At 44.7% G+C, this 1,106,589-nt stretch overlaps 2 protein-coding genes across 2 annotated transcripts; one reads left to right on the plus strand and one right to left on the minus strand.

The window, feature by feature from the left end:
* The first annotated feature begins 167,503 nt into the window (after positions 1-167,503).
* Positions 167,504-788,758, plus strand: COL28A1 (collagen type XXVIII alpha 1 chain). Its single transcript, XM_078663712.1, has 36 exons — positions 167,504-167,683; positions 168,536-168,687; positions 195,575-196,143; positions 217,064-217,084; positions 239,566-239,622; positions 354,739-354,792; positions 386,722-386,763; positions 422,868-422,894; positions 426,393-426,437; positions 428,141-428,185; positions 435,735-435,788; positions 438,898-438,966; positions 446,139-446,207; positions 447,261-447,329; positions 454,950-455,018; positions 470,302-470,370; positions 477,707-477,775; positions 485,393-485,461; positions 505,195-505,266; positions 567,129-567,197; positions 569,509-569,580; positions 589,199-589,267; positions 593,047-593,115; positions 610,068-610,136; positions 637,657-637,725; positions 639,319-639,387; positions 696,017-696,085; positions 698,943-699,011; positions 700,410-700,490; positions 709,108-709,143; positions 713,933-713,969; positions 715,182-715,736; positions 725,568-725,737; positions 749,348-749,570; positions 771,259-771,435; positions 788,359-788,758. The coding sequence occupies exons 2-35, from the start codon at positions 168,561-168,563 to the stop codon at positions 771,429-771,431; spliced, it is 3,495 nt and encodes a 1,164-aa protein (XP_078519838.1). The 5' UTR covers positions 167,504-167,683; positions 168,536-168,560; the 3' UTR covers positions 771,432-771,435; positions 788,359-788,758.
* Positions 788,759-887,815: 99,057 nt separating this feature from the next.
* On the minus strand, positions 887,816-1,039,852 carry C1GALT1 (core 1 synthase, glycoprotein-N-acetylgalactosamine 3-beta-galactosyltransferase 1). The gene is made up of 5 exons (XM_078663719.1): positions 1,039,666-1,039,852; positions 1,033,545-1,033,646; positions 949,882-950,121; positions 944,400-945,067; positions 887,816-891,573 (listed from the first exon to the last, which is right to left on the minus strand). The coding sequence occupies exons 3-5, from the start codon at positions 950,102-950,104 to the stop codon at positions 891,373-891,375; spliced, it is 1,092 nt and encodes a 363-aa protein (XP_078519845.1). The 5' UTR covers positions 950,105-950,121; positions 1,033,545-1,033,646; positions 1,039,666-1,039,852; the 3' UTR covers positions 887,816-891,372.
* Positions 1,039,853-1,106,589: the final 66,737 nt, after the last annotated feature.

Here is a 1,106,589-nt window from a genome sequence, read left to right on the forward strand (position 1 = left end):
AGATGTATTTATTTTACAAATAAAAATGGCTTATTTTTTTGAATAATTAATACTTAAATGAAAGTTATTGTAATTTATAATGGCAATAGCTTTTGTAAATAACTTTTGGGAAGTTTATGTTCATTGTGACGAAAATCCAAGAACAGAAGCGAAATATTAACATTTTTTTGTGACATTTGTAATAAAGCTTGAAACATTGAGAGAACATATTTGAACTAGTTGTTGTTGAATTGTTGCACAGATTGATGCTGTGGTGGTGCCAAGTGATGTTGTGGTGGCGACAAGTGATGCTGTGGCGCTCAGTGATGCTGTGGTAGCGCATAGTGATGTTGTGGTGCCCCTGAGTGATGCTGTGTTGGTGCTGAATGATGCTATGGTGATGCGATAGAGTGAGGGCGATAGATAGATAGAGTGAGGGCGATCGATAGATAGAGTGATGGCGATAGATAGAGTGAGTGCGATAGATAAAGTGTATCTATGTTGCATTGAGTAGAGTGTAAGTATGAGGTGTGTAATTATATGGCACTGAGTGGTGTTATGTGGAGTGTATTTACGTTGCATTGAAAAGAGTGTAATTATGTGGCGTGTAATTATGTGGCACTGAGTGGCAATATGGGGAGTGTGTGTTGTATTCAGTAGAGTGTAATTTTGTGGCATGTAATTATGTGGCACTGAGTGTTATTTGGAGGGTACGTTGAATTGAGTGCAGTGTAATTATGTAGCATATAATCATATGGCACTGAGTGGTATTGTTTGGAGTGTATGTTGCATTGAGTGCAGTGTAATTATGTAGCATATCATTTTGTGGCACTGAGTGTATGTTGCATTGAGTGCTGTGTAATTATGTGGCACCGAGTGGGATTTCGAGTGTATGTTGCATTGAGTGCAGTGTGATTATGTGGCGTGTAATTATGTGGCACTGAGTGGTATTTGTAGTGTATGTTGCATTGAGTGCAGCGTACTAATGTAGCGTGTAATTATGTGGCACTGAGTGGTATTTGAAGTGTATGTTCCATTGAGTGCAGTGTAATTATGTGGCGTGTAATTATGTGGCACTGAGTGGTATTTGGAGTGTACGTTGCATTGAGTGCAGTGTAATTATGTAGGATATAATTTTGTGGCACCGAGTGTATGTTGCATTGAGTGCTGTGTAATTATGTGGCGTGTAATTATGTGGCACCGAGTGTGATTTGGAGTGTATGCTGCATTGAGTGTAGTGTAATTATGTGGCGTGTAATTACGTGGCACTGAATGGTATTTAGAGTGTATGTTCCATTGAGTGCAGTGTAATTATGTGGCGTGTAATTATGTGGCATTGAGTGGTACTTGGAGTGTATGTTGCATTGAGTGCAGTGTAATTATGTGGCGTGTAATTATGTGGCACTGAGTGGTATTTGGAGTTTATGTTGCATTGAGTGCAATGTAATTATGTGGCGTGTAATTATGTGGCACTGAGCGGTATTTGGAGTGTATGTTGAATTGAGTGCAGTGTAATTATGTGGCGTGTGAGGGTGCGCAGAGTGTGAGGGTGCGCAGAGTGTGAGAGTGCAGTGTGTGCACTGTGTGTGAGGGTGCAGTATGTGCAGTATGTGTGAGGGTGCAGTGTGTGAGGGTGCAGTGTGTGTGACGGTGCGGTGTGTGCAGTGTGTGTGAGGGTGCAGTGTGTGCGAGGGTGCAGTGTGTGCGAGGGTGCAGTGTGTGCGAGGGTGCAGTGTGTGTGAGGGTGCAGTGTGGGCAGTGTGTGTGAGAGTGCAGTGTGTGTGGGTGTAGTGTGTGTGAGGGTGCAGTGTGTGTGAGGGTGCAGTGTGTGCAGTGTATGCGAGGGTGCAGTGTGTACAGTGTGTGTGAGGGTGCAGTGTTTACAGTGTGTGTGTGTGAAGTGCCCACTATGAACTGAATGTATGCAAGCACAGGTGTACAGGATCTGGTAGTCCACAAGGCATGACTTTTTTTCACAGAGAGGTCACTATCCTAGGTAGGGGTGAGGCCAGTTTGCCAACAATTAATCATGCTTGGGCCCTAGAGAGCACACACGCCTGAACTGGAGAGTTGCGATTCAGCCCATGAAGGAGGATTTTCAAGGGGATGACTGTTCTTGTGTGGGCTAGACCTCCTGAAGTGCAAAGTGCTTTTAGAAACTCAGAAGCCTCCTACCCTCTGAATACCTGCGAGTTCTAGGAAACACAAGCGCACTGTTTGCCTCGTCTTCTACTAATGGCACATTTCATACAGATCTTAGACCTGCTAACCTGTATGTAAAATGTCACTGTGTGAAGAGGGAGGGGGGGCAGAGCTTCCTGGCGAGATTTCCTTAAGAGACAATGTGTCCTGCACCAAGCGCCCCACCTCTAACCACCCAAAAAAAAATGATGTACCGGCAGTGCAAGGGGCCTGTAAAGAAGCCCCCAGTATTTTGGTGTTCATGAACAGGTGTAGTTGCGCCAGTAAGAAGCTCGGTGTGCCGAGCTCCCACTGAGGAGAGCTGCGCGTGACCTGGAGGCTACAGGCTAGCCTCCCTGCAACTTATAACACAGAGCTGGGTACAAATGTCCACCATCTGCATGAACTGAACTCAGCCTTTCTTTATTTATGGTTGATAAAAGGAGTACCACTGAGGAGGAGGGTACTTCCCATCAGCACTCTAAATTGGCTCAACCTTTCTTTCTTTGCTTTTAATTAATATTATTATTATGTTTTTTTGCAGTTTTATATAGCTTAAACTTTGCACAATGGCATTAGCGCGCTTTATATGAGAACCAGATTCTGTTACACGTTTTTGGGCCGAATGAGATTAAATAATTTGCCCAGAATCACGGGATCATGAGGCGAAATGGGGACTCCAGCCTGGTTCCCCAGTTCCAAGCTGGCAGCTCTGGAAATGAGAGCCATTCATTTGGCTAGTAACTCCCGTCAGCACGCTGAACCGGCTCAATCTTAATTTAAGTGTTGATGAAATGAGTACCATTGAGCTGGCTAATACGAGCATCAGCACGCTGAACTGGTTAAATCTTTATTTAAGTGTTGATGAAATGAGTACCATTGAGCTGGCTAATAACGGGCATCAGCACGCTGAACTGGTTCAATCTTTATTTAAGTGTTGATGAAATGAGTACCATTGAGTTGGCTAATAACGAGCATCAGCACGCTGAACTGGTTCAATCTTTAAGTGTTGATGAAATGAGTACCATTGAGCTGGCTAATAACGGGCATCAGCACGCTGAACTGGTTCAATCTTTATTTAAGTGTTGATGAAATGAGTACCATTGAGTTGGCTAATAACGAGCATCAGCACGCTGAACTGGTTCAATCTTTAAGTGTTGATGAAATGAGTACCATTGAGCTGGCTAATAACGGGCATCAGCACGCTGAACTGGTTCAATCTTTATTTAAGTGTTGATGAAATGAGTACCATTGAGCTGGCTAATGACGAGCATCAGCACGCTGAACCGGCTCAATCTTTATTTTCAGGTTGATGAAATGAGGGCCATTGAGCCGGGTTTTAAAGCTCATCGACACGGTGAACCGGTTCAATCTTTATTTACGGGTTGATGAAATGAGGACCATTGAGCTGGCTAACAACGGTCATCAGCATGCTGAATAGACTCGCTATTTCTAATTTACCTGTTGCTAAAACGAGTCCCAGTGAGTTGAGTAGCAGTGCTCCTGAGCATTTTGAGTAGATTCCGTGTGTCTATAGTTACAGGATGATGAGAGGAGTACCAGTGGGCTGGTTAGTAATGATAATCAGCACGCACAGATAACTTAGTCTTTCTTTATTTAAAGGGTGATGAAACGAGAAGCATTGATGTAGGTAGCAACACCCTCGGCACGGCCACTGAACTGAAGGCTGTGATTGGTCAAGGCCCCGGGGATGCTAGCACTCACTACTTTTGTTTGTTCTATGAAACCAAAGCATGCAGGTCGGATATAGAGCGGATGGGACAGTTTCCCTGTTTCTACATCTGTGTTTGGGCGAGAGTAGGGGCGGGCATTGATGGCCTCGTTGCTCACATTCTGTGGGGTGTTAACCACTGTTAATGGCCCTTCCCCATAATATGCGTTCTCTTTTTCAACTTGGAGTGGAGGGGTCCTGACGTCAAGGTGATCAGTTGAGCTAATTCTTCCTCGCAGGGCATTAACCAGTTAGAGCTTTGAGCTTCGAGAGAAAAATAGGTTAATTTTCGGCTGTTCATATTATAGTATAAGGAACTTATTTACAGTAACATAGTCGGCTTCCTTAAATTTAGAGCAGTCTGCAGACAGATGGTGGATTATCTGGCGACAGTGCACTTATAAGAGATGGGCAGGGTTTAGTGGACGTGCTGAGCCTGGTGTAAAACTGCTGATTCCCTAGGCGCTCTGCAGGCACTGGAAGCAGACGCCGGATAGTGACTGTTTGACAGATGAATTGGGAATCTTGAGCTTTAATCCCGGCATGGTGTTCCGCACACTCTGTGATACTGGGCACATTCTTTAACGCTTCGGTTCCGCTCATTGCCAAGGAACAGCAGCTCTTCAAAAGGGGCGCAAATCTGGTGATTGGTGCTAGATCATAGCACCTTTTATCCAGAACTCCACTAATTTTTCAATTCTTGGCGATCTTAACCTTCATCTAGATGATCCATGTTGCTCCATTAGTAGAAACCTTCTACAGGACCTAGCTGCATTAAATATCACTCTACATAACTCAGGCCCTACGCATGCTGCAGGACATCTTTTGGACCCCATCTTCTCCAATTTAGACACCATCAAGTGCGAGACCCAATTACCGATCGTATGGTCGGATCACTTTAAAATAACTTTCACTATTACCATTGGTCACCAACTCAACGTTCCCCCTAAATCAACCCAATCTAGACTAACTAGAAATTGGAGCAAATTAGATATAAATGAGCTCAACTCCCGCCTTGAGTATTTTAGACCTCCCATGGAAGATAACTGTACTGAAGCTGCTGCAGCTGTTGACGCCTGGCTAGCAATGGCCGCTGATGCATGCTTACCCCAACGCATGCAAAAACTAAATTTTCATCATCCACCCGCACCCTGGTTCACAGCTGCCTTAAAAGTAGAAAAAAACACTTGCAAAAATCTTGAACGCAAATGGCGTGTAAAATATGATCCTTGCTCTAAACAAATTTACAAAGCTGCCCTATCTAAATACCACTCTTTATGTAAAATGGCCAAAGCTGAATATGTGAATACTACCATTCTTGAAGCACTAAATCGCCCTAAAGCTCTCTTTAAGGTAGTTCAGAGTCTGTTGGGTGCTCTGTGTCAACCCAAACCGCCAAGCCTAAATACTGTACAGTGTAATTCATTGGCTGCATTTTTTGTAGCCAAAATAGATACCATCTATTCTAATTTTGCGAAATCTGTCCCTTCCCCTTCATCGCCCTACCCACCCGCCCCCACCCCACTCACTGAACAATTGACGTCAGAGGACTTGCATGCTAACATAGATCAATTTACCCGTTCCACTGCCCCAGTACCTACGATCTCCTGTGATTCCAGGCTTCCTCGAGAAACCAGTCTCTCTTCTTCTTTGATCGACACCTGGGAGCCATTTAACATCACGTCTCTCTCTGATATCATCTGCAGAATTAAATCTGGCTCTCCATTGGACCCCCTTCCTCCCCACATACTAAACAAACTAGACCATTCTTCATTGGCACTGATTATGGATCTTCTTAACACCTCCCTTAAAACAGCATCAGTACCTGCCGCATGGAAACATGCAATGGTAGTGCCCCTGTTGAAAAAACCCAATGCAGACCCTAGTATCCCTTTAAATTTCACTTCTTCCAGTTTTTTCCAAAATCCGGGAAAAACACATCAATTCCCAATTGTCAACCCATGTTGAGGCTTGTGGACTTCTTCATCCATCTCAATCTGGATTTAGACGAGGTTTCTCGACCGAATCCACTTTGCTAGGGGTTTCTGAAAACATCAGGTGCCGAGTTGATAAAGGGGAAACCGTGGCACTCATTTTACTTGATCTGAGTGCCGCATTTGATACGGTTTCCCATCCCATCCTTATCAATGCCCTCAGATCATCAGGCATCATCGGCACAGCTCTCAACTGGTTTGTTAGCTTTTTATCAAATCGCACATTTCAAGTATTCTCCACGTCCTCTGCTTCTCAAACTTTCACATCAGAGTACGGTGTACCGCAAGGTTCCATCTTGAGCCCCTTGCTTTTCAATTTGTACATTAGACCCTTGGCTACTATTGCAGAGCAAGCTGGGCTCACTATTTACTCGTACGCTGATGATACCCAGGTCATCTATTCCCTTTCTTCTGACTCTTCTTCTGATTCCTCCTCCCTATGTACAGGACTGAATAACATTGCAGCCTGGATGTTGGATCACAAACTTCAACTAAATGGGAGCAAAACTGAGGTTCTTTTGTTCGGTCACAACACCACCTTATGGGGACCCCTGCAATGGCCTTCCCAAATGGGCCCTTTGCCTATTCCATCCAAAACAGCTCGCAACCTTGGTGTCACTTTTGACAACCAACTATCCATGAAGAATCATGTGGTTAAAACATCATCCACTTGTATTACTATCATCAAGTGGTTGCGAAAAATTATTTGGATGCTTCCCCTGGACACTCAGAAGACCGTGGTCCAGGCTCTTATTACTTCTAGACTGGACTACGGGAACATCCTTCTTCTGGGAGCCAGCAAAGAGGTGACGTGTAAATTGCAGACAGTCCAGAATATGGCAGCGCGACTTCTCTGCAATTTACCTTACACCTCTTCTACCTCCAATGCCATACGCTCTCTGCACTGGCTCCGAATTGAAAACCGAACAAAATTTAAGGCCCTCTGTATCATCCATAAAATAAACTCTGGTCTAGCCCCCTCTTACCTAAACCCTTTGGCACAGTTATATCATCCCCCTCATAATTTACGTTCTTCTAATCAATATTTACTTTCTGTTCCCAGAATTAAAAAAGCCAGAATGGGTGGCCGCTCATTTGCCTGGCTGGCCCCCTCGCTCTGGAATTCTCTTCCCCTTCAGATACGTACTGAACCCAACTATCTCAGGTTCCGTAGGCAGGTAAAAACCTGGCTATTTAACATCTAACAGCCCTATTCTGACTTTCCCCCTCACCCTTCTCAATTTAGCGCCGGGAAACCTACGGGTAGCTGTTGCGCTTTACAAGTTTAATTATAATAATAATAATAATAGATGTCATGCTGTTTACTGCTGGATCGTATGTTATTTCCAACTTCTGAAAATGTGGCCCAGCGGTTATTATATGTAAACTAACCGAACGAGCAAAGTCCTAGCTCTACTGCATGTAACCCTAAACTTGCTGTGTGATCTTAGGCACATCGTTAGAACGTAAAGGCATTGAACCAGTCTTTGTAACAGAGACTATATTACCCGACTCAAGGGTGCTAGGGTATCCCATCTCGCAGGCCCCACCGGTATGGCTGACGAAGGTGTGTTGTATGCACGCTCTCTCTCATGCGCACAATCTCCCGGTCGCATCATTAGCACGATATAAGCAGTGCATTTCTTCACCGCCCGGCCGTCTCAGCTACACAGGATCGGTGACATCACCAACACCGGAGCAGCGGCCAATGGCGCGCTAGCAGGGCGGAGTCTCGGAGGCGGCCGAAGGGCAGGGGCTACGAATCCTGCGCAGCCGCCGTCCTGTCCCGCCCGTGCACCGCAGGTGCCGTCCCCGCAGCACACCGTAGGTCCCTCCAGAGCATTTTTCAGCCTGTCCCTGGTCTGGAGCCTCTGGCCATGTCGCCCCCGCCAGCCCATCCATCGGAAGCCGAGGACCCGGCGACTGTCCCCAACAGCAGCGGTGAGGAGCGTGTGTGTGTGCGTGTGTGTGCCTGCGCGCGTGCGTGTGTGTGTGTGCCTGCGTGTGTGTGCATGTATGCCTGCCTGTGTGTGTGTATATGTGTGTGCCTGTGTGTGTGCCTGCCTGCGTGTGTGTGCATGTGTGCCTGCCTGCGTGTGTGTATGTCTGTGTTTGCGCGCCTCAGGGAATCTGAGGCAAGGGATGTGCACGGCGCCGGGCTGGGCGTGCGAGCCCACGAGGTGATGTCGACGCTCGTGCCCGGCCCCTGTCTCAGATTCCCAGGAGACGGGCGGCTATAGTTGTCGAGCTGGACTTCAGCATGCTTCGCATGCTTTCTCCAGCTCGACCTAAAAAGGGAAGGTTGGGGTTTGGCAAGTGGGTGCACTTGCCAGGTTGACATGGCAGTCACAAACTGTGCACAGACTCTGCTGTGGCAGGTTTGAGTTATCTTTTCAGGGCTACTTCTGTGGGTGGCACAACCAGTGCTGCAATCCCACTAGTAGCATTTCATTTACCAGCCCTGGCACTCTTGGTGCACTTTACTCGGGCCTCACCAGTAAATCAAATATGCCAATCATGGAAACACCAATCCATAACATAATTTACAACAGGAGCACTTGCACTCTAACACTGAACAGCAGTGAGAAAGTGTGCAGAGACACTAAGCCAGCAAAAACAGAGTAAAAACCAGGAGGTCACAAAGCAAAAAGACGGGAAACACGCCAAAAGATGCCAAGTCTAACACATAGCCACGTAAATCCGAATCTTGCCAGTTTGCTTTGGTTTTTCGGCAGTGACCACATGGATACCCAGGCGGTGGGCCTGGACACTTTCTTAATCACATCCAGCTGCTCTAGTTTTTTCAGATCTTCCTCAACCTGCGGTGGAAGGTGAAATGGTCCTCTACTATGTCTGAGGGCCATCGGTTTGATGGATCTATCAATATGCGGAGATGCTCAGAGGCAGCTCAGTCCTTGATACAAGCTTGGGAACTGGTGCAGTAGCTCATCCACATTGAAGTGTTGTACATTCCAGGTAAATGACACAAGCCCTAGGTCCTTTGTCATGTGACACCCGACAAGAGTTTCCATGTCTTGGTCAATGATGAGGTATTTTGCTGGCTGTTCCGTTCCATTGGAGCAGACTCGCACCTCCATGAAACCTCTCAGTTGCAGAGGGGTCTACCCCCAATAAGTGTAGATATTAGTCTTAGGGGGTATAAGCTCTGGTCTTGATCAAAGACAGCGGCACTGCTGATAACACATTACATTTACTGAGACTCCTGTATCTATCAGAGCCTTGACAGTCATGCCAGTGATCTCCATGGCACACGCTGTACACTACCTTACACCTCCAAACCCTAGGATATCGTCCATAGTGCCCCCTAGGGCTCCGCCCCATGCTCTTCAATGCATATAAGACCCTCAATGAATCATGTTTGAAGATCTTCAAGTCTCTAGATACTTGTACTCTCTGGGCTACCCGCATTTGCCTTGTCTGTTTGATTTGACACAGCATGGTGGAGTGTCACCCAACCGTTTTCTGCAGGGACCTCCTTTATATGTTCAAGCTCTATTGTTTTTGCTCCCAGTTTTAACAGTAAAGTGGTAACAAATAACTATTGCTTACTGTAGGAAAGTAGGATCTGCTTCTTATCGTTACCCCCACTTTTTGCTAGATGTAATGCTGTTTTTTACTAGTCTGACTGGGATCCTGCAAATCAGGACCCCATTCTATCTGCTTTCTCCTAAAACTTTTATGTTATGTACTTAGGTATACTGGGGTACCCTTGTCAGTCCCTAGTATATGGTAAACATGTTCCCATGGGCAGAAGCATGTATTATGTCACCCATGAGATGCCATGCAAAATGGAACTACAGGCCTGCCATTGCAGCGTGTGTAAGTTGGTCCATGTACCACTTACTTAAGATATAGGTTTACTATATCTAAGGGTCTCTGCACTTAAAACCTTTGTCAGCCCTATTGCAGGCCTTTACAATCCTGAGGGCATGGTGCTTGGCTCTAAGTGAGAGGGTGCCCCTGCATGAGCAGGACTCCCCTGCAGCCTTCGGAGTCCATCCTGCCGGGTTTGTCGATGAAGCAACCATATACCATATATAGAGGGGCATTATGCTACCTTGTGATGATCAACTCTAAAACAGCTGAAAACGGCTGAAACAAACCCTATTGTGATTAGTGTCAAACATGTTGGAATCATACCCCCACATCAGTAACCAGAGTGGGAGGTATGATTCCACCCCTCAGAAGCGAGCTTCATGGAGTGCCCGGTGTTCCCAGTACCAGCCTTCTAGCTCCGGACAGCACAAAATGGTTGCTGCCGACCAGAGACACATTTCTGCCCTCCTGCTGCTGAGCCATGCTCGAGCAGGGGAAGGCAGAACAATAGGCATCCTGTCACAGGGAGGTGTGACCACTTCCCTAACAGGATTTAGTGCATTAGGGATGGGTGGGTGCGCTTGCAAGTGACATTAGGGGTACATTTGGTGTCCCTGCGCATAGTCCAGTTCAAACCAGTCCTAGGAGACTTTGGCTCCCGCTCTGGCGCGAAACTGGACAAAGGACATTAGAAGAACCTCCCCCCCCCCGTCCAGACCCTCCCCAGGGAGGGTCCCCTGAATCTTTCCAACCATCTCCTGTGGGTACTTAAGGGCTTACCTGGCTGTAGGACCTTAGATTCATCATGGACAAGATTCTGAACAAGAAACCACTGCACTTCGACCATCTGGGCACTCTGGACTTCGCTGGACTTTTTTTGGGCCTGACATTGTCTCCTTCTCAGTCTGCTGCATCGTCTGTGCCTGTGCACCATATAGGATCAGTGTAGGACCTGTGGAGCATCCAAGACATCCAAAGATAATCTCCCTTGGAGTGAAGGAGTCAGTCAGTCAAAAGTACTTTATTCGGTTCATAACCAAAACCATAAAAGTATACTAAACATCAAGGTCAAGACCACAGTAACAAACGATAAGGAAGTTATACAGATATACAATCCATAAAATACATTATCATATTTAAAAGCATACACTAACGAGATAGGCAAGGGATTTCATTACATCTGCAAATATCATATAAAAAGACTAATTAAAAAGAATAAAAACAGTTTATTTAAAAAAGAGATAAAGTGCTAGATCGCAATTCATAAGTTCACCGCTATGTACAATGGGTCCACATTAATTTTCCTCTTAAGTCTCATGGCTATTGTAAGGAAATTTGCTATGTTGAAAATCTCCCATACGTTAGACAACAGCTGTAGATACAAAAGGGCGGGTTTGACTTGTCTGAAGCCCTTGTCTTTAATAAGAGGCCTGATGAACCTATTGCGAATGGGGCGAAGGTGTTCACAAAAGAAAATAAAGTGCACAGTGTCCATGATGGAGAATCCGTCACAAGAACAGATCCCCAAATCTATCTCCTTAGTCCAACCTGGGCGTTCTGTGAGGAGTAGGTGGAATTTGTTCAAATATAAACTTTGTCAATTAGAATCGGTGGTTGGTATTGTTAACAATTCTTAAATAGGGTTCCATCTCACTTGAGGTTATTAACAGCTGGTGAGCCCTTACTGTTGGTTTACCCAGCTCCTTATCTTCTCTGGCCAGAGATGTCATCAACTTATGCGTGTCTTTCAACCATTTAACGTCCCCCTTCAATAAATTGTTCGGCTGATCAAACAGCTCTGGGCGACCCAGTTTAACTGCCAATTTTTTAACATTGTTCAGCCAGGGGATGGAGTTGCCATGCTCAAGGGCTAAACAGTCCCTGAGAATCTCATAATTCAACTCCTACTCGGGGTTCAGCCAAATTGTTATCCATTTCAGGAGCGGGGCTATGACTATACGATCTTCTAAATATTCTACACCACACTCTTGATGAGCGATGTAGCCAGAAGTTGACTGGGGGACGGATAAGATAGATTTCAGAAACTTATCCTCTGCCACCTGCATGGCCTTTACATTTTTAAAACCTCACAAATCAGCTCCATACATTGCTAACGAAATACATTTAGTGTCATATATCTTTAACACCGCTTGCAACGGCTTCACCCCCAATTTGCGGGCGAAACCCAAGACAGCCAGGATAGACCTTGCAAAGGCATTACGTTTGGCAACCAGTTGGGACAACCATGTAGATTTATCATCAAAAATAACCCCTAAGTATGGGAATCTTGACACCATAGACAGAACATTCCCTTCACAGTGCAGAGTTTTAATTCGTTTAGGTTTACTACCCACAATCATTACATGCGATTTAGAAAAATTTACAGTGAGGTCCAGCACTTTCATAAAAGTAGCAAATGAGTTTAAAAGACATTGCAGCCCTACCACTGTGCATGCTATGAGAGCGGAATCGTCCGCATAAAGTAATGCCGGAATAAAACGCTTGCCTGCCCTCGGTATATCCTTGCACACCTCAGTTAAAACAGTGCCTAGGTCGTTAATGTAGAGGGTAAAGAGTAGGGGGGCTAAAATGCAGCCCTGCCTAACCCCATTTGTGATCCCAATCTTACCCGTACAATTGCCCAAGCGGTCGTATCTGACTGTAGCCGAGAGGTCCCTATGCAGATCAGCAAGGAAATATACAATATTTTTTTCCATGCCCAACTTAAGGAGCAACCCCCATAGTTTGGACCTATTCACACGGTCAAAGGCAGAGGAAAGGTCCATGAAAGCTAGATATAGAGTGCCCCTGTTGGCAATTGTGTATTTCCCAATTAATAATTGTAAATTAAGACCCTGATCTATGGTCCCTCGACCTTTCCTAAACCCATATTGTAGGGCCGAAAGGGTGTTTGTTACAGCCAGCCAATCAGTAAGTCTACCTAAGACCACCCGACCTAACACTTTCACAGCAGAATCAATAAGAGAGATCGGGCGATAACAACTTGGGTCCCCTCTGTCGCCTTTCTTGTAGATGGGTACAATGACGGATTCCGACCAGGTACCCGGAATACCCAATTTACAAACCCTAATAAAAACATTTGTTAAAACTCTAGACCAGGTCTTGATGTCTGATTTAAAGAGGTCGGCTGGAACGCCATCTGGGCCCGGAGCCTTATTACTTGTCATCTTCCCGATGGCGTCTGCCGCCTCTATCTCAGGAACCACTAAAGTATTGGGTAAGAAAGTGGGGGTGGATATAATCACCTCCCCTGAGTTTTCCCCTTCATAGACTGACTTAAAATGGGAGCACCACACCTGCTCCTGAATGCCACAATCCAATTGGCCATTACAAGAATCCTGGAAAAAAGGTTTATTTACGACTGCCCAAAATTTGGAGCTGTTCTTAAGGACATCTATAGAGGTTAATTCTTCCCAGGCCTCTTCCCTGATTTCCCGTCTTCTGACTTCCAGTGTGATTTTATAGGCTTTCCTTAATGAGGCCACAATGGCCTTGTCCACTGGTTTACATTTCAAGGCAGCCATCAACTTTTGGTTTGCTGCCGAACAGTTTTGATCAAACCAACCCATCCCAGCGGGATCCTTCACTTTACCTGGTCGTCTAAGATCGGCTGCGACCTGAGTACAAATTTTGGAGTAAGCCTCTAAAACCTCTTCATTCCCTGCTTGCACATTCATACATATGTGCAGCTCGGTTCCTACTGTGTTTAAAAGGTTATCAGAAAAGTCTCCAGGTACAACTCTATTCCATTTAATTCTGCGGGCCTGATCTGTTGGGCGGATATCAAACTTATTCGTCCTGTTATGACGTGCCTCTGGTTTTTTGATCAAGTCCTTAATACTAGCAACCACTGGATTATGGTCACTGAAATGTGACCAGACCGCCGAATAGCCATGGATCTTATCCCCCAGCGTAGAGCTAATAAAGATATAATCAATCACTGAATGACTTCCGTTCCCTTTAAAAGTAGGTGTCTCCTCATCCACCATAGATGGGAGTATTAGACCATTATCTGCCAAGATTATTTCAAGGAGTTCTCCTTGTGCAGAGTGCTCAAAATGGGTGTCCCCTTGCTCTATGGGGCCTAATTGGTCTAATGCCTGACATTTATCCGGGCACCCATGAATGTTAAAATCGCCCAGTACTATAATGAAACATTGACGATTGTTCACCTCTTTATAATCTGCCAAAAAAAGGTTTAACATGGCCAAATGATCTGTCGTAGTGGCTCTATCATATTCATTATAAAAATGAATAACTAAAATGCTACCCACTCCACTCCATTCTATTTGGATGGCCAAGCAGTGTGAGGATCCTGTGTCTAATTGGGTATGGGTACCTGGGATGGTAGCCGAGATTAGAGTAACCAATCCACCCTTTGCCCTCCCCATGTTGGATGCTACTGCGGGGATAAAATGGGTGGTATAACCATCTAAGCTAAACGTATTCCCAGTATCCCATGTTTCTTGCAACCCAATGATATCAGCCTCACCTATACATTTTCTCCAGATCGGGTCGTCTACTCTCTTTTTGAGGCCAGCAATATTCCAGGTTGCTAGCTTTATGCTTGCACCGGTCACTGGTTGGACCAGCCCGTCTGAAGAGCAAATGTTGCTTGGTAGTAGGTCCGAACCAAAGGCTGTAGGAGGAGTGGTAGGAGTAGGGATAACTACGGGTGAACCTAGTCACTCGATATCATCCAGATTTGAAAAAGTATCAAATCTGTTGAAAACTGGTACAGAGAATTCATAGGGACCTCACCCCTTAAATGGTTCTCTATTCACTGCCCCAATATTGTGAGGGGGATAAAAAAAACCAAGAGGAGCACATTCACGTATTCATGATGAATTCTAGCTGACCCCGCTTGTCTCAATATATCATCAACCAATCTGGGAGACCTAAAACTTATGACGACACAATCGCCTTCCAGACGTTTCTTAGCTTTGCCCACCCAAGACACCCTTCTTATCATTTGAAAGTTATTATACAGGTGGGCAGCTAACACAGTTTTATTGGACAGGTAGTGAAGGGCTTTATTTTTTAATTTAGTCCAATGTTCGTCCTGTCCATCCTGAATTTTTGGTACGTTGGCCAAGATTATAGTGTAAGGGCATGCCTCCGCTGGTAAATGCAGTGGCAGATCTCTATTAGGGGGCGATGCCCGAGTACTTGATTTCCCCACTGGGCCCCCGGGACCTTGTTTCCCTCCCTGTGTAATTCCCGTGACTCCTGGGACTAAAGATGGAATGTTAGGCGCTATAACCGGGGCTACAACTTGTGGTGCAGTTTGGGGGAGTGGGGTGATCATAGAATCCAACAAGTTATTAACAGAAGTTGTGACTGCACTCAAAGAGTCGACTACAGGTAGATTGGTCCCTAGAGTTAGGCCTTTGTTATCTTTAAGATATTTTTCAATTAAGTTAAGTCGGCCATCTATTTTCTCTAGTTTGTCCATTAGTGGGGAGGTAAATAGCCTGAACCGTTCGTCCATAATTCTTATGAAATCAGACATCATTCCCCTCCTCTCTTTATCAACATCTAGAGCAATATGATAATTTCTTCCTGCGCTCCTGTCCTCAACAGCCTGATGAGGGGCATATATTCCCTTACGACCCGACCCAAATGCGGAATTATTGTTCCTTGGCTGTTTAGCCTGTTGGAAACTCCCTTTGGGGGTGTTCTTAGCTTTCCTTTTCCCCGGTATGGCTTTACAGCCTGTGGCCAACGTGCCTGGCCTAGCCCTTAACTGCCTAGTACATGTCACCATAGGGGAAGGAACTGGGCTAGTTACAGGTGAAGGGGCAGGAGAAATTGACAAGCTGGTCTCTAACACTGACCCATTGGGAACTTGATTAAATTGCGTACCGACCAGTGGGGCAACAGTTAGAGCAGATATCTCCGCCGTTAATGGCGAAGGGTCTGTTTGCCGTAGGGGATCCAAGGACAGGCTCCTCTCTGCTAGTTCGATTTATTTTGCCACTGCAAATTCTGCTTGTTTTAAAAAAGCATCAAGAGTCCCCATGCCCCCAACGCCTGTACACACTTTAGGGTTAGATTTAGCCACGTCAACAGTACCTCAGTTAAATAGGGTCAGCAAATGTTCATCCAGGGATCGAAAAGGGGTGGGCCTAGCCCGGCCTCCTCTGGCCTAAGAGGGCCGGCCCTTGTACCGGGCTTCTCCCCGGACGCTCCCGCGCGCTCCCGCGTGCTCCCGCGCAGCAGCAGTCTGGGTCAACTATGTAGTACATATGACGTCTTGTGGGCGGGGCAGACAGGGAGCGTGGACCAGGTGGATATGGTCAGCCAGGGACTCCTGGGTGATTGAGTCCCTGCAGCGCTACACTCCAACCTGTCAGGGTCTTTACTGGCCTCACGATGCCCACGGCTCCTCCAGACCCGGTGTGATACTTGTCGTCCCGGTGGTGATGGGCGAAGACAGGGAGGCGGGCCAGGTGGATACGGTCAGGCAGGGAATCCTGTCAGGGTCTTTACTGGCCTCACGGCGCCCACGGCTCCTCCAGACCCGGTGTGATACTTGTCGTCCCGGTGGTGATGGGCGAAGACAGGGAGCGCGGACCAGGTTGATACGGTCAGGCAGGGAATCCTGGGTGATTGAGTCCCTGCAGCGCTACACTCCAACCTGTCAGGGTCTTTACTGGCCTCACGGCGCCCACGGCTCCTCCAGACCCGGTGTGATACTTGTCGTCCCGGTGGTGATGGGCGAAGCGACACCCGCGGAGTGGGTGCGGCAAGCTGCTGGTTAAAGGTCTCTGCTCCCAAATAAAGGCTCCCCTCACGCAGCAAACAGCAAAAGTGTCCCACAGGTAAACTACAAGCAGGGTGATTTAAGGTTTTCAGCAACCTGTGGGCCGGGCAGACAGGGAGCGCAGAACCAGGTGGATACGGTCAGGCAGGGACTCCTGGGTGATTGAGTCCCTGCAGCGCTACACTCCAACCTGTCAGGGCCTTTACAGGCCTCACGGTGCCCACGGCTCCTCCAGACCCAGTGTGATACTTGTCGTCCCGGTGGTGATGGGCGAAGCGGCACCCGCGGAGCGAGTGCGGCAAGCTGCTGGTTAAAGGTCTCTGCTCCCAAATAAAGGCTCTCCTCACGCAGCAAACAGCAAAAGTGTCCCGCAGGTAAACTACAAGCAGGGTGATTTAAGGTTTTCAGCATCCTGTGGGCCGGGCAGACAGGGAGCGCAGAACCAGGTGGATACGGTCAGGCAGGGACTCCTGGGTGATTGAGTCCCTGCAGCGCTACACTCCAACCTGTCAGGGCCTTTACAGGCCTCACGGTGCCCACGGCTCCTCCAGACCCGGTGTGATACTTGTCGTCCCGGTGGTGATGGGCGAAGCGGCACCCGCGGAGCGGTTGCGGCAAGCTGCTGGTTAAAGGTCTCTGCTCCCAACTAAAGGCTCTCCTCACGCAGCAAACAGCAAAAGTGAAGGAGTCATTTCCCTGCATTCGTAGGCACCGCAACACTGCTGACGGGTCTGATGATCCCAAGCTCCTACGGACTCCGAAAGGCTCAGCAACAAAGGAGGTGGGTTTCTACATCCCTCGAGGTCCGAGGTGTCATCTCACCAAGTTTGAGGTCAGAATCCTTGGTGGGGGTTGCAGCGCCCAAACCCCTGTGCACTGCGTACTTTTGCAAGTGCATGTTCTGGTTGGCAATCCTGAGACAAGTGCATTGGGCTCCAAGTAGCCCCAACCTATGGCACCACTTCCTGCAAAGATCCTCAGTCACCTTGCACCATATGCTCCGTGGGCTGTCATTTTGTGAAGTTGCTTGAGGTCCTCTCGCGACTCCTGTGCCTCCCGCCTGTGGGTCCAATTGAGGGTAAACTTTTCTTGGGCTCCCCTGGATGCTCCAGGTGAGTCTCCTGGACCTTGCTGATCCGAACCGTACGCTCCCTTGACCTTCTGCGTGGGTTGCTGTTGCCAAGGCTTGTTGCTGCTCCCACCGGACACCGACCCCGCCGCACTTGACATCCTTCGTGGGAAAGCTCGCATCCCGCTCTTGGTTGTCCTCAACTTTACCTGTTCCCCGCAGCTGCAGAGTCAAGGTCACTGTAAACTATCCTGAAGCACCCGACATCGGTGGACATTTGTCTACCGAGCCCTTGGTCACACTCAAGTGACCCAGACTCTGTCCCCTCCGTTTTCAGATACTCTTCAACAGGAATCCACTTGTGGATTCCAACGGACATTATTCTCCCTTCAAGCTGCGGCTCTTCTTCAAAGTCCTCCACTGGGTTCGACCGCAGTTTCCGACGCCACTTCACACCTGTGCACCTGGCTTCCCTGTGTTAGGTAACTTGGGTACCTCTGTATCCATGGGTGGGGTGGCCCTCCAACCTTCTGTGTTCCACTGGGTTTCTTTGTAGTCCACTGGGAAGGGTCCTTCATCTTTAAAAATCTAACCATGATGTACCTATAGACTTGTACGGAGCACGTGGCCGTGTCCGTGGGAGATACTGGAACGTACTATAGAGTATTCTGTGATAAATAAATATTTTTATAAATACCTTGTGTGTTTCTCTTTTCATTTAATCTATACTACAAGATGGCATTCATGTAAAAGAAGCTGCTTTACACTCCTTCAAGACTTAGCCTAAAGGCTTCTCTACACAGCTACCAGTTGGATAGCTTTCTAAGGTTGTCTAAGACCTCTTAAATCACCACAAGGGTTGTCCGCAATGGTGCAGAGTGCCCACTAATATACCAAGCCAGCCTCTCACACTTACAATGTAAATAGAGTGGCTTTGGGTTTGCCCCTATTCTACCATTGGATTTCTTGGGCCAGCCTTTTTGAACTATTGGCTTGAGACTTTGTCATTCACTTCTGGCACAGCACTATGGAGGATTCATCTCTTCCCTAATGCTATTGGTTTTTGGGGTGTATTTTTCCACCTCCACTCAAGTGCTTGCTTTTAACTGCAAGTGGGGCTACATTACTACCATAGCCCTCTTTGCCCACTCTACTGGCGTTACAAGCTTATGCTGCATTTGTTACAAAATTAAACCTAAAATTATTGGTTTTGCCAATGCTCTCTTTCCTTGTCCATACTCTTTTTTTGCCTTTTCTTTTAGATTTTCCCATTTTGATTTCTCCTTGGTTAGTGTTTAAACAGATCTTTGTACCTCCTTTTACGTCACGTAGCAGAGAAGACATTTTTAAATAGGACTTACATTTTACATCTGTTTCTATACGCTGTCATTTAGACACATACAAACTGTAGACATGACCAGAATTCAGTTTGGTACAATGGACCCTGTCCATGGGGTGGAATGCACAATAGTAACCTTTAGGTTTCTATCTGTGGTAGCAGAGTTACTCCAAGATAAAAGATTTTGCACAGTGGGTTACTGACTTCTAAAACAGAGCCAAAGAGATAGCCCTTTGTCCTAATTAAGCCTAAGGATGTTGGTTTCATGAAATACACTTAGCAATTCCACGAAAAGTTATTGCACCCTTTTGGCACAGAGAATGAGGCAGATTGGAGGTGGTTGGCTTCTACTTTAAGCAGGCAGGATCTAGTAAATATGCCCCCATTAAACACCGTCATCTCATAATGCACACTATCTCTAGCTTCCTGAAGATTCTTCTACCAGAGATATACATGGCCCATTACAAGCCATAATCTGTTTACTTAGCAACAGGTAATAAAGATCTATAATTGACAAAGGTTACAGAAAGCAAAATGTTTCGTCTCACCTACCTACCCGTGCATTGTTTAAACATCAGTGGGCTTCCACCCTGCCCACAGCACACCATTAGTTGTTTTATTTGCCACTCTCATTTGTAATCTTTTGATTGCTTTGCTTCCATAGGCTTCCCTTCCTTTCTTGTGTTAGCTCCTCCCTGGAGCACAAACTAGGTACATGTGTTCTTTCGCATCTTTCTGCAACATATTATTTTATTTTATGAGCATTTTGGTCTTATTCCTGGACATGGAATGTGCTTTTCTACTTCAACACAGGCAAACACTTTCTTATTTATGTTGCTTTCACCCTCTCTGCTGTCAATTTTGATGCTTTATGTACTTTTACCCACAAATGTACTACTCTACCTGCTCCACTGTATGCCACTCCACGCCACTCAATCCCACTCCACACAATACCACTCTACACCATTGTAATGTAGATTATGCCACTGTACTCTGTAGTGCCTTCCCCAGCCCTGGAGTATCAAGCAAATTACGCCACACACAGGACCTGTGGTTGAACAGGTCCTGTTCACAGGTCACTGTAATTGAAAGCATGAGCAGCAGAGGCCGTTTCACGGAAGTGCCCCAATTTGTGCGCCCCCCCACCCCCCGGGCATTTTGATATTACAGAAGGGGTCGCAGATGCTTGTGCAGCCCCTTCTGTAATACAGATAGTGCTGGTGCACATCTAGCGCCAAATTAGAATGGCGGTGGGTACCGCGGCGGACGCAAAGTCCGTCCACCGCTTCACCGCCAAAGGCAATCTCACTGATTGCCTGGCGGGTTGAGCAGGGCCACTAATATGGTGGTGGTGCCTAGCAGGCACCGTCAACCACGTTAGGATGTTGGTCGAAACAGGCATCACCGCCATGGAAAGACTGGCGGGGATTGGGTTTGGGGGCCTGTTGCGGGCCCCCCTTGGGGGGGGTGGTTGTTGCTGCACAGGAGGTACCCATGGTACCCCCCTCATTTCTATGCACCAAGTGGCAGGCACTGCATGGTGCCTGCCACATAGTGTAGGGAAATGCTGTGCACACACTTTTGACATTACATGCTGTCTTGCAGCCAGCAGCACCGTCCGCAATGTCAAAAGCCCAGGATGTGCCTGCCAGTATGGCGGGCGCATCCTAATCGCAGTGGTGGGACCGCCGCATGTCTGGCAGGCGGTCCCAAACACCGCTACGATGGCAAGCAGCTCAAGTCCGCCCTCCATCGTAATCACCCACTAAGCCACTAGAGTTGACACCACTCTACTCTATGCCGCTCCCTTCTACTGTATGCCACTCTACAACACTCTGCTCTCCTCTTGGCCACACCACTAACCTTTAGCTATGCCGAACAGCAGCCACACCACTGTACAACATAGCTAAAAGACATTGGCAAAGCCAATAGGTCTCACATAGGTGAGACCTATTGGCTGTGCCAATGCTTGTTAACCAAAGCCCCTTCTTAACCTGAATTGAAACTTATTTTAAAGAGGCAATTTTTGATAATATCGAAGAAAACAGATCAAGAAAAGCTTGAAGCTTATCCCCATTTTAAACCAATTTGCCCTTCCTTGGAAACAAGTCTAAGAAACAAGTCAAATGTAGTATTATTTAATGAGCCGATTTGAAGGTCCTGCAGAAATGAAATTTTGTCAGTAATTGTAATGGTCCTGCCAATCAACATTTATAGACACAACTGGAGGAGTACTCCAATCACTACTCCTCATTGCAGATCCTGCAAGTGTAAAAAAAGTTCTTGATTGATTTAAGATTTTCACAGTGGCACTTTTATAATTTAAGTATTAAGTTAACAAAGCAGTTGACGCAGGAGTTGAATAAGACATTTTTCTACATACATGTTTTAAGGACTCTTTCTTCGCTGTTTATTACATTTGTTTTTTTCAGCACCCATTCACATTAAAGATTTAAAAAATAAACGACATTTCCTGTAATTCGTATATGACATCATGCCCTTTGCTCTAGTCAGCATGTCCCTGATGACTTAAAAGTCCTCAACACCATTTTAGTGTCTCTTTCTTTGAAACTTGCAAAGCATGCTTAAAGTACAACATATATAGAAGACGTTCCAGAACTCTAGACTCCAGAATGAGGAGGGAGCCCAAACATATCCGGCAGAAGAATAACTGCTGTAGATTGGGAGTGGTCTCCATTCCAGACCTGAATTGTTTAAATGTCTTTTCAGGAATTTATCCATCTTGGCTTCTATTCTTGTATTTGATCCGAACCTAAAATAAAACAAAGGATATGCATGTGGCCTCTATATGGAGTTTGGATTTTAAAGTACAAAAATACAATAATGCATGAGAATTGTCAGGGTGGCAGTAACAATCAAACGATTAATCATTAAACTGTTTCGAAAAGTGGGATAATTTTCTCCTCAAGTCGTTAATAGAATTGATAATTCTAGATGTGTTTACTAGAAAATGTTTAATTGTATGTCAAGGATAGAGGCTTCAGCTTATGCTTGTTTTAAGCTCCTCCATCACCACTGAAGTGATATCTAGTATTGGTTTGTATTAGAAAGACTTAAAAGAGGCGAGGGAGGCGATGATGAGTATCTCAAAGTATTTATTAAAGAGACAGGTATCAGTCAGTAACACTGCACACGACTTCAGCCACAGCTGGAGTCACACCGCAACACCACCGGTCAGGAGTCAATTCCGGCGCTCGCCTTGGAACCCTCGCAGTGGTGACATTCTAAGTGATATCACCATGGAGCGTTCCACAGCATGTTATGGGACAGGAGGGTGGTGGATGGACAGGGTGTAAGATACCACACATCCCCCTTCCCTACATAACAAAATTCAAATAGTCAACAAGACTATGTGTGGCTCACTGGTTAGAGGAGGCAGACCTGGAAGCAGAGGTCAGCCCGGGACCAGGGTTCAATTCCCGGCTCGGCGGGGTCTTGAGTCCTAAAATGTCCATGGACTCGACAATTCTCGCTCCGGTGCCTACTCGATTCACGGGTTCACACTCTGCGACTCTGGGCAATAGCTTGCTTAATCTCCACAACGGCCCCTCGCGGCGGGATGCCTGGCTTTCACCTTGCGGATACCCTGCCGGGGTTATCTCACAGGGGAATACCAGGACGGGTTCCCTAAGCAAGCGCTTAGAAACCGCTTGGTGATTTACGCTATATAAATTCCTGTACATTTACATTTTGTACATTTCAAGAACATTTTCAGGACAACCCCGCATTATTTAGTCACATATTGCTCCAGATGTCTGGGCGATCTAACCACTCTCTGGCTTGTCCTGCTGACAGGGTGAGCTATTACAAAACGCTTCCTAGGAGGCAGTTCTCCTTGCACCTGGGGCTTGTCCTCTCTCACCCCCCCTCCTAGTGTCTTTCTTGGGGGGGATGATACCTCACCACTCTTTCCAAGTTCCAAATCTTTCCCTCCTTGGTTTTCACAGCGTTTCTGAATAATTTAACAATCTTTGTGGGTCTGCTGAACTCCGACCAACTCGCTCTCCCTGTGGGTGCTCTGATTTTTATATCATCTCCCACCCTGAACCCCGCATCACGAGTGGAGTTCAATCTATCGAACCTTTCTTTCTTTTCTAACATGGCCTTGCCATGTGTGTCTAGCCCTTTAGACTCCCTAGAGTGATCAGTCCATCCTTTGTGCCAACCCATCCATCCTGGTGATAGTTTGGTGTTAGGTCTTCTCGCTCTGAGCAATTCAAAAGGGGTTGCCCCTGTCGTCTGGTGTGGGGTCAGACGGTAGGCTTCCAGACGTTTCGTGATTTCTTCTTTCCAGTTCAGACCATTAGTCTTAGCTAACTGGATGCTTTCTTTCAGGGTCTTATTGAACCGTTCTACCATTCCGTTGGTTTCGGGGTGGTAAAGCGCGCAGCGCTTGTGTTCAATCCCATACTTCTCGAGAAACTCCTTAATTTCCCTTGAGCACAGCTGCACTCCGTTGTCCGTTAGCAAACTGCTAGGTGATCCTTCTCTGAGGAATAGCTCCTGTAAGAACTCAACAACTGTCTTTGTGGTGATTTCAGGTACTACCTTCACCTCAGGCCATCTTGAGTACAAATCTACCAGGACTAGGATGTACGGTGTGCGTAGTTCTCCAGTCAGAAGGCCCATTATGTCCAGTGCCACTTCATCCCAGGGTCCCGAAGGGGGTGGCCTGCAAATCATGGGCGGTGTGTGTTGTTTCAAGACCTTGTCACTAACTGTACAAGGGATGCAATCTCTTACTTTCCTTTCGATAGTATGATCCATGCACGGCCACCAGTAGTCCTCCGGCATTCTGTGTTTGGTCTTGGTGATGCCCAAATGTCCTTCATGGGCTAAATCCACCAATTGTTCCCTCACCGTTTTGGGCGGGATCAGCCTCGTTCCTCTGAACAGACACCCGTCAACCGCAGACAGTTCTTCCCTGACCATCCAGAATGGGCGTAGTGTTTCGCTTAGTTTATCTTCGTGTCTCCATGTCCCTTTTACTCTCTCACATACTCCCATAAGTAGGTCGTCTGCCTTCAGAGCCTCTTTCCAAGATTCTTCTCTGATGGCCCCTTGAGTGATCACGCACACATTTTCTGTTTGGAAGTCCTCCTTGTCTTCACTATTCTTGTCTTTGGACTCGTCTTCCCCCTTTTCTTCTACCAGCCGCGAGAGGCAGTCTGCCGCAAGATTCCTCGTTCCAGGTACATATTCGACACAAAATGCGTATTCCTGTAGATTTACCACCCATCGCCTGATTCTGCTCGAGATTGCGTCAAGTCCCTTCTTGTTGAACACTTCAACTAGAGGCTTGTGGTCTGTACGAAGGGTGAATTTAGGACCCCAGATGAAGTCTCTGAATTTGCTCATGGCCCAGTGTACCGCCAACGCCTCCTTCTCAATTACAGAGTAGTTTATCTCAGACTTCTGTAGCGATCTTGATGCGAAGGCTATTGTTTCTTCTCCACACGCCCCTACTTGAGCAAGAACTGCTCCTAGCCCTTTCGAGCTCGCGTCGGTCATTACCACCGTCTTTCTGTTTGGTACGAACGCTTTCAGGCTGGGTGCTTCTGCCAGTGCTCTCTTTACATCCTCAAATTCTTTATGGCATTCTTTGTCCCAATTGAACCCTACATCTTTCTTGAGTATGCGTCGTATGGCAAATGTTCTACCCGCGAAGTTCCTTACGAATTTACTGTAGAGTTCCAGCATTCCCATAAATGACTTTATTTCTTCTTTGTTCTTCGGAGGCATCAAGTTTGTTATGGTGTTCTGCAACTCGGCTTTCGGACGGATCCCACCAGGTGTCACCTTGTGCCCCAGAAAGTCTAGCTCCTTGCACCCAATTCTGCACTTCTCCCTCTTCACAGTGAGGCCTTGGTCCTTAAACCTCGCCAGCACTTGCCTCAACCTTCTGTCATGTTGTTCGTTGTCACTGCCAAACACGAGTACGTCGTCCTGGTAACACAAGACGCCGGGAATTCCTCTCATTATGCTTCCCATGATTCTCTGGAATACCGCCGCTGCAGAGACCAACCCAAAAGGCATTCTCTTGAATTTAAATGCACCCATGGGCGTCACGAATGATGTCAGTTCCTGTGAGTCTTCATGGAGCTTGATCTGGAAGTAGGCCGAGGTCAGATCCAGTGTGGAGAATACCCTTGCTCCTTCCAGCATACTCATAATTTGTGCTATGTTTGGCAGCGGGAATTTGTCAATGACCACCTCCTTGTTCAATGCCCTGAGGTCAATGCATAGGCGGATCGATCCATCCTTTTTCCTTGCTGCGACGATCAGCGCCAGCCATTCTGTTGCTTCCACCGGTTCTATGACCCCTAGGTTGCATAGCTTTTCCAGCTCGTCTCTTACTGCCTCCTGAATAGCTATCGGAAGGTTCCTCACCTTGGCTACCACCAGTACAGCGTTTTCCTTCAGTTTTATCCTGTGAGAGTAATTCTTCAGGCACCCCAATTCGTCGTTGAACACCTCTTTGAATTTTGTCTCAATGCTGTCCCTAGTTCCCTTCACTTCCTGTACCAAAATTTGTGGGGTTTTATTTGGGTCGAGGTATGTGCCTAAATTCTTTTGAGCTTGCCACCCCAGAATGTTGTCTCCCTTGGAGGATACGTACACCTTAGGCACTGTAAGTCTATCTTTATATTCTACTGTGCCCCAGAAGTAGCCCTTCATGCTAATAGGCTGACCACTATACCCCCCTGGTCTGACATCCATTCTGCTCAACTTGATCTTACCCTTGGCCACCCTTTCAAATTCTTTTGCATTGATGATCGTGATTTTTGAGCACGAGTCGAACTTAGCCTCTATGCCAGTCCCCTCAATCGTTATAGTGTCTTCGGCACTGCTGACTTGACCACTCTGAACTTGTAGGACTATTTCGTCACACACTCTGTTTGTGATGTCTCTAGTTTGCTTCTTAATGCCCTGACCACTCCTGCAATATTGTCTAAAATGGCCCTTTCTACCACACTTGTTACATGTGTACTTGAGCGCGGGGCAATCTTTATTGTTCGCTATGTGTCCTTGCTTACCGCACCTATAACAGTTCCCTTTAAAAGACCATCCCACTTTGCTCTCCTTCTGCTCTTTATGCCCCATCTTCTGTCCTTTGACTTCCAGTACACTGTCCCCTTCTGCCACTTCTTCACTCACCTTGACCTTGCCCTCACTGTCTTTGTTCTCACTATCTTGCTTTATCTCACTCACACATTGCATCATGTGTTCTACCTGCTTGGCAACTATAAGTACTTCTCTTAGTGGAGGGTCATCTTTTAACCACAACTCCTCTCGTACACGTTCCGTTCTGCATGCCAACACAAACTGGTCTCTGATTCTCTCTTCACTTGAACCCCCAAATTTGCATGCTGCAGCAAGTTTACGCAAATCAGACACAAAGTCTTCTATAGATTCCCCTTCCTTCTTCCTCTTTTCCCAAAGTGGTATCTTTCCATGATGGTGCTAGTTTTTGGGAGGTAGTGTAGGTCTAGTTTTTTAATGCTTATTTCGAACTGATTCAGACCTCTAGCCTCATGTGCTCTTAGCTCTGGGAGGTACTCTAAAACTTCTTCTCCCTCCGCCCCCAAATAATATGCTAACAAAGCCACCTTTCTCTCTAAGCCCAGATTTGGCCCGCATACAACAACATAGTTCATAAACATTTTTTTCCATTTCTTCCACTGTATTTCAGGGTCCCCTGGACTCAATAGAAACATAGGGGGTGGCGGCATGTTTTGCATACTTCCCCAGTGATCTTCTGAAAGAGTTATCTTAGCTTAAATAGGGTAGTACGACGCCAGAGGGTTACACTAGAACGATAACAAACACATATGTCTATTTGACAAAACACATTTTCATCTTAACATATGATAAATAAGAAAATGTACTCTGGAGCCCACAAGGTGGCACTGTTTTCCTTAAGGCTCACTTTCAGTCAGATTCCCACTCTTATTTAACAGTATTCCAGAACATTTCCCTTAGTGTGTGACAGGAAGTGCCCTCGCAGAGATGAGGAGAACGTTTCTCTCTTCAAGCAGACAAAGTACACATCCTCAAGGAACTTTCTCTCCGTGTTTGACTGCAGCCAACAGCTTATCACAAGGTACATGCGATGGTTTATTCCTCAAATGTCTTGCAAGGGTGAATTTCTAAGTATTTTGTAATACGTGCGTTTACTGTTTCTTCGCTCCACTTATTCCACACAAAAGCTCTGTCCTGCTACGCTTCTCCGAGTTCCTTTCCGCCTCCCAAACCGCACTCCTAGTATGCGGTTCGATGCGCCGTTCGCAATCACACCGTGAGGCTGTTAATATTCCTCGCTTCCCTCGCAGCACTCTTCCTCCGCCAAAATTCGTTGCCGCTCGATATTCCTCGCTTTCTACTGCCGATGGCAAGCAAAATTCCTCACACCTTCGCCCGCAATTCTATTGCCTTGCGTAACACCTTCATTTAGTGTTTTTACCAATCTAATTCCGAACCAATGGCCGCAATTCTTCTTTTATCGAGCTCACCGCTTAAGGGTACAGACAGTCACACATCACTTATAAGCGCTCTTCCTCCCGATATCACTCGCGCGTGATTTTTCCTCTGGTACACGCACACATATACTTTCCACATTTCAGAGTTCTCACGGACAGTACCTTAAGTTTCAAGAGAGCGCTTCTGTTTACTTCTTTCACTAATCGTTGTGCTCCAGACCTCCTAATATTCCATTCCACTTTTCACCTCAATCTTCCGTGTTGAGGTCGTGTAAACCTTTTCCTCCATCCTCGTCGCCAGTGTAGTAAGTACCAAAAGAGGCAAGGGAGGCGATGATGAGTATCTCAAAGTATTTATTAAAGAGACAGGTATCAGTCAGTAACACTGCACACGACCTCAGCCACAGCTGGAGTCACACCGCAACACCACCGGTCAGGAGTCAATTCCGGCGCTCACCTTAGAACCCTCGCAGTGGTGACATTCTAAGTGATGTCACCATGCAGCGTTCCACGACGTGTTATGGGACAGGAGGGTGGGGGATGGACAGGGTGGAAGATACCACAGGTTTGTATTAGAAAGACTTAAAACGGAGTCTGTAAACCAGTCTGCAGCTCTCATGTGATCTCCCAACTGGCAACCAGTAGAAAGGATTTGAAATTCATTGCTTTCCTTACTGAGTGGACAGTAAATCTGCTCACGTCTATACCTGCTTCTGACATTAACCATTTCACCCATCTCGCTAAAGTCGCAGGTGAAAGAGAATTGTAAAGTTTCTGTAGGGCGATCTATAATTGGCTCCCATTGGTTTGCCTCAATTTTCTTGTGCAGCCCTCATACTCTTAAAGATAATGAACAATGCAGCGTTTTGAATTGTCTGCGATACGTAACATGTTTTGAGAATGTTTTTGTTCTTCTAGATATGTTAAATGAAACCTCATGTGGGGGAAAAACTCCTACCAGATAGATCCAGGGCTTTGAAGTCTGATACTCTTCTGCAGGATACCAGGCAAATTAGCATTGTTAGTTTCGCGGAAAGCTGTTTTTTTGATAAATCAGAGTTTGCTGGCCACCTCTAAAGGAATAAGAACACAGTATTCACATTCCATAGGTCTGTGTATTTTGGGTTTGGAAGATTAGAGAGGCAAATGCCTTGCATCACGACTTACCTGAGGGTTGTACCTTAGCAAGGAATGACCTGCCGATATGGCTGGGCGGTAGTTTACTGAAGTGTATGCTAGACCTTCTGTAGCTAGTTTTGCCAAGAAGTTAATCACAAAAAAAGTCTGGGCCCCTTAGGCATCCATCTTCTGTTAGTCGTTTCAACGCAGTCACCTCTGCCGTGCTGATTAATATTGTTTATGGGCAGCCTCAGACCAGGATTGTGAGATGAAGGATGTAGACTGTTTCGGTAAGTCTGGCAAAAACCAGCAACTCCTGAAATTATCCAGGCCCTTAGGTGTAACTGGCTTTGCAGTATTAAGGGGTTTTGGAACCTCTGTGTGTCCAACAGGAGGTCTAGGAACATAGGAAGTTTGACTAGAGAGATACAGGACATCTCTAGAAGTACAGGAAACCATGACTGAGCTCTCCAAAGAGGAGTTACTAGGATAAGTTCTGCTTGTTGGTTATGTGCAGTAGCTGGTACTCTGGGAATCATTGGACAAGATGAGATGGTGCAGGTGAAACCTCACACTCCCCCGCCAGTGGACTCTGATTCATCCCACGAAGACAGACGCAACAGAGCGACAGAGACCCAAGCGAAACATCATAACAGATCACATTCATGATGGAGGAACTCCCAGTGGACCAAAAGGAACTCTAGCCACTGAGAGTAGAGCCCACAATCCCCTGGCATTGACCACAGTACCCTCCAAGTGGCATAATGAAACTTGAGGGGGCCTACAGCAAAGTAGTTGGAGGGCCCCCTACCCTCTGTACCCAGTCAGGAGCTCTTAGCCACCACGTGTGCACAGTGCCAGAGGTGGATCCTCATGCTTGGAGCCCCCGTACCGCAGGGGCTGTGGGGCCTTTTGTTATGCCACTGCTTGGGGTGCTTCCTCTGAACTCCAATGTACTCTCCTCTATGTGTGGCCGTAAGACATTTGGAGTGGTTGGTTACTTTCCTCCACTGTTCTTTCTTTTTTCTACGGGGAATCATTGGGTCAGACTTGACTGGGCTCCCTATTGGGGCTCAGGTGTGGTCTGCCTTGCGGGAGATATTTCCTGTTTACAAATTATGGGGGGGGATTAAGGGTTTGCTGTTCTTGAAAGTTTGGATATCATTTTCGAGGGGTATGTTTTGGTTTTATCATTGTGTTACATGCCTGCTGCACACCTGACTTCCCACATGCCTCATCTGCCGACACTCAAACCCTCCTTCTTTATGAGTGACCCTCTGCCCACTGGTCAAATAGACCACTTGCAGGTAGTATCATGGAACGTAAATGGCCTACTAGTTAAGCTTAAGAGAGGGGTGGTACTAAGGCATGTCAAGAGGGTGGGTGCAGATGTCCTCCTCCTCCAAGAGACACTGCTGATTGGTAACAAAATCTTGTGCCTGGCTAGGTTTAGTTATTCCTAAGTCTTGTGCTCTAGGTTCACGAGGGGATCCAGGGGTACAGGTATCCTGATTAAACGTACTGTCCCATATGAACATATTAAATTATGGTCGGACTGACAGGGCCTATACCTTACATGCACACTTTTTAGGCATTCCTTCACATTTATATGTGTTTATGCCCCTGCCTCCTTGGTCCTACCTTTGTGGCGCTAATGACAAAATGATGGGGAGATCTGCCTGGGGTACTAATGGTGTTAGGTGGGAAAGGGACAGGGTGGTGAATCCTATCTTACGATAAATTGATGGCACCCTAGAGGAGCACTCCCAAAGTCTGGAGCGACACCTTTGTCTTTCTTCATCTCCTCTTTGGGCTTGGCTGACGTATGGAGGGCCCATCATAAAGCTGATGGGAGCTACACAGTCTTCTTAGCTTCCTATGGCTCATTTTCCCATCTAGATTATTTCCTTGTCCCACAGCCCTACCAACATAGAGTTTCTGATATTACAGTTTTGGCCAGAGTACGGTCTGATCTCTCTCCGATTGATATGCTTCTCCAGGAGGGCTGCCGTCACCCAGCCTTCCGCTGGCGCCTATTGCACAGGTACCTGCAGAACCTGGAGTACCGCTGTCACATGGACCGCTCCATTGTGGCATACTTCACCCATAATGTTGCACCTACTATATCACCTAAGATGCTCTAGGAATCTCTGAAACCCACATTAAGGGGGTAGACATTAGCCATTGCGTAGAGTTGCGGCAGCGTAAGACACTTGACTTGGTGTACCTCGAAACTCGAATAACAGCATTGGATGAGCGAAGTTGTGAGGCATGAGAACAGGTGGCATGCAGGCAACTGGGTCTCTTACAGCAACAAACCAACAAGTCATGTGAGACGAGGTCAAACAATCCTGACATGTGGCTCAGATTGGCATTTATCAATGGGGGGGATAAATCTAGTAAAATGCACCACAGACTATGTCAGAGTGTTCTCCACTCCCCCCTTGTTCTCCTAATTCGGAACTCATCTGGCGCGTTGCTCACAGATCCTCAGAAGATAGCACACAGCTTTGTTGTTCATTTGAAGGGCGTACATGCTCGTATGAAGGTCCTATCCTGGAAGCATATTGTAGATTTTGTAAAGGCTCTCCCCCTCAAGATTCTTTCTACAACTGACCGTGAGTTGCTGGATAGTGCCCTTACTGGAGATGAACTCTCGTCTGCTCTAGCGGGCTTGAACACTGGGAAGAACCGGGGCCCGATAAGTTCCCATGCATGTTTTATAAAGCTTATATGCCCAAACGGTGGGACCTTATGCTCAGAGTAGTATACTCTGCAGCCTGGGCTGCCATCCTCCCATTCAATTCGCGCCATGCAGAGATTGTGGTTTTTCCCAAGCATGGCAGGCTGGCAGATAAGCATTCCTCTTATTACCCAATTTCTCGGTTAAACCTAGAGGTACAGATTGTAGAAAAGGCACTTGCGTACAGGCTTGTGCGCTTGGTCCCAAATTTGGTCAATTCGGACCAGGCGGGCTTTGTGACTCATCGCACCACTCGCCACAATATTCAATGTCTATTCAGCGAGCTGGCACTTGCCAACAGGCTAGGAGGTCTAGTGGCGATTTATTTTAGCTGACATCAACAAAGCCTTCAACTCCGTGAGTTGGGATTACTCGTTCGTTCTTCTTTAACGTCTTCATTTTGGGTCCCGATTTTTTTCTTACCATAAACTATTGTATTCCGATTTAACAGCATCAGTCCGAGTGGCAGGCACTCAGGTATCCCCGATACAACGGGGGACACAGCAGGGTTGTCTCCTGTCTCCCCTACTGTTCTCTCTTGCCATGGAGTTGTTGGCAGTGTGGGTGAGAAAGTACTCCCAGGTGCTGTGCTTCAAATGGGGAGAGGGACTGTCGAATAGCATAGCGTAAGATGCAGATTATGTACTTTTTCTTCCTCTCCACCCCTGTGGACTCGGGCCCTGCGTGCTACAGATCCTGCATATTTTTGGGGAAACCTCTGGGCAAATGTACGACCGCTTTTGCATGCGCAAACGGGTTTGCAAACCCGTTTGTGCATGCAAAAACAGCATGGGGACTGTACAGACCCTATTTTGCGAGTCACAATTTTTTGCGACTCGAAAATAGGGGTTCGCAACTCACTATTAGCAGTGGTGACTGGTGACATTTGAAAGTGATGGGGTGTAAAATTAGTGGTGGAGCACACCGCGGCAAGCGAGCACGCGTAGGGAGACAGACCGTACAACCTAAGGGGGCTTCAGGGGGGGGGATTTCCACCCGAGAACATTTTGAAAAATGACTGGGCAAATGGTGCATTTTTCAAGACTTTCAGAAGCCACTGTGCTAAACAGAAACAGGCCACTGCTTCTCCTCAAACTATCATCCCCCCCCCCCACTCATGTGCCTAACACAATGGGACATTACCTGTACCTTTAAACATGCATGATCAAAGTCAAACAGAAGCACGCACGAGCGCCTGGAATCTGCGGCCTGTAAGAATTTGTAGCCTAAGAACTTAGATAGGTATCCCCACTGCATGACACTGCCAAGCACTAAACTAGTTATTACTTATTTTTTTTTTTTATTGTAAAGCCTCATTGAAAGTAATATTTCATACAATAAGTCAGCCTAGTGTGCAGATACAAAATTTAGAGGTCTGAATTAATCCAAATGTATAATACATTAGAAAAAGTAATCCCTTTAAAACCTTAAAATGAGCATTCCCATGGTACAAAACCTTAATGTTCAAGCACAACAAGTTATAGAGAAACACGCAGCACTTTATTTTGAACTTTTATGAGAAAATATTCAACAAAATGAGGAATAAAATAAACCAAAGAAGCATCAATATGTTCTATGTGACAAACCGGTGACATCAAAAGAGTACCATGTAAATAATATTGAGGAAAAAGGAATTAAATATCAATAAAGAGACTGTAATAGCACATCCAACAAGTGCAAAAAACGTGCAGTTCATGATGATATTGGAATTGTGAAATTCAGGTGAATACATGGAAGAATGTTTTAGGACCTCACCATTCCTAAATATGTCCAATGAAGATTTTGACAGGGAAGAAGTCAGAGGTAACCACTGCATCTTCTTTTCACTGAAAATTGGGCTGATGTATGTTCTATTTTATCAAGTCTATGATAGTGCTAGTGAATATTCCACCATGCCTTAAATAAAATATTGACAACACTTTCCCAGTTAAATGCCATCGCATGAAAAGCAATGACTTAATACATCAAAAAAATCTATAATGTATTGGACAATCTGGGAAGTCATCATGAATATATCCCTGAAAATACAATGTCTGATCTCTTAATATAATATTTGTGAACTTAGTCTAACGTACACGTGTTCACAGCTAACCATGGACTGAGGCACGCGCACACACACCATACATTGTGTACGTCATGGTCTGGAGTCTGTTATTTTTTTCATAAAAAAGGGGGTTTGGGGAAATTAGTTCTGTTAATCAAACCTGCTAAATAATTACACACATGCCGTTTTAGCATTTTAACAATGCAATAATACCAAACATTTTTTCTCATTGGGATGCAAATGAGCTGATTTAATAATCCCACAAGAGAATGCTAGCACACTCAGCTTTAAAAGTACGGTTGTATGTGAAATATTAATGCCCGACAAGTCTGTGCAAGTACTGTTCACTTTCCCAGCACTTCTGTGTGACGGGATGAAATGCTGCACACCTTAAAGCTGGGGCATCTGGCAAAATCCACATTATGCAGCTACAGTACACACCCTGCCACAGCATCAGTGCTTAATTTGTAAAAAAAAAAAGAAGTGCAGGTGCTGAAAATGTTGCCAAGGAGGCCACCGCACACGTCTTCCTCCGGTGAGCCCCACTTTCAACACTCTCACTGCTTCAGTCTCTATCTTCTAACCTTGATCTGTTGTCTGTCCCCTAAGTCTTTGCTCTAAGAGTCTATCCCAGGAGTCTCCAACAAGTAGCTTGGGAGCTACTGGTAGCTCGCCAGTATCTTCAAAGTAGCTTTCTGGGGTGAAGTAAAGCCCAGTATCAAATTCAGAGAGTATGTGCCTATTAAATAAGGCAGCAGTGCTCATCTCAAGACCCTTCGAGTGACAACCAGACAAATTTATGGCAGAAACTCCTACTAACATTCACAATACTCAAACACACTGTGTCAGCCTACAGGGCCTGCTACATGACAGTCTGTATTCAATTTCAATATAATTAAGCCACAAGGAGATTGACCAGTGTTGTAGTCCCTCTTTTATCAGTCACAACAGTGCACCATCAAAGAAATATGGCAGCAGTAGCCTGAGCAGTAATCAGTGCTGACCCACCAAAGTGTGAGACTGGAGGAGTCAGAGTGAAAACGTGTCAGTTGAATGCATGATCCCAAGACCTGATGTGAACAGGGTATGATCCAGACCAGAGAAAACGAAGAGATTCATCAACATTTATGTGTGTCCATAATAAACACTATTGCTTCCTGAAACTATGCCTGGCGCCAAGAACCGCTAAATGTATATGCTAGCCCCCATCATCAAAGTGTTATCTCTGGCATAATTGAGTCCATTTCTGGCATAATAGTGCCAATGGCATAATAATGGTCATCCTTGACTATTTTAGTATTTTGGGTATAGTTTGGGTATACTGGCAGCCATCATTGACACACTAAGAGCATTACTGGCCTATATGCACCTATTCCTGGCATATTAATGGTTATGACTGATATATAATCTCATCCCTGGTCCGTATGGTTAACAGCCTTCCCACAACTGTGGCCCTAGTACAATGTTGGGCATTGCTGGCATAATATGGGCATCCGTGGTGCTATGGTGAGCATCCATGGCTTATGAATGTAATACCTGGGAATTCAAAGTAGTCTGTCCATGTGAGGCATTTGTACATGGGAGTACATGATGAAAATAACAAGCTGATGTTTTGGGGTTGCGCATTTCCTAAAAGCTGAAAACTGATATTTTAAAGGCAGTTTTAGTTTTCAAAAATGGGTTTTCTTCTGGAAAATTGAGTTTGTTTGCCCACAGTGGAAAAATGTATTAAATAGAAAATGTGCATTTTCAGAAACTGGTGAATGATAATTCAAGCTGAGCTGGGGAGACGTACTGCTGTGCGTATGTCCTTTGTGCCACAGGGCATGTCAAGATTTGAATGTTGCTTCATAAGTCAAGAGGAGGCATTTAATACTGATTAACCTCACTTGATATACTTGGGTGGTAACTACTGAAAATCCTGATTTGGGTAGTCTTAGTGTAGTCACTATTTTACAGTTATAAAATGTGCTAGTAGCTCAAGAAGACTTTCCTTGAGCAGAAGTAGCTCTCCCTACAGAAAAGGTTGGAGCCCACTGGTATATCCCCTCACCTCTCTATTGTTTTCTATCACCTTTGTCACACCCTATATTTCTGATTTGCCCTCTATTAATTTTAGCCCTGCCCTTTTTTCTTTTCACTTTTATCCATGCTCCGCTCTCTCTCCCCTCGATCTTGGCTCTTTACTATCACTCTCTAGCAATGATTAGCTGTGTCTACATTTTATCATTTGTCTGCTTTTTTCCTCTGTCCTGTCCTCCAGATCCTTTCATTCTATCTTCTCTCTTCTTAATGCTCTCTTCTTCACATCATGTCTGCTTTCTCTTTGTATCTGATTTGCCCTCCTCCTTTTCTTCTACTTTGCTCCGTTTTATCTCTCTCCTCTCTTGTTGTTTCTTCTCCTCTTTACTCTCGCTGTCTCTCATCTCTAACACTGCTGCTGCCTGTGACCCCTGTTGTGAGCCTGTACATGTCCCTGCTATTTTGTACTCTGCGTTTTCCTATTGTCATTCCTAAAGAAGCGGAAGATGTTTTACTTTCTTACCCACACTAGGGGGTCGATTCCGATCCGGTAAAAAGCGCTCCCAATTGCCGTTCGGAGCGTTTTTCCCCGTACGATTCGTACCCGTAAGCGTCCCCATACGAATCAGCAAGTACGATCCCAATCAAAAGCGCCACTCCGTATGCCTCATAAAAAATGCCGTACAAATCGAAAGTCCATACGATTTGCGGTCGGATGACGCTCCACGCTACGTCCGAACGTAAATAGACCGCGTCTTCCAAACCAGGAAGTACGATCCGTGTTGAACACACTCCGTACGGCTCTTTTGCTACGAGAGCTCAAAACTACCGTAAAACCAGAGTCCGGCACGAACCGCACCCCGGTACGCGACAACCAAGACATGAACGCCATTGTCCGTGTCATCCCAATCCTGTACGGCCACCACCTCGTACATAGAAACCGATGACGGCGCAGACGGTGAGTACAACGAAGTCCAACATACCTGTACGTGGTGCCACACGCGCACCTCTCCATTGCCCAACTGTAATGTCTGGGTACGTTGCGCCACACACTCCCGCATATCACCAGTGTAATACGGAGACGTGCTACACCTACGTCATCGACCTCGGGGTACGGTACGCCACCGCACATCACCAGTGTAATACCGAGACGTGCCGCACCTACGTCATTGACCTCGGGGTACGGTACGCCACCGCACATCACCAGTGTAATACAGAGACGTGCCGCACCTACGTCATCGACTTCGGGGTACGGTATGTCAAGGCACATCACCAGTGTAATACAGAGACGTGCCACACCTACGTCATCGACCTCCGGGTACGGTACGTCACCGCACATCACCAGTGTAATACGGAGACGTGCCGCACCTACGTCATCGACCTCGGGGTACGGTATGTCACCGCACATCACCAGTGTAACAGTGAGACGTGTGGGACATACGTCTGCTATGTCAGTGTAAGTGTAAGAGGTGTCTAGAAAACACACCCAGCAGTGCCCAGCAGCATAGGGTGTGTGTGGCTAAGACCCCCAGCAGTGCCCATCAGTGCCCAGCAGTGCCCAGCATTAGAGTGTGTGTGTGGCTAAGACCCCCACCAGTGCCCAGCAGTGCCAAGCATTAGAGTGTGTGTGTGGCTAAGAACCCCACCAGTGCCCAGCAGTGCCCAGCATTAGAGTGTGTGTGGCTAAGACCCCCACCAGTGCCCAGCAGCATAGGGTGTGTGTGGCTAAGACCCCCACCAGTGCCCAGCATTAGAGTGTGTGTGGCTAAGACCCCCACCAGTGCCCAGCATTAGAGTGTGTGTGTGGCTAAGACCCCCACCAGTGCCCAGCAGTGCCCAGCATTACAGTGTGTGTGGCTAAGACCCCCACCAGTGCCCAGCATTAGAGTGTGTGTGTGGCTAAGACCCCCACCAGTGCCCAGCAGTCCCCAGCATTAGAGTGTGTGTGGCTAAGACCCCCACCGGTGCCCAGCAGCATAGGGTGTGTGTGGCTAAGACCCCCACCAGTGCTCAGCATTAGAGTGTGTGTGGCTAAGACTCCCACCAGTGACCAGCATTAGAGTGTGTGTGTGGCTAAGACCCCCACCAGTGCCCAGCAGTGCCCAGCATTACAGTGTGTGTGGCTAGGACCGCCACCAGTGCCCAGCATTAGAGTGTGTGTGGCTAAGACCCCCACCAGTGCCCAGCATTAGAGTGTGTGTGTGTGGCTAAGACCCCCACCAGTGCCCAGCATTAGAGTGTGTGTGTGGCTAAGACCCCCACCAGTGCCCAGCAGTGCCCAGCATTAGAGTGTGTGTGGCTAAGACCCCCACCAGTGCCCAGCAGCATAGGGTGTGTGTGGCTAAGACCCCCACCAGTGCCCAGCATTAGAGTGTGTGTGGCTAAGACCCCCACCAGTGCCCAGCATTAGAGTGTGTGTGTGGCCAAGACCCCTACCAGTGCCCAGCAGTGCCCAGCATTACAGTGTGTGTGGCTAAGACCCCCACCAGTGCCCAGCATTAGAGTGTGTGTGTGGCTAAGACCCCCACCAGTGCCCAGCAGTGCCCAGCATTAGAGTGTGTGTGGCTAAGACCCCCACCGGTGCCCAGCAGCATAGGGTGTGTGTGGCTAAGACCCCCACCAGTGCTCAGCATTAGAGTGTGTGTGGCTAAGACCCCCACCAGTGCCCAGCATTAGAGTGTGTGTGTGGCTAAGACCCCCACCAGTGCCCAGCAGTGCCCAGCATTACAGTGTGTGTGGCTAGGACCGCCACCAGTGCCCAGCATTAGAGTGTGTGTGGCTAAGACCCCCACCAGTGCCCAGCATTAGAGTGTGTGTGTGTGGCTAAGACCCCCACCAGTGCCCAGCATTAGAGTGTGTGTGTGGCTAAGACCCCCACCAGTGCCCAGCAGTGCCCAGCATTACAGTGTGTGTGGCTAAGACCCCCACCAGTGCCCAGCAGCATAGGGTGTGTGTGGCTAAGACCCCCACCAGTGCCCAGCATTAGAGTGTGTGTGGCTAAGACCCCCACCAGTGCCCAGCATTAGAGTGTGTGTGTGGCTAAGACCCCCACCAGTGCCCAGCAGTGCCCAACAATACAGTGTGTGTGGCTACGACCCCCACCAGTGCCCAGCAGTGCCCAGCATTAGAGTGTGTGTGTGGCTAAGACCCCCACCAGTGCCCAGCAGTGCCCAGCATTACAGTGTGTGTGGCTAAGACCCACACCAGTGCCCAGCTTTAGAGTGTGTGTGTGGCTAAGACCCCCAGCAGTGCCCAGCATTACAGTGTGTGTGTGGCTAAGACCCCCACCAGTGCCCAGCAGTGCCCAGCATTAGAGTGTGTGTTTGGCTAAGAACCCCACCAGTGCCCAGCAGTGCCCAGCATTAGAGTGTGTGTGGCTAAGACCCCCACCAGTGCCCAGCAGCATAGGGTGTGTGTGGCTAAGACCCCCACCAGTGCCCAGCATGAGAGTGTGTGGGGCTAAGACCCCCACCAGTGCCCAGCATTAGAGTGTGTGTGGCTTAGACCCCCACCAGTGCCCAGCTTTAGAGTGTGTGTGTGGCTAAGACCCCCACCAGTGCCCAGCAGTGCCCAGCATTAGAGTGTGTGTGTAGCTAAGACCCCCACCAGTGCCCAGCAGTGCCCAGCAGTAAAAGCAAAAACATACCATTGTTAACCTCATTACCATCAGCAAATAGACACATGTTACTATACCCAAATCTGAACATCACACCAGCTCCCAGGCACACAGCAGTCACAGACATTATCAGACAAACTAAAGTACAGAAACTTAAATAAATAGCTTTATTCAGCTGGTTAAAAATTGAAAACGCAAATAAGAGTCCTTGCTCATAAAAGGCCAACGGCCAGTCCAAACAAGTCAGAAAAACAGTTTGTGTCTTCATGGATGTTCTCACACCCAAACTTGCCTGCACATGGAGTTCAATTCGCAGTGGAAACTTTGGGGGCAACATCTGTGGAATCCTCTGGCACCGCATGGACAGGAGAGGGAAGGACAGGTGGAGTGGGTGCAGGTGTTGTGGATTCATCCACACTGGCCGGTGCATCGCAGAAAGTAGCAAGAAAAACTTGGCTGCACACTTCAGCCAGTTCAGAAAAACTACCACCTGAACCCGGGGACACATTGGGGGTGGAGGTAGAGGGCTGTGAGTCTGTTGTCCTGGGTCTGTGGATGCGTGTGTGAAGTGTGTCCCCTCTCCCTGTGGGTGTGCCTACATCCCCTTGAGATTGGGAGCATGGAGATTTGAGCTTTTTCTGGCGTGTGGGTGTGCTGGGTGTGTCTGTTGTTGTGTCTGACCTGTGGCGTCTGCGTATATGTTGGGTAGGTATGGGAGAGGCTGAGGTGGATGGGTCTGAAGGAGGGGGGAACAGATGCTGCTGTGTGTACAGAGCTGCCGTCAGTGTTGACTCTATGGCAGCCACACTCCGACGTAGATCAGACATGGCAGATGACATGCCCTCCATGAACGACACCAACTGTGTAATGAGTCGTGTATGTCCATGGAGGACAGTCAACATGGATGTCTGACCTACTACAATCTGCCGGAGTAGGTCCACAGACTCAGCACTGAGGGCAGCAGGGGACACAGGGACAGGGGCTGCGGTGCCGGGAACAAAGGAGACACAGGGGCTAGCACGGACCCTAGGGACCCTAACAACTGGGAGGGTGGAGATGGTACTGGAGGAGGAGAGGCCAGCCAAAGATGAAGAAGAGACCATTGCTGCATATTCCCCCTCCTCCTGAGAGTCTGATTCCGAGCCGTCCGCATGGTAGGATGTGTCAGTCACATGGGGCCCGGCCTGCAGACTCTCCTCACCCTCTGTGCCACTGCCTCCCTCTGACTCCTCAAAGCAGGTGGCACTGTCGCTGGGTCCCTCTGCCTGGTCCGGCCCTGTGTCTCCTCCAGATTCTGTTGATGATGCTGTTGGCAAGGAGAATAAGAAAAACATATCAGTCACCTGTACACATCAGACATATCAGCTACAAATCATTTGGGCACATTTCTAAACATAGAATAGAGGAATGTATGTAAGATACATCGATGACTTGTTCTTCATATGGACGGACACCAAAGATTCTCTCAACAATGCCCTAATTGAATTGAACTCCAAGGACGAACGCATCCAACTTACGTGGCAAATCAGTGCCACTGAAATCTCTTTTCTTGATGTTAACATCAAAATCACCAATGAAGGAATCACTACCGATCTACATCGCAAAAGCACTGATCGTAACAACACGTTACATTACACTAGCTTCCACCAGGGATCACTCAAAAAGCACCTTCCGTTCTCACAAATGCTGCGTGTCAAACGTATAGTCTCTGATGAAAACATCCTTAAAACCAGAATCAATGAAATGCATGTTCGCTTTGCACAGAGAGGTTACCCAGAGAACATTCTCAATGAAGCACAAACCCGCGTTGCAAACATCAGGAGAAAGGAAACCCTAACCAAGAAAATCAAACCTACTGACCAATGCATGGTATTGGTATCTAAATTTTCGACATCAAGTAATGCTTTCAAAAAAATCATTCTCAAACATTGGCCTATCCTACAACTGGAACCGGACTTTCGGGACGCTTTTCTAGCTCCCCCCCCTATTTGCCTACACCCGCAGCAATAACTTGAAGGAAATTCTCACAAAAAAACATCCTATCCACAAAACCCACAAAGGAACCTTACCATGTATGAATTGCAACAACTGCCACTGCATAATCAAAGGCAACATCATCAGACACCCTATGAAAGGCCACCCCATCAAACTTCAAGTTGATGCTACATGCGACTCCACGAATCTGATTTATGCCCTCAAATGCCCATGTGGCAAACTATACGTCGGCAAGACCGAAAGAAAAATAAAAACACGCATGAACGAACACAAATCGAATATCCGTACTAAAAATGAGAAATCCAGTGTAGCCACACACTTTCATGAGTCTCACCATACCATCGCCCAACTTCAATTCACTGTACTGGAAATGATTACAAAGTCTGAGGGCATTGACAATCGCAAACTTCTCCTCAGAAGAGAACTTGAATGGATATACCGTCTCCAGTCTCTTAAGCCACACGGTCTTAATGATCGCGTTGAATACAGTTGTTACTTATAATTACATCAGTATGCTCTATTGTTCATAACATTGCTCTTTATGCGCTTTTCACTTAATTTCTATTTGCTCCTATATCCCCACTCCTGTCTCACACTCCACCTCTAGACCCCTTCCAATATGGCCACCACGTTTCACCCCCACCTCTTAGACTTTACTCGCTAGTCCTTTTTTTATCTCCGTTTTTCTTCACACTCTATCGGCACCCTCCCAACACAGACCCATTCTACCAGGAACGTTTATGCCGGCTGACCGAATCTTCGCGCGAAGGCGCGCCAGCACTCAGAAGTAAGATTTACTTTCTCCTCACCGATCCCCTTCCCGGGACCACGTCACCCCCGTTAAATCCAGTCACTCCAACTTCGCCATCGCCAACCCACCCGCTTTTGTTTTCTTTCACACTATGACACTACCTTTACCTTTCCTCACTATACGTCTCACCATTACACCCCATCATTGAAATAAGCCACACTAAGCATGTTCACGTTCGTGAAGGCACTTTATTTATCACTTTTTCACTCGTCACCATTTCACTTAATTTTTTCATTCTACTTTTTTGCTCACTGGCATTTTCAGTGATACTGACGCAGGCTCGTCTCTTCTTTCCAGCTCTCCTTGATAAAGGGCCTCTTGCCCGAAATGCATCGGAGTTCTTGTGGAGTTCTGAAAGGAAACACTTATGTGTTGAACATATTGTGAACTTTATTGATATGAAGTGAATATCATTATTGAAATCACTAATGACGAACTAATAAATGATCAAAACATTGTTCTTACAAACTTTGGAATCAATTCATTGACCCACCCGGAGTGGCTCATTCAGGGATGTCCACGCAAGTTTGCGCGCACACTACTTGACATTTCTAAACATGGCATGCATCATGATTCACATGCCACTGAGCTCTGCACAATGCTAAGCCTAGTCTTGGGCAATTGTAAGAGACACAACACTCAATGTATAGTAGGATACAAGTAACAGGCAAGGCAAAAACTTGTATGAGAGACACAATGATGAGCCACTGCCTGACAACAGGATAGCTGATGATAAATCACAGTTCATTTGCCCACCCAAATCCAGACCTGGTCATGTTTGATTTGCCTTGACCTTGTGCCACATGGGGAAAGTCCTGCCTGAACTGCCATGTGACCTGAACCAAGTGTTCCATCACCTCACAGTGACATCACAGCTGTCTACACCCAAAGTCACATTGTGTGGCTGACCATCAATATTATTTACAAACAACATGCAACATATTTTGAGAATATGCACGCACGCACTGCCCAGTGTGAGTATGCACAAGCCAAAATTATTGCAGATGTACAGGGTGCACCTGTAGCTAACACATGACAATTAGAAAGTGTACCATGGACAAAGGCCACTGAGGCTGACTCGTGCAGAAAACACATGTTGAGACTCAAGATCAGTGCCAAAATATAAAGAAGGGCAGACACAGTGCACATGTGGTGCTACATGTAAGGTACCACCAGGTGTCACAGACCCCCCTCCAACATGATGATGTGCAAAGGAAAATGCATACTAAGACATTGCACCATGGGAGTACATGTGAAAAACAATCATTAGCCAAAGCGCTGGTCAAATGTGGAGTAGGGCAAGGCATGTAAAGAAGCAGCTGCTGAAACTGGGCCATTCTTATGCCAATGCATAAAGTGCCTGTCTGACCACACCACTCCAACTATGGGAGTGTTACCATGCCTTGGAACACTGCAGGTAGCATGTGACACACATGACAACAAACAGACATGTACCTACCCCCTTCTTGCTGCTGTCCCTCCTGCAACTGCCTATGGAGGTCTGGGAACACCACTTCCAGGACCCGGAGCATGTGGGGGGTGAGGTGGCGGCTGCCGCCATGCCGACGAGGAGCTTCCAGCTTCAGCTGTACCCTGGCGATGCGGCGGGTCCAGCACCGGATGTCCTGCCACCTCTTCTTGATGTTTCTGAGCCTCCTGCGACGCCCCCCTCACTCCTGACAGCCCTGGCGATGGCCAGCCAGATTTCACCCTTCTCATAGGCAGATACCTGTCACAAATGTAAAGTTAAAGAACATCAGTACACCTGGTCCATGTTCCAAAAACACACATATGTGCACAAAATACTAGAGGACAACAGGGCATCGGATGCTACACCATTTGCATCATTGTCCAGGAGTATGTGGCCTGTGAGCAAACAGAACTGCACTACATGCCATTTTAAGGCTACAGATGACATAAGGGGTGCAAACCACTCTTTGAGCATGACACTCACTGAGCAATATATGCTACATCTGGGTGCACTGCAGCACATGACATGCTGTCACCCCCCCACTACAACAAAGAACCTTCTGCAAACAACACTGTACACCCTGGCACTCACTCCCAACAACATAGCATCTATCCACTATACATACACAGTGGCTATAGTGTCACACACACACAACAGGTGCACACTCCAAGGTAGTGCACAAATCACTCACCTGCTCTTCTGGTCTCCCATACAGCTTGCTGTAGTTAGGCAGGAGGGCATCCAGCAGGGCCTTGTTCTCACCATCACTGAATGCAGGTGCCCTCTCCATGCCCAACTAATCAGGGTCCAGAGGATACAGAGACAGCAGCTGTGTTTTCCACTCCAATGTTGTGCAGGCAAGTGCCCTCCCACTGCCACATGCTGCCTTATATTTGTGCTGCAGAGGGTCTGTGAGTCCAAGGAGTAGTGTGTGATAGACCACCATAGTTTGCATCCTATGTTTCATCCAATCCCATCACACATAAGGCCATGACACACATATGCATGGTTTGAAACCTGAGCCAGAGCTGAACAACAACTTTTGCAACATTGTATACTTTTGACCAACTGAATTTTCTAGAACACCTGTTGGAGGCTCTAAACTCTCTGTATCCAGGACAACCTGGCTGCATTATGATCATTCCTCTGTTCCCCTAGATGTTCCCTATGTATTTATTTGAATACCCACACAAGTACGGTGCGATTGCCGTTGCAAATGTAACCCATTCAATGGTGAAACGAGGCGTACACACACACATACCATTGGGGTACGCTGTGCTCGCGTATGGCTACAATGCAATAGGGAAACGAGGCTTACACACGCACGTACCATTGGGGTACGCTGTGCTCGCGTATGGCTACAATGCAATAGGGAAACGAGGCGTACACACGCACGTACCATTGGGGTACGCTGTGCTGCGTATGGCTACAATGCAATAGGGAAACGAGGCGTACACACACACGTACCATTGGGGTACGCTGTGCTCGCATATGGCTACAATGCAATAGGGAAACAAGGCGTACACACGCACGTACCATTGGGGTACGTTGTGCTCGCGTATGGCTACAATGCAATAGGGAAACGAGGCGTACACACGCACGTATCATTGAGGTACGCTGTGCTCGTGTATGACTACAATGCAATAGGGAAACGAGGCATACACACGCACGTACCATTGGGGTACGCTGTGCTCGCGTATGGCTACAATGCAATAGGGAAACGAGGCGTACACACGCACGTACCATTGGGGTACGCTGTGCTCGCGTATGGCTACAATGCAATAGGGAAACGAGGCTTACACACGCACGTACCATTGGGGTACGCTGTGCTGCGTATGGCTACAATGCAATAGGGAAACGAGGCGTACACACGCACGTACCATTGGGATACGCTGTGCTCGCGTATGGCTACAATGCAATAGGGAAACGAGGCGTACACACGCACGTACCATTGGGGTACGCTGTGCTCGCGTATGGCTACAATGCAATAGGGAAACGAGGCGTACACACGCAAGTACCATTGGGGTACGCTCTGCTCGCGTATGGCTACAATGCAATAGGGAAACGAGGCGTACACACGCACGGACCATTGGGGTACGCTGTGCTGCGTATGGCTACAATGCAATAGGGAAACAAGGCGTACACACGCATGTACCATTGGGGTACGCTGTGCTCGTGTATGGCTACAATGCAATATGGAAACGAGGCGTACACACGCACGTACCATTGGGGTACAGTGCGTCAGACATGCTCAAGTGAACGCTTGTGTAGGCTGCGTTCCTGACCTCCTTCATGTCACCATTCGGAGAGTGACCCCAGGAAATCACATTGCAGGAATGTAGTTTAGACTCATGTTGACGATGTGAATGCATACATCAGCATGGTATCCTTATATCAGCAGGCCCCAGGTGTGGCAGACATTGAAGAAGCACAGGGACTGTGACCTTGTGGCTCAGTTGATGTGTGAAGAGCTGTTGAGACATGTCATTAATCATTGTGCACATGTGTATCACATACATTCAACACTTCGCACCTGAGTAACGTCTGCAACATGTTGTGATGCACATCAACACTGGAATGGCACACCATTCAGTACAGGGAACTGTCACAAGATGACAGCAACATGCCCACTGTCACATATGTCGAATTGACGCACAGCATGACCCTGTGTGCCCACGTCATGTGTGTAGAAAAATGCGTGTGATCAATGGATCATTGATGACATCCCCAAGGCACTCAGTCTGGTGTATTCCTCCAAATAATTCACATAAAAAATATATAAGTATTCAAGATTCAATCAGTATTTAATCTCTTTTCATATATAGTATTCATTGATTTTTCAAACGTGATATTCCATTCATATCAACATATTTAGTTACTGAGAAATATTTCCAGTTCGAAGATGCATTCCAGTTCACAAAATGCAAATTATTAGACCCTGCTCCAATGCATTTCGGGCCACCGCCCTTCATCGGGGAGCATCTACAAAATGAAGACAATAACGCATTGTAATATTCATCCACCAAACTAATGAAGTAAAATAAAGATTCCTTAATCCCTCGGAGACACCCATGTGTATGTATCAGCTTTCACTACTCTAATGTGCATCTACTTGAAGAACGTGAGCTATAGTTAAATCACTCTAGGTGATAAATTAAACAAATGTGTACACGCTAACACTTTAAAGTTACTTGTCCGTTTAGGGTCTCACTTCTACATTATGCGCAAGTTTACAGCGCGCCAAAGGCGATGCTTAGCTTTCAGATTAACTTACATTTCTCTGTAGTTCGTAAAGTTCCGATGCCGCGAATCGGCCAGGTTAAACCGGAAGTGTTCCCTCGGCTTTGAAACAGAAGCCGGGAAAAAGCTAGGTCGTGTGTTTAAAAGCTAAAAAACGGACTACAGTGTGAGATAACTATAAAGCTGAAAGACAGACTAGGACTAGATGCTGCTAACATAGATTATAACTAATGGGATGTATTCAAAATGATGTGTAGATAAATAAATACATGAAAAATAAACACAAATAAAGCTAACTGGTATACAGGTTACATTCTTTGAATTACATGCGTGTTCAACAAACAAGATTTCAGAACACACCGGCACATTGAGTGCTGTAGCATAAATGTCATAAATAACAAGAAAATTCCACGCGTTCATTTAGACCAAATGGCTTGGTCGAATTAAGTTTGTAAATCCAGTAATTTTCACGTTGTAACAGTATCCTGTTATTGTCTCTGCCTTCTGCTTTTTGAATGATTTCTAATGCCATAAATTTTAATTGGGATATATTGTGGTTCATTTCCAAAAAATGTGATGCCACTGAAGATTTTAGGTTCTTTGTTCGAATGCTGGACTTATGTTCATTTAAGCGAGTCTTTAGTTTGCGTTCTGTCTTGCCTACGTAAACCTTTCCACACGGGCATTTCAAAAGGTAAATAAGATTGTTGGAATCGCATGTGGCTGTAACTTTAAGATTAATCTTAAATCCTTTCATTGGATGTGTCATTGTATTTCCTATTATAACATTATGGCAATTGTTACAATTATTGCATGGTCTGGTTCCTTTTGCAAGAAGGTGTTGTTCCGTTGGTTGTTTTAGGATCTCGCCTAAGTTCTTACTCCTAGTGTGAGCAAATATTGGTTTAGCTTTGAACATGTCTCTAAAGTCTGTCTCTAACTCTAACATTGGCCAATGTTTGAGTATGATCTTCTTGTATATATTGCTGACATTAGAGAACTTTGATACAATGACCATCCGGTCACTTGCCTTTTCCTTTTTAGATTGTTGTAACAGGGTACATCGTTCCAGTTTATCCACCTCTTTTTTGGCTTGTGTGAGTACTTCCTCTGGATATTTTCTCTCTTTGAATCGATTGATCATTTCATTCATTCTTATTTCGGTCTGTGTGGGATCTGAGCTAATTCGTTTAACTCTTATCAGCTGTGATTTAGGTAGATGTGTTTTCAGTGAGTTCTGATGGAAACTACTATAATGTAACATGTTGTTACGGTCTGTAGGTTTGCGAAAGATATCCGTTTTAATCTGCTTGTTTTGAAGAGTGACTTGAACATCCAAAAAGGTGATGGTTTTAGAATCGATTGTCCATGTAAACTGGATACGAGGATTAGCTGAGTTCAACATTTTTAGGTGATTGTTCCATTTTTTGTTGGTCCAGATATTGGTCTGTTCGAATTCTCCCATAAAAATATTAGCATATACAGGAGCAGCGCTGTTTCCCATGCTGGTGCCCACTAGTTGCAGAAACCAATTGTCTTTGTAGGTAAAATAACTGTGGTACAAAGTGAACATTGTGAGCTCCATCAGAAATATTTTCATAGGTTCATTTTTCCAATATCTGGACCAACAAAAAATGGAACAATCACCTAAAAATGTATGTAAGATTTATTGATGACCTATTTATACTCTGGAAAGACACACGAGAGAATTTGGAACAAGCCTTAATAATGTTGAACTCAGCTAATCCTCGTATCCAGTTTACATGGACAATCGATTCTAAAACCATCACCTTTTTGGATGTTCAAGTCACTCTTCAAAACAAGCAGATTAAAACGGATATCTTTCGCAAACCTACAGACCGTAACAACATGTTACATTATAGTAGTTTCCATCAGAACTCACTGAAAACACATCTACCTAAATCACAGCTGATAAGAGTTAAACGAATTAGCTCAGATCCCACACAGACCGAAATAAGAATGAATGAAATGATCAATCGATTCAAAGAGAGAAAATATCCAGAGGAAGTACTCACACAAGCCAAAAAAGAGGTGGATAAACTGGAACGATGTACCCTGTTACAACAATCTAAAAAGGAAAAGGCAAGTGACCGGATGGTCATTGTATCAAAGTTCTCTAATGTCAGCAATATATACAAGAAGATCATACTCAAACATTGGCCAATGTTAGAGTTAGAGACAGACTTTAGAGACATGTTCAAAGCTAAACCAATATTTGCTCACACTAGGAGTAAGAACTTAGGCGAGATCCTAAAACAACCAACGGAACAACACCTTCTTGCAAAAGGAACCAGACCATGCAATAATTGTAACAATTGCCATAATGTTATAATAGGAAATACAATGACACATCCAATGAAAGGATTTAAGATTAATCTTAAAGTTACAGCCACATGCGATTCCAACAATCTTATTTACCTTTTGAAATGCCCGTGTGGAAAGGTTTACGTAGGCAAGACAGAACGCAAACTAAAGACTCGCTTAAATGAACATAAGTCCAGCATTCGAACAAAGAACCTAAAATCTTCAGTGGCATCCCATTTTTTGGAAATGAACCACAATATATCCCAATTAAAATTTATGGCATTAGAAATCATTAAAAAAGCAGAAGGCAGAGACAATAACAGGATACTGTTACAACGTGAAAATTACTGGATTTACAAACTTAATTCGACCAAGCCATTTGGTCTAAATGAACGCGTGGAATTTTCTTGTTATTTATGACATTTATGCTACAGCACTCAATGTGCCGGTGTGTTCTGAAATCTTGTTTGTTGAACACGCATGTAATTCAAAGAATGTAACCTGTATACCAGTTAGCTTTATTTGTGTTTATTTTTTATGTATTTATTTATCTACACATCATTTTGAATACATCCCATTAGTTATAATCAATGTTAGCAGCATCTAGTCCTAGTCTGTCTTTCAGCTTTATAGTTATCTCACACTGTAGTCCGTTTTTTAGCTTTTAAACACACGACCTAGCTTTTCCCGGCTTCTGTTTCAAAGCCGAGGGAACACTTCCGGTTTAACCTGGCCGATTCGCGGCATCGGAACTTCACGAACTACAGAGAAATGTAAGTTAATCTGAAAGCTAAGCATCGCCTTTGACGCGCTGTAAACTTGCGCATAATGTAGAAGTGAGACCCTAAACGGACAAGTAACTTTAAAGTGTTAGCGTGTACACATTTGTTTAATTTATCACCTAGAGTGATTTAACTATAGCTCACGTTCTTCAAGTAGATGCACATTAGAGTAGTGAAAGCTGATACATACACATGGGTGTCTCCGAGGGATTAAGGAATCTTTATTTTACTTCATTAGTTTGGTGGATGAATATTACAATGCGTTATTGTCTTCATTTTGTAGATGCTCCCCGATGAAGGGCGGTGGCCCGAAATGCATTGGAGCAGGGTCTAATAATTTGCATTTTGTGAACTGGAATGCATCTTCGAACTGGAAATATTTCTCAGTAACTAAATATGTTGATATGAATGGAATATCACGTTTGAAAAATCAATGAATACTATATATGAAAAGAGATTAAATACTGATTGAATCTTGAATACTTATATATTTTTTATGTGAATTATTTGGAGGAATACACCAGACTGAGTGCCTTGGGGATGTCATCAATGATCCATTGATCACACGCATTTTTCTATTCAAGTTATTCGCCCGAGGGTGATGGGCGATACCTAAGTGCACCTAAAAACTATCAACCCACCCACACAACACGTGAAAAAGCAGTGCACGGCTCTCATATATTTTAATTCACGTCATGTGTGTGCCATGTGCGACATTGTGCATGCTGTTTGCATATGAAAGAAACAGGTCAGTATTATATTCCTCACCTTAGAATATCCCCAAGCGTCAGACTGGATCTGCCAATTTAGGCTTAGCAGTACCCTTGTGTGTCGGTAGGCATCGTCTGCGCCTCCGCGTGTGTTGCTGGCGTTGTGTGCGCCGTGATGACGTTGTCTGAGTACTTATACGTCGCCTCCGCGTGCTGACGTCAGGTCCTCTTTTTTCACGCCAGCAGCGCAGTTCCCGTATAAGTGTAACCTTACTCATGTTGTTTCAAATCATAGTACGATCACTTCTGATCATTTAACTTGAATTGTCCGACTCAGGACGGTGCCAATAGGGATGGCCGTTTCCAAGCCTGTGAGGATTGCGACCGACTGATGTCGGTGTCTGACCCTCACCATCAGTGTCTCCACTGTTTCGACGTCAAGCATGGCAACAAGAGCTGCTCCGACTGCCGGGCCCAGACATATGAAGGTAGGTGGGAGTGGTCCTGCAAGCAGCTCGGACTCCAGCAGTTGGCCCTGCACCACAATAGCTAATGGTCTGGACGTAGTCCGAGTGCCCGGGCATCGGGTTTGAGCCATCAGAGCCCCGGGATTTGACATCACTCCTCCAGGGCAAAGTCGTCAGATAACCACAAGAAGTCAAAGAGACGTCATCGCACTTCAAACTCACCACAATGCACGTGCAATGCTGCACGGGATTTGGGTGACACCGCCCACGCGGCTCCGTCAGATTTTCAGCCGTCGTAGCCTGCACCACGACCTCCGGTCCCTGGCCAGCATGCGACGTAGGAGGAGTTAGTGCGATTCCTCATGGCAATGATGTCCCTCACTCCACCCACGGCTACGCCGCGGCTTAGGGCCCAGCGGACCCGTCTGGGGGCACTAGCTGGTCTGGTGCTTTGGCCCCGACGCCGTCTCTTGCTTTGGCTCTGACGCTGGCAGCGCCTTCGTCCCGGCACCGCTGGGCCACACTGGATCCGATAGGTGATCCTGGTCCTCGCTGGTTCACCTCACGACCTCACCAGCAACAGTCCCCCAGGTGTCACCCTCGGCGCCATCCTCGGGTGGTGATGTCCCCGATACCACACACTATACGGCTCCGGCGTGGGAACGGCGCGGCAGAACACCGCTTTTAATGCTGCATTGGGAGTTTAACTTCAACTAGCCGGCAACATCTTTTGACAACCCTGATTATCAGGGAATGGGTGATAAGGAGTATTGGGAGGGTCCTGAAGACCCACTGACACGTGAGTGTCAGTCCCAAGACGACTGGACAGGTGGACTGGGGGATGCGAGTGGTCTGGACACCTCACCAGACCCTGGTAATGTCTCTAATCCAACCGTGTCTTTGGAGGATTAGGCAACGTCCAGTGTTGTGTTTATATGTGCGACCAAAGCCTTGCCCCTTCATCTCCCCGTTGCGCCCGTGAGGACCAACCTCCTGACTGAGGTCCTTAAACTGCAGTCAAGCTCGGCTGACCCTCTGCAGCCGTTTCATGAGGCATTGACTGGTGCTATTTTGGCCACTATGTCCAGGCCCGCTGCAGGTTTGGCTGTAGATAGGCACGTTGCCAGACGCCCACACCCGTCCCCGGACGACCCATGTCTCCGTCCTCCCACCCCACCCCAGAGAGCATGGCCACCCAGGCCTCCAAATCACAGACCGCATTCCCGTTTGCTCCGCTAGACAGGGTATCCAAGAGGTATGAGCAGTACGGAAAGATGGTATCACCCTCCCTGAGTCTGGGACTGAGGCCTTCCAACATCACATGCCTCTTTGTCCGCTACACACACTCTCTGTGGGACACGGTTGTGGAACTGCTGCTAGAGTGCGCATTGTAGGTACGGGCAATACTTGGCCAAGCCCTTGTAGAATGCCGATCTGCGGCACGGTATTCGATCCGGTGTGGGCTGGTTAGGAATGACTCACTGGGCAGAGCGATGGCATCCACGGAGGTGATTTGTTGCAAAGCCTGGTATGTATTCCAAGGTAGGAATATGGTATTAACTACTGTTCCTTACAGATATTTCGTTACAAAAGGTAAGTAACTTGTTCATACTGTTCAGTATATCTGCTGTAGGAGCATCTATGATGGGTCCTTGCCGTGATGACAGGGTTTCACATGTACGCACACCATGCCACTTGTGCAAATGAACCGCTCATATGTGTGATGGCATCACAGACCATTTGTCACAAATCAAACATTTCTGCTGTCTGATGATGTCCATGTATTAGTTTTGGAAATATCACACCGCAATAGGAATATGTCAGATCTGTGCAAATGATGGCACATGTGATGTGGGTGTGTGTATTGCTGTCAGCTGTGTGAATGTGCAGACAACCTCCTAATGCAATTCACATGACGTGTGTCACTGACGTGATACATTGTCATGCTCACTCAGACCTTCCCATCAGATCATTTGTATGCATGTCATATCCATTCCACAGACCACAGGTCTTTTACTTTTCACGGAGGAGTGGCTGGCAGCTGGCAAATGTTTCCTCAGTGTGTATCCCACACCACACTCAAAATTGTCTAGATTTGTTGAAGCAGTGTTGCTTGTGCCATATACATTGTTATTGTCTTTGTCTGACAGTTGTACACATTTCCTACTAAATATGGTTTGCAGGGCACCCCCTCTGGAAAGGCCGTTGCCAGACTTGGAAGCCATGAGGGAACGTAATTGCATACGGCGTTACCACTTCGGCAGACAGTTGATCAAGGACCTGACACAGGCTGGAACAACACCTGCAACCACGACACAGGTATCCAACTGCGCTGACACCCAAGGTACAGGTGATGGCAGCCCTACATTTCTTTGCCACAGGTATGTTCCAATTTACCATAGCTGATGTGGGAGGGATGTCTCAGACAATGTTTAGCCGGGTATTAAGCGATGTATTGGCAGCTATGTTGCTGCACATAGATGAATTCATTGCATTCCCTACTCCAGAACAGTTGACACATGCAAGGGGGAATTCTATGGCCTGGGACGCATGCCACATGTAATTGGTGCAATTGATGGTACACATGTTACTCTGGTGCCACCACAGGCTCAGGAGCAAGCGTACCGCAACAGGAAACACTACCACTCGATAAATGCCCTGGTGGTGTGTCTTGCCAACATGCTTATCTCACATGTTTGTGCACGTTTTCCAGGATCGTGCCACGATGCATTCATCAGGAGGCGTAGCAGGGTACCACAGATGATGCTGCAGCTGCACAACCATCGGGCATGTCTTGTTGGTGGGTAAACTCTGTTAGCCATGTATGTCAGTATGTCAAAACTTCATGAACTGCATCATATTACACACTCATATCCATGATGTCAATTTGCAGGAGACGCAGGATATCCAAACATGCCGTGGCTAATGACTCCGCTACGCAACCCCAGGACAGCTGCAGACCAGCGGTACAACAATGCTCATGGGAAGACCAGGCGGGTGATCGAGCGAACATTTGGACTCCTGAAGAGCCGGTTCAGGTGCCTGGACAAGACAGGGGGAGCCCTCCAATACACCCCACTCAAGGTGTGTGACATATTCACGTGTGCTGCATGCTACACAACATTAGAAGCAAAATGTCCAGGAAGGAATCATTTCAAATATGATTTCAATGTTATATGTGTCACATACGTGAACACTAAATTATAGTGACCATAGGGATTCACAAACAACAATCCAATTGTATCAAAAATATAGATTATTTTAATTTTCAACAAATAGATGACTTTTTTAACAGTACAAATCTGGCAACAAAAATACTACCAAAATGATTGTAAAAAGTACTGTGGTAGTGAAAGAACACCTTTCGCCTATGCTGTGGGTAAACGATAGAACCACATACAAAAGAATTGAGATTCACAAATTGTATTTAGGTGAATTTTACAATGTTTTGCAAAAAGGCGTTATGCGTCGACGTTTCGGTCCTCGTTGGTCACAGCGATCCGTAGGACCATCTTCAGGACAGAATAGTTGCACAGGAATATCTAATATAAACATAATGACAGACATAAATGAAACCCTAGGGTACAAGGAGAATTTTGTAGTCAGCCCAACGCAAAAAGACAATAAAGTGATGGTAGCATGACCAGCTGCATGCAGGAAAATAATTACAACCAAAACAAAATCCAGACACCCATCACCAAGTGAAACTACCATAGAACAAATTCCCAAAAGCATGCCACAGCCGAGTGCTATTTATCCTAAACCTAATTCTACAAATGTACCAAATAATCTAAGCATGTATAATAGATTCACAAGAGCATTACTCACATGTCCATTTACTAGGACCAACGGATAATCTAGTGAAAAATATATAAACCAATATAAACACAGTTAATCAAAAGTGCTAAAAAGTACTATATACAATGTGTGCTGGTTAAAGCGTTACTCACGGTAGATACACGCCAGACTGGTCGCTCTAAGTTACAATAAAAAGGGGGTTAGATTAGCACAATGTGCCATACGGTATAACACCCCTGTTTAGCAATACACCCAAACGTGAGACAATGTTTGTAAACTTACGTATCAAAAGGCCACCTTATAACCTGCGGGAAATAGCGAATCTACATTAGTGACCCAGCCGAGTCTACAATGTATAATATTGTGTGGAAATAACATTCTCGTGGCATGTACTTACTTTAGCAGCAACCGACAACCAGCATGGCTCAGTCCGTGTTGATCCCGGCAAAAAATCTCGGAATCACTAACCCGATGAACACTGCGTGATTAAGACGCCGTGTGTAGATGACGTCACACAGTCAACCAACGTGGCGGCCATCTTAGAATGGAACACAAGATGCCTAAAGCCTATCCACATATAATATTATATAATATTATGGTACAGAATCTACGCAAATCACGAAAATTATCAGACGCAATTGGCATCTGATTAGAAAAGTAGAGCCGCAATTACCTATCCCGCGCTTTGCATTTAAGAGGGGTAAAAACCTGCGTGACCACCTTGTAAAGGCCTATGTCGAGCCTAAGACCAATACTTTAACAAACCTTTGGGGCTTAGCACCCATCGTGGGACATTTTCCTTGCGGTGGATGTATAGCATGTGCAACCACTCAGGTCACTAAGACTTGTTGCATAAACGGGAGGCAAATAACATTGAAACAGCATTCCAATTGCATGACTAGAAACATAGTCTACTGTATCCAGTGCCCTTGTGCCCTTAACTACATTGGCAAGACAACACAAGAAATAAAAAAACGCATCACACAACACCAATCGCGTATTAGGTGCAATGTGAGTACTGCTCCGCTTGTTGAACATTATGTTATGTTATGTTATGTTATGTTATGTGTTTTTATTAGAGGCACAGATGCTCCAGCCAAGGAGCGTCCTGGCGCCCGACAAGGCAGCTGCACAACACAACGAAACAATAATCAAACAAGTTTAAACTAAGGGAATAAAAAAGTTTTCACCGCACGGCGAAAGGATAGCAGATCCCCAAGGGCACGAATCGCCGGGGGAAGGGAGTTCCAGAGCACCGCCGCCCGAACTTGAAACGAACGCCCACCCGCTCTGCTCCGCTTAAAACGCGGGACAACAGCCAGTTCTAAATCAGCAGATCTTAAAGCTCGGGCTGGAATGTAATGGGCCAAAAGTGTAGACAGAATCAAGGCTGGGGACCCCTTCAGAATCTTGTAGGCAACACAGAGGACCTTAAACTGGATCCGCTGGGCCACCGGGAGCCAGTGCAATGAACGCAGGGTACTGGAAGTGGGGCACGATCTAGGTAATCCTACCACCGCCCTTGCTGCGGCATTCTGGATCCGTTGCAGACGTCCGATCTCTGCCTGGTTCAGGCCTACCAAAAGGGAGCTTACGTAATCCAGCCTAGAGATGACAGTAGCTTGGATCACGAGCTGCCTAGTGGGGGCATCAAAGAACTTGAGCACTGGACGGAGCCCGCACAGGATACCAAAGCAGCAGGCCGCCGTACGCTTGGTATGGCAGGCGAACGTAAGGGAAGGGTCCAGCCAGACCCCGAGGTTTTTAAGCTCGGCAACTGGGATGGGAGTAGGACCCAGATCCCCTGGCCACCATCTCTCTCCCCAAAGTTCCGGTTGTTTGCCAAAAATCATGACCTCGGTCTTGCTAGCGTTCAACTGGAGACAGTTGGACGTCATCCAGCCGGCGACCGCCCGCAGTCCTTGTTGGAATCTGGGGGCATCGACATCGGCATCCCCGCTGATCGTAACCGCTAGCTGGGTGTCATCGGCGTATGACACCATTGTCATACCCCATTGCCTGACAACCTCAGCTAGCGGCCTTACGTAAAGATTGAACAACGTAGGACTCAGCGAGGAGCCTTGGGGAACCCCCAGGTCCAAAGGATGGTATTTGGACTGGTACGGCGGGACGGTCACACTAAAGGCCCGATTGGCTAAAAAGGACCGGAACCACTGGAGAGCGATGCCGGTGACACCAACTTCCTCTAAGCGACGCAGAAGGATCGGGTGCGATACGGTATCAAAGGCGGCGCTCAGGTCTAATAGCACAAGCGCCGCCGTTTGACCCGCGTCAAGCACGGAGCGAAGATGCTCCACCATATACAGCAGAGCCGTCTCCGTGCTGTGACCGGCCCTGAATCCATTCTGCGTTACATCGAGGACGTCAGCATGAAGTAGATGTTCCGAGAGGACCGCGTTGACATGCATGTCGCATGGACCCTCTGATATGAAGTGGTTTGTCATTGAGGTTGTAAAGGGTACAAGGAGAAGACCAAATGTGGACAAGTTGTTAACTCAAAGAGAGAATAAATGGATTTGGCTGTGTAATACTGTTGATAATGGGTTAAATGCCTTTATTGAATGGCATAGTTTGGCCACTCTTTGTTAACTCATGACTATGTAGTACACCTCTGGATTACCTTACCTTGCATTAGGATTTTGGAATTTTAGCTACATGATTTTGATGAGCTGCCGTATATACATGATGGTTCTTTCACTTGGCAGAACTTTATCAATAACCTTGGCTGGTTTACTGATCTAACTATGCACACGGCTGTGTTCCCTTACTAGTACCCTTTAGACATGGATGTAGACCATCATAATATAGTTTTGTCATTCCATATATTATTCGTTTTATATGTGTATGATTTGGTTTTTGTTCATATTTTGTGTTTTGTTTGTTTATTTTGGTATAATATTTCGGACTCGTGCATATAACCTTATATGTGGATAGGCTTTAGGCATCTTGTGTTCCATTCTAAGATGGCCGCCACGTTGGTTGACTGTGTGACGTCATCTACACACGGCGTCTTAATCACGCAGTGTTCATCGGGTTAGTGATTCCGAGATTTTTTTCCGGGATCAACACGGACTGAGCCATGCTGGTTGTCGGTTGCTGCTAAAGTAAGTACACGCCACGAGAATGTTATTTCCACACAATATTAGACATTGTAGACTCGGCTGGGTCACTAATGTAGATTCGCTATTTCCCGCAGGTTATAAGGTGGCCTTTTGATACGTAAGTTTACAAACATTGTCTCACGTTTGGGTGTATTGCTAAACAGGGGTGTTATACCGTACGGCACATTGTGCTAATCTAACCCCCTTTTTATTGTAACTTCGAGCGACCAGTCTGGCGTGTATCTACCGTGAGTAACACTTTAACCAGCACACATTGTATATAGTACTTTTTAGCACTTTTGATTAACTGTGTTTATATTGGTTTATATATTTTTCACTAGATTATCCGTTGGTCCTAGTAAATGGACATGTGAGTAATGCTCTTGTGAATCTATTATACACGCTTAGATTATTTGGTACATTTGTAGAATTAGGTTTAGGATAAATAGCACTCGGCTGTGGCATGCTTTTGGGAATTTGTTCTATGGTAGTTTCACTTGGTGATGGTTGTCTGGATTTTGTTTTGGTTGTAATTATTTTCCTGTATGCAGCTGGTCATGCTACCATCACTTTATTGTCTTTTTGCGTTGGGCTGACTACATAATTCTCCTTGTACCCTAGGGTTTCATTTATGTCTGTCATTATGTTTATATTAGATATTCCTGTGCAACTATTCTGTCCTGAAGATGGTCCTACGGATCGCTGTGACCAACGAGGACCGAAACGTCGACGCATAACGCCTTTTTGCAAAACATTGTAAAATTCACCTAAATACAATTTGTGAATCTCATTGTGCTTAATTCTTTTGTATGTGGTTCTATCGTTTACCCACAGCATAGGCGAAAGGTGTTCTTTCACTTCCACAGTACTTTTTACAATCATTTTGGTAGTATTTTTGTTGCCAGATTTGTACTGTTAAAAAAGTCATCTATTTGTTGAAAATTAAAATAATCTATATTTTTGATACAATTGGATTGTTGTTTGTGAATCCCTATGGTCACTATAATTTAGTGTTCACGTATGTGACACATATAACATTGAAATCATATTTGAAATGATTCCTTCCTGGACATTTTGCTTCTATTGTTTATGATACCCAGTTCCGGGGGATTATTGGGTGGCTCTGTTCTTTTGCTGCTGCTACACAACATGGCAGTGGAGAAGGCCGTGCCACTCATCCTTGATCCTGATGAGCTGGAACATCCGCCCGTTGAGGATGAAGGCCTTGCCCCAGGATGCCAGTGACGAGGAGGATGAAGATGATATCTGGAGTCACCTCATCCGCAACTTCTTTTCATAATGGTGAGTCATAGGTGCTTTTTGGTAAAACATGTACTATAGAGTTGCATGGGTAGCATGCTGTGTATGCAACTGACTGTATGCAATGTCACTTGGATGTTTGTTGTGCAGTGTCACACAGGTGCAGATGTAATGCAACACACATACGTGCTATGTGTGTACTTGGAATGTACAGGTGTACTACAACATCAGGCTATTCAACAGGACAATGTCAGAATGACATTATACGGAACTTGACCCCTTGTTTGCCTCTCATCCCCAGCTCGCCCTGCCTGTTGTCCGTTGGTGTCATCATGGTCAGCCTGCTATTGCTCATTATGATTGCAACGTCAGCCGATTCAAAGGAGCATGCATGGACATGTGGAAAAGTCAATTTGGGTAAGGACTTATATGAGGCTGTTTAGCGTTGGTATGGTTTCAATTGTGTGGTACATGTTCATGCGCATGTTGTTAGACCATGCATACATGCAACAACATCATGTTTCTGATTACATGTAGGCCCACTCCCATGACAGGATAGTCACCCCATCTGACAGTCATCTGTCATAGTTTTAGACTCTGGTGAATACATCAATGTGTGTAGACATTGACACTGCAACCTAACATATACCATGGTTTGACATTGTGTTAGAGGTCACAACCACGGACTCTGTGGGGGATTGCAGCCTCACTGTGTGCATTAGAATGTGTCTGGATCCTCACCTCAACCTTGTGGGCCAGTCTTGTTTGTTTACCAAAAAACCATGTCGTGTAGGTGTGGCCCAGTGTATGTTCCACATGTTAAGACAACTGTCCTGTGATTTTGTTCGCATGGATGCATTGCCCCTTGTTGCAGTATGTCATGTCACTGTCATGTCGTTACCTCAGTGCAGGTTGAGAATACTGCTACGCCAGCCTTCACAGTGAGTAGCAGTTCTGTTTTCATTCACATGATGCCATGTATGTTTTGCAGTAGACATGACAATGGTGGGATGATGCATATGTGAATTATTGTGTTGCACCAGTGGAGTGCGGTCATTCACATGATTATCTTGTCCCGTGCAGCATTTCTGTGCGACGGTAGGGTTCATTATGTGGCTTGGATCCACATCAGTTGCTGTTGAGTTATTTTCAACCTGCTTGTCATGTTTAGCATAGTGATGCAAAGTTGATAGAGCAAAAGACTGGCTACAGAGTGCCTTCATTGCATGTAGGTCATTAGCTTCCTCATCATATGTGATTCTTACAGCTGTTGTGGGTGATGTCAAGTTTGCCTACATGGCCCTTACGGGTACACATAAACAAATACAGATATTACACTTTGCGTAAGTAGCATTGCCATATATTAATATTTGTTTGTAGGGTCCACATCATCAGTCACTGTGAATACGTTTTTGTCCACATAGATCTCATTGCATAGTAGCAGACTTGTGAGCGTTACACAAGACTCAAATAGATGACAGACTGGCCTAGGTTTTATGTGTCCGTGTTACAGCATCGGATCCTATGTGATAGCATAATGAGTGATCTCAAACTGGCTACAGTCGTTACACTTCACAGGTGTGACTGGTACAGTGTATCTCATGAGGTATTTGTAGTGTCAGTGACATGAGAAAGTACTCCTAATGGTTTTTTGCCTCTGTTTCAGGTCTCCCTCCCTGCAGTTCCCATCCTCTCCTTACCTCGCCTGATCACCCTTTTGTGTCTGTCATTTGTACTCCGACCAAGGGGCTATTTGGAGGTGGAAACCTTTGAGCATCACACCACTCTGATGAAGAAAGGTACGGCCAGTCCCTGGCAGGCTTGTAGCGAATCATTCTGCTGCATTACAGGTGATATCATTCATAGACTTTTTTTGGCTTCTTGCCAATGCCAATGACCATGTATGTTTGATAATGCTCCATGGCCTCCCAAGGTAAATCATCATGTTGTGCATGACGTGTGATTTCAACTGAATATTGTGCCTCCTTGATGTGAATGAGGTGGGATTTGTCTACGCGCAACTATGCCCAATGGGCGTCAAGGCGCCTAACTCAAAAATTAGCTGACGGCAACCAGTGACAGGAGCTTATTGATAGGCTTTAATGAAACACCAAGTTTTCAAAGCTTTCCTGAAGAGATCCAGTGAAGGCTGTGATTTGATCTCCAGGGGAAGTGAGTTCCATAATTGGGGAGCCAGAATGGAGAAGGCCTTGCTCCCCCATCTAGCCTTCCTAGCTCGTGGGACTACCAGTTGGTTTAGCTCTAGAGAGCGCAAACATCTGTTCGGGACATACCTAGTAAGCAGGGATCCCAGAGCATCAGCCGGGCCTGCCATCAGGGCACTGTAGGTCAGGCAGAGAAGTTTAAACGAAACTCTGGAGGGGATAGGAAGCCAGTGGAGATTCTTCCTTGCCAGGGTCGCAGAGGACAGCCACGGCAGGGCCAGGACAAATCGCGCTGCTGCATTCTGCACAACCTGCAGACGCTGCAAAAGGCCCTTGTTGGCCCCGGCATAGAGTGAGTTACAATAGTCAAGCCTTGAGCCAATAAGAGCGATCACAACCTGCTTACGAGCCTGTGGGGAAAGATAGTAAACAATTCTTTTCAAAGTCCTGATGACACCCCAACAGGTGGCCACCGTCCTATTGACCTGAAGTTCCATGGAGAGCCGGGTGTCAAAGATGACGCCAAGATTCCTAGCGGATTGTGTAGGAGTGGGGCAAATACCTAAAGAAGGAGGCCACCACTCACCTGACCACAAGCCCTGGTCATTGCCAAAGACCAGGACCTCCGTTTTGTCACCATTCAGCTTTAGGGAGTTGAAAATCATCCACTCTGCCACAAGTTGCATGCAGGACCTAAAGCTGGACGCGGTGACATTCACAGAGTGGGTCAGGGACACCATAATCTGCGTGTCGTCAGCATATGACACTACCTCCATCCCCTGAGATTTTACTAGTCTTGCAAGGGGGGCCACGTAGATATTAAACAGGGTCGGACTCAATGCCGACCCCTGTGGCACCCCACATTGCAAAGACTTAGCAGGGGAGAGGTAGTCTCCAAGCATCACACGCTGCTCTCGCTGCTGTAGAAAGGAGTTCAGGAGACTAAGGGCCGGTCCTGCTACCCCTGCCTCCCTTAACCTGGATGTTAAAGTACAGGGAGACAGGGTATCGAATGCTGCTGTAAGGTCCAGCAATACCAGCACGGTGGTTTGTCCCAGATCAACTTTCCGGCGGATGTTATCTGCGATCTTAGTCAAAGCAGACTCCGTGCTGTGAAGCTTTCTGAAGCCATGTTGGGACCCATCCAGAAATCCTGAGGTATCCAGGAAGTTGGAGAGATGACAGTTCAGATGGGCCTCCAGCATCTTAGCAGGAGCCGGCAGAAGGGATATTGGTCTAAAGTTCTTCAATAGACCAGGATCCAGGGTGGGCTTTTTAAGCAGAGGTTTTACAATAGCCCTCTTCCAGGCCACCGGAAAAATGCCTTGATCCATAGCTCCATTCATTATTTCCAGCATCGGAGGAAGAATGATATCCCTACGGTCCTTTAGTATCTTCAAAGGAACCGGATCCAGAGGAGAAGCTGATTTCGTTTTGTCTAGGAGGCGATTTAGTCCCTCCAAAGAAAGCGCAGGAAAACGGATAAGGGCCTGGGGAGCATCCGCATCCCAGACTTCCAGATGTTTAACTCGAGAGGAGTCATCCTCACTCAAAGAGTTCCTCTGTGATTGTAGAGCAAGATAGATGTCATCTATTTTTTGATAAAAGAAGTCCGAAATGTTGTTGCATAACTCCTGTGATGCAACCACAGGGTCGGGTGTCTGGAGAGAGCAAAGGGAGTCCACGATCTTAAAGAGTTCTTTAGATGATGTAAGAGAACAGGTCAAGTTGGTAAAATAATCCTGTTTCTCCTTAATGACTCTACTTTTATATTCTCGTAACAGGCCCTTGTACACTTCTCGATCTTTAGGATCCCAGGACTTACGCCAACCTCGTTCCTTTCTTCTGCATTGTTGTCTGAGAAGCCTCAGTGCTTCCGTAAACCAGGGAGCTGTCGGCTTTTGTCGCGCCACATATTTGAGTGAGGAGGGAGCTAACTCATCTACTGCTTTGGTGATGGAGTCAGCGAGTTCTTGTGCCGCCTCATTCACCATCCGCTGGGATGTAATCTTAGTATTTTGAATAAAAGGGGCCAACGCCTCATTCGTAAAATTCTTGAAGCTTCTTTTGAGACATTTCTTATTGGTACCCGAGTTAACTTCCCGACAAGGAATGTCCAAAGATAATGGAACTGCTAAATGATCAGACCAAACTATCGGCAGAGGCATGCCGACTGTTAGTCTAGAGTCATTGGAAAATATCCCATCCAAGGTGTGACCAGCCTTATGAGTTGGATGGAGTACCCTTTGGACAAAGTCACATGCCTCCAGGGAATTAACCAGGGAGGAAGTGTCTTTAGATGCCAAATCCTCTAGATGAAAATTCATATCACCCAGGATAGTAAAATGGGATCTACCAAAGTAGGGTTCCAAGATTCTGAAAAGCTCCGAGCAGTAGTTGGCTCTGGATCCTGGAGGTCTATATACCAGAATTCCAGTGAAGGAACTCGAGGGGGCACTCACAATGCAAAAGTATAGGGCCTCAAATGGGTCCGAGGGAACAGATAGAGGTTTTACAGTGCATGAGAGTGTGGACTTAAAAAGGATAGCCAATCCACCTCCTCTGCGTCGCACTCTATCCAGCCTCTGGAATGCATATCCTTCCGGAATAGCCAAGAGGAGGTCATGACCAGAAGAGTCCGAGGCCCATGTCTCGGTGACAAAGACCCAGTCGGGTTGCCTCATACTTACAAAATCATGAAAGTCTATACTATGTTTGATCAGAGACTGCGCATTGATCAAAAAACCCTGTTTGGGTTGAGAGCAGGGCTGACCAAGGGTAGGGGAAGCAAGATTCCTAGCAGCCTGTGTAAAGAAATTAAAAGAGGTTTTACACGAGGGACATACCCGCGCCTGACATAGGGCCTCCGGGGGGAGCCGATGATGGCACAGGAGCATAGGGGGTCTGAGGGACACCAAGTCACATGTCCTTCTAATGTGCATGTATACTATATCATATGGCATGAAGTAAGCTTATTCTTGTTATGTGTTTACGTGTACAGTGACAACATGCATGGTGTTGGTTAAGGCTAAAGTACTATATTGTGTGTGAGGTAGATGGCTGTGTAGCTGCTGTTTAGCTTGGAACACACTACCTGTAGACTACACCTGCTGACGCTGTGTGTCCTGTGCCCCACTTGTCCCTACGGGGCCTGATCCTGTGACCGTGATCTTTGGTGATTACTGTGCCATTTTATTTGCAGTGACCCTGAGTGAAGCAGACACTCCTGCATTCACATACACATGTCACTTTGTGGCTTGCCAATGCCCTTGTGGTATGTGCTTGTTTTGCAAGTTGTCTTACCCCTCCTGCCGTCATGTCTTCACTCATTCCTGCTGCTGCATACACAGCCACAATGCAGCGCACACTATCCAGGACCACACACGCCTACAGGATACCCCTCCTTCCATCCATTTGCAGAGCATGCTCCTGCCACCCTACACACAGAGAACACCAGACAATCATCCTCCTGGTATCACGATGCCTCAAACTCACCCATTACAGCTTCTATGCATGTGTGTGCAACACATACTGGCAAGACTATGCTGAGCCACATGACAGTGTGTCTACGTACCACCAGGTCATGTGCCTTGTACAGCACACACCTTCCATAGGCACAATATTGTACAGTGTTACCTTGTCAACACCACAGCAGCAAAACTCGCCTTCCTTACAGTCACGTGGCAGTACACGACCTGGTCACACCACTTCAACATAGCCGTCACAGTCAGTCAAGTAGCCACAGGAGACACACACCATGACCACGTCTCTTGGGTGCGGTGTGATTTGGCCGTTCTGGTGTAGATAATTGTCAGACGTGGCTAGTTGTTCTGGATGCGTTGCACCCATCACAGGAGTTTAGTACTTGTAGCTCCATAGGGGGAGGTCACATAATCAGGTGAGCTTGGGTAGAGTGCTACAGCCCATTGCCCACAGTCTCTCCTGCCACCCTTGTCCTGTCCGCCATTCATCACATCCACAGTACAGCAGCATGCTGATGATAGTTTACATACCTGAGGACACAGATGTAGGTACTCCCTACGTGGACAACTAGCTTTTTAACACTGATCTATACACCTCCAAGTGACTCTCCTGTGCCTGTCTGTAATTGCAGTTTTGTGATCCAAACCCCCTCCAGCATTTACTATCCATCACAGGTGTGTGTTTCCATCCATGTATCTAGTTGTTAGAAATTTGTGACCTATGTGTGTCCTCACCCGGACTCAGATCCAAGTGTGTGGATGGCTGGAGTTTGTTGAATACTCTTGCATTTCATACATTTGCACACACATATTCTTTTATACTGTGGGTACAAGATAACTCAACAAATGCTTATGATGTTTGTTATATTTATTGGGTGATCTTGTGCAGGAAACGTGAGTAGGTGCTGTACAGAAAGGGGGGAATCCAAAGTTCACTGCTGGAGATGAGATGCCTTACAGTTTGAGTCAACAGAGTCCAGGCCACAGTGCTTGGCATCATTGGGCAGACTGTGACCAGCAAGTCCATGTGGGAGAGTCTCATAGGTGATGCTGTTCCACCCAAGGGCAATTTGCCAGGTCAGGTGTCCTGGGAGTTGTGCATGGCCCACTGCCTCTCAACGTCTTAGCCGTGAACGACCCTTCTTCCTTCAGGGACCCTCACGTGCAGACATGGACGATGCATGGGACGCTACGTCAGACAGTTCCTCCTCCTCCTCCTCCCTCCCTGTGGCTGGTGTTGCACGTTGCCTTGATGTAGCTGGCCTGGTGACACAGGGAGGGTACTGCATGTTGGCAGCAATCTGACGTAGTGATTGGCTCATTTCCCGATGCACCGTCAAGAGCTCAGCCAGACTTGCCTCCACCCGTCCATAATGTTGTTCTTGCCTGGCATTTTGCTCAGCCTGCTGTTCTTTCACCTGGTTGAGGGCCTCCGCTACCTGGCTTACCTCCCTGGTGTCCCGCCGGTATGCCTCCAGGATGTTAGTCAGTTCAGGCATACCGGGCCCTGCAGCTGACTGGCCAGAATCTCGCCTCCGCCTTGCGCCACTCCCACCACCCTGACCCACACGAGCACGGCCTGCGCTTGTGGGCACATCCATTCGACGGGCCCCCCGAGTGCTGGCAGGGTGGATGTTATCTGCCACCTCAGGGGTGCCCGACAAACGGTGTCCCTCATTTTCAGACAGGCTCTCTGGTGGATCATGGGCAGGGCTCTGACCTGTCTGCTGGGATGTGGTGGGAATGGTTCCAGTGGTTGGCACAGATGTAGCTGGTACAGTTGCTGCAGGTGTTTGGGATCCAGAGGAGCCAGGTTGGTTGGGGTCATCCACAGTGCGTTGAGTGTCGGTGGGGTCAGGGTCCTGCTGAGCCTGGGACTGGGATCCTTCTTCCCCCTGGTTGGGGGTGGTCTCCACACGTTGCCCTGTGTGTGGGAGAGATAGACACTGTTAATGCACTATCAAGTGACATCTTAATTTGTTAACCATGATCAGCATCACAGTTCCAGCAGCTTTACATTGTTGTCATTGTTCAGTTGTGTATGTAGTGGTAGCAAATTGACATGTACTCTGGGGTATTTTCCTTCTTCCATTCTCTTGACAATGACTGACACAGCCATTGCTGTGTCTTGTCTTGCCGGCACAACACATATACAGCAGTGCTCTGGTTCACGCAACATCCAGGATACAGTGTAAATCCTTATGCCAGCGTCAAAAATGCACAGAGTTTAGATGCAGCATGTTCATATTAGAGACAGAGCATTATTTAGTAGGATAAATTCATCTACTTTGGATAGGTGTTGCTGTTCCGTGATGGCCAACCAATGGCAACACCCCAAGACCTGTACACCCACTTCTAGATCATGGCTTTAGAACGTGGCACTTCTCCAAGACGCATCACCTTGCCAATACCCATGTCCATGTTGGTACTTAAGTGCATCCACAACGTTCATGAGATGGGGCACGTGCATTGTGTGAGAGGCACAATGGACTGGAGCATCTGCAATGTGCATGTAAAAGTTGTATGCGTATTCATATGAGTGAGTGTTTAGTTGTGGTACATGACAATTGTGACAGTGTTGCACTCCATTGCCTGTCCCCAGGGGATGAGTTTCTGTAAGGGGGGTGTATGACAGGCCATGCTAGTAGTTTGCGTGTGATTTGCAAGTGTCCATCCTTCGTGATTTGGCTGTTCCCTCATGTAGCATGCTGGCATAATCGTGGTTGTGGGTTCCTGCACAGGATGTCTGACCTTGTCCTGGTGTTTGTGTTTGCAGTGATCACAGGAGGGACTTGTGCTGCCTACACCTGGGCCCATTGTGTACTACAGAGCTTTCCAAACTGGGTGTCCTGACACAGTACTGTGTCGCTTGCAAATGGTGGGTGTGTCGCAGGCACTTAGTACATGACTGCTGGTAAATAGGAGACATCCCTAGACACTCTGCTCTATGGTCTTTATAAGGCCTGTGCAGTGCTCGGGTGCAACTGTGTGTGTGCCCAGGAAGCTGGGGTGAGGTGACAGAGGGAGGAAAACTGAGGGTTGGATACAGAGGGTGGGAGGGAGACAGAGGGAGGGAGACAGAGGGAGGGAGACAGAGGGAGGGAGACAGAGGGAGAGGGAGACAGAGGGAGAGGGAGACAGAGGGAGAGGAAGACAGAGGGAGGGAGGGAGAGAGAGAGGGAGACAGAGGGAGAGGGAGACAGAGAGAGAGGCCGACAGGGATGGAGGGAGTCAGAGGGAGGGAGGGAGACAGAGGGAGGGAGACAGAGGGAGAGGGAGACAGGAAGACAGAGAGAGAGGGAGACAGAGGGAGAGGGAGACAGAGAGAGAGGCCGACAGGGATGGAGGGAGTCAGAGGGAGGGAGGGAGACAGAGGGAGACAGACAGAGGGAGGAGGGCAACAGAGGGATGGACACAGGTTGTTTGTGCTCGCTTGCTTGCTACACTGCCCTACTGTGTCACAAAATGATGCCTCTCAGAAAGGTGTGTCAGCAACATGAAATTGTTTAGCAGCTGTGGTCTACTATCTTGTGTGATATTTCCGTATCCCTGTGCATTGGCCATGGTGCTTGGGTGTGTCCCTGGGACATATGGGATGAGAGCAGCCTCCTACCCTACACCTTCCACCATTTGTGCCTCCCCCTTGCAACTACCCCCATTCTGTTGTGTACTACTGGGACTCATGGCCACCCACCCCATGCTACTGGGCACTGTTGTAAGTCCACCCATGTAACTTGTGTTTTTTGTACACTCACCAGACTCAATGGCTCCTTCAATTCCGTGTACTCCCACCGGTTGCAGCAAGGCCATGCCTTTCTCCTCCCAGGGATGGTATACAGGAGGTCTGCGGGGACCACCACCTCCAGTGTAGTGTGCATTGGCATAGTCCTGGTCCATTTTCTTCTTGACCATCCTCCGCAGATCATACCACCTGGCCTGGCATTCCTGCCTGGTGCGCAATATGGGTGCAACAGCATTGACCTTGTCAACGATCCTCTCCCACAGGCGTGTTTTTTCAGCCATGCTGGTCTGTCTGACCAATGCGCCAAACAGCTGTGGCTCGACTCTGATGACTTCATCTGTAAGGATCTCCATCTCCGGGTTAGTGAACTTTGGATTCTTGGGTGTGGTCATAGTGTGGGGTGTATGTGATTGAGGGGGTCATGGTGTGTATGGATGAGGGTGTGTGGTTCTGATTGTGAAGGGGGTGGTGTGGGTGTAGATGAGATAGGGTGTATGTGTGAAGGTGTGTGGCTGCAATTGTTGGTGAGATGTCTGTGTCTTAGCAAGAATAGGTATGTTGCAAAGGATGATGGGTTGTATGTGTGGACCCTTTTATTGGTCAATTTGTGGGTGTGGCTTATTTTGAATTGGTGGTGTGTGTGTTATATGGGGTGGGTGTTAGTGTTGACCTCTGTTTGCTTGTTTGGCTGTGACCAGGACATTGTTTCTCAATGGTGTGTACACAGGAGACATGTTCAGTGTTGTTGTGCGACTCGTTAGCAAAGTCCTTGTGCTGGTTTAGGTGTTGGCGTTAGGTGTGCGTGTCGTACTTGTGCGTGCGGTTGACTTGTATGGGCCGTTGGTGGGTGGGGGGGTTCACGTAGGCTTGATCGGGGGTGTGTGCGTGTCGTACTTGTGCGTATGGTTGACTTGTACGGGCCGTTGGTGGGGGAGGTTCGCGTAGGCTTGTTCGGGGTGTGTGCGTGTCGTACTTGTGCGTGCGGTTGACTTTTACGGGCCGTTGGCGGATGGGGGAGTTTGCGTAGGCTTAATCGGGGGGGTGTGCGTGTCGTACTTGTGCGTGCGGTTGACTTGTACGGGCCGTTGGCGCGGGGGGGTCGCGTAGGCTTGATCGGGGGTGTGTGCGTGTCGTACTTGTGCGTGCGGTTGACTTGTACTGGCCGTTGGCGGGGGGGGTTCTTGGTCGCTTGAGGGGGTGTGTGCGTGTCGTACTTGTGCGTGCGGTTGACTTGTATGGGCCGTTGGCAGGGGGGTTCTTGGTCGCTTGAGGGGGGTGTGCGTGTCGTACTTGTGCGTGCGGTTGACTTGTACGGGCCGTTGGCGGGGGGGTTCTTGGTCGCTTGAGGGGGTGTGTGCGTGTCGTACTTGTGCGTGCGGTTGACTTGTACGGGCCGTTGGCGGGGGGGTTCTTGGTCGCTTGAGGGGGGTGTGCGTGTCGTACTTGTGCGTGCGGTTGACTTGTATGGGCCGTTGGCGGGTGGGGGGGTTCGCGTAGGCTTGATCGGGGGGTGGGCGTGTCGTACTTGTGCGTGCGGTTGACTTGTACGGGCCATTGGCAGGTGGGGGGGTTCGCATAGGCTTGATCGGGGGGGGTGTGCGTGTCGTACTTGTGCGTGCGGTTGACTTGTACGGGCCGTTGGCAGGTGGGGGGGGTCACGTAGGCTTGATCGGGGGTGTGTGCGTGTCGTACTTGTGCGTGCGGTTGACTTGTACGGGCCGTTGGCGGGGGGGGGGGTTCTTGGTCGCTTGAGGGGGTGTGTGCGTGTCGTACTTGTGCGTGCGGTTGACTTGTATGGGCCGTTGGCGGGGGAGTTCTTGGTCGCTTGAGGGGGGTGTGCGTGTCGTACTTGTGTGTGCGGTTGACTTGTATGGGCCATTGGCGGGGGGGGGTTCTTGGTCGCTTGAGGGGGTGTGTGCGTGTCGTACTTGTGCGTGCGGTTGACTTGTACGGGCCGTTGGTGGGGGGTTCTTGGTCGCTTGAGGGGGGGTGTGCGTGTCATATTTGTGCGTGCGGTTGACTTGTAGGGGCCGTTGGCGGGGGGGTTCGCTTAGGCTTGATCGGGGGTGTGTGCGTGTCGTACTTGTGCGTGCGGTTGACTTGTACGGGCCGTTGGCGGGTGGGGGGGTTCACGTAGGCTTGATCGGGGGGTGTGCGTGTCGTACTTGTGCGTGCGGTTGACTTGTACGGGCCGTTGGCGGGTGGGGGGGTTCGCGTAGGCTTGATTGGGGGTGTGTGCGTGTCATACTTGTGCGTGCGGTTGACTTGTACGGGCCGTTGGCGGGTGGGGGGTTCGCGTAGGCTTTATCGGGGGGGTGCGTGTCGTACTTGTGCGTGCGGTTGACTTTTACGGGCCGTTGGCGGGTGGGGGGGTTTGCGTAGGCTTGATCGGGGGGGTGTGCGTATCATACTTGTGCGTGCGGTTGACTTGTACGGGCCGTTGGCGGGGGGGTTCGCGTAGGCTTGATGGGGGGGTGCGTGTCGTACTTGTGCGTGCGGTTGACTTGTACGGGCCGTTGGTGGGAGGGGTTCTTGGTAACTTGAGGGGGGTGTGCGTGTCGTACTTGTGCGTGCGGTTGACTTGTACGGGCCGTTGGCGGGGAGGGGTTCTTGGTCGTTTGAGGGGGGGTGTACGTGTCGTACTTCTGCGTGCGGTTGACTTGTACGGGCCGTTGGCGGGGGGGTTCGCGTAGGCTTGATCGGGGGGTGTGCGTGTCGTACTTGTGTGTGTGGTTGACTTGTACGGGCCGTTGGCGGGTGGGGGGCTTTGTGTAGACTTGATCGGGGGTGTGCGTGTCATACTTGTGCGTGCGGTTGACTTGTATGGGCCGTTGGCGGGTGGGGGGTTCGCGTAGGCTTGATAGGGGGGTGTGCGTGTCGTACTTGTGCGTGCGGTTGACTTGTACGGGCCGTTGGCGAGGGGGGGGTTCGCGTAGGCTTGATCGGGGGGGGTGTGCGTGTCGTACTTGTGCGTGCGGTTGACTTGTACGGGCCGTTGGCGGGGGGGGTTCTTGGTCGCTTGAGGGGGGGTGTGCGTGTCATACTTGTGCGTGCGGTTGACTTGTATGGGCCGTTGGCGGGGGGGGTTCTTGGTCGCTTGAGGGGGGTATCGGTGTCGTACTTGGGCGTGCGGTTGACTTGTCCGGGCCGTTGGCGGGTGGGGGGGTTCGCGTACGCTTCATCGAGGGGTACACAGGTGGTATGTGTTGATGCCGCTTGCTGTGAGGTGAAAAATCCCGTACAAATCATTCTTCATGCGCGAATACTTTGGCCCGTACGAATCGCGGACAGGCTTTCCGTACAGGATCGTACTAGTGTGGTTGTACGGCATGTTTACAAATCGTACGGTAGGATTTCCGATGCTGATTCGTACGGGTCAACGACTGTGGTTCGTACGGTCCGATGATATTCGTACGGAAATCGACAGAAATGGATCGTACTTCGAAGATCGGACGGTAGTTTCCCATTCGTATGGAATCGGCTACGAATACGAATCGTACGGCGGATTATTTTAACGGATCGGAATCGGCCCCTAAGTGCAAAAACAAAATGTGCACCAAATGAAAATGCTTTTTTGCATATATTAATCAATGTGGTATGACTGGGTTTATTGCGGAACAGGCGGCTGCTTGAGCACAGCAGGTCATGTCACTGCTAGTGCTGCCTATAATTAGTAGGCCCAGGCATGATGACGGCATCTGCATCCACTGCTCAGCTTGCTGTGATCCTGCCTGATACAGCACAGGCATTGTCCCCAGCAGTAATGCTGCCAATGCCGGTAAGTATTGCTGTGGTGCCTACTGGACTCACTCACGCTCAGCAATTACCATGCTGGGGTGCAGCGCACAGATTCTACAGGTGACGCCATGGCGCACAAAAGTTGTGTTGGGCCACAGCCTCATGGAGCACATTGAGGATATCAGCAATGCAGGGCTGCCGGCTACGCAACAAGTGGAAAGTCCACACTTACTTTCATTTATTCTTCCTCAAGAGCCCTCACTCCCAAGTTCCAAAATGCGCCCTTGCAGCTGCCATGCCTCAACTCCGTCATGAGCCAGCCCCCAGCTACAATTATTAATTGGGGGGTTTAGCCTCAGGCCGTGGCAGGGTGCAGCAGACTAGGGGAATAGAATGTAAGCCATAGTTTGTCGATGACTTCTTGGAATTGTGATCAGCGTGATGACATCATCACTAACGTGGTGATACACAATCATGCCTGCCTGCCTATGAACATTTACCAGCCAGTCACCTTGCAATGTATGTTATCCTCTTTATTTTGAATAGAACAATTAATATTGAGACCACCAACTGCAGGTTCAGAAATTGTAGCCCCGGCCCTGTGAAAGAAGTGCAGGTGCTGAGCACCTAAAAGCACCTGCTCAAATTAAGCACTGCACAGCATTATTATTGTAGACACATGCACCTTCATGCTGGCGACTGTCAAATATCCCGATTCCCTGAATGAAGGAAAACAATTAGGGACACCTGTCTGCGGTGGAGGCCACATCGGACGAGCAATGAGTTCACAGGTCTGCACGGGGCACAATTAACCCTGCACTGGAGCAAAATCTGTCATTAACCCTTCACAGGATTGCACGGGGCACCATTAACCTTTCACAGGACTGCATGGGGCACCATTAACCTTTCACAGAACTGCACAAGGCACCATTAACCCTGCACTGGAGCAAATAACGTCATTAACCCTCAACATCACTGCACCATTAAACGCTTCATCGCAGCAAAGATCGATTAATATTTCCGAAAAATGCACAGTGTAGCATTAACATTTCAGGCTTAACTATTCAGTTAAATGGAGTGTGTTAACCCTGCCGCAGAGAAAATCATTGCGCACAGTCAGTGCATCTCGGACTGCACAGCAAACAGAAATGTTTTGACGTTAGCTTAGTACGCGCCCTGGGTTGAAATACAAAGAAAGCTCACATGATTAAATACATTCACTCAACAGCCTAAGTGAGCATTGTCAACAGATATAGAAAATATTGGCAAATAAAAAAAACACATATTACGGGTCGAAATTGTCTCGGTTTCACTTTTTATATAAAAGTTCGAAGTAATGTCCTTCCTAGCAAAGTTCGACATAACACATAGAGGTGGCCTTCGCTAATTGACGTCGGTTTTCCTCCTTAGCCCCTCTTTGCTCTCTCAGTTGTCTAGTGAAAATCCCCCTGTTTGAAACCAGACTATATACACAGAACAGTGCCACAGCGACTCAGGGCATGGCCCACGTGAGACGGAGGGAGAGTACAATAGTGAAGCAAAGAGTACATTGTGGAAAAAGAGAGCAATTACAGGCAGTCGCGTGCCGGCATGACGGGTGCCTGGGGGGGATAGCGTGGGGTGGTTGCGTGTGTTGGGGGTCGGGGAGGAGGCGGGAGGGGTTTATAAAATAAAAGATAATAAAACTTACGGTCCCGCACTTTCTGCTGCTGCTCTCTCTCCGGCGACTCTTCTGGAAGCTGTCACCCAAAGACAACCTCCCTCCCTCCCCTGCGCCAATCACAATGCTGCAATGGCAGCGCTGTGATTGGTGAGGCGCAGCGGAGAGCGCCCAGCCGGGTCCATTTTCTCTATGTAGGCTGCTGCATGCAGCCTACATAGAGAAATGGGGGAGTGCACTAGACTGCTTTGTTCGGCCCTGGGGCCGACCAAAGCAGTCAGGGCCCACAACATTGGGCAAGCCACTCCCCTCTGCCGTTGAGTAGGACCGCCCACCCGTCTGCCACCAACCAGGCACAGAGCCACTTCTGCTTTCTCGCAGTGCAAGAAGCAGAAACATAAAATGGTAGGCGTTTACCATTTTATGTTTCTGCTTCTCACACTGCTAGAAAGCAGGGGGCCGACGCCCCAATGCCCCTATGAAGGAGCCGCCACTGGCTATTAGGAAGGGGCGTTCCCTTTCTAATTGCGAGCGCAATCCTATGTAAGAATATTTTGCGTCTGCAATTGTGGGTGCAAAACACTCGCAAATTACCTTCATTTGTAGAAGTAGACCTCAGCAAGGCCTACCGGTGCTAGGGATTCACCCTTCTCTGCACACAAGTCCTTAGACCAGCAAATAGAAGTTGGCACGGAAACTGATATGTCAAGAACATAACTTATTAAACCTCATGAGGTGGAACTACATTCATACAGCACCCTTCGGCAGTGTATGAAGTAGCACAAGGAGTAGAAGAACCATGGGTCTTTTATACCCACACAGGAGCTCAAAAGGAGGCGGTACAGGTTCACATAGGAAGAGTTACACACATAGATGGTCATACAGAGAATGCACAGTAAACAAAGAAGGAGGGGCCATGGATTGCAGACCTCAGTTAAAACAGCCTGACAGTAATTAACTAGAGCTGGTGCATGGGTAGCTACAGACTCTTCTGAGCATGTGCAGAGTAGCAGGGGCTAAGTATAGCCAGTTCTTGAGCAAAGCACAAGGGTAAGCAACAGCGAAGAAGGAAAAGGCACATGGGAAGCATATGGTCAACAAGTTGGCTGCCGGAAACAAAATGGCTTCAGCTAAATGCTAACAGCGATCTCTACCAAATTTCCACACTTCAAGAGGGTGATAATGCACTCGCAAAAGGGAAGTAGCCCCCAGGGGACCCCTTCTCCTTTACAAATGCAGGAAAAAATATTTTTTAAGGCCTGTCCTTGCAAAATGAAACGAAAACGTTTCAATTTTTATTTAAATATGCATCCCGTTTTCCTTAAAGGAAAATGGGTTGCATTAAAAAAAACTGCTTTATTTAAAAGCAGTCCCAGACATGGTGGTCTGCGGAGCCCAGCAGGCCACCATACCAGGGAGGGCCTGCCATTCCTAATGGGGTCGCAAATTGCTAGAGGCTCATTAATATTCATTCTCAATTTGCGACCCCATTGCGAATCGCTAACAGTGTGAAATACACTGTTGTACATCCAAAATAGTGCCTCGCAAATTGTGAGTCGCAAAAATCTTGCAGTTTGTGAGGCGCTGATTTGGGCGTCGTACATCTGGCCCCTTAGTCTCTCCACATTAAATCTGTGGTGTTTCCGTGGTGGGTGGTTCCCGGGACTCGACTGGACATCCGGCCTGCGGATGGTGGTGAATGGGTTTAAATATTCTTGCATATTCATGTCGCCTGATGAGACCTCAGCGTGGTCAGTAATCTGGAACTGGTTTTTGCTTGTCTGTGGGAGGATGTTCAGATATGGTCCATCTTTCCATTGTTGCTGACAGGCCGCTACGCCATTTTTAAATGGTGTCCTTACCTCGGTTCCAATATCAACTGCAGAACTTCCCATATGACATTCCAAGACGATGGATCTGGAAATTGAATCCCCTCATTTTACTGCCTTTCTTTGGGGCAGGGGGACCCCACATATTGCTCAGAGTATATTTTTCCAATCTACCTATTGTGGAGAATCACTGCGCAGATATTGAGTCATATTACTGTTTATCCCATCTTTTGCTTATCACCGATTGGTGGTACGACGTCAAGGTTAACTCCGCTTATGATTCTGAAAGGTGGGCGATGAGGGACACTCATACCCTTACTTATCTGTATGGTGGTGGAGACAGGCGTTTTCTCAAACTGTTTACAAGGGCAACATTTAGTCTATGGCATGCCTCCCTACAACAAATTAAGTGGTGGGCAAATTGACAGAATAAACACCACTTCCAGGAGTCGGTAGTTCCACACTACCGACTCCTGGAAATCCTTGCAGCCAAGGGGATCCGGGAAAATGCATTAGGGTGGCTGCAGTCCTTTCTGCAAGACAGAACTCAGTCAGTACGGATGGGTGATTTTGTTTCCCCTCCCCGGAATATCAAGTATGGGGTCCCACAAGGGGCCTCATTGAGTCCAACCCTATTTAATGTGTTTGTCTCATCACTAGCCGAAATCGGGAGAAAGTGGGGTGTCGAGATCTGTTCTTATGCAGACGACACACAGCTGATGATTTCATTGGATGAAGAAGATGACCCTAAGGATAGATTATTGAACTGTTTAACTGAACTAGCCAACTGGATGCACAACCATTGCCTTAAGCTAAATGCAGATAAATCTGAGGTACTGTTGTTTGGTAGACATATACAACTATGGAACAGCAGCTGGTGGCCCACAACTCTGGGCACCGCCCCCAGTCCAGCGTCAACGGCCAAGAATCTAGGTGTGATTTTAGATAATACCTTGAGCATGAAAACCCATGTATCCACAATCTGTGGCAAAGGCTTTGCACTACTTAAGATGCTCCGGCGAGTCTTTCCATTGATCCCTATTGAGTGCAGAAAAATACTGGTCCAGTCCTTATTAATGAGTAGGCTGGATTATGGAAACTCCCTGTTCGTGGGAATGGCTGACTATCTTTTTTCCAAATTACAAGTCGTACAGAACGCTGCGGCGAAGGCAATCTGTAATAAAAAAAATTACGACCCAGCCAAAAGCTGCCTGCAAGAGCTTCATTGGCTACCAATGAGGCAGAGAGCCACCTTTAAGCTACTGTGCATAACGCATAGAGCATTGCACAATACGGGTCCTCGCATCCTAAAAAATAAAATCAGATTTTATGCTCCTTCCAGGAACTTGCGCTCCCGTACGGCAGCTAGAGCAAGAAATACTCGCGTGAAAACAGCTAGGATGGGTGGACGGGCGTTCTCCCACCTGGCGGCAAACAACTGGAATGAGTTGCCTATGGAACTTAGACTAACAGACTGTTATTTGTCCTTTAGGAAACAACTAAAAACATTTCTTTTCCCTAAATCTGATTAAACTTTAATTACGACTCTGTTAATTGTCAACCACTCATTACTGTCATGATAGCGTCGTGATATCCTATTTAGGATGATTGTTTGCGCTTTATAAATACCATTGACATTGACATTGACTGTGGAGAGGTAGCCAGCTCTCACAGGTAGCCACATTTGAAGATTTCCGTAGGTGGGACCTCATCGGGATCTCTACCTTAAAACATGTAAAGCCCTGGACAGTCTTAAAGTCGTTCCAGACTCTACACCCTGAATATCAACTTATTTGTAGCCAGTATCAGAGGTACCTCCAACTCTGCCATGCACTGACCTCTTACATAGCTGCCCTGACTGACCTCCCCGAATTCAATCCATTGGAGGACAAATACCAGGAGGTGCTCAAGGCTAATAAAACACCCCTCTGGTCAGTGCCCAGTGCTGAGAAAACGTAGGCAAAAAAAGGGTCAATTCTGAAATGATAGCTAACGTAAGAACATCAGACAAAATAGAGCAGAACATACAGCACTGGTCAAAAGGAATAACATCATCTACTATAAATCTAAGTGGGATGAAATGAGTAATGTGATCTCTTCAAATATGAGTTGACATTTTTCAGAAAAACGCATTAAAAAAGATTAGAACTTTAGCCTCTGGTCAGTGGCCATAGAGCAATGGTAAAACAAGGTAACGTATTCTGTTGCTTTGATGATTTTCGCTCTGCCTTTGACCTAATGGACTGGGAGACTCTTTGGAAAAAATATAGAGGTAAGAGTATACCCTGTAGTCTACTATGGGGATTGACCATGGTGGATTTATACAAAAGCAGAACCTTATCTAACAAAAGTTCAATAGTAAATGGTCTTCGGCAGGGTTGCATAATAGCCCCACCTGGTTTACACAGTGCCTTATAAAGCTTCTCGTGACCCTATAGACTGTGCACTAATTTTCCCCATGGATGGAGACATGTTCTGTGTTTACTATATGCTGATGATTTAACAATTTTGGATTTTGGATATCATGGAAGTAGAGCTGCTAAGGAAACTTGATGCCTTTCAAATACATTGTGAGTCAAGTTATTTAACAAATAATCTTGGAGAAAACAATAATGTAGGTGATAGGGAAAATATGTAAACCTTTTAGTGGGTCAATTGGGAAGAAGAAGAAACACCCTCTTATAGGTATGTAGGTATGATTTTCAATAACAAAATAAAGTGGAAAATGCATCTAGACACTTTAGAAACTCAACCACTGACAACTGTAGGAGGGCTATGGAAATTCCAATAGGACTTTGGTGGTCCCTCTCTACATTCAGTGATTACCGGATATAAAGCAATGGTACCTGCACAAATGCTAAACGGGGCTGAGATTATGTGCCTTCACTCAAAGCATGATTGTGATAAGACAGAAGGAATATTTCTTCTGTTGGTCCTCCCTTAAAGTGCAATGTATTAAGCTCCAAAAATAGAAGCCAATTAAAAATTTTGGAACAGTATAGTGAACTTTTGCTCACGGTTTTGGAATAAGCAGGTAACGATTACAGAATTAAAAGTGCAATAACACTGTTTTAAGGAAATATGCTAAAGTTACCTACTGTGGTCAAGATATGTGAAGGAATGCCTTCACTAGATTACACATGATTTTCCTATACACAAGTTTAGGATTGAAGGCGCTCTTCGTTTAACAAAAAGGAATTAAAGAATGGAAACTCTATGGAATCCAGGTTGAAAGAACCTAAGTGGCCTGGCCATAAAGCGCTCTCCCTTTTGCGTAAGAGAGTCCAGATAGGATTTTAATGTGTACCCTCACCTCATAGAGCTTCCCAATCCCTCCATGCGTAGTGCACTACTGAAATTCTGAATAAGGTAAAACCTAGTTTACACATGCAGAGATAGAGTGAAAGCTCTTCAAGATGGAGATGGGAAGTGTGGTTGTAGGCTGTGTGTTTGTTGTTCTAATGTACATGTATTCATGGATTGTACATAATTTATAACTTTAAGATGTCTTCTTTTAAAACCTGTTCTTATTCAATACAGGAAAAAGGCAAGGATGGATGTGACAAGGTTTTTATATGCCATGCTGTATTTGAAGTAATATGTGCCGTGGGTGGGTTATTGACTGTAATGGCACAGAAAGATTTTACATGATTTAAATTTTTAATGTCAATGAAATATTAGTGTACACCCCTAAATGGGAATCTAAGGCTGTGTCTTCATAGAATAAGTACTTTGTACTTTTTGTAGATTAGGGATAGAGATAAGTAAATAAAATAATCAGCACCTTTTATTTTACCTTTTATAATATGTTTAGGTTGTACTTTATTCATGGGTGAAGGCGTTCCTAAACAGGGTAATGATTCTATTAATACTTTTGAATAATGCCAACCTGGTAGCAGAGGTTCTGGAAACCACTTTGTTACAGGTAAGTTTATCGAGATGTTAACCTCTGTGTGTATACAAGTGCAAAAATGGTTTACAAATGTAATGTCCAGTTGTCCAGAGCTGTCAGGGAAGTAAGACCTAGTTCTTTTCTCAATCTGCAATGACGTATGGAAGGTCTGAGATTTAATAAATGACATATGCTTTAACTAAATATATTTTTGAACCTAAGGACACTCTTTGGATGAAATGTAAAAGAACCATACAGCAGCAAAAGAGTAGCCACAGTAAAGGTAGATCCAGTTGCTCATTCCTCACATTCCTTGGAGAAATATTTTAAAAGCATTAGTAGCATCCACACATCTAATTCCCAACTACATGAACATTACAGGTTAGTTAGATGTCAGTGATTACCCAGAGGTATGGTTTATCTGAAACTTCTTCAATTAAAAAAGTGCCCACCACTCAGGTAAACCTGGTGTTGTGTCAAGAATATTGAGGTGTCAAAAATACTTTTCACAGGAATATTGCAGGTAAGAATATTGTTTTTAGAGTTTTTAGTATTGTTGGTAAAAAATATCGATATTTGAAAATATTGTATGTAATATCGTTTGTAAGTGTTATTTTGTATGTAATTTATTGCAGTTTGCTTGATTATAAATGGTTAATATGTTTCCATTTATGTTTTAAGGATGGTAATTCATTATTTGTGAAACTATTAAAATCAGGCTTTTTAATTGTTTTCATGTAAATATTTAAATAATGGCTTTATATATTTTGTTTTTAACAGTGGAATATTGGGTAGATTAATAAAAAGTGGATAACTTAATTTAAATGTAATGTTCATTATTTTGATGATGTGCAAATTAGTATGGTCAATTGTTTTACTTTCTTTTGTTCTGTTAATTTGAATAAATAATATTTTATAATAGTTTTGTTTATTTATTAATTATATTAATACCGATAAGTTGTTCCTGGGCACGTGCATGCTGGTGGCGAAAAGAGACATTGCGGCGGCATGGAAAAAATAAGATTGGCCCCTAAATTGCAAAATGGAGGCGGGAGTAGATTGGTGTGCCACCCAAGAAAAGTCTGTATACGAGGCGAGAGGATGCCCCGCCAAACACGATTGCATGAAATGGGACCTGCACAAATGCTAAACCGGGCTGAGATTATGTGCCCTAACTCAAAGTATGATTGTGATAAGACAGAAGGAACATTTCTTAAAAATCTGTTGGTCCTCCCTTTATGTTCAATGTTTTAAGCTCCAAAAATGGAAAAGTGCATTCGGTGAGGGGGAGGGTCATATATACATATATTATATTCTAACTCTAGGCTATCAAATATTAGGGTGTTTCACATAAAGGAGGTGCTCTTCACCTAAAATTGCGAACTACCTGAAGTTCCTTAATTCCTGTTTTGCAAAATATTTGGGGATGTTCACATGTTTGAGGGGGGAATTAAATATCCAGAGAGTTGCTACACAGACATATATAGAAGTATTTATTTTTAAAACTAATAATGTGACACATTAAATCAGGAACACTTAATGTAAAATAATAAATACTGTTTGCAAAATTATACATATCAAAAATGTGAACAAATCAAATTATTGTACATTTTAATAAAAACAGTACGCCGAAAAATGCTACTTAAAATATTTTGACAATTTTATGTAACTAGAAAAATAAGTATATTTCAATTAAATGTAATACAATTTTAATAAATCATTCCAATATTTAAATGTTACTAATATATAGTAATTATAAATATTAATATCAAAATAGCAATTATGTCACAGTCTTAAAACCTTATACCCGTCAAGCCCTCAAAAACTTCATAAATAAATACAAATAATAAAAATGTTCGAATAATTTAAAAACCCTTACACAACAAACTATTATATGTACCTTTATAAAAATAAAAATTATTATGAATTATTATTTCTTTAAAATAAATGACTACCCATAAATGCCCCCATTAAACCACACAACACAATAGGTAAAACAGTTAAATCTTGTAAAATGATTTAAACATATTAATAAATAATTACCAGTTAATACGTTTACAGAAATATTATTGTCAATATATAACAGGTAATATATATTTTTAATCACTACTTACCTAAGGCCCTGATAAACCCCTTAACCCATAAAAGTAATTAAAATAATTTAAACAATATTAAACATATAAACACATAACTTTGAAATAATAAAACATGTAAATCTTTACCAATTAAAAGAATTATGTAATCTATAATAGTTGAGGTGAATTATTATACTTTATAATAATTAACCTCAACTAATATATATTATAAATACAATACCCTCCCATTAGCTGAATAAACCCTAGAACCAGAAAATACAGCAAATAAAAAATTGAAAATAATCAAACATTTAATAATGTAAAAATGGACATGAATAACATATTAATGAATTTACATGAATGTATACTTTAAAATTACACCACACCTCCTATAAAGCCAACAACCCAAAAAAATAAACATTATTACAATGTTATTCAATAAAAATGAAAACTATATATCACAATAAAATAATTTAAGAAATTGAAACATAACACTACTTACTAAAACATTATAATAAAAAAGCGACATTATTGAAAACAATATTTCAAACTTTGATTTTATCATAACAAATTAAACAAAAAGTATACTTGCATTCAGTATTTTGGTCTGAAATATTTTTGTAGTCATGAATCAATATTTTGGTGGATTAACTCCAGGGTGTCTAAGAATTCCACAGGAGATTCAAGATATAAGTTAAGCAGGATGGGGAGGGTCAGTATTTTTTCTCGTGAGAAATCAAATTTAGTTTTCATGCAGTGGGAGTATGATTAATTTATTTTCCCCATCTGTAAGTGACCATATATATGCTGTTTGACTCACAGAAGAATAATTTTAGCAAAAACTAGTACGTGAGGAGGGTATGTTAAGTAGTGTGTCAAGGTCAACTGTATCAAATACTGCTGTAAGTCAAGCATGATCAACAGGTTGTATTGTTACTAAGCATTTAGGGCCCTATTACGACTACAGCCGTCCCTAGTACCACTGTACTTGCAATGGCAGCCTGACCACTGCCACACTACGGGCCAGCCGTATTACTAGTGTGGCGCCAGAATGTGGACTGGAGGCTCCGAGGTTTGATTTATATTATTATGCAGCGCAACTGTTGCCGGCAGCTAGGTGGTTCGCGGATGCATGCAACAGTTCTTGTATGATGCCGCAATTGGGGGGGAATGTTTATGTTTCTTTGCATAACTAAAAAATAAAGTTTAAAAAAAACAAAAACACTGAGGGAGGACAGAGCACACGGCGAGCACATGGCAAACAAAATGGCTGCCAGAAATAAAAATGGCTTTCAGCTCATGCTAACAAATCCGTCCAGAATTATCATTTTTCTAGTCCTAAGCTAAAGCAAATCCTAAAATCTTCTAGTAAACATTTTTAGGGCTCCTATGCATTTCAGTGACTATTCATTCTAAATTTCAGAATAGCTAACAGGACATCTCTAATAAAAATATCTTCACTAGACTGTTCCATTTTCCTTTTGTGAGGGCTAGAACATCAATTTACTACATTCAAGGAAAGGGCAAAGTCACATTTTTCAATTGCTTAGATTTTTTTTTTCCGTGCATAATAAGTATAACTAATGCAAATATTAAAGCGACTAAACATATTATTACAAAATCAATCCTGGCTCCAAGGGACCAGGAGGACCACACAGGGCCATAGGAATTAGAACACAGAGCTGCAAAGGGCTGGTCCTCCTAAAAAATGGGATGACTAAAGGGGTACATTATTGACAAGAAAAAAGAAAAATAAAATCCTTGGGGAAATTGATGCTGCTGTACAACCAAGCCAGAGGGGAGTCTTCTCCCTGTGTCCGTTTGAGCCTCACAGGCAGGCTATTGTTGTTTCCACTGTGGAGCTGCACAACTCGCAACTCAAAAATCCAAGTCCAGTTTCAAGGAAAAAGTCTCTTCTTTCAGGATAGGGCAGTCACCCACCAGGCAAATGCTCTTAGCGATTCTGTCCAGTGTCTCAGGCAGTGCACCAGTTTTCTTCACTTCAAGCTAACAGGCACCAGAGACACAGCACCAGTACCCTAATCTCAAGTCCTTCCCTAAATCCTGTATTGCTCTGCTGGCGCACTGCTCATTCGTTGGGGCCACATATTACATCCAGTGTACCCAGGTATCTCTTAACCAACAAACAAAGGAGCAAACTTGTATTCACTTTGGGACCAGAATTCAAAGGCCTGATGCTAGGATCTCTGAAGCAACCCTTGTTTCAAAAGGAGTCACCTCAAGCAAAGCCTCCTCGCCTTTCTGGTCGGTCTGTGACTCTCAGCTGGGCATCAACCACAATTTCTCCTTTCTGATTTGTGACTCCGTCTTTTGCCCAAGACAGTGGCAGGGGTATGCACTTAACTTCCCAGTGCTTCCGCCTTCACTAAGGTCCTAGTTGCCAGCAATGCCTGTGCTGGTTACCTTCACTTTGGCTTCAAGCTGGACTGGTGCTGACGCTGACTCCCCAGGCTGAATCTGATGTCCGGGCCCATCTGGTAGTGGTTTGTACAGCAGCAAATATCTATTGGTGGACAGAACAAAAGGTCTTTAGACAAGGCACAGAAGGAGTCTATCAACAGAGAGGATAGTCTCAAAATTTCCTAGTCTTGGGACGCCCCATATATTAATTTACTAAACTCAGAGAAAAACAACACAGACATACTCTAAATCCTTACATTGGTGTATTCCTGTGTACTAATCTGAAAACCCTCAAAAAAGGAAATGTTCTACACTATTGCTCATAAACTTTACATTACTTGTACAGGACTGCAGACACTTCTAAAATTCTTCTTCTTATTTATTTATTTATTTTAGTGTCTAATAGAGCACAAACTTGACCCGTGAGGGTATCAGAGCGCTTTACAGGGTATACAAGGTCTACAAACCAAATGCAGAGAAATACTAACACATCTTACCCTTACTCCTACATGTAAATGATTACAATCATAGTCAGTTTCAGTGCTCAGAAGTGAGATAGGTGTGACAGATTTGTGGGCTATACCTACATTGTACGCTTAGGACCATGCTCTCATGTTATAGGAGCAACAGGAAAATCTAAAACTGCTAATTTCACAGGGGCTCTTATCTATAAAACAACATTTTCTTCAAAACATTTTTGCTAAGGATCACATGGGCATCTTCCCTGCGTTCTACTTTTCATGATCCAAACTATACAACATCAGCTTTAATAAAGACTGTCAGTTTATTTACACAAACTAGCTAATAAAAAAACTAGCAATGCCCTTGCAAAACTACAATAATGGTGTTATCACCTAACACTTGTAGAACAAAACTACCCACATCTAATTCCCCTTAAAGATCAAAATAAGGGAACAACAATCTAGACTATTGATCCTGTCATAATTTCATCAAACAGGAAGGGCAGTAATAAAACCTATATATTTATTTATTTTATTAATGCTAACAATGTTTAAAACAGTATTACTGAATAGCCAATTAAATGTCTCATTGCTATTTCACAGACAGTTTAGACAGGTTAAAAAAAATTGAGAAAAGGAGAGAGCAACATACATATTACCTAGCTATAATTTGTAGAGGAGATAGCCTCCTTCCCCCATTTTGACAGTAGGAAACCTGAAACAAGTTTCACTTCTGTCAACAGTATCAACCCCTATTTGTACCAACTAGGCATAAACATAGTTATAGGAGGTACATAGCACTTTTGAGAGAGCTAGAAAAACACATGAATACCCAATTCCCAATCTTATTTATTTATTTATTTATAAAAACATTTGTAAAGCGCGAAACGAAGGCCCGTGGGCATCTCGGCGCTAAGTAACTGCAATGTTTAGCCAATCCTTTTCGCAAATGTACAAATTTCATTGCCTCCGCTTTTAAGCATTAGTGCTGTATAAATATGGCAAAGCTTATCTGTTGAGCAAAGTTCACATATACCATTATATCATTGTCTATCACATGAGTGCATAAAGTGCTTGTTTTTTGCCAAAAAAAGGTAAAACTTCTCCTTTTCCCTTGTCCTCTTTCAAAACATTTCAGAGGTCAAAATGGCAACGCAGACCTTGCTCTGGGAGCCATGCTTTGTTTCTAAATATAGAGCTGAAATTTAACTCTTCCCAGCTGTCTTATTCTGTAATCAAGGGTGTCCATGCGGCTGTCCCAATTCGCCTAGAGACAGAAAGCTGAAAAGCTCTTATCCCCCTGTTTGTAGTTAAAAGAATAACTTCTGCTGGTTTTATAAATATTTTCAATTATAAGCAGGGTGCAGTATAGTTTTGCAGCAATATAAAGTTCAGCTATTTGTTTTATACCTCAATGTATGTATTTACTGAAGCCTAAGGCACTTTAAAAGCTACTCTAAATGAAAAAAATGCTGTTTAAATACTGCTTTTTACCCAATTTCGACTTTGATATTTGGGGCACTTAAAAATGAATATCCTATAATTTCTTTGCATACTATTCCTTATCAGAATGTTCATTACATAGCCCAGGAGTTAGAAATTGAAAATAATCATATATACCTTCATAAAAATGAGTTTTTTTACACCTGCGCAGAGTGAAATTCCATATGCAAATATCCTCATTATGCGGTACAACACAACTTAAATTTAATTTTAATGCTAGGAGGTCACAGTATGAGTATTAAGCTTTATAAATATTAAAAAACAAATTTAAAAGCACTTATTTTTTAAATAATTTTTCATAATTAATTTAAAAAAAATTCAACCAATCATTTTTGATAATTCTACAGAGGAAAAGCAAGCTGCATCCCCTGCCTATCATATTTAGATGCATTCATTCATAAGCCTAAGCACAGAAGCCTAACTTGAAACATGAAACATTTTTGCGCCACTTTTTTTTAAAAGGTCAATTATTTAACATCAGAACCAAGAATGTGCTTATAAAAACGGCTTTAAGAAAGGAAATCCTCACTTGAAATGTTTTCATGTTATACAAAATAATGAATTTGATTTTTTTAACTTTTTTAAAACAGCAGTCTAAAATGCAGGGTTTTACCCGTGTTTAACTGACAAAATCCTGGCTGAGTGAACATTCCTGTCTCTCCGTGGCCTACAATCAAAACAACAGCTGTTGCTAAGGGGAAGTAAACACACAGCCGTCGCAAAGCTTTTCTTAGTGGTGAAATGTGAGCTTGAGGACAGTGTATTTAAAACTGAGACATTTCTAGTTCTAAAATGTGTGTGCAGTTCAGCAACATCCAATATATTTAGATGATGTGTTTGCCTGTTAATATCTAATACAATGTATCTAAGAAAAATGCTGTAAGTTTATTTATTGCAAAACACACAATTTCGTTTTTGAGGCCTTTTTGTATTCCTATTGAATGTGAATTCTAATTTTATCATTTAAGCATTGGCAGTTTGTACATGTGCATAGTTGCTTACTCTATAATTTAAATAGTAACATATAATTTATTTAGCATAATCATATGGTTCATTTCTGTATTTTTATTTAATTTTTATTTAATATTAATTAAATGACATTTTGCATAACAGACTGAAGACAACAAAAAAAACAAACATACACATTGAGCTCATTCCAGACATGTACAGAAAGGGTCAAACACTCAGAACACATAATACAGAGTGCTTAATAGCCATTATTTCATAAATAGTGCAATCGCTATTTACTTACAGAAGTATCACTAATGTGAAACCACAAACCACATAGACATTTAAACACACATTTAACCCACAGATCAACACTTAAGACAGAAACAAAGGACAGCCCACAGACTGTACTTAAACCAAACCATTTGTAAATACTAGTTGTAAGTCATATTTTAAAGAAGCGCTTCTCAATAGTATTCCAAAAGACTGCAAAAACAGCCCAACAAACTGTTTTATTTCCAAGAAGCCAAAATACACTCAATTCACTAGCTTTGGCTGGCAGGACACCAAAAAAAATCACTCTGAATATCTCCATTCATAAAATTGCTCAGAAAAAGGATTCATATTTTAATTCCCTGGGGATACAGAATCACCAAGGAAGAAATATGTTTTTATACCTAAACCTATCTAGCTATTCCCTCAAGGGAGCCAGCTAATTTTATTCACATCTCACTATGGTACCTCCAAAAAGCAACACATTCTTCGATGTGTGCTTGAAACAGGCATGCCAAAAATATTGCAAAATATGCAAATATTATATAATCAAAGTAGCGCTTAAGGTACTCTTCGTACGTTGCGCCGTTCAAACAAAGTTAAACAGAGAAAAATCTCCTCATTACCTGCCTACATAAATTGCAATTTGCATATCTATCCCATACAAATCCAAAGTTGGCCAACACAAATCTAAGCCACAGTAAGTGTTACTAAACTACCTTACCAATCCAAGGCATCAAACCAACAGTAAGAGCTGCAGAACGACTCTTACCAAACTCTTACTTCTAACTGCCAAGTTCTGAATGACCTAGCGGTCTTTTTTTTTTTTTTTTTAAATACTCACGCCAAAAAGGTTCTCAGTCAGGGGTGACATCATGTGGAGGATCAAAATCAGGAAGGCCAGAAATATACCGGGCTGCAGAGACAGAGAATCCCCAGAATCTCCTTGCACAGAGTACCTCCTTAGTAGAGTCCTGTCCTCCACAGTAGATTTCGGTCTCCTGACAAGATCACTCCCTCAGATAGCCTCTTCTCTGATGAGGTCCACGTTGGAGCGCCATTTGAAGAACATTGAAACCTGAAACAGGGGTCCCACTGATATTTGGTCCTTTTAAACCAACAAAGAAGAAATTGGCACAGAAGCTGAAATATAAAAGTACATCTTTATTAACCTCAAATGAGTGAGACTACGTCACACAGAAGCCTTAGCAACTGAATGAGGCAGTCTCAGGAGTACAGGAAACTGGGGCTTTATATATGCTTAGGGTTACATAGTAAGCATAAAACCAAGGGGCAGTCCTGGCTCATGTAAGCATGCAAAATGACTAAGATGGGCATACAAGATCTGCTTGCTCAACAAAGTGGGAGGAGAGTTACTTCTCCATGCAGCAGCAAAAATAGCCTGACAAATATACTAGAGAAGCAGGTGCATTCTACTAGCTAGGCCCTTCTGGGCATGTGGAAAGGTGGAAGATGCTAAATATAATTTGTCTCTAGGCAGACTTCAAGAGCAGTTAACACTGAGGGAGGACAGAGCACATGGCAAGCACATGGCAAACAAAATGGCTGCCGGAAATACAAAATGGCTTTAAGCTCATGCTAACAAATCCGTTCAATATTTAACAATGGGATTTGGAGCTTTGTTATGCTTCACATGCTTGAATCAGGCTGTCTGAAAAACATGTAATGCAAACGTGGTTCTTTCTAGCTTTCTGAGTGTTTCTATCTCTTTGGTTCCCTCACTCACTTCTTACACCCGTGTTCCTCCCCCTTCTTGAGCATAACCTACCTCTGATTGGTCTTGATTTTTAGATCGGCTCAAGTTAAAGGGAGGAAATTAGATAAAAGGGTTTTGTGAAGGTATAGAAGCTTGAAAAACATTCACATGAACTGTAACCACAAAGTTTTAAGTTACCTCTCCAACTTGTCTTTAACTGGATCAAGTCTCTTTATGACTGAAATTGTAAGTCATACAGTATGCACTTTGCAGTTCTTGATGAGTTGGGGTTAGCTGCTGCACTAAGCTGGCTGAGGCTCCCGCATTGATTCCGACTTCGACCGAACATGAGCAGCGGAGGCTCAGGCTTCAGTTCTGCCTTCTTCTACCTTATTAGGGGAGTGTGCGAGCAGGGAGATGAAGCGAAGGCAGTGGCGGCTAGGAGAGACCGGGTGGGTAGGCTGCGCCGCCACTGATAGCCGCCAGCCAACCAATGAGGCTAAGGTATGGTCAGGAGGCCTTACCATGCTAGGGCGCGGCACTCCAAGGAATTTCACAGAGTTTTCCACTAACTCCGTGCAATTCTGCGGAGTACAACTCCGCAAATTCTGCCCAGCCTTAGTTGAAAGGTTATCTTTCTGCCATCTTAGCATTTCTGTGGTAGCCACAACAGCTGTTCCTTAATAAAATCTCCTATTGTACATAGGTTCTTGAAAGGTCTCCAACATATGTTTCCACCAGCTTCTTTTATTATGCCCCAGTGGGACTTGAATTTGGTTGTTATGTTTCTGATGTGCGCTCTATTTGAGCCGCTTCACAACTGTCCACTCAGACTGCTAACCATCAAAACGGCCAATCTAGTGACGATAATATCTGCCAGGAGGGTCAGTGAGGTACAGGCACTGTCTGCAAAATCTCAGTATTAAACTAAGCTGGTCCTCCGGCATCCTTTTTACCAAAGGTGGTAACTCCTTTCCGTGTAGGCTAGTCTATCACTCTGCCCACCTTATTCCTTCCCCTAATCCATCTAAAGAAGAGGAGAAACTCCAGCGGTTGGACCCAAAAACAGTGCACAAAAAGACCGCACAAAAAAGTTCCGGGTGGATGATCAACTCTTACTGGAGTATGTCGAAGCAAAGAAAGGGAAGGCAGTGCAGAAATGGACCATCCTGCGATGGATAGTGCTTTGCATCAAAATCTGCTAAAAGGCAACCCCCTCAGGGCTTGTGTGCTCACTCTTCAAGAGCCAAGGCAGCGACCACTGTATTAGCTCGCGGTGTTCCTGTCTTGGAAATCTATCAGGCAACAACATGGTCTTCTTTCCAAACATTTAGGAAGCACTATTTCCCATTTGGCCCTACAGGACTTTTTAGTCTAATCTGTACCGCAGCCCCACCTCCAGGGAAGTATTGCTTGGGCATCTATTCTAATGTAAGGAATCTGCAGCTTGAAGTCTCTGTCATATGAACAAGCTACTTACCTTTGGCGGTAGGGAGACGGTGGCAGTGTCTCCCAGACCCGCTGTCCGCTTGGTGTGCAATTGAGACGCTAGACCTTCTGTGTATCCCGATTGCGAGGGCTGCGAGGAGCTAGGAACTATTTTCATTTACTTGGCAATTTTAAACATCTTTGCACGATTGATTTTAGAATCGTTTAGATTGGATTGATTAATAATCCTTATTTTTAAACCTGCATTTAATTTGCATTAATATTCCTACCACTCTCCCCCGCATTGCCTAGGCTCGATATTACAGCCTGCCCGCCCCGGTCCGACTCGGCAATTACAGCCGTAGAGCGGAGGGCGGACAGGTAAGAGCCAGGCATACTAAAAGCTACACTTCCGCTAGTGCGGAGGTCAGCGCTCTAGGCGTCCACGTCATCGGGGCTATTTAGATTGATTCTACCATCGAGTGGCCGCGGTAGGGAGACGGTGGCAGTGTCTCCCAGACCCGCTGTCCGCTTGGTGTGCAATTGAGACGCTAGACCTTCTGTGTATCCCGATTGCGAGGGCTGCGAGGAGCTAGGAACTATTTTCATTTACTTGGCAATTTTAAACATCTTTGCACGATTGATTTTAGAATCGTTTAGATTGGATTGATTAATAATCCTTATTTTTAAACCTGCATTTAATTTGCATTAATATTCCTACCACTCTCCCCCGCATTGCCTAGGCTCGATATTACAGCCTGCCCGCCCCGGTCCGACTCGGCAATTACAGCCGTAGAGCGGAGGGCGGACAGGTAAGAGCCAGGCATACTAAAAGCTACACTTCCGCTAGTGCGGAGGTCAGCGCTCTAGGCGTCCACGTCATCGGGGCTATTTAGCTACGCCCTCTAGTCAAGCGCGCAGCGGTTGCGCGCAGGGGGCGCCTTCAAGCGCGCCTAAGAAGCGCCGAAGAAAAGCCCGTCTGCGCCCGTCCGCGACAGGACGGGGCATAGTGGCTAGAGCCCTGGAACCATGGACCCTGGCACCACAGGTACCCGATTATTTACCTACTCTGCAGATGTATTACGACAGTTACAACCCATGAGGATCTGTGATACACGTCTGTCCTGCAACCTGCTTGAGGGCTGTTTTGCATGTTTACAATGTCATTACCAGTCTGATGGGGGGATAAACAGTACTGACGCTCATGGTCTTAAATCAGTACCCCCTATGGAACTTAAATGCCTTCTCTTAAATGTTCGGTCCCTCCCTAAACATCAACTGCAGATCTGGGATCTGATCTTTAATCAGCAGCCTGATATATGTTTTCTCACCGAAACATGGATGAAACCCCATACTATAACAGCGATTACATTAGGGGTCCCAGTAGGGTACAGAGCATGCATGTCGACCGGCCAGTTAAAACCGGAGGTGGATTAGCCATTATATTTAAAGACGCTTTTAAGGTTGCAATTCCAGAACAGAAGTTTACTCCTTTATTAGAAATTATGTTTTTTAAAATTAGTTTAGCAAGCAATATTTCATGGAAAGGTGCTTTGGTATACCGCCCACCAGGCCCCAATCCAGCTTTTGCTCTGTCTCTTTTGGAACTACTGGCCCCTCATATTAGGGCAAAAGAGGATTTTCTCCTCCTGGGGGATTTTAATATACATATGGACAATCCCATACACCCAGAAACAATCCAGTTAATGGCAGACTTGTCCAATCTTGGACTAAAAGCAATGAATAGTGGTGCCACATACACAGGTGGTCATACTTTGGATTCTATATTCTCCAATTGTACTAGAATTAGGTGCTTGCCCGCTAAGGAAGTGCATTGGACAGACCACTTCCTGATTGAGTTCTATTTGGTCGGCCCAATCAAACGCCAGTATAGGATTCCACCCCGCCAATATTTCGTCGCCAATGGCACAAAATATCTGAAACAAATCTGCGTGAATATTGGCAACAACCTTTATTCGCAGATGAAGATTCAGCTGATTTAGCACTAGAAAAATTTAATAATTCCCTCAGATCAGCCATTGAAACTGTGGCACCCTTAAAACTTCATAAGCAGTATCCTCCTACCAAACAAGAAAAATGGTATACCTTAGATCTTAGGAAGGAAAAACAGAAATGTAGGCGGTTAGAAAAAACATGGAGGAAATCCAAAAATGGTAAGGAAAGGGAAATTTTTCTAGAGGCTCAGTCAATTTATTATAAAAATATAAAGCTGGCAAGGAAAAAGGTTCTCTCCCTTCAACTTGCAGAGGCAGGGAACAGCCCGAGGGAATTATTTAAAATCTTGCAAAGCTTTGTAAAACCTATAGCCAGCGAGAGCCCTGATGATGCCTCACAATCACTCTGTGATGAAATTTCCAGGTTCTCCACCTGTTCCATCAATACAGAATAAAAATTCTCTCTTTACCATCCCACCAGTTAGCGACCTAGATCTCCCACTCCTCATCAACCACATGAAAACTGGCTCCCCCAATGATCTCCTTCCTGCAAAAATGGTGCCCCCTCTGATTTCCATCCTGGGACCCTCCATTCAGTCAGTAATGAACACCTCACTGGCAAAGGGACAAGTCCCTAGGGAGTGGAAGATTGCGGTTGTAAACCCTATTAGGAAGAAGGCTACCTCCCCCTGGACTGATCTTTCGAACCTCCGGCCCATTTCCCTCCTACCTTACATCGGTAAGATGACAGAGAAGCACGTAAACATCCATTTATCTAACCATATCGAGGCAGCGGATGGCCTGGACCCGTCACAATCTGGGTTCAGGCCAAATCACAGCACCGAATCAGCCCTACTTGCAGTGTCCAATAACATCAGGATGACACTGGATGGTGGGGGATCAATGATTCTGGTGTTGTTGGATTTATCCGCTGCCTTCGACACGGTGTCTCATGAAGTGCTTCTCGGCCGTCTGAGGGATGTAGGGCTGGGAGGAGTAGCTCTGTCCTGGATGGAAAGCTTCCTTACATGTCGCTCCCAAGAAGTCAGGTTGGGCTCCCATAAATCCATCTCTAGGGAGCTCACCAGGGGTGTGCCACAGGGCTCTTGCCTAAGCCCCACATTATTTAATGTGTATGTGGCCCCCCTGGCCGACTTGGTGAGGTCTTTTGGGTTTACCCCGGTGTCTTACGCCGACGACACCCAGCTTCTGTTCCCTTTTAAAACCTTCACTCCTGCTTTACAAAAATCTTTTTCAGAAGGAATGCGGGCAGTGTCAAAATGGATGGCGGAGAATTGTTTACAATGTAATGTGGGCAAAACAGAAGTCTTACTGTTTGGGGAGGCAGTGACATTGTGGTCTGATGAGTGGTGGCCCACTGAATTAGGACCTGTACCAATTCCGAAACAGACTGTTAAAAATGTAGGAGTATTGTTCGATCAAGCCTTGACATTCAAACATCATGTCAATCAAGTCGCTGGCACCTGTTTCAGGACCATTGGACTATTGAAAAGGGTATTTCCCTATCTACCTGATAATCACAGGAAGACTCTAGTCCAGGCACTAGTGATCAGTAGATTAGACTACTGCAATGGCCTTCTTTTGTCAACTAATGAAGGCCAAATGAACAAAATGCAAGTAGTCCAAAATACAGCGGCGAGGTTGGTCCTTAATGTTCCATCTAGGACCCCCTCCCAACCTCTACTGGTTAAACTTCATTGGTTGCCTGTGCGGCAACGCACAAAGTTAAAAATTTTATGTACTATCCATAAATGTTTGATAGGAAAGGGCCCCAAATGTCTTACTAAAGCCTTTCAAACTTATATCCCAGGCCGTTCCTTACGATCCAGCAACCTCCATTTATTACAGGTCCCTAAAGTAAGAAAGTCTCGTCAGGGAGGTCGCGCCCTGGCATACACTGGACCCGTTCTCTGGAATTCCCTTCCCCCAACATTAAAACTTATCACTAATCACCTTCTTTTTCGTAAAACCCTCAAGACCCATCTTTTTATTAGTAGTTAATTTTCCACTTGTTCTAGCTTCTGAAACGATCTGGCACAGCATAGTCTCCTACACTGGACAAAGCGCAGAGATACCCCTTCGGGGGTTTATTCAGGCGCTATATAAGCACATAAAATAAAATAAAATAAAATCTTATCTGTTTGAGACTCCATCTACCTGCATATTCATTCCAACGCTCCCATCCTCCCTGCTCTGCAAACAGATTAAAGTGTTTCAGGGGGTTCACCCTTTCTAAGGGACCTAGCTTCATAGGTCAGTGATCAGTAGTCACTGTTCCTCGGGGCACAGCGCTTTTATAATTGAAAGATGCAAAATGTAACTGATGTCAGTGCGCCTGGGTGGCACCTATATAGGCACTGTGCACATAATTTCCAGTGCATCCGCCGACGCCATGTGGAGGAGAATGACACCACCTACAGGCGCGCAGCGGTACTGCTTATCAAAGGTTTCCAGATCCAGTCTGATGCCTGGGGAATATTCTAAGGTAAGGAATCTGCAGCTAGATAGAGTCTCTATCAAATAAGGCTTAACCAAAGGTAAGTAACTTGTTCTTTATTATCTTTCCTTACATTACTATGTGGTTTTTTAATTACAGCATGAATGCTGCAGTGCTTTCGCTCTAGCTGCAGAAACAGAGGAAGCTGCATTGCACAGATGAAGTATAAATCATTTGGAATTCGGAGTTCAGTGCAGGGTTTCCTAGAAAGGGGTGTCTTGTCCAATATAAACGAGACTCATGGGCACAGCTGCATTATTAATTTAAAGGGGGCTGTTAATTTTGCTTCTCTGGTTTTTGACATCAAATCTGTGGTCTCTGCTACGTATTTTGAACGACTTAATAATAGTACTCCAGTTGAAATTCCTGCTCATAATGTTTGCAATCTCGTAGGAGTAGGTTGTGTACTCAGTAGGCCTTGTATTTCCTAATTGTAAGCATACACACTTTTTTCCAATGTTAAACTTTTCGGTGCCCTTTCATACGCACGCTTCTCATAGCTGTAACAAATGTTTGTGAAGTCAAATGTATAGAAGGAGTGTCCAGAGCTTAGATACACTTCATAAACTGCAACAAATATTCGTTTGGAATCTATTTGTGAAAATGTTCCTCTGCAATTGATTTGGCCAAGAAATACTTTGAATACAAACAGCACTCATGTGCTGCACTGTCATCATCAAATCCTGGTTATAGTGTTTAGGTTTTGCAACTCGTCAACCACTATCCTTTGTGAAACTCCTTCATGCAGCTCCTGCACTTTATCAGGAGGATACTATTTCCACTAAAGCCTTTGTGATAAGCTTCTGCTGAGCCTGTGTTCTCTCTTAGTGAAAATATACCATCAGAATGCAAACGAGGTGAAGGTAACGAACTGTGAGGTGCTACGTCTGCAGTGGGGCTAGTAATGCGCCCCATGCAAATGCTCCACTTACTCTCAGCAATCAGCATTGCTGTCCTTGAGGAATGACATACCCAGAAGATTGAGTCAAAACATGCTCAAGATTTTAACCACTTACTTTTTAGCAGTGGCAACTTTGTAGTCATGGCTGTAGTGGCTTTCCCAGAAAAATGTTAGTTGAAGCGTCACAATTATAATATTACAATCACACATGCTGATGTTCCACGCTTATTGTCAGTTGTGTACTATAATGCCACTGATTCTCCCAATGCCTTGCTCGTGGCCTCACAACTTAAGTCACAGTTGGCATCAGGCATAACATCATCGATAGCCATGTTCAAAGTCTTCCTGGCACCGGTGGGAGCCCCAGCCATGGCTTATACCGTCTCTCTCTGCTCTCATACCGACCTGGCTTGGCAGTTCGGGCTGAACATCGATTTATCCCCTACCGTGGTTTTACTAGGTACTGATGGTAAACTGAAGTCGGCAAGAAATGCTGAAGCCCTGGTTTTTATCTCAGTGGCAGTGTTACGCATACTTATCTCTGCTGGTTGGAAGGATGCCACCGCCCCCACTTTCCAGATGTGGCTCACAAGATTATTAGGAATGCATAATATAGAGGCGTGTTTATATGAATTTAAGGAAGAGAAATCGCAGGAAATGGGAAGAAACATCTGGACTCCTCTCAGAAGATGGAGGGAATCTAGGCGCTGAATTTTTAAGAACCTTCTAGAAGAGAATTTTTTAAGAATAAGTTCTCCTTATATTCTGTCCGAGGTGTGCTGATATGCATTTTAATTTTGTGAAGCCTTGTGTCGTATTATTAATATTATTAACTGATGCTTTTATCCCATTCGAGCTATTTTGGTATGAAGTATATTAGACATGTCTTCTCTTACTACTGCTATTGATTGATGCTGATGTATTTATTTTTAACCTGCTTCTTCTACTTTTTTGTACCTCAATTGCACCTTAACATCTCAATAAATATATTAAAAAAAGAGGTGAAGGTAAGGAACTGTGAGGTGCTACGTCCGTAGTGGGGCTAGTAATGCGCCCCATGCAAATGCTCCACGTATTCTCAGCAATCAGCATTGCTGTCCTTGTGGAATGACATACCCAGAAGATTGAGTCAAAACATGCTCAAGATTTTAACCACTTACAGCCTGATTCATGTACATGCCGTTTTGCGTGTCCCTAATAGCGAATCATAGCGATTCGCTATTGAGGACACGCAAAACGGCATTCATGTAGGAATTGCTACTTAAATAGCGATTCCTACATGTTCTTTATTTGCGAGTTGCAATTTGCTACTCGCAAATACTCCCCATTCATTCCTATGGGCCAAGAGGCCCATAGGAATGAATGGGGAGTATCCCTCATTTGCGAGTAGCAATTTGCTACTCGCAAATGAGATAGCGATTTTAAGGGTGCCAGGGGTGTCCAAAGGACGCCCTGTAGCACCCCTAAAATGCACATTTGAACAGGTGTTGCGCGCAAAGGACATGTGTGTGTGCAACATGCAACTTAGAAAAATGCTTTTAAAAGCATTTTTCTGAGTTTTTTCTATTTACCGACAGGTCTGACCTCTCGGTAAATAGCGGCCCCAAAAGTCCAAAATCGCTATTTTGTTTTGTGTCATGAATAGAATTTGAGGAATCTCTATTAGAGATTCCTAAAATGCCATTCCACGCAAATATGCGAATTCTTACATAGCGATTTTTGCATTTGGTATCATGAATACCAAATGCAAAAATTGCACTCGCAAAGGGCCAGATTCTGAGAATCTGGCCCTTTGCGAGTGCAATTTACCTACATGAATCAGGCTGTTACTTCTTAGCAGTGGCAACTTTGTAGTCATGGCTGTAGTCGCTTTCCCAGAAAAATGTTAGTTGAAGCGTCACAATTATAATATTAAAATCACACACGCTGATGTTCCACGCTTATTGTCAGTTGTGTACTATACTGCCACTGATTCTCCCAATGCCTTGCTCGTGGCCTCACAACTTAAGTCACAGTTGGCATCAGGCATGACATCATCGATAGCCATGTTCAAAGTCTTCCTGGCACAGGTGGGAGCCCCAGCCATGGCTTATACCGTCTCTCTCTGCTCTCAGACCGACCTGGCTTGGCAGTTCGGGCTGGACTGTTTCCACAAGGAACAGGGTCAATACTGATTTGCATATGGCTGGGTCCAAACTGGGGTGGTGTGGTGAGCAAAAGAATGATGGATTAAACCCAGATCTTTGTGGCTGGGGGTGAATGTTTGCATTGTCCAGCATTCCGTCCATCAATTGTTTCTTTTGCATATGTTGCCCTAAGTGGGAAGGGTATGCCCAGACATGGGTCCCGTGCTCACTATACCACTGGAGTCAAGCTATCCTGGTTGATGAAGGGTGATGCCCTTCATCAACGATTTCCCCTCAAAGTGCGGAGCACTTTGCGGGGAAATCGATAACCCAATCGGGGTTCTGGCTGATAGCTGCAGAGAGGGTGGAGCGCAGGCGTGTCTTCCAAACTGCGGGTGCTGGTCTTACCTTGGTGGTCCTGTCCTGATCCTATTCTGGGTTTCCTGACCTGTCCTGAGGTGTCCATTCTGCACCTGCTGTCCCACTGATGACTGTCCTTCCTTGGGGTCCCTCCCGTCCTTAACTGACCCGTGGCCAGGGTTGGTCTTCACACCATACTAGGTAAATATAGAGCTGAGAAATCTATTCTGCATCTCCTATTTTCCTTTCTTTGCTTTAATAAAGTCATACTCTTGCATATTTGATTTTCCATGCTTTTTGCACCACTATATGAGCAGGTCATATCTTATCGTTGTTATTTTATCATATTCCATTGTCTTACCAATTTTTAAGTACATTTCCCTTTTAGTTTGTGATATATAGATGTTCCTTTTCTTTACCCATCCTTTAGTAAATTCAAGTAATTGCACTGTTTTATTAGTATGGTCTATTCTTACTTTACCTATGGTTCCTCTTCATGGGGAAATATTTCACTGTGAAATTCTAGTATGTTCCTTATTTTTCCCGTCCTTTAGACAACATACTGAGTCTAAACTCTGAAACCTATTTTAGTATGTTTACTGTTCTTACCTTCCTTTAGATTCGTAAATGGTTGGCTTGATTTACTTTCTATATGGATATGTGCTCTTTATAATTTTAGTTATTGATAGTTTAATTGTTGTAAACCTCATGCTTTCTGAGATTGAAGAAAACTAGATAAAGGTTTTAAAACTTCCCGAGTCTGTGATTATTTTATGAGTGCAAATATAAGAAGGTATTTTGATGTCTGCCTTTCTTTTACAGCTAGCTCCCTGATCCATTGTGATCATAGGTACCCGTAACGGTGGAATGATAAGTCGGGTACAGTAGGAATAAATAGGAAGGAACAAGGGTTACTGGTAGTAGAGTGTAAGGTCACCTGATTAATAAATATGGTAAATTGAAATTTATTGGCCCGATACGTGTATGGCAAAATTGTTGGTTGGGTGACCTGCGCGCTCTATCAGTAATTTTCTGGTAGCAGAGGTGATGGTTAGGGACTAGTTAAAGTTAGGTAGGACTAGTTAAGATAGGTAAGTAGATCGGATGCTGCTATAAAGATTTTTGCTGCTAAAACTGTGAACATTATATTGCTGCTAAATTGATAAATCACGTGAAATGTTTTTGCTTTGAAAATTATGAAATGTTTTAAATTGTTTTTTCTACTGTTATATTGATAAATGTACTAATCCACTTGTTAGTGATTGTTATATGTTTGTCTGGAATCCCCGGGGAATTGAATAGCGAGTGGTGAGGAGAATCCACTTCTCTCTGAGGTCAGTGGCTCGAGGAAAATTAGTGCATGGTTAGGCAGAACTGGAAGCGCTAATTAGGGTTTCTGTATGAATAGTTGAATAAATGATAGCAACGAGTTCGCTAATGAAACTTCAGTTGTGATATAACCTAGTAAGGGTCACACGAGAAAGGAGTAGTAGGTTAATCGGAGCTTGAGTGATATCAAAAGAGTTCGCTAGTGAAACTTTAGACTTAGTATATATCCCGGAAAGAAGTGGATGAGTCAAAAGAAGTAGCAGGTTCTCTAATGCTTGAGTGAAGTGTAGGCAGAAGAGATCTATCCATAGTGTATGAAAAGTAGACAGAAGAAGTTTACTTGCAGTAAACCGTATCTTTCATTTCTAGACACTCGAGTACAGTGGCGAATGTGTTTACGTTGTTAATTTACTAAAGCACTTGCACTTTAAAAGGGAAATTAAGTTTCCGTTACCTTGTGAAGGAGGGAGTCAGTTGCGGAGCTGTTCTGACGTCACTCTGTGCCGCGCTGGTATTGGTCGAAACGGCGGGTGTGTAGCGGAGCTGGAATTGTAAAGGAGGGGTGAGCGCCGAAGCGTGAGAACCTGTCTCGCGAAAAAGCCGCGCACCCATTGGTCAAGATTATTTGAAACCGTGCATTTGATTGGTTGCACGAAAATAAAAGCCGCATTTGGATTGGGAGTGATTTTGTAAACAAAGTCGCTTGTAGGAAGTTTATGTGGCATACATATAGGCCAGTGACTAGACCTGATCCAAGACATTTAGGGTTTGAAAACGATCAGCGGAAGGGTCAAAACACCAGCATTATGTACGGAAATAAGAGAAAATTGACCCTTGTAAACAAAGTGAAGAATTATTTCAAGAAAGACAAACCTATTAAAACTAGAGAAGGTGTTGTCATTCCGCCACCTAATACTCCCGCATCTTTCATGATGTTTGATAAAGGGTACCACTCGTGTGTATGGTTGGAAAATTGGACGGAATACACGAAAGAAGATGGAATTTTGGCTTTTCCATTGGAAGGTACATTTAATGGCAGGATTTTATTTAATTTGAGAACCCGAATGAATGATTTGCATCCCAGACCCAGATTGACGCAGTATGAAGCTTTAGAGGAATGGGAGATAGAGGCTTTTGAAAGAGACAAGCCCCGAATGGACAAAGGGTTACCCAAATGGTATCCAAAATTGAAGCAAGAGACCCGAGATAAAAAGATGAAACAATGGAGACAGAATATGATAGTAGAAGGACTGTATCCTATGATGGCACTAGGAGAACCAGTGGGAGAGAAAAAGGCAGAAAAGACCAAACACTGGGTAACTAGTGGGGAATCGATTGACGATTATTTGGAGGACTTGTTCATGAAGAATCCACCTCTTTATAACGAAGGACCCAGATCCTCTAGTGTAGGGGATGCTTCCCGAAGACCCCCTTATCAGGAAGTGACTAGATCTGTAAATGTAGGAGGCGGCTGTCAAATACCTTCCTATATCGAGGGCCTAGGACCCATAGATGCCCGAGATACCTGTCTAAGACCACCGTTTAGTGAAGAGTCAAGATATGAGAGACTTCTGTCCAAGACCTCCTTACGAGGGTGAGGCAAGACCCTTAAGCACAGGAAATCCGTTCTCAAGACCTAATTATGGTGAAGGACCAAGTATGACGCATCCCACTGCCCCGAGTTGTGCTCCAACTTTGACTCCACAGGTATTGCATGAGAATTCCTTGGAAAGGATATTGCAGGAAAAGGAGCGAGAGGCTCTAGCCAAACAAAGAACCGAAATAATTCAGAAAATCTCCCAGTTAAATACTAGCCCTGAAGCCTTGACAATCCCAGTGACTATTGGACCAGTTGTTCCTTTGTATGGGGATAGACAGGGGAGTCCAAAGACTCCGATCATTACCCCAACTGTAGTGCAGCCAAGAAAAGAGCCCTTAATTGTAGATGATCAGACGAGTGAATGTGAATCTGAGGTTTCTTTGATGGATTTACCGATAAGGGACCCAGGTAGGAATTCGCAAAGGAGACATAATCCTTTTAATACAGGAGAAATTCAAATGGAATCAACTTCAGGTGCTAAAAGTGTCACAGTAGTGACTCCTGAAGAGATTGAGAGATGGAGTCGAGAATTAGAGAGACAAACTCCTCAGTCAAAACCCTTAGATATTTACAAACTGAGAATAGAAATGGAAGAACTGATGGCCGGAAACGTGGGGTTAGACAGATTAAATACCTATTCCGAGGAAGAGCTTCTATTTATCTGTAAAAGTCTTACCCGTAATACCAGAGTGTACCATGAGAAATTAACAGACACTGCCGCCAGTATGGGAATAGATATTGGGAAATCAAAGCCATTACAGAAACCCTACAGAGCAGAATTCTCAGACAAAGATCTAGAGAATATGAATGTGTCAGGAAAGAAGGTACAGATCAAGGAATTGTTGAACGTGTTACAAAAATGGGGAGATTTAGAGAAATGGAAAGCCAGGTGGGCAAAGAAAAAGGAAGAGAGTAGATCCAAACAGATGACTTCTGAGTTTGTTTTAAAGGAAGCTGACAAGCCAGAACAGTTATATCCTATGCGAGAAGTGCCAGGTGGAAAGTATGTGCATGTTCCATGGTCCAGACAGGATATTGTGTCCTTTACTAATGATTTTCCGAAATTACGAGAAAAACCCGTGGAGTGGTACAGACAGGTAGAAAGGTTTGTGAAAGTACAAAAATGCCTGTGGAAAGATCTGGATGGGTTTTTCGATGTAGTAGTTCCCGTAGATTTGTGGACAGAATGTAAAATTGCCATTGGTTGGCCTAGTGAGGAATACCCGAGGAACCCTACTACAGGAGCTCCTTCCGATGAGGTAATGAAAAAATACGATCAGGTAATGTTACACCTGAAGGGAAAGGTGCCTGCAAAGGAAACTGATTGGACCAGAATAGATAGAACTACACAGGAAAGAGATGAGACTGTGCATTCCTTTTATGAAAGACTGTTACAGGTGTTTAAAACATACAGCGGTATAGATAACATCGAGATGAAGGATATGACCCACTTCATTTACAGGTTTGTAAATGGTTTAAGACCTGAAATTTGCCAGTGGATCAAAGACAATAAAATCTGTTGGCAGTCTAAGAAAATAGATGAAGTTTTGCGATACGCAAAGTATTGCGAAGACGAGATGGCTGATAAGCGAAAGGCTTTAAAGGAAAAGGTTATGTGGGCACAAGTCAAACTAGCTGAACAACACGAAAAGCAATTGGGTAAAATGAATAATAATTCCCAAAATCAAGGTTCTCAAGGTGGAGGGAAGCCCAAAGTGAAAATGAGCCGAGAGGAAGCCAAAAAGAAATTTCCCTGTCACGGGTGCGGACAGATAGGGCACTAGAGAGACGAGTGTCCATACGCACAGAATAATAACCCCCAAACCACTGATTTAAATCCACAGACGCACAATGAAAAACCGAGAAAGAACCAGCAACAGGTAAAATCGAGTCAGTTGCCTCGTGCACCTAGACCGAATTTTAAAGGAAAGACACCGCAGGGTGAAGACATAGAAATTTGGGGAGGAAAAGAGGATAGAAATGCAGCAACCTCGCAATTTTTGTTGAATGACACTTTCCTCTGTGACGAACAATACTGACGGGGCCTGAGGGGGGAGGATGAGGAGTGCGTACTTGGTGCCTCCTTGCCGGTAGACCAGTCAGGGCCATACATTGAAGGAAAGGTTGAAGGCAATGATGTCACCTTTCTGTTGGACACTGGGGCTACCCGTTCTACTGTAAGAACAGCAGACGTTCCAAACCTACCCCTCTCGGGAGAAGCCATCCAAGTAGTGGGCATATCTAATCAATTAATTAGTACCCCAGTTACTGAATCCATGGAGATTACAATAGGGAATTTCAAAGAAATGCATAGATTTGTTGTCTGTGACACCAGTCTTGTAAACCTAATAGGACGTGATTTGTTGTGCAAAATGAATTGTACCATCTTTTGCTCACCAAAGGGCGTCGAAATTCAAACCCCAGACGAAGATGGAATATACAAACTAATGTTAATAAGACCTGAATCAGAAATTAAAAGACTGACAATACAAGACTTACCTGAAGAACTCCAACAGACAGTGAAACCAGAAGTATGGGACTTTACTGGAAAAGATGTAGGATTAATGGCAAATGTAGACCCAATTAAAATAGCTATAAAAGAAGATGCAGTTTACCCAAATACTAGACAATACAAAATGAGTGCAGAAGTGAAAGCTGGAGTTGCCATTGAAATTAAAAAGATTGCTAGAAGCAAACATTATACAAGAAGTGTTGAGTAGCCCATGTAACTCACCCATAATTGGAATCAAGAAACCTAGTGGTAAGTACAGAGTAGTGCAGGACCTGAGAAAGTTAAACAAAATCGTTGTTCCTTGCTGTCCTATTGTTCCGAACCCAGCAGTGATCCTGTACCAAATCCCATGGAATGCTGAGTGGTTCACCGTGATTGACCTATGTCATGCATTCTTTTCGATCCCATTGCATCCAGACAGCAAATTTCTTTTCTCATTTGAATTCGACAGTCACGTGTTCATTTGGAATCGCGTTCCTCAGGGGTATACAGAAAGCCCCTCAATATTTAATCAGATTCTGAAAAAGTGCCTTGAATCTTTGGTCTTACCAGGAGAATCAGTTCTGGTGCAATATATAGACAACCTCTTGGTGGCGTCTAAAAGTCAGAAAGACTGTGTGACTGACACCATTGCTTTACTGAACCATTTAGGTGAAGGAGGACATAAAGTATCCCCTGACAAACTACAGTTCTGTACCTATTCAGTAAAATATCTGGGGCACCAGATAGAAAAGGGAGTCAGGAAAGTTACTTCAGAAAGAATCAGAATAATTCGAAACATGCAGATACCCAATACTCAGAAAGAAGTCAGAATGTTCCTTGGAGTCGTAGGTTACTGCAGACAGTGGATTGTGGGATTTGCAGTCCTAGCAAAACCTTTGATAAAAATGACAAAGAAAGGAGTAAAGGATCCAGTGGAATGGAATGAGGAAAGCTTGACAGCATTTACGAAATTACGAGAATGTCTGTGTACAGCCCCTGCTTTGGGAATGCCTGATTATTCGAAAGAATTAGCACTATTTTGTGATACACGAGACAATTGTGCACTGTCAGTCCTAACCCAAGAGCATGGTTTGACTAGACGTCCAGTAGCATACTTCTCTGCTACATTGGATCCAGTGGCTGCTGGATTGCCTGGATGTCTGAAAGCAGTAGCTGCAACTTGCATGAGTCTTGAACAGAGTGAATCCATCATTATGGGACATCCTGTAACTGTGTATGTTCCACATGCAGTTGTAATCCTACTGACCAGAACTAAGACCCAGTATCTCACAGCTAATCAATCAATCATCAATCATTGCCACTTGTAAAGCGCGCTACCTACCCGTAGGGTCTCAAGGCGCTGGGGGGGGGGGGGGTGCCGCTACTGCTCGAACAGCCAGGTCTTCAGCTTCTTCCTGAAGGAGAGGTGGTCTTGGGTCAGGCGCAGGTCGGTCGGGAGGGAGTTCCAGGTCTTGGCGGCCAGGTAGGAGAAGGATCTTCCTCCTGTAGTCGCTCTTCGGATGCGGGGGACGGCGGCGAGGGCGTGGTTGGCTGATCGGAGGTGGCGTTTGGGAGCGTAGAAGTTGACTCGGCTGTTGAGGTAGCTCGGGCCTTGGTCGTGTAGGGCTTTGTGTGCGTGGGTGAGGAGGCGGAAGGTGATTCTTTTGTTGACGGGGAGCCAGTGAAGGTCTCTCAGGTGTCCGGAGATGTGGCTGGTTCGTGGGATGTCGAGGATGAGTCTGGCTGAGGCGTTCTGGATCCGCTGGAGTCTCTTCTGGAGCTTGGCGGTGGTACCGGCGTAGAGGGCGTTGCCGTAGTCCAGTCGGCTGGTGACGAGGGCCTGGGTGACGGTCTTCCTGGTCTCGGTGGGGATCCACCAGAAGATCTTCCGTAGCATGCGTAGGATGTTGAAGCACGCCGAGGAGACGCTGTTGACTTGCCTGGTCATGGAGAGGGAGGTGTCCAGGATGAAGCCCAGGTTGCGCGCATGGTCTGTCGGTTTGGGTGCGGTGCCCAGGGCGGGGGGCCACCAGGAGTTGTCCCAGGCGGAGGGCGAGGAGCCCAGGATGAGGACCTCCGTCTTGTCCGAGTTCAGTTTCAGGCGGCTGGTCGTCATCCACTCGGCTACCTCTTTCATCCCTTCGTGCAGGTTGGTTCTGGCGGCGGCGGGGTCGTTGGTCAGGGAGAGGATCAGCTGGGTGTCGTCGGCGTAGGAGATTATGCTGAGGTTGTGTTTGCGTACGATGGCCGCGAGGGGGCTCATGTAGACGTTGAAGAGGGTGGGGCTCAGAGATGAACCTTGGGGGACGCCGCAGATGACTTCGGAGGCCTCTGACTTGTACGGTGGTAGGCGAACTCTCTGTGTTCTTCCGTCGAGGAAGGAGATGATCCATTCCAGTGCCTTCCCCTGGATTCCGGCGTTGTTGAGCCGCTGTACTAGGGTGCGGTGGCAGACCGTGTCGAAAGCCGCGGAGAGGTCTAGGAGGATGAGGGCCGCTGTTTCTCCCTTGTCCATCAGGGCTCGGATGTCATCGGTGGCGGCGATGAGGGCGGTCTCGGTGCTGTGATTGGCCCGGAAGCCGGACTGTGAGGGGTCGAGGGATCCGTTCGTCTCGAGGAAGGCGGCCATCTGCTTGTTGACGGTCTTCTCGATGACCTTGGCTGGAAACGGGAGGAGCGAGATGGGTCGGTAATTCTTGAGGTCGGTGGGGTCCGCTGTTGGTTTCTTGAGTAGAGCGCTGAGTTCGGCATGTTTCCAGCTCTCCGGGAAGATGGTGGTGTCGAAGGATGTGTTGATGATGTCTCGCAGGTGGGGTGCGATGACAGCGTCGGCCTTGTTGAAGACGTGGTGAGGGCAGGGGTCTGTCGGTGATCCGGAGTGGATGGAGTTCATCGTGCGGATGGTGTCTTCGGTGCTGATCGGGGTCCAGGCATGGAGGGTGGTGGTGGGGGGTGGTTGTTCGGTCCTGGTGTGCGTAGGTTGGTTGTTGAAGCTGTTGTGTATGTCCGCGATCTTGTTGTGGAAGTATGAAGCGAGGGAGTTGCAGAGGTCTTGCGATGGGGTGATGTCGTTGTTACCAGCGCTGGGGTTGGAAAGCTCTTTCACGATGTTGAAGAGTTCCTTGCAGTTGTGTGCGTTGTTGTCCAACCGGTCCTTGAATGCTGTTTTCTTGGCGGCGCGGATCAGCTGGTGGTGTTTCCGGGTGGCAAGTTTGAAGGAGGTCCTGTTGTCTGGTGTTGGTTCCCTTCTCCAGACTTTCTCGAGGGCTCGGCAGTTCTTCTTGGAGCTCTTGAGTTCGTCGGTGAACCATGGGGCCTTCTTGCTGCCGGGTCTGCTAGGCGGGGTCCTCAGTGGGGCGAGTTCGTCGGCGCAGTTGCTGATCCACTTCGTGAGGTTGTCGGCGGCCTGGCTGGGGTTCGCTGAGCTGGCAGGAGGGTGCTGGCCCAGAGAGGCGGTGAGCTGGTCTGCCGTGATCTTGTTCCAGCTTCTGCGGGCGGCCTGTTGCTGGTGTTGGTGGGTCGTTGTTCTCTTGAAGGTGAAATGGACGCAGCTGTGGTCCGTCCATTGAAGCTCTGTGGTGTGGCTGAAGGTGACGTCTTTGCTGGATGAGAAGACGGCGTCGAGTGTGTGTCCGGCGAGGTGGGTGGGGGTGGACACCAGTTGCTTGAGTCCCAGGTTGGCGAGGTTGTCGAGCAGGGTGCTGGCCAAGTATGAGAGGATTCTTGTAGGTGCTGCAAATGTAGTCATTACTCGGTGTAACATATTGAATCCAGCAACCTTATTACCTGAGTCACTGATTGCAGAAGCGAAGGGAGAGGTCGAGCATGACTGCATTGACCTGACTGAGTTTAGTACCAAACCACGCCCAGATATCAAAGAAATGCCCCTGACTGTAGAAGATTACGAACTGTTTGTAGATGGCTCATGTCTGAGACATGAAAATGGAGGCCTAAGTGCTGCCTATGCTGTGGTCACAGTATCCCGTGCAATAGAAGCATCTTATCTATTTGGAGTAAAGTCTGCACAAGTAGCCGAATTGGTTGCATTGGCAAGAGCCTGTAAAATTGGGAAAAATAAAAGAGTAACCGTATATACTGACAGTCAATATGGTTACGGAGTTGTGCATGACTTTGGCCAATTGTGGTTGCAAAGAGAGTTTCTGACTTCTTCAGGTACTCCTATCAGAAATGGGAAATTGGTTCAGGAATTACTGGAAGCAATCCAGTTACCAAAAGAATTGGCAGTGGTCAAGTGTACTGCTCACAAATCTGGTGACGACAATGTGACAGTAGGTAATCGATATGCTGACCAAGTAGCCCAACATTGTGCCAGACATCGAATGTCTGTCAATATCAAATTGGGGGGATATGGAAACAGCTGCCAACTTATGGTGTTTGAGAATGTGCCTACATGGGAGGAATTGAGAGATTTACAGAATGCAGTGACACCAAAGGAAAAGGGAAAATGGAGAAAGTTTGGTTGTCGACAGAGAAACGAGGATGGTGTCATTGTTGGCCCTAATGGTATGCCTGTGTTGCCTGACAGCCTGCTTGCTTCTATGGCCAGATTAATACATGGAAATGCACACATTGGTAGGGATGCCATGATACGTGTTTTCCAATAGACATGGTTCAGCTCGAAGTTCAGGAAGGTAGCAGAGTCACTCTGCCAGAGGTGCTTGACATGTCAGCAATTCAAGGCTGGGAAGAAAACAGTTGTTGAAATAGGTAAAATTGGGAAAGCAGGAGGTCCTTTTACGAGATTACAAATTGACTTCATTCAGTTACCCCTTTGTAAAGGAATGAGATATGTCCTTGTCATTGTCTGCCTATTTTCAAAGTGGGTAGAAGCTTACCCGGCCAAGAAGAATGATGCCATCACTGTAGCCAAGTTGTTACTGCGAGAACTAATACCTAGGTACGGGGTCCCGGTCACAATTGAATCAGATAGAGGTGGGCATTTTCAGAATGAAATAATTGGTCAGCTCTGTGAAGCATTCAGGATTACACAAAAGCTGCACTGTGCATATCGTCCAGAGGCTTCTGGAGTGGTGGAACAGATGAATGGCACTATCAAGTCGAGACTAGGAAAGATGTGTGAGTCTACTAGCATGAATTGGATAGAGGCTTTACCTCTTGTTCTGATGGGAATCCAAAGTATTCCAGACCGAAATACAGGCCTGAGTCCCCATGAGATCCTGATGGGAAGAGTGATGAGACAAGCATGGGTACTAGGACACAAACTGATAAGCATGTCTGATGATTTGGTACTAGAGTACTGCAAGAAACTGGGTGACCAAGTGAGTTCTATCTCTCACCAGATTGGGGAAGACGCCGTCGCCAGTCCAGCAACTCCAGTCCATAAATTGAAACCAGGTGATTGGGTGGTACTCAAGAAACACACTTGTTCAAGTTGCCTTGCACCGAAGTGGGGAAAACCAAGACAAGTGATTCTGGTGACCACAACAGCGGTGAAGTGTGCCGGTGTGCCGAAGTGGATTCATGCTAGCCACACCAAGAAGGTGACCGAAGACGAGAAAACTGATGCTGAAGGTTGTCCAGCTGAGGGGTCTCCAGACGTTGGTCCTGAAATAGCTGATGACGAACAACCGAGCACCAGTCAAGATGAGTGGATACCTATAATCGACCTGACAGATGATCCCATAAGAACAAGAAGTCAAACCTATTCAGACAGAGAGTGGAATAGTGAGGAAGAGACAGGAATAGGAGGAGACAATCAGATTATCGAAATCCATGTCAAATCTGATGAAGAAGCAGATCAGATAGGGACAGAACAGGTGATTGACACACCTCCAAGAACTCCTGAGATCGAAAAGGGACAGACAAAACAAGGGCGAAAGTTCAAGCGGAAGAAAATCAAAGGTTCGAAGTGCTTGATCAGGATCAGATAGAGTTAAACCAATTTGTTCAGGACGCAGAAGTTGAAACATCTAAAAGTCAAATCCAGTCTACACCTGAACAAGGCCAGCTTAGCAACCAGGCAGAAGAAAATGAAATAAGACCTGGGACTAGTCAGATAGAAAGGGAGGAAACAGAAACAGAAGTGCCACAGCAAAATGAAAATAAGAGAGCATTAGAAGAAAGCCAAACCGCAGTGCCAGCTAAACGGTTCAAGGAAAAGAATAAAGAACCAAGATACATTAAAAGACTGAGACTAAGATTGAAAACAGTTGAAGAAAAACTTGAGCAAAGAAAGCAAAATTCCAGTAAAACAGAGCAAACTGGAGAAAACTCCAAACGAAGAAGCGACCGAATAAAAAGATTGAACGAAAAATATCAGGATCCTGAATGGACTTACTTGGTATTGGAAGAATTTGAGGAACTTGAGATAACTGACGAAAGTGACAAAGAAGTGACGGCTGATCAGTCTGCCGAAGAAGAAGAAACAACCTGAAAGTTGCTCAGTGTAAGCAACCTGTGCAAAGTTACAAAGAGGGGTTGAGAAAAGCTTCTTTTGAGCAGAAATGTCTGATTCAAGTGTGAATGGAAGACCTAGACGTAATTGCTGTAAAACATGCTGTAAAGTATGTATATGTAGTGTAGCCTTAGTGTTAATATTATGGATAGGACTAACCATTACTATTCCTTATACCACAGAGACTGTGACGAAAAATGAAGAAGAAGTGACATCACAAAGTGTAGAAGGACATGAGAAAGCACTTCGCATTAGACAAACTAAATTGGACTTAGAAGCACCAGATGAGGAAGGACTACATTATCACGGAATCAAGAACCAGACTCTTTTAAACGTATTCGCTAACCTTTTAGTGCATTATGTAGAAACCATGGAAATAGAAGACTGTTACGTTTGCATGAAGCTACCTACTTCTGTAGCTGAGGGAGTGACATACCATCACTTGCCCCTAACAATTGGAATTTCCTGTAGTATTTTAGCTAGTTTATTTTACAAAAGAGGACCGTTACAGTACTATTACTCTAACTCAGACGTGATATTTTCTGAACTTCGTATACGTGGAAATCTGAACCCTGTACATACAAAAAGTGATGTAACACGTTATATGGGAGAATATTTTCTGACTATAGGTACCATAGATTTAGGTGAAGCACACAGAGATAACTTGACCTGTTCATTGCATGAACAAGAGAAAGTGTTCTTAAACATGGCAGAGAAAAGAAGAGAAAGTTTCCAAAGAAAAGCGAATGATAAAAGGCAGAAAACTCCTAAGTGGGCTGAAAACATGGGAAGCACCTCAAATGGTGGGGCTAGTCCTGCTTTGTTGCTGGATTTTGAGAGAAAAGGGAAACTTTGTCTTCACTGAGAAAAGACTAGTTATTATAATAACATTTTCATTGGTTCCAGTCAATGTGAACACAATTACAAGGTAATTGGAGGTTGGGGTTTCAAAAATGGGTCAGAACCTGTGTTTCCCGGAATTTATTACATATGTGAAAACAAGGCTTATTTCAAATTGCCGGATCACTGGTATGGAAGCTGCTATTTTGGAATTGTCTTCCCGAAAATATACCATGTGAATGAAATTGCTGGAAGCAATGAAAACACTAACAGTTTAGTGCATAGTAAAAGAGAAAGTGTAGGTGAAATAATGGGTAGTATATTTAGTGCATTGATACCTGCAGTGGGAGTGGTTCTGAACACACACAGAATTTTCAAATTGTCAACTATAGTGGATCGGTTGTCTACTGACACTGCTAGTGGATTTCTGATGATCAATACCGAAATGGTTGCGATCAGATCTATGGTTTTGCAGAACAGACTTGCTCTTGACACCTTATTAGCAAAAAAAGGCGGAGTCTGCCGAATGTTGAAAGCACAACATTGTTGCACTTACATACCGGACAAGAGTGTGCAACTCAAAAGGTATGTGAGGAACATTACAAATTTGGAAAAGGAACTCAAACCACTGGAGGTTGATAGTGCCTGGAAGAGACTTACTGATGGTCTCTCCGCTGTAGGTCATTGGTTTTCTAATTTAGGTAAAGGTTTTTTGTTCAAGGTACTGATGCCAATTGCAGTAATAGGTTTTATTATACTCCTCATATTTGTCTGTTGCAAATGTCGCAAACACCAGAAGAAATATACCGTGAACAAAAGAGGCGTGAAACGGAGTGTGGATGAACTTGAATTAGAGGAACTGAATAATCATATTTATAAAAGGGTGAAGAATTCTCACCCTAACAAAGATACGAAAGAGATATTGAATCGAATGTTGGAGGATATCGAATTGGGAAAGTTGTGAAAGTTGGCATCTGATTCCATTAGTTTTGTGATGATAGTAAATATCATCAAAGAGGGGATTGATGGAGCAAGGATTAGCACGTTACGCGACTTGCTTGAATTCATGAACCTCGAATAACATGTAACAGAGTAACCCAACATGTTTTGTCTTACTAACTTCCCTTTATTTTGACATTTGGGGTGTCCTAGCGAGGCTTGCCTATGTGTTTACTAAAACTTAATAACGCTTGTCATTAAAAATGGCCGCTGCTTGGCAGGGTTTCTTCTGCGCATGCGTTAGTCACACTCACGTGACGTGACGTACTTACAGTTCTGGTGGGAATCTTTGCGCTTGCGCATTAGTATTAAGATGGCCGCTTTGTATCCTCACATGGTGAAGCTTGCGCTGCTGCTTTTTTGTTATTGTTTGTTTTGCATTTAACCATAATGCTATAGTTAATATAAAGTAAGGGGGTATAAGGTAGCTATTCATGGTATACAGTGTAATCATTAATTTCTGTGTTTTAATTTGTTTTCGCTTACTTTTCATGTACCGCGTTCTTGAGGGTCTGAGAAACACTCGTGATTCCATATTGAACAGCCTTTCTGCGCATGACAGTCTTTGGCCGGTGGCATTGAATCCCTGCCAACCAGAGGTCCCAGCCAAGATGTGCCTGGGAAGATGCAGCTTCGCCTAGCAGAAGAAGCTGTACTGTCCTGCAAATGCAACAATTGTATTTTATTCATTGTGTTCTGTAAAATATGTCATGGGAACCCCAAAATCGATAGGCGGTCCCAGAGTATGTTAATGCAGGCTTGTAGAAATGAAATGTGATTGGTGTGTTGACCTGGCCTACTTGGGGACCAATCGAAATTGGGGATTCTGACACTTGCAACATTTGGGGGGGTGGTACACTGACCCGAAAACAGTATAACTAACCTAGGTTTAGCTAGAGAAATTGTCCGACTTGTCTGAATAGCTGACCTGTCACTGACCCAACACACTCAATAGGTAACTGATACAGAGAGCTGCGGAGCACTCTGTCCAAACTTTCCATAGACTCTAGAGGTTTTAAACCTTAAGTGCTGGCGGAGCACTTTGCGGGGAAATCGATAACCCAATCGGGGTTCTGGCTGATAGCTGCAGAGAGGGTGGAGCGCAGGCATTTCTTCCAAACTGCGGGTGCTGGTCTTACCTTGGTGGTCCTGTCCTGATCTTATTCTGGGTTTCCTGTCCTGTCCTGAGGTGTCCATTCTGCACCTGCTGTCCCACTGATGACTGTCCTTCCTTGGGGTCCCTCCCGTCCTTAACTGACCCGTGGCCAGGGTTGGTCTTCACACCATACTAGGTAAATATAGAGCTGAGAAATCTATTCTGCATCTCCTATTTTCCTTTCTTTGCTTTAATAAAGTCATACTCTTGCATATTTGATTTTCCATGCTTTTTGCACCACTATATGAGCAGGTCATATCTTATCGTTGTTATTTTATCATATACCATTGTCTTACCCATTTTTAAGTACATTTCCCTTTTAGTTCGTGGTATATAGATGTTCCTTTTCTTTACCCATCCTTTAGTAAATTCAAGTAATTGCACTGTTTTATTAGTATGGTCTATTCTTACTTTACCTATGGTTCCTCTTCATGGGGAAATATTTCACTGTGAAATTCTAGTATGTTCCTTATTTTTCCCGTCCTTTAGACAACATACTGAGTCTAAACTCTGAAACCTATTTTAGTATGTTTACTGTTCTTACCTTCCTTTAGATTCGTAAATGATTGGCTTGATTTACTTTCTATATGGATATGTGCTCTTTATAATTTTAGTTATTGATAGTTTAATTGTTGTAAACCTCATGCTTTCTGAGATTGAAGAAAACTAGATAAAGGTTTTAAAACTTCCCGAGTCTGTGATTATTTTATGAGTGCAAATATAAGAAGGTATTTTGGTGTCTGCCTTTCTTTTACAGCTAGCTCCCTGATCCATTGTGATCATAGGTACCCGTAACGGTGAAATGATAAGTCGGGTACAGTAGGAATAAATAGGAAGGAACAAGGGTTACTGGTAGTAGAGTGTAAGGTCACCTGATTAATAAATATGGTAAATTGAAATTTATTGGCCCGATACGTGTATGGCAAAATTGTTGGTTGGGTGACCTGCGCGCTCTATCAGTAATTTTCTGGTAGCAGAGGTGATGGTTAGGGACTAGTTAAAGTTAGGTAGGACTAGTTAAGATAGGTAAGTAGGTCGGAGGCTGCTATAAAGATTTTTGCTGCTAAAACTGTGAACATTATATTGCTGCTAAATTGATAAATCACGTGAAATGTTTTTGCTTTGAAAATTATGAAATGTTTTAAATTGTTTTTTCTACTGTTATATTGATAAATGTACTAATCCACTTGTTAGTGATTGTTATATGTTTGTCTGGAATCCCCGGGGAATTGAATAGCGAGTGGTGAGGAGAATCCACTTCTCTCTGAGGTCAGTGGCTCGAGGAAAATTAGTGCATGGTTAGGCAGAACTGGAAGCGCTAATTAGGGTTTCTGTATGAATAGTTGAATAAATGATAGCAACGAGTTCGCTAATGAAACTTCAGTTGTGATATAACCTAGTAAGGGTCACACGAGAAAGGAGTAGTAGGTTAATCGGAGCTTGAGTGATATCAAAAGAGTTCGCTAGTGAAACTTTAGACTTAGTATATATCCCGGAAAGAAGTGGATGAGTCAAAAGAAGTAGCAGGTTCTCTAATGCTTGAGTGAAGTGTAGGCAGAAGAGATCTATCCGTAGTGTATGAAAAGTAGACAGAAGAAGTTTACTTGCAGTAAACCGTATCTTTCCTTTCTAGACACTCGAGTACAGTGGCGAATGTGTTTACGTTGTTAATTTACTAAAGCACTTGCACTTTAAAAGGGAAATTAAGTTTCCATTACCTTGTGAAGGAGGGAGTCAGTTGCGGAGCTGTTCTGACGTCACTCTGTGCCGCGCTGGTATTGGTCGAAACGGCGGGTGTGTAGCGGAGCTGGAATTGTAAAGGAGGGGTGAGCGCCGAAGCGTGAGAACCTGTCTCGCGAAAAAGCCGCGCACCCATTGGTCAAGATTATTTGAAACCGTGCATTTGATTGGTTGCACGAAAATAAAAGCCGCATTTGCATTGGGAGTGATTTTGTAAGCAAAGTCGCTTGTAGGAAGTTATATGTGGCATACGTATAGGCCAGTGACTAGACCTGATCCAAGACATTTAGGGTTTGAAAACTATCAGCGGAAGGGTCAAAACACCAGCATTATGTACGGAAATAAGAGAAAATTGACCCTTGTAAACAAAGTGAAGAATTATTTCAAGAAAGACAAACCTATTAAAACTAGAGAAGGTGTTGTCATTCCGCCACCTAATACTCCCGCATCTTTCATGATGTTTGATAAAGGGTACCACTCGTGTGTATGGTTGGAAAATTGGACGGAATACACAAAAGAAGATGGAATTTTGGCTTTTCATTGGAAGGTACATTTAATGGCAGGATTTTATTTAATTTGAGAACCCGAATGAATGATTTGCATCCCAGACCCAGATTGACGCAGTATGAAGCTTTAGAGGAATGGGAGATAGAGGCTTTTGAAAGAGACAAGCCCCGAATGGACAAAGGGTTACCCAAATGGTATCCAAAATTGAAGCAAGAGACCCGAGATAAAAAGATGAAACAATGGAGACGGAATATGATAGTTGAAGGACTGTATCCTATGATGGCACTAGGAGAACCAGTGGGAGAGAAAAAGGCAGAAAAGACCAAACACTGGGTAACTAGTGGGGAATCGATTGACGATTATTTGGAGGACTTGTTCATGAAGAATCCACCTCTTTATAACGAAGGACCCAGATCCTCTAGTGTAGGGGATGCTTCCCGAAGACCCCCTTATCAGGAAGTGACTAGATCTGTAAATGTAGGAGACGGCTGCCAAATACCTTCCTATATCGAGGGCCTAGGACCCATAGATGCCAGAGATACCTGTCTAAGACCACCGTTTAGTGAAGAGTCAAGATACTCAGGTGAGAGAGACTTCTGTCCAAGACCTCCTTACGAGGGTGAGGCAAGACCCTTAAGCACAGGAAATCCGTTCTCAAGACCTAATTATGGTGAAGGACCAAGTATGACGCATCCCACTGCCCCGAGTTGTGCTCCAACTTTGACTCCACAGGTATTGCATGAGAATTCCTTGGAAAGGATATTGCAGGAAAAGGAGCGAGAGGCTCTAGCCAAACAAAGAACCAAAATAATTCAGAAAATCTCCCAGTTAAATACTAGCCCTGAAGCCTTGACAATCCCAGTGACTATTGGACCAGTTGTTCCTTTGTATGGGGATAGACAGGGGAGTCCAAAGACTCCGATCATTACCCCAACTGTAGTGCAGCCAAGAAAAGAGCCCTTAATTGTAGATGATCAGATGAGTGAATGTGAATCTGAGGTTTCTTTGATGGATTTACCGATAAGGAACCCAGGTAGGAATTCGCAAAGGAGACATAATCCTTTTAATACAGGAGAAATTCAAATGGAATCAACTTCAGGTGCTAAAAGTGTCACAGTAGTGACTCCTGAAGAGATTGAGAGATGGAGTCGAGAATTAGAGAGACAAACTCCTCAGTCAAAACCCTTAGATATTTACAAACTGAGAATAGAAATGGAAGAACTGATGGCCGGAAACGTGGGGTTAGATTAAATACCTATTCCGAGGAAGAGCTTCTATTTATCTGTAAAAGTCTTACCCATAATACCAGAGTGTACCATGAGAAATTAACAGACACTGCCGCCAGTATGGGAATAGATATTGGGAAATCAAAGCCATTACAGAAACCCTACAGAGCAGAATTCTCAGACAAAGATCTAGAGAATATGAATGTGTCAGGAAAGAAGGTACAGATCAAGGAATTGTTGAACGTGTTACAAAAATGGGGAGATTTAGAGAAATGGAAAGCCAGGTGGGCAAAGAAAAAGGAAGAGAGTAGATCCAAACAGATGACTTCTGAGTTTGTTTTAAAGGAAGCTGACAAGCCAGAACAGTTATATCCTATGCGAGAAGTGCCAGGTGGAAAGTATGTGCATGTTCCATGGTCCAGACAGGATATTGTGTCCTTTACTAATGATTTTCCGAAATTACGAGAAAAACCCGTGGAGTGGTACAGACAGGTAGAAAGGTTTGTGAAAGTACAAAAATGCCTGTGGAAAGATCTGGATGGGTTTTTCGATGTAGTAGTTCCCGTAGATTTGTGGACAGAATGTAAAATTGCCATTGGTTGGCCTAGTGAGGAATACCCGAGGAACCCTACTACAGGAGCTCCTTCCGATGAGGTAATGAAAAAATACGATCAGGTAATGTTACACCTGAAGGGAAAGGTGCCTGCAAAGGAAACTGATTGGACCAGAATAGATAGAACTACACAGGAAAGAGATGAGACTGTGCATTCCTTTTATGAAAGACTGTTACAGGTGTTTAAAACATACAGCGGTATAGATAACATCGAGATGAAGGATATGACCCACTTCATTTACAGGTTTGTAAATGGTTTAAGACCTGAAATTTGCCAGTGGATCAAAGACAATAAAATCTGTTGGCAGTCTAAGAAAATAGATGAAGTTTTGCGATACGCAAAGTATTGCGAAGACGAGATGGCTGATAAGCGAAAGGCTTTAAAGGAAAAGGTTATGTGGGCACAAGTCAAACTAGCTGAACAACACGAAAAGCAATTGGGTAAAATGAATAATAATTCCCAAAATCAAGGTTCTCAAGGTGGAGGGAAGCCCAAAGTGAAAATGAGCCGAGAGGAAGCCAAAAAGAAATTTCCCTGTCACGGGTGCGGACAGATAGGGCACTAGAGAGACGAGTGTCCATACGCACAGAATAATAACCCCCAAACCACTGATTTAAATCCACAGACGCACAATGAAAAACCGAGAAAGAACCAGCAACAGGTAAAATCGAGTCAGTTGCCTCGTGCACCTAGACCGAATTTTAAAGGAAAGACACCGCAGGGTGAAGACATAGAAATTTGGGGAGGAAAAGAGGATAGAAATGCAGCAACCTCGCAATTTTTGTTGAATGACACTTTCCTCTGTGACGAACAATACTGACGGGGCCTGAGGGGGGAGGATGAGGAGTGCGTACTTGGTGCCTCCTTGCCGGTAGACCAGTCAGGGCCATACATTGAAGGAAAGGTTGAAGGCAATGATGTCACCTTTCTGTTGGACACTGGGGCTACCCGTTCTACTGTAAGAACAGCAGACGTTCCAAACCTACCCCTCTCGGGAGAAGCCATCCAAGTAGTGGGCATATCTAATCAATTAATTAGTACCCCAGTTACTGAACCCATGGAGATTACAATAGGGAATTTCAAAGAAATGCATAGATTTGTTGTCTGTGACACCAGTCTTGTAAACCTATTAGGGCGTGATTTGTTGTGCAAAATGAATTGTACCATCTTTTGCTCACCAAAGGGCGTCGAAATTCAAACCCCAGACGAAGATGGAATATACAAACTAATGTTAATAAGACCTGAATCAGAAATTAAAAGACTGACAATACAAGACTTACCTGAAGAACTCCAACAGACAGTGAAACCAGAAGTATGGGACTTTACTGGAAAAGATGTAGGATTAATGGCAAATGTAGACCCAATTAAAATAGCTATAAAAGAAGATGCAGTTTACCCAAATACTAGACAATACAAAATGAGTGCAGAAGTGAAAGCTGGAGTTGCCATTGAAATAAAAAAGATTGCTAGAAGCAAACATTATACAAGAAGTGTTGAGTAGCCCATGTAACTCACCCATAATTGGAATCAAGAAACCTAGTGGTAAGTACAGAGTAGTGCAGTTCCTGAGAAAGTTAAACAAAATCGTTGTTCCTTGCTGTCCTATTGTTCCGAACCCAGCAGTGATCCTGTACCAAATCCCATGGAATGCTGAGTGGTTCACCGTGATTGACCTATGTCATGCATTCTTTTCGATCCCATTGCATCCAGACAGCAAATTTCTTTTCTCATTTGAATTCGACAGTCACGTGTTCATTTGGAATCGCGTTCCTCAGGGGTATACAGAAAGCCCCTCAATATTTAATCAGATTCTGAAAAAGTGCCTTGAATCTTTGGTCTTACCAGGAGAATCAGTTCTGGTGCAATATATAGACAACCTCTTGGTGGCGTCTAAAAGTCAGAAAGACTGTGTGACTGACACCATTGCTTTACTGAACCATTTAGGTGAAGGAGGACATAAAGTATCCCCTGACAAACTACAGTTCTGTACCTATTCAGTAAAATATCTGGGGCACCAGATAGAAAAGGGAGTCAGCAAAGTTACTTCAGAAAGAATCAGAATAATTCGAAACATGCAAATACCCAATACTCAGAAAGAAGTCAGAATGTTCCTTGGAGTCGTAGGTTACTGCAGACAGTGGATTGTGGGATTTGCAGTCCTAGCAAAACCTTTGATAAAAATGACAAAGAAAGGAGTAAAGGATCCAGTGGAATGGAATGAGGAAAGCTTGACAGCATTTACGAAATTACGAGAATGTCTGTGTACAGCCCCTGCTTTGGGAATGCCTGATTATTCGAAAGAATTAGCACTATTTTGTGATACACGAGACAATTGTGCACTGTCAGTCCTAACCCAAGAGCATGGTTTGACTAGACGTCCAGTAGCATACTTCTCTGCTACATTGGATCCAGTGGCTGCTGGATTGCCTGGATGTCTGAAAGCAGTAGCTGCAACTTGCATGAGTCTTGAACAGAGTGAATCCATCATTATGGGACATCCTGTAACTGTGTATGTTCCACATGCAGTTGTAATCCTACTGACCAGAACTAAGACCCAGTATCTCACAGCTAGTCGGCTGACCAAGTATGAGAGGATTCTTGTAGGTGCTGCAAATGTAGTCATTACTCGGTGTAACATATTGAATCCAGCAACCTTATTACCTGAGTCACTGATTGCAGAAGCGAAGGGAGAGGTCGAGCATGACTGCATTGACCTGACTGAGTTTAGTACCAAACCACGCCCAGATATCAAAGAAATGCCCCTGACTGTAGAAGATTACGAACTGTTTGTAGATGGCTCATGTCTGAGACATGAAAATGGAGGCCTAAGTGCTGCCTATGCTGTGGTCACAGTATCCCGTGCAATAGAAGCATCTTATCTATTTGGAGTAAAGTCTGCACAAGTAGCCGAATTGGTTGCATTGGCAAGAGCCTGTAAAATTGGGAAAAATAAAAGAGTAACCGTATATACTGACAGTCAATATGGTTACGGAGTTGTGCATGACTTTGGCCAATTGTGGTTGCAAAGAGAGTTTCTGACTTCTTCAGGTACTCCTATCAGAAATGGGAAATTGGTTCAGGAATTACTGGAAGCAATCCAGTTACCAAAAGAATTGGCAGTGGTCAAGTGTACTGCTCACAAATCTGGTGACGACAATGTGACAGTAGGTAATCGATATGCTGACCAAGTAGCCCAACATTGTGCCAGACATCGAATGTCTGTCAATATCAAATTGGGGGGATATGGAAACAGCTGCCAACTTATGGTGTTTGAGAATGTGCCTACATGGGAGGAATTGAGAGATTTACAGAATGCAGTGACACCAAAGGAAAAGGGAAAATGGAGAAAGTTTGGTTGTCGACAGAGAAACGAGGATGGTGTCATTGTTGGCCCTAATGGTATGCCTGTGTTGCCTGACAGCCTGCTTGCTTCTATGGCCAGATTAATACATGGAAATGCACACATTGGTAGGGATGCCATGATACGTGTTTTCCAACAGACATGGTTCAGCTCGAAGTTCAGGAAGGTAGCAGAGTCACTCTGCCAGAGGTGCTTGACATGTCAGCAATTCAAGGCTGGGAAGAAAACAGTTGTTGAAATAGGTAAAATTGGGAAAGCAGGAGGTCCTTTTACGAGATTACAAATTGACTTCATTCAGTTACCCCTTTGTAAAGGAATGAGATATGTCCTTGTCATTGTCTGCCTATTTTCAAAGTGGGTAGAAGCTTATCCGGCCAAGAAGAATGATGCCATCACTGTAGCCAAGTTGTTACTGCGAGAACTAATACCTAGGTACGGGGTCCCGGTCACAATTGAATCAGATAGAGGTGGGCATTTCCAGAATGAAATAATTGGTCAGCTCTGTGAAGCATTCAGGATTACACAAAAGCTGCACTGTGCATATCGTCCAGAGGCTTCTGGAGTGGTGGAACAGATGAATGGCACTATCAAGTCGAGACTAGGAAAGATGTGTGAGTCTACTAGCATGAATTGGATAGAGGCTTTACCTCTTGTTCTGATGGGAATCCAAAGTATTCCAGACCGAAATACAGGCCTGAGTCCCCATGAGATCCTGATGGGAAGAGTGATGAGACAAGCATGGGTACCAGGACACAAACTGATAAGCATTTCTGATGATTTGGTACTAGAGTACTGCAAGAAACTGGGTGACCAAGTGAGTTCTATCTCTCACCAGATTGGGGAAGACGCCGTCGCCAGTCCAGCAACTCCAGTCCATAAATTGAAACCAGGTGATTGGGTGGTACTCAAGAAACACACTTGTTCAAGTTGCCTTGCACCGAAGTGGGGAAAACCAAGACAAGTGATTCTGGTGACCACACCAGCGGTGAAGTGTGCCGGTGTGCCGAAGTGGATTCATGCTAGCCACACCAAGAAGGTGACCGAAGACGAGAAAACTGATGCTGAAGGTTGTCCAGCTGAGGGGTCTCCAGACGTTGGTCCTAAAATAGCTGATGACGAACAACCGAGCACCAGTCAAGATGAGTGGATACCTATAATCGACCTGACAGGTGATCCCATGAGAACAAGAAGTCAAACCTATTCAGACAGAGAGTGGAATAGTGAGGAAGAAACAGGAATAGGAGGAGACAATCAGATTATCGAAATCCATGTCAAATCTGATGAAGAAGCAGATCAGATAGGGACAGAACAGGTGATTGACACACCTCCAAGAACTCCTGAGATCGAAAAGGGACAGACAAAACAAGGGCGAAAGTTCAAGCAGAAGAAAATCAAAGGTTCGAAGTGCTTGATCAGGATCAGATAGAGTTAAACGAATTTGTTCAGGACGCAGAAGTTGAAACATCTAAAAGTCAAATCCAGTCTACACCTGAACAAGGCCAGCTTAGCAACCAGGCAGAAGAAAATGAAATAAGACCTGGGACTAGTCAGATAGAAAGGGAGGAAACAGAAACAGAAGTGCCACAGCAAAATGAAAATAAGAGAGCATTAGAAGAAAGCCAAACCACAGTGCCAGCTAAACGGTTCAAGGAAAAGAATAAAGAACCAAGATACATTAAAAGACTGAGACTAAGATTGAAAACAGTTGAAGAAAAACTTGAGCAAAGAAAGCAAAATTCCAGTGAAACAGAGCAAACTGGAGAAAACTCCAAACGAAGAAGTGACCGAATAAAAAGATTGAACGAAAAATATCAGGATCCTGAATGGACTTACTTGGTATTGGAAGAATTTGAGGAACTTGAGATAACTGACGAAAGTGACAAAGAAGTGACGGCTGATCGGTCTGCCGAAGAAGAAGAAACAACCTGAAAGTTGCTAAGTGTAAGCAACCTGTGCAAAGTTACAAAGAGGGGTTGAGAAAAGCTTCTTTTGAGCAGAAATGTCTGATTCAAGTGTGAATGGAAGACCTAGACGTAATTGCTGTAAAACATGCTGTAAAGTATGTATATGTAGTGTAGCCTTAGTGTTAATATTATGGATAGGACTAACCATTACTATTCCTTATACCACAGAGACTGTGACGAAAAATGAAGAAGAAGTGACATCACAAAGTGTAGAAGGACATGAGAAAGCACTTCGCATTAGACAAACTAAATTGGACTTAGAAGCACCAGATGAGGAAGGACTACATTATCACGGAATCAAGAACCAGACTCATTTAAACGTATTCGCTAACCTTTTAGTGCATTATGTAGAAACCATGGAAATAGAAGACTGTTACGTTTGCATGAAGCTACCTACTTCTGTAGCTGAGGGAGTGACATACCATCACTTGCCCCTAACAATTGGAATTTCCTGTAGTATTTTAGCTAGTTTATTTTACAAAAGAGGACCGTTACAGTACTATTACTCTAACTCAGACGTGATATTTTCTGAACTTCCTATACGTGGAAATCTGAACCCTGTACATACAAAAAGTGATGTAACACGTTATATGGGAGAATATTTTCTGACTATAGGTACCATAGATTTAGGTGAAGCACACAGAGATAACTTGACCTGTTCATTGCATGAACAAGAGAAAGTGTTCTTAAACATGGCAGAGAAAAGAAGAGAAAGTTTCCATAGAAAAGCGAATGATAAAAGGCAGAAAACTCCTAAGTGGGCTGAAAACATGGGAAGCACCTCAAATGGTGGGGCTAGTCCTGCTTTGTTGCTGGATTTCGAGAGAAAAGGGAAACTTTGTCTTCACTGAGAAAAGACTAGTTATTATAATAACATTTTCATTGGTTCCAGTCAATGTGAACACAATTACAAGGTAATTGGAGGTTGGGGTTTCAAAAATGGGTCAGAACCTGTGTTTCCCGGAATTTATTACATATGTGAAAACAAGGCTTATTTCAAATTGCCGGATCACTGGTATGGAAGTTGCTATTTTGGAATTGTCTTCCCGAAAATATACCATGTGAATGAAATTACTGGAAGCAATGAAAACACTAACAGTTTAGTGCGTAGTAAAAGAGAAAGTGTAGGTGAAATAATGGGTAGTATATTTAGTGCATTGATACCTGCAGTGGGAGTGGTTTTGAACACACACAGAATTTTCAAATTGTCAACTATAGTGGATCGGTTGTCTACTGACACTGCTAGTGGATTTCTGATGATCAATACCGAAATGGTTGCGATCAGATCTATGGTTTTGCAGAACAGACTTGCTCTTGACACCTTATTAGCAAAAGAGGGCGGAGTCTGCCGAATGTTGAAAGCACAACATTGTTGCACTTACATACCGGACAAGAGTGTGCAACTCAAAAGGTATGTGAGGAACATTACAAATTTGGAAAAGGAACTCAAACCACTGGAGGTTGATAGTGCCTGGAAGAGACTTACTGATGGTCTCTCCGCTGTAGGTCATTGGTTTTCTAATTTAGGTAAAGGTTTTTTGTTCAAGGTACTGATGCCAATTGCAGTAATAGGTTTTATTATACTCCTCATATTTGTCTGTTGCAAATGTCGCAAACACCAGAAGAAATATACCGTGAACAAAAGAGGCGTGAAACGGAGTGTGGATGAACTTGAATTAGAGGAACTGAATAATCATATTTATAAAAGGGTGAAGAATTCTCACCCTAACAAAGATACGAAAGAGAAATTGAATCAAATGTTGGAGGATATCGAATTGGGAAAGTTGTGAAAGTTGGCATCTGATTCCATTAGTTTTGTGATGATAGTAAATATCATCAAAGAGGGGATTGATGGAGCAAGGATTAGCACGTTACGCGACTTGCTTGAATTCATGAACCTCGAATAACATGTAACAGAGTAACCCAACATGTTTTGTCTTACTAACTTCCCTTTATTTTGACATTTGGGGTGTCCTAGCGAGGCTTGCCTATGTGTTTACTAAAACTTAATAACGCTTGTCATTAAAAATGGCCGCTGCTTGGCAGGGTTTCTTCTGCGCATGCGTTAGTCACACTCACGTGACGTGACGTACTTACAGTTCTGGTGGGAATCTTTGCGCTTGCGCATTAGTATTAAGATGGCCGCTTTGTATCCTCACATGGTGAAGCTTGCGCTGCTGCTTTTTTGTTATTGTTTGTTTTGCATTTAACCATAATGCTATAGTTAATATAAAGTAAGGGGGTATAGAGTAGCTATTCATGGTATACAGTGTAATCATTTATTTCTGTGTTTTAATTTGTTTTCGCTTACTTTTCATGTACCGCGTTCTTGAGGGTCTGAGAAACACTCGTGATTCCATATTGAACAGCCTTTCTGCGCATGACAGTCTTTGGCCGGTGGCATTGAATCCCTGCCAACCAGAGGTCCCAGCCAAGATGTGCCTGGGAAGATGCAGCTTCGCCTAGCAGAAGAAGCTGAACTGTCCTGCAAATGCAACAATTGTATTTTATTCATTGTGTTCTGTAAAATATGTCATGGGAACCCCAAAATCGATAGGCGGTCCCAGAGTATGTTAATGCAGGCTTGTAGAAATGAAATGTGATTGGTGTGTTGACCTGGCCTACTTGGGGACCAATCGAAATTGGGGATTCTGACACTTGCAACATTTGGGGGGTGGTACACTGACCCGAAAACAGTATAACTAGCCTAGGTTTAGCTAGAGAAATTGTCCGACTTGTCTGAATAGCTGACCTGTCACTGACCCAACACACTCAATAGGTAACTGATACAGAGAGCTGCGGAGCACTCTGTCCAAACTTTCCATAGACTCTAGAGGTTTTAAACCTTAAGTGCTGGCGGAGCACTTTGCGGGGAAATCGATAACCCAATCGGGGTTCTGGCTGATAGCTGCAGAGAGGGTGGAGCGCAGGCATTTCTTCCAAACTGCGGGTGCTGGTCTTACCTTGGTGGTCCTGTCCTGATCTTATTCTGGGTTTCCTGTCCTGTCCTGAGGTGTCCATTCTGCACCTGCTGTCCCACTGATGACTGTCCTTCCTTGGGGTCCCTCCCGTCCTTAACTGACCCGTGGCCAGGGTTGGTCTTCACACCATACTAGGTAAATATAGAGCTGAGAAATCTATTCTGCATCTCCTATTTTCCTTTCTTTGCTTTAATAAAGTCATACTCTTGCATATTTGATTTTCCATGCTTTTTGCACCACTATATGAGCAGGTCATATCTTATCGTTGTTATTTTATCATATACCATTGTCTTACCCATTTTTAAGTACATTTCCCTTTTAGTTCGTGGTATATAGATGTTCCTTTTCTTTACCCATCCTTTAGTAAATTCAAGTAATTGCACTGTTTTATTAGTATGGTCTATTCTTACTTTACCTATGGTTCCTCTTCATGGGGAAATATTTCACTGTGAAATTCTAGTATGTTCCTTATTTTTCCCGTCCTTTAGACAACATACTGAGTCTAAACTCTGAAACCTATTTTAGTATGTTTACTGTTCTTACCTTCCTTTAGATTCGTAAATGATTGGCTTGATTTACTTTCTATATGGATATGTGCTCTTTATAATTTTAGTTATTGATAGTTTAATTGTTGTAAACCTCATGCTTTCTGAGATTGAAGAAAACTAGATAAAGGTTTTAAAACTTCCCGAGTCTGTGATTATTTTATGAGTGCAAATATAAGAAGGTATTTTGGTGTCTGCCTTTCTTTTACAGCTAGCTCCCTGATCCATTGTGATCATAGGTACCCGTAACGGTGAAATGATAAGTCGGGTACAGTAGGAATAAATAGGAAGGAACAAGGGTTACTGGTAGTACAGTGTAAGGTCACCTGATTAATAAATATGGTAAATTGAAATTTATGGTCCCGATACGTGTATGGTAAAATTGTTGGTCGGGTGACCTGCGCGCTCTATCAAAGTAACCAACGATGTGGGCTCCCTGCCTGTCCACTTCAGTTAATATATAGAAGACGAAGGGCTCCACGTCAAAGTACAGGGTCTTGTGTTCGAGGAAGAGTTTAGCCAACAAACAAAGGTTCTGGCAGCAGATTTTATGATCCCTGCCATCCACTTCATGGACTGAGATGTTACTTTTACTGTAGATTTCTTTCCCGGGTGGTTGTCTCCACTGACAAAGTCCCAGGTGATTTCTGTAGCTTTTTTTCAAACTTCATGTACTTCAAGCAGTACTGGCAAATCCATAGCTTGGGCTGCTTTCCATAGTCCTCTGGGAAGGGAGCGATCTCAAAGTTGCCAATGTGTATCTTATCCACATACTTCACTTTGGTATCGCTTCATGCTCTTTTTCCAGGGCTGCTGTGGTGGGGTCCATCTCTGCATAGGTCTTCTGTACATGGTTGATCTCATCATGTTTGCGCTTCTGGTTACGGGTAATCTTGCGTTCTGGTTGCTCAGTCAACTCATTCATGTACTGGTCTTTGTTCTTCTGCACTGCATCCTTCACAGTCTTGGTCAGTGCCAACTGGTTCTTGTCCACCCATTCATCCAGCCGCCTGTTGAATCCAACATAATGTACAAAACTCCTCCCAGCCTTCCTGTTCGTTCAGTCTGGACTGGATCACTTCAGCTGAATGCCAAGTGTCGTCGCTCCACCGACACAGATAGGTCTCTCCTATCCCCACAGTCCCGTCCCCCAGGTTCGGCGGGAGGTTCCTCCTCGTGCATGCCGCCTTGGGGCGGCGAGAGCCCCGCTGTCTGTTCAATAGGTGCCTCTTCAATTCGCATGGGCTCCGTGTCCATGCTCTCGTCTTCTGTAACCACCAGTCCATCCGGGCTCCCCAAATCTGCTAGCGGCGTGAGGGACCGCGGTGGCAGCTCCTGCAGGGGTACGGTTGTGGCTGCCGCAGCTTGCTGCAGACCCTCCAACTCCCCCACCTACTTTGTTGGTTCGTCCTTTTTAGGTTTCGCATAAGACAGATCATGCACTTTCTCCTGCACAACCTTTTGTTTTCTAACAGTGGGCTTAGAGACAGCCGATTGCTTACTGTTCATTGGCTTAATTGTCACTCCTGTTTGCTTGCTTCTTATTGACCGCTACCGAAGACCTCTTTCCTCTTTGTTTGTTTGGTCCTCCTCTGGAGCATGGCCACATTACTTGTGTCCTTCCACTGCTCTTTCTTTAGGTGCTACTTTTTTCTTTATTTTTAAGTACTCTGGGAGAATGCTTGTTTTTTAAGCTGCCTTGTGTACTTCACCCCCCTTTTTTTTGTTGCAGATTTTATATTGCGCAAACTCGACCCAAAGGTATTGGAGCGCTTTACATGAGCACCCATTACGTTACACATTCAGGCACGGGGAGATTAAGTGACTTGCCCAGAATCACAGGATGTGGACGCGACCCCAAGGCTCGAAACCTGGTTTCCGGCACCAGAGTTGGAAGTCTAGTCGACGGAGCACATCCTCTCCCCCTCGTTTTCCTCCTGCCTGCTGACCCTACTCTGTCTGTATGCTTGCCCCAGCACCTTTCCCCTCAACCTCTGTTGTACGCCTACTTGCCCCAAGCCCCTTCCAACCACCCTCGATTGTCTGTGTTGCCCCCAACTGTCCTCCCTCCTTTGTACGTGTTTCCCCCACCCACCCTCCCTTTGTTGTTGGTGTTGCCTACGCACCAGCTCTCCCTCCATTGTTCATCCAGGCCCACCACCCGGGCTCCCTCCATTATCTGTGATATCTCCCTACCTGCCCTTGTTCTGTTGTCTGTGTTGGCTCAACAACCAACCTCCGTCCCTCTGTTGTCCATGATTTAACCCTCCATTGTCCATTGTCCATGTTCCCCACCACCCACCCTCCCTTTGTTGTCCGTATTGCCCCCACCCAATTTCCCACCGCTGTCCATGTTGCGCCCTACCCTTCCTCTTTAAGTTGTCTATGTTGATCCCCCACCCACCCTCAATCCGTTGTCCGTGTTGACCTCTGTTATCTATGTAGCCCTTCGACCCACCATAGAAAATTGGTGTGAAGCAGACACTACTGGCCAAGTCCTTGCCCTTTTCACCCCCCAAGCCCTCCATTGTCCTTGTTGAGCACCCACCTACTCACTCTCAATGCTGCCTCTCGCCCTGCCCTCAATACCTGCCAGCAATATTTAAAAAAATACATTGTGGTGCTGTGTCATACTGCTTTTTTTTTTTTTTTGTAAAAGATAGTTTTATTGGATTTTAGGGAAGGACAAAAGTAAAAGAAACAGAAGGAAAACAAGCGGCATCAATGCAGCAGTACAACATGAGCCCCGCAGGAGCATCCAATACAACCATCATTAGTCTCGAGCACTAGCTTGTCACATTAAGCGGAGTTTGTGATGAGAGCGTCGGGTAATCGTCCCAATCGCCAGGCGCTACCAAAAGTCTCTTCTGGAACTATCTTGAGGAAGGATAGCTAGCTGCATGAAATGTCACGGGAATTTCCCGAGCGGGTAAGGTCCTTCCTCAGTCTTGCAGTGCCGCAACAATAACAAAATCCCCCCAACCATGTCACCCTTCCAACCCCCCCACTGCCCCCCCCCCCAAGTGGTGGCGCCAGCACACATTCTCAGTCATTACCACTCACTCACATCTGCCGGGGAACTAGACTTGGAAAAGGTGAAGTTCTCTCAGGGCCGGTGGACAGACGGCAGAAGGTAAACCGTTCGACAAAAACCTGACCAAAGGTCCCCAGCGGAACATAAAGTTCTTAAAGTTGCCCAAGAAGATGTCCGCCATTCTCTCCATGCTCATCGGGTTCCATAACTTTGCGTGCCATAAAGACATGGCCGGGGCCGTTTGTTTTTTCCAAGCCGCAGCCAGTGTCAGCTTAGCCGCCCCCAAGCACAGCCACCTAATTTGCTTATCAGCCTTTGTTTGATGTTCTAGTAGCGGATCTCGGAGACCCAAGACAACAAAGGATAGGGAATCCGGAATTGGATACACCAACATGTCTTTGATATGTGATAGAATTTCGGTCCAAAAAGGCCTAATGACAGGACAGTCCCACCAGATGTGGCGAAAATCACCCAGTAAGCCACAGCCCCGCCAGCAGCGATCCGAAGTTGCCGGGAAGATGCGATGAAGTTTTGAGGGGTAGAGATACCAATCAAACATGGTTTTGAGATGGGCATCCCTCAGGTCTGCCGAGTGATTATGGTTCTTAATGTCCCGCCAGAGACTCCTCCATTCAGTCTCCGCTATGTCCCTACCCAGCTGACCTTCCCAATGGTCCATATAGCGGGGACGCGGGGAGAGCACTGTGTCAAGCAAAAGCTTATATAAAAAGGAGATTGTTCCCTTCATCGTGGCGGTCCGTAAAAGGAAAGCTTCGAACGGCGAGGGTGGTCTGGTAGCCGCCTCTCTCAGACCGGGCGAGGTCGCCCAATGGATCAGCTGGGCATATCGGTATCGTTCCGTGGGTGGCAGGTCGTAGTCCCGCTTGCAATTAGAGAAGGTAAGGGGCTCTGCACCATGGAAAAGATGCGTAAGGGCCCTACAACCACCCTCTCTCCAAGGTCGAAAGTGTCCCTCCTGTAATGCCGGCGGGAAAGCCGGATTAAAGTGTAGCGGAGTAAAAGGGGAGGGGAACGACGTCCAGCGCTCGTCCCCTGACACCGTGTCCCACACCTTCAAGACAGTGCCTGTGGGGATGCTGATGTAAGCATTCCTAGGTCTATCTGACTTGGGTTTCCAAGCTAGGTCCCAAATCGACCTCCCAGCCACACTCCTGTCCATGTGCAGCCAGTGTTTTTCTGATTCTTGCTGCGACCACTCCACTAAGACTCGCAATTGTGCGGCCTTATAGTACAAGTGCAGGTCCGGGAGGCCCACTCCTCCCTCCTCCCTTGGTCGCCTCAGAGTCGCATAGGAGAGGCTTGCTCGTCCACCCTGCCAGAGGAACTTCAGGAGAGGGTCTTCATCCGCCGGAAGAAATCGATCTCCATCGGTATGGGGAGGGCTTGGAAAAGGTACAGGAATTTCGGGAGTAGGACCATCTTAATGGCATGGATCCTGCCCAGCCAAGAAATGTATTTCGGCTTCCACCTGTCCAATTCCCTCCGTACAGCCAATAACATAGGTGGAAAGTTCGCTGCAAACAAGGAGCCAACAGAAGGTGTTAGTCGGACCCCTAAATAGAGCAGGGAGGCCGGCGCCCACGCCAATTGCGTAAGCGACCGCAATCGCTCTACCTCAGTCGGCGGGAGTGTTAGGTTCAAGATATAAGATTTATCAAAATTAACCTTGAACCCGGCCACATCTTCAAAGCTGGATAGCAGATTTTGTATGTGTGGTAGAGATTGCGCCGGATCCCCTACCGAGAGGAGTACATCGTCCGCAAAAAGGGAGATCTTATGTTGTTCACCCGAAAAGGGAAGTCCCTTTATCAGCTCCTGTTCGCGCAGCGCGATGGCCAGGGGCTCAATGCTCAGAGCAAAGAGCAAAGGCGAAAGAGGACAGCCCTGTCTCGTGCCCCTGGTGTGAGCAAAACCGGCGGAGCAATGACCATTAACCATCATCCTGGAGCATGGAGTATTGTAGTTCGCGCGAATCATGGTGAGGAATCGGGGCGCGAATCCAAATGCCTCCAGGGTGCGAAACATGAAGTTCCAGTCCACCCGATCAAAAGCCTTTTCTGCATCCAACCCCACCAGCACCGCCGGGAGACGCATCTTGGTGGCCTTCTCAATGAGGTGAATCACCCTCCTCAGGTTATCGTGCGTTTGACGTCCCTTAATAAACCCTGACTGATCCGGGTGAATGATGGCCGGCATCAGATCCCGAAGTCTATGTGCCAGAATCGCGGAATATAGCTTGGCATCTATGTTAAGTAGAGCTATCGGGCGGTAGGATGAACAGTGGGACGGGTCTTTCCCCGGTTTAGGAATCACGGAAATTCTGGCCTCAGCCATGGAGCCCGTGGTGCAACACGGGTCCGCCATTTCGTTAAAGAGGGGCACCAAAAATTCGCAGAGCTCCGTAGCAAAGGATTTATAAAATAGGGCCGTGTAGCCATCCGGGCCGGGAGCTTTGTGGAGCTTAAGGTCCCTGATAGCCTTCAACACCTCCTCCCTAGAGATAGAGGCTCCCAGTAGCTCGTTCCTTTCTTTCGATACCTTTGGGATGGGGAGATCAGCCAAAAAGCGATCCTGGGCTGCTTAGTCTCGGGGGTCACCCCTGTAAAGTGCCTCATAAAACCGGCCAAAGAGACTTGCCTTATCTGCATCACTGTGGTGAAGCGTTCCTGAAGAGTCCAGGATGCCCCCTATATATCCCCTTTCCCGTTTATCTCGTAGTTGGCGCGCCAGATGTCTACCTATCTTGTTTCCCTGGGAATAGGAGGTGCGCCGAAGTCGGAGCAGGGTGAACTCCGCACGGTTGGCATAGTGGGCCTTCAACTTACCCCTTACTGCAGTCAATGGTCTCAGGGTAAGCCTAGATGGGTTATCTTTGTGGGCCTGCTCCAAGGCAGCCAGCTCCGTTTCCAGGGCCTCCCGGTCCTTCCGTCTCAACCGATTGAGGTTGGCGTTGAGGTGAAGGCATGTACCCCTTATAGAAGCCTTACACGCATCCCAGGTGTTAAAGAGGGAGGTATCCGACGCCGGATTGAGAGTCCGAAACTCCCCTATAGCCTTGCGTAGGGCCTTGCAAGAGGTATCATCCCTGACCAGTGCCGGTGGAAAATACCAAGTTTTCACGCCATCCCCCCCGGACGGCCATCGCAGCCCTAGTACCAGTAAGCTGTGGTCCGAAACAGACAGGGGAAAAATGCTAGCATCCCTTATATCCCCTCGGAGTGCCTGGCTTACAAAAATATGGTCAAGCCTGGAGTAGGAGTGATGGACATGGGAGAAGAACGTGTAATCGCGCATCTGGGGGTGCAGAAATCTCCAGCTATCAACCAAACCGAAATCCCCAATCGTACCCTGAGTCTCAGCAGAAAACACTCCCGCTCCTGCCCTCTGTGCCCGTGAGCAGTCCAGATCCCCATCCCAGACCATGTTAAAATCACCCATTAGTACCACAAGACCCTCCGCAAAGTCCCCCGCCCTGTCCAACAGGTCTCGTAGAAAAGCATTCTGCCCCGAATTGGGGACATACACCACCACAAACGTACATGACACTCCACCAAGCACCCCCTTGACCATAAGCCACCGCCCTTCCTTGTCACCGCTAATCCCCAAGGGTTGAAAGTGCAGAGATGCTCGAAAGAGAAGCGCTACCCCTCTATGTTTGGTGGAGGCAGAGGCCCTGTAGATCAACGGGAAGTGTCTATGGCGTAGCCGGAGTTCGTCCTTACGCGCCAGGTGGCTCTCCTGGAGTCCCACAATATCTAGATGGTGATCAATAAGGTATTTCCACACTTTTTGGCGCTTCGGTGGGGAGTTAAGACCCTTGACATTCCATGTCCCAACACTAAGCGGCATAAGGGAAGTCCCACACCCACCCCCGGCTAATCAATGCAAGTACCTTCCCGCCCCCCCACTCCTTAGTAGCCAAACTTGCCGGGTCCGACAGTCCCCTCACCACCAAGACCCCACAGCGCCCCACATCACTTTTAGAGTCCTGTAACTCAGGACTTGAAACAGCATTCATCCAATCAAGAATCTCCCCGGAAGTCCCGACAAGCAAGAGCCCCAGGAATCTAGCCTCAGAGAGAGAAAGCACACCATACATCCATACCAGGCACCACCACTCCCCGACCCACCCAACCCCTTCCCCACAAGGCCCCCACAACACCCCCTGAGTCCCCCCCCCCAACTAAACCCCAAGTCAAAAACAAACAGAGATACTTAGCAGTCTCAACGAATAGTCCCAGATTAGTGCAGCGCAACGTTTAGTCACTGGGAAGGGGACGGGAGACTCCATCTGTGACTCCCAGGGCCTCGGTCCGGGGTGTCTTCTCACAAAGTACTTGCATACCCACGGAACCGGTGAACAGGAGCCCCCTCCGGCGCCCTCAGCCGCATCTCACAAGTCAGGCCGCCCCGGAGCTCTGCTGCGACGCCGTCAGTGTCGCCGCTGCAACGGAGGCCACCGCATCCCCTCTTTCCTGTAAGCTGGCTGCCCGGTCAGGCCGTCCGCGACTCAATGCTGACCCCACTCTGTGCCAGGAGGAGGATCGATGTCGCCGTCTCGGAGATGGCCTGCCCGCCCTCGAAGTTGGAGACTCATCCTCGATGCCCAGGAGGTCCTTTGCCACTTGAAGCGAGCGTATCTGCACCAGCCTATTCTGCCAACGGAAAACTATGCGGAATGGATGACCCCATGAGTAAGTAATGTTATGGTTCCGCAAAAACGCCGTCACTGGTCGAAACTCCCGCCGCTTCTGAAGGGTCGTTGCCGCCAAGTCCTGATACAGCTGCGGGTGGTGTTCACGGAATTGCAGAGTAGGAGTGTCTCGCGCTTTCCTAAGGATTCGCTCCTTGAGCTGAAAGTCATGGACACACACTAGAATATCAGGGGGTGGTCCTCCGCCCCTCCGCGGCAGACCAACTCTGTGGACCCGATCCATCCGAATTTCCCGTACATCCTCCTCGCCCAGGATCTGAAGGAAGAGGTCCTGCACGTAGCCACGCAGATCACCCGCTTCGCCATCCCATGGCACCGCTCGAATGCGGATGTTATTTCTTCGAGAGCGGTTCTCTAAATCTGCCGCATGGGACTGCAAGTCCAAGTTTTGTTCAGTGAGTCTCAGCACGTCTTGTTGCAACTGGTGGACGTCGTTCGCCATGCTAAGATCGTGATCCTCTAGCGTGGCTACTCTCTCCCCCACCGCATCCACGTCCCTCCGCACCTCTCGAAGATCTGATGTCAGTTGCCCTCGGAGGTCCGAGATGTCTTCTTTGATAGATTTAAAGAGGTCAGTCATGAAGGCTTTGGTAACTGGAGCCTCGTCATCCGACCCCCTCGGAGAGGAACTCGGGCCAGGGGACGGTGGTTGCTGGGAATTCTTCGGTTGGCCGTCCTTACCGGTCTTCTTGCGCAAAACGGTAGTCATTGCGGCCCTCCTGGACTTCCTGGGAGACACCACGACCGGTGCCCCTCCGCAATGAGAGAGAGCCTATCAAGGCCCCTGCTGTCCTCCCTCGGCTCTTGCCCAGATCACCAGAGGTAGCCCCAATTCGGTTCGATGGAGTGGGTAGATCCGGGCCAGTAGAGGCAGCCTCCGCAGCCTCAGTATCCACCCCGACAGCCTGGGGTGGAGCGGTGGCCCAGTCGCAATACAGCCGGTCAGTCCAAAGGCTAGGGGATCAGCCGACCCTCCCGGTCCTCCCCTCTAGTAGGCGTCTCGGGTAGTCAGTCGCAGTCCTCTGGGGCCCTCTCGGCACTATGCAGCAGTTCGATCCCTCTTGCCCCTATGCTTCAGCAAGAGTCTTGTTCCCGCGTTGGAAGAAGGAGGGGGGAGGGGAACCCAGCTCGCAGTGCCTGCCTCCGCTATAGCGCCAAATGGGTCCCCCCGCAGCAATTGTCCTGGCGCCCGACTCTTCGATCCCCCAAAGGCTGTGGCAAAGGCCGCGCTCACCTGCGGCCCGCACCGTCACTCCCCTGCAGCATCGCGTCTCTCCGAGGGTCAGGCCGCCACGCTTCAGATCACCACGTGGTCAGGGGATCAGCCAAGGCTCGTCACACTTGCCGCCTCACTCCAGCTGGTTTGCCGCACATGCCCGTGGGGGCCGACTGCACCCCTCCAAAGGCCAGAGCCCAGACCCCCTCCAAATCACGGGCCCTAACTCCGCCCAGTCGCGTGGGCCTCGGGGTCAGCGCCAACCGCTCCCGGCGCTAGGCCGCAGACCGCGACCTCAAGTAGGCAGCCCGCCGTGCCCTGGCTCCGGGTGCCCGCGGATGTTAGGCTCCGCCCCCTCCCGGGGATCCGGGAACACAGCACCGGTCAGGCATCCCCTCATCGCCAACGGCTCCCGGCGGCACCGCACCACAGCGCCCAGGCGGATTCGCCAGCCGCCACTCGTAGTTCCACTTCAGGGCTTCTTGGGCTGCTCTCGTGCGTCGCAGCTCTCGGCGCCGCACCGGCCCCAGGCACCTCCGCCGGTCTTGGTACCGCGATGACGGGCTCCCGCGTCGTCGAGGGTCACATCACTGCTGGCCACCGCCGTAATTGGTCTCCGGAGCAACCAGCAGCCCGAGGGGACTCCGGGGGCCCCCGCTAAACAATGCTGTGTAGGGCCTGGCGCCGGAGGGGACAAAGAGCACGTCCTACTCCGCCGCCATCTTGAGCGTCTCTCCCTGCTTTTTTTTAACTTTCAGCCATGCTGCACAACCGCCCAGGGCCGGACTGAGAACCAAAACCGGCCCTTGCAAAGTGCTCGGCCGGCCCCCGGGGGGCGGCGACCAAGCTCTTTGCCGAGGCCAGTTTTCGGCCGATTTTGTTACAGGGCCGATTTTTCAGCTATGCTGCAAAAACGGCCATGTAACAAAAAACGGCCTCCAGGGCCCAAAACCGGCCCCCACCCTTGCAGCGCACTGGGGGATTGCCCGGTGCCCGCTACGGCCAGTTCGGGCCTGCAACTGCCGCACTGCCATACAGCATGGCTAAAAAAAACCTTGACGAATCCAATATCTCTCGTAGGCGAGAGCAATTGACTTTCCCAGTTGCAGGACCAGACAATGTTTTCAAGCCAAACAGTTCTTGTTCTCTGGAAAGAAACAGTACTTTTGTTTCCCATTCCCACACATGGAAAAAGAGCAGCCTGTTCCAACAGACAGTTCTTCTGCGGCATTTTAATCGCTCAGCTGCATAGCAAGTATTTTCGACTCAGTGTAAAGAGGAGGAATGCACCAAACAACCTACTAACTTGGTGCCTGTAACTGGGCCACATTTTATTTTAAGAAAGGGAGTTTCTGCATCCACATAGGAGCTGTCTGCATAAAAGAGTCAGAGGAAATCTTTGTTTTAAGGGTTTTCCACAGACCGGTTCAACCAGATCACTCTCGAGAAAACTGTTTCAGGGATACCATGCAATCAAGGGTTACTCATAATTTAAAATATTTATTAATTGACAATTAATTGTCCGGCAACTTAAACATACAAATAATAAGGAAAACATCGTAAATCTAGTACCAGATAATAAACAGCTGGACTGAAATCTGAATCATAATCTAATATTATACCATGGCCAAAACAAACAATTCGGTTATTCCAGAACTGAATCTCTCTGGTACACACGCTGAGGGCTTATCTGCAACTCTACAGCAAAGTAGGCGAAACGTCTTCATTAGTAGGGTGACATTAGCAATAAGATGAGGAGAAGTAGGCGTTTCCAGGAAGTGAGAGGGGAGAGGTGAGATAAATGCAATGCAATCGGAGCTTTGTGGGTGTACATGAACATTAGCTTTGCATTTCACACTTAATGAGTCAGTCGTAAGTGTGGGGAATAGAACCATTTCCACAGGAGAGCACAAAAAGAAAAGACAATTAATGAAAATAACGTTTCCTTGGATAAAAAAGTAAGTAAAAAAATTCACATTTTTCAATTTCATTATTTATTTTACAATACACACATGAAATCTTTGCAGTGCTGACATTTTGCACACCTAGGGGCCGATTCCGATGTCGGACGGACCAGAGTCCGTCCGACATCATTTTGGAACTGGACCGAATGACATCCTGTCGACGGTTCCAGCCCAGGAAGTAGGATGCGACCAAACCCTGTTCGCAATCCTATACTTTACAATGGGAGCATTGCAAAGAGCAGAGGTGCAGAGGTGCCCCCCTAGGCCGCCATCCGGCAGCCTTGCACCCATGGGGCCCTGCTGGGGGCCCTCAAAGACAGATTCCCAATGCCTTTCTGTGTCAGAAAGGCAGTGGGACTCTGCCATTGTAATCCCTCGGCCAGAAACAGCCAGGCGAGGGATTACTGCAGGGTTTCCGAATGGCAGATGGGCTTTCCGAGCCCATAGGTGGCCATTTGGAAAACCGATTCGGATTCCCTTCTGACCGACCTCGTCGAAATGGGTTGGTTGGAAAGGAATACGACCAGCCGACTATGATATGGGCTGGAAAGGCTCCAACCGTCGGTCGAAACTCTCTAGCCCGCATCATAGTCGGCTGGTCGTATTCCTTTCCAACCGACCATTTCGATGGAGTCGGTCAGAAGTGAATCCAAATCAGTTTTCCGAATGGCCTCCGATGGCCCCTAGTTTCTGATTCACAAAAATGGGTGAATAAATGTACTCATGTGGTAAATTACAACCTTTCAGAAGTATTAATCTTCGACCTAACCGATTTTATTAAACTTAATGTAGAAATCAAAGAAGTCTCGTAGACAGCTCTTGGAAAATGTTCATTACTGTGAAAACAGCGTTTAAAAAAGAAAAAAGGAAATGACATCATATTGTTAGAGCATCAGGCAGAGAATAAGGGCAGGGAAGGTGCATTACTTAACAAGCAGATTACTACACATCTTCCCTAAGTATTCAATATTTGCCTTGAGAGGGCAAAATGACACATGAAGTGTATGGGTGAAGATTCATATGCCTAAATATGTGTTCATAATGTTGTAATGCACAGCTTTTTCTACCAAAATCAGTGTGCGTGTAACATAGTGAACACAAATATGGGTCCAGGCAGAGAGTATGCCTGCATTAACTAAGGGTATTGTGTAAAACTGTTATGAAGGGGTGTGACTAGTAAATCAGTAATATCTGTGAATAATCACACTTACCAAATAGCAGTCACATACTCATAAATATCTACATTTGTCAAAGCTGTGTCTCTCCAGCAGCACTGTCTTAGTGATAGCAGAAGCGATACCAACAGAAGACGTTTATACAAATGAAGCGGATGAGGTAGACATTGTGATCTACTGTGTGGTGAATCATTGTGGAGAATTGACCTATTCACACTTTCAGAGCAGGAGACAAGCAGCACATGCGCCAGAACTCACTGATATGGTGATAACATAACATAACAAGCCATGACATGACATAACATAACATAACATGACATAACAATGCCATGTGAATGGAGAACCGGAGGTTAACATGAAATGGTAGAATCAGAGGCATTAGAAAAAGACATCTGCATTACCTGTCTCATGTCTTTGACTGACCACCACGGATCAAAGTTTAATCAACATCAGACGCTACAGCATACTGCAAGACCTGCTTGTTTCAGGGATCATAGTTTAAAGACTATGTAAGGACCATTACAAAATGAAGATACTCACTACAATATGTTCCCTCCATATTGCCAAAGCACCACAATAATTGCCTCACTTAGGGGGAATGTTTAACAATTGCACCATCTTTACATGTTTGAGAAAAATGAAGTCACAAATAAAACAAATTGTGTCTGTTATCTGTGTCTTGCTACTTTGAAGGCCCATTGGTAGCAAAGGCACCCACAACTGCCACATATACAACCCCAGTGTTGCAATGTTGTAATTTAGATTACAAATATTACCCACACAGTGTCAGGTAGGTGTATTGGTCTCATGGTATCTTCCATATGGTCTTCCCAATAAATCAGCAGCTGGCACTTTACCTGTTGGACTTGGCCCTTTCTGCAGGGTCATACCCAAACTTTTTGCCATTACCCTCCTGATATATGAACTCGTTTTTGTTGACTTTTAGGACTCCACACACTTTACCAGTACTAGTCAGTGCTAAAGTACTTGTACTCTCTCCTTTAAATTGGTAACATTAGCATACACTCAATTTGAACATGTAATTTACCTGTAAGTCCCTAGTAAAGTGGTACTACATGTATCCAGGGCCTGTAAATGAAATGCTACTAGTGGGTCTGCACCCACCACTTATTCTACCACCCACTAAAGCAGCCTTCTAAACATGTCTCAGGCCTTCCAGTCTGTGTGTACAGTTTTAAACTGCCATTTTGACCTAGCAAATTACACCATTTACCAGGCCAAAACCTTCCGTTTCAATACATATAAGTCAGGATTAGGCTTTAAAAGGCCCATAGGGCAGGGTGCAGTGTTCAAGTTGGACATGTATTCTCTCATAAGATAGCATTGGGTTAACTTATTAGATTTAATAAGTGATAACTTTTAATTGGGAGCAGGTTAGAATGTCGAGTTTGGTGTCTAAATAATTGTAAATTAAAACCCTTGTTAATGGTAAAGTTGTTTTTTAAGTCACAGTTCTGAAAATTCCACTTTCAGAAAGTTGGCATTCGCTTATCCTAACCATTTAGTGCCATTAGCCTGTTTCGTGGGTTATGTGACTAGGTGTAGCTGGAAGTTGGCTTTTGTATATTGCTCCCAGACAGTGAGACAAAGAAGCATAGGTGTTGGCAGGATGGGCCATATCTGACTTGATGAGGGGGAGGAGCTGTCACCTACCACACTTACACATTATAAAAGCTCTGCCTGCGCATACTTACAAAGCATTTGACACTAGTCGATTGTGACCCCAAACAAACTAGGCTAGTGCAGGGAGGCAGAGAATTCCAAACATCTCTGGGGGTGGAAACCTCCAGAACCTTCTCTTACTTCAAAGTGGGCAACAGGTATAAATATTGGACCCTCAGACCCAACTCTTCAGTACACCGCTGGACCTGTGGAAGACTCAGAAGGACTGCTGTGTGGCTCTGCAAGGAGGACTGCTACTCTGTTGCCCTGCTGCCTAAGTGAATATAATGGTCCTGCATCTTGAGCTTAGGATCACCAGAGTGACTTCAAGGGCTGGTTGGCTGGCCTCCTGATCAGAGTTTCAGGGAAAGCAAAGGCTCCAACCAATTAGAACCCAGCACTTGGACTCTGTCAGCAGTGAGTCCTATCCCTTAAGTGGTGCCACCCCTGTCCTGGACCCTTGGAAGTGGGCCTGAAAGTGCTCTGCGAGCCCAGCTGTGGTTGGAACTGATGCAGCACGATTCAACTCCTCATACTCCTGCTTTGGAACTGCCACAGCACAATGCTGTATGATGCAACATTCCAAACATGGCAGCTGACGGGCTCAAGAGGAGTGTGGCCTGCAATGATTTAGTTATCAGATGCCTGACTGGATGCAGAGTGCGGCAGGCCTTGAGTGGCACCGCACGAAGAACAGCTATGGTAGCAAAGTGTTGGAAAACGAGGCAGTATCTGTGAGGCCTGCACAAATAACATGACTACATTTGTCCTTCACTGGGAACCAGTCACCCAATTGTAGCGCCTGACTCTCAGAGGGTAACTTTGCAGAGCAGCCTGAGGCTTACTCAAGGGAGGTGGTGTGGGCTAGTAATCGCCATTACAGGTGTGCAGGAATAACATTCAATATTTGATTGTCCAGTCTGTACTTTGCTTTATAATAGTAAGAGTACAATTACTTAACACATACACTACTCAATACTATGCACCAATTTACAAATATACATAAGCTGTTGGAATTACTTTGTGACATTGCATAACGTCTCCTCCCTTCCCGCAAGGGGGGGGGACTTGTACCACCACTCCCATGTATGCACATCATCTTGTCCCCTAATGCATTTAGTTGAACATAACCTAGAGTGAGGGCCCTGCGCACTGGTATCATCCCAGTGACGAGCCACCCCATTACCTCAACACGCATTTAAAATAGACACACCTGCTCTGGTGACACATAACCTTGCCTGAACATTTCCTACTGACTATGAAGTATACACTTCTACGTCTTAAGGGCTAACAGTCTGGGTTCTTCACCTAAGCGCAGCAGCAAGAATACATGTTTAAGCATCACTTTAGAATGATAGTACTCATCACATTTGTGGATCACTAGGATGCATCTCAATTACAGCCCCTAAAGGCATCACAGATGAAATCACAGGATTAAGCATATACAGCCAGACACCCTCGCAGGAATGTCTAGCAACGTAACCCCACTTTGTTTATGACTCCACCTTACAGAGGTACTTCACATTACAGATTTGACTTTCAGTCCCTCTAGAAAGCAATAACGTGGTTAAATACATTTGTGGTGCAATTACACCTCTTCACCTCCAGGGGATGCCCTTCTCCAGACATCCCCAACTCAGCCCTTCACTCCTTAAGGGTGTCCCTAAAGCACCCCCAGCTGTAGAATAAAAGTTCCAGCCATGGGGATGCAGATGACTCCTGGCTGAGCCCTTGAGGGGTTTTTCTTTTGAGTCCCCATGAGACTTAGGGAGGGACTTTCAGGTTCGTGCTGGGGGAGACTGCGTTGCTCCTGCAGCTACCCCTGCACCATACACTCACTTGGTGGTGACCCCGTCCTCTGGGGACCACCACAAACAGATAAAACGCTGTTTTTCCCTTACAGGCCGGTCCAGGCCTGCAAGGCATTATGGGGCGATTCTCCTTGTTGTCGTGAGTATTATTACAGCGGCTATCCCGCAGTGCCGGGGAGAGCCATGCCACCCGCATCACTTCGCGAGGGCCCGGTCCCACCCTGGCCCTCCCGCATCGCAAGGCTTGTTGGGGGGCCCGTCACCACTTGGACCCCCAGGTAAGTGTTTTTGGCTCGGGGAGCCCACCCCCTGCCGCTTCTCTCCGATTTTCAGTGGCCCGGTCCCACCTGGGCCCCTGACTCCTCCTCCGCTTCATGGGGGCCCGGTCCCACCCGGGCACCCCGCCCTTATGGCACTGCTAGATGTTAGTGCAGCCCGGGGATCCCACCCCTGGCTGCTCCGGCTGGAACCCGGTCTGGCCCACACTCTTGTGTGCAGCCACAGGAGCCAGCGCTGTTCTTCTGGCCTGCCCGGTGGCAGCAGCTGGACCGGCGTGTCTTCGGGGGAGCACAGCACCCCCCCCCACGCCTTCCCGCACTTCGGGCCCAGGGATGGGGTCCCGGGCCCCCTCACCAGCTTCACAGGGAGCGCCAGCTTGCCTCTTCTTCAGGGCCCGGGGATGGGGTCCCGGGCCCCGATTCTATCTTCACGGGGAGCAAACCAGCACTCCCTCGCTTCGTATTCTTCATGAGGAGGATTGCGTTACGGCACGCCCCCCTCTCCTCTGCCACCAGCATCGGGCCCGGAGTTGGGCTCTAGGGAACCTTCCAGGGGGGAGGGTTGGGTGCGATGGCGACCCCGGCATCCAGTGTCCTCGGTGGCCAGGGTGGGCTCCTGGCCTCTGGTTGAAGCTCTTCACAGGGAGCACAACGGCGCTCCACGGCTGGGTGTTCTGGGTGTCGGGCCCAGAGTTGGGGTCCCGGGCCCCTTCAGGCTTCCTTGTGGGGGGCACGATGGTGCTCCCCCCATATCGCCGGGGGCCAGGGTGGGCTCCTGGCTCCCCGCTTGGCCGCCTTCATGGGAAGTGCGACAGCACTCCTCGGCTTTTCTTCACATTGGGGCAGCCCCTGGGACTTGACCCACCCTGGGGGCACATCATGGACCGGCGGCGGAGCCCCACACGCTTAGTCGTCAGTCCTTCCAGAGGTCAAAGGTCAGCTACCTCGGGGGGTATTTCTCAGCCCCCAGGGGTCAGATCTTCGCAATTCTGGCCTCTTCTTGCTCCTTGAGGTGCACACCAGCCACTGGGAGCACTTTCCTTTGCCGTCCTGGTCTCAACGAGGGTGCATTCAGCATGGAGCTGTCTTCATTGGCTCTCTGCGCCAGGCTTTCACCTGGCTCTCCTCCTGGCCCTCTCTTTTCCTTGGGCAGAGGCCGAGGCGTCTGCTCACTGGTCCTGGACTATTCTCCTGGTGCTGTTCAGGGTCCTGGGACAGTCAGGGGGTTCCTCCTTCCATTGCGCCAGGCTCCAGCACCCTCTGCTTCCGCAGACTACACCCCAGAGAGAGCTTCTCTTGCTGTTCAAACACTTTTTAAAGAAAGAGGAGGGGGCTGGCAGGAAGTCTCTGTTTGTCCTATAAAAACAGCGACAGATCACTACTCTGCCCCTGCTCCCTCCTTCCTGCCCAGGCCTCTATGTTTGTTCAAAATGGCGGCGTCCAGGGGCTCCTACCACATGGTCTCTGAAAGCCCCTCCCCCGTGCTGCCTTCTCCCTTGTACAGCGTGGTGCCTGGCACCAGGTGACAGCTGCTGATGGATTAGCCTGTAGCTACACCCGTCCTCTCTTCTTGGAGAGGAGGACTTTACCTTTGGAAGGATGGTCATTAATCCAGCCTGGCAAGATAATCCCCAGCATGGCCCTGGTTATGAGCTGAGTCAGAGCAATATGACAGTTCTGGATGACCCAAAAGTAGTACAGATATGGCTTTGGACTCTGCAGAATACTTCTTCTCACACAAGTTACAGTGGACTTTAGTGCGTGTCTGGAATTTGTAGGCCCTAGGAAAGTGAAACTAGCCCATGGGCTCCACATCCTCATAGGAAAATAATGGAGTGAAAAACAGTACAACACGCTGACTTTCCCTGGCATGTTTCTTCCCAGTGTATAAAGCCTAGTCCATGTCACACCCAGCTCTTATAATTCCTGCCACACCATTCTATTTGCACCTGCTCCTGGGCTGCATACGCCAGGAATCTCCCCTGTGCAGCCCCTACACGTGTGCTCACGCATGTACACCAGTGTCTGCATGTAACCAGCCCGGAGCCACTTACTCCAGCTGCAGCACAGAGGCCTAGTCAAGCTAGGGAGACACCAGTAAAATCCAAATGCAGTCTCTTTCATCATGAGTTCACTGTGGGTGAGTCACAACTTATGAGGCTCTCCCACAGTAAAAGCTCAACAATTAGGTATTCAAAAAGTGAAAAATTCGGGCGGCTGAGATGGTCCGAACCACCTTCTAACACAAAGTGATAGCCATTTCCACCTAAAACGTTCTGAGCCCTATTCACCATGGGTTTGACTACCTCCAGAAATTCCCCATGGCTCAACTGTGCTCTGCTGTAATCTACTCCCTTCCAATGCTCTATAGTTGGGTATGGGTGTGGTTGTGAGATTTGGTCGAGCCTTTCTGATAGTTGTGCTTAGGCTATGACAGCTGCTATATTTGTGATATGGGTCGTGCAGTTCAAGAATCAGCAATGATCTCCTTTATCAGCCCCTATTGAGGTGCATTTAGATTACCACTGAGTCCCAGTGTCTCTCCCACACCTGTACGACATTGTCCATTTGAGCCAGAACATGCCCAGTTCTGGCTCAGGCATACTGGTGGTTGTGGCAGTCAGTGAGGAGCATAATGGGATTGATCAAACTATAGCACACTAGGGGGTCATTAGGATGGCGGACGGATTGGCGGGCGATTGCCCCCGCCAGGCTGGCAGCTAAATGACCCCCCGCCATATTAGTATGGCGGGGGGACGGAAAGACCGTCCGCCGCTTTTCCGCCCCGGTCGACTTGCGGCCGGGGCAGAAAAGGTTTAATATGGTGGCGGTGTCTATTAGACACCGCCAGCCATATTACCATGGGTTAAGTTGGATGCCTTTCCGTGGCGGGGATGCCGCCACGGAAAGGCATGCGGTCTTCACTCTGGTGGCCCCCTGCGGGCCCCCAGAGTGAAGGACAGGTGGGGGTGCACACGGGGGGGGTACCTGTGGTACCCACCTGCATTTAAATAAACAAAGTGGCAGGCACCGCGCGGTGCCTGCCGCTTTGTTTATGTAAATGCGTCACATGCATTTTTAGCATTGTGGCGGGCAGTGCTGAGAGCACCGCCCGCCACAATGCTAAAAATTCAGGATGCGCCCGCCACAGTGGCGGGCGCATCCTAATACCCCCCACGGGACCCCTGCCCTTATGGCGGGCGGTCCCAGTCACCGATGGGATGGCGGGCGGACCTAATGACCCCCCTAGGTCTTAGGCATCCCTTGTCCTAGCATTGTTATCTCTTCTCAAAGTGGTGAGGAAGGCAACATCCGTTAAAAGTATTTCAAAGGACAATTTCAGCTCTGTTTAATCTTTGTTGGAGCTATAGCTTGACATGAAATATTAGCAAATTAAGCTTTAGAAGGGCTGGAGCAAGGCCAGTAGTTGAATGTTGTGATGTTAGTGGGATCTCAGTGACCCTAATTGCATTTCTGCTAGGTCTTCCATGTAGCAGATAAAATTGTTGGTTCATTTGTTTAAATGTCCCATGCAAAGACTTTAGGCAGCTGCGCTCTGCTGCTAGATCTTCCTGATCAACATTCGTCTCTTCACAATCTGTATTACATCCTCTCCTTTTTCCAGGTCATATAAGAAGGGTTTATTTGGAGATCAAGTCTAGCGACCAGCAATGTCATGTTCCTGAAAACATATCTCTGTTTCACACAGTCTTCTTCAGAGGTCTTCAGAGGTTCAGACAAGTGTAACTATTAGTTGGATATCTTCTTTTGGAGGCAATGCCAGAGAACCAGAGCCAATCAAAATGTGAACCGCAATTAAATTTTGAACACTCTTCCAATCAGAGCATCATGCATGGTCCAAAGCTTTTCCAGATCAGCTGCAAGTTAGAATTTTACATATTTGCTTGAACCATTGTTTCTCAGTCCAAGCCAAGGTCATTGGTTGTCAGGTGACATTCAGCACAACACTGGAAAGGGACGGTGAGTTCAAGAGCTGGTAAGTAGGGTAACGTCTGTCAGGGAACAGATTTTCCACCAGACAGAGATTCAGGACAGAGATATTGGAACCACCGTGGAGTGTAGATTATCTGTGACTAAGCCTAGCCTCAAGATCATGCTTCATCTGCATAGTTCGTGGGAGCTCTCTATAAACACACAATGATAGGAGGTACAGTTGTTGGAGCTTACACCAAAATACCTATACAACAATCGAGTGTTAAATAACCCCCCACACCAGTACACAAATACTCACCTGTATATAAGCAAAGGAGAATTTTGTCCAATCTGTTGTGTTGAGTGGTACTTGTTCCTTGGTTCTTGGTAACAGATCTCTTTGTTGAAGGCAAAAAGGGTTGCTTGCAGTTGGTTACTTGCTCTAAGGTTACCAAATGTTTAGTATTTGCACATAGTCTTTGTTATTGCAATGCTGTGTGTTGTTAAGTCAAGTGTTCCTTGTGGGCATCACTAACTGATGCTTAGTATTTTCTGTTTTATTTTGCAAGTTCAGAGGATTGCGGGGTCACACAGGCTAGGAGATCAAAAGATGAGTCAAAAGGTGTCCGAAAATGAGCCAGGTGGGAAAGGGACTTGGACCAAACAGGTAAGCTCCCAGCAGAGCGTGGATGAGTACAACAGAGAGCATCCAAGAGTGGTGGTTCAAATAGGATCTTGCCCTGATGGATGCTGTCCTCTTGCAAGATCTCCATGCCCTATGGAATCTCATGGAAGAACAGCAGGGCATGCCCACTCCGAATCAAGCTACTAGGAGACCTGTTAGGGGTAGCAGGTGAGGTTATGAGATTTAGGGAACCAACCATTGGGACGCGTACCCAGGGAGCCAGCCTAGATGTCAGCAGGGCCTGTCTAGCTTGGTGATAGGGAGGACAGACTTAACACTGAAGCATGCTGGCAGAGAGGATGGATGTAATAACAGGAGGATGATGAAGATGACCTTGAGGCGAGCCATCATTTCTTGCAGGAGCTCACAGTACTCTCTATTCGCACCATTGGCCCTTCACATTGCCAAAGAGCACATATGAACCACTGCACACTTCCTTTTTGAACGATACAGTAGAAGAGATCAGTCTGGTTTCAGGGGGAAGAGTATTCCAAATCCTAGGCGCCATCCCAGAGAAGGATCGTTTATATGTTGTTTGTTTTTTTATTGAATCTTTGAGGTTTCAGTAGTAGGTTATCTGCACCCCTAGAGGACCTTGAGCCACCAGAGATTGTCAATTTCTGTGCAAGGTAAAGGGGTGCCTTGTGGTGCAGGGCCTTATGAGTCATGCAAGCTATTTTTAGATGAATTCTTGCTTCAAACGGGAGCCAGTTCAAGGATTTTAGGTCAGGGGAGATGTGGAAACTTCTTTTCGAGCCAGCGATGAGTCTTGCTGCAGAGTTTATTGATGCTCTAAGGGGGTTGTAGTCGCTTTTGGGAGGCCGCATAAAGAGACACTACCATAATCCACACGGGGGATAACTAGCGCTTGTACAGCCTGTTTAAAGTCGTTGACTGGCAAGAATGGCTTCAGCTTCCTTAGAATGTTTAACTGGAAGTTTGCTCCCTTTGTAGCGTTGCTAACGTGTTTCTGCATAGTGAGATTGCTGTACCCGGGGAGCCAGCCTAGATGTCAGCAGGGCCTGTCTAGCTTGGTGATAGGGAGGACAGACTTAACACTGAAGCATGCTGGCAGAGAGGATGGATGTAATAACAGGAGGATGATGAATATGACCTTAAGGCGAGCCATCATTTCTTGCAGGAGCTCACAGCACTCTCTATTCGCACCATTGACCCTTCACATTGCCAAAGAGCACATATCAACCACTGCACAATACACACAGAGCCTATAGGGATTAATTAGGGCTGATTGTATGAACTTTACCAGGTAGGGCTGGGAGGCAGTTCTGCCATTGCTGGGGCAGGCACGATAGCCTGTCCCCCTCTCCTAGACTCCGTTGATATCAACTCTCAGTCACCCCATAGCCTGCTCTGAAGGAACAGTAGCCACAATCAGCTATGGGTCTGGGTATGATTTTCATGCAGCCCTTAAACAGCAGAAGCCAGAATCTACTTCTAATCGTCTCAGTTTATAACGGAAAAACAAAAAAGTGAAATGTAGGACGCTTGAATTAAGCTCACCCACTGGTGTTTACGGAGGATGCACTCCAGTCCCTCTTCTCTTCCCACTAGTAGCTGAGATTAATTGAAGCATCTACCCATTACTTTGTTTTTCTTAGTGTAAGATAGTAAAATTCCAAGTCTCCGGGAGGCATATTGCCAAGAAGATTGCGCAGCGCAGTGCAGCAAGCAGTTTTGCTTTGCTGCTCCAAGCTGCGTCATTTTCTAAGTACAGGAATGTGTCATATTTGCAACAATTTGGCGCATTCCTGTACTCACCCCTGCGCCGGCGCAAAAAAAGCAGCCTAGCGCCAGCGCAGGCAATCTTGCACCATGATGCAAAGGTGCCTGTGTTGCAGGAATGACTGTTGTTGTGCAGGATGGGACACCTTCCTGCACAAAAACTATCATCAATTGTGTTTTGCTCCTTCTATGTGTGCTGCAGAATTCAGTACATATAGAAAGAGCAAAAAACAAAGAGAAATAAACGTTCTCCTCCTCATTGTGCTACTCTTACACCTGCCCTGGGGAGGCGTACATTTTTGTCGCTGCCTCAGATTTACAGATCCTTGTAACTCTGAAGCAGTATCATAAATAATGGGTGTTGCAATGGAATGCCCACAGCAACACTCACTGCATGCCCCTTTGGTGCAGAAAATTGCTTTGAGGAGGACCATATTTACAAGGCGATGTTAAACCATGCAAAGTGGCTTAGTGCTGCCTTATAAATATGGAGCCGGGCACAGTGCCTCCGGATTGTCGCAAGAAGAGCCGCTCCGGTGGCGCAATGCCCTTGTAAATATGCCCCCAGTTTCTAGATCCATTAGAGGGAAGAGCAAAGACCCAGACGGAAACTATTGAACCTGGGTTGGGTGGCACAGCTTCCACAACCCTGAGAGAAAGCAAACATGCACAAATACTCTCTCACACACTCATTCTCTCTCTCACACACTCCTCTCAATCTCGCACAGCCACATACTCTCACTTCTCCCTCCCACCTCAAACTGACAGATAACTAACTGGTTCTATTGAGCCCTAACAGCCAACACTTAAGAATTTGATGGCATCAATTAATTCAGTAAGATGGGCCTTCAACCCTACGTTCTTATGGCCAGGGACCAACATGAAAGCATGGTGGTCCCTGCCAAGAAATAGATTTTTTTTTGTTGTTGTAGATTTATATAGCGCAAACTCAACCCAAAGGTATTGGAGCGCTATACATGAGCACCAGTTACGTTACACAAGGACACATTCATTTATTTGATAGGCACGGGGAGATTAAGTGATTTGCCCAGAATCACAGGATGTGGAGTCGACCCCGAGGCTCGAACCTTGGTTTCCCAGCTCCAAGATCGGAAGTCAAGGCGTGAGACCACAACCTCTATTTGTTGTGCATTAGGGCCATTGATATTTGGTTTTGCAGGAAGAAATCCACCCCTCCTATAAGGGGGATTTGTTCTGCAAAATGAAAACAAAAAAATGCTATCCGCCACCATAACATGACAGCCGACCAGCATTTTCTAATTTGACACAAGTATTCCAGACAAGCTTCACGATCACTTTCACTGAAACAATCTTCACTGTTGTTAAATATTGTGTGGGTGGGGGGTCCTCTGCTGGGGTGCGGCGGCGAGGGTCTCTGCAGCAGTATCTGGCTTGCAGGCCACCCAGCGAGAGATCAATGCCCTTCTATGTCTGGGTCAGTGTGTGTGTGGTTAAACAGGCAGCAGATGCGCCGCCCAAATGGTCTTTCCGAAGCATGGACATGATATATTTTTGCATACATTGTAACATTTTAGTTTAGTCCCATGTAATCACAAAATGCTTCAGTATTGTTACACATTCACTCAACCTGCATGAGAAAAGAGGTCTGCCTCTGGCCCGACCATCCTCCTGTTTAGGTATAGCCTGCACAGAGATTGCGCTGTGCTTGTGAAATCCCTTGTATTTAATATATCTTAAAAGGGGGCTCTTATCAGGTCCCAATACCAATTACTGTGTTCATTTGCTTTTGTGTGGAACCTTTTTTTGTTAACTTCTCCTGGCTGCACGCATTTAAGATACCTCTAACAAAGCTGTTCACACTGTTTAAGCCCTATTCACTGTCAAGATAAGATCTCTTCCCACATAAAAGGCAGACATCTTCTAACAGTATAATTGGAATGCTTGCTTTTTATTACTTAGTTGTGTAAAGCAGATGCTTTAGCCTTAGAACTTTGTGGCAGTTCCTATCATGCCTCTGTACCTTTCTTTGCTCTTTGTAATCATTATCAGATTGAATTTTACAACTTAATCTATTTGGGGGCATATGTAGGTAAAATATGTTTTGCGATTCCGAAAATGCGATTTTCTGCGTTTCGCATTTTCGGAATCGAAAAACGCGAGGTAGGTAAAAAATCGCCAAAAAATAGCGATTGCCAAAAATTTGCAGAATTAAAAAGCGATTACTAAAACAGCGATTCCTTAATAGCAAAATCGCTAATAAGGAATCTCAAAAACGGAAAATAGCAATCCAGGTGCAGAATGATGACATCATAACCAGGAAGTGTGACTTCCCATGCTGCACCTGATTGCCAGTACTGTCTCATTTGCTGCCTGAGAGACTGTGAGGAGGGAGAGTGCTTCTGACTGCATTTCCAAGAAGCTGAAATGGATTCTCAGGGGGTGACAAGCAGCCAGAGGAACACAGCAGAAAGAGGAAACAAGAGTTCTCTGAGAGGTACCTTGAGGTGCTAACAGAGGAGGTTGTGAGGCAACATGACCTCCTGTTTGGAAAGAGCTCACTCCGTGTTCCAGAGGCCAGGAAGAGGAGAATCTGGAACGACATACAAGAGAAAGTAAATGCGATTGGCGTAACCCACCTGCCAATTGATGACTTATGCAAGCGGTGGTATGACATGAGGCAAAGATCCAAGGAGAGGGTGGCCACCAGATTAGCAGAGGCAAAAGCGACTGGAGGTGGGACTTCAACTGCACCAGAGCCGACGCCCCTGGAGGAGTTGGTGGAGGGCACACTTATGCCTGAGTCTGTGACGGGTGTGGCTGATCTGGACAGCTCAGAAAATACAGACACCAGACAAGGGAAGATGCATGCCAATATCCCCAAAACATACCCATCCCACTCACAGCCCCAAACACCCATGCCTGAGTAGAAATCCAATACATGTGCACAAGCTCACCTTGAATTGCATTATGAGAAATGTAGTCCCATGCACTGATACTTGGTCCTGTGACACATACAAAGGGTACATAGGGAAGAGTCATACTTGCAATGTGCAAAACAGACAAGTAGTAGTCATGTGTTTAGTTGTATAACAAACTTTAATGCTGTAAAAACCTAAACATGACACACAACTAATGTGTGCATTTAATTTTACAGCACCACCAACAACACAGGATACAGTGGCTGAAGAGTTGGAGACAGCTACAAATGTGGATGTGGCAGGGCAGGAGTTGCAGGGTGCAACAAGAGAAACACAACCAGCGCCACCCAAACGGTGCAAAATCATTCCGTCACTGCCACTGATGGCGTCAGAGTCAACAGATGCCGATGAGGAGTCACAGGCAGGTCCAAGCCAAGTCCCAAGGCAGAACACACCACAGTCCAATGCACAAACCGCAAACGGCAGTGGTGCAAGACGCAGGGCACGGGCCACCACCAGCAATGCCTCCTCCGAAACAGACACGTGTTTGCAGGCCTGGAGGGAAGCATGTTACGCGCACAGCGCCTGCAAAGCAAAGGAATTTTATCAATACAGCGCCAACTAGCCACACACAACCGCCAAATGTCAGAGTTGCGGCTCGGGTGAATACCAAGTCTGGAGCTTTGGAGGCTCTTTGTAGGGAGATCAGAAGAGACAGGCTGGCCAGGCGCAGGGACCAACACCGCCGAAACACCCGCCTGGACCTCTTCACTAAGGCTGTTAACCACCAATCTCCCTGCTAGCTAGAAGATGCGTTAGCATGCAACACGAAATAGCACACTGCTGCCAGGATGTGGGTAGGGGCCTGGTGCAGGTCACGCGGTATACACCTGTTACAACGCATTTTTTACTCCGCACTACCATTACAACGCGACTTTTACTCCGCATACTATTACAACGCATTGCGCTGGGGGGCGCTGTAGGATAGGGAATAAGTTTAATTTTCTATCCAACACCTTCCCTAGTGTCCACGGGGACTGGTGTTGGAATAGAAAATTATACTTACCACTATCCAGCGCCCCAAGGCGCTATGCGTTGTAACGGTATGCGGAGTAAAAGTCGCGTTGTAATGGTATGCGGAGTAATAGTATGCGTTATAACGTCATACATCCAGGTCACGCATGCGGTTGACCAAATGCGTGCTGTAGCCACCAGTGGCATTGGGACACTGGGCAGCTTAGGCACTGATGGCCAGTCCAGCAGTAGCACCCCAACTCCTCCAATTCCTGCTGAAAGACGCCGGAGTGGGCATCAGGGCAGAGCAGGGGAAAAGAGCAGTGAGGCCAGTGCGCAGCCCGAAAGAGGGGCAACAGGGCGTGCACGCCGGAGATGAAGGGGCAGCATGCACCTATGGCATCTTGTGAGGCAACACATGCCATACGGACTAAGTGACTCTGATGGCACTGTGACATCAACATGTGCAACCAACATAATTACAGTCACACTGTGTGACATTAGTAATCCTGCTGTTAAGGGAATAAACATTTTTTTTTAACATCATCATTTGGCATTGTGTACTCATTTCTCACCTAGAAGTAGTTCTGTGTGATATCATCACGTCTCAGGCACCCGACAGCTGCCCCGGCTCCACCTACACGTCTGCATTGTGGAGCTGGATCCTCCTCATCTGATGTGTCTGCATCTGTCAGATCCACTTGGGTGCCCTTCTTGGTAGCGATGTTATGTAGTATTGTGCAGGCCACCACAATTTTGCAACACGTCTCAGGGCTGTACTGTAGGGTACCTCCACTCTTATGGAGGCACCGGAAACGGCTCTTTACTTTAGGATTCCGAAGGTCCTCTCAATGGTGCATCTTGTGGCTCTGTGGGCACTGTTGTACCTCCGCGCTGCTGCTGTGGCTGGATTGAGGTAGGGTGTGAGAATGTAGTCACGCACAGCATATGCACTGTTACCTGCAGGGCAAAAGTAGGTTGATGTTAAGTACTATCCTGCCAGTTCAGACCTTTCCTACTTGTGTGTGTGTTTGTGCCATGCAATTACCTAGCAGGTATCCCTCTCCAAACTCGCCATTTGTGAGTCTGTGATGTAAACCAGTGTCGGAAAATGAAGGAATCGTTTGTGCTTCCTGGGAATTTTGCTACAATATCTGCGATTACATGTTTAGCATTGCAGATTATCTGGATGTTTAAGGAGTGAGAGTATTGTCTGTTTCTAAACACATACTCATTGTGTGATGGGGGACAGTGCGACATGGGTTCCGTCTACGCAGCTAATCACGTGGGGGAATTGTGCTATTTGGTAAAAATCTTGTTTGGTCTGGTCAAGTGCCTGTTGTGTGTCTGGGAATTGTATGTGGTGATGTATCCTCTGAATCATAGCATCAAGGAAAGCGTGGAAGAAACGCGAAAGTGCACTCTGGGAGACCTCTCCTGCTGCGGCTATCACCCCCTGAAAACTCCCTGATGCTAGGAGGTGCAGAGAGCACAAAACCTGTATGTGGGTGGGAATGGTGTGTGCCCTGTATGTGAGGGGCTCAAGTATGGGTGTCAGCTCCTCAATCAACTCCAGGATACTGTCTGGGTGCAGCCTGTAGTGCACATGGATGTCCTCCTCGGTCCGCTGGAAAAGGGTGATGCGTGCTCTGTAGATTCTCTCCTGGCTTCTCCTTTTCTGTTCAGCCTCTCGGATTTGCAGCCTCCTGGCTATCACATACAGGCCAGCCATTGTGAGAAGCCCCAGTGGCATTGTGTGCCTGTTTAAATATGTTGCACCTGGTTACCACCTGGTCAGAGTTGGTGGTATTAGAGAAGTGCAAAAATGCGAATATCGTGAAATTGCTAATTGCGATTTGCGTAAACAATATTTGCGATTTGCGCAAATACTGACACACACCTTGTGAATTCGCAATTTGATTAGCAGATTCATTGCCTTGCAGAATTGCTAATCGCTAAGTTTGCGATTCGCATTTTTGCAAGGAAAAATACTTACCTACATCGGAACAGTCGCTTTTGCGATCTCAAACAGATGGGATTCTGCGAATCGCATTGTTTGCGATCACAAAACACCTACCTACATATGCCCCTTGGTCATTATGATCAAATTCTAAATGTTGTAATAAACATTACACGCTGAAAATAAAGTTAATATACAAGAGCCATGCTATATTATATTACTAAACAGGCAGCCAAAAGCACAGATACCCTGCAGACAACAGGGTCATGATTTGAATGGTGCAGCAGGTGCTGTGGCAGTGGACCCAACATTTGTCAGAACTCCTCTAAGCACCTAATATTGTTATATTTTACTACTAAACAGGCAGTCACAATTGCAGTTACCTTGCATATAAAAGGGGTTTGATCTAAATGGTGAGATAGGTGCAGTGGTACCGGGAGAAAAAAGTCGGATCTCCTCTAAACACCAAATATTGTGCAGTGATCTAACAAGCGCTAGGGTAATGATTTCAATAATGCGACAGATGCAGTAGCACCTGCGCCAAAAGCTCCAGGCACCCCACTAAACCCCACTTATTGCTATATTTCACATCTAAAAAGGCAGTCACAAGTGCAGTTATCTTTCAGGCACTAGGGTCATGATTTGAATGGGGGAGCAGGTGCAATGGCACAAGGGCCAAAAAGTTGTCATAACTCCACTAAACACCAAATATTGCTATATTTTAGTACTAAGCAGGCCGTCACAAGTGGAGTTATATTGCAGGCAACAGGGTCCTTATTTGAATGGTGCAGCAGGTGCAGTCGCACCAGGTCCAAAAGTTGTCTGCACTCCTCCAATATTGCTAAATTTTGAAACTAAACAGGCAAACATGAGTGCAGTTATCTAGCAAGCACTATGATCGTGATTCCAATAGTGCAGCAGGAACAGTGGCACCAGGACAAAAAGTACCAGGCACCCCGCAAAACACCTAATACTTCTATATTTTATTCCTAAACAGGCAACCACAAGTGCAGTTACCTTGCAGACAACAGGGTCATGATTTTAATGGTGCAGCAGGTGCAGCAGCACCCAGCCCAAAAGTTGTCAGAACTCCTCTAAACTCATAATATTGCTATATTTGACTACTAAGCAGGCAGTCACAATTGCCATTACCTTGCAGTTAAAAAGGACTTGATTTGAATGGTGCAGCAGGTACAGTGGCATCTGGCCTAAAATTGGTCATGGTCTGCTCTAAACACCTACTATTGCTATATTTTACTACTATACAGGCAGACACAATTGCAGTTATCTTGCAGTTAAAAGAGGCTTGATTTGAATGGTGCAGCAAGTAAAGTGGTACAGGCTCAAAAGAAGCTCTAGGGACCACACTAAACACAGAATATTGCTAAACTTTACTACTAAACTGGCAGTCACAAGTGCAGTTATCTAGCAGGCACTAGGGCCATGATTTGAATGGTGTTGAAGGTGCAGTGGGACCAAGACTAAAGTTGTCATAACTCCTATAAACACCAAATATTGCAATATTTCACTACTAAACAGGAAGTCACAAATGCAGTTATTTTGTAGGCACTAGGGGCATGATTTGAATGGTGCAGCAGGTGCAGTGGCACCAGGCCCAAACGTTGCCAGAACTCCTTTAAACACATAATATTGCTATTACATCAATTAATTTGATTATTTCCCTAATCATTTCATTTATCAAAATGTTGCTATTACTTACCCGCACTTTACCTTTTTGAACACTATACCTTTTCTTGCATAGTCATAACACTTTAACAGACTTTATGCAACTTACATTGTACAATTGCTCATCAAACTACAACTTACAACAAAAAACAACTTATTAATAATCACATAGGCAAAACCTAATGCATTTACTAATGCTTGCTTATGCCGGGGTGAGTTTTGATGTAGCTTCTTTCTATACCGTCATGTCGCTGGAAGTCCACGGTACAGTCCAAGAACCAGTCAACTGTACTCTCACTCAGTGAGCTGTTGCTTCACTCGTCATTCCATTCAGTAGTTTGGGATTTTAGTTGTGCGGCAGTTCGATCTTGCTGTTCCTTCATCAAGGGACTTGCTCCTCATCATTGACCAAGTAGGCATCAGGCTTTCTAGTGCTTGCCTGGTCCTGTTGGCCTTTGTGGTTTCAGTATCTTGTTGGTGATTGCTTGGAGCTAGTGTCATTTGCAGGTACAGCGCTGTATTTTTTTTGCATGCATGCATGTGGGCTGAGTAGCGGGAGGCGATTATTACGCTTTGGTTAGATTTTCTGCAAGGCAGCCTGATGTTCTGGGCTAGAGGGTGTGTGGCTGTGCTTGGCTTTCTGGTTCTGTTTAGGTGTAAAGCATTCCTGCTTCTGGAGATGTCTGCTCTTCTCTAGTGTTTGGCCTGATCCATGGCATTGATGCATTCACAGTCATCTGTGAGGATGACTTTGTCTCTGCAGTGTTTTTTTTTTTTTTAAACAGATTTTATTTGTCACAGGTCACATATCTCGCATAGCTCCGTAACCCGGAGACTGCAGCATACAGCAATGAAATCACAATACTGCCGTAGACTTTTTATAACAAACAACAACCCCCCCGCCCACCACCCCCGATTGCGTATTTGCCATTCCAACTAAAGGATTGTATGACCAATATAGCACACTGAGGGGCATATTACCAACAACTAGCGATAATTATCGCTATGTTGGTTTAGCGGCGATATTTTTATCGCTGATGAACCTTGCTATTATCAAGGTTTATCTCCTAAGCGATAAAAATCGGGCGAAATGCATGAATATCGCTGAAAAGTCAGCGATATTCATGCATTACCGAGCTAATGCTCATAGCCATGTTATCCACCTACCATTGGATAACATGGCTAAGAACTGCTCAGGGGCAGGTGTTAGCTTTTGGAGATATTCGCGCTTAGCGCGAATATCTCCAAAAGTTGGTAATAGTCGCTAACATCTTGGCACGCCCACTTTGCATGTCATTAGTGATAAATATCACTGACATGGAAAGCGGGGCCCAAGATGGTCTCTATCTCCTACTAGCTGTCGCTAACTGGTGTTAGCAACAGCTAGGTAATAGAGAGATCATTTTATCTCCACTTTCTTGGCTTTTAAAGCCAAAAAAGCGGAGATAAACCCCCTTGATAATATGCCCCTAGGTCTGTCCAGCACCCCACAGATCACTATCTTCATCTCAATTCAAATATGTACAATGGATCTTTCTTCCGGCGGAGAGTCAAGCTCCAGTCCCCGATAGTCCGCCCACCTTTTCCAAATTTTAAAGTGCTTACGGGGGCATCTCCTGGCAACAAAGATTGGCAGCTCTAGCCCCATACAGAAGTCCACCCCAGATCTCCATGTCGCAAGCGGCGGAGCTCGAGTTTCCTTCCAAGCCCTGGCTTTATCCCTCTTCGCCAGCGAAAGACCCAGCAGTAGCAGGTGGCGCTTATATCTATTGCCCCCAATACCTTCCAGCACATGCAGCAATGCTAGTCTCGGCGTGTATGGACGCTCCCAAGCCAACACTTCCGAAAAACAGGAGAACACCCCCTCCAAAATCTATTCAATGCAGGACAATCCCAAACTGTGTGTAGAAGTGTGCCCTCATGCATCCCACATCGCAGACACTCAGGGGAGCCTATCATTCCTGCCCTCCATAATCTCACTCTGGTATAATACACGCGCGCGGTGTAGGTATTTAAATTGTACTACCCATAGGTGTGTGGATATGGCGGCTCCACGCAGGCTCACCAGAGCCTCTGCCCAGTCTTCTTCCTCAAGATCGCCCACATCACCCACCCATGCTGTCCGGAGGCGCTGTAAATCAGTAGAGCAATGATGAACTAACGTCTGGTAGATGAGGGAGATCTTACGGTCTGGCAATTCACCCATTAACACCTTTGCCTCCAGGGAACTAAACTCAGGTAGGGACTCCAAACCCACTAGGTGGGGTGACAGTGCGTGTCTGAACTGTAAATACTGAAAGAATTGGGACCAAGGCATCCCATATTCGGTACGTAGCTCTTGAAAGGATTTAAGTGTCAGATCTGTCATTACGTCGCCTAGGGACGATATCCCTATAGAATCTCATCCCTGGAAACCACGCAGCGCCCCAACTGAGGCAACCGCCCATTACTCCACAGAGGCGTTTCCCGGGTCAAAACATTCCACCACCCCATCCTGTACAGAGTCCGCCGCCAGACATGAAATACCACCTGTGTAGCTGAGGGAAGGCCCGTCTCAGCAGCGCGAAGTAGAGCAACATGGGCAGCGACCTAGTGCCCATCAAATGGCACTCCACTGCATACGCCGATCCCCCCGATCCCCGTACCACCACTCATTAAGCACCAACAGGTGTGCCGCCTGATAATAAGAAAGGACGTCTAATGTCGCAAGCCCCCTGGTGTATGTGGAGAGGAAACACGTTCGCAGAGCCACGCGAACTGCCCCCCCACCCCCAAAGAAACCCACCCAGAGCCGAATTAACCTGTTGGAACCAACGCGGCGGAAGCAATAATGGGTGATTCTGAAATTGATAAAGAAGGCGAGGGAGCGCCACCATTTTAAAAATAGCCGACCTACCGTAAATCATTAGGGGCATGCGAGACCACATCTTAAGATCCTCTCGCGTGCGATCCCACAACGAGGCCAGGTTCCACTCTCTAGAGACAATTGGTGAAGCCGAGAGATATACGCCCAGGTATTTCATCCCCCAGGTGCGAGCAATAGAGCGGAAGCCCAGTCCCCTGCCTCATGCTGATCGTCCAGAACCCAGAGCGTAGACTTGCTCGGGCTCATATAGAGCCCCGAGGATTCGCCAAAGATCTGTAAGATTCGCAGCAATCGTGGTCCCGACCTGTCAATATCAGTGAGGAAGAACAGGACATCATCGGCATACAACGCTATCTTATCAACAACACCGGGAGCCCATTTGAAACCGTTGAGCTGAGCATCAATGTGCACCCATGCCACCAGCGGCTCCATAGCAAGCGCGAACAGATAGGGGGAGAGGGGTCTCCCCTGACGCGTGCCCCGCTGGATCGTAAAGGAGCGAGATATCACCTGCCCCCCACCCGCACCGACGCCGTAAGATCTGTATAGAGCAGCCACAAGTAGGCCATGAAACGTGGGCCAAAGTTAAGACGTCGCAATAATGCAAACAAATACACCCAGCTTAGGGAATCAAACACCCTATCCATATCTGCCAATAAGAGAGCCGCTGGCTCTCCAAGCTGTCTCCAGGCCGATATTGCAACATGCGCTCATCTGATATTATGACGGGTTGCCCTTTGGGGCATGAATCCAGCCTGGTTCGGATGTACCAGGTCCATGATATGCGGCCTGAGCCTGTTGGCCAGAGCCTTAGCCAACACCTTGGCCTCAATATTGAGAAGGAAAATGGGGCGATAGGACTCATGCCGCTCCGGAGGCCTCCCTGGTTTAAGAAACACTACCACCTCCGTATGCCTCCAGTCTGGAGGAAGCGAGCCACTTTCCCGCACCTCCTCAATCACCGGTCTAAAGTGGGGACCTAACTGCATGAAAAAGCGTTTAAAAAACTCACTTGGGAAGCCACTGGGACCCGGCGCCTTCCCCGGGCTCAGCTCCCCCAAGGCTGTGCTAAGTTCGTCGTCTGACAAGTTTCGATCCAGCCTCTCCCGTACGTCATCTGATACAGCCCCGGGGGGGGGGAGATCATCTATAAACTTCTGGACAGTCTCCTCAGGGAGACACTCCAGGGGTGTATATAAGCCATCATAGTACGCCGCAAAGCTCTCGGCGACAGCCGGGAACTCAACAATTGGCGCCCCCTCCAGATCAAGGACCCGAGGCAGCGGCTGGGCATGCAGGGAACCCTGACACAAGCGGTGGAGCATCTTGCTGGATTTATTCCCCCATTGATACACCCGTCTGCACGTAGCCAGCCAGGCCTGTCATGCCTCATCCATCAGAGTCGTGGAGTATTGCTGCTGAGCCCATATTAACTGTCTCCTTGCCGGACCCCCATCAGCCTCCCGTCTCCTGCGATCTAACGCCTCAATATCAGCCTCCCGACGCACCAAGTCCCTCAGCCGCTCCTTCCTTGCCGCCACGCACCACGAGATATTGACACCCCACAACGTCGGTTTCAATGCCTCCCAAAGAGTCGCGGGAGAGTCTAGAATTAGCTGCAAAATAGTCCGCAATGGCCTTAGTCAAGTGCTCCCTGTACTCCTCCCCCTGGAGGCACCACCCTGTCATACGCCACCTAATCGGCTGCCGCCCTGGGCCTAACTGAAGCGTGAGCGCTACAGGCGAATGATCAGAGAGGGCCCTGGGCAGTATATCAGTCGACAGTACCCTATAGGCGAGTCCCCTGGGAACGTAGGAATAATCCAACCTGGAGAAGGAATCATGCACTGCAGAAAAATATGTGTACTCCCTGCGAGGGCCATGCATATGTCGCCACACATCCACCCAGTCAAGCCCCATGCCCATAGAATGAAGTTTAGTAGATGAACCTCCCGCCAAGGGAATCCCCCCACTCCTCCACCTTTCAAGCCCAGGTTCCATCACATCTTTCCTGTCTCCACCCACTATGGACAGGGTATCCCGCATGGTCCCCCACAGCGCCAAGAGCCGTTCCACCAAAGACCACTGTAGTGGCGGAGGAGCATACACACTGCTAATTGTCAATAGGTCCCCCAATCCTGCCCTGTATGACAATATATCTGCCATGTGTATCAGACCATATCTTTTCATGAATGTACGGGACCCTACGATGAATCAAAATTGCAACACCCCGTGAACCCCTTGTGAACCCGGAGTGATAAACCTGGTTGAATCCAAACCGCTGTAAACAAAGAGCCTTCGTACCCATTAGGTGTGTTTTCTGAAGCAACAACAAGTCATCCCCAGCTCTCTTAGCATATCGCAAAATGGCCCCTCTCTTCACTTTATCTAACGCCCCAGGAACATTCCAGCTGACAACACGCAGTGAACCAGGAGCTACTCGCCCTCTCCCGTGTCAGACATGATAGAAAGTACCTGTTCCTCCCACCGGTGCCACCCTGGCTCAGCGCACCCAAATCTTGGCTAACAAGCAGCATGAATACACAATCAAACAAACCCCCAGACCCCCAACCCCCCCAGACCCCACCCCACACCCCCCACCCCATACCTCCCATACTTGGAAGTACCTGTCGCGGTCGGATCATGGGCTAGTCTCCAACAGGGGGACAAACACCACCCCCTCCAATGGATCCCCAATGAAACACCTATAAATTTTGGGGGGGAGAAAGCCACACTTCGTCCCGTCCACGACTACGTGAGCGGGATCCAGCCTAAATTTAAGCTGGCCTAACTGAACACCCATACAAAAGAAAATCATAGAGTCATTACTCCAACTTCTGCTTCTCCGGCAACGCCTCCTTCTGGCGGCGAGCAGAGCCGGACCGGGACTGACGCCTGGAGCGGGACCTCCTGCTGCCGCCCCTCTGGCCCCGGGACCCCCCACAGGCCGCATCGCTGGAAGAGGATTCAGAGTCTATGCCCGGTGGCGTATCGGGACGTATCCGCACAGTCTCATCAGTCCATTTAAAGACTTCTTCCGGGGAGTCAAAGAACAATGTGCGGGACCGATAGATAACCCGCAGCCTGGCGGGATACAGCAAAGCATATTAAAGCTTGAGGTCCCGAAGGCACGCCTTGGCCGCCAGGAAGGATTGTCTCTGCTGTTGCACCATGCAGGTATAGTCCAGAAAAATAAGTATAGAGGCATTGTCACATGTGAGGGAGGACTTAGCCCTGGCCTGCCGCAGGATAGTGTCTCGATCCATATAGTTCAGGAATTTAGCTATGATTGGCCTGGGGCGGGCACCCGGGGGGGGGGGCTTCTGCATGAGGGCACGGTGAGCCCGTTCTATGACAAATCAACGGGATAACACGTCCGAGGGGAGCCACCCCTCCAGCCACTGGGTTAGAAAGCGCTCCACGCTGTCTCCTTCGCATCCCTCCGGAAAGCCTACAAAGCGCAGATTGTTCCGTCTGGCTCGCCCTTCCGCATCCTCGACCCGCAGAGCCAGACCCTTTTGTACCTTTTCCATAGCCGCGACTTTCTTCTTCAGGGCTGTGACGTCGTCCTCTACCTCTGAGACACAAGTCTCTGTTTCAGTAATGCGGTCTACGGCATTCCGCAGGTCCTGTCGCAGCAGGGTGACATCGGACCCAACAGCCCCGATGTTGGCGTGAAGCATATCTCGTGATTGGGTGATGGCCGCCATGAACGCCGTATTATCAGGTAGCTGACTCTGCGATCCCGCAGTCCCGGCAGCCGCCCCGGCCCCATGTGTTTTTATAGATAATGAGGAGGATCTCCTGCATACGTGAAGGAGAACTGCAGGGGCATGATGGGTGTGGTTGCCAGGTGCACGTTGATGGTGTTTGAATCTTGAGGGATTCAATTGGCTTCATTGCCAGGATGTGTTTTCCATTCGAAGCTTGCGCCTTAGTTGATATTTTACAAGAGTGCAGGGGTGAAAAAGTCCAGGCAATGCTTAGATTGAGGTTGCAGTAAGAATAATATTGGCATTTCGATCAGATGTGCCTTTTTCTGTTTAAGCTGCATCAGATCCTCCATTGTCCAACTTAGGTATGCTCTGACTTCTACTAGGTGGTGTAATGGTTTTTTTCTTGGTGCTTGTGGTTTAGCATGGGTATTTGCTGTGCAGGTTCCATTTTTAAGGGTCTTATTGGTGGAAAATGCATTTTTTTTTAAATGCAGTTGTTTTCAGGGATGTGGCCTTCCAGGTTGCATTTTCGTATTAATGTCTAAGCACAGTATGGGCATTCATAAGAATATATAGCTATTTATTAGAGCACCACACATATAACAGGTATACCTAGACTAAAAATTCACCACACCATAGATGGAAAATCAATCAATTAAAATGATAACATCAGTAAAGATCTCTATATAAAGATCTCTATATAAATGTAGCTTGATGAGATGAGGACGTGTTGGTACACACCTGGACCGCAAGCGAAAACAAGAAAAGTCCCTACATTTACGAATGGGCATCCAAAAGTGAAACTTGCATCATAATATGAACCCTAAGGTCTAATCATCTCTGGGATCCCAGGGAACAATAACACAAGCACCCCGACTTGCAGGATGCAATGGGCAACAGAAAAAGAGATGAAGGACTCACTTAGGTACAGACCCTTCACACAGCAGATTAACCTGTCATTAAATGGTACACTCGTCTGAGCCTCTGTCTAGCACAGGATATGATGAAGATACCTTCCCTGAGTCCCGAAGGCAAAGAAAGAGCTGGAGACCCCAGAAGAGCAGGCATCAACTGAAAACGGTGTTAGACTACTCAGAAACTAATCATGTTGCTAGCTCTGAATTCGGTGCACGACATTAAATTCAAAACAATCAAGTTGTTAAAAGAAATGTCAAAGAAACTCTAAATTAATTAGATTTTTTTGTCTCATAAAGTAATTGTAAAAAATTTACTTTTTGCGTGGTCACTCCCCCACTTTTTGCTAGATTTTGTTGACGGTGTATGGTCCCTGAACACTAGGACACTGCCATCTAGCACCCAATGTATGTGCACTGACCACTAAAAACATGTGGAACTGGCTAATCCCTGATTGGCATATTTATGCTACAGTGTATTTTTCTCCTACGCTGAAGATCCTAATTTCCCATTGTTCATGACAAGGCCAGCTCGTCATAAGCACAGCTCCAGTGGACCTGCATGACGAGCTGACCTTGTCATTAGCATCGAAGAGGTTCATACCTTTAAATCTCTAGTATATGGTATACTGTGCAGCCAGGGCTGTTAAGTTAAACGTCGCTAGTGGACTGCAGCACCTTTTGTGCCACCACTAAAGTGACAAGGCAAGGACTGCCTTAGGCCTGCCTCTGCAGCCTGGGTGTGCAGTTTTAAAACTGCAAATTCCACCTGGCAAAGTAAACCTTGTGCCTAGCTTAAACCGTCCTTTTTAATACTAATAAGGCACCACTCAGGTTGGCCCTAAAGGCAGGAAATGGCCTTTACAAATGAGCTGAGCTACGCTTGCCGTTTCCCCATAAGAGGACCCATGCTCGTTTTAATCACTCATATGCCTTAACCATGGATATGCGTTATTAAAGTAGTGCACGGTCTAGATGCTGGGATGGGCAGGCACATGTTGAGGAAGGATTGGGAGAGGTCACTGTCTGATAAGTGGGGCCAGGTTTTGGAGGGTGAGTTCTTCAGGGTTTCTGGATGGTTTTTAGGGCTCAGAGTTGGTTGGGGTTGTTTTCAGGGCTGGGGGGGTAGGGGTAGTTTATAGGGCTTAGGAGGGTCATGGTAGTTTTTCGGGCTGGGGGTCGGGTAGTGTTTAGGGTTTAGGGGGGTCGGGTCGTTTTTAGAACCCAGAGGGGTCGGGGTAGTGTTTAGGGCATGGGGGTCGGGGTAGTTTTTAGGTCTCAGGGGGTCGGGTAGTGTTTAGGGCTCAGGGTAGCTTTTAGAGCCAGGGAAGTCGGGTGGTTTTTAGGACTCAGAGCTGGGGGTGGGCTGTGATCTTTACCACGCATCCCTTTACCAGTCATGCCTTTACCATGAAATTGCGTGGTAAAGGCATGCGTGGTAAAGGAATGTGTTGTTCAGACACATTCGTTGTTCGGGCAGTGTTGTACAGGAACGTGTGGTTTAGCCATGTATGCCTCTGCCATACATCCCCTAAATGCCAATAGGGCAGGGTGCATAGTATTTAATATATAGGACATGCGTACTTATGTTTTACATGTCCTGGCAGTGAAAAATCTGCAAAGTCGTTTTTCACTGAAAACATTAGAAGGTTGGCATTTTCCTGGCTGAAGCATCTAGCAGACTTTTAAGAATTACTTCCCTACTATCACCTGGCAGCCTACTGGAAGGTGTGAATAGCTTCCATGATAGACAACAAAAGAGCCTTGGCTGTGAAGAAGTGTGACGTCCTCCTGACAGGATCACCTGGTGATGTGACCACCAACTGCACAAGTGTCAATGGGGCATCCCCTCTCACGGCAGATGTAACTCACACCTAGGCCACCCCTGCAATTGTCAAAGTAGCCAGAGTGCAATCAATCCCTGTGAAGGAAAAATCTGTTCCAGAACTGTGTTGCAGGGGAGATTCTCATTTTCACAGAAACACCTCGAAGGTGTGCCCAGAGCAGAAAGATTCTGCAAGCTTGGTTTTTGGCAGAACATGACACTGTGGGATTCTTTAGGGCCAACCCCCAGGCGATGATACGTGAATAGGGTTGCCCGTTGGATGTTTTCCCTATTGGACAGGGAGTTCCCCCCACTCACAAGCTAGTGCCAGGCATCAAAGTGGAACCCCTGGGTACCTTCTTCAGAGCATTGCGGGACCTAAGGAAGACAGAAGAAGGACTGCACCTGCTGAACCCTTTAGACTTTTGAAAGAAGACTGCACCAACTGTGGAGTGGAATACCAAGGGCTGGACCTGCTCACGTTTGAACCCAGTACGAAAGAGGGGACTCCAAGGACTTGTGCCTAGCCTCCTGGTAAGTTACAGGGACACACAATTGTAACCTTGCAAGAAGCTTCCCTCCTTGAAAAGCCCAGCTGACCATTTCTAACTGGATGTGCCCTAGGCCCTACTGGTGGCTTTCCCTGGAGTGACTCCTGACCTCCAAGTGGTGTTCCCAAGGGCCTGGGCCATTTGACAAGTGTCCCATTTGACAAGTGTCAGAATGTACTCTTGTGAGAAATTAGTTTGTTGGTTAGCTGGAGTGTGGCCCTTGTCAGGCAGCAACCACATCTAGTAAGGGGGAGGCACAAGCCAACCCTAAATTAACCTGTGCTCCATCCTAATGCTGGCCACGGGACCCCTGCCCTTATGGCGGGCAGTCCCTTTCACCCGCCCGTCATCCTAATGGGCCCCCAAGTGTCCAGGACCTGAGAGGCACCACTTGGGGGCCAGGAACTAACTGCAGCAGGATCCAGGGTCTGGTGCAGGATGTTGGGGTGCCTTTTATGTCCCTGGGGATCAGGAGGCCAGCAGACTAGCCATTGGAATCACTCTAGTGTCCTGGGTTCAAAGGTGAAGTTGCAGGTCCAGTTCTCTTCTCACCCTGGCAACAGGGCAGCAGGCGGCAGGTCAGCACAGCAGGGCAACAGTTCCTTCAGGGCAGCAGCCCAGCAGAATGGCCGCCCTTCTTCCTGGCAGAGTGTCCACTAGTCCAGAAGTGTATTGTAGAGTTGGTATCTGAGGTCTAGCATTTATTCCCAGTTGTGCCTTTGAAGTGGGGAGAAGCTTCAAGATGCATGCCTTTGAAGTGCACTGTTGCTCTGCCTTCCTGGCCCTGGCTCCAGACTAATTACAGGGGGTAGGTAGTCCTTTGTGTGGAGACAAGACACAGCCTATTCAAATATAAGTGGGGATGGGCCTAGCTCCTCCCTCCCATCCTGCCAGTGATGGCCCATCCAGCCACACATAAATTCCCCATTGTGTGTGGTTGTCAAGGAGGAATACACAAAGCCCAACTGTCATCAACACCCAGTCATGTGTCCCAGAGATAGGTTCAAACACCGAATGGCTAAGGGAAAAATGTTCCAACTTTCTAAAAGGGCATTTTCGAATTGTAATTTTTAAATCTGACTGCGCCATAAGTTTGGATTTTCAATTCCAATTCCAGAGACCCCATGCATCAACTAGTTAAATGTTCCAATTTGAAAAATAGACTTATAAAATGTAATAAGATAACCCCAATGCTATTCTATGGGAGGGTCAGGCCTTGCAATAGTTAAAAATTAAGCATTTTTCACTACCAGGACATGTAATGCTTAAAGGTACATGCCCTGCGTTTTAAATTCATTTCTCCCAATAGATGGGACTAGATCTGGACTAGATCTGGACGAGCTGTAAATGCCCAATAAGAAAAAAAAAGTTTGACCTGCATGTCTCTGTCACTGGTCTCAGAGTCCACCAGGAAAGGCAGACTGCTATTTCATTGGCAGCAGTTACATTAAAGACAGCAGAAAGGTTCCTGTGAATTGGAGTAATTGGGTTGTTGGTGGTTTAATGCTTAGTGTCCTCTGGTGGCCTCTACACTTTGCCGCTGTGTTCTCAAGGCTGCACTTCCACACATCAGCGTGACCTTTGCGCTGTGTTTTGTGCCCGTCTCGGAGGCTTGTGGGTGCTCTCAATGAGTAGATTGTTGTAGCCTACCATACGTTGCTTCTAAAGCCTTGAGTTGTACCCAGTCTTGCCTGAGTGCTCTGTTGTTTTGTTTCCCCCCAGGGTTCGTGCAATCCCCATCAAAAGAACACAGGATAAAGCAATTTAAATAGAAGGCATCCGGACCAGAGTCTCACAGCCTCTGACTTCTGTAGACAATGCTCCTTTAACATGAACTATGTGGCCCACCTCCCAGATTTCGGAAACTGGCTTCTTGCCCACGCCTCTGGATCCAACGGTGTCTACAAAACATGCTTAAAAGATCATATTTGTACCAGAAGCGTGAGCCTGCTGTTTGCAGTAGAACAGATCCATGCGGAAATATTGTTTGCATTTGTCTCTTCCTTATTTTTAAAACGTTTAAAGATGTGGACTTATTAATGTACAATCTGATCATCTCCTAAGGTAAGCAAAAATATCCTTTTATTCGCAAATGAGTAAGGCATTTAAGCTTAGCCTATGCAAATAGGATTCGAAGTTGCAAAAGTGTATACTATTGGTGCATGAAGTTGTTTTTTTACTTTACCTTATTTTTCAACAAAAGGTCGTTTTGGTTTATCTGGAAAAATGCATTAAACTGGGGTATTTGGCTAATGGCACAGTCATTTATGTTATCAATCATTGAAAATGTTGGCATATATTTTCAGGACAATTTGAGATCATCATTAAATCATATTTTAAAATAACAACTGTTATTCTTGCTCTACACATAACTTATAATATCTAAACCATATGTAAAATATAACTCACTCCTGTAAGTAGTTTGAAATGCATATGCAATGTGATACATAGCTTAATCTTGTTAGTAGTTAATATTAGCCTTAACAATAAAAATACTTATTTCATTGCTACCAATTGTGCTGCTGATTGTTCTTCTTCTTCCTACTATTATTATGATTATTATCATCATCATTACATGTTTACCTTATTATATATTGAAATTAAGATACTTCAGAGTATTTCGGGGTTAAATATTGTCTTTTTTGATTTGACTATTATGGTCGCTTTTAAAAGTACGAATCAGCTCCAGGATAGTAGATTTTTCCCGAACTGTGAATGCCAAAAGTACTATGATGAGTAATAACTTTATAATTTCTGTGTAATTAAGTTGATTTGAATGGCATTTTTAATATTTAAAAAGCATCTATCTTGTTCGAGTTAAGAAAAAAATTGAAAATGGGACGTGTCAATAAATAACAGGCATATTGTTTCTTCCCCATGAGTGCAGCAGTAACAAAACATGTCTTTTCCATTCAGAGGGGAGACTTGGACAGCAGTCAGAATGTGGAAGAGACATTATGCCGTTTGTGCTTGGTTTTTGGCTGTGGTTGGCAGTCATCCAGGCTATGGACAAAGCAGACGGAAGGGCATGAAGCCAAGCACCGCGGCAAGACAGGAGGGTGCGCAGGGTAAGACTAGACATTGAATATATATGTCATTTTTAACCACCGAAGCAATTCTGTGTACCAGAAGGGCATCAAGTTTACCAAGGAATAAAGGAAAATGGCGGGGTCCCCCTGAAAAATGAGACTCGGGGTTCAGGGGAGTCCCTGTATCCACAATGTAACTGAGGCTGCCCGCACTTCTGTTCAGCCGCCGCCCTCAGAACAGATGTGCACATATATTGGGCCGAGTCTGGGAATTGGGGTTTTCCACTGCAGAGGCTTTCGTAAGTGCCCTGAAGCTTAGCTTGTCCATCATTGTTCATTTATTTCATTGTATCCGGGGAATTCGTGGAGAGCGCTCTTGCCATGAATGTGTTGGAATGTGCAGGTGAGAGATATAAAGTTATGCAGTGCACATAACTCGTCGGTCCCAAACATTTTTTAATATTTTTAAAAGGCATGACGGTCCTGCAGGCGCTGTATGGAAACAGTAATCAAGGACCATTTGTGTCATACAAATTCGCATTCGCAAAGGCCGAAATGCGAATTTGTATGATGGGATGTATGAATGAAAATCCGGTGCAAAATAAGGAATCGCAAAATTTGCGATTCCTTATTTTGCAATTGCATTTAAGGAATCGCAAATTTTGCGATTCCTTAAATGCCATGTATGAAGCTAAAAAAAATTGCTAATTGTCCCTAAGGAATCGCAAATTACCACCAACTTCAAGTTGGTGGTAATTTGCGAATTTCTTGAAAAATGCCCATTTTAGCATTTTTCAAAGTGCCATGTGACACACATACATGCCCTGAGGGCATGTATGTGCACCACATATGCACCCATACTTATTTCAGGGGTGCAACAGGGTCTCCTTTGGACACCCCTGCACCCTTGAAATTATTCTCATTTTGCGATTAGCAAATTGGAATCGCAAATGGAGAATAAAATCCCATTCCTTCCTATGGGCCAGGAGGCCCATAGAAATGAATGGGAAAGTATTCCTTAATTGCGAATTCGCAATTTGCGAATTCGCAATTAAGGAATATCAAGAAATCATTAAAAAAATTGCGATTTTCTTGATACATACCAATTAGCGATTCTGAAATAATGATTTCTTAAAAATCGCTATTACAGAATCGCTAATTGGTATCTTGATACATATGGCCCCTAGTAACCTTTCAAATTGTGCGGGACTCCATTTGAGAACTTTTAACACTGCAGTTTTAATCTATTATTTTCAAACAATACAAACCAGGCAACGACATGCGTGAATTTCAACGTACTACATAGGAACAGTGGTCCCAGTAAACAATAAGTGAACACACAAAGCATATCAATCAAAGACAATAATTCAAAAAAACACATATTGTAGTTGACACACAGTGTTATTTAATCATACTGGGCGTACATGGGTTTATAATCTTATTAATTATTTTCAAAAGTGCCCCTAGAGCAGAGAGGGGAGAAAGGGAAGTGACTTGTTGGAATTTCAACAGCAAGTGAGGGAGGCACTTCACAGATGAGTTTGCAAGCTTCCCAGGAGTAAGGTGCCAGTCTGACGGCTTGTGTTCTATCCGTTGAGAAGACCAGATCCAGTGGAGTGCGTGTCCTTGGATGCCAATCTTGTGCAGGTGTCTGATGAGATTGGGGTGTCAGGCTGTAATGCAGAGAGGTCCAGGAGAGTGAGGGCTGTTGTTTCTCCTCTGGCTTGGATCATGCAAATGTTGGTTGTGGCAGCAATGAGTGCCCTTACTGTGCTATGGTTGGGCCTGAATCTGAATTGTGTGGCATAGAGGAGCTGGTGGTTGCTGAGGTGGTTAGTGAGGCGTCGATTAATTAGTTTCTCTTAGATTTTCGGTGGGTATTGTAGGAGTGAGATGGGTCTGTAGTCTGTACTTGGAAAGCATGGCTGGGTTAGCGGATGGTTTCCTGAGCAGAGTTGTGACCGTAGCATGTTTCCAGGTGTCCAGAAATACTGCTCAGTCGATGGAGGCCCTGAGGGTGAGTGTTAGTGCTTCGCTGATTGGTAGGAGTCCTTTGGTGAAGGCGTGATGGGAGTGTCAGACAGGCTCCCGGATTGAATGGTCTTCATGGTAGAATCTATTTTGACAGAGGTGAGGGATGCCACGAGGTCAGGGTTCATTCTTCGACTGTGATGGGAAGTTGAGTTTCGATGGTGACGGGGTCCAGTTGAGACGCGAAGATGCTGTACATGGAGTTGATTTTGTTACAGAAGAATTCCAAACGCTTGTTGCAAAGGTCTTGTGAGGGGATAATGTTGCTTGAGGCAGCAGGAGGTGCAGTGAAATATTTGATAATGGGGAAGCCACCGTAAATGAGAATAACTATGCGTACCTTGAAATGCAGGAAATACTGGGTGAAAATCTGCACAGCTTCTCAGATTCTCTTGAATATTTTCATTTTCTGGGTTGGTGGAAAACATAATGGGTGCAGTATGGGTCAGGGGATGTTGGCTGGGGAGGGCAGTTGTTGCCAGGACAGGCTTTGGTCTCTCTGTGGGGGTTAGGGATGTTGTCTGCTTCTTTTGGTGTTGGAGGCAGCATGTTTGAGGTGGGCCGTCATCACCTTGTAATTTCAAGTCCAGCAACATCAGACTACTCATAGTTTGGTGGAGCAGTAACCTCCTACAATTTCACTTCACTACACTAATAAGGCGCCTTGTGTGTGGCTTTGAGTCAAGTTGCTACTGAGCAAAACACTCTGCATTGATTACTGGCAGATTCCTCCAGCTGGCATTTGGATTTTCAATTGCCCAGTCACGTAAGTTGTGGTCAGGCATGCAGAAGGCAGTAAGGCTGTTCAAGCCTCAGCAATGATGGGCTTTCAAGACCTCAGTCCAAAACCTGGCCACAGTCACAGTAATGGAAAATTGGAACTTTAAAAAATATACATTGAATTGGTATCAAGCCAAGTGAAAGCATAGTCTTTTCTGAATATTTTGATCTGGTTTCAGCCAGAGTGCAGATTTTACTAGCAGAAGGGAGAACTCATGTTTTAAAATAAGTAATCCCCAAAAATACCTCTTCTTACAGCTACTGAAAGAGACCTCAAATGTTCAGTTGGACTTGTCGCGCTTACAGCATTGTGCCAGTGACTTCTAACATAGCGTTTGGCAAGCAAAGATGCTCTGTCTGGCAAACATAGCAAAACATCCCGCCCTGGCTCTAGTATGAGAGGCATGTTTGAACACATTTCTCTCCACGCGCCACCTTCAAGCTGTAATATTTCCTTAGAAGCAGATGTGCTCCACAGCTATTGACAGCCGATCTCTGAGACAATGTGTGCATTGTAATGCTCCCACAGTGAGCTGGATATATTTTAGAAATCACTTTTTGGATGACCCGGATTTAAAGGCCGGTAAATGCCCACATTAATAGCGTTACAAAGTGATCCACAAGTGGCTAGCAGGGACGTACTGGCCGTAGTGGGAACCGGTCATTTCCCTGGTGGGACGCCATGGTGGGGGCCACTTTTGGACTCCTGGGGGGCTGTTTTTGTTACCGGCGGCCGGTTTTGCAGCATAGCTGCAATATCGCCCCCCTGTAACAAAGTGATGCTTCCCACTAACACCCCACTCCGGGGCCGGCTGAACTGTTTGCCAGGGCCAGTTTCGGTTCCCAGTCCGCCCCTGTAGGCTAGTACGCAGTATGAAATAACATGTGGGAAACAGTGCTTCCATACCAATTCCTGTATGTATGCGCATGTTTGTGGGCTTTTACTAGTTACAAAATACTCTGAGATCACATGGAGAATTGTCCCGGGTAAAAAAAGTAGGATTAAAGCACTTGGGAATACCGGGTGTAGTCATACTGCATCACTTATGATTCCCAAATGGGACCATCACAGATGTTACAGGCCCCTCTGAGAGCTCTGTGACAAATATGAGGGTCTCAGATCCTGATTTTGAGTTTGACTGAGGGCATTCCTCTGGCATAACCAGGGAAATGCCACCTATCAAGTTTACATTGTCCATCGGCCCTCTGGCAACTCTGTACATTTACAGGAACTGCTGTCATGGCAGTTCCTGTCAATGTATGAACAGTTTGACAGAAGGTAACATTAGGCAGTCAAAAGTTTCAAAATATTAATTTTTTTATAAAAACAAACTCAAAAAGTAGGATCCCAAAGTGGGAGCTTGTTTTAGAGGAAACAAAAATCTAATGGCCAACACCCTTGGAGCTTTCTCCCAGGGTGTGGAGTCATTATTTTTTTTCTTCTAGCCTTCACCCCCAGGTATTTCCTGGCAGTGATGGACAGGAAAATAAGCCTTGCCAGCATCCACCCTATATAGGATTGGCAGTGTAAAGTCCTTCCTCCGACGGCTCCTACTCTGTTGGGCCATCAGTATTCGATCAACGGGAACTCCTTTTTGACTCCAATGACGGAATTCTGACAGTCCTACTCAAAGTAGGGCAGGCGAACAGTGAGTTTGGTAGTCAGAGTACTCCATCACGTTTGCGTGGAGTACCTTGTCTGCTAATGTCTAAACCAGGGCCTTAATGTGTCCGATTAGCCCTTTGTTGAGAACACTTGTTCTCCTGCCAGGATTTGTGCTCATAAAATCATGTCATGTGCACATATTTTCTTAACCTATGATTGCAAAAGTCTTTGTAAATTGAGCCCACAAATACCAGTTGCCATTTTTGTGTTCAGTACGAGTGCCACTGCTGCAGTGCTGTATTTACCTGGCTGTCTAGTTTAACTAATGGAAGTGTTTACAGAGGGAAGGATAGGCGCACAAAGCCTCAGAACATACATGTTTTCATTCACTACTAGGCCATTTTGTGCACATTGAACTCTGCCAGAAACATGAAAAGGTAATCAGTGGCTCCCTCACGACTGGGGAGAAAATTAGCAAGCCTATGTTCCTAGATCAGTGTTTCCCAAACCCTGGTCCGTGACACATTCCCAGGGGGTACTCAGGTGGCAGTTTTAAAAGCATGGCAACGTTCCTTGTAGAATTAGCAGTTCCTGAGCAACAATAAAAGTGTCAAGATAACACCAGTGATAAATGTACCTGCTGGAGAGAGATGAGAGTTTTGTCCAGTGGCAGGTTTGACTTATCTAATGTAGCACAGAAGGTTAATATGCCTGCTGCAAAGAACGCATACCATGCATTTTTAAAAAAACAGTATTTGATGTGCATAAGTCAGTGGGTTACTGCTTTTGTCACAGATATTCTTGTGTTATTCTGCAGCTCATAAGAGACACTCATAATCTAGCAGAGTGACCTATAAACTGTCATCAAAGAGCTGCTTACACACTGCCTGGAACAAGTTAGTAATGTATGTGTTTTCCCAGCCCTTCATTATCCTGATGCTGCTATAGGGGTTTATTTGGGTGTAAATACATTTTTATTGTCAAAGTCAATGCTAAACACTGTGTTATGTTCTGAATCTTTAAAAATACCTACCAGAATGGATGACATTGCAATCCTACACCTTGCAGTCCCCTTTGCCTTATGTAACATTTTCTCTGCACTGATTCACACGTCTGATTCATTGTCTCTATATGTGTGTGATGTAAAGTGCTCCGACATCCTACAATGGTATGAGAGATGCTATAAAACAAATGGAATACATGTGACAAGTGTGCTATGGGGAAATGAGAGGCAATGTTGAAGGTTGGTAATAAGGGAATCATTGAAGAACCCCAACAAAGATTGTCGCATCCTGGTGCAGTCAGGCCTTAATTTACTATTCTTTAAAAGCTAATACAATTCAATATATGATGATAAATGTGTTGTAGAATGCACCATTGTATCCTATATTTTCTTGATAGGAGAGCCTCCCAAAGCCCCCTTTGTAGTGGTCAGGCTCACTAACTGCACCTGGTGTGCACTGTATGGTGACTGGTCTGAACACATTTGCCAGGGCTGCTTTGGGTTTCCACTTTGCCACCGGCAGGAGCAGGAGCCTTGTACTGCGAAATAAAACTAACCATTTAAAAGTTAATCACGGAGATGCAACACCAACCTTCCCATTAAATGTTTCCATTTTTGGCAAACTCTTTCAATATAAAATACTAAAATCCTTAGTAATGTGAGTGTTTGTTTTGTGTGCACGTGTGTTTATTTTTTTTAATTACTCTTTTAATGTTTGAAATTTAAATCATACAAATTGCTGGGGGTCCCCGGCTTCCAGTGCTGAGTTAATGGGGGTCCTCAAGAGTCGAATGTTTGGGAACAACTGTTCTAGATCATAAAAGAGGCAGAAACATAAGAGTTTCACAGTTGTTCAAGACAATGTGAAACAAGCACTGGCAAAGCCAACAGGTAAAACTTTTGTATAGCCATGCACACAGACTTTCAATGTTCAATGCACATTGACATTGATTTTGCATTTTTGTGCACATATGCAGACAGAGCAATGTACCCACAAATATCAATGTACACAGAAACCATCACACAATCAAACACCCGTGCATGCAGACCCACAGGCACCCCTGACAACACAGTCCACGTGGTAATGAGCCTTGGTGGCTCCAGTTATTAAGAAGTCTTAGATGGCCGCTGGATTTAATGAGACATAAAAGTGTTTTGTATTAGTGAATATCATTGAACCTGGGAAGTAAGGCGGAGCAATTCCATACACCTGTAGTAAACCTTTATTGCCCCAGACAGTCAGCCCTCCTTTCACGACAAAGGACACCTCTTGGACCCTGTTTTAACCAACATCTCGGACATCACCACTTGCACTCCCCTTCCCCTTCCCTGGACAGACCACTTTTTAATACCTATCTTCTGGCATCTCCTTACTCCACCCTTCCAACAGACCAAAATCCGGGTCACTGACCGTCGCTGGCATAAACTCGTGCCAGACGAATGGAACATCATTCTCAGGGCCTCTCTCCCGCCCCCAATCTCAGATCCAGCCAACGCCGATGATCAGTTTAACTCTTGGCTCACTACATCACTGGACAAACGTCTCCCTAAAACTACCACCCTTAGGCGAATCAAAAGAGTGAGCCCTGCCCCTTGGTACACTCCTGAACTTAATCTTCTACGGAAGGAGTGTAGGAGAACGGAGCGCTCCTGGAGGAAGGATAAATCGACAGTCAAGAAAGACGCTTTCCGTACCTCCTTAAAAAACTACAAGCTCGCCCTTCGCAATACTAAAAGTACATTCTTTCAGGAAAGGATAGAAAACTCCTCCTGCTCCAGCAAGGAAACATTTATTATCCTAAAAGAATTACTTAAAGCCCCAGACCTTGTACCAAAGATTCTGCCAGACACCAAGGCAGCTGAAGAAAAATGCCTTAAATTGGCCAATTTCTTCGAGGAGAAGATTCAGAAAATCCTGGCTTCTCTTCCACCCATTAATTTCAGTGAGGAAGACGGTATCAATGCAAGCCCCACCTCTCCCCGTCTTATCTCTCTGGGTCCAGTGACTGTTGAAGAGGTTGCAACCACGCTAGACACCATCAAAAGCGGATCCCCCAGGGACCCTGTCCCTTTACGCATCCTTAAGAAAGTGGCCCCGACCATCGTCCCTTCACTCACTCATCTCATAAATGCTTCACTGATCCAGGGAAAAGTTCCCCCCAGCTGGAAGGCGGCCGTCGTCAAGGCGCTACTTAAAAAACCTTCTCTGGATCCCTCGGACTTGGCCAATTACAGGCCAATCTCTCTCCTCCCCGGAACCAGTAAAATCACCGAAAAACTAGTGAACAAAAAACTCTCGCAGTATCTGGAGACTAACAATCTTCTCAGATGCTCGCAAACTGGATTCCGCCCAGGGCAGGGCACTGACATCGCCCTACTCGCAGCGGTGGAGGAGGCCAGAGCACTTCTGGACGCGGGAGGATCAGTGGCAGTGATCCTCCTGGACCTCAGTGCGGCCTTCGACACCGTCAACCACCGGGTCTTAATCCAGCGACTCAAGAACATCGGTGTTGAGGGCACTGCGCTGACTTGGTTCACATCCTTCCTTGGCCAGCGCTCCTTTCAGGTCTGGGAGAATGACACCCGCTCTCCCGAAACCCCCCTCCAATGCGGCGTGCCCCAGGGCTCATCTCTGAGCCCGACATTATTTAATGTCTACATGTCCCCATTGGAGGAGGTTGTCAATCCGTTCGGAGTTAAAATCATCAGCTACGCTGATGACACTCAATTAGTGGTGTCTCTATCTCACCCAAACCAAGAACCATCGGACCTATATAACTGTCTGGCAGAAATACAAGGATGGATGAATAGCTCGTCACTGAAGCTTAATGGTTCAAAGACTGATATTCTCCTCCTTGGCCAGAAGGGGCTCTTCCGCCCTCCGAACATCTGGCCCCCTTGCCTGGGTGAACCCCCTGCCCCTAAGTCTGAGATTAAGAGCCTGGGAATTTGGCTTGTAAAAGACCTGTCTTTCAAGACTCAAGCCAAAAAAATAGCTGGGACTTGTTTTGGGCTCCTCAAATCGATCAGGAAGATTCTGCCCTTACTTCCTCCTGCCTCCCAGAAACTGTTAATTCAAGACCTCATTGTCTCAAGGCTGGATTACAGCAATACCATCTATCTGGGTGCTCCCGAGTCAACCCTCAATAAACTGCAAAGGATCCAGAACGCCGCGGCCCGGATCCTTACCAATACCCCGTCCAGATCTTCGACCAAACCAGCCCTGAAACACCTCCACTGGCTTCCAGTGAGAGAGCGAGTGAAGTTCAAAGCTCTCTGTTTGTCTCACAAACTTCTGCAGGATAAGGGCCCCCCATCCTAAAAAAATTCATCAGGCCCTACAAAGCCTCAAGATCCCTCCGATCTGATCAGGAATACCTTATCACCATCCCTAGAGTGAAGAAGGTGCGCACGGGTGGACGGCGTTTTTCTGTTAACACAGCCCGCCTTTGGAATTCCCTCCCCCGTGATCTTAGGATGGAACCAGACTACCTCCGATTCAGGAAGCGGCTGAAAACGCACCTTTTCCCCTGATCTGCCTCCCTCCCTGTTATCCTTAGCAGTTTGGATCTTAGCGCTGGGATACCTACGGGTGACTACGCGCTTTACAAAATCTAATAATAATAATTTTCATGGAATATGTTCAGCCTCTCCATAAGCAGCTGCTGCACATTAAGGTTCCTTGCCATAACTGTGCAGACAATACTCAAGTGATGCTTCACTTATAGAAATCTCTCTTAAAGATCATAGAACAGCTGAGTTTCCATTCTGGTCAATCCAAGTCTTTATGGATGAAAATTGCCTTAGCCCTATTGCAGCCAAAACAGAGGAGGTTATTTAGACCTCAGCTGGTTTCTTGTCAGCCAGCCAGGTCAGCAGAGGCCCACCATATTATCAGATTCCCACCTGTTTTGCAGGGATATCACTGCTCTATGCGCATCTACCATTGTGGCGGCTGCACAGAAGGCAGAGAAGTAGGTTGAGAATGTTCCATGGTGTTTTGATCCTGCTCTGCAAACCTTTTTTGTTTTTCAGGAGCAAACCCAAAAGCAGGGTCTTGTTTCTGAAAAAAATATCAAGGCCCTGATGCTTTGGTAGTTTTTTCCTAGCCCCCTAGGAAGGGTTGTATTATTTCCTAATTAGAAGTGCCAGGCATTTCCTAGTGGTTCTAAACAGGAAAACAGTACATTGGAAGGACAGCCATATGGGGGCAGGCTGCCACTCAAAGGTTTCTTGAGCTACGCTGCTGGAAACTTGGTTCTTCCCCTAACTATCAATAGAGCAGGCCATCGTTGAATCATATTTAGGGCATAGGATCTGTTCCATCAAACTCCACCAAGCTCTAAATGAGGACCTGAGTTGCTACTGGTGGGAAGAAATGCCTTTCTAAAAAAAGATGAAAAACAGGTACCGGGCATTTGAAGTAAATAACTCTGAAATTGTGTCCGAAGACAAGGTGAAGACTCCTGAAGTCTACCTTGATGTTTGTGTACCTATGCTTAGTCAGGTGAATCTAATTGTTCCTTGTGAGAAATTGGGTTCTTTGTTGATTGGGGTGTTAACACTGATCAAGCAACAGCCACAATCCCTGTCATGGTGAACCACAAAAGTCACTAAATTAATCTATGCTTAACCCTCTGGTTGCTAGGCACAAAACAGTCAGGCATTACTTATGGGCAATGTGCAAAGTATTTATGCAGCACACAAACAGTAATAAACTGAACACACAACACAAGAAAAATCCCACGCCAATTTAGAATAATAGAGTGACTTTTAACAAAATATTTGACACAAAAATGACAAATATCCAATCAGTAGAAACAGAGTTATGAATTTTTAAAGTTTAAGATAAAAAATAGCACCTTAAAAATCAATGTGTCAACTACGGACATCTAGTCGAAAAATATGGCTGACTGAGATGGAGTGCAAGTCGGATACAAGAAGTGGGTTGAGCCCAGTCGGTGCTTACCTTTGGATTTAGAATAAATTTGAAGAAAAATGTTCTGAGAAAGTAAAGTTCAGTGGGGCAAGGCTGGAGGTTGTGTCCGAGGAGGGAGTGTCGTCATCTTCGGTGAGCTGCTGAACAGAGCCATGGTGAAGATTTTTTCACTTGGACATAGTCACTTTTTTGGAAGTTGAATATCTCCAGAGTTCCACGAGGCCGGATACCCCTTCGTCAAAAGAGCATTGAACTGGATTTGCTGCTGTGGGGAAGAATGTAGCTGGAGCGGCCATGAAGCCAGGCCGTACAGCAATGCACCTTCAGCAGATAGACGAACAGGCTGGTCCTGGTCTCTCCTCGATTATTAGAATTAGGGGGAGCTAACTAAGCAGGAGGGAGCCTGTTTCGCCCTGCCGACACCGCCAAGAGTCATCCTTGCACCGGATAACCCGCGGGGGGCTTACCTTTGCTGCCGCCACCGCCAAGAGTCCCAGCACGCCAACAACAGCGCCACCGCCCCGGGACTACAATTCCCGGCAGCCTTAGCAGGCAAAGGGCGGGCCGTCTGTGGCCGTTAGGGGTCGACAGAGGCTGGGCTGGGCCCCCCACCCAAGCTTCTGATTGAGGTGAGTGAAAAATCAACTACAATGAGAAAACGTACAGTTACCACTGCCATCTCGGGTTCTAAGAGTTCCTCAACCACTGCTTTTGAAAGCTTACTTGAAAATGCTGTTAATATGGTTACCTCCGAAATAGAAATGACTGAGAGGAGACTTTCTATGGGCTAATCGTTACCTCATTTATATATCCCTTATGGGCCAGAGAAGGGTGGTTAAACAATGCCTCCCCCATTATCACCCACCGTAATCATCAATAACTCAATCCATCATGAAAAGTTACTTGTGGGCCCTGAGTCTGGACAAAATGCTGCAAAATCTTTAGATTGCCTACAGGGTCCCCAAGACAATAATAATGTCACCAATTCAGTTCCAACTACAAAAAGCTTGGGGGAGAAAATGAAGAGAGGTCTATCAAAGATGACTGATAATAAAAGGAAACAACCACCCCGCCAAAAATCTCAACCTACTCCTTTGAGTATGTGGACACGTGGAGCTACTGGATTAAGCGGGACATCAGTCAGCTCTACTGTGCAAATAAATGATAGCACTGTAGATTTGCCCGTAACTGAAGCTGAAGCTGCATCTAAATCGATTTGGAAACCGAGACAATACCTGCAAACGGCGTACAAGGAAGGCCAAATGGAAATTTAATTGACACTATAGTGGACTCTACTTTTGAGCGTTTGAAAAATCTAATGGATAAACAATTTAATGCTATTTTGAAACGTTTAGATAGATTAGAAAGCTTGGTAAAGAAAGAGGATGCTAAAAGAAAAGGGGCTACTATGATTGACCAAATTAGGGGTGAACGGCTCCTAAAAAACATGAAATTAATAAGGGCATTGTGGGTGAAAATGGCCAATGTATATTTCTCCTTGTGCTAATAACATATGTGAAAAATGTGGTAGCAACAAGAATAGCCTGTTATCTAGTTCTACGCCTAGCCTTATGGCTAACAGGTCACCTTTGCTAAATAGACCTATTGAGAACAGGCATTCTAGCTCATTATACAAACCCACATTAGCAACCCCTGTATTGCCTGCCCCTATCTCTGCGAAACCGGTTATTGATTTGACTAGTAACCCCAATCCTGTGGTACAGGCTGTAAAAACCTCCGAGGTTGTTCTCCATTTACCCCTTGAAGCATGTCCTTACGTTTTAATTCTTGCGGGAGTACCCCCACTGAAGAAAGACCAGACTGAGTCCTGGGACCAACTAAAAAATAAGTGTATGGATTGGTTATCCAGGTACAAGGGGACAGGGTGGGAAATTGCTAATGAAATTTTGATGGTGCGATGGGTGGGATGGGTGGAACCGGCAGATAAGAACATCATGGGTGACTGTATAGTCGTGAATTTTAGGCCCCTTCCCTGGTGAAATGGATATTGGATGGCCAAATTAACCATAATAGTATTCCAACCCTCATAACCTCGCTACCCTTGGGCTTTTTTTTACAGACCCCCCCAGAGAGTTTGTAACTTGGATACCCAGATATATACTACACATAACCGGTTCACCGTTTTGTCTGACCGTGAGAGACAGGATTGACAATTGAATAATCGATCAACTACGGTAGTAGGACCAATGGAATCATCAATGACCCATCCAGTTGATATTGAACCAAGGTCTCTAGATATCACCCAAAAAATCTCCCAGGCAGAATCACTATCAGCCTGCCCGGCTGATATTGAACTTGGATCTTTAGACCAAAACTTAAAGGTACTTAGTTGGAACATTGCAGCTCTAAAATCCAAATTGAATATAGAGGAGTGGATTAATTGGGTTAGTAAATACGATATTTTAATGTTTCAAAAGACATTGTGTACCAGTGATCTGTTTCTCGAGGGATTTGTATTCTATATTAGTATTGTACCCAGGCCTGAATCTGGTCGACCCAGTGAAGGGTTATCCACATGGTTAAAGATTAAAGCTGGGAGTAGTACAAAATCCCTAGAGACAAATGATGGGAATTTTCAGGCTATGATCTATTCCCATTGAATTAGGATATGATTAGTTAATTTTTATAATAATGATTTTACATCGTCACCCAATAGGAATTTTATTCCTTTGTTTGATTTTATTGATAGTCTGGTAGATGAACAGAGGTATGGCAAACTGGATGGAATCCTTTTAGGGGGGATTTCAATGCCCACTTGTATAGTACAATCGATAACTCTGTTGTTACATCTGTAAGGGTAACCTCGTGTAAAAGAGGGGAAGAACTGTATAATTACCTATCCACCCGGGACTTAATTGATGTCATGGACAAGGTTGGTTACGAGTCAGACACGGGCCCATTGCCTACCTATAGAGGTCGCGGCTGCTCATCTATCATAGACTATGTTTTTATATCTTCTTTTCTTGAAAATTGTCCAGTTAAGGCTGAGATTGCAGATACTACTTATAGTGACCATAACCCAATTTTAACAATTATTAGATTTTTTAATAATTTTATAAGCCGGAAGGAAATAGGGGCTAAGAACCTGGTGGCATCGACCGACAAACTTAAAGTGATTTGGAAGGGCATAGATAATAAAGCTCTACTCGCACGTACGATAAAATCCTACCCCCTATTGGTGGAGACGTGCTTGTCGAGTAGCCATTCAGATACAGAAATTGTTCAGGCATTTATCGGGCTATGTACTGGCATCAAACATGAAATCTCAAAACCCGTTATGAATTTGAGTAAGAACCCCAGATGGTTCGACAGCACTTGCTCCCGGGCCAACAGGGAACTTCGTGAAGCATAAGCTGACAAACCCAGGGACATAGCCTTGGTGTGGGCACGGAGAGCGTATTTTAAGAAAGTAATCAAATTACGCTTGGATGAGATATTGAAGGGATGGTGGGATTCTCTTGCTTGTGCCGCCTCACTTAAAGATGTAACTGGTTTTTGGAATGAAGTAAAGGCCATGAGGTCTATGGGTATGAACATCACTTCCATAGTTTGCAATATATCGAGCGAGTCCTGGGAGGAGCATTTTGCAAATATATATACAGCCCCTATATCGACCGCTAATAGCTATTACCCAGTTGCAAAAGTGGCTATATCAATAATTGAAGTTGAGGATGCCATATATCAAAGTGCAGGGAATAAAGCACCAGGTTCTGACGGATTGTCAATTGATCTTATTACATCCGAACCTGACTTCTGGTCCCCTCTTTTATGCAATGTTTTTAACAGTTTAACTAATACAGTAATTCCAAACACTTGGTCAACTAGGATCATTGTGCCCATTTTTAAGAAGGGGGATAGATCCAATCCCAGCTGTTACTGCCCTATATCCTTGATTGATAACACGTTGAAGATCTTGGGTAGGGTTGTTTTTAATAAAATTAAGAATTGGGCAGAAGACAACCAAATTTTAAGCTATTGTCAGCTAGGTTTTAGGAGCAGCGTTGGGACCGTGGAACAGTGTTTGAATCTAAACCTCATACTGGGTAAATATACGTTTGCCAAAAAAGTTCCACTATACTTGGGTTTTATGGATTTATCCTCAGCCTTTGATTTTGTTAACAGATCACGGTTATGGAGATGCTTTTAAATTATGGGTTGGATGAGGCACTTGTTATTTTTTTGGCGTATTTGCACAGAGACTTGAAAGCAAGGGTTAGGATAAGCAATGAAGGGGATGTTTCTGGGGACATTTTAATTGGTAGAGGGGTTAGACAAGGCTGTGTCTTGGCCCCTCTACTTTTTATCCTTTATATAAATGAATTACATAATTATTTGTCCAAACTAACAAGTGATGTACCGAAAATTAATGGAAAATTGCTGCCCGTACTTCTGTACGCGGATGATGCGGTCCTTATGGGCCGCACACCAAAAGCACTGTGCACTTTAATTATGGGTTTTGTGTCCTTCATGGCAGACCTGGACCTTTGCACCAATTTTAAAAAATCATATATAATGTCCTGTGGGCCAAAAAACACTGCATTGACCATATTACCTCGTGAAATGACTCCCTAAAATGCACTAGTACTTTCCCTTATTTGGGTTTAGTCTTTTCTGACGCAGGAACATGGCACAACCATGTAGTCCATGGCAGAAATAAACTTGGAAAAGCTGTTAATTCCATTATTAGTTTACGACAGCCCAAACAGGCAGAGGTGGTGATACCCTTACTACAGATTTACAAATCCCAATGTGTACCAAAGGCTACGTATGGTGCCGAAGTGTGGGGGTATGTGAATTGCAGCGGGATCCAAATCGAGGAAAATAGATTTTGCAGAAAAGTTCTTGGGGCACAAATATCCTCGTCAAATTATATATGCCATAAAGAACTGAATCTAGATTATGTGGAGGATTTTAATAAATCCCGGCCAGCGTTATTCTGGATACAATTATGACACAACCCCGCCGCGATTTTAAGACAGGAGATAATCACAGATTGCCTTAAATGCGAGAAGGGTAGCAGCATTCCTTGGCTAGCCTCAGTAAAAAACTGTCTATTAAGTGTGAAGCTGGAACATACTTTCTCCATCCATCAGTAACAGATGGTATAAGTTTAAAAACAGTGAGGGGAGCATTGTACGATTTATATCGTAAGGAAAGAGGAGTCATTTAGTACTGTAAACCATCAATTATTAGATACATCCCTATCCTGGTGTCATCTGGTAATGAACATCATATGCCGCAGGATTATTTTAGGAAAAACATCAGGAGATGGAACAGGAGCTTACTTTTCCGCCTTAGGGATGGCAGTATAAAATACTCACTTTGTTTCCCCCTTGGTTTTAATAATAACCTAGAGAAGTTGTGCTGTCCATGTGGCTCCGGCTGTAAACAAACATTGTTAAATTTTTTACTTTTTTGTACATTTTTTGTCAGATATACCCAACACTATTTAGTTCCTTATTTTAAGGCACATGCCATTACTGATTTTAATCTGGCATATCATGAAATTTTGCAGCTGGGGAACGATGAGTTGATTTTCCGAGTAAGTTCTTTTCTGCAAACTGTGGTACGTTCTTGAGCTTCCATGAACGATCCTTGAAATATGCAGCATATATGCACATTGTACTTTTTAAGCCTATATGGCGCTTATTAATATTATTTGGTTTTTATGAAATGTGTTTTGTTGATTGAAATATTGTACACTGTAGCACTTTATTTATGGAATATGTTGTTCTTTATAGGACTCAACCTATGGACAAATTGCCCATCTTGCACATTTGTCTAAATTCATAAATTTGCGATTTTTGCACTATGCAGCTGCTAGTTTTGCTGCTTGTTAAATGCACGCACAGCACTTTATTTGCATAATTTTTGTCATTTTTTGCATTTTGGCTTTATGCTACTAATGACATTAGATTTGGAATGCCCAATCCCATTCTCCTACCTTTTTTGTATTTTTTTTTTTTTAAACAGATTTTGTTGACAGATCACAAACAAATCGCAGAGCTCTGTACCCCAGAGGTATCTGCCAGTCAAATGTAGACATGAGTCACAACGCAATCCGTCTTGACATTTTACATAGGTAATAGAAGAACTTAATTTATGCAATGAACAGCCCTCCTTCCCACCCCTCCCCCCCCAAATGCCCCTCCCGCCCTCCCGGATCCCCCCCCACACACGGTTACTAACTTTTCGGCAATCAGCACACACACATCCATCGACGCAACACTCTCAAACGTCAAGTATTGGGTCCAGGTCCGGCGGAGGTTCGAGCCATAGACCCCTGAAGTCGGCCCAGCGTTTCCAAATTTTATAGTGCTTACGTGGGCATCCCCGGGCCAGAAATATGGGCTTCTCCATCCCCATGCAAAAATCTAGTTCTCTCTTCCACCCCACTAGTGACAGGGCCCTCGGGTCCTTCCACGCCCTGGCTATATCTCTTTTGGCTACTGTGAGCCCCAATAGCAGTAAGTGTCTCTTGTAGAGGTTACCCCCCCACCCCATCCATCACATGCAAGAGGCCTAATTGTGGTGTACGTGGGAGCACCCACCCCAGAGCCTCGTCTAATCCATTCCATACCCCGTTCCAGAACCTGTCTAAGTGGCTACAACTCCACACCGTGTGCAGGAATGTTCCCTCCTCCTGGCCACATCTAGTACAATCCAGAGATGCAATGAGGCCCGCCCGCCACGGCCTCCGCCTAGTAAAATAGACCCTATGTAGGTATTTAAATTGGATAAGCCTAAGGCGGACAGATATGGCAGCGCCTCTAGGGCTCGTGAGAGCCTCATTCCAGTCCTCTTCCTCCAGTGTTCCAATGTCTTCCTCCCAAGTCTCCCTCAGCTTCTGCAATGTGGAGGAGCAATGTATGATCAGGGACTGGTATATGCGTGACATTTTTTTGGTTTCTATATCGCCCATGAAAACCCTAGCTTCCAGGGGGCTAAACTCAGGAAGGGAGGTCAACCCCTCCAGGTACGGGATCAGAGCATGGCGGAGCTGTAGGTACCTCAAAAATTGGGTGTGGGGCATATTATATTCTGTACTCAGTTCCTGGAATGACTTAAGTCACGTTCCTGACATGACATCCCCCAATTTAGATATCCCTATGGGGTCCCATCCCGTAAAGCCCTGCAGTGTTGCCAGGCCGGGTAGGCGGCCGTTACGCCAAAGGGGGGTTTCTTCGGTCAGGGTCCGTCACCACCCCATTCTACGCAGAGCCTGCCTCCAAATGTCAAACACTACCTGTGTAACAAGTGGCAGCGCCTTACGCCTCTGTGCCGCATATAGAATAGTGTGTAGTGTGTGAGGTTCCATCAGAAACCGCTCCAGGGCGTAGGCTGGGTCTCCCCTGTCCCCATACCACCATTGATTCAATACTAGGAGATGCGGAGCTTGGTAATAGGAGAGGACATCAGAGGTCGCCAAGCCACCACTATACGTTGACCTAAAGCACGTGGGCAGCGCCACCCGAACCGAGCCGCCCACCCAAAGAAAGTGTCCTAGAACAGAATCCACCTGTTTAAACCAATGATGTGGGATGTGATAGGGGTGGTTTTGCAGTTGGTAGAGCAGCTGAGGCAGGGCCACCATTTTAAAAATGGCCAATCTGCCATATATAGTCAGGGGCATGCGGGACCACGTTTTAATATCTGCCCGAGCCCTCTCCCAGACCGGTGCCACATTCCGCTCCCAAGATACCTCGGGAATCTCTGACAGGAACACCCCCAGATATTTGATGCCCCCGACTGCTACCTGTAGCGCCGAGGCCCAGTCCCCCTCCACCGGGCCACTCCCGAATACCCAAAGTGTAGATTTACGTGGGTTCATGTACAGCCCCGAAGTCTCGCCAAAGATCTGAAGGATGCGCAAGAGACGGGGCCCGACCTATTGAGGTCCGTTAAAAAGAACAGGACGTCATCCGCATATAACCCTATTCTATCCGACAGGCCGTGCTCCCATTCCAACCCCTTCATCTGCGCATCCATCCGTACCCATGCAGTCAGTGGCTCCATGGCCAATGCGAAGAGGTAGGGCGAGAGGGGGCAGCCCTGCCTGGTACCCCTCCGGATAGCAAAATTCGAGGACGAGACCCCCGCCACCCTGACCGAAGCCGTCCAATCAGTGTATAGCAATCTCAAATAGGACATAAAGTGGAGTCCAAGGTTTAGCCGGGGCAGGAGCGAGAACAAGTACGACCAGCTTAATGAATCAAACGCCCTGTCCATGTCGGCCAGAAAAAGCGCCGCCTGCACCCCCGCCGACCGAACTGCTGCTACCGCAACATGAGCCCGCCTGATATTATGCCGTGTCGCCCGTTGAGACATAAAGCCAGCCTGGTCAGGGTGTATGAGATGTGCAATGTACGGCAATAACCTATTAGCCAACGCCTTGGCCAATACTTTGGCCTCTATATTTAAGAGGGAAATCGGGCGGTGCAAGGCATGCTGCTCCGGGGGCCGACCGAGCTTGTGAAACACCACTACCTCAGCGTGTCTCCAGTCCGGAGGTAGGCAGCCTCAATCTGGGGCCTCCTCCACCACCGCCTTATAATGGGCCCCGAATTGTAGATGACATTTTTCGAAGAATTCACTGGGGAACCCATTGGGGCCGGGAGCCTTGCCAGTGTTCAGCTCACCCAGGGCGGCACCCAGCTCCTCCTCCGTTAACGGGAGTTCAAGGCGGTCTCGTGCTTCATCTGAAACCGCGCGCTGTGGCAGATCTGCTATAAACTTGTCGACTAATTCTGCGGAGAGGCATTCTTTCAGGGCATATAAGTCTGCGTAATAGGCAGCAAAGCCCTCAGCGAGCTCCTTGGGATCTGTGATGGGGGACCCAGTGTCATCTTGAATCCTCGGGAGGGTCTGAGTCTGAAATATGCCCTGACACAGTCTGTGTAGCATTGTCCCTGATTTGTCGCCCCATTGGTATACTCTACTACGGGTCGCCAGCCACAACTGTCGCGCCTCATCCAACAATAGAGAGGCATAGGACTGCTGTGCCAGCAAGAGCTGCCCAACCGTCTGGTCCTCCCCCTCAACCCCGCCGCGATGCTCCAGTTCCCTGATCTCCGCCTCAGCTTGGACTAAAGTCGCCCTGCGCCTCCTTCGAGCCGCCGCACACCACGCAATATCGATTCCCCGCAATGTGGGTTTCATTGCCTCCCAGAGCGTCGTCGCATCCGCCACCGTCCCTACAATCTCGGACAGGTAGTGAGCTATGGCCTCACTCATATGCTTTTGGTAGTCTACTAATTGCAGATGCCAAATGGAGAGATGCCAGCGAAACGGCTGTCTCCGCCTATCCAAACAGATGTCTATAGCAGTGGGGGAGTGGTCCGACAGCCCACGCGGCAGAATATCTGCGGCCTCCACTCTACCTATTGTCGCCCTGGGAACAAATATGTAATTCAGCCTAGAGAAGGATCTATGAACCGCGGAGAGAAAAGTATATTCTCCATGCATGTGCCTCCAGGTATCCACCCAATTCAGGTTCCTTATCATGTCACTCAGTTTGGTGGGACTAGCTGCCACACTCCCTCCCCCAGGCCGGCGCCTATCTTGAGCACTGTCCATTACATCATTCCAATCCCCACCCACCACTGCAAGTACATTCGGGATGTTTGCCCACACAGCAAAAATCTTCTCAACGAGGGACCACTGTAGAGGGGGTGGGGCTTACACACAACCCAGCACAATAGGCTCCTCCCCTAATGTACCTTGAATAAATATATAGCGGCCCTGCGTATCTAGCCAATGAGTGGAATGGACATATGGAACCCTGCGGTGCACTAAAATGGCCACCCCCTAGACCCTTTTGTAAACCCTGCGTGAAAGACCTGATGATAGCCAAATCGTTCGAGGCATAATGTTTTATTACCCAGGAGATTTGTTTCCTGCAACATCACTATATCAGCCCCGCCTTCTTTGCCCGCCGCAGTACAGCCCCCCGTTTTATCTTATTCAGCACTCCCCTCACATTCCAGCTGAGGACGCGAATAGAGTCCCCGGGCCCACTGACCCTACTATCCGAGCACGACATCAAGGACCACCTTGATCAAAGAGCCACAATACGCGCCATGAAGGTGTACACTCGACCACCAATGCTACGTTGCCAGAACCGTGTGTCTCCCCCCAATCCAACCTCAAACAGCCCACCCTGCCCTCAACTCCCTTCCCCACCCCATACCTCAAGAAACAATGAAGTACCTGTCGCGGTGTAGCGGGGCCTCCACCCCCAACATGAGGTTGAGGACCCTCCACGCCAATGAATCCCCATAGAACTACCCTACCCCCGGACAACCCTCAACTACCAACCCACAACTGGGGGAACCCCCCGCCTGTGATTAACCTTCCCTCCACCCTGGCTACCCTTGATGCACCTACCAAAATATCTGTATACTCCAACAATATTTCGCACCCATACGGTCGGGGGCCTATTGTACCCAAGGGTATGGCACACCATCACAGAGGGCATTTGCAATATATCAACAGTATGTCCCTGGAAACATTCAGGTGCCCTTCTTCGGATTTCCGGCTGCTTCTTTCTCCTTCTCTGAGGCATTGCCCGATGTGGATCGCTGCCTGGACCTGGACCTCCAGTTGTCTTTACGCTGTGTCCCCCGGGGGGGCCGTGCCTGTGTTCCACTGTGAGAGGTGTCAGAGTCCAGCCCCGGAGGTGTATTCACTTACACTGGCACCGTTTCGTCCGTCCAGGCGAACACCTCTTCTGGGGATTCAAAGAAGTGGGTGCGGGATTGAAACACGACCCGAAGGCGGGCCGGGTAGAGCAGGGCAAACGGTATTTTCAGGTCATGCAGCCGAGCCTTGGCTGCCGTAAAAGACTGCCGTTGTTGCTGTACCATACGAGTATAGTCTGGGAAGACCAGGACACGGCGATTGTCATACAGCAATGGTTCCTTCGCTCTGGCCTGTTGTAGGGTTATGTCTCTATCGTGGTAATTTAAGAGCTTGGCAATCACAGGCAGCGGCCTTGCCCCCACTGGCGGTTTTTGCATCAGAGCCCGATGCGCCCGCTCAATTACAAAGCATCTAGACAAGGTGTCTGGAGAGAGCCAGCTCTCGAGCCACTGCGCCAGGAAGCCCTCCATGTTGCCCTTTTCGCAGCCCTCCGGCAGGCCGACAAAGCGTAGGTTGTTGCACCTGGCGCGTCCCTCCGCATCCTCCACACGAATGGCCAGACCCTTCTGAACTGATTTCAGGCTGGCCACCTTGCGCTTCAGGGTCACAATATTGTCTTCTGCCCCGGAGATACGTGTCTCAGCCTCCGTAATGCGGGATACAGCATTCCGCAGATCCTGGCGCAGCAGTGTAACATCAGATCCCACCGCCCCTATCTTTGCCTTCAACATGTCCCGTGACTGGGTGATGGCCGCCATGAGGGACGCATTGTACGGGCCGGCATCATGATGTCCTCCCGAGGCCCCCGCACCGCCACTGGGCCCCGTAAACTTATCAATCGGGCCATGCTAGGGGGGCCCCCCACCACCTGCACCGCGCGTCATAACGGCCTGGATGCCGCCTCACAGAATCACGCCGTCAAATCCACCAGGAGCGTAGCCGGCAGCACCACCCAAGGTTCCACCGCGGCCCGGCCCGTTCTGGCCGCCGAGGATCCGTTCGAGGATCCCCTCCGATGTCGCTATGGCCAATAGGGTCTCCAGTCTACTCCCCCCGCTCCCAGGGCCGCACACTCCTTATTGGCTGCAGTTAATGGCCGACCCGGCCGCCGCCCAACTGGTCCCAGGCCCCCCAAAGAATTGCTGTCCGCAGGGCCTCCCCATGCCTGGGGGTCACCGCGCACCTCCTTACTGTCTTGGCCGTCCGACCGACGCCATCTGGGGAGATCCGCCACCAGGCCTGGGCCGGGAGCTGCCCCGGGGGAGCTCCAATCTCAAGCTCCCTGCCCGGCTGTCCAGGCCAGGCTCCACTGCCCTCGCCCCTCGCCGGAACCAGGGGCCCGCCGGCCACCCGACAACTTCGCTGGCTGCAAAGGCCCCAGATGCTGCTGTGAGGGTCACTCGTGTCTGATGCAGGCCCCTTTCTGTTCGGGCTCACTCCACCAGGGCTGTGCCCCCAGCGCCGTCGCACATCCACCACCGGGACTCGTGAAAATCGAGGTCCCTGGCTGCAGCCGGTGGCACAGGCCGCAATCCCCACCGCCACTACCGTCCAGCCCCCAGTGCTCCACGTCGATCGGGGCCTCTCTGGTGGGGCGTCTCTCGTGTCCGGCCAACGCTGTCCGGGAAAGTCCTCCGCCAATCTGGGGGCCGGGAGCCGCTCCGGGGGGGGCGCCCCTGCCCCGAGGATTCTGTCCCACTGCCCTCTCGTCACTCTAGGGCCTAGGGTCCGCCTGTCGCCCCAGATTCGCCGCTGCCGATGAAGGGCCTCAGCTGCTGCCACCAGGATCTCCGGGCCGACCGCCAACCCCCTCCGATGCGGGCCCGCTCCTCTCTGCCCGCGCCCAGACGCCTCCGCTCGCCCTCAGCCGGGACTTGTGAAACTCGAGATCCCCGGCTGCGGCTGTCCGCAAAGGCAGCTCCGCTCTCGGCTGCCACCACCAGGCCCCCCACTCGCCAGATCAGCCGAAACTTTACCAGTGGGGTGCCGCTAGGTTCCGATAGAGGATTCTACCCTCTGGGTCGCTCTAGAGTGAGGAAGGCAGGATAAATAGGCAGATATCTTGCTTGCGGGGACGGAGCTCTGTTAAGCTATGTCCGCCATGCTGGCTTCCCTGGCCACGCCCCTCCTTTTATGTATTTTTAAATGTGCCTATGATGATTGTATACTTTTATGTCCTATTGGTGGTGATGATTTGTACTTTTATGGATACTTATCTGAATAAAGATTATTTGGACTTTGAACTTTGATTATTAGAATAGTTTTTAGCCAAAAATATTTTAAGTCCCAAGTTTTGGATCTTGCCTAGCTGGCCATCTTTAGTACCACCACTAAGTATCCAGTAATGGAGGGGTACCACTTGGGGGGTTAGGACTCACTCGGGGTGGGTCCAGGTGTGAGTTCAAGATGGTTGGAGCCTTTTCTGTCCCTGACACTGATCAGCAGGCCAGCCAACTAGCCTTTTGAGTCACTCTGGTAGTCCTGGGTTGAGAAGTGAACAGGGTCCAAGGAGCAAGACAGGCCTCTGAGGGTTCAAGGCAGGTTTCAGGCAGCAGAGCAGTCCTTCCAGGTGCAGCAAAGCAGTCTTCTGAATTGCACAGCATGTTACAGCAGCAGACAGCGCTTAGAGACCCCTGGGTGATAAGGCGCTCTACAAATCAAAAATACAAATACAAATACAAATACAATCCTCTGAAAGGCCTTCTGCAGATCCAGAAAGCAGACTGATGAGTAGGGCTGAAGGTCCTAGTCCTGACTTCAAGCTGGCTGCATGAACAATGCAGGAGTGACAAGTCCTTTGTGTGAAGGCAGAGCACAACCTATACAGTTGCAAGTGGGGCTGAGCCCAGCTCCGCCCCCTTTCTGGCCAGTGATGATCCATCAGGCATATCTAATCCCCCTGTTGTGTGGCTGTCCGGGAGGAATAAATAAAGTCCAACTGCCAACTACACCTAGTCATGTGACCCAGGAACAGTCTGTAGGCACAAAATAGTTAGGACAGGACCGGAAACTAACAACTTTCTAAAAGTGGCATTTCAAAATTGCAACTTAAAATCTGACTTTACCAATAAAAGGGAATTTTTTATTACAATTTCTCAGACATCAAACCTGAAAAGTCTATCTGTCCTCAATCAAATGTTAGTACTTATTAAATGTAATAAGGCAATCCAATGTCATCCTATGGTAGTGGTAAGCCTCACAGTAGTGACACATGAATTTAGGAGTTTTCACTGCCGGGACATGTAAATGGTAAGAGTACATGTTCAACCTTTTAGTTACAGTGCATCCTGTCCTACAGGCTACCTAGGGTCCACCATAGGGGTGACATATGCAATAAAAGGGGTGTTTAAGGCTTGGCAAGGAGGCTAGATTGTCAAGTCGAATTGGCAGCTTAAAACTGCATACAGGATGCAATGGCAGGCATGGGACATAATTTAAGGGGGTGGCACAATAAGTGTTACAGTCCTACTAGTGACATTTATTTTACAAGCTCTTGGTATTTTGTATACCACTTTACTAACAACTTATACGTAGATGAAATATGGCAATCAAGTGTAAGCCAATTTTACCATGGTTTAGGGAGAGAGCACTAGCATTTTAGCACTGTTTAGCAGTGGTAGAGTGCAAGAAGTCCTAAGGCCAATAAAAAAGTATTCAGCAAAAATAGGAGGGGTGAAGGCAAAACATTTGGGGGTGACCCTTCAGGGAGGGCCAAGACCAACATTCCTTTAGCCCACATGCATTTAAAATTGCTGAGAAGAGACCAACCTCTAATATAGGAGTAAGTACCATTATTGGGTCAAAACATATCTATTGACGTTTCCTGTTTGTGTACACAAAAGAAGGCAATTTCCATTTGCAGTTTGCACCCTTCCAAAGTAAAACCAAATCACACCGATACAAAAGTCATGCACTGCCTTCTGGTTTAGGCGTAAGCAATGTTTTAATCGTAACCCAGACTCATAAAACGCTGTTTGGCACTGCATCAGTTATCTGAAAAACCGATCACAGATTTATCAAATCCATGTGTCGGCTATGCCAACCCCGCCCCCATGATAAAGAAAGTCCAGTCATGAGGGACATTTTTCACCTAGGCATATCTCATTGTGGAATGCATTGCCGGAACATTTAAGATTCAGCAGCTAAATTCTGCCCTTTAAAAAGCATAAAGAGTATTAGAACCTACTTCCTTTGACAGATAGCAACTGTCCCTCTGCATTTCCCACCTATTATGAGAGATTACTGTTGTCACTCTCTATCAGGGGATGGATGCATGTTCTGCAGTTTTAACACTTAGAAATAACAATGACCATGATGGCCCCAGGCAGTAATGAACCCCAATAAACTCAGGCAGTCCCAATCAGCAATGAGCCTAAACAGCCACAGTGCAGGATCACTCTGTAACCGATCATGGACCTGAGTAGAGAATCATGTAATGTCTAGGTCCTCACAGAGACTGCTGTTTTATGCATATTTCCACTTGCACTTTGTTTCATCCCTGGGCACTGGACTTCTTTTTCTTAATACATAACACACACACTGGGGTTGTTTCTAGATAAATACTAGAGGCAGTCCTGCCCTACATACAGAATAGGGGGACCTCCTGTATAGTGTTGTATATTAGATGTGTGTGTCGCGCAAAGGGTTTTTGTACTCTTTAATCCACTGCCAGACACTCCCTGCCCCTTTATCTCTCTCCTGCAGGTTCCTGCATTCTCTCTTGGTGCCGGTTCTTCTGTTTTTTTCTTCCTCCTTCTTTCCCATTCGTGTGTTTTTCCCTCTCTTGCTCTTGGGAAATGTCTAATGAGGAAAAATAGGTGTCGGCCCCAAAAATGAGTGCTGGTGGCCCCCATTGGCAGCACCAGCTCAAATTAAGCACTGCTTGCTGAAAGGAAAAGAAAATATCCTGCTTTAAAGTAAAATACTATATTTCGTGACAAATCAAATGCACAGATCCTGCCTCTTCAAAAGTACTCAGCATTTTATGGTGATTAATATGGATGAGTTCAAACGTGTAGCATAATTGTTTAGTTGATGAAAAGTATATTTTTGTTGATTTAGTTTTATTGTCCTGACAAGACCTCTGAATAATGGACGCTTGGAAGTGCTCATAGACTCATCCTAAATCCTTTTTCTCTGACGTTTGCTATCACAAAAACATATATTATTTGTTTTAATTAATACAAATATAAAACCTCAGATAAGAAACACTTATGGTTGCCCACTGGGATGCATCTCTTGTCTTCCTTTGGCCACCACTCCACAAGCTGATTTGGTGAATGTATTTTGCAAATAATTAATGTTATGGCTCTCAAAACTCTGTGAAAGCATGGACCATAAACAGTGGTTGTACAAAACTTGCAGACTCGAGTAGTGGACCTACCCCAGTTTTAGCAAAGGCCTGATCGGTAGTTTGAAGAATTGTACTCCATCCGCCAGGGTATTTATTTATTTATTTGAAGGTTTTATATAGACCATTGCGGGTATCAGAGCGCTTTACATGTCATATGTTGGAAACAAGAATAGGGTAGCGGAGGACGATGTTAAGCCTGCCACGCTGATGGATTACCACTGGCCCAACTTTGGCCCAACTTTTGACTGCCTTCTAAGATCAGTTGAAGCGTACATCATGGACCTGAAACAGATGAGCACAGTGGGCATACGTAACTATTATCGGATGGGGGAGGGCGGGGCTCACTGATGCTAAAAGTCTTACGACTGCTGTCAGTTGTTAATGGCTAATAGTTGCCCATTCCCTTCAACTCTTTTTCACAAGTGCAGGTTGGGCAGGTAACTGTGAATGCACGCAGAGGGAAATACCTCTTAACTGTCACTAGCCTAAAAACAATGAATGTAGGTGCCATTAAGTCCAGATTTTTACTTGTAATGTTTCATTCCTTTACAGATTCTTTCTGCCCTGTTGATGTAATTTTCATCTTGGACAGTTCTGAAAGTGCAAAAAATGCCCTATTTGACCAGCAAAAGAATTTTATCATTCAGTTTGGTGAGAAGGTTTTTCAGATGAAGCGGGACATTGGTGGGAAATACACTCCGAAGCTGGCTGTCATGCAATTCAGCAGCTCTGTCAGAACAGATCACCCTTTCCAAGAATGGACTGGGCTGGAGAACTTCAAGCAGATAGTTAAATCTATGAACTACATTGGGCAAGGAACCTATACCTTTTATGCAATTTCCAATGCCACTCAGATTTTCAGAACTGAAGGCCGCACTAAAAGCGTCAAAGTGGCCTTGCTGATGACTGACGGTGTTGACCATCCAAAGAGCCCAGATGTCCAGAGCGCATCCGAAGCTGCTCGAGCTCTGGGAATCACATTCATCACCATTGGTCTTTCTGACAGCGCTAAAGTAGCAAGCAACGCAGCCAAACTCCGCTTAATATCTGGCGATCCACCCTCGGAACCCATCCTGATCCTTAATGACCCTACTCTTCTCGACAGGATGATCAATAAACTGGTAAGCTGTACAGGTCCATATGATATGTTTTGTGTATGTATATTTCCTTTTGAACCACCTGTTAATCTACCAATCTATACACACATGAACTTCTCCGGTGGTGCTAACTTCCTCAGAGTTGCAGTTGAGCACCATATGAAATATTGTACCAAGTGGTATTTTGCTCCATTGTTCTTTGTGATAGCTGTGCTGTTTTGTGGTGCTTTGTCTACAACATCAAAATACAGGCATTGATATATGCTGCTGCAGAACACTACTGACTCCTTCAAAACTGAAAATACTTGCTTTCAATGTACTTGTCCAGTGCATTGTGCAAGAGACATGGGTGAAAGACATGTGGTAATAATATAGGCAACTGTTTGCTCTTAACCTTGCCATCAAGGTATCACAACATATGGGAGTTTTAGAGCTAGTTACCCATTGAGCCAATCCCATTTCTTTGCTGTCAAGAGGAAATTGAACATGATGATTAGGAATACTTTTCAAATGTCTGCTGTGTGTGAGGGATTGGCTGCTTGTGGAGGGCCAGGCTCATGCTGTATGCTCAACCCCCACTAGGACACCTGATGGGCATGTGCAGTGGGAATTCCTGCCTGTGAAGGGTTGTCTGTGGCTAGGCCATGCTGACAGCCACCGCTGCGCATAGCCAAACGCTGTGTACAATGTTGGTAGTCGCTCACTGAGTTGGACGCCCGGCCTGGTCATTTGACTAACCGCAGTTGCACATGGCTGATGGCAGAATATTTATATAACTGGATGATGTAATCAGTAAGATCATCAATGTTGTTATTTGAGATGGGATCAGTGATGTCATCAATGATGCTAGTTAACATGTCATGAGCGATGTCATATGGGAGGTCATAAGCACTGCATAACAGAGTCATGAGTTATGATTAGTTGACTCTTTAAGTAATTTTTAAGCATATATTAAGTTCTCATAAGTAAAGCTAACTGTACTTTAACATTTGTTTTATCGGTGATTTTTTTTTTTTTTTAACGTAGTCCACATATTCTGATTCTGGGCTTGGCCTGCAGCAATGCCCTGCTTTCAGCCCACTATGGGCAGCCAATCCTTGTTGCGCACTGCCTGAGGACATGAACAGTGGCAGTTGCCTGCAGGGCTTCACTTATGGCCGGGTACCATGCCCAACCCTTCGTGGGCGGTAACACCCTTGTCACACTGCCTGAAGCCAAGCCACACTGCTAATGGCAAGCAAGGGTTGGCTGCAGAATCTGGTCTTCATGCCTACACAGTGTCCGACCTGCCATGGTCAGCCAACCCTTGCTGAACATAGCCTTTGGCTATGCAAAGCAGGGATTAGTTGCAGGGACGGGTCAACAAAAAAGCCCTGCTTGAATTTTTTAATTTACAATTTTTTCTTTTTACAAATCTCAAAACTGGGGTTGCATTTCCCAACAAAACATAAATGGAGACTTCAAATCCAGTGCAAACTTTAGACACTGGTACAGAATACACAGGGCAAGCTTCAGAGACCCAGGCAGAGTCTGCATTTTCGGAACCTGATCCTTCAGCCACACAATAGGTCACTGTGGGTCCATGAAACTTGTGATTGGGGTACCAGGCTGTGACACTTGTACTATATTTCTTAGTCCCTAACTGGCATTCATGAATATTGAGAGGGGGGCGGGCACCCTGGTGGACCGCAAATCCATTGCCAGGATCTAAGAACAAGTGTCGAAATTAAACTTTGGTTTACATTACAACATGGAGTGGTCATTTTGGGACCCCCTCTTGGGCCTGAGGTTCAGAGTGTACCCACCCTACCCGCTAATGTACCCCATCAGATGGTGATGGGGTAGGTGCAGGTTTGAGATCACTGGGCCATGAGTTATTGCTCCAGTGATCCCATTTCTTAGCAGAACAATTTCCATTTTGTCGTCATTGAACTTTAGATGATTGGTTGCCATCCAGTTTTCAAAAAATATTAAAGTGCTCTGGTCGTGTAGGTCTTTGGATGCTTTCGTCTTGGCATCTAATTTCTTCAAAGAGATAAGGTCATCTAAGATCAGAAAAGTTTCCTTCTGATTATTGGTAGCTTTCGAAATCTGGTCACTATAGAATTTGGATATCACCAATTGAAGTTTGATTTTATATTCTTTTTTTCCCTCTTTGCTTTTGTTTTTATGCTCGTCTTGATAATCTTTACGCCACTGGTGCTCAATCTGATGCAGTTTAAGCTTAGTTTCCTGCAGTTCCTTATTAAACCAGGCAGCTGCCTTTGCTTGTTTAGCTATGCATTGTTTTTGCATTGCTGCAAAGTGATCTACTATGGTTTTAGCCAGTGATTGTACTGTCTTTATACTGCCATCACCTATCCCCCAACATCAGGGTCAAGACTCATTTGCATATGGCTGGTTTAAACTGGAATGGCATGGTGAGCAAAAAAAACGACGGATTTAGGCCCAGATCTCTGTAGTGGGGTGAATGTTGACATTGTTTTGCATTCTGTCCATCATATGTTGTTTTGCATTTGTCACCCCGAGTGGGACGGGTATGCTCAGGCGTGAGTCCTGTGCTCTCCATGCCACTGGAATCAAGCTATCCAGGCTGATGAGGGCTGAAAGCCCGAAACCGGTCCTTGGATGCTTGTTTCCAGTCCTTCCCATGGGGCACAGGGTCAAGACTGATTTGCATATGGCTGGGTACAAACTGGAATGGCATGGTGAGCAAATAAACGATGGATTTAGGCCCAGATCTCTGTACTGGGGTGAATGTATGACATTGTTCTGCATTCTGTCCATCACCTGTTGTTTTTGCATTTGTCACCCCGAGTGGGACGGGTATGCTCAGACGTGAGTCCCGTGCTCTCCATGCCACTGGAATCAAGTTATCCAGGCTGATGAGGGCTGAAAGCCCGAAACTGGTCTTTGGATTCTTGTTTCCAGGCCAGGGAGGACCTGGCTTGGCAGTTCGGGCTAGACTGTTCCCATGGTGCACAGGGTCAAGACTGATTTGCATATGGCTGGGTTCAAACTGGAATGGCATGGTGAGCAAAAAACGATGGATTTAGGCCCAGATCTCTGTTCTGGGGTGAATGTATGACATTGTCCTGTATTCTGTCCAACACCTGTTGTTTTTGCATCAATTCTTCCATGACAGTGGCCCGAAATATCCATCCTCACTAGTGAAGCCCTATGATCCACAGCGCAGCCTTAGATCGGCTGGCGCTAACTTAGCTGGAGTACCCAGTGTAAATAGAGACCAGTTAGGGTACCGTTCTTTTTGTTTCCAAGAAGCAAAGATGTGGAACTCCCTAACGAACCAACTGAGGATCAATTCATCTGAGCTGATCTACCATAAGAGGCTTAAAACCTGACTGTTTGGATCATCTTAGGATAGGTTCGACTGCCGGATCTCCTTGACCAGGCCTATGCTCTTCTTGGTATAGTGCCCTAAGCTTTAGAAGAGGTTCTGGTCCTAGTGCAGGGTCACACTGTGCAGTGTTAACATTGATCTTTATAAAACTATTATTATTATTGTGCTATTTCTCAATCCAATTTCTAAGCAAAAGCAGATTCATATTAGCAATTCAAGTATACTGCAGCTGGGAAATCTTTAAACATTTATTGGCAATTATAGCTACCCCTCCCCCTCCCCCTTTTTTTGAAAAGAGTAAGTATTCTTCTGGGAATTCTTCAATCAATTCAGGTGTGGATTCTTCAGCCAACCAAGACTCACAAATCAGCATTAAGGGGGTCATTCGGATCGCGGATTTCCCGCATCCTCCGGGCCGGCGGAAGCCACCGCCGGCCCGGAGGATGTGGGAAATCCGCCGCGGATGCTTGCAAGACCCACCGCCAAATTAGGATGGCTGGTGGGTCTTTGAATCTGTCCGCCGCTTTTCTGCCGCGGTCGCCTTCCGACCGCGGCGGAAAAGCATTAACATGGCTGGCGGTGTCTATCAGACACCGCCAGCCATATTATGATGGAGTAGAAAGTATTCTTTTCCACGGCGGCTTTTCCGCCGTGGAAAAGCATACGGACCTTCACTTCGGGGGCCTGTTGCGGGCCCCCTGGGTGAAGGGGGGATGGGGGGTGCACAAAGGGGGGTACCTATGGTACCCCCCTGCATTTGCGTGCACAAAGCGGCAGGCACCGCGTGGTGCCTGCCGCTTTGTGCACGTAAATGCCGTGCATGCATTTTTAACATTGCGGCGGGTGCAGCTTGAAGCTGCACCCGCCGCAATGTTAAAAATAGAGGATGTGACCGCCACCCTGGCGGTCACATCCTAATCTGTATGGAGGGACCGCCGCTACCCCTGCGGACGGTCCCTCCTACTCTATGGTGGCGGACGGACTCAGGTCCGTCCGCCATCATAATCGGCCCCTAAGTCTGGTTTAGTAAGTTCAATAAAGTCTCTTCCAAACTATGTTTAATTAGGGAACATGTATTGAAATAAGGTCAGCAAAGTGTTTTGGACCACGAATACTTAATTGGTGTAGGTCTGTCCAGACTGTTTTGCCCATCCATGTCAGTCTAACCATGTGTTGTATGTGTTTTTTTTCTAAGATACCATGGGAATTTAAAGTATTCACAAGTTCTGTAGAAATATTGTGTCCTACCTCGTGTAATTAGAGGAGTTCCCTCCTTGAGTAGGAAATCGATTGGGCATTATGACTGGCCCCGGCTGGCCAGGCGCAGATGGGCTTGCCTTTGGTGCACAGCGGCGTGTTTGCCAAGTGTTTCTGCTCTCCCCTTTCATTAAATAGGCCTCCAAATTTGCGGTACCCAAAAGTGCGGCGCCTCTTATGTGGAAAAGTGCAAAATAGTGCCCAACTTGCCTGACAATAGGTTTCCTCCCAGATACTCCCTTCCCACCTGTATTAGTAAAAACGTGCCCTCCTTAAAGTTTGAGAATAAAAACATTTCGAATTCATCAACGCTAAATTGTAAAAAAGATTTAAAGCAAGTCAATCATTAGCAGTTTAAGTTTAAAATTTCATCAGGCATATGAGTAGAGCAGTCCATCTATACGTGCACGGATGCGCTGTCTCTTTCATTAAATTGGCCTCCTATTGGCCTGTCCATTGGCTCTATCATTGGTTTCCCAAAACACTAGAGCGCTAACAGTGCGCTGCCGAAGCAAACATTGAGACACCCAAAAGTGGGTGTCAGCGGTGTGCCTCTTATGTGGAAAAGTGCAAAATAGTGCTCAACTTTCCTGACAATAGGTTTGCCCCAAGATACTCCCTTTCCGCCTAGTCAGTAAGAACGTGCCCTCCTAAAAGTTTAAAAATAAAAACATTCCGAATTTATCAAAGCTAAATTATAAAAAAAATGCAAAGCAAGTTAATCATTATTAGTTTAAGTTTAAAATTTCATCAGGCATTGGAGTAAAGCAGTCCATCTATTTGTGCACGGATGCACTGCCTCTACCATTAAATATGCCTCCAATTGGCCTGTTCATTTGCTATCTCATTGGCTCCCCAAAACACTAGAGCACTAACTGTGCGCTGCTGAACCAAAATTGGCGGCATCCAAAAGTGAGTGTCAGCGTGGTGCCTCCTACGTGGAAAAGTGCAAAACAGTGATCAACTTTTCTGACAATAGTTCACTCCCAGATACTACCTTCCCACCTATTCAGTAACAATGTGCCCTCCTAAAAGTTTAAAAATAAAAACATCAAAGTTAAATTGTACAAAAGATTTAAAACAAGTCCCTCATTAACAGTTTAAGTTTAAAATGTCATCAGGCATAAGAGTAGAACAGTTAATATATGGCAGATTCAAAGACATCCAAAAGGATGAGAAAATTAGCCTTCAAGAACATCTAGTAAGTATGGAATAGAGGTAGCAGGCTCTACAGATCAGGGACCAATTTGACAAGTAATAGTCTTGAAAAATAACAAATGCTATAGAAAAAGGGTTATCGGTGAGGGACCTTCCGGATATCCTGAAATCTTGCATGACCCTGGCTTGATGGACTTTGCCCTTGTGCCTGAGAACTGCACAGAGGGTGAGACCTAGATAAAAATAAGACAAAATATAGGAACCCCGCATAAAGGAAAATTCTGTAAATTGGTTTCACTGCGGGGAAGTCAAGTCTGACAAACATTGAGTAAGCCGCCTGTAAATTAAATCAAGTGGTGGGTTTCAGGCTGGATATTTGTTTTTTTGGTAGCTGATTTAAAACTATTCCACACAGGTCGATAATGGGTGCCACTGCATAAAATATGAACAGGATTTGGATTAGAGTCTGAAATCAAAGAAGGTTGGTGAAAAAAGTCACACGGAGGATAAGAGGATGATTAGTGACTGGTCGTTATTGTGAATGATTTGAAGGTGCTCTTAAGCCCCTTTTTTTGGCACTGAACAAGGTCTTGGTAGTGGCCTAGGTTTGTAGTGTAGTTCCTATATTCCCAATAGGCTCTACTCATTGGAATAGTATATCCTATAGATTAGACGTAGGTCTGAGGTCAACTAGGTTTCTATCGAATATACTAAACTTAATAGTGAGTGCCAGCTAGCTCAGAGTTCACTAGAAACGTTCTCGAATACACAAGAAGGGATTAGTTTCTGACAACCGCATAAACATGACAACTTTGTTTCCCAAGAATAAGAAATATATCTCTAGAGTCGCGGAAACAATAGATAAGTATTTCACTCAGTCAATCGTGCATGCTTCGTTTCAACAGAGGTGCAGAGAAGAGGAGAGATGGGCGTTTTCAATAAAAGGTTTATTGAACAGTCTTCTTTCTCATGCAAGTAAAGTGAGCTGCTACAATCGTAATGTAGACTGCAAAGCATAATGCGTACAGCGAGAACAATATTATAAAATAATACTGTAAGAGCATTGTATAGTTTCTAAACCATATATAAATACATACATAAATAACAATGGCTAAAAAAACTCAACTGGTGCTTCCAAAATACGCCTATCCCAATGTACCTAACCTAAGTCTAGTACGAGGGAAGAAGTAAGTGTGGTGTAGTATAGGTTTAGTTTTCTTTGCCTAGAATCTATCCAAGATTTCTAATCAGCTCCATACCTTTAGTTTAGAATGAAGGAGGTCTGGTATCTCTGTCTCGGGACTCGATTTCCCAATACCCCGCAAGGGGAGCTTAGAAACACGAGCTGGATTCTCGCCGAGAGAAATGCAGCCTCTCGATCAGTGCGTCAGCTGGAGAGTCGGCTTCCTTCGGCACTTGCTGTAGCGAGCTGCGTCCGGCAAGTAGATAGTCGAACTGCTCCGAACCACCGTGTCTTGCTAGAACAAGTGAGGGCATTTTTATACCTTGAAGGTGCCTAGCTTGACGTAAAGTCGGACATAATAACGTCAGGAAAGAACCCCAAGGGAATAGTAGTTCTTTGTAAAGTACATGAGTTCTTGGACACATTACTATTCAAGCAAGGGGAGGTCCCTGACTGCTTAAGCCAGTTTTCCAAGAAATAGTTGTGACGTTTTGGTACGGGTGGAAGTAGCCATGCCTGTATTTGGACTGCATGGGCTATGCCTAAATAAGGGAATGATGTCTATGCCTATATTAGGGCAATGTGAATTGTACCTATATATGGGTATGAATCAGGAAAATTCACTTGAATCCTAAAACGTCATACAACACCCACTCCACTTTATTATTATGTATGACATTACCAAGTTCTAAGCACATAAAACATATCTAAAACATGATGTGTTAAAACCCCCATCCTAAATACATAACAATGCATTCGAAATGGCTGTACATGAAAAGAGCATTTGTGCTGTACGCATATAAAAACAATGCTTCATTCAAAGCATATAGATGACATTTAAAAAATGCTATACGAATGAATCATGAAAAAATACATTTATGAAATGGCTCTTAAATACAGAAGGGAAAAAATCGAGACCATTCTATGACATAATGTATAATTACTTTGGTTGTAGACGAGGTCAAATATTGTCTCTTGGAAGTATTCAAAGAATTCTTGTTCTCTAGGAATAGTTCTAATTTAAGCAGATTACTCTGTGCCCCCCCCAAAAAATTCAATTTTGGAAAAAAGTTGAAAAATAGAGTTCCAAGGTTAGAAGTTTGTTTCTGAAATGAAGGTCGACTTCAGAGTCTCACAGAACACTGTGTGCTAACTTCAAAAGTCAGTCTCATCAAATCTTCTAAGCTGGTAAAGAATTTGTCTACTACTGTAGGTGAAAGTTGGACAACCTGGTTAAGCAGATCAATAGCACATAGATGCGAAGCGTCGCCGTCAGCGTCAGTAGCATTAGCAATGTTCGAAGTAGATGGTACCTGTGTGCCTGTCGCTCCACGTATCTCACGGTCTGCAGTTTGCGTCTGTGAGACCTCAACGAATGCATGAGCCGTTACTGGTCCAAGCAAAGTATCAAAATCCATTGGCAGGACTGATGGGAGTGTCAGACAGATGTCTAGCACACATTCTTCTCCATATAGCAGGCATCGTAGAACAGGTAAGGTGCAATCTTGCTAGATTGGTCAGAATTATAGAAACCATGTGGTATTTAGATCTCTTAAATGAGTAAGTCCCAGAATCTGTATCATGCGCTCACGACACTTCATTGCCAGGAGAGTGTTCTCCAAGGTAATCTGGGTGTCGCTGGTGATTTGACTTGCCATATCGAAGCAGAATGAATAAAAATAGTATTCCTGCTACGAGTCCCAAAATGAGAGGCAGGCCGCCAAACACTGAGTACACGAAGTTTGGAAATATACAGAGGACTGCTTCAAAGGGTGCTAACAGTCCTGAAAAAACGGTCTTAAATACATCTACAGTACCACTGGTATCAGACATGTTTAAGATTCGACCTAACATTTCTGAGAAATGTATAGGGCAGTTTGTGGATAAAAGGGCATGTATCTCTGCAGAAGTCCTTGCAACTTGCAGATCTTACGTCTCTTTGGACGAGGTCAGTGGCACAGTTTTTTGTAAAAGAATGGCTTTCATTCTGCTTAAAGTATCAATTAGTATAGAAGAGATGTTCAGTGAAGGCCATAACAGCGACTCCCAGTCTGTCGTAGTTTTAAGAAACAATACTTGCATACAGCAAGTGACCCTGGCTGACACGCTTACGAGATAGGGTATTCCTGGCAACATGTCACAGCAGCTGTGATCATTCAACATAATATAACTTCCATTAGAAAGCTGCCTAAAAATTGGATTCATCACTGCAGGTGGAGAACCTTGCAGGTGGCAGGATAAGTTGTTCGAAGAACCTTCGCAGGCCCTGTGTAAGTTAATACCCTGACATAAAAATTTACCGCTTAGTGCGTTTTTGCAGTTAGTACCACTAACAAATACTTCTTTTCCCCCACTCCAACATCTGTGTGTATATGGTAAATCCCAGGATGTCTTGATGTATTCTTTACCCAACCTTTCATATACGCCTGCAGGTATATGTTTCAAACAATACTGAAAATGGAAAACCGTCACAGGCAGAGTGATTGTTCCATGTATTATCCATTCTATCGCTGTTTTTTCAGAAACAGTTAATTGTAATCTTTCCAGTTTTTCAATGCTCAGCACTGTATAGTCTGCTCCCCTCTGTGCCAAAGTGATTTGTTTATCTGTAAGGTTAAATTCAGAAAACAATGATGTGGTGTTGATTAGACGCCATGGCACATAGCCAGAACAAAGATTTTGTAACGTCCAGCCTAAAAGTATTATAGAACCCAATTGCGACTGACCATGCTGTAACATGCCCAAGTCCTGTTCCATTATGTCTATGGCAGAGGATACTATGGTGTCCAAAGAATAAATTCTGGATGACAGAGTTGTTCACCCATTGTCAACTACAGAGAGATTTCTCTAAATTAATACGATCAATTTCTCGCATTCGTTCTGCAGTCTCTGCTTGAGTCGTTTTCCATGCTTCATTATAAATGGCATAGATACCAGCGTATATAAAACGTTTATGACGCGGTTTTGCAGGTCCTTGCAAGAAGTCCCTTAAATCAGCGCCATCTTTAAGTAAAGATAAGTGTTGTTTTAATTCTTTTAGTGTAGACTTTTGTAGCCACTCAAGGCACTTTTTTTCCTACACTGTATGATGTTACTATCCCTGGATGTTGTCTCTGGACATATATTGGATCTGGCCTAGTGAATGTGAACCCTTGTATCTTATTCAGGAATCTATCTTGACAGTTGTTTGTGTCTGTGGGCCAGATTAACCCTTTTTTCCAAACAGGATCAGTTCTGTTTTTAAGTAAAATAGTTTTTACGTCAACCACCCCCTCTGTAGTGTTCTTACTATCAGGTGTAGGTATTGACGGTTTGTTTAAATCTTTTATCTTAGCTAGGCCAAGACAAGATGTCTGCTGAACAGTGTCATTTAAAAACATTATTTGTTCAGGGATGATGCAGGCTCTAAATAAAGCTTCTAATCCCTGCACCTGCCAGTCTTTTGTGCCCCTGACAGTTTTTGTCTCAACGTTGTCTTTCCAAAAGTCAAAACCTAATGTGTACAGCTGAGCATAAAAGGCCGCAAAATAAATTTGCTTAGTATTAGTCAACATACTTTTCATTCCTGTCTTATTAACATTTTTAAAGTAAAATGCTTCTAGATTTGAGACATTAAAACCTGAAAAGTATGAACATTTTTCATAAAATGTTTTTGAGCTACCCTTTGGTGGCGTTGGACAATGTTCCTATTGTTTATAAGTATAAACGTTTCTAGGATTTGCAGATTTGTGCAAAAAATGATGACCATAATGATTATAACAGTACATTTGTTCATAATCTGATGAACCTTCTAAGTATTCATGATTTGTAAATTTTGCAGACATTTCTAAGTCTGACATCATATAATTAACTGGGTGAAACAAAGTCACTCAAGGAAACCTTGAATTGGTGTAGAATCTTCAACAGCTCCGCCGGACCATGAATGTCATATTCGATTCTGTCCCAAGCTATACCCCCTGGTATAGGAATGGCTGTGATGTTCACTGATGACAAGTCTCTTTGTTCACGATGGGATGATTTATGTGGCTTGAGGAGTAAGTTGATGTTCTTACTCACTGTGTCCATTGTACTATATTTCCCACTGATCAGCATTCCCAAGGTAAATACCATAGTTAACCAAAGTAGAAGAAAAAGTACACCTAAGACAATCCATACTTCAACCCATGGTGAAACCGTCTTTTCTAGTTGATGAAAAAGTTCTGAAGTTTGTTCTTTAAAAGTTCTTTACTGGCGGCGTTTCCGGTTCACTGGGATCCTCGGAAAACATATCAAAGTTAATGAAATAGCCAGAGGCAGTTCTGCCAATTGTAGGTGTTGCATCAGGATTATTTGAAATCGCTGGAGCTACTTGATCCCTTGTCATATTAGTATAGTCAGATGCTATATCATTATAGAAAGGCGTTTCTTGACGAACTGTTATTTGGGTTTTAAGAGGCACAAGTTCCATTGCTTTGTTGCATAGTCCTTTGTTCTGTGCTGCAGAGTCTTCAAATGTTATCAGTCTCTCAGTTTGAACCTCTTGGATAGTAGCCAGATTTGGTCGTCTGCTACATCTTTGCGGACCACTTGGCCTACTACTTATGATTTGCCACATAATGTGGTTTGACCAGGTCTATGGATACGAACCTGTTCTCCTTTCTTCCAGCAAGGGGAGGTAGTAACACTGTTCTTGATCCGTGGATTGCTAGCACAGGTACTGGTTGTCTGTAAGAAGGCCCAAATTCATTCTTGTCCGCGATCTTTTCTCTGACTAGATCCCCAATCTTTGGAATCCAGGCAGGCCTTGCTGTGATGGGTGGTTCCCCTTCAGTGGTCGTTGGCTTCTGCAATGTGTTGCTTTGACTTTTCCTTGTTTCTTTTAAGTCCTGCAAAACAGCCAAACGGTCTTTGATATCAAAATGTTTTTGTTCTACCACTGAAGTGTGACGATCAAGGTCCTGGACAATCATTCTAGTTCCAAAAAGGATTTCATATGGAGTGATTCCTCCCAGAGAACTTCTTGGCAGATTGTTAAGACTACGTTGGACACTTATTAGATGTTTGACCTACCGGTCACCCGAGCCTAATACCCTAGCTGTTATAGATTGCTTTATGTCCCGCTTTTTTCTCTCCACAACCGAATTTCCCTCAGGATGGAATGGACTAGAGTACCACAATGCATCGCCCAGATTGGCCATGGCCTCCTTGTAAGCTTTTGAGCTAAATGCAGAATGTGTAAATAAAAAGTGACAATATTTTTTGAATAACTTCTGTTTGTGGGACAATGTTTTTTGGCATATGTATCTAGGATGTACCACCTAGTCTAAAATATTATTAAGTGAGGGGTCTGTTTTTGCTGTTGAGCTAAATGCAGGACCCTGGTCAGAATGTAGTGGGCCGACTGCGTACGTGCTTATAAAGACTCGCAAATCTTTTATAACAGTTCGGGAGTCAGCCGCGCGCTGAGGCCACATCCAAATGAATCTCGTCTTAATATTTGTGGGAACGCATTTGTCCATAGGGACGTCTGCGTGTAGATAGTCTAATGCTGTCTAACAATGGTGTCTGTACTGGGCTGGCTACACTGTAGTCAGGTATGTGGCGGCGTTCTCTGCTGCGATCTCTGTTGCAGTCATGGCAGTTAATTGCAAATTCGTGAATGTGGGCATTCATTCCTGGCCACCAGCACGTCTCCTTTAATTCTAGTATAGACTTAGAGATCCCTTGATGTATCAGAACCTCTCCCAAATGTGCTTTGTGTATCAAAGCTACTCTACGTCTCCTGTTTGGACTTACTCTATCCCCCACTCCAGGAATTCGATGCAAAAGGAACAGAGTTGGCATCAATTATGTATGAATATTCGAGTGGATAGTTTAGAGGTAATGCTACACTGCTGCCTTTGCTTGTGGCATTGACAGCTAGCATTATTTCGCCGTTTATTTTTGTTTTTGAACGAGTGATTGCAGCTACGGAAGCCATTTGCACAGCTGCCTTCGCGGCTTCATCAGCCAATGAATTCCCTGCATCGTGAACGCCATCACGTTGATGACTCAGTGTATGGATCACGTGAGTTTTTTGTAGTTCTTTTTGTAACTGAACTACTTGTTCCCAAAGCAACTTATGCTTGATTGTGCCACCTTTTGCATCTTTGAAACTGTTTTGAATACAGTTCTGCGAGTATTCATTGTAAGATTGAACGCAGTAATAAGAATCGTACACTATGAGTGTGGGGAATTCGCGATCAGTATTTTCAAGCGCCATCTTGAATGCTTGTAGTTCAGCTCGCTAAGTTGTACAATCTCTGAGAGATTGTGTTTTTGTGACCATAGGTCGGAATTTAGCATCGCGCCAGCGACCTTTAACGATCGCACACGCAGCACTATGAGCTTGTTTACCCCCAATTGCGGGCTGTGCTGATCCGTCTGTATACATTATACATTTGTACTGTTCTAGAGGCAGAATCTCAGTGGGCAGAGGACATTCTTGTTCGTATTGTAGAAATTCTTGTAGTTCTCATGAGGGGTATTATCGGGAAATACTGCCTCGATTTGAGTAATTTTTTGAGCTATCCAGAATGGAATTTGTTCCCGTTTTGCGGGCAATTTACCAATGACTGATTGTATAGTCTGTGGTGTGATTTTATTTGTGTTCCCCTGGTAAGGGGTGTGTTGTGGAATCCTTATAGGAGGTTGGACTGTTAGAGTCCGCATGACATATTGAACCAATTGTCTATGTAGTTTGATTAGCTGTTTCAGTTGAACTAATTTTTCCGCACCTGTCATTTCTTCAATGGCAGGTTGTGGTGTATAGCTGGCTAAAACCGCCCATGTTGCTCCTGGTCTACCTAGTGGACCGAGCCTGGTAATGTGATTTTGATGTTGTAGGGCGCCTTTAAACAGGAGCGCATGCTCTTGGTATGTTAGTGGAATTTCAACATCCTCGAAAGGAGTTTATTCCATTGGATGTTCCTCTTCTTTATAGAAGTGAAACACATGCGTTACTGGATTTGCTGCAGGGAAGATAATCCATGAATAGAATACATCTGTCTGCCGATATTCATGTGCCTCTATGACAAAAATTACCCTACCACCTCTTGATGATAGGCCATTTGTTATAAGTTTTAAAGTGATGGTTTTCCTTACATTTTCCGGGATGATTATAGCATCCAGGTCGGTTTCTTGGAAACCTGTTGTGTCAAAGCCTGGTACGGCATTATTGCCTGTAGCTCCACCGTTCTCGGTGTCGCTATCTGGCATTTTGTTGACTGAAAGATTTCAGAGCAAGTTTCAAGGAAACAAAGATAAGGTGCACAATATTTTGGAGCACTGTATCCTTCAACGTTGAACAAAACCAAAAACTAATACATAGGATTCTCGTCCTATTCAGTTATGGCGGATATTTTATCTTTTTTCCCACTCTAGACGTCTACTGGAGTATTTTATGGGAAAAGGGGTCTCTGAGAAAAGCACGACTGAGTTACTTTAGTATCTAGCGTTAAATTAGTGCCTTACCAAACGTTGGGCGCCATGTAGTGTAGTTCCTATATTCCCAATATTCTCTGCGCATTGGAATAATATATCCTATAGATTAGACTTAGGACTGAGGTCAACTAGGCCTCTATCGAATATACTAAACTTAATAGTGAATGTCAGCTAGCTCAGAGGTAACTAGAAACATTCTAAAATACACAAGAAGGGATTAGTTTCTGACAACCGCATAAACATGACAACTTACAAGAATACGAAATATATCTCTAGAGTCGCGGAAACAATAGATAAGTATTTCTCTCAGTCAATCGTGCATGCTTCGTTTCAAAAGAAGTGCAGAGAAGTAGAGAGACAGGCATTTTCAATAAAAGGTTTATGAACAATCTTCTTCCTCATGCAAATTAAGTGAGCTGCTACAATCGTAATGCAGACTGCAAAGTATAATGCGTACAGCGAGAACAATATTATAAAATAATACTGTAAGAGCATTGTATGGTTTCTAAACCATATATAAATACATACATAAATAACAATGGGTAAACATACTCAACTGGTGCTTCTAAAATACGCCTACCCCAATGTACCTAACCTAAGTCTAGGACGAGGGAAGAAGTAAGTGTAGTGTAGTATAGGTTTAGTTTTCTTTGCCAATAATCTATCCAAGATTTCTCTTGGGTTCTAATCAGCTTCATATCTTTAGTTTAGAATGAAGGAGGTCTAGTATCTCTGTCTCGGGACTCCATTTCCCAACACCCCGCAAGGGGAGCTTGGAAACACTGGAGCTGGATTCTCGCAGAGAGAAATCAGCCTCTCGATCGGTGCGTCAGCTGGAGGGTCGGCTTCCTTCGGCACTTGCTGTAGCGAGCTGCGTTGGGCAAGTAGATAGTCGAACTGCTCCGAACCACCGTGTCTTGCTAGAGCAAGTGAGGGCATATTTATACCTTGAAGGTGCCTAGTTTGACGTAACGTCTGGCATAATAACGTCAGGAAAGAACCCCAAGGGAATAGTAGTTCTTGGTAAAGTACATGAGTTCTTGGACAAATCAATATTCAAGCAAGGGGAGGTCCCTGACTGCTTAAGCCGATTTTCCAAGAAATCGTTGTGACGCTTTGGTACGGGTGGAAGTAGCCATGCCTGTATTTGGACTGCATGGACTATGCCTAAATAAGGGAATGATTTCTATGCCTATATTAGGACAATGTGAATTGTACCTATATAAGGGCATGAATCTGGAAAATTCACTCAGATCCTAAAACGCCATACAACAGGATCAGCTATCACATTAATAGCTCGCGTTATGGGAAGCAAAATTAAACTCGGTTATTGTAATGTCATGTCTATAAGATATGACATGATAGTTGTGGGTGAAGTTATCATGGGACAGTTAAGTGATCCTGGGGCTAATATATCAGAATATTTTTCCTAAGTCTTTAAAAAGTCATGATCTCCACAAAACAATCAGAGAAATGGTAGAAAAAATCACAAGCAAATTGGTGCAACATTTGAATCATAAGGTCTATCAGTGAAGAAGGAAACACTTGGTTGCATGTTAACTAAAGGACTGTGGTAAGAGTGGACATGATAAAGATATTTAAATTACTTTTAGAGCCTGTTACCCATTTTGCTATCCTTATGGTGCCTATATTTTGGGTAAGGCTTTGGACCAGTAGCACCTAGATTCCTGTAAAGGATGCAGTGGAGGAATTATTAATTCTTCAAAGACTCTCAGGGAGACTGCCCTGGTTCAACAAGGTTAAAGAGTGGCTATTTAGACTGGGCCTGGAAATAATGTGGGAGGATCCGCAGTCCATTACAAAAAAATGGCTCCCTTGCTAAAAAAAGAGGTATTGGGACTTGATTCTTCTTGTACTGATGTTAGTGCTCCCAGCACTTTAACCTTTTTAAATGTCAAAAGCTGTTTTAAGTTAGATATGTATATGGACGATGTGGAACCCCCCAGGCATGTGCACTTTACATCCAATTTAGGTTTGGGATTCTACCATTGAATGTAATGAAAAATAGTTGGCCAAATGTTACTGAATCCCCTCTGTGTCCATCCTGTCACTCTACCCCAGAGACTATAGAGCATTTTATTTTTTTCTGTCCCGCCTATGTAAACTTAAGAAAAACTTGGAATATCCCGGCCTGCCGGCTGCTTTCTTTTTCACGCCCCTCTGATGCTCTACGCATATTTAGGTCAGATACGACAAGGTGGTTTGTTTTTACAATATCAAGATATCTGCTTTACGCCTGGTTGCAGAGGCTTTAGGTGGTAAAATAATATCATGATGTAGGTCTATTGACCAAGCAGGGTAAGCAGTCTGCAAGGTGACTCAGTGGGACAGTAGGGAAATGATGGGGTTCAATTGTTTTAATGTGGGTGTTTTTAACTGACATCTTTGATTTTATGGCAAAAACATAAACTACAATCTTGTTTTCAAACACTGTATAGGACCGGGAAGTTAATGTCATCTTTAACTACTGTTTTTTAATATTTTAATGAAATATTATGTGCTACGTGATATTATGTTGTGTATGATCAAGCTGTTGATCAAAAATATAAATAATAATATTTAAATTTCTCTGTGAAAATGTAACGTTATAAGAGGCTTACATTCTTCATTGACAGGAAAGTCAAAAAGTAGAGGTCTGATATGCAGAATGAAATGTTAGCAATTTTACAATTGACCTAATCTCTGACATCACTATGAACGTCAAGGCTGAGTAACTGTGCAAAAAATAGTAAACCTTGAATTTAAAGTGAAAAAACACAGCATCTCTAGGAAACCTGGATCTACTTCTTATGATTACCCCCTCTTTTTGCTAAATGTGATACTGTTTTTGACTAGTCTGACTGGGATCCTGCTAATCAGGACCCCAGTCTATCTGCTTTCTCCCTAAACTGTTATGATATATACTTAGGTACACTCCAGATTGGATACTGGGGTACCATTGTCAGTCCTTAGTATATGGTGTCCATGTATCCAGGGCATAGGTACCCCAGAGGCCTCCCATGGGCTGAAGCGTGTATGATGCCACCCATGAGAAGCCATGCAAATTGGAACTACAGGCCTGTCATTGCAGCCTGTGTAAGTTGGTGCATGCACCACTTACTTAAAATTTAGGTTTACTATATCTAAGGGTCACTGCACTTAAAACCTATAAGTCACCCCTCTAGCAGGCCTTTACAATCTTGAGGGCAGGGGGCTTTGTTCTAAGTGAGAGGGTGCCACTGCAGGAGCAGAATACCCCTGCAGCCTATGGAGTCCATTCTCCCGGGTTGTCAGTGAGGCAGCCATTTACGACCTATAAAGTGGCATTATGCGACCGCGTGATGACCATCTCTAAAACGGCTGAAGCTAACCCTCTCGTTTTTGGTGTCAAACATGTTGGAATCATACCCCCACAATGTTAACCGGTGTGGGAGGTATGCTTCCACCCCTCAGAAGCGAGCTTTGTGGGGTCCCTGGTGTTTCCGGTACCAGCCTTTTAGTCCTGGGCAGCACAAAATGGTTGCTGCCGACCAGAGACACATTTCTGCCCTCCTGATGCTGAGCCATGCTCGAGCAGGGCAAGGCAGAAAAATAGGCATCCTGTCACAGGGAGGTTTGACCATCTCCAGACAGGATTTGGTGTATTAGGGCTGGGTGGGTGCGCTTGCAAGCGACTGAAAGTCTTCATGAGGGGCACATTTGGTGTCCCTGTGCATAGTCCAGTTCAAACCAGTACTGGGAGCTGTTGGCTCCCGCTCTGGTGTGAAACTGGACAAAAGACATGTAAGGAACCTCCCCACTGTCCCGACCCTCCCCTGGGAGTGTCACCTAAATCTTGCCAACCCTCTTCTGTGGGTACATATAGGCTTACCTGGCTGTAGGACCTTAGATTCGATGTGGACAAGATTCTAAACCAGAAACCACTGAACTACAACCGTATGGAGACTCTGGACTTCGCTAGACTTCATTTGGGCCCAACTTCATCTCCCTCTCAGTCTGAAGCATCGCTTATGCCTGTACACCATACAGGATCCATGCAGGACCTGTGGAGCATCAAGGACAACTGAAGATATCTCCCTTGGAGTGAAGGAGTCCCTTCCCCGGCATTCGTAGGCACCGCAACACTGCTGTCCGGTCTGCTGACCCTGACCTCCTACGGACCCCAAAGGCTTCAGCAACACAGGAGGTGGGTTTCTATATCCATTGAGGTCTGATCTGCCCTCTCACCAACTTAGAGTTCAGAAGCCCTTTTGGGGGCTGCAATACTCAAACCCCTGTGCACCTCGTACAGTTGCAAGTGCATATGCCTGTAGGTGATTCCCGAACAAGTGCATTGGGCTTCTAGTTGCCCCAACCTCTGGCACCATTTCCTACCAAGAATTCCACCCTCCTCACACTGAGTGCTCCGAGGGCTGCTGTTTTGTGAAATCACCCGATTTCCTCTCGCGACTCCTGTGCCTCCAGCCTGTGGGTCCACTTGAGGGTCAACTTTGCTTCTCTTGGGCTCTGCTGGTTTCTCCAGGCCTGCCCTGACTCCCCATGCTGTGGTGAGTCTCCTAGACCTTGCTAGTCCGAACCGTACACATCCTTGACCTTCTACGTGGGTTGCTGTTGCCAAGGTTTGTTTTCGCTCCAGCCAGACACTGACTGCTCAGTACTCGCGATCTTTTGTGGGACAGCTTGTATCCAGCTCCTGGACATCCTTGACGGCTCCTGGTTCCCTTAGCTGCAGAGTCAAGAACTCCATCAACGCACCAGAAGCACCCAACATCGGTGGGCATTCGTCTACCGAGACCCTGGTCACTCCTGAGTGACCCAGACTCTGTCCCCTCTGCTTCACGTACTCTTTGACAAGAATCTACCTTTGGATTCCACTTGATACTTTCTTCCTTCAAGCAGTGGCTCTTCTTCGAAGTCCTCCATTAGGTTCGACAGCGGTTTCTGACGTCACTTCTAACCTATGCACCCGGCATCCCTGGGATAGGTAACATGGGTACCTCCATATCCACGGGTTGAGTGGCTCTCCAACCTCCTAACTTCCACAGGGTTTCTTTGAAGTCCACTGGGAAGGGTCCTTAAACTCTAAATCTTCAACCAGGACTTTCCCATAGAATTGTACGGAGCATGCAGTCATGTTCCCACACTGCACCGTCCTCCGTGGGGTCCCTACTTACTCATCTTGGATGGTTGCTTGGGGTCAGAGTGATTCTATGTCCTCTCAACACTGTCTTGACTCAAGTCGTCGTTCTTATACCACTTTCTTAGTATATGGTTTGGTCCCCCTTGGCCCCACTGTGTATTTTTGCTATTTACTGTCATTTTTTTTGTGCTTAAGTATTGTGTGCTTTGTGATTATCTCCTTGTGGGAGATACTATGTTGTACTAGATAGTGTTATATTAATAAATACATATTTTTGTAGCTACTGTGTGGTTCTCCTTTCATTTAACCAATACTAAAAGGTTGCATTCTGATAAAACAAGGTGCTTAACATTCCTTCAAGACTAAGCCTGAAGGCTGCTCTCCACAGTTACCACTTAGATAGCGTTCTAAGGTTATCTTTGACCTCTGAAATCACATAAGAGTTGTTTGACTGCTGCAAGGTGCCCACTTTAATTAGTGGACAGCATATACCAGGCCAACTTCTCACATCATCTCTAAGCTCTGAGACTTAATGCTGCCAGCCAGGACCAAGCCTCAGTGGTGTCATGATCAGAGAGCATCAATCACTGCTACATTTGGAGCAGAAATTGAACCCAAGCGGTAATGAGCTTCAAATTCTCCAGGCAGTAAGGAGCATGACTCAACCTAGGCATTATTTGGCATCCATGACACCATACAGCATTGAGTATTAATGACCTCTCACATCAGTGAACTTTATTGGCCACCGATGGTCATGAATATGAATATTAATAACTAGTAATAATCATAAATGTCCCCAGGCATGAATAATCTTTAATACCTCTAGCCCGAGGGTAAAATTGTGTGGCTTCTCAGAAGTTATGTAAAAAAGGAAAGGGAAAATGAAGAGAATCGATCTGTGGGGCACCCAAAAGAAATTGTATGGGCTCTAACCCCCTTCGTAGCATTCACCTCGAGCTCACTGCACTGCTTGACAACAATAAAAAGATATATGATTGCCTCACAAAGCCTATTGTGATATTGCCACTGGCTATTTTGTTACTCTCTTCGCTGACCATCCAGTCTTAGATACAGCAGTTGTACGATTTCTTGACCCCTTTGCACAAGGTGGATCTACTTTTCATGTATTTCTTTGCTCCACACAGTCAAGTTGCTTTTGTCAGCTATACAGCTATATAAACTGTTTCAATGCTTAGAGAAAATTGTCTGTATATATAATATCTCTTGGCATTAACGTGCATCAGTATTTTCATATGCGATGAGACTCATTATTTATCACATTATTTCGTGTTATTTTTAACATTTGACGTAAAACTACTCACAGAAATATGTTAATTGCATCCAAGTTATGCTGAGTAACGTGTTTACTTTTTTGTTTCCACAGGGTACCATTGCTAATGAGCAGGTGAGTTGTGCACATTATTACTTTTGATTTCTAGTTGTTGAAGACGAACTAATCACAAACTGGTGGCCAACTCACAACATTTCTCTCAAATCCAGATCTTTGAGGGCGTCTGGGTAAGATAGTCTCTGGTCTTTAGTACTAACACATTTTGCCAAGATGGTCCGCTTATGTTATTTCTTATTATTCAAGTGACTGATCGAGAATAGCTCACTCATGGAATAGCATTATATTGTTTTCTGAGAAAGGTAGGAGAGAGGACCCGATCTGCTACCTTGATCACTTAATTGACTACTGCTTCAAAATGTTTGTACTAGCTCTTTTGCCTTATCTGTTGAACTGGGTGAGAGAAAATTCTATATTCATGTTGTTAGACCTGTCTTCTGTTGGGTGGTCTTCCCCCAAACATTTTGCCTGCTTACCTCCTCTTTTTGCTGTATCTGTTTGTCGGCCTTAGGACTCGGAGCACTTTACCACTGCTAACCAGTGCTAAAGTTCATAAGCTTTTCCCCTAAACATTGTGACATTGGTGCATACATGATTGGCATATTTAGTTAACTTATATGTCCCTTGTAAAGTGGTGAACCATATACCCAGAGCCTGCAATCAAATGCTACTAGCGGGTCTGCAGCACTGGTTGTGCCACCCACACAGTTAGCCTTTTAAATCTGTCTCAGGCCTACCCTTGCAAGGGCAAGGCCTGTGTGCTCATTTTACTGCAACTTCGACTTGGCATTTAAAACCACTTACCATGCCTTAAACTCCCCATTTATTACACATACATCACCCCTAAGTTAGGCCATATGTAGCATTAAGAGCAGGGTGCTGTGTAACTAGGATGTCGGGCATGTAATTTTAAGTTTTAAATTTCCTGGAAGTGACAAACAGCTAAATTATTTTTTCACTACTGTGAGGCCTTCTCCTCTCATAGGCTAGTATTGGTAATGTTTCATATCTTTGAAATGTTAATGATAAATCCTCTTTACTGGTAACGTTGGATTTAACATTACTGTTTTAGAAATACCACTTTCAGAAAGTGGACATTTCTGTGCTCTTACTACTCTGTGTGCCTTGCAACCTGTCTCCAATACACGTCTGTGGTGGGTGACATCTACGCTTTGTGTGTTCTCTCTAGACAGCCACAAACACAGGAAGGGTGGGTATGACAGGAAACTCATCCTCATTCATCTACATTCTGATAGCTCTTCCAGGGCAGGAAACCGGAGGAGGAGCTGACACATACACCTGAATAGGCAGTGTCCTGTGTCCCACACAAAGGACTGATTACCCCCCACAGATAGCCTGGCAGACAGGTCTAAGATGAAATGGGGACTGTGCACTTTAAGGGCCACCTTTGAAGTCACCCCCACTTCAAAGGCACATTTGGGTATAAAAACTGGAGCTCTGACCCTACCTAGAAAGTACACTACTGGACCTGTGGAGACCTCTCCCAGGAGTAAAGACTGCTGTGCCCCAAGGATTGCCACACTTCTGCTCTGAAGAAACTGGTGTCTGCTTTACTGAGTTGTCCTGCTGCCTGCTGATTTCTGCCCTCTGAGGACAAGAACTGGATCCCATCTCGCTTGAACCTAGAGTGACTCCAAGGGCTTATTGGCTTTCCCCCTGTTCTGAAGTTTCAAGGCCATTAAAAACGTCCTGCAATGCTACAACAGGATCGTGACTCTGCCATCTGTAAGTCCACCAAGTGGTGCTGATCCAGTCTCAGGCGCCTGAGAGGTGATTTCTGCTGTCAAGAACCATCAAAAGTGATGCAGTGACGGCTTTGCGCCAATTGGAACTGACACAGTACCCTTCGACGCTGATGCAATGCCGAACCGCGGACATCCTTGCGTGGCTCGATGACCATGTGGGACCTGACTGCGAGGTCCGATGATTACGCAGCGCCAGCACGTGAGGGGGTCGATGCAGGACCTGGCTGCGGGGCTCGATGATGATGCGTCTACCCGAGTGCATAAATCAGAACCGATGCATCAAGTCTTTAAAGCAGATGATTACTCCATTCATGGTACTTTTTCAGACGGGCCTGCGTGAGTCCTGTAGCCGGCCTGCCCTTCGTCACAGTCGGCCTAAACTTTGGATTCCATCGTAACCTCAAGTAACCCCTTAGTGCTATTGACTTCTAAGCACTGCTTTTTGCTGTACTCTGTACAAATTTATAACTCCAGTTCTACTTATTGGATTTTTGTCGTTTTGGTCTTGTTTTACTCATAAAAATATTGTGCATTTTTATAAACCTCTGTGGAGTATTTCTGTGGTGTTTTTATTGTGTTACTAGGTGTGTGTATTGCACAAATACTTTACACATTGCCTCTTTGAATAAGCCTGACTGATCTGTGGTAGGATACCAGAGGGTGAGCACAGGTTATCTTTTAGTGTGTAGCTAGCTTACCTGATTAGGATTGTGTTGCCTACTTGGACAGGGTGCATACCTCTGCCAACCAGAGACCCAATCTGGTGATCAGTGGTGAGGATAGGACTTGTGTTTGTGCAATACCAGAGAGTAGCTCATTGTTCACTACAACTCTATACTAAGACCAATTTGAGCCTTTTTCAATTCTCCCTAATTGGCTTTTTGATTTTTCTGCTAAACCATGTCTCACTCTGGAGAAGCAGCACCTGAACCTGCAGTAATTGATTTCTGTATGGACTTTCAAGTGTTGATAAGGGGTTTTACCAGGAAGGTGGAGTAACAAAAGGCTTTGAGAACCTGGGCGAAGACCCAGGTATCAGGGGATGACAATCCAGAGGAAGAGCAGGAAATTCCTGAGGAGGAGGATGACCTGATCCGGGATTCCAATGTGGATTAGGGACTGCCTGTTGAAGGGGCTAACAAGTTGCCAGGAGCACTAGAGGTTCCCAGACCGGGGAGCAGTGTCTCCTCCAGCAACCTGTCCTCAGAGGAGCTGGCAGACAGTATGGAGGAAAGGACAATAAAGATTGAGCTTGATAAATTGTAGGAGGCTCGAGAAGAGAGGAGGCTGGCCAGGGAGGAGAGGAACATGACCCATGAGTTCAACCTCAAGGAGCTGGACATTAGAGCCCTACAAGTGGGCTCCAGCAACAACAATGGTGGCAGCATGCCTGCAATGTCTGCTGGTGATTAAGGATTCCAAATGATTTGGTTCCCAGTTATCTGGTGGAGGATGACATAGGCAAATGTTTTGCAGCCTATGAAGTGACTATGTGAGTGCACAAGGTCCCGTAGGAGTTCTGGGGTGGTAATTTATTGAGGTATAGGAGCACAGTGGGGAGGGACACACTCCTCACGCTAGAGGTAGAGGACCAGACATGCTACACTGCTATGAAGGCCATTCTAGTCAGTAAGTTTGGATTGACCTCTGAGAGGTATAGGCTTAGATTCAGGGGCAGCCACAAGATCTGATTACAAAATGGGTGGATTTCTAGGATTATGTCAGAAAGGCACTGAAGGGCTGGGTGAGGGGCTGCAAGGTTGATGATTATTCAGGGCCATACAACTTAATTTTAAAAGAGCTAATGCTTGATATTTGTTTTCCAGAGCTGCAGCAACACCTAGTTGATAGCCAGCTTCCCTACCGCAGGCAGTGTGCAGAGGCGTAGGTCATCTGGGTCAGCACCAGAGTGTCCATGAAGGCATCTGGAGAGGACTCCCAATGGGGTTCCCATCAGAAGAAGGGGGAAGATAAAAAAGACAGAGTTCTCTAAATGCCCTCAAAACAACTCAAAGGGGAAAGGGTCTGGTTCTCGTTCCTAGTCTTGCAACTAGAAGAAAAACGACCCTGAGAAAGTTCAGGAGCCCAAGCCAATCAAGGGCTATGAGCATGGTCACTACAAGGGGGATTCCAAGTGTACAAATGATCACCACCTCACACTGAAGGAATGAATCTAGGGGTTTCAAGTGTAGTGCAGGGGTAGGTGTTTGTCCCAGTTCATGGGGAGGGAGTTAGTGGGGTTACCCTAGTGTCCCTGGATGACAGTGAGACGGTTCCTAAGATCCATGTGCCCTCAAATACTACTACGTATAGGCAATAGGTCACCATCAATGGGGAAGTTGCTGAAGGTCTGGGGGAGACTGTGGTAAGAGTCAGCTGGTGTCCCCAGAGCAAGTAATTCTCAATGAATTCCTCCAGGTTGTAGTGGCTGACAACAGAGAGGGTCACTATCCTGTGGCCCTTGTTCCATTTGAGTGGGGGATGGGTTAAGGTCTCCTGAATGGTGCTGTGAGCCCTGCCATGCCTGTGGACTGTGTGCTTGGTAATGACCTTGCCTTGAGCACACTATCTGGAAGGAAGTGGAGCTAAAGGCTAATTTGGAGATGTTGAGGTTACCTGATGGTATCTGTGCAATGACTAAGGGGCCCATTAGGATGGCGGGCGGATAGCCCCACCAGGCTGGCTGTAGCCACCGCCAGCCTGGCGGGGCAATCCGCCCGCCATCCGCACCTAAATTCCCCCCGCAATATTAGGATGGCGGGGGGACCGTGGCGGACGGAAAGACGGAAAAGGTTTAATATGGTGGCGGTGTCTATTAGACACCGCCAGCCATATTAGCATGGCCCAAAACAAATGCCTTTCCGTGGCGGCATCGGAATGCGGTCTTCACTTCGGGGGCCCCCTGCATGGCCCCGGAGTGAGGGACAGGTGGGGGGTGCACGCGGGGGTACCTGTGGTACCCCCCTGCATTTGCATTAACAAAGTGGCAGGCACCGAGCGGTGCCTGCCGCTTTTTTAATGCAAATGCATATATGCATTTTTAGCATTGTGGCGGGCGGTGCTGAGAGCACCGCCCGCCACAATGCTAAAAATGCAGCATGCACCCGCCACAGTGGCGGGCTCATCCTAATCCCCCCCATGGGACCCCCTCCCTTATGGTGGGCGGTCCCATACTCCGATAGGATAGCGGGCAGACTAAATCCGCCTGCCATCCTAATGACCCCCTAAGTCTGGGCGGTGAACTCCGCTCTGCTCGCGGAGTTTGCAGAGTTTTCGCACTCCGCGTAACGTGGAGCTCGCGGAGTTCCGTAAAACTCCGCTCTGTGAAGCAGAGTTTTTTTCCTTGTTCGCGCTCGTCAACGTCAAGTTGGCGAGCCCGACCAAGGAAAATTCACTACCCAGCGAGATTGTTCCTAGTTCGCGATCGTCAACGTCAAGTTGACGAGTGTGAGCATGGAAAATCAACCTCCCCGCAAGATTTCTCAACGTGGGTGGTCGGATTTCACATTGTGAGTGGCCGCGTATGCTATTGACCGCTTTCGTTGAGAAACTGTTCGTTCGTATTGAGAAAGCAGCCGCTCGAGTAAAAAATCAACTCGAGCGACAGGAAGGAAGCAGCGCCTGCTTCCCGGTACACAGTCTAAATATCGAGTTTGTATTATTAACCTACAGAAATATCGAGTTTGAAATATCGAAGGTAAAGAATATCGAGGTCAAGAATATCGTTGGACAGAATATCGACTCTAAGGTAAGTAATATCGATTTTTTTTATCGATGTATGTAATATCGAAGTGAGTAATATCGATATCAAATATATCGATGTTACTAATTTTGATGCTACTAATATCGATATTTGTATTATTGTTATGTATTTTATTATGTATTTAATATGTATGTGTTATATGTTTTTTGTTAAGTATTTTACTTGTTTCAAATTATATGTGTACTATTTTTATATATTAATAATGTTATTTTTTAAATCAATTTGATGTTTTAGTACTGGAGCGGGTTGTGGGCTTATAGGGTAATAGGGTGGGAAGTAATTTAAATATATTAAATTAATTATTATTTTTTAGGAATTATAAATTCATTTTAATACATTTTTGCGTTTGATTTTTTTAATTTATTGGTATTGATAATTACATCATTTTTTATTAATTATTAATTGGCAATTAAATATTTTAATTGTTAATTTATTTTTTAAATTGGTAATTAATGTTTGTGATTGGTAAATCAGTTTTTTAATTGGTATTTAATGTTTGTAATTGGTAAGTCATGTTTGTAATTGGTAATTAATTTTTGTAATTGGCAATTAATTTATTTAATCGGTAATTAATTTTTTTAATTGGTAATTATTTTTTTAATTGGTAAGTAATTCTTTTAATTGGAAATTATGTTTTAATAATTGGTAAATAATGTTTTATAAAAACGTATTTTTTGGTATAAAAATAATTTTATTGTTTAACGTTTTTTAATTGCTAATCAATTTTTAATAATACATATGTTTTTTGTTTTGAAAACTATTTTATTGTTCAATATTTATTATTTGGTAACTAATATTAATTAATTAATATTTATTGGTATTTTTTTGTTCATTTATTGTTAATTAATTATTCAATTGTAATTATGTTTTGAATAATTATTAATGGGTATTTGTAAATGATGTTGAGTTATTTAAATTTAAATAATTAATTATTTTAAATACAAACATTATTTATAAGTATGTTCTATTTAATTTCTATGCTATCCAACCCATTCGCTACTGTTGCACTCTCTGGAGTGGGAATAGTAATTTTTACCCCAACGCTATCCAACGTTTTCCCTACTGTTTCACTCTCTGGAGTTGGAATAGTAATTTTTACCCACCCGCTATCCAACGCTTTCCCTACTGTTGCACTCACTGGAGTGGGAATAGTAATTTTTACCCCTACGCTATCCAATGCTTTCCCTACTGTTGCACTCTCTAGAGTGGGAATAGTAATTTTACCTTCCCGCTATCCAACCCTTTCCCTACTGTTGCACTCTTTGGAGTGGGAATAGTAATTTTTACCCCTAAGCTATCCAACGCTTTCCCTACTGTTGCACTCTCTGGAGTGGGAATAGTAATTTTTACCCCTACGCTTTCCAACGTTTTCCCTACTGTTAATTAATATTTATGAAATGAAATGAAATGAAATGAAATGAAATGAAATGAAACAAATATTTATAAGAGCGCACTGCGGCCAAGTGGCTTCCTGGCGCTGAGGAACACAGCCATAATTTGGAAGAGAACCGGGGGGAAGTTAGACAGGAAAAGCCTGAAGGAAGAGAAAAGTTTTAAGAGCTTTACGGAAATGGGAAAAAATGGGAATAGAGCGAATCGAGAGGGGAAGAGAATTCCAGATCTGGGGGGCCCGCACCGAGAAGCGGGTGCCTCCGGTGCGGGATTTACGGAAGCGGGGAACGTGAAGAAGAGAGAGGGAGGACGAGCGAAGAGAGCGACAAGGGGCATGAGAGGAAACTAAAGAATTGATAAAGAGGGGAGCAGATCGGGCATGAGCCCGGAAAGCCAAGCAGGCGAGTTTAAAGTGAGATCTGAGGTGAACAGGGAGCCAGTGGAGGGATTTAAGGGCAGGGGTGATGTGGGAAAACTTAGGAAGACGCAAAACAAGACGGGCTGCCTGGTTCTGGATGGCCTGAAGGCGGCGAGTTTCGTAGGCCGGAATACCTACGAACAGGCCATTGCCATAATCCAGGCGGGAGGTGATAAGGGCAGAAATAATAGTTTTAAGGGCATCAACAGAAAAAAACCGGGAAATCTTGCGAATGAGGCGGAGGGAAAGGAAACAAGCAGAGACGACGGCGCTGATATGCGCATGCATAGTAAGATCATTGCTGATCTTAATGCCCAAGGTCCGGACGGAAGAGACTGGGGAGGGAGGGGGGCCAAAGGAAAGGGGCCAGTGAACAGCAGACCAAGGGTTAGAAGGGCCACCAGTGAGGACAAGCTCAGTCTTGTCAGGATTGAGCTTTAAGTGATTAAAGCTCATCCATTGGGAAATGAAGAGTAGAGTAGAACTGAACTTAGAAAGAGAGTGAGTAGGAGAGGAGAGATCAAAAACGAGCTGGAGGTCATCTGCGTAATTGTACACAGAGACCCCCAGCTCGAGAAGGGAGGAGATAAGAGGGCGGATATAGAGGTTGAATAGAAGAGGGGACAGAGAAGAACCTTGGGGAACCCCACAGGTGACCGGGAGAGAGGGGGCAGAAAAGTCAGAGAGGTGAACTGCCTGTGATCTGCCCTGAAGAAAGGACGCGATCCAGGAGAGGGCGGTTCCCTGGATGCCCGCTGCGCCGACACGGTCGAGAAGAATGGTATGATCGACCGTGTCAAACGCAGCGGACAAGTCCAAGAGAACTAAGGCCTGGGGGAGATTGCTGTCAGCCTTCCCCTTCAGTTCATCCAGGACCGCAAGGACCACACTCTCAGTGGAGTGGCCAGGTCGAAAACCAGCCTGGCGAGCGGCCAAGATGTTATTCTCCTCGATGAAACTCGAGAGACAAGAAGTTACATAGCTCTCGAGAATCTTCCCGAGGTAGGGGAGGAGGGAGATCGGCCTAAAGTTCGATGGAAGGGAAGGGTCCAGGCCAGCTTTCTTCAGGATAGGAAGCACGATGGCAGTTTTGAAGAGAGAAGGAACAGAACCCAAAGCCAGGCAAGAATTAAGAAGAGTTAAGGGAGGAGTGGGGCAGGAAGTGTAGAGGGATCTAAGGATCCGAGCAGGAGCACAATCCGCCGGAGAACCGGACTTGACCTTAACAAGGAGGTCACGGAAGAGCTCAAGTGAAATAGGTTGAAAGTGATCAAAAACAGAAGAACAACAGAAAGAGTGGTATTTATTGTTAATTTTTTGTTAATTAATTATTCAATTGTAATTATGTTTTTAATCATTATTAATGGGTATTTGTAAATGATGTTGAGTTATTTAAAATTTTAATTATTAATTATTTTAAATACAAACATTATTTATAAGTATGTTATATTTAATTTCTATGCTATCCAACCCTTTCGCTACTGTTGCACTCTCTGGAGTGGGAATAGTAATTTTTACCCCAACGCTATCCAACGTTTCCCCTACTGTTTCACTCTCTGGAGTTGGAATAGTAATTTTTACCCACCCGCTATCCAACGCTTTCCCTACTGTTGCACTCACTGGAGTGGGAATAGTAATTTTTACCCCCACGCTATTTAACGCTTTCCCTACTGTTGCATTTTCTGGAGTGGGAATAGTAATTTTACGTTCTACGCTATCCAATGTTTTCATTACTGTCATTTTTTTGGGACTTTAAATAGTAGTTTTATTTATTCATCTATTTAATATTTTTTGTATTATTTTAGATAATGTAGTATTTAATTAATTTTACATATTTTGAAAGTATATTTAATTTTTTAATTTATTAAAATAATTATTCACTTTTTATTTATGTTATTATTTTATGTGTGTAGATGTATTTGAAAATTATAGTATTTATAAATAATTTATAAGTAATTGAAATAATTATTAAAAGTTATTATTAAGTAAGTTTACATTATATATTTTATGTATATGTTTCATTAATGCTCTATTATTACATATGTATTATTTATTCAATTTAAACATTATTAAATATTTTTAAGTATGTTTATTTTATTTATTAGTATTATTTACTTTATGTTACACATTTATTTTTAACAGAAAAAAACCCGATATTTTTAATTACGATATTTTTAACATTGATATTTTGATTTCGATATTTTTGTACTTACCTTGTTGTAGATAGGATGTCGATATACTTGCCTTCGATATTCCAGTATTGATGTTTCTGTAGGTCGATATTCTGTGAGTCGATATTCTGTCAGTGATTCGCCCTTCCCAATGATTGCACAGTGCGGACAAACACCCGGCAATGAAAATCACCACAAACGGCATTTATCTGACACACTCTGCCGCTTACGGAGCTCAGCGTAGCGCAGCAGAGTTTTTATTGCACTTCGGGGAGTTCCGCATAGCTGAACTCCGCAAACTCCGCCCAGGATTAGCAACGACAAGGTCCATGGCTGCCTAGGATGCAAGTCTATAAGGGCTGGAGCCTGGAACAATAGCCCAACCTAGCTGCTAAAAAGGGGAAGCCAACCCCTGAATGTCTGCCCAGTGAGGTGGATGGGGCACCTGCTGTGGCCGCCTCAAAGCCCACTTAGGAGGGCACTGCTTCGCTTGGTGACCTGCCTACACTTGCTGCATGGCATGTAGAAAGAGGACCCACCAAGGAGGAGTTCTGTAAGGCACAAAGGGAGTGTCCACCCCTTGAGGGCATGAGGAAACAGGTGATGCCTCTGAGAGGTATCAAATTTACTGGGAGGACAGCCTCCTTTACAGTGCGACTAAGGCTCCTGTGCATGGGAAAACAAGGACCCTGGTGGTCCCCCAATGCTACAGGGCCTTCCTACTGGAACTGGTTCATGTGATTCCCCTGGCAGGGCACCTGGGCCAAGACAAGACCTTCACAAGGCTTGTCCCACACTTTTATTGGCCTAGAATTAAGAATTCCACAGATGCATTCTACAGGACTTGTGTAACCTGCCAGGCCAGTGGAAAGACACCGTAGATGCTGTGACTGCATTAGGCAACAGGTTTATCCTCGTTCTGGTGGATCATGCCACTAGGTACGGGAAACAACCTTTACAACGCAACTTTTACAACGCACTACCATTACAACAAAACTTTTACAACGCAACATCCATTACAACGCATGCATTTACAACGCAACCATTACAATGCATGACACTACAACGCACACCACTACAACGCATATCATTACAACGCAGTCATTACAACGCATACCATTACACCGCATAACATTACGACGCATAGTACCCTTACACTATCCTACACTTACCCTACTGTTGCACCCCCTGGAGTTAGAATAGTAATTTTTACCCCTACACTATCCAACACTTACCCTCCTGTTGCACCCCCTGGAGTTAGAATAGTAATTTTTACCCCTACACTATCCAACATTTACCCTACTGTTGCACCCCCTGGAGTTAGAATAGTAATTTTTACCCCTACACTATCCAATACTTACCTTACATGCAATGTAATGTTATGCGTTGTAATGGTATGCGTTGTAAAGGTAGTATGCGATGTAATGGAATGCGTTGTAAAGGTAGTTTTTTAATATTCGTTGTAAATGCATGCGTTGTAATGTAATGCGTTGTAATGGATGTTGCGGTGTAAAAAATGTGTTGTAAAGGTAGGCGTTGTAAAAGTATGCGTTGTAACGTCATACATCCCTAGGTACCCAGAGGCAATCCCCCTAAGGACCATGTCTGTACCTGCACTGGCAAAGGCCCAGATGGGGATTTTTACCAAAGTAGGTTTCCCCAAGGAAGTTGTGTCTGACAGGGGCACAAACTTCATGTCTGCATACATGCAGTCAATGTGGAGGGTGTGTGGGGTAAACTACTAGTTCTCCATCCCTTACCATCCGTAAACAAATGAGCTTGTTGAGAGATTCAAGAAGACCCTGAAGGGCATGATTAGATGACTACCTGAGGGACATCCAATTTCCATGCCTATTGTATGCCTACAGGGAGGGACAACAGAAGGGAGTGGGCTTTAGCTCCTTTGAGTTTCTGTACGGGCACCCTGTTAGAGGACCTCTAAGTTTAGCGAATGAGGGGTGGAAGCAAGCTCCTAGGAAGATTGCCCAGGATGTAGTAAGGTACCTGCTGATCTGCCAAAGTGGCTAGGTTGTGGAAGCAAACTTTTGACAACATAGAGGACAGTCAGGCTGTAACAAAAGAGTGGTATGACCAAAATTCTACCACTGTGGATTTGCAACCTGGGCAGATAGTGTGGGTTGTGGAACCTGTGGAAAGCAGGGCCCTCTAGGACCGTTGGACTGGGCCCTATGAGGTGATTGAGAAGAGGGTAAGGCCACCTACCTGGTGGACCTTAAGACCCTCAGTAGCAGCTGGAAGGCCCCCCTTACTCACCTCCAGGAAGTGCAACACACAAGCCTTACTATTACGGTCAGTAAGTGCCAGATAGAGCAGGGGTTTGTGGTATACTTGGGACACCTGGTGGGCCTGGTGGTAAGGTCAGCCCCTCCAGGCCAAGATAGAGACTATCATGGCCTGAGAGCCCTTCAAAACCTAGACTGAGGCCAGCGCATTCTCTGGCCTCACTGGATACTACAGGAGGTTTGTCAAGGGATATGGCACCATTGTTGCCCCCTTGACAGAGTTGATGTCTAAAAATCTTCCCAAAATGTGATTTGAACAGAGGCATGCCAAACTGCATTTGACTCCCTGAAGCAGGCCATGTGCACAGCTCCTGTGCTCGAGCTCCTGACTTTCCAAAGGAGTTTATAGTTCAAACGGATGCCTCAGAACATGGCATAGGGGCAGAGTTATCACAGCTAAAGGAAGAGGTCCTGGACCAACCTGTAGCCTACGTCTCCAGGAGGTTACTACCCGGGGAAGGTGGAGTGCTATAGAGCGGGAGGCCTTTGCTCTGCTCGCGGCACTGATGAAGCTGAGACGATACCTGTTTGGTACTCACTTCCTGATTCAAACTAACTATAGGCCCCTCAGGTGGCTCATGCAAATGAGGGGTGAAAACCCAAAATTGTTTAGGTGGTCCAATCCCCTACAGGGTATGCACTTTAGGGTGGAACACCGGCCAGGGGTAGACTATACCAATCCTGATGGTCTAGCCAGGTTCTTCCACCTTAATGATGAGAACTCCCTATAGGTTGGGTAGATAACCCCACTTCCAGCTGGGGGGGACATGTCTGAGACCTGCCACCCTTAGGGTGGGCTTTCCCCAAATGTTTTGCCTGCGTACCTCCTCTTTTTGCTGTATTTGTTATTGGCCTAAGGACTCCGAGCTCTTTACCACTTCTAACTAGTGCTAGCGTGCATATTTGTTCCCTAAAGATGGTGACATTGGTGTTTACATGAATGACATATTTTGTTTACCTATAAGTCCCTTGTCAAGTGGTATACCATATACCCAGGGCCTGTAATCTAAATGCTACTAGGGGTCTGCAGCACTGAATGTGCCACCCACACATGTAGCCTTTCAAACCTGTCTTAAGCCTGCTATTTTAAGGCCTGTGTGTGCAGTTTACTGCCAATTGGACTTGCAATTTAAAACTACTTGCCAAGCCTTAAACTCCCCTTTTCTTACACATATGTCACAACTAAGGTAGGCCCTAGGTAGCCTTAAGGGCAGTGTGCTGTGTAACTAAGTGGTAGAACATATACTTTGAAGTTTGACATGTCCTGATAGTGACAAACAGCTGAATTCATTTTTTCCTACTGTAAGGGCTACTCCTCTCATAGGCTAGCATTGGGAATTCCTAAATATTGTAATTCCTAATTAGAAAGGAGTAGCTGCATCATGTTTCATATCTTTGGAATAGTAATGATAAATCCTCTTTACTGGCAAGGATGGATTTAACATTACCGTTTTAGAAATGCCACTTTTAGAAAGTGGGCATTTCTATGTTCTTACTGCTCTGTGTGATTTGCAGCCTGTCTCCAATACATGTCTGGGGTGGGTGACAGCTATACGTTGTACATTTTCTCTAGACAGCCACAAACACAGGAAGGGTGGGTATGACAGAGAACTCATCAACATTCTGATAGCTTTTCCTGAGCAGGAAGACGGAGGCGCAGATAACCTTTACATCTGAACAGGCAATGTCCTATGTCCCACACAAAGGGCTGATTATCCCACCACCTCCAGATACCCTGGTAGACTGGGCTGGGATGAAATGGGACCTGCACCCTTCAAGGGCTGGCTTTGAAGTCACCCCCACTTCAAAGGCACATTTGGGTATAAGTACTGGGGCTCTGATCCTAACATGAAAGTACACTACTGGACCCATGAAGAACCCTTCCAGGAATAAAGACTGCTGTGCTATAAGGATCACCGCTCTGCCTATCTGCTGCTATGAAGGAACTGCTGTCTGATTTGCTGGGCTGCGCTGCTGCCTGCTTATATCTGCCCCGCTGAGGACAAGTACTGGGCCTCTCTCACTTGAACCCAGAATGACCACAAGGGCTTGCTGACTTGCCCCTGCTCTGAAGTCTCTGGGCCGTCAAATACTTCCTGCAACTCTACAACGCCACTGGAATTGTACCATCTGTGAGTCCTTCCCTGCCAAGTGGTTCTTGCCACCGCCTACCAGTTCTTGGCCCTTGAGAGGTGATTTCTGCTGTCCGGACCATCAAAAGTGATGCAGTGATGTCTTTGCGCCGATCTGAACCAACACAGTGCCCTTCAACACTGACATACTGCCGATCTGAGGACATCCCTGCACAGCTCAACCTGACTAGGAGCTTCGATGATGACGCAGTGCTTGCATCTTAAGGGGTTTGACGTGGGACCTGACTGTGAGACTCAACAAAGACGCATCTAACTGACTCTGTGAATCAGAACCAACGCTTTGAGTCTTCAATGCCGGTGCTTGCTCCATCCAAGGAACTTTTTTTCCAGCTGGACCTCCATGAGTCGTGTAGCCGGCCTGCCCTCCATCCCGGTCAGACTGTACTTTGGATTTGCGCCGGTCCAGCGCGAACTCAAGTAACCCCTTAGAGATATTGACATCTAAATACTACTTTTTGATTTATTATTTAATATTCATAACTCTGGTTCTACTTATTAGATATTTGCTATTTTGCTCTTGTTGTACTCATAAAAATATTCTCTATTATTCTAAACGTGTGAAGTATTTTTGTGATGTTTTCATTGTGTTACTGATTGTGTGTGTGTTGCACAAATACTTTACACATTGCCTCTTTAGATAAGTGTGACTGCTTTGTGCCAAGCTAACAGAGGGTGAGCACAGGTTATCTTTTAGAGTGTATCTAGCTTACCCTGACTATGATTGTGTTCCCTACTAGTACAGGGTGCATACCCTTGCCAACTAGAGACCCAATTTCAAAAACAAGTTGTTCCATCATGCCAATAAAGCCAAAGTTTTAATAGATCTTTATTTTCTCCTTGTCACATTATAGTGGCCCAAGAACTGAGAAAAAGAGCTTCCTCTTTAAACTGTGGTTACAATCTGGGCCTTTAGGAATTCTACATCTATTGCTATCCCTCACTCATAGCTGTGTGCTCAGCCACCTGGATTAGGGTGTATTTTAAAATCATGAAACACATCTCATCCATGGCCTGGAGAAATATGATCACATCACCCCCATCTTGATGGAGTTCCTCTGGCTCCCCTTGCATGCCGTAGCATCTTCAAAACCAGCTGCATCATTAACAGTGCCATCACGACCTGCAAAGAAATAAATAAATCCTGCTTTTCTTGAAAAGTTCACCATCTCTGGTGGCTCTCTGCACAATCGCAGCCAGGAAACCATCAGATTGTAGAGGAAGAAGTGTAACAAAATTAAAAACAAATCAGCAGGCCTTTTCTATCTGCATACTCAGGATCTGGAACAAAATCCCCCTATACATGTGTAGTTCCTTGCTGAGCTCTCCAAATCTCCAGTAATTCAAGTACTTCACAGTATCAGGTAGTCCAAATAATAATCAAGAGTATCAAAGTAATGTCCAATAGCCACTTGAGCTAAGACACCAACGCTCGTCGTGGTTCACAATTCCAATTTATTGAAACTCCTTCCCATCAATATAGGTGCTTATAACAGCCTGGACCCAAAGCCCACCAACAGTAAAAGACCCCGATAAACATATATTCTTCGTGACCTTGTAGAGTGAGTAAAACGTATTACGTTTGAAATTAGTGCACTGTGGGCCCGCGAGGGATGCAGGAGTAAGGATGGGTTCATATCATTTCAGATTCCTACTCTGCTGGATATACTGAGGATTAACTTGTTTATCAAGGATACAACCTTTTTCTTTGGTAAAGTTTATTTCTAAATACTTTGAATTTTACTGTTGTTGGGCTTTGGGTCCAGGCTCTTATAAGCACCTATATTGATTGGAAGGAGTTTCAATAAATTGGAATTGTGAACCACGACGAGCGTTGGTGTCTTAGCTGAAGTGGCTATTGGACATTACTTTGATACTCTTGATTATTATTTGGACTACCTGATACTGTGGACTACTTGAATTACTGGAGATTTGGAGAGCTCAGAAAGGAACTACTAAGTGTGTTTACCTGGAACTTTGTTTTGGGATTGTGGGGAAGTGGGTGACCTTCCTTTTCTTGCTTCGAGAACCCTGTTACCTTGTGTGATTCACTAATTGCCATACTGTTGCTGTGCGCCTGAATTTCACCTGGTTACCCTCCTCTTTTTCCCCTATACATGTGGCTGCTTCAATTTAGGAGTGACTCGAAGACATTCCTCTTTGAAGAACGCTACATCACAATGCAGCAATAGTACACTACTGCTCCCAAAGTTCAGTTACCACTCTAATATGCAACATGAAGTACTAGAAATTTTACAATTGACATCAACTCTGACATCACTATGAGCGCCAAGGCAGAGTAACTGTACCAAAACTAGAAAACTTTGAATTTAAAATGAAAAACCACAGCATCTCTAACCATTGAGACTTAATGCTGCGAGCCAGGACCAAGCCTCAGTGGCTTCATTATCAGATAAAATAAATTACTGCTACATTTGGAGCAGAAATTGGACCCAATCGGTAATTAGCTTCAATAAGGAGCATGACTCGACCTAGGCATTATTTGGCATCCATGACACCATGCAACATTAAGTATTAATGACCTCTCACATCAGTGAACTTTATTGGCCACCAATGGTCATGAATATGAATATAAATAACCAATAATTATCATAAACGTCCCCGGGCATGAACAATCGTTAATGCCCCTAGACCGAGGGTAGATAACATTTTGTGACTTCCCAGAAGACATGTAAAAAGGGACAGAGAAAATGAAGCAATTTTTCTGTGGGGCATCCCAAATTTTCCTAAATCACAATTATTGGTTGTGGTCAAACTCTCGGTGAATCACCGTTCTCTAGCCCCCTCCATAACATTCTCCTCGAGGTCACTGCACTGCTTGACAATAATACAAAGAGTAGAGATTAAAGTATATGATTGTCATACAACGCCTACTGAGATATTGCTACAGGCAATTTTGTGCTCTCTGCTGACCATCCACTCTTAGATACAGAAGTTGCAAGATTTCTTGGCATGGTCATACCCACAAGCAGTGCTTAATTTGAGCAAGTGGTTTCTGATGCTTGGCACCTGCACTTAATTGACAACACCAGCACTTATGATAACTGCCACATGGTGGCGATGTCTGTGTTATTTAGAGATAAGGAAATCAACATTTTTTTATTCATTAAATAAATATACAGTAAAACAACTAATACCCACTGCCCAAGGCATTCTATAGCTAAATTCTATATTGTAATAGGCTTAATTATCACACTTGTAGCATTGTGATGGTTAGTAGTTGCATAGGTAATTTTATTGGCAGTGTCAGCAGTAGCAATGGGTAAAGCAAGCTACAGTGGCCTCCTGGTGAGGGCTCTGGCACTTATTGTTTTACAAATTAAGCACTGCCCCCAAGCACAAGGTGGATATACTTTTCATGTATTTCAGAAGTACTATTACTTGTTGACTGTTTTTGCCTTTGACCCATATACAGGCTTCCTCTGCCTTTAGGCTAGGCTCGCTTTCTACAAATACGACATATATGTATGTATGTATGTATTGGTGTGTTGGTGTGTTGTTTTCTAGCAGCACAACACTTCAAACCAATTCTACTTAACCTTCAGACAGAAAGTGTGATTTTTAAATGTGATTTTTAAATGTAATTTTTAGCTACAGATGTCAAAGATTTACTTTCACACTATACTTGATATTTAGAAAGTAGTAAATACACTTTCAAGCATGTCTGTATAATTTGTGCTAGTGAAATTATAAAACTATACATGTATTTACAATCAGGCTCTCATGCAGGAAAATTATTAACTTTTCCAACACAGTATCAAATATTTTTAGGAACCTGGTCACTGTGGGGCATACATTTCCTTAATATTTAGTATGTGCCAAGTTAAATATTAAGAACCCAGCCATGCATTTTAAGGACACGCTTAAGGGTGTCTCAGATAATGTACAAAAGTATATTTTTCTACATGACAAAGCACTTTACTCTGACCTGTGTTGCTACAGTGTACATAAAACACGGCCAGCCAGGACACAATGGTGTTCCCTAGAGTGGTACATGTTAAAGATACAAGTGGGTGGTTTAAATATACATTGTGATACATATATGATAGTTAACGTCCATGCCAAAGATGCGTTTCCCCCTCCAACTTGCCCTTTCCTCATTGAAAAGATAAATAAGCCAATTGTGTATAAGCAGTATAACCTCGTGTTTTCAGGAGTAGAGCATGTGCACTGTAAGACTGAGCGGCACTTTCACAGTGCCCAGAGTCCTAATGCCAGCAACTGCAACAATCAGTCCATAAAAGGTGAAAAATCTCTGTAGAACATGCAAAAAAGCATAAACATTTCCACACTCCTAGTATCAGCACACCAGTATGGAGACTCAGCCCAGAACCAGCAGAAAAAGCTGCAGTGCTGGCTCTGACGTTTGTTCCCACTTTATATTTTTGCCCAGAAATGTGTTCCACAATTGCATTTTTGAATGTAGTACACCGATTCTCATCAGAGTAAGGACTACATACTCTGGCCAACCCCTCCCTGCAACATATCTCTCTTTTTCCTTCTCCAGCAATAATGGAAGGCTTGTCGTGTAGTTCCTAGGAGTTCCCCAGGACCTGCACGTTTTGGATGACCAAAACTGAGGGCTTGGTGTCCCAACCACGTCTGGGCACCCCCACAGGATATGTCAGCCATTAGACCAGCAAGCTCTACAGTGCCACTACCTCCCCCGTTTTTTTCTACAGTGGAGTAGGTAGTCTCTGGCAACCACTGAACATGACAACCCTGATTCCTCAGGGATCGTGGAAAACAGTACAGTACGTTTCGCTCAGACACTTGTGCTTGCTTCCTCTCAGAAAACACACAGCATGGCAATTAGGATGTTCCAGTACGAATTTATTGGTCCAGCGACAGCCTGGTGTAAAACATATGTGCAGTGACAATCAGGAGACAGATGCATACAAAAGAGAATGCTAGTACCAATATAGTGAATAGTAGATACATTTCTACCATATTGCTTATAAGATGAACATAAACAGTTAGATAAAAGCAGTAGCACTTGCATATTTCTAAAATGCGCCCTAAGTAATTTACTAAAATTTACCGAGCCTAACCTGGATGTGAAGTTGTTTGTATGGTCAGCCAAGAAACCCTTAGGGATGAACCAGCTCCCTCACCTGATGGTTTAGAATGAAGGACCCCATCTCTGCGTCGAGGATGACAACCCGCAAGGGATGTCAAACCACTGCTTGTGGGAGATTCGGCATGCAGGACTCAAGTCTCATCTTGGAAGGAATTCTCCTCTAATTTGTAGGGAAGGAGTAAGGGTCTTTTAAACAAAAGTGATCACTCCAGTGTTTTTTCTAGAATCAATATGTTTTTAAGAAACCATGGATGTTTTGAAAGCAATCACCGATGATTTTCTAAACAAGTGCAATCATACACAGCTGGCTGTTGGCCAAGGATGAAAAAAGTGGTGTTCCGTATACAGAATAAATCTGCAGTGCCTGGGGACATGTGTATGTACGTCAGGTACAGGTATTCAGGTAGAATATTGAGAGCCTGGTGTTGATGAGACAGGAGCAAGCTATTAGGTAAAAAGTCAACTGTTTAGAATCGTTATAGTCGTGTGGATGGGATGTTGTACGTAAAATGGAGTATACATGACAGGGCTATCCTAAAGGACATGACAGGCTGCTCCTGATGACTCTGTCTGCCCTCTATCATAGGCGGAAGTGTTGGTGTGTCAGAAGAACCCCACACCTGTGTGTCAGGAGCTGCCTGTTCATGATCACCCTTGTTTCCACCCACAACACCTCAGTACCTGGCCACCCTGGTGTGTATGACTTTGCCGAGCCTAAATGATGCACTGGCAGTCCTTGCCTCGATGACCTACAGCCTGTTTTGGCCCTCTCTTTCTGCCCAGTCATTAATGCCAGGTTGGGTTAGACTGTAGCTCTGGGCCTACAGCAGGTCAGCCAAGCACAAGGAGCCAGGTCGTCAGCTTCTATATTAAGTACTTCACCTGCCCTTTCAGCGTCATCCTCTGGGAAGTCCTGGCCTCGAGGTATCACACCATGTGTTGTGGACACCATTCCTTTTCAACAGCACCCTGGCATGAGTACCCACCCTGAGGAGCCCCGGTATGGCCTTTTTCATCAGCCTGCTGATGTCTAACAATCACAACTCATACATCTCTTATGGTAACTTTTCCTTGGTTACAACCAGATGCCACAATGGAGGCATGAAGACACTGATCTCCCAATACTAAGTCAAATCCCCAAGCCTGGGTGTCGCGATTCCTGGAATAAAACAGCTTAAGAATATACCTTGTAAAGGGCAGGAGCTTTTTTGACGTCAAGAGGGAGGAGGTACCCCCCTCCCTCCATCTTCAGCAGCTAATTGCAAGTCATCCAGACCAGATGATGCCAGTGAGATGCAGGGCTTAATTTGTAAAAGAACGATTGCCAGTGCCCGAAGCTGTGCTTAGAAGCCCATGGTTGTTGCTATTAAATGTTAGCGCGCCCAATACAAAGACTGCACATTCTTGAATCCACCCCAGGCCTCTTTAATTCCCTTGGGGCAGCCTGTACCCCTTTATCTCACTATTGTAGGTTCCTCCTTTCTTACGCTGTGACTTTTTTTCCGGCTTACTCTTCCTTCATCTTACCTCTTTGTGTGTTTTCCCTCTCTTTCTCTCAGAAACGTCTGAAGAGGAAAAAAATAAGTGTAGATCACCAAAAATGCGTGCCGGTGTCCCCCAGCGGCTCAAATTAAGCTCTGGAAGGTGGCGACTGAAGCTTCTGGGAACTGCAAGGATTTTTGTACATTAGCTGAAAGTCTCAGGAAGGGAATTTTTATTGAAACCTTCTACTTTCGACTTGGGTCAGTAACTAAGGTGTGTGAATTCAATTGGCCAATATAACTGGATACGACGAGCTATAAGGCTAGGGGCTCACTATATAAAAAGAGAGTTAAACATGCTTAATAGCCTCAGATGCTGCCCGAGTGTCAAAGGTCGCTCATCTATCTCATTTTACAAGACTTTGAAATTTCCCAAATCTCAATAGTTATGTGATATATCTATTTGTGTTATTTCAGTGGGAAAGAGCATCTCCTGAAGAAATGCAGTACATAGGTTAAAGAAAACCACATCTAAGGAGCAATGTTCGTGGGGGCTTGTGTGAGCCTGTATTATATATGGCGAGCGTGCGAGGGGGATGTGAGTGAGACATTTCAGAGCTGGAGCTACATAATGGGCCAGTGTCCACTTAAAAAGTGTTCTATGTAGGCAGGACTGGAAATGTCAAGCGGGCGCAGAGAGGCTTCGGTGGGAATCTTCATGCTGGAAGGCAGCATATCCTTTGAATATGCAAAGCGAACAAAACATTCCAAGTAGTTATATTACTACATCTATATGAGAGCAATGTTAAAGCTGTCATAGATCCTGAAAAGGACCCCCAACACAATCAAATTGTTGCAAGTTATCATTTAGCTTATACATCATTATCTCGAATTTTTCCACTTTTTACATATCTTCAAGCCAGGATTGAATTGGAGGGGGCACAGCACATCTGTCTTCCAAAAAACATAATATATTGTGCTGTGGAAAGCCATTTAAAAGTATGTGTGGACATGGGGGTATGTTTGAAAACCAGATCCTCACCACTAATTCCAAGCAGAGAGGGTGTCACTGAAAGGATGCAAAGTGGTAAACGAAGCTGCATGCTCAGGATACAGAGTTTTGTCGGGGATGCTGAGTTTGCGAGCCTTTCCAAGAGTACCCAATGGCAGTTACAATGTGACATGGGGGAACTACTCATGGGCTGGTTTAAGTACATGTCAGGAAATTATACAGGCACAATGGCACATTTATAAATACCCAGCACTAAGATACAAAGGATGAGGTCCGGTGCGGCACAGAGGCAGAAAACTAGAATCTCAGAATTATCAAGCTTGGCAATGTAATAGGATTTGTCTTTAAAGGGTGAATGCCGAACTATTGGCTTTGTTATTGCTTATTTGTATTGGCGCTCTCACACACTTTTTTATTTTATTTTACTTTACCGTTCTGAAATGGCCGTTGTCAATGTAGGAAGTGTAAGGTGAAAAAGCCATTACAGTGGCAGGTGCTTCACAATGCAAACACATGCACGCGTGCCCACTGTGGCCTCTCAGGAATGCTTTCTATTTTAAGAAAAGTGTTGACTATAGTTTCAAATTTCGTGCACACAGTGACAATAGACATTTCTTTATGCAAAATTTGTGAATCAAACACTTATTTCGTAACCTCTGAAAATTTCCGTTTTCCTCTTATACAACTTAAGTGGCAACATGACCCATGTCTTGGGTTATTCGTAGCATAATGTTTTCACAATGTACCTTTAAGATCAAAAGGTAAATGAGTAAAATATTTTAGAACCAGTTCTGTCCTCTGATCATTTACTCAGTATTTTTGTTTGCTACCTTCCAAACATGCTCAAGGATTAAAAACAAACAATGTTTTCGTCTTTTGAGTGCAACTGTTGATGGTATTAGATTTTATTATGTAATTTTCTTTAACAATTAAAATAGTAAATGAAATGTATAATATTTCGTTCATTCCCTTACTCTGCAGTGTAACCGTAAGACTTGCGAGTGTGAGAAGGGAGAAACAGGCACCACAGGGCCGCCCGTAAGTATATTTTACTTTCAACTACAAACCTAGGCCACATGCCACTTCTGTTTTTTCTAACTATTATTTTATAAGCATCTGACTATGGCACATGGGTGCACTATGGTTAGAGCGTTCAAATCATAGTTAAGATGTTATACCTGTTTGCCTTATCATATCAGCAGAAGAAAAACAACACCATGCAACATACCCATCTACTAACAGCTCCCCAAATCCAGACATCACCAGACTATACATATTAACACATTAGTGAGTGGGAAGAAACTCTTCGATCATTTAGGAAGGCCAGTTAAGGAGAATGAACCCGAGCTAATCTTTTGAACACCATGTCAACCCATTGATAGGCGAGACTTCAAGCCACCAAGAAAAGGTGTGTGATACAAGGGAACGATAGTTCTGCTATGGTTGTCATCCAGTTCTTTTAAGGATGCACTCATGATCTTGGATTCCTTTTCTTGTAACATGTGTCCCTGATGTTATAATGCATGGACCGGTAACAGGACAGTATAGATTGGGTTGCAAGCCTCAGTAGCAGGCATGTGGTGTGTGGAAGCTCTGACACTTAGTCATCCTAAGTGGGAAGGGTATGACCAAATGTGGGAACGTGCTCCTGAAAGCCCGAAACCAGTCCAAGGATGCTTGTTTCCAGTCCAGGGAGGACCTGGCCTGGCAGTTCGGGCTGGACTGTTCCCATTGGGCGCAGGGTCAAGACTGATTTGCATATGGCTAGGTACACACTGGAATTGCATGGTGAGCAAAAAAACGATGGATTGAGGCCCAGATCTCTGTATTGGGGTGAATGTATGACATTGTTCTGCATTCTGTCCATCAGTTGTTCTTTTTGCATTTGTCACCCCGAGTGGGACGGGTATGCCCAGACGTGGGTCCCGTGCTCTCCATGCCACTGGAGTCAAGCTATCCTGGCTGATATGGACTGAAAGCCAAAAACCGGTCCTAGGATGCTTGTTTCCAGTCCAGGGAGGACCTGGCCTGGCAGTTCAGGCTGGACTGTTCCCAGTGGGTGCAGGGTCAAAACTGATTTGCATATGGCTGGGTCCAAACTGGAATGGCATGGTGAGCAAAAAACGATGGATTTAGGCCCAGATCTCCGTACTGGGTGCATGTATGACATTGTTATGCATTCTGTCCATCAGTTGTTCTTTGTGCAATTGTCACCCCGAGTGGAACGGGTATACCCAGACGTGGGTCCCTTGCTCTCCATGCCACTGGAGTCAGGCTATCCTGGCTGAAGAGTGCTGAAAGCCCGAAACTGGTCCTAGGATGCTTGTTTCCAGTCCAGGGAGGACGTGGCCTGACAGTTTGGGCTGGACTGTTCCCATTGGGCGCAGGGTCAAGACTGATTTGCATTTGGCTGGGTCCAAACTGGAATGGCATGGTGAGCAAAAAACAATGGATTTAGGCCCAGATCTCTGTACTGGGGTGAATGTATGACATTGTTCTTCATTCTGTCCATCAGTTGTTCTTTGTGCATTTGTCACCCCGAGTGGGACGGGAATGCCCAGACGTAGGTCCCGTGCTCTCCATGCCACTGGAGTCAAGCTACCCTGGCTGAAGAGGGCTGAAAACCCGAAACCGGTCTGAGGATGCTTGTTTCCAGCCCAGAGAGGACCAGGCCTGGCAGTTCGGGCTGGACTGTTCCCATTGGGCGCAGGGTCAAGACTGATTTGCATATGGCTGGGTCCAAACTGGAATGGCATGGTGAGCGAAAACACAATGGATTTAGGCCCAGATCTCTGTACTGGGGTGAATGTATGACATTGTTCTGTATTCTGACCATCGTTTGTTCTTTTTGCATTCGTCACCCCAAGTGGGACGGGTATGTCCAGACGTGGTTTCTGCGTTCTCCATGCCACTGGAGTCAGGCTATCCTGGCTGATGAGGGCTGAAAGCCTGAAACCGGTCCTAGGATGCTTTTTTCCAGTCCAGGGAGGCCCTGGCCTGGCAGTTCGGGCTGGACTGTTCCCATTGGGTGCAGGGTCAAGACTGATTTGCATATGGCTTGGTCCAAACTGGAATGGCATGGTGAACACAAAAACAATGGATTTAGGCCCAGACCTCTGTACTGGGGTGATTGTATGATATTGTCCTGCATTCTGTCCATCAGTTGTTCTTTTTGCATTTGTCACCCTGAGTGGGACAGGAATGCCAAGACGTCGGTCCCATGCTCTCCGTGCCTCTGGAGTCAAGCTATCCTGGCTGATGAGGACTGAAAGTCCGAAACCTGTCCTATGATGCTTCATTCCACTCCAGGGAGGACCTGGCCTGGCAGTTCGGGCTGTACTGTTCCCATTGGGCACAGGGTCAAGACTGATTTGCATATGGTTGGGTCCAAACTGGAATGGCATGGTGAGCAAAAGAACAATGGATTTAGGTCCAGAGCTCTGTACTGGGGTGAATGTATGACATTGTTCTGCATTCTGTCCATCAGTTGTTCTTTTTGGAATGCTAAAACTGCATGTCTGAAATTTCACAGCACTAAATGGCAGGCACCATGCGGTGCCTCGCAACAGGCCCCCCAAACCCAATCCCCACCAGCCTTTCCATGGTGTTTCCACCGCCATAGAAAGGCTGTCTACAGCCAACATCGTAATTTGTCGGGCAGTGCCTGCTAGGCACCATCGTCATATTACTGATGTAGACCGCTCCGCCAGGCAATCCTAAGGATTGCCTGTGGCGGTCTTGTGACGGACGGCCTTTTTGACTGCCAAAGTCGCGGTGAGATTCCCCCCGCCATCCTAATTTGGCGGGGGAAAATCGTAGTTGGAGGACAGAAGGACTTCCACCTCAGGGCTGGAGGTCCTTCCGCAATCCTAAGGAGCCCCTTTATCTTTTGAATCAGCCATTATCTCAGCAAGTCACAGCAGAGATGTCTGCAAATGGGTTACTAGATGGTGTTGGACAGTCACTATAGGAGCTTGGGTAGCATGCTGGGTCAGAGAGGGTATTGATATTAGTCTGCAATAGATCAAAGCTATCTAAGATGGGTGAATTGAATTAGCATACCTTACATGGTTTGACATTTTAGAGGACCGCGATTGGTCATGATTTGGATTGAGCTTGTGATCTGCAGAAAGAGGTTTAAGTGCTGTAGTAGACCAACATGTGTTGGGCGCCAGGCGTATTGAAGTATAAGTCAATAATGGGAGTAGGAGTATCTTATATGTTGAAATGTCCGTCAGTTAGTTGGATAGACTCCTGCAGGTACTGGCTGTGGTTATCTGAAGGAGCAGCCTGTTAGTATCTGGCTGTAGGTATTGTCTGCATATGCAGAAATCTGGCTCTATAAACTTCACCACCTCCACAGACCATTGTCCATAGGTTTTTTGGCATCAGTATTTTAATTATGGATCAGCACACAGTATCTTTTAGTAGCAGGCAGCTGGACACAACACACTGACATGGCGGACTGCTCTGATGTGCGTTCTAATGTGCCTCTATGTAGTTCTCCTGTGTGGGAGTCATCATACAATATGTGGTATCTAGCATTATCAGGTAGTACCAAGTAGACGGGCTGTCTTGCAGCAAGCGGTCAATGCAGCAGATAGGCAATGGCGATGTATAGTGATCAAATTACCAATCACAGTTAAGGACTGTCTGAAAAGACTGCTGCTTCAGGGAGCTGCCATAATGATCATAGGCACGGACTGGAAGGCGACTTAGCTAGATGAGCTGGACATATCCATCACTCAGCTACGAGACGTAGGTGATTTGGGTGTATCAACTCCCACTGCTGGTCCCAGGTAGAGAGAGGATCTCTATTATGTGCATCGCCGGAGGGCTGAGGAAATCTTATGGTGGCTACTAGAAGTCACTGGAATCTGCCATTTTGTCGTTAGGCAGGGAGAGCGTTGCAGTGGGTATCATCTGTATTCGGGCGAATGTTGTTGAGTTAAAATGTAAGATGTGATTCCTGTCCTTATCTGAAGCACCCAATAGTAAGGGGAGAGGAGCAGCATCAGCGCAAAGTCATATTGCACGTCAGCTCTCTCTCCATTGCATCGGAGCAGCAGGGCTATGCGTAAATCTTGTCTGGGCTCGTCACTGTCCCATTTCCAAATTGGCTTTAATTTTAAATCCTTGCTTACATTATTTTCTTTGGGAGTATGCTAAAGTACCATTTGTTGGCCATGTGTACTTCTGAACTTACTCCAGCTGTAAGCTGCAATACATTTACAACTGTTTTGTGTCTTTTTTTGGCTGGTGTAATTATAGTGCAGTTTGTGAATAGCAATGGGCCTACTCTTTTGTGGGTGGACACCTGTCCTTCACTAAAACCCTATGTAACCCTGCCTTAACTCCTCCTCATCCTTCCTTAACCCCTCTCCTTTAGTATTAAGTGTTCCCCATTTTCAGTCACTCCTCCCTATCCCTCCCACCTGAACTACTAAAATGTATATCTATGTGTTCGAGTATCTCCACGCCGAAAGATCGGCGTGATGGAGGCTTTGACCTCTGCATGTAAGTTTGTGAATAGCATTTTGTAGTATGTTAATACTACTATGTACCAGACTACAAAATGCAGTTTGTGAATAGGCCCCTTTATTTTGCACTTGAGGAGGTCCCTGTAGCATTAAATGAGAGCCCTTTAGGGAAAAGTTCTATACAAGATGGGGTCCCAGGGGAACTTTACAAATTCAACTTTGAGCTATGGACTCTCTTAATAACTATTGTCTCAAAAGCAGCTAGTGCCTTCCTTTTGCTGCCCTTTTGGTCACACTATATCAGAAAATGGTATTAGGAGTAATCCTAGCTGCTATGAACCTATTTCTCCTATAAAGTTGTATGGAGGGTCCTCCTTGAAATAATTTTGACTTTGGCGACACATAATAACAATACTGATATTCAATGTGGCTTTAGGGCAGGATTGGGGATCACTGAACAATGTTTAAGCCTTTGCTTATTAGTAAATGTACAAAGGCCTCTAAGGGCTCTCTTTATATGATCTGTGTGGACATCAGCAGTGCTATTGACCATGTTAACAGATCCAAACTTGGCTGACAGGGTGACGGATATCCCATCTGCCAAATTACAATTCTTTTTTATCCTATGGAACTTGTAATATGGCGGATGGGATATTGTGACGGAGTATCCCATCCACCAAGATCATAATCAGCCCCTGAGTCTTTTAAGCTTTCCAGAGGATTGCAGCAAGGATCTGTCCTAGTCTCTATTCTTTTGTTTTGTATGCGAATAATTTGAATGCTTATCTAGTATACAGCAGCCAAGATATTCCACAAATTGGACATAACCCTATTCCAGCTCTTCTTTATGCATGCAATACTGTATTATTGTCCTGCTCTGCTAACAGGGCAAACAAACATTTGATTTATTCATAAAGTTTATGGACAACCTTGATTTGGATACCAGTTATTCCAAAACCCATGTGATGATTTGTGACTCAAAGTCTACTAAGACTAGGACCAATGATAATTAAAATTAAAAAGATTGAACACATTTATGCTTTTCCTTACCTTGGTGTGATTTTCTTATTCCTCTGGTCTTTGGTCTTCCTTAATTTCATCCAGTAGAAAATTATTTTTACCGTCTGAAGGGACTGTTTTTAATTTTTGCCAATAAATTCGGTAACATTAAACACATGATTGAAATCTACAAAAGCAAATATGTACCTATTGTTTTTTATGGCTCAAGTATCTGGGGGCATTGTGATATCGACACATTATATTGTCTTCCCAGCCCCCATTTTTTCTGCCATGAAGAACTGGGCCCGAATTATATGAAGGACTTCTTATATGGGTATGGCTGTCTATCTGGCCCAATCCTGCTACCCTGCTTCATAATTATTGACTGCCTCAAAATGTATGATCATTCGAAGATTCCCTGGAGTAATGATGTGAAATATATTTACAGGCCCTAGCAGCATCCTTAAAGGGATAGTTTGGGGCACAAGAATGCCCTTTGCAGGTGTTTCCAGAAGGAATCTGTCGTGCTCCAAAAGCCTACTGTCAGTATTATGCAATGGTGAAGAATCCCTGTGTGGTGGAATGTTATTTATCGCTAGTTACTAATTTAAGGTAGAGATAGCTATCAATAATAGGTTGGGCGTTATCCACCATCAACGTCCTTTCCCTCTAGGCTGGGTACGTTCTCATTTAATATGTTGTTGTCCTTGTGAGGAGCACTCTACCCAAATACGTTTACTTCCTGTTGTGTTTTTTTTTAAATAAATGGATGCATCCGCGTTACCTTGTACCTTTGTTCAAGGATGTTGGTTTTATTGGAGGTAGGGCAGCAGTGACGTTTATACAGCTGTTATTGAGCTTTCTGCTTTGTGCACTGCTATTGGTTGTTTTCAAAAGTCTTCAACTAAACTACGTGAGTCCATGTTATTTTACCCTAGTATGAGTTTGCTATCCTTCTTTTATGAATGTAACTTTTATGATTTATTTTACAAACGATCAAAGCATATTAATATAATAATCGGTTGAGCAGAAAGACCTGCCGTAATACAGAACTCCTAAACTGAACTTCGGTCTGTGACTCTTTTTTACCATAATAAGAATATGTCTTGCACTGACTGCCTCTTTACTATAAAGGTGTTAAAGACTTCTATACAGGGAAGTTATGTACGCTCTAAAAATAACATTTTAGTCCATTGCATAACCTGGATTGTATTTTAACTTCTTTTATTTAGCATAAGTACTTTGTCTATTGAATTTTAATGCCAGCATGAATTTGTTTTACTGATTGCTGCAACGGTTTTAAGTAACTACGCACTTATTAAAGTATTCATTTACTCTTTCATTCATTGGTTGAGCAGTCCAAGTGCATTCTGTACAACGCAAACAGTATTGATGGCTCTGAAAATTCCTAATTTTCCTTATGACTGCCTCACTCCTGAGTTTTTTTCAAACTAACTCTCTGGTCCCACTCCCTACGAGGAATGGTTATCAATTTTGCTACAACTGTACAATTTAAGGGGAGAGGGGTTGGCCTAACGGCTAAGGCGCTCGACCTCGGACCTGGGGAACTTGGTTCGAGTCTCGGTAACGACGCCAAAAACCCCCTGTGATTCTGGGCTAATCACTTAATCTCCCCGTGCCTAAAATGAAAGTGTGTCCTCATGTAACGTAACTGGTGCTATGTAAAGCGCTCTGATAACTGATTCGGTTCTAGTTCGCGCTATATAAAAATAAAATAAAAATAATGCTCAATCATACAGACTTGCATTATTTCCTCAGACTCAAATCACAGAAATATTCAGGCAGTGCAAAATTCGTAAACTAATGAGAGCCAATGCCCAAAGCGCTGTTTCGAAGCTCGGTCGGCGTTATTAAATGTCAGTGTGCCGAATACCATAACTGTATAGTCTGGAATTCACCCCAGGTCTCTATAATACAGTGCGACACTGACCGTCCATTTATTTCACTCTTGCTTTCCTTCTTGAGTCGGCAATCTTTCTCTCCTTCCTTATTTTCTGTATGTGTGTTCTTCCCTCTCTTGCTCTCGGGAAATATTTGATCAGAGGAAATAAGTGCGGGCCCCCAAAAATGTGTGTTATCGGCACAGACAAGCAACCACCGGCTCAAATTAAAGTATTGAGGTATTACACTGAACTAAAATGTAGGAACTCCAGGAGGATGTGAAGTGTTTTTGGAATATAGATCTTTTGTAACATTTTTGTCTAGTTTTATGTGAAATGCAGGCAAACGGGTTTGCACTTTAGAGTATCTTGCAGAAGAACATCCTATAAGAGATAACTGTATTACTAGACACAAATCCTATTGTCCCAGTAGCCTTGGCACAACAACAGAATGCCCTTATTTTGCAGTTTTTCTGCCTGCAAAGAAAACAAAGGATCACTGTCCAGCATCTTGTTGTTGACATGTTAGCAGTTCATAAATAACTTCCCTTTAAAGATGGAAAGACATTTAATAGTGTTGCTGGTATTTCAGCTTAGAAACTGCCTGACAACCTTCGATCTGAATGTTACTTATCTACATAATCTGAGATTAGCCTTAACAAGCTCAGTGCTGTAGTGGATAATATTTAATAATCACTCTCTTAAGAAGTTGCAAGAATTTGGCAATCAGATATAAAAGAAAATGCTCTTGTTATTGTGTGTTCAGTAAAACATCCTAAAGTTCTCTACGTAGGAGGAACCCAGAGAGAAGCCTTTATGAGAACTGGTGACTGTTACTTTCTGTTGATCGTTGACTGATCATGGTGTTTTCTATGTAGTTTAAGCCTCCTCAAGCTTCAAACCTCACAACTTCAATCAGCCAACCTTCCTCGGTTTTGCTTTGGAGCCTCGGGCACCAACTGCATGGGTGGATGTTGATTGGGAAAAACATTTCCAATTACCCCATTTCCAGAAGGCAAGAAAGGGCAACAGCCATTGGCAACCATCAGTAAATAGTGCCAAATAACAAGAAAAAGTGCAAAAAGCGACTGCCTATTTACTTGTGGGTAGTGAATAGTAAACAAACTCTAAGGCACTAAGGGCATGGGACATGAGCATTCCCTAGTATCTGCTGATGTGCATGATCGTTGGTTGACGTAAATCCTGAAATTTGTTGTTGCTCCAAATCATATCTGACGAACATATTGAAATGCCAATGGAATCACATAATTTGTGTAGATAATCCAACTTTCATGCATCGTCATCATGGGTTTTGTGACTGTGAGGGTCCCTATTTTTGTTGCTGGGTTTAGAACTCTGTGCATGTTACCCCTGCTAACCAGTAGTAAAGTGCTGTGCTTCCCTTTAAAGATGCATGAATTGGCATACTCCTAATTGGCATATTTATCCTGCCTAACAGTCCCTAGTATATGGTACAAAGTGTACCCAGGGCCTGTAATTTAAATGCCACTATTAGAGTGCAGCATCTATTATGCCATTCACTATAGTGGCAGTACAAACATGGCTTTACGCCTACCATTGTACCCTGACTGTAGCAGTGAAAAAAACTGGTCAAAATAAACCATTTTGACAGGTCAAAACCCCCCTTTTGAATATTAATGTCACCGCTATGCAAGCCTTCTAGCCCACAAGGTATAGTGCATGGTATTTAAAAGTGGGACATGTAGGCAATTAATATTACCATGTTCATAAAGTAATAAGGGTCAAAAATGTGCTCTCAATTTTGCAGTCCCAGCTGTTTTATTTAGAAAACCAGAGCGCAGAGCACAGATTAAAATACTAATACTGCTAACTCAGGAAAATAATTAATCAACTATTTTTATTAGTTATTACGAATCCAATTTGGTGGTAAAGTCGGATTTGTAATAAATATTAAGGAAAAGTAACTTGTAGAAAAATAGCCTTTACCCACTTAAACAGTTAAAAGGCTAATTAGCATAAACTTCTGCCAGCTGCAAGCCAGTGATAAGCCTTCAATAGGTGTGAAAAGGGTGTGAAATGCCCCACACAGCAAACAATAGGCTTACCTAGATGGGCAGAGAGGACTCCTCAGAGTTCACCAAAATATTCAGCGTCGGGGCTGTGGCCTCCTTTTAACAGGAGTGTCAACTCTTACTTGACAGGTCTGTTGAGCCGGATGTAACACAAGGGATGTACTTGAAAGGGAGGGAACAGAATGCAAAGACATTTCTTGTGTATCCACTGTATGGTTGCTTAAGGACCCTGCTTTTGTCCTACCAGCCGTCTTTTTCTGGGTTTCTTGTGGGTTTAGTACCTGCTACAATATGGATTGTAGTGTTAGATGTGGGAGGATCCTAAGATTACCATAGTACACTCCGCCCCCCACACACACCCCAGCCCTCAGAGCCTAAGTTTAGAGTAAGGAAAGACTTTTTCCCTCTTGGACATGCCCTGACACACTGAACTTTGGGCCTGTTTGAGGTAAGGCCAACATGGACTGTAGGAAATTGGGCTGTTGTTTGACTGGGGTGTGAACCCTGGTCAAGCAGCACCCATAGTCCTTGTCAGGGTGAGGCACAAGCCAACCCTAAATTAACCTGTGCTCAACCCACTGGTAGCGTGGCTCAGAGCATTCAGACTTAACCTAGAGGAAAGGTGTAAAGTATTTGTGGTAAAAAAAGTTTGACAGTTTGTTCCTATTAAGAAATTGTTCTACTATTATGTATAAATATGTCTGTGGTAAACATTGCTATACAAGCAGTTTTTAAACCTAAAATTGTTTTAGTGAATGTGTTATAATTTTTTTTTGTATTAATTGAATATATATCTTGCATTGTTTTTTTATGTAACAGTATTGTGGTACTATGATCTTTTTAACAAAAATTTTATTAATAAATATATGACTAATTTTTTAAAAGTCTTTGATTCATATATGGTCCCCCAAGACACCGAAGGGTTTGATATTTCACGTTGTAAATTTGGTAACCTAGACAATATTGCATAATCTCTTTCACGTTAGGTAGTCACCCCGACGGGGTTAGGCACACCACACATAAGGTATAAAATCAGGAAAAGGTACTCTGTTTTTGTACAATTGTCGACCCAATCCTTTTCCTGACAGAAAGGGTAGCTCCCTACTCATAACTTTTCTGTAAAGTATTTGTGTAACATTTCAAACAGCAGTAAAGTGAAAACACCACGCAAAAAGGAGCCCACACAAGATTAGAACAGTAGAGGAATTTTAAATAAATAAAACAAGACTAAAACAACAAAAGTCTAATGAGTATAACGGGAGATATGCAAGTTTAAACATTTCACTGAAAATAGCTCCAAAAAGCACAAAGTGCCAACAGTGGATATCTGGTTGCGCCGGACTGGGATACATCACAAGTGCAGGCCGACCACAATGGATTGTGGGCCAGCTACAGAGACCCAGTTAGGCCATCTAAACAAAGTACCTTAAATCCTGGTTTGCAGAGCGTTGCGGAGATCCGCGTCGATGACTCATCGAACAGCCGATGCCATGCATTGGTTGCAAGATGCAGCGAGGCTGCGCTGCGAGGTCCTGCATAATCATTTAGTATCATGTTGAGAAGGGCTTGCAATGTGAAGTTCGGTGTCGAGTTTTCATGGCGCAGTTGGTGCGAAGGATCTGTGAGGCTGTGATATGGAGTCCGGCATCGTCATTGAGGCTGCCATCGATGAGGGATGCAAGGTCCTGCACCGGGGATGTGCTGTCCAGCGGCAGTTCCGATGAGGCGGTGGACTGCGATGCAATGCGGGTCTTTGTGACGGAGAAGAGCCATGCACCAGTGACGATGTGTCTGCGATACGTCACTTCTGCCCAGGGTTGTGCTGTGCAAAAGGTGAGATGTATCAGTTCCGCTGGTGCCACAGGACTGGGATGGCACCACTTGACAGAGTAGACTCAGAGATGGCAGCTTCCAGGTGCTGTGGTTGAGGTTGTTGCAGCCTTTTGTCCCTGGGGCTCAAATCAGGAAGCCTGCCAACTAGTCCCTAGAGTCACTTTGGATCCTGGGTTCAACAGATGGAGGTCCAGGCCTTCACACCTAAGCAAGAGCACAGCAGGTCAGCACAGCAGGGCAGCAGAGTGGCAGTCCTATCAGCAGCACAGCAGCCCTTCTTCCTTTCAGAGTAACTCCAGGTCTAGAAGACTCATGAAGAGTTGACATCTGAGGTGTAATATTTATACCCAGTTCTGCCTTTGAAGTGGGAGAGGCTACTAGAGACTTGCCTTTAAAATGCACAGGTGCCCTGCCTTCCTTGCCCTGGCACCGGATTAACTACAGGGGGTACGCAGTCCTTTGTGTTGAGGCAGGACACAGCCTATTCAAATGTACGTGGGGCTTTGCCAAGCTCCTCCCTCTCATCCTGCCAGTGAAGGCCCATCCAGGCACACCAAAGCTCAGTATTGTGTGTGGCTGTCTAGGAGGAATACACAAAGCTCAACTGTCACCTACACTCCGCCATGTGACCACAGGCTGCAGGCACCAAATGGCTAAGGCAGGAAAAAGCCAACTTTCTAAAAGTTGAGAACCAAAAGGGGATAGGTCCATAAACACGTAGTGGGGGCTAGACCTTATATTTAAATTGCAAAAACACACAGTGCCCACACCACAATTACTCATTCAATATTCAAGAAGGGTAAGAAACCAGTTTATTGTAACCACCCTTAGACAGCATTACTCAGTGTCTATCATTTTATGCTTTTTTTCAAATTTTCAAAAAATCATAACAGAATAAAGGACTACGTATTGGAATATTTACAAGACTAAATACACTTTGTACATACATTAAAAAACAAACATTATTTACACACTAAAAAACGTTTCTGCATCAAACATTACAAAAAATTATAATAGTTACATCACAACCAACAAATATTACAATAAAAAACATGAAGAAAAATGATTTCCAAGGGGGTATAAGCAACTTAATAGCTTGTAAACGCTTAAATACTGTTTATTCTTTGTATCAAAATTGTTTTAAAGAGGGGCGTGATGGTTAATCTTCTTGTGGTCCAACTCGCTAGTTATTGTGGTGGCCAGACAGAGATGTCTTATTTTTTGTGAACTGCCGGAGAACGGCAAATTTTGCTTGTACGACGTCACCATCAAGGTGTAATTCTTACTGAAGTATCTTGTTCTTAAAGATTTAAAGGGAGAAACCGCAGTCACCGTCCTGCTCCTCTGCCACAGCACGCCCGTGCTCGAGTCTGCTTTATTTCAAATGAAAGAAAGCAGACTCGAGCTCCATCACGCCCCTCTTTAAAAAAAAATTATACAAAGAATAAACAGCCCTGATGATAGACCAGTGACTTTTTGCCTGGTTCTTGAAACGCGTCGGCAGTCTTTCTTGGGTGGAATAAATTGTCAACTTCACGACACTAGGACCGGCTGGTCGAGTATTTAAGCGTTTACAAGCTATTAAGTTGCTTATACCCCCTTGGAAATCATTTTTCTTCATGTTTTTTATTGTAATATTTGTTGGTTGTGATGTAACTATTATAATTTTTTGTAATATTTGATTTAGTGTGTAAATAATGTTTGTTTTTTGATGTATGTACAAAGTGTATTTAGTCTTGTAAATATTCCAATACGTAGTCCTTTATTCTGTTATGATTTTTTGAAAAGCATAAAATGATAGACACTGAGTAATGCTGTCTAAGGGTGGTTACAATAAACTGGTTTCTTACCCTTCTTGAATATTGAATGAGTAATTGTGGTGTGGGCACTGTGTGTTTTTGCAACTTTCTAAAAGTGACTTCTTCAAAATTGTAATTGAAAATCCTACTTCACCTAGGATTTTTCATTATAATTCCAAAGACACCAAAGATGAATGAATTGCCTGTTCCCATTTGGAAGTCACAGCTTATCAAATGTAATAAGTTAACTCTAACGTTATACTATGGCAGAGGTAGGCCTTCCAGTATTGAAAAACGAATGTAAGAGTTTTTCTCTACCAGGACATGTAAAACTGAAAAGTACATGTACTACTTTTGAAATACACTGCACCTTGCCCTCTGGTCTGCCCAGGACCCACTTTAGGGTGACTTATAGCTGTTAAAGAGGAGGTGTGGGCCTGGCAAACATTTTATTTTGCCAGGTCAAAATGGCAGTTTAATACTGCACACACAGGCCTGAGATATGTTTAAAGGGTAAAGCACCTTCACCCCGCATCCGTGACCCCGCATGCTGTCACAACGCGGTCGTTATAACGACCGTGTTGTGACAACGCATACGATTACTCCGCAAGTCGTTACAACGACTTGCAGAGGGGAGGAGAAGGTGTTGGATTTAAAATCCAATACCTTCCCTAAAGTCGGCACAGACTGGAGTTGAAATAGTAAATTTTACTATTCCAACATCCAGTGCCCCCCCTCTGCAAGTCGTCGTAACGACTTGCGGAGTAATGATATGCTTTGTCACAACGCGGTCGTTGTTACGACCGCATTGTGACAGCATGCGGGATAATGGTATGCGGAGTGAAGAGTCATATTCTGTTTAATGTGTTACTTACATGGGTGGCACAATCAATGCGTTTAATTTACCGGCCCTGGGCACAGGTAGTGTCATTTTACTAGGGACTTACTAGTAAATTAAGTATGCCAATTGGGTGTAAGCCAATGATCCCATGTTTTAAGGAGCGAGCACAAACACTTTAGCACTGGTTAGCAGTGGTAAAGTGTGCTGCATCTTAAAGTAGCAACAATGAAGTCAGCAAAACAGTAGATCTGAAGGCAAAAAGTTAGGAAATAAACCACACCCAGGATGCCAGGTCTAACACAGGTTCCCCCAGCTGAAAGTGGGGAGAACTTTCAACCCCTATGGAGCTCTCTTCACTGGATTGACCATCAACGTTGGCATGGTCTGTTCCAGAATGGTGTTCCACTGTAAAGTCCATTCCCTGCAGGGAGATGGACCACCTTAACAGTCTGGGATTCTCTGAAGACATCTGAAGGGTCTGTGGTCTGTCTGAACTCGGGAGTGAGAACCAAACAGGTATGGTCCCAACTTTTCCAGTGCCCAGATCTCTGCAAAGTCTTCCCTTTCTATTGAGGTCCACCTCTGTTCCTGGGGAAGTAACCTCCAACTGATGAAGGCTACTGGTTGATCCTGGCCCTCTTCATTTAGCTGTGAGAGAATGGCCCCTATGCAATGATCAATTCATTATTTGGAGAAATCAGGAGCCTTCAACATGGGTGCTGTGCAGATAGACTCCTTGACTGTATCAAAAGCATTCTGGCAAGCCTCCTTCCAGATAACCTGTCTAGGTTGCTTCCTTCTAATTTGGCTTGGGAGTTTTATTGTTTTGCAATCTTAGTTTATTACTGTTTAGGTGCGGCATAAATACTTTTCACATTGACCTTAAACCTGTCTGCTCTATGCCATATCTACCTGGGGTTTGAGCGCAGCTTAATTTAGTGACTTTGAGGTTTTACCCTCCAAGAGTTGGAATTATTCCTTTAAGTGGGCTGTCAACCACCCTAAATAAAAATCCATTTTATTACACTTCACAATACCTTTTGATGACATCTGGTTCTATTTATTTTTATTGAGCGGAATTATAACAAAAGCGGACATCCTGAAAAATATAACTATTTATAACTCGTAAAATCGAATACTTTTTCTTATATTAAACCAGGAAATCAACCATTTTTAAAATTTCTTCCTTTGAATGCGTAGTGCTGCCGCCTAACCAAATTGCAGATAATAAAGTGTAGTGCTATCAATCTTATACAAAGTCTAAAACAAACAGTAAATTCAGATAAAGAGACTAATTCATTGGAATAGTGGTTCATTAAGATTACTCCCCACAAATAACTGGGCAAATAACTAGCCTTAGAGTGCATATACAACCCCCAAGTCCCCAACCACACAACTATCAGCACTACTCATACCATCTTATACATGATCAGATTATTCCTTTAATCTTAATACATAGTAATTTAATTCATAACATTTAAAACTTGTATTTCTTAATAATCCATTTATTATTACCTCTTGTCCCGAGGCAATGGACCTTAAGGGGAAGCAGAAGTTTAACATCTCTCTTCAAACTAAAGTGCTGTGCATTTAACTCCCCTAAAGTGCTTTTCCCATCTATCCCCACTAAAATGTATCCACATTTTACTTATGTGCCCCGATACCCAAATTTCCATTTAGCTCTCCTTCCTCATTACCCCTACATGGGAGTAGCCATGAGATATTATCGAATAAAGTGCAGTGCTTTCAGCGATTCCACTAATATCATAATTATATTGTTTAAGTTCGATTCACTCTTGACCTACGTTATCAATATATTGCCAAACTGCTGACAATCTTTCAATAGCTATACAAAAACAATAGAGAGAGCAAGGATTATGTTCACCAGAGTGAACGGGGAGTACTCCTGTACCCCTGGATACAATAGTAGAATAAACAACACAGAGGAGTACCACCAATGAGAATTCACCAGTTGCTGTAGGGGTGAATGGTTTTCGTAAGGTGGAGAAAAACTCTTTTTATTAGAAACCCCTCACTCATCACCTAGTGATGACATGCTTCATCATCGGGGTCCACCCTAATGACCTAGCGCCATCAGGGTGTGCTTCGACACCTGATTACAGTGGAGCAGGTTTTTGAGTGGTGGTGCGTAAAAAAAAATGAAAGGTAAGTGTGTTAAAAATTGTCCTGGTTTGAACTTAAAAAATAAAGATTTTTATTGGTAAGCAACTGGACAATGTTAAAATCGTGGCGAGATAAAATAAGGGCAGTGATGAGCCCGTGTATCTCTAGGGTTTATGTGTTAGGTCTACATGTTTCAACCTTAGCGGTTATGGTCAACCAGGTTTTCGTCAGGACCTCAAAACCAAGTAGGTGGATGGTCTGCGTCCCCTAAAAGACGCACCCAATCCTACCACATGGGACCACTGGATGGCAAAAATGTGCCCGTGGTTTTAGCTCGCTCCACACTGGGTGAGCTGTAGAAAAATTGTTTAAAACACTCTCAGTGGAGTGTTCAAGGACTTCATGGGGCAGGGGAGGTTACCCTCGAAAATAAACGTATTAGTTTGATGCCGAGGGACTCAGCTTGTAACCTACTGCCTGCACCTACCCTTTTTGCATAAGCTTCCTCAAATGTTTTTATGCGTAGGACTTTTTTATGCCAGTTTAGATAATCTGGGACTTTAGTTGTCCTCCAATTCTGAAGGATCAGGGACCATGCTATTAAAGAGGATATTCCTATAAATGCTTCCTCCTCTTTGGACATTGAAGTATTTTGGGTCTGCCTTACTAAGCCAAAAAGTGCTATCTCTGCCTTTGGTTTTAATTTTCTCTGTAAGCCATTGTTGAGGGCGGAGAACACTTTCTCCCAAAACTGCGTTAAAAGTGGACAAGTAAAAAAGATATGGAGCCATCCCCCCTTTCCCAGTTGATGGCAACAAAAGCACCTATCTTCTATTTCTGTATGTATCTTATGTAAGGCTCTTGGTGTATAGTAGTCCATCCATCATGATAAAAAATTATACTCTTTTGAAATTTGCCCTCTTAATGCCTTATTGCCCTGCTTCGAAATCCTCTGCTACTCAAGCTCTGAGAAAGTGCAATGTGTTTCTTGAGAAATGTTATCTAAAAACCTTGTTATTGTACAACATTCCCTTTGGTTCCGCAAAAGCCTGTACCAGTTTCTCACCCCCTTAGCTTAGTTCTGTAGAGCGCTGTCAGTATAGGCATTGAAGTAGAACCAGATGGGAAGCAATATTTTTTCAAAAGTTGCATAATCTGGAAAAACCCTAAAAAAAAAGTGCTTCACCCCATGTTCATTGCATGAAGTAAGTTTCTACTTTGCAACACATCTTACTGTCATCAGGATAAGGCAGTCGTCTGAGTTTTTGGTATTGCTATTTCCAGCTCCTTGCTCATTTTTTTATTATATAAAATCATTGAGGCATATTTTGTTGAACAGTTAGTGTTTTGTAAAGCCATGTAAGCAGCCAGTGAAGTCTGTACATAATATTATAACCTTTCAATCCTTTATAGCTTCTGTTTTTATCAAGGAGGGTAAAACAAAGAGTCGCTGGAGCTCTCCAATGCTGAATTCCTTTTTCAACATCTCAATAGATTTATATCCTGCCGCCTTTTAAAAATTTCACCTATTATTAGTCACTTTCCTAGTCTACAACAGATTAATTCCAGGTTCTCTGATGCAGGCAGAACTCTGAAATGTAGTGCCTGGGCATCATACAAAATGGAAAGATAATAAGTGCCTTGAGGAATGCTACACCATCCAATATCTCTAACGATGGCTTGGTGATTGGGCTGCAAATAAAGCCTCTTTAGGTACCTAATAACCATCTCAGTGCGATCTTCCTGGCACGGCCAAAGACTACCAGTACTACTCTGATTTGCAGTGCCCATTGCCCCAGTGACCGAGGCTGTGAAGCCTCCTGGTATTTTATCAGGTCCAGCAATGACAGATCTTCTATTTGGCTCTGTGTCTTCACAACCTTGGCAGGAAGCCTTGGCCTCATTTCACCCCACACAAAGGCAAGATTGATATTCTGTAGGTCCCCAGTGTGCCACTTGTCATTCTCATGTTCCGTGCTGTATTGGTTATTTTAATGTCTATTATTCTGCCTAACCAAAATACAAATGAATTCCGCAATGTATGGATGTTCTTCTACAGGATCTACTCCTTCAGTTCAGGAATATTTGTCCTGTAGATGTTGCTTTATAATTGGCAGTTTTGAATGTCTATCCGCTTTACATTGTATTAGACTCATTTGAAAGAATATATCGTGCTCAGTACAAGCTGTAGCGGTCTAGTTATTGTCCGCTGTGGACAAGGCCCCGGAAGCACCCACAAACACTGTATCACTCTGGCCAGAGAGCTTAAATAAAGGGGCCGGAGTCGCTCGTGACTTTCGGCCGAGACTAGCATACAACGTGTCTGTGTGGCCATTGATTGCAGCACAGCGCTAGCCTCCCCACTTACATATGCCAACACTGGCCCCGCTGTGTCGCGACACTGGCGACGAGGGTGGGATCAGATTCGCCACCTAAGAAAACACAACACACCCCCAAGACGGCTCAGCGTTCATTATAAGGCCAGGTACCTGCGGTGTGGCTGGGACGGCGCCGGCGTTCGCAGAGTTCAGCGGAGATCGAGCAGTAGCGAGAACACAGCGGGAGGAGTGGCGAACACTGAGGACCTAACGGTGAGCAGAGGGTGGCGCAGCTCAGCGTTTACTGGTACCCCAAGCTCATGATACCCACACACGTCACGCTGGAACTCCAAAACGTGGCCGAGGAGCCCCGCGTTGCCGTGCTGGATGCGTGCATACGCAGAGATGCCCTGCTACCGCCGAGCTCAGTCAAGCGCGAGTGAAACAGCCTCTAGGCCTCCCAAGCAGCTCAGAGCGAAGGAGAAAGGGAGAGGACAAGCTGTCCGGCACACAGCGCCAGCATTTTCCCCCCTGTTGAGGTCAAAAGCAACAAAGTGCAACAAGCAGTGGCAAAGACAAATCCCCATGAGGCAAAAGAAGAGAGCATCAACAAACAATTGCCAGGCAGCAGCGAAACAACCATTGACATAACCAAGGGTCGCTGGTCAGAGAGGAGGGGAAAAAAGTAACAAGCATTGGCACAACCAACACAAACCCTTGCAACACAAGCACAGAACAACGGGCACGAGTGACTAGGACGTCACGTGCACAGGACAGGGAGCAGGTGAGGCCGCAAGGCAGGAACACACCATTGTAGATCAAGCTGCACCAGCGGCTCAACAGCATGTAACCCCGGCTGCGCCACCACATCCGGTGCACTCCCAGATTAACACACTACCTCTGTTTAGTGAACTAATCAACCCCGCCACCGCCTCACCTAGATGGAAGGTATGGATTGTCCGCCTCGACAATTATTTCATAACGAGGGAGACAGATGGAGCTGTTAAGAGGTCGCTACTCTTAAGTTTCGCAGGATACGAAATATACAAGCTGTTCGCCCACCTGCCAGACACTGGGGCGCCAACAGACTATGACGCCGCAGTCAGGACCCTAAACGCCCATTTTGACCCTCAGCTCAACCCTATTTATGAACGCTTCAAACTCAGACAAGCCCATCAGAGAGGAGAGTCCATGGACACGTACCATGCGCGTCTCAGAGAGCTAGCAAGCATGTGCACTGAGGACGATCAGTCCAAAGAAGTGAGGGCACAAGCCATTCAAAGGTGCCGCAATAAGACATTGCGGACACTCATCCTTCGGCAACCCCGCATTTCATTAGAAGACATCTTGATCCTGGCTCGCTCACATGAGCAGTCCGACATCAGAGCGACCTCCATGGAAGCAGCGCTCAATCAACAAGCAGAACAGACAGTCGCCATCAAGATGGAGCGAGCGGACGCCATCCGCACGCCGTCCCGTAGTGGGCGAGGGAGATGGCCCACCAGAACTCCAAGGCGGGCACAGTGTGGATACTCCGGAAAGGAGGAACACCCTCAAGAAGACTGCCCGGCGCGAGGAAAGACCAGCACCAGGTGTGGCATTCCCAACCACTTTGCGAGTGTATGCAGGGGAGGTGTGTGAGGCAGGGGAAACCCAGGGCGGAGAACACCAACAAGAGCCATGAGACATCTCACTCTGGAAGAGCCCACTGCCTCACGACCAGCAGGATCTACCACTCACCACAACCAACGTCTGGAAGACTCGTCCACGGAAGAAGACGAAGAATGCTACCTCATATCATTCACAACCGACCTCAAACGGAGACGCAACCACAACCCAAATGCAACATCGAGAACGCCGGGTCACCGGTAATGGCTCTGATTGACACAGGAGCAACAGTGAACGTCATGGGGTCGCAACACTACAAAAAGCTAAATCCAAGACCGCCACTCACCCCATCAAAAATTAGAATTCTCACGTACGGAAGCCAGAAACCACTCCCCTTAAAAGGGAAAATGTCTGTCCAGGTAAAGTTAGAAAGCCAAGAAGTCACAACTACATTCCACATGGTCGATACAGAAGCAGACATACTAGTCGGGAGTCACACAGCGGAAGATCTGAGCCTGGTCGCATTCGCAAATGCAGTGAAGCTACTCCAAACCGATGACATCCTGGACCTATTTCCACAGCTGTTTAAAGGACTAAGGAGCATGAAGAGACCACCAGTGAAACTGCATATAGACACAGCGGTGCAATCCGTCGGGCTAAGACACAGATGGATAAGTTTTCACCTCCGGCCACTGGTTGAACAGGAGCTCCTGAAGCTGGAACAACAGGGAGTGATTGAGAAAGTGACGGGGCCGACTCCTTGGGTATCCCCCATGTTCATCGCCGAAAAACCAAAGCAACCAGGGAAGATTCGAATCTGCATTGATATGAGGATGCCCAACCAGTACAAGAAAAAGATCCCTTGGTAAACAAAACTACTGTCACCACTCACAATAAATGTAGCCCATGTATTAGAACAAACATATAATATTCACACCATAGATTTCAGGATAACTGATTAAAATAATATATATTTTTTTTAATTAAATACAAAGTCATCAATATTACACAAATCAATCTTAAAAATGCATAATCATAAAAACATATACTTCAAATTCACATATGTGTACACTTCAAATTACATATATCTAACAGACTTTTTGATCCAAAACACAGGTTTTGTAAAACAAACAAATTGATTGCCACAAATCTGGATTAAATGCACCTAACAACAGGAAAAGGAAAAGGAGAGAGAGACAGGAAAACAGTTTAGATGGGTTTAGGATCGATACACCATCTTTATCAAGACCTTAAATAATTGTCTCTCTTGTGATGGGCACTGGTTGGTTGCCACTCTCGTTTATTACCTGTTGACAGACATAATCAGATAAAAAAGGGTTTTTTAGAGAACATAGAGCATGCTATCATTCTCCCATCCTATATGTACCTGTCTTTCTTCTATACATTGGAACCACAGTTCTCTCCATCTAAGTTGAGTATAACCTCACATTGTTTGGAATGCCACCAAATTAATACATTTCCTTGTTTGCAAAGGAGGTTTTTTAGAGAACATAGAGCAAAGCTCCCCTTCTCCCATTTTAACTTTCCCTTTCCTTTTTTTGTAAATTTGAAACCCAATTGTCTCTACCTACGTTGGGTACAACCTCATCTTATGTGGAATGCTAGCATATTCATACATTTCCTTATTATACACAATGAAAAAAGATATTGTCAAGCCTCAGCCATAGATTGTTTACATATACATGTTCAATTTTTACACAATGGTTGAACCACACTTCTTTTTGTGCCATGTTGTTGTACCAATTTATTTGTAGTGTTCTAATAAATGGGCTATTTCACTTAAAATCTCTGCTACGCCCATGCCCCCTACTCTTTCTGGGCCACTTCCTGGATGCCTTAAACATCTGCTACTGCATTATTTGTGGAGAGATAGCAGGATGGTGGATTGATAGGGGACTAACCCCTTTTTTTGGCATTATTTCATCGCAAAGCTACTATCTTCATTTCTACTACTCCCAACCAGAGAAATTTCTTTGGTTACCTTATGTCATGTTATTTGCTGTTTCCATCAGTCACTTATTATTGCATTGGATTCATCTATATCCCCGTTGTCTAAAAATTAAATGGCCAACCAGGCCATAAAGAGGGAGAGACACCTAACGTCAACGCAATGACGACATTTTAGCCGACCTTAATGGCTCCCAATGGTTTTCAAAACTAGACATGAATGCTGGTTATCACCAGTTAAAACTTGCGAAGGAAAGCAGGTACATTACTACGTTTTCGACCCACTTTGGCCTTTGGCGATACAAAAGGTTGAACTTTGGAATATCTTCCGCAGCAGAAATATTCCAAAATGCCGTGAGGAAAATCCTATTGGAGCTCCAGGGGCTCATCAACGTCAGTGATGACATCCTCATTCACTCAGCAACAATTGAAGAGCATCACCGTCGACTCCGAGCCACCCTTCAGCGATTAACAGAACATGGAGTGACCCTTCACAAGGAGAAATGTCAATTCTTCCGCAAAACAATTGATTTCGTCTGCTACGTATTCAGCCCGGAGGGTGTCAAGGTGGACTTCAGAAAATTCCAAGCCATCCAACTCGCCCCCGCGCCAACCAATGCCTCCGAAGTGAGGAGCTTTCTGGGGATGGCAACATACTGCGGAAGATTTATTCCAAATCTTGCCACAATCGTAGAGCCACTACGAAACCTGACCAAGAAGGAAACCACCTGGCGGTGGACCCAGGAGGAGGAGAAGGCTTTCGGACAGGTGAAGTCAGCTCTACTGGACAGCACGACCCTGGCGTACTTCGACACAACTCGCCCAACAGAACTGTTAGTAGAAGCCAGCCCGGTAGGCCTAGGAGTCCTGCTCACCCAGGAAATTGAACCAGGAACCTGGGTTCCCCTAGCATTCGCAAGTAAAGCACAGCGACGGAGGCCCGCTACTCACAGATAGAACGGGAGGCTGGCCATTAAGTGGGCGTGCAACCACTTTCATTTATACGTGAGTGGTCAACCATTCAGAGTAGTAACAGATCATCAGCCTCTCCTCCCGCTATTCAAAGGGACTGCACCGAACCCGCCTCCCAGGATTGAGAGATGGGCGATCCAACCTCAGCATTACCAGATGGAGCTGATATACGGACCAGGTGCGAAAAACCCAACCGACTTCCTGTCGCGTCATCCAGCGAACCCAGCGCCGTAACGGACTCCGATCAAGAAACGAAAACAGAGGAATTTGTCAACATGATCTCCCAGTGGTCATGCCCGCGGGCTCTCTCTATAGAAGAGATCAAGGCACTAATGGACACAGACATGATCCTCAAGCGAGTAGCTGATGCTCTAAGGGATGGCTCGTGGGAAGGATTCCTCAAGAACATCCAGGGGTGAAATGAACCTGACACGACACGACTGGGAAAATTCGGTCATCAAGGTACCGGTCGCATGAAGTCGAGAATGAGGGAGAAGGTATGGTTCCTGGGTGTAGAAGAAAGTGTGGACACCGTCGTACGTAACTGCAGAGCCTGTCAACTCACTGGCAGCTCAGAAGCCCCAGCGCCTGTGATAACCGAAGACCCTGCCCCATCGCCGTGGTCATGGGTGAGCCTTGATTTCGGAAGTTTCCCGGTTGGAAAAGTGACAGCTGTTCTAATCGATACCTACACCAAGTATCCCATCGTGGCAGTCCTACCATCCACGGCATTTGCTCATCTGCAGCCTGTCCTAGAACGATTGTTTGCACTATTTGGTCTGCCACACGTCCTCAAGACAGATAATGGTCCCCCATTCCAGGGCAGTGACTTCAAAGACTTCCTGACACGACTAGGAGTCAAACATCACTGGTTTACCCCTCAGTGGCCACAGGCCAATGGTGAAGTCGAACGGTTCATGCGAACCACGAACAATGTTTTGCGCATAGCAGTGGCTGAACAGGCTGACCCGGAAGTCGCTCTATGGCAATTTCTGAGAGAATACTGCAGCACACCTCATTGCAGAACACAAAGGTCCCCATGGTCCCTCATGCTGACAGGACCCCGGCGAGACACGCTACCCATGGCCGACAACTGGAAGCAAGAGCCATACGACCGAACTTATACCCAAGCAAGGAGGCAAATGACCAACGACAAAGCGAGTCATCGGCGGAAAGCACGAGCCCGAGTGTCGATGCCAGGGTGTTCTGTATTGATACGAAATCGTCGGAGTGGAGGAAAATTCACACTTCCTACGAACAGGGACTGTGGGCTGTAAGGTCAACCAGAGGGACAGCTGTCACCGTAGAACGAGAAGGAGAGGTGATAACAAGGAACATCTCGTGGTTCAAAAGAGTCCCCACACCAGATGGTACACGGCAAGAATCGGAGCAGTCAAGAGTCGGTGAACCCCAGACTGAAGTGGCCGAGTACAACTCTGGTGAGAACCCAACTCAAAGCCCTGGGACGCCAACATTAGCTGGGACCCTCAGTCCCGGGACATCGGCTGGTGACAGAGAACCAGTGAGTCCCAGGCGGGAGCAGGGGAGCCGCCAGCACCACAACAACCTCAGGCCCAATCGGAGACTGGCTGACTTTGCATGTTAGTGGCCTCTGCCTCTTTTATTTGAAGAACTAATTTAGGATGGGATGTGGCGGTTCAGTTATTGTCCGCTGTGGACACGGCTCTGGAAGCACCCACAAACACTGTAACACTCTCTGGACAGGCGTGGCCAGAGAGCTTAAATAAAGGGTCCGGAGTCGCTCGTGACTTACGACCGAGACTAGCATACAACGTGTCTGTGTGGCCATTGATTTCAGCGCAGCGCTAGCCCCCTCTTACATATGCCAACACTGGCCCTGCTGGGTCGCGACACTATCCAATAGTTTAGTTTGTACCTCTAACACTTTAAACTCCTATACTCTTTTAAATTTGCATAGCTCTGATGTCAAATGTATAGGGTGCTGAATTGGTTGGCAAAACTACATCAGTGTAATCTCTCAGATATACAGATTTCCTCTTCATAACACCGCTACTTGTATTGAAGTTACAGATGACATGTAATGCGACCCTCTTGGTATTCTTAATGCTTCTTTCTTGGCGCTCTTCTTGCTGTAGAGTCTGCTGACTTTTTCCTAGAGTACTGAGTGGGATTTTCGTCTCTGATTTACAACTGACGTTTTCAAGGTTATTGTTTTTTAGACCTTTCTCTGTGCCTGTTGCTAGGATGTCAGAAATCTTGCATCAGCCATTATTTTTCTTTTTGTTGTTGTGTAATACTGCGGTACCATAAGGACTGTATGTGTATGCGTGAGATAAGGGGAACCACCACTGTGACTTCTTCCTCCTAGGTTGAGTATAAGCCCAGAGGGAGTGTCATCCTGAGCGCTGGTTAGAATATAATGACAAGTGAAGGAAATGAACAAGAGATAAGGACATTACATGGGGGAATTTTGTTCAGGGTTCCCCACTCTGGTGGGGACGTATGAAATCAGTGTGCTTGAATATCATGAAAGGGAATGCAATGCTATGATTGGCAGAAGGCAACCAATGATCTGTAGACAACAAGCATTGGAAAATCCAGTAGGTCTGGCGTTTACTGCTTGCCTTTTGGCAATTCTTGTTTTGTCATGGTTTTTGTGAAACATTATTGTTAAGCAAGTTGCCAGGTCATCATTAATCTAAACAAAAACATTGACTAAAGGCAAAAAGGTTGTTTTGGGCTCAAAAAAGCACACATTGGATTAGAACTCCCTGCCACTGAAGACAACTACTTTGTGTTTTGATGTGCTTCTTGTGAAAAGGCAGCAAGCCTTAGGTCATAATGAATTCAGCCAGTGGGCTGAACATTTCCCCTTGATGCAGATCAGAGTGTTTAAAAGAAAGATGTGAATGAGAGAACCAAGTCTAGCTGAAAACTCCTATATGTAACTATATAATTGTAGTAAAATCAAACTGGCAGAGGACCGTATCTGAAGGCGACACCAGATGCACAAAAATACACTTTGCATGTGCAGACGACCAAACGCAAGGCAAACATTGAAAACTCGCATTACTCATCATAAATCAGGAAGGAAACCTTAATAAATGAAACATTGGTAAACATCAATATAGTGCACTAATAAGTTACCCAAATGCTGTGTAGTTGGCCTCCCATGAGTCCACTTCTAAAACCTATTCTTTGGATTGGGTGGTGCACAATCTTTGGTGTGTGTGTGGAGTGCGAGAAATAAAGAGCTGAAAGGCAGCTGACACGCCAAAGGTTCAACGAGTGAAGACTGTAGAAATAGCGGGCAAAGGACTCTGTCACTGAGTATACATCATCTTGATTATGAAATGCTGTATGTTACTTCTGGCATGCTCTCACTATGACCTGCTAATATGCAAGCCAGTCCCTTCACTGCAGATGAATTTTGGGATCCCACTCAGGCTACTGCAGGGGTCTCCAAACTTTTCTGTAGTGAGGGCTAGCTCTGATCAGTGAAAATCATTGTGAGCTGCTGGAGGCTAAGCAACTCGTGCATTGTTACCAGACACCCCCCACGCCCAGTTCATTGACTTTGAGCATAATGTCCATAGAGCCAGTTTCTATGGTTTGAACAAAATATGAGTGTGTGGTCTTTGGGGATGTATAAACATATGAGCGTCTCAAAGAGATATATGGGTATGGATGAATTAGAGCCTGTGTTGTATGTACTTGTGGCACATGAAATACCTTTTGCCATGTGTGTATAACACAAACATACATCCGTTTTTAGGTCTCGCTGAGCCAACACGCATGCTTTGTCTCCGAGACTTAAGTAAGGGAATTTCAAAAAGGCTGCCAAAGGCTTTTCCAGACGGATTGCCTACAGTCCATGTGTGCGGGCGCATGCACATCGCACACCATTTGGCACCCTGTGAGCCTCTCTCCGCACTCATGATGGTTTGCTTGCAGCCGGCATCAGACTTTAAACACTTCAAAGGAATGCGCTCCCCCGCGTTTCTGCAGCTGCACCCTACTGTTGGCTTTGTTAGTGCTTGTTTTTATTGGAACAGTGACAAACAGTTTTGCATCGCATCCTTAAAGAGATGGTGAGAAAAAACGTGCTATATCAAGCATGTTGCTTTGTTTCCAAACCAAGGGATAGTTTTACTGAATTATTTATGTGCATTGTATTTTACGCATGGCCTGGTAACTTGCACAGATGTGTTTGGCCACCTCTTCAGATGAGATCATCTCTACCTCCAAGCCTTGTTCAATCAGCTGTAGGGTAAAGATAATACGCTTCCTGTTTGACCATTGACCACTCACTTTCGCCGGCGATCACTTTAGGAGCGCTCCTTTGATCAGCGCCCTTTGGTGTTCTCGTTCAAAGAACATCAAACATCAAAGATCGATGTTGTGTTAATGCTTTGCTGGGCCTGTTTGACTTACAATGTGCTTTCTCTTTCCACAAACTAGATGTTTGTGTTCCTTTATTTTGAGATGCTTTTAGTATTAATGTCACACAAACATCCCCACACATATACACAACCACAACCCCCCACACACGCACAACCCCACACACACAACCCCCCCACACCCCCCCGCACACACAACCCCCCACACACACACAACCACACACAACCCCACACAAACAACCCCCAATACACACACAACCCCCCACACACAACCCCACACACACACAACTCCCCCACACACAACCCCCCACACACAAACCCACAACTACACAACCCCACCCCCCCACACACAACCCCCCCACACACACATGCACAACCCCACACACACAACCCCACACACACACACAACCCCACGCACACACAACCCCACACACACAACCACACAACCCCACACACAAGCCCACATACACAAACCCCCCACACACGCACAACCCCCCCACACACACACAACCCCACACACACAACCACACACACACAACCCCACACACACTCACAAGCCCCACACACACAACCCCACACACAACCCCACACACACTCACAACCCCACACACACAACCCCACACACAACCCCACACACACAATCCCCCTACACACACAAATACAACCCCCGCACAACCCCACACCACACAACCCCCCACACACAACCACAACCCCACACACAACCACAACCCCACACACACATGCACAACCACAACCCCACACTCACATACACAACCCCCCACACACCCCCACACACTCAACCACACACAACCCCACACACAACCCCTCCACACACAACCCCCCACACACACAACCCCACATATACACAACCCCCCATACACACAACCCCACACACACACACGCAACCCCCCTCACACACAAACCCACACATACAACCACACAACCCCACACACACAACTCCACACACAACCCCACACACACAACCCCACACACACACAATCCCACACCACACAACCCCCCACACACACAACCCCCCACACACACACAACCCACACACACAACCCCACACCACACAACCCCCCACAGACAACCACAACCCCACACACACAACCCCACACCACAAAACACCCCAAACACACACAACCACAACCCCACACACACACACAACCCCACACACACAACCCTACACACCCCTCCACACACACACAACCCCCCACACACAAACACACAACCACGCAAACGCAACCCCCCACACACAACCCCCCCGCACACACACAACCCCACACAAACACACACAACCCCACACACAAACAACCCCACACACACAGCCACACACACACAACCACACACAAATACCCACACACACACACAACCCCCACACACACAACCCCAAACACAACCCTACACACACAACCCCACACACACAGCCCCACACACACAACCCCACACACAACCACACACACAACCCCACACACACAACCCCACACACCCAAAACCACACACACAACCCCCCCCCCCCCACACACACACACACAACCACACACCAGGATAGAAAAACATAGCATAGCAAAACAAAACATAGCACAGCATACCAAAACATAGTATAGCATAACAAAACATAACAAAACATAGCATAGCATAACAAAACATAGCATAACAAAACAAAGCATGGCATAGAATAACAAAGCACAACAAAACATAGCATAGCATCACAAAACATAGCATAGCATAACAAAACAAAGCAAAGCATAACAAAGCATAGCATAGCATAACAAAACACAACATAGCATAGCATAATGAAACATAGCATAACAAAACATAGCATAGCATAACATAACAAAATAAAGCAAAGCATAGCATAACACAACAAAACATAGCATAACATAACAAAACATAGCATAGCATAACAAAACACAACGAAACATAACAAAACAGAATAGCAAAACAAAACATAGCATAGCATAGCATAACAAAGCACAGCATAACAAAACAAAACATAGCATAGCATAACGAAACACAACAAACCATAGCATAACAAAACAAAACATAGAATAGCATAACGAAACAAAACACTTTCATGGCATATCATAACAAAACACAACAAAACATAGCATAACAAAACATAGCATAGCATATCAGTTCAGTTCAGTTCAGTTCATAAATCTTTATTCGAATTCCAAGAATTCATAAAAGCACAATCAAACAAATTGACAGTAATATTAAAAAATCCTTATAGAAAAATATTAGCATAGCAAAACACAACAAAACATAGGATAACAAAACAAAACCTAGCATAACAAAACAAGGCATAGCATGGCATATCATAACAAAACACAACAAAACATAGCATAGCATAACAAAGCATAGCATAACAAAACATAGCATAGCATAACAAAATAAAGCAACGCATAGCATAACACAACAAAACATAGCATAGCATAACAAAACATAGCATAGCATAACAAAACACAACAAAACATAGCATAACAAAATATAGCATAGCAAAACAAAACATAGCATAGCATAACAAAACACAGCATTACAAAACAAAACATAGCATAACATAATACATAGCATAGCATAACAAAAGACAACAAAACATAGCATAGCATAACAAAACAAAACATAGCATAGCATAACAAAACATAGCATAGCATAACAAAACATAGCATAGTATAGCAAAACACAAAAAAATAGCATAACAAAATATAGCATAGCATAACAAAACATAGCATAGCATAACAAAAGACAACAAAGCATAGCATAACAAAACACAACCAAACAGAACTGCATATCAAAGCATAGCACAGCATACCAAAACATAGCATAGCATAACAAAACACAACAAAGCTTAGCATAGCATAACAAAACATAGCGTAGCATAACAAAACATAGCGTAGCATAACAACACATAGCATAGCATAACAAAACACAATAAAACATAGCATAACATAAGAAAACAAAGCATAGCATAACAAAACACAATAAAACATAGCATAACAAAACATAGCAAAACACAAAAAAACATAGCATAGCATAACAAAACATAGCATAGCAAAGCATAGTATAACAAAACAAGACATATAGCATAGCAAAACATCGCATAGCATAGTATAACAAAACATAGCATAACTAAACATAGCATAACAAAGCATAGCATAACATAACAAAACATAGCATAGCAAAACAAAGCATAGCATAATAAAACACAACAAAACAGAATAGCATAACAAAACATAGCATAGCACAACCACGCACAAAACCACACACACAACCACACACAACCACACACACAACCACACACAACCAGACACAGAACCACACACACAACCACACACACAACGATACACACACGCACAGCCACACACACACACACACAACCACACACACAACACAATCACACACACAACCACAACCACACACAACCACAAACACACGCACAACCACATACACATGCACAACCACACACACACAACTGCAAACACAACCACACACATAACCACACACACACACAAAGCCACACACAGCCACACACAGCCACACACAGCCACATACACAACCACACACACACACACACAACCACACACACAACAACACACACACCCACACTGCCAGTGCACACTTTGAACAGACATCTTCAGTCGTCAGTGCACGCTTTCACCAGGCACAAACACCACGAGCCGTCAGTACACGCTTTCACTGGGCACAAACACCACCATCCATCAGTGCACGCTTCCACCAGGCACACCACCAGACGTCAGTGCAAACTTCCACAATGCACTGACGCATCCACAATTAACTGTTGTAGCAATCTCAGTATGGCGCACTCTACTTTTAAACATATTCATCTAAAGCACAGCATGCCACCATTGCTACAAAAATAAATATACATTTTTTTGGCCTACAATTTGTTGACTTTTGTTGCAATTGGTGTTGCAATATTTAGCAATGCCAATAGCTCAAACTTAATTAATGCGAGACCTATTGCATTGCAAATGCTTGTTTTAAATGGGAAAGCACAGTAAAATGTTGTGCAAAAATGTTCATAATATGTAAACATCTTTTGCACTTTAAATTTCTCCAACTTCAAAAAATTGCTGTGTTTATCAGTTATAATATGAGACTGTTTGAAACCGTGTCTACCAGCCACTGGGAGGAAAGTGCCTGCTCTGTGTAAATTCAACACTTTTGAAATGGGAGAAAAAATTAAACTGAAGAGTTAACTTTATGTGTATATGGTTTCCATGAAACTCCTCACTTCAATTGTCTACCAAAGTGTTGCACTTGCAACAGTAGGCATCTTTTTATAACTGACAATTACAGCTGTTTATTTAAATGGGAGGAATTCAAAGTTAAGAAACATGCCTCATACAATATTAGGATGTGAAAAGCTTAATTGAAAGTGGAGACAAACACTAAGATTTAATGTTTCATAGAAATATGTTTCTTCGTTTGAAATTTCCCCCATTAAAAAATGACTGTGGGCCATACGTAGGTAATCTACATTTACCGATTGTAAAATACCGAATTTTACCGATTCGGTATTTTAGAGTCGGTAAATGCTATGTAGGAAAAAAATCGGTAAATTTTACAGAATCAGTAAAATTCGGTAATTACCGATTCAGTATTTACCGATTCGGTAATTCCCATTCATTCCTATGGGCCTGGAGTGCAGAAGAGGGCTACAGAGAGTGGAGTGCAGATGCCGGATCGCTAGACGCCGGTTCTCCACGGCACGGAGCAGCAAGTGCGAGCGAGCCGAGCAAGCCGGTACAGCGAGCTGGCGTGCGACCCCGGCAACTACATTACCCGCGGCTGATCGCAGCCGACCTTTCCCGCTTTTCTGCTCGACCTCCTACCGCGCCCCCTCAGGAGAGGTCCGCGGCTCCGGGCTCCCGGCACAGAGGAGAGTGGGAAGCCCCGGGAGAGGCTGGGCTGGGAGAGCTGAGGTGCTGCCACAACCGCGGGGGATTAACGTGACCCCCCACGGCCCCAGTGGAATTTCCCCCCCGGCCCAGGCGTGGCTGCAGGATGCACTTGGCGTGAAGGGGGGACACAACATCGCCGCTAAGCCCTTGGCAGCACTCCAGTCAACAGGGAAGCAGGTGTGAGGGCTTGTTACCTGTCTGCGCTTACCTCGGTGTCACTGTACAAGAGGTGAATAGAAGGCGGCGGGCAGCACTGTCTAAAGACAGGAGGACCCCTCTCGCACTCCTGCTCCCTCTGCATCTCTGACAGCCGATCTTACTGCACCAGCGCCAGCATAGGAGGTGTGCGAACCGGGTGCTCTGGTGTTACGGTGTTTGGAACTTGCAATATGGGGGACCACATCGAATAGACCGGCATTATAGTACTCTCCTGGGCAAGGAGGCAAGAGCTGCGGTGCACCAAGTGGGATGCTCCAGTAGAGTACAGCAAGAGAACTAAGGTGAGCCAACCAGCTGTATTACCTCTTCACCTGGCCACTCTTTATACATAGTAATAACTCACCAGAAAGCATTTCTTTAAGTCAGTCCCCTTGCTTTAGCGGAAGTGGCGAGGAGTCCAGAGCTAGCCCTAAAAAGACTGCATAACCCTATAGGAACGAACTTGGGGAATTGGATCAGGGTGCTGGTGCTGGCGTTGCATGAGCGGGGACACTTTTATCGTGGGACAAAAGCAGTGATTAGAAGGGGAAATATATATAGTATCCGCCCCGCCCGGACCTCTGGACAACAACGTGTCACCTCTAACTGACTTAAAATAGTGCAATGGCTTATAAGAAGCTCAGATCCAGAACCATTTTCATGAAAAGAATGGGAACGGACAACGCAATCAGGAAGAGCACCACTAAAGCAGTAAGAAACGGAAAGACAATAGCAACACCTGGAATCAGAAAGTATTTTGAAAAAGCAAATCCAGATGAAAAGGACTATATAGTAAAAGAACAGGCAAACTTGGAACCAGAAGGTATCATGGAAGTTGAAAACGGCACCCAAATAATCCCAGAAGCAGGAAAAAAAAATACCTTTATGGAACAAGTGGATTCAACCTCAGATTTAAAGGCAACCGGATCAATAACACCGGATGTTTCCAAAATACAACAGTCTTTCGACTGCAACATCGTTTACCCAGATACCTGCACCGAGGATGGAATATCTCAAATGAAACACCAAAGGAGGATCGACAACATACAGATCAGTACTCCACAAAAACCAACAGATATGGAGGGCCATCTCGAAAATTCACCAGATCTTTCTATCTTTAAAACCACCAGCCTGATCAATCATTATACACCAGTTTCTAAATCAATGTTTGTTCTACAAGATATCCTGGAATCAGTCCTCAAACATTTAGGTAACATACTGGAAAATTCTGATCAAACACTTGATGTACAAATTGGAATCTTAAAATTTCTGGTTGAGGAAAAAAAGAAGAAAGAACAAATTCGGTCATCAAAAACAACAAAAACAACAGGAATCTGTGGCAAATGCCAAGAGATAACCAGTGACACCTTAAAAATAAAAAAGGACACTATGCCGCCTCCCTTGAAAAAAGAAGTTGCAACACAAACCGGGAAGAAATCATCTGGCGAAAGTGTGGGAAAGCAGAGTGATATCACCGTATATTCCCTCAGAAAACTCTTCAAAGAGCAAACTAACTTAGAACCACAACAACAACCTGTGACGTACTACCCAATATTTGCACAAAGCAAATCCAAACTAAACACGATCAATTCTATAATACCTGATCCTGAAGAAAACACTGGGTTAACTAGTGAAGAAGTACAAAACTCGAAAAAAATAGAGAAGGAACAACGGCAAGGAAAGACAAAAAAGAGAAAGGCGCTAAGAAGAATCAAAAAGAAGAAGGCCACAAAAATCAAATTACTTAACGCCCCACCAGGTTATGAAGGAAGACCAAATCTGCCCTTGACACCGAGTCTGATGCACCAGAAGATACAGGTGAAAACCAACAGCAAAAATCTTTGCCAATATTCAACACTAAATCCAAAGGCTACAGATTTCATATACAGCTCGGAAAGTGCAACTCTAGGAGGAACACTGGTAGGATACCCAGAATCACAGGGAAGAGAAACGCAAGAAGAGGAGATAAGATCCAACTATTTACAAATTGCAGAGTTATTCCTTACTGATGAAGCTCCACTTAATCGCGGCCGAATCATTAACCTATTGCAACAGATCCAGTCGCTAAAATTTTTAGCGTCAAATGAGATCAAACTAGTAATGTTTCCGGACAAAGCGAAAACAAAAACTGCAATTGTAGAATTCTGGTCCCCAGCCTTACCAGGAATTATCCTTAAGGAGAGCGAGATCCTCCACAAATGTGGCTATGACTTGATTCCAGTAAAAAGAAATGAAGCCTACAATATGATGTCTCCGCTCGAATCCTCTCAAAAAACGTTCCAAACCATAAATAAAAAAAACTATCCCTTAGATCAATCAGCAGCAAATTTATTTGTTTCAGTAAAGAATGGCGAAAGGGAAATCTGGAGCAAAAGCACTCGCAGTAAGGAAACAATACAGAGGGACCAGTCATGGGACTGGATCTCTGAGACCCTGAACAGTAACAAACAAACGAAGGACATTAGCTCTTCTGTTTAGCACAGGCTTAATGATCTCTTCTTGGAATATAGCGGGAAAAACTAAAGAAAAAATGGCAGAATTAGTAAAAAACTCTCCCGCTATCGTGGCCCTACAAGAAACCTGGAGTACACAAAATTTCAATCTAGAGGGATACTTCATATATGACATCCCTGCCCTGCGGGTCAAGCGGGGGCATGCAGAGGGTGGGATTGCAATCTTACTAAGTGAAGAGTATGACTGGGCCCAAGAAATAATCTCTACGAATTCTTATAATTATCAATGTATTAAGGTTAGGTGCAGGACAAACCTTTTAGACTCCCAAAATAACGTACTAATCTTTAACGTATATATCCCGCCTGGAGCAAAAATGGACGGAATGATGACAGAGATCCTGGATGGCATAGATCAAATAATTGAAAGGCATGACTATCCATCGTTCCTCATCATGGGAGATCTAAATGGAAAAGTTTCCAATAAAGAAATATCAAAATGGTCTAACTGGTATAAAGAAGAGGCGTTAGAAATTTCCACACCATTATTCCCCAAAGGGAACAAGGCGGATCAAAGGGGAAAAATTCTATTAGCATCGCTCCCAACGCTAAATGGAATAATATTAAACGGGAATGTGGAAGGCGACATCCCCGCCTCAAATACAAGACAGGGGAATAATAGTAACACACTTTTGGATTATATGATATCCAGTCTAGACTTGTTCGGATCCGCCCGACAACTAAAAATAACTTTTGTACACGGAAGCGATCACGCTATTTTACAGTTAACTACAGAGTGGAAAATTCTACCATGTACACCTACTCAAATCATGTACAAACACAGTACAGTCATGGTAAATCAAAACCAAAGACGGATTTATTGGAACTCAGCGACACTTAATACGATGACTAATATTATAGCCATTAACCAGTTTCTTGAAACAACACACTCTGTAAACCCAATAAGGAATTTTTAACTGATCATAAAAGAACTAATGCAAAAATTGCAGAAAAAATTGACGCAACCAAGATATACAAAGACTAAAAACAAAAACTCAAAATCAGCCACTGGAATAAAGCTGCTAAATAAACTGATAAGAGCACAGTTCTTAGAAGCTTCACCATCTAGGCAAGCAGAAATTAACAAACTAAAGAACCAACGGAGGAGAGAAAAAGAAAAACACAAGAGAATAACCCAAGATCAAAATTGGGTGGATCTGCAGATAGCAGCTAAACAGAACAACCAACGTGCCTACTGGACCATAATTGCCAAAGAAACGGGCACGAAAAAAACATTACAAAGTATTCCTGTGCCCCCAAACGAATGGGAAACCTATCTCACTAATCTATACAAATTAAACAATAATTCAGAAATGGTCTATAAGTTTTTCAGTAATTCAGAAACTGAAATTCCAAACATTGGCACATCCTCTCCCTTCTCTATTGAGATACACATAAGAAGAGCAAGAGCAACAGGAGCAACTGGCCCAGATCAAATCCCAATTAAAGTCCTCCAGATCGATCCAAAAGGGTGGAGCAGGATGCTTTCCCCCCTCTTCAACTACATTCTTAGTACTGGGGTAATCCCGAAGTCGTGGAAGGGGAGTATCATTATACCTATACATAAAAAGGGATCAAGACTACTACCTGGTAACTACAGACAAATTGCTTTGCTGGATGCCACTGGAAAGATCTTCACGGCGGAAGTCCTGGATCAACTTAAAAACTGGGCCTTCTCATCTGGACTGATCCCTCGATATCAAGCTGGCTTCAGACCAAAGCATTCAGTCACGGACAATATTGCCATCCTTCAAACTATCTTAGATAAATATGTGTCCATCAAATCTCAGGCTGTTTATGCAGCTTTTATTGACTTTTCGACTGCGTTCGATAGGGTGGACAGGAGGATACTCTGGGAAAAACTTAGTAAAATGGGTATCCCTGATAAGTTACTACGAATATTAATATCATTGCACACAGACACCTGGTGCCAGGTACAAATGGGGAGAGAAAGGGGCCTAACCAACCCTATCCTGACCCCCAACGGCCTCAAACAGGGATGTCTCCTTGCTCCCCTACTCTTTTCACTCTATCTCAGTGATATGCCTCAATGTCTCCAGCAAGCACGCAATTTTCCACCAAAAGTTGCCTCCCATAACATACATACATTGTTATACGCAGACGATATTGTCATACTAGATTTAACACCATTTGGACTACAAAGCAATCTCTAGGCACTGAACAAATATACGGAGGAAAACTACTTAATCCCTAACATTACCAAAACAAAAATAGTTTCTTTTTCAGGAAAGAAAAAGAGTTCTAAATATAACTGGACCCTTGGTGGAGACAAAGTGGAAGAAGTAAATGAATACACCTACTTAGGCAGGATCTTTACCAAGTCTCTACAAAATCGGCCACACACTGTGAACCTGACTAGAAAAGCTGATGTACACGCGGGAGCTCTTGCAAGACTATACGCAGCGTCAGGATACAGGCATTTCTCTTCTCTGCTCAAGGTATATAGCGAAAAGATACCGCCTGTACTATCATACGCCTTGGAATATATTCCCATAAACCAGTGGAACTTCCTAGATCTAAAAGAAGTAAAAATATTACGGAGACTAATGAAGGTATCACAGGCCGTTCCTGTACAAGCCCTTCACCTCGAGTTCTCATTAACCAGCTCCTACTCCCGAGGAATTGCTAATGTCATCAGGTGGGCATATAATCTCCTGCACGCCGAGGAAGGAACTCTTCGATCTCTGCTCAAAACAGAAACAATGGACTGTGACTCATCCAAACACATTTTTAAGAAAAATATGTCAGTTGCTTTTAAGCTAGCGGAGATTAATACTGAATTGCTGTTAGCCTGGACACCATCCCAACTTAAACTCTTTTTGAAACATTTCACCCCGAGGCTGAGCTTTGATCTAGACCTTCTGCATTGTTCTAAACTATCTACATATAGGAATTTCTCTGAAACTGTAACATACAAGAAAATTCAACAGTACATTGCTTTCAACCTAAATCATTCTGTCAGGAGAGCGATTGTTTTGCTCCGGTTCGGTATTTTACCCGTTAAAACTGTAACAGCCAAATGGCACTTAAAGGAAAACTCTAAATGTAATTTGTGTAATGGAGGAGAGCAAGATGTCGAGCATCTAATGTTTGCCTGTTTAAATCCAAAGGTGGTAACGGCAAGAAAGCGGTACTTGCAAGCTATATACATTAAATGTAGGATTAACTCAGCAAAGGAACTGATCACTCTATGTAAATTCCCGCCAAATGAATTTGTCTGTCATAACTTTTATACATTTTTAAAATCTTTTTTAACATTGTATTAGCACAAGAAATTTTATTGATGTAAATAATCTGAATTTTACGTTTAAAATATTTGTGGTCCCCAGTTGAGTAACAAAGCAAATAAAAATAAATAAACTTGAAACTATGGGCCTGGAGGCCTATAGGAATGAATGAGAATTACCGATTCAGTAAACACCGAATCGTAATAGTGGGAAGACTTACAAGGGTGGCAGGGTGTCACATTGACACCCTGTTGAAACCCTGAATAGTGCATGGGTGCACATGTGGCACACATCTGCCACATGGCACTGTTAAAAATTGCAAAAAATTGCTTTTTTAACGGTTTTTGATATTTACCACCAACTTGTAGTTGGTGGTAAATAACGAATCCTGAAATGAGAAAAACCCTACATTAAGGAATCGGTAATTTACCGAATCGGTATTTAATAACTCAGTAATCTACCCATTCCTTAAATTACCGATTCGGTAAATTACCGAATCCTTCAATTTGGCCTCCTACATCTGAAAAGCCTAATACCGGTCGGTAACGGCCGAAATGAAGTAATTTTGGCCATTACCGACCGGTATTAGGCTACCTACATCTAGCCCTGTATTTTTTATTTATAAATATGGCACAGTGTCTACTTGCCACTGGGAGCAACAGGCTTGCTGCTTGTAAATTCAAGACTTTGACCAATATTGAGTGTCTTGACCCTGTTCGTCATGGGAACATTCCAGCCCGAACTGCCAAGCCAGGTCTTCCCTGGACTGGAAACAAGCATCCTACGACCAGTTTCGGGGTAACACCCCTCATAAGCCAGGCTAGCTTGAATCCAGTGGCAAAGTGAGCAAGGGACCCACTTCTGGGCAAACCCTGCCAACTTAGGGCAAACAAAGCAAACACAAGGAGATGATGGTAGGAGCGCTGAAGCTTTTTAGACACGCACCCCCAGTCACAGATCTGGGTTGAATCCATCATCGTTCTTTAGCTCACTTCGCCACCCCAGTTCAGACCCAGCAATATGCAAATCAGTCTAGACCCTGTTCCTCACGGGAACGGTCCAGCATAAACTGCCAAGCCACGCCTTCCCTTGAATGGAAATATGCATTCTGGGACGGGTTTCGGGGTACCACCTCTCATCAGCCAGGCTAGCTTGAATCCAGTGACAAAGTGAGCAAGAGACCCACGTCTGGGCATACCCTAACAATTTAGGGCGAACAAAGCAAACACAAGGAGATGATGCACGGAGTGTGAAAATAAGAAGGGCGAGTATAGATTTCTACAGTTATATGTGGGGCCTGCTGGAAACTTCTACCAACTTTTGGAAAATTACATAGTACTGAACTGTGGACCTCAAAAGCAGCAAAAACAATGGCCCACACACTGATCTATCGGATCTGCCTTCTGGGCACTGCCAGATTTCCCGATATGCCAGTCCAACACTGGCTTCATTTAGGCCTCACTCACCTGTGATGCAGATCACAGGTTCTTTTTCCCCAGTTGATAATTAAAAAAACTTCTCTCATGACATTGTATCACTTTTGTGTTCCAGAAGCGACTAACAATGTTCCAGCCAATCACTGAGAGCACATGTAGCAAAACTCAAATTAGGGGCCATGTATCACACATGTGCTCTCTCCTCAGGGTGTGGAAACTTGACAATTTCTGAAACATTATTAACTGTCTCAGTGGACCACCTCACCTCACTAGTCAATGAGACACAAACAGCCAGACCCTCAGTACCCATGCTAAGCCACCTGCCTTGACCTAGCATTTATCGAGCCTTCAAGAAGCCAGGGACTCAATTAGTGCTATGCCACATTTAGGGAGCAACCCTGGAGGTGGGGATCCTCCAAGTCCCAGTCCATGGTCTGTAAACGTGCTGAACTATATGACCCTTCTCCTGTACATGTGCAAAGACATGCAGAATCCTCAAAGCCATGCTCTGAGCTGGTGTGCCAGAAAATCAGATCCTTGGGTGTCGGAGCCCTAAACACTTCCAGCATGCCCAAAGCCATTGAACCAACCCAATGAAGAAATCAGGGTTTGACAGTTGCATAGTGGTCCTGGCAGTGTTCTCTAGGGGCTACCTTTACATTTGGAAAAGTGTCACCTTGTCTAACAAAGTGATTGGGTATTGGTCCTTGATATTGCTCCTCGGTCCACCTCTGCTGGCATTTTTGGTGCTCACACAGTTTCCTTCCTTCAGTCACAAGACCTGGGTGAACTGATCTTTTAGAACTCTAGCATTCATCAAATTCTGCATCTCCTTTCATTTATCCCAACTTAATTTTATGATTGCAAACTCTGTTTTCAAATCCCCATCCATCACCTGTAGCTGGAGTATGTCAAGTTTAGTTTAGATAAGGCACTTTTAATTTTAATAGCTTTTATCGATCACCTTCTGTAGTTTGTATTTTTTTTTATCACAGATGACCTATGTATTCTTTCAGGCCTTTTCACAAGGGTTCTATTTCCACTGTGAGTATCTTACTCCATTCTTCCTGGTATTCTTTGAGACAGGCCTTTAGGTAATATTATGAGACATACATTGTTTCACCACCTCCCCTTTTTTCTTTGTACCATGGATCAACTGATATGTGAATACCTTGGGATTTGCTTTCTTCAATGTTATCATATTTACATGTTGAAGTTGCCCATTGATGTCAGTTTCGTTCCCCCTGCGAACCATGCGAGTATCAGCTAAGACACTGTGGATGTGTTGTATACAGATTAGCCTTTCTTCTCAATATTTCTCAGTTCCTCATAAATTTACATCGATGCTCCCTGTGCCCTTTAGTCTCTTTGCAGCATCTTGGGCTGTGCCTTCTCCTCCGGGAACACACTGCTCAGCACCTTCTCTTTCCCTCCCTTTACCTCCCTTAGATTTGGCACACCCAACCACCTGTATGTTTGGTGGGAGGAGTGATCAACCTCTACTTGTCAAACAGATTATATTCCCCTTCAGAGCTAATACACAGTGGCTCCCAACATCTGTGTCTGACCTCTTTCACTTCATCTTCTCACTCCTCCTATCCAGAGAATTCTAGCAGGGTAAGCTGTTACATTAATAGCAAGAATGCCTTCCCTTTATGATGGCACCCAAAGAGATTCATGCCACATTGATCTACCCTTTGTCAAACCCCAGAGTGGAGTGCCCTCCTCTTCCCACTGTTCTGCTCCAGCTGTGCTGTTATCTTGCACCAGTGCTTGCTCATATCCCTCGCTCACCGACTGTCTTCTGTGCTATTGTCTCTCTGCCAGCGTTACTCTGCTTCTTATGTTTGTACTGTTGTATAAAGGCTGCATCATTTTAGGGGTCTCCCCTAGAACATAGACCCTGCTGTCTCTGGGTGATTAGTACTTCTAGCCAAGTCATTCTGGTAATGCTCTAATTCAAGAGTGGTTTGTGCCTTCATAGTCTCGGCACTTCTAAAATCAAAAGGGCCTCTCTCTTGTTTGGGTGCCAAAGCTCTGTTACTGGGAGCTAGTTGTTGCACCATCGCCCTGCCTCACCTGGGGGTTCTTGTACTGTGGTATCTGTACCTGGACTGCTGCCTTTCAGGGTGTATCTATCAGTGAGTCTGCAGTCTCTGGTATTGGTCTGGTGTCTCTTTCTTTTCATCATCTAGTCGCTTCTGGGCCTCATTGGGACCAAGATAGTATTATTAAGCTGAAGGACTATTTGTTCCATGTCAGTTATTTGTTTACCTAGTTATTGCCTACACTTCATTTATGTAATTTTGATGAGTTCTGGGAGTTCGTAAAGAGCTTCTTCTATGTTTGTCTGTTCAGGTCATCCTTAGATCGATACACCCTAAACTGGCCCTTTTATGGCCTACACCTGGCCAGTTGTGTCTGCGCTGCTGGTGGTAGATTTCCATAAGTCTGACTGGATGGTGCATGGGGAACTGCAATGCCTCCCTTGCTTAGATCTCTTATTTTTGCTGCTTCCATCACATAGTTCTCACATTTTTGCCTGGGCAAAAACTATGTAGGTGGATGCAAACTGGGCCAAGCTTTCCATTTTACCCCAGCCCCTAGACAGGGCCTAGAAGCCAGAAGGAGATGTAAAGCAGCTACTTTACATTAGCACCAATAGGAGGGGCATCACCTTACAAGACATGGCCAACATGGTTCCTTTTTTCGTTAGATTTTATTTATTTTTAAACTAATTTTTACCAAGCTTTTTATGTGGAACAAGGGACAGCATTCACCCCCAGATGCATCAAGGCCAGATTCTGCGAATTCCAAATTGCGAAAAATACAGAATCGCAATTTAGAATTCGCAGAATGGGATGCATCAAGAAAAGCGAATCGCAGTCGGCCGCAATTGCCGATTACGATTTTCGCGAAATCGAACAAAAATCGCAGAATCACCCGTTTCCCATGTTGAAATTGCGATCTCGCAATTACCGAAATCGCAAATTGCGATCTCGCTAATTGCGAGATCGCAAAAACTGGAAGTCGCATTTCGAGCACAATGATGACATCACAACCAGGAAGTAGGCAGTTCCCTCACTCATTCAGAACACAGAGCCTGAGAGTGGAAGAAGCACAGCCCAGAGCTCCACAAGACACATCTTGCAGCACCACAACAGGACACACACACCAAAACAGAATGTCCCAGGAAGCAGCAGGAAGCAGTGCACCTGGCAGAAAACGCAAAATAAAATTTTCTGAACAGGAGTTGGAGTTCCTCATCGAGGGTGTAAGCAGGGACCATGACAGGCTGTTTGGCAAGGAATCCCGGAAGGTGCCTGAGGCCGACAAGTGGCGCATTTGGCAGCGCATCGGTCCAAGGTGAACTCTGTTGGAGTGAGCCAGCGCTCCATTGATGAGCTGAAAAAGAGGTGGTACGACCTCAGAGGTCGTGCCAAAGAACGCATTACTGAGAGGCTGGGGAAGCAACATGCCACCGGAGGAGGAGACCCCACAGTTGCGCCCAACACTCCACTTGAAGACCTGGTGGAGGACACACTCAACCCTGCAGCCTGCGTGGGGGTCACCAGCTGGACACCTCCCGACCCATCCAACAATCCCAAGGTAAGTGCCATGCAACTGCGACCCCGTCCCCTAACAATGCCCATGCCTCCAGAGCTAGCCATTTGATAACCCCAGTAATGCAGGCCATGCACACCTGAAATGCCATATTGCATTGTGGGACCTGTAGTGTGACAATATATCCCGGATAGCCACACACAGCCAGACCTGTCAAGTGAAACATGTCACGAAAAACAGTCAGATTGAGGAGAACCCTGAGGACACCGAGGGAGAGGGTCATCCTGCCCCATGACCTGGACCATCACAACCACCAGCACCAGAACCACCACCTCCCCATGTGGACAGGGCCACCCCTGCAGCCACAGGAGGACAGCAACCACCCCATGTGACACCCATGGCAGTGGTACAGGCCACACCACCACCCAGGAGGCAGACACGGCGCACAGCCACTGTGCGTTCGCAGTCCAGCGGACTGATGAGGCAGCAGCGCAACGTGTCAACACGCGCTGGCAGGGGGGAACATGTCCGAGATCCTGGGCTGGGCATCTCCTCACCACCGCTTTCCCAATAACACCCCTCTCATCCCTCCCCCACCCTTCCTCGCCTCATCCTCCCAACATGGCCACCTCTCGAGTTAAGTCTGGAGCCAATTGCTACAAAATCATTTATCCTACCGATCAGTCTAAAGCTACAATAAAACGACTGAAGCATAACACTATTGAACAATGGTTGTCTTGGGAGGCTCAAAAACTATTTCATTTTCTTCACTCGCGACACCCCCTCTTGGTCCAACAGTTTTTACAATTCCCTCAACGTCACCTCCTCCTCCTCTATCCCTTATGGGAAACAACTAAAAATCTCCCCCTCTGAGTGCTTCAATGGCTACCTCACTATCTCACTCTATAACAACGGTACTGTCATGATCCAAGGCAAAGACACCTGCCTCTCGTTCTTTGACCACCTCTTCCCCTCCTTACTCCCCTCCTCTGCAACCGGGTTTCCCCCTGTCTCTCCTTCCAGCTCCACCCATTTCTCCCTTTCTCCCCCGCCGACCCCACTCCAATTGGCTGTACTCTCGAGAAGCACAGGTCGGTCCTCTTCCCTCCCCGCCCCAACTTACCTCATCTCCTATTCCTCCCCCCTCACAGTATGTCCCCTCCCACATTACTTCAGCCTTACCACTAGCTAATACGCTCCTCGTCCCATCTGCACTATCGCGATACTCAAATCTCTTCTCCTCCCCCATACTTCTCCCTATCACCCCCCTTCTTAGTCCACCTCTCCTCCAACCCTCTCCCCCGATTAACTTTCCCTATGCTCCCCTTATCCCTCCTCTCCACCCCTTCATCCCCTCGCCATTCATCCTGTTTTCGCCACATTCCCACTGCATCTCTCTCCTCCCTCCTACTCCTCCAGTACTGCTGCACTACCCCCTTTCCTCTCCCAGTAACCCCTCCCATCTCCCTCCCTCGGGCCCAGCAGGACCATTTCCCTTCCACAACTTCCCTCTCTCTCAACCCCCCTCACTCTGCCAGATGACCGTTCCCTCACTGCCACCTCTCCTAACTGACAGGACCTCCACAACTACTGCACCTCGCTTCCTCCCAAACCTCCTACATTCCCATAACGCCACTCAGGCCTCCTCCCTCCTACTTCCCTACCGCCGTGTTCCGCACCTTTCTCCCTCTAAACTTGTCCTTAACTCCTCTCCCTCTTGCAACACCAACAATGACAACTCTCCCTTAACGCCCAATTCACTTACTTCACCTGTGAACCCCACACCCCAACTTACCTCCTGTCCCCCCACCTCTCCCCAACTTACCTCCTGTCCCCCCACCTCTCCCTGCCTTCCACCACCAATACCACCACCCCTTGTCTCAATCGAGCCACCCAACCTTCCGTGCTCTGCCTCATTCTCACTGGAAAATACGCTAGGCTCTCTGATCACCTCCATCTCCCAGCTTACAGCTGCCATTTCACTTTTATGCTCTAAGATCTCCACCCATCCATGCACCTCTACTCCCTCCCAACTTCCCATGAGATGCACTTCGCCCCTTCACCCCAATACAGCCAAGCCCAACCTCTCGTCTGCAAACGTCTTTAACTCACACAAGCCCTTGAACGCCACCCTCCTTCAACAGACATACCCTAGCAACCCCACTATCTACACTATTCCGACCATCACCTCTGTCAGAACAAAGCATCCACCTAAACCTTCCCGAGCACCCCCACATAAGTACAATATCCCGATCACCCTTCAGAGCCCAAGTGCCCCCGTCACCAAAACAGTCTTGACAGAGCTGCGCTGTATGCTTCACAACTGCAGATCTGCAGTAAAACACAAACTTGAAATCTCCGATACCATCACCCTTCACAAACTTGACATGCTCTTCCTCACAGAGACCTGGTTCAAAGATACCTCTCACTCTATGTTTGATCTCCTATTACCCACAGGTTACTCCATATTAAGGAATGACAGAACTGACAACACGGGGGAGATGTTGCAGTCATCTTTAGAAACGCCCTCCAACTTAAGGCTTCTCCAATCAGTTCCTGCCTCACCTTTGAATGCCTTTCTCTTGAGCTTCAATTGAAACACTGTCCACCGCTCAGATTCCATATCATTTACCGCCCGCCTCGTAGTGGCCCTTCGTTTATAGAAGATCTCACTGACTTCATCAGTGACCAATACACACAAAGTGACAATCAGACCTTCGTGGGTGACTTCAATCTCCACTGGGGCGTACCACAAGACTCCTCTGCGAACTCTCTGGCCACCTTCCTCTCTACATACGATCTTATCCAACACTGCATTGAACCAACCCACTCTAAGGGCGCAATCCTGGACCTTGTTATTTCTAAAGCAGGCATGCTTTCTACCTCTACCCCAATCCATGTAGATTGGTCTGACCACCACCTCATCCCATTCTCTCTTCAACTTTCACACTCTATAACTCTTGGCCAACCCAAGAGGGCCATCTCCTGGTTCCGTAATGCCAAAAATATTGATGTCGGTCCCCTCTGTGAATCAGCTTTGCTATCACTTCCAAGGCTAGACCCAAACATAGCTGTTGACGATCTCACCTCCCAATGCCTCACAGTTCTTGCAGCTGAAATTAATGACGTCGCTCCACTCAAAAGCAAAAGGATAAGGCCCACTCCCTCAGCACCTTGGTTCAACAAATCCCTTTATGAGGAAAGGAAGCAGCTAAGATTCCTGGAGAAGCAATGGAGGCAAGTGCCCTCCACAGACAATTTAGCCATGCTTCACACAGCAAGATCCAAGTACCACAAGCATATCTTCCTTGAGAAAGCGGCGCACTTCAAAACCCTCCTTGACTCCGCCAAAAATAGACCCAAAAAACTATTCGATCTCATCAAGACTCCGAGCTGCTCTCCCCCATCCTCCGAGGTGGAGGATTCTACTAAGAGAGCAGCGGATTTCGCTATTTTCTTCGATGAAAAAGTGAAATCACTTGTGGATCAGGTCGCTCATCCTACACCTCCAGAGGAGCGCAAATCCTTAGCCATTTTGCAGAACTTTGACCCCATATCTGAAGATGCCCTTCTCAAGCGCATACGCGAAACAAAGCCCTCCAACCATTCTCTTGACCCTATCCCCAGTGCCATTGCCTTGGACTTCTATACCCATTCCCTTTCCTATTGGACCACTCTGATCAACCTCTCCCTCTGGCAAGGCTCCCTTCCTGTCTCCTTCAAAACTGGGCAGGTCACCCCTCTGCTTAAAAAGCCCACTGCTGATGCGAAGGACCTCAACAACTTCCGCCCCATCACTAACCTTCCCTTCCTTGCGAAGATCACAGAAAGATGTGTAGCAAAACAACTCTCTCGTCATATCAAGGACAATGATCTGCTTGACAATTGTCAGTCTGGCTTCATGCAAAACTGCAGCACTGAAACAGCCCTACTGCAAGTGGTTGATGACGTGCTGAGGATACTCGATTCGGGGGGGTCCTGTCTTCTAATTCTCCTTGACCTTTCTGCAGCCTTTGACACTGTCAATCACAACACCCTCCTCAATATCCTTCAACAGAGAATGGGCATGGAGGGCACTGTGCTTAAATGGTTTGCATCCTTCCTCTCTGACAGATCCCAAATGATCAAAATAGCGAACAGTCTTTCTTCTCCTGTGGCGGTAGGTCAGGGTGTTCCTCAAGGCTCTATACTTGCACCCACATTGTTCAATCTCTACTTAGAACCACTGGGAAACCTCCTAAGCAAATCCGGGATTCACTATCATCTCTATGCAGACGACACTCAACTCTACCTCAAGGTTGCCTCCACTCATGATCTCTCCTTCCTAAGCTCTACTCTGGACTCCATCCAAAACTGGATGTCAACCCATCAACTGATTCTGAATCCCTCCAAAACTGAATTCCTCCTCTTCTCCTCCTCACTCTCTCCCCCCCCAGTTCAATCATGGATGGATCAGATGAATCTACTAAACAATAAACCCATCATTGTCGACAGCGCAAAATCCCTTGGAGTCATGCTAGACAAAAAAACTCAATCTAACTCCCCACATCAATTCTATTGCAAAATCTGCTCGTTACCAACTGCGCCTTCTTTGGGGAATCCGACGCTTCTTCCCGGAGCAGGACCTTATAACCCTGGTGCAATCGCTGGTCCTCTCCAGACTAGACTACTGCAATTCTCTTCTCACTGGCCTCCCCAAATCTCACATGTCCCCACTTAAGTCTGTTTTCCATTCAGCAGCTCGCTTCATTTATGGGGCCAAAAGAAGCGATCACATCACACCGATGTTATCCACCCTCCGCTGGCTTCCCTTCGAGGCTAGAGCTATCTACAAGACCGCTTGTATCACCCACAAAGCCTTACAATCCTCCTCTCCTCGCTACCTGGAGGCTCTAGACCCTCACGCAATGCGGAGAATCTTCTACTTGAACCTCCCACTTTCAAGAAGGAGAGAACAATGGCCCAATCCTTTTCAGGCAACGCAGTGAGAATCTGGAACTCCCTTCCGCCTCTGCTCCGGACCACCGCCTCCTCCCAGGCCTTCAAAAGGGACCTCAAAGTTCTCCTCCTCCAGAGACACCTCCAAAAGTAATTCACGTCCTCTTGTTATTTGGAGGAAGACTTCCCACTACTGATAATTTCCACGACCATGGAAGTGCCTTCCCAGGGTATTCCTGGGGTTGGAGTGTCTGCCTCTTTGGAGTATTTTCCATGTACTTGTGTTTGGTGCCCTTGTGTAACATGCACACACCACTTTGCCCTTGTAACACACGGTTTGCTACCTCTCACATGTTTTTACCTTTGATACTGGCACAAGTGCCTCCTTTGCCTACATAACGCTTGTTCTTGTGCCTGAGTGTCTAGCACCTTTTGCAGTATTATACCTCAAATGATACTTTGTTTTCTCTTGTAACTGCACACTTGTCACTTTTTCCTCCTGTGCACTTTTTACTACCTCATGTATTTTTGGCTGCTCACAATTTTTACTACCTCATGTATTTTGTTTGCTCACAATTGTCACTATTACCTTTACTACCTCATGTATTTTTGGTTGCTCACAATTTTTACTACCTTATGTATTTTGTTTGCTCACAAATGTCACTATTACCTTATGTAACGTAATGTATGCTTTTGTAATCTGTTCTTTTGTAATGTTTCTCATTATGTTTCATTTCTGTTCCTTTTGTGAAGCGCTCTGACACCTTCGGGTAAAGTCCGCGCTATATAAAAATGCATAAATAAATAAATAAATAAAATAGAACGCAGGATGCTTGCTGTCCACCAAAAGCAGGCACGGCACATGGCAGCCATGCAGCTGCAGCTTTATAAGACAGCGCGCAACGTGAGTCAGCTCACGGAAAGCGTGCAGGTGCTGACGGCTGCTGTCAGGGAGAACAGCCAGATCATGGTGTCACAGCAGGGCATCACCCGCCGCCGCCACCGCCAGCTGCTGACCCGCCTGTCAGCATACACCAGATCCAACCATCTGATTGGTAATGCGACCGCCCAACTTTCGCGCCGGTCCCTGGTGATGCAAATTCAGATGGTTCAATGCTGCCAGGACGTCGCCAGGGCCTTGGAACAGGTCACACCAGCTGTCCAGAATCAGAAGGCGTGTGGCCATGGCCAAGCAAGGGGGGGGATATGCCAGTGAGGGCACATCAAGTCTCAGCAGCCTGTCTGTGCCGGTGGTAACGGTACGCCTTCCGCAGCACCAGGCCCAGTGCAGCATCATGGGCCAATACTGGTGAGGATGATGTGGAGAGGCGACTGGGTGCGTCCGGCCGGAGGCGCCAGTGACTCTATGTACTCTAGCAGCAGTGCCATGCTGATTAAGACAAGCACGCCTCTGTCGCTATCATGGGGCTGTATGAGGAAATACAGTTGTCATGTATTGTGAAAAAATATTTTAAAGAAATATTATTGTGCAAAAAACAATAGGAATTTATTTCAAACAGAAATCTGACTCATGTCATTATTTCATTTGGCATGCATGAGTGCAGTGTTGTGTGAGGGGTATGGGTGCACTAGAAATAGTTCATTGTGATTTGGTGGCAGCGCCTCTGTCCTTCTGCAGGATTCTCCCCGCCTGCATGATGCACATGTGCAGGTGGGCGGTTGTCCCCCTCCGACTCACTGCCAGAGATCTCCACAGGTATCCTCCGCTTGGTATCAATATTTTGGAGTATGGCACACACGGCCACGATGCGGCAGCAGACCTCAGGCTGGTATTTGAGGGCCCCACCAGTCTTATGTAGGATGCGGAATCGGCTCTTTAAAAGCCCAAATGTCTGCTCAATGCAATTTCTAGTGCGAATGTGTGCAGCATTGTAATGCCATTGCTGTGGTGTGGCAGGGTTGAGGTATGGGGTGAGGAGGTACTCACGGAGGCTGTAGGTGCTGTCACCTGAATGGAAGGAGTAGAGGGTCAGTACCTGTTATGGGCAGCTACATGGTCTCGACGTACTGTAAGTGGGCATGTGTACTTACCTAAGAGGTGTCCTTCGCCATAGTCACCCCTGGCCAAGCGGGTGTGTATGCCACTGTGCCGGAAGATGAAGGAATCATGTGTGCTCCCCGGGTATTGGGCCACTATGTCAGTGATGATTGTCTTTGCATTGCAGACCATCTGGATGTTCAGTGAGTGGTAGGACTTGCGGTTCCGGTACATGTACTCTGTCTCAGCGGGTGGGCAGTTGTGGATGTGGGTACAGTCAATGCATCCAATTACATGGGGAAGTTGCGCAGTGTTGTAGAATTGAAGCTTTGTTTGACTTAAGTCCTGTTGGTTGTTTCGGAAGGTTATCTAATGGTGTATCCGGGTCAGCATGGCGTCCAGGAAACTCCGTAGGCAGCGGGACAGTGTGCTCTGGGAGATCCCCCCTGCATATGTAACTATCCCCTGGAAGCTTCCAGAGGCCAGGAGGTGCAGGCAGCACAGGACCTGGACATGGGTGGGCTCGGCATTGGTCCTGCGTGTTGGGTGCTGCATCAGGGGGTCAAGGTCATCGATGAGCTTCTTAATCATTGCCCCATTCAGCCTGTATTTGGAGTAGATCTCCTCATCAGTCTGGCCCAGGAGTGTTATCCACAGCCGGAAGATGCGCTCCTGAATCCTGCGTTGGTTCCGGGCTGCACGCTGGAGCCTCAGCCGCCTTGCCACGATGTATAGACCTGGCATTGTGAATGTCCTCATGCTCCTACTGTGTCTCCTTAAGTGTGTTTGTTTTGCCCCGCCCATTTTTACATTTTGATTTTTTTTCTTCTTTTTTTCCAATTGAACTTTATGGTTGCCACCTGGTTTGACTTCTCCTTAAATAGCGCCTCGTTAATAGCGATTTTGTTTTTTTTCACTAATTGCGATTTTTGATGAATTGGGTTTGCGAATATTTTGCGAGTTCGCTAATTATTTCGCAGAATCAGTGGAACATCGCTATTACAGAATCGCAAAGGGGGTTCCATGTTGATTCTGCTAATTTAATTGCGATCTCGCAAAATATTTTTTGCAAATTCGCAATTTGATTGTTTTTTCAATCATGAATTGCGGGAACATGAATTGCGATCGCAATAGCTGTTTCGCAACTATTGCGATCGCAATTTTGGTTGATGAATCTATCCCTTACAGAATAATGTTGTACATTTCATTTGGTGTTTTGTTAAATCTTTGGAGCAGGACTTAGCACTTGCCGGCAAGCCCCATGTGTGTCTGCCCCCACCAAGTCCTTGGGGAGGCTAGGGGTGTAAGGGGGAAATGTGCCACCAAGGCACAAGCAGCGTTTAGATTACAATTAGCCAGACGCACCTCTAATGACAAAGCGCTAGATGCGGCCAGGGCTTGGGGCGCGCTGGTGGCGGACCTTCAGTCAATGGTGGAAGCTGGTGGGGGTGATGAGATGGATGCGCGGGCGAGCCAGGTATTGGAGACTGGGGCGGGGACTGCGGGGGTACACACGGGGGCTGCAGACAGCTAGGTCCACGCACCCTGGTGCATGGGAGGGTTTACGTACTCTTGCTGACAGGGAGCGAATGCCTGCTGAGGTGCCATGTCATATTTTGCACTTTTTCTGGATCACCGACTGGATGACGGCTGCAACTGTGAATGTCTTGGAAGGAGTTGGGCACTACTGCACAAAGGTTTATGCTACTCTATGGGGGAAGCGGTAGGGAGCACACTGACAAGGGGGGTGAGGGTAGAGAGGGAGAATTGTTGAGGCATAGAGGGTGCGGGCAACTGTTGCTTTGATCCTGATAAGGACTGTGGTGTTGAAGGCCCGTTTATGATGCATGGATGTAAGATGTTTGACCAAAACTCAATAAAAATTTGTTAAAAAAAAAAAAAAGGCACAAGCAGCGTTTTGCGCCCTGTGATGAGGTATGAAAAACTATGGCTTACTGGGGGAACGCAAGGTGGGGGGAGGAGGTTCTTAGAAGAGGGAAGTAGGAATCGGAAATATAGCTTGGGGATGGTTACCCTTGAGTACTTTGTTGATGGCAAATACCTGAGGCATGGGGGGAGGAAGAATACTACGTGGGGGTGTTACACATTTCCATTGCATATTATGATGGTGTGTTTAGCAATAAGAAGGGCCAGATCTGAAAAACAGGATATTACCTTGCCTTTTTTACGGCATTTATAAAGATGAACGACTCCAGCAACCCAAGAGGCCAAGCCAGGTACTTTGGTGATATTGGAAAGGGTTTCGGTCACCTCTGTTCAAAAGTGAACTAGTGCAGAATAAGCCCAAAGTATATGCTTAACATCAGCCACTTGGGAGTTATAGCGTGGGTAAGAGTCTGCCGCACATGGGGAGTGCCTATGTATCTTGGCGGGGGAAAGCTATGCTCTGAGAAGTATATAGGGTTGTATTAGTTTAAGCCGTGCGTAATGGGCTCCCAATTCGGGTATTCGAGGGCTCTGGCACATTCTTTGTCATTAAGGGTGCAACAAAATCTGTTTCCCATTTGTCGCTAAGGGATTAGTGAGGTGCCTGACCTTCACACTGAGCTCCCAGGGGCTCCAATGCAAGCACAAAGAGGAAGGGTAAGGGGGGCACCCCTGCTCATACCTCTACCAACCGGTAAAGGCTCAGAGATAAGTTCGGCCAGGCTGGATGGTGGGGACAAATCATACAGATGCTGTGGGCTTCGAATCACAAACCCAGTGACGCTCTCAAAGATATGGGCCTAATTCAGCGAATCAAAAGCTTTCTTCAAGTCTAGAACTAAGGCTGCTGCCTGGGGTAGTTGTGTTTTTTGCGGCTTCCTTGACCTAGAGTAATCTTCTTATATTGAATGAGATATAAAGACAATTTAATTTTGATCTTGGTAGATTGGACACAGGAGTGCTTGCTAGATTCTAGAGCAAGTATCTTGATTATGATTTTATAATCAGTTGTTAAAACGGCAATAGGGTGTTATGAGGATGGATCCGCTGGGTCTTTGTTGGGTTTGAGTAGTGAGACTAGGGAGTCTGATTTCCTCATGAGGGGTGTCTGGCTGCTGTCTTTAAAGGTCACAGTAGAGTTCCTGTAAGGCCCCAATAAATTTCATGCTGGGAATAGAGCGTCTCCCAATTCCATCCGCAGAGGCCATGACCTATGGCTGTCATAATTCTCTGTATGTAAGTCATGCAAGTAAGTGATCAGACTTATCACTCTCTGAGTTGGCTCACTCCACTTGTGATTAATAGTCTAGACAGAGAAGTAATTTGAGCAGTGTTGCCTATTGCTCCCAAAGCTGAGAGGGGCTAGTAGAGAGCGTTGTGTTCAGCATTCTTAGTTTTCTCCTCCGCGGGCACCATGTCTCGCAGTAGGGCCCACCACTCGCTGATGGTTGTACAGATACAATTTCCATGCATGACCATCTTAAATGACTCGCACTCACTGATCGGTGAAGAGACGGACCCCTCATTATGGTCAAAATATTCCACTAGTTGGTCTGCATGTATATTCAACAAGGCTGGATCTTCCAGCACTGCAGGTGGAGCCACCAAGTGGGTATGGGGGATGGACTCCTTTTCCACGTCACAGTGAGTACCAGGGGATTGTGGTCTGAGATCGTTCTGCCCATGTATTCTTACTGGACCATCCTGGGGCAATGAGATGTAGAGCATGGATTTGCCACTAGTTGCCCTGAGCCGGAAAGCCGGGGCACTTAGGCCATTTATCTTGCTGCTTATTGAGTAAACTGCTGCTATTGCGTTTTTGCACAAAGTTGTTTTAAATTTCTTTTATTGTGTTGCACACTGTCTTGGAGACTGTCTACTTACCCTGATCCCGACAGCCTTCCCCGCAGCCGATTAGGATCTGACGCGGGATGCTGAAAGGGTAAGCCGCCATCTTGTGTGAGGCGCCGGGTTGCGGACCAGTTGTTTCATTCGCCCACCCTCTCCGGTACTTATTGCCGCAATTTCCTGTTCCTCACTGATTTGCCACTAGTTTGCCCTGAGGCGGAAAGCCGGGGCACTTAGGCCATTGATCTCGCTGCTTATTGAGTAAACTGCTGCTATTGCGTTTTTGCACAAAGTTGTTTTAAATTTCTTTTATTGTGTTGCACACTGTCTTGGAGACTGTCTACTTACCCTGATCCCGACAGCCTTCCCCGCAGCCGATTAGGATCTGACGCGGGATGCTGAAAGGGTAAGCCGCCATCTTGTGTGAGGCGCCGGGTTGCGGACCAGTTGTTTCATCCGCCCGCCCTATTTCTGTATTTATGGCTCGTATTTCCCGTCCGCGCAGCGGGCGGGGGCAGCGGGCGCGCCGACGGCGCACCAAAGGTGTGCCCGTCTGCACCCGTCTGCACCCGTCCGCGCCCAACCGGGCCCAGGGGCCACATCCCCTGGCCTAATTTCTAATTCACCTCAGAGACTCACTTACAGGGCAGATCAATTGCGAGCACACAGACTCCTTTACAACGCCGACTGCTCCATTTTCGACCTGTTTAGCAAACTTCCCCAGTCCTGTTTATGCTTCTCCCTTTCCCTGGAAGCCCCTCAGCTGTGTCGGAGTTGCACGCCTCAAACGTCGCTCCTTCCCAAAACCTCATTCTACTTTCTCAGCTTGAATTGTCGCTCTGTGCCTAAGCACAGGCGTGAGATCTTTGATCTCCTAAAAGAGGAGCAACCTGATGCTCTTTTTGTCACTGAGTCATGGCTTCACGATGGCTCTGGACCCGACATTGCGGAAGCACTTCCTTCCAATTACGCTATTGTCAGGTGTGACAGGGTCGCGAAAGTTGGTGGTGGCATTGCCATAATTTTTAAAAATATGTATCAATGCCAATTTGATCACATCACCCTAAACAACTGTGAAGCTGCGTTCTTCAAACTTGCACTCCATCCTAAAACTACATTAACAGGCCTGTTAATTTATCGTCCTCCTGGCCCTGCTAATGCCTGGGTTACCCATCTGTCCGAACTTATTGCCTCCATCCTTACAAATTCCAGTACTCTATTGATCGTGGGCGACTTTAACATTCATTTGGACGACCCTGGTAACACCACGGCCAGAGCCCTGATTGCTGACCTCAAAGCAATGAACATCACATTACACAATCACAGCCCGACGCATAAAGGTGGTCACCTCTTACACTGTCCTGCCTTGCCCGTCCTTTGGTCTGACCACTACCAAGTTAGCTTCACGGTCACTCCCACTGACGTCTCACATCGCCACAGAAGTACCCATGTTGCTAGCAGGAGGGAATGGAAATAATTGGATATTACCTCTTTGAATAACGTGCTTGCCACTCACCTTCCCGCAGAACTACTTGCGTCAGCTGACGCCGAAACAGCAGCTATATTGACGAATTCTTGGCTTCAAAATGCCATTGATATCTGCCTTCCCGCTTCTTTCAAGAAGGACGCATCCCATAAAACTCCAGCCCTTTGGTATACTGAGGCGCTAAAAGTGGACAAGTCCTACTGCAAAAAGCTCGAACGCATTTGGCGTAGGGATTATTCTCTGCCGGCTGCACTCGCTTATAAAAATGCCCTAAAAAGCTATCATAAAGCTTGTGCCTTAACCAGGGCCAATTTTGTTACCAAAACCATAACAGACGCTATTGATAAATCGAAAGTTCTGTTCGGACTGGTCAAAAATCTTGCCGGTTCTCTTACTACAGCGAAAACTCCCCCTTTGTCTAGAAGCAGGCATGATGAAATCGCTCTGTTTTTTACTAGCAAAGTTGACAAGATCCACCATGATATTTCCACACAAAGCTGCTGTAATAACCATCTGGCTCCTCTCACAAATGTAATGGGTGCCAACCGCTGCTTGGCTTCAACCTCGGGTCCATTACTTACCTGGCCCGATCTTCTGCCTGATGCTCTCTATGAAATCCTATGCATAGTAAAATCTGGTTCCCCTACCGACCCTTTGCCCATTTCTGTACTCCGGTCACTGGTTCCCCCCCAGCTCTCCACGATTTGCACCACTTTGAATCTCTCCCTCAAGACCGCTACTGTTCCAGCCAGTTGGAAGCATGCAATGGTTACGCCGCTGCTGAAAAAGCCTACTGCAGACCCTGAGGTCCTTTCCAACTATTGCCCTATTTCTTTGTTGCCTGCCTTTTCTAAGGTTCTAGAGCGACATATTCACCACCATTTGACTCAGTTTGTTACTACCAACAATTTATTGCATCCTTCGCAGTCAGGATTCTGCCCGGGTTTCTCCACGGAAACGACGCTTCTTGGCATCACAGAGAACCTTCGGTCCCTGATAGACAGAGGTGAAATGGCCGCGCTAATATTACTTGACCTCAGCGTGGCGTTCGACACTGTCTCGCACAAAATCCTCCTCGAATCCTTATCCATCATGGGCATTGAAGGTCTAGCCCTTGACTGGCTGGCTTCCTTCCTTTCCGATCGCACCTTTCAAATTTTCTCTCACACAGCTACTTCTAATATCTACTCCCAACCTCACGGTGTTCCTCAGGGTTCTATTCTTAGTCCCTTACTTTTCAATCTTTATGTTACCCCTCTGGCCCACATCGCAGACAGCGTCGGACTTACTTTGTTCACGTATGCCGACGATTCACAAGTTGTCTTTTCCCTTACTAAATCTGACAAGGCCTCTACCTCCCTCCTTCAGTCTGGACTTGGGGAAATCGCCAAGTGGATGAATCAAAATCTTCTCAAGCTGAATGGAGGGAAGACGGAAGTCCTTGTCCTCTGGCACAAGCAAGACATCTGGATCTCCAGGCACTGGCCTGCAGAGCTAGGCCCGCTTCCTTCCCTGGCTGAGCATGTGCGAAATCTGGGAGTGATTATTGACAGGGGTCTGACAATGCATTGTCAGGCCAACAAGGTCTCGTCTACCTGCTTTACCATCATGCGCTCTCTGAAAAATATCTTATGGATGCTGCCCAGTGACACCCAGAGATCCGTGGTGAATGCCTTGGACACCTCTTGGTTGGATTATGGCAACATACTCTACCTGGGGCGACCAAGGCAGTCATTCGACGCCTCCAACTTGTGCAGAATGCCGCAGCGCGACTTCTCAGTGGCTGTCGCAGAACTGATCATATATCGAGTCACCTTCATGACCTTCACTGGCTGAGGGTGGACAGTCGAGTGAAGTTCAAGGTGCTCAGTTACATGCATAAGATCAGGAGAAAGTTGGCTCCTAGTTACTTGCAAACCTTGGTGAATTTTTATTCTCCTGCCCGTTCTCTTCGTTCCTCCGCCCAAATTTTTTTTACTGTTCCTAAGTTCAGACTTTCCCAAATGGGCGGAAGATCTTTCGCCTATTTGGGGCCCAAGCTATGGAACTCCCTCCCTTATGATATTCACTCAGAGGACTGCTACATTCTCTTTCGCAAGGCCGTCAAGACCTGGCTTTTTAATTAGTAAAAGAGACCTCTCTCTATCTTCTGCTAGTTGCATTATCTCAGCGCCGGGAAACCCTTTCGGGTAGCTGTCGCGCTTTAAAAGCTTAATTAATAAATACATAATTAAATACTATCCTATCAAGGCACAGGTAGAGGTCATGGACCTGGGAATAGAGGGAATAGTGCCTGACTTCTAGGTTATGGAAGCGTCAGGCATCTTGGAGTGACCAATGCATTATCCAGTGTGCCAGGGGTTGGCTGTTGGTGGTTGTGAGAGCTCCGGGTGAAGGGTGTTGTGATCGATCCAGTCGGGCATTGAGAACACTATTAAAGTCTCCACCTATGACCCAGGGGGGATCGGCCAACGTTCCAGCACAGCGGTGAGATGCCACAGAAAATATCTGGCTGGTTTGAGTTAGGAGTTTAAAAAGACTCCAGGAGTAGGGGCTTTGTAGGATTAGAAGATGGGTGGTCCAGCACCAAACTCAATATGCAGTGATAATCTTTTCACCTATTCTGCCCCATAGTAGGTGGAGTGGGGATTTATTACCCAATTTCACTTTGCCTACTGTACCTAGGAAGTAGAGTCTTAATATTTTCTTTTTAACCCATTTCTCATGCATCATTATATGCAAAATACTATTTTAGTAATATGACGGATGAAGCATGAAACTTCTGTGACTGGATTGAGGTCTCTGCGACCGGTGCCACCGCACCTGGCGCAGATCTCTGGGAGCGCTGTGTTTTGAAATATCTTCTGGGTTTAAAAGCAACTGCTGCAAAGTTCCTTCTGTGTCCAGCAATTTCCAGAAAACAATTCAAATTTCAAGATAACTACGCGGTTCAATGTACCAGCTGGAGAGCGATCGTAGTTTCATCTAGTAGAAGTTTTGACTCATTAGAAATTAGGGCAGAGAGTTAATCTGCCAGCTACAAAGAACATGTTCTATGCAGATCGCACAGTTATATTTTATGTAGATAGCTCAGTAGGTTACTGCTTTTGTCTCAGAGATCCTTTTTGTATGAATGAGCTATGAAGTGCCATCAAAGAGCAATAGGCAAACTACATATAAATTACAAGGTATAGGTTAGAACGGTATGCTTTTTCTCCCAGTTGTTTGGTATCCTAATGTTTCTAAAAAGGGTCTGTTTGGGTAGAAATAAATTCTTATTAGTCAAGCCAACCCCAACCAGGGCTACATTGTAAATCCTGAATTTGTGCTTCTCCAGGCCTAGAACTCTTAAAATATACTGCCAACCAGTAAGGATGGTATGTCACTCCTACACATTGTAGTCCTCGTGTTCTTTTGTAATATTTCATATGCACTGATCTATACACGTATGATTCATTGTCTCTATATAACAAGCGGGTGTAGTAAAGGGCTCTGACATCCTACACTGATATGAGTAGCCCTATAAAACAAAATCAATACATGACCGAGAGGGGCTATGGAGAGATGAGGGTCACCCATGGAGGGTGCTAGTGAAGGAATCAGTGGAGGAGGTAATTGTGGATCCAACAAAGATTGTCCTACCAGACAACAAGAAAGACATGTCATCATCACTTTGCAGTATCAAGACAGGTCGAAAGCGTATGCCAAGCATTACTGCTGTGCAGAATAAATAAGAAAAAATAATGACCTTGGGCCAGAGAATATCTAACAAACCATCTGTCCAGCTGGGGTCCATCCGACTTATAATGGTCAAATTATGTTCTGCTCGTCTTTGGCAAACGTTTAACCCGTTGTAGATGCTATCTCCTGCTGGACAATAGTTATCTAACATATTTCTTGCCAAAAGCTGTATTCTTCAGAGTATAAAAATGTTCCGCAAGAATTACCGCCATACATTCACAGTATTTCCCCTGTCAAAGAAGACATTATTTTACCCGGAATGTTAGAAATGATGGCCTAGTCTCCGTAGGATTGATCCTGTAACACAGACCTTATCCAGCAGGGAATTCCTAGACAAGACATCTCTCAAAGCTGGGCTTCCTGGTCTTAAACTAAAAGAAAGCATTTCAGATTTCAGAGAGTGATTTACCCAAAACTGTAAGGCAGATAGAGGTTGCTAGCTTTAGCAGAGTGCCAGTAGAGGCAGTACCTCATAGTTATGAGCTGTATTCAGAATCAATATTAGTTTCTTTCTTTCTTTCTAGTGTTTCTCAGCACACTACTACATAAGCATCAGCAATCTGTTTGCAACGCACTATACTATCATTAGAAACCTTCAAATAATCTCAGCACATAAGATCAGATCTTCATATTAGAAGTAACATTTCCAAAAGTACAGTCAAAACATATTAATAGGAAAATTAGGTACTGTAGAACAAAGTAGAACTCACCATCCTCTTAGGCTTTGCATCCTATCCAATACGCCATATCAAAGCCAACAGCTCTGGTTCTAAGGTGCTAACTTATGGAAACACAGGCGAGCACAAATGTGCACAGGCCATTTGTAATGGAAGTCTGTGCACCCTGCATCTTTCTGTGCTCTAGTTCTTGTTCCGCGAGCTCATGTGGCTTCATGAAGTCTGCTGCACAAAGATCAGGGATAACAAAAGCAGCACTCTAAGCTTCTGTAATAGAAAACTGGCGGCAGGCACGGGAGCGTTGCCTATGCGTATGTGCGAGGGTTCTAGATTTGATAATTTCTGTCTTCGGTGTGGCATGGGGAGGGTGCGTTAAGGTCCGGATTTTGAAAGAAAGTAAAGTGTGGCTTTTGGATTGGGCAGGTGTAGTGTTGTAGTAGGTAACAGTCTGGAAGGATTTGAAGAAGGTCACCGGTTTCTTAATGGCTGTTGTAATGCCTAAGGAATTTGGTCACAAGAGTTGAGTTATCAGTGGCAGCATCAAGAAAACCTCCAATAAAATTCCCTTGCTGCCAGGTGGGTGATATAAGATATTGAGCTTCAGTGGTCCTTGACAGTATTTCTGTCCGTGTTAGTGAGTTTTTCTGAGGTTGTTAGGGCAGATTGTTCATGGACTGTATTTAGGCTGTCTACCACTGGAGAGTGTGGTATTTAGATTGTGGGATCTGATATCAGAGTATTTGGGTATGTGTGGTGCATTAGAGGGAATGTTTATGGAAGTATGCTCCAAATCACTGGTTTTGGTTCGCACGTTGAACTCTTCAGGACGAGGTATGTCGAACAAAGTGTTTAGCCCTGCAAAGTAATTTGATGTGTCAGTGCAGCAGTAGGTTACACTCCAGACTACCTTGATTAACCCTAGTATTTGGCTATGTGGTTTTATTGCCCAAGAGGTGTGTGGGTGATAATTGGGAGATCATGGAAATGGAGGCGATAAGCTATTGGTATTGAGTCAGTAGAGATGGTTTACTTGTTACAAGTGTTCATGTCCATAGCTTTTAGGATATTACCCAATGTGGTGAAGATTTGGACGTGGATATCCCGAGAGTGAGTTCCTGATTTAGAGTTCAGCAGATGATGGATATCCTGTCTGCCGTATTACAAGTGTTATAGGATATAATGCACCTGTAACATGGCAGACAGGACATCAGTCATGATTTGTGATGAAGTGTCTGGTCTGCCATAATCTAAATCAAGCCCTGTATCATGTTATTCAGAGTTTCATATAAGGTGAGGTGTTACTCACATTTCTATTATAACAACCCTAGATTTTAAATATTTCCCCAAACAGATTACTAGGTGCTCTGTGAGCAACAAGAAAAAATTATAGCATATCAGTCTTGGAGATTATCTCCATAGTGATATGCAAATGTTTTCCTTGTGCTATATGAATAATTTCTATAAGACTAACACGTTTTATACGTTTCATGTGAGAAGTGCATCAGATGGAAAATCAGGTCTTTTTGGATGCTTTATTAGCACAAGGTTCCCATCATGTTCACCATCTGCTAATGAGTAGCAATTAACTCACATACCTTTTTCTCACTGATGTCCACTGTAGCAAATTTGCCTTTTATGCATGGTCACCCCAGGTTTTTCGACTTTCTCTCGACCCTATGTTTTCTTGACTTTAGAATTCTATGCACTATACCCCTGCTAAGCAGGAGTAAAGTGCCTGTGCTCCCCCTCTAAACACGGTTAAATCGGCTTTCCCCTCAATTACTTATTTAACTTTCCTTCAAGTCCCTAGTATATGGTATGAAAAATGTCCACAGTGCTCAGAAGTAAAATGCCATAAATGCCACCTAGGGAATGCATTACCTATTGTACCATATACAGAGTGGGCCTGGAAAACATGGCTTTAGGCTTACCATGTGTAGCCTGATTGCGGCAGCATAAACAAATTATGTCACCCTGCTCATTTGTAAGAGGCAAGATGGCGGCCGCAGGGAAGGCTGTGTGAGCAGCTCGGTCCCCACTCCGGGTTTGGAAGGAGTAGAAAATGAAGCAGCTTGCTCGCGCAGTTCCGTGAAAAAGAAATCGGATTAAGATTCCCGCTGGAAGTTAAAAAAAGACCCCTGTATCTCTCGCTTCTTAAATCAGTGTTGGTGCTTGACTCACCGGTTCATGGTGAGGAGTGTTTCGAGATTTCGGTGAACGCCAGTATACTCCTGTCCTTCTGCGGCGTGTCGGATGGTTTCCAGGCTCTTAGTTTTTCGATTGATCAGAGCGCCGGTTTGGGGGTTCCCGGCTTTGTTCGTGGGACTACACCGGCGAGTGGTTCGTGGGTGTGGAGGAGTGGGGAGCAGAATGCCTCAGAAATTGAATACTCGAAGCGGGAAAACGAAAGCACAGCCTGCTTTGATGGATGGCACCAAAATGGCAATGACGGAGATGCAGGAGAGATGGGTGAGAGGGGAGAAGGCGGGAAGTCAGCTTCACAGACTCCCTCAGGTATAAGCCAAAAGAAAGGGGGTGAGCGCTCCGTAAAACCAAGTACTGCTGCGCGTTCTGTGAAACAAGGTGCACAAACTCTCCCAGCACTATTTGAAAAGCAAATATCTAAGAATGCACAATCGCACTATTAAGTACCGAGATTACAGCACTGGATATTCTCGGTGCTGGAAACAAAGAAACATGTTGTATTTCTCCCTCTCGAGACATTGTATCAGCGGATCCTTTAGCTGTCGCAACATATTTACTATTTACTGGTACAGAGAAAGATAAAGAAGCTCATGATGGAGCAACTACAGGGAAGGATATTATGGGAGTTTGAGTCCCTGAGAACTCTCCCCTGGAAGGAATTACTGGCAGCTTGGATAATCTTGTTTCGGAGATAGATTCACTGGTATTAAACAGGGGTACTTCTTTACAGGACTTGACAGGGTCTCAAGATATTGCTGATACTTTTTACTCAATGTCTGATCACTCTTCGGATGAAAGTACAAGTATAAGTAAAGATTGGGCTGATTCCCAGGAAGAGGTTAGCAGTGTGGACGATGAGTTAAAATCGAGTGAGGCCTCTCCAAGAGCAACAATAACCACAGTAAAGAAATTAAAAACTAGAAAGACTTGGCATGCGAATTCTAAGAATAAATCTTTAGACATGAGTGTGGTCTTTCCATAGAATACTATATCGGGATCACTTCCTGAAGAAACTCCTGGGTCTGGTGATGCATTGAAGCCGGGGGAGCAGAGCCCTGATCAGGAGATTACTCTGTCCATGATTTATCATACTATGATAGAACACAGAGCGGAAATAAAATCAGAAAATACTCGTACCCAGGCAACATGTCGTAAGGTACAGAATGCAGTACGGCGAGTGATTAAAATTTGCTCAGATACCTCGCTCAGAGTAACAGAAGCAGAGACAAGAATTTCAACTTTGGAAGATGATCTCGCCGCTCAGAAACTCGAAATTAACTCTATCAGAGCCCAACGAGATGATATTCGTTTTTAAGCTCTCCAAGTTGGAGAATCAAGCACGTAGGAACAATCTACGATTCCTCGAAGTTCCAGAGAAAAAGGAAGAATCGGATGTCTGTAAATTTGTCTGTGAACTTTTTGCAGAGGCATTTCCAGAATTGACTCTTTGGGACTGGACAATGGAGATACAGAGGGCGCACAGGTTTCCATTTACCGTCAAAAGAGGAAGGCAAGGAGAGGAAGATCACTCAAGAGCTATCCTTGCTCGATTCAGCAATCTTTTAGCAAGAGAAGCGGTTTTCGGGCTAGCTAGGCCCGATAAAAAAAGAGGGGCAAAAGGATGTAATTTTTTTGTTCGACCTGATTTTTGTCAGGCTACGGTATCTAAACGTTGGCATCTGCGCCAGCTCATTCCGGGGTTCCAAGAAAAAGGAGCGATGGTCTATCTCCAGAATCCAGATAAGCTAAAGATCATCGTAAAGGGTCAAACTAGTTTTTTTTCTGAGATTGAGGCCAAAGAATACCTACTGTCAATATGATGTATTTATGGCATGATCAGCCGGTGATGAACATGTGATTTTTTTTCTGCGCGAACATTCTGCTTAAGGAAATCTTATGTTATGGTTAATGAAAATGTTATTCTCTTTCCTAACTTAGCCAAGGGGGGGGGGGCACTCCATATTTTCAGGGGACTGACAGTCCTTGTGCCTCATATGGTGGGCTGGGTGGGGTGGGTGGAGCAGTGGGAGGGAGGCGGGAGGAAGGGAGGGGTGATGGTGAAGGGGGGATGGAGGGGGTGTGCAAAGTCAGCAGCAGCCATGATTTCTAGGAAAACTGAAAAGAGACATGTCACATAATCCGAACCAAAATCTCCTGTTTCCCTTTTTTTTCTTGACATATGGATAGGAAATTAAGGATATGCACGGTTAATATTAGTGGGCTCAATGATTTGAAGAAAAGAGAAGTATTGGCTAAGATTGTTCAATTATCACGAATTGATATATTATGTTTACAAAAAACCCACATTGCTTGGGCACAGAGGGGATGTCTGAAAAACTGAGGGCTAGAGTTAATGGCCTGCTCAAAACAAACTGGGATTAAGAGAGGGGTAGCTATTCTCATTAAACGGGGCTTAGGGACGTGTTTAAAGACTCTGGAAGATGAATGGGGGCGGTGGGCAATTGGAGAATTTAAGATTAATCAGAGTAGATTTACGTTGTGCACTATATACGGTCCGAATCTGGATGATTCTGAGTTTATGAATTTTTTAAACATCGAATTAGCTCAATGGCCCCAACCAGTGATTATGTGTGGGGATTTGAATATACACTTGGAGGCAAATTTCGATATTAGCAAAAATACGGGGTATGCTGGAAGAATACATCGGACCTTTAGGGCCCTGCGGGAATTAATTTTAGAACATGGGCTTTTAATGATGTGTGGAATTTGTTTCACGCAGAAGATCCAGGTTATACCTTTTTTCCGGCCCCGCATAAACAAATTGTTCGTCTGGATTATTTTTTTATTCCGCAGCAATTTACAGGAAAAGTTAATATAGAGATTCTGCCCAAATTCATACCAGACCACATCCCTTTAATACTTGAATTAACTCTGGGTTTATAAACAGGAGTTAGGAATCGGACATGGTCTTTTGAAAGAAATTTGTTATTGGATGGAGATTACTGTCAACATATGGTTAAAGCTATACAGGAGTTTTTCAAATTTAATAAAAAAACGGCACCAAATAAGATAGTTTGGGATGCCTTTAAGGCGATAGTTAGGGGAGAAACCCTTAGTTATTCGTATTTACATCATAAAAGAAGATAGGCTAAACATAAGAATGAAATTGACATGGTTATGTTGGCAGAACGCAAATTAGCTGATACGATTAGACTAGACCAGTATACAGTAGCGGCGCAAAGAGATTTAACTATTAAAAGGGCTACAGTGTATTCCAATATTGTTGATCAAATCGTGCTCAAACACAATCAACATAGGGTAGAATCTAACGAATTTAGCGAAAAAACTGGGAGAATTTTAGCAAAAAGGCTATGCCAGAAAGCAGTCTTCAACGATATTTTAAAGATCTTTGATCTGAATGGGGTTTTGCAAGAAACCAAAGATGGGGTATTAGCAGCCTTTCAAAAATGTTATCAATCTTTATATAGCGCACATTAGGAGACATTAGGGGGGAACATTGCTGTGGAATATTTGAAAGACTTAGAGACCAAGGAAATCACAGAAACGCAAAAAGTACTGCTATCTGCACCTATTACCTGGGAAGAAATAGAAGCAACTCTATTAGATCTAGCTCCAGGTAAAGCAATGGGACCGGATAGCATTCCACTCGAATTTTATCATACTTTTAGAAAGATACTAAAAAAAGAGCTAATAGAAGTTTGTCAACAAGCCTTTTTGGGTAATCCCCCAGACTCTTGGTCTGAAGCAACTATCGTAGTTTTTAAGAAAAAAGGTAAGAAGGATACTAACATGGGGTCATACAGACCAATCTCGCTTATTAACGCAGACAGCTAGGTCTATTCAAAGATATTGGCTAATAGACTGAATGATCTCATGCCTAGTTTAGTTTCGAAGAGACAACATGGATTTATTTTAAACCGAGACACAACAGACCACGTGAAAAGAATTGTCTCTCTCCTGGATTGGTCACAATCTACAAATTCTCCTGTTGCGGTAGCCCTGTTAGATGCGGAAAAAGCATTTGACAGGGTTTCCTGGAAGTTTTTATGGTCTATTCTAATTTGGAAGGTATTCCCTGGGGAATTTATCAACACAGTACAGGTATTGTATACCCATCTGAAGGCCACAATCGTATTGCTGGAAATTTTTCGGATAATATAGCAATAACACGGGGGACGAGACAAGGATGTCCTTGTTCCCCCTTGTTATTTGCCTTGTATATTGAGCCCTTTTTGAACAGACTAAAATGCGAAGCAGGAATCATTCCGGTTTAGGTACATCAGATAGCGTATAAGGTGTTTGCATATGCAGACGACATTGCAATCGTAACGTCAGACATTAAGGCAGCTCTTCCAAAGATAGTTGAAGCACCTGAAAAATTTGGGGGGTATTCGGGCTATAAATTAAACAGTTAATCCATTCAGGTGCAGGACGCCCAAAGGATATGATTTTTGCATCGGAAGCCCTATATCTGGGCATTAAAATCTCAGCAAAAATAGATGATATAGTGCGGCTGAACCTAGATCCTATACTAGGCTCGGTAAATAAAATGCTGGAAAGGCCGAACAATCTTCACTTATCCTTATATGGGCGGAGCAACGTTTTAAAAATGCGAATTTTTTGCGAAATTCCTGTACCTATTTTGTACGATCCTCTCCTCTTTCTAACATCTTTTTTCGTTAGAATTGATAGATTATGCTCTAGGTTTCTTTGGAGTTATAGTAGATCCAGGAGAGCAATGGCATGGTGTATATTACCTAGAGATAGAGGAGGTTGGGGGATCCCTAATTTTCGTTTATATTACTGGGTTGCACTTCTGAAACATATGGGTGTTTTGATTTTTCATGATGTAACAATAGAAGAACCTGTCAGCCCATCAATCTACGAGATGGTATTGGGTAAGGAGGTCAGGCAATGTTTAGTGCGAATAAGTGAGCCTAGCTATTATAAAAATCATATTGACTGCCTTTGAAATTTGGAGGACAGTAAAAGGCAGATTTGGCTGGAATTGCAATCTAAATTATTATACACCATTAAATAATTGCTTTCTATTACTGGAGGGGTTTAGGGATCAGGTGATGGCTAGATGGTATCTAGCAGGGATACGTACATTAGGAGATTTATTTCAGGGGGATCAAATAGTTTCTTTTCTCTTTTTGCAGCATAAATACAATTTGGCTAAGACAGACTTTTTTAAATATCTTCAATTACAAAGTTTCCTAGAATTCAAAATCAAATAATGACTGATAAAGTTGATATTTTGGAAGCAATAAGAGCAAGACTTAAAATAGGCCCAATTTATCAACTTCTGTTAAACAAGTTAGATGATGAGCTGTGCGTCTTGGAGGGCAAATGGCAAAGGAAACTTGAAATCGATAAAATAGAAATGGTTAGAGCGATTGAATTATCAACAAAAGTTTTATTTAATGGCCCTCCAAAAAGTCAACATTTTATGTCCATATTTGATTTATACTATACCCCCGTGAAATTGGCAAAATGGGAATCTATAAGAGGGGATAAATGCAACCGTTGCGGGTTCATTGCTGCAGATGCTGCTCATATGTTTTTTTATTGTCCAAAATTTAGTCAATTTATTACCGATGTTGAATTTTTCCTGAATGTTAGCTTGGGGATCCGGTTGCAATTGTCAGCAGAAATGGTTATTATGGGTCTGCAGGCAAACCAAGCCAGAGGCAGGACGGAAGCAGAGAAAGGATTTGTATTCATTTGCATGTCAATTTTTCGGTTATACATAACAACTCAATGGTTAGATATAGATCCACCATCTTTTTATAATTGGCAATCTAGATTACTTTTGACATTTTATTTGGAGATCGCAGCATATAAATCAAAAGGAGCAAGAAGAAAGCTATTTGGCCAGAAAATTTGGTCTCCTTTATCAAACTGGATATGAATTCATGACTTACTGAGGAATTGTTTGTAAATAGAATCATGCTGCAATATATTGTTTAAATAACCTTTTGTTTATAATTTGACTGTGAAGATGTATTTAAAATGGCTGCTTGCTGACATAAATGAGAATAAAAAATTAAAAAAATGATGTCACCCTTATTAAAATAACTCTGTATGAATATTTTCACTGGAATGGCTGTAAATGAACACTAGAAAATGTCAAAGTCCAGATTATAAAATGTAATCTGAAACTTTAGAGAGGAACCAGCTACAAAAGTGTTTCATAAACTATTTATAATATTTATCAAAAACCCAATTCATTGATGAAGTCAGATTTGTAATACATGTCTAAGATAAGTAACTTTTAGAAAAGTGCCCTTTCCCAGCCTGAAGCTTGCGGAGGCTAATTTACATTAGCCCTCCATCAACTATCAAGCCAAGTGCTTCACCATAATGAGTCATGCCAACTGCTCCCAGAGCAGGAACAATGAATATACTGGGTGTGGAGAAAGGTTTTTCTTCTTCCCCTTACAGGAAGACCAGTTAGAGTGGACACAGGAACTTCATTAAATTATAAAAGGGCCTGCCCTGTCACAAGCAGAGGTAAGGTAGGACCTGGAGAAGGCAATCTTTAATCCCCCACAGGCTGGCACAAAATACAGAGGGAGAGGGAACTACCTACAGAACCAGTTTAGAGTGAGGAAGGGTTGCTCATTTATCTCCACAGTCACACCTTTAGGTGGGCACATAGACTCTGCACAAGGGAAGAAGTGTTTTCCCATCTTGAATTTCAAGTTAAAGGTGCACTGTGGGATTGCTTCCAGGACCAGCTGCAAATGTGTGTTTGGGCGCCTGGTGGACCTTTTTGTCTATTTGTATTGTGAGGTGGAGAAAATCATGGGACTTAAAATTGAAGGTAGGGTTATTGTGTTTTAGTTATTTAACATTGTTTTTTTAAATATACCTGCATATAATATTTTTTCTTTAATATAGTTGTATCTACCATTGCTTTTTTATTATTTTAATTATCTTGATTTGAAACAAATAGTTATTGTAGTATTGTAAGGTATTAGTTTTACAATAACAGGCCTCGAAAAATCATAAAAATGTTACTAGACCTGCAGGTCTAGTAACTCGAATAATCTACTCAACCTAACTGAAATGTACTTGTCTCAAATTGTGTGGTCCTAGGAAAATATTTCATTTAACATTGCCGCCTTTTTCTTCATTATCACATTTGAGAGCACCTTCAAATATGTGAGTTCAGAATATCTGCTGTACAAAAAACCCTCTTTTGTTTGATAAACTAGACTAGGACCTTATTACGAGTTTGGTGGTCTTTCACTGGGACTGCCACCGCGGCGGTCCCAGGAAGACTGCAGAACCTGTGGTAGACCTGCCTGCCAGATTATGAGTTTAATCCAGGGTGGGCGGGTGGTGCGACGGTGGTCTCACAGCGGTTGGTATCTAAGGTTAATAAAAGAGCCTACACAGCATACTGCCACAGTGCGAGAGCCTGCACCATGTTCCTGCAGGTGCAGCTTTTACCATATTGTGCATGCTACACAGTGCAGGGACAAAGATGCAAATCTAGGTGCCCCCCCCCACTTGTACCCCAATTGCCAGATGTGCCCTTACCTGCATCTCTTCCACCCTTTTCATGGCGGGCCTCACCATGAAATGGACAGTGGAAATGCAAGTCACATGCTACAGTCAACCATAAATATGACAACCAACTCAATCTCCTGGGAAAAAATTCTGGACCTTTGGAAGATTAGAATAGGACTGGACCTGCGGTCTAAGACCTGAGATGAGCACTGACGGACAGGACCTGTTCCTTCTTGTACCCAGGAAAAAGAAGTGAACTGTAAGGGCCAGTTACCTGAACTCCTTTGTGGCTCCAGGCACGCAACAAGCTGCAAGAGGACTTTTTCCTGAAGTTACGAGATGACAAGTACCAACTGGACCTGGACTGAACCTTGCTGGTGGACTTTCCTGGAGTGAGTCATGGCCGCTAAGTGCTGTCTCTTAGGTTCCAGGAGCATTAGAAGTAACCCAGAGGAGCTGCTCCAGAAAATCTGAGCTATAAAATGTTTGGACTTTCAATGCCCATTGGAGCTGTCACAGGCACCTTATGGCAAAGGTGATTGATTTTGATGCACCTTCCTCGGATACAGCTTTAGGCTTGCCCCGCTGTAGGATTTTGAGCTCCATACAAAATACTATGGGGCCGATTCCGATTGGGTCAGTCAAAAAGGAATCCGAACCAGATTTCTGAATGGCATCCGATGGGTTCAAAGAGCCCAGCTGCCATGCGTAAACCCTCCATCAATCCCTTGGGCGGCTCAATCCGGCTGAGGGATTCCGATGAAAGATTCCCACAGCCTGTCTGTTCCGGCCTTTCCGACAAAGAAAGACAGTGGGAATCCTACTTTGGGGGCCTCCAGCAGGGCCACTATCGGTGCATGGCCCCTGCATGGCAGCCTATGGGGCACCTATGGTACCCCCTGTTGATCCCTGCACCCGGTGGCAGGCACCTTGAGGTGCACCTCTGCTCTTTGCAATGAACGCATGCATTCCATTCGGAATGCACGCTCCCATTGTAAAGAATAGGATTGCAACCAAACAGGGTTCAATAGCATCCTACTTGCTGGGCTGGAAACGATGACAGGGGCTCGTTCGGTTCCAGTTCCCAACCAATGTCGAATGGACCCCAGTCCGTCTTACATCAGAATCGACCCCTATGTCAGAAGTTAAAATCTTTGACCGGGGCAAGCCTGTTTGGTGTATTTGACCATGCTCCATTGTGGCTGGCTTGAAATTGCTCCTAGCTCCCAGTCTACAGCTACCATAGACTATTATTGGTGCTTAGTACTTTTTAGTTAGTGTTATTATTCCTGGAGGTGGGCAATCCCCCTCACCAAATAATCACTTTTTTAAACATCCAACATAAAACTAGTCAAGATACGAATGTACATGAGATGTGCACTAACAAAAAAAAAGGAGTGCAACATTATTATGCCTGTCCATTTACTATAAGTCACATGGTGAATGTTGCTAGTGCAGTACATGCAGTTGTAGCAGGCAATTCCAGCAAGGCATGTTCTGCTAGAACCATATCTTGTATGTGGTCAGCACAAGCATAAAAAAAAGTAAGCACAAAATGGATCATCCAGTAAACAAGGTTTGCACAAGATTACTATAGCCTCATAAATATTATGTACAATTCTACTTAGCAACATAGTTAGTCAATTTTAATTAGCCCAATTTACAGACTATGGTATTTATCAGTGAGTTAGGTTTGTTGGTTGGTTGTCAATGTTTGGGTTTTGAAGGAATGTGAGGGCAGTTTTCTTTGGATGAGGGAGAAAATTCTCTTTGAGGTCTTTTCACTTGCCGCCTTCAGTTTGAACTAATATGAAGCTACAGTTGCCAAATATTGGGGAGAATAATCATTTTTTTTTTTTCATGAGTCTTATGGGGGCCATTAATCCCTCAGCTGTCAACCGTATTCCAAAAAGGCACTGAGTCCATGATTTACCAATTTGCGGCAAACCAAGGGGGTAGTATAGCAGCCATGTGGGGCCGGGCATGAACCGGATACCGGCTGTTCCAGAGGTACAAGATATCGAAGTACCATAGGAGATCAATCATTGGACCCGGGGGGAAAAAAAAACCCGGAAGAGTCAATGAAGCCAAGAAAGTTGATACCAAAAGGCCCTTTTACTCTGACTACCAGATCTGGCCAGATCGGTACATGAAGTCTGCAAGACTGAGTTTTGCCAGTCTCTAAAAGTAGGCGGTAAAGAGTCTTTCCATTTCCTGCAGATTTCCCTTCTTGCAAGTAGGATAGCATAAAAGACTAGACACCTGGCTGGATTTTGTACGTCTTCTAGAACACCAAATACTATTAGAGATAGATCTGTAGTGACAAGTCTTCCCAATGATTCTGTGAGGGACTTACTGATATCCTCCCAAAATGTGGTTAATAGTGGGCATTCAAAAAACATGTGAGTATCTGATGCAGCAATCAACCCGCATTTAGCACAAGACACAAACTGTCCTCCTGCAAATTTAGATAACCTGAGAGGGGAATAGTATGCCCTATGCAGGGTAAAAATATGGTTTCTGCGAAGCCAAGAGGGCTTGACAATGTTCCACAGAAGTTCAAAAGAAGTCATCCAAAGATTTTGTAAATTCTGGTCCGTCAAAACAGGGCCCCATAATGACTCCAGCAGAACAAAGTCCCCATCCGACTCCTCCAGAATGAAATTATAAAATTTAGATACTTCCTTTTTGGCTGGACCATAAATTAGTAAATCAGAAACAAATGTGCTATGCCCTCCAAGTTTGAATTTATTCCTGTTAGCGGGAGAGGTTTTATAGGCGACAGACCAGCTTTGAATCTGTATGTATTTGAATCGTGAAAGATTGGGGCCAACCTTAGCTTGCAGATGTTCCCAAGAGAGTAAATCCCCCTCATAGAAAAGGTCACCCCAAACTTCCAGGCCTGCCTCTCTCAAAGGGATTGTTAGAGTTTCATCAAGCCAAGCAGGATTTTCAGGCAACCCCCACAGCGGAGTTTTTTCACAAAAGTAATTTAGTTTTATGGATTTCATGATTTCAGCCCAAGTTCTGGCCAAACCTTGTAGGGTCTTCAGTTTAATTTTTTTTAAAAACTTAGGATGACCAAACCTAAAAAGAAAACCAAAATGATCAATTCTTTCCCCATCCAACATAGCTGCATACATGGAACCCACCCCCGAGACTACAGGAAGGGGAGAATAATCTCAATAGTCACTTGAAAACATCTTCTGCATTGAGGACATAAAAATTAAAACTTACATTTGGATCAAGAAGACTGCAACAGTGTTTTAAATTATCAATAAAAACACTCACTATGACATCACTTAAAACGTGCAGTTTTTCTGGGCAATACCTTCTTTAAACTTACAGCTGCCATTAATTATTGCCATTTGCAACATCTTAGCATCAAAACTTAGATGAAGTATTCTATTTACTTTTTTTAAATGTGTTTGCAAATGAAAAGGATGCTTGTGTCCTGCTAAATCCCCTTGCCCCCTTTACATGGGTCTAGTACATCAAATAGCAAAATATATGAGCACCTTCTGGTGAGCAGATATGGTACCAAATATCATAATGTCATGGATTTAATATTATCATGCAAACATATTGTTGCAAAAATATTGCCTATCATAGTATTGTCAAGGCAATCACATTCAGCTAAGTATAGGTTCACTATAAATCTCATTATGTTTGTTTATATATTTATACATGTTTTGACAAACACACAGAGGATGTTTAAACACAATATCAAGTTTTTAATATCAAGATACAAGAATATTGTGTCAAAAATTTCATTAGTTCAGAAATATCATGTCACAGAATAGTGCTGTCAAGAATATAATTGTTTGGGTAAATAATATTGTGTTAAACAATATTAGCTTTTCTGTGTATAATAAAATATGTGTTAGTTATGCCATTATTATAATTTTAGGTGTTGTTAGTATAAGTGTTATTAATATTTTGTAATCTAAAAAGTTGAATTTATATTTTGTTGATTGAGTTAGTTGCAGTAGCTGGTTCTTCCGTTTGTAGGGGAATAGGTTGGGAAGTACCTTACATTATACTTACTATTGATGTCATGGTATTGCTAATTTATTATTGTAGTGTACATTACATATTTACCTGATTGATAATTATTTATAATTTTTTAATTGTTTGTTTTTTTATTAATGTAAGTTTAATTTGTTATTTTGATGTATGTTTAATTTTTAAATTTTTGAGTATTATTTTTAGTGCATTAGCATGCTGTAGTATTTTGTTTAAGGAATAGGGTAGGGAGTTTACTGATAATATTATAATTTGTATATTGATGGCAATGCATTTTTAATTGTTTATTAACTATGTAATTGATTATTAAAGATTTAAATAGTTGTATTTGTTAATAATCGAGAATTATTTTTACATTTTAGTAGTGGGTTGTTGGTTTTTTCATTTCATAACAGTTCTGTTCATTTATTGTTATTTAAATTTTACAGTATATTTAAATGTTTTCATTTTTTTAAGTAATTTATTTTTTAGTAGATGGCTATTGGTGTTACAGGGGAATAGGATGGGAATTATTGAAATTATAGTATACGTTAAATAAATTGTTAATAACATTTCATTGATTGATGGATAATCATTTATGTTTATCATTGTTGGAAATATTATTCACAATATTTGTTTTTTTAATAATATCAACTGTTTTAATATTAATGTTTGTAGAGTGCATTGCTTTAATTAAAATTGTTTTCTTTTAAAGTATTTTTTTTAACTTACTTTTTATTTAAGTTATTGTTTTTAGTATTTTGTGATAGGGAAGTACATTGTATGTAAATCTTTTTGATTTTCTAGATTTTATCATGTATTTAATAATTTTGTAGCTATTTATATTATAATATAATAATCTATTATATGAATTTATTTTGCATTTGATTTTAGGTATTTACATATTTTGTACAAAATGATTAGGAGTTGAATTGTTGTTTGTAGTCAGTCCCTAAAAATGCCTACATTTTCTGTATTGTTGGGGTTTTATATCTTAATAACTTATACTGACATCTGAATAGTAAATAAAACCCCTCTCGAGTCGAACAATTTCCCCACTGTTATGTCGTTTAGATTGGGAATAAATTCTTAGAGTGAAGTGGGCATAGTGAACCTAATCCCTCTGTATTCCAACACTTTCTCTACTGTTGCTTGAACTGGAGTGGAAATAGTAAGTCTAACCTATCTTGAGACCACCTCTTTCTCTAATTTTGTTTAGATTGGAGTGAGAATAGTAAATCTAACCCCTCCGAAGTCCAACACTTTACCTGCTGTTGATTAGGTGGAGTGGGAATAGTTAATCTAAACCCTCCGGAGTTCAACACTTTCTCTACTGTTGCTTGGCCGGGAATGAGAATAGTAAATCTAAACACTACGAAGTACAAACGTTTCCCTACTGTTGCGTACAGTGGAGTAGGAATAGTAAATCTACCTCCCCCCCAAAGTTCAACACTGTCTTCCAGAATCCAAAGATTGCCCTTCTTTCATGTAGATTGAAGTGGGAAAAGTAAATGCAACACTGCCATAGGCCTACACTTTCCCTACTGTTGCTTAGATTGGAGAGGGAATAGTAAATATAACCCTTCGAGAGATCAACCCTTTCCCTACAGTTGGTGGAAATAATGAATATAACCACTCTGACGTCCAACAGCTAAGTGGCTGTTTAATAGGATGGAGTTAAAATAGTCAAATAATTTTGGGAAAATTAAATATTTTATATATTGTTTGTTAAACTGCATTTATAGTCATTTTATATTGCTGTTTAAGATTGCATTTTCAGATCTTGTAACTTGTTTCTTTTGTTTATGGTTTATATTATTTTTATAACACTCTTTTTGAACTTACATTTTTATCTGTATTAAAGTAGTTTACATAATTGTTATAAATGTTATTATTATTATTATAATCATTAATTGTGTTTTGTTAAGCGCAAACAACCCGGAGGCCTCGTAGCGCTATATTGTCTGAATCAAGACAATATGTTTCTATAATTGTTGTAACTGTTGTTATTTTTTGTTGTATATTTTTTACAATTTTATATTGAATGTACTTTTACTGTTTTCCTTTTAAATACTAGAAAACTGGTTTCTTTACTGTAAAATACTGTTTATATTTAAGTATTATATAAGTATATATTATACATCTATATATTATATATGATGTATGTAGTTCAGATCGTATTTTATTAATATTTTATTTTTAAAACATTACTGTACAGTTTTAATGCATTATGAAAACAATATCCTTACCCTGTGTTTGATGATATTTCCTTCCACAATATTTTTGGTACAATATTTTTGTCATTGCTATTATAACTATAGGAAGACAATATTTCTCCCCAAAAAATTTTGGGTGATATTTTTACATTGGCCTAATTACAATGTAGGGCGAACTTAAGTCTGCCCGACATTGTCTTGGTCCAGGGACTGACCGACCGCCGGTCGGCGGTTCCGACCTCCTAATTCAGATGCATTCTTACATTTCCCTATGGGAGCATACATTACGGCCGTAATACATGCCCATAGGGAAATGGAAGGTGCTGTTCCTCCATGCACCCCGCGCTAGGCACCTAAAGGTGCTGGGCACGGATCAACAGGGGGGCACATTGACCCCCAACTGGAGGCCACACACACAGGGAGGCTCTGCTGGGGACTTCCAAACACGCTTCCCAACATGGTTTCTTTGTCGGATAGGTCAGCATGGAAACCATGCTGGAAACCATGCATCGTACTCCTAAGGAAGGAAAGTCCTGCCCTTTGGGATTATGAGCTGGATCCGGCTGGCTGACAGGCTCCTTCAGCTTGTCGAAATCCAGCCGGAATGACCGGCCAGTTGAAATTCCGAACAGCTGATACTTAATCAGCATGTCAGAATGGAAACCGACGATGGGGGTCGGAAAGACCCGACCAAAGGTCGGAAGCTTTCTAACCTTCATCGTAATCAGCCCCATAGTGTATATGCAGATGTGAAGAATGTACTGTGCTGTTTGTTGTTGGATTGTGGGGAGCGGCCACGACTCATCATGCTCTTTATCTACCCCAATAATGCATTTTATATTCTGCGCATTTGCATATATGGTTTATGTCAAGTAATTTTTTCATGTTCATTTATTATTAATAAAAGCTATTTAACCAAAACAGGAATGCCAATGGTTAATTTTGTGTAGTAAGATACATTTGCATTGAATAGCCATCCTGAATATTAGGAGTGTTGTTTCCTTGTGTAAAGAAATTGTTACATGCAGTCTGGGAGGCAATAAACAGTGTATGTCCCATGCCAATTTTACAGTACTGGGTAATTTAACTCAAATTTGATTTATGCACTCTTAATACATGTTTGAATATGCATTTGTTTTTACAGTTGCTCTAAATAATGTTATTGGGTCACATTTATTTTCCCTGCCACAGTGTAAATTTATATAGTTAAATACTTGCATATCTTAAAAATATGTAGATGTAAAGCTAAAAATTGTAAATTTATACTTACCGAAATATACCTGTCTTAATGATGATCTGTTGGTCAAACGTTTGGTTACATTATTCTTGTAGGACAATATTAACATCTATGATATTCTGACACACATCTAGTAAGACTTTCCTTCATTCTAAATGCCTGAATATTGCAGTCAACAGGGGAAAAGGTTTGTCCAGTAAATTCTCCAGTGTTAGAAGCCACAATGGATACACAGCTTTTTTGTAACCTTTGATCATTTTTTAGACTTGCAGATTATGTAGCAAGTGATCAATTGTTTGGGCAAATCTTTCATTATGAGCTATTACCATTAGCTGCAGAATCACTGTATTCCAGTAGCTCTTCCTGTAAAGTGTGATTGTTATACCATATGTAATTATGAAGTCATTTCCTTAAATAATCTTATTAGATACATCACTTACATAATCAAAGACACATGTACAATAGCATCTCCAGTAAACAAACATTTGGGGTGATCAAATAGTTAGAAATACTACAAATTGTCATTATTTACTTTAAATGTGGCTGGTGGGGTGGATGATTAATGAAAAATAGCAAGGAGCCCAAAGTTGACATGGACAGTTCCTGGTACCTGACACAAATATTGAATCAAAAATATCATGGCTAGAGTATTGTGAGGTGGAGAAAATCATGGGACTTAAAATTGAAGGTAGGGTTATTGTGTTTTAGTTATTTAACATTGTTTTTTTAAATATACCTACATATAATATTTTTTCTTTAATATAGTTGTATCTACCATTGCTTTTTTATTATTTTAATTATCTTGATTTGAAACAAATAGTTATTGTAGTAATGTAAGGTATTAGTTTTACAACAACAGGCCTCGAAAAATCATAAAAATGTTACTAGACCTGCAGGTCTAGTAACTCGAATAATCTACTCAACCTAACTGAAATGTACTTGTCTCAAATTGTGTGGTCCTAGGAAAATATTTCATTTAACATTGCCGCCTTTTTCTTCATTATCACATTTGAGAGCACCTTCAAATATGTGAGTTCAGAATATCTGCTGTACAAAAAACCCTCTTTTGTTTGATAAACTAGACTAGGACCTTATTACGAGTTTGGTGGTCTTTCACTGGGACTGCCACCGCGGCGGTCCCAGGAAGACTGCAGAACCTGTGGTAGACCTGCCTGCCAGATTATGAGTTTAATCCAGGGTGGGCGGGTGGTGCGACGGTGGTCTCACAGCGGTTGGTATCTAAGGTTAATAAAAGAGCCTACACAGCATACTGCCACAGTGCGAGAGCCTGCACCATGTTCCTGCAGGTGCAGCTTTTACCATATTGTGCATGCTACACAGTGCAGGGACAAAGATGCAAATCTAGGTGCCCCCCCCACTTGTACCCCAATTGCCAGATGTGCCCTTACCTGCATCTCTTCCACCCTTTTCATGGCGGGCCTCACCATGAAATGGACAGTGGAAATGCAAGTCACATGCTACAGTCAACCATAAATATGACAACCAACTCAATCTCCTGGGAAAAAATTCTGGACCTTTGGAAGATTAGAATAGGACTGGACCTGCGGTCTAAGACCTGAGATGAGCACTGACGGACAGGACCTGTTCCTTCTTGTACCCAGGAAAAAGAAGTGAACTGTAAGGGCCAGTTACCTGAACTCCTTTGTGGCTCCAGGCACGCAACAAGCTGCAAGAGGACTTTTTCCTGAAGTTACGAGATGACAAGTACCAACTGGACCTGGACTGAACCTTGCTGGTGGACTTTCCTGGAGTGAGTCATGGCCGCTAAGTGCTGTCTCTTAGGTTCCAGGAGCATTAGAAGTAACCCAGAGGAGCTGCTCCAGAAAATCTGAGCTATAAAATGTTTGGACTTTCAATGCCCATTGGAGCTGTCACAGGCACCTTATGGCAAAGGTGATTGATTTTGATGCACCTTCCTCGGATACAGCTTTAGGCTTGCCCCGCTGTAGGATTTTGAGCTCCATACAAAATACTATGGGGCCGATTCCGATGGGGTCAGTCAAAAAGGAATCCGAACCAGATTTCTGAATGGCATCCGATGGGTTCAAAGCGCCCAGCTGCCATGCGTAAACCCTCCATCAATCCCTTGGTCGGCTCAATCCGGCTGAGGGATTCCGATGAAAGATTCCCACAGCCTGTCTGTTCCGGCCTTTCCAACAAAGAAAGACTGTGGGAATCCTACTTTGGGGGCCTCCAGCAGGGCCACTATCGGTGCATGGCCCCTGCATGGCAGCCTATGGGGCACCTATGGTACCCCCTGTTGATCCCTGCACCCGGTGGCAGGCACCTTGAGGTGCACCTCTGCTCTTTGCAATGAACGCATGCATTCCATTCGGAATGCACGCTCCCATTGTAAAGAATAGGATTGCAACGGAACAGGGTTCAATAGCATCCTACTTGCTGGGCTGGAAACGATGACAGGGGCTCGTTCGGTTCCAGTTCCCAACCAATGTCGAATGGACCCCAGTCCGTCTTACATCAGAATCGACCCCTATGTCAGAAGTTAAAATCTTTGACCGGGGCAAGCCTGTTTGGTGTATTTGACCATGCTCCATTGTGGCTGGCTTGAAATTGCTCCTAGGTCCCAGTCTACAGCTACCATAGACTATTATTGGTGCTTAGTACTTTTTAGTTAGTGTTATTATTCCTGGAGGTGGGCAATCCCCCTCACCAAATAATCACTTTTTTAAACATCCAACATAAAACTAGTCAAGATACGAATGTACATGAGATGTGCACTAACAAAAAAAAAGGAGTGCAACATTATTATGCCTGTCCATTTACTATAAGTCACATGGTGAATGTTGCTAGTGCAGTACATGCAGTTGTAGCAGGCAATTCCAGCAAGGCATGTTCTGCTAGAACCATATCTTGTATGTGGTCAGCACAAGCATAAAAAAAAAGTAAGCACAAAATGGATCATCCAGTAAACAAGGTTTGCACAAGATTACTATAGCCTCATAAATATTATGTACAATTCTACTTAGCAACATAGTTAGTCAATTTTAATTAGCCCAATTTACAGACTATGGTATTTATCAGTGAGTTAGGTTTGTGGGTTGGTTGTCAATGTTTGGGTTTTGAAGGAATGTGAGGGCAGTTTTCTTTGGATGAGGGAGAAAATTCTCTTTGAGGTCTTTTCACTTGCCGCCTTCAGTTTGAACTAATATGAAGCTACAGTTGCCAAATATTGGGGAGAATAATCTTTTTTTTTTTTCATGAGTCTTATGGGGGCCATTAATCCCTCAGCTGTCAACCGTATTCCAAAAAGGCACTGAGTCCATGATTTACCATGATTTACCAATTTGCGGCAAACCAAGGGGGTAGTATAGCAGCCATGTGGGGCCGGGCATGAACCGGATAACGGCTGTTCCAGAGGTACAAGATATCGAAGTACCATAGGAGATCAATCATTGGACCCGGGGGGAAAAAAAAAACCCCGGAAGAGTCAATGAAGCCAAGAAAGTTGATACCAAAAGGCCCTTTTACTCTGACTACCAGATCTGGCCAGATCGGTACATGAAGTCTGCAAGACTGAGTTTTGCCAGTCTCTAAAAGTAGGCGGTGAAGAGTCTTTCCATTTCCTGCAGATTTCCCTTCTTGCAAGTAGGATAGCATAAAAGACTAGACACCTGGCTGGGTTTTGTACATCTTCTAGAACACCAAATACTATTAGAGATAGATCTATAGTGACAAGTCTTCCCAATGATTCTGTGAGGGACTTACTGATATCCTCCCAAAATGTGGTTAATAGTGGGCATTCAAAAAACATGTGAGTATCTGATGCAGCAATCAACCCGCATTTAGCACAAGACACAAACTGTCCTCCTGCAAATTTAGATAACCTGAGAGGGGAATAGTATGCCCTATGCAGGGTAAAAATATGGTTTCTGCGAAGCCAAGAGGGCTTGACAATGTTCCACAGAAGTTCAAAAGAAGTCATCCAAAGATTTTGTAAATTCTGGTCCGTCAAAACAGGGCCCCATAATGACTCCAGCAGAACAAAGTCCCCATCCGACTCCTCCAGAATGAAATTATACCATTTAGATACTTCCTTTTTGGCTGGACCATAAATTAGTAAATCAGAAACAAATGTGCTATGCCCTCCAAGTTTGAATTTATTCCTGTTAGCGGGAGAGGTTTTATAGGAGACAGACCAGCTTTGAATCTGTATGTATTTGAATCGTGAAAGATTGGGGCCAACCTTAGCTTGCAGATGTTCCCAAGAGAGTAAATCCCCCTCATAGAAAAGGTCACCCCAAACTTCCAGGCCTGCCTCTCTCAAAGGGATTGCTAGAGTTTCATCAAGCCAAGCAGGATTTTCAGGCAACCCCCACAGCGGAGTTTTTTCACAAAAGTAATTTAGTTTTATGGATTTCATGATTTCAGCCCAAGTTCTGGCCAAACCTTGTAGGGTCTTCAGTTTAATTTTTTTTTAAAACTTAGTATGACCAAACTTAAAAAGAAAACCAAAATGATCAATTCTTTCCCCATCCAACATAGCTGCATACATGGAACCCACCCCCGAGACTACGGGAAGGGGAGAATAATCTCAATAGTCACTTGAAAACATCTTCTGCATTGAGGACATAAAAAATTAAAACTTACATTTGGATCAAGAAGACTGCAACAGTGTTTTAAATTATCAATAAAAACACTCACTATGACATCACTTAAAACGTGCAGTTTTTCTGGGCAATGCCTTCTTTAAACTTACAGCTGCCATTAATTATTGCCATTTGCAACATCTTAGCATCAAAACTTAGATGAAGTATTCTATTTACTTTTTTTAAACGTGTTTGCAAATGAAAAGGATGCTTGTGTCCTGCTGAATCCCCTTGCCCCCTTTACATGGGTCTAGTACATCAAATAGCAAAATATATGAGCACCTTCTGGTGAGCAGATATGGTACCAAATATCATAATGTCATGGATTTAATATTATCATGCAAAAATATTGCCTATCATAGTATTGTCAAGGCAATCACATTCAGCTAAGTATAGGTTCACTATAAATCTCATTATGTTTGTTTATATATTTATACATGTTTTGACAAACACATAGAGGATGTTTAAACACAATATCAAGTTTTTAATATCAAGATACAAGAATATTGTGTCAAAAATTTAATTAGTTCAGAAATATCATGTCACAGAATAGTGCTGTCAAGAATATAATTGTTTGGGTGAATAATATTGTGTTAAACAATATTAGCTTTTCTGTGTATAATATAATATGTGTTAGTTATGCCATTATTATAATTGTAGGTGTTGTTAGTATAAGTGTTATTAATATTTTGTAATCTAAAAAGTTGAATTTATATTTTGTTGATTGAGTTAGTTGCAGTAGCTGGTTCTTCCGTTTGTAGGGGAATAGGTTGGGAAGAACCTTACATTATACTTACTATTGATGTCATGGTATTGCTAATTTATTATTGTAGTGTACATTACATATTTACCTGATTGATAATTATTTATATTATTTAATTGTTTGTTATTTTATTAATTTAAGTTTAATTTGTTATTTTGATGTATGTTTAATTTTTAAATTTTTGAGTATTATTTTTAGTGCATTAGCATGCTGTAGTATTTTGTTTAAGGAATAGGGTAGGGAGTTTACTGATAATATTATAATTTGTATATTGATGGCAATGCATTTTTAATTGTTTATTAACTATGTAATTGATTATTAAAGATTTAAATAGTTGTATTTGTTAATAATCGAGAATTATTTTTACATTTTAGCAGTGGGTTGTTGGTTGTTTCATTTCATAACAGTTCTGTTCATTTACTGTTATTTAAATTTTACAGTATATTTAAATGTTTTCATTTTTTTAAGTAATGTATTTTTTAGTAGATGGCTATTGGTGTTACAGGGGAATAGGATGGGAATTATTGAAATTATAGTATACGTTAAATACATTGTTAATAACATTTCATTGATTGATGGATATTCATTTATGTTTATCATTGTTGGAAATATTATTCACAATATTTGTTTTTTTAATAATATCAACTGTTTTAATAATAATGTTTGTAGAGTGCATTGCTTTAATTAAAATTGTTTTCTTTTAAAGTATTTTTTTTTAACTTACTTTTTATTTAAGTTATTGTTTTTAGTATTTTGTGATAGGGAAGTACATTGTATGTAAATCTTTTTGATTTTCTAGATTTTATCATGTATTTAATAGTTTTGTAGCTATTTATATTATAATATAATAATCTATTATATGAATTTAATTTGCATTTGATTTTAGGTATTTACATATTTTGTACAAAATGATTAGGAGTTGAATTGTTGTTTGTAGTCAGTCCCTAAAAATGCCTACATTTTCTGTATTGTTGGGGTTTTATATCTTAATAACTTATACTGACATCAGAATAGTAAATAAAACCCCTCTCGAGTCGAACAATTTCCCCATTGTTATGTCGTTTAGATTGGGAATAAATTCTTAGAGTGAAGTGGGCATAGTGAACCTAATCCCTCTGTATTCCAACACTTTCTCTACTGTTGCTTGAACTGGAGTGGAAATAGTAAGTCTAACCTATCTTGAGACCACCTCTTTCTCTAATTTTGTTTAGATTGGAGTGAGAATAGTAAATCTAACCCCTCCGAAGTCCAACACTTTACCTGCTGTTGCTTAGGTGGAGTGGGAATAGTTAATCTAAACCTTCTGGAGTTCAACACTTTCTCTACTGTTGCTTGGCCGGGAATGAGAATAGTAAATCTAAACACTACGAAGTACAAACGTTTCCCTACTGTTGCGTACACTGGAGTAGGAATAGTAAATCTACCTCCCTCCCCAAAGTTCAACACTGTCTTCCAGAATCCAAAGATTGCCCTTCTTTCATGTAGATTGAAGTGGGAAAAGTAAATGCAACACTGCCAGAGGCCTACACTTTCCCTACTGTTGCTTAGATTGGAGAGGGAATAGTAAATATAACCCTTCGAGAGATCAACCCTTTCCCTACAGTTGGTGGAAATAATGAATATAACCACTCTGACGTCCAACAGCTAAGTGGCTGTTTAATAGGATGGAGTTAAAATAGTCAAATAATTTTGGGAAAATTAAATATTTTATATATTGTTTGTTAAACTGCATTTATAGTCATTTTATATTGCTGTTTAAGATTGCATTTTCAGATCTTGTAACTTGTTTCTTTTGTTTATGGTTTATATTATTTTTATAACACTCTTTTTGAACTTACATTTTTATCTGTATTAAAGTAGTTTACATAATTGTTATAAATGTTATTATTATTATTATTATTATTATTATTAATTGTGTTTTGTTAAGCGCAAACAACCCGGAGGCCTCGTAGCGCTATATTGTCTGAATCAAGACAATATGTTTCTATAATTGTTGTAACTGTTGTTATTTTTTGTTGTATATTTTTTACAATTTTATATTGAATGTACTTTTACTGTTTTCCTTTTTTAAATACTAGAAAACTGGTTTCTTTACTGTAAAATACTGTTTATATTTAAGTATTATATAAGTATATATTATACATCTATATATTATATATGATGTATGTAGTTCAGATCGTATTTTATTAATATTTTATTTTTAAAACATTACTGTACAGATTTAATGCATTATGAAAACAATATCCTTACCCTGTGTTTGATGATATTTCCTTCCACAATATTTTTGGTACAATATTTTTGTCATTGCTATTATAACTATAGGAAGACAATATTTCTACAAAAAAAATTTGGGGTGATATTTTTACATTGGCCTAATTACAATGTAGGGCGAACTTAAGTCTGCCCGACATTGTCTTGGTCCAGGGACTGACCGACCGCCGGTCGGCGGTTCCGACCTCCTAATTCAGATGCATTCTTGCATTCTATGGGAGCATACATTACGGCCGTAATACATGCCCATAGGGAAATGGAAGGTGCTGTTCCTCCATGCACCCCGTGCTAGGCACCTAAAGGTGCCGGGCACGCATCAACAGGGGGGCACATTGACCCCCAACTGGAGGCCACACACACAGGGGGGCTCTGCTGGGGACTTCCAAACCCGCTTCCCAACATGGTTTCTTTGTCGGATAGGCCAGCATGGAAACCATGCTGGAAACCATGCATCGTACTCCTAAGGGCGGAAAGTCCTGCCCTTTGGGATTATGAGCTGGATCCGGCTGGCTGACAGGCTCCTTCAGCTTGTCGAAATCCAGCCGGAATGACCGGCCAGTTGAAATTCCGAACAGCTGATACATAATCAGCATGTCAGAATGGAAACCGACGATGGGGGTCGGAAAGACCCGACCAAAGGTCGGAAGCTTTCCAACCTTCATCGTAATCAGCCCCATAGTGTATATGCAGATGTGAAGAATGTACTGTGCTGTTTGTTGTTGGATGGTGGGGAGGGGCCACGACTCATCATGCTCTTTATCTACCCCAATAATGCATTTTATATTCTGCGCATTTGCATATATGGTTTATGTCAAGTAATTTTTTCATGTTCATTTATTATTAATAAAAGCTATTTAACCAAAACAGGAATGCCAATGGTTAATTTTGTGTAGTAAGATACATTTGCATTGAATAGCCATCCTGAATATTAGGAGTGTTGTTTCCTTGTGTAAAGAAATTGTTACATGCAGTCTGGGAGGCAATAACCAGTGTATGTCCCATGCCAATTTTACAGTACTGGGTAATTTAACTCAAATTTGATTTATGCACTCTTAATACATGTTTGAATATGCATTTGTTTTTACAGTTGCTCTAAATAATGTTATTGGGTCACATTTATTTTCCCTGCCACAGTGTAAATTTATATAGTTAAATACTTGCATATCTTAAAAATATGTAGATGTAAAGCTAAAAATTGTAAATTTATACTTACCGAAATATACCTGTCTTAATGATGATCTGTTGGTCAAACGTTTGGTTACATTATTCTTGTAGGACAATATTAACATCTATGATATTCTGACACACATCTAGTAAGAATTTCCTTCATTCTAAATGCCTGAATATTGCAGTCAACAGGGGAAAAGGTTTGTCCAGTAAATTCTCCAGTGTTAGAAGCCACAAGGGATACACAGCTTTTTTGTAACCTTTGATCATTTTTTAGACTTGCAGATTATGTAGCAAGTGATCAATTGTTTGGGCAAATCTTTCATTATGAGCTATTACCATTAGATGCAGAATCACTGTATTCCAGTAGCTCTTCCTGTAAAGTGTGATTGTTATACCATATGTAATTATGAAGTCATTTCCTTAAATAATCTTATTAGATACATCACTTACATAATCAAAGACACATGTACAATAGCATCTCCAGTAAACAAACATTTGGGGTGATCAAATAGTTAGAAATACTACAAATTGTCATTATTTACTTTAAATGTGGCTGGTGGGGTGGATGATTAATGAAAAATAGCAAGGAGCCCAAAGTTGACATGGACAGTTCCTGGTACCTGACACAAATATTGAATCAAAAATATCATGGCTAGAGTATTGTGAGGTGGAGAAAATCATGGGACTTAAAATTGAAGGTAGGGTTATTGTGTTTTAGTTATTTAACATTGTTTTTTTAAATATACCTGCATATAATATTTTTTCTTTAATATAGTTGTATCTACCATTGCTTTTTTATTATTTTAATTATCTTGATTTGAAACAAATAGTTATTGTAGTATTGTAAGGTATTAGTTATACAATAACAGGCCTCGAAAAATCATAAAAATGTTACTAGACCTGCAGGTCTAGTAACTCGAATAATCTACTCAACCTAACTGAAATGTACTTGTCTCAAATTGTGTGGTCCTAGGAAAATATTTCATTTAACATTGCCGCCTTTTTCTTCATTATCACATTTGAGAGCACCTTCAAATATGTGAGTTCAGAATATCTGCTGTACAAAAAACCCTCTTTTGTTTGATAAACTAGACTAGGACCTTATTACGAGTTTGGTGGTCTTTCACTGGGACTGCCACCGCGGCGGTCCCAGGAAGACTGCAGAACCTGTGGTAGACCTGCCTGCCAGATTATGAGTTTAATCCAGGGTGGGCGGGTGGTGCGACGGTGGTCTCACAGCGGTTGGTATCTAAGGTTAATAAAAGAGCCTACACAGCATACTGCCACAGTGCGAGAGCCTGCACCATGTTCCTGCAGGTGCAGCTTTTACCATATTGTGCATGCTACACAGTGCAGGGACAAAGATGCAAATCTAGGTGCCCCTCCCACTTGTACCCCAATTGCCCGATGTGCCCTTACCTGCATCTCTTCCACCCTTTTCATGGCGGGCCTCACCATGAAATGGACAGTGGAAATGCAAGTCAGAATATGCTTGGCAGTGCTGACATCAGCACCGCCACCATATTCAGGCCCCTTCATGCACCGCCACTGCTGTGAGATCCAGGATCCTAGTAGAGGTGGCGGTCCTATGGTGGTCTCACTGCCATCATCATAATACTGAACTGGGGTGGCAGAGTGGGCTGAATAACAGTGATGGATTAAACCCGGATCTTTTGACTGGGTGTGAGTGTTTGATTGATTCAGATGCTCCGTCCATCACCACCCCCTTTTGTACATCATCATAATACGGCAGGCGGACCCACAGAGGTGGTGGTGGTTGTACCGCCACCACATGTACAGCGGTCCCAGGACAGCCGTACTTGTGATAAGGCCCTATAGGTTTGCTCCATTTATCATAAGAATCTAGCCCAGATATAGGGTACATGTGATCCCCGACTTGCCTCATAGTTCACTAATAGCATTGCAATCAGGGCAGAGGCAGGACTGTTTTTCAGTTCATGTTTAAAAATGTACTTTTAATTTATATACAGGGCTATATGCAGAATCTAGAATTTGCGATGTGCTAATTGTGATTCTTTTCAAATCACAATTAGGGAATCGCAGTCCTAACGTACAGAAACCTAGAAGTTTGAAATATGGGGTCACAATAGACCTACCTCATGAATATTAATGAGGTAGGTTGCAGTTTACGACCCTTAAGGAATTGCAGCTATCACAGAGATGGTGGCCTGCTGGGGTGGGTCAGCAGACTACCATGTCTCTGATTGTTTTTAATAAAGTTATCTTTTTTTAATGAAGCCCGTTTTTCTTAAAGGAAAACAGGATGAGTTTGAAGAGAAAAAAATGAAACATTAAATGTTGATTTTTTTTTAAAAGTAGCAGTGGTCCGTGGGACCACCCAGTGCTCTTAAGAAAAATTTGTATCAACATTCATTCTCCCAAGCCAGGTTTAACGAGGCACTTACGGTGGGGGGTGGTCCGGAGGGAGAGGATGTGGAGAAAGCCAACAACAATCTGGACCAGCGCATCACGGACGCCCTGGACCAGGTTGCTCCGCTTGCCCTGATTAGAACGGAGGGACGTGCCCAGAGAACAGCACCTTGGTACAATGAAGAGGTGCGCGCGGCCAAGGTTGCGTGCAAACGTGCAGAAAGGCAGTGGAGATCAGCCTTCGCCACTCAAGCTAAAATGGACTATGTTGCAAGTAGGCACACCTACCATAGATTAATAAGGAAGGCTAAAAAGGTGTACTACGACACCAGGATTAGGGAAGCAGAAAACTCCACAAAGGAATTGTTTTTAATTTATAAATTACTCTCGGGTTGGGAAGCCTTCGGCAGTCCCAGAAGAATTCTGCACGGTGGACAGCTGTAACCGAGTAGCGGAGTTTTTTGCCAACAAGGTAGCAACTATCTATTCGGCCTTCCCAAGGCGGGCTATCATAGACCCCGAGATTGAAGAGGTGCCTGGGGTAAGGGGAGAACAACGGGTGCTAACCACATTCGTCACCCTACTGAGAAACTTATTCAGATCTGTGGATCAATAAAATCAGGCTCCCCTAGTGACCCTACTACACCCAGACGCCTGATGGGCAGTCTGCACGTATTAGAGCCGTACATCCGCCACCTCCTGGACATCTCTTTTGGGACCCATACTGTCCCTGATGCCTGGAAACGGGCGGTGGTCCTTCCTCTCCAAAAGAAGCCCAATATCAGCTATGACAGGTTAGACAATCTTCGACCCATTTCTCTTTTGCCATATATGGCGAAGGTTGCTGAGAAAACTGTGAACCTCCAGCTGATGGGCTTTGTGGAAGAGGCTTCCCTACTTCACGACTCTCAGTTTGGCTTCCGTCCACGGCACTCGACGGAGTCAGCATTGCTCATGGCAGTAGAGTCCATACGGCAGGGAGTGGATGAGGGCCAGACTATGGCCCTGATCCTCTTGGATCTAAGCGCAGCATTTGACACTGTAGCTCATTCCACCTTGCTACAGTGTCTGAATGATGGAGGGGTATCAGGGGCTGCGCTTAGATGGATCCGGTCTTTCCTGACAGGTAGATGCTTTCAAGTCCGCCAGGCAGAATGTTATTCTAGGGAGATTAGGTTGGGCCAGGGCGTGCCGCAGGGCTCGTCCCTGAGCCCAACTCTGTTCAATCTGTACGTCTCCCCGCTGGCGGCTCTAGTTGAAAGCTATGGCTTGCGCCTCGTGTCCTATGCCGACGACACGCAGCTGGTCATATCCCTCTCACGTGTGCCTGGTCTTGTGGCGGACAATTTCAGAGTTTGCATGCAAGAACTGGCAGCTTGGATGTCCGCCAACTGCTTGAAACTCAATGGCAGTAAGACCGAGGTGCTCGGGTGGGGGGGGCATCTGTATGGTCGTCGGCATGGTGGCCACCCTGTCTAGGAGAAACACCTGTTCCTTGCCAGGAAGTAAAGAATCTTGGGGTATGGTTGGACGTTGACCTTGCCTTTGGCCCCCAGATTGGCCGAGTGGTGGGGACAGGCTTCGGAGTTTTAAAAACTCTGAGGAAGGTCTTGGATCTTCTGCCCATTACAGCTCGCCGGACGCTGGTGCATGCCCTAGTCACCTCGCGCCTAGATTACGGCAATTTGCTGTATCTGGGGGCCACGGGAAGGGTCTTCAACCGCCTCCAAGTGCTGCAAAATGCAGCCGCTCGCCTAATTTTGAGGCTCCCTAGAAGATCATCCTCAAAGGCAGCGCTCCAGACCCTGCACTGGCTTCCTGTCAGGAGCAGGGTGGAGTTCAAGGCTCTAGCCATGTGTCACCGCATCCTGGGCGGCAAAGCCCCAGCCCCGCTACAGAGTCTGGTTACCCGGTATGAGCCCACAAGGAATCTGCACTCCTCCTACACAGGGCTACTGAAAATCCCAAAAATAAAGAAAGCGCAAATGGGGGGCAGGTCTTTCAGATATCTGGCTGCTAAGCAGTGGAATGACCTACCATCAGAGTTACGTCTGGAGCTTTCAGAATCCATGTTCAGAAGGAAACTCAAGACTCACCTATTTGGAAGGTAGGCGGCTGTGATGGCTGCTTGGACTGCTTAACCCACTTACCATAGCGCGGGGACACGCCGGTGTGCGTAAACCAGGCGCTCTACAAATTTCACTAATAATAATAATAATAAATGTATAGGCGTTCTGTGGAAAAGTAAATTTTGCCATGTTCTGTGTCCCTACGTGTTCCCCATCTTATGCTATATGTGCATGATTAATATGCATATGTATTCCCCATGATCGATTAAAGATGCAATTACAGTTGTGTCCATCTCTAGTATGCCAGTTTCCAGTTCTCGTGAAAGCTACGAGTATTAGGCCTATGTAAAGCTACATTGCCACGTTTCTCAGTGTGCACGTTATTTCATTGAAAGTCCCCGTTTCTAGGCCTCAAAAGGGCCCGGACTCAGATTCAGCTCCTGTCTCCTGAACCCTCTCCGAGGAGCGATACAGCCCCCACCTGTATCCCTGACCCTTCACTTACTTCCTGCCTCACAGTGCCCGGCTCGGCCTGGCTCTGCCTCCCAGTCTGCCAAGAGTATGTTATGATTCTAGTTATCAGTCCAGCCCTCCTTCTCTGCATTCCTAAGCTACTGAATCGCATCAATAGTTTCAGTCATCGTCTAGCCTTTACGTCTCCATGTAAGAGAAATACTGTATTTATGGTCATTTAATATTCCTCAACACACACTACATGTAGAATAATGCATGCACCAGTCTTAGTGTCTGTTAGCCTTTGCCCTGATAACTTTTGGATTCTATCAACATGTTCTCTAAACATCAGATACTAGATAGTGTTTAGGTACATGTCGCTCTGACTCTCCAGACTTTCGTCTCTCCTTCTAGCTCAGAAGTCATAGCCCCCAGCTTCTCCCTAGTAACACGTCATTGCCAGCTTGCGCGCACCACTAGGTTAGAGGTCCCGGCTCCTTAGGTAGCCCCCTCCATGTTTCCGCCCATTTGTGACATATTCCGTTACGTTTACATCACATGTCTATGTATACGCCCTGTTCACGCCTCTTGTTACACCTACTTTCTGCCTTATCTCTCGCGACTGCTATAGGCCCTGCCTACTGTTACGCCTATTGTATTGAATACCATGTATTTTGTTTAAGTATATATACTTGTGCACTGTTATTAAAAGTTAGCCATTCCATTCCTTTGTCCCTGCCCCGTGCAGCGCTGCCATCCTATTCCCGTGCAGGTTGTCCTGTTCCTGTCCTTTATGCTGTATTAAACCTGCATACTCCTACTACCTCGAATCTTGACTCTTATTTATTGAGCTATCTGTTATTGTATATCCAGTCAAAAATAGAGGTATTATTTATTTATTTACCACATAATGGCGCCCGAACAGGGACTTGCCCTTTCCCCACGCGCCGGTGAAGCCACGCAAGCCCCCTGATCCTCTGCAGCCGTGACGGAACCATACCGGCCACGTGCAGATATTTCTGCTTCAAGTATCCCTCAGGCCCACGGAGGAGACGGAGGTTGCGGTCCAGCGTCCAGACGAGGCGGTGGAGGAACGCGGCGAGTCCCGACCAGAGCCCAAGCCGAGAGTCCAAGGTCCGAGGTATCCGGAGGCCCACCTGTAACTGAAGTCCGAAGTTCGTCCGTCCGTCGTCGTAGCAGTCCAGTCCAGTCCGAGGCCTTCCGTTCTTGCTGCCCGGTGAGTACCGTTGCTGGGGTAGTATCTAGACAGGGTCAATTACATTGTCTCTGGTCCGTGGGTTTGGGTACACAGATCCAACACGAAGTGTCCACTTAGGTGGATGCAGGTCCTGACGTGTCTCTTTATGAGACCGGTAAGTTTCGTACTGTTTTAGCAGTGCATCTCGTTTCTGTTCTAGTCCGTTCTGTTCTCGAGAAATTCATGTATTCTGTTTCCAGTATTCCAGGTAGTATTTTGTCCGAACTGTTATTTTAAATGTCATTCATGTATTTCAATGTCGTGGTATGAAAGTGGTGTACCCTCAGTAATTATCGTGTTCATTGTGTATTGTAATTGTGTCTAGACTCCAGCCCAATCATGCCATTGTTTTCAAAGTTACGTCAGTTAAGAACCAGAAAAGGTCTGTTAGAAGAAGCAGTTCCTGTCCCGCCTAGGGACAGTCCAGGTCATTTTATGTATCAAAAGCATGGCATAAGTGCCATATTATATCTAGATTTGTGGGTGGAGTACACCAAACAGTTAGAAGAAAAGTATAGATGGCCCGTATCGGGTACATGGGATGCCGAGTGCATCATGCGAGTAGAAGAAGCATTATGGAAAAAGAAAGCCAGACAGTCACAGAAAGATGCCATCGAGTTATGGCGCAAAGAATCTCATAAAAGAACCGAAAAAGAAATCAGAAAGTCAGAATTAAGTAGAGAATCCTTAGAAAGAGCCCAAGAAAGGGAATTAATCGAAATAGGTGAACGAGTTAAAACCGAACAGTCAGACAGACAGAGGAATGCCCTTATTAAGGGTATGTATCCTCTTCTTGCCGAGGGCTTGCCAAAAGCAACCCCGGAGGCATCCAGTAATTTTCCGCCACCCTTAGTTCCGACCAAGCTACGTCACAAACCGACCGCAGCTGATATTTTTCTCTCGTCCTATTTGGACGACACAGTCCCAGAATATGCAAATCCTGTTCCGCCAGCTCCTGTAAATAATGTAAATCCTGCTCCTCCAGTCACCGGGGCACCTGTTACAGCACCTGTTATAGCACCTGTTACGGTACCCCCGGTCCAGCCTACATTACAAGTACCCGCTACACTGGTCACTCTGCCAGCACGAAGAGTATCAGTCGACGATTCCAGTTTAGGGGCCGCGGGAGGAGGTCCTCCGGGAACCCCGCCGCCACACAAACGTGTAACGTCAGTCGAGTTGCATGAACGTGCGTTACAGCGCACGCCCAAACATCAGTCTGTTGCAGATATCAGACGAGCTCTTACCGAATGCCGTTATGATCCGGTCCCAGGTGATGATAGTATGGTTATATATTCATTACGTGTAAGACGGGTGACCGAGTATTTGGACACCCTACCGAATATGAAAGAAGATCTAGACAGAATGTATCGTTTCATTCGTACAGGACAAGATCCAGAAAGTATTGGTGAAGTCATGTCTCACAGAAAATCTGAGATCCAGTTCATGCTGTTAAAGTTTCTGATCAATTGTTTAATTAGGGAACAAGATTCCCCGACTAAAGATCCGACCGAAATGAAAATTCTGACAAAGTGGAGTGATAATATAGCCGAGGGTAAGCACAAGACACTCAATAGTATAGAGAGTATGTACAAGAAAATACGTAAAGAAATAATAAGGTTACACGAACAACGCAAAGAAGCTCTAGGAAGCGAGAAAGAAAATGACTCTCCTACTGAAGAGGTAGACGACGAGAACACCGCCAGAATAGCGTATGTAGGTAAATCTAGATTTCCAGACCGACATTTACGCCTAGAACATAAGAAAACTGTTCCTCTTCCAGCACCAGAACAAGGTTCTCTAGAACAAGTATTTCAAGCTACCGATCACATTCTGAAATCACGAATCGGTTATAGTGAGTTAAGTACCATGCATGAACAAGAACTAGCCCGATCAGCAGTCCGATGGATTACTGATTCTACCACTTTTCCAGACGAAATAGTGGCACAAATGTTTCTGAAACTGCCCCCAGCCGAGCAGCGACTGGTGGGTATGTATATGATCCAACACCTCATTACTCTGTATGAGGGTCAACATTCTGATCCAGGTCCGTTACATGATGTCCTGAACGAGTTACTCCAGTATAGATGGAAAGGTTTAGGCACCGATTTAATTAGTGTCATTCTAGAACAGCGCCACAAATATAGAACGTTCCTAAATCCGCATTTTGTTCATGTCTCACCTCCAGAAAGTAAACCGTTTTATATAGATAGACAGCATCCGTTACGAGAAGTACACCCAGTTAGGACAGCGGGTGGTGAAATGCAACGAGTATTTGTTTACACCCCAGTTACCAAGATGGAACTCTTAGAGATGAAGAAATTAATTCCCTGTCACGACAAAGATCCAGCAGGGTTCCACCGAGAATTAAAAGACATGCTCCGTATGGGAGAATACACGTATCCAGATATTATTAAAATGTTAAAAGTCCTGTTGCCTGCGGGCATATACGAAAAACTCAAGGAAAAAGATTGGGAGGTGGGAGAGAAAAAGATCGATTGGACAGCTCTAGAAGCTGAAGATAAGATACGTGTACCAGGTACCGGTCTTGGAGACAAATGTAAAGAATTACCAGAATTATTGATACAAGTTTTGCCTAGGTTATTAGCCACGAAAAAGGAAGACTGGGATGCAATCTCAGCATGTAAACAGAAACCAGACGAAGATACTAGTGATTTTTATTCTAGATTTGAGAAATGTTTTATAATAAACAGTGGTTTGAAGACGAGTAGCGCGTCATACCCTCATCTTTTTGTTACTAAATTAGTCGAGAATTCAAGTCCACAAGTTAAAAATCGAGTTTTGAAAGTCGAAAGTACATGGCAAGCTAGTACTCCGTCACAGATGTTACAGATGCTCCAGTATCACCAGAATAGAATCAGGGAAGAGCAAGAACACGAGAGAAGACGTATGAAAGACACAAAAATGAAAGTACTAGTTGCACAATCTGTTCCTCAAGACAGTCAGAAGAGGGGTCCGAATCAAGCCAGTCATCCTGCAGCTCCCGTTAAAGGGACATGCAATTATTGTAAACAGCCAGGTCATTTCATAAACGAGTGTGCAGTTCTGAAACACAATATAGCCACTGGTAAAACTAAAGAAAGACCACGTCCGCCTAGACAAGAACAAGTTTCACAGACTTCTCAGCCACAGAATGCACAACAGACAGTTACAGCACCGCAGCCTATCGCTGCAACACAGCATGTTACACAGCAGATGTACCAGTATGCACAATCCGAGTATCCAGAGTATCAAGCGTATTCATGAAACAGCCTAGAGAGGGAGGTAGGCTTGCCTCTCATCGAGATTCCTGTAGATCAAGAAGGTCCCTATGTACACAGTCAAGTATTAGGGAAAGACAGAAAGTTTCTGATTGATACAGGGGCAAGTAGGACGACTATTAGTCACGACGAGGTTCCAGGGGCTCCGCTCTCAGGCTCTAGAAATGTTTCCCTTGGATTTTCAGGAAAGCCTATTGTAAACGAGATATCAAAGCCAGTTACTCTAGAAGTAGGTCCATTGTCCCGAACTACTGATCTATTGCTTACGAAGTCATGTCCAGAAAATTTGTTAGGTATTAAGACACTGAAAGAATTAGGTGCAGTTATTTGCTGTTCCCCAGAGGGGATACGTTTGTTTTTACGTGACTTCAAGGGTCACTATGTTCTACGAGATTTTGATCAGAGATTGTCAAATGTCCCGCAACATCTATGGGCGCAAGGTCCAACTGATGTTGGTTTCATGCGAATCACACCCCATCGTGTGACTCTCAAGCAAGGTGTAGTGTTACCACGAATCAGACAGTACAGATTGCCACCTGAGGCTGTAGCAGCCTTATCCAAAATTATTGGCGAGCTCATTGCTCAAGGAGTAGTTGTAGAAACTGACTCCAATGTATGTAATTCTCCTATCATTCCAGTCATGAAACGTACTGATCCAAATGCACCCCCAGTATATCGATTAGTGATTGACCTTCGAGAACTCAATAAATGTATCATTCCTCAGTAACCAGTTGTTCCAGATATCTCATCTCTATTGACAGCCATTGATTCTGAGGCAATATTTTTTACAGTAATCGACCTCAAGAATGCATTTTTCAGTGTCCCCATTCATCCAGACAGCCAGTACCTTTTCGGATTCTGTCTAAATGGAAGGAGCTATAAATTCACACGAGCTCCTCAAGGTTTCACAGAAAGTCCTAGTATTTACAGTCAAGCACTTAAGAGACAACTAGACAATATTCACATGCCAACTGACACTGCTCTGCTCCAGTATGTCGATGATCTACTGATCACTGCCCGTTCTGAACGTGCTTGCGAGCGAGCGTCACTCACAGTTCTGTATTTCCTAGCCGAGATGGGGCACAAGGTGTCCCCTTCAAAACTTCAATTCTGTGTCCAGCAAGTGATCTACTTAGGCCACTTACTGTCCAAGTGGGGTAGGCAGTTGACACCTGACCGTATCCAGTTAATAGCGAGTCTCCCTCAGCCCAAGACACAGAAGGAGGTACGTGCTTTTATCGGCCTTACTTCTTATTGCAGACAATGGATTCCTCAGTATGCATTTCTAGCCAAGCCATTGATACAGTTAACGACACAGGAGGCAGCCGTATCGACTGTCCTCCCTTGGACATCTGAACATACACTTAGTTTCAATGAGTTAAAGAAAGCTTTATGCCAAGCTCCCGTTCTAGCTACACCGAACTACAGTAAGCCTTTTACACTTTTTGTCACAGAACGCGATGGTACAGCATTATCTGTTCTCACACAAGATCAAGCCAGACAATACAATCCCTGTGCTTATTTTTCGAGCACATTAGATCCAGTAGCCCAGGCGCTGCCTGCGTGCCTCAAGTCAGTTGCAGCCACAGCACTAGCTATCAGACAAAGTGATTCCATAGTATTAGGACATTCCTTGACAGTACAAGTTCCACACTCCGTGGAAGTTCTTTTAAACCGAACACAGACTCAGCACTTGACAATTGCACGTTTGACAGGTTATGAATTGACACTATTCCAGCCACACATAGAAATCAGACGCTGCAACGTTCTAAATCCTGCTACACTGTTACCGTCAGTTACTTCAAATCCTGCCATGCATGACTGTGTGGAAGTTGTTAACACTATGACTAAGCCGAGACAAGACCTGGCAGATATTCCATTACCAGACCCCGACCTGACACTTTATGTGGATGGTTCATGTATGAGAACGAGTACAGGAGAACTAGTAGCCGCGTATGCAGTGACTACTGACACTGAAGTTATTGAAACACATCGTATTGACACCCTGTCTGCTCAAGCAGCAGAGCTAGTCGCTCTGACACAAGCCTGCATATGTGCCAAGAACCTGAAAGTTAATATTTACACAGATTCACGCTACGCATTCGGAGTTGTACACGACTTCGGAGTGCTCTGGCAGGAGAGAGGTTTCATGACTTCTCATGGAACCAAGATTCAGCATGGTCTCCTCATTCAAGCTCTGTTAGATGCAATACATTTACCGACATCCATCGCTATTATGAAATGCAAAGCACATACGAAAGTTACTGACATTATTTCCCAAGGTAATGATCTAGCAGATCGAACAGCCAAGCTTACAGCACAGACTCCAGACATGCCAGTTAACAAGACACCGACATCCACTCTAGAACAGACTACTTGTATGACAGTTAAGGACCCTACTCAAGATGTCATAGATATCCAGTTACATGCTACTCCCGAAGAAATCAAGAAATGGTCCGAACAAGGAGGGGTCCAGACAGATCAGGGATGGTTGACGAGGGGAAAAGCCACATGGTTTCTCCCCGACTCAATGGTTCAAGTCATTATCAATACCGCACATAGTCCAGCACACTTAGGAGAAAAAGCCATGTTAGACAGTATCCAGAACATTTGGTTTAACAAGCATTTACGAGCTGCAGCCAAGCAGAAAGTCCGTACCTGTATGATATGTTGCCAGTTCAATCCAGGTAAAAGTGTCCCGGTGGAACAAGGTGGATTCCAACCTCCTGACCACCCTTTTGAAGTCCTCCAGATGGATTATATTCAGATGGAGCGATGTCGAGGTTTCAAGTATGTCCTTGTAGTTGTATGCGCTTTGTCCAGGTGGACAGAAGCATATCCAGTCCCAGATTACACAGCCGCGACCACTGCCAAGCAGTTGGTTCGTGAATTCTTCCCCCGTTATGGACTCCCTAGGGTCGTGTATTCTGATAACCTTGAAAATCCGCATTGCCAAAATCTGTCAAGAAAAAGGTGTAGACTGGTTAGTTGCTCTGCCAGTCGCTTTATTTTATATGCGCATGGTCGCACACTCCAGATCAGGTCTGTCCCCTTATGAGGTCGTATTCGGCCGCCCCCCAAATATGTGGGGTACACCTAGACCCCGAAGTATTACCGATGTTTCCAGTAATATGCTGACAGATTACCTAGCTTCCTTGATGTCTGCCCTACACTCTTGTCGTTCACAGGTTGCCGCTGCATTTCCCGACAATACTGAAGTCAAGCCACACGAGATCCTTCCCGGCACCCTGGTCCTCGTCCGCAATTTTGATCGTTCAAGTCCGCTGGAGCCTCGCTGGAAGGAGCCGAAGTTAGTCCTTCTAACCACCCGTACTGCCGTCAAGTTGGAAGGCAGGAAGGGGTGGGTGCACCTGTCACACGTCAAGAAATTTCACGGACTAAAAACTGTTTCCAAGAACATTTCCAAGGATTGTCAAGATTTTAAAGACTGCCAAGATACTATTCTTAAGGACTGTCCCGCAAATGACATTGATATCAAGCCCTCCCTGTTAGAGAAAACTCCGCAGCAGGAGTATAAAAGTAAGCTACGGTCTAGTAAAATAAGTCAGCCAGTTTAATTGTCTAAGTCCTCCCCTAGGTGAAACGGTTAGACAGGTATCTGACATGTATGAGATAGACCCCCATAGTGAGAGAGTTAGTCAAAACTCTATCCGATGTATCGTTTTTCTAAGTTTTATATTGTTTTTAAGCTTAATGGTTACCTGCACGAGTTATGCATTTCATTTATGTTTTCCAATTTCTCATGTAAATATGTTTTCTAATGCTACAGTAGAGCACACATTTAGTGATCTGCCTCCTCACGAACTATCTTATCGTCTTGCTATGCGCAACAATACCTTTATCCGTATGTTGCATTATTCACACCAGACCAGCAATGCCACTAATTGTTGGGTGTGTGGTCGACTCCCCCCTTTCCAGACACCGAAGGGAGTTCTGCCACTCTTTCCTTATCCGTTTTCACATAATGGTTCATGTGGAGCATGGTCCACGTTAACGTCATCCTCAACTGATATGTCCCTTCTGAACAGTACATGTTTTCCAGACAAGCAAGGTCTTCCCCACAGAACAGGGTTAGATCTAGAAAATGAAGTTTATAATTTGGGTAATTATTCTTCGAATTTTATGGTTCTGAATGTTCAGTCTGATCCTACTCCAGACTTACCTGCTATTTCAGTATTACCAGTCAAAGGCGAATTATGTGTCCGAAATAATGGTTCCGTACATGTAGGACATAGTGATTGTACTACTATTGTCGAGTATAGTGACAGTGGGAAATCTATTTTCAAAGCTTCACGTCATTCTTATTTTGTTTGTGGTCAGACCGCATATGTTCGTCTGCCCCTCGATTGGGATGGAACCTGTTACATTGCCTTCCTACTGCCACCAGTTTTTCTAGCCCCATCTTATTATCACAGAAACACACATCTAGTACACATTAGACATAGAAGGGAGATCGAGTCCCCGATTGTCGATCAAACTGAAACTGCTCTAGAACAGTATACAGATTTCAATAGAGGATTCTTTTTCTTTATAGGACCTATCCAGAATAGTAAGTTAATCCGTAGGTTAACAAGAACTCTTGAAGCAGTAGTGAATGAGACTGCCTCTGCTCTAGGTAACTTAACCGAAGAGCAATCTGCTATGAGATTTGTCGTGCTCCAAAATCGTCTCGTTCTTGACGTCATACTGGCCGATAGAGGAGGAGCATGTAGAGTCATCGGATCTAGTTGCTGCATTTTCATTCCTAATAACGCGCCGTCTGTTTATTCAGCTATAGCCAGACTTCATAAAATTGCCCATCAGTTACACCAGAACCCAGGCACCTGGACATGGTCCGGTTGGTTTTGGAGTATAATTTCTGCCTGGGGATGGAAAGTATTGTCCTTTCTAGGTATTGCAGTAGCGATCATATTCAGTTGCTGCCTCTGTATACAATGTGGCCCTGCGATTTGCGGCATTTGTGCTACCTCTTGTATTCCTAGTCCCAAGTCCCGTCCTAGATCCCGTTCCAAGAAATTTCGAGACGAGCAAATGATACTGTATGAAATGATAGATGGTATCATGAATATTGATGTTTCCTGATGGAAACGTAGTGACAAGGAGGGAATGTGGAAAAGTAAATTTTGCCATGTTCTGTGTCCCTACGTGTTCCCCATCTTATGCTATATGTGCATGATTAATATGCATATGTATTCCCCATGATCGATTAAAGACGCAATTACAGTTGTGTCCATCTCTAGTATGCCAGTTTCCAGTTCTCGTGAAAGCTACGAGTATTAGGCCTATGTAAAGCTACATTGCCACGTTTCTCAGTGTGCACGTTATTTCATTGAAAGTCCCCGTTTCTAGGCCTCAAAAGGGCCCGGACTCAGATTCAGCTCCTGTCTCCTGAACCCTCTCCGAGGAGCGATACAGCCCCCACCTGTATCCCTGACCCTTCACTTACTTCCTGCCTCACAGTGCCCGGCTCGGCCTGGCTCTGCCTCCCAGTCTGCCAAGAGTATGTTATGATTCTAGTTATCAGTCCAGCCCTCCTTCTCTGCATTCCTAAGCTACTGAATCGCATCAATAGTTTCAGTCATCGTCTAGCCTTTACGTCTCCATGTAAGAGAAATACTGTATTTATGGTCATTTAATATTCCTCAACACACACTACATGTAGAATAATGCATGCACCAGTCTTAGTGTCTGTTAGCCTTTGCCCTGATAACTTTTGGATTCTATCAACATGTTCTCTAAACATCAGATACTAGATAGTGTTTAGGTACATGTCGCTCTGACTCTCCAGACTTTCGTCTCTCCTTCTAGCTCAGAAGTCATAGCCCCCAGCTTCTCCCTAGTAACACGTCATTGCCAGCTTGCGCGCACCACTAGGTTAGAGGTCCCGGCTCCTTAGGTAGCCCCCTCCATGTTTCCGCCCATTTGTGACATATTCCGTTACGTTTACATCACATGTCTATGTATACGCCCTGTTCACGCCTCTTGTTACACCTACTTTCTGCCTTATCTCTCGCGACTGCTATAGGCCCTGCCTACTGTTACGCCTATTGTATTGAATACCATGTATTTTGTTTAAGTATATATACTTGTGCACTGTTATTAAAAGTTAGCCATTCCATTCCTTTGTCCCTGCCCCGTGCAGCGCTGCCATCCTATTCCCGTGCAGGTTGTCCTGTTCCTGTCCTTTATGCTGTATTAAACCTGCATACTCCTACTACCTCGAATCTTGACTCTTATTTATTGAGCTATCTGTTATTGTATATCCAGTCAAAAATAGAGGTATTATTTATTTATTTACCACAGTTCCGTGGGGAACCCTTTCCTTTTCTGAATGGTTACCACCACCCTTGAGGTGTTGGTAAAATAGTAATGTGTAGTGACCGTAATCTGGTTGCAAAACATTCACACATATCACTGCGAATGGGAATTAGGAAGTGCACTAAACACGCGCCTTCTAAATACCGATTTGCAACCCCAAATTGCGATTTGATGATAGGTTACTGAATCACAATTTACCCTTTGTACATTTTAAAACTCTTTTTTGCAGTCGCACATGACCTGATTCTGTTCAATGGGCCATTTACGACCTCAAAAAAAGTTTGTACATATGACCCTGTATTACTAAAGAATGATGTAGTAGCACACTGCCATTTACAGACAGTAAATTTACCACTAAATTGGCCAAAATCTTTCCCATTAACATGCAGTTTTACTGATAAAATTATATAGTTTATAAGCAATAATGTGTTAAAATTTGATTTTGGCAAACACATTTGCGATTTGCACATCACCAAGTGTTCTGATTTGGTTTCATCCTATTAAGATATTCACTGATTTACAAAAAATGTGCTTTCATAACTATTGAAATAGATTTTTCAATGTTATCTCATTAGCTATTTAATTGTTGTGTGTTAGAAAGAAATCCTGACACCGTAAAGCCTTTAATTTCACACACTTTGTCCTGCACAACAGACAGTTAAACTTTACAAAATGCTGGTACTCTGCAGTCAGAGAAAGAAAAGTAATTGTAAGAAGACATAAACTGACTTCTGAACTTTGTCTTTGAACAAAGAGCAAATGTGACAAGATAAAAACAAGATTTTAAGGCATCTTTATTGCTCCTTCACTTTCTGAGTGAACAAAGCACCTGCTCCTTATCAGCTTGCCTGAATGGATGAGTAGGCCCTAAATATAGCTCTCTCTGACAAAATCTGACTCGCCATAGCAAGTGGGCGAGTAGATTTTACGAGGCCTGAGTAATATTTGTGTCCAATGTGTTTTAATATATTTTGTACGTTTATATGGTATACAATTTGTTTATTCATTTAATTAGAAATTGTTAGTTTAAGAGCTGAGCTGTTGCAATTTGAGTAGGATGCTTTTCAATAGTTAAATTATTATTTTGATTGTTTAATTATGTTTTATGTAATTCATTTATGTAATTGATAACTTATGCAATTTAATTAATTGATTAACTGTTAATTAGTTATGAAGTGGAAATAGTAAATCCTACCCCAATTGCTACAGTGTGGGGTGCATAAACACCCAGGGCAAACAAGGGCATTCTCCCTTTGGTGCCCTCGACCCCTGCGTGTCTACCTTGTGGGGCGAACAAAGTCTTGACTAGTCAGAAAGGTGGAGATCTTCCTCAACAGGATCCCCACTCCCGGGACCCTCTGGTGCAGCCTTTGCAAACCAAACTCACTCGTTGGCCACTTTTTAGGCAAGGAACATGGTTGTCTGCCAGAAGTATTTCCTGCAGTATTATAAGGTTTGGGGCCTTGCAACCAACCCATGTTTGAGCTTGCTGATCAGGTCATTGACTTATCATGACAGGATGTGCAGTTGCTGTGACTCACCCCCACGCATGTTATTCATAATGGCAAGGCATCAAGTCACCCCATCTCATCGAATCGCATCTAGTGTATCCCATCTAACTTGTCTGTTTTTTGATGATGTTCAGAACCACAATATTTTTGTAGTTTTCATTTAAACTATTTTAACACAGTATTTTGGTTCACCGTATTTTGTTTCATGATTTTTTATCCTACAGCTGCACTAGGCTTTGGACAACCTTTGGCTATTTATTATCTCTTTGTTTTCAGAGTTGCTATATGTGAGATCAAGCAAGGACCAGATGGGTCCTGGATAATGAGCTGCAGATTCCTGTCTCTTTCTGATTAATAAACCTGGGGAAGGGAATGCTAGGTCTCATGAATAGTAGGAACATGTTTTAAGTTAGATGGCAACAGTGTTGTGTAATAATCCATATTCAAGATCAATAAAGGCATTGGCAAGTCCTGACATTAGAGTACATAATATAGGGTACCTCAAGCTATAAAGGAAGTCAAACACAATTTGTCATGGCAGGTTAGGCACATGGAAAGTCAGAAGTCTGGCATTATTTAATTCTATAAAATTATAAACTAAACATGCAATATTAATAGTAAAATAAATAAGTGTCTCCACTGCAGTCTCAACTGGATAACAGGCTGTTGACTGCTTGTCAATTTGGAATTTAGTTTTATATTTCTATTTAACGGATATTTAAAGAAATTACTAACATAAAGGTTAGTTTGATGCTATGCAAGACCCTAATAGCATTAAAAAGAGCCAGTGTAACTAATAGACACATTGTTAATACATGTTGTTCCAACTGCAGGCTCCTAGGAGAAGTAACACTTTGAATTATGCACAGGTAGCAGTAAATAACAGAGATGATTTTCACTTGGGAGTTGTTAGTGACATCAAATAAACAATGAGAATGAAGTTCGAGTTGCCTATGATGTCACTCTAGACCCAGAGGCCCAGGGTGGTAAAACCAGCTGCCAAGACTGAGGTGACTGAATACACAGTAATGTGTTTTCTTCTAGGACATACCATTCACCTGATGTTACCTCCCCAGTTGTAAGGAGACACTTAGGGGCCCATTAGGATGACGGACGGATTGCCCCCGCCAGGCTGGCGGTAGCCACCGCCGGCCTGGCGGGGACAATCCGCCCAAATTGGGAAAAGAGAATGGCACTGGGCAAAGGTGCCGCTGATAACTGAGTGCTGCAGCTATATCATAGATGAATGTGCAGAAAAGAGTATGACACTCTTGTATTTTATCAAAAATATATATTTTTATTTTTCTTTTATCAAAATTCAAAACAGATAATTTGATTATTTCCAAATATTCAGAAAATTATTTCAGACAATCTAAAAAGACAATTCCTTTTTCATATGTATACATATTTAGTATTGTATGTCCACAAACTCAGCCTTTTCTCAGCACTGTTATCAACTAAAAATCAGAACAACATGAGAAGGGTATAGACGTTATACACAAATATCACCATTGCGTTTCGGTGTTGAACCTTCCTCAGGGTGATTTTAACAGTGACATACTGTAACAAAAAAGGAGGAAAAAGAATTTATTTAAAAAAAAATTTTCATAACATTTGTCTATAATACAGATGCAAAGCACTATATACAGACTACAAAATGGCTTCTAAGAGTCCTCCCCACCTCCCCAAATTTATGTGGGTTTCACAATCTGCAACGCAACAGTACAACCACCACAAGATACTCCCACCTCCAAGAAAGCATACAAACAACACATATATGTCCCACACTTCGGTTTTAAGATCTACTTAGGATGAGGTTATAAAGAAACATATATTAGGTTGAATTGAATTAGCACAATATTAGTAACCGTGGACTATAATGGCATGATCCGTGGCCTATTTTGTAGAGAGGGTCCAGGCTGTGTGCTGTTATAGTCACAACCAGAGACAGACCTAAATAGAGGAAACGGTATTAGTCCTATGAGTAACGATAAAAAGAGTCATAGCTATGCTACATGTAATTCCTATGGATAACAAGAGAAGGGGACCTAGTATTGCTAAAAACATGTACAAGCCAAACCTTAATAAATCAACCTTACCAGAGAGATATAAATATCCTGCAGTTGCTTGTGTATTCTACCTTCTACTTCAAGAGATCTGCTGACTGACGAAACATAACTATCCTGGTATCAAAAAGACCGGGGGAGAAAAAGGATGAACATTTTTTTTTTGTTTTAAAACAATGCAAAAAACATATATGACCAGTGATTCTTAAGGCTGCATGAGGTCCTACTGAACCGACAGGTTCGAAAGGAGATTATGTTATAAGAGCACTTACCTCAAATTATCTTGGCTATGATGGCCCACTCTAACTGTACTCTTAGTTGAATCTTGAAGGAGTTCTATGATTGTATAGCTGTGAAGGTATTTATTAAAATGTGTAATGTGCAAGATTACATTGCGGAAATATAATGATATCTCTAACCTAATGACTGATAAGGCGTGGGCTTACCTAAAAAACCATGTTACAGTCCTGGAGGACGTAAGGGATAACCCAGGGCTGGTAAAAAGCCCAGCCTGCCAAACAGACTCTAGATGAGGCTCCTCTGCCGTTCATGACTACAGTCATCCAAAGGGTGTGATCTGCCAGAAACATCAAAAGACGACTATGATATTATGTTTGAGCTTGGCAATATTCTTACATCAATTATGGGTTGTACTTGTTACATGAAACTCAATGTACCTTATAGATCTTACCTATATATTATAGATTAAGCGGCCCAGATGTGACTCCAAGACATGATCTCAGTTCAGTTGGCAAGGCGTTAGAAGGGTTACACCGGACGGATGAATGTCGTTCGCGGCAATGTATAGCCTAATAAATAGAGGAAAGACAGAATATTAAGAGTGTCCACTCTCTTCAAGTAACAACCTCTTACTGGGTCTAACTGTGTAAATGCAAGGTGCCAGTTCCCTGTAGATCTTACCTATATGTTATAGATTAAGCGACCCAGATGTGGCTCCAAGAAATGTTCTCAGTTAAGTTGACAAGGCGTTAGCAGGGATGCACTGAATGGTGATGAATACTGAAGAATATAATTTGTGGCAATATGTAGCCTAATGAATGGAGGAGAGACAGAATATAATGAGTGTCCACTCGCTTCAAATAACAAACCCTGACTGGTTCTAAAAGTGTGAAAACAAGGTACCAGTAGAAGCTAAGTTCCCAAGGGCTAGCACAACAGAAACGGTATGTAAGGCTCCTTAGAGAACACTAGTTAAGTATCAAATACTAAATTCTCTGTGAATCCTATGTCTGAAAGCAGACGATGTGTGCGGGAGGCAAAAGTAATTCATTCTTAGTAGCAAATGTGCCTTACTCAATAGAGACCCGTCTACAATTAAGACTAGCCCTATGCTGTAAAATCTCCTTCGAAAAAGGAACGCACTCGGTAAAAGTGAAACCATACTCTAAATGACCGGTTAACAGTTAATACCAATGCACAAGCTAAAACCGCGCTTTAACTGCAATAATGGCCGCTCTATTGTTTATGTAACAGGATGAAATATACAAATAATAGCGCGGTGTAGATGTATTGACGCTGACTTACCAGCATCTCGTGAATCTTGAAGACCGCGTATGTCGGGTGCAGTATACGGTGAAAAAGAAGTAAACGCTCCTGCTGCCTGTTGTATCCTATAAGCAATAGCTGTCGTGCGCGTATGACGTAATGGCGTCACGGTCAAGCGTCTATAGTTGCAATAATTCTAAAAGATATGGCGGCCATATTGGAAGTACTGATGCCACGATATATTTAATGCACAATTGCGATCAATTCAATAAACAGCATAATCGTGAATGCGGGGTCCGCGCGCCATCCGCACAGAAATGACCCCCTCCACATTAGGAAGGCTGGGGGGTCCACGGCGGACAGAAAGACCGTCTGCTGCTTTTTCGCCTTGGTCGCCTTGTGACCGGGGCGGAAAAGGTCTAATATGGTGGCGGGTCTATCAGACACCGCCAGCCATATTAGGATGGGCTTTGGGGAATGCCTTTCCGTGGCGGCAATGCCGCCACCGAAAGGCATGCGGAGACTCCCTGCGGGGGCCCGTTGCGGGCCCCCTGGGACTCCGGGGGGTGCACATGGGGGTTACCCCCCTGCATTTCAAAGTGTAACATGGCAGACACCACGCGGTGCCTGTCATGTTGTGCTTTGAAATGCACAACATGCTTTTTTAGCATTGCGGCGGGCGGTGCTTTCAGCACCACCCGCCACAATGTTAAAAATGCGGGATGCACCCGCCACTGTGGCCGGTGCATCCTAATTCCAAGGATGGGACCCCCACCCGTCATCCCAATAGGATCCTTAGTGTGGTTCAAGATGGAGGTAGTAAGGTCATGTTCTGGTCACACTCAAGTTATTACAGTAAATTGAGGTTTCAGGAACGGAAGGTTTGGCAATAGGAAGCATAGACAACAGAAATACATGAGATCCAAGAAGCGCACAAACTCTTCAATAAAGTGGAAAACCTGTCAAAACTAAGGGAAGGGGATTTAGTATTAAAACTGAATGCCATGCAGAAACCTATTGTAAAACAGAATCTGAAGTATATCAAATTCATGCTATCATCTGATTTAGCAATAGCACTATTTTAAAAACAAAATCAGTGGATGGATATAAAGCAGTGGCTCTAACTGGAATTAAAGATTTCAGGTTGGTAGGAGTCAGCATTACATGGAACATGATTCTTACTAGCATTTGGCCACAGAGAGGAGGTTGACCCCATGGGCTTCTTCTGTGAGTTATGTTTTGGATAGAAATCATGTAAATGAGAAAAGATAATTTAGGAATAGATCATGGGTTGGATGACCTTCTCATGCAACTAAATAAATGCAGGTTTAAGTATAGGCAAGGTACAAATTAGAGAACATTCTTAAATTTTGGTAATAGGCTCCACCACACCTCTGGACACTGCTCCGCCAGTGTCCACTTTTTTCCTGACATAAATAGAAGTACAAGGCTATTTAGGTGGAACACCTGAAGTATGCACTTATTTTAACTTGTGAAATGTGTTTTCATGTCTATTCCTTAAAGAGAATGAGTTTTAAAACTATTCACTCCGTTTAAGAGAAAGGTTGTGCTTGTAAGTTCACGAGGCATCAGAGCACGAATGGTTATCTTGTGAAACAATATAATAGACAATAGACACGTTGACCTGTGTTTGAATTAAATGATGAAAGTCAGAGTTGAGTGCCATGGTAAAATCGTTGTGGATGGAGGTTTGATAAGGTCTGTTGGGATTCCCTTTGTTTTTCCTTGCTTGCTGCTATATGTTATGTGATGTGAATTTGTAGAGCGCGGCTAATCACCCTTGTGTGTATCCAGGCGCTATAGAGTGATTTGTCAAGACATTGCATCACTAAGCCATGGGTTTTGCCAGTAAGGGCAAGGTTTCCTGAAACCCTCTTCCTAGAAATGATCTCTAGTTGTGAATGGAATTGCTGATTGTGGATGTTGAAAGGCTACGTTATGAAACAATTGTGATCCAGTCTGAAAGAGTTGTTGGGAATGATCTGCCAGATTTGTAAATGAGAGTGCAATCTTATCATCCCGCAGGACTTAATCAATTGATTGTCTAAAAGCATCAGTTTTTAGGAGTTTCTTGGCTTTGCCTTTAGAGTTGGATTCAAGACATCCCATAGTTTCAGGCTTTGGACACCAATGGAAATGGCAATATTACTGACATTTGAAAAGTGTACTGTGATGTAAAACCGAATGACATAAATATCTTAATAAAATCCATCCATCGAGTGTATGGCAAAAACCTTGCGTTGATTTGGTCACAATTTCAGTTAAGGCTACAGACATCATACATAACCAGTGTTTCTCTCTTTTCTTCTAGCAATTAATTGAAATCATCCAATACCACTAATTATGATACATACATCATAAGATAAGAAGCAATGTCCAATAAAGCTTCAATCAATAGTTTTTCATAGCTTGGGAATCCATATCATTAAAAAACAAATGTGTTTGCACTCTAAGGTCTCACTAATGCTTTCCTACTATACCATGCTTGCAATCTTCCTAGGCGTTTCCCCTCACCTATCACCTTAGTTACTGAATCACCCTTTGGGTCTGCTTGATTATGTACAGTACTCCAAAAAGTTGTCCTTGCCTTACCACCCATTGTCCTACACTTCACTAATTCACCATGAAACTGCGCGGTATATCAGTGATTGGATACTATACAATGCTATTCTGTTTAAAATGCTTGTGCCTTGATATGAATACATAAATAAACAAAGTAAAGTCCTTTCTCCCTCCATATATTCAAGGCTGGTGATTGTGAACCAATCACTAATCCATCTGCATCACTTATGCCAAGACAGAATGGCAGTCAGCAACGAATTAGGACTCTTTTAGTATTATCATGTTAACTTTCCTACACAGAATGATATACAATCTATGTTTTGTTGTCAGTCTTCCATTAACAAACATAGAACCTAGATTGCCTACCTGAGGCACCTCTAGCCTAGGCTGACTATGCGGAGCGTGAGGAGTGTCAACCAGCAACTTTTCCTTTTTTGATATTTTAAAATCTCAGATGATCTATGTATCTTCTGCCTGTACAACTCATGATAATCAGTCCTTAGAACTTCCAGATATGGCCTGACCTCTCCGCTCACAGTTGTCTTGTGCACAAATATGCCTCTTCACTCCGCACACCATTATCCCGCATGCTGTCACAACGCGGCCGTAACAACGACCGCGTTGTGGCAACACATACCACAAAAATTTACTCTAATGACCACTTAGGTCTTCTCGATACTTTAGTTTGTTTTTCCAGACTACCACTTTTTCTTTTTAAACCTTTTATGATACTTTTTTTAACGTTTAATATAGACCCCCCTGATCACATCCCAGCACCAGACATCACCTTACCCTGCCAGTATCCCTAAATGTCTGAGTACTAATAAATGTGTCATGACTACTGATCCAGCGCTCTGTAAGAAAAACTGTCTCAATAACGCTACCTATTACCTCAATACTCACCATTAATCATAAACACTTATAAAGGCCCATAATACCAATGAGACAATTTTTGAGCAACTGAATCATGTGGTCTGATTAACTAAACTATTCACATATTATTTACATTATAGTATACAACTGCAGTTTGTCTATTTTCACCATGGTTTTACACATTTATCATTTATTAATCAGGCCACTTAGGTGATTGGATCAACTGATGGAAACTAGACCATGAATAAACAAGACCAGCTTGTCTTTTCAAATCTAATTTTATTAACTTTATTTTTCATAAAAGAAAGCATTTCCGTTTTAGAATCTTTATTTTGTAAGCAATTAAGAAAACAGCATTTTAATAAGGAAATGAATTAATGAACTGACATTTTCAAAGCAAGCTCAGAAACACGAATTATTAGCAGGATAACAGTTTCCATTCCCTAAATCTATTTCCTTGTCTATTTCTCACTTCACCTAGAAAGGAAAAAACTCATTTAAAGTCTACTGTCCTTACGTGCGCCAAAAGTCCAACAGCATGTCACGTCATTCAGGAATCGGAAAGTAAGAGTTTTTTCCCTGCTCACGATGTCAGGTTTTATACCTTTCTTTCTAGCTAAACTTTCTACATTTTACATTCCAAACCCAGCAGACAGGAGGCAGTTAATGCAGAGAGAAATAAAACAGCAAGAAAGTATGTTAGACATTTCTATAAAGATGGTACGAAGTTTAAGTTTAAGTGACGTTTTTTCTGTTTGTGATAGGAACCAACTGCAGAGACAACCCATGGCTGAAGCAATTATTAGCTACGTCACCACTTAAGAAAATCAAAATCTGTTCTTTAAATATTTGTGGTCTTAACGATCCCAAAAAGCGACAGGTTTTGGGGAAACTCATGCAGATTTTACAGGTAGACATATTATGTCTACAAGAAACACATATTCCATGGCACAACCGAGGGTATTTAAAAGCAATGGGTATGGAATTGATAGTGTGTTCAAAACAAACAGGGATGAAAAGAGGAGTTGCGATTTTGAAAAGACGAGGGTTTGGAATGTAGCAGCTGATAAATGGGGTCGTTGGGCCATTTCAGGTATTAAAGTAGGCCAAACAAGGTTTACATTGTGTAATGTGTATGGACCAAATCTAGATGATGCTGAATTATTTAATTGTTTAAATTTAGAATTAGCCCAATGGACGGTCCCCCTGGTACTTTGTGGAGATCTGAACATCAATTTGGAAGCCGCAGTGGATATCAGATCTAACTATGTATATAAGGGTAGAAAGAGGTTGGTGTTTAAATCACTTCAAGCTCTGATTATGGACCACAGCTTATATGATGTTTGGAACTCCAAATTTCCAGCGGATGATAGGTTTACCTTTTATTCCGCTCCCCATGCAAAATTTGTACGATTGGATTACTTTTTTATTTCTACTCAACCATAAACCGATGATACTTGTATTAGATCTTGACCAAGGAGAAAGGGAAGAACCCCAACAATGGTTGTTTGATAGGAAGCTATCGTTGGATGGTGAATACCGTCAGATTATGGCCAATAAGATACAGGAGTTTTTTTAGATAAATAAAGGCACTGCTCCTCTACCGATTGTGTGGGATGCATTTAAATCGGTAGTTCGTGGTGAAACTTTAAGTTTTTCTAGATTTAAACGGAAACAGACCCTGTTAAAACATCGACAGGATTTTGATAAAGTGTTTCTTGCTGAGAAAAAGCTGGCTGAGGCAATAAGGGTTGGGGCGGAAGTAGCTGTACTCACTTTAATTCAGAAAGAGCTCTCTATTCTTAGGTCCAGGGCTTATGCAACTATAGCTGATGTTATAGCTGCTCAATTTGTTTTACACAAGGAGGAAGCATATGCATTTGGAGATAAAACAGGCCGTGTATTGGCCAAAAGAGCAAGAGAAAAAGCCTCCAATATAGATATTTCTAAAGTAAAAGACCTGCAGGGGATGCTTCAAGAAACTAAGGAGGGTGTGTTGACTGCCTTTCAAGGTTATTATCAGGACCTCTATACGGAGGATGTTGGAGAGGTATCATCTGAGGAATATTTAAATGAAGTAATCCCAACTACATTAACCGAAATACAAAAGAACAGTCTACAAGAGCTACCAGGTTGGGGGGAAATAGAGAGTGCTATCTTAGGACTTGCCCAGGGGAAAGCAATGGGCCCAGACAATATCCCACTAGAATTTTATCGGTTCTTTAGGAACAGTATGAGAACAGAGCTGGTTGAAATCTGTCAAGAAGCTTTTAAAGGGAATCCTCCCCAGTCCTGGTCTAATGCTATAATAGTAGTTTTCAAAAAGAAGGGCAAAAAAGATACAGAGATGGGATCATACAGACCAATATCTCTATTGAATTCGGATAATAAAATTGATTCAAAAATTATCGCTAATAGGATGAATGATATAATGCCGGGTTTGGTTTCATTGAGAGAACATGGTTTTATACAACATAGGGAAACCACGGACCATATAAGAAGAATTATCTCCATGTTGGATTGGGCGCAGGGAGAGAATTCTCTGGTGGGAGTGGCCCTGTTGGACGCTGAAAAGCATTCGACAGGGTCTCGTGGAATTTTTTGTGGCAGGTTTTGGTGAAGAAGGGGTTTCCAGATGCTTTAATTAAAGCAATAAAGGCATTATATAAAGAACCAGCTGCATACATAAGGATAGGTGGGAAATTATCAGGGAAGGTACTGATAGAAAGAGGGACGAGGCAGGGCTGTCCCTGCTCCCCCATTCTCTTTGCTTTATACATAGACCCTTTTATTTTATCATTAGAGATAAATTATGCAATTAAACCTGTTCTGATTCAAAATTCCGAATTCAAAATCTGTGCTTATGCAGATGACATTGCGGTTGTGTCAAATGATATCGCAAGCTCCCTTCCTATTATTATAGAAGCAGCAGCAACGTTTGGTCGAATTTTCGGCTACAAGCTAAATGTATGCAAGACCCAAATTATACATTCTGTTGCAGGCCGACCAGAAAATATTAATTGTGATCAAGAGGCCATATATCTTGGTGTTAAATTTATGGCTAACGTTGATAATATTATTGCAGCTAATTTGGATCCAATAATTGTTTCTTCAAATAAGACATTAGAGAGATTAAACAATTTAAAATTCTCGTTGGTAGGACGTACTAATATACTGAAAATGCTAATTTTTCCAAGATTTTTATATATATTTCGGGCTATTCCTTTCTTAATACCCTCGCATTATTTTGCCCGTATAGATAGAATGTGTTCAAGATTTCTATGGGGATATCATCGAGCAAGGCGATCCTTCAAAAAATGTATGTTATCTAGGGAGAGAAGAGGCTGGGGTATTCCCAATTTTCAATTTTATCATTGGATAGCATTACTTCAACATATGGGGGTGTTGATCTTACCAGATGATCCTATTGAAGATTTTTCTACCCCCTCTATTTATGAGATGATTTTGGGTGAAGAGGCTAAACAATGTCTGCACAGAATTGTGGAACCAAGCTATTATAAAAAGACTAAATTTAAAATATTTTACACTGCATATCTGGTTTGGAGGATTATGAAGAAAAAAATCAGAATCTTTAGTAAGTTAACATTGTATACACCATTTCATAAGTGTCCTCTTTTCCCTGAACTTTTTAAAGATCGGGTGATGGTAAGATGGGAAGAGCGGGGTGTGCGTGACTTGGGAGATTTGTTCCAGGGGTAGAGTTTTGCTTCTTTTGATTTTTTACTGGGCAAGTATAAATTGCAGCGAACTGACTTTTTTAAATATCTCCAACTTCGGAGCTTCTGCAAAGAGAAGCTGTTAAGAAATATGATCTTTCTAGATAAAATAGAGATTCTTGAAGCAATTAAAAGAAGGTTTAAAATGGGACCTCTGTACCAACTTCTCTTGGCAACGGAGGAAGATGATATCCTGGTTATAGAAAAGAAATGGCAAGATAAGCTGGGTGTAGAGGGAAGTATGTTGGAAAGAAGTTTGGAGATAGCCACCAGTGTATTATTAAATGGCTCTCTTCAAGCTCAACATTATATGTCAGTGTTTGATTTGTACTACACGCCAGATAAACTAATAAAATGGAAGTCTGGTCGGGGGACCTATTGTAGCCGCTGTAATTTAAATGTTGCAGATACGATTCATGTTTTTTTCCTTTGTCCGAAGCTCTCTAAATTTATAGGAGATATTGAGAGATATATTAAGGAAAGCCTGGGCATTGGGGTAAAATTAACGGCACAATTGGTCATATTTGGTGTGGAAGAAAGTATACTGTATAAAAGGTCGACAGTAGAAGAAGCTCTTGTGTTTTTATGCATGTCTGTGTATAGATCCTGTATCACTACGCAATGGATAGACCCCGAACCACCAAATTTTGTAAAATGGCAAGCGAAATTGCTATCAATATACTACCAATTGAGAAATGGATGGGGCAGTAAGGATTCTGATGTTGGTCATATATGTATATTTATCATTTTGTTTTTTGCTGTGTGTGCTCTACAATTCATGGAGTAATAGTGTATTTACTTTGGCATTTATTTTCTTGTCTGTCTGCTGGTATTAAAATTCAATAAATAAATAAATAAATAAAAAAAGCAAAGCTAGCCTCACTTTCTTCCCAATGCAAATGCGCTACTAATTTTCCATCGCAGTTTCCTATTTTTTGCTTATTTCTGTGTTGATTGCTGTGGAATAGTCAAGCTTTCTGTCTTCTGCACAAATATGAACGACAGATGGTGTTCCCGAGAAATTCCACACAGATGGTAGTGAATTATGAATTTAATAGCAATAATGTAAACACAATGGTCTTTCTGTCTTAATGGAGTTCTTTACTATTTAGACTTTTCGACTGGATTGTGCGTGAGGTACATTTTCCATCCCATCTGTTTTCATAGGATACTTTGGAGCTACCTTGTGTTATGCTGTGCATGCTTCCTTCTATCACATAAAACTACACAATCTACGTATTACTATATGTCACCTTTCAATAAATAGTAATACATGATATATGTTTTTAGGGTCGGCACGGTGCCCCAGGTGAACGAGGTGAGTCAGGTCCCAAAGGAGAAGCGGTAAGTGCTCATTAGATCTACAAACTTATGTATTTTTAAATAATTGTTGACAGTAAATGTTGTAAATATCCATAACTATAAAATAAACTCTGGTTAAAACTTCTAACATATAAGGACAATCTATAATCGATTAATTAATATGGCTTTTTGGGCTTTGTCGGATTGAGTAACATTTTAGTTAACATGAACTCATGGACTATTTCATATTTAGTCAAGAAATGTTTGGGAGCCATGATGTCACAGAATGAAAATGCACCCCTGTCACTGAAAAGGGCTCCTGGGATTTTGTAAGTGCTATACCTTGTTGAGATTGAGTGGGACACTAAAGAACAAATGTATATTGCACATGATCCAGACTGATAGCATAAACTTTCAAATCGTTAGTTTGAAATCACCAGTTATATAGGTAACTAACGTATGATATTGAATGTATTTATGTATTTATTGTGTGAAGATAAGAGCTACTAGACTTTAAGGTGGGCCAGAAACCTATCAAAATGAACATATATGGAAATGTGCAGATGTGACTGCAATGACCAGAAGTTTGGGAGAGCTGTTCATTTTCCGGAATTGGAGCACTAGCCAAGAATTCTTGCTATGTTGCTATGTTGAATGGCAGGCTGCAATTCATGCACTGCCATTTTTGAAGTTCACCAGCCGCTACTGCTTGCCAGAAGTAAATACTACCCCAAAATTGGAAGTATGGTAACAGTATTAGAATATTTTCTCAACAGCAACCGAACATTTCCTGAACAAAAGATCAGCACTGTTTGCTGAACATAACTGTATGCTGTTGGAATTTATTGAGTTTTGCTTGACGAATAAAATTTTGCTGTTTGATGGGCAACTCTACATACAAACATCTGGGACTGCGATGGGCACCTGCTTCGCCCCCAGCTACGCGAATTTATTTGTGGGCTGGTGGGAGGAGCGGGTGCCCATGGCACTACAGATAGAGGGACAGCAATTGGACAAAGTGGTGAGGTGGTACCGATACATAGATGACCTCTTCATCGTGTGGCAGGGGACGGTGGAGACGGCACATCTGTTTATCGAGGTCCTGAACAACAACAATTGCAACCTGCACTTCTCGGGGACAGCTAGTCCGGTGGCAGCGGACTACCTGGACCTGAGGGTGTTTGTGGAGCAAGGCAGGCTACACACCTCACTGTATCGGAAAGCCACAGCAGGAAATTACATCCTAAGAGCAGACAGTAACCATCCAGCCAGACTAATACAAAGTATCCCATATGGGGAATTCCTCAGATTAAAAAGAAATAGCAGCAGGGAGGAGGACTTTGAATTGGCGGCAGGAGCAAGTACTGAGAGATTCCTTCGGAGAGGGTATGACCCAGACCTACTAACAAAAACCTTAGTGAAGGTCAAAAAAATCCCTAGGTCAGAATTAATAAAACAGAAATCCCCGAGATTGGAATCGAAGATAGAAGGTAAATTCCGGCTGATTACGCCATATTCCACTGATTCCCATAATCTAAAACGAATACTTCGAAAAAATTGGCACATCCTGAAGACAGATCCAGTAATAAAGGACGATATTCCATCACAACCCCTAGTGACATTTCGAAAGGCAAGGTCATTAAAGGATGCACTAGTTAGGAGCCATCTGGAGAAAATGCCACCGAGAAGAGGTGAAATTGCAAGCATAGGGGGTTTTTACCCGTGTGGTAAATGCAAAGCCTGTGCTGGGAGCAAGAGAGTTCGCTCCTACTGGGTACCAGCAGCCAATATTTCGAAAGGAATTCAGAAATTCTTGACATGTAGTACAAACTACGCAGTTTACTGTCTTGTCTGTCCGTGCGGCCTCAGGTACATTGGAAGCACGATAAACCAATTGAAGATCAGAGTCCTGGAACATCTTAGGGCAATAGACAAGGCAGACCCAGCATACCCAGTGGCACGTCACTTTGACCAAGTACACAAAAGAGACAGAAGCAAATTACAGTACTTTGGGCTAGACTATGTACCAGAGAGTATGAGAGGAGGAGATAGGCTGAAAAAGTTGAGACGCTTGGAGTCGAGGTACATCATAGACCTAATGACCAAGGTACCTATGGGGCTAAAGAAAGCGGGGAAGAGCTGGCAGTTCACCTGGGTAGATAACTGCAGAGTATAGAGCATAGACTATCACTCCATGAAGGTGACCACCTTCCTCTGGATTATGAATAGACAACATTGAAACACTGGAACAGTAAGGGATAATCTGAACTGTGTCGAGGCTTATGAATATTGTGGGACAGTGTAACTCAATTCAATTTGGTTTGGTTGAAGCTAATTTAATTTAATTTGGTTTGATTGAATTGACCTAAATCTGATTTGAGTTAGGATGATGAAAGATACCCAACTGGGAAATTTACAAGTAATGTGGTATTTGTAAGATCTTGGGACAACTTTGTAAATAATGTAAATAACTTGCAATGCCGATATATAGTGTAATTGGTTAAATAAGGAAACAAGTGCACATTATGGTGATTTGTAAGGAGGTCTGAAATGGATACGATACACTACAATGTCACATCACAAATGTATGGGTCTTTGCACGCACAAACAAATGGCATACACCTGGCACTCACTACCATATTCAGGGCTTGACATGCTACATTAAGCCAATATATGGCTGGATGGACTAAAGGAAATTGGTGATGTGAGGCTTTACATCCCCAAAATCTCCCTTCGAAGCTCGAGGGGAGCAAGGCCAATACACGGCAAGATCAAATATTTTCCAACATATGTGCTGGCAGGTAGCGCGCCTCAATGCGTAGGATGCCTTGCAAAGGAACATATAGAATGTAAATAATATGTATAATGATGTATAATATGTACATAGGCATCTTCCAAGATGGCGCCCTAACGTGCCACACATTTGTAGTCCATCGCTAATGTCTAGTAACAGGAAGCAATGCATGTAAAATAGAGTCAGCACAAGCAGTGCGATCAACACTGACGAAGGCTTTAGGCTGAAACGCGTCTGTTGTCTCTGACAAAATAAACCTGGTGGTGTGAGTACCTTACTGGATTTACGAGTGCAGTTCTTTGGAAAACAGATTATTTTCGAAGCCGAGCGTGGTATTAGTGCGGGGGCCTTCAACCGCAAGCTGCACCCGCCCGCGAGTGCCCGGGACTTTCAGAGGGACTTGGAGCGAATATATATAAATATATATATATAAATATGGGTGCTTACAAATGATTTAACAGGAGGAGTCAATTTGGGCAGTGTTCTCTACAGCGAAGGGCGCCGAAGAAGGCTACCACGCCGAAATGCATCAACCGCCGCTGGGGTTTTAATGAAATAAAGTGGTGTTCTGCTCTGAAAACCCCCTTATGGCCTCTGATCTTTTTCTTGGAAGGGATTTTCAGTGATATATATATATCAACAATGTATTTCTCTTTAATCAACAATTGTACCGTCAGTTACAGGGCGTGGCAATGGGGGCCAGCTTCTCCCCGAGCTTTGCATGTTTGCACATGGGAGCTTGGGAGGAGCTGGTCCTGGGACACGAATACCGTCATAATATCCGCAACAATCTGGTTGCATGGTTTCGCTTTATTGACGACCTTTTGGTTATTTGGCGGGGGAGTAAGGAGGGTGCATTGAAGTTCATTGAAGATATCAATGACAATGAATTGAACTTAAAATTCACGGCAACATTAAGTCAGGACAGTGTAACTTTTCTTGATACTGAATTATACATAAGAGACGGCCAGTTGGAATCTAGGATTTTTTGAAAAGCCACTGCTGGAAACATCATATTACACGCAGCCAGTGCACACCCATCACACTTAATATTGAGCATCCCTTATGGGGAGATGCTAAGATTAAGGCGCATCTGCAGCAACCCTATTGATTTAAAAAGGGCACAAGATCAAAGCAGAACCCGCTTTTTGGAGCGAGGTTACTCGAGTCAACTCATACAGGGGGCCAAGGATAAATCTATGGTGTTTTCCCGGGAGGAACTACTTACTAAGAATAGTAGTAGGCAGGAAGATAAGTTAGGTAACACACCAGCTGATGCCCCAGTGGGCAATAACTGTTTTCGAATAATCACGGCATATAATAGACAACACCAACAGATCCGCAAAATCCTCAATAAACACTGGCCCTTAGTCACACATGATACCATCATTGGCAACAGTCTCCCTAAACAAGTCTCCCTTACATTCAGCAGGGCACCCTCGTTACGACACCATTTGGTGGTAACCAATCCTGAGCCTTATGTGAAATCTACCTGGTGGCAAGAGAATAAGGGCTTCTACAGATGTAAGACCTGTAAAGCTTGCCTCCATGGTCAGAATATGAAAACCTACAAGGATAGTTTCACCAACATTCAACACTCTATCACCCAGGTCTTAACATGTAAGACAGAATTCGCAGTGTACATCTTGGAATGCCCCTGTTCATTGAAATATGTGGGTAGCACAAAAAATGCTGTCCACATACGCATTCTCCAACACCTGCGGGCTATCACTAATGGTGACAACACCTACCCGGTGGCTCGCCATTTTAGGGAATGCCACCGAAGTGATAACACTGACCTTAAATACTGGGTGATTGATTCGATCATGAGTAGCAAGAGAGGTGGAGATAGGGATGCTAGACTGAGAAAACTTGAGACCAAATATATTTTGTTGCTCAACACTGAGTCACCAGTTGGCTTGAATGTCACGGAGGACTTGTACACGTGTCTGCCTTAAGCGGGTGAGTCTGGATTGCTTTATAACCATGCAGGGATCCCCCGCAACAGTTCTCAATGACAGGAATCACCCGGCTGGGAGATACTGTGTGAGAACCTAGTGGGGTTGAGACCTGAGTCGAAATGTATGTTGCTCTGAATGTGCTGCGACCTATAGGAATTCAATTTTGAATTGTAGTACACGTATATAATATTCGGACTGTGTTGGGTCCTAAATCCCAGTCAGTCTGTAATTGTTATTTATAGTATTTATTCACTTCTTATTATTAAGCAGGTATATAGAAATTATTGTAGTCTTGATTGTTAAAGGGTTGAGGTATTAACATTATGAATTACAGGGTGGCAGGCTGTAGTCTAACACTCCCCCCGGTATTTGGCATAGGGAGATATGCATCGTATGGGTATTTAACTCTGAATGTATTCTTTCGGAAGTGTGCTCAGTTTATTTATTCAGGTTCTTAAACATGTTGATTATCAGTGATGTAGATTCCTGGTTGACACAACTGGACAGTGGCCAGATATTGTTATTTTGCACATATTGCGGAATATGCACATTAAATTGCTATTTTGCACATTTGTTGCGGAATTTGCACATTTGGTGGTACTATTTGCACTATTTTGCACATCTAAGAAATAAGCATTTGCACTTTATTATTGACACTACTATAACATTGTATTTTGGAACCTAGATGAAAGGATTAGATATCCTGAGCCTATAGCAGTGGGACTCCTGGTATGTTCTTCTTATTAGGAGAATATAATATCAATGTTTACAACCTTCAGTACAAAATGTATTTTACCATGATCTTAACGAGGTTATTGCACCCCGGGATAATGAGCAATGTTTATTTGTGTATATATATATTTTTTTACACTATGTACTTAATTCCAGCTTTGGTATTTCACTGATATTTTTTTCAATCAAGCAAAGTTATTCATTATTACTTACACGTGACGTCAATTTAATCAACACTGGCACTTTAAAAGGTTGAAACCTGCTAAGTAACATTGTCATGTGAACAAGGCCCGTGGAGCCGAAACGTCATGGACTTTACCTGCACTAAATAAACGAAAACGAAACTTGACTGGTCCGTGTCCGAGTACTATTTACCCTGGCTGGCTGTAACTCCAGAGCGAGGTGGATCGACGGAATGGTGAATATATATATATATATATATATATATATATATTATCCAAGGTTGCCTCTAATTCAAGGACGCCACTCCGCCACGAGGTAAGTGTCAAACTTCTTTATTTGGGAAACAACACATAGCGGCTGCATATCAATCCCCAACGCGTTTCGGAGCCGCAGGCTCCTTCCTCATGGGGCGGTGCTTCAGGCAATGGACAGGATCACTGCAGGTGTATTTATCCCATACAGCGCATGCGCTCTCCAGTGAGGCATGCTGGGACCCGTAGTGCGATTCTTCTCCTCCGGTGGAGTCTGTCCGTTATGCCTCCATTAAGAACAAGCATTTTCAAAGTACATTTTAACAGCCCTCCAGTGGGCCCCAGGCGCTATGTGCAGTTTCCATTCTATAACTTCGTGTGCCGCTTGTCAGCTTGTATAATACCAGCTCGCAGACCTGTCACCATATTCCAAACAGGTGGTGCATCCTCCGCGGCTGAGGCCGCCGCGTGTACATTATCCAAGGTTGCCTCTAATTCAAGGACGCCACTCTGCCACGAGGTAAGTGTCAAACTTCTTTATTTGGGAAACAACACATAGCGGCTGCATATCAATCCCCAACGCGTTTCGGAGCCGCAGGCTCCTTCCTCATGGGGCGGTGCTTCAGGCAATGGACAGGATCAGTGCAGGTGTATTTATCCCATACAGCGCATGCGCTCTCCAGTGAGGCATGCTGGGACCCATAGTGCGATTCTTCTCCTCCGGTGGAGTCTGACAAGCGGCACACGAAGTTACAGAATGGAAACTGCACATAGCGCCTGGGGCCCACTGGAGGGCTGTTAAAATGTACTTTAAAAATGCTTGTTCTTAATGGAGGCATAACGGACAGACTCCACCGGAGGAGAAGAATCGCACTACGGGTCCCAGCATGCCTCACTGGAGAGCGCATGCGCTGTATGGGATAAATACACCTGCAGTGATCCTGTCCATTGCCTGAAGCACCGCCCCATGAGGAAGGAGCCTGCGGCTCCGAAACGCGTTGGGGATTGATATGCAGCCGCTATGTGTTGTTTCCCAAATAAAGAAGTTTGACACTTACCTCGTGGCGGAGTGGCGTCCTTGAATTAGAGGCAACCTTGGATATATATATATATATATATATATATATATATATATATATATATATATATATATATATATATATATATATATATATATATATCCTTCCTTCTTTCCTTTCTCCCCTTTCTCTACTCATGCCCTCCTTCCTTCTACCTTTCCCCTTCCCCCTTTCTTAGTAACTTCCTTGCTTCCGTCCTTCTTTCACTATTTCCTTTCTTCCTGCTGTCCAACTTTCTTGCCTTCCTTCTCTCTTCCCTCCTTACTAGCTTACATCCTTCTTTTCTCACTTCCTTCCTTTCGCCCTTCGTTCCTTCTTTCTTTTAGCCCCTCATCCCTTATTTCATCCGTCCTTCCTCACTCCACTCAACCCTTCCTTCTGTTTCTCCTTTCTTCCTCACTTCCTCACTTCCTTTCTTTCTTCTTTCATTCTCTTCTTTCTAACTCCTCTCCCTCCCTCCTTCTTTTCCCATGTCATTTCTCCCTCCGTTCCTTTCCAACCAGTTCATTCGTCCGTTGCATTCTTCATTTTGTCCTGCAGCCCTCCAAATTTAGCAGACATAACAAGAACAAGAAGTGTCAGGAGGCTCCAGAGTGAGCAATCAACATGAAAGGAACGTTGCAACGAATCGAATCACATCTAAAAGACACTTACATGAACAGTGGTCGAAATATGGGCAGATAGATCACAGGAAGTAATCGTAGCCATTTTGAGTTGGGAAGGTGCATAGAACTATTAAGTTGAAACGGCTTTGGGACCCACCAGTAGGAGGGGGGGGGCACTGACCACAGACACAGGAATGGTGTGATAAAGGCCGCTTTATTGGAATCAGGTGCACCCTGCCTAACCCCAACCTTGGCCTGCGCCGCAAAAAACTATGTCTCACTAAGTAAGTGATTGCCTAACAACCCCCCCACCACCCCTAAATGGATCCCCAACATTTGCAAACTCATACAACATCAATATAACATCCCGTCTGTAACCTACCCCCCTGACTACAACTGCAAACAACCTCAGTGTCCCCCACCGCCTACAAAAAGCCAAACCAGACCTCTTCTACTACCCCCCAACTGCCCCCTTTTAAGTAGGAGAAGCGCCAAAGAAAAAGGCAGCTACCAGCACCTGATCCAGCGACAACACAGCTGTTCCCTACCACCTTCAAAACTTGTGCACCATCATCCAAGAAAACCTCCTCCAAAAACTCCAATCCCCCCAAAGAAACCCCCTCCCCCCCCAAGGAATAACTTGTACACTGGGCGGGCGGGAGGGAAAAATCACGAGCCCCAGCGCTTTTCCCTGGCTGCTGTGTCACTGTCTCACAAAATGGTGGACAGTGACACTCGTCTTCCTGCTAAAAACACTCCTCAGCCCAAAACTAGCCCAAACATAGCCCAACAGCCCACCCCCAGCCCAAACAGCTCAAAAAGCCCTTCCTGTCCGTCTCGGCCCGATTCCCCCTCCCCTCCTACCGGCCCCAAATATCCCCGTGGGGGCAAGCCTCCCGATGGTCGGCTGCCCCCCCAAATCCCCATTGGGGCCCACCAGTAGGAGGGGGGGCACTGACCACAGACACAGGAATGGTGTGATAAAGGCCGCTTTATTGGAATCAGGTGCACCCTGCCTAACCCCAACCTTGGCCTGCGCCGCACAAAACTATGTCTCACTAAGTAAGTGACTGCCTAACAACCCCCCACCACCCCTAAATGGATCCCCAACATTTGCAAACTCATACAACATCAATATAACATCCCGTCTGTAACCTACCCCCCTGCCTACAACTGCAAACAACCTCAGTGTCCCCCACCGCCTACAAAAAGCCAAACCAGACCTCTTCTACTACCCCCCAACTGCCCCCTTTTAAGTAGGAGAAGTGCCACTCGAAAGCCGCATTAGTGTCTTTCGACCCCCCCCAGGACTCCAGCCTCCTCGGGTACCTGCCCACCCCCAATGCCGCATCCAGTGCCTCCTTCAACTGCACGATGTATAGCTTCATCCCATACCGTGATAGATGGACCCCATCCTCCCGAAAGAAATACACCGCCCCGTACCTAAGCTCAGGATGCTATATCCCGCTTATCCCCTCCCTGGCACAGAAATCTTTCATCTCCTTGTTGATCTTTCTCCTCGTCCTGTCAATAGCACTCGGGTGCTCCGCTCCCCTCCAACATCTCCTAGGAATAAAATCCGACCAAATCAGATGACACCCTGACCATTGTCTCTTAACCTCCAACAAATCTCGCTTCATCTGCTTGACCAGTGCCAAGCTTTTACATTGCACATGGTCATTTTCCCCCAGATGAATGACTACCACATCCGGGCACCCCCCCCCCTGGCTACAGAATTCAGCAAGGGCATCAACTCATGCCAGCGCATTCCACCCTTTCCCCGCCAATGACACCTAAATAATCTGTCATCCAATTCCAAGTTGAGCGTCCGGTGCTTGTCCCATTCAGCCCTCTCAGCCCGCTTGACAAATGAGTGTCCCACAATGTAAATGTTCAGAAGCGCCACCTCCTGCCCCCCACAGCACATGCAAAGACACACATGTAAGAGGGTGAAAAATAGAGTTCAGACCGTCCCCGCTACCCCCCGCATCCTGACATATCGCCTGTAACAGTCAGCCTTCCATCGCCCCAGTCGCTTGATCTCCTCTGTCCCCCACCCACACCGCGCTGCCTCCGTCGCCGCCCGATCCGAAAGGAGTGCATCCCAAACGCCTTCGGGTCCTCACCCATAGACCGCAGGGCATGCCGCTGAACCCACAAAGCCTGAGCCGCCGTCACCCTGTCGCCATCCTTCCGACCGAAGACCTCAGCCTCCGCTGCCCGTCGACCCACCGCCAGACGGCATCCCCACATCGCCGGACACACCTCCTCCCAACCCCCCGGTCCCAACACCACCCACGTCCCTACACCCCTTTGGTCCATCTTGGAGCGTCGCAAGCTCACCGCCACCTCCCAGGCCCGCATCTCCACGTCCTCCCACTGTAGCCCTCTCCCCTCTTTTACACCCACCAGCTCCGACACCCGAAATGCTCCAAAAAACAGCCAGGACATCAGCGTGGAAAACAAAACCGTCTCCTCCTCGTTGTGTCGCACCGACGGCAGCGCCCCAATCAAATCCACCAGCAAGACCCCAGTGATAGGCCGACGCTGCGCCACGCCCGCTCCCCTCTCCCTCGCCAACCCTTCCAGTAAGCGAGTCCCCAACTCACCGGCGACGGGGGGTACCCCCACCACAACTTCCCCATGAACGCCACCGCCGCCAGCTTGCCTGCAATCGTGACCCGCGACAATCCTCTGTCCATCAAGTTCAACATGAATCGCACCACCTGCTCCTCTCGCCCCCAGGGGTCCCCCCGCCTTACCGCACCAGAGCGCTGAACCTCCTCCCACGCCTGAGCATACGCCTTCCACGTGGACGCCGCCAATGATGCCCTCACCAGCTGAACGACCCGGTGTCTCCCACCGACCAGAGCACCCCCGGGACCGGCGTCTTGGCTGTCTCCGCCGCCGTGGCTAGCCCATGGAACCTCTGCCACTGTGAACGAGACAAGGCATCCGCAATGTCATTGTCCACGCCCGGCACGTGTCGCGCATGAAACATAATGTCATTCTCCAAGCAGCGCAGCACAAAAACTCTCATCAGCTTCAACACCTGGGGGTCCCGCGCTGACTGCCTGTTCACCACATGCACCACCGACATGTTGTCCACCCGGAACAACACCCGCTTGTGCGCCCACTCCGCCGCCCACACCGTGACCGCCACCAACAGCGGAAACAACTCCAGGAAAGCAATGCTCCGCCCTCCCCCACCTGCCAATGCGTCGGCCATTGTTCCGCACACCATCTCCCATCCCAAAACAGGCCAAAACCGCCGACACCCGCCGCATCGGAGTACAGCGTCACGTCCCACTCCCAATCCTCCGATGGAGCCATTGGCACACCATTGACCGTTCCAAGAACACCCTCCACATCCGCAAATCTTCCTTCACTCCTGCCGTGAGACGCACGTGGTGATGTGGCAGCGTCAAGCCCGATAGCGCCAACCCGAGCTGCCGACAGAAAGTACGACCCGCTCGCACCACGCGACATGCAAAGTTAAGATGCCCCAGGAGAACTTGCACCTCCCGAACCAACGCCTTCTGTTTTCGTAGCATGTCGCCCACCAACTCCAACATCACCGACCTCTTGTCCTCCAGCAGGCGTGCTTCCATGGCCGCTGAGTCGAGCTATATACCGAGAAAGGACAACACCATACTGAGACCGTGCGTCTTCTCCGGCGCCAGGGGAACCCCAAACTCCTCCATCATCCCCGCCAAACTGTCCAGCAACCGCTGGCAGTCCATCGCACCGGGTCGCCCCACCAGGAAGAAGTCATCCCGGTAGTGCGTCACCATCTCAGAGCCTGTGCGCCTGGAAAAAACCCACTGCAAAAAGGAACTGAAACGCTCAAAAAGCGCAGGAGATGGAACATCCCATCGGCAGCGCCTGGTCCACAAAGAAGCCACCGTCAAACTGGATCCCCAGTAACTGGTGATCCTCCGGATGTACCGGGAGCAAACGGAATGCCGACTTAATGTCACACTTTGCCATCATAGCGTCCCGCCCTACCCTTGACACCACCTTCCGCGCCACATCCACCGAGGAATAGGACACCGACGCCAAGTCCGACGCGATGAAGTCGTTGACTGACCCACCCGCCGGCCACGACAAGTGTTGAATCAGCCGGAATTTCCCCGGCTCCTTCTGGGCACCACCCCTATCGGGGAAATAATCAACCCCGGCAGCGGCGGCTCCGTAAACGGGCCCACCATACGGCCCTCCTTGACCTCCTTGCACAGCTTCTCCCGCACAATGCCTCTGTGAGCCTGCACCGATTTCAGATTGTCCGCCCAGCGCACAATCCGCGGGCCCTCATAGCCCAGCCGAAAACCCACCCGAAAACCGCTTCGCAACACGGCTGCGTCGTCAGCCCGCGGGTACTCCGCCAGCCATGGCTCCATCTGCGCCACTCTAACCGGCGTACGAGCCCTTTCCCAAAGTCTCCGACCCTCCCCGTCCACCTCCCCTCCCCCCACTCTGTGATCCCCTGCTCTGCACTCCGTCATGTGCGGGCTGCTGTCCTGGTGTCCCCGTGACACCCCAGCAGCGTACCACCGGGTGTCGCCGCCTGCACTTAGAGCACTCGTGCCAGAAACGGCACACCTGCCGGCCACACGCCGCCTTATTGAAGTCCCAACAGGCCCCGATTGTGCTCTGACCGTTGGGCTCCCCCTGACCCACCCCCCCCCGTGGGTGGGGCGGGCCGAAAAGGGGGCCGGCGCAAGTGGCAAACCGCTGGCCGTATAGACGGTGCGACCAAATTTGGCACCGCCCATCGTCTGCTGGTAAAGGTCTGAATCCAGCTCCCCCCACTTCGCCTCCGGGTCGGCTGCCATTCGCGCCCAGAACTCCTCGTCATAATGTGACCAGGCGTACCCCCCGTATGTCACATGGGCCCTCCGCACCACATCCATGTACTTGAATAGCGCGATGGACCGATCTGGGAATTTATAGCCCCTAGATAACAATATACGCTGGCATATATGAGAAAAGCCGCCGACCAATTGTCGATTGTCAACGGTACCTTGGGGCGCTGTGCCAACTCCTGTTCTTCCTCCTTGGACCCCTCCTTCGACGTCAGTTCCCTATGCAACAGCTTCAGAATGTCAATGTACTCCCCTTTCCAGATCTTCTCCCTTGTCGCCAGCGAAAAGTGCGCCCCACGCGGCTTGGTCACCCCCGTGTAGGCAAGCTTCCGAACCGGCACCACACAACTCTCCTTACCTGACCCACCCCCCCGCCGGGGCCGCCCTCGCCACTGCTCCTCCTGCCGCGCTCGCAGATGCTGCGCCATCCGTTCCCACCGCCGTGTCTTTCACATACCGACCCCTCACCAGCCGTCCCTCATCAACCCCCCAAGTATCCGTCCCCACCGACACCTGCAACAGCGCCTCTTGCCCGCACCATTCCCCACTCCGTCTCCAACCTTACCTGGCGTCAAGGTCGGCGTCCGAGCTGGATCCCGCCGCCTAACCAGTGGAGCTGAGGGGGCCGTCACCCTGGGCGCATCCTGCTGTGGCCGGAACTGCAACACACTGCCAACAACATTACTAGATCCCCCCCTCCCGTATCTCCCCCTCCTCTTCGGACTCCCCACCCCCCACATCCTGTGGCCCCCGGTTGTCCCCACTGGACTCCAGCCGGCTCAACCCCGCCTTCTCTCTGCACATCCGCATCAGATCCACCAGATCCACACACTCGCCCCCTCCTGCACTCAAACCAACAGACAAATTAACAGGATCCGTATGCACCCCCTGACCCCGGGCGGCTGATGTGACCCTTCGGGGGGGGGGGCTGGCGGTGACTCCTCCTGTCTCCACTCGACGCCATCCCATGACATGTCTCACGTTGGAGCGCGACCGCCCGTACAAGGCAGAGCCGGCCCATCCCCTTGGTGGAACGGAGCCGCATGCTGCTCACCCGGGCCCCTCGCCAACATGTCCTGCCAATGGAAAAAAGTGGAGTCCAGCATGCCAGGGAAAAAATGCCCTTCTTGCCCCCCCACGGGCTGCCCCCCTCCCAAACCCGCTGCGCCCCTCAGCCCCACCCCTTCCCCCATTCTGGCCACTGAGGTGCTACCCACCCACCCCCCAGACCAACAACCCGGTCCCACCCCCCCAAACCATCCCCCCCACTCCCCGTCGCCTCACCCCCTTCCCCACCCACCAACCGCGAGCCTCCCGCCACCTCCGCACCCCCCCGCTACCCCCCTTGGCGCCTGGCCCCTTCCTCCCCCCTCCCCACCTCCCCCTCCCCGGTGACGGGGACCTGCTCGGGCCCACCACGCTCGCCCCCTCCCCGGACGAGGACCCCCAGTCCAGCTCACTCTCAGCGCCCCCCTGTCCTCCCCTCCCCTCCCCTCCCTCATCCCCCCGCCCCACCCCTCCTCCATGTCTGACTCTTCAATTAAGAGGGGGGGCCTCGCCCCCCCACCTCCTGGCCTGCCTCCCCCCCACCCTCCAGCTCCAGTAACCCCCCTGCACCCTTCCCCAGGCCCTCCCTGGCTCCTTCCCCCTGGCCTGCACCTCCTAGTTCTGACACCCCCCCGCGAACCTCCGGGGCCCCACCCCCTTCTCAGGGCCCGAACCGCCGACTGCCCCAGCCTCCCCACCACCACCCCGCTCCGCCCACAGACTCCAGCGCAGGGCGTCCCCGGGGCCCTCCAGCCCCCTTCGCAGTCTTCGGCGCCTTCCCGCGCCTCGCAGCCCTGCCTCACTGGCCTCCCCCTCCCTAATCCCGCCCACCCCTCCCACCTCCTGGGGCCTTCCGCGGTCGGTACCGCGGAGACCCACAAGCGATCACCGCTGCCGCGGCGCCGTTGGCAGCGAGCCGCGGCGGCCTTACCTGGAGGTCGGGCCGCACCAGGTCCATGCGGCCCGCCTCCCCCAGGAGCCTCATCGCCTACTGGACCCGGGGATCGTTCAACGCCGCCATTGTCTCCGCGTGCAAGGCCGACATACACTCCGCCTACAGTTGCGACGCCACCGACCACGGATCCCAGCCTAAAAACCACGCAAACCACAAAAATCACGAGCCCCAGCGCTTTTCCCTGGCTGCTGTGTATCTCTCTCACAAATCGGTGGACAGTGACACTCGTCTTCCTGCTAAAAACACTCCCCAGCCCAAAACTAGCCCAAACAAGTCCACCCCCAGTCCAAACAGCCCAAAAAGCCCTTCCTGTCCGTCTCGGCCCGATTCCCCCTCCCCTCCTACCGGCCCCAAATATCCCCGTGGGGGCAAGCCTCCCGATGGTCGGCTGCCCCCCCAAATCCCCATTAACCTAGTTGATAAAACATGACAAGGAGTTTCAGTAATTAAACTCACAGGATTAGAAGCCAAATTGTCAGCATTCACACAGAACCACCACAAAAAGGCAGGAGACGGAAATGGCGCAAATCCTTTCTGAGTTATGTAGAAGTATGCCCATAGTCAGTGGAGCCAGACCAACTGCACTGGGTGCACATGCATACCACTGCTCAGTACTTTGTTGGGTACCATCCCTGAGATAACCACAGTAAACAAAGGTTTATATATGAGAGAACTTTGAATAGAGTATGTTGATGACTGTGTACCTAACATTTTTAACAACATAATATAGCCTTATAGCCCGTTGTAGCGGGCTATCCCGGCTATTAAAGGCCTGCTGAATCGTTAAAGACCCGAGCCGAAGGCGAGGGACTTTAACGAGACAGCGGGACTTTAATAGACAGAATAGCCCTGCTACGAAGGGCTATAAGGCTCTTAGAACATTCTGCCACTAGAGGGCAGAATGTTCTAACAAATTAAACAAAGGGTTCTCGAAGCTCGAGGGGATATAAACCCCCTCGAGCTTCGAGAAACCTTTGTAGAACATTGGAATGTTGCTCTGCAGGCCTTTACCGGCCCGTAGAAGCAGGGAGCACTCCATTGTCTGCAATGGAGCTCCCAACATTCCAATGTTCTAATTGAATGTAAAGTATTACAATTTCACTTTTGCAGTTTTTGTGTCATAGTATTTTGTTAAGTTTCCCCATTTCTACATATGGCTCAACAATATTAATGAACTGTGATAAAAGTTGTGCTCTGTAACATGAAAGTTCTTGTTGTATTTTAGTACTATTTCTCTTAAATTGAAAAAGTGAAAGCAAGGAATACTGCATATTGGTTGCTAAACAAACATTAATTGTCACGCAATCCATTCTTTTGAAGATGCTTATCATATTGTATGGGTCCAGTCTGGGACATGACCTGTGAAATTCTGCATTTTGGGGAAAGAATACTATGAAGCTGGCTCACCTGATAGAAACCAAGCTGACATAATTGTTAAAATCATGAGCCCATCATATAAATTTAACCTAACTTGAAGCCCAGATTATTAACAACACCGCCAGGCTTGAGGGCAAACACCAAGTTCCTGTATCCAGACAGTCAGTTCCCTTGGGTCCTTGCTGCCACTTGCCTCCATTGCTTCAGTCTTAATTGAGTTAATGTATGCCTGTGATTACCTATCCAGACCTGGACCTCCACCATATTGTTGGATCTTTCAAACCATCACTCCCAATGAGGCTATTGTACATAAAAATGTGGAAGGTTTTGGTGTGGTTTATATGCACTAGAGGCTTGATGTTGGTGGTAAAAAGGCTCACTCAATGCAAGGTGTCCTGGGGCATACCACAGGATTAATTCTCGGTTTGAACGAAATCAATATAAAGCAGACTCTTCCTTACCAATGACTTTTAGGTGATACTTGAGAATTGTCCATGTGATGGTGTTGTATATCACTAATAAATCAAAAAAGGATCAGGATTTGTTATCTCAAACTTGCCAAAATCACTCATCCTCTCAGATAATGACATATTCACAAACTCTACTCCATGAAGGACAAGTCTGCTGCTTTATGATACTTTCAGGAGCTCATTGACTACAAAGCAAAACCATGGTTCCCTGCGGGAGACGTTTTCAGATCTAAACCTCCTAGGCAAAATAATTCAAATTCAAAGTCAATCTGTATGATCTAAACAGATAATTTAATTCAATGTATCAAATTACAGTGGAGGTACTCCAAGTTCAACGCAGTGAAAGTGAAAGGTGACACCAGTGAGGAAGATGTGCATCGGTGCTGTACAAAAATTATATTCAAGCACAGTTGATCTGCACCTTGTTATCTAGGGGCTGATAAAATAGCTTCATCTTGGCAAGACTCCAAATGCGATTACATAGTGGTTATCATGCTCAATCATATCAGTACACTACTTTAATTGTCAATGTTTCGACCATGTTTAAAGCAGATTCATCAGTATCATCATTTGGACAAAATGACAATGGTAGCGACCTGCAAGAAAAAGGAAAGCCAAGCTAATTAGCATCTACCCTAATCTTAAGGGGGGCACATGTACTGTAGCATCAATTAGAACTAGCATTGGTATAGCCAATAGGTCTCGCCTTTGGGACCTTATAAGTGTTTAGTTATCCAGCACAAGATCCTTGGTGCAACAACATCAAGTGTTGCATGGCCAAACACTTATAAGGTCCCAAAGGCGAGACCTATTGGCTATGCCAATGCTTGTTGTTGCTTGGAGGTCTCTGTGCCAGAGCTCCTAATAACTGTTAATGAAGATCAGAGTATGCAATATTTGATACGACAATATATATATTTTGACAACTATTTGACAGTCAAAGATGGCTAGGAACTAAAGTGTAGTCCTACTTCTAGTGCTGAGAAATGCTGGGGCATTATTTTTAGTCTTGCTAAATCAGAACTCATAGGAATGTAATTCCACTTAATGCCATTTCCGCCGGAAACAGAAACAGTAGTGCAGTCTTTGATCACCTCAAGACTGGATTATGCCAACTCTCTTTACCTCGGTCTTTCTCACTATATTCCTAATCTACTGCAGGTCATTCAGAATACCGCAACCTGGGAACTTCTGAAACTTTCAAAATGGCCATCAGTGGTATTTCGTCTTCCTAGTCTTCACTGGCTTCCAAATGGAAAGAGTTTGATTTTTAAATCTCTATGTGTGATCTACGAAAACCCTGCAAACTCTGGAATAATACATTTTGGAGAGAAGACTCAACACCATCACCTTCTTTGCTCTGTTCACTCTTTAACTCCTATCTAATCACAATCCCATGCTTCTCACGCTAGAGTATTGGTGAGTGCTCTGCTGTCTGGTTGCAAAACACTGGAATTCACTGACTCGTGATCTGAGAATGGCAGAATCTCATCAATCTTTTTGGAGAAAAAAAACCCTGAAAACATTGCAGCTTTAACTAGAATCAAGATGCACGTGCAAAAATATTGGACAAAATCAGTACAATATATATAGGGCTCCTGTTTTTATTGTATTTATTTTGTTAACACTTCTGTCTGTATATATCCATATTTATGTTTTGGCCGTCTTATTGGTATTTATCCATATTTATTTTGTGTTTTGAGAAGAAACGGAGCTGTTAAACGTTTAACTCTTGACAGTGCACACATACATGGATGTCTGTTACATTTCAGCAAATTAAACAGCCACGTATAACGAAACACCACAGCTGTTGACTGGAAGTCACGAAATACACCATGGAGAGTCTCGCAAAAAGCACCATTTTCAGTAATTTTCCACTTTTAAATATAAATACAGACAGGAAAAACATTGTTTTCTGTCTGTATTTATTTGTAAAAATCAGTACAAACCGAAAACTGGAAGATTTAAATAAATAGTACTGAGGACTGACTGCAGAGAATTCCTGAATCTGATAGCCTTGATGAAGTCCTAGGGACATTTCCCCCAAACGACAAAACACGTGTTGGCTAAAGCTCTGAAGAGGTTACAAAAACACGGTATATACCCATGAAGTCAAGAAAATAAGTCTTCTCTGTTATTCATACTATATATTGTATTGCTTTTGTCTAAAAATGTTTGCGTTGCCTCTTGATTCTAATTATTGTTGCTCAATCTTTAGATTTAAGTTTCGGCGGTTTGGGTTTTACTTCCCATCATTTGAGAGCACCATGGGTGAGAACCCTTGGAGTAAAGCTGGGTGCAATGGCTATATGAGCGCCCCAAACCTATTAAACACCCATTTGAACGAACATTGCTGCTTACTCTCTAAGTCCCTAATCTAGCCCCGAAATTGGTTATTGTCAGCACTATGATGCCCTCTTGAATATCAGCACACTTTACAAAAGACAAATCTAACTTTGTATGATAAATTTCATGGACAGGCTTTATAGTTCTAGATGTTGGGCTATTAGGAGCGGTCATCATAGTTCACCAACCATGGCAGACCTGCAAACTCACGGTGCTGCAGTGCGTCACATGACTTCAGCTCCCTTCACATGGTCACCCAGTGGAGAGCCAAAAACGCACGGTGGCAAGGAAAATATTCTGGAAACCACTGTAAACAGTGGATTACAAGCTCGTTTATGGTGGTTGTAAGCAGCCGATGTCCATAAAATGTATAAAAACACCCCAGGACATCAGCGACAACTTCAATAACTCTTTGAGGTTTTCTTGGAGGGGTTGGGGGGGCGTGGTGAGGGGCAGAGTGCCTCTTAGCTATGGGCACCAGGCCCGACCTCTCGTCACACTGTGAAAATATTTTGTAAGATTGGCAGGTATGTATATGGCTTTGAGTGCCTTGGCACAATTGTAGCAGTTATTTATGGTGAAGAGCTCCTAGAAGCGATCACTCTAAATTTCTGTGTATGAAAGATGACTCATACCAGCTATATTTGCAGCTGTAGTTCTATAGCTGAGAGATTCGTATAGGCTTTCAATTTAGGTCCACCTATGGGGCTGGTGGTTCCTCAGAGCAGCAACGTTGTTTTGTCACTATGGCCTCTCAGAATTGAATTTATACCTGGGTATGGTTCCTTTCCTCAGCGTCAAGACACACTTTGTGGTATTAGCCACACTTTATATCCTTTTTAATATATCATATCAATATCTGAAAACTCCTAGAAGCCATCACATCAGAGGTCTGTCCTATGTCTTGGTTTAATCCAAATAACTTAACTTTGTGGAAAAAATATATAAATAGGTCAATGGGAACACATGCTACAAACTTTTCTTTGGAGAATGTACATCCTCCCTTTTGCTACTTTGGTGCACTTTGAAGAAATACCGATTTGAAACAACCATGCTATCACACTGGAAGATAGACTAGAGCAAGGTCTCTTTGCTTCAATACAAAGTGGGTACCATCGAGGCATGTTATTCCCTGATCCCAATGACACTGCCGACCTTTTCCATGATTCAGTCCATCCCCTCACTCAAGCCTTGCTACGTTGTCTATTCTACCACTTAAACTATACGATATTGGTTCTCCAAAATTATATCAGTGCTGTTCGCTGCTGGCAGAAAGCTTTTATCAGGTCTAACTCAAAGCAGCAAGCGCGGCAGACCAGAGATGAAAAAATGTCACTGACCATACACAGGTTACAAATGCTGGGTTGTTTGCACAGTTGGTTGAAATAACAGTTTAGGCCTTGGTGAATTCAGCAAATGTCTGAATAAGGTTTAGTAAGACAAACAAATGGGTCTATGATTGCAAGCTAATTGAGTTCAGATCTGGAGAAACCCAGGTTTGGGAATGTTTTGGACAAAATGGACCAACCCCAAGATGCAAATCTAAAGCTGAGGGCTCATCACAATGTTCACAATAGTTCCATGTCCATGCACGATTGAGTCTATGACCTCAAGAGTTTGGCTCTAGGGAGAAGGCCAGTCAGTATTTTCGGTAGGCTTAAAGTCTTGGTTTGAAGTGCATAGATGCCAAATGACCACATTGAGTGTCACATCTGAAAATATAGGTATGAATCAATTAGGTGTAACATGTATATTTTTTTTACCTGCTTGCTACAAATGATAATTTAGCTTTCTCCCTGTTAAATGCTTCTCCAACTCAATGAAAGTTAATGAAAAATTCAATTCTCTGGATGTCGACCTCCATCGCCCTCTCGGTTGTTCTTAAGTAATCTCCAAAAACTCTTGGCCAACCGCACTTTGGTTGTGTGGCATGTGGGCCTAAAGTTATAAGGAAAAAAAACAACAACATGCCCCTTATGTGAAGTGTGACCTATAGCTATCAATATGTGGCTCACGAATGAGCAAGAGGCAAGATGTTTAGGAGTATGATCCTATTAGAGTGCATAGAGAATTAATTTTTGATGGTTGATGCTGCACAAAGGTTGACCTTAAAGGAGAAATGTTGCTGGTGTCAAAACAACAAATGAGGGTGAGTTGAACGCATCGTACTACATCAGGACTGATTATAACTGCCATGCACTACATAGAGCCACTGCGCAGTTACATTAGTCCAAGCAGCTGTCAAAACAGTCTTAGATTTTGTTGTTGTCTTGTCCAAAAGAGTTTCAATTCTGCGGAAGCTGTCAATCTACTGATGCTCCTAGGGGTCTACATCAAGTTGCTGGGATTCTGCAGAAAGTGTCAATCTACAGATGCTCCTATTGGTCGACTTCAAGTCTCTGTTACTTTCATCCTCCCTTTTCATGAAAGCGTCTATCTAGCTACTAACAACAGCGTGAGTCCTTCTTCTATTTTGATTGTGCCTTTGAGTCCGAAGACAAGCATTCCGTCGGTTGGGCGGGCCATATTACACAGGGCGGGACCAGAACGAAAACAAAAAGGGGGGGGGGGGCGGCTGTCATGGAAAGAGGCGGGGAGGCTAAGCCGAAGGAATGCTGCGTATGCACGGGGGTCTTCACGGATCTGTGGTCTGTCCCACAGTGTATCGTGTAATTTTCCACAGTCTCCTCTTTGTCAGGCACCACACGGTCCCTACCTGCTCATCGCAGCAGACATTGCTTCCCCGCCGCCAGCCTGAGTCAGCGCCCTCGATGCTCCGCTCGCTGCACTCTCTGCTCCCCTCAGCTGTAAACATTCGCCAGCTTACTGCGCATGATGTCATCACGCAGCATGCAAACGAATAGACAGTGCTACTGTGGTCCTATTCCTATAGTCTGACTTGAACTACAAGTTCATATTAAGCGTGGACACGCAAAAGTGAAAGCGATCGCCTTAAGAACACGCTAATTAAAAGCACGCCACCATGCGCACTCGCGTGTTCGACGGGAAGACCCGAGCTATGACAACAAAATGGCGTGGGACTGTCCACAGTCCCGACGGACACGCGCATGCTGTCTGCTTTGGATAGATGGCGAGAGCAGCCATCTTTGTCCATGCAGACGCGTGCACGTAAGCCCACGGGTAGAATTTATTCCAAAAGGTCCTCTCCATGGTGAGAGCAGCGCATGCGCTGCTTTTGCCAGGCAAGACCTAAAAAGCATACCAGTTAGGGGATATAGCCAAGATGTAGAGAATAAATCAAGATGTATTGCTGAATATGCAAAGGATACAAACTCATTTGGTCAAATGACACCTGAACAAATTGGGACATGTGTGTGCGTAGAACAAAAGCTTGAGAGTAAGTGCCAAGTCTGATAACCCAAAGAATACTACAGATGTATCCATGGGTGTGCCAAATAAAAGAACTCACTAACACTGGGTAAAGCCAGTCAAAAACTGGGATCTTCAATACTTACTTAAGGAAGACAAAACAGAGGTCTTAATGTCATGTCCGGAAAGAAAACGTGTTTCCTGCTTAAACTCAAATTGAAGTAAAAACCTATTAAGGCATCACTAATCAGAGATACCAAGAACCATCTATGATATTTTCTTAATAAAACATATCGAATATAGACAGTGATGACTTATCATCAGAGACAATGAGAAGGAAGCGCTGATAAAAAGCCTTAAAGATTCTTATCGCCTGGGAAGACACCCTCAGTTTAGAAAAAGCACCATCTGAGGATCTGTGCTGTGGGCTACTGAGTTCTGTAGAAGAAAAATAGAAGACTCAACTGCATAACCTTGAAAGTTACAAAAATGGGCAAATCATGACTTACAGTGGAGAGTAAAAAAAACCTGCGCTAGTGCTGCCACGCTACAAACTGCACTGCTGTGTGGACAGTGCATGCACCAGCTTTCTAAATATAGGAGCTAAGGGTATGCATAGAAGGAGTCTACCAATAACAATTTAAATACTGCAAAAACAGAGTGAATTTAAATGCAAACATTAAAAGCCCAGGAAATTAATTACAATGAAAATATTTGGAAAGGTGTAGGTCAGTGGATAACAGTAGATATAGAAAAATCACTATGCCTAAACCCTGCTTGTGGCAGGGAAACACTACAAACAAGTGGAGCCTCACAAAGAAACAAAGTGGAGCCTCACTGAGAAACAAAGATCACATTACCATACCACTGGAACAACCACAATTGATGATGGACATAGCGTCCTCCTCAACCTGGTAGCATAGAAATGACTATGCCACATATGGAGCTATGTGGAGCACATATTTATTCTTCAAAGTGCAACCGTTAATTAATTCGCAATATGTCGCCAACATTATTTAACCACATCTAGACACCGTTCAACGCTTACATCGTTCCTACAGAGTCCTTCAGGGACCAGAAGGGTTCTGCTATACAAATATATACAAGACACAAGATAAGTTCAAAACATACAAATGCAGTTAATTATAATTAAATCAAATGTAGAGCTGTTACATTGAATTAAATTATCTCTTTAATTCATACAGATTGATTCCGAATTTGAATTTTTTTGTTTGGGATGTTTAGGCTTGAAGCATTCCCCACAGGGAACCATTGTTTTCATTTGTATTCACTAATCCAATCTCCCAGGGTTCAGGATTGCCTCTTAATTCTTTATGAGGAGCTCATTGACAACAAATACACCATTTGACGACAAGAGAATAAACAGTGATAATCACACCAGGAAGGCGACCTAATGACTCTGAGCAATCTCTGCACAACCTACATAAACACCATCCTAGAGGAAAAGGCTTCCTACTAAGCAAAAATCACCAGTAATGCCTTCAAGAAAATCAGCGTATATTTTGTCTGTATCAATCACTTTGTGACTGTCTCTACACGTCAACACTCCGAAAAAAAGTGCAAAGTAAACAGAAGTCAACAGTTTTACAAGAACAAGAAACATAAAATGTGAAGGCACAAGGCAGGTTAGCTCCAGAGAAAAACATCTTGATTCCTCAGGACAGCATTCCCAAGTTGACAGCCTTCAATACCCTCGCCTTCAATGACCTAATACGACTCCTCTGCTCTTTTAGGGCCACCTATTCTAAAGACAAGATGTTCCTCTTGTTTATACTGATGGGCTTGCACACCACTACTCAGTATCATCAATGCATTCTTCATCCAAAACATATTCATAGACTCTCTTAAATCTTAACAGATCCTGCACCTAGCAAAAAAGCAAAACCTGAATCCTTAAGGCCTTGCTTACTATCATCCAGTCCCTCACTTACCATTCTTTTTTTTTTTTTTATCTTTTTATTAAATGTGAATAAAAAAAAACATAGAAAAGAAAACAGAAAACAAGGCAGTACATCACAGTTGTGTCATTGCGGCGCTGGGGGGGGATACACATTCAAATCAGATGCCAGAAGTATGTGATGAGATTGGGGAGGGGGGAGGAGACCAGGAAGAAGCAAGATATCTAGATTCCCGTGGAGGAAACATCAGGTTGGGAGGATGACAGGTCAGTATCCAATGCTGAATGGGGGGGAGTACAGATGTCACCACGGTATGCGTTCCATTGATTCCAGATCTTCCCCCATTTGCGGGGCGTGCCACGGGAAACATATACTGTCTTTTCCCTAAACATGCACCAGTCCATGTTTTGTTGCCACACCAGAACTGTCGGTGGCCTCTGGGCACCCCACAACTGAGCAATGTCCCTCTTAGCGATCATATTACCCAAGGTCACCCATCGAAGCTGCGCCAGGTCATAATCATTCGGCTCCCAGACATTCAACAGACACCGCCTCGCCTCAGGCATTGATTGCACACCCATGACCTCACTCATAACTTCATGCACGCGAGTCCAATAGCGCATCACAGCAGGACATTCCCAAATGATATGGAGAAACGTACCCACCAGACCACAACCACGCTTGCACAGTCCATCCACAGAGAATCCCATTCGCACCAAACGGGGACCAGTCACGTAGACCCTATGAAGAATTTTGAGCTGGACAAACCGGAGGCGCGCCGGGATAGCCAATTCCTTCGGGGAAGAGATCGCAGCCTGCCAGTCCTCGTCATCGAGCTCCAGACCGTCACCAGTCCACGCCTCTCGAAGGGTACTCAGTAGGTCGGTTCTGGCATTGATCAACTTTTTATAGATGAGTGAGATCGTGCTATCAGGGATATGCCCGTCTAGTACCCGATCTTCGAGCGGGGATGCCTCCGGAATATCCGAGCCCAGGGGAAATACAGACAAAACCGCGTGTCGGATTTGCATATATCGAAAGGATTCTCTATCATTCAAATCATACTCAACTTCAGCTCCTCAAACGTCTTGACTCTACCCTTGATCCACACATCATTCACCCTGCTGATACCGATCACATCCCACTTATCGAATCCTTTCGACTTCCAGAGGAAGCCAAGTTTTTCCGACGCATAAAGCAGGGTAGCACGGGTCGGCTTGTCAGCCCATCCCAGGGCCGCTGTAGCGCGATACCACACCTGCACTGCCGTTCTAGTGGGGCCCGTGAGAGATCTGCCAACAGATTTCGCATACAGAGCCCTGTTGTAGTCTCCACCAGGCAGCAGCCATCTATCCATCTCAAACGCCGGGCTCGGCAAAGGACCGTATGTGCAGTGGTTGATGGCCCCCAGCTGAGAGGCCCAATAATAGCGGCGGAAGTCCGGGAGCGCGATACCCCCGTCGTACCACGGGAGCGTCAGCTTCGCAAGAGCAATACGAGGACGGCCCCCCATACCAATTGTCTCTGTAGACTATCAATCTCCCGGTAGTAGCGGGCAGGCACAATATCAAGTGTATTTTGCAGCGCATAAAGGAACCGAGGGAGCGACATCATCTTAAACAACGCTGCCCGTCCCAGAGGAGAGAGAGGGAGCCTGCTCCACGCAGTCACATCGGCACGGAGGCGCTGGAGAGGGGTCAACAAATTGCGTTCATAACGAAGCGCAGGGTCCAAGGTGATAAAAATCCCCTAGTACTTGAATCCCTCCCGCACCACCGAGATAGGACATCCACGAGGCAGGAGAGGTGCCTCGTCGGAAAGGACATAGATGCAAGACTTCGACCAGTTGATGACCAGACCGGAGTTTCTACGGAAAGAAGTCAAAACGTCAAAAAGGACAATCAACGATTTCCGAGGCGACGTAAGATATAGGAGTATATCGTCTGCATAGAAGGATATTCGGTCTTCAAACTCCGGAGTCCATCTAATGCCCTTCAAGGACGGTTCCCATCTCAGCCATGCCGCCAGTGGCTCCAAAGCAAGGGCAAACAAAAGGGGGGACAAAGGATAGCCCTGGCGCGTTCCCCTACCGAGAGCAAAGGAGGCCGAGACACGACCGTTGACCACCACTTGAGCTAAGAGGTCGGTGTAGAGGCGTTTCACCCAGTCAATGAAGGTGGGGCCAAAGCCAAATTTAGAGAGAACCGCCGAAAGATATGGCCACTCCAGCGTATCAAACGCCATGGTGGCGTCCAAAGACGCCAAGATGACCGGTTCACGCAGAGTCTCCGCTCGCGCGAGGACTCCATGCAGGCGCCGGAGATTGAGTGCCATGTTACGATGGGGTATGAAACCGGATTGGTCCGGGTGAACCAGATCGCCTATGACAGTGACCAAGCGGTTGGCAAGCACTTTGGCCAGAATCTTCGGTTCGGCGTTAATCAATGATATAGGCCTAAAGGAGGCACAGCGGTCACGTGGCTTGCCATCCTTGTGGATCACCACTATGGAAGCCAATCTTTGGTCAGGAGGGAGGGAGCCTGCCTCCAGCGATTCCAAGAACATCGACCGCAGATACGGTGCTAACACATCCGGACGGAGCTTGTAAAGCTCTACAGGGAGCCCATTAGGGCTGTCCCTCGAGAGGGGAAGTCCTCTTTGTCTCCCTGGACCCCAGCCGCAGAGCCACGGAAAACCACCCACCCACCCGGCATAGAAGTCAAGGGTGGAGCGCTGACAGTTAACAACGAAGGAACAAAAACAGTTGCCAATGCTGGGACTAGTTCCTCTTAAATCCGTAGAACAATCTCATGAATTAAAACATGAAATATAGCTTTAAAGATTGCTATTTATTTGTATGCAAAAATTTTAACCTTCATTTGTTTTCTCGAACAGTATTATTAAGTGTGCATTTGAAAAAAAGGTGGACAATTACATTACATTGGGAGACAAATATTTACAAAAAACACTTATAAACAACTTTTTGTCATACATCTATACATTTGGCCTTCCCCGAGCGAACCGAGCGGATGGCAGTCGCAACCTCATGAACTGTAGGCGGAGCTTCTAGAAGATCCCTTTCAGGGTCGGACAAACGTGGCAGCGTAATGTCGCGCAGGAGCAAGTGGGAGTCCTGTTCAGGTCTATCAGAGACGGGGGAGTACACTTCCCGGAAATAGTCGGCGAAACATTCAACAATATCAGCAGGGTCGGTGATACTCACGTCATTCACATCCACAATCACAGGGACCACTCGACTCGCACGTTCCCTCTTATCCAGCCAAGCAAGCAATTTCCCCGCCTTATCCCCAACATCATACAGACGTCCCTGCTGTTCCCTGCTCATCTCCTTTGCCACATCAGTCACCAACGCCCTATACTCGAGTTGTTTTAGACCCAAAAGGTGCAGCCTCTCTGGGGTGACCTCGGATTCCAACTCCCCCTCAAGAACAGTGATGTCATTTTCAACACGGACAACCTCCTCCCGCCTACGTCTCTTGACATTGCCAATCAAGGAGAGGGCCTGGCCCCGAATCACAGTGTTGTACGCTTCCCACAACGTGACAGAGGAGGACACGGAACCCACATTTCCAGCAAAGTATTGGTCAATCGTTTTAATTAGTTCCGCCCTAACCTTGGGATCGCGAAGATACCAGGGGTTTATCGGGGCCACTCTACCCTCCGACCCCAAGTGAGCGTCGACTACCAACCACAGTGGGGAATGATCCGAGATACCCCTAGCTAGATGTTTCACCTCCCTTATGGAGGAGGCCTGGGAGGAGGGCATCAGCACATAATCAAGTCTCGAAAGACTGCCGTGGGCACCAGAGTGGAAAGTATATTGCAGTTGCCCAGGATGAAGCAGGCGCCAGCAGTCGGTGAGCCCTAGAGCCTCCAGGAAGTCCCCCAACCAGGACTGCGACTTCGCGATTTCTCGGGGAGGGTAGTGATCACACATCCCGACACTACAGAGTTGAAATCCCCACCCGCTACAAGCAGACCCTCGGGGACTCCCAAGATCACTCTTCCCAGATCCGCATAAGTGGTAGTTTGGAGACCCGGGGGCACGTAGACGGAGAGCAGGGTAACAACCCGTCCCTCCCAGCGCCCCACTATGGCAGCGTACCGTCCCCTGTCATCAAGGATGATTTTGTCAACGGCAAGAGGGAGGGAGTTCCGAACCAGAATGCCCACCCCCCTGGAGCCAGAAGTGAAACCTGAGTGTGCGACGAGACGATAGCCACGCCTATTCATTGCATGGCACGTATTGCCACGCAAATGCGTCTCCTGAAGCAAAACCACATCAGGGGACAACCGTCTCAACAGCTGCAACACTACGCCCCGCTTGATCCTATCCCCCAACCCATTAACGTTCCAACACAGTACCTTAAGTCCCCGACCCTCCATCCCAGAGATCAACCCCATCCCCACCCCTCACCGGATGCGACACTGTACAAAAGGAGATCATCAATAATATGCCTTGAAGAAAACAATGAAACAGGAACTGTAACCCCCCAACCCCCCAAACAACCCCGTACATCATACCCCCACCCCGCACCCCTGCGTAAGGCTCAAAAGCCACCCCAACTTGCAGTGTGCCTGTCGCCCCAACATACAACTATTCTACGAAAAGTACCCCTGAGGAGGAAGACTCACCCACCCCCCCGCCCACACCCCAATAAGACATCATAGTAGCAAGCAATAGTGGCATAGCACCAAACCACAGCCGAAAGTCAATACGATGGACCGGGAGCTGATTCCGCCCCCTATTCCTGCTCCACCGGGCCTCCCTCCGCACCACCGGAGTGTCTAGAGTGTTCAGAACGATCGGGCCCCGGAGGCAGCGTGTCCAGCCAATCACTTGCCGCCCCTGGATGATCAAAGAAAAATGTTCGGTCATTGTACACCACACGTAACCAAAGCATGGCGTATTTCATGTCTCTCGCCCTCAGTCTCTTTTTCACCCCCTGGAATCCAAGTCGCTGTTTCTGAACCTGCTGGGTAAAGTCTGGGTAAAAGCTGACTGCAGTGTTCTCATAAGCCGTTGGACCAGATAGGCGTGACGCTTGCAGGATCGCATCCCTGTCCCGAAAGTTAAAGATCCAAGCAATGATGGGACGCGGAGTGGCTCCCTGCTTAGGCGGGCCACCCGGGATCCTGTGTGCACGTTCAACAGCAAAAAACTTGCTGAGGCCCTTGGGGGCTAGATGATTCAGGACCAGATCTTCCACCAGCAGGTCCACCGAGGATGCTTCCGAAGTTTCTGGGACACCAACCAGACGGACGTTGTTTCGTCTTGCACGGCCCTCAAAATCGTCCAGGCGTCGAGTGAGAAAGTCACGGGCGGCTCGCAAGTTACCGACCTCTGCCTGTAAGTCGGAGACGTCAGTAACAAGACTAGATGTCTGTAGATCGAGGGATTTGACCTTTTCATTGGTTTTCGCAAGGTCAGCCCTGATCAAGGTAACATCGATAGCGACCGTATCCAACTTGTGGGCCAGGGCCTCATACTGTTGACCCAGCGTGGCCTTCATCCCGGCAATGGCGTCCATGACGTCCCTCAACGACAGTTCTTCATCCATCGGGGATTCTTCTCCCACCGTGGCCGGGGATTTAGTCGATCCGCCCGGAGAGCCCTTGGGAAGGGTGTATCTGTCCATGACATTTGATTGCACGGAGCCCCCTCGCGTTGCCGGTCTGGTCTTGCGTTTCTCCACCTCTGGCTTGGTGGCCATCTTAGTTCGTGCGCCCCGAAGGGTAGTCTGAGACCAAGTAAAAATGGCTAAACTCGATGCGCCGGCAACAATGTAGAAATGTAGATGAGACCCAATCACCAGGTGATAAATAGCAGGAGGCCGAGTCGCCAGTTGGTGAATCGTGGTTAGGTTGAAAGCAGCAAGCCAGGGCGATCGAGACAAAGTCAAGTAGGTCTAAGCGCGAGAAACGAAACCGAAAGTAGACAACCAGGCAAAGGAGGCTCGCATGATCCGTTGTTGTTCAATTACTGTCCGGCTGGCAGAGAAACCGAGCCCGTGGGCAGTACCATGGAGCAGGCCGGAAAGGTTCAAAAGTCCATATCTTCGGCTCCCGATGTCCAAATCGAAGTCCGAAAAACGGATAAACGATCAGCAGGGCCGTGCCAGTAATAACCCGTCGTCCAAGTCAGGATAGGGTTCAGGATAGTCGGTGGAGGTGGCGAAGGTCCGGGAGCCCTAAGCTCACGCGACCATCTTGGGTGCGCGCTAAGCTCCTCCCCTCACTTACCATTCTTGACAAGCATCATAACAAATATGTTGCTAACCAATCGCATGACAAAATCAAATCCCACACCTTCATATTTGACTACTATACTGCCTTCAGGCCGCAATGCAGCATGGAATTAGAATCTGTTCAAGTAATTGATGCACTTCAGATAACTGACAGTGGTAAGTCCTGTATCATATGGTATTGTCATCATCTACTCCATCAAACATAAAGTCCTACTCAAAACACTTGCAATTAGACTGGGTTTCAGTGCTGTCCTGCAATTGTTTTGTCCTACTTAATGAGTAGATCCAAATTCATTTGGATTACTTACTGTAGGGGTGAACCCATTTGCAAGTTCTCCGGTGTTCCCCTATGCTCTTCCTCTCACCAATGATCTTCACCCTCAAAATGGGGCTTCTGGGAATGTTGCTGGCTGATAAGAGTGTCACTATCAATCGGTATGTGAATGACAGCTGAAAGTCTCTGCTGGGCATGACATTGACCATCTAAACGTAAGCATGGTTGGCAAAGGTGTGCCTCAAGATAAATCCCATACACAAATAATATGTGCTCATAGCCTGTGACAGACAGCCACAGCAAAGTTCAAGGTTGGCTCTCAGCAATGAAGATCAATTGCTTACTCAATGACCTGTTGCCAGCACCGCGTCCATCACGTCCCATACTTTAAGTTACTCATGTCTCCGCTGCCCCTCAACTGTACCAGTCTGCCTGCAGTTCTTCCTACTTGTACTTTGCTCCTTGTAAATCTTTTGGTTGCTTTTGGACTAAGGGGCTCATTACAATGGCGGAATGATCGCCACCGCAGCCCCGGCAGTGGCGATTGTTCCGCCATCACAATGAGATTTACCCACCACGATATTAGGATGGTGGTGGGTATTGCGGGGGACGCAAAGTCCGTTTGACACTTTTCCGCCGGTGGCACTCGTAACGATTGCCTGGAGGGTGGGGCAGGGCCACTAATATGGTGGCGGTGCCTAGCAGGCACCGCCCGCCATATTAGGATATGGGAAATGAAAGGCCTTTCCATGGTGGCGATGCCGCATGGAAAGGCTGGCGGGGATCGGGTTATAGTGGCCCGTTGATGGCTGCCCTTGTGTCTGGGGAGGTGGGGTGCACTTGGGGGGGGTACATATGGTACCCCCTACATTTCACTGCACCAAGTGGCAGGCACTGTGTGGTTCGTGCCATGTGGTGCAGTGAAATGCTAGATATGCGCTTTTAACATCACATCGGGTGCTTCTGTCAGCAGCACCAGCCGCAATGTTAAAGTGCAGAATGCGACCGCCATGGTGGCGGTCACATCCTTATTCATGGTGCGGGACCGCCGCATGTCTGGTGGCCGGTCCAAACACCACAGGGATGGCGGGCGGACTCAGGTCTGCCCGCCATCCTAATGAGCCCCTAAATTCGTACTATAAAAGTCACAAACGTACTTGTACACATAAATATATTTTGCAAGGAGAACATGGGATGAAAACTAACCTGGTATAAATAGGATGTGCTTAATTGGCTCTAGGATCCTATGTAAGAAGAAACCCTTGTAGAAAAAAATATTTTCCAATGTACAACCCTTATATTTGAGTTTCTATAAAAATGACATAAGTGTCCCCTTTATTCTATGTGTGTGTTTACAGAATGTCTTCTACTTTCAAGTTGTCTTTTAACAATTTTTTAATGCTTTACAAAAAACATAAAAGCAAACAGACGAACAACACTGAACCTTTGCTACCTGTTATATGCTTGTGGTAGTTATATATTGTTTAACCGTAATTTTTATTGTATCTCAAAAGGGTGATGCTGTCAAAGGAGAGCAAGGAGAAAAAGGTGCAGAGGTATGTAGACTGGATTGCACACTTCTTCACATTTGCAAAATACCTCTGTGAAATGCCTTTAATTACACAGTATAATACACATATTTAACGTGTCATAGCTGATGAGGGACCTCAGAGGTAGGTGGTTACGGGTCACTTGCCCAGTAAAAGAGAAAGTCTCCTCTTGGTGTCCTCGCCTCATTTATGGAGAGTGGCAAATTAAATACTAGACAGTACAGCTTCTGAAAGTTTTCCCGTGGTGGATCCGATGCCGATGGAAGTAGGGTTGGAGCACCGACCCAATGTAGGGCATCTTATCCAGTGCTATCGCCAACCTTGGACTTTCTGTCAAGGATTGCCATGTAAACCATGGTGGCTCCACATCATTTGCAATTGTGTTATAATCCTTTTTTTTTGTTTTACAAAAACATCATATTGTACCTATCTAAACCAAACGTTCACAACATAGAGCCTTATTTAGAATGAGGGACCACCACCGAAAAGTGGTGGATGTACTGGCTGCCGTATTAAGTGTGTATTGATATCAATGGTGGACGCGGTATTCACCACTTTCCTGTGTTAGAAGAGTGATTGGGTAGACGATGGATATGCACCTGTTTAGTACACAGTAATTTTAAACCAAATTATTTTAAATGTGTGGAATGGACAAGTGGGTTATGTTAACACTATTGCAGATTTGGCAGTGGGTGATAGTGGCAGTGCTGATTCACAATAACATTGTTACATCTGAGGATAACAAAACTGTTGTGACTGAGGCAGACACCCTCCACTACGACACTCCTAGGGGCAAATGCATTCTTGAATTACTCACATTTTCGCTCCATTTTGGTATATGCGAAGCTTAGCATGCATTAAATTTGTTTACGCTGGGTAAGAAGTAATATGATTTTGAATAGTACTGTTGGAACGAGTCTTCCCAGAAAGCAAGCTTTTCATCATTCACTACAATGACAATGGGATTTCCATCATTTTGACGTCACTCACAGAATGTGCTGCCTAATTCACAAGTATGGGTGAAGATCACGAAGACAGGCATACCTCCAGTGAAGACATGACACTGTACATACAAGTAGAGTCAGAAAACAAAAATGGATGTGCCAGCTAAAACAAAATAGTTGGACTTAGTACTTTAAATCTTGTATATATATATTTTCAAACACATTAACGCTAATGGAAAATCAAATATATATATACATATAGTCCTTAAGTGACGTGCTAGGGCAGTAGAGTTGAGGACCACCGGCAGGCCGGTCCACCTTTTTTACCGCCAATCCACTGCACACTTCAATCCTACCCCGTCCTGGGGTCCATACAGTCACTCAACCTCCTTTGTTGAGCATGCCCCTTCGTTCTTAACTGTCAGCGATCCACCCTTGACTTCTATGCCGGGTGGGTGGGTGGTTTTCCGTGGCTCTGCGGCTGGGGTCCAGGGAGACAAAGAGGACTTCCCCTCTCGAGGGACAGCCTTAAATACCTAGCGGATAAGGTTCGGTTTCGTTTCTCCTTGGACACTTCAGAAACCACAACGTAACTAGGCTGTACCCTTCCTCAATCCAGCCCCCAGAGTAATGTTGGGTCACATGGCGCAACTAAGGGAGCCCCTCCTCTAGGCGAGTGAGGCTCCTGTTCAGTACTTTAAATCTTGTATATATATATTTTCAAACACATTAAAGCTAATGGAAAATCAAACATATCTATACATATATTTTGCCAACCTGAAATTTGATGTAGCAAAATTGGAATTGTACAATTAATGAATTCATAAATGGACTTTTTGAGAGAATCTGATGATGTACACTAACAAGTGCTGTGACTTTTTCCTGCGGAAGGCAGGCGTGTGAAGCTTCCTGCCTCAATGCATTGCACACGTGATATACAGAGGGATGTGTTGGCGTTGGCCATTGCAAGCCCACACAAACACACACACACACAATTTTACGTGTGTCAAATCTGAGATGGTGCAGGTAGTAGCACTCTGTGCAAAAGAGTCACCTCTGTCTCACGGGTGCAAGGTAGTTTCAGTGTAGAGCGGCTCTTTTGACCAACAAGGATGCAACTGCACCATATTTAGTTTATGTATAAGATCATGAAGATGAGTTTTCTATACATTAAAAATCCACATCTCCTGCCTTCAGCTCTGTGTGGGATTGACATTGTCAATAAAAACAAATTCGTCAGTGACAAATTTATTACTGCAATTTTTCCCATTGATGAGTGTGCTCAAGAAAGGCATTTTTTTCCTTTTTTATGTGTTTACATTTTTTCCATATTACCCTCGACGCACCCTTAGTTTATTGTGCACCGATATATTTCAGTTCTTCTAGTGTCAGACTCTTGCACACTCCTTCCTGATGTTCAATTTAGTTTTTTTATTATGCATCGCTATGTAGCTCTGCGCATGCATGCCTTTACAATGGCACGTATTGGCGCTATCTTTTGTGTTGCCTTGTATGATGCAAGCGGACGTTAAAAACATTAGTAAATGTTTGACCTGTTGTCTTATAATTGTTTTTATAAACAGTCAGTGTGGTTATTGTATATTAAAATGTTTATGGTATAGAAATCCCAAAAGAAGGAAAGCCTAACATGAAACCCATCACTTTATTTGTCAAAAGAAACACTTATTTACCCACAACTGTGTTAGTACTTCAAATGCTTTATTCTAAAATCACTTTAGCAATTTGTAATTAATTCGCATCATAGTACAACTTTCCTGATAACTCCTTATGCATAACAACCCCATTATGGGGCCTCATTTATGGGCTTTTTGCCGTAGGGCAGTGCAGCAGACCTTGCTGCTGTGCTGCCCTACAGCAAGAGAAAAGGGCAGGAATGCGCCGTATCTATTGGATACAGTGCATTCCCGTCCTTTTCCCCTGCGCTGGGCCACAAAGGGCTACAGTGCGCCAATGCAGGCACCTATACACCATGGTGCAAGGGTGTCTGCGTTGCGGGGATGATTATTTTTGTGCAGGAAGGTAAACCTTCCTGCACAAAAACAATCACAAGAGACTTCTTTTTCCTCTTTCTATAAAACGAGGAGAAATAAAGACATTTCTCCTCGTGTGCCTCCCTTACGCCTCCCCTGGGGAGGTGTAAGATTTTGGCGCTGCCTCAGACTTACGATTTCTTGTAAATCTGGGGCAGTGTCAAAAAGCCATGGCTCTTGCTGGTAATGCCCTCAGCAACACCCAGTTTCCTGCTTGAAAGGGGCACATATTTATAAGCTCATGAAAAGCCACATAACGTGGCTTTATGTGGCCTTATAAATATGCCACTGGCACATTCTGTCACCTGAATGTCCAAAAAGTGACGCTCTGGCAGCGCAAACGTTTCGGCAGGCCCTTAGGGCTTATTTACAAGCCCCGTGCGCTGCCAGTGCGTCACTTTTTTTCATATTAAAAGTGATGCACCAGCGGCGCAAGGGGCTTGTAAATATACCCCATATTATTTAACACTCCACGCATTGTACGTGGCATGGCTGTGAAATTCATTGTTAGAAATGATCCTGCAATAAAGTATGTCCAAGATACTAAATGTATTTCACAATTTTTAATCTGTCTTGGCGATAATGCTGCTGCTGTTTAAGTTACATTCCACAGATGCATTCGCTGTGTTACTCGTGGAGGAATTCACAACAGAGAGCTGTGTGGAATGCTACGGAATGCGACAAAGATCCCTTCTTGTCCTCAGTGGGCCTAAGGGGTTCACACATTGCTGCACTTGTGGGGATAAGACTGTGATTCATTCTCTTGCTGGACAGAACTCGTTTCTTAAAGCCATACATTTAGAGGAAGAGTTGCATTGTAGGAGCATTGTGTAGAAGACTAGTGAATCGCTCTGTACATTCACTCGCAATTCCCACGCCCATCATTTCAGTTCTGTTCGCATTTTTGTAGAGTGAGAAACCTAGCTTGTCCAACTCCCTCAATCTCCATCAATCATTCATCGGCTCTTTACTCTGTGACAATAACTTGGAGTTAAGTGGACCTCCTTTTATTCCATTGGCTGCATTAGAAAGCTATTGTATGCGTACATTTAGCTTACTCGTGCAGATACCATTTTTTAACTAAATACATATGTAATTCACAAGAGGTGGTTTTACCTCAACATTTTTAGCCTCCAAAACTGATGAGTTTGAGATATTTTGGAGGGTGTTTTAAATCAACGGAACTGAAGAACGTTTTCAGGATGGTTGATATTATCCAAGTGGTGTGCACCCCGAATATCAAAACCACAATATCAAGGACAGAATATCATAAATAAAATAGCCGCTAAGTAAGTCCAGATTTTCTTTACCTAACTCCACATACATATACCTATAGCACATATATCTTAAAGGTACGTAGATGTCTACTTAGCAGTAGTCATTTTTTTTTCATTCATGATAACTTTATTGCGACTATTACAGTCATAAAAGCACAGAAGTTAATAAAAAATCAACTAGACATTTCCATAAAAACTAAGATCTAAAAACCAATTACAGCATGAACCATAGTTTGGCACACAGACTACCAGTGGATTTCAAATGGTAAGACAGTTTTAGAATTATATCCAATTTTAAAAGTATAAATTAAGATATAAATATTAAAAACATTATTAACATTGTAAAAAAATGGTTAAGAAACGCTCCACGTGTTCAAAAATAAATAATACAGAGCTCACTAGATATCAATTTCCATAAGGTGCCTTCTTTTCAGCCACATTGCCTGTAGAAATTTAGAAATTGCAACCACATACATCGGGTCCATATCAGATTTTAGAATTCTAAAGAAGACATGATAATCCCTAATGCCCAAGTTCCTACACAATTGTATTAACCATTTGGATCTAGACTGCTTATATGCTGGGCAGAAAAAAATACATGAATTTCTGTTTCTTCTGCCACTCGACATCCGGGGCAAAGGTAGCGGGCCTCCTCTGACCACTTATTAGTTGTTGCAAATAGTGGCAGGGACCCGTATCTAAATTGAAGGAATAACCTCCTCATGAACAAAAGGTTTATAGAGTCTAACACCTGTTCAAATAGATAATGAGTTTTAAAATTCAAGAACCTATGAGTCAAACTCGAACCCCTGGTTGCTCGAATCAGGCTGTCCAAATTGTGATGCTTAATTTGTGTGGATAACATTTTTTTGGAAGTGGCTGAACACGACTCCTCCGGAAAATCCCAGAGATCCTCCCTACCGATGGCACGAAGCGAATCCTTCACAAAAGACAACCAAGGAATACTACCCACGGCCCCATATAACACCAATATAGCTTTGATTTCCTGCCGGTAGTGGCCCAACTCAGCTGTACTCGACAGCCGACGCCGGTATAGCAGGGGGCGGCACGAGATCAAGTCTGCTACCAGCAGGATGCCCAGGTCCACCCTAAGTGGGATCAGTGGGGTATTTGTTGGGAGGGCAGTAATACTTCTAAGAAGTTTATGTTCAGTGAGCGTCAATTTGGTGGATTTACTGTGTCCCCAAAGTTCAGCAACATACATGAAGGCCGAGCGTGCTTGAACCTTATAAAGTTCCAGGGGGGCTGATTGCTTTTAAAACACAGCCTTTCTGTACTTTCCATAGTCCCTCTATCGCCTGCGTAAGCTTTAAATTCGCCCTGTCAATTTGTGGGGCAGTAGTAATTCTATGCTTCTATATATATGCACTTACCTTTCAATATTTTATCCCTCAATATTCTGTTCTTGATATTCTTCTACCTTCATATTGTTGGTGTTGATATTCAGCAGTACAATCATTCAAATTAATTGTTTTGAGGGTGAAGACCAGTCCAAGAAGGGCGACAAACGCCAGTTGGGAGATATGCATGCACTTCTAAAGAGATTTGCTAACACTAACATTTTCGTGGCAATAAATCTACTTCTTCAGGCAGGGAGTTGGTGTTTAAGAGGGGAAATGCTCTAAACGTTTGTGCACAACACCAAATATAAATGTTTTTGTACTGATTTACTACTGTTAATGGCAGGAGGTGATCCAACTCCTGGTGGCAACTAGAAAGAAACACACCCAAACTGACAAGGGGATGTTAGTGGTGCAACGTCAAATGATGGGGCTTCCCTGCTAACGGGAAGAGGGGCACCTGAGTCTCCCATACATCACAGATATTCACTGGCCTTGGAGCGGAACTGGGGCCACCTGAAGAATTGGGGAGCTCCTGAAGGTTAGGAGACCACCTTGCGTTGCAGTGGTTCTAGGGTTCTATGTTACGACTAGGGGTGCCACCTGGCCGGTTTTATACCGGCATGACCTATATTTTAATGCCCTGCGGGAAAATTCTTTAAAGTGTGTTCTGCAGCTGCCCTAATGTCCCCTGACTGATAATTAAAGTAAACAAAACGATAGAGGCCATGTTAAAAAATGAAAAAAGACAATTTCAAATAAAGTTCTACTTAAGAAGCGTGTTTGGACCTTTGTTGAATTATCAACCAAGAACCCTTTGGCTGGTATTTACCTCTGAGAAAAGTGGCAGCCCTAGTTATGGACCTGGTCAGTCTAGGAATACCTCTTTCCTTCTCAGATGAACAGTGGTCTGTGAAAGACTCTCTACCCTGGGCCACCACCTACTCTCAAAGTGGGCCTTGTAGACTATGTCTGAAAGAGACACAAAGTACTGCTTTCTATATTTCTCTGCAGTCCTGGGTCTGCACGGTTTCAGCTCAGAGCATGCCTTTCACTGCAGCTGCTTCAGAGGGACACACATTTACTGTAGACAAGCTGAAGGCCCCCCCTTCATGTAATAACGTCTGGCTCCATGTGCTGCGGGAGCTGTGGGGTGTTTGTTTTGCCTATGTGGAGTGGGGAAAATGGGGTTTTCCATACAAAGAAATACCTTCCCTAGGAGGATAAATGTTGCCAAGTGCAATTGTAGTCATGCAAGGCAATTTTGTATGCACTGTGGTATACTAAGGAAATGATTTCTCATATTAGTAAATAAGGATTTACAGAGGTTTTTCTGGAGCATTCCTGGAAAGCTGCCAGGGTACTCCTGGGATGCTGCGACAGCCACAGGTTTCTTTGAGTACTTTTGGAAACCTTTATGATTTCTAACAGTTCATAAGTCTGAGTGAGTGATGTATGTTCACTGTGGCTCCTTACTTGTAGCAGGAAAGGGCACCCCTGTTCTCGCCTGACAGGGGGTAGATGGCCTTAGGTTTTTGGTGGTTTCTGTCTCACTGCAACCACTGTGCAATTGGAAAGTGTGTGAGGTGTATGCCACGGACTGTCACCAGTTCATTGTTTTGACTGTTTCTCCACCCTTCTTGCTTTCATTGGCTTGAATTAAACCTTTGGGCCCAGCAGGGCCCCACAACCAATAAATCATAAATCTATGCAAGGTGATAAAGTACACCAATGACTGCAAACTCTTCAAAGTATCCGCACATCCCAAACACTGACCCACACTCTTCCATCTATCCTTACAATCACCCATTGACATCCCTTCCTCCCCACCCCTCTTACGCTGGCCCTCCTGTCCAAATGCAGATTTCCACCTCACGTATCATCCAACAACCTCTGCAGCATGCCCCACTGTTGCTCCCATGTGTGCATGTCTCTGTATATATATGGATTATCTGTAGTGTAAACATTGCCAAAAAGCAGTAGAGCACTGTACGCGTACAAAGCATGTAGTATGGTCAATAACCCTACCACTCTGATCACATGTTCAGTCCTTCAGAATCACCAAAACAGCTTAATTTCCTTACCTACTCAAATGGTTTTCTACTACCTCTCTGACTTCTCCTTCTCAGTCGTCTAGCAGATAGGCTCATCAGAGGCATTCTCCAAAACCCAGGCTCGCTCCTTCATCTATGTTTGCGTTATTTTCTTTAGTGGCATCATCCTTCCTTTGGCATACACTAGCACCTCTTCATTAATGACACACAGATCTTCTCTTTTTGAACTCCCCCTTCAAGTCAGAAATGTGAGTTGTCTCACAGCCACCTGGCACATTTAGTTTGTATACTCCTGTAAAATAGAGATGATCTATTTCCAATCCCTCATCTTTGTCGACCCTGACTTCAACTCCACTTTCAACCTCTGGCTTTATGAGAAATGTAGGTTTTCAAATCCACTCTAGTTACCACCACAGCCACAAACTATTGATGAAATGTAAGATCAGCTTTCATTTGCTCTGTCACACCACCAGTTCTCTGAACAACACCTTCACATTAATAATCTTGACTATTGCAAAATTATCCTGGTGGTCTTCCACAATGTACATGTGTAGTGAAACCAAATGGTGAGGCTTTCCACCCCCACTACTGTAAACTCACCTCTGATGCAACTGTTTCCTCTGATTGTCATTAGGTTGGTTGTCTTTCAGACAGAAAACAGTCACTACATTCTTTATTTGGCAGTCCATGGCAACTCACTTTCTTACGTCTTCCTAAATGTGTCTCTGCTCAAACATTATATGTTCCTAGCCTCAACCATCTTTTCCTTCCTGACCCACTTGTGTTCCATTTATGTTTTGCCATTTAAATGTGTAGCTCCTTTCCTTTAGAACACCGTACCCACAAAATTACAAGATGAACCCTTTCTTTCCACTTTTCGAGCCTGTTCTTAAGAAATATCGTTCTATGCTTTTGTACTAGCACTGATAACTTATCCACACCATCACATTTTCTTTTGCCCTTTTCTCTGACCCTCATTCCAATGACAGCCCTATGTTACGAATTGCACATACATCAAAACCTATAATTATGTTATGCGTTCACTGTACTTGTAGGTATAGTAAGCACCATATTGCCACTGTATTATTGCATCACCCCTCCCTCCCCCAATTAGTTCAAATGTATTCTATGTCACCATTAAATTAGTTTTTTTCTAGCAGGGTGAAGCCCTGTAGCCCAGTGTCATTTCCGATCAAGATCCAGATCTCTCTCCCACTCTTATTCTTCCTCCAAGCCTTCCAGAGAGGGGAAAAGAAGATAAAAGTAGAAAGGAAAGCAATGTAATCACCTCAGCATGAAACAAAAATAAGAGGTGCTTCACTGCAACATACCCCAAGGTTCCTCTTCGGAGACGGAATTAGTGGAAATTACTCCACCCCAGGAGCCTCTTCTGCCATCAATGCAGATTTCTCATCCAGAGCCTTTCCCAGCCCCGCCGCTGCTGACACCGCTGGACTACCCTGAGCTTTGGACCCTATGGGATCATGTGGGGCTCTGTTTGGGATGCTGCATGTGAGTGCCCTCTCTGGCACCATGCACCCTCATTCCGCTAGGGAACAAGTCTGGTGCCAGCCAGAGTAGTACCACCTGCAAGATCCTCATCAGATGTACGATACAGGTGCCAATTCCGGCACCACCACTTCCACCACCACACCAGTCAACTCATTCTCCACCTCTTGATGCTCTGACCGTGCTAGTCAAGACTCATCTCTCTGCACAGACGCGGTGGGCGACCCTTGGGAATATGATCGCTAAGAGAGACATTGCACAGTTGTGGGGCTCCCGGCGGGCGCCCACGGTATCGGTATGGACGGAGAATATGGATTGGTGTATTTTCAGGGAAAAGATTGTGTATGTGGCGCGGGGCAGACCTAGGAAATGGAAGGCAATTTGGAACGCATACCGTGGAAATACATGTACACCTCCATTCGTGGAGAGCCCAGATGTCCCCCTCTCCCCCTGATCCGGCATTCTATGTCTTAGGTATTTTATGTTATCTCTGATTTGTTTCCCCACTGCCCCCCCCCCACTCCTTGTACTATTGCTCTACTGTATAACACTGTACTCAGGTGTCCTCCTCTGTGAACACATGTCCATGCGCATTGTAACTTGCCTTGTATGTTGTTGTTTTCTTCCTTTTATAATAAAAATTTAAAAATAAAAAAAAAGACTCATCTCTCTAGAAGAGAGGGTCAGGGGCTTGTAGAGGAGGAAGAAAGCAGGGTAGGTTAAGACAGCTTGCACCATTCCTAATAGCAAAAGATGCATGATGTCTTCGGATCAGATTCTGACCCTACACAGATGCCGAAGGGGCAACAAGACGCAGATGGCAGCAATGACCTGGCATATCTGTTCCCACCGCACTCTATGGAGGCAGCTGATAATCTGGCTATGTGAAATGCCAGTGGGACGGACATCTCTCCAGATATGACATAGACCCTCCTCCAGGCTCAGCCCCGGTGGAAATGGAATTGTTCCACTTAGTGCTTAAACGTTACCTGCTCTATTAGTGGAACTGAAAGTGAACATTTTTACAGAAGTCCTGCAAGCCACCTCTATGTTAGCGAATTCGCATCTACCTTTCAATGATGGAGCCTATGAAGGACGTATGGGACAAACTGAAATCTGCACCAAGATGATACAGATTGACACCAGGGCTCCACTGTTTAGTCTATTCATCCATCTCTGGAAAGTCTTGTAGTGCAGGCCTCTTCATGTGGTATGCAGAACCCGGGATCCCTTCCAACCCGCCCACCTGACAGAATCCAAGAAGTGGGAAGTGTCCAAACTGCAGGGTCAACTATAAGACCACTTACGTGAGGTTGTCCATGATGGCCAGGATGCATCAAAATACATCATAATGGTGGGTTTGGATCCGGTGGATTCAGTGGAAAAGGTTGTGGCCTTCTCTGTCTCCCTACACAGACATGTCTGATTAAGATCTATAGGTCTTCAATCATCATTGAAAGATTACAGACAATTCAGGAAATGTTGCATCTTTCAAAGGGCTTCCAAATCTGGCAGCATCAGATCATTTAAGCTGCAACAGAAGCCCCTAGTCAGGCAGTACAGGGGTAGAGGCAAGGGAGGAGGCCGGCAGTCTCGACAGCTCTCCTCCTCATCTTCCACACCACCTCATGTAGCCTCTTTAGCTCACACCTGAAGGTGCATGTACATCCTGTTTGATGACAGATTTTCTCCTTTCTGTAAGCCTAGGAAGAAGTAACATCAGATCAATGGGTATTTTAAATTTTAGACGGAGTAATGCCCTATTCGTCCAGCACACTATTCCCCACATCTCACCCCATTGGTCCATTCAGTCAGAAGACTATCTCCACATACTGCAGTAGGAGGTGGCAGCCTGCTGCAAAAAAGAGCATTATAGACGTTGCCTGAGTAGGAAATTGGGCCGTGGTGCTTGTTGGACTAGGCTCTTTCTTCAGGACTCCCAGGGGTTTGCCTGCCTTTGCTAAACCCGTTTTGTTGGCTTTTAGGACTGTGACCTTTACTCCTGCTAACCTGCGGTAAAGTGCTTGTGCTCACCCTTTTAAACAGGGTAAAATTGAAGTACATCTGATAGTCCCTAGTAAATTGTACTACATGTACCCAGGGCCTGCAAATTAAATACTACTATTGGGCTGCAGCACTCATTGTGCCACCCACTAAAGCAGAAATGTAAAGCATGTCTCAGGCCTGCCACTGCAACCTCTAGTGCAGTTTTAGTTTCCTTTTTGACCTGGCAAAATAAACCCTTTCTAAAGGATTTAAGTGTATGCGGTGCACACCTGCGAATACGTAGTTTAAACCAATGAGTGAGAAATGTGTTTGAACTATTTATCTGATCTGAAAACATGTTTTCATGTGCTACGCAGTATTTGTGGGCTGCCTGTTCCACATGTGGATAAATGCAAAAAGATCAAGCAAGCACTCACTTCAAAACTGCGTGCACTCCCAATGTAGGTTCCAAAACCTGATTCAAATTTTACATGATCAGCGATATGAATCAACAATTTGAATCAATGATAATTCAAAATGAAGCTTCAAACAAATATTAATACTTTTCAACAATTGTTCTTATTGTGTAATATAAACAAATGAAATGGAACAGAGACCATGACAATGCATCGCTTGTGTTTTTCTTCTGTAAGTCTATACATGAATTTATACATAAATCATAACATCCTGGATACAGGCACCCAACGTGGGGCTCGAACCCACGACCCTGAGATTAAGAGTCTTATGCTAAGCTAGCTCAGTTGGTAGAGCATGAGACTCTTAATCTCAGGGCCGTAGTTTTTTTGCAAAATAAACCCTTTACCAGGCCTAAACCATGCTTTGTAATGCTTATAATGCACCCCTAATGTAAGCCCTAAAGCAGTGGTCTTCACATTTTTTCATGCTGTGAGCCCCAGGGAAAAAAGCTAAATCATTGGGGCCCTGCCCTCAGAATGTTTCACAATTATGTTATTAAATTGGCAATGTATAAATATGTCTATACTTATTTACACATGGTAGTCAAGTTATGTTACCCTTTCAAAAATGCAATCAAATACATGATTGCCAAACATGCCATTCTGTTCAGGCAGGCCTTACTTACGTGTAAAAGTATCCACAGTGTGATTATTAGAAATGGGGCATGGGGGTGGGGTTTTGAAGAATATTTGGAGTCTCTTCCCTTTTTACACATACTCTCAGCTAGGTTATACTTGACAAAAGATGTTAGTGATGGCCCATTTGTTCCACTCTAAACAAAGCACTGCTAGCAGAATAATACTTCTTTTGGCCAGAGCTTAGTGTCCCCTTCGGATCCCTTGGGATCCCTTGAGGCCCTCCCTAGTCAGGCCTACCCCAGTTTGAAACCCCCTGCTCTAAAGGTTCATAGGGTAGGGTGCATGGTATTTTAAAAGTAGAACACATACTTAAGTTTTATAAGACCTGATACTGAAAAAAACCTAAAGGTGTTTTTCACTGTTGTGAGATTATCTCTACCATAGACTAACATTGGCTTACCTTATCACACTTAATAAGTGATGACTTCAGTTTTGGAACCAATGGTAAAATGCTTTTACCACTCATTCAAATTGTAATTTAAAATCCTCTCTAATGATAAATTCGGATTTTAAGATACTATTCTGAAAATGCCACTTTTAGAAAGTTGACCTTTTGTCTGCCTAAATCAAATGTGACTTTCTGCCTGCGTCTAGGGTCTCACAACAATGAACAGCTCTCCTGTGCTGTTTTTTGGATTCCTTCCTGACATAGGGACTAAAGGCCTTGTGTTTGGGGAAGGTTGTTCCTCTCCTAGGATGGATTCTCTGATGTGTCGTACTCAGCCTTCCTGAACTTCAAAGTGTAGCCTCAGGGCTATGGCCACCGCCTTCCTTACTTCTAACGGCTGCCTGCTCTGCATTTGACCACTGTAGCTCACATCTAGCCCTGACTGCCCTTTGTTACCCTACATGGTTGGAGCCCCAATCCATCGTAACCAGATAACTGCGAGTGACACTTTGTGCTTTTTGGTGCTATTTCACCTGAAATGTAAACATTCTTAACTTCGGTTCTAATGATTGGATTTATCTTATGTTGTGCTTTCAACCTATTACTGTTTGAGTGCTGCTTAAATACTTTACACATTGCCTCTAAGTTAAGCCTGACTGCTTTTGTGCCAAGCTACTAGAAGGTTGAGCACAGGTTTCTTTAGTGAATTTTGTGGTTCACCCGGACAAGGATTATGTTTATTATTTGAGTGAGGCTTCCACTCCTCTGAACTAATAAACCAAGTTCTTACAATACTACTCTCTGTACTGGTTTCCCAAGAAGGATAGTGTTTTTCATCCCATTCTAGACCTCAGAATCTGGAACTTCTACCTTTGAAAGGAAAGGTCAAGATGGTGTCCATGGCTTAGGTCCTGCTGGAGCTGGAAACAGGAGACTGGATGGTGTCCCTTGACTTTCAGGACATGTATTTTCACAGACCAATCCTGCAGTCACATAGGAGGTACCTGTGCTTTATTGTAGGTTCCATTCACTACCAGTTTGTGGTTCTCCCTACTGGGCTGACATCGACACCTGCAGTCTTCACGGTGGTCGCAGTTCATCTCAGGAGGTCAGGGATAATTGTATCCCCATACCTAGACATCTGGAATCCAGTTGACCCCAGAGGGTATTCATCACCTGCATACCACAGCATCTCTACTATTGGTCATGAGCATTTCCATCAACGTGCCCAAGTCTCACCTAGAGCACTCTCAGTGCCTCTTGTTCATAGGGGCAGTACTAGACCGACATTGGTTCAAGGCTTCCCATCTCTCCAGAAAATCCAAGACATTCATGATCTGATTCCGATCTTTTGAGAGGGGGCTTGGAATCTAGTCCAGACAGTTCTTCATGTACTTGGTCTGCTGTCTTTTGCATTGTCCTGGTCACTTATGCACACAGGCACATGAGGGCACTCCAGTAGTGCCAAGGCAAGCAGCAGTTTCAGTGTGATGGAGATCTGGCAGACATTGTGATCCCCTGGGACACTGCAGCTGATCTGACTTGGTCGGAGGAGGAGTAATGGGATACTCTTCTGCCACCCCACCAGCCTTGTCCACGAGGGTGACGGATATATCTACCCTCGGGTGGGGTGCACAGCTGGAGGAGCTGGAGATCAGAGGCCCTTGGCATCCAGAGGAGCTGTTATTACACATCAACTTGCTTGAACTGAGGGTGATTGGGCTTGCACTCAATGATTTCCTTCCTTCCCTTCTCGTCAGTCTATATATTAAGATCTTGATGTACAATACAACCGTGGTGTAGTATGTCAACAGGCAGGGAGGAGTTGGTTGTCACCTTCTCTGTTGGGAAGCACTGAAGCTGTAGCTGTGGGTGTATCAGCATGAACTTTGGCTAATCTCCAACCATATGTCTGGCTCTCTGAAGAACAGAGCTGACAGCCTGAGTTAGCATGTTCTTGCTGACCATGAGTGATAACTTCACACAGAGGGCTACAAGATAGAAGAAGTGGAGATGAGGAAGTGGTAGAACCGGGGGCCTCTAGTTGGCAGAGGTAGGTACCAATGTCCAAATAGGGACCCTTGCTTCTAGTCAGGGTAAGGGGAATACACTCTTTGGATAACCCCTGCTCACCCCCTTGGTAGCTTGGCACCAGCAGACAGGCTGATCAAAGGCAATGTGTTAAGTATTTGTACCAACACTCATAGTAACACAGTGAAAACACCACAAATGGACTCCACACCAGTTTAGAAAAATAAAGTATCTTTATCTAAACTATACAAGACCAAAATGATAAAAATCCAACATACACAGTTCAAGAATATGATTTTAAAAGAGTTCTAGGGTTTGCGTCAAAATAATCCACAGTTTCATCACGTTTAGCCCAAAGTACCTGTAGATGCGACAAAAGTTCCAAATGGAAGCTGCAGCGTTGAAAAACAAGCAATGCGTCACTCCTGAGACCCTGGGGAGGCGATGCGACAGCCCCGCTGGACACAGCGGGCGTGTTGCGATGAATCCGGTCTGTATGGTGAGGGATGCGATACCTTGTATGCATTCCGGTGCGCAGGTTCGGTAGGAAGCATCTCGCACAGGCACGATGCGACGATCTTCGGGACGGCAACGATCTCAGGTGCGGCGGCGAAGCGCGGTGGAGCGTCCACCTTCTCCTCTTTCGACCCCTCGATGCGATGGCTCTGCGACGATGTTCACAGCGACGTGATGCAGTCCGCAAGCAAGCGGTGGAACGATCTCACCCAGCGACGAAAGGCTCTGCGATGATACTCGCAGTGACAGGAGTTTTCCCGCACGGGGGCAATGCGCTCCGCAAGCGAACAATGCGTCGGTTCTTGCAGCGGCAACAGGCGCTGCGACGATCTTCGCAGTGACAGGAATTCTCTTGCACTGTGGATGATGCGCTCCACAAGCGTGAAAATTGCAGATCTTCTTCTTTTCTCCTTGTCCAGCTTCCCAAACAGCCGGCAACAACTTCCAGAGGCCCCACAAATGGATCAAGCACTCTAGGAAGGCAGAACTCACTCAGCAGAGTTCAGGGGGGAAGCTGGGGGTGAAGTTCTTTTGTTCCTGGGACTTCTTAACAGGAGGCCAGTTCTCCTCAGGCCCTTGGAGATCTCTTCAAGAAAGGGGACACAGCACACAGCAAAGTCCTTCCCCTCTCCTTGGCAGCAAAGCAACTGCAGGTCAGTCCACAAGCACACAGCAGGACAATCCTTCCTCTTCAGTCTTCAAGCTTTCTCCCTGGCAGAGGTTCCTTCTTGATTCTAGGATGATTAAATCTTCTGGCGTCTGGGTATCCCTTTTATACCAATATTTCCTTTGTTCTCTGAAGGCAGAGAGGCATTTGCCTTGTCCAAACCAGTTCCGGTCAGTCCTGGAGCACTTTGTTTACCTGACTCCTTCTTTCCTTTGAGAGAGAGGGGCAGGGTCATCAGCCGCCTAGCAGGGGGTGGAGCCAGCACTGTGGAAGGCAGGCAGAGCCCTATTCAGGCCCAGGTGCTATCCCTTCCCACCATTCAGGATGCAGATGAAGTTATTCAGCCCTGGGCTGACCCAGACAGCCTCCTGGAGCCACTCCAGCCCCTGTCACTCACAAACTAGGCAATTCACAAACAGGCAAAGGCACACAGAAAGGTCATACAAGAAAACAGCCACTTTCTAAAAGTGCTGTTTTCAAACACAGGATTTAAAAAACATATGGGTTATAACATTCTGAGTTCAGGGATACCAGATTCCGATTGTCTATCTTGCTCCTATGGGAAGATATGCAGGTAAACATTATATACATGGAGAAGTGTGGCTCACTGGTTAGAAGCGGCAGTCCCTGATGCAGAGGTCTGGCCCGGGACCAGGGTTCAATTCCCGACGTGGCAGGGTCTTGGGCTCAATGTCCGCGGACTCGATAATTCTCGCCTCGGTGCCTACTCTAATCATGGGTCCCACTCTGCAACTCTGGGCAATAGCTTGCTTAATCTCCACAATGGCCCCATTAGCGCTGGGATGCCTGGCTTCACCTTGGGGTGCCCAGTAGGGAGCATCTCACAGGGAAAGCCAGGAAGGGATCCACAGCGGTATACAGCGCCAGGATGCCCCGAGATGGGGCGGCAGTGCGCTTTACAAGTATACCTACATACATACATACAGCATTCCCCATTCTAGCCTGTCGGCTAGATAGCCTTTTAATAGTGAAAAACGAAAATGGCTGTAATTCACTATCAGAGCATGTCACCCACACTAGTACATGCTCTACCTTTCAAATACACTGCATCCTGCCCAGGGGGTTACCTTGTGCCTTCCATAGGGGTGTCCAATATGTAAAGAAAGGGAAGGGTTAGGCTTGGTCAGTGTGGACACTGGTCACGTCAACATGGCAGTTAACAACTGCGCACAGGCACTGCGGTGGCAGGCCCGAGACACCATTTTAGAGCTACTCATGTGGGTGGCACAATCAGTGCTGCAGGCCACTAGTAGCATTTGAATTACCAGCCCTGGCACACTCAGTGCACTTTACTAGGGACCTACTGGTAAAACAAATATGCCAATCATGGATAACAAATCATAATAACAATTTATACAGAGAGCATATGCACTTTAGCACTGATTAGCAGTGGTAAAGTACCCAGAGTCCTATTGCCAACAACCAAAGGTCAGGAAAAATAAAGGAGGAAGAAGCAAAAAGTTTGGGGATAACCCTACAAAAAAGGCCATTTCCAACAGGAAGTCTAGTGTGCGTAGGTATTTTTTTATTGAAAACTGTGTCATCAACGGAAACCTATCTTTTATGGTTTAAAAATAACCATGACCGTCTTTTTAGAACCAGATTTTGATTGGACCTCTTTCAGTATCTTTTAGCACATCCTTTTGGTGCATATATAGGGCAGTGCCTCCCACTCTGTGGCTGCAACGGAAAGTCTCCACTGGATATGATGCACTTTTTAATGTTTTGTAGTTTTTGCGAGGTACCCAGAAAGTCTTTTATTAGCCCTATTCTTAGAGAAGTAAGTTTTAGGTGGGTTAGACCTGCTTTTATCTTTTTACAACTGTTTTCAAGCCATTCAGTATTGTATGTTCCTAGCTTTTTAAGGGCTGCTCTTAGGGTTAGGTCCACCTGTGATTAACCTTTATGGACAATTGCCTGTTATTGTGCTAACATGAATCAGGTTTAAATATGATCCAAGTTTACAATTTTGTATTTTATGGGATCGTGATCGACAGCTTTATTGCTCTTGATATAGCCTGTACGACCAATTTTGTACTTTGTGGTGCTTCGATGATGTCGTTTCATATTTTTGACACTTTTGTTCTTGCAATAGTGCTTGTTTTTTAACCTTGTATTTATGGGCCCATGATGGTCACACTGTACTGTTTTTCCTCGGATGGTGACTTTTAATTGTGTTTGTTTGACTTTTATGGTTATCTGTGCAAAAACCGAATAAAGTGTTAGTGATGATGTAAAAACCTTTGCAGATATTAGCTGCATTTTGCGTAATCACCCAAAAAAGGGGAAACTTTTGTTTGGGATGATAAACATTGTCGCTTTTGCGTCAAGATGTAAGTCCAAAGTTGAAATGAATAACTCTGTGATGGAGAAGGAGGCATTAGTGTGCTACTGAACGGAAAACGCTTCAAGTTCTTTTCATGCAGTCTGCCATTCACAATTTGTACTAATCAGATACCTCTTACCTTCTGTTTCCAAGAGGATAAATAACGGCACACCCCGCATTGCTAATTGGATGTTGAGTTTAGATGGATTTTTGCTTTGAAATAGAGTATGTTTGGGGAAATCAGAATCAACCGGCTGATTTCCTTTCAAGGTTATCCTTTCAGAAATTTGAGGTTGAGAAAAAACCTTGACTTTTCCATACCTGAAGCAAGGGTTGTATGACAGTACAACGCGGGCTATTACCACGCGTGCCATTACAACGCTGTTTCTACAACGCAAGTCCTGTAAGCGCTGGATAGTGGAATATTTTATTTTCTATTCCAACTCCAGCCCACGTTACAGTAGGGAAGGTGTTGGAATAGAAAATTAAACTATTCCCTATCCAACAGCGCCCTCCAGCGCAAGTCGTTGAAATGACTTGCGTTGTAAAAGCAGCGTAGTAATGGCAGCGCTTGGGAATGCCCGCGTTGTAAAGGTTGTCCCCCGAAGCAAGTGTACCTGCCATATATGAGTCTTAACGGGGTAAAATATGTTCTGTTCTCCATTGTATCAGGAGTTACTTCAGCAAGGGTTAACCTGTGAGGCGTAGTGATTTGGACAAAGAGTTTAGGGATTTTTGGGAAGTAAGAATTTAACTCAACATCCATGACAATGATGTAATTTTCTGAAATGACAAAATGATACCTCCCAAGGATTTGTGGGATACGATTGCTGATCTTTCCCATGAAGGTCATCTAGGCAGGAGTTTCAACTAAAATAAAGCCAGGTGCACTTTCTGGTTCAAAGGATGGATGCATTAATTGAACAAAAAATAAAGGATTGTTTATGTTCCTCCTTAAGTGATGAAAGCAAACTTGCAGGCAGAGCTCCTTTGTGGCTTGTGTCAGTGCCTGAAAAACCTTGGGATAAACTTGCCCTTGATATTATTGGTCCAATTGATACACTAGGAATGTGCAACAAAATCATATTTATTTTAATTGATTACAATCGTTATTGGATTTTCACTAAAATGTTGCATTACACTACTACTGAAGACCTTAACGATTTCTTGTGGGACAGTTTTTGCATAGAACGAAACCTTCCACATTTTTGAAGGACAATGGAGACCAATTTACAACTCAAGAAATTAAGAATTTTCTAGCAGATATTTCTATTAAACATGAGAAAACATTTCTGTACTACCCTAGAGCCAGTGGGTTAGTTCAAGGGTCAACCATATGTTAAAGACAACACACAGGTAGCAGTTGCCAACGGTTTAAGTATGGGGAAATTATTACACAAGCTTCTGTGGTCATATTACACAGCACCAAACCTAAACACTGGAGTTTTCCCATTCAACTTACTTAAGGGAGGGAATCCATGCACAGAGCTTTCTCCATTCTGTATTGGTGAGGGAAAAAGAATGGGGTGCCGCTCGCTGAGAGGAGCTGGACTTTTGTGTTTGCCTGCCACCTTTGGACCCTGCTGTTGAGGTGAAACTGCGTTAGGGGAAGAGGTTGCTTCACGGAGGACGGGACTGCGAGGCCCACCAGGCTGTGCGTGAGTCACCTGGCACACCTGCCGCCTCTTCCCGTGTCTCCGCCCCCCTGGCTCCGCGCACTTAAAAACTCCTCGCGGCCCCCGCTTCGCGGGAGCCGCTCGCTGAGAGGAGCTGGACTTTTGTGTTTGCCTGCCACCTTTGGACCCTGCTGTTGAGGTGAAACTGCGTTAGGGGAAGAGGTTGCTTCACGGAGGACGGGACTGCGAGGCCCACCAGGCTGTGCGTGAGTCACCTGGCACACCTGCCGCCTCTTCCCGTGTCTCCGCCCCCTAATTAACGTTCCGTGTAAGAACTGCTGAAACAACGCGTGAGCGGAACGCGTGTGCGGGACAAATCCCGGGACAAAGCCCGGACTAAGGGCGGACCCTCTGAGACCCTCCGAGAACCGAGGAAACTGGACTGGGCACATCTCCTTGTCCTACAGGTACTGATTGCTCTGCCATTGCCCACTACTGCCTTGACCTTTTTGCTTCGTCAAATTCTGTTTTGTAAATGTCTTCTTTAAACATAGACCAGCCTACGTTTGACAAACAGGGTGTGTTGTTAAATGGAACCTTGGATAATTACTTTTCCAAATCATCCCCTGATATTGCAAGAGAGATCATCTTGGTGGAGCGGCGGGCGGACCGACGCCGTTCCGTGGAAAGTATAAAAAATGGGTCAGTTTTATTGTCATTATCTCCCGTCACTGGTTTGACCGACACTGACATTGAATTAATACCTAATGAGTCGACTAATTTACCAGATAACCAGCCCTTGGAAGCAAATGTGGTTGTGCTCACACCAAATATGTTATCCAAGGTAGACGCGAACGGGTTATCCTCTACTTCTCAAGTAAACAGTCCAAGTACACTGAAGGGAGATGTTCTGCTACCAGTGAAAATACTCCGCAATAGGGCTACAAAACAGATACCCTCGCAAAAAATCTATGGACCACCACCGATTAAAAAACAGCGGAAAAGGGGGCACCCGTTACAACCTAAGTTGAGTTGTCGTGATTTTGGCAAAAAGGCGATTAACGTTGTGAAGGAATCCTGTACTCTACAAGTAGAATCCGAGGAGATCCCTATATTACCTTCATCCTCAACCCAGTCAAATTTGCTGACAGACAAGGAGGACAGTATGGACACTAGTGGGGTTGTCAACGTACCAACTGAGATCAAGGGTTCTGTGACACTATTTGATATAGAGAGTTTAATTAAATCTTACTCTGCAAGTATTTTGGAGAGGGTGATGGAAGTGGAATGTAGGTTGTGTAAAATTGAGCATGCACTAGGAAGTAAGGACGTTGTAATTGACTCCGGTCCAAACGACGTAGTTAATACAACTTCAAACAACGTATTACAAAACACACTAATTCCAGCTCAAAACCCCAAACTTATTCCAAATCCCATACCTATTCCTCCCTCAACTGCACCTACCTTCAAACCTATGGGGAATACGGTGATAGCGACTGTCCAACAACACCCACCTCCTAAACCTCCACAACAAAAAATTGTTAATCAACAACCTTTAAATGTTACAAACAAAACCCATGGTAACACATCTAATATACTTTTGGGGAAACCAACAAGGGAGGTGGGGGAAAACAGACATACCTGGGGGAAGCCTAGAAGGACTCCTCTGCCCGAACTTCCACCAGAGGCTGTACCCTATGTGGTAGTTCTAACAGGTGTGCCTGTGCTTGGTCACAATAAGAGGGAGGGTTTCGCCCAATTAAAAAATAAGATTATGCATTGGCTGAGTATTTATAGGCCAATTGCAAATCATATTAATGGTGAAATTGCCCACGTTCGTCGTCTCCAATGGTTGGGGGGCAGAACCAAAGACATTGAAGGTGACATAGTGGTGGTGAATTTTAGAGACCCTAATGCTGTCCAATTCATATTGAATTGGCAGACAGGAAGCTCCAATAATACAATAATCCCTAAACCACTAACATACTTTTACCCTAGGTCAGTGGTGTTTCCATCTCAGCACCACCCGCCCCAGTACCATCCCTTACAGCATACACTTCAAACTCAGTCAAATAACCATTTTAGTGTACAGAATGCTGGGAGCAATCAATATGCTCTGTATTCCTCTTCACTACAGAATGCTAACAATATGCGTTATGCACCTTACCCTGTGGAAGCCCCAGACTCTATGGGATGGAATTACGCAATGGCTAGCGCATACAATCCCCAGAAAGGAAGGATGGATCACCTAAAACCCTTCACCCCTCTAGAAACCTTTAATAGGTTTGACATCTTTAGCGGCTTAGATGATTGCGATTGATGCTATTTGATTCGGGGGGATGAGGGGCCAGATACAACGTTTTTTGGTGATGTGGGCATTGTTAATATGCCTGACGTACTGGTTAATACTGTGTCTTCTTGTTTGGATAAAACTGTACTTCACGATGTAAATGTATTCCATGATGTAAATATTCTAGAAGAGCAGGTATTACCCACAACCATCTTGAGTAACAACCCAACCGTAGAAGTACCTACCTTGGTAATTCAACCTGTGCTTCCCACTAACTATGAAGAGATGCCTAGGGCTCTTTCTGAGAGGCCACTAACTCCTAAGAAGTCGATCAAAATGGTCTGTTGGAATATAGCTGGAGTTGCAAAAAATTTGAGGGATCCGGAGTGGGCAAATTTTATAGAGTCTTTCGAACTCTGTTTCTTTCAGGAAACATGGGCAGTGGAGACGCCCCATAGGGTGGGTTACAAGACCTATGGAATTGGCGCGACACCCTCTAGAAGTGGAAGGCCGTCAGGGGGTCTTTTGATATGGGTGAAAATAAACTTAAAGGTAAAAATTGAGGAGATACCCACAAATTCTGTAGACATATTAGCTTTAAAAGCTACAGTATGTAACGGGAAGAACTTATTTCTTGTAAATGTCTATAACAGGCCTTTACCTTCTTCTGGAGAATCGCCAACTATTGCAAAATTAGATTGCTTCTTGAATAGATTAGATTCCAGGGATGATTTCGTTATCCTGGCTGGCGATTTAAATTGTAATTTTGAACCAGTTTCGGGCCTTAGCGAAATCTTTGATGAGGAAGACCAGGCAAACAAAATCCCTATTTTGGAGAATGTTAAATCGGTTAAATGCTCAACATTGGGATTACAACTGATTAGTTTATGTACGGAACACTCTCTTAGGGCTTGCAATGGAAGGTTACCATCCGATAGCTCTAAGAAACCAACATTTACCAGGAATAACTATAAAAGTAACTTAGATTTTGTTATTGCTTCTATTCCTCTCTGGCCAAATCTCCTGGACCTTGAAGTAATGGAACGGTTTGAAAGTGATCATTTCCCCCTAAAATTGACGTTAGATGTCTTACTTTTTAATAATATGGTTGAGCAATGTACAACTGAGGAAAGTGGCGTTAATAACCCTGAGATCCATATTAGTAACAACAGAAGATCTCTGAAATGGCCATTCATACTGGACCACAGTGACATCCTTAGTGAAATATATTCACTTCTGGCTGGGACCTTTGGACCCTATTTAGCGGCAATGGGTGAGGATGAAACCAAAACTTCATTCCTGCCAATACACCAATTTTTTTTTTCTGATTTACGATTACTAGTTACCAAAATGCCCAAAAAAACCCAACAGAAGATCCAGAATCTGTCCCATAGTAAGCCATGGTATGACAGATCCTGTAGAGAGTTATAGAGGGAATTATTAATCGCAATTAAGGCCAAATCTCCATTAGATGTAAAAAAAGCAAGGAATAATTATAAAGCTGTTCAAAGGGCCTCAAAGATGGCATGGGAGGAAGACAAATGGGCCGATTTGTTGCTAGCCGCCAGATCGCGCGATAATGTGGCTTTCTGGAGGCTGGTCGCAAACGGGAATCACGTAGGTAGGGTGGTCAAGGACGTTTTTTTGGACGAGCAAACTTGGGTCACTCATTATACGAATTTATACAAAAAATACGATGACCCAAATATGGACACGGATGTGGCAAACTACGAATCTCCAGTAGACCAGCTGGTTTTTACTTTAGGCGAAACAGAGCTGGCAATAACCCAAATTAAATCAGGAAAAGCCCCAGGCTTGGATAAGATCCCGGGGGATTTATACAAGCATGACCTAGGAGTATGGGTACCCTATATTAATTATTTGTGCAATACATTTTCTTGCACTTTAGAATTTCCTGAAAGTTGGAAGGGAGCGGAAATTGTTTTAATCTTTAAAAAAGGAGATAGGATGGACCCATGTAATTATCGGCCAATAAGTTTAATGGATATCTTACAGAAAATTTACTCACGACATATTTTATTACGCGTGAGTAATTGGCTAGATGAAAATACAATTCTGACCAAATTCCAAGCTGGATTCAGATCTAAAGTCAGCACAATAGACCAGATTTTTAGATTCTGCTGCCTCTATTGGAAGTACGTGGTGATTAAAAGGTGTCATTTATATGTTGCCTTTGTTGATTTAAGGGCAGCATTTGATCTGGTGCCTCGCAATCTCTTATGGAAAACTTTGAGTGCAGCAGGCATGCCAAATAATCTTGTCACTCAGATTAAAGAGCTGCATGTAGGGAATTTCGCGAGAATTAGATGGGGCCCAAATGGTGAACTAACTCAAAAGATACCCATCGAGCGTGGAGTCCGCCAGAGCTGCGTCCTGGCTCCTACGCTCTTCTCCCTCTTCGTAAATGATATTCCCTCCTTTTTAGAGAGATGCAAAAATGACTCTCCTAAATTGAACGGCGAAAAGGTGACATCGCTACTATTTGCTGATGATACCATTTTGATTTCCCAAACGAAAAATGGCTTACAGACATTATTAGATACTTTTAATGAATATTGTAGCCAAAAGGGGTTGGAAATCAATGGGAAGAAGACCAAATGTATGGCCCTAAATCCGATAAAACCAGATAAGGGCTGTTTAACATTAAATGGTGAAAAATTGGAATCAGTCCCCCATTTTTTATACCTGGGGGTGACTTTGGATTCAAACTTTACCTGGAAAGCCCAAATGGATAAAAATAAATTAATCTTTGCTCAGAATGCTAAACCAATTCTTAGGGAGCAAAGTCTGAGCACTAGCAAAGCGGTGTCCCCAGTGATGGAATTATTTAAATCCAAGGTCCAATCATCAGTCCTTTACGGGGCAGAAATATGGGGTCCCGGTTCCAAGGAAACTTTTGGTGTCCTAGACAACAATTTTATGCGAAGTTTGGTAAGGGTTCCGAGAGGTACTCCATTAGTGCCCTTGGAATTGGACCTAAACCTCAAAAGAACCGATCACCAAGTCTTGATTCGACCCTTAATGCTGTGGGTTAGATTATGGCATGTTCCTGAACTTCAAGACTATAGAGACGGGCTAAAAGAAGTTATGATACTTGACAGCCAGGCTGCCACCCCATGGCTAAGGCATATTAAGACCTGGTTGAGTAATATAGGACTGAAACATTTTTGGGAGAACCCTGAGCAATTACCCGCCAACTCCAAATTAGTTTTAAAAAGGGCCTTTTGGAGCTTCATATTAAACAGGACTGTAAGCAATAGAACTAGTGGGACCTTAGTTTCAAAGTTCCTAAATTTTAAGGACGAACCTCTGTACGAGATTTTTATGGATGAAATAGAGCCCCCACTTGCCAAAACGTTATTTTTAAAGCTTAGATATGGAAACTTATTAATTAAAACTACTTTGGCTCGTTGGGCTAGGAAACGTGATGTAGCAACCCCAGAAATGGATGAAAATTGCTGTATGTGTGATCATAACCAGATTGAAAACGAGCAACATATCCTCCTTTTTTGCCCTTTTTACGCTCAGGCAAGAAAGAGATGGATTAAACCCATTTGCCTACTTTTAGGCTTGAGGTCATGTTCACAGGCTCTGAGAATCCTAACAACAAACACATCTCAACAGATAATATTTAGTGTCAGTAGATTCTTACTTTCTATTTTTTATCTAAGGAAAAAAATGGGGCATCAATTGTAACTGAACTATTTGCTTGGAATTGATAAAGTGGTCCATTCTATGACTTGTGAATGTATTGTTTCCGCTCCAATTATTTCCCAACTGGAATTGCATTTTTTAACTAAAGTTTTTTATGTAATGATACGTTTTAGCTCAATGAAATGTAATGTAAAGTATGCATTGCTCTTTTATGGCATTTATGCCGAAATAATGAATTTAAAGAATGCCTGTAGGCCATGAAACATCTAAAGACAATGTAAATAAATAATAATTTCTTTATTCGGAATTTCAGTATCAGAAATCCATAAAAGCAGTGTTAATACATAAAAAGGAATTTTTAAACATGAATTTTACAGTGAGAAATAATTTCATAAACCATTGCTTTACAGATTTTTTCTGTGTCTGTATATACATTTAAAAAAATGAATAACATGATAACAGGTCATTTCAGTGTCCAAGCGCTGTAAACTCAACATAGCAGGACGACATTGCTTAAATCCCCAAGATTTTAATAAAGTCAATAGCCAAAGTTTGCGATGTTCATGATAAAATTTGCAGAACAAGACTGTATGTAAAGTAGTTTGTGATGACTTTTCATCGCATGGACACAGAGGTAAAGTCGTATCCCATGCGTTTGCTACTGGAAATGCTACTAGCCTGTGAAATAGGTTTAATCTGAATCTTACCAGGAGAAAGCGATCAAAAGTACTGATTTCAAGATTTAAGTAAGGCTGGATGGAAAGTGTGGATTGAACCATTACAGCGTGTTGGACCGACGGTTTTCCTGCTTCGATTTGTAGTCTCAAATTTTGCAAATGTCCCAGGGCTAGTGTTTGTAGTTGTTTTTTGGTGAGTTCACTAATTTTTTCGGGAGTTAAATAATATTTTTCGGCCCCAAGGTCAATAAAAAAGTTCCTGATGTAAGCTAGCCATTTTATTTTTTGAGCATGGTCCAGTGTCATGGCATCTGCCACTATTGTCTTAGTAAGGGCGTTTTTTTCTGAGATCCAGATACGGCGCCATAGGAGTAGCGGTTGTATTCTTGCCAAGTCCTCAATGTATGGAACGCCTAGTTCGACATGACATGCATACGTAGAGGATCGCTTTGGGGCCATTAAAAGGAACCTCAGGAAATAATTTTCAGCGATTTGCAGGGAGGATACATCCATATGCCCCCATACACTAGCTCCATATAGTGCTGTTGATTGGCACTTCGCTCTATAAATGGCTAGTAATTCCAGGGGCGGTCGTTTTCCCAGTTTTTGTGAAAATGATATCAAAGCCGCTATTGCTCTCTTAAAGCAATGTTTCCTTGCTTCCACTGCCTTTTTCTAGGACAATTTGTTGTCTATTGTAATACCCAGGTAACAGTATTCAGTTGCAAACTCAATTTTTTGATTATTGAGGATTAAATCTTTGGGGTGTTTTCTCCCAGCACCTGCCGTCATCACAAAGGTTTTTTTCACATTTATGTGAAGATCTAAAGTGGCCATGAAAAGAGAATATCTATTGAGTATCCTCTGAAGTTCACGGGGAGTCCGTGCCAGCAAGACAGCATCGTCCGCATAGAGCAGAGCGGGTATCGGGCGTTGTTTTGCCTGTGGGAGGTCCTGGGCATCCCTCAAAAGCTCAACCTCCAAGTTGTTAGTATAGAGGGAGAAGAGGAAAGGGGCCAGGACGCATCCTTGCCTGACTCCGCGCTCTACTCTAAGGGGCGCTGACAGCTCGCCTTTTGTACCGTAGCGGACTCTAGCAGAGGGTTTGGAGTACATTTCTCTCAGAAAATTCAAAAGTAGTAGATCGACTCCCATTTGTAACAAGAGGGACCACAATTTGGAGTGAGAAACGCAGTCAAACGCGGAGGACAGATCCACGTAGATCATATATAGTTTGTCCTTCTTTGCCTGTATGTATTTTCCAATGATGATCGAGAGGTTAAGGGCTTGTTCCACAGTTCCGAACCCTTCCTGGAATCCGAATTGCAACTCAGATAGGATACCTCGCTGCTCCACCCATTTTTGAAGTCGCTCCAGGATCATCCTGCCTGCTATCTTTCCCAAAGAATCCAATAGAGATATTGGGCGGTAGCAGGCGGGGTCCTGGCGGTTGCCCTTCTTGAAGATCGGTACCATCAGAGACCTTGTCCAGGACTCCAGGATTTCTTCTTTAGCGGCTGCCGTGAATACCCTGGTAATGATAGGAGCCCAGAGATCTATGTTGTATTTAAAAAAGTCTACCGGAACTCCATCCGGTCCTGGAGCTTTTCCGTTTTTGCTTGATTTCAGGGCTAAAAGGACTTCAGACATTTCGAAGTCTATTTGGATGGGGTAGGATGGGACCACTAAGTTTATATCTTCATTTTCTTGTTCTGTTGGTTGTTTTTGGAAAATCTTTGAAAAGTGTGATACCCATTCTGACTCATCTATTGCAACTTCAATTTTTGGAATTTTATCGTCAGCTAAGAACGGGGCTCTCACTACTTTCCAGAAAGCCTGGCTGTTTTTTTCCTGGGCATTAGAGTGGAGCTCATCCCACAAAGCTTGCTTTAACTCCGCCTTTCTCTTTTTTCTGATGGCAAGGTATTCCTTTCTTAGTGCGGATATAGCCTGGGGGTCCCTTTCATCTTTATTTAGTGCTATTTTGAGGTTTGAGTGGGCCTGCGTGCATTCATGATTAAACCATCCTCTGATTTGTTGGGGGCCTAATTTGTGTTTTACTGTGAGTAAAGATTTTATTTCTCCCATGATTTGGGCAAAGTTGCTAAGAAGTTCCTCATCTTCGGTCTGTGGGTCTAGACACTTCTTAATTTGGGGATATGCCAATTTTATCAGATCTTTAGTAAGTTCCCCTGGGTCTACTTTTCCCCATTTTATTGTATACCCATTTATTTGGCCCAGATTTATATTACCCTGGGTCAATGCAGTAGCTATTGTCACAGATAGGGATTGTTGACAGTTTAAGAGCAATTCCAATTTAAGGATGGAGTGATCACTTAAGATGTTAGGTAAAACTTCAAACTGATTGACTCTGGTTTGTAAGCTAGCCGATATTATAATTTAGTCAAGTGTGGTACTAAAACCCCTTCCTACATATGTCGGTTCTAAAGAATTAGTACTATCAACTGGGGTATTTACTACTTGGAGATCCAGATCTGATAGAATCTCGTTCATTATTCCACCCATATTATTATGATGAAAATGAGTAATGAAGTTACCTTCCTCTGTCATCATTCCCGCAAATTTTTTCTCCGGTTGGGTGCAGTGATGCAAGTTGAAGTCCCCTGCCCATATTATAGATGGTGATCCCTTAGCTCCTTGTTTCTGCCTTAGGATGGTTAGTTTCTTGTGCAAGTGTATCAACACTTTCTGGAGCTGTGATTCCTCGAGATTATTGTAAAAATTAACGAGGACAACAGACTCATTTCTGGGTAGGGAAAGAGAAATAATCTGGAAGTTATGTTCCAGTTCAATAGTGCTTAGTTTAAAATTTTTGATGGTATTAGAAATATAGATAATTAATCCACCCTTTGGCCTACCCTATTGTCCCACTAAAGCTGGGGAGAAGTACGTCTTGTAACCCAACATATGGAGTACTGTTGGCGACCATGTCTCCTGCAGGCAGACTATTTGATGTCCGTCTACAGAGTGCATGATACTCCCATCCTCAACCTTTGGCCGTAATCCTGCGATGTTCCAGGAGATCACGGTCAAAGATAGAGGGCCGTTGTTAGGGCTGTTTTCCATTTGTGGTTTGCCAACAGTAACGGGGTAATCAGAAGTTTGAGGATTATCTGGAGTTGGGGGATTGTCTGGGAGTTTGAGGGCCTGTTCATCTGGCTGTGATGGTCAGTCCACGCATTCTAAACCACTGTACATATTTGTTTGTGGTATTCCATTCCAACCCTCCCAACGTGGTTCTTCTCTATAATTTCTCCACTGCTCTTGCCCTCTCCACTCTTCCCTTTCTCTCCCTCGATAGCGAGGGCCCACTGTATACCAGGGTCCATCATTTTGTGAAGGACCGTTCGAAAATCTGGGTGGGTAGAAAAAAGAGAGGCGTTTTATGCCTATCCCCCCATTTAGATTCGAATCCCCCTCTGCACATATATATTTCACTATTCTAGGGTCCTCAAAGGTAATTAAAATACAATCGCCCTGTATTGTTTTTTTACCATGTCCAACCCAGGGAGCTCTTCTAACCATTAGAATTCGGGTAGAGCAGTAAGCGGGTGCTGGGCGATTTATAGTAAGCCAATGTTGTATCTTGTTTTTTAAGGACCAGTTTGGTTCAGGTTTTTGGTCTGTCAATTCTGGGACACCGGTCAGAATAACAACAAATGGGCTCGCTTCTGGTGGAAGAGTTACTGGTCGTGTATTGCCCTGTTGTTGTCTCTCCCTCTCTCGATATATTTGGGGTTGTCTAGTTTGGGGTTGTTTATTCTTCATATCTGTGGTGATGGTATTGCAAGGAGTACTATTTTTTTCAGATAGGGTATTTACAGATAAAATCTCTTCTGTGTTTTTGTTAGACGCTATCATGGTTGTGGGTTTTGGTGCTGCTGTGAGCACAGGGGTCAAGCTTTTTGCTTGAGCCACGGGGATTAGGTTTAACGACTTAGGCACCCCGGGCTTCTGTACTTTTGGTTGCTCTTGAACGTAATTAGGGTTATGCTTGGTCTTCACCAGAGCTGAGAGTTCGACTATAGTTTTTTGTAAATTGGCCAAAGTGACCTGAATCGGTGCAAGAGTTTTCTGTAAGAGGTCACCGATTTTGACTAATAAGTCTGTGTTATAGTTATGTTGATGTTCCTTTGTTGGCGAAACCTCTGATGCCAACACTGAGGTTGTAAGAAGTGAGTCATCGTGTACTTGATGTATCATTGCAGGGTACCTATTCAGATTTTCCGATGTAGGGGGGCTGGGTGGGTTCCCTGTTTCTTCTATTGTAACTGGGGTTGCTAGAGTCGGTACTTTGCTTGTCGCTAGCTGGTTCCTTTTCCTTATTGCTCCCTCTCTCCTCCCTCTAGCCTGTCTTACCTCTTCAGGGGTGGGATGTGATACTAGGTCTGGGGTTTTTTCTAGGTCTGTATCGGATGTTAGTTGGGATTCTGAGAGTTGTGACAATTTTGAGACCGATAAATCCACTATGTTTGGAAGACTCTGTCTTTTATCATTCCCGCCCTCGCTCTGTCTTTGATCCCTTTGAGGGACCGGAGTTCTAGCTGTTGCCAGATGACCCATTGAGGATCTTCTAGCCTCCAGGAGGTCTTGGGATACTCTCCGTTCCATAAGTGTAATGCTCTGATCTATAAAAGAGTTTGCTTTTGTGATAAAGCTGTCTAATGGGCCGGTTAATGGGCCTTTTTTTGCCGCAGTCTTACTCCTGGATCCTCTAGGAGACATACCTGTAAAGTGGGTGAAGCTGTATAATCAGTTTGTGAGGTAGAGTTTAGGGGGGTGGCCCAGCCCGGCCCTAACCGGCCTCGAACGGCCTAAAACGGCCCGCTCTTAGCCCGGTCTTCGCCCCGAGCTGCGTCCCGCGCTGCGGGAGTACTGATCCTAGATGTAGTAAGCGTAGAGGGCGGTGGGCGGGCCAACAGGGAGAGCGGACCGGAAGGTGTCCCACGGTCACGCAGGGACTCCTGGGCAATGGAGTCCCTGCAACGCTCGCAGCCCCGCTGAAGCCTCGCGCCCAAGCCCAAGTCCTCCTCAGTGCCGGTATCAGTATCCAAAGGTCCAGCCCCTTGCTCAGTCGACGAAGCGGCACCCGCGGAGCGGGTGCGGCGAGTTTCGCTGGGCAGTGGTGATATCGCAAGACAAGCGCCTTCGGGTACAAGCGCTCGAACAGCAGTTAGTGGCGTCCCAGAGAGAAAGTAGAAACAGGGGTTTAAAAACCCTCCAATGGGCGGTGGGCGGGCCAACAGGGAGAGCGGACCGGAAGGTGTCCCACGGTCACGCAGGGACTCCTGGGCAATGGAGTCCCTGCAACGCTCGCAGCCCCGCTGAAGCCTCGCGCCCAAGCTCAAGTCCTCCTCAGTGCCGGTATCAGTATCCAAAGGTCCAGCCCCTTGTTGAGTCGACGAAGCGGCACCCGCGGAGCGGGTGCGGCGAGTTTCGCTGTTTTGCTGTTCGCTGTTCGCTGGGCAGTGGTGATATCGCAAGACAAGCGCCTTCAGGTACAAGCGCTCGAACAGCAGTTAGTGGCGTCCCCACTAAAGACAATGTGCTAAAGAACCAATGTAAATACAAATAATGATATGAATTAAAACATGGTGCTAACAGGCAAAGTTGGTCAGTGAGTGACTGAGTTATGGAGAAAAGGCTTGATAGAGAGTGTGGTAAGGTGAACAAATTCTACAAACCTATGGCATTGTTCTGTTTAAACGGTGTACAGTCATAATATCGAGTCAATTATTTCGACTGGACAGAATATCGAGTAAAAAATATAGAATGGACATAATATCGACTAGACATAATATAGACAACAAAAATATCGACTAGAGAAAATTAATATCGAATAGAATGGACATAATATCGAATCAAAAATATAGAATGGACATAATATCGACTAGACATAATATAGACAACAAAAATATCGAATTTAAGGTAAGTTAATAATAATTTTTATTTTTTGTGTAATATAAGTCTGTAGCGGGTTGTGGGTTTATAGGGGAATAGGGTGGGAAGTAATTTAATTCTAATTAATTAAATATGTTAATTTATTTATTGATATATATTTAGAATTAATTGTTAATTAATTATTAATTGGTAATTAATTAAAATATAATTGGTAATTAATTATAATTGATTAATTGATAAATATTTTAATTTTAGTAATTTATTTTCTGTAGCGGGTTGTGGGTTTATAGGGGAATAGGGTGGGAAGTAATTTAATTATAATTAATTAAATATGTTAATTTATTTATTGATAATAATTTAGAATTAATTGTTAATTAATTATTAATTGGTAATTAATTAAAATATAATTGGTAATTAATTATAATTGATTAATTGATAACTATTTTAATTTTAGTAATTTATTTTCTGTAGCGGGTTGTGGGTTTATAGGGGAATAGGGTGGGAAGTAATTTAATTATAATTAATTAAATATGTTAATTTATTTATTGATATTTTTTTTAAATTAATTGTTAATTAATTATTAATTGGTAATTAATTAAAATATAATTGGTAATTAATTATAATTGATTAATTGATAAATATTTTAATTTTAGGGTTCAGGGTCAGTTTTCAGTTTTTGGGTAAAGGGGTATTTTTAGGGTTCAGGGTCAGTTTTCAGTTTTTGGGTAAAGGGGTATTTTTAGGATTCAGGGTCAGTTTTCAGTTTTTGGGGTAAAGGGGTATTTTTAGGGTTCAGGGTCAGTTTTCAGTTTGTAGGTAAAGGGGTATTTTTAGGGTTCAGGGTCAGTTTTCAGTTTTTGGGTAAAGGGGTATTTTTAGGGTTCAGGGTCAGTTTTCAGTTTTTGGGTAAAGGGGTATTTTTAGGGTTCAGGGTCAGTTTTCAGTTTTTGGGTAAAGGGGTATTTTTAGGGTTCAGGGTCAGTTTTCAGTTTTTGGGGTAAAGGGGTATTTTTAGGGTTCAGGGTCAGTTTTCAGTTTGTAGGTAAAGGGGTATTTTTAGGGTTCAGGGTCAGTTTTCAGTTTTTGGGTAAAGGGGTATTTTTAGGGTTCAGGGTCAGTTTTCAGTTTTTGGGGTAAAGGGGTATTTTTAGGGTTCAGGGTCAGTTTTCAGTTTGTAGGTAAAGGGGTATTTTTAGGGTTCAGGGTCAGTTTTCAGTTTTCGGGTAAAGGGGTATTTTTAGGGTTCAGGGTCAGTTTTCAGTTTATGGGTAAAGGGGTATTTTTAGGGTTCAGGGTCAGTTTTGGGTTTTTGGGGTACAGGGGTACTTTGTAAAAATAAAGTAAAATTACATTTAAATTACATTTATTTAATAAAATTAAATTATATTAAATTATATTATAATATTTTTTATTAATTTATATTCAAAAAATTATTATATACTTACCAATACTTATGTTGTAATGGTATGCGTTGTAAAGGTATATGCGTTGTAAAATCTTGCGTTGTAAATGTATGCGTTGTAAAAGTTTTTTGCGTTGTAAAAGTTTTGTTGTAATGGTAGGCGTTGTAAAAGTATGCGTTGTAACGTCATACATCCCTGGAGTGGGAATAGTAATTTTAACCTCTACGCTACCCAGCGCTTTCCCTACTGTTGCACCCACTGGAGTGGGAGTAGTAAATTTTACCTCTACGCTATCCAACACTTTTGCTAATGTTGAACTCACTATAGTTGTAACAATAAATTTTAAACATTTTCTAAAATGTTATATATGTTTATTTAATAATATGTTTAATATATATATATATATATATATATATATATATATATATATATATATATATATATATATATATATATATATATATATATATATATATATATATATATGTGTGTGTAATTTTTGGTGATATAATTTTTTTAATTATATAAATTATTTATTAAAATTATATTTTTTTAATAATTATTTCTAAGTTTATATTAAATATATTTATTACTATATTAGTTTTAACTTAATTTTAAGACATTTAAAAAAATCGATATTTTGACAGTCTATATTTTTGTAAGTCGATATTTTGGAGTCGATATTTTGGTACTTACCTGTTTGAAGATAGGGAGTCGATATTTTGTCAATCGATATTTTTGACTCGATATTTGTGTATCTCGATATTTGTGTCGTCGATATTATGTCAGTGATCCGTTTAAACACTGTGTTGTGATAGTTGAAAATGGTCAGAGGTGGCCCATGGATAGATTTGCTAAATCCCAAGATGGAACACCGACAAATCAAAATAGCAACCGAGATTCAACCACTACCGTCTCAAATGGTAAAGGCTCTGCAATCTTCAAAGATAAAGAGTAGTGCCAACTTGGCAAAAGGATTTTGTTATAAATTAACTTTTATGTCTGCTAATTTATGGTGGGGAGATGTGTTATAATTATCTTAAGTCATATATATTTCACAAATTTATGTATGATTATATTACATCATGTTATTCCTTCCACTATGGTACATCCATGCCTACTCCCCCCTCCATGTGATAGTGCCCATTTTGACAGTTTGTAATGTTGGCTCTCGCACTCAGTCATTTCAAGAAGAACTTAGAAAACAGTAAATAAACCTCTTCTTCCTCTTACCTTGTCTGCGTTTCTATTCACTTCAGTCTTCTTTCTGGGTGCTCTGCTTGGGTTTCAGAGGTACTATACATGACCTCCTATTATGTTTCCGACCGGAATGTCTTTCAAACTACTGTAAAAGATCAAGGTCCCTAAGAGAAATGATCCGCACATAGCGCAACTATGTACATGTGACTATGCAAAGCCACGCCTGTAGACGATTCTTTCCTCCTAATCATGACAGTCATTGGCTCTATGACCAGAGCAAACAGCAGAGTGGACAGGGGGCACACCTGACTGGTTTTCCTATGCACCTTCCAAGCCTCAGAGATAATCTTGCCACTTTGAATGTGCACTGTTGAGTTTGTGTATAACAGTCTAGTCAGCATCCTGAACTCTACCCCAAAGTCCATCTCATCCATCACCCCCTACAGGAATTCCCAACTTAACCGCTACCGCGTTTTCCCGCTGTGCGCTGATTTTTAAAAATCGCGCTGTTTATGACAAAGCCATGCTCGTCATCCGCGTAGCGCAGGTAACGCCCATGACGAGCTGGCTTTGTCATCAGCGTCGAAGGGGTTAAGACGTCAAAGCCCCTTTCCATATTGTTAACAGCAACAGCCAAATTGGTATCTCATAACAGATTGCTGTTGACCAGGTGACAGAGTCTATGGATGTTCGGAATGTATTACTACAAGGGATGAAGCCGGATTGATGAGGATAAATGAGTTGCAGCAGCAGGGGAGAGGGTTGTTTTGCAAGTAGGTTAGCTAAAATCGTTTGGCTAGACGGCATATAAACATACATAGTTTTGGAAGATTGTCAAAGAAATATGCTAAGGTATATCAAATTCAAAACACATTTTACAAAATACTTATTAATCCTTTTTCTATTCTTCTGCTTTATGATACATAGGATTTAAAAAACAGAAATATATGTATTAATTTGTTAACTGATGCCTGGGTCGTTGGGAAGGCAATGTGAATATCGACATGTTAGTTGCATTACCTTTTACTGCAGTTCAGTACAGTTGCATTTTAACATTCGTTATTTTGTTTTTTTTAAATAGGGTGCTCCCGGATACCGAGGAGACAAGGTAAGGCACAAAACCAAAATGTAATAGATGGCAGCACACTTTTCCAGGAATTATACTTAGTAGAAAGTCTGTACATCATAACGAAGCTTAGACTCGAAGGCACCCTCGAGCAATACTTTGACAATGTTGCCCCGACCTGATCCAAATACCCTAGATGTATTTAGTTAATTATCAGATAGAATGTTATTACCAAGCTGCTCATGGTAATACAACTTATGTCTGCCACTAATTTGATTCAAACAGTGATGTGACTTATACCATTCTCTTTTTTTTTAACACAGCCAACATTGGTCACTGCATTTAGCATTCAACAGTCACCCCATCTTATCCAAGTTGTATTAGCTCAGCCATCTTAACAATCCAAATTTGTGTCACTGATTCTCAGGGCCTGGTTCAAGAAAGTAAACTTACACTTTTGTATAAGTTTGCGTTTGTTTGCTATTCACAAAGGGATATACGAGTAGTGTCTTTACAAGTGTCTGTGCACTTAAAATTGCATATCTTTTTATGTGCGGAGACTCCGCAGTTATAAATATGCTACCCATAACTTCCTTTATGAATGGAAAACAAACATAAACTTACACAAAAGTGTAAGTTTACCTTTATGAATCAGGCCCTCAGCATTACTATGTATAATCAAATCATTCATAAAGGCAGTGCTGGACTGGCATGTGTGGCATTCTGGCAGCATGACACTGCCGGCAGAGGAATCACATTGAAAGGGCCAGTGAGTATGTTGGTTTTGTTTTGGTCACCTGGGCCATGAGGGGACCACAACAACAGCCCCTATCTGGCTCATGTGGCAACGCAAGACTGCCTGACAGGCCCGTCCTACAGCGTGTAAAGAAATGTGTATGTGTAATAGTGAACTCCTTTTAGATTCATTACTACCAATAATGCTTTTGTGGAAACATAGTAAACTCATCCTTCAGCATGAGATCATCTGGAAACTAAAGGAAATATTGGAGTTAAGAGGACATTTCACCCTCGAAAACATGACCAAACTGGAAGTTAATTGCAGATTCAAAAACAAACACACTGATATTTCCTACCATTGGTTTACTAGTAAGTGTGGTAATTACAGACTGTTTAGGGAATCATGGAGAATCCCTGGAGAATTCTTGGAAATTTATACCAAGAGTAATTTTTCATCCGTAACATTTACTCAAACGGAATTTGCCAGCCAGTGGAAATTTCTACGTAAGCAATTTTCTGATGCAAATGCACATTTGCACAATTAGATTGTTTATGTTTTTGGACAGGAAAATAATTATCACTGTTACACCCCATTAAATATGAGATGTTCCCTCCCTGGAACTGCACGTTTTCCTGTCCTTGAGAGAAGTAAATCTGAATAAGTTTCTACAGTCTGAAATTATCTGCTTGGGTGACAAAGTGAACACATACAATCCTACAGGTATGTTGGTGTTCACCTACTTTTGCAGGTAACACTTATACTCAGTTGTCTGAAATTGGAACCCAGGATATTCAACATGCACTGTGTTATAAGCACACTACTAATCTGACACTGAAGAACAGACTTGAGTACATGCATGATTATACAACTCACTACCCGCCAATGAAACAGCATAAGTGAAGGATCTCTGCTACTGGGAATTATTATTATCATTGCTATTATTGTGTCTTATAAAGCGCTTGTCTGCACCCGGGAGTTTCCCGGAGGTAGACCTAGGACAAATGAGTACAGCCTCTAGTTTAAAACAGCCAAGTCATCAATACCTTGCGAAACACCATAAAAGAAAAGTAGTTTCACAGAGATTCCAGAAGGGTGTTCCAGAGCTTCCCACCAGGGTATGAAAATCACCTTCCACCCCCATCCTTGCTAGACAAATTCTCTGGAATTTACACAACTGGTTAGATGACCGAAGCAGGCATAAGGGTTGATAAGACACCACCAAATCTTGTATATAGTGTGGTGTAGTGCCAAATCTTGCCATGTGCATATAGCACTAGGCTTTTAGCTGTATACATTTGTCTGCGATCAGCCGTGAAGCTCCCCCGAGGAAGATACAACACCGATGCATGCTTAGAAAGGCAAAAGAAATGTCTGGTTGCAGCATTGTGAACTACTTGTATGTGCCAGATGACTGCTTTCTCGGCTCCCAAGTATAGGATATTCCTGTAATCAATTCTGGACAAGAATAATGCTTGAATCACAGTTTTTTGGGCATAGAGTGGTATTATTCCTATGATCCACCTCAGAACTGCGAGACAAGTGGAGGCTACCTTGGCTACCTGCGGTTTTATAGTAGCTTCTCATCCAACCAGAACCTGAGGTACTTTACCTTGGGTGACAAATCTGGGAGGCTATCCAGAGACTCTGGGCAATGCTGAAAACCCCATATTTGATGAGTTTTTCTCAGGTCCATAACCTCAGTCTGCTCGCTGTTGAGCTTAAGTGAGTTTGCACCCATCCATGTGGAAATCCTGTTCTGGCATAGGTTCAGGGTTCTGATGCCATCACCCTGTGCAGACGACAAAGCAAAGATGATCTGTGTGTCGCCTGCATAATGGAACAAAGTTAAGCTGCAGCTGTCAACCTCCTCCGCAAGGGGACGTGCATAGATGTTAAACAGCATTGGGCTTAACGCTATCCCCTGGGTAATGCCACAAACAAGTGCACATGATTCTGATCTAGCACTGTCTGAGAAGACCTGAAATGAATGGTCTTCAAGAAACAAAGACATCCAGTCCAGTGCAATACCCTGCAAGCCCAATGACGTTTGCTTTTCCAGGAGAATGGAATGGTACACAGTGTCAAAGGCTGCACTGAGATCCAATAAAATCAGTGCTGCTGTACCACCCTCATCCAGGAGCCATCTAAGATGTCAAGAAAAAACAGGAGAGGGACCCCTACAATCCAAAGGAAAAGGGCACAAGTAGACTGTCAGTCAAAATTACATTCCCTTTGGGAATATATCAAAAATGCCTAATTGCAAATCACACACCATTCACACCCAATTATAATCAATATCACCAAGAAATCCTGATAGAATCAAAGTTCCAATATATAATTGTATTCCTCCATACAAAACCAGTTAAAAAAGTGTATCAAATATACAATTGATACATTCAATATACCAATAAATTCACATGGCAAATCTTGTTCTTTACAGTCACAACTGTCACACCAGAAATGTTCAAAGACCAATCAATCATTCCAAGTTCTCAACAAATTCATATTATAGAGAACAGGGAGAGAATTTTATAGACATTGATTATTTTGTCATTATGGCACACTAATCGAACTAAACAATCATTGGTCAAACCACTATGTTGGTAAAGTCTCTTTGTTCAACCAAAGCTAAGTCGATTTAGTGCTTTAGTAACTCAGCATCAACGATGTTCCGTGTCCCCTAGGAGGGCATCATTTTAACCCAGGTCCACATGTCACAAATGATGATGTCAATGGCACAAGTGTTTTATCTGTAAATACCAGTGCATGTTTTAAATTTTGTATACCTTGTTCTCTGTTAGGGTGAAAGAGGTGAATGTGGAAAACCAGGTGTAAAAGGAGAAAAAGTAAGTATAAAGAGTGACACCTTGAAATTGTGATTACTGTTTAGTATTTGCTAACATCAGAACATATACTCTATCTATAACTAACGCCTGGTGTGAACTCTGCACCAAGAAATGTGGGCAACTCACAAAATATTTATTAATATGTAATTCCCATTGAGGTCTTCATCAGAAATTCCAATGTAGTAATTTTACACTCAAAATGACTGACACCAGTAGTTTTGGGATGGGAAATTAACCATGACTTTCAAGGTATCCCTATGGATTGCCACATCACTTTCTCCATTAATGAGCTGTGTTTTGTGGACATGTTTCACTAGGTTTAACCAGATAAACGTGATCCGCAGAAAAACGTTTGGTAATTCTACACGAAGCTATACTTCATTACTCAAACCTTCTGTATTAACAGGAAATGTTCTATTTCCAGTACCACACGGTGATGAACCAGCACCAGTCACCCTGTGCAGAAAATGTATTTTCAGCGATCGCATATGACATGACAAATGTCTGATATCTTGATATGTTTGTTTGTTAACATGTGAGTGAATTTATAATTTTAGTATATGTTGAAAAGTGGCCAAGAGGCAAATATTTTTCATTTTTTTTACGGTCTTAAACTAATGGATGCTTAAATGACATATGGGTACAATTAAATGGTTATCATGTAATGAGTGGTTCAAGTTTTCTTAAGTTTTCCCACCATGGAGGTGCCATCGCCTCTTAACCAACTCTACGTTACCAGGAAAATTATTGGTTACATAGGGGAAGGCACTACTTACTTTCACAACAAATGCAGAGTTATCTCTTGACACAGCAAAGAACTTGCCTTCCTTCTCTGAACTTAGTAAACTAGGCAATTGCTAGGCAAACCCCACACAAGGTAGCACAGAATTTGGGAAAGGCATATATCTGAATGATGTTAACATTTATAATAATATTGTATCTCTTTTTTAGTGATTTTGTTTTAGTCTAACATTGTTTTTTAATATAACTTTGTCAATTATGTCCTGTTTTAATGTAAAACACATTTGGCTAAAGCCAATAAGTAAAAAAATATCAAGTCTGCCAGTTGTAGCTGCTGTGACTTAAATGCCTTTGGCGCCCTTTACTTTTATTTATCATATGTCCTATACTAGTCACATTTAACTAAGTGCATGCCCTGTCAATGGTCACTCTTTTGCTATCAGCAATTAATTCAGGAAGGCAGCCATTTCAGAACAAAAAGTATTTGAAAACCCGAATATCCCTCTTTCACCTGGCAGTGGGAGCTTTCCGTGTGTATATGTGTCCGTGTACATGTATTTAGCATGTCCTGGTGGTAACGTTGTTCTTCACTAGCTTGAGTTTAGCCTCTTTCCCCTCTAGTTAATCGTTCCTGAGTGACCCAGCACTGACATCTCTAATATAGCTCACTATTTTTAAATTAATTGTAAAATATTGCTTGGGTACCGAAGAATGCATTCTAAAATGAATATTGTTCATTAACTACATTCATCAAATTAACCACATGTGCCTCAGAAAATTAAATGCAAAAAGAGAACGAAATGTAAAAGTGCAGTGCTACAAATTAGGACGCGTTGATAGAACACATGAACATCTTTTTGTTATGCCTGATATAGTGAAATCTTAAAACATAATTTAATGAAAAAATACGCTTTAGGTCCGAATAAACCCTTCATTTGTTTCTTGTAACTGTTTTTTTATAGGGTCCAGAAGGCCCCGTTGGGCAGAGGGGACTTAGAGGACCACAGGTAAGCACACCAGGAGCTATTACCAATACTACCTTCAGACTATTGCAATAACTGTCCTGTGAGGCTTAGTCTCTGGGTCAAGATTGTGCTTCTCTCAGAGGCCGACCTCTGTGACACGGAAACACATATGCTGCTATGTTCTGTAACCTGTCTTGATTTATGGGACACTTCTGGAGCACTCCAGAGGTCCTGGGACACACATCTTTCACTATGATTAGTCATTGGGAGAGATGAGAAGAGGTTTGACTGCAGCAGGGAGGTCTGTGGTGGTAGCAAGGAATTTTGGGAGCTGCTGATTAGTTGATTTTCTGCTGCCATCACCCCTGTGAGTCCATATATTATTGTGCATGTTGGGGTGACATGAGAGGAGCATTATAAAACATGTCTGGAATTACTTACGTTCTCATACAGCGGAGATGTGGCCCGGCCGTTCGGTAAGCATTGTCACCTTTTGTGGCAGATCAATATTTATTTGCATATTGTTGGTTTATATATTTGCTCCCCTAAATTAGTCGCACTGTGAGCACAAAAAAGGAATGATGGACTGAAATGTGTCCCATTACATAGTCACTGATAGTAAATGTTTCCATTCCCAATCTCAGAAGAAATACATATTTGGTACATAATGCAAGTAATAACACAACAAAATCAAGATAAGGCCACCATCAAATTGTTTGCAATGAATAGTATTAGAACAACACAGGTACAGACACATTGATCAGATTTGGGGGATGAGAGATCAATGTGTTACCAAATTAGTCGATGGACAATTTCGATTTTTCACAGCCTGGTGGGCAGAAAATCTGGATTTTATTAAGGACACGGAAGCATTACAAATGGCGGGAATGCATATGACCTTAAGCCTTGGCAGTTCTGGAGAAAGGCATCCACACCTGATGCCTGAGGGTCCAGCCTCCAACTGAAAAAGTTCGGCATCTGAGTGTTTAATCTGTCTGCGAAGAGGTCCGTCCGGAAGGGGCCCCATCGGTCTTTGATAATCAAGAATATCTCCCTGTTTAACTTCCAGTTGCTGGAGTCCTTGAAATTCCTGGAGAACCAGTCCGCTACACCATTGTTCAAACCGGGGATGTGTTCCGCCATGACTGACAGTCCCTTGGTCAAACAATAGTCCCAGAAAACCTTCGCTATATCGGTCAGACCCTTCAAAAGTGGTCCCCCCATCTTGTTGACGTATTTCACCACAGAGACATTGTTCATGCGCAGCATTATATAGCATTTCAACGAATTCTGGGTGAAGCTTCAAAACGCAAAGGAACCTGCAAAAAGTTCCAGGCAGTTGATATGTAATTTCTTCTCCTCGCGTGTCCACCGCCCTCTGGTGGAAGAGTTGCCACATGTGGCACCCCAACCCTTCAGACTTGCATCCGATTCTATTATCAAATCTGGGGTTTCCCCCAAGATGGCTTTTGCCGTTCCAAGCTTCTGCATTTTTCAGCCACCAATATAGTTATTCCCTTGAATCTTCGTCCAAGGAAGTCACCTGAGTGTAAGCCAGAGTCGATTTCAGAGCTTTTACTTTGAGTCTCTGGAGGGCCCTGTGGTGTAGTGGGCCCGGAAAGATCGCCTGAATGGTTGAGGAGAGGAGACCCAGGATTCTGGCTAAAAGTCTCAAAAGGAAGACTTCCAGAGAAAGTATATTTTTTAATTCCTTTCTAAGTTTCTTTATTTTTTTCCCTTGGTAATTTCAATTCTCCTGATACCGTGTTTACCATGAACCCCAGGAATTGGGTTTCCTGGGTTGGGGTAGTGCAAGATTTCTTTGTATTTATGACAAAGCCTAGATTCTCCAAAAGGCGGATTAAAGGTCCGTGTGGTGACAAATTGTCAACCTTGGACTAACCCATGAGAAGGATATCGTCCAGATAGATTATTAGTCTTACACCCCTTTCCCTTGCTACTACCGGACGTAAGACCTTAGTGAAGCACCAAGGGGCTGAGGATAGTCCGAATGGAAGACTGCAACATTTCCAGAGTTTTCCCTCCCAGGTGAATTGGAGGAACATCCTGTGCGGGGGCCAAATTGGAATGGTCAAATAGGCTTCCTTTAAGTCTAGGCGTGTTAGCCAGTCGCCTTTTCTCAAGACATCTCTCAGGAGGTGTATTCCCTCCATCTTGAAGTGGTGGTAAGATACCCACCCGTTTAGACTTTTTAAGTTCATGACAGGTCTCTGTGTGTTGTCTTTCTTTTCTACCAAGAAAATATTGCTGACAAAACCTGCCTGTGAGCTCTCCATTATAGCCCCTTTTGCGAAAAGATCCATAACTTCTTGAGATACTAGTTTTTTCTGTTCTTGGGAGAACATTATCTCGCGGGGTGTTTTTGATTGGAAGGGGATGTCTATAAAATCTATTTTGTAACCTTTGACGGTTTGTAGGACCCATGGGTCTTGAGTTATCAAAGTTCAGTTCGCAGAGAAAAGTGCTAGTTTCCCTCTCACTTTTATAGGGGTATCTGAATGGTCTTTCGATACACCTACCTGTTGAGAAACCTCTGCTTCTTCTTTCGCTACGAAATGGTCTTCCCCTGTTGCGTTGCCTCTGAGGGTAGAAGGTTTGTTTCCCGTAGAATGATGTCTGTTGGAATCTAGATCCTCGTCCCTGAAAGGGTCTTGAGGTGGATTGGCCATGGCTGGGTAATCGACCCCGCATTCAATCAATCAATCAATCAGGGAATTTGTAAAGCGCACTGCTTACCCGCTAGGGACTCAAGGCGCATTCTCCCGGCCCTTCAAAAAACGTTGTCTTGGAAGACTTTTTTTATTTTGCATTGGGATTTTTGTTTTGAGCAGGACGCCCCTACATATTTGGCCATTTCACAGATAAAATCTTCTCCAAATAGGAGTCCTTGTGAGGTGGGTCCTGCCTCCTTGTTAGTCAATTCAATTAGCTTAGGATCTATTTTAAGGAGTATCCCCTTCCTGTGTTGACTTGATATGGCAGTGTTCCCATTGCCAAGGAGGCAGATGGATCTTTGGACCCACTCACATAACTCCTTGGGATCAATAGGAGTACCATCAACATATGCGTTTTCGGCCAGGTCAAAAATGTTGGCTAGGGGACCAATTATATCAAGCAGACGGTCTTGACATGACTTAAGACCTTTGGCTGTGCCCTGCCTTGGGTCCTTTGCACATTTGGCTATAAAAGCGACAACCTTAGGGCGAGTACCAGGGGTGGAAGCGATTTTGTCTGGAAGGGATCGACAAGGGCATTCCGATCTCAATCTGGATCTTACTTCTTTCGAGATCTTCCTTCTTAGCCAGAAGATAATATATTCTGCTACATGGTGGGCTGGTAGCTATTCGAGAGATAGGGGATGTTTGATTAACAATGGATCAAATATATCGTCTTCGAAAAGGTCAGTGATACCCATTTTTGATCCTGAGGCCTTGCTTACCTCTTCAGAGTTTTCCATTGAATTGTCTCCTTGGATCTCAATGTCCGAATCAAAAGGTGATGAGCAGGAGAGATCTATCTCTGCCTCGTCTTACTCATCGCCATCAATATGTATAGGGGGTTGTGGGCCTGTCTGTTGCCCCTCTGTGATGCCCGGGGCTTCGTCTGGTGCAGCCCTTTGGACTGCTGCACCCGCTGCGCCAGGGACCCACTGTTCCCTGACTGTGGCGCAGCGGCAGAGTATCCAATATGCAAGGTGGTCCGCCGAGCATGTTTCGAGTTTCCCCACAGCCAGCCTTTTCATGGCAGTGAGCCTGCCATGAAAAGGCTAGCAGTGGGGAAACAAAGGGGGCCCTACAGGACCCCTTGGCCCTGCTGCCATGGGGATAAACTCAGGGTGGCACAACATGTGCCCCCCTGTTTGCATGCACCCCAAGTTCTAGCATGGCATGGACTTCACTGTCCATGCCGTGCTAGTACTTCTATTGCGTTCCCATTGGGGTACCTGTTTTCAGGGTGCCGCCCGTGGGAACAGCAAAATAAAATCCCGCCAGACATGAGTTGTACTCATAATCTGGCAGGCGTACCATGCATGCATGGCTTTGGTGGTGCTGTGCGGGCGCAAAAATGACGCAGCACTGCCAAAGTCGTAATCAGGTCCATGATTTTTTTATGTCCTTGCCAAGTTCGTCCATTTTATTGTTGTGGTTAAAAAATTCTGAAGTCCTATACTGAGTTTTAAAGGTTCTCCAATGTTTCCTTAGCATTCGTCAAAACAACATCATCTAATATCTGCCATTTCCAACCTGCTATTTCTTTAGTCAATGTCCTCACATACTCAAGGGCTGTGTCCACCGGCAATACAGTCCAGTCCTTAAAGCAATTACCAATTTCTTTATTAATTTCTTTAATTTGTTTAATTATTTTCTAAAATGTTATTAACTGGCACTGGTGTGCTATCAAGAAAACAAGAAGTTAAAAGGTGCTTTTCTCATAATGGCACCTTGTTGTTTTGTGTCTAGTATTGGGGGGGTATTCTGATTTTAGGGTGAGGTTTCAACTATTCTAAGGGTGTCACCAAAGGTATTTACATCTATCTAATGGTACATATTTGTAAATTAATGCACAGTATTCAGAAGTGTGTACATGGAATTAAGTACTTTTCCTTTTTATAAGGAAACTTTGTGCCTGGACAATGATTTATTGAGTGTTATTTTTGTGTACTCGCAAGCTGGGGTACTAGCACACTTCACCTCCTGCGAGTAGGCCTGGACTGCTCTGTTTCACTACCCTTAGAGATTCAAGGAAGATGCAATTTTGCTACTTGGTTGCCGGTAAAGGAAAGATAGTGGACTTGCTACCTGTGAAGGACTCACATCCTTTGCAATTCATAACGCACTTTCTTACATTTAAGATTTTAGGGTCAGTAGATACTAAGACTCTTAGATCTGTCAGTCTAAGTGTGGTCTTCCCTCCAAACGTTTTGTCTTTCTCCTTCATTTTTTGCTGGTTGTATTTTGCTGACCTTAGGTCTGTGTGCACTTTACCACTGTTAACCAGAGCTGAAGTGCATGTGCTCACTCCTTAAACCATGGTAACATTGGCTTATCCCCAATTGGTATATGTAATTTATTTACTTGTATGTCCCTAGTAAAGAGGTTACATATGCCATGGCCCTGTAGATTATTTGCTACCAGGGGGCTTGCAACACTGATTGTGCCACCCACCTAAGAAACTCTTCAAACATGTCTCAGGACTGCCATCGCTGCCTGTGTAGGCAGTTTTAAACTGCACTTTCGACCTGACAAATTAAACCTTTTACCAGGTCCAAACTTTCTTTTTCAAACATAGAAGTCACCAGTAGGGTAGGCACTAAACAGCCCACAGGGCAGGGTGCAATGTATTTAAAAAGTGGGACATGTAATTGTACGTTTTACATGTCCTGATAGTGAAAAACTCTTAAATTCAATTTTCACTCCTGCAAGGCACACCCCTCCCATAGGATAACATTAGAGCTACCTTATTACATTTAGTAAGCTGTAATTTCCAAATGGGAGGAGGTGACAAGTTCATGTTTGGTGCCTTTGGAATTGTAATGAAAAATCACCTCTAAAGGCAAAGTCCGATTTTATATTACAATTTTGAAAATGCCAGTTTTAGGAAGTTTCAAACCTAAATAGAGTTTCAAATTTAGCACCAGTGAATCAATTAACTAGACACTTGTATTTATTAAAAAAAAATCAAAATCATTACGAAGTGTAAAAAAACATATTAAATGTCAAAGGGAGAGAGCTTAGGTGTGCCTGGATGAATTATCACTGGCAGGATGGGAGGGTGAAGCTGGGTGCAGTCCTACTTAAACTTGAATATGCTGTGTCCTGCTTCCACATAACAGGCTGCATACCCCCTGTAACTAGTCTGGAGCCAGGACAGGGAACTCAGGTTGCCTGGGGTCTTCAAAGGGAAACGTCTAGAAGCTTCTCCCACCTTCCAGAGGGAGTGCACCGGGTATAAATATTGCACCTCAGACACTACCTCTTCAGTACACTTCTGGACCTGTCAATAGTCTGCCAGGAAGAAGGACTGTTGTGCTTCTGAAAGGACTGCTTCTCTGCTGGACTGCTGCATTGAAGGACTGCTGTCCTGCTGTGCTGCCCTGCTGCTCTCTTGACTGGGTGATAAGATCTGGGCCTGCATCTGTTGAACCCAGGACTCCAAAGTGACTCCAAGGGCGGGTTGGCTGGCCTCCTGATTACAGCCTCAGGGACAGAAGGCTCCAACAACCTTGAACCCAGCAGCTGGACTCTGCCATCTGTATGTCCTATTCTACTAAGTGGTCCCACCCAATCCAAGATCCTTTGAAGGGGGCCTAAAGGTGCTCTGCCAGCCCATTTGTTGATCCAGCAGAACCGATGCATCTCCTCTGCTGGGTGCCGCTAAACCCTGCAGAACCACTGCATCACCTCTGCGGTGAGGATTCTCAAGACTCAAAGGACTCTGCATCGACCTCGCAGCCTGCATCAGAACTACTGCCTGTGTGATGCTTACCAACAAAGGTCCCTGCATCCGTCATTGATGGCAGCCTCAACAATGATTCAGTTTCTTGTATCGCATCGTCACAGCTCATCAGAACCAACACATTGCCTTGACTGCATGACACATCCTTGGACGTGAATTTAAGATTGCAAGCCCTCTTCGATGGGATCCTCAATGACAATGCATGACCTTGCATTGAAGCTCCACAGCACCTCAGAACTGATGCATTGCATTACCTTGCCTGCATGACGCATCCGCTGCACCGAAACTCACAACGCTTTGCAACCAGGCCTAAGATACTTTGTTCAGTGAGCCTAACTGTGTCCCTGTAGCTGGCCTGCGCTCCACTGGGGTTGGCCTGAACTTGTAGCTCTGCCCTGGTCCAGCACGAACAGATATTGCCAGTTGGCATATTTGTGCTTTTTTGTCACAATTTTTTTGCTGTAATCTTAAAAGCTGCATATGTCTGGGTCTACTGGTTGGATTCTTGCAGTTTTGGTCATGTTCTATTTACTAAAAATCACTCTATTTTCTAAATCTGTTGTGGTATCCTTCTGTGGTGTTTTTTCAGTGTGTTACTGTTTGAAGTGTTGCGCAAATACTTTATAGATTGTCTCTGAGTTCAGCCTGACTGCTCTGTGCCAAGCTACCTGAGGGTTGAGCACAGGTTAATTTAGGATTGTTTGCGCCTTCACCCTGACAAGGGTTGTGGTTCCTGCTTGAGTAGAGTTTCACCCCCTTCAACCAGTAACTACATTTCTTACAACAGCCAAGTCCTGTATACATCTTGAAATATCTACTGTTAAAAAAAGGCTTTCTCTTCTCAACAGTTAGGAAAATGGACCTCTTTCCTGAATGACAAAAACAGGTATCAGATCTTTCCGAAGACTGACTTTTTCAAAATCAAGCTTTACATTTGACTATCCCGATTCACCTTTACTTACTCCTCATACACTCTTCAACTGAAGTAGTTTATTGTGGTGTTCTATTGTGTTGTAATGAATTAATTTTATTATGTGTGAGGAGGACTACAGCCAGCGTGAATCAGTCTTTCATGGACACTGATGACAACTGTATAATATTTGTACTAACACAGGGCATCAGCGGACCTCTTGGTGACCCAGGCCCAAAGGGAATTCAAGGAGACAAGGTACTGATAAACCTTTTATTTGTACTCTACTTTTTGATGCAGCTATTATTGTTTGTGTCATTTCAAAGCATTTAAGTTCAATTTGAAACGTTGTTGCCCATTTATGTTGTTTTGCAAGGAGTACTTGTAGGCTGTTATACATGTCAGAAATACACCTGTACAAATATGAATTTTCCTGAAAAATGTAGTACGCAGACAAATGATTAATAGGCTCACTCTATTTCTCTATGTGCACCATTTCGGAAGGCATCAGACACTGAAATACTTTAATTTACTGCTCATACGTCTAACACTGTGAATATATTTTCGGCAATGTATTAATGAGCATTCCACTTATTGCAAAATGTTCAAGTTAAGTAAGTGCATGTCATATTAATTTCAGTGCAAGTTACATTAATTTTAAACTGTCACATTCATTTCACTGATGCTATATTCATTTCATAGCCTATTTGCCACCATCTATCATATTTATTTTAATGCAGGTATTGGTAATTTCAAAATATATCATGTCCATTTCACGACAGCTAATATTTATTGCAGCTCCTACATTTTAATGCCTTTCAAATATTTAAACGAAAATCACATTTTTTTCTGTGCATTATAGATCTAAATGTGTTGCATACTCATTTCAATACATTCCATGTTTCAGATTAATTTCAACTAAAGTCATATTCATCTCAACCTTTATTGTACTAATTGCGAAGTGTGTCATATTAATTTCAGTGTACATCATATAATTTTCCATGCATGTGATATTCACAACAGCGTTTTATATTATTTTGAAGATATGTCATTTTAATTTGTACCTGTTCTTTCATTGCCTACCATATTCTTTTCAACATGTCATTTAGTTAAGTGTAGGTTATTTTCATTTGAACACTCATATTCATTTCAATAGGTGTTATGTTTATTCCTTCATGGGTTATCTGCCTTTGAAGGTATTTGTTATTCATTTAAAAAATCATATTAATTTGAGCATAGACCATAATTATCTTAGCACTTTATTTTGATTTCAACATGTTTAAGTTTGCAAGTTACAGAGGTAATTGAAATACCTTTTAATAATGCCTATATTAGACAAGAAAGAGAAGTAATATCAAGAGTGTCTCTGCTCAGAGTTGGCCTTAATCTTAAATATAAATTGTGATTAATTGAAGTCTAAGAATCTAGATACCATTTTGAATGGCTATAATATCTTATAAATTCACTTAGTAGAATAGTTGTTCTAGTACAAAACAAAGAACTGATCCATTTGCACATCAAATGTTAGGTATTATAAAAAAGAATTCAGGAACTTCAGGCCCACATTTTTCGCACTACATAGATAGTTCTTCAAAGGATTCCTCAAAGCTGAAAATTAAATTGTGTATAGTTTGTTATGTACATAAAAATACCCTTGAATTAGTACATAAATAGTGTATAATTCACAAGTCAAGCATTACAAACAGGTGGAATGAACCGTATGCCAACTGTTCTTGTGAGCATTCTGTAAAGAGGAGAAAAATTACATTAATACGTTTTGATTTTGCAATGCCTTGTGAGGTATTATAGAAAAGGGCATGTGCCCTAGTGGCAATATGTCATCTTATAGATTCACTTATTTATATAGATTTTCCAGTACAAAATACAGAGAACAGGTGATTTGCAAAACAGACATTAGGTGTTATTGTAACAATGTTCTTGAGATATTGAGCACATCATGTTGTTTCTTAGAACGTCAGCCAACATGTTTCACCCATAGTAGGTAGTTCTTCAAGGGCTTCTACAAGGCTGAAAATAAAGATGTGTATAGTTGGTAATGGACATAAAAAGGAAATAAAAGTCAGTGTTAATTTCTTTAGCCGAAAGTTCAAAATCGTTAGCTGACACAGTGTGCATGGGACCATGTCTGGGCATACCTGTCCCACTTAGAGACACAAAAGTATAACTTAAATCATGCTATACCTGACTGATGAGCCCTAATGAAGGCAAAATTGTTCCTGTTTGCTTATGTTCTGTACAGGGAGGACCTGACCTGGCTGTTCAGTCTGGACTGTTCCCATTGGAGCAGGATGAAGACTGTTTTGAGTATGGCTGTGTCAAAACTGAGGTGACATGGTGTGCAAAATAATGATGGAGTGGGGTGCAGCCCGAGTATTTACCAGTGGCTGAAATTAATTCAAGCATTCCTTCCATCAATTTTTGCTATACTTTATTCTGACAATGGAGAGCTATAGTGAATGCAGGGGGAGGGGGTGATTCAGAATTATGTTGCACTCATTTCCATCCACCAGTGTAGCAGATCTACGTTTTAGTCAACATTTGTTATGGACATCCACACATTTCGAGTTGCTGCCACGGTGTCAGGGGTTTCTCCATCAAAGCTTCTGTTTCTGTTGTTTAATGAGCCATTTTGGTCAGATGGAAGTTTTTTGCAAAAGGTTGACTGACCCTGATGGAGAATGGTGGCATTTCCACCAAAAGAAATGGAACTTAAAAGGCACCTTCAAAGTCAAAGCATATTGACATTGCACAAATAAGCTGTCTTCCAAAAATGATCGGGGTGTTTCCAAGCATGTTACAGCACAAAGGTTTGAGAAAACCATCCACCCTTTCCATAACCATTTTTCATGGTGCGATATCTAACACTATAGATACAGCACTTCTGACTAATTCAACTATGGCAAAGTATGTACTACTCCTTCTTCCGACCCGAATGCTAGGGTGGAAGTGTCTTACCATACATAACTGTTAATTGAGTGGATATGTAGCTATGTTTTGTATCATGCTCCACTACCATCCTCTTGTAAATCAGGCTTCAAGTTCTTTACGATCTACACCAAAATGGTTTCTTCAACAAAGAAGATCTATATTTCAGTGAACCTTCTGGGCCAATATAGGACTGCATTGTTTTACAGTGTCTTGCCACACAGTGCTGCACCATCACGGTTTGAGCATCAGTAAGCACAAACCAAATATAGGGCCTAGATGCATGCACAATGTAATATTGCAACTCATCTTAGTACTGTGATAACTTTTTGAACTTCATAATGCTATTTGTTTGTAGCATTTACCTTAGTTGGTATGGTCTCATTTTTAACATAATTTTCTTTATGTTCCTACATTTTAGGGTGAGCCCGGCCCTATTGGTCCTTATGGTCCAATGGGAGCACCAGGTATTGGACATCAGGGCGTAAAGGTAATTATGGGTACTTTTTCTTTTTAATAGTGTTGATTCTACAAGACAGCATCAAGTGTAAGATTCAATATAGTTGTGCTTCTAATAGAACATAAACTATGGCAATGATAAACGTTAAAGGTCACAAGTTTCATAATATTCATCAAAGCAAATCTGTGTCATTAATTTGCTATTATTATTTGGAATGAGGGCCCCATTAAAAGTATGGTGGTAATGAAAAAATCTTGGATATGTCCACAAAGTGGTACTGGCAGAATTTCCTCTAGATAGGGTAGTACAGCAGAGTTTATTCCAGCAACATATTCTTCTCCAGCAGAGAACCCTCCTATGGAAGGCTTTCCTCCAACAAGCTGAATGAAACTGTTACCACTCAATTTTTAGTTAGGTTATATTGATTCCTGTTTGTTGTTCAAAATTACCTTCAGTACACTTTCATTCATTTATGAAAATATTACCTCTACAATCATACTGAATGTAAAACATTTTAAATGTTGCATTGTTTTTTGACAGCTACTGTATAATTTTTACCCCTTAACTGCTGAGGCATCCCTTGCCCTGCTAGTGCTGGACCTTTTGTTTTTTCTCAAGCCACTTTCCGCTTAAGCCTTCATAGGTGTTTTTTTCACATAAAGGTATCAAGACAAAATTTGTGTCCCTTTTCCCCACATGTTGGGGATTTTAAAGGTACCCAGGGTTTATGGATCCCCCTGGAGTGAACCGAGAAAATAGACAACATATAGCATATTTTGTTTTTCAAAAAATTGCATCAAAATCTTATCTGTTCTAGGATAACCATCTTCCCATTTTTAAGAACATTTATACCTACTTGCAGTTTGTTGTTGAAACAGGTGTGAAAACAGTGGGAGATCCTGGAGCTCTGTACATTTCTGAAAACTAGACAAACTTCAAGAATTCAGCATGGGCGGGGTCATTTGTGTAACTCACTCATGACTGTCCACAAGAAACTGATTATTGAAATCAACCAATAATGAAAATAATTAAGGAAAATAGAAACAGGTGTCAACATTGTCATCTGTAATTCTTTGCCCCAATGGCCGATTTACAAAAGTATTATACTCCTCAGTCCATGTCTGAGCTGCAGCCTATTATGATATTTTATTGTGTAACAGCCATGTAGATATTCATGTGATAAAATCTAAAGAATAAAAAATGAATATGAAGAAAATGTGTGCATTTTTAAAATGTGCCCAAGATACTGAGTTTAAGAATAATTATTTTTTGTAGAAATCTGAATGTGGGGTTACCTATACTATTGTGATTTGGAGGGCATTTCACAAAATGTGTTCTTTCTTGCATGATGGCTTTTAGTTAGAAGGCAGAAAATAAAGAGATATTCAAGGGATAATAATAAATATTGTACTATTCTGTATTCCCTCACTTCTCACAATGCAAATGGTATCCCACTTGGGTGACTCAGCCTATTTCCTAGAACACAATAGGCCCCAAAAAGCAACATTGAGACTTCAAATTTTTGCTATGGAAATTTACCCAATTTGGCGATTTGCATAGCTACTGTATTTGGGACTGGGCTCAGCTGCCACCCAAGGCAACCTACTAAACCTAGACATTTCTGAAAACTAGACACTCAGGAGAGTCCAGGCTATTGTGATTTGAATTGATCCTACAGAATTATCTTACCAGGAATGACCTGCTGACCTTACACTTTCCCCAAAGTCTTTGAAGGAAAGTTTTTGGAATCTGTAGGGATCCACAAAAATTCCACCATCCAGAGTTCCCACACTTTCCTGATAAAAACTGTAGAAAAAAGTGGCACAAGAGGAGAATTGGATTTATTGATAAAGCTAATTATTTTAAGCTGTCCAAATAGAATTTTGGGGCAATAGTTATTAGGTATAAGGATAGTTTTTCTCTGTCCAGATTTCTTCACAACCTTTCTTTTAACTGAATGTGCACTCCTGTAGAAACCCAATTTAGACAGTCTCCTTAATAGTTCTTTTTGAATTTTTTTTAATGTTAGCCTTTCAATTTTTTAATAATTTTTCTTCATTTTGGAATAAATTCCTGGAATCCGTATTTGACTCTCCCTTTGTAAAGTAAAGTATAGAAATATCTGGGTTAATGGTTTTGTTACTTCAGTTGTCTAGGTGAGTATATTAATTTCCTTGTATGAGAGTTTTATGATAGTAGAATTGCTTAGCACAACCTGCTAATTGACTTACACAGTATCATAAGGGTTTCTATACACAATAAGCATTTATAGAGTCATAATTGTACTTACCTGCACTGTCGTCACTTTGAATAGAACTTCTTTGCTGCAAATATTCACAATGGAAACTCTGAATAGATTTCATGGCCCACCTCTCAGCCATCGTCTGAAGCCATGGACTCAGTGAAGAGAATAGAGGCAGCGGCAGTAGATGCTTCACCTGAAGCTAAGTATGTGCATAGCAGATTGTTAAAGAATCTGCTTTGCTTTGAAAAGGTTCTGTCCAAAATGGAAGTGCCCTTCGTTTTCATGAGTATTGTAGGTATTTGCTCTTGGCAAATCTTATTATTCTTTAATTTTAGGATAGTACTCAATCCAATAAATGAATTGCACTGGCACAACCTTGTGGATGCTTCCACTGACTACATACTACTCGGAGACCTCAACTTCCACATGGACAACCCCAGTGATCAGAACACTGTCTCCTTCTGGAGAACCTTGCCAACATCGGACTTAAGCAGCTATTCACCACACCGACCCACACAGCTGGACAAACGCTCAACCCCGTCTTCTCCACCAGCTATAGCCAAACCACCAAACTCTCCGGGACCGGCCATCACTGCGTGCATTTTGCCTTCATCACGCCTGCCGTACGCCACCATCATCATCGCCCCGTCACAGCTGGATAAAGACCACCACAGAACTTCTTGTTAACTTCCTTAGCACAACCCCTCCACCAGTGCCAACGGATGCCAACACCGCAGCACACAACCTCCACCGATGGATCTCCAACTGTGCCGACACCCTGGCACCCCTCAAGAATAGACCAGGCAAGCAACACTCCAAGAAGTCCAGCTGGTTCACTCCGACCCTCCTTGAGTCCAGACTCACCTGCAGACAGCTCGAAAAGAGATGGAGGAACAACAAAACCCTGGAAACTCAATCAATCTTCAAATCCTCTATCAATGCACATGACCACCAAGAAAACAGCCCTCCAGGATAGAATCAACGCACACAACAGCAAAGAATTCTTCACCATCATCAAGGAGTTCGCCAGGCCCAACAGCGAGACCACAGACGTCCCCCCCTCCCAAGACCTCTGTAATAAACTCAGCACCTTTTTCAACCACAAGAGCAGAAAGAGCTACAACAGCTTAGGACCCGGCCACCACGCCTGCCACCATTGCACACAACCAAGCCACACTCCAACAGACTGTGCTCTGATGGACCCAGCTCACAAAAGAGGACATGCTCAAGACCACAAAGAGCATCCACTCTGGAGCCTTGATGGATCCTTGTCCGATCAACATCTTCCACAGAGCAGCTGCCACCATCGCCCCCAGCTTCGCTGCACTATCAACTGCTCCATTCCATCAAAACTGCCACATCACCTGCTGAAGAAGCCGTCCTAAAACCTGACAGAACTCAACAACTTCAGACCCATCTCCTTCCTCCCATTCTCAGCCAAGGTCATTGAGAAGGCCATCAACGCCCAAATAGAGTTAATCGAAGTGAACCATGTCCTGAGCACCTCCCAATCCGGCGTCCAAGGCAACCACGTCATGGAGACTGCACACCTCGCCACCACAGAGGGCATCTGCTCCCTCCTCGACCGGGGAGAGACCGCAGCCCTCATCCTAATAGACCTCTAAGCCACGTTCTACACCGTCTCCCATGACACCCTAATCATGAGACTCCACGACGCTGGCATCAATGACAAGTACCCACTCCTTCTGCACTGGCCAGACCCAGCGAGTCAGACTACCACTGTTCCTCTCACAACCACAGAGATCAGATGTGGAGTGCCCCAGGGTTCCTCCCTGATCCCCACCCTCTTCAACGTCCACATGGCCCACCTCTCAGCCATCGTCTGAAGCCATGGACTCAACATCATCGCCTACGCCGACGACACCCCGCTGACCCTCTACCTCACCGATGAACCCACAACTGCCAGAACCAACTTCCACAGTGGAATGAAGGCTGTTGCTACCTGGGTGAAAGACAGCTGCCTCAAGCTCAACTCGGACAAGACCGTAGTACTCATCCTGGGACCCACCCTTTTAGGTTGGGATGACTCCCTGTGGCCAGCTGCTTTGGGATCTCCCCCCACCCTGACGGGCCACACATGCTACCTCAGCACCATACTGGACTTACTGCTCACTATGAACTGCCAAATGAACGCAGGTTCCTCGGCCTGCTTCCACACGCTCCGCATGCTTCGAAATACATTCAGATGGATCCCCACAGAATCCAGAAAGATGGTCACCCACAGTCTCATCACCAGCAGACTCGACTATGGCAACTCACTCTGCGTCGCCATCAACCAGAAACAGCTAATAAAAACTACAGAATGTCCAAAACGTTGCAGCCAGACTGGTCCTCAACATCCCCTGCCGCAGCCACATCATGCAACACCTCCGACAACTCCACTGGCTCCCAGTCAACAGGAGAATCACTTTCAAGCTACTCACTCATGTCTACAAAGCTCCACATGACCAAAGATCAGCATACCTCAACCACTGCCTCACATTTTACTTACCCGCCAGACAACTCCAATCCTCCCAACTTGCCCTTTCCTCTGTCCTCACGATCTGCAAGACCAGAACCGGAGGAAGGTCGTTTTCCTATCTCGCCGCCAAGACTTGAAACACCCTGCCTCTCCACCTCAGGCAAGTCACGTTGCTGACCTAATTCAGGAAGGACCTCAAGACCTGGCTCTTTGATTGATCCTCTACCCAGTCCGACCAGCAGCCCTTCTCCCTTGGTGCCTTGAGACCTTCACGGGTGAGTAGCTGCGCCATACAAGACCCTGATTGATTGATTTGTTTGATTGATTGATATAACAACAAGGATTTCTACTCTCAAACTTAACATATAAACAATTCTGGAAAGCGAGCAATTATTTACTATCTTCTGTCTGGCATTACTATACATTTCTAGTATTTATAAGGCTCAATTTAACCCCTTCCATGCTGATGACGAGCTCAGCTCGTCATCAGCTATGGCGCTCCTGTGCTGATAATGAGCTGAGCTCGTCATGTAACGCGGTAATTTGCAAATTGCCGCACACAGCGGGAAAAGCCGCCGCAGCAATGCGGTTAAGATATATATTTCATTACTTTCTAATAGTATTACTTTGAAACTTAACCTTACTTTGACAAATTAAACAGCTTCCACATTGTTCAAATGATACCTTCCTCCACTCTCTCCTGCCATTCTAAATTCCAGGGGATGTCATTTGTGCAGGCCTGGTCCAAGATAACAGCATCCTGTTAGCTGCTCCAGTACTCCACATCATCACCACACTTTCAACGAATCAGTGGCGGTGTAACCCTGAAAATGCCATTTAACCATGGAATCCGAAACAACTCCACACAAACACACGACCCCCTTGTATTTCAGTAATCCTGGAAGAAGTAGTAATCTCTCACTTTTTAAAAGTTGGTGGACATGTACCTTCCACCTTCCACCTCTGGTTTCTGCACTAGTGTACAGCATAGAAACAGCCTGACTAGCAGTGTCAAATGCGATTTTTGCTTATTAATAACTCTCTTTAGAAAGGCATTTATCCACTGAATTTGAAGAAGGAAATGGAACTGCACTTATTAAAGAAAAGGCTGCCTTGGATTCATCAAATCCTCAGAATTGTATATCAATATCTACCCTGCCCTTCTTGGCTAAACCTATGTATGTAGAAGTCACTGATCAACCGCAGCGTTATTTAGAGACAAATACGTTGCTTTCAGATAACCAGTCTGGGTTTTGCCCTTCCAAGGGCACTGGAATAATGATGACGGACATGAGATAGAAGTTAATTGACCTGATTGACAGAGAGTCACCTGTTGAATGGATCTTTCAAGTTTTTGTATTTTAGAGTTTTTAATAAAGAGTTCATAGCTTAAGAAATTTGAAATGGTTATCCCCACAACCTTTGACACCATGGATGGAACCATTAAAATGTAACATTTAGACCAGATGCTGGGAATTCACGGTGCTGTCTTGAGTTAAATTAGATCATTTCTCTCTTCCGCTTCCCCAGTCCTCAGGGTTCAGACCTGTCCCCGTTATTGTTCAATCACTACTCCCAGAGGCCCCGCTTACTAAGGAGTGTCAGCTCTTTGCTAATAACACCCAGTTGCTGCTGGATGTGCACAGAAATTCTAAGGACCCAACTGAGGTGGGGGTTGCCTGAGGTTGGTCCAGCACTAGATACACAACAGATGTTTGCGCCTAAATAACAGTAAGACCAAAGTCCAAATCCTAGGATACGCAGGTTTCCCTGGTCTGATATTTGACTGGCCTGAAAGCCTGTGCCCTGCTCCCTTTCTCATGGGGTTGGTTAGTATTATTTGAGAGATTTATGACAGCTATCTCGCATCTCAGCCACTTATAAAGACAGTGGTGAAGTTGACTCATTTGAACGTCTATTCCATTTTCAAAGTCTCTCTCTCCCCCCTCGCCCCTCCCCCGCCCCCCGTATTGCTAATGGTAATCAATCGTGTTTTAAATTGTTTTACTCCAATGCTTTTCTATCTGTTCCTTAATAATGAGCTACCTCAGGTATTACTTTATACTTTTGTTTTATGCCTTTGTATTTGCTGAGAACGCATACCTCCTCCTCGCGCTAGTTTTGCCCCCTCATTTTGTCAAATACATTTTTGTTATACATGCAGTTTTGTATATTTATTGATAACTGATTTGGAAAGTTTTCTGACTGCACTTTGCGTACGCCCAAGCGTAGTTATCTACACCAATGTTAGTTGGCGCTGGGATCTCACCATGGGTTAATGTGCTTTTTCACGTAAGTACATTGAACACTAGCCCCAGCTAACTTGGAACCACATCAACTATCGTGTATGATTTTGTATTTGGGAGCTGCTTGAGTACATGCCACAGCTGATTCTTCAAAGTATACATTTTGGGAAGTGTACAGAGGATGAATGCCTGCCATGGATGTGTAATATACAATATCTCTTTCCATTAGGGCGAAAAGGGTGAAGAAGGAAGAATTGGGCCACTGGGACCCACAGGAATTGGGGAGCCAGGATCACCTGTAAGTAAATAGATCTCGTGTTTACATTTATATTAACGATGCAGAAACATATGTATTAGTTCATATTCGTTGCAGAGACGTGCATTATTTCATATTCGTTGCAGAGACATATACATGATTTCATATTCGTTGTAGTTATAACTAAAACACAAGGTGTGATCAAAATTGAAAGTACATTATTTTACGCATTGTTGTCAATTATAAAGATTGTTTCGCAGACATCATCAGACATATCATACAGGTTTTATTTGGAGGAGCAGGAACAGGACCAAATATACAAGATTTCAAAGAAGGGGATATAGACAAGTTCGATTTTATTTCAATATACCCATGCAAGGTTCTTTTTGATTTTAAACACACTCTATACTTATCCTAGTGAATGACTGAAACATACCCATCATAGCAGAAAGCCTCTTCGAACCACTACCAAGTACATCAATTCATCTAATGGTAGCGGAAGTGACATTACTCAACCTTTCAACCGGAAAAGGCATGTTCCAAACTTTGACCTTCAGGACCGTTGTAGTCTGAGGGAAAGGCAGAGTGTGGCAATCAGAAAGAGTAAACATAGATGTAAGAATCCTCTTTACTTTCTGTTTCTGCCTTGATAGCCCCTGAGCCAGGGGTGGCAATGGCAGTCCCAGGGATGAATAATGACAAAGCAGTGGTAGCAACTAACACCTCAGGTCACCCAAGATTAAAGTCCCTCTTTGCTGCTTTGATTTTAACTACGTTGTGTTCACTACACAATTGCAGGAGTTGGGCTAAGGTGTAGCACGCCTTATCAGTAAATGTCTTTAAAGGATTGTGGATATTACAGTACTGGAAATTATTATTACATGTTAAATGTTATCACATGGTAACACCAGGACCTTCTAGACTATTTTTGGGAAAAAATTGGATGTTTCACTTTAAATAGGCAGCATGAAATCTCCGCTTACGTTTGCTAACAAGCACTTTATATCTGCATACACATTTTATATGTAATAATTTGTAGAATATAGATTCAGTGTAATCTCTTTTCATTACATTTTGATAACATATTCTATTTAGGGGCTTCCTGGTCCCGATGGGTTGCCAGGTGAGAGAGGCTTGCCAGGAGAAGGAATACAAGGACAGAAGGTACAGTTTAACGATCATGGTATTTTATTAAAATAGGAATTTATCATATTTGTGGGGTCATTGTGACAGTGGATCAATTTCTTTGAATACGTGTGGAACAACTGTTATATATGCACAAGGCACTGAGATTGCTGGTCATTGGATTTGGTTAAACAACAATTTTTGCCCACACTCAGCTCTCCAGGTCGCTAGTTCAACACTAATTACAGTGCAATCCTCCTCACATCATTCTGAGCTGCACCACCATTTTAAGGCAGCCTTGAGTAATGCCCGCTCCCCCCAAAACATGCTAATAACATACATGACACTTTGTGACAAATGTTTTTGACGCGTTGTTTGTAACAGAGACGTGGCTTACTGATTCCTTGGGTCATGACATTTGGTCAGCAGTTCAGAAGAGGTTTACAATTGTAAGGAAAGACAGAGATACGGGGAGGCCTTGCCATTATGTTTAAGTATTGTTATACTCTGACCCGAATGCCCCAAATGGAATTGGAGGCGGAGAGATTAGGATTCTCCCTCTCATCTAAACAATCTCTAGCCAGGGCCCTTATATACAGACCTCCTGGCATTTCTGGAGGGTTCGCATCCTATGTGACGCCTTTTCTCCACTGACCCTCAGATATGCGCATTATGTCCTTCTGGGGGACTTTAACTTACACATGGATTGCAATCATGTAAAAGAAAGCCAAAAACTCCTGGAGAACTTAGCAGCTAAGGGCTTTACGCAAACCGGCCGGTCACACGCTAGACCAAATCTTCACTTCAATACCTCTTGAAGCGGACTGTCCTATTCCTCTGGTCTGGACTGACCACTATATGCTCAGGTTTAGATCGTCAAAACGTAGTAATTCCCTCCTAAGAAATGCAACTTACTCCGCGCGGTAAGAGCTTCTCTCAAAATTAAACCGGAATTATTAAACAACAGGCTCGATGCTGCTAAGCCCTCTCTCACTGGCAATATTAGTGAAGATGTAAATCAGATTGATAGCTAGATTGAGTCTACCTGTGAAGCCCTAGCACCAGGAAGTAACACCTGGTGCTAGGGAACATGCCCAGCCCCTCGTTCACCCCCTATCTCAAAAAAGCAAAACTAGCCTGTAAACATAAAGAGAGGCTATGGAGGGTAAACTAGTGCAAATAAGCCAAAGCTGACTATAAAGCAGAATTAGGGAAGTATTATAGAGAAATTAAGTTAACCAAAAAAGCCTACTTTGAGTCTAAAATTCTAAAGGCGGGAAACCACTCCGGAGAAATCTTCAAAATTGATAATTCCTTTTCCTCTCCCAAAGTAGGCTCTAATAATAAATCTCCATCACTGGAATGGTGCGAGACACTCGCCTTGTTCTTTTGTGTAAAAATAGATACCATTCAGGCAAGCCTCCTACCACCTGGTGTGGGAAATGACATACTGGAATTTGGCACAGATACTGCTGTTCTAAATGTGATAGGTAAATAGGAAGAGCCTGCCCATGACCCAATCATCAATGATGAAGTGCGCTCTCTGAACTCTTTCTCTCTTATCCCCTTGGATGATTCCCTGCGTGCCTTAAAATGTCTCAAATCAGGTTCCCTGCTGGACCCGGCCCCCTCCATTATTCTTGCCTTGGGGGCAGAGGCTGTTAACCCGCTTATGGATCAATTACCGAATATCTCTCTCGCATCAGCCACCGTAACAAGCAAAGGTTATCCCGCGGCTCAACACATCCAAACATATGCCAACCGTAACAAGCGAAGGTTATCCCGCTGCTCAACACATCTAACCATGGGCCAATTTCCCTCCTTCCCGCCTTCTCGAAAGTTCTAGAGAAACAGGTGAACCAGCAGTTATCATACCTTGAAAGGAACTGCCTACTACATGCCAGCCAATTCGGCTTTTGACCTAATTACAGTACCGAAATAGCGCTGTTGGAGGTAGTTGTCTCTATCCGACTTGGTCTGGAAGTGGGTAACAGGGAGCTGCTGGTCCTGTTAAACCCATCGGCTGCTTTCGATATGATCTCACAACATATTCTCCTGACCATCTCGACTCAATTGGCAATTGGTGGCTGGCCTGGAAATGGCTGGCATCTTTCTTCGTGGGGAGGGGACAGGAGGTATGGTGCCATCCCGACTTGGCCACTTCCCACAAGCTGAAGGTTGGTGTTCCTCAGGGTGATGCCCTGAGCCCAACTTTGTTCAATAACTCCTCATGCCTCTGGCTCCTTTCGCAGAATCCTTAGGGGCAAAAATTGTGTCCTATGCCGACAACACCCAAATGCTGTTCATGTGGAAGAAGAACGAGCCCTGCCCAGGCAAGTTAATCAGCTCTTGCCTCGCAGCGGTATTTGGGCGGCTGTCCGTGAACCAACTTAAATGTAATGCAGGAAAGACGGAGCTGCTCTTCTTTGGCTCAGATGCTGAGACACCCTTGCAGTCCTTCTGGCCACTGGATGCTCCCCTCCTCTTAACAAAAGTCAGGAGCTGAAAAACATGGGCTTTAAATTTGATAGTCAACTGCTATTCCATACCCACGTAAACTTGGTAGTGGGCCCCTGCTTTGCCCACTTGCGTCTTCTTCAGAGGTTTTTGTTCCTATTGTCCTTGGCGGCCAGAAATCAAGTGATGCATGCCCTGATCATATCACAGCTTGACTATGGGAAATGCCTTTACTTAGTGTCAGGGACTGTCCGGGACTATGTGGGGAACACAGTCCGGGACTTGGGGCAAGCACTGGGAACTGGGTAGAAAAACGTACACAGAAAGAGGAGTACAGCGCTGCCCAGGATCACACAAGAAGTCAGAGGAGAAAAGAGATCCAAAGGGCAAGCCTGCACGAAGGAACAAGATGACTAAGACTCAGCAAGGAAGGACACTCATGAGGCAATTTAGCATTCAGAAAAACTACACCCAGGATGAATGTGCAAGACATATATATGAAACAACATTAACAATAAAGGGGAGTGCTGGGTAAAGCACTCAGGACCTCCACACGGTAAGACTGAAGCTCAGTAAGTTTCTCACCCACAATTGCGGTTACAGATACTGACTGCAAATATCCACATGTAGGATATGCATGCAAAGGCAGGTCCTGTGGAGTTTATACCTATGGTGATGTTATGAATGCAACTCAAAGACAATACTCACAGTGAACAAGAAACACCACCTAGGTAGTCAGCTGTGCCCATGGATCCTGGCGATCAAACAGGAACACGCAAGGCAGTAACAGCAAGAGGGTAGAACTAAACACAAGCACAATAGACAAGGAGCTACCAAGGAGGAGTGCTTAACAGGAAAGGAAGGAAATTACAGGGTACACTTGGCAGAAAGCAGGTAACACACATACAAGGCAACAGAAGCAGAATAGAAAGACAGCAAACTAGGAACTGGAACCAAGGAATTAGGAAGAAAGGCAGGGACTGGAAAGGGATATACAGAAGCTGAGGCTACAAGGGTATACTAGAATAGTGCAGGTTAAGGAATCAAGAAAACAAAGTAGCATAGAAGGCAGTGCTGGGGCAGGAACACAAATTGAGTTAAAGCTCAGGAGGCTAGGTAGCATTGCAGGCAGTGCTAGTACAGGAATAGGGAATTACTAAGGCTTTATGAGTCAAGGTAGCACTGAAGGCAGTGCTAGTTCAGGAACTGGGAATTAGCTACAGCTCATGAAACAAGGAGTCAATAGAGCACTGCAAGCAATGCAAATCAGGAACAAGAAATAGCTGAAGCCCAGGAACAAAGAATAACTATAGCCCAGGAACTCAGGAAACAAGAGCACTGCAGGCAGTGCTAATTCAGGCAGAAGGAATAGTTATAGCGCAGGACATAAGGTAGCACTGCCGGCAGTGCTATTTAAGGTAAAAGTAATAGCTATAGATCAGGAAATCAGAAAACAAGGTAAAGGCTAATTCAGAAGAAGGGAAACTGCTACAGTTCATGGAACAAGGAATACTAAGGCTCAGGGGGTCAAGGTAGCACTGCAAGCAGTGCTAATTCAGGAACAAGGAAAACAGCAGCAGGTCAGGAACAAGGCACAACTAAAGCTCAGGAAACACTGGAAACAAGGATCGGTCTCACCGGTAAACAGCTAAAATGACCAACCTTGGCCTGAAGGGAGCTGGGGCTTATAAGAGCTCACAGTAATCACATGCAGCAGGTGTAAGCAGGCTAGCAGCAGCCAGCCACAGGTGAGCTGAATTCCTCCACTCATCCTTGGCCTGCAGGGGTGGAGACAAAGCTGTGAGCAGGGAATTCTGGGTAATGGAGTTTCAGGCATGAGTAGGCTGTCTTCAAGTATAAGCAGGCTGGCTTTCACAAAACCCGGCATGGATTGGGAATGGATGTCAATTCCCAATAAGTGTCCAAATGTCTGGAAGTCAGGATATGCATGCAGGGAAGGGTCTGGAAGCTTATTAGAAGACTGGAATGTCCCACTATGTTGCCCTCTGGTGGTGGGTACGAGAGCACAGGGAGCGAATTGTGACACTTAGGCATGCCTGATGGATAGGCTTCAGCTGGTCCAGAATGGAGCAGCTCAAACTATTTTTGAGCTCCCCCGGGACGCTCAAGTATCCAGCCTTTTTTAGGACGCTTCACTGGCTGCCAGTGAGAAAAAGGATTATTTTCAAGAGGCTGCTTGTGACTCAGAACGCCTTATACGGAATGGGCCCTGCCTATCTGATGCACAGGATCTCGTTCTATGCTCCACAGAGGAATCTCCGCTCCGCAAATCTTTTCCTAGCCAGTACCCCACGTATCAATAAGGCATGGTCAGGGGAAAAGCCCCTCTCCTTCCTGGGCCCATCCCTTTGGAACAAACTGCCTCTGACCCTTAATTTTGTGAAAGATAACAGGAGTATAAACCCATCAACCATGTTGGGATTGGGGTAGAGAATTATACACAAGAAACAGTATCCCAACCGGTATTGTTTGTAGACAATTATTAAGGATATCTATACAGTATTATCCAGACAGAAAAAGGAGACTCCGTTTGAACGCCGTCGACTCTCCAGCGAGATTCTAGGCGCCCTTCACATAGTGGTTTTCGCAAAAAATGGAAAATGAATAATAATCTTTCTTAACTATCTTGAAACCACTCTGTTGATTTTATTCACTGTACATAATTGCTCACTACTCACTCTGCGCCGTCCACGCTGCTCTCACTGTCACTTGTGTCGCCGTAGTGTCACTCACCTTCTGCACTCGTGCACCTTGTACAACCTTGGGCTGTCACTTATTACTTAATACTGCAGTGCTGATATTAACTGTTTATCTCAACTGTTTCAGACCCATTCTTAATGTTTATAAAGATGATGCCTTGAGCACATATGAAAATCAAACGGAGTCTCCTTTTTCTGTCTGGATAATACTGTATAGATATCCTTAATATTGTCTACAAACAATACCGGTTGGGATACTGTTTCTTGTGTATAATTCTGACCCTTAAAGGCATAAAGTCAGCGCCCGTGTTTCGGGAAAACTTGGCTTTTTTCCAGCCCTTAGGTCCTTGTTGCCCCAGCTGTCACTTTTCGGCAACCAGCGCCAGGACACTCCTTGGAGTAGCAGCTGTGCTTTATAAATACCCCTACATAGATATAGAGATAGGATTTAGGCTAACAGCTTGGAAAGAGGTATAGTTGGATATGGGGAGATGGATTCAGGTACCAGGATATCAAAAGGACATATGTATACTAGGATATCAGTAGGGGTAAAGGTAAGAGAGTATAGGCAGCAGTGAATGAACTATGTTGTAAATGGGGAACACATAGTCGAGAATATGTATATCAGGGTATCAGTATATATATTAATGCATAGGGAAGAGAAGCAAGATTGACTAGGTGAAAGAGTAGAGAAGCTAGAATATAGGGAGGAATAGTTACGAATTGATGCACAAGGGTATAGGAAGGGTAAAGGTATCAAGAAATACATAGTGGTATAGTTGTTACTTTAGAGCATAAGGTAGGTATACTAGGGTATAGGTGCTGTAAAGGTTCTAGACTACAGACAGGGTAGAAGTACTGTGATACTGGTAGGAATAGACGTTCTAGGACATAAGAAGAATAGAAGCATTAGGGTTTAGTTGGGGTAGAGAGATGTCAGTCTAGGCAGAATATGAAACAAGTGTGTAGTCTCTGCTGAAGGACCAACGTAAACATAGTTGACGAAGAAGGTGAGAGGGACCGACTTAGGTTTAAAAAGAAGAATGGCTAGAGGAGGAGAGTAAATAGGGCATGGACCTTGTCGATTCCTCCTCACAGACCAGACAGAGAGGGTGGACACAGAGTGGAGGAGGAAGGCAGAGGCTTCCCCTGTGAAAGGGAAACAAACCTCAGTGTAATTACTTGTAGCTAGGTGCATGCTCTATAAAATATATATATAAAATGCACATGCATACGCACATAGATCTTAGAAAAAGGTCAGCAGTGATTTTCCTAGACATGAAAGTGACTTTTCGAGATGGATTCAGCATTTAACACTATTCTTAAATATATTTTTCCAGAGTTCTACAGAACCAGATTTTTAATTAGCTTTTTCTTTTTAATAACGAAGAGTTACTAAATCCTACATATCTTTGTGTTATACCTATTGTTTTTAAATGAAAACAGCTAGGTACATTTCACACAATAAAATAAAAAGGTACATTTTAGGAAATGCCATTTCTAGATCTGATTAACAATATTTCGCAGAGAAAGGTATTTATTTGTAGCATTCCCAAAGCCCGGTTAAACATGCACTTGTGAGTGTGAATTACTTGCTTGTGCTATTACCAGTTATCTGTACATATGTATACCCCTGATGTCTATGAAGTGGGTGTCGCTGCGACACGTCCACTCAATGATCTATAAATACAAAGCAGATGAGGGGAGCACGCGCAGTCATATTATAACGTTGCACTGTTTTCCCACATCTTCAGCACATCTAGCTTACATCTAACCTGTACCTGAATACTCCAAGCGCACGTGATGCAAAAAGTGTGGGAATGTTCACCAGTATTCTCCAATTGTATACTGTGTTTAGGAAGGAGAAGCATTTCAGGAAACATATCTTTTACGAAGAAAATGAAGAGAGAAGTATTAAGATTAGGGGGAAAAAGTTTAGGGGCAGAGGTATAAGTGAGCAATATTTGCTAGTTCTATTAATCTATTGCTTAGTTTACAAAAGGACAGTTTAGGCACAGTTGGGCGGGCCATAGATTTTTCAAACACCTACTCGTAAATTCCAAACGTGTAGCTGTAAATATGTGTGTCATAATTTACAACTCGTTTTGTGACTTCACCCTGCCTCGTACTAATCTCTGGAAATATACTGGTGATTAATGGATTTGGGAGATTGTTTGCTGTCTATAGTGCTCTGTGGACACAAATGTCAGTTATCAGTTATGCTTATAACGTTGGACTCCTTAGTAACTAACTTTTTTTTTTACCCACATCTCATAAAACATGGTCGTACAGATTTGAAATCTCATGTGCATCATAGCATTGTAAGCCCTGAGGGAAGGTGTTTCACAAGACAGATGCACACGTGCTGTGTTCCGTCCATGAGTAAATGTAAACCCCTGACTGGGCGTGTGTGTCTCGTTGATATCAGAACTGTGTGTGTCTCCTTTCAATCCAGTCAACCCACATGTTTCTTATATTTCAGGGTGAAAAGGGTTCTGAGGGGCCCTCGGGCCCCGTTGGATCGCCAGGCCCAGCAGTAAAGGGTGATAAGGTAACGTAGTGCACACTACTTGCCACTCTTACAAGGCAGCAATAGTGTTTTCTTGTTATCATTGGTGTGGTGATGTATGGTAGAAAGGTGCAAGCTTGAAAATAAAATGAATATGATGGGGGAATGGCATGCATTAGTGTTTTTGTATACTGAAATCTTACTGAGTCAAACTGATGCTAAATACTTGGTAAACTGATTATTTTTTTACATGTTTTCTGGTGGAGTAAACGTTACCACTCGGTGCATCACATTTTGAAATGAGTTTTCTGTACTTTGAGCCATTATCAACACATATGAATATTTTATAATGAATAGTGCTGTGGATCAGATAATGCACATGCAGGGAGGAAGCAATAATTTTACAGTCAGTTATGCATGGGATATGCCAATAACAGACATTTAAGCGTATGCAGTTATATAAAAGCATGCATCTGGTAGAGGGACAATGGAAAAAGATCTGGAACAAAACTAAACTGTGAATCAAACACGGGTCAAAAATCACGAAGCTAAGTCCTTCAAAAGAAATTGAATTGAAGTGGTGGAAAGAGTTCCAGGGTTAAGTATCCCTCCAATTCGACAGTGCTGTATTCATTGTCAGGCAGTCACACAATGGGTGCTATACCTTGTTGAGTGGGCTTCAGGTGTGTTCCATATCAGAGGCGGTACTGTGAGAGGGGAGAAACACACACACTGCCTGTGCTAGTCTTAATCCTGGGTTACGGCACATATCTTCACGTGGATAAGACCTCAACCTATAAGCGGGCAATGGGTCGTATGCGAAACCCTCTATTTTCCTTGTGATGTAGAGCAAGGCTTTCATTCTGAGGCCATCTCTACATTTCTCTATGCCGTCGCAGTGGCGCTGTCGAGGGGCGCAACAACATGGAAATGGCTCTTCCCACCAACAGCAACTTAATGTCCACATTTTTGGTTCCCACTTTATATGGTTTAAGGTGACTGAAAAGGCCTGACATGCAATATACCAATGTATATAGGTTAGCATGCCATGCTGTCTCTTCCAGTACCTCAGGAACATGTTAACACTTACTGTTAATGACAGGCAATTCCCATTCCATGTGGCAGAAGCCTGCATCTATGCGTGTGCATCTGGAGCATGATCGGGTTTCTGTATGTATGGTATTGAGCCTTTTGGGAGTCAGGTATGTTCTGTGAGTGTAATTAATTTGGAGATTCTTCAAACAGGAATTCTAGATACTTTGAGTACATTCTAGTGTTCGCTTCCAGGTCCAGTCACGCAATTCTGTTTCTAAGCTCATGTTCCATTTGCACCTATCTCTGTCTAAAGTGCCCTGTACATCCATGCCATTGTCTGGCTGCTCTCGCTCAGACTGAGTAGTAGCTCATGGGTTTGAAGTTCGTCCTCCTCCAATCCCCCAAAATGTACATTATGAAGTGATGAAATGAAGTAGATTTATAAAGTTCACAAATACCAAAGGCGTCAGGGCACTAATGAGGGGAGAGCTCCAGAGACAAAGACAGAGGAAAGGACTACTATCCCTAGGAAAATCACTGGCCAAGAATTAAAGAGTGAAAAGCCAGGAATTCAATGCTTTCTGAAAGCTGGTATGTTCCTGAAGATCCCTGATTTCGTGTGGAAGAGAATTTCAAAGTTTTTCTGCGGCCACGGAAAAAGCCCTACTATCTCACCTGGTCTTCCTAAATTTAGGCACAACTACAAGGTTGTAGTTAGCCGGATGAAGATGTCTAGTGCCATTAAAGAGTAGGACTTGCCAGGCAATCTGTCTTCCTAAGTCAGTTGCTGAAGTGTTTTCAATACCCCGAACGAGTCGCAGTCACCTACTGTCGCTATTTCCACTCTCTTCCAGACCATGAGTTGCTTAGTTTAAAATGACCGTGGGACCTTGCTAGTCCCACCCAGAGGAGGGCCGGGGTGTACATCTGGGATTGTCTGGTCTGCACTATGAAGCTGCTGCAGCATTTCCACACTGTACGGTGCAATCTCATACCTATGCCAGTTGGACCCAAACATCTCAGGATGAGGTTCATCAGTGTCCCATCAACCAGCCTAATCCTGGGCAGTCAAGTCATTTAGATGTGCCTTTCTTATACAGCCAATGCAGTATCCATTGTAACTGCACTGCTAAGTAATATTGTTTGAAATCTGCTGCATCCAAGCCAGCTTATGTTATTAGAAATGTTATTTTATCAGGAGCAATGTGGTGCTTACCCAAAGCCTAAATCAATTGAGCTAAGAAATAATTTAGTTCACTGTAGAATGATTTAGGCACCCATATAAGGAGGGCTGTGAAATAATCTAGAAACGAGGGGGAATATTTACAAGGGCTTTGCACCACTGTAGCATCTCTTTTTCCGATGCTCCGGTGACGCAATGCCCTGCTCCATATTTACAAGACAGTGCTAAGCCACTTTGCGTGGCTTAATGCTGCCTTGTAAATATGACCCTTCTTGCCACAGTTCTCTGTGGCAAAGGCGCGTGCAATGGGCAATTGCTGTGGGTGTTTTGACGCAACACTCATTGCTTTTTGATACTGCCCCAGATTTACAAGGATCAGAAGATCTGAGGCAGCACTAAAAACTAACACCTTTAAAAAGTAGGAATTAGAGTGGTTAAAGGAGGAGAAATACTTTTATTTCTCCTAGTTTTTTGCTCTATGTGTGCTAAGGAGTAAAACGCCATTCTGAAGGTGTACCTTCCTGCTCAAACACAATCATCCCTGCAATGCAGGCACCCTTGCACCATGGTTCAAGTGTGCCTGTGCAAGCACTAGGCAGCTTTTGTTTTAGCGCTGGTGCAAGGAAAACCCCAGGGGTACCCCACTGTTAAATACTGCGCATCCATGTGTTTTTGAAATTACATAGCGTGACGCATGTAAATTGCTTGCAGTGTTGTGCTCCGCCATTTCATTGTAAATTTGCCCCAGGGTGCTTTGCCTCTTACCTAGGGCTGTTTTACCCATTACAGATGTAAGCAGAGTTTTTCAAAAGTCTGTTCATCCCTTGAGAGATTGAAAACCTCTCCGGAGATTCCCCATCAGCAGGTCGGTATCAGAACGGCAAACTTGAATTCCAAGATAGTAACCGAATTTTGCAACTGCTGCTCTTTAAAAAAAACCAGTGCTAACTCATCTGCAACTGAGGAGATAGTGTAATCAACCTCCTCTAGGTTTAGTCTACTTCCGGATCCTTCATTTCTATTTACCCCTTCCACGGGCTCTGTTGCAAGGGCCTAGAGGGAGGGGGCACCCACGTTTTGTTTCCCAGCATCTGTCAAGGAGAGTCAATATTATAAAGACAGACTTCACCCCAGCAGCGGGATTGCTATAAAGAAGGGAGATTTAACAAAGCATCATGCCTCCAAATCCAAGGTGTACACAAGAAAGTACCTGGTATCCTTGTCACTTACACTGCTTTTATTTCTGCAAAAACCACACTATATTCCTTTCGTGATTAGGTATATTTAATTACCCTATTTTTTCAGATTATCATCATTTTTCTGTAAGGATTCTGACCTTCACATAGTTACACATACTATTTCAAACCATATTCTACGAACATTTATACATAACATATTTACATTTAAACATACAACCTAGACATATCCATTGCTAAAGAATACTTTTACAATATTTTACAATATATGCAAAACAATACCAATGTTGTACAGAAATCAAAACTCCAAATCCAAGGTGACAGGGTACTTCCAACATATAGCACCAAGTAAGCATGTCAAATGCCTTTCCTGATCTTTTGACACGTCTGTTACATTTGTATGATCAGGGCGGCCCTCTTGTAATATTCTAAATAGGCAGTGGAGGTTCAAGGAGATGATACGCTTAGAGATGAAGTTAGTTTGGTCAGGGAGCACTAAAGAGTAGGGTGACCTGACACCCTGAATTTCCCCAGAGAGTTCTGGAATTCCCCAGGCAGTTCCAGTTTTCAGTGGACTTTCCAGCATTCCAACGCCTCTATGCCACTCTACTCTATGCTGTTCCCTTGCATGCCACTCCAATCTCGCCACTCTAGTGTACGCCTCTTCACTCTACACCACTCCACTCTACGCCACTGCTCTCCATGCCACTCCACTCTATGCTATTCCACCCTATATCACTCCACTCTGCACCACTTCACTCTACGCAAGTGCACTGTACCCCACTCCACTCAGTTTTATACCACTCTACGCCACTCCACTCTACAGTATTCCACTCTACACTGCTCCACTCAATGCCACTCCACTCTATGCCACTCCACTCAACTTTATGCCCCTCCACTCTATGCCACTCAGCTTTACACCACTTTACTCTATTCCACTCTATGCGATTCTGCAGTATTCCAGTCTACACTACTCCACTCCACTCTAGGCAATTCCACACTTTGTCACTCAGCTCTACGCCATTCTACTCTGTCACTCCACCTGATCCCACTTTACTGTACGCCACTTCACTCTACACAAATCCACTATACATCACTCTACTGTACGGTATTCCAATCTGCACCAATACACTATGCCACTCCACTGTACGCCATTCCACTCTACACCACTCCACAATATGCCACCCCACTCTACACCACTCGACTTTATGCTAGTCAACTCTACACCACTGGACTCAATGTCCCTCTACATCACTGGCATAGTGCGGAGTGGTGTGTGGGATAGTGTCTTAGAGTGGAGGGATGTACAGTGGAGTGGTGTAGAGTGAACTGGGATGTCGTAGAGTGGAATGACGTGTCATAGAGTGGAGTGGCGTGTCTTACAGTGGAGTAGTGTGTCGTATAATATTGTTTAAAGAGACGTAGTGTGAAAATGGCTTAAAGAATGTGTCAGAAATGTGTCAGAAATATAGATTATATGAAGTAAAGAGACCTTTTTTATAGTAGTTATACATTGTTTGTGAAGTTCTAAAGTTATAGGGCATTATTCACAAAGGGAAACTTACACTTTTGTATGAGTTAATAATGGTTTGCTATTCACAAAGATATTTTATGAGTAGTATCTTTAAGAATGCAGAGTCTCTGCACATAAAAAGATAGGATGGTCCAATTTTTCTATGTGTGGAGACTCCGCAGTCTTAAAGATATTACCATTAAAATGCCTTTGTGAATAGCAAACAAAGGTAAACTTACAGAAAATTTTAGTTTACCATTGTGATCAGGCCCATAAGGCTAAAACATTTAGTGACATATAGGGCACTGTATACCATGGTAATTTTGAAGTATACTGAGGTACATGCTGATGCCATTACAGTACATGATTGGCTAACAACTGGCCTCACAAAAGTAAAAGGCAGGCATATCTTTTAGGCCAGACTTTGTTTGTGTTGTGAGATTTAAGTGTAAATATAGATGTAGGAAGGGATGAGTCTGTTTATATAATTGTGTAAAGGTAAGTAAAAGTTGTTTTATTATTTTATATATTTTATAACGCAATTTGTTTTTTAATTGTGGTGTTTGACCCATAAGGCACTTATAAAGGGGATTCCTTCTTATCTGCATGTCAGACTCAGTAAATAACAGCCTTCATGGCTGCTTAGATAATCAAATCAGGCTTTATTAAAAGTCTATTGAATCCGCACCTCCAGATTAGGTGACAGAACCTTTTCATATCTAGCCACATTTCATTGGAACAAGCTCCCTCTGCTAATCTGGATGTATCAAGATTTTTTGAAATTTCAAAATCTTCTAAAAACGTGGATGTATTAACTGGTCTACTCACACTTGCCGTTTCTGGTTGCTTAGCACGGAGATACACCTTTGGGTGTGAGTCGTGTGCTATAATAAATTCCTTTAACGTAACATGCAATAACATATAAAAAGTTTGCTGAGTACTAAGGTACTACCATATTGTTTAGATTGTTCCTGGGTCTGTCATACCCACATTGATGGTCCAAATACCACCACTGCGGCGGTCCGATCGGCCGACCACAAGTTTTGTGGTGACACCACCCCAATACTGTCTCCAGACCACCACCTCCGCATAGAGCTGAGCTCCCCTGGCGGCTGAAGTGTGGATAGCAGCGCCACCATTTTCATGTTTGATACGTCATGAAACGGTGGTGGAAAGGCAGGTTTTGGGGGTGAATTTATGTCTCCAGGGCTAGTGTGCCCTGGAGAGATATTCATGGTGACATCTATGGCTGCCCCTATGCCATCTGCACGGTTGTGCACACTGTTTCTTCTGCAGACCTTGCTGCAGAGAAACAGTGCACCGACCACCCAGATGCATTGCAGCATAGCCAGCATTGGCTACAGCTATTTCCTTGACCCACAGCCTGCTGCCATCATGACTGCTCCGCTGCAAAACTGACGGTTAACTCTTAATGCGGCGGTCGGGATGCTGCTGGCATGGCGGTATACTCCTGACTGTTGCAACGACGGTATGGAGGTTGGACCCTTAGTCTGCATTATGGGTTTTAAAAGTAAATCTAGTGAAGCACAGTGCTATTTTATATATTTTATAATTTTTTGATTTGCACATTTTTTAAGTGCACTATACTACACTAAGGGCCCAATTCTCAAAGGTAAACTGAGACGAAAGTCAAACTTTATGACTTTTGGTATTTACAAAAGGTATTTACTGCTCGTAAATGTCCTTTTTGAATCCCGAAAGTTGTAAAGTTAGATCTTCGGTATTCACAAAGGGCATTTACTACTGGTAAATTCCTTTGTGAATACCAAAAGTTGTAAAGTTAGACTTTTGTCTCAGTGTATCTTGGTGAATTGGGCCCTATGTCTCCCCTCAAAAGCCAGAACACACATTTAGTGTAGTCTAAACAATATTTTGCTCTTCCAAACTCAAAAGTGCAAAATATAGTTAAGACCACGCTTAGTTTGCGCTGTGAGTATAAAGGTGGAAACAGTAATTCGTTCTGTTTGGGTCGCACAATTGGTCAGCCCCATGTACAAACCATATTCTGTTAGTCACTAACCTATTAGCAACTTGCAAAATATGGTTTGCGACTCGCTACTAGGAAGGGGCGTGCCAAGGCCGTCCCTTCCTAATAGCCAATCTGACTGCAATGTATGATTGTTTTACAACCACATTTGCGGTCACAAAACAATTGCAGTTTAATACCCTTTTCAATAGGGTGGTAAGCCACTTGCAAACAGCAATGGGTCCCCAGGGGACCCCTTCCCCTTTGTGAATGGGTGCAAAAATATTTTTTAAGAGCAGGCAGTGGCCCCAGGGACCACTGGCTACCCTTAAAAATGAAACTGAAAAGTTACATTTTTCTTTTTTTAAATGCATCACAGTTTCTCTTAAGATAAACAGACTTCATTTAAAAAAAAAACTGCTTTATTAAAAAAGCAGTCACAGACATTGTAGTCATAAAGGGCATTTACTGCTCGTAAATGTACTTATTGAATACCGAAAGCCGTAAAGTTATATCTGCGTCTCAGTGTACCTTGGTGAATCTGGCCCTATGTTTCCCCTCAAAACAATATTTCACTCTTCCAAAATCAAAAGTGCAAAATATAGTTAAGACCACGCTTGGGGGTCTATTACGATGCCGCCCGCCATCGCACCGGGAGATGGGATCACCCGCTATGTGTACGGCGGTCCCGCATGTACAATTAGGATGCGCCCGCCACACTGGTTGGCGCATCCCGCATTTTTTGCATTGCATCGGGTGGTGCAGTCAGCAGCACCCACCGCAATGCAAAAAAGGCATCTGTGCATTTGCATGCACAACGTGGCAGGCACCACACGGTGCCTGCCACGCGTGCATGCAAAAGTAGGGGATAACATAAGTTCCCCCCCAACATCCTGGGGGCCCGCAACGGGACCCCAATTGCGAAAAACACGTGCCTTTCCGTGGCGGCGTGGCTGGTTCCCACAGCCATTGTAATATGGATGGCGGTGAAACAACGCCATCATATTCAACCCTTTTCTCGTCGCCTGAGCAGAAAAGTGGCAGACAGACTTCCCGTCCGCCGCGGTACCCCCCGCCATCATAATATGGCGGGGGGTAAATGTGAGGCGATGGCGATCTGCCCGGCATTGTAATAGACCCCTTAGTGTGCGCTGTGTGTTTTAAGGGGAAACAGGAGGGCAGATGTACAACCCTTCATTAATAGCGATTCTGACTGTAATGTATGATTGTGTTGCGACCGCATTTGCGGTCGCAAAACAATCGCAGTTTACCACCCTTTTCAAAATGGTGGTAAGCCACACTCAAGGGTCCCCAGGGGACCCCTTCCCCTTTGTGAATGGTGTGAAAATATTTTTTTAGAGCAGGCAGTGGTCCCAGGGACCACTGCCTGTCCTTAATAAATGAAACTGAAAAGTTAAATGTTTCTCTTTTAAATGCATCCCGTTTCCTTTAACTGCATTTAATTAAAAAAAACTGCTTTATTAAAAAAGTAGTCACAGAAATGGTTGTCTGCTCACCCCAGAAGTCCACCATCCCTGTGAGTGCTAGCTGTTCCCAATGGGGTCGCAAACTACGACTACCTCATGTTTATCAATGAGGCATGCAATTTGCGACCCCATTGGAAATCGCAAACAGTCTGAGACACTGTTGTACGGTCACTTTTGCGAGTCGCAATTCGATGCAATTTGCGACTCCCAAATGTGAATGTTTGTACATCTGGGCACAAGTGTAGTGCACAGTAGCGGTCCGTGGAGGGAGTGCTGTGGGTCGGCGGGGGAGGGGCAGGGTGGGAGTTAGTAAACTCCGGATTAAGGCCGAACGGAGTTCAGAAACTAAATAAATAAAACAAATTACATTGCGCTCTGCATCACCAGTTTGATGTTGCAGCGCACTCAATGTAATTCATTTTATTTATTTATTTAGTTACTGAACTCTGTTTTGCCTTAATCCGGAGTTTACTACCCCACCCTGCCCTTGCCCCGCCCCACTGCCCCGCAGCGCTCCCTCCATGGGCTGCTACTGGTAGTGTAGTGTTTTTAAAATGTGACTTTTCAATTGTTTTTAAGTACACTGCACACCCCTCAAAACCCAGAACGTAGACTAAGGGGCCTAGTCCGATGTCAGATGGACCTAAGTTCGTCCGACATCGGGCTGTAAACGACCGACCTGCTGACGTCGGTTACAGCCCTGCTACTACGATGCGCCCGAACAGGGTTCGGTCGCATTCGTATACCTTACAATGCAAGCATGCTTTGTGACCGGAAAGCATACTTGCAATGTAGAAAGCAGGGGTGCAGTTCATCCCTGCACCCTGTGGCCAGTACCCCAAGGTGCCTGCCACTGGGTGCAGTGATCAACGGCCACGTCGCCATCCGGCAGCCTCACACCCATGGGGCCCTGCTGGGGGCCCACAGAGACAGCTTCCGACTGCCTTTTCGTGCCAGACAGACCGGCACGAAAAGGCAGTGAAAAGCTGCCATCGTACTCCCTCGGTCGCACCGAGTCGAATGGGGGAGAAATGGAGTATTTCCGGATTGCGGATAGGCTCTCCGAGGCTTTCGTCCACAATCCAGAATCCGAGTCGGATTCCTTCCCGACCGAGCCCATCGGAATGGCTTGGTCAGGAAGGAATCTGGCCGGCACTGACCAATTCGGTCGGAAGGGCTCCGAACATGGTTCGGAGCCCTTCCTGGCCGAATTCAGAATCGGCCCCTTAGTGTAAAATTTTTAAAATACATCTGTAAAAAATGCAAAAAACACAATACGACAGTATTTTTCCCTTTCCAAATATTAATGTAGTAGTATTTGTCACTGTTTTCTTATTTTTTTACATATTTACCCCCTTACACTTTCCTGTGCAATCCTGTGATGTGAAGGTGTTGATGATGTTTGAGATGAGACGTTGTTAAAATATTAATTAAGGTTTTTGCTCATAATACATTTTATGATTAATTAAAAGATTATTCCATAATTAAATATGTACAATATTCAATTGATTACATGTCATTTTAAATATTTATTGTTTTTTTGTTAGTTGATCCCTGTATTCAGTTCGAATTTCGTATTGAGGTTTTAGATTTTTTGTTTTATAAATTTTTCTTTAATAACTAATTTAATATTAATAATAGTTTATTATGTTTTCGTTTGTAGATAGTAAATTTGGTTAGTAAGTCGGGAAGTGTATTAATTTTAATTTATTTACCATTTATAAATTTTTTTGTACTATGAAATGTTTTCTTTCTACATTAAATGTAACTAAATTTTTTGTAATCCATACATTTTTTAATTTAAACATGCTTAAATATGTTTATTTTGTTGTGTATTTCATTCTTTTTTATGTTATTAATTGGAATGGTCTATCTAACCTCTTAAGAGTTCACACTTGCTCAACTGTTTCTTAGATTAGAATGGGAATAGTAAATCTAACCATCACTTTCCCTGAGTTTGCTTACATTGGAGTGGGAATAGGAAACCTGATGCCTGCAAAGACAATCAATCAAGCAATCATTTATGGACGCAGGGTCTCGAGGTGCTAGCGAAGTTGGTTGCTGTGTAGTGGTTTGTTCGTTCGAACATCCAGGCCTTGAGTTCTTTCCTGAAATGCCATGGCTGCCAGGTATGAGAAAGAGCAACCTCTGCTGCTGGTACGGCCGATTCGGGGGATGTCTGTGAAGAAGAGGGAGACAGATGGAAAGTGTCTGGTCAGTTGGTGGAAGGTCAGGCATTTGTTGATGTATGCAGGTCCTTTGTTGTGCAGTGCTTTGAAAGCGTGATTCAGCATCTTGAACTGGCATCGCTTCTGAATCAGGAGCCAGTGTAGTTTCTTGAAGTGGGGTGTGATGTGGGTCCTTCTGGGGAGGGAGAGGATGCGTCTTGCCAATTAGTTTTGCATTGTCTGTATTCTCTTCAGGAGGCATGCAGTGATTCGTACGTACGTAGAGTGTGTTTCCATAGTCCAGTCTGCTGGTTACAAGGTTTGGTGTGACTGTCCTTCTGGGAACCACCTGAAGATCTTGCAGAGCATGTGAATTGTGTGGAAGCAGGCTGATGAGACTGCGTTGATCTGCTTTCTCATGGATAGCTTGCTGTCCAGGATGATGCTGAGGTTGCAGGCGTGATCTGTCAGAGAGAGGGTATACCGAGTTCCGTGGGTCACCATGCTTCTTTCCAGGTTGAGGTGTTCCCAAAGATGAAGACTTCTGTCTTGTCCATGTTGAGTTTGAGGCAGTAGTCCTTCATCCAATCAGCGACGTTCATCAAGCCTCTGTGGAAGTTGGCTCTGGTGGTGGAGGAGTCTTTGGACAATTGAGAGGATGAGTTGGGTGTCGTTGGCATAGGAGATGATGTTGAGGCCATGGGATCTGACGGTGTAGGGCAAATGGGTCTGTAGGTGTTGAAGGGGGGATGAGGGACAATCAATGTGGAACACAAAGATGATCTACTTAGGCTCCAAGGTGAACGGAGGGAAATGGATCCTCTTGGCTCTTCTGAGAGAAACAAGGTGATCTTTTTGAGGGCGTCTCCCTGAATCCCGATGTGGTGGAGTCTGTTGATTAGGATGGGAGATGATGTTAAAATCAGCTGACAGATCCAGGAGGATGAGAGCTGACATTTTGCCGCAGTCCAGGAGGGCTCTGATGTAGTTGGTGGCTGGGATCAGGGCAGTCTGGGTGCTGTGATTAGCTCGGAATCCAGATTGGGAGGGGTCCAGGAAGTTGTGGTTTTCCAAGTGTTGGGTGAGATGCTGATTGATTGTTTTTCTAGAACCTTTGCTGGACAGTGGAGCAGAGAGATGAGCCAGTAGTTTTTCAGTTCAGCTTTGTCAGTGGATGTTTTTTTCCAGAAGGGCTTTACTTCTGATTGTTTTCAGTCCTCAATGAAGGAGGCCGAGATGATGCAGGTGTTGAGGACTTTCCTGAGCTTGTCGCCAATGGGTCCATGGGTGCTCCCGAGTGCACTGAATTCATGATAGAGATAGTGTCTTGTGCCTTGAGGAGGGTCCAGTGGGTGAGCAGGTGTTTGGGGTTTGTGTTCATGGGTGTGAGCTGGTTGATACAGTCAGTGGCAGGTGAGTTAGGGTTTGAAGTTTTGTAGAAGGCCAAGATCATGTCATGGAAAAAGTTGCAAGGATGTCGAGTAGTTCCTCAGATGTTGTAATGTCGTTCTTGGTGGCCATGGTATTGGAGAATCCTTCATGATGGCTAAAAGGTCCTCACTGTAGTTGCTGCTGACTACAATTCAGCCTGTTGGGGCTTTCTTCCTGGTTTCTTTCAGGAGGCGGTGGAACTGGTTTAGTGCTATCTTGAAGGTGGTGCGGTCTTCTGTCTTTTTGCTGATTTGCCACTTCCTTTCTGGTTGCCAGCAGTTGCACTTGGTGGATTTCAGTTCCTCTGTGAACCAGCTCCCTCTTTTGTTTGGTGTTTTGAAACTAGCAGTCTTGGTGGGGGCGAGCGCATCAGGGCGATCTGTGATCCACTGGGAGAAGTTTTTTGCTACTTGTTCTGGGTTGGGTGTTGAGTCTGGGAGGTGGGAACCAGGCCCGGACTGGTCGTTGTGGGCACCGGGCAATCCCCCGGTCGGCCGCATGGGTGGGGGCCGGTTTTGGGCCCCAGGGGGCCGTTTTTGTTACAGTGCCGTTTTTTGCAGCATAGCTGCAATAACGGTCCTGTAACAAAATCGGCCGAAAACCGGCCCTGGCAAAGAGTGCGATCGCACCCCCAGGGGAGAGGTGGGGGCCGGCTGAGCACTTTGCCAGGGCCGATTTCGGTTCCCAGTCCGGCCCTGGTGGGAACAGAGAGGGTTGTTCCACTGATCTTCTGATAACTTTTTCCAGTCTCTGCACGTGCAGCTGGCGACATCCAACACGTTCCCTACTGTTATGTAGCTTGGAGTGTGAATAGTAAATCTAATGCTTTCTCTTCTGTTGTGTAGATGGGAGTGGGAACAGTACATTTAACTACTCCAAAGTCCAACACTTCCCTGGTTTTACCTATGTAGGAGTGGGAATAGTAAATCTGACCCTTTGATATTCAACGCTTTTATTACTGTTGCTCAGGTTTAAGTGCAAATAGTAAATTCGACCTCTCCAAAGCCCAATGTTTTCCCTATTGTTCAGACTAGAGTGGGGCAAAAATAAATATGACCTTCACCAATGTTAGTTATTTGGAGTTGGAACAGTAAATCTAACCCCCCAAAGTACAATGCTTTACTTACAGTTGCTTGGATTGAAGTGGGAAGAGTTAATTTGACCCACCCAAAGTCCAACAGTTTCCCTACTGTTGCTTAGTTTGGAATGGGAATAGAAAATCTGATACCTCGTAGCTCTAGGCTTTCCCTACTGTTGCTTACATTGGAATTTGATATAAGTATGATCTGTTTTAAAATTCAGTACTTTTGCTACTGGTTTTTGGGTTGAATGGAAGTGGTAAATTTTATTTTTGGTTGGGTATCCATTGTTAATTTAGTTTTATTTATGTTTGATTTTTTATTTAATTTTCATTTTAATGGAATTCAATTGTTTGTTTATATTTATTTTCAATTTGTGTGTTTGTTACTTTCTGTGTAGTATTTAAAACATTCCCTTTATGTTTGGGATATACATATATTTTTATTATACTAGTATTTGTGAGGTTGGCTTATGTTTTTATCACACTTATTTTAATTTTTGTATTTTTGAATATAAATTTGTGAATTTATGGTACAGTATATTTTGAATGTAATTACATTTTTCAATGTAATTTTGTACAATTGTTGGCATATTTATTTTACTACTGTGCATGTAAAATATAAATATAATTAAATAGTCATACAGTATGGCCTAAAGTTACTTGTCAGTACGAGTTATAGTTTCTTCGGATAAGTATGACTATAACTGCTGAATTTCTATGGTTTTGTGTGGGTAAAACGTATACCTAATTATAACGTCTCTGTCACTAATGTTATTTTCAGTGAATTTCTAATAGAACCACTGCTGTGCATTGCCTTTGGCTGTGGATGGTGGGGTTGGCAGCAGGGCCTGAGCCCAGGGCCAACCCCATCGCATGCACCTAACTCCATGCTGCGCACAGCCTTTGGCCATGGGTGGTGGGGGGTTGGTATATGAGTTGGTGTTCATTTTTTTTCCATCGGGTTGTTGATCCATGGATCCTACACGGTTATTCACTAGGAGTCACACTGAGTGCCACAATGGATCCGCTGAAAAATGTGGGCAATGTCCTATGCTATTCTGATTGCATATGTGTTTTTACACTTTATGCTTCCCTCCCCGAGCCAAGCAACAAAAGAAAATGGTTACCTCAACTTTCCTCTCAGGTCACGGCTAGCCCTTCAGGGCCATCTATTTCTCCTGGATCCGCAGATCCCTCACGGGTGGATCCGCGATAGATCCATGCCCCTTGATGTGAATACATTTTTTAATTTAAAATCTCTGAAATTACTGAACAGATTAACACCAAATTACAAAAATATCCTTTATAGACTAAGGTATTTCTTTCTGCAAAATGTGGTGAAAGACTGTTGAGCAGTTCGGGCTGTAGTTGTGTTAAAAAAAATACAAAATCCCCATAGACATTGCATGGGGAAAAAGCGATTTGGGACCCATCTTTTTCTCAGCCCCCGCTTCACAAATCACCCTGATATTTTCCATACATCAGCTCACGTAAGTTGTGCATTAGTTTTGAAAATGTTGTAAAGATTTGTCAATAGGCATCAAAGTTATTACCAAAACAAAAAATACTTATGTCTATGGGAAAAAAATGGTTCTAACTTTAACTACCCACTGGCTTTCACTATTAGGTAATCCAAATTTATATATATCTTTTTTTATAGTGGTTATATTTTTAAATATGTTTAAATATATGTACTTACCTATATAATCTCGTTTATTGGAGATCATGTTTTTGTATTCTACATGAATTGCATCATAAATATTTATCCTCTATATTTAGTACCACAATATTTTTACTGCAATATTTGTGTATGAAGATATTCTTGAAGGCAGTAGTATGTCATGGAAGCCTTTGATGTATGCGCTCTCTTTCGTGATGGGGGAAGTTATAACAGTTTATTTTCTACAATGGCAAAACACCTCGGCATGGTCTCAACATTTCTAGAATTACGTGTCATAGACACATAAGGGTTGAATTACAAATGATTGTTGTGGAGTCAGTTCTGAAGAGATTCTTCATTCATTCATTCACAGTCTGAATTCCTTTGTAGATGCTGCAAATTACCTGTGAGATTGGGGCAATGTTATTACAATACAGTTTATTCCCTGTTACTTCTAAGATTCATAAAAAGTAACCGAATCAATGGTGCCACAAGCATTAGAAGATGTGGGAGTCAGAGGAGACCATGAGCAAGTACATTTTATGTCATCCCTGACGATATAATTTACATCTTTTTTGTTACAGGGTGGAGTTGGTCCACCTGGACCTCAAGGCCTCATGGGCTCTCCTGGCGTTGGTATTCAAGGAGTGCAGGTAACTATGCAGCATCCAAAGTTCATAATTTTTAAAATATAGTATTGGTTAAACTTAACTAAATCTAAACTCTGTCACATTGATGTCATTTTCTTTACGATTTGTTATCAAGAAAGCCAGCGGGGAATCACCTGTAAGTTACATTTTTAAGACACAGTAGCTACTGGGTGTAACTGCAGTCTTCGTACCCTAAATGTACTTTAGTAAATAATTTAGGTAGGTACCTTTTGTACCTTTATACAATCCAATCTTTCTCAAAATCCTTTTTTGGTGTTCTTCTCAGAAATCACAGAGTCCATCAAGGAGAAGCTTGATATGGGTGTGGTAAAGACATGCTAATTCTGTTGGACATCTCTGCAGCTTTCGATGCCGTGCCACATGATCGACTCCTGCACAGATTGCAGCATTGCAGTCTTGGTGGCACGGTTCTGAAGTGGTTCTCCTTCTTTCTGGAGGATAGATACCAAGAAGTCTGATCTCTCCTTTTGCTGCTCCCTTCCCGTACATAAAGGTGGGAGTCCCTCAGGGCTCAATTTTTGAGCCCCACACTTTTCAACCTTTATGTGTTCCCCCTTGCTCCTTTATTAGCAGCTTGCAGCACTAAAGTGATTTCATGTGCTGACGACACGCAGCTTCTATTCCCCTGTGACAAGGGTGCAGACCTTGTAGGTGAAAAGATTAATCAATGCCTGACTAGCGTTTTTGCATGGCTAAGGGAAAACGAGCTCAAATGCAACTCAGAGATATTGGAGGTTATTTTCTCGGCTCCCCATCCACAGATGAGTGGAAACAATGGTGACCATTGGATATGTCACCACCCCTCTCTTGCGTCAGCGCGGTAAAGAACCTGGGCATCAAGACTGATGACTCCTTGTCTATGAAAGCGCAAATCCAGTCAGTCGCAGGATCCAGTTTTGGCCTCCTGCGGATGCTCAGAAAATTCCTTCTCCTCCTGCCTCTTGACCACAGGAAAACCGTTATCCAAGCCCCTATTGTTTCCAGACTGTACTCTGTCGATGTCCTATACTTAGGCCTCGCGGAATACCTATTCAATAAATTGCAGGTGGTCCAAAATGCGGTCGCCCGGGCGGTCCTCCAGCTTAAACCCAGAACCCAGATTTCACGTCACCTGAAGGCCCTGCACTTGCTACCTGTTAGGAAAATAATTTTCTTCAAGGCCTTGGTTGTGGCCTTTGAGGCACTGCAGGGCACAGGTGCACATTACCTCAGAAGGAGAGACACACATTATGCACCCTGCAGAACCTTGAGGTCATCTTCATTGCATCTGGCTTCTATCCCCAAGATATGCCGCACCCGCACAGGAGGTCGCTCTTTCCAAGTGCAGGTTGCACTGCCTGGAACCTCCTTCCAGGGACACTCAGACAGTTGATGGACATACTCACCTTTAGGAAGATGCTTCAAACTTTGCTCTTCTGGTATTCACCCTAAGTTTCCCTTGCCAAGTAGGGACAGAAGCAGACTAGTTTTGAGGTCTCTCCAGTGCCGGGACACTCTTCTGAGTAGCTGTGGGCTTTATAAATACTCTTCAATCATTCATTCTAGGCTACCATTTTCAGGAACAGAGACTTCATTTTCACCCTTAGATTCAAAGGCTCAAACATAGGGAGATTATTTCTGGTGCTGTTTTGTCATGGTCTGTTCCTTCTAACCAAGTACAGCCAAAGAATCAGGATTATGTCATTTGAGTCACTGATGTGCATGGTATCCAGTGAAATTTCCCTCGGGTTGTCCTCTCTTACCAGTAGTTTCAAGCATACACTTGACTCCTGGCTCTGCTTGTCAAACAGCACCAGGTGAACTTCCAAGTGTATGCAGCTCACATACAAATCCATTCCAGATAAATAATAAAGTTAATAATCATAACAGCATCACATTGGGATTAGACCATGTGCTCCACTGAATGAGGATTGCATGTCTTTTCATAAGGAAACACTCGTTTTCCCTCTTTCTTACTGGCCCGGTGGCATTGTAATCCCCCCTTCAACCTCACAAAAAGCCACGGAGCAGGGAATACCTTTTGACTTTGAACTTGTATTCTCTCTACAAAAGGCAAAGCAGTGGTAAAAGGTATCAATCTTCAATTGCCCGTACTTTACAGAATCCTTCCACTTCTACCACATGGACCACCTTGTTGAGTTGACCAGAGTCTTTGTCATAGCATGCCTAGACTTATGCAACTGCAAAAAACACAGTTGATGGAAAGAATGTAGAACAATGTCATACATTCACCCCAGTACAAGGATCTGGGCCTAAATCCATCGTTTTTTTGCACTCCACACCACCCTGGGTTAGACACTGGCTATATGCAAATCAGCTCTGACCCTGTGCCTCATGGGAACAGTCCAGTCCGAACTACCAAGCCATGTCTTTCCCAGACCGGAATCAAGCATCCAAGGACCGGTTTCTGGCTATCAGCCTTCATCAGCCTGGATAGCTTGACTCCAGTGGTGTGGAGAGCCTGGGACTCACGTCTGAGCATCCCCAGCACACTCAGTGTGAAATTGCAAAAAACACAGTTGATGGACAGAATGTAGAACAATGTCATACATTCACCCCAGTACAAGGATCTGGGCCTAAATCCATCGTTTTTTTGCACTCCACACCACCCTGGGTTAGACACTGGCTATATGCAAATCAGCTCTGACCCTGTGCCTCATGGGAACAGTCCAGTCCGAACTACCAAGCCATGACTTTCCCAGACCGGAATCAAGCATCCAAGGACCGGTTTCTGGCTATCAGCCTTCATCAGCCTGGATAGCTTGACTCCAGTGGTGTGGAGAGCCTGGGACTTACGTCTGAGCATCCCCAGCACACTCAGGGTGAAATTGCAAAAAACACAGTTGATGGACAGAATGTAGAACAATGTCATACATTCACCCCAGTACAAGGATCTGGGCCTAAATCCATCGTTTTTTTGCACTCCACACCACCCTGGGTTAGACACTGGCTATATGCAAATCAGCTCTGACCCTGTGCCTCATGGGAACAGTCCAGTCCGAACTACCAAGCCATGTCTTTCCCAGACCGGAATCAAGCATCCAAGGACCGGTTTCTGGCTATCAGCCTTCATCAGCCTGGATAGCTTGACTCCAGTGGTGTGGAGAGCCTGGGACTCACGTCTGAGCATCCCCAGCACACTCAGGGTGAAATTGCAAAAAACACAGTTGATGGACAGAATGTAGAACAATGTCATACATTCACCCCAGTACAAGGATCTGGGCCTAAATCCATCGTTTTTTTGCACTCCACAGTAGTTCGGACTGGACTGTTCCCATGAGGCACAGGGTCAGAGCTGATTTGCATATAGCCAGTGTCTAACCCAGGGTGGTGTGGAGTGCAAAAAAACGATGAACTTAGGCCCAGATCCTTGTACTGGGGTGAATGTATGACATTGTTCTACATTCTGTCCATCAACTGTGGTTTTTTGCAATTTTCACCCCGAGTGGGCTGGGTATGCTCAGACGTGAGTCCCAGGCTCTCCACACCACTGGAGTCGGGCTATCCAGGCTGATGAAGGCTGATAGCCAGAAACCGATCCTTGGATGCTTGATTCCGGTCTGGGAAAGAAATGGCTTGGTAGTTCGGACTGGACTGTTCCCATGAGGCACAGGGTCAGAGCTGATTTGCATATAGCCAGTGTCTAACCCAGGGTGGTGTGGAGTGCAAAAAAACGATGAACTTAGGCCCAGATCCTTGTACTGGGGTGAATGTATGACATTGTTCTACATTCTGTCCATCAACTGTGTTTTTTGCAATTTTCACCCCGAGTGGGCTGGGTATGCTCAGACGTGAGTCCCAGGCTCTCCACACCACTGGAGTCGGGCTATCCAGGCTGATGAAGGCTGATAGCCAGAAACCGGTCCTTGGATGCTTGATTCCGGTCTGGGAAAGAAATGGCTTGGTAGTTCGGACTGGACTGTTCCCATGAGGCACAGGGTCAGAGCTGATTTGCATATAGCCAGTGTCTAACCCAGGGTGGTGTGGAGTGCAAAAAAACGATGAACTTAGGCCCAGATCCTTGTACTGGGGTGAATGTATGACATTGTTCTACATTTTTTCCATCAACTGTGTTTTTTGCAATTTAGACTTATGCAACATCATCTGCATTGGTCAACAAATGAAGATAATAGCCAGATTGACCAGGATGCAAAACCAACTGCCAGACTTGACCTAAATCTCCACAAACGTGACCACGTGAAGCCCCTCATGAAATCTCTTTACTGGCTTCCAGTACAATCCAAGATCACATTCACAATTCTTTGTACACTCCATAAAGCCTAATGGGAAAAAGGCCAAAATATTTGCAAAATCTGGCTTCTCACTACCCTCTTCCTGATTCTTCAATGATCATTCAAGGCAACCTGGCGCCTCCTTGTGGTAGCACCTTCGGTGGCAGTCTGCAATCCTTTTAATGTCTCGCCAGGCCTGTGTATTTTGTGCTCACTTTCTGCAGCAGTGGTAGTACCGAATCCCTGCTGGCTTCATCCAACTTATAACAAGCATTGGTAAATGCAATAAGTTTTGCCAATGTGATTATTAATATTTTTGTTCTTGTAAGTTTTAGCTTGATGAGCAGGTGTTAAACTGATTTGGTAAACTAATGTTTGAACGGGATGTATGAATGCCAGACACTATGTTACGAGGTGACAGGGAGAAATAACAAGAAAATCAACAAATGAAAGCATGAGAGGAGAGATTGAGGAAGGTAGCAAGATGATAAGTAAGGATTTAAAGAAAAAAGAGCGAGCAAGTAAAACATCAAAGAGAAAAGAAAGTAGTCAAATCCTGGTGGTGAAAATGAAAAAAAACCCGGAAATGTGGAGTTTTGAATTAATCAAATAAAGGTTTTGGATGTTCTGATTACAGCGCCTATTCTCTGGGCAGGATAGTTGCAACCAAGAAGAGTTTTTAGCTAGTGCAGTTTACAAACAAGTTGCAGCGAAACTGGGCAAAGAGAAGAGGAACCCCTTCCAACTCCATTGAGCAGCAGGTGCAACCTTTCTTACTATGCTCATTCAGTGGCAGCGACATTTATTTGATTCTGACTAGCTGTAAAGTTCACAAGCCGTCAAGGGAGGGCTTGATGCAAAACAGCTACAGGCCAAGTAACTACTTAAGATATGTTTTCTGTTGACACGCGCTGTGCAGGCAAAACCTCAAAGGAAACGCATTAAAAAAATTCATAATAGGCTATCTGCCATTACAGTGTTACTCTGAGGAATTTCAAGCAGGGCGAAAGTGCTGCTATCATTAAAAAGGAAATTGCAACACTAAATAATTTACTAGTCATGTGGTTCAAAGAAAGTTTATGTATGCTTTCCTTTACACATTGAACTAGTCTGAGCAGTAGAGCTTAAGTGGGACGACGTCAGATGAATGACATTTTAAAAAACACAGTGCGTGCTATGATGTTTAAGGTTCAGAATAGCTGCGCTTTCAGATTGCAAATCATTTCCATTCAAAGTGAACAAAGATTTGTTGTCTGTCGTTCTTCTGTAGCTTCTAGAAGCCTGTGTTGGGTATTTGGAAGCATGTTGGTTTATAGCGCTGACAAATGATGCATAGAAGATATATCCATCACCCAAAGCTGAGTATGTTTGCTCCTGTTTTTTTACAATAGGGTTGTGTTTTTTCATTATAGCGATCCTCGGGCAACGCCTGCAGCGTCTACCCAGCTCTATCTCAAAGTTCAAGAGAGACTCTAAAGAGTTAACACACATTGTTTTGACTTTTACTTGGATTTTATTTTTTCAGATCTGCTCCTGGTTTATAAAAAAACAAACTGGAAAACCACAGATCGCCATTAACAGTGCTGGAACATCATGATTCCACTATTAAGACTACAGTAAAGATAACACAGGGTGCCTAGCCGCCATTCCCTCTCAGACAGAAGAGAGAAGATGAAAGGTTGTACATATCATTTTAGTTTTGTGGAGTCAGTTTTGTGGAGTTTTCAATCTCGCGTAATAACATCGCCCTATTGATAAATTTCAAGTGTTTTTTTTTTCTAGTTAGATGGCCTCAAATGCTTCTAAGAAATAGTTACGATTTATTGTAATAATTAAAATGCATAAATGTGCACTCAAGTACAGCCACTAATCACTCCTAGAGCAGTGTAGTCTCCCGATTTCTTATCAGGCGTGGGCGTGGCTCCTCCACTGTGGCAGAGGAGCGTTGCCCCACTGTTTTCAAGCAGTGGGAAAAGCGGAAACATAAAATGATAATAACTTTCAGTTAATATCATTTTGTGTTCTTGCCTCTTTGTTGGCGGGGCTGCTCTGCTCACGGAGCAGGGCAGGGGAGGAGTGGTGGGCAAAGTATGCAATGACTGTTTGGTCAGCCCTCTTGGAGTGCACTTTGCCCCTTTGCCATGCAGGCTGCATTACAGCCTGCATAAAGAAAATGCCCATGCCCGCATTCTCTGGCTGAGCATCCAACCAGGATGCTCAGACCAATCACATCACTGCTGGTCAGGGAGCCTGGGTCCTTAACATTCACAATGCCGTATTGCAGTGTTGTGATTGGGCTGGGGGGCCTGCTTCTTATTCCTAGAATTTCAGAAGGGCAGGAGCAGCGACGGGAGACCCGGCATTTATTTTTACTATGCGCTTTCCCTCCCCCTGCATGACCCCGAACGTAAACCCTCTCCGCGCCTGCCCTCCCACCCGTGAGGGATTCCGGCCGCACCAGTTTCTTATTAGTGTGAGTGGTGTCTGACTCCAAGATGGCAGCAGTCTTACAAGGACCAAGTTTCGGGATGCGTCGAGATGGGTTGGTGATTGTCATTGGAGTGGTGTGTGGAAGGAAGTAATGGTGGGGGGCAACATGAGGAAAGGAGACGAACAGTAGAGTTCCATGTGCTTGCCAGAAAGTAATAAAGAAGCACAGGGCATGCCCTGTGATGGAAAAAGCTTTAAAAAAGTCCCACAAAGCGATTGAACACAGTACTTGAGCCAGGAGGCTGAGGAGAGAGAAACACACAGAGGAACAACAGGAAATAGTAGGCTACAGGCAATAGAAACCGAGGAAAAGTATGTGGCAAGCACAGGAACCAATAAAAACAAAGCAAGGGCAGAAGGGCGTGATGTAAGCCCCTTTTAAGATTTAAAATTAATACAATAAATTTCACAAGCACAGCGCAAGTGCTGTGCATGCAAAACCTAAAAAGGAGATTTTCTCTCCTGCTCCCTTCATACTCTCCTAGTATCCCCAAGTAGGTTCCTCAATTGTAATGCTAAAATACTTTTCCACAAACTGCATTCTTTAAAGTATGTTTGACTACTACATTTGTTTATGTTTTGTGCTTGCTGTTTAGGGAATTCAAGGTCCCAAAGGCCTGCCTGGCTTCAGAGGCTTCCCAGGAGTGGGTCTGCCAGGTCCTAAGGTACTGCTGCAATGTCTGCTTTTTAATATTGTTATAAAAACATCATGTTTACTGAATAAGTTTAGACAGAACTCAGTACATTTTCGCATTTTTTGTTGACATTTGTGTTTTTCATTTACAATTTAGATGTTTTAAGCACAAATACTCAGTACAGCACAAAATGTATTCAGAAATTAGCAGCCAGTTTCAAATTTGTATATTTGGAGGCATTTTACGAAATCGCGCTTAGGTGTTCATTTTAATTACTGCATACGGGGCACTAATGCACAGAGCCCCATTTTCTGCATATTTACGATTTGGCATAGATTTTAGGTTCAGCTTTAAAACTGATGTTGTGTTACTACTAATGGTGTAGCCTGAGCATCATCCACCCTATTTTAAGCTATTGAACTTCGTCCCCAGGAGGTATTTAAATACTGCTATAAATGAGGTGCAGAACACCCATGGACCCCAGTGTCACTGCACCTGCTTCATTAATGTCATTCACAGGTCTTCAAGCCCCTCATTCTACTCTTCTTTCTTTTTTGCATCCCTAGTTCCACTCCACTCCACTCTCCTCTCGTCTCCCTCTTCTATTTGATGCTCTCGTCTTTTCTTCCTTCCTTAGTCTCTCTCTTAGCACTCTTCTGCCTCTCACTCATCCTCATCCCCTTTCTCCTGTATCTCCTTATTTCTGGTTCCTTTCACTTGCCCACTTTGCTCATCTTCATCTCCTATCTCTTTCTTGCTCAACATTATATCCTACATTTTCCGGCCCTCCTCCCTGTTCTTTTACCCTCTTCTTTTCTTTAATTCATTTCCTCCTTCTTCTATATTGTTCACTTATCCATTACTCTTTCTGTACCCCACCCCCAGAAAAGTAAACACAGCCAAGCTTCTGACATGCACTGTTTCTAAAAAAATAAAAAATCTGAACTGGCTGCCTTTGAAATAACATTCGCTGTGGCAGGGAACCCTGGACAGTAGTAATTAAACAAAAGGAATCCACTTAAGGAAGGGTTTCCCTACTCAGGTTGGGAACACCCTGTGTTGTAAAATACCCCTCACACACCAAAAGGACCCTTGGTGTCATGCTTCATCATTGGGGTCTTCGCACTCCTCTACGGGATGCGGCGTGCTGCGACCAGCGACTGCGCGGGAGCACTTTTCAAGACTATGTGTGGTGTATGTGAAGGGATACTATGTGCGTGAGTGGTGAGTTTATACGGCGAGTGAAGTTTAAAAAGGGCCTGGCTCGTAGGGTAAAAAACAATTTTAATCTGCCCCCGGGCTGGCGCTATTATAAACGTGCAGTAGATAGAGGTACATTATGCAAGACTATGTGCACTACCTCCCATGTGTGTGTCGACATGTTTCGGAGACTCAGCTCCTTCTTCAGGACAGGGTACACAAATCCCCACCTTACTCACGTATCTCTACTTAAAACATGAAATTTATAGTCGCTGATTGACGACTGTTATGAGTCACTTCCAATGCCTCATGACACTGCTGCCTGACTGCCCCATACGCGGCTCCGCTGAGAGTGCACTCTCAGCGGAGCCGCGTATGGGGCAGTCAGGCAGCAGTGACTCCTAGACTTTCGTAGTGAATCTGCACGCATACCACTACGTTCCTGAGGCTCATGAGGCATTGGAAGTGACTCATAACAGTCGTCAATCAGCGACTATTGAATCATCCAGTAGGTACATAATTATGACCTGCACTAATTATCACTTTTGTAAATAAATTTCATGTTTTAAGTAGAGATACGTGAGTAAGGTGGGGATTTGTGTTCCCTGTCCTGAAGAAGTAGCTGAGTCTCCGAAACATGTCGACACACACACATGGGAGGTAGTGCACATAGTCTTGCATAACATACCTCTATCTACTGCACGTTTTTAATAGCGCCAGCCCGGGGGCAGATTAAAATTGTTTTTTACCCCCCAAGCCAGGCCCTTTTTTAAACTTCACTCGCCGTATAAACTCACCACTCACGCACATAGTATCCCTTCACATACACCACACATAGTCTTGAAAAGTGCTCCCGCGCAGTCGCTGGTCGCAGCACGCCGCATCCCGTAGAGGGGTGCGAAGACCCCAATGATGAAGCATGACACCAAGGGTCCTTTTGGTGTGTGAGGGGTATTTTACAACACAGGGTGTTCCCAACCTGAGTAGGGAAACCCTTCCTTAAGTGGATTCCTTTTGCTTAATTACTACTGACCAGGGAGTACGAATCCACCTACCAACTCTCTCTCCCCTTCGTGTTAATTTTGCTAGGGAACCCTGGACCCCATCCCACCTCCTGCACACCCTGATTCCTTGCACCAATGGTAACTACGCCCGTGGTTACCACATCAATGATGCAGAATATCAAAGTTGTCAACATTACGATTGCAGAAATGTGCAAAACATCATCCATTGCAAAATGAACATTTGCACATGGTTGCAAAAATCCTCCTTTGTGAATAATAACAAGGAAGGAGGCATTCCATATCCCTTTGAACACATTGACGGTAAGCACATTAACCCTTATTCCGAGTTGGGCTGAATTTTTGGACCCCGGCGCGAAACATTATTTGTGCTTGAATTAGAATTCCGAAAGACCTGGTAATTAGTGGATGCATTAAATACCATCAAACCCGCTGGAACTCAACAGGGGAAACCAATTCGGTATTTAACATGAAATGCACATTACGGTGTGGTAAGCACCAAGCTGCGTACGTGAGGCCAGGGCTGCGGTGCGGAGTGAAGGCGGTGCTCATTGCAGTGCTGACAGATCAAGGTGCAGGCGACAGAGCCAGTTGCGGGAAGCTGGCGTTGGTCGGTCTGGACTCCGGTGTGGGATGGTGTGGTGCATCGTGCGACCCCCACAGGATGGCTAGGCAAGAAAATACCCACTTTCTAAAAGTGGTATTTTTAAAAACACACAATATAAAAATCATCTCTACTAAAAGATGCATTTTTATATTCTGAGTACAGGCATACTAAACTCCATCTTTCTATCTTGTCCCAAAGGGTAGTAATATTTATAAGATGTTATAAATTAACTCCCATTCTATCCTATGGGACAGACAGCCTTTCAATAGTAAAAACCGTAATTGGCAGTATTTCACTTTCAGGACATGCCACACACATCAGGGCATGTCCTACCTTTCGCATACACTTCACCGTGCCCACATGGGTACCTTGGGCCTACCTTAGGGATGACTTATATGTAAGAAAAGGGAAGATTAGGGCCTGGCAAGTGGGTGCACTTGCCATGTCGACATGCCAGTTACACACTGTGCGCAGACACTGCAGTGGCAGGTCTGAGTTACATTTACAGGCTGCTCATGTGGGTGGCACAGTCGGTGCTGCAGGCCAACTAGCAGCATTTGATTTACAGGCCCTGGGCACACAAAGTGCACTGTACTAGGACTTACCTGTAAATACAATATATCAATCATGTAAACACCAATCCATAACACAATTTACCTGGAGAGCTTATGCACTGAATAGCAGTGGTAAAGTGCCCAGAGTCCTAAACCCAACAAAAACACGGTCGAAAACAGGAGGCCAAAAAGCAAAAAGCCTGGGGGTAAACCAGCTGAAAAAGCCAAGTCTAACACATGCTGACATATAGCTCTGCAAATACTTTCCCTTAAAGAGGTGTGAAAACTCTTCTCAGAGCAGATACAATGGCTCAGGCCTTTTGGTACGATGACCTGGCTGTCAGGTATGTGACACATGTCAGCTCTGTAGGGACATCTGGGGGGGGGGGTCAGAAACTTCATAAATTTGAAGGGGACTAGGCTGAAACCTGTCCATTCATAGTTACGTGTAAAGGGAGTCCTGGGGAAGAGAACTAAGTTGTCCCCTGAGCTCTCTCTCGCCTGTTTGGCACCTGCCCATTGGTTGAGAAAGCTGGGTCCAGACCCAGTTTGGTGAAACTGAGAATGTGGGTCTGCTCATTTCCCTAAACACACCCTGGGGAGAAAATAAGCTCCCTTCAGAGGTAGAAAGATTTTACCATATTGAATTTGTCACAGGATAGTGCTCTGTGGGATCGGTTGCAGAGAGCCAAACTGGATGTGCTGCAAAAATAGGAAAGTTTGCCCTTGGGACCTTTTTTTTTCATAGGTTAGGGAGTGTTCAGGGGTCACCCCCACCCACTGGCTAGTCAACCCTACACAAGTGACACCTCTCCCACTGTTCAATGTTATGTATCCTCCAGACAACAGTAGCTCTTAGCTTGCCCCACTGGCGTATTGGGAGTGCCCAAAAAAAGATTAAGGGGCCAATTATGACAGAGGCGGTTTTCCTGGCAGCCCGCTGCAGCAGTGGTCCAGAAGACGCCGGAAAGCCGGTGGAATCCCGCCAGCTGTATCACAAGTTTCCCACTAGGCTGACTGTGTGTGGGCCGCAGAGTCATGGCAACGGCACTCTTCGGTTCTAGTAATGAGCAAAAAACAATTGCCGGCCATGCTACAGTGCATCCAGCCAGTCAAGCGCACTGCTTCCTTGCATTACATTGTGCAAAAGAAGCAGTGCACATTTGACCCAAAGGCATTGGAGGGCAAAACATGAGCACCAGTCACATTTTACAAGGGCACATTTGCAGTTGAGCGAGTTATTTGCCTCGTTACCTGCCTTTTGCAGAGTCTTGCGTGGTCAGAAAAGGTTGGTGGACAGGCAGGAAGAACTGATTGGGCTGTCTCTGCCTCTTCCTCCCCAGTAGCAGAAATGTCAGCAGTGGAGGTGGTCTTGTGGTGGTCTCACCGCACAAAATGTATTCAGGTGGTCGGACCTCCGAGGAGGCGGCGGTCGGACTGCTGAAAAAACAACCGGGTGACACATCCTGCTGCCATCGTAAATCAGACCCTGAAATCCAAAGGTAGAAATCTTGACCGAATGAAAGTCTGAAAAGTATCTTCTAGACAACAGGACTTAGGCAGCTGCAAAATTAACATTTTGCTCGCTTGACGCTTTTGTGGGGCCTCAACCTCATCCATCGCGATCCAGCTTCAAGAGGGCTTTGTCGAATATAGCCTGCAACCTTGCACCACTGGAGGATTTCGACTTCCATTTCAGACTCTAAGTCAGAATGTAAAATCATTGACCAGGACAATCTCCTTGGTATATCCGACCTATTTTCCATTGAATTCAGCCTGAAATCACGTCTAGGACAAGGTCATTGACAACTGATTAGCGCTTTACTTTTTCATAGGGCTTTTTGTCTTAAATCTTTAGAAAATCATATCTCAGCTTCCCTTTATTGGATGTTTGTTGTTTTGGTGTAATTTTGCAAATTACATGTTTCTCTATTTTTAGAAATAAGCTGTGGGATTTTTTGTTATGTTCTGTTTGGAGTTTATAACTGTTTTTTACTGCTAAATGGTTTAAACATTTTCCTAGGCTAAGCCTGCCTGCTCTCTGCCATAGCTACCAGGGGATTGAGCCTAATTTAAATTATTGAAACTATGTTATACACTGACAAGTGTGTGTTCTTTTTCCTTATGGTGGACACCCAACCCCAATTATTAACCCACTTTCTTACACATGCATACCTCCATACATACATACAACGGGCACGGCTGGACTGGGGATGCAAACCATCCTGGTAATTGAGTCAGACCGGCCACTCGGGGGTTGGAAATCAATCTGGCTGCTTTTGTTACAGGAGGCCGATATTGCAGCTATGCTGCACAACCGGCTCCCGGTAACAAAAATGAGTCAAAAACCGGACCCCCCTTCCTGACAGCTCACCGGGTAAACGCCCAGTGCCTGCTACTGCCAGTCCAGCCCTGACAACGGGCACAGTTTGAATTTGCCAAATTTTACCTTGATTTCCTTTGATTCATACTTAGTTATTTGAAGGCATTGATCTGTTCCCCAGTACGGGTGGTCAGGTATTCCTCTATACAGGCATCAGAATGTAGCAGAAGAGGCAGTAGGCCTGATGCCTGCAGTTGCATAGGCAAACTAATCCAAAATGTGCCAGTTATATCATCACAATGCCTTTAACAGGTGCAGGTGGTGATACTGACTGTATCTTGGTGAATGTACTTTCAGTATCATCAGCATTTCCAAAAGTTACATGTTATCGTAAAGGTTGATATTTTTAACCAGCCATCTACAAAACAAAAGAACCATTTAGGACACTAGAGAGAATTAATTCATGAAACATTATTATATCCCAAACCCAGTCCAGGTTGTTTGGCATTCCACATCTTTGACCCAGCTGAACATCACTTGAAGGTGCTTCCCAATAGAGCCCAAATATAATGTCAATACTGAACTTATTCTGTACTACACTTAACAGAGTGCTAATGTTTATTATTCTACCTCCCCTGCCTCTAGGTATGCAAACAAGGGTAAACAAATGTAAAGCGAAGTAGTGAATTAAGGCATAAGAAAAAGACAAATGCCCTCATTTTAAGTGACCTGGTAAATGGGCTAGGTTTTCCTCAGCACCCCTGTAGCTACTGATCCAAAGGGGTACTGGCAACTTCGTGGGTGGGGAAAATTAGCCATGACAATTTGGACCTTAAGTGCACACTTAAAAATGAGGACTTTCTGGGGAGTTAGTAACTCAGGGCCAGATGTAGGTCGCCAATTACCGGTCGGTAACGGCCGATTTCGGCCGTTACCGACCGGTAATTGGTTTTCGAGATGTAGGGGCCTATATTTTACAGATTCGGTAAATTTACCGTAACTGTAAATTTACCGAATCTGTAAAATACCGAATCGGTAATTTTACCGATTCGGTAAAACCCAGATGTAGGTAGCACTGTTTACAGTGCTACAGGCCTTCAGAATTCGGTATTTTACCACCCATTCCAATTGGGTGGTAAAATACCGAATTCAGGTGTGCATGCACATCTGTGCATGCACACCTGTGCCATGTGACACACAGACATGCCCTTAGGGCATGTCTGTGTGCCACATGGCACACATGCCTGTATTTGGGGTGCTAGAGGGTGTCAAAGTGACACCCCCTGCACCCTTGCTGAAATCGGTATTTACTGAATCTGTAAATACCGATTCGGTAATGTCCATTGATTCCTATGGGCTTCAATGCCCATAGGAATCAATGGGCATTACCGATTCGGTATTTACAGATTTGGTAAATACCGAATCTTAACGATTCGGTATTTACTGAATCTGAAATACCCACATCTCCCCCCCTCTATTTTACCACTTCTTAAATACCGAATCGGTATGATTCGGTATTTAAGAAGTGGTAAAATAAAATTACCTACATCTGGCCCTCAGTGTCCTATTCCCCAGGTAATTCCTCATTCTCCCTCATAGTTTTACAAATACATTTTGGCTGTTTTCAGCAGCCATAATCTCGTAGTGAAAGTTATGACATCTGTGATTTTCCCATAGATCTCATCATTCTGATGGGACCGGTACCTGTGTTTACAGGTTGTAAAACGGCGGTCGGACCGCTGGTGCGGTGGTAGCCACATCGTCATTGCTGTGCCACCATGATTTTGGCAGTCCACGGACCACCATATTCATAATCAGGCCCTTAGTATGTACAAGTACAATGAAGACCGAAAGGCTAAAATACAGTGAAGTGGTAGTGTCTTGCTTGGACGACCATCTAGCCATATAGCAGTAACCGTACATAAAACTATTTCTTGCCTAGGGGAAGAAGGTGAATCTGGACTTCCAGGACCTCCTGGGCCTTCGGTAGTTGGAGCACCAGGCCCTAAAGTAAGTCTTTAAAACACTGTCTTTGTGATAAGCAATTCCATTGAACTATTTTATGCTGTTATGAACTGTATTCATATTTGCACGTGTGTCAAGTCCTGTTTATTACCTTTACTTCTAACGATCATGCAATGAGCTAAGTCTTCATTGTGTGCAGTGAAACCTTATTTTATTTTTATGTTGAAAAGTTCTTTTTTTTTAAACATATTATATTTGTCCAAAAAAAAAGAAAAAAAAGGAAAGGTGGTTTTATTTAACATATTATGTGACTGTTGTTTTAATAGTATCAGATAGACTGAGTTCTTTTTATGTTTAATAAGCTTTATTAAGTAAATAATTACATACGAATAGGTCAAGAAAAATCAAAATACCTATAGTATAATCGAAATATAAAAACAGACAATAAATCCGAGTAGAAAGCTGTTTACATTTTAACAATAATAAAAGGAGGAAGAAGGGGTGAAGGAAAGAGGGGAAACAAGGAAGTATATAATACAATTCTATAATTAAAGATCATGAGAATATATTATAGACTTATTAAACATATTCAAATTTTTAAACTTATTATACTATTAAGCTTATCATATCTTATCCAAGAGGCGGGTAAACTGTTAAAAACATAAGAAATTAAATGAAACTTTTATGGAGTGCAAACTGTCGCTCCCACGGGAGCCTCCTGGTGCTACAATGCAATATACGTAAAAAAAGGGGGAACAGTAATATGGGGGAGAAAAACAGTGACTAAATGATCTACGGAGGCTGGAAATTCTCATAGCGATTACGTGATGCATGCGTTGAAATCTTAGTTAAATATTTTGATAATGGTAACCAAAATAAATCCCTATTTACATAGGTTTTAACAGAAGAAGCAAACACAATGTCTTATCTATGGTAATGGCAAACGTTATTCTACCAGGATTTCGCTGAGAGTTTAGTTGAACATTTCCAATTAAGTGAGAACTGCTTAAAAGCTAAGGCCAACATTACATCAAATAAACCCTTCTCATGTAAAGACAATCACAATGAGACTGATGAACTACCAATAAAAAGATTAATGTTTGATAAAGGGGTCTTTAGGTTAAAAATATGTGAAAGGTGCTTCCAAACATCCTTCCAAAAGGAAGCGACAGCAGGGCAAGAAATAAGGAGGTGCATCAGATCAGCCAAAGGCGATTGACAGGACCAGCAGGTCTCATCATTAGAGTGTGTAAACTTAAATATAGAAGATGGTGTATAGCATAATCCGTGATAAATAAAGAACATGGACTGAGTAGTGGAGGCAGACCTAGAGATCTTCAAAGATATACCCCATAGTTTGTTCCAAAAGTCAATGCTCCAATCACAACCCAACTCTGCTTCCAAGGCAGCCTCTATTTTAGATATAGAGTGAAGAAGATCAGAAGAAATAAGACATTTATAGATCAAGGAAGCTCTGGAAAATGTAGTTAAAAACTTTGAGTAGTGGATCTGCTATGGAAATGGGTTCAGTAGAGGGTAGAGAATAAAAAACATCTAAGATTATTGTCATAAGAGTAGAAAATTGGTGCTAAAATGAGTGCGGGCATTTAAAGATGACTTGAAATTGAGGGAAGAAGCATGAATATCAGCCTTCAAACAAATCCTGAACCCATATAATCCCCTTAAGTCTCCAAGATTTCCAAAAAATAGGTCTATTATGGAAAGTAATTGTACCAAAGGAGAGAAAGAAGGAAAGTATTCCTAGAGATGATTTCCTATTGATAATGAGGCTTTAATAATGAGAGAGTGTGTTTAAACAAGGGGAGAGAGGTAAAGGTTACCTTTGTTGAGAATGTAAGGAGAGAAAGGTGCAAGCAAGGATCGTTAAATTGGGACCCATTAAGATGTAAAGGGGGAGAATTCGGAAAGGAGTCATTTAGAAGCTAATGGAAGGCAAAAGGTCTCATGATACAGTCGAAAATCAGGAAAATTCACTCCTCCCATAGAATTAGGTTTATGAAGATGTTCCGGGGAAAGTCTAGATTTTTTATTGTTCCATAAAAATTTAGAGAGAAGGGAGTCCATTTAAAAAAAAATAGACATTTGGGATGTGAATGGGACTCATGGAAAAATATGTAATAAAATGGGAGTAATCATCATTTTAATGGAATCAAGTCATCCCCACCAAGAAAGAAAGAGAGGGTTCCAGGAGGAGAGAAGTTTAGAGATACGATCTAGCACATCCTTCATGTTAATCTTAACTGAATCTAATATGAAGTTGTTAAAACAAATGCCTATGTATTGTTATTTTAGAACTGTTCTAGCAGAAACCAGTGGCATCAAAGTGTTGCTTAAAACAAATTTAGAGATGGGGAGAATTTCTGTCTTGTCAAAGTTAATTTTATAACCTAAGACAAGGGAAAAATCTGAGATTTCTTGCAGGAGTGGAGGGATAGAAGTTGTGCGGTGAGAAATGAAGTGTAAGATATCATCTGCGTAGGCAGATCATTTCAAATGTTGATCACCATATAAAAAACCCAGAAATGGACGAATTGTGGCAAATACGAGATAAAAAGGGTTCAAGTGTAAAATAAAAAGAAGGGGTGATAGAGGGCAACCTTGACGTACACCTCAATTTAAATTAATGATTGAGAAACAAGATCATTAACTGTTATGGAAGCTTTAGGAGCAGAATATAACAAAGAAATCAAAGAAATGAATTTAGGACCAAAACCGTGCCATAGAGGGCTTTAAATAAAAAGGACCAATTAACTCTGCAGAAGGCTTTCTCTGCATCGATAGAAACTGCGGGAAGAAGGTAAGAAAGAGAAGAGGTCTTATTTAAAAAATTAAAAAATAAACAAGAATTGTCAGATGTTAATCTGCCCTTAACAAAACCACATTGTTCTAAACCAATTAGCTTTGGTAAAAGAGGCTCAGGATGTAGCGCAAGCAGTTTGGCGAAAAATGTATAATCCATGTTTACAAGGGAGATAGGACAATCATTTTTACACTGTTTGGGATCGCGGCCATCTTTATGGATTAAACAAATTGTAGCATCTAAGAAAGTACCCTGCGCCTTACCGTTATTGTGGAAAGATTGAAAAAGTTGTGGGGGTGGAGCTAGCTCGGGAGCGCGATGGCTGCCTGAGTCCGTAGCTCCGTGAAGCCATCTAACGATCCAGCAACTATCGTACAGCTAAGGCGGAGTACCTGCATCCAAAATTGTCCCCATAGCATCTGAAGCGATCCGGAGGCGGTGGAGAGGTCTGGCATATTGAATGCCGGTCTGTGGAGCAAGACAGCAAGGTGGGCCGTCTTTAGGTGACCAGGCCGCCGATCCCCGGCGCACAGTGATCTTTGGGGCCGGGCTGCGTCGCAGGAGGTGCGGCCAGATCGGGACCTTGGTGCCGCGGGAGGCGGGGCTCGGGCGGATCATTCCCGGTGAGAGCCGCGGCAGCAACGGAGGCGGAAGGTAGAGCACTAACCGATCACGGAGCCAGCGGGGGTCGGCTGGCAGAAGACTGCAGTGACGATTGCAGTGGAAGGGTGCAGAGAGGCCCATGCCAGGTAGGGCGACACTGGGCCCCTGGCGGTATTGGCTAGGTGCGGCCTAGTGATGCGGGTGGCGGATGTGCTTGCTGGGAGCTTGTGCCCCCACCCTGCGAGTGCCTACCCAAGTGTTTACCGGGGCGCTGGGATCTATTCAAGAGGCCCATGATTTGAATTGATGTGCAGCTGACAACTTTGGACCTAATTGCGACCTGTGTACTAAGGAGTGTGGGATTCTGTGCTGGAGCACTCCGGCTGCCTTCCCCCCCCCCCCCCGGGACTGGTCACTGTTTGCGGGGATTGCGCAGAGGGAGACCTGTATACTGCTGCACTTACCAGAGTCTCTGGCTTTTTGGCCTGTGGGGTGGCAGTTGTTATCGAGAGTGACGGCCTACAGACCTGCGGCATCTGCATAGTGACATTGGTCTGTGGATCTGGGTCTATGCCCAGTTTGTTGCCTGAGTAAGGTGGATCCTGCTAGTTGCCGCGTTCTGGAGAAGGCACTGAAATCTGTGGTGGAAGTGAGGGGTACCATAAGCTGGTGGTGGTAACGAGACGTGAAAGGCTGTAATGACTGGCAGACCTTGGCTACTTGGGGGCAGCCCTTGCCCTTTAATCGGCCCGGGGAACGTGGGTGTCTATACATTTCCCGGATAGAGTGGACGTCCATAGCGGACATGGGAAAGGGGGACAGGACCCAGTCTAAGCTGACATTTGAACAAAAGCGATCCAAGTCTCAGGACCCCACCCCGGGTAGAGGTGCAGGGGCGATGGCGCCGGTGCAAGACGAAGCCGATGAGGACATTAGGTCTATCCTAAAATCTATGTCGCAATCTCTTCAAAGCGGCATCACCACTTTAGGTACTAAAATGGACGCTTTATCCTATAGGATGGATAGAATGGTGGAGTGCCTGGATAAGCATGCTGAAAGATTGGATATGTCTGAGTGGTGTCTCACGGAGGTTGAGGAGGCACACACTACTCTGGACGCCGACCACAAGCAGCTGGGTAAGGTCATACGCATCTTGCAGGAGAAGACAGAGGATATAGAAGCGCGCTCTCGGCGCTGTAATCTGCGACTGGTTGGCCTTCCGGGATTGACGGCCACAGGCAATATGGAACAGTTCATTGAGAAGTTGCTTGTCACGCTGCTGGGTGACGATGTCTTTTCAGCAATGTTTGTTGTGGAGAAAGCCCACAGGGCACTGGGACCTAGGCGGCCACCGGGTGCTGCCCCACACCCAATAATAGCAAAGCTACTAAACTACCACGATCGGGATGCTGCCCTCCGCGTCGCTAGGGAAAAGAAAATCTTGAAGTATGAGGAGTCGGAGCTCTCACTGTATCCCGACTTTACTGCTAGAGTGCAGGAGGCTCGCAGACACTTTGTGCCACTTAAGAGGCAGCTCCGTCAGATGGGATTGGATTACACCATGTTGTATCCTGTAAGCTGCGGGTAAACAGACAAGGGAGATCGCATATCTTCACGGACCCTAAGGTTTTGCAGCAAGCCATTAGGAGTTGGACAAAAGAACGGAGAACCAGTTTGGAGCGATTACAGCAGGAAGTGTCGGAGGAGGATACGCTGGATGCACAGGACTGAAAACTGCAGTGGACTCTTTTGGGGCGTTGTAAGGTATTGGAGGCTGCATTGGGGGTGCTCGGCGTTTTCAGCTATGAGGATTTGGGGTGAGAATTTATGCGACACTTGAATGTGGGGGTGCACTACTGATTCGCACCCCGGGGGGTGGGGGTGGTCACAAATACGAGCACGAAATGCTGAACATTGGATGGGACTGCCTTGCACTAATAATCTTCATGCTGCAACAATGGGTCCGGGGTCCTGGGGACACTACTAGGAGGGTAGGTTGTGATCAGTACATTGCGATATGCCACGAGGGCTTGTATACTTGCTGGTGGGGGTTTAATGCTTTATGGCCTATGCTGAAAATGTAATTGAGATGGCACACAGGGGCTAGGGCCAGTTCTATTTGTTGTTGTTAATCGCTGAAGTTAGGTACGTGGGGCTACCTCCACTCACGTGTGCCTTGCATTGTTATTGTTTTCTCACTGGAAGGGGCTCAAGGTAGGGAGGCGCGGGGGGCGGGGTCGGGGTTTGACTTACAGGTGGCCATGTTGGGGGAGGTCTGCTGTGGGAGGGGGGTAGTGGTGGGAGGGGGGGCCAATGAGGGGCGCTGGTTCAGGAGTTGGATGTTTGTTGAGTTGATGCTACACGGCACGTCAAAGCACAAATAGGCTTGCTTCACACTCTGTCCTGTCTACGTAGTTATTGGCACATGAACATCAAGAGCCGCAGGAACAGAGGGGGGGGACATACGAACTTTGTCATGGAATGTTAGAGGACTGAATGATTATCGTAAGCTCAGGAAGGTGTTGTGCTACCTTAGAAGGCAGAATGTCGATCTGGCTCTCCTCCAGGAGACTCACCTGCCACAAGCGAGCTCCATGCTGAAGTATAGGGGGTTAGAGGGTAACATTAACTTGTCAGGTTTCACCACACACGCTAAAGGGGTGCTGAACTGGGTTAATCCCAGGTTGTCTCTTAAACTTACCCTGCTCAGAGAAGACCCTGATGGCCGATATGTCGGGTTTAAGTGCTCAGGTCGGGGTTTGGATCAACTGGTAGTTAATATATATGATCCCAACTTTGACTGCCCTGAGTTTTTCGGGGATATAGCTTGGATTCTTGCTCAATGTGGGGACTCTAAGATCCTTTGGGTGGGGGGACTTTAACTTGGTAAGGGACCCGGACATGGATAGATCGGCGGGCCCCACCAGGAGCCCAGCGGCGTCCGCGAGAAAGTTGGAAGAAGTCATGGTGTGTCTGGATGTATGTGATGTGTGGCGGACGAGAAACGGAGAGAAAGGGGGTTATACACACTACTCGGCATATCACGACATCCACACGCGTTTTGATTATTGGATGGTCTCTACAGCATTCATTAATAAGGTAAGACATTGCTCGGTGCTACCGCGCACGCTCTCTGATCACTCCCCTCTGTTGTTGGTATTGGAGCCTCCGAGCAAACGTCTGCCTCCATTTACATGGAGGTTCCCTCCTTATTCCTTATTCAATTCGGTTTTTAGGGAGGAGATGGCTGAGGCCATTGGTACCTTCTTCGACACTAATATTGGCTCGGTAGATAGTTTCCAAACTGTATGAGAGGCGTTTAAGGTATATATTAGGAGTGTCGTGATAGCCAAGCACTCAGGAGTGCTTAAAGCTCTCTGCAAGACGCTGGCTGACCTCGAAGGGAAACTAAAGCACCTGAAGCAGCGACGGCTAGCGGGGGGTGATGACGCTCTAGATGGAGAAATTAAATCGGTACTGGAGGAATATCATACTGCAGCTGATAGTGAAGTGAAACATCTAGGCAAGTATGCCACGGCGTGCGTGTATGGTGAGGGGGAGAGGCCAGGGTCTGTTCTGGCCCGATTAATGAAAGCGCGGCGAGGTAAGACTCAAGCTACCGAAATTAAGTCAGAGAGTGGGGAGCTTTTGACGGAAGAGACGGAGGTGGCAGAACGCTTGAGATAGTATTACACAGAGCTGTACAGGTCGCGGTTGACAGGGACGTACGATCAGATAGCTGAATATCTAGAGTATATACATCTTCCCTTTCTCCCGAATACGCACAGGGAACTTCTAATGCATCCGGTCGAGAAGGATGAGATAATTGAGGCTGTAGGGGCATGAGAACTGGTAGTGCTCCGGGGACTGATGGTTTGATAGTCGCGTTCTATAAGACGTTTTTAGAACAATTGCTCCCACACCTTGCTGCTCTGTTTGATGATATGTGTACAACGGGTACGGCACCTCCATCCATGAGGGAAGCTATGCTGGTAGTCATTCGCAAGCCAGGCAAACCGCTGGATGAGTGTAGCTCGTTTCATCCTCTGTCTCTCCTTAACGTGGACATAAAAATATTTGCGAAATACTAGCCACCAGGCTAGCTCTGATGTCACATATTCTTGTCGCTCCAGAGCAGGCGGGATTTATCCCATCCAGAAACTTAACTTATAATATCCGTACGGTATTTGGTACGATGCAACATGTTAGTCAGGAGCACAAAGCGGCGGCTGTTTTCCTTGATATGGAGAAAGCATTCGACTCTGTGGAATGGTCGTTTTTAAAGCAAGTGCTAACTAGAATGTTTTTACAGCTGCTGGGAACTCTATATTACAAACCCACTGCCCGTGTGCAAATTGGAGACCTGGTTACGGCTTCCTTTAATATCACAAGGGGCACCAGACAGGGCTTCCCGCTGTCCCCGTTGTTATATGCCCTGGTAGCGGAGCCTCTGGCTTACGCTCTGTGGGAGTACCATGGGAATAAAGGTATTGGATTTCCGTCGTATAGAATTGTAGTGTCAACATATGCAGACGACACGCTCCTGTGTGTGCGAGATCCCAAGAACAACCTGACCTCGGTTCTTAGGGAAGTGATCTGCTTTGGAGCACTGTCTGGACTCCGGGTTAACTGGGACAAATCTCTTGTGTTCCCACTTACACCAGTCACTCATGAATTTGATATGGAATATCCGTTGCAGTGGACTGATGACTCGGTACGGTACTTAGGCATCAGACTACACACAAACGCTGACATTGTCTTTAGAGAAAACTATGGCATGGCCATCTCCCGGCTAGAAGATGATGTGGATTTGTGGTGTTGTTTGCCGCTGTCTTTTATGGGGCGTATTTCCATTATGAAAATGATTGTCCTGCACAGACTCCTATTCCTTTTCACGAATATTCCATTGGTGCTTCCGCGCATTTTTTTCCATAGGCTGAGGCAATTAATGTTAAAACTGGCCTGGGGAGGAAGGCAAGCTAGGGTCAAGTGGGGAGTGCTCACACTGCCATATCATCTAGGGGGTCTGGGCGCGCCGGACTTCGAACTTTATTATAGGGCGGCCCAAGAAGCACACTTGCATGCCTGGATTCATGGTGGGACGGATGTCCCATTTCTGCGGATGGAGAGACTTTTTGCCGAACCCACTCCTCTACCAGCAATAATTATGGAACCTGTTGATAGCAGGACGGGCATTGTAGATTCCTTGAACACTACTAGACATGTGTGGAATTAACTCTTACAGAATCAGGCGGGTGCATTATTGTATTCCCCTGCAATGCCTATAGAGTGGATGAGGTGGTTGGGTCCTTGTGCTGAGAGAGGCGTTATTTTGGCATTGTGTGAGCTGAATGTGGAGGTCGCTGGGGACCTATTTCGCGACAGGATGGTTTGCACTCTGGTAACAAGTGACAGGTACGCTGGAGGGTGTCTCACTCCTGACCAAATTCCAGTTTCATAGAGTAAGGAGGGCACTCAGGGCACAATTGGGTGATGGTATGGATGAGCCGCTGGAGGTTTTGGAATTAACGCATGTTATCAAGAGCGCTTCTCCCTGCAAAATGATTACAGCTATTTACAAAATTGCAATGTCGCATAGGGCGCATAAGTATACTGCGGCCAGACTTGCATGGCATCTTAATCGAATATACTATACCCCCGAACGACTGTGCAGATATGGCCTGCGTGAGGACGCTAGGTGTGAGAGATGTTGGTTGCCGATTTTTTACATCTGGCATGGTTGTGCCCGGGAGTCTATTCCTTTTGGAAAGGTGTATTTGTGGAGTTGGGCAGAGTGGTTGACCAAAATCTTACACCAGATCCATTGATGGCTCTACTGGGCTACCCAAAGGCACTACCTAAGGCTGTGCGCAAGCTGGTGGACATGGAGTTACTAATAGCCAAGAGAGGACTATGTGCTGGATGAGGGGGCCAGCTCCGACGCTGCGTCAATGGTCACGGGACATGATGTACTGTTCTACACAATCGGAAAATTATAGTGAGTTGTTCCCTCCCAGAAGTAGACCCAAAAACTTTTGGGGATTATATATTTCGTATATGCAGGGCGTTGAGGGGCATGCAGACGGAGAAACTGAGGATGTACGCGTCGGGAGTGATCGGAGTGTGGATGAACCTGCGGGAATTGGTTGAGGCCTGGCGGGTTTGGTCCCTTTATTTGGTACTGTGAGATGATTCATGGGAGTGTTCTTGGGGCAGTATATAGGCCACAGTGGAGACTATAGAAGTGGGGTACTTGAGGGCGGAACTCTTTTCAGACTGGTTGATAAAGGGTAGGTCTACGCAACGCGACCTGGAGGTCTATACTATTTTCACAAACCTGGGTGCTGGTAATTGTTATTTATGCTGTACTATTTTTATTTATTTATTTATTTATTATTTGCTGTCTCTCGACGCCTGCCCGACTTGGGATGTTGGCTGAAAGGCTGTGTACAATTACTTTAGTGAGTGAGCTACAAGTACCTTGTTACGATGAACCTTGCTTAAAATGACATGCTGTGTAACTGTCAATAATTACAATAAAATGTTTAAAATAAAATAAAAATTAAGTTGTTGAAGTTTAGGAAAAAGACGATGTGAGAAATATAGAAAATATTCTACCGTAAGCCATCAGGATCTGGCGTTTTATTTTTCTTAAGAAGATTTAGGGATTGTGATATTTCTTGGGTAGACAGATTGGATTCTAGAGAGCTAAAGTCAAGGTCTGCATGAGATGAAGGTGGAACATGATTATGATATGAGTCCATGGAAGAAAGAAGTGAGGAGGTTTCTGGAGTATATTAAGTTTTGTAGAATTCCATGAATTCATTTAGGATGTCTTGATCCTTGAATAGGGTTTTCCCATCCGATGAATCAATAGAATCTATCAAAACAAGTTATTTTCGAGATTTAAGATAACTTGCCAGGAGTTTACCAACATTATTACATCCGCCGTAATATTGAGCGCTCGTTCAGAGTAGAACAGATAAGGCATTATCAGTGGTGGTTTTGTTAAAGTCGAATTTAGCACGAACAAGCTCCTGTAAGTAGGAATCAGAAGAAGATGTATAGAAATGATGCTCTAGATGTTTAATATTAGCTAGCAAAATCTTTTGCTGGTTAACAAAAATTTTCTTTTTCTTGGATACATAATCTATAAAAAAGCCACGAGCTGTAGCTTTAAAAGTATTCCAAAGCAGTGAAGGGGAGGAATAAGGAGATGAATTCAAAGAGAAAAAGACTTGGGATGCGAGCGGAGCAAATCGAAATCAGCAACAACCGGGGCATGATCAGAGATGACAATGGGTTAAATTGAGGAGGAGATAAGTGTCTGTGTTAAGGCAGAAGAAAGAAAACTATAGTTCAATCGTGTCAGAGTGCCATGTGGGGGAGAGAAAAAAGAGAATTCTGAGTTGTCAGGGTTACAGAGTCTCCAGGCATCTACCAGATGGGTCTGAAATATTATGTTTTGAAATTGTTTGTGGGGGTTGAAACGGATTTGGGATTGTCGATCAATGAAAGAATCCATAATTTGGTTGCAATCACCACCTAAAATTAAAAAATGTATCTTTATGTTGAATGCATTTTTTTGTGATAATAGTCCAAAAGGAAGGATCCGGTTGAGTTGGACCATAAATATTAAAAACTGTAAGAGAAATATTGTTAATAAAAACGTAACTAATAACCTACCTTCTGAATCAGTTTCCTTAGAAATAACTGAACATTTCAAACGTTTACGAACAAGAATAATTACCCCATTTTTCTTTGTGGTCTTAGGAGATAGTAAGACTAAACCCACCCACTGCCTTTGAAGCTTAAGAGCTTCTGCCTCAGTCAAATGTGTCTTTTGTAATAAAACTAAGTCAGGGTTATATGTAGCTCAGAAATATAGTATTCTCTGCCTCTTTATGGGATTAATAAAACCTTTTACACACCATGAAATAACTTTGAATGTAAATGAAATAGAATAAATATAGAATCACACGATCAACATTAATGCAAGGAAATAAAAAGAAGAAAGAAAGAAGGTTATAGAATGAAGTCTCCACTGAGAAGAATAAGAGAAAGGGGAGAGTTTGAGAGATGTAACAACTCTGAATGTAAGAGATTAAACCTAGATGTAAAACAAAGGAACTGACAGTAATGTAGTAGTATAGGAAGAGCAATAGACAAAGCCAAAAGTAGGATACGGTAGATATATAAAAAGTTTATAAAGAGCTATATGACCGTCAATAGTAAAAGAAAAGGAAAGGAAGAAAGAAAAGAAACAAATGTGAGACAAAAAAATATACTGAAGAATAAACTGGGGGAAGAGAGCGAAGAGAGATAGATAAGAGAAGAAAAGGAAGGGGGAAAAAAGATAGCCAGATAGGACAGCACATGTCAAATAGACGACTGTAATACTTACCATATAAGGGGGGAATGAAGACAACAATAAGGAGTGGCGACAACGAATAAAGACGGCACAACCAACAAAGGAGAAGGTATTTTGCCGGGACGCCAACACGACAAATAGGGAAACAGGCAACTGAATTCCCAAAAACCTATAAGGGAATTGACAAAGGAAAGAATGTGAAACAAGTGAAAAAAATCTGAATTAAGGAGCAACCTGTAAAGGAAGCAAAACATTAGTAAAACAGAAAACAAGGTTTGCATAACAGTCAAGTTACAGAAGAAGGACCAGGAATTTCCATTGACGAAGCAGAGTTCAAATGAACGAATTTCCTCAGATCTGCAGGATTGTCGAATGTGGACATGTTGTTCTGAAAAGTCACCTTAAAGAGACAAGCATGGAAAAGCCCATATCGTGCACCTAGGGCCCGTAGTGCAGGTCATAGTTCGAGGAAGTCCTTCCATCGTTTAGCCGTAGCAGTAGAAACATCTTGAGAGATAAACAAGTTAGCACCAGACCAAACAAGACGCTTTTTAGACTTAGCTGCGTTGAGCACTTAGATGAGGTCTATAAACTGCAAGAAAAGAAAAATCACTCGACAAGCTTTTAATGGAGCCAAAGAGAGACAAGGGCCTAATCTGTGAGCACGCTGAATGTTCAGTTTAGTTGAAAGTGGAAGATCTAGAAGCTTTGGAAAAAAGGAGGTGAAGAAGGTGACCGGATAATTCCCTACAAAGATTGTTCAGTCTGTTCCAGTTTACAAGGTCTTCTGCTGATTTTTTAAGCAGCAAAATCTCTTTTAGATAGACGGAGTTCTGACCATGCTGAGGGGGGAGTAGTCTTTATGCTTTTATGCCCATTTATGGTAATTGTTGTTGTGGGCCAACACTGCGCAGCATTGGTCTAGACTATTGTTTGGACTTTCCCATAGTACTTCCCTGGCACAGGAGGGACTTGTATTTAATCTGTTCAAATGGAACGGGCTGCTTAATGGGCAAGAGTATTTTCTCTGTGGAGAAAAAGAAATATAAGTAAGGGCATTTAGATGTATGCAGTTGAACTATATTTACAATTATGCATGGGTGAATACTTACTCTTGTGATACTCCTAAGAAGAGAGAGCCTATTAAGAGTATGGCTGGTATCCTTTCTGATTCAAAATATTGAAATTTGCACCCAAATGTCGGTGTTAGCCTGAGGTATTGATTAATATATTACTTTGTGAATCACATCCCTTGTATTTAACTCTCAGCTGACTTGATCAAAATGAGTAGGAGTAGAGCTTGGTCACTAGGGGTGCATCAATATGCACAAACAGATGTACTGTTGTGGCAGGGAGTCCTATGCATATTCCATTTAGCAGGATTATCCTAGAACCACAGTGCCACAGGGTTATTCCTGACCCACATACTCTTTATATTCAGCCCAGCAGAGATGAGAATGGGTACTGGCCTTGCGACGTTGACACAGACGTGCCATGTAATGTGGTTGACCAGAAGCTTGGCAGATAATCTGCATTGTTTAAAAGATCCCAATAAAGAGTATAATGCTGTACTGAAAAATACTGACAAGTAGCAGATGAGAGTGCTGACAACAAATACAAATTCAGACTCTTTGGTTTTCATTCTTTAACATTATATTCTGGTATGTTCCCATAGCAATAGAACTGGTTGGTTGCTCACAAATTACTTTCTGCATTCACTACTGTTAGACCTGGCACCCTTGGCGTGTTTTTCCCTGACTTTTTGCCTCTACCTCCTGTGTTTTTGATGCTGTGCTGGATTCCATTTTTGCTGGCTTAGATGTTTTGGGCACTTTGCCACTGCTGATCAGTGTCAAAGTGCAAGTGGTCCCTGTGTAAATTGGTATTATGATTGGTTCTCCCTAATTGGCATATTTCATTTACCAGTAGGTCCCTAGTAAAGTGCACTAAGTGTGCCAGGGCTGGTAAATCAAATGCTACTAGTGGGCCTGCAGCACTGATTGTGCCACTCACATGACTAGCCCTGAAGAGACGTCTCAGGCCTGCCACCGCCGTGCCTGTGCGTAGTTTGTTAACTGCCATTTCGACTGGGCCCTACCCTTCCCTTTTCTTACACATAGGACACCCCTATGGTAGGCCCAAGGTACCCCCTGGGTAGGGTGCAGTGTATGTGAAAGGTATGACCTGTGCCGATGTGTTTAAAATGTCCTGATAGTGAATTATTGCCAGTTTCGTTTTTCACTATTGCAAGGCTACCTGTTCCTATAGGACAGACTGGGGAGTTTGTTTATAACATCTTATAAACATAACTGTCCCTGGGAACAAGGTAGGAAACTAAAGTTTAGTGTGCCTGAACTCAGAATGTGAAAATGCATCTTTTCGTGAGGCTGATTTTTGCATTTTGTGTTTGAAAATACCACTTTTAGACAGTAGGTATTTTCTTGTTTAGCCATCCAGTGTGCCTCTGCTAGGATGTGGATTCATTGTGTGGGTTTGGGTGTCAGGGGTTGGGCAGGAGCAGTGGCTCTAGAGAGCCTTCTGAGTCAAGGTTGGGCTGAATAGACCTGAGATGCATTTAGAGTAGAGGGAGGAGATTTCCTTTCACCTGAATGGACCTGGTCTGCTTTCCACAATGCTGTCGCCACCTCCTGCCAGAAAGCTGCACCAGAGAGGACATAACTGGTTTTGGTTGGGCACAGGGCTTCTCTGCACAAAGAGAACAAAGACATTTTGGGGTATAAGTATTAGACCTAAAATCCTTGAACTTTAGATCATTCCTGGAATTCAAGAGTAACCTTTGCCAAGGAGAAGAGCTGGAGAGACTGAGGAGGAATAATTCCCCTTTGCTGTGTGCTGTGCGGGGTTGGCCTGCAGTTGCTGTTTCTGCCAAGGAATGGAGAAGGACTTTGCTGTGTGCTGTGTCCCCTGCTTGAAGGAGATCTCCAAGGGCCTGTGAGTGATGGCCTCCTTTTCTGAAGTCTCAAGGACACCAAGACTTCACCCCCAGCTCTCCTGAACTCTGCTGCTGTGAGTTCTGACCTTACTAGGAAAAAAGAGAAGGGGTAGTGCCCAAATTACCCTCATGGACATGAGCACATGACATCAAAAAGATGTATACGAATACAAAGGAGCACAGAGGGATCGATTCAGTATTTATTTGTAATCAAGGTTAAATTAAAAACCTTGATATATCCAAAAAATGAATTTTATAAAGTAATAAATACACAAATTATAGTCACATATATAGCCATATCAAACAACTATGTGGAGCACATAAAACAAGCAACAAGTAATTATATACAGCAAGAGTACCTTTCCATATAATACAATATACAACATATACATCACATATATATATATTTACACTGAATATCAAAACAACACAGCCCTACAAAGAAAAAACAAAAAAACAAAAAATGACACAAAAAACATATATATAATCTATGTGCGCATTGAATTGCAATGCTACACTACCAGGTAGTCCTATGTAACAGCGCCTGGGGAAATTATTACCCCAAAATAATTATTTAGACCGCCGCTTATGCTACAGTCTAGCACAAATTAACAGTTGAAACGGACTCCTCCACAGAATGTCGACGCGGTCGCGTTTCAGCCACACGTATCTATGGGCTTCCTCAGGACAGAAGGGCCAAATTACAGGGATCCAACAACAAATTACGGACCCTGTGCACCGTAGCTGGAATATCCAGGGTTGGGGTACACCCCACAGGGGGTACCTATGGGTTGGTGCCCACTTCAAGTGCCCACTCGGTAGGGAATAACACAGCAGAGGAAGGGTCAATTCTTCTCTCTCTTACGTCTAAAGTCCACACGGCTAAAGGCTTTCAGGATGCGTCGGGAACAAGGTTTACCGGTGAGTTCTGACCTTCCAAGAGGTGTCTGTGCCAGTTTTGGGCCTCTGGAGGTTGTTGCTGCTGTGTGGGAGCTGGAAGAAAAAAGAAACTCAAAGAACTACAGAAATCAACACATCGCTCTTCTTGCGGCTGTTTTTCCGATGCATCTTCATGGCACAAGAAGAATTTCCATGCATGGTTGTGCCGCTGTGAAAACCGATGCTGCGTCAAAAACAAGGTTGGTGGAGGGTCTAAGGGGAAAATTATTTAAAGACCAAAGGACAGACAAACCCCTTATTCACAGGAGGCTCAGGATTAGTCCAGGGGTACCGACGGACAGAGCGGGGCCTCCAACCCTGAGCAGTGGCCAGGATGAGGTGAGGCTTTCTCCCAAACATTTTTGGGAAAGAATCCTAAATACTTTATGAAACAGACATCCCCGTCTGGAAAATTCAATGTACGGTAGGATGTTTTGTATCATTAATTTGTGTTAATTTTTGCTTTTTTCACTAAGCTTAGGTCAAGCTTAATTGCAGTAGTGTTAAAGAGGTCCTGACGAAAGCCCGGTAGGCTTAACCTTCCTACAATGGCTGAAACATGTTGACCAAATACCATCCTTTATAGACAGTTATTGTGTCAAACTGTCTCACACTCATTTTAATTTTGACACCATGATTTTCCCTAATAAAGTTTTCCTTAAATCATGGTAGCCAATTTTACATCTCACTTTTTGATTCTTTTTGCACACATTTTTTCTCACTGCAATTTAACATCTCACACCATTCCAAACTGATTTGACTTTTGGTATGATCCATCACTGGTGGTTCCTTGGGTTTGGAGAAGCACATAATTCCAACAGGTGTGTGGCTCCCTAACCGGACCATCTTTGGTTCTATCCCAGATGATGAAGCTCTGCCATATGGGTGGGCTGATGGGATTCATTCCCTTTTTGTTGTACACACTTTACAGGTAGACACAGAATCCGTCATATTTTTCTTTGCACGTATTAGTTGTACAGACCAGTGACAGTCCTTTTGTATTGTTAAAACCGATGCTGCACCTTTTGCTGCAGCAAGAATCGATGCATTGAGGGATTGCAGCTGAAGTGGACCGAAGCAGCGCCACTCGACAGCGCCGCATCGATCGCCTACGCATTCCGGATTGCCACGCATCGTACCTGTCTTGCAAGTTTTCCCAACGCATCACCGGAACTGTCACAAAGAATTGATGTATCTCTCCCCATACAAACCGGATTCAATGCAACTCATCCTCCGCGGACTGCAGAACTGTCGCAGCGCCTCCCCAAGGTCTCAGGAGTGATGCATCTCTTTGTTGTCCGACTATGCAGCTGTTTGGCTTTTGGAATTGTGACGCATCTACATGTACTTTGGTGAAAAGGCTCGCATCCATAGTTTTCTATGGTACAAGTTCTTGAAACCTTTTGAAAGTCATATTTTGAACTGTGTATGTTGGATTTCTGTTGGTTTGGTATTGTTTAGTTTAGATACACATATGTTATTGTTCTAAACTGTTTTGGTGTTTTCACTGTGTTACTGTGAGTGTTGGTACAAATACCTTACACATTGCCTTTGGGATAAGCCTGTCTGCTCATGATAAGCTACCAAGGGGTTGAGCAGGGATGATTTAGAGTGTGATTACCCTTACCCTGATTAGAAGCAAGGGTCCCTATTTGGACAAAGGTATCTACCTCTTCCAACTAGAGACCCCAATTTCTAACAACTACCTTCTGCTTAACTCTTTCTCTGCTAAAGGTGTTCAACCTGGTAATATTATTCCATCTACCTCATCCCAGTCCTTACAGTCTGAGGCATATGTACATCGCTTACAAGCACCCCACTGCCTAACAAATGTAAAAATAAAACCTATGGTTCTAGCTTCAAGCTTCATGGTCAAAAGCTAAGAGTAGGAGAAACCTGAAAAATGTAGCGACTGAAGTTGCATCATATTTGGCAGGCCTAGCACCTTGCCTGCACCTCCAGAAAATGCAAGATTTCTTATTTTATTTTTAAACAAATGTTATTATTTTATTTTAAGGGAACAACAAGTCACATGTTCCATCCATAAAAACAGATCAGTCAGTAACAATTACAATTAGCAGCAAGCCTGGCAGCTTGTTCGAACTAGCGCACACAGGAAGAAAGAGATATATAAGTTGTTGTATTTTCATTTTACTCCAACGTCCACTCCCAAAGCCCCAAGCCATTTACCCCAAACTCTGGCATGTTTAGCCAGCAATCCACTGGCCTCATACACAGGTTTTTCTTGTTGCCTGCACCAGTCCAGTCCACGCCTCCACAATCATGCCCTAGGGTCTTCAATGTGCAGCTATATCTCTCTTAGCCACTACGAGAGCAGTTCCCAAGAAAGCCCTGTCTGCCCTAGAGCACCCCACACCGTCATCCACTCCTAAATGGATCAGCAAAGGGGAGAGTTCCAATGTCAGGTCCAAGAAGTCCGATACTTCAGCCACCACTACCTCCCAGTAACATGTTATGAAAATACAGGACCACACCATGGGAAAAAAGTCCACAGGGACATGGCAACAGCTGGGGTCGGTCACCAGGCCATTCTGAAACAGCTTAACTGGAGTGAGGTAGGCACAGTGTAGGTAATAGGTTTGCACCAAATGAAGCTTGGATGAAATTACCATTACTCTAAGGGCCATCATAGTTTTGCGCCAGTCAGCATCTTCTAAGGCCCTATCCATGCCTCCCAACGGGTCTTGAGGGCTTCATACGACTGAGGGCTATTAAGGATCAGGGGATGTGGGTTCGCAATGCATGGCACAGCTGTAGAAATTTATGAAATTGTCTATTGGAGAGGGAATGTGTTTGTTGGAGATCTTGGTAGGAGACCATATGTGAGCCTGCCCAGACATCACCTGGAAATGTGATATCTACGGTGTTCCATCGAGCAAATCCCTAAATTGTTGCCACCTCCCCCAACCATGTGCCCTGCTATAACGAGGTTTGTTGAGTGAGTTTCTCCCACCACCCTGTATATTTCTGGGCCGCCCACCCTCCATTAAGAATCCGGGCGAATCACCTGCGGTATCGTATTTGGTATGGTAGTACCATAAGTGTAACGCCGTAATACGGGAGATACCCAGCGTTTTCACGGCAGTGAAAGGCAACATTTCAATGTCCTATCTTTTAGCAAAAGGTCTATAACTTCTTCCCCAGTACTCCAAAAGTCGTTAACTGTTCTGAATATTGGACAACAGGATTACATTGTGTGAAGTCTCCTCACATCTCCCACTCAGGACTTTGGCCAAATGTCTAGTGAGAGGCTGGGGATGGAGGACAATAATCATCTGTCATTCCATTGACCCTCCCTTGGGTCACAGGAGACCCTGGGGAGGTTGAGGGTCATTGGTGGCCAAGGCACCGGCTTCAGAATCTGGGGCCAGATTTACATAGAAAAGTGTTTGTGATTACCAAATTGCTAATTTTTGTGATTAGCTGTTTGGAAATCGCAAACACCCATGTACCCGTGGGACCATTGCCTGCTCTTAAAAAGTGTTTTACAAGGGTTGTGGGAAGGGGCCTTCCCATTTGTGAATGGGTCACCACCTACTCGAAGTAGGTGGTAAAATGTGAATATTTAGCAACTGCATTTCAGTTGCAAAACATTCACACATACCACTGTGATTCGGTATTAGGAAGGCAAACCCAATTTGTTATTCGGTAACAGGTTACCGAATTGCAAATCGGGCTGTTGCGAACAATGCAAGAGCATTGAATAAATAAACTCGTTGCTCGCTGCTTTTACATCAGAGAAGGCTATATAACTTGGTTTCAAATATGTGCCTGTAAATATATTTATAACACGAAAAGCAAGGAAAATCAGAGAGCTGGATTAATTTATACAAAAGCCATGTGTTGTGATCTGATCTGCCAAATAAATGTTGCTTTGAACATTTATCAGTTTTTTTTTTGCCTACTGTGCACTGTTTACTTTGATAGCCTATAACATAATCTAGTATACCAAAATATATGTTCCTAAATTTGAATGTAGAAAATAAAGATAGTGTTAATGTAGTTTTAAATAAACCTATATGCTATTATTATTTTTCTGAACTTTCATTTTAAATCTTTGCTCTCTTCAGGGGGATCCCGGCTTGCAGGGATTGCAGGGAGAGCCAGGATTACAAGGAAAAGACGGAGAGATGGGGAAAAAGGTAAATATCCTTGATGTCGTCGTGTTTAAAACATGTTTATCATCTTGTGAATTGAAAGTGCCTGGCTATGAATCGGGCGTTAATGACATTGCTGGCACCCTTATAATGTTAGGGATTAAACGGAGGTAAGAGTGTTGCTTCCCATCAATTTCGCTTCCTAACTGCAGCATCCTTCATCTGCAAGAAACGTCTGTGCTCAGTAATGTATGGTGGGTGGTTATTTCCACAATGGTTAGTACCGGATACGTGTTGCTTTTAATACCACAAGTGGAAAGCGTTCATGGAGTTTGCTAGCAGAAGAGAAATGTTTTGTCTTGGGCCGGAAATATTTATGACAGCTACATAACTGCCTGTTCATGTGCAATGACTTAAAAGTGAATTTCTTGGAAATCCACCCACCCATGGACACACAGGAGGGAATTGACTTAGTAAGTAATGGGAGAATGTCATGTAAAATAATCACAAGTATCTTCTTCGATTTCATAGTAAAATAAGGAAAAAAGTTCATGTTTATTCAAGAGTGGAAATACATTCCAAGAGAGTTTGGAATAGATGTGTGTTAAAAACCCAGATGGTGCAAATATATCCCCAGACTGCTGAGTAAAATATATACAATACATTTTTCATCATATATCTTTCCGCTCCTAATTTTTTGTTCCTTTATTTTTCATTTTCAAGAAACATAAGGTGGAATGTAGGATTGTCACAGCAGACTTGGGCCTTTCTATTGGAGGCCCTCCCAAAGACTGTGTGATAGAGGTCAAAGCGGTCAGTACTGCTCTTCTCATATCATTGAATTGTGGGCAGTGGCGGCTGCTAGGGACCAGAAGTGGTGATGCAGCAGGGGCACGGAAGGCGGTTGAAAAGAAAAAAGAAAAGATCACTTACCTATGTAAGGCCGCCGCTGTCCTCTGTTCTCTTCTGTTCCTGACTCTCGGCAGTACACAGGCTCTCAGACTCCCCTAAGTCAATCACGGTGCTGCTATCATGCATGACAGCAGTGACGTGATTGGTCTGAGCGGCCTGGTTTGCCGCTCAGACAGTGCCTGGGACTGTTTTCCACCTGGCTGTGCAACACAGCTGGCTCCAGAAATGCTAAGTGCGCATGAAGGTTTGGCTGTCCTGTGCACAAATAGTGCCCACCACTCCTCTTCCCTGCAGGCTGCTGCTGTACGTCAAGATAGCACAGCCCTGGCTCAGCACTAACAAATAAAATTATAACATTGTGTTATTGTCATTTTATTTTTTCCTTGTTGCACAGCTCAGAGAGCGGTGGGGTGACGCTCCTCCTCCTTGACGTAGGAGCCTCTTCTGATTGTGGGTCCCAGTCACAAAGCGTCTTGTGTGAGCTGAATTAGCAGGACTGATTTATAAAGCACATTTTTTGAGAAGTTGTGCTGTACTCTAGCCTAAGATATGTCTTACTCATTAACTTCCTGGAATAAGATTTCATTACTCAAACAGATTAAGCATGCCTGAGTAAGAATGCCTCACGAAAAAGGTCTGGTTATTCAGGTGTGATTCACATTTGAGATAAGTCTAAGGGCCAATCATGGAAGAAGCCTAGGGAATCAGTTCCGATGTCTCACGATGCAGCCAAAGTATATAAATCGTAAATCTTCTTTTGTAGGTTTACTCCTACTTTTGGAGTATATTATTTTTTAGAATTCAGAAATGTTTCCCGGAGTACTCAGAGTAAGCTATGACTGTCACAGTTTTCTCATTAGTGCTCCTGTAATTCATTTGTGAATCCCATTTTCATTAGCAAATATATCATTGCTGTGGCGAAAATTTCAGAGGAAGTGGGCATGTAACTGCTAACTTTCTGACCGATTTTTAGAAGAATTTTGAAAACGGCACTTCAAGGTTTACAACCTTGTATGGGTGCAGACTTGCAATTTTCTTTAAATTCACAATGTTTCCTAGTCTATGAGTAGACATGTGAACATGCCTTTACATGTATGCGATCACAACTTTGTACTGTTTTCCCCATGGGAGAAAATATGTATGCCTTTGGAAAATTCCTTCTACACTTCAATAGGTTGGTTTTAGAGGCGTTCCCATTCTACGCCATGTTTTGACCAAGTAGATTTGGTTTTTAGATCCTGAATACCAAAATTTAGCATGTTAGTGAAATAAGGCAGGAGTTACTGATTATTTGACCAGAGCACTATGTAGCGTTTGAACACACCCTGAAATTTCAGTAACATCTCTCCAGTGCTACAATTTGTCATTGTGCTCTTCCCTACAACAAAAATGTAACTGATACAGAATTATTACGTCTAATAATGTATTCATCAAAACAACTTGTTAAGATTTGATACCAGCAGAGGGCCTCGCGTTACATTTAAAGCCTTGCAAGCGCAGCCAAGAAGTCATACCTGCCGTGGAGGGAGCCCATTAGTCAAAAGTGGGCTGGCTGTTTAAAGCAGTTAGGCCGCCTTTCACAGTGTAGGTAGCAACCCAGCCTGCCATTTAAAGTGGGGGCAGAGGTCCCCTTGCAAGCGGGTGCTGTCAGTGAGTGCATCAACCTGCATGCAGATATTTAGGGATCCACCCTTCAAGGTCACCTTATGGGGGCACACTTTGGGCCTGATGACGAGTTTGGCGGATGGGTCACTCCATCACAAACATGACGGATATCCCCTCCGGAACTCGCAAAACGGTGTGACACCTCTTTCTTGCACCTCTTGACAGCTCCTTTGCTTTGTGTCAGCCTATGTAACATGGCGCAGGTGCAAAGGCAAGGTATTTCTCCTTTGCATGGATCCCCTGCTCCTTGGAAATGAGGGAACACCCACTTGAGATCACTCCAGTGCACATTTAGAGATGACATGATCTGTATTATATAAGGGGCCATGCAAGCATCTGCGGCCCCCTCTGTAATATGAAAGTGCCTCAGGGGAGGGAAGGGTGCAAATAGTGGGCACACATGCCTGTTGTTCCCCCCGGAAATGTTGGGGCATATTTACAAGAACTGATTTCCTGCGGCTTCCTCAAATGCCCTGACGACTCCATGGATGCGCTGTATTTACATTACAGTGCACCATGGCACAAGGATTCACGGGTGTGTCAGAAATCCTGATGCATCTTTTGGAGCTAAAGTGACGCATTGCTGGAGTTGGTCTTAAGGTTGACGCGACTCCAGAAATGCGTCAGAACACAGAGGTGAGTCCCATGTTGCAAGCCCTGTGTCAATCTTTACACCTGGTTTGAGAAGGCTTAGGGATTTTGATGCAGTCAGGTTGTAGAGCGACGCAGTAAAAAGTTGTACATTTCACTTCGGTAGTTCTATGTGACTTTTAATGTGGGAACACCACCCTGCATACATTATACCTAGTGCAGGTATCGTGACCCAGGCCTCTACAAACTGACGCATTGGGCACAATGCATCAGTTTGTAAATATGGAGCAGTGTGGAGCACTGATTGCACCTCTGCTGTGTCAAAAAAAAATGTTGCTGCGGTGGCGTTAGCTCGTTGTAAATATAACCTCTTAGTGTAGTATGGCATAAGATAGAGAAAGCGGTTGTGTCTGCCTCCCTGGCACTAGCAATATAGGAACCTTGACATAAGCTTGAAGGTGTATCAACAGAATAGTTATCTCTTTTGTGGAAGTCAACGTCCTACAGTGGAAAAAGGCTGGAGGCTGTAGATGGGCAGGGTTCCACAAGGCTTGATATCCTCTCAGAGAGGTCTAGCTCAAACGGGGAACATCACTTACAACGCAACTTTTACAACACAGTGCCTTTACGACGCAACTTTTACAACGCAAACCATTACAACGAAATGCGCTGGGGGGCGCTCTAGGATAGGGAATGTGTTTAATCTACTATCCAACACCTTCCCTACTATCCACGGGGACTGGAGTTGGAATAGTAAATTAAACAATTCACTATCCAGCGCCTAAAAGCATTATGCGTTGTAACGGTATGCGTTGTAAAACTAGCGTTGTAAAAGCATGCGATGTAAAAGCATGCGTTGTAATGTCGTACATCCAGCTCAAACTGTTGTCCACATTGGAAAAAGCTCTGAGTGCGACAAACCTTGTTTCCCTGCCCATTCTGGTGCAACCTCACTGGGCAAGCCTCAGCATCCTGTCTTAGTCCTACTTAGGTGGCAAAAAGGCTAAGTGCCAGTTGTACGAGCATATATTTTCGCGGTTCGGTATATGTGAAAAGTACCAAATTGCAATTTCCAAATCGTAGAAGCATATGTACTGTTGGGCTTCGTATTTCATTTGTATTGCTATTTGCAATCATGAAAAACCAATTTGGTAATTGACATGATACAATTTGCATTTAGTGAATTCGCATTTATAAGTTATGAATATCACATAGGCAGCTACTGAGGATATATTAGGGAAGTAACCTTTCTGCAGCACATTGCTCACTTTCTGTTTGAGGACCAGACACGTCACTCGAGCAGGAGCACATGCAGTGGGATTCTGCACTATCTACCCAGGAGCAACAGTCAGAGGAGGTTGGACAAAAGCGAAAAAATACGTTTTTAAGATGAGGTGTTTGAAATACTTGTTGATGAATTTGCTTCAAACAATGATATTCTGTCTGGGTAATAATTTTGAACATTTCAAGAATTCACCAAAGAAATGTGTGCATATCAAAGCAAATAAACGCCGTTAGATTTACTAAGCACAACAAATGAAATCAGTAAACACTGGTATGATTTAAGCACACATGAAATGGAGAAGCTGGCCAAATGAAAAAGTGAGGCAGGTTGCACAGGATGTGCTTGTTCTACTGATCCTCCGCAAATCCAGTGTAGGAAATGATTGAATTCACATTTATGTAGTTACTGACATTGATACAAGTACAAGTTAGAGCTCTACATTTATATAATTATTTACATATAATCAGCATAATTGTAATGAATATCATTTTTTGGAAAATTGAAATAAATTGCATGTATTCATTCTTTATTTTATTTGTGAAAACATTTTTATGATGAACTTTTTAATTCTTGAAAAATTCATATTATTAACAGTGCTTTAAAATTAAATATTTTTACATTTGGATTGTAACAAATTTGAAATGTAATGTGGAATATTTTTTATACAAATACTTTTTTACTAAAAAATTGTTTTATTTAAATGATAATGTTATTAAATATAATGTGCAGGTAACACTTTGGAACACAAATATCACGAAAAAGAAATTGAGTTAGATGTGGGTGATTTAGAAATGGGAGAAACTTCTTCAAACGTACTTATATCACCAACTACTTATCAAGATGCTAGTTCTGCCTCCAGAGTTGAAAGTAGAAACACTATTCTAATAGCTACACCCACTACTACTCCGACTTATCAAAGTAATGCAGCTTTGAACATACGTGGTATGTTTAATACACTATAGCAGGTTTAGATCAAGTGCAAGACCTAGATCTCCTGCCAAAGTATATACAAGAAGTCCCGAATGCTCAACCTGAAAGGAAAGCAAAAAAGGTGCCCTCCCCCAACAGGAAACAGCCTTTACCATGCAAGTAAATATATAAGGTAAATATGTATCTATTATAGTAAGGTTACATTTAGGGTTATGGGATGGGTGGTAAAAGGAGGTATTGGTAATTTGAAGGGTGAGCTGTGGTAAAGGAAGCTTAGGTGGTAAAAAAGGGTCCACAAAAACATTATATACGTTTCACTTACCTTAAAGATACTCACCACACATGGAAAAGGGTACATTGTAAAGACATGCATGGTAATGTCAATACAGACCCCTCATCGCACCAATGATAATAGGAAATAATCTTCCAATGGCAAACCAGGCATCTAACACACACAGACTGCATGCAATCAGCACTGTCTTCTCAAAAAAGTAATGCAAAGTCTGTAGGTCTGGTGTTAGCTGCCCACCTTGTGACTTCTCCAATTCTTATTTTGTATGTGAATGGCGTTTTGCAAGAAAGCACACAGCGCGTATTGTGTGAACGCACATATTATATAAATGTGAACGCCAGACCTAAATACACATAGTGCTGAAAGTAGCTATATCACAGGAGGCACACAGGTGAGTAGCATACGCGCATCCCTATAAAAGTGCAGTTATACTATGCACAACTATCACAGAACGAGCAAAAAGAAGCTTTATCACGCATCGTGCAAGCGATCGCTCTGGAGCCTATCTCGTATACAATATGGAAAAAGACCTTTAATAGACAAGTGTGACTGGCCTCATTTCAGCAAGATCGAGCTTCCTTAAAATCAATAGAGTTCTTGTGCCCTTTAAATTCTTCATAGCTGGTGGCAAAAGCCCAGCCCTATCTATCAGCTGCCCTCAAATTTATAACCCGGAGAAAGATTATGTATATGCGATTGCTGGGCCTACCGATTCTGGACTTCAATCCAGTATGGGCCAACCAAGACAACGGAGGTGCTTGCAGGTTATGTCATTACACACACGAGTCATGGCCGCACCTTCTGTGCTGTTGTCCTGCCATAATCAAGGAAAGGAGAATTCTACTCAGGCAATTATTTCTGAAACAAGGGGCCCGCACCTACACAGGGGCATCAGCAGTATGCTTTTCACAAGCAGAGGTTTCCACCCTCGCATGCTGCGAGAAATTTGTAAAAATACTCAGCGATGCACTACATTCTAAGCCAGACCCTTTGCAACGTCCTTATAAGTCCAGAAACTGATATCAAACTATTAAACAAAGTAAGTGGGAAACAAATAACTTTGCCTCTGGCACTGTATATTCCAGGAAACCCAAAGAGTTGGAGAAATGCCTTGGCGTCATGTAATTGGCGCACCTTGAAACGCCAAAGGCAGGCTCTCTGCAGGAATCTAAAGCGACCTTCCAGGAACCACAATTATCACTGAGCTAAGAATGCTCTATTGAGCAAATTTTAACGCACTTTAATTTCTTTTTTCAAACTTAGGGGCATATTATCAAGGACAGTGTTAAAATTATCACCGGTTAAGCGGCAGAAAACTGCAGCTAAAGCAGCGATAATGGGCTTGATAATATGCCCTGGAGAATTCCAATAGAAGCCCATGTTCACACCAAAACATGGGCTTCAATGGGAACTCACAAGGGCATATTATCAAGCCCATTATCGCCGCTTTAGCAGCAGTTTTCTGCTGCTAAACCGGCGATAATTTGTTAACGCCGTTCTTGATAATATGCCCCTTAGTGAATATATTATAGCATCAGCACTTTACACTGTTGTATTGTGTCCCAAGAAACAGTTACAATTATATAACCCACCTCCCCCAAATAATAGAGCAGTCATGTCTTAGAGGGTTCGATACATAGAAAGAAGGGTGGGTTAAAAATGCACCTACATATTTGTATGAACTGATTTGCAGTTTTTTTTTTTAAGTTTATCCGTTTGTAATTGTTTTAATTAACTGATACAAATACATTTGATATGATATGATTGATATGAGTTCTATAGTGCAGGGATATCACAAACAGCGTATACAAAAGTAAGTTAACTACCATAAGCTTGTGACAAAATACACAAGCCTTACCAAGTGCGACAGAATACACACTTCAGAAGTACAGAGTACAATTTTATTGCACAACACATGTAAGTCACCGGCACGGACAGCAACTCACAAATGGATGAGCAGTACAGAATGCACAATGGCCAGCAGTCCTGGGTGTAGCTTTATCATACAGCAAACAAGGTTCAACAAAATAACTTTATTACGGAGTACAGAGGCCGCTTTACGTAAGTTAAACAGTGCCAATTTATTAGAAAGCAGAGGCTTGCGGAATAGAGTGCAGCTTTAGGACAGACTATTTACAGATAACAGAGATAGGGAACCGCGCGTGCAGCTTAATCACTTACTACACACTGCAGCCCTATTAACATCGCAGAGGCCAGCCATGCAGTGTTCAGCGTTAATCACAGTCCTGTAATGGCCTGGGGACACGTCCTAGTGTTCCGCAGGAAGCTGTAACCCCAGCCACTTCCTTGAGGGCAGGACACACTGCACCCCAGGCCCGGCTCCAGGAATTTTTATTTGGGTGGGCCAATGGTGTATTTGGGTGGGCCACTGAGTTAGTCGCATCCGGCATGACTCGCGGGGGGAGGGAGAGGGGGCAGGGGGGTCACGCGGGGGGGGGGTAATTTAATAATATCTTTTCTTTAAATGTAGCTTACCGGGTGCCACGGCTTCTCAGCTCCTGCCCAGGATGCAAGCACCCAGGTTCCCTCCCCAATGGTGCATAATTCCAGCGGCCCTGGTTATATCAATACACCCCAGCAGGCAGCAGTTAATGACTGTGCTGTCTGAACAAATAACTATGGCGTAAACATGTTCAGTTTTGCTGGTTTTGATTGAAAGGGCTTTATTTTTTTTTCCAAGGAAGGAGTGCATGATCAAACATTTGGTCTCTCAGAAAAACCATAACAGTTTCTGTGGTGGCCCTCCTTTGACTGAGGTAACTTAAAAGTTACACTGCGGTGGCCCTAGGGCCCAGGAAACTCGCTGCCAAGGGCATCTGCTGACAAAGCCTATACATTAAATGCCACATCTCAAAGAGATTGGTATGGTGGGTGTTGGTTTCTGGTTAAATCCTGAGTTTGAGATGGGAGGTTGGTAGAGCAGTGAGGATGCCTTGCCTGGCCAGAATGAGTTGGAGTCGGGCCAGCCATCCACTGCGAGGAGGGAAGGAGCAAAACCCTGTTTATTGCCCTCATCACTTCCTGTTCCAAGGGGAGTGAAAACTCTGGCCCGTCGTAGCAGCATCTCCCGTGGTGAGGCCTCACTGTCATACCCTAAGGCATTGGTCTTCAAACTTTTTTGCATGGGGCCCCCCAAAGCAAAATGTTTTGAAGTTGGGGACCCCTGCTAAACTTTATTCCAAGGATCGTAAAACAGGAGAGGCAGGGCTGAGAACAAAGGCAGAGCTTTTGAGATCATATCATGGACACTTTTTTGTAGCTCATAATCCACAGTAAATGTGAAACATATGTAGGGAAAATCATCAAGCAATAACAGAAATTGACAAAAAACCTGTTCTCTCAATAAATTGGTTCTTGTGAGCCCCTCGCACTCCTGGGCCCCAATGGAATTTTATTTTCTGCACTAATTATAGCTGAGGCCCTAATTAGCCCCCTACCTCCTCTGCCTCTTTCACAACTTACCGACCATGGCTATCACTCCAATCTTGAAACAGGTTATCCATCACTTTTTTGGTTTTACGTAAGAAAGACCCGGCCCAAGGGCATTGGGAAACTTTAAATAAGCGCCATTTACATTACACAAATACAAGTTCATAACATTTATTATATATATTTTTTTATTTTAGGCACTGGACTATTAAGTGATTTGAGTTGAGCTGACAGGGGGACCTGAACAAGGTTCCAGAGTAGGAAGCTCTTGCCATTAGGACACAACTCCTCCCTTTTAGAAATAATGAGCTCCAACGTGCTGCCCCCACCTTTTCGCAGTGAAGGTGCTCTCATCTCTCTGTGAAACGCCCTTCGCAAAGCTTGACTGGTCACCTTTCTTTTGCTTTTTGCTATATTTGGGTATTAAACCAGCATTAATGAGGTAAAATCAATGCCCAGATAGTTTTTACCAAATGTAAAAATGACAAAGTAGATGCATGAGAAAATGTTCTGCATAACCCCACATAATTTTCCTTTTCTTGCCGCATAATTTAGTCAACCCTGCCACATGATTTGGTCCTCCCCTGCCGCATGATTCCAGTGACCCTGGCTTTAATAGGCCTCTCATGACACTGGACCCTATGCAACTGGTTAAGCAAAACACATAAAAGCAGCCGAGGAGCTAATATATGCTTTATGTGATGCCAAAGTGCTTTTTACCACAGGCATGGAATGTGTAGCTCTATAAATACACGAGTTACTATTTCCCACTGTGAAAACCAGGATTCAAATCGGCGACTCTCTAGTTAGACTCAGAAATCTGCAGTGATCGCTTTAGATAACTGAGGTTTATAACGTAAGAGATTATATTTTTGCAAAATTCGTTTCATTTGCTTTGTTTTTTCATTTACTGTGTGTGCGCTTTTTTTAAAATATGCAATTATATGAAGATGAAAAGATTACATAGTTATTAGCATGTTGTGTTTACCCTTGAGCCCCGTCTCCCTACTTACTGACAGCGCCCCAGGAAACACTCAGGATTACAGGTGCAAACGTTTTATGCTGTTTAACTTTTGCATATAAAAGAACACAGCCTGTGAACTCACCAGATAAATGTCGACGCTTGCAGGCGATCTTCATTCACAATTCCTTCCTTGCAGACGCAGTTGTGCCCCCCTGGGAATGCAATCACGGACCCCCAGGGAGGTGTGCACCACCGTTTGAAGACCTGTGCCCTAAGGCCAGGGCTGGAGCTCCCACCACATGCTGTGCCTGCTGGCTTTGGCCCATTGTCATTCTATATTTGACAATGGGCCGCGATAATCTGTGCTGGGCTGCGCAGAGGCTGCAGCAGCCTCTAGACTTTGGATCAGGAGAGCCAGCCCGAACACTGATGGGGGAGGAACGGCTCACATCAGGCCTCAGGCCAAGGCTCCTGTTTGGGTGGGCCAGGCTCATGTTTGGGTGGGCCCGGCCCACCCGGCCCACCCTCTAGAACCGGGCCTGCTGCACCCCCACACCCATCTATCAAGGGTGTCACGAGTGACGTCGACCCACCAATAAAAGGGCCCGGGTGCAGGTGCTCGCGGCCAGTTATCTCACCATACTACCGGCTGTCTGTGTCCATCTTTTCCTGCCATGTGGGCCTGTGGCCCAACACCACAAGTCCTAAGCTGACATCAAGTCCACCTAATGAGCAAGCCCCTCTGTTGTAGCTAGACTGCAGGATCACAGCACGAACGACACCAACATTTCATGCATCAGCACATTCTCCCAAGCATCAAAACCCCACAGCATGGCCATGCACAAGCAGACACAACATCACTACATCATCCCTTTTCCTTACAGACAGCCTCCACCACATCAGCGCTGCCAAATCCATTATGTAAGTTACCCCATAGATCAGCGTCAGTCCAGAAGGTAGAATGACACCGCCAATTGTACAGCGGCGACCCTTTCACAGCGAGGCATTCAAATATTGTTTTTTTTTCAGACTTTGCAGACATAAGAGCAGAACCCTGTGAAACCACCTTTTGCAAAAATCTAAAGACATGGTTGTTCCCCACTATCAAACCGGAGCAGAGCCACTAGAATTTCTCTCACATGCCTCTAGGTTTTTAGTAGAGTTCTCTACGCTGCCTCACTGAGAGTCTGCTTCTAGCGCAGGGACGCACCGGTGGTGTAACCAAGCGCTTTACAAAATGGATAAATAAATGTCAGTGCCATAGCTTCAGCAAATTAGCAAGCCCATTGTCAATGGGCGGTTCTGGTGAATGTCTTAACTCCACTTCTGCTGTCTGGAGCACTTGACAACCGTACACACATAAACTTTTTTTTTTTTTACTATTCAAGATGGAAAAAAATGGGGAATGGGAGAAGGGTAAAAAATGTCGAGCATGGTGTCAATCCAAATGAAACCACGTGCAGATGTTATTTACAAATCTAACCAAACTGTTAAAAGCTGATAAAACCCAGCAAGGAGAGCCTGCAGTGATGTATAGAAAAAAAAGTGTCAAGCGCCGATGAACTTGTGTCTCGTTGGTTATTAATAACTTAGGGCCATATGCATGAACACATTTTCCCATAGGCACAGAATGGGCAAAACCCTTTGATACATCTGGCCCTTAGATTCATAAACTGATCAATTAAAACTGCTAGTTTTTATTCAAATCAACACCATCCACTTTAAAGACCACATTAACTAGTTCTTCTAATCTCGCCCAGACAAAGTAAAATGCATTCCGATTGTCATGCATGTGACCAGATAGCAACTACACTGGTCTCATGCAAGCCAGTGTAATTCCAACATCAAAAGCGAGGAGTTACCTGTACTAGTTTACTTGTGCATTGCACAAAACGTATTCCAATTTTACAAATAAAGGGGACAGGACATAAAAGAGGCAGCCAAATCACCAAGATCGCACAACGAGGTCAAGTGTGAAAGAGGGACCGCTTCTATTGCAACCACCCTCTATCCCAGTCTTCCGAAGTATGCCCACTAGGAGCCCATAATGTAGAGCACTAGTTCCCAAACAGGTGTGTCAAGAGCATAAAACCGTGCCTATCAATGCCAGAGTACTGTCATAGCTCTCAACCTGTCAGTGGAGCCGTCGGCCCTCAGATACGGCAATGTCACTCGAGCTTTTAATTGAAAACCTGAGATCTAAACGTGAAATGGCACGCTTTTTTGTCTTTAAAAATAAGTTAAACAATGATGCATTCTTCCATTGATACTCTATACTGGCAATGAGGTGTCAAACTACTAAGTAACGCACACTGAAACCCACATGTAATCGGGAAGAAACTGATCCGCTAGAATAGCCCAGCCCCATTGAGTGCTGCAATCACAGATGGGAATCCTGATAAATCAAGTACTATTATCTGGGCCAACAATTACATTTATTACGTGCAAACAGACAGACGTATGTGGAGTTCGGTATATGAACACGCTTTTTTTGTGGAGTTCTGTGGTGCTTTGACTTCCTCAAAAAAAGTCAGAATGTGCAATATTATAACTGTACCTGGGAAGTGTAGCCCCTTCAACTTGTCAACGCTCGAATGTCAGGCAACTGTCATTGAAAAGTTGCACTCGCTTCAACTTTTCACTGAAAAAAAACCTCAGACTGAAACAGGAAACTTCGGTTTTTTTGTCTACAAATAAAGACCACGTGACTGCTATGCTTTTCACAACAAAATTGTCAAAATGCAAGAACACATTGGCGGCAATGCAACCTTTGCAGGAATGTACATCACACCAAGAAAGGACAAACCTAAACCGGTAAAATATAAAGCTGCCACAAATCACGCCCTCCCTATCAATTCAATTCAATTCAATAATAACTTTATTCGGTAGTTTAAAAGAAAAACACCATAAAAGTTCACATTAAGCAAATAACAAAGTTTACAAGCATTAAAACCACTTAAAAATACAATTATTAAAAAACAGTTAAAAAAGACGTCTCAGTTTATATATTTTTCAGTCATACCATAACATACAATTTTCCATTTATCTAGCAGTCTTTATTTTGGGCAGGGCTTATATATAGTTCATAATCAAAGGTTCGCACGATGACGGATACAAAATTTAAGAAAACATACAATCGCTTTGGCATAATTTTCGTTTTCAAGATACTGAAGTGCCAAGTATGCTGGACGACACTGTCGAAGCCCCCAGGTTTTCAAAATGGCCAATATCCAGCATTTGCGGGGTTCAATAAAAAATTTACAAAATAACGTTATATGTATAGTTGTTTGTGGTGACACCAAGTCACACGGACACATGGACAGTGTAGACGACCAAACATTTTGAATTGGAAATGCGACCAGTAGATGAAGTATATCAAATCTGAAACGGGTAAGCAGCATTTTTTCATATTGCGTTAAGCTAAACATCAAATAGGGTTCAACAGAAAACACAGTCTGCGCTAATAAAGAGTGTTGAACAGATGGCTTATGAATCTCTGATAATAAGCGTAGCTGGCGCAAGTGTACAAGACACTCTTTTTTTAGATCCTTCTTGGAAATTTCATTTATCGTTGACGGGTAGTCAAAAAACTTCCTATAGCCTAAATCTGTTAGTAGCGCTTTGACATAAGATAACCATTTGATTTTCCTACACTGATCAAGTGTCAAAATATCTTGAATAATCGCTCTAGTTAATTGACATTGTTCAGTGACCCATATTCGTCGCCACAGCATTACTGGTTGTAATTTTATAATATCTGCTATGTAATCAATACCCAGTTCTGCGTGACAGGCATACGTGGAACAACTTTTAGGTACCGCAAGCAGGTATCTCAAAAAGGAGTTCTCGACTTTTTGTATTGAGTCCACGTTCGCAAAGCCCCATCCCCGCCCCATATGTGGCCGTGCTTACACATTTCGCATTATATATTTTTAACAATTCTAATGGTGGTCGCTGCCCCAGTCTTTGTGAGAACATTTTTAACGATACCGTCTCTCGCAGGAGAGAAAGTTTCCTTGCATTAATAGCTGGGTTCCATTTAAATTTTTCGTCTATAACAATCCCTAAATAGGGGTAAGTTGTAGTCCTGTCCAATGATTCACCTTGTACAAACAGCCTCCGATTTTTTACTTTTTTTTTCCCCGCGTGCATAGTGTATGTTTTCTTTGCATTTAATTTCAAGTTTAAACTTGCCATAAAGGCGCAGTATCTGTCTAATGCCAGCTGTAGCTCAATCGGTGTTCATGCTAGAATGACAGCATCGTCGGCATATAAAAGCGCTGGTATCTGCCGACGAGCAATTAGGGGAAGATCTTTACTGCCTTAAAGCATGGCGGTCTCTAAGCCGTTAGTATACAGGGTGAATAAAAAGGGGGCCAGTACACATCCCTGTCTGACCCCCTTTTCCACCCTGAAAGTATCCGTAAGCTCACCTTTCACCCCTAATCTTACCCTGCCTGTAGTGCCAGTATACAATTCTCGGAGGAAGTCCACAATTGGGGGGGGCAACCCCCATTTTCAGAATAATGCTCCATAGCGTTCAGTGTGCCACGCAATCAAACGCTGCGGAGAGGTCAACGTACACCATGTGGAGCGTGGACCCCTTAGCCTCCACATATTTGCCCGCCATTAGGGACAGATTTAAAGCTTGGTCTACTGTTCCTAGCCCCTCGCGAAACCCGTATTGTATATCTGAGATGATACTATAGTCAGTGGCCCACTCCTGGAGTCGATCGAGAAGTATCCGCCCTGCCATCTTCCCGAGCGAATCCAGGAGGGAGATAGGCCTATAGCAAGACGGGCTATTTCGGTCCCCTTTTTTAAATATGGGGACCAACGTCGATGTTCTCCAGGAATCTAGTAATCCCACTTCAGTGGTGGCATTCAAGACATTGGTCAGCAAGGGAGACCAAAGGTCCGCTTGATATTTGAAGATGTCAACAGGGACGCCATCCGGACCGGGAGCTTTGGCTGTTTTTGAGAGTCTTAGAGCTTTTTGGACCTCTTCATGGGAAAACTGCAGCTTTATTGGATAGGAGACCTGTATCAAGGGGTCTGATTGATCCATATCTACTGAGGCGTCTTTACTAAAAACTTTTGTAAAATGACTCACCCACTCCCGTTCGCTTATGGCGACATCAATAGAGGGAGAGTCATCTTTATCTGTTAGAAAAGGGGACCGGACTACCTGCCAGAACATAACACTATCTTTTAGCTCTGAACTTTGTTTAAGGCGTTCCCACAGTTCAGCTTTCAGTTCTTTTTTCCTATTGTTTAGGGCAACCGCATACTCCTTTCTAAATCTGCTAACTTCAGCTTTGTCCCTATGATCTCTGTTTAGGGCTTCCTTTAAACTTGAGTGTGCCTTTGTGCATGCTGAATTAAACCAGCCTTTTTTCGTTAGGGACTTTTGTTTGTGCGTCCTGGTTAATTCTTTTTGAATATTTTTTATAACAGCCAAAAAACTCGTTATAACGTCCTTAGGTTGTAACTTAGGGTCAAGGCAATTTATGATAGCAACTTGATTATATTTAACTATTTTTCTAGTTGTTGCTTCCTTATCAATACTACCCCATTTCAATGTGTAACCGTTCAAAGAGCCTAGTACTAACTCACGTTGGTGTAAGATAGTCATGATATCCCTATCTCTTCAGACATCGGTAAAACTATGTACTTTATATTACACAACAACTAAGCATTCTCTGCCAGAATGCAAAGAGATGGAGTGTTCATTATAGAAATGAATATCTTCAGAGAGGCTCCTGTTGACACTCTGATATTGTATGCAGTACTACTAAAACAAGAAGGCACTGCAGCTGCCGTCCGGCGTGCCGCTGTTCGCTGCAGCAAAACACACAAGATGATGGACGGAATGTTGCACAATGGCAAAACATTCACCCCCAGTCACAGATCTGGGTTTAATCCATCGTTATTTTGCTCACCAAGGCACCCCGGTTCAGAAATGGTCATATGCAAATCAGTCTTGACCCTGTGCCTCATGGGAACAGTCCAGATCGAACTGCCAAGCCATGTCTTTCCTGGACCGTAATCAAACATCCTAGGACCGGTTTCTGGCTATCAGCCGTCTTCAGCCAGGATAGCTTGACTCCAGTGGCTTAGTGAGCATGGGACCCACGTCTGGGCATACCCTTCCCACTTAGGGTGAACAGCAAAACACACAAGATGATGGACGGAATGTTGCACAATGGCAAAACATTCACCCCCAGTCACAGATCTGGGTTTAATCCATCGTTATTTTGCTCACCAAGCCGCCCCAGTTCAGACATGGCCATATGCAAATCAGTCTTGACCCTGTGCCTCATGGGAACAGTCCAGATCGAACTGCCAAGCCATGTCTTTCCTGGACCGTTATCAAGCATCCTAGGACTGGTTTCTGGCTATCAGCCGTCTTCAGCCAGGATAGCTTGACTCCAGTGGCTTAGTGAGCACGGGACCCACGTCTGGGCATACCCTTCCCACTTAGGGTGAACAGCAAAACACACATGATGATGGACGGAATGTTGCACAATGGCAAAACATTCACCCCCAGTCACAGATCTGGGTTTAATCCATTGTTATTTTGCTCACCAAGCCACCCCAGTTCAGACATGGCCATATGCAAATCAGTCATGACCGTGTGCCTCATGGGAACAGTCCAGACCGAACTGCCAAGCTATGTCTTTCCTGGACCGTAATCAAGCATCCTAGGACCGGTTTCTGGCTATCAGCCGTCTTCAGCCAGGATAGCTTGACTCCAGTGGCTTAGTGAGCAAGGGACCCACGTCTGGGCCTACCCTTCCCACTTAGGGTGAACAGCAAAACACACAAGATGATGGACGGAATGTTGCACAATGGCAAAACATTCACCCCAGTCACAGATCTGGGTTTAATCTATCGTTATTTTGCTCACCAAGCCACCCCAGTTCAGACATGGCCATATGCAAATCAGTCTTGACCCTGTGCCTCATGGGAACAGTCCAGACCGAACTGCCAAGCCATGTCTTTCCTGGACCGTAATCAAGCATCGTAGGACCGGTTTCTGGCTATCAGCCGTCTTCAGCCAGGATAGCTTGACTCCAGTGGCTTAGTGAGCACGGGACCCACGTCTGGGCATACCCTTCCCACTTAGGGTGAAGAGCAAAACACACAAGATGATGGAGGAATGTTGCACAATGGCAAAACATTCACCCCAGTCACAGATCTGTGTTTAATCCATCGTTATTTTGCTCACCAAGCCACCCCAGTTCAGACATGGCCATATGCAAATCAGCCTTGACCCTGTGCCTCATGGGAACAGTCCAGACCGTACTGCCAAGCCATGTCTTTCCTGGACCGTAATCAAGCATCCTAGGACCGGTTTCTGGCTATCAGCCGTCTTCAGCCAGGATAGCTTGACTCCAGTGGCTTAGTGAGCATGGGACCCACGTCTGGGCATACCCTTCCCACTTAGGGTGAACAGCAAAACACACAAGATGATGGACGGAATGTTGCACAATGGCAAAATATTCACCCCCAGTCACAGAGCTGGGTTTAATCCATCGTTATTTTGCTCACCAAGCCACCCCAGTTCAGACATGGCCATATGTAAATCAGTCTTGACCCTGTGCCTCATGGGAACAGTCCAGACCGAACTGCCAAGCCATGTCTTTCCTGGACCGTAATCAAGCATCCTAGGACCGGTTTCTGGCTATCAGCCGTCTTCAGCCAGGATAGCTTGACTCCAGTGGCTTAGTGAGCATGGGACCCACGTCTGGGCATACCCTTCTCACTTAGGGTGAACAGCAAAACACACAAGATGTTCGCTGCAGCGGCAAAACGCGTTGGGAGTGAACCTTTCAGAAGAGGTGGGACATGCACCCACTTTTAGCCATTTGCAAGCTGTAATTCCACAAAGATGCATGCAAAAGCCAACCCAATGCGTGGGAGGAATCATACCCACACAGAGTAATTACAAGAAGTCTCGCAGAGCAGGGCATGCGCGCTAGGCTCGATCTAAAAAGTGGCTGTCCCTGTTATTACATCTATTGCCTGGCCCTTTGTATGTTATCTCTGAAGGGTAACCAGACAGGGATGTAGGATATCTTGCCTGGTTTCTCACAACCAGGTGGTAAAAGTACCCAAGGGGGAGCGCTTTAATGCCCCCCGGGCCTTGATTACTTCCCTCTTCAAAAAGGAGGCCAGCTACATTAACCTTGTTAAAATTTATAATGACACAGTCGCCCTCATCCGTCTTCATACCCTGACCAACCCATCCCACCCGCCTAGCCATTATAATGTGAGATGATGCTTTTGCCCTACCATCAGACAGCTTGGTACACCAAAATTTGACTTTACGGATCAATTTATTAGGGGTCTCATTTATGTTATCTTTAAGGTGAGGTAAACCTACTAACACCGCAGTTAAAGGGGTGGCCTCGGGGGTAAATGAAGCCTGCATTTATTACCAGCCCCATGCATTGAAAGATTACTCCACTCTCTATGAACGAGAATTTCTAGCTGTACAGGCGGTAAGTTGGACCCCATGATAATTTGTTGCGCAGCCAGCTGCTGTGACTCTTTATTATTATTTATTCCCTATTTTACTGTCATCTGGCTTTGGGACCCCAGAGTGTTGGATGGTGTGTTGAGCCCCCCCTAGATGGTCCTGCCAGTGGCGGACATGAAGCAGTTTGAACACCATGCGCCACATTGTCGTTGAATTGTTATCATTGTTATCGTTTAACCTCGGTATGTACTCCCTTAGCTCACTTAGTTTTAGCTCTACGGAGGCGAGATTAGTCAGAATGTCTTCTAAAACACTTTTAATACAAGTAATCAGGTTTACCCAAAAAGGTCTCAAAGTGTGCTTGAATAAAGCCTCCTACTACAGTGGTGAGATGTGCTTTGGCCCAGTCCTTCATGCCCAAAGGTCCTTCGCTCCCCACCTGGGGCTGAAAGTCAGCTGTATTGGCTCCCTGTTTCGTGCATTTTTCCCGCTTTTTTTGTTTGGGGCTGCCACCAAAGCAGAGGAAACATCTCCACCCAGGCTTCTCCCAGTTTTATTCACATGTCCCTGAATAGAGGTCACGGGGCATTGTGCGACCCGGGTTGAATCGCCCTCCTCCACATCAAAATCTGTCTCAATGTTAACAACTGGTATTTCGTGTTGTGAGGCTTCCGTAGGGGTGTTAGAGGGGTTATTTAATTTAATTTAATTTAATTTAATTTCTTGTAAAGCGCTAACAATCATCCAGGGTAGGATATCACGGCGCTATGATTGCTAAAGTGCATGTGACGTAGGTATGAATCCAGTTAGATTATTCTAGATGGGGGAAGAGGAAAGATTTTAGCTGTTTCCTAAATGCCAGGTGGCATTCTGTAAGTCGGAGGGCTGTAGGTAGTTCGTTCCATTTGGTAGCAGCGATGTGGGAGAAGGCACGCTCGCCCATCCTGGCTCTCTTTACCCGGCAGGTTTTTGCACGAGCCAAGAATTGAGAGTGGAGGTTCCTAGTGGGAGCGTAGAACTGAATCCTATTTCTAAGGATGAGGGGACCAGTTTTGTGCAGTGCTCTATGAGTAATACACATCATTTTAAAAGTTGCTCTTTGCTTCATTGGTAACCAATGGAGATCACGCAGACAGCTCTTGGCTGAGTCATATTTCCTTTTCATACAAATGGCCTTGGCCGCTGCGTTCTGCACCATTTGGAGCCTGGTGAAGAGATACTCTGCCATGCCTACGAACAGGGAGTTTCCAGAGTCCAGCCTACTCATCAGGAGAGACTGGACCAGGATCTTTCTACACTCCATTGGAATCCAGGGGAAGACTCTCTTAAGCATTTTTAGTATTGCGAAGCCTTTTCCGCATATGGCAGCTACATGAGTCTTCAGGGATAGGGATGTGTCCAGGGATATTCCAAGGTTCCTAGCTGTTTGTGTCGGGGAAGGTGGGGTGCCCGGGGCTTCTGGCCACCAGCTGTCGTTCCACAGCTGATTGTGACTTCCGAACAGAAGTATCTCGGATTTGTCTGCATTGAGTTTTAGGAAATGCTGGTGCATCTATTCGGCCAATTCAGAAAGGCAGTTTAGTAACCTGTCTTTAGGGTTGTTTTTTTCATCCAGGATGACAGTGAGTTGAGTGTCGTCGGCATAAGAACATATTTCCACACCCCACTTTCTGCCTATTCCTGCCAAGGATGAGACAACTCCATTAAACAAGGTTGGGCTTAGTGAGGCCCCCTGTGGGACCCCGTATTTGATGTTCCGGCATGGGGACGAGAACTTGCCCATGCGCACTGATTGTGATCTATCCGATAGGAAGGACCGCAGCCAACCCAGTGCTTTGTCCCTAATGCCCTTAGATGCTAGGGTTTCCAGAAGCAGATGGTGAGGGACGGTGTCGAAAGCCGCCGAGAGATCCAACAGTATTAGGGCAACTGTCTTCCCCTGATCTACGTGCATCCTGATGTGATCCAGCACGGCTAGAAGAGTTGTTTCCGTGCTGTTGTTGGCCCTGAAACCCGTTTGTGTGATGTCCAGCAGATTGTTTGCCTCGAGAAAGCTGGCCAGTTGCCTGTTGACCAGTTTCTCTAGGACTTTCGACAGGTAGGGAAGTTGGGATATGGGTCTGTAGTTGGCCGGATTGTTGATATCTAAGCCAGCTTTTTTTAGAAGGGGAGTGACTGTGGCGTTCTTCCAGCTGGATGGGAACTCTGCAGCATCTAGCGAATGATTTAGTACCTGAGTCACTGCAACCAACTCTAGATCCCCCCTAGTCCCAATTGCTCCTCAACATCATGGATTTCCTCGTTTAACGCCCGACAGCTGTTGTTGTAGTAGTAGAAAGCTTTATTCGATTTTAAAACAAGCATAAAATCATAAAAGCAACAATCATAATATACAATTTCATACACAGTCATAAGAATACAATAAACATAGAATTAAACATTGTATTTACGTTTAACAGAGTAAAGTCTTTCGTAACTACAATCGCTAGGTAAAAAATTGTTTCCGCCGAATACTTGTATAATACCAGACATAATTGCTATACACACTTCAGTTTTCAGCGATAGGAATCAATTAAACACTGGAACTACAATCATGTTTGCGACGAATTTTCAAACAGTTTTTAAGAAACATAGCTATGCATTTAGCATTTGATACTGATTCTAGATGTTGTAACGCCATAAGAGCTGGGCGGCATCTTCGCAAACCCTGGGATAACAATATTGGAATAATCCAACGCTTGCGAGGTGATTCATAAAATTTGCAGAACAGAAATACATGGATAGTGGACTGTTCAGAAATACCATCACAAGGACACCGGGTAATTGAAGTGGACCAATCTTGTCTCTTTGGAAATGTAACCAAACGGAAAAACATATTGAGCCTAAACCGTGTCAACAAATATTTTTCGTAGCTGGTCAGACAAAAGGTGAGATACGGTTGAATGCCCTGAGTACATTGAATAGTTAAAATTTGTCGGTTTGAAACTTTATTAATTTCTTGGGCTATACGTAATTCCCTTAGATGTGACAAACATAACATTCTCAAGGTCTTTCTTGTAATAGTAGATAAAATGGAAGGTTCTTTAAAATATATAGAAAGATCCAAATCCTTAAGAAAGTTGTGTACAAAGGACAGCCTCGGAATATCTGACCAGTTGTCTAGGCCCAAACAGTCTGAGATTAGTGCACGTGTTAGACTACACTGCTCCGTTGACCAAATACGGTGCCATAGTAATATTGGCTGAATTTTAATAAGATCAGCAATGTAATCTGTTATAATGAAGTCATTTTGTTGTCATCTCTTGTAGGTGATATAAATAGGTTTATTCTGGTAGAAGTGAGCAGGTAAATAGTTACAAGAAGATCTTAAGTAATTCAGGTAGTCTCTGGTAAAGCCCCACCAGGAGCAAGGTCCACTCTGCTCAGCCCATCTCACCAACTGATCTTGCCACATACAAAGCCACCTTAACATTCCACATGACATCATAGCAGGCTGAGCAGGCAGAGAGAGAACCAAAGAGGGGAGACATGAAAAAGGCAATAAGCACATTATAACACATCCCTCTCCTTAATAACTGAACAAACAAAGGAAGAAGAAACAGAGAATGTATTAAAACATAGAACCAAAACATCCCCTATCCATTCAAAAGAAAGGGAGAATAAGAGAATGTATTAATAAACGCAACAAGTGGAATAAGAGAGAATGAATTAATAAAAACCAAACGGAGAAGAAGAGAAATGCATTAATAAATGCAACAACAGGAAGAAGAGAGAATGTACTAATAAAAACCAAAAGGAGAAGAAGAGAAATGCATTAATAAATGCAACAACAGGAAGAAGAGAGAATGTACTAATAAAAACCAAAAGGAGAAGAAGAGAATGCATTATTTATATGCAACTAACTCAACTCTCTCCTTGGATAGTGATATAAGTACAATAAGAAATGCCTAGATGGAAAATGCATTTCCTACAGAAAGAAGAAGACAAAGTATTAACTCAATACAATACCTCCTTCTCCCTGAAATTGATCAAAAACAAACGAAAAACAAAACAAGAAAAACCATTCTAAAAACCAATAAATCCAAATCTTTATACAAAATCTAATGTGCCTTACACTAAAACTGCAATAAAACAAAACAAGCACAAAACTAAATCTGGATAAGCTGGGGCAACAGGGATCTACATCCCAAAACTGTATAATTGGCAAAATAAAGGTAACAAGTGTGTACTCATTACTCACAGACTGTGTAGCTAAGTAGTATAATCAGAAAACCATAACTTAGGGTAACTCTTAACTTCAAAACCAAAAACCAAGGGTAACTCTTCATCCCATCCTCGTCGCCAGTGTTATAATGAAGTCATTTTGTTGTCATCTCTTGTAGGTGATATAAATAGGTTTATTCTGGTAGAAGTGAGCAGGTAAATAGTTACAAGAAGATCTTAAGTAATTCAGGTAGTCTCTGGTAAAGCCCCACCAGGAGCAAGGTCCACTCTGCTCAGCCCATCTCACCAACTGATCTTGCCACATACAAAGCCACCTTAACATTCCACATGACATCATAGCAGGCTGAGCAGGCAGAGAGAGAACCAAAGAGGGGAGACATGAAAAAGGCAATAAGCACATTATAACATAATCCATGCCCAATTCGATATGACAAGCAAACGTTGGAGAGCACTGTGGGACGGCCAGCAAGAAACAAATAAAATTGTTCTCTACCCTCTGTAAGATGTCCACGGGTACGTGGCCCCACACCCCAGCACCGCAAACAGCTACGCTATGACATTTTGCATAGTATATTTGCATAAGTTCTTTTGGGGGAGGCTTCCCTATTTTACGCGCGAAGGCAATAAGGGCAGAAGTAGCTCTCAAGAATAAGAGATGCCTACTAACAATGGCCGGTTTCCAAGAAGAAGTGTTATCAAATAAAATACCTAAATATGGGTAGGTCTTGGTGCAGTCCAACTTAGCTTCTTCAATAAGTATCGATTTTTTCTTGGCTGTCTTTTTACCAAAATGCATAGCAAAGGTTTTTTTAATATTGACCTTAAGGTCCAGTGAGGCCATAAATTTGCAGTAGGAGTTTAACTGGATCTGGAGTTGTAATGGGGTTCGCGCCATAATCACCGCGTCGTCCGCATAAAGTAACGCAGGAATGGGATGACGGGCGATAGCTGGTAAGTCCTGGCTCCCCTCTAGCATGGCCTTCTCAAGACAGTTCGTGTAGAGGTTAAATAAAAAGGGAGCCAGAACACATCCCTGTCTGAATCCCTTGGTGACTGCAAAAGGGGGAGTAAGCTCACCGTTCACCCCAAATCTCACCCTGGCCGATGCTTCCGAATACAACTCACGTAGGGAGGATATTATCGGTGGGTCTACGCCCAGTTCTGTTAAGATTGACCCCAGCCTTGAATGTGAAACACAGTCAAAAGCTGCGGTCAAATCCACATAGACTAAGTGGAGATTACCTTTCTTAGCCTGGGCATATTTCCCAATAAGAAGGGAGAGATTCAGCGCCTGCTCCACTGTGCCCAGGCCCTCCCGGAAGCCGTATTGCAGGTCAGTCATGATGTTGTTGTCCTCAGATCAGGCCCGCAATCTATCTAGGATAAAGCAACCAGTGACTTTACCAAGAGAATCCAGGAGGGAAATGGGCCTGTAGCATGCAGGGTTATTGCGATCTCCCCTCTTAAAAATAGGCAGCAAGGTAGAGGTTGACCAAGATTTTACACGACCCCCTTTTAGAGCTGCTTCAATTACTCTGGTCAGTACCGGAGACCAGAGCTTCTGCGTATGGGTATAGATATCCAAGGGTACACCGTCCGGCCCGGGGGCTTTGCCAGACTTCGAGGATGACAGGGCATTAATTACTTCATCGTGACTGAAAGATAATTCAATAGGATAAGGTGATGTGTATGGAATAACTCCCTCCCCACTTTCGTTTGAGCTAAGACCTTCAGCTAAGAATATTTTTGAAAAGTGAGAGACCCATCCCTCTGCTGTAATTGCTACCTCAATACTGGGGCCAGGGTTCACACCATTCAGGAAGGGTGAATTAACCACTTTCCAAAACATTAAACTATCCTTTCTATTACAGCTCTCGTGAAGCTTCACCCACAGATCTTTTTTCCTTTCTTGCCTACATTCTTTTTTAGCCAAATTATAAAGCTTTCTCAGCTTCCTAATTTCAAGTTGATCCCTCTCGGATTTGCGTAAGGCTATTTTTAGGGTCGAAAGGGCCTTACGACATTCAGAATTAAACCACCTTTTTTCATGCGAGAAATTCTGCTTTTGTTTACGAAGCAACTCCTTGCTAATTACCTTAGTGATATTAATAAAACTGGTCAAAATCTGCTCTGCAGAGGAATGCAAATTTAGGCATGTTTCTAGCATAGGAAGGGCTCTGGTAATGACCTTAGTTGTGATAGCATCCGGATCTAGTTTGGACCATTTAACCAAATAGCCATTCATTTTATCTATGCTTATGGCTTTTTGATTTAATAACCCAGGGTTACCAGTTGTATTATGTGCGGTTTGCACTGAGATGGTAACACTGTTGCGCAAATGATCACTACTAATATCACCTCCGGTTAAAAATGTAAGCAGCTCGACCTGCATATGATTGGAGATCAAGATGAAATCAATTATGCTGTTACAGCCCCTGCCGGGAAAGGTGGGGGAGAAGTTAATTGGGGGTTCAACTAATTCATTCGTGTACCCCAGTCCTAGGGTAAAGAACTTTTCATTTAGAACGTTCCCAGCACTGGAGTGTGCGAAATGTGTTAGAGGTCTCCAACCCTCATCTACAATACCACAATTTGGATTATTATGTTCTTTACATAAAGTAATATTAAAATCGCCACCCCATATCAATTTAAAAGGCAAAGAGGAACATCTATTCCGGAGCTCGTCTAAAACAGAGGTTATCCTATTTAGAACTTTCACAAGTTCAGGTGGTGACAGATAGTTATAGAAATTTACCCAAAAATATGTATGCCCTTGATTCACTGAGAGTTTAAGTATTTGTTAGTTCTCTTCAGTTTTTATTTCAACAATTTCCTTAAATGGGAGGGTATTAGATACATACACTGATAATCCTCCCTTAGGTCTACCAAAAAGGGAAGGACGTGCATTTGAGTAATACAATCTGTACCCCTGAAGATGGATAGCAGTTATCGACCATGTTTCCTGGCAACATACTATATTATGATTTCTAATTATTTCTAGCCAGTTGAGTTGGTCGACTTTAGGACGCAGGCCTGCTATGTTCCAGAATATGATGGAAAGAGTCAAACTACTAGATGATAGTACCTTGGGAGGAAGATACGGTTGTTTGGAATGGATTTTGGTTTCCACAGTTTGACCTTGAGACAACGGAGAGGGATCTTGTATTAGGTTCCGAGGCCCTTCAGTCAGGATACTATTTTCCAGGGCCTTGCTTGGAAGATCGCTTGAGGGAGAAAAGCTGCCACAGTGGTCCTCAGATAAGGAAACCTTTTGAGATACGGTCAGCTTGTCTAGGGGGTGCAGGTTAAAATTATCCAAAGAAGTTGGGGTGGTTGTTAGTCATTCTATATCATCTATTCCTGACAGAATGTTAAATCGATTCTGAGTGGGAATCAGAAATTGTCTTGTGGTCAGTTGATGATTAAAAGTGCATTCCTGGGTAGGAAAATTATTCCATAGAGAGAGATAATGATTACCTGGGGGCTTGAAGTGATCATTCTGATATTGGAATGAAGGTCTATAGTGATCGATCTGATATAAGGGTAGGGACCTAGAGCAGGCATCCTGGTGTTGGGATGGAGGTCTGAGGTGATCATCTTGATGATTAAATTGAGGCCTAAAGCGATCAACCTCACGTTGGAATAAGGGTCTGATGTAATCATCCTGATGATGGACCAGCGGCCTGGGATTAATAGTAGGGGTTATCAAATTTCTGGGATAAAAGTAAGTCAAATCACGGGCTGTAATTGCATGACTGCCATTGGGAGGAAACCAATCTAAGATATATCTTACTGCCCTGATATCGCTAAAATTTATTATAATGATATCCCCCGTAATATTCTTTATACTAGGACCTAGCCAGGAAAGGCGCCTGACGTATAGAATTTTGCCATTCACGTTAGGGGAAAGTGGTCGGTTTTTCCTGAGCCAAAAAATGACTTTATTTTTTAACTGATTTTGATTTTCATTCTTACCATCTTTACCATCCTCCAAAACCGGGACTCCAGTGAGGACCACCACAAGTGGAACTGCTTCCGGAGGCAGTTCCATATTGTGCCTCTTAGGAAGGGATGGCCTCACAGAATCTGTTGTTAAATATGAGATCATTAAGGCACAATTTCGCGGGATCTTAGCTTTCACTGTACCCCCATCGCTGTTAGAAGGCAATTTTCGCGTACCCATGCCGATTTCCAGATGAAAGAGAGATAGTCCAGCCCAGCCTGTCAGGGGCTGACGGGTGCAGATGGGCCTGCCCTTGGCCCGGGCTAGCCTGCGCACGTCCCGTGCTGGATTTTAAAGCGCCTCCTGGCGCTATAGATGATGTTGGCGGCTTCTCACTGCAGGGATGCCTGTCTCTTGTAGTCCCAGTGGCAGCAAAGGCAGAAAGGCAATTACGGGCGCCCTGTGCTGCGGGTGCTTGTGATGGATTTTAAAGCGCATCCTGGCGCTATACATGACTTTGGCGGCTTCTCACCACAGGGAGGCCTGGCTCTCGTTGTCCCGGTGGCAGCAAAGACAGAAAAGCAATTACGGGCGTCCTCCACACACTTTTAATACATTCACGGTATTTTGTCCATTCTGTGTCTCTCATGTCTGAGTCTGATTTTTGATTTTGCATTAAGCCCTGAAATATGTGTTTTAATCCTGTTAATTCTCACTATCAGGGACATAGCTTGTTTGCTATGGGCAAGCGTCAACATTAGCTGTAGCTGCTCTGACTTGGGTGGCTCTGTTTTTTCCTCACTCATTGTCTGTGCTGCTGCTCTGATCAATGCACTCAAAATCGTGAATTTCCCAGCAGTGATGTTATGTATCGCGGTAATGGGTCCATAGCTGTGTTTGGTAACTTTATCATATAGTTCACCTACTGTCTTGAACCCATCTGATTCACTTAGAGGAACATGCTAAAGTGTGGGGGATGAAGGATATGCCCAGCAATTAGAAGAAACCAAATGGCCAATTCACAAATAAGAACACATATTTTGCAGGGCATAATGTATTCATAGACAGAAATTCATTCTAGATAATGGTGCTTCTGGTGACGTTGCAGTGCAAATGATAGGGGGATATAGTGAAGAAAGTGCACATGTAAACATTACAATGGTTACAAATGCAGTTGCCATCTTATATTCCAAGACATCCACTGGTGTCCAAGGAAGGCCTGTCCTTGATTTAGTTGTGGCCAAGTAAAGTAAAAGTCGCCATTTCGACCCTTAGAATAATCTGAGACATGTCTTCATCAGGACAAAGGAAATAGGTAGCAACCTCCGGAACATAAGTTCAAACTACATAGATTACCCAGTCAAATTTATCAACTAACCAGTTTCATACTCCATACACGTCCAGCTCCGGAAGAGAGCTCCGATTTTTCACTCATTGCGTGGAAAACACGGCACAGTTATCGGGAAGTGCTGCAGTTTCAGGATTCTTCTTTATGTAGGGCCTTCTCCTTCAGATGGAGTCTTCCCAGGAATGTTCTGAGGAGGTGGTGAGGTTCCAGATGTATCCAGTACACTAGCCAGTGATTAGAGAACTCTACCACCCAACCTAACTATCTCCTCACATTCCCCTTAACTCCTTTTGCATGGCTTCCTTTTGCCTTACTGTAAATTTACCCAAGATGCCCTGTTTCAACATGACAGGAACTGCTTGCCACCAGGCAGGCCTGTCTTTTGCTTCTCGGCTACTCCCCTACCTGGCAGAGCCAACATTGGTTTTCCCTCCTACAATGACTGGGTTTGACTGTCCGGAAGAGTTCAAGTGAGTTAAAAGAGTGAATGCCAAAGCTGCCCTTTGTTCTGCCAATTATTCTTATCCTCTGCCAGATATCTGATTGTTGCTTTGGCCTTTCTTGGGCCAAGAGGGTGTCATCTTCAGTTTGGTCGCACCACAAGAAATACTTTTTAATAATGCTTGTTGAATAGATTTGTAATACTTACTATTATTATTAAACTGCTTATTCATGATCTCTGTTCATATAATCAAATCTTATGACTCATCAGATACAAATGTGTGACGTTACCACTTTTATTACATACTAGCAGCCTGTCCCGACGTTGTCCGTGCATGCTGTAGCCGACGCCACTGTACCTTAACACGCTCCAGCCGCGAACGTGTTTTTCCGGTGTTCGCTCCATCTCCAAACGTGTTTGGGCGCTCCAGTGTGTTCGGCCGCTCCAGCCTATGCCCCTGCAATATGCGAACATGTGTGCTCGCTCCATCCCCAAACGTGTTTGGACGCTCCAGCCTACGCCACTTAGACGCACAACATCGCGTCAACGTCCAACGCCCACAACAATGCTAAAGGACACGCCACTCGTATTGGAATGCTAGTCCCAAACAGAACGCTTCTCTTTTGCTGAATCCCACAACGCACACGCCCACAACGGACTACTTTTCACAAAACGTTCTTTTCCCCTTCTAATGTATATGTTGGGCTGCTGTATAGCCTATGACCATCTGCTGATACTGTAGTTTGCAATGCTTTATTGGGTGTTCCGATTGGTGCTGTAGTTCTTGAGCTTACCCGCCTCAAAGGTTTGGGCTCTCTCTTTATTATATTAGTATAGATATAGAGAGATTCAATTAATAGATGTTTTCATTCAACGTTGGACTTCACGGTAAACTGTTGGCAGATTATTTTAAAAGTACTCCTTGAATCACCAAGGAGATTTATGATCCCACTTCTAAGGCAGATGCCATTTAGAAACCTTCCTTGTACCCCTTATACTGCACTCGTCTTACTATAAAGTGCTTTATGTCATTTCCCTGTGTGCACATCACAGTTATTCCCTTTACTGGTCAGTATTTATGCGAACAATTTATTCCAGTACCATCCACCTAACTACAGCATGTTGACTGTCACTGTAAACAGGTAGTCCAGTGGGCGAACGGGCAATTGGGTGAAGGGTGAAGGGTTCCTGCAATGAAAATAACTGAGGCTCTGCTGTCATGAGTCTAACGGTGCTCCCACCTCTAAAAGACTCAAGGGAATTGTGAGTTTCATTGGGTGGAAGCCCCAACATTTTAAACATAACTGCTGTCCGCTAAACTCTAAATTACCTTAGTCTGCTTCAAAAGCTTTGATGTAATGTTTCTGGGGATATCACAATTTCCTACCACAACTCTCCAGATCATGGCTGAACTTCTGTGACCCGGCCTCTGCACAGTTACTTCATTCTCGACAATTGCTCATCATCCAGAATCTCAGCAGATACCAAGTATAAAGCACTCCACGTTCCATTGACAGAAACTAGCGCAACATGCATGCTGACCACACATATACAACAAAAGTCACATAGTTGAAGCATAAAGGACCTTACCATATTCATATGTGCTCAGCATCCCTTCCTTCTACAGAAGGAAGGACACTAATAATGAAGAATTATGTTTGGTCATGGACAAGTGTCATAATTGTACCTTGATCAAGGTCCATAACCTCTGAGGTTCTCCCTTCAGTCTCAATTCAGGGCATCTGTCTTCCCTGAAACTGAATCCCTTTCCTGCCGAAGTCAGTGCAACAGGTGCTGCATAGAAACTAGAATGCATTTGTTCAATTGAACAATCTGAAAGGCCTTCTTGAGCAATCTCTCAAAAAATACTCTCTGGGCTTAAAAACACTTAGGTAAATAAGGTAATGTGAATTTCTCCTATCTTTGGAATCGAGAATATTCTTCAGCCTTCTGCCGCTACTTTATTCAGAGGAACAGCTATGGTCTTTTTTATAATCATAGTGGGCTTTAGAATTGTCAATTTAAAAGAGGGTTGATCTTCCATTGACTACTCGAGTTCCCTGCACGCAGTACCCGCCTAATTTCTTGATGTTGGCTTGGCTGGCATGGGACTTGGTCCCTCAGCTCACCGTGCACCCAGAGGGGGCAGCTATCTGTGCACCTGAAGTCTTTTTTGCATCTTAGATATTCGCTTTTGGCAAATTTCTTGCCCCTGAACTATACATATCTGTTGAAAACAAGTAAATGGTGGTCTGCATATTTTACCTGGCATGGTCTGATTAAAGGCCCTACCGACTTCCAGGTTGGATTCTGTCCAGCTGTGCTCCACGATCCTTGTCAGTGAGCACCTTGTTACTTATTTCTCTTGCACTTGCACTCACATTTTATTCTATCTGAGGGCGTTCTTCGCCCACCCACGTCATGAGGAAAAGAAAAGCAAAGACAAAGAACACCACAGAGAACCGGCTCTGAACCAGTAGTCCCATCTTTTCCTTCTTAAATAACGCCGTGGATGTTCTCTCTGAAGCAATTTCTTCTGTTGAGGAGCAGTTGACTCATTGAAGGCCGGACATTGACTCTCTGACTGCAGGGGGAGGCCGTTCTTCAACAGCCCCATGCACTGAGAGAAAGGGTCACATAAAAGGATCTTCTACTAAACGGAGCCATGCAGCTGCATTGGATCATGAGGCCCAGGTGGACCCACAAGTCCAGACACCAACAACAAGTCTCTCAGGGCCTGGTGAAGGGGCATGGAGTCGAGGCCAAAAGGCAACAATAAAAAGGGGTTACCCTCATACCCCTCAAGCCTGTAATACTGTCCCTAATAAGCCGAAAAGGGGGCAACCGGCTGTTGCTACTGAGAACTTCTCTCCTCAGAAATTGTTTAGTGACTTGGAAGTCAAAATTCTCTCTGTCTTAGAGGACATCAGCCGCAGACTTGACATACTGGAGGACTGAGTGGGCTCCATGGGGAATTCTGTTGGATCTCTTCTGCAGAAGTTTGATAATGTTCTGGGCAAAATATCTCCTCTCTCGAATACCCAGAAAAAAATCATGCAGGGGAATGTTCCCTCTTATGATAAAACGGTCAAATTAGTATGCCTTTTACCCCAACTTGTGTTGTTATTAACTTTTGCCACGCCTATAGGGTGGGGTTTATCTTATGTAATTTTCATGTACGTTCTTACAGCCCCTGGTGGAATCTGAGTACTGCCTTTGGGTTATTTTTATAAATCCTAGCGAGTAGGGATGACCCGCCAAGGGGGTCCTTATGAAGGTGACTCCACGAAAACGGCTAATATTCATGTACCAAATCAGAGACCCAGCCCTGCCTTGGCTACCCGTTATGAATCCTTGAGCCGGCTGAATGATCAAGATTGACTGGGGTTGGTCCAAATGAATACAGAAGCTATCAGTGGCTCTTACACCCTTAAGGTTCTTCAGGTTTTAAGATGGAATATAATCCAGAGTAGTTTAAGACTTTGACTCCCTCTGACATTTATGTTTTCAGGTGATATGGGATATGTCAGGGATCCTTCATCTTGATGGTCTTGCTTCCCATGCTATTAATGCTTCACCTTCACTCAGTGGGACAGCAAGTGGGGGCCTTTTGACCTTTGCTAAATTAGATATGAAACATAAAATGAAAATGATCTTCTGTAGCTCCCCTCACATACTTGGGTTTATTAACCATACTAGAATATTATGCATAAACATGTATATTGCAATCTATGTGAATGAGTCCGATGACGTGGTGATATCGCTTGGTGCTTTTTTAAATCTTTTTTTCCTTGCAGCCCCACAGACACACTATCCTTATGATCCCTGGTGATTTTCATCTTCATCCCTGTAGAGACTGTTATTTGCATGAAGTGACGGACCTTGAGGTTGGCTCTCAGAAGCAAGTCCATCTTAAGCACTCAATTCAGTGAATCTGATGAATGAGCTCACGCCAAATCATAATTTAGTTAGTCTGCTGAGTGTTTGGAATTTGCTCTCTGGTAACAGCGCTCTGACCTTTAAAGGACCGGGGTCTGGTTCTTATATCGACTACGTGTAAGTCTCAGTGGGCTTGTTTTCCTCTCTGAATTTCTTCTCAGTGAATTGGAATGTTTCTAGTGATCATAATACACGTTTTGCTAGTTTCCACTGAGACAAGAGCAGGTGGTTTCACATCATTCTTTTAGAACCCCAGTCAACGTGAAAGGCTAGTGACATAGATTAGAGTGGAACAAATTCATTCCCAAAATTATTTTTGCCAAGCTAGTTACGGCTTGCCATTCTGAATTCTAGATTTGCCAGGATGAAGTGGCCACTGTGATAGTGTATTGAGTGTACCCAAGTAAGGGGCATATTATTAACAGCCAGCGATAATTATCGCTGGCCATGCTTAGCGATAAATTTCTTGTCGCAGGCAATCTCTGGAATTTATCGCCCTGGTAGCGCGTTATTAACAACGCGTTTCTCCAGGGCGATAAAAATTCCAGAGATAGCGAGGTTATCGCCGTTTTGCAGGGATGTTCCCTCCAAAACGGCGATAACCTTGCTGATACGACCCTGTGGTCGTATCAGCATAATCCACCCCCTATATCAAACATAGGTATGTCAGGATTTTAGCAGACATTAGATTTTGGCGAAAACGTCTGCTAAAATCCTTTGGGCTGCCTTGTAAATATTGCGATGTGAACATCAGCGATATTTGCTAGGTAGTCCACCCGGGGCACGCCCAGTGACGCCCACTTTGCATCTCATTAGAGATGCAAAGTGAGGCGCTGGGAAAAAGGGTGCTAACATGCGATTATGCATGTTTGCACCCTCTTGTAAATAGGGCGTTTGTTTTATCTCTGCTTTTTTGGCTTTTTAAGCCAAAAAAGCAGAGATAGAGCCCTTGTAAATATGCCCCTAAATTCTTCTCTTCTGAAGCCAGGGTGGGCAGGACCTCCAAACCCAAGTTGTTGGTTTGTCAAGAATTGTACAGTAGTGCACATCCCAGAGTAGTGTCCGGAGTTCAGACTCAATCGCTTGAAAGTAGGAGGGTGAAGCCAGGCGCGGCGTGTTCTGTAAGGCAAAGTGGATTTGCAGTAAAGCCATCCTTTTGAACAGGGCACCTTCCCAAGTAGCAATAGGCGCAGAACTCTCCATTGGCGGACATCTCTAGAGAGGGCTCCGAGTGGGAGTTCAAAATTATGGATATTAAAGTGTTTAGGGTTAGTGGTGATACATATCCCCAAATACCAAAAGCCCTTCTCCACCACCCTTGCTGCACAGGTAAGGGAGGTGCAGGACCATGTATAAGATAGGTGAGGGACTTCACTCAATTAATGGTGTAGCCCCAGTACTGGTGGTATATGTCGACGATATGAATTATTCTGTCATGGGTATGTGCGGGTCAGAATTGTAAAGTAAAACATCATTGGCTTAGAGGGAGATTCTGTCCTCCCAGTCTTCTGTCCATGTCAGACCTCTAATCAGGGGTCACCTCTAATCGAGGCCGGGTGTTCCAGGACAATGGCGAACATTAAGGGGGAAAGTGGGCATCCCTGCCTTGTTTCACGTAGTAGATGGAAAGTGAGGGCTAGGTCCCCATTCACTGTCACCAGGGCCAGAGGGGCAGTGTATAGGAGTCTCACCCATGATTTAAATCCCTGGCCGAAGCCCAGTTTGGCTAGGACTTTCACCATGTATTGCCATTCGACGGTGGCAAAGACCAAGCATGCATCAAAGCAACGTACTAGAGTAGCCTCGCAAAGGCGTACGCCCCAGGACCCCGTGTACATGCCGCAGGTTGAGGGAGGTACTCATACCAGGCGTAAAACTGGATGGACTAGGGTCCTGATTATCTGGATCAGCCAGGTGGCCAGTAGTTACCTCTGTGTTAAACAGCGAGATTGGCTTGTATGAGTCACATTTCTCTGGCAGTTTGCCCTCTTTATGCATAACCACTATACTAGCTAGCCTCTGATCTCTGGGCAGAGAGCCCTTCCCACAGCTTTCATTGAACATACGCAGGAGATATGGCACCATCTTGGATGCAGTGAGTTTATATAATTCCATACGTATGCCGTTGGGGCCCACCGCTTTGCCAAAGGGCAAGGTGCGATCCCCTGTATTCCTTCAGGTTCTGTGATCTCCTGTTCTAGGAGGTCTCTATCTGGCTGTGGGAGTTTCGGGAGTTGTATGTCAGACAGTAACTCACAGCACTCATTGGCAGCTGCGGTGTGTGCTGGAGAATAAAGTTGTGCAGTATGCTGTGACGGCGTTTGCCACGCCCTGTTGGTCCCTCACCCGTTCCCCATCTTCGTTTAGTATTTTCAGGGCCCACCGGTTAGCTACATTCCACTTATCTAGCCAGGCAGGAGCTTCCCTGCTTTATACCCCACCTCGTAAAGGCAGTGTTGAGTTGTGTGGTAGCTGGCCCTATCGGCGTCCAGTGCCACCCCTCTGTATTCAATCTGTTTAAATGTCAAAAGGTGTCTTTGATTCTCTGGCCCATCGTCTGTGAACTTGGACTCTATCGCTAGAATTTCTTGCACAAGTATCTCCAGCTTAGCTCTCTTTTCCTTCATGTGCCCTACTGCCAGTGAAAGGGCTTGTCCCTTTATAACTACCTTATATGACCCCTATTGAGTCTGTGCCAATCACATGGAACTCTCATTCTCCTCAAAGTATTTTTCTGTGGCATCATATAGACATGTGCAGATGTGGGGTATTTGTAGGTACCAAGGATTGAGCACAATGCGTCTTTGACCATGCTTGTCCAGTAGGCCGTAGACCACCCAGATCAGGGAGTGGTCAGGGATCCATCTGGCAAGATGGTGAACCTCTCAAAAGAATGGGATCAGAATGGACAGTGTAAGGATATGATCTACGCATGAGAGGCTGCCGTGGGCCCCCGAGTGATGTGTGTATTGCAGTAACCTGGGGTTGAGGGTACGCCATGTATCCGCAAGACTCAGGGCTTTCACAAAGTCCGCCATGGGATAACGAGTGGGTCCCTCCCCCATAGGGGACAGACAGTCTCTATGGTCACACATGGCGCTGGTAAAATCACCCCCATCACTAGCCTGCCCTCTGGAAGACAAAGTAGGAGGGTGCTGCACTCCAGGAGCACTGAATCGTGTAATCTTGGAGGGGCGAAGACAGAGATTATGTTAAGGGTCTGACCCTACCAGCTTCTGGAATCCTCTATGTACCTCCCATGGGTACCAGCCCAAATGTTCAGATGATCCAGTCCTTATCGCCTGTATTGCTAGAAATCTTCAGTGGCTGTTAGATCATTTTTTGATTGATTTTGTGGATAGCTTGGACCTACTCATCAATTTTTTTAAATCTCACGTCGTGGTCCTGGGTCCGAAAAATACCAAAAGCTCTACCTTTATGGTACAGGGTCAGGTCTTAGGCAAGGTGGATACTTTTACTTATTTGGGGATTTTAATCGACTCAGGTCTCAGGTGGCGACCCTTATTAAACAAGCATTGTTAATGTCCATAGGCCTAACCATATAGTGGAGTTTAGTGGCATGGATAGAAGTGAAGAGTATTGTTATGAAGTAGGTTAACGTGTTGTGAAGTGTTGTGGAGGGAGCATAGTGTTGTAGAGTGGATTATAGTATTAAAATGTAGTATAGTGTTGAAAGGTGTATTGTTTTATACTATTGTGTAGTGATGTAGCGTATAAAGTAGTAGTGTAGAGGGTGTTGTGTAGAGTGTTGTGGTGTATAGTGAATGTTCAGTGGTCGCAGAGTATATTGGTATAGAGAGTGGTGGTGTAGTGAGCATTTGTTTTGAGTAAAACGGTGTAGAGCGTACTGGTATTTTTGTGTCGTGATGTAAAGTAGTATAGAGTGCTGTGGTATAGAGTATAGTGGTGTGGAGAATTTCATAGTTGTATATAGTGTAATGGTGTAAAGCAGAGTGTGTTATAGTGAATTATAGTGTTATAGAGTGGAGTAGTGTTAGGCACAGTGTAGCGATGTAGAGTGACATAGAGTGAGTAGAGTTGAGAGGTGTTGAGTGCATTAATAGAGATTGTAGTGGTATATAGTGTAGTTATGCAGAATAGACTTTAGAGTGTATGTTTGCATAGTGATGTGTTGCATAGTCGTGCAGAGAGGAGTGAGGTATAGTACTGTGCTACAGAGTAGAATAGAGTAGTATGTAGTGTAGTTTGTTAAAGTGTAGTGATATATAGTGCACTGGCATAGATCGATGCATGTAGCGTTGTAATGTGCTGTGGTATATATTAAAATGTAGTTTTTGTATGGGGTATAAAGTGCAGTGGAGCAAAGTAGTTGTAAGTGTAATGTTGTAGGGTGTATTAGTTCAAGTGGTGTTGTATGTATTGGTATAGAGTGCAGTTTTAGACTGCAGTGGCATAGCGTAGTGACATAATGTATAGTGTGGTGGCATCAAGATGCATGTTTTGTAGTGGTATAGAGTGTAGTAATGAATATGTGGAAAAAATACAACTGGGGGGCACTACCAACCAGAATATAAGATCCTTAATTATTGCCCGGCGGTGTCGCCTCTTGAACCCACAAAGAAGTTAAACTATTGAAGAGGCAGGCGCTGGAGACTGGAAGGCAGGAAACAAGGTTTTTATTCTCTCCGGAGGAGAACACAACGAAACGGACAGAAGGTAACGTTCTGAGGTGCTCTAACTGCATCCCTGAGGCCTGGCCTCTTATACACACGTTTATCTGTTTATTGCATGTAACACATCCTCGTCGATACTTTGATGTACGGAAAGACATTCTCAGAATCCCCCCTTTCCCAGCCCGTTCCCACGCAAGGTTACAGTGGAAGTCCCCGCCCCGTTTACAACAGGTGATGATCATCGCGCAGCTGGATATTCCGCCGATTCATAGAGTGTGTGGGTTTCGATCGGATCTCGTGGGATGGGGGGTTTTGATCATCTCGGGGGTCCTTTGAGGAGGGAAGCTTTCTATTGTATGGGGAGGGGCGAAGGATTGGTATCGGCAGAGCTGGGTGTCGGCCTGGGAACGGGGAAGACAAACGGGCGCACGGGAAAAAAGGGGTTTGCATCAAAGGGCCGGAGATCATGAAAAGGGAGGCAGGGAGGTGTCGCGCTGGGAACAGGATGAGGGCCTGGGGCAGAGCAGCGCCGAAGAGGGGTTTATGACTCAAGGCAGGTGCAAGCAGGGGGTTGCCAGCGAAGCTAGGAGGGAGAGAGAGGCGCGCTGGCTCTCGGCGAGAGCAGGGAAGCCATGGTGCCCAAAATGGCGGCTGTTTTACGCGCTAATAAGGTTTAAGGAGAGCAAGAGGGCGCCGATAATGTTGACGGTTTCAGCCCAACTTTCAACAGTCCTCCCTTTTCAACATATCTAGCCACCTTGCTTTACTCAATGTCAATTTTCATCAAATTCCTAACTTCGGTATCATACAATGCTCTCATATGTTCGCTTCCAATGTCCACAGTTTTGGGAAAAATACAACTCGCACATAAAGAACACATAGGTGGCAAACATTGAATTCCTAAGCATAGGCCACATATTACAACTACGGGAATCAGGATAATGGTGAGCAGTCTCCAGCCCCAGCTTTTGACGGTGTCCCAGAACCAACCACCAAGCGACCATTCTTCTTGCTCTTGGTGGACTTCCGAAGAGAGTCTGTGAAGATGTTCGATGGCTTTGTACACTGAGGGTGAGTTGTCCGGTATGTATGTACAACAGCTGGACCCAATAATGCGGCAAGCTCCTCCACGGTCCGCCAGAACCACATCTAGAACGAGGCGGTTCTGCAGAGCCACCAAACGGACCGCTTGGAGCTCGGCAGTGTTGTTGGCAAAGATGCCCGCTGTGATGTTCATGGTTGTCTCGACCGCCTGAGTCAAATGTCGGATGGCACGGCTGTTTGCCATCGGGCCCCAGAGGGGGACGAGTCCTTTCATAGCATCGAGGAACTGCGCCCCTGTTGAGTCGGCTTGTTCAATGTCTTTGGCTCGTTTTTGCCGGTGGTGATTCGCTGGGGCTACATAAGTCGGAGGAAGGACGAAGGAGATGTAGCAAGTGCCCCCCCAGCCTTTGGGGAGCCAGGTGTAGGCCTTCGTGCCGCAGATGAAGTACATGTTTGGGGATGACACAAAGGAAGGTGGATCCGTGGAGTCCAAAGTTCTGGTAAAGCGGCAAGCGCTGCGACCCACCAGCTGTGTCCCAAGTCTTTCTACACACATTTGGCCTGTGACGTTGATGACCGTCAGGGCCACAGTCAGAGTGGCAGCCGTTCGTTTCCGTAGATAGGAGAAGGTGGGTCTGGTTGGATTGTTGAACACCTGCATTTCGATTCGTTCTTTGGCCGGGATGTCCATTTGGATCGAGTCGCTGGGGGTCAGCGGGCAGAAGTGTGTCTTTGTCTTGTTTCGCCCGGCCCCGTGAGAAGAATGTGCTGCAGTTCTGCTGGAGGTGGCATTGCCCGTATAGCTTTCTTGCAGGAGGATCAGCCAAGCAAGGCAGGAGCCGTGGACAGAGAAGGGTGAAGGGATGAATGGTATTGAATGTCCAGTGGCATGGGGTAGCAACCCACAGATCCAGCAGTTGGTGGTATTGGTGGCAAGATTGTGCTGGTGAAGTAGCTGCACGAAAGAGTTGTTCCAAAACTCCTTTCGCCTCTCTCTTAGTTGAGGAGAGAGCGAAATTAGATAATGTTCCTTCATGGTGGTAGGCTGAGCAGTGGTTAGGAATGTTTCGTGAGCAGGTGCATGTTCTTCCATAATCCAGAGCGTAGTCATGAGGAGAAAACAGAGGAGGATTACGATGAAGAGTGCAATTGTCTTTGGGCTATGGAGCCTGTCTATTCTCGGATTTCTGTAGTGGGTATTTCCTGCTGTCTCCGTCGGCTTCTTATTTGGCGCTTCCATCATCTTCTTATCTGGCGCTTCCATCATCTTCGTCTTCAAGGTGCTCGGTAGTGGGCAGGACCACAGACTTAGTTTTAGCTTCTCTCCAGGTAACCCTTGGTAGTTTGGGTCACCGTTCTGAGATCCTTTAACCTAGTCCGTGGCCTACTTAGCCGAAGCTCCCTCCTTTCGACGCAGGAAATACCCTTCTCGAGATGGCACAGTGGGGTCAGGATGTTTTGAAAGTTCAAGTGTCTCAGTATCAGGGTAGCAGTTCAACGATGGTCGGTCCTGGTTCAGGAGCTCTTCTTGGGTGTTGACGGTGTCTGTCGTGGCCAGGGCTGGAGAGACCTTTTTGCAGTGATGAGCGTGCAGCCAGTGTTTCTTCCCCTCCACTCGAAGTGCGGTCCGAGTGGTGATCAGCACTTGCCAGGGGCCCGTCCACCGGGGTTCCAAACTCTTTGATCGCTGAAAATTTCGGATCAGCACGAAGTCCCCCGGCTGGATGGCGTGACCCGGACCCCTGGAAGCATCGGGGATGGCCTGCTGCACCTGCTGATGAAGGACAGACAAAGTTTCAGTCAATTTGTACAGATAATCAGACATTAGGACATCCGGAACGTCATGAATGGAAGTTGGTTTCGGGGCAGACCAGACGCTCATGGGTCGACCGAAGACAACTTCATAAGGGGTTAAGTGATGTCGGGTGGGGGTAGAGCGCATCGATAGCAATGCCAATGGGAGGGCGTCTGGCCATTTCAGGCCCGTCGTAGCCACTATTTTGGCCAGTTTAAGCTTTAGTGTGGCATTGTGTCGTTCGACAAGCCCAGCAGATTGGGGGTGGAAGACTGCGTGGAATTTTTGTTTAATACCCAGCCCATTTAGGATGAGCTGGATAACGTTGGCTACAAAGTGGGGGCCATTATCACTCCATAAAACACGACAGAGGCCATAACGGGGGAAAAACTCCTTTAACAGGACCTTTGCAGTGGCCATAGCGGTGTTGTCACGGGTTGGATATGCTTCCACCCACTTGCTAAATGCGCACACCACGACGAGTACATATTTCAGGCCCTGGCATCTGTCTAGCTGGATGTAGTCCATCTGCAGGACTTCAAATGGGTGGTTTGGGACCCCAAATCCCCCCCGGGGTACTACAGTTCCTTTCCCGGGGTTGTGTTGCAGGCATATTAAGCATTGTTGGACCAGGCGTTTGGCGGAATCTGGGATCTTGTCATTGTGCCAAACCCTGGAGACAAGTTCGATCATGGGGGCTGATCCTATGTGGGCAGGGGAGTGTGCCATGGTTAATATGGGAATCAAGTACGAATCAGGTAGCAACCATTTGTTCGTGTCTTTTGTCCGCCAGCAGCCTTCATCGTCTTTCAATCCCACCCGTGTCCATTCGGTCAATTCGTGTTGTGTGCTAGTCGTTTGTATGTCTCTAATTGTGTCCTTGGCATCAGTCCAGTTTTCTGCTTGTGACCTGGTCACGTACATATGTGTTGTCGTTCTGTTTTCAGCTGTCGTTCGGGCGGTGATGTCGGCTAGTGCATTTCCCTGTCCGATAATGTCTGTCACTTTCTTGTGTGCCTGGCATTTGATAACGGCAAGTTTGTTGGGGAGGAGGACAGCTTCGATTAAGGCGGAGACTAGATCTCCGTGCAAAATGGGTGTGCCGTGTGAGGTCAAGTATCCTCTCTCCCTCCAGAGAAGCCCAAAATGGTGAACCACCCCGAAGGCATACTGGCTGTCGGTGTAAATGTTCGCTGTGGTTCCCGTTGCCAGGATGCAGGCTCGCGTCAAAGCAATCAGTTCCGCTGCCTGGGCAGATCGCTGGGTGATGCGGGCTGTTTCTATTACAGTTCGAGCCGTGGTGACTGCATAGGCAGCGGAAGTGGTACCATCGGGGAGTTTGATGCAAGAACCGTCCACCCACAACTCCCCGTCGGGGTCAGGGAAAGCTGTGTCTCTGAGATCGACCCTACTCCTGGTCTGTTCGTCCGTAAGAGTCACGCAGTCATGTACGGGGTGCACATTGGGATCGCTCTCTGGCAAGGGTAACAGAGTTGCTGGGTTCAGTGTGGTGCATCTTTTCAGGGTGATATGGGGGGCAAGCAAGGTCAGTTCGTATCCAGTCAGTCGTGCACTCGTCAGGTGTTGCGTCTTGGTTTGGTTCAGGAGGGTGTCGACTGCATGGGGTACCAGTACCGTGAGGGAATTCGAGAGTACAATCCCCTCACTCTGTCGGATAGAGACTGCAGCAGCAGCTACAGCTCGAAGGCAGGCAGGCAAGGCTCTGGCGACAGGGTCAAGAGTGGCAGAGAAGTAAGCGCACGGTCGTTGCTTAGGGCCGATGGCCTGGGTCAGGACAGATAAAGCGCACCCCTCCCTTTCGTGAGTGTAAAGGGAGAAGGGCTTTCTGTAATCAGGGGTACCCAGGACAGGGGCTGAGCAAAGGGCATCTCGCAGTTCTGTGAAGGAAGTTTGACACTCAGGAGTCCAAGGGAGTGGGAAAGGGACATCTTTGTTTAGCAGAGAAAGCAGTGGTTTTACAACGAGGCTGAAGTTTGGTAACCATTGTCGGCAGAAGGAGGTGAGGCCTAATAGGGAGCGAACCTGCTTCTGGGTTTTTGGGACAGGGGTATCTAGAATGGTTTGGATTCGATCAGGGGTGAGTTTTCTTCCATCTTTGGACAAAAGGTGGCCTAGGTAAGTGACCTGGGGTAGGCAGAATTGCAACTTCTTCTTGGAGACCTTGTGGCCATTTTCCGCAAGGAAGTGCAAGAGTTGAATGGTGGCGGTAACCGCTAGAGGGGTGGTGTCGGCTGCCAAAAGGATGTCATCGACATATTGTACCAACACCACCCCGTCGGGTAACTGGACTTGGTCTAGTTGTCTTTTGAGGGCCTGGCTGTAGATGCTAGGGCTTTCCGTGTAGCCTTGAGGCGCTCGGCAAAACCTATATGAGCGAGCTTTTAGGGTAAAGCCGAAGAGATATCGGCTGTCTGGGTGGATGGGGATGGAGAAGAATGCGTTCTTGAGGTCGATGACGGAAAAGGTGGTGGCAGTGGATGGAATCAAGGTCAGGATGGTGGTGATGTCTGAGACCACGGGGTACTGGGGTACCACCACTTTGTTGATCTCTCGGAGGTCGATGATGAAACGGTATGCTTTCTCATCTCCCTCTCCCTGCTTCTTGATAATGGGCAAGATAGGGCTGTTGCAAACGTTGCTAACCACTTCCTCTACCACTCCTGCGTCTATCAGTGACTGGATAATCATTACCAATGCCTTCTCGCCCTCTGGCGATATCCGATATTGTGGGAGTTTTGGGAGTGTTGCGTCTGGTCGGACAGTAATGTGCACTGGGTCAATTAACATACGCCCTACGTCCGAATCCGCTTTGGCCCACAGATACGGAGGTAGAGTGTCAAGCAGGGATGCGTCAACGTCGGTGATGGAAAACATGTGTCGGGGGGAACAATGTCTAAGCAGAACGGGGTTGTCGTAAAGAAACACTCGAACTCCATCTTGAGAACACCTAATCGTCGCTCGGAAGTGTTTCAGTAAGTCAAGTCCCATAATGGCGTCAGGGCTATTGGAGGAAAGCAAGAACGTGGTGTCGGTGGTGTTGTTTTCTACGTCAAAGAGAATCGGGGCAGACAAAGGGTTGGTGGAGGGCGTTCCATCGAAACCTGTCGATGTTATGAGTGAGCCAGACAAGGGTGCCCTTGGAATCAGTCGTTTAGATAACGCACTACGTGTTGCGCCAGTGTCTACCAGAAATGGAGACTTGGTACCCAGGACCTTAGCAGTGACATAAGGGCCCTGCTGGTCAACATAGAGCTCGACTGGATCCCTCCCTCGCCCTTGGCTGTCCTATGCGAAGGTGTGAGTGTCGTCATAGTCAGATTGTTGATATTGGTTCTGCCTGGGTCGATCGAACGTATTTGGTCTGCTTGATCTGTCATTAGTCGCGTCATTTGGGGGCCCTCGTTGTGGTCCCTTAGGTCTCGGTCCGTTTGCTACATCCCTGGGGTCTCTGTTTCTGATCATTTCCAGAAGAACTGGGCACTGGGATTTCCAATGGCCAGTCCCTTTGCAGAAGGCGCACTGGTCTTCTCTAAGGTCTGTGCGTCCACTGTAGGAAGTCAGAGTGCGGTCCTGGGGAAATGTAGTCTTAGGGACGTTTGTCTGGTAGTTTCCCCGGTATTGGTCTCGTCCTATAGTCACCCCTTGCAGTTTGGCAATCATCACCCTCTCTTTTAAGTCCTTCTTCTTTTTCTCTGTCGCCCTATCGGTTTCATTTTTCTGATGCTCATAATATTGGGCCATTTGGAGAATCGCTGTAGGTTTGGAGGCTGCCCAACTACTCTCGCTGGCCTGTAGTTTCTGGGAGATTTCCGATGATAGGCCCTTAACATAATTCTGGACAAACAGATGGTGTCCGGTTGCAGTGGTCATGTCCTGGCCGCTGTAATCGGAGAACACCGTTTCAAACCGGGAGAAGTATTCCGATACATCCTCCTGGGGTTTTTGGCGACAGGCTGTTACTATCGACCAGTCCACTTTCTTTTCTGGGATTAGGGTTTTTAATTTCTCTACGATTTTATCTGGGAGGTCTAGAATGGATTTCAACGGCTTTTGTCCTGGTCCCCGTTGTTTGTCCAGGTCATCGAGTTGTGACCAGGTATGTCCAAACAGCTCAAGGTGGTCGACTTTCCGGATTTGCTTCCACACATCAGCTGGTAGACATAACCCGAAGAACAAGTCGATGTCAGCCAGGGTCATGATTGTTGAACCCAGGGCTGTACCCAATTCAGTATAGAAGGCAGTGGGGTTTTTACGTAAGTCGGGTAGAGATTTCCGGAATGTCAGTATCTCTTGCCGGTCCCATGGCTGGTAGACCCAGTTGTACACTACCCTTCCCTTCGCATCTTGGTTGTTTGCATCATCGTGAGTCCCTGTACCCCGAGGAGGGACCCAGTAAGGGGCAGCCTCACGTATCGGCATCATGGGGTTAGATTGCTCGGTTGGTGGTTCGGTCACTACGGGGGCTGCGGATTTAGCTCCCGGCTTTCGTTCAGTGAGGTGGCGGAAAACCTCAAGCGTACGCGTAAGGAGGTCCGACACATCACACTCGCCCTCATCCCCGATATCGACCTTCCGGTACAGAGTCCTTAGGCTCTCGGGACCTTTGTCTCGATATCGGTCCTCGTATGCATTCAAGACATGATAACACAGTCGTACGGTAAAATGTCGTCTGTGACTCCCTGTATACGAGCTGAACATATCTGTGATGTACTCTTCATCATCCTTCCTTTCTACCAGTGTCCTTGCTATTTTGTCGATCCCCGCTCGCTCGTCTTTGTCTAGCCTGTTTGTTCTTGCAGGGCCTGCCCCTCGAGTCTCATGGTCGTCTAACGTTGTTGTTGATACGGGTTTTAATACAAGGGGTTCGGCTGGCACAGAGGCCATTGGGGCCGACGCTGTGGCGGTACCTTCGTTTGTACCTGGGGGTGGCGCGTGCTGCGCCAAGGGTTGAGAAGGGGCATATGGAGGGGGCATGTAGATGATAGGAGGACCTAACAGCAGGTCCTCATTGGCTTGTCGTTTCGAGGGTAAATCAGGGTAGAGCATGGAGGGGGTTCTAACCGGACACTGGCTTGGCGTTTCCATTTCTAGTTTCTGTTTAGCTTTTTCTCTTTCTTTTATCTCCTTTTTTAGTCTCTGAGCAGCTAGGTGGGCTGCTTTTTGCAGCTCTTTTTCCAACCTACTCTCAGTTTTCTTTTTACGTTGTTCAGTTTCTTTTCGCCACATGCCGAAGCTGTCAAGCATAGTAGGTGTTGTTTTGTTTTTACCCAGGGCAGTTTCTAGCGTTTTTATTTTATCATCATCGAAGGATCCTATCAGGGGCCATTGACTTTCTTGACCCTTTTTTGTATATTTATGCCATAGTTTACTATAGGCTATAGCGGTCAATCCATGCTTCATGAACATATCCTTATTAGGGGTGCCTTCCAGTGGGGCTGGATGGTCCATCTCTAATAGGCGGTCCGGGCTAAACAGGCTACTAATCAGTGGGGAGAAGACAGACATGACGGCTCGTAACGAGGGACTAAAAAGTCAGCACTGCCTATCTTATCACTAGGTGCAAAGACTGGACAGAATATTTCTATTCTACGTTGTTTGCAGGCAGTGAATACCTCATGGATCAAAATATCAAAAGACCAATAAATAACAATGGGGAGAATGAGTAGGTCCGCAAAGATCTGCGTTACCTACCTTTTTCACTATCTGCAAAAAGGGTGGTCTCTTCCCTGTTTGCAGACAGGGAATCTCCAGGAAACAATAGTTTTGCGAACAACAGTTCAGTTTCAAGTGATTATTGAGTGGGGGGGAAAAAATAAGCACGGCTGCTGCCCTACCTATCCTCCACTGCTTGCAAAGAGAGAGAGCCCGTTGTTTCTCCGTTTGCAGACAGTGAATCCCTCATAGATCAAAATAACAAAAAGACCAATAAATAACAATGGGGAGAATGAGTAGGTCCGCAAAGATCTGCGTTACCTACCCTTTTCACTATCTGCAAAAAGGGTGGTCTCTTCCCTGTTTGCAGACAGGGAATCTCCAGGAAACAATAGTTTGGGAACAACAGTTCAGTTTCAAGTGGTTATTGAGTGGGGGAGAAAAATAAGCACGGCTGCCGCCCTACCTATCCTCCACTGCTTGCAAAGAGAGAGCCTGTTGTTTCTCCGTTTGCAGACAGTGAATCTCCAAATAAATAAAAAGAGCAATACTAGTATTTTTTTAACAAACAAGCAATCAAGCAATTTTTCGCAACTTGTCGTGGTGACACGACCTTACCCGGACCGCATGGACAGTTTCCTGTCTTCCGAATCCAGCGCCCGATCGTCCTCTCTTCTTCGTTATCCTCGCGGCACTCCTGATGGTTCCCAGTCAGGACCGTAGATCACTCGAGAGAGGTCTGTTCGGAACCAGTGAAGTTCGGATGATCGGCTGTCAGACGAGGGTCTATCGGACAGACGCGTTCCCGATCGTTGCAGTCGTTCACTTTGTCGTCAGGACCTCTCCCACTGGATCCATGGGTCGCTGATGGGCCCCACGCTTGGGACGCCAATTGTGGAAAAAATACAACTGGGGGGCACTACCAACCAGAATATAAGATCCTTAATTATTGCCCGGCGGTGTCGCCTCTTGAACCCACAAAGAAGTTAAACTATTGAAGAGGCAGGCGCTGGAGACTGGAAGGCAGGAAACAAGGTTTTTATTCTCTCCGGAGGAGAACACAACGAAACGGACAGAAGGTAACGTTCTGAGGTGCTCTAACTGCATCCCTGAGGCCTGGCCTCTTATACACACGTTTATCTGTTTATTGCATGTAACACATCCTCGTCGATACTTTGATGTACGGAAAGACATTCTCAGAATCCCCCCTTTCCCAGCCCGTTCCCACGCAAGGTTACAGTGGAAGTCCCCGCCCCGTTTACAACAGGTGATGATCATCGCGCAGCTGGATATTCCGCCGATTCATAGAGTGTGTGGGTTTCGATCGGATCTCGTGGGATGGGGGGTTTTGATCATCTCGGGGGTCCTTTGAGGAGGGAAGCTTTCTATTGTACGGGGAGGGGCGAAGGATTGGTATCGGCAGAGCTGGGTGTCGGCCTGGGAACGGGGAAGACAAACGGGCGCACGGGAAAAAAGGGGTTTGCATCAAAGGGCCGGAGATCATGAAAAGGGAGGCAGGGAGGTGTCGCGCTGGGAACAGGATGAGGGCCTGGGGCAGAGCAGCGCCGAAGAGGGGTTTATGACTCAAGGCAGGTGCAAGCAGGGGGTTGCCAGCGAAGCTAGGAGGGAGAGAGAGGCGCGCTGGCTCTCGGCGAGAGCAGGGAAGCCATGGTGCCCAAAATGGCGGCTGTTTTACGCGCTAATAAGGTTTAAGGAGAGCAAGAGGGCGCCGATAATGTTGACGGTTTCAGCCCAACTTTCAACAAATAGTGTATTGTTTTAGAGTATAGTGACTTGGTGTAGAGTGTAGTGATGTTGAATGCAGTGGAGTATAGTGACTTATGTTGCAGTGGTGTGGTGTAAAGTAGTTGGCGTCGGTATTGTGGAGTAGAGAGTATTTCTTTTTCGTAAAACAGTGGCAAAGTGAAGTGTTGTAGAGTGTAGTGGTTTTCAGTAGAGTGGTGTAGTGTAGAGTGCAATGGTGTACAGTGGAGTGATGTAGAGTAGAGTGGTATAGAGTAGAGAGGCGTAGAGTGTAGCATGGCTCGGAGTGGAGTGGTGTTAAGTGTAGTGGTTTATAGTGTAGTGGTGTTTAATGCCTTTGTATACATTTGAGTGGGTAATAAGGAAATGGTATTTAGAAATGAGTGGCGTATTACAGAGTAAAGTAGAATAGTGTTAAGTGGTTCGGTCTCGCTTTTGGGACCTTATAAGTGTTTAGCCATGCAGCACATTATCCTGGGTGCTACAACGTCTACTATTAACTCATGTGTCAGTGGCGAACAGCCACACACACCCAAGGTCGGGCTTTTGGGCTATTTAATGAACACTGGAAATGCAATTCATGCCCGATAGGGCCAGGCTACAACCTTAAGGAGACACGGTGAGTTAGTGCTGCTGTCTGGTGGTCTGGGACACAGGGTGAGACAGTGCTGCTGTCTCGTGCACTAGGACACATGGAGAGGCAGTGCTGCTGTCTCGTGCACTAGGACACATGGAGAGGCAGTGCTGCTGTCTCGTGCACTAGGACACATGGAGAGGCAGTGCTGCTGTCTCGTGCACTAGGACACATGGAGAGGCAGTGCTGCTGTCTCGTGCACTAGGACACATGGAGAGGCAGTGCTGCTGTCTCGTGCACTAGGAGACATGGAGAGGCAGTGCTGCTGTCTCGGGCACTAGGACACATGGCGAGGCAGTGCTGCAGACTGGTGCACTGGGAAACACTGGCAGGCTGTGCTGCTGTCAAGTGAGTTTACAGATACGAAAAAGGCGCTACTCGGTTCTGACTTATATTGCTCAGTGAGACACACGCTGCGTCTAGGGTGCTTGGTAGCATGGGGAGGCAGTGATGTGCTGGGAGACATGCTGAGACAGTGCTGCTGTCTGGTTTGTTGGAAGACGTGGTGATGCAGTGCTGGTATCCGTGGTACTTAGAGACATGGCGAAGCAGGAGCATCTTATGTGGGTTGGGATATGCGGGTTGTGCTGTGGCTGACATGTCAAATGTGCTGCTGCACTGTGGCTGACTGTGAGTATGAGTTGGTTTTCTGTGCTGGTCTCTACTGTTGGGCAGCACGTGCTGTTCAAACGCACCATGGTAATGACGCCCTGGCTTTGCAGGATGCTCTGTGATGCATATTAAGTGCTGGTCTCCTGAAGTAGAAGGTGCTGCTTGAGGACTGAGGGAAGGCGGGGCATGTGGCGCCCGCTGAGGGACGTTTCGGGCTCCCTCCGGACTGTACTGTTGGTCGGTGTCTTAGATACCTCTATGGTATTTGTGGCCTTTTGTTTTTCTGATTGACATAAGACGGTCTTTGTTTCCTCGCGTTCCTGGTGTGCTAGGTAACTGGCCATAATCTTATTGCCCCAAGTCACAAGGCCTTAAGACATCCACAAAGGCTAAAAGAGCGACATGCTATTTTTGACATCTTAGACAGACAACAGCAATTTACATACTGTGCCGCTTAAAGCAAATACATAAACCGGTAAAATATAAACAACAAGTCCCAGAAGGCAAAGGGTTGTTGACGAAAAAGTCATGACTGGCTGAAAGTGTTTACACGTGACAAGCAGGCACTTGAGCAGCTGGGCACATCATAAATACATTAAGTAACCAAGCCAAGTCCCCCAAATTTGATCAGAGATTTCCCAAAAACCTAACTATGCTAAAGATTTAGTATGGAGTTTTCGACACTGGAATGCATACATTCCACCAATGGGAAATTGTAACTATAATTAATAATAAAAAACTAAAATCAATAGGCAATGTTTATAGTTACCAAATGATACTATACTGCATGTTCCGCCTAAGTCTTCATTTAACACCTGACTGCATTTTGGGAGTTGTAGTCACTAACCACCTCTCAAAGTACAAATTGGGCTATCGAATTTGGATTACAACTGTGTGTACAGCTTAAAACTCGGATTGAAGTTGGTGTTCCTAGTGACAATGTTGTCTGACAATCTTATAATTTATTAGAAGAACAATTGACACTTTCTAGCGCGAGCCAGATGTCAGCAATTGGCTGCAGAGAAATCATTTGCATCTGGATCAGTGCAATTTCCGCCAGGGAAACTTTGAGTATGAGACGAGGAAGACCCCGGAACTGCAGATTACTCTGCAACAGCAGATACATTAGTGAAAACAGCGTCACCACGAGAGAATCTAGTTGCAGCTGCGCATGGCTGTGTGGGAAGAGAGTGCAGAGTGCATTGTGTAGCATCTGGGTGGCGCTTTCTGCCTTTGACAAGACGCAGAAGCGTTCTGCCTGTATATAGTATGAAATATGTCATAACTGATCTTGGGGCATGGAAGCTGGACGTGCTGAAAACACAAGGCTAGAGCAACTTGGAAACACTGAAAGGCTCATTGAAATAAACGATCACCCACCCCTTACCACACTTAAGTGGAAGGGACTAATAAAAAGGACATATATTTTAAATCAAGCACAATCGAGTGGTCTCTTCAGTGAAAGTCCAGCGTCTGTAAAACTGTCTAAACAAAAAACTTATCTCACTCCAAATGTACACAAAGCACCTTCCACTTGGAGCCTGCACACAGACTGGGGCTGCCTGACCTAGGCACTTTGGGGAAGCCATTTCAAAACAAACAATGGTGTCTCAAAACAAGCCGGATGCAACATCCGCATGGTTCCCCCACCCCACAAAAACACACATGCACGTTATTTTAAGCAGGAGGAGTGCCAGGGACACAGGGTGTTCTGTTTTTTAGACTGTGGAGGGTTAGGAAACAAAGCAGGAGAAGGGACAGAAAAGAAACTCAATCAAATACTTGCTCAACAGGGTGCTCTGGGTCACAGTAGTCCCGCATGTTCATAGGCCACAGCGAGGACTGGGAGCTGCTGCTTCTGGGGGCCTGGACAAATCTAGCATGGGAGAGAGGTATAGGGAGGGGTGAAAGCGGAGCAGCTAAATACAAGGCAGTATTAAAAGGCGCAGGCATTTCTAAGAAGTCCTCGATGTAAATAATTATTAAAAGAAAATAGTGCAAAGTGCCGCATCTGAGAAGCGTGTCCCACAACATACACTCGAGGGAAGTGCTTGATTACATTGAAGTGCAGTGGCTGCGCACACTGACACAAATATAAAGAAATAAATAAACGGGTGCTCTCACTTATGCAAAGAAACAAAGTCACATACAAAACCAATGGAAACACGGTTGCATCTGCGCAAAGGTGTTCAAATACACCAAAAACAGCCCTAAATAGTAAGTAACAGAGAAAAAGCGGAAACCTAGAGGCCATGTGGCAATACTCCGGTAGAGTGAACAACTTCAAAAAGAGGAGGACCAGGAAGCCCAATTACCCACTGTCAAGGCAGGATTTTTACAAGACAACCATATAGAAAAATCCAAAGCGATGGGAGGAGTCAAATCCCACAAAGTACATGCAACAGATCATCCTGCAGCGCAGGCACTGTAGGCTCGACCTATAAACAATATTGTTAGCCTTAAGAGGGCCTGTGCCAGTGTCAGTGTCATTGACTTCTCTTGGCTTGGCCAGAAGCCATTGAAAATCATACTTAATGTTTATAAAGCTACGTTTATTCCAATCTTCACGTTTGGTTGTGAGATTTGGGCTATGCTAATATAGCCCCGACCTGGTGGAGAAGAACGGATTTCTAAGATGTCTCTTGGGCGCTGGGCAGCATAAACCCTCTGAGATTTTACACACAGAGCTCTGGATTACCAACATTGCTGATTTTATCCATCCACAGCTGCTCCTATTATGGTATGCAGTCTGGCTAAAGGAGGAACTTAGCCTTAACAGGTTAGTTATTCAGGATTGTTTGAATTTAGATAATATGCCCAATATAACATGGTTGCATTCTCTGATGGGAAATCTTAACACCCTTGGGATGCCTGAGCTATTCTCCAACCCAAAGAGCATTAGGAAACAAGATGTCTGGTTAAGGAAGGACTTTCATCTCAGGGTGGCAGCTGAGTGGGAAGCTTCTGCTTTGGCCAAACAGACATACCCTCATTTTGCCATGGTTAAAACTGTTCCCCGCATAGAACCTTATCTTCTTCTTGAAATGACCTATTTCAGGCTGGCCATATTCCATCATATGAGTAATAAAGGGGTGGGCCCTTAGAACTCAAGGACCTGGGTCCATGTGACAGTACAAGGAAGAAATGGTCCGAGTTACGCTGTGACTACTGTACTACAATGATTCTGTATCATACCATACAGACATTCACCACATAAACATTTGCCACAAATTTACACAACTTTATCAAAAAGAAATAATAATCAAGAAGAAAATTGCATTTATTTGTGCAATATTGGTATTTGCGTACTTTACTCAGCCTGTTGTGTATCAAATATTCAAAAGACAATACTTAAATGTAATTGTAAAGTCATTACATTCAGAGTGCTCTCAGTGAGAAAGGGAGGGGAAGTGCGAAGGTTGTGAGGGACCGGGTAAAGGTGGTGTGACTTTTTAAAGACATCACGTTAAAATCAAAACACGCCTTTACAATCAAAATGTACAAGAGGTACCGAAATTGCATCACACATAGGTCAAATCAATATATTCCTTTGTGTCCTATGGTGTGTTCAGATGGCATAGTCTACGTTTCGACCCCCAATGTACGCTAGAAGGGTTATTATTGCCTCATGTTGGGGTCTTCATCAGGACAGTGATATGGAGAGCCTACAAGAATAATGTGGAGACTGTAGTTAAATTAAAAATGGTGAGCAATCTCAGTGGTGATCAAACTAGTTAAGAAGAGTTACATACATCAATAGACGGTCATCATCTTTGCCGTCTGGGGGTGGGCCTTGGCGTGCTCCTTTGTATTCTGTTAATACATAAGTGAAAACTGGGTCTCAATGGGCTGTGTGGCTGGGAAGCCGGAAAGAATTAATGATGGGAGGGGAGAACTTACTTGGGCTCTGTTCCTTACTGGCGACTGAGCATCGTGTCAGCGTTCAGTCCTGGTATTCAAAAAGTCTCAACGCGCTGTACTGGGAAAGTTAACAGAAACCGCCGTTAGATGATCAGAGGGACTGAGGCTGTTAGATCAGTCCATCTAGAATAATCTATGAGGGCTAATTGTGGCAAGAAATTTGTTGCGGTACCAGGGGAGCGCGTTAAACACATAGTGCTTGAAAAAACATTCTTAAACTGGACAGGACTTAAAGGTGCACTAGAGTCCCTTCAGTTATAAGTACACATGTCAAATAGTCGAAGTGCTCGAGGATCTTAAAAGCGCGAGTTTCAAGAAGTGAAACAGGGACGCCGTATGAGAATCAAACCGGGACTCAGGGTTTATAAAAAAGAGTCACCTAGTGGATATTGCATCAGGGTACTATACATAATCCATAATACTAGTACGATCACTTACTACAGCGCGGTTGTGGCTGTCAGTGCTCCTGGCTGCCTCGATGCATCTGTCGATGCTCGCGGTGCAGCCGCTGGGTGCTAGTTAGAAATGGGCTCGTCAATGGCGGGCCAATCACGTTGAACCTCTGCAGGCCTGCTCATTCACCGCGCGAGGCGTGAGCAAGGGGGCATCTGGTAAGAAGTGATTTGCTTCCTTAGGGCTGAGGGAGTGTGTCAAAACATTCGTATGCCTCCGTGGTGGAAAGTTAGTTTCCAAGGGTACAATGCATGTACGAGTTGAACTTTATAGCGCAACCTACATATCACAAATGTGTATCAGGAAACCATGCAGCATGAAAATGTGATCATCTTACAATGTTCTTGATACAGATGATAAGTTACAAGGGTACAGTACTGGTACAAATTTCACAGAACACAGATGCGTTGTTGCGCAACCTACATATCATAGTTACGTATATCAACAACATGCAGCATGCAACTGTGGTTATCTTATAAAATTCTTAACCTCTATCAAACAATCACTTCCAATGCGGAATTGAAGGACAGAGTAATATAGGAATGCAGGTGATTATCCTATACTACAAAGGATCAGGTTTAAGGAGGTGAAAGTCTTTAATACAGGACGCTCATTCTGGGTTTATACCGGCCATTTGGGCAAAATTGGCATCTAGTTCATTAAGCCCACGGGTGATAGTTTTGAATAAGTACATCCATTTGCATTCTCTAATATTTAAAATGGTATTCAAATTTCCTCTGCGTGGTCCCAGTGAAATCTTTTCAAGTACCAACCATCTGATGGATTCTGGGGTGTGGTTTTGTTCTTTAAAGTGTTCCACTAGAGGGGCTCCCGCCGTGGAGCAGCGGATTCTGCTGCAATGTTGAAATATCCGATTTTTTATTTTTTGTTTTGTCTGTCCAACATACATCAAGTCGCATGGGCACAGGATAGCGTAGATAACTCCGCTCGTGTTGCAATTTGTGAAGGATTTCAAGTCAATAGTGAGGTTGTTATGCACTATTTGCTTAGTTTCCAAGCATGTGGGGCATGCTTTGCATGACGTACATTTGAAGTGGCCCACCACCTCGGGTAAGTTCCATAATCGTTGAATAGTAGGTGCCTGTGGAATGTCCAGCATTGATCGTACCACATGATCCCTTACACTTTTTGGGCATATTCCATCAGCGGCTTTTTCCCGAGGGCTCCTGATTCATGAATGCGGACTTGCCACCATGTATTGTGACTAGGTCTCCCTCTGCAATACTTTGCACATTGTACCTATTTGTCCTATTTTTAAGACCCTGCATCATAAGTTTTTAGGACCTCTCCTTTTAACTTTGGATATTAGGCAGACTAGACCTGCTTTACTATATCTATAGCTCTTAGCAACACTCAAAATTTGTTTTCATGTGTCACGACACCTGTCAGGGGCTTTCAGTGCTAGTCACTAGGCCCCACCTCCCTGTTTTCCTTAGCCAGGTGAGATTGCTATGTAGATGGACTTTTATTGTGGATGTGACAACATTGACGATGCTTGTTACTGAGTTTTTAATGTGTTTTTATCTATTACACCTGTATGATTTTAATTGTCTTTTAATGGTGCTTTGTGCTCATATTTTATTTTTATGTACACGTGATGTAATGTTTTTATCTTTGCAGGCTAGTAAGATTTTACTTTTGTAAAATTGAAAAAAGTCTTTGAACTGAACAGACTACAAACAGACAGCCTCATAACAATGGAAGTGATTACGTTATCAATTTGGAAAGTTTCAATTTACTGAGATATGAACATTGTTTAAGTCCCAAGCGTATGCACATTACTATAGATGAGCTACACACTGGGCCTGACTCTCACTTCCTCTCTAAGATCCATGGACATATTGGACTATACACTTCCAATTTTACCAATACCATCTCTGAAATGTGTTTTTGCAAAGTCTGATTTTTTTTCTTCTAAATATGCTTGTTACCCCCGGGCTAACTTTGCTTCAATATTTGATTAAGTCATAGCCTATTCTACATCTACTCAGGAAGAGTTTAAGCTCATATTTAACTAGTTCATGGCTACTGCCCTCTGGGACATAATCTTAGCCTCCCTTCTGCTTGTTACGTGCATTTGTATAAATAGCCTTGAATACGCCAGAGGCCAACGACACACAAAAGCTGCAGAATCGCTTGACAGTTCATACAGCTGAAGGGCTAAAAGAGTTTCGACACAGACAAACGTGCAATCACTGACTGAAAACAATGCACCAAACTGACAGGTGGAGTTCTCCTAAACGTAATTGCCTTGTTACTCGGTTGGTTTGCATCAGTGAAATAAAACACGCAAGCTTGTCATCAACTACGTCTTCAGTTAAATGCCCTTTAATGCTTACTGGAGGTTACTATTGAAATAACACTTGTTAGATTAAGTAGGCTAGCCACCTTGCACTGCGTATTTATGGTTGAAAGACAGATTTCTCTGCCATGTCGTAAGGAATAAGAGAGTATGGCGGTACGGCCAGGGCTGCCTATTTCGGAATTGGGTAACCCCTATCGAGTCCCGGCGTCCACTTAACAACCTGTGATTCTGAGCAAATCAATAATATAATAAATATGAATATGATCTTGAGTAATGTAACTGGTTCTCGTGTAAAGCGTTCCAACACAATCGGGTCGAGTTTGCACTATATAAAACTGCAAAGGAAAAGAAACTCATTTAGGACTGATTTGTAAACCATCCCCACTTTTGCGGCAAAGCCCATAGCATAGACATTGAAAAAGTTCACCTTGAACACGCGTTTTTAATAAAATGAATTGAGTACCGTTGACTAAACAGCTGCACAGATCCACTAGGCTACCTATTCAAGGGCTCAAGTCCATGTAAATATTTTTTTATTGATTCTAGTTTCACTTAGCGCCTACTTGGGAGGGCGTTGGAACGCTTTACAGAAGAACCATATTACGTTACCCATTACGCCTTTGCGGCACAGGGAGATCGAGTGATTTCTCCAGAACCACAGGATGTTGAGGCGCGGCCTGGGATACGAACCTGGGTCCTCAGCTCCAGCCAGTCTGCAGCTTTGGTGCTTTATTTCGAGAATTAACTTAACACAAGCAGAGATCCGTACATGAAGGGAACTTTATGGAACCTGTGTGCGTGAGAGCACTGGCATGGATCTCAAAGATGAAGACACATTAAGGTTCTGGGAAAAAAGGCGAAAAACATTTTTATTCCGGCTTTCAAATGGCCCTTTGAAAAGGTTAATCTCGTCAAAACTAAACAGCCTCTGATACTCACTCCCCAGGTCCGTTATTGCCTTGTATAGTTTACCTAACGTGACTGCGCGCAGCAGAGGCAGCCCTGCTGCTTGACCACGCCCTCATTGCATTAAAGACGGCGTCGCCTGGCTGCAAACCGGTAGCCTGCCAGCGCCTTCCTCAAACTCCCGCTTCTTGGGCACTACGGGCTTTGTGACTCGGAGATGCGCGGCTCCGCGGCTGGAATGTCACAATTATAGGGCACCATTGATTTAATTAAAGGCCGTGGCGTGCCGTCGCGCACCATTTAATTTATGGGGCGAGGAGGCCCTGCGCACCATTTCATTTATGAGGACTTGGAGAGGCTTGCTGGCTGGCCTCGCTGAGTGAGGGGGGCCCTGGAGCGCGGGGGCGTTCCCGGGGCTGCCGGGGCCTTTGTTACGCCCCTGGTTTTACCACTATAGCACGCGGATACCCTCTCCAAGCAGGGGCGGCCTTAGGCATGTGCAAGCTGTGCACCTGCACAGGGCCACCAAACCCCAGGGGCCATCACACCAATATATATCCTTAATATAATAATCCTCTGAGGATGGATACATATTTGCGTGGCGGCCCCTGGCAGGGATTTGGCGGCCTCCGGCTCTGTTCCACTTCCAAACACCCTGACCCCCCCCCTCTTCACTGGCCTCTGCGCTCCGCCCCGCCTGGACCCCCTCCTCCGGGGCCCCTACCTACGCTCCCTGCCCAGGGCCGCCATGAGCCTAGAGCCGCCCCTGCTCCAACAAAGCGCCACAAAAAATCCAAAGATACTCCATAGCCAGGGACAGTTTATCTGAAGATGCATACCCGGCTGCATAGTGTACTGGGACTGTTCCACGTTCATAGTGCCCTCAGCCTTTGTCTGTTGCACATCTTTCCACATACACTGCAGCCACCTGAATGGAACCCGAATGTATCAGTTTCCATCACACAGAACAAAATATAAAAAGAAGCAGAACAAGCAAAGACAGGTAAGGTTATTTTGTGCAAGCTTTAGTATACACAGACAGGAGGCAGCACATGCAACCATGGTGGAGTGAGGGGCAGTCCCACATTCTTCTTGACCAAGGAAGGGAGTGCTACAGAGTACTTGAAGGACTACAGCCAGTCTCTTTGGGTTGAGGGAACATCACCTGAAGTCTTGGCTTTCTGCTGGAGGAGCTGAGGGTCTGCCTGAAGTGCCTGGCTGCCTGCCTGTTGTCTGATGGGGAGAAGGAGCATGCATGACCCTTTCAGAAGCACTGACAGTGCAGGAGGAGAAGCCAAGTATGTTTCCGGTGAATGGAGCCCCTAGACAAAGGCGACTATTGAAAAAGAGCGAAGCAAAGAGTGCTCTGTGCTCTGAAGGAATACCCCAGTCTCCAGCAGTCCACCTAGGACTAGAAAGAATTGTGCTGCTACAGACATGACAGAAAGTGACATCTGATCACCCCTGAAGAGGGTGGTCCTGCCCGGCCTTCAGAACTCCAGTCTACCACAAGCCAGGAAGATCACTGCTGTCGTAGGAGCAAGCGGCTACACAGAATAACCTTATAGTCCACCCTCCATGATCCAAGTAGACACATAGTTTGAGCACTGACCTCCTATAATAAAATTGGGTCAGTGAAGATGACGTTAACGCTGTGCATATTGACATATTTCTTCACCCACTTCTAATAATGGCAATCATATAAAATTGAATTGTAAAGCCATCTATACTGACAGAAATCTGATTCCCCATCGCTCTTTGTCAACAACTATTCTGCCAGAGCCATGTGTGCAGAGTGGACAACAACCGCCTGCCACAGTCACCCTACAAATTCAGATGAGAACATAAAATATAAACTACCAACTCAATAAATTGACCTGCTGAGCTAATCGGAGCTGCCATTCTAACATTAGTTATAAAACTGCTTAACTATCTCTCACGCTTTCTCATTCCTCACACCACTGAGTGCTGCGTACCATAACCACACCTCAATGATCAGCATTCACAACATGGACACACTTCCCAAATTGGTTCAGAACAAAGACTACCCTCTTCCAATCATCCACTCATTGGGGTATCCTGTTAACCTTGTGAACAAGTTCTTCAGTGCTCCACATAGGGGTAGTAAGCGTTATACAAATATTATAATAAAATATAATACAATACTTGGTTCTCCCGAAGTACTCTCCAAGGTTCTGCACAGACCCGCTGAGCAACTGCTTGAGTATTGCTCAATGAAAATCCAACTATCAGGATTCATTTTGTCCCTGTAAATCTTAATTGTGTCTAAAAGGCCAGTGTTATGGGGACCAGGTGATGCCATCACAGTTCACCATCACCATTTTTAGCTTAATGGCCTCATCTTGTGATCCTGTCTCTGCAATGCTACCATGTTCCTTACAGTGACATATCCACGTCCTTGCCATGTGCCACTTCAGAGTGTACTCAGAATCCTGCAGATCTACAGAAGCAAGCAAACTAATGCCGTCTGATCAAATGAGCAAAGCCAGCAGCTTCCAACCAGGACCTCGAAAAGCCAGAAAAATCTTTAGTTCGATCATATTCAAGGGCCGTAGAACATACCCTTTTCAAGGTTTCCAGGGTCAAAACCTTCATTGGCTGATTGTCTCCTCTGTGCTTGGGAGATAACTATCTAGCTCCAGAAGGACCCTGTTTCTTCAGTCTGCTAGCAGTGCCAGAACTGCATGATTCAAAATCTGGTACTATTCGCACATCTGGAGAAGAACTTTGTAAAACCTCAATTTAGTAACTTCTTGTCAGTGAGCTGATGCCTTCACACTTTGTTTGACCTCCATAGTTGTTTTCTGCTGCACTTAAAATGTTCATCTCAACAAAGCTGGCATTTAAAAAATATCTAAAATGCCATTTGGAGTTATAGCCTCCAAACATGTTAAACATTTAAAAAATCTGTCAAAAATGCCAGTCTTCCAAACTTCAGAAGTTTTTTGTGGGCTGAGTAGCATATATTAACTTGGAAATGTATGTGATTTGGGCTGCAAAAAATATAATGCTTAATAATTTTTTTTTAATAAACGCACCTTGTATTTACAATACCTAGAAAAGCCATAAGTGTATGAAACACCATAAATTCATTGGTTTATTATAATAGGCAAAGAGTGCAACCAGGCAAACAATCCTTCCAAGGTGTGAGGCAAGGGCATTGGATGCTTTTTAAGTATTCCTTAAGTTGGTTTTGGAATCCATGGCATTTAAACGGATTCAATAGTTAAAGACAATAGACTTTTTTTCATACTTTTGTGCCTCTTGATCACTCGTTTCCCTTGTGTGCCTCTTAATTCTCATACATTTGTCATACTACTGTGCACTACTTCTTACTTTTGTGACTTTTCCATATTTCCCAGACAGACCTCTCATCCCTCTCCCGCGCTTTTTCCTCCTTCCACCTGTCCTCACTCCTTACTTGCTCTCCCATATCTTCTGCTTCTTCCTGCCTCTCCATAGCCCTGCCCAACTCCCTCCCGCACTCCTCCTCCCTCCCAGGACCTACTTAATGGCGGCAGCTGTGTGACTGTGTTGCTGGTGAGCCAAATACAATCCTATGTTCACTCATCCGTGCCTGGACCGCACCCAGTGCCACAACCACTGTTTGGATCACCAACAGCTGCTACTCCGCAGCATCCCTCCACTCACTCAACCCAGGACACCCATTCACCCGCTGCTGCCACACTGTGCCCCACTGCATGGCAGGACCTTTCTCCTGCTCCACTGTCAGATTACCTGCAGCAACTCACCGTCACACATTTCCCCTACCTTGACTCCCACATAACCCAAACACCACCTCACCTCACTCATTCGCAGAAAAATCTTCAAAAGTATTCCAAAGAACACCAAGTATACAGTCACTCAAGCCCTAGTCAGGAAAGTATGGCAAAACACTCTATGATGGAATCTCCAACTATCTCCTTCACAGTCTCCAAACGATCCAGAAGACCACAACCAGACGCATCCTGAACCTCCCATGGTGCATCCACATCACACCTCACCTTAGAGAACTGGGAGAGGAGTTGGCCTAACGGCTAGGGCGGTCGACTTCGAATCTGGGGAACCGGGTTCGAGTCTCAGCTATGACGCTGAACATCCTGTGATTCTGGGCAAATCACTTAATCTCCCCATGCCTAACAAATATGAATGTGTCCGCATGTAACGCAACTGGTGCTATGGAAATCGCTCTGATACCCGATATCAGGTGAAGTTTGCGCTATATAAAACACTGTAAAAAAAAAAAAACTCCACTGGCTGCCGATACGCAAACGCTGCCAATTCAAATTCCTCTCACATACATATAAGATACTGCACAAGATATGAAAAGCTTACCTCAAATGCTGCCTCTACTTCCACTATCCCACCAGACACCTATGCTCTGCCTCACTCTTCTCGCACATACCCCTCACATCCGTAAAAGCAGAACTGGATACCAAGCCTTCTACTTCACACCCAAAACTTGGAACGACCTCCCTCTACACATAAGAGCCTCCTCCTCACTTCTGGAATTTTGCAAGAAGCTGAAGACCTGACTCTTTAACTAACACTCTACAGACGACCAATACACCTGCTCTAGCACCTGGCTATTCTTCGAGTGATAAGCCATGTTGTACAAATCCAAATAATATAACATAACAACATTCACAACTCCACCCTCCTTCCCATATTCCATCCAGTGTCCTCTTTTCTCCAGAGTTTTTTTTTAAACATTTTACTTTCTTGCTTCTCGCCATGCTGTCGATGGGCAGCCATCTTAAAATGGTTCTCTGAACTTCCCAAAAGGGCCACCAGACAATAACACATGTACACAAAACATGCCTTTGTTTGTTTTTGTTTTATTTTAAACACATTTCATTTGAAGATGGGATGGCACCACGGATGCACTTGCATACACAGTGGCCATTTCGAATTCAAGAAAGTGCTAAACGGCTTCTGTGAATGCACGTTAATCAAAGGCAGCTATGTTTGAACAGCATTTTCGATAACAAAGTAAAATGCATTCCAAGATGGCTACCGTGGATGCATAGAGATCAGTTGCAGCCATCTTCGAATACACATATTGTTTTACTGACCAGCTTTAAGATGGCTGCCAGGGATATGTGTGCATTTGCAATGGCTATCTAATACAACATAAGCACTGGAAAAGGGAACGGATTGCTCAATCAAGATGGTTTGACTATGCAAATGTTTGTTCAAATGGAGTCCTGGATGATGTACTTTGAATAAGCTGGAGGTTTTGTATGTTCCTGAAGAGTAGACCTAAATATACTGCAATTTCAAATGTAATGTGAGATTGTGTGATAGTGCTGACTTTAAAGATGATGTGGGTAATAGACAGGAAAGGGGAAGTATGTTGAAGTATCTGCAAATGATGAAAAATATGCAAATAACATTGTCAACTGTTGCTCGAAACCGAGATAAAAGTCATTTAGGTTCATCAAGTTAACAGATTTACATAGAATGCACTGATAATATTAATAATACTGTTCAATATAGCACTTAATAACACCAAGTTCTATAAATGTGAGTGTTATTGGTACCCAGTGGTCCTCTACTTTTAAACATACACATTAGACTGCAGATTGGCAAAGGTTCACCGGTGTCTGATAAAATACTCTCTTTTCATTCAGGGTGAACAAGGACTACAGGGAGCCAGAGGACTAGAAGGGCCTGCTGGGAAAGGAGAAACTGGGCCAAAGGTATGAGTTAAAATCCAGTGAGGAAACATGGCAGCAGAGTGCAGACTCCCTACAGATGACGCAATGTGTCACGTAGTGTCCGACACTACGAACAAGGGCGGCCTTAGGCATGTGCAAGCTGTGCACCTGCACAGGGCCACCAAACCCCAGGGGCCACCACGCCAATATATATCCTTAATATAATAATCCTCTGAGGATGGATACATATTTGCGTGGTGGCCCCTGGCAGGGATTTGGTGGCCTGTGGCTCTGTTCCACTTCCAAACACCCTGACCCCCCCTCTTCACTGGCCTCCGCACTCCACCCCACCAGGACCCCCTCTTCCGGGGCCCCCTACCTACGCTCTCTGCCCAGGGCCGCCATGAGCCTAGAGCCGCCCCTGCTACGAATGATTATTATTACTCTCTCATGAATGTTTGCTTCATGGAGGGACTGGCCTTTCGGACTCCTTATCAGTTCTAGCTGATCACCTTGTTTCAGAACATGGGGGGCTGCCATCTTCTAACCACGAAACCCTCGTGGCCCCCATTACAGCATGCTGAATATTTCTGCCTGGGCGAAATCTCGTTTCTATCCCGGCTCTACATTGCTCACTATGCACGTGTACTCTCAAAATTGTTTCACACTTGCTTTTTTTGAAATGTTTTAATTTGCGAGACTCGCGTGGACTGAAGATTATGTAAAACAGCTTGTTAGGAGGGATCGTGCATGTGAAATATATAATTCGTCTGCCTGGCAAAAGTTAGGCCAACCATTCACTCTTCCATTAAATGTTTGACAAAAAATTAAAAAACATGCCTGGGTTCTGAGTTGATCATTAATCACTTCACAAACCTTCTCGGTGTTTCGCAAGTGTTCTCCACCTTTTTTTGTACCATTGCCAAGAATTGTTTAGTGATTAGTGATAAGCCATTACCCCTGGTTTACCACTGAATTCTCTGGAATTAGTCACACATGGAAGCAACCTTTGTGCATCGGCCCGCAGTGAACTTTCAATAACTTGTAACCTGTGTAGAGACCGGGCTCTCCTCTAGCTCTACTGATTGGATTAAATTCAGCTCTATTTTACCAATGTGGGGGCATATTAACAACGGGTTCCTAGCGATAATTTTGTTATAGCAGGCTATCTCTGGAATGTATCGCCCTGGTAGCGCGTTATTAATTACGCGTTTCTCCAGGGCGATAAAAATTCCAGAGATAGCAAGTTTATCGCCGTTTTGCAGGGATGTTCCCTGCAAAACGGCGATTACCTTGCTGATACGACCCACAGGTTCGTATCAGCATAATCCACCCCAATGTTAGGGAAAGGTAAGTCTGCATCTTAGCAGACGTTACTTTTTGGAGAAAACAGCTGTTTTCTCCAAAAACGAACGTGTGCTAAAATGCTGGAGCAGCCTTGTAAATATCGCGATGTGAACATCCGCGATATTGGCAAGGTACGCCCAGTGATGCCCACTTTGCATCTCATTAGAGATGCAAAGGGAGGCGTTGGGAAAAAGGGTGCTAACATGCGATTATGCATGTTAGCACCCTCTTAAAAGCCAAAAAAGCGGAGATAAAGCCCTTGTAAATATGCCCCCTAGAGTGGGAACGTTTTGTGTGCTGTTTTCACTGTTGAAAGTGTTGCACACATACTTTACACATTGCCTCCAAGTTAAGCCTGACTGCTCTGTGCCAGGCTACCCATGAGTAGAGCTCAGGTTAGTTTGGGGTTTACAAGTACCTTAAAATACGCATATTTTGACAGGTGCATAGTGATTTTAGCCAGACACCACTGTGTGTGGGTCGTTTACACGAAGTTCTGTATTTATTTTGAATGGAACCTCTGCGACATAAAGCTCTAACTATTATGAAATGGGCACAGGGCAAATAACCACCCTATTGCATCATGAAAATTAGCATATCTCCTAGTTGGCTGAAACTTCCATTATTATTGGCACCTTCTGTCAACCATGTTTGATTAAACAAAATGCACTATTTTCGCTTAAATATGGACTTTAAGTAAATATAGTATTATCTAATAAGTGAATGCAATTGTCTTTTTATGCCATATAGGATTTATATCCCTGTTTTTTTCGTAAACTGCCTAAGCGAGCAGTATGGTTAGTTTTTTTTATCCTGAATAATGTGCACAGATGAAACCAACCTTACAATAGGTCAGTTTTATTTGAATGCACCTTTCCATACTAACTGATTTTAGCAAATTCCTTTCAAGTAGCTATACATATTTTTCCTTGTACACCAGGCATTATACAATGTACATATGTATTACATTTATTTGAGAAGTCATTTTATTTATATTTGTGTACAGGGTGATCAGGGAGAGAAAGGATCTCGGGGATTTGTTGGCCCTCAAGGACCACAAGGACCTTCGGGGAATAAGGTACGTCTTTTTATTAACTTTTACTTGTTATCAATTCTTAATGTAATTTTACCTAGAGTTGTTGGGTGCATGCATTTCAATTAATTAATAGCACTGGTAATACAAGCGAGGCCATTCAATGTACATAACCAACTTGGTTTCCCACTAGAAGTGTTTTCATCATTCTAATGGTTTCCTAGCTGAGCGCTCAAAGTATGTCTACATTAGATAGCATGTAACACTGTCCTTGCATCACCTAAATTGTTCCACCACTCTTAAGAGTAGGTTTCTCCGTGTTTTGCAATGTAAAGACTGCCGTAACACTAATGGTTTCCTAGCTGAGCTCTCAAAGGATGTCCAGATAGCTAGACAGCAAGTGAGACTGCCCTTCCATCACTTAAAAACCCCCAATATATATACATAATGTGTGTGTGTGTGTGTATATATATATATATATATATATATATCCAAAACACAAAAAGGATCCTTCCTGAATTGTTCCCGTAGTCAGGTGGCGCATGTGCCGGCAGGACCCCTAGCGCCGGTAAAGTTTGTACAAATTTCAAGTTCCCAGCAAAAGGATTTTTCAAGATCAAGAGACCCACCGGTCTCTTGATCACACGTGTGATCAAGAGACCGGTGGGTCTCGAAACGCGTAGCGACTATAGAAAATAAAAACTTGGTGGTTTCTACCCTCCTTCCGAGTGCGCATTAAATCCTTTTGCTGGGAACTTGGAATTTATATATATATATATATATATATATATATATATATATATATATATATATATATATATATATATATATATATATTTGCCAAGCTCGTCACTCAGAAGACAGGGAACTGCCGGAATCGTAGTGACAAAGAGTCGACCCAAAAGGTGCTGGTGCAAAGGTGATTTATTCAGATGAAGCCAGCGCTGCCGCCATGACGCGTTTCGCCTTCGAAAAGGCTTGATCACATGACAAACTGCTCGTCATTGAGCGGGGCATTTAAAGTGACAGTGCATACGAATGAATCATAAAAATGGTAGAAATACTATACATTTGAACGCTGAGATTGTGCAGTCAATGGAAGAAAGCCCTGATGAAACACCTAGAATTTCCTCAAAGTGTTTCACAATCAATAAAACCAATTATACAGTTTATAAATAAACAAGCATATTTACAGTACACAAGCTAGTGGAAATGATATCCATACATGACAAATGATTTTGTCTATGTATAAGAGCGTCGGCCCATTGCCTGTAAGTAATCAAAGTTTCAAGTTTGTGTAAAAAGTCAAAAACATGCTCACATTCAATATAACAGCGTTAGTCCAAATTCATGAGACAAAAAATAGAAAATTCTGAATAGAGCCCAAGTGGGCCTGTCACAATGCCTGCTAGAAACATGATAAGTGCAAAAGTGATTGTGCAAAAATGGCAGTATACAGTACAACTTGTTACAACAGATAATTTCTACGATGAAATCACAGAAAAGTTTCTAAAAACTCTTTTTTTCATAGTTAAAAATAGTTATGTACAGAAAGAATCACCCCATTGGGAAAAGAAATTATTTTATAAATCCGGACAGGTCTTATGGGCATACTGACTAATCCTAAATGCAAGTATAAAGATCTTCCCTATCGTTGAGACCATTAGGATTTTTCGTATTGAGCTCCAAGATGTATCTCGTCTCAAGGAGACGGAGTTTGGCCTCACGGTCCCCTCCCCTCCTTGAGACTTCGACACAGTCAATCAAAAAAAATTGGAGCTTATCAGGTATGCCTAGATGTTTTTCTTGACAATGCCTGGCAACCGGATAATTTTGATTGTGCCCAGATATTGCACGTATGTGTTGGAGTATCCGTTTGTGGGCGGGCAGTTTGGTACTGCCCACATACTGGAGTCCACATGGACACTCCAACACATAGATGGCATAATCAGTCTTGCAGGTGAGCCACTTGGAGATAGCAGTAGGGTGTTCATGAAATGGGCTTTTAAAGTGAGTCCTATTGCTGCCAAATCGGCAGGCTTTACATTGTGGACATGCCTTAAAGCCTTTCTTAAGTGTCGACCAAGTGGTGGAGGCTCTTGGCTCCACGGTATTACTGACTAATGCCTTTGACATGGAGGGAGATCTTCGGAATGTAAGTTCTGGTTTGATGTTGACTTTGTGACCGATCACTGGATCACTTTGAACCAGATTCCAGTTTTTGTACAAGATTTTCCGAAGAGCCCCATGTTGTCGGTTATATGTCAGAATGACTCGTGGGGAACTGGTTTTAACCTCCCCTACCAAGGAGACATCCAAATGGATGTTTCTTGCTTTGGGAATCAGAGCCTCTTGTCTGCTGACTGAGTTTGAACGCTTGATCACTTTGGTGAGATTGTTATTTGAATAACCTCTGGCCAGGAAACGTAACCTGCATGCCTCCTGTGCAGCCGCACACTCGACATCGGTACTGCAGATTCTTTTGATCCGGAGCATTTCCCCGAAAGGAATGCTTCGAATCAAGTGAGCCGGATGTTGGCTATTTGAATGTAGTATAGTGTTCCCAGCGCTGGGCTTTCTGTAGAGTCTTGTATTTAGGGTGTTACCTTCTACAAATACCTCAACATCCAAAAAACAGATAGATTTAGAACTCATATTCGAAGTAAAATTTAGATTAATGGTGTTTCTGTTAATCAAATCTACAAACGCTTTGGCACTATCAGTGTTACCCCTCCAAATAAGAAAAACATCATCAATGTAACGTAAATACAAATATATATATATATAGATAGATAGATAGATAGATAGATAGATAGATAGATAGATAGATAGATAGATAGATAGATAGATAGATAGATAGATAGATAGATAGATAGATAGATATCTCCGTGGGATGTTACTTCTCCTGGACACCCGATCCTACGGCGGCACACATCCAGCAAACACAAGTAGAAACTCTGACTTCCTGGTCAGTTTTTCATAAAAATTATCTATTTATTTTAGGCTCAAGCAATCAGCAATAAAAACAGTCCTTTACTATACAAATCAACACGTTTCGGCAAGTTGCTTTATACACACACACACATGTATATATATATATATATATGTTCACTGGAAAAAAACAAAGGTTACAGGGACGTTATAGTTAGGCTCAAAACGAGTGAAATTCAGCAGTTATAGTTATCTGAGCTTACTGTAACTTACGTCCTTGCAATGCACTGCTTATGACCTCACATATTATATCACTCATGACATGGTCAGTGACATCACTGATGACTTCCCTGTAACCTATGATATTTTTGGTGAAGTTCTAAGGTTTTTTAAATTCTATTTCCTAACTGTAACGTCCCTGTAACCTTTGTTTTGTCAGTAAATTCCCTTTTTTTATTACATTTTTTCAACTTTTATTGCCACAAAAAAGATACACAAATAGTGAATATAAAACAACAAAAAAACAAAAAATAAATAAAGACATCGGTATGCATATGCAGAGCACAAAGGAGCAGAAAAAGGAAGGAAAAAAGACATGGAAGGAAGAAGAAAAGAGTACGAAGAAAAAGAAAAGAAAAGAAAAAGAAGAGGACACATACAATCATTAATCCCAATGAAGACAGGACTAAATCCTGCACAGTTTTAACAGGGATCAGGGGCCTCCAGCTTTTGTCAATCCAGTTTCCATTTCATAGATCTCCCTCATCAGAGACCAAAATTCATTAATATTAGGAGGTGTGGCATGTATCCAAGAGCGGGCTATACGCAAACAAGCACAAGAAGCAATAATAGAGGCTAAGGGTTTCGTAAGACACCCAGATTCGGAGAATAGTCCCAGCAACAGCTCTTTACCCGAGACCGGGCTATCATATCCGACCCAAGTTGACAAAGCCAATGCAATGTTGGACCAAAAATCCTTTAACCGAGGGCAGATAAAAAACATATGATGTAAATCAGCAGCGTATTCCTGACACTTAGGGCAGTTGGTCTTAGAAGCGGTTGCATTATTAGCCCATTTGAACATTTGCTCGGGAGTGTAATATAGCATAAAAATAATTCTGTGCTGTTGTAATTTTAAATTGACAGATCTTACAGATGAATCAATTGTTTGAAGAGATTCTTGTATTTCCTCCCTAGAAATATCAGAGCCAAAAACCCGGCTAAGTTTAGCAGCAATTTGTATACCGTCATCGCCCGCCGACCCTATACGTTTTTGATAGATTTTACCGATAGCTCCTTGCCCTCTGGTCCCGACAAGTATAGACAAGGTCTCACATGAGCTAGACAGCTCGGATAGTCCCCGACCTCGAGTAACATAATCCCTGACTTGTTAGTATTAAAAAAATGGGTTTGTTCCCATCTGCTGACCTTTCTGTCCAGAGATTTCGAATGCGGCTATTGCGGTGTTAATATGAGCAGAAGTGTCTCTTCCGGTAACAAAGCTGTGCTGTTGCTCAGAGACTATTAAATGAATTACCGGAGCCAAGCAAGCCGGGAGGATTTTAGAAAAGAGCTTAGCGTCGGCGTTGATCAGCGCTAGTGGTCGATATGAACTCATCTCGTCAATAGGCTTCCCCTTTTGTGGGAAAACAATGATATAAGATGTGTTCCAAGAGAGAGGGACCTCTTCTTCCTGTAAAATAGAGTTGCATACCTTGAGGAAGATAGGGACCAGTATATCTTTAAAGATTTTATAAAATTCCACTGGAATCTTATCCTCGCCAACTGCCTTGCCAACCGGCAGAGCCTTAATAGCTTCCTCGCTTTCGCATGCATCAATCAATGTCTGCATCCAGTGGCTCAGATACCAACGGACACAGGGTTGACACTGACATTCCTGCGTGTATTCAAAAATGATCTGCTCACCCGAGCTGCCTGAGCCACTATATAACTTAGCATAAAAGAACCCAAAATGGTCAGCTATGTGAGCAGACCTAATATATATCAAGCCATCAACCCCTTTAATCGATTTTTCCTGGGTTTTAGCATTTTGATCTGCAATCTGATTAGCTAATAGCCGGCCGTCTCTTTCGCCGTACTCGTACTGTTTAGTCCGAAGCTTGTGATAGTTATTAGAGATTTTATCTTTTAGCCGTCTTTTGAGCTTGGCCCGTGATTCTATGATCTTTTGAAATAACGAATGTTCAGTCTCACTCTGAGTGACAATGGCTGCAGCATGCTGACGCTCCAAGTCTCAGCACCATTTTTGCTCCTGGTCCCACTATCGGGTACCCAATCTGTTTTGCCTTATAATAAATTGGAGTGTAATATCTCTGACATAAGCCTTTAAACAGTCCCAGACTGTTGCAATTGATGCCAAAACCATATTAGAGTCAATATACTCCCCAAGTGCCTTACGCATCACCTCTATGTATTCCGAATTGCTAAGAAGATGTCTATGAAAAGTAAAATCCCTGGTTCATGCTTGCGTGTTTTACTGTACCTGTGCTGTTAGCATAACAGGGTTATGATCTAAAGTGATTTTAGGACAGACTGCCACCAGTGCGTTTTCCAAACTAGAATATTTGGCAAAAATTATATCAATTGGAGAATAGTGCTAATGGGGAGATGACAAAAAGATATAGCCTGGCACATTAGCGAATAACTTCCTCCAAGATTCTTCCAACTGATGCAAATGCAGGAGCTCACATATGGCAGTATTGGTTTTACACATTCTGACGCAAGCAGAAGCATTGTCAATCCTTCTATCCATAATCCACTTAAAATCGCCCATTACTATCCTATCGCCTGACCATTCCAACAGCTCGGAGCTCACCTGATAAATAACATCTGGGCAGTCTGTGTTAGGGCCATAAACCATACATATTGTGAGCATATGCCCATAGATCAAGATTTGTGAAATTGCCCACCTCCCCTAGTATCTGCGAGTGAGTGAACAACAGTAGCATGACACAATCTAGATTTTAACAAAGCCACCCCTGGATAGATACTGTTTGTGATGTGCACACCATAAGGTCGTATGCCAAGTGTTTAAAAGGTGCTTTGTCTTTATAAGCAATATGCGCCTCTGCCAACCCTAGTATATAAGGCTTAAAAGTGCGTAACTCTTCCATTACTAATCGTCATTTCCCCTCTTGATTTAATCCCGCCACATTCCAACACATACACTTAAGTTCAGGCATTATGACATTTTCAAAATCAGGATCAAATTATAAGTACTCATTATAGCAAACTCCTCTGTCTGTTGCTCTGCATAAATAACGGAATTTGAACAATCAAAACTGTGGCTTTTACCCCCCCCCCTACCCCAGGCAGTCATCCCTACCTGACCCTTCACCCACCCCCTTCCCAGTTACTAGAAAAAGGAATTGCTCCTTACCCTGCTGTTCCATGGTGACATCATTGCAAAGACTCCCTCCCTAAACCCCCCCAATCACCCGTCCTGGGTGACCCCTACTGTCCCCTAACCTATACGACAATCATGCCACATGCCCTATGTGCTTACGAATAAGAAAAGAAGAAGAAGATGAACAACAACAAACAAAAAGGAAAGGAAATAAAGAGTGGAAGTCTCTTAGGAGTGTCCGTTATAGTGTCCATTACCATGCAGAAGATAAAAGTCTATTTCCAAAAAAACATCCTCTCTTAGAGTTACTGCAAAGGGCTTAAGACTATTGATACTACTTGCTACTTACCATTTACTCAAAGCTTGTTTGGCGTCTTGCTCATTGAGAAAAAAAGTATTTTCTGCCATCCTTGACTACTTTTAGACGTGCAGGCTCTTGCAAGAACACCTGAGACGAGACAGTCTTAAAGGGATCTATAAGTTGACGAAGCCTCCACCGCTTGTCCATAGTCGACTTACATAAATCCGATCGCACAAAAATATTCATTGTGTCTACCTTGACTGGGGCTGCAGGATGCGCCTTAAAATATATTGCTTGGCGCAAAAGAAAATTTCCCAGGAACACCAAGATTGTCAGTGACATCACTGATGACTTCCCTGTAAGCTTTGATTTTTTCGGTGAAGTTCTGAGGTTTTTAAAATTCTATTTCCTAACTATAAGGTCCCTGTAAACTGTTCTGTCAGTAAATTTCTCTGTTTTTTTAAATTCTGTTTCCTAATTATAACTTCCCTGTAACCTTTGTTTTTTCTGTGAATATCTTTGGTGAATAACTATGATTTTAATGTTATTTCCTAACTGTAATCTGTAACCTTTGAAAGTGAGTGTCTCAGTGGGTGTGTGGATGAATGCATGAGTGTCACACTGGGTGTGTGAGTGTGTGACTGGGTCTGTGAGTGGCTGAGTGGGTGTCTGAGTGAGTGCATTAGTGTTTGAGGGGGTTTGCGAGTGCCTCCGTGAGTGTGTCAGTCACTCCGTGAGTGACTGCATGAGTGTCTGAGTGGGTCTGTGAATGGGTGTGGGAGTCACTGAGTGGGTCTGGAAGTCCCTGAGTGGACCAGTAAATCAGGGCATGAGTATCTGAGTAGATCTGTGAGTGGTTGAGAGAGAGTATGACTGATTCTGTAAGTGGATGCATACGTGCCTGACTGGGTCCGTGAGTGATTCCTATTTTGCCTCTTTCTGCTTGTTGCTAGCCTTTGTTTTGCCTCGCTTTGCTCATTGCTCACCTTTATTATCCCTCTTTCTGCTCATTTAGACCTTTATTCTGCCACTATCGGTTTGTTTCTTACCTTCATCCTGCCTCTTTCAGCTTGTTGCTGACTTTTCTTTTGCCTTTTTTTGCTCGTTGCTGACCTTTATTCTGCATCTTGCTGCTTGTTTCTGACCGCTACTTTGCCTCTTTCTGCTTGTTGCTTACCTTTATTCTACCTCGTTCTGCTAATTTCTGACCTCTATTTTACCTCTTACTGGTTGTTGATGAACTTTATTTTGACTCTTTCTGATCGTTGCTGACCTATATTCTGCCTCTTTCTGCTAGTTCTGGGAGGAAGGGGGGCTGGCTAAGGCTTAGTCCCAAGTTGGCTGCCAATACTTCCTGGTTGCGCCTATAGATATACAAAATACGCACATTTGTATTTTCTTTAATATCTCCAAATCTACCTAACAAATGTACACCAAATAACAAAAAATACTTTTTCTGGCTCAAACCATAGCTTTCTGCCAAATTTGGTTTAATTCCATCTAGCAGTTCTAGCTGTAGTCATAACTAAACTATCTATGGGAAATTGCATTGGGAAAACGCTTTGTAGGACATCCCTTTTTCTTGTCCTCAGCTTCACGAATCACCCTGAAACTTTCAAGACAGTAACTGAAGTGAGCGTCATACCAATTTTAAAAATGCCGTGAAGATTTGTCAAATGGCCCCAAAGTTATTGTCAAAACAAAAAACGCTTTATCTATGGAAACTAGGTCCAAACTATGAGTACCTACTGTTGACTGCCAGTAGGTAATATATATATATATATATACGGAGCCGATTTCAATGCGGTTTCAAACAGTCTTTATTCTACGCAAGACACAATGCATTTCAGCCGACAAGGCGGCCTTGATCACATCCAGTTTGCCTGCCTATCACTGGCCTTATCTTTGCAGAGGTCAAACTTCAAACACGAAAAGACTACCCCCTTGCCAAAGGTTTACAGGTGCTGTTTTCCACTACGAGTTACATTCACTCAATATTTTAATCTAAACATGACATCATATTGTTTTTGAGGCATGAGGCATGCAGATTGTGAATATAACATATTAGGGTATAACATATTAGGGTGTACTGCGTCAAAATAAATATTCAAAACATTTCAAATGTTTTACTATACATCATGAATCAGACTTCAAGTGTCTAGGCTAGAAGAGACAAGTGTCAAACAAATATCATGATCAGATGCACATTTCATTTGCTCTAATCACACAGAGCATTCACAATTGCAGGCAAGTGCCCAATTAATCAAATAATATTTTTTAATCCCAACAACTTGAGTTTTGGCTAGTGCCTGATGATGCCATTTGCAGTTTTTAACCCGCGGAGGTAGGTCACGTCTGCTAGAAGTCAATTTGCATCACTTTGTTACAACCAATTTCTCATCATTCAGAACTAAAATTGAAGAAAAAGTTAAAGGTGAAGTTACAGTTAAGGTTTGAGGTAAAGGCACAAGTGAAATTCTTCATCACAGTTAAGCCCATTCGGTGTTGTACTATCATGACTAAGAATGTATCTTGTTTCAAGCTCCCGTAATGTTCTTACATTATCGGGACCGCATCTATCACAAAGTATTTAACTAGTGTGGGTCTTTCTGGTGTACTGTTTCGCAATGTGGAGCTACAGGGTATTTTCTATCAGCATTGGTGATTGCCCTCAAATGCTGCAGGATTCTTTTTTGGACTTTGCTATGTGGTGCTACCCACATACTACTAGCCACAGGTACAGGTCAGTACATAGATTGTAAATTCAGTCTTGCAGTTATAGGGCCCCTGAACATCCCCTGCTTACTCCCAAAGGTGGGAGGATAAGCTAAAGTATTTCGACTTATACTGCATGCTCTGCATCTTCTGCACTTCTTAAAGCCATGTGCAGCCTGAAGCAATCTGGGTCACTTTCCATTTCTGGGCTAGATTTAACAATGGCATCTCTCAGGGATGGAGCTCTATGAAACGTAATGGGTGGGTGTCTAGGCAAAATTTTCCCAATAATTGGATCTGTTTTATGCCAGTTTTTGTTGACAAGATCCCTGAACTCTTTATTCTGGGTGTTGTACCCAGAAGAAAACGCATTGCTGTTCTATCTTTTGCATTCTGGATTCCTTTTTAGAGAATAAGATCACCTCCCATTCCTTCCTATTTGCTTCCTGCCTTGCTACCTCCAACATTGTTTGCCCATAGCCCCTCTCGCTGAATCTCTGGCTCATCTCCTTCTGGCATTTGATTAAGTCATTAGATGTGCTACAATTTCTATTAGCTTGTAGAATTTCACCGTACGTACGCTCTGTTTTGTATGGGCTGGATAAAAGCTAGATGCATGCATGTATTGCCTGCTGTTACCTACCTGTAAAGTCTGGTCTCAAGTTTCCCTGCCTCCACATGTACCTCCACATCTAAGAAAGTTAGACTGCTTTTATTGATGGTATGTGTACATTTCAAATTCACATTGTTGTTGTTTAGATGACTGACAAACTGTTCTGCGGAGTCAATTGTTCCTCTCCAGATCACAAATAAAGCATCTATGAATCTGTCCCACAATATTATGAAGTTCTCCCATACCTGTGCAATTTCTCAGCAGAGCACCTGTTCCTCCCACCAGCCTACATGTAAACACGCGTAGCTGGAGTCGAAACAGGTGCCCATCGCAGTCCCCCACTTTTGCTGGTACAAAACCCCTTCAAATAGAAAGTAGTTCTCTTCTAGGTAACTTTTTTTTCCATTGCCAACATCATCTGTGTATGCTTCCATAAGCTGATCGATCTGTCACTCAGGAAGAATTCCATAGCTCTTAAACTATCATTGTGTGCAATGCTCTTGTAGAGAGTTGTTATGTCCAGTGCAATTAATAAAAAATCCTGTTCCATAGGTATATTGTATGTCATTTTCAAAAAGTCACTACTGCCCCTTACGTATTAAAGTAATTTTGACACATAAGATTTAAAAAAGAAGTCAATGTACTTGGATGTATTCTCCATCATACTTCCGTTGGCCGATATTATTGGTCATCCAGGGGGGCAACTGACATTTTTGTGCACCTTTGGAATGAAAAACAGCACCGGAGTCCTTGGTGAGTCATTCCTGAGATATCTGAATTCATCATGTGAGAGTAAACCCTCCTTCATCCACTGCTCTAATTCCAGACTATATTCAGCATGAGCTTTGGTCATTATTTCCTGTTTGCATTTTTTTTAACAATCTCTCTGATTTAACTGATTGCGGGCTTCCTGTAAGTACATATCCATCGACCAAAGGTCAACATTGCCCCCTTTATCGGAGTTCCTTAAGACAACTTGCTTCTTCTTATTGATTTTTTCCACCAAGTCATGGTATTTCCATTCGCTGGCAGTGCGTTTTCTGTTGCTTTGGTTATTACCTCTATTGATCCTCTTGAGGCCGACAGTAATTAGTTCATGAAACGTATCAATATAATCCTTAGCAGTTGACGGGATTGCTCTTGATTGTGGCCTGAACAATGTAATTATTGTTTCACCAGTTTTCAAGTTCTGTTCCATTATGATGTCCTTGATTGTTACTTGAGTATTCGGGTCCTTATTTTCCTTTTCCAAATCTCTCAGGGTTTTTAGGACAGATAGGTCCGCAATTGTTGTACCATCCACTAATACTTCAAGTTGGTTCATATCTCTGAAGTCATCCCTCACTCTGTTCCTCAATGTGTGTGTTTTTAAGAGCTTGAGTTTCCTTGTATACTTAAAAGTATCAATCCTCACTTAGGGATAGTCCATTGTCTGCTTTGGGCAGAATGACAGTCCCAACATTAAAATCTGTTTATCAGCCTTGGATAGTGCTAGATCTGTAAAGGTTTATGATTGATTTGATTAGGTCGTAATTTTTACTAGTTACTTGTGCTTCCATATTTTCTTGGTATTTTTGTTTTTGTTTTGTTTGCCTGTTTGTTTGTCATTGCTGTCTCCATCGGCACCTCCTCCGGTTGGCTTTTGAGACTTTGGGTTCTGAGGTCTGATGGTTGCATGACGGTCCAGTCTTAAAAAATCCATCTCGTCAGAAATTGTTATTTTTCTTGTTGCACCTAAATTGAGCTGATACATTTTTTATATGCATATATTTTTTATATATTCCTGACACTCCTGGTAGAATGTAACATCATGCTGGATTCTCACTAAAGGCAGTACATACAGCCCTAAGTTTTTATTCAAGTAAACAACCTACAAGACATTTTGCCCGTCAACAGCCTTATTCACATGAAAGGCTATGCGACATTACACCACTTAAATTGTGATATAAACAAACATTAAAAAATATAACATTTTGTAGGAAAATGGGTGCTATCTTGGAATGTGCAACCACAGATCAACATACCAAGTCATATACTCTTCTCCTCAAGTTACACGTTATTTGATGCACAAAAAATACATGAAAATGCAAAAGTTAGTCCACCTGATCTCATGCATTTCTAAAAATGCAAGTTAACAATTGATAATGTATCTCAGCTCCATATGAGATTGCTGTGATATAGTTACTATATCTTCCATTCTGTCACTTCCTCATTTAAACCATCATAGAGTGTGAGCAAACGAACATCATCTCGCTCCATCTTGTGATATGATCCTACACATTTTACATCAGACACTATGTGCATTATAAGTGTCTTTATAAAAATTCTAATAAAATAACGAAAAAGTATCAGAAGGTTGTATCATGCATGTGAACAGACTTGTCTTGCACTCTAGTGACATGAGTACCACGTGTCTCTGGACATGAGTACATTCTCTATCTTTTTAGGAGGCCAAAAAAGCAAATATTGTGTGTGGTGATCTGATCTCAAATTTGCTGTAATACAGCCTCAAATGGGCATATCCTCATACCTCCGTACAAAAACTATCTCTGAAAAGACAGATTGGCTTATTGTTGAAACTCTACATATATAGCATTTGCAGTGATTGTAGATCCAAGAGGCTCAATAATAGGACAGAGTATCTTGTTCCCCTTATCATGAGAAGTCATTGAAACTATTTCTTCATGCAGGTAAGAGAATATGCTTAATTTGTGATGGGATTGGTATAAATGTTATGCGTAAAACACAATAACACACACTCCAGAATATTCCAAGTGATAAAGTATCAAAGAGTTCTCACCTTTAGTACATACACAGGTGCCAGACAGTGTCCAGAGAATTTTACAGCAATACCTAAGTAAACTGATATGTAGCTCTGTGTGGCTCTGTGACGACTGCAGAGCCATGCATAAGCCATATCCTTGCATGCTGACAGGCATTTTTTTCTTTACACACTCTTTGATGTGGATCCGGAGCTCCACTCACAACTTTGTTGATTTTCTGATGCCTTCAAATTTTATCTCAGACAGTGTGCCAAGAATGATTTCTTTCCCAAAAACAATAAATATCAAGCTGTGCTGCGACGGCAGGAAGCAGATGTGGTCACTGACTTGCATGATGTGTGTTTTTGATACTGGGGCTCTGATCACAACTTAAAGTCATGTAATACATACTTCCTCATGCACCTGAAGGGGATCTGGGAACAGGAGGTGAAACTCTATATCGCCATACATAAGAACAGGTCACGGTCAAAACATAAGTTATCATTTCATGAGGTCGCTCAGGATTCTGTTTAGGGAGCTGATCCTGCTCAAAGTCTTACAGTAAGTTGAAGCGAAAAATGCACCATAAGCGCAAGAAAACTAAGCAGGACTTGATCCCATCCTGCCACTTAAAATCAAGTGAGAATGCAAGGACATTTTTCGAACAATCATACCTTGCAAGAATCTTCGGAATCATATCCAGTCCCTCAACTGGTCCTGGCAAGCTCTGAATTCCCTAGTCTTGTAGCATATATTGGCTATCAAGGAGTCTATGCTGTTGCACTTTCATATTCTTCCAGCTCCCTCTGGTGTGCCATTGGATCGCATGAAGCCATAAGGAGTTCCAGTTAAGCTTCCAATGGTGGGCCTTTCCTCTGCAGTAACTGACTCTCTGGGACCCATTCCTGGCCCATTCCAGCACAAGTTTACACTTCCACCTTGGCCCCCACGTCCATACCAGTCCCTTCTGTGCCGGTGCTGATGCTGACTTGACCTGCAGCACCCCTGACTCTGATGATGGTCACTGAAGCCAAGCTGTCATTGGTCTGCTCCAGCTTCTGTCATGCTATAAGGTTACAAAGATGCAACCAGGCACTTTGCAAACAACTCTATTCTTCAGGTTCTGCCTCAACACCAGTACCATCAGAGTTTAGGGAATTATTTGGATCTTACTCTGCTGTGATTCACGGGATGCAAAATGTTTCATACGGCACTGGTGCTGAGAAGGTGGACAAGCTATTTCTCCCATATTACACTGATGACAGACTATATCTTGATTTGCAAAATGCAAGTGGGTTAGAAATGTCTCCAGGGGCTAAGCTGAAGTTGCCAATTAGGCCCACCAACAGAAGAAAGTCTATTTTCGATGTAGTTGTGCAAGGGCAGCAGAAGTGTTGTGTTAACAGTTGCCTACTTTTGAAACTAAGGAAACTAAGGAAAACTTGTTAACTGAAGTACATTAACTAGGCCCATCCTCTTCTCAGTCATACTTGAGGACCCATGTTAGTTGAACCATGGCCAGGCAATGCAGACCGGCCCCCAATGTTCCTGATTTTTTGACAAAATGTCCTACACCTCAAAGACTAGTGGTACAGGTGTCAACACGTAAAGTCAATTTTAATGCCTTTCTGACAAATCCTCAGGATAGCGAGTCAAAATCAATTGATGCCATGGAAAAGAGAATGTTCTCTTTGACTACTTTAGCCTTTAGATCCTTGAACGTAGTGTGCAGACATGCTTTATGGGACATGGTGAGTGAGATCTTGAGGACATCCTGGAAGACCTCAGAGCTTTGCTGGATAAAATGATACCTGATGGCCAGGACATGGAGAAGTATGTCTTGCTTGCTATTGTAGAATCCACAGCTTATATTGGCAAAGCTAGCAGCATCAGTGTCATGCTTATAAGGCACACCTGGATGAGAGAAACTGGGTTTTCAGGAGATGTCCAAGCATCCTTGATGGACATGTTCTTTGATGTCTAGAGATTGTTTGGAGAGAAGGCTTAAATGATTCAAGGATAATCACGCCACAGCGTGATGTTTGTGACTCTGGTCTCCCCCAAGTAGTTCCACCAACATTACAAAAAATGCAAGAGTTCTTCTGAGGGTATAGCTTACATGCAACTCTAGCCCTCTTAACCTGTGCCGAAACAGCAAACCCTTCCAAATTGGGATGGCCAACGCTGACCACACCAGCGGGGACAGTCCTCCCTTAATTCTTCTTCTCTCCTGCAGCTGCTGCTAAGGTCCTTTACCTTGCCCTCAAAGGCCAATAATCATTCAGTAGTAGACAATATAAACCATTTGCTCTCCAGCTTGAGACCCTTTAAGTCAGATAAGTGGGCTTACAAATCTTTCAAAGGGGCCATGCCCTACCTTTCATTTCCTCCCCGCCCCATTTTCTCCCCACATCAGAACGATTTTCAGAGGACCACTGTACAATCTTGCTACAAGAAACAAACCTTTTTCTGGGCCAAGGATGTCAGATCTGGCGGGAGGAGAGGGGTTCTATTCCTTGTAGCAAAGAATGATGGAGGCCTAAGGACTATACCTGTCTGAGGAAAAAGAAATTCCAAATGCTTACCCTGTCTCACATTCTTTCTGCTTTGGACCCAGGAAACTGGAAGGTGTCTCTGCACTTGCAGATCATGTATTTTCATGCAGATCCCAGTAGCCTCGGCATCGGCGCTGCCTCTTCACCTCCATTCAGATCTCAAAAGGGATGAGCTAAGGAACTGCAGGGGTAGCTGGTAGATCCCAACCTGGCCTATCGATGGGTGCTCTCACTCCAATATCCAGAGTTCGTGGTTTTGACAGATGCATCACTGATAGGTTCGCGGAGCCAGCTGGAAGTGGTGATTACAAGCCCCTGGACCTCAGTGGAGGGCCAGCTCCATATTAGCCTGCTGGAGCTTCAAGTCATCCACCAAAGGCATACCTTTTCTGCCATGTGGTAATGGAACAAACAGGGCAGAGTGAGCTCCTGGGACTTGTGCCAGAAGTTTCTAAGTCTCATGAGGTTCTAGACCAGCAGAACATTTTTGAGGACACTAACCACCTAGCTGGGTCAGTGAATGCTAGAGTGGACGCACTAAGCAGGCGTCATTTGAGAGATCCTCTACTTCGCAGTATGGTGCAAGACATTTTCGATCAGTGGGGAACGTCCTGGATAGATTTATTTGCCACGATCGAGAACGCACACTCTCAGCAATTTTTTCTTGCTGGAGTTTCCTCTAAATTATTGGCAACAAGAGAACCCGAGTGCCACCTGGGGCTTTGGGTAAGCCTATGAATAAAGAACAGTGGCCCCAAGACCATAGATATCACAACAAATGTACAAATACATCAAATGATTAATTTATTCAATCATATATATAAAAAGTAAAAACAATGTGATAATGAAGTGGCTGTGCGGTGAGAAACGAGCTCAGTGCTCTCATATAAGTGCTACACACATGTTACAATACATGACCAAGAGTGTGTATCAAATAAGAACAACATGACCCATTTTATTCTTATGTACGTACCATCAAATTGAGTTTGTAGAACTAGACAGAAATGTTTTGATCCTTTAGACAGATAGAAGTCTCAGGACACTAAGAATACATAGGCCCGAGAAAAATAAAGGATGGGCACTAACAGCCTGATTCATCAAGCCGAAATCGGCTCGCAAATGGCCAGATTCTCAGAATCTGGCCCTTTGCGAGCGCTATTTTTACATTTGGGATTCATCATCCCAAGTGCAAAAATCGGTAATAGCGATTTCGCTATTTTGCGAGGAATTACATTTAAGGAATCTCTATTTGAGATTCCTTAAATGCAATTCATCATCCATTTAAAAATTGCGATTTCGCAATTTCGGCCCGCTATTTACCGCGAGGTCAAACCTCGTGGTAAATAGCGAAAACGTAGAAAAATGCTTTTAAAAGCATTTTTCTAAGTTGCATGTTGCACACACACATGTCAGACATGTGTGTGCGCAACACCTGTTTCAATTTGCATTTAAGGGGTGCTACAGGGTGTCCTTTGGACACCCCTGGCACCCTTTAAATCGCTATCTTATTTGCGATTAGCTAATTGCTAATCGCAAATAAGGAATACTTTTGGCCCATAGGAATGAATGGGGAGTTACAGCCTGATTCATCATTCTCCCGTTTTGCGAGCCCCTAATAGCGATTCATAACGAATCGCTATTAAGGACTTGCAAAACGGGATTCATGTAGGAATTGCAATAAATATTGCGATTCCTACATGTTCCTTATGTGCGATTAGCTAATTGCTAATCGCTAATAAGGAATGTGTAGGAATCGCATTTCTTTATGCAATTCCTACATGAATCCCGTTTTGCAAGTCCTTAATAGCGATTTGTTATGAATCGCTATTAGGGGCTCGCAAAACGGGAGATTGATGAATCAGGCTGTAAGTCATCAAATATTGCCAGAGCTTTCCTTTCAAGCTGTATTGTCTGCTGTCCAGGAAGATCTCGCAGTACTCCTCTGCAGGCACTTTTACATTTAAGAAGTGGCCCACACTGCCCACTCACATTACTAGAGTCCCCGGTCCCCTACAGGACTACACCGGCAAGTTTTGATGACTTTGTAAGTCTCTAGAATCCTTGCAGAGGTGTAGCTGGATTGAGCCCATTGGTGTCTTCAGCAATCTTTGATTAGTGTCCATCCTCAATTTGTCTCGTGCTCATGTATTCTTAGAGTCCTGATGAGGATCCTTCTATCATTAGCAATAATATCACACAGTTGTGGCAATCCACTGTGCTAGTGTAGCTTTTTGGTGTGATGAAGCAGTGCCACAACAAGAACCATCAACATGAGGAAGTTTTAGGTAATAAAGTTGGTGACCAGGACAACTCCTGACGTTTTGTCTGGTTAACTGCCTCCTCACTCGAGAAAAAGTCCAAAACAGTATAATGCTGTTCATGTATATTTCAATCCCCGAGCAGGATCCAGTATCAAGGGGTCTTCATCAGGACATAGGATGCTCACTACTTCTAAATTGCACTGTGCAAGGACATAAAAGGGGGAAATTGCCCTGAACACCTTATGAATGGAAAATGAGCAAATAAGTGGGAAGGGATTTCTAATAGACCTTCCAAAGATCGGGCAAGTTCAGAAATTGAAGGACAAAAATCCACGCTGGCTCGTTGCAGGAGGTGAACATAGGCAGGGACTTGCATGATGCCAAACAGCCATATTTGCGAGCAAGCAAAATGAAGAAGTACTACCATACTTACCTAAGAATGGTGTGTAGAACAGTTTTACTTAAACAGCTGTGACCCACCGTCAGCCCTGAATACAGAACAAGCATTGGCATAGCCAATAGGTCTCGCTTTTGGGACCATATAAGTGTTTAGTTATGAAGCACAATATCCTTGGTGCAACAACATCAACTTGTGCTTGGCTAAACACTTATAAGGTCCCAAAGGCGAGATCGATTGGCTTTGCCAATGCTTTTTTTTTTAACTATGCTTATGAGCTTTATGCATGTTTACAGAGATGGAAACACTGTGAAAACATGAATAGCCTTTAAAGGAGCGAGTTTTCAGTTGTTCTGTGCATTTTAATTACTCTTAGATAAACAACAGTACTGCAGATAGTCCATTGGTAAGGAAGATTTTTCGCATTAGTAAGTTACATCTGCAAATTAGTTTTTTGCTCTCCCAAGTGGTATGTTGCAATGTTAGCAGGGGCCATGAACTGCTATCAGATTCTCAGCATAGCCTTGGCATAAAATGACTACAGGTGGCTCCTAAGCTCTCGAGAGCCTGGGGGTTCCTGGGCCCTCTGGGCGGACAGTCAGTCAGGTTTGTCTGGGAACTGTAAGTGTGGGAGAGAGCGACAAGTGGGCATAGTGAAAGAGGTGGGGGATAAGACAAAGAAAGAGAGAAGGGGGCAAGAGGAGGAGGAAGGGATATAAAGACGAGAGATGGAGAGAGGGGAAAAGATAGCGAGAGAAATAGAAGACAGACGAGGGAGAAAACAGAGGAAACAAATCTGAAGCTTACAGACGGAGAAACAGAACGAGAGGAGAGATAGAGAGAGAAATAAAAAAGACTGAGAAAACAAGGTAAATGTGACAAAAGAAAGATAAATGCGATATATTAGGGAAAATGCGAGATAAAAGGACAGAGCGTAACAGAACAAGCTGGCAAGAGAGGGAGATGTAGAGAGCAGGAGACCGTGAGGCAAATGGAGGAGAGTTAAATGGGGTGGTGGTATGAAATAGAGGGCAGAGGGAAGATACGAGTGGGGGAAGGAAGGCGGAAATCATGGAGATAGAACCGAGATAAAGTAAGACATAATTTAAAAACACGGAATTCCCTGTTCGCCGGACATGAAAGGGTGCCCGGAGAGAGGCGCTTAATTACCCATGACAACAAAGGAAAGGTAGGAAAGGCAGATAGGTGCGCGTGCACGCGCAGTGCACTCAAGCTTGTAGCCAGCCAGCAAACGCCTGGGTAGCACTTTCGAGATCCCCTTTACTTAAAGTCGAGCAACAGTGCATGCGCTGTTCTAGGCTCGACCTAAAAAGGAAAGTGAGTTTAAGTATATATACACAATGCATGCTCAGGAGACTATTTGGAAGCAAAAGAGTAGCTATTGGGAACGTACTGAGCTAAGCGACCAGGTGCGTACAGTAAACTGGCTATCTATCTCAATTAAAAAGTCAGGAAAACAATTCATTAAAAGGGTGTGCCCCCAGTGGTGGAACGTGTATGCAGCAGGACGATCAACCCTGTCAATGTGGAACGCTGGCCATGTGTGGCCATTTTTACTCTACTGCACAGATGCAAATGACACAATTTGTTATTTTTAATACAATATTCCGCACAGTGATTTTTTTACACATTTAATAGCTGCAACTGAAATCAATCAAACAGAAAATTTAGGCATAAACTATTTAGGGCAAATTATGAGTTTGTGTCTATTTGAAATTGTGTGTTTCTTTATTTTATCAGGGTGAGCCTGGAAGTTTAGGACCTATGGGTATGCCTGGACCATCCGTTCGTGGATCACCTGGACCTAAGGTAATCAATGCATGATTTTTCAGAAACAATCATTTGAATGATTTGCAGACTTCCCAAACTCACGATGGAAGACCACAATTATGCAATCAATACTTCTGGAAGGTAGTCATGAAGAAAGCAAGGTGTCATTTATATGCTACTTTTGTTTGCAAGAAAAAAGCTATGATCTACACTTTATTTGCAAATATCTGCATTGCCTATTTAGGGTAGCAATGTTTTGCTGTGCCTTACATTGCAAAGGTAAAATGACTGCCACTCGTTCATGATGTCTCATTCAGAACGATGAAAAAACAGCAGAGGTTGAAAGTATATCACCCCTGTGCCTCTTTTGAGCCAGTCTCACTGACAGTCAGTACAAAATGCCATTTAACTTTCATTTTTTTAATGCGTTTTTTTATTGGTGATATTTCAAAAGCAGTACCTTAGCTCTAAAGAGACTCAGAATACCGAGCAGAGCAACATGATATGGATACAGTAGCATATAAGTGCATTTAAATTGTGAACTAAGGATGGTAAGTATGTGAAAATACAAATGGGATCAGAAACACCATCATAAAGGGTGGCGGAGGAAGGGAAGGTCTGCAGTCTGGTATGGTAGAAAGAGTCTGAAGAGGTGGAATTTGATAGGTTTCTTGAATTGAAGCAATCAAGGAGCAGCTCTGATGTGCAAGGGAAAGTGTTAGTGTGTGGGAGACTTTTTTAGTTTTCAGCCTCGTAGTGTTGAAGCTAAAAAAAACATTGATTTTAGATATAAGATATTTAGGTTAAGATGTATTTAGGTTAAGACGAAGTCATAGCTCATACAACCGGCTTTAAATGTGCCCTGGCTGGGAGATGTAGCCAGAGAAGTTTTCTGGAGGTAAATGATATGTAATAAATCAAGTTGTTTCTTAAAGGATAAATTAGATTGATACAGAGGGACTCTGGAGGGCCAGTGAGTAGCGTGCTGCCTCTGTCCATTTGTGATAAGAGAAGGACCTAGACCAGGGAGCAATCGCTTGTAGGAGGTAGACGTAACTTACCTTTGTGCAGAAAGGCGGCTTGTGCTTTTTTCTTGGTATGATTCTTGAAGGACAGAGAGGGTTCAATGAGGAAGCCCAGGAGTTTAGCAGAGAATGAGAGACCGGGGAAGACCGGAGGATACTGGGGCCACACTGTTGAGCCTCATATGTGGGACTGAGAAGGGAAGATGTACATTGAGAGGTCTGTCCTAAATATGGTGGACCTCATGATGCACTGATGGTGACGGCCCTGTGTCACCAATGAATGCATGCAGATAAAGCAGCCAGGGGTACCATTGCTGCACCATCACTAGTTCCTACACATATAGGGTGAGCCCACAGCCAGTTTGGTACAGCTCCCACTTAGACAAACTGTAATTGAGACCTGATAATACCTTAGCAACAGCAGACATTGCAGAATCACACAAAAGCAACCAAAACACAGGCAATTGCAAATTTTGTAAGCAGAGATGAAAACCAAATCCCACGTGAGCATGTGATTAGTACTGAAATTTCACACATCTCCACTAAGGAGCAAGGGTCCTAGGGAAGGTTTAACGACCAACTACCAGATTTAATCCCCAATTCAACTGATACTCATTACAAACAAATCTGGTGGTCAAAAAAACGGAAGGGGAGCAAGAACCAATTAGTTACAACAAACAAGAGTGCAAACACCCAGCAAATATACACAGTGTAAAAGAGTAACATATAGGAGACAGAACTTAACGAAATAGTTGGATTTCCATCAACTACCAAGAGAGGTCAGTGTCATCACTTGGATATCCTTCTTTCCTACCACAGCACCTCTTGATCATGGAGGGGAACCATGTGATTCAGATTTCGTGCAGGTCAATGAAATGTCAACAAGAGGAAGTATAGAAAAGGAGAGTGAAAAGGATTGACCAATTTAGTCACCTACTTCAAGATTGCAAACAAAGGTTATTTATTGCCTGGGTGATGAATAATATAGGTGCAGTGCAAACCACATGGTTCCCCTCTATGATCAAGGGGTGCTGTGGTAGGAAGGAAGGATATCCAAGTGATGACACTGACCTCTCTTGGTAGTTGATGGAAATCCGACTATTTCGTTAAGGTCTGTCTCCTATATGTTGCTCTTTTACACTGTGTATATTTTGTTGGGTGTTTGCACTCTTGTTTGTTGTAACTAATCGGTTCTTGCTCCCGTTTTTTTGACCATCAGATTTATTAGTACTGAAATGCCATGATGGCTAACACATACAAGAAAGGAGCTGAACAAATACTTTTTAATAGAGACGGATTAGCCCTTCACGGAAAATTCTTCTCAGCTGAATAACTCGAGAGGGTAACACAACATACATTAACTTTAGATACCTCCCAATGAATTCTTGATGCTTGTTGTATGTTGTGTATCCAGCCTCAGCTGGCAACTTTGAGTGAACTTTATATAGACAGATGCACCTCTGAAATTAGGTTTAACACCTACCTCCATTGCAAATTCTGTAAGTGCACATTTTTTAACTCTGTTCTTGCGTGGCAATTTGCATGAAATTTAAGGGAAAAGAGTTCTTGAATGAAACATAAACTGTGTCAACTATGATGCTGATTTATTAACTGTTTAGAATGTTCTAAAGGTATTCCACATCTTCTCACTTTTTAATTTAACTTAGGCCATCTAATAGTAAATGTGCCTGTCTGTCATTCAGTACCTTTCGTGGTTTTGGGAATTTTTACCTAGTCATTTTTGAGATACAAGCAAAAATGGAACAGTTTATTACTCATGCCCGTGTGCTGTACCAAAAAAATGTATGATCTGGGGGAAGTTAAACACATATCACCACCTGAGAAAAGGAGTAGTAATTGTACCCAGCCCCTTCTGATTTAAAAGCCACCCACATTAGTCAATGACAGGGTTTAACTCTTTTCAGACCTCTTTTGTGGACCCACAATTGTAGCACTCTGTGCAAGGGAAAAGGAGGGTAAAAAACCACTGGGCAGCTCTGAGCTACCGAGGCACGCTTAATATCCCCGCCACCTTGCAGGGCAAACACACAGTACTTCTTACCACTTGCTCTGGCAGAGGCCAGACGAGCTTAAATGTGTCCCTTGGAAACCTTTGACTTGGTAGCTATGGCAAGGGAAATGTGTGCTATAAAATGCTCCGTTTGGTCCTTTTTCATCATTTACTCAGAGCGAGAAAGCCCCCAAATCTTAAAGAAGGCAGTTGTGCTTGTTCACTCTAACGAATTTGAGGTAGGTATTTACGGCCAGCAAAATATAGTAGAGCAATGTTTGTGTTTTTTTGGTCTCAGGCAGCACAGTATCAAACCATTACTTGAACTTGTCAGACATGCTGTTTCTGCCCCTTTTGATTTGTACAGGAAATGCCCCAAAATAGGGCTAGTAAATTAAAAAATTAAATTAAAAAATCCTATTTTCTCTTTGCTGTATGTTGTCCTGCCCGGGTCTGCCATGCATCTCCTGGCCTACCCAGACAGGGAAAATCAGTGGAGGTGGCACAGCCCTAAATATGGCTGGGCTATCGACACTGCGACCCAGAGGTCCTCTTAAGGAGATGGGGGGATTGCTAGTTTGGTGCCAAGAATTTTGCCAAACTCAGAATGATGCCCTCTCTTAGACAATGTGCCACATTGTCATCAAGCTGGTAGGTTAAACGCTCAGAATATAAGTGAATATTTCAATATGAAAGAACAAAAGTGTGCCATGCTAAAGTCCATATAACTACTGTCTTGTAAAGAACAAGCATTTGAAGTGTGTCCCTTTCTGTGTTTGTAGGGGGACATTGGACCTTCTGGACCACCAGGAGCTAACGGGGAACCTGGCAATTCAATAGTAGGCCCAAAGGTATGTGTATCACATGCTATTGTTTTACACCGAAAATATATTCTCATGGTGATAGGCTTTCTTTTATACTTCACTCTGATTAGGGAATAGCTGCCAGTGAGTTTATGAACATTATTGACAGCGACGGGGTATAGCTGTCTGAACTCCATGATAGGACATTTAAAAAAACGTTATAATAAAAGAGTCAATGCAAACTCCCAGAAGTTGTGACTGGCCTCTGAATAGCTACAGCATCTGAACATTCAGGTGATTGGGGTTCTGACCATCATGTTTTCCCAGGTCCAAATGCAACATCTCCTATGTTGTCTATCAGATTTTCTATTTTTAAAAGGTAATTTTTAAAGTTGTTTCCATATACTTGTTTTTACATTGTTTTTCAGTTTAATATCAACTATTTTCCTAGTAAATTAAATTTGAATGTAATTATGTTTATATTAGCTACAGTTGTACATAGCACTGTTCCCTCTTGGAATCATATGGATATGCTTCATACAAAAAAATTAAAAGAAACAAAACATAAAGATCGAATGAAAATGGTGACATTGGAGGAGTAAAATGAGGAGCTAAAAAGGTAGTAGTTACAGCCATAGAGTAGAAGATCTGAGAAAGTAGTTACATGAAATTCGATACACGTAAACAAATTCCGTGGAAAATGTTAGTTTATGGTTATAAACATATATGTTTTATTATGTTTCTGTATTGATAGGTCTAGGGAAGCCACTGTTGTAGATTGAGGCAAATGAGTTATTGCTATCTATGTATAGCAATTATGTCATCACACAGTCTTTCCATAGGTGAACTGTTATGTATATTATATCTTGAGTACTGATGTGTTACTGTTAAATGTGAGATAATTCTATCTCTGTTAGTGTTAGCTATATTGATTATTTTGTAATGCTTTTAGTTAAGTGTACAAATAAATACACACCCACTCTCTCTACCTGCCCTCCCCCGCCTCCCACATCCATGAATGAATTACCCGGTCCTTCTCAGAGGGGGCTTCCTAAAACAATTTTTGGGAAGACTAAACACCCGCTCTCAATGTGATGGATCTGAAATTGAAACATTTCCCACTCACATTTCACCAGAAATTAGGATGTGTGGTATTTCCCTACATTTTGTAAACCCAGTTGGTCCAGTAACTACATTTCTAATTGCTTCTACCAGGGGCGTAACAAACACCCCCGCAGCCCCCGCGGTGCGGGGGCGGGGGCCCAGTCTTCAGTGAGTGAAGGGCCCCCCCTCAGCTCTTCAGTAGGAGCTGTGAAAGAGAGGCTTGCTCGAAGGCAAACCCCTCTGTCTCTGAAGCAGCCTGCACGCGCTGACCCAGGACTGAAGAGAAACACTGTAACAACTTACATTGTTTCTCTTCAGTCAGAGCCAGGCCCGGAAAAAGGATGGGGGTGGGGGCTCCAGATGCAGCAATCTCCACATAGCAGTAACCCAGGTAGAACATGACCCCGGCTCGTGTCTGCACTAATTGATGGTAAGTGTAAAGATGTGGAAGAACTTTTTAGGTCTCGCCTAGACGAAAGCAAAAGCGAAGCTTTTGCTGTCTAGGGAGACAACTTATGTCGCCACTTTCCAGGGATTCCGGGGAATGTAGACTGCAGACTGTGACGAGCTTGTCCTCCTGGCGATTGTATCTCGTGAGCGCGCACGTCGCGTCGCCGTCCCTGCTATTCCCATGCACAGAAAGGCTCCCGCACGCATGCGCACATACACACACTGCATACACACACACACACACGCACCCCCCCTTTAACAGACACACGCGCAGACAGACACACGCACGCACAGACACACTACAACAGACACACGCGCACACCCCACCCCCACTCACCCCTCCTCCTCCGCAACACACTCACCTGTTCTGGCGGTGCTCGGCGTGCCTCTCGGGCGGCGGTTGCGCTTTGCGGGGCTCCTTTACCACATGAGAGCCCCGCCTTCTTCATGCGCCCGGCCGCTCTTCACCCGGTCCCCCATCTCGGGACCGGGACTCGATCAGGAGCCCTCGGGGCTCCTCGGACAGTGGCTTCTCTCTCGCGCCGCGATGGGGGCGGGACTTCCGGTTGGGGCCGCGCTGCGATTGGCCGGCTGCCCAACCGCTTCCGGGTCGTCGCAGGCAGCGCGGCGGCCCGGCGGGAAGCGGGAACTTGTTTTTTAGTGCTGCAGTAATACCAGGATCAGGGCGCAGACGGCATTCCGTGTTGTGTGGTAATAAGGCCGCTCGCACAAATTCAGCGGACCAGCCGTATATCTACGGCGGCCCCATGTCTACTTCGGTGCCATGCTGCCCTATTAAAGTCACCCCCCGCCACACACACATGGCTTACCACCCTGTCTTTCCAGCTTCCGCTCGCTTCCCCTGCCCCTCTGCCTATCCATGCCTCTCGCGCTCCTGCTCATTAGTTTCTTCTCCCTCCCTACCCGCTGTCTCACTCTCTTCTCCCTTTCTATCGCTGTTCCCCTCTCCCCCTTACGCTGTTTCCCTCGCATCTATCGCTCTCCACCTACCGCTCGAGTCCCCTCTTGCTTTCTACCGCACACTCTTCCTCTTTCACCGTGCCTCTCACCCTCTTTCTATCCATCCAGTCCCCTCGCCTCTGCATTGCTCCTTTCTACCATCATGTTCCCTCTAGCCCTTCTTTTCTAGCTCTCTCCCCTTCATCCCTTCCTCTGTGTTTCTCTTTCCTCCCCATATTCCATCCTCCTGTTCACCGTGCCTTCTCGTTCCTGCTTTAATTTGCAGCAATATTTTCCTCTGCCCCCCCACCCCTTCATTCGTCATTTTATCTTCCCTTGCGGTTAGTCGCTATACATTTATAGCTTTCTTCTTTACGTGTTCAGTACACACGTGCTCACATTTCTTTTGATTAATCTCAAGCTTTCCCTCTATGATTACAGCATTGTTCCAAGTCTGTAAGACACAAAGTTTCCTATTCATGGATTTTATTTGACAACCTATCTCTTTTTAAACAAGCATTTACAATGCCATAGGTCTCGCATTTGCGAATGTTTATGCTATTGGCATTGGAAATGACAATGCCTTTTATTTATTTGTTTTAAAAACCAACACATTAATAAAAGGCATTGTAATTAACAATGCCAATAGCTCAAACTGTAGTAAATGCGAGACCTATTGCATTGCAAATGCTTGTGTTTCTGAAAGTTGACACCTTTTTTTATTATTTTGACGGGTAACGCAAGCAATATTTGAATTGAAGGTGATTTTTAGGTTTCTGACTGTGCACTAGGAGGGGAAACAAGGTGTGTAGGTCAAATAGAACGTGGCTTGGCTGCACTCCCCCCCCCTCATGCCCTCAAATTAAGACCTGCGTTTTGGCACTGTTTAAAGGGTTCTCCAAACCGGTCCTGGAGGGCCGGATCCATGACAGATTTTTAAAATAACTACATGTATCTAAATGGGGATATACACAAAATCTGGCTTGGATCCGGCCCTCCAGGACCGGTTTGGAGACCCCACTCCCTTTTTCAACCAGTGATGGTCAGGCATCTCTTTGTCCTCAGCATGCGTTAGAATGCGCTCCTGGTGCTCATGAAGTATTTTTCTTGGGGGAGTCACATAGATGTAGAACGGCAACAGACCCCCTTGAAACGCAGTATTGTGCATATTGAAAAGCAAGCTGCCTGTAACCACAACAGTTAACCAGCTGATCTCGCTCACAAGTGTCTGGTGAATGATTTGACCCCTTTCACTTTTCAAACATGTAAAAAAACATGTTTATCGTGCAATGTTTGGTGACATACTTTCGTAGTCGTAAGTAATTGGGCTGCCACAGTTTCAAAGGTAAAATAATAGGTTAGTTCAGGGGCAGTTTTAGCTCGCCAAGGAGCTGAAATGTGGCTCTCTGCATGGATTTAATCCATTCTACTCGCGCCTGTGGTTAAGGACTACTAACCAGCACTGGCTGTGCATAGTTTCTTTTATTCTACCTGAAGCCAATCACTTTTATCACCTATTTACTAGTCAACTTGAGGTATCCAGTCAGTAGAGTCTGTTACTGCTGCGTGGGTGACGTCCAGACCGACGTGCTTCTAAGGCGTGGAAATCAATCCTCGTGTTAGCCATACAGAAGCACTACTGGCCAGCGGCAGGGAAACTCTCCCTGTTCAAATAACCTGATCCTAAAAGTGTGATGCTTATTTTGTGATCCGACCTAAGTACTATTATATTTATTTGCAAAATAAGGAATCAGAGGGGCTAACAGAATGACAAGCCTAATTAATATTCAGTAGGCAGAACGCAAATTATGATTCCCTCGGTTTGACTACCTGCACAGTGATGGTGGCCTGTGAGGGAAAGCATACCATTAGAGGTGTGCAAAACTTACTTCATTTGCTTATGTTTAATTACGAGAAATTTAGGAAAGATTACTCGAAATGCAAAACTGGCATTTAGAGCTATATTTTAATATGAAATGTGTCTTTATTTCCATTTTGGGCAAAAGGACATATTTGGTGCTAAAAAAATTGTGAGAAAAAATGCAAGTGCTGCAAACAGCAGTGACTTGCATTCTTGTTGCTCTCATAGTTCTCATGCGTTCGCACCAAATGTTTCTCGCAAACTGCATGTAATTACGTACCGTGGAGTAATAGCATAATTTCTAGAATTTTGAATAACAAGCATAGCATAAAATTACTGAAATTATGTGATATTACACTCGCATAACAAAATTTAACAATTTTTCAAAGCAGCCCGAGTTCCTTTAAGAAATGCGACTGCTTTAATAAAAGTATGTTGTCCAATTTTGAAAAGATTCAGTGAGAGTGAGCCTGGGCCTCTGCCTACTGCCACCATGATTCGCAAAGGGGACAAGGATCCACAGAGGACGACCCATTTGCTTTGGAAATCAGTTACTATGACTTAGGAGTCAGTAACTTGTCAGTGGTTTGACCAGAATTAGTGTTGGAAACTATTGATACCTAGGTTACTGATTCGCTGTTTGGAATGGATGCCTGAGACCCGCCCCTTTAAAATTTCAAATCTGTAATCATTCCTAAAAACATTTCTGAACTGCTAAATGGGTTTAGAAAATCAGAAATATGTTTTTAACAGTCGCGAGCCCTCTGGTTTGTGAAATAGGGGGTTTTCAACCAGTAAAAACCTTTATATAGCTGGCTCATAATGCCTTTAAAAATATGGATACTAAATATGTGATTTTAAATTCTTGTGAGAAGCTACTAGTCCCCAGGTTGTTTCTCCCATCTTGTGGTTTGAAAGCATTTCTTTTCAACTAAGGGATCTGAGGTGCAGGGAGAATGCTGGCTTAAGGGACTTGTCCTGAATCCCAGCAATTCGGCCATATTCCGCTTTCCTTAATAGACATGTAGACATCAGGCATTATCATGGCTGTCAATGGGGAGCACCTCATTTTAGGTCATCTGCACTTAAGGGGCTAGCTGTTGTACTAAACACACATCATTTCATAGGGTTTTTGCATTACTATTCTCCAAGCAGCATGAGTTAAGAGCTTTTTTTATAGTGAAATAGAAATTCAGTGAAGCCATATATTTACATTTTTACCTTCATTGTTTTGTAAGGCTCCCCTAAGATGAGTAAAAGATATTTTGGAGAGATCTGTGACCCTGGTGATTGGTAGCACCTCAACCAGGTTCAGATATACATCTTTTCAATTGCTAGTTGTGTTTTACTTCAGCATTAAGATTGTGTAAAAACTGCTGTGTAACAGTGTAATTTCAGTGTGGATAACAAAATCCAGCATTCCCCTGATATCACAGGTACAGAAGTAGTGTGGCTTGCTTAGCAGTAAATAGATAAATATGTATACCCTTTAAATGAAACTTTCTCGTGAGTCAAAATGAATGCTTTAAAATAAGTCTGTAGATATTTTTGTCCTCTCAGTGCAGTTGATGTCGGGGAGTACAGTGCAGGTAGGTATTTTGAATAATAATACGTCTAATCTAAGCAGCACTTTTGCTACACTAGGCCTCTCCAATCATTGTAGACATTGGTCCTGTGAATTATGTTGCCCTGGAACGAGACGATTGAAGTCCTGGGCCTGTCCTTTTCCTGCCATGAGATGTAGAATCTAAATCTTGACCAGAAACCTGAAAACTAGCCATCAGACTCAATACAGATATTTTCCCAATGAAAGAAAGAACCAACTGTAGGGGGAAAGCATTCTAGTGCATTACACTGCCATCAAGATGATGGTAACTTGTGGGTGAACAAAAAGGGAAAGGGCTGCTAGGGGTTCAGTTAGTGACAGAAACACTCCTATCTGAGCTTCTCGGACACTCTCTCATCCCCACTTCCCACCTCCATACTGAATCACCTGTAACAACTGTGTTAGACACTACCAGGTTATGTCCTTTCTCCGGGTTCCGTGTGTGACCTTAAAGGGTGATACTTGTGTAAAACAGTCTTACCCCTCTTTAAAAAACTCTGCATTCAAAAATGTTAACTCATGGCCTTCTCAGAAGTCTACTTTGTCTCGGCTTGGCATTACTGGACATGAGCTTCAATACCCCATCCATGAGGCTGGGGGATGTTCAAGTCGATTTTCAAAACCACTCCTTAACACAATCAGATTGGAAAAAAATGCAAAATATGTTTGTTTTTCATCATAACCAGAGTAGAATGATGCTACCAAACCCTACAAGCCCTTCCCTCTCCACACACACATTGAGTGTTGCTCTTCACAGAGATTGTTGTACTATGTAGAAGGAATCTTTTAGAATAGTGCTGCCTCGGGGCGTTACGGCACCTGATATCACCTCATACTACATGGTGGCACAGGTCATGATAATAAATAAGTGATGGTATGATACCAGAAAACCCGGCTTATGCATCAGAAAATGGGCCAGGCAGGGAACACTGCTGCGGCATCTCCTCTATGGAGGGATTTCTTTCCCTTCTCTTCCACCTGCTACTAAGTGGACTTCAAACATAGTACAAAACAACCAAAGCACTGGGGTCAAAACATTACCTTACCAAGGAAGCACCTTTATGGCCCGGAGACTGTCTCCGACACGTGGCGGAACTTTGGGGGTTCTGACAATAAGGCACCATAGGGATATCCAAACTGGCGATGCCATGGCCAGAACATTAATAAAGTCCTTTGCGACACTACAGTAAGAATTTGAACTACATTGCTCCTAATTTTTCAAATACTTACATTTGTGACATGCGCTGTGGATCTAGATTAGGAGCATCGACATAATTTACGATTCACCAGGGGTTGCTGCTCTGACCACTGGCTTGACCCTTGAGACCCCCGGCACTGCCTGTGTACACCCCAGGCCTCAGAGGTAGCAAAATCAGTGCCAGGAGTGCTGGGGCAGCTCATCTTCATGAAGGTCGGTTGGGTCTCAACTCTCCTTGTTTTCTTACAGTTTTTTTTTATTTTACTAATGGTGAATAATATTTCATAATTAACTATTAGGGTTATAGAAAATGGAGTACAAATAGCAGTTATATGACAGCTGAGGTAAGGCAAAAAACATTCTTTTAAATGCATGTTGTGTGCGTTTATGTAAGAGAGTGTGTGTATGTGTAAGTGGAAGTGAAGGTCAAAGGGCATTTGATGTCACTTCCGCTACCCATGGCATGTTGGGATATTGGCGTCCATGATTAGGGGCGACATGAAGACCTCCATAACTTTGGCCCTTTAGAAGCTAAACTCCCAACAGAAGAGTTCCAGATGCATACATTCTTGCAAATCTATTGAACATTGGTGAATAACCTTCTTGACACTTTTCCCCACCTCCATGAGGGGAGGGAGAGAGATCTAGGTACACTCTGTGAAAGCCATTGGAGGGAGGCATGTGCCTCACTGGGAATCTGTCTTCGCATCACATTTTACCATCATCCAACTAAATGACTTTCATTGTTCATACCTTACCCAATAGAAATAGTGGGAAATGGGTGTGATGAGCTCACCGCATAGCCACACATGGGGGTTTTATACATAGGGTCTTGGGTTGTGGGGTAGTTGCTTAAGGTTTGAAGAGGTGTTGGGCTGGCCGCATCCCAAGTACCCTAATTTCTATTGATCTAGATAGAAACCGTTACAAACTCAGACTATTACTAATTGGTCTCTTGGTTGCAAAGATTGACTTTGCTCAAAACTGGACAGATGTTGACCCTCCTTCATTGGAGCTTTGGAAGAGGGGTGTTCATTATTACATGAATCTGGAAAGGCCAGTCTATATGGCAAGGGGTGACCCTAAAATCTGGAATAAATGGGCTCCTTATAGAGGAAGCGGACTGGGATCTCCGCCCACAACAAGTGGATGTTGAAACGCAGTGGCGTAACAATAGCCCCTTCGGCCCCCACAATGCGGGGGGCTCTGAGCTCCAGGGAGGTCACACCAGCACAGTGTTGCACTGTGAGCTCCAGAATGGGTCTGGAATGTGGGGGGCCCCTCCAGGTACTTTGCAGGGGGGCCTCATTAAGTTTCTACAGCTTATTTAAAATGTTCCCTTAGCTAGTTCAGTATCAATTAATAATTCATCTTTCCTGTTTCATGCACTTAGGTATCCATAAAATATTTTAAACTGCACAGTAATGATAAAATCCTGTAAAAATCTTCCTTTTTTTCTGATTCCTTTTTATTGAGTTTGTGTAATTGTGTTTCTTTGTTTCACAGTATGTGCATTTTAATTGGTCACTTTGCTGTTTATGGCTAGAAAGAAATTCCCAAGTGGAGCTTTTGGGCAGTTTTTAGTTCCACTCGCCTTGTTTTATATTTTGTATTACTGCACTATGTTGTGGTAAATTTCTGGTTCCTGGAAGTGGCCATATTGAATTCCTCACTAGAACACAGGTGGTAACTGACGCTGTGACGTCACTGAGAGGATTCCACATGCATGACTGTTGATGATTCCCCAATAGCAACACACAAAAGGTGCAAACAAGACATGTCAGTCTGAGCACGTCCATGCCACAGTATCACCTTAGAGCCTTTCCAGTTAGGCCTGGTTCCTGCGGCTACTGGATTCATAATACATTGAAGACCTTAAGACAAAAGATTCAAGAAAATATATTAAAACCTAAAGAAAAGATTAAACAAAATGCTGCGGTTCATCGAACTCCCTTTCATGTACAGGCCAAGAGACAAGGTGTGGCTTTTTATACGAATCCTTCCATCAGTCTTCAAATAAGTTCATGGGCTTTCAGGGCTCAGTTTCAGTTGCATATTTCTCATCTCAGTAACTCCACAATAGAGATAGACTGCGACCTTCTCAGAGCACAATATCTGATTAGAAATACTTCTTTTATTGAGCGAACTTATGCAGGTTAGAGTTCACCTAAGAAACTAAGATGAGCACTTTCGTACTAAAAAGATTTAGTGAAGGGTTAGAAGGAGGGATTGGCTACCAAATACACAATTGCTCTGTTTGAAAGAATACCATTAAAAGTTGCAATATTGTTTAATACTTTTTTGATAACCACTTTCATTGGCACTGTAATGTTTGTTTTTGGAGTTACATGTATTGATAAACTCTGCATCAGAAAAGGGCATTCCTTTCTAAGAAAGCCTTAAATATATAGTGTGGATTTCTTCTGTGTTGTACTATTGGGAAAAACATTTTGAAACTCACAGAACTGATCATTGCCCCATCCCAACATCCTCATATAGTGCCTGGGAGGTCCAAGGTTACAGTCAAAGGGTTTAGGGGATCTAAGTTTGAGCCATATCCTGTTGCTAGCATTTCAAAAATGTATCATGGTGCTCAATACGTGCCCCAGCTTTGAGTACCCTTGGGATACACACGCAAGATTGTACCAATAATTGCTAATGCAGAGACATCCATTGTAATGTTAGTTTTCTCCCTCAGACAGGAGCTCCCTCTCTCCTACAGGGTTTGCCAAGCTTGGGTTTTCTCTCTTTGATTATATTTTTGAATCTCCTTTTGAATCTGTCTTAAAATGGAGGCTGCACATGTGATGAACCAAACCTTTGGGGTCTGGTGACAGAGTACCTCACGAAACAAGGATTCCTGAGGCGGGGGAGTCAAGTGATTCTAGTAGTAACAGCAACTGCAGCAAAACCCTTTGAAACGTTTTACTCAAGGATGGATTTTAAACAAGTAGATTGAATTGAATTGAATTGTATTTGAATTTGTAGTGCGCACAGCTACCGTAGGGGTTTCTCGGGGCCTGCCCGGTAGGAACGCTGAGATCTAGCAAGGAGGAATATAAGAGTTGAAGAACCAAGTCTTTAAGCTTATGCGGAATACACCAAAAACGGTTTCCTCACACAGTGAGATAGTTAGAGTTCCACAGGGTTGGTTCTAAATAAGAAAATGACTGGCCACGCATGCTAGAGAGTTTGAATTTCAGGACAGAGAATCTCACCTGGTGGGCGGAGCGCAGAAGACGAGATTGTTGGTAGCGTTGAACTAGCTTTTGCAAATATTTGGGGGCCACTCCAATTTTAATTTTAAACATGTAGCATAGGGCTTTACATTTTATTCGGTTCTCCACCATCATCCAATGAAGGCTACGAAGGAAGCTGGTGAATGATGAAGATTTAGGCACTTGCCACAGTAATCTAGTAGCCACATTTGAAACCACTTGAAGTCTTTGGATTATAGCTTTATTGGAGCCCAGATAGAGAACATTGCTGTAGTCCAGCCTAGAAGTGCCCAGTGCATGGACTACCATTTTCTGGGAAGAGACGGGAATCATCCATAAAAACATGTTCAGCCATTTTAAAATAGTAAAGCAGATAGCGGATATCTTGGTAACTTGTTGTTTCATAGAGAAATGAATATCTTGGTAACTTCTTGTTTCATACAGAGATGCTCGTCAATAATGAAACCCAAATTGCGAACGTGGTGTACCGGCAAGGGCAGCGCACCCATTTCGGAGGGCCAATGCTGAGGACCCCAAAGATCATGTTTTTTCCCTTAAATCTTAACTTCAGTCTTTTCATTGTTCAGTTTGAGTAGATTGTTTTGCATCCAAGATGTGACTTTACTCAAACCTGACTGAAGAGCAGAGGGGTCCGACCCCTTAACAGAGGAAAGGGAAAAAATGATCTGAGTGTCATCAGCATCGGAGAAGAGGGAGAGATCAGCCTCTTCCACAACATCTGCCAGAGGACGGACATACACATTAAACAGCAGTGGGCTCAGCACCGAACATTGAGCACTCCATAAGGGGAAAGATAAGAGTTAAAATTAGCTGGTGCAGAGAAAACCTGGAAGGTTCGATCAGCAAGAAAAGATCTGATCCACTGCAAGGCTAAACCGGCTAAGCCCACAGCCTGCAAGGCTCTCAACATGGCGGAGTGAGACACAGTGTCGAAAGCGATGCTAAGGTCAAGTAAGATAAGGGCCGCTGTTTCACCCAAATCTAACCGGTGCCTCATCATTTCCGTGACTCCAAGAAGAGTTGATTTGGTAGAGAAACCAGCTCTAAAACCTGATTGAGAGGTGTGGAGAAAGTTCTGATATTCCACATAAGCGGTCAGCTGATCGTTTATATACTTTTACCAGAATTTTAGAGAATGGGAGAAGCAGCGAGATGAGATGAAAGTTAGATGGCTTGGTGGGGTCAGCATTGACTTTCTCCAGAAGAGGGAGCACCATAGCATATTTCCATTCCCGCCGCACTATGCCCTCTAATAACGAGGCATTAAGGAGGTTCATAATTATCGAGAGTATGGGTACGTCCAGCTGTTTAATCACATGAAAGGGGAGTAAGTCACGGGGGAACCCAATTTCATGTTTGTCAAGAGGTGGCCAAAGGAACTAGGTTCCAAGAGGGTCCAAGTTTCCAATATATTGGAGGAAATGTTATTAACGTGTGATCCAAGCCCCACCGACTCAGGGGTGACAGTAGTAGTGGTCTCGGTGTCTGGTGGAATATTTTGAGAGTATTGATAGCAAGTATGATGGGACCCCCTCAAAAGGTTAAATGTGGCCAAGGAACAGAGGGGAAGAAAAAAACATCACTACGAAAAAATTGTTCCAACACAGGCCATAATCTTCAAATACTGGTATACATCCTATTCTTAATCTAAACTAGGTGACAGATACATGACAATCATTTTTATTTTTTTCACAAATATAAAGTTTTTTATTTTCAATTTGTCAATAATTTTATATTCTTCATTATTTTTTAATTTATAATAGAGACATTTCATCACAAATACAATTTATAAATATTCACATAGTTCTTGACAAGGAAGAAAAAATATAATGTAACTATAAATATATACAGAAAATAACACAATATACTTCAAGTAAATAAACCCCTGGTATCATGCACTCAATCACAAAATACTACCACACTCACACCCATTCTTCATTCGAAACCACAGCATCTGAAGAAAAAGGGGGAACTGAATCTTAATTGGCAGAACCGTCACGCCAATTGGTAGGTCTCAAAACCCAGTATGAGACACCGCACTAGGTCGACGCGCGTTTCGGCGGCTCAAGGCCACCTTCCTCAGGACCTCTTTCAAGCAGTCTAATCCAAAATTCCAAGGGACGATTAAAAACAAATTGTTGTTCCTAGTCCATGAACCATGATATCATGAGAGTAAACCATGTTAAGTGATTGATTGAAAAAATCGTACTTAAGAAACCACAATCTAAGGCGGCGAGGGAGAGAGTCTTTAGCGCTGAGTCGATTATTTGTAAAAATCGTGCCTAATCTTCAGCAAGGCAGTATACCCAAAGGTATTCAACTTTTAAACAAGTTAGTGGATCCTGTTCCATGTGTTGAATTAAAATAATGTGCCAAGTCGTATTCAATTGGTGAGGGCAAAGGTAACTTCCTCTATCCGTCGATAACTCAAATATTGCACGTAGTGCAGACCGATACTCTCCCCTGCCTGGTATTCTCGTTGTGCAGAGTGTATTTGTTCAACTTTATCAGTAAAGTAGAGGGCGAGTTCTTCATATTGGGCGCCAGTAAGAGCAAGGGGGTAGTCTGAGTTTTCATGCCAGATAGTTATTTTACCACCTTAATAGCGTTTTGGATCGATTTTGGGCTTGAGAGATTTTATGTGTAAAGAACTCCACTCGTGCTACTTAGCAAAGAATGTGGTGTTCCTTACAGGCTTTTTTATATGCCACTTTATCTTCGTTATGATAATGTTTCCTACAACTTCTTTCTAGGATTATACACTTAGATTTTTCACTCTTCAGCTCCTTTGAGAACCAGGGAGCTGGTGGCAGTTGTCTTTTAATGCGCCTGTTCGATTGAGGGAAGCAGGTGTCTATTGCTTGAGCTATCCATTTATGGATGGAACTAAGATCAGTAATAGTAATCTGTTCTACAGCTGGTTTACTGTCTTCTAAAAGTTTGTTTAGAGCCTTGACTTTACGCTTAGCCCAATTTATCCTCTTTTGTTCAGGCTCCAGGCCGGTCACAGGAGGAGAAAAAATCAACTTTCAATGAGAAAGCTACAGCAAAATTATGGGACCAAATTATGGAAAGAGCAGGAACACGGCTAAGATCAGGTAGATTGGAAAAAATAGGATCTAGCAAATGACCCGCTATATGGGTCGGACCTGAGGTGCAGAGACGAAAGATTATTGCTTCTAAATCAGCAATGAGTGACGAACTCTTAGAACAATTTGGATTGTCTAAGTGCAAGTTCATATCGACCAGGATGGTAAAATTTGCAGCCTTCAAGATATGAGGGCCTGCTTGATCGGGTAAAGAAAGTGCCCACAGCCCAGCCGGGCTGGGAGGGCGGTTTTTTAGAAAGACCAAAAAAGGGAAATTAGGCATCAGTGCGATTTTGAATAACACGGTTTCACAATCCGTGACACAAAAGTCATCTGTTCTACATGTTAAAGAGCTTTTGTGAATAATAGCTATGGCGCCCCCCATCTTCAACTTCCTATCTTTCCTTATAACGGAGTAGTTGGGTGGAAGTGTTGCTGCCACATCAGGGTCCGAGCTTTCCTGTAACCACATTTCTGTTAAAAAGACAGCGGCCGGTTGATTATTAGTCAGGAGATCGAAGATGTTGTTTTGATGGTTAGATAGAAATCGACAATTAATATTATAAAATGTAAAATCTGTATGAGATGGGGGTGTACCTATAGGTGTCGCCCTGTTAGGTAGCCCTACCGGGTTAGATTGTCCTGTCCACTGAGAGTGTGACGAACACTAGTGTTGAAATCCCTGCTATGAATGGACTCAGTGGAATAAATCAAACAATACTGGCAGTCAGTGTGGGGTTCGTCTGCTTTTAAAATATTGCATTTGGGGGGAAAAGCCTGGCGCAACTCGGTCAGTTGCTTGGTTGAATAAACTAGTCTCGTTATTATATTTGGTCCAGGGGTCATGGCCTCTGGTCACGGTCGGGCGTGGAGGGGCGCAGATGGGCTTGCCTTTGGTGCGCCATTGATGCACCCACTGCGCGTGGCCATTAAGTAGGGGCCGAGGCGTGACGCAGTGTGAGAAGACTAAAGCGCTAACCGGCAGTGACGTCAGGCACCGCAAAATGGCCTCCCGAGGACAGGAGCGTCGTAAGTTAAAGTGCTAATAGTATCACGTAGATGTAAAACAAAAATCAGTAAAACTCATTGAAATCATATACGTTTATCAGCATAAAAAGTAATAAAAGCAGTGCATGAAAAGTATGTAGGCAGTTTTAAACGTAGATAGCCTACCAAGATCCAAGATCCAAACATTAGGCATTTTTCTGCCTATAAATCTGCCTTTATTCCTCAAAACTATGAACCATATCAAGGACTGAAAATCCCTATAGGGTATCAACAACATCAAGCATGGTTTGAGGGGAATTTACCTCATGTGGTGGACGCTGTAAGAATGAGTCCTTCAGGACTTCCTGGTGGTATCTGGCCCATATTGGCTGGTTATATTTCTCATCCATATGCAAGAATGGCCTAGTACTAAGATATTTGTTAGCTGAATTAATGACTATATCTAGATGACTTCAACAATATGTGCTACAAATGATAGGCACATGCTCCACTGCAGACAAGCAATCCACAGACTGTTAATATGATTATGGGCAAAGCACTCACAAAGTGAGATGAATCCCATTTTGGGTTGCTTACAAAACAAATCAATTGGAAATGACCTGTCCCCACGCAACAGCCAAACATAAGCTCAGAATGTTAACTATGTGTGTTCCTCTTGGTGTGCTACGACCCGCAGAGAATTTTACTACATGGCAAACTATAATTGTAAGTGTAAATATACTTCTACGCATCGACAGCATATGCTGTCATTGATCATTGGAAACCTTTGTCTTTATCTGGCTACCCAGCAGATTTGAATGTTCTGTAACAATCATCATACTTTCTTGGCAGGGTGCATCCACCATCCTGCCCAAGCATCTGGGGACTCTGGTAGGACACACCTGTCAGGACCAGCCATTGAGAGAGTCTTTGCTTCAATGATATTCACTAACAGGGCTAATTCATAAAGGAGCCAATTCACACAGACATCTTTAAGTATGTGAAGTAAGACTCATGTAGTGTTAGTTCACATACTAACCAAATGCAATTCACTAAGTTGCAGGTTGAGTATTTGCCTGTCCTGTACCACAGACACATAATGACACACAGCAAAAATATATGTGACATCTGCTTGCAACCTCTTACAGTAAGTACATTGAGAAGCAGTTGGAGCACACAGTGTGGGCCTTTCTTATGTGCTTCCAATAATATTGTTTGGCGGTGTGATTGATTTTCTTTACATAGCACAGGCTGAGATTTCCACCTAAGCTTAGTAGAAAGGTTTTAGGTGGTGTGCACATAAAATGTACCCAGAAAATTACTTGTGGTAATGTTGTGGTTATATTTTCAATTGTGTGTGCTCTCACCCTTCAAGAGAGGGCATGGGGTAATGTACTACTACTACTTCATAGTGTATTTGTGCTGTATGGTACATAAGGTATTCATGCATACATTGTTATTCTCCACTGTGGTGTTTGCTATCATTTGTTTATTAACAAGATCCCAGTCGTGTTTGCTATTATTCTGCCATCAGCATCTAAATGTTTCCAGCAGCTTAGATTGACATAGTTGTTCAAGTGGTGCCTGTATGGCTTTAGGATCCAGAAGAGGTAGTACCTCTTCAATTTCACCTGACACCTCTGTAGAGTATTTTCTTCTATAACTCCCTTATGGTCCCTGTAGCTGTACTTGTAAGCTCTGACTATGGGTTGTGTAGAGTGGCCCGTTAAAAACGTTCTACTCTATTCATCCTTCTTATATTATTAAACACAGTACTTGCTGAGTGAGAACCATTACTACAACTTTATTTTTTTTAACGATTTCTTCAATCCAAGGATATAGATATATAGGATATAGCAAATTCATTTATACAACACTTGTGTGTTCCCAACTTGGCCACAAATTCAAGCAGTAATCAGATGCAGTTCATGCAATAATTATTTCTGACTTTCATCTCTTATTTGATGCTAAGAGCATAATGGTTCCACTGCAGTATATCTGTAGAAAATAGAAACCAGATCAAAACCTAGTCTGTTGCATCAAATAGTTTTCACAGATCGCTTACAAAGGTTAGGCAGAAGGGTCTACCTAATCATACTCCAAACATGAGTGCTGTCCTGATGCAGAGCATTTCAAGAACACATGCAGGCTCTTCCATTCTACTAGAACTGTGGTCTGTAAACTCTCCTTTTATGTAGGTCAGGTAGAGAGCAGAGAGATGGAAAAGAGAATTTGTTGTTGTGCTTACTGTGGGGGTTAAACTATATTGCATTCCTCCCATTTCACAATGAAATCCCCAAATACAAGTAGGCAGTGACCATTCTTCTAACTCACTCACTAATGTGCCTCATGATGGTGCTTTATAACACCTGCAGTGACCACGTTATGCAAAAGATCGTACAAGGATTTGCACTGCATACCTAATAATCAATGGTGTTCTCTTTGCAAAATGACAGTTGTCTTTATGTTCATGTCCTAACTGTTTTGATCAATTTCTACTGTCTAGGGCCCACAGGGTGCTCCCGGACCACCAGGGCCCATAGGACCTAAAGGAGAAGGCTTTCCTGGTTCAATGGTAAGCAATGCAATTAAGTTTTGTATCCCAACCAACCACCCTAATATCAGATCATGTATTTGTAAAAAATGTTCTACAGAAAAGCCCACTTCTTGAATGATAGAAATCTGTAAAAAGTGTAATCATGCCAAAATGAAGACTGATATCCAGAAAAAACATTTTACAATTGCATTTACTCATGTGTAGCATAAATAACTAAATGACTGTTGTCTTAAGAAAGTGCTTTGTAACTGGTTTATAAAACTCTGTACAGAAAATCTGGTGACCCAAATGGACAATGATATAATAATCCAAAGCATTTTATCTTCTGTGGGGATGGGAACAGACTCACTGAGACAGGAACTATGGGTAACGCGGGTTTTATTGACTTGAACACTCTTCTGCGCTGTTTTACTCTTCGGTAATAAGGAAGGGGGAGGTCACTGTCCGATTCTGCTCCGGTTCTTCTTCTCTCCCGGTGTCTTCTGGGACTTGGAGTCCGGAAGGAAGGCGTGTCTTCTTCCAGCTCGGTGTTCACGTAGGGGACATGAAGGAGAAAACGGGACAGGTCTTAGTCCGGGTGTCAACAGATTATACAGTGATTCAGGGAAAGGGAGTGAGGGACACACGTGCTCAGCAAGAACCCTCTAACCGAAAGTGAATGGCGATGCGGTGATGGGGAAAGGGTAGTGCACTGGATATCCATGTGAACGCCTCAAGGAGGTTTAGCCCACTTACATCCCGCCCAGCCCGCAAAGCGTGACCGTACCTGCGAGAGCCACACTTCCCTTGAAGTGTGGCTGGGCGAAGCGCCTTCTCGTTGGCCTCCTGGCTTGTCGCTGCAGTCATCTGCTCTCCCTCCCGTCTCTCCTCCGATCCACTCCTTGTTCTCCTCGATGGTCCTGGCAGCTCTGCCATTCCCGCTCTCTGCCTCCGATCTTCCTCCTCCTGCCGTGACTCCTGGCTCGCCTCCGATGTTCTCTTCTCCTCTCCTCCACTCCTCGCCATCGCACTCCTCGCCTTTCCAATCTCCAGACCTCCACTCCTCGCCGTCGCACTCCTCGCTTCTCCAAACTCCTCCTCCGCCTCCGGGTGATGAACACACCTGTGCGTGGGTCTCGCAGGTTTTTACCTTGTGTTTGTGGGTGGGGCTTGCCTCGGGATCCGCCCAATTAAAGTAACAGTGTTCCTCAGGGTGGTTGTACTCGAGTCCTGGTGTGACACCCTCGTCTACCTTCCAGTTTTCGGGCTGCTGTTTGGAGAAAGGCAAAAGGTCATTGTCTTTCATGTCGTCGTCCGCGTCTCCCCCGTCACATCTTCCTATATCATAAGTAAGACAATAACGAATTAGGGACTTCATTCTGAGATTCCTTCATGAAACAACTTTCAGGCCTTGAGATCTGTAGAGGACCATACAAAAACTGTGTTTCACAAAGCAGTCAAATGGCAGCACGCTCTGATAACTGGTGCATCCGTTGAAGGTTGACCAAACCTCCTAGCAATTTATATACACACACACACATACATATATATATACATATATATATATATATATATAATTTGAAGGCATTAGAGGCAGCCCCACGAGGGGAATTTTTTTGGAGCACTGCAATGACCAGAAGGCCTTGCCAAATGGCACGCCCACTGAGGCAGGTGTTTGAAATATCTACTAACGTGCGCTTTGAAAAACTGTCCTCTAATCTCCTTTGAACTTTGCCTCTGATGAAAGGATTGAGGAAATCCTGAAACGCGCCAGGCTGACATTAACCTTTGAAGACTGCAGCTGTGTGTTTTTCTGCTGGCAAGCTGTGAAATGGATGCAAATTTTCAGTGCCGATTAAACTTCTTGTGGCTTTACTTCGTCTTTGGGGCTTACCTGCTTTGTTGGAGATATATATATATATATATATATATATATATATATATATATATATATATATATATATTCACACGCTGGTTCCAGGTTACCCGGCCATTGAGCGCTCGTTGTGGGTGCGTAACCCTACGGCAGAACCACGCCGTTATATATTTCACGCTTTTTCGCTGTCACACGAAAAAATTGGGCGCACTCCCTCTGAATTCCACAGTTTGATTTATTATAATCTTTTTAGCATGAAAGCAAAACGATCTACGCGTTTCGATGCTACAAGCATCTTGCTCACGATCAACTTCTCATATTTTTTTCAAAACATTTAAAGCAATCAAGGGTTTGATGTTACATCACTTCCTGTTTCTCTCTGCTAGGCATTGTGGATATTGTGGTTTTTTATATAAAAAGAGTCTTTGGGTAGATTTGTACCGTTCATTTAACACAGAAAATAATAACCCCTTATTTTCAGTATTGAACTCTTTCCATGTCTTAAGGACAAGTGACATTTTTCTTTTTATTGTGTGATTTTCTACTCTTTGTTGGTGTCTTTAACCATCAAATTCCTTGATTTCATTTCTAATCCCTCTAGTGGGATATATCAACTCCCTCCTTAATCCCAAAGATGACGACACAGCTTACGAGTTTGTTGATGTTTTTTCTTTATTCACTGGCCAACAGTAGGTGGATGATCAGTTCTTCGTGGGGTTCTGGGAGGCAAAGAAAGGTAAGGCAGTGAAGAATGTGACTTTGTCCAGGTGGATAATCGTTTGCGCTAAGATCTGCTAAATGATGGCCAAGAAAGCAGCCTCCAGAAGGATTAAGGGCCCATTCCACAAGGTCTAAGGTTGCTACCACTGGTTCGGCATGTGGATTGACTGTTTTAAATATTTGTCAGGATGCAATGTGGGCATCAGTGCACATGTTCACAAATTCAAACTGTATTGACCATCGCAGGTAAAATACGAGTGGTTCCTGGTCCCACTCTTGGAATGTGTGGAAGATGATTGGTAAGTATTATTGGCAGTAAAACATGCAGCAAAACATGCACAATTCTCCGTCTAGCTGTGTAGAAAGAGAGAGAGATTGATTGTTTTTTAGCAACCGCCTTTCACAAGCAGAGAAAGACTATGGGTGGACACTTGAACTGTTGAAGTGGTGCCAAAGAAGCTGTTGTAACTACACTTTTTCATGAACATTTTACTTTTATTTTATAAAGCACATTATCACCTACAGGACATGAAAACTGCCTAAAATAGAAATTTAAAAAACATATATTTGATCTTTTGACTCAAATGAAGTGCATGACCTCTCATTCAGCTTTATCAAAAATGATGGATTATTATGTATTGCAGAGAGGGTGATAGTGCAGTGTACACTGGTTGAAATGTGGGACTCTAGGACCTGATTTAAAATTTTGCTGGCAGAAATGATGTGCAACTTTGTGACTTTTCTTCTGCAGTCTATATACAAATGTGACCTCCTTTATATAAGACTGAATTCTTCAGGGGATGACTAAGATGCTTCATTTATATCACCCTGAGCACATGACATGTCTCTTTTAACAATTGATCTATGATGGACTGGAAGACTGCATACTGGTTCCATGACAGTAGATTTGGTTGTCCTGACAATACACACTAGAATGGGTTTCAGTCATCACACAAGTCAATGCTATTGTTATTTTCAAATTATGTTATAAAGAATATGTTGACATGCACAGTCATAGCTATAACCTCTTTGTGGATGACATTGTTAAAAAAGATGAATATGCTTCAGCAAGGTCTCCAGGGCATACAGTTGGCACTAGAATATTACAGTTTCAGAGTTAAAAGTGACCTTTGTGTGAGGCAATTCATTCTCAAAAGCAGAAGGTCCTTGAAGCTAAATCATCATCCTTACAAAGAAGATGATTTAATCTAGAAGAATTCAACCATCATCCTTGAAGGTTTCTTTCTGTATGTGCTGGAGACAAAACCCTAAAATGTCTTCAGACATCTATCAGGCAGTTTCACTTAAGGGCAAAGACGGACTTGGAACAGCAACCAGCCATGGCAGATTGCTGCTCGACTGGCCCTGGGAGCGGGGTGGGGGTAGAGCAGGGGAGGAGCTAGCAAGAAGCACTGTTTCCGCTTTTGTTACAGGGGGGCGATATTGCAGCACTGCTGCAAAACAGGTCCCCATGGGCACACAATCAGCCCCCACCCCTCCAGCCCACTGGGGAAATGCCTGGTGCCCACTACAGCCAGTCCGGCCCTGCTTAAGGGCAACTAGAATTTGATGATTGTAACATCCAATCAATTAATGGCTCTCAATTGCCTTTGTAGAGAAATCTCCAACATTTCCCTTGCTTATACCAAGTCTCACAAATGAAGTGCTCCTAGTAGAAGGGAACGTTATTGGTGTATTTGGAGATTTATGGTGCAATTAGTTTGTCGTATGAATTTTGTAAGTGTTTGCAATACAGTTTATTGTATCCATTGCTAAATTGTAATGTTTTGCAGTTTAATAAAGACTGTTTCTATCTTTTCTCCTTATGTCCTATGGATCCATGTAATACCATGTTGATTCTTTTTTTTATTTTAATCATGTTTTGCTGAAATGTTAGTCTGTACACATGAGAAATGTTTAAGTTTAGCTGCTTATGTTTTAATTTTGGAAGTGCTTTTGTGGTTTGAAGGAACAAGTTGATTGGTTCCTGTTAGGATGCTTATAAACCAAGAGAGTGATTTTCGTCTTGTGCTGGACAGGATAGTGCATATGCTTGTAGTATAAGTTATTGGAAACCAAGGTGCCGGACTGACTGAATGTTATAAACCGAGCTGTGAACTGCCTGGAAAATGCATGCTGATCTAGTCATCTGAATTACTTGACTAGTGCAGGCTTCTCATTGCTGTTTCGTTAGGCTGAAGTCTCTTTCTGGCTTAACTAATCCATTGCTGAGCAGCTTAAAATGGGCTCCCCTTTTATCCTCAATAGACTTCATGATTTTACTAATGTCATTAAAAGAAAATCATGAGTAAAGATAGAGCTACATGTTACCCAGGACCGGTTTAACTCGAGTTATGGACCCATGTCCCTTAGGGAGGTACATGAAACACACAAAGGTTGATGGGAGGACTGCTTGCACTTTTTCTCATTTTCAATAAATAGCATGCCTGTTTCATAAAAAGTTTTCTTTTTTTACACAATCATATTCTTCATGACTTATTATGTCATTGTGTTTATAGTGCTATCATGTTTTAATGCTAAAAATGTAAACATGAATTCCTGAAAAGGAATGTATTGCAAATGTTGTTCCTCGTTGCCTTTAAGATGTACACAGGATAGGTTTTTCATTGTACCTGCATACTGCAAAAGGTTTAATATGTTTCACTTAGTGAATTAACAAGTGGTCATTGTCCTCGTTTAGAAAGGGATCAAGAAGTAGGGATTCAGTTAACTCTTTCTGTAATCAGGTTACCCAGCATATTTACCCACTCTGCTGCATTGCATGTCTTTGATGAGTGACAGTAAGAACTGCAAAAACCTCACGGTAATACCAGCACTATTTACCAGCAGCGAAAGACAGGTGCTGAAGAAATACCTGGTGGTAAAAAAAAAACATCAGGAAATGTCAGTAATGTAGTCTCCACAAATTATTCCCCATATTTCTGCCACACCTCTAAAGGCACTGGTTATGCAGTAGCCTGTTGTTATCACCGCTGCTGGTCCTCATTTCTTTATTTAACAGTGTGCTGCAAACAACTGCCAGGTCAGCAGTGAGTAATCAGTTCATATTGCACCAACCTTACTCTTTGTTTCATGGCCAGCCCAGCTTATCAGTTGTTGAAAAATATGGACCACGTGAGCACCTATTTTTCCTTCGGTATGGTTGTCCGAGCATAATCGAATTTACTTTGAAAACCCTCAGTAGCAATTAAATAATACAAAAAACTATCCCAAATTATCCTGTGTGTAATTGTCCATTTCACAATGCAAAAACTAGCCACCATGAAGCAATGACGCTTTTGTGTAACTAATGCGTCAAAGCACTATGCAAATAATCCTTCTCTCCGCTTTCCTTCTCTGGAAACGCCCAATGCGAGTAATAAGAGGAGCAAATAGATTAGTGGGTGAAGTCACCAAGACTAGGAAACCATAAAATGCAAATATAGAAGTGTACGACACCTTTACTATTTCTTGGCATACTGTGATTACGCTGAAATCTAAACCCCTGAGGCTAACTACACACCCTGATCAGAGCACATCCGGGGAAATGTACGTTTAAGAGGCTACGGAGGGCGTTGCCACAATAACCGCAATTCCAATCTGTGCTTAAAATAAACACCAGCGTATTTAACTCTGGGTTTTTGCTTTCACGTTCGTTTTGAGAAATATGCCAAATATCGCTTGTAGAAAGGGAGACCTTTTTTCGTCTTTGTAAGGGAGTGGGGGCCGTTACTACTGGGGGCCTACCGGTAAGTGTGGATGCATGCAAATAAGGGACACCACGCGTTCATTACTGTGTTGGACCGGAAGCCCCGAGCGACCTCCGTCCTTTTATTTATAGCCTTCTGGCCACGCCTGGCCAGAAAGTGATACATAGTGTGTGAGTGTTTCCGGGTCTCAGCCGAGACCCGCGAAACACTAGAGCGTCACATCCCTTCCCACCTTGGTATTTGTTTTTCCTTTCTTTTCGAACAGTCTTGGTAAGTCAGCATACAAAATCGGCCAGCCTCTGGCTTGGTCTGGGGTTTGGTCGAAGGTTGTGAAAACTTCGCCCCCTGGCTTGCAAGGGTTCCAACTCCGTCATCATTGGTGATGGCGAGGTGCTGGCAAGTTCACCATTTTCAACCGGATCACCAACACTGTCGGATTGGTCAGCAGTTTCAGTGACAGGCCCAAATTCGGTTGCTGGGGCTTCAGGCACAGATGGAATGCGTTTGAACCACAAGACATTCCTGGTGATTTCTTCCCCACTCTTTTGTGCCGTCACAGCAGGGACTTTGGTCGCCTTGATGGTCCACGGTTCTACTTCATACGGAGTGCGGAACTTTCCTCCTGGTCTGCGTGTTCGTACCAGCATCATGTCTCCGGGGGTCAATTCTTTGTCTCGTGCCCGCCTCTTCTCGCTTGCCCTTTCGTTTGTCTTTCTCCTCCTCTCTTGGGCAGCGGCCGGTACATATGGTTCAGGTGTCCACTTCTCTGCCGTTGGCAATAGATCATGCCGGGGTCCTGCAAACATCAACGACCAGGGGGATCTTTGAGTGGTGCTGTGGGGAGTGCTTCTGTACTCCCTCAGAAAAAGTTGCAGTGCTGTCTCTGGATCCTTCCCTTCTACTATAGCTATCCTTAGGGCTTTATTGACAGTCCTCATAAACCTTTCCGCTTCCCCATTGGCTTGAGGCCATTGAGGTGTGATTCGACGGTGCTTTATCCCCAGCTGTTGCAAGAACTCTTTAAATTTGTTTCCTTGAAACGGTGGGCCATTGTCCGTTTTAACCACCTGAGAGATACCAAACATCGCAAATATTTTGCTGAGGATCGGCTGGATATTTAAAAAGCTGGTAGATGGTGCTACCTCTACCACTGGGTATTTAGTGTAACTGTCTACTAGTATCACAGTCACTCTTCCGTCAGGAAAACTACCAAAGTCGAAGCTGACCCAGGTCCAGGGTGCTGGAGAGGGCTCTTCCGTGATAACTGGTGCCGGGGTATCCGGCAGACTGGTTAGCTGGCATGCTCGGCAGTTTCTCACTACATTGTCCACTTTCTCATCCATGTCAGGGAACCACACCTTTTCCCTCATTCTGGCTTTCATCCTCCTCGTACCTTGGTGTCCTTCATGGGCCAGTGAGGTCGCTCGATCTTGGAGAGTCTTCGGAATCACTACACGTGAACCTCGAAGGAGGAGCCCATTGTTTGCTCTACTGAGTTCATTGTGTACCCTCCAGAACTGAGAAAGGCGAGTGCGGTCTGCTTCATTCCAGTCACTCACATTATGCAAAAAGTTCTCCCAGGAACCATTGTCTATTGCCGTCTTGACTCTTGTCACGACTACATCATTGTCATACTGATCTATAATGTCTTCAGCTGCCAGCGCTTGGGGACATGACAGTTGGGACACCATGTCTACAAATTCTTCGGTCCGTAGTTCTAGGTCTTGAGCCTCACTTGCCTCCACCTGAGGATGTCGTGATAGAAAATCCGCTGGGTTTTTCGCTCCCGGTCTGTAGACCAGATCCATTTGATAATGTTGGACCTGAATGGCCCATCGCTCAATCCGCGGCGGTGGATGTGGTGCGGTACTTTTGAACAAAGGAATCAACGGCTGATGATCTGTGACCATCCTGAAGGGTTGCCCGGTGATATATAAGTGGAAATGATTGCAGGCCCACTTCACGGCCAAAGCCTCCTTCTCGATCTGCGAGTACCTGGCCTCTGTCGCTGTGAGGGCCTTGCTCGCAAATGCCAGGGTAACCCACACTCCAGGCTCTGATTCTTGCGTTAGTAGAGCGCCCAAACCAACAGGACTGGCGTCCACCAATATTTCTGTCTGTCTAGCCGTATCAAAATATGCCATTGTGGTGCTGTCTAACAGCGCTGCCTTTATCTTGTCAAACGCCTCGGCTTCACTTCGGGACCACCTCCAGGGAGTTTCCTTCTTGGTTAAGTTCCGCAGAGGCTCAGCTATGGTGGCAAGCTGCGGGATAAACCGGGCACAGTACTGCGCCATGCCCATGAAACTCCTCACCTCTGACGCTGTAGTTGGGGCCGGAGCACACTTAATGGCGGTCGACTTCCGAGGGTCTACCTTGACTCCTTCCGAGTCGAAGACATATCCAAAAAACTCTATGGACTGTTTGAAGAACTGGCACTTGTCCTTATGCAGTGTGACTCCAAAGTCGGTCAGTCTTCGGAGCGTGGCTTTTAGCCTCCTGTGGTGTTCTTCACTAGTCTTGACGTGGATGAGGATGTCATCACTGTCATTTAAGACTCCACTCAATCCAGACAGAATCTCTTTGATGGTGTTTTGAAAGATTTCGGCTGCAGATGTTATGCCAAAATTGAGCCTTTTATATCTTCTTAGACCTAAGTGCGTTGAAAACGTTGTGATGTAGCGGCTCTCTTCTGCCAGTTTTAGTTGATGGTAGCCTGCGTTTAAATCTAACTTGGAGAACCATTGTGCTCCCTTCAGGTCCGTTAGTATGTCATCTACTGTGGGCGTGAGATGCCTCTCCCTCTTGATTGCCTTATTGGGCAACCTCATGTCAATGCATATACGAATCTTGCCAGGCTGTCGGGGCTTCTCTGCAATCACCATCGGCGATACCCATGGTGTCGGTCCTGTCACTTTTTCTATTACTCCTTGCTCTTCCAGCGTTATCAATTCTCTTTCTACCGCCGACCTGAGATGGAAGGGAATTCTCCTATGCCTCAAAGCTATGGGTTGTATCGCCTCGTCAATGTGTAGCTTGACGGGTGGCCTCTTGATGGTTCCTAGACCTTGAAACAGTGATGGGAATAATTGAAGGATTTCCTCCGTGTGTAGTGCTTTGACGGCATTGACGAAAGCAATTAGTTTGAGGTCCTCAGCCATATGACTGCCAACCAGCAAGTCCGCCTCTTTGTCTCACATGGAAAGTGGTTGTCAGCTCTTGACCCTCTGCCTTCACTTGTACAGTCATCTTCCCTCGCAGGGGTAATGGCGTCTTGCTGCCATATGTGAGGATACAAGCTTTCGATGGTACCAGTTGTGGTCGTGGCCGCAACGCCTTGTAATGTTGAATGCCCATCACATTGATCGTGGCTCCAGTGTCTATGACCCCTGTTACTGTCGAACCATCGATCTGAATCTGACACTTCGGCTGCGGTCTTCGCCGCCTTTTGAGTTTGCTCACTAAGGATACGTAGTAGCATTCTTCCTCATCCTCCGTCGACGAGTCATCAAGCCGCTGTGTTTGGCGGGGCTGTGTTCTATTCCCTCTCGACGGGTTCTCATCCCGTGCATCATCTAGGGCAAGTTGCCTGACTGCTTTAGTCGGTGCTTTCTTCCCTGCTGTTCCTTGTCCTCTGAAGTTTCCTCTTGCTCCACCCCTGCAGACGCTGGCAAAATGGTTAAGTCCTCCACATTTGGCGCACGTCTTGCCACGTGCCGGGCAGCCATCTTGGTTGTGATCTTCATATCCGCAGGATCCACATTGCGCCCGCTGCTGTGCCCTGGTCGGCCATCTTCCTCGTCCTCCGCGGCTACTACTCCGCACAGCATCCACTCTTTCTGTCTTCATGGTTACTTCAGTGCTTGCTGATGGGTTGACGGCGGGCTCCATTGCCGTGGCACGTGCATCCGACAACTCATGAGACCTGGCTAACATTAATATTTCATCCAAGGTTATGCGGGGCAGTCTTAATATCAGTGTCCTTAGGTGCTTACTCTTGCATCCCTGAATCAGTTGGGCTGTTACCTCCTTTGTTTGATCATCATCCGGGCATGTGCTTATCAGCTCTCTTAGTCGTGCGTGAAAAGCATCCATCGTTTCTCCTTCCCTTTGCCTTGATTGTCTGAATTTGAACCATTCATAATGGGGGTTCAGTTGCGGGTCAAAGTGTGCATTTAGCGCTTGAACTGCAGCATTATAGTCTGTTGATGCTCCGGTGTTTGGTAGGTGTGAAAATAACTTGTAGAGTTCATCACCACCAAAGTGCAGTAGTAAGGATCGTTTCACCTCATTGTCCTTTTCCCTCGTTGCTGTGAAATAGTTATTTAAACGACTCAGCCATACTGCCCACCTCGGCGCCGCTGTGCCTGGGTCAGCTAGCGCACTAAACGGAGGCATCGGGTTGATTTGGGAGTGAGGTGACGGTTGGAATATTGGCCCTACTGCTTGTTGTCCTGCCGGCCCTGCTCCTTGTGCCGGGGCTGCTGCCTGTTGAGCCCCTCCAGTCGCTGCATCATCTTGCGCCACTGACATTGCTGTGATTGAAAGTTCCTGCTCCTACGCTCCACGTGTCTGACCTAGTGTGATGTGTCGCCCACTTCGTGACTTAGCAAGCACTATTCATGGGATATATCCCTGTACTATTGTCTTCTCTTCACACCACTTGGTTTCTCATGTCCATGCCCACTTTTCGTGTTTGGCTACTCATCCACTTTTTTTTTTTTTCTCTTACAGGTACCAGTGCTTGTTGGTAGCTGTACTCGACGATGACTTCTTCCCCACATGCAGACTGCCTTCACCCTGCAGCCGCGGGGATTCTCTGCCCTCCCGTGCCGATCGCACCAAACACTCGAAAGGATCGAGGCTTCTTCACGCGTCTCTGACGCTGGGGCGGGCCTTACTACCACTGCGCATGCGCGCACCTCTGTGTGCACCAGCCGGGCCTTCGCGCCGCGTAGCCGATGACTGCCGGGCCCTCACCGCAGGGAACTACTGCTGTCCGCCGGCCTTCACGCAGCCTCTCCACGCTGCTTCCCGGCGTGAGCCCGATTCGCGGTACCTTCGTCTTCTGCCCCTCGGCCACAACGTCGGAGCACACGTCAGGCTGGGAGCACACCGTCACCGCCAGCAAGGAAGCGTCCCACTCCTCAGCTAGGGTTCTTCACCGATGGTCACCACCCTCGTCGCCAGTGTAAGGGAGTGGGGGCCGTTACTACTGGGGGCCTACCGGTAAGTGTGGATGCATGCAAATAAGGGACACCACGCGTTCATTACTGTGTTGGACCGGAAGCCCCGAGCGACCTCCGTCCTTTTATTTATAGCCTTCTGGCTACGCCTGGCCAGAAGGTGATACATAGTGTGTGAGTGTTTCCGGGTCTCAGCCAAGACCCGCGAAACACTAGAGCGTCACAGTCTTCAAATAAAATCTTCATTTTATCATTTAAAAAAGTTTGAACAAAAATAATATATGCACTGTTAAAGCTATTGCTACCCCATCAAGGTTGGACATTTAAAAACAATTTAAAGTAAGATCATTAACATTTTAAGAACGCACTCGGGGGCAGATCTACAAGAAACTAACGCAGTCGTTTTCCTGCCCTGCGTTAGTTCCCAAGCACAGGATGCAACATTTCAATATGTTGCATCTCTGTGCTTTCCCCTGTGCTGGCACACAAACTGCTGCCATGCGCCTGTGCAGGCACCTAGGGTGCCTGCATCGTGGGGAGATTGTTTATCTGCAGGAAGGGGTACCTTCCTGCACAAAAACAATCAATTGAGGTGATTTACTCTTCCAATGTGTGATGTAGAATGCAGCAAGCATTGAAAGAAGAAAAAAACAAGGAGAAATTAAAACATTTCTCCTTGTTGCACCTCGCTACGCCACCCCATGGATGGCGTAGCATTCTGACGCATTTTCAGATTTACGATTTCTGGTAAATCTGGAAATGCATCAGTGGACGTGGGTGTTGCGTGGGAACACCCACAGCAACACCCATGGCACGCCCCTAACATGCAAACGGTTGCATGAACAGGGGCTATATTTACAAGCACAGGTTAAGTCATGCAGGGTGACTTTACCTGTGCTTGTAAATATCACTCAGCAGGCTACACCACTGGTGCGTCACGCAACGTGATGCACTGTAGGCACAAGGGGTTTGTAAATCTGCCCCTCAGTGCTTAATTTGTAAAACAATAATTGCCAGGTCCCTCTTCAGGAGACCACAGCAGCTTCCACCACACATTGCCCCTGCCATGCTGCCAGTGATAGTAACAATACAGCTAGTTACCATCACACTCCTACAAGTGTGGCAATTCAGACTATTTCAGGATCCCAAAGCAATAAGAACGGCTCGGGCACCAGGTACTAGTCATTTTTAATGTACATTGAATTAATAATTAACAGTTGTTGTGTTCTTCTCTAAATTAGTCAGACAGCGCCATCTTGCAGCAGACTGTCACAGTCTCTGGTGTTGACAAGAGCTGGTGCCGAGCCCCGGAAACCACAGTCTCAAATTAAGCACTGAATGCACTTCAATTGCTAAAGTTTATACTTACATAGAAGGTTGATGAAGTTACTCAAAAACATTAATTAAACAATACATTCTATGTGGGTAATTTGCATACTTTTTTCTATGGATACTGGATCATTCTTTTATTGAAATCAGTAAGGTTTACCCAAATTTGGCGAGGTTTCTGGGTATGCCCTGCTTATACCTATCATGTGCTGGATTTGTATTAGTTCAGATAGATTGCATCCTCTTCTGAAATGAGATTTCTGGGCCCTCATTTAAAATAGGTTGCACTAGCCCAGACTGTGCCATGACGCACCTTTTGAAATGGGTGTGCCCGGCGCAGACCGGACCACTCCACAAAATTACACTTCTGCACTGTTTACACGCCTGCACTGCTAACAGCACATTCGTGAATGATGGATTGGCTGTTTGAAGTAGCTGGACTGCTTTTCACTGTGCAGGCAAAAACCCGCCCATCAATTCAAAGCGGATAGGTATCTTCTTGCATGCAGATGCAGTGAGTTATGTCTATGAGATTTATGGTACCCTTTTTCACCCTCTCAAGGGGCGCCCTTTGGGGCACACTTACTATACATCACCTCTAAATGGTGCCCAGTCATTGTAATTCATGAGGCCCTCTTTTCCTCTGCAGCCATGTCTGTAATACGTGCATGGAGTGTTTTATAATTTTCATGGAGCCACACTCGCATAGAAATGAGGGAACGTTCCTTCATGATCACGTTGGAGCAAGATGTGCATTGTCAGAATTCATATTATAGAAAGGGCTGCACAAGCATCTGCTTATCATTCTGTAATATTGAAATGCTCCTTGTCCAAGAAGTGGGTAAAACATTCATTTTGTCCCAAGAGCACTTAGCCTAATCCAGCTCCTGTTATCCAAATATCAGCTTTTCTTAAGGACTTTTAAGCAAATTGTGTTCCACTTCTCATGGAAAACATCGGATCCTATTTGCAATTTAAGAACTATGCCTCTATTTTGTTCCAAGACTTTGGATTCTAGGATTGTGGCAAATCAAGGTCTCACCGAGCATATCAGAAATTGAATTACGGTTATGGCAGTAGCGGGTGTCCATGTCAGATCTTAAAGCTTATTTCTGCTCGATATCTTCAAACAGGTTCCTCGGCTTTTGACACCAGGTCATATGTCTGCTCAGAGGACTTCATTCAAGCATTGCAGACAGTGATGCAAGATGATGTCCCTCGCTGGACCACCACAATAGCCTTATGTGATGTTTTAAGTCAGATCCTTTTTTCACACCATGTTATTTTTGTGCCTTCATGCACCCGAAGGCCATCAGGGAGAGGGAGACCAAGTTAGCTTTGGCTAAGGCCTACAGGGAGCATCCCAATTTAACTCTGTCTCCTAAAGAACAGTACGGTTCCAGGGTATGTTCTTTGAAAAGACAGCCCCACAAAAAGAACAGTAAGTGCCTTAAGAAAAAGAAAACCTCTTCTTCCTCAAAGAAGCGGTCTCCTTCTTGGGACTGGTTGAAGTCTTGAGGTAGTCCACTGAAGCCAGGCTCTTCTTCGATATCAAGCAACCTCAGGCACCTAAGAAGTTGTGACTGGAGTTTCCATTCCTTCGCCCAGCCTTGCTCAGGTTGAAGTTTTTGGGCTAGTGATGCTGGACCTTTTCAGGATGGCTTGGAAACACTCTGGGCTACTTCCCATGGTAAGTAAGTATTAGCACAGTTAGTTAAAACCAATGCAATACAAAAGCAGAATATATAAAAACAAAAAATATAAAATTAAATGTATTTTAAAACCGACATAGCGTGGACATTGCTGTTCTGTTCGTACTGGTAATAAGGTGTATTGTCCTTTCATTTTTCACGCAAAAAGTACTTTGGCAGTGGAAATAATTTTTATTTTAAAAGCAGTTTAAAAATCGGTTCTGGGCATTTTTTTTTCCACTGCCTTTATAAATTTTACCAGGCTGCAGCTCAGCTGGGGGTCCTGAGATGAAAAACAGGTGAGAACTGCACTCCTTCGTGTGCGTATCCCGTATCGGATAAAATGGCGCTTCAGCAGGAGTTTCCACTAATCTAGCAGTTTCTCGCAGGAGCATAGCAAGTGTAGCATATCCTCTTGCATAACGCCACATAGCCGCAATAGCGTGCCTGCTTTCTCTTTTAACCAGTGTGGAAGATGCTGAATGCAGGGTAGCAGACCTAACCGGTACCTTAGGAAGCACATTTGGTAGTTTTGGCGTAGCCCAGGCCAAGATAGTTCTGAGGAGCTTTTGCCGAATACGAGTTCAGAATCATCCAAGCGTGCGTTCTTTTTGAGAAGTCAGCTTTGTCTTGAACCCATGACAGTTGTTTGATTGACTTCTTGACCAAATTTTTGAGCATTGTGTGATTTGTGAAGGTGGCCCAGAGCTGTTCCAACCCCGTGTTTACAAGACTGTTTGCCAAATACTTGGCTGCTGGTGAGGTTGGATGCTGCTCTAGCTCCCTCCATAGATAGTCGTTCAGTGTTCCTTGTGCGGATTTCCTCACTTTATCCCAGGTACAAATGTAGGCCCCCTGTCTTGCCAGGAGCTGTCGTTGACTGCCAAACTCCAGCCTAATCTGCGATGGAGAGGTTCGCTTGGGAAGACTGAAGATGATTCTATATGCAGCTGTGATCGTGCTATCAAGTGTTGTTGCGTCTCTGCCTCGCTGCACCTCGCTCCCGTAGGTAATTGTTAGCAACAATTTGGCGCGGATAACTTTTATCAGAGGTTTTAGAGAAGGGCCAGTAAGTTTGTTGTTTAGTGCTTTTAAAGAGATTGCCAGTGCAAGTCCTTTTCCTCTCATGCTTGATCTTTGCACACTGAATCGACCACCATCGTCAATCTTCACGCCTAGGTATTTGTATGTCGACGTATCTTTGATGCGAGAGTTGTTCCAGAACCACGAAAGGGATTTCTTTTTACTTTTGCTAATCGTCATCGTTTGGGTTTTCTCAAGGTTTATTGTTAGGTTGTTTGACTTGGAGTAGCTCTGCGTTGTGTTCACAGGGTTTTGAAGCCCTACCTTGGTGTGACTTATTAGGACTATATGGGGGGAGTCTGTTCCTGCAGGCTTGGCTACTATGGATACTCTGATACCTTCCAATGCTGCACCTCTATGAGTGCCAGTCCTGGTACCTAAAGTGAAGTTGAAGCCAGCCAGGGCACCATCTCTGTGCATTCAGGTTATTCCTCAACAGTGATGTTGAAGTCAGGAAAGAAAACGCCCACTGAGCCAACTCCAGTGTGGCCAACAAGACAAAAAACCTGATACTTGTGGCAAAGGAGAAAGTGGGCACATTTTAACAGTAAATCATTGTTGTAAAATGGACCTCTCTAAATGGTCACGTCAAACTTGTTGCCTTCCTCCTTCTCTTTTCTGACCTTCTTTTTGTTGGCTTTAGGACTCTTCACACTTTACCAGTGTTAACTGGTGTTTAAGCAGTGCTTAATTTGAGCTGGTGGTTTTACTGCTCAGCACCAGCACTTAAGTGTCAGCACTGGTACCTATGACAGTCTGCCACATTGTGGCTCTGTTTTTTTAATTCAGAGATAAGCTCAATTCAATATACATTAAGAATGGCTAGTACCTGCTTCCGAAGCCATTTTTTTATCTTTGGGGCCCTGGAATTGTCAGAATTGTCACACTTGTAGGAGTGTGACTTATTAGTTATGCTGTTACTGTAATTGACGGTAAAAAAGGGGGTGGTGATGGACGGAGCATCTGAATCAATCAAACACTCACACCCAGTCAAAAGAACTGGGTTTAATCCATCACCGTTCTTTAGCCCACTCTGCCACCCCAGTTCAGACATGGCTATATGCAAATCAGTCTGACCCTGTGCCTCATGGGAACAGTCCAGCCCGAACTGCCAAGCCATGTCTTCCCTGGACCGGAAACATGCTTCCGAGGACCGGTTTCTGGCATTCCAGCCGTCTTCAGCCCAGCTTGCTTGAATCCAGTGGCAAAGTGAGCAAGGGACTCACGTCTGAGCATACCCTGCCACACTTATGGCAGCCAAAAGCGGTACAAAAGGGGGTGGTGATGGACGGAGCATCTGAATCAATCAAACACTCACACCCAGTCAAAAGATCTAGGTTTAATCCATCACCGTTCGGTAGCCCACTCTGCCTCCCCAGTTCAGACATGGCTATATGCAAATCAGTCTGACCATGTGCCTCATGGGAACAGCCAGAAACCGGTCCTTGGATGCTTGATTCCAGTCTAGGAAAGACATGGCTTGGTAGTTCGGGCTGGACTGTTCCCATGAGGCACAGGGTCAAGGCTGATTTGCATATAGCCATTGTCTGACCTAGGGTGGTGTGGAGTGCAAAAAAACGATGGATTTAGGCCTAGATCTTAGTACTGGGGTGAATGTAAGACATTGTTCTACATTCTGTCCATCAACTGTGGTTTTTGCAATTTTCACCCGGAGTGGGCTGGGTATGCTCAGACGTGAGTCCCAGGCTCTCCACATCACTGGAGTCAAGCTATCCAGGCTGAAGAAGGCTGATAGCCAGAAACCGGTCCTTGGATGCTTGATTCCAGTCTAGGAAAGACATGACTTGGTAGTTCGGGCTGGACTGGTCCCATGAGGCACAGGGTCAAGGCTGATTTGCATATAGCCATTGTCTGACCTAGGGTGGTGTGGAGTGCAAAAAATCGATGGATTTAGGCCCAGATCTTAGTACTGGGGTGAATGTAAGACATTGTTCTACATTCTGTCCATCAACTGTGGTTTTTGCAATTTTCACCCCGAGTGGGCTGGGTATGCTCAAACGTGAGTCCCAGGCTCTCCACATCACTGGAGTCAAGCTATCCAGGCTGAAGAAGGCTGATAGCCAGAAACCGGTCCTTGGATGCTTGATTCCAGTCTAGGAAAGACATGACTTGGTAGTTTGGGCTGGACTGTTCCCATGAGGCACAGGGTCAAGGCTGATTTTCATATAGCCATTGTCTGACCTAGGGTGGTGTGGAGTGCAAAAAAACGATGGATTTAGTCCCAGATCTTTGTACTGGGGTGAATGTAAGACATTGTTCTACATTCTGTCCATCAACTGTGGTTTTTGCAATGTTCACCCCGAGTGGGCTGGGTATGCTCAGACGTGAGCCCCAGGCTCTCCACATCACTGGAGTCAAGCTATCCAGGCTGAAGAAGGCTGATAGCCAGAAACCGGTCCTTGGATGCTTGATTCCAGTCTAGGAAAGACATGGCTTGGTAGTTCGGGCTGGACTGTTCCCATGAGGCACAGGGTCAAGGCTGATTTGCATATAGCCGTTGTCTGACCTAGGGTGGTGTGGAGTGCAAAAAAAACGATGGATTTAGGCCCAGATCTTTGTACTGGGGCGAACGTAAGACATTGTTCTACATTCTGTCCATCAACTGTGGTTTTTGCGATTTTCACCCCAAGTGGGCTGGGTATGCTCAGACGCGAGTCCCAGGCTCTCCACATCACTGGAGTCAAGCTATCCAGGCTGAAGAAGGCTGATAGCCAGAAACTGGTCCTTGGATGCTTGATTCCAGTCTAGGAAAAACATGGCTTGGTAGTTCGGGCTGGACTGTTCCCATGAGGCACAGGGTCAAGGCTGATTTGCATATAGCCATTGTCTGACCTAGGGTGGTGTGGAGTGCAAAAAAATGATGGATTTAGGCCCAGATCTTTGTACTGGGGTGAATGTAAGACATTGTTCTACATTCTGTCCATCAACTGTGGTTTTTGCAGTTACTGTAATTGACAGCAGCAATGGGCAGTGCAAGTGTAAGTGGTCGCTGACTAGAGCCCTGGAACTTTGTAATTTTGTTTTTACAAATTACGCACTGTGCTAAAGTGCATGTGCTCTTTCCTTTAAACATGGTATATTTGGTTGACACCTTTTTGGTATATTTGATTAACTTGTAAGTCCCTAGTAAAGTGGTATACCATATACCCATGGCCTTTAAATTAAATACTACCAGTGGGCATGCAGAACTTCTTCTGCCACAGGAGTGGCCTTTCAATCAAATTTCTCTGTGCTTATAACTCTGTGTGCTTTGCAGCCTGTCTCCAATACACGTCTGAACTTTGTACATTACCTCTAGACAACCACACACAGAAAGGATAGGTGAGTCTGAATACCCATCTGCATATATCTGCATCTGATGCCTTGCAGTATGGAAGGGAGAGGCTACCACTTCACTTGAATATGCTGTGTCCTGTCCCCACACACAGGACTGATTACCCGCCACAGATAGCCTGGAAGAAAGGACTAGGTTGAAAGAGATACATGTGCACTTCAGAAAGCTGCTTTGAAGTCACTCCCACATCAAAGGCACTTTTGGGTATAAGTACTGGGTCTTTAACCCCATAAAAACAGACACTATTGGACTTGTAGCCGAAGATCTGCCAGAAAAACTGCTCTGCTGCTTAAAGGACTCCACTGGGATGCTGATCTGGAAAGCCTACTTGTCTGTTTGTTGCCCTGTTGCCTGCTGCTCTCTGACTCTGCTGAAGGAGAGCTGGACTCTGTCTTCCATCCAAGTGATCTCCAGTGGCGTGCTGGCTTGCCTCCTATTGCTTCAGACTCAAAGAACTCACAATACCTGCCCGTTCTCCTGTGCCTGGCTCACTGGAAAGGCTACGCAAACAAATGATGGACGGAATGCCGAATAAATCATACATTCACCCCAGACAAGTGATCTGGGTTAAATCCATCATTCTTTTGCTCACCATGCCACCCCAGTTTAGACCCAGCCATATGCAAATCAGTCTTGACCCTGTGCTTCATGGGAACAGTCCAGACTGAACTGCCAAGCCAGGTCCTCCTTGGACTGGAAACAAGCATTCTGGGACTGGTTTCTGGGTATTACCCTTCATCAGCCAGGCTAGCTTGAATCCAGTGGCACAGTGAGCAAGAGACCAGCAAGAGACCAGCTTCTGGGCATACCCATCCCACTTAGGGTGAAACGTGCTTAACAAACAAATGATTGACGGAATGCTCAATAAATCATACATTCACTCCCAGACAAGAGATCTGGGTTAAATCCATCATTCTTTTGCTCACCATGTCACCCCAGCTTAGACCCAGCCATATACAAATCACTCTTGACCCTGTGCCTCATGGGAACAGTCAAGACTGAACTGCCAAGCCAGGTCCTCCTTGGACTGGAAACAAGCATCCTGGGACCAGTTTCTGGGCATTACTCTTCATCAGCCAGTCTAGCTTAAATCCAGTGGCACAGTGAGCAAGGGACCCACGTCTGGGCATACACATTCTGCAAAAAAATGGACGGAATGCTGAATAAATCATACATTCACCCCCAGACAAGAGATCTGGGTTAAATCCATTGTTCTTCTGCTCACCATGCCACCCCAGTTTAGACTTAGCCATATGCAAATCAGTCTTGGCCCTGTGCCTCATTGGAGCAGTCCAGTATGAACTGCCAAGTCAGGTCCTCCTTGGACCAGAAACAAGCATCCTGGGACCGGTTTCCGGGTATTACCCTTCATCAGCCAGGATAGCTTGAATCCAGTGGCACAGTGAACAAGGGACCCACGTCTGGGCATACCCATCCCACTTAGGGTGAAAAGTGCTACGGAAACAAATGATGGACGGAATGCTGAATAAATCATACATTCATCCCCAGACAAGAGATCTGGGTTAAATCCATCGTTCTTTGCTCACCATGCCACCCCAGTTTAGACCCAGCCATATGTAAATCAGTTTTGACCCTGTGCCTAATGGGAACAGTCCAGAATGAACTGCCAAGCCAGGTCCTCCTTGGACCGGAAACAAGCATCCTGGGACTGGTTTCTGGGTATTACCCTTCATCAGCCAAGCTAGCTTGAATCCAGTGACACAGAGAGCAAGAGAACCCTGTCTGGGCATACCCATCCCACTTAGGGTGAAAAGTGCTACGCAAACAAGTGATCGACGGAATGCTGAATAAATCATACATTCATCCCCAGACAAGAGATATGGGTTAAATCCATAATTCTTTTGCTCACCATGGCAACCCAGTTTAGACCCAGCCATATGCAAATCAGTCTTGACCCTGTGCCTCATGGGAACAGTCCAGAATGAACTGCCAAGTCAGGTCCTCCTTGGACCGGAAACAAGCATCCTGGGACCGGTTTCTAGGTATTACCCTTCATCAGCTAAGCTAGCTTGAATCCAGTGGCACAGAGAGCAAGAGACCCTGTCTGGGCATACCCATCCACCTTAGGGTGAAAAGTGCTACACAAACAAATGATAATGGAATGATGAATAAATCATACATTCACTCCCAAACAAGAGATCTGGGTTAAATCCATTGTTCTTTTGCTCACCATGCCACCCCAGTTTATACCCAGCCATATACAAATCAGTCTTGACCCTGTGCCTCATGGGAACAGTCCAGACCAAACTGCCAAGCCAGGTCCTCCTTGGACCGGAAACAAGCATTCTGGGACAGTTTTCTGGGTATTACCCTTCATCAGCAAGGCTAGCTTGAATCCAGTGTCACAGTGAGCAAGGGACCCACGTCTGGGCATACCCATCCCACTTAGGGTAAAAAGTACTACGCAAAAAAATATTGGATGGAATGTTGAATAAATCATACATTCACCCCCAGACAAGAGATCTGGGTTAAATCCATCATTCTTTTGCTCACCATGCCACCCCAGTTTAGACCCAGCCATATTCAAATCAGTCTTGACCCTGTGCCTCATGGGAACAGTACAGACCGAACTGCCAAGCCAGGTCCTCCTTGGACCAGAAACAAGCATCCTGGGACCGGTTTCTGGGTATTACCCTTCATTAGCCAGGCTACCTTAAATCCAGTGGCACAGTGAGCAAGTGACCCATGTCTGGGCATATACATCCCACAAAAAAATGATGGAGGGAATGCTGAATAAATAATACATTCACCCCCAGACAAGAGATCCGGGTTAAATCCATTGTTCTTTTGCTCACCATGCCACCCCAGTTTAGACCCAGCCATAATCAAATCAGTCTTGACCCTGTGCCTCATGGGAACAGTCCAGAACGAACTGCCGAGCCAGGTCCTCGTTGGACCAAAACAAGCATCCTGGGACCGGTTTCTGGGTATTAGCCCCCTCGTCAGCCAGGTTGGCTTGAATTCAGTGGCACAGTGAGCAAGGGACCCACGTCTGGGCATACCCATCCCACTCAGGGTGAAAAGTGCTACACAAAGAAATGATGGACGGAATGCTGAATAAATCATACATTCACCCCCAGACAAGAGATCCGGGTTAAATCCATTATTCTTTTGCTCACCATGCCACCCCAGTTTAGACCCAGCCATAATCAAATCAGTCTTGACCCTATGCCTCATGGGAACAGTCCAGAACGAACTGCCGAGCCAGGTCCTCCTTGGACCGGAAACAAGCAACCTGGGACCGGTTTCTGGGTATTACCCCCCTCGTCAGCCAGGTTGGCTTGAATCCAGTGGCACAGTGAGCAAGGGACCCACGTCTGGGCATACCCATCCCACTTAGGGTGAAAGGTGCAACACAAAGAAATGATGGACGGAATGCTGAATAAATCATACCATCACCCCAGACAAGAGATCTGGGTTAAATCCATTGTTTTTTTGCTCTGCTCACCATGCCACTACGATTTAGACCCAGCCATATGCAAATCAGTCTTGACCCTGTGCCTCATGGGAACAGTCCAGACTGAACTGCCAAGCCAGGTCCTCCTTGGACCGGAAACAAGCATCCTGTGACCGGATTCTGGGTATTACCCCCCTCGTCAGCCAGGTTGGCTTGAATCCAATGGCACAGTGAGCAAGTGACCCACGTCCTGGCATAACAATCCCACTTGGGGTGAAAAGTGCTACGCAAACAAATGATGGACGGAATGCTGAATAAATGATACATTCACCCCCAGACAAGAGATCTGGTTAAATCCATCGTTCTTTGGCTCACCATGTTACCCCAGTTTAGACCCAGCCATATTCAAATCAGTCTTAACCCTGTGCCTCATGAGAACAGTACACACCGATCTGCCAAGCCAGGTCCTCCTTGGACCAGAAACAAGCATCCTGGGTCCGGTTTCTGGGTATTACCCTTCATCAGCCAGACTGCCTTATATCCAGTGGCACAGTGAGCAAGGGACCCATGTCTGGGCATATACATCCCACAAAAAAATGATGGAGGGAATGCTGAATAAATCATACATTCACCCCCAGACAAGAGATCTGGGTTAAATCCATTGTTCTTTTGCTCACCATGCCACCCCAGTTTAGACCCAGCCATATTCAAATCAGTCTTGACCCTGTGCCTCATGGGAACAGTCCAGAATAAACTGCGAGCCAGGTCCTCCTTGGACCGGAAACAAGCATCCTGGGACCGGTTTCTGGGTATTGCCCTCCTCGTCAGCCAGGTTGGCTTGAATCCAGTGGCCCAGTTAGGAAGGGACCCACATCTGGGCATACCAATCCCACTTAGGGTGAAAAGTGCTACACAAAGAAATGATGGACGGAATGCTGAATAAATCATGCATTCACCCCCGACAAGAGATCTGGGTTAAATCCATAGTTTTTTTGCTCACCATGCCACTATGATTTAGACCCAGCCATAATCAAATCAGTCTTAACCCTGTGCCTCATGGGAACAGTCCAGACTGAACTGCCAAGCCAGGTCCTCCTTGGACCGGAAACAAGCATCCTGGGACCAGTCTCTGGGTATTACCCTTCATCAGCCAGGCTTGCTTGAATTCAGTGGCACAGTGAGCAAGGGACCCTCGTCTGGGCATACCTATCCCTCAAACAAATGATGGACGGAATGCTGAATAAATCATACATTCACCCCAGACAAGAGATCTGGGTTAAATCCATCATTCTTTTGCTCACCATGCCACCCTAGTTTAGACACAGCCATAAGCAAATCTGTCTTGACCTTGTGCCTCATGGGAACAGTCCAGACCAAACTGCCAAGCCAGGTACTCCTTTAACCGGAAACACACATTCTGGGACCAGTTTCTGGATATTACCCTTCATCAGCCAGGCTAGCTTGAATCCAGTGGCACAGTGAGCAAGGGACCCACGTCTGGGCATAACAATCCCACTTGGGGTGAAATGTGCTACGCAAACAATTGATGGACGGAATGCTGAATAAATCATACTTCACCCCCAGGCAAGAGATCTGGTTAAATCCATAGTTCTTTTGCTCACCATGCCACCCCAGTTTAGACCCAGCAATATGCAAATCAGTTTTGACCCAGTGTGTCATGGGAACAGTCAAGACCGAACTGCCAAGCCAGGTCCTCCTTGAACCGGAAACAAGCATCCTAGGACCGGTTTTTGGGTATTACCCTTCATCAGCCAGGCTAGCTTGAATCCAGTGGCACAGTGAGCAAGGGAGCCACGTCTGGGCATACCCATCCCACTTAGGGTGAAAAGTGCTACACAAACAAATGATAACAGTATGCTGAATAAATCATACATTCACTCCCAGACAAAAGATCTGGGTTAAATCCATCGTTCTTTTGCTCACCATGTTACCCCAGTTTAGACCCAGCCATATACAAATCAGTCTTGACCCTGTGCCTCATGGGAATAGTCCAGACTGAACTGCCAAGCCAGGTCCTCATTGGACCGGGAATAAGCATTATGGGACCGGTTTAGGGGTATTACCCTTCATCAGCCAGGCTAGCTTGAATCCAGTGGCACAGTGAGCAAGGGACTCACATCTGGGCATACCCATCCCACTTAGGGTGAAAAGTGTTACGCAAACAAATGATGGACGGAATGCTGAATAAATGATACATTCACCCCTTGACAAGAGATCTGGGTTAAATCCATAATTCTTTTGCTCACCATGCCACCCCAGTTTAGACCCAGCCATATTCAAATCAGTCTTGACCGTGTGCATCATGGGAACAGTCCAGAACGAACTGCGAAGCCAGGTCCTCCTTGGACCGGAAACACGCATTCTGGGACTGGTTTCTGGGTATTTCCCTTCATCAGCCAGGCTAGCTTGAATCCAGTGGCAAAGTGAGCAAAGGACCCATGTCTGGGCATACCCATCCCACTTAGGGTGAAAAGTATTACGCAAAGAAATGATGGCAGGAATGCTGAATAAATCATACATTCACCCCCAGACAAGAGATCTGGGTTAAATCCATCGTTCTTTTGCTCACCATGCCACTGCAATTTAGACCCACCCATATGCAAATTAGTCTTGACCCTGTGCCTCATGGGAACATTCCAGGCCGAACTGGAAGCCAGCTCCTCCTTGGACCGGAAACAAGCATCCTGGGACCAGTTTCTGGGTATTACCCTTCATCAGCCAGGCTTGCATTGAATCCAGTGGTACAGTGAGCAAGAGACCCATGTCTGGGCATACCCATCCCACTTAGGGTGATAAGTGCTAAGCAAACAAACTGGAATGGCATGGTGGCCAAACAAACGTTGGATTTAGGCCCAGATCTCTGTACTGGGGTGAATGTGTGACAATGTACTGTATTCTGTCCATCTTTTTACATTTTTCACCCGATTGGGACGGGTATGCCCAGACGCGGGTACCGTGCTCTCCATGCCACTGGAGTAAAGCCTACCTGGCTGATGGGGGCTGAAAGCCCGAAACCGGTCCTAGGATGCTTGTTTGCAGTCCAGGGAGGACCTGACCTGGCAGTTCAGGCTGGACTGTTCCCATTGGGTGCAGGGTCATCACTGATTTGCATATGGCTGGGTCCAAAGAGGAATGGCATGGTGAGCAAAACACCAATGGATTTAGGCCCAGATCTCCGTACTGGGGTGAATGCATGATATTGTTCTGCATTCTGTCCATCAAGTGTTCTTTTTGCATGGCTCACTGGAAGTGGCCAAAACACTTGTAACATGGATTTCAACACATCTCCTGTTTACGTGTACCAGAACCGGATGCATCAACCTTGTTGCGCGAGAAAAAACGGCCCATCGCACTGGAATCAGCACTTTATTGCAGCTGCTGCAGCTTAGTGAGATCGATGCATCTCCTCGACTTTATGGCAGAATCTGGCACAATCTTCGATGCCTCTTGACCTCGGTACTCATCTTCTGACCTGACACATCACCTTCACTGCGTGGAGAAGATCGAAGCATCCTGCACCTGCAGGCCTCGACATCAGTGCATCTCGCTGTTTGCGACCAGGAAAGGTACTTTGTTCACTTGGGCCTGCATGGGTCCTGTAGCTGACCGGCGCTTTATTGCGTTCAGCATGAACTTTAACTTTGTCCAAGTCCAGCATGACATAAAGTAAACATTTTAGCTTACTTGCTTCTTAGCGCTTTACTGCATTTATTCTTTTAAAATTCAATATCTCAACTTCCATACGTTGGATTGTTGTCGTTTTGGTCTTGTTTTGTCCAGAATATAATGGTCTAGTTTTGTAAACCTGTGTGGTGGTCCCTGCCTGGCCTTAGTGCATACCTCAGCCATGCAGCGAATCCTATTTCTAACAAATATTATGTGAGCGTCTTCAATGCCCCAGAGTTTTACCTTTTTGGAAAAGATTTGTGGCAAGGATTCAGATGCTTTGGATATGAAGGAGAGGATGATGGCTCAAAAGCGGATCTTCTCCTGTTACCTTAAACTATGAACGCTGGCATTTACTTCAACTGGAATGATACCAGTTGCCCAAAGACTTCATCAGAACCATATGGGGAATTTCCTACCCCTCTGGCTCAGCGTTGGGAGAGGTCTCTTCTTTCACAACAATTGCTCATAAAGCAATGGCGGCTAAGGAATTGACTTTGGTTTCTGTGGAAGTGTAGTTTAACATTTTGACAGAACCTTGCATCCCTCCACATGTTCTATGAAGCCTTTGATTGTGTTTAATGAGGCGACCCTATAATGGCTGCATGGAAGAAATGTTTTTTGGGCCCAGCATTGCACAAAAGAGAACGCCAGACACCTTAAACCTGCTCTGAGTCACCTGCACTTATTGCACTCTCATCTGTCACTGAAGAGTTGGGTTGTTATTGTATCACCTTCTCTTAGAACATGCCAGCAGACAGCTAAAAGATGAGTGAGGCGAGGTCAAATAATGCACTTATCCTCGTGTTCCCACCTCATAGGGCGGGGCACATGGGCAAAAGTGTGATGCATTGGACCGCTGCTATGTCATTGACAGCGGGCTGCTCTGCGTTGTTGCTGCAAGCACTATTGTCCAGTGCACTTTCGCAATCCTGCACAGTCGTGAACTTGGAACAGGTTCAGGGAATCCCTCAGTATCTGCTGCTATTAGTGGAGCCCACAATATTTGTAATCCAGCCCTGTAACTTCCTAACTTGAACGTCTGGTAAGGAAATCCAATACTTAAATATGTTTACTCACAAGTTAAGTAATTTCACTCCATACCTTCTGGTGCTAGCACATACAATTACATTAAGAATATTACAGTGAGTGGATGGATTTTGTTACGGTAATTTTAGCAACATATCTCCTCCTAGAGCAGCGTTTTCACTAGACTTCAATGGAATTAACAATATTAGAGGATTCTGTCAATTATTCCATCGTTTTAAAGTCTGTTTCTTTCAAATGGAAACAACGAGAACACTAGCAAAGGCGTAAAACGTGATGTGTGTGAGTGATTAATTAATCAATGCTTGTGCTTAACTGTAGATTTATTGCAGACTGTTGCACAAAAGGAAATTTGTATGAGACAGAGACGTGTCAAGCTTAAAATGATGTGTTCCACGCTTCTCTCACTGCTGGGTTGAGCAAGCCACTGACTGCATTCAATTTCCTTTGGGTTTAGGGACCACCAGGATTGCCAGGACCTGCAGGGCCACAGGGGGCCGTAGGAACAGGGGATCTAGGACCAAAGGTACAGTACTCTGATTTTAGCATATTGTTTCTCTGTTCAGCCAATGGTCTTAGCTGTAGTTTTCCAAACCTGTGGATCAAAGAGGTCTGGCAGAAAGCTGTGATGGATCAATTCATGGAACATGATCAATAAATCCCAGTTAAGCACAATTTAGTAATCTTGAAAATGGAGGAGGTGGGACACTACCTGGTCTACTGAAAGCAAGGATGGTTTATTCTAAGCAGATTTGTCTCAGAATAACTGCATGATGTTTCAGGGCTAATGCGAAAAAGCACATCGGATTGAATAAAATTGTATTATTTATGTTATGGAGATATCGCTCAATTACATAGTGCAGGGTTGGTCCCACCGCACATTTCAATACCAAAGCCAAAAGTTAAATGGGGGCACGCCTTTCTCCTTAACTTCCCTGTATCTCTATCAATAAAAAAGTGGATATAGTTTATTATTATCTTTGTTATTTTTTATTGTGTAAACGTAGAAAATGTGTAGCAAAGAAGGGGTAAAAGGATTGGATCAAGTGTTGATCCTAAGGCTCAATTTACCATTCCAGGAAAATAGAATGGAAGGTCCAACCTGAGTCCAACCTGAGTCGGAGCCCCAAGTAGCAATGACTGACAAAAAAGGGACTCAGTTGTTCCTAGGAGAAGAGTAATACGGTCAAGGAAGGAAGAAGGTTGATAAGAGGGTAGTGCTCAGTGGAGGGCTACCCTGGGCATCCCATTAGTTGGAATGAATGGCCTCACACACTCTTGCAAGTGTCATGCTTCATCATCGGCCGTTGCTCCTCGTTGGACAGGCGGTGCAATGTCCAACGGGCTCACCTCTAGGAGGGGCTCTTTATCGGAGATCTTTTTTCCAACAGCCTGTGGGTGAAGTGCAAGTGAGGGGCCAGGTAAGAAGTGAATAGTGTAGGTGGGTGTGTTAAAATATAGCAAGGGATACCGGAGAGCAATTTATTCTGGTGGTTCCCATACTATAAATAAAACCAGTGGGTAGCCTATGATCGCCAGAGATTAGGTTCTGTATCACGATCTAGGACTACAAAGCGTTCTGTGAGGTCACTTGCACTTCACCCACAGGCTGTTGGAAAAAAGATCACCTTCTTCCTTCCTTGACCGTATTACTCTTCTCCTAGGAACAACTGAGTGCCTTTTTTGTCAGTAAACGTAGAAAATGGCACTTGTCCCTGGATTTGCCTCGTTACAAAGCTTTGGTTTGGAATGGTATTGGTTCCAGTTTAAAAACAAAAGTAATGAACTTGCAGTTATTGCCATTAATAGGAATGGTTATTATAACTTTGTATCAGGCAGCTCCATCCATTATTATGAGTAATTTTTTGAATAACCAGAAGACGCCAGTTCATTTCTATTATTATCAGAATTGTTATCAGCTTCAGCCAATGTCACTGTAAATGTTATAGGACAACACTAAAATAATAAGGATTAAAAACTGCATACAGTTCTTCAATTAGCCTTGTTAGATTAATTTGGTGTTCTGTGTAAGTACCTTCATGAAAACCATATAGACATATCCATACCTTATTGGTTTATGAAAATAGTCAAATAATAGTGCGTTTGTGTGTTCCTTCAGGGTCAGCCTGGAATTAGAGGTCCGCCCGGAGCCCCCGGGCCACGAGGGATAGGTTTGCCTGGTTTAAAGGTAATATTTTTATATTTATCTTTTGGTATGAGGGTTAAAGAATGTATTACTAATGCAGAAAAGTAAAAAGTACATGTTGAGAAATTGTAATAGTAACAGGCAGATTTCAGACTACCTGGGACTATGATGTTTCAGAAGCCTTTCATGCATTAACTGATCCTGCTTTGCTAGAGTTCATGTCAAGTCTTAAGGCTTTAATTAAAAACATGTATGACGTAGAATCGCTCCATTGATCATGTTTATAATTACTAAAACATTATGTATCATGTTTTACATTGAATTACTGAAAGTTTCATGCCCCTAAGGTTTTTTTCAATTAAAATATTTGCGTAAAAAAACATATGCAGGGAGGCCTTATTTGGACACCCCTCACAGAAAATAGAAAACCTGCACAGTATAACAGAAACCCTGCACGTGTTATTATAAAGTGAGCTTCTTGCCTCTTCTACCCATACCCAACCAAAGGAAACAAACCCACTCCTAACTCACAGCAATACCCAACATAACACCAGCAAATGGTTGTGTTAGTCTCCGTGGAGCAGATTTACCAGCCCCTTGCGCCACTTTTGCGTCACTTTTTCCATGTTAAAAATGTCGTAAAAGTGGCGCAAGAGGCTTGTAAATGTGTACCCGTGTTTTCATTTTCTTCTTCCATTGGCACACGAATCCACTGTGGGTTCCACTGCGGGGGGGTCAGCGGGCATGGGGGCAGATTTATGTTAACTGGCGCATCCTCAGGGATGCGCCAGTTAATGTGCGCCACAGTGCGCCACAGCTCCGCCACCCATGGTGCGCGCATTTATAATGCGGCGCACCATGGGGGAAAAACGGCACAGATGCGTGACGCATCTGTGCCGTAAAGTTGGCGCATTGCTGGAGTTGCGTCGCAAGCGCGACGCAGCTCCAGCAAGGCTCGGGGGTGCCTTGCTTGTGGTGCCCCATCTTCACAATGCTACGTCAGACCTACACCTGCTTGAAGCAGGCGCAAGGTTTTGACGCAGCATTGGCCTGAAAGTGACTGAGTGAAATCTTATAGATTTCACTCAGCCACTTTCAGGAGGCGTTCCTGCGCAGGAACGCCCCCCCCCCCTACGCAGGAACGCCTCCTTATGGCGCAGGGCTTTACAACGTGACGCATCTCCTAGATGCGTCACGTTGTAAATAGGGCGCATTGTTTGCGCCGCCGTTGTGTCAAATAAAGTGACGCAATTGCAGCGCAAAGAGGCGCAAGGGCCTCATAAATCTGCCCCATGGTTTGTTTGGTTTTGGGGCAAATCCACACTCAATAAGCCTCACCGCCTGTGAAGTTACGTCCGCAGTATTATTTGCCTGTGGATTTTTACTTCCGGTGAAGTGCACTGCTTCAATTCCTTCCAGCTTCACAATATCTAATATGGGCTCTGGTATGTGCACTAGATGATACCAGATTGCAAAGTGTGCTTGAAGATAATAAACAACATTTAGAACACCACTTTAGGAAACAGGTTCCAATGCCCGTATCACCTGTGTTATAAATACATTTGATTGTTTGAGTCTACCACCTACAAATTTGACTGATTATGTGTGCTTCTTTTTGTTGATTAGATTCACAGGCAAAATGTTTGCTCGTTGTAGATTTGCACTGAAAGGCTTGTTTGTGAGCAGAGAAAGATACCGTGTGGGCTAAGATTGACTGCAATATTTGTTTTCACTTAAATGAGAATTTATCAGAAATGCCAGTACCTGGAGGCGGAGGCCCACATTACACAGTAGCTATCAGAATATGTAAACACTGGGTCCTAATGGGAGGTTGTTATCAAGTAAATAGAAGCTAACGACTGCCTGCTGTTCCTAGTTCTGACAGTATATTATAGATACAAAGTTAATGATCTGTGCACGGCTGTTCGTGTTGAAAGTATGTAACAAGCAGTGGGAACAGTGTGTTGCCCAGATGCAAACTTCTCAATTTTTGCATCCAATGACTAACAATTTTTTTTTTTTTTAACAACTCTTTATTCGGTTTATCGCAAAGAAAACCATAAAAGACACAATCAGAAGTACGGATCCATGAGAGTACAGCTTGTAAAACAAAGAGAGATTTCATAAAAAGCAATATGCGATGAATATAAACAGAGATATTATAAAAGATATTGCATTTGAGGGTTGTTATTTTTTCATAAACACGTTTCTAAAGATTTTTTCTGTGGTTCATGATACATTTTAAAAAGTTTAAAACTACATAACACACTTCTTCAGACTCTAAAAATTGCAATCGATAAAATGCCGGTCGGCACTGTCTAAGACCCCACCGCCTGCATATCGGGAGAAGCCAACGTTTTCTGAGGGGATGGTAAAATTTACAAAACATAATCACGTGCATATTAGATTGTGTGGATTTCCCGTCACAGGGACATGGGGGTAAACTTGATTCCCAGGCCTTATTCGTTGGAAAAACAACCAGTCTGAAAAAGAGGTCCAGTCTGAGCCTAGTCAACAGCATCCTCTCATATGTTTTAGACTGCAAAGTTAAATATGGTTGAATGCCATATGTTATCTGGACTATATTTGCGTGAATAACTGAAGGTTTTGCAGCATCAGATGTCAATCTCAATGTTTCCAGGTGTTGTAGAGCTAGTTGCTTGAGCTCCTTTTTTGACAGACCGACTATCGTCTCGGGTTGAAGGTAACAGTTCTCAAGTCCGAGATCGGTGAGAAAGTTTCTGATGTAGCGAAGCCACTTCAGTCTGGGGGAATAATCAAGTGACATAATATCAGCCACTATTGTCTGCGTTAGCGTGTTCAAGTCGGATGACCAAATACGCCTCCACAGCATCAATGGCTGAATTTTGAGAAGGTCCTGCAGGTAGGGAATTCCCAGTTCCATGTGGGAGGCGTAAGTTGAAGTACCCTTTGGAGTGGCCAAAAGAAATCTTATGAATGTGTTTTCAATTATCTGTAGGGCTCCAACATCTGTGTGACCCCACACTCCTGCTCCATAAAGGGCAATGGCCTGACACTTGGCGTTGTAGATTTTCAACAACTCTACTGGGGCCCTCCTCCCCAGCCTCCGCGAGAAAGTCTGCAGGGCCGCTATCGATCGCTTAAATAGATGGCATCTCGTTTCCACTGCCGGTTTCCATGTTAGCCTATCGTCTACCATGATCCCGAGGTATGGGTATTGTGTGGCGATCTCAAGGACTTGGTTTTCGAGGTAGATCTTGTTTGTGCCTTTCTTCACCCCCCCCTTCCCCCGTGATCATGACAAAGTTTTTTTTACGTTGACCTTGAGATCCAAGCTATTCATGAAGGTCGTGTATCTGTTTAGTGAGTTCTGGAGTTCGCGCGGAGTTCGAGCCAGAATGACGGCGTCATCCGCGTAGAGCAGTGCTGGGATCAGGCGCTGCTTTACTTTTGGGAGGTCCTGGGCCCCCCTTAACATCTCCCCCTCCAAGTCGTTGGTATAGAGTGAGAAGAGGAAGGGGGCCAGGATGCAGCCCTGCCTGACTCCCCGCTCCACTCCAAATGACGCCGTCATCTCGCCGTTCCTTCCGAAGCGGACTCTCGCCGAAGCCCCTGAGTACAATTCTCTCAAAAAATCTAGCAGGGAGGGGTCCACGTCCATTTGTCTTAGGACTGTCCAAAGTTTGGAGTGCGAGACGCAGTCGAACGCGGCAGACAGGTCCACATAGACCATGTATACCGTGCTCTTCTTTGCCTGCATATACTTGCCCATTATCAGACTAAGGTTAAGTGCCTGCTCTACCTTCCCAAGGCCTTCTCGGAACCCGAATTGCAGGTCCGAGATGATACCTCTTTCCTCGGCCCACTGTTGAAGTCTCTCCAAAATGACCCTCCCCACCACTTTGCCGAGAGAGTCCAGGAGTGAAATGGGGCGGTAGCACTTCACGTCCTGGTGGTCCCCTTTCTTAAAAATGGGGACCATGATTGACCTAGTCCAAGAATCTAATACGCCCTCACTAGCTGCAGCTACACATACTCTTGTTAGAATAGGCGCCCAGAGATCCTGGTTAAATTTAAAAAGGTCGACTGGGACGCCATCTGGGCCGGGAGCTTTTCCTGTCTTACTTTTTTCCAGAGCCACCAAGATTTCGGAGATGTCAAAGGACAATGGGATTGGGTATTGTACCTCGTTATGAGTATTCAATGGACAATCTACACGCCCTTGGTCTTTCAAGATGTTTTCGAAGTGGGCTACCCAAGTATCCTCATCTATGGCCACCTCTATCTTAGGGGAATTGTTATGTGTAAGATATGGGGATCTGACCGTTCTCCAAAAGGCCTTACTGTTTTTCGAGAGAGCGCTCTTGTTTAGATCTTCCCAGAGTTTCTCTTTCTGTTGTTGTACTCTTAACTTACGTTCCTGAGTGTATTTCCGTCTCAAGAGTTGAATAAGGCCCGCGTCTCTTGGTTTGTTGTGAAGGGCAGATTTTAGATCAGATAAGGCTCTCGTGCAATTGTGGTCAAACCATCCTTTCTTGGTGGGGTGTTTGTTTGTTGTTTTCACCGTAAGCAGTCCCTTAATTATTTCTAAGATTTCTATGAAATTGTTCAGTACCTCTGCATGATTTAGCGCTGGATCCAGGCATTTAATTATATTTGGATATGCCTGGTCCACTAACTTTTTTGTAAGCTCATGCGGGTAAATCTTTTCCCATTTTATAGAGAAACCATTGTGTTTTACTAATTCTAGTCTATCTTGGGTGAAAGCGTTTACTATGTCAGTGGCCTTGGATTTAGATTCTGTCATGTGGAGTTCCATCTTTAATGCAGAGTGATCGCTTAGTAGGTTAACCATAACTTGATGGGCTTTGGCCATCGGGAGAAGTCCTGGAGGCAGCAGAATGTAGTCCACTGTTGTTTGATGGCCTCTGCCCACATAAGTTGGGGTAAACAGATTTTTCTCCAAGTTTGGGGGATTAGTGATTACTAAGTCAAAATCGGACAGTATGTTGTTCATTGCATTTCCCGATTTATTGTGGACGAAGTGGGCTAGTGGAGCCTCGTATTCGTCCACAAACCCACAGCGTTGGGAGTCTGTCATGGGGCATGGGTGAAGATTGAAGTCGCCTCCCCATAGGAGGTGAATCATTCTACAGTGGTCCTCCCTCTGCAGTAGACTTCTTAGTCTCTCCTGCAAATTACTAACGAAGGTCAAAAAATCGTTTTCACCTAGGTTATTATACGAGTTGACTAGAATAATAATGTCTTTGTTTAGAAGGGAAAGGGATAATATCTGGCAATTAGAGTCGGTAAATAGGTTGGACACTTTTAGGAGAGGAAGGGTGTTAGCAATATATATTGTTAGCCCTCCTTTGGGTCTACCTGTTATGCTGCGGATAGCTAAAGATGAATACGTTTTGTAACCCAGAAGATGAAGCTCTGTTGTTATCCAGGTCTCTTTGAGACAAATTATTTCTCCTTGTTCTAAAAAGTTCAGGGCCGTAGGGTCTTCGATCTTTGTTCGTAGACCCGCCACGTTCCAAAAAAGGAGGGGTAAAATTCGAACATTGGCTTTTGGAATTAATGTTACTGGAGCCTGTGTCATATTCTCACTTCGGGGGATGGAGTGTGGTGGGGTAGGGCTAATATGCTCCATATCCCTTGGTGGTCAATCGACCATTTCTAAGGGACTGTATCTATTCGCTAGTGGGATGTTGTACCAGGGGTCCCATCGGGGCGGTTCTCTATGAACCATCCTCTGCTGTTGGTGTCCCCATTCCCCCCAATTCGCTCCCTGGTGACGTGGTCTTACTATGTGCCAGGGGTTCTCGTACTCACGGAAACGGGGGGCTCCGTATTGTCTATTATCATGGAATGTAGCCTGACGGGGGGGTAGTTCGGCCCAGGGAAAGACGGGGTCCTCAAAGAAGTTGTTATTGTTAGGTTGAATTAATGGATAAAAAAAGGACAGCGGCTTAATTCTAATTCCTCCGTTTACATTAGATTGGTCCCAGGAGCTGATGTAATCTGCCGCCCAGGAGTCCTCAAAGGTAATGACGATGCAGTCCCCTGGGGACTGTTTACTACCTTTGCCCACCCAGGGAGTCCTACGCAATGAGGAAATCCTTCCATGGCAGTTTGGTGGCATGGGGCGATTTGTCTGTAACCAATGATGTACTTTATTTTTTAAGGACCAGGGAGGTTCCACTGTGTTGGGAGCTAGCTCTGGTACACCGATCATGACCGCTACATATGGTGCAGCCTCAGGCGGTAGCTCTAAATGAGCTCTAGCCTCTCCGGGGCCTCTTAGTGTGTTTCTTTGAGTTGGTTGAAAAAAGAGATTATGTGCCGGAGTTTTAGGAGGTGCAGTTTTTCTTGGCGCTGGTGGTTGTGACAAGGTAGTTGTTGATGCCACTATGTTGCCTTGTTTCGATGTAGTTACTGCGGTGGTGGTTGGGTTTAGTGTGCTTGGAGCGGACATTACTGTGGGAGTTGGAATGAGGGGCAATGCTGTAGATACTACTGTCTGTGGAGTAGTCGTTTGGGGAATTGTAGGTTTTGCAATAACACCCGAAAAATTCGGGAGCGGAATCTGAGGAGGGTTTATTCCCCCTTTCTTCTGTGGGGCAAGCCCCTGATTATGTTGTGACATAGTAATGAGCTTCAGAATCTGGCTCTCTAATTTTACTAGACTAACAAATTGTACAGCCTTCTCTAAACATGAATGTTGCCTATTTTATGTATTAGATACTTTTCTTGAACTATTACGAGGAGGAAATGTACTGGGCTTGATTCACAAATAGCTTACTGTGTTGTAGGCATGCCTTACCCTTGTAATACTCCTAACTTACTCCTGAATTCCTGGAGTAAGCCAGGAGTATACCAAGAGCAAGTCACAGTAAAATCATTGTGAGTCAGACCCATGTTTTGTAGTAGATTCACCAAAGAGAAGCTGTTGCACATGAAAGAGATACATCAATTAGAGGGTTGATGTCAGTCTCAAATGCAAATGACACCTCCAAGCTGGAGGCAAAGACCTGCAAAAATGAAAACCACATGAGAGAGGCCTTCTCTGTCTGCGCGCCCAGGATCTGTAATTATGTCCCTGCAGACATCGGGACTACCTGAACCTTCTAATCAGGAAGAAACTGAAGACACACTTCGTCAAAGAACTATACTTCTCAGCACCTTTGAGGGCCCTTCTCACATCACCAAAATCTGCTTAAATGCTCCGCCTTATAAATGATCAATGATCACTGGTCGCAATCTTTATGATTGGCCTTGTAAATGGCTCCATTGCTTTTTTCTGCTACAAGAGAGATGCGTAACAGATAGCTGTGGTGGAGGAACATAGTATGTGTACTTTAGAGGGATTCTCAAGCCAACATGCCTTGATGAAGTATTTGCTCACTGATGGAGTGCATTGAATAATAGCAGTGAAATCATGCATTAACTCATTTTAAAAGAAGATCCTGACTCAAACTAGTAGTTGTATGAGCTACTGAGATTTGAAAGTGTAGAAGTTGAATGGTAGAAGAAATATATGGAGGATGACTAGATAGATCTCTTCTCTGACAGCAATTTGGCTAACTTTTAAAAGAGATCTCTGAGGGTCCTCAAGAAGGTGGATGTAAATACACGTTTCAAGTGAAATGTAGAGTTCACGTTGTTGGAAGTTTCCTACCTTGACACCTTTACCACTAAAATAGATCAACTTACTCAAGTAATGCTATGATGCTTTGAATTTGAGGGATTATCAGCCACATGCATCAAGCTAAAAACCGGTCGCAAACAGGCAGATTCTCAGAATCTACCCCTTTGCGACCGGTATTTTTGCATTTGGGATGCATCATCCCAAATGCAAAAATCTCAATTTAAGGAATCTCTAAATTGAGATTCCTTAAATTGCGATTGCATTTAAGGAATCCAATGTTGAGATTCCTTAAATGCAATGCATCAAAGTCAAAAAATTTGCGATTTCGCTAATAGGAGTAGCAAATTACCAAGAAGTTCAACTTCATGATAATTTGAAAAAACTTTGAAAAATGCACTTTTCTGCATTTTTCAAAGTTTCATGTTGTGCACAGATCAATTTCAGGGGTGCAACAGGGTGTCCTTTTGACACCCTGGCACCCTTGAAATTGCATTCTTAATTTGCGATTCTCTAATTGAGAATCCCAAATTGAGAATGTCTTCCCATTCATTCCTATGGGCCTCTAGGCCCATAGGAATGAATGGGGAGGTATTCCTTAATTGCGATTCGCAATTTGCAAGTCGCAATTATGGAATGTTTAGAAATCGCTATTTTTTAAGCGATTTCTACATGCATAGGTTTTTGCGATTCCTTAATTGCGATTCCTTAAAAATCGCAATTAAGGAATCGCAAAAGCCAACATTGATGCATGTGCCTGTAAGAGTGTACAATTATGGGTGAACGAGTATGAATGTAGTGGATGTAAGTAGAGGTGCTTCAAGAGAGGAAAATCCCTTCCAAAACGGTTTTGATACTTAAAATTAATTATCTAAAATAAAGTGTTTATAGGTAATTAATAATTAATAGACTTTTTGGAAGTTGCTCATACTGGGTTCGGTTTTATGTACCTGGCAGGAAGCGGAAAGCAGGCAGCCTCCCTCTTCTCTCCTAAGCCAATCACAATGCTGCAATGGCAGCAATGTGGTTGGCTGTCACGCCGACTCCACAGACGACTATGGAGAGACCGTTTATTCCATGCAGCCTACAGAAGTAAACGGGAGAGTGCATATGACTGGTTTGGTCAGCCCTAGGGCCGACCAAACAGTCAGCGCCCACAACAGTGGGCAAGCCGCTCCTCCCCTGCCTGGAGCAGAACCAGCCAACCAACCCCCTTCTGTTTTTATCGCAGTGCGAGAAGCAGAAACATAAAATGGTATTCATAATGCCATTTTATGTTTCTGCTTCTCGCACTGCGAGAAAGCAGTGGGGCGACGCTCCTCCGCCCATGTGGAGGAGCCACCCCTAGCTTCTGCCAAGAAGAAAAGATGATAATCAAGTAGAAGTAGAAGGCAGCTGTTGAAATCAACCTGAAATTAATCTCATGGTTTGGCTCATATTGCTTTGACTTTCGGCATTAATAAATCTAGACTACTTAAAGGACTTTTAATGGTGCATGAGTCACATTCTTTTTAGTTCAGGAGCTGACTCAGTAGGGGTCACTGACACTTTTAGGCACTATCACACCTGTTCAGACCTGTGGCCTGCAATCACTGCAGCTCCAAATCACTACTTGCTTCAGTTACAGAATCATGTGATTGAGACGGGAAAGGGACTGGAGAATATGGAGTCCTGGGTAATGATATCTGAGGAACACTAGAGCTCTAAATGAATTGGGGTGGCAACATTCGGGTCAGACATTTAGCTACAGGTCAGTCATGGTAGAATCATTTCTTAACCACACTGCAATGCTTCCTTCCATGGCAATATTTTGTGGTTGCATTGGCTTGCCACTTTTACTCGATTTATGTGTTCCACCTTTGTTATATTCCTCCCTCCAAGTTCCTCGAGTATTAATCCTCCTCTTGTGTCTTCACATCTTTTTACCTTGTCTTGGTTATATGCTATTGCCTACCATACATCTGCTGCTGTTTTGTAGTCTTCCACTTCTTGGCTTTCTAGGTATCAGTGCTAGTATTGTGGTCAATGTCTGGTCTCATTACTGCCACGACACTCTGGATCACAGTAAGCTATTCCCTGATATATATTGTAGATAGGTCCTCTTTGCACCTGCTCATATTTAGTCATTATTGCGCACTTGAACTGTTAGTTTATACCTTGCTTATTTAGAACTCCCTCCATCCACAGCTGAAGTTACGGCTGCATATCAGACTGCAAATAAATGTCAGTCTAGGCCGGGTATTTCTGATAAGGCTGTGGAGGGCAGGGTTCAACGGCGGACTTCAATAGCCACACCTCTTTGCTGCGTTCCCATTTTTAAATAGTTGATGATGTATTCACAATTGGTGTGCACAGACTGCTCCTACACCTGCCGTTGGGCGATGCAAACTACCAGGCAGATAAACAGGAATCTGGGAAAAGATGGAGCCGTGCATCACCCTGGTCTTCTGTTTCAGTAACAACAAATATTCAATATCCTTTAGTGAAAAAATGTTCTTTATTCAGATATTACAACAAAAATGTGCAAAGAGTCTCAGCCAACGCGTTTCGTTCAGCAGAAATGAACTTCTGCACGGCTGAAAAGAGGTGTTACATAGATAATATAAATTTATATAAATGACTAAATGGACACCGGACAAAACGAGCAAATGAATATATATAGGACATAATAAAAAATGACACCACTATAAGTATGTGCAAATATCTAGGTGGACACGGGACAAAAAATGCAAATGAGTACATATAAAACATAATTCAAAATAACACCACAATATTAACACGGGACATGACCCCCAATATGTCCTTACATTGGGTCAACACCTAAACTGAAAACAAAACTAATAACACCAATGCCAAATAGTGCACATAAAACATGAATGAATCATAAAACAGGCCAGTACATACAGGGATATGTCGGACCCATACCTATTTAAATGAGAACTGGTCATATACGAAGTCAATATAAAAACTGCAATCATATCTTAGTACGAGTGTCCTGGTGGGGTTGTTGTCTGGTGGCCAGTAACCAGGTAAAGTGTGCGTGTGTAAAATAGTAAAACGACAGGCCTAGACCTGCCAGCATATACCCCGCAAGATTGTATGTTCAGAGACCATCATTTGTACTGACTAATCTCCTCTTTGTGTTCCGTGTACATGATCAAAAAATGCTGGACTTAAGTTTGTAATATAATAACAAGCATGGGCCTAAAGTTATGAACCCCAAGCAACTATGTGTTCAGAGTCCATCCTGTAATTAGGCCCTACCTATGTGTACCCCATATATGAGATCTATGAGAGATACAGTTCCAATGTACAAACAAACCCAAATGGAGGCAGATGCGCAAAACGATGGCAATGGGCTACAAAAGATAAATAGGCACACAGCTAAGAGCAGTCCAATATAAAGAGCGCTACTGGTCACGAGATTACAAAAGTTTGAGAGAGGGGAGATAAACAAATGGACGAGTATCAAAAGGACAAAGACAACAGCAGTAGTTGAATGGGGGGGACAGAGACGTTCATAGGCACATACCGTATGTATTATTGAAGATCAATTCCAAAGGGTTCCGTGATGGTGAGGTCTCCTGTTAGGGAATGACCGAATATCACTGTGGTAGCAGTCACAAGTGTGATGGCGGCTCCGAGGACAGAGAGTGCCTCCTTGAAAAGGGCCCAATAGAGAGATCTGCCAGGGGAGGTAAAGAAGCAATCAGCCACAAGCAAAGCGTATCATGATAATATCCGTATCACCCGGAGAGGGGGGGAGAAAGCAAGGTGTGTGGCCGATCAGAGAGAGAAGGGGAAAGGGTGTGCAGCGCCGATCATCGGGGTACGGGGCGTGCAGGGTTGGACGTGTCCAGGGTATGGAACCCGTAACTATGAGGGTCGAAGGGTGTCTAGACTCGTGAGCAAAGATGGAAATGGGCGGAGAGGGCCGGGTGCGTAGCTGGTCAGAGAAAGACGGGGAGACGGTGTGCAGTGCCGGCCATCGCGGTATGGGGCATGGATGTCTGGACATGATACTGTTACGGAAACAACGGCTTTTGGTGGGAAGGTGCCGTGACCCGTGAGTGATGATAAAAATACACAGGACAGAAGTGATGTGGAAAAGTAGTAAGGGCAAGTCATGACCCCAAGTGCAGCTGCATCTCCGAGGTGATACTCAGAGCTAAGGTGAAAGTAGCTCAGGGGGCCGCAAAGTACAGTGGGATGACAGTATGAAAAGTAAAGACCAAAGCCCAAGCTAGAGGAGCCAAGCGGAAAGGGCGAGAATATCAGGCAGAGCAAGCGGGATTAGCCAGGGTATCAGGCTTTGGCCTTGGGCGTTGGGCCGAAATGCATCACAGGGTGCTGGCAGCACATGTAGGCAGGACAGCGTGGAATGAAAAATGGTGTGAGCAAAGGCAAGCGGGAAAAGCAGATAAGTGATGTGTGCGAGCAAAAATGGAGTGGCGCTGGGCAAGTCTCGATTCTTGGAGGAGTGATAACCCAAGTAGTAAAGCGCCCGGCTTACCTTTAGCCGTGGTACATTTGTGCTCCTTCCTGGCGCCGCCTCTGAATGATAGTGGAATCCATTGGTGGGGAGGCGGGCCGGTAGATAAAGAAAAACGAAAAAAAAGAAAGAGAAAAGCACACTTTGGAAAGTGTAACTGGAGGAGAGACTCAGGGGGGGCGTGACCCGTCAATCAATGTCTAAATCAGCCTGTCAGCCTGCGTGTGATAGAACGTTCGGAATGTAGAAAGAAAGCCTATGGACTCATGGCGTCTGAGGTTGCCGTGGGAACCCACGTGGTTGGAATGAAAAGGAAAAAAGACTTACTCTCTGTGCATGATGTGGAGCCCAAAGGCAGACAGGGAGATGAACCGGCATTCCCAAATGCTGTAATGGAGGCAGAATACAGTTTAAAAAAGCCCCATGTGGAAAGACAAAACCAAAATAGTATGTGGCGGCAGCGTGCAATACTATTGTTAGGGGAACCATGATGGTTCGAATAAAGTGGAAGACATACCGAATGGGCATGCACGTGCGCCCAAAATTCGGAACGAGAAGACACTCCGACGTCCTTTTATGTCACAGTGTAAGCATATGAGAGTAAGGGATACCCCATGTGTAACAATGAAAATGCATGCAGCTGTAATGGGTGGTTCGAATGAAGCGGGGAACATGCATATGCACCCAAAATAAAGGAATTTCCCATATGTGACAATGAAAATACAAGTGGCTGAAATCGGTGGAAAAGAAAACCGAGCCGGTGTGAGAATGCACAATGGAGAGTGTGTGCCTTCAATATCCCATGTGAGGGCCAAAGCAGATGACAGAATGGTCCCGGTGCAAAGATGTTAGGTGCCACTGGTAATACAATGCGTGCCATGGGGTGGGTATATGAGCCCATTGGATCTGAAAGGCCATGTCGCAATAGCATTGCACCCCGGCAACGCGTGGTGGTGGCGGGACCAATGTTTTATTATGAGGCCGAGGGTGGCGATAGGTGTTCAAAAGAATCAAGGATGGTGGTGGCCGTGGGAACACTGTGCCTGGGAGCTATCATCCAATGGTCAGTGTGAACATACAGTCAGCCCAATGGAATAGGTCTTGTGAGGACCTACTGCCTAACAGTATCACGTCCAGCCATCCACGCCCCAAAACATTCACCCCCAGTCACAGATCTGGGTTTAATCCATCGTTATTTTGCTCACGACGTGGGAAGGGTATGCCCAGACGTGGGAGCTGTGCTCACTACACCACTGGAGTCAAGCTATCCTGGCTGATGACGGCTGATAGCCAGAAACCGGTCCTAGGATGCTTGATTCCGGTCCAGGGAAGACATGGCTTGGCAGTTCGGGCTGGACTGTTCCCATGAGGCACAGGGTCAAGACTAATTTGCATTTGGCCATGTCTGAACTGGGGTGGCGTGGTGAGCAAAATAATAATGGAATAAACCCAGATCTGTGACTAGAGTTGAATGCTTTGGCAATGTGCAACATTTCGTCCATCATCTTGTGTGTTTTGCTGTTTTCCCTGTGTGGGAAGGGTATGCCCAGACGTGGGTCGCATGCTCACTACGCCACTGGAGTCAAGCTATCCTGTCTGATGACGGCTGATAGCCAGAAACCGGTCCTAGGATGCTTGATTCCGGTCCAGGGAAGATATGGCTTGGCAGTTCGGGCTGGACTGTTCCCATGAGGCACAGGGTCAAGACTGCTCTTAGCTGTGTGCCTATTTGTCTTTTGCAATAAGCAACAAAGCAAATTGCCAGTACTGCGCAACACTTTTAAAAATTTCACAAATTAGTGAACAAAACAACTGTTATGAATGGACCACTCTTATAGTCAGAATGAATCTTTAATCACATTACTTTTAATTTTTGAATTTTTTTATATGTACATATTATTTTTGAGGAAAATTCTTTAGATGATCAAAATACAAAAGCATTTATTTACAAGAAGAGCCCTTATTTTACAAAATTGGGGGAAATTGGAATATCTACAGTGAATTGTTATAAGGATTTAGTAGGAAAAAACAGAATAAAGTCATTTATACCAAATACATACTCAATCATTCCGTGTTACTGTCATACAACTCACACTCTAAAACTTACACTCAACAAAGAAAAGTGAGAAAGATGAAAACAAATGGAACATTTTTTTGAAAGGTACCTCACCTAGAAATTTTTAAGTTCTATATTATTTTGGGAGGGTGGGGTACTTATTGATGCCTATTTATTAAAAAAAAACATCCTAAGTCACAAAACTGAGGCCATCCGGCTTTTTTCTTTCTTTAACTCCAACATGTATCAAAAACTATTTTTGAATTAGCAGATTGGCCTAAACAAAAAAAGGTCGACGTGTTTCGAAGCCCCTCATTTGTGGGGATTCTCCTCAGGACCAAGACGAACAATCCTCTTAATGCTGGGTTGGGACGGTGCAATCTGGCTCTTGCACAGGGTCTTTTGGCTTTAACGTCCAAGATGATTATTTCAAGACTCTGTAATAGGCTGTTAATCCTTTTTCTTCTCAGGCGGATGAAACAACTCTTTTGTTATACCACTCAATGGTTTACTGACGGGCTCCGGATCTGAATCGTTCCTACGCGCTCAATCAAGTTCATTTGTCTTTTGCAGCACATTGCCATCGTTTTGCGCATCTGCCTCCACTTGGGTTTGTTTGTACATTGGAACTGTATCTCTCAAAGATCTCCTATATGGGGTACACATAGGTAGGGCCTAACTACAGGATGCACTCTGAACACATAGTTGCTTGGGGTCCATAACTTTAGGCCCATGCTTGTTATTATATTACAAACTTAAGTCCAGCATTTTTTGATCCTGTACACGGAACACAAAGAGGAGATTAGTCAGTACAATGATGGTCTCTGAACATACAATCTTGCGGGTTATATGCTGGCAGGTCTAGGCCTGTCGTTTTACTATTTTACACACGCACACTTTACCTGGTTACTGGCCACCAGACAACAACCCCACCAGGACACTCGTACTAAGATATGATTGCAGTTTTTATACTGACTTCGTATATGACCAGTTCTCATTTAAATAGGTATGGGTGCGACATATCCCTGTATGTACTGGCCTGTTCTATGATTCATTCATGTTTTATGTGCACTATTTGGCATTGGTGTTATTAGTTTTGTTTTCAGTTTAGGTGTTGACCCAATGTAAGTACATATTGGGGGTCATGTCCCGTGTTAATATTGTGGTGTTATTTTGAATTATGTTTTATATGTACTCATTTGCATTTTTTGTCCCGTGTCCACCTAGTCATTTGTACATACTTATAGTGGTGTCATTTTTAATTATGTCCTATATATATTCATTTGCTCGTTTTGTCCTGTGTCCATTTAGTCATTTGTATATATTTATATTATCTATGTTACACCTCTTTTCAGCCCTGACGAAGTTCTTTTCTGCTGAACAAAACATGTTGGCTGAGACTCTTTGCTTATTTTTGTTTGAATATCTGAATAAAGACCATTTTTTCACTAAAGGATATTGACTATTTGTTGTTACTGAAACAGAAGACCAGGGTAGTCTACTGCTCCATGTTTCTGTTATCTTAGCAAATACTCATGTGTCTTCGTTTGTCCTTCTCTTTCATTTTCTGGTGAGGTATTAGAATTCTCTGAGCCTTCAGAGAAACGCGGGAAATTGCAAGATTTACAGCAGATCTACATTCTCAGCCAAAGCTTGATAGTTCTGCTCTTCAAGACTGTCAGGAGGTGTTTAGGTCTCAAATGAAGTGCCATAACATCCACAATGTGTTGAATGAAGAGATATGATTTGTCTACCATCTTGAATAAACCCATTTGTGGATTTGCTGACCTTTTCAGAAGCTCATGCTCCTCTCCATGTATAACATGTAATCTGGAATTAAAATAATATTTCTTTAATATATTGTTGTTCTATTTACTTATTATTTTCCATATATTTCTTATAAACATTTGAGTTTACATCAATCAGACTGTATTGACACAGTTTTCTTGAAGAACCTGGTTTTCTTTTATGATTATACCTCATTCTGCAAGGACTAACAATTGCTATTTTCAAGAGAAGACTATCCAATCCCACAAAACAATGCGATTGACTGCTTCCTAATCTCTTGATTAGAGAGCACCATAATAAGTAGCAGAGGAACTCACTCACTGACCCATCAAAACTTTCCCTGTTGCAGCCTTCACCATTTCTGTAGCTTCCTTCTCCACTTCCTCTTCCTCTTCCTTTACTCTGGCTCCTGCTAGTGTCTCCTTTTGCAAGATACATTCTCTACTGTAGTGCAATGGTGGTGAACCTCAGGTTATTTGATTTCTTATTACCTTGGCCACCCACTAACATGTTCCAGCCAAGCAGAAGAAGCCCTAGGATCCTGATGTATTTCTCACTTTGCAGGCCCTGTTACACTCCAAAGTCTTGTTCTACCACCTTCTTCTGGGATCTTTTTGCCATTGCCACCATTTTGTCCTCTTCAGGTCAATGGACCAACCGTGCTTATGTTCTCTATCTGAGATCTCCTTTACAACCAGGACACAGCTAGTGCAGACATTCTGATAGATACGTTTAACTGCAGATTCCTCTTACTTAGTCTATCCCAGTCACCAGCCTAGATCTAGAAAATTCTCCCAGCAATGTTTACTGCATGTTGACAGGTGGTGCTGTGTGACTACATAGGGATTTCTCACCTCTGTAGAAGAGCCAGAACAGGGACGCATATAAGCACTAGCCCATGTACACTTATGTCAGTTCCATGCTTTCCTTGACGTGGATCCAGTGGTCCTCTCCCAACTTTGTTGTTCCCAACGACTTCAACATTTTCGGATAGTGTGGCAAGGACAGAGTCTCCCCCGTAGACAACAGGATGCAAGTTGCGTTGCAACTTCTGGAACCATGCCCCTTGATGAAGATTACAGAAAAGGAGGTAAAACTATATGTTGCAGAGCGTAAGAAGAGTTTGTGTCGGAAACATCAGTCGTGCTCATGCTCCAAGTCACAAGGCCGCTCTCAGTTCAAGTGCCAATGTCTTCAGTTAAATCAAAATTGGAACCATGCCCTTAGTGCAAGAAAGACATGTGGGATTCAACCTCATCCCACTGCTTAAAATCAGATGAGAAATCACAAGGGCAACACACAAAGGGCTCACTGCCTCGAAAGTCTTCTATATCTGATCTGGCATCACTGCTGGTGTCGGATTGCCCACATTCTACCGGCCATGCTGAAGATCTTTCAGACACTGCTGGCTCCCTCTTTTGCACCTTCAAGCCCCATGGAGCAGCAGGGTCCTCCAGTCAGACATCCACTGAGCGGCCCTCCCACAGCGCCAGCTGCCCACTTTGGAACCACTTTCTAAGCCTATACTAAAGCTGGTCCAGACTTCCTCTCCGGCTCCAAGGTCTATGCCAGTTCCTGCCATGCTGGCACTAGTGCTGATGCCTGATCTGATCCCAATACTGCTCTCTGACCCCTAACAGACACTGGCCCATGCCAGGCCTATGCCGCTCCATGAGAATACCAAGGTGCAGCCAATGGTTATTCAACCAGATCTTTAGCCTCTTCTAGGATGCTGGTATTCCCATATGCTGGAGGTCCTCTTTGGCTCTGATTCTGATGGAGTCCAAAGCTACAAAATGTTCTTCTGACACTGATGATGATGAGGGGGTAGACTATTGCTCCACTCTCGTCGCACTGAGGAAGGACTTTGTGTAGAACTACAGAATGCTAGTGGGCTACACACCTCCTCTAAGGCTGTACTTCACTTACCACCAGATTTAACAAAGGAATAAAGTTCCTCCTTTCCAATAGTAGTGCACACAGCAGCAGACCTGTCTGATTTACAATTGCCCATGGTGGAAACAAAAGCCAATTTGTTGACTAAAAGACTCTAACCAGGCTGTCATCATCAGAACCTCTGTTGCCTTTTAACAAGGCACGCAAAATACCCTCATTGCCGCTATTTCATTAACATGTTTGGCTTCTCTAGTCAGGATGACTGGCTCTGAGCAACCCTGTTTTTCTGAGAAATGATTTCAAATGCCTTTCCCTTGATCGCTCCAGATAGGGGATCAATTTGCATTCAGCAAAAATATGTTTTATTTGGCTAGTCTTGCTCTATGTTTCTCAAATACAGTGTGGCTTCTAGACAGATACATTCACAAGTGGGAAATGTTCAGCTTGATATTTCTGGCCATCCTGGAGAACCACAGGGTGTCTCTTGCCCAAACTATTTAGGATGGACAGGAGGTAGCAAAATATGTACTGTGTGCTGGACACCACCAATGGGTACGGATTTAGAATTTTTTAAGACAAGACAACTTGGCACTTGAGCATTTTTAAAGATAGCCAAGCCACAACATAATCAGCCGGGTCTGGTGGTTCAGTGGACTAATGCATCCACTGCAGGGGCCTGTGTTCAAACTTATGGTCACAGGTTCAAATTCCGGCGGGTCCACTCAGCCTTTCATCCATCTGAGGTCAATAAAATGAGTACCATTGAGTTGGGTAACAATAAACATCTGTTATTCAGCGCCTTGAGACTCTTGGGTGATAAGTGTGATTTACAAATGCATGTGTTATGTTAATCTTGGAGTTATTGTCCTCAGTCTTTCAATTCGGCCAGCAGTACAGAAGGTTCTGATGGATACTTCTAACCACAGATTATTTAGCTTTATAATATTCCCCAGGTGGCAGACTTTATCTCTGGAACTTTTCAGCAATGCGCCTATGCACAGCACGGTGGCATTGTGCGGCTCCTTACACCCTAGAAAGGATAGAGTGGAGCTCCATAAAGGCACCACCCCTGCACACTGTCAGATCCTTTCTTTCCAGATCTTCAACATAGATCTGGAGATTTAATCCCATCTTTTTTGGTCTTTGACGTTTCCAAATTGTATCTCAGACAATATGCTATAGAGAATCTCCCTCCAAAAATTATAGACTTCAAGCCATATCAATACTGCTGCAAGTAGAACTCGGTCACAGACCCCCATGAGGTGTGTCTTTGCTGCCTGGGCTCTGGTCATTACTCCAAGTGATGTGACCAATGTCCCATAATGCTCTTGAAGTTGATCTGAGGAAGTGAGGCAATGATTTACATCTTTGAGTATAAGAAGAAGTCTCAGATATCCTGCTGGTCCTATTCCTGGTCCAAGTCACAGGACTACTCCCGGGCATGAGGCCGTTCTGGTGATCGCTCCTTTTCCTGCTCAAAATCTCCAGGTAAGTCAAAGTTCAAACATAAGCTCAAGAAAGGGAAGCATGACATAGCCCCATTGAATCACTCTACTTCCAAAGAAAAAGTGCAAGGGTGTCAATCTCTAAGGTGCACTCCATCGAGGTCATCGGCCATAGCTCAACTGGCCCTGACACACCCCGAGTTTCCTATGCCATTTTCAATCCTGCAGCAGATTAAGGCCTTCAAGGAGACAGTGTTTCAAATTTTAGTGTACTTTCTGGTGTGCCTTTAGGCCCCACAGTGCCACAGGGCCTTCCGTGATTATGTTTACCCACTGGAATTCATACCAATACCGGTACAACCTTCCATGTTAGACCCATAGTTCATGCTGATTTCTACAACACCAGTGCCATTGCTGCCTATTCCAGTGCTGATCAATGATCCATTAGCAATGTCAAACCACAAATAAGTAAAGTGCCATCAGATGTCATGTTACCTGATTGTAACCCGACACCTCAACCAAGCAGCAACTATTAGCAGAGGCTCTATTCTCTTTTTAGTTCTAACTCCCATCCTAAACCAGACAAAGTAGCATCCAAGGGTACTGAAGAAAATGGGGAAGGTGATGGCTTGCTTCCCCTTCTTTATATTGATGATGCATTATACTTATTATACTTGCAAAATGGCAATAGGCATAACACCGCCACTGAAGCTGAGCTTTATTCGCCACTGGGGGCACCAACACAGGAAGGTGCCTCATTTATGGTTGTGGTTCAGAAGGCTTTTGAGGTACTAAAATCGAAGTTGCCCTCCATTGACACTAAGACAACTATCCTATGGGGGATTATCCCACTGCACAGGCCCTACACCAATGGGAGGTACTATTTTGCTACCTATTCTAAAGATGAGGAATGTGCTGTCAGTGACTCACTTTCTGGTAGATACTCTATCCAACCACAGTTCATCACTGCCCTTCCCCATTCTGTGGAGTGGGTTCTTCAACATCTAAAAAAGTCCCAAGCTAGTGATCAGTACACTGTCACCAACAATTGTTTTGTGCGTCATCTCTAATGGAGCAAAACGGGAAAAAATAAGAAACTGACAACAGCACACGTGGGTGATGCTTATAAGTTTCTCTGCTCCTTTATTTCTGGGGCAGCACAGAGCCAGCCCAGAGCCACATGATGCCACAAACCAACACTCAAGATCACTGCTGAAAAAGAATTCTCCAGATCCAGTCTAGTACCCCGGGGATATTTTAAGAGGAATCTGAAAAAGACACAATACCCACTAGAAAGAGCCCGAGACACGCACACTCCGAATTGAGTTAATATCGGACCTTATCATGGAGGCTCCAAGAATTTACTTGTGACTTGATGGAATTTGGGATGAAACTGCATCCTCGTATGCCTCACCGTGACTCTGACTCGTCACCTAAATATCTTGCCCTGACGAAGTTCACGTCTTGAACGAAACGCGTTGGCTGAGGTTTCATGTTTACACAAGTCTTTGATGAACTTCAATAAAGAATATATTTTAAAGAAGAAACTGATCGTGCTTCCTAATTGAATATCACTAAACTTTGGTAGTGCACCATTCCATTCAGTTCCAAATACCCAGTAGAAAGAGCATTATCAAATGTAAGTACCTTGTTCCTTAGGGATTGCTCCAGAAGCCTAGTTCATTAGCAATGTCCGAAGTCTCAACCATTACAGCAACTGACAAGCGTTTTTGAGGCAGAGGATGTGGAGAAGGTCATTCATGCTGCAGTGTCTCCAGAGCCACTTTTATTGACCCTCGACAACCAAAAGTCAGCAAATTGTTCTAAGGGGTACACATTACCTCTCATTTATTCTCAGGTTCAAATCCCCCCATGCCAGCTCAAATTTCAGTATCCCATCCTCAATCTTAATGCAGGAAGTGAACATCTTCCTGGCCAAGGGTGCCATTAAACGAGTACCTCACTTGGAGAGGGGTAAGGGATGCTACTCTAGATTCTTCCTCATGCCGATGAACAGAGACATTAAGCCTATACTGTATCTCCAGCAGTTGACAGACTTTTTGAGAAAGGCAAGTTCAAAATGCTCACTCTGGCCAGACCCTCTCTGCTCTGGATAAACTGGATGGTGTCCTTTGACTTGCATGATACATATTTTCATATGCCTATCTGTCCTACATTCCCACAGACACTACCTGCAGTTCACAATGTGGCTGTAAGATTTCCAATTTGCCATTTTGGCCATAAGTATCCCCTTGCATGTTCACAAAAGTGATAGTGGTGGACACAGCTCATTTTCAGCAGTTGGGGATACATGCTTGCCCGTACCTCAATGTCTGGCTGCTCTACAAAGTCATACCGCTGCCAATCACAGACCACTGAGGGACTACAGACAATGTCTTGACCTATTTGGAGTTTTCCAACAGCAAACTGAAGTCCCACCTGATGCCTATGCAGAGACTTCCTTTTATAGAGGCTATCCTGGATATGGTGACACTCAAGGCCTTTTCTTCTGCAGGGAGTCTGGGACATTTAGAATATGTTCCAGATGTTCCGGGCTCAATCCAGAGACCTGGTGAGAATGGTTCTGAGGCTTCTTGAACTCCTACCTTTGTGCGTCCTCCTTATCCCTAGCACCAGCTAGTATATACAGACCCGCGCCTGTGACAAATGCATTACTGCTGGGTTTGGGGGTGTCACCTTGTGTAGGTGGAGATTAGGTGCCTCTGGTCTCCTGTGAGGAGCCAACTCCTGAGCAATCTTCTGCAGCTTTGGTGATCAGTCTAGCCCTGAAACAAGTCCTGCCATCCATCAAGGGGAGGCTGGTGCAGGTCCTTATAGCGAGCATGATCATCCTGTTGTACTGCTAGAAGCAGGGCAAATGGGGTCCTGTGCTACGCATCCTACATCTCTGGAAGTAGTTGGACCAGCAGATCATCTTTCTGGTAGCCAACCATCAAACAGGATCTCTGAATGCCAGATCAGATGAGTTGAGCAGCCGTAAGCTGACGGATCGTAAGTGCCATCTTCCTCCTAAGGTGGCAAGGGACATCTTTGATCAGTGGAACATGCCTGTTTAGATCTGTTTGTCACCTTCAAGAATGCAAAAGAAACAATTGATGGACGGAATGCTGGACAATGCAAACATTCACCCCCAGTCACGAAGATCTGGGTTTAATCCATCATTCTTTTGCTAACCACACCACCCAAGTTTGGACCCAGCCATATGCAAATAAGTCTTGACCATGTTCCTTGTAGGACAGTGCATCCTGAACTGCCAAGCCAGGTCCTCCCTGGACAGGAAACAAGCATCCTGGGACAGGTTTCAAGGCATAACCCTTCATCAGCAAGGCTAGCTTGAATCCAGTGGTGTAGTGAGCACGGGACCCACGTATGGGCGGACCCATCCCACTTAGGGCAACATATCCAAAAGAAACAATTGATTGAAGGAATGCTGGACAATGCAAGCATTCACCCCCAGTCTCAAAGATCTGGGTTTAGTCCATCAATCTTTTTCTTTCCACACCAACCCAGTTTGGACCCAGCCATATGCAAATCAGTCTTGACCCTGTTCCTTGTGGGAACAGTCCAGCCCGAACTGCCAAGCCAGGTCCTCCCTGGACCGGAAACAAGCATCCTGGGACCGGTTCCAGGACATCACCCTTCATCACCCAGGCTAGCTTGAATCCAGTGGTGTAGTGAGCATGGAACCTACGTCTGGGCCTACCCTTCCCACTTAGAGTGACATATGCAAAAGAAACAATTGATGGACGGAATGTAGGACAATGCAAACATTCACCCCCCAGTCAGAAAGATCTGGGTTTAATCCATCATTAGTTTGCTCACCACAGTACCCCAGTTTAGACCCAGCCATATGCAAATCAGTCTTGACCCTCTTCCTTGTGGGAACAGTCCAGTCCGAACTGCCAAGCCAGGTCCTCCCTGTACCAGAAACAAGCATCTTGGGACCGGTTTCAGGGCATCATCCTTCATCAGCCACACTAGCTTGAATCCAGTGGTGTAGTGAGCACAGGACCCACGTCTGGGCATACCCTTCCCACTTAGGGCGACATATGCAAAAGAAACATTTGATGGACGGAATGCTGGACAATGCAAGCATTCACCCCAGTCACAAAGATCTGGGTTTAATCCATCATTCTTTTGCTAACCACACTACCCAAGTTTGGACCCAGCCATATGCAAATCAGTCTTGACCATGTTCCTTGTAGGACAGTGCAGCCTGAACTGCCAAGCCAGGTCCTCCCTGGACAGGAAACAAGCATCCTGGGACCGGTTTCAAGGCATAACCCTTCATCAGCCAGGCTAGCTTGAATCCAGTGGTGTAGTGAGCAAGGGACCCACGTATGGGCATACCCATCCCACTTAGGGCAACATATCCAAAAGAAACAATTGATTTAAAGAATGCTGGGCAATGCAAGCATTCACCCCCAGTCACAAAGATCTGGGTTTAGTCCATCAATCTTTTGCTCTCCACACCACCCCAGTTTGGACCCAGCCATATGCAAATCAGTCTTGACCCTGTTCCTTGTGGGAACAGTACAGCCCGAACTGCCAAGCCAGGTCCTCCCTAGACCGGAAACAAGCATCCTGGGACCGGTTCCAGGACATCACCCTTCATCAGCCAGGCTAGCTTGAATCCAGTGGTGTAGTGAGCATGGAACCTACGTCTGGGCATACCCTTCCCACTTAGGGTGACATGTGCAAAAGAAACAATTGATGGACGGAATGTTGGACAATGCAAACATTCACTCCCCAGTCAGAAAGATGTGGTTTTAATCCATCATTAGTTTGCTCACCACAGTACCCCAGTTTGGACCCAGCCATATGCAAATCAGTCTTGACCCTCTTCCTTGAGGGAACAGTCCAGTCCGAACTGCCAAGCCAGGTCCTCCCTAGACCAGAAACAAGCATCCTGGGACCGGTTTCAGGGCATCATCCTTCATCAGCCACACTAGCTTGAATCCAGTGGTGTAGTGAGAACAGGACCCACGTCTGGGCAAACCCTTCCCACTTAGGGCGACATATGCAAAAGAAATATTTGATGGACGGAATGCTGGACAATGCAAGCATTCACCCCAGTCACAAAGATCTGGGTTTAATCCATCATTCTTTTGCTAACCACACTACCCACGTTTGGAACCAGCCATATGCAAATCAGTCTTGACCATGTTCCTTGTAGGACAGTGCAGCCCGAGCTGCCAAGCCAGGTCCTCCCCGGACAGGAAACAAGCATCCTGGGACCGGTTTCAAGGCATAACCCTTCATCTGCCAGGCTAGCTTGAATCCAGTGGTGTAGTGAGCACGGGACCCGCGTATGGGCATACCCATCCCACTTAGGGCAACATATCCAAATGAAACAATTGATTTAACCCCTTCGACGCTCATCACGAGCTGAGCGCGTCATGAGTTACGCCTCTCGTACACTCATGACGAGCTCGTCATGTAACGCGGGTTGTTAAAAATCGCCGCACACAGTGGGAAAACCGCTAGCGCGCATGCGGTTAAGGAATGCTGGGCAATGCAAGCTTTCACCCCCAGTCACAAAGATCTGGGTTTAGTCCATCAATCTTTTGCTCTCCACACCACCCCAGTTTGGACCCAGCCATATGCAAATCAGTCTTGACCCTCTTCCTTGTGGGAACAGTCCAGTCCGAACTGCCAAGCCAGGTCCTCCCTGGACCGGAAGCAAGCATCCTGGGACCGGTTCCAGGACATCACCCTTCATCAGGCAGGCTAGCTTGAATCCAGTGGTGTAGTGAGCATGGAACCTACATCTGGGCATACCCTTCCCACTTAGGGTGACATATGCAAAAGAAACAATTGATGGACGGAATGTAGGACAATGCAAACATTCATCCCCCAGTCAGAAAGATGTGGGTTTAATCCATCATTAGTTTGCTCACCACAGTACCCCAGTTTGGACCCAGCCATATGCAAATCAGTCTTGACCATGTTCCTTGTGGGAACAGTCCAGCCCGAACTGCCAAGCCAGATCCTCCCTGGACTGGAAAAAAGCATCCTGGGACCAGTTTCAGGGCATCACCCTTCATCAGGCAGGCTAGCTTGAATCCAGTGGTGTAGTGAGCATGGGACCCACATCTGGACATACCCTTCTCACTTAGGGCGAAATATGCAAAATAAACAATTGATGGACGGAATGCTGTACAATGCAAAAATTTACCCCAGTCACAAAGATCTGGGTTTAATCCATCATTCTTTTGCTCACTACACTATCCCAGTGTGGACCCAGCCATATGCAAATCAGTCTTGACCATGTTCCTTGTGGGAACAGTCCAGCCCGAACTGCCAAGCCAGATCCTCCCTGGACTGGAAACAAGCATCCTGGGACCACTTTCGGGGTTTCACCCCTCTTCAGCCAGGATAGATTGACTCCAGTGGAATGGAGAGCACAGGACCCACGTCTGGGCATACCAGCCCCATTGGGCACAGAGTCAAGATTGATTTGCATGTGGCTGGGTTCAAAGTGGAATGGCATGGTGAGCAAAACAACGATTTAGGCCAAGATCTCTGTGCTGGACTGGGGTGAATGTATGAAATGAAATGATTACGCTCTTGTATAGCGCACGACTACCCGTAGGCATCTCGGCGCTTGCTTAGGGAACCCGTCCTGGTATTCCCCTGTGAGATACCCCGGCAGGGTGTCCACAAGGTGAAAGCCAGGCATCCCGCCGCGAGGGGCCGTAGTGGAGATTAAGCAAGCTATTGCCCAGAGTCGCAGAGTGTGACCCCGTGAGTTGAGTAGGCACCGGAACGAGAATTATCGAGTCCGTGGAATTTTTGAGCCCGAGACCCGCCGAGGCGGGGAATCGAACCCTGGTCCACGGCTGATCTCAGCTTCCAGGTCTGCCGCCTCTAACCACTGAGCCTGACATTGTTCTGCATTCTGTCCATCAATTGTTTTTGCATTTGTCACCACAATTGGGACGGGTATGCCCAGACGTGGCTTCCGTGCTCTCCCTGCCCCTGGAGTCAAGCAATCCTGGCTGAAGAGGGGTGAAACTCCAAAACCGGTCCAAGGATACTTGTTTCCAGTCCGGGGAGGACCTGGCCTTGCAGTACGGGCTGGACTGTTCCCATTGGGCACAGGGTCAAGACTGATTTGCATATGGCTGGGTTCAAACTGGAATGGCATGGTGAGCAAAAAACGATGGATTTAGGCCTCTCTGTATTGGGGTGAATGTATGACATTGTTCTGCATTCTGTCTATCAATTGCTGTTTTTGCACCTTCAAGAATGCAGCATGTCAAAACCACTGCATCCACACTGCAGTTTCCTCCAGGAAAGTCATTGAAAGATGCATTCTGCCTGTGTTGTTGCATGCGTCTCCTGTAAACATTTCCACCTCTACCTCTCCTCCTCAAGATGCGTCTCCTGTACACATTTCCACCACTACCTCTTATGCTCAAGTTTCTCAACAATTCAGGCTGGACTGAGCCTGAGTCATTAAATCACCCCGAATGGGGCTAGGAGAGTATGGTACTCAGAGCTCCTGAGCCTTTGCCCTTTGACCCAACTACTACTTTGGTAGAAACTTTTGTCTTGGCCACAGAGTGGGACTTGCTTCTTCATCTCCATGCATGGTTCATAAATGTATTCTGTCTACCAGTCACAGTAGTCAATGTCATCCTTGCTGCCAGTCACCCTTCAATAAACTCGATCTATGCTGTGTGCTAGGAGAGATTCTTTGCCAGGTGTGTTGCTCATCATACGACCCTCTGCAGATCAGACTTTTGGACGTAATATTGTTTGTTTTAAAAGTAGCCCAGCAAGGCTTTGCAGTGGGCACAGTTAAGTGTTACCTGTCAGCCTTTTCGGCACTCACATGTTTGATCATCCCTCTATTTAAATGCCCTGTTGTGATGCATTTTCTCAAAGTTATGATTGACATGTTTCCCTGAAAGTCATTGGTCGTGCCACAATGGGACGTGAACTTGGTATTGACATTTCTTGTGTGCATACCTTTCAAGATGATGCACAACTGTTTGTTTTGACTATTGATGCTCAAACTAGGTTTCCTAATTGCTAGTACCCCATGAATGAACTACAGGCTGGCTAGGTAAGACCACCCCACACCACCTTCTTCCCTGATAAATTAGTGCTGATGAACCTGGCTGCCTTTTAACCCACAGCTGTGACACCTTTCCACATCGGCCAATGTATCACCATTCAAAGAAATTGAAGAGGCTCCATCTGCTCAACCCAAATGAGGGTTTTGAATTTTTACAAAGACCGCACCAAAGACCATCATGTGAATGATCAATGGTTGTAGGATTCCTTAGAGCAAGGAAAGAGAATATGATGCAGAATAGGACACTTTCGAAATGGTTAGGCCCCTGATGGAGGACCGAATTTCGATTTCCTCCCGACCTAAATTCCTTTTTACAGGAACAAGCTCAGTGGCATTCCCAATACTTGGGAATTGTAATCGCTTTTTAAGTAAGTGGCCCCTGATTAGCTAGCAATTTTTATCCTCATGCCTTAGGGTTAGGATACTAATGAAGTTCTCCTTTTTACAGTAATTCGAATCTGGAAACTCTTGGGAGCACACAAAATCAGAACGTGATAGCGTCGGCGTGTATTGTATTATGTAGGTGTTTTTATCTGTTTGCACAATTGGTGTTGGCAGTATTTTTCAATCCGGTTTTTTTCCTTTGATAAGTTTGGCCTTTATTCTTGCTCCCCTTTTCTTGATTAATTCACGTGGTGGGCAGCTCTCTCTCTCTTTTTTCCTTTCCTCTTCCTTCATTTCTCCTTTTTTTCTTTCCCCCCCAATCCCCCCCCTCTTTTTGTTACCTCTAAAGGAGTCCAAAAAATTTATATTGTTGTAATTACATTTACAGAACTTTGCCGCTCAATGAATTGTTCTTGTCCTGATGATGACCGCAACCTCTGACAGCGGTTGAAACGCCGTTGACGTATCTGTGGCTCATAAATTTTATTGGACACATACGTTTTGTATATGTTGTACCCCTCCTTGTAACATAATTATTGTTGGCCACATGTTTGGTTTTCTTTTGTATGTTATGTATTGTTGTATAACCAGCCATTATTCTTTTTGAGCGCACTATTTATAATAAATTTGTGATAATTTTTTTAATCCTTGGTTGACAATTTCTATTTGTGCCTCTCCTTCTTTTGCCCTTCTTTCTTTCTTCTTTTCTGTTTATAAAAGTGAAATTTAATTGCAATTGATTATTTCCAAATTGTGATTTGTTATTTGTCTCCTGAACTACTGTTTGGAACACTATTATAAAGGTAAGGCATCTGTGGTTAAAAGGACCTATCAGAAGGCTGAATTACTTACCTTCATGGTGGATTATCTATCTGCAGATTTCTTGCTGCCCTCCCATCTCCCCATTCTAAAAAGTGGACTTCTAGCTTGATAAAGTTCCAATTTTGGCACACTATCACCTACAATGAGTGCTCCCCGTTTGAGGGAACTGAAGGAGAATAATTTATAAACTGATGTCAGCGCACTGGGCTAGTGCTTATATGTGGCTCAGCTCCGTCACTTCGAGGACAGTACAGAGTCACACATAAGGGAGAATTCTCCAGATCATGCCTGGTGTGGTATTCTAAAGGGATCTGTGGTTGGATATAGTATCTATCAGAAACAGCTTTAATGAAAGTAAGTAACTTACTAAGTACCCCTGGATTGGGCCAGGACAATGTGGTACCCAGATTTCTTGAGCCTGCAAATTTGCTCTCCGATCTAGCTACCTCTTCAAGGGGACCTCCAGTCTCAGCAAGAGGGGATGCTCCTACACACAAATCTTCTCTAACTTACAGGTCTGTGCATTGAAATTAAACTGAAACAACGGAGTACCTTTGATTTACCCTTGATTAATATCCTTGCAACCAGGCATACTTCAAACCGATCCTTCTTTAGGAAGAGGCCTGGGCCAGAAGAAGAGGCAAAGAGCATTATAAAGGCACCACCACCCGCATCCAGTGGGCAGAGGAACCACAAACACAGATACTGAAATAAAGGTACTAAACCGAGGCCTTGGCTTTTTTCCCTGGCCAAAGGATGACCCTTTCAAACTATTATGTGAATTTCTAAGGATTAGTTTGGAAAACCAGAATAAAATATTTCTTACACAACAAACCAGACAGAGAGAAAGTTAAAAATGCAGGATTAAGAAATCCTTCTACCATCATCCCCCCGTCATCAACATTACTGAGTGAATTCAATACAAACAGGCAATCTTCAAAGAGGTCTTCAAGCTTGTTCCTAAAACCACTTTTCCGAATATCTCTAGAGAAGAATATGAAGCAATTTGGACAGTACAGAAGGATCATTATCAAACCAGTGGACAAAAGAGGTGCTATCGTAATTATGTCCGCTATAGCTTGTAGGAAAAAATATCTATAACTTCTATTAGATCATAAGAGTTACAAGAGAATCAACACTAACCTCACCACTCCTCTTAAGAAAAAGATCAAGATGATTGTTGATGAAGTCGAGACTATAGGGCGGATTCCCAACAGAGAGGCTTATTTTAAAAAAAAATCCCAAATCACATATTTCTACATTGTATCAAAAATTCACAAAGGGAAAACACTACCTCCAGGACACCCCACAGTCTCTCGAATTGACTCTGTCTTGGAACCTGTATCCATTTTCTGCGACTCTTTCCTTCACCATCTAGTGGCAGACACACCCTCCTTCTTGAAATACACAAAATATGTGCTTAATCCTCTAGACACCATTCACTTAGAAGGTGAAGGGAATTTGGTAATGATTCTTGATGTAGAGGCCCTTCACACAAGCATCCCGCAAGATGCAACTCTTCCACCTGCACCTGGATATCGATCACATCTATGAGTTTCATTATGGCATGTGCAACTTTGCTGCTAAAAGTTAACAATTTCCAATTTGAAATCAAACTATACCTTCAAACCCAGCGCACTTCCATGGGAAGCACATTCACTCCAAGTTTAGCGTGTCTCTCTATGCACCATCTTGAAAAACCTATTCATCTTCAACAACGAGAATCTATTAGAACAGGAAATAACTAGGGGTGGGCAGAACTCATGGAGTTTTACTCAATGGAATTCTGCAGAGTTACTTAAAAATCCATGAGATTCCGCAGATTTGAGCAAGCAGCAGAATTCTGAGCAGTCGTTCTGATAATAATCCCATCAGACTTGGTCTATAAGCTTCTTTTAGTTCTGCTAGAAGATATGAAAAACGGCCTAAAATATATGGGGGTTACTACTATGAATTCCTCTTTTCCCACCAGCAATAACAGTTTGAAAGTATTGTTAACACCAACATTTCTCTACTGGAGAATGGGCACTCTAAAAACGACAGGACTCCCGTGGACATCTGAAGTACACCCCTATCAAGTGCTCATGTCTCCCACCCCTTTAATGGTATCCTGCACAGACTTCAGTTCTGGGGTGCTTCATAGCAGAGACAAAGAGTACAGCCAGTACTCACCTTTCTCTGCAGAGGCTGCATGGTGATCATGCTGGTCTTGGAAGAACCATAAATTCCTTGTGTGGAGAGAAGCCTCCGGTGCAGCTCTGTACCCCATTCGGGGAGCGGAGGGAGCCGGGTTCTGCTTCGGAGAGTCCCAGCGCTGAGGTAGCTGCTGCTCTTCAGCCCGTGTACTCACCTTGGATGTGGCATCACCATTCTAGGCCTACCCGGATCTCTGCTCCCCATACAGCAGAGCAGACCATGGGGCTGGCAGAAAGCGAGGGAGGAAGAGCCTGCAGCGCACAACACAGAGCGGGGCAGGAGAACAGCACAATGAAGAGAGACAGGGAGGAGATGCACTGAGCCCTGTGAAGAGGAGGGACACTGGGCTTGGGGAGGAGGAGTGCAGAGCTCAGAAGAGGAGGAGGTGTGCAGAGTCAAGGGGGGAGGCGGTACCCAGAAAATGCAGGAGAAGCCGAACACAAGCTGGGGAAGGAAGTGATGTTCCTGGGGAGTTGGGGGCACAGATTTCACATGGATGCCAGGAAGGCAGTTTTCTGCTTGTTCTCACAAGCGTTGGACTTCCATTTACATGACACAGAAGCACATTTTGGGCCAAAGATGGCTGTTAATATTGGCTTTGAATCTGATCGGGTTGATAGAGCGCGCGGGTCACCTGACCAATAACTTCGCCACTTCCGGCTTCGGGCCCATATATTTCAAATCACCATATACATTGATCAGATGACCTCGCGCTCTGCTATCAGATATGTGTGAGTTCCTTTCGTTATTCCTCAGAGTACCCGACTTACCATCCACCGACACGGGTACCTATGACCACAATGGATCAGGGAGCTAGCTGTAAAAGGAAAGGCAGCAAAATACAAACCCAAAATGATATTCAATACTTTTGTAAAATGACCACGGACAACTGGAAGTTTTAAAGTCTTTATCTAGTTTAGTAAATTTCAGGAAACATCAAATTCACAGTAAGTAAGCAATCGATAATCAGAATAACATAAAGAATGTAGCTAAATAGCAAATAAGTCAGAGCAACCATTTATAATCTAAGGGAATCAGGACACAGTTCAAATGAAGGATCAGGAATTTAGAACGTTTAAGATGAATCACTAGAGATAGGACAGGCTTCGATTAGGACTGGTATTCTAGAATTATCTCAGAACAATGAGACAGGAGTTTGGGACATTTATACAACTAGGAGAGTCTATGGAGAGAGACACGCTATGCTTTAAGGCAAAAGTTCTTTAGACAATTTAAGTAAGGAGGTTCTAGACCATATCAGGAAATGACAAACTGCAATGCAAAATATGATTTCTAACAGGTAGGGTAACATAGGAACACGTTATGAATATATGCAATTGACTTTACGATTCAATGGTTGCGGCAAAAGCATGGAAAATTAACATGTGCAAAGGTATGTCTTTATTGAAGCAAAAGACAGAAAATTAGAGAGGTGCAAGATTTAAGAGATTCGGAGTGATATTTACCTAGACTGGTGTGGAAACCAAACCCTGGCCACGGGTCAGTTAAGAACAGGAAACCCTCAAGGAAGGATACCCCTCAATGGACAGCAGGTGCAGAATGGACACCCAGGACAGGACAGGAAAACCAGATTAGGATCAGGACAGGACCCTCAGGACAGGAAACCCTCAGGACAGGACCGCTCAGGACAGGACCGCACCCGCAGTTTGGAAGCAACGCCTGCGCTCCACCCTCTCTGCAGCTATCGATCACGACCCCGATTGGATCAGCGAACTCCCAGCAAAGTGCTCCGCCAGCACTTTAAGGTTTAGTAAAACCTTAGACTATGGTCAATTTCGGACAGAGTACTCCGCAGTGCTCTGTATCTTCAGTCACCTATTGAGTGCGTTGGGTCAGTGACAGGTCAGCTAAACCAGACAAGTCGGACAAATTCCCTAGGTGAACCCAGGGTAGTTATACTGTTTGGGGACGGTGTACCACCCCCCAATGTTGCAAAGTGTCAGAATCCCTCAATTTGGATTGGTCCTAAGGTAGGCTTTGGGTAACACACCAATCAGAATAGACTATTTGGAGGCCTAATTTACATCTCTGGGTACCGCCTAGCGAGATTGGGGTTCCCATGAGAAACTGCACGGCAAACAGTAGCGCGACACACATTGTATCATATAAGGAGCAACTTTCTCCGTTCTCGTAGGGCAGAGGTGGCTTTCCCATGAGCATCTTGACGGTGGCTGCCAGCTGGCTGTGTTCCACTGTCCAATGTTGCCACCTTTCAGGGCACCACGAGTCTGCGCAGAAGGGACCTTCAATATGGCTCCCAACCGGTTCGGACCCCCATTTCCCGCAGTACATGAAAAGTAAGCGAGAACAAATTAAAACATAGAAATAAACGTACGTAAACACATCATTGGGTTTGTACTTTAAACTTATCATTATAAAAATATACTATGCAATTGAAATGTTAGCAACACATACACGTTCACAAGAGCATTACCACGTTATTCACGCAAGCTGTGTATTACGCATGCGCACCCTTTCCCTCCAAACTTATAACTACGTCAGGATACGTGAGTGTGACTGACGCATGCGCAGAAGCCATTTACTAAGCGGCGGCCATTTTAGAGACATGGATTAATCGTATTAGAAAACACATAGACAAGCTTTATCTACCTCGTTCAAATATAAAGATAAAGATTAGTAAGACGTACAAATTATTAATTGATTACACATGGGCGAGGTTCATGACTCGAGCAAGTCGCAATGCGATGCTTGCTCTATCAATCCCCTCTTTGATGATATTTACTATCATCACAAAAATATAATGGAACCAGATGCCAACTTCTTCACACCTTATACAACTCTATTTCTTCCAACAAGCGATTCAGCTTTTCCCTTTCATTTTTGGTAGGGTGAGAATTCTTCACCCTTTTGTATATCTGATTATTCATTTCCTCTAATTCAAGTTCATCCACACTTCGTTTCACTCCTCTTGCATTCACTTGATGCTTTCTGGTGTGCTTACGACATTTGCAACAGACAAATATGAAAAATAGGATGAGACCTATAATTCCAATTGGCATCAGTACCTTGAACAATAAGCTTTTACCTAAACTAGCAAGCCAATGACCTACATTTGAGAGACCATCTACCAGTCTCTTCCAGGCACTGTCAACCTCGAGTGGTTTGAGTTCCCTTTCCAAATTAGTAATGTTTTTCACGTATCTTTTGAGCTGTACACTTTTGTCCGGAATATAAGTACAACAATGTTGCGCCTTCAACATCCGGCAGACTCCGCCCTCTTTTGCTAATAAGGTGTCAAGAGCAAGTCTGTTCTGTAAAACCATTGATCTGATCGCAACCATTTCGGTATTGACCAGCAGAAATCCATGAGCTGTGTCAGTAGACAACACATCCACTATGGTGGACAATTTGCAAATTCTGTGAGTGTTCAGAACCACTCCCACTCCAGGTATCAGTGCACTGAAAATACTACCCATTATTTCACCTACACTTTCTCTTTTACTACGCACTAAGCTATTAGTATTTTCACTGCTTCCAGCAACTTTGTTCACATGGTATATTTTCGGGAAGACAATGCCAAAGTAGCAACTTCCATACCAGTGATCCGGCAATTTGAAATAAGCCTTGTCCCCACAAATATAATAAATTCCGGGAAACACAGGCTCTGACCCATTTTTGAAACCCCATCCTCCAATTACCTTGTAATTATGTTCACATTCACTGGAACCAATGAAAATGTTATTATAATAGCTAGTCTTCTCGCGGTGAAGACATAGCTTGCCTTTCTTTTCAAAATCCAGCAACAGAGCAGGACCCGCCCCACCATTTGAGGTGCCTTCCATGTTCTAAGCCCATTTTGGCGTTTTCTGTCTCTCGTCATCTGCCTTTCTTTGTATTTTTATTCTCCTTTTCTCTGCCATGTTCAGGAACATCTTTTCCTGCTCACGCAAAGAACAAGTCAAGTTATCTCTGTGTGCGTCACCTATGTCGATATTACCTATAGTCAGAAAGTATTCGCCCATGTAGCGAGTAACGTCACTTTTGGTATGTACAGGATTCAAGTTCCCACGTATGGGAAGTTCAGAAAAGATCACGTCATTGTTAGAGTAATAGTACTGTAACGGTCCTGTTTTGTAAAATAAGCTTGCTAATATGCTACAGGAGATTCCATATGTCAGGGGCAGGTGATGGTATGTCACGCCTTCAGCTACAGAGGTAGGTAGCTTCATGCAGACATAGCAATCTTCAATTTCCATAGTCTCTACATAGTGTATTAACAAGTTTGCGAAAACATTTAAATGTGTCTTATTCTTAACTCCATGATAATGTAGTCCTCCCTCATCTGATGCTTCTAAGTCTCGTTTTGTTTGTCTAAGTGCTCTCTCATGTCTTGCTACACTCTGTGTTGTCAGCTCCTCATTGTCAGTATTTACAATCTCAGTAGGGTCAACGTTAGTATTTTTGCTCACCGCAAAAGGAATGAAAACTGTTAGTCCTATCCAAACTAATATCACTATAATTATACTACATACACATACCTTGCAGCATGTATTACAACAACTGCGACTAGGTCTACCACTCACGCTTGAATCAGACATTTTGGCTCAGAAGAAGTTTCTCGACCCCTCTTTGTGACTTTACACGAGTAGCTTACTTTGTGCAAATTCACGGTGGCTCGTCTTCTTCTTCGGCAGAGTACTCAGGGACGGGTTCTCCGTCGCTTTCGTCAGTTATATCAAGATCTTCAAATTCTTCCAAAACGAGCGTCCATTCAGGAGACTTGTACTTTTTGTTTTGTCTTTTAATTCGATCGCTCCTTCTTCTGGAAGGGTCTTCTGGTTGCTCTGCTATGCGAGCACTTCTCCTCTCTTCTGCACGTTTCTCTTCTACTGTTTTTACCCTCAGCCTCAATTTCTTTATGAATCCGGGCTCAATGTGCTTTCTTTTCTTAAGTCTTTTACTTGGCACTGAGACTTTGTTCTCTTCTCTTGCTCTTTTCTTTTCATTAGTTTGTGGCAATTCTGCTACTTCGTCCCTTCCTATCTCATTAGTTCCAGGACTTGCATCTATTTCTTCTGCCTGGTTACTAATCTGGCCTGGTTCAGGAGAGTTCTGTTTTTGCTTTTCAAATGTCTCTGTTTCTGTTTCCTGAACACTTTCTCCTAACCCTGTCTGATCCTGTTCGAGCACTTCGATCTCTTGACTTTCTTCCGCTCGAATCTCTTTACTGGGTCTAATCTGTTGTTTTCCCCCTTCTGGAGTTTGGGGAGGTGTATCAATTATTTGCTCAGTCCCTGTCTGACCTTCTCCTTCCTCAGTTTTGATGTGAATCTCAAAAGTCTGAGGTTCTTCGCCTGTGCCTTGCTTTTCCTCTCTATTCCACTCTCTACCTTTCCAAATTCGTTCGCTTGTTCTGATGGGGTCTTCGGTGAGGTCAATCAAGGGTATCCAATCATCTGGCCATATGCTTGTCAGCTCGTCATCAGCTATTTCTGGACCAACTTTTGGGAACCCTTCAGCAGGCTGGACTCTTGGTAGCTCGTTCTCAACTACTCCTGGACCAACGTCTGCAGACCCCTCAGCTCGACTGGTACTGGGCTGTACGTTGTCAGTTACTTCCGGTCTTGTTTCTGCAGGCCCCTCTGCTGTACCGTCTTCTTCTCCAGGCTCTTTGTCGGGTTGTACCTTCTGGGTGTGGCTGGCGTGGATCCAACGTGGAACACCTGCACACTTCACTGCTGTGGTCGTTACCAGGTTCACTTGGCGCTTCTCTCCCCACCTCGGTTCCAGGCAGCTCGACCGAGTATGCTTCTTTATTTTGACCCAGTCCCCAGGAACCAGTTTGTGGAGAGGAGTCGTAGGATTGGCGACGGCGTCTTCTCCGATCTGGCGAGAGATATAACGCACTTGGTCACCTAATCTCTTGCAGTATTCAAGCACCAAATCATCAGTAATACTCAACAGTTTGCTTCCTGGTAGCCATGCTTGTCTCATTACTCTTCCCATCAAGATTTCATGAGGGCTCAGGCCTGTCTTTCGGTCTGGAATACTTCGGAGTCCCATCAGAACCAGAGGCAGGGCCTTCACCCAGGTCATGCCAGATGCATCACACAGTTTCGCTAGTCTCGTCTTGATAGTCCCGTTTATTTGTTCCACTACTCCAGATGCCTCTGGACGATATGCACAGTGGAGTTTTTGCGAGATCCCAAATGCCTTACAGAGTTGGTCGATCACATCATTCTGAAAATGTCGGCCCTTATCTGATTCAATCGTGACTGGAACCCCGAATCTAGGTATCAGTTCTTTCAGTAAACACTTTGCTACTGTCAGTGCGTCACTTTGGGGAGTAGGGTAAGCTTCCACCCACTTGGAAAATAGGCAGACAATGACAAGGACATAACGCTTCCCTTCACAACGGGGCATGGTGATGAAATCAACCTGTATTCTCACAAAGGGACCCCCTGACCTCCCAATTTTCCCTAGTTCCACCATTGTTCTCTTGGCTGCGTTCATCTTTTGACATGACAGGCACCTCTGGCAGAGGGACTCTGCTACTTTCCTGAACTTTTTACTGTACCAAGTCTGTTGGAATACCAGAATCATGGCGTCCCTACCAATGTGTGATCCTTCATGTATCAATCTTGCCATTGTGCCAAGCAAGTGTCTGGGTAACACAGGCATACCATTTGGGCCCAAGATGACACCATCCTCACGTCTTGGTCTACACCCTTCTTCCTTCCACTTCTCTCTCTCTTGCCACGGTGCTGCCTGCTGCCATTCTCTCACTTCATCCCATGTAGGCACTTCTTCAAAAACTCGAAGTTGGCAGCTGGTTCCGGGCCCTCCCCATTTTGGATTTATGATATATCGGTCCCTGGCGCATAATTGTGCCACTCGATCAGCAAAATCATTTCCCAATGATACAGGGTCAAAGTCCCTCTTATGGGCAGTACACTTGACCACTGCCAATTCCTTTGGTAATTGGATTGCCTCTAAAAGGTCTTGAACAACTTTTCCATTTCGAATAGGGGTACCTGATGAAGTCAGGAACTCCCTCTGTAGCCATAATTGGCCAAAGTCATGCACAACCCCAAAACAGTACTGACTGTCAGTATACACTGTTAGGCGTACGTTTTTCCCAATTTTGCAAGCTTTTAGCATAGCGATCAATTCGGCTACTTGTGCAGACTTTACTTCAAATAGATAACCTGCTTCTATAATTTTCGTTAAGGAGACTACCGCATAGGCAGCACTCAGGCCTCCTTGTTCATGTCTTAGGCATGAACCATCCACAAACAATTCCATGCCATGTTTAGGCAAAGGTGTTTCTTTAATGTCTGGGCGTGGTTTTGTGCAAAATTCTGTTAGATCAATGCAATTATGCTCCTCCTCCTCCCCACCTTCCATATCCATTGAGTCCGGAAGCAGAGTGGCGGGGTTCAGAATGTTGCACCTGACAATGTTTACATTCGCAGCACCCACGAGAATCCTCTCGTATTTAGTCAGCCGACTAGGGGTGAGATACTGAGTTTTCGTTCTTGTTAACAAAATTACCACTCCATGTGGAACATACACAGTTACAGGATGTCCCATGACAATGGATTCACTCTGTTCCAAACTTGTGCAAGTAGCAGCTACTGCTTTCAGACATCCTGGTAATCCAGCAGCCACTGGATCCAGGGTGGCAGAGAAATATGCCACTGGCCTTCTGGTTGTGCCATGTTCTTGAGTTAGGACAGACAACGCGCAATTATCGCGAATGTCACAGAATAGGGCAAATTCCTTGGAATAGTCTGGCATTCCCAATGCAGGGGCTATACACAGACAATCTCGCAGTTTTGTGAAGGCCGTTAAGCTTTTATCATCCCATTCTACAATATCTGGTGCTCCTCTCTTGGTCATTTTTATCAAGGGTCTGGCTAGGACTGCAAATCCCACAATCCATTGCCTGCAGTATCCTATCACTCCAAGGAACATTCTGATTTCCTTCTGAGTATGGGGTAACTGCATATTTTGAATTATTCTCACTCTCTCTGACGTTACTTTCCTGATGCCTTTCTCTATCTGGTGCCCCAGATATTTCACTGATTTTGTACAGAACTGTAATTTCTCAGGGGCCACTTTATGGCCCTTCTCACCCAGGTGATTCAGTAGGGCAATAGTGTCAATCACACAGTCCCTATGACTTTTGGACGCCACCAAGAGGTCGTCAATGTATTGCACCAAGACAGAATTTCGAGGTAAGACCAAAGTTTCCAAACATTTTTTCAAGATCTGATTAAAGATAGAGGGGCTCTCTGTGTACCCCTGGGGGACCCTGTTCCAGACATACACGTGACTGTTGAAGGCAAATGAGAAAAGAAATTTGCTGTCTGGATGCAAGGGAATGGAAAAGAATGCATGACACAGGTCTATCACAGTGAACCACTCAGCATCCCAGGGAATCTGGTACAGAATCACTGCTGGGTTCGGGACAATAGGGCAGCAAGGAACCACTATTTTGTTTACCTTTCTTAGGTCCTGCACTACTCTGTACTTGCCACTAGGCTTTTTGATGCCCATAATTGGTGAGTTGCATGGGCTACTCATTACTTCCTGTATGATGTTTCCTTCTAGCAATTTCTGTATTTCCAGGGCAACACCTGCTCTCACTTCTGCATTCATTCTGTAGGGTTTGGTATTAGGATACACTGCATTGTCCTTGATGGCTATCTGTATGGGATCTACGTTTTTCATTAAGCCTACATCTTTTCCGGTAAAGTCCCATACCTCTGGCTTCACTGTTTCTTCGAGTTCTTTGGGCAAATCCTGCATAGTCATTCGTTTAATTTCTGAGTCAGGTCTGATTAACATTAATTTATAAATGCCATCTTCATCTGGGGTCTGAATTTCAACACCCTTTGGTGTGCAAAAGATGGTACAGCTCATTTTGCACAGCAAATCACGTCCCAGTAGGTTCACTGGGCTGGTGTCACAAACGACAAATCTATGCATTTGTTTAAAATTTCCAATTGAGATCTCCATGGGCTCGGTAACAGGAGTACTAATCAGTTGATTAGATACACCCACTACTTGGATGGCTTCTCCCGAGAGGGGTAGGTTTGGAACGTCCACTGTCCTCACAGTAGAACGGGTAGCGCCAGTGTCCAACAGAAAAGTGACATCATTTCCGTCAACTTTTCCTTCAATGTATGGTCCGGACTGGTCTACCGGCAAGGAGGCGCCAAGTACGCACTCCTCGTCCTCCCCTCTCAGGCCCCGTCAGTACTGGTCATCACAAAGGAAGGTATCATTTAGTAAATACTGCGAAGTTGCTGTATTTCTGTTCTCATCGCATCCCCAGACTTCTACGTCATCACCCTGTGGTGATTTTCCCTTAAATACTTGCTTCGGTGCTCTAGGCAACTGAATCGTTTTTACCTGTTGTTGTGTCTTTCTTGGTCTTTCTTTCTGCGTCTGTGGCATTAAATCAGGTGTTTGGGAGTTATCATCCTGCAAATAGGGACACTCGTCGCGCCAGTGTCCAATTTCTCCGCACTGGTGGCAGGGAAATTTCTTTTTAGCCTCCTCCCTGCACATTTTGGGCCGGGGCTTGCCTCCACCCCCTCCCCCAGGACTTTTGTTCTCATTGGATTTGGCCATTTTATTCAACTGTTTTTCCTGCTGTTCTGCGAGCTTCACTTGAGCCCACATAACCTTCTCCTTGAGAGCCTTTTTCTTTTCTGCCATTTCGTCCTCGCAGTACTTTGCGTACCGCAGGACCTCATCCATCTTTTTAGTATGCCAACAGATTTTGTTATCTTTTATCCACTGACAAATTTCGGGTCTTAAACCATTTACAAACCTGTAAATAAAATGTGTCATATCCTTCATCTCGATGTTGTCTATACCGCTGTATGTTTTGAACACCTGCAACAGCCTTTCATAAAAGGAATGCACTGTCTCGTCTCTTTCCTGCGTGGTTCTATCTATCTTGGTCCAATCAGTTTCCTTTGCTGGCACTTTTTGTTTCAGATGCTGAATTACTTGCTCATATTTTTTCATCACCTCTATCGATGGTTCCCCTGTGTTGCCATCTCTCGGGTATTCCTCACCAGGCCAAGCTATGGCTATTTTACACTCAGTCCATAGATCTACCGGGACCACAATGTCGAAAAACCCATCCAGGTCTTTCCACAGGCATTTTTGCACCTTTACGAACCTTTCCACCTGCCTGTACCAGTCCACTGGCTTTTCGCGCAATTTGGGGAAATCGTTAGTATAGGACACAATATCCTGTCTGGACCATGGAACGTGCACATACCTTCCACCTGGTACTTCGCGCATAGGGCATAACTGTTCTGGTTTTTCAGCTTCCTTTAGTAAGAATTCGGGAGTTGCCTGCCTAGCCCTGGCCTCATCCTTTTTCTTGGACCATCTGGCTTTCCACCTGTCCACATCTCCCCATTTCTCCAATACTGTCAATAGTTCTTTGACCTGCGCTTTCTTCCCTGACATATTCAAGTTTTCCAAATCTTTGTCTGAGAAATCTGCCCTGTATGGTTTTCGCAGCGGTTTCGATCTAGAAATATCTATTCCCATGCTGGCAGCTGTGTCTGTCAGTTTTTCATGAAGAACTCTGGTATTTCGAGTGAGACTTTTGCAGATGAACAGCATTTCGTCTTCAGAGTAGGTATTTAATCTGTCTAATCCTACGTTTCCTGCCATTAATTCTTCTATTTCTACTCTCAGTTTGTAGAGATCTAAAGGTTTCGTTGGGGACGCTTGTTTTTCCAATTCTTGACTCCATCTTTCGATTTCTTCAGGAGTCACCAAGGTGACACTTTTCGTACCTGAGGTCGATTCCATCTGAATTTCCCTCGCACTAAACGTGTGCGGCTTCGGTATCCTTTTTCCCGTCTTTCTAATAGGCAGATCTAGCAGCGAGACCTCCGACTCGCACTCACTGGTCTGGTCGTCTATAATTAAGGGCTCTGGTCGGGTCGGTGCAATGACAGGAGTAATTACAGGAGGTTTCGGACTTCCTTGATGGTCCCCATACAACGGAACCACCGGTCCGATTGTTACTGGGATCGTTAAGGCTTCGGGACTTGCATTTAGCTGTGACATTTTCTGTATTATCTCAGTTCTCTGATTTCCTAATGCTTCGCGTTCCTTTTCTTCCAATAACCTGTCCAGTGTGTTTCCATGTAACACCTGCGGGGTCAGAATGGGAGCATAACTCGGGGCAGTGGGATGAGTTTCACTCGGCCCTCCACCATAATTAGGTTTCTGAAATAAACTTCCGGTGCCTAGAATTCTCTGATCTTCCTCCTCCCGGGACTGTAATCGTGGCATTCCTGAATTCAAGGATCTCTCCTCTCCTCCATAAGGGGGTCGAGGGGAAAAATCTCCTTCACGGGAATAACCCGTTTCCCCACCCACAGGTCTCCTGGGGTAAATACTGCGGGTTTCTACGGGTCCCAGATTCTCAGTATAAGGAGGAATTAGATAATCCCCTCCCACACTTACGGACCTGACCTCCTCCCTTTGTAGGGGTCTCCGGGGAATATCTCCTGCACTCGAAGGTCGGTGTCCCTCATTATAAGGAGGCGGACTTCTCATGCACATGTCATCTAACAATTCGTCATCTGATTCTCCCAGGGGCCCCCAATGTTTGGTCTTTTCTGTTCTTTTCCCCCCCCCGGGAGGATCTTCTGCTGGCATCATGGGAAACAGTCCCTCAACAATCATGCTCTGTCTCCATTGTTTCATTTTTTTATCTCGGGATTCTTGTCTCAGTTTTGGGTAATACTTTGTCAGCCCTTTATCCATGCGCGGCTTTTCTCGCTGGAAAGCCTCAATCTCCCATTCCTCTAATGCCTCATACTGCGTTAGTCTCGGTCTGGGATGTAATTCGTTCATTCGGGTTCTTAAGTTAAATAAGATCCTACCATTAAAGGTACCTTCTAACGGAAAGGCCATTATTCCGTCGTCTTTGGTGTATTTCACCCAATTTTCTAACCACACACAGGTATTGTACCCTCTGTCAAACATCATGAAAGAGGCGGGAGTATTAGGTGGTGGAATAACAATGCCCTCTCTAGTTTTAATCGGCTTGTCCTTTTTGAAGTAATTCTTCATCTTATTTACAAGGGACATTTTTCTCTTAGTTCCGTACATAATATCGTATCTATTGGCTTTCCACTGATCCCTTTCAAACCCTTGGTTTCTTGGATCGGGTCTAGTCTCTGGACAATACGAGTGCCACATACGATTTCTACGCTTAACTTTGTTTACAGATTACCTCCAATCAGAATGCGTCTTGCAATTCCGTGCGACCAATGGGGTGCACGCGTTCAAATATTTTCGACCAATGGGTGCGCGGCCTTTTCGTGAGACAGTTCTCACGCTTCGGCGCTCACCCCTCCTTCACAATTTCAGCCCCGCTGCCCGCCCGCTGTTTCTACCAATCCCAGCGCGGCACGGAGTGACGTCAGAGACGCTTCGCGACTGACTCCCTCCCTTCACAAGGTAACGGAAACTTTCTTTCTTTCTAAAGTGCTAGTGCTTGGTTATTTTACAACGAATACACATTCGCCACAGTGCTCAAGTGTCTAGACAGAGAAAGAGTTTGTCTTACTGCAAGTAAACTACTTCCATTTACTTTTCACGCGCTGCGGGTAGATCTCTTCCGCCTACCCTTCACTCTAGCATTAGTGAACCTGTTACTTCCCTAGACCCATCCACTCTTTCCGGGATATATCCGAGTCTAAGGTTTCCCAGCGGACCCCTTTGCTTTCACCCAAGCTCCGATGAACCCGCTACTCTTCCGATGTGACCCTTACTAGGTTACGCCACTATTGGAATTTTGCCAATGAACCTCGTTACTAACATTTATTCACACACGTATTCAGAAAAAAACCCTAGTTAGTGCTTCCTGGTTGTACCTAACCTGCACCTAACTTTCCTTGAGCCTGCGACCTCAAGGCAATGGATTCTATTCACTACTTGCCTATTCAATTCCCCGGGGAGTTCTGACAACACTGAACAGTACGTTTTACATATGCTTGGATTAATACATATAACAATATAAGAACAAGAATAACAATGGTAAAACAATTCATAAATTTCAAAAGCAACACCTTTCAAGAGAGTGATCAGTTCCTCGAAGCGGCCGCTCTTGTAGCAGCATTAATGTACTAGCAGCTACCGACTTGACTAGTCTAACTAATCCTGCCTAACCTTTAACTAGTCCCTAACCATCCTCTGCTACCAGAAATACTGATAGAGCGCGCGGGTCACCTGACCAATAACTTCGCCACTTCCGGCTTCGGGCCCATATATTTCAAATCACCATATACATTGATCAGATGACCTCGCGCTCTGCTATCAGATATGTGTGAGTTCCTTTCGTTATTCCTCAGAGTACCCGACTTACCATCCACCGACACGGGTACCTATGACCACAATGGATCAGGGAGCTAGCTGTAAAAGGAAAGGCGGCAAAATACAAACCCAAAATGACATTCAATACTTTTGTAAAATGACCACGGACAACTGGAAGTTTTAAAGTCTTTATCTAGTTTAGTAAATTTCAGGAAACATCAAATTCACAGTAAGTAAGCAATCGATAATCAGAATAACATAAAGAACGTAGCTAAATAGCAAATAAGTCAGAGCAACCATTTATAATCTAAGGGAATCAGGACACAGTTCAAATGAAGGATCAGGAATTTAGAACGTTTAAGATGAATCACTAGAGATAGGACAGGCTTCGATTAGGACTGGTATTCTAGAATTATCTCAGAACAATGAGACAGGAGTTCGGGACATTTATACAACTAGGAGAGTCTATGGAGAGAGACACGCTATGCTTTAAGGCAAAAGTTCTTTAGACAATTTAAGTAAGGAGGTTCTAGACCATATCAGGAAATGACAAACTGCAATGCAAAATATGATTTCTAACAGGTAGGGTAACATAGGAACACGTTATGAATATATGCAATTGACTTTACGATTCAATGGTTGCGGCAAAAGCATGGAAAATTAACATGTGCAAAGGTATGTCTTTATTGAAGCAAAAGACAGAAAATTAGAGAGGTGCAAGATTTAAGAGATTCGGAGTGATATTTACCTAGACTGGTGTGGAAACCAAACCCTGGCCACGGGTCAGTTAAGAACAGGAAACTCTCAAGGAAGGATACCCCTCAATGGACAGCAGGTGCAGAATGGACACCCAGGACAGGACAGGAAAACCAGATTAGGATCAGGACAGGACCCTCAGGACAGGAAACCCTCAGGACAGGACCGCTCAGGACAGGACCGCACCCGCAGTTTGGAAGCAACGCCTGCGCTCCACCCTCTCTGCAGCTATCGATCACGACCCCGATTGGATCAGCGAACTCCCAACAAAGTGCTCCGCCAGCACTTTAAGGTTTAGTAAAACCTTAGACTATGGTCAATTTCGGACAGAGTACTCGCAGTGCTCTGTATCTTCAGTCACCTATTGAGTGCGTTGGGTCAGTGACAGGTCAGCTAAACCAGACAAGTCGGACAAATTCCCTAGGTGAACCCAGGGTAGTTATACTGTTTGGGGACGGTGTACCACCCCCCAATGTTGCAAAGTGTCAGAATCCCTCAATTTGGATTGGTCCTAAGGTAGGCTTTGGGTAACACACCAATCAGAATAGACTATTTGGAGGCCTAATTTACATCTCTGGGTACCGCCTAGCGAGATTGGGGTTCCCATGAGAAACTGCACGGCAAACAGTAGCGCGACACACATTGTATCATATAAGGAGCAACTTTCTCCGTTATCGTAGGGCAGAGGTGGCTTTCCCATGAGCATCTTGACGGTGGCTGCCAGCTGGCTGAGTTCCACTGTCCAATGTTGCCACCTTTCAGGGCACCACGAGTCTGCGCAGAAGGGACCTTCAATATGGCTCCCAACCGGTTTGGACCCCCATTTCCCGCAGTACATGAAAAGTAAGCGAGAACAAATTAAAACATAGAAATAAACGTACGTAAACACATCATTGGGTTTGTACTTTAAACTTATCATTATAAAAATATACTATGCAATTGAAATGTTAGCAACACATACACGTTCACAAGAGCATTACCACGTTATTCACGCAAGCTGTGTATTACGCATGCGCACCCTTTCCCTCCAAACTTATAACTACGTCAGGACACGTGAGTGTGACTGACGCATGCGCAGAAGCCATTTACTAAGCGGCGGCCATTTTAGAGACATGGATTAATCGTATTAGAAAACACATAGACAAGCTTCATCTACCTCGTTCAAATATAAAGATAAAGATTAGTAAGACGTACAAATTATTAATCGATTACACATGGGCGAGGTTCATGACTCGAGCAAGTCGCAATGCGATGCTTGCTCTATCAGGGTGTTACCAGTTTGGGGCATTGAGACAACCTACGGCCCTTGAAATGGACAGTTAGCCTTGACAGCAATCATCAACATGGCCCATACAGATAAGATGTGCAAAGATAATGTGGTGATCAGCTATGATGGGCAGCAAACTCCGCCATGCGGCAGTTGGCAGAGTTTTTGCCAAACTTTGGGCTCAAAGAAAAGTGGCAAAACTCACTAACTCTGCCGGCAGAGTGGAGTTCACCACCCACCCCGAGAAATAACCCTGTTGTTGAGAGTCAAAGAAGACATCCTGATAATTTGGCACAGCAATATTTCAAAAGCTGAAACATTCTTCACCTGGATTAACACTTTTGATCCTTATCTAAAATTAATTCAGACATACTCTACTGACCTGATTACCTATTTGAATTTCACAATCAAGATCGAAAATGGAATACTAACAACAAAAACATACCACAAAAAGTTGAAACCTAACAGCCTCTTATGGTATGATAGTAATCACCCCAAAGCTCTGAAACAGAGCTTACTATACAGCCAGTTCCCACAGCTCTGCAGGGATTGCAGCCATCTGGAATACTATGACAGAGGAGCTGCTGAATTATCAACTAAACTCAGCAGAAAAGTATATCCAAAGAAAATAATTTGTAACACAAGAAAGAGGGCCGCAAACAGCAATAGAAATTCACTATCGGAAACTTTTCCCAAACCACAGATGGATTGGAAAACATGCATTATCACTCTCACCCCGAGATATAGTGTTATTAAGGAGATCATCAATAAAAAGTGGAACGTTCTAAATACATGGCAAATGAACCTACCAAAACCATTGTTTGTATTTAAAAGATCCACAAATATAAGGGATCAATTGGTACATGCACGACCATGGAAACCTACACTCACCCAATCATGAACACTACAATGGGGTTTCCAAATGTTCGAGGACATTACCCTTGTGGTGATTGTAGTATTTGCCACTTAACAGAAGTAAAAAGATATATTGACTTATTCTGCAAATGAAAAATACCTGACTTCACAAACTGCAATACAAATAGCAGTGTATACTTAATTCAATGTCTTTGTAAAATGTTCTATATAGGCATGACCACAAGACTGGTAAAGACAAGAATCAATGAACATCGTAGCACAATCAGGTGCCAAGGAAAAGCAACAAAACTCAGAAATCATTATGTTTCCAAACAACACACTCCGAACGACATGAAGTGGATTGTTTTGGAAAAATTACAGGATGGACCTATTAAACATCACAGACTACTGCTCCGAGAACAACGCTGGATTTTCAGACTCCGTACCAATATTCATGGTCTGTACATTGAAATGCATTGGATGATTCTCATAAAGAATTAACTCTCTTAAGTCAACTCTGTCTGGCGCACTCTATAGGAGTTCTTATAAATCTATTTGCATTCCTATATATTAACATGGAACAACTAAGAATGCTGAACCTTGTCCATCACCCACTTTCACATACAGCCTGTAGTATCGCCCTTTTTGCGAAACATGTAATATCAAAGGACATGATAAAATATCTGTGAGAGATAGACTACACCAATCTCCTGCTCTCACATACAGACTGTAGTGTTAGATCCTCTTTTTCGAAGCACCTTCAGAGGTCCTAGTTTTACATACATTCAGGGTTCTTTTATTTAAAAAGTCGCCTTTTCCCAAGGTGATAATAAATAAATGAAAATTGCAATAACTAATATGGGGAAATTGATCCCGGACATTGTTACTTTTTTAATACAGCGTATCTTGCTTCAGAATTTTTTTTATTACATTCAACATGGCGCCCCCCGGCACCACCACCTACCTGGACGTTTACACCTCCATCTGTCTAGAGAATTCCATATCATTTAATGTCTTCTAAGGTGTAGGTTAAGGTTAGGCCAGCACCACCTGACACTATATGTTCACAGTGTTGGGATGATAACCACGCCCCATCAATGTTCAGCCACTTTCGGGAGTGCAATGAAGCGGATAGGTTCTTGACAACATTTCTCCATACCAGAAGTAAGTGTTAACCATGACGGTCTCTTTGGGCATCTATTTCTTTAAGAAACAAAGAACCTCGTACTTATTACTTTTCTTAAACATATATAATTTTGTCAGCTAGCAAACATGATAAGCGGCTCGGCACTCTAAGGGGCTCCTCGCCTTTAGTAATCGGTGAGGTTTCTTCACTTGATTATGATAATTACCAGTATTTGCATTTTGTAGTGAACTCTCAATTCATGTGCTGGTTCACAAGTCTGCATGGTTTCAGTACATGGGAGTTCATTTTTTGTGTGTACATATATACACGCTTTTTTCTATATCTATTTTATGTTTGCTCAAATTCTTCCAACAGGTTGGACAGATTCCTGAGAGACCCCGTATATTTACATTTTGTGCTTTCACGTTTTGCAAATGATCACTATAATTGTGAAGATGCAATATAGGAATACTTGACTAAACACACAGCGACAAATTCCTAAAGTAGATTAGGGCACTTATACAAGGTCCTGATGAATTTTCCATTGACATGCAGGAGTGGATAAGCCATGAAACATGTTGGCCACGGTTCAAGAACCAAATGTCCATTATTCCCCTAAGTGGTTCTTAAGTACTGTTTTTAGATCTCAGCTAGACAGCGCATGGGCTGTCTCGAAGAGACTGTTGTGTTCAATATGTGTGCTACAGCCCAGCAATTTGCTGGCTCGATTGTCACTCTCATATTCTTTCTCCCCATTTGTCCCTGGCAGGCTTCCGTTATGCCTCTTTCTGTGTTTAGCCCTTGGCAAGAATATGGATCGATTACTATTATCCATCCACTGTTCCCATTTTAGGAACTGTTATAGGAACTACTTTTTTCTTTGCTTAAGAGTACTTCACATGAGCACTTGTGTTGTCACTTGCTCCCAGCAACGTTTCTGTAAACAGGTCTGTAAATCTTGTTCTTATCTCATCACATTTGCTGTGCATTTAAAGACCGAGGTCAAATGTTAGGTGCTGTTTTCCGAGGGCGCCTGTTTACATTTTGTTTTCTGACTTCGAAATGTTAATGTCCCGGTGTTACTTGCCCGTCACCCCAACCCGTTCCCGCTTCACTGCTTGACTCATCCACCCACCTTCATCGCTGCTTGTCCCCTCCTTACTTGCTTCTACGTTCATCATTGGTTGCCGTATCTTGCTCACCCGCCGCTGCTTGTTTTAACTGAACTGTAAATACCAGTGTTTTAACGTTGAGGTCAATTTTACGTTCACTGAATGATATATCGTTCTCGCAGTTGTTATATTTATGTGTTGGCTTCTGGGTGGTGTACTCCTTTTTATTCCTCAATTATGTGGCATTCTATGAGGAAGGGCTGGCATTCCTTTATGCACCAGCGTTTGTGCAAAATCCTGTCTGCAACACTGAATGGAGTTGACGCTTGTGTGGTATGAATAGACTACGAGTGCAGTTAGCCCAAACGTACAACAGCAGGAGCACATCCTTCACTTTGGATGGAAACTAAGTGCCCATTTTGAATGGTAAACGTGTGGGGTGAAACAATGAGATAGGGATATTCTAATTAAAATACACTTTACATTTTACGATATCATTGATTTATTTGTATTCAAGGGAATATAGATGTGTAGTGGGATGGAAACTATAATAAAAATCAATGTACTTTTTGAAAAAAAATCACTGAATGAATAATATTATAATTAAAAAATTCATATAAATATTATTGGGAAAATAATATCATAAATGGATATTCTAAAGGATTTTTCAATGGACAAGGAAGTATCTACTAATCTAATAAGGCGGCTGCTTCTTTGCAAACTGATGCTGCCCTGTTGTCCTCTTTCTATCTCCATGCTTTAGCAGCCAGGTTTTCTGGTGTTTCACAGTACTGCTGCTGAAGAAGATGATGGCAGAAAGCGGATACAGCCTCTCTCTGACCACTTTCAGATGAGCACACTGAGGCTGTAGTTGGTGTTCTGGTCATAAGGGCGAGGAAGTGGTCAGCTTACCAGTGCCTGATCTATAAAGCTAACACTGCTGCGCTGTGATATGTACTACCAGTTTGAGGCCTCGTCAGGGATCCTGCAGAGTCATGACTTATTCTGAACTTCTTGCCACCACCAACCCTCAGAACATAATAGAAACTTTCTACATGCCAGGGGTGGAGGAGTCATTGATGAGAACACCAGTGTCACATCCTTCCTCACAATTGTTGTTCAGCAAGTGGAGATAGTTATCTTCCAAGAGCAATGGCACTCTCTGTCAGCTGGGGCACAATGTTTCCAGTCAGGCTATTCATTTACACATTTTGGTGTTCTAATGTTTGCCTGTTTGCCATAACACATTACTATATTGAATTAAGTATCATCGTCCTGTAAGGGAACACTCCTATTACTCTCCCTACCACACCTCTTCCAAGAACTGTCTATACCTCTGTATTCTTTACTTTTATTTTGCATTTTCTCATTGTGTTACCCCTCGCCTTTCCTCTCCCCGCACACTTTTCATCCGGCATTACTCAACCGTCCTCCCTTTGAAGTGGCTCTTAATAGTAGTCAACTTTTTGCCTTCAACCGCAGTTCAGCCGGTACCGCCAAGAGGCCCTTTCAAAGCCATTAGCACAATAAGTGTGTTAAAGTAACATAACATTCTTTCTCTGTCTTTTAGTACTCTGCCTCGGGAGTCCCTTTGCAGCCAAAACTAAACCCTGGGCCAAAGCATTGCAACATCAAAGGATCTATCTATAGGTGCCTATAGATAGACCCTTTGATGCTGCAGTGCGTTGGCCCGGGATTTCGTTTTGGTTCCAAAGGGACACTTCCGGAACAATGCTAAAAGACACTAGCATTGACAAAACCAATAGCTCTCGCATAGCCAAGACCTATTGTCTTGGCCATTGCTTGTTAATCTTGGCCTGTTTTTTCTCTGATCATTAAATAGTAGCTTCTATCAATCCATAGCCAATTGTAATCCTCCATCCCAATCTAACACTTCCCACTCAGAGCTAGGCACAGGGTAAACTATTGTACAGCTTGAGAAAAAGTTCTCTGTCAAAGAGTCCCCTCCTAGAGGTCTGCAGGGAACTGCAGTGCCCGCCCAGCGAGGAGAACTGCCCGATGGTGAAGCAGGCTACTACGGTGGGTGAGGGCCTATGCATCTTAAAATAGATGCCTTCAGTGTCAGATCTACAGTATCAGCAACAGTGTTGTATTGACATACCCATGGAAAAGCAAAATATTATTAGATAATTTAGTAAAGGAAGGGAGATGTGTGCTGAAGTGCCCAATTCCTCTCACACTTCCTGTTTGTTCTTGGATTCTTCAACAAGCTCCATTTACGCTGGACACTGGGAGTAGTTTATGGTGTGGTGTGGTGCCTGTCATCGTGATCTAATGCAGGCCAAACTTTCTGAAGTACTTTTATTTGTTTTGTCATTATTCCAGCAAGGTGTTTCTGTGGGCTCAGTAAAGAGTTGGTCATTTTGGCTTGTTTGTGTTTAACTTCTCACTCTTCCCCTTCCTCTTGTGATGCACTTTCTGAAAGATTTGACTTGTATGTTTCCTCCGAAACCTTTTGTCATGCCAAGGTTGGGGCTTCATTTGGGGGCATATTATCCAGCAGGGCTTTAAAATTATCGCCGTTTTAGCAGCAGAAAACGGCCACTACAGCGGCAATAATGGGCTTGATAATATGCCCTGGAGAATTCAAATAGAAGTCCATGTTCACACCAGAACATGGGTTTCTATTGGAATTCACAAGGCTATATTTTCAAGCCCATTATCGCCACTTTAACGGCAATTTTCTGCCGCTAAAACTGCGATAATTTTTAGCGCCCTGCAAGATAATATGCCCCCTAGTTCTTTGCTATTCTTTGGCAAGAAAAGATCCCCTGAGGTCCTGCGGTCATATTCCACCAGTGCTAAAGTTGCAACAATGGTGCTGGCAAGGGCAGTTTCTGTCCTGGACATGGCAAGAAAAGATCCCCTGAAGTCCTGCGGGCATATTCCACCAGTGCTAAAGTTGCAACAATTGTGCTGGCAAGGGCAGTTTCTGTCCTGGACATCTGCCACAATAAGATGTGGAATCTGATGCATACATTCTGCAACTGACTTGACATGTACTTCTGCAGTGAGGGTCATTTTGCCTTCTCGGTCCTACAAGACTTTCTGGTTTGAGGTCACTCCTCAGCCCCTTCGTCTTGAGGAAGTACTGCTACAGTATCAAGTCATATGATGAGTAATCTGCTGTTAGATGTTTTTAGCAGAATAACATGTTAGTAACCTTTGGTAATGCTTTTTCTGGTAGATACTCTCTAATTGCAGATCCCTCCATGCCCTGCCTCCTCACCATTCTGTGGAGTGGACATCTACACAGTGTAATAAGGTCCCAAGTTAGATTTCATCACACTGTCACCAATAACAATTTTACAATGATCAGTGTCTGAGGACAAAGAAGGAGAAAGAGTAAGAAAGTGACATTAGGACGCAGGACTTGTGCCTATATGAAGCCACCTCAATCGCTTACGGGTTGGCACAAGTTAGCCACAGAGCCAGACAGCGCCACTTGTCATCAAACAGGAGTCATTGTTGAGAGAATTTTCTGGATCCAGTCTGGCCATTGGGGTATTCTACAGGTGAGGAATCTGCAGTTACATAGACTATTTTTAGAAATGGGATTCCTGGTTGGCTAAGGTATGCACTCAGGCCAGGCAGGAAACAACACTCCAGTCAGGGTAAGCTAGATACACACTAAAAAATAACCTGTGTGCACCTTTTGTTAGGTTGGCTCAGAGCAGCCAGGCTTATCTAAAGAGGCAATATGGTAAGTATTTGTGCAAAACACTCACACAGTAACACAATGAATACATCCTAAAAGGACTCCACAAAACAAGCCCCAAACCACAGAAATCCAATGTATAGAAGTTGAGATGTTGACTTTTAAAAGAATAAATGCAGTAATTGCTTAAAAGCAAGTACTGCTAAAAAGGTTACTTTAGGTCATGCTGGACCGGGGCAAAGTCAAAGTTCAGGCTGATCGCTATGGGCCGCCGGCCGGCTACAGGACCCACACAGGCCCCAGTGAACAAAGTACCTTTCCTAGTCAAAAATCAGCAAGGTGTGTCGATGTTGAGGCCAGCAGGTGCAGTATGAGTCAATCTTCCCCACGCAGTGAAGGCAATGCGTCAGTTCCGAAGACAGGTGCTGAAGTCAAGGGGCGTTGAGCGATGCGCCAGATTCTGCCACGCAGTCGAGGGGATACATTGACCTCAACATGCTACAGTGGCGGTGATACGTGGTGCAATGCCTTGCTCTCTGGAGGAAAAGGGCTGGTTCCAAGGCGATGTGTCGATTTTACTCCTGCATCTGGGTAGATGTACCAGTTCTGCTACATGCAGACAGGAGATACATCAAAATCTGTGTTGCAAGTATCTGAGCCACTTCCAGTGAACCAGGTACAGGTTCAGGGGTAAATACTCTGATATTCCTGAGTCTTAAGCACCAGGAGACATGCCTACAAGCCATTGGAGATCACTTGGAGTGAAGGCAGAGACCAGCTGTCCTTGAGCAGAGTCAGAGAGTAGCAGGCAGAAGGGCAACTAACAGAAAAGCAGGCCTTCCTGATCAGCAGTCCAGTTGAATCATTTAAGCAGCATAGCAGTTCTTCTGGCAGAGCTTCAGTTACAAGTCCAGTAGTGTCTGATTTTAGGGGTCAGAGACCCAGTATTCATGCCTTTGATGTGGGGGTGACTTCAAAGCAGCTTTCCGACATGTACAAGTATCCCGTTAATCCCAGTCTTGTATGCCAGGCTATCAGGGGGGGGGGGGTAATCAGTCCTTTGTGTGAGGACAGGACACACACTAGTCAAGTGAAGTGTTAGCTGCTCCCTTCTATCCTGACCAGGCAAGGCAGATGTATGTAGATGGGTACTCAGACACACCTATCATTCCAGTGTTGTGGCTGTCTAAAGGGAATGTACAAAGTGTAGCTGTCACCCATCCCAGACGTGTATTGGAGACAGGCTGTCAGGCTATCAGGCTATCAGGCACACAGAACAGTAAGTGCAGAGAAATATCAACTTTCTAAAAGTGGCATTTCTAAAACAGTAATGTTACATCCAGCTTTACCAGTACAGAGGATTTATTAGCACCATTCCAAAGATATGAAACATGAAAAAGCTACTCCTCTCTGATCATGAATTACAACTTAGAAGTGTATTAAGAAATTCCCAATGCTAGCCTAGGAGAGAGGTCGGCCTCACAGTAGTGAAAAACGCATTTGGGTGTCTGTCACTACCTGGACATGTAAAGATTAAATACACATGTCCTATCTTTTACTTACATGGTACCCTGCCCTTAGGGTTACTTAGGGCCTACCTTAGGGGCCACCTATACGTAAAATAATTGGAGTTTGAGGATTAGCAAGCAGTTTTAACTGCCAAAGTTGAAGTGGCAGTAAACTGCACACACAGGCAATGCAATGCGAGACGGGTTTGAAAGGCTACTTCTGTGGATGGCGCACTCAGTGCTGCAGGACCACTAGTAGCATTTGACTTACAGGCCCTGGGTATATGTGATGCCACTTTACAAGGAACTTGCTAGTATATCAAATATGCCAATCAGGTATACACCAATGTCACCATGTTTAGGGGAGCATCACATGCACTTTCGCACTGGTTAGCAGTAGAAATGTGCTCAGAGTCCTAAGGGCAACAAAAAGAATCAGCAAAACGAGAGGAAAAGGGAAAAAGGTCTGGGGGAAGACCATCCTAAGGATGTCAGGTCTAAAACTATCTACCAGAAGGAGCATTACAAAAGGTAAGTATTGTGTTCTTCATGCCATCTGAGACACCCTCACTTAAGTCGTACTGATGCCCTCACTTGATGCTAGCACAATATTCCCAGCATGTTGAGGACATATGGCAGAGACATAGGGCAGCCTCAGCTATAGACCCTGCATCTCTCTTCAAAGGTCTCATGTAACCCTGAACCTTGTGCATCAATATCTTTTTTCTTTTGCCCATGAGCCTCACTGAATAATCCTTCAGCAGTTGATTATTGCATCTGTCCAGTGGCAGGACGGATACTGACTTTATTAAAGAACGTGAAACCTTCCTCCAGGAAAGTGATTTCAAAACTGCCATTAAGTCATTGTACTTTAGGCACGCTTGCCTATGGATTTTAACCATGCCCAGCATCATGACCGTTTAGACTCTACACTGACCACCTTGAAGACATCCTATGCATTAATGGACACATAATCATAGAACTGAAGGAGTCTGAGCACATCACTCCCACTATGATATAACTCTATGTGCTCCCTTTGCCGACTCAAGCCATCTTTAAAATCAGCTGCATTTTCTACTGTGCCATTACACCCAACAAACATGCCTATCTAGCTTACTACCTCATGTGCTTATTCATACACCTGCAGTAAGAATACGAACAGACCGGAGACGAAGACGTGAATAAGGCCCCATGCCTTCTTCTCTTCATCTATGCAGCCAGGTTATGGAACAATCTAACAGAACCACCACACCACTGCACCAGTTTAGGGAGGAGCTGATTGCACACCTCTTTAAAGAACACCACATCACAATGCATTAACAGTCCACTTCTGCTCTCACAATCCAGCTAACCCTTCAAGCACTTGTTCTCAGTATGTTTTGCTTTTACCCTCTACAGCTCTGCACTGCCCTTTTGGATAGGTTCACACTACTACATATATACACAGACATGGTCAAAAGTCTGTTAGAATTCATGGCAGCTTCAATAAAAGTTAAACACAAAAAAATCAAGCATCACCGGTACATCTCTGAGCCTTTTTTTAACTTGGTTTGAGAATTTACAAAACTTGGTAATGGGAATTTGCCCTTAGTCTGTAGGTACAACACTTACTACAGCCAGTAAGCTTTCAGGTTTCAGCCAACCTAAATTTATTGTATCTAAATTTTGATAACCTCTGAAATTATGTCTGAAGTTGATGGTATTACAAATGCATTATAACTTTGTAGACAACATCATTTCTAAGGCCAAACATTGTCAAAGAGGCTTTTGTGTATGCTCAAACTGGTGTGTTTTTAAGTGTTCACAAACTTACAAGCAACCTACTCTTGTTATTCCTGCTTCCCAACGCCTTTGTGGGACTTACACCTGCATAACTTTAATGGAGTTGTTTGTACAATTATGTAGGTGTAAAAGGATGTGAACCTGCTTGGTATTTTGGTTTTCTTTTTATGAATACTTAGCAGGTGTATATACAGCCATTCTCAGCCTTAGTACATTTGTAGCCGACAAAACATGTCTGAATCGATTCCAATAGATCTAAAGGGTAGTCACTTTTAATTAGTGCTTATCTTGAAAACCTGCCAAAAATGTAGACCTCGTGGACAAGGGTTGCACATCCATTGGAGCAGAGGACATGATTGTCATCATAAAATTATATCACTTTTGTTAACATATGGCTCTTACATATTTTGCATTCAGGGTGCAATGGGTCAGAAAGGCTTGCCTGGCCCAACTGGGCCTCCTGGATACGGCACTCAAGGGAACAAGGTAAATATAGTCTTCAGCATTACTGATCCATGCGTGGTTGTAAAATGTGTGCTCGGTTTCTATATGAACAATGAGCTGAGGTTTCTTTCTATGTTCTACTAACTGTACCATTTAATTTTGATAGAGCTTTAACTTTATTCTGTAGTTAAGTGCCAAATGCCCCAAATTGTCTTTTCAAGTAATAATTCAAAAATAAAGTTGTGAATCTTGAAAAAGGTTCATCGTGTAATCATAGAAAATCAGCATTCCTCTTACAGAGATAAATTGTGTTACAAAAATGTCATGAAGGTATTTATATATATTCACTGAAAAAACCCAAAGGTTACAGGCATGCTATAGTTCGGAAATAGAATTAAAAAAAACTTAGAAATGTATTGAAAAAACGAAAGGTTTCAGGGACATTATACTTAGGCCCAGATTTCACTAGTACAAAACCATAGAAATTCAGCAGTTATAGTTCCCTGAGCGAAGTATAACTTACGCCCCTGCAATGCAATGCTTATGTCCTCAAAAGTGACCCTGGGAAGGGATGTATGTTCACTGTAGTGTTGTCACTTAATTTAGAGCTGAATTCAGTGATGAGTGGTAACTTGAGTTCTGTCATAAAATGTTAAATGCCTTGCCCACCCTTCCCTGCATTCTTTGGCCTTCAGTCGCCTGGCCCATTAGAAACTGGTGGAAGACATTGTTTCTGATGTTGCAAACACTGCTGGCTCCTGCAGCACGAAGAACATCGGCAGGCATAACGTCACTGGAAAAGAGCAGCAGACCAGGTATCCCAATTCCCCCACCAACTTCAGCTGAGCCCCGTATGTTCAAACTCTCTCCTAAACAGAAGTAGCCTTGTACACAAAGCCACATACATTTCTCTGACGTGTTGGATGAAACTTTCAGCATGGCAGGAACATTTCTATTATTGGTCTCCACAGAGAGTTCTTTCCCATACCCCAGGGGTCACAGAAGAGAACCGCAAATCAGGGCTTCAGAATGGGTTTAGAGTCATGAGAGGCACCCCCCGCGTCTAGGGGAGGGGTGCCTTTAGTGGGATTTAGTGCCGAGGGAACGGTGTCGTTTCCCTGAAAGTGGGCAAGGGAGGGATGCCTGAAATGCGAGTATAGAAGGAGGTGCATTGGCGGTCCCTTCCCGTAGGTGATAAAATACCCGGAAGCAAGGGAGTAGCCCTCTTTGTCGTCTTGCGGCTCGGAGTGGCCAGAAAGGCGCAGCGGGAACAGTTGGCTTGGGGTGGCTACCTGGGCCCGGCGGCGTTGTCGGCAACTCGCAAAGTTGAGGGGGCCTCACGCGTAGTGGGGAAGCTTGCGGGGCATCATTAGGATGTCATTGGCATCAATTATAATGACAGTGTACTTAGGGGCGTTTTTCAATACAGGTTAGCGAGGGGAAAAGCCTGCGGCGGGAAACATGTGGGCGTGTGACGGGCTTGTCTCGATGAATGTGCCGTTTCTTATCGGGAAGCGCGGCTCGGCGTTACTAAGGTGGGAAACACTTTGAAGTGTTAACGTGTGGGTTGTTTCGGCATCCACCGCGATGATGCTTACAAGCTTGGTGTTTGTTTCCGAGATGTGCCAGTCTGAAAATCGTGCTTTAACTTGGAGAAATATTCAGTTAAAACAATTGTACTTTAGCCAGTGCAAGCGCTTAATACAGACATTCTTCAGCCAGTGCAAGCGCTTAATACAGACGTTCAGCGGTGTACGGATTCAGGGCTGCTGCTCACAGTATGGCCCATTGGCTTGTGACCACAAGCAGAACACCTGGGTGGAGGGTCTGGTGAGATATGAGGCATGATCCATTGGGGCAAGTCATAAGGGGCAGTGTCAATGTAGTAACTCATGCAGGTGCAGCTCAGTGGGTGGTTTGGTTACACCTGTCACCTGTCACAGTTTCCTCCTCGACACAACTCATGCTACAATGACAGGACAGGTGCAATACATTTATTCATCTACTCGTGCTTTGTGGGAGGGGTTTCCTCCATCACACTTGCAGGGTATTGCTCCAACACCAGTTCTCTAAATGGGTTTGTTATTCTGAGACACATTTACCTGCTTCGAGTAGGTGGTAAATGTGTGGGGGGGCCTTTACTTTCGGTAGCGAAGTGGGGGGCGCAGGGTAATGAGGGCTTAGTTTCAGAGTGGGGTTGGGAGGGGAGGGCATCCTATTGCAGTAGCTTCCTGCAGGTTCACTACCGAATCCAGGCCAGGTGTCTGGGACCTGATCAAACCACCCCTAAATACAGTGGGACATGGGTAGTGCGGTGCCGCTTTGGGGATACCAGACTGCCAGATGCGTAATGGGGGGGTGTAGCTGTTTTCTTACTTCACTCTCTGTGCACCGTGCCCCTACGTTGTCATTTTATCATGGCTAAACTTTTCATGGCAAAAACTCTTGATTTACACAATTACTGTCTTGTACCAGTTCAGCATTGAGTTAGAATCTCTGTGAAGTGTCATTAGTAGGGCTTCTGTCATGCACTGTGTGGGCACTAACGAGTTGCACTTTCATTGTGTAGATCTTCTTTGTACTCACAGTAGGCGATGTTTTGGTTTTAGGTTGGGTTCAGGTATTACACAGATATTTTACCCTTATTTTCTTGGAATAGAGAGGTTTGGTATGCCTCATTTTGAAGTAACATTCTACTGAAGGCACCTCAGCAAAACACACTCCCTTTATGGAGTAACGTTAAGAACCCTGTTAAAAGTTTTGAAAAATCAATTTCAAAAAGAACATTTCAAATGAACACTATATGTGATAAAAATAACTTCCACTATTTAAAAATAGTATTTTATAATCCTTTTATCCCATTTCTCTCTGTAATATTATTTTTACATTTGTCCAACAGGGAGAACAAGGACATAAAGGTTTACCTGGACCAAAGGGTTCACCTGGACATGGAATACCTGGGCAAAAGGTAAAAGCCAAATATCGTTCAGGCAGCCTGGATGGCATAATAATTTATATGATACATTCCTCTCTGTGTATGGTAGGTCTGAGTGGATTGTGGAGCTGTGTTTGTGTGTGAAGGTTGGTTGAGAGCAGCTGTAGGCTGGTTGAGAACAATGTTCTTACTCCTCTTCTTGGTTGTAGTTCTGTACTCAAAACGTAATTAAAAAGTTCAAACATTTCTGGTGTCAGTGTCTACATTACACTTAAGGTGAGTGCATCCCCACTTCAATCCTACTTCTGTATAACTCTTCTAAATCAAAACTGATGATTTGTGTGCCCTGTCACAGATCAGGTAAAAGTCCTGGAGACAATGAGGATTCTGTGTAAAGAAAATGCAAATGTGTTATCTTGACTAAGTCAAACTTTGAAGAGGCATACTTTAAGGTTTTGTGTGAAGCCAGTCCCTAGTAGTCTGATGATTCACCTAAGCATTTTAAGTTGAAACCAGCTCTAGATGTGTGGGGGACAAATGTGAGGATTTAGAGCAAAAAGTTATGTTTATTGGACAGCGTATTATTGGTAGGGTCCCAATTAGGTACCTTTATTATTAGCATGTTCTTGGTGTCATCTGTGTAGTTCTAGATGCTTAAGTTTCATTCTAAGTAAATTTGCACAAAAGGTTGACTATAGATAATAATACTACTAAGTACCTCCTCTAGGGATGAAGAAGCCAAAATCAAGAGGATCCAAGACCCTTGTGGATTCCACAAATAGCTGGAGTTGGTTGAGCACTGTTTTTGCTAGTAGTTTGTCCAGATGGTGAAATTTGATACAAGCCTAAAATGTGCATGGTCAGACAGGTTTAATTTTTTTATGTGGGTCACAGCTGCAGGTTTTACAATGGGGGAAAGAGGCTGCACATGCCATAAAATATTTATTGACACAGCGGGCAGTTTTAAAATTTATTTGAGTGTTGGTGGTTGGCAAGGATCCATGGTGAAGTATGAACATTTACTTGAATGTATCTAATTCTCACCTATATAAAACAGGCAGCTACAACAAAGTTGAAAAGATAAGTATTATCCTTCTGCCTCAGAAGAAGCAGAATATGGATTGGTAGTTCGAGTTTCCTGGCACAGTGCCTTTTAATTTGGCTTTCAGTAAGTCAATTTTGTACAGTCCTATCTTTTTATGTGCGAAGACTCTGCAGTCATAAAGATACTACTCATAAAATACCTTTGTGAATACCAAACAATTGTAAATTTACACAAGCATGTACGTTTACCTTTGAGAATCAGGCCCACACTTTCCTAAGTACCTTCACTCATGCAACATGTAACCTGTGGGTGTGTGTTGTGCACCAAAACACAGTTGTTTATTTACACCCGATGATTGTTTCGTTATTGTTCTTGCTTTGTGACAGGGAGATTATGGACAAAAGGGTGAAGTGGGAAAAAGAGGTGACAAAGGAGAGATTGGTGATCTTGGACCTCAAGGACCTAGGGTAAGACTTTCTAGTTTATGCATCTTTATCACAGCCACTATGTTAAAAGTAAAAAATAACAAAAATTCAACCCGGTGACTTACTATGGATATGAACTGCATAGAACTACATAAAAATCACAGAAACAGGTCCATGACCTAATCACAATGTAAACAGGAATGTCAAAGATAATTAGTATCAACAAATCTGACTGTCACCATACAATATGTAAATGTTTTACAACGTCCTGTTGACTGAACTACATCTATACAAGGATCGCCTTTGTTCAGACACCTGGTTTGGAGTGCAGTTCACAATGACGCCTTTTTAGATCTGGCCTTTGAGACAGTTTTAACTGCCTCGTCAGACTACTATTTTCCCAAGAAATCATGCAAAATATACATAATTATGCGTTTGGTCAGCATGCTTCATCCATTGGTCTGTTGAATTGCCATTTGCATTTTGCTTCCACCCACCACAGCACACTGCATGGGGCAGTTGTCCAACCCATTTTCCCCAATGGTTCCCTTCATTCTGGAACTGCACAAAATGTGTGCACCATATTCACATGCACATTTAATAAACGTTTTGTATATAAAAAATGGCTAATTATTTTGCTTGCACTGCAGGTGCCCAGTTAGATGGTGATTTATTTTATGTATAACACATACGGAATTTAGGCCTTGTGTGTGGTAGTGGGGGCTAAATGACTAATCACTAGTGGTATGTTGGACTTGCTAGTCATGTCCACTTATATGGGGGGAAAAAACTAGTTCTTTTTAGTTACCCTCACACACCCTAGTGGTGTCATGCTTTATCATCGGGTCACCCCGACTCCTAAAAGTCGAGGTGGGCTCAACCACAGTGTTGGGTAGCTCTTTGAGAGATGAAGGATGGGGATTTCTAAGATAAAATACCTCAATCAGGCCCCTGGTTTCCCTTTATTCGTGGGTCTGGTTGGGTCGTTAAAAATATATATTTAAAAATGGGTCTTGTTTGGATTTTAATGGTCCTATGACCCTAGTGCTGACATGTTTCAGTCCATACAGATGGCCGTAAAGGTCCAGGACTTTCTTCAGGGCTGGGAACAAACCTCCTCTATGTGTGGGGAGTATATAGGAAGGGGAGTCCCTATCCTACCAATGTAGCGAGGGAAGAGTAGCTTCTCCTCGTGTATGTTTCAAGGTATCTCTGTGATGCCAGGCTCCATCTGTGGAAAAAACATATTATCAATTGCTACTATAGACTAGATCCTATATCCTGAGGTATATGACCGCCTCCGTATTACAATTCGTGTGGGACCTTTGTTCCCACGGAGTCGTTAGGCCGAGATCTAGGTGTGTTGTATGTTCAGTGAACTCACATGCTATGCACATTCCACAAGGGAAGTGTCCCATCACTGGTTGTGTATTCCAGAGGGTGGTTTGGGTGTTAGTTTTTGGTTGAAAGCTGTTCGTATGTACCAATGAGTCTTTTAGACTTTTGTTCTTTTTTAAGGAGAACATAGGTTTATCAAACTTGAGTTGGTTCGAAGTCAATATATTCCATTTTTTGTTTATGATTTTCTTAATTTGATTGGAAGCTGAATTGAATGTGGTCATGCAAATCAGTTGTTGGGATTCTGGTGATTCATACGTTTCAAGGAGAGATTCCCTTGGTGTATTGCGTGCTCTCTTTTTGGCATGGAAATGGAAATGGAACTAGTTGACCTCATAAATACAAGTTGGTATACATTATAAATTCAAAATACAATCTGCTTCAAATATGATTCTAATCACCCTCCCGAAAAAACCACACTGAGTGTGCATACTAACATTAGAATGACACATATAAACACTGCATCTCCCAGGTGATTCTGATAATCGTCTGCAAGTCCGTGTTTTAAAAAAAATACTTTGTCTAAATAGACTTATAATAGCCCCTACTTTGGCATGTAAAATTAGGGCGTACATGAATGTATCTGTTGTTTATAACTTAAGTCCACCTAAAAGACCTGCCTAAAAGCACCTCGTAACACGAGTAATCACGTCACTTGTTCCGCCTTCACACTACAAATCCCATGATCCTCGCGATCTGCATGGGCGGGACTTCCGTTCGCCGAACCATTCAGACAAGGCTTTCCGGTTTTTCTACACATATGCGCAGTCACGCAGCCCCCTCGGCTGTCGATTCAGAACAAGCCGGGGACCGAGACCGCCATACAATGAATGGAAGAGAGTACTCATAATCTGAGTAAGTAAAAACAGTCATCGGGTTATAGCCCCATCCGCTTGATAACGCGAGCGTCCTTGCCACTTTCATTTTATTTTGGGCTCGGTAGCACATATGTAAACTCTCCCAGAGTACAATAACTTTGGACCTTTTCACTTATGACTACATTGGACCTCTCATCAGCATCTCTCAGTCCGTCGAGAAGCCCTAAGCCCTCCGAATTGGGTAAGTGCGAACAAAGATACTAATGCATGTAAAGCACATCTGAATGAATGCATGTATGAATGAATTGTACCGTCCCCGAATACATACCAATATGTTGTTTTAAACCTGCAATAGAGACGGTTTTTGTGGTCTTATTCAATACCTCTGACTATCCCATATACTTAACTAAGTTTAGTGGGTAGAACCTGGCACTAATATTGGATGTCACTTAAAACAGGAGTGTTACCACATATGAGAATGGGTGACACTGAGTGGGGACACCATTTCTCCTCTGTCAGAGCATGCACACAAGGCGTTAAGCATGCAGCGTTATAGATTGAGCACCTATAGGATATAGGATATAGTTTATAGTAGCAATTGATAATATGTTTTTCCAGAGATGGAGCCTGGCATCAAAGAGATACCTTGAAACATACACGAGGAGAAGCTACTCTTCCCTCGCTACATTGGTAGGATAGGGACTCCCCTTCCTATATACTCCCCACACATAGAGGGGGTTTGTTCCCAGCCCTGAAGAAAGTCCTGGACCTTTACGGCCATCTGTATGGACTGAAACATGTCGGCACTAGGGTCATAGGACCATTAAAATCCAAACAAGACCCATTTTTAAATATATTTTTTAATGACCCAACCAGACCCACGAATAAAGGGAAACCAGGGGCCTGATTGAGGTATTTTATCTTAGAAATCCCCATCCTTCATCTCTCAAAGAGCTACCCAACACTGTGGTTGAGCCCACCTCAACTTTTAGGAGTCGGGGTGACCCGATGATGAAGCATGACACCACTGGGGTGTGTGAGGGTAACTAAAAAGAACTAGTTTTTTCCCCCCATATAAGTGGACATGACTAGCAAGTCCAACATACCACTAGTGATTAGTCATTTAGCCCCCACTACCACACACAAGGCCTAAATTCCTTATGTGTTATACTACCTAGAAACTATTCTCAGGCCTAGTAACTTTTGGAGTATTTTGTTGTGATAAAATAATTGTAAGGAGGATATCCTTCATTTTTCCTCTTAAATCCCCCCCCCCCCCGCCGGTGCTCTGGATATTATACCAGAGACCCCTTGTGTTACAAGATTTATTTTATGTCTCATTTTTAAAGTTGCTATTATAAAGGGTTTGAGTGACCTTGTGAGACCTTGTGAGATTGTTGCTGCATGAAATTTGAGTGCTTGGTTGGGTAACGTCTTCAATAATAACAAAATACATGGCACAACTGACAAACTTGCTTTTTAAAAAGCATCACTAGTAAAACAGCAAACTCAGTGATTTAAAAAAAAGTTAAACTTTTACTGCTGTGCACAAAGCAAAGGACTGAATTAAAGGGCCACCAGCCTTTCTTTTGCTCCGGTATCACCGTGCTGGTAACCATCTGGACCCTAACACTTAGATGCCAATGCCAATGGAAGGGAAGGAAGGCACACAGTCACTTAATAAGTATTTTAGACAAACTATGACTTGGAGGCCCGTTTTTTTTTACTTTGTTCAAAGTTCCATGTAAGAAATGTGTATGACTGCAAGAATGCGGGATTTATCTGTATGTATGAGTACGTACACAAATAATTATTTAAATGACACCTGCTTAATTATATTTAATTATTTTAAAGCACTACTCATAGCGTTGTAGGCAGTCAGAGTGTTACACATCACACAGAGAAGCAAAAAATTATACAGATGTGAAAATAAACGTACAGGAAATGTTACATAACGTAATGAGGATGATAAGGTGTAGGAGCCACACATCATCCATACATGTAGAAATTGTTATCCCCTCAAAATTGCTGGGCCTACAAAGATTTCAGCAGCAGGAGTCAACTCTGCAAAATAGTTTGAAATAAACCCTCCTTGTGACCAATAAAGTAAGCTACAACGGATTTACTGTTAAATGTGTCCCTGTTGACAATTTCTTGGAGCAGATTTGCTTTAAATAAATGTATAAGTTGACTGCCAGACTGCTCTTCAAGATCCACCCCTCGTAACTACACCTCCTCTCCTCTGCCACACCTCGACCCCAATCTATGGGATCCAGGAGTGATATTTTCCAATTCCAGCACCGCACACAGGAATATAGATATCTGAATGTTTTCATCTGAATGCACTGCTTGCATGGATCTTGCCTTTATATCCTTTTATGCCTAATATTTGAACTCGGGTGAACCTTAAGTTATCACATCACAGTTATATCTAACCCAGGTGAGGTGTCTACATGCAATTTCATCTATCATTTTCATCAACTGAGAGTCCCCATAGCAAGGGGCATGTTTGTTAACGATGAAAAGAGAACACTTCACAATAATACTAAATTGTGCATTTATTGTGAAATTGGGATAGTAGATTCCAAGGGATCTATTCACAAATGCACTTTGGAATAAGCAAAGTAGCCCTCCTGCGGTACTCTTTAGCATGCCGTTGACCTGTAGCCTGCTTTAGCGAATTGGCCACAAAATATCTAAAATGGGATCATTCAGGAAATATTCATATACTGTAAGTAGAAATAGAGAGGGCAGTGCCCTCTTTGCACTTTTAATAATATGGAGTTGGATGTTTCAGGGCTAATTTACGAAGGGATGTAAGAGTATGTAAAAGAGTATTCCTAGCTAAAATGTTAAAGATTGAAAGACAGTCTTTTCACAGGATGGGAGGGGAGATGTGGCCACGAATTCGGAGGATATGAGACTTTTCCCAGCAACTCAAAATTTGAAATGTGACTAAATGACCAGAGACCATTGATGCTTTGAATAAGTCAATAAACTCTTTACACGTGCATGAAGTAGACATGAGTCACCCACAACTTTTATAACACCACAAGACTCTCTCTTTGGCATTGCTGAGAAGGACCCGCTACTCCACTTCTGATCAGGTCTCTCCCCATCAAGGATCCACCTATCCTAGTGTGTAGAAGTGAAGGCACATCCTAAAGTACCATCCAGATATCACAGGCCGGGTAATATCCCATTTCCAGACGATATTTGTGGACAGCTTTGCTCTCCTTGAAGATAGCCCTTCACAGAGGAACAAAGGCCAGAAACACCTCGCAACTAGGAGAGAAACTTCAGCCAAAAGCGGCACTTATTGGTAAATGATTGCACGACCTCTGCCATGATGAATAGAAAAAGGGATTGTCCCACAATGAATTGTACTACACTGTCTACCTTACCTTACTGAATGGTTTCACAGTCTGTGATCTAAACAATACAAACTCGACTGTTCTTCTCTCATAACCGTCCATCAGTACCCCTGGACATGTGTCCCACTGAACAGCGACCCAGTCTTTCTCCTGGGAAATAGCCGTTATAACGCATGCATTACAACGCATGCTTTTACCCTGCATGCCAAACGAAAATGGCTGGCTGTAGGGGGTATAAGGTGTTGGATTTAACTCCAACACCTTCCCTACTGTTGAACAGACTAGATATTCCAAACTCCAGCGCACCCCTCACAACAAGTCCGGGTAAAAAATTGGTAAACGCATGCGTTGTAACGTCATACAACCCTTTCTCCTGATATAAACCCACAGTTTTTTCTTTGATGAACGTTGAGCCAATCTCTCGCAAGATTAACTGTGCATGGTCTCTAGTCCAGTCATTTGTGTAATGAGGCAAATCTGATGGGATTACCACACTACATTGGTCTGGAGTGGCATTACGTAACTTGAGGGAGCCCCCCTGCAAACTACTTGGAGGGGGGCCATCCGGACCCAGTCAGATGCTCTTAGTTGCCACCCATGTGCAGTGCCCGAGGGGGCCCCCTGTGGCTCGAGGCTCCCCTGCACCGCAGGAGCTGCTGGGGATTTTGTTACACCACTGATGGTCTGTAAAAGGAAAATCTAGGACTGCAGCACTGCATATCGTAACACACTCTTTAACCCCTTCCACGCTCATGACGAGCTGGGCTCGTCATGCAGTAGCCTCCTCGCACGCTCATGACGAGCCCAGCTCGTCATGAACCAATGAGGATCACAAAATCCCAGCACAGCAGGGGAATTCCCATAGCATCCAAGAGGTTAACATTATGGTTACCATATTGTTGAAGAGAGTGTTATACTCAAACAAAAGGGGCAAAGTAATGTACTTGCTATAGTCTCTGGATGGGTGAATGATACCAGAGAAATTACCTTGTGTAAAGTAGATTATTAGTAGATAGGGGTATTCCCCTTCAGTTAGTAATAATACTACAATCCCTAATCGGTCCAGTCAAGTCTGAATAAATTAATCCTTGCTCAACCCTTGGTAGTTTTGCAAAAGAGCAGTCAGTCAGTCGTAACTTTCGAGACAATTATGTGTAATTGCGTGTCGAATAGGATTAGTGCCTTGTCCCGGTCAAAAACTTCCCCTCGTAGTGACCCTTAGGGGCATATTTGTGATAATTTTGGTGCAGGGCAGTGCAGCAAGTTACCTTGCTGTGCTGGCCTGCCTCACAGTGAAAAGGCAGGAATGTGCCATTTTAATCAAATATGGTGCATTCCTCTCACCCTGCACTGGCGCCATTTCTGTAGCCTAGTGCCAATGCAGGCACCATGGTGCAAGGGTACCTGTGTGGTAGGTACCCTTGCACCATGGATTGTTACTGTGCAGAAAGTTGGTCCTTCCAATCCATAGAGGCAGTTTTCCTGTTTCTATGTGTGCTGCAAAATTCAGCACACATAGAAAGAGGGAAAAACGGTGAGGAATAAAGATATTTCTTCTTGTTACACCTCACCTGGTGAGGCATATCTTTTTGGCGCATTCCCAGGTTTGCCAGGTTAGGTAATTCTGGGTCTGGGTCAAAAAACATGGGATTTACATAGGAACACCCGCTGCTTCGCCCATGGAATGCATCACTTGCGCAGAGTAATGTAAATCAGAGATTTGAGGTGTGTTACATTACTCCGTATTACCAGGCCATATAAAACCTACTTTGACTGACTGACTGACTGAGTTATTTATAGAGCACACTATTGCCGAGGCGTCTCGGCGCTAAGTGGTGTGCAGGGACGGCAGCTGACGGGTTCAGGGATGAGTAAAGAGCCAGGTTTTTATTTCTTTTCTAAAAAGAAACCTGCTGGGCTGAAGTCCCAGTTGGACAGGAAGGGAGTTCCATAGCTTAGCCGCTAAGAAGGAAAAGAGTTTCCCTCCCCACCTTATTTTTTTAATCTTTGGAAGGCGTACCAATCCAGAGGTAGAGGATCTTAGGTGACGGTACATAGCGAGGAAACAAGGATTGCAGATCCTTTGCCCCTCCTCCAAATAGGGCTTTATGTACTAGGCAGAGTGCCTTGAAATCAACCCGACGTTTCACTTGGAGCCAGTGAAGTTGCTTTATGCTAGCATATGTCCCTGCTTTTTAAAACAATGCACCATACCCTTGCGGCACCTACTGCAGACCTTAGGGGTGCCTTTAAAACTATAAAAATATAGTTTTGGACTTTGGAAGTACTTTTCATTCCAAAGTCGAATTTGGATGTAGTTTGATTTTGAAATCAGCTTGCAAGGCAGGCCTGACTTTAAAATTACACCAGACACCACAGCATGCACACTTAGGTGATTTAAGTCCGCTGGGGTCTCTAACCCAACTTGCCCTACTATACACTAGGGCCTTCCAGGTAGGTTGTCTTGGTCAATTAGAATAATACCAATTACCATATACCTTTACAAGACAATGCACTGGCCCCGATCCTGGTTAGAGGAGCCCAGGGCACTTTTAGAGTCAGTAACCGTCAGCATCAGTCAAAAAAATGGTGTTGAGCAGGGCAAAATGGATGACTTTCCTATACCTGGTCTACACACAGATGAATGCCATTTTAGACTTTGCCCTGATTAACCATTTTTGGAGACACTAAGCTGACGGAAGAGTGGAATAGGAGTTTACTGAAACTACTCATGTGGCTACTGTGAGTTGATAAATGATACATTGTAATATTTGAGTATTCAAGAAAGTTAGCAAAGCAAACACCACAGTGATTTACATCTGGAAGACTTACTGCTGCAAACCTCACTGTCAAAATGTAGTAACAATCAAATGAGATATGCTCTACATGTCTCCCTAACCATTTCCATAGTGATCAAGAGGCATATTCAGTAGCCTTTCCTTCTACTTTTGAATTTCAATGTAGGGGAAATATTTTTGGTGACTAAGCAATATAGATGCACTTATTGGCATAATGAAAAGAATGATGGCTTGAGCTTAGATTTTAAACATTGTTTTTTTTATTTTTCAGGGAGTTTCAGGGTTAAAAGGTGAAGCTGGTATAACTGTAAGTATATTTTTAGTTTATTATATATATTACTTTGTACTATCATTTTGCAGTCTGCATATTTCAATGCTTTTGATTAACCAGTCATGTTTTTTCATTGAATTATGTCACTTGTACATTGTGTTCCATTATAAATGTTGGACTACAAGTTCCAGAATGCAAAGAAAACCAATACTGGACTTGCTACTCAAACCAGACTTGGAAAAAACTCAGAATATATACATGCCAGTTTAAATGTGGAGCGGTGCTTAATGTATGCACAAGGAACAAATTCAGCGTAGGCATCGTCATTTTTATTGTCCTGTCCATATCTTGTTGGGAGTCAACAGAGAGCTTTACTTAGCAATATGACTGAATTGGATCTTCAGAGCAAGACACAGATGAATAGCAGCCGCACCAGCTGTGGTGGTAACTATAATGTCCTGCGGGAGACGTTCTAGACACCACAGGAACTGCCAGCCGCCGGCGGCAACATCCGACCCAGTTTGGGCGCCACGAAACCTAGGTATTTATTTATTTGACAAACAAATCCCTTTACAGGGATCCGCTGCCCTCTGGCTGTGTTTGCTCTACACGGATACCACATCCATACATACATACATTATGTATTCATGAATTCAGTTAGCATCTTTAGACTGTGGTTGGATTTGACACGTGCTCTGTTCAGTACCACTTCTCTGATTTTTATGATTTTCTTGTGCAGGTGTAGACCAGGTTAAACTATTTAACAGGTTGTCTTCGAAAGCTCTGCAGTAATTAAGGGAGGGGTTCTTGCACGTCATCTACAACCTATAGGAAATCCTCTAAATTAAAAGAAATGCATTGGTGGAAATAGAACTCCTGAGACGTATATTAAAATCTTTAACCGATATATGCAGTTTCCGCTATATGAAAGATAATGGCCCATCCTTACGAAATTCCAAAATTGCGATTCCCAAATAGTAAATCTGTAAAAAACGCTATTTGGGATTCGAAAATTGGAATATATGTAACCTGCGATTCCTACGGATTCGCATTCGCTATTAGAAAATCACAAAATCGTGATTTCCTAATAGGAAATTGCCATTTAAGAAAAGAATCATTCGGGAAAAAGAACGAAGACGTCCAGAAGGAATTGTAATGTAAAGAGGCTCAGATGCTACAGAAAATTGCCATCAAGTGTTAGAATCACAAAAAACCCAAATCAAGAAGGTGAATATGGTGCAAAATCAAACAGTGCACAGCAGTGTTAGGAATGCCATCAACCCTGATGTGCTGCCAAGTGGGAGGGCATGCCACTACCCAAACGAAACAGTGGCCATTGTGTCCCACGTGTAAACGTGTGGTGGAGCTCACTGAAGGACAACCATATTGGTTAAGAAATATGGTGCCCCTAAATGCACTCTATATAATAAAGCAGTTCAGCCCTCTTCGTGTGCTTGTGAGTTCACTACTGTTCAGTGTGCCATGGTAATAATCGCACTGCAGGGATCCAAGCGTACACCCTGTGATCGATACCTGTGCTGGTGATTCAGTGTAGCTATCGTCCCACGGTCTCTGGTCGCTAACCAGGAACACTTAATAATGATGTATGGAGACCTATAGTCAGGAAAAGCTCACAAGGACGTAAGCCACCGTGTAATGCTACATCGATCCCATAAAAATATACCTGCAACTAGCGATAAAGGATAACTACACAAGTTCTGTGATCAAGACGCCTCTAGGCAAAGTTCGTGCTTTACAAAGTTAATATTCATTCATTCATTCATTCAAGCTACGGTGTCTCTCAGTATCATGACAATAACCCCACCATCCGTGCATCGTGGGCTAATCAAAGGCGTTTAAGGATCTACTTACATCTGAGGTAAACCAAAAGCTGCTAATTCTTATTGTCATCAGGTTTTGTGATCCTAACGGTTAAAATAGTCGTCAGATCAGGGGCCACAACATTATCTCAAAGTGAACATACATAATGTACTGTGTATCCAAAACTTACTTACAATTCACTCTGGCAACATTTTGGGTGACTTTTTGATTTTTGCCTCTGGTTACCATCAGATCCGATTTGATGGTAATAGCGTTGCCTAAATGCCCATTTTGTGACACGTCGCAATTAGGAAATGCTATGTACATGCGGTTACTGAATCTCAAATAGGAAATTCCTATTTGCGATTTCCAATATTGTTATTCCCAAACTGCATATATCTACTGGGTAGAAATAGCATTTTGTGATGCTGTTTATGCCTTTCGTACATACCGAAAGGCAATTTTGCATTTCTATTATGGCCCTAAATAGCGATTCGGACCATTAAAAAAATGCAATATTGGTTTGTACATATGGGCCTTTTTGTTGCTAAGCATTCTAATCTATTCCTTTGTAAGAATTACCAGAAAGCACGTTCTGGCATTAACATGAGGTAATTGAATTGCTTCGGGAACGTATTGAGGTGGAGATCAGAAACTAGCGAAGAGTACCACCGTATTCGGTATTTTGATGCACTTAGCAGCGGGCTGCCTGAGACTTCACTCATCATCAGTAAGACAAGGACATCCCTGTTTTCAAGCACCACAGTGTGGCCCTGCTTGTGCCCTGATTACAGTCAGCCTGGAAAATACTAAAATATGTATTTCACCTGATATATTCACTCACAGCAGGAAACGAAATTGTTTGGGTACGATAAATATCACCCAATTACGACCACAGCCTGAACAAAGAGGCTTGACACACCAAAACCTGCATGTCCTGTTACTTATCAGGCATTTTTCCCTAAGGTAAGTTTTAGCTGGTTTTATCTTTCATGATTTACAGGGTGAAAATGCGGGTGGTGTGGTGCTTAGCCAAGAAATCCCAACTGGGATATGTGGGGTAACAGGAACTACTGCACATATCATAGTTAATCAGGCTTACCGTAATCATAGTCTTAGATGTCCTGAGTGGTGTTGAAGGCCAGGGGTCAACTACGACAGAGATCCATCTAGAGGAAACCCCGAGTCCTGCGTAGTTGTCCAGCAGATATTATCCCTCTTAGATCATGGTCGTAGGAAGAGCAGTAGAGGAGAAAGTTGGCAGCTTAGATCTATACCCTATATACTCCCTACCTAGGTTTCAATCTAGAAGCAGTCCTCCTACCAAAGGAACAGCATACCGACAGGAAATAAGGGTGAGGTTGTGGGGTGGCTGCAGCAATTTTTCTATGACTGGATATGTTGGTGTCCCACCATAAGATCTAATCCATAATTGAGTAGAGACATCCCCACCACTCAGGTTACAATAAGGTTTTAGCAGAGTAGGCATCTTTCTAATGCTTCAGACCATTCACACCTTATTAGCACGTGCTTCCTTGTGTTCTGGATCATTTCAGATAATGAGAACTGAAATGATAATGACCTTATCCCCAAGCCTAGATTGGGAAAATGCTGTTTCAAATTGTAAAGACACACGGAGGAGAAGATTATGTTTGTCAGTCATGTGAAACGCTAACATTTGGGATACAGGATGTGTTATTTACATGGGAGTGCAGCACATAAGGCAGGTGATGTGCTAATAATTGGCATACATGATGCCTTAGTAACATGGGAGGGCAACACATATGTCAGGTAATATGCTAACATCTGGCGTCTAGGTTATCTCATTTACTTGGGAGTCCAGCACATGAAGTAGGTGATAGGCTGACATTTGGCAAACAGGATACCTTATCTACGTGGGAGTGAAGCACATAAGCCATGCGATACACTATTCTATTCTATGTTGCACTTGTATAGCACATGGCTACTCGATGGCATCCCAGTGCTGTCAGTGTGAGACGACTGTTCAAAACCTCAGAGGGGACTATTCTGAAAAAGCCAGGTTTTTAGAAATTTATGGCATGGAACTTCCTTTGTGGTGGATCTCAGGGGTACGGGGAAGAAGTTCCACAGTCTAGCTACATTGAACCAGAAGGACCGAAGTCCCCATCTGGATCTTCTGATAGAGGGGCAGGTGGCAAGGAAGGCACTAGAGGTGCGAAGGGTTCGCCCAGGGATATAGGGAGAACTCAGAGAATGAGTGATCTGAGGCCCGGTATTTCAGAAAGGCCCGGTGGACAATGCACAGTGCTTTGAACTTAATACGTTTTGCTACCGGGCACCAAGTGAAGGGATTTGACACTCTAGCGAGAGGAGTGATGTTTAGGAACATTATGCAGCTGCATTCTGCCCAACTTGCAGTCTCCTTATGGTCATTTTGGGGTCCCCTAAATGGAGGGAAGTTCCGTAGTCCAGGCGAGAAAGTTTAAGGGCCTGGACCATTAGCCTCCTGGAAAGTGGTGGAAGTAGAGGAAAGATTTTTCTATTCATCCTAAGAATTCCAAAGCATAGCTCTGCAAGTTGTTTTGCCTCGGCCTCCAAATGTAAAGAGGAAGCCAGCCATATACACAGACATTTTATGGCAGTTGGCACAGGATACCTTATTTATGTGGGTGTGCAGCACATAAGGCAGACATTAAGCTAACATTTGACACACAGGGTACCTTATCTATTTAGGAGTACATTACATAAGTCAGGCGATATGCTAGCATTTGGCATACATTATGCCTTATTAGCATGGGAAGGCAGCACATATGTTAGGTGACATGCTGACGTCTGGAGTCTAGGATATCTGATTTACTTGGGAGTGAAGCACATAAGTCAGGCGATACACTAACATTTGGCACAGAAGATACATTATTTACATAGGTGTGAGATGTATATCTACAAAAGTGAACTTCATCGAATTGAAAAATGCTCAATAAAGATTGGGAAAATGACAAGCTCATAATATTTCTCTTTTTAGAAAGAAGACGTTATCAGGCTTATTCTTGAAATCTGTGGTAAGATCAAGAATCCAACACATTTGAATGTAATATTACATTTGGCAAGTTAATGTTTGAGTATTTACTATTTCCATTGCTAAGCCAGTATAGCTGTATGTTTTCTACTGAAAAATGTGATATTCATTTAATTTCACACGCCCAAATCACAAAGCTATTTATGCAGACAGCACTATTTACGATGGCTATTTCACCTCTATTTTGTCTCTGCCACATAGAAGTTCAAAGGTTTGATTCCTACAAGTTATGTTTTACATTTGAGCACATTCTGAATTTTTGGGAATTTGGAAAGCTGCAAGAGATGCCGATTCCAAGGAACACTCCTGGAATTATTTTTGAGTTTCGAGAAAGGCAGAGATTTGAAACTTGTGTACAAGTAAATACACGTTTTATGACTATCCTGAAAATCTGATATGTAGTCAGTCTTCCTGCACCTATACTGGACATTACTGCCATTGAATGGTGTCCCCTCATAGTCCATCATGTACTTTGGGTTAGGATTGCCTATCGAAAAATGTGTTAGGTTTTTGCAAGTGTGAGGCATTAAGGACTGGATGGCTTGTGGTGTTTGTGTGTTGTAACGTTTAAACAAGAGAGAGAGAGAGAGAGAGAGAGATAAAGAGACAAAGGGAGATGGAGAAAAGGTGAGAGAAGTAGAGTGAAACATTCTGCTGATTTCTTTCTACGTTATTTTCCTGTTGACTGGACTTCCAGTATTTCAGATTTGCTTTTGCTTCTTGTATGTCTTTTGTCCTGTTTTAGGACACATGACAAATGGCAGAGGCCTGACTGTGCTGTGGTCTGCCAGGAGGGAGGTTACGATATTACCCTGTCAGAAGGACGAAGAGTCTTTGTGCTTCTGCATGCCCGTGATGGAGTGGCACTTTCTTGGATAAAAGGAAAGGGAGATAGGAATGTTCAGTGATTATCATTTATAACAGCCTATCACATATCTAATAAACACATTACCAAACATAAAAAAGACTTGTATACACGAAGAAATTCTTTTAAAATTCCATGGCAATATGTCAACACAATTATAAACAAACTGGTTTACTCTTGATCCTGTAATGCAGATAAATTAATAAATCAGGCACTTAATGTTCGGTCCAGGGGCGAATGGTGGGAGAAAGGTGTGTGGTGGTTATTGCTCCATACCAATTGTCAACCAATGCGGTGACTGATTTTCATCTAAAACTGTTTGCCTTTCAGGTTGTGGAGTGGAATGTAAAGAAGTCCCAATGGAACTAGTATTTGTGATAGACAGCTCTGAAAGCGTGGGGCCAGACAACTTTCAAATCATCAAGAACTTTGTTAAAACACTCATTGATAGAGTGACTGTCAATCAAGCTACCACCCGCGTGGGTATTATAAACTTTAGCCATCAAGTAGAGTTGATGGCCACCCTGCAGCAATACTCAACAAAAGAGGAGATTAAGCAGTCTGTTGAGCAAATGCAGTACCTTGGAGAAGGAACATTCACAGCCAGTGCCATTAAAAGAGCAAACGAAATATTCCAGGCGGCGCGACCAGATGTGAGAAAAGTGGCCATTGTCATTACAGATGGGCAGGCAGATGTTCGGGAACAAATGAAACTGGAGGTTGTGGCGAGTGAAGCCCATGCAAGCAGCATTGAAATCTTTGTGATTGGAGTGGTTAGCAAGAGTGACCCTAACTTTGTTGAGTTTCAAAAGGAAATGGACCTCATTGCTTCAGATCCAGACAGTGAACATGTATACCAGATAGATGACTTTTTAACTCTACCAGGTAGGTGTGCAACAGCCTGTTTCATTTATGATAAACAGAGCCACTGAAAGTACGAGATTCTGGGCTGCTGCATTTTTGCCACAATGATGGTTCTGCCATATGACCCATTATCAAACAGATCAAAAGTTATTAAAAATGTGGCAACACTTGTTGGTGTGCAGCAGAAGGCACTTTCCAAAAAGTGACTATTCACTTTGCAGATGCATTTTGCTATGTTTGGGAGTAAAACTAGTGTTAATAAGGTGAAACATTTGTCCAGTCAGTATTAGCGTGTAAAAATGAAAAATTAATGAACTGATACTATCACCAAATGTGCTGCATAATTTGCTTTTTCTTGTGTCATAATTTAGTAAACCCTGCCGCATAATTTGGTCCTCCCTTGCTGCATAATTCCAGTAGCCATAATGATAAACAATCAGGCAGGAGGGAAATGCTTTTTGTTTGCATGCAAACAAAGTTACATTTCGTGATGCCTCAACATAGTTTTTAGAAATTAAGGTACATTCACAGTACTACTTTATGAATTCATTTCTTGTTATAACTCCTGAACTTTCTACACAAATGTCTAAATGTCATTAGTCTAGGACACATTATGTTCCTGCTGTAATAGCTTGACTTCTATTCTTTGTGCCTTGCAGGAGGAATGTTGCATTAGTGCTGGTGCTGAATGGCTCTCATATCTGATTGCCTACTCACCAGTAGCGGCTGGCATGGATAGGGGTGGCAGGGCGGGCGAAGGTAAAGATAAAAAAAAGGAAAACTTACCTTCTCGCATCTCTCTGCGTCGTCCCTTGTCGTCCTCATCCCTCCGCTCCAGCCAGAAGAGAAAGCACCCAGACTCCCAGCGTTGTGATTGGTCTGAGCACCGTGGTTCGGCGCTAAGATGGGGAATGGGGACCTGGGCATGTTCTCAATGCTGGCTGCAGTGCAGTCTGCATGTACAAAATGCAAAGTGTGCGTGACTGTTTTGCTGGCCTGAGAGGTCCTGTCAAACAGTCATGCGCACTTAACAGAGTGCTACCACTCCTTCCCCAACTCTGAGAGCAGAACAGCACCGCCCGCAAAGACAAAGGAACAAATAAAATGATAATAACGTCCAGTTATTATCATTTTATTTTACCTTCATTTCCACTGCTATAAGTAGTGAGGCGATGCTCCTCCGCCTCAGTGGAGGGGCTGCCACTACTATGCACAATGTGAGTACTGTAAGGAACACTTTTTGTTAAGTGGTCTAAAGTTATCAAACTATCATGAGTACTCTTGAATGTTCTTCCCATGTACCAGCATTCAGTGTCTGCACTATTATGGCTGGAAGTAAAGGCTATTTGTGGTGCTTGTGTTTGTGGCCCAACGTCTAAATAGCAATGCAAATCAATTTCTGCAAGACACCCTTCCACCTTTACTCATTAACTTTTACCTGAATATACCTGCTCCTGTGGTAGGGGGAGTATGTCCAGGTGTATAAATAACTGGTTACAAGTTGTGACCACTAATTTGTGCAGCTAGTAAAGAAGTTTACAACCCCCCCTGTTAACTAATAGGTCAGGTCAGTAGAGTCGATAGTGGGTCCTACCTTATGAATATGGATGAGGTAAGTCACAAATTGCAAATCACTACGATTGGAGGTCATAATAGAGATGGTGGCCTGCTGGGGTCAGCAGACCACCATGTCTGTGATCGCTTTTAAACTAGACAAACATTTATCTAATCCAGCCTGTTTTCATGAAAGAAAATGGGGCTATATTTAAAAAGGAACGCTTTGTTTGTTTGAGAGTTGTCAGTCCCGCTAAAATCTTTTTTTTTTTAATTCACTAAGGGGAAGGGATCCTTTTTCTTTGTGAATGGGTTACTACCTCCTTCGAGGTCTCAGAAGCTGCTCAATGTTTTGCGACTGGTAATTTTCTGACTCCTAAATGGAATTTGTACAACTGAAAGAGCATTTTTAGGTCTCAGACGACAAATTCGGAGCGTTTGGGAATATAAAAATCCTTAGTACAGCTGGCCCTTGGCGACTTCAGTGAGAGAATGGGTGTTCATGGTCGGAACGATCAAGAGCTCTGGACTTAGGGCTGAAGGCAACATGAGTTTCTCATGTTGTCTGTCAATGGATCATAAAAATATTCAGACTACATACCCATCCAATCTGTGACCTCTCTGCGGAGCGATGGTGATGACATATGTTCCACTGTAATTTAAGTGCCTGTCAGTGGGCCATAAAGGAGTTGAAACAACATGCTCATTCAGTCTTTGGCCTTTCTGCACAGTGCAAAGAGTGATGGTCACATATATACCAAATGTAATTACAGTGCCTTTCAGTGTGTCACACAGATTTTCAAACTGCATGCTCATCTGCTCTTTGGTCTTTCAGCAGAGCACAACATGATGGTCATGTACATGCCATTTGTAGTTACAGTTCCCGTCAGAGGGTCATAAAGGAGCTCAAACTACATCCACATCCAGCATTCCTCATCAACGGGCTATGGTCACATAAGTGCCAATTGTAATTACACTGCCCATTAGTGGTGTCGTATCTTGCTGGTTACAGTCGGCGCATCAATCACAGGACAGCAGGTGGGTGTATGTACTTCTTTTATTGGTGTCGCAGGAGCGCCAGCCGCGGGCCGTGGAGGGAGTTACGGTGGGGCAGGGAGGCGGGGAGGGGGAGGGGCAGGGTGGAGGGTGCTAAGAACAGGCATATGGATCATTGCAGGTAAGTACACAATTTAATTAATAAAACGAAATTCGTAGCGCGCACAGCATTGCTTTTTGCCATGCAGTGCGCGCTACGAATTTCGTTTTAATAATTAAATTGTGTACTTACCTGCAATGATCCATATGCCTGTTCTTAGCACCCTCCACCCTGCCCCTCCCCCTCCCCGCCTCCCTGCCCCACCGTAACTCCCTCCACGGCCCGCGGCTGAGGAGCGCGTCACAGCACGTCTGTCCTTTGGTCAGTCCTGGGCTTCTCTGTCCACTTCCTGTCCCTACAGGATGTGGTGTCCAGTGACCTAGTCACTGCCCTATGACCCACAGGGTCCTAGTGCCCTATCGTCAGACTTGTCGCCCTAAGGTCAAAGCACTACATCTCCCCCTTTGTCACAAACAAAAGTAGTTCCTGATGCAAGTCTGTTCGTCATTGTCACCCCCTTTTTGTTGACGTTGCTTGCTGATAGCTGGAGAGAGAGAGAGAGAGAGAGAGAGAGAGAGAGAGAGTTCTTTGTTCTACATTTCTTCAATGAGTCTTTGTGGTTTCCTGCACGTTCTTCTTGGTCTTGTCTCTCCGCTGATTTCTTGCTCTCTGTTTTCCACTTTCGGTGGTGTTGCTGCTGATTCTTCGTCTTCCGCCTTGAGCTCCTTGAAATGGGAACTGTTTCTCGTTATTATTTGGTGGTCAGAGACTGCCGTCACCATTGATCCCTTCACTTTGGTCACTACCAGCGGATCTTTGGAAAATGGGCTGTCCGACTTCCGTTGTTGTCTCTGTCTCACCACCACCAGGTCTCCTTCGTTTAGTTGTGATTCCGATGCGTGTCTCCGCTTATCGGCATATTCTTTAATTTTCCTCTTTGCTTCATGATCCCTTTCCACGATGTCATTTCGGTCTATGCTCACTGTGGCATCTATTTGAGGCAGTCTTGTCTTGCTCGATCGTCCCAACACCAGTTCCGCTGGGCATCGACCTGTGGAGCTATGAGGGGTGTTCCTGTAATCTCTCAGCACCTGGCACAGTGCTTGTCTAATCGATATTTGTGTCAGTTTTGCTTGCTGAATGGCTTTCTTTATAGTCCCCATAAATCGTTCTGCCATTCCGTTGGCCTGTGGCCACAGAGGTGTTATCTTCCGATGCTTGATCCCCAGATATTCCATGAATCGACGGAATTCTTCTCCAGAAAATGGAGGGCCGTTGTCCGTCTTCAATGTTTGTGGGGAGCCCCATGCAGCGAAAATGTCATCTAGCACTGGTAATGTGGCGCTTGCTGATGTTGACGATATCTGTCTTACAATCGGGAACCTTGAGAACTCGTCAATGACCACTAACAAGTAGTTTCCAGTCTCTAGTGGTCCATAAAAATCTGCTGCCAGCTCAGTCCATACTGCCTGTGGCAGTTCTGACATTTGTAGCGGTGCTGGTTTCGATGGTGGTCCCGTTACTTGACAGATGTGACAGTGTGCTATTGCTTCTTCCACCATGCCATCCAATCCTGGGAACCACACTTTTTCCCTCAGCATCTTCTTTGTCGCTACAATGCCTCGATGTGATTCATGCGCTAGTTCAATTGTTCTTTTCCTCAGCCGGTAAGGTATCACTATTCGGGATCCCCTCATTAGAAATCCGTTCTCTGTTTCAGATAGTTCTTCACTTATCTTCTTGAAAGCGAGCATTTCTTCTTTTATTACCCCTTCTTCTGTCGGGCTGGTATTGTTGACATGTCTCCATCGCTGTTGCCGCACTACTCTCCCTATTGCCTGCATGGTCGGATCTCTCTTCGTTTCTTGCTCCAGTTCGGCAATCGTTATTGACGTCGGAGTGTTTTGTTTGAGGATGAAGTTTAGATATTCTTCTGCCATGGTGGTGCAATCTTCTTGATGGGGGAGTGGGTGTTGTGACATGTAGCCAGCCGGGTTTTGCTCCTTTCCAGGTTTGTGAACTATTTTAAAGTTGTAGTCCATCAATCTTATTCCCCACTGCTCAATCCTTGGTGGTATCTTGGCGCTTGGGTTGCCATATATGGTGACTAGGGCCTGGTGATCTGTTACAATCGTGAACGGCTTTCCATAGATAAACATGTGGTAGTGCTCATATGCCCACACCACAGCCAGACTCTCCTTTTCTGGGTGAGAGTAGGCTCTCTCAACGTCTGACAGACTTTTGCTTCCATAGGCCACGACCCGTCGTGGCAAGTCTTTTCCATGCTTGTGTTGTGCCAGTATTGCGCCCAGGCCTACTGGGCTGGCATCCACTGTTAGTTCGGTGCATAGGCTCGGGTCCAAGTACGCCAGGTGGTCAACTGCCGTCACTGACGCCCTTATCTCTTCGAATGCCTTGCAGGATTCTGTGGTCCAGTCGAACGTTTGACCCTGCTTTGTGAGTTCTCGCAGTGGTGTGCTCACTGTTGCGAAGTCCTTGATATAGCGTGCACAGTAACTGGCAAGACCGAGGAACGATCGTACCTCGGCTACATCCTTTGGTTGTTGTGCCTTCTCTAGGGTGTCCACCTTGCTGCGATCTGGTCTCATTCCTTTCTTCGAGAAGATGTGTCCAAAGAACACCAGTTCTTCTCTTCCCAATTCGCACTTCTTTTCATTTACCGTCAGGCCCACTTCTTCAAGTTATGAGCAAACTTCTCTCAGTGCTTTGTCATGTTCTTCGTCTGACTTGCCAAATACCAGGATGTCGTCACTGTAATTGAGGCTGTTCTTGATTGGTCTTATTATTTGTCTGATTGTTTCCTGGAAGATCTCGGCCGCTGATGATATTCCGAAGCTTCAGCCGTTTGTAGCGAAACAGACCTAGGTGTGTCGAGAACGTTGTTATGTACCTTGATTGTTGGTCCAGTTCTAGTTGGTGGTATCCTTTACACAAGTCTAGTTTGGAAAATCGTCTCGTTCCCGTCAAACAGCTAATCATGTCGTCTAGATGTGGCCACGGATGTCGTTCTCTTTCAATGGCTGTGTTGGGGATTCTCATGTCTACACATATTCTGATTTGTGCAGTGTCCTTTTTTGGTACGGCAACTATCGGAGACACCCATGGCATTGGCCCTTCCGCCGGTTCAATGATGTCTTGATCCAGCAGTGCCTTTATTTCTTCTTCTACTTGCGGTTGTAGGTGGATCGGTACTCTTCTGTGATGCTGGGCGACGGGTCTGACTGACTCGTTGATGTGCAGTGTGATCTGACGCCCTTTCAGCTTCCCAAGTCCTTTTGTTAGCTTCGGATACTCTCGTAGGATGCTTCTTTTGTCAGACACGTGGTATGTCATCTGTAGTAGGCCCATGACCTTCGCCGTGACATTGCTTAATAAGCATGGTGCTGGGATGTCTCCTCGTAGTACATGAATCTCTTCTGTGACGGTTTTGCCTTTGTGTGTCATGGTGTCCGTGAATTTGCCCAAATTTGTTACTGGCCTCTTTGCGCCCCAGGTAAACACTCGTACACTTGATGGTTGTAGGTGTGGTTTTCTCTTCATTTTTTCATATTCGGTGGCGCACATGATGTTGCACGTGGCCCCACTGTCTAACACAAATTCTGCTTGGTGCGGCCCTGCATCGATGGTCACCCAGTCTGTTGTTTCTATTGACTGCTTGTCTACCAGCCTGATGTTTTCTTCCTCATGTCCCTCAAGAAATCAAAAGCCTGGGCGTCTGGCTTGACCAAGACCTCAGCTTCAGAGCCCAGGCATGAAAGACAGCAGGAACCTGCTTTGGACTTATGCGAGCAGCCCGGAAGATCCTTCCTCTGATCCCCCCCAGTCTAGGAAAATCCTGATTCAGGGCCTCAGTTTATCAAGACTGGACTACGGAAACGCCCTTTATTTGGGCGCACCCGCAGGTGTGATAAAAAAACTCCAGCATGCCCAGAACGCCGCAGCAAGACTACTGACGGGAACAAACTCCAGATGCTCGGCCAAACCCTCCCTCAAAACGCTCCACTGGCTCCCCATCCAGGAACGTATCTCTTTCAAGGCCCTGTGCATCGCCCATAGAATCCTAAAGGGAAGTGGTCCTCCAATCCTGAAATCTCTCATTAAGTCACACAAATCAGCCCGACATCTCAGATCAGACGACCTGTTCTTGGCCAGAGTTCCCAGAATAAAGAAAGCTCGCACGGGCGGCCGGCGCTTCTCTTACAACGCTCCCAAGCTGTGGAACAGCCTCCCCCTTAACATCCGCAAAGAAAGCAATCTCCTTTCATTCCGTAGAATGCTGAAAACATGGTTGTTCCCTCAATAATTTACCTCTAGGAGTACTGTCAAACTTTACTTAGCGCTGGGACGCCCGAGGGTAGCTACGCGCTTTAAAAATCCCGAATCAAATCAAATCAAATCGTCTGTGGACATGAGATATAGGCGTTCCACTTTCTCCTCTGCTTCTTCTTCTTCTTCTCCTGACTCTAGCGAGGAGCTCCTTGTTGTCGCTTCCATGTGTCGCACATGTCTGTTTGTCGTTGTTCTAGGTCTCCCTGGCCTTCCTCTTTCATTCTTGAAGTGCATGCCCTGGCACATGGTGGCAAAATGGTTGCTTCTGTTGCATTTTCGACATGTCTGACCAAATGCTGGGCACGCTCCTCGATGTGGAAATTCCAGCCCGCATTTGTAGCACTGTGACCCTTGTTGTTTCCTTGTCACTTGGTCATTCAACCCCTTCTTCCAGTGTCCAGTTCGACCCGTGTCTGTCATTCTGTGAACTTGCTCCCCTCGTCGGTCCATTTGTCTTGCATGCGCCATAGCCCTTGCCTCTGTTCTCGCCAGACCAAAAAAAAATTCTAGCGTGGTCGGTTCCTTTAGTACTCTCGTACGAAAGTCTGTGTCACGACATCCTTCTATCAGTCTTAGGCGGATGGCCTGCTCATTGTCGTATTTTTCAAATTCACAATGGGCCACTAATTTCCTTAGCCTCGTTGCAAAGTCATCCAGTGACTCGTCGGGTTGTTGAAACGCTATGTTGAAGCTGTATCTTTCAAAATCAATGTTTCTTTGAGGATCGAATTTATTTGTCAGACACTTTATCAGTCCTTTGTATGTGCTTGCTTCGCTCTTTGGGTGCGTTATTAGAAGGTCGTCCACGTCATCTCCCACCAGATTCAGGAATAATCCTAGTTGTTTGGCTTCTACTACATCCCTTGCGTCCATGTATCGCTCAAATTTCATGATCCACTTCTCCCATCTTATTCCCACCTGTGGTTCTGATACGCTGAATGGCAGTGGTCTGCGATACTGTGCACTTTGTTTGGTCTCAGGCATCTTTCGTCTCTTTGCCTTGTTGTACCTTTATTTCTTCTGTTTGCTGATGTATTGAAAGGGAACTTTTCCTTTCTTATTTCTTTGTTCTTACTGGTTGTTATTTGTTGTGGGGATCTTTTTTGTCCCTTTCTTCCTTTTCTTCACCAGTTTCTCTTTGTTTTTCACTGTTTTTCTTGCTTGCCTGTCCTTAAAATGGCTGCCTTGTACTTCTTCAATGTGTTTATGCCTTTGTGTCACACACCAAATGGCCGCCGGCAATCACGCGAGATTTCGCGATCGAAATCTCGCGTTTCCTGTCCTTAAGATGGCCGCCTTGCTGTTTCTGCGCTGTTATTGGCTCCCTTTGCCTGACTCCACTATGGCCGCCGAGATTTTGTACTTTCGCGAGACCTCGCGCCTTTGATTTTCAAGCGCGAGGACCTCGCGCTTTGATTCCCGGGCACTCGCGTTATGCTGACGCTTCCCTTACCGCGATCAGCTGCGCTTTGTTGGACGCTGTCGGGGTGGGCTCCCGTGTAGCTCCGTGCGTCTTTTTTCGCTGCTGCTGTTGTTCATCCAGGGTCGGCACCTGTTTTCCTTCACCGATGCTCGTTTTGGACACGCGATGTTCCACGCGTGTGTCCGTTCACCCTCGTCGCCAGATGTCGTATCTTGGTGGTTACAGTCGGCAAATCAATCACAGGACAGCAGGTGGGTGTATGTACTTCTTTTATTGGTGTCGCAGGAGCGCGTCGCAGCATGTCTGTCCTCTGGTCAGTCCTGGGCTTCTCTGTCCACTTCCTGTCCCTACAGGATGTGGTGTCCAGTGACCTGGTCACTGCCCTATGACCCACAGGGTCCTAGTGCCCTATCGTCAGACTTGTCGTCCTAAGGTCAAACCACTACAAGTGGGTCATGCAGCTGTTTAGGTTTTATGCCCATCAAGTTCTTGGCCTCTTAGTAGAGTGACTCTGGTCAAATAGGTGCACCATTTAATCCGACTATATGAGGATATGTGTGACAGACATACACAACAATTGAAATATTACAGTTCCAAAGGGACACAAAATGAAAGTGGGGAGAAGGTGTGTGTGTTTATGTGAGCAAGAGAGGATACTGAGGTGGAGGAGACTAAAGGAAGTGCATGCAGAAGGAGAATGCAAGGACAGCAATGAAGAGAAGGAAAAGAAGCTGTTGGAGGGACTCTAGAAAGAGAGATGTGGGAAGTTAAGTGCCTAACACCAAGGAAGAGCTTGCAGAAGAAAGTGATGTAAAAGGGAGAACAGGAGTTGTTGAGAGGCTCAAAAGGACACTCCTCCTTCCAAAGACCTTTGTATCATTGACTTTAGATTCTTGTATTTAATAGTTCTTCAGACTCTCACACTATTTATGAATTTTTGCCAAAGTTTCAGGCCAAGCTCTTAATTACATTACATGCCTTGCCAAACAATGTAGAAAACTCGTCTGGGGACTTGTGACACAAGTCTCCTTCACACGAAAAAATACCAAGTAAGCCAAAGTGAGACAATGCATAAACAATTGTACCGGGGACACTGCCGGAGGGAATCTCGAACCTACAGGGAGCCTGTTTCTCTTCAGTGCTAGCTTTAAATGAATGGGGAAATGCAAAGCTCTTATGCATTTATCCCCCATAATGCAATATCTCGCATTGCAATTAGTTATTGAGTGAGCAGCATAAAAAGCAGGTCAACACCTGTTCTTGCCCAACTACCAACACATATACGGAAGTTTCTCCTTATCTCTTTATTTTGTTCAGAAAATGTAATTTTTGTCTTGATGAGATGTCTGAAACCTACATATTATTTCTGAGATTGCTCTTGCTTTTTCAAATCTCTGTGTTGTTTAATATTTTTATTTCGCCTTTCCAGCGCTGGAAAACAAGCTTTTCAAAAAGATCTGTGAGAAGGACTTTGATACCTACATTAGTTTAATGGAGAAATCATCACGTGCCCCTGGATTTAGAATATCTGACGACGATAATGGACACAACGACAAACCATCTAAAGCTACAATTCCTCCACCAAGCATAGATCGTGCAGTAAGTAAGCCTACACTAACCACTGATTACATTACCAAGCTGAAAAATTGCATTTGACGTTCTTTCTGTAACAATAATGTTGGGTGGAAATTGAGTGATGTGATCAGAGGGGTACTGTTAAACGACTTTAGGGCTACACCATAACACCATTTACTTTGCACTGTCCAGGGACCACAGCTAAGCATTACGTAATAGCAAAACTTAAAAAAACTAAAGGGTGCTCTTTGATTCAGAGAGAGGTGACTAGAAAGGAGCCTTGGCACATCTCAGGAAGTAGATAGGGCTGATATGAGAAACAATAGGTCAGTGGCCCAGGGTAACCTTTTGATACGCATATCACTGTGGCTGACGTCCAGGTGTGAACCTCTAGTCACTCCCATGGCCTGTGTTCTGGGGCTGTCCGATTTGGAATTGCTCCTGCTGTGACAAACTGCTTCTGGAGGACATTTCAAAAGGAAGCAGAACCCCAACACAAACTTTAAAGACTCATACCCCAAATCTCATTTGGCACATGGAAATGGACTATAAGAAGGGGAGCCCGAGGCTCCCCCAAAAATGCCAATTGTCAAGCAGCCAGGCGGGCTGTGCGAGAAGGTGACGTTCCGTAAAACCTCTGCCTGTGGCCAGAACTGAAGGCTAGGGCCTTCTACTCTCCCAGCTGGGTGAGAGGACATCATACAGGGATATCTAAGATCACCTGCTTCTGGAGCCTGGGACGCCAGTGCTTGCCGTGACCAGTGAGGTAGAGGAGAGCGCTGGAGGGAGCAAGATCCAGTGTAGGATCCTGGTGAATGAATCCAAGTAGCAAGGTGTGCGGAGATGGCTCCTGCACCAATCCGCCCATTGCCTGTGTGAAAGTTCGAGTCGGTAGCCCATTTGCCAGAGTGTGCTACAGCGAAATCTGCATGGGATTGTGCTGTCGTCCTTCTGCAGTGTGTAAGCCGGAAAGTTCTTATGCCAGACATGGCTGCCATTAAGAAAAACCTGTTGCTTCGCTGATCAGGTCATTGCCTGAGTGGAAAGCAGGTGTGGTTACCCTATATGCCAGAGGGTGCCACTGGAGGAAGGCAAGGTTCATAACCTAGTTGATGTCATCTTTGTATGAGAGGCCACCTGGGTGACACCTGCAGGCCATAGCCCTGACTGAGAATCACAACCAGAAGCTTTCAAAATAAACGCCTCCCTCTTCCCGTGTGTGGGGGAGACCAAAAAAACGTACTCCTGCATCAGAGGAGCACCAATGACACCCAGCCGTGGCCCCTACGGAGCAGCCTGTGTGAAACTTTCCCGAGGCAGCTGCTGCATCCACTGCACCCGCAGGAGTGATGCCCTTGTGGGTTCGGTTTGACAATCCCTGCTGGTGAGAGTAACACCTTGTGAAGGGCCAGAAGCACCCTGGGGCAACTTGTTTGCCAGATAGCGCTTTGGCACTAGAACACTTTTGATTCAAACAGAGTCGGAGTGGCATTCCTGAGACTTAGGTGGCTAGTGGGGCCTAACCTTAATATTGCCTATAGTGAATGGGGGATTATCACTATCGTTAGTGAGAGGGAATTGGAACACATGGGACTACCAGTAAACACTAGAACCCAGACCTCAGGGGGCTGTTTGTATTGTTAGTGGATGACGTATCTTACTTTGTGGTCGTATATAAAGTCTCCTTTTTTCATGAAAAAAAAAGAATTTGATTGGACAGTGGTTTATTGCTGCTACTGAGTATATCTTGAGTTGTGAGATGTTTTTCACCCATCTGTGTTTATCCAGTGGAAGTGTGTGTAAATATTTTTGTAGGCTCAGACATAAGCTACCTACCACACCGTAAACTCAATCCTCAGCAACACTATTCACAATAACACAGAGTTTGGCCCATTGAAACTCTACAATATATCTCTGATATATCTTTGTAAAAGCTAATAGGGACTCAGGTAATTAGAGACGGAAAGCTACTCCTCCATGAGGACCTGGAATAAAGAAGTGTCAATCTAATAATAATACTTTCACAAAATCAATAATATCATCAATAAGAAAATCAAACTCATGGAATAGTCCGCAGAATGCCTTTATCTAACTTAAAAATGAAAGGTCAAAGCACAAAAATTACAATATAATTATTTAATTGCTAGTAATTCTTTTGTAATACAGGGAAATCACAATACAGCACAGCTTAGAGCAAATACGTAATCAAATATCATCTTGTGTGAGGGAGAAAAGAAATAGGGGGGTAATACATTGCAAAATACAAAATGCAATTTGGAATTATACAAACCAAAAATCAGTTGTAGATTTTTCAGAATCAAGACACAATATGAGCCCAAAAGAATGCTAAAGAACAGAGTACAATAGCCGAGTCATTAATTCTTCAGCTGAAGGATTTGACCTGCCCAACTTCACCAGCCGTTAAAGTACGAAGGTAATCAGGATAATTCAGTTCAGGGAAAATCAGAGTTCAAACTGACAGCATGTCAGGCTCATGATTTGCAGGGAAAATAGCCACGCCCGTCCTTTTCCCACGGGGTAATTATATCTTATGTTATCAATTCCTTCTCACAAAATAACGTTTTCACAGTTTGCATGATTTCTATAGGTCAAAATATGTGGTGCCACCGTGGTGTGATCATTTTCTAACCCAAATCGTCCGAAACCCATACATAATATCTTTGTTCAATGTTTACTGTTTTCTAAGAATGTATAATATCACTTCCCTTCGAAAATAAGAAATACATTTGCAACTTCTCATGTCCACTCCACACGCTCTCCTCTGAGCTTGCAACAAGGTCGATACAGTTCTTTTTTTGAGGTACAGAGAAGATGTCCATCATTCAAACTGTAGGAAAAGAAACTTCAGCGATAATACTCATAGCTACAATGCAATCAGGTCAGCATTTCTAGTCTATCTGAAGGAAATAATAAAAACTAAATACATTTCAAATTACGAGGCCTACATGAGAAGCAACTAGATGATCATTTTCTAATGAGTAAACATGCTAATATTGAAAACATTTAGAGAAATGCATAAGAAATAATACAAGAAGCATCATTTCATTAAACTTATAAACATAGTAAATGTAAATGTAGGTGTACTTATATAGCGCAAACCTGTCACCCAAAGGGCATCCTGGCGCTTGCTTAGGGAACCCATCCTGGTATTCCCCTGTGAGAAACCCCGGCAGGGTGTCCACAAGGCGAAAGCCAGGCATCCCGCCGCGAGGGGCCGTAGTGGAGATTAAGCAAGCTATTGCCCAGAGTTGCAGAGTGTGACCCCGTGATTCGAGTAGGCACCGGAGCAAGAATTGTCGAGTCCGTGGAATTTTTGAGCCCGAGACCCGCCGAGGCGGGGAATCGAACCCTGGTCCACAGTCGATCTCAGCTTCCGGGTCTGCCGCCTCTAACCACTGAGCCACGCTTCTCCACAGTCTGATTTATTAGAATATAAGCAAGCACTTTCTCTTAGATTTTCATGTGAAAGAAACTATAAGCAGGAATCATTTTACTTAAGCATTTTCATAATCATATCAGGGGCGGCTCTAGGCTCATGGCGGCCCTGGGCAGGGAGCGTAGGTAGGGGGCCCCTGGAGAAACGCAGGCACCGAGGCCAGTGAAGAGGGGGGGGGGAATCAGGGGGTTTGGAAGTGGAACAGAGCCAGAGGCCGCCAAATCCCTGCCAGGGGCTCCACGCAAATATGTATCCATCCTCAGAGGATTATTATATTAAGGATATTTATTGCCGTGGCGGCCCCTGGGGTTTGGTGGCCCTGTGCAGGTGCACAGCTTGCACATGCCTATGGCCGCCCCTGATCATATTTTGCTAAACTATGATTTGCATTTTTACATTTCACATTATTATCACAGCACATTAGTAGGTTTCTCTCTCTGTCATGAATGACTTAATCTCACACCAGTTTGTGACACTTCTGTGTGCTTTTACGATGCAGTTTAAAACTTTCACGTATTCACAAGACACTCTATTAGTCCTGTTTCTTAAGTAAAGATTAGTATCGGGGGGAGGAGCCAAGATGGCGCTCGGAGCGGACGTGTAGTCCCTCGGCTCCGGAGACCGTCTCCGCCTTCAAGCTTCTCCTGCCAGATATCCTGCACCGTGGTGGCTAATTCCGACAGCAAACGCGCTTCGCTGACCCTCCACGAAATCCTGAAGCTTTTACTCCTTGGCAAGTCGGAGAAATACTTGGGCGCAGCGGGCGGCCCGCATCGGCGTACAGACCGGGGCCTCGCGTGTCTATCGAGGCCGGTCATCAGACGCGCTCCCCCGGACTTGGTGACGGTGCGGTCCCGGTTGGCAGCTATCATCGGCCAGCGGACCCCGCACTCTCGTCCCGCTGCACTTTTGGCTCTGCGACGACTGCACCAGCCTACAACCTTACCGCTACGGACACTTGCACTGTGATTTGTGTGCTTATTCCCTGCATTTCGTCCCGCTATTGGCGATGGGCTTCCGATCTGGCCAGGCACTCGCAACCAAGCGGACCGACGTATTGAACGGACTACACTACTGTCTGCACCCGGGCTCAGACATCTGACTTCGCGGCATGCCTGGCTGTCCCTCTAGGGTGCGCTGCCTGTTCCTACCCGGGGTCTCCCTGCCTGATGCTATGGCGGACATGCTGCTGTGTATCTTGACTATTTGGCCGTGATTGGTGTTTTTGGACTCACTGAGTGGAGAAACATGCCTGATACATCGTGTGCTCCCTCTTACAGCTCTGGGAGCATTTTGGAAGCGGTCCTCTCCTTCCGATCTGAGGCTCTACGCTCTGGCTACACCCTGCTGGACAAAATGGAGGGCATCCTCAGTGCTTCAACTCGCCCTAAGATGGCCGACGCGCAGGGACTCGGCGCCGCTCTTTGTTCCACCTTCGCCTGTGCTCCGGTGGTGTCCACTGGAGTCGGTGGCACCTTCGTGACCCCAAGCCTGTCACTGCCATCAGTCACGGGAGAGTGGCTCCCGAAATCGTATACTTTGGAACCTTCGCCACGACGCGAGCCCTCCCTCCTTGCCATGTGCGCAGACCCCCGGGATTTGCTCTGGGAGGAGATGTACACAGTGATTTCCCTCCCTGCCCTGGCTACCCTCGGAGAGTTTGGGATGGCATACTCGGCGCTTTCTTTGGGACTCCTGGACTTCATTGCCTTATTTACACCGGGTCGCCTGCATCGCGGTGTATTCCCTGGATTGCCGTCTGCACCTACATCGACTGCGCGGGTCTGCGGTGGTAAGGAGAGGACGGGACAAGGATAGACGCTTCCATTATTGGACTGATGGATTTCTGGTTACTGATCGTGACGCAGGGGGACATATTGTCGGTATTCTGTTTATTGATATTGCCGCTGTGCTCCACTCTGTGCTTTGGAACCGTGCTATGGCCATCGGGCTACTGACTCCTACTCTTGCGCCATTCTTGTGGGTGGGACGGCGAGGGATCTAGTCTCTTTGAGTGACCCGGACATGTATCGGTGGGGATAGAAGATTATAGCGGGGGCTTGCGCTTGGATTGGGTGTTGTTGCCTTACATATATTGCGCGCTGCTGCTGCGACACCACTTTCTCTGCATATTGGACATATTATAATTGTTGAGCGTCAGACCACTGTAGGAACTATTGGTCGGAATGGCGGAGCTGGGGGACGGGTAGTGGGCTCCTCCCCACCTTTTTTCTTTTTTCTGAGAGTTTTAGGATTCTCTCCTTTTCTTACTCTCTATATTTCGGGACTCCTTTTCTTGGGCGACAGGCACACTGCTAGGGGGGGTCAGGCCGTAGCCAGCTGCAGGGGTGCAGGGTGGGGGGTACTTAGGGGGTGGGGCTGCTTTATTTTTGTTTTGTTTTTCTTTTTGTTCTATGGGCCTTCTATTCTTTTCCCCTTTTTCCTTCCCTGGGGTTTAGACGCTTCTTTCCTGGGTGCTACGTAGTGACTCTGGTGTTTGCTTATGCTTCACGATTACCTATTCTGATTGTTTTATAACAGCATTGCCTTGTTGCACCACGTTATCCTGTTCATGTCTATCCTACAAGGAAAACTTTTAAAACTAGACCTCAGTCCTTCTGTAATGAATCCTTTGTGCTTCAGTAATTTGTAATGTACCGCACGTGTGAGCCTCAGGGCTCCTGTTGATTTGTAATTGCCTTTCTTATCAATAAAGGTCTTTAAAAAAAAAAAAAAAAAAAAAGATTAGTATCACACCCAATGAGCAGGATTTGATCGAGCAAGACATTCTTAAAAATCATGCTCCATCAGCTTCCTGCTACCGGATTCGTCTTGCAGTTCCGGTTGTATTACAGAAGACCCGACGCAGACCGCACAGTTGGAAACGAAGGGTTCCAGTTCCTACGGGAACACCCGGCACATCAGCACTCAATTAAGTGCGGGACCATTTTTCTTTCGGGTCCTCTGTACCACTCCAATTCGGACTCTTGACTTCAGGACCTATGGCTGACATAGGACCTGCCAGAACCACCCCCCCTTCGGGGGCATCAGTCTCAGGCATATACCCTTATCTCCTGATGATGATCCCGGTTTCTAGTTAAATGGGATCTAAACGTCGTCGACTCTGTACGCCGTGATACTTATAGTATTGTTCATTATACTGTACCATGGTGTTATAATTCTGTATTTGTTTGGTTAAATACGCATTGGACTCCAAGCCTTTGTATATGTCTGAGCCTTTTTCTTTTTCTGTTTTTATTTCTCACGACAAATTGTGACCCCACTTATATGTTCCTTGTGTGCAATTAATTTTATAAAAATAACATTAGTTTATTCATTCATTTTTGTTGTTAGGGACCATTGTTCATTTAAAATTACTGTGCCTGAAGGTCCCTCACCAAATATTTGGGTTCCCTTGTTTGTTAAAACACACTTATAAAAGACAGACAACATATGTGTCTATTATTGCTGATGCATACTTATATTGTTATTGTACTGTATTTCGCTGGAACTCTGAGAAACAACATTATTTGCTATCAAAATAATTCCAATCAATATTCCCATGACCATTAAACACATTTTCTTACAGTTCACATTTTTCAAGTTAGATGTCAGACGTTTTGCATAGCAGGTTGGCTTTGTAATGATTTAACAGGTTAAGGTAGGCATTTTCTTTTTTTTAAACATCTTTTTATTGAAAGCAAAAAACAGTTCCATCACATTACACTTCTTGGAGCAACGAAAGAGCAGTATTAACTCACAATGTGAGAATCACAGCAGTGCAATTATTAACAAGGATAGGGATGTTCCTCCTAGAGTCCAGTGTACCCTCTAGCTCAGCTTCCGGCCTGCAGTCCGTCTCCTGCCCATCTAATCACCCTCCCTCAAGACCATCCCTCCTACCCCTTCCCTCCTTCAGAAGTGCAGACCGCAATTAATCTAAGGAACCAGGGCCTCTCAGGAAGGAGGGGACACAGACGTGGCATGGGCTAAGACCGAGCGGGCAGGGCCCCTCTACTCATCCTCCAAGGCGTCCAGCCACTCTCCTCTGTACCTTCTCCATGCCTGCCAGATCCTTTCCTACTTTTTGGGGCAACCCCTGCTGTTATAGATGACCTTTTCCGCCCTCTGGCACCAATCCAAGTCCCGCTCCCATTCCTCCACTGTTGGCAGCAGGTCACTCCCCAAAAGACGTGCGATATTTCTCTTCGCCACCATGCTCGCAAAGGCCAACCACATCTTATTTCTCTTAGTCCATGTTATCTCTCCCGTGACCCCCAGTATATGCCACCTGGCCTCTAGCGGTACCTCCGCTCCAACCACCTCCTCCATTATGTCCTGCAACCTGACCCAGTAGGAACGAATTTTGGGGCAATCCCAGAGGATGTGGAAGAAAGTACCCTCGAACCCGCACCCTCTCAGGCAGAAGTGTGATGTTGTATATCCCATTTTGAATAGCACCGTGCGTGGGGTGTAATACCTATGGAGTATACGGAGCTGCACCAGACGGAATCTTGCCCGGATCGCCACTTCCCTGGGGCCCTGTAGGGCCTCACCCCAATCATCGTCCTCTAGTAGGCCCAAATCAGATTCCCATTTTTACCGCAGTGGCCCGAGTGTATCCGGGAGGTTATTAATTAGTTTCTTGTAGGTAAGTGATATTGCCTTGTCAATCATCGGGTCTAGAAGCAACCTATCTTCGAGCGGGGCGTACTCAGGCAGCTGGTCTCCTTGTGATAAATGCGAGCTAATGGCATGCGCGAATTGCTGGTAGTGGAGGAATTCGCCAGACCCCATCTGGAATTCAGACTGCAATGCCGTGAATTCCACCACTCGTCCCCTCTTCCAGACATCACCCAGGAGATCTATGCCAATGAGGCTCCATTTGTGTAGGTCACAGAGTTTCACTACTTCCTTCAGGAAGTCGCCCTTCCATAGGGGCGTTTGAGCCGTGAGCTTCCTCTCCCAGCCGAGCAACTTCGTCGCCCGCTTCCATATCTGGACCACCACTGCAGTCTGGGGGGGCAAGGGCAGGCTACGCCGCATCCCCGAGTAAAGGGCTGCCAAATAGGTATCTGCGCCCAGGGCCGCACGATCCAGCCGATATGCCGGTTCCTCTTGTGGGGCAAAGACCCAACCGTTAACGTTAGCCAACTGGGCCGCCCAGTAGTAGAGGCGAATGCCAGGGACCGCCAGCCCCCCTCATAGGGACCACGCTGCAGCTTACTAAGGGCAATCCTCGAATATCCACCGCCCCATAGAAGGGAACGTTGCTCAGCCTCCACCGCCTTGAATATCTGGTCTGGGATCGGGAAGGGGGAGCTCTGCAGCACGTACAATAGCCGCGGTAGGGCCATCATTTTGAAGAGTACCGCTCTCCCCATGAGGGAGACCGGGAGGGTGCGCCAGTGTTGCACATCGCCGTGCAGGCGGTCGAGTTGTGGTTGTACATTAAGCCGGAGGAACTCCGAGGCCGTCGGCGTAATCCATATCCCTAGATAGCGAAACGCCTCTTGCCACACCAGGCCCTCACAACCTACCACCACGGGCGGCTGGGGTCCCGTCAATAAAGGTAGGCATTTTCAAACTCGTTTATATTTTAGTGCCTTGCAAGATGTGATATTTAACTCATGATATTGAGCAATGTGTTTTTTGGCAAGGTCCTGGACACACACATATGTGATCCTTCACTGAAACAAAGAGAAACAGGGCTCTGGTGTTAAAATGTTTGAGTTTTTAGTTAATTGCGATCTTAAAATATAACCTGAACATTAAATCATACTTATACTTTGAGATTTGTCTGCACTCTGACATTCACTCTAGTGTAGCTTCCAGAAATGCAGGTTTTTCTTTAATTTAGCTCATTCCCTATGCTATCTCCTCCCTCATTGGTTTAGAGCGATAAAGGAGCGCTCTTTCCCTAATTCCTCCCATGTATGAGTCTGCCTCATTGAGGAGGGCGTAGCTAAGTGCAGTGCACTATGGCTGTATTTTAGTAGTGCTCAATGATTGTTCCACCTTCCAGGGAGAAATATCCTGAAAACTAGAATTGGGGTACTGCTGGTAACACAACCAAAAAGAGCGGTGGTCGGTCTTGAGTCGAGAGAGACAGACAGTTGGGTGATCACTGGACCTCTGGGTCACCATGAGGCTACAATCGAGGCCCCCCCTTGACCAGCTGGCTGCTCATCTGGATCGGAGAACTTATCCTTGGGAGAAGCAGGCAAGCAGCGAACAAGACATAACAGACTGCTGTTGGCGCCGGGAACGGAGTGTACAGCGGCCTCCGATGTTGCAGAGCACATAGTGAAGAGGCTATCAGGCTCTGGATGATGCAGACGGTCTGCTTTTGAGGCACCAGAGACTTTATACAGCATCATCTGAATACCCTGGTGGTGTGTGAAAACATAATCTTGTATTCTTATTTCTTTAACGTCATTCTTGTTGCACCTGTATATCACAACATGCACTATTTTCTTATCAATCTGAAGTGCACTTTAGCCCCAATATGCCTTTTAAGATTCATGGCTCTAGTAGGCCTACTAGTATTTAAATTTGCAGTAGTGCATTTGCCCATTTCCTGCATCTCGTAGAAAAACATAGCCTCGCTTTCGATGCTGGCAACTAACTAGAAGCTTGGTATTAAAAAATGAATGAAGTGAGCGGAGTCTTCATGTATTATATCTTTGCTTCAAGGAAGTCTCGCATTTTCTTTGTGAGAAGATCCTGCCACCTTTTAATGAGATAAGTTTTGCTGAAAGTAACATGTTTCTGTCACGTGTTTGCCCCCCATTGACTTATATCGAGAGAATTCAATTTTGCATACACTTTAGCATTTCAAGCCCAAATGGACTTTTTTTGGGTGAAAGCTCTGGTCTGTAAAATGGCAAATGTCTTTTGATTATTTGCTGTTCTGCACGCTACTTTTGTGCTTATCATTGCATGCATGAGGCTTTTTGGCTTCCCAAAGTGTTATATTTTATGTTAACTGTGATTGCAGAGTAGTGAGGGCAAACATTGTTAAGAACAGTCAGACGTGACAAGGCATCTAAATTGAAGCTCTGCTGACAACTGTGGCCCTATATGCAAGTCAGTTTCTGAAAGAGAGTAACTCTAAATAGATCAACTGTGGTGAGCGGGGAAGGGCTGGAATGAGCACTAGCTGACAGTGACGAGGCCTACCTGTCCACATGCATGGCAGTGAGTGAGATATATCAGCATTATATGGATGAAGGTATTTGGGGCCTGTTGTGCCCTCCTGAATAAAGCATATTATGCTGAGGGGACACCATAAATGGGAACCTGGGCCTTTACAGAATTACTACTTGCATGAGTCTGAATCCACAAGACAGATGAACGACTAGTCTCACCATAGTCTGGGAGAGATAAGGCAAAGGAAGTGGCTAACAAATCTTAGGCCTCCACAAGATTTATAGCAGGGAACACTGTTTGAGTGTTTGCCACACAGCTGACTCTGTTCAAGGAATTGTTGGTGGTGTCAGAGGTGGTCATTCTGATTGTTGCCCTTCATATTTCCCACCTTGTTACAGAGACTTTTTCATTAAATGAAGAAGTGAATTTGTGGGATGAAAGTAGGGGAAGTAATCAGTGATAACACCATGGGAGTCATTGCTACAACCTACAAACCAGGAAAGGTGAAGGCACAACTCATGCACACCTCGCTATTGTGACGCGCACATTTAAAGGGAGGTGAAGGGACAAGCTGCGCTTGAAAATCATATAAGACTTGTCTTGAGGCTCCGTAAAGATTTATGTTTGAAGTCGGCAAAGGTAAATAGGCTTGGTAACAGCATGGACGGACACACCTGCTGGAATATGCCTTCAGCAAGCATCAGAACTATTTGTCCTTTGATGCTAGGAATGAAAAATGTTATGACAGAATCTGATGCACATGAGAAGGAGCCCTCCCTTCGTGAAGTGATCCAGGCAATGATCACCTCTAGAACCGTACTGAAGCACTAAATCAACTCTATCACTAAAGAAATGAAAGTGGGTGCAGCGGACATTGAAGACATACGACAGCGAATGTGTTGCAATTGATGAGCAAAACTATGATCCTCCAACAACTCCTTAAAGACTCAGAAGACAGATCTAGGCACAATAAGGTTTGCTTTATTGGCTTACCCGAAAAATCAGAGGTCCCTAGGTCAGAACCTTAAAGTGTGGATACAGCTGTAATGAAGGCAAAAGGACTGACTGCATTATTCTTTGTTTCAAAGAGCTCATAGAGTACTAGTTCCTCCGCCACTGTCATATGGAACATGCATGCTAAACATAACCAAATTGCTTGCATTTTTTAGCAATGCTCTGAAAATAAATCCATTGTGACATAATAAAAAGCATAATTAAAATGAATCTCTTCTAAGAACATGAATATTCTTTCGTCTATATGGTTAAACATGTTTTGATTTTCATAAAGAATCAGGAATCATGTTTTCTAACAGTTTGTAAGGGCATTCCATCAGTTCTACAAAATGCGAGAATCCTAGAAAACTTTGGTCACTTGGCATCGTATCACATGCTTTCCCAGGAAGATGTGGTTTTCTATTACAAAACACACAAAAAAGAACGTTTTTACAATCAGATGGATGCACTTTTAGAACAGATATGGCGAGTGCGATTAATTTAGTTGCTTTACAGTTAGGAATAGGTTCACAAGCTTGTTATTCTGTCTGTACATTGATGGGAAGGGTACCCATGACCTTTTACATCACAATTTTGGCATTAACGATGATAAATGTCAAAATCATTTGATTGATGTGGACAATACTATGAAAAGATCATTGTAAAAGCTAAGCCCCAACCTAGGGACAAAGTGCTATCGTGCAAAAATGCACATCGTTTGAGAACTTACAATAGCTTGTACTACTTGCAGACCAATAACTAAAATAGACGCCGATCACAATTTAAGCAGATTCACCACAGGTGAAAAATACCTTAAAGCATGCCAGTCTAAGGGCTCGATGTACAAAGCATTTTTACAGTTGCAAACACTCTGATTTGGATTTTGTCACTGCAAAAAAATTTTTTTAAATATACTAATCTCAATTTAGGAATCAGTAAAGTTTTATCGAATCCTAAAATAGAATTGCCTCCCCAAGTACGCATCTGGAAGGGGTGGGTTGTTGGTGTTCCTTCCCATCACCGAATCGGTATGCAATGTATCAATGTTTTGTGACTGAAATCTGATTACAAAACATTGATTAATTACCTGACTTCCAATTTTGGGTGGTAAAGCATTTGCAAAAAGTAGGGGTCCCGTTGGAGTCCTTTCAACTTTGTGATGGTAAAAAAGAAGTTTGTTGGCAATCATTGCCATCTCTCAATAACAGAAAACTTTTCCTTAAAATACAGCTGTTTCCTTTAAGTAAAACGAACTGCATTAAATACAAGCATTTGCAATGCAATAGGCCTTGCATTTGTGAGAGTTAGTGCTAGTGGCATTGTAAATGACAGTTTCTTTTACCTATGTGCTTTTGTTTGGAGTGGAGTGGATATATGTGGTGTGAAGTTGAATTGTGTGGGTTGATTTGGAATTGTTAATGGTGGAATTGTGTGTTGTGTAGTGTATTTGTGTAATGGAATGATGTGACAGGGTGAATAGATAGGGGTGAGAGATGCACAGAATAGATAGAAAGGAAGATAGAGATGGATGAGTAGGGTGTGCACAAAGTGGTGAATGAATTCCAGACAGAGGAGCAGAAAGAGTATGTGAGAGCGAGAGAAAGAAGGGGAGAGCAAGAAATAGACGCATAAATAGGGAGAGCCTGTGAATGCAGAAGACACCCTAAGAAGAGGAGGAGAGTGTGTGTTTGAGGTTTGGAAACCTTGAAAAGCTATGGGGAAGAAAATGTGATTGAAGACCTCAAGTGAACCAAATGAGAGAGGCGGGAAGAGTGTGAGAGAGTGAGAGAGAAGTGTCAGAGAGAGTATGAGAGAGACAGGGATGAGTGGAAGGGGCACGGGGGGGTGAAGAAGAGAGGAGGACCAATGTACAGCACGAGGAGGTATAGGAAGGTAGTATGTGTGAGCAGGCAGTAAAGAGAGGCGATAGGGAGTGTGAGGGAGGGATGAGGGGCAGTGGAATTGCGAGATGAGAGGGGGTAGTCAGCCTCGCACCGTGCAGGCAAGAGCGGTGGGGCAGTGGGGCTGAGTGGGAGGGGGATTTCGACATACAACAATGAGGGAAAATTAATTATTTATTTAATTTTCCCTCTTGGTTGTCTGCCGAATCCCCCCCCCCCAACCTTTCCCCACCACTCTTATCTGTATGGGCTGCGGCCGGAGTTGTAGGAGTGTGAGGGAGAAATGAGAGGAGCAGTGGGTGTGTGTGTGTGGAAGAGATAACAGGGTTGGTGGAAGTGCAAGGTAGGTATGGGTTGTGTTAGAATTGTTTGTTGTGGAATTGTATGGCATGGAAGTTTGTGTTGTGGTGTGGAGTTGTGTAGTAGAAATGTGTGGTATGGTGTGGTGTGGAATTATGTGGATAGTAATTGAATGGTATTAATAGTACTGGAATTATATCGAATGAGATTGTGTCTTAAGAAGTTAATTATGTGGAATGGTGTTGTGGAGTGGTATGTTGTGGAATTGAATTATATGGGGTGCTGTTAAATTTTTTGGTATGATGTGGAAATCTGTGGTCTGGTTTGGAGATATGTGGTGTGTTGTGTAACTACATTGTGTAGTTGTAATATATGGTTTAGTGTGGAATTATGTGGTGTGTATTTGAAATGTGTGGAGTTGAATTGTGTGGCGTGGAACTTTGTGGTGTTGAGTGAATTGATGCTGATTGGCTGGCTCTGCAGTGCCCCTAACTCCAACAACTGAAATAGTTCGAACTACTAAATAAAACGTGGTAAATTTGCTTACTCTTAAATCGTAAGATAATGTAAAAGGTAGGCATGGAAGAAATATGCCAATGGGAAATACAAATACATTAATGGAATTAATGTATGTTGTTGATAAGAACATTTTGTATTATACAATTGACATTCTTGTAGCATTCTAGTGTTTCGCGGGTCTCGGTTGAGACCCGGAAACACAACTACACAATGTATCACCTTCTGGCCAGGCGTGGCCAGAAGGCTATAAATAAATGGGAGGAGGTCGCTCGTGGCTTCCTGTCCCACCTAACCATCGAAGTGTGTGTGTCCATTATTATTCCCCCCAAGCCTATCTAGTACCTTACCATTAGCTCCCCTCCGAGGTCCTCTCCACGATCTTACACTGGCGAACGAGGGTAGTACCAAGGCGCGTGAACCCTGGAGTCGGAGATCGGTGTGGAGCGGTCTGCTGCCGCTGCGCGACCTGGGCGCCGCGTGAGGTCCGACGTGGTGCCGCCGAAGGAGCCGTTCAAGTGGCTGATGTTCCGGTAAGCAGCGTAGGCTGTGCTGCATGAGGGACCGGAATCGTGAGGCAGAGCAGTCGACGGGGAGCGACGTGACCTGGTTGTGTGGTGCGGCCTGGCTGAAGCCCGTCTGACGTGATCGGCTGTGCGCGCATGCGCAGTACGTCCGAGGCCTTCCCAGCTCTGAGGACGTACGGCGAGGCCGTGTGCTTGGCGGGAGACAGCGACGGGGCTCCCAAAGGAAGGCGGTGTGTCCGAAGAGGAGCTGAAGAGGCTGGACCGCAGGACGACTGTGGGTGCCAAGCATATCAATAAGCATTGGCAGTGGCAACAACAACAAAGTACAACAATGTCAAAATAAATTAAAAAAAAGGAAAAAAAAATACATTTTGTTGTTGGGGAAGGAAAACGAACATTGCAAGGTGGGAGCAATAAAACCAATGAAGCCGAGGAAGAGTAAAACCACACAGCAGAGTGGGAACTGTGAATCCAGTGCAAGCAGGCAGCACAACGAAGAAGGAGCTCAAGGCACAGCACCCGAAGGAAGCAGCTTACACACACAGGACAAGAAGAACAAGTGTAATACGACACAGAAATGTCGGTGCAACAAGGCGCAGCAGCAGTGGGTGGGGCGCAACAAGCCGAAGCCCCAGTACAACAAGCAGCCCCAGCACAACAAGCGGGACAGCCAGGGCCAGGCGCAGTAATTCAACCATCGCCACATGCCCAGATCAATCCTATTCCTCCATTCAGTGCATTAGCAGATCCAAGCACGGCAGCGCCACACTGGGGAGTATGGTTGAGTCGCCTGAACAATTACTTCACGGCAACGAGGGAAAAAGACAATGAAGTGAAGAGGAACCTATTACTACACTTTGGAGGCGATGAACTCTACAAATTATTTCTACATCTGCCTAACACAGGAGCGGCGACAGATTACAATGGCGCAGTCCAAGCACTGAATGCGCATTTTGACCCACAACTAAATCCCCATTTTGAAAGGTTAAAGTTCAGACAATCCCGGCAAAGGGAAGGGGAGACCATGGATGCGTTTCATGCCCGACTAAGGGAGCTAATAAGCACATGCCCGGATGATGACCAAGAGAAAGATTGATTCAGGGGTGCAAGAACAAACATTTAAGGACACTAACATTGAGGCAACCCCGCATAACGCTGGATGAGATACTAATGCTTGCTCAATCTCATGAGCTGTCAGATGCACGAGCAGCAGCAATGGAATCAGTCATCAACCCATCAGCAAACTCTGAGGTAACAGTCAAGACAGAAAGAATAGATGCTGTACGGAGCGCCAACCGCGGGGGTAGAGGAAGATGGCCGACCCGAACACAGAGACGCTCACAATGTGGCTCCTGCGGATACGAAGAACACAATCGCGATAGCTGCCCTGCACGAGGCAAAACGTGTGACAAATGTGGAGGAAATAATCATTTTACCAGCGTATGCAGAGGGGGAGCAAGAGGAACGTCGCGAGGTCAAAAACTAGAGGGAAGGAGAATGCCAACCAAAGCAGTTCGACAGTTGGCTCTAGAAGATACACGGGATAGACGCTCGGTGAGAGGAAACAAAACACCATCCCGTCACCCGAACCGGCTGGATGACTCGTCAACACATGACGAAGACGAATGCTATTATGTATCATTTGTAAGTGAACTCAAGAGACGGCGCAGGCCACAACCAAAGTGCCAAATCCAAATCGATGGGTCGACGGTGACAGGAGTCATAGACACCGGTGCGACGATCAATGTCATGGGCATCCAGCATTACAAGGCACTAAGACCAAGACCTCACCTAGTACCATCGAAGGCACGAATCCTAACCTATGGCAGCAAGACCCCGTTGCCTGTGAGAGGGAAAATGACGGTACGGGTGAAAGCCGAAGATCAGGAGTTGACGACGACCTTCCACGTGATTGATAAGGAAGCAGATCTGCTCGTTGGTAGTCACACGGCGGAAGACCTAAAGTTGATTGCGTTTGCACATGCAGTCAAGATGCTCCACACAGAGGAGATCCTTCAACCTTTCCCATCACTGTTTCAAGGTCTAGGCACCATCAAGAGGCCACCAGTCAAACTACATATAGACAAAGCCATACGACCCATCGCCTTAAGGCATAGGAGAATACCGTTTCATCTTAGGGCAGCGGTAGAACAAGAACTAGTCAAATTGGAAGAGCAGGGGGTTATTGAAAACGTGACAGGGCCGACACCGTGGGTGTCGCCAATGGTGATTGCTGAGAAGCCTCAACAACCTGGAAAAATCCGAATATGCATAGACATGAGAATGCCGAACAAAGAGATCAAAAGGGAGAGGCATCTCACTCCCACAGTGGATGACATCCTTACAGACTTAAATGGGGCGCAATGGTTTTCCAAGCTGGATCTAAATGCTGGATACCATCAACTGAAACTAGCGGAAGAGAGTCGATACATGACGACGTTCTCCACACATCTCGGCCTATGGAGGTACAAGAGACTCAACTTTGGCATCACCTCAGCAGCTGAGATTTTTCAAAACACAATCAAAGAGATTCTATCGGGACTCAGTGGAGTGTTAAATGTCAGTGACGACATCCTCATCCATGCCAAGACTAGCGAGGAACATCACAAGAGACTAAAGGCAACGTTAAGAAGATTGGCAGAGTTTGGGGTCACGCTGCACAAAGAAAAATGGCAATTCTTTAGGCAGTCAATAGAGTTCTTTGGATACGTGTTTGGAACAGAAGGAGTCAAAGTAGACCCACGGAAATCAATTGCCATTAAGAATGCTCCAGCCCCGACCACAGCGTCCGAGGTGAGAAGCTTCATGGGAATGGCTCAATATTGTGCCCGATTTATCCCACAATTGGCCACAATAGCTGAACCGCTGAGGAACTTAACAAAAAAAGAGAACCCATGGCGGTGGTCACCGACAGAAGAAGAAGCTTTCAACAGGATAAAAGCAGCACTGCTGGACAGCACAACAATGGCTTATTTTCATACGGCACGCCAAACTGAAATCTTAGTTGACGCAAGCCCAGTAGGACTAGGGGCGTTGTTGACGCAAGAAGCAGAACCTGGAACATGGGTGCCTTTGGCGTTCGCCAGTAAGGCGCTCACAGCAACGGAGGCCAGTTACTCACAGATAGAGAGGGAAGCGTTGGCTGTGAAGTGGGCCTGCAATCATTTCCACTTATACATCAATGGACAACCCTTTAGGATGGTTACTGGACCATCAGCCGCTAGTGCCTCTGTTCAAAGGTACTGCCCCACATCCACCTCCGAGGATTGAAAGATGGGCCATCTAGGTTCAACACTACCAAATGGACCTAGTCTATAGACCAGGAGCTAAGAACCCGGCGGATTTCCTGTCGCGACATCCCCAGACAGAAACAAGTGAATCCCTAGATCAAGAAGTACGGACTGAAGACTATGTTGACATGGTGTCCCAACTCTCGTGTCCCCAAGCCATGGCACCTGAAGAGATTGTGGCCCAGTACGGAGAAGATGCTGTCATCACCCGAGTTAAAGCGGCAATGGACACCGGGTCGTGGGAGAACGTTCTGCGAAACGTGAGTGACTGGGACGAAGCAGATAGGACGAGGTTGTCCCAGTTTTGGAAAGTACACAACGAACTCAGCCGAGCGAACAATGGACTAATACTTCGAGGTACGAGAGTAGTGATCCCACGGACTCTTCAAGACCGAGCAACATCACTTGCTCATGAAGGACATCAGGGAACGAAGAGGATAAAGGCCCGAATGAGGGAAAAGGTGTGGTTTCCTCACATGGACGAAAAAGTAGATGTGCTAGTAAGGAACTGTCGAGCGTGCCAACTTACCAGTCTTCCAGAAGCGCCAGCTTCCGTCATAACGGAAGAACCACCCCCAGCGCCATGGTCATGGGTCAGTCTAGACTTTGGGAGTTTCCCCGATGGGAGAGTGACGGTAGTATTGGTTGACAGCTACACGAAATACCCGGTGGTAGAAGTAGCGCAATCTACCAGCTTCACAAATGTACAACCCATACTCAGCAAGATCTTCGCAATGTTTGGCCTCCCACAAGTAGTCAAAACGGACAATGGGCCTCCGTTTCAGGGACGTGAGTTCAAAGAGTTTCTACAAGGACTAGGAATAACTCACCGGAGGATCACGCCCCAATGGCCCCAAGCCAACGGGGAGGCTGAAAGATTCATGAGGACAGTAAACAAGACTCTGAGAATTGCATTGGTAGAGGGGTCAGATCCGGATGCAGCGCTGCAGGTGCTCCTGAGGGAATACAGAAGCACTCCCCACAGCACTACCCAAAGATCCCCGTGGTCACTGATGTTCACAGGACCACGACGTGACCTGTTACCAACAGCTGAGAATTGGAGCCCTGAGCCTTACTCACCAGCTGAATCTCAAGAGAGAAGGAGAAGAACGAATGAAAAGGCAAGCCACAAGCGGCGGGCGCAAGACAGAGTGCTAGCTCCAGGTGATTTGGTGCTGGTGAGAGCGAGGCGGCCCGGAGGAAAATTCAAGACCCCGTATGAAGCTGAGCCATGGACAGTCAAGGCCACTAATGGGACGGCGGTGACCGTACAGAAGCCGGGGGAAGAAATTACCAGGAATATTTCGTTGTTCAAACGGATTTCATCGAGACAGGAAAGCTCAGAGACAGGTGTAGAACCAGTGCCCGAAACCGCCAGTTCACCTGACGCCAGGTGTGAGCTCCAAGAGAATGAGGAGATCACCAACACGTTCTCACCTCCCCGAAGGGGAGAGTTTGAACATCTACTTACCCGAGGGCGGGGCTCTCACAACCTGAGACCGAATCCGAGACCCAGTCGGATGTTGGCAGACTTTGAATGGTGACTTTGTAAGGTGGTGATAAAGAAAAGAAAATTGAACACTAACTTGGTAAGGGATGTAGAATTCTAGTGTTTCGCGGGTCTCGGCTGAGACCCGGAAACACAACTACACAATGTATCACCTTCTGGCCTGGCGTGGCCAGAAGGCTATAAATAAATGGGAGGAGGTCGCTCTTGGCTTCCTGTCCCACCTAACCATCGAAGTGTGTGTGTCCATTATTATTCCCCGAAGCCTATCTAGTACCTTACCGTTAGCTCCCCTCCGAGGTCCTCTCCACGATCTTACAATTCTGTACACCAAGCTCTAAGGACTATAACTTATATAAGTAAATTCTGGCAACTTGTAGCACAGCCTATTGCCACAGCATCCATAAACAAGAAGCCCAAAAAACACATGCAGACAAATACCACATCCATCGAAGTATTTTGACAGAACTCTGTTCAAGGCTGTACACGGCTTACACCTGCCAAACTGACAGCAATGGCAGATATGTAGGAGACATGTAAGCTGTCAGCACGGAGGACGGTGATCCACGTCCACAGTAGAAGATGCTGCCATCGATCATACACGCACCTGGTTCCTGTTATGAAAAACAACTTGCTATAGGACTCACATTCAGCCCCACACATGAAATACCGGCAAGACCTTGCGGCTAACTTGTGAGCCCTAAATGTCAAATATAGTTAATAAGCAAGGGTAGCATCTGTCTATGGCACAGCCATAGCACACTCTCTCAATCTATGTGGAACAAAATTCAGAAGAAATTAAATGTGAATACATTAAAAAACATTCGTAGTAAACTGTGATAAAAAAATTTGGTTTTGATTATTAGTATTGTCTCACACAGAAAATGTTGCACAGTGTATACATATGTACATTGTTAAAGGCAAATAATGATAAAAGTAGAGAATAGGAAAGGAATACACGTGTGTTAACGTATTCAAAAGCCACATAGAAAGAAAAACTCTAATTGAACACGTATTAGAAGTGTTTTTTTCAACTCATGATGTAGTTGAACATGTTATCAGAAATAACAAAAAAATAATACACCTGAGGATTAAATCAGCATCAACTAAAATTAGAAAAGGCAATGCTTCTAATGGACTGAATTCTTCTTTATATAATATTGTGTATTCCAGGCAAAGCAAACATCTGAACCTGAGCAGGAAACACTGCAATGCTGAGCACACAGTGCTTTAGTTGGCAGCGTTTCTAAGAAGCAGATTAAAAAAAATAACTAACCTCTAGTTAATGCATGGTGATACCAAGATAAAATGCATGTGGTGTGCGGAGCCCCACCAAAAACTACGCAATTTATACTGCTGGCATTTTCCTACAGCTATTGTTATATGTACATATTTGGAATTGACAATATGAAAACTGTTCCTCAGTCACACCAAACTAGCAGAGAATGAATGTGACAAGCACCTGCTAGTTCAAGGGGCATTGTAGCATTTATTTCCTTACCATAACAAAATTAATTTGCAACAGCGTAGCTTACAGTGTGTGAATTAGCCAATCCCATTTCTTTAGCCATCCTGCTGGGTGTCTTTCAAGCTGCGTTTTGAAGCACAGCAAAGTGACCTGCTCAATATAGGAAGCACCATGGAGCAATTTTTGCAATGTTGTAAATTTACCTGCACCTCAGAATAGCAAGCCAACATTGAAAATACCAGTATGTATTTGTTTACCTTTTTATATGATGTTAAAATTACTAAGAAGGTTCACGACGCCAATACAATTAAAAAAAAAATTGATAACTTGCTCCACCCTTACCACTAAAATAAATAAACAAAATTAAGCGAGGCGATTGTGAAGCGGACACGCTTTAAAGATGAAACAAAAAACGTGCACTACTGGGAAGTGCTCATCCTCGGCAAAGTAAATAGAAGTAGATAAAGCACTACAATCGTGAAGCGGACACCGCGTTAACGATGAAAACTAAATGCAGCGACTGGAAAGCTGAAATGCTAATCAAATGTAAAAAAGAGACCAAGTAAAAGCCTTTACAGCCCAATATACACATGGAAGATCAAAGGGAACATTCTAAAACCAGCGGATGGTTGGAAAGCAACTAATAACAAGCAGCAAGGGGCTGAAAGCAACAATGTCCTGCCCAAACAACTGTTCAAAAATTAAAATGTACGAAAACTGTACTTGGTCAGTGCTCCTCTGAATTTGAACGGACGTGACATATGGGCTAACAAATTAGTTAGGAGGCAGCAAAAAAAGTAGTTTTTTTAGGTACAGCAGGTCTTGCACACAGCGCATGTGTGCTGCCTGGGTTTAACCTAAAAGATTATCTTATCAAGGCAATCACAGACATGGTGGTTTGCTGACCATAGTAGACCACTGATCAGAGTGTGTCACATATACAACCCACCACATTTATATTTATGAGGTAGGTTGGATTGCGACCTACTATGAATCGGAATTTAGCAAAACAACCTGTTAGTCATAGGTTGGTTTGTTAACTTTTTGCTGGTCACAAAAAATACTGCTATCAAATTGTGACCAGATTTTTGCGACCAGTGACTAATATATTGGGCCCCTATATTCATAGTATGTAGTCACTATTGGAGCCATATTACATTAGCCATGAAGTGATTAATGGGAATGCTAGTATCAAAATGGCTAAAATAGAAAATGCCACTAGGAAGCTAATGCCTCCTAACCACCCATGTTTCTGTTTTGCTCCATAAAGTGGACACACCAAGACACTAACCTGTCTGACTACCAGCAACCCTTTAGATAGAGCCTGCTCTAACATACCCACAGGAAGACATAATGCCCCTGCTCAGGTCTTATTTCTACAGGACCAATTGTGTTCTCACTTTAGGCCTTGCTTTTGGGAGTGGGACGGTGTAAGAAAGGGATTACCAGTTATTTGTAGCTGCTGCAATCTCTGGCAAATTTTTTTCATGATATCCCCTCCCCCGGCTCATGGACCCCTGCTGGATTCTCACCCACTGCCAGGCATCAATACCTAGTGAGTGGAGAGTTCTCCAGTGGAGAAACAATCTTAGGGATGCTTTACTTAGGAGGCCCATCATGTACAGCTTCCTATTGCATCGCCAGTCATGAATTCATGCAACTGCCTGGTAATAGCTCTTTTAAGAGACAGATTTCCACTTATGCGGAACCATTGCTTCCTTGCCTGGTGACAAGAAGGGAATATTAATTAAAGTAGCGTTGATTTTTTACAGATTGTAAATTTCATTAGATGAAGGCAAAAATAGGGCACTACTTCTTTCTTTACAATTTTGTTTCCAGTGGGGAAACAGTCCGAATGAGGCTTTACAGAGAGGACTTGTCATGTAAAACTACCTACTACTATCACCAGTCGCGCATTTGTGTCTTGTAGTAGAACTATTGCTTCCTTGCCTAGCGGCAGGAATGGAGTACTCCTTTAACCATCATTGTCTTGCTACAGACTGGAAGAAAATATGATTAAATTAAGGGAGAAGGGAGACACTGCTTTTGTTTTCACTATTTTTATTTCAGTCACAACTGAAGAGAAGCAGTGCCAGCCCCCATTTTTCCAATTGGGTGCTATTGGTCACCTGCATTTCAGGATAAGACTCGCACGAGAGCGTACGGACAGCAGCGGATTATGAACTGGTCTTGCATATAACTACCCTGTTGAAAAGTGGCATTTCAAAGGCCATGTTGGGTTAACCCTGAAGGCAAAGGAACTGTGGGTAGGCCAGTCTATTATCTGCCCCAAAATAGTCATTGATAAATCTGAGCGCCAGGAAGCTGCTGCATGTTACCTCTTCAAAGCATTTTCGAAACGTGTATGTGGTAATTCTTTTCTTATCTGTCTCGAGATATTTTAGCTTTTGAAAGAAATCTGGTTTCAGTCCTGCTCCATATTTGCAATTTGTATTAATCTTGGAAAAGCTAATTCCGCAGATGACCCATACTATAATAACAGTCATATTTCTAATGTTCTAGGTGCGTCCACCTGAAGGAAGACGGGAGCCTGAGACATTTCAAGGTGCAATAGAGACCTGGAGAGATATCCCAGACCAAACTCTATTACCTCTCCCTACCGTCATTAGCACTCAAAAAGCTTCAGAATCCTTTAGTCCCATTGCTTCACCATCACCAAATCTGATTTTAGAAGAACCACCATTTCGTGAAAAAGAGCCATTCCTGGAAGCTATTGGTCACAGAGGTATTTGCAACTCAACATATTTGGGAAAACTGATGAATCTGAATACAATTTCAATATTGCCTAACTTGTCAATGTCTCTTTCTCACTCCTCCCTTCTCCGAGCCTTCTTTTACTCTCGTTTCTCCTGCCTTTTAGCCTTTCCATTGCCTCTATACAAATGTCATCTCACCTCTGCAGTTACTCATTACTTCCTTTGGTCTCTGTCTGTCACTGGTCTCCCAGGCTCATTCTTCCAGGTTTTATTCCTCATCTCTAATCACATTCAGCATCCCCCCTCTCTTGCAAATTTTAGCTTTCTGACTCTTATTTCCTAACATGTTACTAGTGTTCCTCTTTTGGAATAATCCCAGTCAAAATCTATTTTAAAATTAATTGTGTGGCCTTGCTCTGAACATTCTTCTGACCAAGCTGCACTGATTTTCGTGTGTCAATTTCCATGTAACATCACTTAGTTATAGCTAAATATCATGGCCTAAATGGCTTCATGCTGCATTAATTTGCATTCCTTTGAGCATGATAAAATATCTGTGTGGACTCCAGGTACTTTGGTAATTCCAAAGAATGCTCATCATTCTCCTAGATAGGTTTTATCTGATTCTTGACCATAAGTTCAGGTTTCCAAGCATTGACTCTTGTCCTCAACACTCCTAAATTAACATCTTTTGCACCTTTGTGTACTTCATCGCAGTCTCCTCCGCTTGGACGCTCATTACGAGTAGGGTGGGTGAGGTTGGCGTAAATATACCATAGCGTGCAATCTGGTACCCTGGGGATCAGACTAAATCAGGTGTCATAATTACCTCTCATTCCCCACTGACAATAGGGACTAATATGCAAACTCTTGTGTTGGACCTTACTGCCCCAGTATGTTTTGGGCTGGTTTTGACTGCCAAAATCTACTAAGGAAAAATGTGGCGGATGTTTAATTGCCACAAAGCATCTGTTTGCGCAAGGACTAGAATAATAAGTTTTTGCTGCAATTGCCAGTTTCACCTGGGTCTTTCGAAGTGAGGGCCTAGGCATCAGTCTTAAAGATTGCTTCCCTCTATTCCATAATGATGACGCAAGGCTCACATCTGGTGCTGGAGAAGAGTTTTTACCCTCCAGTTGAAACAGGGTTTACCATTCCTTCCAGGGCAGTAGCAGGTCACGCTAATAAAGGTGGGTGGAGCATACTAGCAGCACCTACCTTAAAGCAAAGAAACAGCGTTCCGACAAATTCACTGAACAAGACTGTCCTGATAGAGGTACAAATGGAGCTAGTGGTGGGGTACTAGACCACTGGCATAGCACACAATTGGAGGGTGATCAACTGAGTGAGGAGGCTGCTCCCATCCTTCCCGAAACCCAGTTAAGCTATACTGATATGGGAGCACTTAGGCTAGTACTTGCAAAACAAGCCGGGATCTATCAGGACGCACTTCCCTCCCCCCACTCCTTCTCCAGGAAGACAACAATAGGGGTAGGATTGAGGAGTAACGATCTACGAATTTGGTCTCGGAACGTAGCAGGACTGAGAAACAAATTAACATGTCCTGACTGGGGCTCTCTTGTGGACAACCAAGATATTTGCCTATTCCATGAAACCTGGGCCTGTGAAGAACAACAGAGGGTAGGCTTCACGCGATTTAACATCCTGGCTACCAGGGGGGGGGGGGGCAACCATTTGGAGGACTAGCGATCTGGGTGGCACGCATATCGGGTGCAAGGCAGAGCAGTTGGTAACTCCTACTAACGACATTCAATGTGTTCTACTGACATTCCTTGGCAAGAAGAAAGTTGCCCTAATTATTGTCTATTCTAGGCCGGTGATTAACAGACTAAATTCTGCTACCATAGACCATCTAGGCCACTATATCACAACCCTGGATCCAGAAACTCTGATGATCATAGGAGTAGACTTCAATTGTCAATTCGAACCTTTAACTGGCAATTTTCAGGAGGTCACCTCAGAAGAAGACCTTTATTGGTCAATTCCCGATCCACAGATCACCCCAATCAAAGTCTGGTCCCCTCTAGCCATGGAAATCCACTCATTCACGCTGTCCCATTCATTGAGGGCTTGTAAGGGGAGGACAAAGTCTGACCATCCTGGTAAATTTACATTCAATCGCGATGGTTAGCTTTCGCTAATAGATTATATCATGGTTAAAACGAGATCCTGGGAGAAAGTTCAAGACTTCTATGTACAACAGAGGCAGGGCAGTGATCATAATGCTCTGGTTGTAACACTAAAGCTGGAGAGTTTGGGCTTATCTACTACTTGCCCATACCCGATAACTAACACAGGTGCCTTAGTATCCACCAACAATCGAAGGAAAGTCAAATGGAACCATGTCCAGCAATCTCCCCCTAAACTGGCAGACATTTATTAGCTTGCAATACCCATGATAGCCAGCATGAGGGAGCTGGGACAGGTAGAGGCACCCATAGAGGACAGAGATAAAGTTAAAGTGATCCATGAGGAGTTAGTAACAAAGTTGGCAGATTTATTCTGCCCGGTATCAGCCACGAGGGAATTAGATCGACCCAAATGCTCCTGGTATAATAGCAAATGCTGCAACACAAAACAAGAGCTTGTGCAAGCGGTTAAAGCAAAAGATAGGATAAAAATCAAACTATCCAGAATAAAGCACAGGAAGATCTTGCACCAGGAAAAGAAAGAATGGGAACTAGAAAGGTGGGAGGCCAATGGGGTCTGCTCTGAAGGATAACAACCTCAAATTGTTCTGGAGGCTAGTTAGCTCTGGGGAGGAGGGGGAAGCGTAGCTATAGAGCTAAACATTGCCACCCGAAGCATGGGAATCACACTTTGGGTCTCTGTATGACTTCGAGGTGGAAGGCACCCCAAGCCTAGATATCTCGAGCAAGATCATGGAGAACTGTTAGGAGGGAGACGGGGACATTTCATTGATGGAGGTTCAAGGTGTGATAACTAGCTTATTACCCAACAAAGCACTGGGTCTAGACAAACTCCTGGGTGATTTGTTTCGGGAGAAGCCCATTACTTGGACCCCTTATCTGTGTGCCCTATTCAATGCTATTTTGAAGGGGATGAACCCTCCAGACACCTCGAAAGGTGCAGAGATAGTACCCATTTTTAAAAAAGGTTGCCCTCTTTTACCTACCAACTACAGACCCATCAGCCTGATTGAAAACACCCAAAAGCTGATGGGCAGGGTTCTATTGGTCCGCATTCAGGCGTGAATGGAGGAGCAGGGAATTTTGAGCCTCTACCAGGCCGGCTTCAGATCACCTATATCAACCGTGGACCAGATATTCAGACTCCAGCTACTTTTCTGGAAAATGGTGAAGATGGAGGGTGGCAGCCTCTATCTTATATTCGTTGATCTGAAGTCGGCCTTCGACCTTGTGCCAAGGAAGAAGTTGTGGGCGGTGCTTGTTGAGCTTGGCATTCCTCCATAACTCTTCAATGTGCTGGTGAGGTTACATACAGACAACTATGCACAGGTTAGATGCGGAAAACATGGGGAACTCTCCTCGCGCTTCCCTGCCAGAAAGGGGGTGAGACAGGGATGCGTACGAGCACCCACATTATTTTGTCTATACATCAACGGGCTCATTGCCTTTTTAAACAATATAAAAGAAATCGATCCCCCACAGCTTGCCACCGGGAGGATACCTGCATTGATGTTTGCAGACAATACTTTGTTATTGTCCAAGTACCCCCTAGGCATCCAATGCATCTTGGATGGGTTTGCACAGTTTTGTAACATGAGAGGTTTGGAGATTAATTTATCTAAGACCAAATTTATAGTCTTCAACCCTCCAAAAATCTCGCGTCCAAACCCCTCTCTTAATGGTACCCTCCTTTACAAAGTTAGGACCTTTGACTATTTGGGCATCACATTGTCTGAACAATTTGGCTGGGGCCCCCAGATGACTAAAGCACAGCTTAGGCTTACTCAGACAGAGGGGGGGGATAATGAAAATGTTGAGAACATCCGTTTTCAAGCTAGCAGCCCCTGTAGAGGAGATGTATAAAGCCCAAGCAAGAGGGGCAACATTATATGGAGCGGAACTTTGGTGGCATAGTTCCTCTATGGACATTGTGAAGCTAGAAAATACCTTCATGAGACAGCTCATAGGCCTACCACGCAGTACTCCTTTAGTTCCCCTCTGCATGGACTTGGGAATGAGGCTAATTGACCAAGAGATTGCCCTCAGGCCCTTGACATTTTGGAGGAGGTTATGGACAACCCCCGAGCTGAACCCGTACAAAGAGGAGCTGAAGAAACTCCTCCCTAGACCTAATCCCAGCAGAATACCATGGCAGCCTATATTAAGAGTCTTCTGAACAGGCTTGGGAGGTCGGAGCTATGGTTGTCTCCTGAGTCATCCTGCCCCATGACATCTAGGGTGGATCTTGTAGAACATTTCAGGCAATTCAATCTGCTGTCTCAACAGGAGAGCACTAAAGAGGGCAAGCTGACAATGGAGTTCTTACAAGTGAAAGAGGTGTACATGAAGGAACCCTTGTTAGATGCAATCCAGCCACATATGGCTAGGAAATTGTATTTTCAATTCAGATTGGGGAATTTACCTTTGGCTGCTTACACCAGTTCATGGGCTACCGAGAACTCAAGTATGCGTCCCAGTTGTAAAACAATGGCGTAAACTGATCTGCATGTATTGTTGTTTTGCCCGGCCTATGCGTCATCCCCCAAACATTGGATAATCCAAATATGTAAAAATCTAAGGTTTACACTTTGTACAGAGGCTTTTAGAGTTCTAAAATATGATACTGATCCTTCAATTGTATTTGCAGTATCTCGGTTTTTAAATGCCATGTGGCATACTAGGAGAAGACTTTTAAAGCAATATTAGGGGAGGATTTATTTGACAAAAGCCAATGTTCCTTTTAGAGCAGAGTGCAATGATTGTTTTGCACCTTTTTATCAAACTGAAGTTTGTACTATTAAACAGTGTATATAGTATGGAAGTGTAAATATTGTACATTTTTATGTAAGATTGTGGGTATTGTCCTCCATGTACTTTTATGGCCTGAATGGCCAAAATAACGGTTTTACAAACAAGCAAAGAAGCACAAACTATTAATAACATCAATGAACACAATAAATTAACGTAACAAATACAAACAAACGGACACAACAAGCTAATGAATTAAAATCATCAAATTCGATCTTCTACATGGTCAAGTCGTAGACCACGCTCAAAATGACATTTATTAGGGCACACAACTCTCATAATAATGGACAACAATGTTTAACTTACAGAGGTTGAAAAAAATTGCATTTTGACTTCTCCCACCACAATTCCCAAATCAATAGGTACACTTGAGTTAGGAGCAATATAATGACAGTTGAAGGTGGCACTACTTTCTCTCAATGACTAAAACGCATGCCAACAATCACATCACTTAGCCATAAGAATAATAGGTTGCTGCAATGTTCTTCTGAATCCTGTCGTATTTTGTACAAAGACTGAGTTTTGGGTACTAGAATGCACACTATATATGCCTGCAGTCAGGGGCGCAACTAGACCCAAACTTCGGGGGTGAGGGGTTCACTCTCAGCCATTGCTGCCCCTAGCACTGGTCGCGCACAGTGCAACAGTCTTTTTTTGCGCTCCTCCCCCACTTCCTCCTTCTCCATGAAATCTCTTACTACCACTCGCCAACAATGCACCTCATCTCTCTATAGCCCCTTTCTGACAAACATTTCTTTTTTTACAGGGTGAGGTAGAGGATGAATAGCGCAAGTGCATTTTGAGTGCAGAGTGATTACTGTGATTGCAGAGTGAGCAGTGTGCTCATGTGACTGCAGGCAGGGTCGGATTGGGATCACAATTCGGCCCGGGCACTGACGAAAAAAGTGGCCACATTCAAGAGGCGTCGCCCATATTTAAGGGGCGTGGCCCACATTCAAGGGGCGTGCCTTTCATGAAACACCATTTGCACAGACAAGGAATGAAAGTGGGAGGATACTGTTCTTGCACAGGACACAGGGCCAAGGTGACAATGGCCTACATGCTGAGCAACTAAAAAAAATAGCAAGGCCCCTTTCTGTCACAAAATTATTAGCCCTCCAGCACAGGAGCACCTGAAGAGCAGCAAAGCCCCTGCTATTACTAACCTACTTAGCCCTCCCCAGACCTTCAGCTCAGGAGCACATGAACAGAGGTAAGGCCCCTGCAATTAGTAAATTAATCAGCCCACCAGGCCTCGGGAAAATGTCCTGGCAGGGGAGCACAAAACACAGCTTTCTGGGTCGTCCAAGGTAGCCAGGTAGCCAGGGGGGAGGCTGAGGTGAAACTGGAGCATGGGAAGTGCCTTCCCAGTGTGTTCTGGCAGTTTGAGTGTTTACCATTTACTGTAGTATTACCCTTGTACCTGTGTATGGTACCCTTTTGTAACTTGAACACGTCACTTTTCTCTGGTATCACACTTTTGTTTGCTTTAGATACTTGCACAAGTGCCACCATTTCCTACATAACGTTTGTTCTTGTGCTGGAGTGTCTGCCATTTATTGCAGTATTATACCTCTATCAGTACTTTGTACGCTTTTGTAACCTTCACACACATATCACTTTTTCCTCCTGTAATGTTCCGATTGCTACCTCATGTATTTTGGTTGCTCACTATTGTCACTTTTGATTCATGTAACTTAACGTTTGCTTTTGTAATTTGTCCACTTGTAATTTTTCTCCTCATGTATTATTGCTGTTCCTAGTGTGAAGCGCTCTGACACCTTCGGGGAAAGTCCGCGCTATATAAAATCGTATAAATAAATAAATAAAATAAAAAAAATTCCAAACATGACCTGGCCCCCACAGCAAGACCCATTCTTCCTCGCCCACTATGGCCTGAATGTGAAGGGCTGTGGGCGAGGTGTTAAAACTAACACCGTTTCTGGGCTGCATGGGCCCCAGGGGGGCCGAGGTGAAAATGGCTCAAAGGCCTGAGAAACACCTAGCCCCCAGGGAGGCCGATTCTTGCAAACAATTACCCCTCCCCAGCCCAGCCTCAGCTTGATTGCTTGGCAGGGCAGGGGTGAAGGAGAGGCCACAGCTGACAATCGCTGTCCGGCCGCACAGCGAGGCTGCTTTCATTTTCTCTGTCTGTCTCAGTGCCCTCTGTGGGCCGTTTTTTTTTCTCCCCTTTCCTAGTCCACTCTCTGTGGACTGGGACAGGGGAGAAAAAAACGGCCCACAGAGGGCACTGAGGCACCGGCCCTTCGGCCTATGCCCGAATGCCCGCCTTGCCAATCCGCCCCTGACTGCAGGGTAAGGAGAGGGAGACCGGTGTGAGTTCATGGGGAGTGGCATAAGTGATGTGTGGTCATTGTGATCATTGTGAGTGCAGTGTAAATGGTATGTGTAATTGGTGTTCAGTGTGAATGCATTGTGATCGCTGTTAGTGCAGGGTGAATGTGAAAGTGAAGGGCGTAAATGTGGAGTGAGCTGTCTGAATGCAGGGTACATTCCCAGACACTTGAAGTAACTCAGCATGTTATTGAGGGCTGGCGTACGGTTTCAGATATAAGTTAAACTATTGCTATCATGGCATTAGCCAGGGATAAGGCCAGACTGTCCGGAGCGGGCATCGGGCGTTTTTTCGGTGGGCTGGAAGGGTTAGGGCCAGTTTTGGACTGGTGGGGTCGTTTTTGGTACAAGAGGCCGGTTTGGCAGCAGTGCTGTGCCAAAAGCAGCTGCAGTGTTTTCCACGTGCACCCTCCCATGCCTCCCCTTCCCTTGCGGCTGGTCTGACTCAATTGCCAAGGCTGGTTTGTGTTTCCAGTACGGCCCTGTTCAGGGATTGAGGGTGGAGCAAATAAATATTGTTCACATCCTGCAGCAAAATTCCACTCTTGTGATTAGGGTTGCCAGCTCATTATATTGATGTCCCAGACGGTACAAAAATAAGCAGTCACCTAAAGATTATTTTCAGCACTTATCTGTGCATACTTGGAACAGCACATATAAATAGAGAGCTTTTGTAATTATGTTCTAGGACTGCCTTAATGATCCATGACTGATAATTAAAGGGAACAAAGACAGAAAAGTCACATTACAAATGAATACATACTTTTCATATATAACCCTATTTAGTGTCAAGACGAGGACTTTGCACTTTGCAGGCTCTTTAAACAAAAAAATGTCCACCGTTTTTCTTTTGGCAACCCTACATTAAATATTCCTTTTCATAAAATGCATTCTCACACTAAGGCAGAGTGGGGGCCCAAGGGGTGCAGGAACCAGAAAAAAACTAAGCCTTGGGAACCACTATACAAATGTATGTAAATATGCAAAAGGTCTTTAAAGACCTGTGAAAAACTCAGGCATGCCAGAGATAAGACTCCAGACACTGCCCAGTCGAGCCCACCGCAGCTCAAGCTGCAGCAGCCCGGGCTGAGACACACAACGGCGGGGGCTGAATCCCTTTCAGCCCTATGGGCGTTGCACGCCTGCCTGCAGTATCTGTTTGTTTTCACCAGAGAGCAGCCACTTCCACCTGCAGGAAGTGCATGACTTTTCCTCACCTGGTGATTCCGGTCATTACAAGTCACCATACTAAAAGAGAAATCTCTAACCTACAATGCTGGATCGAAAACCAGAAATAGAGGAAGGCATTCGCCTCTAGCCCCTACCACGACAGCTTATGCTGATGGCAAGTGATGTTGTTGTCTCCATATGAAGATGATCTGAATGCAAAAAGCCAACACGGCTCACATGCAAAAGGTGCTCTGTGGAGCTTGATCATAACAGTTGGCTTCAAAGCTGGCATTGGCCACAGGCTAGCCCAGGTGTTTGGATACATGGGTGGGAATCTTTGTACAGTCGATAGTGAATCCCTTATTGGGTAAAGCACAAGCTAGGAAGTTACTCAAAACCAATACTTGCCAGAGTCTGCCTATCCATCCTCGCAACACGGGAGCACTCAGGATTCTTTAAAATAGTAGATTGTTTGCAAATTAACAGATATGGTGGTGATCAGGCTATTTGCCGAGTTCATAGAAGAGAAGAATAAGAGCAGAATCTGTCCTGCAGAATTAAACACACCAAAAGCAGTTAGCAATTTTTTGCAAAAAGATGTTAGAATCACTTTGTTATAATTCAGGTTAAAAAGCTGCGTCCAAGATTCTGTAGAAAAATGCACATATTCTCTCCTTCCTGCAATAATATATACTGTGGGAAAGATAAACATTACCATAAATATCTACTTTCTGCTAATCACTTTTTCTTTTCAGAAAAAGTAGAAGCCAGTTCCAGTTTTTCTTGTTTAAGCTACAACTGTAATTATGCTCTGTGACCTGCCTTCCACCTTGAGGCACCCAAACTCAACTGTAATAACTTATAAACGTTGAGCAGCTGTTCATTTAGGTATTACAGGCGATTAACGATGTCACAACACGACTGTAAAAAGGAAATTAGAGACAGGCTATTATGCACAAATTACAGGATACCTTGTTTCATAAATCACTAATGGAAATTGATGTTTGTCAAAGATTTCTAGGAATCCTCTTGTAAATGCCTGTAAATTTCTAAAATGACAGGACACTTACAAGAGAAGATTCTTGACATTGTGAATCAGGGCTTTATTACTCTCTTACATAGACATGGAAGATAATTGTGACACACTTAAAGTGGATATGTATATATAACATTCACACAATATGGGAAATACAGAAGCCATATGCAAGGAATCCATGACAGGTGGCCGTGGAGCAGGCAGATGGTACTGGGCCCCAATTGTAACCCTTTGCCACTGGTGTCCTGAAGCCTCCTATTTTGAGGAGACCCCAACTAGGAACTAAGTACCCTTTTTTAGTCCTTAACTCTTAGGATAGCAAAACAAAGCAGTCCAAGGCTTAGGGGAGATGCTGTGGGCTAGAGACACAGAGTTCAGCAACCAACAACGCATCATGATGCAATGTCCAATCAGGGATTTTTCCTAAAAAACAGAAAAGTACTTTATTACACACACAAGTTAAATATTAACAAATTGATATATACAAGAATACAGGTGGAAATACATATGGTGACACACTCTAAAGGGCCTCACAAGCATGAGAGGGCATTCACTAAAGAAAGATCCCACAGGTCAAAAGTAACCACCTAAATATACCCTGGATCACCTGCTCTAGAGGCAACTGTACAAATGTGCCTAGCAAGCCAGGAACCAGAAAGTCACAGTAACCCCATATGCCTCACACAAAATAATGGTTACATTTATGAAAAGTCAAGCCTGGGTTTGTCAGGGTGTCACACAATAGTTAAAGGCAAAATATAAATGTAGAACATTGCAAATCAATATGGAAACATTTCAGGAAAATGCCACATTTCAGTGTTTTAAAAGCATATGCAATGATTTACAGTCAGCTGCCTGCATGTCAAAAAGGTTTACAGTGTTCAATATAGCACAGTTTACGATGTATTTTCTTACCATCCACTTAGCTGCAAAGCAACAACAGGGTCTTGCAACAAAGGCTGATGCAAACCACACCTTAAAAGGAAAGTCACATCTCCTAAAGTGCTTGAAACAATGAGTAAATTGTCACAGATTATGCTTTTGTGCCCCAGGGATCTGGGGTGACTGAAACTGAAATCATTTGGAGCTCATTGTGGGCAGCCCCTCAAGTACAACCAACTTACCTGGTGCCACTGTCCTCTTTTGAGTACATCCAGACTAATATGCAATTTTTTGTCATCGCCCTGCTGGCTAATGGGCCTGAGCCAGCCATTACACTCCCTTTAAAAGGTTGTTGTGGCTGCTCAGTTTGTTTTTCAATTTTCTTTTCCTTTCTTGAGACTCTTGTGGTGTATTTTCTTTCATGTCCAGGTGCCTCGGGCTTGTGTGAGTTATGTGTTATGTTAGTAAGCACTTGTACAGCGCGCGTCCACCCTTGGGTTTCATGGCGCTAAAACTGAAGACTGTTGCCTTAACTGGCCTTAACTGGGATACATGCCAAACTTGTGAATGGGGCCACCAGGGAGCCCCACAGTCCTCACAATCCTGCCCGGCTGGTACAGCCTTTGAGTGCTATGAGAGAGCCGACTTACTTCTCCAGCCTGCGGTCAGTGTGGCTGGGAACTCCTGTGCGCTCACTCCAGACACAGACATGGGGAGTGAGTGAGGCACACCAGTGCTCCTGGAGCTCTGGATCTCCCCACGATGTCCCTTAAGCGCAGCACAATGTCGCTATACAATACCCATGGGGCACTGGCATGTTGTGGGAGCTCCTGTGAGTGAAGTGCAGTGGCGGTCCACAATACCACAGGGTCACTTTCCCTTTTCGTAGGTGAAAACTGGAACATGGGGAAGCCCGCATTCTCTCCTTGAAATGGCACACTCCCCCTAGGTAGCACGTAGCCCTATGGACTCTGATGCACTTTATGTAAATCCTGCTTAGTATTTCCGTAATCTGGTGTTGTCTTGGAGTGTTGCTCACATACAGCCATTGAAAAGCAGGGTATATCTGGCCAGGAAGGACCATTTACATGTTCTTTATGGTTTGCTCCGAGTGGTGTGCTCCATTCACCAGGAGTTTAGGATTTTATATTCCTGGCCTCTGAATTGCTTAAGATTTGTAGAGTATATTTTTTGTAACTGCTCAACCTTTAATGAGGGAAAGCCCAGGAGCTGTGCATCTGGAATGAACAACCATGGAGACCCGGCACAATGCAAGTAAAACGCTCTCCTTTATAGAAAAGAATACTGGGTGTTCCGCCTCCAAACCTGTATCACTGGTCTCAATGATGATATAACCTGATCAACATTAGTCACTTCAGAATATCTTGTAGCCATGCCATAGAGGTGGATTTATATAACACACACTTACATCTGTTTTCCAGCCTGCATTCCATCTTCATTGACATATATTCCTCCCTTTCAATATTATTTTGACACACATTTTTTTCTGAGTCCCTTGTGGATATAACATACTCTGGTTCTCTATTTGATCAGTCACCTTTTAATGTATACATATATTGTGACTTGTAACACTCCAACATGTTGACCGCTTAGCCGTGCCCCTCCGTTTGCTACCCTTCTAGCTGTTGAGTGCCTCCACAGTATGCTATAGTGATAGGCGCATGCTGTGACGTGCCGCTCCCACACACGAGGAGTCACGGCTGACACAGGATGCTATGGCGCAAACAGCAGATATTTTAGCGACGACCTCCCCTCCCGTGGCACCTCCGGGATTGGAGTGAGAGGTTAGGTCAGCCGGCAATTACCGCGCTCAATGCTGTGAGTATATCTTCCATTTCCCCCCTTTTTTGGACTTTCTCAATTTGGGGCTTAATGTTGACTATACTTTGTCGGTTTCCAGAGACCACACACAGCACGGTTTTCCCTGTAATACCCAAGGGACCTGATTAATACTCAATGAGGGTAAGACATAGTGGATGTTTCTCTTGCTGCCCTTCACAGTGCTTGACACTGAGTGTGGGGTGTCCGACATTTGTTCATTTCATGTTTCTCTTTTCCAGTCTATCACTACTGATAGTACCATGCACAGGGGCCACTTCCATGATCATCCTGATATGCATCCGTGTTGAATGCTAAAACACTGCTTTTAAATAATGCACTTACAATGGTAAGACTTGACGGAGATGCCTAAAATCAAATGCCTCTCTCACCATTTTCTTTCAGATCGGACTTCTTTTCCTCTCTTCATTATAGTTCCAGTACGAGACATTGACTTATCTACACTTCACAAGTGATTTATTCGATTGGGCACTTTGCCAATTTGAACACCTGTCCCAGTCCTCTGTAGATTAGAAAATTTGACAGTCCAGAAGAATTGCCACAGATCATTCATGTCTTCATTCAAGGCAAGGAAAATGTTGACCCTGACAGTATTTAACTTTATAAACAGAAATAAACTTTATTTCCTGTTTAGTTTTACTCTGTTTTTAAACTTGACAAGAACCATTATTATAATAAAATAGTGGTATTGTGGCCCTGAGTCAATTTTAACATTTCACTCACTTCCCTTCCAATCTACGCCTCTCAAATACCCTCACTATATGCTTGCTACAGCATGTCATTCTATAAGATCTCCACCAAAGAGTCCCCTCAAGGGGCCACTTGGGCACTGCAGCACCAGCCCAATGAGGAGCTACCCAATGATGAAGCATGCCACTCATTTGGGTGAGTGAGGGCTTTTGCTCCTGAATATTCACATTCCACCAAACACCACTGCCATGGGTATACACTTGTGGTGTTCGCCTTTATGACAACTTTAGGAACTGCATACTCCTTGTATATTGACAAAGCAAGAGTGTAACTCCACTCCAAAGAGGAGTTCATCTACGTAGGGCCCATCTGTCCTTGTCCTCTGCAGGTCTCAGGGTTTCTCAGAATTCTTCCTCTGTCCTAAAAGTAAAGGTAGAGCGTTCTAAAAGGTGGGCCACTGTTCTCAATCCAAAGATGTCACATCATGTTTTCACCCCTGTTTCAACCAACTGCACTGTGTTTTGGGGGTTTTCAAAAAATGGTAAATTCAAGCTTTGGTCAGCCACAGAACTTCAAACGACTTTAGCTCCACCCCTACTTACACAGCAAGGTGGTACCATCAATCCAAAAAATTAAAAAGAGAGCCTTTCCCGTGGGTAGAGACAGGGGTCTGGATAACAGGCATGTCAGTAATTGGGGGTTAATTTGCCCATACAGATTTCTCTCCTAATCTTTTTCTCTCCCAGAAGCAGGCTAATCCTCTCCAAATGGGTCTATTGTCTGGGGGTAGGCTTAGTCCTACCTTGTGGCCAGCACTGCAATAACTTGGCCCAGTAGGGTAGCTTATAGTTTGAAACCCAATATAGATTGACTAAGTAAAATACCGCAACACCCAAAGTATTTGAAGGAGTGCAAATATGGCCAAATCAATATTACATTTGCACGTGGGAGTTTTTTTTATAGCTATAGAAAAAGATGTTAATCTTTTCTCCATGTGGAGCCAATGGGGAGTTCATATGCTGGTGCAGCTTTCACTTACAGTACGAATACAGCAAAGCAGTACAGACTTGCAATGAATTACTACAAACTCATAGTTAGCAATACAGACTCCCATTGCAGCCAAAAAATAAATAATGATTTTTTTGCGAATGCCCAATGAAATTATATTTACAGGTCCAATCTGAAATAAGCTACCGGCACACAGAGACCGAACTGAATTAGACAGTAGACTCACTCACTCAGCCCATGTACAGGTGCACACATACGCGCGCTGGTGGTCAAACCAGCGCAGTGCCTACCACCCCCGCTGTGTAGCACCGGATCTTATTTTAGAAGGCAGACACTGGCATATAGTACTCAAGTCCATCTTAGCAGAGCTTACACTGAGTGAGACACAGTTATTAGTAGTACTAACTCTCAACAGAAGTTAAAAAATCGGGTGGTCCGAAATCCAAAACTTTAGGATAGCTAATCGGGTCACAACTGAATTCTTCGCACCATATTCTCAAATTTGTGTTTTTTCCAGTTAGTTCCATAGCATCTGCAATGCCCCATTTCCTTGTCAGCATATTTACCAGGTGTACTCCAGCCGGGTATGAGTTTATGACTGACCAGCTTCATCTGCATTAAGAATATCTGATATAACACACCAGTCAAGTCAACTGGAATTGCCGTATGATGGAACATAAACTTTTTAGTTTGTGGCATCATTGTGCTCACAGCCAATCTTCTAGGTGAAAACGTATTCTATTAGCGTTAAGAATGCGTGATGACCTTGAATTGGATGAGAAAATGTTGGTCATGATTTACTGCGGAGGCGCTTGTTCATTAGGTTTGATGGTGATCCTTTGTCACTACTTAGCCATCTGACCCTACCAGAGCCCTATTCAGTTGAAGCGCATGATTAACCACATCAAGACGATGAGTGTAGATGAGCAGCCTCTGCCCTGGGAAGGCATTCCATGGGCGTTGCGTGGGTGTTCCCACGCAACTCCCATGGATTTTGACACATTCCCAGATTCACCAGAGGCGGTAGACCTCGGAATGTGCAAAATTGCTACACCTTCCCAGATGAGGCATGCCAAAGGAGATACTTATTTATTTATTTATTTTAGTGTTTAATAGAGCGCGAACTTGACCCGTGAGGGTATCAGAGCGCTTTACAAGGTTTACAGAGTGAACAAACAAAAGGCTTAGAAGTACTGAAGTATACAAAACGATTGGAGAGGGGCAGGGTGCTAGACCCATAGGGGAAAAGAGGGACACAAGTGTATGGCTACAATTACAGTCAGAATCCGCCAAAAAACCCACAGTTTCTTGGTGGAGTGAATTGGTGATCTGAGGAAAAGGTGATAGTCTTAGATTAGTCAGGCACAGTGTGGTGGTTGAAGGCAGAACTTAGACGAGGAATTTACCCATGAGGAAAGTTTTGGCCTCCTTTTTGAAGCGTGCTAGAGAAGGGATTCTTCTGATGGGGGTGGGAAAGAGTTCTAAATTCTGAGTGCAGCCCTGGAGAAAGCCCGATTGTAGGTTCTTTTGTTCCGAAAATGGGCAGGTTGGAGCAAGAGGTCTCTGGCAGACCGGGAGTTCCTTCTTCCTCCAGATACCACTAGTTTCTGTGCCTGATAAGCCGGGGAGTTTGCTTATAGAGGCTTGTGTGTAATGCATGCCAGTTTCAGCTTTATTCTGGCCTTGAGGGGGAGCCAGTTCAAAACTTTCAGATGTGGAGAGATGTGGTCGAATTTCCTAGTGCCAGTAAGTAGTCTGGTGGCCGCGTTGAGGCAAGCTTTTAAAGGTGCCAATGAGATCTTGGGTAATCCTGAGAGGGTGGAACAGCCATATTCCAGCCTAGAGATGACTTGTGCTTGGACTGCCATTTTTAGGTCAGGAGCATCGAGGAAGGGTTTCAGCTTCCATAGGTAGCTCAGGTAGAACCTGGCTGATTTAGCCATCGAGTTGATGTGGTCCCGCATGTTCAGGTTGCAGTCGAGAATTATACCCAGAGATTTGGCCGAGTCCATGATGGTCGGCGGGCAGTTTAAGGATGTGATGACCTTGATCCACATCTGAATCTCCGGGTTGGCTTTTGTAGGGGATATTAGAAGAAATTCAGTTTTCTTTGCATTGAGTTTGAGTTGGTTAGAGGCGAGCCATTGGAAGGTCAGTTTCAGGGCCTAAACCATTCTAAGACAGAGCCATCCAAACCCATCCTGAGTTTGAGGCGTTCGAGTAGTTTTTCATGGTTGACCTGTCGAAGGCTGAGGAAAGATCTAGGAGGATTAGAAGGCAGGTTTTGCCTTGGTCTAGGGCTTGGAGGGCATCGTCCACGATGTGGAGCATAGTAGTTTCAGTGCTGTGCCCCAATCTGAATCCAGTTATATCTTTATTTCTCCTCGCTATTTCCTCTTTTTATGTGAGCTGCATTCTGAAGCACACTTTGAAAGGGGAACATGCCTCTCAGGATTGTGTTTGTGGAGTAAGATGCCCGTTCCTGCACAAAAACAATTCTGATTACAATGCAGGCACTCTTTCAAGATGGTACATGGGTGCTTGCGTTGGCGCTAAGCAGAAAAAATGGCGCTAGCGCAGGAACAAAAGCAGGAATGTACTGTATTCTTTTAAATACGGTGCATTCCTGCCCTTTCCCTGTCATACAGCGCAGCAAGGTGACTTGCTGCGCTGTGCTGTGTGACTGCATGCCTCGCAGTTTTTTATGTGAGTCCTAATGTAGCACCTGAAGTTGTACATGTCGTTCAAAAAAATCTGTCAAAGGTTGACATCACCAGTGTCACAGAAGCTTATTTCTGTGTCTACCTGTTTCAATGCGCTTCACCTCAGGGTAGCATTTACCTATTTAGATTTTGTGTGTACCTTGCAGGGAGTACAATGATCCTTCAACTCGTGATTCACTCAACTGCATATAAAAACAGGATATGCATAGGAAGTTGAATGGGAAGGGGGATCTCTTCAGAGTATGACATTTACAGATGAATCTGACAGCAGAGATCCAGTACCTTGTGTACAAGCCTCATCTATTGGAGGCTTCACGCAGGGACATCTTAAGGATTTTGGGGGCCCGGGACTGAACGTATTTTGGAGGCCCCTGTTTAGAACACCTTTGAATGTATGATCCAGTTTCAGCTCTTTCAGGCCATCTTTGGCCTAATCACAGTGCACAGACGCATTCATCCAAATTCCAAAGTTGTTACATCTAATATTCAAGGACAGTGACTTGTGTTTTATTATTGTAACACAGCAGCAGCTCACTAATATTACTGCAATTAATCTCTGAGACGATCTCCCATTTCTCATATGTGAAGTCCTGTTTTGATCCAAAGGAAACTTTTTTAATGAATGTCGCATGAAACATAAACACAACATTTCTCTGCAAAATGTCTGTAATAGACACACTCATCACTCACATTAGAAATAAATTAAAGAGAAACAATATTGAAAATAATCTGTTTAAGAACTATGCAAGGTCATCAGGGCAAGACTGCAGAACAGAGCTGGGGGGGCATGAACGGCTGGGACCTGGGCCAGAGGCCACTTTGCCCATGCATTAAAACGTCTCTGGCTTCATAAAGATTTCCAGATGTGTGATGGCTCAGTGTTGAGCTAATTCATAAGATGAATGTGTCTGCAATAAAACGGAGGGCTACTTATGAAGGTTGTGTGTACGTGTGCGAATGGGTGGCGCAAAGCCACACAAAGCATTAGGTGATTTACTAACCATTATAAAACCAGTAGATGCAGAGCTAAAATGTACAGCACAGCGAAAGCATCTGAGCAACCCTTGTGAAACCTAAGCCAGGTTGTAAACTGTTCTCCAGCCCAACACACACCTAAAAAAGATGTCTTCACACATCACACAGCTCCACTCAGCTGTTATTTTCTGGAGATGCTTTATTACATATCACAGAATCAAGGGATTGGCAACGTCTGCCAGTGATAACATATTTTAACAAGTTTCAATTTCAGTAATTCGAAGATAATATTCAGAATGATGCTGCAATCCGTAGTGACATTTGAGCAGCCAGCAAATAAAAACATCTCAGTAATAAGCAACAATCAGAGATGCTTCTTTCCCTGCCTAAAATGCATGAACCCAGTGCTTTTACCAGTGTCTGGATCATACAATGAAATGAGCTGGTTTTGCCGACTGTTTTTGACATTAGGAAATGTATATTTCTTTTCTACTGCACATCACAGTATACAGTTCTCACCCACTGTTTTTAGGTTTTGACTAGGGCAGCTTTAACTGTGTGTTGTGGAAGACCTATTGTTAACAGTACCTATTGTTAACAGGCCTATTGTTAACGGGCCTATTGTTAATGGTACCGATTGTTAACAGGCCTATTGCTAACAGTTGTTTGGGTCAGTCCCTTACTCATGGTTGGACGGTTTCCTTGTCTATTCTACTTTCCTGCTTGGATGACGTTCCTCCTTATCCTCATGTTTGCCCCACCCAAGGAGTTTTTCATTCTCACATTGTTTTGATTGGGTGGCTTGCATCTATCTGTAGTTAACATCAAATCTTTTAATGCAGTATGTATGAGGGACTTTTTTTCTCTCCTCTCACTTCCTGGTCTCTCTTCTTTCCCTGTTGCTCTCTTCATTTATTTATTTATTTATTTATTTATTTATTCAAAGTTTTATATAGCGCGAACAAGATCCTTACGGATATCAGAGCGCTTCACAGAGACAGGGGTAGGGGCAGCAGGAATGGACAGAGATAATGGGAGCAGTATAATAGTCACTAACATAATAGGATAACAGTAACGTACAGAAAACATAGCAATATACAATCAGGTAAACAAGTAATATAAGACGGCACAAGTCATTGATCCCACTACAGAAGGGTTCAGGTAAACCTTGGATGTGTGGATGGCTTATATCAATTTCTTAGGATAGAGAGAACACTGGGTGGGGGCATAATCCCCATCCAAGTGTATTTAGTTTTATTTAAACAAGCCCCACATTTGGCAGCCGCAGGTGCGCACAGGTCCATGGCAAACATCTAAATGGAGTTTCTTAAAATATAAAGAAGCACATTGAAAGATTTGCCACTGCAGATGCACATACATGCATCCACAGTGGCCACCTATCAATGGTTTTTCTTACACTTTAAGAAATTCCATTCAAAGATATCCACCACAGATATGCGCACCCCCACAGTGCCCATTTTGTTTTTTAAAGGCATCCACTGTGGCCATATAGGACAAAGAAGTCAAGCATTAGCAAAGCCAAAGGTTTCACACCCGGGACCCATACATTTTACTAATGGGTGTTTCTGTATGTGTGTAATGAGCTTTCGACCTGGTAACGTACCCCTTCATCCTCCCTTCTCCATGAGTTACTGCATGCACTGCAGACATCACAGCTCAGAAAGAAGGAGAGTTCAATAGCCTGCCCATGTTTTGAACCTGTGCTATCTGTAACAATTATTTTATCTTGCAAGACCATGCCCTATTACGGATGGCATAGCTCTCTTCTGTAGCTGTGTGCAGGCTCAGAATGTGACTATCACATAACCGTAGATGATGAGGCATGTTTACCATTAGAACCTCTGACTACTTGCCTACCCATCAAAGCCCTGGGTGATCCCCCTTACAATGACAGTGCTGATGAGGTTAGGTATCACGTTTATATCCCTATCGGCTTGCAAGGGGCTCATCCTGTGCTCTGTGTGTAGTTGCAGCTCGCAATCCTCGTGGGTGGGGGGGGGTTGGAGGGGTCACATGGGGGATCGCGTTGGGGGTTAAAAGATAATCTTTTGAAAAACGCACCTGACGGCATTTGACTTTTTCCTGCTCCGAAACAGGAACAGGCATGCTCCCTCCCCTCCCGTAAGCCAATCACAACGCTGCAATGGCAATGTTGTGATTGGTGCAGGTAGCACCCAGCAGGGCGCCTGTAGGGAGTCCATTTTCTTTGTGTAGGCTGCAGGCAGGCTACATGGAAAAAATGTAGAGTGCCCATGACTGGTTTGCTCAGCCCCAGAGGGGAGGGATTAGGAGGAGAGAAGTGGCGAGGAGTTAAGTTGAATTCTATTGCTTTTTGCCCCTTTCCCCTCCCGCCTCTCTGCCCCACCACCCCAGATCCGTGCTAGCTGCCACTGGACGTGGAGCCTTTACATCAGCACCAGTTACATTACACAAGGACACATCAATTTTTAGAGACACAGGAAGATTCACTGATTTCGCCAGAATCACTGGATGTTATGAAATGTTGAAGGAATTTGTATAGCTCACGCAGACCATCATGGCACTTATAGAGGAAGTGAACTGCTGCTCATAAGATCAATCATTCATAGGCCTGAGAAAGCAGCCAGGTTCTCAATCGTCTCCTAAAGTAAGAGTAACATGGAGACGCTCTAATGTTGAGAGGGCGTGCATTCCAAAAAGAGAGGGCTAATACCGCAAAGCGGGATCCACCAGTTCTTTTCCACTTATAGGAGGGAATGGCTTACAGAGACAGATGGGAGGACTGAAGGGCCCGGGTGGGGACATACATCTGGATAAGATTGGAAATAAATTCCAGGCATGTGCATGGGGTGATTTAAATATCAGGCATCCAACCGTGAATGCACATTTTTGGGTTATTGGGATCCAGTGCAGTTTCTTCGTGAGAGGATGACATGGTCCCATCTTGGCTGGTGATAAATAAATCACGCTGCCTGATTTTGCACTAGTTGCAGTCTTCTCATCAGCTACCCAGGAAGGCCAAAGTAAGTGGATTTGGTATAATCGAGATGTGAGATTACCAAGGACATGATAACTTGGATGGCTGCTTCTGGTGTAAGGCATCTACTCATTTTCCTAATTTTACGAAGTTGGAAAAAGCAGGTGGAAACCACTGTTCCAAAGTGGGTTTTCATTGAAAGGTCCCTTTTGATTGTAACGCCAAGGCTCTTTCAGGAGGGAGAGGGAAGGGGGGGGGGGGGGGCGCTCCCAACTCTGCTGGCCAGAAGTTCGAAGTCCAAGGGTTTCGAGAGCCACCGGTAAGAATCAGGATGTTGAGCTGGCACTGAGACTCAAACCTAATTCCCGAGTGCAAAAGTCAACAGCTCTGGCCTTAACCCGTTTGCGGCGGCCGCGATTCAGCGGCAGTGCAGCACTTCCGCAAAACGGGCGGGGCTGCGTCGGCCGTTGGACGTGCGCAGCACTACGAAGGTAGTGCTTGCGACGTCTAGCAGCTGACGGCAACACTTAAGGGGTTAATGCCACAGCCTCTCCATGATCAGCGTTCCAGCTAGCTACACTTTGACATGCTGGTAACTGCAACATTTACTTGTATGTATGTACATAGGTTAAAGTAAAATTAAAAACCTCTATGATGTGGTCTGGTCACGTCATATTGTTTTTTGGCTTTTTACTTTATGCTGTGTAGCACAGCAGCTCACAAAGATGTGCAACAGTTTTAAAAAAAATTGACAAAGCCACTAGATCTCGCATTGGTGAAACCTATTGGCTTTTCCAGTCCTTGTTAGATGAGTGTTACTACTCGAATGTACATGAAATGTAGAAATATTTCTTGAACTTGGAGCTTCCCCTCCACTCTGAAGATGTGTTCCTTTCTGTTTCTTTAGAGTGGGTTATAGAGTAGACACGAAGCAGCTTTATCAGAGAATATTCTTCTAAATTAATCTTTAGGGAAGGAAATACTTAAGGGAAAATAGCCCATTCTTTTAGGGGTGTGCGAAATAGAGTGCTAATGTCTAATATATGTGTTTATTTTGTTTAGCTCCCAGATGTTCAGAACCATTGAAACCCGGAGAATGCCGAAAATATGTGGTAAAGTGGTACTATGATAAGGAAGCAAACTCATGTGCAAGATTTTGGTACGGTGGCTGCGATGGAAACAACAACCAGTTTGAATCCGAACAGGAGTGTGTGAAATGGTGTGTCCGGAATTAAGCAAGTAAGTTACTTTGCAGCCTAAGGACCAGAGACTACTGCATGCAGTGTGTTGATGCCTCTTCGGCTGTTTGCATGTTCACATTACATCTGGTCTCTAATGATGCTTTGTATGTATTAAACACTCTGGGACTCATTGCGAGTGAAGATGTACACAAGGAGGCACCAATACTGCAGAGTATGGCTTTGGTCAGATGGTCAGATGTGGTATTACTGCAGCATGCTCGTCAGGTTGGAATGAGGGATCATGTGGTAATACTGCATTCCCCCCCTTTTCTAGTTGCAAAAAATCAGATATTGCAGGTTTCCCCACATAAATTTCACTAGGTTGTACCAGGCAGAATTGGTATGCCCATTCTGAGCAAGTTGTAATCCCAATATTTCAAGTGGTTTACGCAGTGGCGTAGCATGGAGGGGGGGAGGGAGGGGGGTGCGAGTTTTGGGGGCCTCCCCCTCGCTGTTACCTGCGGCCATCGTGGGGCAGCAAATCCAGGGGCCGCCACAGGTGGCCAAAGGTCTAGCTACGCCACTGGGTTACTGAGTAACAGAAAACAACTAGGGACAGATTTATCATCATATGGCGCAATACAACCAAGCAAGACAATTTGCTGTGCTGCGCTGCATCAAATGGAACAAGCATTTGCAATGCAATAGGTCTCGCATTTAGGCAATTTTGAGCTATTGACATTGCAAATGAAAATGCCTTTTATTTTTGTTTTCGTTTTTAAAACTTAAATAAAAGGCATTGTCATTTACAATGCCAATAGCTTAAACTTGCGTAAAGGCGAGACCAATAGCATTGCAAATGCTTGTTTTTTGTTAGGCATGGAGAGATACAGTGATTTGCCCAAAATCACAGGATGTAGAGGCAGCGTCGTTGCCGAGACTTGAACCCGGTTCCCCAGCTTCGAGGTCGACAGCTCTAGCCGTAAGGCTACATAAAGTGAAAGAACTTCTCCCTTCAAGGCCTCCCTTGGCACCAGAAACCGGTTTGTAAAATGCCATTACAATATTTGAGGAATACATGTTTAATGCTTGCCGCTCTTCCTTTAAAATGCAGACCTGGGAAGCAGGCCAACTGACACACAGGATTGGCACGCAACAGTAATATGCTGAAAGTCAATCAAGGTGACTGCAAATATTGAACCAGAAGCCATCATGCTTACTACAACACAACCAGAGATCCACCCACAACACAGGAACAAAAGGAAAGGGTGGCTTTCCTTTCAAGAGACGACAGATATATTTCGGTGAAGACAGATAAATATAAAAGGATTGCGCCATCAGGTCACCTTGCAGCACAGCAAGCACAGAGCAGAGAGCATCCGCAGCTCCGAAAGTGCTATGCGAAACAGACCAACCTATCAATGGATAACCAAAGTGCAAACATCAGCCAGGCCTATCAGGTGCACAGACTGCCTAAAAGAATCCTGCATCACGACATCCGGTCTGGTCTGCTAATCAGAACTGAATATTAAGAGACTATGTAAGGGCAAACAAACTTTTTAAGAACTTATTTCAACTGAAGCCCCGTCCCTTACCAATAGAGTATCCCAACAAATTAGCAGTAAAAAGCACCAGTTTCTTAATCCTTCTGTTGGACGGTTAGAAAGACAATCCTTTCTAAAATTCTAACCTAATCTGAGGATTCTTAAGAAAATGGAAATATTGGAAAACTCTGATAAAAACCAGTAGGTTTGACAACAACTAGAGGCTGAACATAGGAAAACCAATCTACAATGTAAGGCTGGAGTAGGCATCTCAAGAGTAGGGGGCGATAACCTGACACTGAAGAAAGAGGTGTGGTTTGGAATAAATTGTAAATACACAGTGAGATATTAGAAGGGTTAAGAAGTAAGAGGTCATGCGATGAAACTGAAGGGAGAGGGGTGTAGGCCTCTCAAGTATTAAAGGGGGTGATATCAGACGACTGAAGGGTGCCACAGGAAGAGACCACAGTAAGAGGCGGAGGAGTAAGGGCCTCTAAGGAGATGTAGAGAGGCCACGCTGAGGAGGCAGATATCATGATATCACATTGAAGGAGAGGCTCGGGTACTGTAGCATTCAATTCTCCACAGGAGGTTGCTCGCCGGATGACGGTCAATTCAGCGTTTCTATGACACACACATACAATCTCGCTATGAAACGAGGGGCGTCCCCCATTATTGCTTTCTACACCCTTCGAACCTGCAAGGGGTGCAAAAGGGGCCCAGGCGGAGGCCAGCTAGAAATGACGTCTATTAACTGAAATTTCTGCAGGAACTAAAGAGGGAGACAGGCCGCCCTCCTTCCGGCGCAGAGTCACACGGCGAGGTCACCTTCCTAATATAGAAGTATCATGCCATGCTGCCGGCGGGTCCTGTGGGGAGGCCGCCCCGCGCACCCTCAGCGACATTTCTATGCATCCACCTAGAGGTCCGTTTATTCATTCATCCCTTTGTGCGTTTTAGCCTGAGGTTTGTATAGCGCCAACACGCACCTTTTTCCGATTCAGAACGCTTCGTAACCCTGGGAGGGTGGGGGACTGAAACGCCTCACCGCAGAAATAGCAATATAGGAATGCAGAGCGGGTCGACACCTACTGGATAACCTTTAACATCCTCCCTTCTGCGGTTTCACACCCTGATCAAGGTCATTAATAGTCAATTATTTTAATTAGGTGAAGTGATTTATAGGGGCCACAAAAAATCATCTTGTCTGTACCTACATTTGCTGTCGAGAAGGTTTTTCGCTGAAACACAAGGATACCTGCCTGATTACATAAAACTTGTTATTCCAAAATAAATAATAGGAAAGCGCCCTGTGTCTTTGCCGAATTCCTGGGTGGTGAGCGGGGACAGGCATCGGCGGGTGTCTGTTTCAGTCTATTACATACCTTCGAAGTACCTGTAATTTTTTTTTACTCAAAGCAGTAGTATTCCGTGTACAGACTTCACGTAAATGAAAGGCATAACCAGTCGTGCCCATGATGTGATCCTATATCTGCATACACCTCGCTTCATCAAGAGCGCTCAACCCGCCGAGCGACCTCACCGACTTATCACCTCCCGTGGGGTCTGCTGGCCTCATTCCCTGGTGGCCCGGCGCCAGCTCCGGTCCCGCGACCTCCTGGGGGGCTCCCCCACCTCGGGGTGGCGCGGCTCGGCTGCCCGGTAGCACCCTCCCTGGCTCGGCTGGCGGTGCTGGCTCTGCCCGGCTGCAGGAGACGCTCTGCGCCGCTCCTCTGGCGGAAATGGACGGTAGAGGGGGACCGGTGTCAACAGCCATGGAGGAGGCTGTGCTGCAGTGACAGCTGCTGCCTTCAATTTTGCAGGCCAAATAACTCAAGCGCCGACAGCTGAGAGCTGGAGACACACAGAACACGCTTCGTTCCCGTTCACATGTGCACAAAACCGAGCCCAACTTCGAGACACCCAGCCTCGGGCGCCGCGCCGCTGAAGGGCGTTTTAGCACAGATATGGCAGAGCCGTGTCACGTAGGAACCTGTCTGCAGAAATAAACCAGCACCGCCTCTCCCCTACCTCCTCCACCACCCAGGAACGCACAGGCATGACGGCACAAACGAAACAAAAAAAAAACGGGGCGGAAACAGGATACTGAATCCCGCCCCTTCAGGACTCCCTGACCTGCCTCATGGTTGCCAAGGCAATATTTCTAAAAATATTGTTGTGCTACCGTAAGGCAGGTCATGGAGTTCTCGAAAGGCGGTATCCAGAGCAGACAAATCTGCTAAACAGGAGCTTTTACCAATGGCAGGCCTCTGTTTCGAGAGGCCTGCCAATGGAAAAAAGGGGCGTGGCTTCACGCCATACTGAAATCCCCTGCTCACAATATCTCTTTGCCTGCAGCAGCGCATGCGCTGCAATGCAGGCTTCGACCTAAAAAGCAGCAATCTGCCATAATTACTAACAGGGCGCATTCCTGCTTCTCTCTTTGTACTGCCCCACTTGTGGATACCAAGCGCCATCGCAGACACTCTTCCGCCATGGTGTAAGGATGCATGTATTACAGCCACGGTTGTTTTTGTGCAGGAAAGGACCCCTCCCTGCACAAAAACAATTCCCAGAGGCAATTTGCTCTTTCTGTGTGCTGTAGAATGCAGCAGATGTAGAAAGATGAAATAACAAGGAGAAATAAACATATTTCTCTTCGATATACCGCAACTGGAAAGGCATAGGATTTTGACGCATTCCCAAGTTTACTAGTCATATTAAATCTGGAAATGTACCCAAACCGTAGGTTTATGGTTGAGAACACCCATGCTCCACCATTGGAACGCCTTCCCTATGCACAGTAAAGCAAGACAGCGACTTGTGCTGCATTGCGTTACTCCAGATTTGCTATGCCATACAGAGCCATGCAAGATGACTTGGCATGGTTTAGTAAATCTCACTGAAGCCCTTTCGTTGCGTTGCGTTGCGCTGCGCTGCCTTGCTTACTCTAGATTTATTAAGCCACGCAAATGGCTCAGCATGGCATTTTTTTAGGTCTTCATTCTTGGTGTGGAGGAAATATGATTCAGTCATAACAAGAATTTCTAGCCGAATAAGTAAATCTGAGTTGCGCAGTAATGTTTTAGGTGAAATTGCCACACTATCTGGGTGTTCTGGGGCGACTAATAAGGATTTACCTGCAGAGATCTATGCAATAATACAGATGTTTCCAACAATTCTCGGTTCCTTAGAGCAAGAGTTGTAGCAATGCAATAGTTTTGCATTCCGAAATTATCCGTTCCCGGGTACACAATTTCTGATGAGAAATGAATGCCTACATTAGTTAGACTAGCCAGCTCTTCCTGGACCCCGCCCCCAAAACCCCATCCCACACACACTTAGTGTATAGTTTCTACGTTCATACCCACCCACAAAAATCTGAAGTGTTGTCACAAAAATAGGAAAATATTCTATACAACTATTCTACAGCCTACAATCTGGGGAAAAGGATTGCCAACTCTTTACTCTGGGAAAGCTTTTAACAAGCAGCTTGTTCAAATAGGCTTCTATGTGTACATATTATTCACTGGTACGGCACGTTTTTCTTGATAAATGTAGCCGTACTTTGGCGCATTTAATCATAAGGGAGTTGGTGACTGAATATAAGGGCAAACAGTCGTGGAGCTCTGTAGTTATTTGTTTAATGGGAACCAGGAGGATTCATTCTTCTGGGTATAGTGTGTGCCAATAGAATGCTTTTAACTTTACGTTTAAATCAGGAGCATATTCTGAAAAATCTTCATGAAGAGAGAGAGATTCTCCTTAAAATATTAATAGTACAATAAGCAGAGATTATCTCAAGCTGATAAAAAGAATAGCAGGTGTCCTTAGAGGCATGTTAGGCTTAGCTCATTGGCTGTGGTGCTGCCTCATTTCTGGTGATGGGAGCAAAAATATGATTGACCTGCCCCTATTAGTCACTCTTTGTGTTCCCCCCCTTTGAATACATACAGCCTTATCACATCTGGCTGCTGTATTCGTATAGAAAAGTCTATCTCTTTAATGGTTATATTTTTTAGGGTGCTTGGCTAATACTAATTGAATTGTTCAATTCGTGATTGCAGAAACTTATTTAAGTTGCTTTAACGTATCACCCTTGTTAAATGTACCTCTCTTCTTTTGGCAATTGGGTACCTGATGTACGGTGGACCAGATTCACAATGGGCCTTCGCAGTCGGTGAGAAGGCCCTGCGTTTCATCCTAAAGAAAAAAATACGCAAATGATCAAAATGTTCTTCTGGATGAATAGATTGTTGCCTTCCCTATTGAAACAAATTATACTATGGCAGCACGAGGCCTCAGTTTCAATATGGTGTATGGTTCTCCACCTACGAAGCACACACGATCTAGCTCCCAGAAGTAGACATGTTTCTGTCAGGCATCCTGAGAGTTCTCTCCAAAGCTTATCAGACATGGCAAGGCCTTCCTCAGAGAAAATGGCATATAGCACAAGAGCAGCAACACCAAAACAACGTTCCAGTTGAGAAATAAATATATTTCAAATACCAAACAGACTTGGGCAAAAATATTTACTAATTAAGATACCAAAACATTTAAAATAGGACATGGAGATCAGTATTTATAAATAACACAGTGGGAAGCAGAGCTGAGTGAGGTTTGGTAGTTTTAAGGATGCAAGGAAAATCTTAGAAGTGCTGCTTCAGGAGGAGTTTCAAGTATCACTATAAATAGAAAACTTCTGGGAAGATGTTCTCAACATCTGGCTTGAAGATAATCTCGACTGGCTGAGCCAGGGACAACCGAGAAGAGCAGAGCCCAAGCGTAGGAACACAGCTGCGGAGTGGTGCCCAAGCAGAGGCTTCTTCTCATCAAAAAGGCGCAAAGCCAAACACCTGGCTGCTCCTTTGGTGTGGCTTTTATAGACTGATGGGTCCTTAGACCCTGGGATACTTGAGTCTGCAGTAGTTCCTCCGATCCTGTTGTAGCCTGCCACTAAGATGGGGCATACAGTCACTGCACCTGGGGTGCCCTCACTGAGATAGGAGTGACTGTGCTGGTGATGGGAGGGGTGTTCGAGCTGTGCAGCACATGACAGCCAAACTCCTTGGCAGCATGACTACTCTCACACCAGCACAGATGGCCTCCTGAGTGGCAATGCCCTAAGCAGTGGGTGAAAGGCGTAGGACTATTGCTGGATGGCACTAGGGGCGAGCACTTGTAACAGAAATCTTTCCTGGCTGCCACTGCTGTCAGGACAGAGGTGCCAGTCAAGAAAGATTTTATCTAGGAGAAACTTTGATCACTGGAATTGAGGCCCCTCTCATGGGAGGGCATAGGTGGTAAAGTAACCAGGAACTGTGTTTGAGAAGCTTGCAGATTTCCATTTAGCTTGCTACAAATTTGCTGCATTGCAGCTGAAGGCCTGATCCACCCTGCAATAGTTTTCATTTGTAGGATTTCTACAAAAGGCACACTGGCTCTGGGTCAATTCAAACCCGCCCTCCTCGGATATCTTCCTGCAGTATACAGACAGTCCTTCCAAAAGAAGTATGGGAGATGAGTGTGCTGATTTATGCAAGAGGTGTCTTGGGTTCTCTCCTCGCGCACACATTAGCGATGGAGAAATACAAAATATTTAAACTAAGATGAATGCCCTCTCAATTATTACTGATTTGTGTTATTGGATAATGTGTAAGGCTGTACACTGAGTTATTATGATTTGATTTCATAATACATATATGGTTTTTAAAACAAGTAACTTACTTGCTTAACGTTAGGCCTCGTCACACTATTAATACGGTTAATAAAAACATGGTACAGATATGTAATAGTTCCTTCCCCTAAACATCAATTCAAGAAAAAGGTTCATTTACTCAAATCTGATTACGCTGGGATTCACATACAGATTTTCCCTTACCAATCCTTAGAATCCCTGGCCGATTGAATCTCTTTAGTCTGCAAAGAAGTGTAAAGGGAAGTTCTCTATTTTCATACTTATGACAATTTCCCAAAGACCAAATACATCTTAATCCAAAGGACCACTGACTACAAAGTAAAGTTTAGAAATGTATTACAAAGCCAAAAACAACTGAACATACAAGCACCTAAGCAAGAGGTTCAAGAAATAAACTGGCACTAATACAAACATAATCTACGCAGGAGTCTCAGACGACTCACAATGAAAAGCAACGTAAGTTCAAGAAGCATTAGGCAGGCAATAACAGTTCCCACTGGAAGTCTCGACTGCATCTGCTCCAAAGGGAAAGAAAAGATTAGTCTATCCCTACACTAACTCTAAGGAGACATCCCTACTTAGCATATCTCCCAGGCAAGAGAAAAAGGTGTCAGCTGTGAAGGCTCCCTAAGAAGCACATTCACTTTTTCCAAGTAAGTAGCCCAAGCTACCGAGCTAATTCTAAGATGCTCCTTTATTTCTCCTGCCTAGTTCCCACTGAGACCCCTGTCTAACTCTATTTCCAATTGGACTGCCTTAGACAGAACCCAGTCTGACTCCAACTGACTCTAACTCTAACTCCAATTGCGACTCACTCTCCTCCCTCGGGCACTTTCCCTAATACAAAATCCCAAAACAGTAGGCACGCCCATGGCACACCTCCTTCAGGCAGGTGCAGCCCCTCGCACTTTTCCAGCAGGGATCCATCTTCTTCCAAAAACTGTTGCTGTGTCCTTGGGTCCCAGGCACCTTCTCTGCCAAATGTTGCAGTTTTGCATACCAGTAGACTCCCTCTGTTCTCACTCCTACCAATTTAGCTCGTAAAACAATGGATTATTCTACCTAACGAGCTACATGGCTTGCACCTGCAAGAGAAATGCATGAGAAACACTCCTGTACACGCTCTAAATTCAACTGCGAACAGGAGCCTTTTCCCAAAGAAAACATTCAACCCTGCCTTTCTAGTTATGCTAAGAAAACTACAGTTAGGCCTATGATGGCAATTTCATGTCTCAGGCCTTTACACTTTTAAATGCATTTCTAATACAACATAAGCATTACATTTAAACCATTCTAAATCAATATTCTATTACATTTCTAAACATTATTCCTTCTTATATTAGCATCGCGCATTTCTATAATAGGCAACCTATACGTGCAACTTTTAAAATGGCACGTTCAATCTAATGCAACATTCGAAACACTAAGCAATAATTTTTACGTTATTTAAGGCATATTCTCGAACATTGCACTACATTAGTCTTCAAATGATATAAGCACACAACTACATATAGCACTGATCCCCGGCCTAGTACTACATTATAAAGTCACACAATAACATGGCCCTCTAAATATGCGAGTGCTGACTACTTGGGATTATGGTGCACCCCTACAATTTTCAGAATATCATGGCGCTCTATCAAATCTATACAGGTACTGGGCTACGGGCACAAATTTTAAAGTCTTCGACACCTCCCACCATTTAAATGTCTTGCATACATCTGTAGAACTTTATATCCACTGTGGTTTAGCCAACTTTCTGTGGCAAATACTAACACTAAAAACATTTGCAATGACTCCAGAAGCCAGGTTTGGTATTGTCCGTTTCTAGCAGATGTCATTTTTTGGGGAATTTTCCACCAGGAGATTAAAATAATAAATGTATGCCCATATCATCATTCTGGTCATTTTTGCATGATGGCACTTATTTAAAAGTAGCCACACCCTACAAAGTAGTTTTACGTCGTTGCTATCCTGTCATCGAATCCAATACCTAAAGCATTAACTTTGTCTTTACCTCAGTAATTAATTGGCCTACTTGTATTTCACTGCACCTTTCTTCTTCCTTTTTAGGTCTCGGCAGCGAGACCTATTGTTGTTAAAATGCCTCCCAAGGGAGACAGACAGGTGCACGAGCCGCTTAGGTTATGTGGACGCGCTTTGAGCGCGTGCGCACACACACAGCGTTACTGAAGGCCGAAGGCACGCACAAACGCGCATACACACACAGACGCGCATGCACACACACCGCCGCCGCCCCCCCACGCACACACACACACGCCGCCGCCTCCCCCCCACAATTAAGCCCCACTTACCGCATCAGCAGCCTCAGCCGCCACTCCTGACGTCTGCTGCCACCGCGGGGGCTTCTCGCATAAGAATGCAGAACTGGATGAGATCCCTCGACTCTGGGAGCACCCTGCAGATCTGAAGCGTCCGCCATCCATGAGGTCGCTGCAACTGCGGCCTGCATCGGGCCTCTGGCCGGTCCACACCGCGGGGGCTCCTCGTTCTCTCAGGCAGGGTCTGCGCACTGCTGTGCACGTGTGCACGCCCCAGGCGACGTGCACGCCCCTGGCGACCCTCGCGCCCGACCCCAGGTCTGCCCAGTAGAACGGCGCTCACTTCATCCCTCTGTGAGGCAGAAGGTTGAGCTGGTTATGTTAGGGTTTGAAGCGTGTCCTGCAAGTTACATAGGGCCTGTGCTGTTACGCCCAATGCACGCTAGTGGATCACTTCTTCTCTTTCTGGAGTAACCTTGACATAACCACGAACTATGGCAAGTCACAAATCATGGCCTGTGGGTCTGACAAAAAAGCCATGAGTAAAGTTATAATCAAAGGCCAGTAAATGGTTACTGTCAGAGAATTCAGTTACCTGAGAATTAACTCCTTAGGCACTTGGAACCCCAGGTGACTTACTGCCACTTGAAACTTCGTAGATTGACTGGAGCAATTTTTAATATTTCTAGCCCCACACTGAAAGGTAATCTTTCAGCCCTGTTAAAAGTATATAATGCTGAGTGCATCCCGACGGCAATGTATGGGGCAGGGGTTTGGGGGTTTCAAAATGTTTGGACACTCCAGTCCGAGGACAATCACAGGTTGTTATAGCACCCTCCTATTGCCTTGAGTTATATTATCTACATGGAGCTAAACCAGCAATTCATTGAGGATAGAGCATACCTGACTCTCTTATTGCTTTAGATTAGGGTTTGGGCTAATCCTCATGCTAAACTCTGCAGAGACGATTCAGAAAAGGGGGTGGTGATGAACAGAGTGTCTGAATTAAGCAGACCACTCTTACCCAGTCCAAAGATCAGGGCTTGATCCATCACCGTTATTTATCTCACTGCCCCATCCCAGCTCAGAACCTGGCTATATGCAAATTAGTCTGTCCCTGGCCCAGTGCATCATGGGAACAGGGCAGACCAAACTACCAAGCCAATTCTTCACCAGAAAGGAGACAAGCTACCGGGGACCGGTTTCTGGCATTTCAGCCTCTTCGGCCCGGCTTGCTTGAATCCTGATGGAGCAGTGAGAAAGGGACTCATGTCTGAGTATACCCTGCCACACCTATAGTGGCCAAAAACGATTCAGAAAAGGGGGTGGTGATGAACAGAGTGTCTGAATTAAGCAGACCACTCTTACCCAGTCCAAAGATCAGGGCTTGATCCATCACCGTTATTTATCTCACTGCCCCATCCCAGCTCAGAACCTGGCTATATGCAAATTAGTCTGTCCCTGGCCCAGTGCATCATGGGAACAGGGCAGACCAAACTACCAAGCCAATTCTTCACCAGAAAGGAGACAAGCTACCGGGGACCGGTTTCTGGCAGAGACATCCTCCTGGACTGCATTAGATTGGATCAGGGCATGCAATACTGGGGTTGAGCTACATATCAAGGTTGCTAAAGGCATTGGGGCTGTCTTCTCTTTTCCCACAAACATAAACAAGCATTTACAATGCAATAGGTCTCCCAGCATTAAAGTTTGAGCTATTGGCATTGTATATTACAATGTGTTACATTAATTTGTTATCAAACTCTGAATTGTTGTATAAAAATCATTTGCAAACTGTCAAATCTTGCTGAATAGTAAGCAACGTTGTGAATAATATTGTTTGCTAGTCATCCTTGGGTACCAGAGTACTTCACTTGAGGCAGCTCACTACTCTGCACTCACTACTCACTACTCTGCACTCACTACTCTGCACTCACTACTCTGCACTCACTACTCTGCACTCACTACTCTGCACTCACTACTCACTACTTTGCACTCACTACTCTGCACTCACTACTCTGCACTCACTACTCCGCACTCACTACTCTGCACTCACTGCTCTGCACTCACTGCTCTGCACTCACTACTCTGCACTCACTACTCTGCACTCACTACTCACTACTCTGCACTCACTACTCACTACTCTGCACTCACTACTCACTACTCTGCACTCACTACTCTGCACTCACTACTCTGCACTCACTACTCTGCACTCACTACTCACTACTTTGCACTCACTACTCTGCACTCACTACTCACTACTTTGCACTCACTACTCACTACTTTGCACTCACTACTCACTACTCTGCACTCACTGCTCACTACTCTGCACTCACTGCTCACTACTCTGCACTCACTACTTTGCACTCACTACTCACTACTCTGCACTCACTACTTTGCACTCACTACTCACTACTTTGCACTCACTACTCTGCACTCACTACTCACTACTCTGCACTCACTACTTTGCACTCACTACTCACTACTCTGCACTCACTACTCACTACTATGCACTCACTACTCACTACTCTGCACTCACTACTCTTCACTCACTACTCACTACTCTGCACTCACTACTCACTACTCTGCACTCACTACTCTGCACTCACTACTCACTACTTTGCACTCACTACTCACTACTCTGCACTCACTACTTTGCACTCACTACTCTGCACTCACTACTTTGCACTCACTAATCACTACTTTGCACTCACTACTCTGCACTCACTACTCACTACTTTGCACTCACTACTCACTACTCTGCACTCACTACTTTGCACTCACTACTCACTACTTTGCACTCACTACTCACTACTCTGCACTCACTACTCACTACTCTGCACTCACTACTCACTACTCTGCACTCACTACTCTGCACTCACTACTCACTACTCTGCACTCACTACTCTGCACTCACTACTCACTACTCTGCACTCACTACTCTGCATTCACTACTCTACACTCACTACTCACTACTCTGCACTCACTACTCACTACTCTGCACTCACTACTCACTACTCTGCACTCACTACTCTGCACTCACTACTCACTACTCTGCACTCACTACTCACTACTATGCACTCACTACTCACTACTATGCAATCACTACTCTTCACTCACTACTCACTACTCTGCACTCACTACTCACTACTCTGCATTCACTACTCTACACTCACTACTCACTACTCTGCACTCACTACTCACTACTCTGCACTCACTACTCACTACTCTGCACTCACTACTTACTACTCTGCACTCACTACTCACTACTCTGCACTCCCTGTAGTGTGCTGTCTCTAGTGTGCTGTCTCTCTGTAGTGTGCTGTCTCCCTGTAGTGTGCTGTCTCTCTGTAGTGTGCTGTCTCTAGTGTGCTGTCTCCCTATAGTGTGCTGTCTCTTTATAGTGTGCTGTGTGTATGAGACTACAGTGAGTGTTGATGGGCTATGTAAAACGAGGAAGGGGCTAAACAATTGGATTCTGTAAAAGGACAAAGGTATATACTTTTACATTAGATCTTAAATAATTGTGCATATTATTTTTTTGTGTGTTCGTTGTGATTATTATCATTAATGCTTATCTGTCGAGATGTGGCTATCACTTTTGTGTTTGTCGTTATATATGTAACAATAAAAGGACCAACCCGAGAGTTCACAGGATAATATAAGGTGTATGGGCCAACAATAAAGAATCTATCGAAGGGTAAAGAGGTAACTTCTTAGCAACTCGCATCCCAGAAATATTGGAGAGAACTTCATGAAAATGATTATGGTTTTGAAATACATATACCTACACCAGCCTAATAACTCAGCTTTAATATGAGCGGCTTCCACTCGAGAACTCGTTTGTCTTCCCCAAACACACCACAGTAAGTCTGTTCGCCTGCCCCATCAAAAGCTGAGTATTCAGATTCAATAACATCTTCCTGTAACTTTCACTTCAAGCTTGTGCAGCTGGGTTACCCTGCCGAGAATGAGGAGAGATGTGTACTTTACTTCCTTCATGTTTTATATCACACGTATTGAATCTTCTCTATAGACTATTTTGCTCTCCTTAATGCTTCGGAGGACAGTGATGACTGTGAAACCATTACCGCTCCCCCTCTAGACCCTTTGGCGTGGACTAGGAAAGCTTTGGACGGTACTGTAATGTCTCGCGAGTGCCTTATTGAAAAGGAAGCGCCTGCTGTTATTCTACAACAAAACAGGCCTGCACTTTCTCCCAGCAGTGGAAGTTCACATGTAGGTTTATTAGACAATAACAGACAACTCTCAATGACATCCAACAACCACAGCCGACTTCTGTACTATTTGAAACTCATCACTGCTATTAATTTGACATATGCTGACAATTTTACTCTTTGCCATGCAAATTAAAGCCGCTGGTTTACTCCGAGTTTTTGAAATCGTCATAAACCTGACATGTCGTTGGGCTACAGGTCTCCCAAGAGGATTACTCACAGCATCATAATTCAGCACAAACCTCCAGAAATGTTGGTATCATCAATGCCTTAGTGCAGTATCTCATCGTGTAACAGCAATGTACAAAGGACGGCGGAACGAGACGGGAGAAGCCCCGAGCTGCTGACACGGAGGACGACGCTACTGCTCGCGCACTCCTAAAAACGAAACCTATGGTGGGGGCGGGACTTCCGTTTTGTGAAGCCCGCGCCCACGGAGTGCCTGGAGGAGCAGTGGTGACGCGGGGCTCCCATGCCCGAGGGAGAGCCCCGCGGTCGTAGGCTGCACAAGTCCTGAGTGCCGGTGAGCGGGGAAGGGGGGGGATGCCTGTATGTGTGCGTGTGTGTGTGCGACTGCGGAGGGGTGGGGGGGATGTCTCTCCGTGCGTGTATGTGTGCTTGTGTATGTGTGTGCGCATGCGTGCAGTGGGAGGTGTGCCTGTGTATGTTTGCGCTTCCCAGGAGACAGCCACGGCGAGCGCGCTCCCGCGCGCGTGGCCTGCGCCGATCGCCTTTTGCGAAATGCGCGCGGCCAGATGCTGTCTCCTGGGAAGCAGAGTCAGTAACAAAAGATCTCCTGGCGGACACAGCGCTGACACGCTGTTAAACGCCAGGAGACCTAAAAAGGATGATAAATTGCGGGTTAAGTAATTATTTTGGCAGTCTTGTGAAGATAGTAGGCTTGCAGTTGAAACCGAGAAAAGCACAGTACTATTTTATTATAGATCACTTGCCTCTCCCGAGCCAGCGCTCTATCTTTAACTTAAATTAACGCACTGGGAGAGATCATTGTTATTCTGTTTTAGATTCTGTACTGTTTAGCGGCTTTTGTGTTTCATTACATTGTATGCCACAACGGGGAGTTCTGCTTCACCTTGTCCCTGTGATGGCATTTCCGAACACTCTTTGTTGCATTACATTTTTTTAAAAACATTTTAATAATGCACGTAAGCACTTTCTCAATCCTTTGCTATAAACACTTGGCCACCGCAGGTGTAGTGAAGCTCTATATCACCTGCAATTGCTGAAAACCCCAAGCATTTGCTTTGATGTATGCTCTTTTGTAAAAGCTTCTATTAGAGCCAGGAGAACAATGGAGGGATAATAACACCCCAGGACAAAAATGCTGCTTACCGTTATCACTGCAATTTTTAGGTCTCGGCAGCGAGACCTATTGTTGCTAAAATGCCTCCCAAGGAAGACAGACAGGTGCACGAGCCGCTTAGGGTATGTGGACGCGCTTTGCAGAGTGTGAGTGCAGAGTGCAGAGTTGTGAGTGCAGAGTGTGAGTGCAGAGTGAGTGTGCAGAGTGCAGAGTAGTGTGCAGAGTGCAGAGTGAGTGTGCAGAGTGCAGAGTAGTGAGTGCAGAGTAGTGAGTGCAGAGTGAGTGTGCAGAGTAGTGAGTGCAGAGTAGTGAGTGCAGAGTGCAGAGTAGTGAGTGTGCAGAGTAGTGAGTGCAGAGTAGTGAGTGTGCAGACTAGTGAGTGCAGAGTGTGAGTGCAGAGTGTGAGCGCAGAGTGCAGAGTAGTGAGTGCAGAGTAGTGAGTGCAGAGTGGTGAGTGCAGAGTAGTGAGTGCCGAGTAGTGAGTGCAGAGTGCAGAGTAGTGAGTGCAGAGTAGTGAGTGCAGAGTAGTGAGTGCAGAGTAGTGAGTGCAGAGTAGTGAGTGTAGAGTGGTGAGTGCAGAGTAGTGAGTGCAGAGTGCAGAGTATAGAAAAATTAGAAGAGGCATACGTTTCCAGATGTAGGTTTGTGAATAGCATTTTGTAGCATGCCAGTAGTACTACTTTAGTACTACTTCACATACTACAAAAAGCAGTTTGTGAATAGGCTCCTTAGTCTTTTTCTCATTTATGACCTACGGTTATCATTCATCCATTACTCTTGAGCTTTAGGTAGGTGGACTGTCACTTGTGTATCATCTGCATTACTATGAAATCTACATGTTTATTTCACATGTCAAATGGGCTCTTTGCAGATATTAAATAGAACCAATGAAGGGCTCCGTATTGTACCAAGGTTGTTTTCATACACCCCTGTCAGATAAAGATCCAAGCAAAATTTTCCCCAGGGTAAAATCCAATCCAGTGGTGGGCAAGACCACCAAAATCTACAGAGAGGTCCAACAGAGCAATAGCGAGGGATCACCAGTGTCCATTATTTAGAGCCACATCTTTATTAAGTTTAGAGGCAGATATTTAAAATCAGCATTTAAAAAGCTCCCTCTAATGTTTATGATAGGGAAGTACATCTATTACATGTTCTAAATCATGGACATTTCTTTTTTTTTAATTGTCATGGACTGCTGGACTGAGATTTGGGTTGTATTACATTGAACACTATTCCTCTACAAGCAATCTAAATTGTGGCAATTTCACGGAACACCATTTGGGGGACAACCACTTCTGCATGAAAGTTTTTAAAATGTTTGATGTTGACATTCCTTTACAAGTCAGTAGGTGAAAAGATAAAACGATTAAGAATATTGTTCAGATCAACGTTTTACCAATTTTGTATTTTATTTGGTAGAAATATAATAAATGATGCACCTAATCAAACCAAATCATCATAATCCCTATTTCCAAATAGGCACTTGACAAATCTACCTGAGGGATTACTATAGATATAGCTGAGATATTGTTAAAGATAAAAATATTCCCATATCTTTTCGCACCATTTCTACTGCCACTATAACCAATCCCCACCCTGTTTCCAGAAAGGTAGTGAGTGGCAAATGTTGCCTGGACATGGCCCTTCATTGTAATTGTTCACCTGAGGGCAAAATTAGAGGCAACTGTAGATAAAGAATTAGCATGGAAACTGCATTGTGGTCCTCCTAGTAAGAGGCATCATTATAACTTATGCTAGTTAGTTATGCATGCAGGAATATTTATTACATGTACAAGACCAGCTGTGTAAACTGGTCAGCATGCTGTAAATGCTTTGTAGTATTCATACATTGAAATGTATTTTATGAAGCTAATTGCGTTTTTTTCTATTAGCTTTCAGAAGATGAAGATGACCATGACTGAAGAAAAGACATGGAGGATGATTTTGAAAAACATATCAGCATGCCACAGTTCTAACAACATGAAAACAGTGTACAAGTCACAGTGTTACTAATACAGACAATTACATCTCTAAACTGGACAATCCTGAATTTTATTTTTGTAATACCATTCGCGTTTTCAAACTTGGTGAAATTGTTTTTTCATTCATTTGTGATACAAATGCAGATACATCTGTAGAATACACATTAAGCAGCATTTCCCTTTCTCAAGTTACTATCAGTGTCCATAGGTAACAGCATATGGGAATGAACTATTGTGTAAGCTTATTTTTCTTTATCTCTTGGATTCATGACCTTTCACATATATTTGAATAAAGTCGTTTGAAGGTGCACATGCACATAGTTTTATATTTAATGACAAAAAAATAGAAGAGCATTCATATAACTTTCTATTGAATATAGTACCATCTTCCTGGACTGGAACTTTCATCACATCTTTCTCTAAACTGTAAATAGTTCTAATTTATGGCTAAGCGCATGTTAGTCAAATTGCTGACAACATGCATTGAACAGAGACACAGATATATAGCATTGAGGATCTTGAGGTTTCAGTAACAAATAGAAATTAAAAAGATAGAGTAACAAAAATGCAGAGATAACAAGTAGGAACATACAAAATAAGACAACAAAAAATAGAATATATGAAAAAGAAGAAAGAAGTTGATGAAAAAATGCATGAGTTAGGGCTTGGAGTATTTTGGTAAGGTTTAAGTTGTGCTGGGGGTTTAAAGTTCCATTTGGAGTAGAGTATGAGTTGGAGAACGTTGCCGGGTAAGGTTAGGTTCAGGGTAATGAAAAGAGTTAGGGAATGGTAAAAGGTATTTTGTTAGATTACATTTGGGGGTTGATTCGGTTAAGTATATAGGCTGCTTGGTGTTAGAATAATGAAAGTTGTAAGTGATGGCTTAAACTCTTGGATGCCTAGTAATGTATTTATACGTCATAAAAAGGTGTCATCAGGATGCCCTTGTAACATGCATGTACGTCACTTTTCAAAAAATTTCACCCTCTTGGGGGTGCTTGTTTTGTATGTTTACAAACTGCTTCAGTAGTTGGGGATGGGGAAAGGAATTTGCTGGTACACAGTCCTTTCTGGGTCCAGCAGACTCCTGCTGAATGAGACAGCCCATTGCTCACTTCACCTCATTGGTATGTGTGTGACTTCACTTACATATCAGATGGGTCTTGGAGGGATTCCCTTACTCCTCCCAAGTCTGTCTAAAGATCAAGCTGTGGGTAGGCCAACAGAAGCGGCTATGGACAGGTATTATGGGGAGAAGATGTGGTCTTACGACTAGAGTGGCCGACCTTGACGCTGGGGAACCATGTTGTAATCTCGGCAGGGGCGCTCAACATCCTGTGATTCTCTGCAAATCACTTTATCTGCCCATGCCTAAAAAAAAAAATGTGTCGTTTTGTAATGCAACTGGTGCTCATGTAAAGCGTTCTAAAACCCTAAACCTTCGTGTCAAGTTCACGCTATATAAAACTCCATAAAAAACAAGAAAAAAATAGTGCACTCAGCTCTTCTCTAGCTAGATATTTGTAGTAATGTAGTCCACGCTGATGATGAGGTTCAAGTAGGTTTATTCAAGTAGTAGTTAAGCTCTGTAGAACCGCCCACCAGGAGCAGCCTGCTAGCTGTTCAGCCCTTCCACCAACTGTCACCACTCATACCCAGTCACTCAAGCATTCCACTCATGGCCCACACACCAACATTCCACAAGGAACATTCACACTGGCTCAGCAGCTAGGAACAAGATAACATAGAACAAAATAACACAACATGAAGATACTACAATGTTCTCACCAGCTCAGGCCACTTTTATCTGCTGGTGTGAGGATGGGGGAGCAGCCCAAATCTTCCCACCAACAAAAGAACTAAATCAGGGGGTGGGGATTGGAAAGGGAGGGACTAGGATTATTCCTTCCAACATCCACTTTCTGATTTCACTTTACTCAGACACACATATCTGTACCGCATAAAGGAGCCAGGTGCTTATTGAATTTATTCTTAGCCTAAGCAAAAATCAAAAGTTTACCTGGCTTCTTGCTAGGACACCAAACTGTGTTTTTTGTGCACAGCAAGTAGCCAAATTCTGTCTGGACATTTTCATGAACAGTACAACAAGGGAGGAAGAGGGCCTAAGGGGATGTTTAGAGACCTCTCGCTGCTACAGCCCCTCAATAGACAATATAACAACAAAAAGTAGCAGTGGGTCAGTGACTCAGTATCTCAGGTACGTATCTGGAACAACAAGGTGGAACTCAACTGTGTGCAAGGAATATTAACTAAAGGTGAATATCTTTCCTGTGTGGAAAAATACCCATCAGTTGTCGATCCTGGGCGCCCTGTTCATCATTTGGGTTCCTTCACACCGGGAAGGTAAGTTTAAGCCACTGTAGATGGTAAGAACTGGACAGTGGAAAACATTTAGATGTTATCAAGAATCAGGGTGTAGAAGGACAACTATAGAGCAGTGCATGTGAAAAGTGAAAAATGTGAACTGTGATGTAATCAGGTAAAATTGGGTAGTAGAAGGATAAACAACTTTATTAAACACCTTGGTACTCCCAAATCAATAAAATGCGTGCGATAATAGCGGCTTCAATAAATGACCACTAATCCTTATGTACGGTCAACATGTTTCTGCAGACTAAGTTTGGAGCCTAAAAGGTAGGAGAATGAAGAACTACTAAATACCCAGGTGATACCTTTTCCTATTTTCACCTTTTTAATGAGCAGTCGCGATTATGGTCCTGAAGAAAGCAGCAGGATACCTTTTAGGCTCCGTACATAAGGATTAGTGGTCATTTATTGAAGCCGCTATTATCGCACGCATTTTATTGATTTGGGAGTATCAAGGTGTTTAATAAAGTTATTCACCTTTAGTTAATATTCCTTGCACACAGTTGAGTTCCACCTTGTTGTTCCAGATACGTACCTGAGATACTGAGTCACTGACCCACTGCTACTTTTTGTTGTTATATGGACATTTTCATGACCTAAGGAGATATCCCAACAATGTATTGCTCTGTGATAGGACATAGAATTTTGGAGAAAAACAGTGGCGTAGCTAGCACTTTTGCCGCCCGGGGAGGTCCTGCAGTTTGCTGCCTATTGACGGCCGGTTTGTGCATGTAAGAGCGAGGGGGTGCGGTGAAGTGAAGGGGTGAAGTGCTGCAGCAACGCCCTCAAAAAAGTGCCACCATGGCTCTCCGCCCCCCACCGCTGCCCCCCTAGTTACACCCATGGAGTAAAAGAGTAATTGATCACAACAGTTTCACATCGTATTTTTTTGCGCAAAAGGAACATCCTCAAAAATAATATATCATTACTTTTGGCAGACTCTTCCTGATGCTTGTAGTTTGCTCTGAAGCCCATGATATACACAGCCAGCAAACAATCTGTGGTTTACGATGGTTCTTCATTGTATACAAAACATGCATCAATTGACAACAAACAAGTCTAATAAGTAGAAATTTGGGGTGAAGGAAAGCTATATATTTTACATGGACCCAATAATCTGAGTTTAGGGCACCTGAATTCTCAATTACCCATAAAACTAGGCGATTCTGACAAAGTTTTTATGATGACTTATAGGAAGCCAAATATATTGCAGAATTCAATAGATACTAGCAAATTTCCTGCTATCCTGCGTTCCCACACTTCTGAAAATCAAAATGATACCCAACAAGTGCATTGCTTGGGATAGGAAAGGCCCAAGTACTAATTGTGAAAAGAGCAAGAAAGAAGCTTGAAATTACATACATTTTTGTGATGTAGATAGGCCTGGGGTTGCCTGGCACTTAGGTAAACCCACCAATCGCAGACTTTACTGTACACTAAATACCCAGAGGAGTCATGGGTGGTGAGGCTGACATGAATGCTGCCACGTTATCTTACCCAAACTGTAGTGCACGTCATACATTACTTAAAAATAGAGGGTCCCATTTATGAGGCCCCTTGCGCCATCAGAAAGTCACTTTTTGTGACGTTCTGTGGCGCAGGAGCCTGCTCCATATTTACAAGGCAGCACTAAGCCACTGAAATGGCTTAATTATGCCTCGTAAATATTGTCCCCTTTAACACAGTTTTCTACATTAAAGGGGTGTGAAACAGGTGTTGTTGGGCCTTCCCAGCAACATCTATGGCATTTCGACACTGCCCCTGATTTACAGGAAACTGTAAATCTGAGGCAGCGTCAAAAACGTAGGGAGGCACAACGAGGAGAAATATCTTTCTTTCGCCTCTTTTTTTCCCATTCCTATGTGTGCTGCATTCTGCAGCACACATAGAAAAAGAAAAAGGCCTCTTGTGATTATTTTTGTGCAGGTAGGTTTTCCTTCCTGCACAAAAACAATCATCTTCTCAACGCAGGTACCCTTGCACCATGGTGCAAAGGGGCCTGCGTTGGCGAACGGCAGCTCATTGTGCGCCGTCGCAGGGAAAAAGGACAGGAATGCACTGTATCTCATAGATACAGCGCATTTCTGCCCCTTTCTTTTACCGTAGGGCAGCGCAGCAGGGAGGCCTGCGGCACTGCCCCACGGTAAAACCTCATAAATTAGGCCCAGAATTTTCTCACATCGCTGTGATAGTAATGTAAAGACTTTTTGGAGAAACACAAAATGCCCACCACCCAGTGTTACCACACATATGCCACTAAAACAGTACCTTGTGTATGTAGATGGGCTTATCGTGACTGAAAGTGTGAAGTCAATATAGTGTCAATGTAGTTTTTACATGCTTACATTTTTTACTATTTCTGTCCTGTCAAATAGTCCCATTGGAATTTGGAAATTTTGAAAGCAAATGCCAGTTCAAACTACCCAACCTTTGGTCGCAGGTATCACCCTTGGGTGTATGGAAACTTACTGTAACCATGCATTTTTAAAATGCACACACCACAGGGTTTCTATCGCTGTGTGCCAGACCATCATCACCCTGAATGGCTAGCCGGGAAAGTGTGATGAAGAAGACATTTGTAAGATTGTCAGCATTACCCCCCACCACCCCCAAACATGTGTGATTTGTACATGGGTTTGAGTAGGGATCCACAAAATAGAAGCCATGCAATGTTTTTGATGGGGGAAGAATCCAAAGGGGGACATATATCTAGAGTCTGGGCTTGGGGTCCGTCAGCACACAGGACAGTGGTTCCCAAACTTTTTTGACCCGTGGCTCCCTTGACCTAATTGGCAGTTGACCGTGGCTCCCCACCATTTTTTTACCGGTGGGCAAAGGGGGGTGGGATGTAAGCCACGGCCCTGTAGGGTCACAGAACTTCTCTGTGACTTCAAATATCTTTATAACATATGGCAGGCGGTATTTTATCCCTTTTATGATATTTGGAAGCCTGCAATCCTTGTATAAAAGCTACTCAGATGTAATAAGTTATTAGTGTTAAATTCTGACATCACAATGTCTTCAGCCAGACCCAGCAGTCAACTTTATAGAATTATCCTACACCTACTTTTTGGGAAGTACAACTTTGAGGGTTGGGGCACAACTTATTTAGTGCTGAGGTGTGTGAGTGGTTTCCCTTATTGTCTTTCTCCAGTCCATCTATGTATATTGATGATATTTAGCTGGGAAGTGAAAAGCATGTCATTAAATGTAACAACCTAGGCAATTCAATATTTGGTGCTCATAAAGAAAGTGACAGAGGGGGAAGGATTACTATAAAGCATAAAAATAGTGACTTAGATTTTATTAACATGAAAAATAAAACACATTTAAAAAGTTGGTTCTCAAATATAATAAATCAACTACAAAAATTAATTAAATCAGCATTACATAGTATCACAACACAGTTAAAAATTCCAAGTAAAAAAACTTTTTTTTTAAATAAAGTGGCATAAAGTGTTTCTCGACTCGCGTTTCGGCGACCAGCGCCTTCTTCTGGAGTAGCCACGAAATATCTAATAACAAAAATGTTAAAAAATAACATAAGCAAAATATTTTGAGAATTCATTAGATAATTTATAGCATATTTCTGTGATACAAAAAAATCATACAATAAGTCACTAACTAAGGTCAGCAAAGTATCAACAAGCACCTCCTTTTGTCACTTAGGTAAATTTGTAGCATATGATTCTTACATGGAAATTATTTTAACATTCGACATACTTATTGCATTGCTCATTATGTTTCATAACATTTTTAAAGGTATGCTCATGTATACTGATATGGGTTTGAAACAGACTAATTTAGACATAATGAGGTCACCTATTAAGCTTTCATATTGATAGACTAGCTTTTATGTCTATATATTATTTTTAAAGACACATTTTAACCAGTAATAGCTTCTATATATTTTTGTTGTTGTCTAATATACTTACTGCTATAGCAGTTAATCAAAGATGAAAGTTGAGGATGTTGTCTGTGAAATAAAGGCGATTTTAACTGAAAAGGGGGGATAACACAATTAATTTTATTCTTTATGGAAATTTTTCACATAAATCAAAATGATTAAACTAGATTAATTAAAAGAAAGGGATTGCTAAGGAACTTACAATTCCGGATATTCTAGGTATGCAGAATATACTTCGATTTGAAAGTGTAACAATATAGCTTCTTATAGGTGAGGCCTTTTTAGTGAGGAATACTATCTTCAAGGTCGTTTCTAAAAATTAAGATCATATTTGTTACATATTAAAACTGATCGAGTACTATTCATTATTTATTATGTTAGAACAAAACCTCTATGCTATGACGGTATATTGCAAGAATCTGTGCTCAACGATTGTTGTGTTCTAGAGAAATGTCTTAAGTCCTATTCTTTTCCTCTTTATAGTCAGATCTTAGGTCACAACATTCGATAGTTTTTAGTGGTTTTCTTAACAGACAAGTTTTTTGAAGGGAATTTAAGCGATCATTGAACTTATAGACAACTTCTATTTCAGGTTTAATTAGTTATTCTATAAGTTTGGAAAGAAATAGTGGTTCTATAAGGCATACAATAACTGAGGATAAATTCTTATCAATTTATACTTGAAGTTGCAACTTTACCTTCCTGTAATATAGAAGATTCGCAGCCGGTAATCACAATGTAGATTATGGCGGGATGAAAAAAACGAAACTTGCACGGGTCTAAAAGGTGTAAATTGTAAAGGGACAGAGTCTAACAAAGTCCGATAAACATCATTTACCTGAAGCGTTTAAACAAAATATGCAGGCAGATACATTATATTTGAAGTTTACCTTAGTTCGAATTTAAAGTATTAAACCTCCTGGTCGCGAAAAATGAATAAGGCAATGTTCAATGAAAGAAAAAGACATTATCAACTTTGTTTAGTTTATGAGGTATTTCTTTAAATAACAGGGATGCAGCCTGTACTACGTACCTGTATTAAAAAGATTTTTAGAAACGTCGTGATGTAGACAATCCTCCGAATGTGAGGTTAGCATACACGCTAGGAATAAATGGCAGAGGCAACGCTTTAATAAAAGACGTTTGTAGCTTATTGCATAAACGTCCAATTGTTTAGTGCATACGGGCGCTTACCGATTGTATTATTTTATTTATTTATTTTATTTTATTTGTGCATTTTTATATAGCGCGGACTTTACCCGCAGGTGTCAGAGCGCTTCACAATAGGAACAGAACTGGTACATGAGAACATTACAAGTGAACCAAATAAAAAGGCAAACGTTACATTAAATGAAGCAAAAATGACAATCGTGAGCCAGCAAAATACAAGAGGTAGCAAACGGTGCATTACAAAAGTAACAAATCGTGAACCAACAAAATAAAAGAGGTAGCAAACGGTGCATTACAGGAGGAAAAAGTGACGTGTGCAAGTTACAAAAGCATACAAGGTAAACATAAAGCTATAATACTGCAATATATGGGGGGCACTCAAGCACAAGAACAAATAAGGAGGGAATGGTGGCACTTGTGCAGGTATCGAAAATAAACAATTGTAGGAGGTAGAAAACAGTGTGTTACAAGAGAAAGTGACGGGTGCAAGTTACACATGAGTACCAAACACAGGTAGAAAGATAGTACTGCACAAAATGGCAGACTCTCAGACCACAAGAACACACTGTCATGTAAAGTAGATTTTTCTATAATGGAAGGGCTTCCTTCGGATAATAGAGAGGGCATGAGTTACGTTTGGAAGTGTCTTTGAAGGAGGAGAGCTTTGAGGTCAGTTTTGAAATCCTGGGAGGAGGTGGTGGTCCGGAGCTGCGGTGGAAGGGAGTTCCAGATTCTCACCGCATTGCCCGAAAAGGATTGTTCTTTCGATGGGTTCTTTCCTTCTTGAAAGTGGGAGGTTCAAGCAGAAGAGTTTCCGCATTTCGTGATGGTCTAGAGCCTCCAGAGAGTTTCAGTTTGTTCACCAGGTAGCGAGGAGAGGAGGAGTGCAAGGCTTTGTGGGTGATACAAGCAGTCTTGTAGATGGCTCTAGCCTCGATTGGAAGCCAGCGGAGGGTGGATAACATGGGAGTGATGTGGTCGCTTCTTTTGGCCCCATAAATGAAACGAGCTGCTGAATGGAGAGCAGATTTAAGGGGGGACAGGTGGGATTTGGGGAGGCCAGTAAGAAGAGAATTGCAGTAGTCCAGTCTGGAGAGGACCAGCGATTGCACCAGGGTTATAAGGTCCTGCTCTGGGAAGAAGCGACGGATTCCCCAAAGAAGGCGCAGATGGTAACGAGCAGACTTTGCAATGGAATTGATGTGAGGGGTTAGATTGAGTTTTTTGTCGAGGATGACACCCAGGGATTTTGCGCTGTCGGCAATGATGGGTTTAGTGTTCAGTAGATTCAGCTGATCCATCCAAGATTGCACTGGGGAGGAGAGATTGTAGAGGAGAAGAGGAGGAATTCGGTTTTGGAGGGGTTCAGAATCAGTTGATGAGTAAACATCCAGTTATGAATGGTGTCAAGAGTGGAGCTTAGGATCGAGAGATCGTGAGTAGAGGCAACCTTGAGGTAGATTTGAGTATCGTCAGAATAGAGATGATAGTGGATCCCGGATTTACTTAGGAGATTTCCTAGTGGTTCTAAATAAAGGTTGAACAAAGTGGGTGCAAGTATAGAGCCTTGAGGAACACCTTGACCTACCGCCACACGAGATGAAAGACTGTTCGCTATTTTGATCATTTGTGATCTATCAGAGAGGAAGGAAGCAAACCATTTATGCACAGTGCCCTCCATGCCCATTCTCTGTTTAAGAATGTTGAGGAGGGTGTTGTGATTGACAGTGTCAAAGGCTACAGAAAGGTCAAGGAGAATTAAGCTGACGCAGACCAGGAGTAGCATACACGTCAACGTTCTCGTGGTGATGATCTTATGAAGCCAACGAGAGCTAGGCTACTACGGACTATTTACGCAAACCAGCGTAAAAAAATACACCCGATTGTATACAAAACGATGTAGAAAGCTCCATCAAACTCGGACATGCGGGCTATGGGTCATAGACTCACCGTTTAAATCGTAATTGATATTGTTTAAAAAGGTGGCTTCTTTTAATTAATAATAATACCAATACTCCAGAAATTTATTTAGGGTCAATTTATGAGTGTAAGTATTATTCCTCAATTCAAAGTTAACTTTACGAATTTGGAACCAGAAAAGATGAAAATAAAGAACAGACTAATCGGTTTCAATATATCTTTCTTATTCTTGAAAACCTCTATAAACAGATATAGCCTAAATTGTCCAACAACGGAGACCTATACGCCTCAATTTAGATGCATTAATAAATAGCGTTCTCCCAGGGTATATCGCTATTCAACCCATTTTTAAAAGTATCAAAAACGAACATCCAGAAAACTTCACGTTTTTTTCTTATTTGTTGACCACCTTTAGTGTCTGATATGTGAATTTTTTCCAGTATTCGCCATTTGAATTCTTCTGGACTGTGATTATGTTCCACAAAGTGTTTTACCATTGGGGCCATCATTTTCTTCGTATTTATTGCTGATCGGTGCTCTGTTAGGCGCACTTGGATCGATCTAGATGTTTCACCTATGTACCCAAGTGAACAAGGACATTGAATGAAATACACTACGTTAGTAGTTTTATAATTCCATAGTTCTTTGGCCTTAGTGGTGTGTCCATTGTGACTAAACTGTTCTCCAGCAATTATATTATTGCAAGATTTACACATGGAGCATGGTATTGTACCTTTAATAGGGTGGCTGTAAGGATAGATTTCTGTACAAATCTTTGTTGGTTTGCTGGATTACAAAACCTTGAGTGTACAATGCAGTCTTTAATGTTCCTATTGCGGCGGTGCGCAAACAGGGGTTTAGCCAGTTTTTGGTCATTAGAACAATTACTGTTGAGAATATGCCAACTTGAATTGATTATCTGTTTTATTTTGGCATTAACTGTGGAGTGTTTAGTGACGCAAACTATCTGTTTGTTCTCTTTTGGTGGATTTACTTTCAGTAGGCAGTCTCGATCATAGTATCGAGCTCCTGTAAAAGAATCCCTCACCAACCGGTGAGGATATCCTCTTTCTATAAATTTTGATCGCATCACATTCGCTTGTTTGTCAAAATCTGCAAGAGTAGAGCAATTGCGTCTAACACGTAAGAACTGGGAAAAGGGGATGCTGTCCTTTTGGTTGCGGGGGTGAAAACTAATATAATGTAGGAGGGTATTTCTTGCCGTAGGCTTTACAAACAGATCAACTCTCAATCGATTTTGGTCATTTAAGATAATAATATCCAAGAATTCCACCTTATTTGCATTAATATGCGCTGTGAATTTTAAGTTGGTATCAGCAGCATTGATCCAATACAGGAATTCGGACAGGGTCTCTCTCCCATTGGTCCAGATAAAGAAAATGTCATCAATATATCTGGACCAATGGGAGATCGACTCAAAAAATGGGGCCACTTCATTGTAAATGTATCTGTTTTCGAATGCGGCCATATAGATATAGACGCCCCCATACTTACCCCCTTTGTTTGACGGTAAATCTGAGCACCAAATTGAAAAATGTTCTCAGTGAGAACAATCCTCAAACAATTAAGAACAAAGGCTTTTGGACACGGTATCTCTTGTTTTTCAATGAACCATTCAGTGGTTTTCATTGCTGCTTGAAGAGGAATGTTACTGTATAAGGACTCTACGTCCAACGTAACTAATAGGTCAGTGAAAGAATTAAAATGAATATCTTCAATTTTAGAAATCATGTGACCGGTGTCTCTCACATAGGACCTAATTTTAGGAATATGGGGGCGTAAATAGTTGTCAACATATTTTGATAAAGGTTCTGTCGCTGTGCCTATAATGGATACAATTGGCCTATATGGGGTTCTTTTGATCTTTATGGATTTTGGGTAATCCATACACACAGGCCACTTTTCCTTGATTAAAATTTAAGAATTCATATTCTTTTTTGGAGATTTCTCCATTATCTAGGGCTTGTTTAGTAATGCCTCGAATATTTTTGGCAATATTGATAGTAAAGTAGAAGTTAATTTTTGTGTAGAATGTTGGATCGTCCAGCATCCTCTACATATTAGTCTCATATTGGGAGGAATCCATAACAACAATCCCACCTCCTTTGTCGCATCCTTTTATTGTTAATTTCTCATTAGAAGATAACGATCGCAAAGCCAAATATTCATCTTTATTTAAGTTGTAGATTGGTTTCGGGATGAATTTTAATGCTTGGTCCAATTTTTTCAACGCTACAAGCTCGAAAGCCGCGACCTCTGGTCCTAGTTGGTCAAGGCCTGGGCTAAATGTGGATGGAAGAGTGAGAGTTTTAATATTATTGTGGTTTCCCTTATTGTCTTTCTCCAGTCCATCTATGTATATTGGTGATATTTAGCTGGGAAGTGAAAAGCATGTGCCATTGGCAATGACTGTGAGCCATTGTCAGTGAACAAGAACATCATTAGGTATCTACGAACTTCCCAGTGCCCAGAAACTCACCCACAGGGTTTGGTGGTCCTAGTTGGTGACCGTGTGCTGCCCACTTGCTGCCCACCAATGAAGTACAGGTCCAGCAACTACTATTCGTGTTCTGTGCCTCCATGGGTGGTGTCAAGACATTCATCTAGAAATGAAGGATCTCTGTGAATCAGGCCCTAGTGAGATCAACATCAACTACCTGGCCATCCTGTCCTTTTGTGGGCAAGTTCTCTGCCTGCATTAGTAATTTCTCTTTGCTCCTGACAGGTATAGAAAAAAAACGTATATTTGAATTTCTGATATCCGATCCTGCAGCAGCACACTTGCAAGTCCCACACATGCCAAGGGACCTGATGCAGAAAACATTTTGCGTACAAGATCATATTTGAGTTTAATACTTTTAATGTTTAATGCAATACGCATTTTTATTTATAACATTGACACGGCCTGTTTTATGTAGTCGTTTGATTGACTTTAGAGTCACCACATTCCAATACTTGTTTACTTTAATATGTGCACTTAAATTTTATCGATTCCACAGCGCCACCCTTTTTAACTTGCACACTTTCCTGAATCGCACCCCCTTGCTTTCAAGACCCATTTCCATTTCAAATAGTTTCCTCGAAGAACAGCATGGCTTTGTGCGCCTCGGGTCTTACATGCAAAAGAAAGCAGCCCCCACCACCAGTGGGACCTTCCCTCGGGTTCATGGAAAGTTTGCTCAATAAACACAGACATTAAATGCCTGTTCATTAAGTGGTGCGGGTTGGAGTGAGCAGAGGTTAGGCACTTTCTCAGCCAAACCCCAAGTCAGTGAAAGCTGAAGGATTCAGACAGCAAAACCTGTCTGTGTTAATATTGGAGACGAGACTTCTGGGGTTGAAGGTTCTAACATCATTTGCCATCAGAATCTGTTTTTGTGTCAAATAGGTCAGGAAGGAGGAATCCGATGAGCTAGTGGTGGTGGCCAGGGTCTGACTGGCTGCAGAAAAAGAGGCTTCACTTTTCCATATTGTGGTCGCGGTGCCCCTGGCTCCTCCTTACGGCGCACCGGGGTGCCGCGGCGTACAGTTTGGGAACCACGGACACAGGAGAACCTACCAACCCCAGACATTCTGAAAACGAGATGGGGGGAAATGTTTGATAAAGTGGCATGCATGAATCATCTTTCATCACCAGAATCCTCTGCAAATGTTAGTATATGGGCATATGAAGACCATCCGGACCCCAGACCACCAGAAAAATGACAGAATTCCTACCATCTATGGTTCTCATACTTTTAATAAAACAACACCTAGTTTATCGCCAGTCGGCGCCCTGTACCCATACAAAACCTATACATGCCTCATTCTTCTCACTCAGGAGAACTAAATAAACAAAGTTGAGGGTCAGGTTTTGGCAGGGATATGTTCCTGCGCAAGGGAGATTTGAGGAAATGACCCTGCTTTTAAAAAAAAACATTGCTGAAGATCTGCATGTTGTATCAGCCAACCGCTCAGTGCGATGGAGATCTGGCTAACAATCAATAGATTGCTTAGGGCATACAGAATTAAAATATATATAGTTTTTAACTGTAGATTCCTCACCTTTAGAAAATTCCCAGGCGTTATACTACAGCCAGAATATTTTAAAGCATAGCCCTTGTGTGCAATAGGTGGCAACATGCAGCTCAGTGTTGACCCTCTCCACACTACACGTGACATTTGGAGCCGTATGTAAGTGTCACCCAAGCATGCTGATGTCAGTTTCTTTCTTTCTACACCTTTGGATACGGATCCAGAGCTGGCTCCTAACTTTTTATAGTATGTTGATTAATTTTTTTCCGAAAACAATTCTTTGCCAGTGTGCAAGAGAACATGTCCTATACTAAAACTACAAGGTTTAAGCTTTGTAGGGACTGTTCGAAGCAGATGTCTGTGGCAGATCCCTACGATCTACGCCTCTAGTGTTTTGGTTTAGTTCACAACTCCAAATGTGCAGAGAGTGTGACCTTATTCACCTGAAGGTACTTACAAATATACATATGTACATGCACACACACACACACACACACACATGCACACATGCACTAAACATTAAAAAACATAAAACTTACCAGCCGCAGTATCTCAGGAGGGAAACTTGCCTCGTACCTGACGATTGGGACTGCCACCTCCTCTTACTGGTTGATCGCAGGTCAGCCAAGAGTAGAGATGGCAGTCCCTTTCTCATCACATAGTGGTGTGGGAAAAGTGAAATGGCTGACTCTACCCCACTCGAGGAAGGTGTCAGTGAAAGATACTCTGTCCCGGTCCAGGCTATCAGTGACGCACCCCGTCATCATGAGGGGGAGGACCTTGAGGCACTTTGTCGAGCTAAGGACAGGCCCACAGGGATGTGACATCTTTAGCCCAGCAAAGTTCTGCTCAAGCAGCCAAGAGCCTGTGGATTTAGCACATGTACAGAACCTGGCTGCCTGAGCTGAACATAAATAGTGTCTGTCAGGCTGACCTCTGCTCAGCCTGACAGACACTCTTAATGTATGCAGAAAGCTTGGGGGATGGGGCCCCTCTGTTCTTAAAGATGGGCCCCTGCTGAGGTTACGACTCCCTTCCTGTCACACTTTCAATGTTCTTTGCTCTGCATCACCCTTCAAAAGAGGAGGAGAGGCTCCATCATTTGCACCCCAGAAGAGCACCAACTTTTTACATTGATCATTAAAAAAAACAGGTGGACGATCAGCTCTTTATGCTGTACTCTGGGGCACAGAAAGGGATAGTCCTCTGCATGAAGATCTGCTATACACTAGTCAAGAAGCAGCCAGCAGAAGGACAGACGGCCCATTCCACAGGAGCCAAGGCTGCTATCAATGCGCTGACAGTCAGAGTGTCTGTCCTGGATATTTGTCAGGTTGCAACGTGGATATTAGCACACACATTTGCCAAGCACTTTTGCTGGGACAACCAGGTCTGATGGGAAAGGCATAGGCATATGCAGATCCAGCCATCACTTCCAGGGCAGAGCAGAGTTACCACAGATCTGCACAATGCCACCTACTGGTGGAAAAGGGCTGTGCTGAAATCTTTTTCAGATCCAGTTAAACACCTGTGGACATTCTAAAGGTGAGAAATCTATGTTTACATAGAGTTTGCACCACAATGAACATTACCAAAGGTAGGTAACATGCTCATTTACAATTTCCATATAGCCCTGAGTTTGAAACCTCTCATCAAATGTGCAACATAAACAGTAATTCTGCCACAATTTTGTGATCTGCGCAATTGATTTTGCAAATTACATTCCCAAGGAGAACCCACATATTTGAGATGTTGCCAGACTCCAGACATTCAGGGCAACATTTCTTTAGTTAGTTAGTGTGCAAACACCTAGGCAGTGAAAGGGTTAAGAAGAAGGTGCAGCAGAAAGGAGGGACCAACATAAGGGATGCCCTACTCCCCTATAAAATCTCAGAGTCAACATGGTATTAAGAAAAAAATGTATTAGGGTTAATGAAGAACAGTCAGAGATTATATAAAAGGGTTATTGTATATCTTTGCAGATAAATTATTTCCTTTTTCCTTTGCCATTTATGTTAGTTTTCACATTTTCATACTTTCCTCTTCCCTCTACTTTGTTATATCTAATTGTTTGCATTCACATTTTTTTACTTACAAACATATCTTCTGAGACTTACATTCAAAGAATACTAGAAATTAGACAATTGAGCAACATTTTTAAACCAATGCAAGTTTGTTTAAAGACGCTGATGTTCAGCAGCAAATGCAAACAAGCAGTTTTTCAAACACAGTAATATTCCATGTGAATTTAACTCTACAATTTGAACCCCTTGGCCGCGGCAGTATTTCTGCCACGGCGCTGGGGGGAGGGGGGCCGCGCGGCGCCGCCATGCTCGTGACGTAACCACTCCGTCACGAGCCACGGGCTCGCTGTGCTTGTGGCGGAGTGGTTCCGTCACAACCTCGCCCGCTCAATAGAACGCGCCGCGCAGGCGCGGAATTGCGGCAGCAGGGCGGGGCGGGCACGCCATGACGGAACCACTCCGTCACCAGCACAGCGTGCCCGTGGCTCGTGACGGAGTGGTTCCGTCACATGCGCTCATGGGGTTACGTTTTAAACTATTTTAGCATGCAGTTTGCGAAAGTATCAAACTATTCATAGGGACATAATTTAGAGTTGTAACTCTTTTGATCAAGTGCAGGTACTTTGCCTACATTCCTAATTTATAAATGTGGCTATACAAGGTTCCTAGTTCGTATGCAAGAATGCAATTTTTATTATATTTGAGAAAATAAGATTTCTGTTGTTCCTATGAGTTTACATCCCCTAAGAATAAAATATTTAAGATACACAGTAGTCATTTTTTTTAAAGTACAGACTATGATAACATGATTTTCACAAAGCAAGTTAGGTAAAGCTTATTTTACCATGGCAGGGAATCCAACTTAATACATTGTACTTTAATGAAGAATAATGCTCACAATAACATACTGTAACGATTTCCACTCTCTCACTTAAATCAAAGTTGTAAGTTTTGCATTGCCATAATATTAATAAAACCTCTCGGCAAATAATACAAGACTTGCTGTTGCAGAACGGTGGCTATAGTAAATGGTGATTTCTCCTGTTGGTGTGACATTATTTTAGGTTTCACTCACTCAGATTACCTTTCCACTAATTTATAAACGTATTGAAATATGTTATTCCAATGAACTATGTCACAGTACTGTATGTTATGATAAGGAGAAATACTTGAATCTAAATAAAACGGTGATCCGCCTTGTGGTTTCCCTGCTTTTTATAATAGCACGTTTTTTAATGAAACAACACTCAACATCACGCATTTATGATTTAGTAATGCAAACAATATACATTTAAAGAAGAGTATGTACGATGAGAGTTGTCCTTTAGATACTTGAGGGTTGCCGTAGGCTGCACTCTTGAAGACCAGGAGTGCTTTGTGGTGAGCTCAATGATATCGGGACTAACCCGATCCATCCAGTTCGGGAATATGCTGCCGCTCTCCACTATGGGGAGGGTGGTGGTGGCCAAGATGGCGTTCCTCCCAAGGTGTCTGTATACGGCCCAGAATTTGATGTGCACGCTTCCCGGTAGTGTGTTCCGAAAATTGGATAGCCTCTAGATCCAGCTGGTATGGGCAGGGAGAAGGAGCAGGGTAGAATTGCTGCAATTGAAACGTGACACACTGGAAGGGGGGATGAGCCTCCCGGACTTGGAGTTGTATTACTATGCATCTGAGTTGCAGTATGTGGAACAATGGACGCTGGATGAGGACAACGCTGGGAAACTAATGCTAAGGGGAACACATGGAATGCTCTCATTGGTGGAGCTGCTTATGCTAGGAAACAGGGTACCTGAGGGAAGTCCTTATCTTATAAGTCAAACAGCAGAGATATGGGAAAAAGTGATTAAGAGAGTGGTTAAGAAACCACCATTCGCTAGGGATTAAGATATCTGGACACTCTTGCTGTTTAGTCATGTAGACAGAGAAATGTCAATGGGGAGATGGAGAGAGGGGGGTTACATAACATTGGGAGACCTATACCTGGGAGAGACTTGTCTGACTTTTGCAGAAGCACAGGAGGCATTTGGAGTGACAAGGGCATAGTTCCTTCAATACGCTAAAATAATGCACATAGCGAGGGAAATATGGACATACTTCCCGAGGGAGTGTGGCACTTTATAGCTCGTGCTAACCGCGGGAGGTGTGCGACACATGGTGACCTTTCTATATAGAACATTGAAGGAGGACAGAGGGGTGAGGGAAATGCCGTCTAGAAGAGCATGGGAGGAGGATTTAGCAGGTCCCTTCGAGGACACTGAATGGAGGGCGACATGCGAATTGGTTCAGATAGTGTCAAGTAACACACGTTTTAGGCTGACACACCTTAATTACCTGCAACAAACATATATGACACAGATTAAACTTTGCAGAATATATGCGGGAAGGTGGGCCATATGCCCCAGATGTGGGATGGACGGGGCCTAGTTCTTCCACCTAGCATGGGAATGCCAGGCAGTTCTACACTACTGGCAGGAAGTGACGGAACAAATGAGGGAGGTGACCGGATTAATACGGGAGGCCCTTACAAGGGAATGCCTGTTGGGCATGGTTAAGAATCCCAGGAAGGACAAAATAGGCTGGAAAATTCTACAGTTAGAGTTGGTGCTGGCAAAAAGGAGGGTGGCTATAGGATGGAAGAGCGCGCGGACGCCCTCCATCTAATTATGGCATAAAGACGTATTAGAATGGGCACAAGCAGAGGAAATATACATGAAAAAGATCCGTAGGGATGATAAGTTGGGGAGGACGTAACCAAGTTGGTAGCGTTGATGGGCAGGATGACTAAATATAACAGAGAGAACGACGAAGACATGAAGGGAGGGAGGCATGATGGGAGAATGTGCGATCAGCAGGCTTCCTAAAGCCATCAAGGTTTGCGAGGCCAAGCTTTTAGTGGCCCGCACTCAGGACGACCATTGGGCTCTACATTTTTCCTGGTTGAGTTCTAGATCGACCTCCCGCTCTTCCCCTTCCTCTAAATCTTATAAAGAGGAAAAATCATGAAGACACAAGAAAAACAAGCATTGGCATAGCCAATAGATTGCTCATTTTGAACCTTATACGTTTGTAGCCATACAGCACATTATCCTGAGTGTTGTGTGTGCCTGACAAAGCAAGCGCCATCTAGGTTCAATCTAAAAAGGACTATATACGAGATAGAGAGAGAGAGAGGGAGGGAGAGGGAGAGGTATAGGGAGGGAGAGGGAGAGGTATAGGGAGAGAGGTAGAGGGAGGGGGAGAGAGAGAGAGAGAGAGGGGGAGAGAGAGAGAGAGAGAGAGAGAGGTCATTTATCTCATATTGTTTTTTTTATAGCACTTTACCCCTTCTCTAGTCTTCTTTAAAGCACTGAGTTGGAACATTAGACATTAGACCTGGCACTAGACATTGGAAGAGTGTAAAACATATGCAAGGTGGGTACATGATATTATGCAGAAGTGTGTAATTGTGCAGTGCCTAAATGCCCTAAGTTGTGTTAAAGCACTACGGAGGGTCAGAAAGGAAATGAAGGCAGAGAGTGAGGATGGGAGAGAGAGAGCCAGCGGTGACATATGAAAGGAGATCGAGGTAAACCCGGGATTAAGAGATGCTTTGGGAATATAAACATGAATTGACACAATGCAGCAACGTTTTAATTTAAGATGAGGGTGGCTTCTTTAACACCTTAGGAGCTTGTAAATAAACCTCCCCAGTGCTGCGCTGTCCATTATCCAGTGCTGAACTGGACGTCCAGCGGCCGCACGCAGCACTGGGGAGGTAGTGCCCGTGACGACCGTTGGCCGACGGCAGCACTTAAAGGGTTAAAAGGGGAGAACTGGTCAGCATGGCTGGGATCACGGTGACAGTGTGCATCAACCACCCACAGAGGGTGTGCAGTATGGAGGACAGGCAACAATACATGCTTTTATTAATTCTTCCACTGATAGACCTACTGGAGTTTTAATTGTATATCTAAATCAATCAAACTTTTCTCTGGAGTTACAGTTGCGGATTCTGCTCCCATCGGAATATTATATAGTAGACTCTGATTAATTGTCAAATTAGGTGGTGAAGTCCAAACAGTATTTCTATTTTCATTTAGATCTGGATAAATCTTTTCCCTGCCTTGTTGCACACTTGAATTTAAAGGAACAATCAATGAATTCTCATTTATTTTCTGATTTAAAAAAAACGGTATTGCAGGATCTATCGTTACAGCTACTGTCACATCTTCTACATGTTTAGTTAATTCCTTAATTGTCTCTGCCAATTCTTTTCCAATTCTGAAGTACTTGTTTTTTAAGTCGGTGGACATTCTGGCCTTTCAAAAATATGTTTTTCTTCTAAATGTCTTTTTGGGGTTTCTACTATATCGTTCTCCATTGGTGGTGCATTTAGAGTTACCACGGCAGAAGATGATTGATACGGTGCAGGTCTTTTATTCAAAATGCTTTCCAACACCTCATCCTCCATGTCACTCATTCCATACATACTCTTTTCTGAAACCTGGTTATTTCTTTTCTCCTTACATTTTCTTCCTACAGTCTCATCTACAGTCCGTACCGGATACATTCCATCCCACATATCTGCCATTCTCCATGTTTTCGTTCTACTCTCATGCACAGATCCCCAATATCCTTTAAAATTTCCGCATCTACCATCCATATTTCTGAACCTTTCTTCTTCTTTAGCATGCATTTCATCCTCCCATTCCATCAGAGCCTCAAACTAAGTCGGTGTAGGTCTCGGTTCAAGTCTCATCATTTTCTCTCTCAAATTTCTTAATACAGATGAACTAAATGAACCTGTTTCTGGCAATGCCAATATTCCATCATTTTTAGTGTACTTTGCCCAATTCTCCAAGCATATGCAATTATGATAGCCATATTTCATCATCATATAAGATGCAGGCGTTTTTGGTGGCGGAAGCAATTTTCCCTCTCTTGTTTCTATTTTCTTATCCTTTTTAAAGAAATTCTTTATTTTCTTAAACCATGAAGGTTTTTCTCTGTCTTCCTCATAATAGGAATCCATTTTACGAATTCTGTCTCAAAATACGATTGTTTACTTTCTTCTAATCTGTACCCCTATTCTCTGTCCAATCCCAGCGCGTCTCACACCAACGCACGAATCGGCACAATCTTCGTCACACAAATTCTGACCAATCCAAGCATGTCTTTACACTAACGGACCAATCAGAACTTTAAATGTCACAGTCACGTGGACCAATCCCAGCGCGACTCTTGCTATGTCAACTTCTACTCCAGCTTCTGCTGACCCCTCCTTTACAAAATTTATTGGCACAATATATTTACACTTTATTTAACTGAAATCAATTAGTAACAACATAAAACATTTCCATTTGTCTGTTTCGCTAAAGTGATAGTTTTGTTCAATCTCACAAGTAGTCTGTATTTCCAGTAGACGGCGCTTACCTCTTTTCTACCACAGAATGTTAGTTTCACTGATTAAGTAGCACTTCCCTCTACCTTACCCTGCTCTCAAGTTTAGGGGAAAACCTATTACTCTCCCAGGGATAAGTTTTAGTCGGAATACCCAATTGATTCCTTTGCTTAAGGACAAGATTTTATAGGTTGCCTTCGCTATACATTCACCACTTTCACACAGAAAAGTCCCTACCTGTAACACACGATGATGTTACTATTTTGAAACCAGACTATGTAATGTGCGACTTCACTTGCCACACGTTCCTCTGCCTGCAGACAGAGTGACCAACTTCATATATCCCAGAAGTTTTCAAATTCCGACTACATATAGCGCAATACAGACTCAACATATAGTGTTGGAGCGTAAAACATCAATAATCAATAAATCTCCAAACTAACCTATAGAAACCACTACCCTCCTGCCAAGAAATCTGATCCAGCACGGCTCTCTAACAACCTTCCATCCTCATCCCACTCTATTCAGGAGCAGCTTGATGTTCTCATAGATGGGGCCCATAACACCGAGAGTCACACATACACACACAATTATTCCTGAATGAGTGACAAAAAGGCAAGCTGTTGGTTAGCGGGGTACCTAGGATTTATGATATATACAGTATATACATTTATATGCTAACATGATACCTTCTAAACCTCTACACCAAGGTACTCCACTATTTGGTCAATAGATCATCTAGTAGAAGTTAGTTAATGGAGATTAAGACCAGCTTAATCATAGTAATCCTATAACGTAAGCATTTTATTCTGTTATGACATTTTAAAAAAGAAAAACATAACTCAAGTTTATATTTAAATTTTGCATTTATCGAAATCATTTAGGAAAACAGAACTTTAGATTTATTTATACAAGCAAGAATTTAGCATTTTATTTAGTACATGTTAAAAGAAAATAAAAATTTAGAAATCATATTACCTAGTCCTGTTAAATAGAAATAACAGGGTTGCACGAGCCTCAGTCTGACTTTCTAGTTTCCTCAACGTCTTTTTCTCAAAACAAAATCTCTGCATTCAATCATCTGCATAGCTCCAAAAATTAAAGTCCACGAATTTCAAAGTCTCTAGCACCATGAAATAGTGCAAACTGAAAGCATGTTGTGGTGCAAAATAAATCCAAGGAGCAAGCTTTTTTCATCCTTTCGAACAAGCTCTTTATACCCTTTTTCTCTAACTATCTAAATTATAATTGAAACTTTTAGGGTGCACAGTTCATTCTGATTGGTCCATTAGAGTGGTGGCTATGATCACCTCATCCCATCCTTGACAGAACCAGTTTTCCAAAATGCTCAGTCATTCTCAACATGTTCCCACAGTTGTCATCTCCGTTTATGCTTGTCATTCACAATTTTGATACTTTATCTTCGTTCTCATAGTCTCAGATACACACATCCTTTTGGTACCCTTTAGCGCTTTAGGCCAAGCTGACCTTGACATCACTTCGCTCTGTGTGCCAGACATTCTGCTTGTTTGGCTCTTTCAATTCAGCATATTCGTAGAGGCTCTCTCTTTTAGCCGATGTCAACACTGCAGTCAGCAGCCATTTTCAACGGCCTGGCCACGTAGGCCTCAATGAGAACTAGTGCGAAAACAAACACAGCAAACGTTAGATTTAGAATTATAGTTTTTTCTGTTTACCTCCCACCATTCTACTATCCCTTATTCGTAATTACCTAGCAAAGCATGACATATAGCTTTATTTTACTTACCAAGTGTATTTCTTTTTCTTTTTGCCACAACAAATACATATTTTCTAATTAAGCAAGGACATACATGCTATTTTGGTATTCTAATTCTAGCACTATATTAATATGACTCGTTCACAATTGTTAGTAGGTTAGTTTTGCAAATGGCAATTATTTTCCCACGTGTAAAATGTCTAAGTGCATTTTGTTGATTAATTTTGATGCATCATACCATTAGTTCATTTATTGTCATACAAAATTAATTTCAGAGGATACACAAACATTGTTGTCTCTCCTCTGCTCCATCAGTTACTTCCCTGAGTCTTAAACGTTTTCTCTGCTTATGTATATGCGTGTTTATAGTTCTTCCCTTGTTATATTGTTCTTTTCATTTTTCTTTAAAAACAATTTTTATTATTAATCAAGGCAACCATAGGGCATACAGAGAATCACAGTGCGCATACATAGAGACCGGTAAGCGTAAGATCTTGATACAAAAACATATGATAGGAAGCATTTGGTTTAAGGCAATTGATTGCAGTATGTGCCTATACGCACTCCCCCCTCCTCTACCCTCTCACTCAGAATCACTTTCACTGTCCATCGTCAGAGGGTCACACAAATATCCCCTGTATTCATTCCATGCATCCCAAAGCCGTACCCATTTCCGTGGACATTTTCGATTCAAATACACTGTTCGTTCAGCCAACATTGCGAAGTCAAGATACGAACACCAATCCTTGAGTGCCGGTACCACCGGGGATCCCCAGTATTTAGCTATATTTCTTTTTGCGTACATTATTCCTAACGTCATCCAGTCCTGGGAGGAGTGAGTGAGATCATTGGGTTCCCAGATATTTAATAGACAGCACCTAGGGTCCGGTACTATTGAGTCCTTAACCACCTGTGACATAGTACTCATTACCTTATTCCAGTAGTCTGCAATGCATGGGCAGTTCCAAATGGTGTGAAAGAACGTCCCTTCCTCCCCGGACCCTCACAAACAATATGTATGTTCGGCTCTCCCAATCGCGTGTAATGTAACTCTAGTGTAATATACCCGATGCAGTATTTTCAGTTGTACTAAGCGAAGTCTGGAAGGGATAGCAACCTCCCGAGGGAAAGAAAGCACAGTCTGCCACTCTGACTCGTCAAGCTCTCCCACCTCCTCAGTCCACTTGTCCTTTAATTTCAAAGTCGGGTCCGGCAGGTTATTAATGAGCTTACGATAAACGAATGAGGTCGCTTTTTTGGGCATGTTCTCTGTAAGAAGCCTGTCTTCTAGTGGGGTAGAGTCTGGAACCTCGTCCCCAGGCTGGATAAGTGATCCTAAGGCATGACGAATTTGCAGATATCTAAACCTTTCAGTGGGGGCCAGGTCATATTGTTCCGTAAGCTGTTCAAATGTTAATATGGCACCTCATTTCCAAAGGTCTCCCACTGTCGAAATACCGATCAGATCCCATGCCTGGAACCCCCTACTGTTACATAAGCGGCCTATTTGGCGCGATGACCAAAGTGGAGTCATTTGTATAATGACGTTTTTACATTTAAGGCGGGCCTGGGCCTCGTACCATAATTTAACTGTGTGGGCCGTAGGACCAAGCAAGGCCGAGGTGCCTCTTTTGTCATAGAGTGCAGCTAATACTCCCCCGATACCTAGGTCGTACCTATCAGCTTTGAACGCTGGCTCAGTCTGGGGCGCATGCAACCATTGATTAATGATCTTCAACTGGGCTGCCCAGTAGTATAGTTGGATATCGGGGAGAGCAACTCCGCCGTCATACTAGCCCCGAACTAACTTTTGTCAGGAATTGCGTGCCGGTTTATCTCCCCAGAGGAGACCTGAGACCAGCGTGTCTATGGATCTGAAATATGTTGGAGAGACAGAGAATGGGGTATTCTCGAGGATATAGAGCAGCCGAGGCAGTGTCTTCATTTTATATAGCGCCGCTTTCCCCAGGTGGGTCAAGGGCAAGGTATGCCAGTCATGTACATCAGTGCAAAAGCGCTCAAGAGGGGGTGCCAAGTTATGGCGGAAAAAGGCCTCTTGAGTAGGTGTCACCCAAATCCCCAAATATTTAATGGGCTCTACAATGATTATTAGTGGACAGTCTGCCGGAAGTTGTGGTGGGGGATCCTTGAGGACAAATAAAACAGACTTGGTCCAGTTAATAGTATACCCCGAGACCCGGCCAAAAATTTCAAAAATGTTAAGAAGAATTATAATTGAGCGCCTGGGCATGGTCAAATATAAGAGGATATCGTCCACGTATAGTGATATGCGGTCCTCCCACGTCGCGGTCCAACTGAGTCCCTTTATCATGGGGTCCCACCGGATCCATGCTGCCAGTGGTTCCAGAATCAAAGCAAAAAGCAAGGGGGATAAGGGGCACCCTTGACGTGTGCCGCGACCAAGCGGGAAGTTCCTACAGATATGGCCGTTAGCCACTACCTGAGCCAGTGGTTTAGTATAAAGCAGTTGTACCCATGCACAAAATTTGGGTCCAAAGCCACGATGCCGGAGGACAGCAAATAAATAAGGCCATTCAACCATGTCGAATGCCATTCGGGCATCCAGGTATAAAATTACCGCAGGCTCTTGGAGACTTGGGATCTGTGCCATCACCGCGTGGACTCGTCGCAGGTTAAGAGCTGTGTTTCTATTTGGCATAAAACCGGATTGATCCGGGTGGATCAATGTTTCAAGATGTGGGGTTATCCGGTTGCCAACCATTTTGGCTAAAATCTTGGCTTCCGCATTAAGTAAAAAGATCGGACGGTATGAGGTACACTCGTCCAGGGGTTTGCCAGGTTTCGGTATTGCAACAATTGTGGCAATTCGTAGATCTTGTGGCAATTCCCCCTTACCCAAACTATCTAAAAACATAGCTAAGAGGTGTGGGACTGTTAATTCAGATACTCGCTTATATAACTCAATAGGGATCCTGTTGGGCCCCATAGCCTTACCCGATTGCAGGGAGAGAACCGCAGCAGTGACTTCGTCCTTCGTAAAATCGGATTCTAAAAGTAAGGCGTCATCTTCCGATAGAGACAGCATTTTTATGTCTTTAATGTAGGTTTGCGCCTCTTCCGTCGTCAAGTGTGAAGTCGAGGTGTAAACTTGTTCATAATAGTCAGCTAAGGTGTCAACAATGTCTACTGGGGCGGAGACAACTACGCCCGTGGGGGTGCAGAGCTGTGCTATCGTCCTCTGAGCCCTCTCCTTCTGATCCAACCAGGCCAAAAGTTTCCCCGCCTTATCCCCTACTTCATAGATAGTGTGGTGTGTATGTTGGAGCCGCAGTCTAACTTGTTCCTGTTGATGCTCAGTAAGCTCGCATTGTTTGAGGCGTAGCTGCCGTGCCGTCTCTACCGTGGGGTCAGTGTCGTGCTGCAATTGCAGCCCGGCCAGCTTGGTTTCAATCATATCCAAATCACTTCTAGCTGCCCGCCTGTGTCCCGTTATCGAGGCAATAGCCTGCCCTCTCAATGCGGTCTTATAAGCTTCCCACAGGACGCCCGGCGAGCGTACGGAATCCGCATTTTCTTGAAAGTAGTGTTTCGTGACTGCAATAAGTTCCTTCCGAATTTTAGGGACCTGTAAATAGCCTGGAGAAATTGGAAAGATTCGTTTCCGAGCCTTGACGTAGGAGGTATATGTCATAGCAACCGGCGAATGGTCAGAGACGCCTCGCGGCCCTATCTCTGCCTCAGTCAAGTGAGGAAGGCTGTCTGCGGAGAGGAAAAAATAATCAATACGGGAGAGACTACCGTGACCTCCCGAGTGGAAAGTGCACCCACGGTCACCAGGATGTTTGTATCTCCACCCGTCCGTTAGGCCAAGTGCATCTAAAAAAACCACCCAGTCGGGATTTCCCCGATCCCTGCGACTTACATGGATGGCGATTCAGCGCAGCATTTAGAACCGCATTGAAGTCGCCTCACATAATGAGTTCTCCCTCCGGCAAGGTCAATAAAAATGCGCTAAGGGCAGGAAGCGCCACAGAATGGAGGGCCGGTGGGATGTATACTGACACTATGTTAAATATCTTCCCCTCCCATTGGCATGAGATAGCAGCAAATTGTCCCTGTGCGTCCCTCCAGACCTGTTGGATAACTAGTGGGAATCGTTTGCGAACCAATATGCCAACACCTCTGGACCCCGCAGAAAACTCTGAATGCGCCACCATTGTGTAGCCCCAACGGTCCATAGCTTTACATGCCGAGCCCACCAGATGTGTTTCTTGGAGCAGTGCTACAGCAGGTGCCTTTCGGCGTATGTATTGTGGTACCAATCCTCGTTTTAATTTTATCCCCCAACCCATGCACATTCCAGGTAAGTAAGGTCATAGGAGACACCGGGGCCAACAGGGGAACGCTAACGTCTGCAGCAGTGCACATTGTATCCGTTTCTTCCATCAGAATTAAGCCAGTATTGTAAACCTATCTCATCAGTATGCACCTCATAGATCACAGCAGTGAAATACAGCCCAAACCATAAACTAGTAACAGAACTGAAAAACCCTTCACACATCTTCACCATTAGTTTCATTAGCTTTACAGCGTCACAAGAAACAAGATCTCTGTCCCCTCCCCCAGGAACTCTCCTCTCACTCCTCCCCACCCCCCTCCCTGCTCCCCTGCCTGTGGATGTAGAACTACCCACCCCCCAACGTGGCCTGAACCCCCCCCCAACCATGCTAAAAACGCAGAGGGGAACTGAGCTCTCCATTCAATGGCATTATAAAATGACGTCTATAAGATACAGCCTTAACGCTACATTAGAACCTTACAAAACATCATAACATGTCTGAGTAATCGGTAAATAAAGCTCATTATAAACCCAGAGTCTTCTGAAACCTAGCATAGTCGCATAAGTCTGCGCTATTATTGGCATCTTCCCCCCACCTCCCCCCCAGTACTTGCGTGTGTCCTCGACGTCGGGGCCCCCAGTAGGTCAAGAGTTCATCTTATTCCTGCTCATTCAGACCGCTGGACCCCGCCGCAGTCTCCATAACTGTCCGGTCAGGACCATCATGACCCTCCGCTCTGTTCTCTCCCGCCGATTGCCGTTCCTGCCTCCGACCTTCATCCAGCCTTCCATCCAGTCCCAGGCTGCATCCGGTGAATCAAAGAACCATGGTTTACCTTCCCATTCCACTCTAAGTTGTGCCTGGACACGGGCAGTAAAATCGGGAAAGAAGGAGACTTCATAATTATCGATTTTGAGCGGGGGGCCGGTTCTTGAGGCCTGTAGGATACTGTCCCTATCCCGAAAGTTAAAGACCCTGGCTATCAAAGGTTGCGGCAGGGCTCCAGGCCTGGGCCTTCCGCCTGGTACCCGGTGGGCCCGTTCTATAGAGAAGTAAGCAGAGAGCGCCTTGGGTTTTAAGTGTTTCGTAATCAATTCCTCTACGTAAAGGTCCGCAGCCGGCAGTTCCGTTTTTTCCAGAACACCAAGGATTCTTATGTTATTTCGACGGGCCCATCCTTCATAGTCATCCAGCTGCTGTGCCATTCGAGGCTGCTTGTTCTCCATTTCGGACATTTGACGTTGAAGCTCGGAGGTATCATCCTGCAGTGCAGTCGTCGCTATTTTGAGCTCCTTCACTTTTTCATTCATCTGCTTAAAGTCAGCTCTGAGCAGGGAGACCTCTACCGAAACTGAGTCCATGGACGTGCGCATTCCTCCTATGGCAGCCAGGATGTCATGGAGCGTCGGCTATGGTTCCGAATGCGACGATGCCTCTGGGCCCCCCTTGTCCGCTTTCGGCGAGTCACCTTTATCGCCACCTTTAGTCGACGCAAATTTGGATAGTTGCGTCTGGGCAGTATTTCCCTTATGTAGCGCAGGATCCAATTCCGCCACTGCACCGCAGAGACCTCTGGCAGACCTCTAGAGCATTCTTGAGTCTATAGAAACAACCGTGTGAGGTCACACAATGCCCACCGGTGGCAACTGCTCCTCCAATTCGTCATCTGCATAAAGGACCACCCTGCGCCAGTACCAAAACTCCGGGTCTCCAGCCACAAGTCGCCGTTCTACACAGGGATCAATATATCAGGGGGCGAGGTCTCCCGTCGCAGACACTGGTGCTCACCTCCAAAGCCGGCAGCGCCCCGGGTACGTAGGGCCAAACAGGGGGGGGGGAGACGCACTCACGCCCTCTACGAGTCCTCCAAGGGCGTCCACTGACCACAGGATCACACAGGCAAATCGGGACAGACCCCCACAATCAGCAGCAGTACAGTAAGGGGGAGCCTCCTCCAGAGGGCATCTGCAGTCAGCAATTATGGGCCGGTGGGATCCCCTACCTCACACAGGGTCGGACCTGACCAGGCCCAAAAGTCTAGTTTCCAAGCGCAAGTAGTGCGTGGCACCACCCCGCGCCCAAGGAGCAAAAGCAATGTTCCAGCCTGTCAATAGGGTGCCTCCAGGCCCCCCCAGTCGGGTCCCCGCAACCCGAGGGCCCAGGGTCGCACCAAAGTCTTCACGCGCATTTTCTGCCACTCCTCTGCCAGTCGGCGGCTCCAGCTAGGCCGCAGGCCGGGGTCTCAATTTGGGTCCTGCCCCCAGGCCAACGCCCGCACCCTATGAATTCCCACAGTCACAGGAGACCAGCCCCTCCGCTTCAGGCCACGGGCAGGACTCAGGCAGGGAGGGGGGGGGGAGAAGTGTCGCGATGCAGAGTTCAAATCAGGTAGCCGCCTCAGCCCACCCGCGCCACAATCTTGTCCGTCCGTGGTCCAGGAACCAGTCAGGTCCCGGAATATCGCCCGAGGGCCCAGGGTCACACAAACGTCCCCTAGTGCGTGTTCCGCCGCTCCCCTGCCAGTCCACTGCTCCAGCTAGGCCACAAGCCGGGGCCTCAATTTGGGTCCCGCCCCCAGGCCGAGGCCCGCACTCTATGAATGCCTCCAGTCACGGGAGACCAGCCCCTATGCACGGCGGGGCGCCAGCGATTACCTCCTCCGCAACGTGGTGTGAATCTGCTTGAGGTCACGGGCGAAACTCAGCCGGGGGGGGGGGGGCGAAGCATCGCGATGCCGAATCCAATTCGGGGAGCCGCCTCAGTCCGTCCGCGTCACCATCTTCTTCCCTCTTCGGTCCTGGAGCCACTCGGATCCCAGAATAACACCCCGGGGGGGGGGGGGTGTTGTGCCCACAGAAACCAGTCTGCCGCCTCCACAGGGGTGCCAGGTTGGTGCTAAGGCTCTGTGGTGTGAATCGGAATGAAATTACAGGCTGCACAGGATTAAGTTGCCATGAACGAAGCGGAGCTCACTCAAGCTGCAGCCATTTCTCTCGGCTGCTAGCCACGCCCCCGTTCTTTTCATTTTTCATTTAAAAGGAGGGGGATATGTTATATCCTGCTTATGTTATCATATTTATACCTGGTTACCAATCTGCCTGCTGCTCAGCCAGTATGAGTGTTGGCAGTGGAATGTTGGTGTGACTGTGATTCTTGGAATGCTTGGGTGCCTGTGTGGCTGAGTGGTGACAGCTGGAAGATGGGCTGAGCTCCTGGTTGGGCTGGAGCTCAAGGAACACCAGGCTAATGGACATTTGTACATAATTACTATACTGCAACAATAAAGAAACATAGAAAAACGTATCTCGGCTACCTGCGGTAAGATACAACAGAGCCCTCCCCCCTCTTCTGCAGATTTTTAAAATACAGTGTATACTAATAGCCATTAATAAGTGTATTTTAATTCAAGTGGAGGAAAACAGGTTTTGCAGAAGAGTATTAGGGGTTCCCATTTACTCATCCAATTTTATTGCCCATAGTGAATTGAATATCCTGTATTTTGAGGATTACATATATGCCCGACCTTCACTATTATGGCTCCCACTATGGAGGAATACAGAAGTATGTCTCACCAAAGACATTATTCAAGACTGTCTCGTATGTGAAAAATGCAGGAGAATTTATTCCATGGCTGGTAACCATGGAGTCTCACCTACGGAAAGTAGGTTACCAACACTTATTTGAAAACCCGGAAGAATCTCCAATTGTTAGGAAAAAAGGAGCTCAAATAGCCATGAATATATCTCTCAATGCTGACAGATTGGCAACAAAGGTGTTAAAATCGAGTGTAGCAGCATATATGAATTTAGCAGTGGACAGATTACTGGCGATGTACTTAACAAAACATTTGGGGTGATGGGAGAGATGTTTGTTGTTTTGCTTCAGGGCTGACACTGTGAAATATATGCTATGCTTCCCTCTAGGATTTCAGGAAAATGTTGATTCCACCTTCTGCCCATGTAATGGGAGCTCAGGCAAATCGCTGCTACACTTTTTATTCTTTTGCGAATTTTACTCTATTTACACTAGAAGAATTGTACTTAATTTAAAGGTTTGCCACCAGTGACTATAGAGGAGTATACAGGATGTTGCTTCAACTCTCTGATGACAAGAGCATATTTCAGTGGGAATGTTCCGGAAAACTGTAGTTTGGGCATGTATGTCAATGAAGCAGTTATCTATAGTTGGTTTAAAGTACATGGTCATTAATTTTAATCATAATATTTCATATAGAATGTTCATTTTAAATTCTTTGTGGGATTTTAGAATGTATTTTTAAGGACACCTCCTTAGAAAAGAGCAAACTGAATTGTATACATGAGGGTAGCGTCAGGTTGTTTTAATCATTATCATGGAAGACCATCAAGTAGGTTTTTGTTTTTAGGTTCAAAGAAACTGTGCTGCTAAACTCAACATTCTCACAATTTACCAGTGGGAGCAGGCACTGTGAAATTAGATATTGTTTTAAAATGTTACCTTTTTACTATGCACTTTTATTGTTTCCCTTGTGTAAACCGAATAAAGATAATAAATGAAAATGAAGTGAATGAATCAGTCCAGATCTTGTGTGGTAAAGTCGAGCTGTGCGCGGTTCACGCAGCAGGACCCGGCAGGAGCAGGCTCTTTCCTCCGAGGAGCGCTGTCAGTTCCTTCCAGCGATCGGAGTTGTACCCGCTCTGCAAACATGCGGTAAGTCACTCTTCCCCTAATAGGTGAGGGGAATTCTCTAGCCCCCAACTGGAGCCCCAGCGAGGGTGTGACATCTGCAGCGTCCTTGTGGTTCGCTGGGAATCAGTCAGTTGCAGATCACAGTGTGCTTGCTTGACCCGCCGGTCACAGCAGTAATTCACGCAAGACCTGAACTGTGCACATGGTCACAGTGGTTCTGGCAACCTCTCTTGGCATATGGAGTTGCCACGTTACTCATGATCTGGGCACTGACTCTTCCGAAGCAAGCAACCTCACTATGGTGGCCCCTCCTGGCATATGGGGTCTTTGATTTCTGCAGACTCAAGTCTCAAGCTCCAGACCCAAATAAGTTCAACAGTGGGCCCCTCAGGCATGTGGGGTCACGATGGAGAGGCGGTGCTGCGCACAAGCAAAGAGGCGGTGCTGCACACGAGCAAAGACACAATCAGTGTACAACCAATCTCCTTCTACCTCGGTCATGTAGTCTTCTTGGTAGGGCTCCCCACTGGACCTCACTCCTTTCAGCACTCTCCTCTTCCACACAGGGCACACTGGTCTTAGCAAGCAGGCAGGTACTGGTGCTCCAGGTCAGGTGTTCTTGGTTTTTCTCACCAAGCAAGGTGACTAGCAGGCCATGGCCCCCAGTCCTGGCCAAAGACAGAAGTCTGGCAAAACTTCCCCTTCTCAGACCCTGCCTGGCTGCTTGGTAATTGACAAATGTTGGAGTTGCAACCTCCCCTTCTTATAAACCTTTTCCAGACATAAAATATAATTTAGGTTCTGAGTCTTTGAAGTTTTATGTTGGGGTTGTGCTTCTTTTAAAACATACATTTCTCTTTTTCTCCTTTCCTTCTAAAAGATGTCTGTCACAGCAGGCAAGACTCCGGAGCTGGTTGACCCACAACACATTTCACGAGAGTAACCAGAGATCACATGTGGTTGTCAGCCACAGTGATATGTGCACGAAAAACATAATCACAGGCTCCCAGGTCTACTCTTTATGATTCCCTTGTCAGTCCTATCTCTTTTCCTGAGCTATGTTGAGGTGTCTTCCTTGTTAACTTTCACTGAATCAAAGAGGAACCTTTTGAAGTGTAAAGGCAAGGTCCCTTCCTCCAGCTCACGTGGATGCAGAAATACAAAAATCTGGCTGGGGAGGCAGGGGTGCACTCTTTAACCATGCAGAACACCTTTACATCCTAACAGAGACATAGAATCTTTTTCTTGTTCATCAAAAACTCATCAGCTCATCAATGTGCGTATCCTCCATAAGCATGCACAAGAGATATCGGAGTTGATTACCAATTTAAATCCTGATTTACTCTTTCTTACAGAGACTTGGTTGTCTGTCTCTACCAATCCTTTTATCACAGTTGCTGTTCCCAACAATTATTTAATCAGAGTAGGTTAGGGAGGCGGTGGTGTGGCCATCATTTTCAAAGCCTCATATCAACGCTATACCTTTCCTTAAGAGAAACTTAGCCAAGCAGAAGGCTTAGGTATTTTCTTAAAAATTACCCCCAACTTTTCTCCTTTTCGGGTGTGCCTATTTCTCGCCCTCCCGGAGCATTGTTGGAGGTGCGTCAGCCCCCTAATGTTTAAACTTTGCCAACTTTTCAGTTGTAGGTGATTTTAATTTGCATACGGAAGACCCTAATGATGCCTGTAGATACAATAGCAGCATTCAACTTGCGTCAACGTATTACTTCTCCCACTCACAATGTGGGTCATAATATTGATTTGGTGTTTTTCGAATATAGACCTGATGGTAGTTCGGAACTCGGACCCAGTGGTCTGCAGACCACTATCTGAGTCCCTTAGACGTTTTTATTAAAGGAAAAAAAATGACTACACAAGTCTTGCCTAGGATAGCCCATGGTTGGAATACAAATTCCAAACTCGTTTTTTCCTTGGTCTTTCACCTGATCCACACGTTCAGGAAGCCTGGTTGTCTATTCATAAATGCCTTACTGATATTGCTGATCAAGCTGCACCCTTGCAAACTATTCATTCTCCCTGAAGAAGACCATCAGCACCATGGTTGTCCCCTTTTCTTGCACAAGAAAAGTGACACTGTTAACAGTTTGAACGCTGCTGGCGGGCTGGATTCTCTGCAGAAGCCAAAGTGATCTATAAATCAGATTTAAAAGAATAATGTAAAAAATATTAGCTGGCTCCAGTAGACATTTTTGCTTATAGAATTAGACAGGCTGATAATTCAATGCATGAAACATTAAAAAATATAAATCAATTTCTTCATCCAAAAGCCTGTCACGTTAAGATGCATGCTACTCAGAAATTCTGCAACCTGCTAGCCACGTTCGTTGTTGATAACAAATAGAATATCCAGGGTTCCATTGCCAATTCCTAGGTGCTTCCTTCCTTGACAGGGGTGGCCCTTAAACTCAACTCTACTTGCACCTTACTTAAATTTGACCGAATTTCAGTTGATGAATCGCCTATGGCAATGCTCCAGTGTATTTCGGGCTGTCCATTTGATCCCTACCCCGCTGTTATACTTTTACATGCTACTAAATTGATCAACCCGTGGATTAAAGATGTTTTTAATTCTTTGCCTGCCTCAGGGTAGGTTACTAGAGGTTGGAAACAGGAAGCGGTCATTCTTTTACTGAAAAAACCTATGGCTGGTCCGACCAAGTCGGAAAATATTCGGCATATTACTGTACGGCCAGCAGCAGCTAAGGTGCTGGAGAAATTGGGCAATTGCCAACTTAATTCTTACTTGGCAGCAAATAATTGACTCCATCCATCATGGTCGGGTTTCCGCTCAAATTTTAGTAGGGCAACAGCCTTAGTGGAAATAATCCCGCCTCGATCAGGGTCAGATGGTTGCCCTTATCCGGTTAGATCTGTCAGCAGCTTTAGACACTTTTTCTCGCCAGATATTACTAACCAGACTAGCTGACCTGGGTATTGATGGCACAGCACTTCAGTGGCTGCAATCATTTTGATCAGATATAGAACAGTTGGTATGTTTGTAGTCATTCCGTTCAGCACCTATAACATTGAAACCACGCTGCAAAACAGCATCCAGCTAAAATTGAGATGACGTAAAGCAAAAGTACTTAGAGATAAGTGTAAGTGAATGACATGCCTGCAACAGTATATGTCACCTTGAAATCCTGAAAACAGCCCAAAAGGCAGTGCAGCTTGCAATCCAGAGGACCATTCAATGGTTCTAGTGTAGAGTCCAAGTGACAGACTTCTGCTGCAACATCTCCTCCGGTCCATCAATTGTGTGTCTTTTGCTTCCTTGCCTTAAGTGCGCCAGGTATGCCCAGGCGTGGGTCTCAGGCTCACTGTGCCACTGTATTCAAGTTATCCTGGCTGAAGAAGGGTGAACCCCTGAAACCGGTCCTAGGATGCTTGTCTCCGGTCCAGGGAGGACCTGGCTTAGCAATTCGGGCTGGACTGTTCCCATGAGGTACAGAGTCAAGACTGATTTGCATATGGCCAGGTCTAAACGGGCTGGCATGGTGAGAAAAAGAAAGAGTCAGTGGCGGCTGGTGACATTCGAAATTAGTGGGGCGTAAAAGTTCAGGATGAGTGACACCAATTTTGTATTGTGTCTCTATCAATAAGCTGGTGTCTGATGCACACTGGAGCAGCTTTACGCTTGCCCGACCTGCTATCCCACTCATAACTGCCCCTGTGGGTCACGCTGCTTGAGGCTTGGACCACAACAAGCACGGGTCTCTGGGTGGAGGGAGGCTGGCGCAAAGCTGAAAACCCCCAACCTTCCCGTGCCCAGTCCACCTGGCATCTCGCCTTACAGGTGGCGAGGGTGGAGCTAATGAAGACGTGGTTGGGGGCCACCCCAGGAAAAGGTTCTTCTCGAGGGAGAAAGAAGATGAGGCCGAGCCCCCCACGTCCCTCCCCGTGCCACGGCCCCCGGGCATTTGGACAATCCCCACTTCAATGTTGACGTTTTGACCTACAGGTTAATTTGCCTGGGTTTGCTCAGGACAAAGTCTGTCTGACAAAGGTACCTCAGTGGTGTATATTCTGCACCTATAGAGGTCTCTAAACTGCCTCAACAACGGCTACTTCACCCTGGAGCCACCAACTTTCATCATGGACGCCAGTAAATATGAGCTCGGTACCAGACTTCTCCGGCACTCGCACTGCACTTTTCTATGTTTTATTCCTTTTAAGTCTTGCCTGCACATTGCTTTAGCTGTTGTCTTCACACTCCATGAGGATGTATCCTAGTACAGAAAAAGGCTTTCAGCCATTGGCTACTGTCGTTCATCTACTTTTATGCATTTTTCTCTGTTTGTGATTGATGGGACAGTGAACACAAGTATTTCATAAACACATTTCCGTTACGTTTTTATTTTTTTTTGCTTTGGCCTGGGCTCTGTGCACACCTTCCCTCCTCCAACTTGTCTCTTGCTCTCGAATGTTTTTCTCGCACTCACGGATTCAAACTGCGTCTCTACTTTTGAGCTGTTGTGCTCACTATATGTCATATACTAATAAAACACCCGTGGAGGGGTCACGTGACTGGCCAAGGCAAGAGGGTGAACTTTGTACACGCCATGCGACGTCGACGATAAATAATAATAAAATATAATAAAACTTACCTTGGCTTCAGTTCCCGCTTTTCTCCCGAGACTGCAGACTCCCGCCGTCCTGGATTTTGAATTCCTCTGACGTCTGGTCTGGGCTCTCCTCTCGTGAACAGGATCAGGAAGGCTGCAGGCAGCCTCCCTCCCCTCCAAAGGCAGCCAGCGCTGGCATTGGTTCGGCCGGCTGCCCCAACCACGTCATTTCTCTCTGTATGCTGCAGCATACAGAGAGACAGGGAGAGTGGGAGGTGTCTAGAGGGCAGGGGGGAGCGGCTTTCCCATTGTTCTTAATACTGTCTGTTTGGCAGCCTCTCAGGTTGCCCAAACAGACTGTATTAACAACAATGAGCAAGCCGCTCCCCCCTGCCCTCGAGTAACCCCGCCCACTCGAACTTCTGCTTTCTCGCCGTGCGAGAAGGCAGAAACAAATGGTAGTTATTACGGTAATAACTACCATTTGTTTCTGCCTTCTCGCACGGCGAGAAAGCAGTGGGGCGGCGCCCAAACGCCCCCATGGACGAGCCGCCACTGGAAAGAGTGATGGATTTAACCCAGATCTCTTGACTGGGGGTAAATATTTTGATTTGTTCTGCATTCCGTCCATCAATTGTGTGTCTTTTACATCTCCTCCGGTGGCAATAAATAAGAATATGATATGCAAATAGAACTTGGCCTCCCCATGAAATTATGTCTGAATTATCATTTCACCACTACCTCAACAATAAAGTAAAAGAACCCTCCAAAAAGCATTCTTATACTATGCGATATTTGGGAAAGCTGCTGTTTTCCATCAACCGTAATGAGAGTAGCAGGCCATATTTCAATATGGCAGCTGCAGCTGTGCGAGGCTGAGGAGAGATATTATGGTACCTAAAAATACCTGAAAAGCAATAACAGCCTCCGAGAAACAGACACAGGAACTCAACAGACACTCAACAGCTGCGCCCTGCTTTCAACATCTGAATCACCACGCAGACCAGGAGTTAAGCATCCATCTTCATGTGTGCACAAGCACCATGACTTTTTATATATTGTGTAACCCACGAGCATACCTAGGAGCAACCAGTCTTTAGAAGTTGTATGAGAGCTTTATATTGATTTCTAAAGCAGAGCTCTAATTGAATGCTTGATGCTGACATTGTTTGATCTGTGGATCACAGATGTGAACCCAGTAGTGGCTGCTGTGGGAAAAAAGCGGGAGGGGGGCAGTGCAGGGGACGAAAGTAACAAAAGAAATGAAAAAACACTTACCTGCTGGCCACCAACAAGGTCCTCTTCTGCTCCTCTCGACTCCCTCCACCAATGCAGATGCTGCTTTCATGCTGGTAACACCCAGCTTGAGAGCAGTGCCAGGATTGGTCTGAGCGGCCTGGTTTGATGCTCAGAGAGGTGTTGGGAGCCTGTGCCTATCTCCACCCGGTTGTGCAACACAGCTCGGAAGGAGAGTCCTAAATGTGCATGATGCTTTGGCCACCCTAAAATGAAAGGCCAAATTGGCATGTGCATTTGCAGCAGTGTCACAACTGCTGCTGTCACCGAGGATGGAACAGCCCAGCCCCACCGTGGACTTTGCTCAGCAAGGAAACATAAAATGATAATAACATGTTTTATTATCATTTTATCTTGCCTTTTTTCACAGTGGAGAGCAGTGGGGTGACGCTCCTCCGCCTCAATGGAGAAGCCGCCACTGTGTGACACTGTGTGACACTCAGCAAGGCAAATGCAGCATTAAGACACTGATTATGATCTTGGCCAGTTAAGGAGGTGAAAAAGACTGCGATAGTAATATCATTGCTGACAGTCCTCAAAACTGGGAAAGAAACAGTGGTAATCCTGTCACCACTCCTGTTTGCAAAATCTTTCTTTAGGAGCAAAGCACTGCTGTAGACATCTCCAAAAATGTCTGAGCTAGGTGTGGCATTCCCAGTATTGTTACTGCTTTTTCCATCAGTTACCAGAGTTGTTTGTAATTGTCTGATAACAAGATTCACAGATATTTTTTCTGCTCATCAAAGTTACCTTCATGAACATTATGGGAGCCTCAACTGGGAAGTAGTAACACCTGTAATTCAGTTGCAGTTTATTTATTAAAGCGCACAGTTAATTAAAACCATTGCCTACATAAAACCATTTAAGAAAAATCTTTTGAGGCGGAAGACAAAAGCAATTATACAAAATATTAAAAAGCAATTAAATGAAGAAATAGTGCAAGATATTACAAATGTAAAGGGCTTATTGTGATAAATTGTCCGTAGGATAAAAATGCATCAATCAAACATAAGCTGCTAGTAAGTGCTAAAGTGGTGGTGCAACACATAGTCGACAAAGTTCCATTGCGCCTGTTCGCTTCCAAGGTGCAGATGCAGAAGTGATGGTAGGCAGCCCAGGCGATATCTGAGGGATGATGTTTTGATCTGGGGTTTCCAAGCGTGCTGCCTAAGTGCACATGCAACCTTCTCTACTAGCAGCGAGCATGTTTTGACGGTCTTGTTTTCTGAGGCTTTAACTTGGGGAAAAGCTGGAGATTTCCTGCCATTGGTCTGCTAGGCCAAGGGCTGCTAGAGATTTCAGGAGACAGTCACTACCCAGGCAGTGGTCCCTGCTGGTGATTTCTGTCTAGAAATAGTAATTCAGGGTCCCACTGTTGGCCTGTTTTAGCTTGTAGTAGAGTTTGATGACGGCCCCTTGCCTTGCTATTGATTGCTTAACTAGGCCAAACTCAAGATGCAGCTGGGGACCAGTGTCCCAGCATAGAGAAGACTGACTTAAAGAGTTTGGTGATGGCGTTATCCAAGTAAACAGCATCTCTTCCCCTCATGGCTTCACTTCCGTAGGCGATGGTTGGAACCAGTTTAGCCTGGATTATTTTCAGAAGAAGGATATGCGTCGAAGGCGCTATGCTTTTATGCACTTGAAGGCTACCGTGAGAGCTACTGATTTCTGGCGCATAAGCTCCAGATGCTGTTTGAAGGAGTTGTGTCTGTCGAGAAGCATGCCTAAGTACTTGTACTCTCTTACTTACCTCCACTAAACTGTCCATACCCAGGGGCCACTGGTGGAGGCTACTTGCATGTTTTCAAAGAGTCATTATTTTGGACTTCTTTAGATTTTTTTCTATTGCGTTGGCAATGGAATATGAGGCTGCAGCACATAGAAGACTTTGAAGACCGATTTTGTGTTTGGCTGCGTAGAACTTAGTTGTCAGTGTACATCACACATGGTAGCAGAATCTTTCCCAGTTTAGGTGGGTGCGAGGTAACCTGGGCTAAGCTTGTGGGCAGGTCAGCTCAGATGAGAGTGGGGGGTAGCATGCACCCTTGCTGCAGCCCTTGATGGGTTGGGATCTTCCTCTATAGGTGGGTACCGTCACCTAGCTTGATTCTGACCCAAGTGTCCATATGAAAAAGGATCAGGGCTTTCAGAAATTGATCATGCATATTTCACTTGGCCAAATTGGGCCAAAGCTTTCCTCTGTCTACTCGGTCAAAAGCAACCTTGTAGTCTATAAAGGAAAGATAAAGGGACTGCTTGGTTGCCTTGGATTGGTCGAACAGCAAAGATATAGCCAGTAAATTTGGTATTGTTCTCACTCATTTGGCAAACTCTGTTTGATTGATCTGGATAAGGTTCTTCTCGGTGGCCCTTGACACTAGATCCTCAAGGAGACAGCCAGCAAAGTATTTAGATTCCACTTCCAGGAATTCTATAGCACGTCTTATAAGACAGTAGTTCACGGGGTCTGAATTGATCCCCCCTTTGTAGATTGGAGTAAGAGTGGAGCCTTTCCATGAGAAGGGATAAGTGTTTGAGAAGATTAAGCTCTTGTATACAAACTACAGGAGTCTTGCCCAGAACGGTTTGCCTTCTTTAAAAAAAAATAGCTGCTGGAAAGCCATTTGGGTCTGGTGCATCTTCTCTATGGCTATTTGAGTTTGCAATGCCTCTAATCTCAGCCAGTACCATATTCCAGACCATGCAAAATATAGATACTAAAGATGTTTCTCTTCTCCTTTTCCTTATACCCTTTAGTGGCACTTGGAGCTTTTGTAAGATTTTAAAATCCATATTGGAATTCAAGCCACAGATATTGCCACCACATGTTAGCGCGCTGCAATGAATCAATTTGAGGTAGAACCAAGGTTCTACATTTTTATTTGAGATGCTGTAGGAAGTAGACACCGGTTTCCGAAGGCCTGTGGACCTTTCTGAAATTTGAACACTGTTCAAACTGCAGAATTTCGCAGGACCTGTATATTTTTTAACTTAGCCCTCGCTGTTCAAGCCCTCAGACAATTACTAAACCTAGCTATGAATTAATGCCACTGTTAATCTCTTTGTTTGGGAGAAACTGTTTTTTCACAGCATGTTTAAATGGTATAATCACAGTATTGTATTGTATTGTAATTGCATTCATTTAGTGCTTACTACCCCTGACGAGGCGTCGAAGCGCTTTTTCGCTGATTAGCATGCTACTCCGGAACCCACAAAGGATTAGTGTTGAATTAGTATAGTGAAATATGAAAGTAATTTGAGTGGTGGATAGGTTAGTCAGTTATTTGGATTCAGAAGGATAGTGGAGGTATAGAAGAGGGAAAAAAGGTTTGCATTTATATAGAGCTTGTTTCCCCTGATGGGGTGTTGAAGCGCTTTTTTCGGCAAGTAGCACGCAACTCCGGAACCCATAAAGGATTAGTGGTGAATTAGTAAAGTGAAATATGAAAGTAATTTGAGTGGTGGATATTAATACGTTATTTGGATTGAGAAGGATAGCGGAGGGATAGAAGAGGGAAAAAGGTCTGCATTTATATAGCGCTTGTTACCCCTGATGGGGTGTTGAAGGACTTTTTGGCGAGTAGTAGACTACTCCAGAACTCATTAAAGGATTAGGGTTGAATTAGTATAGTGAAATATGAAAGTAATTAGAGTGGTGGATATGTTAGTCAGTTATTTGGATTGTGAAGGGTAGCAGAGGGATAGAAGAGGGACAAAGGTTTGCATATATATATATAGCGCTTGTTACCCCTGATGGGGTGTTGGAGCGCTTTTTTGGCGAGTAGCACGCTATTCAAGAACCCATAAAGGATCAGTTCTGAATTAGTATAGTGAAATATGAAAGTAATTTGAGAGGTGGATATTAGTCAGTTATTTGGATTGAGAAGGATAGTGGAGGGATAGAAGAGGGAAAAAGGTCTGCATTTATATAGTGCTTGCTACCCCTAAAGGAGGTGTTGAAGCGCTTTTTTGAGTGAGTAACACGCTACTCTGGAACCCATAAAGGATTAGCGGTGAATTAGTATAGTGAAATATGAAATTTGAGAAGTGGACATGTTAGTCTGTTATTTTGATTGAAAAGGATAGTGGAGGGATAGAAGAGTCAAGAATGTAGACTCTTTTTCTTTTATATCATAGCAGTAGTGGGAGGCTTGGTAGGAGTAAAAAGGGACGTGGAGGGGAAGAGTCAGAGAAAAGAGTTTAGAAAGGCTTGTTTTGGAGGATCAGTATAGTAAAAGTGATATAATAGCAACATTCTTGTATTCTTTTCCTTGGCACTGACAACAATCAGATATTTGCTAACTTGAAAGAAGTGCTGCATGCTAAATTGATTTTAAAACTGAAATCAGATCTCTTGGAGTCTTGGAGACATTCAGAATTACATATCTATAATATATTCAAGTGTTTACTTTCTTAATACGTATCTCCAAGATCATCTTTTTCCCTTTTAGCAGTGTAATTCTGGATTTCTAAATCAAGATGTGATAAGAGCTGCTGAAGTGACTGACAAGAAGTGGTGATAGGCATGTTCACTGCAGCCTCCATATTCGACATCCTCTGGCTTCATCATACCCAAACATAACACCACTCATGATTTCCTACCCTAGCAAAATTATTTCAGCCAGGGGGTAGATACATCAGACTGCCCTGCATTCCTCCTCGTCCTTTCCAAAAGAAAAGCGTAATGTGATCAAGGGGTTTGACTGCTGCTAGCAAATGTAGAAGAATGAGTAAAGCTGGGCACTTTTGTCCATCATTCAAAGACAGTGTTTTGACTGTCCATCAGTGCTGTCTCAGATCATTAACAAAACATGACGTGCATTAGTAAAAAGAACGTTCACCGAAGGGCATCTTGGCGCTGAATAACAGATGTTTATTGTTAGCTGGTATGTGCGCAGTGATGGCGGAGCTGCGAGTGAGTAAAGGAGGCTGCTAAGAAAGTCAGAACGCGGCTCCTTTACCACTACTCTTGCCGAGCCTCGGTGTACCCAGGGGTGCCATGACTGAATTTATTTTTTTGTACGGTGTGATGGCACCTACTATTTTTGCGATGCATAGATTGTGAGTTATTATGTACTTTCTTATATTCACCAGGTGTCACCCCTTCAATGCAGGTGGTACACGTTATAACATGGACAAGGAACTCTAAAGTACATAATGGTCTACTATCTTATTTTAGGTAAGATACAGTGGAACATTCTGCGTCTTTCCCGGTTTTAACAGTTGGCCAATATACTAGCTGGCCTTCCAGACTAATCATTTTGTGGATGGGGGATGTCATCTACCCTGCACTTTAGTGTCACAAAAACTGTGTTTCTCTCTTGCCACGGAATGAGGGTATTCCTTTTTAAAAAAAAAAAATTCAGCACTCCTGTAACTGACATTCTGCCAACTGGAGAAGGGAACCACCTTTTTTTATGGGTGTTTTTTCGCTATTTGGTTAATGACATAAACAGAATGAAGATTACTGCACCTTTTCTATATTTAGGTGCAAGTTTTCACTTGTTTTTCTAATTTTGATTTATTTTTGGCGCTAGTTTGTGGTGTCTTTCCTCCTTGTGAGCATATGGGTACAAGTTCAATATTTGTACTGTCACCAGCTCACATACTGCCTTTTTATCCTTTTTTAATTGTACATATGGATATTGTTATGTGATCCATAATTTTAACTGGAGATTCAATGTTACTTGCAGCCTTGAGAAAGTCCTTTCGGGCGAAACACGTGTTGGCTGCCTGTTTCGGATGTTTTGGAAATCGTGCTTGATATGGAATAAAAGACATACAAAGAAAAATCAAGACCGTTTTATGGACTTCTCGTTTGATACTTGAGTGGCTAAAGCCAGTTGTACTGTTTAGGACTTTTTTGTGTGCCTCGCCATTTGTGTAGCTAACTGTGCAAAGTAACTAGGCTAGGCAACAGGTTTCTAGTAAAGCCACCAGGTTTCCCACTGGGGGTTTCGGCACAGCACTACATGCTCAACACAAGGCGGGGAGTCAACACCCGGCTGAGGGTCGCTGGGGGGAGCCGAGAAAGATTGAAAGAAAAGTAAATACCTAAGCCTTAGAAAATCGGCTTAAGCTTCAAAGAAGAAGAATGCGGAAAAAATGCATAGTCACTCCAAAGCTCAATGCACTACAGTCAGTCTAGATACAACAGTTTTGGATCGAAGGTTTAAAAAGCTTGTGGGGTAGGCCACAGACTGTATTAACTGCACAACCTTGCTCCATGAATATCTGATAATGCCTCTTAATCCACTCAATCATGATCAGGAAGGAGGGACAAACTCTGCAGAACGCTCTGAGGTTGAGGATATGGAGTTAAATATCAGTCACACCTCAGCTGTAAACAGTGTGGTCATTGGAGCAGACTCTCCTACACAGCTTCTAGGGGGATCTCCATGGACCCTACCCTGGGTCAGGAGGTCGGTCTTCTAAAAATTAAGGAATATGTAATGTAATGTAATGTAATGATGTCTTGTAAAGCGCATGAATCACCCCACATGGGGTATCTCCGCGCTGTAGACCGCTGGGGAACCTGTCCTGGCTTTCCCTGTGAGATGGACCCTACAGGGTATCTCCAGGGTGAAACCAGGCATCCCCGGCGTATGTGGGGGGCCGTTGTGGAGATGAGGCAAGCTAATGCCCAGAGTTGCCGAGTGTGATCCCTGGTTAGAGTAGGCACCGAGGCGAGAATTATTGAGTCCGCTGACCCTGGTCCACGACCCTGCCGCGTCGGGAATTGAACCCTGGTCCCGGGCCGTCCTCTGCTTCTGGGTCTGCCGCCTCTAACCAGTGAGCCACACCACTCCACAATATCCTTTGTTCAGTAAATCTAAATCTGCCAGGAGCTCAGAGGAAGAAGTGTCAGAGAACTTTCAGTTTGCCGCCCCACTTCCTTCGCCTCCAACGCCAGCTGCTTCATCTGGTAGTGTTCCTGATACATCAAAATCATCAGTTCCTGTTGCACAGAAGTCTTTGACTTTGTCTCAACCTTCTGAACAGGCTGAATCAGGAGGTGAAAAGGCGCACATGGTGTTATTTCCAGAAGACCAAATGAAGGCACGCCACAGGGAGACACACCACTGATTACGCAATGGGAGACAAAAAGTATGCTTACTTCTATACTTGAAGAGATAAGGGATCTTAAAATCTCCCAAACCGCAGAAAAATCTGCTTTACATGCCAGACTTTCCAAAGTCAAGGACACCATGGCCCAGATCCCAGAGAGGTTGAAAGACGCGGAGACCAGGATCTCACAGCTTGAGGACCAGGTTACTCAGATACAGCAAAAAGTGGACACATTTCAAAAGCAAAAATCTATGGTAGAGAACAAACTCGAGGAGTTGGAAAATCATTCTTGATGTGCAAATCTCCGCAATGTGGGGGTCCCATAGGGACGGGAGGGTCAACATGGGCTTCAGTGGGAGGACTCATTTATAAAAACACACATTCTTACCGAATTCTATGGGGACCTGATGTTAACGAGAGCCCACAGTGTGCAGGCATACCAGTCCTCCAACTCAAAATTTCCTTGCACAGTACTTGTAAACTGTGATGATTATAATATTAAAGAGAAAGTCTTAACCAAGGCAACTCAACAGAGACATTTTACTACACCGGATGTTTCTCTGTATTGCATATTCACTGATATGTCGGCCTCTTGATCAAATTGGTGGATAGAATTTTTCCCAAAATGCTTTACTTGTTTAAAGCTCAGGGCGCTCAGGCAATGATTGCGCAGTAATCCAAATTGAAGGTGCTGGTAAAAGGGCAATTTAATCTATTTTGGGATGTTTCTGAGGCACAGGAGCTACTTCACCAGATCTCTAATAAGTCTTAATAAGTCTTTAGGTTTAGCGGGAGGGGTCAGAGGAGACGGGCAGTTGGGTCCAGGCACAATGTCATGGTGCCAGATAAGTTTGGGTGGAAGGAGCTTGTCAGGTGTGAGTGGGAAGGTGACTCAGGATGGGAGGGGGCAGCAGGGGTGTGGGGGTGGGATTGTTAGGTGATCGTTGGTGGTTCGGGGGGGGTCGAGGGAGGTATGATGGTGGTTGAAGGTAAAAGGGTGGCTAAAAAGTGATCCTAATCTGCGATGGATTTTACATGCATAAACTTTATAAATCTGGAATGTTAACATTACCAGATGGGAGGCACAACCACCGAGCTGATTTGGTGGTTGTCCCACTGCAGGTTATTTTTAAAGGGTATATTGGAGATATAGAGAAGATATACAGTCCTAGTAATTCAGACTGGAAGCTCAGGATGATAATCACTAAAAGCAGAGATGTTGGAATTAGCCTGGTAGTTCAGGATCGTATATCTCCTTCTCAAAGAAGACCACTGGTTGATGCAATATAATTTGGGATAGGTCAAATCGTATGGTTCCTTGGCACACTAAGTTCTTGACCACCTTTGGTGGCCCCTAGTCTGTACCAATGGTCTCACTAGGAAAGGAAAGTCAAGATAATAATGAATAATATCTTGAAGGTTGGTTCCCTAATTGTTACTAGCCCTAACAATTTTAAAAAACTGCATTTAATCGAATCTTGGATCACACCGGAGAACCTGTCTGTAATTTTACTCCCCGAAACACATATTCCAGTAGGAAAACTGTCTGAATCCTCAATGTTTCAGACCTGGGCAGGTTATAGAGACTTCTCCTCCGCCCAGGGGGCATACCGGGATACCGCAATGTTTTGTCTAAGAGGCTAGGTGTCCAAGTAGTTGATTCCACTTGTGACAAATGTGGTCAGTGGTGCTGGGTGAGCTGCCTAGTGTGGACTAGGTACCTCACATCTGTAAGTCTGTATGCCCCAGTAGATGTTAATGTCATGCCCTTTGAGGAGCTATTTCCATCATGATTACAAATTCCATGTGAAGTTGTGATGGGAGGTTATTATGTTTTTCAGAATCCAAGAATTGACTCTTCAGTAAATCTAGAGGCAGTTAAAACCTAAAACCTTGACCTTACAAAACTATCAAAAAACACTTAGATTGATTGATCCCTGGAGGGCCGCCTTCACTAAAAAGATTGCATACACCTGTCTTTCTGGACAATTTCGTAGCTCTTCCAGAATAGATTTTTTTCTACTTTCAAAGGCTCTGGTTTTTAAAGATCAATGGGTTTTACCTAATTTTTTTTAGACCACACAATGGTCTTCCTAGAGATATTGGTGGGGGAAACCTTGGGACACCCCAGATGTTGGGTTTTTAATATACTATATTTACAGGAGGAAGGGTGGGTTCAGATCTGTAAAGTAGAGATAAAGGAATTTTTGCTAAGGATTCATGGGTCTGCTTCCCCAAGTATAGTATGGGACTCCTTAAAAGCAGAATATCAGGGGGCTGGTGATCAGTAAGGACGCAAAGAAAATTAAAAAGGATAAATCACAAAAACAAATTTTAGAAAGAAATAATCAGCATAGTTACGAAAAGATTTTAAGAAATTTGTCTAAGTTCAATAAGAGAGAACTAGATAGAACTAAACAGGCATTAAGTGAGGCATATTATACAAAATGTGAAGTTTTAATTGCACGTACATGCAAAATGTTTACGAGGAGAGTAATTTCACTGGGAGATTTTTAGCCTGGCAGGCCCGTGAACGAGCTGCCAATAATCGGATAGATGCTCTGAAATGTCCGGTCTCTGAAACGAGGTGTAAAGGAACCGCACAAAGTGAGGGAAATTATGGTGGACCATTATACATGGATCTATACCCAAAACCAACCAGTAGATAAAGATTTCCTTGCAAAGCGGACCGCAATATTACCATGTTTTCCGAGGAGGAGGGGGAAAATATCACTCAACCCTTCTCTAAAGAAGAATTGGTTGAGGTAACTAAGAATCGCCCAAACTGTAAAGCCTGTGTGCCAGATGGTTTTCAGCAGAAGTTTAAAAAAAAATCCTAGATGTTTTAGTCGATTACTTTCTACTTGTCGCCAACACAATGTTAGAGGGTGGCCCTATATTGGCATAATTTCATAGGGGGAATGTTGTGAGTTTTCAAAAAAAGTGGAAAGATGGTGAAGACCCAAACTCATATTGCCCAATTACATGGTTAAACGTGGTTTATACACTAATTATCAGGCTCGGCTTCAGACTTCCTCAGGGCTGTGTTGAGAGTCCAATACCCGTCCCTACCGAACTACCTCAGAGTCCAATATACATTGAAACGAACAACCGAGATAGTACAGCGGGCGCGGGAAAGGAAGGGGACAGCAGGGAGGGAGATCTGTAACAACAAAGAACAAGAGTTTAGAACACCCTATCTCCCCCAATCTAAGCAGTTGTTTTCTACAATAAATGTCCCTTAACCAAAACACCCCACTGTGGCTAAGCAATACCTGTAAAGGAAAATACACAAAGATCAAATCCAAATGGAGACAGAGGTTGGAGGAGGTATGAGGAACTGTACCCAGCTGTAAAGACAAAACAAACACCATTCAATGCCTTCTGGTAAATGTGAACGGTTGTTTTTGTGGTAGATCAAAAGGTGCCATACACATACCATAAATAGAGCATCCTTTCCTATTTTATGGGTAATCCACAATTCCCTTTCTCCAATACCCCTCCTGTCTCCTGTAGAAATGAGATAATGAAAGAATAATGAACCTTGTTCTCCACGGGGACCTCCCAGAGAAGAACAGAGAGAATGCTCCTTAGGATGATTGAACACAGTGTTGAATTCACACTACTTTACAGTTTCTCAAAAGTAAGCTCTGACACCTGAATGTTCTGTGGGCTTACTCTTTCATAGGTTTGAATTAGCGAGGCTCAGTGAGAAGCTTCAAGTGAGTCCCATCGCAACTGAAAAAGTTATATACAGATATATACAATAAAGAATATACAACGTGATATCGTGCTTGGCAATGCACCAACAAAAGGTCTCTGTTCCACAGACCTAACGCAATACCAAACACCGTCTATGACCGAAGGCGAAGGTCTAGGAACCTTCGTGAAACACTCAGCCGAGTGGAGATTCCACTATAAATAACGCTGGCTGGTGTGCTGTTGGGATCGAATGGGACCAACGCCTCACACCGCCAGATACCAGTCTACTCACGGTCTCGTCGGACTTGGAACAGTAAGTCGAATCCTACCGCTTACAATCCTGAACTCCAGAAACGCCCCCGCAAAACGGAATTATCGGCGTTTCACCGCCGTCGGCTGCACTCCTTTATTTCCTGGCATGCGCGCGCAACTCGCTTTGTTACGCGACGTATGCGAGGCATGCCGGGAACTGTAGTCATTGTTCTTTTTGGCTGCCCGTGATCGATTGGCGCTGTGGAACATGACAGTACATCCCCCTTCACAAAGGGGCCATTCCCGCCCGCGGCTTCTCAGGAAACAATCGGTGGTATTTGGCCACTAACCGGGGAGCCCGAACGGCCCCCGCCGGTTCCCACGAATCCTCCTCCGGACCAAACCCCTTCCAGGAGAGCAGGTATTGCAGGCGACCCCTCACCCATCTAGAGTCCAAGACGCTCTTTACCTCATACTCCCTATCTTGTTGCACCCAGATAGGCAAAGGGGCCCTACGAACAGGACATTTGGAGGGTTTTAAGAGCAAAACATGGAAAACAGGATGGATGCGCAACTGCGCCGGCAAACGCAGACGCACAGCCACCGGATTCACATGCCCCACCACCCGGTAAGGGCCTATGAACCGGGGGTGAAACACACTGTGTTTCTTGAACTTGATGTTTTTGGTAGACAACCACACCAGATCACCTTTCCGATATACCGGATTGGGTCTCCGGTGTTTGTCGGCTTGGTGTTTGTATCTAGCTTTGGCCCGTGCAAGATTCCTGTGCGTGTTCAAAAGAACTTTTGTAGAAAGGTCAGCCCATATCGCACCCGATGCCCAGGCTGCTGGTGCAGGGCGACTCTTAGTTCCCATCTTGAATAATTACCAAATGAAGAGACGGGCGCTGAAGGCAGGAAAACAAGAACAGAGTTTATTTCTCATGAGGAGAGCATGTCATTTCGGACACTCTCATAGTGTCTTCAGGAGGTGCTCTAACAAGTTTCTCTGAGGCTTCGTCTTTTATACACAGGTTTGTGGCACACAGGCATCCTTTATTACAATCAAGACATTGTGAAGTACGAAGATATTCCAACACGTGGCTACAGTAGGGGCCCTTATCCTCCATACAATAGGAGGGGGCTGTCACGCAGCTGAGTGTTCTGCTGATTCTTTTGGAATGTGTGCTCTTGATCGAATCTCGGGGGGTGGGGAGGTCATGATCAATAGTGGCTCTTTTTAAGAGAGACGAGTGCATACAGTAGTGGGCAATAAACTGTATCCTCAGGCTAAGGGATGACCAGCGGTCCATGTAGACAATTAGGTTCAGAGGAAGAGGTCATCAAAGGAGGGGTATTCATGGAGGGAAAGGAGGTGTTGGTCAGGCGCGGGGTGCGATTCTCAGAGACAGAGTCATGCGGGAGGGGAGGGCTCATGACTTGTGCATGTGAGAGCGGGGGCAGTCAGGGTGCATGGGGGAAGCTTGCAGGGTCAGGGAAGGGCGCTGGTGATCGATCGCAAACAGAGAGACCACGGTACCTAAAATGGCTGTTGTATATATATGTGTGCATGGGTCTATGCTGGCGGGGTAACACAGTCAGTGTTTTGCAATGTCCATTCTGCTTATGACAAGAGGTACAGTGAACACAAATGAACGCCGCTTATGTACATACACATTGCTATTTTCATTAGTCGCCGCTTTTTTACATAAGCAAGTTCAATTTCTACCTAGTCGATGCTATAGGCAGAAATGCAATACATGTTAATATACATTTGTTGGGTTCTTCATACAAGCCTAGAGATCGGCATAATATTTAGTCGGTATAGAATCAAGTTCAGACTTTTTCTTCGGTGACATTAATCAAGAGTAATCTGATACCTTCGGGCCTTATCAGTGCTTTGGAAAGCTAGATACATGGGTGACCGATGAAACATTTGTGAAAGCAATAAAAATTGAGGGAGGAATGCAATTTTGATGTAAACAACTAGTCAAGGGGTGGGTAGAAAGTTCTGGAAAGGGGGAGGGTCTTTGTCGTAATGTCTTTTAACAGAGTCCGTCTTCTTTTGTTGGCGCTGCTGAGCACCGGCGGTGGAGCTATAGGTCCAGCTCGGAATCATCCTTACACGTTGCAGGGTGCGATCAGTCCTCTGCTGTTAGATCACAGTCCTGTTTCCTAACTTATTTTCTTAGGGGTGCCTTATGCTGGGCACCTGCGTGTCTTTCTTCTTTCGTGGCAAAACCTAATTCTATAGTCAAAGTTTGTGCAAAAAGGGTGAGTTTGTTGAATAATCGAGGGAAGAGAGGGCGGAGTGGGATCAGATCTTTGAGCACATCAGGGGACCAAAAGGAGCAAAGGATAACGAGCAGGCAGGCCCATCGGTCGGGCTCAAAAAGGACGGGGACTTCAGGCACAAGTGGGGCAGCAAATCGAGGGCTTCAAGGTAGCCCTTTATTCCTTAATCTGCCGAGTTTGAGAGTGATGCCTCGTCCCGCGTCTCGTTGCTCGGTGGCTCCACCTTTGGTCGTGGTCACACGTGCTTCATGATCTGTGGCCAGGCCGTGCGTCACGTCCAGCTCCTCTCCTCCGGTGATTGTATCTTTGAATGAGTACAGAAAAACAAGTTTTAGAAAAACTGGTAGGAGAAGACATTTATACATTTCAATTCCGTCCCCAATCCCATGCAGGTGGGAAAAAGTTCATCGGTCATAGTCAGAAGTCGTCACGTGTGGAGTCTGTAGGAGTGCATTGCCATGGAATTCATAACCCTGTTTGGTGCTCATTCGTGACGCATGTGGAGAGAAATTTGGACCTTTATACACAGTGCATTATAAAAACTCAAGATCGAGTCCTTATGTAGAGACTCGCCCTTCCCTTTAACCCAAGTATCGACAATCTTACATTTCCCTTCGGGGTCGGCTAACTCTTGTAAGCAGGGGCGTTATCGTCATGATGAAGGGGGAGGGGGCAGATGTAAAACATGCTTTTCCTGGGGAGTGGCCGTTAGTCAAGGTCATCAATTTCGCTTTCGATGACATGAGGCTGGGGTTAATCGGGGGAAACAGGGATGCTTTGGACAAGGAGCTGGGGTCGATCGGGAGAAGTGGGGTACTCTGGACATCCGCACTTAAGGGCAGAGGGGTGAAGTGGTCGGTGCATTGGGAATTGCATTTCTAGCGAGCCGAGAAACAGAAGGCCATTGACGTTATAGTCCCCCCATAAAAGGCCAGATTAGGGGACGTTAGTCGTCTGACCCGTCCTTTTTTTCATGACCAACTCGGGTCCTATTGTTTTGCAGAAAGGAGAGGTAGTAATATGGCAAGTCACAGTCGTTTTAGTTCCTGTCAATTTTTCCAAACACCTTTGTGTTCGAGGAGACCCAATTAGGTGTTGTGCCGGGGGGCACAACGTTACCATACGAGGGAACAGGGGGGGCTTTAGAGAGTGAGAGAGAGAGAGAGAGAGAGAGAGAGAGAGAGAGCGAGAGGGAGAGAGAGAGAAAGATTGTACTCTAAATGGTCCATTCTATACACGCATGACATGAAGCGAGAGAGAGAGAGAGAGAGAGAGAGAGAGAGAGAGACGTGTACAATAATGGGCCATTCAGCGCACACACAACACAGAACAACAGGGATTAAGTACTACGGAAACACAGGCAGAGGGATGACGTAGATCCATGCATCACGTATACACAAACTTAGACGGGGAAGACAGTACATGTATTATGTACAAAAATCCAAGACAAAACATAGAACAGTTATTGGCCAAAATTATCTTTTCCTGTATGCTGCGCATCCTTAGCATCCTAAGCTCTTTTTATCCTTTTCTTCTCCTTTATTCGTCGGCTGCCTTTACTGGTGGCTTTGATTGTACACACTTACGTCTTTGGCAATTGGTCATGAACTAACCTAGTCGGGCTAATGCTCACGGTGGTATTTTCGAGTCATTTTAGTAAATGTGTTTCTAGGCTGAGACAACAGTTGGTGTCGATTGGAGAATAATGGGGCAGCTTTGAGTTACATGTCTATGAAGATGCGAAAAAGGAGGTAGTAGGTTTTTAAGTATTGGCAATATTCCTAGTCCTCCCAGCGGAGGATACTTGTGTAAACCTCACCTCGGAATATTCCTTAAACTTTCCTTATTTAGTTAAACGTAGGAATATAATCATTTTTGTACGTTATTTTTGGTTGCATTATTTGGGGTACCAAGCGACGTCATATTTCGTAGTTCCCGCTTCAGGCTGTCCTCCCAGGCGCTAAGTTCAGGGAGAAAAATAGTCATGGTTTGCTTGTTGCGGTTAGGTACCATAATCAAACCTTTTTTCCCGTCTCTTCGTCCGCTAGATCACTGTTTTCATACATTAATCGATATTTCGATGTGACCTGCAGAGAGAGGGAAAAAAGAAGGGTGGGGGGACAGGGGCTACATTGATAGACACATTAGAGTGCATAAACCCAGAAAGGCTTTTACTTACTGCATACTCGGCCTATCTCCACGGGATACAGTCCCTGCCAATTGGGCGTTCAAGCCCAGGTGGACCGTCAGTGTGACTCTTCTTATACAGGTAGCATGTAAAGTATAGGCTAAATACCGGGGTCTTTAGCGGTTGCTTTGGCTGTACAAACATGTGCAAGGTACATACAACAAAAACCTGGACTATTCATATTTGCACTATTTCTGTGTACTATACGTTTTAACTCTTTAACTAATCGAGCTGAGCCATTTCACCTGTATTTTAGTTATATCGGAAATAGTGGTCATTCATTTGAAACTTATCAACTTACGCGTGACAACTACGATTTTGTTTTTTCCAAAAATCTTTAATAAGAATGTCGGTGTACAAATACGGGCCTACAACCCCGTGGGCCGGCCACGGAGCAGGCTGGAACTGTAGATGTGGGGATACTTTATTAGCGGAAAACTTAATGGAGTCGGTGGTCGTTAATTTCATAAAAAGTGCGCCAAGTGCAATAAAAAATCATATCGAATCTTTTAGTGTGAGCGAGTATCATAAGCATTGAAATTCGAACTTTCAATAATCATGATGCGCCAAAACTTAACAACAATTCATTGTCCGAATGTTCAATCGGTACCCATCTCATGTCAATTCATTGTCCTTCATTGTCCGAACACATAATCAGTACCCATCTCATATCAATTCATTGTCCGAGCTGACAGTATACATCCTATATCAATCCACTGTTCGAACATATAATCAGTACACATCCTATATCAATCTATATGTTTTAAAAACTTCATACATATCCCATGACACCAAGGCTGAGCAATCGGGGTACAATAAGGAGTTGAGAGTTTCATTTGCGTCGGCGCCATTTTGGGTGCAGTCAGGCAGATCCAGGCATAGTCTAAATCTCCACTAACTCGTGGTTGGCCCAGAGCTTCCTTTTGGCAGTCCAAAAAGTTCCGTTAAAGGGCAAAAGAAAGGATCGGTGGTCTGAACCATCAGTCAAAGGGGGAGGGAGGCAACAATTTTCCTACTGGGTCATACTGGGGTTTTCACCGGAACTGTTCCAAACTGCAGTCTGCAGGATCTTAGTCATTCAAACTGAGGCTGGCGACAGCATGGGAGCGCCGACGTCCTGCGGCTACATTTCCATCGTTCCGTGGGCAATCATGGCTGTCATTCCCCATCGGGGGTATCTGCGGGAGTCGGGGACTCCCGCGGCTCCTCTAGAATCTTCAAGGTCGAGGAGATCTTTTAGGATGGTGGAATCAGCAAGCAACCGGGCCATTCCTTCATGCTGGGCCCGCTCTTGCAAGTTTGACCGCCATTTTGAGAGTTCGGCAGCTACCGGCAATCGCGGGGTCAAATGAGCGGACGGGCTCCAACCTGCCGGGCGAGGCGTTGCAGCATTGCCACAGTGGACGAACCCTTTTGCTGGGTGCGAGGAGCGTTGGGGGTGCAGCTGGGGAACCTCCACCTGGGGAGGTGGGAGAGGCTCGTTCGCGCCGCCTCTCCCTCTCGGTGCACCCCACGGCGTCTCGCTTGACATTTGTTATGGCCGGACCAGGCGATGAGGACGAGGGGGGGGTCGGAGGCATGTGCAAGACATCCCCCCCAGTGTTGTCGCAGCCATTATAGAAGAAGTGGCGCCTAGTACGTTTCGGGCAGGGCCTCCGGTTGATGGCGGCCGGACGCTCTTCGCTCTGGCCCCAGGAACGGGTCCCTTGGTTCATCCGGTGGGGCAGACCTTGGCGCGTGGTGCCGCCTTCGGGTTATTTGCGCAGTGGCCTCTCCACCCCCAGGCCTCTTAGGGAAGCTGGTCCAGACTGTCTGAGAGAGGGGGGGTCGGGGGCATGGACATTCCCCCCCCCTACAACTCTCCAGGGTTGTCGTAGCCGCCACCGCGGCCGGATCCCGTCGGCCTCGGCCTCTCCTCAGGCCCACCCTTTGTGATGATCTCCGGCCGACGGTTGGCAGCAGGACCCGCCCTACATGTGTTGAAGATCTCGTCTTCCGGCTGGGCGTGGCCGAAAACCTGTTGTACTTTGGGAGTTTCCAGAATGGGGGCGGATGTCTGCTGACTTGTGTCTTTCCCAGGTTGCCGTTATTGGGGCGTGGCAGGCGGTGGGTCAGACATGTTTGGAGCAGCGAGGGGCGATGAAGCCTCGTTGCCTCGTGGCCGTCGCAATGTCAAGCTTGGCTTCTCTTATCGTTTTCAGGTTTCTTATTACGGGCTTATTTCTAACGTTTCTTGTTTCTAGGACAATCATATGTTTTATCATTAAGTATTGTTATCGTTGCCTTATTCGTTATTTAATAAAAAATTTCATCAGTGGCCTACTGAGTTCGTTTTCTTATTCTTTTCTTTCTAGTTTGTTTCGTGCTAAAGTTTCTGTTAACAGGATACAGTGATCACTTCGTTATTATTGCATATGTCCTTTTTCACTAGGGGTGCTCTCTGGTCGGGCCAGATGACCTACCTCTAGTAAATGGTCCGGGTGGAACTGGTTTATCAATCAGTGGGGAGTAGATAGGCATGACAGATTACAACGGGGGACAAAGGTCCGCATTACCTACCCTTCACTACTTGCAAAGACTAGACAGAGTATTTCTTTTCTATGTTATTTGCAAACAGAGAATACCTCCAAAGAGAACCAATTTCGAACAATCAATGTTCGGACAAACAATCAATCAATGAGGAATGAAATAGGCACGACGGATTACAATGGGGGCAAAAACCTGCGTTACCTACCCTTCACTATCTGCAAAGGGAGAGAGAATATTCCTATTCTTCCCCGTTTGTAGGCAGAGAAGATCCTTGAGAGAACCAACTTCGAGCAATTCAATGCTCGATCAAACAATCAATCAATGGGGAGAAAAAATAGGTATGACGGATTACAATGGGGACAAAAGTCTGCATTACCTATCTTTCACTATCTGCAAAGGGAGACAGAATATTCCTATTCGTCCCCGTTTGTAGACAGGGAATATCTCAAAAAGCAATAATCGATAAAAACCGATTAACAAACAATCAATGGGGAGAAAAGATAGGCATGACGGATTACAATGGGGACAAAAGTCTGCATTACCTATCCTTCACTATCTGCAAAGGGAGACAGACGTTCCTATCTGTCGCTGTTTGCAGACAGAGAATGTCTCCGAGAGAACCAATACTTCAAGTAGCACCCAAGGCTAAATGAACCAATCAATGAACAATACCAGTATCTAAATACCGTTTCCAATATCAACAATCAATCAATCAATCAGATGGATAAAGCCATCCTACCAATCAGACGTAAAGACGTCCTACTTAACCTTACCCGGACCGGACCGTGTGGACAGTTCTTCGCCTTCCTTTTTCCAGCGCCCGATCGTTCTCTTTTCTCCATGTTTTTACCGCAGCAGTCCTGTGGGATTCCAGTCAGGACAATAGGTCACTTGAGAGAGGTCCGTTCGGAATCGGTGAAGTTCATTCAATCGGCAGCCGGACGAGGGCCCTCTCAAGGCAGGTATACTCCAATCATTTAGATGTTCACCCCATCGTCTGGACCTCTCTTACCGGATCTTATGTCGCTGATGGGCCCCGCGTTGGGACGCCAATTGTAGAAAGGTCAGCCCATATCGCACCCGATGCCCAGGCTGCTGGTGCAGGGCGACTCTTAGTTCCCATCTTGAATAATTACCAAATGAAGAGACGGGCGCTGAAGGCAGGAAAACAAGAACAGAGTTTATTTCTCATGAGGAGAGCATGTCATTTCGGACACTCTCATAGTGTCTTCAGGAGGTGCTCTAACAAGTTTCTCTGAGGCTTCGTCTTTTATACACAGGTTTGTGGCACACAGGCATCCTTTATTACAATCAAGACATTGTGAAGTACGAAGATATTCCAACACGTGGCTACAGTAGGGGCCCTTATCCTCCATACAATAGGAGGGGGCTGTCACGCAGCTGAGTGTTCTACTGATTCTTTTGGAATGTGTGCTCTTGATCGAATCTCGGGGGTGGGGAGGTCATGATCAATAGTGACTCTTTTTAAGAGAGATGAGTGCATACAGTAGTGGGCAATAAACTGTATCCTCAGGCTAAGGGATGACCAGCGGTCCATGTAGACAATTAGGTTCAGAGGAAGAGGTCATCAAAGGAGGGGTATTCATGGAGGGAAAGGAGGTGTTGGTCAGGCGCGGGGTGCGATTCTCAGAGACAGAGTCATGCGGGAGGGGAGGGCTCATGACTTGTGCATGTGAGAGCGGGGGCAGTCAGGGTGCATGGGGGAAGCTTGCAGGGTCAGGGAAGGGCGCTGGTGATCGATCGCAAACAGAGAGACCACGGTACCTAAAATGGCTGTTGTATATATATGTGTGCATGGGTCTATGCTGGCGGGGTAACACAGTCAGTGTTTTGCAATGTCCATTCTGCTTATGACAAGAGGTACAGTGAACACAAATGAACGCCGCTTATGTACATACACATTGCTATTTTCAACACTTTGCGTACCCGCAACAATCGTTCCCTTACCTCTGGCAGCTTCACATTATCGGATAGTAACAGCATGGGGGTGAATCTGGGGTGATGCCCGTAGGAGCAATAGAAAGGAGTGTGTTGTGTGGATGCATGTTGGGTGCTATTATAGGCCACCTCTGCCACCCACAACCAATCCACCCAAGAATCACTGCTTTCTTGTACATAACATCGGAGATATTGTTTCAAGGATTGGTTCAGTCTCTCCGTCTGTCCATCCGTCTGCGGATGGAAACTGGTGGACACTGATGAGGTTATGTGCAAGGCCGTATACCATGTTCTCCAAAATCTGGCCGTAAACTGCGCCCCTCGATCAGATACAATGTCCCGGGGAAGACCATGCAGTCTTACAATGTTCACCAGAAGTAGCTGAGCTAATTGGCCCGCAGTGGGCACTTGAGCGCAGGCGATGAAGTGGCCCATTTTTGTCAGAAAGTCCACCACCACTACTATGGCTGTTTTGCCTTGGTCTTTCGGAAGCCCCACAATGAAGTCGACTGAGAACCTCTCCCACGGATTCTCTGGAGTGGGCAGAGGTTGTAACAATCCCTGTGGTCTTTGTCTGTCCGATTTCATTTGATTACAGGTGACACATTCCGCCACCCATCGGCTCAAGTCAGGTCTGATGGAAGGCCACCAGAATTGTCTCTGGGTTTTCTCCAACGTTTTGATGAATCCCATGTGACCGGCACAAGGAACCTCGTGGCACCAGGAGAATACAGTTTTACGCAAAACATTCGTGGGTACTAGGACTTGCTTTCCTCTCATCGGAACGCCTTGTTTTATTTTCCATTCTGGATGGTGTCTAAGCCATGTGCGCCACACACAGGTTTGTACTCCTCTCCTGATTCCAGACAGAAAGTCGTTGGTGTGTGTTACTCCTATGACCTTTCCCGGCTCGATGATCGACCGAATGGGTTTCTCCGAAGGGATCAGGAGGTTTTCTCTTTTCGTGAGTGCATCTGCTTTCCTGTTGTTGGTACCAGGCCGGAACGTAACCACGAAGCGGAACTCCTCGAAGAACATCATCCACCGGAGCTGTCTAGGGGACAGATGTCTTGCGGCCCTTAGAAACTGCAGGTTTCGATGATCGGTATAAACCGTGATCAGGTGTTTAGCCCCCATCAGCCAGTGACGCCATTCCATGAAAGCGTCTCTAATGGCTAGCAGTTCCTTTTCTGCGATCGTATAGTTTATTTCCGCAGGACTGAGTTTCCGAGACATGTAGGCTATTGGATGAAGAGTGCCTGTGGATTCCTCCTTTTGGGACAACACAGCTCCCAGAACAATTTCAGAGGCATCTGCCTCGACTATGAACGGGATATCAGGATTGGCATGCGTTAATACCGGTGCTGAGGAGAATGATGTCTTTAATTTGTCAAAAGCGATTTGCGCTTCCTCATCCCACACGAACGGTACGTTCTTTTTCGTAAGCCTCGTGAGTGGTGACACCATTCCGGAGAAACCAGCTATGAATCTCCTGTAGAAGTTGGCAAACCCCAACAGGCTCTGAATGTCTTTGACGTTCTTAGGATTTGGCCATCCCGCAATGGCCTGTACTTTTCTCTCTGCCATCACCTGTCCTGATGGGGTCAGCATTACACCCAGAAACTCCACTGTTGTTACGTGAAATTCACATTTGGTGATTTTACAGAAGAGATGATGCTTCCGTAGCGCTTGCAACACGGTTTTCACATGTGTTACGTGCTCCTCAGTCGAATCCGAATAGATGAGAATATCGTCAATATAGACAACTACATGACGATCCAGATATTCGCGAAGCACTTCATTTAGAAAGAACTGAAAAGCGGCCGGGGCATTGCAGAGCCCAAAGGGCATCACCAAATACTCATAGAGTCCGTACCGCGTCTTAAAGGCCGTTTTCCACTCATCACCCCGTCTAATGCGAACAAGGTGATATGCCCCACGCAGATCCAATTTCGTATAGAGGCGCGCTGCCCGGACTTGTTCCAGTAACACTGGGATCAAGGGCAGTGGGTATTGATTCTTTACGGTGATGGCGTTTAATGCTCTGTAGTCGATGCAGCACCTTTTTTCACCATTTGCTTTGGGTATAAAAAACAAAGGAGATGCTGCAGGGGATCTAGATGGTCTAATGAATCCTAGAGCCAGATATTTATCTAGATAGTCTCTCAATGTATCCGTTTCAGGTAGAGTAAGAGCATAAATTCTCCCGTTGGGGATTTCAGAGCCTGGGAGGAGGTCGATGCAACAGTCATATGCCCGGTGAGGTGGAAGTACTTCAGCCTCTTTATCGCTGAAGACCGTCCCAAACTCTGCGTAACAGGAAGGCAGGGACACGTCTTTTTCCGCTGCTGTGGCTATCGTCTGCATAGACGCTAATGTGGTTACCGGGCTCCAGGATGTCGAGAAACAGTGTTCAACGCAATACTGAGAGCGAAACTGGATTGTTTTAGCGGTCCATCGAATATCAGGGTCATGTTTTTGTAACCATGGGAGACCCAGTATGATCCCATACTGCGGGGCTTCTATGATGTTGAATACCAGCTTTTCATGGTGGGAATTATCATAAACAACTTCGTACTCCCTCGTATGGTATTTTATGGGACCTGCATGCAGTTCATTTCCATCTACGGCATAGACTGTTTCGGGTCTTTCTTTGGGGATGAGCCTTACTCCCAATCGACGAGCCTCAGAAAAATCCATAAAACATCCAGTAGCCCCAGAGTCAACCATCACATGTACGTCTTGTTTCACGTCCTCAATCACCATGGTCATGTTCAAAAAAAGATGATTCCGCTCGTCTTCTAGCTTCGGAGTGAGTGAAGGGATGATATGTGTGCTTGAGGGTTTCCCTTCATCCACCATCAAGCTGTGGAGTTTTCCGACTCTTTTTCTGCTACTCCTGCTAGACTTTGTCCTCCCCGAAACCTGTTACTTTTAGGTTTCACCGGGCATTCATGCAGGAAATGGCCTTTCTTCCCGCAATAGAGACACAATCCTTGTTTGCGCCTATGTTCTCTTTCGCTGGTGGTTAACGAGGCTCGCACCGCCCCTATTTCCATCGCTTCAGAGGAGGTAGCCGGTTTGTCCCGCTACTGGCTTGTTCATAAGGCATCACTGTTCGTTCCTTCTTCTTATGTTCTCCTTTCCTTTCCTTCATGCGATGGTCCAAGCGTAAGGCTAGTTCTATTAAGGCAGAGCACGTACGGGGCTGAGGGTCTATCTGCGCCAACATGTCCTTCATTTCTTCGCTAAGGCCTTGATAGAACAAGGCTGTTCTCTTGGCTTCCGGCCAATCAGTTTCGGCCACGAGTCTTCTGAAATTGTTGAGATAGGTAACAAGATCGGCCTCTCCCTGTTTCAGCTTCAACAACTCTCTGTCCGCCGTGAAGGTCTCTGCTCTCCTATCGAATGTTTTTTCAAATTCCTCCCTGGAATTGTCCCAGTGATATAAGAGGGGGTCGTCCCTTCTGACTATCAGAACAGCCCACTGTGCAGCTTCCCCCCCTAAATACGAAATAAGGAAAGCTACCCTCACTTGATGTGTGGAAAACATCTTGGGTTTGCACATAAAGTGCAACTGAACTTGTGTCATAAACACCTGAACCTTTTTATTGTCCCCATAGAAACGTTCAGGTGGGGCTAGAGGGATTTGTGCCGGCATCTCCACCACCACGGAAGTGGTAGGGGAAGAGCCACTTGTGGCCCCTGTAGTTGATGTAGTTGTGGGAAATCTATCCACCCTGGCTCGTAATTGCGCATTCTCCGCCCTCGAGGCAGCTACCTCTCTATTGGAAGCTGCCAGCTCCACCTGTACTAAGGCCAAAGCAGCCAGGACATCCTCTAAGGTAGTCATGGTGACGCTCAACACAGCCAAGAAGAGGCAAAATCCTTGGGCCGATAATTCTATCAGGCTCGGCTTCAGACTTCCTCGGGGCTGTGTTGAGAGTCCAATACCCGTCCCTACCGAACTACCTCAGAGTCCAATATACATTGAAACGAACAACCGAGATAGTACAGCGGGGCGCGGGAAAGGAAGGGGACAGCAGGGAGGGAGATCTGTAACAACAAAGAACAAGAGTTTAGAACACCCTATCTCCCCCAATCTAAGCAGTTGTTTTCTACAATAAATGTCCCTTAACCAAAACACCCCACTGTGGCTAAGCAATACCTGTAAAGGAAAATACACAAAGATCAAATCCAAATGGAGACAGAGGTTGGAGGAGGTATGAGGAACTGTACCCAGCTGTAAAGACAAAACAAACACCATTCAATGCCTTCTGGTAAATGTGAACGGTTGTTTTTGTGGTAGATCAAAAGGTGCCATACACATACCATAAATAGAGCATCCTTTCCTATTTTATGGGTAATCCACAATTCCCTTTCTCCAATACCCCTCCTGTCTCCTGTAGAAATGAGATAATGAAAGAATAATGAACCTTGTTCTCCACGGGGACCTCCCAGAGAAGAACAGAGAGAATGCTCCTTAGGATGATTGAACACAGTGTTGAATTCACACTACTTTACAGTTTCTCAAAAGTAAGCTCTCACACCTGAATGTTCTGTGGGCTTACTCTTTCATAGGTTTGAATTAGCGAGGCTCAGTGAGAAGCTTCAAGTGAGTCCCATCGCAACTGAAAAAGTTATATACAGATATATACAATAAAGAATATACAACGTGATATCGTGCTTGGCACTGCACCAACAAAAGGTCTCTGTTCCACAGACCTAACGCAATACCAAACACCGTCTATGACCGAAGGCGAAGGTCTAGGAACCTTCGTGAAACACTCAGCCGAGTGGAGATTCCACTATAAATAACGCTGGCTGGTGTGCTGTTGGGATCGAATGGGACCAACGCCTCACACCGCCAGATACCAGTCTACTCACGGTCTCGTCGGACTTGGAACAGTAAGTCGAATCCTACCGCTTACAATCCTGAACTCCAGAAACGCCCCCGCAAAACGGAATTATCGGCGTTTCACCGCCGTCGGCTGCACTCCTTTATTTCCTGGCATGCGCGCGCAACTCGCGTTGTTACGCGACGTATGCGAGGCATGCCGGGAACTGTAGTCATTGTTCTTTTTGGCTGCCCGTGATCGATTGGCGCTGTGGAACATGACACTAATCACAAAACTTCTAGCTAACAGATTCAACCTAATCACATCAAAGTTGATTCTTTCAGATTAAAATGTTTTTAGTGCTGGATGCCAATTAGGCACAAACACACATTATTTGGCGGAACCATTTGACTATTTCTCCATCAACAATACAACAGCTATAGTGCTTCTGTTAGATGCAGAAAAAGCATTTGACCTTGCGGTCTGGAAAACTTTGGGCCAGATGTAGGTAAATACCATTTACCGATTCTAAAATCCGAATTTTACCGATTCTGTATTTTAGAATCGGTAAATGGTATGTAGGTATTCATTCGGTAATTTTTACCGAATCGGTAAAATTCGGTAAATACCGATTCGGTATTCCCCTTTCATTCCTATGGGACTCCAGGCCTGGAGGCATATAGGAATGAATGGGGAATACCGAATCGCTAAATACCGAATTGGTAAGAGGGGGAAGACCTACAAGGATGGCAGGGTGTCACATTGACACCCTTCTTCCACCCTGAATAGTGCATGGGTGCACATGTGGCACACAAACATGCCCTAAGGACATATATGTCTGCCACATGGCACTGTTAAAAAAGCACAAAATTGCTTTTTTAACGGTTTTCGTTATTTACCACCAACTTGTAGTTGGTGGTAAATAACGAATCCTTACAAGTGAAAAGCACTCACTTGAGTGCTTCCTACATTAAGGATTCAGTAATTTACCGAATCGGTATTTAAGAATTCGGTAATTTACCGATTCCTTAAATTACCGATTCGGTAAATTACCGAATCCTTAAATTAGGCCCATACATCTCAAATGCCTAATACCGGTCGGTAACGGCCGAAATTCGGTAATTTCTGCTGTTACTGACCGGTATTAGGCTTCCTACATCTGGCCCTATGTTCTGTATTCTTTCTAGATTCGGTATTCCCACCCAGAACACAAGGTAGAAGCATAGGATGTATCGTAATGCAGAAGCCAATATTATCATGAATGCTACGGAGGTGGGGAAAGTACAAGTTTTGCATTGACCCTGCCAGGGTTGCCCTTTATCCCCCATTTTATTTGCCTTTTTACTGAGCCATTGGCAATAGTAAATAGGGAGGATGTATATATCGCCCTCTGCTTCCACAGATGGGAAAAATAAAATGAAATGCCGATGATATTATGTTACTTCTTGATAGTAGTAAAAGTGCCCAGGATAAGGTATCAGAATTTTTTGCACAGTACGAGAAATTGGGAGGCTATAAAATCAACAGGAAGAAAACTGAAATAATATTGTGTGGGTGCAACTCTGATATATTACATCCAGATATAGCCTCATGTGTCAACTCGCATCTCTGGGGATTAGGTACTCATCACGGATTGAGGATTTATATGGTCTTAACTTTCCCCTGTTGCTCTTAAAAATACAAGATCTATTTTCATGATGGAATCTTCTTCATCTGACAATCCTTGGGATGATCTCCTTGATTAAAATGTCGATTCTCTAGTGTAATGTTCTCTTTTCGGCTATTCCTTGTGTTCTAACTACATCATACTTTATAAAGGAGGAGTCAATGTTTATATCATTCATTTGGCAAAAAAAATAGGCACTTTATTTGAAGGGATGGAAAAAGGTGGGCTGGCACTTCCCAATCTTAAGGATTACTATTTCGCCTATTTTGCACTGTATATGTCCAGGTATAATGTGAAGCTTCACAATGTTTTTTTCAAGAATTATTTTATGAAGCAAATGTTTAAAGAATATGAGATTTAATGCATTGAAACCAGTTAAGTCACCAAAAAAAGTGTGTTATAAGAGTAGCAGATTGATCTCTATAGGTGATACGGCATTTCCCATATCAAAGCAGTGACACCCCTGTCAGAACTTGGGACAGTGTCTGCTATTAATTTGGCACCCGATATCGTCCAAAGGTGGGTCGAAAGCAGGGTTTAAGAAGCTAGTGGATTTCTTATCTCTGAGAGAGATGGCAAAATATGTCGGATGTTCACAAGTTGGCCCAGGGTGATTTCCTCCTTCTTGGTTCCTATACAATGTTGAGTAAACTATTCTGTGATTTGGATTCTAGACAGATAAGTTATGGTCAAACAGTGGTATATGCGCTTCTCGAAGTTTGCGAACATAAAAGCCCTAGTGAATGGAAAAGATGGCTACCCTCCATGAAGGGTCCCTATCTAAACCTGTTAGACTTGGTTTTGTCAGCGGGTTTACCCCCCAGACTTTTTGGCCTCCTGTTTTTGACACTGTTATTGTTGGTTTTAGGACTCTGGGCACTTTACCACTGCTATTCAGTGGTAAAGTGCATATGCCCTCCATATAAATTGTGTTTATGGACTGGTGTTTCCAGGATTGGCATTGGTTTTACTGGCAAATCCCTAGTTATGTGCAATGAGAGTGCCAGGGCATGTAAATCAAACGCTACTAGTGGTCCTGCAGCACTGATGTCTCACACCTGCCACACAGTGTCTGTGTGCAGTTTTTACTGCCATGTTGACTTGGCAAGTGCACCCACTTGCCAATCCCTAACCTTCCTTTTTATTACATGTAAGTCACCCCTAAGGTAGACCAAACGTACCCCTATGGACAGAGGGCAGTGTATGTGAAAGGTAGGACATGCACTGGTGTGTATTTCGTTTTTCACTATGGAAAGGCTATCGGTCCCATAGGGTAGAATGGGAGATATTTTGTAACATCTTACAAGTATAACTTCCCACTGGGACAAGACAGAGAAATGGAGTTTAGTATGCCTGAACTCAGAATGTAAAAATGCATCTTTTAGTAAAGATGATTTTTGTGTTGTGTGTTTGAAAATACCAATTTTAGAAAATGGGTATTTTCTTGCTTAGCCATCCTATGTGCCTCTGCCGGGTTGTGGATTGACTGTCTGGCTTTGGAGTGACAGGGGGTGGGGATGTGCATTCTCTTCGCCACTGGGAGGGTTGAGGTGTCTCCTGCTTCTTCTGGATGAGTCAGGGTTGGGCTGAATAGACCTGGGCTACAATTAGACTAGTGGGAGAAGATTTCCTTGCACCTGAATAGGTCTGGTCTCCCATGCACAATGCTGTCTCCACCCACTGCCAGGAAGCTGGGCCAGAGAGGATAGAACTTTGGACTGAGCTGAGAGACTTTTGCCACAAGAGACAAAGGACAAGTGGTATAAATATTGAGGCCCAGACCCCAGAACTTTAGATTACTGTTGAACTAAGGAACCTACCAGGAAGAAGAGCTGGAAAAGCAGTCAGGAGGAACTGTCACTTCTCTGCATGCTCTAATGTGTTGGCTTGCTGCTTCTGTCTTGGGCAGGAAAAAGACTGGATTGTACTTTCATCATCCTGCTGTTAGAGTTTTCTTCAAGGTCTTCAAGTAGAGCTTGCCTCCTGTTGGAAGTCTCAGGGAGATAAAAGACTTCAGAGAACTCTCTTGGATCTAGGGAACCTGCCAAGAAGAAGAGCTGGAAGAACTGCCAGGATGAGTACTGCCCCTTTGCTGTGTTGTTACTTTGCAAGGTTGGCCTGCAGTTGCTGCTTCTGCCTTGGGCAGTGAAAGGACTGGACTGAACTTTCTTCACTCGTCGCTGGGTATCTCCAAGGGCTTGAAATAGAGTTTGCCTCCTGTTCACTAAGTCTCAGGGACAGCAAAGACTTCACTTACCTCTTGGTACCACCTCTTGAACTGTGGGTTTCAGTTGCCAAAGAGGGGAAAGCAGCCGACACCGTCACCGCTGCAGGCTTTGTGTCCTGTAGGCAACACGTACTTTGCACCGCAGTCCTGGTCTCACCGATGACGATGATCGCTGCTTGCACCGCGAACTGTGGGCACCACCCTCTGCACCGTCTCGCTTCAGTCTGCTTCTCTGATCTCACCGAAGACGTCACTGCAAGCTGACCTCAACACCTGTGACCGTACCGCAGTTTGGGGGCACTGCTCGTAAGTCACACAACGCACCGCCCCATCCCACGCCGCAGTCTGGTTCGACTGACGCCAGCTCCCATCAACCGGCACTGCCACTTGCACTGTGACCTGTCAGCACTGCAATGAGCACCACCCCACTCCGCAACGCAGGCCTGGTGTCACTGACGCCACTGGATGACCGTCACCAAGCCGCTGCCTGCACTGCAACTTGAGGGCACCACATGCCGCACCGCTACGTTTCACATCGCAACAGCGACGGTTGCCATGACTGTCCCGCACCGACGCAGTCAGCTGGAACCAAAAGGTACTGTTTACAAGTTTGCTGACACTCACCCCAGTCCTCACCGACGCGGTTAGCCGGAACTGTTGGATTCTGTGGTTATCAGCACCTTGGTAGCCCCGAACGGAGGTACCGGCTTCAAGGAACTGCATTTTAAAGTTATACATATTTTTGATTACTGTATGTTGGTCTTGTTTGCAAAGATAAATATTGGATATTTTTTTAAAACTGTTGTGGTGTCCTTTTGCAGTGCTTTCATTGTATTACTGTATGTTATGTGCAAATGCTGAACACACATCCTCTGAGATAAGCCTGACTGCTCGTGCCAAGCTACCAAGGGGATGAGCTGGGGATATTTCAGTAGTGTATCCCTCTTATCCTGACTACAAGGAAATATCCCTTTTTGGACAAAGGTGCAAACGATTGCTAACTAGAGACCCCCATTTCTAACAAACTTAAGAAGCAATTAAAAAATGTGAAAAATACGAAGGTTTGGAACTAACAACAAAGATGTGGATGAAGTGAATGCACTAAAGTTTACCGTTTTAGAGGAGGCAATGGGCGTAGAATGCTATTTTTTAGTAAATGGCTTTTATATAGAACCCTGCAATTCCTTGCACAAGCCCCCCCAAATCTGTCAGGTTACTGCTTTCAATGTACCATTGGGACTGCTGCCATTTGGGAGCACGGAATGGGCATGTGTCCTCTTATTCAGGATTTTTGGAATGAAATATTACAGTATTTGGAGACTGAATGGTGGGTTAAATTAGTTCCTAGCACCTGGTGGAAAGTCTTTGGGTATGATCCTGCTCCCGGCCTTCCCTATTAACTAACAAATATATTATACGTTGCAACTAGAGTGGCCAGATCCCTTCTACTTCAAAAGTGGCAGACACTGCTGGTCCCCACAATTGTTAGAAATAACGAACGACTATATGTACTGTGCAATGGGGGGGATTAAAAAATTTGAGAAACTTTGGGGGCAGTTTCTGATCGAAAATGGGGAGTCGGTGTAGAAGTCTGGTTTATACCGTATTGCCTTTTTGCACATTAACCTTTTTATCCACTTAACACACATTTGACGTCCTATTTAGAACATTAGCTGGCTGGATGTATTCTTTGAATCAACTTTATGTGCAGTTTTTATGTATTGCCGTTTTTTTTATTGATCCTGGATGTATTTTTGCTATGAAATGTGTTTCACAGGCATACTTATTGTAGGTGCTTGACTGTATAGACATTTCCAGATTGTAATTAATAGATCTCAATTTACTTTTTTTTTTTTAAAAGATGTTTATTTTTACCCAACTCAATGGTACTCATTTGGTGAGGAAAGAAAGCAAGATTTGGTAACTCATAAAATGTAATTATCTTCTACCACATCGAGTAGCTGAAATGCTGCTTTCATTACCAAAGGTTTCAGCAACCAAGAGTAATTAGAGCTTTGCTGATAGTTCTCTGGATAAAACCTATCCAGTGTTGTTTTTTTTTTTACTAAATGGTGTAAGAATGACTTCTCCAAAGAGTCTGGAATATAACTGGTCCTATGACAGTAATTTATAATATTACCACTATGCAAGGCCTACTTCTAGGTAGTAGGGTAAGTGCTTTATGTAACAACCACAGTCTCTTGCAGGGAGATTCTTTAAATTAGAAAATATGACATTCCCACTCATTGCTCAAGCCTTTCCAATGTGTGAAAGCTTCATCTAATGAAGATAGAATCCTGACTCTAATATCTTAGCAGTGGAAATCTTTATGACTTGCCTCACAAGAACTTTTTTGCAAATTTGCAATATTATCAGTGGGGAATAGATTGGTGAGACTTTATAAAGCGGTGCTTCATTTTTCTAAACAGAAACAAATTGAGAAGAGGAGTCCATGTCACATAGGGATCAGTGGTCTATAGCACTACCCTACCTGATCCCCTTAGTGATACCCAGCCAACCTAATTAAATGTATCTTGTGGCGCACGCAAGGCAACATACCTGATAGGTTCATCGATTGAGATAGGATACAAATGATTGTGCCTTGATCATGTTACTGGAATATAAAGCACCAAGGATGACACCAGACATGTTAGGAAACTTCCCTAACCCTATGTATGAGCTAGAACCAAGAATCTAAATTTTAATTTGAGATGTTCTAGGAAGGGGACAAAGTTTCCCTTAGGCCTGCAACGTGTGGGAACCCTTGGGAAGTCTGAGCATTGTCCTTTCTGCAACATTTCGTAAGGTCTGTATTTTTCAAATTAGCCTTAGCTGTTCCAGCCAAGAATGGAATTGCAAAATTCAACTAGGAATTAATTTGCCATTGTTAATCTCTCAGTGTCTGAGAAGCTGTTCTTCAGAGCATCTTTAAATGATAGTATCATAGTGAAATAATTGGAAAATTCCTAGATTTTGTTTACCTTGGCACTGACAATAATCAGAGATTTTCCAAGTTGAAAAGAAGTGCTGCAATGTGTGTAGCGCACTTCCCAGCCAGGGTACCTGCAAATGACTACACCACACATGGAACTTAGTATTGCACGTCTTTATTCATCTGTGTGTAACTGCAAACACCACATTCTAAACCAGCCTTCATTGCATTCTGCTCTAACTCGTACGTTACAGTTCCACTGAATCTACAAGGAACCAAAAGGGTTCCAGTGTTTGTAATTTGCAAGATACTACTGGGCATATTTACTAGAAAATTATGTAGCGCGGAGCTGCAAGCCATCTTGCTGAGCTGCGTCATTAGGAAAGTGCATGGATGCATTGCATTTACAGCAATACGATGCATCCCGGTGCTTTCCGCACAATTGCCTGCCTTGCACTAACGCAGACACCCTTGCACCATACCTTTCTGTACAAAAAACAATCACTGATGGCATATTCCTTCTTCAATGTGTGTTGCAGGATGAAGCACACATAAAAAGAGCAGGAAATGAATAGAAATAAAGATATCCCCCCTTGTTGCGACACTTTAATGCCTTCCCAGGGGAGGTGTTAGAATCTGACACATTCCCAGGTTAATAAATTCTTGCAAATCTGGGAATGCGTCAAGATTCACTCAGACAGCAACACCCAATGCACTCCCCTTTCACTCAGAGTAATTTTGTACAAAACCATGAAAAGCCTCTTAGGGTGGCTTGTAAAAATGGGCTGGCACACTGCACCTCTGCTTTGGCAGCGTAAAAGTGCCACAGGGGCATTGTATATATGCCCCTACATCTCCCCCTCTGTTAAATAAAATGGTTTAAATGTTTACAAAAAATATATATGTAAACACGTACAATTAAATCTCTTCAATCAATCTTTTTGGCGCTTTAATTGTTCGACCTTATCTTGTTCTTGGAAACTGTCACCACCACTGTCCAGGATCTGTGTCAATGGTGCAGATGCAACATCAGCCACTGAGGTTTCAGACTTAGTCTCTCCTTCAACAGTTAAATCTGATGAACAATTAGTTATATGTCGAAAATGAAAAGAATCTCTGGTAATAGACTTCGCAGCCCGCTAGGCAGTCACCATGTGTCCCTTGGTAGACACCACTTGAAAAGGTTCTGCATCAAATGGAGATTCAGAATTTCTTATCTCCATTTGATGCGCAAGCACTAGATCTCCTTTCTTAAGACAATGTGTGGCATGTCGTCTTGTGTCAGCATACGCTTTCATCTTTTGGTTGTTAACAAAGTCCTTCTCAAGAGTTGCTTTCTCATCTTTCTTTCTCTGACTGGTCCATTGAGGTAACTTGGTGTTCTTTGCTCTCCTGAACATCAGTGTCGTAGGCCATTCACTTGTGGTCGAGTGAAGTGTTGAACGATAGGCTTGAAAGGGAGAATTCAACACAGTTTACAAATCTAGATTCTGAAGAGTAGCACGCAGCACTACTTTCTTTAGCGTACTCTTAAAACGCACTACAAGTCAGTTGGCCTGCGGCCACCGTAGTGTCCTCTGCTGATGCTTTATATTCAAATGCCCCAAGAAATCCTTAAACTCTCGACGGGCCATTGTCAGACTTCACTATGGCTGGAATACACCATGTCGCAAAGATGAAATTTAGTCTTTCAAAGACTCATTTGTGAGAGGTAGATGAAAGATCTTCAATTAATGGAAATTGTGAGTATTTATCTACAATCATCAGGTGCTGTCCATTGTCAAATTGACTAAAAATGTCAATAGCTAAACTCTCCCATTCATGCTTCTCGAGCTCTGACATGTTCATGGTGTGGTGAGTAGTTTTTGTAGAAAGGCAGTTGCGTAGATGGTAGGCCTTTCAATTACTTCAAATCATGTCATCCAGATGAGGAAAACAGACTTGCTATCGGAGAGCTTGTTTTGTGGCAACAATTCCACAATACCTTTCATGAGTCACCTGAATTAATCTCTGTCACAGACTCTTCGGAATCAGGATTCTCAACCCTTGTATCAGAACTCCTTTCCGATTTATGAACAGTTCAACATTTTTGATATTCACCATCACTGGTGAGCAATCGAGTGTATTGGTTCCATGACTGATGTGTAAATATATCTTTCAACTTTAACATGCCACTATCATGGATCGTAATACAATGTGAAGTGGAGTTCTTGGAAGGACCAAGAACTGTGTGACGCACAGCCAATGGCAACTAATGCCTACTTTTTTAAACCAAAGTTTGTTCAAATTTTTATCATCCTATTTCATTTAAACCACAACAATAACTTGAATTAAACAGAATCAAAATCGTGTTGTTAAAACATCATAATAAATATAGGCAGCCAGAGCTGAAATGTATCATATTCTTTATATTCTCAGGTGAATAAGGCAAAATCGCTCATCAAATTAAATGACATCTACAGCAGATATACATGTGCGAAAAACTGCGAGAATAGTATGAAAACCCAATGCATTTTGGGTTCATTCAGAACCCTTCTTCAGGGGTTAAACGTACAACAAATTATATGAATGAAACAATGTTCAAAATCTTCTGAATGGTTCAGCTTCCATGTCTGAAACTCCCTTCGGTGTCTCCTGCAATCAAACAGTAGCTTAAAACTACCTAAGTGAGCCGTCACCAAGATCACAAGGGTTTTTCTGATCCCATCTACATAAACGCACACTCGAGGTGCTTCAGGTTTACCAAACTCCTCTGGGTCTATGCGTAGAGTGCTCTCCCGAGTGTAGTATTCAATATTCCAAATCGTAAACTTTCAAGATACTCGTAACCGGTGTCCTACTTCTTAAAGACGGTCCAAAAGTCACGTGAAACCTCTCCGCCTCTCCCCCTCTCTGGTTTTGGACACGGAATTCAAGGTCTTTGAAAAGGGGTCTTCACATCAGGCTTCGGAAGAGTCCATCTGCAGGTGGACGAACAGCTTTTCGGTAAGCAAAGAGGTGTTCTCACGAGGTCCGTGTTGGCTAACAAGACCTCAGGAGCCCATTTCTTCCCTCCCCAACAGTATCTGCTTCCTCCTTTCACAACTCAATCCGCACGATTGCCTAAAAGCTGTTTGTCCACCTGCAGCTGTACTCTTCCGAAGCTTGTCTCAAGGGGCAGACTTGTCAGCCAGACCTTCTACCAAGTCTGGTACCCAGTCAATATGCCTTTTTGATAATACCCCCACTTGAGAACCCTGAATGTTTTTTAGAAATTTACTGCCCTCTATTGTGTCCTGCGGCACTTTGGACTGGAGGCCCAGCATAAGTAGCAGGTCGGTTTCCAGTGATTTGTTATACCAACCATCTCATGTAAAACTCATGAGACCTTCAACACAAGGGGGAAAAGCCCTGGCAGTACAACTGTCTGTTCCCAGTTATTATCTCACCATTCTTGTGTAAGATCAGGAGACTTCTCCTCTGTGATCAACTTGAAGGGTAATAAATCCATGCACTTCTGTGGCAACACTGTGGACACAAACAAAATGCATGGTAGTAGAATAGCACATTTTTAGGTCTTGCCCAGGCAGCACATGCACTATCTCTTTGAGACATTTGGTTACTCTCAGTGAATCACAGCAATCCCAACACTTACCATTTGTTAGCTTTGTTTTTACGCTTATATCCCTGCAACCATCTGGTCAGCTCGTGATGGCTTCCTCTACTGAACCCTCCCATGGAGCATGGCTCAAGTACTTGTGCTTTTCCACTGTTTCTTCAGTGGAAGCTACTTTTTTTAACTTTAACCAGTCTTTGCGAGTGCAACTCAGCCATCCCGTTCCCTCTCGTTGTCCTGCCCCTTCCCCCTCCCGCCCCATTGCTTGCTTTATCTAGACACCGTTTCCACTTTCATTTAAATAACTCTTGCAAAGCTGGTGTGGCAGCACACTTGCATTTTCACAAACACTTGCACGTTGATTCTTGCACAAGCAACACATGTTGCACAATACTTTCTATTTAGGGCACTATAGTGGCATAGGTATACTTAAAATGTTGCCAGTATTTTTTCCTAATTCCGGTATGAAGCCAGAATATTGAATAAAGGCTGCTCTGCTCGCAAAATGTTTTGTTCAACCTCGGTAGCCCAGATAAAGTTGTATGAAGAAAGGGCTTGGTGGTTGTGCTTCATTCTTTGACTGCCTTGAGGCTGCAATTATTTAATTGCTGAATTCTGCGTTTTTTCGTGGCACGTGCTACATAAACATATGTCATGACTTGTTACTGTAAATACCGGGCAGTCACCTTTATTTGTGTGTAGCAGCAAGGTGCCTGGAGCCAAGCACTTCAAAACCTGCCGGCTTCTCCAATGCGTGTTCATGTTTCTAGTTTATTATCTGCAATAAATAACTGCTGGAAGGAGCAATGGTCACATGCTTTTTGTTTTCCTTTTGCTGTCTAAACTTTGCAGCAGAATCACACTTGAATCACTGGAGGATACATAAGTGAGCAAGGAGGCACACGTATCTTTATTCCCTACAGATATGGCGACTGTGGGATAACTCAGTGGGCGAGTGCATCTGTTGCTGAAATCTGCATTCAACCTATAGGACATATGTTGGAAATGGCCCTTTTTGCAGGATTATCCCCAAACGTTTTGCTTCTTCCTCCTATTTTTTCCTGACCTGTGTTTGTTGGCTTTAGCACTCCAGATAACTTACAGAAACCCCTGCAAAAAGGACCACTGCTGATCAGTGCTAAAGTGCATATGCTCTCTGTGTTAATTGTTATTGTGATTGGTTATCCATGATTTGCATATTTGATTTACCAGTAGGGCCCTAGTAAAGTGCACTGAGTGTGCCAGGGCTGGTAAATCAAATGCTACTAGTGGTCCTGCAGCTCTGATTGTGCCACCCACATGAGTAGCCCTGAAAAGCTGTCTAAGGCCTGCCACCACTGTGCCTGTGCACAGTTTGCCATCCGCCATGTCGATTTGGCATGGGCCCCCACTTGCCAGGCCCTAACCTTCCCTTTCCTTACATATTGGGCCCCCCATGGTATGCCCAAGGTGCCCCCCTAGGCAGGGTGCAGTGTATGTGAAAGGGTGGACATGTACTTGTGTGTTTAACATGTCTTGGTAGCGAAATACTGCCAATTTCGTTTTTCACTGTTGAAAGGCTATCTTGCCCAATAGGACAGAATGGGGAATGCTTTGTAACATTTTACAAGCATTCTTTACATGGGGATAAGATGGAAACATTGAGTTTAGTATCCCTGAACTCAGGATATAATAACACATATTTTAGTAAAGATAGTTTTTAAATTGTGTGTTTGAAAATACCACTTTTTAGAAAGTGGCTATTTTATTGTTCAAACCATCTTGTGGGCCTCTGCCTGGTTGTGGATTGACTGACTGGCTTTAGAGTGACAGGGGCTGGGGAGGTGCAGTGGCTCCAGGAGTCTGTGTCACGATTTAGGTATATTCAGGGAAACTACAGGTCCCAGAATGCTTGAGTGCAGTCTGTTCTCCCTTTCTACTACTTTCCTTTTTCCCGGCATACTATATCTGTTTCCTTCCTGAAGCCTTCGGTGCTTGTCACCTGTGGTATGGCCTTTTCCGTTTGCACCCAAACCTGGTACATTGCAAAGGATTTCGAGTTACTACGTGTTCTTGGATTTCTGATCTCCTGATCCGCGCGGTAGAGCCGCGCTCTGAGGTTACGTCCTGATTCCTGAATACATTCGGCGTGTGTTGACCTTTGAACAGTGCGCTGAGGGTCGCGCTGGGAACCGCGCTGAGAGCCGCGCTGAGAGCCGCGCTGGAGCCGCGCTGGGAGCAGCGCTGAGAGCCGCGGTGAGAGCCTGAGTCAGCTGCACGCTGGCATTGTGGAAATAGACTCGATCCTGGTTCTTTAGTTTATCGAGTGATCTCAGTTTATCGGACCTGAGGCTAGCGGAGCGTTAGCATTGGGAGAGTGCCTTTTACTCTTCTAGTTTTTGTTAGTTTTGGCAGTAATCAGAACATTTTGGTTTCCGCAGATTCCTGGAGAACTCTATGATAAGGACCATTACATATCATGTGGAAGATCCAGAGATCATATTACCAGAAGATAAGTAGTATTCTCAATTGACTGCAAGATATTACAGAGACTGTATCCTTATCTTTCTGGAACTGGGATTCTTGGGCAGTCCCTTTTTCTTTTGCTATTTTCTTTATTTTTTCCTATTTTGCCCTTTTCTGATGGGATGATTGTGGAAGCCATGTTAAGTAAGTGTAATTCGAATTCATCACATATTTAGAGGTGATAGTGTACTATAGGGAAGAGTGTGATTTTCATGTCCTCGTGTCTCTGTGCAGGAACCAGCATACAGATCCAACGCTTGGCGTTTCTCCTGCTATCGAGCCCTGTAGATGGTTTATGGCTGCCAGTCCTTTATGTTTTATTTATCCACTTTTCCCCTTCCCTGGATAGGGTCCTCTTAGGCGAGTGTTATACTTAGACTCGCTTGGGGTGCCGTGTCTAGTGAGGAGAGAAACTAGCAACTACATCGCTCCTGCTGTACCTGATGCTTAAGGTTAGTCAATCTGTAGTACTTTGTGACAGTCTGCACTAGGCTGAATAGGACTGATCTGCATTTGGAGTGGTGGGAGGAGTAGCACCTGTACCTGAATTGGGGCTGTGCCTGCCTTCTACAATGCTGGCTCCACCCCCTGTGGTGTGTCTGGAGCCAAGGCTCACACTGACAATGGATGTTGTTGTGCACTTGCAGAGTGCCCCCCAGAACTGGTTTGAACTGGGCTCAGAGCCCCTTGTACAAAGAGAACAAAGACATTTTGGGGTATAAGCATCAGACCCAAAACCCCAGACTTTAGATCATTCCTGGAATTCAATTCAATTCATGAAGCTTTATTTGGTGCATATAGATGACCATAAAAGCACAAACAAAATATAACAGTACATATTAAAATGTTCCATCTAAGGTTTATAATTAGTGATGATAATCATAGTTCATAGGAGAACACATATAAAAGTTACATATGGTATAAAACATCTAGTGTTAATAGTCAAAGTTCATTAAAACACATACTTTTCCTAGAATTGATGCACTGATTTAAAAATGTTGCAATATAAAAACAGATATCTTCCGATTGCATGTTAAAAATTAAAATCATAGCTTGTTTAACTGTACGTATGCCATATTTAACAAACATGGGTTTCAAAAAGGCAATACGAAAATTAGTGTACAGTTTGCAAAACATTAGAAAGTGCACAGTGCTCTGGGTGGATGCCTCATCACACCTACATGGCCCAGTCGGATGTTTCTTAATATTTGGGTGGGCTACTAAATAATGTGCCATCCCAAATCTAAGTCTGGTTAGCACAAATTTATGTGAGTGCCTAGTCACCATAGTTAAGTAAGAAGGGAAACCTTCCGTTATATTATACTTATTATAAAAAATGACAGTGGACATTGATCCGGTTGCAATTGCCCGCTTCCTCCCCACATATGTCAGGAATATACTTTTCATTTCCGACTTAGGAATCATTGCTGCTGCGCTGGGGTCATTTAAAATGTTCAAGTTAAAAATGTCTGAAAAACAAGTAACAACATATTTAACCCAGGGTATCTCTCGATATTTATCCAACCGTAAACACTCCTCAATAATAGATCTATTAAAGGACTTCTCATCCTTAAGCCAAATAGACCGCCAGATCATCATTGGCCTAAGGGATAACAGGTCAGTTAAATAATCAATGGCTAGTTCACGGTGACTTAATTCGGTTGAAGCTGAGGTGGGCAAAAACAGGAGTTTCTTTACAAATAAGTTTTCCTCCAACTGTAACTTATGAACACAGCTGTGGCCCCATACTCCAGCTCCATACAGTGCTATAGTAACACATCTAGCCTGGTAAATCTTGAGCATATCCCTGGTACGACGGTGTCCTACCTTTGCAGCAAACCTGTAAATACCATGGGCATTCTTTGCCATTTTATTCCGGATATTGTTAAATTCATTGGCCCATTTCCTGTCATTAGAGAAGGTAATACCTAGATAACAAAATGTGTCCACCTGTTGCACCTTTTCTCTATCTATAAAAAAAAGTGTTTAAAAATTTAGCTTTAGCCCCACGGGTCATTGTATGTGTTTTCCCTTTATTAATTACTAATTTTCTATCTTTAATAAAGGAAGAAAAACTATCCATTAACCGCTGTAGACCCACAGGGGTTTTAGAGAGTAAAACAGCGTCATCGGCGTATAATAGCACCGGTAACAGGACACCTTTGATCTGGGGGGCATCTGCATTAACTTTTTTTAGAAAAGCATCAACTCCATCAATAAATAAAATAAATAGGAGGGGGGCCAAAACACACCCCTGCCTAATGCCTCTTTTAACACTAAATTTTGGAGTACATTCTCCTCTAGTGCCAAAGCGCACGCTAGTTTTCAATTTCTCGTACAACCTTGCGAGGAAAAAGATTATGCCTTCTGGTGCTCCTAACTTCAACAAGGTTGGCCACAAAAGAGAATGATCTACCATATCGAATGCACTGCTCAGGTCTGCAAAGCAGAGGTACAAGGAGCCAGGTTTTGCTTCGGTGTATTTCCCGATCAGTAGATCAAGATTGATGCACTGATCGAGCGTACATCGACCCTTCCTAAATCCAAACTGGCTGTCAGCCAGTATGCCATCCTGCTCCACCCATTCCTCTAATCTCACAAGCATAACCCTACTCATGACCTTGACTGATGAGTCAAGGAGAGAGATCGGGCGATAATTTTTTGCATCAGACCTGCTTCCCTTTTTATAAATTGGTACTATAATCGATTCGCCCCAAGTTGAAGGGGCCTCAGTACTCACAGCTGCATTAAAAACGGTAGTCAAGAGGGGTCCCCAGACCTCTGGTGCAGCTTTGTAAACATCTATAGGGACCCCATCCGGGCCCTGGGCTTTCCCTCCTTTACTAGCGCGTATGCCGCACTCAACCTCACTAACAGAAATATCCAGTGGCAGAACAAGCCACCTCTTTGAGCAGGCATCTGTAACTTTATTAGAGTCAAAAATATTAGAAAAATGGGCTATCCACCCCTCACTCGGGACATTTGAGGTTAGCTCGGGTATTTTTTAATCCTTAAGAAAGCGAGAGTTAACCGTGGCCCAAAATAAGGTGCAATTTGATAACTCCGCTGCTTGGTTAAGGGAATCCCAAGCCTGTTGCTGCAGTTCGCGCTTCCTCTGTTTGAGCACACATTTGTATTCCGTTCTCAAATTAATTATTAGATTTTTGTCCCGAGGCTTTACTGCTAATGCCTGCTTAAGGTCAGTTAATGCAGCAGTACAATGATGGTCGAACCAGCCCGGTCCATTACTACGTTGCCCGCTGTTACGTCCGATGAACTTTGCATCAATAGCAATATTAATTTCTTTAAAAAGTAATAAAACATTTACAAGGTCAAATCTATTTTCTAAAATAAAAACAATGTCCAACAGACTCTCCTTAATTATAGAGCTAATTATTTTGTGGGCCTTTTCTCCTGCCCATCTTAGCCTTACACCGTTGGTCCTATGTGGTTCCACATTGGAGATTGTGATTCCTACATCAGTTGAACTTCCGGCCCAAAAAATAGTCTCCAGGATAATACAATTATGGTCGCTTAATGTAGTTACCTCAATTCTAGGGGGAGCACAGCAAGAAAAAATATTTGAGGACACAATCACATGATCAATTGTAGAACTAGTGTGCCAGATTTTAAAAGTGGGAATCGGTAAATCATTAGCATCTTTACAACACTCCACTATTTCCAAATCAGGGCAACCCATGAGCATATGCAATGCTTCCCCATAGCTGTTGTGCCTGAAATGCAAAACATCCCACCCAGCATTATTAGTGACCCCACAAACCCTCTGTGATGACAAATCGCATAGATTGGTATTAAAATTCCCTACCCATATAAAATCAAATACAACATTAACTTCCAAACATACATTTTCAATGGCACCAGCTAAATCTGTTACTACTTTAGCCCTGGTGCCATCAAAAATATTGCTGTAATAGTTAATCAATAGGATATTATGGTCTTTGCCCCCAATAAGCCAGAGGATCTGCACAAGGTCGCCAAGAGGTATATACTTTTTAATCACAATTGGGCGAAAGATCGATACAAGTGTGAGTAGACCCCCTTTGGCTCTACCTGATCCCACACCCACTGCCGGTAAGTTATAAGAGACAAATCCCTCATAGTTGACATCATCCTTACGCCATGTTTCCTGAAAACATAGGACATCATGAGCATTAATACAATTTAGCCATCCCGGATCCCTCTCCTTCAATTTCAATCCTGCCACATTCCAGCAGACAAATGTAGTGCCTTTATCTATTGCACAATCACTATCTGACTTCAGCCATTATTTCGACCCCCCCTCTCATTCTGGTTTGTCCTACATGTGTCCCCGCATTCAGATGGAACTCTTATGACCGCCACCCGGCGTGGCTCAGTTATAATGGTTAACTCTGGGGCCGCAATAATATCTTTACAAACAACCCCATAGGGGCTAATAGTCTCCTGGGGTTGAGGCTGTCCTGTCTGTGCAAGTCAGTCATTCGTATCCAGAGAATTTAGGGCCTGGAATCGGTTTTGCATTGTGATGTCAGGGTATGGCCTATGGGTAACCGTACAGGGTCTACTTCCTCTACTCTCTTGGGTGGTAATATTAAGGTGGCTATAAAAGAAACATAACGAGCGGGCACACACATTATTATTAGTGACCGGTAAGGAGGCAGCTCTTAAAAGTACAGTGGCAGCATGTTGAGGGTGTTTAACATTTACAATAACACAATCTCCCCTAGAACTTTTCCTAGAGCTCCCTATCCAATTAACCCTTCTGGTGGTCAAAACTTGGTCCGAGAATGCAATTGGGAAACCACAATGTCTATGCAACCAGGACACCGTTTTATTTTTTAAAGAATCCTGTGTTTCCTGGTAATTCTCGTTCTCGGACGGGGGAACATTAGTTAAGACTACCACATATGGTGCGCAATCGGGAGGGAGGTTAGTGGCGTGTCTTCGTCTCACCTCAGTCCAGCCCTCCTTCATTTCGTCTGTTATTACAGCCTGGCTATCGTTACCGGCTGGGGGCTGGGTGGGCGGGGGGTTCCGTACAACATTCTCACTGCCACCTACCCCTCTCCCAGGGGGAACATCCTGGGTATCACAGTTACTTGTTACTAGGGCTGATAAGCTGCCCACTTCCTCCACTGACTTATTAAGGAGTCCTCCTAGTCTATTAACCTCTGCGGTAAGCTGATCAATTTTAGCCACAAGAGGTTTAATAATGCCCTTAATCTTCAAGTCAATCATACTTACTAAGTTTTTAATTTGTTCGGCCTCCAATTTAACAGTATCACCTTCACCGTGATGTCATCATCCTTATCTGGGTTTTTGAGTGGGGAAACTACTATTTTTCTAACAGAACGTGACCCCCCACGTTTGGTCTGAACTTTCCTACACGCTCTGACCACTCTAGGCACAGGTGTCGGTGGGTGCTGTGCGTAGTGTCTGAGGACTCTTCTAGGTTAACTATGGGGGGATTGTTTTGCTCAGGCATGTCACTAACAGAGATGTCAAAATTATTGATACCACTACTATCATCCTGCGCCAGTAGAACTGCTAAAGGTTGCGCAGTGGGTGGTGTAGAGGAACAACTTATCCCTAGCGACTGCCGCCTCTCACTGTTAATTTTTCTCACAACCTTCACTAGATAGTTATCCAAAGTGTTAGGCATCAGGGGAGCCTTTTGTTTAGACATACTGAACAATAATAATTAAAAGAACCGAACTAAAGCCTTGCAGAATTGCACAGAATAAAACGAACCGCCTATAATTGGCACTAGGTTTTTAAAATAAACACAATATGTGTATACAAGATTAAATGATTTCTGGTCTCACTGTAAAAGGGTCACAGAAGCCCAACAGCATATGTAAATCAGGGTCCCTGGCCCAGCCCAGTCACGTCCTGTCCCAGACTGTACGCCCTTTGTCCGGGCTTCGTCCCGCGCTGCGTCCCGGGCTGCATCCCGCGCCGTGCGGCCCAGTTAAAATTATAATAGCCGATATGTTTGGGGCGGAGCTCTGCGCAGGTGAACAGCCGCACGGACTCCTGGTCCTCGGAGTCCCGTGCGATACTGCCAAAGTGCCCCCGCAGGTGTTGGCGGACTCTTGCTGCCCTCAGCGTCACTCCCCACAAGAAAAAAGGCTGCTCTGCTGGCGTTGGCTTCTAACAGCGAAGCGGGACCTGCGCCAGCGGGTCCGGCGAGGGGTTATGAGGGCCGGTGTGTTTGGGGCGGAGCTCTGCGCAGGTGAACAGCTGCACGGACTCCTGGTCCTCGGAGTCCCGTGCGATACTGCCAAAGTGCCCCTGCAGGTGTTGGCGGCCTCCTGCTGCCCTCAGCGTCACTCCCCACAAGAAAAAAGGCTGCTCTGCTGGCGTTGGCTTCTAACAGCGAAGCGGGACCCGCGCCAGCGGGTCCGGCGAGGGGTTATGAGGGCCGGTGTGTTTGGGGCGGAGCTCTGCGCAGGTGAACAGCCGCACGGACTCCTGGTCCTCGGAGTCCCATGCGATACTGCCAAAGTGCCCCCGCAGGTGTTGGCGGCCTCTTGCTGCCCTCAGCGTCACTCCCCACAAGACAAAAGGCTGCTCTGCTGGCGTTGGCTTCCAACAGCGAAGCGGGACCCGCGCCAGCGGGTCCGGCGAGGGGTTATGGGGGCCGGTGTGTTTGGGGCGGAGCTCTGCGCAGGTGAACAGCCGCACGGACTCCTGGTCCTCGGAGTCCCGTGCGATACTGCCAAAGTGCCCCCGCAGGTGTTGGCGGCCTCTTGCTGCCCTCAGCGTCACTCCCCACAAGAAAAAAGGCTGCTCTGCTGGCGTTGGCTTCTAACAGCGAAGCGGGACCTCAGCCATCCTGTTCCCTCTCGTTGTACTGCCCCTTCCCCCTCCCGCCCCATTGCTTGCTTTATCTAGACACCGTTTCCACTTTGATTTAAATATATCTTGCAAAGCTGGTGTGGCAGCACACTTGCATTTTCACAAACACTTGCACGTTGATTCTTGCACAAGCATCACATGTTGCACAATACTTTCTATTTAGGGCACTATAGTGGCATAGGTATACTTAAAATGTTGTCAGTATTTTTTTCCTAATTCCGGTATGAAGCCAGAATATTGAATAAAGGCTGCTCTGCTCGCAAAATATTTTGTTCAACCTCGGTAGCCCAGATAAAGTTGTATGAAGAAAGGGCTTGGTGGTTGTGCCTCATTCTATGACTGCCTTGAGGCTGCAATTATTTAATTGCTGAATTCTGCGTTTTTTCGTGGTCGGTGCTACATAAACATATGTCATGACTTGTTACTGTACATACCGGGCAGTCACCTTTATTTGTGTATAGCAGCAGGGTGCCTGGAGCCAAGCACTTCAAAACCTGCCGGCTTCTCCAATGCGTGTTCATGTTCCTAGTTTATTATAAGCATCAGACCCAAAACACCAGACTTTAGATCATTCCTGGAATTCAACAGGAACCTTTGCCAAGGAGAAGAGCCGGAAAGACTGAGGAGAGGTACTGCCATTGCTGTGTGTCTGAAGTTGGCCTGCAGTTGCTGTTTCTGCCAAGGAAAGGAGAAGGACTTTGCTGTGGGCTGTGTCCCCTGCTTGAAGGAGATCTCCAAGGGCCTGAAGTAAGCTGGCCTCCTGTTCTGAAGTCTCACGGACACAAAGACTTCACCGCCAGCTCTAGTGAACTCTGCTGCTGTGAGTTCTAGCCTGCCAAGAGGTGCATGTGCCAGTTTTGAGCCTCAGGAAATTGTTGCTGCTGTTTGAGAGCTGGAAGAAAGAAGAAACGTGACGAACTGCTAAGATCGACGCATCAAGGGATCGCGTCCAAAGAGGGCCGACGCAGCGTCGCTCAATGCCATCGCATCGATTGCCGGCACATCCAGGACTTCCGTGCATCGTACCTGTGAGGCATGCTTTCCCGACGCATCACCTGCGAACCGGAACCGGCACGAAGGATCAACGCATCACTCCCCATACAGACCGGATTCGACACAACTGGTCCTCTGGTTGTCACAAAACTGTTGCATCGCCTCCCCAAGGTCTCAGGAGTGTTGCATCTCTTTATTTTTCGACTCTGCCGCTGTTTGGCTTTTGGAACTTTGACGCATCTACAGGTACTTTGGTGGAAAGTCACGCATCCATATGGTACAAAATTCTTGAAACCTTTTGAAAGTTCTATTTTTAACTGTGTATGTTGGATTTTTGTCACTTTGGTCTTGTTTAGTTTAGATAAAGATACTTTTTTTTCTAAACTGGTGTGGTGTCCATTTGTGGTGTTTTCACTGTGTTACTGTGAGTGTTGGTACAAATACTTCACACATTGCCTTTGGGATAAGCCTGTCTACTCGTGCCAAGCTACCAAGGTGGTGGGAAGGGGTTATCTAAAGTGTGCATCCCCTTACCCTGTCTAGAAGCAAATATCCCCATTTGGACAATGGTACCTACCTCTGCTAACTAGAGAACCCCATTTCTAACAACATAGCTTTGAATATGGCAGGTCTGGCAAGTATTTTCATTCTTCTAGGTCAATACTATGAGGACCAGGATTATAATTTACAACGATTGATAAAGACAAAAGGTCTCAACTATGTGAGAGCTACTGGCTTTGTCAAAGTAATTTTTTATTTTAAAGATGCTACCCAGTATGTGTCCCGATGCTGTAGGGTCCACCAAAAGCAATTACCAAAGCCAATAGGTCCCAAAGGAGAGACCTATTGGCTTCGCCAATGTGTGTTTTTGGGTGAAGACATTGCAGTCCAATCACCTCAACACATCCATCAGTCTCTTTTACATCGCCAGACCGCATATGAGCTAAACACTTGGAGGCCTACCAGCCAGCAGCTTAAACAATGAACACCTACCCCTATGTTTACATGGCTAGGACACCCCCCAAAAGAAGTTCAGAAGTGTACAGAGCTTTTTCATCTCTGCAGTGGCGTAGCTAGACGTACTGCCACTCAGGGCAGCCCCTAAGTTTGCCACCAGGGTGCAGGTAAGAGTGGGGGTGTCGGCAGCCAACAGATGGCTTGTTCAGGGTGGGATTGGGGGGGTGATGGCCAATGGACGACTTGTTCGGGGGGGGGGGGGGAGGGGTGGTTTGGCAGCCAACAGACTACTTGTTCTCAGGGCTGGGGGGATGGCGGTAGTTGGAAGACACAACTCCCACCACCGCCAAAAACAGTGCCCACACTCCCAACTAGCGACGCCACTGCATCTTTGGGAGCCTCTGTGCAACATATTTGGATCCCTCTCTGCCTGCTACAGGCATAGGGAAGTTAAGGATAGGATGAAGCAGCAGACAGGGGCACAATCACACACACACAGTAATGAATGCTTTAAACACATAACGGCATGCGCACTACCTATGAATATTGACCCTGCTAAAAAACAGATCACAACACTAGTAGTTAACAAGAATATTAACTGACGGACCAAAGAACACACTGTAGCAACGCATACTTAGGGGCACATTTACGAAATGAAATTGTCATGCGTGCAGCAAGTCACCTTGCTGCGCTGTGTGACAGGGTAGGGGCAGGAACGTGCTGTATTTAAGTCAACACAGCACGTTCCTGCCTTTTCTCCTTTGCTGGCGCCCTTTTGGCAGCCTAGCTCCAACGCAGTCACCCGTGCACTATGGTGCAAGGGTGCCTCCGTAGTATGCAGGGTTGTTTTTGTACAGCAAGGGGCACCTTCCTACACAAAAACAATCCCCTGAGGCATATTTCTCTATGTGTGCTGCCGAAGCACACAAAAGAAGAGGAAGTAACAAGAAGAAATACATATATTTCTCCTCATTATGCCTACCCTGGGTGGCGTAAGTTTTAGGTGCATCCCCTGGTTCACCAATTCTGTTAAATCTGGGAATGCGTCAAAATCCGTGAGAGCTGTGTGGGAACACCCACGCAACGCCTTCCAGGGCAGAGTAAGGCAAAGCAGTCATTTGCACTGCATTGCTTTGCTACAGATTTATGGGGCCAAGCAAGGTGGCCTTGCGTCAGTGCTTAATTTTGTAAAATATTAAGTGCTAGGGCCCTGACCAGGAGGCCACTGCAGCTTGCACCACCCATCACCCCTGTCATCGCTGACAAAACAACTACTAACCATCTCTCTCGCCTGAAAGTGCGACACTTCAGATTGTTCCAGATCCCCAAAGCTAAAGGAATGGCCGGGGAGGCCGGTATTAGTAATTTTTTTATGTATGCTGTATTCATAAACAACTGTTGTTCTGCTCATCTCTAAATCAGATGAGCAGGCCACCATGTGTCAGACTGTAATAAGTGCAGTGTTGACAATTAAGTGCCGGGCACCAGAAAACAATTAAGTGCTGGGTCCAGCACCGGAAACCACCGGCTCAAATTAAGCACTGCCTTGTGTGGCATGTAAGGTTTGTGCCCCACTTGTACCACGGTGCGTGGTGCAAACGAGGAGCAAACTGGGTAATAAATATACCCCTAGTTTGCTAATGTTCTTTGTGCATGGCAGTGAACGATGTATGCAAATGCTGGAACAAAGTCCCACAACATAGCCTTAACAGAAGACCACACATGAGCATAGGTATGCCAATAAAGTACAATACATGACGATAGGATGTCACATGATATACAACTATACGAGTGGTAATGTTGTGCACGTTCATGTCTTTTCACATCTGCCATGCAGAAGCCAGCACCACAACCAGGAGCAACACTGCTTCAAAGGATAAGGGAGCACGCGCTTAAGCGGATTATACGGTTAATTTTACAAGCAAAGCACCTTGCAAATTGTTTGTGCTTATTAAAGCTTAGTAACCCTCCCATAACCGATGCAAAATGAATGAAAAATAGATGGCTAAAAAAAATCACATTTTTCTCAAAAAACACAAGTCACAAACTTTTCTGACGTTTTGCAAGCACTGCACCACTCACATCAGCTGGGACAAAATTAAGACGCCTGGTTGAAATAAAGGTTAATATTTCACACAATGCCGCGGGGCTATGTTTTTTTTTATTGCCTTGCACTTTAATTTATTACTGTCTTGCATCTGTTTGGAGACTTTACTTAATTGTAATTGTACGTATTTATTGAGGTAAAATAGAGCTTTAGCGCAGTGCAGAACAGCTCTTTTCTCAGCAGAAGTGCCCGTGTAGCAGAGACAATACGCCTCAATAGGTAATACCAGTGCGTGTTTCCAGGACATTGTCGTGATGACGTCTATTCGTGACGGGTTATATTTGCAGAATATGCTCCGAGGGTTTCATGTACCGGATTACCTCAGTTAGTGCATAAAAGGTGAGCAAATACACACACAATGACTGCTACATGTGTCGTGGTTGCCCACCTGTTTGTTCATTTACAGTGAAGTGGCATTCCTTCATCCTTTTTTCTACACCCAAACATGCAGAAGAGCCAGAAATACAGGATTACAAGTAAACATTTGACACGGAATTTTCCCCTTGCTGGGGATAGAATAATAAATGTAGCTGCCCTTCCTTGAAAGAATGAGGTAAATAAAGGCGGGCCTGGGCGGGGAGCCCTTTGGGGTGCGGCTTTGACAACCAGGTAAGCGGAGAAGACAAACATAAGGTGAAGTTGCTGTAAGGGAGACTCCGAAGTAAGGTTTTTCTGAGGTAGAGTGCACGGCTTTTAACACATATTTCAGAACAAGGGAGTAGCCAGAAAAATAAAATACCCCCCACCCCCCCACCCCACTTTGATCCACATGGAACGAAATGTCCTAGCAAAGTGAGTGACCCCGAACCTTTCTAATAAGGAGCCAGTAGGTATTGTTTGCCCAGAGGAAAAAGCTTCGGGATGATGCAATTCACAGCATGATTTGAAAGGAATGAGGCCAAAACTGTACATTTACCAACATTGACTTCTTTACTTCCTTCCTTTTCTTTCTCTGATGTATTCTTTCCTTTTTTCTCTCCATCTTTTTTCCTGTGTTCGATTTCTTTCCACCCTTTTCATTCTCCTCTCATTCCGTTTTTCCATTTTTCTATTGTTCTGCCCAATCTTTTTTCAGGTGTTCTTTGAGCTCTCTATCCTTTATATTCATGTTTAATGTTTGTTCCTGCTTTCTATTTCTCCCTCCCTTAGTTCCATTCTCACATTCTTGTTTTATCATCTCCTATACTTTCTCGGCCCCTTGTCTCATCCCTCTTTCTTCTTGAATTCCTTCAATTTCCTGATTCTTTATTTTCATTTTTTTCAACTGATCTTCTATCCGTCTCTGCTTTCCAGTATTTTATTCTAATTTCAGCTTTACTTTGTCTTTCTTGTCATTTTTTAGGTCTCACGTTTGGCAGCGCATGTGCTACATGTCCTGTCTCAGCGAGATCATAAGTAATCTGTACATGTTGGCAAGCAGCTGGTAGTTTCCCATGCTGCTTGATATTGGCTTAGTGTTGTAATTGCATTTTTTTTTTTTTTAAACCTTTATTAGCGTCAAAAGGATATACAAGTCTAGGCCTACAACCAAATCGGCCGGCCTCAATACGTAAAGCAATCAGAAGTTCCAAGGCAAACATTACAGAGTCAAGCAGCAAGAAGCAAAGGCAATACAATCGTAAAAAGGGAGAATATACCTAGGAACCAGAGGGCCAAGACACAGGAGCAAAAAAGGTTAATTTTATAATATGGGGATAAGGCGTATGACAGGCTCACTTTCAATAGAGAGACGTCCGAAGTCCCAGAACCAGCCTCAGCGACAATAAGGGGGTATGGGGCCGCAATACAGGAGAGGCAACACAATTCACACAGGAAGATCGGGATAATTTAGACATAATCGACACTTGAACCTTATCATCGTTACATGCCCACCACCCAAACCACAGCTAAGCCAGAACAGAGGGATCGGAGAAACATTACATCAAAACTAACCCGTCATAGTGATGTCTAGGAAAATGGAGGGAGGGGGACGGGGGCGAGGAAAAGAGGGGGAAGAGGGGGGAAAGAGGGGGAGGGGAGGAGGACAAGACGAAACAATGAGAAAAAGAAATGAAATACAAAAACGAAAGAAAGAAGACACGCCGACACAGGCGTCCCGTGGCGGGAGTACAGGAGAAAACAGGAGTATCAGCACCAGTGAGGGTACAGCAATCGAGAAGAAATGCAACCAAACCATAAAAGAAGGGTTAACGACGCCACACACCCCACCCCGAACACACCACGGGAGGCAGGGACAGACGCGGCATTACTATAAAGAGATACAAAAGGGCCATAGAACCATAAAACAAACAACAAATAGAACCCAACCCACCCATCCCACCCTGCACCCCTGTAGAAGGCTATGGCCTACCCTTCAGACAGCGTGCCTGTCGCCCTAAACCAGAACCCGAAATATAGCAAGAAAGAAAGAGAGAAGAACGAGACAAAAAGAAACAGAAACAGAAATAAAGAAAACAGGAGGGAGGAGCATAAGAACAGAAATCAGTATGGTCGGCCGCCGCCCTCCGCCCAACCAGACAATCGCAGCAAAAACAGACCAGGACGACACCCCATCAAGCGCCATAAAACTTACAGAGGAGGGGACCACCCACCGCTTCATGGGTACAAACCACTGCGCCACTAAGTCGTATACCAATAATCAACCAGGAGTCGTGCATATCACCCCCATCCCTTCCGAACCACAAATCCCACCCACCACATGACAGTGTAAAATGAGATATTCAATACAAGACCAGCACACAATCGAAAAAAATGTTGACTACCATGTAGACATGGGGGGTAAATCGGTCCGCAAGTGAGCAAAAGTCCGAGCAGAGAGTTTAAATGCATCAGCAATCGCAGCACGGGTGATGAAGAACAGGAGTTCAGTTTCGCCGCTTGGGAAGGCGAGGGGGTCTCTGTAGTAAACAAAGGCGAAGCCATCGGAGCAGGTGCAGGCGGCAGTCCACCAATATTTCTAGGCATCCGAGCCGAACAGGGCCGCGGCACAATGTCCAAGTCCCCGGGGTCAGAACCTCGAAAAACAGGGAGCTCCAAAGTCACCGGCACACAAAATGATCTTCGATCAGCGGCAGCAACACTTGCAGCTATCGAGGGGGGCAAGGCAATGGAGTCACTGAAACAAGAGGGCGGCAAGAAGAAACGGCTGCTCAAAATGGGGGCAGATCGTGGCGGACTCACAGGGACATCGGGGGCCAGGGATGCGCGCAGGGATCTCAGAGCTTCCAGGATATCTCTGACCGTAAGCTCACGCTCACCAGACCGGACCCCCGCGCAATTAGGCAACCCAAGCCCGCCGCCACAAGGCGATTCATGTTTCAGAGGGTCGGCCGCCATTTCGCGAAGTCAGCCCAGTCGCCGCCCTCCGCGACCCCCACAAAACAGTTCAAAAATGTAGGACTTCACAGAGCTCCGGGGGGTTCCCAGCAATGGCAGCCTTGGTGCCGAAAGGATGTCCGCCCAATGCGGGTCTCCGCCTACACCAGCACCGGCGCCCCCAACAAGCAGAGTCCGGGCGCAGAGGTCCAGGGCCGCCGGTCAAAGCAGCGGCGGGGGGAGGACCCCTTCACAGAATCAGTCCCCGGTGCATCTCACCCACATCAGCCGCGCGGTCACCAGGGCAGGCCCGGATCAGGATCGCCGGGATTTTCGCACAGCGGCTCTCATCATTGGTTCACTCTCTCGACCGGGGCCGACAGTCGTCGGACCCCACAGGCTAGGTCCCGGTCTAGGTTCCACGGAGGCCCCGGTCTTGCGGAGGGCACAACTTCGGAGCCGCTGCACGTCGAAACCTCCGGGCCAAATGGTGAGTACAAGATAATGTGTCGTCTCCGGACAGGATATTATACAGGATACATGATCAGGCCGGAGGGCTGCGGGAGCCGAGCTAAAAGGCGACCATTACGCTCGCGAGCTTGGCTCCTCCCCGTAATTGCATTTCTTACCTTTGTTTTCAGTGGCTGTTCTGACTTCCGTGTAGTCCAGAAGCAGCGGCCACCAACTACAGTTTTAGTCCGTACAGTTCGGACTTTTAGATTTGTCTAGCGCATCGCTGCCTGACCTAAACATGGCAGCGGTGCATGCACAAGGAGCCGGTGTGCGCGAGGGGTGGGCAGCGCATGCTGCTCGTTTATTTTTATTCCCCACCCAACCCCCCCACCCTCCCTCCCGCGAGCATGCCGGACACGGATGTGTGCTTCGGGGAGTAATATGACAGCAGGGAAAATTCAGCATCAGCATACATCCATGGGGATCCGGCCCAGATATTGGTACTAGAATCAGTTTCCTGCAAGTTTCCCCTACTTTCCAGCACTGGTTACCACCCTCCTGTTGGTGTCAAATGTCTGGCTCAGGGAAGGAGAGAAACAGCTGACACCACGCACGGTGAATCTTTCCGAAGAATCTCAAACAGGCTGCTTTCGTGAACACGCCATGATGTATCTGAAGTTCATGTGTAGACGAGTTCCTCCATGACCACAATCGGTAAGAGTGTTGCATACCACTGGAACTATCTGGAAAGTTTATTTAACTGGCAAGTGTCACTTTCAGAGGCATCCTCTGTTGTCAGCGTTGGAACTTCTCTCTGTAAAAAACATAAAATAAATCTCTCGAGTGCATGTAATAGCGCCTTCGTGCACTGGAGCTGTGATGTGAAGGTGTGCAGCAGTGGTGTGCACACGTGCCTGCCTCTCCCTCTGTATATGCCCTCGGTTGTGTGTATTTCTCTGCATGTTTCTGTCTGGGTGTGTGCGTGCATGTTTCCAGGTGTGTTTTGTGCACCAATGTATAAATATGTTGTGTGTGCACATGTCTGCTTGTGAGCGGCCCATCGTCTTCTGGGTGTTTGTGTGCCCTTGTGGGTCCGTTAGTGTGTGCATGCATGTGTGCGTGCATTTGTGCGTGTGCCCGCACACATCCCTGTCTCTGAAGCAGCATTTCATCTCTTAGCAGCCAGTGTGAAATTATGGGATGCATGACTTAGAAACAGATGTTCGTGGGGCACAGCTCGCAGTGCCAGGACCAGGTAAGTGCCCAGCGCCCAGTAAGTACACAGACACCTCTGGTGCCAGCAGCTGCAGGGCACAGGGGAGTGCCCGGGTCACGTGCTGCAGACACACAGATGCCAGGGCTCACAATAAAGCCAACCCTACGACGGTGCCAGGGACTTCTTGCACGAGAAGCCACCAGTGCACAACGGTGGCACATGCAGTGCTGCTGAATGGTGCTAACCCTGGGCAGAAAGGGTCACATCTGCACAGAGAGGCCCCCATCTCACTGCATGTGCTTGTTACAACATAGGTCTGTGCACACGTCAACTTATGGCAGTATAAATACTGTAAGTAATCACAACATGAAAGCAACACAAATAACATAGGCAGCCGAAGTCTTGATTGAAGTGTTTCTTCAAATCTGTTTTATTCACATCGCCCAGCCAACACGTGTTTCGTCAGGGCACGTCGCCCACAACTTCATCAGGGCTCTACAAGATGTACAATGGTTGCATGTTACAAACATGTAATTGCACCAATTACATCACCACTACTTTAATAATATCAACGTGCTCAAGTGACAGCATGTGTGAGCACATAGACCACACCCAGAGGACAGCATCCCAAGTTGTTTGTGCCTTCAGGGTAAGTGTCATCTGACCATGCATACGCAGTTTTACAAACGCTATTAGTTACACAGAACGTGCTCAGCGCAATAAGATGTCCTCCGTGCAAGCCTCAAAACATGAATAATAGTATAGACATCGCGGCGTGATGGGCTCTGAAACCAGGGACACCCATGTTAATCAGTGACCTATAATGTATGTATCAGTGAAGAGAAAACAGAAGAAAATAGAGAAAAGAAGTACCACCCTATGCCACAGCACATTACGTGCATCTTACCCAAAGCCAGTAGTTTCATCGACTTGTATGCTGCAAAGACAATAATGCCAAAGGGACTATCAGGCAAAAGTGCTATTTTTAATTGCACAAATTAAAGCACCCGAAACAAACAAGAGAGTCATACCTCTCCGCCTATTATACTTCCGTCCCGGCTACCGGGTGAAAACGGGAGATCTTGCTGAAAGGTGCTCAACAGTGTGTATCGCGGTCAGTACCAGAAATGCAAAATACTGGGGAGGAAAAACACAAATTCACCATGTATTAGTCACTGGTGTATAACGTTCAACACCATTTTTAAGTTAAACCTGAACTTCCTAAATTCATGTACAATGAGGTGTATTGATCTCCTGTGTTCATGTTTTTTGCCACAGTGAATATTTGTTTCACCAGTTCTGGTCACAGACAACACGCCAACATGTGACGTGGTTAGTTAATTTTGCTGCTACTGCAAGATCTCGTTCTGTGCACCTACTGGAATTCTAAAGATTGATCAAAAGTCATTTGTAGTAGGTTTGGAGTGACCGTGAAGATGACCGATTTCATATCTTCCTTCTTGGCCTCCTGGATAATCCCATAAATATGGGCATTGTCCTGCAGCTTTTATCTCCCAAATCCACAATTTTTATCCATAGTGTGTACAATTCCACAGCCCTATTGTGGTTGTGTGTCTACACACCTCTCGACGTCTGTAAATCGGTTTTCTGCGGATGTCAGTTCTTTATAAACAGAGGTGATCTCCAACCTAAGCGACTGTACTTCAATGGTCGTTGATGCCACAACCAAGTGCCGATGGATACTTTAATGTCTGTAAATTCTTTCAGCAGTTTGATCAAGCCTGGTTGTTGGACTGCAGTCGTGTCTGACATGTTCTGCCTCAGGATGTTTCGATTTCAGGTTACGGACTACAGCTTCAGTGAAAAGGAGTTCCCTTGTGTGTTTTGATATTGACATGTGCTAGGGGTATTAAAGCTTTTGTTGTGTCGGGAACTGTTGAAGATCTCTTCACCTCACTACAATAATGTAAAGAGTATTTTGCAGTGCCCTCCTCTGTTGCATAAATAGCTTGAGCTCCCATCATTTACATTAAAGCTATCTATGTTCATAGATGCTATTTTATAGCCTCCCCTTCAATCCCTGTATTTATCGTCTCTTTCCTGCTGAACAATTGGATGCAGCCCAGAGGCCAGCACTCTTTATTCCATCAATTTGGTAAACAGATGATTTTGGTGGGCCACTGCAGAGGTACGGTGTGGACAGCTTAGAAAACATTGCAAAAACTCTTTGTGGGAACAATGGGACCTTTTCAGTGTGCTTAGGAAGCAGAATTTGACTTTTAGTGTTAGAAATCCATGAGAACTCACAGACCACTATGAAGGTGGAAATGCTATGGTCTAAACAGGTGTGGTACTTTAGGGGCAATAAAAATCAAAGATTTGTGACCCAATTGCATTATTCCTCTTACATCAAACAGTGTAGGTACTTGACACATTATAAAAGAGTGCTCTGGTAAGTTATGAATAAACTGGGACGTGAAAATATCTTGGGAAAAGTTTACAACTTTGAGATGAGATGCCCTGGTAACCACGTGGTGAACGCATGTGGGATTGAAGTCAAACAGGAGACATCTTGCACTGAGTGCCAAGAGTAGGTAGTGTAGTCCATGAAAGAATAGAGGCCCTAACAGCTGCAAAAAGATGTTGATGGCAACGGAAGATAGAAAATATTAGGCAGAATACAGAAGTCTTGGACTTCAGGGGCAGTATTACATATGCTGTGCATTTTCCTTCATTGCGCAAGTCGCACCTTTAAAAAGGTGCGCCCAGTGCAATGAAGGAAAGGGCGCTGTATTATGGGGATTGCGATGTCCCCACTGCAGCTGTGAACTTGCTCTGCCCTGCAGCAGATTTATGTGAAATACTGAACAGCTGCTCTATTTTTCAGTGTGCAGGAGGCAGCCTGCCTGCACTTTTAAAGGAGATTAGAGATGCCCTTGCAGGCAGGTGTAGTCAGTGCCTGCACCTGCCTGCAAGGGCACGTCTGGGGTGTCCACACCCTTTACCCCCTGCAGATGGCTGCTCCCTGGAGGCGCACTGACAGTGTGCCACCTTTAAAGTGGTTCAGAAAAGGGGGTGGTGATGAACAGAGTGTCTGAATTAAGCAGACCACTCTTACCCAGTCCAAAGATCAGGGCTTGATCCATCACCGTTATTTAGCTCACTGCCCCATCCCAGCTCAGAACATGGCTATATGCAAATTAGTCTGTCCCTGGCCCAGTGCATCATGGGAACAGGGCAGACCAAACTACCAAGCCAATTCTTCACCAGAAAGGAGACAAGCTTCCGGGGACCGGTTTCTGCCATTCCAGGCGTCGTCGGCCCGGCTTGCTTGAATCCTGATGGAGCAGTGAGCAAGGGACTCATGTCTGAGTATACCCTTCCACGCTTATGGTGGACAAAATGATTCAGAAAAGGGGGTGGTGATGAACAGAGTGTCTGAATTAAGCAGACCACTCTTACCCAGTCCAAAGATCAGGGCAGTGGAGCACTGTCAGTGTGCCTCCTGAGGGCTTCTTTGCCTCTGCGTCCACGTTGGTAATATGGTGCGGGCGCAATGGGATTCCCTCATTTGCATGGGGCACGAACCCATGCAAATGAGGAAATGCCTTTTTGAAGTCAGCGCTGACGCTTTATGTGCGCCAGCACTAATGGTATTATAGAAGGACCCGCACAAGCGTCTGCAGCCTCTTCTGTAATATAAATGTGCCCCAGGGGCTCGCAAAGCAGGCACCGACACCTGTTGCGCCCCCAGGGCGTTCTCTGTAATACGGCCCCAGTATACTAAAAAGCGTCCGGCTTAGCTCTTGCAATGAAAATAAATATGAGGTTGAATGAGATATTTGTAAATGATAAGTTGTAAGAAGCAGTAGGAGCGGAGTAGGTGAGGAAGATCTCAAGCTCAGTACTGACCGCAGCAAAGCAGTAGAAGGTACCTGTTCTTCTCAGTTGTCCCGAGTACTGAAAATGCTTCCTGCCTTCAATCACTTAGTGCAATAAAAACAGGCGGTAAAAGATTACCAGATAGCCTCCTTGACCTAATCTTGATATTTTTGGAGAATGTAGTATGGGAACCAGACAGTGTCTAAGCCAGTGTCAAAGAGCATGGTGTGACCACTGGACAGTAGTGGAGGATGCCTATGAGGTATTAACCTGAACTATCAAGTCTTCAGCAACCACAGTGCAGAAAGCTAGAACAGAGTTGGACTTCACTCTTGTTACCTAGCACTGAGTGATGACTGAAAAACCACGTCAAGGGAATGGGTTGAAGTATGAACTACACGGTAGAAGCTCATGTCAAATAAACCATTCCAATTACCTGGCACTGAAAAACAACAATGGATAGTTTGTTAAAGTGGAATGCGAAAATCCTCATAGTAGCACTGTACAACATGTCTCAGGTCTGTCACTGCAACCTGTAGTGCAGTTTTAAACTACCATTTTCACCTGCCAAAATAAACATTTTGAAAAGTCAGAAATTTAGAAAAGGCAGACAGTAAGCAGAGATGCTAAAGCAAACTGGAGCCATAGCAACATACCAGGTGGCAAGAACTCAGTCAGGGCAATTGAAGAGCATGCTTTTCAGGTTCTTACGGAAAGTAAGCAACGAGTTCCAGTTCCAGAGAGCTACCGGAAGAGTTCCAGGCCTAATAAGGAGAAGGAGCGAAGGCGAGATGGAAGCATATGTAGGCAGCCAGAAAAGAAGGAGGGCGGGTGCGTTCTGGATGATCTGCAAGCACCCAGATATAGTACACTCTCATAGTCCAACCTGGACGATACTAGGGCCTGTAGCACTGTTGTCTGGGCACTTAGAGGACTCAGCCAGAGGATTTTCTTTTGCCATTTAAGAACGGAAAAGCAAGAGGCTTTAAGCTTGGAGACCTGCGGCTTATGGAAAAGATCCTTATCAATGATGAAGCCGAGATTCTTAACCTTAACCGGCAAGGGTAAAGGCCCCAGTGGATAACTACCCAAAGTTCGGGATTGTTTCCCAGAATCAGGACTTCGGTTTTATTGCCATTACGTTTTAGGGCATTTCTGTTCATCCAAAGGGCGACAACAATATACAGGCCTTGCCTGAGTGGGCAAGGATCTTGATTATGAGCATCAGATGCCCGTCGGGCATTGCAGAGCCGGCCCGACGAGGAGCAGGCTCAAATGATGAAGCATGACACCTAGCTTGCTGGGTATGTGAGAGCCCTAGTTCCGAAAGGAGGAATTCCCCTCCTTGACCTCCTGTAATACATTGTCAGACTACACTAGCTATGACATTTTCTGTGTGATACTACATCACCAAGGAACTTCGTACTCCTATTTTTGTCAATCATCAGATAGTGAGAAAATAATCTGGCAGTCACCCGCGTACCGAAAATACGGTAAGGCCAGACTCTTCAATCCCTTCCATCAAGGGGCGAAGGTAAATGTTAAAGTGCAGGGGACTCAATATAGAGCCCTGTGGAACCCATAAGGTCAGTGTTAGGGTCATAGATGTATTGTTTGCTGATGAGACCTGAAACGTTCGATATTTCAGAAAGGAAGATAGCCACCTCAAGGTAACAACAACGATTTAAGCCTCCAATCTATCCAGAAGAATGGAGTGTGGGAACTTATCAAAAGCCGCACTTAGATCCAGAAGGACAAGGGTGGCAGTCCCACCAGAATAGAGTTCTTGCCTAAGTAGTTCTATGACTCCTAGTAGGGCGGATTTGGTACTGTGGCCTGCCCTAAACCCAGACGGGGACAGATGCAGCAGATTATAACCAGTGACGAAGGAAGAGAGGTGAGTGTTAACATGCTTTTCCAGAATTTTGGAAAAAACAGAAAGGAAGGAAAGTTTGACCAACAAGGAGGGTCAAGGTCATCCTTCTTGAGCAGAGGGAGTACCAAGGCATGCTTCCAGTTCTGAAGTACCTCACCCGTGATCAAGGAAGAGTTGAGGAGATCCAGAACTACTGTGAGGGCAGCCTCATCCATAAATCTAAGTTTTGATGGTGGGAGGGGATCAAGAGGAGAGCCAGACTTGATGGTGGCCAGTAAAGTTTTCAGTAGTGCTAAGTCCAAAAGGGGCCAGGCCCCGATTTCCAAGGACTTGTCTGACTTAACTATGGGCTGACAGTCAAAGGGACGCAGGTGCAAAAGCCCAAGCGATTGGGTGCCAGCATTTACGGAGTCACTAACACGGGAGCATCTACTTCTAACTGCCGGTGAATTAACTCTACTTTGCTCAGAAAAAAGGAGGCAAGCATGTCACGCTATGCTTGAGAAAGGGAGGGGGTGGTGTGAACTTGCTAGCTGCAGACCGATCCTTTACTACTTTAAACAAAGTCTTTTGACAGTGTTGGGCGTTGGTAATCAATTCTGTATAGTAGCCTGCACGTGCAGATTTGCACAAGGCATGGTATTTTTTCAATGCAGCTACATATTCTGTGTTTTTTGCCTGGGTGATGATGCTTCCTCCAACCCCTTCCGAGGGATTTACAGCCCTTTTTTCTGTGCGAAGGGTTTCATTAAACCAGGGGGCCGGAGGAAGCATTCTGCCTTGTGTTTTAGATGTTCAAGGCACAATTGAATCCGTAACTAGATGGTTTATTTTTGTTAGTTCTAGATAATGAGTTCCATTAGTAAGCTTCTAGGATAAGCTAAATGTTAATCTCTAATGTAAGCCCCACTAGGAGCAGCCTCCCTGCTGCTCAGCCCATACTCCAACTGACACTCACAGGCACCCAACATTCCAATTCATCACCATGCACCAACATTCCACACAGTACACTCATACTGGCTGAGCAGCAGGTATAGCAGTGGACCACTGGGAATATAAGCGAAGGAACCAGGGGAATAGCAGCATTTCAAAGCTGTTCAGGGCAGCAGTTCAAAGAGGCTATCCTCAAACTTAATTAGCCACAATGATTAAATCTACCTTCAGAGGCAATCCGCCCCACGCTGCAGCACCATCCTTGAAGCCAGCGTTGTACGGGAGAGGAGAGCCTTCCGACTTCCCCAACCTTGCAGGTGAGCCATATATGCCTTGCTCGTACTGCAATGAGCCACGCACCTTCAGGAAATATCCGTATGGCTCAGAAAAGAGGCTGTGCATAGGGGAGACCCTGAAGGAGCCTTCAACGAGACGCCGTTTCCCTCCATGTCCATGTCTGCTCGCTGCAGACTGGTTTGCGGGCCGTAGCCTGAAGATTTGGGGCTAGGAGACAGGCTTAGGTGATGAAGGAGATGGTGCAATCACCTAAGTGTGTATACTGGGCTCAACCTTCCATTTTTTTCAGAGCGTTTACAGATTCAATTTTTTGTTTTATCTGGGACCAACCCTTTTCTTTACCCCTCCCCTGCTGGTGACGAAACCGCTCCGTCACCAGCTGCAGTTGCGCTGTGCTGATGATGGAGCGGTTCCGCTCGGCGCGGATTTCGCGCCTGCGCTGAGCGTTCCATTAAGCGGGCGGGGCCGTGACGGAACCGCCCCGTCATGAGCACAGCGCGACCGCGACTGGTGACGGAGCGGTTCCGTCACCAGCATGGGGGTGCCGCGCGCCCCCCGACCCCTTAGCGCTGCGGCGAAATCGCCACCGCAGCGAAGGGGTTAAAGATGAATCTGAAGTAACTGATGGATACAAGCTTAAACTAACCGAGGATAATATTTAAATGCCAACTGTATCTTGAGCTTGTTGAGGAATTTAAAAGCTTAAGGACTTTCCTGTAGCTACAAATATTATTCATTGCTAAAGTGTTATCTTACCCTAATAAAACATGTGAAATTCCATCTACTGTAGCATATTTCCCCTTATTTTTTCAAGGGACTGTACTGTTTCTGGGGTTTTCCTGACTTGCCCTCTTTAATAAACTATGAAGTTCATCCCAATTGTTGTGTGGGAATTTGTATCCTTTCCCTTGTAAATACTTAATCCCTTGAACATTTATAAAATAACTGCATTTTTGTTGCTGTTTCTCTCTCTCTGTCTATACAGTTGGCTGAGAATCCACTTGCTGCTCATCAACCTAGCTACAAGGATGAGCCAAGGAACCTTGAGAACAACCTATTTACCTCTGTGGACTGGACTGTGAGGCACAGAACAACACATCAAATTTGAATCTTAAAACGGCCACAAAAAGTAAACAGTGGTTTAACAAACAACTCACAATGGTATATCTTGACCCATAGGTACTCGATTGGAAAACGCGTTTCATCTTGCCTGCTAACAAGGAGTAAACCAACCACCATTCACCACCTACTCGCATCAGAATAAATACGCACACACAAAATCATCAATACATTTGCATACTAGTTAGATTCAAGCCAGAATTACGAAATATATAATTTATTTTTTAACATTGTGCAGGTCATAGTTTACAGTCATTTAATCAAATGTTAAAAGGCACTTAAAACATGAAAAATCTTTAGAAAATACAGATTTTACTTTTGGTAGTGAAAATAGGCAAAATAGCACTTTGCATATCAGCACAGATGCTGTAATTCCATAGAATAGTATCTGTTTACTGCTTGGAAAAAGAGCAATATTTTACATAAACATTGCTTGTTTTCCGCAAAATATTCTTCAAATATATAATGGTTGGAATGAAGCTTTCTAGAGTTCATACTTCACATAACCTGCATGTGCAGTGGTACCGATATAAATATTATCACACCAAGGATGTTAATTTAGAACATAACAGAAGGTGGTCTATTTTGTACCACTAACACTTTAAATACTTCGATGTTTACAGTCACAACAAACAGAAACATAACTGTGTTTAAGCTGCAAACTAAAATAGAAGGTATTAACATAATATGCAGGGCGCTAAGTAGCACAAACAGTATGATAAATGTTTCTTAGTTACACACTTAATGGATGGTTCTAATCAAAGTGATAACACCTACCCTATCTACTTTCTACTACTGCATTAACACCATTCATGAGTTAGCAAACTATTAGTACTCATTAGGCTCACTTTATGCTGCAAGGAGGTCTCATGAACGCAGTTAAGCAGAATAAGAAAGGCTTTGGAAAGGCATCAAAAGGTCAAGGACTGCAGACAAATGATATTGCTGAAATATAGGCAATAAACTGAACAAAATGCTCGAAGAAAGTAGACATTCTTTAAATAACACTGGGCTGGGGTGGAAATCTATACTTGGATGCCCTTATTTCAGTCATCTGGCTGGACTTGTTCTTAGGTTTCGAAGCTCTTCTACATCAGGAAATGTTTGTCCTTTTTACGTCCATCAACACCAGATTACCGTATTTGCATCAAAATGTAGATAGTTGCCTTCAAAAACACAGAAAAGGAGATGATGCCCTTCTCTAACTCTAGGCTTTAGTTTTTGTTGTCACTGGCTGTTTTCCAGGAGTGGAGGTAGAACGTTGATTAGAGCTTCCTATTTTAATGGCCAAAAACTAACCACAGGCAGGAAAAACCTTAGGGAAAAGCAATTTAAAATAGGATTGGTGTGAGCGTCTAGCTTTATGGTGCATGCTGTATCTAGTTTCCAGTGTAATAATGGCCGCCCTATAGTGTGTCAAGTTTAGTTAAATCAATACTCATCGGGACACTAAAAAAATATACTATTTGTGTTTCCTCTGACAGTCTTGAGAGGTAACCCACCCTGTGCGCTAAATAAATAGATGTGAAATTCGCTGTATTTTCCTAACATAGGCCCCCTGGTGCTTTATACAATGCACATGAATTATACATATTTTTTGTCTGATCCATGAAAGTTCATTAGTTGACATGTCCTGATCCGCTGGCCTCGCCCTTGGAACGAGCATCATTTCCTTGATTATTTCTTGAACAATCAAGTGGCTACTCACAAAAGAAAACTGCAGGTACAGCTCTGGTAAAATGTGATTTGCAACTTTCAATATTGTAAGTGTCAGATCAGCAAATTGTTTAAAACAAACAAAGAAAAACAAAACAAAAAAACACAATGTTTTTTTCATTGGGCAAGATAAATAGACTAAGTATGCAAAAATACAAAACCTGTAAGGGTACATAAAAATAAATATCATGGAAATGTCTTCATGTATATTATTTACACTTTCGGTTTAAGTTAACCAGAAATAATTATTTACTGAGACTGATCAATAATGATTATTGCTAGAAATGTCTACATAGACGAACGGTTAAATTACATTAAGGGTTTGATTTAGAATACAGTTACTCCGTTAGTATTTTTCTGTCGCCCTGATGGACTAACCGCACTCCAAATTTAGAGATGTCTTCTGCCTCAGTGGACATCTCTGACACTGGCAGGAAGAAGGATGATCCTGTCAATGTACTGAAAGTGTGCAGTTCGTTAAGCGAAAGTGAGCCATACAGCGCACTTTCAATTTATTTTTATATTTTCGAAAAGAAAATTACAAAGCTGGATTTTCTTTTAGAAAAAAAAGCAATGGCCTTTACCCCATGGTGTAGGGGCTAATGAAATGTTCTCACTTTCACTTACCGCACATTTTCAATGGTGGTAAGCGAAAGTAAAAACCTGCCATTTGTTCGCCCATTCTAAATAGGGTGGACACATGGCAAAACCTCAGACAGCCCTTACTATGTCAATGGCAGGGATGGAGTACTGTTCGCCACTGATGTGCTGAAGGTCTTCAAATGAGGCAGTTGGACCTTCAGTACAACATACAGGGTAAGGGTACTCTGTCGCCGCTGCAATGAAGCAAGCTTTCCACCACACTCTAAAACAGGCCCTAAGGCTTTTCAATCAACAACTTCAACAGAAGAACTTTAAAAAAAACTGAATAGATTATAATAGGCAAATATAGATCATTTGGGCTTGCTACAAAAAAGAAGTAATAATTAGGTCTGGGCGGAATTTTTTATTCCGCCAGCAGACTCGGGGGAATTTGGTAATTCCACGTTACTTTTGTGACGTGGAATTACAGATAAATTTCACTGGCGAATTAACTACTTTAATCTGCAGGGGTTTTTAAACATGGAAGGACTGCTCATTCCTCCCCTCTGTTTAAAAAGCATTGCATACCTCCTCGGCGCCTTTAAATACTCTGCAGTGATTAAAAGTTTTATTCAATGCAGTTTCTAAATGTAGAGGGACTGCTCCCTCTTCCCTCAGTGTTCAGAAACCACTATCTCTCAGCATCCTTGCATACTCTGCTGTGATTAGTACTTTTAAATCAATGAGGAGTACATAAGGGTGCTTGAAGGCCACACTATTTTCCTAGGGAAAATGCATGCTTGCATCCATTTTTGAATGTTTGGGTGTTATTTGCGCTAAGAAAATAGCGCCAAATGCCGACTCCGCACGCTATTTTTGTTTAGACAGAATGCATTCTTGCATACATTTTTGGACGCAAGAGGGCATTTTGCATTAAGAAAATAGTGCCAAATGCCCAGTTGTGAAATTCCGTGGAATCTAACACCCTTTGTAATAATGCAGACATTAGAAATATGTTCAATCTTGAAAATGGACCCACAGAGGGCCAATAACTTAAAAGCCTTTAAAAAATCACAATATAAAAAGCTGAATATGAAATCACCCATTAACAATGTACTCATATATTCCATTGAAGGATAAACAGTTTTGAAATATATGAAATCACCTGGGCTGTATAGTGAACGTTATTCAAACATTGTAGGAAAGCAAGGTGCAGGCTCCGTGGCGCTCTGTATAGGGAGTGTCAAAAAACATTTGCAATTTCATCAACAACTTGTAGTCAATGGTTTGCTGGTAAACCATGTTGCAGACAATTATTAACTTGGTTAATGAAATATCCCTTCCTCTGAAATCCAACACTGTTTTCGAAGTCTGATCTTGATGCGCAACTTCGGTTCATAAAGTTGCATCCATCCATGAATACGATTGTTTCTTTTGATCGATCACAGATGCAATATCTTTTAGACAATGCCTTTGGAGTATTTTGATTTATCAGCTGTGTCTTCTTTAAATTGTTTGTTTATATTCTCATGTAAGATGGGATTGTATCTGTATTTGTATCCATATGGACGGAGGTGGTAAGTGAAGTATTCCAACTCGTACATTTTTGTAGAGTCAACATAGTGGAACGACACTGTCAAATCTGAACAGCAGCCAGCACCCTAAAATGAAAGAGAAATGTTTCAGAAATATATTATAGCAACACTTGTTTTCCGAAGTTTCTAGGAGCAAATAAATATATTTGTATTGATGCTGCATCATGAAAAAAGGTATTGCTCTCCTGCTATACACTAGTGCAAGTACCACCTTTAACTCCTTTCGCTAGACAATATTTTGCAAAGCAACACACAGACAAAAAGGCCACTATAACAACCACCATATTCATTATTTAGTAAAATGTCTCCAAGAAGACAAGCTTTCTGGTTTACCAAATCTAAAATTCATCCAGTTTTACAGACATTTCTTTAGAGGAACAAAATGTAACCAAACGTTGCAATTTATATCACAAAGTTTTAAGGGCCTTGATTAAAAGGCTTAAGATCTCCAGGCAGTTAACATCAGATATAAGTGCATCAAAATTGGCTTAAGTCAAAAACCAATTGTTAATTTGAAGTATTTTTCAAACTGTGGAAATTCCCCTAAAACTATTCAAAACACACTAGTAATTTGCAGGGCAACACCGACACAGACCTGCGCGAGCTCGGTTGACATGCTTACTCAGTGTAATTGCTGGATGCCCTCTGCTTTCTCAATGCTATAGCTAAGCTTGTTAACTAGCTGCTCAACTCTTTTGCCCTGCTGCTTTTCTCATCTGTGTTGAAAATGCCTTCCAGGCCAAGGAGCACTGAGACACTGACCCAAAACACCAACATGTTCCCTCTCTTCCTCACCAGATACCGCTGCCAGGCTGTGGGCTGGTGATGGGCAGAGTGGATCTCATTAGCAGGGTAACAACCACAATCATGGAGGGGGCAGGGAGGAGGGGATGGAGTAGTTCAGCCACTGAGCTGGTTGGCACTGCCTTGAACCATATGAAAGAGCTATATGTTAATTGTGCTGCAATGGACTGGGCACCAGCTGAAGCCATCACAACACAATAGGAGCGAGACAGGTGGGGTCCTGCTTTCCTTACCTTCCCTCTTGGTCTACCATCTTCAATTGTGGCTCTCTTCTCTTCATTTTGAGGTCGCTGGGCACTGTGTTGTGGTCCTAAGGCTGGGAGCCGTCAATAACCTCCAACTCTCTGAGGGGGACCCCTTAGGGATTTTTCGTGGGACATGCTTTCTACAGTAGGGCCAAGCGCTGAGGCACACTCCCCGCTAGTGTATAATGTGAATGTGGTGCTCCATCTCCAGCATTGTGCACATATTCTTCACTCTACATGTGCCCGTCTAGCAGACAGTCAAGGCCCAATTGCCCGCCACCAGAGGGGACTAATCTGTAGTTAGAGCCCGCTCTTTTAGGTGGCACAGCTGGCGTGGGTGAGTCCATTTACAGAGCTCAAACCCAGTTAAAGACAAACTGCACCACAGCGACTCCATTGTCTACATTGCAACCTACAAGTCGAAACGGACAAAGACTGCATAGGGATCCAGTGTGAAAGTGCCTGTCCTGCAGACACGGTCATGGCTAGCAGGCCTGTGTGGTAGATCGGAGACCCTTCAAGTTGCCCGTGTACTTGGTTCCCTTGGTCTAGGGACCCCAGATTGGCCTATGACCCGAGCAGAAAAAGGCCTTGCCTGGCTTCTCCGGAAGGAAACAGATGCTTCAGGAATGAGTAGGAATAAGGGGCTAGATCAACCCAGCAGCCACCAGTGAATGTTCTCACAGGTAAGAGCATGGATTCCCCAATCATGGACTCAACACCACACCCATTAGCAACACTAATAAACTGGACGCTATCCTAAAGGCCATTGGCATGACCAGAACGTCTCCGGAGACCAAAATTGATGCAGTCTTGCACCCATGATTGAGGAATTCCTAACTCACATACGGATACCCTCAGTCCAACTGGACCAATGAGGCATGATGGACGCCCCATAGCAGACTACGAGGTCAAGGAAGCCATACACAGCCTTAATACAGGGAAAACTTTAGGCTTCAATGGCTTCCACCTTAAATTTCTTGGGACCTTATCTGGTGCTACAGCTGTCGCCGAGTGTTGGTGGGTAACCCGCAACTCCTGACACCAAAGGGGAGGGCTAAGGACCTCTAATTTCAAGCACCATTACCTATTGCCACATCTGCTATAGGTGAGCCGTTGCTTTTAGGGGTGCTCACTGGAGGATACTTGTTCAGGGAAAGGCCAACTACAACTTCAACACCTGCTAAAATGTTTCCTTGCATGTGCTAAGCTGGTAGGGAACAATCTTGGCTAATACAGAGAGTTCAGAACTGCTTTTGCCGACGCTTGCTCTTTACTAAACATGTGGTGCCCTATGTGTCTTCCATCCCTCTTTTGGGGTTGTTTGAATTATCAGGGTAGGTTCACAGTTGGGGACCCGGGCTTTTTGTAAAGCAATGGGTATTACAACACTGGGTGATTTATTCAGGATGGACAACTCCTCACATTGGCTGCAATTCAGCAACAATTCAAAGGTCAATTCTTAGCCCACAACTGAGATTAAAACATGCCAAGAAATCCGAGTTAAGACAGCCAGAGCGCCACAAACATTCATTCAAGATCGGTGGGGGCTGTCGGCTAGTGAGCTGGCTAAATAAATCCTTAGGAGAACATATGCAGATCATGCTAGAGTCTGCGCTAAGAATAGGAGAGAGATAGGGAGGGTGCTGCAAGATAAAGAACAGGGCACAGTGCCTGCATACCCGCACACTGTTTCATGCTCACCAGATTGAAATACATTCAGCTCAATGTTCTTCACAGAGCATATTTGTCCACGGACAAAATTAACAAAATCTACCCAGAGCAACATGTTCCCAATGTGAGGATTCCTCAGTAGATCTCCAGCACATGCTTTAAAGGTGCACCTCCTACCTGGCTATTGGCCTACAGTCCCTGGTTTACTCACTAATATCACAGGCTTTCTCAATCTTCAGAGCTGGGAGGTATGTGCTCTGAGCCACTTCAAGCGAACCAAAAAGAATAAGCTAGCTTTCAGTTTTCTGGACTTGCCCTACTCCTACTTAACCACTTGGATGCTAAGGCACTTTATGGATTTTACTGTAATTTCCATTGAAATCAATGGAAACTCCATGACGAGCTGAGCTCGTCATGAGCGTCCAAGGGGAGCCATAACCTTAAGATGGAGAGTGCAAGAGTCCCCCCTCCCTGTAGATGGCCTGGCAGCTCACCACTCTGAAGTCGGCTAAGGCCGGGAGCAAAGCCCTGAGACGAGGAAGGCAATGGCCTTCGCAAATGCCCCAGGGATAATAAGTGGGAGGACATACTTCATAATTTTAAAAGCACTATGAACGACGGTGCTCTACCACTGTAGCTGTCTGTAAGAAAGATGACACCTCTCCTAATGGAGGCTCTTGGGCTTTGTGTAACACTCAGCACTCAATTCTCTCATGCACCCCTGCCTGCACAGATTTTTTTTCTCTTTGGTATTAATGCTCCGTTATAATATTTAAACACATCGATTGACTTTATGATATGAACAAGGCCATGGACAGTACAGATAACCGACAATTAAATACGATAACAGGATGGTATTCGGTATGCTCTGTGCAGGACTATCTGAATTCTATGACCAAATGCTGTAATATTGCATTTTGTGTCTTGGTTCAAGTTGAAATACTGTGGAAAACGAATCCTAAATCAGAGAAAAGGCAGTTTCCGGGCTGAATAACTTTTGAACGCAAACATCACTGTTGGTATATTCCATACAGGCTGCATTCTTTACATTCTGCATTGTGATATAGAGTACGGTCAGCTAGTGGTCATGAACAGTACTGTAAGAGTTACACTTTTTGGCTAAAGGATTGCAATTCTTACTTTTCTGAAATAGTATTATATACACTTATGTACAGCACTAGGACACCGTTCAATGCATTTCTCAAACAGTAGATATTGAATGTATCTTGGTTACTCATTAAAGGTATAAAGAACTATATAAATGTATGTACAATACGATATGCATTGTTCTTTGTAATCATGGTTTCTATTGTGTCTGTTGTGTGGACAACAACTGCTGTTCTGTGGTTCTACATTTTACTGCATATTTATACATGTTTGACGTTGTCAGTTTCTTAACTAACTGAAAACTATGTCACACAAACCAACCCACCCCAAAGGCCCATCTCACCTACACCTCTAAACCAGGCTGACCACGTTGCCATCCCACTCTCCCTACTCAGGATCCTATCAACAAACCAAGGTCAACACAGAAGATCAAACCTTCAGACTGCGACAGACAGTCGTTTGGACTCATCTCTCATCAGATCAACTCATTGCGAACACCCTTCTAAAGAACTTTAATACCTTTTTGGAAAATTAGGAGAACATCCACGCTTCGATTAAAACATGGAACTCAAAGTCTTCAGCACTCTAAAGACACTGAAAACAATAAATGACCCACTGCCAGACTCACTAATAATAAATGACCCACTGTGAGAGCCACACACAGTGGGTCTGCAGGACTCCAATCCCCAGGCTCCCCCGCACCGCATTACCACACCTGAAGGCGCCCGGAGGCACATTAAAGCATCGAGCGGGGTCCCGCAGTTCGGGGCGCCCTACCTAATGCCAGAAGCACTGCCAGCAGCACCGGGGTGAGAGCCACGCACAGTGTGTCTGCACGACTCCAATCCCCAGGCTCCCCTGCACCGCATTGCCACACCTGCAGCGCCCGGAGGCGCATCAAAGCATCAGCAGGCTCCCGCAGCGCGGGACGGGTGGGCCCGTCTGCGCCAGTCACAGCCAGGAAGAGGCAGGCAGGGCCACTCCCCTTTCATCTGAGGATCTGGGGCACAGACTAGTGACGGAGTTTGTTGCAGGTACTATTTTGCACTCGACATTACTGCCATTCTTGAGCTCGTTGGTAGTATTGGTGTTCTCTTGTTAAGAGTTCAATCCCCTTATATCATACTATATCAGGACCACTTGTAACTCTTCCTAAAAAAAACTACAGGGGCCTAGACTTTGAATTTTAAACTCTGGTGCCCGTCCCGCACTTGGTATCTCAGCTTTTTATACGGATTTTACATTTTTTATATTACTGCCATTTATTTGCACTTTTGCACTTATAGCACAAACATATTGCTCTGTGAGCGTTTATTGTTGATATTGTATTGGTTTATGCTTTAAGTACTGTACTGCTGTACTAGGCACTTTCATCTAGGGTTTGGCATCGATCTTTCTATTTTTGTGGACTATATGTTTTTATATCATTACTGCTAAACAACATATATGCATTTATGTATTTTTTAGCGCTAACACATTACCCTGTTGAAATTTTTATGGTTGTATTACTTTTTTCTTCTCTCTGGTACTGTATTGCATTTTGCACTTTGTATATTGCAGAAGACACTTTGTCCCAAACTCGATGTAGTACCCCTGCAGAGATCTATATTAATTTAGTGTCCTCTGAGATAGTCAATATGAGTAGACAGAAGAGAAATCTGGGGAAAGTGTGGCAGAACTTTAGATGCCTTTATTCTGAGGGCAGAATCAGTCTCTTGCTCATATCTGGAGCAAGAACTTCGCCCTGGTAAATCTAAAACTACAACTAGAGGGCAAAAGGCCGAACTGAAGATTACTGGTATCATTGGTCCACCCCCCGTAAAAAGGAAGAAGCGGGGATTAACCAATCTAAATAAATCGACCCAGGGCACTACCGGAAGGAAGACATTAGCTGTGCCAACCATGAATGCTTGTAAAGAGGGTCTCCCTACTCAGACGAACCAGTTAATATTGGGGCAACCTATCGACAGTGTGACAGTACACAGGAGGTGAATTTCTGGGGCAGGTTGGAAACCATGTTGTCTTCTCTACTAGATCCAATTATTAAAAAAATTGGTTTTGTTGAAGGTAGGTTGTTAAAATGAGAGGGGCTGGTGGGTCGCAAGCAGTCGGATACAGCTTCAGCTAGCACAAACACTAGTAAAGACCTCATTGCCACCGGGGTAAAGGAGTAGGGGTAGGTTCAGTAGAGAGGCTTGCAGTGAATAGCGAGGTGGTGGATAAGAGCAGCTCTAAAATCACCAGAACTGATAGGGTGGACACTACAGAAATGTCATGTCAGTCCCCTATTAGGGCAGGATCATCTGTGTCTCACAAGGTAAGGAGGCCAGAGGGAAGGGACATACAGATAGTAAGTCTCCCTATTATTGACCTCCCACCTGAATCCACCCCATATATAGTGGTTTTGGGGAGTGTCTCCTCCCTCCCCAAAGGGGTTAAGGAAGATTATGGGCAGCTGATGAACAAAGTAAATCACTGGTTTACACATACTACTACCCTAGGTGTTGGCCTGACTAGAAACATCCTCATGGCTCGTAAGGTCAGCTGGATAAGGAACATACGCAAAATGGGCTCTGGTGACTGCGTGATTGCAAATTTTGATAACCCACATATTGCTGTCCGTATATTAGCTGGGGATAATGGCCTCTCCCCTTCACAGGGATCTGTCATTAGGGTTTTACCTTTGGGTTACTTCTATAAGCCAGGTCCGCCTAGGGACATGATTGAAAATGTCCCCAGCGTATTTCCCGGAGGTGGGCGGCCAAGTAGACTAGCATTTAGGCAACAGCTTAACGCCAGGGTTTACCCACCCCCGAAATTAGACCGGCAGTTCGGCACTGACCTCTTATTAACATCAAACAATCGTTTTGCTGCTTTAACAGGTTTGGAGGATTGTGATTGACTAACCCCTGAGCCGGACCTGGTTGTTCTCACGGAGTCCCCAAAGGAGGCAGCCTCAAGGCCCTTAGATGTTAGTCCAAACAACTTCCTATCCTGGAACATTGCTGGGTTGGCCAACAAGCTCCATGACCCTCTGTGGGTACAATATGTAAGGCAATTTACGGTAATTATCCTTCAGGAAACATGGTCAGTGGATTGTGACCTATTTCTGGAAGGTTACAATGCTTTCTTTGTGCCGGCTATCTCATTGGTGAGTGGAAGACCAAAGGGTGGTCTAGTTGTGTTTATCTCGGTAGCCGTTGACTGCCAGATCCAAGTAATACCAACTACCCATCCTGGAATTTTGGCTATGTCTGTAAAAAGGGGAGATTCCAGATGGAGGATTGTTAATTTTTATAACTCGGTAGCCTATCACACGAGGCTTCTAATATCACCACTTTGGGAATGATCATAAGACAATCTTTGGGACTCAGTTTACATAACCTCCTGGTTTCTGGGGATTTTAACATACACCCCTGTGGTAACCCACCATTATCTTGCATTTCCGAGCTGGGCTGCCCACGTATGAGGGGCTTTCATTTTGAACATCATATCCAGGGGGAACTGCTAAATTATATGATGAATGAATTGGATTTGGTGGCCTTGATGTCTTTAACTGACCCACATACTAAGTTCTCTGTGCCAACGTTTAAAGGGCACGATAGGGGGTTATTTATTGATTTTATCTTATTAATTTCCTCCTTATTGCTATTCTCCTTCCATGGTTTTGATATCGTGGAGAGTGAATTCAGCGATCATAACCCACTAACAGTTCACATGTCGGGCCCATTAACAGCAAAGACTGGGGTTGTTTTATCTAGGGGGTGCACTGAGACCGACGGATGGCAAGCGCAGCCTAAAATGGGCTCAGGTGTCCCCTGTCAAGTTTTGTAAAAATATCTTGTGCCCAAGAAGTACTACTATGTACTATGGAGGGTGGCCCTCCTAATCAGGTTCTTGGTGCATACGAGTTGTTAGTGCAAAAAGTTGGTGACATTTTAGGTGTCCCAGCTAGCAAAAAAGCCTCATATGGTCCCAGGTGGTTTGACCCCCACTGCTCTAGAGCAGCAAAAAGGTTGAGGAAAGCCCTGTCTGTCAAACCGAGAATTCAGTCCAACGTATGTGCTTGTCGAAAGGAATATAAGGCAGCCCCGGCCAAGCGAAAGGATAATTTGAAGGAGGAAGCTGATCGACTCAAGCACTCTTAAGAACAGCTTGAGGTTTTGGAGTATTGTGAATAGGCCCCTTTTTGATCAGGAAGGGGGGGGCTAGATTCACACATCACATAGGAGGAGTGGGTACTTTATTTTAAATCTATGTTTGATTGACCTCAGGTGCCCAATCTCAAAAAAAGCCGGGATATAAAGGATCCGGTATTAACCTTTGACAGGGCTGAGATCCTGCATGGCATTACAGGTTTATCGATCAATAAAGCACCAGGGCCACACAGGATCCCACCAGACTTATTTAAGGCAGACCCTCCATTCTGGGCGCTGATATTGGAAACAGTTTTTAATGAAGCGGCAAAGAGTGGTTGTTCCAAGTCTTGGGCTTCCTCAACTATTGTCCCTGCTTTTAAGAAGGGAAATAGAAACAGTACCCATTGTTATAGACCGATCACGCTTACAGATTTCGTGATCAAAGTGGTAGGGCGCATTCTCCTACAGAGATTATCAACAGATAAACATAAGATCATGTCGGTTGTCCAGTATGGATTACGGGCGGGACGCTCTACCATTGCTCAGTGTCTTAATTTATCTATGATACTGAGCAAATATACAGTTGCTCGCCCCGGATCTATTCATCTTGCCTTCATGGACTTGCCATCTGTGTTTGACTTTGTAAACAGGGACAAACTGTGGCAGTCCATCACGGTAATAGGGGTGGAGACCGGTATTGTTAATTTTCTTGAGGACCTGCATATTTCCACTAAAGCTAATGTCAGGTTCTAACAGGATTTGCAGGGACCTAGGGACTTTGTTATTAAGAGGGGAGTCTGGCAGGGATGTATACGGGCGCCTTTTTTATTCAATTTTTATATAAATGAACTAGATAGCGCACTGAGGGCAACAGGAGCTGATTTTCCCTGCATAGGAAGGCGGGCATTCCAGTCCTGCTGCAGTGACGGAAAGTCTCAGCAGGAGCTGCTGCACTTTGTGTTCTTATGTAAACTATATTAATTCCCCCGTAGGCATTTTTTAGTTACCATTTTACAAAAGATGAATTTTAAACAAGTTAGACCAGCCCTTGTGTATCTCCAATTGTTGAAGGAGGATTGTATCTCTTTTATAGTAGGGTTTTTAAAAGCATCTGTGAAATCAAGGCATTGTATGGATGTGTAGAGTCTGTTTATTTAGATATGTTTTAAGATGATTTACTGTGCGGTACTGGACCTTTTCTTTTAAATTGTGTCAATACCTTACTGTTTTTATGTATTGTATCTGTGTAACTTTTATGGTTTTTCAAACAAAAACAGAATAAAGTTTATTGACAGACTGAGTATAGTAAAACATGCATAGTGAAGTGGATAGCTTCACCTCAAACGAAACAGGTCCCCCAAAGATCCAGGAAACAGATACTGGAGGTCACAGAATTGAGGGTAATGAGCATTGTTTCAAGTTGCAAAAAGATCCTCCTGTAGTGTGCCCCAAAGAGCGAAGATATATTGTACCAACTCTCTGGTGGAGACGCCAATTACAGCTAGAAAGATATCACTGGCATCTGTCAGTCCTGACATTCTTAATATGGGCTAAATGGTTGGCAAACACTTGGATATGGTGTTTCTGAATCAGGGACCAGTCTCCTATTGCTTATTGGAAGATAAGGTGCGACCACACTCTTCCCTGCGTGTGGACATACTGGATCAAAGTTTTGTTATCTATCAAGGTCTGGACAGACTGGAAGGTAAGTCCTCAGTACCAGCCACATTGATATCAGCTCCAGCAGACTGAAGTGCAATATCCGCTCTTCTGGAGACCAGAGGCCTCTGATCTCCAGTTTCCCCAGGTGCGCTCTCCACACTACAGTTGACGCGTCCATTATCTCTGGTCTCAGCTGAAGAAGGGTAGAAGGACATTCCTTCAGCTAGTTTCTTCTCCACAATCTATCAAATTAAACCAATTGCAGTGTCCCCCAAGATCACCACAACATGTGATAGATCTCCATCGTGTCTAAACCATTGTGTGCAGAGGCACCAATTGAGAACCCTTATGTGCCAGTGTGCGTGGATAACTAAGAGGTTACTAGCAGACCTAACCAGCTTAAGACCATCAGGACTGGACCATGTGCTCTCCCCGGAAACATTGTAATCACAACTTGAATATACTTTATCATCTGAGGAGGGGTGAAGGCTCAACTCGCTGCAGTGTTCAGTGCTGCCTCTATGAACAGGATGAGCTGAGAGGGCTTCAGTTAAGACATGGACCTGTTGATAGAAAAGCCCAGATCAGCAAAGCTGCTGTTGTATGTGATGTGTGATAGTATCACTGGAGACTTGGACTTGAGGATCAGATTGTCCAAATATGGAAATGCTGGGATTCCCAAATGTATTGTTGCATAATCTAGGGCACTAACATAGTTCTACAAGATTTGCCTTTCCCACCCACAGGTGCCCAAACTTGGTTCAGTGCACCAAAGTTTGAGCATAAAATTCCAGGTTATTGTAGCCCCAAACAATCCCACTTGATATTCTTGTCTGTGCTTCATGGGTTACTAACAGCCCCGTAAAGAGGTCAGGGTCGCAATGGTAATTCAAACTCAATTTTATTCTTTAGAATACAACACACAGGCACTGCAATAAAGGAAAGACACTATATATTTAAAAGTCTCATCCTGTTGCTTAGTACATGTCATTAACAGCGAGAATAATATGGACATTTCTAACATGTGCCACACTATAAAGGCATGGAGTAGCTAACTTGCCTCTAGAGTTTCTTGGAAACCAATGCACTGCATAGCTGTTCGCAGAGGAAAACCTATGGTTATAAGACTTCAGCCAGGAGAGAGTGTTCCCTCAGAATGAAAGCACACATCAGCTGGGCTCCGTTCATCTTCTCTCTGTATTGGCTCTCATCATAGGAATGGATACTGCAACATTCTGGCAAGACCTCTTGCGATAATTTGGGGCGAAGAGCTCTCTCCCTCACCCTCAGTGGTCAATTCATGGGTTTTTTGTAGGGTGGACCACAGACTTTTACCCTACTCTGGGGGGGACTGTATACTTAGTCCAAGACATAACCGGTGTGAACCAGAATGACAAAAATACGTCAATTCAGATTGCATGTTTATTTTGCACAGTCACTGTCAGACCTTGAAATTATCGTATCAGGGAACACATAGCAGACTTGTGTCATCTTAGGTGTTAGCAAAGTATTTTTTTGTGTGAACTGACACTTTCATGAGTTCTGTGAAATGTAATGACATCGGCACATGGGCCAAAGGCAGACAGGGTAACTTAACAAGTTCAAAATGGAGTCTGGCTTTAGGATCTTTACAACCGTTTGAGATGAGCCATCAATTTCCGTGATCCAATCTTTAAGTCTAGGGGGTCTCTTGCTTCCCCATCTTATCGCTATGCCCCTCTTAGCAAGCAGTAGTGCAACTGCCAAGAATTTCCTACATCTAGCATATTTAAGTTTCCTGACTCCTAAAACGCACACCAAGGGGGTGTTAGGAATCTGTTCCAGTAACATTTCAGTTAGTGTGTTAGTGACATCATTGCAATATAACTGCAGTTGTAGACATGACCATGACATGTGCAAAAAGTCAGCGCTCGGTGCATTACACCTCTGGCAGATATCTGTCTCTCGAAGGCCTAGTCTGTGTAGCTTAGCCGGCGTGTAGTATAGTTGATGAAGGAATTTGAAATGAATAATGCGCGGGTTGCAGTTTGACGTGAGGAGCGTGAGTTGTGTGCAGCTGTATTGCCAGTCATGTTCGTCTATTGTCTCACCCAGTGCGGTTATCCATCTACCTACCGCTGTATTAGACTTCTCAACCTGCTCCTCTTGGGCCGCGTAGTATAGGCGTGTCACCAAGTTTTTTCGGGAAGGAGCCGATAACAATATTTGTACTGTGTTCAATTGCATGTGTTTGTCTGGAAAAGTAGTCTACAGTGACCTGATTGCCGTGCGTAATCGTAAGTAAGCAAATTTCTTCAGGGGGAAATGATGGGCGCATAGTGAGGTATCTGTCCATTTAATGAATTTATTATGTGGGAATATATGTCCCATAGTATTCAGCCCCATCTCCACCAGCAATGTGTGCATTTTCTTTCCTTGCGTTACCGTAAGCTTAGGGTGTCTCGCCGTGGGCAACGCCTGTGCATATACCGGTAGCTTATGTGCTCTATGTGCCAACTCATGCCACGCCCTAGAAGTGCATTGAGCTGTGTGTATCTTTTCTGACGGTGTATACTTGATCAGGTCGGCTATAAGTGCAGTCAGTGGCATAGGATATACGCTTTTTCCACCGAAATGTGTGGGATGTATGCATGGGGTTTCGTCCAGTAGTGTGCATGTTGCACCTGTGCGCAGAGAAAGTATAAGTGGAAGTCTGGCGCCCCAAATCCCCCTAGATGGTACGGTTGTGTTAGGATCTTCCAACTAGTCCTGGCCTGTTTACATGTCCAAGTCAGTCGTTGCAAAATAGAGCATAGTCTGACAAAAAAGGCTGTGGTTAACCATATTGGTATATTCCAAAAAAGGTATAGGGCTATTCTCTCCACCATAGAGAGAGGCATTTGAATCCATTAATCAACCTTCTCTTCTAGTCTCACCGACGCCTTGCAATAGTTCTCTCGGACGACTAGTTTCTGGATCACGATGAATCCAGATCCCTAAATATTTGACTGGGTCTGTTCGCCATTTTAAAGGGTATTCCAGATCCGGTTCCGATGTGCCGGCAGTGAGAGGCATCACAATCGATTTATCATAGTTTATCCGGAGGCCTACATATTGCTCTTATCTGACATATTCTCTAATGAGTGGATTTAGGTTCCTATCAGGGTGCGTGGTATAAATGACCATATCATCAGCATACAACACAATTCCAATGGGCCTGAGGTCGAATTGTAAGGATTAAGGCAAAAAGCATTGGTGACAAGGGGCAGCCCTGTCTGGTACCTCCCATAATTTCTATTGGGCTGGATGTGTACCTGTTTCTTCTGACCCGTGCTCTAGGCGCAGCATATAGTAGTGATATCCATTTTAGAAATGGCCCTGGGAACCCCATTTTACGAAGAGTGACAAACATGCTCCACCGAGTCAAATGCCTTGGCGGCGTCTAAGGGAGCCGCAGCTGCTGGCATGTTCGGATCTATTTGGTGGTATAGCGCAAAAATGGTACAGATATTGTGGGTGGTGGATCGTGTTGGCATTAAGCCTGCCTGATCTGGTATACCAGATTACATAAGAGCGGTTGTATTCTGTTCGCTATTATTTTTTGCTAAAATCTTAGCATCTATGTTTATCAGGGATAAAGGACTGTATAACTCGCACTCAGTGGGGTCTTTACCCGGCTTCTGGAGTGCTATCAGGAGTGCCTCACTTAATGAGGTCAGGAGTGTGCCTTCTTCGTAGGCTTCCTCAAACATTTCAGCCAAATGTGAGATTAGAAGATCTCGGAATTCCTTATAAAAATTCTCCCGGGAGTCCATGCTTTATTATTAGGGAGGGAGTTAATGGCTTCTACTATTTTGTCTTTAGTAATATGGTGTCAGAAGTATTCTCTGTGTCATAATTTTTTATTGGAGTTCAAAGATAGGCAATTTCATAGGTTACAAAACAATATAATAAATATAAGTATTCTCAATGAGTATCTGATAGCCATGCCAGTGCTACATCATCCAGATAGCCTAGTATGTATGATATAGAGGTCGTCGCCTGAGCAGAGTATAACTAAGTGTAGTATTTGGTGAAGCGTTCTAGAATAGCCAGAGTGTCGTATACTGTTTGGCGCTGCTCATTTTGGATCTGCGTAATATACGCCGTGGTATGAGTGGGCTTGAGTTTATGTGACAATGCCCTTCCAGGTCTCCCACCCTCTCCATAGTTCCTAGCAGTATATTTGTGCGAAATGTATTTTACCTTATCTGCGGACTTGTTATATTTATCAATCTGTGTTCTAATATCAGCCAGTATTGTGTTGTCGTGGGTGTCTTCAAATTCCCGTTCCAATCTAGTAATATCAGTTTCTATCCTTTCTAGTTGTCCTTGGATATCCTTTAATATGCCAGCATGTTTGCTAATGCAATGGCCCCTAATGGTGGCTTTGAAAGCCTCCCAGAGTATCCTTGTACTCTGTAGCGATCCGGAGTTATGTTTGAAATAATCTATTATTGCCCGACGCAGTTCCTCACGGAACACCTGGTCCTGGAGCACTGTCTGTCTCGGTCTCCATGTGAATTGTCGTGGGGTATGCGTTGGGATTTCCTATGGAATCTCCCTCCTGTGGTGGGTCACCACCCGTGTGGCATTTGCTCTGTCTGTCCCCAGACGAATCATACCAGAGAGATAGACATAGGTACGAATAGACCTTGGGTGCAGTGCAATTTCAGCAATTGCAACAGCAATAATTTAATCTACATGCTGACATGTATATGTTCCATTCGATATGTGGGCATGACAACTCGAAAAGTCCGCACAAGAATGTTGGAGCATAAGAGCTCTTTTCGCTGCAAGAAGTCCCACACGAAACTCACACGACATTTCTTGGAGAAACAGCACAATGAAACTGATTTCCAATGGACTGTCCTTGAGAAGCCCTACATACCTGGACACATAAGTGATGTGTCGAGTTACCTTTTCTCAAAGGAACAAAAATGGATTTACAAGCTCCAGACAGATAAATGTGGATTAAACGATGATATTCCATGGACCCTAATATAGGGTTCCAACCACGGGTTTAGCTTACCTCAGCAGAGGCCCCCCGTTTTGTATGAACGTAGATATTTCAATGTGAACTGAGATATACACTTTTGGGTTGTATAGAGGTGTTATACTTTAACAAATACAACTATATAAGCGGCGGCGGCATAAGTTTCATTAACACAAAGAGGGCCGAGGCTTAGTATTGCTGCAGCTTGCATTATTACAACTAACACACACCTTAAATATGACCTCCAGAAGAAGTGTCTGTGTCTCGTAGGTGGAGCAGACTATGTACCACTAATATTTCTTCATTTACTGTTAGCCGGTGGTTCTTGGAAATACACTGTTGGCGAGAACCTTTACTGTAGGCACAATGATTCTATATAGCCATACTTATAGTCTGGCTGACACGTCTTAGAGTATTGATTATATAACTCTACCCTTCAAAACAAAGTTAGAGCATTTTTAGATAATTGACTGGATAATATCCAGTATTGCTGCGGTCATCGGTATAGTAAACATACTACCACAAACGGGCAAGTCGATATCATCGTTCAGTTCATATCTTTCAAGGTCCTGTGAGACTTGCAATATAACATAGAATGTCCTGTAATGTAGAGCGCCGTATTTCTAATGCGTTTGTATTTAGCGCAATGTCGAGTGCTCTACTTTTGTGCCTTTGATCATTGGCACAATTAATAACACTGAGCATGATAGGGTTCTGATCGGAAGCGTCCTTGTGCCTTCTATCACCCATAAAAACCGATACTAAACGAACTACAAAGATGAAGGAGATGACCTCATTTAGTAGTTCTGGGCCCGAGGTGATTACCCATAGCAACTGCATTGTAACGAACTACAAAGATGGAGTTCATGATGTCATCCAGTAGTTCTAAGCGCGAGTTCTCGCGCGATTTCGAGCACAAAGTAGTGCACCCCTAAATCCAACAAAAACAGGGTGAATAAACAATGCTCCTGTTTTCAAGTTACTGAAGAAGCAGGGAGATGCCACTGGGGACTAATCAAACCACTCTGGGATCACATAACATATACAATTAAAGACCTTCATTAATAACTGAGGCGGAGGGTTACCATACAATCAACCCCCGGAGACACTATTAAAGAAGAACCCATCTACAAGTCGGTGCCTCCCCCAAGTCTCAGATGGAAGCTTGAGGTAACGACGGATAGGTGAGTCTACAATAGATCAGACTAATAAGGAGTCTTTTTAATCCCAGTATGTAAATACAGTTATAGAGAATGTTGTTGATTTAGTTTGTAGCTTTTGACTAGTGACACTAGCAACACGTAATATATCTGTATGAGTACAATTTTGTGTTAGATGATAGACCTGGGAGGCTTTGAGGCAGGGCGCACTAAGTTTGAGTGCTAGAGTCTCATTACATGTTGGTCCCTAGATATAAGGGGATTTTTTATACAGGAATCACATTGGGCATATCAATAGGCTGTGTAATCCACGCTTTAGGGTGCTCCATTTCTGTTTCCCTTCTTGTATCTATGTAGCGCGGGGCCTCGTACAACCTGAGCAAGGTCCAGGTGAGGTGAGGTCCTTCTCCCTACCATGGAGGGTGAGCATGAATATATTATATAGTTTTTTCATTTATTTTTGGTGATACCAGGTGTGTGTGTAACTGACACAGTCAGTCCATAATTAACGACTATACATTTTCCTCCATAGAATTTGTATTTCCTTATTGACATGGAGGGCTAATGTCTGCGGTTGTTACAGGTTGTACCGTTTTCAACCTTTCTAATTTTTTATTTCTCTCACTTTGGTGGTGGTGGTGTTTCTTTTGTTTCACTACTACTTGTGCAACTATTGAAAGAACAGAGGCCCTGACGAATGCCATGGGATTTTATACCCGATAGGCAGAAACATGTTGGCCCGTTATCAGACAGATATTTGTTTGACTGTCTCTCTTGCACTGTTCTTGGTTTTTAACTAGGAGGTGTGGTTCGTCCGCAGAATAAAGTTATTAGTAGGAGGACACTCCATCCTATTTTAAAGTCACTATTTCTTTGTTGCACTGCTATTCACTTGACCATCAAGGATCAGCCATCACTGACGGTTCGCGTATGTTGGTGGACCAAATCCTTAACCAGCAATAGATGGTGCGGTGTTTGCTGTCCCAATGATCAGGGGACCAGACTGACATGCACTTGGCTTTGGCCAAATGATAGGACTGATCACTGAGTCTATTTGATGGAAACCCTTCACTAATTGTTCTGGATTTGTCAGCCATGTATGAATGATCTGCTCTGTGTTGGCTTTTCCTATACACATGGTGTTCACCGTATATTGAATTATGCTGTCTTCATGTGATTTATACACCCCGAGATCCTGGTGACTCGGACTGACAGTCCAGCTATATAATTAAGCTGATAGACCCTCTGTGTTTTCTGTGTTATACATTTCCAATTTGATTCCAACAGGGCCTGGTCAGAAAGTGTTTTGGGTCAGTGGTCAATGTCAGTAGTCCATGTGCACACATCTTGAGATACCAGCCAGTAATCAAGCCTGGACCATGTAAGGTGCGTTAATGAGAAACAAGTGCCTTCTCTCCTTTCTGGGTGTCTTTGCCTCCATATGTCTACTATGTCCCAGTCTTCCATCCCTTCCCTTAAAATGTTGGCCGATTGTTTGCCATACCTGTCATTCCCGGTTGACCTGTCTAGTGTGGGGTCTAGGCAAGTATTGAAATCCCTGCCCCATAGGACGACAGTGGGTTGAAAATCAGGCAGTTGCGTCCAGAGTTGTGCGTAAAAGAAGGGGTCATCGTTATTTGGTCCATACCCATTAACAATTGTTAACACTGTGCCGCCAAAGCAACCTTTCACTATCACATAGCGTCCCTGATCATCCTTTACAGATTTAATAAGCGTAAAAAGTGTGTTACGTCTCACCAAGAGCAGGATCCCCCGAGCATATGAGGAATAGGACGATGCCAGCCTATATGTTGCCCATTTAGCGCCTATCTACTTCTCTCCAAGGTCTGTCAGGTGTGTCTCTTGTATGCAGGCCACATCTACTTTGTGCCTATCCAAGTATGCTAGCACTTTACGTATTTTCTGTGGGCTGTGAAGTCCTCTGACATTCCAGGTCAGGAACGTCAGCGATCTACGCTGTTTCAGAGTGTCAGTCATCTGTCGAGTCTCCGTCATCTATTCAGTGTAGGTGCTTAAGGTGTTTGATAGGGTCTCCTCTGTGTCTGACTGCCGTTTCACTGCCAGTTAGAGTTTTTTGTTTAACTCCCTTTACCACCCCCTCCCACTCCTTCATCCCCCTACTAGTGGAGACATTCCCGACAATAACATACATCATGTCTCCGCAAAACAAAAAAGGGAAAAAACAATACAAAGGCTTGTGTGGTTCACACGTAGGGGTCAGAGCTGCCATCCCGTTACTTGTTGCGTAGGCCACATGGGTGAATGCCCTAGCTACACATATTACGAAAATCAACACGTTACATCAGTCCTGAATAAGGTTGTGAGAGAACTCCCTCCCAGCAGTGGCCAAATTGCACAAATCAGTACATGGGTATTTATTAGTTGATTAAATTATAGACTACAAATATTGAGTGTCGACTTATCTGGTCCTGCATATTGTAGATCACCCTGCATTCAAGCATCGTCTGAAAATAAGACGTTGGACACCGCCTAGTAGGAGTGCCCACTTCAGCACTTAGACAGTTCACCACAATGTCTATTGTATGTCTATTATATATTGTTCACTCAACATCAGACGTGGTGGATTGTTCCCCTTGCTCTCCTCTCGGCGATCTTCTCCTTGCGTGCTCATCTGCCCTTTCTGTTGTATAAACTTCAGCGCTTCCTGTGGTTCAGTGAAGATCCGCGTCTTACCATCGTCGGTGATTTTGAGTCTGGCTTGGTACAGCATGGTGTATGGTACATTTAAATCTCTTAGTTTCTGTTTCGCTGTGTTGAATTTTTTTCCTTGCTTCCTGCACTGACGACGTGAAATCTGGGTACAGGGATATGTCCATACCTTCATGAGACAATTTACCCAAGTTCAAGTTCAAAATACTTTATTCGGTTAAAAAAACAGAATAACCATAAAAGTAGCATGAAGAAAATACAGTTTTACACGGGAGTCATATATTCGTTGTTTAAAATGCATATGTACAATAAGGAGGTTAATTCATTGAGATCGATTTACGACATTTAAAAGTAGATTTAAAAAATTCGCCCAAAGAGGCTACCATAAAAACAGTTTCCATTTTCTGGCATTCTAAGAACGCTAAGCGACATCTTCGTATATTTAAGTCTTTGAGAATCGGGATGATAAGTTTCTTCCGAGAGAAAGTATAAAATTTACAAAAAAATAAAATATGAATATCGGACTGTGGGGAGACATCATCACATGGGCAAAAGGGTAATTCTTTCAGCCAACAATTCATCACAGGAAAGGACAAGACTCTAAAAACAATATTGAGTCTAAACCGGGTTAAAAGGAAACGTTCATGATTAGACATATATAAGGACAAATATGGCTGTAATTTATCTCCACATAAAATGTCCTGGTGAGCAGAGACAGTCTTTTTTCTTGCCTCCTCTAAGTGTCTTTTGTCCCTAAGATGGGCAATACACAAATTTTTCAAGTCTCTTCTCGATATGTATGCCATAGTTGGTGGGTCCTCGAAGTATTGAACACAATTTATTTCACTGAGAAAGTTACAATTTACCCAATTCTCTGGCCTTTCGGAGTGCTGCATCCCAGTCCCTGTAGTTTAGGATTTTCGCAATAAATAGGTGTCTGTCGGAATCCAGCTGGCGGTTTTGACGCTAGCGACCTGTGGGCCCTCTCGACAATGAAGATATCAGAAATGGTGTCTCGCGCCAGCATGGAGATGAGCAGCTGCTCCACATAACGTTCCATTGGACCAGTGTTTGTTGTTTCTGAAATTCCCGTTAAGCGGATGTTGTTTTTTTGGGACCTTGCTTCCAAGTCCTCCGTCTTTGCCGCCAGTTGTTTCTCCATCCTGGTCTGTTTCACTTTGATCTGCACTTGGCCATCCTCAGCTTCGGATATCCTGCGCTCTGCCATGTCTATTCTCTCCGTGTGTTTGTCTATTCGTGTCAACTCTATATGTCAAGGAGTCAATTTTGCCATCAATATTTGACAGTGCGGCCTGGATCGTAGTAAACATGGTTTGTATGTCGACATTTGTTACTCCTCCTGTAGCCCCTGCTGTCGATTGCGCCGTCGATTGTTCATCAGGGCTGTGTTCTTGTTGTTTCTGCGCCTGCTTTTAAGTTTATTTTTGGTTGGGCGCAGTCTGGCTTGGTGCGATTGCGTATCATCCCGGCCCACAGGTTCGCCGACTATAGCAGCGCAAAAGTGGGAGCGCTGCCAAGTAGTTAGTCTCGGCCTGTGAGGTAGTGTAGAAGGTGTCTATACCACAGAGGATGCCCGGCCCGCAAACAAGTTTTCTAGTCTTAGCGCCGGTCCAAGTTGGGACTTGGGCCTCTGGTGTAGTTGTGGGTTCTATAGTCAGATAGTGGTGTGATGGAGGAGATTCGCTGTGTAATACGTGCTGTTATACTAATCTGGTGCCTCTTGAACTCCGTCCGGGACGCCTACATGCCAGGATTCCAGTGGACCAGCGTCTCTGTAATCTCCAGCACCTATTCTCCATAACGCTGCCCACCCATATGCGAATTGAAATTGTGGTTTACTCAGTCTTGGCCTCTCCACCTATGTCATCACCGCAGCCGTGTTTCCAGCGTGAGGAACCAGAAGGGGGGGGGTGCCCCATGCACACCGGGGCCCTAAGGAGGGTGTTGTAGTATACACAGTGAGAGTCCCACCGGTGGCCCTAGGATCCAGCTGTGTGCTCACGACTATCACTAGCAGTCCTTGTTACTCGGGGGCCCACGTGCTCGCAGGGTCCGCAGTTCTTACTTGTCCAGGCTGTCTCCTCTACCATTCGCCTGCCCCGCATTTCCAGTGTTGCCAAGCAGACTCTGCACCAGTGTTACGCCATTCACGTACTTTCGTGGCCTACCCTGCACACACGGCGAAGCGCCTCTCACACTGGTCTGTCTTCTCTCGCTCGTGTTGCTCAGGGCACCTGCCAGTGTATTCTTCCCCCGTTTCTGTCTCTTAAGTGGGGGCCGCAGTGTCTAATCCAGTGGGTGAAGTGTGCGGATATCTGATCGGGCCACAGGGTTCGGTTCCCACCTGCATGGTATCGCCTTCAATGCTGTGTGTGTGTGCCCGATGCTTGTCGGATCGCCCCTGCGCCCCGCCGTGTTCCTGTCACCTGCAGCCGCGGACCTTTGCCCGCAGTCTGGGGTCAGATGTATGTTTGCAGTGGGCCCGACCTCCTCTCACGGCCGCGCTGCGTGACGTATGTCTCAGTGCAATTCTACACTGTTGTCCATGGCTTTACATTCATTTTTGAAGCGGAGGCCACAATTCTTTGGTCTCTTTTTTGCTGTGTTTGGATATTACCAGGGGCCGGTCTTGGCTCTCAAGTGCTCTCGCTGCCGATGGTTTCCGCTCTCTACCAGTTGCATTCACGTTAGGTGCGTGTTGGAAGGATTATTAAGGATATATAGGGCATTTGCGAGGAGCTCGCTCAACAAGTGGTCCTCTCGCTTTGTGACTAGCTCCGCCCCCCGGAATGGGATGCCTTTAAGGTGGTGATCCGGGGCCGCTGTATCGCTGAGACAGTAGGGGTAAGAAAGGTACTGTTGGCAGAAGTGACTGAAGCGGAAAGGCGGCTGCGAGAGGTGGAAAGGGACCGACCTGGGAGGCCTGACAAACAAGCAGACCTGCTGGAGGCAAAAGAGGGGGTAGCAGGACAGGTAGACGGTTTGCGCTGCTTGGACTATAAATCTTATCTTGCCCGTACCCATGTGAAGGGGGGCAAAGCGGGAGCCCTGTTGGCATGGTTAGCTAAGAGGGATGCCGATATTAGAGACCAGGGATGATCGGGGTAAGCCTGTTTTACCCAAAAGTGTATCAACAGGTTATTCTACGAGTTTTACAGGGAACCATACAGGAGTAAGACGTCCAATACAAAAGGGGACTTAGCCGAGTTTATGCGTGGACTGCAACTCCCGCGATTGGACGATGAGCAGGAGGAGGCACTGGTTGGAGATATTGAAGTGAGAGAGGTGCAGGCAACAATTAAACACATGGCACGGAACAAGACATCGGGGTCAGATGGCATCCTGATTGAATTTTATCTAACCTACTCTGAACTCCTAGCCCACACTTGGTGGCATTATATAACGAGGCCCGATGCCTGGGCCACCTCCCGACCTCCACGAGGGAAGCGGTTATTATTCCGCTACTTTAGCCAGGAAAGCCAGTGTGGGATAGAGCAGCGTATCGCCAGCTCTCCACGGATTATAAAATACTAAGTATTTTGGCCACTCTGCTATTGCCGCACATGCCGACCTTAATTCATTGTGACCAAGCCGGCTTTATCCCGGCTCGAAACACGGCCTTAAATATCAGGCGCTTGTTACAGGTGCTTGACTCAGACACTTATGCAAAAGATACTGCCGCAGTTTTTGCCGTTGATAGAGAAAACAAAAGACACAAAATTGATGGACAGAATGTCCATCAATAGTTCTTTTTGCATTTGTCACCCCGAGTGGGACGGGTATGCTCAGACGTGAGTCCCGTGCTCTCCATGCCACTGGAATCAAGCTATTCTGGCTAAAGCAGGGTGAAAGCCCGAAAACAGTCCTAGGATGCTTGTTTCGGCAGTTCGGGCTCGACTGTTCCCATTGGGCGCAGGGTCAAGACTGATTTGCATATGGCTGGGTCCAACCTGGAATGGCATAGTGAGCAAAAAAACAATGGATTCGGGCCCAGATCTCTGTACTGGGGTGAATGTATGACATTGTTCTGCATTCAGTCCATCAATAGTTCTTGCATTGGTCACCCCGGGTGAGACGGGTATGCTCAGACGTGAGTCCTGTGCTCTCCATGCCACTGGAATCAAGCTATCCTGGCTGAAGAGGAGTGAAACCCCGAAACCGGTCCTAGGATGCTTGTTTCCAGTCCAGGGAGGACCTGGCCTGGAAGTTCAGGCTGGACTGTTCCCATGAGGCACAGGGTCAAGACTGATTTGCATATGGCTGGGTCCAAACTGGAATGGCATGGTGAGCAAAAAAACTATGGATTTAGGCCCAGATCTCTGTACTGGGGTGAATGTAGGACATTGTTCTGCATTCTGTCCATCAATAGTTCTTTTTGCAGTTGATATAAAAAACGCATTTGATAGCTTAGAATGGCCATATCTATCCAGTGTTATGGCAGGCTTCAGGTTGGGAGATGCGTTTACCGCATGGACGGCATTATTGCTCCCCCACGACACGAGGTAGGACAGGCGGGGGATAACTGAAGCATGCGAAGTGAGTCGGGGTACGAGGCAGGGATGCCCGTTGTCCCTGTTCCTATTCGCATTGGCTATGGAACCTTTGGCGGCGAAGGCCAGAACTGGGGAGCATTATCAGGGCCTACGAATGGGAGGCCAGACCCACCATATTGCATTGGATGCGGATGATTTACTCATGTTCTTGGTGGATACGGAGCGAGCAGTAGAGGGGGCAAAAGCACTACTGCATGCATTAGGAGAGGTGTCTGGCCTCAGAGTTAACTGGTCCAAATCTTGTCTATTCCCGACAGACAATAGCAGAGGGGACTTGCAGAGAGTGGTAGGAGTGCGATGGGAAACTGGATGCCTTCCGTACTTGGGGGTTCAGATATATCATGACAGGTCAGAATTGTTAGAGGGGAATGTGCTGAGAGCGCTAAGAGGGCTGATGGGCAGCTTTGAAGCAAGCTGCCACTATCGGTGGTGGGCAGAGTGGCCTTACTTAAAATGGTGGCTCTCCCCAGATTGCTTTATTATTTCTCAACCCTTCCGGTCTGGATACCGGCGCGGGTGTTCAAGCAACTTAATCAAACATTACCGGCTTTTAATGGGGCACTGGGAGGCACCCGAGTAGGCCTATCTATTTTACAGCGCCCGGAGGGTGGATGGGCGGTTCCGGATTTCGTAACGTATTATTTGGCTGCGCAATTGCAGTGGTTAACAAAGCTTTGATGGCAAGGCTGAGAGGCACAGAGCAGGAAAGAGGAAGAGAGCCTGAGCTGAAGTTGCTGTCACAAATCCTTTTGGACCTTCCCGTTCGGCTGGGCGACCTCCCTGAGGACCTTAAGACACTGAGGCAGTGCTGGAGGAGGAGTGTTAAGTGAGTGGATATGGTATTGCCGTATGCTCCCAATATACCACTTGCTGTATGTGAGGCGCTCCCGTACAGGGGCTCGTGTCGGGATCTGAGCGACTGGGAGGAGAATGGGCTGTCTACCATTGGGGACCTCTACGAGGATGGGACTATGTTGCCCTTCCATGTGTTGCAGGAGCTATTTGAGTTAAGAGGGGGAGACTTTGTTACACACAGCCCTTATGGCAGCTATTTGGGTGCACTGGAAGGAGGGCTATACTGAGCCTCGGACCTCTTTGGGTTGTCAATACGTGGTGACTGCTGCAGGGAAATACAAGGCAGTCACATGCCTCTATAAGCGATTGACCATGGAGAAGTTGGCCCCCTTGGAAGGCCTTATGCACAAATGGGAAGTGGATGTGGGGGTTGAGATACCAGATAGGGCTTGGACTGACATAGTAGTGCGGGCGTGGAAGAGCACTAGAAACGCTAGGTTTCAGTTGGTAAGTTTCTATATACTGCCCAGGGCTTATCTCACCCCGGCGAAGATCAAAGCATATTTTCATACGGAGACAGATGAATGCCCGCGCTGCGAAAGGGAGGGTGCGGATTTCCCTCACATCATATGGGGATGCCCGTCATTAACAGATTATTGGATGGAGGTGGTTGACTTGCTGAATGTAATAACGGACGGGGGTTGGAGTTGTCTTTGGGAACATGCATCTTACACTGGTTTCCTCACACGTTAAGGCCAAAGTCACCAACAAGTTCATAGATATGGGGCTCTTGCTGGCCAAAAGGGAAATCACAATGCACTGGAAGGCGAGAGTAGTCCCTGGAGTGGCTAGGTGGAAGGAGGAGTTTCTTAAATGGGCGGAATGTGATGGGGTCGTTGGGCTCCAATTGGCAAAAAGATCCGGGAGCGAGAGGGCTCTGGAAATGACAAGAGCGTGGGAACATCTGGTAGGATTGTTAAAGAACCCAGACACGGATAGTGATGAAACAGAGCCGAACAAACAGGACCTAGAGCAACACCACGAAGATTCATAACAATAAGGACAGGGATGCACTTACAGCCAGTACGATGGGCAGCCGGGTGTAGGGTCAAACGCATGCACAAGCCAATAATACTGGGCCATGGGTCTACCCCAGCATTTCTCATGTTTACAGTTTACTGAAAGTGAGGTGCACTTCTAGGATCAACATGCATGGAGGGGGGATGAGGGAGGGGGTGGGGGTAGGTAGGAATGTTATTGGGTTAGTTTGAATCAGTATGAATATGATGGGCATATACAGTTGCTGCATAATGCAATATACAGGATTGTGGTGGGTTAGTTTCTTGATTATCTCTTAGTTTCGATTTGAGTCAAGGGGGAAGCTGGGAGGATAGGAAAAGGATTATCACAGACTGGGGACTGTTTATTTGCGATGGGACTTGTGATTTATTTGTTCAAGAATTTAAATATCTATGTAACTACTGAGAGTAACTTGGAAAACCAATAAAGAATCGAGCAGTTGTGTGAAAGACCTCAATAAGGAGGTTAGACTTGGTCTTTACAGAAACTTTTCAGACATACACCCCCAGTCACAGATCTGGGTTGAATACATCATCGTTCATTAGCTCACTTCGCCACCTCAGTTCAGACCCAGCTATATGCAAATCAGTCTTGACCCTGTGCCTCATGGGAACTGCTACTGTTGCTATATATCGAAATTAAAAATACTCAAATGTAATGTCACTTTTGCCAGTTGACCGAGTTTCTTCAACTGCCTAGGGGTAAAGAAACAAGTGAATCATTCATAACTTGTGCGTTAGCTTTCCTCCTTCATCTTTTCCATCCGTATTCAGCGCATGGAACCCACCTTCTGGCAGCGTCAGCGCTATACAAAAACTACGAACTTCAACATCTTAGTCTACTGTGGTATCAAACAATTGCACTTTCTGATTTATCAGATATAAAATACCGTGCAACCTCGTAGGTCGTGAAAAATTGCCCTGGGTGACATTACAATAAATTACTATTACTATAATGGAAAACGTCCTTCAAAGGTACAAAAAGAAAACTCTGCCCTTGTTTGAGAAGTGTGCAAAACTCTTCGCCCTCAGCTTAGTGCTTAAGCAAGGAGAACTGAATGATACTTTGTACGACTCCTTTGTTAATAGTGTTTGCTTTGCAAATGTTTGTTAACGAGTACTTCAGCTCCAGGTGATAAACCAAAAACGTATGAAAGAAAATGCCACGTGGAACAAGCCACCGTGAAGAAATTTAGGAACTAACTTGCTTGTCACACGGATGCTTGGCACATTAACTGGGCAAAAAATGCAAAGCAGCAGCAACTAGAATATGCAGGGACAAAGATAGTTGTAATAGTAGAATTGTATTTCCCACAGTGCTTATGCGCAGTGCACAAGGTGCACGCACACATGCAGACTTGGCACACAAGCTCACTTGCATCGAGGCCAACTCTAATAGGAAAAAACACAAAGGAGAATGTACAAAGTAGTGTTGCGAGGCGTCAGGGTGATGACTGACAGCAGAACACCAAGCTAGGTTTCCCCGGAGAACACAGGGCAATGTGCCACAGGGAGAGTGCAGTGGCAGGCACATTCTCTGTGTAATATCACAACGAATTGTGTGTCAGTTGCGCACATCTGCTGGTGAGTATAGTTCTTTGCTAGCTTTGATTTTCTACACAAAATAAATTGCTTCTAATAGGACGATTAGAACAATAGCTTTGTGTCTGTGTTTTTAAATATATTTTTATTGGGAGTAAACCCTCCAAGCCCCCTTTTTAAGAACACCCCTGACACCTAAAAATAGTTAATCACTTCAAAAGCACACCACAATCCCTAAAAAACCTGCCACAACTATTTCATACACGGCCATAAAGCCAAGAAAATACAGAACAACTAAGCGATGCAAATCCCCTAGCTTCCCATACAAAATGAAACCCACTAAAGCCATAGCCATATACCCAAACACATAATGAATCCAACAAGGAGGGCATACCTGCCATTAGGAAGGGCAGAAGTGTCGTATGGATAGCTCTAACCGCAGCAGGTGGGGTAGAATGTTGTTGTCAGTTTCCATCTCTCTATTTTCTAGGGGAATGCCAGCAAACAATGTATATGGAACCCGTTGTTACTGTATTAAACACAATACTGAATATCTTTTGGTGTAGGCGCACACTTTGCACACTCGGCCTAAGTGTGTTTTTTGACACCACTGCAAGTGGGCAGCAACCACAAACTCTCTCTGAAGCCCCGGCTGACATCCTGCTTTACTTCCTTCTCTGACTAATATATTTTTTACCTGTTCACATTAAGTAGGCCAGCAGAGGAGCAGAAAGAGACCGTACCTTACAGAATCACTTAATGTTAACCTCAAATGATCTGGCACAGCCTTTTCTATAGTTAATGCCCATCGCTGCTCCTGCATGGTGCACTCTTGAGATTCTCAAGAGATTTTTAAGGTCTCGCCTACACAGCGCATGTGAAAGCTCTTTGAAACCTTTTGTTTTCTATCAGTGGGCTTGGAGACAACCATTGCTTACCACTGGTTGGCTTCACTGTAACAATCATATGCTTGTTTCTTATTGGTCAGCTGTTGTAGGCTTCCTTCCTCTTCATGTTTGTCTCACCCATGGAGCATGTATGCATTACTTGTGTCCTTACCCTGCTACTTTTTTTTAGGTCTCGGCTGGCGTGGCTGCGCACATGCGCAGCTCGCTCAGTGAGATTTTATGTTTTCAGTAGCTTTCAGTAACGGGGTTTAAGCCCCGCCCCTCTTTTCCATTGGCCGGCGTCACCGTTTATGCTAAACGGTGGCCAGCCATTGGAAAAGGTGTTTGTCTGACATAAACTTTTCTGTTTGTCAGACGGCCCACTTGGACAGGCTCGTCTGACTTCCTCCCGTCGTTAAAGGTTTCTTATCTTTATGGGGCCATGTGTTTCAAACACATGGCCCCATAAAGACAAGAAATCTTACACGGCAGAAGGAAAGCAGGCCGCATGTTTATTTTTGCATCGCGCTTAACCCGTTTCGTGCTGCCGTCGGCCACTACCTCCCCAGTTCTGCTGTCGGCCAATGGCCGACGCGGCCCCGCCCGTTTTGGGGAAGTGCCGCACTTCTGCAAATTCGCGGCCGCCGTTAAGGCGTTAAAGTAAAACCACAATGCAAAAATAAACAGTGGCTGACTGGCGAGCTTTTTTTTTTGCGCGCGCTCTTTCCTTGTTTTTGGTAGTTAGGACATCGACTCGTGATCTCTGGCTTGTGCTATTTCATAGATTTCCTGTTGCCGACTGGACATTATCATAAACTATTTGACTTCTGGGGCCATATCATGAGGGTGTATGTTCACGTGGACCAGAGAGTTGCGTGTCTTTTTTTTTATTGAGTTGTAATTTTTGAAGTGTATATAATTAACTCGCAGTTTCTCTGAGTTAAAGTGTGCACAGCTCTGAAAGAGTATGAAGCAACTGACTACTTCGTGTTTCCGAGCTGTACTTTCAGCAGCGTGTGCACTAACGCGAGAAAGTCTGAGTTCAGTGAATATGCCCTTTAACATGTGCATTTACATAAACACAGGGGCGCGGTTATGCACACCTTTAACACCATGGCACCTGACTTTCTATGAGGAAAACCACTGTTTGAAATAGGACTTCTGACCCAGGTGCCCTTTCCAAGGCACCTGTTTGAAAAGTCGCACAGAGTCCCTTTCAGTTGACATTCTCTGCCCTGTTGCGTGTGTACACGAGTGAAACTCTGTGGGAGAGAAAGGCTGATAACAGCTCCTTTATCCCGGCTGTTTGCTGCTTAGCTACTCGGAGGGTGGCAGGCTTCAAAGTGACTGCTGGGTAACCCGATAAGGAGCAAAGTCCAGTGTGTGCTGAAGAAGGAGGAGTTATGTGTGCTTGTGAACTCCCCCTCCTTCCCCCAGCCCGCCGGGTTCTTTGAATTTCCCTTTTCTCTTATCACCAACTGCGTCTCCTGGAGCCTCGTGATGCCTTTCCTTATCGAGGACGCCTCTCTTCCGCTTCCTCTAGTGGACTTTTTTCAAGTCATAAGTCGAATATATTGGAAGACAACCCCCCTGCCACCAGCTGTTTCCAGTCTGCTCCGCCATCCTAAGTTAGACCGGTGGCATCCACCGGATTCTGGCTGCCCTCATGGTCACATTTACTCTTTTTGTCCCTCTACCATCGGCGGGAGAGGATGCTGGCTGTTCTCGGTGACCTTTCCTTGGACAGTCATTTCATAATCATAATGTCACTTCCGACCCTCCTTTTCTGCTCTGCCCAGCCCAGTGTTGGATTGGAATCAACAATAGGCGCCAGCAACCCCAACAAGCATTAAAAATGCAATGGGTCTCGCCTTTGATTAAGTTAAAGCCATTTGCTTTGCTAATGGTATTGTATAGCAAAGCAAATGGCTTTAACTTAATAAAAGGCGAGACCTATTGCATTTTTAATGCTTGTCCTTAGGTTTTACAAAAAACACAGTTGCTGGACAGAATGTAGAACAATGTCATACATTCAGCCCAGTACAAGGATCTGGGCCTAAATCCATCGTTTTTTTGCACCCCACACCACCCTGGGTTAGACACTGGCTATATGCAAATCAGCTCTGACCCTGTGCCTCATGGGAAAAGTCCAGCCAGAACTACCAAGCCATGTCTTTCCCAGACCGGAATCAAGCATCCAAGGACCGGTTTCTGGCTATCAGCCTTCATCAGCCTGGATAGCTTGACTCCAGTGGTGTGGAAAGCCTGGGACTCACGTCTGAGCATCCCCAGCCCACTTGGGGTGAAATTGCAAAAAACACAGTTGATGGACAGAATGTAGAACAATGTCATACATTCACCCCAGTACAAGGATCTGGGCCTAAATCCATCGTTTTTTTGCACTCCACACCACCCTGGGTTAGACACTGGCTATATGCAAATCAGCTCTGACCCTGTGCCTCATGGGAACAGTCCAGTCCGAACTACCAAGCCATGTCTTTCCCAGACCGGAATCAAGCATCCAAGGACCGGTTTCTGGCTATCAGCCTTCATCAGCCTGGATAGCTTGACTCCAGTGGTGTGGAGAGCCTGGGACTCACGTCTGAGCATCCCCAGCCCACTTGGGGTGAAATTGCAAAAAACACAGTTGATGGACAGAATGTAGAACAATGTCATACATTCACCCCAGTACAAGGATCTGGGCCTAAATCCATCGTTTTTTTGCACTCCACACCACCCTGGGTTAGACACTGGCTATATGCAAATCAGCTCTGACCCTGTGCCTCATGGGAACAGTCCAGTCCGAACTACCAAGCCATGTCTTTCCCAGACCGGAATCAAGCATCCAAGGACCGGTTTCTGGCTATCAGCCTTCATCAGCCTGGATAGCTTGACTCCAGTGGTGTGGAGAGCCTGGGACTCACGTCTGAGCATCCCCAGCCCACTTGGGGTGAAATTGCAAAAAACACAGTTGATGGACAGAATGTAGAACAATGTCATACATTCACCCCAGTACAAGGATCTGGGCCTAAATCCATAGTTTTTTTGCACTCCACACCACCCTGGGTTAGACACTGGCTATATGCAAATCAGCTCTGACCCTGTGCCTCATGGGAACAGTCCAGTCCGAACTACCAAGCCATGTCTTTCCCAGACCGGAATCAAGGATCCAAGGACCGGTTTCTGGCTATCCGCCTTCATCAGCCTGGATAGCTTGACTCCAGTGGTGTGGAGAGCCTGGGACTCACGTCTGAGCATTCCCAGCCCACTTGGGGTGAAATTGCAAAAAACACAGTTGATGGACAGAATGTAGAACAATGTCATACATTCACCCCAGTACAAGAATGTAGAACAATGTCATACATTCACCCCAGTACAAGGATCGTTTTTTTTGGGGTGAATGTATGACATTGTTCTTCATTCTGTCCATCAACTGTGTTTTTTGCAATGTCCTTAGGTTTTAAGCACTCTACCACAGTGTCTTTTTCAGCTAGCTCCTTTGAATACTTCAGTTCCCTCCGTGGTCCCTCCTGTGTTAGTCAACTTGCCCCTACCCGCCCCTCCCTTAAGTTCTTTGTTTCTTGCCCCATTCACCATCCCACCTTCCATTTGCTTTCTGTGTTAGCTTGCCCTCACTTGCCCTTCCTCCATTTGTTGTCTATGTTGGCTTACCCATTCCTTCTGGTCTCCTTCCCTTCTTCTGTTCATTGTTGGTGTTGCCCTGGGTCTAGTTGCCCTGGGTCTATTCCTTTTCCGTTGCCGGTGGTGGCACACTCCCGCCTCCCTCCATTGCACGCGATAGTCCCAATCCATTATCTATGTTGGCAGCCCTCCCACATATAGAGCTTTTGTTTTCCCATGCTCAGTGCCCTCCATGTCGCGTCTCCCATTGCCCTCCCTCTTGCAGCAATAAAAAAAGCAGTAAACACTGGCTGCCTTATGGCGTCCACCCCCCCTTAACTTTTAGCCATGCTGAACACCAGCCACGCTGGTTTACTACAACACAAAATGGCAACAGCAAAAAAGACAAAGCCAATACCTCAGCAGGCCTTGCCAATGATAGCTTTATAAACGATCTTGGTGGGTAACACTTGAAAACTCAAGTCACTGATGTCCAAGCAGAATGTCCAGAGACTATTTAAACTCCTACTGACATGAATCGTAAAGCAGATATGAATCTCTTAGATAGTACAGTAACACAAACCAGCCCAAAATGATTCTACTTTACAGTAGAAGGCTAGGGACATACTTATACAGGGCAGAGATATTTATTTTAGGATTAAGCTGCAAAACTCATGTAATTCACGAGATGCTTGACGTGTGCCTTACGAGGGGCATGCTGGGATCTCTGCATTGCAGGGAGAGGAGTCAACAGTGGGATGGATGGTCAAACCTCAGCACAACTTGCTGGTTTGAACTGTGACCACAGCATAACCTCAGGTTGGAAATTAAGCAAAGTGGGAAGGACGGCAGTCCTTTGCAGCTATGTGTCTAGTGAGTGGGGTTTACTGTGAGTACAGGGTGAGAAATGTATCTGGTTGCAGGATTTTGGTGTGTATTCTGAGTGGATTTTCCGTATGAGTGTGTTTCAGGGCAGGGTGAGCACTAAGGGTGTATGAATGTACCTCTTTGAGTGAAGAGAAGCAGTGCGACAGAGTTCAAGGTGAGTAAGGTGCCCGAGTGTAGTTTTTCCAGAGTCAAAGTGTATAAGTTGAGGGTTGGTGTGGGTGCAGGGTCAGCCGTGTGCACCTGTATGAATGCAGGGGTAGTGGTGTCTCTTTCTGAGTGTAGAGTGAGTTGTGACTGTTTGAGTTTATGGTGAATGGTGTGTCTGACTGCATGGAGTCTCGGTGTGTCTGCATGGTAAGCGGTGTTCCTGTGTTACTACAGGGTGAGCCGGGTGTCTTTGCAACCGAAGGTTGCAGCACATCAAAGCCAAATTCATTGGCTTTGCCGATGCTTATCAGTCTGGCAATGTTCTAAGACAGAAATGAGTCAATAATCGAAAATGATAGGGCAGCCAAGCAGATATGGATGCAAAGAGCTAGGAACCCTCAGATTTATTCTTATTTTTTCCCCTAGTGGATTCCCTTAAATTGACCTTCAGAACGTCCCTTCGTTTTTACAGTGAAGTTCTATTATCCTCATCATGTATGAACTGAGCTTAATCTAAATTTGATATTTGTTCATTTTATCCCATCCCGTATACGCTTAGAAGATAATCTTTGCAACATTTTAATGTCATCATTGTGGCCCTTTTTGCACCCTATTTCAGCTCCTCGCCTTTTTCAAGTTTGGTAAAAGAGGTCACATAGTAAATGTTCCTAGACAATAATGGTTTCCAGGGCTGAAACTGAAAAGCAGGCCGAAGGAGAGTGTGGCCGTTGTAAGAGAAGTGAAACAAGCACTTGCAGTGCAATAGGTCTCGCATTTGCGAGAGTTTGACCTATTGACATTGTAAATAATAACGCCTTTTATTTATGTGTTTATAAAAGCCGCAGGCGGCGCGTAAACGCCACTTGCAAGTTTTGTAAGCACATAAAATAAAAGGTATCATTTACAATGCAAATAGATCAAACTTTCGCACATGTGAGACCTATTGCACTGCAAGTGCTAGTTGCCTTGGTTCACCCGTATTTCTGAAAACTATCTCCTGCATGCAAATAAATGGCAATTGTAGATTTTAGGTTATGCTTGAGAAATTCGTTTTAATTACCTGGAATACTATCTTACGCTTCAAACAAATCGCTCATCGAGAACAGTTGTTTTTCTACCACTGTGTTGCTTTTCGCGGTTCTGATGTTTGCAAAATGTTGTGTAACAAGTGTAAATGACGTGTATCCTGTTTCTTTACTTCAGTGTGCTGATTCATGCAGTTTCGCAGAATTCCTACAACCTACTGCCACTGTTCTGATAAGGGCAGTGCCAAATAAATGACACTATTATGAACCATGTGATATTGTATAGCAAGGTATTCCCAACCTGAACCCAGTTTTTTAAAAAGTATATTGCACTTTAAAAACTAACTTCTTCCTTATTTTATGTAGAAAAAAACCATTATATCAAAATATAGCAGCTTTGATGAGATTTGCGCCTCATTACATTCACTTACCAATGGCAGAGGTATAGGAGAAGAAAATATAAGAACTGAAAGTTGTCCTGCAGTGAGCACTGCCACTAAAATACTAAAAATAAACCAAGCTATGGCCATGCTTCGAATGACAGAACTTAAAATCTGGGACCAGGTAGACTTGCGGGGTTGTCTTTTAGATGTGTAAACCACATGTATATGAAAACGTGTTTTTTCAGGAAAACGTAGCCTAAAAGCTGAAATAAATTGAGAGCCATCCACTTAAACAGAAACTGATGTGACACAAGTGGCACTTCGCAGCAAAAACTCTAAATCCAAAGCCATTGATCAAGGACAAGCACTGTTGATAGCTGGCACTTGCTTTGTGCTGCTACATTGCATCCCTTTAAGCCATCTGACGTGACTGACACCTGTGCTGGAAATCACAGTGTGACCGGGTATTAGGGTGGAGGGAACATTGTGAACCGAACTAGCACATCTCTGTGCACTTCACAGAAATACTTTCATACGAGGGGCCGGGACGAGCCACTGCGCCCCTGCAAGCATAAGGCACCAGGCATGCTGCTGCTGCTCCAGATGGGGCCTCCCTTCGCAGCTCGCCTGGCACACTGGGTGGGGGTCAAACAGAGGCCATGCCTCTCCGCCGTAGGATCTTGCATCTGATGCCCACTAGGAGCGAGAGGAATGGATGTTGACAAGAGTGTATTCAGTAGATGTCAATCTAAACCATTGTTAGTCATGCAGATACAACGATGCCACTTTCAGAGGCCGCTCCATTGGTACTCGACAAGAGTACAAAGTGTGGACAGAGCTATTCCAAACCACGAAAATGCTTGTAGTAAGGCGCACAACCCAACCGAAGTATCTCCGGTACACAACACGCAGCAACCGCTCATATCCATAAACTCCGCAATGGCGCTTGATTTCATAAAGTTGCCAAGTGCGATAATATTACATGTCCAAAAAAGTAAGCGGTGTCCCTTACATGTCCTGAGTCTGGCAAAACTCTTAATATCCCTGTGCCTTAAAAATAAACACAACGTGACTGTGTAACGCAACTGGTGCTCATGCAAAGTGGTCCAATACCTGCAAATCAAGTTCGCGGTATATTAAACTGCAAAAGAACAATACATCAGGGTCACACAACCCACCCCAAGATTTGTAGGTCTCACCTGAGAAAACGCATGCGCTGTCTCTTCGAGACATTTAGTATGTGGCTTTTAAAAGTGCCACCAGAGGCTTTTGCTGGCCTCCAGCGTGCGTTCACGAGCGTGTGCACGTTCACAGCGGCCATCTGTGTTTTTATTGCTGTAATCAGGCTCCTCTGCTTGCACTACCCCCTCCCTTTTCTCCCTCCCTCCTGGTCAGCTTCATTTGTGTCTTCTATCCTGCAAATGGTCCTCTGCTCGCACTCCCCCCTCCCTTCTGAGAAGAATATGTGCCTGCAGTTAAGCTCTTTGTTGACTTCCAACGAGATAAGCCAAGTTGGAGAAGAACCATTGGCTGCTGTAGTACCTCATGCCTCTCAGCTATGCTACAAGTGTGTGTGCTCTTCTGGGTCTTATGTTTGGTTGGGATTGCAACTGTTTGTTTACTTTATAGTTGATCCTGTTTTGAGCTTGGTGATACTCAACTATATGGAACATCTGAGTAGCGTTGGAGAGGTCCTTTTAGTACGAGTTACTTACCTTTGGTAATGATGTTTCTGGTACAGACAGTTCTAGCCGCAGATTCCTTCACATAGAATTATCCCCAGGCGTGAGACTGGATCCGGAAATCTTTTTGCCACAGCATCCCTGTGCGCCGGGGGTGGGGAGGGGGGACGACACTACGCGGCTCCGCCCAGGCGGCGTCCGCACACGTGACTTCAGTGAGGTCACATAAGTCCCATCCCAGCGCGCCTGCATCAGTTTTCTTCGGATAACTTTTCCGCGCCACAACGCGGAGCCATCAGACAAAACTGTGGGAGTATGGGAACAGTGTGCAAAAAGCAGAAACAATTGGAAAAGGATTGGTGCCAAACCACACCATATGGAGTAGTGTCAATACTACAGTATCGAAAGGCAGGGAAGGAATAAGGAACACAGCCCTGAGCAGCCACCCTGCCAGTATGTAGACATGTCCCCCCCTCCCCCCCCCCGAGACAAAGACACATGCAAAATGTCATGACAACAAGTAGCAGGACTACAACCCCAACAAGGAGACAATGAAGGAGAGCCAGTTCCAAGACAAACAGGAACTGCAAATCTCCAAGCAAACTCAGCTCAGAGGGCTACCACCCCCCGAAGGAACAAGGGCAATGGCAGGACCAGAGAACCCCAGCCCAGAGGGTAGCAGAGGGGGCAGGACACTCAGGATGAACAAAAAGGGAAAGTGAGAGGAGGGAAGAGAATGAAGGCAAGCCCCCTAATCCTAGAGCAACCAGAGCAGAGGGGCAGAAGATTACCTTTTAAACCCATCCACCAACGCCCCAAGAAAAGGAAGGCACAAGCAACAAGACAGATCAGCCCGCCAAAGAGCGAGAGAATGCACTCACAGAAGACACAGCACCCCACCCGGAGGCGAGTGCAGAAGACCAAACCAAAGGTCCACACAGAATGGGGAGGAAGGGCGGGCCGTGAAGGAATCTGCGTCTAGAATCGTCTCTACCAGATACATCGTTACTGAAGGTAAGTAACTCATACATCTGATAGCGACTACTAGCCACGGATTCCTTCACGTAGAATAGATACCATATCCATACCCACGGGGAAGGAGGGTCTGCGAAAGGACCCCACCAGCCTGGACATAACAGAGGGTCCCACAGGGGACCAGTCCAACGGACAGGGCGAGGAACCTCGTCCCCCCAGGGAAAGGGAACCCCTACAAGCAGAACACCACCGACCCAAAGAGGGGGTAGGAAGAAGAAATGAAAGAACAAGAAGCCCATTCACTCTTAATAGAGGAAAAAGGGCAAGGCATGGGGAGGCCGAAGCACCGCACGCCCCTACAAGGAAACAGAACCTCCCTCCAAGGCCAAGGCAAGGAAGAGGAAGAAGATCAAAAGAATGGCGCCGACTGCAAGATGCAGCCGAAGGCAGAAAGAGTAGCCCGAGGCACCCAGAAAGACCGGGCAGGATGCGCCTGAAAGAGGTAGGAATACAAAAACCATCCCATCCCTCAGGACAGAAAACCTAAATGTGAAGAAAATGCCCCGACACCTCAGAGAGGGGTCCGCACACATGATCCAAAAAGAAGCAGAACCAGAGCCACGATGCCAGGCCACAGGCAACAGGTCAGACCTGGCGAACAGCGCAGCAGCCCCGGAGAGGGACACCCCGGGTCGCCACCAAGGCATTCCAACCCAGCAATAGGGGAATTGCACCTGCAATGTACATAACGCCATGGAGAGCAGAGGCATGAGGGCAACCACAACTCCCCAGCACAGAACAAGCTATATAACAGCTACCACTACCCCACATAGGGTATGTTAAGTCCCAAGACATGGGAACCCTCTTAGGAAGAAACTTCCACAGCAGAGGAAAGATCTGCGGGTAAAACCCCCCGCCGAAGGTTAATTAAGCAGCCAAAGAGAAAAAAACAGAAGGCCTAATCTCAGGGCCAATCTGGTGTAGATAACAGCAAAAACACACAGTAAAGAAGGGCCGGCAGTCAGCCAACAGAGCCACAGTCCCAACAAAAGAGGACTCGCAGGCACATGAAGCACACAGATCACAAAACCGGGGCGACCTGCCCCAACAAAAGGACAGCTCCCAAAAACCAGATCAACTCATAGATCAACTCACTGAGGGGGCGAAGAAGGAGGAGGAGGAAATGCCGAAGCCCCGCCAACAACCTCCGAATGGCCGAGTCCGCCGGGGCGTGGAGCAAAAGAGTGCCATCGAAGGGAAGATCCACCAGCCATTCTCGAACATTTTCCGGGAATATACTGTCCCGAAGCCAAGCATGGCGGCGAAGGGCAACCGAAGAAGTCATGGCACGACCAAGCACCTCCGAAATGTCCAGAGCGGAGCGAAGAATAAACGCCGCCAGCTCCCGGCCATCTAACGCATGGTGTCGCAAATCAACACCAGAACCCTCCTGCGAAGCTGCAGACCCAAGGGACTCCGCGAGGCGACACAAACAAGAGGTTGCCCTAGCCAGCACACATAAAGTGTTAAGGGCCCGCAGAGCCGCAATGGTGAAAGCGAACATATTGCGTCCCCCAAGAGTCCAGCTAGCGAGCCTCCCGTGATGGTGGAGACAACTGCGACGGCAGGGAGGGAAAGGCAGTCTGCAAAACTGACACCTGTCTGGTGCCGTAGAGTCCGCAACCTGGAGCAGAGCGTCGTCGTCGTCTAACGCCAAAGGCGGCTCCGGACAGGCCTTCGCCACAGCACACAGCACAGGAGACCGATGCTGTGCTGGAGCCGAGGTGGTCAAGGAACAGCGCTGGACCAGTTCTGACTCGACCTCCGACGAGGCAGCCGCCTGCGTGGAGGGACAAGAGGCACCCGGGGAGTGACAAGGAGACCCCCTTCAGCCTCGACCGATGAGGGGATGAGAAGGGCCCGCCGAACCCATTGGCGGTGCCAAGGCCGACTCGACCACCTGCGAGGCAGTCGTCAGCGAGGAGGGAGGAGGGGGCCCACGGGGAGGGACGAGGAGTCCCCCCGCCAGCCTCGACCCATGATGGGACGAGGGGGGGTCCGCCAACCCCTGTGGCGCCGCCAGGGCCAGCAGCCGCCGGCGCCGTAGCGGCGTCACCTCGGCCTCAGACAAGGCTTGTCCACAGGGCCGAGAGGAGCTCAGGGATGCGACCCGAGCCCCGGGGCGACCTCCCGTGACACCACAGGGACTCCCGCGGGAGTTTGCGGTGAAGCAGAGGCGCCGTGGTCCAAAGGAGGGAGCCCCGAAGAGCCGCACCCCAACGGCACCACATCCTCCAGCCAGTCAGCGCCGGAGCCGCCGGCGACGCCGTGGAGGGCCCCGCACAATGCAATGGATCAACGGACTTCCCAGGAGGGGAAGGAGGAGGAGGAGAAGCCAGCGAGGCCTGCAAAGCTGCCGCATATGTCTCCATCTGGGCTCTCGACGCCCCCTCACCGGGAGACGGTGGATAGGGGAACAATAGGCGGGCCGCATCACCTGCGGAGAGACCACGCCCCCAACAGGCCAAAAACCAGCCCTCGGGGACAAACTGCGACACTTACCAACAGGTGAGCGACGTTCTTGCTGCACAGGGGATGGCGGAGGACGGCGACGATGATGGCTGCGTCGAAAACATTCAGCAGAGGCTGAGTGAGGCGACAAAGCCGATCTGGACTTGCAAGCCGAGAGAAGTGTCATGCGGCGCTCCCACCGCGACTTCGGCTTCAGTCATTGACACGCCTCACAATCAGTGGAGCCGTGATCTTCCCCCAAACACCAAATGCAAATGAGGTGAGAGTCCGTCGCCGAAATCAGGCGTCCACACGACGAGCACATCTTAAAGCCCGAAGTATTGCGCACCCTGTTCCCACAAACACACGTAATAGCGAAGGGAAAGGCCTAAATAGGCCCGGAGCATGAACCGGATCCGCGTTGCACGCGGAAAAAGAAAAAACTGACGTAGGCCCGCTGGGGTGGGACTTATGTGACCTCGCTGACGTCACGTTCGCGAACGACGCCTGGGCAGAGCTGTGTAGTGCCGTCACCCCACTCCCCCGGTGCGCAGGGATGCTGTGGCAAAAAGTTTACCGGATCCAGTCTCACGCCTGGGGATAATTCTACGTGAAGGAATCTGCGGCTAGTAGTCTCAATCAGGTCTACTGTCTCGCTTACATCAGGTCGCCCTTGCTTGTACCGTGACGTGCCACTTAAGTGTTCCACACAGTCGGACTATCATCCATATAAAAATGTGATTATCTTCTTATAAATTGTGTGTCAGGTGACTCCTCCTTTTATAAGTCTGTGTATAGGTGCTTCGCCTTCTGTACAAGTTTTGGGAAATGTTGCTAGGCATCCTAAAGTTAGAGGAGTTAAAAAAAAAAAAAGAACATAAATGTAAGTTGAAAACAATATTGGAATTAAGTCAATGTTAAAAATCTTCACAAGTAAATGATGTCCTGAAATAGAAAGTACTATTAAATTACATGTAATATATCAGTCACTTTTAGTTGCTTTATTCAATATTTATTTTAAAATCCATACCTAGGTACTAAATTGCTACATTAACCTTTTTGACCTGGTATATAGTTACTTCACCATCGCCCCACAACCCTTTGTAAACTATATGTAGAGATACTCGTTAAGCATTACAGGCGTGCCAACAGTGACACACCCTATGAAATGAGAAACTGACGCCCTTGTAACTGCATTGCTAAGGAGTAGTTCACATACCTGGACACAAAGCCCCATTCAGGAGTCACAGCATAAGGTTACTTGGAGTGTTGTGGATGAAGTATCTTTATTCCACCAAACTACTTAGCCGAAATCTATGCCAGACGAACATGTCCGTCACCTTTGCAGCCCATTCGTATACAAAAACATCAGCTTAAGAATGGGCTTGTTCCAATATTCCCACCAAAGGTTTACAAATCAATGCTCGTGCTTCTTAATTAAAAAAAATTAAAATATCTGAACGTAACTAGAAGAAACCATACTGGTATTTAGGAAACTGTAGAAAATAATGCATTTTAAGCTTTCAAATACCTAATAATTGACCAAACCCTACCATTTCGGGGTAGATGTTAGAAGCGAAAACATGTTTTTCATAGTACAAGAAAGCTTAGCAATAAAAGTAGAAAGCTAAAAGGACACTTGCATTCAGGAATACGTGTAAAGAGCTTTTGCTAAATGGTCATGAAACAGACAAGGGGTTGTTCTCCTAACAATGCCCCAGCGCCCAGACGCCAGTGGAATTATTTTTATTTTAGGTCGATTTATACTTGTTTTCTTACAGTATTTTACACAAAAGGCAAGCAAGCCAAATGTGCGTCCTCATTTCCGCACACGATGGGGACTTTGAAGATAACTAGAGTTTATGGATTCCTTTGGACGGGTTTAAGAAAATTGACAACATTTGGAAAAATGTTGTTTTCTACCCCAATAAATGTGAAAAAGTGTTAGATTTACTGTGTTAAAAGTACACTCTTAGCTTTATGCAACAGGCAAAAAGGTCAAAAGCGAAACAAAATGCCTTCTTCACTTTTGTAAATCGTGGACGCCATTTTCTATTATTGTAATTTGGACTGATTTACAATCCGTAGGGAAAATGGGGGTGAAACTAATGAGTGAACCCAGAAAGCTATAGGCTTCTGAAAAACAGACAGTTTTAAATTCGACAAGGGTTTTTTGTGTAGAGTGTACAATGTTTTCTCAAACAATATGAGCTATGAATTCACAAAACAGTTAATTCACATGAGAAACAAGCATTTGCATAGCCAATAGGTCTCGCCTTTGGGACCTTATAAGCGTTTAGCTATCCAGCACAATATCCTTGGTGCAACAACATCAAGTGTTGCTAGCCTAAACACTTATAAGGTCCTAAAGGTGAGCCCTATTGGCTATGCCAATGCTTGTTTTGAGTGAGTGGCTCGTGCAGGTATGCCACTGTGAGGTAGAGATGCTGCGAGTGATTTAACAGGAGCCCCTGTGACATTGTGCCTCTTTAAAATGTATCTTGGGTCTGGTGTAATACTTTTATACCCCATTCCAGTCTTCTAGCACCCAATGCATCCTTAAATGTCCCATGTACAACCGGGGTTGACAGTCCTATTACCCCTGCCCTCCAGTGACACTTTACCTGTCATGTGTGGTGGACGTGGTGTTGGTGGACGTTGTGGGGGTGGTGGTGGTGGTGGTGGACGTGGTGGTGTACATGGACATGGTGGTGGACGTGGTGGTGTATTTGGACATGGTGGTAGACGTGGTGGTAGTGGATGTGGTGGACATGGTGGTGGGTGTGGTGGTGGTGGTGGACATGGTGGTGGACGTGGTGGTGGTGGACATTGTGGTGGATGTGGTGGTGGTGGAGGACGTGGTGGTGGTGTACGTAGTGGTGGTGGTTGTGAAGGACGTGGTGGTGGAGGACATGGTGGTGGTGGACATGGTGGTAGTGGTGGACGTGGTTGTGGACGTGATGGTGGTGGACGTGGGGGTGGAGTGTACATGGTTTTGGTGGATGTGCTGGTGGTGGACGTGGTGGTGGTGAACGTGGAACCTCCCCCCCAGTACACCCTCCAAGTGCTGAACCCTACTCCCACCGCAAGGCCCCGAAAAGTCACTCAAGAAAGTCACAATGCACCCCATAAACTAATGAGGAAGGATAAAGGGGTGATTGGGAATTATGTCAGATGTTATAAAATTAATAAATGTATTGTGAAAGTAAACAAAGGCAGTAGGCCTGTCCCTAGGTATACTCTTGAAAGACAAAAGATTAGATACCATGAAGAGAGTAACCGAGAGAAAGTACGGGGTAAAGCACTTTATTTGTTAACAGAGGGAATTTGTATTTGCAGGTCATAATTGTTTGGGCGTGTCGAAGGTCCTCTAAGTTCACAATCAGGGTTTGAAATGCTGATTCTCAAAGCCTCCATTAAGAGAGGAGATGTTCTACCAGACTTGATGTGTGAGTGATGGGGTTAACGTCAAAGACTGGCACGCTGGTGGCACCCGGGCAGACAGCAACAGGAATGCTCCTAAGCCATCGCATTTAATGTCGCCGGCTGTACAATGCAGCGGGCGGCTTAGAGCTGACGATCTTAAAGATTGCGCTGCAGCGGGACACGCGCTGCAAGAGGTCAGAGCTGGCAGACGCGGGCACTCCAGAAACAAAGCACGCTGAGAAGGGCAGTGTTTGCAGGCAGCATTCAGGGAAGATGTGTCTGATTAGCAAATGTCGGTCTGAGAGTTAGTTTCAGGGCTGGAATAATTATTTTTTAAGGCAGCTGTTTAATTTATGCTTTCGGTTTCGGGGCCCTTTATTATGTTAAAGCATGTGCGGATTCATAATTTCAATGGATATATTCGAGAAACAAGTCCCAACTAACAATAGTGCATTCTTTCGGTAAAATACCCTAGCATGGTACGAAATGGTCTTGATGCAATAACATTCATTTGGAATAGATTAGCACATCAGATGTTAAAAACAAACACATGTGCCTCTTATACACCATGCTGGTGTTCTCACTTAAATAACAAGGACTTAAAAACATGCTCAGTAAGTCAAGCGATTTAATGACACCAATGCAAACTCAGCCTTTCATCCTTCCGTGGTCTCTAAGAGGAGAACTGGGTAAAAAGTAACACTGATTAGTTTAAGCACTCATTAGAGCAGGATAGGTGGCAAGAGGCACTACATGAAACAAACATTGGAAAAACAAACGCGCCCACGCTGATAAAACACAGATGGCCCCGGCGTGCGCTGGAAGGAAGAATAAACAAGCACTGGCCGTGCTGCCGTGAAAGTGAAGCGGCAGCGAAAGTAAAAATGATCGCGATGCACTTAATGACCCGTGACTGAGTAAAGACAGATGGCGGCTGCACGCGTGCAAGCGCGCGTAACCGCAAGCTTGAGGCCAGCAAAAGCCTGTGGCAGCACTTTCAAAACCCACTAACTAAATGGCTTGCAGAGCAGCGCAGGCGCTGGCTTAGGCAAGACCTAAAAATGAATTAGAAACTTGGTTAACATCTGTAACGTGAGAAAGAAGAGTGGGGTGCTGTTGTCTTGCTTGGGAGGGCTATGTATCATCGCCCCAGAAAACTTAACTTAGCAACACATGAAATAGCTCGCCTCAGAAATGCCCGATGGCCTGGTTCAATCTCTTGTACTGAAGTAGGTGGAATCTCCCAAAAGGAACACACAAGAAGACCCATGTCAGATTTTGAATACCATTCAAAAGTAGACTGCTTAAGGGAGTGTTGAGCAAGGAGAAATGTCAGAGAGGAACACAAACACTCAGGAGGCAATGAGCAGGCCTGCACAGTGCCTGGAAGTCGCTTGCACAGACATGACATATGGGAAGACTTACGAGAGAAAAAGAGCACAGTATTCAAGATTTTAAGTCAACCCTGGGCATGAAGAATAAGAACATGCACAGGGACGCAGATACAGTCAGATCCAGAAGTGTAGAAGTTAAAAGCCGTCGAACCATTGAATATTGATACTTAGCAGAGACTAGAAAGTATGGAGGAGTACCTGGAAATAATCGCAAAAAAAATCAGAGCAGGGGAAGGAAGCAAGGAGAGAGAATATAAGTGAGGGGCCTCAAAGAACGAGCAAAGAGAATGGACAGATCTTATTTGAGGGAGCTGTTCTACTCTATACTGGACATAGTTCCAAAATTCAACTGGGTAAAGGAGCTGGCCTTAGAATAACACAGCAAAGCGAGAGATCACGCGACTTTGAGCCTTTTCACAATGGTAAATATACATGTTTAGATTTATTTGCGTATATTTACTACTAAACGCAGGTGTAAACCAACAAATATTTTGCTAATCACGATATTAGAGTGTAGATTTATACATAAGTGTAGACTTTCATATATCGGTCCTCTAGTGCAGCCTCCTACAACGGGATTTACACAAATAACATTACTACAAGTACATTTACAAGCATAAGTGGAGTTCACTACCACTATAGAGCAGAACTCTCTATGGGAAAGTATAGGGAAAAAACATCAAAGTTTATTATTCTTATTAAGACCTCGGACGATCCTGGCATTTCAGCTGCCTTTCAGCTCTTCTATGAGCACCTTTATTTTGCCGAATCAACTCCTCTGGCGGACCCTTGGGAGTATCTGAGCAATGCAGCAGTCACCCCGCTTCCGACTAGTGCGGCGGAAGGGCTGGAGGCCCCTAACCAGATTCAAGAGGTAATATCTGCCATTGCCCGTCTGAAACCCTTAAAGGCACTGTGTCTGGATGGCTTCAGTGCCCTCTTTTACAAGACCTTTTGCGCAGAGCTGGCTCCGCTGCTCACCCGCTTATTTAAACTCTTTTGCAGACACGGGTACTCTCACGACTACCATGCTGCAGGCGACGATCTCGGTCATCCCTAAAATAGGGAAAGACCTGCCCCCACATGCATCAAGCATTTTTGTATTCGCAAACGGTGCGATTCCTTAAAATCGGCCGTTTGCGAATGCAAAAGTGCTTTTTGGGATGCATGAAGCAATTTTAGAATTCGTAACATGTGTGCGAATTCTAAAATTGCGGGTGCTTTTAAGAAGTCGCATATGTGCGATTTCTTAAAAGCAATGCATCATTTTTTTAAAAATTGTAAATTCGCTAATAGGGTGCCAAATTTACCGAGTAGTTTAACCACTCGGTAAATTTGGAAAAAGTGTGTTACATGTGTAAAATGTTTTTTTTTCAACATTCATGTTACGGACACACATGTCCTTAGGACATGTGTGTGTGCAACATGATGCGAAAAATACATTTCAGGGGTGCATGGGGGGGTCCTTTGGACCCCCCCCTGCACCCATGAAATTTTCTAAGTGCCACTCGCAATTTCCATTGACTCCTATGGGCCTTTTGGCCCATAGGAATCAATGGGAATTGCGAAAAGTAAGTTAAGAAATCGGTATTTCTTTGGGATTCGGTAAAAATTGTGATTTTTACCGAATCCCAACAGAATACCGAAAATATTGATGCATATCTTTTTGCATTTCTTAATTTGCGATTCCTTATTTTTCGCAATTTAAGAAATGCAAAAAGACACATTGATGCATGTGGGGGCTGGTGTTTTGCGGCTCATCCCAGACGATTTCCTTGTTGAATAAACACAAAATTGTTCTCTAGCATCTTGGCCCAGAGGCTGAACCCTTTCATGCCCGAATTGATTGACCCGGATCACTCGGGTTTCATCCCGAGTAGACAGTGCGGAGGCAACACTAAAAGGATTTGTAATTTAATCGACAAGGTACACCTTTCTAAAGAAGAGGCTTTACTGCTGGCAGTTGATGCTGAGAAAGCCTTCCATCGCGTGCACTGGCCGTATCTGTTTGCCACTCTAGAGCGCTTTGGCCTAGGAGTCAGGTTTCGCAAGTGGATTGCAAGCATCTACAGCTCTCCTACTGCTGCGGTCAGGGTTAATGGGGTCCTTTCGAGTGACTTTGCGGTGGGGAGGGGCTCCAGGCAAGGTAGCCCTCTCTTACCCCTACTATTTGCTCTGTATATGGAACTTTTGCCCAAAAACTACGGTACAATCCGCAGGAGCAGGGTATCCCATTTGGGGCCGATCACCACTTAATTAACCTCTACGCAGACGATGTTATTTTTTTTATATGGCGCCCCCTGACTTCCATGCAGGCCATGATAGATGATCTGCAGGCTTTTAGTCAGGTATCTGGATTCAAAATGAATCTACAGAAGTCACAGACTCCTATGCAAAGCATCTCAGACTTGCAACTTAGCAACGAAATGTCAGGCCATGGTCTCCCTGGGAACCATTGCAGGCACTAGAGATGTTTTCATACTAACACCCTAAAAGAATGGAGGGGAGACAAAACTTGCAGGGTGAAACGTGTATGGGAGGCATCCAACACTGCACTCTACACGTGTGTGCATTTTCCTCGTTTAAAAACAAGCACTCAAGTATGGTTCCAACTTCCTGGTGAATCTCGAAGGAGAAGTGGGCCCTACACTCAGCACTGCCACACTCCTCGTGCCCCCGCTTGCCAGCCGCCCGCGATCACCATTCACCAATGCCTCTCTTCTTGGCAAGGAGTCGACACTTCAGTGTCTTTGAGTCCTGGTACTGTTGTGTTGTGTCACCGCGCCGCCGCCGGTGACAGTGAAGTTTACTAGGGGTCATCATGGTGTCACTGACTCTCGGCGAGTCCCCGCCGGTCTCTGGCTGGCACTGGCACTGGCAGTGGCAACACAGGTAATTTGCGGCGCTGCGCATGTAGCCTGCCACAGGATACTTCCCTTTCTGGCTTGACACATGACAGGCCCTAATTGTATTTGTGTCCCACACGAACCTATGTAAGGCACCTCAACAAAAGTCAACCCCATATATTTATTATCAGTGACTGATCATCACATTAAGTATACAATACGAGGGCCGGCCAGAGGGTGCGCCGATGCCGGGTCACACAGAGGGGGCCCTCGCCCGTTTCTTACTTGTTTCCAACGGTCGATGGATTCACGGCAGCAGATTTAGCCACAAGCAGTAGAATTCACTGTAGTAGACACTACAGACAGTTAGACACCGGCACGACTCACGAGGTCTCTGTGTGTGTGGCGCGTTGACGCCACCCGGTCTGCTGCATGTGCGGCGAGGACACAACAGCGAGAAATGGCCAATCACTACTTTCTGGCTTCACATAAGCCACAGTGATTGGCCATATAAGTGCAGCAGTAACACCACCCACGCGCGGCACCCATACAGCGAAGGCTGCGCGGTGTCTTAGCCAATCCTGGCGCTGCATTAGCAGCACCACTGTGCTACAGCGCCAGGATTGGCTAAGAGCAGGGTTACTCCCTGCCCATTACGAGACCCGGGGGCTGCGGTATGAAGCAGCTTCCTCGGGTCCCTCGCTGGCTCGCACTTGACTCGCTGTCTGTAAAGGGGATTAGGGGGCAGTACTACTGTGCGCATGTTTGGGCTGGCCATTAAATTGACCAGCCCGAAAACGGACATGCGCACTGCTGTGCACTAGTGTCTGCTGCGCTATAGTGCCGCCCGCGCTCACGCAAGCAAGCTGCTGTAGCCCCGCCCCCACCCGCAGCGCCGTCTGATAGATTGAGTTGGGCTTGTCCCGGTAGCGTGCAGCGAGACGGCACTGCGAGAGAAGATAACTTTATATTGTAAAATTGTTTTAGTTTACTAATACTGAATGTAATTTTAGCATGATGGTTGTCCATGTGGCTTAGTGGGGTAACGCCCCAATGCCCCCAATGGACGCACCGCCATTGGTATCACATATCTGCGGCTGGTTCTTCATGAGAGCCTGCATAAGACCGCAGCGGTAAACTACTCCTTCCTACTCCCCGGCATTCGGAATGATCTTACTCACTGGCGGCGCCTGCCTCCATTGTGGCTTGGTAAATTGGCATCGGTTAAAATGAACGTCCTGCCTCAGGCCGTATAGCTCTTCCAGACTCTGCCTTTTGCTGCATCCACCGAGCTCGTTCGTACACATACAAACTGAAATTGAGCGTTTCATATGGGGTCCGGCCTCTCCTAGAGTGTCCAAACGGGCTAATCTTACCACAATCCCCTCCCCATGTTGCCCATCTTTTTAAACCCCAATTTCCCTCCTGGAATGGAAAATGGGGCGGGCAGGCGTAAGTTAGAGAGCGGGTGCAAGCACATGGGACATCGGTTTAATTTGCAGGGCCCCATCCCCTTCGACCAGCTCAGAGCAGACTATGGCCTCGCCGACTCGGACCTCTTCCTGCATACGCAGATGCTGCATTGGGCAAAAGGTCCCCTAATGCCTCCCTGGTTAGTAGACCAATGCTACCGTTTGAGAAGTGGCTTTTCTTGAAAAAAGATTATTGCAAACTCATCTCAGAGATTTATTTGTTCCTCACCCAGAGCGCCAAGAGAGCCCCGACCCCGGGACAGACGCAGTGGGAGGCGTAAATAGGTTACACCCGCTCGGACAAAGAGTGGGAGGACATTTTTTATAGGACCCACCCAACGCACATTCTATGGGCCACATGGAGACTGGATTTTAAATTGTATCCTACTGGTACCTCACTCCAGATCGCTTAACGAAATGGAACCCCCAGTGCGAGTGCCTCTGCTGGCGTGGCTGCAGGAGCCCAGGTACCCTGCTTCACTTGCTGTGGAATTGCCAGAAACTTAAGAGATACGGGGGCAAGATCCTTGACGAAATAGATAAGGCCTTTGACACCTCCATTCCCAGGGTCCCTGCTTACACTATCTTAGGACTGCGCAACGCACTGACCTTCCCATTGCGTTCTATCAAACGTAGGCAGACAGCTCTGGCGCTGAATGCTGGGCACGGGGTACTCCTAGCTGGTTGGAGGACAGACAGGATCCCAGAACACACATTATGGCTGCACCAATGGTGGTACTTTCTGGGCATGGAGAGACATCTATGGCCAATCTAGGGGACAAAGCTGAATATGCCAAGATCTGGGCCCCCTTTATCACAATTTTATCCACGGAATTTCGGGAAATGTCATCTTCCGCGTACCTTCCGATCTTGCGACTGATTCCCGAGACTCAGGAAATCGGCTAGCTCATGGTATCCTGATTGAACTCATTGGGCCACTCTAGATCCGTTAACCAACACACCGGACTGTACCCATTTGTTAGTGTATCGTTCCTAGCTCACCTGACGAGGGGAGGGCATTGGGATTCTTATTTTTGATTTAACTATTGTTCGGTTTATGTTTCCTTTTTTTCCCCATAAAAGGCAGGCTTAATCGCCTCTAGTGGGATATACCGACTCTGCATCTCACTGTGATATGCATACCCGTTGTGTTGTAGATCTTCCACATGTGCATATATCCTTATGACAGGTCCGTTAATGGTTTCCCCACATTACGCAGCCGGCCCAAGATGGGTTGTAGGCGGCATGCTGTGTCAGCTAACGTAACAGATAACCTATAAATCATAAGCCTTTTTTTTTCTTCTTTGCTTATATTGTAGCTGGCCCGAGGGGTTGAAGGCGATAATGCAATGTACTTTCATGCGATGTGTTCTGCTAATAAAAAACTATTTAATACTAAATTATATTTACTACATTTTGTAATAAAATCATTATTTCCTTTGAAGGAAAATGAATTCTTGGACCATAAAGCCTCCTGACTAAACCCACCCCTGGCAATGCGAGCTCAAGTACTTGGTCTGTGACCTGGAATGCCTTTACTGTAGGCTGTGATCTGCTGTCCCTATCCTGGTTGTATCACATAAGCGGTGTTAGAATCATAATGCATTTTGTGTATCTGAAGTGTGTGTCAACCTTTTTTTTCTTTGTGTCAGTGAGAGTGGGTCGACTGAACCCCTGTGTTTAAAAGTTACACTGTTATGTGGAACCCAGAAACTTGTAGTGACATCCTGTGTGAATTTTGTGAGTGTGTGTCTATGTCTGTATGTCTGTCTGCGTGCGTGTGTGTGTGTGTGTGTGCATCTGTCTGTCTGTCTAAGTATGTGTGTGTGTGTGTGTGTGTGTGTGTGTGTGTGTGTGTCTGTCTCTCTGAGTATGGAAACCAGTGGGACCTATTTTGGAAGCTTCAGGCTGCAGTATGGGCAAAGGCTGAGGGTTTAATTAACTGTCCCAGGTAGTGGAAGTGTATTGTGTGCATTGCGTTGGCTGGAGGGTAGGGAGCCAAACACCGAAGTAAAGAGGACAGAGGTGATTTGAAGACCTGGACTGGATTCACAAGGCCAACAGTAATGGCACAGCGTCTAGGACCAAGTGGAGGGACGTAGACATATCTGTCAAAAGAGGGTGAGGAAGGACAAGTAAGTATACTCATGGAGTAAAGCACACATACAATGATTTGACTTCAAAGTGCAGAGTGTAGGTAGTATATGACTAGCCTTTAGACAAACCAAGAATCTTGTTGAAGAACCAAAGTCGAATTTAAGCACTTCTGAAGCACCGATAAATAGAAGTGCAAGGAAAGAACAAGCACCAAAGATACCAAAAAAAACGCTGCGGTCTAAAGAGGGATAGGGACAAGGGAACCAACAAAAGAGTAAAATATTAAAGGTGCAGGGATGAAAGGCTGGATGTGAACCACAGTGAATGCAAAGGAGTCATAACAACTGATTCTGGCAGATGCTCGGATGGGATGTCTTCACACTACTCTGCCTAGACTGACCTGGGAAGTGCATCGCTCTGGCCAGCCCTATAGTGGCTGATGTGACATAGTGAACTACACTGCTCCGAAAGTGCGTGTCCTACATGTTTGCAGTTTCCCCTATTCTTTTCTCAATCTTCTCCGCAAATTAACTCTTAAGTTACATATGCACTTGTACCCCTGTTGACCAGAAACTGCCTGTGTGCGAAGAGAGGAAAAGAGTATGCCTGTTCCTGCAGGAGAGATGACCAGGAGGAAAGACCCAGAATGTTCTCGTTATGTGGACCGACCAGATGAAGCAGTCAAACCTAATAGAGTGACCCAGGAGTGACCCTTGCATCCCGTTATCCATATCCATAGTTCATGAAGAACTGGAGCGAAGACTGTATCAGCGTGTGAAGTCTGTGCTGTCGGGAAGCCTGCAGTGAGCCAAGTGACTGGTGTTGTTGCTGCTGACGAGAAGGAGATCGAATTGTCACCGTAAGGTAGCATCTAAACAGCGCTGAGGCCGCAAACCACACCACCAACCCGGATACCCACCGATGCCACGACAAACCTCTGTCTAGAGACTGCAAACAGTGCTGGTGTGCAGTAGACCTTCGGAAGACTGCCACTGCTGAGCAGTGCAGCTGCAGAGTAAAGCTCTGTCCATGAGCAGCCCTGAGAAGATCGTTCTGTGTGTTTTAGTTAAAGTGCAGATATTCTGATGGTTTTCCAGAAATGAGGTGAAGAAAGTTAGAAAGGTACTGCAGTAAGACGTGGAAGTAGCAAGGTGAGAGAGGAGTTTGAGCTTTAGGTTGTCGAAGGAGAAATCTGTGAAAGATCTGAACTTCTTTTTTGAAGTAGACCCTGACCAGATCGATGGGGCCAGTGTGGTGGTTGGTACAGTTCTCCCAATATAAAGTACATAAAGAAAGAATTGTGATCTAATCCTGTTTTATCATCTTGGATTCTGATGGTATATAAATAGCACTTGGCCATCAGCTGGCACCAACAGGCGGGCTTGAGACCAAAACAACTGCAAGCTATTAGAACATAAGAACAGACAGGAGAATGGGAAACCTTTTTCAATCCGGTATGGATCCATCCAAAGTACTAGGGGGGAGAGACTAAGTGCCAGATTTAGCTCTTGACATGCGGGTTACTATGTCAAAATTGTGGCGGATTTATATTTCGGCGGATGGGATATCTGTCACCGTTGTGATGGAATAACTCTTCCGCCAAGATCTAAATCAAGCCCCAAGTGATGCTTCTTGTGGTTGAACGCTGATTCAAATTAAGTCAGATTAGCCTTAAATAGGCAACTATAAAGTGGCGGACACAATTTTCCCTAGATGCTGCAGTTTATATTGTATTTTCATTGTTTTCTCATTTGTAAAATCTGAATTCAAAAACTAGAAAGTGTTTTGCATTGATGCCGACATTTAATAGTAGGAGTTGCCATGTAATTTTAAAGGTGAATTTAGGGAAATATTTTTTAGATAAATGTATCTGAATGTATAGAACTAACCTCTAACAGAAGTGGGTGTTACAAAAAGAAAGCAATTCGAAACCCAAGGACAAAGCTAGGACAAACCATTGGGACTGGACTGTACACAAAGGTACAAAGAATGCAAGTGCAAAGTTAACGACCAAGGATGTGAATACCAGAAAAAGAAAGGCTGCAGAGATTGATGTACGTAAAAACTGAAGGGTACATTTTTGTTTCCCAGAGGATTTCCTTGTTCAGAGGCCGAAAGGTGAAAATAACAGATATTAGTAATACTAAAATACGGAATTTGTAGACAAGTGACTGTAGCATAACACGTTTTATAACCTGTTTTTGCATAGCACGTAGTATGAAGTGCCCTGTTTTATAACGCTTTAAATGCTGCATTATTGGAACATTTTCAAATTTAGCCAGAGAAGTAGGCTTGCTAATTGAAATGTACTACAAGACCTTGAGAAAATGATTTTCAATTGGTTCTTCGGGTATGCAAACACTCATTGTGGGAAATGGTCACACACAGTGACACCACATGAACTTACTTTAGTCCCTAATGCATATGAGACTTTGCTACATGCTACCACATCCTATCAAGACATGCTACAGGCTTCCACATACCGTCCAGGGATGTGCTATATGCTAACCCACACTGCACAGCTTCCAACCTATCAGAGGTGTAATGAGGCTCATGCGACATCTAGATGGCCCTACACATAACCTGGACATTTTACAGGTGGGTTGCACAACCCAAGCACTGATGGACAGCACAGGATGTGGGCTGCAAGCACCTGCAACCAATCAAGGATTGCGTCTGCATTAACGTACAGTCCAGACACTGTTAAGCTGAAGGGAAATAAATGCTTCTGATTAAATTCCTGATTTGAACAAAAATGACGAGCAATATAACAAACTGTTGCTATTCTTCGAATCAATGGCACTTGCATAAAACAGATTTTTACTAACTTGAGCAGGTACTTCTACTGGTTGTGAGAAGAGATATGACTAACTCCGTCTGTGAACTTGCCACTCAGACAACGGTGCTCACAGCCTCACACTGGTACCTCCATTTGTGGTTGTTAGCAGCACACTCAACTTGCCAGCAGAGACTACAAATTTGAAATCAGGTTTTATCTGTGGTGAGAAGAAAGTACCATAATAAACCAACGAATTATGAATGCAGATCTTACCTGAACTGGAGGATAGTAATTATAATTCCAGTACCAAAAGTCTTTTGGTAAATAGTCTTTAATTAGAAGGTGTTCTGGAACAAAAGGGTGGAAAGTTTCTTTTCCAAGAGGGTCTCTGGAATCGCCAGCTTCCACTTTAATCTTTTCCATACACTTGCCTAGGGCAAGATCTTCCACAGAAGAGCTGTGAGTACATGTTTTCTCCTTAAATGCAGTCACAAATCTACGCAGAGCTTCTTTACTCAACACATACCCAGCGCCTCCACTCATATAACCCTGCTTCACAAAAGGTTTGAACTTCCTCCCAAAATACAAGGGCTTTTCAGGGTTGTGTTTGGATAGCAACCATCTCAGATTATCCAGCACAACGTAGGTATCGTCGTCCGCTTTCATGAACCAGTCAGCATCGTTCAAGTGATGGTCATGCACGTACTGGAAGGCTTTGATTGTTTTCCAATACAGCTGATCCCGGCCCTCTTTTGTTTCTAGCCCCACAGTTGGGAAGTCTTGGTTCTCCACTGAACTCATAAACAGCACTTTATTACAGCGTTGAGCCCAGGTCGCCTTTGCATGTCGGGTTTTCTTCTCCAGATTCTGAGGTGCAGTCATCACCCAGCAAAGGACGCGTACATTCTTAAAAAGGCTATCAGCAAGATTTCGATTCTCATCTAAAGAATAAAAGAACATTCTAATCAGCATACTATTATTGGAGACGTTTGAAGTACCACTGCATTGATACAGTGAGATGCAGACTAGCTGGGGAAACATTAGCAGAGTAGCACCACGCACAGACTGCCGATAGGGTTGCATGCTGGACTCCCTCCATAGCTCTGTTGTCGATGAGCAAGGCTATATATAGTGATACTTAACCTTATGACTTCTGTGGACCCCGCTTAATCATCACTGGAATCCGGGGCCCCTAAAGAGTCATTACTGGAAGTCGGGCCCCTAAAGGGTCATTACTGGAAGTCAAGAGCACCAGTTTAAGAAATTTTGATGATTGGAACCACAAACCATTACTCAGAAATACATTTAAAAAATACATAATTAAATATTTTACTTAATTCACAAACATAAAAAAGAATATTTTTAATTTGATGAGAAGATTTGGGGCTTTTCTGAAATCAACCGAGGCCACCCATCTTCCATGCTATATTATGTATGATCAATTTGTACTCCTCCCACAATATAATCTGGGGATACCAACTTAATTTTTAGCCTCCAATTTCAAATTCGGTCACATTTACAGAATGTTTCAAAATGTCCAATTTTACATTGTTTCTTTTTTTATATAATCACTTTAATTATCTGTTAATATTATTTTATTTTCCAAGCAGTCAAAAAACCCCTGTATAGGCTTCATGGACCCACAGGAGTCCTCGGATCATAGGTCAAGAAACGCTGCAGCAGACTGTTCAGCTGAACGCCAAAAACCTATTCCTCGTTTTCTAGATCTCACTTCTATACTCTTCTCTTTCCATTTCTATTTCCCCCTTCCCATCCTCTTTCCTCTTCTCTGTTCTATTCTGCTTCACTGCCCTTGCACAGAGTGCGTTATGGTATTTAAATGCATTGATCAATTGAGAGAAGAAGGTTAAAATTGTATCCTCTTTAATATCCCATCTTGTGCCAATAGTGTTTCACATTTAGGTTCCTTCTCCTTCCTGGCCATCGGCTCAACTGAACCAGCCACTTTCGGAGAGTAATGTGTTGGAGCTCTGAGGAGGACAAGAGTGGGCTTGATTAGGGCGGTTCTGTGGAGGTTAGGAGGCCACTGAGAGGGTGGTGGGAATGGGGTGAAAAGAGATGCTACTAGGAGACGGATATATGCAGAATCTGGGGCAAAGAGGTAATCAAGGCTAACACTACATGGATTGTGGGAGTCTGGCTTTCCTGAAGCGCTGGCAGGGATGAGATCTGGATGGAAGGTGAGGAAAGCCCCGAACTGCTACAAGATGCTGTACCTGACAGCTGCAAGGGCCTCGACACGTGCCACAGGTGCCAGGAGAGATACACAGATAATCTTCTGAGCACCAGTTGTGGCCACAGGCACTACAGTCATCACAGTAATGGGAGTAGCAGGTAAGAGGGGCATAGAGTATAACTGACAAACATGTTTTTGGGGCCTTGCGGATGTATTACTCAAGGTACAGCTTCACACCATCCCAGTAAGTATCCACACATATGGGGGCGAGCCCAACACGTGTCCCATCTTCCTGAAGAGAAAATCAGCTTGAGAGTGAAGTGTTCAAATACGTTGCTCTACCTTGAATCGATAGGGTTGGAGAGAAAGGGCAGTCTATTAAATGCTCACAGTGGTTGTTTTTTCAGTAAACATCGGGGACAGTAGAGGGATCCATGAATAGGATCTTTTATTGCAGTCTGATAACCTGTGCCAAGCATGGCCTTCACAGACACCTCACTGATGGTTTCTGAAATGGTGAAGGGAAGCAGAGAAGAACCGACAAGAAAATAATGCACATCTATTTCAATCAATAGTCATTCAGATATAGGCATGCTTGCGTCAGGTTTCAACATTCATAAAATTGAAGAGAGGATGATAAAGAGCCAAGCTACAACTAGAGCTTCTTCAAGGTTTAGATGTTTGCTATAGCAAGCTACTGCCTGTGTGACATTATTATTTAATGTTTAAACAGAAGTACTAGCAAACAAAGTTACAGCAAGCTTCGATTGAAACAACAGGCATCAAGAAGTCCATTGGTTATGGCTTTTGTATGGATGAAAGGTGTCTACAAGAGACCCTAGCATTCACCGCCTACCTTTGCAGCAGGAGCGTAAGAACTAATCACAGACAGAAGTGGTACAGCATGGCTCATAGCTAAGTACGCACACAATTCTCCCACCGTAACACTTTAAGGAAGGATAACAAATTAATTAGAAGGGCCTTCTTCCATGATCAAATGATGGCAAAACAGGTAGGACACGTTTTCACCTTCTGTGGCACAAAAAGGGGACCGTTGAGCCACACAGTGACTACTGCCTCACCAGAGCCCAAACACTTGCATAAAGTCCAACTTAAAAGTAGCCTCCAACTATTGTCTGCCAGTTCACTCCTCCTAACCGATGTCCAGCGTCACTGGTCGAGGAGGAGAACCCGGGCGCCAAGGAACTGGACCTGTGCAGCAGTGAGGGAAATGCAATGCAAGACTAATGGCGGAAGGAGAAGCAGGTGTTGGGTGCTAATGAGAATTTCCAATAGTGGAAGATTGAAAGATAAAACTCAATGGAGGAAAGACGGAACTACTTCTGTTTGGTAAACAAGCCTCCTTGTGGGGCCCACAACATTGGCCTTCCCAGATGGGGCCTACACCCACCCCTTCTAGTACCGCTCGCAACCTTGGCATAATATTTGATGAAGACCTGTCCATGAAACAACAGACGGTTAGAGTGGCAGCCACGTGTTTTAACATACTCAAGTGGCTTAGAAAAATTAGGTGGATGCTCCCCCAGGACACTTTAAAAACCGTGGTCCAAGCTCTAATCACATCCAGATTGGACTACGGTAATATCCTATACCTGGGAGCTCGCAAGGATGTTATTAAAAAACTACAAACAGTGCAAAATGAAGCTGTGAGACTGATATGCATGTTACCAAAAAGATCCCCTACATCATCTGATCTCCGGAACCTCCATTGGCTCCGGATCGAACAACGAGCAAAATTTAAAGCTCTGTGTTTCATGCATCGAATCAAAGCTGATAAGGCTCCTGCCTATCTGAGCTCCTTGGTTAAGAAATACGTCCCCCCCAGAATCCTACGTTCCTCGACTCAACATAAGTTCCAGGTACCTAGGATTAAACGAGTTAGACAGGGAGGTCGCTCTTTTTCCTATTTGGCCCCCTCATTATGGAACTCGCTCCCACTTCAACTCCGTAAAAATGAATGTTATCTGCAATTTCGTAAAAACCTGAAGACATGGTTGTTTAACCAATAAACAGAATCCATTTGCTCACTATCTTTCCTCTCCATTATTACTTTTTTTTAGTTTCTTTCTTAGCGCCGGGAAACCTTAGGGTAGCTGTTGCGTTCTACAAAAATAAATATAATAATAATAATAATAATAATAAAGATGGTAACAGAAGCTGGGGGGTGGAAGAGTGGCGGTGAAATCTACGCAGACTTAAAGGAGGCCAGGGGCAGTGAAGAAGGCGAATTGAGAGTTCCTTTCCATCATAGAGGAGCCTTGCAAACTATATGGACAAAACTATGCAAACATTACGCCAACAGGTGAACAGGGAGGCTGGGCTTGCCTTCTTTTGTAGGACTAAACACAACAAAATGATGGAGAGAGTGCTGAAACTTTTGAAACACTCATCCCCAGTTACGAGATCTGGGTTAAAATCATCATTCTTTTGCTCACCATGCCATCCCAGTTTGGAGCCAACCATATGCAAATCAGTCTTGACCCTGATGAGCAAAAAACACATGGATTAAACCCAGTTCTGTGACTGTGGGTGAATGTTTGATTTGTTCAGCATTCCGTCAATCGTCTGATCTTTTTGCTGTTGTCAGCATAAGTGGGAAGGGAATACCTAGATGTGGGTCCCGTGCTCACTGTGCCACTGGATTTTTTTTTTTTAAAGAGTTTTATATAGCGCGAACTAGACACAAGACATCGGGTATCAGAGCGCTTTACATGAGCACCAGTTCTGTTACAGACGGACACATTTATTTTTGTTAGGCACTCGAAGATTAAGTGATTTGTCCAGAATCACAGGATGTGGAGTGTCGTTGCTGAGACTCTAACCCGGTTTCCCCAGCTTCGAAGTGGACACCTCTAACTGCAAGGCTACATCCTCTCCCCTAGCTAGCCTGGCTGATGAGGGGAGATACCCTGAAACCGGTCCCAGGATACTTGCTTCCTGTCCAGGGAGGACCTGGTCTGGGAGTTTGGGCTGCACTGTTCCCATGGGGAGCAGGGTGAAGACTGATTTGCATATGGCGGCATCCAAACCGGGGTGTCGTGGTGAGCAAAAGAACGATGGATTTAACCCAGATCTTTGACTGGGGTGAATGTTTGATTTGTTCTGCATTCCATTCATCATCTGCTATTTTGGCTTTTTGTAGAAGGGAAGGAAGCCGTTACAGGAGGATATTGTGAAGCAGCTAGTCACGTCTGTATCTTGAACACCACTGCAACATAGTGATGTCTATGTGCCACTAAAGGAAAACATTTAATAACAATAATATAGTCAAGACAATCTACATACTACTAACAAAACTGCTTAGTTTCTATTTGAGAGACAAGCAAAACGTATTTTCCATGTTAGGCTGAAAGGATTATACACTTAACATGAAGTGCTGATGGCAGGGCAAGGCAATCTAAAATTATTACCTTGCAATGCAGCTAACAAAACACGGATGTTTATCAAAATGTAACATTTCCAGTCACGTGCACAAAAAAAGTAATTGCGTACGTTATTTTTTTAACTGCTTATTCTAGTCAGACTTAGGTAAAATACCTTTATGTTGTGCGACGTCTGCGTTGAAGTTCATCTGCCCCACGAGCTGCTCACTTCCGGTATCTTCGGAATGTCTTCCATGAGGGTCATTATGCAGAACCTTAGCTGGATTGCTCGGCTTCTCCTCAAGCACAACAGTGAACATCAAGTGGCAAAACATGAATCCTACCGCTAACCCCAAGGAGAAGATAGTTACATTTAGGACAAATTTAATCGGTGCCATTTCCTGAAGGCGGATCTCTGGAAGAACAAACGTGACAAAACAATTACTGAGAACTACAAATAACATTTAGTTGGAGCTATAAATTTAAAGCTAACATTGAAATAAAGAGAGTCAAGATCACCATTCCATGTGCCCCCAAAGATGTACACATGGTGCCATGTTTGCGCGTGTGCCCTAATTGCACAACAATGAATCGCTCTGGCACCACCATGCCCTTTCAAAGGACTTGAATGAACAGTCTAGATACATGCATCAAGCCATTGACACTGTAGGAGTTTCTGTTCGCGACCTTCAATTCCAAGTTGCTTATTATATCTCAAGAATGTTTAATTGTCCTGCAGAATGTATACAGTAGCTCAGGAGCCAGACAAGGCTGAAAAGCACCTCGATTCTTATGGAGTACTGGGTGCCCTGAGTGAGAGATTGCTTGTTGGGCTATCTTGAAGATACGCCTAATTGAAAGGTGCCGAGTGAGGTGTGTGAGGTAGGGAGATTTGCCCCAATTGTGGTGCAAGAAACTTGTAGCTTCCATCAAGCATGGGATGCCACAGCAAGGTGTAAGCAAAGCCGAAGATGTGCGGGCAAGTTCACACCATTCTGTTTGCTTTAGCAGCGATCTGTACAACAGAATCATGCAAGAGGAAATAGCCAGTTTTGTTAACTCTCCAAAATTGAAGATGGCTGTTACTTCTTCTTCTTCTTGAAGGAACAGAGTTCTGTGGCTCGGTTATCCAGGTTGAGAAAGAGCTTCAGCCAGTGCAAGACTTTTTGAAGGAAGGGGTGGGCAGGAGTGGGGCAAATCTATAATGCAGAGATCTAGGTTGGCAATAGGCGTTGAGTTTACATTGAAGGTATAGTGGTGAAGTACTGTGAAAATGCATTGTCTTTATCACAAATAATCCTCCAACCATATGTCTGCTAACACCTTGCTTGATACAGCAAATGACTTTCGAATAAACAAGCACCCATCAGCACCTCTGTTATTCCAACCAGACGTTAATATGCTTCACTAAATTGTACTAAATATCAAATGGGGCAAGAGGGGCTCAGAAGACCACTCGAGCGAGGTCTTAAAACCCAAAGATTGCTGAACACGTGACTTTGTACATAATCAATATGGGTGATATGAACAGTGAACTGTACATGTAAATTCACAAAAAATTAAGTTAAAGGCAAGTTTAGGCAGACATCGTTGTGGTGGGTGCCACTACTGGCTACAACTGAAAAACTCAAAAGATGTGAAATTCAAACGTTGCAGCACTAACTTCACCTTACTTAACAACCCCATTGTCACGTGTGAAAGATGGAAATAAGATATGAATGAGAGACTGAGTATAATGGTGTAAGAGTTTGCATGATTTGTATATTGCAGTCTACCCTCTCCATTTGAAATAACTTGTTCTTAGCCATTAAGTATATAATGCTGAATTTACGTGCTCATTTGCCAGACTAACAAACTAGTGCTCATCCAAGTTTATGATTTGCTGTGATGTATTATTGTCTAAAATTCCAATTTTTTCTTACACCCCGCAGAATTTGCCCAATGCATTTGGTGCTTTTCTCTTCTTCAGAGTCAACCATGCAATCTCCCTTAAAAACAGAATGTCCATGTTCTTGTTTCTCCTCTTTCACTCTGTCGATGTTCTCCAAACTTTACAGAAAATGCACCCAACAGGATAGTACTTAAAGAACACTAAAATGTGTAAACAATTTGTGACGTAAGTTGAAATACATTGATATGATGGCTTGATAAGAGCATGTGTTGATGCCTTGCTTCACATCTTAACTTCAGCAGAATGTGATTATTCCTGGAGGTGGGCAGTTAGTTACCAACTGCAAATAATAATCCAATTTCTTACACCTACTCTATAAATATTTAAAATAAAAGGTCTCGGACAGACAGACAAAGCGATCTGTAGACAAGACCTAAAAAGGCTTTCTTTTGGGACACATATTTGAGGGCCCTTGACAGCATGTGGCATTAACACACATGGTAATTTCAAATGCTTTTCATGTGTTGAGTGATATATTTATACCGAGGCTTTTTTCTACCAAGGATGCTTCAAAAGCTTTGATCTATTTACCCTAGATCTGGAGCTTTGTTTCCATAGTATTTTATCACCATTACATGAAAGGCTAACTGAAATTGCCATCTCTCTGGGCCTGATCTGCAGTTATCAGCGTGCCCTCTTGAAGTTGTGGAACCTCTGGTTATAGGTATATGTAGCACTTCAACCATTTGCTCCAAAGTGCACTAAAGATTACTTCTTGCACTGTAGTGTAGTTCCTATTATCCCAATAGGCTCTGCGCATTGGAATAATACCTTCAATAGTATAGGCCTAGACCAGACGTTAACTAGGTCTTCTATTGTCGATATTAGACTTAGAGTTTTGGGTTTGCCAGCTAGCTCAGAGTTCACTAGAAACTTTCTCGAATAGGCAAGGAGGAGTTGAACCTCCCTGGATAGACAAGAAGGGATTTAGTTTCTGACAACCATAGAACATGACAACTTTGCTCTCCCCTAATCAAGAGTATCTCTAGAGTCGTGTGAAAACAAAAGACAACTTATTTTACTCAGTCAGTACGTGCATTCTTAGTCTCACCAGATTGTAGAGAAAAGGAAGAGACGGGCGTGTTCAATAAAAGATGTTATTTATTGATCAGTCTCTTTTCTCATACAAGAGAAATGGATCGATATTATCGCAATACTTATGGTTAAGTAAAGTGCATACAATAAAAGCAGAAGTATAAAATAATACTGTAAAAACATTTATATGGTTTCTAAGCCATAAGGTGGTTTAAAATGGATAAAATAGATACATACATATATACATTTGACTAATCGTACTCAACTGGTGTTTCTAACTACGCCTACCCCGGTGTACCTGACCTAAGCCTAATACGTGGGCGGGAATAGAAAGTAGCAGTTTAAGTTAAGTTTGTTTTGGCAAGTGACTGACTCAAGAATTCTCTGCAAGGGGTTATTCAGTTCTGTACCTGGAATTTAGGATGAATGAGGGATGGTATCTCTCGTCTCTGGTCTTGATATTCCAGGCTGCCTGCGAGGGCTACCCGGAAGCGCCGGAGCTGGATTTCTCGGCAGGAGAAAGCAGCGTCTCGTTCTCAGCGCGTCAGGAAGGCGGGGCTGCGCCAGCGGGGTCTGCTCTGCTCTGGGCTTCGGCAAGTCTGGCTGCTCCGATCTCGTCACCACCGCGTGTGTTTGCTTAAGGCAATACCGGTAATATTTATACCTGTAAGGTGCCGAGATTGACGTAAGGATGGACATAGATACGTCAATAAGGATGTCATACGACTTGGTCGTTAGCACATTCTTTTGCTGAAGTTCTCGATGAAATCAAAACAATGGCCGCAGGGTTTTTCCCAGGTTGTCATAGGTTTGATTTGTTTTGAGAACTCCGTATGCCTTATCAGGGGCTGGAGGAATATCGCTTGTCTAATTAGATGGCAAGCGTTATGACCTAATCAGATAACACGTTCCTGTGCCGTAGTGTGGCTTAATCAGATAACGGTTTCTGCATCATGGGATGGCTGCTAGTTAACTTGTTAACCAGAACAGGGTCAGGAATAGGGGGATCGATACAGAACCTATAGGAATACATCACACCCACTCCACGCTAACTATGGCCATGTTTACGAATCTAGGCATAGTAAAACATACTGTAGAGTATCGTGTATACCTTACCACCCCAAAATACATATAATGCATTTCGAATAATGTAATATACGGAAATAATATTCACATGTACTATATGCACTCAAGCTGTAGAATAATGCTAAAGTAATCACGCATATGTATACATTATTTCTAAATGGGATATGAGAATTTACACATGAAATGGCTCTTAATACAGAAGAAAAAAGGTTCGAGACCATTTCATCACAGAATAAAAATAATTATGAACATACCAGCGGGCAGCTAATGTCTATAAAGTTTCTAAAAATAGAAAATTTTAGTTCTCTAAGAATATTTTTCACTTTAAGCAGAAGATAAGTGTCCCGAAAAATCGTAAAAATATTTTGGGGCTGCTGAAAAAAATCGCTGTCCGTGAACTGGAGGGAAAATAGTTCATGTAATTTTATCATTAAAGTTGAAGGCCAAATTCAGGGTGTTTGGAACGCCGTGTGCTAGCTTGCTCAAAAGTCTCTATTTCTGCTCTGGTGAGAACATCATATCATTTAGACTGTCGAAAAAGCTGTCAACAGCTTCCTGGGAGAGTTCCACTAACTCGGAAAAAGGTGTAACCATGCATTCGTGCGCATGATTGTCTCCATTGACGTTTTGATTAGTATTGCTGACAGAAGGTCGTACCTGATCGATGCTGCTTCCATCTTGAACTCCACTACCCCTTAATCGTAGTGGTGAAGTTTCCACGAATGCCGTCATCAGGATTGGCAGCCGTTGAGGGCAGCACAAAGCATGAGCCGTTATTGGACTCAACAATGTTTCTGCATCCATTGGCGCATCTGATTGTAGCGTCAGACAGGTGTCCAACACGCATTCTTCTCCGCACAGCAAGCACCTTAATACAGGTAAAACACATCGATGCCACATTGGTCGAAATGAAAGAAACCAAGTCATGTTCAGGTCTCTAAGCCGGGTTAGTCCCAGGATTTTTGATATCCGGTCCCGGTATCCAATGGCTCTGATTGTTTCTTCCCTTGTCGCAGGTGTTTTGTCTGTGACATGGTTTGCCATAACGAAATATTAGGACCAAGAATAGGATTCCTGCAATTAGTCCCAAAATGAGGGGAAGTCCGCCAAAAATCGAATGGACGAAGTCTGGAAAAATACCCAGTATGGCTTTGAATGGTGTTAATGCCATTGAAAATACGGTCTTAAATACTTTTGAGACTCCACTGGTATCAGAAATATTTAAGATTTCATTCAGGATTTCCACAAAATGTATGGGGGAATTAGTTAACAATGAGTGAATCTCTGCAGTCGTCCTTGCGACTAGGAGATCATACGTTTCTTTTGATGACGTGAGTCTGGTCGGCGTCTGAAGAAGCACTGTTTTCATTCTGCTTAAAGTATCTATTCGAATAGAAGTAATTTTTAAGTTAGGCCATGCCCTTGCCTCCCTGTCTGGAAAGGAGCTGGGGAACAATGAGTGTTCACAGCACATGACCTTCGCAGTCGTAGTTACGAGATAAGGAGTCCCGGGCATAAGGCTACAACATCTGCGATCCACAATTAGAATGTAACTCCCGTTATAGAGTCTTTTAAGGAATGGTTCTATCTCTGTTGCAGGTGTGCCTAGCTGGTGACATGAAAGGTTATTTGAGTTCCCTTCACAGGCTCCATGCAAACTAATTCCATTACACAGAAGTGTACCGCTTAGTGACATCGCACAATTATTGCCACTAAGAAACACTTTCTGTCCTTTATTACTGACACATGCATGTGAATAGGGCAAGTTCCATGATGTCTTAATGTACCCTTTTCCCAATTTTTCGTACATGCCAGCCTGTATATATTTTTGGCAGTATTGAAACCTGAAGGTTGATATTGGAATATTAATTATCCCATGTATTATCCATTCACTGACAGGTCGTTCTGACATTGTCACTGGTAATCTCTCGAGTTTCTCAATGCTCAGGATTGTATAATCAGCACCCTTTTGTGCCATACTGATTTGTTTATCAGTAAGGTTAAAGATATTGAATAGTGACGTTGTGTTGATTAAACGCCAAGGCACATAGCCTGAACGCAGATTTTGTAACGTCCAGCCAAGCTGTACAATAGAACGCAATTGAGACTGACCGTGTTGTAACAACAGTAAGTCTTGCGATATTATGTCGATTGCTGAAGACACAATGCTGTCCAAAGAAAAAATTCTGGAGGACAGAGTCATTAACCCATTGTCCACTACAGAAAGTGATTTTTCCAAATTAATACGGTCAATTTCCCGTATACTTTCCGCTGTCACAATTTGAGTTACCTTCCAGGCCTCGTTGTAAGCTGCATATACAGAGGCTGCTATGAAGCTGATAGAGCAAGCATCGCATCGCGACTTGCTCGAGTCAAGAACCTCGGCCGTGTGTAATCAATTAATAAATTGTACGTCTTACTAATCTTTTATTTTCATATTCGAACAAGGTAGAGGAAGCTTACGTACGTGTATTTCTAATACAACTAAACAATGTCTCTAAAACATGGGCACCGCTTGAAAAGTGCTTCTGCGCATGCGTCAGTCACACTCACGTGACCTGACGTAGTTATAAGTTTTGGAGGGAAAGGGTGCGCATGCGTAATACACAGCTTTCGTGAATAACGTGGTAATGCTCTTGTGAGTGTGTATATGTTGCTAACATTTAAACTGCATAGTATATTTTTATAATGATAAGTTTGAAGTACAAGACCAATGATGTGTTTACATACATTTATTTCTATGTATTAATTTGTTCTCGCTTACTTTTCATGTACTGCGGGAAATGGGGGTCCGAACCGGTTGGGAGCCATATTGAGGGTCTCTTCTGCGCAGACTCGTGGTGCACTGAAAGGTGACTGATTTTGGAAAAGGGGGGTGGTGATGGACAGAGTTTCTGAATGATGCAGAATACTCTTACCAAGTCAAGAGATCATGGTTTTAATCCATCACCGTTTTTTAGCTCACTGCACCATCCCAGCTCAGAACCTGGCTATATGCAAATTAGTCTGTTCCTGTCCCAGTGCATGATGGGAACAGGGCAAACCAAACTACCAAGCCAATTCTTATACTGGGAAGGAAACAAGCTTCCGGGGACCGGTTTCTGCCATTTCAGGCGTCGTCGGCCCGGCTTGCTTGAATCCTGATGGTGCAATGAGCAAGGGACTCACGTCTGAGTATACCCTCCCACACATAGTGTGGATAAAACCGATTTTGGAAAAGGGGGTGGTGATGGACAGAGTTTCTGAATGATGCAGAATACTCTTACCAAGTCAAGAGATCATGGTTTTAATCCATCACCGTTTTTTAGCTCACTGCACCATCCCAGCTCAGAACCTGGCTATATGCAAATTAGTCTGTTCCTGTCCCAGTGCATGATGGGAACAGGGCAAACCAAACTACCAAGCCAATTCTTATACTGGGAAGGAAACAAGCTTCCGGGGACCGGTTTCTGCCATTTCAGGCGTCGTCGGCCCGGCTTGCTTGAATCCTGATGGTGCAATGAGCAAGGGACTCACGTCTGAGTATACCCTCCCACACATAGTGTGGATAAAACCGATTTTGGAAAAGGGGGGTGGTGATGGACAGAGTTTCTGAATGATGCAGAATACTCTTACCAAGTCAAGAGATCATGGTTTTAATCCATCACCGTTTTTTAGCTCACTGCACCATCCCAGCTCAGAACCTGGCTATATGCAAATTAGTCTGTTCCTGTCCCAGTGCATGATGGGAACAGGGCAAACCAAACTACCAAGCCAATTCTTATACTGGGAAGGAAACAAGCTTCCGGGGACCGGTTTCTGCCATTTCAGGCGTCGTCGGCCCGGCTTGCTTGAATCCTGATGGTGCAATGAGCAAGGGACTCACGTCTGAGTATACCCTCCCACACATAGTGTGGATAAAACCGATTTTGGAAAAGGGGGGTGGTGATGGACAGAGTTTCTGAATGATGCAGAATACTCTTACCAAGTCAAGAGATCATGGTTTTAATCCATCACCGTTTTTTAGCTCACTGCACCATCCCAGCTCAGAACCTGGCTATATGCAAATTAGTCTGTTCCTGTCCCAGTGCATGATGGGAACAGGGCAAACCAAACTACCAAGCCAATTCTTATACTGGGAAGGAAACAAGCTTCCGGGGACCGGTTTCTGCCATTTCAGGCGTCGTCGGCCCGGCTTGCTTGAATCCTGATGGTGCAATGAGCAAGGGACTCACGTCTGAGTATACCCTCCCACACATAGTGTGGATAAAACCGATTTTGGAAAAGGGGGGTGGTGATGGACAGAGTTTCTGAATGATGCAGAATACTCTTACCAAGTCAAGAGATCATGGTTTTAATCCATCACCGTTTTTTAGCTCACTGCACCATCCCAGCTCAGAACCTGGCTATATGCAAATTAGTCTGTTCCTGTCCCAGTGCATGATGGGAACAGGGCAAACCATACTACCAAGCCAATTCTTATACTGGGAAGGAAACAAGCTTCCGGGGACCGGTTTCTGCCATTTCAGGCGTCGTCGGCCCGGCTTGCTTGAATCCTGATGGTGCAATGAGCAAGGGACTCACGTCTGAGTATACCCTCCCACACATAGTGTGGATAAAACCGATTTTGGAAAAGGGGGGTGGTGATGGACAGAGTTTCTGAATGATGCAGAATACTCTTACCAAGTCAAGAGATCATGGTTTTAATCCATCACCGTTTTTTAGCTCACTGCACCATCCCAGCTCAGAACCTGGCTATATGCAAATTAGTCTGTTCCTGTCCCAGTGCATGATGGGAACAGGGCAAACCAAACTACCAAGCCAATTCTTATACTGGGAAGGAAACAAGCTTCCGGGGGCCGGTTTCTGCCATTTCAGGCGTCGTCGGCCCGGCTTGCTTGAATCCTGATGGTGCAATGAGCAAGGGACTCACGTCTGAGTATACCCTCCCACACATAGTGTGGATAAAACCGATTTTGGAAAAGGGGGGTGGTGATGGACAGAGTTTCTGAATGATGCAGAATACTCTTACCAAGTCAAGAGATCATGGTTTTAATCCATCACCGTTTTTTAGCTCACTGCACCATCCCAGCTCAGAACCTGGCTATATGCAAATTAGTCTGTTCCTGTCCCAGTGCATGATGGGAACAGGGCAAACCATACTACCAAGCCAATTCTTATACTGGGAAGGAAACAAGCTTCCGGGGACCGGTTTCTGCCATTTCAGGCGTCGTCGGCCCGGCTTGCTTGAATCCTGATGGTGCAATGAGCAAGGGACTCACGTCTGAGTATACCCTCCCACACATAGTGTGCGCTACTGTTTGCCGTACAGTTTCTCATGGGAACCCCAATCTTGCTAGGCGGTACCCAGAGATGTAAATTAAGCCTCCAAATAGTCTATTCTGATTGGTGTGTTACCCAAAGCCTACCTTAGGACCAATCCAAATTGAGGGATTCTGACACTTTGCAACATTGGGGGGTGGTACACCGTCCCAAAACAGTATATCTACCCTGGGTTCACCTAGGGAAATCGTCCGACTTGTCTGGTTTAGCTGACCTGTCACTGACCCAACGCACTCAATAGGTGACTGAAGATACAGAGAGCTGCGGAGCACTCTGTCCGAAATTGACCATAGACTAAGGTTTTACTAAACCTTAAAGTGCTGGCGGAGCACTTTGCTGGGAGTTCGCTGACCCAATCGGGGTCTTGATCGATAGCTGCAGTGAGGGTGGAGCGCAGGCGTTGCTTCCGAACTGCGGGTGCTGGTCCTGTCCTGAGGGTCCTGTCCGAGAGGTCCTGTCCTGATTCCTAATCTGAGGGTTTCCTGTCCTGTCCTGGGTGTCCATTCTGCACCTGCTGTCCATTGAGGGGTATCCTTCCTTGAGGGTTTCCTGTCCTTAACTGACCCGTGGCCAGGGTTTGGTTTTCACACCAGTCTAGGTAAATATCACTCTGAATCTTGCACCTTCCTGAATTTCTGTCTTTTGCTTTAATAAAGACATACCTTTGCATATGTTAATTTTCCATGCTTTTCCGCAACCATTGAATTATAAAGTCATTTGCATTTGTTTCATAACGTGTTCCTATGTTACCCTACCTGTTAGAAATTATATTTTGCATTGCAGTTTGTCATTTCCTGATATGGTCTAGGACCTCCTTACTTAAATTGTCTAAAGCACTTTTGCCTTAAAGCATAGCGTGTCTCTCTCTATAGACTCTCCTATAGTTGTATAAATGTCCCGAACTCCTGTCTCATTCCCTTGAAATAATTCTAGAATACTAGTCCTAATCAAAGCCTATCCGATTCATCTTAAACGTTCTAATTCCTGATCCTTCATTTTTGAATGTGTCCTGGTTCCATTAGATTATAAATGGTTACACTGACTTATTTCCTATTCAGCTATGTGCTTTCTGTTATTCTGATTATCGATTGCTTAATTACTGTGAATTTGATGCTATCTGAATTTTACTAAATTAGATAAAGACTTTAAAACTTCCAGTTGTCCGTGGTCATTTTACAAAGGTATTGAATATTATTTTGTTGGGTTTGTATTTTGCTGCCTTCCCTTTTACAGCTAGCTCCCTGATCCATGATGGTCATAGGTACCCGTGTCGGTGGATGGTAAGTCGGGTACACTGAAGAATAACGAAAGGGACTCACTAATATCTGATAGCAGAGCGTGAGGTCATCTGATCAATGTATATGGTGATTTGAAATATATGGGCCCGAAGCCAGAAGTGGCGAAATTATTGGTCGGGTGACCCGCGCGCTCTATCAGTATTTTCTGGTAAGCAGAGGATGGTTAGGGAATAGTTAAAGGTTAGGTAGGACTAGTTAAGTTAAGTCAAGTCGGTAGCTGCTAGTATATTGATGCTGCTATAAGAGCGGCCATTTCGAGGGACCTGATCACTCTCTTGAGAATGAGCTGTTTTTGAAATTTATGAATTGTTTTAAAATTGTTATTCTTGCTCTTATATTGTTATATGTATTAATCCATGCGTACGTAAAACGTGTTGTTCAGTGTTGTCAGAACTCCCCGGGGAATTGAATAGGCAAGTGGTGAATAGAATCCATTGCCTTGAGGTCGCAGGCTCAAGGAAAGTTAGGTGCAGGTTAAGTAGAAAACCAGAAGCACTAACTAGGGTTTTTTTCTGAATACAAGTGTGAATAAATGTTAGTAACGAGGTTCATTGGCAAAATTCCAATAGTGGCGTAACCTAGCGAGGGTCACATCGGAAGAGTAGCAGGTTCATCGGAGCTTGGGTGAAAGCAAAGGGGTCCGCTGGGAACCCTTAGACTCGGATATATCCCGGAAAAGAGTGGATGGGTCTAGGGAAGTAACAGGTTCACTAATGCTAGAGTGAAGGGTAGGCGGAAGAGATCTACCCGCAGCGTGTGAAAAGTAAATGGATGTAGTTTACTTGCAGTAAAAGAAATCTTTCCTGTCTAGACACTTGAGCACTGTGGCGAATGTGTATTCGTTGTAAAATAAATCAGCACTAGCACTTTAGAAAGAAAGAAAGTTTCCGTTACCTTGTGAAGGGAGGGAGTCAGTCGCGAAGCGTCTCTGACGTCACTCCGTGCCGCGCTGGGATTGGTAGAAACAGCGGGCGGGTAGCGGGGCTGGAATTGTGAAGGAGGGGTGAGCGCCGAAGCGTGAGAACTGTCTCGCGAAAAGGCCGCGCACCCATTGGCCGAAAATATTTGAACGCGTGCACCCATTGGTCGCACGGAATTGCAAGACGCATTCTGATTGGAGGTAATTTGTAAACAAAGTTAAGCGTATAAATCGTATGTGGCACTCGTATTCTCCAGAAACTAGACCCGATCCAAGAAACCAAGGGTTTGAAAGGGATCAGTGGAAAGCTAATAGATACGATATTATGTACAGAACTAAGAGAAAAATGTCCCTTGTAAAGAAGGTAAAGAATTACTTTAAAAAGGACAAGCCGATTAAAACTAGAGAGGGCATTGTTATTCCACCACCAAATACTCCCGCCTCTTTCATGATGTTTGACAGAGGGTACAATACGTGTGTGTGGTTAGAAAATTGGGTGAAGTACACAGAAGACGACGGAATAATGGCCTTTCCGTTAGAAGGTACCTTTAATGGTAGAATCCTATTCAATTTAAGAACCCGAATGAATGAATTACATCCCAGACCGAGACTAACGCAGTATGAGGCATTAGAGGAATGGGAGATTGAGGCTTTCCAAAGAGAGAAGCCCCGAATGGACAAAGGGCTGACAAAGTATTACCCAAAACTGAGGCAAGAATCCCGAGATAAAAAGATGAAACAATGGAGACAGAGCATGATTGTTGAAGGACTGTTTCCCATGATGCCAGCAGAAAATCCTCCTGGGGGGGGGGAAAGAACAGAAAAGACTAAACATTGGGGGCCCCTGGGAGAGTCAGATGACGAATTGTTAGATGACATGTGCATGAGAAGTCCGCCTCCTTATAATGAGGGACACCGACCTTCGAGTGCAGGAGATATTCCCCGGAGACCCCTACAAAGGGAAGAGGTCAGGTCCGCAAGTGTAGGAGGGGATTATATAATTCCTCCTTATACTGAGAATCTAGGACCCATAGAACCCAGAAGTATTTACCCCAGGAGACCCGTAGGTGGAGAGACAAGATATTCACGTGAAGGAGAGTTTTTCCCTCGTCCCCCTTATGGAGGAGAGGTGAGGTCCGTAGGTTCAGGAATGCCGTTATTACAGCCCCAGAATGAGGAAGATCCAAGAATCCTAGGCACAGGAAGTCTGTTTCCGAAGCCTAACTATGGCGGAGGGCCGAGTGAGACTCATCCCACTGCCCCGAGTTATGCTCCCATTCTGACCCCGCAGGTGTTACATGGAAACTCCTTGGACAGGTTATTAGAAGAGAAAGAGCGAGAAGCGTTGGGGAATCAGCGAGCTGAAATAATACGGAAAATGTCACAGCTAAATGCAAGTCCTGAAGCCTTGACGATCCCAGTAACAATCGGACCGGTGGTTCCGCTGTATGGGGACCGTCAAGGGACTCCAAAAACTCCCGTAATTACTCCTGTCATTGCACCGACCAGACCAGAACCCTTAATTATAGATGATCAGACCAGTGAGTGCGAGTCGGAGGTCTCGCTGCTAGATCTGCCCATTAGGAAGACTGGGAAAAGGCTCCCGAAGCCGCACACGTTTAGTACGAGGGCAATTCAGATGGAATCGACCTCGGGTACTAGGAGTGTCACATTGGTGACTCCGGAAGAAATCGAAAGATGGAGTCAGGAATTGGAAAAGCAAACGTCCCCAACGAAACCTTTAGATCTTTACAAGCTGAGAATAGAAATAGAGGAATTGATGGCAGGAAACGTAGGATTAGACAGATTAAATACCTACTCCGAAGACGAAATGCTGTTTATCTGCAAAAGTCTCACCCGAAATACCCGAGTACTTCATGAAAAACTGACAGACACTGCTGCTAGCATGGGTATAGATATTTCAAGATCGAAACCACTGCAAAAACCCTATAGAGCAGATTTCTCCGACAAAGATTTGGAGAACTTGAATGCTTCAGGAAAGAAAGCACAGGTCAAGGAACTATTGTCAGTATTGCAAAAATGGGGAGATGTGGAAAGGTGGAAAGCCAGATGGGCCAAGAAAAAGGACGAGGCCAGGTCTAGGCAGGCAACTCCCGAATTTTTGCTAAAAGAAGCTGAAAAACCAGAGCAGTTATGCCCTATGCGCGAAGTACCAGGTGGGAAGTATGTGCACGTTCCATGGTCCAGACAGGACATTGTGTCCTTTACTAACGATTTCCCCAAATTGCGCGAAAAACCAGTAGACTGGTACAGGCAGGTGGAAAGGTTCGTAAAGGTACAAAAATGCCTGTGGAAAGACCTGGATGGGTTTTTCGACATTGTGGTCCCGGTAGATCTGTGGACCGAGTGTAAAATAGCCATAGCTTGGCCTAGTGAGGAATACCCGAGAGATGGCAACACAGGGGAACCATCGAAAGAAGTGATGAAAAAATATGAACAAGTAATACAGCATTTGAAAGTAAAAGTGCCAGCAAAGGAAACTGATTGGACCAAGATAGATAGAACAACACAGGAAGGAGACGAGACAGTACACTCCTTTTATGAAAGGCTGTTGCAGGTGTTCAAAACATACAGCGGGATAGACAACATCGAGATGAAGGATATGACACATTTTATTTACAGGTTTGTAAATGGTTTAAGACCCGAAATTTGTCAGTGGATAAAAGATAACAAAATCTGTTGGCATACTAAAAAGATGGATGAGGTCCTGCGGTACGCAAAGTACTGCGAGGACGAGATGGCAGAAAAGAAAAAGGCTCTCAAGGAGAAGGTTATGTGGGCTCAAGTGAAGCTCGCAGAACAGCAGGAAAAACAATTGAATAAAATGGCCAAAACTACTCAGAATCCAGGTCCTGGGGGTGGGGGAGGAGGCAAGCCCCGGCCCAAAATGAGCAGGGAGGAGGCTAAGAAGAAATTTCCCTGCCATCAGTGCGGAGAAATTGGACACTGGCGAGACGAGTGTCCCTATTTGCAGGATGATAACTCCCAAACACCTGATTTAATTCCACAGACGCAGAAAGAAAGACCAAGAAAGACCCAACCACAGGTAAAAACGATTCAGTTGCCCCGAGCACCAAAGCAAGTATTTAAGGGAAAGTCCACGCAGGGTGATGACGTAGAGGTCTGGGAAAGCAATGAGAACAGAAATACAGCAACTTCGCAGTATTTACTAAACGATACCTTCCTTTGTGATGACCAGTACTGACGGGGCCTGAGAGGGGAGGACGAGGTGTGCGTACTTGGCGCCTCCTTGCCGGTAGACCAGTCCGGACCATACACTGAAGGAAAGGTTGACGGACATGATGTCACTTTTCTGTTGGACACTGGCGCTACCCGTTCTACTGTGAGAACAGTGGACGTTCCAAACCTACCCCTCTCGGGAGAAGCCATCCAAGTAGTGGGTGTATCTAATCAATTGATTAGTACTCCTGTTACCGAGCCCATGGAGATCTCAATTGGAAACTTTAAGGAAATGCATAGATTTGTCGTTTGTGACACCAGTCCAGTGAACTTACTGGGACGTGATTTGCTGTGCAAAATGAACTGTACCATCTTTTGCACACCAAAGGGTGTTGAAATTCAGACCCCAGATGAAGATGGCATTTATAAATTAATGTTAATCAGACCGGACTCAGAAATTAAACGAATGACTATGCAGGATTTGCCCAAAGAACTCCAAGAAACAGTGAAGCCAGAAGTATGGGACTTTACCGGAAAAGATGTAGGATTAATGAAAAACGTAGACCCCATACAGATAGCCATCAAGGACAATGCAGTATATCCTAATACTAAACCCTACAGAATGAATGCAGAAGTGAGAGCAGGGGTTGCCCTGGAAATACAGAAATTATTAGAAGGAAACATCATACAGGAAGTAATGAGTAGCCCATGCAACTCATCGATTATGGGCATCAAAAAGCCTAGTGGCAAGTACAGAGTAGTACAGGACCTAAGAAAGGTAAACAAGATAGTGATTCCTTGCTGCCCTATTGTCCCAAACCCGGCAGTGATTCTGTACCAGATCCCCTGGGATGCTGAGTGGTTCACTGTGATAGACCTATGTCATGCTTTCTTTTCCATTCCCTTGCATCCAGACAGCAAATTTCTTTTCTCATTTGCCTTCAACAGTCACGTGTATGTCTGGAACAGGGTCCCCCAGGGGTACACAGAGAGCCTCTCTATCTTTAATCAGATCTTGAAAAAATGCTTGGAAACTTTGGTCTTACCTGGAAATTCTGTCTTGGTGCAATACATTGACGACCTCTTGGTGGCGTCCAAAAGTCATAGGGACTGTGTGATTGACACCATTGCCCTACTGAATCACCTGAGTGAAAAGGGACATAAAGTGGCCCCTGAAAAATTACAGTTCTGTGCAAAATCAGTGAAATATCTGGGGCACCAGATAGAGAAAGGCATCAGGAAAGTAACATCAGAAAGAGTGAGGATAATTCAAAAGATGCAGTTACCCCGTACTCAGAAAGAAATCAGAATGTTCCTTGGAGTGATAGGATACTGCAGGCAATGGATTGTGGGATTTGCGGTCCTAGCTAGGCCTTTGATACAAATGACCAAGAGAGGAACACCAGATATCGTAGAATGGGATGATGAAAGCTTAACAGCCTTCACAAAATTGCGAGATTGTCTGTGTACAGCCCCTGCGTTGGGAATGCCAGACTATTCCAAGGAATTTGCCCTGTTCTGTGACACTCGCGATAATTGCGCGTTGTCTGTCCTAACCCAAGAACATGGCACAACCAGAAGGCCAGTGGCGTATTTCTCTGCCACCCTGGATCCAGTGGCTGCTGGATTACCAGGATGTCTGAAAGCAGTAGCTGCTACTTGCACAAGTTTAGAGCAGAGTGAATCCATTGTCATGGGACATCCTGTAACTGTGTATGTTCCACATGGAGTGGTAATTTTGTTAACAAGAACGAAAACTCAGTATCTCACCCCTAGTCGGCTGACTAAATACGAGAGGATTCTCGTGGGTGCGGCGAATATAAACATTGTAAGGTGCAACATTCTGAACCCCGCTACTCTGCTTCCTGACTCAATGAATATGGAAAATGGGGAGGAAGAGGAGCACAACTGCATTGATTTGACAGAGTTTTGCACAAAGCCACGCCCAGACATCAAAGAAACACCTTTGCCTAAACATGACATAGAATTGTTTGTGGATGGTTCATGCCTAAGGCATGAACAAGGAGGCCTGAGTGCTGCCTATGCGGTAGTCTCCTTAACTAAAATTGTAGAAGCAGGTTATCTATTTGAAGTAAAGTCTGCACAAGTAGCCGAATTGATCGCTATGATAAAAGCTTGCAAATTGGGGAAAAACGTACGCCTAACAGTGTATACTGACAGTCAGTACTGTTTTGGAGTTGTGCATGACTTTGGCCAACTATGGCTACAAAGAGAGTTCCTGACTTCATCAGGTACCCCTATTCGAAATGGAAAAGTTGTTCAAGACCTTTTAGAGGCAATCCAGTTACCAAAGGAACTGGCAGTGGTCAAATGTGCTGCCCATAAGAAGGACTTTGACCCTGTATCTTTGGGAAATGATTTTGCTGATCGAGTGGCAAAATTATGCGCCAGGGATCGATATATCATAAATCCAAAACGGGGAGGGCCTGGAACCAGCTGCCAACTTCGAGTGTTTGTAGAAGTGCCTACATGGGATGAAGTGAGAGAATGGCAGCAGGCGGCACCCTGGCAAGAGAGAGATAAGTGGAAGGAAGACGGGTGTAGACCAAGACGTGAGGATGGTGTCATCTTGGGCCCAAATGGTATGCCTGTGTTACCCAGACACCTGCTTGGCACAATGGCGAGATTGATACATGAGGGATCACACATTGGTAGGGACGCCATGATTCTGGTATTCCAACAGACTTGGTATAGTAAAAAGTTCAGGAAGGTAGCAGAGTCCCTCTGCCAGAGGTGCCTGTCGTGTCAAAAGATGAACCCAGGCAAGAGAACAATAGTGGAACTAGGGAAAATTGGGAGGTCGGCGGGTCCCTTTGTGAGAATACAAGTTGATTTCATCACCATGCCACGTTGTGAAGGGAAGCGTTATGTCCTTGTCATTGTCTGCCTATTTTCAAAGTGGGTGGAAGCTTACCCTACTCCCCAAAGTGACGCACTGACAGTAGCAAAGTGTTTACTGAAAGAACTGATACCTAGATTCGGGGTTCCAGTCACTATTGAATCAGATAGAGGCCGACATTTTCAGAATGATGTGATCGACCAACTCTGTAAGGCATTTGGGATCTCGCAAAAACTCCACTGTGCATATCATCCAGAGGCTTCTGGAGTGGTGGAACAAATAAACGGGACTATCAAAACAAGACTAGCGAAACTGTGTGATGCATCTGGCATGACCTGGGTAAAGGCCCTGCCTCTGGTTCTGATGGGACTCCGAAGTATTCCAGACCGAAAGACAGGCCTGAGCCCTCATGAAATCTTGATGGGAAGAGTAATGAGACAAGCATGGGTACCAGGAAGCAAACTGTTGAGTATTACTGATGATTTGGTACTTGAATACTGCAAGAGATTAGGTGACCAAGTGCGTTATATCTCTCGCCAGATCGGAATAGACGCCGTCGCCAATCCAACGACTCCTCTCCACCAACTGGTTTCCGGAGACTGGGTCAAAATAAAGAAGCATACTCGGTCGAGCTGCCTGGAACCGAGGTGGGGAGAGAAGCGCCAAGTGATCCTGGTAACGACCACACCAGTGAAGTGTGCAGGTGTTCCCCATTGGATCCACGCCAGCCACACCCAGAAGGTACAACCCGACAAAGAGCCTGGAGAAGAAGACGGTCCAGCAGAGGGGCCTGCAGAAGCAAGACCCGAAGTAACTGACGACGTACAGCCCAGTACCAGTCAAGCAGAGGGGTCCGCAGACGTTGGTCCAGGAGTAGTTGATGACGAACTACCAAGAGTCCAGCCTGCTGAAGGGTTCCCAAAGGTTGGTCCAGAAGTAGCTGATGACGAGCTGACAAGCATATGGCCAGATGAGTGGATACCATTGATTGACCTTACCGAAGACCCCATCAGAACAAGCGAACGAATTTGGAAAGGTAGAGAGTGGAATAGAGAGGAAAAGCAAGCAACAGGCGAAGAACCTCAGGGTATTGAGATTCACATCAAAACTGAGGAAGGAGAAGGTCAGACAGGGACAGAACAAGTGATCGATACTCCTCCACTGACTCCTGATATCGAAAAGGGACAGATTAGACCTAGTAAAGAGATTCGAGCGGAAGAAAATCAAGAGAACGAAGTGCTCGAACAGGATCAGACAGGATTAGGAGAAAGTGTTCAGGAAACAGAAACAGAGAAATTTGAAAAGCAAAAACAAAATTCTCCTGAACAAGGCCAGATTAGTAACCAGGCAGAAGAAATAGATGCAAGTCCTGGAACTAGTGAGACAGGAAGGGAAATAGAAGAAGCAGAATTGTCACAAACTAATGAAAATAAAAAGGCAAGAGAAGAGAACGAAGTCTCAGTGCCAACTAAAAGACATAAGAAAAGAAAGCACATTGAGCCTGGATACATAAAGAAATTGAGACTGAGAATAAAAACGGTAGAAGAAAAACGTGCAGAAGAAAGGAGAAGTGCTCGCATAGCAGAACAACCAGAAGACACTTCCAAAAGAAGGAGCGATCGAATAAAAAGACAAAACAAAAAGTACAAGTCTCCTGAATGGACGCTCGTTTTAGAGGAATTTGAAGATCTTGATATAACCGACGAGAGCGACGGAGAACCAGTCGCTGAGTACTCTGCCGAAGAAGAAGACGAGCCACCGTGAATTTGCACAAAGTAAGCTACTGGTGTAAAGACACAAAGAGGGGTCGAGAAACTTCTTCTGAGCCAAAATGTCTGATTCAAACGTGAATGGTAGACCTAGTTGCAGTCGTTGCAAAACATGCTGCAAGGTATGTGTATGTAGTATAGTTATACTGATATTAATTTGGATAGGACTAACAGTTTTCATTCCTTTTGCGGTGAGCAAAAATACTAATATTGACCCTACTGAGATTGTAAATACTGAGACTGAAGAACTAACAACACAAAGTGTAGCAGCTCAAAAGATACGTGAAAAACATTACTAATTTGGAAAGGGAACTCAAACCACTCGAGGTTGACAGTGCCTGGAAGAGACTGGTAGATGGTCTCTCAAATGTAGGTCATTGGTTTGCTAGCTTAGGTAAAAGCTTATTGTTTAAGGTACTGATGCCAATTGGAATTATAGGTCTTATCCTATTTTTCATATTTGTCTGTTGCAAGTGTCGTAAACACACCGGAAAGCATCAAGTGAATGCCAGAGGAGTTAAACGAAGTGTGGATGAGCTTGAATTAGAGGAAATGAATAATCAGATATACAAAAAGGTGAAAAATTCTCACCCTACTAAAAATGAAAAAGAGAAGCTGGATCGTTTGTTGGAAGAAATAGAGCTGTATAAAGTGTGAAGAAGTTGGCATCTGGTTCCATTATTTTTGTGATGATAGTAAATATCATCAAAGAGGGGATTGATAGAGCAAGCATCGCATCGCGACTTGCTCGAGTCAAGAACCTCGGCCGTGTGTAATCAATTAATAAATTGTACGTCTTACTAATCTTTTATTTTCATATTCGAACAAGGTAGAGGAAGCTTGCGTACGTGTATTTCTAATACAACTAAACAATGTCTCTAAAACATGGCCGCCGCTTGAAAAGTGCTTCTGCGCATGCGTCAGTCACACTCACGTGACCTGGCGTAGTTATAAGTTTTGGAGGGAAAGGGTGCGCATGCGTAATACACAGCTTTCGTGAATAACGTGGTAATGCTCTTTTGAGTGTGTATATGTTGCTAACATTTAAACTGCATAGTATATTTTTATAATGATAAGTTTGAAGTACAAGACCAATGATGTGTTTACATACATTTATTTCTATGTATTAATTTGTTCTCGCTTACTTTTCATGTACTGCGGGAAATGGGGGTCCGAACCGGTTGGGAGCCATATTGAGGGTCTCTTCTGCGCAGACTCGTGGTGCACTGAAAGGTGGCAACATTGGACAGTGGAACTCAGCCAGCTGGCAGCCACCGTCAAGATGCTCATGGGAAAGCCACCTCTGCCCTACGAGAACGGAGAAAGTTGCTCCTTATATGATACAATGTGTGTTGCGCTACTGTTTGCCGTACAGTTTCTCATGGGAACCCCAATCTTGCTAGGCGGTACCCAGAGATGTAAATTAAGCCTCCAAATAGTCTATTCTGATTGGTGTGTTACCCAAAGCCTACCTTAGGACCAATCCAAATTGAGGGATTCTGACACTTTGCAACATTGGGGGGTGGTACACCGTCCCAAAACAGTATATTTACCCTGGGTTCACCTAGGGAAATCGTCCGACTTGTCTGGTTTAGCTGACCTGTCACTGACCCAACGCACTCAATAGGTGACTGAAGATACAGAGAGCTGCGGAGCACTCTGTCCGAAATTGACCATAGACTAAGGTTTTACTAAACCTTAAAGTGCTGGCGGAGCACTTTGCTGGGAGTTCGCTGACCCAATCGGGGTCTTGATCGATAGCTGCAGTGAGGGTGGAGCGCAGGCGTTGCTTCCGAACTGCGGGTGCTGGTCCTGTCCTGAGGGTCCTGTCCGAGAGGTCCTGTCCTGATTCCTAATCTGAGGGTTTCCTGTCCTGTCCTGGGTGTCCATTCTGCACCTGCTGTCCATTGAGGGGTATCCTTCCTTGAGGGTTTCCTGTCCTTAACTGACCCGTGGCCAGGGTTTGGTTTTCACACCAGTCTAGGTAAATATCACTCTGAATCTTGCACCTTCCTGAATTTCTGTCTTTTGCTTTAATAAAGACATACCTTTGCATATGTTAATTTTCCATGCTTTTCCGCAACCATTGAATTATAAAGTCATTTGCATTTGTTTCATAACGTGTTCCTATGTTACCCTACCTGTTAGAAATTATATTTTGCATTGCAGTTTGTCATTTCCTGATATGGTCTAGGACCTCCTTACTTAAATTGTCTAAAGCACTTTTGCCTTAAAGCATAGCGTGTCTCTCTCTATAGACTCTCCTATAGTTGTATAAATGTCCCGAACTCCTGTCTCATTCCCTTGAAATAATTCTAGAATACTAGTCCTAATCAAAGCCTATCCGATTCATCTTAAACGTTCTAATTCCTGATCCTTCATTTTTGAATGTGTCCTGGTTCCATTAGATTATAAATGGTTACACTGACTTATTTCCTATTCAGCTATGTGCTTTCTGTTATTATGATTATCGATTGCTTAATTACTGTGAATTTGATGCTATCTGAATTTTACTAAATTAGATAAAGACTTTAAAACTTCCAGTTGTCCGTGGTCATTTTACAAAGGTATTGAATATTATTTTGTTGGGTTTGTATTTTGCTGCCTTCCCTTTTACAGCTAGCTCCCTGATCCATGATGGTCATAGGTACCCGTGTCGGTGGATGGTAAGTCGGGTATACTGAAGAATAACGAAAGGGACTCACTAATATCTGATAGCAGAGCGTGAGGTCATCTGATCAATGTATATGGTCATTTGAAATATATGGGCCCGAAGCCAGAAGTGGCGAAATTATTGGTCGGGTGACCCGCGCGCTCTATCAAAGCGTTTTTGACGCTGTTTGCGTGGTCCCATAATGAAATCACGCAAGTCAGCACCATCAGTAAGTAAAGTGAGGTGTTGCTTAATTTCTGTCAGTGTGGAAGTTTGTAGCCATTGAAGGCATAATTTGCCCACACTGTAGGTGGTTATTATCCCTGGGTGTTTTCTTTGGGAATATCTAGGGTCTGGCCTGGTCAATTTGAACCCCTGTTTTTTGTTCAGGAATCTGTCTTGACAGTTATTAGTATCTGTGGGCCAGATCAACCACTGTTTCCAATCAGGATGTGTTCTGTTTTGGTTTAATATATAGTTTACGTCTATCTCTTCATCTGTAGAGCTATTGCTGTCCATTGTTGGCTTTGGAATAGACGGTTTATTTAAGTCTTTGATTTTGGCTAAGCCAAGACAGGTGGTTTGTTGAACAGTGTCATTTAAAAATATAATTTGTTCTGGGATCATGCAGGCTCTAAACAATGATTCTATACCTTGTACTTGCCATTCTTTTGTACCCCAAACACTTTTAACTTCAACATTTTTGTCCCAATAATCAAAACCAAAAGTATTCATTTGTTCAAAAAATGAGTCTGAATATATCAATTTCGTGTTTGTTAGCATGGTCTTTGTCCCTGTCTTATTTGACAATTTGAAATAAAATGTTTCAGCATTACTTGTGTTAAACCCTGAAAAGTATGAATATTTGTCGTAAAAGGTTCTTGAGCTTCCTTTTGGAGGGGTTGCACAATGTTCCCATTGATTATAATTTAAAACATTTCTAGGTTGTGCAGATTTATGTAGAAAATGGTTACCATAGTGGTTGTAACAGTACATACTATCATAATTAGTCGAACCCTGCAAATAATCATGTTTGGTAAATTTAGCAGACATCACTAAGTCAGACATCATATTATTTATACTTTCAAAGTCCCAATCATCAGCAAAGGAGCTTGTTTTTACAAAGTCACACAACGAGATCTTAATTTGGTGTGGATATTTCAGGATCTCAACCGGACCATAAATTTCGTAGTCAGTATTGTCCCATGCTACCCCACCCGGTATAGGATTGGCTGTGAAGTTGACTGAAGAAAGTTCTCTTTTCTCGACGTGTGAGGCTTGAGGATCAAGTTGATTTTCTGACTTGCTGTGTCCATTGTAGCATATTTTTCCTCAATGAAGCGTCCCAAAGTTAGTACCATGATGAGCCAAAGTATGAGGATAAATGCACCAAAGCCCACCCAAAATTCAATCCATGGAGAAATCAGATATGTTTCTTTCAGCTGTTTCAAAAGTTCTTTAGCTTTATCTTTATAGGTTTTTGTTGATGGCTGTGTTTTTGATTCACTTAGGTCTTCAGAGGAATCATCGAAGTTTATGAAGTAGCCGGATGCAGTTCTGTCAATTGTTCCAATTGCTTCAGGATTACTGTTTCTTGCATATTCGTTTGTTACTTCATTGTAGGTTGGTGTGTCTCTACTAAATGTTTTTATTTGGGTTTTCAGAGGTTTAAGTTCCAATGCATTGTTGCATAGTCCTTGTTGTTCTTCTGTAGGCGTTTCAAATGTGATTAGCCTCTTAGTTTGGACCTCTGTATTGGTAGCAAATCTTGGTGTTCTACTACTTATCGGGAGTCCACTTGGCCTACTGTTTGTTATCGGCCACATGATTGTGGTTTTACCAGGTCGATGGATACAACTCGGTTCTCCTTTTTACCAGCAAGCGGCGGTAGTACAACTGATCTTGTCCCGTTGATGGACAAGACAGGAACTGCTTTTCTGTAAGAAGGCCCAAATTCCTTCTTTACCGCGATCTTTTCTCTGACTAGATCCCCGACTTTTGGAATCCAGACAGGTCTTGCTGGGACAGGTGGTGGTTCTTCAGTGGTTGTTGGCTGCTGTTTCAACTTTATGTTGCTCAGGTCTTTTTTGTTTTGTTTAAGTCCTGCAAAATAGCCAAACGATCTTTGATATCAAAGCTTTTTTCCTTTACCACTGAAGTCTGACTGTCAAGATCTAAGACTAACATCCTAGTTCCAAACAATAATTCGTACGGACTGAATCCCTTCAGAGAATTTCTTGGCAGGTTATTTAGACTACGTTGGACACTTATTAGATGTTTGACCCACCCAGCTCCCGAACCTAATACCTTTGCTGTTATAGATTGCTTTATGTCACGGTTTTTTCTTTCTACAATTCCGTTCCCCTCAGGGTGAAATGGACAAGAGTACCGCAATGCAATGCCCATGCTGGTCATGGCCTCCTTATAAGCTCGAGAGCTAAAAGCAGGACCCTGGTCAGAATGCAGCATGCCAATTGCGTATGTGCCGATAAAGACCCGCAAATCTTTTATAACAGTTCTGGCGTCAGCCGAGCGCAGTGGCCACATCCATATGAATCTCGTGCATGAATCACTGCGACCAGGATATATTTATAGTTACCATCCCTTTGTAAGGGACCACAGTGGTCCAGATAGACACAGGCTAATGGTTTATCTGAGATTAGAAGGGGCGTCTGCGCTGGTCGTCTCACCGTTGATACTTTCATTCTTTGACATATTTCACATTCTAAAACATAGTTCCTTGTTTGTCTTCTCATTTGTGGCCACCAGTATCTCTGTTTTAACAATGATACTGTGGCTGAGACGCCAGCATGTACAGAAGCGAGCCCTTCGTGTGCCGCTATTATTAGTCCTAACCTATGTTCCATGTTTGGAATTGCCCTATCCCCCACTCCAGGGATTCGAGCAAAAGGAACATTGTTTGCATCAGTTATGTATGAGTATTTTACTGGAAAGCCTTTCGGGAGTGTTTCTATCGAATCCTTTTCTGTAGTGCTGACAGCCTGTAATATTTCGCTGTCTATTTTTGTTTTTGACCGTGTGATGGCAGCTACGGAAGCCGTTTGCACAGCTGCCTTCGCGGCCTCATCAGCCAATGAATTCCCTGCAACGTGAACGCCATCACGTTGATGACTCAGTGTATGTATCACGTGAGTCTTTGGTAGTTCTTTCTGTAAAAGAACTACTTGTTCCCAGAGCATTTTATGCTTGATTGTGCCTCCTTTTGCATCCTTAAAACCATTCTGAAGCCAGATCTGCAAGTATTCGTTGTAAGACTGAAGGCAATAATACGAATCGCACACTATGAGTGTGGGGAATTCTCGATCGGTATTTTCAAGCTCCATTTTGAATGCTATCAGTTCAGCTCGCTGAGCTGTACAGTCTCCCAGAGATTGTGTTTTGGTGATAGCTGGTTTAAATTTTCCTTCGTGCCAGCGACCTTTAACAATCGCGCACGCAGCACTGTAAGCTTGTTTACCCCCCACTGCGGGTTGTGCTGATCCGTCTGTATATATTATACAGCCGTAATGATCTAGAGGCAGAATTTCGGTCGGCGGCGGACATTCGAATTCATATTGGAGAAACTCTTGTGTTTTTAAGTTAGGATCAAATTCGTATGCCACGTCTGTTGCAGCAAGAGAATTAGCCCATTGTATCCATCTCGGATGGAGCGCTTTAGCATTCGGTATGCTTGCTTTTGTTACAGCCTCTAGGGCTGGTATCGGTGTAACGATTATTATTCATTTACCTTGTGACAGGGCTCGTTCTTTTGCTATAGCTGTCTGTGTTGCAGTAAGAATTTTTTCCGTTGGGCTAAATTTCATTTCAGCTTTAGTGTACAAGTGTGATTTGAATGCAATTGGTACCTTTTCTCCCTCGTTAGAGGTCAGGTATGTGAATCCGCATCTTCCTGGGATGACTCGAATCACAAGATTGCGTGTGTTATCACGTGTCTCTAATTTTGTTTTAATTAACATGTCTGTTTGTAAGGATCTCAAAATTTCTGTGTGTGTTTGAGTCCAATTGTTTTTTTAAAATCTGGTTTTATTAGATCATATAGGGGTTTGACCCTTTCTGCGTAATTTGCAATGTATGTTCTTCCGAAATTTAGGAAGCCTAGAATTGACTGTAGGTTTTTTAGTGTTCTAGGTGCTTGGAGTATGGCACATCTCTCGAGGAAATTTTCAGCCAGGCTTTTGCCTTCACTTGATAATTCATATCCTAAGAACAGGACTGTTAGATGGGCAATTCTAGATTTTTTAAAGTTGAATTTGTAACCCTCTGCTGCGAACCCAAGTATTATGGTGTTCACTCTCTTCAAGTGAGTATCCAAGTCATCATCTGTCAGGTATATGTCGTCGACATAAGATAATGCTTCGTCATCATATGTTTGTAGTAACTCTGTTACTCTCGCTGAGAATAATCCTGGGCTGTTCTTGAACCCTTGGGGTAACCGACAGAATTGTTTTTGAGCGCCATTTATTTGAGAACGCAGACAAATATCTGTTCTCTGGTGCTATATTTTGACAAAAGAATCCATTAGAGAGGTCTAATGTTGTTTTGTATTTTTTGCGAACTATGTTAGTTTTGCACTGCAAAAGTTTTGCAACATGAGTTAAGGTGTCTGTAATCCAAAACTAGACGATATGTATTGTCTGGTTTGGAGACAGGAAACAAAGGGTTGTTCATTTGTGAGGTGCACGTTTCAATCACCCCCTGGTATTCTAGTTGATCTAGGATTTCTTTTACCTGTTTTTTAGCTTCTTGCTTAATTGGGTACTGTCTTTGTGCAGTAGGTTGTGATTTTAACTGGATTTTGTGAGGAGGAGAGTCCTCATCCCATCCTACGTGATTCTTATATAAGGCAGGAGCTTGAGCTACTGCCCACTTTCTAGCAAGTGTGTATTTTTTATGAATTGGGATATGATTTGAGAAGGCAGGCATAATTATTTCTTCGCCATGAGGGCAGTCCCTGACAAACTCTGGTGGCCAGTCTTTTTCAGCTAGAAGGATGTCATAGCCCTTGGAGAGATTATCCCAAAATAGTCCCCTTATTTTTCTAGTCTTATCCCCTTCTATACGTAAAGTTATTTCATATATTTTGTGAGGTTTGCTAACTCTGGTGTCTGCAGTTTCCACTTGAAGGTATTCATTCGTGTCCACTGTCTCCAGATGATTCATAAGGACTTTGCGAGCTATGCTCACTTCTGCTGCGCTGTCTAGCATTGTCTGAACCCATTCTCCGTTTTTCAGTTGTGTCCTCAGTATTCTCGGCATTGTTAACTACTTTAATACTGGCTACCTTCTTTTTTGGAAATTGTAATTTCTTATTTGGATGAGCAGGTTCCTTGTCTTTGGACTTGACGTGCCCTTCCCTGGGTTCCGATCGTCCTCTTCTTTCCGATTTCTGCGAGGAAGTCTGAAAAGATTGAGAGGGACGTGTATCAAAATCTTGATATCTATCCGGTTTCTTTATATTATCCCTATTTCTAAGGTTGTATTTTTTCACAGAGGGCTCACTTTGGGGAGACCTAGGTCCTTGGTCCGGAGATTTTTCTCTCCGCCGAGGAGACCTTCCTCTGGACTGGAATTTATTTTCTTTTGGATAGGATTGTTTGTTTCCATCCCAGTTCTTCTTTTGACTGTTTAGATTATTTTTAATAAATATTTTTTCAGGACTTTCAATCAGTTGGGGCTTCACTGGTATTCCACCCAAACTATCTCTACCTAGTTCCTCATAGGATTTTTCTATAATTCTGGCAATTTCAGCTGGTTGGTCTGCTATATCTGTTTCTTTTAACCTTTGGCGGATCGCCACGTTTGCTGCTTCTCCCTTTATATTGGCTAGTAATATAGCCGAGACCTGCTTGAAGTCTTTCAGTAATTTCATACCAAGAGTTAAAGCGGGTTCTGGACCGTATTCGTCTTGAATTTGTTTTAGCACATCTGGTATTACCGAGATGGATGGTACACCATGTGTTTTTGTGTAAATGGAAGCAAAGACTGTACCCCAAGTGTCACAGTCCTCCAAGTGTGGTGCGATTCCCATTGGAAGACAGATAGTCAGAATCCTGTGTTTATCCACAGGAGTGGTGTCTGGAAACACCGCCTCTATTTGGGTGATTTTTTGTGCTAACCAGAATGGTATTTGTTCCCTTTTAGCTGGTACTTTACCTAGGCAGGACTGTATGTTCTGTGGTGTAATTTTATTTGTGTTCCCCTGATGAGGGGTCAGCTGTGGAATTTTAATTGCTGGTTTGATTGTTGAAGTCCGCATTACATATTGGACTAATTGTCTATGTACTTTTATTAATTGTTTTAGTTGTATTAGAAGATCTGCTGCAGACATTCTTTCGATGTCTGGATGTGGTGTGTATCCGGCTAGGACCGGCCACGTTGCTCCTGGTCTACCTAATGGACCGAGCCTGGTGATGTGATTGTTGTGTTTTAGGGCGCCATTAAACAAGAGCAGGTGCTCTTGAAATTTAAGTGGTACTTCCACCTCCTCGAAAGGAGTGTATTCTTCAGGAGGTTCCTCTGTTTTGTAATGGTGGAAGTACTTTGTTACAGCGTTTGCTGCTGGAAAGTTTATCCATGAATAGAATACCTCTGTCTGCCGATATTCGTGTGCCTCTATTACGAATATGACTGTGCCACCTCTAGGTGTCAGTCCATTTTCTATAAGTTTTAAAGTTATAGATTTTCTTATGTTGACCGGGATGAGTATTAAATCCGGGTCTGCTTCTTGCATAGTATTATCAGCTGCTACGAGTTCAGCTGCTACTCTAGCTATCTCCCTTTCTTCTTCAGTGTCTGACATTCTACTGTCAGGAAGGTTATTTTGTTTGTTTGCAGATCAGGTTTCTTTGGAAACAAAGATTAGATGCACAATATTTTGGAACAGTGTATCCTTCAACGTTGACTAAACCAAGAACCATACATAGGAGTTTCTTCCTGCGAGGTTTGGCAGATATGACCTTTCACCCACTCCAGACGTCTTTGGAGTATTATGGGGAAAAAGGGGTCTGAGTGAAAAAGCACGACTGAGTTACTCTAATGTCTTGCGTTAGTTTTATCGCCTTTCCAAACGTTTGGGCGCCATGTAGTGTAGTTCCTATTATCCCAATAGGCTCTACGCATTGGAATAATACCTTCAATAGTATAGGCCTAGACCAGACGTTAACTAGGTCTTCTATTGTCGATATTAGACTTAAAGTTTTGAGTTTGCCAGCTAGCTCAGAGTTCACTAGAAACTTTCTTGAATAGGCAAGGAGGAGTTGAACCTCCCTGGATAGACAAGAAGGGATTTAGTTTCTGACAACCATAGAACATGACAACTTTGCTCTCCCCTAATCAAGAGTGTATCTCTAGAGTCGTGTGAAAACAAAAGACAACTTATTTTACTCAGTCAGTACGTGCATTCTTAGTCTCACCAGATTGTAGAGAAAAGGAAGAGACGGGCGTGTTCAATAAAAGATGTTATTTATTGATCAGTCTCTTTTCTCATACAAGAGAAATGGATCGATATTATCGCAATACTTATGGTTAAGTAAAGTGCATACAATAAAAGCAGAAGTATAAAATAATACTGTAAAAACATTTATATGGTTTCTAAGCCATAAGGTGGTTTAAAATGGATAAAATAGATACATACATATATACATTTGACTTATCGTACTCAACTGGTGTTTCTAACTACGCCTACCCCGGTGTACCTGACCTAAGCCTAATACGTGGGCGGGAATAGAAAGTAGCAGTTTAAGTTAAGTTTGTTTTGCCAAGTGACTGACTCAAGAATTCTCTGCAAGGGGTTATTCAGTTCTGTACCTGGAATTTAGGATGAATGAGGGATGGTATCTCTCGTCTCTGGTCTCGATATTCCAGGCTGCCTGCGAGGGCTACCCGGAAGCGCCGGAGCTGGATTTCTCGGCAGGAGAAAGCAGCGTCTCGTTCTCAGCGCGTCAGGAAGGCGGGGCTGCACCAGCGGGGTCTGCTCTGCTCTGGGCTTCGGCAAGTCTGGCTGCTCCGATCTCGTCACCACCGCGTGTGTTTGCTTAAGGCAATACCGGTAATATTTATACCTGTAAGGTGCCGAGATTGACGTAAGGATGGACATAGATACGTCAATAAGGATGTCATACGACTTGGTCGTTAGCACATTCTTTTGCTGAAGTTCTCGATGAAATCAAAACAATGGCCGCAGGGTTTTTCCCAGGTTGTCATAGGTTTGATTTGTTTTGAGAACTCCGTATGCCTTATCAGGGGCTGGAGGAATATCGCTTGTCTAATTAGATGGCAAGCGTTATGACCTAATCAGATAACACGTTCCTGTGCCGTAGTGTGGCTTAATCAGATAACGGTTTCTGCATCACGGGATGGCTGCTAGTTAACTTGTTAACCAGAACAGGGTCAGGAATAGGGCGATCGATACAGAACCTATAGGAATACATCACAGCACAGAGACAATAGGCCTTGAAAATCAATGTTAGGCAAGAGTTAGTGCAATTCTGCTGTGGCAGAATCTGCAAATTTGTTCATAAAGGAAGGGGTAGGAATTTCTATTGCCCGATGTCGGAGTTATGTTGTTTTCTGTCAAGAACAAGAAGATTCCATTTTTAAGCTGTCTGTCAAATAAACATTAATTTGGTAAGCAGAGGCAAATCTGTAGCACTCTGGTCCTCCGAGCCAATCAGGAAGGCAGGTAACATATTTCTTTACATTGGGAAAAGTGTGAGGGCTCTAACCGGCCAGAAGCCCTTACTAGGAACCAGAATGGGTGTGGGCTCAGGGGCGGGTACTGTGGAGCTGCAGACAGCAGGAGTGTCCATGCTGAAACGCAGCCCTTCCTTGCTTCCCCCCAATCCTTCCGCCCGGAGATGTTTTCAGGAATGAACAAAGTTGCCAATTGCCCATGGCCCACACCTTTGAAGGAGGCCCACCCAGGTAAGGGTGGTGGGGCAGTTGAAATTATAGCTATAATAATGGTGTTCATCAACAGCTTCTTTTTCCCAATTGACAGCTGGGCCTGCTTAAAAAGATTTTGGGTCAAATTTACTATTTTTTTCATTCCATGCAGCAAACAATGTTACTGCGCGGTATTGTGTTAAAGGGAAAGAGCACCAAATCTTTCAAAGTGCTGGCATACTCCAACATCGCCTAGTGCCACTCATACAAATCAACATACGCACACATACACATCTATCACAACTGAGTGCAAAGGTGTCTGAGTAAATGTAGCATAGCTTTTGTACTAGAAGGTTACCCTCCCCATGCATAATATTATGCTTAGACTTACTTTAAAATGTGTCCCTCTGTGTATGTGTGCCGTACAGCACAGCACACACGCAAAGTTATAAATATTTGGAGAAAAGAAAACTTCACGTTTTACTTTACTGCAACTCTTTCTCTGTCACATCTTTTCCATTGTATCTCACTTCTCTTTTTCCATCCAACCTTCCTCTATTTCTCCTACACCTACTTCACTTCTGAAACAAGATCATCTCGATCTTTACCTCACATCTCTGTCTCTCTCCATTTCCCTGCTACCTTACCTCTCCTCTTCCGCTCTCAGCTCTTTCTGTCACCGTCGCCGATTTAATTGCTTTCTTTGCCTAACACCTCCCACACACCTCTCTCCACCATCACACACTCTCACTATCTAACCATTAGATTACCACATAATCTCACCACCTTCCCGTTTGGCTCGATTTCTTTTATCTATCTACATATCCTACTCTTTTCTGGTTAGTTTTAATTATCCACTCCCACCTCTTTCTTTTATATTATCCATCTCTCTCTCTCTCTCTCTCTCACTTTCTACCTCTTCCTGCCTTTCTTTTTCTTTCCTTTACCTCTTTTTCTTTATTCCCTCTCCCTTCTTCACCCCTTGGAATACTGAACTCATTTACTTCTCTCTACATTCCTTCTCCTATCTTTAGTTCTCTCTGCTCCTCTCCAGCACTCTAACAACGCTTCCTCTCTTTGTCTTCTCCATTACCCTCCTTATCTTTCTTTCTGGCTACCTCATCTTTCTTTCTCTCTATACTGTTCTCTCCGACTATGTGCTTCTCCTGTCCTGCAGGTCCCACTTCTCCTATGGTCGCAGGTAACTGCCTAGCTAGAGGGGTGCACACACAAGTAAAGAGGGGAAAATGGACCAGGCAGAGGAAGAGAAATCAGGGAGAAAATGAACAGAATGTAACCACCTGAATGGCGGAAATCATAAGACAAGCGTTTTCATTTTCATAGTTGTAGCAAGAACGTCAGCAGTGAAGGGAGATTGATTTGCGATTACAACTATCCATCAAGAAAAGCTACCAATTCAAGCATCATGTCTTATGTTATGTTAATGCCATGAACTAGTCCAATAACCAAGTCACAACAAACATGTTCTCCTACAATGGGAGTAGCAAGCTGGTCAAACACGGAATTCCACATTAAAATGTTATTGTAATTAAAACAAAATCTAGATCCTAACTCAAAAAGAAGTGTCTGAATCAATGTTTGTTCACTTAAGATGTCACTGCCTCGCCCCCCCCCCCCGCACCCCTGCTCCCCCCAGGAGGTGTGGCAGCATGACTGAGGAGAGAACAACTCCAACATAATTAGGTAAGGAGGCGGGAATGGGGGGTCTGATGGGCGACTTTTCATGTCAGCTGTTCACATCCCTGACCTAAGCTGTTTGCACCCCCATGTCTTCTCATGTCTGGCCCTTGGCCTCTCTTGTGTTTATTTGGACCCTGCCCCGTGCTCTACAAGCCTGCCCATTATTCACCTGCTAATTTGGGGCCTTTAATGCCTCTTCGTCTCGCTCCATTCGTGGTTCTATCCTGCTGCTGTTGGGCTTTTCCTTCCCCTCAGGGGCATGCTGCACGCTCTTTGCAGCCCCTTTGCAGGATTCCTCAAGTTTCAACATAACATAACATAATGTAACAAATTTAACATATGTGTATTTGTAAAGCGCACGTTCAACTAACGGTATCTTGCCGCTGAATACCAGATTTTGTATTGTTACCCAACTCAATGGTACTCATTTTATCGACCTCAGAAGGATGAAAGGCTAAGTGGACCTGCGGGATTTGAACCTGTGACCATGAGGTCGAACAGGGAGGCCCGACTGTGGACCCATTAGTCCACTAAGCCACCAGACCTGGCATCTTTAGGACGATTTCCCTCAAAACACTAAACTTTCTCTAAGCAGCAGGTCCCTACGGGCATCATTCAAAAACATTGTGCTGGGGAAATGCATCTTTTGCAGAAACTTGACAGAGTGAAGGATGTTGTGCGGGGTCTTTGTGTACGTCTGTAAGGTGTGTTTTTGCAGAATGTCTCTCGCTCTATATGATGCCTGACCCTTAAAATTGTGTATTTGTTTATGTGTGAGAGAGGTGTATTGCAGTGTGCCTTTAATGTTTTTGCGAGTCTACAGAAAGGGTGTCGGTATAAGCATGTTTGTTTGTGCACGGTCAGAGGTGTTTGTGTTGCACAGGCTGGCGCTGGTCTGTGCAGGCAATTTTTAGGTCTCGCCTAGCAATGCAGCGCATGAGCTGCTTGCTTACGAGATCTATTGTTGTGGATCTTGCTTGCGAAGGGGGACAGGAGATGTGCATGCGCCGGTAAAGGCGATGTACACGCAGCTTTTCAACACAGCACGAGCATGGCGCGCTATCACTTTCCCTCTCTCCCTCTGTGTTTTAGCACAGCACCTGCATGGCGTGCTTTCACTTTCCCTTCCGCCCTTCCCCCGTCAGCTCCAGATCATCTCGGAAGCACCCAGGAACCCTGCACGGCGTCAGCAGTCTCAGAGTCAGCTTGTTCCTTTATTGCGATTGTAACTTATTGGCTTCTTTGTTTGTAGAAAAAAAGATAAATACATTTACAAAGAAAAATACCAGTATCTTGTCCTAGTTCATCGTATTGAGCATGTGAAAATAACAGGTATAACCAAACCCTTCACCTCCGTGTTGTAATGATTATAAATATTTTACGAGTTGAAATATTTTAGGTCCTAGTATGGTACATATTGCAATGATTAGCTGTGTTCCATTTCTATTGCCCCAAGTGTGCATAACTGGTGTTATTAAAGTCTCTTTTAATATGTCTTTGTGTAATAATGTATGCACTTTGTCCGTGGTGGGGACACGAATTGCCCCCTTTATCATCAGGTTTTATAGCATTTTTTTTCTTCAGTTTTGCAGTAATAGTGTGTTTTGTTTCTGACAGTACACAATTCTCCTAGTTATTGTGAGCATGTTTCAGCCCTTCTCAAAACATCTTTTCAACCTAATTCAGCAATTCACATGGCTCCTGCTGAGAGATACGGTCGGTTGAACTGCTCAGTGATTTCACATTCTTAGCCTGTAGCTGATTGGCTCTGCAATTGAAACCTGGTATTTAAATCTCTCCTTCGTGTCGGTGGTTTGAATTGTTTTTTTTCCATACTTTGATTCTGTATTTTGTTTCATCTTTTCTCCAACCCATTTTACGATCTCTCAGTAGTGAATCCCTCCATAGCGTTTTTTTAGGTCTCGCCTACGCAGTGCGCCTGCGCTGCCTAGAAGAGAAACCTAATGCCTACGGCACAGCTTTGGGGGCAAAAACGTGCACGCGTCGCATTGCTTGCAATGGCAACGTGTGCACGTCTGGCGATTTCCTTGCGGGAGCGCGCAGCGCCATATGGTGGCGCCATATGGTCGCACGCTCCCGCAAGGGAATCACGCTGGCCCCCTCCCCTGCTGCTGCGCGCTTGTTTTATATCAAGGTCTTGACCTTTTGCAGATGTCAAGGATGATGGGTGAGACATTACTCTAGTGTCACAAGCCCTGATTTCTTTAACAGTTGCCATGTAGGTAATGTCAATATTAGAAATAGTTACCCAGACAATATTAGTTTGGAAGTAGTAGGAACAAACTTGCATGTGACTGCTCCTTATGTTCTTGATGTAGATCAGTCTCTGATCCCACACGTTGCTAGATATGTGAACATATTTTACTTCGTTCTGATCTTTGGAATGTTTTAAAACCGTAACAGAAAGCATTGCTAACTTCACGGTTACAACAGCTCCATAGGAACCACATTTCACATACCTCACAAGCAACGTAGCAAAAAGGCACAGATGCATAATTGTTTTGATTGAGTGTCACACCTAAACTTCACCCTGACCTGCTGCTGATGATAAATTCTTATTCCGGTTCATACACCTAGTTTATAGCTTGTTGCAAATTTTCTAAATTCCAAATAACTGAGAGGTAACAAGGGCCTTATATTTTGACTTAAACATTCTCTAGTGTCTAGACTGCTTTGAATGTTGCGCTTTAGTTGCTGGATCATTTAGATCGAAGTAAAAACCACATGGATGCCAACATTTTTAGTCCGCCGCTACTTAAGAGCGCACTTTTGTGTTTGAAATTCGTTTTCGACATCCAGACATTTGAAGTTGGCCTGTGTCCCTTGTGTAAAAAGTACATCCACTGTTGTTCTCGTATTTGCATTTTTGTGCGCCTGGCTCTCGTATTCCATCTCAAATGTAGGACTAACACAAATGCAAAATGCTCAGACAGTTCGGCACTGCATATGCGGATGGCGCCCAATAAAGAACAATTTGAAATCCCGGCTCTTGCGTTCAAACTGTGTGCCTGTACACAGCCGCAATGTCAGTGGTATGTCAGGCTATAGGAAGCCCAGGTCCTGCCATTAAAGAGAACAGCGGCACTGTATTTTTAAAATGTGCGTCAACTCTATAAGTTTAAGAGAACTCACAAGAAAAAGGCTTTGATAATCCTTAACCCACGGCCACGCCCGCACACACAAACACACAGAGACCTAACAATCAAATGCAGGCATTATTGTATGCGGGACGGCTGACGCTTGGGTCACTGTATTCCGGCTTGGGAGTCGTGGGACGGCCAGGGTGGGCACACAGCACCATTATGTTGCCAGTTGGTTAGCTATAGTCCAGATAAACCTATACAGCCCCACAGTACCGGGCAGTGTTAGCCATGAAATAAGTCCAGTTAGGATTGTACCTTGCAAGGTTCTTTGAATAACCAGGTCAAACTCTAAGCTGGGCCAACTCCGCCTTTCATCCTTCAAGAAACCAAAATCACCACGATTGAACTTTCTGACCGGAACACCTGTATTTCTACAGTGCTTTAAACCAGCCATCTGAGTATGTAAACAACAGATGTAAAACAGGCATTGTTATATGGTTTCTGTCCAGCTTCTACTTTTCATAAACACGCAATATATTGCACTGGAGCCAGCAGTACACCTGGCCACCTGATGAGGTGCGCAATGAGTCTTTTACGGTAATAAGCTGCTCAGCGCATGCCATAAACTGGTAAAGTTGAATTGCTGGCACATAACTGCCTCTATTGGAATTTACTAATTACTGCTCTTTTCACCCAGAAAAATGTCCTACGTGTTGATTGTGGAGGGACAGGAGGCTGAGTCAACCATGACAGAATACCAAGTAAAACTCCGGAGTATTGTCTCCAGTAGGTGCATAAACCCACCATGGTACCATACTGCTATTATAACCCATCATGTCCAGGTGAGCCCCAGATCCCAGTACAGCTGTCTAATACACTGAACCATCTCACTGGCTTGGGGTGCAAGTTAGACGATTTTCAGCTGCTTTGTACTGTTTATTGCTCTCGTGACCTGCAGTTTATAAAAACATCTCTGCAGCAGGCACCCAAAACAATGCCCTAACAAACCGGGATGTAAAACTGTGACCTCCATGTTACAGGCAGCTCTGTTTAGCAGAAACCCAAACTCACTCACTGCTAACTTTGGGATCAGTGGCCTTCAGTGTCATATGCTGCCATTACGAACCGACTAGGCTATCTCAGTTTTATTTCAATCTATTCGACCCTGTAGCCTTTAGTCGACAAGTTATCTATGCAGCAGGTACCAAGGCTACTGAGCTATTTTAATGGCGAGTCCCACCTGTAGGTCACATAAAGAGGTCTTCAGCAAGTGTATGGACCCACTCTTCCAGGCGATCTGGATCTGCAGATGTCAGAGACGGTAGTGTCAATGGTGCGGTCTTAAAAACTGTTAGGGGGCGTGGTCTGGCCACGCAGGAAGATGGCCGCCTGAAGGGAAGCCTCCGATGTGGGACGGGCCCCTGACGGGATTTCTGCACTTACCCCGGCTGCTGGAGTCATGTCTTCACCTCCTGGTACTGTTTGAAGACTCCCGGAGAGGATTGGAAGCAATTAAGGACGGCCGGCGTTGCTGGTTTTCTCTCCCTGGATGTCGACGTGGTGACTGCGCAGCTCCGACTTGGGACGCGCGTCAGCCCCTGCATGTTGCTCTCGGCCACGCCTCCTCACACTGACAGGCCGTGCCTCCTCATACTGCCAGGCCGCACCTCCTCCGGCTTGTACGAGCCCAGGACTGCACCGCGCCTCCCTTTGGTGTTAGGGAGGCGCTGCGTCTTCGGATTAATTTATTGTGCCATGCCTGTCAGTGTGGTATTTTGAGCTGCGTTCCTTCAGAATACTAGGCCAGCCTCCTCATCTCTTCAGACCACGTTTTCTTAAACTCTGAACGCGCTGTGGTCCTTACTGTAATTTCCTCGAATACTGAGGAATTATCTCTCTTGCTGCTACTGCTTTTTATGCCCTCCCACGCAGTGCTTCTTGTTTACTTCATGAACTCCACAGCTTCCCTGCACTTCTCATGACTGCGCTTGTTCACACCATGTTTTTTCTGGACATATATTATTTCACTAAGTTCCGTTACTACGATGGTGTGGCATAATTTGTATCTATGCGCCTTTTTTCTTCAAATGCACTTTACTTGTCTGCATGTCACAGTCACTGGAGGGGAACTTTGATATATATGCTACCTCCTCCTCATAATGTTCTCAGATACTCAATGCTTTGCAAACTGTTACAATATGTCCCTATATTTATAGAACTTCTACCTTTGCATGCTCCCCAATTATCTCACATGTTTTGGCTTACTGCATAGGGCCTTGTTTATATCTGATGATTATTCTCATCATATTTACATGCGTTGTGATTTACTGATTTTCACTATCGCTACTTTTGTTGTGTAGTACATGACATAGCACCAGGATTAGTTATTTCTGTGACAACAGTACAGTGCTGTTTCATTTTGCTGACTTACCAGTGTACACATATAGGATATTAATTTGTGCATATGTTTCAGCATTATTAGTCTAAAAATTTGTTTTTCATCCTTTACTTGGTCACTTGATGCACTATTGTTTTCATCATTGCTTCATATCGCAACATTCCATCAATTCGTTTTTGTAGAGCACCTGTACATCCGTGTATCACAATGTCTAACAACAGGAATGGTAGCAGAACGCCTAACAACCACTTTTCACTGAAGTGATAAAACAAACTCCTAATTTGCCAGTGAAGAGTAATGGTTCCTCCTCGCCTCCTTCAGCCCAAACCTCAACGCCTCAGAGTGACAAGGCATTATCTGATACGATGCAACGAATCTTGCAAGAACTTTCTGGGGTTAATCGTCGATTGGAGGGGCTAGATATTACCATGACTTCACTGGCTACAGAAACGAAGTCAATTAGAGCAGAGCTTACTACCTTTCATACAAGGATTGACAACATTGATTCTAAAATTCTAAGTATGGAGAACCGTTTGGATAGAGTTCAGAGTTCAGATCAAGACCTTCTTTTTTTTGCATCGCAAGATCATTGATTTGAAAGACCGCAGCCGCAGAGACAATGTCGTTTTTTTTGGATTTCCAGAGAATGTTGAAAAACAGGACGTGAAGCTATTTCTCTATGATGCTCTTCCCACTCTGACTGGTATCTCCTTCGCTCCTCCTCTTGAAATTCAGCGTGCTCACAGAATTGGTCCTCCACATTCAGATGTTTCTGCGCGGCCAAGACCAATTATTGCTTGTTTTCTTCGACAGAAACAAACTCGACAAATTTTGTCCATGGCTATCTCTCGTGGCTCCTTTCTTTTTAAAGGTCATACCATTCATATAGCTGCAGATTTTTCCAAAGAGACTAATGATGACGGAAGGCATTTCTCTCCATACGGCCCCAATTGCGTCAACTGGACATTAAATATGGATTGTTTGAGCCTGCACGTTTTCGTATCACTAGAAATGGGAAATCTAAAGATTTTTACGATCCTGCACTTTTGCAACAATTTTTGGATAACATTAAATCACGGATATGGAAACTCAATCCTCTCCTTGTGATCAGCCTCCATCATACGCTTCTCCATCTTCTACTTCACCTTTACCACACTCCAAAGCTTTTAGTGATTTCAGGCAGCATGGTAGGGATCTCACTCGTCTGCATCGTCCTCAAGATGATAAAGCTTCAGCTCTACACTCCATTTCCACCCTTACTAATGCGCCACAAAGAGATAAATCTAGATCTCCTCTCAAAAAACCCTCAGATGCTGACTGAATACTCTTTTCTGGTCACTTGTATATTTCTGTGACTTCTTGTTCTACCTTCTAATTGCCACCATGGAAGATGACCGATATCACTCTGCCTATTTAATTGCTCATTTTGATACGTTATTGCATTATATAATGTAGTTATTTCTGCTTCATATCTCCTATTGCAACATCAGTTTTAATACTATTGTGTATTTTCACGTTCGCAGTGTTTTCCGCTTTTCAAGCACATATATATCTCCTACTGTGTGTTTATTTCATGTTTAGGTTATAGTGATTTCCTTTTGCATGTTTTTTCCTTATTGTTAGGCTCCTCCCCCTGGAAATATTAGCGTCAACTATTCTGACACTGTATGCTTAGCTTCCTAGTTATTCAAATATTGCAATAAGTATTATTGTTTGATTGAATTCTATGTTTCTAAGTAGGCTTTGCTGTCTCTTTTCTATTCTTGTTTCAATATTTTATTATTCATGCCTACCTCTCCTTCTCTTCTATTTCTGATCTATTATTCTCCTCCTTTCTGTACTACATTTTGCCACCTGTTTTCTCTTCTTGTATTTTGTCTTCTGTATCTTTCTAACTTTCTTTTTGGTAATCTTTACGTTTGATATTACGTATTTCTTTCTTCTCAACACCTTTTATATTTATTGTACTTCTTTCTTATTCTCTTATCATAGTTACATCATGTTGTTGATGTCACTATTCTTAGTTCATGACTTTGCATTATACAGTACTATTTCATGATTCCTTATGCTATGACAATGTTATTCCATTTTATTACAATTTTCATATATTCCATAGTATCCATTATTCACTTCCTCCACTTTTTTTATTTTTCCCGGATGGGGATTTGTCCCACGGCGTTGCTTAAGTGCACCCAGGCCCGCGGTTAACAGTCTCGGTTTCTCCTTTATTTCCCTACTTTGTTTTTCTCCACTCCTTATACCGTAACTATTTATTTTCCTTTTCTCCTCTTATTTCTTTTCTTTTCCTCTATTATCAGTTTTTAAAACTTCTACACACTTTGTCTTTTATTTCCCCAGAGTGACATCTTTCTTCTTTTGTTTCTGTCTATCTTTTTCTTTTCTTTCTTTTTATCCTCTTGCTGAATCTTATTATCATGTCTTCTACTCATCCGTTATCAGTGGTTTCCTGGAATGTTCATGGCCTCACTCATTATATAAAACGCAAGAAAGTCCTTTCATATTTGCACTCGAAACATGTAGACGTTGCTTTATTGCAGGAAACACATTTGGATGATGTTGAATCTAGTAAACTTAGCAGAGATTGGGTTGGTAAAATTATTCATAGTAGTGTTTCCAAGTCTGATCCCACCAATCCTAACCCTGTTCGTAAGTGTGGGGTAGCCATCCTTTTTCGGAAGTCACTCCCCTTCACAATTTCCAAAATATGGTCTGACCCGGAAGGTCGGTATGTATTTGTTAAGCTGAAAATTGGGAACTCTTTTATTTGTCTTGGTTCTGTTTATGCTCCACTAGGTCCCAAAAAAACAATTTTTCCTTTGCCTGAATCGACTTTTCACAGAAATAAATGCCTCCCAATTTCTCATTGGAGGAGATTGGAACCTTGCCCCAGACCTTGACAAAACAGGTTGCCTTGACACCGTCAATGCTTCCGATAGAGCTACGTGATATTCTTGCTGACATTGGTCTTGTTGATCATTGGAGACTCAGTCACCCCCAGGACAAAGAATATACGTTCTTTTCTTCCACACACGGCACATTTTCACGTCTCGATTATTTTCTTCTTTTGTAACGAGCAGTCCAGTTGGTTACACAGTCACAGATCTTGGAAGCAGCCATATCTGATCACTCTCCTGTTTTCTTATCTCTCGTTTTGGGTCTCTCCAGTCCGGGACGCAAGCCATGGCGCTTGAATATAAACAAATATAAAACGCCAGCAGGTAAACTTCTTTTACAATCGCACCTCCGAGATTACCTTGTTATTAATAAGGACTCAATCTCCTCTAAGAGAATGGTTTGGGCAGCTGCTAAGGCGACCATTAGAGGTCAACTTATGCGGGATGCTGCTCTTCATAACAAGAAAAATGCTGCTAAACAGGCTGATCTGGAGAAAGACATTAGTCGACTCTCTCAATCATATATTTCAAAACCAACCGTCCAGAATCGTAGATTTTTGGAGCAGGCACGAATGTCCCTTAATAGCCTTTTTACTTCTAAGGCTGAATATGCCTGGCAAAAGATGAAAGGACGTCATTATGAACAGGGGGAAAAGGCTGGTTGGTTATTGGCTGCGCAATTGCGCCAGAGGGAAGCCGCTATGGCAATTCCAGCTATCAAATCAAGTGGTGGTGATATACTTACTCGGCCACAAGAAATTGTTAAAGAATTTGCCTCATTTTATAGATCTCTTTACTCTCCATGCACTCATATCGATACACTTCAGATGTCCAAATTTTTAGACGCGGCACATCTCCCACGACTCTCTGATGAAGGTAGAGCCCTACTTGATGATGTTATTATGACAGATTAAATATCTTCGGCTATAATTGCCTTGCCGTATCATAAAGCTCCGGGTGATGATGGTTTTCCTCCTGAATTTTTTAAGTGGACTGGTCAGAGTATGATTGATACTTTACATGCTGCATTTGGGGAAGCAGTGGAGGAGTCTTCTCTCGGATCTCTTTCCAACAAGGCCATTATAGCTGTTTTACCAAAACCTGGTAAAGATCCTTTGTTATGCGGCAGTTATCGGCCCATATCTCTTTTAAATTCTGATGTTAAGGTACTTGCTAGCATTCTTGCATCACGTCTTCGTAAAGTTTTACCTTCTTTAATTCACAATTCACAGGTAGGTTTTGTTCCCGGTCGGTCATCTCGGAATCATTTGCGTACTCTATCTCATGCTTTATGGTCAGCTAAACATCTTGCTGATGATGCCCTACTTCTCTCTCTAGACGCTGAAAAAGCATTTGATCGCATTGAGTGGGAGTATCTTTTTACCATCATGCAACGGTTTGGATTAGGAGACCAATTTATAGATAAAGCGCGACTGCTTTATGATAATCCATCAGCTCAAGTCAACTGCGGCGGTTTCCTATCTACTCCATTTCCAATTAGACGAGGTACTCGTCAAGGCTGTCCCTTTTCCCCCCTTCTTTTTCTCCTCGCAATGGAACCTTTAGCTGCTGCGATCCGTCAATTTGCTGCAGTGGTAGGCGACCCTCTTCCAATTGGTCATTCTAAAATTTATTTATACGCAGAGGATATGCTTCTCACACTTACTGATCTTCCCCGCTCTGTTCCTGCTCTCCTTAATATCATCAATGATTTCTCTTCTTTCTCCGGTTACAAGATCAACTGGGATAAAAGCGAAGCATTACCTATGTCCATTGGTACTACAAAAGCAGCAATTTCTGGTTTTCCTTTTCATTGGCAATCATCCCGGCTCAAATATTTAGGAATTTTAATTAATAGAGGATTGGATAATATAGTTACGGACAATTTGACTCCTTTAATCGCGCAAATGCAAAGAGACTTTGATAAATGGAAGGCTTTGGGTCTATCTTTATGGGGACGGATTCAAGCGGTCAAGATGGTTACTCTCCCTCGCTTTCTTTATGTTCTAGGTATGCTCCCTCTTAACATTCCCCTAACTAGTCTTCGGTCTATTGACTCCAAAATAAAACTTTTTGTCTGGGGCACGGCTAAACCACGTCTTACTTTGGCCAAACTAAAATCTCACCAATTACAGGGGGGTTTGGGTCTTCCCTCTATCGAACACTACTCACTAGCTCTTCATATTTCACAACTTACTTTCTTTCTGCCTAAGTCTAAAGACATACCTTAGTGGGTCCCTCTTGAACGTCACTTGTTGACACCTGGTCCCGGCTTGTCCCTTCTATATGGCAAGGGTACCAGTTCTTCCGATCCAAAAAACCTTATATTATCTGCAATGTATAAATCCTGGCAAAGGAGTCATCGTATCCTTAAATCTAATTCGCGTATTCATATCAAAGCTCCTTTATGGCTCAATTCTGCTGTTCGTGTTGGCGGTCGCACTTTGTCCTGGCCTATGTGGCAGGAAGCTGGTATCCACACTATAGATCAACTGTTTCATGGTGGCACTTTTAAATCCTTTTCTCAACTTAGTGAGGAATTCCATTTACCGTCCACACAATCCTGTAACTATATTCAGCTTCAACAAGCTATCACGAAACACTTAGGTCCTCCACCTGACTTGCTATCTGTATCTCCTATTTTGTCTTATCTACAGTTGTGGGGAAATCTTAAAGGTGTGACTTCTAGTCTTTATAAGACTTTCCTGCATCCTCTATTTTCGCAACCTCTTTCACAAGCTCTCCAGTGTAAATGGCAATCTCGCTTATCAGTTGTATATTCTAATACTCAATGGGATCAAATCTTAGAACAGCTATATAAGGGAGTTCGGGAAGCCCGTCTCAAATTCTGCATTTTTAAAATTGTACACAAATGGCATTGGTCTCCAGTTAAATTGCATCATGCTAAACTGCTATCACATACTTTGTGTTGGAGATGTTCTGCGTCCGGTTGTGATATTACACATATCATGGCGGTCCGTCCATATGACGCCCACAAATGGTTCTCCCCAGAACTTAAAACACTTAAACTCGATCTTAGGCGGTCGGAACGCCACTGGAGACGGACCTATTGCCCCTCTTTGTGCGTCAAATACAAATCACTCCTCACTGAATATAAAAAAGCGATCCTAGCGGCTAAGACCGCATACTTCACTGAGAGAGTGGCTCTCGCGGCCAACAAACCCCGTGAAATTTTCTCTCTGGTCCACAATCTTGCCACCTCTGATCGCTCCACTCCTAGTTTAGTTCCCTCACAGTCCCTCTGCTCCTCACTTAACGACTTTTTTATCGACAAGATCGTGAAGATCAAAGCCAATATTCCCACAGTGCCTCAACCCTGTCCTACTTGTTCCTCCATCTGTCCCCCTTCCTCCTTTGCCCTCTTCCCTCCCATCTCCACCGATTTATTCTTAAAACTTTTGGTTAAAACCAAGTCCGGCTCTCCTGCGGATTGCGCGCCTGCACGCATCCTCAAAACTCTCTTCACCAACTGTCCTGCTCCCCCTCTTGCTCTTCTCAATTCTTCTCTGGCTTTAGGATCGGTCCCCTCTCTTTTAAATCCGCTATAGTTCTCCCTATTTTAAAAAAAACCGGTCTAGATCCCTCTCTTCCTTCCAATTACCGCCCCATTTCCCTTCTTCCCTACCTCGGCAAGATCCTTGAAGCTCACGTTACTTCCTGCCTCTCCACATATATAGAGGAGAACGGCCTCCTTGCATCCCATCAGGCGGGATTCCGCCCGGGCCACTCCACGGAGATGGTGGTCCTGGCGGTCTTGGACAAGCTTAGGGGGAAGGCCGACTCCAACCTCCCCCAAGCCCTGGTCCTTCTCGATCTGTCCGCTGCGTTTGACACGGTTGACCATTCCATCCTCCTCTACCGTGTCAGCGCAGCGGGCATTCGGGGCGCGGCCTTCTCCTGGCTGGCGTCCTTCTTGCAGGATAGGCCCCAGGCAGTCCATCTCCCCGGTTACTCTGCTCCCCCCCGCCCAGTCACTTGCGGTGTCACCCAAGGTTCCTCTCTCTCCCCCCTTCTCTTCAACCTCTATATTCACCCCCTCATCACCTCTCTTCTTGAGCTGTGTATAATTACGCAGATGACCTCCAGCTCGTCTTTGATCTTTCCTCTACCCCTGATTCTCTTCCCAAGTTCTGTTCCACCTTAGTTTTTATCTCTGACTGGATGAGCGCTAACCATCTGAAGCTCAATCCAGACAAGACGGAACTTGTCCTCACTGGTGGTCCCTCCAACCCCTGGTCCCCTGCACATTGGCCCCTTTCTTTTGGTCCCCCCCCGGTGCCCGCCTCCTCTGTTCGCACTCTTGGTATTAAAGTCAGTCATGACTTATCCATGCACAGTCAGATCAGCTCCGTCGTGTCTTCTTGCTTTCTTTCTCTTCGTTTAATCTGGAAAATTTCATGTTTTTTTTCTACTGATGCACTTAAATCCATAGTCATGGCCCTCGTCATCTCCCGCCTTGACTATGGTAATGGTCTGTACGTGGGCATCCCTGCTTACGAATCCCGCCGCCTGCAGGCCATTCAAAATCAAGCTGCTCGTCTTATCCTTTCCCTCCGCAAATCTTCTCATATCACCCCGGTTCTCAAATCACTTCACTGGCTTCCAGTTCACTTCAGATCCTTTTTCAAATTGCCCTGTCTAGCCTTTCGGGCTCATTTCCGTTCTGCGCCCCTGTTTATAATTTCTCTTGTCTCTTCTCATGCCCCGGTCCGCATTCTTCGCTCTTCTTCTCTCTCTCCTTCATATCCCTCGTTTCCGTAAATCCAGAACAGGGGGCACTCGGTTCTCTGTCCTGGCCCCCCAGTTCTGGAACAGTCTTCCTCTCTCCATCCGCTCCATTCCTATCTACACTCACTTCCGCAAAGCTCTGAAAACCTTTCTTTTCTCTCAGGCATTCCCCTCCTAAATCCCCTGGGTTCCCTCTGCTGAGCTCTGATCAGGTCCCCAGCGCCAGGAAGCCGCTTGGCCACCGTGCGCTTTATTAAATACTTTATTCATTCATTCATTCATCATATGTGAATGTCCCCGTACTAGATCTTTTTGGCTTTTTGTACGAAACACGTTGGCTACTACAATGTCACTTCCTCTGCCCTTTACTTCTACAAACATAATTTTACATGATTTTCGCAGTCTCCCGAAGCTTTCTAAACCGCAAATTCGTCTTCTTCATACTGCTTTGGCTACGGCCAAAATATGTATGCTACGTCACTGGAAATCTCCCCTTCCTCCTTCCCAGAAAGAGTGGTTGGTGGCAATGGTGCAAACAGCCTTACATGAACGTACAATTTATAATTTACAGTATCAGGCTTCCATTTTTCTTCAAGTATGGTCCCCTTTCCTGGAGACCACTGTGGATAGTGACTCTGTCTCCACTCCTTCTTCTCCTCCGACTACTATTTCTTCTTAATCCTATTCTTATATGGTCCTTTTTCCAGTTACTCTTCTATAAAATCTTTCTACCTTCCTTGATGCCATTTCTCTTAATATCTGTTCTGGTTGCTCTGGGACTTTTTCTTTTTCTTTCTTTTTCTTTTCTTTGTTTTCTGTGTTTTCTTTTATTATATTATCCTTTTCTTGATATCACCCCATTATCATTACATTTAGGATTATGGAATATATGCTATTTTTGCTTCCTCATATTTGTTATATCCTATGTATTTTCTCTCCTCATTTGTACTATTTTGCATTTATCAATATTGTATTCTGCTTTATTATTGCATTTGTATTTTCATCTGAAATTTTTAATACAAAATTTCAACACAAAAAAAACTGTTAGAACCTGTGACCTGCAGCTCAGACACAGATTGCAACAGCAGAACCCATTGGTACGCTTTACTGGGGTTTGAAAGTAACACCTGTAGGCATGGGTATCTTTAGTAGATGCACAGGCTACTCATGCAAATCACACCTACAGCCTCCTAGACGGCACAGACATTTGGACCTGCATCCAGGGTCAGACTGGGACAATAGGCCCTGGCACCAACATGAAAGTAGCCCTTGTAGCGAAATACATAGCTAAAAAAGTGGACCAAATGTGCAAATCACGGCAGTTTGCAACTTGTAAAAACACTCTGCATATGTATTTTACAAGATATGGGCGACTGCATGCATTTGTGATTCTTGTAGGTAATGTTTGTGATAATACCAGAGAACAAACAGGCCCAACATATCATAAAACCGGCCCACAAATATAACAACAAGCATTGGCATAGCCAATAGGTCTCGCCTTTGGGACCTTATAAGTGTTTATCCATGCAACAGTTGTTGATGCACCAAGGATATTGAGCTGCATAGCTAAATACTTATAAGGTCCCAAAAGCGTGACCTATTGGCTATGTCAATGCTTGTTATTCTTGTCTCTTAATTCTTGATGCTGGTGAATTCCTCTTTTACTATTTTCGGTTTTGGTGTATTGCACTTGGCTGACTGAGGATTGATTTGGACAATTATAAGCATATCCCTGAGCGCAAATGTATCCTTTCGTTAAGAAACAGTGAAGAAAAGGTGGCTACTGAGAAACCTAGTGATTGAGCAGATATGTTTAGATGTTTACAAAAAACAATGATCGCAAGTAGAAAAAGGCTCAGGAAGATGACGTTTCGATAAGAGTCTGGCTACAAAGAGTTATCACATTTTGTGATAACAAAGAGGATGAAAAGGAAGGCATTTTTCTGAATTTTAAGGGTAAAGAAGCATACAGAAAAGAGAAGTTTGGATCAAAATATGCACTAAATTACAGGAACAGAAAACATTGAGCTAAATCAAGCCGGCCAACCATTATCATCCCAAATACAGGGAGGGCGAAAAGTTAACATCTCAGCAGTAAACAAGTTTTATTTGGTTTGGTACTCTACTGAGGACCATAAATAATGTATAAAATTCAATTCTTACAGTTTTTAAAATTTCTCATATTAATACAAAGATAAAAAAGGTCTTAAAAATTTGTACAGTTTATAACAAACTAGTTTATTTGGGGGAGTTTTGCAAGCAATAATCAATTCCTTGACGGTGGTGATGCGGCATCTGAGATATATAGGATACAGATGTTTTGCTCTCGCCGCTACTACTTTTAGATTGGGGCATATGAACAATAGATGCTCTAAGTCCTGCTCCCCACCGCTACATAGACTACATATTGGTGACCCGTTTTGATGCCATTTTGAAGTTATAGTTTGGGTGGGTAGAATGCCCAACCGGAGCATGATAATTAATCTCCTAGCGCTGTGAGTGAGAATAAAGTCTATGTAGTTCTGGGTTTTCTTAAATACCACTGATTCAGCAAAGTTTTTATATAGAGTTAGTTTGGCGCAATGCAATGAGTCAAGGTCAAAACTTAGTCTTGGGGTATAACATTTTAAGAAGAGTTTCAATTGAGGAGGTGTCCAAGTCAACAACAAATCGGTACTAATATTCGCCAGTTTAAAGGCGAAAGACATGTTTTTATAAAATACGTGCTTCGTGGAATCATTCTCTCTATTTTAAGCAGGGAGCGTAGTGTCCCATCCTTTGCATGGAGCAGGTTGTAAGCCCACCTGATGATGTTTGCAATACCTCGAGAGTAAGAGCTCGTGAGCGATAGTTCAAGGCGGAGTGCTTGTACTGGGATAGACTGCGCTACTTTTAGCATTTTCCTCAGAATTTTTCCTTCTTTTAGGTCCAGGAATGTCCACTGCTTTATAGGTATATACTCCAAGGCATAAGATAAAACTGCGGGGATCTTCACACTGTAGACTTTAAGCAGGGAGGAAAAATGTCTATTGCCCGAGGCTGCGTATAACCTTAGCAGTGCTCCTGCGTGCACCTCTGATTTTCTCGACAAGTTTAAAAACTGGCGGTTGTTTTTTAGTGACTTAGTTAAGATCCTACCCAAATAGGTATACTCCTGAACTTCTTCAATTTTTTCGTCACCAAGTCTCCAACAATATTTACTGCTTTTTTTCTTCCCTGAGAAAGAGACTATTTTTGTTTTGGCTAAGGTAGGTATTAGAAAAGTTTCCTTAGTATATTTATGCACGGCATCCAGATCGTTTTGTAAGCCAAAGGGTGTTTGGTCCAACACTATAATATCGTCCGCGTAAAGTAAGGTATGAACTTTTTGGGCACCTACCTTTGATGGAAAGTTTAGTTCTCGCTGTAGACGCTGAGGCAGATCACTGAGATATAAGGAGAACAACAACGGGGCGAGAAGGCACCCTTGCTTGAGTCCATTAGGGGTTGGGATCGGGTTAGTCAGGCCTTTTTCCCTCCCCATTTGTACTTGGCACCAGGTGTCTGTATGCAGTGCAATTATAATTCGTAACAACTGTTCAGGGATTCCTAATTTCTTCAATTTTTCCCAAAGGGTCGCTCTATCCACTCGGTCGAATGCAGTGGTAAAGTCGATGAATGCTGCATACACAGGCTGGGATTTAACTACCACATATTTGTCAAGGATAGTTTGTAACATCGCGATGTTTTCTAAGACTGAGTGCTTTGGTCTAAAGCCTGCTTGGTAGAGCGGGATCAGTCCCTGTGTGAAAGCCCATTTTTTTTGTTGATCAAGAACCTCTGCGGCAAAGATCTTTCCCGTAGCATCCAGTAGTGCTATCTGCCGATAATTGCCAGGGTGTTGTCTTGGTCCCTTTTTATATATCGGTATAACGATACTACCCTTCCAGGATTTCGGCAGTTTCCCTGTATTGAGGATGAAATTAAAGACGGGAGATAGTATCTTGCTCCATCCCTTAGGGTCAGTCTGAAGGACCATAATAGGTATTTGGTCTGGGCCGGTGGCTCCTGTTGTTCTTGCCTTCCTTATGTGCATTTCTACAGAAAAGGGGGACACAGTTCTAATGGAAGAGGTAGTTCCTTCGCAGCTGTTTGTGGGAGTTATAGGCCTTTCATAGTTATTATTTAATTTATACAAGTTGGTCAAATATATCTCCCATTCTTTAGGGGGGACTGGGATGGCTTGCAAGGCCTTTTTTGTACCTGTTTCTTTAGCGATTAGTGACCAGTAAGTACGTTGGTTGTACTGTTTTGCTGCTATCCGCAGGTCAACCCAATTTTTATCATATGTTAGATTTTTTTGCCATTGTTTCCCCCTCTTGCGTTGGTTCTTTAATTTGTTAATTTCTGCTTGTCTCAATATAGAGGGCTCCAGGAACTGTGATCTTATTAATTTATTAACATCTCTGTTTTGAATGAGTTATGGTGGAGTAAATTGAAACTGGTAGTGCTGTTTAGCACTGGGACCCGCTGCAAGGGAAAACAAGCATTTGCAATGCAATAGGTCTCACATTGGGGAGAGTTTGAGCTATTGACATTGTTGATGACAATGCCTTTTGTTTATGTGTTTTGAAAACTTGCAAGCGGTGCGTAAACATGCCTTTTGTAGTTATAGTCCTTGCTTACTAGAAGCAAGGCTGGCAATAAAAGAGGCGCAATTACTGCCAGCCTTGCTTCTCATAAGCAACAACTATAAGTACAAAGTGCGTGGCACCGCGTGCGGTTTTTCGAAACACATAAATAAAAGGCATTGTCATTTACAATGCCAATAGCTTAAACTCTTGCAAATGCGCGACCTGTTGCATTGCAGATGCTTGTTTGAAGCTTTTGTAGCCTGTAAAAGGTCTTTACAGAGAGGACATCAACATTTGCACAGTTTAGGGACTTTCTAGGGCAGGGATTGGGACTTCTGATGTCTTCCTTCAGCTGTCCGAGCAGCAGTGGCCCGTTCTCTTTCCCCAAATCTTCAGACACATTCCTCTTCCAGCAAAATAGCTCATCGGAAACCTGGCTGGCACTCACCCGTGACTAGGTCTGCTGGAAGTGTGATCAAAGGGCCATCCAATGTTTGCAGGGCGTTCATTACATGCATTCCTCTAAGTGCTGACTGTCGCACTTTGTGAAAGGGCGGGTGATTTATTACGCAAAAAACAAATGACTTTCGGCAGGATCTCTGTGAGTGCACAATTAAGGAGGTGTGTGATCCTGCAGGGTGCGTTTAGCCGGTGTGCAGGATTCTTTCTTTCCTACATTGGAATTCCAGCTACCTGCCGTTCCTAGGGACAGCCCTTTTTAGGTCTCGCACCTGCGAACGGATCGCGAAAGTGATCCGTCGGTGCGAGACGTGTGAGACTCTTTTGCAATCGTTTTAGCTTTCAAGGAGGTACAGGGAGCGACAAGAGATGTGCACGCGCCGCCTCCCGTAATCCGATCAGGTCGCGCGCACGTTCAACATCTCCTGTCTCTCTCCGCACCTCTCTCAGCACGGGCGTGATCGTGCCATTCCGCCTAAAGAGCGTGACCGCCTCCGTCGCACCTCTCCAACGATGACGCGAGCGCCTGTTTCCCCACCGCCTGCAAGGGGGGGCTCCTCTGACGGCGGAAGGACTAGGGTGACCAACTGGCATTGGTGCAAATTCAGGACGGTGAGTGTAAAAATTCAGGACAAAGGGTCGAAATTCAGGACACAAATTCAGGACAGGAGGTCAAAATTCAGGACAAAACTTCAGGACAATTTGATACGTTTTACAGACACATCAGAGGTCGCGCAATAGTATATAAGTAAGCCCAGCCATATCCAAACATATTCAACCATTTGCAAACCTATCCATCATGTATCCTTCCATCTATCAGTTCACTCATCCATCCTTTCACTCATCCATCCATTATCCATCCATCCACCCTTTCACCCTATCCATCTGTACACTCATCCATCCACTCTTCTACCCATCCATCCATTCATCCATCCAGCCATTTACCCTTTCACCCACCAGCCATCCTTTCACTTACTCTTCCATCCACCCAGTCACCCATCCATCCTCCCTTTCTCTCTCCATCGACTCTTTCACTTAACAATCCTTCCTTCCATCCACCCACCCATCCATCTACTAATCCACTCATGAATCCATCCATTGACCCTATCACTCATCCATCCTTTCTCTCATCCATTTATCCTTTCACTCCTTCACTCATATATTCATCCTTTTGTCCATCTACCCTCCCTTTCACTCACTCATCCATCCTTACATCCACCCTTTCACTCATTCGTCCATGCATTCACCCTTGCATTTATCAATTCATCAATCAATCCATCATTTCACTTATCCATCCACCCACTCACTCATCATCCACCTTTTCACTCATCTATCCTTTCACTCATCCATCCACCCTTTTACCCATCCAGCTACCCTTCCACCCATACATCCAGCCATTTACCTTTTCTCTCTTCCATCCTTCCACTCCACTCACTCATCAAACCATCCATCCTCTCTCATTATCCATCTATTCAATCTTTCATTCATCCATTCACCCTTTCACTAATTCATCTAGCCATCCACTCATCCCTTCACTTACTCACTCGCCCACCTTTCCATATTAATTTTGAGCTGAGCCTTTTTGACAAGAGGCCCATCAAGAACTTCACCCTCGCTGCAGGGGCCATTCCAGGACTGGGACAGAGGCCCCCCAGGGCAGAGACAGGATCCACCACAGGAGGGGGACAGGAGCCATCAAAGGCGGGGGGCAGGTGGGGGGGACAGGAGCCATCACAGGAGGGGGAACAGGATCCACCAGGGTGGGCACAGGGGTGGGCATGCAGTATTCTAATATAATCTTGGTCTCTTCCAGGGTGGGGTAGGGCTCCTCACCCCCCTGGACAAAACAATGAGAAGACAGGCTCTTTCCAAAATGTTAGTTTTGCCATCCGCCACTGTGATGTACAGTACTTACAGGAGATGCTCCAAGAGAACTGATTTAAATAATTGTCCTCCATACTTTGTTAATCAGTGTGGGTGCGATTGTGCCATTTCTTGATTTTATTACATTAAGACTGCATGTTAGAAGAACCGAGGTTTGTTTACAATTTAGTGACAGTATTTAAGCTCTGTGAAGAGAACCAGTGCTGCGTAGTGTAATCGGGCCGGTTCTAGGATGTTTGGGGCCCTGGGCAGAAATGGAATGTGTGAAGCCCTCCTAAATCGCAGAGACATGGCGCATTCAGGGCTGTTTGCATCTGAATAGATGTCGCTGCTCCTGAAGCTCCGCCCTCCCTCTCCGTCACCTTGGAGCACCTCTTAACAGGTCATCAAGGGCTGGAGGTGTGAGGGTTGCCATCTCGCTGTGCCTCTCCAATGCTGCGGGGTATCTGAGCTTTGGTACAGCATCGGAGTGAAGAAGGGAGGTGGGTGCAAGCTCTGCCGGCATTAGGGTAGTGCGACCGGTGTCGGGGTTAAAATTACGGAAAAATGGCATCCGTTAAAGAATCCTTCACGGACAACGGACAGACGGCCGAAATTACGGACTGTCCGTGAAATTTTGGACGGTTGGTCACCCTAGAGGACGTCTGTGGCTCTCGCGGTGGGGGCAGGCACCGACAATGTGCCTCGCGCCCCCTCCGCTGTCCAACAATGCTTGCTGGTCCCCCCGCCTTTAAACACTCACCGGCTGCAAGGGGGGGCTCCTCTGACAGCGGCAGGACGTCTGTGGCTCTTTCGGCTGGTGGCCCTGGGCTCTCCACACTCCACGGGAGCCCCGGGCCGCGGGAGGACGTCCCTTGTTCTTCCGGGCGGGTGCTGGCCAATCACAGCGCGGCGGCGGCCGTCACTCAACGTTAGCCTCGCTGTCGTGCTCCCTCCCCCCGCTCCTCTATGGTGAGCGCGGACCACTAGTTTTTTTTGTGTCTGAAACCCTGCTGGGCGAACATCGCGCTGAATAAAGCAACGAATAAATAAAGATCCATCAGAATTGTCTATGAATGTCATTCTATGTCAGGAAGCGGAGGCGAGGATTTCGCTAGTCCTTTCTCCATTTTATTGGACAGCAAGTTAAAAGTAAGAAAAGAAAAACATTAAAACCATGGACTACCCTAACCAACATGGCAGCGGTAGCCATGGTAGCACATCAACCAATAAGAGTCCATCAAGCAGCATATAGGGATTCCCAGCCGGTAGTCCTTCCTCTTTCTCCATTGCTGCCTCGGCAAGATAAGTCACCTTTTTTACCTCAGCTTGATCTTTGTCGTGGCAGTTTAGAAATTGATTGTAGACAGCTTTGTATCAGTTTTGTTTGATTCGTTTTTAACTTCGCCTTTGTTGTAGGCTGTTTTATTGATGTTTATTTAACGCGGTAGGCTTTTAGCCCGAGCGTTTCTTCTACGCGCGTGCGCGGTCTTGGTGTCGGCTTCTGACGCCGACCGGCTTTTCTCTCAGCGCTCTTCGCGCTTGTGTAGAAACGCGCTGAGGCTTTGCGCTTCTGCTTATTTCTGCCTCGTCCCTCACACTGACGCTGTGGTTTTTGACGGCACGTTATTTTTTTGACTGAAATTTTAAATAAATTATTTTTTATTTTCAGTCAGTCGTTAAGCTTCCAGGCTTTGTGTAACGTTTTAGCCTGTTGTGGTACCTGTGTGAGGGGCTTCCCCTGGTATATAGTTGGGGTGTTTGTTTTATGGGTACCAGTTTTTCTGCTGAAATGCAGTCCGGTCCTTCCCATGTTGAGGTGGCGAATTCAAATGAACAGCCACAATTGCCCCTTTCGCGCCCTCCTGCAGAGGTGGACAGGCTTCTCTCTTCCGCGATAGCTCAAGCTCTGGCACCTCTGCAGGACAGTGTTAATAAGCTGTCAGCCCATGTGTTCAAGACTGATTCGGGTGTATTTGGGGACAGCGGGGCAGGGCCCAGTGGTGTTTCTTGTGTTCCACCACGTACGGCCAGGAAGCGTGACGCGGGGCACCTGGAGGGCTTCAACAAATTAACTGAAGTCTTTCATAAGAGTGCGCGCACGCTAAGAAGCGCACCCTACCGGGGGGATGACTCACCCGGACAGATTGGTGGTTTTGCCACCCAGGACCTTGACCCGGAGGAAGGGTTTCCCAATGAGGGAGATGATGAGGAGGACGATTATGTAGATGAGGATGAGGATGCTTCCTCAGAGGATTTTTCGGATGTGAGCAGGTCTTGGCGCCCAAAACCTAGTGTTTCTGGTTGTTCAGAGGGTGAACTTGTGCCTCCCGATATGTTTGACCCATCTACTATTTTTAGACCCAGGTCTTCAGAATGGTTTCCTGAGAAGTCTACTGCTGAGTATGTCGCTGCTAAGCTTCGACAGCCTTTACCTCAGGATGTACGTTTACGCCTGCGTTCTGAGTGCCCACGCCCTTCTCTTCCCTTTAGGGTGGCGTGCACCCCTGAAATTGATCCAAAATTGTGCACCTTCTTTGTCAAGTATATCAAAGACCCTAAGAAGGGTATAGATAGGTCTTGGAAAGCCTGTCAAGATAAACTGTTGGATGTCGTTGGTCCTCTGATGAAAATAATTGAACTAGCCCAACGTTCTAAAGAGTCAGGCATGCCTCTTTCGGTTGATGACATTGCTGGTTGGTCACAAAGGGCTATGTGCCTTCTTGGCAATGCCAACTGTGCTCTTTCAGCGGAGCGTCGACGATCCTTGTTGCTTAAAATTGACCCAAAATTGGGAGAGTTGTTGTCATCAGAAGCGGGCCCGATTGCGCAGGGTGCTTTGTTTGGGGACCCCTTTGTGAAGGAGTTAGGGAAGTTCGTTGCTACGTTTTCTGCCCTAGACAAAGCACAAGCTTCTATGAAGAAGTTTTTTCCCAAAAAGGTTTTTGGCGGGGCCGGCAGAGGCAGGGGTCGCTCTTTTCCGGCCGCCAATTCCAGCAAGGCCCCAATAGAGGTCAATCCAGAAGAAACAACGGCTGGAATGATGGACGTCAGGGTACCTTTTACCCTTCCAGAGGAGGCAGAGGCCAAGGCAGGGGACGTGGTGGCAACCAGTCCAACTCCAGAGGATTTAATGGTAAATTTTCGCATCATTTCTCTGGTTCGAATGGGGGGAAGGTTGGCGTTGTTTCCCCAGGCCTGGTCGTCGATAACTTCAGATTCTTGGGTTCTGGAGACCGTTCAGGGGTTTCACATCGAGTTTTACGGTTCCCCTGTTCAGCTCTCTCGTCCACGCCCTCTAGTTTTTTCAGTCACAGAGCAGGAGCTTATAGACTTGGAAGTTCGGGCTATGTTGCAAAAAGGCGCCATCATCCCCTCTTTTTTCCACCCAAACGGTTTCCTCAGCAATATCTTTCTAGTGGAGAAGAAAGGCAAGGGGTTCAGACCGGTAATCAACCTCCGCTCCTTCAACGAATGGCTGATTTACAGACATTTCAAGATGGAGGGCATCCATCTTTTGAGAGACCTTCTGTTGCAAAACGACTGGTTGGTTCGCTTGGATCTGAAGGATGCTTATCTTTCGGTTCCAATCTATCCTTCTCATTCTCGGTTCCTCCAGTTTCTGTGGAAGGATCAGGTCTACGAATTTTGTAAGCTCCCCTTTGGTCTTTCCTCAGCACCGTGGTGCTTTACCAAACTCCTGCGCCCGGTGGTAGAACATCTCCGTACCTTGGGGATTCGCCTAATAATTTACCTGGACAACATTCTTTTAATGAATCAGTCCAAAGACCTCCTTCTTCACCACCTTCAGGTTACAATTTCCCTTCTTCAATCTCTGGGCTTCATCATCAATGCCCAGAAGTCGGATTTAATTCCTCGTCAGGAAATGACTTTCCTTGGATTTCTGATCATAACTATGGATGCAACGCTTCATCTTCCTTCTCAAAAGATCTCCAAGATCAAGAAGGAGATTCGCAAAGTACTCCGTCGGGATCGGATATCCCTCCGTCAATTGGCAAGGATTGTGGGCTTACGGTCTTCATCGATCCAGGCCATTTTTCCAGGCCCTCTTCATTACAGGGTTCTCCAGAGACTAAAAGCGTTTCATCTTCGCAAGGGTCTCACTTACTCGGAACTGATTTCCTTAAATTTGGAAGCCCGGTCAGAACTTCTTTGGTGGTTGGATCACATGGATGCGTGGAACGGGAAGGCGATTTTCGGCTCCCGTCCGGATCTTGTGATCGAGTCGGATGCCAGTCGCCAGGGTGGGGGTGCCCGGTGCGGCTCCCTCTCGGTGGGCGGCAGGTGGACGGAGGAAGAACTTCACCTCCACATCAATTGCTTGGAACTCCTCGCGGGTTCTTTCGCAATCCGTTCTTTCACCACGACCAAGGTCTCGTGTTGTGTTCTTCTCCGGATGGACAACACGACTGCGGTCAGATATATCAATCGTTTGGGCGGCACTCATTCCAAGGTCCTAGCGGATCTTGCGAAGGACTTCTGGAATTACTGCCTTCTTCGCCAGATTTCGGTCACGGCGGAGTATCTCCCAGGCGATCTGAACATGGTGGCGGATTGGCAGTCCAGGAATTTTCGGGATGTCAGCGATTGGAGGCTGGATCATTCGGTATTTCAGAGAATTTCGGACCTTTGGGGTCTGCCAATGATGGACCTGTTTGCGTCCAGATGGAACGCCCATCTTCCCCGCTTCTACAGCTGGAAACCGGACCCAGGTGCGGAAGCAGTGGATGTCTTCCTACAGGACTGGTCCCAGTTTCCAGCTTATGCGTTTCCTCCTTTCCTTTTCATTCAGAGGGTAGCAGCTCAGGTCCGCAGACAGAGAGCATCTCTGATTTTGATCACTCCAATCTGGAGAGCTCAATGCTGGTTTCCTTCCCTTCTAGAGCTGTCCTGGGACAGACCTCTTCGATTACCGTCGTTCGACCACATTCTGACGGATCCTTTGGGTCACCCGCATCCTCTAGTTCTCCAAGGCCATCTACATCTCATGGCCTGGAGGATTTCAGGGGACGTTGGTCTTGCGACTGACTTTCGAAAGACGCTGAGCTCCTCATTCGGGGAGCCTGGGCCCCCAACACCACTAAACGTTATAGATCAGCGTGGAACAGATGGGTTCGTTGGTGTGTGGCAAAACACCTGGATCCCATGGGCTCCTCTGTCACTGACGTGATTAACTTCCTCGCTGAACTTTTCCAAAAGAAATTGGCATACAACACCATTAATTCTTTCAGGTCGGCAATTTCTGCTGGTCATGCTCTTGTTGATGGCTCTCCAGTGGGTGAGCATCCTTGGATTTGTAAACTCCTCAAGGGTATTCGCCTTTCGCGTCCCCCAGAACCCCGTTATTCTGGGTTATGGGATGTTAATGTGGTCTTGAATTTCCTTAACTCCTGGCAGGATAATCAATACCTTTCGCGTAAGGAACTTTCTGCTAAATTGGCGATTCTTCTCTGCCTGATTTCTTGTAAACGAGCTTCAAGTGTTCGTGCTCTGGATATCTCGGCCAGGGTGTTTACCCCGGAAGGTGTTACGTTTACAGTTTCAAGAAGAACTAAGTGTAATACCAGGTCAGTTTCTTATCCAGCCTTCCCAGATTCTCCAAAGCTCTGTGTTGTTCGTTGCCTCAAAACTTATGAGGATGTTACTCTTGAATTCCGCCCTCCGGGCGAGAGACAATTGCTTATTGCGGTTAAAAAAACCTTTTAAGGCAGTTTCCTCTCCCACCATTGCCAGATGGGTCAGGTGGATTATGTCCGAAGCTGGAATTAATATCACTGACTTTGGGGCTCATTCCACTAGAGGTGCAATGGCTTCCAAGGCTGTACAGGTAGGGGGACGTTTGGAAGATATTATGAATGTAGAGGATTGGTCTTCAGATTCAACTTTTAAAAAGTTCTACTTTAAACCAATCCATGAGGCTGCATCTCTGGTGGTGAGTAAGCTTTGAACAAGCAAAATCCTCGCCTCCGCTTCCTGACATAGAATGAGAAATTTCCTAGTTATCACAAAGAAAAGTTTCAATTCTATTAAGGACGCGGAGGCGAGGATTTTCCCACCCAGGCTTTATCGAGCCTTCCCTCCCAAGACTGGATTCTGATGATCTTTTCTTCGTCTGAGGGAAGTATCTCTTTTCCTATGTCTTAATGTACATATTGGATTACTGTTCGATTATATTTTTTCTTCTTTCTGCAAATTGTTTTATTACTCCATTGCAATGTTCTTGACTTCGTTCAACATTGTTCTGGACAAGATATTATTATTGTTTCTCTTCCCTAGGCTCCGATCAGAAAGCGGACTAGTGGATTGATGACTTCTTTCCTGCGGCAGCACCCAAGAAAGAGGAAGGACTACCGGCTGGGAATCCCTATATGCTGCTTGATGGACTCTTATTGGTTGATGTGCTACCATGGCTACCGCTGCCATGTTGGTTAGGGTAGTCCATGGTTTTAATGTTTTTCTTTTCTTACTTTTAACTTGCTGTAAAATGGAGAAAGGACTAGCGAAATCCTCGCCTCTGCGTCCTTAATAGAATTGAAACTTTCCTTTGTGATAACTAGGAAATTTCTCATTGTTCACTGGAGACCCTAACTCACTAAAGCGAGAAAAAGTTTCCAGAATGCGACTAATACCTAAGACTACAAAGCTGGAAGCTGGGTCATGGGTGTGAACAGGAGTGTGATTAAAGTTTACAGGACATGTGATAAGAAAACAGGTTTCAGAAAGTCTGCGTGAAATTGAGTTCCACCGCATCAGTCTCTGTGGTAAATCCTGCCATGGGCACCCACGGGGCAGCTTCAGAAGCGAGTAGCGCGCCTCTAGGAAACTCTCGGCTGCAGGCAAGGCCGGTGAGGAGGCGGGGCGTGGGCGGGTCCTGCGCTCTGGACTGGAGGGTCGCTGCGGGAGGTGGGTGGCGAGGGAAGCCCAGAACACGGCTGGGAGATCCCGAAGCAAACTAGCTTCAAGCGGCCGGGAACAGAGGCTGCCGGAGCTTCCCTCTGGTGGCAGCAGCAGCGAGAGTGAACTGGAGCACCCCGACAGCTGCCCGCCGCCATGGACTACCTGCTGCAGGTGAAGCTGGGCTGCCTCTTCGGACTGCTCTTCCTGACCTTGTTTATCTAGCTTTCTCTCTACCACAGTTTTCCTGTCTTTCTCTTTCCCCTTCTTTTCCCATTTTTCTCTCTTTCCCGGGCCCATAGTCTAATGATGAACATTTTTCAATCAGCTCGTGTGACGTGTTGCCAGACAGTGTTTGTGTTGGCCTTTTAAGCACTATTCATTTGCTTGAGTCTTTATATAGCGCTGCGCTGAACAGCAGAAAGCGGTGCGCTTACATTTCGTAGCACATTGTGCTTTTCGTGCAGCGCGTGGCGTGAGCTTAACCGCCTCCAGGCGCTTTGGCGTTGGTGTTCGAAGCGGGTTTGGGGGTTGCAGAAGGGTTGTAGTGTAACGACCTCAATGTCAATGCTAGAATTCTTATCAGTGGCGTGGCAAGGCCGTTATGTGCTCTAAAGCAATACATTACATCATTGTGTAGTTTAACTTGTACTCCTAAAAGCGCTCCGATACCTTTGAGTCGAGTTTGAGCTAGCTAAAAAGAAAAACCTTGTATAAAATGCAAACACTGCTAGTGAAAGACGGCCACTAATTTAGTTGAAGAGGGCTCCTCACAGCCCGGTGTCACTACACCTGCTGCACTATTGATAGCCATGCCAATGTTCCCTAAATTCTGCCCATGTCTCCCAAGAGCTCTTTAGATGGTGTGCGCCAAAGTCTTCACAGTGTTGGTGTGACCCGGACTCCTCACAGAGTGTGCGCACCTCCCGCGGTTACTTCTGACCCTCTCATTGCTGGTCTATGCCCCCAACTTCTCACGCTGTCTGTGTGACTAAGACTCTTCACACATGTATGTATCCATCGCCATGTGTGTATGTAACTAGTGTTACGTTGTTTATCTTTTATCTTGAGTGCCTCAAGCTCCACACCGTGACTGGGTGTCTCAAACTTCTCGCTCGTGCTCTGTGAGTGCCTCAGGTTTTGCATTCACTCCATGCTGTACCCCGCGCTTCTCCCACTGCCTATCATGTACCTCAAAATATTACTGTCTTTCTGTCAGCAACACACAGCCCCACTCTCATAATGACTCCACTGGCCCCGCCGTGGAGAAGGCTGCTGGCGGGGGCAGTCTCCTGCTCTCACTAACCAGCGAGAAAGTAATAGTAGCGGACATTAGTGAAGGCAACTCTGATCGGCTCCTCCCCATCACCAGAGCATCACTGTCGTCACCGTCTTGGCACCACAGGGGTCTAAATTTTTCTCATTTTATGTACTGGCCTCGGCTTTCTGGCAGCTCAAGGGTGTGGCTAGACACCTAGAGGCAGATTTATGTTGCCTGACGCATCTCTGCAAATCGGCAGAGATGCGCCAGGAAAGTTACGGCACACAAGTTCATCCTTGCACCACCCATGATGCGCCATATTTACAATGCAGCGCACCATGGCGCAGGAATGAACAGATGCGTGTCGCATCTTGGGCGTAAAGTTGGGGCAGTGCTGAAGTTGTGTTGCGAGCGGCACGCAACTCCAGCACTGTTCCAACTTGCCCTATCTTTAACGTGGTGTGTCAAGCCTTACGCCTGCTTCAAGCAGGCGCAGGGTTTTGACGCATCAGCGTTGGGAAAGTGACTCAGTGAAATCTTGTAGATTTTACTGAGTCACTTTTCAGGGGCGTTCCTGCGACGGAACGTCCCCCCCTGCACCGGAACGCCTACATGAAACCTGACGCAGGTTTCATGTGGCGCAGGGCCTTACACCGTGACGCATCTCCATAGATGCATCACGTTGTAAATGCCTCGTAGGGATGCGCCACGTTTACGCCGCCTTGCGTGACGCAACTGCGGCGTAAACTTGGCGCAAGGGGCTTGTAAATCTGCCCCCCAGGGGCTTATTTACACGCCTTTTACACCATCAGTGCGTCACTTTTAGCCCTAGAGCAGTCAGAGCTGTGTGTCTCATCCTGGGGACCCCACACAAACTCCTTGTGCCGCCCGTAGTCCCTTTTACCCATGCTAAAAGTGGCACGCAAGGGGCTTGTAAATAAGCCCCCCAGTGTGGGGTCCCCCGGTGTGGGTTCCCCAGGTGAGGCGCACAGCTCTAACAGCACCTGGGTCCTACTCAAAGCCTGTGCCCAAGGCATAAACAACTCAGCAGCTCATTTCGTGTGTCCCTTGTTTCCCACAGATAACAAGCATTTGCAATGCAATAGGTCTCGCATTTACGCGAGTTTGAGCTATTGGCATTGTTAATTACAATGCCTTTTATTTATGTTTTAGTTTTTAAAACATAAATAAAAGTAATTGTCATTTACAATGTTAAGAGCTCAAACTCTTGCAAATGCGAGACCTATTGCATTGCAAATGCTTGTGTGTGTATGTCTGCAGTGTCTGCCGCGGTGTGTCTGCAGTGTCTGCCGCGGTGTGTCTGCAGTGGAGGGACCGATGTGTCCATGTTTCTGCTGGGAGTGATTGTCTGCCTTCGGGATCTGTGTGTATTGTTCCATTACTTTGCATTATATTCATGTGTGTGCGGCCTGTCACGCTTTGTCAACAGTCCTTGGTTGACCTATCATGTATCTGTCTGCAGGCAGAGCCATTTTAACCCTGGGATAAAGTGGGAAATGTTGCCTCCCCCCCCCCCCGAAGAAGGTGAACTTTCTCTCTATTTCACCTTTTGCGATTCTATTTTTCTTTCTAAACCTCCTCCCCGGCTACCTTTACCTCTGACACTGTATTCATCTAACCTGTGTCATCTCAAAGATGTTTGGGTCCCCGGCAAAACCTATTTCAAGTACATTTGTATGAACTAAAAGCTTAACCTATAATTCAGTAATGTTTGGCATAAAGCATCCTTAGATTAAAGAAAAATGGGAAATACAATTCCAAGCCCCCCAAAAATATGTCTTGTCCGAGGCCCCCAAAATCGTTAACAAGGCCCATGTGTATCTGCAGGGTCTGTGTGTGTATGCAATGTCTGTGTGTGTATGCAATGTCTGTGTGGTCTACTCATGTAAATTCCCGTTTGTGTTCTCTATTCATTTGTGAATAGTTCTTGGTTGATTTAGAGTATGTCTGTGGCATCTTGTCTTCCTACCCTCACTTTTAGGAGGCTCCTTAGTGAATACACCATGTTCAATCATGGCCATCAACGTTAAACCCAAGAATAAACCGTGAATTCCTGTGGCGACCAGGTACCTAAAAACAGGGACGTTCCTCTGTTGATGTGGCGTCTCCGTTATTTCCAGTAACCTCATTCCTTCTGTTCACTGCTGTTGCACTGATTATCTTTTCATGGATCCGTCTTCATTTTTTCCTGAGCCAGTACCTCCTTTACAACAGTTTGTGCAAATGTATTTTTTTCTCTCTCAGATCATCTTTTTTGAGGCACCTTCTCTCACAGGTTCCGATCATAATCGTAAACAATTGGGTTACTACTTGGAATGTGCAAAAACCGTGTAATTACGCAAAATGATGCCAAAATTCCACGAAGTTGCACATAATTATGTGAAATGCTGTTATGTTGTTTTGCGCCAAATTTCCAAGGTTGCATTTAAACAAGAGCACCATGAACAGCAGCCACTCTGGTTCTGTTGCTCCTGTGCGTTGGTGGTACAAAATAATGTACCGCAAATTGTCCCAGTCATGGTAAATATTTACCGCAATATTGCATAACTACGCAAAGTGGTGTCATGCCGGTATTTCAGTAATTTTGCCTACTGCATAATGCAAATGTTAGGAACTATGCTCGCCTAACTTATATTTCGCTCAGTCCTACTTAATGCACCCGTTGTTGTAAGGTCTGTTTGTACCCTTTATTTCACAGGTTCCAATTCTAGTGAAATAGGGCTAGATGTACAAAAATGCATTTTAGCATTTCATTAATAGCGACTCCATAGGAATCGCTATTCAGGAAATGCAAAATGATATGTGTGAAATTAGAGATTTCCTAACAGATTTATACAGAGTAGGAATCGCTATTAGGAAATCGCAAGTCCGAAAACCCATGCCATTCGTTCCATTGGGCTGGTTTTGTGTTTCCTAATTATAATACTATCAATAATAATACCAGCATTTGTATCCAAACAAACAAATTCCCAAATATTAATACCAGCATTTGTAAAGCACACAGCTACCTCAGGCGAGGTGTCCAGACGCTGGGGGCCATAGGGAAGATTAAGCGAGCTATTGCCCAGAGTCACAAGGTGCTGGGCTAACCTGCCGCCGGCGCAAGGGATCGAGCCGCAAGTCCCCGTGTTCCAGAGTCAGCCGCCCTGGCCACTGCACCACACCTCTTCCAATTAGGAAATCACTTTTTAGAAAATGCTAAACCAAGGATTGCTATGAACATAAGGTCCCCATAATGCACCCCAAAACTAGTGGTGCACATATAGAGGACACATATCCCCCATGGGCATATGTGGGCTCTATTGCACTTTAAAACAAGCATTTGCAATGCAATCAGTTTTGCCTTTGGGACCTTGTAAGTGTTTAGCTAGAGCCATTGGCTCCGTCAATGTGTTTAAGTTGCGTTATAAAAAGTACTTAATGAAAAAGCTATCAGCGGTCACCATGGAAACAGTCCTATTTGTGTAATAGTTCTCCTGCTATTTGGCAGACTTCTACCGTTATAAATTACAGGTAGATTTATTAGCAAAAAATGAGTTTGGGACTAGACAATTGCACGATCTCGCTGAATGCAGTTTCTCCACAGGAAATGGGGGTGAGAGGCAAACCAGAATGACAGTTTGCACCCTTCGATGAAACATTATTGGAGTATTAAATCAATGTGTATTGAAAGCTGCCAAGAGGGACGCCCAATGTAAATGGCAAATGAATGATACTTCAGTGAGCCCTTGGGATGATGAGATGTATTCTTACAGCGCCACGAAAGGCAATAACAGGGCAGAACGAGTCTGCTTTAACAATTATGTGCACTGTGTGCCATTCCACAAAAATTATAAATGAACGTGCCTGGAAAACATATTTGTTTTTAAAAAAAATATATCCAATCCAATCCAATCCAAAAATTCTTTATTTCGGTCGTTTAGACCATAAAAGATGCAAACAAATAAACAGTAAAAAGACTTAACTGTTAAAAAAACAAATTTCATACAGTTCACACGATAACTTCCCATAATAATCCAGGCATAAAAGGGGGTTTAAAAACAGTTCATACCATTATCCACACATGAAGTGATTTTTTTTTTCTTATCTGCTACATGGCCATTAGGAATTTAGCAACTGCAAACACAATATGAGGCAGAGTGCTGGTTTTCAGTATTCTATACGCGTGCAGGTGGCTCCTAAATCCAAGTTTCTACAAAGCGGCACCAGCCAGTATTTTCTGGGTCTATTATATGCAGGGCAGAAAAACATGAGGTGAATTTCATCTTCCTCGTGAATGTTACAGCATGGACAAGTTTTGTCATTACCCTTTAGCCATTTACAAGTGAAGGTTTTATTGGGCAAAGTGCCTAAACTCCATTGTATAAACAATTTTCTCGCTAAAATAGGAAAAATAAAATCCATAAAGCTTTCAAATACATAGGAATTTTTGGATTCCAGGAAACGGTCAGTTAGAGTGCCGCTGTTTCGTGCAGACAACAGTAATGCTAGTCTTTTTTCCTTATAAATTTGTACCAGTCTTTTGCGGGAAACCCTTCGGCAGCCTTGTTCAGGATCCTCCCACAGCTCAGACAAATTCATGGAGTACAGTTCTTTTTTTACAAAAGCAAGCCAGGGGATTCTATCTCGTTGGTTCAGGTTCATGACATGGATAAGGTCTTGCCTATAGTGAACAAGTTCACTGGTAGACCAAAGAATATGCCAGAATCTCAATGGCTTTGACTCAAGCTCCTCAGCAATAGAAGGGAGGCCCATGTCTAATCTTAAGGGCAGGAGCGGTGTGCCTCGTGGCAGGGCCAAAAGGCGTCTGAGGAAGTTATTTTCCACTCTTGCAAGTTCTTGCCCTGCTTTATACCCCCATAGTTCGCTCCCATAGGTTGCAGCTGCCTTAGCTTGGGTTTTGTACATTTCTACTGCCGGGCTAATAGGCTTGAAGGTTGAGGTGTTTACAACCTTCAAAATTGCGCCCGACAGTTGGGACAACTTGAGCCGAGATCTTACTATCTGGGGGTCCCAAGATACATTTTCATGTAGTGTTAATAATATATCCAAATTCCTTTTCAGGTAACTGTAACCACAACGGATTCCTCCCCACCTGTTTGTGGCCTTTTTAGAGCAATACTTACTTGTGTTTGCCAAAGGCGATAGAGCACGGTTTATTTACCCATGTCTTGACATCTGTTCAAATTTTGAATACTCTTCTATGATGTTATTTCAGTTGGAGAAGCAATGCTGTGTCCTATTGAGCCCGTTTTGTTTTCCATGTAGTGCTGGACGGATGTTAACAGCCGGAGGTGTAAAATTCAACTACAGGTGAAGATTCACAGCTACACTACTATTTTTGATAAATGTTTGCGGTTGCGAAGTAGCGTGCTACACAGTGATGCTTTACAGTTCGTGGTGTAGCTATTGAGGCCTTCCACAGGAGGCGGAGAATTGAAAACAACGACAGGAGTATGGGGATTGAAACCATTTTGCTATAAACTCACGACTAGTAATGGGTCAGAGGGTGGGACCGTGTGCAAGTAACTGGTGATCAAGTAAAGCGGTCCAATATGTTCGTATCAAGTTGGCACTTTGTTTTTCTGGGGAGTTGGGAGGACAGTAAGAAACGATGGAAGGCTATTTGGGAACAGTACCGGCACCGGGGGGCGAGCAAGGGAGAGCAGGCGGAGGTTGATTGGGGGACGGGAGAAACAAGAATGCGAGTGAGGGAGTGCGATTATGCAAGTTGTATTCATACAACTGACCTGCTTGAATATGCCAGGCCACAAGAATAAGTTCACAGCCTCCAGTGTCCTCCCCTCTGTGGTCGTGCTACAGTTGAGCTTGGGCGAGGGGAGTCAGGCAAAGGCATTGTAAATAAATACATCACGTGCCCAGTATCCCAAAGTGAACATTTACAGAACATCGGGAAAATAAAAGGAGGTGAAGTGATCTGCTGTCCTCCCCTCTGACAAGGATAAACTAGGGTGGGGGGAGGAACATTGGTGGAATGAAGGCACAAGCCCTTGCCATGGATGTTTTTGCTCAATGAGCCGCCGGATCAACTTAAAAATGTGCCCGTGAGGATATCGAAACCACTATCTCAGTGGCATTAGCACTATGTTAAGAGCAGACTGGACCATCTAATCAGGCTCAATGAGCCTTGTGCATGTTTACACAGATGAAGAAACATGCTGCTCAAATTGTTCACCCCGATAGCGCCGTGCCAGGCGTGCCCCTAAAATGCCTTAAGGTATGAGCAGTCAGCCCTTAAGAGCGCCGCCAGGAGATGAGAGAAACCTCCCCCAAAAGGCTCTAGATTCACTGCATAAAATCACTGACAATACCTCCTAGCTCAAAAGCAGGAGAGGGATAGGGCAACTAGCAATGCAGTCAAAGTGCATAAAAAGAAGTGCCAATTGGGGTCGGGGGGGCAAGCAGCGATGCAGGGGGGTGTTGTTCAAGCAGAGACCTGGGAAAGGTGGTTGGGCTGGCAAGTAGCAAAGACATGCTTCTGTGGACCTAGAGATTTCCAGCAAGGCAAGCGGCACCTAGTACCTGGGATGGGAGCCGCCGCTCCAACTGTTGGTGAGATGCAAACACAGAGCTCGTGGTGCTGGAGGCGTGGCTCGGGTCCTGAAATGTAGGGGGGTTAGTTGTGGTAGTGTGGGCAGCCTCACAAAAGGGGCTGCAATGAAATAAAATTGCAAGTAGCACGCAGCTATGTGGCTCATGGTGCCATGCATTATTTTAAAAAGACACACACGTCAACACGATCACATATGTGAAGAGCTGATCAGTAAATCAAAAAAAGCGGAAGCCAACAAAACGTGGGGTTACTGCAGGGGAGTCAACGAGTTGCAGAAAGGAGGGACAAGCAGGAACCATTATCAAATTAGAAGCAATATTTTTAAAGGACACTGACAAAAACTAATCAAAAGCCGGAGGAAGCTGGATGCTTGATTTAAGCCCACAGAGAGAATACAACATGTCTTCAAGACAGCACATGTGCTGTATAGGCTTGACCTAAAAAGCATCCTAGGGTGCTCTTTAAAAAATTGCACATGGTTATCATCGACTGAGTCGATGGAAATTGCATTTCCTAAATGCTCATTTTGCATGTAGGAAATGCTTGGAAATCGCAAATAGGAAATCCCATTTACGATTTCCTATTTAGGGAATCGCAAACTGTCGCAACTGCCTCTGAACATGTAGCCCATAGCTCCTACCAGGAGTGTGGAGTACGAACTTTAACTCAGAGTCCGAGGATTAAAAAGAGGAAACAAAAAAAAAAATTTAAAACATCTACTTCTTTAACGCACTAATATCTCACCAACGCCTCTTCAAATTTCCCTCACCCCAGATATATCAGCCAGAACACCAGGTGTGAGCACTGTCAGGAAGGACTACACCCATCAGATAGTCCTAGGATATCTTTCTTTGCTATTCATATCCTTAAAAAAGACTGCACAAATGGCACTCCAATATGTTTAGATGCTACTTACACTGGAGTCTCCTGAACATACTGGCAACACCTGAAACTGGTAATGAGGCATTGGTGTGACAGCACAATCGGCTGGAAATACTGGGTGGTGGCCAGCCTAAACTCTGTGGGTGGTGAAAACTGAGGATTGCTGTCACCATACTCTACCACATTGGGTGCTAAACATACTCATCTAAACAGATCATATGCTAAACATACTACCTAAACATATTAGGTGCTCTTCTATACATGTAACTTAACTTCATATGTGAAAAAAACCTTTATATACACACACATCTGCTGTACAAGTAGCAGTACAACACATATGCGTATGAGGGCAGCATCATTTTGCCTTGCACATCTGCACTTGCATGGACAGTAGTGCACTGAGTGATCAATGCCTCCTGAGGAATATTTTGCTCCCGCTCCCCACCCAAGCACCTGAAGTGATCCTCCTTCACAAGGATAAAAAAACACTTACCAGTCATAACTATTGACTGACACACTTGTCCTTGTAATGAGTTTTAGAGCAGTCTTCCCTTTCAAATGGGCTGATGATTGCTTTATGGAAATTGTTGACAAAGTTACAAGGAATTAGTTATTACACAGCGCTTTGGTTGTGTCTCAGAACACTCCTGGCCAAAAATGATAATGTCCATTACAAAAAGGTATATTTTAACATTGTTGCAAAGCATGTATTTGTCCGTTTTATTATAACAAAATAAAAATCGGATCATGTTTATGTGCCAAAACAAATACTTTATTTAGCTAGTAGGTGGGAGAGATGAATGTATAGACAAATAATTAGAGTTTTGTAGAATTCTGTCCCTTGAACAAGTAGATAACCTAAACATTTCCACAACCCGATACAGATGACTGTCCATTACTGTGATCTCTTCTCAGTTTCTAGCTAACACGAGGGACCAACAAATGCAGATTTTTTTTTATCGTGGGCAGAAAAAAGCAACAAAAAAAATGAGTAAACTGTTGAATGCACATTTCTGTCAAACTTACTCTTATGAATTGTTCACACATGGTATGTCAATAATTGGAATAAAAGTAAGTGAACTGGAGTAGGAACATTACACAAAGAAATCTGTGACCTGTATGCATTTCTGAGACATACATACTTCTTCGGAATTTGTGAATCCCAAAAAAGTTGAAGAGGTCTACAATGCAAAGATTTCCTCATTTTTTACACTCTGTATACAAACAATGTGCAAACTCCTCAGCAAGGTACAGTGAAAGCTAGACCTGGCTCAAAAGATCTCATAGTATTGCGCTGGGTAGAATATCTATCTACCTACCTACCTACCTATCAAAATCCAAGGAAAGATGTCACTCAAAGGTAAATTCGCACTCCACAGTTGGGATGTTAACAGAAAAGTTTTTTGCTGCAGCGCTTCACACACAATCCCAGGCTTCTTCATGGCCAAAGCTGGATACACCTTGTGCTCAACCATCTTTAACCCGTTCACCGCGGCCGTTATTTCGGCGCAGTGCGGGTGTTCTAAGGAGTGGGCGGGGCCGCGTCAGCCGTTGGACGTTCGCATCACTAGCCAGGTAGTGCTCGCGACGGCCAACGGCCGAAGGGAGCACGGAAGGGGTTAAAGAAAACTAAAAGTAGAAGTAAACAAGGGACAAAACCCGGAAGGGCTTGCTCCTCAATCCTATGGACATAGAAGACAGATGACTTCAAGTCATACACAAGCTGATATACAATATTGACATGTACATTATGATTTATAAAAAACATGGCAAAGTAATTCCAAATTTATAATCGGATCCTGGAAATAACATAAGTTTAGAACAATTATAAACATGAATCTTACATGACAAACCAATTTGACAGACACCACTCGACCCGCACTTTTAATGGGTGTAAGAGCAAATCAAAAGTAGCTTGTGTGTTGACATTGTAACGACCAAAGGCTAAAAAATGCCTGGTGGAAAACTGAAACTCCAAGAGGGCAAAAATAGGCTAGTGCCTGTGTTACAGTAATGTAGAGTTGCCCAAGGGGGTAATTAATAAATGCTGAAACCCTTGGAGGGGGAGACAAAATTCCGGGCAAGTGCCCATGCTAATACACATCAGAAAAACTTCTAGCTACGTAAAAGTCAACATTCAAAATGTTTATCAAATTGCGTCCAAATGACAAAGAAACAGCTGTTGTACAAAAAGTATAACAATAATAGTGAAGGCGATACAGTAAATCAACATCACATTGAAGTCGTAGCCATGTGGCTGGACGTACTAGAACCTAGCTTGAGCACATCATTACAAAAATGTTAAACTTGTTATCACCTTGAGTCTAATATTTGAACCATCACAGAAACAGGCAGGACATCAAAACAGAAAAGGACGTGGTCATAAAGAAAAAACTGAAATAGAGGAGCTTAAATTTCCATATGGGAACACATAAGTCTTCCAAGGCAGGAATGTTACCCATCTACCAAAACTGACAGGAATACTCTAGTTAAAAATGTCTCAGAGATGGGATACTAAAAGGAAAAAGAAGGAGAGAAGAAATACAGACTACACTTATCCTATGCGATATCAGCCGATATGCAGGTGTAGCAACTCATCATCATTCTAGCTGCTGAGGGTGGCAGAGTGGGCTAAAGAACGGTGATGGATTAAACCCAGATCTGTTGACTGGGTGTGAGTGTTTGATTGGTTCAGATGCTCCGTCCATCACCACCCCCTTTTGTACCATTTTGTTCGCCGTAAGTTGGCAGGGTATGCTCAGACTTGAGTCCCTTGCTCACTTTGCCACTGGTTGAAGCAAGCCGGGCTGAAGACGGCTGAAATGCCAGAAACCGGTCCTCGGAAGCTTGTTTCCGGTCCAGGAAAGGCATGGCTTGGCAGTTCGGGCTGGACTGTTCCAATTAGGCACTCTGTGAGAAGTGTGTATAGAAATCAAGTAACTCATTACTTGGACCATCCCAAATCACAAAAAGGTTGTCAATATAATGGTCCAGAAACAGATGTGACTTGTCCATCTCTCATCCGTCCAAATGTGTTTCTCCTTTCACCAACCCATAAAAATGCAGGCATAACTGGGAGCATATTGTCTTAAAAAAGTGCCTGCAAGGGATTTTTTTTCAAAGTGTGAATCACAAATGACAGACTATCTGTACCAATCAATCAATCAATCAATCAATCATGCCATTTGTATAGCGCACTACTCACCCGGGAGGGTCTCAAGGCGCTTGGGGGGAGGGGTATGCTACTGCTCGAACAGCCAGGTCTGGAGTTGTTTCCTGAAGGCGAGATGGTCCTGGGTCAGCCGAAGGTGGCTGGGGAGGGAGTTCCAAGTCTTGGCAGCCAGGTAAGAGAAGGATCTTCCTCCGGCGGTGGCTCTTCGGATGCGTGGTACGGCTGCGAGGGCGAGGCTGGTGGACCGTAGCTGGCGGGTGGGCGTGTAGAAGGTCAGGCGGTCGTTGAGGTACTTGGGGCCCAGGTCGTGGAGAGACTTGTGTGCGTGGGTGAGGAGCCGGAACGTGATCCTCTTGTCGACGGGGAGCCAGTGCAGGTTCCTCAGGTGGTTGGAGATGTGGCTGCGTTGGGGGACATCCAGGATGAGTCGGGCGGAGGCGTTCTGGATGCGCTGGAGTCTTTTCTGTAGCTTGGCTGTGGTTCCGGCGTAGAGGGCGTTTCCGTAGTCCAGTCGGCTGGTGACGAGTGCCTGGGTGACAGTCTTCCTGGTCTCGGTCGGGATCCAGCGGAAGATCTTGCGAAGCATACGCAGGGTGTTGAAGCACGATGAGGAGACGGCGTTGACTTGTCTGGTCATCGAGTCATTCAGTTTCAGGCGGCTGTCCTTCATCCACTCGGCGACGTCTTTCATCCCTTCGTGTAGGCAGGTTCTGGCGGTGTCGGGGTCTCTGGTGAGGGAGAGGATCAGCTGGGTGTTGTCGGCGTAAGAGATGATGTTGAGAATGTGCTGGCGTGCGATGGCTGCGAGAGGTTTCATGTAGATGTTGAAGAGGGTGGGGCTGAGTGAAGATCCTTGCGGGACGCCGCAGATGACTTCAGTGGCCTCGGAGCGAAACGGGGGGAGGCGGACTCTTTGTGTTCTTCCGGCGAGGAACGAGATGATCCACTCCAGTGCCTTCTCTTGGATACCGATGTTGCTGAGGCGCTGGACTAGGGTGCGGTGGCAGACCGTGTCGAACGCAGCGGAGAGGTCCAGGAGGATCAGGGCCACTGTTTCCCCCTTGTCGAGCAGGGTCCGGATGTCGTCGGTGGCTGCGATGAGGGCGGTCTCGGTGCTGTGGTTGGCTCTGAAGCCGGACTGCGAGGGGTCGAGGGATCCGTTCGTCTCGAGGAAGGCGGTCAGCTGTCTGTTGACGATCTTCTCGATGACTTTAGCAGGAAAAGGGAGGAGCGAGATGGGGCAGAAGTTTTTGAGATCGGTGGGGTCCGCTGTAGGTTTCTTCAGGAGGGCGCTGACCTCGGCGTGCTTCCAGCTCTCCGGGAAGGTGGCAGTGTTGAAGGAGGCGTTGATGATGTTCCGGAGTTGGGGTGCGATGGTGGAGTCGGCCTTGTTGAAGACGTGGTGTGGGCAGGGGTCGGTCGGTGATCCGGAGTGGATGGTATCTACTTATATGTCTGTCTCAACTTAATTTGTATTTGTACCAATAGTTATCCAATTATTTGAGCAAATAACGATGACTTATAGGATATGTAAAAGAAAGCAACACGGGAACTTTGTAGTATTCACAAAAAGATTTTTATATAAATGCAAAAATTGAAATTGATAGGGTACATATATCAACCATGTGAATTAATCAGTACTCTTTACAAATGAACAAGGAAAATTTGGCTTGTTCCTATATCTCATCTGTATAACTCAACCCAAACCAAATACAAATAGGAGACAAATGACACTTATTTTTCTAAAATAAAGATCACTTGTATAATAAAAAGTAATTAGGAGATGGGTATGGTCGTCGATGTTTCGGTCTTGTATGATATTATTAATTTCGCAATTGTTATGATTTGTCCTGTCTCAGTGATCTTGGTGATCTGAAAACGTGCAAATCCTTTCGTCAGGGATGTACCGATACAGCTATGTCACGCGAGATCCGGATTCCGGATCTCGCGCGACATAGCTGTATCGGTACGTCCCTGCCGAAAGGATTTGCACGTTTTCAGGCAGACATGCCTGTAACATTAACATTTTAAAGTGGCCCGAGTAACGAAGGCCATTCAACTCATTCGTCCAAAAAGACCACTCATCATAACTGATTAATTCACATGGTTGATATATGTACCCTATCAATTTCAATTTTTGCATTTATATATAAAAAAAATTGTGAATACTACAAAGTTCCCGTGTTGCTTTCTTTTACATATCCTATAAGTAATCGATATTTGCTCAAATAATTGGATAACTATTGGTACAAATACAAATTAAGTTGAGACAGACATATAAGTAGATACAGATAGTCTGTCATTTGTGATTCACTCTTTGAAATAAAATCCCTTGCAGGCACTTTTTTAAGACAATATTATCTGCCCAAGCCTGCAAGGGTATATTTGGTTTCCCACCCCTCTCTTCTCATAACTGGGAGCAAACGGTACCACACATCATTAAACACAAAGAAATTATTGTCAAGGTAAAAAATAAGCATCTCCAGCAACTTCATGGAATGGTCAAATCTGTGCAAAGGTTTGTCTTTCCTTCGATTTTGTTAAATTGATTACGGGTCCTGGACCCCCCCATACTCATGCCAGCCCCGCGAGAGTGGAAGCAACTGGCGAACTTGCAGGAATGAAAATACACTCCCCCACCGCGCAACACCCCCCCCCCCCCCGCCCCCCCCCCCGCGAAGATGGCACAGTTCCAGTAGAGCTCCACTCTACCCTGGACCCGTGATCCTGTTTTGGTGTTTTCAATAACTGAACAGGCATTGACAAAGCTGATCGGTTTCGCCGTTGTGGTTTGTTGGCTTTGCCAATGGTATTTAGCCACACTACACAGCATCAACCAATGCTGTGCAGTGGCTAAAGTAACCCAAAAAAAAAAAAGAACTTATGACGCGGCAACCAGCATCATTTTGTAGGAAAGCACATCACACATGTACGCACTTACAAAATGGCGTAAGCCTCTTTTTTTTATTACCGATGCATGTTGGATCTGCAACTATAGAGGATAAAAGACACAAAATGTTAAAATAAAAAAAAGTGATTAACGTGAGCCGTGGCCTGTGGGCGGTAACAGAACAACAAAGGGGGGTGGGGGGGTGAACGGAAGCAACCGGGGGGGGGGGGGGGGGTCTGAAGCCCCACGGGTTAACATGGAAGCAATAAGGGGGAGGGGGCAGAGCAGAGGCAAAACAGGGAAGAGTGGGGGGGATGAACGTGAAAGTAAAATGGGGTTGGGGGATGGATACAAAAGCAACACAGAGAAGGGGCAAGTAACTCACAGCAATGCCGGGGGAGGGACGTGCATTAGGAAGACAACTCAAAAGCAAATACACTCTCCTTGAGGCCTCAATAGAGAGGATGTGGCGTAACATCCAGAGTTGCCGATTTTGGAACTAGGGAACCAAGTTTGAGTCTCGGCGCCAGCTCTCCCTGTGCCTAAAAAACCCAATGCAGAGCCATGCCTATCGGAAGACGTAAAATAAAATAATGGCAAAGCCCCAAAAACAACAAAAAACAAAATATGTTAAGGAAACAAAATGACAAATGCCGAAACATTTTATGGCAATCGTTGCTGAACTCCAGTCAGGTAAACCTGTACAGTAAGAAAAGCTTACATTTTGAAAACATGGGCAGAAACAAAATTTTAAAAAACAGTGCCCTTAAACAAACCGACAAGCACAAAAGGCCAAGCCTACATGTAATAGGGGCATGTTGCATGGGAGGGGTCGGCACACAAAAAGGCGGGACATATAACCAACATTGACCAAAGAGAAGCAAGCCTTTGCGAAGGACACGCAAAGCAACAAATTAAAAGCGATGGGCAAGTTGTAAGCCCACAGAGTAGATATAGCATGTCTCGAAGAGACAGCACATGCGCTGCCTAGGTGAGTCCTAAAAACCTAGGTGAGGAGGCAGAGGAGGACACCTGAAACTGACAATGAAGCCTTGATGTTACCACATAATAGTCAGGCGATAATGGAGGGGGGGCTATAAACTGTGGAATTGTTACGACAAAATCAGCTGAAGGCACCAGGTAGTGGGGGTGGGCTAGATACCCTAGTCCCTTCCACACAGGAAGTCCCTCTGCATGCTTATGGAGATCAGCAAGTGTTATGAATAGAGAAAGACAACTGTAGGTGCTCCTCCATACTAACTACCCATTTGCAAGGGTAAATTTATACGTTGATCAAATGTACCTATACGTCCAAATGACACCTAATCGTTGCACGATATAGGCACCAAGGGAGAGTCTGGGCTGGTCAACAGGCAGGGGAAACCAGCACTACATCATTATACAGGTGACACATATAAATAATAGGTGGCCTGTCTCTGATCACACCTGTATTAAGCCAGCCGACCCCATATCGATCCCTCAGTTGAGGACACTCACTTAGGGAGGAACTGTATCTCCCATTCTAAATTGAACTGCAGGCACAGAACCAAAAGAGTTAAAATGGGGGCAGGAACAAATCATGCCCGAAATTATTAGTAAAGTGGGTGTACAATTGTTTGGCTTGGATCTCTCTTTAATCTACCTCACCAGTAAATGCGAAGAGGGCTGACAACTTAAGAAAACATGGGAAGGGAGGACAGAGGCATCTAGGCTAGTGTTCTAACTTACGGTGTCACACTGTCCAAATCAGCTAGACAACTTCTCTTTACGGAAACTGTTATGGGGGGACCTTCTAAACACTTGGCTGAAGCAAAGGCCCCAGTGCAGGAGGCTACTTTAGAAACTACCCGAAGGAACTGGTGGTTTTAAGGATGACTGGGGCCACATTTGCAGAAAACACCACTAAACATCTTCTGATATACTCTCTATCAGCGCGGACATTACCTCTTTTCATGTACATTTACAGGAAACTGAAACCAGACTGGCTCAGGTCAAAAAGAAATTGACCAACTTGATTGACTGAGAGCTGGGCCACTAGTTTATGCAAAAAAGATCGAGGAGGTAAAAGACAGACACCATAGAGGCAAACTTAGCTTTTCTGGAATACTCAAAAACCTAGAAGGTAACAATATGATCACCTTTCTAACTCACTTCATTCCAGACATCACAAACATAACATTCAAACTTCCTTGGAGTTGACCGGCCCCTTACAATCACGTCCATACGCATGATGGGGAAAGAAGGGCCATGTCATGTAATCGCCTTCTCATGAACACCGTGACAGCTCCACTTCAGACTTTTCTATTTCAATCATTTTGTTCATTCAAACTCTAGTATTTAATTATTCGCCTTTTCCACCTCTTCTATTTCTTTCATAGAAAGTGTGAAGTTTTAGACGTGTAGAAAGTCTAGAAAAGCCTGCACCATATGGATCTGCCATCTATCGCTATGATAATAGAGTTGAGACATTTACCACCATGATAGTTTATGCAGGTCGTAACACGGTTTTCAAAATAAAACCTAGGATAAGATAACATTTGCAATCAGATACTATAAAATCCAGGTATTGAACCATAGGCAGAGAGAGACTTCGAGCCAGGGCTATCGAGGTAGAGGTCACGCCGGTATACATCATTAGCCTCAGTTGGATGGGACAGTGGCAAAAAGTGGCCTTCAGCCAGTCCCTGTTTATGTTCCAGCCTCATACAAGCTGCTGAGCTGCAATAACTTGCTATTCCATAACGAAAACACTGGTATGCTGTGCAAACTATCTTAAAAACTCGAGAACTGATTTGCTGTTTACTTCTTTAGCTAAAGCTAGCATAGTGCTTAGAAATCGCATGAGGAGGTTATTCTATTTTTATAAAGCATGAACTAGACCCGAGGGTATCAGAGAAAGACCTACCTTGTATGCTGCTCCACCAGGTTGACGCCACAGACCTCTGCTTTCTGCTTGGGGGCACACAGCATCTCTCCTGCTCATTCTCCTCCTGCGAGGACTGCCACACTTCCCAGAAGCCCTACCACTAGGAAGCGCTTACAGGAAGGGGAGACACCCGGTCTTGCTTTAATGGCTTTGAGGGCATACACAACGCGGGACATGCGCGGGCGGCGCCCGGGCCAAGGGCGGGCCCGTTTGAGACCGGGCCCCGCCTCTAACTTCAGCGGTCCTGCAGGTCTGTTTGAAATCCATCTTATGAAGTATTTTTTGGGATACTAACATTTTGGGGTTTCTTGTGTTTGCTACACTTAGCTTGAGATGAATACTCGCGAAGGAAAGAGTAGATTTGCACCTTCGGGGGGAAGCGTCGCAGGGACTCTGGACCAATTTTTAATTAGGGCCAGTTCTGTTCTTGCACATGAGATCGCTCTGACCGAGCGTCGTCTATAATAGATGTTTTACAAACTAAACGCTCATCATTGGGCGCCCTGACATCTGCGAGTACGCCTGAACGCTGCTTGGTCACAGGCTCTGACTTTTGTGGCTTAGTCGGCGTTAATCAGTCTTCACATGCCTTGCTGGATTTATCGGCAATAGTGGAGGCCCCAAATACTGCCCCTGCTGATGATTTGGCCGGTGAAGGTACATCTGCTGGCACCCTAACATGTGCTGCTACAAGGACTGTGCCCAAATCCAAACCTCAAACTAAGGAACCTACAATAACTATGCCGGAGCCAACCATAAAGAGGGGAGGGGCCACAAAGGCAGAAAAGTGCCAAAGTGCAGAAGACCAACAAGAACGGCGGACAGTGATTATGACATCTCCTCTGACCGCAGAACTTTACAGAGCATACATATCAACATTTACAAACAGTCCATAAGGGAAATGAACAAACAAAAAGTACACCTGGTGATAATATATAAACAATGGTGGGATAAAATAGATGGGTGATATAGTCCAGAGGTAGCTATGGTAGATTAGTTCAAAAGTTGGGGGAATTTGCAGTTATTTTCACAAGTAGAGTTATTCAGTTTCAGTATTTTTCTGAAGTTTAGGAATGATTGATTGTGACGTAGATCCTGTGGCAGGGCATTACAAATTCTAGGTGCATTCCCAGAGAAGGAATGGGTGAATGAATATTCTTTCTCAAATTTGGGCGGAATTAGGAGTACATTTTTTGAGCTTCGCAATGTCCTTTTTTGTCCCCCTTTTGATAGTTTGTTTGCGAGGTAGGTTGGGTTTTCCGTGTAGAGTGCTTTGTGGGTTATACACGCCAGTTTTAATACACTTCTTGCTTCAATTGGTAGCCAGCTGAGTTTCTGAAGTGTGGGAATGATGTGTTCATAGAGGCTTTCTCCAGAGCGAAGTATGGCTGTTGTATTGTGTGTAGAGTTCATGGGACTAAGGTGCTTTTTGGGATGCCAGTGACCGTTGTCTCACGGTCTTTAGGTCTTCAGGGGGAATGAAGGGTTTGATTTTTTTCTTTTTAGATATTTCAGTATGTAGAAGGCACTTATTGCTGAGGAATTAATGTGATCTTTCATGCTCTGGTTTTTGTCAAGTGCAATCCCTAGAGCTCTGACAGAGTTTGAGATAGAGAGCTTACAGTTTAGGGCCGTTAGGTTATCAAGCCAGTTTTGATGAGGATAGGACTTTCTTTTTGGTTGGATGAGGAGGAGTTCGGTTTTGATGGGGTTGAGTTTTAATGTGTGCTTGTCAGCCAGGATTGTTCTGTGGGGAAAGTGTTGTTATGGTGCTGGATGTCTTTGGGTGATTAGATCTCCATAACCGTGTTAGCAGTTTTTCTTGCTGATCATTGGCAGTTTCATTGCATTGCTTTTTATATTCTGTGCTGCAATTCATATTTTATGCACTAGGTTAGGATTTTAAAATAAACATTTTAAAATACACGTTCTGTTTCTTTGTGCTGTCTCGTGTTATTCATGAAGGAAAGAGGGCATGAGTTACCCATCAAAAAACATATCAGCCCGCTTTCTACGACACACACACACTCAAGATCATCATGGAAGCGAAGAAACGCAGACCCATTCTCTATAAAGACTTATGAATTTATATCTTATAGGCCTTCTCGCAAGAAACAGTTCAAAAGCATAAAAGATTGCATAGAAGAGACCTTGCCTGAAAAAACTAGGAATTTGACCCGGCTAGCTGAATTCCAAGATAATGCTAATCACTTATGTAAACAAGACTATGGAACATGAGGACTCAGGCCAACTGTAAAACTTTATGGATTTGCTGGGTACTACTGGTATAGACATTGTCCAAAGGCAAGAAACACTGGACTGGCTCCCCAACCTGCCAGAATATGACATGCTCGGAACCACCAACAGAAGAAATTAAATGGCTGGAAGAAGTAACAAGATAATGGTTTACTGGTATTAAATCTAAGCATGAGACTAAGCCTCTCTCGACCATAGACAAATTAATATCACAGTTAAAGCCCACAAGTCCTCCTACACAGCAATATACCTTGGCAGCCATCTTGTACAAAGGATCACACTGCAAGAGGCGCAAATAAACTCTATCTGTTGAACTTATTACAAACGCAATAAACATTTAAAAAATTCTGAAAATGGCATAGGTATGTTCTATTACACAAAGGCCATCAGAGAACAATCACCATATGTTTTTCGCAAAAAAGAGCACCAAGGAATAAACTAACGAACAAAAGCAGAGTAGACATTATACATTCTTTTGAGGGCCTGAATCCAAGGGTACTAAAAACAAGTCTTCCAACAAAGGAAGTACTGAGATGGGGTTCCTTTAAGCTGGAACTGTTTTATGAAACAACCGTTTCATCATCACTTGTAGACTTATCAATGAAGTGTCCCCGGGAGCTCTTACCAACATTCTGACATGGCACCATTGCCCAACTACTCTCACAACATTTCCCCTGATTTTCAGGCTGCATACTAGGTCACAAAGTGTTAACAGACCTTTCCTCACAATATGCTTTGACCTTGCAAATTTCGGTAATGTTCTCAATGCGACTAAGAGCTGCCCCGGATTTTTCCAACCTTGTGTTGGCTTTGCACTTTTCAGATGCCCATTTCCCAAATGCACCAAACAGCTTTATCCCACATCTCGTCTGCGACACCAAGTACTTCAAATACAATCCACAAGCTCCTGATTAAATCTTTAAACTATGCTGTTGCATTTGGGCTGGGAAAATTGAGTTGAAGCAGCTAAAGAGAAACCACATGGCTTGTGGCAGAATTAATAAGTGATATGCTGACCTGTAATCCAACCTGGTGAACCACTTTGCTTGACCACTACGTGATAAATACTCTCTTGGGAAGGGGAAAATCCTCAACTAACAAGGTTTCATTAATTTGCCTAAGATATTCACAGACAGGCAACTCACTAGATTTCTTATGTGCCAACATGAGGTGAGATAACCATAATGTAGCATCAACAGCCTTGGTCACTCCCCTTTAATTAGCATTTGGTCTTTGAAGAGCTTCACGTCCACTAAGTGGCACATCCAAAACTTGAGCTTAAGTGGTACACAATCATTTTTATTCAATGGTGCCCGAAGAAATACTGTACACACTTTTGAATATCTCACACCATGTCTCCACTTTATTATTCTCTGCTACTAGCACTAGCACTTTCTCAGCCCGTTTTTAAGATCACCTTATAATCTGCTTGGTGACACTGCCTCAAAACATTCAACCCCTTTTTATCCACATAAGCTCTGCCTCCCATGACGCAATCCTTAAAGGATATATTAGCCCAAAATAACCAGTTGTGTTAGTTCTGCTACCCGCAAAAGCTACTATAGTAACATCTGATGGTGATAAAATCGTGTGCTTTGAATAATGCTCATTATCTTCGCCCCAGAATCTATCAATTAATCACCAGGGAACTTATTTATTAGTACTTGAGTGTGGGAAATCAGTACATTTACTGGAAGTCTCCAACACTCAAGTGTGCTTGATATCCACAACCAAAATAATTTCTTCCAATTTGTTTACAGATGCTTCCTAAGTATTGTCACACACTCTCATGATCTTCCTCAACATACCTCTGCACACCTTGCTGAAGTGTCTCATTTTTTCCCACATCTGTACACACCATACCGCCCAAACCTCAGGGTAATTCCAGTAACTAGATATGGGTGAAAGTGAACTACATTTGAAGCAGATGACTGCCGAGCACATTACTGCCTGGAAAATGTGCTGGGGATCAAATACTGCAACCTATTCTTGAGCTGAATGAAATGCTCTGACTGAATATATCGGATAACATGTGCAGTTTCAGAGTGTGCCCTCATTTGTTAACGGTCTAGCGCTTATAAGGACATGGTGTGGAGGAGACACCAATATAAGCACGGCTCTTAAATTAATCATTTTGCAGTTGTTTAGAAACTGTTTGGGCCCTTTTAATGCTGAATGTGATGCAAGACCTATATCGATGGTAGAATTGTTGGATGGCAATAGCTGCTTTTGAGCATTTTTTTTAAACATCTTGCAACAAACTAATAACTTATCAATCATGAATTGAAAGCCTCTAAATTGCAATTCTTAGAAAACAGTTTAAGTGCTGTAACAAAGCCCTCACTGGTTCACTGGCCCCTTGTAAAAAAAAAAAATTGTATTGCAGTAGACTACCAAGCTCTATTCCCTTTCAAAATACTTGCTTGAATAGGTATTTCAAACACCTCTATAAAGCTCCTCTAATCAAACGTGATCCTTCCTACTTCTAAATGCCAGCGATGTGCGACGGACCCCTCAGACTTCTTTCACACGATCTGGTCTTGCACTTTTCTCACCAGATACTGGTCAGCAATAATGACAGAACATAGCGATATACTAGGTCGGACAGTCCCCTTGCCCTTCTCCTAGGGGTAATGGAGGGTTTGGATGGCTCCTGAGCCGATATACTGTTCCTAGGGGTGGCCACCATGGTGGCTAAAAGAGACATTGCAGCTGCCTGAAAAGACCCTGCCTCCACATCCATCTCAAAATGGCGGAAAGAAGTGGACTGGTGTGCCATACAAGAGAAACCAGTGTACGAGGCAAGAGGTTGTCCTGCCAAATATAGGCGCATATGGGACAAATGGCTGGGTTTGGTGAACTGAAGATATGCGGGCGAAAATGGGTAACCTGAGTATGCATTATGTGATTAATTTGACCATGTGAACGTTGGGTGGTAATAATGATAAGAAATAATAATAATGAGCTTATAAAGCTCATGGTTACACTGAACTACTGTGTCCCCGCGCTGCGGCCCTTAACCTCATCTTGTGTGGTACCCTCAGAGTCTTGTTAGCAGGAGCCCCTTATGTTCGAAAAAGCCAAGTCTTTAGCTTTTTCTAGAGAAATAAATAACGATGTTATATGCCACTGTGTAGCATTGTTGTGTATTATTGTCTGAAAACCAATCATATGGATTTAAAAAAAGAATACGTATACATATATATATATATATATCTCAAACTTGAGCTTGAAAAACAAAGCGTGCCGCCAAATTGGAACTGATCTATGTCCAACCATAGTGAAGAAGTCAAGTGTCGGGCAAATCCTGAAATACAGACATAAAACTGAATGCACAGTTCACTCACCCAGAGGTACTACTGAACTCTATCAGCTACATGTATTCGAAACACATCCAACATTATGACATTCTGAAAAATACATAGGTATGTTCTGTGATGCAAAGGCCACCACAGAAAATTTCCGTCACCATACTACTTTTCAGAATTTTGGCTGAAGGTACAATTACTGGTTAAAGTTTCTTTACAGGCTCCAGTTTTAGGACCGTAGAAGTAATGAAAGGAAAATGTTTAAAATTGTAAAACATGTAACAAAGAAAACAGTTATTTTACAGTAACTTCATACTTGAGTATTTAGACATGGGTAAGGAGAAAAGTACAATTTTAAAGTATCTTTACCATGTGTATGTTTTTTTTTAATTTACAGGTAAGATGGTGAAGTTTCTGTTTCACATTCATTTAATAGAAAGTAAGAAATGAATTAAAAAAATTAAAAGTAGAAGAATTATTTCTTATAATTTCATTTCTCGAAGTACAAAGTTATACGCCATATAAAACTATGTTGGGATTTTAATAAACTTTACAGCAAGACTGTTTTACTAGGAAAGCATTAGGGCAACAACAGGCCTACAGGCAATGAATGGAAGTTTCACAGACTCACAAAAATTCACTACATAAGAAAATAAAATTTCTATTGCATAAAGGCATATGATAACTAATTGTGGGAGACTTTAGGAGTTGTGGCATAAGAGAGATAACAATCAACAGGAGTGCTCGCTGGTATGGAATTATGTAAGGTTAGTTATTAAGTAAAAAACTAGCTTTAAAGCAAAAGAGACTTGTTCAAGAGTAAGAAGACTTACAGTTTGGCTACTTTGCTTCGGTGACATGGGCGTGGGGGTAAGAGATTTGGCTGATTACTTCTGGATAAGGTGTTCGCTGACTTGGTGCTCAGTGCCCAGGCCCTGTGAAGAAAATATTGCTTTAGTTTTAGAGAGGTATGGCTGGATTTATTCCCAGACTTAATATTCAACAGTATCAGAGATACTTTACTGCAACTAAACTTTATGACACAAAGACCATCAGTTTCAGCAACAGTGTAAGTGTGATAATCAGCACCAACAAGCATTATCCTCTCCCACAGCCAAAGGTAGTACTTGGAATGTTGGTGATAAGGGGGTAAGGAAAATAGACTGCACCGTGCTTATCAGATATTGTAATGTGTACTGCTCTGGCTGATATAACTCTCGCTCCACTGGAGAAAAATAGGCAAAAGGCGGCATAAATTCCTTTTCACATGCTATGCAGCTGAGACAGGTTTTCAAGAGGTGACAGCAGGTATTCCGTTGGATATGGTTCATTTGATTTATAGTGAGATTCTGCCTGCTCTAGAGGACCCCGTTTGCACCTGATCAAATCAAACCTCGCTATGTCCAAGCAGGCCATAGGATGTGCCAAACATCTTCTCAACCCCCTAGGAAAGAAGATTTTGGCACTGGGCCGAGCTCTCAACTGCAGTAAGGAGATATCCAAATCATTTGATATGGAATCTCTGTCTATACTTGAACCAGATGTTGAACTTCGTCTCGGACTTTAATAATGCACAACTATGATCACAATGTATTCTCTTCTCATATGTCTTACAAAGAATATTTTTTTTAAAACATGGCTTCCATTCCTGGGAGAACCCTCACCTATGACCCATTAAATAATACCCTGTTTACTGTACTCTTCAGCTCTTGCTCTAAAACGCCAAGAAAACAGAAAAAGATGACTAGAACTCTGAGGGAGGCACAGAATTCTATATTGCTTATTTTAGAGCTTAGGGTAAAACACACCAAATAGAGCTACTGAATGTATAACATGAAACAAACCCCCCCCCCAAAAGATAGGGAACAGGGCCACAGCAGCTGCCTTTGACATTGACAGTCCAGCCTCTGAAAATCCCGACCACATTAGTGAATAAAATATAACTTGACGTTAATTGATAATGAAGTTCTGATTACTAAGATAGAGCCAGAGAACTGGAGGAAAAGCAACATAACATGCCAATCAAACAAGCAGCCGAAATGACTCTGGTAGGAAGTTCTTACTCCAACAAGATGAAAAAATATCAAACTGCATAGCACTTTATTACGACAACTCCAAACATAACTTGTGTAAAATTATCAGAACAAAACCCCCCATCATGCAGAGACATCAGTACTTTGTTGGAGTTAGGGACCAACTTTTCTTCAAAATGAGAAAAGTATGGGGTCATAAGCAATACTAATCTCCTACTTACAGGATTGCATATAGATTCAAACATTCTGCAGCAATGTCATTTGTCAAGTGTTCACTGTGTGCCATCGAATTCAAGATGCAGTCGTGGATGTCTGTTAAACCCTCCAAAAAACGTTTTCCTTTTTTCTCCAAGGTTCAAGAAGTCCTTCAATCAATCAACTCGGACTTATAAGACGCGACTATTCATCCGCGAGTGTATCCAGATGCTAGCTCCTTGCTGGGATCAGTTGAAGAGCCAGGTCTTGAGTCCCTTTCTGAATTCCAGGAGAGAAAAAGATGTTCGGAGGTGAATGGAGAAGGTTAATCCAGGACTTGGCGGCAAGGTAGAGGAAGGAAAGCCCTTCACTGTAGCTCCGGCCGATGTGGGGAGTATGAGCAAGGGCATCAGAGCGCAAGTGTCGGAAGAAGTTCAGGCGACAGTTGATGTATGCTCGACCTTGGTTGTGTTTGGGCTAGTAGGCATGTATCATCATCTTGAATTGGAATCTTTTCTGGTTGGGGAACCAGTGGAGGGCCCTGAGGTGGGGGGCGATGTGGATCTGGTTGGTGAGGTCGAGTTTGAGTCTGGCAGCTGAGTTTTGAATCATCTGGAGTCTACTCATGAGTTTTCTGGATAGAGAGCGTTGGTGTAGTCCAGCCGTTTGGTGACTAAGGTTTGAGTGACAGTTCTCCTAGTGATGATGGGGTGCCATCTGAAGATCTTTCAGCGCAAGTGGAGGGTGTGGAAGCTGAGTTTGCTATCCAGAATGATGCTAAGGTTGAGGGTGTGGTCTGTCAGCATGGGTCCGAATTCGGAAGGCCACTAGATGACGTTCCACAGGTGGGTATTGTTCCCAAAAATCAGCACTTCCGTCTTGTCTGTGTTGAACTCTGGCAGTGGTTCTTAGTCCAGTCGGCGACACATGTCATGCAGTTGTGGAAGCTGGCCCTAGTGGTGGAGGGGTCTTCTGGGAGCGAGAGGATATCTGGGTGTCGTTTGGTAGGATATGATGTTGATGCCATGGGTTCTGAAAATGTTTGCCTGGGGCATCATGTAAGTGGTGAATAGAGTGACCTTAAGGGACGCCACAGATGGTGCTCTTAGGATCCGAAGTGAAGGGCGGTAGACGGATTCTCTGGGTTCCACCGGTGAGGAAGGATGAGATCCACTTGAGGCCATCTCCCTAGATCCTGATGTGCTGAAGTCTCCTGATGAGGGTGTGGTGGGATATGGTGTCAAATGCTGCTGTGAGGTCGAGGAGGACCACGGTTGCAGCTTCCCTATGGCCAAGGAGGGTCCTGATGTTGATGGTGGCAGCAATCAGGGTGGTCTTGGTGATGTAGTTGGAGCGAAAGCCGGATTGGGAGGTGCCTTTCAGGTAGTTTCTCTCAGGTGTTGGGTTAGTTAGCAGTTGATGGCCTTCTAGAGAACTTTAGCAGGGAAGGAAAGCAGAGAGATGGGCATGGAAGTTCTTCAGTTTGCTGGGGTCATCAAGGGTTTCTTCAGTAGGGGTCTGATCTCTGCGTATTACCAGCGGTGGATAAAGGTAACCCTCAAAGTGCTCTTAAGTCACTGAATACTGTCCTACATGCAGCGTCCAGGCTTGTGCCATCTACCAAAAAATTTAACATCACACCTATCCTTGCTAATTTTCAATGGCTTTTTGTCAACTCCAGAATAAAGTTCAAGATGGGCTGTGTTGTCTACAAAGCTGTCAACCTCAGCTACCTGCCCCATCTTGCCACCATGCTTGAAGAGTCAGGTGAATCCAAAGAAGCAAGAATAATCTACTTGAGTCACCCTCCTTCAAAATGTTCAATACCCAGCAACCTTCCCAGGTGTTGTCTAGATTTTGTGGAACTCGTTACCCGTGGACTTAAGAATTAATCCCACTAAGAAGTCCTTCTGCAAGCACCTGAAAACTCATCACTTTGGACTATATTTGTCAGTCTAAGGAAAAAAGTCTACCATTTGATTCTGTTTCTCCTTCTGTCTGTCCAGCCAGCTCCTCGTACTATTGATTATAGCTCTTAATTTAAATCAATCCTGTGGCAAACACCATTTTGCTGTTTCTCTTTTTTACAAATTCATGTAGGCCTTACATCACTGTTGTTCTGCGTAAAGCTGTATCTCCGGCTCATCCATACACCAACCATCTCTTTCCAAGGCGAGTTTTATTTAAAGGGTAGGGGTACAAAGATCCTGCTGTACTGAAAACATCTACCATTCAAAGACTGCATGCTTCTCCCAGCCTGGGGATAAGAATTGCTCCACAGATCTAGCAAATGCAAGCACTCAGGACAATGAAGCACTGAGGATACAGAGGTGGCATACTACAACCCATTAAAAATCAAGAACAAGCAGCCTTGTAGAACCAAACAGAAGCTCAGTATTTCTGCGAGGCCAGTGAGAGGGATAGGAGAGTGCTCTGCAACCAAATTCAAAATAGCTTGAGTAATACTGCATTTACCTATACAGCTGTACTTGTGACTTCCATGTTGTAAACATTGTAAAGGTGAGATATTTGTCTCATAATTATTCCTAAAGTGATTTCCAGGTATGTCTCATATATATAGCACGTCTTGATTCTTCTTATGTTTGCGTTATATATCATTTTAATTCTGGATGATAATGCTACAGTAATTTGCAAGCTCTGAATGTAGCACGTCGGTGTTGGATTTAACAAACTACCTTTAGCAATCAGTGCTAAATATCGGTCGTGCAGTATTTTTAGATTTGATAAAGTGATAATAAATTATGATCTTAAACGATAACTTTAATTATGCAGAGAATTAAATGAGTTTATGTAATTTTGGAAGCTGTGCTGCAGTCTACACACAGAAGTGCCGTTGTCTCTAAAGACAATTAGTGCATTGACTCGAGGTAGTATAAACTGGGCCTATAAGTGAAATCAACACCGGTTTTGATTTTGATTGGCAAGTCCATATTTATATTATTGAATAGTCACCTGGATTTCAACTCGTTTATCAGTTTTTAGCTAGAAACAGCGGACTACCATCAAACTTTTCTTTATAAACCTGTTCGAAGATCAATGGAAGAAAAAGGAACAGGCACTGGAAAAGCCAATAGGTCTCATCAATGCAAAAGCCATTAGCTTTGCCAATGCGTTTTAGCTGTGTTGTACAGCAGCATGGCTAAAAGTTAGTAAAAAATTATTATGAGGCAGCCAGAGTGGGCCACATCAAACTGTTTTTTTACTGGCAGGAGGAAGAGGCAAGCAACAACAGGGGAGTGGGTTGGGGCAAGCAACGAAGAGGAGAGAGGCAGGGGGAAGGGGTTGAGAAACAATGCAGGAGCGGAGGTTGATGTGGCAAGCAACAATGATAGGGCAACAACTAGTGGGAGAAGGGAAGAAAGATGGGAAGGAGAAGGACTGCAAGCATATTCACACTTTTGGAGTCCTAGACTTAAAAGAAAAAAGTGGGGAATGGAAGCAGTAGTTGGGCCATGCTTCAAAAGAGGGACGAACAAATGAAGAGGAAGTAAAGCTGGCAAGGACTAACCAAAGAGAAGCATTGAAATAAGAGTGACAATAAAACCGACCAATGGTGAGCATGGGCAAAAATGTCTACAAAGAAACGGCATATGCTCTTTCTCAAGCAAGACCTAAAAAGGCTGGCAAACCACGCTGCATCTATAACAATCTTTTTCAAGAGTTACTATTCCCCCCAGTCCCCTATTAGCTGTGGTGGGTGCCTCCTTTTTATCTGATATCTATAACAATCAGCAATCCCGTGTGTCAAGATTTGTGCCTTGGCATGGGTGTCAGATTTCTGCACATACTCAGTAGGTCATCAGGAGAAACAATGATGCACCATGCCTGTTATCTTGATCAAGAGAAAACCCTATATAAAACAGTTACAGTTTAAATAAAGAAATCCTATATAAAATACGTGTAATACCAGAAGAACAAGAGGAGACCGCTGTAAATGCTGGTTGTATGATATTACACACCCCATCTTCAATAGAGGCAATGGAAACATAGTTTATTCATGGCGCATTCACACTTCCATCTTGATGCTTATGTGCACATGTTGTAAGGTAGCGAATAACCTACTGCACATGGGCTTATTACACGTGAATGATCGCTGCAAAAAATACAGGAAACTACTAAAATATCGTACTCAGGGGTTGAACACGTGATCTGCGGGGTGCATGGAATGCTCTTCACAAGGCACATTAACCGTTTAAAATGTTTCCTTCGTCCATCTGATTACACACATAACTCTGTAGCAAGTACATTAACCACCCTAGCTATATGTTCAGTATTTTATCATGCAGATCGCTGAGCAGTGTCTTACACTAATTAAGTCATCTTGGCAGCAGATGCATTCGGGCTAGGGAAACAAATGATTAGATACTTCAGGGCGTAATGATCCGATTATGGTGCTACCGAGAAGCGCCCCAACCTCTCCTTTAAAAGTATTGCGGCGCTGCTCACAAGTGCTGGTACTTTCCCTTTTAAAGAAGTGGAGATAGCCAGTATCTGAACATTTAAAGCACTGCCTTCAAAAGAAAGGCAAAATCTACGACAGCACCAAGCGAAATGTAAAAAAAAATATATATCACCCTCTTTGGTCAAATATTATGGAAACAGTCTCCTAAAACATGATGAATTTTTCTCATGTGCCACCAAGCTAGCTCATCTCTACATACCAAGCTTCGCAATTTATATGGGAAACAAACAACGACGGCCTTACCTTCCGCCATAGGCTCTTAGAAATACGAATGATTATGCTGCGCTTCCTACTTCAGCCAACTTCAATAAATGAAGACTAGCGGAAGGTAATTGAAACTAGCTAGGTTTTCAGTTAGTGACATGCCAAAGAGGCGGTGCTAGGAAGAGCTTCGGGCTGTGCTTCCCCGTAAATCGTACGATTGGTTGGGGAAAAGTGGCCCGCCCAGATGTAAAAAGCCCCGCCCATCCCGGAACGAATTCGCACCAACAGCAACATCGGAAACAACCGTCCAGCTGCACCGGAAGGCTTTGCTGAAGCGGCGCGTGAGCCGGCGCTCCAGGGGTGTTTACCGGTGTACCCGGTTGGGTATTTACAAGCACCACTCAGTGCTGGTTATTGTGGAAAGCTGATAGGAGTGCATTAACAGCATTATGGTTCTTAAATTGAACTTTATACGACATCATCGGTATTCGTTGTCAACATGGCCTTTCTGTTTTTGTTAAATTATCAGTCGGGCTATTTAGGGTAGCTGCAAAACATTTTAAACAGTTTTTTCGTACATTTAATGTTTAAAGTGTTAGGAGATCGTCGAATACACTGTTCTTCGTTGTATGAATATCATTATTGGTAGTATTCAAATATTCACAATTAACACCCTCACCCCAGCTGTGCGAGCATCTCGTGACCCTCCCGCAATTTGCGACTCTGAAAATGACATGTACAACAGTGTCAGTGCCACTGTTAGCGATTCTCCGTGGGGTTGCAAATTGCATGCCTCATCAATATTCATGAGGCACTCGTAATTTGCGACCCCATTGAGAATGGCTGGCCTCCTAGGTATGGTGGCCTGCTGGTTTTGGGAACATTATTGGTTGACACGAGCAGACACAAGCGTGATTCTTTGCCCCAGCTCGTGACTGACTCGCGTCATGTTAAGAATGTTATGTTTTAAGAGATGTGGAATCTTGCTGGGATTGTTGTGATGGGAGGTTGATTATTACTGACTGGATTTCATTACGAGCAGACAAGTGATTAAACCCCGTTGCTCTTTTCTACGTTGCCGTGTCCTTCCTTTCCTGACCTCTGGACTTCCAACACTGGCGACGAGGATGGGATTAGTTTCACCGCAATCTTAATTTTTAAGGAATTCATTTTAATGATAACTTTTTTTTTTTTAATGGCTCGTCTCGGATCACTAAACGAGTGAGGACCCCTTTATCTGTGGAGATCATCGTACGTGAGGATTTCTCATTTCTTTGTATGGATTGCCTTCTCTATTATTTTTTTTTATTATTTAAAGAGAGGAAATCTTACTGCATCTTTTGACTGGCCAGGAGTTCTAACTATTTTGTCAAATCTTCTTGGAACTCCGAATGAGTCACAAATTTGCTAGCATTCGCAACAAGAATTTGCAATTCTATTAAGGACACGGAGGCGAGGATTATGCTTCTCAATCTTTATTGAAGCTCACAGCAGCCAATGAAAATGCTTGCTTTTCATTCTTTAAACGTTAAACAACTACACATCCCATCATGAATAGCACATAGGCACGCCCCCTTAGTCCATAAGAGGCCTCTGTCTGCCGCCATCTTCCTCTTTCTTTAAGGCGAACAGCTCCAACAACAACTTGGATAACTTGGTAACTCCTCCAACGTGGAAGAACATAAACTTTTCAGGCGTAATATCCAGGCAGTCGTCGACGTTCAGTCGTTTTTCTTATCTGAACCTGCAATAAAGGATATGAGACCGTAACCACCATAACCACTGGGTGGGCAAGCATTTATACATAACATGCCGGGTGGGATAATCCTCGCCTCCGTGTCCTTAATAGAATTGCAAATTCTTGTCGCGAATGCTAGCAAATTTGTGATTCTATTGCAGGACTGGAGGCTTCAGATTATGCTTGTTTAACGCTTATTAAAAACAACAGAGGTAATATCCCCCACCGGCTTATAATAATACGTTTAGAAGGTCGATTCTGATGACCAATCTGCGCTACGCATGATATCTTGTATACTGGAACCCAACCTAAATGACTTTGACGCCATGGCTCCTCTGACTGAATGAGCACCAAAAATGGTGATATCCACACCAGCTTCCTTCATGACATAACGAAGCCATCTGGTAATGGTGGCAGCTGCCACCGCTTTAAAAGGCTTTTGTATGGCAATCAATAATTGAGAACAGCCCTGCGGCCTATTAGCCGCTGTACATTCCTCATAAGTTTTCAAACATTTAACAACACATAACTTGTCATTCTTTTGAAAAGCATTATATGAAATATGACGAGATAATGTCTTGGTGCGTCCTGAAATGGAAAAAGAAACTCCTTCAGGAGTAAATACTCTACCTGTAATCTCCAGCGCCCGCACGTCCGACGACCTCCTGCATGCCGAGAGGCAGAGTAACATGGCTAGCTTAGCTGACAACTGCTTCCTGGATAAAAGAGAGTTTACCGGCCATTTGTTAAATAACTCTAAAACCAAAGACACATCCCACAACCCGGTGTATTTGGGCTTTGGTGGGTTAGCCACCCTAATTCCTTTAAGCAATTTGCACACCACAGGGTGCATGCCTATCGGTTTTCCATCCAGCTGAGCATGGCCTGCTGATATGGCTGACCTAAAATTATTGACCGATCTATAAGCCAAACCCTCGGAAGCCTTATCCGATAAGAAATTCAGCACGTGGGGTAAGTCTGCCCCCACGGGATCCAGATGTCGTTCCATGCACCAATCCACCCACTTCTTCCAGGCCGAGGAGTATCTTTTCCGCGTGGATGGTGCCCAGGCCTGCTTGATGAAAGCGCAAGTCCTGTTTGAAACGCCTGGCAACTGCCACTGTTCCCTGAAAGCCTCCAAGCCATCAGCTGAAGTCTGCCTTCCATTATCAAGGGATGCTGTTCCTGATGAGGGCCCAGCAATAGCGTCTCCGATTCCGGGAGGAGTCTGGGACGATCGCAACTCCACTGCATTAGTTTGGGGAACCATGATTGTGACGTCCACCATGGGGTCACCATGACTACTTCCGCCCGTTGCTTGATCACTTGAGACATCGCTCTGGGGATCAGCATGAAGGGGGGGAAAGCATACTGCATCCCCTCCGACCAATCCTGGAGAAATGCATCCGTTGCTTGCGCCACCGGATCCGGTCTCCAGGTGAAGAACCGGGGTACCTGATACGTTAGTCTGGATGCAAATAAGTCCGTCCTGAACGGACCCCAAATTCTCTGCAGCCATTGGAACACCTTCGGGAGCAACTTCCAGTCGCTGTAGGCCCTGAGGTATCTCGAGTTCCAGTCCGCCACCTGATTGGACTGACCCGGTAGATATTCCGCAATTATCGGTATCTGATTCTCTAGACAGTAATGCCAGAAGTCCTTGGCTATTTGTACAAGCATCGACGACCTCGTGCCGCCCAACTTGTTGATGTATCTCACTGCTGACACATTGTCCAAGCGCAGGAGGATACAACAAGATGTCTGCCTCGGGGACAACGTCCGCACCGCGAACGAACCCGCAAGCAGTTCTAAACAATTTATGTGAAGCGAAAGCTCCTCCGGGGACCATCTGCCACCTGTGGAGATATTTCCGCAACGAGCTCCCCAGCCCCAACGGCTGGCGTCTGACTCTATTGTTATTTCTGGGAGAGAGCCGAAGATAGCTCGGCCGTTCCAGGCATCTACGTGTCCCAGCCACCATTGCAGTTCGGTTCGCACCTCTTCTGTGAGAGGGATACTGTCCGAGTACGACAGTCCCTTCTGCAGATGTCTGATCTTTAATTGTTGCAGGGCCCTGTAGTGCAGAGGGCCCGGGAATATCGCTTGTACTGATGACGCCAATATCCCTACCACTCTGGCAATCGCCCTGAGTGAAACTGTCTGACTGTTCAGCAGTCGCCTGATTTCCTTCTTCAGGTCCTTCAGCTTGTCCTTCGGGAGGCATAGCTGCGCTGTCATGGAGTCGATCGTGAAACCCAGGAAGTCTATCACTTGAGTGGGTACCATGACCGATTTCCTGGTGTTGAGTACGAAGCCCAGGTTTTGAAGCAACGTTGTCGCCAGCGTGAGATGTCGCAAGAGGGTCTGTTGACACTGATCCACTATCAGGACGTCGTCCAGATAGATTATGAGGCGTATACCCCTTTCTCGGAGGTATGCCACCACTGGCTTCATCCCCTTGGTGAAGCACCAAGGAGCCGAGGAGAGCCCGAAAGGCAGAACCAAATATTCGTACCATCGGTCTTTCCACCTGAATTGGAGGTATCTGCGATGCGGGGGAAAAATTGGAACGGAGAGATAAGCGTCCTTCAGGTCCAGCCGGACCATCCAGTCTCCTACCTGAAGTAGATCTTTCAAAAGATGGATGCCCTCCATCTTGAAGTGATTGTATGTGAGAAACTGGTTGAAATCCCTGAGGTTCAGAACCAGTCTGTTTCCGCCTCCCTTCTTCTGTATAACAAAAATATTGCTGCAGAAACCGCAAGGACCCTGATGTACGGGTGCTATCGCGTGTTTCTGCAGCAACTCGGCGACCTCTTCGTCTATAAAACTGAGATCTTGTTGGGAAAAATGGAGACCTGCAGGAAGTACTGATTGAACAGGACGAGAATAAAACTCCAAGTGAAAACCTTGAACTGTTTGTAACACCCAGGCGTCCTGTGTAAGCTCCCGCCACTGCGCCAGGCAGTGTTGTGTCCGTCCCCCCAATGGAAGAAGATAAACATTTGCTACTCTCACCTGAGTTCTGCTGGTGTTTGAAGTTCCCCCTGTTGGTATTCGATTGATAACGGCTCCTGTTGAACCTCCTACGGGAGGGGTAGAAGGTCCCACCACGGGTGGAATCGTACTCGTTTCTGCCCCTGCCGAAGTCGCCTCTTTGGGAGCCTTGTGGACTTCCACGGCCTGACGAGCGACCCCCGCCTCGTCCGGCCCTGTTAAAAACTCCCTGGCTGAGAGCTCTCTTAATGCCTGACTGCGCTTTGTCGAGCGCCGTAAAAGTCCCCACGTATTTGGAGACGTCCTTAACAAACTTGTCCCCGAACAATTGACCCGCTGCTAGGGGTCCTGGCTCAGCATCCGCTAGCTCGGTCAAATTACTATCCATTTTCATGAGTAGTGATTTTCTCCTCTCCGATGAAATGGCACAGTTCACGTTGCCCAGCAAGCAGATGGCTCGCTGGGTCCAACCGGCCAGCACGTCCGGGTCCACAGGAGAGGAAGCCTCTTTGGCCGCTAGAGCCATCTCCAGAATTTTTGCCAAAGGCCCGATTGCGTCCAACATTTTGTCTTGGCATCCTGACCATGCCCTATCCAAACCTCGTTTGGGGTCCTTCGTCAATTTCTTCAGGAAGGTCAAGAGACTTGCGTCAATCTCCGGTGTCTCCGCTACCTTGTCCGGGATGTCAGAGCGAGGGCATTCGGACTTAAGACGGTTCCTCACCTCCCTGGGGAAGCTCCGTCTAAGGTTGTTGTGGATATATGCTGCTACCGCCGGAGGTGGCACCCAGTCCTGTGACCTGGGGTGCATGATTTCAGTCGTATCGAAGGTGAATGGTGTATTGAATTTGAATGTAAAACATTTGTAAAGCGCATCATATACCCTGCGGTTTCTTGGCGCTGTATAGACAAAGTTTCGGCAAAAACGGAATTGTGGCAGACTGGCCCTGAAGTAACATAAGCAAGATTTACAGGGAAAATGCTTGTTTAAACAAAAAAGTTTTAAGATCTTTGCGGAAAGAAAGATAGTGGGAGGCGAAACGTAAATGATCGGGGAGGGAGTTCCAAAAAGTGGGAGCCAGAGTTGAAAAATTGGCACCTCCCCACTTCTTTCGTTTGAAGCGTGGAATTTGGAGGAGAGATTTGGACGAAGAACGGAGCTCTCTGGCAGGAGCGTATTCATTGATCAGGGAGGAAATAAAGGCAGGAGCAGACCCCTGGCGAGCCTGGAAGATCATGCAACCAGTTTTAAAAAGGGAACGCTCCTTGACAGGGAGCCAATGAAGCTCTCTAAGGAGGGGTGTGGAGTGATGAGAGCGCGAAAGACCATACACCAATCGTGCCGCTTGGTTCTGAACCAGCTGGAGCTTCCGCAGGCTGTACGCAGGGATGCCGTTGTAGAGGGCGTTGGCGTAGTCCAGCCGCGAAATCACCAGAGCGGACATGATCAGCTTAAGTGCCAGAGGGGAAAAGAAACTGGAGACAGTGCGAATGGTACGGAGAGTGAGAAAACAAGAGGAGACGACTGAACTGATTTGTGAGTGTAAGGTGAGTTGGTTATTCACCCTAACACCTAGAGTTTTGACAGTGGAGGAAGGAGTGGGGGGAGGACCAAGCGAGGGGGGGCAAAAAGAAGAGTTCCAGGGACTGGAGGAACCACCTGTGAGAACCAACTCGGTTTTGTCCGGGTTCAGTTTGAGGTGGTTGTGGTTCATCCAGTCCCTGATGAAAATCATGATAGATTGGAAATTAGAAATAGAGTGGGGAGAAGAGGAGAGGTTGAAAATGAGCTGGAGATCATCCGCATAGTTATATACGGTGACCTCCAGCTGCTGGAGGGCGAAGATTAAAGGAGAAATATATAGATTGAAAAGTAAAGGAGAAAGTTCACCTGAGCAATAGCTGCTTGCGCCATCGTCGCTTTCTTTGGCGGAGGATGCTCCTCAGAGGTATCCGTGTCTGTGCCTGTGGAAGTGTCCGTGTCAGTGTCAGTGTCCGTATCTGCATGGACCTTACGTTTTGCCTTGGCCTTGCCGCCGGAATAAGAATGTTCCGCCGTGTTCGGTAAGGTAGCTAGGACCTGTGCATGGGGCCAAGTGGCAGTGTCAACGGCAGGTTGACCAGAACTGGATGCAACAGCTTTTTTCTTTTGTGGCTTGTCAAAGCCATGTCTCTTGGCGAAGCCCTCCAATTGTTTTCTAATAGGTCGAAGGGCTGTCGCTAGAGCTTGCTGCACTGTCTGCGGGACTGTAGTCTCCATAGCCCTATTGACCGAAGACTGGACAGAGGCATCCAAAGTGTTGACCAAATTGTCCTCCAGGACAGCTTCCTGCCGTCCATCATGCACCTCCTCCTCAGCATACTCTTCATTGTATTGCTCCCACTCTGCCATTGCAGGGTTGGCTTATCCCAATACACTTCAGTGAAGATAGCAACCAAAGCTCGTTTGAACACTGTCCAGCCACAAGGAGGGTCAAGGGGGGGGGTCAGCCCTGATAGCACACTTAAGTCACAGTATTTCAACCCCCTCAGCAAAGTTGTAGTCACAGGGGTCAGAGACCCAGGCCACACAAAGATACAACGAGCGTGTGCACACTCAACCACTGGCCAAATATATTTTACAACCTTTCCAGGCGTTTCCAAAGAGCAGAGGGGCCAACGGTATGTGAATGCTAAATCCGCTATGTAAATCAGTCAGGGATTCGCGCCGCGAAGTGCAGCCCAAACACGACTGAAATCCTACTAAAAAGTAGCCCAATTTCAGCGCGTTTAGGCACACGCCGCGGCCGAGAGCCACCCGGACCCTACACGCGTCATCGGCCTACTAGGGATGCCGTATGCGCATGCGCGAGACGCGCTTAACGGGGAACAGCCGGGACAACAAAGAAGGCTCAAAGTGTTGCTACGCGGTGCCCGTCTGCCCCCGGTCAGCGACTGCTGTTACCTCGCGCCGGAAGGCGCACCAAATGCCACAGAGGAAATGAAATTCATTCGCTAGGCGCCGAGACGCTAGCGCTCGTGCACCACACCCCCCGATATGCTGATTAACCCTTCAAACAGGTAATAAAGATGAACAATCCTAAGCCCATTAAATATCTTTGTCTAATCAGTCCAATTTAACTAAATAACATTTAGCATAAGTAATTCTCAAGTAACAATTGCCAACAGCAGAGGGAGGAAACAACGTGCACTTAACTCTTGCTGTGAGCAGCAAAGAAAGAGGAAGATGGCGGCAGGCAGAGGCCTCTTATGGACTAAGGGGGCGTGCCTATGTGCTATTCATGATGGGATGTGTAGTTGTTTAACGTTTAAAGAATGAAAAGCAAGCATTTTCATTGGCTGCTGTGACCTTCAATAAAGATTGAGAAGCATAATCTGAAGCCTCCGGTCCTCCAATAGAATCAGCCTTTGCAGCAGCAACTCCATCTGACGCACGCTACGTTAATTAGCGTCATCACGCAGCGGATCACAGCGTGAGCGCCATTTTGGTTGTTATTGTATCTTAGCAACACTGCTTCTTCTACCGGAGCTTGTACTAGAGTGGCAGCATCAGAATTTCGACGCATCAAGGATTTTGTGGTAATTACTACATCCATCGGTAACACGCACACCGTGTGCCACACACACACATATATATATATATATATATATATATATACAATGCTTTTTTAATATATATATATTATTGTATTACAATAATATTTTCTTTTTCTTTTTTTTTTCTTTACTTTCTGTCTTATTTTATTATTAAATTAGCCATTGTTATTGCTTAGCCTGCCATGTCAGGTATTGTGCCTCTTCCTTCATTTCTATCGTCACCAGGTGATCCTCCCATGTCCTGGGAGATCTGGAAACCTGTTTTTCTAGCCTATGTCGAGGTTTTGGAGGGTGAGGAATGTGAACCTGAGAGAAAACTTTCTCTGTTAAAACATTGTTTAGGTGGTATTGCCTTGAAAGAATTTAAAACCTTACCTGCACTTCTTAATCCAGGTAATCTTAATGCATATGAGTATGCATCCTTGCAACTTGATTTGCGGTATGGTAAAAAGAAGAACATTGTGACGGAAAGAGTTATTTTTTATTCACGGAAACACCGAGCAGATGAACCTGTGGAAGACTTTGTATCAACCCTCAGGTCATTAGCTGTCACATGATTTTGAGCTCATTTAATATGAACAGGTTCTTAGAGACCACATCTTAATGAGGACAAATAACAAGAAAGTTCAAGAACGTCTTTGGACTACTTCTGATATGTCATTGAATAATGCCATTGATATAGCCAAATCCATGGAACACTCCGAAAAATTTGTGAAAGAAATTAGAGGGAATGATAAAAATTATGTTTTTAATGTTTGTAAGGAGTCTGATATACTAAGGAAAAGTTTTCACAGAGAAACGACAATTCATCTAAAATTGATGGCAAATTCAGAAGTTCCAAATATGAGAAAAATAATTCTCAACTACTTTGCTACAGATGTGGAAGCGACGGACATCTAGCTAACTGTAAAAACTGTCCTGCAATAGGGAGAACTTGCTCAAAATATAACAAGAAGGGTCATTTTGGGAAATTTTGTAGATCATTTCCTAGAAGAGTGAATTATATTCATGACATATGTGATAATGATAGTCCATATGATGAGAATGAGTGCGAAGTTAACACTGTTATTAACATTTGTGAGGGTGGAGAATGTACTAAATTTCCCTCGTGTTTTATTACTGTTGATAACATTGATCTAGAATTTCTTGTAGATTCCTGTGCATGGTACACCATTATTTCTTTAAGCGTTTTTCAGGACAAGTGGCCTAAGAAAATACTTTCACTACCTGATGTATCTCCTGGAGGTTATACAGTACACAAGATTGATCTAGTTGTTTTTTTTATGCCAATTTACAATTTTCTGGCCGTCTTTTGGGAAAATCTATGTAGCAAGATCAGGGCAATCACTGTTAGGGTGGCTGCATCAACAACAATTAGGAATTAAACTTGATCCCAGAGCTGACCCCCCCCCAGTCTATGTTGTTGAGTCCCAAGATTTTTTCAACAAAGAGAATACCCACTTTGTGAATAATTTAAGGAAATCATTTCCAAAGGTTTTTAGTGGGGCCCTAGGACGGTATCAAGGTTTTGAACATGTCATCAAATTACATGACAACGTTGTTCCTGTTCGTCATAAAGTGAGGAACGTGCCTCTCACATACAGGAACAAATTGAAAGATATGCTTAAAGACGTACGCAAAAAAAATATCATAGAACCTATTGAGTCATCTCCTTGGGGTTCTCCATCGTTATTTCTATTAAGTCTTCAGGTGAGCTTAGGTTGTGTGTGGACTTTTGCAGTGTGAATAATGCCATTTGGGTAGATGCCCACCCCTTACCCAATCTTCATGAGATGGTTTCCACTCTAGCGGGTGCACAGGTATTTTCTTGTATTGATTTGGCTAGGGCATACTGTTGGAACCGGGGCTGCCGGCCCACTTAGGGTAGCATGACACTAGCTAAAAGGCTAACAGCTTGACTCATCAAGCCAAAATCGGCTCGCAAAGGGTCAGATTCTGAGAATCTGGCCCTTTGCGAGCGCTATTTTTGCATTTGGGATTCATCATCCCAAATGCAAAAATCGCAATTCTAGAAATTGCTAAATTGCGAATAATTGCATTTAAGGAATCTCAGTTTGAGATTCCTTAAATGCAATTCATGAACCATTTTAAAATTGCGAATTCGCAATCTGGGGCCGCTATTTACAGCGAAGTCTAACTACGTGGTAAATAGCGAAAACTTAGAAAAATGCACTTTAGTGCATTTTTCTAAGTTGTATGTTACACACACACATGTCCTTTGGACATGTGTGTGCGCAACACCAGTGTACATTACCATTTCAGGGGTGCTACAGGGTGTCCTTTGGACACCGTGGCACCCTTGAAATCGCTTCCTTATTTGCGATTCGCTAATTGTTAATCGCAAATAAGGAATGACTCCCCATTCATTCCTATGGGCCTTTAGGCCCATAGGATTTCACGTCCGTTTGGACGATGAATTATTTTGAAAAATCTGGTGCGCTGAGCACAGGAGCCGTGCACATAGCTTGCTTTAAAGTGTCAAAAGCTTGTGGGCAAGCATCGGTCCAGATTACCTGTCGAGGGTGTTTTTTGGAGGTAAGCTCAGTCAAGGGAGCCACAATGGTACCATACCCCTTGACAAAGCGGCGGTAATAGCCGGTGAGGCCCAGGAAAGCTCGGACCTCAGTCTGCGTCTTGGGGAGTTCCCAGGCCATGATGGTTTCAATCTTGGCCTGGAGGGGCTGCACCTTACCCCGACCCACCAAGTGTCCTAGGTACACTACGACCCCTGCCCGATCTGGTACTTGATCGTTAGGCCTGCCCGCTGCAAGGCTTGGAGACCTTCCCGAAGGTGACACAGGTGGTCCTCCCAGCTGCTGCTGAAGACAGCTATGTCATCAAGGTAGGCAGCAGAAAAGGCCTCCAAACCGGAGAGGACCTGATTCACCAACCGCTGGAAGGTAGCAGGGGCATTCTTGAGCCCAAAGGGCATCACTCGAAACTGGTAGTGTCCTTCAGGGGTGGAGAAGGCAGACCTCTCCTTTGGCCCATCTGTCAGGAAAATTTGCCAGTACCCTGACGTGAGGTCAAAGGTACTCGGGTATTGGGCAGCTCCCAGCCGGTCAATGAGCTCATCCGCCCTTGGGATGGGATGAGCCTCAGTCTTCGTCACTGAGTTCAGTCCCCTGTAATCCACACAGCACCTGAGTTCCGGTGTGGTACCCGGTGGAGCAGCTTTTGTTACCAGTACCACCGGACTGTACCACTGGACTGGACATGGGGCTGTCGGATGGTTCAATCACTCCCAGCTCCAGCATCTTGGTGACCTCACTATGGATGCTGGCCTTCACCTTATCCGACAGCCGGTAGGACTTGGATTTCACAGGTGGACTGTCCCCTGTGTCCACATCGTGGGTACACAGGTGGGTCCTTACCGGGATAAGGGAGAACAGCGAGGAGTACTGCTCCAAGATTTGGCGGCAGTCCTTCTGCTGCTCGGGAGTCAGGGATGGTGAAAGGATCACCCCTTCCACTGAACCATCCTTCTCCTGGGATGCAAATAGGCCAGGGAGAGGCTCGCTTTCCTCTTCCTCTGCCCCATCAGTCACCATCATCAAAGTGACCTCGGACCTCTCAGGTGGGGCTTGAGGCGGTTGACATGGAGCACCCGATGAGGCTGCCTGGGGGTCTTAAGATCCACCTCATAGGTGACCTTGCCCTTCTTTTCAACCACTTCAAAGGGGCCTGTCTAGTGATCCTGGAGGGCACTAAGCTCTCCAGGATCCATGACCCACACCTTCTGTCCAGGCTCCAACTCCACGGGGTGAGCATTGTTGTCGTACCACTCTTTCAAGACTGCCTGGCTGGCTTCAAGGTTGTCAGAAGCTTGCTTCCACAACTTAGCCATTTGGCTACGGAAGGCCAGCATGTAACTCACCACATCCTGGGGAAGCCTCCTGGGAGTCTTTTCCCTGTCATCTTTCAACAGGCTAAGAGGTCCTCTAACAGGGTGCCCATACAGAAGCTAAAAGGGGCTGAAGCCCACCCCCTTCTGTGGCACTTCCCTGTATGAGAACAACAAACAGGGTAGGAGGATGTCCCATTTCCTCCGCAGGCTCTCAGGCAGACTTCTGATCATGCCCTTCAGGGTTTTGTTAAACCTTTCCACCAGACAGTTGGTCTGGGGGTGGTAAGGGGTGGAGAACCTGTAAGTGACTCCACATTCCTTCCACATAGCCTGCATGTATGCCGACATGAAGTTAGCCCCCCTGTCGGACACAACTTCCTTGGGGAAACCCACTCGGGTAAAAATCCCCATCAGGGCCCAGGGATAGCCTCTGAGGGATAGCCTCTGGGTACCGGGTGGCATGATCCACCAGTACCAGGATAAACCTGTGACCGGCTGAAGTGGGTGGATCCAATGGCCCAACAATGTCGATGCCCACCCTTTCAAAGGGGGTACTAACGACCGGTAGTGGTTCCAGGGGAGCCTTCAGCTTAACCCCTGTTTTTCTACTGGCTTGACATGACACACAAGTCCTACAAAAAGTGTCGGACGCAACCCATATCTGAGGCCAATAGAAATGTGGAACAAGCCGGGCAAAAGTCTTGTCCTGGCCCAGGTGTCCTGCCAAAGGAATTTCGTGAGCCAATTCCAAAAGAAAGGCTCGGTAACGCTGGGGAACTACTAAGGCCCGGGACGAGCCGTGCACCGGAGCCTTAGGTTCACTGTAGAGGAGGCCATCCTCCCAGTAGATGTGAAAGTTCCCGGAAGTATTACCTGCTGCCTGGGCTTCGGCCTGTCGCCTCAGACCCTCAAGGGTAGGGCACTCCTTCTGCCCTCAACAGAACTCCTCCCTGTTAGACCCTCACTCCACCTGCCACTCCGCAGGGATAGGTAAGTCCTCCAGGGAGACAACATCCCCCTCCGTGGACTCCAGGACTGCCACCTCAGGTGCTCCATTCATCTCACGGGGAGAGGACACCGAGGCAGGTTTTCCCCGTCCCCGGATCTTCCCCTTGTTGGCAGCTGGCTGTGCCTTTGTTCCAGGCTCCAACCCTTGTGAACTCCCCCTTCGTGCAGTCGCGGACCGCGTGCTTGCACAGGTCCAATCAGGTGATCCCAGCATTTCCGTATGTGTCTGGAACTCTACCTCTTTCCAAGCATTGTGCTCTAGGTCATTTCCCAACAGACAGTCGACTGGCACAGCAGGGCTCACCGCAACTCGTAGAAAGCCCGCGACACCTCCCCACTCAAAGGGAACTTCAGCCACAGGATAGTGACTACTCTGCCATCAGCCATCACAACTGGGTGGAGTACGTTAGGAATCACCTGCTCTGAGGACACCAGCTGTTTTCTTACTATGGTCATACTGGCACTTGTGTCCCTCAGATCCTCCCCCCTCTGGCCGTCGATGGTGACCCATTGCCTATACTTGGTAGTATTTGGGGGCACATGGATCTTAGGAACCATCTCACTGTCTCCCAGGGACACTAGGGTCAGCCCTGCCCACTCACCCCCCTTATCTAGGGGCAGCTCCTCCCCAAGCACTACACTCGCCACCCTTGGGGTTTTTCCTCCAGTGGGAGGGTGCGCTCTCTTTGGACACTTGGGATCTCCTTTATAGTGTCCAACTTCACTGCATTTGTAGCACCGGACAATTCTGGGCTGCTGGCTACGGTCAGGATAAGTGGGTTTTTGGTGGCCAGATTTGGCTGGGGAACCTGACTCCTTCCCCTGGGAGCTATTTTGGGGGCCTCTGTAGAACTCCTTCTTTTTATCTCCCCCTCTTTCTTCTGGGAAGAACCCTGACCAGCTTTCTGGGAGTCTCCCCAGATCCCTTAGAAGACACCATGGTACTAGACCAGGTGTCCGCCTCCTCTGCAAGCTTCCTAGGGTTAGTCAGCTTGCTGTCCACCAGGTGCTGGCGCAGCTCCGGAAAACATTTCTCGAGGAGGTGCTCCTTTAGAAACAGATTGTACAACCCCTCGTAATCAGTAACCTCACTGCCCTGCACCCAGCCCTCTAATGCCTTTCTAGCGTAGTCCAAAAAATCCACCCAGTTTTGCGTGGGGAGCTTGTGACTATTCCGGAATTTCTGCCGGTATTTTTCAGGGGTCAGCCCAAACTTCCTGACTAAGGCAATCTTCATTGTGGGGTAATTGGTCTGTTCCTCCTTTCTAAAGCTAGAAGGGCATCCCTCCCCACCGGAGGCATGTACTTATACATGCCACCCCCCCAGTGACTTTCAGGAACCCCATGGGCTCTCAACGAGACCTCATAGGCAGCTAACCACTTGCCAATGTCGTCGCCTACGCTAAAACTAGTGACTACATCCTTGGGTAGGTAGAGTCTGGGCTCCCTGGTAACTGCTTTAGGTATGCTGCCACCAATGGGATTACTGGGGGTCCCTATCTGCAGGGCTTTAAGATCCAGTTCTCTTAAAGTAAGTTAATGGATGAACCTCCTCTCCTCCCGCTCTTTTTCTAATCGTGCTAGCTCCAATTTTAGTTGTCTCTTCTCCCTCCTGTCCGCTAATTCTACTGAGGACAGGCTCCTCCCAGACACACTACTGCCCGCCCTAGAAGGTGTCCCAGGCCCCGGTACCAGGTTACCGCCTTCAGTTTGGTACCATAGGTCTAATTCTTTGGTGGTGTTAGGTTCCATTCCTTCCTCATCCCTCCCCCCATCCGGGTGAGCTGCTACCCATGCTCTCAAGCTGGTTTGAAGTTCTGCCTTCTTCGCTTAAAGAACACCCCTTTTTCCTGGCAAAATTCTTTAAGCTGTGTCACTGTGTTGTAATTCAGCAGCAATTAGGTTAAGCATTGGCAGAAGACATCCTGAATTTAGAGATTATCTTGTCCGTTTTATGGAATACATTTTGTATTGCTGGCAGCCATCTTGTCTGCCATGTGCTCTGTCCTACCTTCCTGTCAACTGCTCTTGAAATCTGCCCAGAGACGAGATATATTTAGCCTTTCCTGTACTGCACATGCTCAGTTGAGCTTGCAGCTGTTGTCAATTTATATCTGTCAGGATGTGTTTACTAGAAACTGGACACTGTTGGCTCCTCCTACTTGTCGACCCTGCATTTTCTGTATGACCTTATATGTACCTAAAACCAGCACTCTGTGCTTGTACCGCCCTCTTTTGAGCCCCTGTGTAGGTATAAAAGGACCATGCTCCTTCCATTCAGTGTGCTACTTCATACATTACCGAAGGGTGCTGTGTGAATATAGTACCACCTCTTGAGGTTAATAAACTCTGTTTTTTCTATTCCAGTTTCTGTGCCAACTTCTTCCTATTGGTCTGAGGACTCTGTGCAAAGAAGGGAGAACCCCTAGCACTGGTAGGCCTTGCTGAGGCCCACCACATCAAATTGGCGCATCCAACGTGGGGCTCATCGGCGACTCGGATGCCCGAAGGACTGGTCGCGACGAAGGATTGGAATCTCGCTTTGGAAGTGATCACTGCCAGAGGAGACCCGGGTCTTGTCATCCACGGCGTTTTTCCTTTCTTTCTGATCTGACCATCCAGGTGGCGCCGGTCCTAGACTGAGATCTCTTCTGTTGATTCGCCGTGCAGTGACCATTTGGTCGATTTGAGAACTTGGCAGTTGAAACCTGGACACCATTTGATTGGTAAGAGCCGTTCTGCGGCACTTGCTGTTTGACACCTTTGATTGGTAAGGGGTAGTTTAGTAACACTTACTGCGGCTTTGTCTGTAAGATTTGTTTGATAATTATATATGCATTGCAATTCATATAGGCAGGGAATGAGGAGAATTTTCTCTATTTGAATAGATTTGAACGGCACATCGTACTAAAGGTACCTTAAGTGCTACTTGGATATAATACTGCATATTCTGTACTATTTTTGGCATGCCTGTTTTTAGCACACTTCATATGTAATGTAATGTAAAAATTATTTGTAAAGCGCGGCATACACCGGACGGTTTCTTGGCTCTGTTCACTTTATTCGGTGAGAGGCAGAAGGGGAGGAGAGGAGAGCTTATATGTAAGTGCTGCGGAAGAGGTGAGTTTTTAAAAGAGACCTAAAGTGAGAGTAGGAAGGAGAGAGTCTCAATTTCAGCGGAAGAGAGTTCCAGAATGAGGGGGCCAAAAAGGAGAATCTGAGACCTCCGTGTTTTTTGCGCCTAAATCGAGGTGTCTGTAGGAGCGCATGGTGAGAGGAACGGAGGTGCCTGGAGGGAGCGTAAGGGTGCAGAAGACAGGAGATGAAGGAGGGACCGATGCCGGCCAAGGATTTGTAAGTCAGGCAGCCTAATTTAAATTTGCAACGCTCCAAAACAGGGAGCCAGTGGAGGGCTTTGAGGAGAGGGCGAACGTGGTGATGTTTTGGTTGTGTTGCTTTTGTAGCGGTACCAGTTTTAGAGTTGATGAATCCCAACCGGCCCCCCCGGAGGGGACGCCTAATAGGGACATGTATATTAAGTATGGTATTTCTTCCATAATGTACAGCACGTTATGGAATAAATATACTTGTAAAGATCCTGAGTTGCGTTGGCCTGTGCACGGGTCATTTGATTTGCGAAAGATTCAGTATGTGGAGCAACGAAAGTTTAAGCGAAAGGCTAGGCAAGACATGTTTGACTGTGTGAGAATGTGGGAGAAAGAAGTGCGTGAGCGAATGAAGCGTAAGCAAGCCTTGATTGAAAAAGAACAAAGAAAGACTATACATGCGAAAGCATTGGAAATGAAAAACCAAGAAATTAAAGAGAGAGAAGATAGGGAGCGCCACTTACAGGTAACTGGCCAATACGCTGTTAGGCAACCCCTTTATCCTATCCTTAATAAACCTCAAGATGATTTTTTGTTATTAGATCGTTCGCCACCTCCGTATATTTTCCTTTTCGCTCCTCATGAGTCAGATGAGGACTCTTCTTCAGACCAGGACAAAGCTAGAGAAACTCGCTCAATGTTATCTGCTGAGCGTGCATCTGAGGTTAGATCAGCTGCGCGTAAAGCCGTTCGTAGTGCTGCCACTGCTTCTGAACTTTTAGATAGCATAAAAGGTTGGCTGGAAAGGGAGCAAATATATTTTACCGATATATTTGCCGCAGAGGTTATTAAACGGTTTAGAAAATATTCGGTACAAATGGAGCCCGATGATGTAGCAGCTGATTGTAAAAAACTACGTGAAGGTCTTTTTGTCTTCTCCCAGGTGGCTGACACAATCAAACGCTTGGTTAAACTGCGTGTTGAAGCAGCCCGTTTGCGAGAGGAGAAAAAGGCAGCAGGCGCAGCTGCACAAACATCCCACGTCAGCCTGGCACGAACTTCTACTCCTGAAACAGATAAGAATGTTGTAATTCATGTGAAAAACAATGTGGGAAGCCGCGCCTTTATATGTTCCTCCTAAGGGAACTGGTACAAATGATGATAAGACTTCTGTAGATGCTAAAGGGTATTTTATTTATAATTGGGTTTACACTCCTTGGAATAGAGCAGATGTCATGGCCCTTAAAAATGCATTGCCTGATCCGTGAAAGAATCCAGCAGCCTTTTATGAGGAAGTTGAGGGTGCCATTAGCTCTTGTACTATGACTTGCCAGATATTGATTTGTTTTTCGGATTAATATTACCCCCTGATATGTGGAGAACTGTGCGTAAAGTTGATGATCGTGCAACTTTTGGGGCGTTATGGACAGACTTAAAACAAATGGATGTAAAACAGGAGCCTGCACAGAAACCGTGTAAATTAATATTAGATCTCCCTGCTGCTATATTAGTTAAATTAAAGACGATCATTCCCCCTAAAAAGATAGATTGGACTGTGTTAGCGTCGTGTAAGCAGAAGGCAGATGAATCAGTTTCAGATTTCTTTACACTTTTTTTGGAGGCATTCCACGATTTTAGTGGCCAGTCATTGACAGATGACACGGGTAGGCATCTGTTTGTAGATAAATACATCGACAACCTTTTGCCAGGAATAGCTAGTCGCCTAAAGGCCAGTGAGAGTTCATGGACTACCTCTTCTCCGGTTTCTCTTTTAACCATGGCTCAGTATTATGAGCGACAAGAATTAGAAGCTAAAAATAATGAGGATAAAAAGTCTAAAGAGTTAAAAACAAAGGTTATGTTGTCTCAAGCTTATGGCCCGCCTTCTAGAGGTAATGATAGAGGTGGATGTGGATCTTATGGTTCGTCCTTCCCTTCCTATACTCGTTCGAATTTGTCTGTTGACCAGTGTGCGTACTGCAAGAAATTTGGACATTGGATTTCTGATTGTCCAGTGCTGCGTGCTCAGCAGTGTCCACGTGGTTGGGGACAGATGAGAAGTCGTTCAGGATATTCAGGGCCCAGAGGAAGCACGAATGATCGTGCTAGGTTTGATGCTAATACACGTGGGCAGGATGGGTTTAACACTTTTGATAGACGGAACCAATACCAATACCAAATGTCCGACTATGTGCCGTCTGATTTTCAAGATTCTGCTTATGCATAGGATTGCCTAGGATGGGGTAAGGAATCAGTTGAAGTTCCAGTAGATCAGAAGGGTCCCTATGTTACAACACATGTTTTGGGTTCTACTGATCAGTTTCTTGTTGATACAGGAGCTACTCGTAGCGCCTTGTCTAAACAATTGGTTCCAAGGGCTCCCCTGTCTGGCTTAACCATTACATCGATAGGCTTCGATGGAACACCTTCCCAAAGCCCATTATCACAACCACTTGCATTCCATGTTGATAAGTTCACTGCTCCATGTCCATTTTTGCTTTCTCCAAACACACCAGACAATATTGTGGGTCTTGACATGCTCAAATATTTCAGGGACACGATACGATGTTCTCCGGAAGGCATACGGGTTATTTTGAATGACAACCCTGTGACTGAGAGATCTTGTATTGTTAAAGAGGACATTGCATTAGCTTCACTCCCTAGTACTTTGTAGGCTACTTCAGACACGGATGTAGGGCAAATGGTTATTCCACCAGTGCATATTAGTGTCAAGGAGGGTGCTTCATTGCCGAGACTGCCCCAGTATAAAATTTCTAAAGAAGGAGAAGCAGCACTTACACGCATTGTTCACGACTTAATTAAAGTGGGGGTTGTGGAAGTAGTTTCTTACAATGTTTGCAATAGTCGGATTCTTCTCATTTTGGAAAAATATACTGACACTAGGATTTACAGATTTATCATTGACTTGAGAGAAGTAAACAAGATTGTAGTACCACAGTACCCTGTGGTTTCTGACATAACGACACTACTTACTTTGGTTCCTCCAACAGCAACTACATTCTCTGTTATAGACTTGAAGAACGCTTTCTTTTCGATCCCTATTCATCCTGAAAGCCGATATTTGTTCGGTTTCACTTTGAATAACCGATCGCATAGATTTTGTAGATTTCCTCAAGGCTATACTGAGAGTCCTAGTATTTACAGTCAAGCATTGAAGAGACAACTTGATTCCTTTACTTTGTCTGAAGGAGTGGCTCTCATACAATATGTCGATGACATCTTGTTGGCAGCTGATACGCCTGAGCAGTGTGAGAAATATACTTTGTCTTTACTTTCTTTCCTTGCTACACACAACTATAAAGTGTCACAGAAGAAATTGCAATATTGTAGACCGAAGGTGACCAATTTAGAACACCTTCTGTCTAAGGAGGGCCGTGCACTGACACCAGATCGCATTCAAGCAATTTTAGACACACCAGTACCTTCCACACAGAAATATGTCCGTGCATTCATTGGTTTGACTTTGTTTTGTAGGCAATGGATATTAGGGTTTTCACACATTGTTAAACCCCTGCTAGCGCTTTTGACTAAAAACACTCCGATTCCCCTTCCATGGACAGATGAATGCCAAAATGCTTTTCGTCATTTAAGACAAGCTGTTTGCTCTGCACCAGTGTTAGGCACACCAGATTACACGAAAGCTTTTATACTCTATGTACATGAGAAAGATGGATGTGCATTGTCAGTTTTAGTACAGACACACGGGGACAAACAGCGTCCTTGCTCATACTTTTCTGCAGTTCTTGATCTTGTTGCTCATGCATTGCCTGGGTGCTTCCGTTCAGTTGCAGCAACAGCTGTGTCCATACGTCAGAGTGAAGGGATAGTTTTGTCACACAAACTGTTGGTGCTAGTACCCCATGCAGTAGATGCCCTTTTAAATCAGACTAAGACACAACACTTAACTAGTGCTCGCTTGACAGAATATGAATTGACACTGTTAGCACCTCATATTACCTTGAAGAGGTGCGCAACACTGAAGCCAGCCACTTTGTTGCCATATCCTGCGACTCAGTCCCAGTCAAAGGAACGTCACGATTGTATATTCCTTACTGAGGAAAAGACAAAGGGTCGCATTGATTTACAAGATACGCCCCTTCCAGATGTAGATGGGGAACTGTGGGTTGATGGGTCCTGTCTAAAGTTACCTGATGGCACGACTTCAGCTGCTTATGCAATTAGAACGCTTGAGACAGTAGTGGAAACAGCTCGCATACCTCAGAAGTCGGCTCAAGCAGCTGAACTAATAGCTTTGACACGAGCGTGTGAACTTAGCACTGACTTGTGTGTGAACATCTACACGGATAGCCGCTATGCTTTTGGAGTGGTCCATGATTTTGGCCTACTCTGGAAGGAAAGAGGCTTTCTTACATCCCACGGGATGCAGATAATGCACGGAGAATTAGTACATAATCTCTTGACTGCACTTACATACCCAAAGAAAGTTGCTATTATGAAGTGTAGTGCACACAAGAAAATCATTGACAAAATAGGACAAGGCAATGCCTTTGCAGATCGCGTAGCTTGTGAAACTGCGATGCAGCGAAGCACTACATCCATGTACGTAGTGAAATCACAAGCTGAGCGTTGGCATGATGCTAGAGAGGAAGTATTGGACATACAGAGATCTGCCTCTGTGGAAGAACTTGAGCAATGGTCTAAAGAAGGAATGTTAGACGATGAGGGCTGTTGGCGTAACAAAGAAATTAATAAGTGGAAATTGCCAGCAGCCTATTTACAACCTATAGTTCAAATGGCACATGGGCTGGCACATGTTGGAGCTCTAGCAATAACTAAATTGCTTACACGAGTTTGGGAGCATCCTGCAATTGCCAGCACAGCTAAAAGAGTAGTACAGTCCTGTTTGATCTGTTGGCAGTATAATCCTGGAAAAGGGACACAAACTCCTACAGGAGGGTTTGCTACACCGACTGCACCTTTTGAAGTTTTACAGATGGATTACATCCAACTTGAACACTGTAACAACCTAAAGTATGTCCTAGTGGTGGTATGTGCCTTCAGTAAATGGGTAGAGGCATACCCTACAAAGGATAATACAGCGCTCACTACAGCCAAGGTGCTTTTAAAGGAGCTTTTCCCTAGATTTGGTGTTTGTAAACTTTTGTGGAGTGACAACGGACCTCATTTTATTGGGCACGCTGTTGAGCATGTCTTGAAAGGATTAGGGATCAAACGGAAGTTCCATGCAGTCTTCCACCCACAATCAGTAGGATTAGTGGAGCGGTACAACTCTACTCTGAAACTAAAGTTAGCAAAAATTCTGGCTTCCACATCCTTAAAGTGGCCAGATTCGTTACTTCTGGCATTGCTGTCTATAAGATCGGTGCCACACTCACGATCTGGGCTCACACCTTACGAGGTGGTATTTGGAAGACAGATGAATATTTGGGGAGTTCCTAAGCCACGCCCCATACATGACGTAACTTGTGTTCTGATGAATGATTATTTAGCACAGTTAACCGACAGTTTGACAGAGCCAAGCTCTGGAACGCACTGCCACTGAACATCCGTTCTTTGGAAAACTTGTCTACTTTCCTGAAGGCCATCAAGACCCACCTATTCCCCTCTCCTTAGGTCTCTTATATATCCCACTCCTTCCTTCCTCAGTATAGTGTCTGTGGTTCCTTAGCGCCGGGACGCCTCTTTGCTGGGGCAGCTGTCGCGCTCTACCAAATTCTAACATAACATAACATAACATTCATCAACAGGTTCGAAAAGCTCTTCCTGATAGATCCGAAGGTGAGGCCCATGATCTCCGACCTGGCGACCACGTGATGGTCAAGGCCTTCGACAGATCCAGCAGCTTGGTGCCGAGGTGGCGAGGACCCGAGCAAGTGCTTCTGGCCACAAGGACAGCAGTTCGAGTGACGAACCGGAAGAACTGGGTCCATTGCAAACGTGTGTTGCCTACCTTGGTGGAGCCTGCTGCGTTGACCGACCATCAAGAGATTCTGGAGACGGAGAAAGGCCAAGCTATCCCACCTGACGAATTTGCGGTAGTCTTCCCGGACCACACGATTCCTGGAGCATCGCGATACCACTTGAGACCGAGGAAAGAATCTGCAGTTTTGAAAAAGACTGGTTGAGCTACCGCCCTGGGTTAGCGGAAATGGAATGCCGATATGACAAGGGGGGGATCAGCCCTGCCTAGTGTAGTGACACCCGTCTTGATCTTCAGTGAAGAAATCAGCGGCTGCCCAAAGAGATAAGAGCTCCAACGATTGTTTCAACGAATTTGCAGAAAGAACAAATTATCACTGTTGCTAAAAATGCTTAACAAGCAAATCATTTGTGCCGTAGGGCTTGTTGTTGCTCTGGTGGTTATGGTGATAATCACCTGGTTTGTTGAGAAAGTGGCTCCTGCTCGACAGCTTTTTGTTGCTACTACGCCAGTGCCAGTGGAGCGCCGCTACTTCACTCTTCCCTACCATGAGCAGAAGCATCGACAATCCTACCTAAATAACACTTTCATCCAGATGTTGCATCATACACACAATGCCACAAATACCACCAATTGTTGGGTGTGTGGGATGATACCTGCACATCAAAAGAAAGGAAGAACACCTTTTATTCCTCTGCCGTTTTCCCATAATGGTTCATGTCAAGCTTGGTATGCGCTATTGTTTGCATCTGGAAGACGTACAGTAGGCGGGCTTCTTTTTTGCCTTAATAAAGTATGCTACCAAGATAACAATGGTTATCCTCAAGCCAAAGGAACTAAATGGGAATGGGAAGAGTATCAACCGGACAATATTTCAACACCATATGCTTTCACAAATATAAGAACTTTTGCAAACAATTGAACAATTTGTGATTTCTGTTACTAAAGCTAAAGCAGATCTATGTATATGCAGTATTGGGCGAATTCCAGTGGGGGAAAGCGAATGTACTGTAATTTTGACTATTGAAGGTGTAAATAACAGTAGTTTTATAGCCTCACATATTACCTACTTTGTCTGTGGTAGCCATGGATATTATCAATTACCTGCTGGGGGTCAGGTGTGTGCTATGTGTCCTTTCTATTGCCCCCTGTGTTTCTAGCACCTGCATCATATCACCGGGACCTTAAATTGTTCAATGATATCTCTAGAAATAGATACAAAAGGACAATAAGTACTGACGAAGTAGACCAAACGGACACTACTCTGCAACAATATGTTGATTTTAATTTAGGTTTGTTCTTCTTCGTGGGTGCTGCATTAAACAGTAGGAAAATAAGACGATTGACTAGAGTTGTGAAAGCTGTTACCAATCAGACAGCTATGGCACTTGGGAACATTACAGAGGAGCTGCAAATTGCAAGAATTGTAGCTCTCCAGAACCGAATGGTGCTTATAGTGATTCTAGCTGGTCGAGGTGGTGCATGCCGCATCATTGGCAGCAGCTGTTGCGTCTTCTTCCCGGATCACTCACCTTCAGTCTATGACGCAATATCAAAACTGCATTAAATTGCTGCAGAAATTCATCCAGAGACTGGTACTTGGACTCTTGCTGGATAGTTTTGGACTCTTGTTTCTGCTTGGGGCTGGAAGCTACTGACTATCCTATGTGTAAAGATTACGATACTTTTTACATGCTGTGCTTGTATCCAATGCGGTCCAATGCTTTGCTCCATTTGCATCTCTGCTTGTATACCTGCCAAAAGGAATGTTGCAGAAATAAAGGCCCAACAAATGTTGAACAAAGAAGTGGCCGAAATAATGTTAATAGATGTACAGGATGCATATCTAGATTACCCCAGATAAACGAATGTCTTCAGCCAATGCTGAAAGGGTCGTCTGTTGTAATTCAGCAGCGATTAGGTTAAGCATTGGCAGAAGACATCCTGAATTTAGAGATTATCTTGTCCGTTTTATGGAATCCATTTTGTATTGCTGGCAGCCATCTTGTCTGCCATGTGCTCGCCATGTGCTCTGTCCTACCTTCCTGTCAACTGCTCTTGAAATCTGCCCAGAGACGAGATATATTTAGCCTTTCATGTACTGCACATGCTCAGTTGAGCTTGCAGCTGTTGTCAATTTATATCTGTCAGGATGTGACGAAAAAGGGTTCAGGCAGATCAGGTCGCCTTTTACCCCTTTCCTAGGTTTGCCCGGCGTTAGCCGCTTCTAACCCAACTCACGATTACCAAATAAAGAGGCAGGCGCTGGAGACTGGAAAGCGGGAAACAGGAGTTTATTACCGACGGAACAGAACACGTCAAATCAGACAACAGGGTATCTTCTCGAGGTGCTCTCTCGACATCTCTGAGGCCTGGCCTCTTATACACTGGTTTATTACTTTATTACATGCTACACATTCTTGGTAATGCTTTGAAGTACGGAAAAGGCGTCCTTGGAATCCCCGGTTCAGGCCCGTTCCCACACATATCTACAGTAGGAGTCCCCACCCCTAATCTCCGCATGATGGCTATCGCGCAGCTGGACATTCTGCTGGGAACAGAAATGCGGGTAATCGATCGGATCTAGGGGTGTGAGGGCAATGACTAATCCCCGCTCCTTTGAAGTGAGGCGAGGTCTTACTGTAGGGGCAATAAACTGCATCTGTAGGGCTAGTGATGGCCTGGGATCTGGCCGAACAATAGGGCAAGGAGGAAGAGGTTGTCGAAGGGCCTGTTTTATGAATGAGATGAAAGGGTGTGGGGGTTCAGCACGGGATGTGGCTCGGAGGCAGGGTCGCGCTGGAGGTGCGTTTAGGGCCCAAGCAGGAGAGACCGGGGGCTGTCAAACAAGGGGGGGGGGGGTTGTTTGTGCTTGCGAAGCCGGGGTGTGGGGGGAGAGACGCGTTGGCTATCGGCAGTAGGCAGAAAGATCATGGCATTCAAAATGGCTGCGGCTTACGCGCATGCATGGATCTGAAAAGAGACAAGATGGCGCCGATAATGTTTACGCCGTGATCTAGATTTCAACAGTCCTCCCTTTTCAACATATCTAGCCAGCTTGTTAATCTACGTCAATCCCCATTATATTTCTTATTTCGAGGTCATACAATGCTTTCATGCGTTCTGTTGTGAAGTCTGAAGTCTTAGGGCGCATGCAGTTGGCAATGAGTGAACACAAAGGTGGCAAGCATTGAATACCTAGGCAACACCCACACAGTATTACGACCGGTATCAATATAAATGTAAACAACCTCCATCCCCAGTCCTTCAAGGTACCCCAAAACCAGCTCCCAAGCGACCATCCTTCTTGCTCCTGGTGAACCTCTGAGGAAAGTCTGTGGAGGTGTTCGATTGCTTTGTAGACTGAAGGTGAGTTATCTGGCACGTAGGTACAACAGCTGGATCCGATGATGCGGCATGCTCCTCCGCGGTCGGCTAGAACCACGTCTAGGACAAGGCGGTTCTGAAGAGCCACCAGGCGGACTGCCTGAAGCTCGGCCGTATTGTTGGTGAGGATGCCAGCCGTGATGTTCATGGTTGTTTCAACTGCCTGGGTCAGGTGTCGGATGGCGCGGCTGTTTGCCATTGGGCCCCACATAGGAACAAGTCCCTTCACTGCATCCAGGAACTGTGCTCCGGTGGAGTCGGCTCGCTCAATGTCTCTTGCGCGCTTCTGCCGGTGATGGTTTGTTGAGGCCACGTATGTTGGAGGGAGAACGAAGGCAATGTAGCAAGTGCCCCCCCAACGTTTTGGAAGCCAAGTGTATGCTTTGGTGCCACAAACAAAGTACATATTCGGAGAAGCAACAAAGGAGGGGGGGTCCATTGAGTCCAATGTTCTAGTGATGTGGCAGGAACTGTGGCCCACCAGCTGTGTTCCTAGGCCCTCGAGGCGCACAAGGCCCGTGATGTTGATAACAGACAGAGCCACGGTCAGAGTGGCGGCAGTCCGCTTCCGTAGGTAGGAAAAAGTGGGTCTGGCTAGATTATGGAACACCTGCATTTCGACTCGCTCCTTGGCAGGGATGTCCACCTGGAAGGAGGAGCCAGAGGTCAAAGGACAAAAGGGAGCAGAAGTCCTTCCTGTCTTGTTCAGCCAGAACCCGTGGTAGAAGTGTGACACTGTTTGACCGGAAGTGGCGTTGTCCTTGTAGCTCTCTTGCAAGAGAATCAACCAGGCAAGGCAGGAGCCGTGAACTGAGAAAGGGGAAGGGATGAAAGGGATGAAAGGGATGGAGTGTCCGGTGGCATGTGGGAGCAACCCGCAGATCCAGCAGTTAGTGGCGTTGGCGGCAAGGTTGTGTTGGTGCAACAGTTGCACGAAAGAATTGTTCCAGAACTCCTTACGCCTTTCTCGGAGCTGAGGCGAAAGGGAGATCAGGTGGTGCTCCTTCATGGTGGTCGGTTGCGCAGTGGTCAGCAATATCTGGTGAGCGGGTGCGCTCTCCTCCACAATCCAGAAGGAAGTCATGAGGAGGAGGCAAAAGAGAAGGACAATGAAAAGAGCAATTGTCTTCGATTTGTGTATACTGTCAGTCTTTGGGTTTCGATAACGGGTATTTCCTATTGCTTCCGTTGTCATCTTATCTGGCGCTTCCATCATCTTCAAGGTGCTCGGTAGTGGGCAGAACCGCAGACTTTGTTTACCTTCTCTCCGGGTAACCCTTGGTTGTGTTTAGGCTACTGTTCTGAGATTCAACTTAGTCTGTGGTCTACTTAGCCGAAGCTCCCTCCTTTCGACGCAGGAAATACCCTTCCCTGGATGGCACCGTGGGATCAGCGAATTTTGCAAGTTCGAGTGCTTCGGTATCAGAATAACACTTCAACGATGGCCGGTCTTTGTTCAGGAGCTCTTCTTGGGTGTTGACGTTTTCTGTCGTGGCCAGGGACGAGGAGACCTTCTTGCAGTGGTGCGCATGCAGCCAGTGCCGCTTCCCCGCCACTCGAAGAGCCGTTTGGGTGGTAATCAGTACTTGCCAGGGGCCCGTCCACCGGGGTTCCAGACTCTTTGTCCGTTGGAAATTCCGGATCAGTATATAATCGCCTGGTTGGATATCGTGACCCGGACCCCTGGAAGCATCGGGGATGGCCTGCTGCACCTGCTGATGAATGACAGACAATGTTTTAGTCAATTTGCACAAGTAATCAGACAGTAGGACGTCCGGGACGTCGTGAATGGAGGTCGGTTTAGGGGCAGTCCAGAGGTTCATCGGACGCCCAAATACAACCTCATAGGGGGTCAAGTGGTGTTTAGTGGGGGTGGAGCGCATCAAGAGCAATGCCAGTGGGAGGGCATCTGGCCATTTAAGTCCTGTGGTGGCCACTATTTTTGAAAATTTTAGTTTTAGTGTGGCATTGTGTCGCTCAACTAAGCCAGCAGATTGGGGGTGAAAGACTGCATGAAACCTCTGTTTTACACCCAACCCTTTCAAGATTAGTTGGATAACTTCGGCTATGAAGTGGGGGCCGTTGTCGCTCCATAGAATTCGACAAAGACCGTAGCGAGGGAAAAATTCCTTCAGCAGTACCTTGGCGGTGGTCATGGCAGTGTTATCTCGGGTTGGATAGGCTTCTACCCATTTGCTGAAAGCACACACAATGACTAGTGCATACTTTAGGTTTTGGCATCTTTCTAGTTGGATGTAGTCCATCTGGAGAACCTCAAAAGGGTGGTCGGGGACCCCAAACCCTCCCCGGGGTACTACAGTTCCTTTCCCGGGGTTGTGTTGCAGGCAGATAAGGCATTGTTGGACCAGGCGTCTGGCTGAGTCGGGGATCTTGTCGTTGTGCCAGACCTTGGAGATAAGTTCGATCATGGGGGCAGGACCTATGTGTGCAGGGGAGTGAGCCATAGTCAGTATGGGGATCAGGTAGGAATTGGGCAGCAACCATTTGTTAGTGTCTTTTGTCCGCCAGCAGCCTTCATCGTCTTTCATTCCCACCCGTGTCCATTCCGTCAATTCGTGTGGTGAACTGGCCATCTGAATGTCCCTAATCGTTTCCCTAGCGTCAGTCCATTTTTCTGCTTGTGACCGGGTCACGTACATGTGTGTCGACGTCCTATTCTCAGCTGTGGTTCGGGCAGTGATGTCGGCCAGCGCGTTTCCCTGTCCGATTAAGTCTGTCACCTTCTTGTGTGCCTGACATTTCATTACCGCTAATCGTTTGGGGAGGAGGACTGCTTCAATCAGGGCGGAGACTAAATCTCCGTGGAGGATGGGCGTGCCGTGGGACGTCAAGAATCCTCTTTCTCTCCACAAGAGTCCAAAATGATGAACCACCCCGAAGGCATACTGGCTGTCTGTGTAAATGTTTGCCGTGGTCCCTATTGCTATAATACATGCTCGTGTGAGGGCAACATCAAGTGGTTCGCTTCCTTCTTGGAAGGCCGGACATTTGAGGTGTGGGAAGGCCACGAGAAATCATCTTCAGTACCTCTCCAGTGTGGTGTGCCACAGGGCTCATCGTTGAGCCCCACCCTATTTAACATTTATATGGCCCCTCTGGAGAGTGTGGTACTGCCTCTGGGTATCAAGATCATCAGCTATGCTGATGATGCCCAGTTGGTGGTAGGTCTTCCCCAGTTGGCTCACCATCCCGACCGGCTGCACACGTGCTTGGATAAGATCTTCACGTGGATGTGTAGCTCAGCTCTTAAGCTCAACGGCTCCAAGACGGAACTGATGCTGCTGGGGAATTCCCCTCCCTCTTTATCACCTAGCAGTTGGCCTAGCTGCCTGGGACCCGTACCCACCCCCAAGCAGGAGATCAAGAGCCTGGGGGTGTGGCTTGAGCAGGACCTTTCCTTTAAAACACACGCGAAAAAGATCTCAGGCGTGTGTTTCGGCCTGCTCCGATCAGCCCGGAAGATTCTACCTCTCCTTCCAGTGGCCTCTAGGAGGTTACTCATTCAGGGGCTTATCATCTCGCGGCTGGACTTCAGTAATGTACTGTTTCTGGGTGCCCCAGAATCCACCCTAAATAAACTGCAGCAAGTGCAGAACGCGGCCGCCAGGCTCCTGACGGATCTTCCTAGGCATCAGTCGGCTCGCCCTGCACTGAAGGCGCTACATTGGCTTCCCGTCAGAGAGAGGGTGAAATTCAAGGCACTCTGTGTAGCCCACAAAATTCTACAGGGGAAAGGCCCACCTATCCTTGGAGATATGGTTCAATCTTATAAGGCCTCCTGCTCTCTTTGCTCTGACCATCAACATCTGCTGCAGGTTTTGAGGGTGAGGAAGGCAAGAACCGGGGGTAGAAGATTTTCCATAAACGTGGCCACCCTGTGGAACTCCCTCCCTCTGTACTTGCGCTCGGAAGCGAGTTTTCTACGGTTTCGTAAACTTTTAAAAACTTTTCTGTTCCCTGTCTAATCCTTGTGCTTAGTGTGGTGGTGTCTCTTTCTGGATGAGCGTGGGGATGCCTAAGGGTAACCAGGCGCTATATTAAAACTCGTTAATAATAATAATAATAATAATAATCAGTTCTGCTGCCTGTGCGGATCGTTGCGTGATGCGGGCGGTTTCAACTACAGTTCGGGCTGTGGTAACTGCATAGGCAGCTGATGTGGTGCAGTCGGGGAGTTTTATGCAAGAGCCGTCTACCCATAGCTCTCCGTCCGGGTCTGTGAAGGCAGTGTCTCGGAGGTCAACTCTACTCCTAGTCTGTTCGTCTGTGAGGGTCACACAGTCATGTATGGGAGGGACATTTGGGTCGTTTTCGGGCAGGGGCAACAAGGTGGCTGGGTTCAGTGTGGTACATCTTTTCAACGTGATGTGGGGTGCAAGCAGAGTCAGTTCGTATCCGGTCAGTCGTGCGCTAGTCAGGTGTTGCGTCTTAGTCTGGTTTAGGAGGGTGTCAACAGCATGAGGCACCAATACAGTGAGGGATTTCGAAAGTACGATCCCCTCACTTTGTCGGATAGAGACAGCAGCCGCAGCTATGGCTCGGAGGCAGGCAGGTAAGGCCCTAGCTACGGGGTCAAGGGTGGCAGAGAAATAGGCACATGGTCGTTGCTTGGGGCCAATAGTTTGAGTCAGGACAGACAAAGCGCACCCCTCCCTTTCGTGAGTGTAGAGGGAGAAGGGTTTGGTGTAATCGGGGGTTCCTAGGACTGGTGCAGAACAAAGGGCGTCTCGAAGTTCTTTGAAGGAGGATTGGCATTCGGGGGTCCAAGGGAGTGGGAAGGGGACATCTTTGGCTAGTAGGGAAAGTGGTGGTTTTACAATGAGGCTGAAATTTGGCAACCACTGCCGGCAGAAGGAGGTGAGGCCTACCAGGGATCGGACTTGTTTCTGGGTCTTTGGGACAGGGATGTCTAGAATGGCCTGAATTCGATCGGGTGTGAGTTTTCTCCCGTCTTTGGACAAGAGGTGGCCTAGATAGGTGACCTGGGGTTGGCAGAATTGCAACTTCTTCTTGGAGACCTTGCGGCCATTTTCCGTGAGGAAGTGCAAGAGTTGGATGGTGGCTGTGACTGCAAGCGGAGTGGTGTCGGCCGCCAAAAGGATGTCATCGACGTACTGTATCAACACTACTCCCTCCGGCAGCTGAACGGCGTCCAGCTGTCTCTTGAGGGCCTGGCTATAGATGCTGGGGCTTTCTGTGTAACCTTGGGGAGCTCTACAAAATCTATATGAGCGGGATTTTAATGTGAAGCCGAAAAGAAAGCGGCTATCTGGGTGGATGGGGATGGAGAAGAAAGCGTTTTTGAGGTCTATTACAGTGAAGGTGGTGGCTGTGGAAGGAATTAGGGTCAGAATGGTGGCGATATCTGAGACTACAGGGTACTGAGGTACAACTACCTTGTTGACTTCTCGAAGGTCGATGATGAAGCGGTACGCTTTCTCATCTCCTTCACCCTGCTTCTTCACAATGGGTAGGATAGGGCTGTTGCAAACATTGCTGACTACTTCCTCTACCACCTCTACCAGGGACTGGATTATCATCACCAATGCCTTCTCACCTTCGGGCGATATCCGATATTGTGGGAGTTTTGGGAGTATCGCATCTTGGCGGACAGTTATGCGCACGGGGTCGATCATCATTTGTCCTACATCGGCGTCAGTCTTTGCCCATAGGTACAGAGGTAGAGAGTCAAGTAAGGATGTGTCAGTGTCAGTGATGGAGAGCATGTGTTGTGTATGATGATGTCTGAGCAGTGTCGGGTTATCGTACAGGATGACTCGAACCCCGTCTTGTGAGCACCTGATAGTGGCTCGAAAATGTTTTAGTAGGTCAAGTCACATAATGGCATCGGGAGTGTTGGAGGAAAGCAGAAACGTCGTGTCAGTGGGGTTACTGTCCAAGTCGAAAGAGATCGGTGCGGATAAGGGGTTAGTGGAGGGCGTTCCATCAAAGCCTATTGATGTTATTTGTGAGCCAGACAAGGGTGCCCTAGGAATCAGTCGTTTGGATAACGCACTACGTGTCGCGCCAGTGTCTACCAGGAACGGAGATTTCGTACCTAGGACCTTAGCGGTGACATAAGGACCTTGCTGGTCAACATAGAGCTCGACTGGATCCCTTCCTTGCCCTTGGCAGTCCTATGCGAAATCGCGGGCATTGTCACAGTCAGTCTGTTGGCACTGATTCTGCCGGGGGCGGTCAAATGTGTTCGGTCTGCTAGTTCTGTCATTGTTGGTGTTATGGGTGTGCCCCCGTCCCTGCTCTCTAGTCTTGGGACCATTCGTCATATCCCTCGTCTCTTTATTTTTGATCATTTCCAGAAGAACCGGACATTGAGACTTCCAATGGCCAAATCCTTTGCAAAACGCACACTGGTTCTCATCGAGGTCGGTTCGTGGAGCACCGGGTGCGGGTGTGCGGTCTCTAGGGGGTGGATTTCTAGGGGCATTCGACTGGTAATTTCCTCTACACTGGTCCCTTCCTGTCGTCACTCCTTGCAATTGAGCAATCATCACTCGTTCTTTCCAGTCCTTTTTCTTTTTCTCAGTCGCCCTGTCGTTCTCGTTCTTTTGGTGTTCGTAGTACTGAGCCATCTGAAGGATAGCTGCAGGTTTGGAGGCCCCCCAACTACTTTCGCTCGTCTGTAATTTCTGGGAGACTTCTTGCGATAGACCCTTTACGTAGTTCTGCACGAATAGGTGTTGTCCGGTTGCAGTGGTCATGTCTTGGCCACTGTAGTCGGAGAACACCGTCTCAAATCGGGAGAAGTATTCTGATACGTCTTCCTGGGGCTTCTGGCGGCAAGCCGTGACTACCGACCAGTCTACTTTCTTCTCTGGGATCAGTGTCTTTAGCTTCTGAACTATTTTGTCCGGGAGTTCCAGTATGTCTTTTACCGGTTTCTTCCCGGGCTCTCGCTGTCTATCTAGTTCACTGAGTTGATTCAAGGTATGTCCGAACAGGTCTGTGTGATCTGCTTTCCGGATTTGCTTCCACACATCAGCCGGCAGACATAACCCGAAGAACAAATCAATGTCCGCTAGAGTCATTATGGTCGAGCCCAAGGCTGTACCTAGTTCGGGATAAAATGCTGTCGGGTTCTTTCTTAAATCGGGCAGGGTTTGCCTAAAAGTTAAAATATCTTGCCGATCCCATGGTTGATAAACCCAGTTGTACACGACCCTCCCCTTTGCATCTGCATGGTTGATATCGTCGTTCGTTCCCTGACCTCGTGGGGGAACCCAGTAGGGGGCGGCTTCTCTGATAGGCATCATAGTGTTGCCTACTTCTGATGGGGACCCAGTCGTCTCGGGAACTGTAATCTTAACTTCTGGTTTCTGTTCCGTGAGGTGGCGGAAAACCTCAAGCGTTTGCATGAAGAGGTCCGCCGCGTCACGCTCGGCCTCGTCTCCAATGTCGACTTTCCTATATAACGCTGTCAGTTTAGCAGGACCCCGATTCTGATACCTATCCTCATATGCGTTCAGGGTGTGGTAACTAAACCGTAAAATGAAATGCCGTCTGTGATTACCGGCATGCGAATTGTGCATATCCATCGTGTATTCTTCGCTCTCCTTCCGTTCTACCAGTGCCTTTGCTATTTTGTCAATTCCCTCCCGCTCATCTTTGCTCAATCTATTCAGTCTGGCTGGTGGCTGCTTGCTAGCCTCGAGTTCATCTGATGTCGTTACTAATGCGGCCGGGGCAGAGGCCGTGAGGGCTGGGGCACTAGATTCAAGGTTATCCTCATTTGCACTCGGAGCTGGCAAGTGCTGTACTAGGGGTAGGGAGGGGGCATATGGGGGGGCATATAGATGATCGGAGGACCTAGCAGCAGCTCATCGTTCGCCCGTTGTTTGGAGGTCAGCTCAAGGTAAAGCGTAGAGGGGGTCCTAACAGGACACTGGCCTGTCGACTCAGATTCCTGTCTTTGTCTGCTTTCTGCTCTTTCTTTTATCTCTTCTTCTAGTTTCTTAGCGGCCAGGTGGGCTGCCTTTCGTAACTCTTTTCCTACTCTCGCTTCCTCTCTTTTCTTTCGTTGCTCTGCTTCTTTGCGCCACATGCCGAAACTATCAAGCATAGTGGGCGTGGTTTTATTGTTGCAAAGGGCTGTTTCCAGCAAGCTTATTTTTGTGTCGTCGAAGGATCCTATCAGTGGCCACTGACTTTCCTGATCCTTTTTAGTATATTTATTCCATAACTTACTATAAGCTACGGCGACTAGTCCATATTTTAAAAACATGTCCTTATTAGGGGTGCCCTCCAGAGGAGCCGGATGATCCACCTCTAATAAGCGGTCCGGGCTGAACCAACTACTGACCAATGGGGAGAAGATAGGCATGAAGGGTTACAACGGGGACAAAAGTCTGCACTACCTATCCTTCACTACTTTGTGAAGACTGGACAGAATATTTCTATTCTGCAGTATTCGCAAAATAGGGAATACCCAAAGAGAGAACCAATATTGAACAATTAATGTCCGTTCAATCAAACAATCAGTGGCGAGAAAGAAACAGGCACGACGGGTTACAACGGGGGCAAAAGCCTGCGTTACCTATTCTTCACTATCTGCAAAGGAGGACAGAATACTTTTATCCTTCCCCGTTTGCAGACAGAGAACTCTCGAGAAAACAATCCTCGAACAAGCAATGTTCGGGCAAACAATCAATCAGTGGGGGAGAAAAATAGGCACGACGGATTACAACGGGGGCAAAGGCCTGCGTTACCTACCCTTCACTACCTGCAAAGGAAGAGAGAATACTTTCTATTCCTCTTCGTTTGCAGACAGAGAATCTCCAAGAGAACCAACAATTCGGAGAGTAATACTAGTATTTTCCAATCAATCAATCAAATATTTCACAGTTTGTCGTGTTACACGACCTTACCCGGACCGTATGGACAGTTTCTCGTCTTCCGCTTCCAGCGCCCGATCGTCCTCTATTCTCCGTAATTGCTGTGGCACTCCTGATGGTTCCCAGTCAGGACCGTAGATCACTCGAGAGAGGTCTGCTCGGAACCAGTGAAGTTCGGATGATCGGCTGCCAGACGAGGGTCTATCGGGCAGGTGCACTTCCCGATCGTTGCAGTCGTTCACTCCGTCGTCGGGACCTCTCCCACTGGATCCACCTGTCGCTGATGGGCCCCACGCTTGGGACGCCAATTGACGAAAAAGGGTTCAGGCAGATCCGGTCGTCTTTTACCCCTTTCCTAGGTTTGCCCGGCGTTAGCCGCTTCTAACCCAACTCACGATTACCAAATAAAGAGGCAGGCGCAGGAGACTGGAAAGCGGGAAACAGGAGTTTATTACCGACGGAACAGAACACGTCAAATCAGACAACAGGGTATCTTCTCGAGGTGCTCTCTCGACATCTCTGAGGCCTGGCCTCTTATACACTGGTTTATTACTTTATTACATGCTACACATTCTTGGTAATGCTTTGAAGTACGGAAAAGGCGTCCTTGGAATCCCCGGTTCAGGCCCGTTCCCACACATATCTACAGTAGGAGTCCCCACCCCTAATCTCCGCATGATGGCTATCGCGCAGCTGGACATTCCACTGGGAACAGAAATGCGGGTAATCGATCGGATCTAGGGGTGTGAGGGCAATGACTAATCCCAGCTCCTTTGAAGTGAGGCGAGGTCTTACTGTAGGGGCAATAAACTGCATCTGTAGGGCTAGTGATGGCCTGGGATCTGGCCGAACAATAGGGCAAGGAGGAAGAGGTTGTCGAAGGGCCTGTTTTATGAATGAGATGAAAGGGTGTGGGGGTTCAGCACGGGATGTGGCTCGGAGGCAGGGTCGCGCTGGAGGTGCGTTTAGGGCCCAAGCAGGAGAGACCGGGGGCTGTCAAACAAGGGTGGGAGGGGGGGGGGGTTGTGTGTGCTTGCGAAGCCGGGGTGTGGGGGGGAGAGACGCGTTGGCTATCGGCAGTAGGCAGAGAGATCATGGCATTCAAAATGGCTGCGGCTTACGCGCATGCATGGATCTGAAAAGAGACAAGATGGCGCCGATAATGTTTATGCCGTGATCTAGATTTCAACAGATGTGTTTACTAGAAACTGGACACTGTTAGCTCCTCCTACTTGTCTACCCTGCATTTTCTATATGACCTTATATGTACCTAAAACCAGCACTCTGTGCTTGTACCGCCCTCTTTTGAGCCCCTGTGTGGGTATAAAAGGACCATGCTCCTTCCATTCAGTGTGCTACTTCATACATTACCGAAGGGTGCTGTGTGAATATAGTACCACCTCTTGAGGTTAATAAACTCTGTTTTTTCTATTCCAGTTTCTGTGCCAACTTCTTCCTATTGGTCTGAGGACTCTGTGCAAAGAAGGGAGAACCCCTAGCACTGGTAGGCCTTGCTGAGGCCTACCACATCAACTGAGTAAGTTTCCATCTCAGGCAGCTCGAACTCCATCTTGCCAGATGGGCCCACAGACATTTGCGATTGTATAGGCTGATTGGATAGGCAATAGAAAGGACACATAGCACAGATTGACGGGACACTTAATGGAAAGGCGTTAAATAGGAACTACCTACAACCACCACTTCAGGGAAGTTTTGGAAAAACCAAAAAGGCCAATTGAAAAAACTAACTCTTGGAAAACAAAATTGCCAGACAGAGAAAGAACACGAATTAGGTGTAAGGTGCGGGTTGCACACTAAGTTGCTGTAGGGTGTATGCAAGCACAAATCCTTATCCCACCACTGAGCACCAAATGTTGGAACCGGGGCTGCCGGCCCACTTAGGGTAGCATGACACTAGCTGAAAGGCTAAATCTAGAAGGCATTTGTAACGTGCTTGCATTACACACACTACAACACCCCAATGCAAACCCACCAAAAATGACACCACATCGTCTGTTAAATAGAAAATGGATTAGCTTTATCTCGTATTTTGTAAAAAGGATGAGTGAAGCTTCCCATATACCATAAATTAAGCCTTGGACATTTTCCTTTCAAAGATTAAATACATTAACTGCTTATTACATCATATTTCTTCCAGTAGTTTGAGCACCAGAATGTTAAATACAATCAAATTGACTTACAGCCGGTAATTATACTTCCTTTATTCCAATTATTACTGGTTGTCGTCTCTCCGGTCAGGTAAGTACCTTGTCTACTACACTTACAAATATGAGCAACTATTTGGAACAAACTTGTGAATAAGTGACATATTTCAGTAAAGCATTTTTATCAAAGATTTGAATTAGGCTGGTGCAGGCGTCTAAACTGGAGTCACCCTAATCTCTGAAACAGAGGCCAACTCTTTCCCCTCTGATACAAATGGAATGCTTTGGGGAGTCTTACTTGAAGAGAGTAGTTCGTAGGCTATGACCCTCTTTCTGAAAAATGAGCCAGTCACGACGTGCTGAGAAAGGTGGTCTACTTGGGCTAGTTCGTGGCTCCTGCAATCTTCACAATTTACTCCCCAGTCACTTGTCCCTCTTCCTTATTACAGCCCCTCCCTCCTTGGTGCTGCCCCAGGTACCTGTGTGTCCGTGTACTCAAGTCCAAGTTCAAGTTCAAAGCAAGCTTTATTCGATTTCATGTAAAATCATAAAAGCACATGTTATAGAAAAACAATTTTCAGCCTATACAATCGAGGTACAGATAGTTATTTTACAATTAAATGTTTAGGTCAGTTTAAGTTAAAAAAAATGTCAAGATGAAGATAATTCTAAAAAGACAATATTAAATAAAAACAATTTATAATAGTTAAAAAGCCTCACATTGTGTTCCAGAATTTGATCACTAATTTTAAAAAGCTGGTTACTGCAAGGATAACATGCTCCTCGTCTAATTTTTGCAGCTTGGTATGAGCTGCAAGACAGGTCCGTATCCCCCAGTTTTTAAGGATAGGTAATAAAAAGGCCCTTCGTGGTACATGATAAAATTTACAAAACAAAACACAATGTAAATTTGACTGACAGGAACAATCATCGCAGGGGCAAACGAGATTGTACCGTTGACCAGTTATTGGTTAAAGGAAAAGTAATTAAACGAAAAAAAGTACCTAGCCTGAAACGGGTAAGCAGCATGCGGGCATACGGGCTTGCTACAACAGCAAGCTACTTTTGGAGCCCCTCGTGGACAGTGATTTGCTGATATCTAAGAGTAGTCAATTTCCTTTTTCCGAGTTCCCACCTGACACCAACTAAATGGTCCGAGGCCATCTTTTTCAGGGAGCCTCTCGAAACCATCTCCAAGCTGGCGGGCCTCTCAAAAAATTCTGGATGTCCTATCTCATTAAACATACCTCTGACATAGGTGATCCATGTAATGTTAGAGGCCCCATCCAGAGATAGGCAGTCATTAATTAAGTCTCTGTTTAGGGCAGTCCCTTCGGTGACCCAAACCTTGTGCCGGAATAGTAAGGGGGAGATCCTAATGGTATCTAAAAGGTAGGAAAGACCTGCTTCTATATGTGTCATATACGTAGAAGACGTTTGCGAGAGTCCCAGTAGATAACAAATAAACTGGTTTTCACAGGTTTGTAAGACCTGTGCATTAGCGATCCCCCAAACGCCCGCTCCGTATGATGCTACCGGCACACATTTAGCTTTGTAGATATAGATCAGCTCTTTTACTGGTTTTCCCCCTAATTTGGACGCAAAATGTCTTAAGGCTCCCGTAGAACGGGTAAGGGCTAATTGTCTGGCGTGCACTGCTGTGTGCCTATTCCCCCTCCTATCAAAGTTCACACCTAGATAGGAGAATCTGTCCGTGGATTCAATTTTGCTGCCTTCAAGATAAATCGGGCATGGCACCCTCTTTGTCCCCTTCCCACAGGGCATTGTGTAAGTTTTTGCAATATTAATTTTTAGTCCTCTGGCCCTCATAAAGCTAGCAAATTTCTCCACGGTTTTCTGAAGTCCTATTCTTGTACGCGACATTAGTGCCGCGTCGTCCGCATATAGCAATATCGGTATCGGGGGTCCCACCAATAGTTGGATAGTCATGTTGCAAATCCCTAAGATGGTGTCCTACTGAATTTATATATAGAGTGAATACCAGGGGTGCCAAAATGCACCCCTGTCTTACCCCTCTCTTTATAGGGAATTTATCCGAGCACTCCCCCCTCCGTCCGTATCGTACCCTTGCCCCAGCTCCTCTGTAGAGTTCCTTTATAAAGAGAATGAGGTGGCTATCAACCCCCATGTCGCTCAACGTTCTCCACATAAACTCATGATCAACACAATCAAACGCCGAACTTAAGTCGATGAAAGTAATAAAAAGGTTCCCATTCTTTGCGTGAATATATTTTGCGTTCAACAGGGCTAGGTTTAGACATTGCTCAACAGTCTCTTTACCTGGTCTGAAACCATACTGCACATTTGATATGATATGGTTCTCCTCCCCCCATGTTTGAATCCTATTCAGGATGATGCGACCTGCCACCTTCATCAAGCCGTCTAACAGGGAAATTGGGCGGTAGCATGCGGGATCGTTCCGATCACCTTTTTTAAAGATTGGCACCACGATCGCGTCAGTCCAGGAGGGTATGAAACCACATTGATTGGCTTTATTTAAAACATTAGTTATCAGGGGTGCCCAGAGTTCCAGCTCCGCCTTATAGGTGTCAATCGGGACCCCATCCGGCCCCGGGGCCTGTCCTGATGAACTAATCTTTATCGCTTTAGTGACCTCCTGACAACTAAAGGTTATAGGTAATGGAAAAGGACAAGGGTGGTTTCTGGCCGGGGGGCTGGCAGTCCGGGTGTTATCGGACTGCTCTCCTTCATGTGGGATGACTTTGTCATACAGTTGTGAGAAATGAGTCACCCAGATATCCCCGGGTATGGCGATGTCTATCATATCACCCGCTTTGTTGTGAAAGTAAGGCGCATTAAGCACTTTCCAGAAGACTACGTTGGCTCTTTTTTGGGAAGCTTCTTTTAAGGGCTCCCATGCCTCTTTCTTCAGAGTGGCTTTTCTCTCCTTAGTTGTATCCTTATAGGACTTTCTGGCTTGCCTAATTAATCCAGGGTTTCTTGGTTTAGCTTGTGATGCTTTTTTAAGGATTAAAAGTGCCTTAGTACACTTACTGTCAAACCACCCTTGGTCATTACTAGGCTCAGCCCGAAATTCTCTAGTCAATAGGGTCTTTGAAGTTTCTTGTATGTGTGAGAAAGAGGCCATTACCTTTTCTGGTTCCTCATCTGGTGCCAGACAGATAGAAATGTCCTCCATGCAAACCTTAACTAATTTTTCCAGGAAGCACAACGGCTCCACCTTATTCCATTTAATGGTATAACCATTTTTTGACGCCAAACTGATCTCTGTTGGATATAGAGTGGCAGTCCCTATACTGCAGATAGGTCTTTTAATTTTTAAAGCAAAGGATAGGGAATAATGGTCACTAATCGGGGAGGGACCGGTTTCCCACGATACGACCAGCCCCCCATGGGCAGCAGTAATTAATGTAAAATCAATTGTGGAACTGCACCCCCTTCCGTTGAAGGTCGGCAAGAATGGTATGCTCGGGCTACATGTCTCATTTATAAAGGACAAATTAAAATGAAAAATAATATTATTAAGAGCATTACCAAGTTTCATATGGTTAAAATGGGTAGGGCAATCTTCCCCATGCTCTGATAGGCCGCACATGCCTGTTGAGCGGTGGGGACATATCATACAGTTAAAATCTCCCACCCCTATCATGACCTTATCTCCTACTATCTGTTCACTTAGAGTGATTAAGCTCGAAAAGAGTTTACTAATCATTGCCTCTGTCATTATAGAGGGTATATTGTTATAAAAGTTCACTATGATCACGTTTTTTAAATGTCTCCACCTGAGCAGAAGTATCTGGTAAAAGTCCGTGGACAAAAACGTATATACTTTCATGCCCCCAGTTGAGGACACGTATGAACATAAGCCCCCCCTGTTACGACCCTGAGCACTGGCCACTGCTGGGGTATGAAAAGTTTGGAAGCCTAATATGTGTCTTTCTTCAATAGACCATGTTTCCTGAAGGCAAAAAATACTGTGTTCAGTAACAAGGTCTAGCCACTGTTTTTGTGTCACTTTACTTGATAGGCCAGCAATATTCCAGGAAAGGAGGGTGGATGTATTATCCCTCTGATTTATGCCTTTGATCTCTAGGGGCAAGTCTACTCTGGCTCCAGTGGTCGCCAAAGGGGTCGTTTTGGGGCGGGGTACCCTAACAGTGTCAGTGATCATCGGTATATCAGATGTTGTTGTCAGCCTAATTTCCGGGCTACTAGTAGTAGCTTCCCTCACGGGGACAGCATTTGTCCTCCTTGGGGCACCTCCCATCTCCCGAGACAGATTTCTCAATGTCTGATTTGGGGGCATGAAATTCCTGTCAATGGGTATTGATGGAATCCCCACCTCAGTTGATGTCGGAAGTCAGTCTAGTTCATCCAAGCCAGAGAAAATACTATACCGGTTGGACAAAGGGATTGACCAATGAGGAGTGTGCAGGCTATGTCGTGTCCTAGATCCCCAATGGGTGAAGGGCCTGTCTACGTGCCCATTCACAGGGTAAATTGATCTTTGATGGTTAATATACATAGGATGGGGAGTGTAGGTGGAATATTTGGGTTTGGGGGGGAAAGTGACAAAACCACATTGATGTATCAACGGCTCAGGATAAAAGTAAATCAAGGGCCGGGCTGCTACGCCACTACTTCCGTGCTCATGGTACCAGTCTGCAATATGTGTTACCGCCTGCAGTCTCTGAAATTGATTACAATTATATATCCCCATTAATGTCTTTAGGTCTTGGTCCCACCCACGCAAGTCTTTGCACATGTACTATTATCCCATCTATGTTACCAGGGAGTGGTCTGTTATACCTGAGCCAATAGATTACTTTATTTTTTAGCTCAATATAACCTTCCCTGTTCCCATCTTTAAGTTCTGGGACCCCTGTAAGGACTATGACATATGGGGTAGCCTCAGGGGGCAAGTCAATATGGCTTCCTATCCTTTTTAAGTCCCTATCTAGAGGGTAAGCCTTGTCCGAGTCGGAATCTCTAAATGGTATTTGTTGAGGTTGGACTAGTTTACCATTTTGACCTATACCCCTCATCTGCTTTGGTGTTACAGCTGCTTTATCTGCCATCTTACTGGAATTTTTTGGTCGAGATAATATGTCACCGTTGTCCTTAGTCCCAGAAGCCAGCTTCATCTTTTTAGGGGTTTTAGGGCAAGATGGAGTGTCCCTCTTGTTGGAGATCGTGGTAGATTTCTCCCCTCCATTTACGGTATTCTGCCTATGGGCTATCAATCCTTTTAATAGTCTAGTGTTTAACGTTGTTTCTTTCACTAGAGTGTTAACCTGATCATTCAACCTTTTTACCCTTTCAAAAAGTGGAAGAAGTAATGATCTCACGAGGTGTTCTATATTCTGGATCATGCTTAATTGTTGTTGTTGCCCCGAGTTCCCCGTTAGTTTTTGGGAGACGTTTATATTGCCCTGAAAGGTTGGTTCGGGGAGAGGTGGATCTTTCTGACATTCAGGAGTAGTTTTATCTGGGGTGGTTTTGGCAAGGGGCGCTCTTATAGCTATTCTGGGTACCTTAGTTCTCCTACCCCGATGAGAAAGACCCCTCCTCGTCCTCTTCTGTGAAACTCCTTTCCCTGACGCTGTTTGTGGGGCTTTATTCTTTTATACTCACAGGGGTAGGGTTGGGCAGCTTCAACAAAGAAGATTTTTCCGGGGCAAAATCTATTGAACCATCTAGATCGACAATGGTATGATCCGACCTCATGGTTGACATTTGGGGTGGGAATTATGATCTATCCTGTAATAAGAAAGGGATACTATTGTCTACCATGGGAGTATCCTCTATGGACTGAGTGCTGTTTACAAAGGCGGGAGTGGGCGATGTTATTGGGCCTAATAAAGAACGCTTATTAAATTGCTGGTACTCCGAAGACAGACGCCTCTCTGCAATGGAGATTTCGTGTTCCAGGTTGATAACAGCCTTAGTAAGATAAGCGTCCAAGGTCCCTCTCACACCCTTCCCCTCATGCAGTTTCTTCCTCTTGCCCAAATTGGTAGACATTTTTTAATAGTTCTGGCATGAATATCACAATGCAAAATGCCCTGGTATGGGTGTTAAACCCAGTAAGCGCTATTTCTTAATCAATAGCCTCCTTACTGTGTTAGTTGTCCTGGAATTCCTGGCTGGTAATTCAAAGGGGGGTGGCCCAGCCCAGCCTCCTCCGGGCTAGGACGGGCGTAGACGGGCCCGCCCTTGGCCCGGGCTTCGCCTGGCGCGTCCCGCGCGCGGTCCCACGATGCGGGAGCAGGGCGCGTTTTTACAGCGCCTCCGGGCGCGGGAAGTATCGTGGGCGGCTCCTGCCGATAGTGACCCAGGGAAAGGTAGTCTTCTCCGCTCGGCGGCCGCAAGAGGCAAAGTGCAGTGGCGGGAGAGCTATGTGCGGTGTACAAGTCCTGGTCCAGTCAGCAGTGTCCCCGGGTCCCAAAGAAATGAGCAGCGCCTGCTCCCCTGGAGCAGGGCGCGTTTTTACAGCGCCTCCGGGCGCGGAAAGTATCGTGGGCGGCTCCTTCCGCTAGTGCCCCTGGGAAGGGTAGCCTTCTCCGCTCGGCGGCCGCAAGAGGCAAAGTGCGGCGGCGGGAGAGCTATGTACGGTGTGCAAGTCCTGGTCCGGTCAGCAGTGTCCCCGAGTCCCAAAGAAATGAGCAGCGCCCGCTCCCCCAGAGCAGGGCGCGTTTTTACAGCGCCTCCGGGCGCGGGAAGTATCGTGGGCGGCTCCTGCCGCTAGTGCCCCTGAGAAAGGTAGTCTTCTCCGCTCGGTGGCCGCAAGAGGCAAAGTTCGGCGGCGGGAGAGCTATGTGCGGTGTACAAGTCCTGGTCCGGTCAGCAGTGTCCCCGAGTCCCAAAGAAATGAGCAGCGCCCGCTCCCCCGGAGCAGGGCGCGTTTTTACAGCGCCTCCGGGCGCGGGAAGTATCGTGGGCGGCTCCTGCCGCTAGTGCCCCTGGGAAAGGTAGTCTTCTCCGCTCGGCGGCCGCAAGAGGCAAAGTGCGGCGGCGGGAGAGCTATGTGCGGTGTACAAGTCCTGGTCCGGTCAGCAGTGTCCCCGAGTCCCAAAGAAATGAGCAGCGTACCGTGTACTCTTTTCTGGAGGCAAGCTGAGGAGGCTGCACTTCCCCCGTCTTCCCGCTCAGGTTCGCCGTCGCGTTACCTGAGGCGGGGCGGGACCGCAGCTTAATGGGCCTGTACAGATTCTGGAGGACCCAGCATGAACGGTACTCCAGCCGCCCGCTCTCCAACACCGGAGCGGCCGACAGCAGGTGAACCCGATCTTCGGGTGTTCGTACTGGCTTCCGCCCCGATGGAGGCTTCAACTTCCGTGGGCGAGGCGTCGCTCTAGGCGGAAGGTTGGTTGCCTAGCGACCCCGCTCGGCGTCGTCTCACGAAGACTTGTGCTACTTCTTTCCTCACACGCCTTCCGGCAAAACCTCTCAGATCTCACCAGCTCCTGAGCCAGCGGCACAACAACGCTGGTAGCCACAGTTTCGCAGCCTTCAGAGTGCAAAGAGAATGTTGAGAGGCAAAGGAGGGGGGAAAAGGCCAGAACGCTCACAGACCAAGGCAAATCCCCAGCGCAGGCACAACTTGTACCCCCCCTGCTTTGGCCAGACATAAACCCGGTTAACAGTCCAGGCCCCACTTCTCCTCAAGGGCCAGGGCGGAGGTCCCCTGCCTCATGATGTCCTGAAGCTCTTGGCGACTCCCACAAAGGTCTCCGCAATTAGGGGCAGAATTTCACTCGCCAACAGTCAGCCGGATTTAGTGTTCTTGAGGAATGGCCACCTGAGTTACAATGCTTGCAGATCATCTCTCATAGGCAGGGTCAGATCAAAAGGAGGGAGGGCAGCACCTATAACCAACATGCAGCCCCTAGGAGCAGACAGGAGAGCCTAAGGCACCATCCCCCCTGTCACAGTTGTCCATACTCCAGCCAACCCAGCAGTGACAAAATGGCCGCCCATTGTCCTCCCTTATATAGCCTGTGCCCTGGTCACTAGAGTGAACCGGAAGGTTCTGGAACCATCTATTATAATCCTATGAGCCAGACTCTGAGGTAATTCCTAACAGGCGTCCATCTTAGGAACCCTCTCTATCCACCATTTTAGGAAGGCGCACCTGTACCTCAGCACTGGTTAGTAGTGGTGGGGGCACCCGGAGACCTAAGGCCACACAAAAAGGGTTGGTGGAAAAAAATAATGGGAGGCAGAAAGGGACAAAAAAAATAAGGGGAGACCATCCAAAAAGCTGACAGGTCTAACACATACCACCAAGTCGTTCTTTCTGAGGAATCTAAAAACATCACCGCTTTCATCACTCCTGAAGGTCTTTACAGATATTGTTGCATGCCTTTTGGCCTTGCTAGTGCTGCCTCAGTGTTTCAAAGATCATGAGAGATACTTTGGAGGGACTAAATGTTGCCATTGCATTTCAAGACGATATACTTGTTTATGGCAAAAATTACGAGGAACATGATGCAAATCTAGAATGTGTTATTGCTGCTTTGTCAAAAAAGGGGCTTACTCTCCGTCTTGATAAGTGCAAAATCAAGGAAAAGGAAGTAGAGTATCTTGGGCATACTGTTAGTGGAATGGGGATCAAACCTATACGTAGCCACATTGAAAGCATTGTAAATGCTCCACTACCTACTTCCAAAGAACAACTTGTAGCTTTTCTGGGTCTCATTGAATTCTATGCAAAGTTTATACCAAATTTTTCTTCTAAAGCAGACCCTTTTAGATGTCTGTTAAATGACTAAGGCGTTTGAAAAATTGAAGGAGTTCATTGTGAATGCCCCATGCCTCAAACCTTTTGTTTGTGGAATGAAATGCATTGTCATGGTAGACACTAGTAGCACTGGTTTGGGTGGTGTTTTTTTACAGAGAGATAATGAAAAAGAGTGGGTTGTTGCGTATGCTTCAAGAGCATTGAGAGATGCATAAAAACACTACTCTGTTATAGAGAGGGAGTTACTAGCGTGTGTTTGGGGAGCTGAACATTTTAGAACCTTTTTGTGGGGTACAAATTCATCATAAAAACTGACCATAAACCTCTTGTGTTTTTAATGGCTCTGGGTGGAGGCAGGACTATGTCGGCACGTCTCACAAGACTGGCTTCTAGATTACAGTCTTTCCAGTTTCAGATAGAGTATGTTCAAGGAAGAGCTAATGTACACGCTGACTGCATGTCCAGATTGATTTCGCCTACAAAAATTCCAGACAAGGCCCAAGATGAAGATTGTGAAGTGGCTTTCACCATGCGTGACATTAATTTAGTGTATGGCGAACAATCACATTTACAAGAAGATGTTTGGCTTATGGAAATGGAAAAGAATTTAAAATTGTGTAGTGTCAAGAAGTGTTTGGCACAAGGTTGGCCTGAACAGAGGAAGCTATCAGGGGACATGATGAGTTTTTTTTAAAGTTCAGGAAGAACTTGCTGTTGAGAATGGTTTAATTTTGAGGGGAGATAAAATTATACCTCCTTTTTCTCTCAGGAATACAATTCTCAAAATTGCTCATGAAGGGCATTTAGGGATTTCTTTCACCAGGAGACGTGTCGAAGAATCTTTTTGGTGGCCAGGCATTGACACTTGTGTGGACCATTTTGTACGTTCTTGCATTCATTGTTCAAATAGTGACAAATCTGCTGTGGCTTTACGTCCCGATCCTCATCCCATTGATTTGCCTCTTGGTGCCTGGCGTAAGCGTGCTTTAGACATCATTGGTCCGTTTAGCAGTTTACCTAAGCATGAAGCTTTTGGCATCGTTCTTATAGCCTACTACTCCAAATGGCCTGAGGTCAAGATGGTTAAGGAAGTCACTTCTCATAATGTTATTGAGTTCTTGGATGAAATTATTCGCAGGGAAGGGATCCCCCTAGAAATTGTAACTGATAACTGTCAAGGTTACAAGTAGTCTTACCTGTAGGCCACTTGTAAAGGGATTCCGCAGAGACGTTATGGACCAACTTCCCCAAATTCTAGGTAATTCCTAGTGATTTTGTAGTTTACACTTAGGTATCATATAGAAATCAGGGAGGTAGGCCGGATCGTGGACGCTACCTGCTTCCTTATTGTCGACCTGCGAGGCAATAAAAGAAAGCTATTGTAATCTCTATTCTCTAATCTTCTGCACTATTGTTAACTCCCCATAGATTCTCCTTATAAGTCAGATGCAAGCCTACCTGCGACTGTTAAGGCCTAGGCGTCACGTCCGTGTTGTCGTTGTGAAGGGTGAAGTGAAGATGAGCTGGGCAGGATTGAAACGGATGAGTTGCCAGAGAATTCTGATTGCCACTGGAAAGGAAATAATTTAGATAAGTTACTTCTTTTCTTGTATTGTTTAATCCTTCCTTTTCACTATCCCTTACTAATATACACCACTTACTCTCTCTGTATTGTGTTGTGTCTTCCTTCACCTTTTCTTCCTAGACAAAACTTATAATATTAACAAGATACAAATGCACACAAAATATTCTACGAAAATTATTGTCCCAAAAGTTAGCTTTGATACTTCTCAAAGCCTTAACAAGCAAGCAAGAAATGTCTATTTCAGGAAGTCTCTGTTCTAGTTCCTTATGCTTCTTCAAATCATTCTTCAGGTAAGTTATTCGAATTGGAACCTGTGTTGCTTGCTTGCGTTGGGCGCCTGCTGATTTAAACAATAAAGAAAGATTTCACTTAGCTTTCTTAGTTGTCCGTGTTCTTTTTCCTTTGTTGCGCGATGCCGAGATGAAGACGTCGAGATGCAGACCTTCGAAGTTGCAAGGGCGTTGGCTGGTGTCTGCAGGCTCCGTGAGTTCTCCAAGGCGATTCTGTGCTGGGCGACGGAGGAAGGCAAAGCGTGGATTTGCGTTGGGTGTGGTCTTTTATAGTTGTGCCACACCCAGGACTCCTTGACGTTACGCGCACATTTTCCTGCGTGTGCTTTTTTTAAACGTGCGCTTTCCTATGCGTGCGCTAGCACCGTTCTTCTGCGTGCGCTTCCTCTGCTTGTGCCAGCGTCCCTCACACGCTCTGACAAATGACTAAAAAACATTACTAGCGATTGTGCAAACAGAAGTTAAATTATATCCTCATCTTCAGTCTCCTCATTATCTGAATCAGAATAGAATTAACAGCGTTTGACCCAAAAAGGATATTAAGAAACCATACTGTTTTAACAGAAGTGAATAAATACACATTTGACAGTGAAAACACGGTTTACATTCAGACACATAACATTTCTGGAGTGCTGGCTGCACGGGACAGGGGTGGGTTTTCTGAGTGGGCAAAACCACATTCGTAGGAGCCGGATGTGTGTACCTTTAGTGGCGGTGGTGATTCATGACAGTACTCCCCTCTCAAGAGCCCTCCCAAGATGTGTGGAACAGGTTTTGGTTTGCTTGGGTTATGAAGATGATAACTTCTAAGTAATCGAGGAGAATTCTGTAAATTGGAAAGAGGTTCCCAGGTTCGCTCCTCAGGACCATAACCCCTCCAATGTACCAAATAAAATAGCTTTCCTCGACTTCTCTTTGAATCTAAGATCTTTTGGACTTCAAACTCAGGGACTCCATCAATGTGAAGGGGTACTGGATTCTCTTTAAATCTAGTCTTAGGGTCACAAGGTTTTAATAATGATACATGGAATACTGAATGAAATTTATACTTGGAGGGTAACTTTAGTTTAATACTGACTGGATTGATTACTTTCTCTACATCAAATGGTCCTATGAATCTTGGACGAAACTTTTTACAAATATTTATTTTTAAGTTCTTTGTAGATAACCACACCTTGTCTCCGATAGAATAATTAGGTGGCGGTTTTCTGTGTAAATCCGAAGATTCTTTTTGATTTTCTTTTGCTTGTGCTAAATGATACTGAGCCTGATTTTGTACATGGATTAATTTCGTAATGTGGTCTTCCAAAGATGGAATAGCCGAAGGAATCAGTATAGCTTCTGGGATATTTTTAGGGTGAAACCCATAGGTGCAGAAGAAGGGTGAAAGCGTGGTGGAAGAATTATCCATGTTATTGAATGCAAATTCTAAAACCCATAAAATATCTGACCATTCCTTCTCTTCTTCCACCAAGGCACATCTTAAAAACTGCTCTATGGTTTGATTGGTTCTTTCTGTTAAACCATCAGTTTGGGGATGATAACCAGAAGAAGTGCGAATATCCATATCTAAAGTTTTACCTAATTGCTGCCAAAAATGCGAAACGAATTGTGGACCCCTATCAGAAATTATTACCGAAGGAATACCATGTAGTCGAATTATTTCTTTGGAAAAAATGTGTGTTAACTCTTTTGCAGAAGGAATTTTCTTTAATGGGATGAAATGTGCCATACGAGAGAAATGATCGACTACTGTCAGAATTGTGTTAAAACCTTCCTTGGTTTTCGGAAGCTCCACTACAAAATCTAGAGATATCGTGTGCCAAGGTTGAGGGGAAATCGGGAGAGGAAGCAGCTGACCACTAGGTGCTTGATGTTGTGTTTTATTCTGTGCACAAATCACACAAGTCTCAATATAAGATCTAACGTCATTTAACAAGGAAGACCACCAGAATTTTCTTTTAATCAATTGACTGGTCTTAATGATTCCGGGGTGCGCAGACATAAGTGTGTCATGATGTAACTGTATTATCCTTTTCTGTAATTCTGGCGTGGGTACATAAATTTGTTCATTCATATACAACAACCCTTCTCTTAACTGTAACAGAGGATACAAATCATACCAATCTTGTGATGTTTTTTCCTGAACCTTTTTTCTAATGTCTTCCATTATATCAGGAACAATCACTCCAACCTTAAAACAATGGTCTGGTAGGACAGCTTGAGTTTTTTCAGAGGAATTTTCTTTTTCTTCTAACATTCCCAAACGAGACAAAGCATCTGCTTTTAGGTTCTCTTTTCCTGGTCGGTAAGTTATCACAAAGTTGTAATCATTAAAGAATAATGTCCAACGTAATTGCCTAGCAGTGAGTGCCTTAACCGAGCGCAGAAATTGTAGATTTCTGTGATCAGTATAGATCGTACAGGATGTCTTGCCCCTAACAAGTAATGACGCCATTCTTCGAAGACTGCTTTGATGGCTAACAACTCCTTGTCAGCGATTGCGTAGTTTTGCTCTGTAGGGGTTAGTTTTCGTGAATAATATGCAATTGGATGCATTTGACCTGTTTCTTTGTGTCTTTGAGATAAAATCCCTCCGATGGCAAACTGTGAAGCATCTGCTTCCACTATGAAGGGATTAGAGGGATCCGGGTGCATTAATACAGGAGCTGTGGTAAACTGTCTTTTTAAATTCTGAAAAGCTTCCTCTGCATCGTTATTCCAATCAAATTTTACACCTTTCTTCAGAAGCCTAGTAATTGGGGTTATCAAATGAGAGAAGTTACAGATAAATCGCCTATAAAAATTAGCGAACCCCAAAAAACTCTGTACTTGCTTCACTGAAGAAGGACTGCTCCAATCTAGAACTGCTTGGATCTTTTTAGGATCCATTTCTATACCTTCTGGACTTAACACATACCCCAGGAATTCGACTCTAGTAGTATGGAATGTGCTTTTCTCAAGTTTTACATACAAGGAGTTGTCAAGAAGTTTTCGAAGAATCGCTCTTACTTGTTGTACATGTTCTGTGGTGTTTTTAGAATAAATGAGAATATCATCTATGTACACAATGCAACAGATATCTAAAAATTCCCTAAGTACCTCATTTATAAAAAATTGGAACGCTGCGGGAGCATTGCAGAGTCCGAATGGCATAACCTGATACTCATACAGACCGAATTTGGTACGAAATGCTGTTTTCCATTCGTCGCCACTACGAACTCTAACCAAATGGTAAGCTCCTCGCAAATCCAATTTAGTATAAATGAGGGCGTCTTTTAGTTGGTCTAAGAGAGTTGGAATTAACGGAAGTGGATATCTGTTCTTAATGGTTACATTGTTAAGAGCTCTATAGTCGATGCAAGTTCTCAACTCACCTCCCTTTTTTGGAATAAAAAAGAGAGGAGAAGATACAGGAGATTTCGAATGTCTAATAAATCCATTTGCCAAGTATTCGTCTAAATAGTCCCTTAAATGGTCGTTTTCTCTTTCAGTGAGTGCGTAAATTCGACTACACGGTAGGGTAGCCCCAGGTACTAAATCTATTCGACAATCGAAATCTCGATGTGGTGGTAAGGTATTGGCTTTGGTTTTGTCAAACACATCATGAAGGTCAGAATACTCCTCAGGAATTCCTTCCAATAGTAACACACTTTTAGAGTTCAGGGGGAAACTACTACCTTGAATCAGTACTTTGGAATCTTGTGACAACAAACAGGTTGATGTACAATATGTCGAATCTAACAACACTGTCCTCTCTACCCAATCGATTTTGGGATTGTGCTTAGTGAGCCAAGGTATACCTAGAATCAAGCGAAATTGAGGTGCGTCAATGATGTCAAAGATTATGTTTTCTTTATGGACATTTAAACAAGTCATGGCAAGTGTTTCGGTATGGAATTGAATTAAACCTGATGATAACTCTTTTCCATCCACTGCTCTGACCACTTCTGGATGTTCCTTGGATTTGGTTTTAAAATCTAATTCTTTTAAAAACATTGTGTCTATAAAATTGCCTGTGGCCCCTGAGTCGATTAAAGCGTCAACCGTCCATCTTTTCCCTGATTCTGTAAGAGATTGCAAAGTGACCTTTATACTAAGATGTTGGGAAGTTATTTCAGGAGTTATGGAGGCCAAACTAGAAATCTTACTCGACAATCTGACCTCTCGATTTGTCGAGCTAGTTAGTTTTCCGACTGTTGTACCACAGCTACCTCAGAATTCTTCCCCTTGGGTTTGTTTGGGCGCACCGGGCATTCCTTAACAAAGTGGCCTGACTTGCCACAATACAAACATTGGTTTAATTTTCTTCTTTTGTCCTTTTCTTCTTTACTTAGAGGACCTTTGATAGTACCTATCTGCATGGGTTCTCCTAAATCAATCTTGGGAATGTTTTCTGTTCTCATACTACTATTTCTTTCTTTAAAAGAAAAGACTTTAACCTCAGTCTTTCCTTTTTCGCCTCTTCGTTCCAACAATCGATGATTCAGTTTTACCACTAAGTCAATGAAATCTTCTATAGTATCGGGCGGATCTAAAATCTGTGTGACCATGTCCTTTAATTCGTCTTTGAGTCCCTTGTAAAAAAGGGAAACCCTTTTTTCCTCTGGCCAGTGAGCTTCAATTACTAGTCTATTAAATTGAGATATATAATGCAGCAAATCCGACGAACCCTGTTTTAAATGTAATAGCTCGTGGTCTGCTGATTGGACAAAGACATGTTTTGCAAACAGTTTTTTCATGGTATTTTTAAAAGTTCTGAGATTATAGAGAATTGGGTCATCACGATCAACTATTGGCACTGACCATAAAGCTGCATCACCCCCTAAATATGAGAGAATAAAGGCTATCTTAGAGGAGTCATCGGGAAAGGCTGCTGGTTTTGCTATAAAATGTAAATGACATTGAGTTAAAAATATAGAAAATTTGTTACTGTCTCCATAAAACCTTTCAGGAGGTGCCAAGGGGACAGGTACTGGAGTTACAACTTGAATCTGAGTTGACGTTGAAGACGAACTAGAATCAGGATGTAAGGTTTGAAACCCAGGCTGAAAAGTTGCTGGTTTCAACACAGACTTCTGAGTAGGGGAGAAATTCCAAGTACTAGGACCGGATGGAACAGGTTGCATAGTACTTCGAATGTCAGCAACCTCTCTACGAAGGGCTGCGTTATCGGCTTGAATCGCAGTTAACAGATGTGCCATGTCTTGCAAAGAATTTGCAATGGAAGGATCCATAACGTCTGGGCGGAATAAATGTCGTGGGCTTTGCCTTCTGTCAAGGTTACAAGTAGTCTTACCTGTAGGCCACTTGTAAAGGGATTCCGCAGAGACGTTATGGACCAACTTCCCCAAATTCTAGGTAATTCCTAGTGATTTTGTAGTTTACACTTAGGTATCATATAGAAATCAGGGAGGTAGGCCGGATCGTGGACGCTACCTGCTTCCTTATTGTCGACCTGCGAGGCAATAAAAGAAAGCTATTGTAATCTCTATTCTCTAATCTTCTGCACTATTGTTAACTCCCCATAGATTCTCCTTATAAGTCAGATGCAAGCCTACCTGCGACTGTTAAGGCCTAGGCGTCACGTCCGTGTTGTCGTTGTGAAGGGTGAAGTGAAGATGAGCTGGGCAGGATTGAAACGGATGAGTTGCCAGAGAATTCTGATTGCCACTGGAAAGGAAATAATTTAGATAAGTTACTTCTTTTCTTGTATTGTTTAATCCTTCCTTTTCACTATCCCTTACTAATATACACCACTTACTCTCTCTGTATTGTGTTGTGTCTTCCTTCACCTTTTCTTCCTAGACAAAACTTATAATATTAACAAGATACAAATGCACACAAAATATTCTACGAAAATTATTGTCCCAAAAGTTAGCTTTGATACTTCTCAAAGCCTTAACAAGCAAGCAAGAAATGTCTATTTCAGGAAGTCTCTGTTCTAGTTCCTTATGCTTCTTCAAATCATTCTTCAGGTAAGTTATTCGAATTGGAACCTGTGTTGCTTGCTTGCGTTGGGCGCCTGCTGATTTAAACAATAAAGAAAGATTTCACTTAGCTTTCTTAGTTGTCCGTGTTCTTTTTCCTTTGTTGCGCGATGCCGAGATGAAGACGTCGAGATGCAGACCTTCGAAGTTGCAAGGGCGTTGGCTGGTGTCTGCAGGCTCCGTGAGTTCTCCAAGGCGATTCTGTGCTGGGCGACGGAGGAAGGCAAAGCGTGGATTTACGTTGGGTGTGGTCTTTTATAGTTGTGCCACACCCAGGACTCCTTGACGTTACGCGCACATTTTCCTGCGTGTGCTTTTTTTAAACGTGCGCTTTCCTATGCGTGCGCTAGCACCGTTCTTCTGCGTGCGCTTCCTCTGCTTGTGCCAGCGTCCCTCACACGCTCTGACAAATGACTAAAAAACATTACTAGCGATTGTGCAAACAGAAGTTAAATTATATCCTCATCTTCAGTCTCCTCATTATCTGAATCAGAATAGAATTAACAGCGTTTGACCCAAAAAGGATATTAAGAAACCATACTGTTTTAACAGAAGTGAATAAATACACATTTGACAGTGAAAACACGGTTTACATTCAGACACATAACATTTCTGGAGTGCTGGCTGCACGGGACAGGGGTGGGTTTTCTGAGTGGGCAAAACCACATTCGTAGGAGCCGGATGTGTGTACCTTTAGTGGCGGTGGTGATTCATGACAATAACGGTCCCCAGTTTGTTAGCAAAGAGATGGGGGATTTTATGGTGAAATGTGGAATTACTCACAGGAGAATTGCTGTTTCCACCCAGAGGCCAGTGGTCAGGTTGAGCGATTCAACTGTGTTGTCAAAGAGGCTATTCAATTGTCTATTAAGGGTGGTTTAAATTGGCGTAATGCGTTACAATCCATGTTATTGGCGTATAGGACTTCTCCCAATTCTGTCACTTTGATCAGTTCTTTTAAACTTTTAAGAGGGCGCAAACCTAGCACCAAATTGGCTCTTTGGTGGTTGAAGAAAAATATAAGTGAATTCAATGATTGTTTTAAGGGTGGATTATGAGGCAGTCCAACGCAGAGTTGAATTATATAAAAACAGAATGAAACATTCTATGAAAGTAAAAATAGGTTCTATAACTAAGCATATGATAAATGTTGGTCTAATTCGCATAAAAAAAGGTGGTGTTAATAAGGGTTTCCCATATGGTCAAGTCCAAAAAAAGTAATTGAAGTATTCAGGAATGCTGTTAGAGTTGATGGTGGTTCTGTTTGGAATCTAAACAGAATCTCTTTGTTTAAAGGTGTTACTTCTGGTCAAGAAGACCATGACAGCAATGCATTTTTAGACCTTGGGCAACAAAGTTACCAAGGGAATCATCCCTTTTCCAGTTGAATCTCTGGAAATCCTAGGACTGTGCGCACCCATCGCCTTCCTGTTAAGTACAGAGATTTTGTCATGAATTAATTCTATATTTATTGTTACTCATTTTTTATTGTTTATTTTTTTTCATTTCAAGGGGGGAAGGTGTGTTGGGAACAGTATAGGTTGAAACGAGAAGACACGAGCGTGATTCTTTGTCCCAGCTCGTGACTGACTCGTGTCATGTTAAGAATGTTATGTTTTAAGAGATGTGGAATCTTGCTGGGATTGTTGTCATGGGAGGTTGATTATTACTAACTGGACTTGATTACAAGCAGACGTGTGATTAAACCCCGTTGCTCTTTTCTACGTTTCCGTGTCCTTCCTTTCCTGACCTCTGGACTTCAAACAGCTGGGCTCAGCAGGCCTCTATGTCTGGGACCGCTTTTAAATAAAGCAGTTTATTTTTAAAAGCAACCCTTTTTCCTTAACCCCTTGGGTGCTCATGACGAGACCAGGCTGTCATGAGTCACAGTTGAGCTGTGCTAATGACGGCCTGGTCTCGTCATAACAGCGCCGCTCCGCCCACACACGGTTAATTCCCCGCCTGTGCGGGAGAAATAATGAGTGGGCGGGGTCGTGACGAGACCAGGCCATCATGAGCACAGCTCCACCGTGACTCATGACGGCCTGGTCTCGTCACAAGCACCGGGGCGCCGCGCTCATCCCCCCCCCCACACTGTGGGGTAATTAGCCACGCAGAGAAGGGGTTAAAGGAAAACGGGATGCATTTTAAAAAGAAAATGAAACGTTTTAGTTTCATTTTTTTAAGTCCAGGTAGTGGTCTTTGGGAGTACTGCCTGTCCCTAAAAAAATATTTTCTCCTGCATTTGCAAAGGGGAACATTCCCATTTGCGAGTGCATTACCACCCTTTTGAAGAGGGCAGTAAATTTAAAGTGTTTTGCGACCACAATTGCGGTCGCAAAACATTCTTTCATAGGGTGCGAGTCACAATTAGGAAGGGACGCCCTTGGACCGCTCCATCCTAATTGCGAGTCACAAATCCTATTTAATGAGTCGCAAATAAATTACGACTCGCTAAATAGGGTTTGCACATGTCTGTAATATCCTAATTTCCCCACCTGTCTTTTCTCCTTCCTCTCTCTGTCTGTCTGTTCCCCTTTAATTCTTTCCATTCCTTTCTTGCCGTTCTCCCTTCTAGAATCTTTCCCTCTGTGAGATTCATTCTATTCTTGACCTTCGCTCGGAGCAGTTCCTTCTGGTGTGGGTCCTGATACTTTGTATATTATTTGTATCCTGCAAATAAAAGAAACTCCTGGATTCTACTCATTCCATCTCCAGTCTCCCTCGGCGTCGCTACATAATTTGGTACCCGGAGTCGGGTGAGAAAAGGAAAATCATTTATATGTTTCCAACTGCCACCCGTTTTATTCGTCCTGGTAAGCCAGCAACTTCTCCACCACCTGCATTGACCTGGAGACTACTGATATTCTTCCCAGGGACCCACAAGCCTTCAGGTGTGTTGTTTTCAATATCTTTGTACTTTCAAATTTTCCGCCGACTCTCGGGGGCCTCAATTGTTTCAGTTTGCCTTCCTTGAGCCAACGTGCATCGTTCAATTTCCTGCTCGTGCCTTTCCTTGTGACGCATCGGCCCTACTGAGCTGCCGTACCTGCATTGGCGCTTCCATAGCAAACATAGGATTCCCTCTTTGCGCTTCTTCTTCATGGTGACGCTGCTTGCATTCTTTGACGCTGCTTTCACAACCAGAGGATTATTTCCTGGCCCGGCACTATTTTTTTTCATTGTGACGCCGTTTGCATTCTTCACGTAGGCTGGCCCTTCTCTTCATCAATCAGCTTTGTGACGTGGTTTGGCTGTGGGAGCTTGGCTCCAGCTGTACCTTTCTATATCAAATCACCTGTTCTTCAGTTGATTTGTACCCACTACTTCGGTTGTGGAAGCTCTGCTCCAGCCGCCCCTGTTCTCAAAACTACTGGTACAGTCTCTACAATTATCTTCACACCAAAGTGGTTGTGGTAGCTCTGCTCCAACCACTTTGTTTACACCATCTCAATCTCCTGCACTATTGGACATTCTGGTTATGGGAGCTCTGCTCCAACCATATTATGCTCATCCTTTGGCTGTTTTCTTCTGCAGAAAGAGGGGTTTTCTTCCTCCTAACCTCTCACCTGTTCCTACATGTCATCCACCGACAATGATTTGCATCCTCCTCCATTTCTTAAAAAACAGGTAAACCTGAAATCCTTTGGAAACAATGGAGTCATATTTTTTGAAAATTACCTCATTGGCATTGATGGCTTGGAATATTCACCAGCAAGGGAAAATGCACTTCTGTACAATCATCTTGGCATTGCTGCACAAAAGATCTTTGATAACTTACCTCCTTTTACACGCCCGGCTGGTGATGGTACATGGAATGTTTACCTTGAAGCCAAAGAAAGACTTAAAAAACAATTCTCCGGAGAACCTAATGTCCTTTTGGAAAGGCATAGTTTCTTCAAACGCAAACAAGCGAGTGACGAATCAGTTGAAGAATACATTGCTGCTCTACGCGTCCTAGCTTCTACCTGTGACTTCATGAATTATGTGGATATTTGTATCAGAGACCAATTTGTCTTTAACTATTTTCCCTCTGAGAGATTTATTCTATTCTTGACCTTCGCTCTGAGGAGATCCTTCTGCTGTGGGTCCTGATACTTTGTATCTTATTTGTATCCTGCAAATAAAAGAAACTCCTGGATTCTACTCATTCCGTCTCCAATCTCCTTTGCCATCAATACAATGTCCCTTTAGGTTTTTGCATGCTCAAACTGGTCGGAAACCCATTTGCGCATGCAAAAACGTGTCGTACATCTGGCCCCAAGACCTTTGTGGCATTAGAACCGCCGCAGTTTATTCACATCATACGTTAGTACACACTTGTCATGATGGCAATGGTCATCAACATGCTCATTTTGGCTTGTATTACAGCACAAGCCATCCCGTAACAATCCAAATGACCATAATTTGTCTAATTCTTTATTGCATCAACCTTACAGCCATGATGTCTCTTCCAGGTTGTCATAAATTGCTACGATCTGCTGTGACAGCTATACAACACTCGCTTGGTACAGAGGGTTGTGACTTTGAGGCTTCAACTTGCTACAGAATATGTGGTGTTCGTGGCCCTATGTCCATGCCTGGGATGCAAGTGCTGCATCCGCCCTGCTCTGACCATTTTACCTTATCCCTGCCGTAAGGCATCCCAAGGACCTTGTCTGGGCAATTGCACTTTTCACAAGAGTCCCTGCCATTAAGGCATCCCAAGAATCTTGTTCGGGAAATTGCCCTTATACATCCTTATGTGAAGGGATTTATTGTTAAACCTTGTGACTTGCCACACTGGATGTGGTTTACCGACCACTAACTGCACCCCTCAGGCCCACAAGAAAATGAGTTCCAGCCCTTGTACAATGTTCCGGGGGAACATATCACTCTCTGCCAGGCAGATGAACCTTTCATCTGTTTACCTCTGGGGACACCCTGCAGGAAGGGTTCTCAGACATCATCTCTTTTCCTGCCCCGCCTCATCCATTCAGAGGGTGAGGCTTGTGCCATCGCCCCTTGAAAGGGCCTAATCTGAAGCCCTGATTTCTAAATTATATGCTCATGACCAAGGTTAATTTCTGGCTATGACTTGAGCCCTGATGCGCCCCCTTGAAATCTTGTTCACCTCATGTAATATGACCCATGATCTATCCCAGGGGCTGCCGTCCTTTGCCCTGGTCCCTTCTATTTTCTTCTTCATTGCGAGTGCCTAACCTACCCCTTGCATCCATCCTTCTATTCCTGCTAAAAGTTAAATACTGCTATGACTTGAGCTCCGATGCAGTCCCCTTGGGAATACTGTTCTCCCAATGTATCATGATCTGCGATTCAGACTAGGGGTTATTGTCTGAGGTTGTCCTGTTTCACGTCTATTCCCTCGTGTACTGTGTGGGACCTAGCTCACCATCTGCCTCATCCTTTCTTTGGGCAAAAAGAGCCCCCTCCAAAGCATTCAGACTGTGCTCCTGGTCCACTGGCTGCATTTTTTACCGTGTCGTAGTCCAGCGTGCACCTAATATTTTGCCGCTAACTATTAGTCCACGCCTGATGATGTTCTAACTACTGACACAGCTCCTATGGTTGACTGAATACCCAGCTCCCATTGGGGATACTGTGTTCCCCTCTTTACCCTGCACACATGATCCTGCGCGTGGTCGCTGTTTGGTGATGGCCCCAGTTTGTCTCTATTTTATCAGTATTGTGTGAGTAGCCTTGCTCACCTTCAGCCTCAGCATCACTGTAACTCGTGATTCGCTTTTGCTGCCCCCAGCAAGCTTTTGCGCTTGCCCCATGTTGCTGGTATGACTGGACGCAAGTTTTCAGCCATCCTACTCTCCCGTAGGCAATGTAACATCTAAGCGGCTTTGCACAAGTCCTGGATTGAACCAAATGTTCCCCACATACCTTCCTTAACCAAAAATACCTTCGCTCAGTAATACTAATAAACCGATACAGAGCTGGGTGTCATTAGTCTGGTTCCAGCTATCATCTTGTATTTTCCCTCATATTTAGAGACTGGTGAAAATCTACCCACCTAACCAATACCTTCCCATTCTGTCAGAACTCTTTTATGGCGGCTCATAGCCCACTGGGCTATATTAGGCTGCAACTTATGAACTGCCAGTAATCAAAAGAAAACAAGGGTTAACGCCACGCTATCCATGTAAAACATCCTGTGCTCTGCATGATGCCCGATCCTCCCAGCAGGTACCCTAACCCCCTGCGGTATTGAATCGTAGGCAGTGCTCACCTAATCTATCCTCCAGTCTCTCTCCAGTAGGAACGTTAGCTCACCAGCGTTATCTGACCTCTCTATTTGTGCCCGGGCTGCTAATTCAAACAAGGAACTCTCCAGCTGAGTCTTTTAAAACCCTTGTAGTGCGCTATACAAATGGCATGATTGATTGATTGATGATTGATTGTTATCTCTTAAGCCGCTCCCCCAAAGTTTGCACAACGTGTGGCTGCATTGCCCTAATATTAGACCTGGCTGCTGCCCTCTATGGGCAACCGCATTCTGGCCTCCTGGACCGGACGGATGCTGCCCAGGACTGCAGCCCGACTGACATTGCACTTTGTGCGCCTTCTTGTGTGGGAACAAGGTGCTGAATTGTAGGCACTGGGCGATTAGGTGACCTACCCAGGATCACAATGTTGCCGCGGGCCCCTGAACCTGGTGGCCAATTTCCCCAAAGTCGGCAGCTCAGGCCGCTACCCACCTTGACACCAGTGAACTTTCTGTCCCTAGTTTCCATTTAGGGAACGTGCAAACATGTACGTACAATATCCCCTTATGAAGTATGTCAAGTTTGAAATCGGATGCAGTGCTAAGATGTGCATGTGCTTCCTCAACCAGATGTCTCAAAGTGCATTCAGCGATCCTTGTAGCGCAAGGAGAGCCTTTATCTACAATAATAAGTAATAACACGAATGATGCCGCCGATAAGGGACGACAGCTAACTGGTCTACTCATGCAGGTGGTGATAAGGACATCATTGTGGCATCTGGTTTCAGTGCTATCCATCTTTCCTGCTTTTCTGCCTTGCTGCTTAGCCAGAGTGAATGTGCTGTGGAATGCTGGTGTGCATGGTGAGGTAATGGAATGTTGGGGATGCCTGGTTGTGGAGTGTCAGTTGGGAGTATTAGCTGAGCAGCAAGGGAGCTTCTCCTAGTGGGGCTCATTCTATATACCTATCTACATCTAGAACTTCATCAATAAACCTTCATCATCTATCTACATCTCGGCTGCTGGACTTATTTACCCTTATTACATTTGGCGATGATCTGGAAAGAATCTGCGATTGTCATCTAATGGATTACAATTATTTTAAACCTGAAGAAACTCCAAGATAATAAACCTCTGGAAAGCACAAGCTATGCATTTTAAAGCATACTGACACTTCTTAGCCCCACCAGTGACCTTGCCATCGGTCGCCCTAACCAAAATGTGCCAGTTCCTGCCTTCCTCTATGTTATGTTGCCTGCTCGCCTTGTTTTCTACTTGCCCTTCTGCCTCCCAGTTTCTGCCACATTTTTCCTGCCTGCTGTAATCTGTCTTGGGAGAGTACCGCCCGCTTGCGAAGAGTGTCAACTACTTTCGCTGCTGTGTGTTTCTGCCTTCGCTGCGTGTTTCAACAACTTCTACAACTTTTGAAGGTGAAGGAGATCCTCGTACTACATCATCGGCATTTGCAGTCATCCAGCACTTTTATTTGCGTGGGTTTGAGGCATTGGTAGTGAGTACTTCATTCATTTTAAATTTCTACATTGTCTCCGTGGTGCGCCTTACCATGGCAGTTGAACCGCCACTGTCTTTTAAATATTTCCTCGAGCGCACACAGATCCCGCGTGCGCTCTTACCGTCATCCTTCTACCTTGCAAGCCCTCTTTCCATTTCCTTGTGACATGTCTTGCACTTCGTCCTGCATTGCTTCCTCTGGATGCCTGCATGCTTCAACGTGCCTGGAGCCATCCGGCGCGTCGTCTTATTACGTGCCGCCATCTTACGTTTGGAGGCATTCTGTTCTCTGTTGTATTGCATTTCTCTGCGTTTTCTGCCAAGCACAGTTTTAGCCTGGTGTCGCAATAAAGTTTTGAGAGGTTGAAGATGTTCTCGCACTGCTTACTTGCCGTACCCCTTCAGGATCTCCATTCTATGTCAGGACAGGAGGCTCCGATTATGCTTATACTCAATTTATTTACTGAAATACAGCAGCCAATCACAGAACAGTAAAGAAACAAAAAACTACATTACCCATAACCCAGGGTAACCATAGAGTACACCAACAGTATATAAACAGTCTTAGAGGTAACCACTTCCTCTTTCTTTGCTGCTCCGCAGCCAGTTAAGTGCTTTATTGATTTTCTTAACTACTTACTTACTTAAATTGTATTTCTACTGTGCGCTTTGCAGTGTATGCCGCTTGTGCCGCTTTTGAAGCGCTTCTCTCGCGCTATTGTTGCCGCTCGCTCAATTCGTCCGGCGCTCGCGGTGGGGAGCGTGTGCTACCTCCCTGGGTCGGGCGCTTGTTGCCCGTGTTCCCGTTTTTTGGTGGAGGGAGTTTGGGGTGGAACTGCCTCGCGCGCCGCTAGCGCGAGCAGTTCCGGTGCTGTCTGGCAAGCCGGTGTCATTGCGCATGCGCGACCTTTGTCGCGCTGCCTTTCCACACGCTGCTTTGTTGACATTGCAGCGCCGGCTCCTGAAGCGTCTCTGAGACGAACCGCCCACCGCCTTTCAGCTGGCCCCTCTTGACACCGGAGTTTGACTAAAAAATTCCGGTTGAATAATTGCATAGGCTTTGCCAAGAGTGTCGGTCTCATTTTTTCTTGTCAGCAAGCCTCCCTCCACGCTCTAAAATTGTTTTCCACGCAGTTTTTTCTGCTTGAACTTGCTGGCTTTGAGGTTTTTGCACTCCCTCTGACTGTGTCACTGACATACCGGATTTCTAGTCACCTGGTGGGCTATATTTTCACGTTTCCTGTGTACCATGAGTGGGTCCTATTATTATGAGGAGGAAGGTGACTTTGAGGATGAAGGGTCCGAATTTTTTGAACAGGATCTTGTTGAGGCACTGGACAAAGGGGTCCAACATTCCATGAACAAGGCGCTAGTTCGCGCCATTACGCCCCTGAAGCGCCATTTGACGCAGTATGCGCAAAAACAAGGTTGGGTGCCTTCCAAGAAGTCCTCTTCTCCTGGGAATCCTCATTCTTCTGACTTTCGCAAACTGGCACGGTCATTGTCCTCCTCCAAATTGAAACATATTCCTGTGCATGTTGAGAGTGACGACCATGACGCTTCCTCGTCCTCCTCGGAGGTTCTGCCTCCTCCGCCTAAAAAGCGTAAATGTAAGGAACATTTTGTTGACGCACCTTCCAGGCCTTCTGTCTTGACTTTCGAACCTGAGGATATTATGCACCCTAATTCCTCTGCTTGGCTCCCCTCTCCTGCTGTGGCGGAGTATGTTCAGGAACATATCCGCCATCCATTTGATAAAGACGTGCGTGCGCGTCTTCGTTCCGAGTGTCCACGGCCTGATTTAGCAGATAACCTGGCGGATACGCCTGAGGTCGACCCTACCATGTTGTCGTATATGAAAAAATTTTCCAAAGACCCCAAGAAGGGTTTGGATCGTTCCTGGCGGGCTTGCCAGGACAAGGTCTTGGACCTCTTAGGCCCTCTCACAAAAATGCTGGATCTAGGTTTCCGCGCCAAGGAGGCTTCCTCAACTGTGGATCCTGATGAACTCATTGAATGGGCGCAGCGTGCCATATGCCTGTTGGGCAACGCCAACTGTGCACTTTCTAGTGAACGGCGGCGTTCCATTCTACTTAAGTTAGACCCGAAGTTGTCTGAACTTTCTTCTTCTGAGGCAGGGGCTGCAGCCCAGGGTCTTCTTTTCGGCCAGCCTTTCTTAAAAGAACTCACGCATTTTGTAAGTACTTTCAGCAGTATTGACAAAGCACAGGCATCCTTGAAACGGGCCATGCGTCCGGTTTTCAACAGGGCCGGACGAAACAGGGGACGTTCGTCCGGCCGTGGTCAATACCAATCCACTCAACGTGGTTCTCAGTCCCACAGGGGAGGCCAGCAACATTCAGGCTATGCCCAGCGATCTAACTTCTACCCTTCCAGGAAAGGACGTGGTCAGTACAACAAGGGACGATCAGGCGGTCACTCCGGTGGATATCAGGATTCCGCCACTTCAGGTGAGACTTCTTCCTGCATGCAGTGTTGTTCTGGGGGGCAGGATCCGCCATTTTCTAGCCAATTGGCGCGCAATCTCCGGAGATGCTTGGGTGCTGGAGACGGTTCAGGGATTCAAAATAGAATTCTATCATCCCTTCCATCAGTCTCGTCCTCCATTTCCCCTTCACTTCTCAAAGCAAAGTCAAGAGTTCATCACAGAGGAACTCAAGTCCCTGGTGTTGAAAGGGGCCATTGTGCCGACAGTGCGCCATCCTCAGGGGTTTGCCAGTTCGATCTTCCTGGTGGAGAAGAAGGGAGGGGGATCGAGGTTGGTCCTCAATCTGAAGGACTTCAATGCGGGAGTAGTTTATCGACACTTCAAGATGGAGGGCATCCATCTTTTGCGGGATCTCCTGCGGGAACGGGATTGGATGGTTCGTCTGGACCTCAAAGATGCTTATCTCTCCGTTCCGATCTTCCGTCCCCATCGCCGCTTTCTGCAGTTTCAGTGGCTGGGGACTTGGTATCAGTTTCAGGTTCTACCCTTCGGCCTTTCGTCAGCACCTTGGTGCTTCACGAAACTGTTACGTCCTGTGGTGGAATCTCTCCGCAGCCGCGGTGTTCGCCTGATCATATATTTGGACGACATCCTCCTTCTGGCGGATTGTCCTGTCAAACTGATGACTCATCTGGACTGGACCATAGACCTGCTTCAGTCCCTCGGTTTTCTAATAAATGTTCCCAAGTCCGTGCTACGACCTACTCAAGTGATCGATTTCCTGGGGTTCAAAGTCAACTCCCTCACTTGTCAGCTTCTGCTTCCCCAACAGAAGATTCGATACATCAAACGGGAATTGAATTCCGTTATCTCGAGTCCGACTGTATCATTGAGGTTGTTAGCACGAGTTGTCGGTCTCTTAGCGTCTTCCCTACAAGCGATATTTCCAGCTCCGCTGCATTATCGTGCCCTTCAGCGTTTGAAGATTCAACATCTTCAACGGGGCCTGCGTTATTCCGACCTGATTCCTCTCTCGGAGGAGGCCAAGTCGGAAATGCAATGGTGGTTGGACCATATGGAGGCCTGGAACGGCCGAGCTCTTTTCGGCTCCTCTCCGGAGCTGGTGATCGAATCGGATGCCAGTCGTTGGGGCTGGGGAGCTCGTTGCGGTCCGATCTCGACGGGGGGACGGTGGTCTCCGCAGGAACTTTCACTCCACATAAATTGTTTGGAGTTGCTGGCAGGGTCGTTTGCGATCAAATGCCTATCGCCCCTTCGATCCCACTGCTGTATCCTTCTCCGGATGGACAATGTCTCAGCAGTACGTTACATCAACAAGCTGGGGGGGACTCGATCGAGGTTGTTGGCAGAGATCGCCAAGGAGTTTTGGCACTATTGCCTTCAGCACAGGATCACAGTTATTGCGGAGTACCTTCCCGGTTCTCGGAATCTTGTGGCGGACTGGAACTCCAGATACCTGAAGGACTTCAGCGACTGGAGACTCCATCCTCGTGTGTTTCGCCAACTTCTTCGCAGTTGGGGCCCGTGTCTACTCGACCTCTTCGCGTCACGTCTCAACACCCAACTTCCCCGGTTTTACAGTTGGAGACCGGATCCGGAGGCTCTGGCCACCGATGCTTTCCTCCAGCCGTGGCCGTCGTCCCTTTGTTATGCGTTTCCCCCATTCATGATGATCCCCAGAGTTCTGGCGTATGTGTCACGATTTCGGGCGGAATTGATTCTGATTGCCCCTCTGTGGAGGGCCCAGCCATGGTTCCCAGTTCTCCTGGAAATGGCGTGCGACTTTCCGTTTCTTCTTCCTCGGATGAGGAATCTCCTGCTGGATCCACTGCAGAATCCGCATCCCCTGGTTCAGTCCGGCTCCCTCCTTCTCCTGGCATGGCGAATTTCGGGGAACGTTGGGCGGTGTCAGGCCTTTCTGCAGACGCTTCCAGATTTCTCAGCAACGCCTGGGCCCCTAATACTCACAAACGTTACAGAAGCTCCTGGAAACGTTGGAGTGATTGGTGTTCTCAACGGCAAGTTGATCCCACATCGGCTGATGTCTCTTTGATAGTCAATTTTTTGGCTTCTCTGTCTTCTTCTTCTGGTTTGGCCTACCGCACTGTCAACAATTTCCGTTCCGCTATTTCGGCGGGCCATCTTCCTGTGGATGGGAAGCCTGTTGGTGAACATCCTCTTGTGGCTAAAATTCTTAAGGGGATTCGTATGGCTACTCCCCCTCGTCCTAAATATGTTTCTTTATGGGATGTTTCGGTTGTCTTACGTTTTCTGGAAGCTTGGCCGGTTAATTCTTTATTGTCTCGTAAACAACTCTCGGCCAAGCTTACTATGTTGTTGTGTTTGCTTTCCTGCAAACGAATTTCTGATGTCCGCGCTTTGGATCTTGCGGGACGTAGCTTTACGCCCGAAGGTGTTTCCTTTCGCCTTTCCAAGCGCACTAAGACTAATACAGAGGTCATTTCTTACCCTTCTTTTCCTGCTCGACCTAACCTTTGTGTGGTCCAATGCCTTAAAGATTATGAGGTGAGTACTTCTCTTCATCGCTCTGATTTGCAAGGTCAATTGTTGATTGCTTTGCAGAAACCCTTTCGCCCGGTTACTCCGGCCACGTTGGCCCGGTGGGTAAGGTGGCTCATGGGTGAAGCGGGCATTGATGTTTCTGTGTTTGGTGCTCATTCGGCTCGGGGGGCCATGGCCTCTAAGGCTTTTTCTTTGGGTGTCACTTTATGCGATATTATGAAAGCTGCTGACTGGTCATCAGATTCTGTATTTAAGACCTTTTACTTCAAACCTGTTGCTACTGTTGCTTCTGTTGTGGTGGAGGAGCTTTAAACAAGCATAATCGGAGCCTCCTGTCCTGACATAGAATTAAAAATTTGCAAACATTCGTGACAAGAATTTTCAATTCTATTAAGGACTAGGAGGCGAGGATTATCCCACCCATTGTATATGCATTTGCTATATCGTATAGTGTTACTGTGCAATGATTCATGGATCTTATTCCTACTGTACTGTGATGATTACTTTGTTTTTTCTCTACCCACCCTTTATTTGCTCATGCTTACACGGAATGTGTATTACGGCTTTGTGTCTTTTTTCAGGCTCTGATCCCAAGTGATGCTCCTCCGGCTCCATCCTTGTGGGAGATGTGCTGCGAGTTTCTTCTCCTCGTTGGCCTGCTGTTATTCCTGTGGCTTTGGGAAGTTCCTTCGCCTCCTCGTTCAGACTTTGGTTCTTCTGGATGATATCCTTCCTGGATTTATGATGTTCA

This window comes from Lissotriton helveticus, chromosome 10 (genome assembly GCF_964261635.1).
Source record: "Lissotriton helveticus chromosome 10, aLisHel1.1, whole genome shotgun sequence".
Lineage (NCBI taxonomy): Eukaryota > Metazoa > Chordata > Amphibia > Caudata > Salamandridae > Lissotriton > Lissotriton helveticus.

Coding starts and splice junctions, on each gene's coding strand:
- COL28A1 (XM_078663712.1), top strand. CDS start 168,561: ATGTGGAAGAGACATTATGCCGTTTGTGCTTGGTTTTTGGCTGTGGTT. Junction 589,268..593,046: donor GTGGATCACCTGGACCTAAG/GTAATCAATGCA, acceptor CTGTGTTTGTAG/GGGGACATTGGACCTTCTGG. Junction 709,144..713,932: donor AAGGTGAAGCTGGTATAACT/GTAAGTATATTT, acceptor TTCTCTTTTTAG/AAAGAAGACGTTATCAGGCT.
- C1GALT1 (XM_078663719.1), bottom strand. CDS start 950,104: ATGGCACCGATTAAATTTGTCCTAAATGTAACTATCTTCTCCTTGGGG. Junction 945,068..949,881: donor AGACGTCGCACAACATAAAG/GTATTTTACCTA, acceptor TTTATTCTTTAG/ATGAGAATCGAAATCTTGCT. Junction 891,574..944,399: donor ATTACTATCCTCCAGTTCAG/GTAAGATCTGCA, acceptor CTTTCATTTTAG/GGTGCTGGCTGCTGTTCAGA.